This window comes from Ambystoma mexicanum, chromosome 1q (genome assembly GCF_040938575.1).
Source record: "Ambystoma mexicanum isolate Mex_15411 chromosome 1q, UKY_AmexF1_1, whole genome shotgun sequence".
Classification (NCBI taxonomy): Eukaryota; Metazoa; Chordata; class Amphibia; order Caudata; family Ambystomatidae; genus Ambystoma; species Ambystoma mexicanum.
Window position 1 is genome coordinate 22599694 of NC_090922.1, and position 980031 is coordinate 23579724.

General features: G+C 45.0%; 1 protein-coding gene across 2 annotated transcripts; it reads right to left on the reverse strand.

Annotated features, from left to right (window-relative positions):
- Positions 1–181453: 181453 nt before the first annotated feature.
- Positions 181454–685577, reverse strand: LOC138523462 (sodium/potassium-transporting ATPase subunit alpha-2). 2 transcript variants are annotated; one of them, XM_069635440.1, is made up of 23 exons: positions 685554–685577; positions 595073–595177; positions 543608–543667; positions 533789–533992; positions 531894–532007; positions 506933–507067; positions 506055–506172; positions 456291–456559; positions 448196–448394; positions 440671–440780; positions 433430–433564; positions 424324–424510; positions 411236–411411; positions 361635–361771; positions 358314–358464; positions 354152–354320; positions 331632–331786; positions 313692–313815; positions 241327–241472; positions 237369–237499; positions 221323–221424; positions 212937–213028; positions 181454–184492 (listed from the first exon to the last, which is right to left on the reverse strand). In XM_069635440.1, exons 1-23 carry the CDS (start codon positions 685560–685562, stop codon positions 184464–184466), a joined length of 3057 nt encoding a protein of 1018 aa, XP_069491541.1. In that variant the 5' UTR covers positions 685563–685577; the 3' UTR covers positions 181454–184463. The 2 variants fall into 2 exon arrangements, with proteins under 2 accessions (XP_069491541.1, XP_069491539.1); XM_069635438.1 differs by lacking the exon at positions 685554–685577 and adding an exon at positions 685173–685378.
- Positions 685578–980031: the final 294454 nt, after the last annotated feature.

Genomic DNA, 980031 nt, shown 5'->3' on the forward strand with positions numbered 1-980031 from the left:
TACGCCTGCTCTGAAAGTGAACTTTTAAACGCACATTCATTTTTTTCTCTGCTGCCCTGTCCACATAACTACAGGAAGCAAAGAGCTCGAAGGAACAGAAAATCAGTTTGTTACAATTTTTACTGTAGAAATGAGCCATTGTGTAGTGAGGGAGGAGATGACATGATTGATTCTGATTGGAGCAGCGTCATAGCAAGTATCATGCTAGAGGCTGTGATTAAAGTTTTGCTGGGGAAGCTTGAGGAGAGGGGGAGAACAATCGAGATCTTGCAGAGCTGGGAGAAGGACCTGTTTCCTGGCTGAAGCATTCCTGCTGCAAAAGCTGAGAATTCCAGGCAATAACCCCAGTTTGAGAACGGCAGACGCTTGTTTTCACTGGGGTTAATCTCCAAGGGAGCCAAATTCAGAAAGAGAATAGCCAGAGAAAACTCATGCTGAACAGATAAGGTAATTACAGAAGTGTGGGAGCTGTGCGAAAGTGTGCGAAACTGTTCAGTCAGTGTATTCGAGGGAGTCCCAGTCCCTTATCAGCATATTTAATGTTACCAATTGAATATATTCTCGCAGTTCTCTGTTCATTTTATCACAAATAATGTTGTACCATTTCATTTATTTCTGTAAAAAAGGGTTAAACTGTGTTTAAAGGAAATTTCTATAATACAAAAATATCTGAAAACAGATAGCTAGTGTGTATTATTTCTCTCTTTCATTTTGCATGGGAAAAGGTTTAAACGTGGGTAGATTTTTAAACAGTGCAATTGTCATTTTAAAACAGATGTGTGCATGATTATATTCAGTATGGACAGTTGTGAGTGACTGTTTGTAGCATAGCTTGTTGGAGGTACATGAGCTAACGGGAAGAGAGACTCTCTGGACATAGTTCCATACCGTATATAAGGTAGTGGAAATTACCACAAAAATACCACAATAGCCCATGGTGGCACACAACACTAACACTGAAAATGTGGTATCCCTAAAATGTAGGCCTGAGGTCTCTCTAGTGATCAAGAACAATCTAGATAAAAAACAAGGGATGTTGGATATTGGGGCCACAAATAAACCAACCACTATACCAACCAACCACGCAAATTATTGTGCACATTATCTAAATAGGTCTGAATTCTGAAATAATGCAATGTATTATTGTTATGTGTGATCCAATATGAATACAGAGAGTGATTATTGCTAAAGGTATTTTGGCGGTAAGAAAATACCGCAAAGCCCCAAATATCCACAAAATACCCAACATATTTATGGTGCGTTGCAGGCCGGGAAAGTGATCATAGAGTACCTATTGGGCGTGGCAAGCGTGTCTCACACTGCCATTTGCACATTAAAGGGAACCCATTTTATAATAGCAGTGTGCCACTAAAAACGAATTTCAGAATGTCACAAAGGGAAACCACATTTTCAGACCTAGTGCAATATTTAGAGGCAAAGTTGTTTGCACATGGGACGTGGTCGTCGAACAGCACCTTAGAATGGCGTGACCGCATTCAGGGTGAGGTGCAGAAATTAAAACTAGACAATATTTTTGCAGAAGGCAGCATAATTCAGGTCTGCCTTACAAGATTATTGAATGCAGCCGATAAAAGTGCAGAGAAAGACTGTTTAATACGGCTATGCGGCAAAATATGGTTTATTTTGAATAAGTCCCTGCGAATGCAGGAGAATGATACCCAGCTAATTAACAGGTTAAAGACTGAATTAGATGGGGGCAAGTAAAAATCAGGAAATGTAAAGAGCAGAATTCGATGTATGCCAAAAAGACATGCAATTAAAATGCAGAGACTTTGATGCTCACTTATCCAAAAGCAAGAAACAATTTGAGGATAGTGAGCAAGAATTGGTACACTTAAAAGCCTTAGTGGACCACATTAGACAGGATAAAGATGAGGTTGTTTCAGAAATGCAGATTTTACAAAAAGAACATTGTGAAAAAGAATGTGATCTCCAGAGTGCAGAACAAGAAATGATTAAAATGATTCAAGAAAGAGACAAGAGAAATAAAGAGTTCAATGAATGCCAAATGCAAATGTGCGACATGCAGGAGGTGATTAATAAGATGAGTGATGAAAACAACTATTTGCAAAATGAAGCAAACAGACTCCTTAAAAAGTGTAAGGACTTAGAACAGCAAATGTGCATTCCCAGGTCCCAGGAGAGGCGGCAGGGTACCACATTCAATGGAGTGGAGGTGAATTCTAGCTCTGCCCAAAGAGCTAGTGCTCCAGTGACTGGACTGGTGACTGAACTTGGTTGCAGCGCCATTGGGGGATTTGATACTCCCATTGGGGGCAGCCACCAATCTCATACACCTGAAAACAGGATTGAATCACAAAATAGTGCAATTCCATGCATTGCAACAAGTAGCCCCATAAAAATAATGAAATCCATTAAAGCCCTGATCAAACCATTTAAAAAGGGAGGTGAATGCTGCATTGAGGATCACTTAGAAGCGGTGCATGACATTTTTAAAGCACTCCAGATACCTAAGGAACAGTACAGACAATATTTTCATTTAACTTTAGATGCCCCGACGGCCAGGATCATAAGGGGATTAAATGAACAGCAGAATATGACCTGGTTGGAGTTTGAAAAAGAAATTAGGCGTCATTTTTCTCCTTTTCAGTCATTGCAGGAGGCAAAGAAAGTCGCTTACAAAATTACTGCTGGACCTAATACATCACCTCGCCAACTTTTACAAGACTTAAAAAGAGCATTTTCTCGCTTTGATGTATCTTTTGACCCAAATTCCAATGAGTTTAAAACTGCATACTTCTATGGGCTACAGAAAGACGTCATATCCCAATTGGTCCATGAATTTGACCGTGACAAGTCCCTTGAATGGATTGTACATCAAAGCACAAAACTATATGAGGTACTCTATTGTCAGGGTAGAGAAAGTGATAAAATGAAAGATACTAGACCTAAATCTAAGGAACCCAAAGCCACAGTAATGGAAATCAGGTCAGCCAAAATGTCCCTTGAGTCTGCTCAAAGCCAAGGTAAAAATAATGTGACACCTGAACAAAGGGGTAATCAACAAAGATCGCCATTTCCTGTACCAATGTTCCAATCACATGATCCTAGTAATAGAGAGAGCTACATCAGCCCTAGGTATTTAGGGGACAGACCCCGGGTAGGATATCGGCCTGATATGGCAGGTATGAACAATAACCAGAGAAAAAATCAAGATCAAATAAATGATGGGCCCTACCAGTCATTGGGGACATAGAGCAGATTTGATCCCAACACCATGATATATGGTAATCAGGATAGACCCCGATATGTGGATCGATTTACTGATAATGGAAATCAACATAGGGGCCAGTACCCACAATCTGAGAGACCGGACATGAGACAAAACGTGAACTACAATCCACGTCAGTACAATGATTCCCCACCAGGGGACTATAATCAAAGGATGGGTGCAACCCGCTCCCCTCCACAAATGAATCAAGAGTTCAGAAACCATCCCAACCAACATCAATCACCTGAGAGGTATCAGAATAGATGTCATGATCTCTGCTTCCAAAAGATCAGGACTTGCCCGACTCCCTTGGAAGCAGACCCATAACCCCGGTTCCGAGTGCCAGCCAGTCCCAATTGGGACCTTTTGGACCCTGTCCTGGCGCCAGTGGCACCAGGCTCATAAAGATGCCCAGTCCCAGCGCTGGAAGCACCGGGCTCATAATGCTTGGGTGGACTTACCTGCAGCAGACCATGCTGCTTACTTACCTGCCAGTTGAACCCCGGATCCTCTTCTGTTTGGGACTACTTTTCCTGTTGGGTGGGGCAGGAGCCACTACCTAGGTTCAGAACACTGGAACTCTTCTGGAAAGCAGGAACTCTTTTCTTACCTAGGCGTGGCTGTGGAAGGAGACACCTAAGCACTACAGGAGGCTATTTAAACCACACCCGATGGATGAATCTTGCTTTGTGTTATTCTGCATTCTCTGCAGCAGAACGCTCATCGTGTCTTCTGATCCTGGGCCTAAGGAAACAAAGGCTTACCAGCCTGGAATCCAGTCTTCAGCAGCACCTGTAAAGACAAAGAAAGAACAGGTTAGCACTACGGTCTTCAGTGGCAGCGCATCTCTTACCTGGTCCATCGGCTGTCACCAACGCCTCGCGCTGCATTCCGGCATCTGAAAGACAAAGGCTTACCTACTCTTCGCATGTTCCGGAGGTCTTCGCACTGCATTCCGGCATCTGAAAGACAAAAGCTTACCAGCTCTTCGCACGCTCCGGAGGCCTTCGGCGCTGCATCCCGCATCTGAAAGACAAAAGAAGGTGCGTTTAAAGACATTGGGCAACTTTATTACTCACGTGCCATTACTCCTTCCCACGCCGAATCCAGTGGGTATTCCAGCACCCTTCAGCTTCTCTAAAGTTCCGAACTTGTACCTGCACGATAAAAGGGACAGTTAGTGCGCATCGTGAAGCAGGCTACAAGCGCTTACCTACGTGCTTCCAGGCGCTTCTATTCCTCACGCGGGTTCGATCCTCAACTCTCATCAGCCCGCCATCCGCCATCGCCGGAACTCTGCAAAACAAGAGATATCATTACAAAAGACTTTTAAGACATTTGAAGCGCCCAGAACTTACCGTTCGTGCAGTTAACGACGGACAGCAGTCCTCTGAGGTCAAGAGGCCTGCACCCTTATCCAGTGAAGGAACTGGTTACGGCACCCTGCCCCGAGGCAGATGGAGAGCTCGGCGTTCACTTACCTAAGACATCTTACTCATCGAGTCAGACATACAGTGCACAGAGGTCCAGCACAAACAGCCAACCGTGTGTTACACATCACCTTTGAAGATACGGCATTCACCCAGTCAAGACCGGCGCCTCTGCGGGAATCAGGTGAGCGTTACAGAACAAAAAGCCTACCGCAAAACTCCCACCCAGGCGCTATGGAAACCTCGGATACCGACCAAGTAGCCCAGTTACTTGGGGAACTAAGAGCAGAAGTGCATGCAGCCTGTCAGGAAACAAATGCTCTAAGAAGGGAACTGATTATTTCCAAGGAGCGAACAGACGATCTCGCTAGACAATTGCTACAGTCACAAGACGGAAAAACTCTGTTACCCGCATCAGGGGCAAATCTTCCTTCAACATCCTCTACGAACCCAGTGCAGATCAACCTACCTGGGAATGTACCTCTGGCTCCGCCCGAATGATTTTCTGGTGACCCAAAGAGGTTTGCAGTATTCATTAATCAGTGCCGGTTGCACTTCTTATGCCGGCCAGCAGCCTTTCCAACTGATCAAGCTAAGGTAGCTTTCGTGCTTTCGTACCTTAGTGGCAATGCGGCAGACTGGTCGATCCCTCTAGTTAATCAAGATGATCCGGTTCTCCATGATTTTCAAGCTTTTCAGCTCAGTATGGAAAAACTGTTTGCAAGACATTCACAGGGGCAGGCCTTGGATAATGAGCTCCTTTCATTGCGACAGGGTTATCAAGACCTTTTGGCTTATATTGCGTCTTTCAACAGACTGATAGTGGAAACTCGATGGCCTGAGGACAAAAGGATTATGCTGTTTTATAGAGGTCTACGTGGAGAGCTCAAAGATGTGTTAGCCCAAGTAGTGAATCCCCCGCAAGACTGTTCGGACTATATTGACTTAGTCGTTCAAATTGACCACAGACTGCAGAACAGGAAGGCCGATCGTTCCAAGTTTGATGCTCGAGTATTTTCCAAACCACCAACTCCTACCAAAGGAGTAGACTCCGGGGAACCCATGCAAATAGGGGGCCTGAAAGGACCACTAACACAAAAGGAGCGGGAAAGGAGAAAACAGCTGCAATTATGCCTCTATTGCGGAAACTCGGGGAACTTTCTTCGAGACTGTCCGGTGAAACCAGCCAAGAAGGCAGTAGGAGATGCAGTTACCAGGGTCACAAACTCTGAGCAGGGAAACGACCTCGCCCGACAAGAATAGAGGTCCTCTTGCCGAGCGTTAAAACCAGTTCCGTGACCTCGCATTTCGTGATACCTATGGTCCTCATTAGCCCTGAACATCCGGATCGATTACATGCGATTGAAGCTTACGTCGACAGCGGTGCCATTGGCAATTATGTGGATCATGAAATGGTTTTGAGGATGAATCTGACTCTTTGTCCAAAGGCTGTCAAGGACGTCATTACTACGGTAGATGGTACGGAGATAGCCTCCGGACCAGTAACGCATACCACCCAAGAAGTGACGCTAGTAAGTCAAGATGGACACCATGAGAAGATCGTGTTCGATGTGATCAAGGCCCCTCAGTTCCAGATTATTCTAGGAATTCGTTGGTTAGAGAAGCACAATCCTCAGATCGATTGGCGAGCAAGAACGGTTCAGTTTCCAGAATGTGTCTCTACTTGTCACCCTCGACCTGGTGTTGCACTGGCAGCAATTTCCTCGGAGGCTCCCCAGTTACCTCCTGAATACCTAGAATTCCAAGATGTTTTCCGGAAGGATCAGGCTAACTCTCCACCTCCTCATAGGTCTTATGACTGCCAGATAGACCTGATACCTGGATCTACTCCTCCTTGTAGTAGAATTTATGCCCTCACCGAGCCTGAGAATCTTCACCTCTGACAATACCTGGATCAATACCTAGCGAATGGGTTTATTCGTCCTTCCAAGTCCCCTGCTTCCTCAGTTTTGTTCTTCGTTCCAAAAAAAGAAGGGGACCTTAGAACTTGTATAGATTATCGCGCCCTGAACCAGATCACCGTTAAGAATAGATATCCGTTACCTTTGATGCCTGAACTCCTGGACCAAGTCAGAAAAGCATGCATATATACAAAGCTGGATCTTAGAGGAGCCTACCACTTGGTACGAGTAAAAGAGGGCGATGAATGGAAGACGGCCTTCCGCACCAAGTATGGGCTATTTGAATATCAGGTCATGCCCTTCGGACTTTGCAATGCCCCAGCCGCCTTTCAATATTTTATGAACAATGTCCTCAGAGAGCTCATAGATGTGTGTGTTGTTGTTTACATTGACGACATCCCCGTTTATTCTTCATCGGAAACTGAACATTGGAAACACGTGAAAATGGTCCTCGAGAGATTGCGTCAACACAAACTTTTCGCTAAGTTGGAAAAATGTGTTTTCAACGTGACTGAAGTTGAATTCTTGGGATTCATATTATCACCTAGCGGAGTGCGTATGGATTCAAAGAAGGTCGATGCAATTCTCAAATGGCCATCGCCATCCTCCGTAAAAGGTGTTCAAAGCATGTTAGGCTTCGCTAACTTTTACCGCAGGTTTATCCCCGAATTCTCTCGAATAGTCCAGCCCATCACCGCCTTGTTAAAGAAAAACAAACGTTTTGAATGGTCTACCGAGGCGGAACAAGCTTTCCAGAATTTGAAGACTATATTTATCTCTGCACCGATCTTAAAACATCCTCGCCCAGAACTCCCCTACATCGTTGAAACTGATGCTTCGAGCCTTGCCATGGGGGCAGTTCTATCACAAAAGGACCCAGTAACCAATCAGTTGCATCCCGTGGCATTTTGGTCCCGCAAATTCTCGCCTCCTGAAATCAATTACACTATTACTGATAAGGAACTTCTAGCTATCAAGTCCGCCTTTAAGGCTTGGCGGCATTATCTTCTGGGGGCCCGACACACCGTTACTGTGATTACAGATCACCGAAACCTGCAATATTTGAAAACCGCAAAAGCTCAATCCTCTAGGCAACTCCGTTGGGCACTATTCTTTGCCGAGTTTGACTTCATAATTACCTATCGACCTGGTACAAAAAACGGTAAAGCTGATGCCCTTTCTCGGATGGGAGTGGAAGAACATTTGATCAATCCTAAACCTGTACCTATCATTCCCGAACAAAGAATTCTAGGTGTAATCGCCACACAATCCATAGAGGAAGTTAAGGATAAAGCCAGGCTACTGGTAACTCCAGCAGACATACAGAATTGGCATCTGCAGGGAAAGGACTTTACGGTGACGGACAACCTATTATATTTCCAAGAACGGTTATACCTGCCCAGCACAGATTTACAGAAAAAGGTAATCTCTTGTTATCACGATTCTTTAATGGAAGGACATCCCGGTATGACCAAGACCTCGGAAAAGATCAAGCGCTACTTCTGGTGGCCGTCTTGGAAAAAAGATATCAGAGACTTTATAATGTCCTGTGGAGTATGCGCCCAAAACAAGAGTCAAAAGGAAAAACCAGCCGGCCTCTTACGCCCTATTGACATCCCACCTCGCCCTTGGCATACGCTTTCTATGGACTTCATCACCGATCTACCTCCATGCTCCGGATACAATACGATCCTAGTAATCGTGGACCTATTCTCCAAGATGGCGCATTTCATTCCACTCAAAGGCTTACCAACAGCAGCAACTCTGGCCCGAGAATTTCTCGAAAACATCGTCCGACTGCACGGTTTTCCTTCAGTTCTAATTTCGGATCAAGGTAGTCAATTTATTTCTCATTTTTGGCGAAGTTGCTGTCGGTCGGCTCAAATTGATGTGAGACTTTCGACCAGCCACCACCCTCAAACCGACGAACAAACCGAGAGGACCAATCAAACTCTGGAACAGTATTTGCGCTGCATGCTACAACAAACTGAAAAAACTTGGAAAGATATCCTTTGGATAGCCGAATATGCCTACAATAACTCTGTCCACTCAGGAACTGGGAAGACCCTGTTTTTTCTTTTATACGGTAGTCACCCTCGAACCTCGGAGTTGGATCCACTCCAAGATCTTGGAACACCAGCAGTAGACCACCTGCATTCTACAATCACCCAAGCCTTTAAGGAAGCCGTTTCTCACCTTCAAAGGGCTAAAGAACAATACAAGAAAGGAGCAGACCAACATCGGAAGGAAGCCCCCCAATATCAAGTAGGAGATCAAGTCTGGTTATCCACCAAATATCTACCTCTAAAAGGACCACGCACATTCAACCCAAGATACCTTGGTCCCTATTCCATCACTACCATAGTAAATCCAGTAGCTGTCAAGTTGGACTTGCCCCCTCACATGAAGATACATCCGGTCTTCCACGTCTCTCTATTAAAACCCGTGCAACCTCAAACCCGACTAACTACATCTCTGTCACGCCCCCATCGACATCCACAAGCCCCCCTATTGCATCCCGGCAGAATCTTTGTACACCACAAGGCATCACACGCACCATTGCACACTCTCGCCTTCAGGTTTGCCGACAGGGGGCTGGCCGAACTCTGCGACGCTGGGGTATGCATCGCTCTCCATTCCTGCATTGGCGGTTGCCGTGGAGACGCGCCATAAACATTCCGCGTCTCTGCTGCCGACGCTTGGACGTTCTTCCTCCACGCGTCCAATCGCGTGTACGCCTATCACGTGTGTGAGTCACATGATCACTGGAGCGAGCATTTCAAAAGTGACGCGCGAACTTCCATCCACGCTTCACAGCTGATCTTGGTTGGACTACGGACGCTGCTCTTGTATCTCGCATGGATCTGCTTCTTCCTGGTTTTTGACCTCGGCTATTCCCACGGACTGCCTCTTGGATTTCCCTTGTTTGGTACCTTGTCTTGAACTGCTCCCTCTGGACCCGACCTTGGCTTTGCTCCTGGACTGCAATTGGATTATCCTTTGGTTTGAACTCTTTGCATCACATACTTTGTTTGCCTCACAGTATCTGGTTCCGCATCAGGTGTTGATTCCGTCCATCAAACGTTTGCCAGGCTTCAACCTTGTCGTCAACCCTGTCGGCCCTCAAGACAGACACCTACATCACATTCCAGACAACCACTCAGGGTAAGCTCCTTATAGTTAAACATTTAGGATTGTGCACAGGGTGTAATTGTTATCTAACCCACGTGTTTGCCTTACAGTGGTCAGGGGAAACATCTTCCGGCATTTCCTGGTTCTGGTTGACGACATTCAACACCTGTGGTCTCAAGGGCTGCTCGGACAGTATAATTACTGTTTGTTCAAGTGGAACTTGGGGACAGAGGTATCATCGCCTACACGACCATCAAGTCTTGACAGACTGTGAAGCCCTTCTGGTCGTTCAGGCGATGGAATCCGCTGCCGGGGATCCCGTGGCCGCTCTAATGCAAGCGGTCGCAACTCTTAGAACGGAAGTGGCGGCTGCCACGACCGCTATTCATCATCGCTTCGACAACATCCAGAGCAACCGCAACCCATTACCGCCAGATGCCGAATTTGGGGATCCAGCACCACTTACCCCGGGGCCCTCTGCACCACCCACACCTCCTACTCCTGTGGTATTGCCCTCTCAGTTTCCTTTGGCACCCCCTGAGAAGTTCCAGGGGGACCCCAGAAAATACCGTACCTTTATCAATCAATGTAAGCTTCATTTCCTTTGTCGGCCTTTAGTCTTCCATGATTCCACCACGAAAGCCGCTTTTCTGCTTTCCAATCTGTCCGGGGTTGCCGCTACTTGGGCTAATCCTTTCCTTGAAAGCAATCACCCAGCCCTTTATGATTTCGACCTCCTGGTGAGTGAGTTGGCAAAAATATTTGACACCAGGTATTAAACCCAGTCCCGGGACCTGGAGCTGCTAGAGCTATCCCAAGGCAGACAGTCTTTGATAGAATACATCACACATTTCAACCAGTTGTCAGCTGAAACCTCATGGCCAGAAAACAAGAAAGCCGTGGTGTTCTACAAAGGCTTATGTAACACTATGAAGGACGCTCTTTCTGTTGTACCTTCCCTCCCTGACATCTATTCCGATCTGGTAGACCTAGCCCTACAAGTAGACGCTCGGAAGTCTGAACGCCGGATAGAGTCGGGCCTTTCTGTGAAATCCTTGCGCTCTACCCCAGAAGGTGCTGGGGAGCCCATGCAAATAGGGGGTCTCCGAAGTCCTATTACCCAAACTGAAAGAGAGCGTCGAAGAACCGACAATGCATGCTTCTATTGTGGTCTCAGTGGACATTTCGTCAAGGAGTGCCCTCGTCGTCCAAAGAACAAGGCTTCGGGTTTTCAGAAAGCTCGCCCTTGAGTACGGGGGACAAGGCAAGCTCGGTTGTTAACCCCGGGGTTCCTTCATTCGGTCCGATAAGGCCAGTAATCGTTCAAGCGGTTCTTCAACCGGCTAAAGAGCGTTCACATGAAGTCCACATTGTCATAGATTCAGGAGCTACTGGTTGCTTCATTGACATATCATTGGCCAAAACCCTGAACCTTCCTTTAGTAACCAAAATACATCCCGAACCGGTCCAGACAGTGGATGGGTCCTCCCTCGTATCCGGTCCGATCAAGCAACAAACCACCCTAATGGACATGACCATCCAGGGCAACCATAAGGAACAACTGTCCTTTGATCTGATATCCACACCTCAGTTCGGGATAATCTTGGGTCTTCCCTGGTTGAAAAAACATAACCCTCTCATCGATTGGGGCTCTGGTCAGGTTTTTTTTTAATTTGAGGTATGCCAACATTTTGGTCTACTTGACGATGGTGTTTTCATCAGTCCCGCCAGGGCACTCGGGGGGCTACGCATAGAGATTGAGAATCCTCCTGAAGGGGCACACACAGTGGGAGCCACCATGTCAGGGGTACCCCCGGAATACCACGATTTTCATTCGGTTTTCGACAAAGTCTCTGCCGAAGTACTACCGCCCCACAGACCTTATGATTGTCTCGATGGGGCAACGCTTCCCAAGGGGCGCATATATTCGCTGTCACCATCAGAAGAAAAGGCCCTGAAAGAATACATAGGTCATGCTCTGCAATTAGGTCATATCAGGCCTTCTTCATCCCCTGTGGCCAGTCCCATATTCTTCGTTCCGAAGAAGGAGGGGGACCTCCGTCCATGTATAGATTACAGACGTCTGAATGCGGTCACCATAAAAAACCGCTACCCTCTCCCACTCATATCGACCTTGTTAGACAAGTTGACCAATGCTACTGTATATACCAAGTTGGATCTACGGGGAGCATACAATCTGGTCCGTATGCGTTCTGGTGACGAGTGGAAAACAGCATTCTGCTCCCGTCAGGGGTTGTATGAGTATATGGTGATGCCTTTTGGCCTTTGTAATGCCCCTGCCACTTTTCAACGATTCGTAAACGACATATTCAATGACATTCTGGACATATATGTCGTAGTATATCTAGATGACATACTAATCTTTTCCCAGACTATGGCCGAGCATGTCCTTCATGTTAGGGAAGTACTCACACGACTTAGGCAACATTCCTTATATGCCAAACCTGAGAAATGCCTATTTCACACAGCCGAAGTCGAATTCCTGGGGTTTCATATATCCCCTGGAGGGCTGACTATGAACCAATCCAAGGTCCGAGCTATCATAGACTGGCCGATCCCTGTCACTGTGAAACAATTGCAGTCTTTTTTGGGGTTTGCTAACTTTTATCGGAGATTCATTGCGAATTTCTCTTCCTTGTGGCACCCCTAACCGCATTGACCAGTCCCGCGGTGTTGTTTGACTGGACCTCTAAACATCAGGTAGCCTTTGATACCCTCAAAACCTCGTTCACCACGGCTCCTGTCCTGCAACACCCGGATCCAGAACTCTCGTATGTGGTGGAAGCAGATGCCTCCTCGTTTGCTTTGGGAGCCATTCTGTCCCAATCATGTCCTTCCACCGGAGCGCTACACCCGGTGGCCTACCATTCCAGGAAATTCACACCGACCGAGACACACTATACGGTCACCGAAAAGAGCTCCTAGCTATCAGGGATGCTTTGCTGGTCTGGAGACATCATCTCCTGGGAGCAAAGCACCAAACTACTGTCTACACTGACCACAAAAATCTACAGGACCTAGCGTCATTGAAATGTGTTAACAGTAGACAAGTTCGTTGGCACCTTTTCTTTTCTGCCTATGACTTCATTGTCAAGCATAGACCTGGGAAAATCCATGGAAAAGCCGACGCCTTGTCTCGTTCACCAGGGGGGGTACCCCTTCCTTCTTATCCTGAAATGCTTCTAGGCGAAGGCCATGTAGTTTGTGCTTGCACACCTCCCCCACCTATGTTGACTGCTATTCGACAATGGGTTGCACAACGTCCCCAGATACTAGCTGACTGGGATCCTGACATACAAGACGGCTTGCCTTTTGTTCAAGGGAAGCTATTCCTACCCACCACTGATATACATAACCAGGCTTTGGAGTGGTCCCATAATGCTCTCATCAATGGTCACCCAGGTCAACGACGAACCCTGGAATTGTTGAAACGCTGGTGCTGGTGGCCATCGATGCGACGAGATGTGGAGTCTTATGTCAACACTTGCTCTATATGCGCACAGTGCAAAACACAGAGAGGCCATCCATTGGGATTACTACAGCCCCTGCCTATACCCCCAAAACCTTGGCATACGTTGTCCATGGATTTGATAACTGAATTACCACATATTCGAGGTTTTGACACAGTTTGGGTAGTAGTGGACTCATATACCAAAATGGCCCTCTTTATACCATGTAAAGGTATCCCCATCGCTCCTTCTTTGGCTCAAATGTTCTTCAGGTCTGTTTTCTGTATGTTCGGCCTGCCATGTGTCATTGTGTCAGACCGTGGAACACAGTTCACGTCACGTTTCTGGGTGGCCCTTACCAAATTGCTGGGTATTGACGCACGTTTCTCATCGGCCTACCATCCCGAAAGCGATGGTCAGACCGAAAGAGTTAACCAGGCCCTGGAACAATACTTACGTTGTTTAGCCTTACAGTTTCAACACACCTGGCTTGATTCCCTACATTACGCAGAATTTGCCTACAACAACACCATGCATTCATCCACTGGGTTCTCTCCTTTTTACTCACTCTATGGCCAACATCCACGTACTCTCCCTTTTTCTGATTCTGACTTTTCCCTACAGACCGGGAATCCGGCGGCAAATGACTGTGCCCGGGATCTCGCTTCTGTACATGCTCAAACCCTTGTCCATCTCCGAGAAGCACAAGAGTCGATGCGGACAGCCGCTAACAAAAGGAGAAAGGAGGCCCCTTCATACTCACCGGGCGATCGGGTGTGGTTGTCTACGCGTCACCTGCGCATACCGGGTTCGCGTAAGCTACTACCCCGTTTCGTTGGCCCATATAGGGTCTCCAAAGTCCTGAATCCGGTTGCTTACCGTCTTGCTGTCCCCGCTTCGTGGAGGCTGCACCCTGTTTTTCACACGTCCCTTCTCAAACCCTGCCCTGATGCCACTCGCATATCGTCCACTCCCGGTCCTGTTCCGCTGGCCTCCCAGGAGGAATATGAGGTTAGCGCTGTTTTGGGATCCCGGGTTGTCAGGGGACAGTTGCAGTACCTGGTTGATTGGTTGGGCTATGGTCCGGAGGAACGGTCCTGGGTTCCGTCTCCTGACGTCCATGCTCCATTGTTGGTGGCTCGGTTCCACAGGGAGAACCCTTCGTGCCCACGGGGTCATGGGCCTTTGAGGGGGGGCTCTGTCACGCCCCCATCCACATCCACAAGCCCCCCTATTGCATCCCGGCAGAATCTTTGTACACCACAAGGCATCACACGCACCATTGCACACTCTCGCCTTCAGGTTTGCCGACAGGGGGCTGGCCGAACTCTGCGACGCTGGGGTATGCATCGCTCTCCATTCCTGCATTGGCGGTTGCCGTGGAGACGCGCCATAAGCATTCCGCGTCTCCGCTGCCGACGCTTGGACGTTCTTCCTCCACGCGTCCAATCGCGTGTACGCCTATCACGTGTGTGAGTCACGTGATCACTGGAGCGAGCATTTCAAAAGTGACGCGCGAACTTCCATCCACGCTTCACAGCTGATCTTGGTTGGACTACGGACGCTGCTCTTGTATCTCGCATGGATCTGCTTCTTCCTGGTTTTTGACCTCGGCTATTCCCACGGACTGCCTCTTGGATTTCCCTTGTTTGGTACCTTGTCTTGAACTGCTCCCTCTGGATCCGACCTTGGCTTTGCTCCTGGACTGCAATTGGATTATCCTTTGGTTTGAACTCTTTGCATCACGTACTTTGTTTGCCTCACAGTATCTGGTTCCGCATCAGGTGTTGATTCCGTCCATCAAACGTTTGCCAGGCTTCAACCTTGTCGTCAACCCTGTCGGCCCTCAAGACAGACACCTACATCACATTCCAGACAACCACTCAGGGTAAGCTCCTTATAGTTAAACATTTAGGATTGTGCACAGGGTGTAATTGTTATCTAACCCACGTGTTTGCCTTACAGTGGTCAGGGGAAACATCTTCCGGCATTTCCTGGTTCTGGTTGACGACATTCAACACCTGTGGTCTCAAGGGCTGCTCGGACAGTATAATTACTGTTTGTTCGAGTGGAACTTGGGGACAGAGGTATCATCGCCTACACGACCATCAAGTCTTGACAATCTCCAAAACCCATTCTAGTTGATGGAGAACTCGAGTTTGAAGTCAAAAGCATCCTGGATTCCAAGATCTCCAAATCTAAACTATTTAACCTGATTGACTGGAAAGGCTACGGTCCCCAAGAAAGATCCTGGGAACCTGCAGAATATGTCCACGCGCCTCGTCTAATCAAAAGATTTCATCGAACATTTCCTAACAAGCCCAAACCCCCGCAGAAGCCCGGTTTGGGAGGGGCCTTGAGGGGGGGTGCTGTCATGATCTCTGCTTCCAAAAGATCAGGACTTGCCCGACTCCCTTGGAAGCAGACCCATAACCACGGTTCCGAGTGCCAGCCAGTCCCAATTGGGACCTTTTGGACCCTGTCCTGGCGCCAGTGGCACCAGGCTCATAAAGATGCCCAGTCCCAGCGCTGGAAGCGCCGGGCTCATAATGCTTGGGTGGACTTACCTGCAGCAGACCATGCTGCTTACTTACCTGCCAGTTGAACCCCGGATCCTCTTCTGTTTGGGACTACTTTTCCTGTTGGGTGGGGCAGGAGCCACTCCCTAGGTTCAGAACACTGGAACTCTTCTGGAAAGCAGGAACTCTTTTCTTACCTAGGCGTGGCTGTGGAAGGAGACACCTAAGCACTACAGGAGGCTATTTAAACCACACCCGATGGATGAATCTTGCTTTGTGTTATTCTGCATTCTCTGCAGCAGAACGCTCAGCGTGTCTTCTGATCCTGGGCCTAAGGAAACAAAGGCTTACCAGCCTGGAATCCAGTCTTCAGCAGCACCTGTAAAGACAAAGAAAGAACAGGTTAGCACTACGGTCTTCAGTGGCAGCGCATCTCTTACCTGGTCCATCGGCTGTCACCAACGCCTCGCGCTGCATTCCGGCATCTGAAAGACAAAGGCTTACCTACTCTTTGCATGTTCCGGTGGTCTTCGCACTGCATTCCGGCATCTGAAAGACAAAAGAAGGTGCGTTTAAAGACATTGGGCAACTTTATTACTCACGTGCCATTACTCCTTCCCACGCCGAATCCAGTGGGTATTCCAGCACCCTTCAGCTTCTCTAAAGCTCCGAACTTGTACCTGCACGATAAAAGGGACAGTTAGTGCGCATCGTGAAGCAGGCTACAAGCGCTTACCTACGTGCTTCCAGGCGCTTCTATTCCTCACGCGGGTTCGATCCTCAACTCTCATCAGCCCGCCATCCGCCATCGCCGGAACTCTGCAAAACAAGAGATATCATTACAAAAGACTTTTAAGACATTTGAAGCGCCCAGAACTTACCGTTCGTGCAGTTAACGATGGACAGCAGTCCTCTGAGGTCAAGAGGCCTGCACCCTTATCCAGTGAAGGAACTGGTTACGGCACCCTGCCCCGAGGCAGATGGAGAGCTCGGCGTTCACTTACCTAAGACATCTTACTCATCGAGTCAGACATACAGTGCACAGAGGTCCAGCACAAAGAGCCAACCGTGTGTTACACATCACCTTTGAAGATACGGCATTCACCCAGTCAAGACCGGCGCCTCTGCGGGAATCAGGTGAGCGTTACAATAGATCCAATCAGGGGGAAAACAACCAATATCGACCTAGCCACAGAAAGAGGATTCTAGAGAGATGGAAAGGTTCCAGTGCCTTGAGGCCCAAGTGAAAATGTTAGCTGAGCAAATAGGAAAGCTCTATACAGCGCAAAAACAACCTTCCAAAGAGGGGGCTGATGGCCATAGCAATGACCGGGGGGCTTCCAAAAAGTACTCATGATAACTGCAGTGCCAAAATGACAGATTGCTCTGATATAATTTTGCATAACGACTCTGAGATGCCTAATGAATTAAAAATGAAAGTGCCAGTAAATGAACTTGTGACAGAAAGTGCAAACACTTCTAAAAAAGAGGTAGGGTTTAACCTAGAGCTAAATAAAACAGTAAAGATAATGTGGTCTCTGATGTTACCCAGATGGATGGGCGAACAGTGGCCACACTCCAAAAAACCTCTGATCATGGAGAAATGAAAAAAAAAAGTCTCTCGCGCAGAAATGGGTAAAAAGGAGGGAAAAATGTCTTTCCATTTACCAATGTGCTTAGCCAAAAGTGAAAAAGACCTGAGAAAGGTGAGCCCTGAAATCAGTAAGAATTCACACTTCTTATGTGTATTAGAGGAAGTTGAGGACAGATATTATGCACCCATCACTGTAGAAGAAAATGCCACACCTTTGCTATGATTGACACTGGCGCACAGGCCACAATTATGTCCAAGGAGCTGGTAAAGAGTATCAATGAAGGGAGACCCCCACAGAGTCAGATCACAGTGAAGGAAAATCAAGGTCCAGTGCATAACTTTAATGGGGAGGAGGTGCCCATCATAGGTGTAACTGAGGTTGACATAAAAATAGGAAAGCACAGAATGGAACAAGAGGTATTGATCACATCTATTTGTGAAATTCCATTTCTGATGGGGACAGATTGCCTGAAAAGATTGTCTCCTCTCATTGATGGGGTGAATTTTAGTGCTGTGGTCCTTAACCAAAAAAACCATCGAGGCCTAAGAAACTAAAATCACAAAACAGCAATATAAATGAATGTCACACCGTTGCCAAAACAAATGATGCTGTGGAGGTATATCTCCAGAATAGCTGCATACCTAGTGTCACTGTTATATTAATGTGTCAAGACAAAATGCAGAGCGACAATGAAAAACTACCTGTACAAATATACTTGGACCCAAGGAAAAATTGGCAGACTGCCATAGATGAGCACACATTACGTTTTTATTTAAAAGAGAAAACATGCAAACAGAATGTTGCTCCTAAAACAGATTCAGAAAAACACATTACCACTCTGGCAGAAATACACATGGAAGATGAGCAACCGTGGGTTCATGTTGGTATAAATGACTATTTTAAAACAATAAAAGCCACTTTAGCGCTTGGACATGAAAGAAGTTTCATCAATGAGAAATTGTTGCAAAAAATAATGGAGAGGGAAGAAATCCCGAAATTTAGGATTAAAAACCAATATGTTTCTGGGTTGGACAGTCCAGACTTTGAAAACCGAATTGCAGGCAGATGCATGCTTAAAATTAGCATTGGGCAGAAAACAATTTACCATAATGTATGGATAGTGAGTGGAGCACAAAATGAATTTTACATGGGCAATGACATCATGCACAGAATGTGTATGGTGTTAGATTTCCTTAATCAAAAAATATGGTCATGCCTAGGTGGTCCGGCACCTGAATCTGAAGACAAAAGAAGGGCTTATCATTGTGCACAACTGGTTCCTTATGCAATCGAATTACAAATGAGGAAAGATACTATTATTCCTGCATTTACAAAACAGGTTGCAATAACACTGAAATGCAAAAATGGACAGCAGATGAAAGGCTCTGATGCATTTGTATGCCTGAATGAATCCATAAAACAGCAAGGCCTGTATTATGAACACATTCCATTAGTAGCCATTGGTGAAGGATCCGTAAAAATTATGGTAAATAATAAAGGTTGTCAGGATATTCATTTAGAGGAAAACTCCCCTTTAGGAATGGCCATACAAAAATCCCATTATACGGCAGATTTAAATAACATGGTGATTGGAAATATCCCTGAAAAGTATGTAGATGACAAGGGTGAGTTGCCAGAACACCTGGATTCTCAGCCCAAATGAATATTTAAAATTCATTCTGTGTATCCTTATGATTCAAATGAGACAGTGTGCTGCCATCAAGAGGATTGCATAATATTTAATTTAAATGAAAATGAAACAGAAAATCAGCCCATTGAAGTGGAAGCTGATATGCCAAAATATTTAAAAGTGGCAGTTTTACAAAAAGACACAGCCACACAGTTAGAGGAAGGTGCCGAGATTCCCTTACCAGAAGATTTTCCAGAATTTTCCAAAATGGTAGAAGAGCAGATCTCCTTAGCGGATGCGTGTGAAAGCAATGAGGATAGGGACAATCTGAAGGAGATATTTATGGAGTTTAAGGATGTATTTGCAAAAGATGCTTATGATTGTGGTTTAACTGATTTACATGTGGCCACACTACCAGAAGGGTGTAGCAGAAATCCAGTGTTTGTACGCCAGTATAGACTACAGCTGGCATGTTTATAATCATTGGCAGAGATTATTAAAAATTTGGAATCGCGGGGAATCATCAGGCCCATTCATAGCACATCCAATACACCTATTTTAGGTGTGTTAAAGCCAAATGGTCAATGGCGGCTATGTGCAGACTTGAGAGAGTTAAATAAAAGAGTACCAGTATCTAGATGGCCACTGCCATTCATTGATCAGGGCCTAGCTCAGGTACATGGTTCAAATTAATTTACCACATTAGATCTCACCTCTGGATATTGGTACGTGCCATTGGCAGAGGAGATACAACATTTATTTTCCTTTACATTTGACAGGACTCAATACGCCTGGCTTAGAGCTCCGTTCGGGTACATCAATAGTGGGAGTGAATTTAGCATATTTTTGAGAAAGGCCATGCCGGATGCAGCGGAAAGAGGAACAATAGTTTACGTGGACGATGTCCTGATAAAAAATGAAAGCCTGAAAAGCCATTTTGATGAAATAAGACATGTGCTTGGCCAATTGCAGAAAGCAGGCGCCAAAGTATCTTTGCAAAAAGCACAATGGTGCAAGAAAAAAGTGAACTTTCTAGGGCATGAAGTGACTGAACATGGGCTAAATCCACAAAAGAAGAAAATAGAGGCCATACAAAGATTACAAGATCCTAAAAATGTGAAAGGAGTAAAAAGTTTATTAGGGATGACAGGCTATAACAGAAAGTTCATTGAAAATTATGCAGAAATCACCCAACCATTGACTAAACTGCTTAAACTGAATACTCCCTGGAAATGGGAAAAAGAGCAGTCTGATGCAGTGGCTAAATTAAAGGAATGTCTTGTAAAGGCACCATGTTTAGCATACCCCATAAAGGACAGGGATTTCTTTATAGAAATAGGTTTTTCTGAACATTGTATGTCAGCAGTGTTATCACAAAAACACGATTTGAATCACAAAACCATTGCCTATGCAAGAAAGGCATTTTCCCAAGTTGAAATGAAATTTAATGAATGTGAAAAGGTCCTATTAACCACTGTGTGGGCGCTATAACATTTCCGCCCCATTGTTCAGGGAGAAAAGGTGATTATTGAAACAAATCATCAACCTTTGCAATTTTTAGAGAGTAAAAGAATTAGATCAGGTAATCTAGCGCAGTCCAGAATCACTTCATGGACACTGGCATTACAAGGTTTTCCCGTAGAAGTGAGATATGGACAAAATAAAAAGAACCCAATTGCTCAAGGATTAGCTGACTTACATGACTGCGCAGCTGAACAAATACCAAATGAAATGGAAGTGGAAACTAGTTTGCAGGAATTTGAACAATCACCACACAAAGCTTTTGATGAAAAAACATGCAAGGATTTGCCAACTGTATATGTGGATGGTTGTGCTTTTCACATTGAAAATGACAGTAATAAACAATTAGTGGCAGGAATAGGAAATGTCTGGTTGAAATGTGAAGGCATCCCCAGTATAGGGATGAGGATTCGAGATAGGAGCAGTCAGGTGGCGGAATTGGCAGCCATTTATAAAGCAATTGCTACTGCAGTTGATAAAAAGTTCAGTGAAACTGTCCTGGTGACTGATTCTGACTATGCACGGAATAGCTTTGTGGAGTATTTGCCTGGTTGGAAAGCAAGAAGCATGGTTACATACAACAAAAAGCCACTTAAACATGGAAAAATTATACAAGCCATAGACAAATTGGTGTCAGAGAATAATTTAACAATATACTGGAGAAAAATTCGTGGGCATTTAAAAACACGCGGAGAGCATAAGGAGGGAAATGATAAGGCAGACCATCTGGCTAAGATTGGGGCTGTGATGGGATAATTGCTACCTATTGATTATTTAATGGGTGAAATACAAATTGATGCAGTGACACGTTCTGAAGCACCAAAGGAGGTAGATCAACCGGTAGTGCAGTGGAGTCATGACACGCCAGACCAAGATTTGATTGAGGCACAAAAGAATGATCAAATTTTGGGAATCTATTATAATCATTTGATAGATCCTGAACAAAATCCATTAACAGAAAATGATTGTATGGGAAAAGAAGAGTTGAGGGTGCTATTAAAGAACAAAACACGAATTAGATTACAGGATGGACTCATGAGTAGAGAGTCCATAACAGGACAAATACAGTGGGTGGTACCCCTTTCATTCAGAGGGCTAATGCTACACCATGCACATGATGCCATAACTGCAGGCCATAGAGGTTCACAAAAAACATTAGAAATACTAAAATATTATGCTTACTGGCCACATATGTCCCAAGATGTGGAATTATATACTAGAGGATGTCTAGTATGCGCCCAATTTAAACCTGCTTCACCAATGCATTGAGCACCATTGATGAAAAGAGGCCTAACTCTCCCATGGTCAGATTTGCAAAAAGACTATGTAGGTCCTTTAAAAAGGTCGAACAGGGGAAACCGTTATATTTTAAGTGTGGTATGTTTGATGTCGAAGTGGATTGAATGCATTCCTGCACCAGATTGTAGTGCGCAAACAGCAGCCACATTGCTGGTGAACCATGTGTTCTCAAGGTTTGGGTTGCCACAAAGAATTGAGTCAGACAGAGGAAGTCATTTCACAAGTACTCTAATGAGTAAGGTATGGCAAATATTAGGCGTGAAAAGGAAACTACATATCGCATATCGGGCAGCGTCTTCAGGTACAGTTGAAAGGAGCAATAGGTCTGTTGTGGATATTTTAAAGAAATTCGTGGCAGAAGTAGGTTCCAGCTGGGATTTACGTTTACCGTTGGTTTTGAGGGCAATCAGATCAACTCCTGCCAAAGCAACAGGTGTTAGCCCCCATGAGGTCTTGACAGGTAGGAAAATGGTGTTACCACAACACCTACTATACAGAACACATGAGCAAACGCGTGTGAGTGCATCCACAGTTCATGAATATATTGATGAACTGAGGAGGCATTTGCAACATGCATTTGCTTTTGTGCAGAGAAATCTGGAAAGAGCTGCTGACAGTGCAAAGTCTTATTATGACAAAAATACATCAGTAAAGGAATACAGTGTAGGGGATCAGGTGTACAAGTTTCATTTTGGAAAACGTAAACAGAAAAATTCTAAATTTCTAGCAGCCTGGCAGGGGCAATTTCGAATTATAGATAAGGTCTCTCCTGTAGTTTATAAAATTTAGAAAAATGAAGGTGAAACGGCAATAGAGCAGTACGTCCATGTAAATCAAATCAAACCATGCCATCCCAGACATGAGATCAGGCAGCTTGAGCATGTAGAAACAGATAAAGTCCCTTGAACACAAAAAGAGAAAATAAATGGGTACAATCAGGAGGCAGTGACAGAGAAGTTAAAAAGTTGATTGTTATAATGGCACATAAACACTGTAATATATGTAACAATATATAATATAAAATAAGTAAATAAATAAATAAATATATATAATGGAAGCTCATGGTTGGTGTGCAGAGAGAAAATGTATTAAATATTGAATGCTGTTTTATATGTGTTTGTTTTCTTTTTAACTTGTGTTTAATTTCAGAAAAAAAAAAAAAAACGAAATGTTTTTACCAAGCATGTTTTATTTTTGGCAAAAGGGTGAAGTTAGTTTTGTGCTATGTACTTAATTTGTTTCTTTTCTATTTGATTTAGAAAATTAACATTATTTGGTCGGAGGTTGCGGGATCAGAGGCCACGGGAGACGATGGAGTCCTGGAGTCCCCTGGATGAAGACCAAAAGATGCCTGCCTCCAGGTGGAGGTGAAGACAAGATAATCAGAATGCCAGAAAAGATGACTCCTATGGATCCAAGATTGCCAAGATGAAAGTGTACTCGAATGAACCAAATGACATCGCTGGCCGGGACATATCAGAGGCAGACAAGAGTCCTGACATATGGAGTTCCACGTATTTATTATTTTAATTATTTATTTTAATTTGTTATATTATTTGTTTTAGTTAGTTGTTTTATTTTATTGCTTTTAATTGACTTGTAAAATCGAAACTTAGAGTAATGCCACTTCCACTGAGAAGGCACATGTAGAACATTTTGTAAACTAATGAACTCAGATGAATACTGTGTTGATTGCAACTTTTTCATTGATGCACATGAATATTCATTTTGTTGGATTGCTATATTGCGAAAAGAAGAAAAAGAACAAGTTGTTTTTAGAAATTGGCTTGGATCGTAGCCAAGTTCTAAAAACAAAAGGAGGGTATGTAAGGATATTTGGCGTGTTACAGCACAGAGTACAGCACTACTGCACAGGTAGCAATTTTTTTTGATCCAGCACCACCACATGGGTGTGGTGCATTGCTATATGTGTTGCCAGAGTAACATGGACATATAAGTAAAGACAGGCTATTCAGTCAAAAACGATTTTTACATATAAGATGCAAATCTATTTTTACAGTTAAAAGCACACATGTGCACATTCAAAATGCACACTATTTTTCACCTTAAATGCCTATGTTGCAAGAGACACATTTGAAAATTAATAACTAACCTTATTAATAACTAACCTGACTAATAAAACTTCATTTAACATAACCCACTAATAAAAAATGTGTCTCTACTGCAGAATTAGGCCTACTCTGAAAGTGAACTTTTAAACGCACATTAATTTTTTTCTCTGCTGCCCTGTCCACATAACTACAGGAAGCAAAGAGCTTGAAGAAACAGGAAATCAGTTTGTTACAATTTTTACTGTAGAAATGAGCAATTGTGTAGTGAGGGAGGAGATGACATGATTGATTCTGATTGGAGCAGTGTCATAGCAAGTATCATGCTAGAGGCTGTGATTAGAGTTTTGCTGGGGAAGCTTGAGGAGAGGGGGAGAACAATCGAGATCTTGCACAGCTGGGAGAAGGACCTGTTTCCTGGCTGAAGCATTCCTGCTGCAAAAGCTGAGAATTCCAGGCAATAACCCCGGTTTGAGAAGGGCAGACGCTTGTTTTCACTGGGGTTAATCTCCAAGGGAGCCAAATTCAGAAAGAGAATAGCCGGAGAAAATTCATGCTGAACAGATAAGGTAATTACAGAAGTGTGGGAGCTGTGCGAAAGTGTGCAAAACTGTTCAGTCAGTGTATTCAAGGGAGTCCCAGTCCCTTATCAGCATATTTAATGTTACCAATTGAATATATTCTCGCAGTTCTCTGTTCATTTTATCACAAGCAATGTTGTACCATTTCATTTATTTCTGTAAAAAAGGGATAAACGGTGTTTAAAGGAAATTTCTATATTACAAACATATCTGAAAACAGATAGCTAGTGTGTATTATTTCTCTCTTTCATTTTGCATGGGAAAAGGTTTAAACGTGGGTAGATTTTTAAACAGTGCAATTGTCATTTTAAAACAGATGTGTGCATGATTATATTCAGTATGGACAGTTGTGAGTGACTGTTTGTAGCATAGCTTGTTGGAGGTACATGAGCCAACGGGAAGAGAGACTCTCTGGACATAGTTCCATACCGTATATAAGGTAGTGGAAATTACCACAAAAATACCACAATAGCCCATGGTGGCACACAACACTAACACTGAAAATGTGGTATCCCTAAAATGTAGGCCTGAGGTCTCTCTAGTGATCAAGAACAATCTAGATAAAAAAACAAGGGATGTTGGATATTGGGGCCACAAATAAACCAACCACTATACCAACCAACCATGCAAATTATCGCGCACATTATCTAAATAGGTCTGAATTCTGAAATAATGCAATGTATTATTGTTATGTGTGATCCAATATGAATACAGAGAGTGATTATTGCTAAAGGTATTTTGGCGGTAAGAAAATACCGCAAAGCCCCAAATATCCACAAAATACCCAACACAACAAAATCAAATCAAATCTCCCAAAACTGCCCCCCACCAGTTGCCATCTGCCTGAGGATCCCTTTGTTTTTATTCTGTGCCTAGCCCTCTTTCTGCTAAAAAAAAATGTCCATGATCTCACTTTCCCCCAGTGGCTCACTGTCTCCAGAGCCTTGGTTCTCTCTAGGCTGGATTATTGCAACAGCATCTTCCTCAACCTCCTTTCTTCCACCCTGTGCCCTCTGCAACTCATCCAGAACAGAACCGCAAGAGTTATCTTTGCCCTCAAGCCCAGGGACCGCATGTCTCCGGTGCTGAAATCCCTTCACTGGCTCCCTGTGGCTGCAAGTATCAAGTTCAAGATCCTCTGCATTGTCCACAAGGCTTTCTGGATCTTGGGACCTACCTACCTGAAACGCTGGATACCTAAATACTGTCCCTCATGAGCCTTCCTCTCATGTACCTACAACCTTCTGTGAGTGAGCTAGTCCTTCAAGCAGAGATTTGGAGGGAGATCCTTATCCTCACTAGGTGTCTACCTCTGCAATTGCCTCCCTGCCGCCCTCCATCTTGAGCCTGACCTTCTTAAGTTTCCGGAAACTCCTGAAGACCTTCCTCTTCTCTACTTCCTTCGCTCTCCCTCTACCCTGCTAACCTAGCTTTCTGCTCTCTCCTTCTCTCCCTCCTCTTCCTTACAGCTTACTGACTGGCCGCCTGGTATACCTCAGAGTCTCACTGGTCCTGTGCACGCCAGGCAGTCCTCTCGCACTTGCCTCAAGGCTCTACACCACCCACCTTCACGGCACTTAGAAATAACCCAAGAGATTGGCTCTCTCTGCACTTACCCCAATCTCCACCGACTGTGTGCACTTGGACTTCCCCCTCCCTGTTACTATCTATGCACTGCACGATCCAAATGCAACGTGCCCAAAGATTGTCTGTCTGTTCTCCCTTGTCTTAATTGCACTGGTAAAACAGCAGAATCGCTGTCAGGCCTATTTGCTATGTCTCAACTGTTAAATATATTTTACGCATTTACTTTGCCTATGCAGACTATTCTCGTCTCAGAATTTCAAGGGCTATAAGCGACTGTTGTTTTTTCCCCATGTTCCCACCCTCTTTGAGCACTTTGAAACACTTTCCTGTGTATAGTCGCTATATAAATAAACAATACAATACAATGCAATACTGTGCGGGCACCATTGTTTCATAAAGTCTTTCTGGAGATAAGCCAACACACGATACCAGTCCTGCTTGAAGGTGGCTTGTTCTCCATGAATTACATACAAGGCCCGTTCCATCGATAAAAAGTCTCATATTTTCCAAAGCCAATCTTGCTCTGTTGGTCTTTGTGCTTTTTTCCCACCTTCGTGCCACCTCTAACCATGCTGCTATGAGCAGAACCATGAAAGAGCATTTCAGCTTTTTAGTATAGGACTTAATTTTAGGATCCCAAAGACCACATAGCCACACCTCAGTTTCTGAGGGACTAAAATCCCAAAACATACCCTATATATGCATGCTAATCCCGACCCAAAATGGTTCTAAAACTTCACAATCCCACCATATATGTCTCCAATCCCCCTTAGTCTTAGAACCCCTTCAACAGAAAATCAATGAGTTTGGATACATACTGTTCAGCCTGTTTCGTTCTAAACACTTCCAAGTGGCCCGGCGCATGTTTCAATGCCCTTCTATCCCAAAGACCACATAGCCACACCTCCGTTTCTAAGGGACTAAAATCTCCAATCTCTCTGTATCTTCCTGCTTGAATCTTGGCAATAGGACCATTTTCAAATATGTTTCTTGTCTCTCCCCCTCTGGGTTATCAGATGTGTATAAGGACCCATATAGGTCCTGGAAAATTCCCAGGATGGACTTGTTAGTTGTCGCTATTCCCCCATCTTTCCTTTTCAACTTCAAGATTGTACGGGTGCGTATGTCCCCCTTACGCTGTCCAGCTAACAGCTTATCTGCTTTATTCGCTTTTATATAATAATATTGATTCGTGAACAGGAAAGCTTGTTCAGCCTGTTTCGTTCTAAACACTTCCAAGTGGCCCGGCGCATGTTTCAATGCCCTCTGCAATGTCCTATATCGCTTTCACTTTGTTCATTAGCTCTGCTTCTTGTAACCTTCTTTGTTTATGCCTTGCAGCTTTCATCGCTATAAAATTCCCTCTCATTATTGCCTTAAAGGCATCCCACACCTTTTCTTTAGCCATACCTCATTGAAATATGTCTCCATTTTATCCTTTAATATTCCAGCTAAAACCGGATCTTGTATAATGTCTGATGGACATTTCCATCTCCATAGGGCTCCAGCTCCATAGGGCTCCCCATCTCTATCTTCATTAACAATGGAGTGTGATATGACAAAGAGATAACACCCCATTCCATCTGTTTGTCCTTCCCCAACAAACGTGTGGATACCCATATATAATCTATTCTGGACTGGTATAAGTGTACATGGGAGTAGAACGTATAACCCTTATCTTGTCCTTTAAGCTCTTGCCATTTATCATGTAGGGCTTATTTAATGATATAATGCTTCAGCGCTTTAGATGGTGCTTTTATATAATGAGCGACTCCTGAGCTCCTATCTATCCAAGGGACCCATGCCATATTAAAGTCTTCTGCTAGTATTATATCCCCTTTCAAAAACCCCTCCAGTTATGTAAGTGTCCCTCTTAAGAATCCATCTTGTCCCTTATTGGGAGCGTACAAATTTGCCAATGTGTAAGTCAAGGACCCAAGTGTTATATTGAGAAATACCAATCTCCCTTTCTGATCCTTCCTAATGTCCTGGACTTGTACCCTTAATCTATCACTAATAGCTTATAAGACCCCTGCCGTTTTATCTGCTGCATTAGCCTGATATATATTAGAGTAACCTTTAAGCTGGAGATTCCCTTTATCCATTTTCCCGATATGTGTCTATTGATACATTTGGATATCAGGATTCTCCCCTTTCACATACCTCTCTAATTTCTTCCTCTTGATTAATGTGTTCATGCCTCTCTCATTATAAGACACAACCTTAATTATTGCCATTGTAGTTAAGTATTATACATATCCCATTTAGTTGCACGTAAACTCTTCTCCACCTCCTTCTCCCGGTCGATCCGTCCCCTCTCTCCCCTTTCCCTACTCTTATCGCGGCATGTCCCATTTATTCCTCCGTTGATATTTTATTAAACTTAATAGCCTTTACAGGTTTTTATTTTGATCAAAGGCGTTTATGCAGATTCTAAGGGCATCATTTGTGCGCCCCCAACATCGGAATATTGGGGACATGCCGCAATTGATTCCTGTGATGTTAGAACCTAGTCCTTATTAATATGGGAATTCAAAATTGATAATTTAATTCTCGAGTGAATATTAGCAGCAATAAATGAGAAGATGATTTATAATGATAGAATGCTTAAAATGCATGCCAACAAATATAAAATTACAGGTGGGATTCTAACAGGGAACGGAGTGATCCAAGAATGCAAATTATCAACAAATGAACAGCGTTTAGACACATGGTAAGACATAATGCATTGTGTTAGCACAAGATTTTCGTGGACATTTACCAACGTATTTTCAAAGTACAAACAGCATAATAGGACGATAAGTTCTCCAAAATATCACATATTTTCTAATTCAATGTATGCTCTATGGGCAGGCTATGGCTTTATAAGATGTAATGTACTTTATTCACTATTGGTGATCTGTAAGTCAGAGTGTTTATGTGTAATGGAGGGTTTAAAAATTACCAAGATATAACAGAAATGTAGAAATCTAATTTTGACTATGCAAAACTTTGGAGTCATATAGCTCATGAGATTTTTCAGTTTTTCTTTCTTTTTCTTTTTTCTTTATGTTCCCTACTTTATCCATCCTCTCACCCCTCCAGACTCTTTGTCTTTTGCACCAACACGCAAAATGTGCTTAATGTGTTTTTTGTATATTTGTAGTGAAACCAATCATACGCCCTGATTGGAGAAAGGCTTGTGAGGAGCCAAAACACATGTCATAAAAAAGGGCAACCATAAAATTAACAATTTTTGAGAATCAAAACTGTGTGGCGCATTTTCTTTGTGTGGAGAACAACGAGCATATACAGGACCACGGAGGTGGGGAAGTGGTTCCTCCAAAACTTTCCACATATCTGACACAAACAGACTAAACCATTCGCCCCGAGAGGCAGTATGGAACATGGATTTTCTAATACAACTCCTAAACAAGAGGACCTGAGATTCAAATTTATCAAATTGGAATTGGCCTCAAGAAAGGAAATAGATAAGTACTGGGAAATAATTTCACTAAAGAACGATTTATGCACAAAGCAACTACCAAGAGGATTGGGAATACTTATCTTTCCTGATTTCTCTAAAGATGAAGATAGGGTTCTAGCTGAACAATGGGAGCACAATCTTAGCAACAGCTCTAAGAATATGCTAGAATTATCGGTGGAACATGCAATGAGGGAACACAAGCGTACAACAGTACAGATAGAGGCTATCAAAAAGGACATAACAGAAACCAAAGTGTTGGAGGTGACGAAAGAAAATAACTATTTGAAAATGCATGAGATATTAAAAGAATATCAGGACGAGATAAAACTGCGGAAACTACAAAAATTCTTTAGGGATGAACGTGATTATCAAAAGGACAGAGTGTACACTTTTCAAGAAAAGTTCAACAAATTCACTAAGCCACTGTCAAAGGGAAGCACACCTAATACCTCATCCGGCAGTTCGGAGGTGGACTCGGACACTGACAAGGAACCAACAGGAGAAGAAGACAGGGACACCGCCAAGGAAGGTGCAGGATTTCTTAACCAAATACGAAGATATACAAAAGGAACCAGAAATACTAATGCTAAACAGGTCCGTTTTCAGATACCGACGCATCAAGACAAAGGTCAACCTACACATGGAGGAGAGTAAGGAAGGGGAGTGGTAGATATTGGAAACCCAAATGCACTAGAGGATTACAGACGATTAACGAGGGCGAGCGCCCGGGAGGCAGCAAGGATGCAGAAATGAAAGGTTTGGTGATGAACCTATCCAACAGATGTATCATGTCAGATGAAATTAGGTTATTGAACAAAGGCCTAACATTTGCACCGATGTACAATTTTGACATCATTGATACACAAATAGACTTGCACAAATTTGTTCTCAAGCTTAAACTAAAAAAGTTTTTTTTAACGCAAGTAACAAGGCAACAAGAGACTGAAGAACCCTGAGTGAAAAGCTTATTAACCATCAAAGATATAGAAAACATCCATATCTTGAGAACATTGGAAGAACCGGATACGGTTGAGATACACAAAACAATGCATGAATTTTAGAATAACACTGGTGTGCCTGTTGGAAGAAGAGTTAAAACGGAAGTTGATATTCACACCCCAGTTTTCACTTGAAAGTATGATCGAAGTTTTCTATGAAGCAACAACTAGAGATATTCACAATCTCTGGGAGAAAGGCAGATACAAAAGGACAATTACCACCAAGTACAATTTAAGAAAAAAAGAACAAATAGCACTGCAGGACATGAAGGATGACAGAGAAATAGTGATCAAGGAGGCCGACAAGGGCAGGAACATCGTCATTATGAATACAAATGACTACATTCAAATGGCCAGAAATCACTTGGAGATACCATTTTGCTATGAGGAATTACCTAGGAATCCTAAATTTGAAGTACAACTGGAGGAGCTAATCACAAGTTGGCACAGGAAAGGATTTATTACGGATGACGAGAAACTTTTTTTGCAAACTAAACATCCCATTGTGCGTACATTATGCTTCCTAACTATGGTGCACAAAGCCTTTGAAACCATACCCAAAGGACGTCTATACTCAGTGGCATAGGATGGGGAACAGAGTACATTGACAATGTACTGCGCCCTAGGATGCTGAAACTAAAAGCTTTCATTAAAGATACAACGGACACAATAAGGATTATTGAGAAGATTAATTGGAAACCTACGTATTTGCTAACCACTTGTGATGTTCGCTCGCTTTATACTATAATCAAACATGACTCGGAAATACAAACTGTTGATTATGTATTTAGAGAAGATTCTGCTTCCTACTACCGTTATGTGAAAATGTTAAAAGAGATGCTTACAGCAACATTGGAACACATCTTCATTTTCGACAACAAGTGTTGACATAAAAAAGAGGAATAGCCATGGGCACTAAATATGCCCCTGCACTTGCAAACCTGTTTATGGGTATGTATGAGGAGCAACATGTCTACAAAGACAATGGATTCATGATGCAAGGAGTGCTATGGGTACAATACATAGATGATGTGCTCCTTATTTGGAATGGCCCCACAGAGGAATTGGAACATTTTAAATCAAGAATGAACCAAAATGATTTGGGCATTGAAGTTTTGGGTCAAAAAAGCAAGTCTAGGATACATTTCTTATACTTAACAATCTATGTTTCAGAAGGAAGGCTGGCCACACAAACCTATTGCAAGGACACAGAAGTGAATTCAACATAACATGCGACGAGCTGTCACCAGAGAACTGTCAAATGGAACGTACCAGCAGGGGAATTTATTAGAGCAAGAAGAAATTGCAAGGATCCAACAGTATTCTCCAAAAAATGCGACCTATTACAAAACAGATTCAAACAAAGGGGATACTCGATAGGATGCATTCGTGCAGCACGCCAAAAGGCCTATAAAATGACGAGGCAACAAACTCTCATGCTCAAAACAAGTAAGGAAGATGAAGGTATGGAAAAAGTGAGATTCATAACTACATAGTGTTCTACTAACTCTGAGCTGGTAAAAATCCTGAAGAAGAACAGGCATCTTCTCAAACTAGATCCTCACTTATCAAGGGTCATAGATGAGCAACCCAAGATGATTTACAGAAAAGCAAGGACTCTCAAGATGAATATTAGCCAATCGTTACTCCCAGAAATACCAGGCAAAACAACGGAAACCTGCTGGCTAAAAACCGAGTCTTAGGATTCAGGAGATGTGGAACGTGCAAATTATGTAAGTATGCACATGCGGGCACAATGACATTTCAGGACGTAAGAGGAACTAAAATGAAAATCAATGAGAACATAAACTGTAGATCCAAATATACAGTATATGCTATAATAGGCAAATGCAAATGCATATATATTGGAAGTACCATCAGAGAAGTAAGAATAAGAATTCGTGAACGTTTTTCAACAATTGGCAGCCAGGATATGCCACTTCCACTGGCACAACACTGGCAGCAAACTCACCAAATGGAGAACAAGCAAGACCTGAAGTTTATAGGACTGCAGAAAATTAAATTAGGGAGCAGAGGAGGAAATTAAGAGACAACACTAAGACAAGCTGAAGCTCATCTAATTTGCAAATTTAGAATGATAGAATATGGACTCAATAACGACAATGAAATGGTACATTTTTTGTAATAAACATCAATAAGACCATATCAAGTACCAATCAGTGAACCAGGCACTGCGGACAGAATCCGCATAAAATTATAAGTTTCAAAACTCTTAGGCTAATACTAAATAAGAGATTAACAAAACACATATGGTGAACTTGAACCCGCATGCATATAGATCCTATATCATATCTGGACTTGTTCATAATGGGGTAAAGACTTACTAGAATTAATATGTGCAAGGATGTAATAGTTATAGACGAAATGTACCCATAATCCAGTTGACTGGCAATATCTGTAATTGAATTTTTTAGGCAAACCCTTAGGAGAAACTGGATTTTGGCACAGGAGATCTGGATAATTCTAAAGGTTAGGGCATCCATTCATTTTATGTTTGGAACTACAGATAATAACCCTATTGCTTATAGCCTTGAGTAGAGTATTTCACAATACACAAACAGGGTTTATCTACTACACTTATCTAAGGTGGGGAGTGGAATGATTCAATTTTTATATTATATGAATAGCCACTTGTCCATATGGACGTTTTGTCAAATTGAACCATGATTAGAATAATGTACTAATTCGTCTTCCGCGAAATTTAATTTAAGAGAGAATTACACAGGATAAGTGGGTTACGGCCCAAGTACATTAAGGAAATACCATAGGCATTTCCCGCAATCCCGTAATCCAAAATGGAGTCTGGGATTCTTTGAATCAGATGACCCATAGGTACGTTAATACCTTGCCCAAAAGATGGCGCCCAGCATTAGGAAATGGAAACCGAGGGAGGACTGCCTCGGAAACCATGACAACCAGAATCAATACAACACAAGAGATTTGCTGCGGCGTTCATGACTCTGAAGCCGATGCGTGTGATTGCAGAAACAAGGACTTTTGAGGTAAGCCCTTACCTTGGTGGTGGTTGATCAACTGCTATTTATTTAATGATATACACTAATTAGAAGGTCATATATCGGACGCAATTATTAACGGGATCTGGTGTTAATGTGCCACACTTAAACTCCCTTTTTTTGAAGTCACATCTTCTTTAACAGATAACTGTTTTAGTCGAAATTCTACAGGCCAATTTGAGATACCTAACAATATATACATTAGGTCAGTGCACTATTAGGACTAATAAGAGTTAGAGGTGTAGGAATGATGCCCTTAGGGTATGCATAGACGTATTTGATCAAAACAAAAACCCGTAAAGGCTATTAAGTTTAATAAAATAACAACAGAGTAATAAAGGGGAAATGCCGCGTTTGATTCCTATGATGTTAGAACCTAGTCCTTATTAATATTGGAATCCAAAAATGATAATTTAATTCTCGAGTGAATATTAGCAGCAGAAAATGAGAAGATGATTTATAATGATTGAATGCTTAATATACATGCCAACGAATATTGCATTACAGGTGGGATTCTAACGCGGGAACGGAGTGATCCAAGAATGCACATTATCTACAAATGAACAGCGTTTGGACACATGGTAAGACATAACACATTGGCCCTCATTACGAGTTTGGAGGTAAGGTACGGCCTTTACCGGCATGGAGCAAATACCGTGTCTGTGTTGCCACAAGGCCACTATTAGAGGGCGTAGGAGTATGCGGGCACGTGCTTTGCACCATGCCGGTAACGACCTTTCCGCCATGCCGTAAAAGGGCGAAAAATCGCCCTTGCCGCAATTGTGCGAAACGCAAATAGCTCCACCGCCATCCAAGCCATCGGCATTAGCGGTGACCGCTATTAGCGGTGACCGCTATTAGCAGTCACCACTAATAAGCAGAACCGGAAGTAGTGTCATCGCACAGGAACGGGAAAGAGCACGGCGGCCATCTTTAAAAACACAATCCATTGCCATCCTCCGTAACCAGGAGCCATCTGACCACCACACCTCTACCACACCTCTACCACTACCTGCAGCATTTTACCATGCCAAAAGCACTCAAAAAAAGTGCAGAGCGCTTGCGCAAGGAGCGCTTCTCACCAGAGGAGCTGAATATGCTGGCCAAGACACTGCAAGAACATGCAGAGGTCGTATTCTCCACCAACATGTCTCGACCTGCAATACAGCATAAGAAGGAGATATGGCCGGAGGTGGCGCAGAAGGTGAGTGCCGTTGGCACCATCCCCGCACCCCTAAAGATGTCTGGAAGCGCTGGGACGACCTGCGTTTACACGAGCGAACATCCTCTCGGCCAACCGCAAGCAGGCAATGGCAACAGGTGGAGGTGCGGACTCCCCCATTAAGATGCAACCCTCGGAGGAGATCTGCGTAAGCACCATTGGAATGGAGGCTATTGATGGAGTGGGGGACATGGAGCGAGGAGCCCCATCATCGGCCGATGCAGGTAGGTGTCCCAAATGAAACACTGCAATGACCAACACGATGATGTCCCCCTGAACTGACAGTGCAACGATGGAAAGCAGGGTCCACCAGACACATATTGGCAAGAATGCCTACAGGCAGTGCGCAGCACCATCTTGTCCACATGCATGATGCACCCCATATATGTCCCATCCAGACGCATCCCTGCATCACCCTTCCAAAAGCCAAGCAATCCATATGTTAGTACCTCAATGCCAATCAACTGCCATTCCATATCAATGCAGCTACCCCAATGCATGCCTGATGCATGTAGACCCATCACTAATCCTCTCCCTCTCTTGGTCCCCCACAGGCACGCCATCAGACAGCGATGAACAGGCCCCCAGAGAGGATGCTGCAACACCACACAAGAAAGCCAGAGGCATGGAGGGAGAAAGTCACCCCTCTACATCAAGGGGAAGAGGGCAACCTGGACCACAGCGGAAGGGCAAGACAACCCGAGAAGCCACAGCACCAATGTGCACTACAGCCCCTACCACAGCACCCACAACAGCCACCAACACACTGGAGCCAGTGGCAGAAGGCACTATATCGGCTGCCAGTAGTACTGTGGGGGAGACAGCTGCCACAGCAGCCGTGTCGTGTCCGATGATGAGGCAGATGTACTGCCACAAGGCACAACCACCACTACAGGCCCCCCGCATTCACCACACCTTTCCCCATCCAGCATACACGACAGCAACAGCCATGAGCTGTCTCCCGCTGACTCATGGCCCGGTAGTTTCAGCCCCACTCCACCCGTGCATAATGAACCTACCATGTCGGTGGCACCTCATACATCCCCCAGTGTCGTGAACAGCCAAGAGGGGATGCTATCCAGAAGTAGCAGGAGGAGTTAACAGGGCTGTTGACACAGCACATTATGGAATGTGGCCGGGCAAGGGATGAGATGAGGGAATGTGCCTCATCCCCCAAATCTGCAATTGAGACCTCCTCAAAAGACATCTGCAGTGAATTGGCAGCAGTGTGGCAGGTCCTCTCCCAAATGATGGCAGCAATTGAGGCCATGCGTCCGGCACAGGTGGCAGACCAACCTGGGACATCCTCCAACGCCAGCTCCACTAAGTCCAGCCCCCTGTGTAGGTCTGGCCAGAACCTGCGCAGGTCGGAGGTCGGACAGGGGTCCACCTGCTGCCAGAAGAGGAGAAGGGCTGTAGGTTCAGCCAGGCATTCTGGTCACATGTGGACTTATGGTGCATGCCAGTGCATAACATGTGTGGGGAAGTTGAGGGGGGAGGGGGGAGAGGGTGTGTGGGGAAGTTGAGGGAGGAGACGGAGGGGGGAGAGGGTGTGTGGGGAAGTTGAGAGGGGAGGAGGAGGGGGAGTGGGTGTGTTGGGTGGAGGGCTTGTGCACCTGTTAGTTACATATTCTGAATACACCTGTTATGAAATCTGAATTCACATGTGAGGACATTGCTTATTGTGTACGTGTGCTTTATTGGTGAACAGTCTACAGTGTCCATGTCCCTGACACACCCATTGCCCTGAGTTCCACCTCCATGTCACACTACCCATCCATGTATGCTGAAGTGCAGCCCCATCGACACCCTCCTCATCCTCATCGTCAGGTGGTTGCAGTTCAGCGTCAGGGGGCAGGGGCACATTCCGTCTGATGCACATATTGTGTTGCATGACACATGCCATGACGATCTTGCCCACCTTCTCATGGCCGTACAGGAGTGCCCCACCAGACCTGCCGAGGCAGCGAAACCGCGCCTTCAAGAGGCCAAAGGTCTGCTCAATCACCACACGGTGTAGTCCTCCTCGTGCCTGTTCTGCGGGTTCCGGACTGTGGTAAGGAGCCACCTCTTCAAGGGATAGCCTGCATCACCTGCATGTGGACAACAATGATTATGTATAAGTCCTCACATCACATGGGACCTGTATCAATGACACCATAGCATGCATTACTTTCATGTATGCACCTACAGATCCATGCATGAATAGAGACACATGATGTGACTGCTATGTGTGTACTAGGCAGGTGTGCGTGCCATCGTCTATTGGGCGCAGGGGTGCCAATTACTTGTGCTTGATCATGCACTGTGGTAGTCCACGATGGTTGTTCCCATGATCTGGTGACATGCTGTTTTGGTGGACCTCTGTGTTGGTGTAGGGGTGTGTTCTTGTATCTTGCCCTCATGTGGCTCCTTTGTACGCAGTAATGGAGACCTGTACTTTTTGATGATGGTATTTGGCGCTGTGCATTGGCCATCCTCATTGCTTGTTGCTGCATTGTGTTGTGGGGTCTACGGTCTGATTATGTGCAGTGTACATGTTGATGGCAATGTAATGGTTGTTGCACTGCATCATTTTCGTGGTAGTGCAGTTTACGTCTTGTATTTTGTGGTCAGGTGTCGGGTCAAGTCTGGCCTGCTTTGGTGTATGAGCATGGTACATCCTCTCAGGTACTCTTAGCCAGGTGAGGTATGCATCTCTCCCCCCCATCTCAGCCAGGTGAAGTATGCATCTCTCCCCCCAATCACCTACCCACATCGCATTTCCATGAGCCTGACATGCAACTCACTGAGAAGCCAGAATCTCTGCTCTGCATGTCTCTCCATGTAGCGTGGTATCATGGAGTTCCGCAAGACCATTGAATCATGGGAATCAGGCACAACAATGTGTGATGATCTTGTTTGAGTCACATACCATTTGCACGTTGATGGAGTGGTATAACTTACAGTTGCGGTACACTACCTCCATGGCCTTTGGGACCACCAATTCGACATGGGTGCAGTCGATGGCGCCAATGCAACCAGGGATGTCGGCCAGCGAATGGAAACCAACTTTGGTGTTGGAGATCTTCTGGGCTGTCCGTGGTAGGAAAATGTGGTCGCCTGTGTGCTTCAGGAGGGCATCAAGCACTTGATTCAGCGTACGTGAGAATAATGGTTGAGATATGCCATGCATGTGCCCACTGTGTGCTGGTAGGTGCCTGTGGCCAGGAAGTTGAGCACTGACACTACCTTCAGTAGAGGTGGGATTGCGGTGCGTATTTCAATCAGGCTGACGTCGTTATGTATTGTGTCCACAATGGTGGTGATGGTGTCCCGGTACAGACGGTACAGGGTGTGGATCTGCTCAGGGGTTAGGTTGAATGGACTGGCTCAGATGCGAGGGATTGGGTGATTCCTGCGTGGTACCACTGGCTGCACTGGTGGGGAATGCTGGGCCTGCCTCACCCTAATTCTCCTCCTGCGTCTCCTCTGTGCTGCCTGTTGTTGTTGTTGTTGTTGTTGTTGTTGCAGCAGTTCCACTGCAATCATGTCCTCCAGCTCCAGCATCGCTAGTAGCATTGGAATCATTTTGGTGTGTGCCTGGGTGTGGGAAGGGGTGTGGTGTGCTTCTTTTGTGCTGGCCCAGTCTATATTGCCTCCACCTGTGCTGATTGTGTGCACCTGTGGCAGTTGGGAACACTGCACATGGCCGTTTACGGTTGGTCCGTGATGCCGGTATTTACTCCATGCCGGTAAGGTACTTTTTCGGCTTCAGTAGGGCGTTATTTGCATGTCCACCTGACTTGTGATGGCCTCCTGTTTACGCCATGGTGGTATTTCCGGCATGAAGGGTCGCGTGCCTGCGCCCATGCCGCTATTTGAGGCAGTGTTAGTTACAGTGCCGCTAATAGCGGGTTGGTGGGTCGTAATGGTCCGGAGCGGTAAACGATGCCAGTAGTCCTTTACCGGCATCGTTTATCCCTTACCGCCCAACTCGTAAGGACCCCATTGTCTTAGCACAAGATATTCATGGACATTTACCAATGTATTTTCAAAGTACAAACAGCATAATAGGAAGATACGTTCTCCAAAATATCACGGATTTTCCAATTCAATATATGCTCTATGCAAAGGCTATTGCTTTAGAAGATGTAATGTAGATGTAATGTACTTTATTCACTAATGGTGATCTACAAGTCAAAGTGTTTATGTCTGATGGAGTGTTTAAAAAATACCAAGATATTACAGAAATGTGGAAATCTAATTTGACTATGCAATACTCTGGCTGCTTGCCTCTGGGGATTCTCCTCCTTGTTACTTCTTACAGTGCTGCTAAGGGTATTGTCACCTTTGCTCCCGGCACATTTAAGTCCTTGATCAGCTCCTTAGGTCAGGGGCTCTCTCCGCCTACTTCTTCCGTCGATCGGGTGCTGGTGTTTCACCGGGCACCTGCCCCACACCCCTTATTCCCTTTGTCTCTAGATTGCCATGCCAGGTGGGGCTTTGTTGTAGGCAGTGCCCTGTCGCGGATGCTCGCCTATTCCTTTTTAACCGGTTCCTGCATCGCCCTGTTTTAGCCGGGTGCCACACTTACTTGTACCGTGCATACCTGAGGGATTTTCAAAGGAAATTCCTTCATCAATAATCATGGAGGCGGCCCTTGTCCTCTACGCTGCGCCCGGTTCCTTATATAGTCAGGTTTTTCCCTGGCCTTTCTGAGGAGAGCAAGATGAATCACCAAATGTCCCGGTGTCTTGTATTCTGCTTTGCAGACGGAGGCGCACTGTAATCAGCATTGTGTTTTTCTGAGTAGCAGTTGGCTCTTACGTTTGTTAAGAGCACAGGTCGTGTGCCTTGTGGTGTCGAGCCTGTTATGCAGTTAGCTCTCCTGGCTCTCATGGCTCAATCCTCTCGATGATGGACACACCGGTTTTGTTCATCCGCTTTATCTTGTGGCCCAGAAGGGACGGAGCAGCTCACTCACGTCCTGCTCCAACGGCTGCCATTTTGGAATATGACTTTGTCTTTTTGATACAAGAAACTGAGAAGGATCTGGATTTTCTTTGTAAAAACTATTGCAGTAACACAGACAAGGAACTGTGTCCTGGGAATGGAACATTTAGTTTGAAGGCTGTCTGGAACAAAAGGGGCCAGTTGACGGGTGTTAAAAAAACCTGCAGCGTGAAAGCCTGCCTTTGTTTTGTTTGTTTTCATCTAGTGGTAGGGCCAGGTTGTTGGACAGGTTAGGGTGGAGGACAGGTTTTGGTTAACTGGGGATTCTGACAAGCACCTTAGTTTTAGTTTTTAGTAAGAAAATCCTCTTTTAGCAATAGGGTCAATGAGGCATTTTATTTTTAATAAACTAAAGTTGAACCATGTCCTCTGGTCCAAGTCTTACTTCTGGTTCACCACAAGATTTACAAATGACTGAAAGAAAACATGTAATAGCATTCTTCTTTTGGACATGATAATGAGCAATTGCGCAGTCTTAGTTTCCCTCTTAATTGTGACCACAATCAACAACCGGAATTCTCCAGTACACACCAGAGTTGATGCATGTCATTTCCCTTGCCAGGAAGGCCTTTCTCATTTTATTCATGTTAAGCCTAATTTTTCAATATCTTTCTATAACAAAAGTTCTTCTTTAAACACTTAATTCCCAAAAGGTCATCATATAAATGAGGCAGTGATAGAATCATTGTTCTAATACTGTGAGGTACTAAATTCCAGAACATTATAATTTCCAGGATATTCTTCAGCTTCTGATGAGCCAGTCTATAGTTATGTTTGTGGATGTTGAAAACAACAATTTGACCACGCACCGCTAGATTAGTTTTGCACTTAATGTAAAAACAATCACATTGCTCAGATACCACACACATAATTCATACAGCATATTATGAGTGTTCACTTAGAGAATTAGTAGCTAGTGTTCAGATACACTGCCTGTCACATATCTACCCAGTGTCCAAAAGTGGAATGGCAATTGAAAGATAACCAAATGATAACAAGCTCTTTGTAAGAATGAAGCCACACACTGGATGAGTGGGGAAACAGCTGTAATAGTAACCAGACTGAGCCCATCAGGACTCACTCCACCATCAAGTCTCCAACTGTTAACTCTGGAATGAAGAACCCCCACACGTAAGTAAACAACTGTATACAGCAGGGATGGAACCCTACCACGGCAGGATTACACGCAGCCCAATGGCATATTACAACACTCTTTACTACCAAAATGCTTTATTTGAAAATAGGATTGGGTTCTCACCCCTGGCATGTTTACTACAAGCTGGAGAAAAGGCTATACTGGCAGCGATCTGTACTGTACCAGCGCCAGGAAACACCTAATCCATTTTTTAGCTACCTGCCCATTACATGTCAGATTAAAGACAATTTGGTTAAACTGGTGCGGATATGAATGAGAACATTCCATGGTCCATAGAACATGATACAGACAACTTGGGGGGAGCTTAATACTTAAGTAAAGGAAATACTGAGTAAACTTGATGTTAAAATAGCTGAGTAAACACAAACTAAGTTGTGGTTCCTTAAACCTCCTTTCAACTAACGTGATAATGTCAAGTATTAATCTTACTCCAGTGATGATTCCCCATGCCTTTGTTCCAACTTGCCAACCTGGTTTTACCAGCCTGTTTCTTTTTTCAATGAGCACCTGGGAAAGTGTCATCGAGCCTCTCAGCCAGTCAGAAAAAGCGAAGAAGCTGGGCTATACCTCATGGTATTGCCCAAGTTCCAAATGCAAACACCCCCCAGTAGCGGAAGACACCCTCTTTCCCCAGGCAGGCAAGCTCCCATTGCCCCACTCCCCCTACACCTTACCATTTGGACCTTCTCCACCTACTCCACTCCAAACCCCAACCCTAGACCCATTTACCTGTGGCCGCTGTGACCAGGACCTCTCGTTGTTCCAGTCCTTACCCTCTGAAGCAATCGCCATCATGGAAAGAGAGAAGGGACCACATGTAGTTGGTTCCTTTCTCCCTATGCCCATGGCCATTTAGTTTTGTAGTTTGCTTTAAGCTGAGAATGGCAACTGTGCATTAATGTTCAGAACCCCAAAAAGCATACTGAGGTGCTATTGGCAATACACCACTCCATTGGCTGGCATTGCCAGTCAGGTAATGGTGCTGTGGCCCATGTTAAGGCCCTCACTTCCCTTGGGCCTGTAACTTGGGCCATCTTCTGCCTGGTAATGCCTGCCCACATTGGGATTTATTACATAAGTATCCTTCCTAACATGACTGCATGTTTGAGGATCTGGAAGTCTAGACACATCAGCATAGTATATTCAGTGGCTTTAGATGATGTGTACAAGTACGAGTACAGGATTATTATGTATAGAATTTATAAATAAGTATATTCAATTAACATACTTTTGTATTAATGCTCATTCGTTTGATGTTTTCTATGGACTTCATTGAACAAATATTGTATGTTTTTAAAGAATAAATGTGTGATTTTCTATTATTAAAACTGATTGGTACTTTATGGGTTCTGTCCAGACATTATTATTTGACTGACTGACAGTTATATATATATATATGTATATATATATATATTAGACCGCCTGCGGTAGCGGCCGTGTATTTATGGTTAAGTTGCTCAACTCATAGGAAGAGCACTTTTTGGGCAGCTTATAATTTTGCGTCCCGTGGGCGAATCCTCACCAAACTTTGCAGAAAAAGTATATGGGACGCTCTGAACTTTTTTCGGAAGTTTGGTGAATTTCGTCCAGGGGCCCAAAGTTATAGGGGGGGTCCCCATTATTAACTTTTTTCCGTAGACTTAATGGACAAAAACTTTGCACACGCATACAGGTTAAACCGTTGGACGGATTCTCATGACATTTGAAGGCAGGAGTGGAGGCTTGGATTTTGTGATAATCAGTACTTTTTAATAAATTAGGTGAAATGTACCTCTCAAAAAATCAGAGATATCTGGCTCCGCTCCAAGGTCTCATTGCCCTGTTCACTCCCCGGTCAGAAGTCTGATTGGGCTGGAGTGTGGTGTGATGTCGGCAGACTTTGAAGCGCCCGGTGGTTGGCTGGAGGGAAGATTGATGTGCGTCATAATTTTTGGTAACGCTGCCATGTTGTATCTGAGGACAGTGCGGTGCTGAAAGGGGCTGCAATACATGCTTTGCAGCATCTGGTGGTGGGAAGAGGGGATGGAAAGGGTGGGGGAGTGAGAAGTGAATCATCTGATATATTTCATTAGGTGGAAGAAGACGGTGGTGTGGCAGAGGTATCAGTGCATACTGCAGCAGTTTGCGGGTATGTCCTTAGGCGAGTACCTTGTGTAGTGAATGCGGGTAGACTTCGTTACGGCTACATAGGTGCTGAGGTGACCTCTTTCTGTTGTTATTACTGGCAGGCTCCAATGCAGATGGCTAGTGCATAACACATGACATGAGCATTTTTACATAGGCTGTAGTATGCTTTGTTGTGTGTGGTAATCTCCTAGTGCCTTGGATGCATGGCAGCTCCCTTTGGATGCATGGCTGCAGGCCTTGCATCAAAAAGTATTTCCATTGGTAGCAATTATATTTCACATTGTTGCCTTGGGTGTGTGGTTTGTCAGCATTGTACACATTGTTGGTTGGTACTGGCAGGCACGAAAGGAAACACATTACTTTACAACTCATTTACCTATTGTACTTGATTTCCAATGTCTGCTTTACGGTGAACTGAACTGATTGTGTTGCCTGTGTGGTAGATTATGTCCATTGGTGAGAAGGTTTTCTTGGCAAGTGGTACCTGTCATTGTGTGAAGGTTGTAAGCGTGCAGTTATTTTTGTTTCCATCTGCATTACATGTTGAAAGCATTCTTATTACGTATTGCCTATGTGATTGTATATGTAAGGTGGATCGAATACCGGAATTGCAAGGCCTACACAATATGGTATGGTTTGCATTTTGTGCCACTTGCTAGAGAAAGCGTTCATTCAGGAGTTGTTCTCGAATGACATGATTGCAGAGAGTGCATGTATGTTGCCACATGTAGGAAGACTCAAAGATTTCATGTATGGGTATGTTTTTGTTTCCCTATATTTGTACTAACTACATGATAACTTTTTGTGCATCCCCTTCTCTGTTTAACGTGGCCTTAGCATTCTAGCACAGTGGTCCAATTTCTGTTTTAATCCTTAGATTCTACAACTCTTTGTAGGATTCTTTGCAGTACTTCTGTGCAGGAGTGCCATTTGTAAACACAAGGGGTGAGAGCTGTTTACAGAACTGTTTTCAAAAATTGCTGGCATGTGCAATACATCATTGATTGCTACATTTGCATACTAATGTACACCACTTGTATTGAACAATTTGAATGGACCAGGTACTTTTGTGTTTCAGTACTGTTTCCTTAGTAGACTTTACAAAGGTGTGTTGCCAACAATTTCATATGGTGGAAGTTACTTTTGCAGTGTGGTTCATAAATGCAGCTTTCCAAGTGTACTGGTACTCCTGTGTATTTCTGCACTGGACAGGAGTTAAGAGTTTGTAGTATATGAATTTGTCATTTCTCATTGCCTTTCATATGGTTGCGAGGAACTGCTGCAATGACTTGATAGAGGTGTGCCACCCGTTACACATTGATGTGTACTCTGGGTTGCATTTTCAAGGTGAAACGCCACTGCCTTTCAGAACAGAGGTGGTTACGGCAACTGTGAAAGACTGAGTGTATTTGCAGACTACCGTACTTAAAAGGGTCGGGGATGTGTTGGCAGGAAGACTTAGTGTGTATGTGTAATGTCATGGCTTTGTATATGGATGGGAACTTGGCAGCATTAGTGCTGTTGGTGAGGGGGCAAAAGCTTCACTTGTGAGTGTGTTGTACGATGTGCAGTTTAGCAGGTGTGTGCATTGCTGTACGAGTATTTACTTTGCAAATGGGTTACTTGTACTTGTAGAAGGGTTGGAAAAAGTTTCGGAAAGGTGTTCAGCTTGGAAAGGAAAATGTTTTTGTGTGTGAAATGGCATTACCTTTTCTGCATATATATGCATTCTACATGAGTGGAGCAAATATTTCACTTGTTGGTTTCATTTATCCACATTTACGATTGCTAGTGTTGTGGATGCACAGATAATATTTTCTGCTTTTATACGTAATGTCGTACTCTGTGCAGTGCACAAGGTAAGTGGTAGGCACCCTGTTCATATGCATGCAATGTATGTAGTTGGTTTGGATCAGTAGGGTGCATTAGGTGCTCCTTTGCTGCAAACATTTTACGACTGTTATACGAGATATGTCAGTGCTGACAACAGTTGCGCAATTGCCAGACAAAAAGAAGAGATTAGCTATTTGGATATTGCAATGGTTGATGTGGGTAAATGAAACATTTGAAAGCCCATACCATTGCAAGTGGTATTTGATGGTAGGTGATGGGAGAAATGAGCGTCTTTTTCCTGAGTAGCTTAGAGGCACTTATACCAGATGTGCAAAAGTACTGTATACAATATATTGATACCTATAATTTCTGCTGGTGGGTGGGGATGTGCTTTAATCTGGATGCATACATTTTGCATACTTTTACAGAAGTTTCTACTGCAGGTGCTTTACGATCACACTGGACTTGTACTGTGAGTGATTTACGGTACGTGTGGCGTGTTGCGTAGAAATGATATTGTTATATGCCAAGGTATTGGATGTGATTGGTGAATGCAAGTGTAACTATTTAACAGTACCGTATGACCAAGTGCTAGTAAAAGAGTAGTGGAAAGGGAAGAAGCACTGACCCTGGTTCAATAGTGCAAGGTCCTCGCAGTAGTTGAGGAAGCTCACATGCCACAGCCTGCATTCATCAGCATGCTGGGCGTGTAAATGGGACTGTGGGGAGTATCCAATCAGGTTGTGCCTCACTGGAAGGGGCGGTAACACTTTTTTTCATTGCTCTGTGTAGTGTGGAGGGCAGAGATGGTGAGAAACACTGTGTTGCTAGTCGGCGATGCCTTTGTGCAAGATCTGTACAGGTATGCCCTTGAAAGAGGCATTGCTGAAAATTTCGATATGGAATGAGTGGAGGCTTTGTGGTGGGGTGTGCGTGTGTGCAGCTTCGGCACTGTGGTTGCACTTTGCAGACATGTGGCCACTGTCGCTATTGTTCACATTGTCGTCATGCACTATGGGGCTTTGCATTTGGGTTACATGCCTTGTGCACGTTTGCTGCGTCAACTCAAGAAGTTGCTCAAAGCAGAGAAGCAGATTTTCCCCACTGCCACAGTACGTTTTTCATGTATAGCACCAAGAAGAGTATGGGATTATCCAAATGTAATTTGTCCGCAGCCAGAGGTCGTAAGGTGTCTAATGAACAGAAGCATGTTTGAAATTGTGTGTGCAGCTGGGATGTTCTACTGTGACAATGACATCCTTAATCCTAGAAATTTGTATGTTTTCTATGCTAATGACATTTCTTTAACCACCATTGGAAATGGAATTTTGTTTTACAATCTAAAGGAAACTTTGAAGAGGTTCCTTTAAGAATGTGAATGTAAGGAGGTGTTTGCTTGCAAGTACCTATATAAAAAAAGGTCTCTTTTCAGAGCCACCACTACAGACAAAATCTGCTACCCTGGTTGAAATGTGTTCCCCCATGCTCGTATACAGCACGCTATGTCTGCAGATAGCGTTGTATTTGCAGGAACACACATGCCTCATACGGGTTTTCAGGCTGGTAGGCATGACAATGGGACTGTGGAGGCTAACAGATTGGTCAGTCAGGTATCTTGGTTTGGAGGGAAGTGTTCCAAACTTGGCAACGTTCTCCCTGCATTTAGAGGAAATCACTGTCCCCTAGCAACTTTGCACTGTAAAAGCAGCTACCTACAAATGGAGATGGTTTCTGCCATTGGTTTAGAAACGTACCGTTTTTTTGATTCCTTGTAGTTTGTAGTGATTGATTGCAATCACTACAAAAAAATAGGTAGATTTTTCGGTAACTGTGTAGCTAGCAGTTGCCCATTGTTTCTGAGTAAATACTGTGAAAACTGCACAAGTTGCATCACATTTTATCAAAAACTGGCACTTGCGTGATATTGAAAAAGTCTGGCACAAAAAAGATGGATGAGCCATTGCAATTGTGGGCCACTTTTTCATTGGTGCCTGAGACAATTTTATGGCCAGTTCAAATGTGACGCTCACTTAGCAGGGGGTTCTGCAGATCATAAGCAGCTAGGTGAGGTGCTTTGGCAGAGCGGTGCATTGTGTCAGTACTGGAACTGTCAAATTCCTGGTGCTTTCAAGTTCCATTAGTGTTCACACCCGTACAGCTATTTAGGGCTGAACTACTTTCTGGGTTGAAAGCGGACAAGGGCCCGACAGAGGAATTTTATACGTTTTTATTGATTTCCTCCACATTACACAGCCCACGGTAGCGGGCATGTAGTTATGGTTAACTTGCTAATCTCATAGGAAGAACACTTTTTGGGCCGCTTATAACTTCGCTCTCCCTGGACGAATTTGTATAAAAGTTTGAAAAAAACTATGTGGTGCACTCTGAATTTGGGTGAGTCTCATGTAGGGGGGCAAAAGTTATAAGGGGGTCCCAATTTTTTCTTTTTTTACAAACACTGAATGGAGAAAATCTTTGCGCAGGCCTACAGTCCAAGCAGCTGGACAGAGTTTCACCAAATTTGCGGCAGGAGCAGCGCTTTGGTACAGAAAGCGTGGTTTTGTGAATTTGGTGATAATTAGTCCTGAACTTCTTTTAAAAGCAGGTAAAATGTACGTGTCAGAAAATGTGTGATATCTGGCTCCGCTCCGCGGTTCCATTTCCCTGTTTGCTCTGTGGCCAAAAGTCTGATTGGGCTGGAGTGTGGCATGACGTTGGCGGACATTGAACATGCCCGGTGGTTGGCAGGAGGGAAGCTTGATGTGCATAATAAGTTTGGGTAACGCCGTCATTCTGTAGCCGAGGATAATGTGGCGCCGAAAGGGGCTAGAAAACATGCGTTCCGGCATATGGTGGTGGGAAGATGGGATGGAAAGGGAGAGGGGGTGTATCCGTGCGTACAGCACGGATTTGCAGGGACCTCCTCAGGTGACTAGCCTGTATGGTGACTGCAGGCAGCCTTCGTTACGATACGTCCTGAGGTGACCTGTTTGTGTGGTGAGTGCTGGCTGCCTCAATTGAAGATAAGGAATGCATTGCATGTGACATGAGCATTTTGGCATAGGGTGTACTAGGCTTGTGTGTGGTAAGCACCTAGCATCTGCAATGTATGGCTGGACATGTGATTGTGCATTTCCTATATTGTGGCCATTGCGCATATTACTGATTACTGCAATTTTATTATGATGTATTGGTTTGGTTGGCAGTAGAAAAATATGCCGGTTATGTACACCTCCTTGTGCGCTAGTTGCAAGTAGGTTTCACATTGTTGTCTCGTATGTGTGGTGTGTCACCATTGTACATATTTTTGGTTGAATGGGTGTGGTTATTTTTGTTCCATCCTACATTTTTGCGTCCATGAATGGAAATGATAAGAGTCCACAGTCCTGCAGTGTGTCCACTGGGTGATGTGCTGGATTATTGTGTTTATAAAAGTACATAGGGTTCCAGTGCATGTTTTATGTGGTTGGGTTGTGGGTATTGCGCATATTACAGAGCACTGCACAGTACTATGCTGTATAGGGTGTGTGTACTTATATAGACTGCTGCATGCAGGGCAAATGGTCTGAGGATTGTGTGGTTTGGTTAGCAGTACAAAAATACTATGTCAGTGGATAGGGGTGCCAGAGGCTGCGTTATGTTTATGGATTTTCCTACCTACCTACATATTTGTATGCATTGCTACATTATGGTTCGTGGTTTGGGTAGGAGTGCCAGTGGCTGCATTATATTTATGGGTTCTGGTACCTGGCTGCATGTTCACATGCATGGCTGCATAACATTGTGGTGGATGTTTCCGAGGACTATGCTCTTGGGTGCATGGGCAAAAGCCGTACGCCATGCCCCAAAGAAGGTAGGCCTTGGCCACACCCACCGCAATGTTATGCAGCTATGCATTGCCAACAATGTCATAGTGGTATATGGATGTTGTTTTTGAATTGTATATAGCCTGTACATTTGGCACAATTCACGCTTAGCACTGAGGCCTATTTTACACTGAGCATTTCCCCTGTTGATTGAGAGGTATGACAGGTTTCAATTTCTGGCTACCATGTAGTTGTAAAGACAATATTAAGGCGGCAACGTGTTACTATTTGATCGTGCATTTCCAATGCTAAGTACTCCATTTACTTACAACTTCTCTTTACGTACATGGAGACATGTTGATACATTGTACATAGTGGACTGCATGTACAGCTGACACATGTACATGTACATTTATGGCCTCTATCTACTATTTATATGTGCAGTGAGTTACGAATCAACGGTGTATGTTGGCAGACTCTGTGTGCAATGGGTGCGCCTACGTGGGTGTCAGGGCCATCTTATGGACTTTAGTGCCTTTGGGGAAGGAGATTTTTGGGCCTGTGCTTCATGAAAGGAAACAAATTCCTTTAGAACTGTTTGAAAGATTGTACGTGCTTTCTAATGTACGAAGTGTAGTGAAATGACCTGGTTGTGTGGCTTGTGTTGTACATTACGGCTATTGGTGTGAACATTTTGTTGCCACACAACATGTGTACGTGTGTGAAGGTAGTAAGGTTGCACTTACTTTTTTTTCCATCCGCATTGTACGTGGAAAGCATTCATGGCATGTGTTGCCTATAGTATTGTATATGTAAGGTGGAATGATTATTGGAATTGGAAGGCCTATACAATATGCTATGCTATGGTTTGCATTATGTATCACGCCGTCGTTAACCCTTAACGCCTGATTCCGATTTTAACGGCTGCTTTTAGCAGCCGTTAAAATCCATGGCGCTAAACCGCCTTGGTGCTAATTACGCCACCGTAATTTACGGTGGCGTAATTAGCGCCTTCCCCACTCCCATTATGCCCTATGGGGCAAAAATGGGAATGGGGAAGGGTAAAATGGGAAATGGGGATTTACCGCCCCACTCACCTTGGAATGGGGCGGTAAATCCGCCATCCACCATGGTGTAAACGTAGTTTACACCATAGTGGTAAAGTTGGCGCACTTACCGCAATGACCCCCACAGTCTCTGCTGTGCTTAAGCTTATATAGACTTGTACAGGCTACTTAACCATAGCATTGGCAGGGCAGAGGTTTTAAAGGCTTTGCAGAAAGGTAGCAGCACTCATCTGGTTTCACACCTCATCATTAGTGCTCTTTTTCTTTCTAAAAGTGAACTAGTCTGGCTTACAAATAGCCTAGAATTATGACACATTACAAATATTATCAGTTGTTGTACAAATCATCAATTCACCCGTTAACCAACGGAATGAGAAAAGTCGGAATGAAATAAAACAAATAGATCGGCAGTTACCAACAGGCAGGGACATAATTTCACCAAAAGGCCTGGGGTAGCGGAAATGAAATCACATGACCTTTGACATCTAATGCATCACAGGAAGTGATGTCATTTGACTCCTCCCCAAAGTGACCTCACGGGAAGCGATGGAACACAACCATTTACCCCTTGACAAAACAGGAGGTGACATCTCATAACATTGTTCCTAAGTACACCATATGTATCGGTAGAAAAAAACATACTATAACTGCAACTTGCGAAAAGCAAAATACATAGTCCGAAATGGATGCTTATTCTACTGTAAATACTTTTTTGAGTATTTTGTCTGCATTGTGAATTTGAGGTGTTTAAGAACAGACTAAATCAGCGACTCACCCCCTGAAGTGTACCTGAAATAAACCTTTAATGAGTCTAGCAATTATTGAATTCCAGAAAGACAAATTATTTGTTATTCCTATTCTTTCTTATTTAGGGTCACTGCTCAAAGTGTTACACTTGTGGAACCCCCTGTTTTTTTAAGAAACCTGAAAAAGAAAGCCAGCCACTCTAGAAACAAAGAGCCACATGGCATTGGCCACAGCCCAGGAACTTCAATTATAAAAAAAACAGAAAAAACATTTTATTTGTTAAAACATTTTTTTAGAGGTAGCAAGGGAGACCACAGGGGTAGCAAGGGGCCCCCAAATGACGTCCTTGCAAACAGGAGTTCGTAAAAATGACAGCAGGATTGGTTGTATAGGAGGGACCAAACTAGTGTCATATTTGAAATATTGAAATATTAAAATTCGGACTAATAATTACCTATTTGACACTCAATCCGTTCCTATGGTCAATCATGCTCTGATAAAGACGATTTCCATAATTGAAGTACCCACTGTTTACAATGTTGTTGTAATATGCCTTTCACTGTTCCTTCTAGATGCTAACAAATAATTGGTGCTCTGGTGTGAGTGTTCTGTGTCATGTGATGGAACTCTAAGTGCCTGCCTGAATGTTATGGTGGATCTTGGAAGATGATGCTGATGATTGACGCATACATGTTGTCTAGGTCTTAACTAATACTAGAGTAACTGGGTATTTAAGCATGTACATAAAGAGACTAGTTTTGTAACGGAAGGCTCCAGCATGGTCCAAGAGCAAAGGAGATTTGTTATTAAATTCGATATAAGACAAAAGAACTTGGTGAGTGCTGTGACAAGGGGGCACAACAGCAGAATTTAAGAGACAAACTGGTGAGAGCTGAGAAACCCCCGAAAGAGAAACAATTGCTGCTGAGCACAAGAAAGAAGGCTTACCCCTTCCTGGATTGCTCCCACTGTAACAATGTGATAAAAGCTGAAACTGTTACACATCCCCACATGGGTAAAAAGTACAAACTAAGAGAGTTTGCCACTTGCATTTCAGTAGGAGCTATCTATGCAATAAAATGCCCCTGTGGCAAATTGTATGTGGGCCAGACTACCAGACGGGTAAAAGACAGAATCACAGAACATAAATCTAATATCAGATTTAAAAACACTAAATCTCCTCTGGCAAGGCATTTCACAGAGCATCATCACACAGTAGCTCAGGTTAAATTTCAAATATTGGAAGTGGTAAAAAAAAACATTCAGAGGGGGGATTATCAGTCAACCCTCGCCGCAGAGAAAAGTTTTGGATACACATTCTCGACACTTTGAATCCAAAGGGACTTAATGAAGAGTTTTCTCTGAGATGATTCTTCTGATGTTTATCTAAGTATAGACATAGACATTGTTTTAGAAGTTTTCTGAGTAACAATGATAATTACATCACACGGTACCTCTTGGTGATACATCTTTTTAAAAATTGACTTTGCAGGGATTGCTTACTGATCCACCTGGGAGCATCTGATTGAGGAGCATGAGTAATGGGATAATCCATACAATTCATGAATTGACGGTGGAACACCTGTTAAAGTAATGCCAGTCTAGGATGTGTCTACCGGCCCACTTGTCACCGTTTTATGTTAAAATGGACCGACTGAGGAAAACCAGGTACATGTAGGGGTAACACTGTTGAAAGATAAATAAAAGCGTTACCTTTTCTGTTGTGACCATAATGTAGTTTTTGAAGACGATTATCATTGATGGATTGAGCCGCTCATGACTCTGGTTAGAACCCTATTCTAATTAAACCCTTGTATTACTTTAATTACATGACATAAACCTGAGCAATACGTAGTCTAGAACTTACTACTACAAGAAGCAACCAGCAACTAGTGAATACTTTGGCATTTTCTGACATTTAAAGATGGCGCCCACACAATGCCCAATCTGAAAGGGGACTTTGTCATGAACTATCAGTGCAGGGACTTGGGTTAGTCCTTTCTCTATTTTTATCAACCTCATGCAACATATGGGGTCTTTCAGCACGCACTGGTTTTCCGGCGTCCTGCATGGTTGCCCTGGTTACAGAGTAACCCACTGGGGAACGCGCGCGAGGTGCATCGTTCCTATTGTAGAGCGCGCAGCTCTCACAACCCAAACTGACAGCAGCAGAAATGAAGACGACCTAGACCACACCTGTGTAGATTCACAGTTGAATTCGCAGGTGAGAACAACGCTGTATGAACACACTTCATTTTAAAATAGGATTTTTTGGCCGAGGTTATAGAACCCAGCATGTTCAAACTCCCCCTTATTTTACACTTTTCCTCAAAATTTCACAGGAGTTTTTCACCGCATAGACATCGGTGAAGAAGAGACGACTGTATTTACAGTTGAGAACCCGATTTTTGGAAAATTGCGACTCTAGCCTCTCAACTTGAGAGGTAAGCCTGCTGATTTAAAGCATTTATTATTTGCCTCATCACTCCGTGTTTATCTCGCGCCTTGAAACACTTGTGTATAGGCGCGTTACAAATACCATATCATATCATATCTATTGTTCAGGGCACCCCGAGTGCGGAATTAGTTTGGTTACTGTCTACAATTATGTTCTTATCACGCAGTCATTAAATAGCAGGAAGTAGGTACCAGCAGTAATGAATGTCCAATAGAAGGTCTAGTAACAGCTTTAGTAATGGTAACGATATGATTGAATTGGCTCATAGTAGTGAGAACATTCATTATAAATAATGCAGCGCGCCAATGGACATTAAGAGCTCTTCGCTAACAGACGTATGCTCTGTTCACATTAGGGTTTTCTGCCTCAGGACAGGTGAATCTTCCAGTCTAGACGTTTGAGGATTATAACTTGGTACATCACCACTACCAGAAGAAGAAGTATCTTCAGGAGTATCTTCAGTCATTATAATTAAGGTACGCTGACTCCATCGTGTAATCCTGTTTAATGTTGCACATATGTAGAAGTACTACAAATATATCTAGATAACAGTGATCAGATACGTGTTACCAGGATGCAGGGCAAATTATATGTGGAATTACACAATGGTCACAACAGTCTCTTGGTCCTTCTAATTTGTTTTATATAACAGTCAGAATTCCCTTTAATTTTGTTCAATCCTACTTCTACATCTCTAACAAGTGGATTCCTTTAGGTTTTCTGAAACTAAATTGTGATATCATTATTTTTGTGTATATTTCTTATGCTTGATCATATAATACGTCATTGATATACTCTTTGTCTACTTTCTTGTTTTACAGTTCAACATTTTGGCTCAAGAAGAAGGGATGTTTATCCCGAAACGCGTCAGCCTTTCTATCTGAACTGTAGGTATGGATTGCTGATACTTACCCACACAATTTGTTGATATTTGATTTGGTATCTGCATCTAACAAACAAATGAAAAATAATTTGTTATGCTTATTAAATTACTGTGTTTTTTTACTAAATGAATGTCGAGTATGTTGTACATTTAAAATGTTATGAACCATCTGATGATGGAATAGTAACAGTGTGCAGGGGAGGGTTCCTACTTTTGGATCCTCTTTTCTTCCTTACATAATATAGTTCTGGTCATAAAGTGGTGTGAGTAGATGGATAATAACCACCATTCAGCCCCATGAAATTGTTAAGGGCACACCTTGATTTCACCAAGATGAGGAACACATTGGCCCTCATTATAAATTTGGCGGTCTGGAAATAAAGATGCGGGTAGCAACGTACCATCACCCTTCCCCGACCACCAAACTACGAGTCTGCCGGTAGGGGCATGGAACGCCCGGCAGGCCAAACCTGCTGGCAGTTCAAGTCCCTACCAGCATGTTTTTCACTGAAGTACCTGCACCGTTACTAATGGTGCCGGTGCTTCAGGTTTCCCATTTCCATGGAATGGGAATGAGAAATAACAGTACCGCTGCCGCCTGCGATATCTCGGCAGCACCGGGATGTCAGGAGGTGGTAACAGTGTTATAGGGTTGCCAATAACCTTCCACCTACCGGTGCCTGCTGGCCTCATAATGAGGCCCATTGTTAGTGTTCTCCTGAGGCATGTGATTTGGACGTGTACATGGCTTGAAGCTGTGCAGGAGCACTGAAATTATTATGCATCCGAACTTTGATGTTTTCCAAGTTCCGACTTGGCTCGATATCTGTCCCTTATAATATGGCCCGCCAACCAGTGTGCAACAGGAAATTTAATTATTATTTATTTATTAATCATATATTCACAGCCATGACTGGCTTTACATCTACAAACATACTTTTACAAAAACTTCATTTGACACTCATTCTTCATCAATTTAAAATGTATCCTCTGATAACTTCTTTAAAATTAATAAAATTGTCTCATAAAATGTCATCATATGGTATATCAAATTCAAGTCATTCCCTTCCATCAGTTTTTCATATTCTTTCTATGTCCTCAGATAGACATGAGTTCATATATCTTAGGAGATATTTCGCACGTAGTTTCCAAAGGCTTTCACAATAACATATCAGAGGTTTAGCAGTCTCAATTTGTTCCATGCTACATAGTCTGCATAACCGTAAGTTTTTCTCATAGCCCATTTTTGCACCTATAATCCCCATATTATCACATCTATTAAACTTGAGCATTAGGTACTGTCTTACTGTGGCTGGATTAGGAAAAGCATACTGATATTTGGGTTTCACAGTTTCCAGGGTCCAATGTTAAAAAATAAGCCACTTGTAGATTTTGTGGCCAGAGAAATCATATTGCATTCCTTAGCACAACTGTATATCAACCCTTGTAATAGTTTTTTAATCTTTGCATGCGTTAGAAGTAACCAACTCTTGGCATTACCCTTGGCCCATTTCACATATACCATGTACAACCCGTCCAAAGTTTTAAAAATGCTTATTGTGTCCTTCCTTATTAAAGTTTTTCATCAATTCTACCACAAATGTATTGGTAGTCACCGTGCTCAACTTCGCATATAACATTGCCGATTTATACTCTAATATATCTTTAGCATATCTAAAATCACCTTCCAATAAAATATATTCACAAGAAACTACAGCCGGTAATCTAAACAACCATTTTAAAATCTTTCCTTCCAACTTACATATTTCGTTTACGAACTTACTCGCCCATATCTCTGCTCCATAAAGTAGACTAGATATTATTTTAATGGCATATAGCAACAAAATTGTATTCACTGAGAATCCACCTTGTTTACCAATTAAGGCGTCGATTCATGGAATTAATGTGCGCTTAAAATTCCCGCGCAGAGGTGCCAAAACGTGCGATTCGCAGTAAAAGTGCAAAAATCGCAGCGCAAGTGCGAAAATCGCAGGGAAACCAGCGCACATCGATTCATGGAAGTCCGTGCGCGAGAAAAACATTGGATGTGCGCTGAAAAAGTGCACCTCGCACGCCGGCGCACAGGTCATCCAACAGCGTGCGCCACGGCCACTGCGAAATCGCACATAGCGCGGCGCACATCACAAAAGTAGGCGGAACACGGGGCGTAACACTCGGAATGGGGAACAACGCGTGAAAATATGGGCGTCACGGGGAAGTACAGGAGGCAAGTGCGCCGAACGCCCACACGCTCGCCTACAACCCGTATTCATGGAATCGAATAGGGCAAACCAGCGCACGGTCAAAGACGCGTACAGGGCCAAACAAGTACGCCACAAGAAAGCAGGCGGTAGCGTCCCTGCGCCTGAAATAAATGTGCGCCAAAATGTGCGCTAACAAAAAGCACCCATATACAGCCATGATGAATGGTCCATAAAGTGGCCCTCTGGGACAAATGAGGTGCAAAGGGGTACTGACAAACACGGACACCCGCTGTGTGAAAAATAGCGTGTGCATGTGTTTCGGGATGCGTGGTAAGTTCCACACGCAATTGGCCTGGGTACGTGTACTTCGGGGTGCGCGGGAAGTTCCACACACGATTGGCCTGGGTACGTGTGTTTCGGGATGCGCGGGAAGTTCCACACGCAATTGGCCTGGGTACGTGTACTTCGGGGTGCGCGGGAAGTTCCACACACGATTGGCCTGGGTACGTGTGTTTCGGGATGCGCGGGAAGTTCCACAGGCGATTGGCCTGGGTACGTGTACTTCGGGTTGCGCGGGAAGTTCCACATGCGATTGTCCTGGGTACGTGTGTTTCGGGATGTGCGGGAAGGTCCACACTCGATTGGCCTGGGTACGTGTACTTCGGGGTGCGCGTGAAGTTCCACACGCGATTGGCCTGGGTACGTGTGTTTCGGGATGCGCGGGAAGTTCCACACGCGATTGGCCTGGGTACGTGTACTTCGGGTTGCGCGGGAAGTTCCACACGCGATTGGCCTGGGTACGTGTGTTTCGGGATGTGCGGGAGGTTCTACACGCGATTGGCCTGGGTACGTGTACTTCAGGGTGTGCAGGAAGTTCCACACGTGATTGGTCTGGGTACGTGTGTTTCGGGATGCACGGGAGGTTCCACACGCGATTGGCCTGGGTACGTGTACTTCGGGGTACGCGGGAAGTTCCACACGCGATTGGCCTGGGTACGTGTGTTTCGGGATGCGCGGGAGGTTCCACACGCGATTGGCCTGGGTACGTGTGTTTTGGGATGCGGCGGGAAGTTCCACACGCGATTGGCCTGGGTACGTGTGTTTCGGGATGCACGGGAGGTTCCACACGCGATTGGTCTGGGTGCGTGTACTTCGGGGTGCGCGGGAAGTTCCACATGCGATTGGCCTGGGTACGTGTACTTCGGGGTGCTCGGGAAGTCCCACACACGATTTCAGCAGGGTACGTGTATTTTCGGTGGTGCCGGGGAGTGCGACACATGATTTGGCGATGTGGGTCCTCCTAGGTGTTCCCTCTACACCCTCCACGGCCCCTGCAGGCAGCCCACACCACAGGGGACTACCCTGCACCCCTGCTCATACCCCCCAGCCAACCCACATGTCACCTTGCACTACTGATCACCAACAAATGTCTCCCAGCACCCCCACCCCCCAGCACTGTGGGGCACCCCCCACCAGGCCCCCACTCATGTCCAACTCATGTCTCCCAGCACCCCCACCCCCCAGCACTGTGGGGCACCCTCCACCAGGCCCCCACTCATGTCCCCCTGCACCCCCACCCCCCAGCATCCAGGTGCACCCGCCTTCAGGCCCCCACTCATGTCCAATTCATATCTCCCATCACCCCCACCCCCCAGCAGTGCAGGGCACCCTCCACCAGGCCCCCACTCATGTCCAACTCATGTCTCCCATCACCCCCACCCCCAGCAGTGCAGGGCACCCTCCACCAGGCCCCCACTCATGTCCAACTCATGTCACCCATCACCCCCACCCCCCAGCAGTGCAGGGCACCCTCCACCAGGCCCCCACTCATGTCTCCCAGCACCCCCACCCCCCAGCAGTGCAGGGGCACCCTCCACCAGGCCCCCACTCATGTCTCCCTGCACCCCCACCCCCCAGCATCCAGGGGCACCCTCCACCAGGCCCCCACTCATTTCTCCCACCACCCCCACCCCCCAGCATCCAGGGACACCCTCCACCAGGCCCCCACTCATGTCTCCCATCACCCCCACCCCCCAGCATCCAGGGGCACCCTCCACCAGGCACCCACTCATGTCTCCCTGCACCGCCACCCCCCAGCAGTGCAGGGCACCCTCCACCAGGCCCCCACTCATGTCTCCCAGCACCCCACCCCCCAGCAGTGCAGGGGCACCCTCCACCAGGCCCCCACTCATGTCCCCATCACCTCCACCCCCCAGCAGTGCAGGGGCACCCTCCACCAGGCCCCCACTCATGTCCCCCATCACCCCCACCCGCCAGCATCCAGGGGCACCCTCCACCAGTCCCCCACTCATGTCTCCCATCACCCCCACCCCCCAGCAGTGCAGGGACACCCTCCACCAGGCCCCCACTCATGTCTCCCAGCACCCCCACCCCCCAGCATCCAGGGGCACCCTCCACCAGGCCCCCACTCATGTCTGCCATTACTCCCACCCCCCAGCATCCAGGGGCACCCTCCACCAGGCCCCCACTCATGTCTCCCTGCACCCCACCCCCAGCAGTGCAGGGCACCCTCCACCAGGCCCCCGCTCATGTCTCCTACCACCCCCACCCCCCAGCAGTGCAGGGGCAGCCTCCACCAGGCCCCCACTCATGTCTCCCAGCACCCCCACCCCCCCAGCAGTGCAGGGGCACCCTCCACCAGGCCCCCACTCATGTCTCTCATCACCCCCACCCCCCAGCAGTGCAGGGGCACCCTCCACCAGGCCCCCACTCATGTCTTCCAGCACCCCCACCCCCCAGAAGTGCAGGGGCACCCTCCACCAGGCCCCCACTCATGTCTCCCAGCACCCCCACCCCCCAGCATCCAGGGGCACCCTCCACCAGGCCCCACTCATGTCTCCCTGCACCCCCACCCCCCAGCATCCAGGGGCACCCTCCACCAGGCCCCCACTCATGTCTCCCTGCACCCCCACCGCCCAGCAGTGCATGGCACCCTCCACCAGGCCCCCACTCATGTCTCCTAGCACCCCCACCCCCAGCATCCAGGGGCACCCTCCACCAGGCCCCCACTCATGTCTCCCAGCACCCCCACCCCCGAGCATCCAGGGGCACCCTCCACCAGGCCCCCACTCATGTCCCCCTGCACCCCCACCCCCCAGCATCCACGGGCACCCTCCACCAGGCCCCCACTCATGTCCCCCTGCACCCCCACCCACAGCATCCAGGGGCACTCTCCACCAGGCCCCCACTCATGTCCCCCAGCCAACATGTCATCACAATCTAGATCCCTGGCCCTTATGGTCAGCCTCCAAATGCCAAACACACACCCGAGTATTGCATCCACCCACTTAGAAATGGCAATAACATGATAGAACCCCAATTGCAAGTTTGGAAATGAACACATGTCCCTCACATACACCCAATGGGTGTCAGTGAATGTCAAAACCCATATCATGATATGCATGAAACCAATGAGATGATACTACACATTGAAGTTTGAAGAAAAAATATGTATTAAAAGCAACATAAATTGAAGCAAAAATAAACAAACAACAATGGAAATTAAAAAAAAATAAACCAGCATGTCTGTGAAATAATGCAAAACCACAAATCATAATCCAAAGGAAAGGTGTCCAAAGTCACAGTCCACAAAAGTAAATCCAATGGAAAATAAAAATCGAAAACCATTGCTCCATGGGTAAATCATAAAAAAAAGAAAATCCAAAAGTCAACTATATACAGATAAACAATCCAGGGTCCATGATCCCAACAGAAGAAATGACACCTATCTAATAACACTACCTAAAAAAAAGAAACTGTATACAAAAATGTGGCCCATTGTCCAAAAGGTCCAAAAAAAATGCTAAACCAAAGGAAACCTAACACTAACTACAGAACTATTTAGAATGGCAGCGGGCTAGTCCGATGGCTCACTTCGGGATGTTCTGGGCCAGGGCATCATCGAACTCCTGCTCAATGTCCCGGAGGCGGTCCTCCTCCATGGCCCCGAGGGTCCGCAGGGCCGTCGACATGTTCACCCCCAACTCCCTGCGGATTGCCTCGAGGCACTCGGCCCGCCTCAGGGCCCTCCGCATGGAGTTCTCCGCCCTGACCATCGTGAGCCGTGCCTCTTCCGCCCACTGCCGCTCCGCATCTATGGCGTGGCCCAACCGCTGCCACACGGAAGACATTTCCCGTCCTCCTGCCCTCCGGCCGATGCCTGCCCCTCCGACGTCGAAGGCCCCAAGCCATCATGGCTCCCACCACGTTGCTGCTGCTGCCGTGCCTCTGCCCGTGCATTGCCTCCTGCTGCCTGCACATCCTCCGCTGGCTGAGGTGCAGTCGTTGATGTGGCCACCCCTGCTGGACGTCCGACTCCCGACTGTGGCAGGGATGCCTCCTACACCAGCCTGGCCGCACCGTCCGAGGCAGCTCCACAGGGCACCCAGGTGACTAATGGGTGGGAAGATGGCACGGAGGACGACTGGCGCATAGGGGGTTCAGTTGAGGAGGGGGTCTGAGCAAGCCCCATCAAACGGCGGAATCCGGCCTCGGTGACCTGTCCCAGTAGGCCGACACGGTCAACGAGCCATTCGAGATGACGTGCAGTCTCCTCATGAAAAGACTGCAGGTCACCTCACATGGCCCGTTGACACAACGCCACACCAGTCAGGACAGGCTCAACCCGGACCTGGATAGCCACGTCTGCAGGCAGAGGAAGGCCAGTTGTCATGAGCTCATCCCCTGCCTGAAAACGGGTCTGGACGTACGCATCCCTTCTGGTGCAAGATGATGCAGTGACAGGATCAGGGACAGATTGCACACAGGCACCTCCGCGGCGACCTGTGCTGCCTCTTGTCCCTGGTCCTGCACTGCACCACTAGCACCAGTGGAATCCCCACCTCCAGACCCCGTCTCTGTTGCTTGCACGGCCTCCTCCTCCACCAGACCCCCCACAACCTGGATGACTCCGTGCCATCTTCCCCCGTTGGGCCCTGCTGCCCCTTCTGCTGCCGAGGAGTCCAACTCCGACCTCCGCCTCTTGGACCTCCCCCTGGCAGCTGCGGCCTGGGACGCGGCACCGGACTCCTCACTCCCCGACGAGATCACAACCTGGGAGGGGAGCCGGGCCTTGCGTCTCCGGCTGGCGGTGCGATCCCTGCCGCTGTGCTCCACAGCACCTTCTCCGCCCTCTTCATCAGTTGACGCTGCAGACAGGGAGAAATAAAACACAGGCATCAGGGCACTATACAATGGACACATACACACATGACAGTTGCACATGAGTGGCATTGGCAAACCTCAGACACAATCACAATCGCCAACACACATGTCATTTCAACATGCACACATGAGCCATACCACAGCAGTATCGCAACTGCCAGCACCATCCATACACATACAACAGCATGAGCAGGCAAAGGTGAGCCAGACATCACATGCAACACAGGGAGTGCACTACACATGCACGCACACCACCACACTTGCATGCATGTGTACACCTCAGCCAACTGTCGCAGTGTTCAGATGGGCATCCATGTCACATCTGCCAATCAGGCTTCCACATCCCGCTGTCACATGCATCCATGTTGCATCACTGTTGCACCCTTGTCAAATACACACACATGCACATGTACACAGTGCTGATACATGCAGCAGAAAACAACATACATGCGTGACATCACGAATATGCCTACTTTCATACACATTCATCCAAACATGCGTGCCCACACAACTGCATTTGGCATGCAAGCCTACACACACAAGCACCATCCATGTCTCACACGTGTCAGCCCTCGCATGTGTTAGCCTCACGGCCCTGTACACCCCCACCCATACACGGCCCCATACAAACATATGTGCAACCTGCACACTACTGGCACATCACCACAAGAACAGCTTACAATCATGATGCATGTACACTTACCGCTCGACTCCAGATGGGTCTGCCTCTCAAGGACCTGGACGTGGAGCCCTGGGGATATGCGTTCCAGGACCGTCATCTGATCTTCCGACAAGTGGCCTGAAGTCCTCCCAGCACTTCTTGACATGTTGGAAGTCGCGGACTGCCACCCCCTCCGCATTGATGGCAGTCACGATGTCCGTCCAGATCCGAGTCCGTCCTTCCTTGTCGGCGCGCACACTTTCGAAGAGGGCATCATACTGCCCCAGGACTTGCTCCACCAGGACACCAACTTCCCTGGCACTGAAGCTGGTGCCCCTCTGCCTCTCTGGCCGGGGGTTGTCAGTGGTGCCAGATGTTGCAGTGCTCGACATGACAACCCCAGAGACAACCCCTGATGACAGAGCACACGTGGATTTCCACCAATCGCGTGTGAAACTTCCTGCGCACCCCAGAAATGCACGTACCCAGGCCAATCGCGTGTGGAACTTCCCGCGCACCCCGAAGTACACGTACCCAGGCCAATCGTGTGTACGCTCACTTCCCTCCGATTACACGCGATGACACTCGGACGTGCAGTTTTACCACGTGTGCTCTGTCATCACGTGTTATGAGGGAAACACCCGCGCGCCTCACGTCACAGACGCACTTACGCACTAAGGGCCTTTGGTCCAATGAAATCGCATATGCGTGCTGACGTGCATACGCGCTAAGGGCCTTTCCTCGATTTACACGCAGACGTGCAGGATTTTCACGTGCAAAATCACTCCGTATGAAGCTGGCCACGCGTAAGCACATGGAAGACCACGCTCCTGCCCAGAAGGCCGAATTACTGCCCCCCAGAGCCCCGCGCACGCTCCTACCTGAGATCTGCTGCTGCCTGACTGCCTGCTGCCCACGTGCCCTGCCATTTGCTGCCTGCATATCAGCCAGGGTTGCTGTTGCTGTGACCACCCCTGCTGGAACCGAAGACTCCCGACTGGGATTCCATCGCTCCACAGCCCAGCCCCAGGACCCAGTTGCCCACCCACTCCTGTCTCTGGGGTTGTCATGTCGGGCACTGCAACATCTGGCACCACTGACAACCCCCGGCCAGAGAGGCAGAGGGGCACCAGCTTCAGTGCCAGGGAAGTTGGTGTCCTGGTGGAGCAGGTCCTGGGGCAGTATGATGCCCTCTTCGGAAGTGTGCGCGCCGACAAGGAAGGACGGACTCGGATCTGGATGGGCATCGTGACTGCCATCAACCCGTAGGGGGTGGCAGTCCGCGACTTCCAACATGTCAAGAAGCGCTGGGAGGACTTCAGGTCCAGGACCCTCAACAAGGCCCGGCGCCTCTTGAAAGCAGCGGATGCTAAGGGGCGCCGGGATCACTTGTCGGAAGATCAGGTGAGGGTCCTGGAATGCATATCCCCAGCGCTCCACATCCAGGTCCTTGAGAGGCAGACCCGTCTGGAGTCGAGCGGTAAGTGTACATGCATCGTGATTGTAAGCTGTGCGTGTGGTGATGTGCCAGTAGTGTGCAGGTTGCACATATGTTTGTATGGGGCCGAGTATGGGTGGGTGTGTACAGGGCCGTGAGGCTAACACATGCGAGGGATGTCATGTGTGAGACATGGATGGTGCTTGTGTGTGTAGGCTTGCATGCCAAATGCAGTTGTGTGGGCACACATGTTTGGATGAATGTGTATGTAAGTAGGCATGTTCGTGATGTCACGCATGTATGTTGTTTTCTGCTGCATGTATCAGCACTGTGTACATGTGCATGTGTGTGTATTTGACAAGAGTGCAACAGTGATGCAACATGGATGCATGTGATAGCGGGATGTGGAAGCCTGATTGGCAGATGTGACATGGATGCCCATCTGAACACTGCGACAGTTGGCTGAGGTGTACACATGCATGCAAGTGTGGTGGTGTGCGTGCATGTGTAGTGCACTCCCTGTGTTGCATGTTATGTCTGGCTCACCTTTGCCTGCTCATGCTGTTGTATGTGTATGGATGGTGCTGGCAGTTGCGATATGGCTGTGGTATGGCTCATGTGTGCAAGTTGAAATGACATGTGTGTTGGCGATTGTGATGCCATGTCTGAGGTTTGCCAATGCCACTCATGTGCAACTGTCATGTGTGTATGTGTCCATTGTACAGTGCCCTGATGCCTGTTTTTTATTTCTCCCTGTCTGCAGCGTAAACTGATGAAGAGGGCGGAGAAGGTGCTGTGGAGCACAGCGGCGGGGATCGCACCTCCAGCCGGAGACGCAAGGCCCGGCTCCCCTCCCAGGTTGTGATCTCGTCGGGGAGTGAGGAGTCCGGTGCCGCGTCCCAGGCCGCAGCTGCCAGGGGGAGGTCCAAGAGGCGGAGGTCGGAGTTGGACTCCTCGGCAGCAGAAGGGGCAGCTGGGACCCCACAGGGCCCAACGGGGGAAGATGGCACAGAGTCATCCAGGTTGGTGGGGATTTTGGTGGAGGAGGAGACCGTGCAAGCAACAGAGACTGGGTCTGGAGGTGGGGATTCCACTGGTGCTAGTGGTGCAGTGCAGGACCAGGGACAGGAGGCAGCATAGGTCGCCGCGGAGGTGCCTGTGTGCAATCCTGTCCCTGATCCTGTCACTGCATCATCTTGCACCAGCAGGGATGCCTACATCCAGACCCGTTTTCATGCAGGGGATGAGCTCACGACAACTGGCCTTCCTCTGACTGCGGACGTGGCTATCCGGGTCCGGGTTGAGCCTGTCCTGACTGGTGTGGCGTTGCGTCAACGGGCCATGCGAGGTGACCTGCAGTCTTTTCATGAGGAGACTGCACGTCATCTCGAATGGCTCGTTGACCGCGTCGGCCTACTGGGACAGGTCACCCAGGCCGGATTCCTCCGTTTGATGGGGCTTGCTCAGACCCCCTCCTCAACTGAACCCCCTATGCGCCAGTCGTCCTCCGTGCCATCTTCCCACCCATTAGTCACCTGGGTGCCCTGTGGAGCTGCCTCGGACGGTGCGGCCAGGCTGGTGGAGGAGGCATCCCTGCCACAGTCGGGAGTCGGACGTCCAGCAGGGGTGGCCACATCAACGACTGCACCCCAGCCAGCGGAGGATGTGCAGGTAGCAGGAGGCAGTGCACGGGCAGAGGCACAGCAGCAGCGGCAACGTGCTGGGAGCCATGATGGCTCGGGGCCTTCGACATCGGAGGGGCAGGCATCGGCCGGAGGGCAGGAGGACCCAGGACGGGAAGTGTCTTCCGTGTGGCAGTGGTTGGGCCCCCATAGATGCGGAGCGGCAGCGGGCAGAAGAGGCACGGCTCACGATGGTCAGGGCGGAGAACTCCATGCGGAGGGCCCAGAGGCGGGCCGAGTGCCTCGAGGCAATCCGCAGGGAGTTGGGGGTGGACATGTCGACGGCCCTGCGGACCCTCGGGGCCATGGAGGAGGACCGCCTCCAGGACATTGAACAGGAGTCGATGATGCCCTGGCCCGGAACATCCCGAAGTGAGCCGTCGGACTAGCCCGCTGCCCTTGTAAATAGTTCTGTAGTTAGTGTTAGGTTTCCTTTGGTTTAGCATTTTTTTTGGACCTTTTGTACAATGGGCCACATTTTTGTATATAGTTTCTTTTTTTTAGGTAGTGTTATTAGATAGGTTTCATTTCTTCTGTTGGGATCATGGACCCTGGATTGTTTATCTGTATATAGTTGACTTTTGGATTTTCATTTTTTTAATGATTTACCCATGGAGCAATGGTTTTCGATTTTAATTTTCCATTGGACTTCCTTTTGTGGACTGTGACTTTGGACACCTTTCCATTGGATTATGATTCGTGGTTTTGCATTATTTCACGGACATGCTGGTTTATTTTTTTTACATTTCCATTATTGTTTGTTTATTTTTGCTTCAATTTATGTTGCTTTTAATACATATTTTTTCTTCAAACTTCAATGTGTAGTATCATCTCATTGGTTTCATGCATATCATGATATGGGTTTTGACATTCACTGACACCCATTGGGTGTATGTGAGGGACATGTGTTAATTTCCAAACTTGCAATTGGGGTTCTATCATGTTATTGCCATTTCTAATTGGGCGATGCAATACTCGGGTGTGTGTTTGGCATTTGGAGGCTGACCATAAGGGCCAGGGATCTAGATTGTGATGACATGTTGGCTGGGGGACATGAGTGGGGGCCTGGTGGAGGGTGCCCCTGGATGCTGGGGGGGTGGGGGTGCTGGGAGACATGAGTGGGGGCCAGGTGGAGGGTGCCCCTGGATGCTGTGGGGTGGGGGTGCAGGGGGACATGAGTGGGGCCTGGTGGAGGGTGCCCCTGGATGCTGGGGGGGTGGGGGTGCTGGGAGACATGAGTGGGGGCCAGGTGGAGGGTGCCCCTGGATGCTGGGGGGTGGGGGTGCTGGGAGACATGAGTGGGGGCCTGGTGGAGGGTGCCCTGCACTGCTTGGGGGTGGGGGTGCAGGGAGACATGAGTGGGGGCCTGGTGGAGGGTGCCCCTGGATACTGGGGGTTGGGATGGTGGGAGACATGAGTGGGGGCCTGGTGGAGGGTGCCCCTGGATGCTGGGGGGTGGGGGTGCAGGGAGACATGAGTGGGGGCCTGGTGGAGGGTGCCCCTGGATGCTGAGGGGTGGGGTGATGGGAGACATGAGTGGGGGCCTGGTGGAGGCTGCCCCTGCACTGCTGGGGGTGGGGGCGATGGGAGACATGAGTGGGGGCCTGGTGGAGGGTGCCCCTGCACTGCTGGGGGGTGGGGTGCAGGGAGACATGAGTGGGGGCCTGGTGGAGGCTGCCCCTGCACTGCTGGGGGGTGGGGGTGGTGGGAGGCATGAGTGGGGGCCTGGTGGAGGGTGCCCTGCACTGCTGGGGGGTGGGGGTGCTGGGAGACATGAGTTGGACATGAGTGGGGGCCTTGTGCAGGGTGCCCTGCACTGCTGGGGGGTGGGGGTGCTGGGAGACATGAGTGGGGGCCTGGTGGAGGCTGCCCCTGCACTGCTGGGGGGTGAGGGTGCTGGGAGACATGAGTGGGGGCCTGGTGGAGGGTGCCCCTGGATGCTGGGGGTGGGGGTGATGGGGGACATGAGTGGGGGCCTGGTGGAGGGTGCCCCTGCACTGCTGGGGGTGGGGGTGCTGGGAGACAAGAGTGGGGGCCTGGTGGAGGCTGCCCCTGCACTGCTGGGGGGTGGGGGTGATGGGAGACATGAGTGGGGGCCTGGTGGAGGGTGCCCCTGGATGCTGGGGGGTGGGGGTGATGGGAGACATGAGTTGGACATGAGTGGGGGCCTGGTGGAGGGTGCCCTGCACTGCTGGGGGTGGGGGTGATGGGAGACATGAGTGGGGGCCTGGTGGAGGGTGCCCCTGCACTGCTGGGGGTGGGGGTGCAGGGAGACATGAGTGGGGGCCTGGTAGAGGGTGCCCTTGGGGGCTGGGGGTGCAGGGGGACATGTGTTGGTGGGCAGTAGTGCAAGGTGACATGTGGGTTGGCTGGGGGCATGGGCATGGTGGATGGGGTGCCTGCGGGACATGTGCAGGGTAGGCCCCTGTGGTGTGGGGGGTGGGGGTGCAGGGAGACATAAGTGGGGGCCTGGTGGAGGCTGCCCCTGCACTGCTGGAGGGTGGGGGTGGTGGGAGACATGAGTTGGACATGAGTGGGGGCCTGGTGGAGGGTGCCCTGCATTGTTGGGGGGTGGGGGTGCAGGGAGACATGAGTGGGGGCATGGTGGAGGGTGCCCCTGCACTGCTGGGTGGTGGGGGTGCAGGGAGACATGAGTAGGGGCCTGGTGGAGGGTGCCCCTGCACTGCTGGGGGGTGGGGGTGGTAGGAGACATGAGTGGGGGCCTGGTGGAGGCTGCCCTGCACTGCTGGGGGTGGGGATGCAGGTAGACATGAGTGGGGGCCTGGTGGAGGGTGCCCCTGGATGCTGGGGGGTGGGGGTGATGGGAGACATGAGTGGGGGCCTGGTGGAGGCTGCCCCTGCACTGCTGGGGGGTGGGGGTGATGGGAGACATGAGTGGGGGCCTGGTGGAGGGTGCCCCTGCACTGCTGGGGGGTGGGGGTGATGGGAGACATGAGCTGGACATGAGTGGGGGCCTGGTGGAGGGTGCCCTGCACTGCTGGGGGGTGGGGATGCTGGGAGACATGAGTGGGGGCCTGGTGGAGGCTGCCCCTGCACTGCTGGGGGGTGGGGGTGCTGGGAGACATGAGTGGGGGCCTGGTGGAGGGTGCCCCTGCACTGTTGGGGGGTGGGGGTGATGGGAGACATGAGCTGGACATGAGTGGGGGCCTGGTGGAGGGTGCCCTGCACTGCTGGGGGGTGGGGATGCTGGGAGACATGAGTGGGGGCCTGGTGGAGGCTGCCCCTGCACTGCTGGGGGGTGGGGGTGGTGGGAGACATGAGTGGGGGCTGGTGGAGGTTGCCCTCCACTGCTGGGGGGTGGGGGTGCAGGGAGACATGAGTGGGGGCCTGGTGGAGGATGCCCCTGCACTGCTGGGAGGTGGGGGTGCTGGGAGACATGAGTGGGGGCCTGGTGGAGGGTGCCCCTGCACTGCTGGAGGGTGGGGGTGATGGGAGACATGAGTTGGACATGAGTGGGGGCCTGGTGGAGGGTGCCCCTGCACTGCTGGGGGGTGGGGGTGCTGGGAGACATGAGTGGGGGCCTGGTGGAGGGTGCCCCTGCACTGCTGGGGGGTGGGGGTGATGGGAGACATGAGTTGGACATGAGTGGGGGCCTGGTGGAGGGTGCCCCTGGATGCTGGGGGGTGGGGGTGATGGGAGACATGAGTGGGAGACATGAGTGGGGGCCTGGTGGAGGGTGCCCCTGCACTGCTGGGGGGTGGGGGTGGTGGGAGACATGAGTGGGGGCCTGGCGGAGGCTGCCCCTGCACTGCTGGGGGGTGGGGGTGATGGGAGACATGAGTGGGGGCTTGGTGGAGGGTGCCCCTGGATGCTGGGGGGTGGGGGTGATGGGAGACATGAGTTGGACATCAGTGAGGGCCTGGTGGAGGGTGCCCTGCACTGCTGGGGGGTGGGGGTGATGGGAGACATGAGTGGGGGCCTGGTGGAGGGTGCCCCTGCACTGCTGGGGGGTGGGGGTGCAGGGAGACATGAGTGGTGGACTGGTGGAGGGTGCCCCTGGGGGCTGGGGGTGCAGGGGGACATGCATTGGTGGGCAGTAGTGCAAGGTGACATTTCGGTTGGCTGGGGGGCATGGGCATGGTGGGTGGGGTGCCTGCGGGACATGTGCAGGGTAGCCCCCTGTGGTGTGGGCCGCCTGCAGGGGCCATGGAGGGTGTAGAGGGAACACCTGGGAGGACCCACACGTGCAATTCACGTGTGGTGCTCCCCGCGCACCCCTGGAATACACGTGCCCTGATGGAATCGCATGTGATACTTCCCGCGCACTCCTGGAATACACGTACCCTGATGGAATCGCGTGTGATACTTCCCGGGCACCCCTAAAATACACGTACCCTGCTGCATTTGTGTGTGATACTTCCTGCGCACCCCTGGAATACACGTACCCTGCTGCTTTTGCGTGTGATACTTCCTGTGCACCCCTGGAATACACGTACCCTGATGGAATCGCGTGTGATACTTCCTGCGCACCCCTGAAATACACGTACCCTGCTGCTTTTGCGTGTGATACTTCCCGCGCACCCCTGGAATACACGTACCATGCTGCTTTTGCGTGTGATACTTCCCGTGCACCCCTGGAATACACGTACCCTGATGGAATCGCGTGTGATACTTCCCGCGCACCCCTGAAATACACGTACCCTGCTGCTTTTGTGTGTGATACTTCCCGCGCACCCCTGGAATACACGTTCCCTGCTGCTTTTGCGTGTGCTACTTCCCACGCACCCCTGGAATACACGTACCCTGATGGAATCGCGTGTGATACTTCCTGCGCACCCCTGAAATACACGTACCCTGCTGCTTTTGCGTGTGATACTTCCCACGCACCCCTGGAATACGCGTACCCTGCTGCTTTTGCGTGTGATACTTCCCGCGCACCCCTGGAATACACGTACCCTGATGGAATCCTGGGTGATACTTCCCGCGCACCCCTGAAATGCACGTCCCCTGCTGTTTTTGCGTGTGATACTTCCCGCGCACCCCTGGAATACACGTGCCCTGATGGAATCGCGTGTGTTACTTCCCAGGCACCCCTGATGTACACGTACCCAGGACAATCGGGTGTGAAACTTCCCGCAAACCACTGAAATACACGTTCCCCGCTTGGCGTTTGCTGTTTGGCAGCCCTGTGAACTGGTCCAGGTTTAGCGCAGCCCTTTGCGATGATTTGGGAATTTTGAAGGCTTTTCCTTGCGCGAGGGCGTTCTTGGGGGCGTAACTGGCGCTGCTGCAGGGTCGCTGCGCCACTCTGCGCCACGGCTGGTTTCGGAGGCTAAAATCCATGAATACGCTGTGCGATGAAAAGGATTTTTTCGCACGCGGCTGTCGCAGACTATCGCTCAGGGACACTGTGCGCCAGCCGCATGCGCCACTTTTGTGCGAATTTCTATGAATTACCCTGTAAGTGACTAATTGCACCTGCATTTTTTAAACAAAATAAGTTTGATTGAGCTCCAGTGCTGTTTCCACCACAGCTTTGGATCTATTATGACTCCCAGATATCTATAACATTCGACTTTTTCAATCATCTCTGAGTTCACCATCCATTTAAAATTGTTAGACTGGGATTGTTTTGTAGTTCCTAGAAAGGCCATCACCTTTGTTTTTGCTATATTTACTATTAGCCCGTTCTTTTCAGAGAATTGGGTCAGACAATTTAGCCTGTTTTGTAGCCTTACCGGCGTGTAGTCCAGCAGGACCAGATCATCTGCAGATCCTAACCATGGGAGATATATCTTACCCATCTTCACTGCATCCACTATACTCTCATCCATCTCATTCATGCAGTCGGCCAAGTACAGATTAAATAATGTGGCTGCTAGACTACAGCCTTGTTTCACCCCACATACTGTGGGAATTGCCTGTGATAATTGTCCTTCTCCATCCAAATGAACTCTGACAGAAGTATCTGTATACAACAATTGAATAATGTGTAGTAGCCCTGGTGGTATCCCCCACTTCTTCAGTTTATTCCATAGTTTCTCACTTACCACTGTGTGAAACGCCGCTGAGTAATCAATAAACACAACATACACTGGTAGATTGCGCACTTCCCAGGTATACTCGATTGCGCACTTCCCAGGTATACTCAACCGCTGATACTAGATTAATTATGTTATGAGTGGTTGAAGATTTCGCACGAAACCCAGCTTGATAGATTGGCAGGATCTTATTCCCCTCTATCCATACATATACGTCCTCCAGTAAGACTTTCGCAAATATTTTTGCCAGAATGTTCAGCATTGCCAGCATTCTATAATTTTTAGGATCTTTCCATTCGCCCTTTTTGTGTATCGACAAAATGATGCTGTTGTGCCACATTTTTGGGATCATCCCTTTATTACCTATCCATACGAATAGTATATTGAGTGCTTTTGCCCATGCTTCATGAGCCAGGCGTAGTAGAGCATTGCATGTCCCGTCAGGGCCAGTGGCCCTGGAGGTATGTAGTTTCTCAATCATGCTTTCTAAGGATGTCTTGCAAAAGTTACCTAGCCATTGTGCCTGACAGACCTTCCATCCTTCTTTTTAACCGCTTCAGATCCCAGGGTGTTTTTTACATGTGTGATCCAATCCTTTTCTGCCACGCTATTAATCGGTAGGGTTCTTTTCTTTGCCTCATTTATTGCCATCCAAATGGCCTGCTAGTTATTGCTCCTGGCATGGGCAGCAATATTTAACAATATGTCACTTGCTTTGGTTTTTTTTGTGAGTTTGTAGCCACTTCCTATGTTGTTTTTGATCTGTTTTGTGGCATAATTCCTCTTGGAATCTGCTATTTGTTTAATTACTTTCCTAAGAGCACTTTTAGCTCTATTAATTTCTGCATCATTGGAATTGTGCTTGCCGTGAGAAAGATTCCATCTTTCACTGTTGCTGCAAATACTTCTGTTTCTGAGTGGAAGCTTCTTTGATCTTATTCACTACCTTTTCATATTTTCCAATGATGTCACTATTTGTGGCCTCTTGTCTATTATCAATCAGAGACCCGAACATTTTTAGTTCTTTGACTGCGATAGCATTTACTTTTTCCAATTTCGCGGGATTCCAGATAACCCGATTTGCGGCATTATTTACTTCTATATTACCGCCCATATGGTATGCGGCCTCCACTTGTGGGTATTCCAGCATCACATATAGTGGTAGATGGTCACTTTCCTCATGGCTTCCTGTCGCCATATCAATAATCAAACTATCGTTTACAGTGATGTAGTCAATTGTTGTTAAGCTACCCCCTCATACTTGTGTTGCACCACGCTTGGCATCCCCTTTGGTATAGCCATTACGCGTAATCAGTTGGTGGCTCACAATCAGCTTACTCCAGGGTTTACCATATTTGTTAGAGAATCCCTTTCCTGTTGGTCCAGAGCCTCTCTCCTCACTCATATAATCGTCTGGCAAAACTGTCTTCGCATTAAAGTCGCCAGCTATTATAATAGGGAGTTCAGCATTACGTTCTGCAAGTATTTTAGTCTCTCTACATTTACTTTGTTCTGAACCCCATTTGGGGGGTTATATATATTTGTTAGCAATAGACTTGGGAATCGGGGTGTGTTGGTTTTTACGGTCACCCCTAGCATCATCTCATTGGACCATCCAGTTTTGACACCGGTTCATGGATGTTTAATAGCTGTTATTATTCCACCTTTAGGGCGTCCTCTGGGTTCTTTGGACACCAAGCTTTCTATACAGCACCATCTGTCTATATCACATAATTCATATAACCAGATCTCCTGCAGTGTGACCATGCAAAAACCATCAATATGCGCCAGCAGCCCACCTTCTTTTTCATAATGCAGACTACCTCTGGCATTCCATGAGATCATCATATTTACATCATCAGGAACTTTGTTCTAGTCTTGGTTTAAATTCAATTGGTAGCCATTGCCAGTAGCCTACCTTTTCAGGTTTGCTGTTTATCTCATCTTGACCCCTTGTGTTGGATTACTTCGGAGTTTGCCTTCTATTAATAGCAGCAGCTTGTCCCGTCATCTCTCTTTCACCACTTTCCTTTAATGGTGATTGTATTTCTGTTGGCCTTCCACCAGTACTTACTATTCTTGGATTATCATTCCTTTTGATCCCTATTGCTGGCCTCTGATTCTTCACCTTACGCATGGAGGTTTCTGTGCATGTATATCCTAATTTGGTAAAGTGATCATGATGGCTTAGTATAAACTCAAGAATTGTGTCATCCATGCACCACACATTAGTGGTCACTAATTTGGGGGTTACTAATTGGTCAACAATCTTGAAATCACTCGATTTCACCATCCGCAACGGGACCACCATCGCACATAATTCAACTATATGATATCTTTTTAGGACCTCAATTACATCAGATTTATTTATTACTTGAAACTGAAGTGCTCTAACAAAGTTTAGCGGATCTTTCTTATAAGTGGGCTCATAGACCTCAGCTGCGGGGCTTTCTCTAAATTGCACTGCTTTTATATCATGTGACCCCTGCTTCTCACCATCCAGGGGCACTCCTGGCTTAGAACAGGGGACTTGCTCATGTTCATTCACAGTGCTCTCTTCAACAAATAGGGTCTTTATGGCTTTTAGCACCTAAGTCGTAATCTCTTGGCCTTTATTCATCTTCTTTTCATTCTTCCCCTTTTTCTTAATGGGAACTACATATTCATCAAGGCTCGGAATTACTGATTTATACGGTAGGTTAATTGTCTTCGACTCCTTTGGCACTTTAGTCAGCTTCTTTGGCAGGATTTTAATTCCCAGCTTTTCTACTGGGGTGTGGATTGCCACTGTATGTTTGCCTGAGTAATTAAGTTCAATTTAACATCAATACAAAAAAAGGGCCTCCTGGACCCATCACCCCCTTTCCTGCAGCACTCACAAGGAGCTCTCGCCAACTGACTGCCGAAAACCTAGCACCGTTCATACAGGTGCCTGACCTTCAGGCCCCCTTCTCCAAAAATCCAGAAACCCTAGCTAACACCTTTAAAGAAATCGTCACCCAAGCAGTTGACGCCATAGCTCCACTTACCCTCAAAAAAGCTAAGAAAGTTAAACATTCTAATACATGGTTCTTAAAAGAACTGCTTGACCAACGTTTACGGAAGAGGGCTGCACTTTCCGCCTGGAAAGCCAACCCCTCTGAAGTCACCAGAAGTGCCTTCAAAGCCATCTCCTACAAAGCCAACATCACCCTAGCCAAATCCTCATCGTTCAACTCTAGGATTAACAACGCCAAATCAGGGCCCAAAGAAATATTCATTACCTTTAGAGAACTATAAAAGCCCTCCGCGCCCCCTCCATCTCTCCTCAAAGATGAGAAATGGTGCAACAGCATTCAGACGGCTATGCTAGATAAACTTAACTCTCTCCACACCAAAATCAGAGGACACCAAAAAGCTCTCAACAGCCTCATAGCTAACTTACTTAGGGATACGCCTAAATCCCCAATGACCAAATCCTCCCCACCTTTCCATTTTAAAGATATGACCAAGTTGGAAGTGATCACTCTGCTCAAATCTATCAAACCCTCAAACTGCAAAGGAGATGCCTGTCCTGCCCAACTCGTCAAAGACTCGGCACAGATCCAAGCGCCCTTCCTTACTGCATTCATTCACTCATCCTTCCAGTCTGGACACGTTCCAACTGGTCTCAAGGAAGCGTGGGTTCGCCTACTCCTCAATAAACCATTCCTCGACCCAATGGTTCCAAGGAACTATAGGCTCATTACTACTGTCCCATTTTTACTTAAAATTCTCGACAAAGCAGTCTACCTGCAAGTCCAAGAATTTCTGGAAGAGAATCACCTCCTTGGCCAACGGCGATCTGGTTTCCCCCCGCATCATGGCACTGAGACGGCCCTCTTAGACTTAAAGAACCAAATGGAGCCTCCAGAATGCAGCTGAGATTCAAAGGAAGGAGACCAAATTTTTCAAAAACTTGCTGGGGCTCCCATCCAGTGCCTCTGGAACAGCAATGCATAGAGAACTGGGCGTGGAGTTCTGGGAGGATCAGTGGGCAATGGCTCCACTTTTATTCTGGGTCCGGTTATGGGCCAATGAACATGCCTCTCTTTGCCACTTCATCATTCATGCTGTGTTGGAACGAGTTGGATGGAAAAAAATCCCCTGGCTTGCATATGTTTCGAAAACTTTGGGGGACGTTAACCTAAGCTCCCTCTTTCCGCCCACTACATTAATTACCAAGAGGGAGGGGGCGCAATATAAAATAGCATAAAATAGCATTGGGTGGGATTACAGTGAGGAAAAGAATCCTCGAGGAGTATGGCCACAGATCTGGACAATTTCACACTGGTATCAGTAGACTCACAGGAATACAACCCTACCTGACCTGGAGTCCGCACAAAAAAGACAGGTGGCTGATTACGAGGGCACGGTTTGATTCCTTCGGCTACAAGGGAATACTTACAAATGGAAAGGCTTTCCCGACTCGGCGGGTTGCCCGATCTGTGGCCACCACCTCGAGGCTCTATCCCACCTATTGTTTTTTTGTGCAGGTTATGCCGGCATTCGTAGAGCAACCCTGATTCCCGCCCTTAAGAAGACAGCGATACGTTCGCACAGGGCAGCTCTCGTGTTTCTTTTCAGTGCCGACACGCCCTACACAGGGTGGGCACTGCTCATGTTTTTGAAGAGAGCGATGTTCTTCAGAAAGGGCATATTAAAACTGCAAGGTGATGCTAGCTAGTACTATGAATTTATAACACATTGGCCCTCATTACGACCCTTGCGGAAATCGACCGACCGGACCGCCATAGCGTAAATAGCGTTTCCGCCATTGCACGACGGAGCAAAGTGCGGCTCATTCCGACCCATCGGGCACGAGCACCACGCCATGGCGGAAGTGCAAAGTCCGCGATGGCGGAAATGACCCCAAAACGGCCCACACCGCCGCCGTACGGCGCCCTAGGTGCAATTCCGCCACCCATCTTAGCGGTCACCGCAATGAGCGGCAACCGGAAAGTACGGTGACCGGAAATATACGGAAACGGAAGTAAAAACATGGTCCCGGAACAGGAAACATCACGCCGTACACCTATAAAAACACTATTTCCACACAACCATTAAAAACACTACCCTGAGACACATCCCAACCCATTAGCCACCCTAGTGAAACCAAGAACAATGGGAAAATGAGCGAAGAAAGCGTGCGACCGCAAGCGACAGGTCCACTTCTCCCGTGAGGAACTCACCGTGCTCACAGAGACCCTCCAGGAGAATGCTGCCGCCGTCTTCTCCACGCAAATGACCAGGACGGCACTTGCGAACAAGAAGGCCATATAGGCCCTGGTGGCACAGCGGGTAAGTGCGGTGGGGACCGCACCCCGCAACCCACAGCAATGCAGAAAGCGATGGGACGACCTGCGGATCCGCGTCCGTAGCATACTTTCTGCCAACCGCAACATTGCCACAGCTACCGGTGGGGGATCGGAATCACCCATCAAGTTGACCCCCTGGGAAGAAATCTGTGCCTCCACCATTGGAATGGAGAGTATAGAGGGAGTCGGAGGGATGGAGAATGGAGTGCAGACAACCGAAGAATCAGGTAGGTGCCCCAAATAAAACAATGCCAAAACCACAATGTCCAATCATGTGAAGTACCACGTGTCCACATAGTGCAACAGTAACACATGTCCAGGAGAACGGCCACATGCATAGGCCTGATAGCACACTTTAAAAGTCACATTAAACACATAAATAATTAAAAATCCTAAAAACACCCTCTACACGTGCAGCAGGCACACCCTAACTGCAGGCTGCAAAACAACTGCACCCTCACTCCACACACAAATGAAACCACCTCCAAGGCCCCAACCCAAATCACCCTCAGGTACCACCCCAATGCATGTGATACATTGCCATTCCAATTTCCACAGACCCATTAATAACGCTCGCCCTCCTTTACTCCACCACAGGGTCCGAATCAAACGACGAGCTCCAGGACACCCCTACCAGCACACCTGCAAAGAGGGCCAAGACCAACGGCCAAAGACCCTTCACCTCAGCTGCACGCATCAAGACACGGCAGCAGCACAAATCGAGTGGCAGCACACAGGAGGGAACTCCAACAGGCACCCCAGCAGCCAGCATGCCCACAACAGCACCACCACAGGTCCCCCCAATGGATGCCACAGTAGGCACTGCTTCTGGTGGCAGCAGCACCATAGGTGACACTGCATTAATGGCAGCATGCTCCGACACAGAAAACGGGGATGTCGAAGTTAGATCCATCCATGACCTGTCTCAATCCCCCTGTCTGTTTCATCCCGTACACCATGAGGATACCACGCAGGGGCACCCACAAGATGACGACTGGCCATCCCCCACAAGCCCTGTGGCAAGGCAACATGAGGTGACCAGCCCCTCTGTGACACCACCGCAAATGGCCATGGCACAGCAGAGGCAACAGTCCCTCGACCAGGTGATCGTGCAACAGCAGCAACTGGCCACGCTCCTCAAGGACCATGCTGATGAATGTGGGGGTACTAAGGCTGCCATAGAAACATCAACTGAGACACTTAGGGCAGAAATGGAGAGAAGTACAGAGACACTAAGGGCACAAATGGAGAGAAGCACCGAGAGCGTGAGAGTACAAATGGAGAGAAGCACCGAGAGCCTGAGAGTACAAATGGAGAGAAGCACCGAGAGCCTGAGGGGGGAACTGCATGCGACGTCCAAAGACGTATGTGCTGAACTTGCCGCTGTGCGCCGTGTGCTCACTGAGCTCTCACAAACCCTCAGGGACATGCATGGACGTGAGCAGGCAGAGACATCATCCGTTGCAAGTTCCGTCCAGGGCAGCCCCCAACGTAGATCTGGGAGGAACCTGCGCTCCACAGGCAGGGGTGCCCCTGATACCCGGAGAGGGGGCTTGCAATAGCGTCTGCCCACTGACAATGAGCATCTTTGGACACTGGTGTTCGGGGGGGAGGTAGGAGGGTGGAGGGGGTGTGTTGGGCTTACTTGGGTGGCGGGTCGATAGGGTGTTTAACATGATATCACATATGCCATGAACAATGCACGATCATACAATGAGATGCGTGGACATTGATCTTTGTGTACGAGGCCATTATAGGCGTACAGTCCATATTGTGCATGTTCCAGACACACACAGTGCCACAAGTCCCGTGTCCATGTATCAGCCACCAGGCGTGAGTGCTAGAAGCATGCATCTATGATATGCTGACGAATGTCACGGCCCTCCTGTGCCTCGCAGACTCCTTGAGGTGCTGCCACATCCCCACCCTCATCATGACCATCTTCAGGTGCTTGCAGTTCTGCGTCAGGGGGCATGGGCACATTTCTACGTACGCACATGTTGTGTAGCATGACACATGCCATGACCATCTTTGCAACCTTCTCATGTCGGTACAGGAGTGCCCCGCCAGACCTGCTGAGGCAGCGGAAACGAGTCTTCAGTAGGCCGAATGCCTGTTCAATGACTACACGGGTACGTGAGTGGGCATGGTTGTAGTCCTCCTCATGCTGGTCCCGTGGGTTGCGGACTGGTGTAAGGAGCCATCTCTTCAGTGGATACCCGGCATCACCTGTATGTGGACAATGAAGGTATTTTGAGGAATGCCATTGCTACGTACGCACCCCCCCTTCCTGCCAGGTCATTGCCGCATCACATACCCCACACTATCATGCTTGAAATGAGACTCACCGAGTAGCCAGGATCTGTTCCCTGCGTGTCGCTCCATGTAGCGTGGTATAGTAGAGTTCCTCAAGACCATAGAATCATGGGTTGATCCTGGGAATCGGGCACATCAATGTGTAATGATCCTGTTGGAGTCACACACCATTTGTACATTCAGGGAATGAAATTGTTTCCGGTTGCGGTACTGGGCCTCCATGGCATGTGGGACAACCAATTCCACATGGGTGCAGTCGATGGCACCAATGCAACCCGGTATGCCGCCAAGTGCATGGAATCCCACTTTTGCGTTCGTAATTTCCTGCTCCGAGCGTGGTAGAGAGATGTAGTCGTCTGCGTGCAGCAGGAGGGCATCGAGCACTTGCAATAGTGTCCGTGAGAACAGTGGCTGTGAAATGCCATGCAACTGTCTGACTGTGTGCTGGTAGGTGCCTGTGGCCAGGAAGTGGAGTACAGACACCACCTTCAGTAGGGGTGGGATGGCGGTTGGGCTATCTATCATGCTGACAAGGTCAGCCTGTGTCATGTCCACAATGGCGGTTATGGTGTCCCGGTCCAAACGGTAGAGGGTGTGGATCTGCTCATCAGTGAGGTTGAACGGATGTGCTCGGAGGCGTGGGATAGCGGGCTGCCTGCGTGGTGGTAGTGGCTGTGCTGGCGGCCCTTGCTGGCCCTGCCTTGCCCTCCTCCTCCTCCTCCTGCGTCTCCTCCGTGCGGCCGGTTGTAGTCGGTGTTCGTCTTCTTCTTGAAGTTGGAGTACTTGCAGTGCTATCAGGTCCCCCAGGGCCAACATGGCTAGTCCTGCCGGTAGCATTTCGGAGTGGGTGTGGTTGTGGGAGGGGGTTGGGTGTGCAATTAATGTGTTTCCAGGCTGTATGGCCTCCACCTGTGGTGATTCATTCCACCTGTGCAAGCTGCTCTCCCCTTTGGGCGAGCACGTCCCGCACACAACGCTGCAATTCGACGAATGGCATCTTGCCATTACAATCATGTATTTGTACCCGATGGCAGTGTAACATTGGTTGATATGTTCATTCTGCTTTGGTCCCATTGTTTCACATACTATCTTTGCAGTCGCGAACAGACTTGTGAAGGGTCAGTGGAACATAGTACTCGAGTAACGGTGGACCCTCATGCAACACTGCACCGAGGTTCACCGACGGGCGGGGCGTCCCATTTGTGAGTGAAGGCAGTTGCCATTTTCACACACAGCCGCTCTAGATGGAATAATTTGTGATTTCAAGCGGCCACAGATGCCTTTTCGACGTGATGTTGCAAATGAGGAATTCGAAGGACGGCGCTTTCGGTTTTCAGCTAGCGGCAAGGAGATGCCCACAGGTCTGACTGCGTATGTAACGTTCTATTGTTCAATGTCCTTGGGACAGGGGCCATGGCGAGGATGCAATGATTGATATGAATAGTATGGGATGCGCAATAGCGAAGTGGGCGATAAGGCCGGACGTTCCCAATTACATGTTGCTTCACAACACTGGAATTACGGGCTGGGGTAACAGTGGATTTTGCAGGCTGCATTACGCACAGACTCAATGGAAGTTTCACATGTCATGTGAGTATGGAAGCAGGCGTTTGTGATAGTGTTTTCACCTCGATATAGATAGTTATGATTCGCTAGTGGTTTTTGGTTGGTGATGATCCTTTGGAGTGGGCTAGCATGCATATGGCTGTGGATTTGGTGTGATCATTGAAGTGAGTAATTCAAATGTAGTTCTGATGGCCATTCTATTCTTTTTCATTTCGTTTGGGTGACAGGTATCGCCTCCCCTTTTGCCACTGACATCTGTATGCCACTCCTGCAGATGGATTTTACTCCCGACACCTGCTGCTTCGTGTTAATCAGTGGAGCAGCATTACGATCTTATGGGACGATCGCCAATGGGCCACATGCCCTTACGCAGTACTAGTGGCTAGGAGCAACATTTCGGCCTTTCAGCTGGACTAGTGCCTCCCTATTGGGACGGCCCTGCGGGTCGAGGCGCTTCCATGTTGCCTTTTCGTACGAGTATGTAGCCCCTGTGTGCCATGAGGGTACAGGGCGTCACACGAGAAGTAGCTGGTCATTTATTGCGGATGCAGCCCACAATGGTGAAATGTATTTTGGAGTTCATGGCCTGATGGCTGTATGGGCTTGGTGAATTTGTTGTGCATTAAATTCCTATTCTTATATGAACCGTGTAGCGTTCTTCTTTGCAGGTGATGTGTCATATTCCTATTTGGGGAGCGATGTATTGTGAGGAGATCTGCATTGGGTTCCAGCTTCGGAGTATAGTTGCGTGGTACTGTGCTGGGCGCGTTTGCCTACGAAGCCCAGTGAGGTCAGGGATGAGGGCTGCCAATGTGACTGTTTTGATGATGTGATGCTCAGGGGCGGGGGAATGGCTTTTGTGTAACAGATGCCGGTCAGCCAGTTGGATTGGTGGTATGATGTGATTATCAGAATATGGCTGGTCACAGGTGCCTGTGTTTGCGTGCGTTTCTTGGAGGGAGACTGAGGTCATGTCCATTTGTGTGGCTTCTGTATTCGTGCCATCTGTGCCCTGCAGCTTCCATTGGCCCCTCTTGAGATTCATTTGTTCGTTGGCAGGCATGGATGACTTGTACATTTCACTGGTTGCATTGTGTGGCTTCATTGCACCTACGGGGAGTTGTACAATGTGGCCAGGGAGCGGTGTACAGGCACTCAGTAGGGCCGTTTACGGTTGGTTCGCGATGCCGTACTTCTCACCATGGCGGAATGGTACTTTCCGCCGTGCTTGATGGCGTTAGGTGCATGTCCGCTGGGGTCAGAATTCGCGTACCGTTGCGCCATGGTGGTAATTGCGGTTTGGCATGGCGCGCGCGCGCGTACTTGGTGCAGTTAGCGTTGGCGTTCACTGCGGTGTCGCTAATGGCATCGTACTTTGCGGTGACGGGTCATAATCGCACCGAGCGCTATTCGATGGCGGTATTGCATTTCCGCCATCGTTTTTCGATTTCCGCCAGGGTCGTAATGAGGGCCATTGTATCAATTGGTATTTAATGTTTATTCTGTGCTTTTAACTGATGTTTTTAGTGCTGTTATGGGGCCATTACCTATGAAACTACACGACCAATGATCTTATTGCAGGTTACCCATTTTGAATGTTCATGGTTTTTAATTATCTAGAAGTTTTGATGAAACTGTAATTTTATATGTGCATAACAGTGTTTTTGTCGTTTAATGGATTTTTTATTAATCCGAATAAACTTGTTTGACTTGACTTGATATCAGAGACACAGGCAAACCTGTGCTCCTTCTGCTCTTAGACCTGTCCGCAGCAATTGATTTGGTCGACCACAACACTCTGTGTCGCCATCTAGCTACTGAGGCCAACTTCTCCCCCAAAGCATGTGACTGAATCACCTCCTTTCTTCAGCAGAGAGTCATTAAAGTCTTCTCTGACTCTGCCTGTGCCACCCCCAGCCACATTAAATGTGGGGTTCCACAGGGATCATACATCGCACCTACCCTCTACAACCGTTTTACAAGGCCTTTGTTCAGCATCCTTGACACCATGCACATTTCGGATACTAATTATACGGACAACATGCACGTACTCATCCCACTCACAGGGGACTATGATGCAGATATGAACACACTCACCACAATTTACTCCACTATCCAATCTTGGATGGCAGACAATTGGCTTTGCCTCAATAGTGAAAAAACTGAGCTCCTGCTCATAGGGTCATCCATCACCCTGGGCAATCTTGATAAGCAGTACTCATCCTTTACCATTTATAACATTCCTATCAAGGTTTCTAACAATGACAAGACACTAGGAGTCTACTTGGACGCCGATTTGACAATGGACAGACAGGTCAATGCCATCACCTCATCATCAGTTTACTACTCTAAACTGCTTAACGCAGTCAGACCCTTCCTATCTCGTCAGAACTGCCTTACAATTGCCAGGGCTATAATCAGCTCAAGGCTTGATTATTGCAATGCTCTCTTCATAGGAACGTCTCAGAAAAATCTCACCAAACTTCCGCTGGTTCAAAACAACACACTCAGGGAAGCCACAGGAACATCTAGAAAAGAACACATCTCAGAAGTGAGAAGACAGGTTCACTGGCTCCCCTGAGTGCGTTGTTTTGAACCAGCGGAAGTTTGGTGAGATTTTTCTGAGACGTTCCTATGAAGAGAGCATTGCAAAAATCAAGCCTTGAGCCGATTATAGCCCTTGCAATTGTAAGGCAGTTACAATTGCCAGGGCTATAATCCACAGGAACATCTAGAAAAGAACACATCTCAGAAGTGAGAAGACAAGTTCACTGGCTCCCGGTCAAAGAAAGAATTGTCTTCAAAACCCTTGCCCTCACCCACAAATGCCTCCATGAGCTTGCACCCCGGTACCTACCCCAGAGAATCACGAGGCACACTGCCACAAAGCCTCTTAGGAAAGGCTACTCAAACATGATTCTCCCGCCAAAAATTTGAAAAGCCCGAGCAGGCGGCTCCAGCTTTCCTACACTGGCCACCACTCACTGGAACGCACTCCCTTCTCACCTAAGACTGATCAAATCCCACCAATTATTCTGTGAAGCCATCAAAACTAAGCTCTTTAGCTGAAAGTTAAATATCTAGTAAAACCCTTCACAACTATAAATGCCATACTGTTACTCTCTCTATGTCTGCAACTTTGTTCACATATGTATGTCATGTAATCTGTAACTGCAACTGTAACGAAGAGACCCTTGGTCACTCATGAACCTGTAATTCAAAACTTCTTACATATTCTTGTAACAGCGCCTTGATGCCTCCGGGCTGCAAGTGCGCAATACAAATGCAAATAAACAAAATAAAATAAATAAATTAGGTTCTTTAGACCTGTGGATTGATTTAGGTCTCACTGTTTCAGCCATTGCTTCTATTACTCATATGGGTATTGATTCTACGACTATGTTAGACATAGCTTCATCTCTTATTATACACCCATTTTTACTCTCTCCCCCCTTTATTTCGTGAGACAATACTCTTTAGGAAACTGAGAAACAAAAAAGTGTTTCAGTCTTTTTCCCTTTTCTCTGCTTTTCTCTGCTTTTTTTCTAAGTCTACATACTTCAGCTTCACTTTCAATGGTGTATCCTACTGCCTTATCATTCTGGGTATTGTCAATACTAGCCGTTAGAGCCTATGATTCGACGTCCATTGGAACAGCCGCATATTGCGACACTTCCGTATTAGTTCCTAGGTCCTTGCTAATCTTGCGCCCTTTATTTATGCTCTTATGTAGCAAGACTGAGTGAACATCCAGCTTAAGTTCTATGGTTTCACATCTGTCCACTACCTCAGTTAGCGCACGCTCCAGTGCTTCCCATAGACTGTGTGCTGTTAATTGAGATTTTACTAGTGTTTTATCTTGGATTTGGCACAGACTCTTGCATATTCTTCTCTCTGCTAGACTCATCTGTTTAGATTATTAACCCAGAAACCGGGTCAACTATGACCCTTTCATTAGTAGCATCATCTTTTTTGCTCTGCTGATCATATACATCCATATCTTCATGATACGTAATTTCACTTGCTATTTGGGGCACTGTAGATTCTGGGCCTCATCACGAGTTTAGCGGTAACCCTTAAATCCAGCGGTAGTGCTATTACCGCAAGATTTAAAGGTCTGCCAAATCAGGGCTTCGGCAGATTTCTCCCCAGCTCTGAGCTGGGGGGAAATCCACCGAAAATTCATGCTCATACCGCCGGCAGGAAATCTGCCGGCGGAATGAGCGTGAAATTTCCCTATTGAGCCCAATGGGGAATGGGGCATTCCCGAATAGGCTCAATGGGGAATTCCAAATCCGCCAAATCCGTGATCCACCAATAATAGCGCTGGTGGGTTTGGCGGTAGGGCAGATAGCGCCAGCGCTATTAGCGCTGGCGTTACCGCCCATCTCGTGATGAGGCCCTCTGACTCAAGCGAGTTTAACATTTTGCCTTCCTCATCTGTGAGTTTGCACCTTTTTTTGTCCTATTACTGATAGCTACCATCTGGGGATGGATTGCCTCATTACCTTCCCAGATGACCATATCAGTGCACTCATTGTATGGTTCTATAGTGCTAGTCATCTTTGACTCATTCCTTGTATGCACGCTGTTTGGGGCAGCAAACAGTGTGGTGAGCAGTTTAGCACTGATACACAGCAGCCTTTGTGAAAGATCTTCTACCAAATCTGATCTAATTTCCTTTGTTACACTCTCTGACAGTGTTGCCTTACTCGACTTTAAAGTCTCAATTTTGTCAAACAAGGTCGTCATTTTGGCTAACTTGGCTTCAGGTAATAGACCTTGTTTACATATGTTCTTGTGTTTACAGGATCGATTGGGTCTCTGCATTTCTTCAAACATCCTCTTTTCTACGTTGCCTTAACAGTTACTAGACCTTAATTCCATGACCTTTCACACCTTATTACAATCTAGATGTCCAAAACGTTAAAGTGAGGCCGCTCACCGTATCATTCACCCCAATATCGCTCGGACAGACAATATTCCAGCACGTAGCCAGCGACCCTTCAAAATTTACCTTCCTCACTTCCGGTAAGGATCTCTGCTCCCTTTTAGACTATAGACAGGTCTCTGCGCACACCGCCCCGTGCACCACGAACAGTAAACAGTACTTCCGAGTACTTCGAGGTGCTGGCGCAGGGTGCGCTGGGACCTGACCAATTGAAGCTTTCCTCTGGGGCTCCATGGGAGGGTCCGCGCCCACGTGACCAAGCTGCCGGACAAATTTAAAGGGACATCCACCTCCTGGTGTCCCAGTGAGACTGCTCCTCCAGCTGGATTTTTCAGTCTGTTCAAAAACCTTATAATCGCAGCGCTGATCACCAGTCTGGCTGTGTGTCAGCAAACAGTACTTCCGAGTACTGCAACAGGAAATTAGAACCAACGCACCAAGTTCTGGTATTAGACCATTGGGGTTCTGGTGGTCAGACACTCCACCTGTGTGCCTCAGGAAGTAGATCTCTGTACAATGGTAGGAGAGAGCGGCAAAGGTGAATTATGGTGCTGCAAGCGTATACAGTGGGACAGGTGCTGAGGATGGTCCCGGTCTGGGGATTTTGCCAGGTGCTGTAAGGCCGAGTTGGCGGATGTCAGGTGCCAGGGCCGATTTGCATTAGATCTGACTTGCAACACAATTCCCGTGTTGGTGTTTGTTGCAGCTGGATCCTGCTGTGACTGGCAATCAGGGCCTTAGAGATTCTCTAAATGTGGCTCATTTATGTTTTCAATGTTTTTGCTTACTAAAGCTCATTCATTCATAATTCAGTTAGGTCAAGCTGAGGCCTGTGCAAACTTCAATGTGTGCAGATGTATTAGGCATGGGGGTCTGCTACACATCGTGACCTCACATGTAATTGGGTCTAGCGTAAGACTATGATGAGCATCATTCACCAAAGTCTGCTCCCCCAGGATGTTGTGACGTGGTATGTCTGGTTAAATGTTATACACGTCCTTGTAGTTGCGGCTCGGCGTAGTTAGTGCAGGGTGCTATTCCTGTGCATGTTTTCATTTGCATACTGTACTGTAATGCTCCAAAATTGTTTTTCAGTGCTACGTGCTAGATTATTGTTTTCCCTGTGTTCCCGATTAAGATAATTTCCCATATTTTCATGTACATTTAGATGGTGGATTTTAAATTGTATTAATTCTAAAATATTTATCATTACGCTATATTTGCTACCAGTGTGGAAAGTAGTTTCACAATATTGTCTGTTCCTCTTGTGCAGGTCAATGCACACACGAATGTTGCTTCTGTTGTGTAGTACATATCGTAGTCTATGCCCACAAATTTGAATTTCTCATGTGTGCCATTTAGGTGTTGAGTTTACTACCTTCTTCATACTCATGTGCTCGCTGTATGAGTTGTTGAATGACAGTTCCCCTTGTGTTTCACTGCTGCTCTTGGGTTTGTTGAGTTGTCGTAGACCCATGCACATATTCCTTGTTGGGGCCTGGTTGGTACATGTGCTGACTACTTTCTTTCCCTCTCAATTATTATTTTGCTCCTTTGTTTGCGTTAGTAGTATGGGTGGTGGCTGCACAATTGGTGGATGCTCTCCTATGGGTGATGACGTTGACGCCATGATTGCCAGACTTGCTGGGTACTGGGGTGTGCCTGTGGAGTTTTCTGTAATTTATGTCGTACTGAGTAGCTTCTTTCTTTCTCACTGTGCGAGTGGGCGCAGGGGATGGCTGTGAAACAGCAAGTTGGAGCCTTGTTATGGCGCCTGTTCAGTGCATGTGCAGCCGTCTATACAATATGCCTGGTAGAGCTGTTTCCCTTGTTTAGCTTTACTCTTTGCTTTGCTTGCAGTTTGGTACAAGGCATAGCCGTGAGACAGTTGTAATGATATTTGCATTTTTTATGCATTAAAATTATAGGTTCCTGTTGGTACAACATGCTGGTATAACATCCCCAGATTTTACAATCCTAAACCATAATTCTGGGCAATAATGTTTTGCAAAACTCGAAATTTATTTAAATAAATGGCTCGAAATCAAACAAAAGTGGTTTCCAGCTATACCCTGGAAATCACTACAATGTTATAGCTACCAAAACCATTGATCAATAACACAAATAAGCATTCACTTCCAATAACATATACGTATGTATATAATACTCCTTCGGTAATTGCTCAACAACACAATTTACTTCAATGCTATCATGTCCACTTCCCAGTCAGTGTATGTAAATTTAAATGGAAACATTTCAAACCACTTTTCAGAATACTTGTTCTTCTCCAGTTTCAAAACAAGTATGGGGACTGAGAAATTGCTTGAAACACATCTATCTCTAAAGATATATATAAAAGTAAAAATGGGTCTGTGGGTTTGTGGCAGTATTTGTGTGTTTGTGGTTTTTGCGAAGCAATGTTCCATATACAATTCCACACTGTTTCAGCAATCTGCACCAAATTTTGCATAGTTACCTGTTAGGACCCTGCAGACAATACTGGTGACATGATATTTGGACACCCCACGTCATTCCCTGGATTTCAGCACAAGTCAAAATGTGTTGGTGGGTTTGATTGTTACCTGTTAGGACCCTTCAGACATTACTGGCTACATGATATTTGGACACCCCACCCCTTTCCCAGATTTCAGCAAAAGTTAACATTTGTTTGTTTATTTGTGCCCTGCCGACGAAGCCTTAAACCAGGGTCAGCGGGAAGGGATACAAAAAATGTATGAGAGGCGAATGGACCTGAGAGGCAAAGGCAGGTAGCATTCTAGAAGTTTCCACATTTTTTCTGCATCAGGTGACATTACTTTTTGCGAGATTGTGCCTGCCGACAAAGACGTAAATCATGTTCAGCAGGAAGACAAACAAAACAATTTGTTTCTGAAGAAGTTTTACAATGCTATAAACCATGTTTAATGGGAAGGGAAACATTATGTTATGCTGCATCAGTTGACATTACTTTTCCAGAGGATTTTTGCCAGATGGTGTCTGCCAACGAAGCTGTAAACCATGTTTACCGTGAAGGGAAAAAGAAATGTTGTTTCTCATCCGGTCCCAACACGAGGGAAAACCATGTTTCAAGGCCCTAAAATGCACAATTTCTGAGATATTTGCACTGCAATCCATCACAGTAAACTGCACCACACCAGGGTGAGGCAGAACAGCGCCATACAGGATCATCCATTTTCAACAGTTAATGATAGTGTTATCATGTCTACCTACTGAACCCGTTCGGATAATGTGTACATTTGCTAGTTATATATAAAAACAAACATGCATTCTATTCAGTTCCCCTGTGTTAGTGTGTTGTTTTTTAATGTATATAAATGTGTGTGTGTAGCTTTAAATACACATGTGTGTGCAGCTTTAAATACACATGTGTGTAAGTGTATTATGCCCTGTCAAATAGGTTTGCCTGTGCATTTCAAAACAAGGTAATGCAGTGGTTTAGCACCTTTCATGATTCTTTATAAATAGCTTGAATACCCAATGTTAATTTCGGTGTCGCAAATATCTAAATATGACTATACTGACCACAACCATTTATAGATCGATCACATTAGGCAATAGTGTTTTCCAACAACATTATGGCCTGTGCGACTCTTGTCAGGGTGAGCCCATCTAATGGTACTTCAATTTTCAGCAACAATTCTGAATTCAAATTGCACCAAAATGTATTCCGCTCTTATCACACCTCTCAATACAAAATGCATTGCTCTTAATAAAATGACATCTCACTCTATATTCAGTTCATGGGAGACACAGGGCATCGTACATAAGATTGCACTTGTGTCACATTAACATTTCCCTTCATTCCATACCTCTGCTCCCTGGGTTTTACCATGGACCACAAAAAGCTATCTGGGTTCTATTGTGGATTTTCTTACTTACATCTCATATGTGGCTGTTTCATTTCTTGGGAATCAGCAGCGACCTTCATCTGTAACTGAAACCTCAGCCAGGTAGTTTCAGCTGCCTGGAAATTCAGTCTCCCTAAGTTTCAGCTTTGCTACTTCCATCCAGTTGTTTTAGAAATCTTCCATATGTATCTCCCCATATTCCATCATAATAATTCTATGAGATCTTGTGACAGAGGTGTGGTTTCTATCGGTATTATGACATAGAAAGGAGGGGTCAAATCAGTACACTGAAAAAATGGCAATTATGTATTGAGGGCCTTATTTTGGATGTGAACATGCAAGAATAATAAAACTAATTTGATAAAATTCTGTACATCGGTGTGAGGATCAAATGTGTGAACGATTATGCTGTGGTCAAATTTGAAGGAGTTATGTGTTTTTCCCATTTAGCTTTGAATCATTTCTTGACCCACTATATAAATGTCTACAAGGTTTTGTAGATATCATTTCTAGCTGAAAAATCCAATTTGTTTTGGACCAATTCGATGTTGCATCACAGAGCAATGATTTTTTTTTTAATTTAAAGTTTGTAGTTTTACATGCATCCATTAGCTTTCTATTCAATTGTGAACGTGAAGACATGTTGGGCCTAATTCACAGAAGTGTTTTATAATGGCAAAACCCCATTGGAAAATGCTCTGTGAAGAATGGCCGTTGACTTCATCCTGTGTCGGACACCGTTCACACATCTCCAGCATTCTAATTTTTTCATGATGTCAGTATGTTTTCACTCAGAATATATTTAGCTTCTCATGGAGATTAGACAACTGGCATGAACATTCAGCTAATTGATTTTTTTTATGAGCCTATACTTGATAGATATGACAAGTCTCCTTCGAAGCTCAGCAATAACAATATGTGCAGGCTTGTTAACTTTAACTTTTAAATACAGTGTAATTTAAAGGGAATTACAGGCATGACAGATTAAAATAGAACTTTAAATGCGGGTCCCTCTATGACTTTACATCTCACATTACTTTGGGTAAAATGAAACATCTACATACACTTCTCTGTGCTCGGAACTTAGAAAAGAACACTCAGACGATTTCAATATACATTCTGTGGCCTGCTGCATTCATTTGAATACTGCAAAGTCCTCTTTTTTTTCCAACATTGTTTTTACTGTTTTGGCATAACAAGCGGTACGTAGTGTAAGCATTGCTTGAGGTTACATTTGTTATAATATTTTAAGAGAAAGAAGACAACAAAAGAAAAGAACAAGAAACATAGCTGAGATATCATCAATCATGAGAGTTCGTCAGCGTTAAAGTTAAAAATGACAACTCGGGGAGGGGGAGACGGGGTCTTCCAGGAGTAACAGGGGCAGGGGGGAGACCCCTTTATTCCTCAATGGGGAAGGGACCAGCTTTCGAAAGTTTCTATGTAGCTGGGTGTAGGTTTGAGTTCGTTCTGTGGCGGCTCAGCTGGGCTCGTGTCACCAGTCTATGTAGTCTATAGTGACTTGGGGGTGTTCAGGGGACTGTACCACATCTCGGCCTGCGATACGATTCCCCACTTTTCAGTCCTGGGATTCCATCCAGCGCAGCGTCGGGGGCTGCCTCGCCAGGCCGGGGAACTGCTGCGCAAAGTCTAGGAAGGGGGCCCAGGTACGTTCATAATTTAGGCTTATTGCCGAGTCAAACATCTGTGACTTTCTCGGCTGCCACAATGTCCCAGCATTTGGACAGCCACATTTGCGTAGACGGGCCTTTCGGGTGTTTCCAGAGTCTGGCGATAGAAATTTTTGCGGCCGTGAGGAGGTGGGAGCAGAGATCCGCCAGGGCGCCTGTCAGGGGGAACTGCCCGTCTCCAGTCCCCCCCAGCAGCACGATTCCTGGGTCCCAGGGTATGGAAAGTCCGGTAATTCCCTTGATCTGATCCAGGATCTTTTCCCAGAACTGGGTGGCTTTCGGGCAAGTCCAAAGGAGATGGAACAAGGTTCCCCGGTCCGGGCATCCCCTCCAGCACTGGGCAGGGATGGCTGCGTTGCATTTGTTTAGAATTTCGGGGGTGCGGTACCATCTATAGCAAACTTTAAACGTGCTTTCTTTGTTGGTCACGCACTTCGAGCTCTTTTGTGCGCGGAACCAGATGTGCTGCCATTCTTCGGGTTCGATCGGGCTGCCAATGTCTTCTTCCCATTTAAGCATATAGGGCTCTTTTATCGAGGGGTCGGTCCTGTTCGGAATTTTGTACAGGGTGGAGATTTTCCCTTTCGGGAGGCTTTCTGACAGAGTAAGCTCTAGTGCCGAAAGTTTTCTGCTGCCGTGCTTCCTGACTTGCTCGTTCGACATCCAGTGCCTTAGTTGTGTGTATCTGAACCTTTCGGTTTCTGGGATTTTGAACTTTGCTTTGCACTCCTCGAAGTTTAATGGCGGCCATTCTCGTAGAAGTTTGCTAAGGTCTCCAGGCCCCCGGCTCTCCACTCCGCGAATTGGTTTGGTGTGATTCCTGGGGAAAAGTCAGGGTTGTCCCAGACTGGGGTAAGGGGGCCCATTGCGCTCCTGCATCTCCACCGGTGGGCTGCCCTCCTCCAGCTGGCTACAGTATTTCTGGTTGATGGTAGTGGAACCTCATTTGGGGGTCCCTTGGGTTCCTTGCTGTGGGGCAGCCATTCAATCAGGGTTTTACTCCAATATTCTTCAAGCTGCAGCCACCGGGGGCGGTTGGTCTGAAGCTTCCAGGTGAAGGCTGGGACCAGCTGGGCAGCCAAGCAATACCTCACCACGTCCGGGACCCCCAGCCCTCCCAAGGCAGCACTCCGGAGCATGATGCGTTTTGGGATTCTTGACTTCTTTCCTTCCCAGACAAGGCTCAGCACCTCCCCTTGCAGCTTACGCAGAGCCTTCTCCTGGATCGCCACTGGCAGTGCCTGAGCAAAATATAGCAGCCGTGGGGTTAGGTTCATTTTTATCGCCGTGATCTGCCCGAACCACGAGATCTCCTGGGCTCTCCAGTGTTCAATGTCTTTTTTTAATTCTCTGAAGAGTGCCGGGAAGTTTGCTTTATACAGCTTCTCGGTTTTGTTGGGGAGCTGGACTCCCAGGTAGTTGATGTTGCTTTTTGCACAGGGGATCTGGAGCTCGGCTTCCAGCAGTGTTTTGGTCTTTTTTGGGATATTGATGCCCATGTTTACTGTGAACCCTGATGCTGTGCGGAATTCCTCGAGGGACTGACAAAGTGCTCTTATGGATTCCGTGGTTCGGGTGAGCAGCACGTTGTCCGCATACAGTGCTATTTTGTATGACTCCTCCTTGACCGTAAGCCCATGTATTGATGGGTTTAGGCGGATGCTGCCCGCGAAAGGCTCCATTGAGAGGGCAAAGATGAGGGGTGAAAGTGGGCATCCCTGCCTTGTGCCTCTGGTTATTTTGATTTGGTCGGATTTGACTCTGTTCAGTCGCAGCCTCGTGTGGGGATTTTGGTAGATGGCAAGGACCCACTTTGTGAAGTTTGGGCTGAGGCTGAAATGTCCTAGGACTTCCTTCAGGTACCCCCAGTCCAACATGTCGAAAGCCTTGTGCACGTCCAGGGAGAGGACTGTCATCTTGGAGCCCATCCTATTTGCTGAGTCTATGATGTTAACAGTTCTACGGATGTTGTCTAGGGTTCCCCACCCTGGGATGAAGCCTGCTTGATCCGGATGGATGATTTCTGGGAGGAGCGGGGCCAGCCTGTTCGCCAGGATTTTGGCGAAGATCTTTGCGTTGTTGTTTAGGAGGGATATGGGCCTGTATGAAGCGCACTGCGTGCGGCCTTTCCCAGGTTTCGGGATTAGCACAGTTAAGGATTCGTTCATGGATGGAGTCGTGGGGCCAGTGGAGAGGAACGAGTTGTATAGACTTGCCAGGTGGGGTGCCAGCAAGTGGGCAAACTTCTTATAGAATTTCGTGGTCAGCCCATCGGGCCCAGGTGTGGTATTATTCAGCTGGCGGATTGTTTGGCTGACTTCTTTCGCCTATATTGGGCCCTCCAGGTCGGACACCAGGTGGAACGTTTGCGGCTTTGGGATTGGAGCTAGGAACTGAGCAATGGAGTGGCCCGGGGTCGGGGGTCCCGCCATGATTTCCTGGTGGTGTTGGGTCATTATCCCGAGCTTTTCTAGGTCTAGGTGGTGTAGGGAGCCGTTTTTATCCAGCAGGGCTTGGATGAAGTTCCTGGTTTGGAGCTTTTTCAATTTGTGAGCTAGGAGACTGTTCGCTTTGTTGCTATTGAGATAGTAAAATTGTTTCGTGTAGGTTAAAGTTCTTGCGGCCCGGTCTGCCAGGTTCATCTCCAGTTCTCTCTTTGCTTTTTTTAGTTTGCGGTTCATTGTTTTCGTGTAGCGATGTTTAAGCTTGTTTTCCAATTCGACTAGCCGCTCCTCCAGCTTTCGCTGCTTCAACAGGTTTTGCCGCCTGAGCCTGCCTGAGGCGTTCATTGCCACCCCTCGGATCACCGGTTTCATTGCGTCCCACACTGTTGCCGTTGAGGAGTCTGGGGTTGTGTTCTCAGCAAAATAGTTTTGGATCGCTTCGGTGAGGTCGGAGCTAGCCACTATGTTGGCCAAGATGTGGTCCTGTAATTTCCATTGCCGTTGGGTGGGTTCTGGGGCTCGGTGGAGGAGCAGAGTCGCCGTGACCGGTGCATGGTCTGAGATAGCAATGTGCCCAATTTGAGTTTCTTCCACGCAGGGGGCGATGGGGCTAGTGACTAGTAAGAGATCGATCCGCGAATACCCGTTGTGGACATGTGAGAAGAAGGTATAGTCTCTTTCTCCCTGGTTGCGCAGTCTCCAGATGTCAATCGTTTCAGTTTCCCGGAGGAATTCGGCCATGGCTAGGGATCTGCTGAAGTCTTCCCTGGAGGCTGGGAGTGTCTTATCCATGTTGGGATCTGGAGGGAGGTTAAAGTCTCCTCCAATTAGTAAGTGCCAGAGGAGAAGGCAGTGACAGTAGGAAGGAGGTTGCGGAGAAATTGGCCTTGGTCTTTGTTTGGACCGTAGAGTGCTACTAGGGTGATTGGCAGTTCGACTAGGAGGCCTTTTAGGAGCAGGTATCTCCCTTCAGGGTCTCTTCTGACGATAATCCGGGTTAGTGGCAGGTCTTGGCTTAACAGGATTGCAACCCCTCTTTTTTTCTGTTTGGCTGAGGCAAAGTAACATTTCGGGTAGTGTCGGAAGCGGATCTGTGCTTCATCTTCTCCGATAAGGTGAGTTTCCTGGAGGAAGACTACGTCGGCTGCCAGTTGGTCCAGTCTGTGTTCTACCGCCTTCTGTTTTCTTGGCGCGTTGAGACCCTGAACATTCCAAGTCGTGATGAGGAGAGACTTATTTAATGAACCCATCCCTTGGACCCAGGGTAGTTCAGCTCATGGTCTTCCCTAGAGGTTGGGTGATTCGGATTTTTCGGTGTCTTCATACAGCGGACCCCCCCCATCCCGAGGGACTCCCTCCCTCCCCTCCCCCTGACCCCCAAACAATAACAAGATTTCTGGACCAGCCTTCCACCAGCGGCGCACTTGGCCGGACCGGTGTAACAGCTTCGATGGAGGCATGGCGTGCCTCTTCCTTTAACCGGTAAAATCCAGGTTGAAGACATTCGGCTTTCCTCCGAAGGAGAGGGTGGGGCTCCATCTCCGGCTGCGTGAGAGTAGTTCCCCACCGTTTAGGACGGCAGAAGAGCAGCCTGGGGGATTGAGCTTGAGGGGCCTGAGCCGGTAGTTAGTTCGTTCGGAGGAGCAACACGGGTGAGTTTGGTTCTGTTGCCTGCTGGGCCAGTAATTAGTTCTGAGGGGGAGTGCCGAGCCTCCTCCTTGTATCGGGGTTGTGACTGGAGGGGAGTTTCACCTTATCGGTTGTTGTCCTTTTTTGTTTTGCTCGGTGGACCTCGGGAACTGCGGCGGCCCGATACTCTGGCCCATGACCCAGGGGGGTCTCTATGGGGTCTCTCCGAGGTCTCCCCAGCTCCCTCGGGAGTCTCCCCCTCGGCATCCGGGTTCATGAGGCGCTCGGTTTCCTTGAGGGAGGGGATTAGTCTCGGTTTCCCCTCCCAGTTGAAAATTAGGGCTGTGAGGAACACCCAGCGGTATGATGTTTTCCTGTCCCGTAGCCATTCGGTGAGTGGTCTGATGGCTTTTCTTTTGGCAAGTGTAGCTGCTGCCAGGTCCTGGTACAAGGAAATTTCGGCATCTCTGAAGCTGATGCGGGCTGAGCTCCTAGCTTCCCTCATGATTTCTTCCTTGACCTTGTAGAAATGGACTCTTGCTAGGACGTCTGGCGGGGAGGTTGTGTTCTGCCTGGCTCTGACCCTGTGAACCCTGTCCAATTCCAGAGGGGCTCCATCCGGGAGCGTGAGTATGAAGCGGAATAAGTCATTAACATAGTGGTCGAGATCTGCTTCGGGGACGGAGCTCGGGATTCCTCTCAGGCGGATGTTGTTGCGCCTGGACCTATTTTCCGCTTCCTCTTGCTTATTTTCCAAGGCTTCGCATCTGGCCTCCAATGCAGCAAGTCTGTCCGCCCCCTCTCCGATCTCAAAGTTTTGCTCAAACAGGGCCGTTTCTATTTCTTCTGTCCTGATTTCAACTGCCCCTACTCTCTTGTCTAGGGACGATATTTTGCCTTTTAGTTCTTCTGTCCCTTTTTGGTATTCCTTGGTTATGGCCGATAGAAGCTCCTGGAGGTCTGCTTTGGTGACGGTTTGAGCTGGCATCTCTGTGTTGAAGTCAGAGGGTGCTCCCGCCGAGTCTTGACGCTCTCCTTTCTTTGTCTTCTCCCCCACAGGCGTCGCTAGCAGGGTTGCTATATCAGCGTGTTTGGGCATTTTAGGGTTCCTTGACATTTGTGCTTTGTATGTGTGGCAGAGAGGGTTGTGGATATGAGCCGGCCCGTCTTGCGGCTCTGCTGTTAGGAGCCTAGGTTGATTGGGGGGCCGCTAGTCCTGTACGGCCCGCCCCCACCTCCTCCAGGGGCCAAACAGGAACACCGGGCCGCAGGACCAAGGTGTGCTGAGGTCCGCGGCGCTTGATGAGGGAGAAGGGGTGCCGCTTCAGAAGGGCGTTCGGGTGAGGGGCCCGCTTCTGTGGCGGGACGCTGCAGCCAGGGCCCCGCGTGCACACTCTTGGGAGCCGGGGATGAGCGGCAGGGGCCCCCGACCGGCTTTAGTGGTTGTGGCAAGTGCCGCCCTACCTTGCTCCAACTCGGGCCCCGGCCCATGTAAAATCCGGGATTAACTCCTTCCCGGTCCCGGATCATGTTGGGGGTAGCTGCTTCCCCGCAGGGGTCTGCCAGGAGGGGAAGAGGAGGACGGGGAGACCCGCACTTTCGCACTCTGTGGTGGATCTTCTTCTGTCGCTGTGGGGGAGTCGGCTCCGCGTTCGGCCCTTCAGTGCTGCTGCTGTGCCCCCAGTTGGAAGCAACTCCCGAGCCACTCTCGTTGCTGGCAGGGCCCGCCACCGCCCACCAGTATGTCGCTCCCCCGCGGGGGGTTGGCAAGTTACAGCTCTGTTACCTCGGCGGGAGACTATCCGCTCACTGGGGCGGGTGGCTCGGAGACTCTGCCCGGAGGTTGGGGGGGCAGGCGGAGGACCGCTGGGTGCAGCGCTGGTTCTCTCCGTGGAGGGAGATTCGTCTGCGGCTGGTAGCTGGGCCCACTGGGAGGGGGCTGGGGAAGCACCGTGCCTCGGGGGATTCACTCTTTGCAGGCTCGCTGGCGCGCTCCTCCGGCTCCCGCTCCGATCAGACCGTCCTCAGGAGGAGGGTCGGGCCACGTAGCATCGCGGGCCACGAAGCGTCGAGGGCTGCCATCTTGGGATCGCTTCGTTGCCGCAGTTGCTCGCCAGGCCACTTCGGCAGATCTCGGTCCTCTGCCGGGTTAGGGCATTGATTTTAGAGCTACAGCTGGAGCAGCCCCCAAACTCCACCAGACGCCGATTTTGCTTTATGGAAGTTGGATTTTACCGGGGCATTTCTGGTTTACACACGGTCACGGCCGGGAGCTCTCACTGGACCAAACCGCTCACCATGGCGCCAAGCCACGCCCCGCAAAATCCTCTTTTACAAGTGGTGGTGCTGCAGAGTTTTGTACTTGTCTTAAGTATTTATAAACCAGTCTCTAATTTCGAATCTTTTGAAATTGGTTGGAGTCTTTTATTATCTTGATGTTTAGACGGTTGGAAATGTTCTTGAGCTGCATTTGCTTTTATTTACATTTTACAAGGGCATCCAATTTAAAAATGGCAGCAAGCAAGAGGCAAATTCCTGGCTTTACAGGCATTGATCATGCACCATTCCAAGACTTGCATTCACTGTGTCAGAGAAAATGTGTCAGATAATGGCATAAAACAAGTGAACTGACGAAAGAAGTGTAATTCCTGAAAGAGCAAAGAGGCATGTTCAGGAAAAGAAAGCAAAGAGGCATGTTCAGGAAAAGGGTGCAGTGTGCTAAAATGTGGTTGTACACCCTGCTAAGTGGCCCCTTGCTCACTGTACCTTAGGGAGGCTCAGCTTCATCTCACTGAGGAGCCCTCAACAAGGCTGAAAAATGTGTCTGGGGTTGCTGATGGTACTGTTGTTCAGCGGAGAATTGCCTAGCAATTCAGTGTTGGACTACCCTTGTGAGTGGGACAAAGACGGATATGCAAATATATATTTCTCCTCTGTGAAGAGTTCAGTGAGTTAAAACAGGGTTATAGAGCCTCCTGAGTGGAAGAAATTTGATAGAAGAGTGTACTTGACCCATGTTCGTTCTCAGAACAGGGGCTCACACACTCCTTTTCAATCTTGTAAAACCTTGGCTTTCACCCTAAGTAACCAAGGGTAATCCAGACGTGGGCACCTTGCTCACTGTGCCTTAAGGAGACTCAGCTTCACCTCACTGAGGAGACCCCAACAAGACTGAGGCATGTGTCTGGGGTTGCTGATGTTACTCTTGTTCAGAGGAGAATTACCTAGCATTTCGGTGCTAGGCTGCCCTTGTGGGTGGGACAAAGACTGATATGCAAATGGATATTTTTCCTCTGTGAAGGGTGCAGTGAACTAAAATGTGGTTGTAGACCCACCTGAATGGAAGAAATTCCATAGAACATGGTATTTGATCTATGTTCGTTCTCAGTAGAGGGGCTCCCACACTCCTTTTCCATGTTGTAAAACTTTGGTTTTCACCCTAAGTAACCAATGGTAATCCAGACGTGGACCCCTTACTCACTGTGCCTTAGAGAGAGAGGCTCAGCTTCACCTCACTGAGAAGGCCCAACAAGGCTGAAACACCTGTCTGGGGTTGCTGATGGTAGTCTTGTTCAGAGGAGAATTGCCTAGCCTTTCAGTGCTGGACTGCCCTTCTGGGTGGAACAACAATTGATATGCAAATTGATATTTCTCCTCTGTGAAGGGTGCAGTTAGTGGAAGAAATTCCATAGAATTACAAGTTGCTTGTTGTAATTTGCCTCTTGCTCGCTGGACCTTCTTGTCATCTCGTAGGAGTTCAGCATTCATTTTGTAAATGGAAGAAACTCATCTGAGAGTTCTGCTCATCTCACGTTTCAGAAACACCAGGTTCTCAAGCAACATAAATTAGTTCTTTATGAAAGTGGAAAAAAGGTGCTTAATATGTGACATGCAATTCACTGAACAAAGGGAAAGCAACGATGACCTTTTCTTCCTGAAAGTGGAACAGGAAGACGAAGCGTGTTATTGTGAGATAGGTACAGCTTCAACACATCGGCAGTGATAAACATTAGAACAGATTTGAAATGTGAGCATTTGGATTACAAGGCTAAATATTCTCCAACACTTAGCAAGAGGCGCAACTGTCTCAACCTATCTCTTCCACGCGATCATAGGATATCAGCTTTGAAAGTCTTACGTTACAAAACGGAGTCTCATTTGACTACTAATGTATGAAGCCTCCATCAAAAAGGTGAGGAATACATGGGACTGTGAGTCTTTTTTCAATTTCTATTATCTGGTGATGCAATCCTTGGAATAATAGAGGGAACAAAAGTAAAGAGCTTGGGGAGGAGATTGGGGATGAGACATCAAGAGAGGTAGACTCTCGACCAATTTGAAGAGCTTCATCCTGCAAGAGATCCATGTTAGAGCCAGAGAAAAGAGTGCTGTGGAATGATGACCATGTTGCCTACCGGCCCGTGACAGACAAAAAAAGCAGTAATGAGACTCACACTCACCCTAAGCACTGCAGAGAGTTGGAGCTGCCTGACTATTACCCGTGGGAGATGTGGTATGGGAAGAAAAGCCACTGGATCCAGTTGGTGATGTGAAGCCTATTTAATGCAGAGAGGACACTACCTGAGACCGTACAAGAATGCTAATCTGAGGAGAGGGCCATTGCAGAAACTAGTGGCACGAAAAGCATGATACTATAGAGAAATGGAGTTTAGGAGAAGGCTGGGACAAAGTATCAGTGAGACCACCGGGAGAGAAGCCATCGGGATGGAGACGACAGCTAGAAGAGCAGCGATTCCATGGCCAAGTACCAATGGAATCCAGTGAAAGGCATGCTAGAAGGAATTAAAGTTTGAAACCCCTCTCCCCCCCTGATTACTTTGAGAAAGTGACTCCATGGAGAATCGTTGCACTCTGGGAATTGAACTCTACATTTATCGATTGCACTGAGTAAGAGACTACGATTCCTTGCATACTGGGAATTTAGATCAGAACTCCCAGAGAAAATGGCTGAGAGATAGAAATGTACAGTGTGCAATGATTTGTCAGAGTTCCCAGAGAAAGGGCTGAGTGGATTTCATTAGACACCAGAAAGTGAAGGGCAGGTTTGAAGATTACCGTGAGAAGGAGATTGATTGGAAAATCATTGTACTCTGTGAAGAAAGTGACTGAAGCCCTGGTTTTAAGGGATCGTTGGCATTCAATTTCTAATGTTTTTTTTAATTAAAAGTCAGTTTTGCCATAGTGATATCAGTTGCCAAAGTGCTCTTAAAACAGGTGCAATACTCAAGATTGTGCTTTGTATTGCGCCTCCGCTTTTCCACGCAAAACGTGACATCTCATGATGTTCATGGGCCCATTTCACAGCACAATGGGCCTCATTTTAACATTGCCGGTATCCTGGCGGTGGAGCTGCCAGGATACCGGAAAATGTTGTTACCATTTCCGGTACCGAGCCCCTCCGGATTAGGGTTCCCGCAGTGTCAGTGTAAATCCCCATTCATGGAGTGCCACAGGACTCCATGAGGGGATTTGCCGCCATTACCAGCACCAACAATACCGGTGCTGATAATGACTGCGTTTTTTGCCTGTAGGCCGCCCGCCTAATCTCCAGCTGGAGGTAAGGCAGGCGCCCCACTGGCAAACCCGTAGTCGGCCGGTCGGGTAAAGTGCCGGTATTTGTAAATACAGGCACTCTTTTACGGGACCAGGCGACTTAGAATGAGGCCCAATGTTTGCACATTCCCTGTGTTTTGTACAGGTGCTTTGCAAAAACAAACGTCGTAGGAATGGAGCTCTATGGGCGAGGGTGAATACTAGCGATTCAAAGGGCGTGGGGGCGCACTGGCAATTCAAACCTATTTTTCCTATACGTTGTGCCAGATCTCGGCTACTTGTGCAATTTAAAACATGGACTCGGTAAGGAGAAGAAAACTCACTATTTAACATAATCAGAACACAGTTCACTAGTGACCTCTAGTGGATTGCAGTCTTTTAGTCTTTTATGTTAGTAACAATCTTTCCTCCACTTTCCACAGGCTCAGTGACTTATGCTTTGGCCTCCTGCATTTGAAATGAGACTGCCAGCTGTTTCAACACAGGGTGGACTGCAATATCAGTTACCTCTGAGACCATCGTGATGTGTTTTCTATATGGCAGGGCTATGCTGGAAGAAGAAATGCCAATGCGCACCATTATTTCACATCTACTCTGCTGTGCTCCACCGTCTGTACCAGCAGGATCAACCCCTGCCATTTCAGAAGCCCCGAAAAGCAGACAGTACACAGCTGTTTCTCCCAACCCCACAACCATAGCACAAGAACCCAATCTTGGTCCCCTGCGAACTGAAGTGCGCAAGTTCCCAATCTCTTTATTTTTAACGTTTATTCGGGTAAAAATACATCTATTAAAAATCACCTAAAGTTACAAAAACAGTTAAAACACCAATTCCTGATTAAAAAAAATAAACGCGAGCATAGTATATATGAACAGAAATAGATTATCAACCATAACATAAAAACTCAGAAATGAGACACACTTGTGGTAGAAAAATCCAAATAGTATCTCCTTACCATCACCGCCCTCTTTAAATAAAATAATAGTGCCCAAGCCACACAAGGTGAATCTGCCAAATGGAGATAATATAGGGCTGGGCGGTATTATATGAAATTCTGATGATAAAGTATTGGGAGGATCGTGTGTTCCCTTGTTTCTAAATAATAAGGGCAAACAAATATAAGATGCTCTACAGCCATATGGCAACAGGGGCAACTGGAGTCATCGGGAAAGCCGGCCAACTAACTGTAACTGCTCTTAGCAACTGTTTTAGCTTTTAGCATTAGACTGTTGGAATGAATTGAACGTTCTTTCGATTCTTGCCGCTCCTTGACGAATGGGCTTCAATTTTCCTTCTTTTTTTTAAAATGTATTTTATTAGCATTTAAATATAGGTAACATTTAACAAGAAATAAGGAATTAAACAAACAAACAAAACAGTCTTCATTAGATGTTGTGATATCTTCAGTGTCTATACAGGGGCAGAGGTAGGTGAATTTGTGAGTTCGGGTGCCGAGGTTGGGCCAAGTCGGGCGTCTTTGGAAGTTAAGGTAAACCTCTTCCTGGCATTATGTTGTTTCTGGGGTTCCCTTCAGGGGGGTTTGTGGTCCGCAGTAAAGGGCACATCCCTTAGGAGGGCCTTCCATGATTCAAGGGTGTTGTTTGCTTCGTCTGTTCCATAGTTGGCCCCTTCCTGCCATGCTCTGGTCTCTGCCTCGGTCCATCTTTCTAGTTCCTTAATCCAGCGATCATACCTCGGGCCCCCTGGGGACTTCCAGGCCATAGCTATGGTTTTTTTCGCAAGGATGCAAGCTAGGTCCATCAGTTTGACTACATGTCTGTATTTGCTTATTCTGGGGTGAGCTCCTAATAAGCAGACTTTCGGGTCCCACTCATATCTGGTTATGTCAGCAGTCGTGCAAGTCTGCCTAACTCTGGACCAGAGTTTCATTGCCTTATTGCAGGTCCAAAACATGTGGATCATGTCGGCTGTGTCATTGCCGCACCAGGGGCAATTCGGTGAGACTTTCTTGTTGAAGTTAGCCACCCGCTGTGGGGTCATGTATGTCCTGTACAGGGTATTCAATTGTATCTGCCTGAATCTGGCGTTGCGGGACACCTCTTTTGGGTACAATAAAATTCTTTCCCATTCTTTGTCGGTTAGTGTGATGCCCAGGTCCACTTCCCATCTCTCCTTGAGTGCTATGCCTTTGGGGTTGGGTTTGTCCATCAGTCAGCTGTAGAGCCGGGTCACCGGTTTCCATCCATCAGCTAGCTCGTACATCTCCTGTAGTAACGGATCCGGGGTGGGTTCCTCGGGCCAGCTGTCCCATTTGCTTCTGGCGATTTGTTTGAGTCGATGATACCATAGAAATTGGCCGCTGGAGAGTCCCTCAACCTCCTGCATCGATTCAAAGTCTCTGAATTATTCCTCTTCAAACATGTCCCACCCCATACATAGATCCTGGCACTCTCCCAACTTCTTGCTACCTTCAGGTCCGTCATGGTTTTGCATGCATCCGCTAGGATGGGAGAATTGGGTGAATATGGATGGCTCGATTGTAGGATGGAGGGAGTTCTGGTCCAGATCTGTCTGCCCAATTTCGCAATCATGGGGACATTCTGTGTCTGCTTGAGTGGTTTCCAGAGTACTTCCTTGGGGAAAAGATTGGAGGGTATTTGCCTTAGTAGCGCAGATTCGTTGTTCTGTTCGTCTTGAAGCCGCCTTGTCACGTGGCTGAGCTGCGCAGCTAAGTAATACATCTGAAAGTCGGGTAGTTGTATTCTGCCTTCTTTGTGTCGCAGCATGAGAATTGAGAGGGGTAGTTTGTGTCTGGACGGGCCCCATAGGAAGTCCTGGATTAATATTTCAAGTGTCTTGAAGAAGGTGGGGCGAATATAGTAACAAATGTTCGTGAAGAAGTATAAGAAGCGGGGGAGAATTATCATTTTTGTAATGGCCGCCCTACCCATCATTGCAAATGGCAATTTCGACCAGAATTTCATAGAGTTGCGGAGTCCTTTCAGCGCCATTTCGGTGTTGTGGTCGTGTGTGAGCTCCGGGGTTTGATGGATGTTTATTCCAAGGTATCGGAATGCTTCAGGTTGCCATTTTATCCCTACTGCTGGTAAATCAGTTTTTGGCAGGCCTCTGAGTCGTGCCAGCGGGAATGCACAGGATTTCAATCTGCTAAACTTGATTCCTGAGTAAAGTGCGTAGTTGTCGAGGACGTCTAGTATGACTTGTGCATTTATTTGTGGGTCTTTCATATACAAGAGTACATCGTCGGCATATAGGGATATTATGAGTGTTGGTTGCCCAGTTTGATACCTGCGTCGAAGAACTGTTGTCTAAAGTAGATGGCAATTGGTTCCAAGCCTAAGATGTATAGCATCAGTGATAGCGGGCATCCCTGCCTAGTGCCTCTCTGAATCTCCCAGGGCTTCAAGATCATCCCTCCAGTTTTCACTCTTGCCATCGGTGAGTTGTAGAGCACCTTGATCCATCTCACAAAACCCTCTCCAAATCCAAACTCCCTCAGTACCTCGACCAGCCATTCCCAGAATATGGAGCCGAAGGCCTTGACGGCGTCGAGGGAGAGTACCGCAAGATCCTCGTCTCTCGTGGTTGTTTCCGCCATAGTGTGTTGGAGTCTTCTTAGGTTGGCCGTGGTGTTGCGTCCCGGGACAAAGCCATTTTGGTCGTCGTGAATCAGGGTTCCCATCACCTTTGCAAGTCTGTTGGCTAGGATAGTGGTTAGGATCTTACTGTCGTAGTTTAGCATTTCAATTTTCCTTATAAGTATTTTTCTGTGTCTAACTCAATAAACTAAGAGGTAAAAATAACGATGTGGCGTTCATCTCAGACAGAATTTGATGTATTGCAGCCAAGGGATCTTGAACCAATCATCTCTACGGGATAAGGGCATGGATGATATGTAGAGTTACAGCAACCACAGGATACAACCAAATACGCAGCAAGTGGAAGAGTGGGGCCAGGCGCAATTCATCTCCAAGAAACTTGGCTTCCAGATCCACGTGCACTGCATACGTAGGGCCTGAAGTTGGCAGACCCAATAACTGTAAAAACATTATTTTCCTGTATCTGAAGTGCAGAAACATTCTCATGAGTCCATAACGCGGCCACATAATTGGTAATTGTCCAGGTCTCTGAATCATACACTTTCATTATCATGGGGAAAGATTGCCCCTGGCATAGAGCCATAAAATGGGATATCCCCCACACCCATTGATTGACTGATTTAGTTTTTTTGTTTCTTAATGTGGGCATGGCCTGACAACACAGAGGAGAAATTAATTCCTAAGTAGTCAAACTCATTGACCTTTAGGAAGGCTACCCCATTGCACATCATCTTGTTCATTTTGCCTTTCTTACGCCCCATTATACATGCCATGACTGCAGATTTAGAAGTGTTTATTTAAAGTGCACGTCATTCATGAATTGAGAATATACATATGCCATTAAAGGAAATTCTTCCCCAATCTGGCATAATTTGTGTGCGAATCAACAAGTACCGTATACATGCCATTGATCTAAAGGGTAAAGAAGACAGGAGCCAATACACAAACTTCTCCAACTCCTAGAAAGTTTGTGCATTGGCCCTGTTCCCCAAAATACACACAAGCCTGAGTGCCAACGTGTATTGACTGAAGCAACATCAGGATCTCCACTGGAAACCCATAGACCTAAGCACCATCCAGACCTAGCTCCGTTAACCTTATCAATAGCCAGGCACAGGTCCATGAATGCCAGGCACATGGGTTCACCCCGGCTAAACATTGAGTGTGCTACAGGCAAATAGAGACTCAGGGCCTGGTCCACAGTGCCCAACCCCAGTGTAAAACCGTACTGTATGTCGGAGAGTATAGAACTGGTGGAAATCCACTCCTCTACACAACCCAGCAGTACCCTCCCAAAAATCTTAAGCAATGTATTCAGTAAGGATATTGGTCTGTATGCAAGTAGGCATTCTCGTCTCCCTTTTTAACAATGGGAATAATAATGGCCAATTTCCACAACAATGGGAGTTTGGCAGCTTCAAAGATAGCTAGCTGTTAACAATGTGGCCCACAGGTCCAATGATTCTTGAAAAGGTCTGCAGGGACAGCGTCTTTGAGAAATAGACTGAGTGGTGAATCATTGTACACAGGAAAGTGAGCACACATTCCTAGAATCCTCTGTGAAAGAGACTGAGCAAAGAAATGTTGGAAAAGGGAAAACGTAGTCTACGTAGTGTTAAGCGGCTTCACTTCAACACTACAGCTAAGTCAATGCCTAGTCTGGGATTCTGAGGGAAACCCTTATTGATATATTTTTAGGTCCAGTTCATGTACTCTGGATGACAACCCTTATATAACAGCCCTCTCTTAGAATCCCCCTGACCCCACTGAGCCAAGAAGTAGGTCTGTTTTGCAAATTTAAAAGGTTTATTTGAGAAATATAACAATATATATCTATCACACTTTTATAATAAATTAATATTGGATATCACACTTAAAATATGACAGTGATCAACAATGGATACTGTTCTACTGGTAAACTGATTTGGTTACTTAGAAGTAGTATAGAGGATGAGGTAGCTGAAATGCTTTATGGTTTCAAGGAAATGCAAGGGGGAATAAATGCAGTACAGAAAATAAACTGATTTGGTTTCACAAGAGATAATATGTTCACTTTTCCCCTGGTGGCAATTCACCCCCCCATATGCAATGCAAGGAGATGGAAGTAACACACACAGTCTTCAGAAATACAATCAAAGACAATACGGAATTCAGTTCCCCCCCCCAGCAAGCTTAGACAACCGGTATGCTTTTTAAAACACAGGCAAGAGGGCTTTGTAATGTGGTAAGGAAGTGAAAAATGCTAACATTGCTTTTAATTCCCTATAGGAGGTTCAGGGTGAGTGGTAGACACTTTAAATCAGTTCAGGTCAGCCCTAACAATGGTTCAGGGATGGTTATTAGGTTGCAAACGAATTTTAGCAGTTCAGGCAAAAACGGCTATCTTTTTACAGATGACGAAATCAGGCCAAATCGCGGTAAATTTTGCGAGTGCGTAAATCGCGATTGCGGTAAAAGTATAAGGAGTAGGAGGTCTGGTCTAGGCTTGTTGGAATGCTTAGATTCTGAGCTTTCAGAGGAAAGTTAAATCTCGTTCCCAGGACAAACGGTTCCAGAGATACAGACAATTTGTGAAGGTAGTTTTTCGGATTTAAAGTAAAACTCAAAATGACAGGTGACAGCTTGCAGCTTTAGAATGACAGATGACAGCTCGCAGCTGTAGCATGACAGATGACACGATTTCTAGGAGGCAGTTCTACTTAGGTTAAAAAAGTTTGGATTAGATTATTTTAACTAAGAGATTGGGTTCTGCACAGTTCTGGCGGATACTCACTCCTAATTTTGAAATGAATGGGCCTCGTCACGGATCTGGTCAACACGTCCAGCGGCGGTTCTCTCTGCTCGGCGGGTCAATCAGGCACCGGTTCTGCTCACAGCAATCCGGATCTCTGGTTCTGCTCACAGCGGTCTGGGTCTGGTCTGCGGTTCCGGCAAAAGTTCTTGGCAAAGTTCTGGGGGCTTGCATTAAAAAATGACAACATTTTGCGCTTTTTGGTCGGTTTACCAATATCGGACATTTACCAAAAATTACACAAATGTGCGCAAGAAGTATGGACATTAATTGATGAAGTGTCAGATTTTTAACATGCAGACATTTGGAGTAAGACCCTATTTTCCGCTAGCAACCCCCCAGAATACACCACAGGGTCCTAACACCTCTTAAAATGTGCACAGAAAAATCCCAAGAATAATGATATTATTTATATAATTTTGACCAGTCCGCACTATGAGTTATCTATCTTTTTAAAATTATGCCCTGGTCAAAAAGGGGTGTGGCTTCCCACATCACATGGTGGAATAACTGGTTTATCCACTTCCCCCAAGCTCAGCTTGCTAGCAGAGGCACTGCCCTCCCAGTTTCCCCCAAGAGGAAGCTATTTTATGACACCCCAATATAACATTTGCCTGAGCCCAGGACAGTGCTTTGTTCAACCTCCTGCAGGTGCCCCTCCCCTAATCTAATCAGAAAGGTGTCATCTCCTTTTGGTGGGGGCAGCAGGATGCAGCTAGGCCTGGGAAGAGTGGCTGAGCAGGTTTCTCCTGTCGGGGGTAGTTGTCAGGCAGAATTCAGCTAAATGTCACTTTAGTTCCCAGTTCAAATCAAACTTACAATTTTTACATATACATTAAATAATTACTTCCTTCAAGTCATTTCAGAATATAGTTTTACATTGTATCCACCTCTTAGCAAGTCTTTCCTTGGCCTGGTTTGGGTTCCTCTGTTCAGTTTTACACAAAAGTCTGGTGGTTTTAAAACGCCGGCTTTCTGATAGTGGTGAGTACCGGTATTGCATCCATTTTTGGGATTTGTCTTGAATTACTGCATTTCAATAGAGTGGTCTTTTGCTTGATAGTATAGGACCATTGCTTAACATTGTTTTGATGGCATCCTTACAGCAGAGTGGTGATGTGGAACCCCCCACAAGAAGGTTGTATCTTTGGAGTGGTCTTGTGCCAACTGCGCAGTTCTCCTGGATTCTGGCGTGAATGTGGGCGGCGATAGCTCATCCCCACATCCACCCAGTCTATTGATTTAGTTTGTTCTGGGATAGAATAATGGGCGGCGACAGCTCATCCCCATATCTACCCAGTCTATTGATTCAACATGGGTCAAAACCCTTGACAAACCCCCCGGCCCGACTGCGCTTTGATTCGAGTCGAGGGGAAGTCGGGTGCAAAGGATGTTTTGAGCCCTGCGCTGGTATGTCCGCATTATCTTCTTCCAATTCTGTAGATGGCACAGTTCAGCATCTTTTCCTCCACCCAGTTGGATCGATCAGTTCACCTCGCCGGTCCTGATGGGAATATTGGGCGGTACCCCGGGCCCCTCGGGTCTCTGCTCCCGGTCCCCCAGTCGTCCTCCATGGTCAGTCTCCATGGTTTCATCTCTCCTAGGATGATAAAGCAAAGCGGCAATACACATTCCTAGACATTTTTCCACCACTATTAATGGTGTGGCAAACATATACATTTTATAAATCAGAAGATATGAACATATACATTTTCATTTTTAAATTAGGAGACAAGAACATATATATATACAAGAATCACAGAATTTTATATGCTATATATGGAATATTTTAGGGTTGGAACGGAATTACTCTGGAGCGGCCCCCTCTGGGATTCCAGTGGATTCCTCCAGTTGTTGCAGAGTGTGCCTGGGATGGCAACACTTCAGCTGATTAATATGGACCCACTTATCTTCCCCTTCCGCCAAATTACCTTTGGGGATGCAGATTTTGTAGGCAACAGTGGAGATCTTGTCTATAATTTCAAAGGATCCCTTCCATGTAGGCAAAATTTTGGCCTGGTTCCTTTGGAAATTGTATAGATAGACCCGGTCTCCCACATCATATTCCTTCCTGGTGGTGGTTTTCAAATCATAGTGCGTTTTCATACTCTCAGCTGATCTTTCTAGATTCCGCTGAGCATAGGCAAAAGCATGTTGGAGGTGTTTCCTTAAATTCTCCACATACTCATGAGTTGTGGAGGCATTTATCAGTGTCTGCTCTTGGGTCCTGTAGAGCAAATGCTGAGGAAGCACCATCTTGCGTCCAGTCATCAACTCAAATGGTGACATTTTAGTTGCAGATGAAGGGGTAGATCTGATGGCCATTAGGACCAGGGGTAGTCGGATATCCCAACTTGGCCCAGAATCTGCCACAAACTTTTGTAAGATGCTCACAATGGTTTGGTTATATCTCTCCACTGCTCTAGAAGAAGCTGGCCTGTAAGCAATATGTAGCTTCCTTTTGACCCCCAGTATCTCCCACATCTTTGTCATTACTTCACTGGTGAAGTGGCTACCTCTGCCTGACTCAATCCTTTGAGGTAGACCAAAACGGGAAAAGATGTGGTTAATCATCAGGGCAGCTGCTGTTTCTGCCTTGCAGTTTGGGGCTGGGAGACATTCCACCCACTTGGTAAACAAGCATGTAACGGTCAACATGTACTTGTTTCCTCTAGACGAGCGAATTACAGGGCCTACAAAGTCGATTTGTAAATCTGACCATGGCAGTGCCATCCCCCTCTTTTGGAGAGGCGCACGGTGTGTGAGGGATGATGGCTGAAATTGTGCACACACAAGACACCCCTTCTAGTATTGGTCGAGGCCCTGCCCCATGTGTGGCCAGTATGCAACCTCTCTTAAGATTTCCAGTGTTGTGTGAAACCCCCTATGAACGGCGGTGGCCGCATCATGGGCGTGACTTAACATCAGGCTTCAGAATGAGGTAGGGACCACCCACTGATCATGGCCAGCTTGGGATTTCCTTACCAACAAACCGTCTTGGATTCAGAACCTTTTTGGACATTTCATCAACACTCTTAGGTCCTCTTTCCCAATGTAATCGGTATCCGTCAGGGGAAAGTTCTCAGGGTCCTCAATGTGTTGGTAAAACTTACCAATTATTGGATACCCCTTCTGACCTGTAATCAAATCAGCATCAGGGGTCTCCTTACTCCATTGTGCAGTTGAAAGATCATTGTGAGCATTTGTCTGGGACCTAGTGATAGCAGTGACCTGGATTTCCCCCAACAGGGACTCTATTTCTATTAGATTCCCTTGGATGGTCCCGGTTTTGGCCAGCTGATCAGCTAAGTCATTTCCAGTTTTGTCTGGTCCCTCGACTTTGGAATGACACTTGATCTTTTTCCAGTAGATGGTCATCCCATTCGATGTGACCAGATCATCAATATTTTGAATTAGCTTCCCATGTTTCAGGGGTTTGTTATTAGCACATAACGTGCCTCTGGTTTTCCAATTAACCAGGTGCTCCACAAACCCGTTCTGTACATAATCCGAATCTGTGATTATGACCAGTTTGTGGAGTTGATGTTGGACAGCAGTGAGGATGGCTTGATGCACAGCCATCAATTCTGCCACCTAACTACTTCGGGGACCAATTTTGTATCCAGCGGAGGGTTCTGGGGACTCATTCACCCATGCATTCCCTACGCCAGCCACCAGTTCTTTGTCCCCGTTGTTGTCAACATGGTATGAGCATCCATCCACATAGACAGTGGGCATTCCCTCAGACTTGTCTTCTTCAAAGACTTTGTGCAGGGAATTAAGGTATGCCTCCATGTTGTCCTTGATTTTTAGACTTTCGTCCTCGAGACAGTTTTCTCTGGCACATTCATGCAAGTCAGCCAGACCTTGCGCGAGGGGACTCTTCTTGTTTTGGCCATATCTGACCTCTACAGGAAAGCCTTGCATTGACAGAATCCAGGAAGTAATTCGGGAATTACTCACATTTCCGGCCCGGATTCTGTCACTTTGGAGATATTGCAGAGGCTGGTGTGGAGTCTCCACTATGATGTGTTCCCCCTGGATAAACGGGCGGTAATTCTTCAATGACCACACCGTTGCCAGGAGTGCCTTCTCACAATCGTTGAATTTTTCCTCCACAGAGGATAAAGTTTTGCTCGCATAGGAGATTACTTTATTGACCTTGTCATGCTTTTGGTATAATACTGCCGTCAAGCATGTATTAGAGAACCCTGTCTCCAGGAAGAACTCCTTGTTTCTGACAGGGTAAGCTAGGCAAGGCACTTGTGAGAGGCTGCTTTTGAGTTGTTTTACTGCCTCGGATTGTTCTGGACCCCATTCCCACTTGACCCCCCCCTTCAAGAGATGAATCAGGGGTCTAGTGATCTCTGCTTAGCCTTCAATGAACTTTCTGCTGTAATTAGTCAGTCCAAGGAGGCACCTTAGTTCCCGCAGAGTTGTGGGGTCTTTCAGCTTCTGAAGTGCTTCCACTTTCTTTTCCTGGGGACAGAGACCCTGAGGAGTAATCTCATGCCCCAAGAAATTAACACGGGTTCTACACCACTGTGCTTTCTGAAAGGAAAGTTTTGCTCTGGCGGCCCTCAACTGCATCAGAACATAACGGATCTCCGCTATGTGTTCCTCCACAGATGAACTTTTGATGAGGACATCATCTACATAAGCCAGGTTACCCCTCGCACCCAGGTCGGGCATGGCCTTATGTAAGAAAATGTTGAAGTCATTGCCGGAGTTGAGGTATCCGAAGGGAGTCCGGGTCCAGGTGTACTGCTGGCACCAAAGGTAAAAGCCAGTTTGTATTGGTCCTCCCTACTGACAGGCACGGTCCAGTATCCATTGGTCAGGTCTATTGCAGTGAATACTTGTGACCCTTGAATCTGGGCCAGCCCTTGGTCAATGTAGGGCAGAGGCCATCGGGAAGTATGGACCCGTTTGTTGAGCTCCCTAAGGTCGGCGCAGAGTCTCCACTGGCCGTTTGGCTTCAATATTCCCAGCAACGGATTATTGAATGTGCTGTGTACTGTACGGATTATTCCCCGGGACTCAAGGTTCTTAATTATTTCAGTAAGGGACTCCATGGATGCGAGAGGCAAACGATATTGCTTCACAGACACTGGAGTCATGCCAGGGTCAGTGGGAATTGTTGTCGTGTGGATGTCGGTGCGACCACAGTCATATGAGTCTACCGCAAAGAGATCTTGGAAATCCAAGAAAACTTGTTTCAACTTTTGCTTCTGTTCCAGAGTCACACAGGCATCAGCTAGGTTGACTCTCTCTTCCACCATCTGCCTGAAGCCTGGAAAGACTTCTGGTATCTCAGCGGCCTCCTCCAGCTGGGTGGAGAAGTCCCTGGTCAGAGTGCTGATTTGGACTGGAGGCTTCAGGTGGGAAAGACAGCCCTCATGGACCTGGAAAATCACCTCATCCCTCCTGAAGTCACAAGTCACATCTTCCTTACCATAAGGGCAAGAAGTGTACACCAGGAAGTTCCCCCCATGCCGGGTTAAAATCCTGTCTGGTGTTGTATTGTCCTCACTGTCACTGTCAAAACAGTCCTTGGGGATCGGTCCTAACAGTTCATTTCCTAAATCAATGGAGAAATGTCGGTCATCAACCGCCATTCCAATAATGGTGCCTGCGGCTAGAGTAATACTCTTTAAGTCGCTGTTATCCACCTCTGTTGGAATGGTGTCATGTTCTATGTTGACGAATGGTGTTGGGTTTACCCCTAACCCTTGCTGTTGGAGAGAAGCATTTAGATGAATATCAGCATCAGGGTTTTTCAATTTTTGTCCTCTTTTAACTTTCACTTCCAGGGAGAATTTTCTGGTCCTTTCTGGGATGGTGACTTCCTCTTTAATCTGAATTTCAACTGCATAAGGTAGCAATTGAGCTGACCTAAAAGCTTTTTCTGAATCATCAAAGCCCATGGGATTATCCGCTAATCGGGACCAAGCTTTGAAGTTTATTAGGTCCAAACTAATGGCAAAGCGATTGAGAATGTCACTGCCTAAGTAAAAGGCAGCAGTGACGTCTCGCACGACCCAACAATTATGGACTATGCTCTTGTTGCCAATGGAGATTTTCAGCATACACCTGCTTGGCAGGAGATGTTTGGAATTAGGTGCTTCCAGGTCCATTTCCCATTTGTCTATCAGTTTGAATGTGGGAATGGCTGGATCTTTTGGGAGTTGCCGGAACATGGCTTCGCTGATGAAGCTCTTACCGTTGTTCACACACACTCGGGTGAGAACAGAGTCCTTCCCATCATTTAACTGAACAGGGATGAACAACTGATCTCCAATTTGCTGAATATCAGCCAGGCTCTGAGCTGATTTCACATCTTTCTGGACTTAGGAGTGGGAGTTTCTGATTGTGGATTAGTAAATAATTTCAGAGTGTTTCATTCCAGTGGGGAATACCACCTTAAACAGGAAGGAAGGTTGATTTTCAGAAATAGAGAGGACCCCCCATCACCAGTCTGTTGTCCTACTGCTATTACTGTCACGTCTGGAATTTGGTTGTTCTGGAAGTGAAATTCTACTTGGTCAGATTTTTGTTCAACCATGAGGCAGGTGCCATTTAAACTACTATGGTTGACACTCTGTTTTAATTTTATTGGTCGGCTAGTCTGGGTCCAGAGGACCTTGTTTACGCAATCTATTAGGGGTGACAACCTTCTCAGGAGGTCATTCCCTAGTAAACAAGGGGTGCCCTCTGGAGTCACTACTATGACCGGGTGTTTCACCTTGTGTCGCCCAATTTTGATGTCCAAATCTGCAGTCCCCTTGACAGGAATTTCCTTCCCGTCAAAGTTCTGCAGTTGTCCAGGAAGAGAGGTGAGAGGAATACGGTAATTCTCCCCCCTTCCTGCATTTAGTTCATCAAAGGCCCTTTTGGACAGAAGGGTAGCTTGGGATCCAGTGTCCACCAGTGCCAAAATTGTACCCTGCCCCTGTACTTGTACCGGGGCATAATATCTTCCCTCCTTCTCCTCAAGGGGGCACAGATAATGCACATTTTTGGACAACTGATGGGCTAACTTTCTGGTTTTGGACATTGCTAGCAAAGAGATTTGGGCAGAATTCTGTGAAGAGCCTGGGGAATCTGAAAGAAAACTGGAGATCAGAGCCATTGTGGGTTCCCCTGGTTCCGGTTCTGGGCCGCCCACCCTTTTTGGAGGCAGTCACCAGGATGGGTTTGAACCAGGGTATTCCGGTATTGTGGGTTCTGGGATGAGATGATGGGCGGCGGTAGCTCAGTCTCCATATCTCCCCAGTCTGGATTGGAATCCCTTGGGGCCCATTTTTCTTTGGGAGGAGTTCCCCCATCTCTAAAGGAGAAGATCCTTTTCCCAGGATCCTCTGAGGATCCATCTCCCTCAAATTGGAAGATCTGTACCTCCTCCACAAACTGGGCCTGTTTGGGTACTTTGTTTCTCCTACCCCCCCTCTGCTCCTTTGGAGGCAGACTTTCAGGGGCAGGAGATTTCGTTTCCGGTTCCTGGTTTTCCAGGGGCTGTTTACAAGTTGGGAAGGAAGCTTCCTCCAAGGCCTTACACCCCCCTTCCCCTTGTGCCTCCTCCCTGGGAACCGGTGGGTTATCGGGGTGCTGCCCCCGTCATTGTTCTGGAGCACCAGGCCCAGAGTTTGGGGCATTCTGCGGTGGCATGCTCATCTGAGGGTTCTGTTGAGCCCTCAGTATGTGACCAAGATGCCGTGCCATACTTTGGACCTGGCGCTCAAGTTGTGAAACCCACTCAGGCTGATACGGGGCTCTATTTTCTCCCCTGGGCTGATCCCAGGAAGGGTAGCTCTCCCTTCTCTGGTAATACCCTGGATTGGGAAGATTTGGGTACCCCTCCACCCTTGGCCTCCCCTCTCCCGGATTAGGTTGTCTGGGCTCAGGGAATTGGGGAAAGAAGGATGGATGATTTTGGGGCTGGAAATTGGGTGGATACCTGGGGAAAAAGTTCTGCCCAGGATTTGGTGAATTTCTGCCCTCCTGGGGGAAGTTAGGAGGGAAGTTCCCCGGGTCAGGTGCTTGGCTGGATCCCCCCCCTTGGGCTCCAGGAGTCCACACATAACCCAGGATTGGTCGGTTTCCCTTGTAGCGGGGACTTACATAGTCAGGGGAGCGGGGGACCCCATTTGTGGGACTACATCCTCGACTCCCTGTCTGTGACTGGCCCGAGGGCCATCTGGGCTGTGAATTATTTGGTGCAGGCAGGTTTTTAGGCCCCCCCATCTCCAAATCTAAAACGGGGGCAACCTTTACCTCCGCCACCTTGGGAGCAGCAGGGGTGCTGTTGGTTTTGGGGTTTTTCTGCGCATTACTTATTTTCTATGGGCTTCTGCACCTCATAGATCCGGGTAGCCTGTTCAATGACCCAGTCTAAAGATCTTTTCTCATGAAAATCTCTCACGAGCTGGGTCATTATGTATTTGGGTAAGGCATGGAAAAACATATTGATAAATTCTCTGCTATCTGTGCGCACCCTTCTGGTGGTCTGCGCAAAAGCACGCTTTAATTCTTGCACAAACTCTTGTGGGGCCTGATCCTCCCCACATTGCAAATTGTAGGCTGCCTTGCGAGCCTCTTGAGGATTTCTGTGCACAGAAAAATGTCTCAAGATGGCCGCCCTGTATGTGGACCACCTTGAATGGTTTTGATCCTCCAGCCCTGCAAAGATATCTGACGTACTGGATGCAGCTACTGCTGTCCTTCAAATGGAAAGTCTCCATCATTTGCTCATAGAGATCCAAGTGTTCCCAAACAGAATACTTGGCGTTCTTATGATAAGGCATGATGACACTCCTTATTGCCTTTATTTGTTTCAATGGGTCCTTAAGCAAGGCCCTTTTTGCCTTATTGGCCTTTTTGGTTCGGGTAACCCTGGTCCATTCATCCTCTAACTCAGAAGCACTGCTCCCAGAGGTGCCCGTCTGATCTTCCAGGTTTTCCTGGATTCTGCGAGCCTGGGAATGGCTGGCAGAATGTGGGGACCTGGTCTCCTGTGTCCTGTAATGCTCAGAGGAGTCTTCAGATCTCTCCTTGCTGCCAGGATTTGATGGGTACCCCCCCCACTGACCTAACTGGGCAGAGGTTTTCAGGATGCCCTTAGTGGGCCTACTCTCCTGGGGTTCCCAACTAAATTGCACTGTGCTTGGGTGCCCATACCCGGATGCCCGCCCATCCATTCCTGGGAGGTACTGGCCTATGAGCCCCATACTTCTAGCTGGATAGTAATCTGCCATCCCCGTGGCCCTGGGCTCATGTGTGCGAGGGGACATGGGGGTGGCAGAGTCCAAGGACTGGGAGAGATGAAGGCCTCTGGTACTAGGGCTCCTGAGGTTATGCTCAGGAGTTTCTCTTTCCCAGCGAACCTCATCTCTATCCGCCCCTGCTCCCTGTTGCAATGCAAGAGCCTGCGCTTTAAGTTCCTCAGTTAAGGCCTTACTAGACTCTATCAGTCTCTCCTGCATCGCTACCTGTTGCTGGAGCCTATCATTGTGCTGGCAGAGAGCCTCATTCTCTCTCTGTGCCTCCTGATTGGTCCTGGAGTACTGGGCCAGTCTTTGCTGGCGGAGGGTTACCTCCTGAGCTGTGTCCCTATTGGCCTGCTCCTTTTTTGCCAGAGCATCCTCCACCCTCCTGGTGTGCTCTAACAAGTTCTGGTGTTCTTTTTGGAGGTCAGCCAGTCCCTGGAGGGTCAGGTGGTTTTCTTCCATTTTCCTTTTTAAGTGGCAGACTTCCTGGCCTAAGGTATCCCTTTCCTGACTAAGAGCCTGCATCTGTGCTGCCAGGTCGTCCCTTTGCCTTTGGAAGGCACCAGCTTTCTGGCGCTCCTGGTCAAACTCTGCCTGGGTAACCAGGTCTTTCAAAATCAGTTTATTGCTCTCTGCCTTCTCCCTATCTAGGTGGCTTTGCAGGGTGACTACCTTCTCAGCACATGCCCTATTGAAGTCTAACTGTTGCTCCAGCTTTTTCTGGCTCTGCAGTAGGGAGTCTAAACCTTCTTGGTACTCCTTCTGCAAGGCCAGAAATCTGGTATCCTGGTCCGCCTTTTCCTGTTGCAGCACATCCATATCCTCCTTTATTTTAGTGATGTACTGTCTGGTGTCCTTTTCTGACTCCTGGCTCCTGAGCAGCCTCTGCTCAGAAGAGTCCAGATCAGATTGGGCCTTCTCTAACGCCATCTGTTGCCTATTTGCCAGATCTTGGCCTTCAGCACATTTGTCCTGCATGGCTCCCATATATAGGTACAAATATGCCGCTATCCTGGCAATCTTATTATGTTCATCTTTGGCCTTAGGGGCCATATATAGTTCACTCAGGGCCACATGTAGGGGACCCTGATCTCTCCATTTATCTGACCCTGTTTCAGTGACCTGTTGCGCGATTGCCTGCAACCAGACCGTTTGGTCCTGATGAGTCCACTCACCTCTCACAAATAGCTTATGTAAGAAGTGCTCTCTGGCTATTTTGATGTCTACCAGTGTCGTCATTCTGGAATTTGATTTCCTTCCTGACTTACAGAAGTTTGTATTTTATTTTTGCAAAACAGACCGTTTCCTTAGAGCGTTCCTTTGAGGAGTGGTTTAAAGCGTAACACAGCGTGGTGATCCGACTGGATGTATGTCTCCTGTCAGTTAGCACACTGTATTAATCTGCACAAGTGATAGATCTAACCCAGAATCTCCGGCTACGAGCCCCCACTTTGTTAAGCGGCTTCACTTCAACACTACAGCTAAGTCAATGCTTAGTCTGGGATGCTGAGGGAAACCCTTATTGATATATTTTTAGGTCCAGTTCATGTACTCTGGATGACAACCCTTATATAACACCCCTCTCTTAGAATCCCCCTGACCCCACTGAGCCAAGAAGTAGGTCTGTTTTGCAAATTTAAAAGGTTTATTTGAGAAATATAACAATATATATCTATCACACTTTTATAATAAATTAATATTGGATATCACACTTAAAATATGACAGTGATCAACAATGGATAATGTTCTACTGGTAAACTGATTTGGTTACTTAGAAGTAGTATAGAGCATGAGGTAGCTGAAATGCTTTGTGGTTTCAAGGAAATGCAAGGTGGAATAAATGCAGTACAGAAAATAAACTGATATGGTTTCACAAGAGATAATATGTTCACTTTTCCCCTGGTGGCAATTCACCCCCCCCCTATATGCAATGCAAGGAGATGGAAGTAACACACACAGTCTTCAGAAATACAATCAAAGACAATACGGAATTCAGTTCCCCCCCCAGCAAGTTTAGACAACCGGTATGCTTTTTAAAACACAGGCAAGAGTGCTTTGTAATGTGGTGGCGAGGAAGTAAAAAATGCTAAAATTGCTTTTAATTCCCTATAGGAGGTTCAGGGTGAGTGGTAGACACTTTAAATCAGTTCAGGTAAGCCCTAACAATGGTTCAGGGATGGTTATTAGGTTGCAAACGAATTTTAGCAGTTCAGGCAAAAACGGCTATCTTTTTACAGATGACGAAATCAGGCCAAATCGCAAATCGCGGTAAATTTTGCGAGTGCGTAAATCGCGATTGCGGTAAAAGTATAAGGAGTAGGAAGTCGGTTCTAGGCTTTAGAATGACAGATGACAGCTCGCAGCTGTAGCATGACAGATGACACGATTTCTAGGAGGCAGTTCTACTTAGGTTAAAATAGTTTGGATTAGATTATTTTAACTAAGAGATTGGGTTCTGCACTGTTCTGGCGGATACTCACTCCTAATTTTGAAATGAATGGGCCTCGTCACGGATCTGGTCAACACGTCCAGCGGCGGTTCTCTCTGCTCGGCGGGTCAATCAGGCACCGGTTCTGCTCACAGCGATCCGGATCTCTGGTTCTGCTCACAGCGGTCTGGGTCTGGTCTGCGGTTCCGGCAAAAGTTCTTGGCAAAGATTCAAACAGCTCGCCCGGCTGTTGAATAGTTTGGTTAGGTTTGCTGGATTCTGAAGGCCTGCTGAGAATACTTTTGCTTGCAGTGGGCCTTTTAGGTTCAGAGTTCTGTAGTCTATGGGTCCCTGGTTTTGGTCTCTGTCTGGATGGGATGTCGGCCGTCAAAATGCTCCGCAGAAATGGAAAATGTATGTCTCTACCTGTCCCAGCAGTCTCTTTTTATGTGTTTTGGAAGTGGATGTGTGCGTGGCATAACTGAGCCTGCCCCTCTCTACTTGCCATTGGCCCAATTCTCCCCTCTCCCATGATTGGGGGAATTGGGTTGTGAGTCAGAGTGATGAGGTCTGTTTATGGGTCAGAAGATCCTCCCCTGGTCAATTTCCCCACAAATCTATATTTGATTCAAATACATATTTCCCAGATAAACAAGTGGTTGACATTACATGTACACATTATATATTCCTTATGGTCCATGCTTGTCCGCCTCTGATCTTCCTGGGGGCTTGCATTCAAAAATGACAACATTTTGTGCTTTTTGGTCAGTTTACCAATTTTGGACATTTACCAAAAATTACACAAATGTGCGCAAGGAGTATGGACATTAATTGATGAAGTGTCAGATTTTTAACATGCAGACATTTGGAGTAAGACCCTATTTTCCGCTAGCAACCCCTCAGAATACACCACAGGGTCCTAACGCCTCTTAAAACGTGCACAGAAAAATCCCAAGAATAATGATATTATTTATATAATTTTGACCAGTCCGCACTATGAGTTATCTATCTTTTTAAAATTATGCCCTGGTCAAAAAGGGGTGTGACTTCCCACATCACATGGTGGAATAACTGGTTTATCCACTTCCCCAAGCTCAGCTTGCTAGCAGAGGCACTGCCCCTCCCAGTTTCCCCCAAGAGGAAGCTAATTTACGACCCCCCAATATAACATTTGCCTGAGCCCAGGACAGTGCTTTGTTCAACCTCCTGCAGGTGCCCCTCCCCTAATATAATCAGAAAGGTGTCATCTCCTTTTGGTGGGGGCAGCAGGATGCAGCTAGGCCTGGGAAGAGTGGCTGAGCAGGTTTCTCCTGTCGGGGGTAGTTGTCAGGCAGAATTCAGCTAAATGTCACTTTAGTTCCCAGTTTAAATCAAACTTACAATTTTTAAATATACATTAAATAATGACTTCCTTCAAGTCATTTCAGAATATAGTTTTACAGTGTATCCACCTCTTAGCAAGTCTTTCCTTGGCCTGGTTTGGGTTCCTCTGTTCAGTTTTACACAAAAGTCTGGTGGTTTTAAAATGCCGGCTTTCTGATAGTGGTGAGTACCGGTATTGCATCCATTTTTGGGATCTGTCTTGAATTACTGCATTTCAATAGAGTGGTATTTTGCTTGATAGTATAGGACCCTTGCTTAACATTGTTTTGATGGCATCCTTACAGTAGAGTGGTGATGTGGAACCCCCCACAAGAAGGTTGTATCTTTGGAGTGGTCTTGTGCCAACTGCGCAGTTCTCCTGGATTCTGGCGTGAATGTGGGCGGCGATAGCTCATCCCCACATCCACCCAGTCTATTGATTTTGTTTGTTCTGGGATAGAATAATGGGCGGCGACAGCGCATCCCCACATCTACCCAGTCTATTGATTCAACATGGGTCAAAACCCTTGACAGTAGTCTACGCTATCAGGTTCCTCTGAGAAAGAGACAGGGAAGAGAACCATTGTTTGTTCGGAGCTGAAGTGCATGTTATTAGCCATCTATAACCCCGAGGTTACACGATCTGGGGCCATTTAATAGATGTAGACCACCTTACAACCATTGTTCTAAATAAAGAATTTGCACTTTATGTCTTGTGTAAAGTCGGCTTCTACAGCATCATAACAGAGGGTTGACATGTTTTTGTCATGTTAGAGGGTTTTTGGTAATTTCCTTAAAACCACAAAACAATATTTTTGTGGAAACCACAGGACAATAGTGCCTATGCTATAGCCAGGAAGGAATGAAAATGTGCCCTTCAGCATGTAATAACGAACATGCTATTGCAGGCACCATGGGTGTCAAATCTAAAATATTTCTGGAATTCAATTGCTGCTGGTCTAATAACACACGCTAACTCTGTAAAACGTATGGCTAACATACCTCTTACCTAATGGGAGTCACTTTTCAGGGCCCAATGTGGTTTCAAACAGTGCTCTAATTTAAGTGCTTTCAAGTGATTTTATAATTCAAACAAAACATTTTTGGGGAAATATGTTTTTTACCCACTATTCAGCTCTTCCCCCACATTGTAGGACTGGAGTTTGTTCATATAATCGTACCAGCGCTAAAATATGCTGGAAAGAGCATTTTGTGTGTGAAAATAATATCATTGACCCACCAATGTTTTTTCAGCGTTAAAATCACATACAACCCAGTCAAATATTCTGGAATGGATTTGATCACCCTAATCCAATTCCACCTGGAGGAAACTATTACTGATTGCCCTACAGAGCTTTGAGAATGGAAGTACCAAAGGCCCTAGACTGAACAAAGAGACACAAAGCTGGTGTATGCACTGGGTGAGCAGTGTTGCAGACAGCCCCCTTTTTTCTGTTAGGGTTATGTTTGAGGAAAAGAACTGCAAACCCTCTGCTAATCCAATGCTCAGAGGTATAAAGTGTGTCAGGATGTCCATCAGTAACAACAGAACACACTTGACTCTAGATGATTTTCAAAGGTTTTAGTAAGCCAGTCCCAATACAATAGAAGGTTCTCTTGTTCTTAGGACCAACGAAATAACACAAAGAACAGTAGGGTTCAAGTGATGGAAGCAGGGACACTCCAGAGACTTTTCCACACTATCAAAAGACTCTTGGTACCAGCTTCCTGTAGAGGCACCCTCTTTCCGGACCACCAGACTACTAGTTTGCCTGCAGGGAGTTTGACCTTCCGTGAGTACTGGCCCCTGCAGTCATAGTTTTCACAGAAGCACCGTCAGCAACGGTGCCGGTGCTTTCGTGTCCCCATTGGGACAAACAGTTTTGGCCGCCTCACGTCGCCACCGGTGACATTGGGATATCAGGTGGTGGAAACAGTGTTATGAGGTCAGCGCCAACGTGCCCTTAGCACTGGAAGGTTACCACCAACCTCATAATGAGGCAATGGGCCTCATGAGTGTGCCAGTCTGGAAATAACGGTGCTGGTAGGCCTACCGGCACTGTTGTTTCCGGACCAGGCATACTACGAATCTGCAGGCGGGTGCCGTCCCACTCGCCAGGGTCAAATCTGGCGGGTGGAATGGCACCCGCCCGCGAGTTTCACTGAAGCACCAGCACCGTTAGAAACGGTGCCAGTGCTTCCATAATCCCCATTCCCATGGAGCCCTAAGGGACTCCATGGGAATGGGGACTACAGATTTACTGGTGCCTGATTTTCCGGCGTGGTTACCGCCGCACTTATGATGAGGACCAATGTTTTGTTAATTTGCAAATAATTCGAAATTATACAGTTGAAGGTCAGGAAATATTGTATGCAATAACTGGGGAGTAATCAAGGTACAAAGCTTATTCTAACTTAGTCTGCCTGGGCAGAAAACTGGAATCTCTGTAGATATTGAAAAAAAAACTGAATTGCAGTTAGAAGCCACGGAGTAAAGTGGGAGATCTGTATCTATAATAAGTGTGATGCCTTCAGCAGGGGCTGGGGCCAGGCTGACCCTCAGACCTCACGCTCTCACTCGAGTCACGCAGGCTGCACACCAAGAAGACACGGACACGAGGAGCGTTTCATACATCTGCCTTTATTCCCATGTAACCTGGAACTGCCTCATTCCCCAACGCCCACCTCCCTAACCCCAACGTCAATTCCCTTCATGGATGACCACAACGGCGGTCCTCCCACACAACGATGTGGTGGGGCTGTCGGGTGTTTCCTCCACACCATGACATCGCCCCCCTTTTTAAAGCAATGAATCGCTCATTGTTCCTTACCCTATCTCCTCAATCAGTTTGTGGGGTTTCATACAGCTTCTCTGTGGCCTCACGGAGATGCAAGGCATAGGCGGAGGCGGTGGTTCACCTCTGCGACTTACTTGTTCGTCTGACGACTCCCTGTCACCTAGATAGGGATCATCTACCCATCTTTCGTCAGGACTGTCCTCGATGCTGTCCCTCTCGAGCTCTGCCGGGATCGCCACCTTCTTGAAGTGTGACATCACCGATGAGTGTCCTTCCGCTTGAGCCATGATCATGGTGCCCTTCCTTTGCGTCACTGTCCGATGTTCTGGTGTGAATGTGGTGGCTTCCTTTCGGCTCCTCTGTTGACATATCAACAATTGATCCTCTGGTTCCATGCCTTAGTAAGAAAAGATGTCCAAACTGGTTTTGTCATAGCATTTGTTACTGTATTGGGCATCAGGGGCAAAACAAACATGATGTGATACAATGTGGCTAGACTGGCCAACAGTGTTGTAATCAGTCTGAAAGTCTGGGCATGCTCTATTGCTAAGCATGCCATTTTCACGGGCAAAGCCAAGAGAAGTATGTTCTTACGTGGGGAGACTGGCATATATTGGCAGAGCCAGTGTGGATGTATTTTCTTATGGTTTCATTATAGGCATTATAGGCATTTTGTGCAAAGGAAACAGGAGTATGCACTTATATGTGAATACTGGGATATATTAGTGAAGACAGCATGGACATGTTTGGGCATAGCCATAATGTAAAATGCTCCTGTACATTGTTGGTAACTTGCATATATTTATTTTTAAGAATTACCCTGCAAAATTGATAACAAATTGTATGTTATTTTACCCAATTTTCCTTAGAAAGTGTGCTGTAAAATGCACAATGTTAACCCATTATTGTAACAAAACAAAAAACAGGGGGAGAAACCCACAAATCCCCCTTGTTTGGTTTACGCTCCATAGCTATGCTCAGCCGCTCATGCATGTTGGTGCAGAACAGTGCACCAACATATTGGTGAACATCCCACCAGGTAAATAATTCACCAGCCGCCACTGCTGCTTTCTCTAATATCTTTCTGGTAAAGGTGAATCCATTGCATGGTTAGACGGTTTAGCTAAGCTGCCAACTGAATGACATTGTTTAGCCTAGTCATTATCTTCATGTTAGTACTATTTAAACCATCTGCATAGTCTAGAGTAGTTTTTCTTTCTGATATCAACTGAATTACATTGCAATAGTAATCCACATATATTTCTGATATTAGTTGATTTAACTCAATAGTTAGACTAATTTTCATTATTATATCTGCAAAATTACATTTGACATGTTACTGTCATGTCATTCTGGTACAAATGAGCGAATTGCATAGTTAGGCTAATTGCACCTTTATTTTAGCTGAATTACATTGCACACTCTACTTTAATAGCATTTTGGTACAGGTGAATCCACTGCATAGTTAGCCTGAGCAGCCACCTGAATTACATTATAGAGCCTAGTTTATTTTCATGGTAGTGCAAGCTAAACCATCTGCACAGTCCAGACCAACTTCATTGTAAATCAGTGGAATGACACTACATAGTGTACTCTTATGAAATTCTGGTGCAAGTGAACCAATTGCATAGATATGTTTACTCGCTGTGCTTCCAGTTGAACTGCATTTCATTGCCTAGTTTCAATCTCAGGCTGATACTACAAGAATACTTTGCATATTCTGAACTAACTTTATTGTGATTTCAGTTGAATTACACTTCACTGATCACTTTTATACATCTCTGGTACAAGTTCTTTCTTTGCATAATTAGACTGAACTTATTGTCATGCTTAATTGGATCACAAAGCACAATTCAGTTCACTGTTTTCCCTCCATTCAGACACAAATAAACCCATAACTTAATCAAACTAACACTCACCATCATATGTTATGAATGCACTAAATGCACTTTGAGGCCCATGGGTGTGAAGCGCGTGATAAGAATTAAAAATAAAAACATGCCCCATCCAGCTCTCTCCTCCTTCAGTCTCTGTGACACAAGTAAATCAATTGCTCAGGGAGACTGACATCACTACTCACCAGTATAGACACTCCATTGTTTAGAACAATCTATTGCTCCTCTAATATAATAAGGGAAACCTCTGTGAACTAGCTTAACCTCATTCATCATGTTACCAGAAAATGCACTGAATAGTTAACATGCTCTCAGTGTTTCCCTTTTCTATTACAAAAGTCGCATAGTTGAGTTAATGTCATCGCAAATTCCAGTTCAAAACATTACATAGAGTAAAAGTGAAACCCCGTAGGGTTTGATTAACTTTATTGAATTACCAAGAAATTAGATGCATAGTCTGAATAACAAACTACACCACTCTTTGTGATAGAAGTGAAATACATTGTATACCTAGAACCCGGGGCATTTTCATCATTCTGAACCTCTGGAATATTCAAAATGCTCAATATCAAGCTTAATGCATCTATCCACCCTATTTACAGCTCAGGTCTACCTAACAAATTAACCTGAAAGTAAGTATGACATTATACACCCCCCTCACCTTCATTCACCTCCCCGCTCCCTGCCACCTTCACCAACACCCACAATCCGCACTACACTCATAACATGCCAAGAAACCACAAAAACAGAGGAATCTGAAAAGACTACAGGAGAAGGAAGCCTTCTCACTAATGTGTGTAGACAAGTCCACCAGAGACACTTGAGGATTCCTGCTCCAACACCTCAGAAGACACTTAATGACCTTTGTATTCCTATGTTTCCCATAGCACCCGCCTAAACCCAGCCACTGTGAGCATCCCACCACTCTGAAGCTACAAATGGTAAACTGAGAAAAGTGAATCCCAACAACCTTGCCCTCAGCCACTGCACAAAGCACCCGATTTACTTTAAAACCTTAATTGTAAGAATAGCCCTGCACCACACCCTTTGCCACAAGACAATCAATAACAGCTACAACTTCCCAAAAAGACGCCTGGATGACTACCCTAATCTTTGGAAGAATCTACTTAGCCTTTTCCAATTTGAAAGCGGTAACTCCACAGCCTGGAAAGCCAATGCAAATTACAACCAATCAGCAAGAGACAACCCTCCCATTGCCAGAACCGAGAGCGTGTTGGTGGGTACCAGGTGCCTCTTGATCGGTGCATGCTCAGTTGTTAAACATCACCCTCTGCCCTGAACAGCAAGCAGATCTACTTTTCGTCAAATAAAGCTATCTTTCTGATGACAAGTCACCAACTCCTAAAGTCGGATTTCCACCAATAAACTTGAAGATGCAGCTGGTAACCTTTCTGTGGACTGCCAATTTCAGACAATACTCAGCGATGTTCGCCTCTGGCTTGAGAAAGAAGACAATCCCATCATGGGTTCCCGCGCAGCTAATCTCGCAAAACTATACCTCAAACAAATGGTTTCCTGGCACTTCTCAGATAGATTGCCACATGCTAGATGGTGTTTCCTGAAATTAAAATATAACCTTGGTCTGTTCTCCAGTCCGCTTATCATGATGATACAACCGATTTATTATAATTATTATATTTACAAGTACTAATACCAACAAGTGATTTTTAAGAACAGGATAGGGATTCAAACCTGTGTTATCCTTCCTCTCACATGACTCCATTCACCATCTTTAAACAGCACTTGGGAAACCAACATTGTTGTTCACCCTGGAAAGATGTACAAATCAACTGCCTATTAGAAACACAAACTCACTGAAAAAGCGATGTAGCAATCTTCCCAACTGGATTATGTGAGCCATAGACATCAACACACCAAGAAAATCTCACAGAAAAATAATCTTTCCAAATGATGCATTGCAAAACTAAACCCCATTAAGACAGAAAACCATTTAACAACTTGAGATCAGACAAATATGTTTATCAACAACAATTACACTTCTACAGAGTAGAAATCATCAAAGCAGAGAAAGTGCCGTACTCCTCACACATGGAACAGGTATTTGAGTTTGTTAAAGAATTTAAAAACCCAGCCACCTGCAAAACAACCACTTTTACCCAATAACTCTATGACTAGGTTGCGAAAAACTGCAGCAGAAATATTCTACAATTCCAAGGTCAACCACTTAGCCGCAAAAACCTGGAACAACATCCCAAAGGAAATAAGAAACACTGAAGATCACCTAAAATTCTGGAAATCACTAAAAACCTGGCTCTACAACACCACAGACTAAACCTGGAAACCAAAACTGGAAAAAGGATAACTAAAACCGAAAAGACACGGACAACCCTGACCCGGGAGAGTAAAAGCCCACGGCAACTGGACGGGTGACACTGGATAGACAGGAACACAGGTGGCACGCACAGAGACTGAGTCAACTAACCCAGACAATCCCACCAACACTTTCGCCCGCCCCTTAACTTAATTACTGCCAGGTACCACATTGGAGTGGAATTATCGAGATATTGGCGATCACCCCACTACCTGAGAGGTTATCACTGGCAGGTGCACTGGCCACAGGAGTATGAATGGAGGATAAGGGGAGCTATGAGAGAGCATGTTAGAAGTGGGGGCTAGAGGAGTAAGGAACCTGTATGCCCGTCAGACCCAGATCAGGACAGAGCAGCAACAGGGGAGACTACGCAAGTAGAGCGCTTCAATTCTGGATAGAGACGCAAACTAACCAACCATACTAACAATTTTCCTTTCTGCTTACACCCCTCAAACTCCAAACCAAACACAACCAAAACCTACAGCACAACAAACCGCACAAACTTCACTACACTGCAACAACAAAACAAAAACACACATAGCCTTGCACAACAGTACACGACGACTACCGGCCACAAACACCATAGGCCCAGCCGACGGACCCACCGGGCTGAGGCCGCCAACAGCACATCACTGCTCTCTTGCACTTTTCCTGCTTCCTCCCACTAACTCAACCTCCCCTCCTCTTTCAGAACCGCCAGAGCGCCAAGGGACCACTCCGGTGGTGATAGTGCGCGGTACAAATGTCCTTTAACATTAACATTAACAACCACTCCTGGTCTAACCTCTTTCTGTCTCTTCCCCCTTCAGGACATCCTGGATACCATTGGCTCATCCAACCATCCAGCATCCCTGGAAGATCGATGCCCACCCAATTAATATCCATAACTAATGTCTATGTTCTTAACTTTACTCAAAAACTAATTATCTATCTAGGAGCACCCCCCTAAAATATTCCTGGGTTGTTTGTATACCGTTGTGGGAGTCTTGTGAAACAAACCTGCTTCCCATTGCATGGCATAGCAGTGTACTAGTAGCTCTCTGTGTCTAGGGCCTGGTCAAAAAATCCATTACCCAGATCCAGCACAGTGTAATACTTACATCTGTGTATGTTACTCTAATGGCCTGAGCTGTGCATGTTCTGCCTTTGCACGTGTGTTAGCATTGATCCTTCTGAAATCAATTACCAGATGGTATGAACCATCTGGCTTGGACACTGGACTGTGTGCTGTGTTGTGTAGGCTTGCTTTTTGTACTGGAGCCCCTTGCTCTAATAACTGATCCACAATTATCTTTCAATGGGGAATCACTAATTCTTGGATTGGACACTGTGCTGAGGCTATGGTGTTGCAAACATGGGCAGTGTATGTGGAAGGCAATCAAGGTCGTGTCCCACATGATTTCAGAATAATTGTGCTGCCCCTAGAGCAGCTCATGACGCTGCATAGGTGTTTACCAAATGTTCCTCAACCTCTTTTGAAAAGGCTGGTTTAATTACCTCTTCCCCCTAGCGCTTTAGCTAACATAAAGTCTAGGTCAGTCATTTTCTTCTAAAAGACCAGCTTGTGTTATGTGCAATTTGGTTTTTTATTTGTTATTGTGACACAATAGTTAAAACCTGCTATTTGGTAATATATGCCAGCACAATTTTGCTTTGGAGAGTCCGTCTGTTTGTGATGAACATTTGCTTCACAGCATTGTGTAGTAGTGTGCCACACTAAGATACTGTGATACCATCGAAGTAGCTCTTTTGGATGAGAGAAATTGAGCTTAAGGTGTTGGCTTACGCTGATGATGTTACGATTATCCTTGGTAGTTCTGAAATGGGTGGTAATATACTTCAAGATATGGTTGAGGAGGTGGGTAAACTCTCAGGGTATAGGAATTAATTGGGAAAAAACTCTAGTTTTCCCGGTCTGTGACACTCTTGTACGTGATCAATTGTTAAATTGGGATTGTAAATGGGAAAATAGTTCTGTGAAATATCTGGGGGTATATCTCGCTAGAGATATGAAGAGGATGGTTGAGTTCAATGTTGATAAAGTCATTGAAACCGTTTGGAAGGACATTCGTAAATGGGAAAGGCTACCATTGCCGGTTTGGGCTAAAGTTAATGCCATCAAGATGGTACTCTTACCTAAGGTTTTATACATTATTCAGTCTCTTCCATTAAGATTTTCTAAAAAAACTCTTGGTCGGATAGATAAAGTATTTCAGGAATTTTTATGGGGTGCTAAGAAAAGGCCCAAGATACCGATATATCTAATGATTCGGGGGACTTCTGAAGGTGGTTTTGGATATCCCATCCTTGAGAATTACTTCAATGGCTTTCTTTTAAAGAAATCGTCTGTGTATTTCTCTATGAATAGTCCTGTGGTTCCGCTTTGGGCTCAAATTGAAGAAAATATATTGAGTCCTTTCCATATTGGAAGTTTATACTCTTTTGGTAGGTTGCCTAGGCAAGTGGCTAAATTGCAATCTGTGATGGTCACTAAAGATGCTATTATCTCTCTGATTACCGGTGGTCGACAAGGATTATATTTATATGAGGAAGCTTCCATCTGGCAGAATCCGGGTTTGCAGATTAATAATCGGATGTTGTGTTGGAGAAGCTGAATTAATAAGGGCATTTTACTGTTATGAGATATCTGGTATGATGGGGGTATGAGGTCTTTTGAGGATTTGGAGGTTATGTTTGATTTGCATCAAAAGGAACTACAGAGATATAATGTGTTGGCTGCTTTAATGATGGAGAGGAGTCAGATGATTGATTTGCCTCTATTGCAGAGACCTGAGAGGTGTGATTTTCTCTCTATTGTTCCTCATGGGGTGTCTAATTTTTTTAAACTCTTTCCGACTGAAAATCGTTCCCTAGTATTCTGGGATAAATTGAGATGTACATGGTCTGAGGAACTTGGAGAGGTTATACCTTTGAATGATTGGGCAAGTATGTGGAAGGTTCCTATTAAGGCAAAGGCTGATTTGAATTTGCGCTTTATTCACCAGAAGACTTCAGGATGTCTTTTTTGGACTCCTGATAGGCTGTTTAAATTGGGACTTGGTGATACTGATAGGTGCTGGGGTTGTTTGAGAGAGAAGGGTACTATGCTACACATGTTATGGGATTGTGAAAAGGTAGCGGGGTTTTGGAAAGAAGTTTTGGATAGGGTTGATTTGGTGTGTGAGATTGCTTTTCCTAGAAACCCATTAGAGGTGATATTGAAATCTTGGAGTTGTGTGAGACATCTTGAATATCTGATGTTGTGTTGGATTAATAAAGTCTTTCTAGTTGCTGTCAGACTGATATTACGAGTCTGGAAGACTAGGAAAAAGCCATGTGTAGATGATTGGTTAGTTCAGTTGCAAATTCTTTCTCGTTTTGAGAAATTGAAATTGGGTAGATTACACAAAGAGGAAATTTACAATGGAGTAAATTCAATGAGTTTTATGACTGATGCTTTGTCAGAATGTGTTATTTATTTATTTGTATTTTTTTGGGCAGTGGGTGGTGGGAGGGGAGGGTTGATGTTTGTGGTGTCTTTGATGTTGTATTTTTGTTAGTTAAGTGTAAAAGTGCTGTTTAGGATAATTGGTTAGTGGTGAATTGGCAATTAAGGTTTGTAGATTATGTTTCCTCACTGTATTTGCCTTGATTTAGTTATCACATTTGATATTTTGTTATGCTCTATTTGTTCCATTTTTGATTGCCTGTTCTGGAGTGTACTTATTTTTGAATAACTTAAATAAAGAGTGAAAAAAAAAAATTAAGATCCACAGCAGTTTTTTTCTCTGTAACCGTCTCATATGTGAAGGTGTTGAAATCTGGAGAAAGGGGTTGGGTGTCCAAATGTCATGTTGCCAATAATGTCCGGAGCACCCTAACAGTTAACTATGCAGAATTTGGGGCAGATTGGTGAAACCGTGTGGAATTGTAGAAGGAACAACGCTTCATCAAACCACAAACCTAGAAACAAATTTGGACATTTGCTGAAATCCATGGGTAGGGTGTCCAAATGTCATTTAGCCAATAATGCATGGACGGTCGTAACAGGTAACTATGAACAATTTGGTGCAGATTGGTGAAACAGTGTGCATTGTATAAGGAACACCGCTTCGCCAAGCCACAATCCCACAAACAAATGTTGACTTTTGCTGAAATCCGGGGAACGGGGTGGGGTGTCCAAATGTCATGTAGCCAGTATTGTCCGGAGGGTCCCAACAGTTAACTATGCAAAATCTGGTGCAGATTGGTGAAACAGTGTGGAATTGTATAAGGAACAACACTTCGCCATGCAACAAACTAACCCACACATTTTCACTTTGATAAATATGGATAGATATAATCATGAAAATTGGTGTGCAATTTTATGGCGGTAAAAAGACTGGAAAGTGACCATGACCCCATTGTGGCCATTGTGATGGGATTCCTATTAGGTATGGTTATGGATATCTGTGCCCCCGACATGATCCTGATTGTGATCAGGGGTGAAGCAAGGCATACGGTCAAATGGAATGCATTGGAGTTGGGGACTAAGTTACATGATACTTATGTGAGTATCTTACCGTTATTAAAGGTATTCTTTTTGACCAACCAGGAGGATGGCAAAGAATTGCTGGCCCTGCATGAAAACGGTACCAAGGTTTTGGGAGCCTGTTTCAGTAAGCCTTGGTCTGTCGTTAAAACAAAAGCGATCCGTAACACCACCTGGTATGAGGACAATGTCGCCAAGCAAAAATTGTGCTAATTGAACAAGCTAAGGGAATCTGGGGTGGGTGTCCAGTGGCCTTATCAGAGACTTGAAGTAGATATAGTAAATTATTGAAATCCAAGAAATTGGAATGCTCAGAGCACTTATCGGATACTCTTCTTACAGCATCTAAAGCAAATGACTCAAAAAGCTTTTGGAAGACTATTGGGGCAGGAAAACATAGAGAGCACAACTTTATTTCGGATAGTATACCTGAAGCAATGTGGATCAGCCACGTAGAGAGGGCCTCATTATGACAATGGAGGTAGCCATGCCACTATTTGCAGCATGGCTACCCCCATACCAGGTAGCAGGTTCCCTGAATGGGGAAATACTGGGCCATTCCGACCTTGGAGGGCCCGGTATTTCCCCATTCAGGGTACCCGGCGGACCCGGTACATGCCCATTCCCATTGAGCCCCTGTAGGGCTCAATGGGAATGGGCAGGATGCAAACAACGGGCCCGTTAATGACGGGCCCGTTATTTGCATCCTGGTCTGCTCACGGGACCCGCTAAGGTCACCTGGTTTTACCAGGTGTCCTTAGCGGGTCCCGCGATGAGACCTCGTAATGAGGTGGTAGGGGGTTAACGGGGCCGGCAGCTCTACCGGCCCCGCTAACCCACTACCGCCTACTGTGTAATGAGGCCCAGAATCTTTACAAGGAAGCAAGATCAACTTTTATTAGGAATGGGAATGACCAACTGAGGATTGTATCCCATGGGGATGATGCCAACTTACTTTTTATCTTGAATGAGGTTAGGGGTCCTGTCTCAGAAATCTAGTAAAGCCCCAGGGCCTCATATGGTTCCTAATGATCTCTTTGTTCATGAGGTGCATATATGGGGTCCATATTTTGTGAAACATTTCAATCTGGTGTTGTCAGAAAATAAGATGCCAGCGTCCTGGACCCAGGCCATCCTTGTGCTCATATTCAAGAGGGGGATAAGGCGAATCCTGTTAGTTATAGACCCATCTCCCTCCATGATGCGGTGTCAAAGGGTTTGCAAAGGCGGTCTTGGTGCACTTAGAGGCTTAGATTTTCAAAGCAGGGGTCCTAAACCATTTGCTCTCTGGGTTCCAGCTAAATATCAGCACCATGGACCTATGCCTAAGGACATAGTTGATAACAGAAAAATATGTAACGCTAAGGAATATTAATTTATACGCTACCTTTGTTGATTTAAGGAAAGCTTCGATAGTGTTCTAAGAGCAAAATTATGGAAGGTATTAAATGATCTGGGTATGACGGCATCTATCTTGAGAGCTGTCCAGGCATTGTATACAGACAATGGCACCGTAATTAGGCATACCATTGATTGGCAAACAACACGCAGGCGAAACGTTGTAATTGCCATTAGGCAAGGTTGTGTCCTAGGCACAAGCTTATTCTGTCTATTAATGGGGTAATCTATCATTTGTTATCTGGGCCAACTGATGTTCCTACTCTGGCGGAAGAGAGAATCATGAATCTCTTGTTTGCTAATGATGCTGTTTTGCTCTCGTTAACATCTATGGGCCTTTGCAGTCAGTTGAATATCTTTGAATAATTCTGTGTGGATAATGGCTTAGCAATAAATGCCTAGAAAATGAAGTCATTGGTCAGTAGGCATAGATTAAAGAAGATCCCCAGGCTCATAATTAATTTGAAAGATGAGCCCATTGAACAGGTATTCTGGTATGCGTTCCTGGGGTTAGGGTGAAAGCCACCTGTACTTGGCGCAACCAAACTGATCGTGGTGCACTTAAATGGACTAGATATTGTAGTGCTATAACCGGATTTTCGAAGGAACATGATGAGGGCATGGTCAGCGTCACTATGAAAGTTTACACGGGTTAAGCAAGGCAGCTGCATTATACGGTGCTGAGCTGTATGAGCAACATTGCTTAACTATAGGTCCCAGAGCAGATATTCCTGAACTCTTTCTTGGGGCTGCCCAAATATTACAATCTTTATAGATATGAATATGCAAAGTATTGTCTACATGTGCTGCCAAAACCTGTGTATTTTTGGGCTTGTCTGTGGGCAACTATAATCTTGGAAAATTTAGAGGTAATTAGGAACTGTGAAGTCACCATGACTTAAGACACAAACAGACAGCATTAAAGTTCAACGTAAAATAGTTTATTAAATCAAATGTCCGGATGGTAGAAGGCCTAACTTACCCTATGCTAAGGTGGGATTTCCCTCCCTGAATAAAACTAAGGAAAGTCTGAGTCAAAGAGTTCAACTTAAAAGTCTGTCTGCGTCCAAACCCTATACTTGCCCTGACAACTAAAGCTAAACAATGTGTAGGGATGTTAATAATTTAAGAAAAAGTGTTCTACTTAAAGTTCTGAGCTTCTTTCAGCTGCCAGCTCTCCCTTAGCTCCCCTTCCCCAGGTGCTAGAAAGTTCCACAAAAAATCTCAAGATTACCTTTCTTCAGCTCAAGGCAATACAGTTCCAAACAATCCTTTGGGTTCCCTTCCCCAAGGTCCGAGTGTTAGACCAGAAACGACCCTATAGTATGTATAGTATGTTGGCCAGAAACCAATTGCATCATGTGACAAACATCGCAATCCTAGAATCGTCATTGTAACTAGAGGGCGTCCATTTTGTGAAATGTCAGCCATATGCTTTTTTCTTTTCTGTCAAAAAGCTTTGCAATTGTATTCTATGCTTCAAACTCACACACAGTGCAAGGCCACGGCCTGAATGCTGAAATACTAACACAGACAGGAATGTCAAACTATGCAGAAATACATTGTTTTTCTCTCTCACTAAGTCCTTGAAGCTGAGCAGAAGCCGCATCTAATCAGTAGTCCAGGTGCCGGCCTGTCTTGCAAACGCTGTAGTAAAAGGCAGTTAAACCATGAATTATATTCTCCTAGTGGTGCTCCTTCGCGGAGAGTGGTATTTTCTGATTCAGAACTGTCTGACCCTTAGCTCATGTACCGAGACACACAGATAACGCACTAAGGAATGTTTCTCTGCTAAGAACATGATATCTTTGCCAAGCTAAGAGCTCTATGTTCCCCATAACAGAAAGCTGTCTTTGCTGCCATTGCTAGAATAACTATGTTTTGACTGAATGAAGACTTGTCATAACATGTCATAATTTTCATGATTGTCAATCACTGAACCCTAGCCTGAATGACATGTTTGTGGGCGGATCGAATTGCCTTCGTAAAGATTATATGTAATGTATATATATTGCTGCTTGAGCGTTGCTCACTCTCTCGCATCTCAAGAGGTCTGAGAACACACGTCGTGAGCCGTTGAGACCCAGTCGGCCGACTGAGAATACTTTGAAATAAACCAGACTTGTTTGGAAATTGAACCTCATGTCTGACGTGTCACTATAGTGTATGGTTATTGTGCCTTAGTTTCCATATGCAGTCTTTATGGCCTAGCACAAGCAACACAGTTCAAAAACAACAGATCGCGAGGCTCTGTCCTCATGATAACACATGCAGTTTCCAACTCTCAGGGTTACCTTCCCCAAGACCTTATCTTCACCAATTATACTTGCTTCAGTCTCAACAAAAGGTTTCACACAACTCAGGGTCCACTTGACCTTCCTTCTGGTTTGCCCCACCAGTTCACTTACAGTGCTCTCCTTGGCTTGTTTCACAATGTCTTTAGTTTTCCGCATTAAGGGCTCACTGGTCTAAGCACAGTTGTTAGACCACACGGTCCTCCGATCACAGGTCACTCACTCAACCAGGATCCCTGGGCTCTTCAGCCCACATAGGTTCTTTGGCACTGGCTCCTGTGCAACAAGCCCCCTTTACTTAGTTCTTCTTTATTGGCCTCTTGGCTCTATATGTTGATATACACTCCTCTGGCTTCTTTTTTTCAGCCTCATGGCTCTGCCATCACGTGTCACACACCTCTTGCCAGCCTTTGGCCTCGCCACACTGCATTCACTCTTAAAAGTTCTCCTTGAGGGGTTTTTGTTCATTCCCCAGCTTTATGTGGAGCTCTGTCACACTTGCTCCCCCTTTCTGCATTCACTTTCACATGGGCACCTGAACGGTTCTCAGTAATCTGCTTTGTCCATAAGGTTTTATTCCATTTAATATTCACTATGTTTAGCACCAAGGCTTCAATCAATTCATTATTCAATACAATATATTCAGTATTCAAGATGAGTTTGCTTTCTTAATTTAAGGTTCCCATTCCGTTTGGTATTCAGTGTGCATTTATTTTGCAAAATTTAAAGTTTCCACTCAGTTTGTCATTCAATGTGGATTGGTTTTGCTTAGTTTCACAGATCATTACCTTTCTCTGTCAAAATAGGAGCACCCCGGTGTTCGAGCACCCTACCCGACACTCACTGGCTTCAGGTGTCTCCTCCCGGTGGTTCCCGCACCTTCTTCTGCACTTCTGGAGTCGGGAAATCCACTGGTATGAGCCCAGCTCATCTGCCGGGTCTTGCCTTCAGCTCGCCGGCCACCTGATTGCTTCTTCCCAGAAGCGGGCAGAGTCCTTTCTTCTCCTTGCGTTCTCGCAGAGGCTTCCAGACTTGCGGCAATGACACGGCCCGCTCCTCTGGGATATGTGCCGGTCTCCTGGCTCCTTCTCCACTCCCTCCTTGGATGCCACCTTGAATCACGGGTCCCCTGCTGGTCTTTGCCCCACAGGCCTCCCTGTTTCTCACTTTGGTGTGCTCTGTCTCTCATTTAACACACTTACAACCAATTGTTGCAAATGGGTTGGTATTATGGCTGCCAACTTGGAAAAACAATGGATGGAAAATTCATGCAAAAGAGGTGTGGGGAAAAGAAGTGTGGCAAGACATTGCTCAGATGCTGTTGCATACTACTGTAGCTGTGTATCACGTGGATGTACATTGCGCAACAGACTCATTAGAACGTTGGTTCAATTCTGTTGCAAACAAACATGCAAAGATTGAAATCATGGATGTGAGGGATGAGGAGGATGATTTGGGGGGAATTGCCAAATGGGCCCACCAGAAGAGTGGACATCTCGGAGAGAAGGCTACTATCAGGTGGGCACAGGACAGGAGAATAAGTATTCTGTTAGAAGTTGTGAAAACGATAATCTTACAATGACCTACGTGTCAACATCAGAAACATTGATCGATTCCACACATAATTCATTGTACATTGAGACATGGTAAATTGCCTGTACAGATCTGGCAACTTGATTATATTGGTCCTATGCCCACTAGTAAGGGATGTCAATATGCGTGCACTATTGTAGACACTTGTTCTGGCTACCTAATGGTTTTTACAACTAAGAGAGACTGGAGGTACTTATTTACCGACCACTTATAAACATCCCTCCATTGCAATTTGGTTTGAACAATACATCATGTTTAAAGGGTCACTTGCTTCCCCACTATCCCTTCTTGGTTATTCCTTTCGTGTATGCCTTTTAATCATTATATTGTCATACATCACACCATATTGTATCAAAAATAGTCATTTATTTTTCTTTCTTAAAACACATCATATAAAAAACATTTTTAAACACTCTTCTTTTTTCTTTTTGTACCATTATACGATAAATCAATACAGTTGATTAACACACGAACATATATGTCAATAATTTACAATTTCACTATGCACATCAAATAGTTTGTAGCAATGCATTCTTTCACAATTTTTTTCAAGATAAAAATATCATCAGGATCTGTTGTTTGCCCCCCTCTCTCATAGAGAAGCGCCTCCCAGTCCAACAAACTATTTTACTCAGTATTACTCACACCCATGCTTACTTTCATACTGCATTCAAACCATACCCGACATGTTTCATTCCTTACACACTTTCATACCACTAACAAGGAAATTCTTCAGGGGTAAAAACTACTTTATGCCACAATTCATTAAGATGTGCAGTTCTGTTTATCTTCTTTTAAAGTTCTTTATACGGATCCACTATTAATGAGGTTCCATTTATCATTCGCTGAGGTCCAACCATCAAACTGATAACTAAAGGAAGCAAGAAAAACGATATTCAAATTTTAATGTTCGAAATACCTCTAGGTTTACGTTTCTATTACATATCACCTACTGTCTTCACTAACCGTATTAAGGAGTACAATATTTAACTAGCTCCTTATGTACATCCATTGTGACACTACGTCTCTCCATATCAATACACACAGGATAGTCACATGTTTTCCTGGCCCACTGCATTTTAGTCTTTGGTTATATTTAGTCTCAAATTCATTTCACCCATTAGATGACTTATTAGCAGTTTTACATTATCTAAAGTTCTTTCTCATATAATTACCTTAATCCCATTAGCTGTTTCTTTATCTATCTTCTTAATTTGTCACCTTTTACGCAACACCAGGTTACTTTGCTATGTCAACCTGAATAGCTGGCTACCGGATACCATCTGGCACAATCCTCTGTTGTTTAAAGCAATATATGCATAATTATTATCAACCTTTTCCTATTATTTGTCCATTTATCTGTGTTATATCCATTTATTTCCTGCACCAGGTCCGCTTAGGTCTGATCGTACTGACCTGATTTTTTAGTGTCTTTATCCGATTCCCAACGCTGTAGTGGATTCTAGATTTTTGAGCTCTTGCTGCCTGATACTCGACCGGCACTTTATCAGCCAATACTTCTTTTATAACGTCTGCTTCAGTCTATATTTGCCTGCAGTTGGAGGGACACAACAAGGCACTAAGTATTACTATTTATAACTTGTGCACCTCCTGGCAGTCTCTGTAATCACTAACTGGCTAAACAGCTTTAGGTTCACTTGTCTTACCTGTGCCTGTTGTTCTATGTCCCACTCTGTTCAGGGGCCTCGATTTCAGTATCACACTCGTATATCTGGAGCTCTCCCTCGTTATCTGGCACTGCTCACGTCTCTCACTACATCCAGCCGTTTGTAGTCGCTTACGTTTCTTAGTGATACCCGTATTTTTATACTATTTAACTGCCCAGGTGATCGATTTGTCATGTGGTTTGAGGACGCCGCGTTCATCACTCTCCCTCTTTCAAATTAATTGGTTGTCCTGCATTAGCCTTCGGCCCCCTACTCTTCCGTCTCTTTCGCCGCGTGAGCCGGGAGACCGCGGAGCGCTCCAATTCAGAGCACACGGCGCCCACGGACTCAACCGCCTCCACGCGGGATTGCGTGCCATATCGCTGCAAACCACAGCGCCCCACGTTCGCGTCTGCTTAGCAACGGTACAGCTTGGCACTTACCATAAGCTCTGTATGTGGCTCTGTATTTATGAAAAATTGTTTTACTTCTGTGGGGTGTCCAATCTTTGTATTTACCTCACTGCGGGCTGCTTATTCGTACTGGGCCGATAGTTAATTTCCACTAGTTCAGTGTGTCTCAGAGTCTCTAGTGTCAACATTTCTTCATTTTTGCACTACCCGCTATTCAGAGAGACAATTTTATTGGTCCATCTTGTACTTTAATGGTGATCTTATCCTTTATTAAGTTGTGTTATTATGTGTCTGCATCACCTCTTGCCCTATCTCCATCTATTCTATTTAAACACCGGGTCAATTAATTGTCTGGTCCTTGTCATTACCGGGTTGGTAAAATCTCACTCTGTTTTCTCATTTAAACCTACCTCTGTACTTTTTGGAAGATCAATTCTTTCTCTTTTCTGGCTAATTTTCTTCTATCAAGATTTGAGTCGTTTGTTTGTCTCACCACATACACTACTGACCATCTTAGGTCTTCCACTTTGTGTATCATCTCTATAAAGTGATCCACTAAGGGGGCAGAATGCACTCTGTTTCTTATGCAGCTTTTGTGTTCTGTGATGCGTGTCTTGATTTTTCTTTCTGTCTTCCCTATATAGATCTTTTCGCAGGGGCACCAAATCGCGTATACTACAAAACAAGAGTTGCAATTCGTCAGCACTCGTTGTTTCCAAGGATTTTTGAGACCTAGGTCAATCTCGGTCGTTTTCTTGGTTTGTGCACAGCACACGCAGGAACCACATGGATAGTGTCCTTCTGGGGGGCTCGCAGTCCCCATGTGGCTGTGTTCTAATCTGCTTGGTGATGTCGTTTCTCATGATCTGGTCTTTTATCAACCTGCTTCTTCGGAAAGCCATCAAGGGTCTGTGGAGTGGTACTTTGCCTTTTTCCGAAATTCTCCAATTCCGGTGTATGATCTTCTGTATTCTATTAGAGAGGGTGCTGTAAGTATTGACAAAGACTATATTTTCTTTATTGTCTCTTCTCGGATTCTGTTCCAATATAGCCTCTCTGGTGTTATTGTCGGCTCTCTTCATGGCTCTTTTTGTCAGCCTAGTGGGGTAGCCTCTCTTATGTAAATCATTTCTCAGTTTGAGTGCTCCTTCTTTGTAATATGCATTGTTTGTACTATTCTTTTTAAGCCGTAAAAACTGGCCAAAGGGTAGATTGTCCCGGGTATGTATCGGATAAAAGCTAGTATAATGTAAGAGAGCATTCCGATCCGTGGGCTTTTTAAATGGTTTCACATACAGTTCTCCCTTCTCTGTATCTGCTTTGATGGTCACGTCCAGATAATTAATTTCCACTTTGCTAAGGTTCTCCGTGAATTTCAAATTCCGGTTTTGTCGGTTAATCCACTCAAAAAATCTGTTGGCTATGTTTTCATTACCTCTCCAGATGATGAACACATCATCTATATACCTCCTCCATAGTAGTATATTTGCTCTAAATGGGTTGGTATCATTCTGGATGCAATATTTCTCAAACGCCTCCATATAGAGGTTGGCAATACTTGGGGCCAATGTGGCTCGCATGGCTGTACCCTTTATTTGTTTACAAAAGGTGCCATTAAAGTGGAAGTAGCTTTCCGTCAGTGCCATTTCAGCACACCACATTATGAAGGACACTGGAGTGTTGGTAGTCATTGTCTCAGTGAGTAGTATTTCCTCCAACACTTCCAGAGATTCTTTCTGGGGTATATTTGTATACAGGGCTATAACATCCAGACTGATCAATATCTCTGTGGTGTTATCAAATGGTCTACCCTCAATCTCTCTTATAATCTGTGTGGTGTCTTTTACATAGGATGCCATTTCCCGGACCATTGGTTGCATAAAATGGTCCGCAAATTTGGATAATGGCTCTAAGATGGAATCACACCCTGACACTATCGGTCTTCCTGGTGGTCTAGTCAAGGATTTGTGTATTTTAGGGAGTATATAGAATTGTGGAATCCTTGGTTTGTCAACTATTAAAAAGGCCGCTTCTTTCTTCATAATCCATCTTCTTTCCTCTGCTTTAGTCACTTTCAGATGGATTAATCTTTCCAATTTTCCTGTTGGAGTCTCTTCCAAGGGTAGATAGTTATTCTTATCTCCTAGTTGGTTCATACATTCCTCTATGTAATCTGTTCTATTTAATACCACCGTAGCCCCGCCTTTGTCTGCTTTTCGAATGATTATGGACTCGTTATCTAGCAGTATCTTGAGAGTGGCTTTTACTGTCTGGTTAAGGTTGTGGTAAGTTTTAAGGTTGTGGTCTGTTTTAGTTCTCTCTTCCAATGTTGCAACTTCTTGTAGTACCCTACTTTCAAACACCCTAGCCTCTGCCGTTTGGGTTTGTGTTGGGGGGCAGAAGTCAGATTTTTTACGCAGCCCACTGTTTGGTTCTCTGTTGTCGATTTTATCATCGAAAAATTGCTTAAGATGGATTTTCATGAATTCAGAAAATTCTTCTCGAAACTTAAAGCGGTTATGTGTGTTAGTGGTTACAAACCCAAGGCCTTTATTAAGGGTCTGTGTCTCCTCCACAGTCAAAACATAATTCGATAAATTTACCACAGTGTTTTCATGCTGCGGGTCATTACTCGTTGGTCCGGGTCCCAGTCCTGTTGGTCCTGTTCTAAGAAATGTTGTTGTCCACTTATATTGCCTCTATTGCTGTTTCTTCTTGTGCCACCTCCTCTTCTAAAGCCTCTTCTCCCTGTGTTGTAATTAGGGGCTCGTCCTCTTCTGCCTGTATTATTGCCTTCTCCCGTACTGTCTTTGCTTGAGCTATACGAGGTTCCTCTGAACCTAACTCGTCTTTTGGGGTTGCCCTGTTTTTTGTACCTGTTCTTCTTGTTCTTTAGTGAAGTAGTTATCTTGAGTGAACGGGAAGGCTTTTTCATGGGTAAATTGTTGTATATCTTTTTTCAGACGCCTAATCCGTTCTTTTGTCAGGTCGTCTTTAAATGTCTTCATTTCACTCATCAATTCATCCAATCTTTTTTTATATTGTTCAAGAGGGACGATCTTTTTAATTTCTTCCTCCAATTTCTTGAGGTCTATGGCTATTCTTTCAGTTGTCTGTTTTGCCGTATCTATAATTAGAATGACCCAGTCCCTGCCACATTTATTACCAATGTAGCTCCACTGCAGCAAGAACTCCTTGTTTTCTAAGAAGATTCTCGTCTCATTTCGTACTACAAGTCCCATTGGTAGTATGCTATTTCTCAGATATTCTAACATAATACTACCATGCAGTTCCGATCTAATTAGTCTCTTTTTGGTCTGAGTTAGTTCATCCCAACTGGTCAAATTCGACGTATCACCTAGTTCCCCTCCGAAGAGAGTTGAATTGCTGAGTAGTTCCGTGATATACTCATCATCATAGCTCTTACACTTTTCGGCAGCCATGATAGTGCCTATTACCTATGTGACCTTCTAATACAAAATGGAAGACGGCGTCCCACAATGGATATACTCACAATTAATGTTTTTTGTCTCACGGGCATAAACCCGTACAACAGTACATTACAACTAAGAGAGACTGGAGGTACTTATTTACCGACCACTTATAAACATCCCTCCATTGCACTTTGGTTTGAACAATACATCATGTTTAAAGGGTCACTTGCTTCCCCACTATCCCTTATTGGTTATTCTCGGTTATTCCTTTCGTGTATGCTTTTTATGGTTTTGCCATACAAAAGAGCTACCCAATTGAATACAATTAAATTGTTGAACCAAGTGACTGTTTACTATGGCATCCCTTTGCAAATTCAAAGTGATAACGGGTCCCACTTCAAAGGGAAAATGGTCCTGGATCATTGTCAAGAAAAGGGAATAGAATGGATTTTTCATGTCCCTTATCATCCGGAAGCATCTGATTTGATTGAAAGAATGAACGGTTTATTGAAAGAACAATTGCGCAAAATTGGTGATGGTACTTTCAAAGGTTGGTGAGACCATATATATGAAGTTGTTCAAATTATAAATAACTGTCCCATTGCGAACACTGAGACCCCATTAATGTGCATGTTAACACCAGCCTTACAAATCAACCCTAATTGAGCCATTGAATCTCTGATGTATTGGGAAGTATCCCCTGGTGTTTTGGCCCCTTATCATGCCACTCCTGAGTCTGCTGCGGTGGATTTGCATGCAAGGGTGGAAATTCGACTTGAACCAAGAGGTATTACTGTGATTGATGCAGGAATTGGAGAACATATTCCATCTGAACATACGGGATTAATTGCCCCAAGATCAGGTTTGGCCCTAAAGGCTATTCAAGTGTTGGGAGGGATTGTGGATGCTGACTATCAGGGTGTGTTTAAAGTCATTCTCATGAATAGTGTTGAAAATCTGCTACCCATACGTGAGGGGGATTGTGTGGCCCAATTGATACTAGTTCCTGTGAAACTATCCATGGTTAAGAAAGGGGAGCCACCTACAGTATTGACAGTTCGTGGGGACAAGGGTTTTGGCTCATCAGATGCAATGGTTCTGAGTGCCAAGGTATGGGTCGAGAAACCTACTGGTCTTCCCATACCGGCGGATGTGATTGCAGCTGGGGAAGGTCAAGTGGCTCTTTTGATGGAGCCAGGAACAAACAAATTGTCTTATATCCCTGCTGACAAATGTTATTTACGTGAGTGATGTACTGCACTGATATCTTGTTTTTGAATTCTGACCTTTTTAGATCCTGAGTATGCTGAATGCCTGTACGTTGCATGTTGGAGTCCATTCGGGAGGGTCCGGGTTCATTTCGGGGGATGTGGCAGATGTCTCTATTCACCAAGTGGAACAGGGAATATGGATGAGAACTGATGCTCTTCCTATCAGTTTTACGCCTGAGGATGTGTCTGTTGCAGCCAATCGTGGCACTTTGAGGAAACAGCAGGGGCAGCAAAATAAAGTTTTACTTTCGCCCCCTTCTGCAATTTCAACATCCTTTTCGCATCATAGTAATTGAGCGCTGGTCAGGCAACTAGACAATGTGTGGGTCTATTTACCCCAGCGAGTTTTGAACATTTCGCATTTCTGCTTGACTGATGTGCAATGCTCCACAGATCTGATATACATGTGTCTTGTGGTGATTCCAACGCCTACTCCGGTTTTGAAAGAGTTATTAGGAGTCTTGCATAAATTCAGCTTTCAGATGTCCAGAATTATTTTTCTGTGTACGAATACTGTAGGTTCTGTGACACTATTCACAAATGGAGAAACATGACCCATATCATGACACATGATAATCGCTCCTGCTGACGTTTGCTACCAAATGACTTGTGATCCTTCCTACATTGGCAAGTGTCAGCAACTAAAAATGAACGCGAATGAGAAAGGAACTGATTTTGAGCAACGGTTGTGTACAAGATCTATCAATGTCTATATTGATGTTTCAAATGATATGATTTGTAATTTTACTATTTCTACCGCTAGCCACCTGAGTCATGTAAAACTTCCCCCTGGTTGGTTATTTTCCTGTGTGAACTTCACTTACTCCCACATCCCTGCTAATACTTCAGTTGGCCCATGTGCTTTAACATGTCTTGGTTTAATGATGTATCCTTTAAAACCTATTATTGGACGTTCTATACGTGCTGCTTCAAATACTGCTTTAGCGCAAGATTGCAATTCTGAAGTGCATTTAATTTTTGAAACAGAATTGTTAGCATTAGCCATTTCCATTATTGGGATTTGGGGCTTAGCGGCTGGGGGTTATAAAACCATGATTCAATTAGCCTGTTTGATGGTTAAAGGGCTTAATGAAACCTCACAAGCTTTGACTAGCTTTAACTGAACTGCTGCTAGATAATAGAAACTTTAGAAAAGCTATTTTGCAGAACCGATGCGATAGACTGTTTTTAAAGCATAATTTAGATTGTGAAACTGTGAAAGGTATGTGTTGCTTTGACCTGGGTGACCATTCCCGTTCTATTGAAAAGCATATTAAGGGTATAAAGGAGCTAGTTGCCCGAGTTACACAAGATCAGGACTGGGTTTGGTGGGAAAACTTATTTTTGTGGATTCCTGAAGCACTGCGTTCTGCATTGGTTTGGCTATTTGGTATTGCTATTGTAGTAATTTGCTTTGGTTTTTGTACTTCATGTATTCCTAATTTATGGAGAATGATTAGACGTTTTTGGGTGTCCCCGCCACACCCATTGGGTTATGGTAGTTGATTGTCCAAGGGGTGGAATGTAATGCTTGTGCGAAATGCGATCTAAAACAACATGGCGTCGGTCCTCAGAAAATTAACTAGGATTTCAGTAGTGAAAGCAGAGAAAGGTCACATAGCCACATAAATATTATTGCTGAGCGGACTTACTGTGCAGGATAGTTATTGTACTGTCCACTGAAGGACGAATATGGGGAGGGAGTCAGAACGTCCTGCAGGTGCATGATAAGGGGTTCTGGGAATGAATGCGAGGAGAGGGGCACTGGGTTTTTCCACTTCTGATTGGTTTTTCCCACCCTCTGTCCCTTCGACTTGTGATCTGCTATTCGGCCGAGGGCAGACACAACTGAGAAGGGTGGGTATATACCCCCATAAAGGAGAGAGCACTGCGTGGCAGACTTATTTCGAATTTGGACCCCTGGGTGATAAAGTCTCGCTGAGAACGAGGACGCTCCGTCTCAGACCCCGTTAGCACAAGTGATCTCTTCGCCTACCTGCTAAGGGACTAAGCAGTGTCGTAGTGGCCAAGATGAAGGTGTCTTCTGCTGCCTTCTTAACGGTGATGCCATTTTTATCTATCTTTTCATATATCTAAGTGTATGTTTGTTTATATATGCCAAGTTCATATATACCTATATTGTGTAAATAAAGGGCCTGTAACAAGCCCTTTTTATTATTTTATTATAACAATTAGCCTATGTGTGAGTTCTTGCCTGTCTTAGTCCAATAACTTGTTTTGCCAGGGGCCGGGGAAACATAAGTGTAAGCGTTCTCCTCACGTGGCCAAGCAAAAGCAAAACAGACTGTCATGTTTAAAAAAATGCAATTAATAGGAGGTGTGTACTTTTTCACTTCTCTTCAATCACAGAACTCCCCTGGTCTATCCGCAGGGAGAGGTTGGCTCTTGGAAGGAGGAAGAGAGAATGGTCCGCCAATGGGAAAGTTGGCACCAATACACTGGTACTTCCTAATTGTAATAATTTAGGTGTGGTCTATACATTAAAAAGCACTTGCTCTGCTCTATGCAGGAGAGTATCAGACAAGGAGAAAAGCTGCCTAAAAACATCTTTGAGGGATAGCTGCCAAAGATCTTCTAGGACTTGCCCTTAATCCACCTGGGGTTATCCAGAGACAGCTTCCTGACATCTTGGGTGGAGAGGCCTTAACATTAAGAGGCCTTAAACTTTGCCTGGGAGAGAGAAACTGGGAGAAGCCAACAGCTGACTAGACCCTGATCCTTAAGGAGAGCCTGATCAAGGAGGAAAGCTGGTGACGATCTCTGACTGAAGTGACCAGACCCGAGCTGTCCAAAGAGGAGCCTGGCTGCCTTCCCCGAGTGCCCCAAAACAGAGGTCTCATGTGAATAGAACTGATCCATTTGAAACCAAGTGTGTGGGGAATCTGCCTGCCTTAATATCGTCCCTTCATAGTGGGTGGGGGGGACACATTGTGTAGACCCTTAGCCTATTTGACTGCACATTCATTTAATTAAATGCCAAATAGATTGATGCAGAGGGGAGCTGGAAAGAGTTCAAAACTTTCACCCACTCTCCTAGCAGGAATAATGGCATAGTCACATGAAGTAATTGGGTTGTACTGGCAACAACAAAAAAAAACGAAATTTGTAATTATCATCATTCCCAAACCTTGCCTTTAAACAAAAAGCTCCTTGCTCTCTTAAATGAAATTCCCAACTGATACCCCTTCCCAAAACTTACTTCTAAATTAAAGCTACACTTATCCTAAAACAAATATTCCCATTGTCACCACTCCTTAAATATTGTATTTAAACAAAAGGGGTGCCTTTGGCACTGAATGAAACTCCTAAACTGTGCCTATTCCCTAGACCTGGCTTTTAAAGAGAGGGATGCTACATATCACTGGGTTTTTGGTGCTGGGGGAGAGGCACTTGCAAAATGAAACCAGTGAAATTTCCATTGAACAACATACACTCTCTCCTGAGAGTGATAGGCGACCCTGCTAACTGAATGACTTTAGATTGTTTTTGGGTGAAAAGGAAAAAAGGTGCTATTTGCCACATGCATTTGTCCAAATCAGTGTTTCTGAAACTGCAAGCATTTTCCAGCAGGCAGGGAAATTAAGCTAACAAATGCTGTTGTAAGGAGTGCTAATGTTTATGCTCTAGTCATGCTACAAAGTATGATTTAATTTGACAAAAGGGGTTTGTGGGAAAAGAGGGTTGAACTGGTTATTCAGCCTGTGTTCCATGTTTGTGAGACAAACATAAAAGGCAGAAAAAGTGTGTTTAAAAGTAACATCCTAGAAAGTTGTGTTGTGTAATTGAAGCTTTGTTTTCTGCCACAGAGAAGGTGGTGTGATACTCATGGTACTCAGTTAAAGTCAATATTCAATGAGCCTATAGTTTAAATAAATATGTATTCTTTCTATTACCGTGGCCCGGCTCTTGACTCACTGTTGGCACGGAAGGCGGGGGGAATTTAATCAATCGGCAATAGGGCTAGCGCTAAAAATATTAAACAAATTATTTTAGGACACCTTGATTGGGGGGGTTAGGGAACTCCCTAGGTTAAGGATGGTCTCTCGATATATTGTTATGACTTATGACAAGTGCACTAGTGACAGGATAATCATTTTGGTGTAACTGCATTGAACTACATAGAAGGTCACTGTGCCTTGTTAAAGGACCCCTGGGAGACAGGGAGGTGTATGGAAAGACAGAGTGTGCAAAGTAAATTGATTAGAATTGATTTTGATTTGGCTTTGTGTGTGGAACTCAAGCAAGAGCAGGGGGATTTTGCCCCTGCTCAAAGAAAGTGTTGCAAAGTTGCAAAAATTCCCATTAAAGATGACTACTGTATAAGTGGGTAAGGCAAGGAAACATCTCCTGGATAAGCTTTTCATTTGAGGAGAATGGAGTGAGGTTAAAGCTGGGAGCCGGCAAACTAGAATGGTCCAGGAGGTTACATCAGTGAGCACTGACATTTGGCGGGAAGGTGGAATATTACACAAAGCATTCGAGGCATTTTACATGATCCAGAATGCTCATGAAGAACTGAGTTAAATGGCTCAGCTCACAGCTTATTTACATCTTCACTTCAAGTTAGTGGAAGAGCAAAGGTAAAATAGGGAGGCTTGTCTGCTGAGTCAGACTGAGAAATATAAACATGCCCAGAAAGAAAACAGACAGAAGACACATCACAACAGTCAGATTTTTGAAGTAAAACAACAAAACCTCATTGAGGTATTACAAAATGAGGCGATAACCCACCTACAGGCAAGTGCAGAATGAGAGATAAAGTTGGCTGCACTGAAAGATACATGTGAAAAGAGTGCAGAAACTTTGAGCCATCTCCAATGCCAACTGAGGGAGCAAACTGGACACAATAGAGGGCTGTTAGATGGCATTATGTCCCTCAAACAACAAATTAGGGAATTAGAAAGGGAAAACAGTCAATTCATCATCAGAGATAGACTCACAAAAGGAGTTTGACTAAATGCTTAAGGATGTAAATATTCTGAAGCAACAGAATGAACAATTAAGGAAAGACCAAGATGCATCAACATTGAAAAGGGATGGAGAGAAGGGTCAGTCAGAATCTCAGGAAATGCCCAGAATGAGGCAGGAGAACATGGAACTTGTTGTGAGTGTGAAGCAAGCAGAAGCTGAGGCAGTGAATTATAGGGGCACGCAGGAAAAAGAGATTTGTTTCTTGAAAGACAAACAACAAGAATATGAACGAATAATATAGGACTCCCAGAAACAAAATTAAGCATTTCAGGAGGAATTAAAGCAAATGAAGGGTCAATCAGCGGTTCAGAGAAGGGTGCTTGAGACTAGTCAGGCCTTTGTGTCAGAATTAAAAAGCCAACTCTCTAAATACCAATAGGAGAACCTAGGACAGAGAGAAGTAGGTGTGAATGTTTTATAAAGGAAATTGAACAATATAAGCAGGCCTTGAGGCACCCTGACCAATCAGGGCATGGAGTAGGGCCTTCGGATCAAGGAGAGACATCCCTCCCAGTAGGTACCTCAGGCCAGATATCCTCCATTTCCCATACACACGGGAACTGACCTCATGCATGCCACTGATAAAGAACTGGGGAGCTTGAGGCAGTTGGATTTACCCAGGCTTAGGCAAACTGATCTAGAAGGCCAATCCGTGTCTATAATTGATGAGTATTCATCTCTACCTCATAGAAGGGAATGGGGGCTGGACCAGTGTGTCCTGGGAGCTTCAATGGAATATTGTGAGTGCTTCAGACCATGAAAGCTCCTATGATGGGAAAATCAGGGAGTTAGATTGGCTGAAGATGAGGCGAGAACCCCGAACTCCAGCCTGGGAAGGACATAACCTCCATACATTCAGAGGATGGGGGGGATTTCCCCAGACTCCCTGGTAGGAGGGATGAAGAAACTGTGTTTTATCCTGGGCCAAAAAGTGACCACAGGGAAAGTAACCCTGAGAGTTCACTGCGGTCCAGGAGAGAGGAGTCCAGATCCTATGAGTCTGCGAGATATTCCCGATCTCACAGAGATAGGGAGCACCTATAGGACAGGGAATGGAGTCCGAATAGCAGCTCTGAGTCAGAAAATGAATGACTCAGGTGCAGAGAAAGAAAAAGACAGCAAAACAGAGAAAGGGCTTTGTTAAGGACCCAATCAAACAGATCAAGGCCACTAAGAGCTTTGTGACCCATCCCATAAGAATGGCAGGTATCAGGTGTGGGAGTACTTGGAACTTAATGAGCAAATAATACCATCATTCCAGAACAGAAACTATGAGAATTGCATCATATTTGTGAAATGGACATTCTCGCCTGAGTAGTCCAGTTTCTTTGCTGGATTGTATGGCAGCCATTTTAAAACATTTCTCTATGCATGGAAACCCACAAGAGGCCCATAAGGCTGAATATAATTGAATATAGTTTGCAATGGCACAGGAGTCAAAGCATGCATTTGTGCAGACTTCCCAGCAGGTGAAAACCCATAGTAGGGAGTTTGTGACCACTTATATTCACGCGCTCCTCAAATACTTGATAAATCAGTTGGTGCAGGATTTTCATGAGCACAGGCCCCTGGATTGGCTAATTGAACAAGCCACCAGGATCTATGAGGTCCAGAAGCCCACTGAGAGTAAAAACAACCCCAAAACCCAAAAGCCATCAAACACCCCTGCTGCTGCAAAGGTGGCGGAGGTGAGAACTACCCCTCCTTTGGACATGGAGACGGGGAGGGGCCTGAAAATACTCCTCCTCCCCACAAGCAAAATGGAAGGCAATTGAATGGTATTCAGATAGGAGTCCAGAACAATGATCCCTCTGACCCTGCCACCTATTTAAGCCATAGTCATAAGGGTAGCAGGCCTATCCTGTGGTACACATACCCTCCCCTGGCAAAGGGAAAGGGGGATCCCACCAGGTAAGTGCTGCCCCAGGAAACCTCCCTCCAAACTTCTCTCAGGAGTTAAGTATCACTCGATCTCCCAACATGAACCTCTTCCCTAGATACCCACCGAACCAGAATTTCTTAAATAATCCTCCTCTCTCTCCCCGGGTCCAGGACAATAGATACCTGAACCAGGGAGAATGGAGATTCAGGATGGAAAATTATGGGTGATATTCCCAGTACCCGAGCTACCCTGGGAGAAGGGACAGTTACCATTTTTGAGAGCAGCAGAGATATGACTCGAGACCTCCCTACAGCCAGAAAAAGTCTTGCAGCTGGAACGACAGGTCCAGCAACTGATGGATGATCTGGGGTGCATGCTGTGAGTTCAGTCCAACCCTCATCCTAACCCTACTTCCCATAATTCCCCAACATCCAGGGATGATGCCCCAGGGGGAAATGACAGAAGGAAATGTACGACAAGCAGCAGGCTCCTGTGGAGGGGGCCTGGGTGGAGGGGAGATGCCAATCCCTAGAGGAAAATTCATTCCTCGCACAGACAGGACCCCTAGAAATCTCTCAGCCTGGAAGTGACTCGGCTACCCCCGGGAAGTAAGAACCCAAAGAGCAAAGGGTAAGTAGGAGAGGCCAACCAAGAACCCACTTTGTGGAGGAACTTAAGATCATTCCTTTTGAAAGAGAAGAATCCCTGGAGGATTCAAGTAAGCAAACATTTTCTTTCAGGAACGGGGGAATCCCTCTCAAAGAAAAATGGGTCCCAAAAGACCCTGAGTTTGGCAGGGTAAGTATGTAAACCGACCCAGATCAGGAAATTCTACAACCCCAAAAATGCAAGCTGGAAAATGTAGAAACAGAGCTGTCCTTTCCCCAGACAAATTCTGAGAACTACATCCAGGTAAAGGGGCACAGCAAAGAATTGGGGCAGAAAGATGATTCCCCAAATCCACCCATTTTCAGTTGTAAATGTTTTTTTCCCAATCTCTGACATGAAAAATTGCCCAAGATCACATGGTGTCAAAGTTCATTATTAATAAAATGACTGCCGGGCCAGCAAGAAACTCACACTTTCTTTTCACATTGGAAGAGAAGGAAGGCGGATTGTATGTGCCAGTCAAGGTGCATGGTCAGTGTGAATGATCAACTCTGGTGGATACAGGATCCCAAGCCACCCTCCTGTCCACAATTCCCCTCATACCCTGCCCTAACAACTCCAAAATGTTGACAGGAATGCCATTTCTGTTGAAGGTACTGCAGATCTGGTAATAAAAATTGGGCAACACTGGTTGAAACATTCAGTGATAGTCGTGACTCCAGAGGGCACACCTGGTTTATTGGGGAACGATCTCTCGGGAACGTTCTCCTGAGGAGGTTATTACCTCTAATCGACTGTGTAAAGAAGGTCTTCTGGATCCAGACTAACCGGCCGATAAAATTACAAATGAGTACCAGTTATGCCAGCATGAATGGTAACTGCCATTTAATAGGCCAATGCTCTGAACAAGTAGAATTCCATTTCAAGAATTACCAGGTCCCAGAAATCACCGTCATCTCTGTAGGAGAACAAACTGGTGATGGGAACCCTTCTCCATTCTTGGTAATCAACTTTCCTCCCAGTTTTAAGTGGCATTGCAAACTGGAAGGCAACACTCTGAAATGTTACACCAGTCCAAAGTCAGAAGAAACATTGAGTCCTGTGAAAAAAGACAATGAAGAACCGGTCTGACAGATATTCAGAAAAAGAGCGAACAGTTCTGCTTATCCATTTAGATGAATGAGGGGGAGGAGCTTGTGCTCACCAGAGTATGCCTGAATAATGGAAGAATCTTTATCAGTGAGAGATTATGCAGGAAACTCCCAAGAGATCAGACAATTCCCACATTTAAATTGATTGATAAATGTAGGTCTGTAAACCCCAAATTCCAAACGTTTTCTGCCTAGCTGGTGTATAATAAAGATTTACATTGGTAGCAAATGCATAGACCATGATTGTTCGGTCGTGAGAGATGTCTCTTACGCCTTTTAATTAGGCAGTAACATTCTAAATCGATTCACAATTAATTCAGACCTAATTATTAATAAAGGCTGGTCACGACTGGAGGGTAAACCCATGGGCTTTGACAACACTGAAAAAGCATTCTGGTCTGCTCATATGCTGCCATATGCTGTTGAACTTCAAGTGGTAGAAGAGGTTACCATCCCAGGACAGGTGCAACAATTCACTATTCCTCTCCAAATTAAGCGAGGACAGAACCTCAATCATCAGGACGACTATATACATTTGAATTCCTATCACCAAAAACAAGGTTTGTGCTTATAGTCGACACCTCTAGTAGACCTAGAACACGCCACCATTCAAATATTGGTGGATAACAGTGACTCTAAAGTATCACTTTGGGTGCAGAAACCTTTATTGGAATGGCGGCTGATGCCCACCATTATTCTATTGATTTAGATAATGAAATCAATGGACCTATCCCAAATGACTGCTTCGACATCAGCGACAGTATTCCTCCAGAAAATATCTTTACCAGGCATGGGGTGAACGTCTTGGTGCACTTGTCCTGCCCTTATGGGATGGTAAGGGTGACCTGTGACATCAGGAGGGAGGAGGTTGTATTCAGGGTCAAGGACCACTGTGCAGAATCCCTGGAACCTCCTGTCCAGGTTAACACCTCAAAAAGAGATCTCTCCACCCAATTGGAGGATACTGCTGAAATTGCAAAGCGTGAGGTCTTTCCAGGGTTCATGCCGATGGTCGAAGAACGGATCAATCTTGCAGATGCCTGTGAGACCAAGACGCAGAGACAAAAGCTGAGACAGGTTTTCCTGGAATTCCCAGATATCTTTTCAGTAGATTCATATGATTGTGGATGCACATCTATTCATTCAACCACCATACCGACAGACCCCGAGATGGGTCCAGTATTGGTTAGACAATACTGGTTACCTCTCGTGTCCATGGAGTCACTCACAGAGATTATTAAAAACTTAGAATCCTGTGGGATAGTTTGTCCAATCCACAGTACCTTTAACAGCCCAGTACTGGGGATACTAAAACCAAATCTATGTGCAGACCTGAGGGAGTAGAACAAACAGGTCCACATGTCAAGATGGCCACTTCCCTACATCGATCAAGGGCTGGCACAGATCTAAGGGTCAAAGGGGTTCACCGTCATTGAATTGACCATTGGCAACTAGACAGTACCTGTGAGTAGGAAAGACCAATACAAGCTGCCCTTTACCTTTGGGGGGCAGCAGTATACATGGACCCGAACCCCCTTGGATACATAAACTCCAGCAATGAGTTCAACATCTTTCTACATCAGACCATGCCCGTTTTTGGTGAAAGGGGAAACCTGGCATATGTAGATAATGTACTGATCAAGAGCTCAACTGTGTAGCGGATATCCGCTATGTCCTGACCCAGTTGAGGAAAGCCGGAGCAAAACTGTCCTTTCAAAAGGCACAGTGGTGTAAGACCTGAGTGAACGTCTTAGGGCAAATGGTCACCCCTGAGGGCCTCAATCCCCAGGTGAAGACAGCTGAAGCCTTAATGAAAGTCAGATACCCTACTACTCTGCAGGAAGCCTTCTTGGACTCACTAATTATAGTAGAAAGTTCATTGAAGACTACACAGAGGTCACTCACTTGACCCTTGGCCCATTTATTAAAGGACAGGGTCAAGTGTGAGTGGGGTCCGGAAACAATCAGAGGCAGTTAACCAACTGAAAAGGCTCCTTGTTTGGCTTACCCCAAAAAGAACAAGGAGTTCTTCTTGGAGACAGGGTTCTCAGATACATGCCTAATAGAGGTATTGTACCAAAAGCATGATAAGGTCAAGAAAGTGTTACACTCACCTGGCTCCCACAGAGGCGTCGATCTGGACTGGACTGCTGCGATCTCCACCAATGTGACGCGTAGGGCCGAGATGACCGACTGGACTGGCCCACATACCTTCATTTGCTTGGCCCGGAGGAATATTCTTCTGCAAGTAGAGAAAGGGAATTAACCACCCGTGGAGTTGAGCGTAAATCCATCCACCCCGTTGTTTTCCCCACTGATCACCTTGGATGTCCCCTCTTATAGTCTCACCTGATGATTTGAAAAGATGAGCTCTCCATCCTGCATTGAGCGCAGGGGCGCGTAGATAACCATTTGCTTCACTGGCTCGGAGGAATTGGTGAGTTCCAGGACAATATTGACTCCGTAAGTATGTAGTTCATAAGAGTTCAAATGCCTGACTTTCACTCTTGTCTGATTCCTTGCAGGTTGCAGCTTGACCTTACTGAATAGTTCCTCATGGCAACCGGTAATGTTCTGGTAAGGATTTGTATTATCCAACATAGTTCGATAAAATAATGTCCATATGTAACGTGTTGCTTTCTCCCTTATTCAGGCGCTGAGAGAAAGTATGAAGCCTCGGGAAATAATGCCTCCGGCGGTAAAATCAGGTAAGTCTTTTGTGGTGAGGAGGGTTCCCCTTGTTAGTCCCTTGTTCACCTTGCTGTCCTTTTGTTTCCCCTTAGGGGCCGGGGTTTGGCTCAGATGCAGTGGAAGCTGCGCCGACCCGTGAAGAAGAATAGTACCCCCGGTGGTAAAATCAGGTAAGTCTATGGGGGGTATTCCTCTGTGTATTCCCTTGGCTCACCTTGCTGTTCTTGTCTTCTCCTTAGGTGCCGGAGTGCGGCGGGAACATGCAGGAGGATGCAGTGAAATGTGAAGATGCTGTGAAGGCCAGTGAGTTCAGCGCGGCGCTGCAGCAGGCGAGGCGACGCGCATAAAATAACTTCTTTCTTCCAGCTCGAAGGCGCGATGGATCGGGAATTCAGGTAAGGATCAGAGGTATTGCTCTTGTTCCAACCTTTTCTCCTTCGTTCTCCCTTTTTCTAGGGGCTCCAAACTCGAGGTGGGCGTGGCAGAAGACTGGATGCAGACTTGCAGGCAGGGTGAGCGTTAGGCTGCTGGATGCAGAATAACGCGAAGCGTGTGCTGTTCTTCGGGCGTGGTTTAAATAGCCTCCAAAGTAGTCCCAGGTAAGTATTCCTCCCCAGCCCCACCCGAGTAAAAAAATTGTCCCTAGGTAAAATAGTCCCTTCCAAGCCTTTTTTGGCTTGGAGCTCTTGCAGTATGGTCTGCATCAGGTAAGTTTGCAGCATGGTCTGCATCTGGTAAGTTTTAATCTATGAGCCTGGCGCCTATGGCGCCAGGACTGACTCTCCATATGAGCCTGGCACCATAGGCGCCAGGACTGCACCCAAATAGCCCCTAGCAGGGGTTGTTGGGCTTGCTTGGGGTAACTTGATGCCTGCTTCCGGGGTTGCTGGACTTGGTCTGGGTCCCCGGGGGTAGGCATCATGACAGAAAGTCATCTCGTATGCGAGAAAAACTTTGTCCTCTATGGAGAAAAAATTCAATGACTGTGAAAAGGCACTCCTGGCAATGGTGTGGGTGTTGATAAATTAATTACTGCCCATTCATCCAGGGAAGCATATCATTGTCGAGACTCCTCACCAACCAATATTTACAAATTTACAGACTCAAAGAAGAGCACTAGCGCAAGGATTGGCAGACTTGCATGATTGTGCTCAAGAAAACTGTCTCAAAGATGAAAGTCTAATGACCAACAATAACATGGAGGCGTACCTAACTTCCCCACACAAAGTGAATGAAGAAGACACGTGCCAAGGAATTCCCACAGTTTATGTGGTTGGGTGCTCCTTCCATGTTTATGACAATGGGGAAAATGAATTAGTGGCTGGCATTGGGAATGCCTGGGTGAATCATGACTCAGAGCCCTCTGCTGGTTACAAAATAGGACCCCAAAGTAGTCAGGAGGCAGAGTTGATGGCCGTTTATCACGCCATCTTTACTTCAGTGCACCACCAACTCAAATAACTGGTCATAATCACAGACTCTTATGTCAGGAATGGGTTTGTGGAGCACCTAATTAACTGGAATAATCGAGGCATGCTTTGTGCCAGCCACAAACCCTTAAAGCATGGTGAATTGATCCAGTCAATTGATAATCTGGTGACCTCTAATGAGATGACATCTATTGGAAGAAAATAGGAGGTCATTCCAAAATAGAGGGGGCGGATAACACTGGGAATGACCTGGCTGAGCAGCTGGCTAAAATCAGAGCTCTGCATTTCATAGAAACGGAATCCCTGCTCGGTGAAATCCAAGTCGCTGCTGTCACCAGGTCACAAACACGTGCCAACTGTGAACTCTCAACTGCCCAGTAGAGCAAAGATACCCCAGATGCAGATTATCACTACAAAGAAAGAGGACCCGATTATCGGAAAAATTCTATGAACACATTGAAGACTCTGTGAGTTTTCCTCTAACAGATTCACATTATGCCAGTAAAGAGGGTCTACGGGTGTTGATGAAGTTTTTCAAGATATTCCGGATTCAAGACACTTTGTTGGTACAGAGTTCCCTATCTGGATGCCACCAGTGCGTGGTGCATATATCATCCAAAGCCTGCTGTTGAACCATGCCCATGACGCAGCCTGCCGGTCATAGGGGGTTTCATATGACATAGGAAAACTTGTGCAAGGTTGCTTACTGGCTACACATGGGCAAGGACCTCGACATTTGCCTAAATGGGTGTCTTGTGTGTGCCCAATTTCAACCCAGTTCACTCACACACAGAACTCTCCTACACAAAAGTGGAATGATACTGCCTTGGTCAGATTTGCAAGTTAATTTCATCGGGCCGGTAATTCGCTCCTCTAGAGGAAACAACTACATGTTAACTGTAACATGCTTGTTCACAAAGTGATTCTAATGTTTTCCGGCACCGAATTGTAAGGTATAAAGAAGGGAGATAGGCCTATAATTAGCTGGATCACCTCTATCTCCCTTATTGAAGATAGGCACTATAATCGTCTGAGTCTACGACTCGGGAAGCTTGTTTCTGGCTGAGGACATTGTTAAAGATTGGAGTCAAATAAGGGACCCAAATCAAGGGCTCATTACCAAAGAAATCCACTGAGATCGTCTCCGGGCCTGGCACCTTGCCCATCTTCTGTGACTCTAGGGCCAACCTTACTTCTCCCTTTGTGAGACTCAATGTGGATGTAATGTGGCCAATGCTGGTGTCACCAGCATACTCACTATCAAAGACCCGCTGGTCTTTGTATACATTTGTAAAGTGGTGACCCACATAAGTTCTGTAATAACACCCGGAAGATGATTATGCTCGATATGACGAGCTCCACTCAGGAGTTCCCAGTACATTTTCGAGTTTCCACCTTTTATTGACTGTAGCAAGGTGTCCCAGTTCATTCTGAGGTTCTTTTTTTTCCTTTGTATAATTAGCATATAGTCCCTCCTTGCAGCACCAAGGCTCTCAATCCCTTTCAATCTCACCACTTTGGCCTGTCTAGTCAGGGTACTCTTGGCACCTCGGCACTCACCATCGTACCAAGTGTTGGTACGTAAGGCCAATTTACCCACGTTTTTCATAGGTTTTGGAAAAAACACCCCAGTTTATCATGTGCCTTTGCAATATCATTTTTTGCATCAAAACTTAAGGATAAATGGCTCTCGAGAACTGGGAGGATATGACTATAGATCTCGGGAAGTAGCAAATTGGTGTCAATCTTTGTCCATCTCAAGGTTCACCTTGAATGGCCAGAGATAAAAATCAGGATTGCAATACCGGCATCCCGTTGCTCAGGAAATACAAGCAACTTTGGTGTAACTTAAAATCAATGGGTAGTGGTCACTCTCAGCACTCTGGTGAACTTCTAAGCCAGTAAGAAGTGTCCACACCTCGAGGTTGAGCAACACATAATCTAAAGCAAACTTGAGCGATTGACACAGTCAAATGTGGGTCCTCCTGGCGAATCGCCCAGAAACCTACCATTGCATGACCTGCGGCTAGAAGGCATCAATATGTAAGCCACCACCTCCAAATTCTTGCACTTCCTTTTGGGTGCTGTAGCCACCAACTCCCCTGTGCCCCAAACTCTATCCTCTTCCTCAGTAATATCAACCATGATCTTAACTGGTTCGTACTGGAGGTTTGGGTTGTCCATTACTAGAATCTTTGAAAGGGCTCCAGGCGTCCACTCAATCTTGGAGATGGGCAAAAAGTGAGGTACAACCAAGTGCGTCCTCACAATTGTTCATGTTAATCAATAGGAGGCTTGTGTCATCAAGACAAGTTAAGTGCAATTCCATAAAATCCCTGTGATTAGTCTCTACCACTTGGATTGATTTAAATATTAATGGATCGATCCAAAAAAGTAACCCTCCACTTGGACTGCCCCCTTTTCCCTGGACGGTCGAGATGGAATAAGTAAAACGTCCCTGGATACTTGGTGCTACAAGGGCCCATGTCTTCGGTAGGTCAATAATTTGATGTTCACACATTGAAGACAAAAAGGACTCATCTAGAAGATGCCTACAAAGTGCGGCTACATTGCAGGATTGTGCCTGCACCCAAAGTCCTGGAGTAACCACAATGCTGCCATTCCTTAGGTCATCTGTGACAGAGACAGGATAGCTGTGGTCTCCTGTTGGTGTGTAATCTGGGAGGAGCACAACCCGTCAATCCATTTCCCCCAAAATTGAATCATTAATGTCTGTAATGGTTGGCACCACACCCCTTGGTGGAGGCTCCAGCATGTAGTCCCCTTTAACAGCCCTTGATGGTTTTGCAGGGACAAGTGGGAGACATCAAGAAAGTAAAAGCTCATGCTTGATGGTCGAACTATGAGCCAGGGCAGGGACAAAAGGGCCCGCAGTGTCAGTCGTATTCTGGTCCTGCTGCCCTGGTTCAACTGGCCCCAGACTCATGCTGCTTCCAGGTACTGTACTCCTCCCCCTCCCTTGACCTCCTCTCCCCTTATTTAGATATGTGATTGGGCCATTGACTGGATGTACCAAAGTAATTACAATTTCCAGATCCGAGGGAGGGAGTTCCCTCTGCTCCATGCCCAAGATACCCTCAAGCAGATGGGCTGAGGCTAAATAAACTGCAATGAAATCCCTATTTGAGGAATGTGGGACCCGCTGGCAGCTAACAATGTTTTCTCTAATGATAGAGCTTATTTATTTTTGTTTTTATTGTATTAGCTATAATTAAATAGCTTTTCACGATGAGAACGCATAGTAAAGACCAAAACGTCTTTGTAAAAATCTAAACAGATTAAAAACAACAACAAAAAATAGCTTTTCAATATAATACAATTTCAGTAAAAATACAATTACAAATACAATTAATTCATGTAAAAAAAAGAAAAATACATATCTTGTTATAACATGATAGTCACAGATCAAATTCCAGATTCATAGTGTAAACATAAACAATACAATGACAAACCAATGAAAAAAAAGAATTCATATATGCATACAATTAAAAGGACATGTCTAAATGCTGAGCAAAGGTTGTCAGTCTATGTTTACCAGTGGTACTCATATGTTTTTAGTTTTGTTTTGGTCAACAGTGGCACTGGAAATGTCTAAATTCAAAGCTTGCAGAAAATTTACTGTCGCCCATTCTATCCTATTTTTACCTGAACATAAAAGATATGACCAACGAAGATCCTGGTCAACATGTTCCAACAATGCCATGACATTTTCAAAATGAATTTTCCTTACATTATATAGGCATGGACACTGGCATAAGAGATGTTCAAATGATTCTATTACATGCTGATTTCCACAAAATCTACAGAAGCTCAAAGAATTAGGTATTAGCTTCCTTCGAGCTTGTACTTGTCTGGTTGCCCATAAGTCAAATCGAGTTCTTAGGAAGGCTGCTCTAAAGGCCACAGATGGTGATTTTAGCAGATGGGATTCAGTCACTTTAAGATGTTTCGGCCAAAACTTTATCTGCACTGTTAATGGTATTTTAAACATTGAATTCTCGTAGTAATCCAATCACATCTATAAATGAATGTTTTGGCCTTATCTGGATTTCTGATTAGCATGTCAATCGATTTACCAGCATCAGCCATAATTACATAGATTTTGTTTGTCCATTGTTTAGCAAATTTGGTACATGAAGAAAACATGTATTTTGCAATCACATACAGCATATTATTTGATTCAAATCCTACGAGACATTTTCGAAAATGTGCACAAGGGCACCACAGATAGAGGGCATGAAGCGAACTTATCCCAAGCTCGTATTGTATCCACAAACCCAGTACACATTGCGGCAAATGCAAAACAGCTCACCAGAACCTGGCTTCTAATATTCCCAAGTTTGGTATTTGCCAGATTGGTAACATTTCAATACCATATAGAATTGTTGGGATCACTTTGAGCTTCCAATATAGGATTGCAGGTTTGATTGTAAACTTACCATAGCGAAATAGTATAATTTTTGCCTGAGATATTGCCGTCTTTAGTTTCTCTTCCATGCTCTCTATCTGCATCTTTGGGCTAGGCCCACCTTCAATGATCATTCCAAGGTAGGTATATTCGCTGTCTCAAGCTTGGTTTGATTGATGACCATAGGTACCTATCGTGATTGTTTTTATATGCTGAGTATTTCACTATTTGGGTTTTTTTTTGTATTAAGTGTTAGCTGATTCAGCTCTAGATATGACTGGATTTTCGTAAGCAAATTTTGCAGACATATGGGGGTTTTAGAGATAAGTACAATATCATCTACATATTTTAAGTTTGTAATCAACTTGCCGTTTAACATTGGCGAGTCAGATAATGGGGGTAATTCATGGATTATTTGTGCTGAAAAAAATGGGATTTGTGCGCCATTCTGCCCGCAAATCCCTGTTTAACAAATGGGGATTTGCGGGCAGAATGGCGCACAAATCCCATTTATTCAGCGCAAATAATCCATGAATTACCCCGATTATGTGTGAGAAGATGTGTTGTAGATCATATATAAAGTAAAGTAAGCTTAAGGCCCCGTGCGGTCTTAATTGGAGCCGATAGGAGTCCTTCCAAGGTAAGACGGATGCGGATGGAAGTATTCGAATGGAATGCGTGAATGATGTCTTGTAACATAGGGGGACAACCATCTGTCTGTAATTTAGCAATGAGTAGCACACGGGAGATTGAATCGAACGCCGCGTTTAAGTCCACAAAGGCAAGAAAAAGTGATTGTTTGATTGTGTGACAATGTGATTTTATTGCATTGAGTGAGAGGAGATTGACATTTGTACGTAATCCTGCAACAAACCCAATCTGTTAGGGATCTCTCAATCTGACCAACTTTGTCCACACATTAAACTCACGTGAGACCAATTTGGCAAACAACTTGCCTAGGGCGTCCAATAACGCGATTGGCCGGTAATTCTTCGGTATAGTTTGGTCTCCTTTTTTATATATGGGAACTATGATGGAAGTTTTCCATATATCCGGTAATCTCTGTTTTACCATAATTTGCTTAAATATTTTTGTAATGGTTTGTGCCCAATATTGGGGATCTTCTTTGAACATGGCATTATGGAGACCATCAGGACCCTCTGCCCTAGACAAGCTCATATTCTTGATCAACGTTTCAATGGTCTCTGGAGAGCACTCTATTAGCCATTTCAATGTGGTTTCATTTATATATTCACCAGGGTTAAACGCCCGGTCTTCATGTAAGGCTGTATAATGATCTACCAATTGCTGTTCCTGTACTGCACTTGCCTGCTTGGTTCCAATCAGCTTGATGGTTTAAAAGCCCCCAAATGTCTGCTGAATTTTTTGAGGCCATTGCTGCCAGCATGTGCTCACTAACTTTTTGATAACTCAAAGACCGTCGGCCTCGTATCCAGTTAAAGTATTTACATTTGGCCGATCTTAAGGCCTGAGACAAGTTACTAATATTAGAAGCTGTTATCAATTTTCTCTCCCTGCGGTATGCCGCTTTTAGCTGTTTAACTTCCACGTCAATAGCATGAGACTGATGTTTGCCACCCTGTACAGGTATAATGGTGTTTTTAAAAGGAGCGAGAAATTCTGTGTACTGAATCAGAGCGGGGGAGTTGCTGTGTTGGTTGACTTGTCTGAAAAATTCAACCAATTTAGCTTGAGTCCACTTCAATCTTGTTTTAGCCTTGTTAACTGCGACCTGTTGATGCATCTACTTACATGAAGGTTTAATCCCTGCCCTTTGCATGTGTAAGGCCAGCAACTGATGATCACTTTGCGTTTGCGGTAATACTTCAAAAGTGCAAATCTTGTGAAACAGCTTTTGGTCAACATATATGTAATCAATTGTGCTTTTACAGCTTTCTCGATGCCAAGTGTGGTGTGATGGAATATCTCCCTCCACTACTCCATTCAGCATACAAACATTTCTATTTCTCATGAGGTTCACTCAGATTGACACCTCCCTTGCCTTCCTCTTTCGGGTTATATTTATGCAATCTAGATTTAGATCTCCGACTATAAGTGTATCAGTAACTTCAGCCGTAATTGCAATTAGGTCCAAGAGTCTTATCAATCCTTTATAAAAGGTTGAGTCTGTCAAGCCCACAGGGTTACGATATATGTTGATAAGTGCAATTATCTGTTGTGCGCATTTAATTTTTACCAGTTGAATATATGCATCAACCTGGTCCCATGCTTCAATAGAAAGGCCCTGGCTTAGCTTGACAGCCACCAACAAACCCGATGACGGACGACCCCTCAAACCGGCTCTTGCAGGTATTAAAACCACATCATAGTTATCCCATATTGGAACTTCAGTATACCAAGTCTCCTGGAACGCAATTACATCAAATTGCTGTGGGAAACCTTTAATAGATTCTTTCAGGTGGAAATGCCCTCCAGTGTTCCAGCTCGCCACTCTAAAAGACAGTGAATCGTGGAGTGTTGATGGTTACCTAGCAGTGGACTATGCCACCTCTGAACACCTCTCATTCTGTGTACTCATATAGATGTTATGTTGCATTGGAATTACTGCTTTTGCTCTCAGTGCCAAATGCTCGGGGTCCTGAGCAACTAAAAAACCCATCTCAAATAATTTCATTTTCACTTTCCAAATAGCATTGAGTACTACACCAGAAGGAATCCACAATCTTACAACAGAGTTGATAGTTTTAGAAAGATATTCAACTTGAGCAATGTCTCGAGATCCAATATCTTCTAGTTCAACCAAATCACTAAACACATTGAGGACACTTTGTCGATTAAGGTTATATGAATCATATGGCCCCTCTCAACATTTCAAAATTAGTGAGTGGCAATCAGATTGTAAATGTATTGAGTGACGAGACAACCCATGTCTCATTTCCATTTGACTGACCTGTGGATGCTGTCTTGTGGGTACATTGGCCACAAATGTTGGTACAGCAGGGGCACTCAACACCTCCCTTTGCTGTGGCCTCAGAGATGTTATCTTGAATGTTTGTACTTTTAGGAAGATAATCATTCACCGATCTGGCCCAGGTCACAGATTTGCCTTGCACACTTGGTCCTTGCTGCACACGTTCGTCATTCACACCGTGCAAACATTCAGCCAGATAGAAATCAACCGCTTTCCTTAATTCGGCTAGCACCGCCGGTCTTTCAGGATCTCTTTCCACTGATATCGAGGCCTCCTCAACTGCCAAGGTCATTACTGAGGCACTTTGAGCGTTAGGGGCGGGGTGCACTGCTGGAACATGTGTTACTGACTTACTTTGTTCCAGTTCCCGCACAAGGTCATTAAGGGGAGAGTGTATAGGCGGTGGATTGTTGACACTATTGCCTACATTTGACTCTTGTTCTCCTAAATTGCTAACCTGGTCAAATAAAAACACACCGGCATTTGTAGTACCCCCAGTTTTTGATTTAGATATTGTCAAAGTCCTAAAAAAGGAATTTAGTGATGATTTAGGATATCTTGGCTGGGGTATATTTTTTGATTTTTTTTATTGCACTTTTCAAGCCTTTCTTAGTCTTATCTCCCTTCTTTGGGGCCCAACGACTAGTGGGTCCGGAGCGGTCAATGCTTACTTGTTTCGCCGGATGAGTACCCTCATCCGTACCATTAGACGGTGAGTCTAAAACATGAGTTCTAAAAGATGAGTTCATTGGCTGGGCATTCAAAGCATTGGGCAACATCATTGCAGATCCAATTACATTTGCAATCGCAGGCACTGCTGGTAAATACCCAACCACATTGTCGAGTATCACTGGGATATTGTCCGTGTCTGGAGGGACCATTACAGCGCTACTGTGAATAGTAGTCAACCCCTTCCCATCATTTTTAAATGAACTCTGTTTAGCGTGAGATGGCCAGTTGTCTTTATTTTGCAACCAGGCAGCTATGTGGTCTACTTGGGCTGCTTGTTTAGTAATTTTTAGATCAAGAGTTTCAAACAACTTGATAAGGTGATATTAATGGCAGTTAGTGCCATTTGAGTCATTGAGAACTGTGTGTCTGAATTTTCGCCTCTTGGTAATTGCGTTGGACGCCGAGGGGTGGGTTGCACAAAAGACACAGAATGCGCTTGAAAGGAGGAATCATTTAGACTTCCACTTCCTTGATTCTTATGTGAACTCTGAATAGAGATGGGCGATTCACATTGGCTTTCATAGATCGATACCTCTGGGTTCTCCCTCTCATGTATCAGGGAGACAGAGGACTGCAAGTTTGAAGGCTGATGCCCCCATCTATTCCTTAGAGTAGGACAGGGAGAGGCCAATATAGTATCATCAGATAGGACTTGCGTCACTCCTCCCACACTGCCCGGTATGCCTGATTCATTCCGCACACCCATATTTCTCTGCCAATCCGGCAAACAAGGCACATTTACATTACCACCATTAGAAGATTTTGGCATCGATAGGCCATGTGGTTGGAATGTTAAGGATCCACTAGTTCCACCAGCACATCGTGGAACGGGGGCTAAAAATTAAGAGTAATCGCTTTATGGGACACATGGACTGGCCTATCACTGCTGCTAAACTTATTGACAATGTTTGGCATGTCTGATTTTAAAGAATAGAGTCTGCCACGAGGATTCATGTTCTTCACCACTTCTGTGACTGATCTACTTTACTCTATTTAAAACAGACTTTGATGTTTATACAAGCGAAGTAACGTGAATTAGCGTAAATTAACCTTAGTAAGATTAATTTGATTTGAAAGCAAACAATTGTTCACTCACATAAAGTATATGGCGGCCCCGCTCACACTCACCCACACAGCCAAACAGCTCACTTAGGAACTCACTTGGATGCGTGCGCAGGATGCGCAGCACCTGGTGTAAAACTACTTTTCCTGGAGGGTTGGGGCCCGAGACTCGCACACACACGCAAAGGGTCTAAAAAAGGAAAGGCAAAAGGAACAAGGTAAGAGGGCGTAGCACGCAAAAACTGTGACTCATAGCCACTTGCACCAGCCCAGCCTACAGTAGTAGCCCAGCCCACTAGTCCCAGCCCACTGCTATCAGCACAGCCCACTGCAGCAGGCCGACCTTCCTTTTGCACGTAGGTCCTTGTAGGAAGAATAGAAACGCCAAAAAAGCACAACCAAGTCTCTCGTAGCTGCAGCTCCTCAACAGCTCACTTAGGAACTCACTTGGATGCGGAGATCCTGGTGTAAAAGTACTTTTCCTGGAGGGTTGGGGGCGGAGTCTCTCACACACACGCAAAGTGTTCTGGTACACGTAGGCTGCAAGCAAAGTCCATGCGCAGCGTTTCGCTTCCTAAGTGAAGTCCGACCTTCCTCTTGCACATAGGTCCTTGTAGGAAGAATAGAAACGCCAAAAAAGCACAACCAAGTCCCTCGTAGCTGCAGCTCCTCAACAGCTCACTTAGGAACTCACTTGGATGCGGCAAGGGATAGAGCAACAACCCCTCATTGTCCTTAACCAATGGATTACCTTGTTTGTGATATTGTCGCTTGGCTCAGGGAATTTGGATATCAACTTTGAGACGTTACACAGATAAAAAAATCAGTACCCAGTCAATATATCTAAAACACTACAGAGTGGTACATTTCAGAGTGGACCATAATACGGAAAAACACTGCAAACCTTAATTACATAAATAAAGGGTAGTGTGGTAAAGGGGTTGAAATGGATCGGGTTTGGGTGGCATTATAAGGTTAAAAAAACAGGGGTTGTGGGGGGGGTCCCAAAATAAAAATAATATTCTGTGTTTTGTCCATAATGAAATTTACCACTCTGTAATTGTGGTCGGTAAAAACACATATAACCATAAAAACAGAATCTATCTGTTTGGATAGACAAAGACAGATGATTACTGAAATTACCTATAGCAGTTGAAGATAAGAACGGTCTTTTTGGTGGATGGTTTGCCTCGTGATGCTTTATAGCCCTCACAATACCATCCATTGATTGGCCCACGGAATTTGCAGTTGCTAGGGCAGATAATTGTGGTTTTATTGGAACAGACTGAACCGGTCCCAGACTGATCATGATCCGCTGGTTTTCTCGAAGGGTTCCCATCTCGAGCTTCAGCTTCTGGAGCTCCCGATGCAAGTCTTCATTAGCATCTTGTAAATCCTTAATTAAAGGGCCCACATGAATACAGCACCCGCAGTCTTCAGGCTGAACACCCCCGAGGGGGGAATGGCCACTAGGGCAAGAGGCTCTGTGGCTCTTATTAAGTATGTCAAGGGGCTCTACTTCACTTGTTTCTGGGTCACTGGTACAAGGTATAACTACATTTTCAAGAATACTAAACTGATTGGTTGTAGGGATATGAAAAATAACACCTGGGGAGAGAGAGCCACCAGGTCATGTGCCTCTCGTGCTTCATCCTGATTGTTAATTTCAGCACACCCAGTAATAATTTTTCCACTCCCCGGAAGTGAGCCATTTAGTTTGACAGGACACATTGTATGCCTTAACCTCACTCTGTACTGGATGATTGGAGACCTCATAACACAGCAAGATCTTCCCCACATCTGCCAATACTGGTAGCAGTGCCTTGACTATTGCCATACTCTCCTGCGCCAGATTCTTCATATCTGTTAGTGAATCCTTTTTATTAAACTGAGGGCCTTTCATAATATTGGGAGATCTAGTTGGTAACATATCAGATTCAATAGGTAATTGAATAAGGTTCTCATCCTCTGCCATAACGCAGTTATTAGACTGCGCTCACAAGACCTCTATCTCGGATTTAGTCCAACCCTTAAACAGCGGATTCACCGGGTGTTGAAGGACACACTTGATCTCGTACATCAAGGAGGCTATTTCATCTATCATGGCATTTGCCTCCTTGATGTGCGACCGCCCGACCTGGGTGCACCTAGACACTGAATCGGCCGGCTTCTGGTGTCTCCGCCTAATAGATTGTGCATTTTGGAGCCTCATCTCCCCTTGGGCCATGCGTTAGGAGCAGCCTGTCCACCCGTCCTCCTCCACTTTAATGATCCTTGACTGCCACGCCGAGAAGCTGCAGGACTTATCTTGCATTGCTCCTGGTGCAGCCTGTGAGCTGTGAGCACCGCCACCAGTTCGGGTAACAAGAATCACCATCTGCCCGACACTGTGGTATTGCTTGACCCGCTGCCCTACCTACCTCTGCCTGGCCGGCGCTGCCGACATGACCCAGAGCACTGCCACTGTGGCACAGGAGCCCCCAGGGGAGGCGGTGAGTTCCATCATATGCTGCACGATGGCCGCAGCCGTTTCCCACCTTGCATACCTTGGCAATGCCGGCATCCGACCGGCCCATTGACTGTGCCCTGATCTCACCCGACCCCGCAGGGTATTACCTTCTGGCTGTGCTGGTGGTCATACAATTGGAGCCCTGATCCTTGTACTCTGCAGTCCGGCCCGTCGGGCTACGGGTAGTACAGTGTAGAGTGCTTCATTCTATGATCAAAGTGCGCAGCTGATATCTATATTACACTGCATAGGGCCCTCCTCCCCGGGTGCCCCCTACGCTACACCCCCACCACTTCTCCTGCATTTTATTGTGGTGTACAAAAGTGGGGGAGTTAAGATCCTCGCACCCTGTGGCTCCCCTTGACAGATGTAAGGACCTGGACACAGCAGTATACTACACTTTGAACAACACACCTCCCTCCAATTCGACTCATACTGCCCACGGAACTTGCCCCTACCAGAGCCTGCACGGACACTGCTGCCACCTCCCCCAGTCCACTAGTGTGAACAGCGTAAAGGAAATTTCACATGCGTCTGGATCCGTACAACGACATATTGGGGTCGGCCAGCGAAACCGGAACTGAGGTGCACCAATCCTCCACACTGCTGTATGCAACACAAACCCATCTGGTGAGCCCCATAGCCAGCGGGTGGATCTATGCTGGTGCCCGCCACCGTGCACAGCACAGTATCCACACATCTTAAGAGGTACCATTCTGCAGATCGCACTCAACATAGCCACCACGCTACCCTATTGGTATGGGCTAACGGCACAATGACAAAAGGCGCTGGCAAGAAGCAGAGTTCCATTAATATGTTCACCAAGCAAGCACCTAAGGCTGGTGGGGTGACCGAGCAGCACAAGCCCAGCAAATGACATTGCCTGATGGAGTATATGCGCAACGGGTTGACAGCCCTGCATGCCAAACTAGATGACATGAGCGGAATGATTAGCTTGATAAAATCCCGAATGGAAAAGTCTGATGCCTGCATGGAGGTGGAATCCTAAGAAGGCACAACTGAAGACGTGATCAGTACACTAAGAGCGGACGTCGTCTCACTCAGGAGGCAGGAACAATCCATCAGCAAGACGAATGACAACCTCGAATCAAGGTCCTGCCGCAATAACATGCAAATCATTGGGAGTCCCGAGGACAACATCGCAGAGCCTTTGGAATGGTATGTGGAACGCACCCTCATGGCATTACTCGACAACCCCAAGCTATCTCTGCAGTCTGCAATTGAGCGGGCCCACCGCACATTGGCCCCTTAACCCAAGCCTGGAGCTCTTCCCCACCCAATAATAGCCCACGTGCTAAACTATCGAGACAGGGACACAATGCTGCGTGTTGCCATGGCAAAGGGGGAGCTACGGCTGGGCTCCAACAGCGTACATTTGTATTCAGACTTCTCATCATTGCTACAATTGGAATGCACATCTTTCATGGCCGTCAAGAGGAGACTTGGCGACCACAACGTGAAGTATGCCATGCTCTTTCCCGGCTAAGCTGCAAGTAGAACACTGCAACAAAATGCATTTCTTTACCATGCCGGAAGAGGCATTGAGATTCATTGATGAACATTTTCCAGGATGACCTTAGCTAGTGCTCTTATGTCTCACCGAATCCCTATCCACGGATCCTAAACAGCACACTACTGCGGGCAAGGACTACCCGCAGGCACCATGTAATTGATACTGTGTTACCGACGCAGCTGGTTTATTTGGTGACTGCACACTGGGAAATACGCACCCATTATTAGAGTTCATCTATATATTTTTGCGCTGTTCAATGACGGTCTGCATTCGGCCTGCAGCCCCCCATGCAAGGTTGCAACTGCTGTTGGGAAGTTTTGAGGGGACGGTTCATCCAGCTGATTGGGAGAGGGATGGGGGTGGGGGAAGGGAGTTTTGGGATTGTTAAAGAAAATGTGCTTGGCATGTGGGTGATGGTTAAAACACTGCGACAGTATTGGAAGGTGAAATCACTGCAATGTTCGAGAGACGTAGGGAGACCTTCCTACGCCGCCAAACAGCGGGCTTACTTGCCAGGCTTTCGCTGCAAGGGCGACCGGCTGTGCCTTATGAAGAGCAGCTGGGAAGGCTGCAGATTTTACAGCCGCTGCTCCACGTTGCTTTCTCCCTCGCAGGATTCAGCCCCAACAAGCGGGCTTTCCATTGTAGTTGTGTTAGTAAAAGTCCTTTATTAGACTGGACCCTTTGTATCGTCTGTGGCTATCTGCCCAGCACTTGTATTGCTTTCAGGTCTTCTTGACTTCCTGCTGCCTTTTAAAGGCTGGATTTGTCCTTTTATTTTTGTTGTCCTTCTTGCTGTTCCCAGATTGTGTGCAGCCTGGGAAGGTGGTCATGCTTTCTCTGTCTCCACTCTTTCTATTTGGAACTCTGTTCCTATTTCCCTTTGATCTACTCTGGCTCTTGCTGCCTTCTCCTGCAAATTAAAACGTTTTTTTTTTCTAAAGATTTGAATGGTTAGCTCTTCCTGCCAGTAGCCATTCATGAATATGATTGATGAGCATTAACTTAAGTGAACACAGGATCACCCTGGTGTCAGCTGGTGGTGGGCAGGCTATGAACCGGGGACAGAGAACAGATCATCAAGGGGAGAAAGAAGAGGCAGGGAGGTGTCATCCAGCATACAGACAGTGGCAGTCATGGACAGTGCAAGAATGTGCTTCTTTCTGACACCGCTGTTCTCTATTTCATGGCCGGGAATGACCTGCATCCCCAGTCATGCTGGCAGATACTTTTTCCACGCCACTGCAGGAGGATTTCTGCCTGTACCCTCCCCTCAGGCTCGGAGCAGTAGCAGCCTTTTCTTTGTACCCTCCTCTAGTTTACCTTGCCCCTTTCACAGGACAGGCGTCCTCAGCATCAGCCCTTGCAGCCTCCTCACTCCACTGTCTGCCGTGCTCCTCCTCATGTTCCATCACCTCGTGTACCACTAACAGCCCCTCATTTGCCTCTGCATGTTCCCTCCTCCTCATGCCCCTCGATTTCTGCCTAGTCCGCTCCTACTGCCCCTCAATTTCCGCCTCCTTGTGTTTCGACTCCTGCTGCTCTAACATATCTGCCTCCTCCCTCACCAGAAAATGAGATACTCCTAAAGAAATCCGTGTAGTCTACAAAATAGCGTGGTGGGGCTTTAGGGTAAAGGGTTTCACAAAGGGTTTCTCCTAGAGCAGTTTTTCTCAACGAGTTTCTCTTTTTCCAATTGTGGGGGGGTGCAAGAGAAAGCGATCAGAAAAAGAAAAAAATAACGATCGCAAATGAGTTTTCAAAGGGTTTCATTTTTTTTTTTTTTTTTTTTTGGGGTGGGAGGAGGAAAGTTAAGGGAAAGGGGACTAGATGAACAACCAATTAGGAATGACTTCAAAAAAGGTTTTCACAAATCGCCTTTTCTCTGTATCCTTTCATTGTGGGGGGAAATGAAGACATGGGAGAGGTAGGGGTCAAAAGGCAACCAGAAAGGAATTCACACAACGTTTCTCAAAGGGGGAGTTTATCTTTAACAAACTTCACAAAACAATTGCAATACAAAAAATGACACTATAGAGAAATGAAACGAAAACAATACTCTCAGTGGCTACACCAAAAGCTCCCCTGTCCCCCCTCGTCCCCCATCACCTCTGTTCCTCCCTTTAAGAGAGAAGCACACCTAACAGAACCAGCAAGCAAGCTGGGCCATTTAGCAGCCCACTGAACCTTTTATGAGAAGCAGGATTGCAATTGTTTCTGCAGTGGATCTGATTGGCTCACCAAAGATTGTCCGCTGTGGGGAAAAGCAAAGCAATGACACAAATGATGCTAAACGAGTATGCTTCTCAACGATCACTTTATTAAATATTTATCCAGGGAAGGTGTTGAACTAAACACAATGGGATCTAGGGAACTACCTACAAGCAATAAGGATGTTTCTAAAGATAACAGTGTCAGGGATGGTTCTACTGAATGCAGAGCTTTCTCCAGATCTTCAACACTACCCAAGGCAGATGTCCAAATCTTAAAGTCCTTAACCTACTCTTACAGGTCCTTTTCCCTTCCTCTACAAAACAATGTGCAAATGGTGGAGTGGACATCAGAAAGTCCAAAACACTAATCTTAGCAAGTCCTTTATGTTCCCGGCTACCCTCCAACAACAAAGCAAATAGATGGTTCTCCTGGGAAGCCTCTTGCAGCTTACCCGCAGTCCAGACCCTTCTTTTTCCAGCTTAATTATTTTCTTTAAAGTCCTCCCACAGGTGTCAGGTTCTGTTCCTTTCCTCACATTCCTTCTTTTAGGCTTTCCCTCACTTTCCGGTTTCTTCAGAATATCCTCTTTTTTTACAACACACCTTGAAGAATTTAGTTCGCTCCCAGACTTTGTTTCACATCATTCACTTGAAATCACTCAACAGAGGTTGGCTTTCTCAGGATTCACTACAGTTGGGCCCCCCCACCCCCTCATTGCAGGTCCGATTTAGTCAGGCAAAATTATTCCACCCGCCTGCAAGACATCACTTCTTTAAGCAGCACTTGTCCGTCAGGCCTCCTGTCCAAGAGCCGTTCCCGATGTCTGCCTCTCGCAGCAGTCTGCTTTCCTGTGGGTTGATACTCACGGGTAGCCCTCTCTAGAGCAATGACTGTAGGCTGGCCATGGCGCAGACTACCTCTTTCCAGATAGCAGGATCCCTGTCTACCAGGGTCATTTTGGAAGCATTTCTTCCTAGCTTTTTCCACATCGTCCACTGTCTAGTTACATCTTGTATGTCCCATGTGGGGATGTGGTACCTGTTTCTGACCTTAGCATTGGCTGGGTCCGTTATAGGTTTGTTTAATGGATTTGGATTGGTTTCTACTCCTCATTTTCTCTAACACAGGGGTTTGTAACCTTCGTCTCTCTAAATGTTTTGGACTACCACTCCTTTGATCCCTCACCATTGCTGGCTAAAGTGCTGGGGAGTTGTAGTCCACAACATGTTGAGAGCCAAAGGTAGCAGACCCCTGCAGATATTACAATCTTGCTATGTGGCTTTCCTGGCACTGGTTTTTGCAGTGATTTTCCTCATCTGTTTTTTCTGTACCTTTAAATATGGTGCATAGTCTCACTGCCATCCTGGGGTTTTTTCGGGTCTGTGTGTGGGTAGTTGTCCACGATTTCTCGAGGTTTCTCTCCCCAACCAAGAGAAATGCAGTTATTCAAACCATTAGTTCAGCAACTCCCCCATTTGCATCACATGTGCTCTGTGCTGGGAATTCCAACTGATGTGCTGGTCAACTGGACTGCATGCTCTAATTGTATATGGGGAATAAAGAGCGCTGTACGTTCCAGCTGTATTTCAGATTTTTCAGATTTTGGGGGAAGTATCATGCAAGTTTGGATTATGGTGAGGCTTGATTAGAAAGCCCAGAAGATATTTCCCAGAATGTTTTAGGAACAGGGATCTGCAACACATAAGAGGGTGTAATACCATGCCTTGATTGGGGTGGCAAGCTTGAGGGATCCCGATTCTTCTACCCTCTGGGATGAACATCCGGTATGTGCCAGAGCAACCCGTCCCTAGCGGCTCACACCCTCACATGGATAGGAAGTTTCCTCAACTGACTACAGCTGCCAGCAGGCCCCGCCAGATCTTGTCGGAATTCCAGTAATGCAGGGGACATTGAGCTTCGCCTGTGAGATTGCTTTGGTGGTGGGGTTTCCACCCTATCTTAGAACTCAGGGAGGCCTTGAAATCGCATCTGCTCAAGGCGTGCAGTTCATCATCATCATTGCCTTCACACATTGCAATCAATTGCTAATCATCTTGCACTGTCAGCTGACCTGAAGCCACAATACACAAGGCGCGTCCTCTGATGATGCCCATGCCAGACCCTTTGAGTGTGTGAGGAGGTAACAATGGGATCCAGGTGCCCTACCCATTCCATGGTGGAGGATCTGAGGGTGGCATGGGGAGAGTCCCTCTTCACCACGCGAATGTCTGGGGCAGCAGAGAATGGTTTGTCACATGAACCACTTCACTTCAAAGCATCTGTCCCTGTGAGTAAAGAAGTGACTGAAAAGAGTTACAATGCTCGCAACGTCAGCAGGAATGTTCTTATGGACATAATCACATAGATCCGACTAACCATGTATAACTTTGGGCCAGGGACCCAGAAATCCTGTGTTTCCACAGCCAGAACAGAGTTTAAGTCTGGCCAACCATGCACCTATAACGAGAATCGTATGCACCTGCAGCTCCTCCCAGGGTGCCCAGCCCATAGGGTGGGGAGAGAGCCCTTTATTAGAACTCGGGGAGATTAGTGGTGTGGGAGTTTGGAGAAGGCTAGAGAGCCAGTAGACAGAAGCGGAGGAGAGGAGAATTCTGACGAAAGGAAGAGCAGAGGAGCTGGAAGTGTGGGTAGGAAGACTGGTGGAAGGAGGAGCAGAGTTGGTGGCGTGACTAAGATTAGAGGAGAAGAGGGTGGTGACATGAGGAGCAGTAGAGTAATGGGGCTGGTGAAAGGAGGAGTGGAGCAGGTGGGGAGAATGTAAGGCGACTGATGAAGTATGAGCAGAGGAGCTGGAGGGAAGCATAAGGCGGCTGGCAAAAGGAATAGAGGAGGATATGGTCAAAGCAGGGGCAGAGGAGGAGGAGAGTAGAGTAGGGGAGGAGGCAGTGCGCAGAGATGGATACCTGCATGTCATAAGTGGTGGGAGGAGTTGCGAGCACGTGTCAAGGCATCGTGGAGGCTCCTGAGGCGCCAGCAGCGAGACTGATTCCTGAAGTGATGGCAAAATCTCCTTGAGGAGCAAAGTTCTCTCGGGGAGTGGGCTGGCGACAGGTAGTACGATCACACTGTGTTAGGGAGCCTGTAATCCACCCATGCACCCTCTGGGAAGAGGTGTGTGCCAGGTGGCAGGAGTCGGCTTACACCTAGGATTCTCCTCGGCCGGCAGTCACACGCATTCAATCCCTGACCAGCGAAAGGACCAGATATTTATGAAAGAACACGTCTAGACTATGAATGAGGTTGGGGCAGGTCCAAAAGAGGCTACTTTGAGGGACCTTTGTATGCAGTCAGTGTGACAACACAATGGATGGAGGTGCTGTTGTTCTGAGCTAAACCACTTTCTGTTAGAGCCTATTTTCCCTTTCATAGAACCTCTTTTTTGAATCAGTGCCTTCTGCCTAAGAGGGGAGAGATCTAGATCTATGTGGGACAGAGACTGACCACAGACTATTGTGTTTGTCCGGGATGGGGCCATCATGACCAATTGGAGTTACATGTGTAACCGATTGGTTTTGCAGAGAAAAGAGGAGGAGCACTGGGTGAGAATGGAAGAGCCCCAGGAAAGCGACACAATCACCACCAAACTAAAAGTCCTCATTACAGTGTTAGGATTGTGTGTGCCGACCATTTTCCTTTTCTCAGACCATCCCTACTATTATTGTAATAGTGTAAATAAAGGTTGACCTGCAGAGCCTAAGCAGTCCCCTGTAGCAGCAGGACATTGTGGCATTTACACTGCAGTGGCCATGCATTGGTGTTACAGAAGTGGCTGCACAGAACATTGTCGTAATACCCATTAAGCTGTGGTCAAGCACTACTTGTATGCCCTGGGGGTACCCCTGTTAGAGCTGAAAGGGAATGTAGCCAAGCCCTGGTGTAACTGGAGGGAGGGCAGCAGACTGCACTTCTACTTAATAGTAAGGCGGGCGGGAGCACCTGCGCGAACACTAACTGGCGCCTCATTGTCAGGGTTTGTGTGGGTTCACAGCATGCGCATTTTCATAAAGCCATAGGTGAATGCACTGCTATGCCAGAGACTGCTGCGCTGCTCCTGCGTGCAACACATGAGCTTGGTAATGTTTTTTTAAGCGAAGGGTGTGCTTGGCCTTGGTGTGTGCCTGGCTGAGAATCAGGGACGTCCTTTCACCAAAATGCCATGGGGAGCGGAAGTGACATCACACGACCCTTGACCCGTGAATGACATCACATGAAGGGATGTCATTTGACCCCACACCGAAGTGATATCATGGGAAGTGATGGAACACGACTGATGACCCCATGACAAAACAGGAAGTGGCATCACATAGCATTGTTCCTAAGTACACTACAAAAAATATGGTTACAATATCACTATAATGTGATATACATTTCATACAAGAATGGATCGCCATATGTATCGTTAAGATCAGTGTGTATAGGCCCATGTTACCAAATGACTCTGAATACAAGCAGACGTCCATCGCAAAATCATAATGATATGATAGTATATAGCACTTATGCTTAAGCGCTTTATATAGAACAAATATACACAGAAAATTACCGAACCTGTGTTGGTATTCATTTATCGACCTCAGAAGGATGAAGGGCTGAGTTCAGGTGTTTAAGAACAATCTAAATCAGTGACTCACCCCCTGAAGTGAGCCAAAATCATAATCAGGGCCTGAAATAAACCTTTAATGAGTCTAGCAATTAGTGTATAGAATTCCAGAAAGACACATTATTTGGTATTCCTATTCTTTCTTATTTAGGGTCACTGCTGAAAGTGTTAGACTTGTGGAACCCCTGTTTTATTTTTTTAAGAGGACTGAACAAGAAAGCCAACCACTCCAGAAGCAAAGAGCCACATGGCGATTGCCACAGCCCAGGAGCTTGCATTCCACACAAAAAAATAAATGTTTGTTTTTATTTTAGGGGTGGCAAGGGAGACCACAGGGGTAGCAAGGGAGACCTCAGGGGTTGCAAGTGCGACCCCTAAATGACGTCCCTGCTCAGAATGGTTGTGCTGTCACAGGAGCACACCAACACATTGCTGCTCCTACCTCTGGAAATCAGTACACACATCCCAAAATGCTGTGACATAGCCAGACTTGATTTATCGTCAGATGTCGACATGGTGGAGCGGGCAGGTTTATGGAAAAAACTATCAGACTGGGAAATTGATCATGGTGTATATTATTCCACAGTAGTAGCAATATCAGAGTTCGTCTTAATGTTTACGGGGATCTATCTGGGGTTGTAAGCCAGCGAAAGGACCTGCAACAAGGTTGCGCGTATGTATGTATGTATTTTATTTTTGTATAGTGCCGGTAGCCCGAGGGCATCAGGGCGCTTGGACTTACAACAAAATCTGTGCAACAAACAATACATACCTATTGCTACGGCAGTGAGTGCCCCTGATCACTAATTCCCTGATTCATCATCTAAAAAGATGTGTCTTCAACCCCTTCCTGAATGCAAGGTGGTTTACTTCGGACCTAAGAGTTTCAGGAACGCTGTTCCACAGTCTAGGGGCCTGCACCAGGAAGGAACTGCCCAGCCCGGATTTCAGCTTGAACTTAGGTACGTTCAAGAGGCACTTCCCCCCTGAACGCAGACTTCTGCTGGGAGTGTGGAGCACTAAGCTCTTTTTCAAGTAATCCGGAGCTGAGCCATAAAGGCACTTATGAACCAAGCAGAGAGCTTTGAACTTTATGCATTCCTCTACTCTAAGCCAGTGCAGAGCTAGTCTGTCTGCGGTGACGTGATCTCTTTTCTTCAGATTTTTAACTAGCCTGACCGCGTTGTTCTGAATCACCTGGCAGCTAGATAGATCCTTGGATGAAGCCCCTAACAAGAGAGCGTTACCATAATCAAGCCTTGATAGTATAATGGCTCTGGCTATTGTGGCCATGTTGCCCTCATTAAGAAACGGCTTAATGGCTTTCATGAGCCTGAGATAATATGCCGTGTTTTTTTGAAGATAGCTAATCTGGGCATGAGAATCGACCGCTGAATTGACCATCATGCCCAAGGTATTTACTTTCGGGACCACCTGGATAATGGCATTCTTGATTTTAAAAGAATTGTACTCTGCCCCCAGATTGGCAAGCTGGCGACTGGAGCCAAACAGCATCAGCTCAGTTTTGGAGTCGTTCAGGCACATCCAATTTACCTGCATCCAGTCATCTATTATCTTATAAACCCTGGCTATCACTTCACTGTCTGCATCGTGATGAGTACCCCCCAGTTCCAATATGAGTTGGGTGTTGTCTGCATAGTTCGTAAACGACACTCCTACTTTCACCAGTAAGCTGCTCAGAGTGCGCATATATATACTGAACAACATTGGTGATAGGCTGGCCCCTTGGGGGACTCCGAATAAAATGGCACAGGGATCGGAAAAGCTGCTACCCCAGTGAACTCTGGCTTGGCGGTCAGAAAGGAATGACAGAAGCCAATCAATGGCTCCTTCAGAGCAGCCCACGTTCTCTCTAAGTGCCTTGATGAGAAGCTGATGATCCACCAAATCGAAAGCGGCACTTAGGTCTAGAAGCATCAACATACCTAACTTGCTCTTGTCTAGTAAACTCAACATCTGGTTCTGCAAATCCAGCATGGCTGTTTCCGTGCTATGGGATGCTCTAAAGCCTGATTGTTGCTGATGCAGGATCTCCTGGTTCTCTACAAAGTGATGACTTTGCTGAGTTGCTACCTTGTCTAATAGTTTGAGAACAAAATTTGAGTTAGTTATTGGGCGGAGGTTAGCCGGATCTTTAGGATCCAGGCCTGCTTTCTTAACAAGAGGGGTGATAGTGACTTTCTTCAGGTCTCTAGGCACTGAGCCCTCAAGAAAAGATGCGTTCACTATTCTTCGGAGGATAGGAGCAAAAATGTCTTTATGTTGAAGGATGATGCTAGGTGGTAGAATATTTTCTGCACATGTTTCATGGGGGTTTCATGTTATTCAGCACCTCTAGCATCTCTACCTCTGAAATGGGGTCAAATTTAAAAAACTGCTCTCTAACAGGTACCTCTACTTCTGTGGCGACCGGTGTCTTGTTTAACGGAGACTCTTGCTTTGATGATATTTTGTCTTGCTTTTTCCGTTTTAGCTTGAAAGGCGTTTAGAACCATGCGTTGGCTCCCACCCTGATCTGTGGACCTTGGAGATGTCATCTAGTGTCTTCTCTGCCAGAGTGGAATATATTGCCTACACCGATGACATCACCCTATCAGATCAGACATCTTTTGATCTACAGGAGAGATTGGACAGGATGCCGACATACATCACTGATAACAGCGTTTTAGTGAACGCGGAGAAATCAAGGATACTTTCTTTAAGTAAGAAGAGGAAGCAAGGGAGGCTGTCATGGACAATTAATGGCCAGAGGATAGAGAAGGTGACACCGTTTATTTATTTAGGATTTTTAATCACGTGTCTATGTCAGAAAAAACGCAATAAGGAGAAAACAGAGACTAAGATTCCGGCACTTATCTTCCTTATGAAAGTGATTAAAATTAAAATAAAGAAATGTCCATATTTGCTGCGGCCACTGATTGAATTCTACAGAGCCAAGGTTACTCCGGCACCCCTAAATGGAAATTAATTGTTGTAGTACGAAAGTAGGAAGTGGCTTGATGTTCAGGAAGGGAAGATCTGGAGAGCAGTGTTGGGGCTCCGGGTGCCTGTGCCTATTAGTCTCATTAGATTGGAATTATGTTAACAATCGTGGTGGGTGCATATAAATGTCGAAGACTTGGTCTCTACTTGACAATAAGAGATGGTACAGGGGCTCTATGTGCAATGACTTGAGAGAGCTGATGCTGAGCAACTCAATGAGGTTAGATTTAGATCTGAAGATTGAGAACTGTAAGTATGGGAAATAAATGTACCAGACGAAGCTGTACTGCCTAGGATAAAATCTGGAATGACGGGCTGGGATAGGATAACTGATAAGATTGATCTTTCCAGACACTCTCTACATTTGTCTCGGGAGGATAGCTCAGGGCAATGTGCTCACCTTAGAAGCAAGACGACACGGAGCAACACGGGTTCGATCTCCGGGTCCGCGCTTAAAAACCTCTGGGTATTAAGCACGTTATAAATAACCTATCATATACATAACCTATCATATCATAAAGAGGCGCTATCTGAATACGCTGATCAGAGAACCCTTAGATAGTATCTGGTGCAATCCCCCACAGAGAAAATACGTTCATGGCACCTGAGATTTCGATTGAACTGCCTACATCCACTTGAAATGATGGGACCTGGATTAGCATGCCCAGGAATGAGTGCACACGTAGGATGTGTAAACCTTGGATATAGAGACGCTTTACCATCTTATAATGAAATGACCAGCTGTCTTGCAAAGGAGGATTTTATATTTCGGGAACTTTGTACATCCCACAACGGCTGTTATCCCTTGTAATTTATGGTCTAGAATAATAGAAGGTGGCTGTAGTTACATTTCTTAAAGACATTTTTAGGGAAATTGGTATGAACTAAAAGTACAATTTGTAACAGTGTATTTTATGGATGAATCGATGGCTATCTGGACATTTTAATGTGTGAATTCTATTGATAGAATATACTTAATATTAAATGTACATTTTATATGAAACTGTGTGATATTTTAATCCTATGTATGTATTTGTGAAATTGTGATCTTTAATTATGTAAGGTTTGATATACACCATAAACACAATACATGAATAAATACATGCTGTTACTTAATTCCACGTTGTTTAGAAGCTTTGTTAGCATCTAATTCTAGGGAATAGGCCAATCAGCTCCCTCCGACCTCGGGCTGTAATCAACAGTATAAGACCATGTTCGAGGGTGCTGGCTGCTGCTCCACTGCACGCCCAATTCTCTCATGCTATCCCTGCTGTGCCATGCCTTTCCCCAGTCTGTGTCCCTTCTGCCTTTCTTCTACTTCTGCTGGTGGCCCTGCCCACCCCACTTCCCAGACCATACTTTCCTGTTACGTCACACTCACTGACACAGTGCCTTCCTCCAACACGCCACCTCCTGTTGCCAACAGGAACATTCCATGCTTCTTGGGAGCAAAACTGTGGCAGCCATTTTGACAGCCATGTTGCCATGTTGGCCCTGCAGTTCTTTAATACAAATCTGTGCCCAACATTCATATCTTTCTTTTTTGTCTTTCCTTGATTTACACAGAACATTCGACCCTGATTGGGTAGAATGAAACGCACCAATTAATAGGACCCTGAGACAGAGAGAGAGATTGTTTTTTTGTGGATGAACCTTACCTTTTTTTATCATTTGCAGAAGTGGAAAAAAGTATGTTTAGTGGACTGGAGATAGGGGGTTTCGGTATAACGAGGAAGTACCGAACCAGGTTCATGTTTCAGTTGTTCAAAAACGAATTGCAGTGGAATGAAAGCACACCAGGCTTCGTGTTGCTGCAGTTGTGACATCAGACTGATATAACAGGCAGACAAAAAGCTATTGCTCATTTTTCCTGAGTACAACATTGCCGATTTTTTTTGGGAAGATTGTTAACCGCTAAACTACAGATGGTAAAGTGGGCTTTGTATATAGAATGGGGGCGGGGTCACGGGGTTTCCCACAACTTTTGACGGTAATAAAAGTGGTAGAATCAGTCCCACAAACTCCTGCAAAGTTCTGGTCGGTGAAAAGAAATTTCGGAATCCTCATAGATCCTAATAATCCTCAAAGTCATCTGGCGTTGGCTATCTGCTGTCAGTGTCTGTGCACCAATCAACATGAAATGAAGCGCGGAAGGTCGCACCGATTCTGCCATACAGTGGACGCGGCAGCCTCAATCACATTTACAAATTGCATCAGCCATTTTGAATGAGAAGCTCAGTACTTTATTTCAGCTTGATTACAAATATACGCCATTAATGATAATATGTTCTAGCTTTTAAAATAATTCTCTATATTTTCGAAGTTACAAAGGAAGCCTCGATGGGCCCACATTCTATGTCTAAGTTGTGCAAGAAATTTATGGAAATGTCTACTTTTTAAAGACGGTACAGCGCCCCAAGTGATTTCCCAAGATAAACAATTCCTCTCAGGCACTGGCAAATGTTTCCAGCAAGGCATGCATTGGGGTTTTCCAGGTTGGAACATAGAATCCTACAGCAAATAATAGTCTGCATCATGCACATCAAACGTGTGGAATGACTACCAGTGCCCCCCTGCAAGGTTGCCCCAAGGACGAAGTAATTTGCATGCACATCGATGCTGAAGGGCAAAAGGCCACAAGCTGTGCTGAGGGTGCATCTCCAGTCATTTCAATCGTTCTTTTACAGCTGCGAAGCATCACACATCATTGCTTTGCATTTCTCCCATAGCCTATTAGTGCGGCCTATCAGGAAACAGATTCCCATCCATGTCTTTGCTGATGGATGCAACTAACCCTCCCCCAGAAGCCCCATACGAGCGAAAGTCAGTATCAATGGGTTGCATGACATCCTTTGTAGGTTACATCACCTGGCATTTGCGGGTCTCTACATCATTTTGGCGGAGACACTGTGACGGTCCAATGCTATTGTCTTGTCCAGGCTCAGATGTGGTCCACAGGGAACATCCCTGGCATCTTAGATACACCTTGTTTTTGATGTTTTGCTTCCCTAAGGTTCCATACTTCCAGGTTGGAAATGAAGAATTTTTGTCCACAGAACATGTTCCCCATGGTTTCTTAGTGGGTCCATTCCCCCAAAAGTGGCCCTCAACAAGCATTGCCCATCCATGCCAGGGAGTTTATTTCCAAATGCCCTGCATTTCCGGCACTGGGACTTGCCTGCTTACAATGGGAAGCTACTTGTTGGTCTTCTAGTTTGAGGGCATTGGCAGCCTTCACATCGGTAGAACGCTTTGCCCAAAGCTGCACCATGATGATGGAACCCAACTCACCTCCCACTGTGCCAATGGGTTATTTGATCTGGTTTCAGATACCAAGGATCGGTGTCCCTCAACTTGTTTCGAGGCTTCTCTGGTGTTGGGTCCCAGGAATCAAGGAACACCTCACACAGAGAGAGGGGGTAATCAACCCACCCACACCTATCTATTCACCTACCAACCATGCATTTCTCATGCCGCTGCAAGTGGCGGTGCTTGTGTCAATGTGGACTGCTCTAATGAACCTGCCAGTGCAGCTCTTGTGTGCCGGATGAGTCAGGAGGCCCAAGGTCATTTTACCCATTAGTCAGAAAATCACTGATCTCGGGGTCTGAAACTGCAAAGCTAGAGTTGATAGGTCCACAAGACTGTACCTGGCCCGTTAGTGTTATGCCACATTGGTTCTCATCCTTGACGCTGTCTAAGATCCTAAACCAATTTAGTAAAATCTTCTACCTGCCATCCTCTACCAAAGACCCTTCATCACATGTTAATGTCCCTGACCAAATGCGCAATTACAAGTGAAGTAAAGTAAGTGTTCACATTGATCTGGTCGGCTGGTTGACACTGCAGCACAGGGGAAAGGCCTGCACACGCTATCTTAGACTAATGAAATAGTTTGGTGTGAGTAATCACAAAATGTCTCCTGTTACGATCACCAATTATGCAGCTAGAGCGTTCTGATGCGACTATATGCAGCTTTGCAACCACTCTTTTGAAGGTATCCGTCTGAACCAATCAAAAGTGCAATTTAAACACACCTGAAGCCCAGGGGACATCCATTTTGGAAGATGAATTTGGCCCAGAGGTATTGGGCCAAAAATGTATCATTGTATGTACCAGTGATATGCCCATGCTTTCGGTACATTCATATATTAGAAAATGTGCCTCATACATTAAATCCAATGCACTGATTAAACAGGTGTTGCACCGTTAAGAATTAGTGACAGGCCACGCACTCTGTTTCCAGTCAAGTTTTCCTGCACTGACTTCTCCACCAAACGCACGTTTTCATGACTCCATCAATCTTCAAGGAGGCTGTGTTTCTTTTCCTTTTCATGCGTGTCTTCATTTCCTTTTCAGGTGTAGCAAGTTAATTGACTTTAGTGTCTCTAAGGATTCTGGTACTTGTATTTTTCGCAGGTGTTGCACCGTGGCTCTATTAAAAACTGCAATACATGTCTAATTAACACATCAAAAAGGTTGCATTGAAAAACGATATTGGAATCCAAAATGTGTGCAAGTGATAGATAATGGGACTACAATTGCTACACATCCAAACTATTCTAATTATTTTATAAATTCACAAAATTCAACAACTAATGCAACGATGAAGGTGAAGTGTTTCCTATTAACAAGTCAGAAGCAATTCTTTTACAGGTTGTAACCAATAAAATGTGGATACCGCCGTCTATTGGAAGACGTCAGTCCTAGCCAGCATGTGGAAAGGTGTGATGGAAAAATCTGAATGACCCAAACACTGTTGCCTTCACCAAGGTACTTGCTATGGTTGGGACCCCCCCACCCCCGCGGAAAATGCCCCTAAATATGCTTTAATCCAGTGTCTGCTGAATCGCCATAGGTACCTGCTGACTGGGCAATCATGTAGCCATGTGCATCGAATGGCAAATGATATTAATGTTAGTATGCCATTTGGCCCCGATGCACAATAAGGTAGTTTAGGATATGAAAGGGCCTCAAGCACATCTTCTAGTTTACCACAGCCGCCTGATGTGTGTTCTCGTATGCTGGCTCTACAAACACACACTGGCTCTTTTATTTCCCTACATCTATTTAGCCCCACCTACGCACCTCCCACCCAAACAAAATTCTACAGTGTGAAGTTAGTGCCTATGAGGCGCTGAATTGTGCACGTGGCTCCATTTCCGACCAATGGGCCACGCTGAAGGCCCGAGCGCGTGTTGACTCCATAGGCTGCTATGCCGACGCTGAATTAGTAGTAGGACTCCTTCTCGACCCATCCTACAAAAGGGAAGAAGGAGAGACCGAAATTAAAAACACAAGCCAGTGGTCCTTTTCATGATAGTAACAATAGTTCATTTATGACATCAAAAAGCACCGCATTCATGCCCCACCATGCACACATGGCAGCGGTGGAAAACAGAGATGTCGAACTTCCTCTATAGGGATGTACTTGGATAGAGTAAAGCCTGGCCTGCAGCCACGCGTTCCTCAACTTACATCTTCTCAATTGTAAACAGAATTGGGCATTGTTCCAGGCAGAAAACGAATGAAGTTCGGCAAGTCCGTTAGTGGGGCCTGCAGGCACTTCGTTTTCTTTTAAGACTCTATGGTACCCAGTCATTTCACCGAATACAAGCAGAGTGGTACATAACACAGAAAATATCAATTAAATAGATATAGGGTAGGGTAGTGGGGTAAGGGGTTAAAATGAGTCGGGATGGGGTTGGGGTGGCCCCAAATTAAAAAAAAATGTAAAACTCTGTTTTTGGTATTATGGCTGCGATTAAATGTACCACTCTGAAATGTAGGTCAGTAAAATAACATAGAACCGACTCTATTCCCTTTTCCTGTGTCCTACTATAAGAGCATGAACACTACTGCACAACTATCATGTTGTTCGGGGCACAGTATCTTTGTTCTTATGCCAGCTTCTACCATTTATCTGCTTTAAAGGATACACAATGGGAACGGGACCAAAACTACCTCCCTCGATATCCTCCCGCCCCTTTGTTGTCAGCTTTTCATTGGTTACTGATATTACCACCATGATGCTTTCCTGAGAAGGCAGCTCACCCTATTGGACGGACTCTTTTTATTGAACACCAAAGACCTCTGCCAAGAGGTTGCTGTTGTTGGCTAAGGCTGTGGCGGGAATACAGAAGCTCTGGTGCAAGTCTATCGTTCCCTCACAGCAGGTATAATGGCATCTGCCAGGTTGGGGTATTGGGTAGGCTGTGGAACTAATGCAAACCCAATCTTTAATGCGAGGAGAGAGCAAACACCATGGAAGTGCCATAGAATTATGATGGGGGATGGTGCTTTGCCTGGATTAGTCAGAACAGCCAATGTGACCCTGTGACATACAAGTGACAGATGTGTGTGTTCTTGAGAAGACTAGATGCCCATTGGCGAATGTCCTTATCCCCCTTAGCGATCGGCTTCCCCAGCGAAGATCTAGTCCCCAGGAGGGGAGAGGGCTCTGGGAAACTCGAAACAGGCCGCCAGTAGAATGAAGAGCTCTCCTCCTCCCAGACTGGTGAAACCCAAGCCTAAACCACATCATCCTCTGGGTGTTGGGAGGGAAAGGTTGTTTTACACCATTGGCAGTGGTTGACGTGCCACCTTCCTTAAGAAGCTAGGGACCCATGACTGAAAAGGTTGTCTTACACCATTGGCAGCGGCTGACGTTCCACCTTCATTCAGAAGCTAGGGACCCATGACTGAAAAGGTTGTCTTACACCATTGGCAGCGGCTGACGTGCCACCTTCCTTAAGAAGCTAGGGACCCATGACTGAAAAGGTTGTTTTACACCATTGGCAGCGGCTGACGTGCCACCTTCCTTAAGAAGCTAGGGACCCATGACTGAAAAGGTTGTGTTACACCATTGGGAGCGGCTGACGTGCCACTTTCCTTCAGAAGCTAGGGACCCATGACTGAAAAGGTTGTCTTACACCATTGGCAGCTGACGTGCCACCTTCCTTAAGAAGCTAGGGACCCATGCCTGAAAAGGTTTTCTTACACCATTGGCAGCGGCTGACGTGCCACCTTCCTAAAGAAGCTAGGGGCCCATGACTGAAAAGGTTGTCTTACACCATTGGCAGCGGCTGACGTGCCACCTTCCTTAAGAAGCTAGGGACCCATGCCTGAAAAGGTTGTCTTACACCATTGGCAGCGGCTGACGTGCCACCTTCCTTAAGAAGCTAGGGGCCCATGACTGAAAAGGTTGTCTTACACCATTGGCAGCGGCTGACGTGCCACCTTCCTTAAGAAGCTAGGGGCCCATGACTGAAAAGGTTGTATTACACCATTGGCAGCGGCTGACGTGCCACCTTCCTTAAGAAGCTAGGGACCCATGACTGAAAAGGTTGTCTTACACCATTGGCAGCGGCTGACGTGCCACCTTCCTTAAGAAGCTAGGCCGATGACTGAAAAGGTTGTCTTACACCATTGGCAGCGGCTGACGTGCCACCTTCCCTAAGAAGCTAGGGACCCATGACTGAAAAGGTTGTCTTACACCATTGGCAGTGGCTGACGTGCCACCTCCCTTAACAAGCTAGGTACCCATGACTGAAAAGGTTGTATTACACCATTGGCAGCGGCTGACGTGCCACCTTCCTTAAGGAGGTAGGGACCCATGGCTGAAAAGGTTTTCTTACACCATTGGCAGCGGCTGACGTGCCACCTTCCTTAAGAAGCTAGGGACCCATCACTGAAAAGGTTTTCTTACACCATTGGCAGCGGCTGACGTGCCACCTTCCTTAAGAAGCTAGGGACCCATCACTGAAAAGGTTGTCTTACAACATAGGCAGCGGCTGACGTGCCACCTTCATTAAGAAGCTAGGGACCCATGACTGAAAAGGTTGTCTTACACCATTGGCAGCGGCTGACGTGCCACCTTCCTTAAGAAGCTAGGGACCTACGACTGAAAAGGTTGTCTTACACCATTGGCAGCGGCTGACGTGCCACCTTCCTTAAGAAGCTAGGGACCCATGACTGAAATGGTTGTCTTACACCATTGGCAGCGGCTGACGTGCCACCTTCCTTAAGAAGCTAGGGGCCCATGACTGAAATGGTTGTTTTACACCATTGGCAGCGGCTGACGTGCCACCTTCCTTAAGAAGCTAGGGGCTCATGACTGAAAAGGTTGTCTTATACCATTGGCAGCGGCTGACGTGCCACCTTCCGTAAGAAGCTAGGCACCCATGACTGAAAAGGTTGTCTTACACCATTGGCAGCGGCTGACGTGCCACCTTCCTTAAGAAGGTAGGGGCCCATGACTGAAAAGGTTTTCTTACACCATTGGCAGCTGACGTGCCACCTTCCTTCAGAAGCTAGGGACCAATGACTGAAAAGGTTGTTTTACACCATTGGCAGCGGCTGACGTGCCACCTTCCTTAAGAAGCTAGGGACCCATGACGGAAAAGGTTGTCTTACACCATTGGCAGCTGACGTGCCACCTTCCTTAAGAAGCTAGGGACCCATGACTGAAAAGGTTGTATTACACCATTGGCAGCGGCTGACGTGCCACCTTCCCTAAGAAGCTAGGGACCCATGACTGAAAAGGTTGTATTACACCATTGGCAGTGGCTGACGTGCCACCTCCCTTAACAAGCTAGGTACCCATGACTGAAAAGGTTGTCTTACACCATTGGCAGCGGCTGACGTGCCACCTTCCTTAAGGAGGTAGGGACCCATGGCTGAAAAGGTTTTCTTACACCATTGGCAGCGGCTGACGTGCCACCTTCCTTAAGGAGGTAGGGACCCATGGCTGAAAAGGTTTTCTTACACCATTGGCAGCGGCTGACGTGCCACCTTCCTTAAGAAGCTAGGGACCCATCACTGAAAAGGTTTTCTTACACCATTGGCAGCGGCTGACGTGCCACCTTCCTTAAGAAGCTAGGGACCCATCACTGAAAAGGTTGTCTTACACCATAGGCAGCGGCTGACGTGCCACCTTCATTAAGAAGCTAGGGACCCATGACTGAAAAGGTTGTCTTACACCATTGGCAGCGGCTGACGTGCCACCTTCCTTAAGAAGCTAGGGACCCATGACTGAAAAGGTTGTCTTACACCATTGGCAGCGGTTGACGTGCCACCTTCCTTAAGAAGCTAGGGACCCATGACTGAAATGGTTGTCTTACACCATTGGCAGCGGCTGACGTGCCACCTTCCTTAAGAAGCTAGGGGCTCATGACTGAAAAGGTTGTCTTACACCATTGGCAGCGGCTGACGTGCCACCTTCCTTAAGAAGGTAGGGGCCCATGGCAGCGGCTGACGTGCCACCTTCCTTAAGAAGCTAGGGGCTCATGACTGAAAAGGTTGTCTTATACCATTGGCAGCGGCTGACGTGCCACCTTCCGTAAGAAGCTAGGCACCCATGACTGAAAAGGTTGTCTTACACCATTGGCAGCGGCTGACGTGCCACCTTCCTTAAGAAGGTAGGGGCCCATGACTGAAAAGGTTGTCTTACACCATTGGCAGCTGACGTGCCACCTTCCTTCAGAAGCTAGGGACCAATGACTGAAAAGGTTGTTTTACACCATTGGCAGCGGCTGACGTGCCACCTTCCTTAAGAAGCTAGGGACCCATGACGGAAAAGGTTGTCTTACACCATTGGCAGCTGACGTGCCACCTTCCTTAAGAAGCTAGGGACCCATGACTGAAAAGGTTGTATTACACCATTGGCAGCGGCTGACGTGCCACCTTCCTTAAGAAGGTAGGGGCCCATGCCTGAAAAGGTATTCTTACACCATTGGCAGCGGCTGACGTGCCACCTTCCTTAAGAAGCAAGGGGCCCATGACTGAAAAGGTTGTCTTCCACCATTGGCAGCGGCTGACGTGCCACATTCCTTAAGAAGCTAGTGACCCATGACTGAAAAGGTTGTCTTACACCATTGGCAGCGGCTGACGTGCCACCTTCCTTAAGAAGCTAAGGAACCATGACTGAAAAGGTTGTCTTACACCATTGGCAGCTGACGTGCCACCTTCCTTAAGAAGCTAGGGACCCATGCCTGAAAAGGTTTTCTTACACCATTGGCAGCGGCTGACGTGCCACCTTCCTAAAGAAGCTAGGGGCCCATGACTGAAAAGGTTGTCTTACACCATTGGCAGCGGCTGACGTGCCACCTTCCTTAAGAAGCTAGGGACCCATGCCTGAAAAGGTTGTCTTACACCATTGGCAGCGGCTGACGTGCCACCTTCCTTAAGAAGCTAGGGGCCCATGACTGAAAAGGTTGTCTTACACCATTGGCAGCGGCTGACGTGCCACCTTCCTTAAGAAGCTAGGGGCCCATGACTGAAAAGGTTGTATTACACCATTGGCAGCGGCTGACGTGCCACCTTCCTTAAGAAGCTAGGGACCCATGACTGAAAAGGTTGTCTTACACCATTGGCAGCGGCTGACGTGCCACCTTCCTTAAGAAGCTAGGCCGATGACTGAAAAGGTTGTCTTACACCATTGGCAGCGGCTGACGTGCCACCTTCCCTAAGAAGCTAGGGACCCATGACGGAAAAGGTTGTCTTACACAATTGGCAGCGGCTGACGTGCCACCTCCCTTAACAAGCTAGGTACCCATGACTGAAAAGGTTGTATTACACCATTGGCAGCGGCTGACGTGCCACCTTCCTTAAGAAGGTAGGGGCCCATGACTGAAAAGGTTGTCTTACACCATTGGCAGCTGACGTGCCACCTTCCTTAAGGAGGTAGGGACCCATGGCTGAAAAGGTTTTCTTACACCATTGGCAGCGGCTGACGTGCCACCTTCCTTAAGAAGCTAGGGACCCATCACTGAAAAGGTTTTCTTACACCATTGGCAGCGGCTGACGTGCCACCTTCCTTAAGAAGCTAGGGACCCATCACTGAAAAGGTTGTCTTACACCATTGGCAGCGGCTGACGTGCCACCTTCATTAAGAAGCTAGGGACCCATGACTGAAAAGGTTGTCTTACACCATTGGCAGCGGCTGACGTGCCACCTTCCTTAAGAAGCTAGGGACCCATGACTGAAATGGTTGTCTTACACCATTGGCAGCGGCTGACGTGCCACCTTCCTTAAGAAGCTAGGGGCCCATGACTGAAATGGTTGTTTTACACCATTGGCAGCGGCTGACGTGCCACCTTCCTTAAGAAGCTAGGGGCTCATGACTGAAAAGGTTGTCTTACACCATTGGCAGCTGACGTGCCACCTTCCTTCAGAAGCTAGGGACCAATGACTGAAAAGGTTGTTGTACACCATTGGCAGCGGCTGACGTGCCACCTTCCTTAAGAAGCTAGGGACCCATGACGGAAAAGGTTGTCTTACACCATTGGCAGCTGACGTGCCACCTTCCTTAAGAAGCTAGGGACCCATGACTGAAAAGGTTGTATTACACCATTGGCAGCGGCTGACGTGCCACCTTCCTTAAGAAGGTAGGGGCCCATGCCTGAAAAGGTATTCTTACACCATTGGCAGCGGCTGACGTGCCACCTTCCTTAAGAAGCTAGGGGCCCATGACTGAAAAGGTTGTCTTCCACCATTGGCAGCGGCTGACGTGCCACATTCCTTAAGAAGCTAGGGACCCATGACTGAAAAGGTTGTCTTACACCATTGGCAGCGGCTGACGTGCCACCTTCCTTCAGAAGCTAGGGACCAATGACTGAAAAGGTTGTTTTACACCATTGGCAGCGGCTGACGTGCCACCTTCCTTAAGAAGCTAGGGACCCATGACTGAAAAGGTTGTCTTACACCATTATCAGCTGACGTGCCACCTTCCTTAAGAAGCTAGGGACCCATGACTGAAAAGGTTGTATTACACCATTGGCAGCGGCTGACGTGCCACCTTCCTTAAGAAGCAAGGGGCCCATGACTGAAAAGGTTGTCTTCCACCATTGGCAGCGGCTGACGTGCCACCTTCCTTAAGAAGCAAGGGGCCCATGACTGAAAAGGTTGTCTTCCACCATTGGCAGCGGCTGACGTGCCACCTTCCTTAAGAAGGTAGGGGCCCATGCCTGAAAAGGTATTCTTACACCATTGGCAGCGGCTGACGTGCCACCTTCCTTAAGAAGCAAGGGGCCCATGACTGAAAAGGTTGTCTTCCACCATTGGCAGCGGCTGACGTGCCACATTCCTTAAGAAGCTAGGGACCCATGACTGAAAAGGTTGTCTTACACCATTGGCAGCGGCTGACGTGCCACCTTCCTTAAGAAGCTAAGGAACCATGACTGAAAAGGTTGTCTTACACCATTGGCAGCGTCTTTCCTTAAGAAGCTAGTGGCCCATGACTGAAAAGGTTGTATTACACCATTGGCAGCGGCTGACGTGCCATCTTCCTTAAGAAGCTAGGGGCCCATGACTGAAAAGGTTGTATTACACCATTGGCAGCGGCTGACGTGCCACCTTCCTTAAGAAGTTGGGGCCCATGACTGAAAAGGTTGTCTTGCACCATTGGCAGCGGCTGACGTGCCACCTTCCTTATGAAGCTAGGGGCCCATGACTGAAAAGGTTGTATTGCACCATTGGCAGCGGCTGACGTGCCACCTTCCTTAAGAAGCTATGGACCCATGACTGAAAAGGTTGTATTACACCATTGGCAGCGGCTGACGTGCCACCTTCCTTAAGAAGCTAGGGACCCATGACTGAAAAGGTTGTATTACACCATTGGCAGCGGTTGACGTGCCACCTTCCTTAAGAAGCTAGGGACCCATGACTGAAAAGGTTGTATTACACCATTGGCAGCGGCTGACGTGCCAGCTTCCTTGAGAAGCTAGGGGCCCATAACTGAAAAGGTTGTATTACACCATTGGCAGCGGCTGACGTGCCACCTTCCTTGAGAAGTTAGGGGCCCATGACTGAAAAGGTTGTCTTACACCATTGGCAGCGGCTGACGTGCCACCTTCCTTAAGAAGCTTGGGACCCATGACTGAAAAGGTTGTCTTACACCATTGGCAGCGGGTGACGTGCCACCTAAGGACCCATGACTGAAAAGGTTGTCTTACACCATTGGCAGCGGCTGACGTGCCACCTTCCTTAAGAAGCTTGGGACCCATGACTGAAAAGGTTGTCTTACACCATTGGCAGCAGTTGACGTGCCACCTTCCTTAAGAAGCTAGGGGCCCATGACTGAAAAGGTTGTATTACACTATTGGCAGCGGCTGACGTGCCACCTTCCTTAAGAAGCTAGGGGCCCATGACTGAAAAGGTTGTCTTACACCATTGGCAGCAGTTGACGTGCCACCTTCCTTAAGAAGCTAGGGACCCATGACTGAAAAGGTTGTCTTACACCATTGGCAGCTGACGTGCCACCTTCCTTCAGAAGCTAGGGGCCCATGACTGAAAAGGTTGTCTTACACCATTGGCAGCAGTTGACGTGCCACCTTCCTTAAGAAGCTAGGGGCCCATGACTGAAAAGGTTGTCTTACACCATTGGCAGCAGTTGACGTGCCACCTTCCTTAAGAAGCTAGGGGCCCATGACTGAAGAGGTTGTATTACACTTTTGGCAGCGGCTGACGTGCCACCTTCCTTAAGAAGCTAGGGGCTGACTGCTTTCCGGCTCCTGCAAGTGTTGTTGGGACTGCCGCTGAATGGGAGCTGGTGAAGCTTGCTCACTGTGGCTGTTGAACTCTGAGATTATTCTCTGGTTGTTTTGCAGGTATACTCCTCTTTTCAGAATGGCAACTGTACCCACTGCATTTTCGCTGAATTCTTTTGTACTTTTTTAACCACAGATTTTCGGAATTGTATATAGAAGGGTGTGTTGGGGGTGGATTGGGTGTTGCGGGGGGGTCTCCCTTCCCCTTAGCTTTCTGTGGTAAAAAAAAGTGGTAACAATCGGCAAAAAGAAATCAGTGAAGTTGCCGAAAGAAATCAGCACAGGTTTCTAGAAGCGTTTTGCCCTAGATGCATATGCTTTGCTGGTGGCTGGAGGTGGCACCCGGTTCTGAGGACTGTGCACTGATGTATTGGCTTCCCTGTACGTTATAGGTGGGTATCATTGAGGGAAATGGGCAGCAGTATACTTAGATACGTCAGAGACTCCATCCAGGCTGCGGCCTGTTCTAAAGCAGAGTGGCCCGGCATGCCAGCGAGGAATCTCTAGGGAAACAGACCTCAATCTGTGGTCACCACGGACAATGTGGCCTGTCAGGTGCCCTGACTTCAACATCAGTGGCTGGAAATTGTGTTGGTTTGTTCTCCCACAGAAAAGATTTCTGGAGACTGACTCGTCACCCCAAGACAACATTGATGCTTTATGGGTTAATTGTTCTTAAAACTGGTCCCTCCTCCCACCTCTGAGAGACAGACGTAATTGGAGAGCCCCCCCCTCCATGTTCTATTCCTAGCCTAGGTCAGGGGAGTGCTCCAGGCAATCCTGCTTGCACACATTCACGAGCCCTTTCGACGCAGGCCGCATTTAGTGTTATTGCCCCGTGTGACGGCCTTCATTGCGTGCGAGAAGCCAACACTTAACCAAGAAAGCCCGCTCATCACATAACAGCAACAGAGAGTGGCAAAGGGCCGGAACCTAAGGAATGGGAGTCCCTCGTGTCTTCGCAGTCAGTTTATTTAACATACACGGATTCGTGAGTGTCTCCACAAAATCCCTGGGTCAACTCATAAAGAGATATGAAGAGCTGTGCTTCGCCTGTGCTCTGTGCTCTTGGTTTATGTTTAAAAACAAGCTTTCTTTCAAATTGCAATTGCTCGCAGGCAGGGGAGTTGCTAGGTTTGGAAAAGACCCGCGTCTACGCTGATGTTGGAACTGTTGGGACTGGGGGCTAGCTAGTCTTTTGGCTGTAGCTCCTGAGATTCTATCCGGGGCTACAACCAAAGGATCAGGGGCTATAGCCCCCTTAGCCCCTCCCTAGCAACGCCCCTGCTCGCAGGTTGTCATGTTTTCCCTTGGATTATTGTTTAATGGAAATTGTAGTAGGGATACAGGGGTCCAGGTGTGTTGCCTTGTATCATTCTGGGGACCTATACATACACACATCCATCTTTGTTATTTATTTATTTTTGTATTGTCTGCTTGGTTAGTTACACATTTTAGACACAAAAACAATATACAATAGTATATTCAATACATTCAAAGGATACATACAGACAATATATTCAAATAACTATAAAATACCCATCCAAAGATACCTATATAACATATTATTCACTATGTAATGAGAATAATTAATACATCCAATCCATATAAAATAACTTCTATTAAAATATGAAATAGTCCAGATTTTAGGTTAATCTAGCAGATGGATTCTGGAAGAAGGGCTAGCGGAGGCCTTGTAATTGATGGCAGCAGGCTGCTGAGACCTGGAGAGACCTTGCTTACAATCCGCTGCTGAAGGCTGCTGAGACCTGGAGAGACCTTGCTTACAATCCACTGCTGAAGGCTGCGGAAGCGCAGCGTGCGCTTGATTGTGCGCAGCTGCCTCAGTCTGAAATCTGCTCCCCCGTTGTAGACTGCAAGAGCTCTCATTAGCTCCATTTTGCCAGTAGCAGTTGCCTGTCAAATGCCTTCACTGGGAGTTCTTGCTGTGTGCTTTTGTGGCTAGTTTGTGGCCCCTAAACCATGTTTTTCCCTTTTGAATCTTGCTCATGACTGCTTTGTGCAGGGGTCTATCCTCTCCCCTTGGCTTTTTAATATCTACCTGGCTCTGCTGACACACCTCATCTCCTCCTTTTCTTCCAACTTTCAGTATTACGTAGACGATACACAACTCTTTTTCAAACTTCCTGCTGACCCTCTTGGACCTTCCATCAACCCTGACTGCCTTTTGCCATCCAGTCTTGGTACACTTCCAACGATCGCTGCCTCAATACCTGTAAAGCAGAGATCCTACCGATTGGGACCCCTGCGCCGACTTCTTCCCTTCACTCTGAGCTTCCTCCTTGGGCTCGCCCCCTGCTACTTCTTCCGAAGCCAGAAACCTTCGAGTAGTCTTGGACTCCTCTCTCTCCTTCCTCCCTCACACTCACGAGATTGCCAAGAAGTCCCACTTTCAGCTCTTCCTTCTCAAAGCAATCCTCCCTTTTCTCACCTTCCCCCAGAGGCTCAATGTTACCCGAGCCCTGGTTCTCTCTAGACTTGACTATTGCAATAGCTTCATCCTAAATCTACCATCTTCCACTCTGCGATCCCTCCAGCTAATCCAGAATGGGGCAGGGAGACGCATCCTTGGCCTTAAGCCCAGGGACTGCCTCTCTACTGCCCTAAAAAGTATTCACTGGGTCCCGGTTGCTGCACAGATTAAATTCAAATCCCTCTGCATCATCCACAAGGCTGTCTGGGCCTGGAGACCACACTATCTTCAACTTTACCTTACTAAATACTCTCCCTCTAGACCACTATGTTCCTCTGGTACCAACTCTTTGTGCGTAAAGCATTTTGCTAAACAGAGGGTAGGTGGTTGATCGCTTTCCTCAGCTGCCTCCGTCCTGTGGAACAGCCTCCCCCTCCCTCTACAGCTTGAGCAGGACTTTCTTAAATTTCCCGGAAGCTTCTCAAGACTTTCCTCTTTACCTCCTCCTTCCCTTCTTCTCTCCTCTGCTAATCTCACAGTTGCTGTGATTGGCGTCCTGGGCCCTTATGCACGTTTGGGGCCCCTGACCTCCCACACCCAATCGCCTAGCTCCTGTCTATATTCAGCACTTGCCTTGACACACCCTCTGTCCTGGAGGTTCGTTCTTACCCTTACGCAGCTCCGGCCGTGTAGCACTCGCCATACCACGCACTTCATCTGTGGCTCACCCATGAGCCTAGACAACCCAGCACTTAACCCCTCTACCCTCTTCCTTGTTGCACTTGCACGTTCTGAATACTCACATGGCATAGTAGGTTTGTCCTTTTTCCCCTTTTCCCTCACTGATTTTAATTATAGTGTTTTAATGTGTTTAATTCCCTTGTTCCCTCCCTTTGCCCTGTCGGTGCTTTGAAACAGTATTTTACTTGCTGTATAAGTGCCTAACAAGCGAACAATAAAAACATAAAAATAAAATCTTGAATCCTGTTTTTGAACATGTATTTGCAATCCTGCTGTGTGCTTTGAATCACACTCATGTCTGCTTTGTGCAATTTCTTGAATTCTGTTTTAAACATAATTATCAGATCCTTCCTATTGCTTCTGAACACTGCTTGTTATGGCCGCCTTGTGCAGGTCGTGTACACCTGCATCGCTTGCTTTGTGCCCCTTCCTCTACGCCTGCATGAGCTGCTTTGTGCACCACCCTGCCCTCTTGCATTAACTAAAATATATGTAATTGTACCATCTTCTTGTCTTCCTACAAACACACTGTTTGTCTGCATGCCCCCCCCCAGTCCCCTTTATGTATTACTGCCAGCACCCTGTTTGCAAATTAATTTCCCCGTTACAGATCCCTTCCCTCATAGGGAAGGGATCTGTAACCACAAACTGGCTGTTTGTCAGCGAGTTTTTCCCTCAGACTTTCTCTGTTTACTTCATCTCTGTGTCACCCAATGGCTCCATTTTCTAGCTCTGCTATTTGCCTTTTAGAACACTGCCTCCTTATTGCTCCAAACATTTACTGAGTTGGCAGCAATCTCCTGTCTAGTTTGTGACTTGGGGTTTGAGATTCTTTATATTCCTAGGAAACACAGATTCTAAGCTTCTTTACCCGCTTCTTTGCTAGTCCCAGATGTCTAATTATAGAAAAAAGGAAAATTTATATAAGGGGTTGTAATAAAATGGATTTGGGGTTGTTTAACCGCAGCTGAAATATCTGCGACGGAAATGACTACATGAGAAATGTACATTATACATAAATGCTTGTACATTTCTCATGCAGACATCCATGTTAAAACAACCCCAAATCCATACTAACACTAGCCCCTGCCCACACCCCCAACCCCGCCCACACCCCCAGCACACCCCCACCCCTTTTTTTTTCTTCTTTTGAGCGGGTCAGCTTCCGGGGTGTCCCCGCAACCCCCACTCTCTATACTGTGTAGAATAGTGAGCGGAGTGTTGCAGGGGACACCCCTGCTGCCTTTTCTTTTTTTTTTGAGCGGGTCAGCTGCGGGGGTGTACACCCCCGCAGCCTTTGCTTTTCTTTTTTTTCCTACCCCACCAAAAGACCTTATATACATATCACTATACTCTATGGTATAGTGAGCTTAGTGTTGTGGGGTACACCCCCGCAGCCTTTGCTTTTCTTTTTTTTTCCTACCTCACCAAAAGACCTTATATACATATCACAAAAAGTTCGAACTTTTGATAGTTCTAACTTTTTGTGGTATGTATATAAGGTATTTTGGTATTTTGGTGGGGTAGATAAATTGGATTCGGTCATTTTGGCCGAATGCATACATTGAAGCAGGAAATAGCTTAAGAGGCCTGGGGGGAACTGGTGGCAGTGAAAAATAAGGATGTCATAAGGATGGCCAAGGCGACAAATTCTACTGATAATTTCTCTATAGAGACAAATGTATCACCACCATCAAAATATGTTTATTTCAGACATAAACAAATCCACATTTCATCAAGAATACAAACTTCTCACAATAATGTCAACCTTGTAGAGAAGTCGCAGATACGTAAGTTAGCCAGTGGTGGCGGGGCAATTCCAATATTACGGTTAGATGGACTATCAGAATCATCGATAGATGCCATCCTCAAAATGTGGTCCTAGTCAATTAATGAGTGTATCTGTAGACAAATCATATCATAGAACACCTTTTCCATTAGGGGCCTTCTATGTACAAAGTACATGCATTGCCAATATGATCCCTTCTTATCTTAAATGCCTGTCAGATATATAACAAAAAAGCCCAGGTGGCACAGGTTGAATTAGTTGAAAGCAGGTAACATAAGGCGGGGCGGCACTGGAAACAATCAAATTCTCGTAAAACCAATAACATTGTTTGCTTTTTAGTATATAGATACGCAGGACAGAACATAACCAAATGTAGAAGATGTTCAAATGCTTCATTGCATAACGAGCAACTGGTGTCATTCAGCTGCCCATGTCATTTTACTGTGATTGATTTGAGTGGTAGCTAATTAGCCATCTATCCTCTGTCTTATTTTCCAGGTGAGATATTCCTGTAAAGTGTCTCGGGTACTAATATTAGCATGCTTATGGTTAGAAATAGTTAAAACCTCTCTGGACTCACGTATATATTTCATATTGAAAATAACATGTACTTTAACATTTTTCTGACATGACTTTTACATGATACGGGTGAGGACAAAAATGCCTGTGGATTAATTTGTGCGAAGCTTTTTCTTATGTAAATTAGCCAAGGAATTTTAAAAGAACCATCTCCTATTAGTATCTCTTTGATAATATTCTTTGATAATATAGTTTGACCAAATGCGCAACCAGTGTTTCGAGGTGGAGTCAAGTACCCCCACCCAAAGCGCCTCCCACATGATGCCTTTATGTTGGGATCCAGAATGTGAACCACGTGCATTACCAGTAAGAATACCTACACCAAAGGGAATCCTGGAAGTAAGGTTTCCATTGAGAAAGCCGTACATGCATGCACAACAATATGATGGCCGTTTGAATGAAATCCCGGAGGAAGTGGGAAAAGAAAGCGAGAAAGCAGATTGGTGATGTCATGAAGAGCAGATTCGACGCACCCAGAAGAGATGCAGAAGACAAGAGAATATAAAGATTCTATGAGCTCTAAGTTCAAGGTGTTAAAGATGAGCAACATGTCGAGCTTGAAATGAAGATGTTCATGCTACAAAAATAATGAAGAAGTTATCAAGTCATTTTTATAAATGTGCAATCGAGCAACGCAAGTAGACAAAGTATTCTTTGAGGCTGACTATGTAGTGAAAAGATTGCAGTGATGCGCCAATGTATACATATAAGAAGTGTAAGGACTATGGATGATTCCACAATGCACTTTAGCAGAGCTGGATTCCGAAAGCAGAAAGAAGTTTCAGTGTGTTGCAGTTAGAAATCAAAAACTCAACTCAACCATGTAGGTGGATCAAAGAAAGCCTTGGTTGGATCAACACCTAGAAGTCAAGGCCGCCTTGGGCGTGGATGTACGTACAAACAATTACAGAACATGTGAAAGAACAAATCTCCTGTCTCTAGTGAGAGGGGTGAACAGTGAACATGTCAGAGGTTCATCAAATAGTAGTATTTTCTTTAATGCAGTAAAACTTGAAATCGTGGTCTACAGTCACATGGTCAGATGAAAATAGACACTATGATGTCCTGTATCGAAACCGAGTAGACAGAGTATGCTATACTCCTTCATATTCTCCAGCACAGAGAACATTTCCAAGGCCGAGTTCAAAGCTTTAATTGACTTGTAGGCTGCAAGTGTGATGATGGATGCCAGGGCCAATTGGTGGGATGCTATGGTTATGACCAGCCCACTGGCACCTGGATGCCATCCTGCATGCTGCATGTGGAATATTACAGAGGGGTACAAGAGTGCCAACCAATTATAGAGGGACACGTAATAGAGCGCCAAATAGTTTGTGTAACCAATGGGACATTGTGTATTTGATGACGTTCATTGTGACCTGCACTAGAGGAGGGCTTAGTTGCCCCACCTGATGTTAGAGACCCAATCACTTTCCATGGCCAATATGGAACGTATACCTAGAAGTTCCTTGTAAGCCTATCACTATTCCAGTTTGCAAGGTAGATTGACATCAATAGTGACGGGTTTGTAGTACATAACCTGCTTTTTTATATGTTGAATTGAGTGTGAAGATCGAGCGAACGCGTTGATGTTTGTTGTAACTCCCTGTTTTAGATAATTTATCTTAAAACAGTCTCACTCTGCCAACATACTGAGGCAGGTTTGATTATTGATGTTTGAGTAATATTCTGCACCTCCATCTGTCCCTAGGTATTGCTACCCATCGATCTAGTAAGCTTTGCAGTCCTCAGTAATATCGGACATCCTCTGCAATTTAACTGGATGAACGTGAGGCTCCCTGTAGATAGCGTTGGTTAGTTTAAAAATCTTGCAAGTACAGGTGGGACAGGTCCCTCATTTTCAGGCAGAATCCCTTCCCGACATCTACAGAATGCTGAGCGGACCGAAGGCTGAAGCGGCTAGTTTGAGGAGGAGACGATCCCAAGGGTCAGAAGTCGAAAACGCGAATGGTGAGTAGGCTGAGTGAGGTGGCAAACTGAATGAGTATCGAGTGATAAAGGGGATAGAGTAATAGAGGGTTGGTTGGGGTATTTATTATTTATTTATTTAAGACGATGAGCGTCATAAGTGTGAGACAATGAGTGTCACAGTTTAAGGTATATAGATGAAGAGTGATCGATATACGAAACCCGTTAACCTACGTCAAGGACGTTTAGAAGGAGCTTGTCCTAAAATCCAAGTGGATATATAGGCTATGAACGAGCAACGAGTCGTTAAGGATTACAGCTCATACTCCATTGGAGTCATTTTTAGGGGCAGAAGCAGTCACAAGGAAAGTGGACTAAAGTACATGTGGGCCGGCCAGTTTGTCAGTTTTGTCTGTCTGTTTATATGTTGCATGAGATATATGTGGTAAGAAAATGAAATATTGAGAAATAAGGAAAAAATAGACTGTGGTGGAAACAATGAGAGTTGAAGAAATTTGAATATTTATTAGTTAAACTGATAATGTTCAAAGAATAGGTAGACTGAAATAAAATGTGATACAGAGGCTTGGACTGCGATTATTGGTGCACGCTCATAATGCATTATTTTTCTAGAAAGCATTTATTTGTGTGAAATAACAGAAAGTGGTGATAGTCAATTGTGACTAAATCATGATGGAGGATATTACCCAGCTCATACATTTGTGCAGACAGCTGGAAAAACATGCGCCCAAGCTTAAGCAATATAGTGCAGAATGGGTTAAGGGTACGGCAGATAAAATGTTCATGCAATGGCCACAAGAGTGATAGTTGTCTAAAGCGGTCCTGCAACATATGACAACATATTTGCATGCAGCATATATGGGAAAGAAGTTAGAAAAAAGGTTAGCGAGCTTAGAGATCTGGAAGATGTACCAGGAGGAATGGAAAGACCCACCTCCTGAGGACTGGATACTTAACCAGTGTAAAGAGGGGGGTGAAGAGGCTTCTGCTCCCCCTTCTGCGCCTAAAGTAAATTGCGAGAGTACGAAAGATGAAGGATTATATCCTTTAAGAGAGCTTAAGGCAGCAACAATAAATAGCAATCTGACGTATAGGTCACCTGCATGTAGAGTCCCAAAAAGACTCTAGAAAGAGGTGTGATTCCTAAAGTCCAACAGGACAAGGAAAGTAGTGACTGACCAGGCATGTCTGTAGATATAGAGAGAGAAATAAAAGATGGAAAGGAGAGAAAGACAAAGCTGACGAGGTAGCGCTCATACAGAACAAATGGATTGGTGGTCAGATATTGCTCAAATTTGATGGAAAGAGCATTGGGGAAGTAAGGCAAGAAGAAGATCCGGATGACCAGGACAAAAAAGACAGGGAACGAGAGGAACGATTGAAAGAGGACGAGGCTAAAAGAAAGGATAGACAAAGAAGGGAACAGCTGTATCAAGATGAACAGTTGAAAAAACAAGAAAGAGCAGAAGAACAAAGAAAGTATGATAATAGACAAAGAGCAATCGAAGATCGAGATAAGCTAGAAAAGAAAAGAGAGGAAGAGGAAGAATAGAAATTAAGAGATAGAAGGATACAAAGATGAAGAGATAAAGAAATGCATAGAGCAAACGAGAGAAGAGAGTTAAACCAAGAGTTAAACAAATAGGAGTGATTACATTGGTTCATCGCTGATCTGTGCATTATTCAAATTACAATGAGCGCCAGTGTGCATTGATTTGCATGGGGTAATAACTGCACACTGTGCTTTATTGAATGTGATTGCCATGATTAGAGAACAAAGGGCCCGACGCACAAAAAATTCCGTGAGTGCAAAGTGCACTACGTGCAATTATGCCTGAAACCTCCTGCAAATTCTGAATGCCTTGATAGTCACAAAAAACCACGCAATTTGTGCTCACTGTTTTTTTCACCAATAGAACTAATTCAAGTAACAATGAGGCCCAATTCCCTGTATGTGAATTTTAGCAAAAAAATGTGCCGACAAAAAGTTAACTTTAAATCAAATGTTTAGTTAAAATGTTTACCTCCAAGTCGTTCAAACTTTTGGCAAAGTGAAAAACATTAAAAGTCTTTTGATCATTTGGATTTGGACACATTCCACATCTATCTTACACATTCGAGTATCCAGCATTTTCCCCCCAAATGCAGTGCACGAGATTCCGTACGGTCTCATTTGCGCCTCTCCACCCCAATCAACAATTTGGTAACATTAGCGGCAGTTGGCATTTTAACCCATACACATAAGAAAAAAATAAAACTGCAGAACCATTACAGATGCAGGAAACTCATTCTGTCCAGGCTCTGCAGGACAAAATACATGCAAACCTCCAAATTTGCATATGGATTTTTGCATATAGATCGCACCAAGAGAAGGGACTTCACAGGGAGCATCATCAATCTTTGAGACTTGGAGGCACCATGGAAGTGACTTAAAAATACGTTGCATAAGGAAGCCAATTGGCAAATAACTTTGTGGTGAAAAATAACTAAACTGCACTATTATTATATATGGAGCAACTCTGTAGACATTGGGCTTTTTTATTATAATTGCATGATATATTAACATAAGGTATGAAGTGACTGCCTTACAGAGCTGCAGATAAGACACAATGGGCCTCATTACACGGTAGGCGGTAAACCATGGCGCTATTAGCGCCATGGTTCATGCTGGTAATTTACCGGTACCGCCTTGGAGGAAAGGGGAATTACCGCCCTATTCCAAGGTTGGGAAGGCGGTAATTCCTCCTTCCTCCATTGCCCTTCCCCATTCCCATTTTTGCCCCATAGGGCACAATGGGAATGGGGAAGGCGCTAATTACGGTACTGCAAATTGCGGTACCGTAATTAGCTCCCTGGTCCCTTTGCGGGTTGGATTTTTAACGCCTGCAAAAAGCAGGCGTTAAATTCCCCAACCCGCAAAGGGACCTCGTAGTAAGGCGGTAAGGATTTACCGGTAGCAGTAAAATACCAGTACCGGTAAACCCTTACCGCCTACCGTGTAATGAGGCCCAGTGTGATGAACTGATTTTCCCAGGATAAAACACTTTGGTTAAATGGTGAAACCCGATGTGAATATTTTAACAAATCTTCCCAGGTTTAGTTGATATAGGTATTTATTAAGGTTTTGCTTTGCATTTCATGTGTTTAGATAATACTTTATAGCAATGCCTTGGAAGCAACCCACATTACATAATAAACTAGCCTTCATAATAAACTAACTATACACTATATAAATCGTAATAGAAATATATTGAGAAATTAGAGTATGGCTTTAGTTTTATTCTCCACATCCTGCATGCAAAGTCACAATTGCATCATGCAGATTAATGTGAGCCTAACAAATCCCCCTTGTGTTTTAAAGCCACAGTCATTATTTCATAAAGCATGCAGCAGTATGCACTCTTCTCATTTTTGATCACCCCAATTAGCATGTCTTAAGGGACAAAAGTCCCTGCTAATAATAGTCCCCCCTACCTCCCAAGAATGCCTAATGGCTCCCATTGTAATGCTTTGTACCAAGACAACGAGGGTACTGAGCAGGAACACTGTGCTCAGCACCCTCATTGTCCTGCCATTGGGGCATCTTCCCCATTCGGCACACTTTAATGGTGCCCAACGGGAGAGGTGTCACACTGCCAAATGTCCCAGTCGTGCTCTAAAAGAACTACCGGGGGGCAAGCTGCCCCCGCCCTCCGTTCAGTATGCCACTGATCTTACACAAGGTTGCAACAGGGGAACCAACTACAGCAGCAAATTGCTTTTTGTGTAAACGTGATGTAAGGAAGATTTACTAAAGTCCACCCGTGGTAGGAGTTCAGAAGACTCTCTCTTAGATGTACAGGGCTCCAAATCTTAGGTTTGGCCTGAACTACCCAAAAGGTTTGGTAGCAATGGACGAACAGCCAGGCTTATCCTAAGAGGGAGAAGGGCTTTGGTTGAGTACAAAGACCTTTGGGGACACACATAATCAAGGAAACACACACTGTAGTTATATAACAATAGGATTATTTATTGTATACACTAGGGAAATGTTAACCTCAAAATGAAATTCAGGTAAGTAAGGAAGGTTTCACACATATATACAGCAGAACATTTGCTGTAGCAATATTCAGTTCAATAGTAAACATTTAGATGAGAAACAGGTAAGCATCAACAGTAACTTTAGATTAGGAAATCATTCATCAACCAGCATTTACTAAATGGCAATATTGGAAAGTTGGATTCGTTTGTGTAGGCCTAAACTTTAGAAGTCGAACCCTATCTGGGGAATGAGAGTCTCAAAAGTCAGATGGGGGCACTGTAGAACCAGTGGCCCATGGGTGGAAGAACAAAGGAAGGCAGACACGGCCATAGTTGTCATATTCACAGATGATGCTTTTCATAGCAAGTAGGTAATGAAATTGTAATCAAAGAGCTTAGGGGTACTATATAGGCCACCTGAAAGATTTCAGCCTAAAGGACGGATGTCCTAAGGCCTGGGAGAACACAGGTGGGTCGCCTAGGTGGGACTCTACAAGCTCAGGTGGAGTGAACAGCAACACAAAAAATGCCCAGGTAAGTACCCAGGAGTGAGACAGTACCTTCTATTATGTCACCAGCAGACAATCTTCATGGAACTTGGTTATGGAGGCTTGACACAGGCTTTGTAGCAGTGATAGTTGTCCCTGGCAGACTTACTGCATTCTCTCTGTCCACGACTCAGCTGAGGGAACTTCTATGATCAGGAGGAAGTCTCTGAAGGCTTAGACAGATGCATACAAGTTAGCAGCCAGAGCCACGCTTGATAAAACGATGCACTGCAGGAGTGCCAGAGGTCCCAGGGTATTCAGATATTACAGGCCTGGAAGGTTGTCGCTCATCATGGATTGGCTCAAAATGTAGCTGGTCTGGAGACTGGTTAGGCCCAACAGTCCAAGGGAGAAAGCCGTCCAGCCTGGATCTTCCCTGTCACACTGAAGAAAGGGCTGGGGCAGCAGTGGTCACTCAGTCATCTTTGACGGTCTCTGGAGGTGGCTGTAGGTGTCCTCCTTCTTTCTTCTTCTTTGGAATACATCCTACAGTGGTTGAATCTGATTTCGGCATCAAGACCATCGCCTTTTATGCAAGCACCCAGCCAATCAGCATGCATGCAACATTCAAACTTTGGGTGGCGGCTGTCCCAAGGGGACATCCAGCCACTGAGTCAGAACTGGATCCAAGCCAACACATTGGAAGACAAAGACCTTAGGCGTTTCAGTGATCTCCCAGTTTCCGGTCCTCCCAGACACGCTGGCGCCTTCGGGCGAAGACAAAGGAATGAGCAGCATGTCCCCCATTCAGGTCAGCAGAAGAAGGCTCAAGAAAGGACAAGTCATAGTGAGTTGGCGAAATAAAAAGAGAGGAACCATTTTGTAACAAGGGTGCACCATGTGTTCCTTACAGCAGCTGTGAATACAGCCTGTGTTGTAAGTTTCACAAAATCGGTAGAAAATCATCCGCTGCCTCCAGCCACGCAGTTAGACTTGTCACTCTAACTAGAACGTTACAGAAGAAGTGGGAAAAGGGATACACTGTGTCCCCTCATCACTTCACATAAGGTTGGGTGTGCTGATTCCACAATACAAAAGTCAGGTAGGATAAAAAGGTATCCCCCTGAAAGGCTGTTCAAGGAGATCCCAGCAACACTGCACAGAAAGGGCTGTGTGCTGAAATAATACATTGCAGATGCCTTAAAGGTTAGAGGAAAGAATGACTCTAAAAAGATACCACCAAAAGGGTTGAAAATGTTCCCAAAGGTAGAGTAAAAGACTGAATGAGTGTGGAAAAAAGCATTGTATTCCACCAAACCTGTACTATCATTATTGCCTGCCCGCTTTCACACCTTCAGACAAACCCACATTGCATACGCTAAGTGTGTGTGCCTGGACATACACCTCCTTAAGTCACGTGCAGCTATTGGATTTGTTCCAAACATATATTTTTTTTGTGGCACAATTTGCAAATTCTTCTGGGCGTATTTGCAGTCAGAAAAAAATCTTGTAAATCAGGGCAAAATACTAATTTAACAGATTGATATTTTAGGCTTCACAGTGGTTGAAACTGTCCTGCACAGACACTGCTCGCTTTGGCGGCATTGGAGGTTCCCTTCTGGGTGTTCCACTACGCTCTACTCACGTACGCTAATATTGCTTTAGTTCTATTTTACTAATGGCGGCATGCTGACTTAAATCTCCTTCCTGTGCGTTGATCGGAGCGTTACAACCCTTTCTGTTGGTTTGGGCGTTACGCTCCCTTGCTTCTCTTCTTTTGTCCTCCAATGCTCCCTCTTCAGTTCTCCCATTCTTTTGCTCTGCTTTATGTCTGCAGCCCTCTTCCTTTTTCCAGCCGCATTGGCTCTCCTGTTTTCGGTATTCTTTCTTGTTACTGCTACTTGCTTTCACGTGGCCGACACCGGATTCCTGCAGCCTCCAGCAATTCCTCTGCCTTAGCTCCTGGATTTTCAACCTCCAGCGATCCTTCTCCTCTTTCCTCCTGATTTCCGATCCGTTTTTTCCTTGGATCTCCTCTTCCCCACCAAACGCATCATCCTTTCTCCATTTCCATCAACTACCAGCTTTCAGTCTGGCTCTGCACAAAGTCCTCTTCCCCCTTGTTGACTGGAACACTTCTGAAACACCGGAATGACAAAGAGGACCCTGTTCCAAGGAGGCTTTTCTGCCTTCTTGGCTTTTCCTTCTTCATTTGATCTGTCTCCTCGACAGCCCCCTGGTCCTGACTGTGTTTTTACTGGTCGGGCAAGGTGACTGCTAAAAGGAGCAGATGCTTCCTCTTCAAGGAATGCAAGACAACTGGTAAGAAGAAGAAAGGGAAGAAGTCAGTGAAGGAAGAAGCTTTGCTTAGTCCTGCTGAACTATCAAGTGAGAGCCAGAAAGAATTAGAGGAAGTGCCTGTATTGAGAGTTTGCAACATCACAGTACCATCACCATGGAACAACTTCAGGAAGTCATGCAAGGTGGTCATGGACTCTTCAAGGTACAGCAGTTACATTCTGAGAATACTTCTCTGCGCCAGTTGATAGCGACCCGGGAAACTCAGGCCACTGACCTAACACCACTGCCTTTGGCATCCAGCAAATGTGATGGTTCCCCAGAATGGTGCGGAAGTTCCTGGATTCCTATAACATTTACTTTACTGTTCGAACCCACGTGTATGTCAGTGACAGGTCGAAGGTGGGCTTTATGGTGTCAAACATGCCCGGGTATGATCTCTCATGGGCTTCCCCTCTCGTTACAGGAGCAAGCCCCTTTTGTCTGATTATTCTGCATTTGTACAGGTCATCAAGGACATGTTTGAATGCCCAGAAGTAACCCATCCCGCATATGACTGTCTCCTTGAAATCCATCAGGGATGGCTGTCAAATGGCTTGACAAATGTATCTAATTTCAAGAGGATGGCTACTGAGACCACATGGCCTGAAACTGCTCAGTATACCATTAGGAGTGACCAATGTGACGACATTAAGCATGAGATGGCCCGGGTTCCATGCCCCACAACCTGCAGGTGGAATTTCGGCTTTCCAAATGGAAGGAGGAAAAGAGAAAGAATCAAACCCCAAGTACCGCCTTTCAGCCTATCCCTTCAAGTCTCCCAGCAGAAAGATCTGCTGCAGAAGAACCGATGCAGGTCGGTGCCACCCGTGGACCCTCCTTTTGCAAGAATGTCCTGAGGTTCCACCTCGTCGTCAGGGAAACGACAGACCCCGAACCTAGAAGGGATGAAGATTTGGGGTTTCGCTATCTGTCCCTAACATATAGTCAACCTGAAATGTTTGATAACCGTATTATGGTTCTCCAAGTACAGATTATTCTACCTGCCAGAGCAGCTCTGGAGGTTTTGGCTCTCCTAGATTGTAGAGCCGCAGGATTGTTCATGGACACTGTATGGGTGGACAAGGCGAAGATTCCCTCTTTGCTTAAAGAGGATTCCCAGGTGGCTGAAGGAGCTGATGGAAAACCCTTGCGCTCTGGACCCATAGCACGGAGCACCAATTCGGATGACCTTGGCCATAAATAACCACCATGAGTCCTTTGCCTTAGACCTTATCCGAGCAGCCAGTTTTCCAATCATTCTGGGTATACCTTGACGGCGAAAACACAACCCTCAGATCGATTGGACAGAGAACACACTACGTTTCACCTCTCCCATGTGTCTCAAGGACTGTATAGATGCCATCATTGTGGACAAGACCGATGTTAGGTTATTTCCCAGTGACTGTCTTTCTATTGCACTCCATTGCATTCCAGCTGATTTCCGAGAATTTTTCTGATGTATTCGAGGATAAGCTACCCAAGGAACTACCACTGCACCGATTGGGAGATTGTGCCATTGACATCATACCCGATGGTCTAGTTCCTGTTGGTAGAATGTTCATTCTGTCCCTTGTCGAGAAGACTGACCTCAGGGAATATCTGGACAGTAACCTACAGAATGGACGTATCCATATTCTAAATCACCAGCAGGAGCATTGTTATTTTTTGTTCCTAAAGAAGACATGAAGGATCTTTGCCCCTGTATTGACTAAAGGGCTGTCAAAAAGATCACTGTCAAAGATCGCTACCCCATTCCTCTCATCAATGACATCTTAGAGGCAGTTGAAGGGGCTACTGTTTTCTCTAAGCTTGATCTCTGTTGGAGCCTACCATCTTGTCCGCATACGGAAAGGCGATGAATGGAAGACCGCCTTCAGAACAACGTTTGGTCACTTTGAATATCAGGTGATGCCCTTTCGGTGTTGTCAATGCCCCTGCCATATTCCAACGGTTTATGGACAGGATATTATCTGACATTTTGTTCCAATATGTTATCGTCTATCCTGATGTTATACTTATCTATTCTCGGAACCTCGATCAACATCTTTTGCATGCTATGGAAGTTTTTTGTTGCTTGAGGTCCAATCATCTATCAGCCAAACCTGAAAAGTGTCTTTTTGAAAAGGAATACCTTACCTTGATTTCATCATTTCTAAGGAAGGTCTGGCCGCGGAACCAAGAAAGATCCCGACTATTCTTCATTGGCCTTCTCCATCATCGGTCAAGGAAATTCAATGATTCATTGGTCTAGCTAACTTTTATAGGCATTTTATCTACAACTTCTCTTTTGTTGTCGTCCCATAATCAAGCTATTGAAGAAGGACACTCTTTTCAGATGGGACAAAACCACAGAAGATACTTTTGTATGTCTCAAGGCAGCCTTTTGCTCTGCCCCAATCTTACTCCAACCTGATCAAACCTTACCATTTATCGTGGAAACAGATGCCTCCATACATGCCATAGGCGATGTTCTTTAACAGATAGCTTCTGATGGCGAAGAGCATCCCATAGCCTACTATTCAAAAACCCTTACACCAAGTGAATTGAACTATTATGTAATTGAGAAGGAATTGTTGGCCATCCGGCAGGCATGCATCGAATGGAGAAGTCTTCTACTCAGAGCACAACACACTTTTGAAGTAAGGACAGATCACTGGAATCTCCAAGCCCTCCAAAATACTTAATGCCAAAACCGCAGACAGGCCCGGTGGGCTAATTCCTTCCTGCAGTATGATTTCACCCTTACCTACCTCCCAGGAAGATGTAACATTGCAGCTGATTATTTATCAAGGACTCCTGATTGTAGCTTCTGTTTTCTACTGAGAAAGAGAAGATTTTGAAGGTTAAGACCTTCATTAACGAAGTTTCTTCCTTTCTCCAATGTGTTTGTCAAGCCAGTGATGTTAACTTGTTTCCTGAGCTGCAGGGAAAGCTACATGACAAGGAAGGACTTGTATTCTTCAATGAATGTTTGTTCATTCCCATTTCCACATTACAGAGGAAATTGCTGTGCTGGCATCATAATTCACCTACCGCTGGTTATCGCGGTACATTTTCCACTTACGAGAATGTTCAACGCATCTACTGGTGGCCATCTCTCAAGAGAGATGTTTTTGAGTTTGTTAAAACATGTGATATTTGCTCCCAAAGTAAATACTCTGCATCCAAATCATTGGGTCTACTTCAACCAGATGGCATCCGTCTCACTACATGGTTGCATATTTCTACTGATTTCATTGTGGATTTGCACCCTTGTCAAGGATGTACTGCTATAATGGTCACAGTTGACTCTTTCAGTTAGATGGCTCATTTCACTTCCTTCAGAGGTGTTCCTTCTGCTCCTATCATGGCCGACATTTTCCTCAAGGAGATTTTTTGTTTACATGGGCTTCCTGAGAAGATAGTTTCTGATTGAGGATCCCAGCATATGTCCAATTTTTGGAAGGCTCTGTGTGACCATTTTGGCATTTCAAGAGCTCTCTCCTCTGGTTATCATCCCCAAACCAACAGCCAGATGGAGAGGCTCAACCAAGCATTGGAACAGTACCTTAGATTCTTTTCGTCTGTATTTCAAGACAATTGGGTTTCTCTCTTACCCACCGCTGAGTTTGCATACAATAACTCCATCCACTCTGCTATCAAGATGAGTCCTTTCTTCTTTTATACTGGCATTCACCCCAATCTTTACCCATTTCTGTGCCTCGCTCCACTTATCTTCCCACAGCGGATTCCCTACTCAAGAACTTACCCGAGAACCATTAAAAAGCCTATTCTAATCTCCAGAACAGTCGAAGTTCCTACAAGAGACTCTCTGATCGCCACTGCAGAAGCAATCCTACGTGTGAGGTTGGCAAGAAGGTTTGGTTATCTACCAATTTTCTACCCAGATGGATATGCAAATCCAAGTTGCCTCCTTGCTACATAGGTCCCTTCAAAATCACCTCCAAGATCAACCCTGTTGCCTTTAAACTTCAATCTCGACAGTGGAGCCGGATTCACCCTGTATTCAACTCCTCATTATTAAAGGAGTTCAGACCTGACCAGTTTCTTAGAAAGAAGAGGAGTCTACCCTTACCTGACCCCGAGGATCCTGAAGAATTTGAGGTGGCATTGATCTGTGACTCCCGCTACTACAGAGGCTCTCTCCAGTATCTCATCCACTGGAAAGGTTATTCTAGAGGGGAACGGTCTTGGGAACCCTCTTCCAATGTTCATGCACCTCGGTTGGTGCGTCGTTTTTCAGCTGCTGCCTCCCTGGAAGCCTCGATCCTTCCGGATAATGAGGGGGTATACTGTCATACACAGACACTGCTCGCTTTGGTGGCATTGGAGGTTGCCTTCCGGGTGTTGCAGTACTCTCTACTCACATACGCGAGTATTGCTCTAGTTCTATTTTTGTAACGGTGGTGCGCTGGCTTAAATCTACTTCCTGTGCATCGCTCGGAGTGTTGCAACCCTCTCCATTGGTTTGGGTATTACACTCCCATGCTTCTTTTGCCCTCCTGTGCTTCCTCTCCTGTTCTCCCATTCTTTTGCTCCGCTTTATGTCTGCAGCCCTCTGCCTTTTTACAACCGCATTGGCTCTGCGTTTCTCAGCATTCTTTCTTGCTACTGCTACTTGTTTTCACGCCGACAGCGCCACGGTCCTACAGCCACCAGCTATTCCTCTGTCTCTGTTCTTGTTTTTTCAACCTTCAGCGATCCTTCTCCTCTTTCCTCCTGATTTTCGACACGATTTGTCCTTGGATCTCCTCTTCCCCACTGGATGCATCATCCTTTCACCATTTCCTTCACTTGCCAGCTTTCAGTCCGGCTCTGCACAACGTCCTCCCACCGGAACGACAAAGAGGACTCTGTTCCAAGGAGGTTTTTCTGCCTTTGTTGCTTTTCCTCCTTCATTTGATCTGTCTCCTCGACAGCCCCTGGTCCTGACTGTGTTTTTACCAGTCAGGCAAGGTGGCTGCTGAGAGGAACAGACCCTTCCTCTTCAAGGAACGCAAGACAACTGGTAAGAAGAAGAAAGGGAAGAAGTCAGGGAAGGAAGAAGCTTTTCTGAGTCCTGCTGAACTATTAGGTGAGAGCCAGAAAGAATTTGTGGAATTGCCTGTTATTGAGAGAAACAGTCTTTCTTGTATATTGTTATTATTTTATTTTTTTATTTACTTGTGTATAATCACAGTGAGTGATTTTTACAAGGATGCGTCCTTTGAAGTGAGGACAGCTTAAAATGTGTAGAGCCTGAGTCAAGGCGTGTCGAGTGCAATAGCTAGGGAGAAGCTTTTCTGAGTCCTACTGAACTATTAGGTGAGAGCCAGAAAGAATTTGTGGAATTGCCTGTTATTGAGAGAAACAGTCTTTCTTGTATATTGTTATTATTAGGTTTTTTATACTGCACCAGCTCACCACCATAGTAGTCTCAAAGCGCATAAACCTTGTCCGAGTTAAGGTGTGTTAAGTCCCAAGCAAGGACAGCACAACCTTACTCTGCTTAGGATGCTCTGATCGGAAAATGGTGTCATAGAAGAAGAGATTAGGAAAAGTAGTTGCTACAAACAGAAAAGTGTGATGTGTGGTATAATATTAGCAGTTACTTCCGGGTATGTCGGCATTGCTTCTACTTTTTTAAAGAATAATGAGGAATATCGCAGAAATGTACTCTAAAAGAATTCAAGTACTCTGCATGTTTCGACATACAGATTCCACAAGCATAAGGCATAAGGCCTTTGTCTGGTTCTACTAAGAACATAGCATGAAATTGTTTTTTTTTCTGCCCCCACGACATGAGGCAACAAATCAGTCAGTCCTGCAGACTCACCTCCAGGATCACGACGAAGGATCAGCTTGCGGACCTCATCATAAACAAAAATCAAAAGACTGTATGGAAAGGCACAAAACCACCAGGTTATCCTGCAGGAGGAGAGAAAAGGAGTCGAGATGTCAAATGTTAGTGCTAAGAGACACAGAAATAAACCTTCACATTCTACAAAATCTATTTAGTGACCTCTAGTGAATGGAGCATGGAGCTTGGATTGTGTTACTTTCTTTTCAAGTTGGTAGGAAACACTGCGTGACTTGCCGGCACCCCATATCCAAAACTGCAGGGCTTAATGCCTTATTATGAGTTTGACAATATTTCCAGAGTAAAACCACCAAATTCGTTTCCCATTAACATAACTTGTTGTGGTAAATGTGCCTCCAGATCAAGAGTCGGGATTTGGGTGTGGACCCCCATTCTTGGAGCACATGGGACTCTACGAGGGGTTTGGAGGATGTATAGCAGGCAGTAAAATGCCTGTAATAGTTCCTTCAATCATTTGTAGGTCAAGTGAAGGAATGACCTCCAACTATGTGCTGCCAGAGTTTCTGCCATTCTACCACTAAAATCAGAATTTGGCGGTCCAACAAAGTGGCAGTAATTCTGTTACCAGCACTGTACCAGCATATTTTGCACCACCACCAAACTCGGATTAAGGCCCTCAGTATGGTGATATGTGTTACTTGCTTGACGTTTCCAACGTTTTCATCTGGGGTCAGTATGATTTGCTTAGTTTGTATTGCCTTCCAGTGCACGTCTTGGGCTGAGATGGCGTTTCCACAGGCATCTCAGCGTGTTCTTCTCTACACCCTTATTCCACACCAACACCTATTTCTCTCACCAAGATTTTGGAAGATGCCATGTGCCCAGATTTAATGACACGTTGATGGGGCCCCATTTCGAGTTTGGCGGCAGTGGTACAACAGTTGGCTTTTGGAAGAATGACCTAATAATCTTCAGGAAAATTCAGTAATTGGTGTGGTATTGCGCACGCAATATTACTGACTGTGGTAATACCACATTTGCCCAATCCAGTACAATGGGACTTCAAAATGTGGAATAACTACTGGGTCGAGATCACTCTAAATCACGGAGACCCTTATCATAACTGCATCGTTACCACATGCAGTACAGGAAATGGAGTTCGGTGGGATTGCCATAAATACTGCAAAGCTCTTAACAAGCAAGCCCCTAGTCTTCTCTAAGTTTGCAAATTCCGCCACACGGTGCAATATCTCACTATTTCTCTGTCACAGAATGGCCTGCATCAGACTCATTGCAACAGAAAGGGATACGTGAAGTGATCTTGTATTGTGCATCTCTGCCAATGTGGCAGCCTCATTACGTGTGACCCTGTAAGAAAGGAAGGATGATTTCTTTCGTTGGATGGAGGGGAAAGCACTCTTTTCTGGGACACCGGCTACACATTGAGAAAGGGGCACACGTTGAAGGGCATTTTTTGGAGCAAATCCAGTGGTCCGGTTTGGTGAATAAGAATTGTAGTGCACCTTTTCTCAATTTCTGTGATCACTAGCCCTTTGCATTTAAATCCTGCATGTGTATGCTTTCCACCCAGGTTGCATCTTCTGCTCACTTTTTGTGCTCCTTTTCTAAAGATGCGCACTTCCCCTCTGAGATGCGCACTTCCCCTCTGAGATGCGCACTTCTTCTGTGAATGAGGGGCATCTGTGCATTTGTGGCACATCGCAAATTTGGCCACCGTTCTATTTTTGGGAATCGGGCCCTAAATATCTGTAGGGCCAGTAAAGCACATTTTAGTTGCAGCCCTGCCCTGCCTCAATCAGAAAACGCCTAATACTAAGTTGAGAAGAATGGCTCGTGAGATGGGGTGGATTTTCACAGAATTATGCGATATGTTGGTGGCTAGTACCTACACATGGAATTCTGATTGCCAAATATCACTATGCACATTAGCAATGGGACGTGTGCAATTGCCAAACCCCTATTAAATAGGCAGGGACTTCAATTATATGCTAGTTAATAATTTAAGAAGTTCAGGCAACGTATTTGAAATTACAAGAGCCCATGAATTATGTGGGATGTTTTCAAAGCATGTATCATAGAAGAGACAACCTCAAATATAATACATCATGTTATAGCAAAGAATAATGCAAATTCAAGAAGCAGGAAATGAATGTAAGCCTTTAGGGAAATACATGTGTGTCATAATGTAAAGCACAGAAATTGCACTCTGGGTAAGCCGGTAAAAAGCGCCAGGAAAGCATGGCTCAGTATCTAGATGCTCATTGAATAATACAATAAATATGACGTTTTGGGGTCAAGGCAAAAACAAATAGAATTTGGGAATTCAGGTGGAAAATGATTACTTTTGCATAAATAATGGGAAATCTCGCCAAAATGTACTCAAGAAGGAGAAATACAGCGCTAAAAAGTAAGCAGCGAGGTATTCAGAATGCAGGTACTAGGAGCCTGGAGATTGCAAGAAACGAATAGTAAATTGGAGGCGTAGGTTCTTTTTTGGATGGGTAAATATTTCTGTTATTATATCTTCCAGTGCTTTTAAAAGGCATGGGTATTCTAGGTTAACCATTTTAAGAAATCACTGGCAAACTAAACGAATTGAAGAGTGGAGCCCCATTGTCATTTTCATAATCTGGTGTTCCGCTTTTGGCACTTAAATTATAGTAGTCAGATTTGGGGAATGAGTTATATGTGTTAATTTTAATATGGTAATAAAATGTTTGTGGACACTGAATATTGATATTAACAGCTTATTTTTAGTCAATGTTTTTAATGGTTGTATATATATATATGTTTGTCATAAGTATTGCTGTTTTTGCTTTTTATGGATACTCGTATCCAAAATGAAAATTTTTTGACTGACTGTAGGTACTATATTATCTCAAAAATGGTATCTACGGGAAGCAGTAATAACCCCTGGATCAGCTGATGGTTATTTAGGTTCCTTGCAGCTTCCATGCCATGCCTGGTGATGCCCACTTTCATGTTTTCAGTTGCAAGTATCTGCAAAGGAGATGTTCCTGTTATTAAATCAAATGGAAAATATAAAAAGGAGCCTCACTGGGTGCTCTACTCGGTGCTGCACTGGGTGATCTACTGGGTGCTCTAGTCGGTGTTGCACTGGGTGCTCTACTCGGTGCTGCACTGGGTGATCTACTGGGTGCTGCACTGGGTGCTCTAGTCGGTGTTGCACTGGGTGCTGCACTGGGTGCTCTACTCAGTGCTGCACTGGGTGATCTACTGGGTGCTGCACTGGGTGATCTACTGGGTGCTGCACTGGGTGCTGCACTGGGTGCTGCACTGGGTGCTCTACTGGGTGCTCTACTGCCAGAATGTGTAATGTCTTTAAAGATGGGACACACGAGAGCGCTACAGGACTATCTCCACCCCCTCAGAATCCGGGAAAGAACGAATCATTAAAGTGCTTCCAAAAGAAGGAAATGATACACAGCAATGCTCATCATAGCAACCTATTTCTCTCTTAAACATAGATTGCAAAATAGTTTCCAAGGTCCTTATGGCACACCTATTTAAGGGGACCCTAGATCTAGAGCCCACGATCAAGCGTGGAAGGCATTCCGCAGGAAGAGCCACACAGTATTTGCTACGATAGATATAGTAAGTTAGGAGAATACTTTGCTTACACCTCTGAGTGTGGTTCCTGAAAAGGCATTCAACTGGGTGTTGGGAATTTCCCTGGAAAGTATTACCAAGCTGTGCATGTCCAATAGAATTCATTAAGATGTGACAGGCACTACATTCAGAGCCAAGGAATAGAAACCTGGGCACATGATATTTACATTTAAAGTAGCACTAGGGCTCTTCAAAGCCCCCCCACGTCTCTTCAAGGCCCCCCACCGTCTCTTTAATGCCCCCCGTCTCTTTCATCTCTATAGAAACATTTGCAGAAGGATTGCACAGAAATAATGAAATAAAACAGTTTACGTCAAAAACCTGGGACTATGATAACAACAGGTGTTTTATTATGTTATCAAGATCCAAATAAAGAGGGCAAGATTTATACTAAAGAAAAGAAGACTTCTAGCAGGTTACAGTGCATTAAAAAGAACAAGGAAAACCTATGATCACTTATGTGGAACAGTCCATAAAGATGGGATGAAAACAAGTAGCTTTGGTGCCTTGGAGTCAAGGGTTGAAGGAATTACTAGAATCTGATGCCATTTACTCCCTAGTTGTAATTAAATCCAGCCAGATTCTGAGAAATAAAACAGCAAGAACTTCTCCTTACTAGGTAGGATGCATGTATTAGAATGAATACTAGGCAGCTTACCTCGGTGGAATTCCAATCATATGATATCCATTAGTAGAGAACGAATCGACCTTTTGTTCATAAAATATAATTATATTTATTCCCTGAACTGTTTCAGTAAATATACAATCCCAAAATATGTTTCAAAAAATGTTATTACATGCTTGGAACATGTACATTAAAATGTACATAGCATATGTAAAAAGGAAAATACGCCACTGCTGATTGGGGCTACAGACATCACTGTGGGGAAACCTGCAGTTCTCTTAATGACGCGATATGTGTACCTGCCTTTACTAAGTGAAAACCTTCAAATGAAAGTGTAAACGCTCCATGACCTAGAGCCATTAGTGAGAGTTCTAGAGCTGAAGGAGTTGCAGGACATGATTCAACCCAATACAATGAGTTTGACAACATATTTATGAATTTAAAGCACAATCATTTTGTTTACTGGCATATAGTACATGTTTAAACTCTTTAAAATTCCCTTGCTGTCCAAAAAAGGAGATAATGAAAATATTAAAGAATCCTGGCCTTTTGCAAAGAAAAAACATTCTTTGCGAGGAGCCACTAAACTATTTACACATATTTGTGTTTGTGTTGCTCATGTGATACTCGAAGCAAATTAGATAGTATTAGCCAAGATTGTTAGGGTAGCTGCTTCTGCTGCCAAGAAAGACAGGTAATTGGGCCATATTACAGCACTGTCTAACACACATCTAAAGTATTTCAGAGACATAACTGGGCAGACACCTCTAATGTGGGAGGCATCTATCGAACCCACTCGGGGATCCATATTCTTTGGAATATGTAAAAGTAAAATTAGAGATGGAGGAGAATGTATAATGGACGCCACATAAGTGTAAGACGCCTGAGTAAGAAACAATGGAAAGTGGACGTCCTTACTAAACTGGAAGAATGGACTACATACAGGATGACGACTATAGAGAGGAATATTTATAATCCAACGGATAGTGATTTATTTTAAGAGGCAATTAACACTCTTTTTTGCAAAGTGATGAGAGCCATCTTTTTAGTTCCAATATCTCAACAGCAATTGTAGAATTGTGGTGTCCTTTTATTTCTGCAGGAAATATCTGATCTGTCAAAGTACTCCTTCTCGCTCTAGCAAGGTGATCAGTACAAATAAATACAATGCCCAAAATGACCCAAATGAAAAATGTATGTAAATAAATAAACATTACTTTTGTAATATTTTTGGATTGGGGAATCTCTGCATGTTATCAAAAATAATATGAGTCGGAAAGACCCTAGCATGTTATTGCTTGTGTTTAACTAATATGCACCTGATATTAATCTTAAACTCCTTCATTTGCTAAAATTAATCGAATACTATCATTATTTCTTTTGTACATGTTGAAACCTTCAAGCATTTGCACAATTGAAAGTTCATTGTAACTTCCCAGTTCAAGAATTGGGTAACAACATAACCCTGAGTAATATGTTCCCTTCCATTCATCTCAGAGATACTGTTCCTTGGGAAAGTTTTTCTTTACTGAATGTGGAAGACGTCTGTCAAATCTTAGGATCTCTCAACACTACTTCCAGAACAGAAGATGGACATCCTACCTCCTGGGGAAAACGGGTTGCTTTGCTCACTTTCCACAAGTAGGTAAGCCCTCCTATTGCAGCAAAAAGACTGCTACCCTGTAAGGGCTGGGTGATATCATGAGAGTTCTGCATGAACGCGGTGCCATTCCTTCCTTTGATGTCTGTGATGAGGTGGACCATGAAGTACTATAATCCATATTTAGAATTTGCTTTGGGCTGTCTCATGCCCTGCAGAGATTTGTATGTTTTCTATCTTGATGCATTAAGGTCATACAGAGACCATTTTTCAGAAGCTTTGCACTGGCGCAAGTGCAATTTGGCACATGCGCATTTTTTCACAGTATTAACACAAGGCCAAGAATTGCTCTACTGCAAAAACATATTCTTTCAATGCATTCAGGTGCCAGAGAACGTTTTGCTGTGCTAATACTGTTATGTATAATGAATGGGGCAAACATTGCCATAGTGCAAACATGTATTCAAAAAATATGACGTAATGCAATGCAAAATAGAACTTGCACCAATGCAAAGTTTCTGAAATGTGGCCCTGGGTGTTCTGGTCTTCTGTTAACGCTTTGCAGTGCTGCAGATGTTGATCTTGCCTGTCTATCATCTACATACAGCTGTTAGAGGACGGCTTTGCAGGCCGCGACATGCCTACCCACCAGCGCGCTGAGCCCACTAAGCACTGACACTGATATTCTTCAGCTGGAGGACTCTGTGGGTGTTATTAGGGCCTGGGTCTCCATTCACTTATTCAAGATGCATCTGGTGAAAAATGAGTGTGCGCCTATCACTCCATCTCCACCTTTTGGTCAGAATATGCTTTCCTCGGGTGTCATACTTGGTACAATGCTTTTTTGTCTGCCTGGCCTTGTGACTGATGCTCACATTTTCAACCTTATCCACTGGACAGCGATTGGAGCTGATCGTGCAAAGCCGAATTGTGGGGCGTGCAGGTTGTGCCACTGACTTGCCTGACACGCTGTATTGTGGACGAGCTGCAAGGCATGGAGTTTGGTGCATCATAACCCCGTGAACAGCTGGTAGATATAGCAGCCAAGCACAGTGCTGGAGCTAGGAGAAATGGCGTTAATGGCCCCCAGCAGAAGGCCTTTACCCCCAGGGGCATGCCCGGGCCACTGGCCAAGCACGGGTGTCCGGAGTCATATGTGGTGCTGTCGGTTACTAGCTTTAACGAAGACTTGAATGCATACTGGGCAGAGAGTGTTACAGTCCGACGCGTTTTAAAAAGAATGCCCCCGGGGCAAGGTATAATTGTGCATTTTTGATGGGTGAGGGAGGCAAGAAACTTTTGCTTGAGAATGGGCTGGTAGGGGATATGATAAGCATGCTTCACAGTGCTGACGTGAGGAAGCAGGTGGACGATACCGCTGCGCACTTGTAGACAGAGTAGGGCCTAAGCGGGCAAGGCCCGCCCAAACTCTGTAAATGCCCACTTCCAGTGCTGTGTGTGCATTAACAGGTGTTATTGTCACTGCTTGGGGCCCAACTACATTAGCTTCAGGCCCCACTTGTTAGACAATCCTGGCTGCGCCTCTACCGCCGCTGTGCCGCATGTTCTGTGGCGAGGGGATTGGTTTAAATGTTGGTAGTTTTGGCAAATAAGAAAGGAGACATGTTGTCGCACCTCTGCATGAAGAAGGTGACTGTGAGCGTATTGAATGATGTTTGCTAAGTCAGTGGAGGTGTTGGGGAAAAACAGAGCATTTATTACAAGAAATCTGGATTTTTCAGCACGTTAGGTCTCTTTTTCATGGAGCTGAGTCATGAAATGTCCAGTTCAAGCCTCTTCATAAATCCAGTACTAAGTGAAAAAAAAACAGGCGGAAACAATATTAACGCCCGTTTATTCGATCGGCCTGATTATGGTTTGTAAACTAATAAGTGGGAAAATGCCCAAATGTGCAAAGCAGTATTACTTCAACAATAATGGCAGGCATGCTGCTGGTGGCATAACCAGCAGCAGTGTCACCGCCATTCCCCAATAGAGTCCCAGTGCGACTCCGGAGTGTGGAATTAAGTGGCAAAGCCACTGTTACCACCGGTGTTAATGGTCATTTCGTTTTGAGATGTTATAAGCCACCAAAACCCAAAAGTATACCGCACGACTTGCAGGTCTGGCGGCCTAAAGAGGGGGAAGGATACTAATACGGACAATCTAATCACAGATGTGTGATGTGTGATGTGTGCACAGTCATTCGTGCTCGATTCCTTCAGCTTCCACGAGCTGCAACTGAATAACAGCTGTTGGTGTTACACAACTCAATAGCACTCTATAGAGTCTAGAAGGATGGAGGTCTGGGATTTGAACCTGCCGTGTTCAGGCAGTCGCATGTCAGTGGCGACCCCCTACCCTGTGATCTCTCCACTCGGCATCGGTATCAGTATTTCATTTGATTGTAATTCAGGTTGTGCTATGTAGCCTCGCACACTTCAAGTCCAACGTACACACCAGAGCAGCTGGGTGGGAAGTTCAAGAAACAGGAACCTCTCTGGGGTTGCCATATGCTCACTTACTTTAGAGGGTACATTCTGAGAGCCACGTCCATGCCAGGGCAGTAGGACAGGAAAGCAGCTAAGGCAGTTTCCTCAAGGAGGCCAAAAATCAAGATCTTGTTCCTGAAAGAGAAATACATTTTATTTGAAAAAAGCACCCGTTAGATTTAGGTACAAACACATGCTACTCATATGGTCATTAATGTGACAACATGTGAGATAAAGAACGTGATTTATGCCTCACACCGACAAACATGCAACAAAGGAAAAAACAAGTTCACAAAGGTTCTTCTATAAGGCTGGACCATATCCTAAAGACTCTTGCTGTGGCGCGAGGAGGCGACCCGCGTCATGTGATGTCCTGCATGCTCTCTTGATCAGCATATAGAAGCTGCAGTTTTCGGTGCATTTTCATAAAGCTTAATGAAGATGAGCAAATCCAACAGGTGTGGGCAAATCTTTAAATGTTGTGCCAGTGAGTATGGCGTCACACTATATGACAAAATCAACTTAGTGAGCGCGGACACAACTACAGCCATTCCCATGAATCCATGGTGTACCCCTATGTCCTGGCGTTTTGCTATTCCCACATGATGACAATGTGCAACTTACTGACTGGGACTGAAAACTGTGTAGTAAGACTGGGCGAATAAATTCGGCCAAACCCCAAAGCACCGATTTTCACTGTATTCGAGGGATTGGGGTTCACCAGGACTTTTAAGAGGTTCTGGTGACAGATTCATGTTAAGCTCATAACAGTTTCATGCGGATGAAATGCTGTGTTAAACATTAGGTTCAAGAGGTCAGACCTTTTCCTGCCAGCATGTGTGAAAAGCACACACAGTGTAAAGTGTATTGAATAGTCCAAAACCTTCCCTGCCAGAGATGCTCGAAGATATCAAAGTGTCAACATTACCAATGCCTTGAACCTGGATAAATGAACTCTTTGTTTGCAGCTGACAATATATCTTTTTAAAGCACTTGGTGCTAAATTCACAAAAAGTAATACCTTTGCACATCTGTAATTTGCATTGCATTGAGAAATGCGCAGGTCATCTTATTCACAAAGGTGGTCAGCACATTTGCATGAGGGCTGTACTGCAATCGAAATATTGCCATTGGCAGCCCCATTGCATGCATTAGTGTGTGACACCCTCGTGGATTCTGGGAGTGAATTTTATCATGACATTGTGAAATGTGCAACAAACAAAAAACTGTCTATCCCTAATTGTCAGGGATTCATGCCGCCACTGGTCCAGACTTAAAACAAAATACACAGATGGGTCAGACATGAGCCTGCCATGCATTGCACTCACTCTGCGCCTGTTGCAGAAAGGCACGGGGAACGTATTTGTTTTCTGCACATTTGGATGAGTATACCATTTTTGAAGTTGGGATGCACCTCAAAATGTGCAGAAACACCCCTTATTTGTGCAACTGTGCAAAGGGGATGAAAAAGGCAATCTGAATGTGCACATCTATGATGGAAATATTCAAAGGAACTTTGTGAATAGGGCACATTTAGGAACTAGCTCGGCTCAAATCTTCTGAGAACAGGCCTCTTACTGTAGAAATGTTATGTGTCTTGTCCCAGGTGCAGAGTTCAAACATTGCAATTCAACAGGACTACATAGTATTCCTTTGAGGAATGCCAGAGTCTAAATCATGAACACTTGCCATGTGACTGACTCGGACCTGCCCATATTGACCTTACTAGGGCCATTGCTCTGCAGTCATGGACTCTCCATATCATGAAATGAATATCCTCAGTGATCCTCACAGAACCTCCATGCACTCCCAGGGCTTCCCCGGCCATGCAGGCTTTGCAGAAGTCCACAGGCCGGACCTACAACAATGCTTTAACATGGGAAAGGCCCATTGAAAACATATTTGTAAAGCAAGCCCTATGCCTGTTATAAATAGCCTCTGGAACATTATAAGCCTTAATAGTACCCAAATAGGACAACCTCTGAATGACGAAAAGCAGACTTGGGCATGCCTGAAATGTGACTGACGCTGCTGGTGCGAAATGCCATCTTAAAACGACCCACTTCAACTTTCCTAATTTGATCAACTTCAGAAGGAGGAAGGTTTGAATTCTCCCTTCCCAGATTCAGACCTGGGTCCTGCAGGTTGCGCATGCAGATCTGTGCAGTAGGTGCATTGGGAAAGTGCACCTATAAAGCGCAGTCTTAGCGCTCTTGATCGCCAGGAGTCTCCTGGGGTGTTTGGGTGGTGCCCATGGCAATGAGAGACTTAAACTTTACAGAATGAAATTGTTGGTGCTGCTTTATCATTGGCTATCCAAGGAGCTCGAGTTCCAAGGATCAAGAAATAAAAAACAGAGTGCACCCACCCCAAGAATACCAACATTTTAAGGTTAAGCATCTGTGAGAACTAAATTGGTACTTGGAGGCAAAAACCTAGCATCGCTGCTGTTCAGAAATTCCCTTTGCCATCGCCCAGATGAGGGCCCGAAATAAAATAGCAGTGATGGGAGCTGGAAGACACAAAGGGGTGGTGCAGTGAGCGAGGATTGGAGAACTCTAAAGTAGATTAATAGAGTGCAGGCGTGGAGAATGTGTGGAACATTGGTTAAGTTGATATGCAAACGAGCTAAATAATTCTGGTAAGCACGGCAAGATGCTTAATTGCAGTAGCAGCCAGAAAGAACACCACCACCAATTGCACAGCAGGGAATGCAGGCTGTGACTGCCAGGTCAGACCCACGCTCTCTGCTTTCCGTCGTCTCGGCCGTTACACTCCTTGGGCTGCCTGTGCCACCTTGGAGCATTTTGGTCTTGTAGTCTCAGGAGGACAGCTCAGGGGCAACGTGCTCGCCTTGGAAGCAAGACAACACGGAACAACACAGGTTCGATCCCCGGGTCCGCGCTTAGAAACCTCTCGGTATGAAGCGTGTTATAAATAACCTATCATATCGTATGCTCTTCACAGGCCCAGTTTATTAAAGTACGTTGTATCCACCTGCAACAGTTGGGCTATAATTGGGTGCGATTGCATGGCCCTTGGCGCCACTTCCTACTCGCCACAGCACCCAACACCATAGATGTGTGTGTGCACCAGAGCTCCGCTCCGCTCCAGTGCGTGCACTTCATTATGCTTTCTTTAAATGTAACATTCGTACCCATTATGCCGATAATGGAGGGGGGATTGGGGTGGAGAGTCGCTTGTACAGTGTAGTAACAGAATGCTGTCCAACAGTCCGTAAGCATGACCGCGAGATGGTGGGCTATTACCGCATGGTACGCCCCCCGGCTCTCCCCCATACCTTTATCCCTTCATTGGAGGGTAGAGGTGCAACATTGTCTGCCTACAGGAAATACCTCTTAGTCATGGGAAGAAGTTGAGAAACATAAGGGCGATGGAAGTTTTAAAACTTCGCAATCTAGTTTCATTAGAGGTATCGCCAGCCTGATCTACTCTGATCAAATTGTTGTGCTAGGCCTCATTGAAGTCAAGGGTAGATGAGTTAATGTTCATGGCACTGTCGTAGGCAATGGATCAATGGCAGTCTCTTTATAGGCTTGACATGTGGCTGAGAACCCCCATATGTCATATGATCTAGACGGTTGAGCGACTGCCCCACCGTATCAATGATTTAGGGTCTACTGAATAATTGGTCGTTCCTAAGGAGAAGCAAACACGTAATGGCGCTGTGTAGCAAACTACTGCTGACTTGGCAGATTCAGATGGCGAGACACTTGATTGTGAGTAAAGTGTTGCATTGGTGGATGACGCATTGAAAACCGAGCGGGAAATAGGGAGTGATAAACGTCTGGCTTCCAAGAGAACTGGTGCTGTGTGCTGGGGTGAACTGCAACACTACCGGGTGGCTCGAAGACAGGAAGCGGAGTGGGCAACACTGACCGGTTGCCGGAGGAAAGGTGATCAGTGCTAAATACAGGCAATCAAAGGTGTTTTTGCCTGGAGATTAGTTGAGCTGTTTGGCTAAGTGGCTGTGTACCCCCTTCCATCCCATCCATTCTGCCCACCCTAGGGGACCAACTTTAAAAAATGGTTTCACTGGGCACTTTAGACATGGTAGCACATTAGAAGCGGCCTACACTGCGTGCGGTTCCATATGGTGTCATTTGTGCCTCCATCCACTTTTTTGGTTTACATTCGTGGCAGAAGGCATTTTAACACACCCTGTGGTGCAAAATATATGCAAACTTCCAAATTTGCATATGCGTTAATGGTTCTATGTCATTTTACAGACATTTGTTTTTTCAATGGATTTTTTGCCGACATAAATCTATCGAAAATCTCTTTGAAATGTTTTTATTTTTTCATTTGGAGGCTCCCCTCAGACCCTTAATTTCCCCATGTTAGTACCCAATGCCAACCCCCTGCCCAACCCTTTCGTACCCTTACCCACCCCCATATGCATTTCAATTCGTTTTTCAATTGTTTTTTTTGGCGGAAAAATCCATAGAAAAACGACTGTTGGCAAAAGGATGGTATATGACATTGACACCAACATAAGTGACTTCATAGAAAGGGCACTCGATGAAGCATCATCAGTCTTCGATACTTAGAGTCACCAAGAGAAGTGACATTACAATAAATTGAGTGCCAAATAACTCTGTTGTGTGAAATACATGAATGACATTATTATTATTATTATTATTAATTATTATTATTACATTAAGCAATTCTATAGCCATTAAATCAGGAGTGATTTTTTTAAAATTAGCATATAATAATGTAATACCATAAGCTATGAACTGAATCTCTTGCGGGCACTCCAGATAAGACACAGTGAGATTAAATGATTTGCCCAGGATCACACACTAAGTTAGGGGGTAAAAACAAGATGCAGGTATTTTAAGTAATTCCCCACATATCTTCCCAGGTTCAGTTGATATAAATATTTATTATGGTTTTGTTTGTAGCAATGCCTTGAAAAGAAAGCACATGGAAACATGTTGAGCAAAAGGAGAATGTATTTCGTTTTATTTTCCCCATCCTGCATGGAAGGTCACAGTAGCACCAAGCAAAGTAACTTGAGCCAAAACAATCTCAATTGGGTTTTAAAAGTATATCCTTAGATGACACAGCATGCTGCATTATGCACGCCATCACCCCATTCACATTTCTTAAGGGACAAAAGTCCCTGCTAATTTCCCACTCCCACCCATCATTGTCTAATTGCTCCCATTGTGAGGTTCTGTTGACACAGAGCAATGTGTTAAGATGCTGCACAAACCTCTGGAGAGCACCTCTGCTGCCCTGAGCCCCAACTATCACAAGAGGGGTGAGCTCTGAGAGAAAGGCTTTGATCATGCTGGCGCCGAAGCAAAGTCGTGAATTTTCCCGTCACGCAGGGACAAAACCCATCAATACGGGAAAGTCCAGCAAAATACGGTATGGCTGTCCTCCCTAGCCAGGGCTGTCACGAGGTGGGTTCAGGGGGGGGGCAAACTGCCCCCGGCCTCGCACTTGCGGCGGCCCCCACTCCTAAGTGGAAGGCAGCACAGTCTCCCGTGTCCTTTATTCACACGGGGGACTGTGCTGTCTGCTCTCAATGATTTTGCTGTTTGTTGCGAAGCCGTTTGGCTCCGCAACAAACAGCAAAATAATGGGAGACAGCAGGGCTCAGGAGTGAGCTCTGCTGCCTCCCGTCATTCAGCTGAAAACGTGGACATGCTGAATGACAAGAGAGGACTCCTCTCCTGTCAGTCAGTGTGTTCACGTTTCTCAGCATGACCAGGCTGACTGATGGGAGAGGAGTTCTCTCTTGTCAGTCAGTGTGTTCACGTTGCTTAGCGTGTTCACGCTGACTGATGGGAGAGGAGTTCTCTCTTGTCAGTCAGTGTGTTCATGTTGTCAGTGTGACCACGCTGACTGACAGAAGAGGAGTTCTCTCTTGTCAGTCAGTGTGTTCACGTTGCTTAGCGTGTTCACGCTGACTGATGGGAGAGGAGTTCTCTCTTGTCAGTCAGTGTGTTCATGTTGTCAGTGTGACCACGCTGACTGACAGAAGAGGAGTTCTCTCTTGTCAGTCAGTGTGTTCACGTTGCTTAGCGTGTTCACGCTGACTGATGGGAGAGGAGTTCTCTCTTGTCAGTCAGTGTGTTCACGTTGCTTAGCGTGTTCACGCTGACTGATGGGAGAGGAGTTCTCTCTTGTCAGTCAGTGTGTTCACGTTGCTTAGCGTGTTCACGCTGACTGACGGGAGAGGAGTTCTCTCTTGTCAGTCAGTGTGTTCACATTGCTCAGCATGACCACGCTGACTGATGGGATAGGAGTTCTCTCTTGTCAGTCAGTGTGTTCACGTTGTTCAGCGTGACCAGGCTGACTGACAGGAGAGGAGTTCTCTCTTGTCAGTCAGTGTGTTCACGTTGCTTAGCGTGTTCACGCTGACTGATGGGAGAGCAGTTCTCTCTTGTCAGTCAGTGTGTTCACGTTACTCAGCATGACCACGCTGACTGATGGGATAGGAGTTCTCTCTTGTCAGTCAGTGTGTTCACGTTGCTTAGCGTGTTCACGTTGCTCAGCATGACCACGCTGACTGGCAGGAGAGCACTCCTCTCCTGTCAGTCAGTGTGTTCATGTTGTCAGCGTTATCACGCTGACTGATGGGAGAGGAGTTCTCTCTTGTCATTCAGTGTGTTCACGTTGCTCAGCGTGACCACGCTGACTGACAGGAGAGGAGTTCTCTCTTGTCAGTCAGTGTGTTCATGTTGTCAGTGTGACCACACTGACTGATGGGAGAGGAGTTCTCTCGTGTCAGTCAGTGTGTTCATGTTGTCAGTGTGACCACGCTGACTGATGGGAGAGGAGTTCTCTCTTGTCAGTCAGGGTGTTCAAGTTGCTCAGCGTGACCACGCTGACTGATGGGAAATGAGTTCTCTCTTGTCAGTCAGTGTGTTCATGTTGCACAGCGTGACCACGCTGACTGATTGGAGAGGAGTTCTCTGTTGTCAGTCAGTGTGTTCACGTTGCTCAGCATGACCACGCTGACTGATGGGAGAGGAGTTCTCTCGTGTCAGTCAGTGTGTTCATGTTGTCAGCGTGATCACGGTGACTGATGGGAGAGGAGTTCTCGCTTGTCAGTCAGTGTATTCACGTTGCTCAGCATGACCATGCTGACTGATGGGAGAGGAGTTCTCTCTTGTCAGTCAGTGTGTTCACATTGCTCAGCATGACCACACTGACTGATGGGAGAGAAGTTCTCTCTTGTCAGTCAGTGTGTTCACGTTGCTCAGCATGACCACGTTGACTGACAGGAGAACACTCCTCTCCCGTCAGTCAGTGTGTTCATGTTGTCAGCGTGATCACGCTGACAGATTGGAGAGCAGTTCTCTCTTGTCAGTCAGTGTGTTCACGTTGCTCAGCATGACCACGGTGACTGATAGGAGAGGACTCCTCTCCTGTCAGCCAGTGTGTTCATGTTGTCAGTGTAATCACGCTGACTGATGGGAGAGGAGCATGTCTACATGTCGGCTGCGTGGATGCTTTTTAAGGGTGCATGGAGGTATGGTAAGTGTTTTTTATTTTAAATTAAAAGTGTATATGTGTATTTAAATGAGTATGTATATGTGTATGTATGAATGCATGTGTGCATGTTGGTGTTTGTGTCAAGGCTGTGTTTGGTTTTATGTATACATATATGGAGTTGTGTAACTGGTGGATGAATGCATGGGTGAAAGTGTTTTTTTGTGAGTGTGTGTTCAGCACCACCCCTAAATGTAGCTGCCCTGGCGGCCACTTCATTAAGGGGTGGGTTCATGGCATCAGAGGTGCATCTAGGTTAAAATGTCAGGGGGGAAAGGGGACTAATACTTCAAATGTTGGGAGAGGCGCTAACGACAGAGGCTGTGAGGAAGGGGCAAACTTCCTTGTGTGGGGGCACCTAACATCTTTCCACATTTCGAATGAGTCTATTCTGGTGAAGCTTCAATGTTACAAACAGCTACCTCTTGCCTTCATTTCTGAAACGTCACACTTAAGGACTGCTGTGAGAATGAGATGTCTCATGTCACCACTTCCCTTCTAATCACTCCCCTAGCATGCAAGTGCTAACCCCACATCACGATTTCAATTACCCAAAAATGTATGGATATGAATGCAGGTGCTAACAGTGAAATGACTTCTCATGGCCATGCTAATCCCTATGGCAATTCTCACCCAGTTCCTGCCCTCCCCACCCAAAACACCTCCTCACTGGAACTCTTTGAGCTAGCTTTAAACATGCCTTGCCATCAAACGCTGCCCTCAATGGGCCTGCAAGTGTTTCCTCAAAGGAGCCTTCTGAGAATTCATGACTTCATTGGAGTTGTAAACACGTAACTGGTGTAATAAAAATGTCTTAATCAGGTCTGCCTTTGGCCACTCAATTTAAAAACACCCTGCATGTCTTTCACTGAAGTTCTTTTACAAATAAGCATTGGCAAAGCCAACAGTTTTGGCTTGTGTATAAGTATTAGGCATTTACCAGGCACTGCTATTAGCTGCTCAGGTACTCAAACTATTTTGCACTGGCACTATCAATGGCCAGCTAATACCAAAACAGAAGTGCCTTTCCCATGTCTACACGAATGCCCAAACTGTTAGCATTGCCAGTGCTCTTTTTGCTTTACCCTTGATGCACAGGACTATGCATCATGGTTAAAGCAAACATACTACTTGGCTAAATTGGTCCACATTGAATGTAGGCCCATCTAGCCAGTAATAACACTTATGGTACACAGTCAGCCTGGATATACTTTCTGTGGCATGGCATTTTTACTGGCTGGGAGTCCGTACATGGTAATCATGGCATATATTGATGCAGCCTGCATCAACATAATTAGAACAACCAGGATGAATATATTTTTATACTAGCATATCTCGTGTGGAAAGGCGGCATGAAATGTATTGGAAAATGTTCCTATGCACAATTTGTGACTTGCAACTATTGGGAATTTCCATGTGCTTCCATAAAAAAACAATTGTAAACTGTATGGATTTCTACCCAATTTTGCAAAGAAAGTGCTATAAAATGCATACTTTTAACCCAATGTTTCAAAAATGTTCTTGGGAGTGAGAACCCCCATCAAGCAACCCTTGTTTGGTTTGGGCTCCCTCACTGTGCTCTGTTGGTCCTGCCTAATTGGCACAAACATTTAAGCCTCTTAAGTTTTTAATGTACCAGCCTCGACTGTACATCATTTGTCACTGTGTATGATGTGTGTTTTAATGAGAACACAGGGGCAGGGTACTCCTTAATGATATGATATGGCATTTATAACGTGCCTATACACAAGTGTTTCTAGGCGCGACAAGACAAGGAGGGAGAAACAAAAGAGTAGGACAAAACACAGATCTTACTAGGCCTTGTGTCATTCAGATCGCGCAAGAGCAGGGAAGGGGGGAGGGGAGAAGTGCCGAGGGTGGGGTAGGATGCAGAAGTGCAGTAACAAAGGAGAAGCAAGAGTGCAGCCAACGGGTGGCAAGTGTGGGTACTCATAATTGCAGCCAACGGGTGGAGAATAAGAGCAAGAGCGGGGAATGTAGGGTTACAGATAGAGACCACAAGTGCAGGGGAGCCAAGAGGCAGTGCGGGATTGCAACAGGACAGGCAGGGACCTGGGCCCGAATTCAGAGCTTGACCAGGTGACCAGTGCATAGATCAGGCAGGTGATCAATAAGGGAGAGGAAGAGAGAAGGCAGAAGCAAAGAGGCAGGTCTTGAGGTGCTTCTGGAACCGGAGATGGTTCTCCTCAAGTTTCAGCGAGGCAGGGAGGCTGTTTCGATAGGGAGGCCCCATCCGAAGAAAGAGATCTGCCCTCAACTCTTTGCTTGGAAAAGTGACTGACCCTCAGAGAATTGGAGGTGGTGCAGTGGACAGCTCATGCCATCTTAAATATATTTATTCATATGATGAAAAAAACCTTTCATCAGTAGAGAAATCTAACTTTGCTGTAGTTGATTTGGAGTTGTAGTAATAAACCGTATTTGTGATCCTTCACACAAACTCAAAGGTAGATTTCTCGAGTCTCCTGTTTGCAGATGTGCTGCCGCTGGCCGAGTGCAAAAAATTGTAAGGGGGCCTCACCAAATGTTTTGCCCCGGGCCTCACCACATCTTCTGACACCCCTGTCCTTAGCCCGCCACCAGAGGCGTTGCTAGGGCGGGGTTTATGAGGCTCTACACCCAGGTATTTTGGTTGTAGCTCCAGATCGAAGCTCAGGGGCTATAGCCAAAAGGCTAGCTAGCCACGAGTCCTGACATTAGTGTAGCCCCAGGTCATTTCCAGACCTAGAAACACCCCTGCCCGCTTTTAACAAGTGAGGTCAATTAACATATGCGCATTTATGATTGAGCGCAACTGGGCTAGATCCACACTGGTTCTGCTGGAGCTGCACTACATGTGCTCACTGGGGTGGATCATTATGGACCTGTAGGCCCGCCTAAACATAGCAGCCGTGGCAGTCCTGGTCACCTTCCCAGATTCTGGAGGTGTTGATAGAGTAGGGGGGAGAGGTAAGGGGTTGCCTGTCAAATAATGAAACACGAGCATGCTGCAACCAGCGTTGTTCCCACCTGCATTTTAAATGCTGCGAATTCTGGCTCTTTCACCTTTTTATTAAAAAAAGGTTTGAAATAAAGCAACTTGCCCTTTCCAAACATTATAATGAAGTTACTTACATGTAACGTAATGTGTGTATGTTTAAAATCTGATATAGGTTTGCCTTTTGTGCATTATCATGCCCTCTGGTGGTTAGATCTAGAATTGTAGGTTATGTCTTTTTCAGAATGGAGGATGTGGCCATTCACTGTTGGCAGGTCTAAAAGGAGTCTCTTTTTTTGTTCAGCAGAAACAATGGCACACCCTTAAGGCTCTCTCCGGATAGCGATGACTGTTATGCCTATGCGCAATCCCAGGGGTGTTTCTATGCGCAATCCCAGGGGAGTTTCTATGCGCAATCCCCGGGGTGTTTCTATGCACAATGCCAGGGGTGTTTCTATGCGCAATCCCAGGGGAGTTTCTATGCACAATCCCAGGGGTGTTTCTATGCGCAATCCCAGGGGTGTTTCTATGCACAATCCCAGGGGTGTTTCTATGCGCAATCCCTGGGGTGTTTCTATGCGCAATCCCAGGGGAGTTTCTATGCGCAATCCCAGGGGTGTTTCTATGCACAATCCCAGGGGTGTTTCTATGCGCAATCCCAGGGGTGTTTCTATGCACAATCCCAGAGGTGTTTCTATTCGCAATCCCAGGGGTGTTTCCATGCACAATCCCAGGGGAGTTTCTATGCACAATCCCTGGGGTGTTTCTATGCACAATCCCAGGGGTGTTTCTATGCGCAATCCCAGGGGTGTTTCTATGCACAATCCCAGAGGTGTTTCTATTCGCAATCCCAGGGGTGTTTCCATGCACAATCCCAGGGGAGTTTCTATGCACAATCCCTGGGGTGTTTCTATGCACAATCCCAGGGGTGTTTCTATGCGCAATCCCAGGGGTGTTTCTATGCACAATCCCAGAGGTGTTTCTATTCGCAATCCCAGGGGTGTTTCCATGCACAATCCCAGGGGAGTTTCTATGCACAATCCCTGGGGTGTTTCTATGCACAATCCCAGGGGTGTTTCTATGCACAATCCCAGGGGTGTTTCCATGCACAATCCCAGGGGAGTTTCTATGCACAATCCCTGGGGTGTTTCTATGCACAATCCCAGGGGTGTTTCTATGCGCAATCCCAGGGGTGTTTCTCTGCGCAATCCCAGGGGTGTTTCTATGCGCAATCCCAGGGGTGTTTCTATGCACAATCCCAGGGGTGTTTCCATGCACAATCCCAGGGGAGTTTCTATGCACAATCCCTGGGGTGTTTCCATGCACAATCCCAGGGGTGTTTCTATGCGCAATCCCAGGGGTGTTTCTCTGCGCAATCCCAGGGGTGTTTCTATGCGCAATCCCAGGGGTGTTTCTATGCACAATCCCAGGGGTGTTTCCATGCACAATCCCAGGGGAGTTTCTATGCACAATCCCTGGGGTGTTTCTATACACAATCCCAGGGGTGTTTCTATGCGCAATCCCAGGGGAGTTTCTATGCACAATCCCAGGGGTGTTTCTATGCACAATCCCAGGGGTGTTTCTATGCGCAATCCCAGGGGTGTTTCTATGCGCAATCCCAGGGGTGTTTCTATGCGCAATCCCAGGGGTGTTTCTATGCACAATCCCGGGGGTGTTTCGCTTGGTCTGGAAAAGATCCGGGGCTAAGCTAATGTCGGGACTGTCGGGACTCGGGGCTAGCTAGCCTTTTGGTTATAGCCCCTGAGCTTCTGTACGGGGCTACAACCAAAAGACCAGGAGCTATAGCCCCTCCCTCTGCCCCCCCCCCCCAGCAAAGCCTCTGCACAATCCCCCCCATCCCCCAGAATCCGCCTTTAAGTCCTCCTAACATTTCCCTTGCTTTAAGTGAATCGAGGAACGCTTTACCAGTTACAAAACGAACACTGAGTGCGGGACACGAGAAGCGTCTGCTGCGGTCGCATAACTGGAGGTGTTGCCTGTATCATTAACGTAGTAAGCACCCTAACAGATGGGCTCGGGGTTTCGATCTTTCACCAAACTTATCCGACACAAAGAGGAGGAAAAGTCTATAAAAAGGTGTGTTGAAATGACATTTATATTGAATGAGTAGATAGGAGACGTCATTAAAATAAGAATTTCGAAATAAAATAAATTAAATCCGATCAAAATACGCAGTGCGCATTAAAGAGGAACCGGATGACTCAGAATGATACATTAACAGCCCCTTCCCCTTACAAGACCAGTCGGATGACAAATTGCTACCAATTGTGATGTTTCCCTTGTTGCAACTTATTTGGTCTCCGGCAAATCCCCATTCTTGTTACGCATGCCTGCCTCTGACATCCATTAGTCCCGTGCTCCTCTCACCCTCCAAAATATTCTGCTCCTCAGACCGAACTATACAGTGTGCCGACCAGGGGTGTTGCTAGGTCTGGAAAGGATCAGGGGCTAAGCTGATGTCGGGTACTGGCGGGATTCGGGGCTAGCTATATCCTTTTGGTTGTAGCCCCTGAGCTTCTATCCGGGGCTACAACCAAAAGACCAGGGGCTATAGCCCCCTCAGCCCTCCCCCCACCAGCAACGCCTCTGGTGCCGACTGCGCCCCAGAACCACGTTTCTTTAAACAGAAAAGCTCTTGCCTTATAGAAATCGGGTCAAGCGGAACCTCCAGAACAAAGTATTTCCTCAAAATGCTGTCACCCGTTGAGTGTGTTAGCGCCGAACGCCAGTTATACTCTTCATCGAGTGAAGGTGATTGTAACATATGGCTCCTCCGTTAGTCAGGTGCCGTGTAGAATGGAATGTGGCCATTCACATCCTGCTCTGTAGCCCGCTGTGATCTGCAAGCATGCCGCCTGCAAGGCAACTGTTTGGCTAAGGCGCGTGCTTACACTTGTATCAGTAACAAGCGTCATGTCTCTAAGCAAGATGGAGGCGTGCGTGCGTGCGTGCTGCACCTGCCATGTGTCAGGGAGCCTTGCATTGGTCACTCTGTACCTATGCTGTGTGTAGTGGAAATATACACTGAACCTGTGTGCGAAGAGGGATACTTCGCCTTCACACACTTAGGACAGTTTACTGCAAAACCTCCCAAACTTCACCAAGCTGCAAAGTGTTTCTGCAGACACCACTACATGCTTGTACATTGAGTGTTGTGGGCATTTACGTTTAATGTGATGAATGGTGCTTTTTACTTCCTGCAATAATCTCTAAATGAAAATGAAATCGCATCCTTATAGCCATCGAATCAAGGAAGAGGGTGCATACACATATTCCCTACAAAATATTATTTTCTGAAATTATTTCTCGCTAACAAACTACTTCCTGGTCAATAAAGGATGATCGAGACGATCATGCCGTGTGCCCAGGGCTGGACTGGGAACCAAAAGTGGCCCTGGAAATCTTTTTCAAAGTGGCTCCATATCACACCGTGCAATCAATCCCAGCATCGCTAAGTAGGGTTTGGAGAGTTCTCCCACTAGAACATTACAGAAGAAGTAGGCCTAAATCGTGATTTTAAAAGCAGATTAACCGCAAAATATGATAGTTTGTGTTCGGTGTAACCACTCTTTAATCCGTATAACATGTGTTAAGCGGGATGAAGACGGCACTGGAAGCTTTCAGTATAGAGCAGGAGCCTGTGCACACTGCTATCCTGCACTCCGTGTCATGGGAGTACACTGCTTCAGAGCAGGAGCCTGTGCACACTGCTGTCATGCACTCCGTGTCATGGGAGTACACGGCTTCAGAGCAGGAGCCTGTGCACACTGCTATCCTGCACTCCGTGTCATGGGAGTACACGACTTCAGAGCAGGAGCCTGTGCACACTGCTATCCTGCACTCAGTGTCATGGGAGTACACGGCTTCAGAGCAGGAGCCTGTGCACACTGCTATCCTGCACTCCGTGTCATGGGAGTACACGGCTTCAGAGCAGGAGCCTGTGCACACTGCTGTGCTGCACTCCGTGTCATGGGAGTACACGGCTTCAGAGCAGGAGCCTGTGCACACTGCTATCCTGCACTCCGTGTCATTGGAGTACACTGCTTCAGAGCAGGAGCCTGTGCACACTGCTGTGCTGCACTCCATGTCATGGGAGTACCCTGCCTCACAGAGGAGGAGCCTGTGCACTGCTCTCCGTGTCTGCGTGTGTGTTTAGCAGACCTGGTCACAGTAACTCTGTCTACACGAGGGAAGTGTGCACTGCAGCCCCCACAGCCCCCTGTTCTGTGCATGAATGAAGCATGCTCACCAATTCTCCTGCAATGCACATATTCACGTTGTGCAATCTACTTGTTTCCGGCCTCGGCAGAACACAAAAATGCACCTGCACTGAAAACTGTTGGGTTTCCCCATACCTGGTTTCTTTCTTAACCATACACACATTGGCACCCCACTTTTAATCCCTCACAGAAAGCAACGTAGCACACATTAGCGTCACCGGACGAGTCTGTGCTTGGCACCATTATCCAAACATTTAAAGGTGTCTGCCCTCCTTGTACCCCCTCCGCCCTTTCTACAAAGACAAGTGGGCAATTCCCTATTACCGGAATCGCAGTTACCTATGGGGGCTATTGCTCTGTACTGTTTGCCCTGACCCCTTCCCACTTGTTTTACTCCTGGCTGCTGCACATCACCTCTCAATCTGATGGAGAAAGTGCACAGGCCGACTGACCAATTAAAATGCTACGGACGTTGGAACTCCAGCATTTCTTGTATTTATTTTAAGCCCCTATATTGAACAGCCGATAGCCTTCATGAACGTTTACTGGCACCAGCTCTTACCTAGAGACTGCTTAGGAAGAAGCAGAGGGAGGGGAGCAGAGGTCTCGCGTTCCTTCCTGGTTCACAAGCGCTGTACGTTAATTGCTTCCAGCCTTTGGACTGGGGCCGAAACGATCACTCAAGGGGCTCATGGCTCAGTAGACTAAAGATGGAGCGGTGGAAGCGCCCAATAGTACCCCAACGTGAATCAGCAGGCCAGGAACCCGGTGGGCTGCAGACTGCAGCAACAGTGACACACATCCCCATAACAGCTCCATCACAACGTGAGTTCAAGGCGTTGCCGGCCATTTCCTCCTCGATACTGAGCACAGTGACCCAAGTAAAGGCGCGCAGGCAAGGAAGACTCCGGGCCCAGCCCACCACCGTCCTGTTCACACGTCATAAAAGGTCCGGTAACGTTGTGCAATTTTGGATTCCTTAATGTGAGCCTTAATCTGCCTGTCCTGAACCGTCATCTGAAAGGAGGCAGGACACTAACGGTCTTGAATTGGGCGTTATACTGCATTGTAACTTGCACTGCCTACTGAAAGGCGAGGTCCTGCCAAGGATGGGCCCTGCGGAACAAAGGGAAGCCCTCGTGCACATTTCAGAACATGTCTATGCCACTGGTAACCTGTAACATGTAACAGATATGTAGTGCAAAACAACCGACTATGAGCAGCGTGGCCACGAGCAAAGGTGACATGAGCCAACCCCCACCCCGCCCCCGCCCCCCTCATAAAGCAAGCGAAGGCTCCCTACTTACTTCATGCCCTGCTGGAAGACGGAGTTCCTCCTTGTCTTACAGATAATCAGGTCAGCCCACTGCACCACGACAATGCTGGCAAAGAAAGCGGTGTGGCACGTGAACTCAACCACCTTCCGCTGTTCATAGGTCTGTGAAAAGATACAAAGGTTCACTTGAGTGTGTAGTATCTGCAAACCTCTGCTTTATTGTCGACATGCAGGTTCGTATGTGGTAGCATAAAAGGACTCCAACCAACTAGGCACACACGTATGCGCGCGCGCACACACACACACACGCGCGCGCGCGCAGACACATATCTCGCTCTTTCGCTCTTTTGCTTTTAGAGGAGTTCAGGTGGGCGTGAAGTGTCCTGCGCTGCACTCTGCTCATAAGCATGCAAGCTCTCATTCCTTGGCATGCCATATCATGTGTGACGGTTGCCTGCCCATTGCAAGGCACTGTGCTCGTCCGTGCCAATGATCCTTCCGTATGGCCTGTGCTTTCGCCGACAGGAGGTACGCTAGCTCCCCTCTACTAACACAATGTCCCTCTGGAGAGCTGGCTCTTTGCTTTTGCTACTTCCTTCAAGGTTTCCCATTGGTACTAGCCTAGGGAGCAGTGAAAAGTAAGGACGTTATCTTAAAGCAGCCCAGGGGAGCAGGGCATCAGAAGACTGGAGGGGCTTATCTCTACTCCTGCCCTCTATATAGTTGGGGCAGAGGCGCAGAGTACCCCAGGCTGAAGTGTGGGGTCTGCAGGCGTGCCAGACATGCCCTGGCAGTGGCTGGCACATGCCTTTCTTTAGTAGCGACATGATCATAAGTGAGAAGGGAACTACCCATGAGGCAGAGCAGATGCAAGGCCCCATGCCGCTTATGCTAAGAAGAAGCCTGAATGCATGCTCCCTTTGTTTTAGGGGCAAGAGGAGCCTTTGACAGGCAAGTTAATTTGCTAATCCTTTTGCAGGGTTAGAAATTGCTGGGAGCTATTTAACTCCTGCTTTTAGCCTGGGAGAGCTTGGCTAGCTTGAAACCAACAGCTACCATGAGCTACTTTTGGCTCCCCAGGCAAACTGGTAACTTTGCAACATGCATATGTGACATTAACTTTGAGCATTTGAGGATTTCAATAAAGAAGTATTAGTACATAGGTAGTACACGTTTAAATTAATAGATTATGCATAATGTGCAAAAGTGTGCCTCTCACGTGGAGGTCTCATTCACGGCAGGCTGGCTACTCGCTCCTGGTTCCCAGGTGTTAGTTCCTGCCTATTAGGCAGTAGGCTGGATGCTTTCGGAACCAGTAGTATAAGGGTTGGGTGATGGTTTTCTCTGAAGTTTCCATCAGCTGTAGACTTGCAGCCCTTTGAATTTGTTGATATCTAGGCGGGGCTGGATGACGATGTGCGGGGGCTGGTGGGGTGCCCATTTCAAAATGATGTTTGAAGGCATCCTTGCCTACAACTGGGAACACCTGCCTGAGCAGCTGTGTGTTGCTTAGATCATAATGGAGAAGTTTTATAATGAAAACTCCAATGGGTCTTTTCCCTGCTTGTATCATTGAGGCTGCATAACATGAGCCCTACGTTGAACTTCATCAATCTTGAAGCATATTCTCCTTCCCGTAACAAAGAGCTGAACGCGGTGGAGAAACCTATCTGTGATATGTTCACTTTTAAAGAGGTATATCATTGGCCGGCAAATACTAATTCAAAGTGACACAGCTTTTAGTGTGTGGTCTCAGAATTCCAAGGGCTCTGAGCGACTGTTGTTTTTTTCCCATGTTCCCACCCTCCTTGAGCACTTTGAAACACTTAATAAACAATACAATACAATTATGGCAGTACATATCTGAACTGTGCATATAAATGGAGATTTTTCAAAAGTATGGTCACTTGCATACATAAGAGTACGACATGTGTGCTTCATATCCGTGAGGATACCTACCTAACTATATCTTTTCCTAACGGTAGATTGCCAACTGGCAGCTCAACGCACCAACAAAAGAGCGCAGGAAAAACACTGAGGAACAATTGTGCAACACATTTTCCGCTGTTAGATTTGGGCGACGCTGGCCTGCGTCAGGAGCGGCGCGGGAAAAGTGTATGGGGCAGGGGGTTTAGGGTGGAGAGATAATGGGGAGAAGTATGGGTGGTGTGGGTGGGCGAGGACAGTAGAGGAGGAAAGAGAGTGCAGCCCATCCCGCATAGCAGAGAGGGGGCGAGGCGAGACTGCTTGCAAGGGGTGGCCTTCAGCAGGCGGCCCTCTAATACATTTCTCTTTTTTGCAGGTGAGATACAGTCCTGGATTCAACAGCATTTGTATAACTGAAGAGTACTTTGCTGGTCTATCCATGCCAATAGGAAACTAGAGCGACACATGGCGGGTGAGGGAGAGGTTTGAGGGGATACTGAGGGTGGGCTGAGATGTGGAGGGGCACAAGAGCAAAAGAGATGAGATATGAGGAGAGAGAGCGGTATCTGGGGAAGGTGTGAGGGGAGACGGAATGAGAGATCTGACGAGTGAGAGGCCTGAGGGGAAAAAGACCCCACATGGACAATCCTTGGAAATCCTATACACATGTATTTTTGACGCATTGAAAAGAAAGAGATGTAACGTTCAAATATGTGATCCAACAAAGTAACAACAACACATGTATGGTCAAAATACAGAACACGTCAGTGCACTCCTTCATTCCTTCTGTATCCTGTAATTGTCCATTCGTTTGTCAATCTTTCAGACACCCGTGGCCACAGCCTGTCCACTTGATTGTGCACATCACCTGCCTCAAATGCTGCTCTGTGTTGCAAGTTCCTAAGAGTGGCTGCTGGGCTACTGGCCACGCATTTGCTGGCCTTTTCCCCTGAATGCTTGGTGTACAGGGATTTGAGGATGTGTTGCTCTCCTGGTAACCAGTGGGCAACTCTCAAGGCTGTCGAGGTTACATCATGACAGGCTGCTCGATCGTGGATAATAACAGCAGACTGTTATCCGATTCTTTCCACGTCCAAGCGAGGTTGGACTTTTTGGAAGTTAATCCTGAGAAGTCAAGCTCACTCAATGGCAGAGTTGTGAATTTAACCCATGATCACAATGCAAAGCTTTTTAATTGTCTTTTTTTGGGACAGTAGAGCCATGAAAGCATTATTGCTCTTGTAGTTTGAGCCTGTCTTTTTTTGGGACAGTAGAGCCATGAAAGCATTATTGCTCTTGTAGTTTGAGCCTGTTGGTTAATTTGAAGAAGTGTTGGGGCTCCTAAGCATCAAGTGACATACATTTTTCTTTTGATTATACTGTAGTTGGGAGTCTGCCTTAAACCAGACGGCAGAGTTATTTACTCTCCAAGAAGTTGCAAATGCTGCTCCCACATCCTGCAACCAGTTGAGCAGTATCCTAGCTGTAGCGGCGCATGCCACCAGGTTCCCAGATTATGAGCCATTCAGGCACATTGGTTCTATTCTATTCTGTGTCCTTATCAGGCATGCTGTAGCTGTTTGCCATCAGCACACATCTGGAACTGTTGCAGATGTTACGTGGCCAATTGGACAAGATTTCATACATGAAAGGTACAGGAAGGCATATGCTGTGTATGTGTTTTCTTGTGTCTTGAAGAGGCTTGATTCTTTTTCTGGTTTTACTTCTTCTACAAGCTAGTACAATAAGCATCATTTTGTCAGAAGGCGCAGACTTAAAGTGTATATATTTCACAATGTATCACTCAGGTTACATTCTAAGCTGATGTTTGTAGAGTTTCAAGCCAGCAAATTGTAGGCTGCACAGATGCTATTGCAGCTGATACGGCCCAGCGTACCCTAACAGCTAGTTCAGCTACCCACCAAGCTAACAATTATCGACTGAGGTCTGGCTTCTCTCTTTTACCATGCACTCTGCTTGCCCATGCAGTGTGGATTTTAAGCATTTCTTGTTTATCTCTGCCACTTGTCCCACTCCTTCCCAAAGATCATGTCTGTGCATACCCATTCCTGCCCATAACTGTCCTCCAGGTCATTGCAAGATCTGTCGTCCCAATCCAGGCGGATGCCAAGAAGTCGAGAGGGTAGAAACCCGTTCTCTGCCAGGATTACAAAGTAGGTGAAAAAGCCTCCAAGAGCTTGGATCATACCTGAGGAGAACAATAAAGTGGGGGTTACTGTGAGACGGAGGACACTGTTGGACTGCCATGCAAAAAGAGAAGAGAGAGAAAGTGAGGTGTAACGAGTGACTCAGAGTGATCTGAAGACAGCAATGGATGAATGCAGAGGTAGCTGCAGAGTTAAAGTCAACACATAAACAACATTTGCAACAATGCGCCTAGTTCTAGTCTTTTAAACACTGTCAACAGCAAACAGGGAAGCAGCGTTACTATAAAGGATGCAGAGGAAATAGTATTATCACAAAAATCACAGCCCTTCTGCTGACTGTTCCTAAGACATCTGCCTATACATGGAAGTTGAGAATACCAGACGAAATTACAGAAACCTATGTCAAGGGATGACCACTTAACACCTTCAAACTAGCTTTATATTCTGCCTTTAGTTAAAGAATGTTCTTTATTTGCCGTGTCAATGCGCTACTAATTTAAATTGTACACACAAGGCAAAGCTTCGTAGAAGTAACAGAGATCAGAGCAGCCAAGCTTCGTGATTTTGTTTTGGATGTAAACAATGCTTATCAAAAGACCAACTTCAAAATGGATTATGCAGGAGTTAAGTGCACGATTTCCTATTACGGGTTTTCTTTAAAGATAAAGTAGGGTAAGGCCAGTTGTCTGGCTGGCTTCTGGCCCCCTTTTCATGTACAGTCCATCCATTAAAGTAAAGTAAGTTTGTTAGAAAAATATATATGTAACCATCATTTCAAGAAATGTTCTAATGTTTCTATATTATTTTTTTACATAATTGGCTTAAAGCTAATATAGAAATACTTTTAAATACAAATCCCACACTTTAATACAGCACATACAATGTAATGAAAAGTGGTCTTGAAAAGCACAAGATGGAGAGGCAAAATGCGAATCCTGAAGTGTTGATAGGTCCAGAACGGAATGTTTGGTTGCTGTTAAATAAAAAATGTACATGTTTTGGCATTGAACAAGTGAGTATATGGAAAATAGGGTCATTATTCATGAAATAGTGGTGTTAAGAATTGATTTGATCTAAAAAGTGCATTCTTGAGTTGATGGATAAAGGGCTGCTGTAAAAGCAATGGCCTTTATACAGCATATGATCCTAGTTTCCACTGTATCCTTTGGCATAGATAACATTAGTCAAAGTTAATGGAGATTTTATGTAAGCTCAAAAACACTCCGGGCCTGCTATATTGGAAAGAAAAAACACATTCAGCGAGTTGTTATTATAAATCGAAGTGCATATATGAATTATTCAGAACATAATTAATGGCATTCCTACATCATCTGATCATGACCTACGAACCTAAGAATTAATCTCCCAAATTAAGACTTTCAAAATTCACTCTCAGAAATAAGCAATTTTTCAGTTTAAAGGTGACTGTGAATTACAGAAATATTCATAATTCTGATAGCACCAGCGCCAGGGAATTACGAGGCACAATTTATCTAAATAAAATTATATATATATATTTTTTTTCATTTGATTTAATTGCACAAGACAATTTTTACAAATGAAGAAATAGAGTCAGCAGAAAGAAAAAAAGGACATCAATGAGCTCCGTTGGTTTTGTTGATTCCTAACCATGACCAATAATTGGTTCCGACCAACTCTCTCTAATGTTTCCAAAAGAATAATATTTCTCATTGGTCTCCTTATAATTTACAAGAGTTTAATCATTTCCATAAAGCTCATGCCTCCTCAATGTCGCTTTGCAGATTAATTTCAAATAAAATAAATATACGTGAGTGATACAATGCTTCCAAGCAATGCCATGTTTCTTAGCACTATCTCATACAAATGAACATGAAATTCATTTATTTAAGAAATATATATTTTAACAGAAATAACCATTCACTCACAAAGGTACAGTGATATAGAAAGTAGAAACTCCTGTCGGTGAGATTCAAACCTTTACACCAATGGGAGTTTGGAGGGTGGGCTTTCTGGGTGTACAGTAGTGACATCAAGCCAATCAGATGGCCTGTGCAGTAGAACAACCTTGCACCAGATTACATTGGAAGGTGTAGGGAGAATACAAAGTAAAAGCCCTATGGGAAAATTGGTTAATTGTGTAGAGGAGCAGATGTATACATCCGCAGGAGACCCCACTCCCCTACCTCCTTTGTAATGAAGACATGAGACCGTGCCTTGCTTGATACCAGCTATCGTACCAATACCACAGCAATTATTTGGAAGGAGATAGCCATTGACACAACCCTATCGAATGTACCTTCGAGTTAATGACAACCTACAGGGGGAACTCCCTGAAGGAATATGAGAAAGAGCTAAGAAAAAGAACTGATGATGTCATAAGAAAGTGTGCATGATGTCCCGAAATACTGAATGAAGATAATGTATGGATCCTAGAAGACAAATGATGAAATAAAGAATCGAGTGGACTATCAAAGTGGAAAGAAGAAGATTACACGTTAACAAATTGCGGCAGAAAACAGAATTTCAATAAATGTACAGACGCTGAAACACAAGGTAGATTAAGTTATCGACTAGCTATGAGTAGTGAATAGAATGCAGGCAACATCACCATTGTATAAAAACTGGACATTGGTTTCATGAAATAAAAAGCCAGAAACCATGAAAGGGGAATGAAAAGCTGTGTCACAGTGGAATAACATGTTGCTGAAGCTTTGTGGTGAGGGTGTCTGGCCTGAAGTCAAGATCCTAGAAATCGAGGCCATCTATCTACTCTGAAGAAGAACGAGAGTGTGCAGGATGAATCTTCTCACGTTAAGGTGCAAGAAAGAACACACAGGATGCCACATTTAATTCATTTAAAGCATTTAAAAGTTGCAGAATGGAACAAATTGTGGTCTCTTGTCACGTGAGCCAAGGATGGAAATAGAGTTAGAATGTGGAGTTCCAGACACGATAGCGAGTGCCCTCACTCCCAAACATTCTCAGGATGAGAATACTATGCAAGGCAAAGTACAAACACAATTTTATGGCTGAAGGCATGGGTGATGAGAGATGTTGGGCTAATTGGGTGGCGAGGTAGAGTCATGTCCCACCTCCCTGCACCTGGGGGGGCTTACATGCTGCTTAATGAACCAAATGTTCCAGACATGGCACAAGCGTGCCAACCAATGGTATTAGTCTGTATAACGAAGGACGTTATAGCTTAGAAGATCAATGAAACACAGTGTAACTATTTTCTCTTAAATTACATGTTTGAAGAGGTAGGCAGAAGTTGTCCACCTGATAAAAGTCAGTCAATAACAATCATAGCTTCTATATGATTGTATATCTAGATGTTTCTCTTAACCAATCATGACTCTTCATAGGTTTTTCACTATTGCCACGTAGTATGATGTCACTATGATGCATAATGGAGTATATGAAGTGTATTTTTTGTGAAATCATTGAGAGACTGAGGGTCTGTTCGTTGATGTTCGTTGTAACCTCCCTGATTTAGATAATTGTTAATAAAACAGTAACTTGCCATCTTCTTGAGTTTGTACGATTATTTGGACTCAGAATTATTCTGGTGTTATCCCACCCATTACAAATGTACGTTCAAAGGGCCATAAACTCATGTGGTAGCAGTGTGGAAGGTTTCAGATCTAAACTAGGTTGACGTCAGAGTTTCAGACAATCGGGCATCCTCCATCATTAACTGGAAGATCATGGAGTTTCCTGTGGAGAGCGACCGATAGAAATAAACTTGCAAGAAGAATCAAGATGGTTGGTATGTCCCTCTATGAAGAAATACCTTATCGGTTTCCAGCAGCGCTCCGTGGACAGAAGGGTAAGTGATCGTATTGGAGGAGGAGTCGACACTGAAGGCCTCAAGTTGATTTACGGATGTAAGTAGACTAAGGGAAATGGCAATGTAAAGGCCAGGATTGTGATATTTTTTGGATAGCACGAAATTTTGTATAGATAAAGGAACGCTTAAGTAATCCTATTTCAAGGGAGATAGAAGAAGACGTCTCAAATTCCAGTCGGAATATTAAGAGAGAGAATATGCACAGTCAGGACTGTGTAAGGTGATACCTTAAACCCTGTAGAGGGTAATTGAATTGGAGGCGAGGAGAGAATAGCTCTTACTATAAATCATTATTGGGAAAGGGGAAGGTGATCACAAAATTTATTAAATGTGTATTGTGTATTATTTGATGTTTGAAGTCTCCAAAAGTAATAAGCTGTGAAGGTTGGAAGTTGTTTTAAGTAAAAGTATAGTAAACGATTGGGGCCAATCAGAAGGCAGATAGGTTGTTGAAGCAAAAGAGGATTGAGTGGCGATTGATGGTGATTGCTCATATTTGTTGTTTTAAGATTAAACGTGTTGACCGATAAACTTGCGATAGATAGAGATTTATAAATGATCCTGCAAGTATCGACAGTCAATTGCGACTTGTCATTATGGAGGACACTCCTCTCATGTACCTTTGTAAAACATTACCAAGCCATGCGCCCAAGCTCAAAAGTACAATGCGGAATGGCTAAAGGGCACAGCTGATAAAATGTTCATGCCATGGCCACAAGGGGGATCATTGTCAAAATCAGTATTATAACACATAACCACATATGTGCACGCTGCATACACGGGAAAGAAAATAGAGAAAAGACTGGCAGTTTTAGAACTTTGGAAAATGTACCAAGAGAAAACAAAAGACCCAGTACAGGAGGAGTGGATCCTTAATCAGCATAAAGGAGAGGGCAATAAACCCTCAGCTCCTGTTACTTTGCCAGGATTAAGAGCATAGGTACAGAGGAGATAGGAGTTTATCCTTTAAAGGAATTAAAATCTGCAGCTGGGTATAGTAACCCAACGTATGAATCCCCCGCTTACAGTAGTGATGACAGTCCAGAAGAGAGCAAAAGGAAGGAAGATGCCTGTATGTTTGTATGAGATAAAGAAGAAAGAGGTGAGAGATTCAATATATGGACAGATATAGGCAGAGAAATTAAGAGCTGGAAAGGAAAAAAGGATGAGGTAATGCTCATAAAAATGAATGGATGGGAGGACAGATATTACTCAAATTAGATGGAAAAGGCATTGAAGAGGTTAGGCAAAGGAAAGACAAGGGCGAGCAAGAAAAGAAGGATAGAGAATGAGAAAAGCAGTTGAGGGAGGATGATCAAGGAAGAAAAAGCAGGGAACGATGGGGAACAGATACATAGAGAGGAACAAGAAAAGGATAAAAAGCCAGGCAGAGGAGCAAAGGAAGGAAGTGACAAGGGAAGAACGAAGGCTAGAAGAAGATAGGGCAAGAAGGGATGCGAGAAAGCAAAGGGAAGTGGACAAAGAGATAAAACACAATAGAAGGCAGCAAGGTCATGATGTGAGTCTCATTTTGAAAGAACAAATAAGACCAAGCGATGAAATACAGGGACAATGGGACACGATAAGTGAAGTTCTCCCAATGAGAGAAAAGAGTCAAGAAACACCTAAAGTAGCACAGGAAGAAGAAAGATATGAAGCAGAAATCATTGGAGAAAGGATTGATAAAATATATCAGCAAATAAGGCAGGACAGCAAGTATGGAACTCGAGGGAGCGGCAACCCATCCCGATACCTAAACCATTGCTATGGGTTAGGAGAAAGACATGTATAGTGATGAAAGCAGAGCATTATATTTGAGTAGATTACATTTAGATAGAGAAAAAGATGATGATAGTCACACTAGTTGGGGTCTAGCAATGTCAGACGAGGAAAGAGTCAGGTCCTGAGACAGAAGGTGAGGGTGCATGCGCCCCCCTGGGAAGTCAACAGATGGATAAAGAGGTGAGATGGTCAGATCTGAAACACCCTAAGGAAAGAACACAAGATCCCATACCATATCCTGAACTTCTCCGAAGACGATTGTGTAGTGAGAGAGGAGACTCTCCACCTTATGTGAGTAGGTTAAGGTCATTACCAGCAAGAAGAGGGATAGGGACGATTACCTCTGCATTAGGCAAACAAATAGTGGAATCCGACTATGGGATGGGGTTCTCACAGTTCCCCTTGCTTGAGAAGGGGGAGCAAGACCTCAATATATTCCATGGCTTCAGATGGATAAGGATAACTTAAATTGCAAGCTCACTAGTTTGACTTCGGGGTTTGGGAAATGGATATACGAATTAGAAAAAATGACTGGAGGAAACACGAAGGCCATAGGAGACATAAAATGTCTACTCTGAGCTATTCTGAGCAATTCTTGGAGAGAGAGCAGATGCAGATGCCATTTGGAGACAAGCGGGATATGTCGGTGTGACAGCACAAAACACAGCGCATGATGGAGCACCATGCAATAATTACAGAGCACATGTTTGGAGGGCTCTCAGGGTACAGTATCCTTAAACATATGGGTGCAATTATGACATGTAAAATGAAAGGAGATGAAGACTCTATTGCTTATATTCAGGATACTGAAGAGAGACGGCAGCTTGAAATGAGTGCACCGTAGGAAAAAAACAGTGGCGCTATTCTATCATATTTTATGTCAGGGATTGCCAGAACCGGTACAGAGTCAAATGAAAAAACAAGTAGGAATGGAAGCGAAGTCATGGGCTGAGATACAATTAACTATTGTGCATCTTTGTCGGTTATTACAAGAGAAGAACAAAAAGAAAGTTGAGAACAGGAAGATTGAAGAAGCTAAGTTAGTTCAGAAGAAATTGTCAATGTTTGGTATAGAAGGGGCAGTATTGACAAGTGGCGAAGCAGTAGGAATACAAGAAAAAATTGGGTGCACCACAGGCGAATAATGTACACCCAGTAGTTCAAACTGGGTATGGATTTTGGCCACGAGGTAGAGGTGTAGGCTTCAGAGGAAGAGGAGGCGGATTTCAGAACGCCCAAGGTGGAATTCAAAATGCCCAGGGAGTCAGAATACTCAGGGAGGATATAATGGAGGGGTTGCCAGAGGGTCACCCCCAGTATGTTGGAATTGTGGGATGACAGTGCATATTGCGTGTGTGTGCAGAAGCTGAGGAAATGCACAACAAAATGGACAACCTTTGAGAGGGGGCACAGCGTATCCGCCACCATACAGTACCCAGACATGACAGGGATGCTCCCAGGATCACACATCCTAACAGACACAGGTACCACCAACACAACAGGCACAGCATGAATCAGATTGTAGAAGCTGAGTTTCCATTAGTTCCAAATCCTGCTACAAATCCTGCTACAATATTGTGTAGTATCCCAGTTGAAGCTAGGTATTTCACAGTGATCAATTTGAAAAATGCATATTTCTCGATCCCGTTACACAAAGACGCACATGACCTTACTTCCTTTATGTTGAGTCAAAAGATACTAAAATATTCTTGTTTACCTCAAGGGTATTGTGAGTCCCAGTCAATGTTTACCAGGGTCCTACAGATGGATCTACACAACATTGAACTCAAGAGTGCGGTAGTTCAGTAAGTAGATGACATATTATTCTGCAGTCAAACAGAGGATGAATATAGACAAGACTCTGGGCCTCATTACAAGTTGGGCGGTAACCGTGCCGGTAAAACCAGAAGGTTGCTGTCAGACTTGCAATATTTACTGGCACCTGGTTTACCAGAACCACCGGGGGAATACGACCCCAGCGTTTCAGGAAGTCAGGCACCGGTAAATGTTAATCCCCATTCCCATTGAGTCCTATAGGACTCAATGGGAATGGGGACCACAGAAGCACCAGCACTGTTAATAACAGTGCTGAGTGTAATAACTTGGAAGCTGAGAAACACCCGAGCCAGCAGGTAAGTTATTAAGTAGGTTTATTGTGGTTCAATTGCCAGGAACAAAACATTGGCATGTCTTATCCAAGTCAGCATATCTCCAACTGCCCCGAATAGAATCCTCTTCAGATCACAACACACCAACACTCCACTCACGTTGACCTCACTACATTCCATGTACAGTGATGTCATCCCCTCAGCTAGCAAGACACATTACAACACTTCTCCCTCCTTTCCTTTATTGAAATCAGAGAAATTGCACACCAAAACCACCACCAGACAAAACCCCCACATATACGTGTGGCCAGCATGTAATGCACCAACTAGTAACACCACTGGTGACAAGAACTGCCCCCAGAGAACACCAAAACCCCGGACACTACAAGGTAAATCTAGGAAACAGGACAGTGCTCCACCAAAAGAATAAGAACCCAACAATACCTACACGGCACCCCCAGAATACTAACAACTGTGCCAATTGGGAAACACGATACCCCCATGTCAACCAAAACCCAACACCAACTCCAACACCCAACTTCAACACCAATTCCACTCCACCCTCCATAAACTAAAACAGTGAGGAACACAATGCAATCTACTAAGGGCTAACTCCTCCCATGAACAGAACTGGCAACCATCGAGAAACAAAAATTAAAAACTAAGCACCTCCACCTGTTCCAAGCTGCCCCTTGGAACCTAGGTGCTGCCACGACCCAGCGTCCACATGAAAAACTACCTAACAATCCACATCCCTTAGTGCACAAACCTCCTTCCGTCCTAGTCTGCCCCCTAGGACACCAGGGCTACCAACCCCGGGCACAAACCACACAGCTCATCCAGAGCAACAACAAGCACAACAACGTAGAACAGTTCACCACAGCACCCCTAAGGGTACCACAACACCACAAAACCCTGAACCATAGAGAACACAACCCGCAAGAATGCGGAAACACAACCAGGACCAACCACCTAAACCAGACACACACCAACCACCACGGACCCCTGGTCCAGCCTACTGCACAGCGCAGTACATCTACCACTCACCTAGGACCCCAGGTCCAGCCTACTGCCACCCGCAGCACACCACTCCATACCTTGGACCCCAGGCCCAGCCTACTGCCACCCACAGCACACCTACTACATACCTTGGACCCCAGGTCTAGCCTACTGCCACCCGCAGCACACCTACCACATACCTAGGACCCCAGGTCCAGCCTCCTGCACGAACGCAGGACACCACACTACTCACCTTGGACCCCTGGTCCAACCACCTGAAAAACAGCAGGACTCTTCACCAACATGGGACCTACCCAATGGCCCCAGCTTGCATGTTGCTATTGGAAACCCTAAACAGAGGCACACTGTAACAATAGCACAGCTCACATACACACACACTAAGGACAGAGTCACCTCCACTCCCCTTATACACCTCCACACACCATATGCATATCTGCTAAAAGATACATTGACTTTCACATGCATATTCAGTGCTACCAAAGATTAGACATAACATAACTGAACAATTAGGATGAGAAATGTCTTAAAGCACTTTTGGATTGAAATGACTGCCCGATAAACCATAATCACCCGCGGGCACCCCCACCCACGAGTCCATCCAAAGCCAAATGGCACCCAACCTGTAAAAAAAAAATGTTAGGCCTTTGGCAGATTAATGCAGACATTACTCTGATAATAACATGTGGGTGCCCCCACCCACAAGTCCAAACCCTAAAAGTTCAGTCCACCTGGAAGAAATCGATAATCACATACAGAAGAAACACATTGCACAAAACACTAACTCTGACTCACCTGTTGAATACAACAATCACAACCCTAACAGACAGCCACTTACACACACCAAACATCCAGCGCGCGCATCACTCTCACTCACATGGGCCCATGAAACACGCACACACTGTAACCCAAAACTAGGGGTGTACCGAAATTCGGCTTCGAGTAGGTATTCGGCCGAATTCCGGCTGAAAATTAAGTATTCGGCTTTGGCAGAATAACTAATTGAACTCCCACTCGAAGCCGAAGTTACAGTACACCCCTAGTATTCAAACATTTTAATTGCAGGTTCATTGCCGGTTTACTGTTCCTCGCCGTGGGAATGCTTGCAACAGCGCCCTTTGACCAGTAGGTGGCAGTCACGGCTCACTCCTAACGTAGTTGCTGTTTTTAGTCCCGGCAATCATGCCCTCTTGTTATGGGATAACCACTGCCCAGCTGCCTCTGAGGTCCACGTTAGCCCCCTGAAGTTGCGACAGGAAGCAGGTGAGCGCTTTACAGAGAGCCCTTTTAGCACTACGACCGTCTGAGCCATGAGTCCTTGGAACACAGGGATACACAAAGCCATGGCGGCGCTCGCACAGTGCTCCTAAGAGCTGCAGCCCGTGTCCAGGAGATCAGAGGAAGACAGACAGCATTGTCTCGGCTCGCTACTCCCTCAAGGTGACGCTCACTCACATACCCCTGCACCAGCCACATTGCCCACGGGCAAACAGACAGGTATGTGAACGTTTTGTATAAAGCATGTGAGGCATTACAGTCATGAGGATGGGCTGTCACTGCTAGAAGGTCAGCGGGAGAAAGAACATGCTGCAAAAACTACAAACAAGTCGTTACCAGGCCTGCCCCATCCCCATCCCCCTCCCAGAAGAAAGGCAAAATATGTGGAGAGAAGCGACTGTTATGCAGTCTGGGCGTGAATCCCCAAAGCTTCTGCTGTTTGTGGCGCCCTGGAATGCGAGCAATGGGGGCTCGTAGTGGGTGGTCAGTCAGATGCAAATCATGGCATTTTCCTGAGAGCCCGTGCTGAGCCCAGTCACTTCGTAATTATTTAATGATGGGTTCCAGTGTCAGACTGAGGCTGTTTGTATTGAAGCAGAGCGGGAGAAAGAACATGCTGCAAAAAATGCAATCAAGTCGTTACCAGGCCTGCCCCATCCCCTTCCCGGAAGAAAGACAAAATATGTGGAGAGCAGCCACTGTTATGCAGTATGGGCGTGAATCCCCAAAGCTTCTGCCGTCTGTGACACCCTGGAATGCGAGCAATGGGGGCTCGTAGTGGGTGGTCAGTAAAATGCAAATCTTGGCGTTTTCCTCAGAGCCCGTGCTGAGCCCAGTCACTTCGTAATTATTTAATGATGAGTTCCAGTGACAGACTGAGGCTGTGTTTGTATTGAAGCAGTGGTAAAACATATCAGCATTAACATGTGGAGGGAGGGCTGTTTATTGTGCAAAGAGGAGGTGTAAGATGGATGAAAGGAGGGAGTCCCACAGAGAGAGAATGTCTGTCAGTAGATCAAATGGAAGGAAGGCTGCAAGCACTGCTGGGCTTCAAGGCTGCAAGCAGTGCTGGGCTTCTCTGGGAGGGTGCAGACTAGTTGGGTGTTAAATGTCCCTTCCTGGCTGCCTATTGAGAAAAGTCATGGGTGTGGTAAGGGACGGATCCCTGTAGCCTTGGAACATTCAGTTCAGCTAAGTACAAGGAGCAGTGAAGGGGGGGGGTAAATGCAAGGGGCAAGTGTGCAGCTAAACAAGGGAGGCTGGCCGAGCACTGAAAGCAGCACTCTCTCCCTCCCCCCCTTTCTACCACCAGCAATGCCCATAATGTCTCCTTCAAGGCCCTCCACTTCTAAAGCTTAGTTACATCTATGCTCTATTTATAAGCATGTCCTTCACTGAAGTCATGTTAAAACAAGCATTGGCAAAGCAACAGTTTTGGCTTGTATGCATATCTTGACACATTTCCAGTAGTAAACCACTATTCGGCTGATTATTCGGTACCGGCCGAATAGTTCGGGCAACTATTCGGTATTCGGCCAGATAGTAAATTTGCTATTCGGTACACCCCTACCCAAAACACAACCGGCACTCGAACAAATAAACATCACTAGTGAAAAATATTCTCCCTGAACAGGAGCGTCCTCCTCCTCACAACGGACCGCAGTGATTCAGCAAACTTCATGGCCACAAGCTTCCAGGCCCGTGCAGTACCAGAACTCCAGTCGCAGGGCGAAGGCAACCACTCCATAGTACCTGGCCTGATAAACTTGCAGAACAACAAACACACATCACTACGTATCTCCGAGACTTGTCCAAAACACTCGCAGCATAACAAATTCTCTTCGCCGCGTGTCTCTGACACGGAATTAAAACACCCAACGTTGCTTCCCTCATCAGAGCAACGAGAATTCCCAACAGCAACCAAGGGACAAACGGAAATTCCTACTGAAACTCCTCTCTCCTGCGTTCCAGCAAAGCACGCTGGAACGCACGTTGATGACTTCCAAACGTCATCATTCCGCACACGGGAAGCAGAGTGTCAACATCACCGCCTTGGCTACAGGCACGGGATGCCAACTGCACAAGGCACTGAGCCACGCCGGGGGGGACACTCTTCATGGTCCTAAGCCCCCCCTACACACAGCACCGCAGGGCACCAGCGCACTGAAGGGACAGACTATCACTTGTTGTTCTTGGAAAGCCGCCTGCAGACCGCAGCCCCTGTCAAGACCCTGGGCACCCGTTAACAGAAAGCGTCTCACTGATAGGGTGCTCGGGGAAAAGAAAGGGAGGCAACAACCAGCACCACCCGGCCTGCTGGCTCAGCTCTAACCCCTGTTCCCGCACACCACATGCAGAAGAGTGCTGCACCACTTCAAAACAGGGGCAACAGTGCGCTTAGAGAAAACTAAACGCCATCTCCTTCCTCCCTCCTCTCCGCCCGATGGAAAACGGAATGAGCACCATCCAGGGCACGGACAGTCAGCCTGTTGGTCTCCTGAGGTCCTCTCAGCATAACTGTCGACCAAATGCCATTACAACGCTGCACACCGAATTGTGTGGCGAGGAGGCTGAAAGATACTCTGCACAACGACCTATGTGCCGACCAGGCTCTCTTGTTCAGCACCACCCGGCCTGCTGAAGGAACCCACGCAGTCCAGCTAAACAATTCTGGACTTCTCCTTGCTGTAAGCTTGGTACTTGGACATGAATCCACTGGAGGGCAATGTTTCCTGGTTCTGGGCTGTCCCCTCCTCAACAGGATCCCATGCTCGTCGCCAGTGTAATAACTTGGAAGCTGATCAACACCCGAGCCAGCAGGTACGTTATTAAGTAGGTTTATTGTGGTTCAATTGCCAGGAACAAAACATTGGCATGTCCTATCCAAGTCAGCATATCTCCAACTGCCCCGAATAGAATCCTCTTCAGATCACAACACACCACACTCCACTCACACTGACCTCACTACATTCCATGTACAGTGATGTCATCCCCTCAGCTAGCAAGACACATTACAACATGGTGCATCCGTGAAAGTCTGCCTACCGTGGCCGCTGTGCCTGGCAGGGTCAGACCTGCCAGGCACAGCAACTCTGGCAGACAGACTTGTTGTGTGCCTGTCAGGTAACAACGGTGCAGGTAGGCTTACCAGCACCGTTGTTACCGGACCAGCAGACTTGTAATTGACCCTCTGTCCAGTTAATGACTACATTGGCAGAGAAGGTATACAAGGTAGACAAGGAGAAATTGCAGTTTTGCCAGGAAGAGGTGTTGTACATAGGCCAGCTAATTTCACATGAAGGAAAGAAAGTGACACCTGAAGGAGCTGAGGCTATCACGAAGACGCCAAAGCCAAATACTGTGAGGCAAATGCAGCATTTTCTGGATTTATGCAATTACTAAACGGCCTGGGAGTTCGATTACAGCACATGCATCAAACCGTTTTTGCACAAGTTGGTAAGGAAAAGATAGAATGGACTGAAGAAATGGAGGAAGGATTTGAGGAATTAAAAAGAGCAACATGTACAGCACCAGTTTTTGGAATTCCCAATCATAGTGAAGAATTTTATTTTTTTTCACACACCAATGGGTCAGTAATGACAACAGTACTCACACAAAGAACCACATTAGGGTATAAACCTTTGGCGTACTACAGTGGGATTCTAGATCCAGTTATGAGAGGATATTTTCAACACGAACAATCTTTGGCTGCTTCCGCATTTGCAATTGAGAAGTCCACAAGTATTACCATGGGCTGTTCCATAACTCTCTACGTGGAGCACGCCTTATTTGCCATTTTAGAGAAACCCAAGGGTACACTCACATCACAAAGACCATCTGCATGTGAGATGAGGATCTCTAATGCAGCGATGAAGGTAGTGAGGTGTAAAATAGTGAACCCAGCCACATTCGTAACTGAACCTGTAGAAGAAGGTGATCATGTGCATGACTGGTCAAATTATGTCAAATTTTTTGATGTTATACCCTGTGTGAAAGAAAATCCTCTAGCGGGAGGGGAAATCTTCTTTATTGATGGTTCTTTGAAAATGTAACATACTAGTGGGGAGAGGCATTCAGTCTCCATAGTTGTGAGACACAGATTACATGGTGAATTTGAGGTAGTGGTATTTGCAAGACTACCGTCCCATTTTTCAGCACAGGTGGCAGAATCGGTAACGCATATTGTTGCACTCGAAAAACACGAAGGGCAGGAAGTGATGTGTACAGTAACTCTGCCTATTTTACGTCAACCGTACATGCAGGACTGTCACGCTGGAAAAGGAGGGGTTTTCTCTGCGCTGGCGGCACTCCAGTGCAACATGCATCTTAATTGGACAGGCTCATTAAGGCATTACATCTCCCAGTAGCCATAGCAGATGTAAAATCTGCAGGATATACTAAACAAACAGATTTTATCTTTCACGGAATCCACGCCACAGATTTATAAGCCAAAAGGGTTGCATATTCTTTAGAAATATCGAGTTTTTTACTGATAATATTAAACAACTATTGAATAGAAGCGTGCTAGTATGAGAGGTGTTTAATATGCTGTCAATTACGCATCTAATAGAGATGCTGGGTAGAGTCACAAAAGAAGAGCAAGAGCTATGGAAAAATAGGGGGTGTTCTTTATCCCCCATGGAAGCATCAAGGAGACAGGACAGCACTGGAAAACCAGTGATGCCAGCGACATTGCTGAAAGTCGTACTCAAGCAGTTCCATTACCCAGCGCATACAACAAGAGAAAGTCTTTCTGCCACCATTGCAGAAGACTGGTTTGTTCCCAATCTACAGGAACATGTTGCATAGTTCATTGTGAATTGCATGGTGTGTCAGAGGTTTATAGCTGGGCATACACTGAGAACAATCAGAGAAGAAATACCTCGACCAAATGGTCTGTTTCAACATTTGTATATTGATTATGTTGATATTCTGAAGACATGTAATGGATACAGGTATCTATTATTGGTGGTATGTCCCTTTTCTAGGTGGATCGAAGCTGGCCCCTGTACACATCCTGATGCCACTTGCACAGCAAAGTTTCTAGTGCACAAAATATTTCCAAGATGGGGTTGTGCAAAGTACTGAGGTACATTTTGTCAATGAGCTATTTGAACAAACAGGACTTCTGAGGGTATAAAACATATGTTTTCTTCTGCTTATCATCCACAAGCAAACGGATTATGTGAGAGAGTCAATGGCCTCCTAAAAGAGAGGATAGCTAAGATCAGATTAACTTTGAAAAAGGGATGGCTATACTGCCTACCCCTAGCCTTATATGCCCTTCAAAATCAGCCCGGTTCATACCACCATCCTGTGCCCAACGAGTTAGTGACAGGGCATCACGAGGACACCTCTTATGCCCCCATATAGAGGTGGGAGTGATGCCCAGAGTGTAGCAAGCACTAGGTGATGAAATGCATGATTATTTGACATGTCTGACTGCCAGTGTTTCTTTCATTGCAGATCAAGCCAAGCATCAGAGGGAGGGGTCGAGGAACATGGTAGAGGATGGCCAAGTAACCAACCCGAGTGACTTATTGCCACCACCAAAGTTGTATGTTGGGGACCAAATCCTTATAAGGAACTTCACCCGTAGATGGCACGAACTGAGACTTAATGGTCCTTTCTGTGTAGAAGAAGGTTCCCTACTGCAGTTAGAGTAATTGGAGAAAGAGCTTGGTTACATTTAGGAGATGTAAAAATCTACAAAGGCAAGACCCTCCCTCCAGCACCTGTTGAACAAAGCAAGACAAGAAGAAGAATATCCGCATGTGCAGACTCGCTCGATAACCAAGAAGAAGGATAATAAAACAGCGTGTGGTTAGCACATATTTCTTTTGAACTGGAATTCACTGGACACTCCTTAAAATGTTTTGCAGGAAGCTCATGGACTTGCAGAGGTTAAAAACATACTTTCTATACACTCTTTGAAAGAAGAAATATTGCATCAGTACTATGCCTAAACGTCAGACATTGGAAAAGTGATCAATACACAGATTCGTTTTTAGTAACATATCTGTTTCAAGGATAATATATGATACCCGTCGAGAGTGACACACATCGGCTTACAGTTGCTATTTTTGTATTTATACTTCAGTCATGCCCTGAGAGATGTCAATATTCACACCTTTCTTCATGGCCCTAAAAATGTTCCTGTTATAAGAAGACTCCTGATTGTGCAACTACGAATGTAAATTGAACACCTGTATTAAAATGATTTGGGAAGGAGATAATGTAGTTATAGATAGAGAGTGAGTTCAACGAGTATTGGTATGGCACACCAAATGTTTTTCTAGACTTCTATTCCCGATATATATATATGCATACATATTCTGATCTTACATTTTCCTTGCAGATTCAACCAAGGTACCCATTGTTAGTTAATGTGACTGAGCCTTTACAGAACACTGTCTGGTACAATACAATACCTTGTCCGTTATAATGATTTTTTCCATAGCCCAACTGTTTAACTCACTGAGTAATGATCTGTTGGGGTGGTCAGGAAGGGTCCCCATGAGCATGAGGGTTCAATTTGAGCACACCATATTGATGACTGCGGGTATGGTGAACTGGGTTCGATGTTGCAATTTTTATGTAACAAGTGTAGTTAATTATGGATGGAATATGTTACTTTTAGTGTTAGTTTTATTTGTTAGGACTGATGCATATTAGCTTTCCACAGGTGCAGAAAGATAAACTGTTTAAACCGCCAAATGGAATATAAATGCGATTCAGACATAATGTACTATGGAATGCCCTGAAGCAGGCAATGAGGAGTTTTTATGATGTGCATGTGAGAAAGGGGGCCTCTCCCGCATGAATCTACTTTAAACAGGGGTAGAAGTGTATAAAAAAAAGTAGTGGACTGTGACCTTGGCAAGGGAGACCGCAAGCGGAAGCATAGTGCAGCATGTAACAAGGTGTTGCAGCTGGGGCATTGCAGTAGTCTAAGTGACTAGCAACTAAGACTCCTATTACAAGTTTACACTTGCACAGGTACATTAATGGATAAATCCTCTATATAGACCAGTGAATATGGTTGTAAAACGTAGAGGAATGGTAAACCAAAAAATTAAAGTAGTGAAACACCGCTCCCGACCGTTCCCGCTCACTTCGATCACTGACTGTAAAGGAAAGATGGTCTTTACCAAACATGCATGCACACAGAGAAAACATATAAAGGGGATTTATGAATCTACATGCAGTGGGCTTTTTCTAAAAAGATCAAAACATGGCAGTCAGGGTTTGACTTTCAGAATCTGGTTCTATGGAGTTTCAAAGGCCAGAGGATGGGTGAATAAGTAACTACACCCTTAGCGATGGACAACTCAACTGAAAGAAGTAGCCATCTTTTTTTGTTCTGATAAGTTTCACAGATAGCAGATGTAATCTCTTGAATGTGTGGGAGCTTGACAGAGGGTTTTCAGTATTTGTTTTTGAACAGCAGTAAAACATGGGGTAAGTCAATGCTCAGGGCTAAATTAATTGAAACCTAGGAGTTCAATTGTATTTTCAGACTTGCTGTGTGCGATGAAATGGCAGTTATTTAGATTATAATGTTGCAATGGAGACAGGGAGGCAGTTGATGAGATAGTTATCGCTAGTTCAAAGAAGAACTGGTTTACTCAGCCTTCTCCATATCGCTTGAAGTATTTATATGAACTATGTGCAATTAAGAGTTACGGTTAAAAGGGCTTAGGCCAGCTATTACTAGTAATGAATTATGCTTGCATACAAAATGTTTAACTGTTGATGATGTCATGACCTACCAGAGACAAATCCTAGAAGGAGGTGTGTTCTACACATGAGCTGAAGATGGTAATTAAGATAATGGCTACCAATGAGAGTGTAGGAATTGGAGAAAGATGGGATTTCTTTGAAGAGGATTTGTCCAATCACATTTGGGGGGTGGATTGTAATAAAGTATCTGGGAGTGTTTTAACTGTTGCAACAATGTATAAAATGTATCAACTGATGTGGTTCGTTGAGACTTGGGTTAGTTTGGTCACACAGTGCCATCTAACTGCTCCCTGGACAACTGTATAATAAACTTGCTTGACGTACAACATGTTCACTTATTCTTCAGGCGGTGGGCCTGCTTGGGTCGAAGTAATTAGGGGTCTGTCCCAACAAATGGTGAGCCAGCCAGGAGCCCAGGCTTTGTGAGATTTTGGGGGTCTTCTGTCCGCACCACTCGACTGCGGCACATCACTTCGGGGACCAGTCTTCCGTGCAGAGTGAAAGAGAGGTTTGCGGATGCCATATTAGTTAAAGGTCTGTCTGTTGCCCGGAGTTGTGGTACCAGGGCACAGCTGTGCAGGACGACTTGACAGAGCACCACATCAGTGTTGGGTTCACGTGAGTGTACTTTTGGGCAGTAATGCAAGGATGTAAAGGGGGCTGTTTTATTTTGATTTAATGGGTTTGGTATGGATAGAGTTGGAATACAGGGGTACGGAATTGGTCAAGGTTTCAGGAATTGGAAAAGTGAATGCTCTGATGGAGTGATTGAACTGTTCAAAGGGTCACTTCTGTCTCCTTCTTAACTATTGGAATTACCACTGATCACTTCCAGGAAGGGTGCGTAGGTCCCTGTGACTTATTCATGGTCAGTGAAAAGTCTAAAATATAGGAAACTGTCTTCTTTTGAATTTGAAAGGCATATTTGTATCAGGCGGAATGAAAGGTATGCGCGGTATAAGAACAGTATCTAAGTTCAATCCATTGATTACACAGGCCTCTATGATGTCTCTTTGTAGATGCATAATTGTCAACCTTGTTCCAGTGCAGAGTGCCCGTGATGACATAATATTGAGTGGGAGCATAATTACAGCACCTACTTTCAGTTTTAGCTCATCCTACAGTGTTTTGCTCTTTAGAGACTGAAACGTTGAGCCGGTTGTGAACTGTTAATTGATACTGGAACCGCCGTGCCCTGTGTGAAGACAAGTGAAGGTGGAAAGAAGTGACTTGAAATTATTCTGAATGTTTGCGATAGCAGAAGGTGGAGGTGACCATGTAGAACTGTGTTCATTCTGTTTGTTAAAATTATAGCTGTTGTTGAAGTGGAAGGGCACAGATTTGCACTTTGCCATTTGAACAGCAGAGGGCAGCCTAACACTGATATATTGCATCAACTGAGTACGGAAACATCCCTAAGCATTTTATATAAAAATATTTGTTTACCTAGTTTGTTATTTTAGAGGTGTGAGGTGGTATCCCACCCGGCACGCCCACTGTGGGGGTTGTCTTGATACCCTTTAGTTTGCTTGTCTGGTTGGCTCGAGCCCTCACCTGAAGGCAGGGTGGCATCTTATGGTAAGTCCAACCATAGATACCTTTCTGAAGTATACCTTTGGCAGTCTTCATGGTGTATCAGCTGTGCAGGCGAAGCCCTCACCTCGATTTTCTTGGTTAGTCGAAGTAGTGACAGGGACTCTTCCTGTAGTCACGGAAAGATGGTTTTGTAGTAGAGGTCATACTAGTAAAAGAAGGAAGCAAGAGTAAAGGCTCTGCAGTGGCAAGCATTGCGCTCCTCCTATGCTGGAGTGGGGGAGATATTTCAGAGGTATTGGCCAGCAAGTGTTTTTGATAAGATGCTGTCTTCTGTGTATGAGTGAGAAGCAGAATTATAGTGAGTAGCTGACCAAGGTAATATCAGTATAAAGGACAGTGGGTGAGTGTGGGGAACAACTAAGCTACTGGACAGGTATGAAAAGGGGGGATTCTTTGGGTGGAAGCTTTATGTGCCACGGGTTCGGCTCAGTATTTGTTTTGTGAAATTATTTTGGATAAATTGGGGTGGAGTATGGAGACTCAGTTGTATCACGTGTGTCAGACACCTCCTGGCTATATGGTGAACATTCTTAAACTACCAAAGTGAATGGCTAGGGAAAACTAAGGGGAAAATGCTCAAGTATTGGCCTACCAAGAGAACTTATGATACAGGGATATTGGAGAACTTGCATACTTTTCTGACTACTAAGCACAAGGGCTCGAAGTGGTTGAATATCTTGGAATTATGGAGAATCTATGAGAAATGCAGGAAGGGCCATAGTGATAAAATAGTGGAAAAGGGGACAAAAAAGGAGGGTATAGAAATTCCTTTTGTACTTCCCCATATGGGTGCTATACTTTAGCACCCACAGAGGGGCATACAGACCCTGAGTATGAACCTCCAGTTCTTCAGTGCCTACTCCAGTGGTTGTGTGCTGGACACGAGCAGTGCCTTCATAAGCTGTGATTTCTAAGAATTGGGATCTTGAAGAGAGTGGAAGGGTAACTCCGTCAATGGTTAGGGCTGCAGAGAGATTGTGAATGGATAACGGGAAGGGAATATCTCCCCTGACTGCTAGATTAGCCGATAGATGAAGGGTGGAAGAACAAGAGAGAGTGAGGCCAGTGGCTAGAAGAGCAGATGAAGTATTGAGAATGAGGGAGAAGAAGGAAGTTGGGCCTTTTCCTGCTAGGACAGAGGATAGGCTGCGAAGAGTGGTAGAGACACATGAGCAGAAAAACATGAAAGAAGCACTGAGGCTAGCGGAGGAAGAGGTAGTGCTGATACAGAGGCAAAGAGATGACGAGTAGTAAGAAGGGGGAAGAAAGTTAAGGGATGTAGAAGAAGGAAGGTGGAGGCATGTGCAGGTTCTTGTAAGATTGGATACATCGGTTATCAAAACAGTTCATGTGGATATGGAGGACAGGGATGCTGCCACATGGTTGAGAAGGGAGGGCGAGAGGCGGCACACTATGATAGTGCTGAGTATGCTTCAATGCCTATAGAAGAGTCAGGGGATGTGGTAGCCAGAACAGGAGATGAAGAGGAAGAGGACTGGGATGGCAAAAAGGGAGAGCAGGGCATAGTCACCCTACCTCCCACTCGAGTAGCAGTGATAGAAAGCACCCAATGGAGTCATAGGATGCGCCAGGCTACTCCCATGGCCCTAGCAAGAAGTAGGGGAGAAATGTATTTATTTATTTATTGTTCACATGTTAGGCACTTATACGGCAAGCAAATACTGTTTCAAAGTGCCAACAGGGCAAAAGAGAGGGGACAGGGGGTGAAAGACAAAGTAATTACAACAATGTTAAATAATTAAATACAACAAAGGAGAAGAGACAAATGGGAGGGGAAGATGAACCTACTATACCTTGTGAGTGTTCAGAAGAAGCAAGTGTGGGGGAGAGATGGGGAAGCCCCAGTAAAACCGGGTGTAACTCAGTTTTGGTTACTTCAGAAGGGCCAAGGAAGGGTGTATTAAGCCCCGTGGTCACACATGGACCTGAATAACCTGATGACTGCTCACTGCAAAGGCAGGAGGAGGTGTGTGGATTTATGCATTGGAGAAACAGACTGCCGGTGTCAAGTGGGCCACAAGGGACATGAAAAGCCTATTCAGGGTTTGGATCGGGAGAGCGGTCAGATGAATTCTGGAAAAGAGCAGGGTATCAAGGAGTTCAGTTAGATACAAATACCCATGACAAAGCAGCTTGTAAAAATGATATAGCACATGTTTTGGGGGCCCTGCAAATTATGTATCCAGTAACGCTGGATACGAATTCTATTTTAACAAAAGCCATGAAATTGAAAGATGATCATGTCACACACATCCAGTTGATTCAGAAGATCTGGAGGGCAGAGACAGGAGAAGTGTGGGACCAAAGTGTGGTTATATTTTACCACATGCTAAGGAAGGAACTCCCTAAGGAGATGCAGCATGATTTAGATAAGGTGGTAGGACTAGAGGCCAAGAGTTGGCCAGAGATTCAAGCACAAATTGTGCATTTTTGTAAAAGGAGGCAAGAAAAAGAAAGGGAAAGTATAGAGCAAGCACAAACAGCAGAGGCTAAGCTCATGCAGAAGAAATTGGCAAAGATTTGTTTGGCAGAGGTAGTAACAACAAACTCTATGGAGGGACAGCAGGGGCAATTGGGACAAAAGGGACAGGATGAATCTGGTATGATAGGGGTTGACGGATGGGTATGTTATCGGTCCAAGGCAAATGAAAGGGTTGCCGAAGGGCAGGAGAGGATTTCCATGAGGAGGTGGGTCTTTTGGTGGGTTTGGAGAAATGGGTCCTCGGTTTAATGGACCAATGGGAAATCATTATGGAGGTTTCTATGGGATTCAGTGTTGGCCGTGTGCAAGGTTGGGACACGTGTCACGAGATTGTCATGAACGACCACAGTATTTCAACATGGGAGCTCTGCAGATGCAATCCTCGGTTCTGTCATATCCCCTGGGCTCTGTACAATCGCAGCAGGCACGGGTTTAACAGAACTCAGAAACTTGGGCTGCACAGACCTATGGGATCCCACCGACCATGCAAGTACAAGCATAGGTGCAGATATGGGACAAGAATCCTTTACCCCAAGCAACGTTTACTATACTGGAGTAAGTTTTTTTGGACAGAGTCCTTTTTCCTTCCCCGATGTCCATAAGTACCAGGAGTAGGACAGGCCACATGTGTCTCTGATGTGTCCAATTCTGTACGTTACCACTGATCCAGAGGAGGAACCCCGGATAGGTGTGCAGGTAGGTGAAAGAACATTCTCATTCATGATCGACACAGAGGCAACTACATCTTACATTAACGAAGGTGAGTTCCCCTTGTCAGGCAAAATGATGGACACACAGGGATTCTCTGGGGCTATCCTGTCAGTTCCTTATGCTGAAGATCTTCATATTAAGTTAGGTACTCAAAAGGTATCTGCCCCTTTGTTGTATTGTATGGAGACCTTGGCAAAATCGTTGGGAAAGAGACCTCCTGAGCAAGCTACAGATGTCGATTGCACTCATGGAGGAATGTATACTATGCTCGACCCCAGGTTTCTATCAACTGAAAGAAGTAGCTCATTTGCATGTCTATTGTAGTGACAGCGCAACCAAGGTGTCCTTGTACATTCTGTATTGTTTCTTAATGGGGTGATGGTTTAGTTAAGTTGGGTCCTGGGTATCAGAAATGAGACATGGTGGGTACCAATGGAGTTTTTATTCTGGCCTGATGTGCCACAGGTAGTAACACCATTGTTATGATTCTCTTGGAGGGAGTAGTAATCAAGAAGAGCAGGGTTGTCGCTGAGGCACAGATGAAGAAGGCGGAGAGTGGCACACAGTTCTGTGCATCGATTTGACCTTATCACTAAGGAAGGTGTCTGACGAGCAATTGTTCGAAGACACCGAAGACAGAGGAGAGTTGCTCCTTTAAATTAGGGTGCCTTGCCAGATAGCAATACAGCAAAGGGAAGTACCACAGACCATGCTCATTGTTAAAAATGCCTTGGGGGTCATTACAAGGGTGCCGGTCCGGAAACAACGATGCCGGTAAGCTTGCATGTACCATTGTTTCCGGACCGGTAAACTACAAGTTCTGCGAGCGGGTGCCTTTCAGCCCACCAGGTGTGACCTGGCGGGCAGAAAGGCACCCGCTCGCAGACCTTGACGGATGCACCAGCACCATTCATGAATGAAGCCGGTGCAGCCGTCCTCCCGATTCCCATTGAGTGCAATGGGACTCGAATGGGAATAGGGAGTAATATTTTCCGGCGCCTGGCAATGGGCAATTACTGGGACCGCCGGGGCTGTAATGCCCCGGTAAGTTCCATTGGGTGCGGGAAAAAAAAGTCCCCATTGGGCGCAGGAAAAAAAGACTCTGGAGGCAGCCATGCTTTTTTTACCGGCACGGCTACCGCCGGACTCATAATGAGGCCCATTGCCTTATTGGAAGGAGGATTTGGGAAAAATGTCAGACCATTTGTGGACCAACAAACCTCATGATGTGGGGCTGCTAAAAAGTGTTGGAGCAGTGAGGATAACATTGAAACCCAGTGCGATCTTACCACAGGTTAAGCAGCACCCCATGTCTAGAGGCAGACAATGAAATGTAAGAGACCATTATGGCATTGTTAAAGCAAGGCATAATGCACACTTATGTGTCCCCATGCAATACGACCCTCTACCCTGAAAATAAAGCGAAGGGGACCAGGTGGAGGATGGTTCAGGATTTGCACCCCCTCAATAATATTGTTGAGGTGGCATTTCCGGTTGTACCGAGTCTTGCCACCATTCTCTGTAACATCATTACTGGGCCAACCCACTTCAAAGTGATGGATTTAACAGTGTTTTTCTCTGTTCCCTTACACCCTGATTCTCATTACCTCATGGTGTGTACGTATCATTTTCAGAGATTCCAGCACACAAGGTTGCCTCAGGGGTACTGTGAATCTCTGAGTGTCTTTAACAGGGCGGTTGGAATGGATTTGGGGGATTTGCATGTGTCCAGTACCGTAATTCATTACATGGATGATCTGTTGGTTTGTAGCATTTCAGAGGTACAGTGTCGAGGAGGTTCCATTATGCTCATCCTCCTGCTCATGGAGAAGGAGTGCAAAGTGGACAAAGAAAAATGTCAGCATGACCAGACAGAGGTAGTATATTTGGGGCAAGCAATATCGCCAGCAGGAAGGAAGGTAATGCCGGAGAGAGAGCCATCGCAGCCAGTCACAGTGAAGAAGATGCAGCAGTTTTGGGGATTCTGTAACTACTCTAGTTGCACTAGGCCCTTACTGCAGGGGCTTAAAAAAGTAGAGAAGGTGAAAAGTCTGATAGAGTGGTCTGAGGAAATTGGGACTTGGTATTGGTTACTCAAGGCATTGATCAGAAGTGTTCTGGTCTTGGCAACCCCGAATTACAAGAAGACATTTTATTTGTTTTCTCATTGGAAGAGGTGATGATATCGGTCCTGACCAAGCAGACATCATTAGACCACAAACCTTTAGTGTATTACAGTGGACTCCTAGGGCAAGTGATGCTGGGACAGTTACCTTGTGAGCAAGCTTTAGCGGCAGCAACTTTTGCAATTCAAAAGTCTTCGACCACTACTATGGGTTACCCAGTGACATTGTGCATGGAGCATGCAGTCTTTGCAATTTTAGAGAAGTCTAAGTCAACGTTAACGACTTGGAGAGTGTCAGAGTGTAAGGTAATTTCATCAAATGCATCGATACATCCTGTGCAGTGTCACCTAGTCAATCCTTCGACATTTGGATCGAACCAGTGGCCCTGAGGATATGGTCCATGATTGTGCCACTTACAAGGGAGACGAAGAAGAGAAGGTGAATGTGAAAGAGGATGCCCTGGAGGTGGGTGAGGTACTTTATGTTAATGGCACTTCGATCATCAACCAGGACATGGGTCAGAGGCATACAGGTGCAGCTGTTATGGGCTTTGTGGACAGGGAATACTGGGTCGGACTGAAAAAGGTGATTGCCATCTCATTACTCAGACAGAGTAACTTGTGTCACTTACAGAGGTGCTAGAAATGAGTATAGGAAAGCAGTCACTATTTACTCTGACTCCACGTATGTCACCTCCACTGTACATTCTGTATTATCAATATGGCAGAGAAGAGAGTTTAGGAGGTGTGACGGGTCCCCTGGCCAGCATGATGCCCTGCTATCCCAACTAATTAAAGTGTTAACCTTGCCCGCATAGCTAGGTTTGGTTAAATGCGCTGCACATACTAACAGAACTAATTCAATAGCTCTTGGGAATGATGCTGCAGACAAGGTGGCAAAGGAAGCTGCATATTTACCCTTTACAGATGCCCAGACCACAGAAACTGTCTCCCAACAGGTACAGTTTTTTGTGTATACATAAGGGAAAACTCCACCACTGTTGGGAATTGGAGAAAACTAAGGCATATGCACAAGATATACTCCCAACGGGCTTGAATCAAGAAAAGCCTTATGAGAAATTTGAATATTGTGTAAGCTATTGCTTTACTCATACTAATATGTAGCTCTACTATCTATTTGAAAACTCAATCAATAAATCTTTATACATCATACACTGAATGAATCAAAGAATGTATTTATTGGATTCCATTGCACATTAAAAAAAATATAACTACTCAATATAAAAAGGTATTAAAACTGTCCCGAAGGACAACACTCTAATACATACAAGCAAAAACATAGTCATTTAGTACTCAAACCGAATTAATAGCTAATATACACATCTCAGGTCCAGCTGCCATCCCCGTACACTGCAGTGCTGGTGCTTCATATATTAGAGAAACAAGAGAGAGCTTCTAGAGAGGAACAGGAGCTCTGGAAGAAGAGAGGATGTGTCCTCTCACCCACGGATTTGCTGTGGAGACAGGGTGTGATGGGGAAGGTAATAATGCACATAGGGCTGCATCTTTTTGGCTCTAGAGCAACATTACCCGTTGCATACGTCCCAGTGACAAATTGGATGAGTGGTTTATCATGAATCTACAGGTACAGGTAGGTAGATTTCTAGGGAACTGTGTAGTGTGCAAAGAATTTAATCCTGGAAACACCACGAAATTGGTAAGGGGAGTCTTGCCTAGGCCCTCTGGGCCATTCAGGGAGCTCCATATTGACTTTGTGGACATGCTTACGAGGTGTAGTAACCATAGTCATTTGATTGTTGTCGCTTGTCCATTCTCCCGGTGGCTTGAGGTTGGTCCCTGCATACATCCTGATGCTAAATCAGCAGCAACATTTCTGGTGAAAGAGGTATTTCTATGGTGGGGAATTTTTGGGGTCCTAAAACACGACAATGGAACACACATTTTTTTTTAAATACGTTTTTATTGGCATTTCTTTAAACATGAACATCGGGACTCAACATTGTCCCATTTCCCTCCCAACCCGCCCCCTACCCCCTCACTGGTTGTATTGTTTTTCGCCGTCCCACTGCTTCCCATTCCTTTGTTTCAGTCTTATCCTGTGAACATGTCCAGTATGCAGATTTTATGTGGCCACCATTGAAGCATATAATTGCTTTGTAAATATTCTATCGCTTCCCCCCAGTCAGTTGTGAATCTCTGTCTGTCACCTTGTATGTTGTATGTGATTCTCTCCATTGCCACATATGTCCATATTCTGTGTAGCCCTTCTTGATTGGTTGGGGGGGGTCTTTTGTTTCCATTTTTGTGCTATTGCTAGCCATGCTGCTATGAGAAATCCCATAAAGTTTCTCTTTTGTGTCTTTGTGAGAGACCTGTCTCGGGGGTCCCAAATGTCACACATCCATACTTCCTCTCCTAGGTTAGCTGCTCCCTTGAAGATGGTTTGCATTTGTGATCTCACCTCTGACCAGTATGGTTGCAGAATCTTGCAGTCCCCCATATGTGTCTCCAGTTCCCTGTCGTGTTGCATCCCCTCCAGCATTTTGCTTGCGATGTGGTGAACATTCTGTGAAGTCTTTCCGGGGTGTAGTGCCATTGGATCATCATTTTTGTCCATGCTTCCCTTGTTTGGATCGCCCGTGTCCATTTGGGGATTATTTGCCAGATGTATATCCATTGTTCCCTCGTAACTTGTTTCGCTAGGGTCGTTTCCCATTTCTTCATGTATTGCCATGTTATATTTTCTGTCTGGGCATTTATGAATTTATAGAGGGTGGAAACAAATTTCCTTTCTCCCGTTTGGGTCATCGTATATGTCTCTAATGGGGTCAGGGTTCTTGTCCTTGCCTGAGTTATTCTTGGGGTGGTGAGCCAGCAATGGAGCTGTTCATATTGGAATCTGTCCTTTTCCGTAAGGCCCAGTAGGTCTTGACATTCAGTGAATGATCTGATCTGTAGTCCGTCGTACATCTCTCCCACTTTTATGAAATCTGCCTCTCCCCATTTCTGGAATGCTACTTTTTTCATCCCTGGGGGAAAATCTGGGTTGTCGAGGATTGGAATGAAGGGGGCGGGGTCTATTGTGAGTATTTCTTCCTTAGTTGACTTATCCCATATCTCCATGATGGAGCTCATAATCTCGCTTATTTTGACATTTTGATGTCTGTGCTCGAGTTTGCTCCATAGTAAATGGCATAAATTGGCTCTTGCTACTGCTGTTAAGCGGCTTCACTTCAACACTACAGCTAAGTCAATGCCTAGTCTGGGATGCTGAGGGAAACCCTTATTGATATATTTTTAGGCCCAGTTTATGTACTCTGGATGACAACCCTTATATAACACCCCTCTCTTAGAATCCCCCTGACCCCACTGAGCCAAGAAGTAGGTCTGTTTTGCAAATTTAAAAGGTTTATTTGAGAAATATAACAATATATATCTATCACACTTTTATAATAAATTAATATTGGATATCACACTTAAAATATGACAGTGATCAACAATGGATAATGTTCTACTGGTAAACTGATTTGGTTACTTAGAAGTAGGATAGAGGATGAGGTAGCTGAAATGCTTTATGGTTTCCAGGAAATGCAAGGTGGAATAAATGCAGTACAGAAAATAAACTGATATGTTTTCACAAGAGATAATATGTTCACTTTTACCCTGGTGGTAATTCACCCCCCCCACTATATGCACTGCAAGGAGATGGAAGTAACACACACAGTCTTCAGGAATACAATCAAATACAATACGGAATTCGGTTCCCCGCCCCCAGCAAGCTTAGACAACAGGTATGCTTTTTAAAACACGGGCAAGAGTGCTTTGTAATGTGGTGGCAAGGAAGTGAAAAATGCTAAAATTGCTTTTAATTCCCTATAGGAGGTTCAGGGTGAGTGGTAGACACTTTAAATCAGTTCAGGTCAGCCCTAACAATGGATCAGGGATGGTTATTAGGTTGCAAACGAATTTTAGCAGTTCAGGCAAAAGCGGCTATCTTTTTAGAGATGACGAAATCAGGCCAAATCGCAAATCGTGGTAAATTTTGCAAGTGCGTAAATCGCAATTGTGGTAAAAGTGTAAAGAGTAGGAAGTCGATGTTGGAAAGCTTAGATTCTAAGCTTTCAGAGGAAAGTTAAATCTCGTTCCTAGGACAAACGGTTCCAGAGATACGGACGATTTTGTGAAGGTAGTTTTTCGGATTTAAAGTAAACTCAAAATGACAGGTGACAGCTTGCAGCTGCAGAATTGACAGGTGACAGTTGTGCAGCTTGAAAAATGACAGATGACACGATTTCTAGGAGGCTGTTCTAATTAGGTTAAAATAGTTTGGATTAGATTATTTTAACTAAGAGATTGGGTTCTGCACAGTTCTGGCGGATACTCACTCCTAATTTTGAAATGAATGGGCCTCGTCACGGATCTGGTCAACACGTCCAGCGGCGGTTCTCTCTGCTCGGCGGGTCAATCAGGCACCGGTTCTGCTCACAGCGATCCGGATCTCTGGTTCTGCTCATAGCGGTCTGGGTCTGGTCTGCGGTTCCGGCAAAAGTTCTTGGCAAAGAATTCAAACAGCTCGCCCGGCTGTTGAATAGTTTGGTTAGGTTTGCTGGATTCTGAAGGCCTGCTGAGAATACATTTGCTTGCAGTGGGTCTTCTAGGTTCAAAGTTCTGTAGTCTATGGGTCCCTGGTTCTGGTCTCTGTCTAGATGGGATGTCGGCCGTCAACATGCTCCGCAGAAATGGAAATGAATGTCTCTACCTGTCCCAGCAGTCTCTTTTTATGTGTTTTGGAAGTGGGTGTGTGATTTGATAGGTCAATAGATTCTTTGGTCCCTGATTTGGGAAGGGATAGTGTGTCAGAGTGATGTCATTTTTATGACCTACAGAAATGACACTCCCCTGGTCAATGTGTACACAAATCTATTTCTGATCCAAATACATATTTCCCAGGTACACAAGTGGCTGACATTACATGTACATATTACACCTTGCTTAAGGTAGTCTCTGTCCCGACTCTGGTGTTCCTAGGAGCTTGCATTCAAAAATGGCAACTTATTTTCGATTTTAGTGGGTTTTGCAATATGGGATTTTCATCAAAAATTATACAAAGGTACATTTCCCTTCCACATATATCCCAGTAACTTTCCATATCTCTAGCTTAAATACAGTGTCTACAATATTCATAATTAACGGGGTTTTGCCCCAGAACATGGTACAAATTGGAGTTTGGACTCAAATCGTGAGGGCATTTTTCATACTAAGACTCTCAAAGTTGTACATTCCTGTCATTTGGTTACAATAAGTTATCACTGTTTCTATAAAATATATATTTGTTGCAATTCAACTCATCAAAGTGTTTGGGTCCGCCTCCAGAAGTCTGGGTGGGTCAGTGATCACATGTCTCTCCTTGCTGGCAGAGGGCTGTTGACAGGAAACACTCAAAATTAACATACCCCATTCAACTGAAAGGGGCTATTGTCTCTCTCCTCCAGGCTGAAGGGGAGACCCCCTCCCTCTCACTCAGAAGGGCCATGTGATATCCTGCCTCCTGTTGTGAGTCTCTGGGGTGTTAAGAGTTCTCAGCCTCTTGGCCTCTGGGAACTGCAGGTGGCTAAGATTTTTTAATTAACCCACAGGCTTTGAAGTCCAGTTGACTCAGGTCCCTTTGTCAGCCAGTTCTCCTGTCAGAGTTTAGACCGCTAGCGCCGCCTTGTGGTATTTGTCGGTACTGCATCCATTTTTGAGTTGTCTTGAATTTGACAGGAGATTTTTGCTATTATTTTGATAGGCATCCTTACATTAGAGTGGTTATGTGGAACCCCCCCACAAGAAGGTTGAATCTTTAGAGTGGTCTTGTGCCCATGATTTCAGCAACTTTTTGACATCAGTAAAACGGATTTTTGAACAAAGGTCTCCGGTATTAGCTATCTTGCAATGTTTGAACTAGACATTTGGAGCTTGCCCTCAAAGAAACAGAGGTATTTAAAAGCGCTTTTGCTCTGACAGGTGCTGCTATTTTTCAATTGGCACCACCTTTCACCCCTGGCGATTTTGGTATGCGCACAACTGCGCGGTTCTCCTGGACTCTGGGATGGAATGATGGGCGGCGACAGCTCATCCCCACATCTACCCAGTCTATTGATTCAGCATGGGTCAAAACCCTTCACAAACCCCCCGCCCGACTACGCTTTGATTCAAGTCGAGGGGAAGTCAGGTGCAAAGGAGGTTTTGAGCCCTTGCGCTGGTATGTCCACATTATCTTCTTCCAATTCTGTAGATGGCACAGTTCAGCATCTTTTCCTCCACCCAGTTGGATCGATCGGTCCTCCTCGCCGGTCCTGATGAGAATATTGGGCGGTACCCCTGGCCCCTCGGATCTTTGCTCCCGGTCCCTGGGCGTCCTCCTTGGCCAGTCTCCAGGTTTTCTTTCTCCTAGGACGACAAAGGAAAGCGGCAATACCTATTCATAGACATTTCTCCCCCACTATTGATATAGTGGGGCGACATATACATTTTATACTTTAATAGACATAGCATTCCAATTTTTAAAAACAAGATATAATTCAGAGACAGTGGCTTACAAGCGTCATAATATTTTAGAGACTATATGTGGGATATTTTAGGGTTGGAACTGAATTAATCTGGAGCGGTCTGCTCTGGTATTGCAGAGGACTCCTCCAGTTGCTGCAGCGTGTGCCTGGGATGGCAACACTTTAGCTGATTTATATGTACCCACTTGTCTTCCCCTTCCGCCAGACTACCTTTGGGGATGCGGATCTTGTACGCTACAGGGGAGATCTTGTCTATAATTTCAAACAGTCCCTTCCATGTAGGCAAACATTTTCGCTGTTTGGCCTGGTTCCTCTGGAAATTGTATAGATAGACCCGGTCTCCCACATCATATTCCTTCCTGGTGGTTTTCAAATCATAGTGTGTTTTCATACTCTCAGCTGATCTTTCTAGATTCCGCTGAGCATAGGCAAAAGCATGTTGGAGGTGTTTCCTTAAATTCTCCACATACTCATGAGTTGTGGAGGCATTTATTAGGGTCTGCTCTTGGGTCCTGCAGAGCAAATGCTGAGGAAGCACCATCTTGCGACCGGTCATCAACTCAAATGGTGACATTTTAGTTGCAGATGAAGGGGTAGATCTGATGGCTATTAGGACCAGAGGTAATCGGATATCCCAACTTGGCCCAGAATCTGCCACAAACTTTTTTAAGATGCTCACAATGGTTCGGTTGTATCTCTCCACTGCTCCAGAAGAAGCTGGCCTGTAAGCAATATGTAGCTTCCTTTTGACCCCCAGTATCTCCCACATCTTTGTCATTACTTCACTGGTGAAGTGGCTACCTCTGTCTGACTCAATCCTTTGAGGTAGACCAAAACGGGAAAAGATGTGGTTAATCATCAGGGCAGCTGCTGTTTCTGCTTTGCAGTTTGGGGCGGGAGACATTCCACCCACTTGGTAAACAAGTATGTAACAGTCAACATGTACTTGTTTCCTCTAGACGAGCGAATTACAGGGTCTACAAAGTCGATTTGCAAATCTGACCATGGCAGGGTCATCCCCCTCTTTTGGAGAGGTGCACGGTGTGTGAGGGTTGATGGCTGAAAATGTGCACACACAGGACACCCCTTCAAGTATTGGTCGAGGTCCTGCCCCATGTGTGGCCAGTATGCAACCTCTCTTAAGATTTCCAGTGTTGTGTGAAACCCCCTATGACCGGCAGTGGCCGCATCATGGGCATGACTTAACATCAGGCTTCGGAATGAGGTAGGAACCACCCACTGATCGTGGCCAGCTTTGGATTTCCTTACCAGCAAACCGTCTTGGATTCAGAACATTTTTGGACATTTCATCAACACTCTTAGGTCCTCTTTCCCAATGTAATCGGTATCCATCAGGGGAAAGTTCTCAGGGTCCTCATGGTGTTGGTAAAACTTACCAATAATTGGATCCCCCTTCTGAGCTGTAATTAAATCAGCATCAGGGGTCTCCTTACTCCATTATGCAATTGAAAGATCATTGTGAGCATTTGTCTGGGACCTAGTGATAGCAGTGACCTGGATTTCCCCCAACAGGGACTCTATTTCGATTAGATCCCCTTGGATGGTCCCGGTTTTGGCCAGCTGATCAGCTAAGTCATTTCCAGTTTTGTCTGGTCCCTCTACTTTGGAATGACCCTTGATCTTTTTCCAGTAGATGGTCATCCCATTCGATGTGACCAGATCATCAATATTTTGGATTAACTTCCCATGTTTCAGGGGTTTGTTATTAGCACATAACATGCCTCTGGTTTTCCAATTAACCAGGTGCTCCACGAACCCGTTCCGTACATAATCCGAATCTGTGATTATGACCAGTTCGTGGAGTTGATGTTGGACAGCAGTGAGGATGGCCTGATGCACACCCATCTCTGGGGACTCATTCACTCATGCATTCCCTACGCCGGCCACCAGTTCTTTCTCCCTGTTGTTGTCAACATGATACGAGCATCCATCCACATAGACAGTGGGCATTCCCTCACACTTGTCTTCTTCAAAGACTTTGTGTGGGGAATTAAGGTATGCCTCCATGTTGTCCTTGATTTTTAGACTTCCGTCCTCGAGACAGTTTTCTCTGGCACAATCATGCAAGTCAGACAGACCTTGCGCGAGGGGACTCTTCTTGTTTTGGCCATATCTGACCTCTACAGGAGAGCCTTGCATTGACAGAATCCAGGAAGTAATTCGGGAATTACTCAAATTTCCGGCCTGGATTCTGTCACTTTGGAGATATTGCAGAGGCTGGTGTGGAGTCTCCACTATGATGTGTTCCCCCTGGATAAACGGGCGGTAATTCTTCAATGCCCACACCGTTGCCAGGAGTACCTTCTCACAATCGTTGAATTTTTCGTCCACAGAGGATAAAGTTTTGCTCCCATAGGAGATTACTTTATTGACCTTGTCATGCTTTTGGTATAATAGTGCCGTCAAGCACGTATTAGAGAACCCTGTCCCCAGGAACGACTCCTTGTTTCTGACAGGGTAAGCTAGGCAAGGCGCTTGTGAGAGGCTTCTTTTGAGTTGTCTTACTGCCTCGGATTGTTCTGGACCCCATTCCCACTTGACCCCCCACTTCAAGAGATGAATCAGGGGTCTAGTGATCTCTGCGTAGCCTTCAATGCACTTTCTGCTGTAATTAGTCAGTCCAAGGAGGCTCCTTAGTTCCCACAGAGTCGTGGGGTCTTTCAGTTTCTGAAGTGCTTCCACTTTCTTTTCCTGGGGACAGAGACCCTGAGGAGTAATCTCATGCCCCAAGAAATTAACACGGGTTCTACACCACTGTGCTTTCTGAAAAGAAAGTTTTGCTCCGGTGGCCCTCAACTGCGTCAGAACATAACAGATCTCCGCTATTTGTTCTTCCACAGATTAACTTTTGATGAGGACATCATCTACATAAACCAGGTTACCCCTCGCACCCATGTCGGGCATGGCCTTATGTAGGAAAATGTTGAATTCATTGCCGGAGTTGAGGTATCCGAAGGGAGTCCGGGTCCATGTGTACTGCTGGCCCCCAAAGGTAAAAGCCAGTTTGTATTGGTCCTCCCTACTGACAGGCACGGTCCAGTACCCATTGGTCAGGTCTATTGCAGTGAATACCTGTGACCCCTGGATCTGGGCCAGCCCTTGGTCAATGTAGGGAAGAGGCCATCGGGAAGTATGGACCCGTTTGTTGAGCTCCCTAAGGTCGGCGCAGAGTCTCCACTGGCAGTTTGGCTTCAATATTCCCAGCACCGGATTATTGAAAGTGCTGTGGACTGGACGGATTATTCCCCAGGACTCAAGGTTCCTAATTATTTCAGTAAGGGACTCCATGGATGCGAGAGGCAAACGATATTGCTTCACAAACACTGGAGTCATTCCAGGGTCCGTGGGAATTGTTGTGATGTGGATGTCGGCGCGACCACAGTCATATGAGTCTACCGAAAAGAGATCTTGAAAATCCAAGAAAACTTGTTTCAACTTTTGCTTCTGTTCTGGAGTCACACAGGCATCAGCTAGGTTGACTCTCTCTTCCACCATCTGCCTGAAGCCTGGAAAGACTTCTGGTCTGGCTATCTCAGTGGCCTCCTCCAGCTGGGTGGAGAAGTCCCTGGTCAGAGTGCTGATTTGGACTGGCGGCTTCAGGTGGGGAAGGCAGCCTTCATGGACCTGAAAAATCACCTCATCCCTCCTGAAGTCACAAGTCACATCTTCCTTACCATAAGGGCAGGAAGTGTACACCAGGAAGTTCCCCCCATGCCGGGTGAAGATCCTTTCTGGTGTTGTATTGTCATCGCTGTCACTGTCAAAACAGTTTTTGGGGATCGGTCCTAACAGTTCATTCCCTAAATCAATGGAAAAATGTTGGTCATCAACCGCCATTCCGATACTGGTGCCTGCGGCTAGAGTAATACTCTTTAAGTCGCTGTTATCCACCTCTATTGGAATGGTGTCATGTTCTATGTTGACTAATGGTGTTGGGTTTACCCCCATCCCTTGCTGTTGGAGAGAAGCATTTAGATGTATATAAGCATCAGGGTTTTTCAATTTTTGTCCTCTTTTAACTTTCACTTCCAGGGAGAATTGTCGGGTCCTTTCTGGGATGGTGACTTCCTCTTTGATCTGAATTTCAACTGCATAAGGTCGCAACTGAGCTGACCTAAATGCTTTTTCTGGATCATCAAAACCCATGGGATTATCCGCTAATCGGGACCAAGCTTTGAAGTTTATTAGGTCCAAACTAATGGCAAAGCGATTGAGAATGTCACTGCCTAAGTAAAAGGCGGCAGTGATGTCTCGCACGACCCAACAATTATGGACTATGCTCTTGTTGCCAATGGAGATTTTGAGCATACACCTGCTTGGCAGGAGATGTTTTGAATTGGGTGCTTCCAGGTCCATTTCCCATTTGTCTATCAGTTTGAATGTGGGAATGGCTGGATCTTTTGGGAGTTGACGAAACATGGCTTCGCTGATGAAGCTCTTACCGTTGGTCACACACACTCGGGCGAGAACAGAGTCCTTCCTCTCATTTAACTGAACAGGGATGAACAACTGATCTCCAATTTGCCGAATATCAGCCAGGCTCTGAGCTGATTTCACATCTTTCTGAACTATTGGGGTGGGAATGTCTGGTTGTGCATTGGTAAAGAATTTCAGAGTATTTCCTTCCAGTGTGGAATACCACCTTAAACTGGAAGGAAGGTTGATTTTCAGAAATAGAGAGGACCCCCCATCACCAGTCTGTTGTCCTACTGCTATTACTGTCACGTCTGGAATCTGGTTGTTCTGGAAGTGAAATTGTACTTGGTCAGATTTTTGTTCAACCATGTGGCAGGTGCCATTTAAACTAACATGGTTGACACTCTGTTTTAATTTTATTGGTCGGCTAGTCTGGGTCCAGAGGACCTTGTTTACACAATCTATTAGGGGTGACAACCTTCTCAGGAGGTCGTTCCCTAGTAAACAAGGGGTGCCTTCTGGAGTCACTACTATGACCGGGTGTTTCACCTTGTGTCGCCCAATTTTAATGTCCAAGTCTGCAGTCCCTTCGATGGGAATTTCCTTCCCGTCAAAGTTCTGCAGTTGTCCAGGAAGAGAGGGGAGAGGAATACGGTAATTCTCCCCCCTTCCTGCATTTAGTTCATCAAAGGCCCTTTTGGACAGAAGGGTAGCTTGGGATCCAGTGTCCACCAGTGCCAAAATTGTACCCTGCCCCTGTACTTGTACCGGGGCATAATATCTTCCCTCCTTCTCCTCAAGGGGGCACAGATAATGCACATTTTTGGACAACTGGTGGGCTAACTTTCTGGTTTTGGACATTGCTAGCGAAGAGATTTGGGCAGAATTCTGTGAAGAGCCTGTGGAATCTGAAAGAAAAAGTTGTCAACTGGAGATCAGAGCCATTGTGGGTTCCCCTGGTTCCGGTTCTGGCCGCCCCCCCCTTTTTGGAGGCAGTCACCCGGATGGGTTTTAACCAGGGGATTTCGGTATTGTGGGTTCTGGGATGAGATGATGGGCGGCGGTAGCTCAGTCTCCATATCTCCCCAGTCTGGATTGGAATCCCTTGGGACCCATTTTTCTTTGGGAGGAGTTCCCCCATCTCTAAAGGAGAAGATCCTTTTCCCAGGATCTTCTGAGGATCCCTCTCCCTCAAATTGGAAGACCTGTACCTCCTCCACAAAGTGGGTCTGTTTGGGTCCTTTGTTTCTCCTACCCCCCCTCTGCTCCTTGGGAGGCAGGCTTTCAGGAGCAGGAGATTTTGTTTCCGGTTCCTGGATTTCCAGGGGCTGTTTACAAGTTGGGAAGGAAGCTTCCTCCAAGGCTTTACACCCCCCTTCCCCTTGTGCCTCCTCCCCGGGAACCGGTGGGTTATCGGGGTGCTGCTCCCGTCATTGTTCTGGAGCACCAGGTCCAGAGTTTGGGGCATTCTGCGGTGACATGCTCATCTGAGGGTTCTGTTGAGCCCTCAGTATGTGACCCAGATCTCGTGCCATATTTTGGACCTGGCGCTCAAGTTGTGAAACCCGCTCAGGCTGATCCGGGGCTCTATTTTCTCCCCTGGGCTGATCCCGGGAAGGGTAGCTATCCCTTCTCTGGTAATACCCCGGATTGGGAAGATTTGGGTACCCCTCCACCCTTGGCCTCCCCTCTCCCGGATTAGGTTGTCTGGGCTCAGGGAATTGGGGAAAGAAGGATGGATGATTTTGGGGCTGGAAATTGGGTGGATACCTGGGGAAAAAGTTCTGGCCAGGATTTGGTGAATTTCTGCCCTCCTGGGGGACGTTAGGAGGGAAGTTCCCTGGGTCAGGTGCTTGGCTGGATCCCCCCCCTTGGGCTGGAGGAGTCCACATATAACCCAGGATGGGTCGGTTTCCCTTGTAGCGGGGACTTACATAATCAGGGGAGCGAGGGACCCCATTTGTGGGACTACCTCCTCGACTCCCTGTCTGTGACTAGCCCGAGGGCCTTCTGGGCTGTGATTTATTTGGTGCAGGCAGGTTTTTAGGCCCCCCCATCTCCAAATCTAAAACGGGGCAACCTTTACCTCCGCCACCTTGGCAGCAGTGGGGGTGCTGTTGGTTTTGGGTTTTTTCTGCGCATTACTTTGATTTTCTATGGGCTTCTGCACCTCATAGATCCGGGTAGCCTGTTCAATGACCCAGTCTAGTGACCTCTTCTCGTGAAAATCTCTCACTAGCTGGGTCATGATGTATTTGGGCAAGGCATGGAAAAAAGTATTGACAAATTCTCTGCTGTCCGTGCACACCCTTCTGGTGGTCTGCGCAAAGGCATGCTTCAATTCTTGTACGAATTCTTGTGGGGCCTGATCCTCCCCACATTGCAAATTGTAGGCTGCCTTGCGAGCCTCTTGAGGATTTCTATGAACAGAAAAATGTTTCAAGATGGCCGCCCTATATGCGGACCACCTTGAATGGTTTTGGTCCTCCAGCCCTGCAAAGAAACTGGAGTATTCTGGGGAGAATGTCCATTTGACGTACTGGATGCAGCCACTGCTGTCCTTCAAATGGAAAGTCTCCATCATTTGCTCATAGAGCTCCAAGTGTTCCCAAACAGAATACTTGGCGTTCTTATGATAAGGCGTGATGACACTCCTTATTGCCTTTATTTGTTTCAATGGGTCCTTAAGCAGGGCCCTTTTTGCCTTATTGGCCTTTTTGGTTCGGGTAACCCTAGTCCATTCATCCTCTGACTCAGAAGCACTGCTCCCAGAGGTGCCCGTCTGATCTTCCAGGTTTTCCCTGATTCTGCGAGCCTGGGAATGGCTGGCAGAATGTGGGGACCTGGTCTCCTGTGTCCTGTAATGCTCAGAGGAGTCTTCAGATCCCTCCTTGCTGCCAGGATTTGATGGGTACCCCCCCCCACTGACCTAACTAGGCAGAGGTTTTCAGGATGCCCTTAATGGGCCTACTCTCCCCACTAAATTGCACTGTGCTTGGGTGCCCATACCCGGATGCCGGCCCATCCATTCCTGGGAGGTACTGGCCTATGAGCCCCATACTTCTAGCTGGATAGTAATCTGCCATCCCCGTGGCCCTGGGCTCATGTGCACGAGGGGACATGGGGGTGGCAGAGTCCAGGGACTGGGAGAGATGAAGGCCTCTGGTACTAGGGCTCTTAAGGTTATGCTCAGTAGTTTCTCTTTCCCAGCGAACCTCATCTCTATCCGCCCCTGCTCCCTGTTGCAATGCAAGAGCCTGCGCTTTCAGTTCCTCAGTTAAGGCCTTACTAGACTCTATCAGTCGCTCCTGCATCGCTACCTGTTGCTGGAGCCTATCATTGTGCTGGCAGTGAGCCTCATTCTCTCTCTGTGCCTCCTGATTGGTCCTGGAGTACTGGGCCAGTCTTTGCTGCAGGAGGGTTACCTCCTGAGCTGTGTCCCTATTGGCCTGCTTCTTTCTTGCCAGAGCAGCCTCCACCCTCCTGGTGTGCTCTAACAAGTTCTGGTGTTCTTTTTGGAGGTCACCCAGTTACTGGAGGGCCAGGTGATTTTCTTCCATTTTCCTTTTTAATTGGCAGACTTCCTGGCCTAAGGTATCCCTTTCCTGACTAAGAGCCTGCATCTGTGCCGCCAGGTCGTCCCTTTGCCTCAAACTCTGCCTGGGTATCCAGGTCTTTCAAAATCAGTTTATTGCTCTCTGCCTTCTCCCTATCTAGGTGGCTTTGCAGGATGACTACCTGCTCAGCACATGCCCTATTGAAGTCTAACTGTTGCTCCAGCTTTTTCTGGCTCTGCAGTAGGGAGTCCAAACCTTCTTGGTACTCCTTCTGCAAGGCCAGAAATCTGGTATCCTGGTCAGCCTTTTCCTGTTGCAGCACATCCATATCCTCCTTTATTTTAGTGATGTAATGTCTGCTGTCCTTTTCTGACTCCTGGCTCCTGAGCAGCCTCTGCTCAGAAGAGTCCAGATCAGATTGGGCCTTCTCTAACGCCATCTGTTGCCTATTTGCCAGATCTTGGCCTTCAGCACATTTGTCCTGCATGGCTCCCATATATAGGTACAACTATGCCGCTATCCTGGCAATCTTATTATGTTCATCTTTGGCTTTAGGGGCCATATATAGTTCACTCAGGGCCACATGTAGGGGACCCTGATCTCTCCATTTATCTGACCCTGTTTCAGTGACCTGTTGCGCGATTGCCTGCAACCAGACCGTTTGGTCCTGATGAGTCCACTCACCTCTCACAAATAGCTTATGTAAGAAGTGCTCTCTGGCTATTTTGATGTCTACCAGTGTCGTCATTCTGGAATTTGAGTTCCTTCCTGACTTACAGAAGTTTGTATTTTATTTTTGCAAAACAGACCGTTTCCTTAGAGCGTTCCTTTGAGGAGTGCTTTACAGCGTAACACCGCCTGGTGATCCGACCGGATGTATGTCTCCTGTCAGTTAGCACACTGTATTAATCTGCACAAGTGATAGATCTAACCCAGAATCTCCGGCTACAAGCCCCCACTTTGTTAAGCGGCTTCACTTCAACACTACAGCTAAGTCAATGCCTAGTCTGGGATGCTGAGGGAAACCCTTATTGATATATTTTTAGGTCCAGTTCATGTACTCTGGATGACAACCCTTATATAACACCTCTCTCTTAGAATCCCCCTGACCCCACTGAGCCAAGAAGTAGGTCTGTTTTGCAAATTTAAAGGTTTATTTGAGAAATATAACAATATATATATCTATCACACTTTTATAATAAATTAATATTGGATATCACACTTAAAATATGACAGTGATCAACAATGGATAATGTTCTTCTCGTAAACTGATTTGGTTACTTAGAAGTAGGATAGAGGATGAGGTAGCTGAAATGCTTTATGGTTTCCAGGAAATGCAAGGTGGAATAAATGCAGTACAGAAAATAAACTGATATGGTTTCACAAGAGATAATATGTTCACTTTTCCCCTGGTGGCAATTCACCCCCCCCCCTATATGCACTGCAAGGAGATGGAAATAATACACACAGTCTTCAGGAATACAATCAAATACAATACAGAATTCGGTCCCCCCCCCCAGCAAGCTTAGACAACAGGTATGCTTTTTAAAACACCGGCAAGAGTGCTTTCTAATGTGGTGGCAAGGAAGTGAAAAATGCTAAAATTGCTTTAAATTCCCTATGGGAGGTTCAGGGTGAGTGGTAGACACTTTAAATCAGTTCAGGTCAGCCCTAACAATGGTTCGGGGATGGTTATTAGGTTGCAAACGAATTTTAGCAGTTCAGGCAAAAGCGGCTATCTTTTTACAGATGACGAAATCAGGCCAAATCGCAAATCGCGCAAAATTTTGCGAGTGCGTAAATCGTGATTGCGGTAAAAGTATAAGGAGTAGGAAGTCGGCTCTAGGCTTGTTGGAAAGCTTTCAGAGGAAAGTTAAATCTTGTTCCTAGGACAAACGGTTCCAGAGATACGGATGATTTTGTGAAGGTAGTTTTTCGGATTTAAAGTAAACTCAAAATGACAGGTGACAGCTTGCAGCTGCAGAATTGACAGGTGACAGTTGTGCAGCTTTAAAAATGACAGATGACACGATTTCTAGGAGGCTGTTCTAATTAGGTTAAAATAGTTTGGATTAGATTATTTTAACTAAGAGATTGGGTTCTGCACAGTTCTGGCGGATACTCACTCCTAATTTTGAAATGAATAGGCCTCGTCACAGATCTGGTCAACACATCCAGTGGCGGTTCTCTCTGCTCGGCGGGTCAATCAGGCACCGGTTCTGCTCACAGCGATCTGGATGTCTGGTCATGCTCACAGCGGTCTTGGTCTGGTCTGCGGTTCCGGCAAAAGTTCTTGGCAAAGAATTCAAACAGCTCGTCCGGCTGTTGAATAGTTTGGTTAGGTTTGCTGGATTCTGAAGGCCTGCTGAGAATACTTTTGCTTGCAGTGGGCCTTCTAGGTTCAAAATTCTGTAGTCTATGGGTCCCTGGTTCTGGTCTCTGTCTGGATGGGATGTCGGCCGTCAAAATGCTCCGCAGAAATGGAAAATGAATGTCTCTACCTGTCCCAGCAGTCTCTTTTTATGTGTTTTGGAAGTGGGTGTGTGCGTGGCATAACGGAGCCTGCCCCTCTCTTGATTTGATAGGTCAATAGATTCTTTGGTCCCTGATTTGGGAAGGGATAGTGTGTCAGAGTGATGTCATTTTTATGACCTACAGAAATGACACTCCCCTGGTCAATGTGTACACAAATCTATATCTGATCCAAATACATATTTCCCAGGTACACAAGTGGTTGTCATTACATGTACATATTACACCTTGCTTAAGGTAGTCTCTGTCCCGACTCTGGCGTTCCTAGGAGCTTGCATTCAAAAATGGCAACTTATTTTCGATTTTAGTGGGTTTTGCAATATGGGATTTTCATCAAAAATTATACAAAGGTACGTTTCCCTTCCACATATAACCCAGTAACTTTCCATATCTCTAGCTTAAATACAGTGTCTATAATATTCATAATTAGCAGGGTTTTGCCCCAGAACATGGTACAAATTGGAGTTTGGACTCAAATCGTGAGGGCATTTTTCATACTAAGACTCTCAAAGTTGTACATTCCTGTCATTTGGTTACAATAAGTTATCACTGTTTCTATAAAATATATATTTGTTGCAATTCAACTCCCCAAAGTGTTTGGGTCCGCCTCCAGAAGTCTGGGTGGGTCAGTGATCACATTTCTCTCCTTGCTGGCAGAGGGCTGTTGACAGGAAACACTCAAAATTAACATACCCCATTCATCTGAAAGGGGCTATTGTCTCTCTCCTCCAGGCTGAAGGGGAGACCCCCTCCCTCTCACTCAGAAGGGCCATGTGATATCCTGCCTCCTGTTGTGAGTCTCTGGGGTGTTAAGAGTTCTCAGCCTCTTGGCCTCTGGGAACAGCAGGTGGCTAAGATGTTTTAATTAACCCACAGGCTTTGAAGTCCAGTTGACTCAGGTCCCTTTGTCAGCCAATTCTCCTGTCAGAGTTTAGACCGCTAGCGCCGCCTTGTGGAATTTGTCGGTACTTCATCCATTTTTGAGTTGTCTTGAATTTGACAGGAGATTTTTGCTATTATTTTGATAGGCATCCTTACATTAGAGTGGTTATGTGGAACCCCCCCACAAGAAGGTTGAATCTTTAGAGTGGTCTTGTGCCCATGATTTCAGCAACTTTTTGACATCAGTAAAACAGATTTTTGAACAAAGGTCTCCGGTATTAGCTATCTGGCAATGTTTGAACTTGACATTTGGAGCTTGCCCTCAAAGAAACAGAGGTGATTTAAAAGCGCTTTTGCTCTGACAAGTGCTGCTATTTTTCCTTTGGCACCACCTTTCACCCCTGGCGATTTTGGTATGCGCACAACTGCGCGGTTCTCCTGGACTCTGGGATGGAATGATGGGCGGCGACAGCTCATCCCCACATCTACCCAGTCTACTGATTCAGCATGCGTCAAAACCCTTCACACTGCTCTGTCCTGCGCTTCCCACCATTTTTCTGGAACATACTTTTTTAATGCCTTAGTCACAGAAATCACTTCACTTTTGGGAATCAAGCACAGGTTGTGCTCAGTTTACCCCCCACTGGCCAACAAGTTCATTGAGAAGCTCAATGGGGTCCTTAAGGTCTGTTTTTTTAGCAAGGCTGAATTGAAAAAATCCTGACACCATTGCCTTCCTCTTGCCTTCTTTTATTTGAGAACCCAGCCTGGAAAGAAACATCATTTAAGCCCCCATAAAATTGAGAGGGGCGTAGGTTACACACACCTCCCTCACCTGCACGCACGGCATCAGACACACACAAGACTGTGTTAAGATTATATCTTCACAGGTTGTGTCTTCTCACCAACAGACTACAGGAGAAAATGGTGAGGAAGCCAACGATCAATGCAAGAAACAGCTGCTCTCGGAAGACCGCACTTTAGTCCGCATCTTTGTGTGTCACTATAACAAACACCGTTTTCATGGGCCTCACTGCGTGATCTATGGAACTCTGACTGCTGTGAAGGTGGAGGGCAACAAGAACTGGATACATCTCAGTGATACTCAAAGGGATACTGGCACCGCTGCACAGGCACAGGAGCAGTATAAAGTTGGGTATGCCATAAGGATCTGCCGTTCACTCCAGTGGTGTGAATAAAGATCCAGAACTTGAATATTTTTGTTAAGGAAAAGAAATGTTTAGATTTGTAAATCATGTTAAGAGGAGTGTTTCTATGGTTTTTATGGACCTCATGTCATCGTGACTTAAGATGACAACTAGTGTAAATACAGAAGGTCTCAATATATCCAGTTTTGTGGAATTTGAATGTTTATATTGATTTTTTAAATTATGATGATGATGATGAATTTGATCTTACAACAAATACACATGGTTTCACAGTGGATAACTTAGCAGACCCTCCAGCTTATAGCGAATTGCGATCCCGCAAAATGCCACAAAAATGGCAGTTTTGCGCAAAATGCAGCAAAAACGGCAGTTTTGTGCAAAAACAGCATCTTTAAAAAAACATTTTTTTTAAAGTAATCTGCAAAAATTACCATTAAAAAAAAAATAATACTCAGGGTGCCAGGTTCTCAACTTTCTTTTACCCAAGAAATGCGCCAACACATCTCATCTCTTGCACCCCAAAAAAGTGCAGCGCAATCCACAAGGGACACATGAATGGGCACATTTTATATGCGCGCCCATTCAGATGGCCTTTTTCACCTCCTTGATCAAATAAAGTGGCGTTTCTGTCAATTTAAAAGCACATCCCTCATTTCCAAGCAAGATGCACTTTTAAATGTGCAGAAATTGTAGGCAAACCTACGCGCATGGCATGTGGGGCTGCCACTGCATGACAGGGTCTTTCCTGACCCTGTCATGCATTTCTTTTAAGGTATGAACCGCTGCTGTGTTGCTTGCATTTCTGTTCCTCAAACAGAATAAAAATGCCTTTTTTGCGTCTCATTTTACAGCGGCAGGCACCTGGAGGGCCTGTCCCTGTGAAAGGCACTGGGAGCTTGCAGAACACTGTCGGGAGAGCGATTCTATTCAAAGTACTGCCCATTTTCATGACAAAAATCTATCGAATGTTGCAATTTGACCTATTTCGTCCAGTATTATTCGATCGATTATTATAAATACTGAACATGTGTTGCGGGGGTGTCACCCGCTCCCCATGTTCAGTATTTTTGGTCTAGGGTGGTTGCAGAAGTGTTTTCCCCTTTTTCCTCAAAATTGGAGGCGGGGACAGAAAAAAAAGAAAATAACGAAAAAGGGACACTGCAGAGTCGGATCCGACCCGCGTTAGAAGGATGGATCTGGCACCGCAGGGTTGCAGGGCAAGCGTCAGCGACCAAGCAGTTAAGTAGGGGAGCGGGTGGGGTGGTGGTGAAAGGTACATTTTGGGTTGTTTGGCTGAAGTGCAAATCAATTCGCAGCAACTCCGCCGCATATAATTACACTTCGGTCAAACAACCCAGAACACCATTCAAGGCAGCTGGCCAGCGCACAATTTGCGCTACAGCTTAAGCCTTTGGAAATGTGCCGGTCACCTTTGAGAATAAGGTGACCTGCTCATTTCCAAAAATGGGTTGTCTAAAAATAGCATATCCTCCGTTCCTTTTTTAAATGCCCCATTATTTGAGGAACTGGGTCAAATCTACATTTAAAAAAAAAAAATGCTTACACTATGAGAGAGAGGGAGAGTGATGGGTGAGATGTGAAGTGATAGGCAAGAAAGCAGAGGGAGAGCAGTGGGTCAGAGGAGGAAGCGCTGCTCAAGAGAGCAGAGGAAGCAGTGATGCAGTGGCCCAGAAATCTGAGAGCGAGCAGAGGTACAGAAAGTAGAGGGAGCGTGTGGTCAGTGAGCCAGAAAGCAGAGAGGAAGCAGTTGGCCAGAAAGAGGCAGTGAGCTGCAGATTGGGAAAAAGGATGAGAGAAGAGTGCGATAGAATGAGAGAAAGGATGCAAGATGCAGAAGCAGCACAAAAGAATGAAGGACTGTATATTGCGGGAGGAATTGTAGAGTGTAAAGGTGTGAGTTGGGAGTATGATTTGGAGTGTGGCAGGGGCTGGGCAGTGCAAATTGTGACTTGACAGTATGACATAGGACGTGAGTATTTGTATGACAGAGTGAGAGGTTAAGGAATGTAAGTTGTGATGGAGAGTTGGTGAGAGAGGTGTGTGGGTGTTTAGGGGATTGGAGAACATAGAAGGGGAATATTTTCAGCATTTCAATTGATAATGATCAATTTAGTTAATGCTATTAAATAGGCATGAACATTAAACCAGAAATGTAGCCAAATCAAACACTGTTCTGCCAAACCAGAGACATCTGTGACTCTTCCTATTAAATGAATACAAAAGATACATAATAATGATATCCTGACTCTCTTGTAGCCTTGCACTCTGCCTATTTCCTGCAATGTGGCAATCTTACACCCTCCAGTTAATCCAAAATATCCCTAAAAAATGCCGCAATAAATAAAGGTTTGTGCCGCAAAATTTGCCATTTCATGACGCAAAATTTGCCATTTCATGCTGCAAAATCCTGGAAGGTCTGACTTAGGGTAAAACCCCAAATTTCACAAGACCCTCGTGAGTGTAAGTAATTCCATAGAACAGGGTATTTCTCCCATGTTCGTTCTTAGTAGACGGGCCCCCACACCCTTTTTTAATTATATTCAAAGATCATATGTTCCATGGTACCTTTTCAATGTTTATGTTCCTGGCAGGCATCAGATTCACACATTCCCTTCTATACATTCTCTCTGGGGTCCAGTAAACTCTGCTAAGCAGTTTTATCTACCTTACCCTTTATCCCCAACTCAAGGACACCAGTTTTATGTTCGGGCACAGGGCTTCCAATCTCTCCACAATCATGTCTCTTTCTAGACCGAGAAACCATTCCCCTATTAGTTCTGCATTTCTAATTCTTGTCCCCTGAAAAAGGTTGTTGATTGGGGAGGACAAATGCCTGCCTAATTTGAGCCGATCAATCTCTGCCAGATCCCTTACAGATGTCTCGCCAACACCTGTGCCAAGTGTGCAAAAAATAAAAAGCCCTCCATGCCTTTGTTATTGGCCTGCAGTCCTACAGTATAAACATCTTCATAGTATGCACAGAATTGCTAAGTGAATGTGTCTGCATTAGGGGTGTACCGAACTTCGGCTTCGAGTAAGTATTCGGCCGAATTCCAGCTGAAAAAAGGCTACTCAGCTCCGGCCGAATAGTATCTTGCTATTCGGCTCTTGCCAAATACTTTGACATTTGCATTTGAATGCAATGGAACATAAACTCAGAAAGACAAATATAGACTTCAGTTTGCAAAACTGAATAGAATTAGACCAGACAAATTGCTATCACACAGCTGAAAACTATCTTATATTGTAATCTTCTCTTTAGGGCATGTTTTGTTACAGATTCTTAGACAAAAAATGTGCTAATCTTTTCTACTTAGCCTGCAACAAGACAGGAACATCTTTTCTTTTGGTGAATGTTTATATGCAATGTGCACTTTTTTCAGTTTGAAAAAACAAACTGAAAGAAATGTGCATATACACTGTAAGTTCCTTCATGTCACTTCCCATTGTGTAAGTCATAGAGCCCCCTTTTCTTTTTTTAAGGACTTAAGTCCTGAGTTTAATATTATCTGATATTTTATCAGGAATAATAATTTGCATATGTTTGTGTATTGACGAGAAAGAGTGGCTAGGATAAGTTAAAAGTGAGCAGCATTTGTTTGGGTGGGGTGAATAGTTGTGATATGGAGTTCATGCATTTCAGATTTCCTCTTGACTTGTGTCCTGCATGAGCCGACATGAACCATTTTAAATATTTCTATGTGAGCTGCAAAGGAGTTTCGAAATTCGACTGCATCAGTGCATCCGATTCACAAAGGCAGTCCTTTTGCATTTGTGAAGCCTCCTACTTTAACTGGCACTAAATATGCAACAATCTTCTGTACATTTGGTCCCTTCATTTTGGTAAATCTGCTTTATTTCTGTCTTTTATACTTTAAATAAAGATGCTACATTATTTACAATGAAGAGAAATAAAAGTATAGAATGCATTTAAAATGGTGCGTTATTTTAATAAGTGTGTTTTTTGTAGTTTGGAACATGATTTATTAAATAAAGCAACTATTTGGCTTCATATTCGGTTTCGGCCGAATAGTTGACAAACTATTCGGTATTCAGCTGAATACTAAATATGCTATTCGGTACAGCCCTAGTCCGGATCACAAGACATTGGCCATGAACTTTTCTAGATTACGCTTATCGCCTGACATAAATTATAACTGATGCACCAACAATCGACTTCACTTCACCTTCTTTATAGTATGCACAGTCTGCCCTAAATTATGCATATCCTGCCCGCTCAGACATTAATTTTTTCAAAACATACATCCTAGTCTTAAAGCAGCTGCACTGAGATTAGGCGAATTTTAAATTCTAATGTATATCAAATTAGAGTGTATTTAATACATTAAAAATGTGTGTGATGAACAAAATTAAACACTGATTTAGAGAGACAAATCAATATTTTTCACTCACTACGGAAATAGTTTCCCTCAAGTTTACAAAACTTATATCAACATTCACAACATCTGATCCAAAAATTGTTTACAAACTTTTTAAAAAAACAGTTGCAAGACTTATTTATAAATTCTAACAATCGTATTAGTCAATAAAACACTGCCTATGTTTCGTGTTTCTTAACTCTAATATCACGACTATAGGTGCAAGCTTCCTCAGGTCTCGTCAATTATGAAATGTTAATGAAAAAGGAAGGAACAAAAAAACTAAATTGAACATATTAATTGTGTTAGAAATATGAAACAATAAAAGAAATGCTAAATGATACGTACAAGACCAATATGTGCACCAAGTAATTACGTACTGTCTCTCAAGTTTGTATTTGTTTCTTTCATTAAATTAATTTGTTATGAAATGTATTTGCAGTTGTTATCATAAAATGATTAAGGTTTGTTTCCTTGCAGTGTTGCCTGATTGAAATGATTTGGTAGTTTTCACCCCACACTGTTATCTTGTTATCCCTAATGGATATAGTTGTTTGAGGTATCTAAAAGTATGCAGCATCAACATTACTCTCTTTGGATTTACTATTACTTCTGAGTTAACAATTTTTAGTGCCAAAGCATTGAAATTCCTGTATGTCATGGATACCTACTATACCAGATAACTTGTGGAGTTCGTGAGCCTGGAAGCTCCTTCTCATACAGTGCTGCGAGCTAACAGCGTTCTTACTAATTAGGGCACCGTTTTAATTGTATATTTATGCACATGTTACAGGACACTGCAAATGGAAAGAGGACTAACATGTGCATGTAAATCCGCTTCGCTACATCAGGCGTCATGTTTAAACATGTATTTTATATTAAATTTTATGTTGGACTAACGAAAATTGCCCCCAAATCTCACGGCAACTATTAATAAATGACTCATGTACAATGCCATCTATGTAAATGTTTATAGATGTATGTGTTATATTTATATATTGGAGGAGGTTATTTCAATACATATTATATATTAATCATTTTTATGACTAGTCAATTAATGTAATTAATTTCAAATTGTTTGCTTAAATTGTGGTCTCACTGGTATGGTAATCTTGATTTAATTTATTGATCTTTTTCTAAATACATTTTCGCACCCTTTCACTTCTCGGGACTTGCTAGATCCATTCAGTAAAGACTATTAAGAATGAACGATTAAAGAATAGCTCTACACATATATCCAATGGTGATATTACCTTGATTTGACTAAAGAAATGTCATGTATAATATGCCATGCATAAGTTTGTAGTGTGCGCAGGGCTGGCTTTAGGGCAGGGTCGCCCGGGCCGCCATTAGCCCCCTGCCACGCGAGCTCTGGGAGTCTTTCCAGGGCTCCCCCAAGTTAGTGCAATGGGAGAAGGTGCAGCAGGTGCCCTATTGAAATGTGCTGTGGCCAGGCTTTCCCGCTCTTGTGCTGTGGCCAGGCTTTCCCGCACGGGAGCGGGGTGCATTTAACAACAATAGGGTTCTGATGCTTTTACATCGGCACCCCACTGAGGTGATTACCTCGTTGCTCCAGCCCGGAAGTCGGGCAGTTTTCATTTGAATAGGGTGCTGATGCTTTTACATCAGCACCCTACTGAGGTGATTACCTCGTTACTCCAGGCCGGAAGCCGGGCAGTTTTCATTTGAATAGGGTGCTGATGCTTTTACATCAGCACCCTACTGAGGTGATTACCTCGTTGCTCCAGCCCGGAAGCCGGGCAGTTTTCATTTGAATAGGGTGCTGATGCTTTTACATTAGCACCCTACTGAGGTGATTACATCGTTGCTCCAGCCCGGAAGCCGGGCAGTTTTCATTTGAATAGGGTGCTGATGCTTTTACATCAGCACCCTACTGAGGTGATTATCTCTTTGCTCCAGCCCGGAAGCCAAGCAGTTTTCATTTGAATAGGGTGCTGATGCTTTTACATCAGCACCCTACTGAGGTGATTACCTCGTTGCTCCAGCCCGGAAGCCGGGCAGTTTATATTTGAATAGGGAGCCGATGCTTTTGCATCAGCATCCTATTCCAGTGATTAACTCCCTGCACGGGAGCGAGGAGGGAAAAATAAACGGGCACCGCGAGCATTGACCAGGGGCGCGCGGGGTGGGGTGGTCTCCACATTTTTCTTTAACTGTCCAGGGTGCTGCCCGTGCTAAGGCCGTCATTGAGTGTTCGAGAAAACTTGTGAGCATTTTATGGCGAACCAAGCACTGCTTGCAGTAACATGGATTGGAGTTTAGTTTTGCTTCCAGGAACGCAGGAGACTCCTAGCTCGGAGCTCTAGGCCCCAGTTGTCACGCTTCTTTAAACTAATTTTTTCCCAGCTACCCATTGACAAATTCTAGCTCCTGAAGTGTGCCCCGCTGTACTTTTATTCTGTCTTTCCTAGATAATGTCATGAAGACACTACAATTATTTAGCATTGTTAAACCCTATCTGCCAAGTCTTGATATTAGGGTCAGCCCCTGTGACTGCATAGTGCTACGCCCAATATCACCCAAAAGGTAGTGAAGAACCTGTGACAGCGCCCTTAACATCCATATGCACAGCACTCTAGAGGCATTCCAGGAAGCCTAATTGAGAAAGGCTTGACAATTAAATGCATACTAACGTAAAGCTGAATCACTAATCAGGGATAATTTTCCAGTAATTTCAAAGTTATGTTAATTCGATAATCACCCAGGCTTCTTACCATACCTAAACATACATTTAAATAGGGTGAATAATCCAAACAGCATTAAAATGTTAAGCATCACAGGGAGCAGCGATTTGCATTAGCTAATGGCAGCAATTTGAATAACAAGCAAGAACAAAAAAGCGACATTTGCAAAAAGGCAAAGGGCGGGAACGAAGCAAATGCCAGACACTGGGGGCAACGGTTAAGCATGCAGAACAGCGTCAGTCGAACTTTCTACGAGTGCAGACTTTAGTGGCAGGCCCGGCTGAAGATATGTGAGGGCCCATTTCAACATGATGGTTGGGCCCCCCCCCTTCTTTAGAGCGGAAAAAGTCTGAGGCACACATGGGGTGCATGCATTATAATGGAGATAAATACAGCCAGCGTTTTAATAGCCACCGATTATCACGAGGCGGCCAACCAGCAGGGAGCTGAAATGCTAAATGCCCACTGAAATGCTATGAATCCTTCTTTGTCAGCAAGTGGCTGATGTGGAGTAACCAGTATTAAAAGACAACAGGATGATAACACTTTAGTATTCCCCAATGGAAGTGATGGTCGGAAGGGCTCCAGCAAACACAGTTTGTAAGGCAAGTGCTGCAAAGTGCCCATTATAAGCCGCAGAACGAAAGTAATATAGAAAGGGATATATTACTGTGTTATAAGACTGCTGACTGGTAACATGGGGGCAGTTACACCGCCCCGCGTCCCTCCCACCCCCCCAGGCTGGAGGCCCCATTTCAACTGACAAAGTTAAAAGGACCTGACGCCCTTGTTGAATTTAGTGGGGACTGAGAAAAACATCTAATCGTGACACATGGTTTTATGTTGTTCTGCAGCCATGCTAAGTGATTCCTTATTGGAATTCTAAAGTGCAACTGAAAGAAAAACCAACAGATACATGTCGTTTTTAGCATCTTTTTCCTTTCTCCAGAGTAGAAAAAGCGTTAAAAGTTCAGGGTCCTCTTGCCGCTGGTGAAAACTTGAATGCAGATCTATCATGTATATGAACAAATAGTTCGGTTAACCCAGATGGAAATTAAGGGTATAGTGTCCATATTATGGCATGCCACCTGGCATCATGATTATATTTCTGGCCAATCCTTTTACAACACACACCCACTGTATTCTGGTACTTGAAGGCTGATTTAATTGTGAACAAACAGTAAATCTCGCAGATTGGAAGGCGCTGCACTCTAGGGGAAGGGACTCAGAAGCATGAGGCAGGAAGGCTTGCCAAAATGTGCCTTCATTCCACAGGTGACGGGGGGGGGGATGGGGAGGGAGGGTGGTGGTGGTGGTGTGTGTGTGTGTGTTGCATTATGAGTAGAAGCGTGGTGCGATCTTAAGGGTTCGTTTTCCCATTAAACTCGTAGTATGGTGGGGCGTAGAAAATCACGTTCCGGGCAGCGTAGGTAGGACTATCCGCTGGCTCACTGCCATGGGACATGTAGTGATGATGTAGTAGGGGAAACTTTTTGACTAATTTTATGAACGATTCCCCCTTGGACCCTCCTCTACCATATCACTTCCTTTCACCATAGCTAGTAGTGTATTCTATTTGCGGTCGACATGCATATACAAGTTCCTGAACACCCAATGCCGGTTAAGACGAAATTACGCATCATTTGAGTGGTTTGGTGATGGAGATAGAAATGGGATTGTAAAGAGATACCCTTTTGGTGCTGAGGCTTGCACTAAATCTACTTCCCAGTTGTGCTTGTTGGAACCTGTGGTGTGTGCTCCTTTAAAGTGTCTGTGACATGCTGTGTCACGAGGGGAAGGTAATTAAGGGGTGCTGTCCTGTGCTCACAAAGTTATCACAAGCATGGGATCCCAGCAACTACAACTGGTCTCTGTGTGGTTTGTAATGGGGGAAGGCCTCACCAGGCGAGGCTTCTCCCACACAATATTGGCGACGAGGCGGTTGCGACCATAGATAGTTTCCTCGTGGCAGAATCCTGCTGCTCTGCTGCCTGCACGCACCGGAAAGCAGTGAGAGCGCTCGTCCATCAGCCAACGCAGCCCAGGAAGATCCAAGCTATGAAGTGGGTGGCACGGGGCTCACACGCAGGCGTCACCGCTCTGGTGAGTGTTGCGGCACCGAGCCTTCTGTTCTTTTTCTGTTGCTCTGGCATCCACTGTGGGCCTCTCAAACAGTCCCTAGTTTGTTGACAGGGTCAATATTGTCATTATATTTATAAGGACTAGTAGTATCACACAAAAGAGTAGTCCTGATGGGAACAGACCTTGTTGGTTGCAAGTGGCACATAGTCCCAATGCCTAGACCCGACAGTATAATTAATGAAAATGACTGATGAGGAGTTATTTGAGGACAGTGAACAAAATGGGGAGATGATTTTGGGAATCTGCATTCCCGGTGATATCATGGCGCAGTATAGGAAGGTACATTGCCCCCTGATGGCAGTGGTGACCCAGTTGTTTTTATTTTTTGAGGAGGACATGCAATATGTGCCAGCACAAGTAGGGACTGTTAAACCACATAAGGATGGGTTACTGAGAGATGTGACCCCTGTACATATTACATTGAAGTCAGGTGCCTAGCGCAATCATCCAGTATGTGGATGATCGGTTGGTATGTAGTGAAAATGAACATCAGTGCAGGAGGGATTCTGGTGCATTATTGTAATTGCTGGCTCACGAAGGGTACCAGACAGATAAGAAGAAGCTATAAGGCTGCCATGAGGAGGGACTATACTTGGGACAATTCATTTTTGCAATGGGGAAAACATATTACCAGATAGGGTTGCGGCAGTATGCGCCGCCCCTAGGCCCAGTACTCTGAAGGAAATGTAGCAGTTTTTTGGGCTTATGTAAATATTGTAGGGCATGGATCCTAGACTACACAGTCTACACAAGGCCACTGTTACAAAGTCTCAGGGAAGGACAGAGGACTTAAAAGTACATTTAAATGTACTGACAAAATGACTAGACAATTTGAGGACTTAAGCTATTTGCACGGCCCCTGTTATAGCAACCCCGGATTATATGCAGGAGTTTTATTTATTTTCCCACTCTGATGAATGGCTCATGCATTGACGGAAAGAGACATATCATATCATATGTTGATGGGTCATAAATAATTGAAATGGGGACAGGAAGGAAGCACAGAGGGGCGGTAGTGTCGTGCGGTAAAGGAGGGGGAGAAATGGTGACCACTCCTGTAGAAAGCAAGACCACAGTTTCATACGCAGAATTGCCCATATTACAAGTGGACCATTATTACCTGAGGAAATGATCAGCCCCAGGTTTAAAGGGCCATATGAGGTGATGTTCTATACTCCTCTCGCTGTCGGTATGAAGGAGTTTGATATTGGGTGCACCTCTCGGATGCCTGAAGAGCACCTGAGGCAAGGCAAAGTTCAGTAAGGACATATCCAAAGAAGAGACATTTTTGAGGATCCATGCCAGGGTGGTGTGCAGTGATTGTTTTTGTTTTTTAAATGTTTATATTTATTCAATTTTTGTTTCAATTTTTTGAAGGTCCAGAACCCGGGCGCCCCCAGTGGAAAAAGGGTATCTTTCCCTCTCCATTCTCTCTCTTCTCTACTCCCTCTCTCCCTCTCTTTCTTTCTCTCTCTCTCTCTCTCTCTCTCTCTCTCTCTCTTTATTTCTCTCTCTTCTTCCTTCTCTCTCTGTTTCTGTCTATTTCTTGATAATCTTTTTTCTCCTCTCCAGGAATAAGTAAAGATGGCTGACCGTTATGTAGGGCTAATGATAATAAAGATGTTATGTATTGTAGAAATGTAGTAGTATAATTGTTTTGTATGACACTGGTTGTGGTTGTTGGAGTGGATGAAGTTATGTCTGTTATATGAGGTGGCAATATAAAAAGGGGATGGACAGTTGGAAAAATGCTAATGTCTATAAAGGGAAATAGAAAATGGCTCACTTTTTGCCAGCCACCCCTACAAGTTTTCTTAGACGAATAAAACAGGCAGTATGAATAACGTATGATTTATATAAGGGGTTGGGTTTTGACACTATTTCTGACATCCAGCATTTAGAAACATTGAATAGCTGGTACTCTGATATGCGCATTGCAGGAAGGAATATAATCAATGAAAGCTGTTACGTGTGTGCACTTGTCCCGCACACATTAGGGGCTCGTAAGGTTTTAGTTCCACATCCAGTCCCAATTACAGAGGCACAATGCCTGGTACCTCTTGCATTATGGGGGATAAAGGGCACATTCCAGGCACACAGCGTGCAGTTGAGGGGCATTGATCTACACCCAGTGTTATGCAATGGCAACACAAAATACCACCGGTGTCTACAAGGACCATATTTTTCCTTGGGAGGTTACTCAAATGACAATGACAAATGGCAGGTCACCACAGTGACGTGCCAGGCAGATGGACTGATCGAGTACAGTGGAGAAGAAATAACCCAAATAGAGACTATGGGCCTCATTATAACCCTGGTGCTCCCGTAATGAAGGGGGCCGGTACGGGATCGGCCCCCTTCATTACGGGAGCGCTGATTACGAGGTTCCCTTTGTGGGACCCGGATCAGACGCCTGGTAAAACCATACGTCTTTTCCGGATCCTGCGAGGGGAAGAGGGAGGTAATAACGGGCCACTTGAAATGTGCCCATTATTACCTCCCTGCCCATTCCCATTGACCCCTATGGGGGCTCAAATGGGAATGGGGCATGGTTCCTGCAAGGAGGAATTACCGGGTCCTCCTATGTCGGAATGACCCGGTAAGTCCCCATTGCAGGAACCCAGTAAAGGAACCTGGTTTGGAGGCAGCCATGGTGCTAACAGCACCTATGAGGCCCTATGTGTGCGCAAATATGGTCCCAACACATCACAAGGCTGACACGGATTGCAACAATGAAGAAGCCAGTGCGAATACATAGAGCCATTGACTCAATGAAGGACCAGTTCCTGGTGGCGCAAACACACAGTGCAACCACACTCTAGTGATCCTTGATATGACGAAAGGTATGGCAGCAGTGATGGATTACTACGGGTTTGTGGCCAACAAGCCTACTTGCACCTCCCACTCTCATGGAGGGGGAAGCGTTCACTGGCCACCCTGCACTCAGTGCTACTAGTAATCCTGGAAGAACACCTGAAGGGAGAAGAAAGGCCTGTCTAGGTGCAAACAGCCACTCTAGCACCTAAAGAAGCAGAGAGAAGCTTGCAGATCACACAAGAATTTGGTATGCTGCCAGAAAAGGGAAAATTTCAATAGCGGGGAAGAAAGAAGAGCTAAACTGTCTCAGAAGACTGTTCCGCACTGCTCAGAGGAATACCTAATGAGTATCTGCCTTTTAGCTCAGCAGAGACTTTCTTTGTAATCTTTTTTGGCTCCTGGGGTACAAGCAGCTGCAGCACTTTTATACCCCTGTAGGATTCTGAGAATGGGTCACTATCCCACGTCATCAAGGTGGTGCACAATCTAGGTGTTCAAATGAAGAAAGAAGGTGGATTTCAGAACACAGATTGGCTATCACTTGCCTTTGATTGGGTCTCATCATGGTTGGGTGCAGCAGTAAAACTACTGGTTCCTGTGATTGTGTTCTTCTTGGTTCTCTTCTGCACGTGCCAATTGGGTCTCCGATGTTGTGTTCATATAATCCCTAATAGTACAAAGATGATGGTATCAATTGGGGGATCTAAAACACCTTGCCATACAATAACCAGCGAAACTCAAACTAATGTCTATGGGGTAGTAGATGTGTCGGGTGGGGATGAGTTTGTTACTGCAGAAGTAACGTAAGGGGGGAATGTTGGGGAGGAGCTAGCACTTTGGCTAGCACCTTCCTGCACCCTTCAAGCACTTTACAATTAAGCAAGTGTTCGCTAAGCACTACAGGACTGAGAACGCTTTTTTCATGAAAAATATAAGAATATTGAATGAAGTGTTGAGAGTATGGCCGGAAGTTGTGTTTATATATATATGTTCATAATATAGCAAAATGATTAAAAATGAAACGACAATGTATTCCTGCTTAGGGAGCAGTATTCTAAATAGTTTGTTCTAAATGGGAACCTGGCCATGCAAGAAGGAAGATTGCAGAGTCCCTTTGTAAGGCAAGAAGAACAGTTTTGGATGAGCTATGCCAGTATCCAGTAACCAAGTTGAACAGTATATAAAGACGCCTGCTTTCCATCGGTTTGGAGGAGTCGGCCATGGAAGAAGGACAGGATGCTGGCCAGGTGGGCAGAGTCATTTGCCCCCCCATCCTCATTTATGTACAGATTACATTATTATCCTTGCCAGATGAAGCCTTGTGGCTTAAATTCCCTAGAGGGGTGCATTTACTCTTGTGTGAGTGTTATTAGGGGTACCTGCATTAAAGGGGTACTCCTGTAAATTGGGATACCTTTCAATTGATATGGGAAGAAATAGTACAAACAAATGTCAGGCAGAGGTATGGATCACAGAAAGATTTAAGATCAAGTCACTTGAAAAGGGAACGCAGATAATCCAGCACATTGTTTTGAGGAAGATGTCGATGCAGAGCCTCAGAAGGAGCATGGGATTCTGGCAAAAGTAGGAAGGCTTGGAAAAGAACACAGTGACACATCAGGGTAAAATTAAAAGAATCTCATGAGTTTCGGTAAATATTCAAGAGGATTATGGTTTCAGGGTAGTCAGATGAAGAGTATTACACAGAAAACATTGTGGAGGAAACTGAATTTGATTTTCTCTATAATTTATTTCTTAAATAGCGCTACACACCCATAGGTCGCAGAGCGCTGGAATAACAGAAGACATTATTATTCTCCAATGTACCGACCCCAGAAAGATGAAAGGCTCAGTTGAACCTGCTGGGATTTGAACCAGCCACAGCAGGTGTCAGAATCCGAGTCCTCGGATTTGTGACTCACCTGTTTGATTCTTGTGGATAACTTCTTGGAGTTCACAGGTTTCTGCTACCTGGACGAGCGTGCCTTATAGAGGTAAGGTCTAGAGTCCTCTGAAACCAGTCTGCTGGGCTTTGGAGAGCGCGCAGGTCAGTAACTCCCAGTCGCGGCGGCGCCGGAATAGACGGAACGGGACGGAACCAGAATAGGAAGGACAGGATAACGAGGTTCCTGATTGAGGTCGTGAAAGAGATAGGAAGGGAGACCAGGAAGGAAGGAAGGCTGAGTACCAGGATTCACGAAGAAAAGGGGCCAGAAACTAGAACACAACTTGCCGCACGAGGCGCAGGCAAGCAAGCGTTGAGACGCGCGGAAGCGCGGGGGCGTGTCTGTTTTCAAGGAAGCATGCGATCAACACGGAAGACTAGACCAAACCGAAACATGGCGTCGGCCATGTTGAAGGTGAACGGAGTAGTGGTTATTGACTGAGGCACCAGGCAGACCAGAAGGGTCGATATTGCTGATTCATGACAGCAGGCTGCACACAGACATAGGGCGCAAGTGCTTAGCTCACTGTGCTATCTGACCGTCTATACATTACAGCACTTTTAAATGCTATTGAGGCATTTAAACAGGTAGGGTGAAACAGGTGAACCACTGAGGCTGGTAGGTGAACTACTGAGGAAGATATGTCAGGTTGGTTGAAACGTATATATTTAAACATAAACCTTAAAAATTGCAACAAATCCTTGCAGATTCATTTAAAAAGAAAGACATGACCATGATAAACAAAGAGGTAAATAACAAAAGCAACAGTTTCTCTATAGTTCTTGAAATTAAGCCACACTTCTAAGTAGCAAAAAGAAACCAACAAGCTTCCTAATTGTATATGGGGCATTGCACATTAAAGGCATTTCTCCAACAGCACTGTAATCTTAATTCATGAACGCCACTAATCAAATGAAGCTCTATACACACAGAACATCATTTCATTTATGTTTGTCCATATTAAAACTGAAACCTCAACCATGGTAGGCTAAATTAAATGCATTAAATTGAACTGTTCCCAAAACTGTATGCACACAATAACAAATCAATATGAAAAAAAGACGAAAACGAAATATGCACTTAATTGCAATCTTGAGACTCCAAGCTAATTTGCCAATTTAATTCATGCACTAATTTGAACATTTAGATAATCCTGACTTAAAAATAGTTAATTTGTGGTGATTTTGTTTTAAGGGTACTATGGCACTATCTATAAAAATATTGAAGTGTGTACATGGTGAGAATGCCACTGTTAAGGTTTCATCTATTAGTAAACACCAAACAAATCAAATAAACTAAAATTAAATTCAATATTGTTGAAACCTTAACTCACCCTCACAAAAAATAAGAAAAGCTAAGCACATAAAGACACACACATATATTTTTCAATGCACACCAACAACATACACTAGCAAACATTTAATCTATAATAAATACACAGCAATACCACCATATCACTAAATAGAAATAATATACACCTTATAGTAAATAATCTTAAACCATACACCCATAGTCACAATTTACATTAAATTACCTCAAAATATACAACTTCAATAATACCTTGTATTAAGTTAGTAGTAATAGAGGTCATTTATATAGCACCTTCAGCCATTGTCATGTGCTCAACACGTGTGTCTTGGTAACACCCTCACGGACCGAAGTCCATATATGGGAACATTCTCAAAAAAACTTAGAATTGGGGTGTGACTTTGGCCAAGATAAGGAAGTAGGTGGGCTGGCTAGGCTCCAGTATGCAGCCCAAGAGGTCAGGCATGTGAATGGGTGCTCAAGGAAGGTCAAGAGAGTGCCCAGGTGCAAGAGACTCGTTATGTGTCCAGCTGGACCACATTTTTGTCACAGGTTGTCGCTATAATCTAATGGCAGAGGTGTTGATGCAAGTCTGGTGTAAGCAGGTGAAAAAACGTTTAGTGTCCAGCTAGACCGAAGTTTGTCATAGATCGTTGCTGCATTCTAATGTGTGTGGATGGATAGCCGTGCCTGCGGCAGATGTCCCCTTAAGTTGTGCGTTTATATGTGCCTGGAGCTCAGATGGAGCTTTATCTTTGAAGTCGCTGTGTGATCAGATCGTCTGTCTGAACAAAAATGTTGTTAAAGGGACGATACGGTTAAGTTGCACCACTAAGAACCTATGAAATTCAGTGAAAAAATGTTGTTAAAGGGACGTTATGATTACAAACAAAATTAAAAAAACCGAAGCAATACACCAGTTATGGTTTGCTATGCAACCATAACTAGCCCCACCACACTGCACTGCTAAAACTAACATCTAGGACATGAAATATGACAACACAAATAGCATCATTGATGACATCACATATCTGGGCAGTTGTTTTTGTTTTATGCACAAAAATAGATGTGGTTAAAATGCATTGCAGACATCAAACACACATAAAAAGAGGTGATGGCTGGAAGGTTTGGAATTAATCCTAACCTCTGGCATAGCTCTGGGCAGATATCATACACATACTGTAAACATGTTGTATATTTCAAATCTTAACCTTGGAGTATATTCTTAAAGTCGTTTGCTTACGGTTTCGCTTGAGGTCATGGCATACATACATTAAACATTAAGCAGGCTCCAGACAGACAGTACATATTCTGGAAATGATGATAAAACATGATCTTCATGTCATTTTCTAGTGATCGTACTATTTTTCTAATTATTACAGTTTTCCTGTATGTACCTCAGATTATTTTGCTTTGATATATTCTTAGCAGTTAATTAAAAGTTCACATTAGTGATGATTCTGATAGACTTGGAATTATCATTATACTAGAGAAACATACCAGATTAAACATACTCTACTTCTATTGTCCATGTTAGAGCTATATGCTATATGTATATATTATTAGTTCATTGTGCCTACTCCTAGTACCTGACTGTGTAACCCAGACGGGACCCTGCTTTTCAGCTGTGGATCCTTACTTGTAACTGCTTATGTATTACATGCTGTATTGCTATACTCACCTGTACCTATGTGACCATGTAACCCTTGTAACTATGTAAGCCTAAAGTATTCTTGTTTCCGCGCCCTGATACCTACGGGCCTGGAGCGTGCTATACATAAATAAACAAACAGACAAATAACATTTTAGTACATGTGTGTTTTAATAATTAGATTTTGTCATACATGGAAAACTTGCTAAGAGGGTTTTCAATTACCCTTGGTATGTTACTAGTAACACTCTGCATGTAATCCTTTGCAGGGACTTTCCATAAAAATTGATGTGATAGGTGATGTCATCAGTGATGTCATCGATAATGCTATTTGTAATGTCATCTTTAATGTCCTGGGTATTCGTGTTAACAGTGCATGGGGGGGTGCCAGTTATGGTTGCATAGCAAACCATAACTGGTGTATTTCTTGCATTTTTCGATTTTACTTTGTACCATAACATCCCTTTAACAAGGTTTTTCACTGAATTTGAAAGGTTTTCAGTAGTGCAACTTAAACAACATCACTTTGACACCGTTTTTTCACTGATTTTCATAAGTTTTTACCAGTACACCCTACAGTACATATGCCTGCAGACGGGCCTGAGACCAGGCATTAACATAACCCAAAAGCACAGGGGACAACACAGTATTTTGGTTGCATTCTAATAATAAAAACATATACATAAAGCAACATTACAATAGCTAGTACACCCCAAATATACATCTATATACAATGAAACCTTCACAAATGTAAACATGTTTTTGTGATTTAACACAAAATATTATCGAGTATACCAAAGAAAAACACCTCATATCATTAACTGCAACTCTTCACACACTGAGACACAGCAACCACATAGTGCAAAACAATCTCTCACAAAATAGTATGTAAACTTGATCTATTTTTGTATTGTAACCTTTGATTATATAAACATTATTCATAAGGAAATATGACCATTCTATATTTTGACAAAAATGGCAAGCACACTTCATGGCAGGAGGAGTACTTCCGAAAGATCAAATAAGTGATGAGTAAGTCACTAATATATGTTATAAAGCAAGCAAATAATGTAACTTATGCATAACTTGTTTAAATATGAATTTCTCATGTGTTATACTACAACATGTAGAAGAAGAAACCACACTCAAAACTAATCATGAAGAAGTTGAAATACTACAAAGAGAATCCCAATTACCAAATCTACAAAATGAAATCACTGGGCCTCATTATAAGTTTGCCGGTCCGGGAACTACGGTACCGGTAAGCATGCCGGTACCGTAGCTCCAGGACCGGCAAACTACGAGTTGTGCTTGCGGGTGCCTTTCTGCCCGCCAGGTCAGACCTGGCGGGCAGAAAGGCACCCGCGAGCACAGCATGTCGGATGCACCGGCACCATTGTTTACAACTGACCTCCCTATTCCCATTCGGCCCTATGCGGCCGAATGGGAATGGGGAGCATCTTTTCTCCGGCGTCCGTAAATGGGCAGTTACCGAGTCGGACAGGGCCGTAATGACCCGGTAATTGCTCATTTGTGGGCACCAGAAAAAATTGCAAGTTTGGCGGCAGCCTGCAGGTTTTACCGGCAAGGCTACCGCCAAACTTGTAATGAGGCACACTGACTTGTCTTTCCAAATAGGAGAACTTTATAATTTAAAGAACTTGTGAGATATGTTAAAAATCATCCAATTACAAATGTGCATTTTCACTGCCCTACTTGTACCTGTTCCGCTTCCCCCAGCAATCATCTGAATCAATTAAAGAAATTATAAATTACAAATGTTTTGATAAAACTACTCTCCCTGCTTCACCTGATCATGACTATCTACAACCCCCAAATAACCCTATTTATGTTTCCCACTCTGATTTACCATCCCCTTCTTAAATTAACCTATTGTTCATATTATGTATGTTATGTATATAAATGTTAAAAAAAAGTTTTTTAAAAGGTCAATTACTAGTCTGCGAACTTCTCACATGTTGGTGTCCGCATACGTGCCTCTGTGACTTAAGCATTCATGGACGTCACACCTAGTCTGGACATGTCTGTTCCCACCTAACACACTTTAATTAGTCTGCGAACGCCCCTCCCCATCGCAGATGCCGCCACGCATGTGCATGTCAGGTAGGTGCATCGGGGACTGCGGACCTCTTATCGACACCGCGAACGGTTGTGAAAGTCATTATGTGGCCACGCCCTGTGTGGCATAATGATGTGCCAGCGACCTGTGAATGCTTTACGGACATTTAGAAACCACACTAGGCCAATATAGAATGTTTGAGGTTGAAATATTACCACTCCCCACCTGCTAATAACATTCTTAATACTTCGATAAACTTTTTAAAAATTTGTTAGCAGTTTTTTCATCTCTGAGGTTCGCGGACGTGTGACGAGGCTGTGGGTGGTTACAAACGCCACCACATCAATGCGCCCATGTGATAACACGTATGCAGCTATTCACCGTCTCTGTGGACATTTTTAAATGCCATTTTCAGCCAATCTACAAAGTTCGAAGTTGAAAGTTTACCCTTCCACACCTCCTAGTGCCATTCTTAGTTGTTCTTTTAACTGTTCACAGCTTTCCAAGCCCTTTTTTAGACTCCTGAGTCTGCAGACAAGAGAAAGGTCTGTGGACGGTTCCTCCAAAGTTACCCACCCATTTCATTTACTCATTCTCAATCTGGCAGAGCAGCAGAGAGCATCTTTTTAGGGAGACTACCTGCAAAATATGTACCTACTTGATGCAATGGCATCTATTATGGTCCTTCTTTATCCCCAGGAGCCACAACCATCACCACCTGTAGGACCTGGACAGGGGAACAGGCTCACTGAAGCAGAGGAGGAGGAAAAGGAAGAGGAGGAACATGCAGTAGAGGAGGTACCTACTACCATGGGCACTTGTAAGGAATCATGGGTGTGGCCCTTTATTACCACAATGGTAGGGGTGCCAAAGGCCCAGGCTGCTCATGTCAAATGCACTGTGTGTGGAGCCACACTCAGTCACAGACAACATTGGCAGAACTCCTTTGGTACTTCCTCCATGTGCCGCCACACCCAGACATTCCACCAAGGTGTCCTGGGAAAGACTGTTCCTTTCTCAGGTAGTAGGCTAATCTCCTCTACCCCATCCTGCTCAACTACTCCTGCCACCACACTGTCTACCCCTGCGGGGCAGAGGATTCCTCCTGCTGCCTCGCAGGCCATGCAAGAGGCTGTTGATCCTTTCCTTTAACAGACAACAGTTCTTTGTATGTACTGTGACACAGTCCTCTGCAGTAGGGAGCAGTTTTGCAGCGCCTTCGAGGCTGCTGTGAAGGAGCATAAGCAATGTCCACCTGCCCCTCCCTATCGCTGGTTGGTGCCTCTTCCCTCCCTTTCCTCCACCACCTTCCCACCTTGCCTAGCCCTACCTTCAGAAAAAAAAGGTTTAATTGGGAACCGCCTTCCACAGTTAAAAACAGAACAAAAAAAATAATCTTATCAAATTCATCTACTTTACCTTTGTGCGTAAAGTAATTAAAGTCTATAAGATTCTGAAACATTTTCTTTAGTTTTCTTTAGCATTATGTTCTATGCGAATGAAAATAAATAGAGCTTTTGTATAGCAGAGATAAACAAAAAGGGACAGAAATTGTTTTCTCTAGCATACAAAAAAACAAACAAAGTATAACAGGTATGGTAAGTGTTTTAGCTATACTGAAGTCTTTTACACTTCCCATACACATTACCCCACCCATCACCATAACTTCCCTTCCTTTTCTGTCCCTATTTAGTCTGCGGACAGTAAAATAGTCCACAGACTACACTGTGTAAAGAAAAAAAGACGTGCTCTAACTTCACCTTACTACTTTTGTCTTTACTATAGTGGTGGCTCTTTAAAAAAGAGACTTATTTTTGTATACACTTCAATAATACCCTTCCACTGTGTTACAATTACTGTATACCCCCCTATAATAACCATAATCACTGTGCACATATTATTGTGGCCATGGCCAATGTCCAGATTTGCCACCAAGAATCTGGATACTGGGCATGGCCACAACAACACAGTTCAACCATATCACAAATACTCACATTATACCATTATAAAACATGACTCAGCCCATTGGCTGTTACTATTGTCTGCAAATGTTAAAAATATTTCAGCGTACAGGGCTTGGTTATAGGACCCGGATGGCACGTCCAGGTCTGTGAACTTCCGCTGCATGCATGGACGTCATTGCACAGGGCAGTCTTTCTACTCTTTTTACCTTCATCTCTGTAACACTCCCTTATTGGCTACTTTCCAATAGTATCACATCTATCCACCAATCACAACAAACAACTCTACATGTACGCCTCCTACTTACTTTACCACATCAGATGCACCTTTCAACAATCATAATGCAGTACTCCTGTGATTCACAGTCTCCTCTATAACAAAACATTTCAATTTGCAGATTGAAGATCTACATCTAATAAGATATGCTTTCATTTGTATATGTACCTTGTTTAACCACCTTATTATATATTAACATCTCCATAACAATATTCTCTTTTTTAACCACTTTCAGAAGTCATATATTGCCACCATGTTCCACCTGCTCGCATCAAGTGCAAGTTAATCGTATCATAAAAGTGTTTAGAAAGTTAATTTGTCTTAACTTTATGGAATTAGAAAATGGTAGCCATCCCAGCTCAAACACCATACATTGTCAGTGTTTCAATCAGATACTATTAAAAATAGCCATCACTGCACAAACAGCTATGCATTGTCAGTGTCTCACTCAGATGCTAGTAAAAATAGCCATCCCTAAAATTCAGCAAATTTCCCTACATTTAAACCTCCATTATTTTACAAGCTCTTAATTCACCTATGCATTTTTTTAACTTTCAATAAAAAGCTGCTAAAAATACATTTTTAAAACAACAGCATTCATGTTCAACTATTTTCCTTTTTGTATGCAGGTTCCTTTCCAATAAAAAAAGAGCATTTAATGGAACAGACTTACAAAAGAGAAGCAATAGCACCTTAACAGGACCATCAAGCAGTCTAAAGTATCAGACTTGCAAAAGAGAAGGATCACTACTTACAACAGGACCATCAATACAAAGTAGTTAGATGTAACTTTGAAGAACACTATACGTGTATAGACAAAGTAAGAAATAAATAGTTTTAGCTTATGAGGCTTTGTATAAGTTTAGGTGCAAACTGTAAATGTACTCAATGAGTTTTTTCAATCTATCTTGGATTTATTTCCCAACGACCCAATGATTACTACATGTGCATACAACAACAGTGTACCATGCACACATGTTGTACCAAACTTAGTACATACAATGTACTACTTATGAGGGTCAAATAAAATAAACATGTACAACTGTAGGTAATTATATTTTGCAACATATGTTTTATAACTAATTATATTTTCTTTTCTTTACAGACACAGCAGTGCAAATTATACCCTTCTCACCATATCCAACTATGTGTCCATACCTAATATGAAGTTTATTGCAATTTGTAATCCAAATAACCACATTATAAAATGTACAATATTTATATTAATTAAATAATCACTATGCACATATTATTGTGGCCATGGCCAGTGCCCACATGCTAACCACTTTACACACTTCAGTAACAACTGACATATGTTTATCTATTTTTATTCCAAATGCATATTATCCAACTAAGTGTCCATACCTAAAATAAGATTTATTACAATGTATAATCCCAATATCCACATAACTCAATGTGCAATATTCATATTAATTACATAATCACTATGCACATATTACTGTAGCCATGGCCAGTGTCCAGAAGATTGGGGGCATGGCCTACAGACATGCCCCCAGGAATCTAGACACTGGTCATGGCCTACAATCATGTCCCCAAGAATCTACACACTGGTCATGGTCGCAACTGTACTGTTCCACCATGTTATAACCTCTCCATGGCCCAAACTATACCCTGCAGCCATGGTATAACCACTTTAGACACTTCAGTAGCAACTAACATATGTATTTTTATTTTATTTTTATTCCAAACATCTATATATATACATGTGGAATGCATTCTAAACAGATAGTCGGCATCGAGGGGCCCCATTGAGACGCGCTCATCTTTCTTGGCAGCCTGTGGCGGACAAATATTGGGTTTAATGAAATCAGGCCAAATCGGGACCGGATCCCTGTGGGGGAATTAAAAAGGGCAGTTGACAGGGACCTCACAGTCCAATCAGTGGGCATTAGTGTGCATCAGCATCCCACTAGTGTGGCATTAACATTATAAAGATGTCCGCCGTGGGTCAGCTCCGAATGGGCTACGATTTCAAATGGAGTCCCGCTTCAATGTCAGCACAATTGGTTGACGCTCGCTGTGCACAATGTTTTAAAACTCTGTGGTTTACTAGGAACCTATTGTTGTGATCAAGTGGCGAGGCAAGCCGCGAAACGCGATAACGTTCCTAATGCGCACGAATATTTTTGCACTTTGGGAGAGCCTCACTGTAATGGATTTTTAACCTTTTTGCCACTTTGCAAGGCATAAATAAAGACTATATTTTATTCTCAACTTTGATGTCCGGACATTGCAAATTTTGGAAGAGTGAAGAGTGCTACTCACCCTGCCTGACGTGTTCAGTGCTTTGAAGATATATATATTACATATATATATATTACTCACACTCACTACTTTGATAAACTATGTATGAATATACCAACACACAGAACACCTCGAGTCCCAATGATGTCCGCAGACACATGTTCTTGTTCGCATCTCAGAATACGGCCACAGACAGTACAAATGACAAAGGACTCGCATGGCTGTTTTTCATCTATATAACAGCTCCATCTTAACTTTTTTCCACTCACCAACCCTTTCCAGACACACTTTCAGCCACAGAATAACCCCAAATATATTTTACAGAACCTGCTGCGCTGTCCGCGGATCGAATATGGTGATCATTTCAAAGAGTTTGACACAGCTCATTTTTCAGTACCCAAGCAGCATGCGTGTTTGGTGTCTGCGAAGACCATGCTGCCCACTCACGCAAATTTGTTACAAATCCGTCCAGCAGTTTGGGCTGTAAGGATGAGCAAAATAGTTTTCAATGTATGTCTATCCGGATTTCAAACTTTACGAAAAACATTCAGAGGTGGCCATATACTTTTTTGTGCAAAGTTTGGTGAGGATTCATCGAACAGCGCCAAAGTTATACGTCACCCAACAAATGTACTTCCCATGGGTTGAGCAGCTCAACTATAACTACAGTAACACAGGCTCTGTAATTCACTGAAAAAACTGTAGTTAAAGTACATTTAAGTTTTAAGTTGTGTAAACACACCAGAACCCTTGAATTCAGCAGATGTGGAAAGTCATGACTAGCTTCACTCGCTGCACTCCTGTTGATGTCCCCCATAATGCCATTTTGTATGTCATTGGAAATCCCTTCTCTTATATTATGTTTGGGCTCATGGGCTTTGCAACAGGAACGTGCCGAGTTAAGCTAGTCATAACTTCCCACATCTGCTGAATTTCAAGGGTTTTTGTTGTGTTAAATCTGTTAAACTTAACTGGACTTTAACTAAAGTTTTTTCAGTGAAAGGGTTTTGTCATAGCACTGGTTTTTTTACAGGCCACTAGCCATGACATTCACCTTTGATCATGTTCTCTGTACATTTTCCCCCAATATGTTTCTTTTGGACCCACTAGGTGGCCACTGCCTTCGGACATGGCCACTATAAACGTCTTTCGGGGCCACTAGCCAGGGCCTTCAGCCCTAGCCAGATTGAATGGCCTTCGGCTGTGTACACTATATTTTAAAACACTAAAGGGCACAAGCCATAGCCTTTGGTCATGCTCACTGTACATTTTCCCCTCATGTTTCTTTTGGACCCACTAGGTGGCCACTATACATGTCTTTTGGGCCCACTAGCCATGGTTCTCGGCCCAGGCCACTGAGCACAGCCTTTGGACTTGCCAATTTTATTTTATTTTTTAAACTAAAGGGCCACTAGCTATGGCCTTTTGGCCATTTCCTCAATACGTTTCTTTTGACCCCACTAGGTGGCCACGGCCGTTGGCCTTTGGCTGTGGCCACTATGCATGTCTTTTGGACCCACTAGCCACGGATCTGGGCCTTGGTCAGTGAGGCCTTCGTCCATGCCCACTATTTATTGTAAAACACTAAAGGGCCACTAGCCATGGCCTTCGTCTGTGTCCACTGTACATGTACCCCAATATTTTTCTATGGACCCTCAGCTAGTGGCTCAGTAGTGTTTTATATAATAATATACAGTGGGCATGGGTGAAGGCCGTGGCTAGTGGACTTGAAAGACATGTATAGTGGCCATGGTCAAAGGCCGTGACCACCAAGGGGGTCCAAAAGAAACATATTGGGGGAACATGTACAGGGCCATGGTCATGGCCAAAGGCCATCGCTAATGGCGCGGTAGTGATTTAAAATATAGAGTGGGCTCGAAAAGACATAAGAAACATATTGGGGGAACATGTACAGTGGACTTGCCAACGGCTGTGGCCACTAGGCATAGCCTATGGCTAGTGACCTGGTAGTATTTTAGAATATACAGTTGGCAGAAGGCCCTGGCTAGTGGGTCCTAAATAAACATATTGGGTAAAAATGTACTTGCCAAAGGCTGTGGCCGAAGGCCATGGTTATTGGCCCATAAAGAAAGTAAGGTATACCAAAACCCATGAAATTTTACAGAAAACATGTTAGTTATGGTACAGTTAAGTTGGGCAGATTTAATGCAATAAAACCCTTGAAATTCAGCAGATGTAGGAAGTCATGACCAGCTTAACTCAGTGCATTTCCGTTGCAAAACACATGAGCACATACATATTATAAGAGGATGGATTCACAATCACATACAAAATTGCATTATGGGGGACATGGCATTTTGGGGGACAGCAACAGTAGTGTGTCGAGTTAAACTGGTCATATTTCCCACATTCACTGCATTTCAAGGTTTTTGTTGCATTAAAACTTCACCTTAACCAAAAAAAGCCAGTAAATATATATGTTGAGAGAGAGTGTGTGTACGTATGTGTGGTTGGCCCAAGCCATACGGATGTATACGACTCATCAAACTCTTCTGGTTCAGGATTTTGAAGATTATGTTAGTGATAAATGCTTTCAATTTAATGCTTTATATGCCAGTATACTCCACTGTAAATAAGGGCTCATGTTGGAAGCAAGGTGTTTTGGGCAACTGTTAAGGTACTGAATGAAAGCCTCAAATACTGAAGAGATTCTGAGAATGATATATACTTCTTTGCCTGAAATACCGAAGAGATGCGCAGAATGATCTCTGTGTCGTAGCCATAAGCCAATCTGTGCCTGGTACATACGGGTGCAGTTCACGAAGGACATTAGAATACTGTACCATGAGAGCTATCTATCACGCTGATGCCAGAGACAAAGAAGCTACCGGAAAACAGCCAATGATGAGCACCGGAAAAATGACCCTCCTCAATTTGTATTTTACCAGAATATATATATTGATTTTGTCACTATTCTCAGCTATGTTCAAAATACAATAAAATAATAAACTGCAAGGTTTGGTGAACAGCTGTTTCTGGTATAACAAAACTCTGACGTTTAGTTGGAGAAGTGATAGACACGCACCTATGAATGGAGCCTGGGCATTTCCAGATTCCCCATGTTCTATTGGCAGCTCACCGAAGTGGCCTGAGTGTGTTTTGGGTACTACACAGACCAATGAATTATTCATCTTATACATAAAGAAGAATGTATTTTTACATGTATGCACAACATCATGACAGATTGCTTTAAAACTCTGGAAGAACTATGCAGAAATTGGAGTGCCATGACCTCCCTGAAAACTACATTTGTATGAAATGTACCCATTTGCAGTTGTCCCACAGTTAAAGGATTGTCATCAGATGGATGACAATGCCCTTGATTGGGGCAAATCATAGGATGAAAGGGTGACCTGTTGCAAAAGTCAATAAATGGGGCCAGTAGTGAATAATATGAACATACTTACATCCGATTCGTCCCCAACTTAATCCTCTACACGAGATGCGTGAAACAGGTAAAACATTGATGAAAAGGCTGCCATGTTATGATATCTCCTCGCAGACTTATGAGGGAGGTTGTTTTCCAGGTCACCTTTAAGAAGCAACATTTCTGTAATCCATGGCTTCTGTACAAAGCCATTTGCAGCAGTACTTTTTAAACGACCATGTGTTCCCTTGCAGTCATGGAACTCAAGAGGAATGTGACTTTCGTTTCGCACTGGTGTTATGTCAGAATGGCATCACACCTGTGGAAAATGAAAGTGGGACATGAATGAAAAATCAGTACGTCTAGGAGTAAAGAAGATTACTAGTAAGTAATCAGATCATTTCTTCTGCTGGCATGGTTGCCTCAGCTCCAAGCCAAGCAGAGACCATTGACTTTGTACTAGGCACTTCACTTTGCTCAGAAACAAGACTGTACTACTAGCAGAGAAACTGCTGACCCCAGCGCTGCTCCAAAGCCACTCTCTGTGTCACTGTAAAACTCCTGAGGGAGAACCTCTGTCAGAGAGAAGGGACGTTCTCGTCAGTCGGCCTGGTACTGTGAAAGGCCTTCTGCAGGTCTGCAGCCAGGTATTTTTTATAATTTCTAGGGTGAGACAGGAAGCCAGATATCTGTGTTGAAGGATGAGAGGGAGGGAGAGGGGAGGTGGAAGAGTGGCAGGCGTTTATTCTACATCCATATCCCCTTTCTCACCACGTGACAGGACAGAGGCTTGGAAAGGATCACAAGAAATGAACACAGCATCAAATTATAAACGGGTACCTAAATCCAAAGGGGTGTGTCCCTCTTAGCGTTCCTAGTGGCATCATAGATATTCACACAGAACCCATGAGTAAATACATCCTTGCTGATGATACGCAACTACTGTTATATGAATACAAAGAAAAAGCTGTACATGAATGAAATATGTTCGGGTGGTAACAAGGCATTCTCTCGTTGTGGCGCAATCCACAGACGTTTGGGGAATTATACTTCCGAGAACTTTGTAGCGGCCGTTCAAGCGATCCCATTAGCGGTTGTTTCATGGGTTGGAAAAGGGAATGAACAATGACCATGGGATGAGTTAAAATTAACGTTTGTCTTAAGGGCAATTTAAAGGGTGCCGACCCTCAGTGCAAAACCTTCTCCCAAAGGTTTTCATTATCAGGAAACCGTACGAGCAAAGTCTTTGACACACACAAGTGGAAGAGGTCAACTGGAAGAGAAAGAATATTGAACTTTTTTAGGCATTTATTTGAGTCCTAAATGCACCTTGGAATTATATAATACCAAATACTAAAGACCCTTCAGCCTTAGAAAAATAAGCAAATATGTTTAAAGAAAGAATGGTCAATGATAACACTATCTGGCCACGGGTAAAGCTGGCCATGCGTGTAAATCCCCCTGCAACCATACATCCAGATTAGCAGGAGGGCATAAAAGGTTACGGTTACGTACCAATCTGTCCGTAGGCCATACCGATGAGGCGCTCATTTACCAGTTTGTCGGATTTGGGGTTTCTGGGCTGCCTCTTCATGATGTCACTTTCTGCAGCTTCGTATGCCAGTGAGATGGCAGGGACCTGCAAGGAAAAGGCCATAGGTTTAGAGGACGAACTTCTTATTTTTGCAGTCCCCTTAGTTATGCAATGTATGGAGCAAAATCCAATGCTACACTAGTGCATGCAGGAGCCAGTCCAGGTCCTTTGGTAAGAGAGCCGTTGAATCTGAAACCATTGAATTGAATTGACAAACACAGACCATGCAAATCCAATCAGTGAAGGCCTTTACATTGTCATCCTTTGGAGTATTTTACCCTTAGACCCAAATCACAGATTCTAAAGTCATTTCTGCACTGTGAGGTATGTTTTTGCCTCCAACATCTGGAGTGGTCAGAATGTATCAAACTGGCTGATACTGGGCCATTGTTAGGGTCAGGAAATAAAGCAGGAGCAATAGGGCTTGACTTTAATAAAATGTAAGAAAAGTGCGACCACCTCTATGTTTTTTTCCTTGGAAATCGCAGAACTGTAGAAACATATCTTAGCTCGTTCAACTTGAGGGGAAAAGTTTGGAATTTAACATTTTATGTACTACCCTTCCACATCAATGCAATATAATATTGAGGAGATACTGCAAACTGCCATGTCTTAGCAACTGTTTCTTGCTTGTGAGAGATGAGGGTTTAGGCTTTACTGTGTATGCCTTTGTAATGAAAGCTCTTAGCTTAGTGTGTTGCTATGCTGGCTTTCACATCTCTTGCTTCTGACATGTATCCCTTTTGGCTTATGTAAGCATGTTTAGGCTCCCGCTTTCTTAGGTAAAGCAGCATTAGCAGAAAGAAGTCCTCTTAGTTTAAGCGTTCGCACCTTCCTCAGAGCGTGAATCTTTGAGGAGTATATTCAACTTCACAAAATGTATCACATTATGCTGTCCTCAATTATAACACTGTCTAACATGTAAGAACACAGCTGGTAATAAAGACCTATATGGTGGGGCTTTGTTCCCTGCTTGCAATATTGTTTCAGAATAATTCCTTGTCCTGTCTTGACCACCCTTTCCATTCACATGCATGTGTTGCTTGGGGTATAAGAGAATGGTGCACAGAGAGAGGGGGGTTCTCACTTGTACCAAAGTCTCATACTTCCACTGGTTTCTTTGTCCTGTTGTTCATGTTTTACTAATAAATTGTTGACAAATCCACCAAGTTAGTCAGTGGTCATTTTTCCACAACAGGTTTGGTGCCTTAGACATCTGACTCCTGTTGCCCTGCGGCCAAGTTCAAGAGTTGGCGGGCGCACTCCTTGGTGATCCCTTTGGGCCCGGGAAAGATGCTTTCAGTAGATGGGAGAGCTGGCCAAAGAGCCCAGAGTTTTGGGGTGGACAGAGCAGGTGCGGAAGTAAGAGCCAACCAGGGACATCATTTAGGGGGCGCCAGAGGTCACAACTGGCTCTTTACTTATGGAATGGCTAGCTTTCTTGTGCAGGCCCCTTAAAAAAAGAAGAAAAACAAGAACAGGAGTGCCACAAGTCTAATACTTTCAGCATTGACCCAAAATAATAAAGAATAGGAATACCAAATAATGTGTCTTTCTGGAATTCTATACAATAACTGCTAGAATCATTAAAGGTTTATTTCAGGAACACTTCAGTAGTTGAGTCACTGATTTAGTCTGTTCTTAAACGCCTCAACTCAGCCTTTCATCCTTCTGAGGTCGATAAATGAGTACCAACACAGGTTGGGTGATATTGGGTGTATATTTTTTCTATATAAAGCCCTTAAGCATAAGTGCTATATAATAACACATCATTACCATTTGGTCATGGACGTCCGCTTGCATTCACAGTTATTTGGAAATATGGGCTATACAGACTGATCTTAATGCTACATATGGCGATCCATTCTTGTATGAAATGTACATCACATTATAGTGATATCGTAACCATATTTTTCGTAGTGTACAATGCTAAGTGATGGCACTTCCTGTTTTGTCAACGTGTGTAAGGTCTTGTTCCATCGCTTCCCGCGATATCACTTCGGGGTGGGGTCAACTGACATCACTTCCTATGATGTCATCAGGGGGTCAAGGGTCGTGTGATGTCACTTCCGCTACCCCTGGCATTTTGGTGAAATGACGTGCCTGGAGCCAACTGAAAATCATGGGTTGGTGTACACGGGTAATTCTGTCAGTGTATTGTTATGTCTTGTAAAGCATTGTTTGAAATGGTTTGGGGCGAAATGTGTGTCTCTGAAAACTGAATTCTGAAATCTGTTGTGAATATCCAAGCATACAGAAGGGAAAGTGCCTATAAATTGTTTGTCTGAATAAGAAAAGGTAAAAGGGGTTGGCCACCGCAGATTAGAATAAAAAATGTAAACACAGCGCATCCATGTTCCCAACTAATTTAAGAGAACATGAGACCACTGCCCAAGTCATGTTAGTGTAGTATGGATTAGGAACTCTGGTGAATGTGTAAGGGAACAGATAAACACACAAGTACCAGCCTCTGCCCCCAGTACTCACCAGTACCAAGCAGGTGATAACAATAAGCAGAGACAGTCTTACTCCATTCCAGAAATACATGAGTGAAGAGAACGCATGTGCTAAAGCAGAATCCATGACTTACACTAGGTAGGTAGCACATGTAAACTGCTATAAAGAAATAGTTTGCTTAAAATACATTAGTGTAGAAATTAAAATAGATTAAAATAGAGCATAGTATTGACACCAGGAAAGGGAGCAGCCATGTTCCAGCATACAAAAGAGAGGGACTCACTACACAGCTAGGAGCAGATTAAAATGCATGCCAGGATAGATGCAGCATACATTTACAGGAAAATCAATGTATGGCAGAAAATGCATTAGATCCCAGCGAAATACAGCAGTAAAAAGCCAGCATGAAGAGTACATGTGATACAGCCATTGCCATCTTCAAAACATTGCAAATGGATAGCAAGACATGCATTACAAATTGAGCTATGCCTCAAATGGACCATGGAACAAATACATCTTAGCAGCCTGCAAGAGCTGCACAGCCGCTCACTAGAAAGGAATGTCAAGGTTGAAGGGAGGTTTTCACAGAAATGGCAAAAACAGAAAATGGACCGCAGACTGGCGAGTGTTGAACCATTATAATTAATTAGCTGCAGTGCAATGCAGACAGCCTTTTTATGTACAAGTACGTACAACAGCAAGTAAAATTAACATCCTGCTGACAATAAATGTAGGTATTTATTGTTGATTTGTACAGCACCAACTGCAAGACAAAGTTACTTTGGGGTTCTCCAAAGGGGCAGAGGGCAGGATCATGGAGTCATCTTCGACTCCTATCTCTCCTTCACACCTGACATCTTGGACCTTGCCAAGAAGGCCCACTTTCAGGTTCATCTCCTTAGAGGCATTCTTCCTTTCTTCAACTTTCCCCAGAAGCTCAATTTCTCCAGAGTTCTGGTTCTCTCCCGGCTGGACTACAGCAACAGCCTCTTCCTCAATCTGCCTCTTTGCTCCCTCCACCCCCTTCAACTAATCCAGAATAGGGCTGCTAGTCTTATCTTTGGCCTTAAACCCAGGGACCGCATCTCTCCTGCCCTAACATCTCTCTACTGGCTCCCGGTGGCCACGAGGATCAAATCCAAGCCCCTCTGCATAATCCACAAGTCTTTCTGGGGCATGAGGCCAGCTATCTCCAACTCTCTCTCACCAAATAGCTCCATGGTCAAGTCCTCCGCTCTTCTAGCTCAAACACGCTGCTGATCAAACGTTTCTCCAAGCAGAGAGTGGGGGGCAGATCCCTCTCCTCGGCTGTCACCTCTCTCTAGAACAGCCTCCCTGCCCCTCTCAGACTTGAGCAGGACCAGCTTAAGTTCTGCAAACACCTCGCAAACTTGTCTTTTCTCTAATTCCTTCCCTCTCACCCTCATCTGCTAATTACCTCACTGCCGCTGGGACTGGCGGCCTGGTCATCATGAGCCTCAAAGGTTAGCAGGCCCTCTGCCCAGTGGACACCAGCACCCTCAGCACTTCCCTCTGGTCCTCTCCCGGGCAGAGATGTACCCTCTTGGGAGACCCCGCCCCTGCACTTAGCCAGTGCTCTCTGCCCAGCACCTCATGGCACGTCCCCTCCTGGGCCCATTCTAGCACTTGCCCTACCTTTCCCTCCCCTATCCATCTGGGTCATCTTTAAACATATCCTCGTAAGTGATTTCAGTCAATCTGTACCCTTCCCCAATAGCTATCACTGTTCTCCATGGCCTGCCCGCATCATCAAATCCTTCGAGCATGTCCAGTTCCCCTCGCACTATGGCTGCCTGTAGTTCTAGGGGAAAAACTGCCCCCCTCTTCGTCCATAGGTATATGTGGCCTGAACAAAAATTCATCAGGTATTCTCATAATCTTGCCCACTAAACCGGGTAGCCATGTTAACAAAATGCATACCACATAGTGAAAAACTTCTGGCTCTAACAGTATTCCTCGCAGAGCTATTTGTCCTGTAAATGCCATAGTAAATGTGCCCACATTTAAATAATGTATTCCTGGCATGGAACACACTATACCTTTGTAGTGAAGGAAATCGTCATATCAAGCTTCGTCATTAAATCTCGGCCCAAAATATTAACTGATGTCTGCCTTGATACAACAATGGGACAGACATATCACACTCTCCTATAGAGACTGGTAATTTCTCAGTGAAATGATCTCTACTTGTAGGTCCAGAGAACCATTGAGCCTTCATGGCATTTCCCGATAACAAAAAATTTCCCTCTCGTATACATGAGCGAGTTGCCCCAGTGTCTACTAAAAGAGAAAAAGATTTGCCTCCTGTGGTAACATCAACCCTTGGTTCCTCTTGAGGATTTGGCATCACCAATAGTACTGAACACATCAAGTCAGTCTGTGAGCTATCCTATTGTGGGTACATACTTATTTCCATGCCTGTAAAAGGATTCCCTCCCATGATAGTAACACCCCCACTCTAGGAGTAAATAACTTTCCTGTGTTTGCACTCTGCTGTATCTGCATGGGTGCATGCTGTAACTGCCCTTGCAGCGGATTCAATGGTGCTTGCTGTGGTTGCAAAGCCTGCTGTGGTTGTGGTACTTGTGCTTGATACACTGATCTTGGGCAAACCCAACCCTACTTTGTGGGCTATATGCTGGAGAATAAGCTGTGCCCCCTCCTGAAAATTGCCCATTTTGCACATACCCTTGGCTCCCACATGTTCACGCAATGTGCCCTTTGTTTCCACATGTCCAACACAGGAGGGAGTCTTCTAATCTGTCCTCCCTGCATGCCTTGTGTATCATTCTGCACATTCTGAAAACCACCTTGGTTATCCTGGAAGCCTCCTTGATTATTCTGAAAGCCTCCCTTTCCTCTGAAACCTGTTCCTCTGCCTCTGGGCATGAACCCGTTCCCTTCTTGATCCGATTGCCGCTGATTATTTCGCTTGTGACATACCCGCTGCTTGCGGTGTTCCCAGCTCCTCTCCGCTTGTCAGTACCGCTCCTTCTATAGCGTACTTCGCCAAATTCTTCTGAACTAACCTGGCTTCCTCGAGCTTCCTAGCATCTTCCCTCTTCTTATTTCTGTTTTGCAACAATCGGCAATGTTGCGCAATGGTCAACTGTATTTATGCCCATTACTCTGCTTCCATTCCCACTAGTTTCTTGAGTTGTCTTTGTACCTGTTCTGGCAATCCCTGACACAAAATATGATAGAATACAGGTATTGATTTCCCCCAAGGCTCTCGAGTTCCCAAAGACCACTTTTCCTGAAGGTTTTGAAGGTAAGCAAGCAGATCTTCGTCCTCTTTCATCTCACGTGCCATAATTGCACCCATATCTCACGTATCAGGATATTGCACTCTAAGAGCTTTCAAGACTGCCGCTCTGCAATTATTAAATGGCGCTCCATCATGTGCTCTGTTCTGTGCTGTGACACTTGAGTATCCTGCTCTCGTCCAAATGATGTCAGCCCTTTCCTCAAGGATAGCTGCTAGAAGACTTTTAATGTCCCCTATGGCTAAAGTATTTCCTCCTGTTATTTTTTCTAGTTCATAAATCCATTTCCCCACTCCTGCCATTAAGCTGGGAAGTTTACATCTTAAATTGTCCTTATCCATCTGGGGCCAGGGGATATACTGCAGTCTGACCCCTCCTTCCTTTAATAAAGGGAATTGCGAAATCCCAAAATCACATATGGCTCCCATCGTCTGCCTATCCATAGCAGGGACAATGGTTCCTGATCACCTTCTTCCTAGTAGTGACCTCAGTCTGCTGAAATATGGTGGCGATTCCCCCCTCTCACGATGAGATCGCCTTTTAGGTTGCTCTGGGTACGCCATAAACTCTGGTGTCCTTTCTTTAAGTTGGTCTCAGTCTGACCATCTAACTTCTTTATCTGCCTGGAAGCAACCCTCATGACCGCATACACTGACACCCTTTTCCTCACAGAAGATTTCCCTGTCTTCATCTGACATATCTTGTCCCCAACTAGTATGGCTATCATCTTTCTCATCTCTGTTTAGAGTGAGTCTGTCCAAAGACAAGGCTCTATGCTCGAGACTAAACAGGCTTCCCTCCTTGCTTTCCCTCTGTTCCCCGATTCACTTTTTGTCCTCATCTCCTGATAAGCTTTATCGATTCTGTCTCTGATACTTCCTATCTCAAAATTCTCTTCTAGGTTTACCCTAGAGTGTCCTGGCATGGGAGAAACTCCCCTATGTATCCCCATAAGACCACTGGACTCAGTTCCATTAGCTCTTTCTCAATGTCGCTTGCCCTATGTCTTCTCTGTCATTCCATTTCCTCATCAAATGCCCTTCGTTTCTTTGCTTCCTCTCTTACCCATTCTTCTGCCTGTCTTTTTTCTTCCCTTCCTTCATTTGCCCGACACACCTCTTCATCTCTGTGTCTTTGCATTCTTCTATCTCTTAATTTCTGTTCTTCCTCTTCTTCTCTCTTCTTTTCTAACCTATCTCGTTCTTCGATTGCTCTTTGTCTATTGTCATGTCTTCTTTGCTCTTCTACTCTGTCTTCCTTTCTTCACTGTTCTTCCTGATACATTTGTTCTCAGCTTTGTCTACTCTTTCTTTTATACTCGTCTTCTTTCAATTATTTCTCTCATTCCCTGTCTTTTTTATTCTGCTCATCTTGATCTTCTCCTTGCCTTACTTCCTCGATGCTCTTCCCATCAAGTTTGAGCAATATCTGACCACCCACCCATTTATTCTGTATGAGCGCTATCTTGTCAGCTTTGTCTTTTTTTCCTTTCCATCTCTTAATTTCCTGTTCTATTTCTAGGGTCACACTTGGCCGTTCACTTTTCTGTTTGTCCTGTAAGACTTTAGAGATCACCTCCTTTTCTGAAGTTCTTTCTCGGCTCTCGTCACTGCTATACGCAGGCAGTTCATATAACTGATTACTATATCCTATTGCTGCTTTTAGTTCCCTTAATGGATACAATTCTTCATCCTTTGCATTATCGCCATTTACTTCAGGTGTGGTAAGGGGAGCAGAAGGCCCAGCACCCCCTCTTTACACTGGTTAAGCATCCAGTCTTCAGGAGGTGGGTCTTCCCGTTCCTCCTCGTACATCTTCCAAAGCTCTAAATTGGCTAACCTTTTCTCCAATTTCTTTCCCTTGCAGGCAGCATGCAAGTATGCTGTAATGTGTTGCAAAACTGCTTTTGATAATGATCCCCTTCTGGGCATGGCATGAACATTTTAACCGCTGTGCCCTTAACCCAGTCTGCACTATATTGCTTAAGCTTGCGTGCGTGTTTTAGCAGTTGCTTACATAGGTGCATAAGTGGAGTAACATCCCCCATTGCGACAAGTCTCAATCGACTGTCGATACTTACTGTTATTTTACACAAAAATATGTTTCAGAAAAACAATAGGGAGGCGTGGCCAGGAGCGCCAGCGATGCAGCTGCTTCCTTGATGGCCTCCGCCCGGAGCCCGCGGCTAACAGCTACAACTTGGTAGTTTTGGATCGGATCGCTATGACCGGTGGATCAACAGCGTCCGGAAGACCCAGGGCACCTGGTGCTGTCTAACATGGTCCAGTTTACCCCTTCATTGGCCCTGAATTTGCTTGGCTCCTCACCCGCGCCGAGACACGGCCGGCGCCTTCAAGATGGCGGACGGGACAGGCTTCTCGCTGTGACGAGAAGCAGGTGGGAGAACATCCCCGCCCAGCCCCAGACGCTGAAGCGAAGCCTCAGATCGGCCAGTAGCAGCGGCTCCGGCTGCACCGCAAAGGAAATCAACCCACTGGTCCTCTGGGGCGCACTGGAACGAGCTCATCGGGCGATGCATGGCCTTCTTCCCTCCCTTGTTCCCCTACCCCTCCCGACCCTCGGAGGAGGAGCGGGCCTCGAGCTGGTGGTGCCGGTCGAGCGGGAGCTCCCGAGCCCGGGCTGCACACTACCCTAGAGGTGAACGGAGAAGCTCCGGTGACCTGCAGCAGCCTGATTCCCCTGGGATCTTCGAGAGCGGTGGCTGGGGTCCCCCGGACTCATGGAGGGTGAGGGCACTGCAGTGGGGCCCTGGGGGTGCTAGCTATCCACAACCGCTTGAAGGGGTTGCAGCTATTTTTCTCCTCGGGCTGTGCACTTCTAGCCCCCCCCTTTCTTCAACTTCCGGGGGTGACCCGGCCCATTCACCCCTGAGTTAAGCACGGCCTGAGGCCCTTCATCAGCAACGGCACCCCCGGGGACCCCGTTCCCCTCTGGACCCCGACAAGAACCTCCTAGCTTCCTGCATCTACCTCGCTATCCCGAGACATGGAGCTGACGGCATAGCGGCCCCAGCGTAACTCAGACTTTGACACTGCAAGAGCTTGAGAACACAATCCTCACAGCGCCCCACCATCCACTGGCTTCCTGGGGCGCCCCTGCCCACTCAACCCAACTGCCCCTCGAGTGTCCCGGGTCTCCATCGTCGTGGCGGTGGGATTCACCCCTCCACTCTCCCCATATCACCAGTCCCGTGTGGCTCCACTGGGGGTTAGCCGACTCCTCTCCGTTGTGCTTGAAGCCCAGTGATCGGCACTCCGGGTTTGCCCTCGGAACCCCAGCTTACCGCCAACTGTCTGCTTAGGAGCTTCTACTAAACTGCAGGTGCAGATCTTGGTGGTAGTAAAAAATATTCTACTAAACTGGGAGACCCCAACAGCCCAGCTGACTCGGGCAACCCCGACACCACCCCCCCAGGAACTTATGACTCATAATCCACGCAGAATGATGAAGCTGCCTGAAGCTACCAAATCCTCGGACATCTCCACCATGCTGCTAGCACAAGACGAAGAAGTTGGACCCTTCCCCGAAACTAACCCCACAGAAGGCCCCTGGAGAACAGGGAACACTGGCCACTAGAGAAGACATACAGGCCTTCATGCAGGGCATCAAAGCAGAGTTTCGATCCTGCATGACAGAGTTGTCCACGCGGATGGATCAAACAGACCAACGACTCATAGAGGCGGAACAGAGACTGGGAGGGGTGGAGGCCCCTTACTGATCCTGTGGTTGCTGAAGCTGTGGGACATCTTCATTGCGGAAAAAATCATGGCGGCAAATAGATGCCACCTTCACCGCTTCACAAACATTTGGTCGCCGGTGATAGACTATGACCAGCGCTACCCAGCCCTAACACACAAACCACGCTTGGTGAGGAATGCCCAACGGGCTGAGGACAGGGACCTCGCTCAATCAGCGGAGGAGCAAGATCCAGAAAGCAGCCGGAGTGGGGAAGAAGGGATGGACATTTAGGAGATGATGAACATGACTTGAAATGTAGTAACTGTTGAAAGATTGTAATGTAATGTTTCCCTGTGTGCTGCTCAAAAAATAAACAAGTCAAAAAAAAAAGAAAAACAATAAATATGAGCACGCACCAATCGTTGCCACTTTTCACACTTTACTTCAATCTACCTGGTCAATCAATACTAATAAACTAAATAAAGTAACTTTTTTTCTCTCAACCTTTTAACACAACCTATCATTTGTCGCTCTTTGACATCTCATTCTTTACTCTATGCATAAAATACATAACATATACAAACAGACAGTCTGGCCAGCCTTAACATTTATCTCTCAGCGCTCCTCGCTGCTATTCTTGCCCCTACATTTTACTCCAATGGGAGTGTAAATTATTTCCTTCAGCAGACCTGTCTGCTTGTCGCCTATTTATCCATTTGGATTTTGAAATCATTTCTTCTAGACATTCCTTGAACGTAGGACTCTGGGCTTAACTGTGACGCTCCTCGTCATATACCTCTATGTGATGCTCTTCATCATGAACTAACTACCTCTATGTGATGCTCTTTGTCATTAACTAAATACCCCACCAACCCTCTGTTACTTTCTTCCCATTATCACTTTCCCCAATTAATATTCATTCATTTTTTGCCACCTTTCTCAATCTACTCACCATTCACTTTTCAACTCCTGATCCTCGGGATTGTCTCCTCCTCAACCAGTCACCCTTGCTTCCGGCCCGCTCAGCTCCTTGCAGAGACCAGGAGGGAGTTTCGTGAAAGTGGGACCCGTCCCACCTATCTCTAGTGTCTCGCAAGAACTTTTCGCCCGCCATCCACAGGAAGACTTGCGGTCTTCCAGCTAAATGGCGTAGGACGTACGATATTACGAGGCCCGTAAAAGCCTACTGGGTCGATGGGTCTTTAACCATCCTACTCTGCTACCACGTGAACCCCCGGAACTGGGGCCCTTTAAGATGAGGCAGCAATACTTAGAGATGGATGGGGATGCAGAATTTACTCATACATCAATAATCGGTATTACCCAAATTGTTCGTTTACAATTGTTCGAATGAACAATTGACCGAATTTAAAGGGTCACAATCGACCTTTTCACAATTGACCGTATATATATAAATATATATATATATCCGTTTGGTAATATATATTTATATATATATATAGGGGTTTTGGGGGGTTTGGCATTAGGTGGGGGGTTGTGGGGGGTTTCCCCCCACATATATGTCACAATTGACCTTCACAATTCGGTCAATTGTGAAAAGGTCAATTGTAATTCGAACAGTTGTAAAACGAACAATTCGTATACAACCCAATAATCAGACTGACTTCAGGAAGTTGGCAAAACCTTTGTTAACAATTATCTAAAACAGGGAGTTACAACGGACATCAATGGACGTTCACTCAATTTCTCGCACTCAAAGCATTACATGTAAAAACAACATTCTTATACTAAAAATGTGTCACTACTGACATCATCCTATGTGGCAAAAAAGAAAACCTCCTAGGGGATGTGATAGGCTTAAAGGGAACATCTAGATATACGTTCCATACTGGCAGGGGTTATGATTGGGTTTCTAAGATCAAGTGGACAAGTAAGCCCATCCCAAGTACAAGTCATCTTCCATGTCATATTAATACTCAACACCCTATTGGTTACACAAACTATAGGGCTCTTTGATAGGTGGCCCTCTATAATTGGTTGGAATTCTTGTACCCTTCTGGAATACTCCAATTGCTAGCAGCACGCAAGCTGGTCACCACAGGTGCTGAGAGGGTTGGCCAGGTCATGCCTCCCCACCCAATCAGCCCATTATCTATCATCACTCCTGCGCTCTGTCATTCAATTAGGTTTTGAACTTGGCCTTGCAGAGCCTCACTATGCCTCAGAATAAAAGGGAGTGTGGCATGGTCTTATCTTCTGGTTCCGGTGTAGCTCGACCCAAAGTCTATTTTCATCTGACCATGTGACTTGAGACCACGTTTTCAAGCTTTTAGTTGCATAAAATACTATTAAATAATGAACTCTTGACATCTTCAGTGTTGTTCCATTTCACCTCAAACAGAAGTTTGTTTCTTTCTCACGTTCATGTAGCTTCTTGACAGACAACCAAGCTCATGGTGGCCTCGACTCTTGGTGCTGGGTCAGCCTGCCTTTCTTGAATTCTCCTTCGCCATCAGCTATTTTCAACTGCACCACACTTCAAGCCCTTTGCATTAATGGGGTCCAAATATGCTAAAGTGCATTGTGGAACATCCAGATTCTATATATTCCTATGAATATACATTGGCGAATCACTGCAATCTATTCACTGCATAGCCAGGCTCAGGATTACTTTGTCTACTTGCGTTACAGCATCTGTACAATTGTGAAATGGCTTTGCATTTTCTTCAGTGTTTCTTTGCATGGACAATCTTCATTTTGATCCCAAAATTTTGCGTTCCTTCGATACCTCATCCTCGGATCCTATAGAATGTCTATATTCTTTCTTCATTTGTGCCTTTTCTGGGTGTGTCAGTACTGCTTCGTATGACGTCACCAGTCTTCTTTCCCATTCATTTTCATACTTCTTCCGGGGCTTTTTCCAGAAGACCATTATTTCTTTGTGAATGCATACAGGGTTTTCTCAATGGATACCTTGTCTCAAGGATTCTTTGCAGTATAGGCATCCTCACTGGTACTGCGCGTGTCGCAATTTCTGGTTTCCAACATATAGGCAACATGGGGGAGGAGCTTCTGGTAGGGGTATTTGGCTCTTCCTCTACACCTCAATATGACTGGATGCATGCCCGAGGATGGACTCTGAAAACCTCACTACAGATTTCCCACAAACAAAAACAGAAGTGAAAAAATATGGATATATTCACAGTGTATAGAAGCCCAAAACTACCACACACCCATGAACACACTCTCCACTCTGTAACATTGAATATAGTGGTCCCCAAAAAACGCCATCTTATAAAATGCACGATGTCTCAGCAAAGAATCCATCCAAGGGCTAGAGGTCAGAGAAAGCACTTTGTCTCACTCACTACAAAGGAACAGGAATATAATGCTGCATTTCGAGAAGACACTCTGCCAGATTGCATACACAATAATGTATCCAGCCTCAGTAAACAGCCCAACTCCTCCCTCACACTCTGATCGCCACAGGACTACAAGTCCAATGGTGCACTCTACCTGACTCAATATGGAAGGCTTTGCCCAGTACTTGTCCAGAACGTAGAAGCCTAACTCAGTAAAACGCACATTCAATATGGATATCGGCACAAGACATCATGTCAGAAAATGCTCTCAGTCTCATTCAGATGTCCCCAGAGGGCTTTGGTATTACCAAATACCCTTCACCTCACTCAGCTCAAAGGCATTAACAGGAATGCATGTGCCAGAAAGTATTATACCTTCATAAGCACGCTTTTGGCCTCCACACAAGTTTCTACATCCCACTATACACTTTCACCTGCAAAACAAATACATCCAATAGACTAATAATTAGGGACTGATATCTGAGTTATACAATACAATTGCACTCATCAAATTGTTCTCCATAAAATGTACTAATCTTACTTAGTGCAAACCTCCAACCTCCCCCCCCGAACACAACTTCAATGGAATTCACACTCTCTCTCTAAAGGCAGAGGCCCTATGGGACTATATTCTTCTGAAAAGCGCCCAACCTCACTCATTGCAGAGGAGTTCATGTCCAAAAATTCACTATGCCGCACTCATCACTAAACCTGGGCAAGCTAGTTCGAAGGATAACTGAAACAAACTTAATTTCATGAAGGTTCAAGGTCCCACCAACATTCAAGATTTGATGGCAATTCACTCAAACATTTGAGAGATTTGCCAAAGGGCAACAGTTAGGGTCCTAGGGTGTGTGTGTGAGGGAGGCACAGGGATAGACTGCTGCCACTCCATACAGTTCTAGGCATGGTCAGGTCAACTTGCACTGGGACTATAAAAACATTGTAATCCGTTGTTGGGGTTCTGTGATTTTAGAGAGAAGCAATGAGGTGTAGTGGAGGCTGGGGGGAATAGAGGTGGTTTGGGAAATGGGGATAGCTCTACTTTATAAAATGGGAGATCTGCTAATCAGCTCTGAGTTTCATAATGCCCCATGCTAAAAAGTATAGTTCAAACATGTAACTGCTGATCCTGTCTACTGACATCCCCCAGCAGCTGCCTCGCAGTAATGCAACATGGCAGCTTAAGGGTAACATGTGCATTCCTGAAAACAGCCTGATGGAACCTACAGGTTTGAACAGATAGGGTCTATCTTTAGGTTTGGGCTGTCCTAATCCAAATTATATCATTGTGGACTACCAGGGCCCGGTGGCAGATTAATATCTAAATATAAGTCATGACTAGTTTTTTTAAGTAGTTGTCTCTAGGAATCTACAATCATACTTGCCTAAACCTTTCGGTTTCATTGTATTGTCAGAATGGTTGCTTTTGTCTCATTTCACTGACAGATCCTGATGTGTATCAGCCACCTGGGACTGGGTTTCACCCAAAGCAAAACATTTGTGCCCAGCCCGGGATCCACACTCCTTTTGAAATCTCTGTGGTGGTTTCTCACCTTCACCAGAGGACAGGAAATCTCAGGGGGTTAGCTGGAAAGCAGTACTTCAAAAATGAGCGCTGCTAGGACAATGTAGAGCTCCCACAAAGGGTTAATTAGTGGAAACCTTCTGATGCAGGACAGTCAAGGAGAAGGTGGAGTTAGAGTGGCCTACGAGGTAAGTGACTAGCAAGGGACGGTTTACAACTTCTTGATATTTCTTCAGCCACTGACATTTCCTGCACCCCCACCCCATGTCCTGCTGACAAAGCACTCTGGGATTGACATTAGGCAAAGGACTTTGAACAGAGCAGTCCTGATTGAGCCCTTACAGAAGGCTAAAAGGGGACCAATCTGCTGTGGAAGGTTGCCTATTTAAGGAGGTGAGCCCACCCCTCATTTGAATTATCTTTGGACGTAAGAAGAAGGATTTCATCTGGAACTTCAATGGAAGTACAGTCTGCCCCAAAGTCCTTTTCCATAGAGGTGAAGATAAAAACCTCCAAGAAAGGAGAAACCGTTTCCCTCACCCATCCTAGAGGAATATTTGGGATGGCCTGCTGTCTGGATAAGGCATGCAAACAGCTGAGACCCTGGTAGCTGGATCCTGTTCACTGGAGGAGACAGCCTGTGAAAATGCCCACTGGCAAACATACTGGCTAGGAAGAGTAGAACAATGCTCCACCTTTCTAGGCGCCCCCACACCTGCAACCAGAAGTCAAGGAACAGCTCTGAATAATATTTTCCAGCCGTGATCTGCTTTCAAGAATGCTTAACCACTTTAGAGATATTTTTCAAACCACTGCAAGCATCTGGGCTACCTTTAGACGCGCACCACTTTTTTAACCAATTCGGTCTTATGAGCTACTAACTCAACCAACACCTGCCTGTGCTCTAGTTGTTTTTGAGCCTATCGCCACTAAAAAACACATCACGTTGTTGGACTTCATCAAATAGACTCAAAAGCTTTGAGACATAGCCTCGACCGCTGCCTGCCTCTTCTGCATCCACCTGAAGACAATCATTGATGCAGGACTGCATCACATGACTGGATTATCTCAAGCTGACTCCACTGTCTCGACACCTGATCCATTGGAAACCATTTACTTGACCACCTTACTGCTGACTCAACCTATTGTAAGGCACCTAGAAACCTGTCCCAAAGGTATTTGTAATGTTTCTATCTCCTTTACCTGCCTTAAAGGCCCCTTGTGACATAAGGACCCCACTCCTTACCTTTTGAAAGGAATTTTCCTTAAACTTGAACATGTGTGCTGAAATTATTGTCTGTATCCCCAAGTATCAGACCCAGAGTGCCTCTTTTATTTGAACGTCTCCATATCCCCTGTTTTCTCTTACAGAGGTGTGTTATAGTGTTTTTGAGAATATTTTTTTGTATTACTGCTCCTGATGAAGTTCCACATTCATGCAGATGTGAGGGAATGAAACATGTTGGGCTGTACGTTATTACAAAATTTGATCAGGGCATGAATAACCTTGGACAAGATGTCGTGTGTAATCTTGATTCAAAATGTGCAAACAAATAGGATTTATGTTCTTGTTTGTTGTTTAGTTTATTGATTTTTTGTTTTCAAGGGATCTGGTTCATGTTTAGTCATTTCAATATCATGGGCCTCATTACACGGATGGTGGAGAACCATGGCGCTATTAGCGCCATGGTTCATGCCGGTAAAATACCGGCACCGCCTTGGCGGAAAGGGGAATTACCGCCCCATTCCAAGGTTGGCGGGGCGGTAATTCCCCCTTCCACCATTGCCCTTGCCCATTCCAATTTTTGCCCCATAGGGCATAATGGGAATGGGGAAGGCGCTAATTACGGTACCGCAAATTGCGGTACCGTAATTAGCTCCCTGGGTCCCTTTGCGGGTTGGTTTTTAACGCCTGCAGGCGTTAAATCCCCCAACCCGCAAAGGGACCTTGTAGTAAGGCGGTAAGGATTTACCGGTACTGGTATTTTACCGGTACCGGTAAATCCTTACCGCCATCCGTGTAATGAGGCCCTATGTGTTTTAAAATCCATAAAGTAGTAGAAATGCATTGATGATGCTGTTTATATGGTGCGTTATTGTGCATGTATTTTGACTATAGAATGAATTGACAAGGCTATTTATGCGGTAATTTAATGTATGTATAATGATTATGGATTATGTCTGTAACTATGAATATTGTAAGTGGTTGGTTATCTTGTTTGTGTTTATGTGACACGTTGCTCTAAAACCTGTAACCAATACAATTGAGTATGTGTTTTATAAATGCATTTCTATGACAATAAATGAGCTATTTTTAAGCCATCTACCTTTAAGAGTATTATTAGAAGTGGGTATTGTTGCTGTTTCGTTGTATATTACCTAGGTTCTGCCACCTAATGCTTTGCCCTAGGGTCCCGTCTCTTGCTAATACAGAAGCACCAACATTCTATTAGACTTTCTCATACTTTTCTCAAATCTATAACCCGCCACAAGGCAGAGGGCTGGTACCTAAGAGAACAGGCTGCATGCCACCCCAGAGAACCTGATATGAGTGCACAGGCTAGGGAAAGGGACACAATGGTACCGCGACTCACTTAATCCCGCCACAGCCTTCCAGTCATGTAAATAAGGCTGTCCATTGCAAATGCTACTCATTCAGGATTGGGTGGAGTGGGGGCTAGGAGCAGAGCTAAATGGGAAGCAGAGGGGCCAACTAATTTGTTAAAGGAATAATGAGGTAGCCACCATCGGGGATGCCAAAGACTGGCAGCCTTCTGGTTATATCCCGAACCTGCAAATGCCACACTGCATTGAACCACCATTGAAAACAGGTGCACCTAGCGCTAGCATCAGGTCATTGCCTTTGGAACTACTAGTACCTTTGTTGACGTCTTTAGTTTTTCCCGATACGTTAGTTCTTCACTTTATTAAGTCCTAAAAATAGCACCAGCCCAGTTATCAGAGTACGCTTACATCCAGAGATAGGTGTCATTTTGTGTGAGATCATTAAAACTAGGGGTCACTTTCCCTGAGATTCACAGGTGAGTAAATATATAGTACCTCCTGTTAGCTAAATAACGTTGGTGTGATTGCACACAATACCCACGCATTTGCTTTTTTAACTGTACAGGGAACTCTCTCCCCTGTAGCCGAACGCCTTGACTAGGCTGCAGAGAGACTTCTTCAGGGATGCCAGAAAAAGAGAAGAATGGTCATGGGACCGCTACAGCGTCAGGTTGCAATTCCAACTAGGAAGGTTTTCCTTAAAAAAAAAATAATAATAAAAAAAAAACGGTCAGACCAGCATTAGACTGTTGTTTTTAAGCGAAGTCTGGGGCAAGGATAATATGCCTTAATTTGTGGCTATTGGATACCACAGGCCTCAGCATTGAAAAGATACCTGTTTATTTACCACCTCTTCTTCTGAATTGGAATAAAAAGTGGGCCATGCTACAGGAATGGGAAGGGGAGTTGCACTAGCTTTCAGGTCGTTTTTCACTACATACTAAGATCTTTGGGTGCTCTCCTGAGGCATTGCACCCCATTCTGTGGAGCAAATGTACTCACCATGTCCGTGCCCAGGTCAATGCATAAGATAGTAACAGTGCCCAGGGGCAGAGGGATGTTGGCGATGATGAACAGCAGGAAAGGGGTGATCTCTGGTATGTTACTGGTTAGTGTATAGGCAATGGACTTCTTCAAGTTATCAAAAATCAGCCGACCTGCAAAGAAATCCAAACAGAGCAAGGTTAGTAGTAAGTACAAAGTAACTTTTGAAAAACTCTTAACCGGTATATCTTCACATGAACATCAATTCTTGCCTTTGAAACTAATTACAAGCAGATCAGAATAATTTACCATGATCATCTGCACACAGTGCATTGCAGGCAGCCCATTAGCAGATGTATTGACCTTGGAGTCAAGAAGCGAGGAAAAGAGGCAAGTATGTAAATGTCCCACAGTAATGGTAAATTTAAGGGGCTTCAAAAGATTTTGCATTTATACTGACAACATTTTTCAGTGAATTTGTTTAGTCTGAGATTTGAAAGCTACTCTACTTTAAATTCTATCAACCACTCATAATGCTGCAAAAGTGGATGTGGTTTCACCATTATGAGAAAATATACAGAAATCTGGCACGAAGGCAACCGACAGATGGTATAGTGTAGAGTTGGAAAACATGTAAAGTTTGGAAAGGAAATTAGAGTAAATATGGAAAAGGTAGACATGGACATAATATGTCTCAAAGTCCATTAGAGAAGCCAGCATGTGGCTGTCAAGAGAACTGGATTCTGGGGGCAACTAATCAATCCAGTGAGACATTCAGGATTGGAAGGGAAAAAAATGTCCATAAACGCTTAAAGAACAGCTTCTTGGCATCTGAGCAATGCTTCAAAGATCCCAAATAGTTTTTGATCTCAAAGGCAACTAGATCCACTTGAGGATAACCTGAATATCTCACCACTCCAGCTGATATGCCCTGATATACCAAATACCTCCTTTGCAGCTTGCAATCAGGATAATCCATCGTCAATTGAGGGTTTTGCTGCCACTTTGTCCCTCCTCCCTCCACCTTTGGCTGTCTCACATCCTGACACAGCCCTGTCTCTGCTCTACTCTTCAATTTCTGATACGCTTGATGCTCTTGCCCCTGTCATGAGGATCCGTTTGAAGTCCAAAGTCAAGTACAATTCCTGGTATGACTCTGACCTAGCTACACTTAAACATAAGTGTAGGGTGGCTGAGAGGAAATGGAGGACTTCCTGTTCATCCTCTGACAAACTGGCCTGTCACCTGCTACAAAGGCAATAACGACTCTCTGTCCTCACCAAGAAGAGAGTCCACATTCAAGCTCGTGTCTCTGTGGCATCTAACAACTTGGCCGAACTCTTTAAAATATGCAAGTAGCTGGCCAACCCTGCTGCAGTCTCTACCCCTCCTGTTGTCTCCCAGGCTCTTTGCAATGCCCTTGCCTCTCACTTCATTTAAAAAAACCAGGACATCCTGTCCATCCTCTCCACCCACAACCCTCCTCTCCCCTCTCCATCTGTGCTTGCTGACCCTCCTTTAGCCACCTCCCCACCATCCTTCTCATCCTTTCCTCTTTTCTATCCTGACGAGGTCGCTAGACAAGTCCAATCTATGAAAGCCTCGTCAAAACAGGTTGATCCCTGTTCCTCTAAAACCATCAAGGACCACATTGACACCCTCGCTCCAGCCCTTGCTGATTTTGCAACCACTCCTTTGCCTCGTGATCCTTCCCCTCCCCTCTGAAGCACTCCTTTGTGCATCCTCTTCTCAAGAAACCCACAGCTGATCCTTCTTGTTCAGCTAACTATAGCCCAATTTCCATTACTCCCTTTCTGGGCAAACTCCTGAAAAAGTTGGCCATCTCTCAGCTTAACCTCCAATTCTGTTGGCTGTCTCCATGACCACCAGTCTGGCTTCAGAGCTGCCAGAAGCACAGAAACTGCTCTCCTGAACATCCGTGAAGATCTGCTCTCCAACCTTGACTCTAACATTCCCTCTGTCCTCATCCTCCTCAATCTCTCTTCTGCCTTCGACATGGTCAACCATACCATCCTGCTCAACCGTCTCTGTGAAAACCTGGGTATCACTGATCAGGCTCTGGCCTGGCTGACCTTTTTCCTCTCAGATCGATCCTCCCAGGTCCAACTTGTGTCCTTCCTTTCATCTATCTTCCTCTCTACCTGTGGTGTTCCCGAGGGGTCTAACCTCCCTCCCTGGCTTTTCAACCAATACCTTGCAACTCTCGCCCACTGCATTGCCACTTTCTGCTCAAATTTCCAGTGCTACGCTGATGACACTCAACTCATTTTCAGGCTGCCCTCTGTCACCCCCTCTCCCGCTGTCATCTCTGATTGCCCAGCTGCCATTCAGGATTGGTGTGCCGCCAATGATATTTGTCTGAATGCCAGCAAGACAGAGATCCTCCTCATCGGCACACCTCCACCATCCTTTCCCCTCACTCTCTGGCCGGCCTCCCTTGGCCCTCCTCCTACCCCCACATGGGAGGCTAAGAACCTCGGGTCATCTTTGACTCCACCTTTTCCTTCTCTGCCCACATCTCTGAGGTCTCTTAAAAGTCAAATTTCCTACTGCACCTCCTCAGAGGTACTCTGCCTTTCCTCTCCTTCCCCCAGAAGCTCATGGTATCCCAAGCTCTGGTTCTCTCTAGCTTGGACTATTGTAACATCCCCATTCTAAATCTACCTGCCTATACTCTCCGCCCTCTGCAACTAATCCAGAACAGGACTACGAGACTTGTCCTTGGCTTCAAGCCCTGGGATCGTATATATCAACTCTGAAATCTCTCCATTGGCTCCCAGTGGATGCAAGGATTAAATTCAAAACCCTCTGCATTGTCCACAAGGCTTTCTGGGGCCAAAATACCTTCAGCTATCCCTCTGCAAATACCTCCCCTCTCGAGCTCTTCGCTTCTCTACCTCCAACTCCCTCAGGGTCAGTCGTTTTTCAAAGAAATGAGCTGGGGGTAGATCTCTGTCTTCGGCTGGGGCCTCCCTCTGGAACAGCCTCCCTGCCACTCTCAAACTTGAGGAGAACCATCTCTGGTTCCGGAAGCACCTCAAGACCTTACTCTTTTCTTCTCCCTTTTCTCCCCCTCTCCCCTGCTGATCTGTTCTCTCTTGGCACCGTGCACCTGGCCACCCTCTGTCCTCCGGGCCCAGGTACCTGCTCACCCTGCCACCCTCCAGTACTGCCTCCGGGCCACCCCTTGCACTGGGGTATGTATCTGTATCCGTAGAGCCCCCCTTTTTTCTTCCCGCACTTATCAGACCTACCCTGTCTGCTGCCTTAGACCTAGCACTTGCAAAATGCTGGCTGCACTAACATTGTTTGTTGGCTTTATTATTTATTTATTGTTTTTTATCGTTTCTCCTCTGCTTCGCACTTTCCACTTCTCCCCCTTCCATGCACCTTTCCCCTCCCCCTCTCCCATGCACTGTGCATTCTCAATGTACTGGGCCTAGTAAGATCTCTGTTTTGTTCTCCCCTGTTCCCCTCCCTTGCCTTGTCGTGCTCTGAAACACTTGTGTACGAGTGCAATAGAAATAAAATATCCATATCAATATCCCATATTGAGTAAATAGTGTTGAAGATCAAACTTGCAACCATTAGTCAGAATCTTGTGCAAACCTATGGTTCAACGATTTCACTACCTCAATGACCAAATATGTATCACCCAAAGTAATGTATCACTATGAAAGGGCATATTTTCAGGTCCTCTGAGACATCTGTTTATCACTTTTCTCCTTAATACATTGCATATCAGAATGATCCAACCAACTATTTTAGAATACAACAGAGATGGGGTGATATGAGTAATCATCTTTTAAAATGAATAAGTATGATGAAGAATTTGATCAGAAAGATATACCAGTGGCACATCAACCAGCAAGTGAAGACATTGTATAAACAACAGTTAGAGGGCAAGGAACATAGATAATTGTTGTGAGAGCAGGGAGGAGCCAGAGAGGTAGGAAAGAGGTGAAAGGTGGGGGCTGCCATCGAGTGTCTAGAGAGTAGGGGAGGATGAGAGTGAGGCAACATGGGCGTTTGGTATGTGGGTGGGAAGCTGCATTGTTGTAGGGTGAAGCGGAACAAGGGCTTTGAGAGGGAGCGAGGAGGAGAGGTCCCATTTTAAAAGTATGAAGAATAGATGGAATGAACAGGGTAAATGAATAGAAGGATATTACATGCATAGAAAGGTCCACAGTCATCTTAGAATCTGACAGAGCTCTTTCTCTTTTAAGCTGTGTGAGGAACCTGAGGGCATCCTCCCATCTACTCCCCTTGGATCCTCTTCTCAGGTGGCCAGGGAAAGGCCATTGCTTTTGGATCCTGACCCTGGGGGTGGAAATGCAAGGGAGGATCACCTGCATGGAGGGACCTTGGGGTGTGGTCAGAGGATGTGTTCATATTGTCAGAATAGACCCTGCCATCCCCTATTTTAGTAGGTTATTATCAGTCTGTCCCTCTTTTACACACTCACTGTCCCCCATTCATATGCCTTTAAGATTGGGACGAAGAAGAGGCAACTAGGAGTAATACACACTTCTAGTTCTGTGCACCACTCTGGTACTGAACAGTGGCGACTGGTGAATGTTCTAACTGGAGGGATGTAAATATATGTGCTAGATATGCCACACTGACCACACTTAGCGGGGGAGCCTGCACCAATAAACAGGGGTGCAGGGGTGTTCTCCCCCCCAGAATTTTATAAAAATGTTGGATTAAAATGGAGCATTTTAGAGGACACATTTTAGAAAAATTGGCTAAAAAGCTAAACAGTTTGAAACTGGTTGTGTAGGGTAACTCATGAAAAAATCCAATAGATGCAAGTCACTAGCAGTGCACAGGAGCATTTCTCCAACAAATTTTATGATGCCTTTTCACACATTATGTGCCAGCATAAAACATTTTCGCACTGGCTGTACCCATACATACACGCATGCATACATATATTTAAATAAAGAAATGAACATACACACGCACACATTTAGACAACATACACACTGCAAACACTCTGTCTCATTCACAAGAGCACCCATCATGCTCTCACTCATAACACAAGCATACATGCATCCATACACATATATAAATTATAAATCATAAATGAATAAACATACAAACACACATTTACACAACAGCAATCACACTCTCATACGCACCAGCATCCATCATAATACATTCATTCACCTAACAACACAAGCGTGCGTGCATCCATACACATAATTTAAATACAAAAATACATGAACATTAACAAACTAGCCTTCTGCCACGGGTCTTTCCGCTCCAGCACTCCAGCCCCTAATAGCAAAAACAGGAATCAGGAAGCTTCCTGGTTTCTGCACATGCATGAAGGGGCCTGAGCACGGGTAATGAGATGCCCCACTCCAGCCTGCTCTGTCAGTATGTGCGAGGAGGTGCAGGAGCGCTTCCTTGCATATACAGACCTGTAGTTCCCCAGCCAGCATTTCCAATGAGCCATGCAAGGCTGGGGAAGCAAAACACCCCTAGCCTTGCATGGCTCATTACCTCTAAATACAAATAGTGAGGGAAATAATGTTGTGAAAAAGAAAGAAGTATTCAAAATGATATGTCAGGTTTTCAGGCCGTTGACCACCCTTCCCCGCATTTTTAGCATGGTATAAGGTGGTTCACTCGAGCATACCACAGTCTCTGACTTCTTTAGCGTGAGGTTACAGTTCACTCATCAGCATCAGGGCATCTGGAGCATAAGTCACCTTGCTTCTCAAAGTCTCTTCATTCAAAGGGCCTAATGCAACCAATTATACAACAAGTTTTTTGCTCTTCTGGATTTTCACAAATATTCACATCGGGTGATTCAATATCCACCCCAGATCCCCCTCAACCGGGCTCAGATCTTTTTAGCATAAAGTTCCATATAGGCTTCCCTCTGCCGTGCTTGAGTCTGTCTTTCACCTTTCACTTTATCGCACAATGTTCATAGGTTTTTCCTTTTCGGGTGACTCACGGTACACCCTGGATTCCCCGCTGCCAGGCTCAGATCGCTTCTACACAATTAGTCTCCCTCAGCCGGGCTCGGACCAATGTCAATTTTACATCAAGTATTGAAGACTTTTAAATGTACACAGGGTTTGGCTTGACCCATTGCAGGACCACTTCGATTTTACAATTCTCTTTCTTTTAACGTTCACACCCTTTTGTTGGATACCTAACAGAGGCCTTTGAATGAGCACCCACGTGATGCCGGAACACTCTGTCTATGGCATCCTATTCTGGCTTCATAGTTCATTCACACATCTGCTGTCTTAATAATCTTCTTCATGCAATGTTGCAGCTTGCAACCTTGATTTACACACCGACAGGTCTGGTTTCAGTCTCCCCAACTCACCGGCTGTGCTGGCTGACTTCACTGGTGATGCTTTGTTGAAGAAGCCAAGGACAGTACCATGGCGGCAAACGCTTCTCCCCGCCTTGACTATCGACTATCGATGCGGGAGGGCCCCGGGTTCCTCCGACACACAATGCAGGTTTCTTTAGCTTTCATTCCAGGTCTTACGTTTCCGAAGGCTCATGAAAGATGTGGTCTGTCGTTGTAAAGGTCAAGTGTATTTCCCTCCTTGCAATCCTCTTCTGCTTTGTGTTAAACTGATATCTTGGAACTGCTGCTTCCTTGTGTGCTTTGCCTTGCTCAGAGTGTGCTTTCGTGATCCGTCTTTTATCCGTGTGGGGAAGTGTGGTGGAAGTCAGGTGTGTGAAATGATCAGTAATTGCCTGACCCTGCCTGACTACAGTAGTAAGACAGGTCAAGTATACGGCTCAGGTATTAGTCTGTTTTCCCTCATAGTGAGTTGTCCGTGTGAAAGTATTTGTGTCAAAAAAGGGGGGTGAGGGGTTGAGACCAGGTAGGGTGGAGTAAAGGTATTACAGGGAAGGGGATACCGCACTCGCCATCCAGTGTCCCACTTCCACTCCCCGAAGGCCTCTCATCCAGGTGATCCTCCTACACTGGTCTACGCCCAGGAACTGGATCCAAAAGCGATGGCCCTGTCCTGGCCACCTCGATGACAGATCCCCAGGGACTAGTGGGTGAGACACCTTCAGGTTTCTCACATACCCTTCCCCCATGCAATGTAGCCATATCTGTTTCACAAGGGAACTGAGAAAGGAAATCTAAGTTCCCTTGATCTTTACCTTTTTGGTGCGCCAAAGTGAAATAGTAGGGTTGCAGGTCTAAGAACCATTGCATGACTTGATGGTTAGAATCTTTTCGTTGGCTGATCCAAACTAGTGGACAGTGATCCATGACGAGTGTGAACTTTCATCCTAGGAGGTAATATCTAAGGTGAGTAATGGCCCACTTGATGGCAAGGGCCCCTAATTCTAGCACAGAGTAATTGTTTTCACCTGGAAAAAGTTTGCGACTAGTAAATAAGATAGGATGTTCCAATCCATCGCAAATTTGTGACAATACTGCTCCTAGCCATGTGAGGGAGGCGTCAATCTGTAATACAAAACTCTTTTGAGAAATCTACTACCTTTAAGATTGGGTTCTGGCACAGCGTTTGTTGTAGGTTGTTATAATACACATCGCCATCGTCCGTCCAATGAATTTTTAGGGGTTCAGCGATCTTTTACTTGTCTTTACGTTTAGCTGTCCTGTTGAGAAGTTAGGGATAAACCTACGATAGTAACCCATTAAGTCTAAGAATGCTCTAAGGTAACTCTTGGCTTTAGGCATAGGGGTATCTAGGACAGTCTTCACTTTCTCGCATTTAGGTTGGACACTACCATTCCCTACAAAGAAGTCGAGGTATTTCACGGCTGATTGGACTAGCCTACATTTGGATGGATTGGCAGTTAAACTGGCTTCCCGAGGGCTCTCATAATAGTAAAAACGTGGAAAAGGTGGTCTCCCCAGGTTTTACTATAAATGACTATGGGCGTCATCATGAGTTTGGTGGTGACCCTTAAATGCGGCGGTAGCGCTATTACCGCTGGATTTATGGGTCCGCCAGATCATGGCCTTGGCAGATTTCCTCCCAGCTCTGAGCTGGGGGGAAATCTGCAGCAAAATATCTGATTTTTGGTGCTATTACCGCCGGCGGGAAATCCGCCGGTGGTAATAGTGTGAATTTTCCCCATTGGGCCCAATGGGTCATGTGGAATGCCCGAATAGGCCCAATGGGGAATGGGCACTAACCGTTCTACCAAACCCGTGATCCGGCGCTAATAGCGCCGTTGGTTTAGCGGTAGGGCTAATAGCGCTGGCAGTAATACCTCTGGCGTTACCGCCCAACTCGTGATGAGGCCCTATATCCTCAATATAAGTGCCACAGAAATCCCAGTAGGGCTTTAATATTCTGTCAATAAGTCACTGGAAAGGGGCGGGGACCCCATGCAAGCCAAAAGGGAGGACTTTAAACTGAAACAGCCACAGGGGTGTCAAGAAGGCTGTCTTCTCCTTATCAGGGTCATGTACTGGGACCTACCAGTACCCCTTGGTTAGGTCTAGGGTCGATTGAAAGGTGGTGTTTCCGAGTTTATCAATCAAGTTAACTATGCATGGCAGGGGATAGGCATCGAAATCAGAGATGGCATTAACTTGGCGGAAATCTATGCAAACCTCCAGGAATGGTCCGGTTTGGTGACCAATACTATAGGGGAGGACCAAGGGCTTGAGGAGGGTTTGATAATATTTGCCCTTAACATTTTATTTACTTACTCAACAGCTTTCTGTTTCTGGGCTTTCGGGAGTCTATATGGTTTCAGATGGACCACTTTTACTTAAGGTGTTCTAATATAATGATATGGGCCCTTCACTCTTCCTGGTTTTCTCCAACAATACATCGGAAAATAATATAATTAAATCTTTTAAATCTTCTTGTTATTGATTAGATAACTCTTGGGGAATGAATTCGAAGTTGTCTATTTCTTCCTGCACCAAACAGGATAGCATTGTGTCATTAGCGGCTAGAGGATTTTCCTTCCACTCTTTTAAGAGATTTACGTGATATAGATGGGTCTTTTGTTTCCTGTCAGGTTGGGAAACCTTATAAGTTCAGTTTCCTGTTTGTTTCAACATTTCATATGGCCCATGCCACTTAGAGACGTTTGTTTTCTGAAGTGGATCAGAGGACCAACACTTTTTCTACTACTCAGATTTACTTTTTTGTCATAAGTGGACTTTTGTTGTAGTTGGGCTTTTTTCCATACGAGTATGTGCTAGATTTTTAACAAGTTTCATATGCTCTCGCAATCGGGTAGCAGTTTGTGAAAGGGGAATGGGTGCCTCTTCTCTCTTTTCCCAGGTCTCCCGGAGCATGTCCAGGGCATCTCTGGGTTCTCTGCCATAGATTAATTTAAAAGGAGAAAATGCAGTGGATGCCCGAGGAGTTTTCCTAACTGCAATTAGTGTCCAGAGGATCCTACCGTCCCAGTCCTTCCAATCCTTATCTACCAACTTTCTCAGGATCATTTTCAGTGTTTTATTGAATCTTTCTACCAATCCTTCAGTTTGAAGATGGTAACCTGAAGTTATTAAGGTGGTGTATTGGAGTAGCTCCTTAACTACACCCATGAGCTTGTTCATGAAATTGGATCCTTGATCCGTCAGGATTTCTTTAGGAAAACCAACTCTGGAGAAATACGGTAATAGGTTTTTCAAAATCTGCTCGGTGGTGTTGTTCCACATAGGAAATGGCTCGGGATATCTAGGCACGTAATTGACAATCACAAGTAAATAGTTGTTACCTAATATAGAGGCTTCCAAAGGACCAATGATATCCATCTCATTCCTTGAGAGAGGAATTTCTATTATTGGTAATGGGTTCAGAAGGGCAGGCAAGGGAGTGTGAGCATGGGTTTTCTGACATATTTCACATGTCTGGATAAAGATGTTTATATCAGCATGGATAGCTGACCAGTAAAACTTCCCACTGATATGTGCCAGGGTCTTGGATTGTCCTAAATGTCCCCATGTCAGATGAGAATGCGCAATTTCTAGTACGATATTCCAGTGGGTTTTGGGGATTACTAACTGGGTTTTACTTAGGCATTCTGTGGTTGTTCCCTTTCTATATAGTAATCCTTGTTTTAGGAAGAAAAAAAGCACTTCTCTTTTCAACTCCCTCTCCTTCAGGAATTGCTTTTAAGAAAGCCTCAGCGAGAGCTGGGTCATTTCGCTGAGCGAAGGCTAGGTCGGGAAAGATGGTAAGCTCTTCTTCCCTTTTCTTCCCCAAAGCTTAAGCTACCTCTCTTAGTATCTTCCAGTTCACGCTCTTCAAAATGGGGAAATAGAGCCTTCTCAGTGATTCCCTGCGCAATTTTGTCCCCATGATGTACCTCATCATGGTTCATGTTTCCCCGGAAGTCGGGATCTTTGACGCCCGCTAGAACGCCTAGACCGAATTTCCAGGCTAGGCTAGATTTTGGGGCCTAGCTGATAAAACACCCAGGAGGGGGTATCAAAAATAGATCTGTGGGAATCATTCATCTTTTCCCTGGAGGGATAGCAGCTTCTCTGCTGCTACATATATCAAAGCCTATTAATTATTTTGTGGTAAAGGATGGGTCTGAGGTTCTACGACTAAGCTTCTGGAATGTTAGGGTTCCCAAATTTGTTTCAATTGAGTCACATCCCACTCCTGACACCACATGTAAGGAAGGCATGCCATCAACAGTAATACAGACACAACTGACGACAGTTCAAAGGTGTTTATTGAACTTCAAAAAGTGTATGATAAAGGCCTATCTAAATCTAAATCTACAGATAGGTGCAAGCTACAACCATTAAATTGGCTTGTCAAAATAAAAGGGCCTACACTAAAAGAAACTATTGCCAATCCTTACCTCTAAACAAAAATAGAGTGGGAAATAATGTTATGAAAAGGAAAGCAGTGTTCAAAATGATATGTCAGGTTTTCAGGCTGTAGCCTGCCTTCCCCACGTTTTTAGCATGGGATAAGGCAGTTCACTTGAGCATAGCAGTCTCTGGGTTCTTTAGCGTGAGGATACAGTTCAGTCATCAGCATAAGGGCCTCTGCAGCATAAGTCTCCTTGCTTCTCAAAGTCTCTTCACTCAAAGGGCCTGATGTAACCAATCATACAACAAGTTCTTTTCTCTTCTGGATTTAAGCAAATATTTACATCCGCGATTTAATATCCACCCCGGGATTCCTCTCAAATGGGATCAGATCCTTTTAGCATAAAGTTCCACACAGTCTTCACTCTGCTGGGCTCGAGCCTGTCTTTCACCTTCACTTTATCGCACAATGTTTGTAGGTTCTTCCTTTTCGGGTGACTCACGGTTCACCGCAGATCCTCTTCTGCCGGGCTCAGATCCCTCCTACACAATTTGTCTCCCTCACCCGGGCTCAGACCAATGTTAATTGTAAATCTAGTATCAAAGTCTTTCGAATGTGCAGAGGGTTTGGCTTGACCCGTTGCAGTACCACTTCGATTTCACAATTCTCTTTATTTCAACGTTCACACCCTTTTGGTTGGATACCTAACAGAGACCTTTCAATGAGCACCCACGTGTTGCCGGACCACTCTGTCTACGGTATCGCATTTTAGCTTCAATTTTCATTCACTCTCCTGCTGTCTTAATAATCATCTTCATCCAATGTTGCGGCTTGCAACCTTGATTTACACAAAGGCCAGTCTGGTTTCAGTCTCCCCAACTCACTGGTTGTGCTGACTTCACTGGTGCTACTTTGTTGTAGGAGCTAAGGACAGTTCCACAGCGGCAAACACTTCTCCCTGAATTGACAATCAATGTGGGAGAGCCCTGGGTACCTCCGACACACAATGTAGGATTCTTTAGCTTTAATTCCAGGTCTAACGTTTGCTACTTTGGAAGCCTCATGAAAGATGCGGTCCGTCGGTGAAAAGGCCAAGGGTATTTCCCTCCTTGTAATCCTCTAAGGTCTTGCCATATTTTGCTTTGTACTAAACTGCCATCTTGGAACTGCTGCTTCCTTGTGTTCTTTGCCTTGCTCAGAGTGTGCTTTAGTGCTCCGCCTTTTATCCATGTGGGGAAATGTGATGGAAGTCAGGTGTGTGTAATGATCAGTAATTGCCTGACCCAGCTTGACCATTGTAGTGGGACATGTCAGGTATACAGCTCGGGTTTTAGTCCGTTTTCCCTCACAGTGAGTTGCCAATGAGAAAGTGTCCGTTTCGAAAAAAGGGGCCGGGGGTAAGACCCTACGTATCCTACCGGGTAGGATGGGGTAAAGGTGTTACAGGGAAGGGCATACCATGTCTCGCCATCCGGTGTCCCACTTACACTCCCCAAAGATCCCCCATCCAGGTGATCCTCCCGCACTGGTCCACCACCAGGAACTGGATCCAAAAGCAATGGCCATGTCCTGGTCACCTGGATGACAGATCCCTGGGGACTAGCAGGTGAGACACCTTCAGGATTCTCACAGCTTGTACTTACTTCATATAGAGCCTTATTACAAGTTTGGCGATATTACCACAATGACCATTACAGAATGCAAGTAATGGTAGTTTAACAGGTCACAATGAGTCCTGTGGACTCACTCAGTATTCCCAATTTTGGTGTCTCATTGTACTCCACTGGGAACATGCAGAGTTAAAACATGCATTAATACTGCTTAGGGGAATAATGCCATTGTAAGTGGATTTAGTATGTCCACGTACAAGTAGGGGGTTTCTAACACCCACCAAAGTGCATACAAGTAGAACAGATAGTATTCAAAAATACTGATCTTTGCCATTACAGTTCTTAGGGTCTAATATGTTACTGGAACCACAGACTTGATCGAACACATTTTCAGAAAGGGATTGATTTAATGATTTACACTTCTTCTGGCACAGGAGAGGCACAGAGCTTTATTTTCTCCGTTTGAGATGTTGAAAGCTCCAGCCCTGGGTGCTTCACTGGTGAATAAGAATGTGTGCAGATGCAGATTCCTCTGCAATTGTGTTTAGTGCAGACATAGTTGTTAAGTACTGTTTTCTAATTGTTGTTGTTTCAAAGATCACAAAATGCCAGATCTTGATTATGTTTTTAGTTGTTTTACCAGCCTTCACACAGAAATACCCATCCCAGAAAAGGGATCTCAGGCTTGGAATAGCTTTGTAACATCTATGCTCAGAAGAATAGGATAAACGCTTCTGTTTTTAAATGTTTAGGTTCTTAAGCCATATAAAGATTGAGTGGATGCGGGGTATTGTACATTTTTGTATAATGGAGGTATTGCCAATGTTAAGAATTCTCTTAGACTAGAGGCCGCATTGCAGGTTTGATGGCATTCCGATAGTAAATTTGCCAGAATACTGCCAAACGGATTTACTGTTCCCGCCACTTGGTCCACCAGAATTTCCATTGGATCACAAGTGGTGGTACGGCAGTGTTAGTCCCCATTTATAGAGTCCTTTGGGCTCCATGGGGATTCCGGCAGGAATACCATTAAACCTATAGTACAACGGTGCAGTAATGTGGTGGTAACAGAGTTATCTCTGTTTTACCACCATTTTGTACCGTACCGTTGCACTTGTAATGAGGCCAAAATACTGAATCCTATAGCTACGAGGAAGCATATGTGCATATTGGCCACCAAGTGGATCAACCAGAACTGTTAAGGGCTGTGAATTAAAATTAAATTAGCTCATTCAACCAGCATATTATTATTATTTTGCATTACCAATATCTAAACATCCTATCATTTCATATATGACACATTCATACGTTTTGCCATCATTCAAAAAAACATTTTTTTTTCCAATTTAGTTTAAGAGAAATAGGGTGCCAATGTATTATGGGACCTTTATTCAAACTGCAAAAAACTGTCCCTTTATGGGTGACCGTCTTTGATGGGCAAACAAACAGACCCAAATGGTATCCCTTGTGTTACCCTTTAGTAAATTGGCTAGGCTCAAGTCTTACTAATAAAATGCACAATTGGTGCAATCCATGTCAACACCTCAACCAACATCCACAGCAAAATACTAAATAGTCTAAGGTCCAGGTTAAGCATAAATTACACAAAAGTAATTGGGACAAGTCAAAAAATCAAATTTTTAACTACATCTATAGAAGGGTATGCTTCTCATGGTACTTGGCGGGGATAAGTTGGACATTGTTGATCAGTTTATGTACTTAGGTTTTACTGCTAAGCCCTATGTGCTTGCTAGACTTTGGGCCTCATCATGAGTTGGGCGGAAACCCCGGCGGTATTACCACCAGGGCTATTAGCCCTACCGCCAAACCCCCGGCGCTATTAGCGCCGGATCACGGGTTTGGTGGAACGGTTGGTTTCCATTCCCCATTGGGCCCATTCGGGAATTTCCCATTCCCCATTGGGCCCAATGGGGAATTTTTGCGCTATTACCGCCGGTGGTATTAGCGCTGGCAGTAATAGCACCGAAAATCGGCAAAATCGTGGTGGATTTGCCCCCAGCTGAGAGCTGGGGGCAAATACGCCAAGTCCATGATCTGGCGGACCCTTAAATGCAGTGGTAATAGTGCTACCACCGCATTTAAGGGTTACCGCAAGACTCGTGATGAGGCCCTTTGTCTAAAATGTATACTCTTTGCGACTCAACGGAGGAAAATGAATTAACTTTTTGGATGGTTTTCCTTCTCTCCAGTCTTAATATATTCACAATTAAGGTAATTCTTCGTATATTATATGGATTAGACGTTCTATTTACTTGTGATGAACAGCTTTGATCCAAATTGGAGGGGTTAATTAGAAGGTGGACACTAACCTTGCCCAATTGTCTACATCTATTTGTTTTAAGATGGGTGTTGTGCCTACTGTCACCAGCCTTGACTGTGGCATGGAAAACTTTGATGTTGTATAGGAAAGTCATTGACCACCCCCGGCCAAATCTTGGTGTTTTTATCTAAAGGTATTATCTGAATGAGGAAAATCTCAAGTGTTAAACAACTTGTTTTAAAATGCATTGGCATTACCAGTTAAGTTCAGATTGATAATTCTCCGGCTGTTAAAAGAGCACTATATGATTGTGACTGGTGTAACTCTAGAGAAAGTATTTGTAAATATTGTCTCTTTTCTATAGTTGCTTTGGAAAAGAAGCCCTGCAATAGTATCAATGACTATCTGAATAAATGTTCATCTCACAAATGGAAAACTCTTTTTGTGATTCAGACTGAATCCCCTACCCACTTATGAAGTAATTGGAATGAGATCGAAAGATCCTGGAAGTCAGTTACATTTTCATTTATGTAGGAATGTGGAGGCAAGGGAACATTAAAAACACATTATCATTGGTTTCCCTGAGCTCCAGGCTAAGGGTTTGAGGTTTTTGTTTTACGGAATATAATGACATAACAAGACCTAACTTGGCCTGAATATGTGTCAGAAAACAAATATCTATGGCAACTCTAACATATTTGATAGAAATCTTAGACATAAACATTTTGTTGATGAATGAAGTCTACAGTTGTATGTAAAAAATGACTTGTTTTAGGATAAGTGGAATGTATTATGTAGTTTTAATTACCATAGACAATGAGCTTTTAATCTTGCACTTGATTGTATTATATGAATTGTAATGAATTGGGTATAATGGTTTTGAAATATAATTTTGTGTAAGGTTTAATATAAACCAAAAACAAAAAGAAAAACAATTATATATATATCTGGTGTCATGCATGTAATATTCTTTATTTCATTGACAAATGAATGCAACTATTTCTGGCTTGATAGGTCATCCCGTTCCTGTGATAATCAACCTTTTGGTTTTTCGACTTTGTTGTTCAGCATTACGTTTTATGTTGTTACACCGCCATCTAAAGGTCATTTGTAGAAAGTGTTCATCATCATGCATCAAAGCTTAAACATGATGAATATTCTGAAGAAAGGAGATCTCGAGACCATGAAGCTGATAGAATTCAACATGCTTTGAGAGCAGAACAATGAAAGTGCTGAAGAACCTGAAGCAAGATTTACTAATGAGAGAATTTGTGCTGCTAAAAAACAAAGCAACTAAACTGCTGAAGGTACTGAAACATGACTTGCTGTTAAGAGAATTAGTGCTGCTGAACAACGAAGGAATGAAACTGCTGAAGTAACTGAAGTAAGACTTACTGATCAGAGATTTAAAAATCTGAGAATTGAAATCCCGGGCGAAGCCGGATAGTTCAAGCTAGTAAATAAATAAAAGTGCACATTTGTATTAGCCAAACACCCTGAAAAATAAGCAAATGTCATTCTTAATTTTACTCAACTATGCAGAGCAAATCCTTTAAAACAGACCCAAGAAAATGATGTCAACTCAAATCCAGTGGGTGATCGGTAGGTGTTATCCAATGGGAAATTAAAAATATCAGAAACAACAACTAAGTATTGTCCTGGTTCTGAAAACCGAGGTATAGGCCAAACAATGTTCAACCAAAATTAGGCACCTGGACTCAGTCTGACCTACTCGGAAAAGTTACCTTCTGACTTAATGGTTTTCCTGGAGAAAATATTTTACAAATGAGGAGAGTCCTTGTGTTGTACCTAATAAGTGTTCCCCTTGATTAAATACTCTAAAAGGGTCCGCACGGTAGGAAAAAGTAAACAAATTACAAAATCTCAAAGCAATCAAAGGCGCAGTGGAAGGCAAAGTCAGTAGCTGAGTCAGAGCTCCACAGCATTGGATCCGGTCCTCAGGTTTAACCACTTTATGCAGAAAGCAATTACAAAAATGACATAGTCGCAACATGGAGAAGGGACCTGGACCTCTTGATGGCCATATCTGGGTTTGGGCTCCATGGCTTTGGATACACTTTCAGGTAACTTGAGGTGAACAGCTCCTCTAACTTTCCAGAAAGCTTTAACTTCACCTGGAGTCATCTGAGTCCCTAACAAGGTTACCTATTTCACAGGAAGACAGTCATTTTTAGTGTCAGCTAGTTCCAAGCAAAACGTTTTCAAAGGCAAGCTAGCAGTCCTTCTGGGTCTGCTGATCAGGACAAAGTCCTCTTGCACCTCTTACTCTGATTTTCTTCTAGGTGAACACCCCTAGGGCACCCAGAATCGTGAGGTATGCTTACTTCACTCACTTATACCATCGATGGGGGTCCAAGAGCCGCAGGTACTGTGGCTAAAATAAATTTGGGATTGGGTTCAGCTATGCGGTTCCAATATTCGGTTCTGGGACGACTCTGACAGATTAGCTCCTGGATTAGCCAGACACCTCAGGAGAGCAGCCACAGTGACTCCCGCAATGTGCTGGGACCACCAGGACAGAGCAAATGAAGAACAACGGCCCCGGTCTGAGACCAGTAGGACTGGCTTGTGGCAGTGGCAAGAAACAGACTCCAAAAAGGCCCCTTTTCACAGTGGAGAGAAGTAACAATGTTCCTGGGCCACTTGCCAAGGAATTTCTAAGTCCCAAGCTCCAGATGCTAATCGTAGCAGCAGAGTGGCCTTTTCAGCAGATGGGCAGTGCAGAGGATGATCCAGGGACACCGCTGGCAGCCACAAACAGCAAGATTCTGGAGCCAGTTGTGGGATTCATTGTTCCCAACAGGCCACGGGAAGAAGGAACAGGGGAGGGTCTTCTCTGGGTGCAGTAGAAGCAGCACCAGGCAGTGATGGTTGGCTTGGGCAATGCTGCTTCACTTCGAAAGGAATCCACCAGGTGTTTGTCAGCAAGCTTCTCGTCTTTGAACTCCCAGTTCCAGTGGGCAATCTCAAGAATGGCTGCAGAGCTTCCATTCTCATCCAAAATTCAATGAAAAGAATCTGCACCATGCAAACAGGTTGAACAGCCACAAACCCCCATCTGCCTTGCAAGAGGCACTTCCTGGCAGTAATATGTTTTGGGACTAAACTAGGGTGCTCCCAACACTATTGTATGACAGGCTCCCAGCACCCATGTGGGTGCTAGGAGAGCATGTCTCAATAACAAGCCCTGAAAGGGTCCAGCATTTTGTAATGGTAAAAAAGGGCAGGGAGAGCATTTCTATCCCTGTTTCAGGGATAAAGATACAAGTGGGTGGGACAGAAGCCGTTCATGCTGCTGCTGTTCTATATAAAAGAAAATGCATGACAGGGCTGCCAATTATCTGGTCATGCATTGCATATTCCCTTGCGTCTATTCCAAGTAGGTGCAGGGCAACAGGACTATTTTCTGTGCATTTGAAATAGAATGTCATGTGTAGATTCAGAGTAGACTTTGAAATGTGCAGAAACACCCCTTAATTGGCGAGAAATCCACAAAGGGGGTGAATAAGGGTATCTGAATATGCTCATCAGAATGTGATGTACACGTCCAAACACCCTTTGAGAATCGGGTGCATGTCTTTTTTGGGACATGTGATGAGATGCACAAGAGCATCAAAAAGGTTTTTAAAATCTGCCCCATCCGTTATTAAAAGCCACATGATTTTCAAAGTTTTTTTAACCAAATTTGAGCCAAATCAGACATTAACAACTTGGCTCGATTCGACTCAAACGTTTTCTTTGAAGCTTTCAACAAGCATTAGAGTTGAGCACTAAAAGGTTTGCCTATCCCTAAACTAGACAGTCCTAAACCCAGTCCTGAAGAGTTGAGACACACAAAGGCACACAAATGCACTATCTGGGAACCTTGAGCAGAGCCTTGGTAGTTCATGCACTTATATGGGCTTCCCTGACCTGGCAGGAAGACGGTCAAATGGCATGAAGTAAAAAACAAAGGTCGCATGTAAGTGCACCAAAAAAAGATGTAAAACACAGTTTACACTACCACCAGCCTCTCCTAGGCACATCAAAATGCATAAAGCTGCCTTTCAGACAAAAGGGAAAAAGGGATATGGGTTTATGGCCCATTGGAACGTGTATATGTAATGGATGGGATTACACCAGAATTATATTGAGTCCAAATAACCGGAAAAACTCAAAAAGATGGCAAGTTACTGTTTTATTAACAATTATCTAAAACAGGGAGGTTACAACGAACATCAATGGGCGTACGCTCAGTCGCTCAATGATCTTATTATTATTATTATTATTATTATTATTATTATTATTATTATTATTATTATTATCTCCACAGAAAATACAAGGCGTATATTCAATTATGCATCAGAGTGACATCATACTACGTGGCAACCTATCAAGGGTCAGGATTGGTTAAGGGAAACATCTAGATATAGAATTATATAGGAGCTAGGATTGTTATTGGCTGTTTTATATCAGGTGGACAACTTATGCCTACTTCTTCAAACATGTCATTTCAGAAACAGTCATTACACTGTGTCTCATTGGTTTCTTAAGATATAAGGTCCTTCATTATACAGACTAATACAATTGGTTGGCACAATTGTGCCATGTCTGGAACATTCAGTTCATTTAGCAGCAGGTGACACCCAGACCCATGTGCAGGGAGATAGGACATGAAGCTACCTCACCACCCAATTAGCCCAGCATCGCCCATCACCCATGCCTTCTGCCATGAAATTGTCTTTGTACTTGGCCTTGTAGAGTATTCGTGTCTTTAGGAATACATGGTAATGAGGGTACTCGCTATCGTGTCCTGAACTTCAGGTTCAAGCTCTATTTCCCGCCTTGGCTCACGTGACAGGAGACCACGAACTGGACCGTTTTGCAATTTTTAAATACTCTAAATGAATTCAAACTTGGCATCCTTTGTGTTTTTTCTTGTGCCTTAACATGAAAAGATGCATCCTCTGCACACTCGTTCTTCTTCAGAGTAGATAGCTGACCTCGATTTCTAAGATCTTGAGTTCAGGCCAGGCAGCCTCGCCATGCAGCCCCTTGAGCCTGCTATTCTGCTGAAATACAGCTTTCCATTCTCCCTTCATGATTTCTGTCTTATTTATTTCATGATACCAATGTCCAGTTTCTGTACAATGGCGGCTTCCTGTGCATTCTATTTACTACTCATAGCTAGCCTCTATAATGACTTGATCTACCTTCTGAAACACCTACCTATCTGAAACAGGTGTATGAGCGCAACACAAATAAAATATCAATATCAATACTTTGCGATTCAGCGTCTGTACATTTATTGAACCTCTGTTTTCTGCAACATGTTAACATGTAATCTTCTTCTCCATGTTACTTCATCATTTGTCCTCTAGGATTTGTCTTAATGGGTATCTCTCACTTTCTTATGAAGTCATCAGTTCATTTTCTTAGCTCTTTCTCATATTCCTTCAGGGAGTTCTTCATGCAGGTTGTCATCACTTTGGGGGTACTTTCGATAGGGTTGTCTCAATGGGTATCTCCTTCCAAATACTTGCTGCGGTATTGGCACGATAGCTGGTGACAGGCAAAGCACTGTCTCATGTCTCCAATATATGGGAGTTGGGGGGTGGGATCTCCTGCGGATGTATACTGCTGCTCCTCTACAGATACAAAGTACCCATGTAGCACTCTACTGTAAGTTAGTGAGTGCTGCATTAAAACAAAATACAAAACATGACTGAGGGAAACAGTCCCACTGCACTGGAAGCCTTAAGTGTTAACCAGGGCCTGCAAAATGAATGAGCTGAGCGGGTAAGTAAAGTTAAAAAGCCTTAGTCAAACGTTAGGCAGGGATTCAAGACAAAGACACAATTGCTGGGGGTTTGATTGACATCATTGGTGATAAAATGCAAAAGGAAAATTCTTCCCTAAAAGTCTTCATCATAATCCGGCATCAAGGAATGTTAAAGGCATGTGGCCCACCAGCAGGGGGTTTTGTACCCCTATGATTGGCAGGCTAAGCATAAGGAAAGTGGCAAGTCTTGGCTATCCCATAACTAATGTCCACTTACATTTTACTTCATTGTGGCCCCATTTCCTTTTCTTCAAGGTCACAGGTTTGTTTACATCGCTAAACCAAAATGCTGGAGGCTGTTAATCAGTGGAAAGGTGGTCTTTTAGTGACATTTGCTTCCACCAAAATTCAAAGAAGAGGTCTGTTGGCTGGGCTGCATGGAGGGAGACAACCCCATGCTGGACACGGTGTATGTGGTCGGGCTTGGCCACTACAGATGAGAGTCGTCTCCAGTCCCTGAAGGGGATATATGGGTGGTCTAGCCTGTCCCACCCAGGGCCATTTCCTGAAGGAAAATGTCACCGGCATGACTCAACAAGAGTGTGAAACAGCTGTTAACTCAGTTTTGCACAATTAATTCGCAATTTAAGTAAGCGTGGGTGAATTTGAGGCAATATGTTTCCCCCCTTATTAAGCTATATTTTAGGATCAATATATAATTCATTTGGACGCTAAAATCAGTTTGGCCATCCCATATTCAATAAACCTTCCAAACCCTAAATGTGCAACTTGCTTTCATCACATGTTTTTAATTTAACGATTTAAAGCAAATCTTTATGGTTTGACCTATGGCCCAGTAAGGTCCCACAATCCTTTCATGAGGGGTATGAACTGAGGTGGTGAGCCAACCCTGCCTGTAATGGCCTGATGCCCAAGTTAGGGGCCAGAGCGAAGCAAGGGTCTCATAAAGTGGGCGGCAGCGCCATTGCTGACCTGATCGGCCCATCACTGAGGGTCATATCGCCAAAAGCACTCACGGAACTGCACTGTTGGTGCTAAATAATGCAATGTATTAAAAGAAAAAAGAAAATCTTTCACCTTTTAATGTATCATACACTTTAGCGCGCATATGTTTGTTTTGCGGCTACTAAAGGTGCCATTGGGGGTTACGGATGGGGTAACTCAGGCATCAGCCAGGGATGCACTGAGGAGCTGGGAAAGATGACTTATGCCAATGAATACAGCCCATGTACGAAGCTCCCTGATTGGCTAGTGCCCCCGTCCAGGGTGCTAATGTATAAACTAGCAACTCAAGGGATGAAACCGTTTCCTCTCTCATGGCACTTGGCCTGTAGGCCCCAGAGTGTGTTTAAGGTCGAGAAATGCACTGTGTCCTGGGATAAGGTGCGATCTCAAGCAAGGATTGTCATGGTACAGAAAAACAGGGACGAGGCAAGACGTTTCTAGACCTCAGACTTCCGGTCGAGTCTAAAATGGGTGCAGAGTCCAGCTAAAACCTTAAAAAGAGGAAACATACTTAGGCAGTTGAACTACCTCACGCAAAGTGACACAAAATTACTCAGGTACTCAGCAGATGATATTTGGAGGATCATGTAAGTGTCATCCATTCATTGTCTTGTCTAGTGAGACTGCCAACCACCCAGCCAATCATTAACTGTGTTCAGAGCAATGCTTTGCATAGTGCAGAATAGCACCAGTTCATTTCAGATGGACAACAGTATACACACACTGGAACAAATAACTGCAGTTGAAGGTAACGTTGGTGACCATCACGTGACACATCCTTAGAATCACGTGATAAAACATACCCAACCTGATCCTGTCCTTATGACATACTTAAATACATTTTCAACATACATAGTGGTATTTGATGTGTTTCATGCAGTATAATGGAGACCACAATGGAGTAAACCATAGACTTGTGTATGGGCGGGTTATAAATGCCATATCATACCATATATCATATCATATATCATAACCGCTAATGGGCTGCTTCCAACTATGGAATGAGCACTGGAATTAATCACCTTCAAACCCTACAAGCTAACAGGACTTACCTTCCTCCACCCCTGTCACAATAGAGGCGAAATTATCATCAAGAAGGATCATGTCAGCGGCCTGCTTGGAGACATCAGAGCCTGAAATGCCCATGGCCACACCGATGTCTGCCTTCTTCAAAGCCGGGGAGTCATTGACACCGTCACCTGTCACTGCAACAATGGCGCCCTGGATGGAAGAGGAAAACTGGTATCAAATGCCTGCCCACACGGTATGTCGCAGGCATCATGGGTTGCAGTGAATGGAACCTGCTAGCAAGGGGTGGCCCAGTGAACCTGCTCATATGGGCTGTCATCAGAGCACCCCCCCTGTCTGGCTTCATGGCTCTATATTCATGGATTCCCTGTGCCTCTGTGGCTGTAGGTAAGTGTGGAGGAAAGCACTGGTCATGGCAAGTCAGTTGGCGGTGGTCTACGGGGTGGGAACGGATACTTTACGAGCATAACTAGGTGTTCTCTATCTGGGAGTCAGGTGGGTCCCCGCAGCACACTGCAAGCTGGCTACCACCTACGTCAGCGCTGAAGGCAGCTAATGGTTCTATTGGGGCTGTTGGCCATATAATGCAATCATCAATTACTTTCAGATCTGAACATTGCGTTCTGCTATAATCCCAAAATGCATAGCAGTGTCATATCTTTGCCATGGGAAAACTATGGGATGCGTGTAGCAGGACCGCAGCTGGATAGAACCGGAAAGCTTACAGAAAGAATGGGGGAATAAAGAGAGAAAGGAAGTCCAGGGAGCAGCCAAAGGAGGGCAGAGGACTTCTGCCACGGATATATTGCAGATAGATTGCTTTGCCCGCTGCCAGTGCGATTTGAGATCACGCATTTGCATGCTGATCATCTGAAACCCAAGAGTCTACAGATCGCACCGGCAGTCATAGGGGCAAGGGCTAGTGCAAACTGCACGTGGTTCCCAATTGTGACCACTCCAAACCCCTAAATGGTGTACCTAGATAAGCACCATCTTCTATTGTTATTGTAATTGCTAATTGTAATTTATACAGCGCTTATACACAGGTGGAGTGCTTCAAAGCGGTTCAAGGCAGGAAGGGAACAGGGGAGTACAGTAATCATTCTTAGGCCTTGAAGTATCCGAATGATTTAACAGAAACACTAGCATACTAGGCCTGAGCATAGTAGGCCTGACAGCAGTTCTACTAGTGCAAGTGCATGAAGTGTTACATATTGTGACCAGCTAGGGAGGAGGGACAAAAAAACGTGAGGGATTGTGGATGGCAACAGGACAGACAAACTTACTAGTCCTAGTACATTTAGGTCATGCATGCATGCATCCGGAGGTGTGAGGAAGGAGGGATTGGGGGGAACAAACGTGTCCAGTCCAGCAGGGCCCTGGAATAAGTGCAGAGAGGTTGCACTGCTCATTGAGCGTAAGCTGAAAGTGCAGTAATGCTGAACATAATGCAGCAGCCTGGAGGCAAGTGCAAAAGACTGGCGGGGGAGCCTGGGACCTTTATGGCTCTGGAGGTGAACCAGGCACCAGTCAGCAAAACTGAACAGAGTTAGGAAGGAGAAGGAGGAAGGAGGGTGTAGAGAAAGAGAACGGAGGTTAGAAAGGCAGAGGGAGAGAGGAAGAGGAGGAGAAAAGGAAGGTCTTGAGGAGTTTCCGGAACTTAAGGCGGTCCGGCTCAAGATGCAGAGAGGAAGGGAGGCTGTTCCAGAGGGAGGCATCTGCAGAGGATAAAGATATACCCCCAAATCTCTGTTTGTGAAAGCGGCTCATCCGCAGAGAGTTGGAGGAGGACACGCGTAGGACTCCGGAGGGAGAGTATTTAGGAAGAGAGCGCTGTAGATAGTGCGGGCCCCGGCCCAAGAAAGCCTTGTGGATTATGCAGAGGGTCTTGAACTTAATGCTTGCATCCACGGGGAGCCAGTGGAGGGATTTCAGCTCCATAGAGATGCGGTTCCTGGGCTTGAGGCCAAAGATAAGTCTTGCAGTTCTGTTCTGGATGAGTTGTAGAGGACGGAGAGAAGAAATAGGAAGATTGAGAAAGAGGCTTTGTTTAGCAGATGGATGGGGTAATCCCTTATACTGTTTGCACAGCCAGTTCTCTACAAGGAAGGATTTGATCTAGCAGAGAACTGAACTTTCAAACATCAAGCGAGTAGCAAGGACCATAGGGGGGGTGTTGTGATCGATGGTGTCAAAGGTGGTGGCGTGGTCGAGCAAGACCAATAGGCATGGGTCAGTATTGTAGAACGAGGGCATCGGTAACAACTTGGATGGTGATGGTATCTGTACTGCATCTATGTTGGAAGCTGATCTGGTAATCCTATAGGAGGTTGTGTTGGTCAAGTTTTTCGTGAAGTTGGATAATGAGGTCTTTCACTATAACCTTCCAACTCACGGTCTGGTAAGTGATTTGGTGCTAATTAGCTGGACTGTTTGGCTGAGTGTGGGCTTCATGAGTAAGTGGAGGATCAGTTGTGCCTACTGTGCTTCAGGGGTGATGTATTGTGTTAGGAAAGACTTCTCTTTTGGCAATTTACCTTCATAGTTCTATGGACCCCCAAACATTTTGCTTTTGTTCTTAAACCTGTCTTGACATTTTACAGGGAAGTGAAGCCTTCAGCTTTACTCCCCTGGCCCCTTGCTCATTTTGTTAAGGGAAAACTATCAGTACTGGGAAACTAGGTTTGCCTTTTGACTTTTTACACTTTGTAACTTTTTAACATTGCACACAGCATCTTATAATTCAGTGCACTTCGGATACTTTTGTATCTCCATAGTCTTTTACACTTTGGATTTTTGTTTACTTTTATATGTGCCTAAAGACAAGCTGGTGGACGCAATTATATTTGTACCATTTTTGTGTTATTTCTAGTGTACACCCTAGAGTTTACTGCGTCTGGCTTCTAAACGTGGCTAGTGCCCTAAAATGGGCATGTAATTTTCGTTTGTTTGTTGAAATGATAGCTGCTGTTGAAGTGGGTGCACTTTGCTATTTGGACAGCAGAGGGCAACCTGAGACTGAAACATTGCATCAGCTGAGTATGGAAAAATACCCACATTGGTCAGGTGGTTATTGATTCTATTTGGGTTCTATAATAGGATCCAAAGCTTTATCTCGGCAAGGGCCGTCAACACCATTTTAGAGCTGCCAGGTTTCAGGTTTGCTGCTTCATGGAGTCCTCTAAACCATATGCTATTTAAACTCTGGTCTTGCCAGTAAGTTGTTTGTTCAGAGGGCCCATGAGCTTCTGTTCTTCCACGTTCAATCTTTCCCGAATGCTGGCAGGTGCAATAAGCTTTGCTGTTTGGCCTCTCCTGATCACAGGGCTTCCTCTTACGCTGTTCCATACCCCTCTGGGAGACGCATTGGGTAGCAGCTAGATTAGCTTGCCCCATCACATGGTAAATGAGGAGTTCACTCAACTCACCACAAGAAACACTTCAACCACAATTATATGCACACCTCCTTACTGTGCTGACCCACACTTGCCTGGTGTTAGTCAAGTTGCATTTCTTTCTCACCCCATACTTTACTGATGTGCGGAAATACATTTCATTTTTTTTGTCCTTAATTTCTTTGAAGTCCAGGTTAATGTTTTTTCCATTGACAAATAAGGTTTTATTTACGGTGCCAAACTGAATACTAGCAAGTTAAAACATACACAGTGTTGTATTTGATCAACAAACAAGTAATGTTATTGTCTATCATTAAATGGCAGCCTTTATATCTTTGTGTTGTATATGTATGATGTGCCTATGCAAGGCACAGGTTACAAAGTATGGGAGAGAGTTAGAACTGAAGGTGAGCAACTTAGATAGTAGGGGTAAAACGCCGAGATGAGAGCAGCTAGGAAACGGGGTGTTGGTAAAATATACACTTACATTATCGGTCCGGGAAGGGTGTGGTACTCAGGGGGCTCTATCCTGAAGTGTAGGAGGAAGGGGAAGAGATGGATGGAGAGTTTTTCAGGCCTTTCTTTCGCGCAGCATGGAAATTCCAGTTTGACTGGATGTGCCTAAGCAACCAGAGACAGTGGTTTATTGGCAAGGCAGGACGGCGTCCAAATCATATTGTGTCAGGGTGCACACAGGTTGGGGATTTGAGTGAATAAAGAGCTGTCTAGTGCCTCCAACTGATGGCAGTAGTGCTATTCCCAAATCCTTGGGGCTGATGGTGCATAATACCTGTCTCTGACAGCCTTCCACGATAATGAGCTTCTGCTGAGGGGAGGTGCGAGCAAACACAATCTCAGTGTGATTCTTCAGGATGTCGTCCAAGTGCTCTGTAGTTATGTCTTTCAGTTCAAAGCCATGGACGACGCAGGCCTTGGCCTCCCTACGGGAGATCACAAAGACAATGGCATCACTCAAGAAGGCAAAGGCTCAATCATGTGCTCTTTTCTCAATATTACTTTAGCAATCAAAACACTATGGTTAGAAGTTCTTGTTTTATTTAATAACACCACTTAAAGAGCTTCTTGAGCCTATACAAATTAGCAACAAACTACTTTAGAGTCTTAAAGTAGTCAGTAAAGTAGGGATACTGACACTCTTAAGCCTCCTGTGTTTCATCACACAAAAGGGAGGGGGATGAGGGGAGTGAAGAGTAGGGAGGGGAGCTTTTCTTTACTACACACCACATATGTATATCCATTAGCTAGTGAAAGTTACATTTTCATCAAAATATATATTTAAACTGTTGTATATTGCAGCTTTTCAGTATACATGGTTAACTCTGCATTCTTGATTTGAACAGTTCCACAATGTATTCAGAAGCCACAGCAACAAGGATACTAATGGCGGGTTACTAACACCACAAGATAATTTCCATTGGCAAGCAGAACTCATAGGATTAGCTCACCAGGTCCTGTCCTAACAAATCTGAAATCAATGTCTCCAAGAGACACAACAACAGCTTCCAGAGAAACTTCTAGAAAAGAACAACTACATGTGAACCAGAGTACATTTTATTAGTAGTCGCTGCTGCATTGTTGAGCAAATTGATGGATTTTCTGAAATGTTTTTTTTTTCTTTCATTTTCTATTATTATGCGTCTATATAGACTGTAATTTTCCATTATGGAAACAGTTAGATGAGAACATCATCAACCTTATCTAACACTTTGATATTATCATTTTGAAGATGTCTCTAGACATATTGTTATGCATGAACTTCTATTTTGAGAAATATTTTCTCATTAAGTAGGATGCAACTTGTTTCAAGCCATCATTAATCAAAAACAAACTTGCACTGTGAAGAGGACATCTGCTAAATAATGTTTCAAGCGTGGAAAGCTTTTCGATTAATTCCTGCAATACTTGGGAATGGAGACCGTGCCGAAAGAAAGTAGTGTGCTGCGCTATAGTGTCCAGTACTATTGGAATGAGTAATGTTGAGGCGGCACCCGGATTTCTGAAGCCATGTGGGAGACCTTTATTTTTCAAGCTTTATCTGCCCGCTTACAGCAGATGGTAAAGCTGTCTATCCACTGGGTTTGGATGTGAGTCAGTCATTAGTATTGCATGTGCAGCTGGCATTTGAGGTGAACTGCCGGTTAAAGTCTTCCCAAGCCTCATGGCATGTCAGCAGCTACACTGAAAAAGCTCCCCGCTATTGTGGGCCTCCCTGTCACATCACGTGTTTTTACCTGTCCACCAGTCTCTTAGAATGACAGGGTGAAGGTGGGGTAGGAACTTCAGTCCATCCTACTCCACCAGCACCAAATGAAGGGTGCTCACTCTGACCACACAAATTAATATTCTTACTGGATCCTAGGGTGAAGTTATTCTCGGCAATCCTTCTTCAGGATTTAGCCAGCTGGGCAAATATTAATAATTGAATGTGTTGTTCCCAGACTGCTTTATGGAAGAATAGCTGTGCCCCAGACAATTGTATGCTGCTTTCTTACTTGGTAAGCAGGCACGCCATTCAAGATAAAAATACCCCTTCACACAGAATGTGTGGATTTTCTTAACGCATTCAATTAAATTAATAGAGGGAGGTTTTGGAGTAAACTGACTATGTAGGGTGATCTTAGAAGGTCAACACATGGAGACCTGAGTGCAACTCTGATAACTCTAACTGGTGTTAATTGTGGATTCCACCATCAGAAACCCTACCAGAAAAGAACTTAAACAGGGTTGTCTCGTAGCATCACTACTTTTTGCCAGATTTACCATAACTCCTAATCAAGATCACTTGCTACCCTCCAATGCTGGGCTCGGGCATGTCCATGTAGGCATTACTGCCAACGCTGATGACCTTGTCTTCTTACATTGAACGGCAGTTGGTCTGCAACAAGTCTTGGACATGTTAATGTGATACCTGTAATTCAGAGTCAAATGCGTCAGGCAGAAGGGGGCGCAGCTGGAATTACTTTTGTTACGTTTGAATTGCGTCCCTCTGCAAGATTTAGAGTTATGATTGGTTATTTATAACGCACTTAATACCCAGAGGTTTCCAAGGGCGGACCCGGGGATCAAACCTGTGTTGCTCCACGTCGTCTTGCTTCCAAGGTGAGCCTGTTGCCCCTGAGCTATCCTCCCAAGACTTGGGTTTAACTTCACACATGCCATCACTGAAGTTGTCCTTCTCTGGATGGATTTGCTTAATGACTAATTATAGCATCATCTGCTTCTTTACTTCCTGTTCTTGTCGGCCTTAAGGTCATCCACTGTGATATTCCTGAAGGCCTAGGATAAGAGATAGAATAGGCTGCCGGCTTTGGGGGCCACCGCCTGTTTGGTGATAAGGCATTGCATGAATATAGAGGCTAGTGCTCATTGTTAAAGTATGCAGAAATAACATGGAGTCCGGACACATTATTTGTAGTCTTGTTTCAGGAGTACATTTCCTCCAACTCGTTTCCTTTCCCTGAGCGCTATTTCAAGAGCTAGTAGCTATGGAAACTGAGAGGATGTGCTCGATTCCGCGTTGGTCTTAAATCTATTCGATTTCTATGGTGGAGCAAATTCTCTCATCACAAACTAAACATATTTGTTGGTTTTGTAGAGCCCACGTGGAATTAAATGATGTGCTTTGTTTGTCTACCTCGTTTTAAAGGAGGTTAGACTTTATTTGATGCAGCCTCTCTTTAAGAAACAATCAGTTTGGACAACCAGGGATGTCCTCTGAGCCCTTTGAATGGCACATTAAATAAGATCTGTTTTAATATTGCCAACTTTGGGAAAGAAAGTAAAGCTTGGTGAATAGATACGAGTACATGTACATTAAGGCAACAAGGTGTGTTTTCAGCATTAGTTTGATTTAATGTATCACGGAGTCTTACTTTTTTATTGCGGTTTCCATCTTTTATCAAGGATATTGTATTGAATATTGTGGGTCTACAACATGTGTCAATAGAATAAGATTGAAATAAAAACGGGACCAATCGTACTGACACTTTTTCTTACACTACTATTGTAAAGAGAGCATTGTATAACCAGTGTTTATTGATGATGCCAAGTGGGACCCAAGGCAGAAGGCAGATCCTGTAAATGAACGTACCTGGGATTGACCTGGCTGAGAGGAATGTTCAGACGCGCCGCAATGTCTTCCACAGTTTCATTCCCTTCGGAAATAATGCCCACACCCTTGGCAATGGCTTTGGCTGTGATTGGGTGGTCGCCGGTCACCATTATCACCTTCACAGAAAGAAAAGAGAACAAGAAAATAAAAATACAGCTTGGTAGACCTACCAGAGTGAAATGGAGACACAGACACGTCATGGAAAGATGACGTGTAAATGAGGGACGGAAATAGTTTGCGTTAGTTATTTCATAGGAGACATTGTGAATCTAATTGCATCTATGGATTGGTATGAACTGTAGCTGGAGAGTTAATGCGCGGAGTGCGCACCGGTATGATATTATTGGAAAGATGGTTATGTGCGGCCACTGTTATGTGAGCTCCATCTAAACCTGTACAATTTACCAAATAAATCACCATGGAGAGGGGAATTCTGATCATTGCAGATCTGGGAACTAATGACAGAGAGATCAGAAGCTATGAAAACCCGTGCCAAAATATTTTGCCATCAAGTTGTGAATTGTGTGCAGTGGATATGCCAACAGAATTCACGGAACATTTTTATGAAAAACATCACTTCGTGTCTCATGTGACCCTTTGGGTTGGTTAATCCTTCGACTGCCTTCTCCCTATGCATCCCCCAACATACCTGGTGTAGGAGAAAGGAAGACAACGGTATCTTAGTCTTAAAGTATGATAGATAATAAAAGTTATTTCCTTTTTTTTGCAGAGCACTTTTATATTATGACTCGTTACTTTTAGCATTTAAATAATGTCTTTTGTAATTCTGGCCAAGGGCTAGTGCAAGGCCAGTAAAGCAAGGCCCACTGGGAAAGTTAACAAACATTTAGGCGGGGGGAACAGTCCTCCATTTTCCCCAAGTCTCTTGTCTATTTCTAGCTGGGCATCTTTGGACTCGGCATTCAGAGAATATTGCTATTAGTACCCAGCCCGCAATATCTGCGTGACCGGGGCACTAAAAGTATTTTTTCTGTCCCGAAACACTGCAGAGTTTCGGGACAGAAAAAGAAAAGAAATGACCAAGAAAATGACCGCCATGGAAAGGGAAAACGGAGTCCGTTCCGTTTTCCCTTTCCATGGCGCCCATCGGAAGCGGACGCGCTGGGAACAGAAGTGTTTCCAGCGCGTCCGCTCCCGTAAAAAAGGTAAGGTGAGTGGGGTTGAGGGGGTGGGGGGGAAGAAAAAAAGTAAAAACATTTTTTTTTTTAAAAACATACCTGCGTCCCTGGCGGGGGACGATGGCAGCCTCCAGCGGTGTGGAGGCGCGGAGCGGGGACCGCTCCGAGTCTCCACACGGCTGGAGGCTGCCATCGTCCCCAACTGGGGACGAAGGAGCAAGAAGGTAAGTGGGGTGGGGAGGGCAGGGAGGAGGGAGGAAATGGAAAAAAGTTTTTTAAAAAAAGTTTAAGATAAAGGCCTTACCCGAGTCCCCGCTGGGGGGCGAAGGCAACCTCTTAGCCGTGGGGAGGCTCGGAGCGGGGATGGCCCCGCTTCGAGCCTCCTCATTGGCTGAGAGGCTGCCACGCCCCCGGCGAGGACCAGGTGGCTGGAATCCCAGCCGAGAATCAAAAGATACTCGGCCGGGTAACGACCCGGCGAGAGCCAATCAGAATGCGTGTTGCATTCTACTTGACTCTCACCGGGTACTAATATGGAATATTGTTCTCTCCAATGAGCGATGAAATCTGGCAGCTTAGGCCGCATAACCCCTGCTGCTGACTGCATTTCAGTGCCACTTCCAATACCTTGAGACACAGATACAACTCTACAGATTTACAATAACTTAAATCCTATCGAAGACAACAATGCACCTTGTAAACTAATAAAACTAAGTTATGGGGACAACAATCTCAGAGACTGTACATTAATGTTTCAAAAACAAAACATCTGGAGCAGGAAAGGAAATGTCAGCACACAAGTGATGTGCTAGAAAACGTAGGCAATTGGTGGCTCATAGAAGCTTATGAAGATAGTATTAGGAATGCCAAATACCATTATCTTTCTTGATAAATTGCTGAAGCCACCGATGCATTGACACAAGCCATTATACAGGAACCAGGGCTCGACTGACAATCCGGGACACCCGGAGGTGTGTCTGTAGAAATCTCGTTGATGGACTGCATATTTAGTTTGGGCTACTAGGCTTAAGCGCCACCTATAAGCCAGAACTATTGCTTTGGAGTATGTGTAAGAGGGAGATGATGTGTGAGGAAGGACATACAGATTGAGGGTGCTTTTTGGTTATTTACCCACCCACTGATGGTCCATGGGCATGAAATTCCCTCTGTCCATTCGCACCCACTAACTGACCCCAGCCCCACCCCGGAACACATTTTGAGCTTCCTCTATCAAGTCGTAATATCAGACATCCAGTGTTTTTCTAAGCAGTCTTGGGAGAGGTAATGGCTTAATTGCAGCCAGCTGTAAATGCATACTGGTGTAATAAATATGTCTTAACTAAGTGCACCTTCAAGCACTAGATTTGTATCTCTTCCATGCACTGAAATCCTGCTAAAATCAAGCAATGAGAAAGCCAACAGTTTGGGGTTAAGCTTTTAGATAAGCATTTGCTAGGTACTGACATCATATGGCCAGACACTCCATACTCCAGCTGTTGTGATCCTATAGCCAGGTAGTGCCATTCCAAGAGTGCCTACCTGTTGGCTTTCCTTGTTTGTGGAGGGCACAAAGCTATGTGGAGAAAACACATAAGCATGATTCATGAGCTACATTAGCCTTAGACTGTACAGCAGAGTCGATAGATTTAGCCTGCAGTATGTGCATTCACGTGTCCTAACCATGCATAGGTGTTGACTGGTCTCTGTCCATTGCTTCAGTGGGCCAGCAAGAAAGAGCATCGTCAACACAGCAGAGGAGTAGTAAAAGACACAATGGAGCTCATTCACAATTGTGTCCTAATGTGAATGAAAGCTGTAAAAGACTTCAGTAACTCTTTTACGCCTTTCATTCATGGCACGCTACATTTTCAATCATTTGTATGGCGGAGAGGAGGGGCACAACTTGCCTTTCCCCTGCCACCCGTCCTCACCACCATACAAATGCTCCAGAACTTGCGCCGGCACTAATCTTCATGACAGCGCAAATGCTGGAGATCCCTATGGAGTTATGCAAAGTAAATGCTGCCTGGCATGCGGGCGTGTACGCCACCTGTTGCCCTGCACATTTGCACTCTGAAGTGCAAAATTTCGTGGCAAGCACCCGGTCATACCTGAGTGCAAACGTACCAGTTCACCCCTGCCAAATTACATTCTGAAGCAATGTGGGCTCAGGCTGAAGGCAATGGCTGAACTAGTTAGTCATTGTTTAGGTGTGATTGGGTGCGGCCGGGTGGCACATGTCCTGTGTTCCTGCATTGATGACGATGGGCCTCATTACGAGTATGGAGGCAGCCATGCCCTTAACCGGGTTCCAGTACTGGGTTCTGTGAATGAGGAATTAGCGGGTCATTCCGACCTTGGAGGACCCGGGAATTGCTCATGCACAAAACCATTCCTCATTCCCATTTGAGCCCTCATAGGGCTCAAATGGGAATGGGGATGGAACTAATAACGGTCCCCTCGCGGGACCCGGAAAGGACGTCTGGTTTTAGCAGATGTGTGTTCCGGGTCCCGCTAGGGGACCTCGTAATCCGGCATCCAGTAATGAACAGTGCCGGTCCAGTACCGACACCCTTCATTACGGGAGAGTAAGCCTCGTAATCAGGCCCGATGTCTCTGCAAGCCATGTTTGTGGGCCACAACGTCTGAGCTATCCTCAATTCGCTCAATAGTCACACAGCATGGCACACTTCAAAGCGACAGCCTGTGGCATCTATGCTGCTTGCTTTCATGTTCTCCTGAAAGGTGTCCTGTCAGAAAGAACGTCCTTTCATTCTGGTGCACGTCCTGCATGTCTCCGGTGCTGCTGCAATGGAATTTTAGCAATTCTCTCAGCGCCAGACTCCCAACTTGCTGAACAGAGAAACTTGTTAAATGTATTCGGAGGGTGAAGATGATTCCTGTGATAGCCTGCTGGGAAGCGTGAAAAACAAAATGTGTGTTCTGTTAGCCTGCACAACTAAGCCAGAAGTCCTAAAATAAAACGCTGCACGTTCCACTTCATGGAATTAGGCAGAAGAGAGGTGGAAAGGAGAGGGGGTCAATATGTTGACCAGCAAGCACGCAGCTACCCTGAAAGACTGCATTGCATTAAACCATGACCTGGGTTCCTAATCTTTCCGATTTTGGTCATCGTTAGGAGCGTTTTTTAAGAGATTGCTTGTTTTGGTGTGTGTGCGTTTGTGTTGCCGGAAGGTCCAGAGGTGGTTTCCACTCTTGTCCTTTTTATTATGCATTAATGCTGTTTGTGTGGATCTGGCAAGTGAAGCCGAAACCTTTGCATAGCTACACTAGCAGGGCTGCTTCATGTGGCGCAAACGTCTTGTAGGTAGAGGCGTAGCCAAGATTGTCTAACAAGTGGGGCCTGAAGCTAATGTAGTTTGGATGAGTGGGTATGTGCACATTTGGAGTGGGCCTTGCTCACTGAGGCCCTACCCTGTCTATGCCTCTGCCTGTAGGGTCCTCATTTTCATATGTATCGTCATTGCGGAAATGACACTATGGAAAAGGGCAAGGGGGTAGGGTGGGCACCGCTTATCTTTAAAAGTTTTACGGTTTCAATTCTTTTCACAGTTTTTTATGGGAGCTCACCCTTTAGCCTAGGCACAAGGATATAGCAATATCTGAGATGTAGGACCGGACTGCTTCCGTTCCTGGATGAGCTCCCTCAACAAACCCTATCTGGAGTTTCAACTGATGCTTAAATCAATTAGTTCACTTTGTTCCAGATTTTGTCATTTTTAATCATGGATTCACAATTCTTTGGGTGATTCTTTAAATATCATCCTTTATTCCTGACTCCTCAGTGTCACATCATTATTCGCCAATGCATTTTGGACTTCTGTCCATCGTCAGGGCTATTTACACTGCTAATTATTTGTCAATACTGATTCCATAATTCCACATCATTACACAATTATCCAATTCATTCCCCATTGACCATCATATTGTGAAATCCAACAGAAAGTACATCATAATTACCCATACCCAATGGTTGTTGTGGTCCAAGGTGAAATTTTGAGAGAAAAAACAAAAAAAAAGGAGATTCATTCTAATGCATTGTTTTGTAAATTATTAACCGTTATAGAATCATATATTGGTAACTTAAATGTGCTACCTGTTCAACTTCAATCACCCAGAGTACCACTCTGCAAACAAGTGTTCCTGAGCAGCTTGCACATTCTGTGAAGTTAAAACTTGCAATTAGGTCCCCATACAGTTCTGTTTCCCTCATTCATGTTCTGCTCACAGAGTCATCATCTTACATCCCTTGTCTATTCGTTTCTTACCTTCCACACTCTGTGCTGTGTGTTTGTGCCGGCTGCACGAAAAGAGCTGCCGCCGTTGTTGAGTGCATTTATGTAACGCTATTCTTTCTGCGCATGCGCATAGCGTTCTTTGGCCCACTTACTTAATTGCAACATCCATACGAGGTACAAATATGTTCAATGGTTCTATACTTTTCTCCTAGATGGTAATTATGTCCTTCCTGCCTCTAAATATCAATGTATCCATGTCTCTAGATGTAAGATCATGACATGTTGAGCATTTACACAAAATACGCGGGACGTTCTCTTCAGCGCATGCGCGCCCATTGTACACTATATTACTGTCTACCGCGCGCAAACCCAAATGGCAGTGTTTCATGTTTCCTCATAATTACTAATGTGTAGGCTTGTGGATTGTAAATTACGAGATACCGAGATCCCTCCTCACATGAACAGATAATGCATTTATTTAATATAGCGTGTTCTTCATATTAAACTACGCTAACCTACGGATAGGGTTTGTTGAGTGAGCTCATCCAGGAACGGAAGCAGTCCGGTCCTACATCTCAGATATTGCTATAACCTTGTGCCTAGGCTAAAGGGTGAGCTCCCATAAAAAAACTGTGAAAAGAATTGAAACGGTAAAACTTTTAAAGATAAGCGGTGCCCACCCTACCCCCTTGCTCTTGCACTTATTCCTTGTGGCACACACATTGGTCGGAGGCATGCATAAATATGTCATTTGAAGATATAGAACAATTGACGAATGTTAGAGCTGAAACCTTAGGTTTCACATCGGCAGAAGCCGAGGCAATCCTGACACAAATCAGCGGTTCCCCATGGAAAACAAAGAACAATGACCCCAACCCATCAAGGAGGATAAAACAATTGGAATACCTAATACAGAAAGAAAGAAATAGGAAATTACACGCAATAACTTTAGGTCAATATTACAAAAATCAAAGGATCCCTAGAGGACTGAGAATAAACGTGAGAAAAATAAAATAAAGTAAGGAAAATAAAGAATTTGTTCACAAATGAGAGGCGATTTTGAACAAATGCTCCCTAGATTTGATACTTTTAACAATACAAGAACTTACAAAGAATGTTAAAGTCTTAAATGAAGGAATTGGAGAGCTAGAAAAATAATTACATACACTGGTCCGCAAAGAAGAATTGGAGACAATTCTGGTAGGTATTAACCATAAACTAGAATCCTACAAAAGTGAAATCGAAACAAGGAAGGTGAGGAAATTTTGCAGAGACACCTACGACTATTTAAGCGGTGAAGTGTACACCTGGATGGACAAATACTCTACTCCATTCCAGAAGAAACAACATCAAGGAAGCACAGACAATAATTCAAGTACAGACTCTGAAGACCCTAGAGATAAACAAAGCACGTCAAGAGAGAAAACCCCCACCGAGCTACAGACAGAACCAACAACATCAATAGCGAGGGAACCAGCCACTGCCCAACTTTTTTTAGGACAAACAAGCAGAGGAAAAGAACGAGAAGGGGGAAAAGAAAACCAAAGAGTAGAAACAAGGGGAGCAAGACAGAAGAAAACTTAGTTGTGAATATATCATCAAGAACACTAACCAGCAACGAGGAGAGTGTACTCCAGAAAGGTCTTAGTTTTGTTCCGACCCACAGTACAACAATGTTTGAAACTAAGGTCGACTTATTTAAAGTAGTTCGAAAATTGAAATTGAAAGTGTTCTTTGATGAACTTGAAACAGTACAAACTAAAGAGAAAGATCCAGAAGAACTATAGGAATTCAGGAAGAAAAGCAATTTCATGCCACCCATAAATGTTCCATCTATAAAAAAATTCCACAGACATGTTCTTAAAGATCTGAAAAAAGTTTCATTTAAATGGCCAAAATATGGAAATCTGAAACCAAATGAATTCAATTTACTAAAGGGTCTGTTTGGAGATGAAAACATAACTATACGGCCAGCCGACAAAGGGGGAGCAACCGTCATCATGGACAGCCAAGATTACCATAATGAATGCATGAACCAATTAAGGAACACAGATGTATACTCAGAGCTTGACGGTGACCCCACGGTAGAAATACTGAAAAATCTCAAAGAACTACTGGATAAGGCTGAAGAATTAGGCTGGATAAGTGAAAAAACAAGATATTTTCGTACTAATAAAGATGCAAGGATTCCAAACTTTTATACTTTACCTAAAATACACAAACATCTAAGAAGTCCACCTGGAAGACCCATAGTTTCCGGTGTGGATAGTCTACTACAATCACTAGGTCAATACATAGACCAATTTTTGCAACCACTGATACAGAAAACCGATACATCAAAGATACCACCCATTTTTTAGAGAAATTGAGAAGCAATAAATACACAGAGAACTCCATTATGTTTACAATCGGCGTAAAAAGTTTGTACACGTCTATTCTGCACAACCTAGATATGGAAGCAATCGAATGGCTACTTTTAAAGGAAGGAGATGTAAAGGCAATCAAGGAATTTATTCTAGTACTACTACAATTTATCTCTGAAAACTCTTATTTTCAATACAGAAATCAATTCTTCATACAAACATCTGATACAGCGATGGGTGCTTTCATGGCCCCAACATATGCAAACACCTTCATGCATAAGTTTGAAAAGGATTACGTTTTGGAACATGCAATATGGAGAAACTATATCTCAATGTGCGTCAGGTTTATCAATGACATTTTTGGGGTATGGATCGGTACAGGAGAAACACTAAATGACTTTTTCATCTACTTGAACAGTATTGACCAGCAAATGCAGTTTACACATGAGACTTCAAAAACTCAAACACATTTTCTGGACATGCCAATTGAAATGCAAAATAATAGTTACCAAACAAATATTTACAGGAAAGAAACAGACTGCAATAACTTGCTGCAACGCTTGAGTTTTCACCAGCCAAGCCTGATCAGGAATCTGCCCTACAGTCAGATGATAAGGGTAAAACGTATTGTAAATGACCAAGCAACATGTGAGAGAGAAATTGAGAATATGGGTGAAAGATTTTAAGCAAGAGGGTACAAACCTCTAGAGATAAAAGCAGCAAAAGAATGCCTAATGAAATCCACGAACAGTGAGACAGTGAAGGATAAGAGCGAACCATCTATAGACTATGTTTCATGCTACGCTGTACAGAGTAACAGGATCAAAACTGCAATAAAAAAAACGGGTGTATGTTGACAAACGACATGCGAGTGGAACACCTGTTCAGAGAATTGCCAACCTTTGCCTATAAAAGAAGTGCAAACTTGAATGATAAACTGGTGAAAACAAGACCTGGAAGGAAGTCACCAGAGACAACAAGAAAAGGAACATACCCATGTTTACATTGCAGCAATTGCAACTTTGTAACTGAAGGAGATACCATTGATCACCCACGCACGGGCGAAAAGATAAAATTAAAATGTTATGCTACTTGTGATACGTCGAACATAATCTATGGAATAAAATGCCCATGTGGCATCTACTACGTGAGCCAATGGAAAATACCAGGAAAGCTACAATGGAACGAACATAGATCATGTTTTCGGAACAATAATGTGAATTCAGCGGTGGCAAGACATTGGAATTTAATGAAACATTATATCAGCCAGATGAGGATACAAGTCCTAGAAGTCATCAGACAATGTAACGCACACGAAGATTTGGGAAAAAAGATTAAACCAACAAGAATCTTTTAGGATAGATTGCCTTGACTCCCTGAGACCAGGGGGTATAAATGAAGAGATAAACTTCATGTGTTTCCTGTAACCTAAATATGGAAATATGAATAATGTTCTTGATCAAATATTATCTTAACATGGACATACCCACTGAGCCACCAGCAGAGATCCGCAGATATGTCCCGCAGGGAATCAGCCCCCTGTGGGACGTAAGGCAGTGTTACCACTGCCGAGCTGTGGATCTCGGATGATGGACAACTGTGGTGTATATGTATATACATATGTGTGTGTATATATGTGTATACAATATGTGGGAGGTCAATTTGATAAAAGTGATAAGAAGTATGTACAGTACAATACTTGGAGAACGGGGAAGTTGTAATCCTCATAGAACTAGGTTGATGATTGACAACAGCTCAGATTCAGAGATAACATGGTAAACAGTAAAATTGACAAACTACTATCCAGGGCAAACTGGATGCAGCAATAGATGGAATATCCCACATATGATATTATTTGAGGTACACGCGCATCAGCGTAGTTTAATATGAAGAACGCGGTATATTAAATAAATTAATTATCTGTTCATGTGAGGAGGGATCTCGGTATCTCGTAATTTACATTCCGAGAGCATACACATTAGTAATTATGAGGAAACATGGAACACTACCATTTGGGGTTGCGCGCACACGTGGTAGACAATAATGTAGTGTACAATGGGCGCGCATGCGCTGAAGAGAACGTCCTGCGTATTTTGTGTAAACGCTCAACGTGTCATAATCTTACATCTAGAGACATGGATAAATTGATATTTAGAGACAGCAAGGACATAATGACCATCTAGGAGAAAAGTATAGAACCTTTGAACATATTTGTACCTCGTATGGATGTTGTAATTAAGTAAGTGGGCCAAAGAGCGCTATGCGCATGCGCAGAAAGAATAGCGTTACATAAATGCACTCAACAACGGCGGCAGCTCTTTTCGAGCAGCCGGCACGAACACACAGCACGGAGTGTGGAAGGTAAGAAACGAATAGACAAGGGATGTAAGACGATGACTCTGTGAGCAAACATGAGTAAGGGAAACAGAACTGTATGGGGACCTAATTGCAAGTTTTAACTTCACAGAATGTGCAAGCTGCTCAGGAACACTTGTTTGCAGGGTGATACGCTGGGTGATTGAAGTTGAACAGGAAGCAAATTTAAGTTACCAAAATATGATTCTATAACAGTTAATAATTTACAAAACAATGCATTAGAATGAATCTCCTTTTTTGTTTGTTTTTCTCTCAAAATTTCACCTTAGACCACAACAACCATTGGGTTTGTGTAATTATGATTTACTTTCTGTTGGATTTCACAATATGATGGTCAATGGGGAATGAATTGGATAATTGTGTAATGATGTGGAATTATGGAATCAGTATTGACAAATAATTAGCAGTGTCAATAGCCCTGACGATGGACGGAAGTCTGAAATGCATTGGCGAATAATGATGTGAGACTGAGGAGTCAGGAATAAAGGATGATACAAATTACAAAATCTGGAACAAAGTGAACTAATTGATTTAAGCATCAGTTGAAACCCCGGATAGGGTTTTTTGAGTGAGCTCACTATGAAAAAGGGCGCCATAGGGAGTGAAATCAGCCTTCCAAGTTCAAGTGCACCATGGTAAGTTTCCATGGGGAAGGCCAGGCCCAAAGAAACATTTGCTATGCATATAAATGGTAACCATTATTATCATAAATGGGGCAATGCTGTAATTGGTTGAAATATGATTGAGGCTTTTTTTAAAGTTTGCACTGTAAGCTGAACTATTCTACGGATGTGGAATGTTGGCAGATAATGCATAGTAAGGGAAAATGATGCTGTCCAGGTCCCAGAAATTTAGATAGTTGAACACATGACTCAGCTGTGGATCAGAAAATCAATATGTACCAACCTGACAAAAAAAACTTTAAAAAACTTTACAAATATGTTAAGGTTGTGCTCAATTCAAAGAAAATGTGAAGTTTCTAAAGGCCACAGAGACATCAAGGAAATACACTTCACAGTTTAAAAAGTGGTGACCATTGTAACCATCATTTTAACTGTCTAAAGAAGATATAGATTTCAGTGGCCACCGGGAGGTGCGTGGGGGCTTTGAGATGAACCCCCCCCCCCACATTAGCTCTTATTACACAAACATAAAGGCTCTCTGGGGGAGCCTTGCTGCCATTCCCCAGTTTGAAAGATGCATCCATTCAATTATACAAGGACGTGTTAATAAGCACTTGGAAGGCCCTACCCCTAATGAGAGGTGCTGGGGAGTGGTGACAAGAACGCAGCACCCCCTAATCAGTAAGGGGGGGGGCTACAACTCCCCCAGCAGTGTGATTTGGAGAGGGTGTGAGACAAACTTGGGTCCAGGTCCGGGTTCCCTGAAAGGGGACTTACCGGGTCATTCCAACATTGGAGGACCCGGTAGGTCCCCATTCAGGGAAGCCATCCCCATTCGAGCCCCCATAGGGCTCAATGGGAATAGGGAGGGAGCTAATCACTAGCTAATTACTGGCTCATTATTAGCTCCCTGGTCCTTAAGCGGCCTGCTAAAGGACCTCGGAATGCAGCGATAAGGGGTTAACGGCAACGGCATCCTTACCGGCACCGTTAACCCCTTACCGCCGCACTCGGAATGAGGCCCAAGGAATATGCTACCCCAAAAAAGTGTTATAATGCAGGTTTCCCTTGAATCAGAGGCACCTTGTCTACCATGCTGTGCCTGTACTTCCTGTGTGTGATGAGTGTAATCAAGAAGCACGTGCCTTGCTCTGTATCTTGAGGAAGAGTTAGACACAATTCTAGTAGGATATGGTGTGTGCTGGTTTTTGCTGCCACTGCAGTGATGCAATCATTCAGCAGTCACATCATAGCACTGTGTTGTGATTGTTTTGAAACAGCGCTCCTGTTAGTACTGCTATTTTCAGCGCCATTATGCCAGTCAGGCACACCTCAGCCCTACATTTGTCATTACACATCCCTCATTAATGTCCTCTTAAATCCCTGCCCCTCTCTCTCACTTGTCCTGTGTCCACATCCTGATCAAGGCTAGCACTCCCAACCCATTCTCTTCACCTCAACATCGACGTTTCCTTCTGGCTCCAAGTGTCCACACTTCTGCTCCTTCTTTCCTCCATCTTATCCTCACCCGCCTCCTGATCGCTGAGTCCTGCGTCCATGCTCCCCTTTCATACGGGGTTTCCTAGATGTTCAGCAGGGTGCATATCCCTTCTGGGGCGTGTGCTACTGTGCTCGATATAGATATGAAACAGCTCATTTTATGGTGCATGTCTATTATTATTTGTCTGTTATATATATCTTTTCAGAGTTTTGTCATTTTAATATATTATGCCCATTCCTATGTTTCATGGATCACTTTTATCCAAAATGAGCTCCTTCCTTCAGCACAGCTCCACGCCAACCTGCTCGCCACTTCTCTTTCTGAATCCTCAAACGGTTCAACGAACTGGATCCTCCAACGGAAACGACAGAAAACCCCATAGCATCCTCCCTGTGTCTCCCTCCAGAAACCCAGCCGTACCCCTGGGGTTCTGGGGCTGCCTCTGCAAGGCTCTCCGAACCTCCCTAGGTAAGCACTTCACACAGTTGCTGAGTGTACAATTAATGAGGGCTCAATGGTCACAATCAAGTCATTTTATTTTTATCCAAGAACATCCTTCATTCTCTTTAAATGCATTAAAGTACTGAGGTTGGTAGCATTGGTGCAACGAGAAGGAGAATTGCGTGGTCATAGTTTCTGGCAAGTACTTGTAGAACTAAATGCACCTTTTTGACACATTTTTGAAAATGACGCCTTAGAGGGTTCGGTTTGTTCGCTATCCTCTAATATGGGGCCCCTTTGAAAATATTTTCCAAATCCACTTTGGGTTCCAAGACCACCTCTGAGAGGAATTCTATTCTTCAGTGTCTTGCACACCAGTATAGCTCCCATGCAGGGCCCACGCAAGAGTCGTGCAAAGTATGTTAATGAACTTTCTATGAACATTTACATGACGAATGGTCAGTGACACCAAAAACTGATTTAGAAGTCTCTGTCCCTGATATTGGTGCAGGTTGATTCTAATGGGGGGAGCTGTGTAGATGTTTTTGGGGGACGCCTCTGAACATCGTTCTTAATGGGGAATTTCCATGTTTTCCAATGCATTTCTTTATTTTTTCTTGGATTTTCCCGGATTCATTGTCTTTTCTCCTTGGATTACGTATCTTTTCGTGGATTTTTTTCATTTTTGCACATTTTTTGGGGTGTTTTGGTTCTGCGTGACTTTTCTTTTTTTCGGATTGGTTATTCAATGGATTTCAACTTTTTCCAGTTCTGAGGACTGATGGATACCACTGGATTTTGGTGAGTTTCATACTTATTTCAGCATTTTAAGCTGAACGCTACACTGTTAAAATATGTGATTTTACCCACTTTGTCAACATTTTCAATGCATGTTTTCAATCTTTCTTCGTAGTCTTTATTTTTTTTCTTTTGTTGCTGTGTTTTTTTTCACTTGAAATGTTTGAGCAATCTTCATTTCTTGGCTGGATTGTTCAAGTTTTAGTTATTTCAGAAAGGCCCATAGGGACGGATTTGTTGTTTTAAAAGTTGTATTCAGTCTGTTGTGCCAACCCTCCATTCGGTTATTGGTTCTGGCATGACTTTCTTGTACTGCATTGTAACAGTTCCACACCATTTTACTGAATCTGGGTCTCCTTCTCGTGCCATTCCGAGTTAGTTGGCCAATCCATGTACTTTCGAAATAATCCAGTAGTGGCTCTAGGTAATGTTCATTTTAAAAAAAAAATCGGTGTCAATTAAATGTTCGTAGTATTGTTCCACATGATCAATTTTCACAGATGCAAGTGTGAATAATAGTTTAATGTTGTGTTGGCATTCAGAATCAGTTATGTATTTTGTTTGCATTCCCAGCTTTTGAATTTTATGCCATATAGCTTGCGAAAAATGAAAAAAGCAACCTTGAATCTTACATGATTGGAACATGTCAATGCTTTCTTTTGTGCAATTTCGAAATCTAGTACAATGATTTAGGGAGTGTTCGCTGTAAAATTGGGCAAATGGCTTTGGGCACACCTTGAAGGTCAGGTCTCCATGCCACATTTTTGACTGTTTAAGGTAATCCATGTTTTTGGTTGTTCCTAATTAGTATTTTTTGGTCTTTTATTTCTTGTGATAACAAAATGAAATTTTAATTTTTTTCTGTGACTTGTGGTATTTCAATTTCTTGGAATGTTGTCAGTAATATTCGGAAAGTTCTCTTTTTTTTTTATCTCATTCTATTTATTTGCCTTTGAATTGGCTTGACTTTTGGCATCTGTGCTGCCACATGAAATGGTATTTTTGTACAAATCTGGTTAATGCCGGAACCACTTGCTTCTGATGTGTTTTCATTTGCTTTATTTTTAATTTCTAGCAGTGTTTTTTTTATCATCATGTTGGTATTGTCCAGCAAATGATTGTGTTCAGTATGATGTATTATCTTTTCTTCATGACTAATAGCCCGTCCTTACAGTGACCTTTAAAGTACTCGGTGCACTTCCAATAGAATCGTTCATTATTCTCTCTTTCTTTTTTATATGTATAGCCCAAGTACACAAGTTGTTTTTTACCCATTTTCGAGTTTATACGTTCTATTGTGTCTGTCATTTTCACTGTAAAAAGAAACAAACTGATATGTATTTTAACGGCCAACCTATTAATATTATATTGTTATACACTATATTTAGGTTGATTTTATGAAGAATCTTTCTTACCAATATCTTGTAGTAACATTGTTCTCTCGTGTGTCTCTTCACTCTGCTCACAGTTGATACTATGACGTTAAGAGCAACCAACATTTCACTTTGCATCACAACATAGGGTGATTTACTCTTGTTTATTCTTACATGGGTTAACTATTTTCAGTGGGGTTTCGATGACAGAGTTATTACAGCAGTGAGGTATTTTCGGTTTGAGGTGGGTGGGGGTGGAGATTTGGGGGTTGTGGAAGAGGTTTGCAGGGGACCCCCCCAATGACAGGTATAAAGTCTACATTTACATATTGTATTGCTGTGATATTTTCAGGGTAATTCATAGAAATTCGCACAAAAGTGGCGTACGCGACTGGCGCACAGCATGCCCGTGCGAATGTCTGCGCCAGCCGCGTGTGCTAAAATCGATTTCCGCGCACAGCATATTCATGGATTTTCGCATCCAAAACCAGCCGTGGCGCAGCGTGGCGCAGCGACCCTGCAGCAGCGCCAGTTAAGCACCCAAGAATGCCCTCGCGCAAGGAAAAGCCTTCAAAATCCCCAAATAATCGCAAAGGGCTGCGCTAACCCTGGACCAGTTCACAGGGCTGGCAAACAGCAAACGCCAAGCGGGGAACGTGTATTTCAGTGGTTCGCGGGAAGTTCCACACGCGATTGTCCTGTGTACGTGTGCATCAGGGGTGCGCGGGAAGTTCCACACGCAAAATCAGCAGGGTACGTGTATTTCAGGGGTGCGCGGGAAGTTCCACACGCGATTGGCCCCGTGCGAGCAGGGTACGTGTAATTCAGGGGTGCGCGGAAAGTTCCACACGCGATTTCAGCAGGGTACGTGTATTTCAGGGGTGCGCGTGAAGTTCTACACGCGATTCCATCAGGGTACGTGTATTTCAGGGGTGCGCGGGAAGTTCCACACGCGATTGGCACCGTGCGAGCAGGGTACGTGTATTGCAGGGGTGCGCGGGAAGTTCCACACGCGATTTCAGCAGGGTACGTGTATTTCAGGGGTGCGCGGGAAGTTCCACACGCGATTCCATCAGGGTACGTGTATTTCAGGGGTGCGCGGGAAGTTCCACACGCGATTGGCCCCGTGCGAGCAGGATACGTGTATTCCAGGGGTGCACGGGAAGTTCCACACGCGATTTCAGCAGGGTACGTGTATTGCAGTGGTGCGCGGGAAGTTCCACACGCGATTTCAGCAGGGTACGTGTATTTCAGGGGTTCTGGGGAGTACTACACGTGAATTGGCCGTGTGGGTCCTCCCAGGTGTTCGCTCTACAACCTCCACGGCCCCTGCAGGCAGCCCACACCACGGGGGACTACCCTGCACCCCTGCTCATGTCTCGCAGGCAGCCCATCCACCATGGGCATGCCCCCCAGCCAACCCACATGTCACCTTGCACTACTGATCAACAATGCATGTCTCCCACCACTCCCACCCCCCAGCAGTGCAGGGGCAGCCTCCACCAGGCCCCCACCCATGTCTACCACCACCCCCACCCCCCATCCACCAGGGGCAGCCTCCACCAGGCCCCCACTCATGTCTCCCACCACCCCCATCCCCCAGCAGTGCAGGGGCAGCCTCCACCAGGCCCCCACCCATGTCTACCACCACCCCCACCCCCCAGCCACCAGGGGCAGCCTCCACCAGGCCCCCACTCATGTCCCCCTGCACCCCCACACCCCAGCAGTGCAGGGGCAGCCTCCACCAGGCCCCCACTCATGTCTACCACCACCCCCACCCCCCAGCACTGTGGGGCACCTGCCAGCAGGCCCCCACTCATGTCCACCTCATGTCCCCCTGCACCCCCACCCCCCAGCAGTGCAGGGGCAGCCTCCACCAGGCCCCCACTCATGTCTACCACCACCCCCACCCCCCATCCACCAGGGGCAGCCTCCACCAGGCCCCCACTCATGTCTCCCACCACCCCCATCCCCCAGCAGTGCAGGGGCAGCCTCCACCAGGCCCCCACCCATGTCTACCACCACCCCCACCCCCCAGCCACCAGGGGCAGCCTCCACCAGGCCCCCACTCATGTCCCCCTGCACCCCCACCCCCCAGCAGTGCAGGGGAAGCCTCCACCAGGCCCCCACTCATGTCTACCACCACCCCCACCCCCCAGCACTGTGGGGCACCTGCCAGCAGGCCCCCACTCATGTCCAACTCATGTCCCCCTGCACCCCCACCCCCCAGCAATGAAGGGGCAGCCTCCACCAGGCCCCCACTCATGTCTACCACCACCCCCACCCCCCAGCCACCTGGGGCAGCCTCCACCAGGCCCCCACTCATGTCCCCCTGCACCCCCACCCCCCAGCAGTGCAGGGGCAGCCTCCACCACGCCCCCACTCATGTCCCTCTGCACCCCCACCCCCCAGCAGTGCAGGGGCAGCCTCCACCAGGCCCCCACTCATGTCCCCCTGCACCCCCACCCCCAGCAGTGCAGGGGCAACCTCCACCAGGCCCCCACTCATGTCTACCACCACCCCCACCCCCCAGCCACCAGGGGCAGCCTCCACCAGGCCCCCACTCATGTCCCCCTGCACCCCCACCCCCCAGCAGTGCAGGGGCAGCCTCCACCAGGCCCCCACCCATGTCTCCCACCACCCCCTACCCCCCAGCAGTCAGGGGCACCCTCCACCAGGCCCCCACCCATGTCTACCACCACCCCCACCCCCCAGCCACCAGGGGCAGCCTCCACCAGGCCCCCACACATGTCTCCCACCACCCCCACCCCCCAGCAGTGCAGGGGCAACCTCCACCAGGCCCCCACCCATGTCTACCACCACCCCCATCCCCCAGCCACCAGGGGCAGATTCCACCAGGCCCCCACTCATGTCTCCCACCACCCCCACCCCCCAGCAGTGCAGGGGCAGCCTCCACCAGGCCCCCACTCATGTCCCCCTGCACCCAGTGCAGGGGCAGCCTCCACCAGGCCCCCACCCATGTCTAGCACCACCCCCACACCCAGCCACCAGGGGCAGCCTCCACCAGGCCCCCACCCATGTCTACCACAACCCCCACCCCCCAGCAGTGCAGGGGCAGCCTCCACCAGGCCCCCACTCATGTCCCCCTGCACCCCCACCCCCCAGCAGTGCAGGGGCAGCCTCCACCAGGCCCCCACCCATGTCTCCCACCACCCCCTACCCCCCAGAAGTCAGAGGCACCCTCCACCAGGCCCCCACCCATGTCTACCACCACCCCCACCCCCCAGCCACCAGGGGCAGCCTCCACCAGGCCCCCACTCATGTCCCCCTGCACCCCCACCCCCCAGAAGTGCAGGGGCAGCCTCCACCAGGCCCCCACTCATGTCTACCACCACCCCCACCTCCCAGCCACCAGGGGCAGCCTCCACCAGGCCCCCACTCATGTCCCCGTGCACCCCCACCCCCCAGCAGTGCAGGGGCAGCCTCCACCAGGCCCCCACCCATGTCTCCCACCACCCCCTACCCCCAGCAGTCAGGGGCACCCTCCACCAGGCCCCCACCCATGTCTACCACCACCCCCACCCCCCAGCCACCAGGGGCAGCCTCCACCAGGCCCCCACTCATGTCCCCCACCACCCCCCAGCAGTGCAGGGGCAGCCTCCACCAGGCCCCCACTCATGTCCCCCTGCACCCCCACCCCCCAACAGTGCAGGGGAAGCCTCCACCAGGCCCCACTCATGTCCCCCTGCACCCCCACCCCCCAGCAGTGCAGGGACAGCCTCCACCAGGGCCCCACCCATGTCTACCACCACCCCCACCCCCCAGCCACCAGGGGCAGCCTCCACCAGGCCCCCACTCATCTCTCCCACCACCCCCACCCCCCAGCAGTGCAGGGGCAGCCTCCACCAGGCCCCCACTCATGTCTCCCACCACCCCCACCCCCCAGCAGTGCAGGGGTAGCCTCCACCAGGCCCCCACTCATGTCCCCCTGCACCCCCACCCCCCAGCAGTGCAGGGGCAGCCTCCACCAGGCCCCCACCCATGTCTTCCACCACCCCCACCCCCCAGCCACCAGGGGCAGCCTCCACCAGGCCCTCACCCATGTCTACCACCACCCCCACCCCCCAGCAGTGCAGGGGCAGCCTCCACCAGGCCCCCACTCATGTCTCCCACCACCCCCACCCCCCAGCAGTGCAGGGGTAGCCTCCACCAGGCCCCCACTCATGTCCCCCTGCACCCCCACCCCACAGCAGTGCAGGGGCAGCCTCCACCAGGCCCCCACTCATGTCCCCCTGCACCCCCACCCCCCAGCAGTGCAGGGGCAGCCTCCACCAGGCCCCCACCCATGTCTTCCACCACCCCCACACCCACACCCAGCCACCAGGGGCAGCCTCCACCAGGCCCCCGCCCATGTCTACCACCACCCCCACCCCCCAGCAGTGCAGGGGCAGCCTCCACCAGGCCCCCACTCATGTCCCCCTGCACCCCCACCCCCCAGCAGTGCAGGGGCAGCCTCCACCAGGCACCCACCCATGTCTCCCACCACCCCCTACGCCCCAGCAGTGCAGGGGCAGCCTCCACCAGGCCCCCACCCATGTCTCCCACCACCCCCTACCCCCCAGCAGTCAGGGGCACCCTCCACCAGGCCCCCACTCATGTCCCCCTGCACCCCCACCCCCCAGCAGTGCAGGGGCAGCCTCCACCAGGCCCCCACCCATGTCTACCACCACCCCCACACCCAGCCACCAGGGGCAGCCTCCACCAGGCCCCCACCCATGTCTACCACCACCCCCACCCCCCAGCAGTGCAGGGGCAGCCTCCACCAGGCCCCCACTCATGTCCCCCTGCACCCCCACCCCCCAGCAGTGCAGGGGCAGCCCCCACCAGGCCCCCACCCATGTCTCCCACCACCCCCTACCCCCCAGAAGTCAGAGGCACCCTCCACCAGGCCCCCACCCATGTCTACCACCACCCCCACCCCCCAGCCACCAGGGGCAGCCTCCACCAGGCCCCCACTCATGTCCCCCTGCAACCCCACCCCCCAGAAGTGCAGGGGCAGCCTCCACCAGGCCCCCACTCATGTCTACCACCACCCCCACCCCCCAGCCACCAGGGGCAGCCTCCACCAGGCCCCCACTCATGTCCCCGTGCACCCCCACCCCCCAGCAGTGCAGGGGCAGCCTCCACCAGGCCCCCACCCATGTCTCCCACCACCCCTACCCCCCAGCAGTCAGGGGCACCCTCCACCAGGCCCCCACCCATGTCTACCACCACCCCCACCCCCCAGCCACCAGGGGCAGCCTCCACCAGGCCCCCACTCATGTCCACCACCACCCCCAGCAGTGCAGGGGCAGCCTCCACCAGGCCCCCACTCATGTCCCCCTGCACCCCCACCCCCCAACAGTGCAGGGGCAGCCTCCACCAGGCCCCCACTCATGTCCCCCTGCACCCCCACCCCCCAGCAGTGCAGGGGCAGCCTCCACCAGGCCCCCACCCATGTCTACCACCACCCCCACCCCCCAGCCACCAGGGGCAGCCTCCACCAGGCCCCCACTCATGTCCCCCACCACCCCCCAGCAGTGCAGGGGCAGCCTCCACCAGGCCCCCACTCATGTCCCCCTGCACCCCCACCCCCCAACAGTGCAGGGGCAGCCTCCACCAGGCCCCCACTCATGTCCCTCTGCACCCCCACCCCCCAGCAGTGCAGGGGCAGCCTCTACCAGGCCCCCACCCATGTCTACCACCACCCCCACCCCCCAGCCACCAGGGGCAGCCTCCACCAGGCCCCCACTCATGTCTCCCACCACCCCCACCCCCCAGCAGTGCAGGGGCAGCCTCCACCAGGCCCCCACTCATGTCTCCCACCACCCCCACCCCCCAGCAGTGCAGGGGTAGCCTCCACCAGGCCCCCACTCATGTCCCCCTGCACCCCCACCCCACAGCAGTGCAGGGGCAGCCTCCACCAGGCCCCCACTCATGTCCCCCTGCACCCCCACCCCCCAGCAGTGCAGGGGCAGCCTCCACCAGGCCCCCACCCATGTCTTCCACCACCCCCACCCCCCAGCCACCAGGGGCAGCCTCCACCAGGCCCCCACCCATGTCTACCACCACCCCCACACCCAGCCACCAGGGGCAGCCTCCACCAGGCCCCCACCCATGTCTATCACCACCCCCACCCCCCAGCAGTGCAGGGGCAGCCTCCACCAGGCCCCCACTCATGTCCCTCTGCACCCCCACCCCCCAGCAGTGCAGGGGCAGCCTCCACCAGGCCCCCACCCATGTCTCCCACCACCCCCTACCCCCCAGAAGTCAGAGGCACCCTCCACCAGGCCCCCACCCATGTCTACCACCACCCCCACCCCCCAGCCACCAGGGGCAGCCTCCACCAGGCCCCCAGTCATGTCCCCCTGCACCCCCACCCCCCAGCAGTGCAGGGGCAGCCTCCACCAGGCCCCCACTCATGTCTACCACCACCCCCACCCCCCAGCAGTCAGGGGCACCCTCCACCAGGCCCCCACCCATGTCTACCACCACCCCCACCCCCCAGCCACCAGGGGCAGCCTCCACCAGGCCCCCACTCATGTCACCCTGCACCCCCACCCCCAACAGTGCAGGGGCAGCCTCCACCAGGCCCCCACTCATGTCCCCCACGACCCCCACCCCCCAGCAGTGCACGGGCAGCCTCCACCAGGCCCCCACCCATGTCTACCACCACCCCCACCCCCAGCAGTGCAGGGGCAGCCTCCACCAGGCCCCCACTCATATCTCCCACCACCCCCACCCCCCAGCAGTGCAGGGGCAGCCTCCACCAGGCCCCCACTCATGTCCCCCTGCACCCCAGCCCCACAGCAGTGCAGGGGCAGCCTCCACCAGGCCCCCACTCATGTCCTCCTGCACCCCCACCCCCCAGCAGTGCAGGGGCAGCCTCCACCAGGCCCTCACCCATGTCTTCCACCACCCCCACCCCCCAGCCACCAGCGGCAGCCTCCACCAGGCCACCACCCATGTCTACCACCACCCCCACACCCCAGCACTGTGGGGCACCTGCCAGCAGGCCCCCGCTCATGTCCAACTCATGTACCCCTGCACCCCCACCCCCCAACACTGTGGGGCACCTGCCAGCAGGCACCCACTCATGTCCAACTCATGTCCCCCTGCACCCCCCAGCAGTGCAGGGGCAGCCTCCACCAGGCCCCCACTCATGTCTACCACCACCCCCACGCCACCAGGGGCAGCCTCCACCAGGCCCCCACTCATGTCCCCCTGCACCCCCACCCCCCAGCAGTGCAGGGGCAGCCTCCACCAGGCCCCCACTCATGTCCCCCTGCACCTCCACCCCCCAGCAGTGCAGGGGCAGCCTCCACCAGGCCCCCACTCATGTCCCCCTGCACCTCCACCCCCCAGCAGTGCAGGGGCAGCCTCCACCAGGCCCCCACCCATGTCTCCCACCACCCCTACCCCCCAGAAGTCAGAGGCACCCTCCACCAGGCCCCCACCCATGTCTACCACCACCCCCACCCCCCAGCCACCAGGGGCAGCCTCCACCAGGCCCCCACTCATGTCCCCCTGCACCCCCACCCCCCAGCATTGCAGGGGCAGCCTCCACCAGGCCCCCACTCATGTCTACCACCACCCCCACCCCCCAGCCACCAGGGGCAGCCTCCACCAGGCCCCCACTCATGTCCCCGTGCACCCCCACCCCCCAGCAGTGCAGGGGCAGCCTCCACCAGGCCCCCACCCATGTCTCCCACCACCCCCTACCCCCCAGCAGTCAGGGGCACCCTCCACCAGGCCCCCACCCATGTCTACCACCACCCTCACCCCCCAGCCACCAGGGGCAGCCTCCACCAGGCCCCCACTCATGTCCCCCACGACCCCCACCCCCCAGCAGTGCAGGGGCAGCCTCCACCAGGCCCCCACTCATGTCCCCCTGCACCCCCACCCCCCAACAGTGCAGGGGCAGCCTCCACCAGGCCCCCACTCATGTCCCCCTGCACCCCCACCCCCAAGCAGTGCAGGGGCAGCCTCCACCAGGCCCCCACCCATGTCTTCCTGCACCCCCACCCCCCAGCAGTGCAGGGGCAGCCTCCACCAGGCCCCCACCCATGTCTTCCACCACCCCCACCCCCCAGCCACCAGGGGCAGCCTCCACCAGGCCCCCACCCATGTCTACCACCACCCCCACCCCCCAGCACTGTGGGGCACCTGCCAGCAGGCCCCCACTCATGTCCAACTCATGTACCCCTGCACCCCCACCCCCCAGCACTGTGGGGCACCTGCCAGCAGGCACCCACTCATGTCCAACTCATGTCCCCCTGCACCCCCACCCCCCAGCAGTGCAGGGGCAGCCTCCACCAGGTCCCCACTCATGTCTACCACCACCCCATGCCATCAGGGGCAGCCTCCACCAGGCACCCACTCATGTCCCCCTGCACCCCCACCACCCAGCAGTGCAGGGGCAGCCTCCACCAGGCCCCCACTCATGTCCCCCTGCACCTCCACCCCCCAGCAGTGCAGGGGCAGCCTCCACCAGGCCCCCACTCATGTCCCCCTGCACCCCCACCCCCCAGCAGTGCAGGGGCAGCCTCCACCAGGCCCCCACTCATGTCTACCACCCCCCCCACCCCCCAGCCACCAAGGACTAGCCTCCACCAGGCCCCCACTCATGTCCCCCTGCACCCCCACCCCCCAGCAGTGCAGGGGCAGCCTCCACCAGGCCCCCACCCATGTCTCCCACCACCCCCTAACCCCCAGCAGTCAGGGGCACCCTCCACCAGGCCCCCACCCATGTCTACCACCACTCCCACCCCCCAGCCACCAGGGGCAGCCTCCACCAGGCCCCCACTCATGTCTCCCACCACCCCCACCCCCCCAGCAGTGCAGGGGCAGCCTCCACCAGGCCCCCACCCATGTCTACCACCACCCCCATCCCCCAGCCACCAGGGGCAGATTCCACCAGGCCCCCACTCATGTCTCCCACCACCCCCACCCCCCAGCAATGCAGGGGCAGACTCCACCAGGCCCCCACTCATGTCCCCCTGCACCCCCACCCCCCAGCAGTGCAGGGGCAGCCTCCACCAGGCCCCCACCCATGTCTCCCACCACCCCCTACCCCCCAGCAGTCAGGGGCACCCTCCACCAGGCCCCCACCCATGTCTACCACCACCCTCACCCCCCAGCCACCAGGGGCAGCCTCCACCAGGCCCCCACTCATGTCCCCCACGACCCCCACCCCCCAGCAGTGCAGGGGCAGCCTCCACCAGGCCCCCACTCATGTCCCCCTGCACCCCCACCCCCCAACAGTGCAGGGGCAGCCTCCACCAGGCCCCCACTCATGTCCCCCTGCACCCCCACCCCCCAGCAGTGCAGGGGCAGCCTCCACCAGGCCCCCACCCATGTCTTCCTGCACCCCCACCCCCCAGCAGTGCAGGGGCAGCCTCCACCAGGCCCCCACCCATGTCTTCCACCACCCCCACCCCCCAGCCACCAGGGGCAGCCTCCACCAGGCCCCCACCCATGTCTACCACCACCCCCACCCCCCAGCACTGTGGGGCACCTGCCAGCAGGCCCCCACTCATGTCCAACTCATGTACCCCTGCACCCCCACCCCCCAGCACTGTGGGGCACCTGCCAGCAGGCACCCACTCATGTCCAACTCATGTCCCCCTGCACCCCCACCCCCCAGCAGTGCAGGGGCAGCCTCCACCAGGTCCCCACTCATGTCTACCACCACCCCATGCCACCAGGGGCAGCCTCCACCAGGCCCCCACTCATGTCCCCCTGCACCCCCACCACCCAGCAGTGCAGGGGCAGCCTCCACCAGGCCCCCACTCATGTCCCCCTGCACCTCCACCCCCCAGCAGTGCAGGGGCAGCCTCCACCAGGCCCCCACTCATGTCCCCCTGCACCCCCACCCCCCAGCAGTGCAGGGGCAGCCTCCACCAGGCCCCCACTCATGTCTACCACCCCCCCCACCCCCCAGCCACCAAGGACTAGCTTCCACCAGGCCCCCACTCATGTCCCCCTGCACCCCCACCCCCCAGCAGTGCAGGGGCAGCCTCCACCAGGCCCCCACCCATGTCTCCCACCACCCCCTAACCCCCAGCAGTCAGGGGCACCCTCCACCAGGCCCCCACCCATGTCTACCACCACTCCCACCCCCCAGCCACCAGGGGCAGCCTCCACCAGGCCCCCACTCATGTCTCCCACCACCCCCACCCCCCCAGCAGTGCAGGGGCAGCCTCCACCAGGCCCCCACCCATGTCTACCACCACCCCCATCCCCCAGCCACCAGGGGCAGATTCCACCAGGCCCCCACTCATGTCTCCCACCACCCCCACCCCCCAGCAATGCAGGGGCAGACTCCACCAGGCCCCCACTCATGTCCCCCTGCACCCCCACCCCCCAGCAGTGCAGGGGCAGCCTCCACCAGGCCCCCACCCATGTCTACCACCACCCCCACCCCCAGCCACCAGGGGCAGCCTCCACCAGGCCCCCACCCATGTCTACCCCCACCCCACCCCCCAGCACTGTGGGGCACCTGCCAGCAGGCCCCCACTCATGTCCAACTCATGTACCCCTGCACCCCCACCCCCCAGCACTGTGGGGCACCTGCCAGCAGGCCCCCACTCATGTCCAACTCATGTCCCCCTGCACCCGCACCCCCCAGCACTGTGGGGCACCTGACAGCAGGCCCCCACCCATGTCCAACTCATGTTCCCCAGCCAACATGTCATCACAATCTAGATCCCTGGTCCCTATGGTCCGCCTCCAAATGCAAAACACCCACCCGAGTATTGCATCCACCCACTCATAATTGGCAATTACATGACAGAACACCAATTGCAAGTTCCGAAACAAACACATTTCCCTCACATACACCCAATGGGTGTCAGTGAATCTCAAAAGCCATATCATGATATGCATTAAACCAATGAGATGATACTACACATTGAAGTTTGATAAAAAAATATGTATTGAAGGAAACATAAATAGAATCAAAAATAAAGAAACACAAATGGGAATGTACAAAAATAAAAAGAAGCATGTCCGTGAAAAAAAGCAAAACCAAAAATCAAAATCCAAAGTAATGGTGTCCAAAGTCACTGTCCAGAAAACAAAATCCAATGGGAAATAAAATAGAAAGCCATTGCTCCATGGTTAAAATGTGAAAGAAAAATACAATCCAACAGTGAACTATGTACATACGAACAAGCCAGGGTGCATTATCCCAACAAAAGAAAGGAAACCTATCTAACTACACTAACTAATAAAATAAACTATATACAAAAATGTGGCCAATGTCCGAAAGGTCCAAAATAAATCCTAAAAAAAATGAAACCTAACACTACCTACATAACTATGTACAAGGGCAGCAGGCTAGTTTGACGGCTCACTTGTGGATGTCCCGGGCCAGGGCGTCATCGAACTCCTGCTCAATGTCCCGGAGGCGGTCCTCCTCCATGGCCCCGAGGGTCCGCAGGGCTGTCGACGTGTCCACCTCTAAACCCCTGCAGATTGCCTCGAGGCACTCGGCCCGCCTCAGGGCCCTCCGCATGTAGTTCTCCGCCCTGACCATTGTGAGCCGTGCCTCTTCCGCCCGCTGCCGCTCCGCATCTATGGCGTGGCCCAACCGCTGCCACACGGAAGACACTCTCTGTCCTGGATCCTCCTGCCCTCCGGCCGATGCCTGCACCTCTGATGTTGAAGGCCCCGAGCCTTCATGGCTCCCACCACGTTGCTGCTGCTGCTGTGCCTCTGCCCATGCACTGCCTCCTGCTGCCTGCACATCCTCCGCCGGCTGGGGTGCAGTCGTTGATGTGGCCACCCCTGCTGGACGTTCGACTCCCGACTGTGGCAGGGATGCCTCCTCCACCAGCCTGGCCGCACCGTCAGAGGCAGCTCCACAGGGCACCCAGGTGACTGATGGGTGGGAAGATGGCACGGAGGACGACTGGCGTGTAGGGGGTTCCGTTGAGGAGGGGGTCGTAGCAAGCCCCATCATACGGAGGAATCCGGCCTGGGTGTCCTGTCCCAGCAGGCTGACGTGGTCAACGAGCCATTTGAGATGACGTGCAGTCTCCTCATGAAAAGACTGCAGGTCACCTCGCATGGCCCGTTGACGCAACGCCACACCACTCAGAACAGGCTCAACCCGGACCTGGATAGCCACGTCCACAGGCAGAGGAAGGCCAGTTGTCGTGAGCTCATCCCCTGCCTGAAAACGGGTCTGGACCTAGGCATCCCTGCTGGTGCAAGATGATGCAGGGACAGGATCAGGGACAGGATTGCACACAGGCACCTCCGCGGCGGCCTGTGCTGCCTCCTGTCCCTGGTCCTGCACTGCACCACTAGCACCAGTGGGATCCCCACCTCCAGACCCCGTCTCTGTTGCTTGCACGGCCTCCTCCTCCACCAAACCCCCCACCAACCTGGATGACTCCGTGCCATCTTCCCCCGTTGGGCCCTGTGGGGTCCCAGCTGCCCCTTCTGCTGCCGAGGAGTCCAACTCCAACCTCCGCCTCTTGGACCTCCCCCCGGCAGCTGCGGCCTGGGACGCGGCACCGGACTCCTCACTCCCCGACGAGATGACAACATGGGAGGGGAGCCGGGCCTTGCGTCTCCGGCTGGCGGTGGGATCCCTGCCGCTGTGCTCCACAGCACCTTCTCCGCCCTCTTCATCAGTTGACGCTGCAGACAGGGAGAAATAAAACACAGGCATTAGGGCACTGTACAATGGACACATACACACATGACAGTTGTACATGAGTGGCATTGGCAAACCTCAGACATGTCATCACAATCCCCAACACACATGTCATTTCAACTCGCACACATGAGCCATACCACAACCATATCGCACCTGCCAGCACCATCCATACACATACAACAGCATGAGCAGGCAAAGGTGAGCCAGACATCACATGCAACACAGGAAGTGCACCACACATGTACACACACCACCACACTTGCATGCATGTGTACACCTCTGCCAAGTGTCGCAGTGTTCAGATGGGCATCCATGTCACATCTGCCCATCAGGCTTCCACATACCGCTGTCACATGCATCCATGTTGCATCACTGTTGCACCCTTGTCAAATACACACACATGCACATGTACACAGTGCTGATACATGCAGCTGAAAACAACATACATGCGTGACATCACGGACATGTCTACTTACATACACATTCATCCAAACATGTGTGCCCACACAACTGCATTTGGCATGCAAGCCTACACACACAAGCACCATCCATGTCTCACACATTCCAGCCCTTGCATGTGTTAGCCCCACGGCCCTGTACACCCCCACCCATACTCGACCCCATACAAACAGATGTGCAACCTGCACACTACTGAAAAATCACCACACGCACAGCTCACAATCAGGATGCATGTACACTTACCGCTCGACTCCAGACGGGTCTGCCTCTCAAGGACCTGGACGTGGAGCGCTGGGGATATGCGTTCCAGGACCCTCATCTGTTCTTCCGACAAGTGTCCCCGGCGCCCCTTGGCATCCACTGCCTTCAAGAGGCGCCGGGCCTTGTTCAGGGTCCTGGACCTGAAGTCCTCCCAGCGCTTCTTGACATGTTGGAAGTCGCGGACTGCCACCCCATCCGCGTTGATGGCAGTCACGATGTCAGTCCAGATCCGAGTCCGTCCTTCCTTGTCGGCGCGGGAACTTCCGAAGAGGGCATCATACTGCCCCAGGACTTGCTCCACCAGGACACCAACTTCGGTGGCACTGAAGCTGGTGCCCCTCTGCCTCTCTGGCCGGGGGTTGTCAGTGGTCTCAGATGGTGTTTGCCCCGACATGACAACCCCAGAGGCAGGAGTGGGTGGGCAACTGGGTCCTGGGGCTGGGTTGTGGAGCGATGGAATCCCAGTCGGGAGTCTTCGGTTCCAGCAGGGGTGGTCACAGCAACAGCACCCCTGGCTGATGTGCAGGCAGCAAATGGCAGGGCACGTGGGCAGCAGGCAGTCAGGCAGCAGCAGATGGCAGGTGGGAGCATGCTCGGGGCTCTGGGGGGCAGTAGTTCGGCCTTCTGGGCAGGAGCGTGGTCTTCCGTGTGCTTACGCGTGGCCAGCTTGATACGGAGTGATTTGGCACGTGAAAATCCTGCACGTCTGCATGTAAATCGAGGAAAGGCCCTTAGTGCGTATGCACGTCAGCACGCATATGCGATTTCATTGGACCAAAGGCCCTTAGCGCGTGAGCACGTCTGCGACGTGAGGCGCGCGGGTGTTTCCCTCATTACACGTGATGACAGAGCACACGTGGATTTCCACCAATCGCGTGTGGAACTTCCTGCGCACCCCAGAAATACACGTACCCAGGCCAATCGCGTGTATGCTCACTTCCCTCCGATTACACGCAATGACACTCGGACGTGCAGTTTTACCACGTGTGCTCGCATATGCGATTTCATTGGCCCAAAGGCCACCATGCGCACTGTGATGTCACGAGCATGGCCGTAGAGAATGGCGCATGTAAAAATGAAGAGATACACGTCCGAGTGTCAAAGCGCGTAATTGGTGGAAATGGCCTCATTGCGTATGCGCGTCTGTGACGTGTGTATAAAAGGTAAGTGTAGAACGCCATTTCCTTGTACGTGCTTTTCGTGGAGAGCGCGTGGGTAAAATCTGTACTTCTTGTCGGTTCACATGCGATTTACTTCACGGCGTTTCCAGTTCGTACTCCCTGTTACCTCTGACAGCTTTTTCTCTTTTCCTCTTTTTCCTGGGCCTGTTTCCTCAAACAGCTTCCCTACTACTGTTGTTCTGTCTCCTCAGACAGCGTACAATTCTTCTTTTGGCGGGGGTGTTGCCAACGCGCACACGCGCATATTTTTCACGCTTTTGTTCCTGGCGGACGGTGAGTCGCGCACGTATCTAACATCTGCGCTTGCCCCGTGTGTCGCGTACCCCTTCAGAGGTCATTCTAGGCTGCGTGTGTCACGCATACGTTCATTCTTGTGTTCCTGGGTGCCACAGCGTAGTGCAGGTTTATTTTTCCACGCACGTGGTCTAGGAGGGGTTGCGTGAACCTTACTTCGCTTTTTTGGGGTGCCTGTGCGTTGCGTGACCCGTCATCTTTCCCCAGGGGTGACATACAGCCTTGCTAGAGCACTAGGGTACGATTACCATCTGGTACCCAACCCCTTTGACCACCAATTGCCCAGGACAATAGTTCACATCGACTCCCATACGCACAATAACATCAGTGCCATGACTGGGAGGCGAACAAGCCGTAAGGGTGGCAAAGGTGGCCGAGCCCCAAGTGGTGGCCGTGGTGGATCCGGTAGGGGACGTGGCCGTGACTTGCAGGGTGCCCCTAGCCCCCCATGTGTGGAGGAGCAGTCAGGGACACCCATGCCCCCCCCCCCTGGTTGAGGTTACGGTGGCTGACACCATCCATGCTCAGCCCTTGTTGGACCAGCCCACTGTGGAACCAGACCTGGCACAGGGTGACTCCATGGCTGACTTCCAGGTCAGCAGGTCTAGGCCACGTGTGCCGGTGAACGTTGGTGTCATCAGGCCACGTGGATCATTGGCAGCTAGGTCATCTGCTGCCCCGCGTAGGCAGGCTGGGGAGGCTGCAGGGGCAGCTGCGGCTCCATCCACCCCACCTCTCACACACCCATCCAGGACAGTGTCGGTCCAAGTCCAATATGCTGACATTCCCCCTGACACCATCACACTTGAGATAATGCCTGCACCAACTCCCATGCTGAGTGTGCAATCCCACGCTCCCGCCCCTAGTGTCCAGAGTGGCACAGGACACTCCGGATCCCCACCACCTTCCAAGCGGAAGAGGAAGAGTGCTCGTCCAGTAGAGGCTGATGCCCCAGACACGGCTACACAGTCCGGCCTGTCAAGGAAGCCCAGCTTCAATGAGGCCGAACTGAATGCACTTGTAGAGTATGTGTCCGCACATGACCGCGAAATGGTGATTGTTGCAGGATCCAAGACCATACCTGCACAACGTCAGGCACACTGGCAGACCATTGCGGACATCATAAGTGCCCTTGGAATCGTGAGGCGCACAGCTAATGAATGCTACAAGCGCTGGAATGACCTGAAGCGCAGGGCAAAGAATAAGCTGGCCTCAAGTCATGCCGCAACTCTAGTGACTGGAGGTGGGTCTCCAGCAGACGACATAGAACTCACTCCACATGAGCAGGTTGCTGGGACCTACGTCACGGAGGAACAGATCCAAGGCGTGGGAGAAGTGGCAGATTACGAGGCATTGTCCGGTGAGTGCACATGCATGTGTGTGTCATCCATGTGCATGGTGTGTGTGGGAGGGCTTCCGTTTGGGTGCCAGAGGAGGGTGTGTGTGCCTGAGTGGTTCGGCTCACCCATGTGCCTCTTCCTAAACATTCTTGGCAACAGCATTTGGGTATAGCAGCATCCCTTCGGCCAACATTAGACATCCAGCCCAACACCACGCCAGTTGCCCTTGGAGTGTCATCTTGCCACTACACTGTTGCTTATTTACCTCTGTTTATTCAGGCAGATTGTTTGCATACCACCACTTTTACTCGGGATTTCTCAGTCCTATTGTCACATGTCTGACATGGCTATGGTACAGTGGACTGGCTCAGTTTCGTGGACATGATTAGTTTGGACATGTCCCTGTGCTATAGGACCATTTTTGACTGGCAGCTGCATGTTAAACATTTGAACCATTACAATGAAAATAATCAATCATATGAACAAACTGGACTGAATGAACAATTGGTGACCTCCTCTCCCTCTTCATTTCATGGCTAGGGTACATGCCATCTGTGTGATGGCATGTGTATTTGACCTGCCAATCACTGGCCAATGTGTGATGCCACTGCTAGGCAGCATGCAGCAAATGTGTTCATCTTCCATCTTGGTGTCATCAATGTGTGCCATCTGCCTCCCCATCACACGCAGTGACGGTGCATGCATGGGAGTGTTTTAGTCATGTGGGACATGTCAATCAAGTACTGTTTCTGTAGCCTCTCAGCCCTCATTGTGTGCCATAGTGCTAATGCCTGTTTCCATTTGTTTTCTTTTATGTCTTTGCAGGGGAAGACGCACCGGATACTGCTGGGGTTGTGGAGATGGTGCAGACCCAGGAGGGGTCTGAGGGCCGACCGACCACCAGTGAGGGACGTGGTGTGGTGGTGGGTGAGAACCCACAACTGCTGCAGGTCGTGCTCTCAAGGGGTGTCTCTGGCTGCACCTCACCCGAGCTGTACTCAGGTGTTGATTCGGATGATGAGACCTACGTGCCGTCGCAGGTGAGTGTTCCTGGGAGGGATTCTGTTCTGTCCGACCCACCTGCACCAGGGTTAGAACCCTCAATGGGGATGTCAGTGTTGGCAGGTACGCCTTTGGTGGTTACGGATGCAGGGTCACACTCCGCGACATCTGATCCTGTTCCTGGGCCAGCAGATCAGAGGGGGAATGCAGTCCTGCAGCCTCAGGCAGTGCCGGCACAGCAAGGCGCAGTTCGCCTTGCCCCAGACAGGTGTGGGGCCCGCCGACGTGGTGGCCGTACGCCACCTGGCAATACCGCATGGGAGCAATCCATTTACGGTATGGCAACCCAACAGGCAGCATCATCAGAGATGATGACTCAGGCCATGGATAGGGTGGCCACTTCCATTGTCCCCCCCGAAAGGCTGATGGAGCGACTACAGCAGGCAACCGACTCCATCTGCCAGTCATACAGGGAGGACGTCCGACAGGGACAGGCGGGTGGCACTGGCGACTCTGCAGGAAGCCATCTCCATAGAGTCCCAGGGCCACAGGGAAGCCCTGAGGCTGGAACTCCTTCACCTCAGGACGACTCTTGTTGAGCTTGAGGCTTCAACAAACCGAAGGACAGAACAGCAGCTGGAGCGTCTCACCTGTACGCTCTCAGCTGAGATGCAGGCAACTAGGGCAGAGGTCCGGGCATCCCGTGAGTTGTTGCATGGGGACCTCCGCACACTCATCCTCCAGAACGAGACCTACCACACCTGCATGCTTGCAGCCATGGAGGAACAGACTAGGGCTTTGCGTGGGCTGCCTCCCATAGTGCCACCACCTCCGGATGCAGCTGCAGAGGGTGAGGATAGCGACAGCAGTGATACTCCCACAATAGGGTAGCCGTGTAGGCCATGAGCCCATGGAGGTGTTTTTTTTTCGCAAGATCCACACAGGTGGGTTTTGGTGTGCACCCTGTCCTCGGACCTCCTGGGTGGCCTCCCCAACCCCCCCCCATCCCCCCGGGCCCATTAATGGCCATTTTTGATTTATTTTTTTATTTTTTTTTTTTTTTGGGACAGTGTGTTGCCTTGTGTGGCTCCCGTGGGCATACGCTGCATTGTGGCTGGGCACATGCAGGCTTGTCATGGATTTGGTTCAGATGCTTGGGTTTTTGTCACACACACCCCTCCTGCTTCCCGTTTCCATGGGCTTGCAAAGGGTGTGCCCAAGTGACATTGACGTACATGGTGACATTGGACTCCCATGAGCTGTGTGGGCAGTCTGTAGTCAATACTGTGTATACATTCATAGTGCATTTTGTTGTTGTATTGTACACTGCGTGGTGTATTGATATGTGCCTCTGCATCCATCTCATCCTCCATATTTGCAGGTCCATTCCTCATGTCTTCACAATGCGGTCCACCTTGGAACTGGAGTCCATGTTGTAAGCAGTGCACCTACACTCTTGCGTGGCGCTAACACTGTATACTTGCAAGTGTTCGGAGGGCTGTCATCATCAGGTGGTGAGGCTAGCTAATTTTTAAGTCTGTAATGTCATGTTTAAGGTAGGTTGGAGGTTGTGTAGGTGATTGGTATTCTTGGTAAGTATTTGGTAATGTGGGTTGTAGGTCCTGCATTACTGTGAGCATTTCATGTGTGGACATGTTTCCATTAGGGACACTGTAGCTGCTGACACTTGGGGCATGTTGTGGGGATTCATTTCTTTCCTCTCACATTGCATGACATGCCATGGTGTGTTGTGTGGCCGTACCGGGGAGGGGGTGGGTGACATGGCACTGTTTTCATGTAGTATTTTGCAAGTGGGTATTCATTTCTGCAGCATGGAAGTGTCTTTTCATGACACTGCATTGGTGGTGTTTGTGTAGGTAGGGATGCACACAATGTGACACTTCCACATGAACAATCTCAGGCTGCTATGGTTCTGACAGTTGACAGTCCCTTTGTTCGTCTTAATTGTCAGGTCGAGTCATCATTGCTTATCAGATGGTATGTGCCAGGCCTGTGTGCACTCCACTGGGGTGTAATTTCTATGTGAAGTAATTAGCCACCAGCTGCCTCACCCCGTGCCCTCTCCCCTCCCATGCGCAGTGGGCGTGCATGTGGTTGGGGATGTGGGGGCACCACCATGTCCACGGCCAGACCCCGGCGTGTTGCAACATTGTGCAGGACACATGCTGCCACTATGATCCTGCACACTACTGGGGGCGCATATAACAGCTGCCCGCCAGAACGGTCAAGGGAGCGAAAGCGTGACTTGAGCACTCCGAATGTGCGCTCCACTATGCCCCGGGTTGCAATATGGGCTGTGTTGTATCTTACCTCTGGAGGCGTGATGGGGTTCCGAATTGGCGTCATCATGTGGGTGCTCAGAGGGTAGGCACTGTCCCCTGGTGAGGAGGTGATGGGTATCATTAGTGGGGTAGTGACATAACTCTGCATCTGACATGCATGCATGTGCAGTGGCATTCATACTCACCAAGCAGCCATGTATCGCCATGCCGCCCAGCTTCTAGGTCCCGGTTTAGGGTAGACATTCGGTAAATGAAGCTGTCGTGGGTGGACCCTGGATAGTTGGCATATACTGAGTTGATGATTCCCTTAGCATTACATACTACCTGCACGTTGATGGAATGCCAGTGCTTGCGGTTCCTATAGATGTGCTCAGATGGCGTGGGGGGACGTAGTGCCACATGGGTGCAGTCAATGGCACCTAGCACTTTTGGAAATTGTGCCACACCGTAGAAATCGAGGGTGGCAGCCTGCCTTTCTGCAGGTGTCCTGGGCAGGTATATGTGCCTACGGACTGATGGGCGTGCAGTGATGATGTTCAAGACCTGGTGTAGGCAGCGTGACTGCGTGGCCTGTGACACCCCACCCACTATGGCACTTGTCTGCTGAAATGATCCTGTGGCCAAGAAGTGCAGTACATTGAGGACCTTCTCCAGGGGGCTGAGTGCTTGGGAGCACAGGGTGGGTGATGTGAGGTCATCCTCCCACTCACTGACCAGGTCCAGTATTATGTGTGGGGGAAACCTGTACCTCCCATACACCTGGTCATCAGGCATCCGAAAAAGGCTGGTTCTGGGAGTGAAAATTCAGGCCCTCACTATCCTCCTCCTCCTTTGGTAACCCACGGCCACTGCTGCTAGGAATGGTATATTCATCCTGGCGTATGAGCTTGTTTGTTGTTTGCGCGCACTTTTATGCTGCGCGGGTCGAATTACGCCTGCTTCATGCTGGCGTATGTGTCTCAGGATTGGACCTTTTTTCTGCACGTCGTAGGCGAACGTGTGAATCTTCCCGCCAACCCCAGGAATACACGTAGCACGCTCTCACAGGCACAGTCGCGGGTAAATATTCCCGCCCACCCCTGGAATACATGTAACCCACTCTCACAGGCCCAATCGCGTGTGGAAGTTCACGCGCACCCCAAAGTACACGTACCCAGGCCAATCGCGTGTGGGACTTCCCGCGCACCCCGAAGTACACGTACAATCGTGTGTGGAACTTCCCGCGCACCCCGTAGTACACGTACCCAGGCAAATCGCGTGTGGAAGTTCACGCGCACCCCGAAGTACACGTACCCAGGCTAATCGCGTGTGGAACTTCCCGCGCACCCCGAGGTACACATACCCAGGCCAATCGCGTGTGGAACTTCCCGCGCACCCCAAAGTACACATACCCAGGAAAATCGCACGGCTGGGGGGTGGGGGTGGTGGGAGACATGAGTGGGGGCCTGGTGGAGGCTGCCCCTGGTGGCTGGGGGGTGGGGGTGGTGGGAGACATGAGTGGGGGCCTGGTGGAGGCTGCCCCTGCACTGCTGGGGGGTGGGGGTGGTGGGAGACATGAGTGGGGGCTTGGTTGAGGCTGCCCCTGGTGGCTGGGGGGTGAGGGTGGTGGTAGACATGAGTTGGACATGAGTGGGGGCCTGGTGGAGGCTGCCCCTGCACTGCTGGGGGGTGGGGGTGGTGGTAGACATGAGTGGGGGCCTGGTGGAGGCTGCCCCTGCACTGCGGGGGGGTGGGGGTGGTGGGAGACATGAGTGGGGGCCTGGTGGAGGCTGCCCCTGCACTGCTGGGGGGAGGGGGTGGTGGGAGACATGAGTGGGGGCCTGGTGGAGGCTGCCCCTGCACTGCTGGGGGGTGGGGGTGGTGGGAGACATGAGTGGGGGCCTGGTGGAGGCTGCCCCTGCACTGCTGGGGGGTGGGGGTGGTGGGAGACATGAGCGGGGGCCTGGTGGAGGCTGCCCCTGGTGGCTGTGGGATGGGGTGGTGGGAGACATGAGTGAGGGCCTGGTGGAGGCTGCCCCTGCACTGCTGGGGGGTGGGGGTGGTGGGAGACATGAGTGGGGGCCTGGTGGAGGCTGCCCTCGGTGGCTGGGGGGTGGGGGTGGTGGGAGACATGAGTGGGGGCCTGGTGGAGGCTGCCCCTGCACTGCTGGGGGGTGGGGGTGGTGGGAGACATGAATGGGGGCTTGGTGGAGGCTGCCCCTGGTGGCTGTGGGATGGGGGTGGTGGGAGACATGAGTGGGGGCCTGGTGGAGGCTGCCCCTGCACTGCTGGGGGGTGGGGGTGGTGGGAGACATGAGTGGGGGCCTGGTGGAGGCTGCCCCTGCACTGCTGGGAGGTGGGGGTGGTGGGAGACATGAGTGGGGGCCTGGTGGAGGCTGCCCCTGGTGGCTGTGGGATCGGGGTGGTGGGAGACATGAGTGGGGGCCTGGTGGAGGCTACCCCTGCACTGCTGGGGGGTGGGGGTGGTGGGAGACATGAGTGGGGGCCTGGTGGAGGCTGCCCCTGGTGGCTGGGGGGTGGGGGTGGTGGGAGACATGAGTGGGGGCCTGGTGGAGGCTGACCCTGCACTGCTGGGGGGTGGGGGTGGTGGGAGACATGAGTGGGGGCTTGGTGGAGGCTGCCCCTGGTGGCTGGGGGGTGAGGGTGGTGGGAGACATGTGTTGGACATGAGTGGGGGCCTGGTGGAGGCTGCCCCTGGTGGCTGGGGGGTGGGGGTGGTGGTAGACATGAGTGGGGGCCTGGTGGAGGCTGCCCCTGCACTGCGGGGGGGGTGGGGGTGGTGGGAGACATGAGTGGGGGCCTGGTGGGGGTAATAGGGGACATGAGTGGGGGCCTGGTGGAGGCTGTTCCTGCACTGCTGGGGGGTGGGGGTGGTGGGAGACATGAGTGGGGGCCTGGTGGAGGCTGCCCCTGGTGGCTGTGGGATGAGGGTGGTGGGAGACATGAGTGGGGGCCTGGTGGAGGCTGCCCCTGCACTGCTGGGGGGTGGGGGTGGTGGGAGACATGAGTGGGGGCCTGGTGGAGGCTGCCCCTGCACTGCTGGGGGGTGGGGGTGGTGGGAGACATGAGTGGGGGCCTGGTGGAGGCTGCCCCTGGTGGCTGTGGGATGGGGGTGGTGGGAGACATGAGTGGGGGCCTGGTGGAGGCTGCCCCTGCACTGCTGGGGGGTGGGGGTGGTGGGAGACATGAGTGGGGGCCTGGTGGAGGCTACCCCTGGTGGCTGGGGGTTGGGGGTGGTGGGAGACATGAGTAGGGGCCTGGTGGAGGCTGCCCCTGCACTGCTGGGGGGTGGGGGTGGTGGGAGACATGAGTGGGGGCCTGGTGGAGGCTGCCCCTGGTGGCTGGGGGGTGGGGGTGGTGGGAGACATGAGTGGGGGCCTGGTGGAGGCTGCCCCTGCACTGCTGGGGGGTGGGGGTGGTGGGAGACATGAGTGGGGGCCTGGTGGAGGCTGCCCCTGCACTGCTGGGGGGTGGGGTGGTGGGAGACATGAGTGGGGGCCTGGTGGAGGCTGCCCCTGGTGGCTGGGGGGTGGGGGTGGTGGGAGACATGAGTGGGGGCCTGGTGGAGGCTGCCCCTGGTGGCTGGGGGGTGAGGGTGGTGGGAGACATGAGTTGGACATGAGTGGGGGCCTGGTGGAGGCTGCCCCTGGTGGCTGGGGGGTGGGGGTGGTGGGAGACATGAGTGGGGGCCTGGTGGAGGGTGCCCCTGGTGGCTGGGGGGTGGGGGTGGTGGGAGACATGAGTGGGGGCCTGGTGGAGGGTGCCCCTGGTGCTGGGGGGTGGGGGTGGTGGGAGACATGAGGGGGGGCCTGGTGGGGGCTGCCCCTGCACTGCTGGGGGGTGGGGGTGGTGGCAGACATGAGTGGGGGCCTGGTGGAGGTTGCCCCTGGTGGCTGGGGGGTGAGGGTGGTGGGGACATGAGTTGGACATGAGTGGGGGCCTGGTGGAGGCTGCCCCTGGTGGCTGGGGGTGGGGGTGGTGGTAGACATGAGTGGGGGCCTGGTGGAGGCTGCCCCTGCACTGCGGAGGGGTGGGGGTAATAGGGGACATGAGTGGGGGCCTGGTGGAGGCTGCCCCTTCACTGCTGGGGGGTGGGGGTGGTGGGAGACATGAGTGGGGGCCTGGTGGAGGCTGCCCCTGGTGGCTGTGGGATGGGGGTGGTGGGAGACATGAGTGGGGGCCTGGTGGAGGCTGCCCCTGCACTGCTGGGGGGTGGGGGTGGTGGGAGACATGAGTGGGGGCCTGGTGGAGGCTGCCCCTGCACTGCTGGGGGCTGGGGGTGGTGGGAGACATGAGTGGGGCCCTGGTGGAGGGTGCCCCTGGTGGCTGGGGGGTGAGGGTGGTGGGAGACATGAGTTGGACATGAGTGGGGGCCTGGTGGAGGCTGCCCCTGCACTGCTGGGAGGTGGGGGTGGTGGGAGACATGAGTGGGGGCCTGGTGGAGGCTGCCCCTGGTGGCTGGGGGGTGGGGGTGGTGGGAGGCATGAGTGGGAGCCTGGTGGAGGCTGCCCCTGGTGGCTGGGGGGTGAGGATGGTGTTGGACATGAGTGGGGGCCTGGTGGAGGCTGCCCGTGGTGGCTGGGGGGTGGGGGTGGTGGTAGACATGAGTGGGGGGCTGGTGGAGGCTGCCCCTGGTGGCTGGGGGGTGGGGTGGTGGGAGACATGAGTGGGGGCCTGGTGGAGGGTGCCCCTGGTGGCTGGGGGGTGAGGGTGGTGGGAGACATGAGTTGGACATGAGTGGGGGCCTGGTGGAGGCTGCCCCTGGTGGCTGGGGGGTGGGGGTGGTGGTAGACATGAGTGGGGGCCTGGTGGAGGCTGCCCCTGCACTGCGGGGGGTGGGGGTAATAGGGGACATGAGTGGGGGCCTGGTGGAGGCTGCCCCTGCACTGCTGGGGGGTGGGGGGGGTGGGAGACATGAGTGGGGGCCCGGTGGAGGCTGCCCCTGGTGGCTGGGGGGTGGGAGACATGAGTGGGGGCCTGGTGGAGGCTGCCCCTGCACTGCTGGGGGGTGGGGGTGGTGGGATACATGAGTGGGGGCCTAGTGGAGGCTGCCCCTGGTGGCTGGGGGGTGGGGGTGGTGGGAGACATGAGTGGGGGCCTGGTGGAGGCTGCCCCTGCACTGCTGGGGGGTGGGGGTGGTGGGAGACATGAGTGGGGGCTTGGTGGAGGCTGCCCCTGGTGGCTGTGGGATGGGGGTGGTGGGAGACATGTGTTGGTGATCACTAGTGCAAGGTGACATGTGGGTTGGCTGGTGGGCATGGCTATGGTAATGGGTTGCCTGTGGGACATGAGCAGGGGTGCAGGGTAGTACCCTGTGGTGTTGGCTGCCTGCAGGGGCCGTGGAGGGTGTAGGGGGAAAACCTGGGGGGGCCCACATGGCCAAATCACGTGTAGCATTCCCCGGCACCACCGAAATACACGTACCCTGCAGAAATCGCGTGTGAATCTTCCGCGCACATCGGAATACACGTACCCAGGCCAGTCGCGTGTGGAACTTCCCGCGCACCCCCACCTAGCCAGGCCAATCGCGTGTGGAATTTCCCGCGCACCCCGTAGTACACGTACCCAGGCCAATCGCGTGTGGAACTTCCCACGCACCCCCACCTACCCAGGCCAATCGCGTGTGGAACTTCCCGCGCACCCCGAAGTACACATACCAAGGCTAATCGCATGTGGAACTTCCCACGCACCCAGGAACACGCGCACACGCTATTTTTCACACAGCGGGTGTCCGTGTTTGTCGGGGCCCCTTTGCACCTCATTTGTCCTAGAGGGCCACTGTATGGGCCATTCATCATGGCTGTATATGGGAGCTTTTTGTTAGCGCACATTTTGGCGCACATTTTTTTCAGTCGCAGGGGCGCTACCGCCTGCTTTCTTGTGGCGTACTTGTTTGGCCCTGTGCGCGTCTTTGACCGTGCGCTGGTTTGCCCTATTCGATTCCATGAATACGTGTTGTAGGTGAGCGTGTGGGCGTTCCGCGCACTTGCCTCCTGTTCTTCCCCCGTGACGCCCATATTTTCACGCGTTGTTCCCCATTCCGAGTGTTACGACCCCGTGTTCCGCCTACTTTTGTGATGTGCGCCGCGCTATGTGCGATTTCGCAGTGGCCGTGGCGCACGCTGTTGGATGACCTGTGCGCCGGCATGCGGTGCACATTTTTAGCGCACATCCAATGTTTTTCTCGCGCACGGACTTCCATGAATCGCTGTGCGCTGGTTTTCCTGCGATTTTCGCACTTGCACTGCGATTTTCGCACTTTTCCTGCGATTCGCACGTTTTGGCACCTCTGCGCGGGAATTTTCGGCGCACATTAATTCCATGAATCGACCCCTTTGTTTCTTCGTATTTCAATGTTCGATGGATTGGTTTCGATGGATGGGTAGTTGCTATTGAAAATGGGTTTTTGATGGATTTTTTCAATGCATTTGTATTTTGATGCAAAGTTTTCGATGTAAAGACCATAAACCATTTTTGACAGTTTTAACACTGTCACAGGATTATAATGGCAGGTTTGCTTCTAGAGATATAGTGGCTAGCTTACTTCCTGGGGATATATTGCCCAGCTTACTTCCTTGACAGTCTCAGGGATATCGTGCCAGTTCACTTGCAGGCAAATAGTGCCCAGCACACTTCTTTACAGTCTCTGGGGTATAGTTCCCAGCTCACTGTGCCTTTAGGGATGTAAAGCCCTGACTGAACTTTCATCCATCCTTGTAAACTCTCACTCTCTGGTTTGGAGAGCCCCTTTGGCAAGACCCTGGAGACTGCTTTTTCTCAGGAGACCCAGGCTCCTCTTGCTCCTCTGAGTTTGTAGACTTCCCAGGACTTGGGATAACTCTGGGTTTCTCTGGTAGGTTTATTCCATGAGCCTCCTATTGTGCTTCATCATGTTTTGGTGTCTCAGCTCGTGCAGGTCAATCAGAAGGTGTGACCTACAATGATCTTCTTTATCAAGTGATTTCGCCTTTTGTGATCCTCTTCTCCTTCCATACTCCTGCCATCTTGCTCTCTCTGCCAGTTCCTGAGATGGATGCCAAATCTCTAAAATACCAGAAGCACCTGATAAATCACACACCCGATGATACTGCAGGAAGTAATGTCATTTGACCTTTGACTCTGATTATCTCACAGGATGCAACATCATTTGACTTTTGATTATAATGAAATCACAGGAAAATCGCTTGCAGTGATGTATAAAAGCTTCTGACTGATAACAAAAACGAATGTCAATGTAAGTAGTCAAAAGACTATATTAGTTTCCAACCACATTTTAACTCAGGTGCTGACTTGATATGTTATGGGTGACGTCATATATTAGGGGAACATCCACCTGAAGCAACATAAGTCAGTGGCCCTGAATACAAGTACAAGTATAGCCACATATGTCCATTTACTGACACACAAGCCAGGCATAGTCAGTATACAGCAGAGCATGGTACAAATCCCAGTAACATAACAAATGTGTCGCCACATTTCCAGGTGCTGCCACAATGTACCAAGCGCAGTATCCTACATGCAGATGCTGATATCTCATGCCTATTGTAGTATCAAAAGCCAGGCACAACCATAAAATGCAAGGCCCCTTCTTCAATGACCAGTTGCTTCCATTGTTTGCCAAGTGCAGCATCAAATGTCCCAGTAATCCCATTTATTGCAAGTTAATACCACTTATGCTTAATATAAGTAACCAGATGTAATACGAAGCCTTGGATATTCAGTTTGCCAGTTATTGCCATTTTATGCATGTTACAACTTCATAAGCCAGGTGCAGTCATAATTTGTAAGGTGCAGTCTTCGATGTACAGTTGCTTATATATTATGCTATGTGGCAGCTCATACACCCATGTAATGCTTTTCAACTCTAACAAGTGCCTAATATGCAAAGCTACAGCGACCACATGTGATGTGAAGGCTTGCACGTGAAAGTGCTGCCATAATATGCCAAAAGTAGGCTGAAACACTCCAGTAAAGCCATTCAGTCACTTTGAACACCTCAGCCACAGCCCAAATACAGCTATTATCTTGGGCCATGTCCACAGCTCTTGAAAAATTGATGAGGACCCAACAGGCCCTCATACTTCCAGTGCTCCACAAAACAGCCACCAGGTGGACCAACCACGCCCACCAGGATATGATAGGAGGAACTATGTTCCAGCAAATATGTACAAGTGGAGGAGAAAAATGGGGATATTGAGGAAAGGTTATGCCAAGCCCTTGTGGAAGTTCCTAGTATTCCCCATAAACTAAACCATGAAAGAAATAAAAAAACATAAGAAACCAAGAGTCAGTGCTCCTTACAGTGCTGGATTAAACCCTGTGGAGGCACCTGGGCAGTCAAAATGTTGTGCCCCCCTCACAAATTATCTGCTAATAGGTTTTTAATTGTCTGCACTGCTTTATTTTGATCTCTTGTCACAGGGCACCTAAAAGGTGTGGGGCCCAAAGGCCGGTGCCTGCTTGGCCTAATGGATAATCTGGCACTGGCTCCTTACTCCTTGAAGTAACAATCACAACAAAAAGGTGATTTTCAACAAGTAGAAAAATGTGATTGTCACCACTTCCCAAAGAAATGTTGGTAAAAGTCATCAAAACAGTTACACACAACACTGAAAAAAGAGATTCAACAGGGAATGTCTAGACACAAGAGCTGACATGACAAAACTAAAATTAAAGTGAGAACTCAGAAAGAATGGATGTTCCTTCTCTTCCAGAATATTCTAATGAAAGCTCTCTGAAAGAAGGCAGTAGAAAAGAATCTGGGTAGATGGGACATCCGGTATTGGCATAGTTGACCTAATGCCAACTTGACCTACTCCCATTTGACTGCATCTTTTTTACCTAATTCGGAAAGGTGAAATGGTACACTTTAATGAAAAAATAGTTGTGGGGTGCGGCAAGGGAATAGGTTGATATGGTGGGACGTTGGGGGACTGACGCGGGGTCTCCCCCACATTAGGTTGGTTGCAGGGGGTCTCTCTCTACAGTAGGTCCAAAATAATTCAGTCAACAAAACGTAGGTCAAATGGTCAGTAGGTCAAGTTTTTTAGGTCAAACAACCAATATACACCTACCCCATATGTGATTACCAAGTGTGTTTTTTAAACAAACAGATTCCCATGCCAACACACATGAACTTGATCTTAGGGAAGGGAATACCTACATGGTGGCAGGCCAATACCATGACTTCTCTGACATCAAAAGAGTCCATCTAAGCTTGTCTTGCAACTCAGATTTTCTGTGTAAGCTAAAAGATCGATTGTATGCTCAAATTCTGGTTCAGGGACTTTGTGACTTAAAGGCCTGCATAGGTACAGAGTCAAAAGAACCCTAACTTAAAAAAGATATCTTTGACAAATTAATCCGGGGGTGGGGGGAGAGAATCAGAAAGCCTATTCCAACCTTGTGCTTGAGAATTCATTAACTTTGATGGAAAGGAAATAACTGTAGAAGGGGTTGTTTAATTGTAGATACAAATCGGACCTCAGAGGTTTACCCATCTGGAGAATGTCATGGCTTCAGACAGCATGCCATGTCTACTGGGGAATGATTTCTTCTGCTGGCTATCTCCACTGATTGATTCTGTGAACCAGGTCTTGTGGACCAAAACTAACTGCCCATGCAATTTAAAGAATAGTGCAAATTATGTTAATTTAAATGACACTTGTCTCTTGATTGAATTACATCTCTACCATACTGAATTTCCCATTTGAAACCATGAGGCCCCAGGCATCACCATCATCTCAGTAGATGAACAAAACAGTGAACGTACCACAGCTCATCCATTAAAAAACAACTTTTCACCCAAAAACACATTTCTTTATGTTGGAATGAAATACTCTGGATTTCCATGGATTTCTCCTGACTATAAAACCTCAAAGTACTTTAAGGAGTAATTATAAAAGCCAAATTAGTTCTCTAACTGACATCCAAAAGAAAGCAGAACAAGGATTCATGCCTATTCGGATCAATGGAAGGAAGAATCCTATATTCCTGAGTCTGTCCAAACAAGGAAAAAAGCTTTATAAATCAATGTTTGTTTCAACGACTGAAAAAAGAATAGGCCATTACATCATTTATTGTAATTAATAAATGGGAAGTTGGTCTAGAAACTCAATATCTGAAATATGTCCCCCCTAACAGGCATATGTCCATCCAAACCTCAACTATCAGAGATAATTGTTTGGTCGTTAGAGAGGTCATTTCTGATTTTTTCCTTGGAAATTACATTCTTCATTGATTTACTCTAAATCTGGACTTTATTAAAAAAAACATTGGTCAAGACTGGGAGGGGGGTAACCCGATGAGCTTTCAGAATGTTGGAAATGCCCTTCTCTCTGCAGAACTACAGAAATAAAGAAAGAGCAAATCTTACCAAATAAGAAGTGTGACGATTCACTTGGTATCGTCACTTCTCCCCAAAGGGGTGCCCTTTCCCATGAGGCTAAGGAGGTGCAGCCGCTATTCAATAATCCCTCAGGAGTGGTTTAATGCAAGAGAACATCATGGGGAGGGACTCCCACTATGGGAATAAGAATGATTGCCAAGGGTACCAACAGTTGTATAACATAACTGCCCCACCCACATGCCTTGGTCCAATCCCTCCATTTCAAACCACTAAATTGAAAGTAAACCAATCTATTTCTCTAGTGCTAGGAGTACAACCAAGATATAAAGTACTAGGATGAAGAAGGGCACAGAAAACATGAGGTATACTGACTGCCCTGGGACTGATGTGAGGTGTCTCAAAGGAGGCATGAGGAATACCAAGGAGCCATTGACAACAAATATTGATGTTACACTGGGGTGGAGTAAGCCTCATAACATGGAAAGTGAGGAAGGACTATTTGTCTTTGCCCTCCCTCTGCATCAGAGAACCCGCCACTTTCAAAGTCTGCACTGGATCCAACAAGAGGGTTCTTTAGAGGACGCCGGCGAGTGGCTGAGGGAGTCCTTCACGGATCTGATGTCGGCAGGACCAAGCCCAGCGGGAAGCAGGTGAGGGAGTGGCACGACCACCAGGAGGAGGTGGACTGCGCAGTCCTTGGACGGTGCAGAGACTGCAAAAAGCCACAACACATAGAGCAAACGCAGAAGGAGTAACGAAGCAGGTGGCTGCAGGAAGCCGGAAGGAGATTGATCCTAGTCCATGGATAGACCCGCGCAATGCAAGCAAGTCCCAGAACATAACGGGAAGTATGAGCGGGCCAGTAGGGACGTGGGCGAGTGAAGAGGTGTCCGCTCCATGCCAAGGCATGCGTGAGGCCTATCAGAGAGCCATCAAGGGTCTGGGACCCCAACCGAAGGGAAGAGTGCATCCAAGTAAATCTTTCTCATAGCAGTGGCAGGGATAAGACCACTAACAACCAGAGAAGGGTCTGAGACTCCAATAGAGGAGAAGAGTTCATCCACGTAAATCCTCCTCATATCAGTGGTGGAGATAAGTCCACTGACCACGAGAGAAGGGTCTGGGACCCGGATATAAGTAGGACTTTGCTGATCCAGTGAAAGAGTGGCAACGTAAAATCCAAGATGGAAAATAACTCTCAAACACCAGGAGAAGGGAGTCATTCTCCTGGTGAGAAAAACAAATCCTTTCAAGCATGCTGAAGAGATGCCAGGGAAAGAGATGCCAGGGAAAGGAAATCATTCTCACTGGTCTTGTTTTGAACCATTTTCCTGGTCTAGAAAGTTGACTGTACAAAGTGCTGGAACTCACAGGCAGGAGAAGGGAGTCATTCCCCCCAGCCATTTGTTTTCAAGGGGACATTTTGGGACCACCACCCGTATATCAAGCGAAAGGAATAATTCTCCTGGCGAGAGAACCTTCTATTAGATCGCTGCAAGACAGGGGAAGGGCGTCATTCCCCCTCATACCTTTCTTGCAAAATAACATTTTGTAAGAATGCCACCCATATACCAGGAGAAGGGAGTCATTCTCTTGTTGAATCATTTTAGTTTTGAAGTAGTAGTGTAAGGAATAGAAGTAGGTTGTGACACAGGATGGTGGACTTTCAATTGGACGGACATTCTGACAGTTACTTTAGTTTTAGTTTGAGAAAGGGCAACATGTCACCATTGTGTCAGCTTCCTTCTTCAATACCCTTAAAGAAGCATTTACAATTTGAAATATTATTTGCAATGACAGGGATTGTTTTTCCACATCCACGACCATCAGTAGACTTTGCACATGTAGCACAAATGTCACACAAATTATATATGAATAATAAGACTGTTTTACACCCAAAATATGATCTCCTTGGTCTAAAAACGCTGTACTTTGATATTTAGGGAAGGCATGGTATCACAAGTATGACACTGACACAATGGGTACAATTTGTAAAACCTTTATTGAAATTGTTGGGGCAGGAGAAATTCCTACTTTGTGCTATAACTAAGATGGGAGTAGTCTCGACCATCAAATAATAAATAATGCAATCCAAGTGGAGTCTGTCAAATCAAAATGGCCTATGCTAACAAAAACCTAGTGCCTGCCCTCTCTCTTGTACAAAAAAGTGTAAGAAAGAGAAATGTATGCAAAGGGAAAAATCAGTGTTCAAATGATAATATGGTTGAACCAGCTCTCCGCCCCACATTAGACTTCACAGAGTAACTCTGGCTCGGTTTCCAACACAATAAACAGTTCCAAAAGGTGGATTGAGGCCCGTCTGACCTGCCACATTAAACTCTCTTTCCTGACTTCCAAAATAATGTTTCAACCAAAAAGGTCACAAAGGTCTTTCTCGGGTCAGGCTCAGCCCTTTCACCGCGCAGTTTAAGTAGGTGCCCCTTTGTCAGGCTCAGACCTCTCATGATAAAGATCAACACAAACATGCAAGGGGACTCCCCTCCCCAAGCTTATCATACTTCGGGTCTCCCTCAGCCGGGCTCAGACCACTTTCGGATGGCAAAGACTTTCGAATGTGCATGGTTTTCTCCACAGACCACTGCAGGACCACTTTGACTCAAAGTTCATGGTTTAACTTTCACTCTTTCCTTCTCTTGTAATTAATCTTCCTTATTTCACATTCGCTGTTCATTCACTTTATCGCTTTAAACAATGTACCTTTCACTGAGACTTTCGAATGGGCTACTTCCTTTCACCGGACAACTCTGTTACCTACTATCGCTGATTTCACAACTGTCCTTTATATCAAAGTTCACTGAAAGGTGTGCCTTTCTTCGCGTCACATCCATACGTTTGCAGCCTTCACTTGCGATATTATATTGCTATTTCAAACTTTAACACAGAGCAGTCTCTCAGGACGCTTGCCAACTCACCGGCTGTGTGTGTCTCTTTCTTGGTTTTGCGATTTCTAATTCACGAGCCAAGGTTAGTACCACAGGCTTGGCCTCACCTCCCAACTCTGCCATTGAACCGACAGGGTCGCTGGTGTCCTTGAAACACAATGTAGTCTTCGCTTGCGAGATATGGCCTTCTCCATGTATCTTTTGCGGCCTGTCGGAGGCAATGAGGGAACTCTTGGGGTTGTCGACCCGCAGCTCAAGTCCCTTGGTCCTTCTTTCTGCTTCAGTAGGTTTGCCTTCAGCCCGGAAGTCCTGCTCGTACTTGTGTTCTGCCTTGCTCAGAGTGTGTCTTTGGGTTCTGCCTTTTATTCATGTGAGGAGAGCTAATTGGTATCAAGTGTATGCACTTAGAATCAAGTGCCTGACTTTGCCTAACCCGATTAGCGCAACATGTCCATTATGATGTGTGAAAGTCAATGTTGTACCTCCAAGAACGTTTTCTGCCCTGAGTTTAGACCTCACAGTGAGGTGATTTAATATGTACCAGTGTTCAAATACCTCGTAGTTGAGATCTCCACCCTCTTGTATTGATGGTCCGGGGATCTCAAGTAACTCTGAGATTGGTGGTGGAATGGCAGGGCCTGTCTTATTTATCGATTTAATTAATAGGGTAGTCTGGATGCCAGTAAACGTGCCTTTATCTAGTTTATTGCGATTACTACAGGAGGAAGAGTATTTAGAGGTGGGCTTCTGTTTACAGCCTTTTTCTCATTGGTTTTTGGTCAAAGGATATTTGTCTATTTCATCATTTTCCAGATCGACTGAAATACACCTCTATTTCATTAAAGAACAGTTTTGCATCCTCTATTGGGGCCATGAACTTGGCTGTTTTTCTACTCTTCCCATCTGGGGAAGTTGAGGTAGCTACCTTCCTTTTAGACATATTAAGTTCTAACAAAGAATACAATACCATAACACCTAACTATTAAAGTGCAAGTGCAGTTAGGGCTTAGAAACACAGTAGCAGTATAAATATAACAATACATAATACAATAATTTGATAAAACCAAAATTTGATCCATGAAGTGTGCAGGAGAAAGAGCATACAATATACCAAAGCTCCGTGCCACCTTAATCAGAACTAATGCTGCTGAATGAACGCTGATTGGCTTGGAGGGCTGCCTTAGTCCTTCTCCCTCCAGGGCTGATGGACCTTTAGCCAAACTCTGTTGTCTATGGTCTATTTAGCCCCTAAGTAACATCAAGTGCTGTAAAAGGGATGGTCTGCTGGCTTAAAGGGCTGCGTTAGTTTGTCTCCCTCCCCTTTTACCAACTCTAAGAGGTTGGGCCGGGGGTTGCCACGACATGCAGTAATCAGAAAGTAAAAATAATTTAACCAGGGGCTAGATTGTTCAAGATCCCCACAGAGTTACAGCCCTAGAGGCACCAGACGCCAGAAATTTAGAACCACAATGAAGGGGTATCAATATACACTACACTTTTTCTTAGTTGTGGCACCTTTTCAGTTTGAATTAACAACGTGACGAAAAGTGTCACACCTGAAAATCCCCCTTCTGCCTTTAGCTCTGTCAGCCCAAAACAGCCTTGGAGTGACAGGCTTTGCCTCAAGGGTCACCTGAGCAGCTTTTGTGCCTCAAACAGCGGCGCCCCTGGAGTCGGTCATAGACAAATCCTCTGTGTAAAATGTCCCCGTAGTTAATAGCTGCCCATCTGTAATTCCATATTTAGTCAATTTCAGACATAGTACTAAAAGGAGGACTTCATGGGATCTTTCACCTCTGGTGTGAGTAAGTGACTGAGTGCAGCTGAAAGAGTAGAATGTGAATAGAAACAGAGTAAGAGAAGTGAGAAAACAGAAAGAAACGAGCTAGCCAAACGGAATATAGAAGTCTTATCGGTAAACGTCATGGCTGATGTGAGTGTCTTACCTTGATCCCCGCACTCCTACACTTTCCCACAGCATCTGGCACAGCAGCCCGAGGGGGATCAATCATAGAAATCAAGCCAATGAAGCAGAGATCAACTATGGGGAAGTTTATCTCATCTGTGTCAAACTTAAACCCAAGAGGAAACTGATCTTGTGGGAGACTGTAGTGGCAGAATCCTAGAAAACAAGAAAAAAATGTCAATAGATCAGAAGAAATCAACATCAAGAGCAAAACGTTGCCCATGGCCTTACTTAAATGAACTCAACATAGTGCTGCTAGTGGTACAGAATTCCATGAGCCAAATCAATAATTGCCCATGCTGAGCAAACGACAGTGTCGCAAACAGGTGTGGATGTCACACGAACTGGAATAAACTAGGACCTTGTTATTGCTAATGCGGCAACATGAATTACTGCTAGTACCAGTGCTAATGGTAATGTACCACCGGTTTCTGGATTTTAGTTACTCCCCATTCTCATGCTTCATTGGGGAGTGGCGGTATTACTGCATGCAGCAATACTGTCATTGAGAGTGGAAGTAAGACCTCCACTCACATGCAGGATTTTATTTTTACCTAGGGGTAAAACCCATAATCAGGTAGAGTGCTTAAGCAGGCAGTAACGGTATTAAAGCCTGTTTTACCCACTACTTCCAAACTCGTAATGAGGTCCATAAGGGACGCATGTGCGATATATAATGAAATGTGAGCCACATGCAGAGCTGTTCTTCGTGCCTAACTGTGCTTGGTGCCTGAGAAATCTGCATGTGGAAAGGCACTGACATGTAAAAAATGCATATCACAAAAATAAACCTGTATATTTTCATCATGTGTGTAAAAAAAACAAAGTACGCAGAAATACAAAGCTATGCATGCTTGAGAGAGTATTTGCAATGAATTAGGAATTACTATGCTGGGTACACAAAAACCAGATTTGTACGTGTATTTTTTATTTTAAAATCCCTGAAGATTGTCATAATGGTAAATCTATCTATTCGTATTGTAAAGATGGAATGGGTTCTGATCTCCCTTGCTTGGCACTAAAAGCATGGGTGAAGAAATACAGGCCTTCCTAGCTGAAATTGTCTGCCTTCCTTGTGCAGAAGAGAACTTCACTGTGAAATGCAAAAGGGTAAAGGAAAAGCCACTGTTTGGGATGGAATCAAAGATGCGCCAAACCTGCAGAAAAATCTTCCCTTTCTAGTTCTATCTTGCAATGGTTTCCCATTGCTATGCCGCGCCTATAAATTAAAAATAAAGTGGCAATGTAAGACACTTTTTACTAGATTAGGTGAACTCCCTACTTTGTCACAAATTGTCGCATGGCATTTAATCGCTATGGGTGAACGTTTATGCAGGATTTGTAAAATAGAACTTGAGACGCATCGTCATCTTCTGACAGACTGTGCTCTTTAAACTGATATTTGTGAAAAGGGGGATATAACTTGCATTTTTTACATTACGAGCAATTTTGGTCTTTGATTTATGCTGGTGAAAATGTAGTGATGACTTTTACTGTTTATTATGTATGGCAAGAAATTGGAAAGAAATTAGTATAACATTGTCTATTTTACTGTTATATTTATCTGAAATGAGTACTGTTTAAATGACATATATGAATATATGTTTTTTCTTTTCATTATTTTATATTGATATGATATGATATGATATGATATGGCATTTGTAACGCGCCTATACACAGGTGTTTCAAGGCGCGAAATACATATTGTGTATAGGTTTATATTTAACCAATAAAACACGTTAATAAAAGAAAAAGAAAAAGTAAGAGCATATTGCCTGTTGAGCATTATCGTCAGCATAACAGAACATTTATGCTATAGCTGACCATTCATATTAAGTTGTTTCAAATCCTAATGATCATTTCTAACTGCAAATATTAAGAACAGACATTCAGAGTAGACGATGTAAACTCATTACAAAGACTCATTTAAAAATGTCTTTGCCTACATTTTCTCCAATCAATTATGATAGCGCTGGCCCTTATAAAAATGTAATGAATTTAATATATTTTGGCCTGATTATGAGCTTGGTCATATTACCTACAGTAATACCGGCAAACGCTGTTGCTTATACCGCATGCAATAGATTTCCAGTAGCGAGCGGGAAGGATCCCCTTGACCATAAACATGCAGCAAAACATCCCATGCAGTCCTATGAGACTTAAAGAAGAAGAGGGTCCGCACGACATGTGTTAATTAGCTCAACAAACGTTCGGAGTTTGACAGTTGTAAAACATCTGGTATTCAAAAATATCCAAATTTGCACCACTAGCGCCAAAATCCTAATCAGGCATTTGCATTCACTAGATGAATTGTAATTAACTTCCTGCAAGACACGACCAAAACCATTCAATGGTTTAATCCCGAAAACAGCACACAGACGTTTAATTTGGAACAAGTCTATCAACGCTCCTATGTCATTGACTTAAAAAGAACACATTTAGAAGATAGAAGCGACAATATCAAATAGCAGTGTATAAGCAAAGCAACACATACATGGATTGTGCCTAAGGATGCAGAATCTCTTTGCCATTTTATATAGTTTGGCATATGGACGGTTTATAGTGAAAGGGTTGAATGCATTGTTTCGAAATGCAATAGTTTTGAAACAAAATGACCAAGAAAAAAAATATAAATGCCCGTTTTTTGGGGTTTTTTTGGTGCCCCCCTCCACCCAAACCCCTGTTTTTTCGGGAAAAAACAGTATTTTTTCCTATACGAAAGCCAAAAAAAAAACAAAATTAAAAAAAGGCATTCGATTTTTTTTCCGGTTCTTTTGTTTCGAAACTATTGCATTTCGAAACAATGTATTTGAATCTTTGACTGGACACCATATGGACATTAGAAATATGACTTCAATTTAGAAAAAAACGGGTATATTTATTTCTCTCTGAGTTGTATTGTCAGGACTGCCAGTGTTATATGTGCCTGCCCGCTGGAAGGTCCCCACCCCCAGTGCTCTATTTGACGTGGCCTGCTTCAGATTTCACAGCAGATTCCAGGATTGATTGATTGATAGGTTGTTTAAAATGTGCCTATACACAAGTGTTTCAAGGCGCGACCAGGCAAGGGAGGGGAAAACATGGGAGAACAAGACAAACAATCTTGCTAGGCCTAGAATCATTTAGATTGTGCAAGTGCGTAGACAGGAAGTGCAGGGGAGAGGAAGAAGGGAAAAGTGCACTGGGTTAAGGGAAAGGAAGGCCAGATGGCAGTGCAGGAGGGCCCAAAAGCAAATGCTACAGATTGGGCAGGGAGGTGTGGGGGGCAGGTGACCTGTATGACTCAGAGGAGCACCAGGCAGCCAGTCAATGTAACTGAGCAGGAGGAGGGAAGGATAGCAGAGGGAAGGCAGAGAGAAAGGATGTGGGAAAGGTTAGCAGGGGAGAGGCAGAGAGAAGGAAGAGGTGAAAAGGAAGGTCTTGAGGAGCATGGGATTTCACTCTCTCCATCACAATGTTCAGGTTTGGGTGTTGCTCACTTGGGAAAAGTTCCCAGTAGGCTCTTGAATGCACCCAAGGGTTCTTTCTCTCAGAATTACAAGTTTTAGCCATTGCACTCTTGTGAACAAAAAGGCCATGCTCTGTGCAATGTGGCAACAGGACACTGATGTCATCAGGGTGCTCTAGTTTTTAACAATGATGTAATAAATGACAGCATAAGTGACGTTATATGCAATGCCGTCAGTGATTTCATCAGTGAAGTAATCTCGGTGCTCTTGGACTGTGCAACAGGATGGCTGAGAGTTAAGGTGCAGTGCATTAAATCATCACATTAACGATTCTGCAACAAAAGGTAATTTTTTTTCTGAATATATGTAAACGTGTAAATATATATCAATTGAAAAAAATCTTGGTTAATAGAGAGTTAAGGTGATCAGATTAAATACAACAAACCCCTGAAATTCAGCAATCACATTTTCGAGCAACTCCACCTTAACTATGCACCCCTGCCTGCTGCGCAGCGTATGACCACAATGATGACATCACATTTGCCATCACTGGTGGCATCACTAATTACATCATACATGACATCAGCAATGAGATCAATAATTACATCAAATGCGTCATTACTGATGAAATATGTTCACATTTTTGTTGACCTCTTTAGGTACATATTTAATTTCATAACACTTAATAATAACATGACATGGAGCAATACACTGATTCAAAAGTAGGATATGATTACGTCTGGCGTATTCATTTCTAATACTTATTGACCTATACACTTTAGAAAGTGCAGTGAGTTTTAAGTGTTTGGCTAAGACACTAGCACTTAATAACATTTTGCTTCAGAGTTGCAGTTGGAATCGCCTGGTTTTGCCCAGAAGTCTTTCTACACTGTTTACATGCATCACGCAGCATGCCGGAATAAGAACTGTCCATTCAAGCCAAATGAGCAGCGAGTGCAGTGAGTGTTAGATGGACGGAGGACCGAGGACACTATCCATCTGTAAGCAGCATCATGGCTCATCGACATTCCAGGAAAAAGCAACTACTTTTGGGAAAAAAGTGATCGACTATTCCATTTTTGCTAGTAAGGAGGGATATAGTTGTGCTCATTAGACAGCGATTAGAAGCGTATGTTGCTGGAGGTACAGTGGTGGAGTTGGCCTGGGTTCCCAGTCATTGTGGGGTCTTGGGTAATGAGTTGGTGGATCGGGCTGCGTATGAGGCCACATTGCGGGGGGAGGTGGATGTGAAAGTCCCATTGAGTGTGGCTGAGGTACAGGTGATGGTGCATGGAAAAATTAAGGATATGTGGCAGGATCAATGGGATATGAGTTCAAAGGGACAGCAGTTGTATACAGTGTGCAGGGAAGTTCGGGCATTTGAGGGGGGTAGAGTTGACACGAAGAGAGGAAACTATTTTGAATCGCCTTAGGGTGGGTCATGCAGGTTTGGCGGGATGGAAGTGTTTGATGGGTAGAGTTACATCCGCGGTGTGTGAGGCTTGCAGGTGCCCAGAGACTGTGCCTCATTATATGCTGGGCTGTGTGAGGTTTGATGTGCAGCAGGAATTACTCAGAGTCCGGATGAGTGGCATTGGGTTAGTTGTACAGGGGTTATCCGATCTGTTCAGGTGGAAAAGAGGAGCGGTGAATGAACAGTGTAGGTTCCTGCTTCAATTTGTGCATGAGACTGGGAAGTGGGATGAGATCTAGTGGAGGTTGATGGCTGATTGGTGCTCTTTTTGGCGAACATCATCTTAATAGATGGAAATCGCCGGCTTCAGATTTCTGGAGTCATCCTAACAAGAAGAAGAAGAAGCAATAGCACCTTTTTTGCTCTGCTTTTGCCTTTGTTTGTGCATTGCTCTGCAAGTCAGCTATTGGTCGGATCAGGATAATAACTAGCTGTATGACTTCCAAATGGTGTGCCCACCATATGCTCCACTTTGAATATTATTTTGATCATTTTGTGCAAAACGTGTGTCCCAATTGTTTGAGGGACTGCGGGCAAGTTGCCTTTGACCTCGAATGAGTGCAGAACCATTTTTGCAATACTTTGGAGTGGGCAAGAAGCCTGGAAGAACTCTGTAGCAATCCCTGGTGAATTGCCTTTGAACTCGTTTGGTGATTAGTCCATATATCTGTCATAAGTTTGCAATAAGACTGATAAGACATTTGGGTATACATATCTAACCCATTGGAGTAAATGTACACTTGATAATATTGGAACTCAAGTTGGGTTCACCAAGCGAGTGGCTGCAGGCTGAGAGCCTTTGAACTCGCATTGTCGGGGCTGCTACAAGATTATCTGATGGAAAATGTGTGAAGCTGGGTGCGTGAGAGGGGTCTGGAGATTGCTATTTAGCCAGTCACCCTTGGGCGACTTTGAGTATCCTATTTTACACTATGGAGTGTAAAGGGGCACACTTCGACACACAGCTGAATGTAAGTTGTAAAAGTGTGAAACCATGCCCCCAATAACAATGAAACAACTCCACCCAGCTACTTCGGAGGACTCACAAAGAACTCCGGTGGCCTCCAAGAATGAAAGAGGTTGCACGTTGAGTAAAGAAGCAGAGGATCAAATGCGTACCTTTGAACATGATGCCAAAATGCCATCAAGCCTCCGTACTAAAATCACGGAGGAGGAGTTGGTAGACTCAATTTGTTGTAACCTAAGAATGACTGAACAAACAATGAATGGACATATGGCTGTACAGGGTGTATGTACAAAAACCATTGTTAATATGTGTGCTGATACCTTACTGGATCAAGGGAGGGGAGTTTAAACCGAATTGAAACCTAAGTCCCAAAGGCAGTTAAATACAACAGTGGGAGTGCATCCAAAAATCACTGATTATTATAAACAAATTGGTACTAGCATTGATCTGAGAGGCTCGAAACAACTAAATACTGACACGCCGGCCTTTCCAGGTGACATCAGCTGACATCAGCTTACTGCTGGGTGCTAGCATGTGTGTTGGTGATTTGGTGACTAATAAAGGAGAGGTTGGCCAAGACCCACTGTTGATTGAATATGGTGATACTCAGGGATTGAGACACAGTCAACCGGCGGCAGTATCCATCCAGGAAGAATATGATCCGTTAGCAGGCTCCCCATCTCAATCATTGAGTGCAATGTCCCATAGTGAGATAGAGTATGAAACAGACAAGCAGGTTTTAGGATTTTGCACCAAACCCTAATGGAGGCAGACAACCATATTAACCTAACTTCACCATCGATCTCAGCACTTTGTTGAACTGTATGAAAACATAAATGATGAGCTCAAAGCGCACACACTGATCATGTGTGAAATGAATGTAAAAATGTACATATTGTCCAACTTAATGTTAAAACAGATGAAAAAGCAATCTAAAATCATCCGTGATAAACAAACAGCCACAGAAGAAGCAGCCCTCAAACAGATAATTAAGGCCCCAAAGGATAAGGCGCAGCAAAAAGATTGCATTGAAAACACACTAATAAATGGAAAAAAAGATGAACAGCATGTGGTGAAACAAATAGGAGACTGTTTGGGGGAATAATATCTAAAAAGGCCCGCAAAAAAATCAAAGAATGGAAGGAAGAACCAGTTGCCATTGGACTCAGGAACATTTCTAAGAAATGTGATGGTAGATGATACAGCACTTAGTGCCTCATCATTGATCATTGTCAGAATTGGTGGAACAAGACTCTAGTGGAGCCAGAGGATAGTGATATACAAAGGTGCTTAGCGAGGCATGTATGTATAGACTTGACAGAAACATTTGAGAATAAGAGCAAGCCACGACCTGGTAAAAAAAAAAAAACAGTATTTGTCATATGTCATGCCAGACGACACCCAGGAAAGAAGTGGGTGAGCTGGATAAACATGTAGCCTTAAATGACAGTGACAGGGCTGTAGAAGGGATATCCCAATCCCCAGGTCAGTTAGATAAAATGAAGCACCCAGAATTAACGACTAAGGTTAAATCAACTCAAGAGGTGGCTGAGATTTTGAAAAAAAGAAAGAGGAGATTGGGCGATGGGAGGCAATATTTAAAAAAACGGTGAAAGTGAATCCACCTATTACCCAACCGGCAAAGGTAAACCTAGAATTGAGTAGAAATGGACACAGGGATGAGCCTATAGATGAATTGGGAAGGATGTCGGTAAGGGAGGGGGAAATAGTCAATGGTTCTGCCATGCAAACATGAAACAATGGGACAGTGGGTAGAGATCGAGAGAGATTAATGGAGCTCTTCAGTATAAAAGAATCTATACCCAAGGTGCCTGCCAAAAGGAATACAAGCAATGATAGGATAAATAATAATCAGGTCGGCAAATCAGGCGATGGGATGAAGACAAAAGATCTTGAATTTTTTAAGCTGTACATGGAACTTAGACCCAACATTAATGTGGATATAATATTGAATCGTAGCAACATATTGAAAATGCTACACGTCCACCCCGAACTAGAAACAATTTCCTCAGAGGACATTAAGATTGTGAGCTTCCTGTACAAAAAAAGACGGATGTATTAGAGATCCATTTAAAATCAATGTTTGTGGGAAACACAATATTGGAAGAAAGAGAAGCCCTATTAGATCTGGGGTGCATGGTCTACCAGGAAAGAAAGGAATTTAAAGATCACTTAAATGAGTAAGAAAATAAGGTGGACATGAAGGGGCAGGGGGTCCAGTGGACCATGAGAAAAGAAGTAGGGAGGCATTGCATACTGAAACACTAAAAGAGAAATTGCAAAAGCTATACGTACAAGAGATGCATGGGAGTTGGACCTTGGTTTTAGAATCTTTGTATAGTGAGTTGTGAAGGAGCCTCTAAGAATAGTAGTTTGGAACATGAGAGGATATAACAGTTTCATGAAATACGAAAAACAGTATAAGATATTCTCAAGAGGGGGGACATCATTATTCTACAAGAGACATGGCTGATAAACAGAATCTGGATAGATGGCTTCCAATAACACAGTGATTGGCAGTAAAACCAGGTGTGTGTAGACCAGCAGGAGGCCTGTTATGTGGATTTAGAAGTTCTAAAGGAGATTACAACAAATTATACAATGTGTGAAAATGATTTGAAGATTCTGATTATAAATGTATATTGGATTGAGATGCAGGTTGGAATAAACTAGTTTATAAACCATATTGAAGAGTGATTGATGGACTGGAGGTCTAGTGGGGAGCGGCATGTAATGATGGGTGGTGACTTTAACATGAATCATATAGGACAAAATGGGGTGGAAACTAGTAGCATCCATGCGTATAGCATGAAATGGACTCTTGGAGGATTGGGATTTGTTGGTAGCTAATGGGAATATGAGGGGGGATTTATCAAAAAGGGCAAACTGGAAAAGAGCTAGTCAAACATTTAACATTGACTACCTGATACTATCCAGACTGATGTAATAAGCAGTGCAATAGATTTGAGATCAATACCATGCATTTGTGCAACCATAATATACCGGTAGCCACATTTGATCTATACTGCAAACCCCAACCTAGGGAGCAACTTCAGAGATTGATTGCCAGCAGTGGGGTAACAGACTCAAACATTTTTGCCGTAATGGGGTGCATATAACGAGGAAATTAGAGGCCTTTGTTAATAACGGACATGATTAATTCATGCTTGAAAAGTGTACCAGTGAAGCTTCTAATGAGTTCATTTGGGAAAGGGAAAAGCTAAGAAATCCTGTCAAACGGCACACTACTCATGCCCATGTATATAAACCAGTAGTATGGGATCGAAAGAAAAAGGCACAGGGCAGATCTAGCACTGTTACGGCAGCAGTCACTTGATAGTGAAACCTATTGCAAAAGGAAAAAGGAATTAATAAGAAGCCACAAAAATTGGATGCAAAACCAGAAATTCCTAATGATCCAGTGTGACAGTGAAAACAATGCTGTCAGCACTTATACAAAATAACACCCGTAATTTTGGGTCCATAATGAATACAGACACAACTGTTCAACTGAAACTACAAAGTAACACAGTAGGGGAATGTGTATGGCGGCTGCGTTGGGCCAATATGTGTGATATGGGACTAAGATCGCTTAGCATGGGTGTAACTATTGTTCCTGGTTTGTAATGATCAGGAAGATTTTAGGCAGTTAATTATAAAATCGTCAAACTCTAATGCAACAGGGCCTAATGGACTTACGAATATCATACTTAGTGGAACATTGGTCTCTGGTCCTGACGCATTTGTTTAAGGATATTCTTAGCTCATGTTCTAGACCCATTTCCTGGAAGGAATCCAATTTATTTCTGTCAGTCGGTCTGATCCTAATAGATATTGTCTGATTGCCTTTTGGATTGCGATAGTAAAATCTTTTCAGCACTAGTTCTTGAAAAGTTGGAGCTATGGATCAAGGAAGAGAATATCCTACCCAGGAACCTATGTGGTTTCAGAAAGGGCAATCAACGACCCTCAATGGGTTTATTCTGTGCGTTATTAAAGATGGAACTGGGAGTGAGGTGAAGGGACTATCACATTAAATGTATGTAGCACTAATAGATGTCTCCAAGCCTTCTGATCTCATGAATCGTGATCTGCTCTAGGGAAAGTTAAGAAAATGGGGCATCCCTGCATCCTTGTTAGCTATCTTGGAACATATACATGAGGGAACCTCCTTGAGTCTGAGAATTGATGCCGGAAGATCCCTCACAGGTAGCTTTCCCACATCGAAAGGACTCCACCAGAGCTGTGGATTGGCTCCATGCCTATATAATTTATACTTGGTGATTCTGAACTATGTTTTGGGAAAGGCTGCCTTGATTAGTCCCTATATGGGTAGGTTTCCCATTAGCTGGCTGACAAATGTGGATGACGTTTCACTTATGGATGTCTTACCCATAGGGCTACAAAGGCTGTTGGTAGCCTTAAATGAATATGCAAAGGCTAATGATTTGATTATCGACCAGAAAAAAGTAACATCATTATGTTTGAGTAACATCAAAAAGAAATGTTGAATGTTTAACTGGTCCATTAATGAAACAAGGATTGAGAACAGGAGGTAGTCACTTATCTCGGGTTCAATTTACAGAAACTCTCAAATAAATCCCTTTTCATTAATAATATTGAAAAGAAAGTTGACCAACTGGCCTTTCAGATGAGGAGGTTACAATGGAAACTGTGTACATTCACAATTAAACCTCTCATTTATTTTATGTAGGCAAGGTTATACCAAAGATAATGTATGGTATGGAGATAGATTTAGTTGCATAAAACATCCAATGGGAGAGATTGGAGGGCAGACTATGGAAGAGGGTGTTGGGACTGCCATCCCCCTTTTCTATGGCGCCATTATGATTTGAATTGGGACTGTTATCATTAGAAAATTGGTTTAACTGGTGGATACTGTCTTGATATTTGAATCTCTCAAACTGTTGGAAGGAAAATGCATCATCATTTTTTAACAAGATGTTATCCTTGGCCTATAATTTTTTAGAGGCTACAGATAAAGATCACTCAGATTTGGTGGGCAACACAATGAGTGTAAAGAAGGCTCTGAAGGAAAAGGACTGGATTGGTACCATCAGGCATACAAGAGGATATAAACTGCATTGAACCTTTCCAATAATTGATAAACCCCTTGGACATTTACCAAATTACCTATATCAATATCAGTGTTCTGTTACAAGGACCCAGTTCTTAAGATTTTGACTGAAAGTTTTACCGACTGGGGAAGTATCACATGCTCGTAGAGAAAAAGGACAATGGATACAACATTTGCCCACAGTGTAATTCCATAGGAAAACCAGAAACACTCCGACCTATATTGGTGGAATGTCCAACACTGGCACCAGTGAGAACAAAATATCTGGGTCTATTTTTTTGCACTGTGAATCATTTTGTAAATTTTGATGATTTGTGGAACGGCATGTCTGCAGGATCGAAACTTTTTTGAACATATGCAATTTTACAAATGCTAAATGAATTAGGCTTAGTTAGAAAGTGGGTATGGTATGTACTTTGGCATATTTTCGGGATGTTAACATTTTAAGATGTATATGTGTTGTGATTTTGTATGAACTTTGTATTTCAACGTTAAACCGTTATTTCTAACATTTTCCCCATCAAATCAGCATGACCCAAATGTATTCAAACCTTTTAGAAAGTTTGAGCTGCTCTAATGCCCTGAATCCTGGGAGGTTTAAAGTGTACCCATGCGTATCGACAGTCAAATCTATAAACCAAACTCCTACGCATCTCAGCAGACATTCTATCTATCCTTTAAACAGAACGGTATGTTATGCTAATAGTATCTCACTAGTGACCCCACAATAGAAGAACATCAATACCAGTGGGAAGAGATTTGCTACCAAAACATCTGGGTTCTGAAACAAGCATTACCTTTCTCTCTGATAAAAATCTGACCAATGTACGTTAGTGTGTGTGTTTGAGGGAAATAGGAAAGTAATGGAAAGGAATTACATAGCCTTTTATGCTGTTCCCATTACCTTTGTTTGGGTCTTCGGGCATTAAGGCTTGCTCAAACTGTGTCTACTTGGTCTGTGGAGGGAATATGAGGTTGTAGATTGAGTTGCAAAAGGATTAACCAGAAAGGAGGTAGATAAGGAAAGACCGTGCAGTGGAGGTTTTTTGTTTAAAACCCCGTACGTGCCAAGGGCGAGGTAGCTCATCCTTGGGATTACCCCCCTGTTGCCAAGGATGAGATACCTCGTCCTTGGCACTTAAGGGAAACAGAAAACGTTAGAAGGCATTGAATGGCGAAATACCCAAATCACCAAAAAAGGCCTTGGCACGGGGAGCCATGGCAGTTAAAAGGTTTTAAGGTTGGATACACGTGGACTCGACTTCTCTAATTTCAATCAACAAGAAGTGCAGAAGATTAGTGCTGCTGGGTAAAGACGCTGAACACTTTAGAGTTGTTTTCAAGCTGGCTGATCCGCTACTAACAGTTTGGGGTTCTCACAGGGAGTGTGAATGATTGCTTGATTGGATCCGCATGCTCAAGCATTCCACTGTAATTTGGAGACCAGTTGACTTGGATGTGCTTATGCTTTCCCAAACCCCTCACAAGGCACAGATCCTTAGATAGACAAGGCATATGCGGTGTATGAAACTAAGACGGAAATGTCTGCATAAGAAAAGGGAATGTGGGGGGCAGGTTTAGGGGAAGAGTCCAATCTGAGTGCCAAACCTTCATCACAATAATCCAAGCTTGGGACATAAAAGTCTGCAATACATCAGCGTGACACATTCCTGTCTCATACAAACACCTGACTCAGCCCATAACCTTTATTTCGGCATGTGCTAACCCACCACTACAGTATTTGAGCAAAGTGTTTGGAGCACAAACCTTTAGATATAGAAGTTTGGTACTGACAGCAACCTCTTTTAAAGCTGCGTACATAGGTATTCGCATATAAAACCGAATTCACAACCAATTTAATGGGGTTTGTAGGAGATCATCAGCATCAGAGAGCCCTCCCAGCTGCACAAGAATCTCTTCACGTTCTCACCAAACTGAGCTCTCTGAAAATGCTACAATTATCTCCATTGTGCCACCCATTTAGGATACACACACAGGCAACATGCAAAGCAGGTCCGCGACACTGCAGTGCCAGTGTTTGCTAGAAAGACAGACTCACCCAGGACTCTCTCTCCCAGGCCTCCCAGTTCAAAGTATGCATTCTGGAAGGCGTCCTTCATCTCGTCGTCCAGCGGCACTTCCTGTCCATGCAGCAGGATGGTGGAGCAGCGGTCCAGGATTCGCTCTGGAGCCCCCTTCATCACCAGGAGGTTGCCCTCCTTGTCCTCGCGCTCGTGAATGGACAGCTGACAGGAATAGAGTGATTATGGGATGTAAGTGCATCACTTTTTAGCGCATTCAAACTTTGCAAAGCAATCTGCACCAACGACAACCAAAAGAGAGTAGTAGTCCTGTATTTCACCAAAATAATCCTTGAAAACTATGAGACAGACTCCATGAATGTGATGCAGTGATTCTGATTCGGCCTTCCATGGCATTTCCATTAGAGACACTTGGACATGCAACATGTCCAAGTGAGGTACTCATCCAAGAAGATGCAGTGACAGGCACACATATGACAGAGGTCATTCTTTATTTCTGTCGTATTTATCCTTCCTACTGACTTGCTCATTTCCGGCATGAACTTTCTGTACTCTTTTCTGTTCAGGCCCTTTGCAGGTCTTTCATGAAATGGGTGCCTTAATGGCTAACATCTGAAGTGTGCTCCCTACGGCCAGACGGACCACAATGAGCCCAGTTGCTACACTGCATTGCGAAGGTACACTTTAGGGTTGTAGGCAGTGGTCTTGGGAGAGCCCTCAATGCACCCAAAGCTCCCTGCAGTGCCGTGCACTGTCCAGGGGATCCTCCACCGGATTCCCAAACCTTGAGCATGGTCACTCACCACCTGCCTGAGCTGCCGGTGAACACTCACTGCTTTCGGAATGTAAAGGGAAGGCGCGTGCACCTGGTTACCACCCAGTACCTGTTGCGCACCATGGACTCCACTCATTATTATGGCTGGAAAGTAGCATAATGCTGAGCCCCCGGGGTCGGAAGGGGCATTTCCAGGAGGGTGGAAGATGCACCTTTCAAGAACAAGATCATGTCAAAACCTGGCCCAGGGTCTGTGGATTCCAGACTGATTCCACGGATCTTAGGGTGAGGTCACACGCATATTAGCATGCCCAGCCAAACGGAGTGTTGTTGGACTGTATGAAAATGCAAGTTTGGCCCACTTAATGGCGAGTGCGTGAAACTTTCAAAATAACATGGTCAGCGTTGAATAATATCAAAAAGTAGCGTGGTACTCTATAGAGAGTTGCCCATACAAGCTTCTAATTCCACTGCAGCCCCCAGAGACAGACCTCCATGAACCTTTACAAAGAGGATAAAATAAACAACCCATTCTAATTATGTCTAAACACTGTTGTGAGATTGTGTCCATGTTGTCAACGTTATATAGGGGAGGGTGTGCAAATAAAACATTTCCCATTCAAATTCCCATTGAGAATATATGCCGAAAAAGCACCCTGGACGGCTTGCCATCAAGCTGAGACAATGATGCAGGATTACTGTTCAAGGGGCATCACTAAAGCCCAAGCACCAGGGAGATTGACTGTTGTGCATTCTGTTCTCATACGCTCGTTAGTGCCCATGTCTCAGATGGGAAAGGAGCTTTTCATTTTTCATTTTTTCGAAAGATCGCCCACTCTGAGCTTTCTGGATAGACATTGTTCTTAGCCTCAGTCCCTATTGTTACTATATACACCATCGTCATAGCAACTATGGACAACACCGGGCGGTTAGAACACCAGTGATAGTCACTGGAAGTCTACAGTTCGCAAGGGATATATTACCAAATTACCAACCCGTAGCTTTTTTTGGGTAACCCTATTTTGGCCAGCAACCTTTGCCATGGTAGATTATTCTAGCTCAGGGGAATTTCTCATGTGCTTTTTAATGTATTGAGACCTCCGCCATTTCTACAGTGCAATGTTTGTTTCATTGTGCCATGAATTTGTATGTATTTCAACAAAAGGAAGGAATATACAACAAACTATATCAAACAATAAACATATACCCTCAGAAAGCAGTTTCAAATAACAGCCGCTAAACCAATATAGGCTGCATTATGTGTTCTCAATGATCAAAAAATAGTATTGTCAAAAATATCATTTTTAATATATTAATCTCTAATTCAGCACAAGTAATACAAAAATAGTTTAAAAGACATATACACATCACATAGTCATATACATGTTAAAAACATTCCACCTCACAGTATCGAAACATTTATGCCGACAATTCGATCAGCATAACACAACAATGGCAACTCAATTAATCTAATTTCCCATTGTGTGTACCAGCCCAACTTATATAAGTTTCTGTCCTCTGTGTTCCCAGTAACCGGACATTCATCAGGGGCAGAAGTAGTCCTGTGCTTCAGGTAGATTCTTCCTATTCAACCATCCAATTGCTATTTCATGGGATGTGGAAGCTGTTCTTTTCCTAGATACAACCAAGTATAAGTCGCGGAAGCAACCAGTGTCCTCCTTTCCATTTCCTATAGGCCTTCAGGTGCCTATCTCCGGCTCTTCTAAGCCAACCAATATATGCTCTAAGTAGAGTCCATCTGAATCAGGCCTCTTCCTCTTCACAGATGTAAACCTCTCGCTCTACTCTGGAATGGATATACTCCTAGCAACCAGCCGTGTATGGAAATTCAGGCTAGGGAGTCGGTGGATACATCCATCCATGAATTTGTAGCCATAGCTTTTGTAACTGGGAATCAGGACTACAATAAGTGTTAACAAAAATGCTCTTGTCTTTAGAGTGGCATTGCTAGAATACGTATATTCAAAGAAGGTTTTCCATAGTGCAGTGGCCAATCTATTCACCTTCTCCACCAATGCCAAGAGCTTAGAGTGAAGTATGTGGCATTGACTGGAATCCCATCCAATCCCGGGTGGTGAGAGAGAGTAAACTGCACATGCCTGGGTTGTGGGTCATTTGTAATGAGTCCCTATTGCACCTCCTAGGAGCCTTGAGAAAGTGTTGGCCAAAAAGCAACTGTGGCACAGTTTACCCCCCCCTGACTGACCTCACATACAACTCCTTAACCTAAAGAAAGGAGGTCTAGTTAAGAGCTCTAACCTTGACGTCCAGAAGGTCTGTGGGGTGCTTTAACAGAGTGGTGTGGTTCAGAGTATCAAATCCTGCCAACTGGTCAAGAAGGATTAGAATTCATAGCGTGGCATTGTCCAAGAAGTGAAGCAGCTGAACCCTCACAACTAGTAACGCAGACCCCAACCTTCTAGTCAGTACTAGAGTGACGTATTTCTCCACACCAGATTTGGGTTTTCAAAGGGATTTATTTAAGTATAATCAAAAGCCCACCGGATCAGTACATAACATAACAGCAACTGACCAATACATTCTAAACATTGCATCTTTCTCCCCATGTTCTATGTTCTACATTCTAGGATCCATGTTCCATCCATTTCTGTACATTGTACAAATTAATGGAACATTAATTGGGAAGATATTACACACCTCCCTACTTTACACAAACACACAAACTATTTACAAAACTACATACTTAACCTTTGCTGTGCATAGAAATCTCTTATTTTAAAATGGAACAAACAATAGAAACATTTGTTACTAACTTACATAAAATCTGATCTCTGTTGAACAATTAATGGCGCTTAGTATACATAGTCCTTCAAATATGATGGCCTCTTACAAACACGTTTGGTGCATCTTCCCAGTTAATTTCCATCATCTGCTTTGTCACTTAATCTAATTTTTTGCTCTGTGGCTTTCACCTTATTCCTTTTTTCCACATTGGCATTCATGAATCTGCCCTCGGAACATCTACACACTCTATTGACATTCCATACTCTTCCATCAGAAACTCTTACGGCACCATGAAACCTCTGTACCACTTTGCAGAGCCACCTGTAGTGGTAAAAGGTAACTTTATTCTTACCCAATCACCTGGTTTTATATCACATTCTCTCACAGCCTTCCTTATGTCGAAAACCTCTTGTTGATTAACTGTCTATGCATAATCTTCTTTGCAAGGATTCAACTCTTTCAATGACGCCTTGTTGTTACATTTTCTCTAGTTCTTTCTTTACATCTCCTTTGATTGCCCACGGAAAAGGTCGGACCTTATGCACAACAGGAACAGAATCACCTTTCATGCGAATTTCATGCCAAAAGTTCTTCAAACTACCCAGTTCATCCCGCAACACAGGATGATGTTCAAATTGTTCAGATTGCTTTTCCTGATCTATGCATACACCATCTCCTCTGCACTTGGATCTAGCTTTATTTTTAATCTTTTCTGGTGAGACTAGCTTAGTAAAGGATGCATTCCTTTATTGGAGATATATACTTTTCCCTTTGCTGTTCTGTCTTTGAACTTCATGGTCGACCAAAACCAACCTTCTAACTCAATCTGTTTGCCCCCATATGCAACAGGCTTCACATCAATCGCCTTCAGAACAATACTCCCTTTAAAGTGTCTTTCAAAAATTATTCTTGGAAACAGAGTGTACTTAGCACCAGAGTCAATAACCATTTTAATTGTTGGGCTGCCAACTTGTATATCCGCCATGGATTTCTCAAGATCAGCATCTTGATCTTCTATAGTATCAATTTCTGAATCTTCAATCATGAAGGTACATTCCTCGACTTCCTCACATAGTTCCTCAATGGAGTCTCTATTTTCTGCTTTCGTTTTGCAATAATTTGTCAGATGACCTTTTCTATGCCATCTTCTGCAAATTTCTTTTAACGCAGGACATTTTCCACTACTGGCAATATGACTTGGGCTGCCACATCTATAGCATTTTCTTCTGTTATCATCCTTGTCCTTGTTTTCCTTGAACCTGGCCCTTCTTTTCCTCTCATAACCTTGATCTTTTTTTACTAAATTGCCTCTTTTTCATTGTGTTTTAATTTTGTACAGCAAACACTTCTGGCGAATCAGATACTTCTAATTTGTTATCTGTACCTGCCCTCTTCTCAAGTTCTTTCACACATTTGTTTGTATTTTCTACTTCCTTTGCTATTCTCAGTACCAGATTTAATGAAGGATTTCCTTTTGACCAAGCGCTTCTCTTACTTTGCTATCTTTGCACTCTAACATGAATTGATCCCGGAGACCTTCCTCCAGGTTACTACCAAAGTCACATGTGACAGCTAAGCCATGTAAAGCTGTGATAAATTGTTCAATTGGTTCTCCATTTTCCTGTTTACGTTTTCCAAAATGATATCTTTCAAGAATTATGCTCACAGCCTTCTCGTAATGTAGGTCTAACATTTTCACACACTTCTCATATTCCGTTAGCCCATCTGCTTCCTGGTCAGATAAAGGTGGAAGATTCTTGAATTGTTCCTGACCATAGTCTCTTAGACAGTGTATTAACAGACATTTATTCCTTTCATTAGAGAAATTAAGACCATGTGCAGAAAAAACATAATGGTCAAAACATTTCTTCCAGTGCTTCCAGGGCACTGCAGGTTCACCTTTTGTAGCCATGAAGTAATTGGGAGGTGGTATGCTTTGCATATTTGAATGTTATTGATGCTGTTGTTCTAATTGTTTTCCTATTTTTTCTCCAAATTTTTAAGTGTACTGATTGCAGTAGTGTTTCTAAATGAACTTCAACTTCACCTACCTGATACTATTGTATTGTAATACAGTTAGTGACTGTGCATACGCCCAATAACCGTGTTTATTATAGCCGCATCCGCTGTACTGGGTATGTTGGTATGATTTATATGGGAAATTAGTATATGTCTTACAATACACTACATTTGGATTACTGTAACAGTGTTGCAATTGTGCGCTCTTTATTACAGCACTTTAACTGATTAACTGCTCAATACATTCATTAGACATAAAACAACGGGGAATGCTGAGCCTGTTTATTATTACTTTTTCATGAAATGCCACTATTTGCCTTTTGTCAACACAACATGGCATTACATCACAGGCCTTCACTTCGCTATATCCAGCATGTCATGTCCATTTGTTTTCTTTATCGTGTGCCTTAATAGTCCACAATTGGTGAGTTCTGGGGTTCAAACAATGCTCTGGTTGCTATGGCAATGGACGCTTTGAATATGAAGAAACCAAAATGGCGGCAGGTAGAATTACGTTTTTAGGTCCTTTCCTCTGATACGCCTGCTGCGTCTCTATCAGGCACCATTTAAAAGACGCACTAAGATTTGAAAGACGCATTCGGACCAGCTGACTGTTCGTTTACATTGCAGTGAGTGTAATACATGAACGGTTGATAGATAACTGTTACCCAAGTACAGTGCAATAATGAAACATCAATAATTGAAATTGCAGAAATATGTTATGACAGATATGAAGTTGATTCTAAAGTAGTACAACGTTACAACACTATCCTTTGAAGTGCCTACAGCCTAGGTTTTGTTAAATACAGAGTGGAGAGCGTTATATAAGCACAGGTTGTTGCTAGCTTTTGAAAAGTATGAGAAGCTTAATTAATGATACTTGGCGGCTCCGTCATCCCATGAATGAGTATCTGGCAAATCACTTATGATGCAAATGCGCGCCACACTTACTTCTGTGGGTTGCTTTATCTGTGTCCCAGTTGGAAGTTAGTTTTCTTGACGTTGCAGTGGTCCTTTATACTCACTTCATCATACATGTGTCGCAGGGAGTGCTGCGTCCTTGGTGACACTCTAAGTGACTTTTTTTTTCTCTCTGCACGGTTGTGGCGTGCAGAGGAAAGGACCTAAAAACGTAATTCTACTTGCCGCCATTTCTGGTTTCGAACAACGGCTACTCAGTGGGCTGCCATTTTCTCTAATCCCATCCTCGTCGCCACCAAAGTATTTCTCCACACCAGATTTAGGTATTCAAAGGAATTTATTTAAGTATAATCAAGGGCCCACTGGATCAGGACATAACATAACAGCAACTGACCATTACATTCTAAACATTGCATCTTTTTCCTCATGTTCTATGTTTTACATTCTAGGATCCATGTTAAAAGATCCAACATTAAATGGGAAGATATCACATAGAGACAGTTGGTTTGTCTCTGCCTTGAAAAAGCAGCGTAGGCATTAAAGTCCTCATTATAGGTCTGGTGGTAATGGAAAAAAGATTTAACATATGATATGATATGATATGATATGATATGATATGATATGGCATTTGTAACGCGCCTATACACAAGGGTTTCAAGGCGCGACGAGACAGGGAGGGGGGAACAAGGGGAAGACAGACAACGATCCTACTAGGCCAGGTGTCATTCAGATTGTGCAAGTGCATGGGTGGAGGGAAAGGGAAAAGTGCAAGGGGAAAGGGAGGGGGGAAATTGCAGTACAGGGTAAGTAGAATAACAAATAAATACTAGGGCCAGCTGGTGGCAAGTGCATGGTAAGTGCAGACAAGTGCTCGGAAGGGGGGCTGTAGGGTTACCGAGACAGTCCCGCAGTGCAGGGGTTGCCAGGGAGGCAGTGCGAGTGGAGAGTGGCTGGGCCAAGGACCGAGATCAGTGAGAGTGGCCCAGTTGCTGTTTCAGTGCAGTTTCAGTCAAGAATTTAGTAGGGGAGAGGAGGAGAGAAAGCAGAAGCAAAGAGGAAGGTATTGAGGTACTTCCGGAACCGGAGATGGTTCTTCTCAAGTTTCAGGGAGGCAGGAAGGCTGTTCCAGAGGGAGGCCCCTGCCGCGGAGAGAGATCTACCCCCAACTCCTTGCTTGGAGAAGCGGCTGACCCTGAGGGAGTTGGAGACGGATGAGCGAAGAGCTTGAGAAGGAAGATATTTAGGAAGAGAGAGTTGATGGTATTTAGGGCCTAGGCCCCAGAAGGCCTTGTGGACAATGCAGAGGGTTTTGAACTTAATCCTCGCAGCCACTGGGAGCCAGTGTAGAGATTTCAGTCCTGGAGAAATACGGTCCCTGGGCTTGAGGCCAAGGACAAGTCTCGCAGTCCTGTTCTGGATAAGTTGCAGAGGGCGGAGAGTAGAGGCAGGCAGATTAAGATAGAGGCTGTTACAGTAGTCCAGCTTCGAAAGAACCAGGGCTCGTGAGACAGTGAGCTTCTGGGGAAGGAGAGGAAAGGAAGAATACCTCTGAGGAGTTGCAGCTGGTAGTGTGACTTCTTAGAGACGTCAGATATGTGAGGAGAGAAGGAGAGTGTGGAGTCTAAGATGACCCCAAGGTTTTTTGCCTTGCAGGTAGGAGCAGGAAGAGGGCCAAGAGAGGCCGGCCAGAGAGCTGCAGGGAAGGAGGGAGTGGGTGTGCCGATGAGTATAATCTCAGTCTTATTGGCATTAAGGCAGAGGGAAGGAGAGGAGTAGGCAGAGGGTAGCCTGAAAATACCACATACCACCTAATTAAAGGTTGGAATGGTATGGAATATTAACAACCTGTGGTAGATAGTTAGCATTGCATGGGGTAAATGACTCACATTTCCCTAATGTGTTACTTTCATTGCGGCCCAGGCTGTAAATATCCTATGTGATTTCCATCTGTAATTAGGTGGTATTTTAAAAATAGGAACTTTTGAAATATAGCTTGTTTCTATTGTTACCATCAAACATATAATGAGGCCCCACGTCGTTTTTCTTTCTTCCTTTAGGCAGTCAGTAAGGTGCTAGTACCAAATATATTTACCATATCATTCCATTTGTAATACCAATCGTGCTTATGTATTGATGGGCTATGGCGTAAAGCAGCATTTCCATGAAATCACTGAATACAACTTCATGACCATCCACCAATCATTTTATGTGCCATTGTGTGTGGTGGGGGCTAAAATTTCCCCCTTTGCACTTATTTGTAAGCCCTACAATGAAGCATTTTCCCAGTGGTACACCATTTATGTTCGGCTCTGCTGTCATGCAAAGGCCAGCTTAATAGCACTCAGTAAAAGAAACAATGCAACAAAACAGGGACGGACAGGAGTTCCAATCACACAGAGCCACTGAACCGACAGTGCTTGTGAGTTTCCTAATAATCAGCTTTTTCAGAGACTGAGGGGATCACTGGTTCCTCTAAACTTTGCTAGACAAACCATCAAAATCCCTGCTATCCCCTAAACCCCCCCCCCTTCTGTCAAAATATCTCAATAATTTGAGCTCTTGGGTGGTAGGACCTCTTAAATACTCCTGGCAACAACACTTGATTGGCACCATTTCTGGACTTGGCCTCACTGGTGGCCTACCTGATACTTGTTGGTGGAGTTGAATGGGATCTCAGCCACTTTTGGGTTGCGGTCCCTCATCTTCTTGACTGATCCGCAGGACAGTTCAATGCACTTGAGCAGGGCAGATTCTGAGGCATCCCCTGCGGTGTCCCTCTACCAGGAAAGAGATAGAAAGACAAAATAAGCATTAAGGTGTTGGGACAATTTTCCATGGTGGGAATATAACAATGACATGAATTGCACTGAATTGAAGCCCCCCTTAGGGATTTCTAATTGCTGGGCCCACTGCTACTACTATCACATACAAAAGTAAACAACTATCTCCCTTTGAACAATCTTCACTTCATTCCTTAATTAAGTTACAGTACATCTTTTTGTCAGAAACCCCATGAATCCCTGTCTGGGCTATCCCTTTGCAAATTATCACACTCTGGTACTTGGGTGCTACCATCTTTCGGCAATTTTTCCCACATGTGACACTTCTAGGGGGTCAACACAATTGTGAGACAATGGTCTCCATCTGCACATATTAAAGAATTAAGTTTCTGTCCTATGCTTTTAGTGCCTTGCTCTGACTCTACGAGATGTCTGCAGGGTCTCTGTTGGGCACTGCAGGGCCTGTCTGTAGCTCTTTATGCACCTGAACTCTATGGAATTCCAACACTTGTGTACGAACCTTTTAAAAAAACACAGATTCATGTTATCCATTGGAACTCTCCCAATGGAAAGTCTAACTTTGAAGAAGATGTCTCTCCAGTGTGTACTCTTATATCACTAATTGCACCCATGCGTCTCTTGAAAGCTTTGCACACTTTGTGTGTCTGCACTGATTGTCCTGGTAACACTGTTCGGTATCCTCGCTCTCTTAGCCATATGCCTAGCCATTTTCCACACTTGATGTCTACAGTATGGCACTTGCACTAATGTTACAGTGTTTCTCCACGTTGGGATCCTGCAGGTAGAGCTGCTCCAACTTCCAAAAACATGCTCTATTAGAAAGTCAAGATTTCCTGGGTGAGTTTGACCCACCTCACGGGATGCCTGTGCCATTTACCAAGGTCCATACCTCAGTGTGGGTTTGAAGGGGGGTTTGTAGGCCTGCTGCTCAATTGCAAGGCTGAGACTCGAGAAGGGAGTTCCACCAACCAATAAAAGATCCTAAGCCATTGTAAAACAGGCTTGAGGGTCTTTAAATGCCCAGCTCATTCCTGATTCCTCTGCTTGGTTTGTTTTGAAATTGAGTCAGGGGTAGACAGGACAGGCACACAAATTGGTCGTTTTCAAGGCGTTTTGGAGTGCTTTTGATGAGTGTGCGGGTGTTTTGGAGTAGTTTCTTATTTTTTTTGCAGTATTTTGGTGTTTCTTGATCCCTGATTTATCCTTTGGCAGTTCTGGGTGTTCTTTAGCCTCCCTCTATAACCCTCCATGTTTTCCCTTACTCTCTTTAAAAAATAAATAAAAAAGGCTTCTCGTGTACTTTCCTCTGTTCCCTTCATCCACAAATTTTAAAAACGTTTCATAAAACATTTCCTTTCCTGTGTCTTATGTAGAATTGCCTTTTTGGGAGTAATTCTTCCCACTTTTGAGTCCCTTAGTCAGTACCTTTTACTGGACTCTTGTTTTTTTTTTACCAGTTCTCCTGAGTGAATGGGAACCTTTTTCCACACTCACTCAGTCTTTCACTTTACCTTTACGAACCTTTTTCAACCCTTTTGGCATCTTTTTGGAGTCATGCTTTCCTCCAACTTTTATGTTATCTGCAATTTATTATCGCAGCCCACAGCACTTTTGTGCTGTGTTGCTGGGAGATCCTTGAGCTGCCTTTTTTATTTTCCTTGTGATAACAAAAGTTACCAAGGACAGAGGAATACTTTTTCTCCTACATGACTTTTGTATTGTGGAATCAGCACACCCCACCTTATGTGAAGTGATGAGGGGACACAGTGTACCCCTTTTCCCACTTCTCCTGTAACGTTCTAGTTACAGGGACAAGTCTAACTGCGTGGCTGGAGGCAGCGGATGATTTTCTACCGATTTTGTGAAACTCACATTTCAAGCTGTATTTGCAGCTGCGGTAAGGGGCCTTGTTCAAAATGGTGCCTGTCTTCTTTTTACGCTTAGTCACAACGACTTAGCCTTTCTTGAACATTCTTCTACCAACCTGTATGGGGGAAGTCCTGCTCATTCCTTTGTCTTCACCAGGCTCCCATTGGGAAGCCCACCCAACGGTGCAATTACCATTGAAAATCTTGTTGCCGACCCCCCTGTGCTAAGTGGTGTTAAGAGTGAGGTGCTCTTGTGTGCGGATGATAACGTTATGATCTCCATGACCCAAAGTGGTCTCCAAGTCAGATCTTTGTGGATTTGTGTAAACCAAGGGCTTGAAGATCAACTATAATAATGCAGTGTTGTGGAAACAGAAGACCTAAGAAGTAAGTATATCTAGCAGTTAGCTACCATGTACTAAAGAACACTGAATCCTATGACTATTTAGGTCGATGTTTTACTGCAAAAGTTGGGTGGGAGGCGCATGTACAAAAAAGCAACAGGGCCATGATTCAATATAGCACTTCTGTCAGGTTTGTGTGTGCGGAGGGAAATCAGCCCATGGCATCAGCTCCATCCATATTTAAGATGAAGGCGAGGCAAGCCTGACCATGGAGCAGAACTCTGGGGACGATGTAACATCACTAGCATTACAGTTTCCGAAAATAAACGTAGACCTCCCCAGCTTAACCCCTACAGGAGCTTTCCATTGTGAGCTAGGATGTACTGAATTTGATGTGCTGGCTAGATTAAAACTAGTCTCCATGGGATTAAATTATTCAGCCCCAGTCGAATCTGTACAAATGTAAATATCCAATGTGTGATGTTCTGGAGAATGAAGGGAGCACTACATTGTGATGGTTTAAATTTGTAAAAAGCACACTTGCAGTCAATGTGAGGTACGGTATAAGAACATGTATCAACATGTGAAATTGTTTATTTGGTATTAGGTGGAGTAACAATCTGTAATTAAGGGACCTGGAAGCAAACTCATTAGGGATTATTTTAAAATAACATTATGTTATGGTTATGAGCGATACTGACACAAAATATGGCCCTGACATGTTATTTATTAAATGTATTGGTGCAGCAAGGGGCCCCCGCACACTGTGGTGCATGTGGCCCCGACACCACATGTCCTAGGCAGGGGCCCCCTCTGACTTCAAAAATTAATAGTTTCTTTTTTAAGTTAATCTGTCTCCAGAAAGAAATTATTTCCGTTACCATTCTTTCCCAACACGGAAATCATTTTTTCTGAAATCAACGTGTCTTCAAAAAGAAAATGTTTGTCTTTGAAGACAGAGGGCTGCCCTCAACCCTCCCATGACTTGGAAGCCTCCGGCTCCTCTGCACAGAACAAGAACAAGTGTTCCTGCTGCATGAAGCAGGGAGCTGGAGGCTTAGCTCCTCGGAGCAATAGATTTGCAAAAGGCAAGACAATGTTTTTTGTGTAACTGTGTGTGCATGTATGGGTGGCTGGGCGTGCAAGTATGAGTGTATGGTGCATGGGTGCACATGTGAATGGTGTATTAATGTGTGTGCGCTTGTGTCTAATGCCTGGATTACTTATGAGGAATCTTCATTTTCCTAGACCCTAGACTTACTCGTCCCAGTACTTGTGTATGGGGCACCCTGCCTCACACACAAGTACTGGGACGAGGTAGAGGGTTGTGGAGGTAATGACTGGCTTATTTAACTGTAATATGCATTACTCCTAGTCCCCTAAGGAGGTGGAGGCAATTCTGTGCCAAGGAGATGTTTTTGGGGTTGAGGTGGGGGGTGGAAGGGAGAGGGGCATGCAGGGAGGGTGGGGCAGGAGTTGGTGACCAAAATCATAATGGACATTCATGATAAAGTATGCATGATATGTGTTATTAGTGGCTAGACTGGCATTTTGGTGCAGCCAGTCTAATACTTTCTTAATGTGGCATTACTTTTTTTGTACTAGCTTCTACTATAAAAAAATAAACATGATAAGTGTTATTACCTGTCTAGACTGGCATTTGCCAGTCTAGCCATTTATTACTGTGGAATGGCATACTGTGGAAAACTTAGAGCTAATATTGTCCATTCAGTTAAGATGTTATTGTGCATTTGTATAGCGCCTTATGTTCCATTGGTATGATCTCAAAGCGCTGTGTGTTGAACGCCATTAGTCCAGGTCAGTGGACAGAGTAGGGTTGTAAATAGTGCAGTTTATGTGATGTGTAGCTGCATTCCAATGCTAGATGTGATGTGGTGGTTGCATGAGGTCAGTAGAATGTGCCCAGCAAGGCGGTTGACCTTGGAGTTTGCATTCTGGCAGTGGTGAAGTAGGGGTATGAGATTATGTGTGCAGTTAGGCTGATTATTTTGTGGGGTATAGCTGTGTTCTAGAGACTGTCGAGATGTTCATCGAGGAGTGTAGGTATGTGTGCCAGTAGGCCAAAATTGATTTAGGGGTATAGGTGCATATGTGTGAGTGTCTAGAGGTTCGGAGGATTGGTTCTCCGAGAGAGATTCTCAGTCTAGCGCAGTTTGTTCCGGTTACTGGGTTTGAGGTTGTCTTTCCCTATTTGGTAGTGTCATCAGTGTTGAGATGCCCTATTCCCTATCTTTATTGGGTTAAGCGAATTGCAGGTCTATGGTTGTCCCTGTGGCTCGTTGACTCTGCCATTGATTATTGGAAGATACCTTCTCGTTGTGCAGTTGCATCCAGTTCTGTTCTATCGGTCTTACGAGTACTAGCTAGCAACAGCCACTGTGGTGAAGTGGGAGAATGGGACAAAAGACTCCCCCCAATCCCCTCACGTCCCTGGCCTAGAGGATCGCGGCCCAGACACCCACCACGAGAAGAATTTGCCTATCTACCAGACGACCAAATACCCTGGTACAGAAACATACGGATGTGCCCACCAGCCTGCCCTGCCCAAGCCGACACCTGCGGCATGGATGAACTCGACTGAACCATTCAACAGTAAATAAATACAACGTTAGAGATACCATGACGACCTAGCTAACGGTCAGAACACCCGTGCAACCATGCACACTGGACACTCCCACACCAATCCACATGAAGAACATACTCAGTGCTATGACGTAGGTGACGGACATACCCACTGACGCACATCTTTATTATTTTTCACATAGGGTTTTCAAAATGCAGAAACGCAAGACGCACAAAACACTCATCTAAAATGCTTGCTGACGCTTCTCCTAACCCATGCATTGTGATGAAAAATGCAACTAAGACATGATACTGGATATGAAGCAATATGATACCGTAACTTAAAGTGCCGTGCATCAAACATCCCCACCTATGCACCAGGCCCAAGTAGGCCGCAAACAAGAGCCTCCACGAACATTGAACGAACAAGAGTACAATTGCTGACCCTGCAGAATGAGCCCAGCGAGGACTGACAGCCAAGGGGGCAATGTTGCAACTCGCATGCCACAAGCCGAAGCCAAGGCCACACCTGCAAACTAAGCCAGTCACGCAGAGGCAAATACAATTTTAAATGTGCAGAATTCTGCCTCAACCACGGTCTCTCCTCACGTGACCAAGCCGAACCTGACAGGGTGCCAGACCCAGGAGGGAGAAGTCACCTGGGTCCCACGTTTTGAGACACAGGCTGCAACAATGAAATGACCCAATGGACACCTACGGCGGTGGGAATAGTCTGCTCTCAAGCATATGAGCAAATTCACGCATTGTCTGCACAAACACATAGTTACATATTGTTGCAAATGACAGGTACACCGCGAGCTGGGAACAACGATGGTCCCAGGCTGGGGGGCTCGCGAGTGGACCAATCAGAACATGGGGCACTCATCACTGACGCCATTAACATTAGCCAATCATCAGGGGTCTTCGTGTAACAATTTTCATGTATCTAATAAAAGGGACAACCCAAGTATATCACCTGACTGACCCTTAACCACTAACAATCTCCTCTATACGTGTGCTATACTAACCCTACCACTCGAGGAACCAATCCAGAGTGGCGATAGGTTTTTTACTAACTTTCCCAGGTGACGCAAGTAGCGCGACATACTGAGGCAAAAAGGGCCTGCGCGCCCCACGAATTTCGAGAGTCAGGACGGACGCGTACGATCCTAGACCCATCCCTGCCGTTGTTTAATAAACAGCAGAACCACCTTGCTTCTTGTGTGTGTCTCATACTCATTTTTGGGATATGCGGGAGGAGTTGGGGCCTCCCTGCCCGGGGGTCCGCGGACGGCCCAGCTGACCCCGGGAGAATTTCCCCCCGACAGTGGTCATCCCTGTGTCTTGTTGGGTCAGCAGATTGCTTATAGGGTGACACCTTCCAAGTGTGCATTTACTTAGGTTCTGTTAGATTGGACATAAAAGTACATCCTAGGTATGAAGACCGGTACTCGGTGAGCCCGAAGCTCAAGCAACAGATTAGGCTGTGATGTAAGGAGCGTGTTTGAGCTGGCAGTGGTATATGCAGCGAGGGTTAGAGTGTTCCTGATCTGGTGTGCGTTTAGAGTATTGATGACAGGCAGCAGCACCTCGATGTCACTTGCAGGAGCTTGCCTTGCCAGATGTACAAATGAGCCAAACCTACACCAAACTATATGACATGCATTACTCACCGTAATCGTATTTCCAGTTAGAATGATATGTATTATAACAAATGATAGTCTGGTGCATGTAAATGTACATTTTAATTGAAAAGTCATTGCTTTTGTAAAGTATACTAATGAATGTATATTGTGTTTGTATGTATTTTCAGAACCTTAGTTGAAATGAACTTAAACTTGTCTTTATTTATTGAGGTAGTTGTTGTATCACTGTCCCATTTTTAAATTGTATGATTTTTCTGTGCTCTATTTATTTGAATTGTTTCTGTAGGGGAAAATATCAGTATATAAAGAATGTTTGATGATGCTGCTGATGATGATTTTGCTTTTTCACAAAGGTTACTGCTATGTTCAATGATGCCAGAAAGCGAGGTTACATGAACCACTTGCATTTGGCCATGTTGCCTTCAGGTTGTACGTGTATCCTTGAAGAAAGTGCATTTCACTACTGAGGTATCAGCTAAAAAGGTTTCGCTACCTGCTCCTGTTTAGCAATCATCTGCTTAAAAAAGGGTTAGAAGGCTTTGGGTACCATCCCTTCTAGTGATATATCAACCCTTTGAAAATACTCTAATAAAAAGCAAGGTAAAGGTCAACGAGGCTGTAAGTTGCCAGATCTGGCTTACCTTTGAAATGGCCACTTTATCTTGTCCAACTTTGAAAACTGCTCGGTTGCACAGACCTGCGATGCGGGAGAGGGCCGTCCATGTCAAGGAGCGCTTATCAAATGTCGCACCTGGATATTAAGACATACAAAAATTAAGTATTACTTAGGACATTCAAGAATGGTGTCGTCTTGATGTTGAAAAAAAAGCAAGTTAAAGATTTATGTATTTCATTCTCCCTTTTGGAAACAAAACATGAATAATAACGTTGTTATTAGTTACATAAGGATATCCGCATTGAGTGCTGAACTCATGCTTGTATGCCACAACGTATGCGACTGTTGGTGAATCTGTCAATTGCACCATAGTGGAGATATTCCTTTTGAATGAATAGCCACACTTTAACAGTTTATGCATGCAATTGTGTAGTTGGTTAGTGTTTTTTGGTAGCTTGAAGTTAGGTATGCTTGCCCTTTGAGTCCGCAGCAGGATAGCTGCTGCCACATGCCCACAGTTCATTGCTTTCACTCTGGAGGATTTTGGTGCCTGGATGGCAGTAAGACTGAGTTTTTAGTGGTTGGCACAACCTGCCCTCTTTCTTTCTGGACTCCTGATTTCTGGCCTCTTTCTCTTGGACCTTTCCCTCAGTGAGAAATCTGGGGGTAAGATTTTCATCCTCTCTTTCTATGGCAGAGCAGGTTGGCGCTGACTGTAAATCAGGACACTTTAAATTACGCACCCTGCGGAAGGTCCTCCCCTTCATACCATGCCATTTTCATTCCCCTGTGGTTGTGGCTTTGGTCCTTAGTACAGTTGATTACTGTGATTCAAATGCTCCAGAATGCGGCGGCTAGAGCGATTTTGCGTCCCCCAGCACAAACACATATTGCTCCACTCTTGAAACTGCTGCACTGGCTTCCCATTGAAAAAAAAATCAGTTTAAATCCATGTGCTTGGTTCATCAAGCATTCTATAAGGGTGGAGTGGAATATCTTCAGGAGAAGTTTGTTCTTTATACTCCCGCCTTCTCCGATCTCAGTATGCCCTTCTCCTCTCTGTACCCCGTATCAGACGGTCACGGATGGGAGGTAGGGCCTTTTCAGTGGTGGCCGCCAATGCATGGAATCAGTTACCCCTGGCAGTGCGTGCAACTTCCAATAATTTTGCTTTCCGGCGGTCCCTTAAGACCTTTCTTTTTTTAATGTGTTGTTCGCTCTTGCACCCCTTATGTTACTGCTCAGCGCCAAGATGCCTTTGAACATATGTGCACTCTTAGAAATTCATGTAACATAACAGAACACTCAACTAGACTAGCACAGTTCTGTCTGTGGGGTGAGTGTAGAGACCTTTGCATGTATTAACATAGACCTGCACCCCAGTAAAGACTCCCTCCATCACAGAGAACATTCTCTCACCCAAAAAAACACCTTCTAAGGCTACTAATCACTTAGACCATTTGGGTCCCACTGAGTGTTTGTAAAGTAAAAAATACTGTTACGGTCATTATTGGCAGGTTAACTTTCTGATGAATGTGGCATAAATACTGTCCCTGAATAGTATTGAGCTGAACAGCCAAAGGGGCATTTCAAGGGCTTCTCTATCTAGACATATTTATAATAATTGGTTGAAATTGACAATTTAATTGTGCAATGTTAACAGGAAATTGGATAACAAGCCATGAGATGTACACTCAGTTTTAACATGGAGAATAGGAGATAATAATTCTTGACGTGCTGGGTCTGGCATGGTACACTAGAGTTTTTCCACAGCTAATCCTTTTTTTTGTGGCTAGCAGAAAGTTGTGCACCAAATAGTAACACTGGATACAGTGTATGTAAATATATATTTTTGCAACTTCAATGAAAAAAAGTGAGCATCCGAGTGACAGGGAAAAATTGCAAAAATAAATATTACAACAGTAGAAATTACTGCAGCTTTAAATATTCCCCTAAGAGATACAATTACACCAGTTGAACCAGTATGCCAGGATATATCAGACACCTCATTAGTCATGTTTTGAGTAGCAAAATACTAGAACGATAACATAGAGAGTACAATCAGGACGGGTTACCCTACTAAAGAAGACCATGGGAGCATTTAAGAGCACTACCTATTCCTTTTGTATACTCTGTTAACACTCGTGTTCTTATCTGAGTAAGTAAGGCAAAGTGACGTACTGAAGTGAGGTTTCCGTCCACCTGATCTCCCCATTCAACCATTTCAGTTGAATTATAGGTGTGTAATTGCCATGTATCATGGGAGGAAATGGAGAATGTATGAGGCTCCTCTACCTTTACAGACTGCTTTTCGAACCCTTGTTGTTTATCAAGTATGGCCTCAAGTTTCAGGATGGAAAAAAAATACAAAAAAGTAATTTTTTGTAAACTTGCAACAATAAATGTTGACAAAGGCAATGCCTGATCATCTGTTCTGGAAAGCCTCCTGCAACAAACGAGTTTTGAGAGCTATCCTAAATGCAATGTGACGGGGATTGTGTCTGTGGTCTTGAGGAAGTGGGTTCCATAGTTATGTATGATGGCGGCCTTTCTGCCCCCAATCGTTTTCCTTGAATAAGACGTTATGGATCAAACTGTTTGTGGAGAAGAGCAGACTCCTTGACGGAATGTCATTGATTAACTTAATCACAAGATATGAAGGCTCATTTTGATAATAGGCTCTGTCGGTGTTACACAGCATTTTGAAGTACAGCCTTTGTTAGGCTGTGAGCCAATGTAACACTTGTAAGGTCTTTGAAATATGAATGTCTTTGCCAAACCCCCAAGAATAAGTGGATTCTTCTGTTTTTGGTTTTCTTGCAATTTTTGAATGTATCATTTGGGAAGACACCATTGCACAATGTTTCAGAAATCAGGAGTTGAAAAGATTACGCTTTTCCCGATGTCCATTCTCTGGCTACATGATAGGAAAGGACATGTCTTCGTCAGGATGTGTGGTTGCTATTTGCATGTACTCAGCACGACTCGGCAGTACCTGCATTTGCAGGATGGATGTCAGATCGGTATCCAGAAGTAAACCATTTGTTTGCGTTCCCTTTGCAGGAGAAGGCAGGGCTAGTTAATTGGGCAAGACGGCTGAACAAGCTTCCTGAAAGAAGAACCTCTGCCTTTGAGCTGTCGGGGTAGATACGGCTCTCAGCCATGCATGCCTGGACCAATTCCCAGCAGTGAGACCGTGTGGCTGCTTTTAGGCCTTATGCACCAAGGGGAATCATCAGCTAAGAATCATCAGCATGGAAGTGGAACTAGATGTTGAAGTTTTCGATCATTAGTGTAGGGGGTTTCAGGCAAACATTAAAAGCCAAGAAATAAAAGGAACACTTGGGTGGGAGTGGGGCTGCAAAGTTCCTTCACTGGTGCTGAGTAGAATTCACCAATCTTTACCTGGGTTAACCAGTCATTTGAAAATCCATTGCAAGACTGAGCCTCTGATGTCCATACATTGGTGAAATCTGGAAATGAGACACACTGGCTACAGTGGCATAGGTTTCCCATAGATCGAGCAGTGTCCGTTGAGGGTTTTCTTTTCTCAATCGAACAGTGTTTATTCTGTGCTTCTGGATGGCCCAAATCTGACTGTAAATCATGAGGAAGAATTTGGCCTTAATTGTCCTAGTAGTTTGGCAATTGGTCAGATATCTTGGCCTGAAATAGCCAATTTATATGCTTCTACGTTATATGTTTTCCCAAACCTTATTTTGGTTCAAGTATTATAGTGATCATTATCATATTTAGATATATATAAATTCACCTTACATGGTCATTAGCGCTGGTTAGATAAAACTGTATCAAGGTTGTAAAACTGATCTCAATAAACTTGTTATGATGCTATTACTATATATGGGCATACACATTTTGACACCTTATAGATAAACATGTATTGGTTTTTGTATAAATTGTATTTGTAAACATGTCTAATGCTCAGTTTGAATATGCATCTTGCTGTTGTTGCCATACTTGTGACAGATCACAACAAACATGTTTTATAGTCTCCCCCCGGAGACATGGAACCTTCATGGGGTTCCACAGCTATGTAGATATGTATGGGCATCTCCCCTAGTGCCAGATACCCATCTATATAACATGGAAACAAATGCCTTTTGAGAAAACGTACTTTGACTCCTTGAAGCTCCTCACTTTATTCTCACCTTCTTCTACTTTCCACAAGTGGGTGAAATTATGGCTGCAACTATGGCCGAATTCCTCAGATAAAAGAGTACTAACAACTGTAATTCCTGAAACCTTATCCAGCCATTAGTGTTCATTGAACATTGTAGATTCGTGAGCTTCATTTTAAAGTGAGCATTATATATCCGTCTGTCATTCTCTTTCACTTTGCTGTAGCCATCATGTGCTGCAAGCCTTTTTGAGGGCTATGCGATGCCAGCAGGGGCAGAATTAAACATGTCATGATTTTAGTGAGGCCTAAAGTACTTCCCAAACACATGGGGACAGTCTTTTGAGGGATTATAAAAGCCCTGCATATGTAACATTGTAAAAATGTCAAGGAATGTCAGGCTCAATGCAGTGTTGGTGTGCCAACTGGGCAATCCGGCACTGGATAAGGCTCAAAGGAAAGTTCTCTAGTTTCCTACCACCATGTCCTGGTGAGGAACATTTTCCTATTTTTAATGAAGACATACAGGGATCACATGTTAAAACCTTAAATTATCTAGTTACACTGCATTAATGCAGCTTACACTATTTTCTATCTTGGGGGAGGCAAGTAATGAAACAACTACAATGTGAAATGTTGTGATTACTTCGTTTTTTCTATGCTTATTGTTTAAGAATGGAACATTGTCTATCATTGTTATAATGGCATGCATGCATTATTTGTGTCATTTGTTTTCTTTGTTGTAATGTTAATGGAACCCAATATTGCAACAACATGATAATGTGTGTGTACCTGTTCTTCAAACAATCTCATAAACTTGACTTGATCAAAGAGTAAATGAGGCTACATAATGAGTTTCTTTCCAGGAACCCTTTACTGCTTTTCAATTGCGAATTCATATCATTGTAAATTGTTCCATATTGGAGGCTTTTATTTCTGTACATCTTTGTGAATACCAGAAGTGACATGTTTTGGTGATCATGTCAACCAATAAACCTGTGTACCAATACAGTAGACTGTACAATTATTTAATTCAAACATAATATGCTGCATTGCAAATAATACGTTTGTAAGAAGTCTAATGTTAATAATGTCTAAAAATGCATACTTAAAAATATCTTTAAAGAAAGATAAGTGTAACAAGAGATTTACGCATTTGTTTCAGTATGTTGTGGATTTAGATAAGTGTAACAAGTGATTTACGCATTTTTTCGGTATGTTTTGGATTTGCCATGTGTGGAAATACATGGAAAAACTGTTGGAAGAATCTTCTTTTTTTCATATTCACTTGCTAAACGCAGCCGATCATTATGCTATATTTTTCCAGACATTGACATTTTGTTAACATGGCATTGGTCAGTTTAGCTGTAAATATTTCATTACAAACCATAAAATGAATTTACACACAATTCCCCACCTATTTCAAAGACTGATGGGAGGGTATTCCCCCAAATCCCATCTGTGACATGGATACAGCATAGGATTAATGGTAATCTCTATGTCCCCTTTGATTTAACCGTCCTATACTGTTTCAAGTAACACAGGCGTTTTATGGTCTGTGATACTTGGGTATATCCATTCCTTATGTCAATAAGACATCTATCACATATTAAAAAAACATGACAAGAACAATGTCGACACTTTGTGTTTCAACCTAACATAGGATGGAACTAGATTATACTTTCATTTCACCACAACCTTCATCAGGACAAAAGATCACAAAGTTTCATGTGTTCGCCCTCTATCCAGTAAGATGGTAAATTCGATGTTGACCTTCTCCATATAAATATAAGGGAACAAGAAAGGGGGCCGATTTAGTACATGTCTGTGTCTCTATTCTCGAAAACCCACAAACTGTCTATTTGTATCACATACCTTTTCAGTATGTTTTTACAGCATCATAAACTTGATATCGATTCTTCATGTGTTGCTGGACCTCTGAACTAAAAGACATGCCATTTTCCTCATGATTAGTGTTAATTCATGAAAACCCTCAATCAATGGGTGACTATGTTTCCTCAATGTCCTACCTTGTACTTTCCTTTTACAATTTGCTTTTGAGAATCAATCTTGTCTCTCAACGCGTATTTGTTAAAGCAATTGTGGAATATTATTTACAGAGGCGTCTAGGTAATGGCACATGCTCATATTACTATTCCATCCATATTCCCCATATGATCACTTCCACTTCATTTATTTGTTAGGCGACGGCTCACCATCGTATGGCTCTCAAATCTATAAGGTGATATATGGTGAGATGAATCACTTGCTCTGAGTTGCTGTCTTTTCTACAGCGGGACATAAGCGCACTGCAAGGTTTGCCATGTAACCATTTCCGTACGGATGCACTCCACGTTATTGTGAACACTATACCATTGCTGGTATTACGTGGCATTGGGTAAGGATGACATTTTTCTTTTCCAAATTAACAAAAACAAACCCAGGAAGTGGCTCAGAGATACTGTGTTCATGCTATACAGTCAGTCTTCTTTTTAATAGGTGTGGAATTGTGCGTAAATAAATGTTATGGCATGTACTGGAACATAAACTGAAACATAAACTGTGTACTAACCTCAGGGAGTGTTGATACACCTAGACCAATGAGGTCTGGTCATATTATTATTGTCTATAGCTTCCTAAAATAAAATGTATTGGGCCATATACACTTTGTCAATTAAAGTATAAAATATGTATTTGGAGATAACATCATATCTAGTTGGTGTCAGATAATTAATTACCCATTGTCTAACATGCATAACTGTCTTTGGTAGCCTTTGGTCAAAACACCTTAAATAATTGTCAGTGGTGTGGATTTGGCCCTGTCCTTTATATATGTTGTTCATGTTATAGAGGGTCTGAAAGGACATGGTCAGATTAACAGAAAGGTTTGCCCTTCTTTGTAGATAATAATAGATAATAATATTAAAATTCTGATTTTTTAAAACAGTGTTTTCCTTTATTTGTTCTGGCATTATTTTATTTGTAGGAGCTTTTAAACTTTTTTTCTGATGATTATTTAAAGTTCTTGTTCTATGTAAGGGTTTTGTTATTGACATCAATAGAGATGATTTTGTGCCTTCTGGTGCAGGAGTTTGTATGTATTTCCTGATCTTTTTTGTTATGGCTGTTTATTTTCATTTAAAGTTTTTAGGTATTATTTGTTTGGGAATTATCTATTGTTCCATTCTGGTTGCTTTTTAGGTGTTACTGTGTAATTTTAATTTGATATGACATATATACGTCATTTTGGGGTGTATTATTACTTACACCACTTGCATACATAGCATTCCTGTATATCTGAACCTTGGTTAAAATAGATCGTTTTTACTCATTGACAACAGTTTCTGATGTTCAAACAATCGCGAAGAATGATAGCAGAAAAAGGAAGATAGACTCTCAGACCATTTCTTACCTGACTGGTCTTCTGTAGTATCAGCTTCATGAATCTGGTTGTCGAACCACATGTGAGCCACCGTCATACGGTTCTGAGTCAACGTCCCTGTCTTGTCGGAGCAGATGGTGGAGGTGGATCCCAGGGTCTCTACTGCTTCCAGGTTTTTGACCAGGCAATTCTTGCGAGCCATTCGCTTTGCTGTTAGTGTCAAACATACCTGTGATAATGTGATGAGAGCAGAGCTGGAGTTAATGTCCCTTTCAACTATACCAAGCCAGTATGAGCATTTAGGATGGTTTGCTAGTTAATCACCAAGGTTCCTGTATCGCTATCATAGGAGTCGGTCTCACTTGCAAGGAAGCCTGAATATTATAGGAACACAAACTAGCTGCATATGCTACATCAACTCAGAGATGGCCTGCATTCACCCAGCTGTTCAGAGGTGCCCTGAGTACATTCAGCTACACTTTGTATAGATTTCCAGCTACATTTTGCACGCTTTGCACACACGCGCATTGCTGTTCTTTCTGGACCCCTTCAAGAATGTTATGGTCGTCCTCATTTTGAACACGAAAAAATATGCACATTTCTCAATATTTGCTCATAAATGTGGAGACTGTCTGATTTAGAGAATTGGTTGTAATGCAACATTACATTTATCTACATTTCCCTTGTGCTGTGTGTGTTTTGGGCTGTTAAAAGTTGGTCCCGCAGGATGAGAGGGAGAAAAACATCTTCTGCCCATGTGGGACGTTAGTATGGTGGTGTCGGAAGGATAAAGTGATGCAGGGTCTGGCACTGTAGTTTGGCAAGTGGGAGGCTGATGCCCTTCTGGCATAAGACCAGTGCACAAGTGGATCATCCTCTTTCTTTCGATACAGGAGAAGGGATGGGACACCAACCCTCTTGGAAGGAATGGGCCGACCATCATAGAGGAGGTGGTCATAAAGGTAACTAGTAGGTGTGGACGTTTTGAGTCAAGGTGGTTTTGTACTGTAATCATGCTATGATGTTGTTTTTTATGCCATCGTACCTGAGACAAGTTCTGGAGGAAAAGTTAAAAGTTAAGAACAGTTTGGGATTGTGCTATTTGTGGCAAAAGGACGAAGAAGGGTATCTAGTCACAAAGTGGGCAGTGCTAGGTAGGATATTCATCTTATGTGTAATTCTCCCCACTTGGTGAGTTCCCCAGCACTTTTTGTCTGACTTTCCTGAGTAACTAGGACCTCTTTTTCCTCACTCACTCATTCTTCTCTTTTCATGAAATCTGTATTTCACTATTGCAGTATGCAGCACCTCCTGTGCAGTGTTACTGGAAGCTCCTTGAGATTCCCTCTTTGGCTTTCTGTGCTAACTTAAGGTTACCAGGATGGGGCATATGTTTTATCCTAACTATGCTTTTCTTTTGTGAACTCAGCATCTGCCACTTTATGTGGAGTGCTGAGGAGACACATTGTATCCCTTTTCTCACTTCTCCTGTAACTCTCTAGTTACATTGACAAGTCTAGCTGAGTGCCTGGTGGCAGTGGATGACTTTCTACTGATTTTGTGAAACATATATCGCAGACTGTATTTGCAGCTGTGGAAAGGGACACATGGGGCACCCTTGTTCCAAAATGGTGCATGTCTTCTTTTTTTGCCAACTCACAGTGACTTGTCCTTACTTGAGCCTTCTTCTGTGGACTTGGTGGGAGAAGTCCCACACGTTCCTTTGTTTTTGACAGGCTCCCTTTGGGAAGCCCACCCAGAGGCGCCAGTGTGTCTGAGAGGACAGGAAGCTGGCAGGACACTGAAACTCCTCAGGTCATTTTTCTCCAGTGTGTCTGCTTGTATCCAGTTCTAACTAGGTGCCTGACTGCCCCATTTGGACAACCATAACCAAACATTTGAATATTGCATGCATGCTGATTGGCTGGGTTCCTGGATAAAAGATGAGTGTCTTGATGCTGAAACCAGAGTCGATGATTGGAAAATCCATTTCAAAGAAGAAGAAAGAAGGTGGTTACCTGCAGCCACCTTCAGCGACCTCCAAAGCTGACTGAGTGACAACTGTAGCTCCAGCCCTTTAATCTATGGGATAGTGAAGATCCAGACTAGATGATTTTCTCCCTTGGACTGGTGGGCCTCATCAGTCTCAAGACCAGCTACAGTTTGAGTCATTCGGCAACAAGCTGCGACCTTCCAGGTCTGTAATATGCGAATACCCTAGGACCTCTGGCACTGCTGTGGTACATCATTTCGCAGTTCTCCCTGAAAACTTATGACCATCTGTCTTCTCTACAGAGGCTCCCTCCTGATCATACAAGTCCCCTCCGCTGAGTCGTGGACCGAGAGAAGGAAGAAAGTCTGCCAGGTAGCAACCGCTGCTGCTACAAAGCCTGTACCGAGCCTCTACAACCAAGTGCCATGAATATCATCTGCTGGGCATCCCTGTGACTGAGTCTGACCACCTTCCCTCACCAAAATATGTTCCTCAAGCCACCAAGGCCGGAGACCTACACCACAGCTGTTATTGTGTGGGGACCTGCCAGTGACATTGCTGAAGGTACTGTTTCACTCCTGGGTACTTACCTAGGCAGTTTTTGTGTTGCTGTTCACTCCTCCTGAGCTTTTTGAGTCACATTGGGTTCGACCACCGAACCGTGTTCTCCTGGGCCTATGGAAATCCATCGTAGAGGCAGAAATCCTTCAGGTGGCCTACATGGCCCCCTTAAACCTTTGAACCCAATGTTGTTACTTACTTGGTATGAAAAGTAGATTTCGGTTGTTTTGCCAAAGTAGAAAGATTTGTGGCGGAATTGACAGTAGTCAATTTGCCGTAGACCAAACCCCCCACTTACCTTTTAGCTCCTGTACCCCTGCAGTGTCAGTTACGTCCCTCTAACTCAGGTTGGATCTCACGCCGCAGGGTACCTTTTTCTTTTCTTTTCTTTTTTTGGGTCCCCCGCTTCCATTGTCAAGGAAGCAGGGGACACTCCTGCACCCCCTCGAAGCCCAGAAATATCGAACAAGGAGAGCGGCGGACACCCCCACAACCTCTGCTCCTCATGTTCTGTATTTATGTGCTTCAGATTTTTGGGAGAGACCAAATTCGGCCAGATGGTCAATCCGACATTTATTTTCGAGCAAATTGGGTATTTCCCAAAAAGCATCATCTGTGAATTTGTCAACTTTGACCGCATCTGCCTTCCTTTGCTCCGCTGCCCAATGGTCACTGGTCCCCCACTGCCTCCATCTGACTTTTGAGACTCTCATTCCCCAGATAGGGTTGGACTTCTGAAGTTTAGACCTACACAAAGTTATTTAATTTATGAGTATTGCTATTTAGTAAATGTTGGTTGATGAATGATTTGCTAACCTAAACCTACTGTTGATACTCACCTGTTTTTCATTTAAGGGTCTACTATTGAATTAGACACTGTTACAGCAGATGTCTACTGCATATATGTGTGAAACTGTCCTTACTTATCTGAATTTCATTTTGAAGTTAACATTTCCCTAGTGTATACAATAAATAATCCTATTGTTATATAACTACAGTGTGTGTTTCCTTGACTATTCGTGTCCCCAAAGGTCTTTGTATTCAACTAAAGCCTTTCTCCCTCTTAGGATAAGCCTGGCTGTTCATTCATTGCTACCAAACCTTTTGGGTAGTTCAGGCCAAACCTAAGAGTTGGAGCCCTGTACAACCAAGAGTGAGTCTTCTACAGTCCTACCACAGGTCAACTTTAGTAAAACTCCCTAGCAGGCAGGTACATCTGAACATGAAAAGAGAAAAGAAGTCCAGGTAAGAAAGTACTGGTCTGGGAAAAAAACAGCTCAGAAAGAATAATATCCAATGTACTTGGGAAGCAGTGATGGAAGGAGACAGGGGTTAAGGAGTGATGTATTTGGAAATTGGGGTCACAAGAGGAAAACAATGTTTTGAGAATGTTTATACATGTTTTGAGAATGTTTATATTGTAATCTGACCTGCCTTGAGAAAAAGGGAGGCGTTTAATCAACCAAAAATCATGTGTTATGGAGTTATTTGTGCAATACCCCCCAAATGTACAACGACTTGTAGGGTGAAATGTTAGCTGATGATGTTTGTAGTATGTAACAATGTGCAACAAGCTGTAAACTATAGCATGGATGATGGGCTCCAGTAAATCATCTGTATGCCTGTGACATGAGGCTCAGAAGTGTATATCCCTATGCTGGAATGTGCTTGCATGGGAGCCTGCACAACAGCCTACATCCCAAGACAAATACATTAACTCTATGATATTGTTGGCAATTTTAGGGTTCATTACATTGTACCTCCAAATAGAGTGCCTGGTGACATCATACTAAAGCTAGAGGTGTGTATGTGTGTGAAGGTTAAAATATGTGTCTTTGGTGCTTAGACTACTATTGTACCGACATTCATAACAGGTGAATTTCATGTACATTTCTTGTTTAGAAATACTTGGGGGTGTAAAGATGCATGGTTGTAGAACGGTAGCCCAAAGGATACATTTATTTTAAAAAATCATTAAAATCCTCAAGAGGTCTTGGATCCAGTGGGGAGGTGGTTGATCCAGTGGGGAGGTATTTGATCCAGTGAAGAGGTCTTTGATCCAGTGGGGAGGTGGTTGATCCAGTGGGGAGGTATTTGATCCAGTGAAGAGGTCTTTGATCCAGTGGGGAAGTCTTTGATCCAGTGGGGAGGTCGTTGAACCAGTGGGGATTTTGTTAAAATCTCTACTGGTCGCAGTTGTTAACAGCCATACAGAACTTGTATAATGTGGTGCCTTGGCTGGCCCACCCAAAGGCTACCCTTCCCTTGCCTCCTTGCCGTTAGTCTGCACATTTCCGACAATCAAAACACTAATGATCCCTAAGGAAGAAGTGCAGCACCACAGAAGTCCAACTGCAAGGTTTCCAGCTGCTGAACCTGCTCTATGAGGAGATGAAACTCTGCTTCCTTTTGACTAGCTTTCCTGCTAGTTCCAGGAGACATTGGTGTAGTCACTTCAGGAGCCATGCACGGCTCTCTGTGCATCTAGGCTCTATCCCTTGCCCGTCCAGTAGCGTTCAGTACGCACTACGCTATTCCACGATTCCACAACCTCTCCGTTCAGGATATTCCAATGTCAGCTTTTGGCTTTTTCCTTTTTTGACAGGCAAGAAAAATGTTTTAAACGAAGCCTGGACTGGTGTAGCCTCTTTTGTCGCCTAGACACTTCTTGCAACAAGGCCAGTGGGACTATGGTGCATAGCCTGGTGTCTAGTGACGATCCCTAACTGTGGCAGCCCTCATATTTGCTGATGCTGAGGGCACGGTTCACCATCATTACTCATATATTTCTCTCCAATGCGTGATGGTAACAACTGACTAATACCGTTCAGGCCACCTGAGTTCATATTTCTTATCTGATTGAGCGCAACACATTGAAATCTACAACACGAGAACATTGGAGATTGTGAAACGTTTTGTTGGAAGGTAACAATCCAGACTGTTTTTTGAGAGGCTGCATGGCTTGTAGTGACATGACAATGCCAGAGGTTCCCATGGAGGACTTCTTGTGTCATCTGGAGTCACTGTGGTATCTGTCTTTGTAATGGGACACTTGAGGTGTTAAAGTTCTCTGATTATGGCATGATGAGCCTGAGGTGAGGCCACTGGTCTCTGTAGGCCCTGCACAGGAGGAGGCAATAAGATTAGGGGCCTCATCACGAGTTTGGCAGTAACCCTTAAATCCGGCGGTAGCGCTGTTACCACCGGATTTAAGGGTCTGCCAAATCAGGGCTTCGGCTGATTTCCGCCCAGCTTTTAGCTGGGGGCAAATCTACCGAAATTAAGCGTTTATACCGCCAGCGGGAAATCCGCCGGCGGTAAGAGCGCGAAATTTCCCCATTGAGCCCAATGGGGAATGGGGCATTCCCGAATGGGCTCAATGGGAAATAGGGAATTCCAATACCGCCAAACCCGTGATCCGGCGCTAATAGCGCTGGTGGGTTTGGCGGTAGGGCAGATAACGCCAGCGCTATTAGCGCCGGCATTACCACCCAACTCGTGATGAGGCCCTTGGGGTTGTAATGACATGGCAATGCCAGATATTCCCATGGAGGACTTTCTGTGAAATTTAGAGTCACTGTGGTATCTGTCTTTGCAATGGGAGACTTGAGGTGTTAAAGTTCTGTGATTATGGCATGATGAGCCTAAGGTGAGGTCAATGGTCTATGAAGGCCCTGCACAGGAGGAGGCAATAAGATTAGGGTTTGCAGGCTTGTGCATCAGGTAAATAGTAGAATGACCTGCAGCATCAATTATATAGTTACTCTCATGTGATGATCACATTCAAGAAATCAAGCAGCCGTAAACAGCACGTGGCACTACATAAATCATTTCCTAACTCACTCACGTCAATAGTGAATATACTGGGCTAGACTCTGAAATATGGGGGAAGAAACCAATATGGATTTTGCAGAATAAAACCCAGTGCCTGACTCTTTGGGCCCTCATGCTGAGCATTTTCAAGATATTGATTGCAGGTAAGAAAGCACCACCAAGCCCAACTTGAATGCTTTTCCCTGGTCTCCTTTGACATAACATAATATTTGTAATCTGTAATTCTGATTTCACAGTATGAACATACTCCTGTAATCTTTACGGCCCTTTTCAAATTCTGCTATTAAATCAATGACTAAACACTGCGACCGAAATCCAATTTCATGTAATTGCTACCTTTTTGTGTAGGATATTTTGCTTACATAAATACGAAATCTTGATTTAGTACATTAACATGTACTGTTTGAATTGATCATATTGTGAAAATGCACCTGTATCTTTATTGTGGGGCCCTGTGATATTGAGGTTGGTTGCTGCTGCTGCTGCTGAAAAATCTGATAATTTCAACAAATAAAAGAAATCATAAGCCTTGCCTTATTGTTACGGATATTTGTGTTCAACCCTCTGGTGAAGGGGGTGTGCCCATGACACCTAAAGACCAAACTCTCTAAAGTATTAGCTGTAGCTGAGCAGTCACCCTTAACTCAAGGGAGTGAGGTGGGCTGGTAGGGACGTGCAGCTATTCCACAGCTGTAATTAAGGAAAGCACCTATACTCTTATAATGAACAGTTTACTATATAATTACACATAGAATCTGGTCAAATAAGTACTGGGAGTTTAACGTCACAATTAGTAAAAACATAGTGCATGTATAAAAAGAGTAATGGTCAGTTAAGAGCTAACCCACTCCTCATACTAAAACGTGAGTCCCCGATCCGGGGATAGACCTGGCACAAATAGGCCAAGGGGTGGGAAGAAAAAGATACTCACTACACACAGTAATACAAGTAATAATAGAACCCAAAATACCAAGAGAGAAAATAGTCATAGTTTTCCTAAACATCCAGGACATCTAACAATAAATGTAGGACCATGAGGTAGAAAAGAGGGAGCACACTTTAGAACTCAAAGCCAGAGGCCACCAGTAGTCAGAACACAATGACAGCACCAACTCATTACACTCCTACAAAATTAGTAACACGTTACAGAAATACGTAGATTCCAGGCGTTATACATAGGCATGAGTGTAATGTAAGAGTTTTTAAAATAGCTATAAAAACACTGGTACTTGATAAAAATTCCAGTATTTAGCCTAAAATCCCATGGACCAAAGGGGGCTCGAGGGAACTGTCCAGAGGAGGGTTCAAAGGTTCCCCATAGAAAATAACAGGGCAAAGTCAGCAGGCAGAGCCAAGGTTATGGGGAAAAAGAAGCTCAGCACATATTCTCCGCCCCCCTGACCGCCCACTCCCCCAGTTGATAAAGAAGACAGCGACCAACCTCAGGGGGACTCCAGAGGAGACCATGACATACAAAAGGGTTGCAGTGGCAGGGGACTTTAGTAGATGTCCCTCTGACCCCTGGAAAGGGTCAACGATCCTAAACAACAAATGTATAAATGCATTTGGCCTTTTTTTAATAAGATGTATTATATAAAACATAGTACTGAGGGTTTACAGTTATATTATTGAGTGTAGTACTTTAAAAAAACATATGTTCCTTCCATTATATTAGGTATTCCAGCCAACTGCATCCCAAAATTCAAATTCCTCTGGGAGGCTGAGCCTGTTTCTTACCGTGACGGTTGCCAGGAGGCCCTCTGGGACATTGGCCACAATGATTCCAATGAGGAAGATGACCGCCTCCAGCCACGTGTATCCCAGGATAAGGGACAGGACGAAGAAGGAGAGGCCAAGGAAGACAGCCACTCCAGTTATGATGTGGATGAAGTGCTCAATCTCCATTGCAATGGGGGTGCGGCCCACTTCCAGACCAGAGGCCAGCGTGGCAATGCGCCCCATCACGGTGCGGTCCCCGGTTGCTATCACAATGCCTCGGGCAGTTCCTTAGTGAGCAGGAGGAAGAAAGAAATAAAGGGAGAGACCATCACTTCTTTGCAAAAAAGAAATCTCTATTCCGAGTGACTGGTCTCTGTCTACTCAGCGAAGAGAGCGCCACAGACACAGACCAAAGAAATCAGAGATGGATTTTGAAATATTTACAGAATTTCTATAAGACTCTCTGGGGCTCATTTTGCAAGCCTCTGGGGCGGAAATGTGGTGCTAAAACAGGGGCAATGGGATGATGTCCGCTTTAAGAGCCTTTTTTGCACTAGGGTTCATTTGTGTCAGTAGGTTTTATGCCAGTAGGTCATTTTCATGCTGGTGGAAACACATTGTATTGCTGTGGAAGCGATCTGTTTGAACACCTACTGAAAGCAGCTTGATTGCTTAGGAATCCATTGCATATGCCCCCTACAAGAGATCATTGCCATTTACTCTTTCTTGCACAGCACTGTGCAAAAAAAGGCGCCTTAACCTGTGCTCGCCAAGTTTGACACTTTTTTTTGCACTTCATAGTGAAATTACAAAACTGCAAGAAGGGGCCCAAAGTGCATGAAAGTGCCATCTCCTCCATGCATTTGTTATAAAATTAGCCTGTCTATGTTATGCTATGTTATGTAATGTTATAGCAAGTTAATGGGTCTTTTATAGCACAACGTCTGCCATTTTCCTTGACAGTAGGTGCTTAGATGTCACTTGGGTTGGGGTTGGTTCAGGTGAGAAGTTAGTAGGCATAGAAGGAGGCGAGCAAGTTTGTTAATACTGCAGCTTTGATGAGGGCAGATTATGCTTTGTGCGCAGGGACGTTTCTAAGCGGGTCATTTTATAGCATATGCTAATTGCATGCAGGAGATCGCCACCGCTTACATTTACGCACTGCTGGTCCTCTACATGCTATTTTGAACACTCTCAAAGCGGAGGGTAAGTGTGAAACCGCTTATGATCGTCACCTTCATCCTTGCAACTTTAATTTGGTGCGAGGACCATTAAAATGCACCTTTACTTCACTTTTACTTTCTGCTTTGAGAGAAATAAAACACTGCCTGCAAATATGCTGCACACGTGGCATTTTTTAATGAATTCCAATGGGATCTCCCTGCTCATGCCGGTGCTAATGCGAGGTGTATTCCATTGGAATCCATTCGTTTTACACCTAGATTAAAATGTCATGCAGGCGTACAATGAAATGCTCTTCTGAGAGGGAGGAGGAAAGCAAAGTGGAGAAGGAAGAGGAGGGAAGCAAAGTGGAGAAGGAAGCTCCACTTTGCTTCCCTTCTGCACGTCGGGGCGGCTTGAAAATGAGCTTGAGTGGAGAACTAAAGCATAAGAGCAATTTTGCACTTTCATTTTCCGCTCCTCCCACTACAGAATGAACTCCTAGGGGCTTTTGGAAGCATCGTGAGACCTGGGATGGGCAAACTTTGGGTTGGGTCTATTTGGAAGAAAGTGTGAGCTTGTGTCAGGCCCATGTTGAGTTCATGGATGCATGACATGTCCTTTGATGTTGTGGTCAAGTGGGTTGGGCATGGAGGAATGTGATGTCGGTTAGGGTGGGTGGCTGGAAGATTAGTTGCTAGTCAGTATTCGTTATGAGCAAGGTGATTCCACAGAGTGCTGGGATGTATACCTCACATATATGTGTGTGGCTCACCAGTGCATGATTAATGCTACTGACACAAGTAGTTTCCTAGTGGGAAAGTAATAATTGCCATGTTCACGTGGTACTATAGCAAAGGGATGAGGTCGATTTTTGAGGTACTGAATAGCATAAGCTGGAAGTGTTAAGCACAATGTGTTGATGTCTGAAGGTGATCTGGTGGTAGTGGTTTGTTTATGTTTACAATTAAGCCATTCGTGTAGTGCCTCAACATTGGTGTATATAGTTGTTAGACAAAGGGCCGCACTATACGTTGGGTGGTGCAGTAAAAATGTGGGGTAACAGTGTTACTGATGCATTACTCCACCAAGCAATTATGGTTTGGCCAGAAAGTTTTCTGAGCTGGAGGAAAATCCGCGGACATTCTGCTTATTTTTGGTGCAATTACCACCACTGTAGTTGCACCGAAAATGAACCATTGAGTCCTACAGACTAAAATAATCAGCACTTACACTGCCCCTGCCACTTGTGGCGAAAACGGTAATTGCGCTGGGTGCTATTCCGGTGGATGTACTGCCGGGATACCGCCCAATTTATGGTGAGGCCCAAAGGCAGATGATAACTGGGAACTGGACACATAAATCAGGCAGCAGGATTATGTAGTACAATTTAACGGTGCACATAATTGATGTTTTATTGAATAGAAACATACACTAATATGTTTGTGAGTGTATGATATATATATATATGTATAGCCCTTGAAGTCATTTAATTCAACTTGAATGCTATTTAAAAAAGCCTTACCCATTGTTGATTTCAATAGACTATTGCTCCATATATAATTATGACAGTGATGATACATATATTGGACACCACTGTCCTTTGTATTTTGGCTTCTTCATCGAAATACTGCTTGATGTACATTTGTCAGCATGCAGAACGAGGGTAGTTAATACTACTGCGCGGTGAAGAATATGGTCTGTGATTGACCGCTTAAAGTGCACATCAAAAAATCTCACATTTTATCAATCTCACTTTGAGTATACTTGTTTCATTTGCTGGTGTTATGAATGTTTTCCACAGTCCTCTGGTGAGGGCGTGAAGAGACCTATACTGTGTGTAAGAACAGGGTATCCACCACATTCCATCAAAACTCGCAATGGGTAATCTAGCAGAGCAGTCGGGTCTGACTCTTAGGAGATGGGCAGCGCCCAAATACAATGAATACCATACCCATACACAATAAAACAACACACACATAACATACTGTAAAGCATTTATTTTTGTATTGCATAAAGTTTTAAAACACTGTAAAATAAGTACTTAAAATATACCAATAAAGTGTATAGAAAAACCAACAGTAAAAGGAATAGGTCATTGATTCCACTTCACTCCAGGACATTCAATATAGGAGCCTAACTTTACATTGAAGTACTAGGCTTATAAAGGTAAATAAAAGTAGGGAAGACATTAGGACATTATAGGAAAAAGGCCTGAAGGGGCAACAGTCAGAATGCATCCTTAAAAGTACAATACTAGCCCTTATAGGCCCCTACTCACCCTCAGAATTAGATAGGAACAATGTGACCACTGGTGGTCAATGTGCCACCATATTGTCCTAGACACAGAGTAAGCTGAAGTGATGCATTATTTTTATTTTATTTTTTTAATTGTGCTTTGGTTTAATTAAAAATCTTTCGCAAATGATAACATCTTCTTGTAAACATGCCACAACAATTAGTACTTAATAAAAAGCATTACATTTATCAATCATTAAACAGTTCATAGATCATTTTGCTAGAATTGGTTTATAAATCTCACTGCTGCTAGGGTTAAGGAGAGATGATTTCCCATCAGCATCTGATTCCAAAATACTTCAGGGTTGAAATGTGTCTTGTTATGTAGAAAAGATGTAAGGTGCATTAAAGGAAAATATGTGTTTCCAGGCCTCTGTTACCAATAAATTGCAGTATCTACAGGGCATATCCATTTGCTTGCGTCCATTCCTAAAATTCATGCTTTCGTCTACTGGCATAGTATTCATAGAGTATCTCAGAAACATATTTCTGAATCATGCATTCGGGATCTTCAAAAGGTATCTAGGCAAGATCTTACATCTTTTCTAGATGGATGCAAAGTCCCTGTAAAAGCCATATTTGCACATTACAGTCCTGATTTCTACCCAATCGAATTCCCAAAGTCTATGCTTGATTCTTGACAGATTTATCATAAAATCCCCTAAACACACTGCAAGATTGGAGAAAATATTGTCACATTCATATATGAGTCCGCTCATTTCAATTGTGATCTTCAAACAGAGGATTTCTATGCAGAGTTAATATTTCATGACATACTAATAGTGTGTTCTATTTGATACCTGCTTTCAAGAAGGTTAGGCCCAGTTTGTACCTGATAGCCAATATTGAGAGACAATTGGACAAGTAGAGCACTTTTCTCCAAAGCAAACCTTCCAGCACGAACAGGTTTTGCCAGTTATCACAAATCAAAATTTCAAGACCTTAAATTTGGCCTGGTAAAACTTTTCCGTTTGTAATATTTGAAGATATGAAATGGAGAACTGGCAAGATTTGGGTTAGATGCATTTCATGTGGTCTGTGTACAAGGACTTTTTAGGCTTTGGGAGGGTGAACAAAGGTCTTAAAGTTGCTCTATGAGAACATTGGAAACCCAAATAGGTCAACTGGTATACTACCTCTAAAGTGGTCTCCTCTATGCACTAATTGTATCTTGGCATAGGCAGAGACCTACAAAATTGAATTAAAATTGGACACGTCTTCATTTCCAATTCGTTTTCCAATGTATAATTTTCAAACCCTTATAGAAGATGCTTCAATCCCACCAATTTTAAAACGATTAGTAAAATGTAATTTGCGTAAATGAGCCAATGCAGTTCCAGTTTGCCTAGCCACAGGGGAAAGCTATGCATAGTTGCCAACTAGTTGCCCAAGTCAGAAACCTATAGATTAAACAGGCAGGGTGCCAACATGCAACCCTGCCTCACAAGCCTCTGCTCTTAATTCTATTCAACAAGGCACCATCTGAGTTCAGTCTCAGTCTAATGTAGGTCTCTTTATGAAGGTATATTAGTATACTTAATAGTCTTGATGGCCAACGCCATATATCAGGCTTCCGCCATAATCAAAAGCAGCTGTTAAGTCAATGCTAGCCTTGTGCACTATGTTTACCCTTCATTGTTTAATTGTGCAAGGATGCTAGTACATAGCCATTTAATTGAATACTCACATGTCGTCTAAAGCGTCTCTGATATTTGTGCATTCTGTTGTTCTGACAAGCCCACGCCTCTAATTCACTTAATATAACTGAAGCAAAAATCTTGCTGCTAACATTGAGGAGTGAAAGCAGTCTATAATTCTCTGGAATTGTCCTATCTCTTTTTTTTAAATATAGGTACCACATGGACGGTCTTTTAAAAAACAGGCAACAACCTCCTCCTGATAACGTGAATAAGGCTGTCAAAATCACAACCCACATTTTGGGGGTCTTTTTTATCATAATGCAATTGGTCAATCCCTCTGGGCAGGGTGTCCTGAGTTCCTAAATTTCTTAATTAGGTTTTTCTAAAACCTCCAAGGCACAATGGGGGACCAGGGAAAGAATTTCTCCATTTGGGTAAGTACCTTAACCAGTCACTTTGATGGAGTTCAAGAAATATCCAAATGTTTCCCAAACAAAACAATGGCGCAAAATCCCATAGGTCTGCTATAGTTATAGGAAAAAGAAAGTTAAGTTGCCCTTTTACCCAACAGGTGCAGAATAAGGGATGACCTGGTGAAGGGGACATGAGAGCACAGGCCCATGATGGGTTCCAGCCCAGTGATTGAGTACCCCCAGACCAGGAAGAGCTGGTGGAAGAGGGAGTGCAAAGTCCACTACAGGCAATAGGGCTCAAAGGTAATGGGGTGAACGCAAAATCTCACTAATCCCAGATGCAGTAGACTATTTTGGTTGTAAAGAATTCGGCCAAGGAATACCAGAGGCACAGGTGAGTTTGGTTGTCAGGCAGGTTTATCTCTGGCTAGCTGCAGTAGGGGGCCATAGCCCAGCAAGGATCCAGACAGCGATAGTAACAACAAACAGGACAGATGAAATGGTAACCCATGATGCAGGAGACTCAAGAGCCATGATGATTGTGACAGGAGCAGAGAAGAACCTGGTCAACATTCCAGGGCTGTTCAGAGGCGCGAAATGGGGCAACCAGTCAGCAAAGAATGCTCCCACAATTGGGGCAATACAGGAAGTGACCCGGAAGTCTCGAAAACGGAGCTGAGATGGAGCAGCAGCAAGACACTCGATTTCCAGGCGAGGAAGAATCTCTTTCTCAGGGCACCTGGGCCAAAAGCGGCAGCATTACAGAAAAGAACGATGCAAGACGGAACAGCCATTCCAGTCACTTAGAAGGATGGCAAGAAGCAAAGGAGGAGCCTGGGACCAAACAACACGGGCTGCTTAAAAAGCTGTATGGGCTACTAAGGACGCTAAACCAAAATAAGGTAGCAGTGGTAGAAGTCCCTCTTGCCACAAAAAGGAGAAAAACGGTGGAAGCCAGCAAAGTGTTTAAGGGCCCTAAAATGTCAGGGAGCCAGAACCCTAAAAATGAAGTTCTGTCTTATAACCTGAGGCTCCACATTTGACAAATAAGGGAACTCTGGTGCATGAAGTAAAGTTATTTATCCAAGATTACACAGTATAATCAAGTGGAGGAGTTTGGATTAGACGACAGGTCACATGATTCATAGTCACCAACTTAGTTGGTAACTGGATCCCAAAAGATAGAGGCATACCAGACCAAATGTGAATTTCCCAAAAAGTGAGAACCTCTGAAACGGCAAAAGGGCCTTTGTAGTTCAGCTCATTTGCCAGAGACTCTGAAAGGCTTGTACGCCTGCCGCTGCCCGCCCCAGGGTACGGCTCAGATATCACACCCCACACCACTATCTCACAGTTCCTGTTGCCTTTGTGGAGAGTCATAGAGAGTACAGTACAGTGTACAGTACTGCATTACCCTCGAATAGAAAATAACCAATATGTGATGTAAACCCCTGGTATTCAAGACATTGGGCTCATTACAAGTATTGCGGTATGGGAAAAAATTGGCGGTTACAGAATTATCGGCACTTATCCCACACAGCCATACTACGAGTATGGCCCTACAGTGGGGGACTTTCTTCCATCATCAGGCTGGATGTCAATCCTCCAACTTTCCAGTAAAAATTGGCAAAATCGGCAGAATTACTGTGATGTAATTCTTCCAAAAATGACCCTTAGAGTCCAATAGACTCTTAAAAAATTGGATTAACTCTGTCACCGCCACTTGTAATCTGCAGTCATTCCGCCGTCCAAGTGATGGTAAGCTAATTCCGTTGGGTAGTATTCCAGCAGAATTATCACCGGAATACTGCCCAAGTTGCATTGTGCCTCATTACAAGTTTGGCTGTGTGAGAAAAAAGTTGAGGTAATTCCGTTACCTCTATTTTTCCTGCCCCATCATTATAACCACCCACGGAAGTACTGGGTGGTAATACTGCTGTTATCTGGTGGTTAAGTGGAAGAGCAACCTCCAGCTCCATCGCATTTGGGGATTTAAACTGTCTCCCACCACCTGTAATCCCATGGTAAACCCACAGGACCAAGTGGTGGTAACGGTAATACTGTTTGGCAGTATTCTGGCAGATTTACTGCAGGAATACCGTCAAACTCATAATGAAGCCCATTATCTGGCATTTGTTGCAGTACCTAGCATATGATTTCAGAACCCAGAATTTGATAACAATAATTTTCATATGTGTGCACTCAGTATTTGAGGATGTACCTGACATCTGATGCGAGTGATTTGTCATTTGATGGCAGTAGCTGAAATTTTTTTTTGTTCAACGTTTGTGTATTGGTTTTTACAATCTTAACAAAGGAAAGAATAACATGTTTCCTCATTAGTAACTTCCCACCCCAACCTATCCTCCCTGTGCCCTCCCCCTCATTCCAACTCAGGTTTATAAATAAGCCAATTATGATTCAGCCCAATGAGGATAATTCAATAAAAATCGCAAACCTCTTGGAGATTCTCCTATGAAATTCTGTTAAGCCTACAGTTTGTTCCAATGTCCATATGTTCCGTAGCTGACATGTTATGTATTTACGATCAAGGCCTGTGCAAGAACTAGGCAAACTAGGTGGCTGCCTATGGTGCTGGCCCAAAGTAGGAGTCAAAGAGCAGGTTTTCCCATCTGCTTTCATGAATTACAAAAAAGATGTAAGCCAATTTGAATTAAAGTAGCTACATAATGTCCTCCTGCAATTAGCAGGTGCCCTGGTGCAAATCACATTGCTCACATTTCTAAGAGTCTCTACCATGAACGTGGAAACAGGGACGTTGCCTATTGACACATGCTTTGGAGCAACACAGTACGTGGTCTGTCTCAAATAAAAGCACAGAGGCTTAGCAGGAAGAAATGTTGATAAAACAATGTGGTTAGGTCCAGGACACTCACACGAGGAAAGGCATGGTAGAGCTATCATGGAACGTCTGGTGGCAGGGCATGGGCCAAGCGAAGTATAACTCACAGGTCGGAGCAGAAGGGAGACAGGATGGGTGTATGGTCCTCTTGCAAGTTCAGCAAAACAATATTGAAGTGCCTAATCCACGTAACCTCAGAATAGGTTAAAGTGTGCTGTGCTTGCAGAACATTTACTTTGAAACATTTTCATTATCATGAAAAAAGTGATAAGATATTTTTAAGCAATGTTGGAAGGGCTGACTCTGAGTACTGAGCCATCAATTGACTTGTTGCAGCTTTTGCTCTTAGGTGAAGTAATGCATATTTGTACATGTAACTTTAAAATGACTTCATGAATAATAAACTTCTTTTGGGCAGACACGCTCTATGAAAGTTACATTTCTTTATATCTGGGTGAATTCACAGCTGCAAGCATTATCTAGCATTTCCCGGAAAGTTAAAAAAGATGCCCAATTATTATGAAATGTTCTGTGCTATCACAGTTCACCCAGGATAATCTGGCACATATGATCCCCAACTGAGAACTTGTTAAGAAAAACAAAATACCTTAGGTGACAAGAAGGCCAGATTCTGCAAACTTAAGGTTGGAGATAAGGATCTGGGTCTACTTTTTTAATTCTGAAAATAAACGTTTTGCTAAATGAAACGGATCATATCAAATTACTTGGTAGTGGTGCAATTTAACTATCAGGTCAAACAAACCAGACAGATGATTAAAAGGATAAATATATCAGATACATTTGCTGAAAGAGTAGGAAGAGACAGAAATGATCACCACCTTCATAGCTTCATAGCAGTACCTTGTCTTTCTATTTGTTCATTGATGTTGGGCATTAGATATATGTCAATGGTAGAAATGGCATTTGCCTTTCTAAAATCAATACAGACTGCCGATTCCCATCGAGCTTTGAAACAAAGACAATGGGTCATGACCGCAGCCTTGTAGAAGGCTGAATGGCTTTAGGTTGTAATATTTTTCATCCCTCCACCCCATTGATCTGTTATTGGAACCTAAGTACTCGGTAGGGTCTGAGGCAGAATTGTTGAGCCAGAGGGGTTCGACTGTGGTAAAGAAAACTCAATTGACTGTCAAATCCTGTAGGTCTTGCTTTCCATGTGGGCCTAGGTTTAATGATATGTGCTTTGCATATTTTCAGAAGCCATTAATGCAGATCTGATGCTCCATGTCAATAAACCAATACAAAGGTAAGGGAATGCCAAGTGGATTTCCTATCTAGATTTAACTGAAGGATATTTGCAAGTTCTGCTGTCTCCTGAGGATACAGGGCAAAAGCCTTTTCAACATCAGATGGCTGGTTTCAGTTTACAGTCCTCCAATTTATGTTGCACGGAGCACCTTCTGCACTCCAACCATTAACAGACTAAATTTTGAGACCATATCATTCTTTCTGTGGGTTAGATACATAATATTTTCATCTACATTAATAACTGGGCCAAACACATGCATCATTTGCATGTAATCTCACAATTCCTTAGTGCAGCCAATCTAACTGTAAATCTGGCAAAATGCCATCTCACTCAAAAATGCAATGAAGTGCCTTGGGTTCTTTGTGGGAAATTAACTATTTCAACTCCAGGACTATTACAAGAGAAAAGGGCAGAGTTCATACAAAATATTCCTCAACCTACTACCAAGAGCGCTCTCACTTCCTTCCTAGGGCTACTCGGGTGCTATTAGAGGTTTATTCTTGCACTTCAAATGAGGGCAGAAACTTGAACTAAAAGATTAAAAACAACCTATGAGGCTAACCTGGGTAAAATAGGATCAAGAAGTCTTAAAGAAATTAAAGGAGTGCCTCTGTAGCCCACCAGCGCTACTCGTGTTTGACTTTGCAAAGCCTTTTTTTTACTACAGACTGATACATCTGAGGTCAGTTTAGGGGCAGTATTGTCCAAAATGTATGGTGATAAAGAGCATCCAATTCTTACATCAGTCACAAGCTCTTTTCAAGAGAGTGAATGTATGCATCCATTGAATTAGAAGCCTTTGCCATCATATAGGCATCACATAGGCTAATGAAACCTATGTGCTATTGTGTGGAAGTGAGAAAGTTTGCTCATGCTCCATTGGTACGGCTGCCTTACCATAAAGATACCAACGCCAGGATAATGCACATGTTTCTTGCTTTACAACCTAATACCTTTGATTTAGAACACTGACAAGGGGAAAGTCATGCAAATGTGGACTATCTAAGTCGATTCCCACTAGAAAATAGAATGGGAGGCCAGAATGTAAGGGCAGGGTTGTGTGGCGAGTTTGATATACTCCCATATTTTTTTATGGGCCATGGGGTAGAATTCAATGGGCTCATCCTCCCTCAGCTCAGAGATGTGGTTTTCCCCTAATCCATCTGAATCTATCATTGCCTAAATAGATGCCCAAGGGCTACAAGTCCCAGCATGCCTCAGAATCCTGTGCTGGATAAGAAAGATGGGCATCAGCCCATCACTATAAAGGATGTTGGAAAAAGCCGAAAGAAGTTGAAGATGGGGAGGAAATAAACACCTCCTCACCTCTCTCTGGACACACAGGGACACCGAAACTTGGGGAGAGGCAGCACAGCTGCTATCAGTTGTGCAGCAGTTACTCTGGCAAAGGTATGCCACAGGTTCTACCGCAAGAGCTAGTAGTTCATGGAGAAAAAAAAACTAAGGACCTGTTTTCCAGGCAAAACCTGATACCAGATGTAAGACCTGAGCACTAGGTGCTTAAAGAGCAAAAGAAGAGCTGCCATTGACAGGATTGAGAGAATATTGTCTGCTTGAAAAGAACCCTGAATGAAAGGAGGAGCAATGCTTGTTATCAGCAAGACAATTGTGAGAGAACCAGAGGTTATGGTGTTAACTAGGAGAAATGTGACAGATCCCGAGGCCATGGAGAGCCCTAAGAATAATGTGAGAGAACCAGAGGTTGTGTGGAGACCTAAGAAAAATGTGACCCAGTGATAGGTTGTGATGAGACCTGAGAAGATTGATGTGTTATGAGGAATAAGAGGCTGTGGAGATGTCTAGTGGAGATGTGTTGAGCAGAGGCACTAAGCAGAAGGCAGTACCATGTGTAGCTCCAGGATGAAACCACATAGAAAAGTATTTTGGTATATGTTTGTTTTCTAGAAAAGGGGTGGGCTTTGAAAGTATAGGTTTATGAATATTTATGTTGGCCAAACTTGAAGAATGTTTTTTTTTTTGTGGCTGAAGGGTAGCCAGACAGTGAAAGAGATCATAAAGAATAGGTTTGGACTTTAAGGTTGGCATCATCATTTAAACATGATTATTTGAATAGGGTGTTCCTGGAGGGACAGATATATTTAAGAGTAGTTGCAAGACATTGGTGTTTAAAGAAATCATCCCTATCATCTACCTCAGGAGAACCCCACTTCAAGTTATCCCATACTTGACACTAGTTTATGAAGTGTTTCCTTATTCTTTATAGATTACTGCCCTATTACCAATAGGCAGACCTACCTGACAAGACATTGTATTATAAAACTCAATAAATAATCATGAAACTAAATGCGTGTAGTACATTGTGTCATTGAATGACCTCCCTATCGAGGGCATACTGGGTTGGACCAAATGTTCTTAACTTCTAGGGTGAAGGTCTATACTGAATTGTCTGCACCACAGGACTCAGAAGGTCCAGATCCCACAGGCTCCTTTGACACACATTGTGTGTGTGAGTGTGGCCCTTGATTCCCTTTGTCCATAGGTAGAGAACATTGAATGGCAGGTTGAACCTACAGTTGGACCACAAGGGCCAGTGGCCCTATGTTTTCTACTCTTGAGGGTGTGGATTCAGTGGCTTCAGAGCACCATACACTTACAGAAGAGTTTAAGCTAGGTATAGCACCCCAAACATGTCTCTTTTGACTGATTTACCGTCCACAGGAGACCCAGATCAGACTGATCCTCGCCAGGTCCTATAAGAGCAGGCTCTCCTAAAAGGTGTGTGCACACAGGGCTCCGAGTTGGAACTTGGCACAGGTTAAGGTGCAAGGAGAGGAGAGGAATCTATACATGTTGGCTCGGGACCCCTACATTCTCAACAGCGAGAGGATTTTGCCTCATATGATTGCTATGGTCATTGAAATAAGGATAGCATAGGACTCTAGATGGGTATGTTCCGCCAGATGGGGGGGAACTGCTGCTTGCCGTACTGAGGAGAGAGAAGTTAAGTATTTGACATAGGGACAGGAGAGGTCCTCTGGGTGAGAGACCAGCCCTAGATTCCTGCATTGGGCTCAGAGAAGACTCTTGTGCATCCAGTAAAGCTAGCCAGCCCCCAGTAAATTGAGCTCTTCTTTCACCTCTCTGCCATGTGTGCGGTCATTGAAACAGGAGGAATCTCTGAAGATGAGCCACCTCATGTGAGAGGTGTAGCACTAAGGGCCACACCTGTTCTGACTGATTTGCATCCACTAGGGGCTAGGAGACCCAGATCATATTTTTTTATGTCAGGCACTGTGAGAGCATCTTACCCTGGCAGAGCTTTTCCCCAAAAGAAGCATTTGGACACAGGGGTAAACCTCTAAACTGGAGGAGGTGAGACAGGAGGGAGGACACATACGTCTGCTGACTAGGGACTTCAAATACCTGGAGGTTGTTGCCTGCACGAGTCTCCATGGCCCCACACCTAAAGACATCCAAGGCATTTCTGACCATGAGGGGTCAGGAGATGCCTGGAACAATCTCACAGCTATACCTGGTTCATCCAGTTGGGCTATGCTACCCCTGTATAGGGAAACTGGGCCTTGCCTCTCTGATGTTGCCATTAAAAAGAAATGTTTAGAAACATCTGTCCCAGCTACTGTCAGAGAGAGACTTTTTTGCATCCGGGTGGGCGCCCAAACTCCTGGATGGTAGCACCATATTTTGGCTTCTCAGCTAACTGGCAGGCCGTAATCTGGTAGGATCTGGTATACCAGTCCCAAGGGAGGCCTCAGGTCTGGATATAGTAATTTCTAGAGTGGGGTGTCTAAGCCTTATATTACAAACCAGTTCCCTCAGAGTTCTAAGAATTGTAGAGTCAGTGCTCTCATGGGTAAAACCATAGGAATTGGAGAGGGTTCACTAAGTGATAGGGGCCATGCATTGCATTCTCCTTCTTTGAAGAGTCTTTCATATGTTCATTGGGGCCGAGGCGAGGATGGTCAGTGACCCAAGAGAGATCTCTGTGGGGCAACCCCCCTACTGCACCCACGCAAAGCGCAGCTGCTCTTTACCCTCAGGTGGAACCGAACATGTGGAGGCCTGAGAAGCTCTGACAAGACTTGCAGCAGGATGATGCTAGATCTGGTAGCTCAATTCTGTTCCTTTGACATATACCCAGGATGATGAAGAGAGGGATTTTATTCCTTCACTTCCCGTTATGAATGGCAGTATCGCTCCCAGTTGCAGTGACCAAGGCCATTCAGACTTAGGATTGGGAGGAGAGGTTCCTGCAGCATGGCTGAATCTGATAGGCAGGTCCAGGGATTGGACTGGTCCCAGGGACCATGAGAGGAAACTTTCACCCTCACTTCAGGAGATACATCACCAGTCTGAGGTGTTCCACGGAGATTAAGGAAACATGCAGTATGGCACTGGCGTTGAACACTTTACTGAGGGAGAGTGGGCAGTGCCACTTCTGAGCCTCCTGTGTCAAGTCAAGTCAATAACTTTATTTGACCATAAGACCATGAAAGTACAGCATAATACAAAACACCTAAAGAATAACAATGGCTAAGAATAAAGTAAATCCTAAATTCAACTCTGTGGCATTTGCTGATGTCAGCAACCCGTTACTCAATTTGTTCTGGGCAACTTGATGTAACGGGCCGGCTTTCCCCACCCGTTAGTAATACCCCTGAGTCTTTTCCCCAATGGTATTGTATTAGGGCCAGAGAGCTGTTAATACAATGGCCTAGTTCTCATGGGGTGGGCATAGTTATGTTGGGGAAAAGCACTACGTGAAATCATGCTAGGAGGTGGTGTACTGTGTCTTTTTCCAATAGGATGCCGTTGGCCAATATTTTTTCCCTCAGTACGATACTTATGGAATCAAAGGTAGTACCCCCGTCATAGGGTGATCTTACACAGTTTCTAATATCATCGAGAGTTAGGGATGAACAACCATATACAGCTCGAAGCCAGTGGGTATATTTATTAATTAGCGATCCCCAGGACTCTCGGTGGGCAGGGTTAACTTAGGGTGCTCTATGCAAAAATAAAAGTCCCCCTTTGTGTAACCCTCCCTTGATTCCCTATTCCACACGTTGGCCATGCTACAGTCTGGACCCCCAGTAGTTGGATTCATCAGAGAGTAGCCGAGGTTCTACGTGGGCTGTCCCTCCACCTGCTTATCACCTAAGTGTGTGGAACCAGGCCCCCCATCAGCGTGCCAACGTGTGGCCTGCTATAGAGTCTGAACAGTTTTGGGCTTGTGACTTGGAGTTTGCGCTTGGGTACCCTGTTCGACTGGTAACCTACGCTCCATCTCAAGTGGTGCTTTTATATTTGTGATGATTTCGCCTGGGGTGTTGGGCAGTATGGGTTTGGGCACCTGACTAGCACTGGCAGCTTAGATGCCTTTAGGTTGCCCTCTGTTCTGGATGCACAATCTTCCAAGAGTCCCCCACCCCCATCCAATCTTCTAGAATAAGCAGAAGCGTCTTCTTTAAACCTGCTAGTTCTGCTGCTCCGTCGGTGTTAGTAGTAATAAACATTCCCGTAGGGGCATCAGTACAGACAAGATTAACACACGGCTGCAACTTGTTTTCAGGGTGCATAACCCCCCCCCCAGCCCCCATCTCCGATGTCTCTCAATGGTCTTAAAGTGCTTCTCCTAGGTGACAGCGGTGTTCCCTGCTGTTCCCTGCTGTTCCCTGCTGTTCCCTGCTGTTCCCTGCTCCATTTCTAACGGGGGCTACATGCTGCATTTTGGACTGCATTGTCTTCACCCAGATCAGAAATACGCAGGGCAGGGACAGGGACTATTTTAGAGCCATCGATGCATTTCGTCACAGTCTCATTTCCAGCCTAACTCTTCGTCGTTGTTGCAGTAAGAAAGGGTACCATTGATTCGCTTCCTCCTGGACCATGCGGCCTCTGATGTGACAAATCCTCAAGCAGAGCACGACTAATATTAATACTGGATCTGTAGTTCTTTGACCCTCCACTTACTGGACTACTGCTCGATAGGCTGCGGGCAGACTCTCTGCGGCCATCTATGACTTATCCATTGTCATTGCTCCAAGATTATGATATAATATGATATGATATGGCATTCATTACGCGCCTATAAAGAAGTGTTTCAAGGCGCGACGAGGCAAGGCAGGGGGAACAGGGAAGACAGGGACAACGATCCTACTAGGCCAGGTGACATTGAGATCACGCAAGTGCAGGGGAAGGGCGAAGGAAAAAGTGCGGGTGGAAAGGAGGGGGGCACAACAGTACATAGCCTCTGCTTTATCGATGTTGGGTTTGCCCCCCCCAGGGCAGTCAGTTCACTCCCAAGAAACTGATTTAATGCATTGATGAGTTTATACGCCTCACCATTGAACTTGATGGGAGTACGAGGTTGCGCGATGTGTTGCAGAGATCATTGGGGGTGCCTGCTGCCAGAGGCGGCATCGCTATTTTGTGTTTGACTTTCAATATTTTGCAACCTGCTTTTCCAAACACGGGGAAACTACCTGGCGGGGCATGAAGTGAACCCACCTCCATGTGAAAGCCGGCACTGCTGCCATACCAGCTTGAAGTTAGAGAAGCGGTCGCAATATGAAATAAGCAATTGAAAGCAATTGGAAATTAGCAATTTGGGTCAGATCAGAGTCCAGCATGGCCCTCTTCCCATCACGGCTTCTCAGCTGCCAAATGGCGAATAGTCCAAGGAGTCTTCACGTCTCCGCTGGTTATAGGCTAGCATAGCAGGAGTGGTGGTTAACAGGCTGCTCCTTCACCCACAGAGAGCCAAACACCACGCAGGAGCACAATACCTGCACCCTTGACCAGCGGGCTTCACCCTGTGGTTGGCTTTAGGTCATTTTCAGCAAAGGGGACGTGGCCAGATGACGAGGAGGCACAGGAAAGGAAACCGCCGCAAATGGCCCTGCGGGAGCACAACACCGGCACCCTTGAAACGTGGACTTCACCCTGCGGGTGGCTCCAGGTCCTTTTCAACAGAGGGGGCGTGGCCAGATGACGAGGAGGCACAGGAGAGGGAACAGCTGAAAACGGCCTTGCAGGAGCACAACACCCTCACCCTTGAACCGTGGGCTTCACCCTGCGGGTGGCTCCATGTCCTTTTCAGCAGACGGGGCGTGGCCAGATGACGAGGCGGCACAGGAGAGGAAACAGCTTTAAATGGTCCTGCGGGAGCACAACACCCACACCCTTGACCTGTGGGCTTCTTTCAGAACAGGCCTGTTGGACACCATCCACCCAGCTTGGGAGAAGAGCATCTAGACAGGCAGAATATTCTGATAGTCTGTCTGAGTACAGGGAGGCAGCAGACATGTTCAGGAATGCATCTGAACCATAAGATTGCATGTAACACCAGCAGCTAGAACCCCATGATTGGGTTACCTATGGAAATGAAGATCTTGTCACTGGCAGGGTGTAGTAGGATAGCAGCATAAGTGGGACTGTGAGATCCAGAGACTCATATGGGCACCCTGGCTGGGCCAAATGGATCTTCATGTCACATGGAATGGTCCAGATCCTTACTTGTATTCAGTATGGGCATCATGTAGGCACCTAGTGAAAGATATTTCAATGCAAACGGCTCCCCAAATTCATGTGGCTGGTGTGAGGTGACTGAGTAAGTCGAGGGTGCGCTCCCTGTTTTTTTTCATCTATGGGCTATGATACAGAGTTATATCTCCTAGGAAAAATTCCTGTCTTTTTTTGGGCAGTTCAAGTGAATGAATTCTACATGCAAGTCAGGTCTGCTGAAATGTTTCTCTTTCAAAAAGTGATGTGTGCCTTAAAAAGATGTGTTAATGGTTTCTACCCAGAAGGACCTGCCAAGCTATAGGATGTGTACATGTATAACTACAGTGCCTGGAAACTATGGTTGTACTTATTGCTTTTTTATTGGCCAAATCAACCTCATCATCAACAGATTTCAATGATGGCTTGGTCCTAGTGTAGCTTTGTGCAGCCCCTGCTCTCTTGCCCTGGTCTGGGGCACGGGTGTACACCTCCCTTATTCCAGGCCAGGGACAGGCCCCAAAGGAACCCACTATTCCCACCGCACACCCCAGATGAGCTGGATAGAAAGGGGTGCTGAGCAACCTGCAAATATAATTTATGTTAATACAGAAGATGGGCTATGCCATGTATCCTTACCTTCTTCATTCAAATGTGACACAGACACCAATGGGGATTTTTTAGGGATCCAACGGGTTTCCTCTTTTTATTTGTAAAAACATAAAATAGCTCCCTAAATATTTCCTGTATAAACAGAACCCTTTTCTGCATTCTCCTGGCTTGAGTTCTCCCTGAGGAATCTATCGGTCAGCCAACTCTCCCTTAGAGGAGTCAAAGGTAGATCCATAGGGTGAAACTGGAGGAATAGACCCCCTAACCTCTACCTGGCATCACCCACTGTGAGGAGAGCAAGGAGAGGTTCCCAGTGAGTGGATCCAACCCCAAGGAGGCCTTTGGCAGGCTGCCATTACTTACTTTCCTCTCCTGCCATGGCACACAACACCACTCCCCATTCAACTATCCATCCCCTTCTTAAATAACACCATGCACTATAACAATGATAACTATGACTATACCTACACCTATAACTGTAACCTTGCACACACACATAAATATACCTTTAAGTGAAATGCAAATAAACATATGCTTACATTACACACTATAACACATAAAGCTATGTTCTAGTACGTAGGGGTGGCTGCTGTAGTCAGCCAATCCTTCTCAATACCTATGGTGGTGCTGTCTTTGGTGGTTCAGAATTCTTTCATTGGTGTTGCCATCCACCACAGGGGAAACACACCATGCGGGACGCTCATGCGTGTTGTTCTTCTGAGTAGCCCTGCCTATCACATGGGACCACCCGATCACCAGTGCACTGCCTGCACATTATAATTGTGCCCAGGCAGCACCCTCAGCCACATGAGGGCACCTATACACCACTGTGGAATTGGGGGTGAGGGATGGTGATGCGCTCAGCAGCATTAAAGTAATTAGAGTCACTAAAGTATGAAAAGTAAATGATGACTTTAATTCAGTTGTGAACAGCCGACACATGTTTCGACACGCTGGTCGTTTTCAAGGCGGAGACTACTATTGAGCCTTCCACTTTGTGGTCCTGAAATTCAGTGTAAATTAAGTTCACCGCATGTTGAGGCTATATGTAGCAAAGCTTTCTGTTTCATGAATGCGCCCCATTGGCAAGTCAACATATATTGCTTGTTTAATCGAGCGACGGATAGAATCTCAGGGTCAATCCCATAAGAAATCCAAAGTGCTGCGGTGGAAGTGCGGTGAACTTAATTTACACAGAATTTCAGGACCACAAAGTGGAAAGCTCAATAGTAGTCATTTACTTTTCATACTTTAGTGACTCTAATTACTAAAATGGTGCTGAGCACATCACCATCCCTCACCACCAATGCTGCATTCATTTGTGCCAACCTGGGTGGATAGGTTGGTGGGACTTGAGCGATTGCTGCCAGCACACAGTCAATCAACTCAATCAACCTGGTATAAAATTCAAGGGTGATCATCAGCGCACAGATATTTAGTTTCAAATCCACCAGCTAAACTAAAACTATACACCACTGTGCACTGCAACGTCCTTGATCTTCTTGCAGGGTGCTCTCAGTTCTTCCTGGGTGACCCTATGTCCTGAGAGGCGGCACGTATTCACCACTGAACCCTTCAGCACTCTTGACATTCTTAAGCAGCCCCCATGCCGAAGGGAGCCACCCCCATCACCACTGTATATCTTCCGTCAGCGTCCCCATTGTCATTCAGTGCCATGCCCCAGTTCCTCTTTGTTGCCGCCCACCACCTCCCTTCACTGCACATGTGCTGTGCAAGGGGCGGGCAGGCATGCTTATCTTCTGGGAGCTCTGGCCAGTACCAAAGCTCACCTTCTTCATCCAGGCCGCTTGGAATCAGTGGCCTGAGACTTGTCTTCACCGGCCAACCCGAGGTCATGGCTTGGACTTCAAACTGCCCTCTTCACCCGGTCCGCAGATTTGGTGGCCCAGGACTTTACTTTACCAACCCCACCAGATGTGGTGGGGTAGATTTCCATCCCCTCCCTCTTCACCTCCCCGGCTGCCACGGCAGAAGTGCCCCGGCGGGACTTACCTTATGGGCCATCCCTGTGCAGCCCCAGGGTGGCCGTCACAGGAGCACAGCCAGGTTACCCAGTTCAAGATGCCCAACATACGCAGCCCAGGCTGGGGGGCTCGTCTTGTTCACCACAGACCTCCCCGCACATGGGTTGTCTGGCCTTTTGTGATTGGTCTGTCTGGTCTAGCCTCTGGACAGGCTGACAGTCCTCATGTCCTGGTAGGTGCCCGTGAAGCTCCAGGCACACAGCCCAGGCATGCAGTGGACATCAGGAAGCACACAGTACAGTTTTAGATTGCTCGTCAACCCTGGGGGACCACTCGAGACCACGCCCCGCAGAGAGCAGCTCCTAAATGCTTCCTTTTCTCTCCTTCTTTTCAGCCACAGTTGACACTAGACAGTAACAGGATCCCAGGTGAAAAAGTGCAGGGGACAGACACCTTGCAAGTGGCCAGAGGTTGTAATCATATCTCTCTCTATGATTGGTGCGCTCTCACCACTCTGCAACAAAAAAAACAAACTCAAAGGTACTGTTAGACAAATAAGAAATGAAAAAAGGAGGCCAACATGAAGGGCACAATTCAGTGAAGATGTCACAATAAAGTGACACCATTGTGATTATTATTATTATTGCACCCAACAACCAAATATGAAGTGCTATTTGATCCAAATATGAAGTGCTATTTGATCCTGGGCTCCTCTGAGCATTTCGATTTATACGGGGAGATGATCTTCAGCTATCAAGTCAGTGCTCCGAACGCCTCCACCAACCAAACCGCAACGGTAATTGCTGCTCTAAGTGTACACACGTGTAGGAGACCCATCCCCATAGATTTCAGTGCACTCCGTTATAAGGTGACAGAGATATTTCACCTTACTGTAAAGGGTCACCCCTCCTGGGAGCATGGTATCTCACACCAGCATGGAGGGACGTCTCCCATTCCATAGGCCTCTGAAAATATTATACAAGCGTCTTTACATTCGTTTAAAACATATATGTATTATACTAGAACCGGTGGAACACAAGCCACTGATTTACAGAGAGTGTTGCAGTTGAATGGGCGATGTGCAGGCAGCGGGTAGACGGGTGTTATTTAATTTGTGAATAACATCGAGACGCCTATCTTCCGAACTCCTTTCAATGTGTAGCGGAGTGGGCGGCGTTAGACCAGTATGTGTAACGTTTTCTACAGTGGTCATTAAAGACATGAGCAAGACTTTTTAGATAAACGTGTGGCTGGGAGGAAAAATGAGGCTGAAAAAAACACTGTAGTACCAGTGAAGTCAGCGAGTGCTGTCAGGGTAAAGATAATTCCGATGGCAACCCCCCCCCCCATTACACGTAAAGAAAAAAAGACACGTGATCTGTTGTCACTTCGGAATGCTTTTCTGTCTTCCTATCATTCGTACCTTTAAAAAGAGTTTTCTCCCATAAAGTATTACATCCCCTGAATTTCGCCAGCCCATCAGAAGCGTGTGAACGATGTCTAGTCCAGTACGTAGAACTCTAAAGGCTACGGAGCCAGCAAAGACTAATTGAGACAAAAGTAACCCACCCTTTTATCGGAGTAAAAGAAAAAACGTTAATGTGAGCAAAATGAAATCTGATGTTCTGTGCGGACAAGATTGTTCAGGTAGTGACTATAAACGATTGCTATAGCTTCCTTTTCTTGTTAATTGTATAACAAAACATTGGAGGTAAACAGACACAATCAGTTGTGCTTGTGCCCATAAAGTAGAAATGTAGAGGTGACTGCCTCAAACGACCTCTGTGCTTCCCTTGAAGTGAGTCAGGCGTGCTCGCAAATTCGCCCTGCCGCCACTGGCTAGCAGTACCCTTGCAGCCTCAACATCTCATTGTACATGTACAATAATCAAAGGAATCTTGCCTCCGAAGAATTTGTCTACAGCGTGCTGCACAAAACAATTTCACATTGACCTTTTCTGGAAATGTGTAAACTAAAAACGACAGCTATTCTTTCAGGCTTTTTTACATTGGCTTCAATGGACATGTTATAACTGGTGGCAGAAGCAGAGCCACAAACGAATTGGCATCCTGATAGAATTAAAGATGAGATGTGTCCCTCCAAAGAAGGATATAGTGGTGTAAAAGGAATTGAAGGTACTGCCAGTCCTGTATTTCCTGTTGCAGATGTTCTCTACCTGTTGCAGCTCTCCACTCATTAACTAGGCAGATGAAAGGAGCATTCACTGGGTTCTTCCCTCTGGTAGAAACTGAGAACAGATGTGTGCAACCTTTTCAGGAAGTACTTTGTACTGCCTAGTGGGCATGGGACACCTCACCTTTGTGGCGAGAGGCTGATATCCTAAGCAGGGCTTCATCACATAAATTGCAAAAGAAATTCTTGAGAAGAGGATGGGCTGGCGTAGGAGAGGCAATTGCGGAGGAGCCTCTTTGATTCACAGGAGATACGACTGATGTCATTTAAGGCAGACAGTCTTCTTTTGATCACATATGTGAGTTCCTAGCAATGTTTTATGGTGTTCCGACAATTTCTCTACAATGAAACCCATCCAAGTCTCACTGGTGATGTGATTCTCATATGTGTGTGGCCCCTCCGGAGCCCCTGTAAGCCCAAAAGAGGAAGACTACTGTCAAGGGGCCTCTTAGTCTCCCTGGGTCAGTATCCTATCACAGGCAGTCGTAATTGTTCTGGTTGGTGAAGTATAATTTAGCCGAGTGGCTGCAGGAATTGTAGCCATTTTGGCTCACAGGAAGACTTTTCTTCCCGCAGCATTCCAAAATGAGCATTTAGTGTTGTTAAATGCAATAAGCAGGCAACATGTAATTGAGTGAAGACTGGGAATAATCATGGAGGGTCATTTTTCTGATGGGAGCTCTGGCCAGTTCACAAAGAAATGTGTTGTGCTATTTGGGAGAGATTGCAGGATTTGGATTTGTGGGAAAGAAAAGTGTCAGGTGCTCTTTTCTCTGATATAGTTGAGACAATGGGATCCCTTCTTCCAGTGGCATTTGTGGCTCTTCAACTCTTAGGACAAGCCAGTGCTTTATGACCACTGGAATCGAACACTGCAGACCCAAAGACAGCAGTGAGGATGCTGCTGGTCATGTGACCAGGCCCTGCCACTCAGATGTTCCACCCCACACCTATTTCACCAGTCCTACTTAGTTGTCCTCCATCACCAGCTTCCTCAGCAAAGGATGGATGAAAATAAGGACCTCCCCTGTTTCTGTCTGATCAAGACTCGTTATCCATCATTTCTCGTACAAATTAGTCGCTACTACTACTACTCACAATTCACTATGTGTCTCTTCCCTCCCCAGCCTACCCCCAACCTCACTATGGTTCAAATGAGCAAGTTCCCTTGGCAGCCCTGGCAAGCTACTTTAGCAAACCCCAACGAAATTGTCCTTGCCCTATCCATCACAGAAAGACCACAAGCACACGCCCCCTTATGAGGATCAATGCCCGCTCAACAGGTCTCACACAGCAGAGATTGCCAAACTCATCTCTTACAACAACCTTGACACCCTCTTCACCATCAAAACATGGTTTATCCCATCCTGCCCCATGTTTTTGACATTGTAAAACCCCCAGGTTACTGCATACAACATGGCAACTGTCCAGGAAGGGCAGGAGGTGAAGTGGCAATCATCCACAGAAGCGATTGGCCATGCTCCATCATCTCATCTCCCAGAACAAGCTTCTTCAAATCATTCACCTGCCGGTTCCCTTTATCTCGGAAGGAATCCATCACCTTACATATCATCTACAGACCATCTCACAGGAGTGACACTTTCATTGTCTGCATCTCCAACGTACTCTCCTCTGCCAAATTAGCGCATACTAATTATATCTGAGATTTAGTGTCCCTGAGTGTCACACCGAAAACCACTCGCAAAGCACGCTTTCCGGATCCATGGCCTTATGCAATTTGTTCTTTCCTCATGCATAACAGTCAACACCCTAAACTTAGTCTTCACATCATCACCCCCTCATTATCTGCACAGACCTGATCCTGATCGACTAGTCTGACCAAACCGCCATCACACTGTTGATCTCCCACTCAACCATGGCCCACAAAGGTTAGGCTAAACTCTCCCTAGCTCAGCACCACTCATTCAAGCCCTTCCCGTTCAATGAGCTAGAAGCAAACTTTGCAGACTTACCTAGCACAGGGAATACCTTGATCCCCCTGGAAGTATTCAACAACTCTACTATGAAACTGATGGACACTCATGCCCCCCCTAAGAAAAAGACATGCTTAGAACAAACCATCCTGTTACGCTCACCTGGTATCCACGGGGACGCCACCCAGCTGTCGGAACCTTGGTGCCCTTCTCGGTCGCTCCCGGGCATTAACAGCGGGGAGTTCTTTCTTGTTTTGGGCTTTGGCGAGCTCTCCGTCCTGTCTTCTTGGCAGGGGCGCGTTGTCCTCTGTGGGTGATTGCAATCGAGTTACTTCACTGATGGTGCCCCTTTGAGTCTCTCAGGTAGGTCTTATTACTGTTATTCTGTAAGCCTTTCTTTGAACTAATGATGTATTTTCTCTCCCAGTAGGTGCGCGAGAGTCCGCTGTGGGCCGTTGGCTGGATTTGGGCTCACCGGCAAGTGATGGTGTTTCGGGAGCGCCTCGATGCGTCAAGTGGGCGCTATACATAGTGCTATGGTGCCGTGCTTCTGCTAACCTGTTGTCTTTTATTCCCGTTGGCTGCTGCATCCACCGAAGCAAGAGGCTCCTAAACGGTGCTGGTCGATGGGCGACTTGAGAGGTAAGTTGCCGGCTCTGATGTAAATGTCTAATGTCTCTTTTCTCTCTTTTTGCAGGTTCGAAGATCCAAGAAGCTTGCTGTTCCCTGGGTGCTGATTGCAGTCTGCGGTGGAATCTCAGTTAAGCTGCTGAAAATAACGATGTCCCTTTGTTTTGCAGGTGCAGACTTTTCGAGGTTCGAAGATGCTGCAGAACACGATGAGCGTCACGTTGCTGGAATGCAAAGTAACGCAAAGCGTGTACTGGAGTTCAGGTGTGGTTTATATAGCCTGCAGGCATCCCAGGTATCACTGGGCCTGCCACACCCAAAATGCTAGACCGCATGGTTCAGTTTAGGAACTGAGCCATGTGGAGGCATCCATGTTGTTGCGCAATGCCCTTATGGGCCCTGATTACTGCTCTAGCACATGAGCCTGGCCCCAAAAGCGCTAGGACTGACTCCAAGAGAGTCTTGGGGCAAATGTCAAGGCCCTTGAGGGCCTGATGGGGGTAGAAGTAGCCCACCTGGCCTGGCTATCCAGGTTTAGGGCAGGGATCGTGACACATCCACCTCTTGGTACACCGACAAGCTTGCACCCAACAAACACTCAATCAAAGCACTATATTAAGGGTGGTGAAAAAACTGCAACCCTTTAGATGTCACCAACCTCAAATCACTCTGCGCCAACTGTAGGATTCTGATGACCGAGGCCAAAGCTGCTTACTACTCCACCACGATCGCAGCATCCTCTAACAGGAGCAAAGCCCTCTTTGAAGTAGTAAAACATTGTACCAATCCCTCTCCCGACTCCCAAGGTGACAGCAACGCAGGAACAATGTGACAGAATCAACAACATTCTTTATTGAATCAAATAGACAAAATTTGACGGATCATCGATCCAACCTCCGAGAGCATTAGCCCTTCCATCACTCAGCACGTACACTGCCTCCTGTACCAAAATTCTTTCCTCTCTCTTCTTCCCCCCCAGACCTCCTAAAATCAATCATCTATCTCAAACCTTTTGCCATCTCTGGCGATATCATTCAAGTTCCAAACATTAAATATTTATAGACCAGGCCCTCAACGCACTCCTCGGCATAACACTCTCAAAACGGCTCTCATGTGACCTCTTTTGAGAAATCGACCCAAGACCCAGATGATCTGACCAATTACTGACCCATTATGAGCCTCCAGTTTATTAGCAAAATCTTGTAAATAATATTTGCTATTCAACTACACCTCCTAGACAACTATCAGTTGGAGTTCCACCACAAGTGTAGCATTGAGGCAGCCACTATCAAGGTGATGGATGATGCCCTCCAAATCCTGGATAAGGGTGACACATGCCTCCTTAACCTCCTTAACCTGTTGGCTGCATTCAACACAGTTAATCGCTGCATCCTCCTCTCCCTTCTCACTGACAGGAGGGGATTCTCTGGCATTGTCTTGAATTGGTTTACCGCAGACACTAGCCCATCCAGATGAACACATTGCATTCCAACCAGTTGTCTGCTGAGTCCCCCAAGGCTTCCTCCTCTCACCTATCCCTTAGAAGCTTTTCATGGAGCCTCTGCGCACCTTCACAAAGATCTTGATATAGCCATCCATAAATACAAGGAAGATACTCAGTTCCACATGAGAGTAAAAAGCCCACACTACATCAGTCACCTCTACAATTACCTAGCCATCATCCACTCCTGGATGTTGACTACCTCAAATGTAACCCATCCAAGACTGAATTTGTCCGCATAGGTCCCCCGCTAAACAACTTGTCCAACAATGGCTAAATACTATGCATCTAGAATAATATGATCCACAACTTTCGGATTCAGCAAATTTGTTAGGCTTAACCTGATGAAGGACTAATCCCAATAGATGCAATGACTGATGCACAGACTGCAAATCATATCCCTGCTCTACCGTCAAAAGATGCCAGGGCAAACACTGGCTACCTGCACCCTGTACAACTCTCTGCTGCTGTCGAGTTAGGCCCTCGCTTTAAAGAATATAATATAATAAAATAAAGTAACTTCTGTTCTACCGGGGTGACTGCTGCCTCTTCTATGCCCTTAACTTGATGAGTCATCTATGTATCAGGACCATGATAGTCTTCTCAGTGCAGAGACCCCAAGTGGGATGTTCTACTGCACTTTTTTTGAGCCACAATCCTTGACCCCAGGCAAAGATGACCATTGCTGGAACTCTTTTTCAAGGTCTCATGTGTGTACTTACTCTGTAGGATAACATTGGTCCATTGTATCCTGTTGGAACCCAGAATTAAAGTTGTGTTTGTAAGACCTCTGTGCCTTCCAAAAAGTCAATTTGTACTTCTTTGAATTGTGTGGTCCTGGCAGATCACTTTCTCTGTTTTTATGCATATTCTGAAGTTATGTTAATGTGTACTTACTTTCAATTGGCGTTGATCCTTAATCCAACTGTATTATATATAATACATTTTACAAATATATTGTATGGACCTTCCCTTTTTGGTAAGTACTCAAAAGTATCTACTGTACATTTAAAACAGTTTTCTCCTTCTAGAGGTTTGCATTGACTGCTCTGGCCATTCTACCACTTGGAGAATCAGGAACTTGAAGAGAAAGCACCTTGCTTTGAGCCAAGTAGAGTGATATATTTTGGCCTAAGCGCATTCATGCAAGTGTGAGCAGTCTTGCTGAATGCTGTCTGAGAATTCATCTATCTGGCCTCCATTACTTTGGGCTGCTGTATCTGCTATATCCGCTCCACCTGGGGAGTTTAAAAACTGGAAGCGCAGTGCAGCGCATCCGCACGAGCACATTAGTGCAAGTGCATTCACAAGTTTGAGCAGTCTTGCACTCTAGCAGCTCGGCGACGAGGCAGGAGGTGGAAAGGGTTATCAAAGGGCAGCGTGGTAATAAGACATGGTATGTGCATACAAACATTGTCTTCCGAACAAATTGACTTTGCAAGGTGAAGACAGCTTATAACATATTGTGCGTTTGATCTTTTGTTTCAAACATTTAAGAACTGTGATTGGCCTTATAGCGCTTTGTATCATTTAAGAAAGCAAGTCTGAAGAGATGACCCATGCGCTATTGAAATTAAATACATTGAGGAGGCTGTGCCTTACAATCACAATCTAGCACCTCTAGATGAAATGCCTACAGTGGCCCCATCTGTAAGTTTTGTTGGCCGACAACATTTGGAAGGATCTTTGCGCTTATCTGCTCAGGATTATACTTTATCAGCTATATTGATTAAAAAGTAAATAACAGATTTCTTCCAAAAAAGATGAAGTGCCAGTTTGGGGGATTTGCAGATGGCACCTTCACCTTGACCCCCCATGAATTGGCAAAGATTTTCCGGGGCAAATGGAGCAAGTATTATAGCACCGCTAGAGGGGACTCAGGGGAGGCTCCAATAGAACATCATGTCGCCCGAAATGCAGGTGTTGCTCTAAAGAGGGTGAATCACTAGGGCATGTCCTGATTGGCTGCTCACTGTTGCAGACGCTTCGGCTACACTGCGTTTAGGGCTTTCCTTGTGCTTTAAAACTATCCCCATGGGATTTTTATGGAAAAGATTATCTTTGGAACAGTGCCCGATTGTAGTTTTGTTTGCATTGTATAGTTTTTTTAATGGAAATAGACTTATTGATCGTACATTATTAATGTACTAGCGGAAACTATGTAACCTGGGTTGAGGAGAATTTTGTATGCTAGTACTTTTTATCATATTTTTGTTTACATTATATTGTTTTCATAATTGTGTAAATGTTTTGCATATTGTGTTAAGGTTTATAAATTAAACCGTGTGACACATTGAATAAATAAAAAAGTAATGTGGCCCTAGAAATAAAGTCAAAGAAAAATCTCCATGACAAGGGAAGTGAATTGGTGTTAGAAGATGAGTAGCCCAAAGAAATAAGTTCTTGCCATCTGGGATTACTCTGTGTCCCACTTCCTTCTTCCCAACATGACTTCTTGCTTTGCAGAAACCGATAGAAAACTCTTACTATGCTTGATTGCTGGCAGAAGGAAGGGCAAGGGAATCCACCAACACGCGGACAATGTTCGACTATGTAAGGAGTGAGCAGCCTGCTTTCTTTTGAAGCTTAGCAGAACTGATCCAGACCCATCCATTGGGCTGGTGGACAAAAGCTGACCTCCCAGAAGAACCAAAAGCCTGATTGCTGCCAAAGTGCTGATGACCAAGAACATCAGCAACTGCTATAGTAACCCTGCTGCAAGTGAGCTGTAACCCCGTGCTTGAGTAGAGCAGATGCGGACCCCAATTATTCATTGAACATTGTTTAGGAAATCAAGATATGATCATATTTTTAAAGTCTTGGGGCATTACCCTGCACATGGTCTTGCTCAACATATTAACTTTTCAGCCAAGAAAAATGTTGAGTCTATTTTGAGACTGTAAGGTGCAATAAGAAGCCTGATTCCACTGCCAGAAACTTCACACATCTGGCTGCCTTCTGAGCCTAAGCAGCAGAGGCGTTGCTAGGAGGGGGCTAAGGGGGCTATAGCCCCTGGTCTTTTGGTTGTAGCCCCAGATAGAATCTCAGGAGCTACAACCAAAAGGCTAGCTAGCCCACAGTCCCGACAGTTAGGACATTGGTGTAGCCCCGGGTCTTTTCCAGACCTAGCAACACCCCTGCTAAGCAGCAGTCCATATCACGGTGCTGGACCAAATCCCCTCCTTCTGCTGCAAGGAGAAACACCAGGAAGCATGCTTCAAGCCCTTAAACCTGCTTAAGACACTAAGGTAGTGAACTCTGGGACTAGGTGCCCCATTACAAGGCATTCCTAGGTACTTTGACCAACTCTTCTTTATCTTGGGCCTTTCTACTTTGGCCCCTGGCCTTTACATTAGGCCCCAGAGACTGGTTAGGTGCCTTTTTCCTACCTTACCTAAAGACACTTTAAAACAAAACAATTTTGTTTTGTGTTGTCGCTGTGTTAATCATTCTTGACTGCATTCTGTCCCTTCTTCATAATACCCGGAATGTATATATCTCTCGCACCCATCATCTGTGTGCTTAGCTTACATAGGTGGGTTTGTAGGGTTTTTCTAAGTTTACTATTGTGATATAAAGTACATTGTTTTCATTGAAACTGATGTGAACATTTCTTTTATCCAGCACTTGCTACTATTGCTGTTTGGGGGCGTCCACTGCTGACTCACTTCTTTGAAGGATATAGCCTGCCCCTTATTGCCTGCCCTCTGCTCACATTACCGATGTATAAGCAAACAAAGTAAACAATTAACTTTTTGCCTGTTTAACCTTTATGACTGAAGAACCAGTGAGCAGAGTTGGTGTACAAGCTTTGTCACAGAACTTGAGACCTTTTAATCTCCCTTCTATTCCTTCTGGCCAGTGGCAGGTTTATAAATAGCTCTCGCGGAGAAGGCACCATCGAACCAGGATTGCTGTAAACCTTCCTTCTATCATGAGGTCGGCACCTTCCTCATGAGTCTGCCATGTCCCAGTGCAAGTGCCTCATTAAGAGTCCAGCGGTAACCCTGCCGGTGCTTCCAGTGGGTTGCCGCTGGACTCGTAAAATTTTACTGGCACCTGACTTCCCGCTGCCACTGGGAGATTACAAGTCCGGTGGCCAGGGAAGTCAGGTGCTGGTAAAATGTAAGTCCCCATTCCCATAGAGTGCTCTATGGGAGTGGAGACTCTGAAGCACCGGCACTGTTGCTAATGGTGCCAGCGCTTCCGTGAATAGTCTGCATACTGTGGACGCTGCTCCCGGCAGTGTCAGACCTATCTGGCGCAGCAGCCACAGCAGGCAAAAACATAGTTTGCCGGTCCAGAAACAAGGGTGCCGGTCTGCTTATCGGAGCCCTTGTTTCCGGACCGGCAAACATGTAATAAGGTACTTGCAAGTCTTGCTTCCAGTTTATCAAGAAATAGGCTCAGTTTCAAAGTAACATGTCATTCTCAAACGGAAAAGCTCCAGTTAATTCCTTTAACTTAGTATATGTTTAGGTTTTGTAGGAATTTAATATGTGAAATAAGATACATGACTATCAGACAATGGCAGTGGATGATGTAAACACTGTTTCTATTCCAGATTAAAGGCATCTTGAGTTGGCTTATCTCAGTGATATTGTCAGCAGGTCTTAGGTTTTAGAATCCCATCAAATTGCATGTTGGTAATTGTAGTCCTTTGTTTCTGGTAGGACAATTAAACTACATTAACCATGCAAGAAAACCAAATTATATATGCTATTGTAGGGAAAGATAATGGAAAGATAATGCGCTTTCATGGGGAAAACACACTGAATGCTGTAGTGGCACTGTGTATGCAAAAGACAGCAAATGGAAACGTGTAAAATGTTCCATGTTGTAGTGAATAGGCCATCTGTACAGTTTGCACTGAATAAGCTAACCCAGCGTAATCAACTAACAACTTACCATTAAATAACATTCACCCAATAATTAATTAATGTACCCTTTAACAGAGCAGTGCAAATGATTCAGATGACAAATTCTGTGTTTCTCCTGGTCAGGGGAAGTTTGAAATGTGTGTGCAAAATGCATTGGCTGTCTTGTACATTCAGAGAGTGCTATTGTGTTTTGCAGGAAGCATGTTGATACAAATGGGATTGAGTGCTGGGGTGTTCAGAGAGAGAAATGCCATTATTCCAGAAGGATCAGCTGGGGTGACAAGAGATGTAAGGAGAGGAGGCAGGGTCAGTAAGATTGACAGGCCTATGGTATAAATCTAGCTGCAAGGGGGCTGGAGGGTCAGTCATCATTCTGCAGAGAGGAGAGACCAGGAGGGCAGCTGGGCTGTGCATGGAAGGCACAGCCAGGTTGTGCAGAGAGTGCAAGATTCTCTCCAAGCAGCTGTCTGAGAAGGACAAGTCGGAGTGCGGTCGCTGGCTTCTCACTGGGCTGCCAAAGCTGGGAAATGTGCAACATTCCGCTTGATGATAACCCAGTTCATAGAGGGGGCCTTTCCTGTTAATAGCGCAGAGGCTTCACAATTGAATGTGAGTATATTTGTGAATTGTGGCACGTTTGCAAATGTGTTCTGAGACAGATAGGGAAAAGTTATGTTTTATGTAATAGAATTCAGCATCTTTTAAATGTCATTTGGGGAAATTGTATTTTATGCTAAATGTAGCTGTTGCCAAATGTGCATGAACCAAGGTCGAAGTAGGTGAAGTTTACACTGTGTTCTCATGTTAATTTTCTCTCTTGCTGTTTTATTCTGGCTGAATTGTATTCCCATGAATATTTTATGTCACTATTCAGTGTTGCTGTTTTTCAATTGGTAAGTTCAATGATAAATGCACATTTTAAAAGTTACCGCGCGTGTTGATACATTATTCCCAGGATTTGAGTTGTGTCATTTGTTTACTCTGACCTCATAGACAGACAGATTGTATGGTGCGATTTGTCAGCTGTGCATGCTGACAGCTGAGCAGATCCGTCAAAGATGGTAGTCCGGTTTCGTAGATCATAGATAAGTGACCAGAAAAACAGCTAGTCTGCACTTACAGTCAACTCTAAACAGAATACAAATAGAAGGGAGGGGGAGGCGTGTCTTATTATGTAGGGCATTACCATAAATACGCTGTGCTACCACTATTTTACTGCGATTTTACTGCCTATTTACCACAAGTCTAAATACCACCTAAATTATGTAATAGCCCTCAGACAAAACCCCTAACACTATGCTATCGGTATGTGCAAAATATCCCAACTCTTCCACAACTATTTGCTTTGTTTCTTAATATTTATGATGAAATGAGTGTTGTTTGCTTAAATATACTTTATTTCTACATAAAAATCATAAATGTCCCAGATAAAATAAACACACATTGCTGCAAAATACAGTACTGAAAAATTGCACCGAATTAAAATCATAAAACACTGATAGTTCTCAGCAAATAACAATATCAACTCCTAAATACTATTGAACAGAATAAACGAGGAGCCACCCCCTCCACATATTTTCTGTTTCTTCTAATGTTCATAGCGTTCTTTAAAATAGGATGCATGCTCCAAGCAACAGCCCCGCCCTGGATCATTTTGAAATAGAATAGTACCTGGCGACATTGACATTACACACACTTAAAAGATTTTAACAGTGTAATCAACGTGTTGGACCTCAGACACCTACATTTTTCACAAAACGATAAGTGCATCTCTGTCGCTTCCTGCCCCATGCAGAAAGGGCAGATGTTTGGTTCTGCCCTCCGGTTTTCCCAGGTGATTAGATTTGCCACATGGGGAGAAATCGTTCCCTGAATTGAGTTAACCGCTGCCTTTCCTTTATCAAAGTCAGCCATACCAGATATTGCTTTCATGAACTAAAAGCATTAATGATATATTGCGCAGAACTCTGTTTTCCTTTTAGCTTGCTATCTTCTCTTGGCGCTGTCGGTCTCTCATCAGTGAGAGCATCTTGTCAGGGTCGCCTTCCTCTATCACACTCAGTGATTTAAACAGATGAGTGATCCTCACCACCTTACGCTCTCTAACTGCAAATCCGATTCACGTCATCTTTATTGCAAACATGCAATTCAATAGATCACGAAAAATAGCATGAGCGTAAGTAAAGCAGACTGCTGTACCATACAGATAGCCAAAATAAATGTGCCATCCTTTTGGCGTCAGCAGAAATAAATAGGTGCACAACTTCACTATGGATTGCGAAATTGTCCATCCCCTTTGGAACTCCTTTCAAGAACATTACTTCTTGATGTAGAATTTGGGTGTCAGAAGAGAACCTAGGGAGCTCAGATCAATTAACAACCTTTGCTCTTCACTTTGGCATTGTGAATTCGGTGGATCACCTGATGGTAGCTTCCCAAGCTGCTTCACGACCTTTAAAATGTCTTACTTTACATGGGCCGCATTTGCTGCCTGTTTGTGTGCGCGACCTACCAATGTGAAACGAGTACGGTTTTTCGGGCGGTCACTCATCATTGGACTTGCTGGTCTTTTTTCACTTGCGGGTGACCACCATACACTTGGATTTGCTAAAGTTTCTCTTCATATGTTTTCCTGCTTCTCATGAATGCCCCATGTGTATTTATTAGATGTTGCAATGCTGAGGGGTCCTGGTCAGCAATGCTGCATTGCCTGCAGAGCTTAGCACTGGGAGTTTCCTCCCTCCAACTGAAGGGACATTAGGATTTCGTGCCATCAAAACTTCGTTCAGGGCATCAGGTGCCAGGACACAACCTGCGTGTGACCCTGACATCGCTGGCACAGCTCTGCCTGGGCCGCATCTATCAGGGGGAGATGCCCTTTTATTTAGCAGGCAGCTGCTTTCTCCGGTGCAGTCAACTTGGCCGTAATGAAAGATAGTTTTGGACCAACTGCTAACCGTCCTTTACAGAACGTAGAACCAAAGCATAACACCATGACATCATAGCATGGTGGAATTCTACCACGTAGAATTCCACCCAAGAGACATTATAACACACTTCACATGCATCAGCACACGTTTCCTGTGCGGCCTTTATTGATGTATTGCTGTTGGGCAATATTTATAAAGCATCCAATAGTAGTCTGTTGGCTCAGCCTCGCTCCACCTCCAGGTGGCTTACTTCTTCTCCATGTGGCACTATGCACAGCGAGTGAAGATTTCATTTTAAGGATTGAGTTGTTAACTGACCACAGGGAAATCTCGGCATCATCATTTAGAGCCATGGCCGGATCTGCCTTCGCAATTTGATCGATTGCTTCAGCTATGGGAGTCCACTGCAGCCCCCCTTTATGTCTGTCGCACTATTTCTGGTGATGTCATCTCAGGAGATGCACTGCTCTGGATTATGAGAGGCCTGGCCAGGTCACCTCGATTTAATGCTAATCGCAAGGGGTTATGATCACTTTCCAGATGCTCGATCACCTCTAGATTGTCAATATAATTCAGGAAATTGTCTATTGTTGAGAGTGCATGGGGCAGGGCATTCAGAAGAGGTGTGAGCATTAACTGTGCCCAGTGCCCACTCCATGTTGGGTCATAAACCCTCTGGGTCGTGCTGAGTATCTAGGGCCCTAATCTCTGGTAGAGGCCAAGGATCCTCACTTCTTACATCTAGGACGGTGTCCAGGAGTCCCAATCCCAATTAGTGATTAAAATCGCCACCTACTAACAATAAATCATAGGAACAAAACTCACAGTTAGAGGCGGATATTGATTCGATTAAAATAATTCTCAATACATAAAGTGGTCTGGTCGAGTTTCCCCTGACTGGTTTATAAAAAATGAACCATTATCAACCGATAATATCAGATTGAAGGGCTGAGTATGCTTGCAAAGCACATCAATACCTGGCAAAACAGATCCCCCAAAACAAAGCCCTATGGAGCTCCGGCCTCTGCCGTTTCGAACCGCAGACTTACAGAAGGATACATAGTCATTAAAAAATGGTTGAATAAGAGCCCGCGTTTCTTGCAGCAGAATTGCCTCCTGGGTGGCCACGAGATCATGAAGATCCTTCGGCAGTGCTTTTTGTCCCAAACTCACCATTTCTCGTATTAGAATCTTCAGAAGAGAAGCCTCCGTTATAGGGTTGGGGAAGTAAGCAACTATAGGTTGGACAGTGATGGCTGATGATAGAGCACAATGGGGCAGCTGTGTCAATCTCCTATTAGCCTGATAGAGCCTTAGCCTCCATGATTCATCTTGTGCACAGTTAGTTCCATTGTACAATGCAAGGGTTGCTGTGGTATTGGAGTTTTCTGAATCAGTCTCAACCAAGTCGCATTCTCATTTCCATTTCTTAATGTAAGCACAATAAACAGATGGTAATCTTCGATTGGCCCCAGTGCATGTGTTGGCAGACGGAAAGGTGCCCTCTCCATGATTGCCCCCATGCACTGGCTCAATTGTCCTTTGCTGTGAAAGGGTCATTGTGCAAGGCACTAAATTACAGGGAGGCTTGTAGAAGAAGGCAAGAGGAACTGCTCTTCTACTCCCTGATGCACGGTGAGAATCAGTCATTAATCTCAAACTGTCTCACAATGTAGGGCGAGTTGCATGTAACTGCTAGTGTCTTCGTGCCACTCCCAACCTAACTTGCTCTTCTAGCACTAAGTGGATATGGTGGCCTAGTGCTAGGGATAATCCAGTCCTGGTATTCATACAATCGACAATTTTCTTGATTAACCAGGGGACGGGATGGGCTCCACTTGGTTGGGTTTTAGGGCTTTAGGTGGAGGATGAAGTATTTGAGATTGACTAAGGGAGTGGCTTTCCATGTGCATACTCATTATGTGCACTATGCCTTGGGAGGCTGTAGTACAGTGGATATCATTTGAGATGTACGCACCTCGATGGGGTCACCAGAACTCCTGGGCGAGACAGCCCTCTTGAGCTGATTAATCCCAGGTATAGGATAAGTTATTCTTCAAGACCTGTTCCCATTTCATTGGGACCTGGGCAGGAAGTACCACTGGCCCCAGGGAATGAGCCAGTATTACACCCGCATGCTTACGGTCACCAAATGGTTCACACTTCATGGCGGTATGTAAGCCTTGAGTCACGATCGACCCACTCTTTGCTCACCACCTCTACTTGGGCATGCACTGCACTATTTTAGGGTGGGCCCCATCCAAGGAGATCAGCAACATATTTCATAATGGAGAGCTGGTTTAACAACCAGATGTTCAGAAAGTAGTGTGAATACCCCACCCGTTCATTCTTCATTTATCTTCCTAGAAAGTATTTGGACATTTGAAAATGGCAGCTTGAAAACCATAGAATATGTTGATATCAAGTCTGAAAAAGGCCCTCATTTGACACCCAGTAACACATCACCCAGCCCCCTTTCCATTGGCCCTTACATGCTTGAGGCAGCTAGAACTTTCTTATGATGTCTCTTTATGTTCACTCAAAGTCGGGGCTGCAGCATTCAGGCCCCTCCATCCCAAATGGAAAATCTATGTTGTTGCAAAGCAAAAAATCCAATGGGGAAAAATGTAATCTGATGTCTACAAAATTGCAAACTCTGCCCAATCAGCGTGATCCTGGGCTAATCACTCTTCCTAAATCGGAATTTTCAATGGCTGCCAAAATTCGGATCACCGAGACGTGACTCTGTTAAATTGTGCACAATACAAAATGCCTCACTCATACATTCACAGTTTAATAGACTACACCAAACGTACAAATAATATTGATCATGTACATAACACGCAACACAGGCTAAAATGCCACTTGGCTTGCCCATTGCACTTCAGAGCCATGGTTCTCGCTTAACAAGGAAGTGAAGTCAGTTGTGTCATTGGGTCTTGTACCACAATCCACTGACATTTGCCGGGTTCGTTATGAGCCCTACAAAACAAGGGACTGGGTTTGATTAGTAGGTACAGAAGGAAAACACAGATAGCTCTGCTGTTGTGTTGCTGTGTGCAGGTGTGTTTCTAGGTACTTTGAACTGAGAAAACAGTAAATATCGTTATCCATGAGAGAGCTATGTATGTCCACAGAGGAAACATTCCTTGGTCCGAATTGTTTTATACAAGTTTGTGGGAGAACTGTAATGATGATTTATTTTTTGAGGGTGTCTGTGGTTAGGTTGGTCATGTGCATATTATGGGGCGTATGTGGAATGTGAGCATGATAGTGAGGTGAGCAAGACGTGGAGGCCCCAAAACTAGAAGAGGTGAGCCTGGACCAGGGTCTATTGGTGTGACTGTGTGTAGCGCTCACTTTAATATCTTATTTGGGGCATGCAACCTTTGCAGTGCTATTTGTTATGCTTGGTTACATCTTTGTCTGCAAGTATTACATATAATATAATTGTTCATTTATAACACGCTTAATACCAGGAGTGGTTTCTAAGCACAGGATCGGAATTCGAACCTGTGTTGTGCTGTGTTGTCTTGCTTCCAAGACAAACGTGTTGCCCCTGAGTCTTTTTGCTATGTGATTAGACTATTCTACCGTATGCTAGCTTTGGTCGTATATGATATTATAGGTTATTTATAACGTGCCTAATACCCAGAGGTTTCTAAGTGCAGACCCGGGGATCGAACCTGTGTTACTCCGTGTCTGCTTGCTTCCAAGGCGAGCACGTTGCCACTGAGATATCCTCCTGAGACTATCCTCTTGCTTAGCTTTGGTTTGCTACTCTAGGACATGTGATGTCATGCTACTCCATGTCATGTTTAAGCTTTTGGGGCATGTTGCACATGAGATACGTTCTCCTCAGGACTCTGTCACTAGAACTGCAAAGATGATGGAGAAAAAGCAAGACAGTGAGAGTGTGAGTGAGCCAAAGAGGGAGATTGAGGTGAAAAAGTGACATTGTGTGTGGGAGGGGAAAGAAGGCGGAAGACATGGATGTCCAAGAGAGTTCAAGTAGAAAGATGTGGAGAAGACGTTTAGTATGTGAGTAAATGCAAGGTAGACACGAACACAGAGGCCTCATTCCAAGATTGGTGGTAGTCATGGCTCTATTTTCGCCATGACTGCCACCAATAATGGGTCCGGCACCAGTGTAGTTCAATGGGGACTTACCGGTGTAGTCCGACCCTGGCCGGACTGGAAAGTCCTCATTGAACATGCCATTCCCCATTCCCATTGAGCCCTTATAGGGCTCAATGGGAATGGGGAGGGCGCTAATAACAGGCTCATGACTTGCAAGCCCGTTATTAGCGCTCTGGTCCCTTAGCGGGACCCGTAAGGGACGTGTGGTCAGACCACACGTTCCTTACGGTCCCCGCCAAGGGACCTAGGAATAGGGCGGTAAGGGATTACCGGCACCGGTCTCCTTACCGGTGCCCGGTATCCCTTACCGTCCACCTTTTAATGACCCCCAGGGAGAGAAGATTCTTCATCATATGCAAACGGAGAGAAGGGCGGAGGAAAGATGAAGTGGAGGATCAGTACTAAGGTGCAGAATCCTAATTCGGAACCTGCAACATTTCAGTCTTGCGCCTGCATGAGCGTAGTGAGGAGCCAACATTGAATACTTTCATTACAAATAACAAAAAAAGAAACAGCTGTGTGCCATGTATTGGAAAGGCCGAGCAAGTGATTATTCATGTTTTCACTCGATTTAACAACTGATCATTGTAAAATGTTTGTGTAATAAAGTATACGTTTGAAAGTGAAGTAGTGTACACGATACACTTTGCAATGCAATGTAACATTGAATTCTCCAGTAGTAACTCGTCAGTGACTACTCAGCCACGTCTGATCACCTGTGTTTTTATAATATTCAAAGAATTTATGCTACTGACCACCCCCATTTTAGGTCACATCAATAATTTTTGGGTGTTACGTGTGTGGAGGAAAAATTGGGAAATAAAAATTGTATGTACTCCTCTTGCATGTTACTGTAGTAGTATGTTGAATAGGCCCTGTAAAGTGCCATGTTGAAATGCTGTTTCTTGCTTATGCGAGGCACAAACTGTAGGATGTAGTGTGCATGTCTTTACAATGAAGGCCTCTTGTCTAGCTTGTTGGAATGCTCACCTTCACATCTCTCGCTTCTAATGTGTTTCCCTATTGACATATACAAGCATATAGTACACTATCCCTTTCTTAGGAAAAGCAGCACTAATACTCAGAAGTCGTCATATTGCCAACACTCTCGCCTGCTTCAAAGCGTGTGTGAATCTTTGAGTATATTCACTTTGACTGATGAATTACAATAGGCTGGTGTCTCTGATAACACTGTCTTACATGAAAGAATGCCACTGGTGTTAAAGCCTGATTTTATGAGGCTTTCTTCTCGGCTGGCATGGTAAATTCAGTATGCGACCGTGACCTGTTGGGACCACCCCTTCCACTGAACCTTCAACTGAAAAGCATGTGTCCTGTTGGTTATAAGAATGTAGAGCACAGATGGAAGGGGGCACTTGTGAATTTGGGTCTCGTGTTGATGTTGGGTTTGTGTTGTCACTGCTTTCTACTAATAAAGTATTCACCAATCCACTGGAATCGCGAGTGGTCATTTTTTCTCGACAAGTGGCACAAAGAGCTGTTTTAAGAGTGGAAACTATTGCATTTGATTGCAGCTTTGAGGAAGATAACATGTGAGGGGGACACAGCATTTGGGTGCTGCTTGTTATTTATCCACCCATTGCCTGCCTTTAGCAATGTGAATCCATATTGCCTTTCCCAGACCCTGCTTCCATACTGAGAACACATCCTCTGTGATCTCTTTGAGTTGGCTCCATCAAGCAGTAACATCAGTTTTGGCGTCCAAATGTTATTTATCACCAGTCTGCAGATAGTCAATGGGTTAATTACAGCTGTAAACGGTGTGACAAAAATGGCTTCACCAAGTGTTCCTTCAGCCACTTTATGTATCTCTGTTCCTTGTGCTGAAGTCCTATTTAAAACATGCAACAAAGCCAACAGTTTTTGCTTGTGTAAAGGTATCAAATAGCTATTAGACAAGCATCGCTAGCCAGTTACATCATTTTACTGCTGTTGCCATCTGTGGACCACGTAGTGCCGTTAACGCACTGCGTGACAAACACCTATTACACGTCTAGCCAGAACTGTTGTCTTTTCCAATGCTTGCTAGACACTGCCTGGTTTATTATGTAAGCCTTTGTATGAATCCAAAATTGTTTTGTATGGGCGGTCTGAGTTGTCAGTGATAATTTTCTATTTATTTGTATTTATTTTATTTTATTTTTTTTGAGCATTTGTAAGGCACTTTTTACAACATAATTGTGTTTCAAAGCACCACATGGCTAAATGGGAAGGGAACAGGGGAAATAAAAACAATGACAGGCAGTAATATACTTTTTTGGTCCTATTAGGCCTTATGGCATTCAACCGTGCAAGGGCATTGAAGAGAAGTAAAGGGGAAGGGGATGGAACAGGGAACAGTGGAGTGGACAAGTGCTGGAAGAGGGTCTGGGAGGGAAGTGTTCAGGAGAACCAAGGAGGAGAAGCTCAGGCTAAGTGCTTATACAGGTGACTCTCCAAGTGGGATGCAGCACCATCAAGAGTGGCCCACAGGGCAGCAGGGCAGTGCAGTGGGGAGAGGGGTGCTGGTATTGACTGGGAGGAAGGGCCTGGGATCATATAAGATTATGAGGATCAGGCCACCAGTCGCAGTGACAGTGGGATGATTAGGAGAGAAGGGATAGATGGAAAGAAGTAGATAAGAGCAGAGTTTGAGCAGTTTCTGGAACTTAAGGAGGTCCGGTTCAAACCAGAGAGGGGCAGGGAAACTGTTCCAAAGGGAGGCACCGACCGAGGAGGGAGACCTTCCCCCACTCTCTGCTTGGAGAAGCGTTTGACAGTCAGAGAGTTGGAATTAGAGGAGCGTAGGGTTCTAGCAGAAGTCTTTAGGGTGGGAAAGCTGGAGATAGCGTTGTCCCAGACCCCAGAAGGCCTTGTGGATGATGCAGAGGGTCTTGAATGTGATCCTTGCAGCCATTAGGAGCCAGCTGAGAGATATGGTCCCTGCGCTTGAGGCCAAGGATAAATGTTGCAGCCTTGTTCTGGATAAACTGGAGGGGGCAAAAGGAGGAAAGAGGGAGATTGAGAAAGAGGCTGTTGCAGTAGTCCAGCCTGGAGAGTACCAGAGCTCTGGAGACACTGATCTTCTGGGAGAAGGTGAGGAAAGGAAGGATGCCTCTGAGGAGGTGGAACTGGAAGTGGGACTTCACGGTAAGTTCCATAATGTGAGAGGTGAAGGAGGGAGTGGAGTCAAAGATGACCCCAAGGTTTTTGGCCTCACAATATGGTGGGAGTTAAAGGGCCCAAAGAGGGTGCCCAGAGGGTAGGAGGATAAGGATATTTGTTTTTCTGAAATTGAGACAGAGATCATTTGCTGCACACCAAGCCTTAATTGCGGACAGACAGACGAGGATGAGAGAGGAGGAAGAGGGGAAAGTAGAGGGAAGTTTGAAGGAAATCTGTGTATCATCGGCATAGCACTGGAAATGAGGAGAGAAAGGGGAGATCAAGTGAGCAAGAGGGGCGAGATAGATATTGAAGAGCCATAGCAATAGTATAGAGCCCTGCGTGGCGCCACAGGTAGAGAGGGTGGCGGCAGAGGAGAAAGGGCCCAATTGCAGCTGGGAACAGCAGTTATTTAGGAAGGAGGTCAGCCAATCCAATGCTTGGTCAGTGATGCCGAGGGTGTCACAGAGTCATGTAATGAGGATGGAAAGATTGACTGTATCAAAGAAAAAGGAGAGAATGAGAACAGCAGGAGAGTTGGAGTCAAGATTATAGAGCACGGTTTCATAGGTGCTCAGGAGAGCAGTTTTCATGCCTCTGGATGCCCAGAAACCAGATTTATGGTCATGAAAGCAACCAACAAAATCAGTGCAGTGGGTCAGTTGGGGGAGGGCCAACTTTTCCAAGAGTTTACCCAGGAAGGGGGTAGTAGAGATAGGGTGATAGTTAGCCAGATAGGAGTGGTCAGCAGATGGCTTTTTAGGAGAGGGTGCACAAGGGAGTGCTTGAGGAATGGAGGGAAGGAGCCAGTTGCAAAGGAGTGGTTACAGAGGTGAGAAAAAACCGGGCGAGAGAGGAAATGTTGTCCTTGATGGTTCTATAGGAGCAGGGGAACACCTTTTTGTAGGAGGCCTTCATAGAGCGGACCACTTTAGAGACCACATCCCGTGCTATGCGCACAAGGGAGGAGAGTGAGGGGAGTGGGAGGAGGGGGGGTGCCAATGGAGGCAGGGGAGCAGGCTGGGAGAGGAGGAGATTTAGGACAGGATGTCCTGAGTTTTGGATTTGAAGTTGGAGGCCAAGGCAGTGCAGAGAGCCTAAGAAGCAAGAAGAGAGGTGGAGACTGCAAGTGGATTGGCAAGCTCCTTGCAGATTTGGAAAAGTTTGTCCGTGTTGTTAGTGGCTCCAGAGATGCAGGCTTGGATGTGGTACAGCTTCTTGGAGCGGATAGAGAAGCAATATTGCATTTGGAGCAGGCAGTAATCCAGTTTGTCAGAGGATAGGCCCAAGGTCTGCTTATGTTTGTAAGTTGCTGTTGCTATGACAGTTTTTCAGTGTTGTAATTTCCAGATATTTCTGTTTTCCAAAACAAAGGCGCTCGTTTTTATCACCTTTGAACTGATGAAAATCCACACCAGGATATGAACCTATGACAGCCAGGCAAATCACTCCCGTTTTTCAGCAACTGGGTAGTTGTATTCCTATTTATTAGGCTATGCTGCTCTCTGGTGGTTATTATTGCTAGTTGGAATACCCATGGTGCTTATATTCATTAATTCATTCTATTTTCTGGTCTCCAGGGGGAGAATCAAAGTTCATGACGGGCAACTCCACCTATAAAAATAAAATTGTGGGTTAAACAACACAGCTGCATCTGTGTGTGTGAGATCTCAGCAGTCAACATGCCATAGAACTCGCACAAGGCCCCTCAAGTACACACACCGCTGTGGGCGAAAACCTTCTTTTGCACTTTGAGTGGTCCAGGAGGGGAGTTTTACTTTGAGGACTGCTGTGAAGGCGGCGTGGGACTGTCAAGATGCCAGCGTCCCACAAGAACGCCTTGTCCTTGGCTTGTGTTCATTCAAATTCTGAAGTTTGTTGCTATAATTACTCGGACAGGTGTCCTTGAAGAAGGGCAGCTAAGATCAAGCCATGGGTCAGCCAAGCTTCCAGGGGACGTCATTTAAGGGTCGGCAGAAAAAAACACCTTTTATTATTTATTTTTTGTAATGCAAGCTCCTGGGCTGTGGCCAGCACCATGTGGCTTTTTAATTCTGTGGTGGCTGGCTTTCTTGTTCAGGCCCCTTAAAAAAAGAAGAAATAAAAACAGGAGTTCCACAAGTCTAACACTTTCAGCACTGACCCTAAATATTAAAGAATAGGAATACCAAATAATGTGTCTTTCTGGAATTCTATACAATAATTGCTAGACTCATTAAAGGATGATTTCAGGCACACTTCAGGGGGTGAGTCACTAATTTAGTCTGTTCTTAAACACCTCAACTCAGCCTTTCATCCTTCTGAGGTCGACAAATGAGTACCAACACAGGTTCGGTGATATTGGGTGTATATTTTTTCTCTATAAAGCGCTTAAGCAAACGTGCTATATAGTAACACAGGATTATCATTTGGTCATGGACGTCTGCTTGCATTCACAGTAATTTGGTAATATGGGCCTATACACACTGATCTTAAGGATACATATGGCGATCCATTCTTGTATGAAATGTACATCAAATTACAGTGATATCGTAACCATATTTTTCGTAGTGTACGAAACTACTATGTGATGCCACTTCCTGTTTTTTCAACGGGTGAAAGGTCGTATTCCATCGCTTCCCGCGATATCACTTCGGGGTGGGGTCAAATTACATCACTTCCTGTGATGTCATCAGGGGTCAAAGGTTGTGTGATGTCACTTCCGCTACCCCAGGCATTTTGGTGAAATTACGTCCCTGAAAGCTTCAGGAAGAATGGGCATGCATTTCTCTTTTCATATATACCTTCCTCTTCTGCGTGGCTGGTGCTCCTGTTTTAAAGGACCACCTTAATTCTAAACACAACGCTCAACTAGACCTGCAGGATTAGCCTTTCCTTGTACGTTTCTGTCGAGGCATTTTAATATGCAGGCAGATCTCAAATGTCGTGAATGAGTGCACTTGGGGTCAAGAACATTTCCCAAATACATGGCATTTAAACAATCATGGAAATAAATGATGACACCGAAGGTCGGATGATTGATGCCAATTTATGGGATCATTTTGTCTAGTGGCCGCATAGTGGCTATGGAATTTAGAAACCTAAGTTTGAAACCCATCTTTCCTACTTGGCCACACTTTGCGATCCTGGTCGGAGCACTTCAAAATCTCTCTTATCTGCCCAACCTGGGCTAGTGTATGGGAAAGGTTTTTATTCAGTAATGTATTGTTTTGATAGCTTTATGATTATGGTGGGTTGGGGTATATAACTAAGAGTAGTAGGTTAGTATCAAAGGGTTAGGAGGTAGGTGCCCTGGCATGTGAGGGTAAGATTAGATGGTGGTCTGCCAGAGGAGGGGCTAGCCACCGGGGCCATCTTCTGGCCTCTCCTCTAGGAGGGTGGCATTGGACAGGGAGGAGAGGTCTGTTCCATTAGTTCACCCAGGGGATCCCTCCATAACCCCTCTAAGAGTGACTGGGCCAACGGAGGGGTCCCTGAAAGGAATTTTATGCTCGAGCACAACAGAAGGAGGAGTTTAAGGGAAAGCAAAAGGATAAGAATGATTAGAGTTATGATTGTTTTAACTGTTTATGAAAAAGAGGTCCCTGTTGGGGCCTATAAAAAGCCACCCTAGTGTCTGGTGTCATTAGTGGAGGGTAACAATGTGGTATGGTTAGGAACTCAGGGGGTATCCCATCATCTGGTGTGTAGAGTAAGGAAGTAATCTCTTTTAGTATGCAGGTTGCAGAGTGTCCCCCCTCTTTGCAGCTGGTCTGTGGGGTGGAGAATGATGAGTGGTCCCGCACTCGCCTAGTGGTGATGGCCAAGCAACTGGGCCGGAGCTCAAACAAAACCAGGGCTACTTGGCTCTCCGCTGCCTCATGCGGCACTCTTTCAAAAATTGAGGTAGCCTTTCTCCCAGCTTCCAATGCCAATCCATACTTTCCTCTCACCTATCACCTTCTTGCACCCTCGCCTAAGGCTCGCATCCTTGGGGTCCCCATTGGCAGCGACCTCCAACTGCAACAATTCATCACTAACACTGCCTCTGCTGCTCTCATTAACCTTCTGAACATTCAGAAAAAAAGTCATCAATGTCTTACTAAACACTCTACAAAAGCTCTATTCTTCGCCCATGTGCTGAGCAAGCTTGACTAACGCTCATGCCTACTCCTTGGCCTTCTCTCTACTCCCTGATTGTAGAGAAAGTCCTTAATTTTGCTTCTTGCACTCACTACACACTTCCCAGATCCTCTGCCACCTCTACCTACTACCTAATTGCCTCTCCATGCACAACTGCTTCCTTTTCAATTCCTTTCTCCTAGTCTTCAAAGCTATTGATGGTCTTGCTCCTCAGTACCTGTCTGATTGTATCTCTGTTTACTCACCATCTGCTCCTCCTCTGCACTCAACCTCACTGTCCAATGCCCTCCCACTTGCCTCTTCTCGCTACCACTCGGTCTCCCTACTCATCCTCTCCACTGGAACCAGCTGCCCATCACAATCAAAGCAACCCAACTGTGGATCTCCTTAAAGTACAGCTTAAACTTCACTTACTTGCTAAAGTAGGAGCTTCCCATGCTCTCTCCCCATCCTCCCTACCTGACCCACCACTCCCTCCAGTGACACATAATATGTACCTTTGTATATGCATATAGTACTCCTGTTTAGTTTTAATTACTAGCCCCCGATAGGTCAACAGATTTATAAGTCACCTGTTTCTTATCCATATATTTCTTCTGTTTTGCCTCTCGTCTATGTGCTACTTGTTTACACCCTTATATACTGGCTCACCAGTTTTGCTCATATTTGTGCTATTGTAAAGGCACCCTTTGGGGGAATTCCTCCACCCACTATATATACATGTTTTATTGTAAGTCATTTCCAACCGAAATTGACATCCATGTTCGTCAAATAAATACAAACACAAGTGATAATTTCTACACCATAATTACTGTTTCTGTTCTTTCTTTATTGGTATCTCCTTTACCAGGTCTCGCTTTCTATAGTCACTCTCTCTTCTGGCCACTCTCTCACCTCATCTCATTTTCTCTCTGTCTCTACCTGCCATTTCCTTTAACTCACATATCTTCTCTTTCACCCAATCTCCCTCTTTAGTACCTTTCTGTCTCACACTGCCTCCTCACACTGTCACACACTCACGCTTGCTCTATTTCAATGTTCTGTCCCTTCCCCCTAACATTCTTATCTTCACACCCTCTTTCTGCCCCTATTTATCGCAAACTGTGTGTGTTACGCTCTGTTTGTTTTGCTCTCTGTTGGTATTCCTCTCTATATATGTACCCCATATTTCTCTACATTTGTCTCTGTTAAGACGGATTTCTGAACTCTGTCCTGGAGGGGCAGAGGCTCAGAAGGCCAGCCTAGTTTCTTGGAACAGGGTAACCTCTGGACAAGCCAGACCAATCAGGGTAGCGATCGCGGCGGTCAAGACTAGGCCTCAAGAGGGGTGAGGGTGACTGAAAGCCCGCAATGAGCACACAAAGCAAGGACACTTACAAATTACTCCAAGCAGGTGTTATATTAAAAATATAGACACATTTATTACAAGGCCTTTGTAACATTGACCGTAGCGAGAAATCACAATAAAACTCAAGTAAACCAACACATACCAAACCAATTCAATATATATACAAATACAAACGAGTCTAACGAGTTAGACGCACAAAATGTGTAGACCACCTAGATGGGGAGGAAAACAGGCAGTGCGAATAATAATTAGACCCAGTCCGCCTTCAGAGGCACCTAACTAAAAGGAAGTCCAAGCCCTACGAAGAGTGGAGCCTTGTGCTCAAAAGTACCTGCACACGCTAGTGCCAATGGGCAAGAAGGGGAGTCTCTTCGAGGGAATCAGGCAGTTTAGTTTGGTGAACAAATAAAGATGACCAGAGCTCCGCGACTCAAGCGCAGCCTCCACTGTGGGCAGAAGCAGAGCGCGAGTACGGAAAGGCGTGCTGTTAGACACAGCGGGGAAAAGCTATGGGCTACTGCAGGAGGGCGACCAGTTCCTAGCGATGCTACTCACCGGTCACCGATGCAGGCAGACCCAGGCTTCTTCGCGTCAGTTTCGGTGCTGGCAGGTTCAGATACGAGCAGGGGACGTCTCGGCGTCATGTAGATTCCGCAGCAGCAGAAGTTGAGTTGAGGACGTCCCAAACGCAGTGAACCCGCACAGTTTGTTACCAAAGCAGGGCAACGGAGCGGCCGTGTGTATTTCAGCCAAATGTACACTACTCACTTCACACCTGGGAATGCCAAGTGTACGAATCGTGTGAGAGTGACAAGGACTCGTAATACAACACAACCTGACGGCGGTTACAGAGCAAGACTCCTGGGTAGGCTGGTCAGTCTGCTGGATGGCCCAGAGACACTTCCGAAGGCTTATGTGCAGGAGATGGTGAAGATGCCGAGAATAGTTGTTTCCACTATTCCAAGGGTCGAAGTACCAGTACAGGCCTTCTCGCTCGATCAGAGGTAGAATGGGTTTCACCAAGCGACAGCAGTGCAGAGGAGCAGTCTTTCAGCGGGTCACCAGTGATTCCTCGGTTCAGCCTCGTGGTTGCAGGATACTTGGCTCCTGTATTCCTTCGTTCGTGAGAACTCAGGAGATCGACATGGTAGTGGTGTTTCCAGCCCCCTCTTATCCACGGTTCCCTTCGCGCCAAATCGGAGCGGACCCAATGGGAGATCTGCTCACAAAACACTCACACCATACGTGGACCTATCACGGTCCCAGGCATTCACACCACCCTAGACTCTCTGGCACCCAGGATGTGTATAGGGACCAGACATCCCAGCCCACATCCTGGAGGCACACACAAGGCCTGTAGAAGCCCGCGAAAGCATCTGTGTTTCGCGGGAAAGTACATGCCCAAATAAGGAAGGCCCTGGGTCGGCTCGACCTGGGGAAGGTGAAGGGGGCAAGACGGTCAGCGGACAGGACAAAGAGCCTCGTGGTCTGGCCATTTTTGGAGCCAGGCCACCATTTTGGGCTAAGCGCGAAAAACATGCTTAAAACGCCAAAAGGAGCTCAAAAACACAAGAAACGATCGCTGCCACCAGTCCCGTCCGTGATTCACTTGCACCGTTCATTATCAATCCAAAGAGAGTATCTAGGGCCCGTAGAAGACTAGAGACCCAAGAGAGCAGTAACTTAGCTTACAGTGCCCTCTGGTGTCATGTTGTGTGAGAGCTGCAACATGATAAAGAAACTACGGAAAACAACGTTTCCCGGTACTGACTGTCTTAAGGGCATGTCATTCTCCCCGTAAGAATGGAGCGAAAGCCCAGAGGAGTGCGGCAGAAGGCTGCACTTCTCTGGCAAAGTCTAGATCCTGGTGAAAACAACAGCAAAAAGTTTAGGGGTTGCCACATGGAAGGAAAATTACCCACAATTAAGAAATGTTTCCTAACAGTCTCACTCTTTATTTCTCTCTCCCTAAAGTTGTACCACTCTGTATTTGTCTCACTCTCCATGCATCTCACTCTATATTAGTCTCACACTCTATTGGTCTTGTCTCCAAATGTCTCCCTCTGGGTCTACCTCTTTGCCTTACATTCTGTTTATGTCCCTCCCCATTTGTGACACTCTCTGTCTCAAGCTCTATGTTTCTCCCTGGCTCACTCTATTTGACTTTGTTTCAAAGGTTTTCCCTATCTATTTGTCACATCCTTTCTCTAACTGTCTAGTGGCCACACTCCATTTATTTCCCTCTCTATTCTCTCTCTATTTGCTTCTTCTGTTTCACCTTTTTCTTCTCTGTTCCCAGTTTTTCCTAAAATCTCTCTCTCTCTAGTGATGGCTCAGACCAACAGATTTTTGATATATTTATGAGCGTTCAACACTCACTCGAGGAACTACATCATAGTAGTCACAGGGGGACACATAGCTAATTGAATGGTTTTTCTGTAAAAGCCCCTCATTTTAATCAACACTTAAAAATAGCATCATTGCCAGTTACAAGAGACTTTGAGCAGAGACTTGTTTAAAATGGCTGCCAGCCGGCTCATGCTGCTCTGCATATATCATTTACAGCCGATTGGTATATTGCAAGTCCTCTCACTTAAAGAAGGCTGGGTGAAGGCCCTATTGCACGGGGCTGTGTGGGCACCCCGGCTGTGCTGTGAGAGGCAGTTTTCCCTCTGCTTTTGCAGCTTGAGGGGAAGAGGGCGTACATCAGCCAGGAAATAGGGGAGAAGGGAGTGCAAACAGCTTAGTAGAGGGAACGCTGTCCCAGATTGTCGCTTATCACTACACCCTTGTGTAAAGATACTCCCCTTTAGCTTGGAGAAGCCCCAGTACTCATATATGGCAACAAGCAACAGTGCCGGTACTATGAGTTGGACAGTACTGGCTCTGATAAATTATGTAACGGCTAATCTGGTCAGATGGCGCAATCCGAAGAAAGCCAATGACTTGTAGGCACAGCTCGAGAGTCATCCCTGGGTCACAGCGTGAAGATTAGAAACTATGAAAAGCAAGAATACACAGTAGGTAGAGAGAGGCCACACACACACACACACACACACGTATGTGTAGCCTCCCTGGAGAAGAATAGAGTACACATGGGAAAAGAGTAAACTCAGTAGGCCATATTTGCTTTCTCAGTAATTCTTGCAATGCAATCGTTCTTCATCCTTAGGTACTCACAAGCAGTTACTCACCTTCTACACAATTGGTGGAAAAGAAGCAGATGTTTCGAGTCTCCAAGGGGTTCTCGTTTGTGAATTCAGGGGAACGGGTCTGTGGCTCAGATTCTCCAGTCAGCGAGGAGTTATCCACCTGTAAGAGAACAAAAAGAGTGTGATTCGGTCTTAAAGGAAGTCATTCCGTTCATGCCCTTAGATAAAACCTATATGTGGCGGTGTGATATGATATGATTTATAGAGTGCCTCTACACAAGTGTTCCAAAGTTCCAACTTGACTAAACTAATACCCTCTATTGTGCCCTGTAGGCTTACCAACCCAAGAGACTTCACACAATCCACAATCCTACTTAAAGGCACATTTTGGACTCATAAGACGAAACAGTATCTAACCACCACAGACCCTTACGCTAAGTCTCAGTGAGAGAGGTGGGCCACCTTTTAAATCCTGCGCCTGGCAAGTACATGCTCTGATGGCTCTGCTCTTCCTCCACACCACCCACAGCACAAGATTGTGTTGTACATTCCTAAAAAGGCCTTGCAAACTATATCGTGAATTGGCCCCAGGATTAGGCGAGGGCACAGGCACCTATTTTTATAACCACAACAGATGTGCACCAGCCTCTCAAATGGACATGCTCTCCCTGTTCCAGATGTAAAAACACTGGCCCTCGTTACTTCAGCAATTTAACAGAGGTCCTCCTTGCACTCGTGTAGCTCCTACAAGCACTTCGGTTTGGAGCATAGGCTATACAAACAAATATACAAATATAGATGATGTAAACATGACCTAAGTGTGCATGGCGCAGATAGGAATGTTGAAGTGCTAGAATACGGCCTTTATGGAAATCTGTCAATAAAATGCACTTCCCGGACCGCCAGCTTACAGATCATACCTTGCAGCCATGTGAAGAGATGATCCTGAGGTCTGCCGGGATCCGGTCACCACCTTTGATCTCCACCAGCTCTCCAACCACCACGTCTTCCGCGTTGATCTGAATCTTCTCTCCTTCCCGGATGACTAGAGCTTGCTGCAGGGAACGAGGAACCCTGTGAGTGTCAGTGACCCATACTACTAGCGCAAGAAACCCTGAAGAAGGGTTGTGGGAGCAAGCAGTGCATTTATCCTCAATAAGAAGGAGCTAATACACAACATGGAGACAACAACTGATGAAGATCAGCTGCAATAATAGAGTTACAAAAGTAAAAGTCACACAATGCTTGACTGAGATGTCCAGCCATGGCCAGTAAGAGGACTCATGACGACCCATGAGATGATATGATATTTTATTTATATCCCGCTCATACACGTGTTTCAGAGCGCGACCAAGCAAAGGGAGGGAAACAAGGGAGAACAAAAACAACAATCTTACTAGGCCCATTGACATTTAGAACGTGCAAGTGCATGGAAAACGGAAAAAGGGGGAAAGTGGATGGGGGAGAAGTGGAAAGTGCGGAACAGAGGAGTGAACAGAATAAATAATAAGTGCAATAAATAAATGAAGGCAGCAAAAAGTGGTATTGCAGCCAGCAAGTGCAAGATTCGTCAGATAGGGTATATCTGATAAGTGCAGAAGAAGAATGGGGAGCTGTATGGGTACAGATACAGATCCCAGTGCAAGGGGTGGCTCAGAGGCAGTGCAGGGGGGAGGCAGGGGAAGTGCTGTTCTGAAGCTCCCTATGACAATGTGGCCAGAGGTCATATTTTCAGGACCAATATGCTGCCAACATCTCCCCTCTGCTGGTGGGACCCTATGCCGAAACCTAGAATTACATTAGTGTAGTAATGGCCCTGCTCGTTTAGTGTGGTTATCGTTTTGTGGCAAAACCTATTTGAAGAAAAATGAGGTAAGTAGCAGTGCCACTTGAACACCACGTTTTCCAGGGCTTGGTCTAGAATAATGTAGCAGCAGTGATCAGCAACTACTGATCGTGAGCTTGTGAATGGCCCGAGCTGCATCATCTGAAGCAGAGATCCTAGAGAAGGCCGCTCCAGCAGAGGCGTAAGAGACACATACAATCTGGGAGGTATGGGGGACATCTTGGAGACTTTGCATGGTAAGATGACACAGGCCAGGCCAGCAGCCGGGCAGTCCATGTTGTGCGCCCTGCTGTGTGCTGCCCTACTGCTATACAGGTTGTTACGTGTGTCTCCATCCCATTACATAGCAATCGGGTTCCGGAAGCCGTCTCGGGTCTCCCCCTGCCTGTAGAAGCCGCGATTCCCTAGGGAAAGATTTGGCGGGCGGTGCCCGCTCTCTGACAGCAGATGGAGCGGGTAAAATATGGCCCGGTGTGTTGCGTGCGTGTAAATGGGCCAGTAACTAACACCACATAATGGTTGCTATTGCTTCTTCCCAAGGGTGTCAAAGTACTGTCCAAGTGGTTGTGTTGGCCCAAAAAGAAACAAAAGTGGTTTTAATGAGCCGTACGTTCCACCTGTGCAGTGTTACCATGGCAACTGGGAGAGCTGGGATTCTGAAACAAGAGGAGCCTGCGTATGACAGCATGACCAGAGCAATCCAACAGCATTAGACCAGAGAGCGTGGCACAGTAAAGAGTAGGTTGAGCTGTCCACCCCCCTTGAATGGTGCATGTAAAGTGAGAAGCAGTGGCAGGGGGTCAAGGAAGAAGACTAGAGTAATTTGGGTTAAATGCAGGCAGTATGAAATGGCTTGAGGGGGAATGGTGTCAGTAACAGCCCAGAGATCATATAGCACAAGAGCTTGGTGATGAGAAAGAGAACAGTTCAGTGTGAGGGAAGGGGGCAGGGGAGAGAATGAGTGCTGAATGCAAGGATTGAAGAGGAGTTGGGAGCCAGGATTATGCAATTGGAGGGGACAAACAGAATAAACAGTCACAGAGGGAATAGAACTAACATTGGAGAAAGCCGTCCATGGGAGGATAATGCTGGGCAACAAGCAGCTAATAATGCCCAGAATTCCACAACTCTGATTGGGTGGGCCACCATAAACATTCTGGAAAAGGTCTTAATATATATTTGAACCTATGCTGATCCAACTTTATGTTCTAGCTCGTATTTCTGTTTGTATTGTTCAACTGAGAATCCTCAGATGGCAAGTGGTGCAGGTATGACGTGCACCAGCTGCCTGGGCATTAAGGAGCTCCCTCTTTTCCTGCCATTGCTGATGAATCTTTCGACCCTAATCCTACCTACAGAAGCTGAGCAGTTTTTCAAGTGTGAGAGTCACCGCGCTCTAGGTGTTCAACAGGCCAGGTCAGGTCAACCCCTAGGCCTCAGATGGCCAATACTTGTGCAAATTCACTGATCTACAGGCAGCTCGCAAAGGCAAGACTAACGCTGATGGCTTATACTACTATGGGAGGGACGAATATGGGATGCACTGCTGTGGGCAGGAGTATTGTTATGATGTGCTGCCAACAGAACTGATTTGCATTATTGGTGGCATTTTTGAGTTCAAAATTATTCTTGTTATTTTTTCCTCAGTACTTGTTGTCATTGACTGACCACAGACAATTGGCAGGGTTTTCGGTTGAAGGGGAGTTGATGACACATTTGATGTTAAAGAACAGAATGTTTAATTTTTCTTCAAAGTGTTTTGGAAAGCTCTTCCCATATCTCTCAGATAGCTCAGGGGCAATGCGCTCGTCTTGGACGAACGACTCGATGCCCAGGTCTGCCCTTACACACCTCAGGGTATTAAGCGCATTATAAATAACCCATTACAATTACAATGTATGAATCAATGGTAGTCAGGCATGTTGCTAGAGATTCATAATGATTTCGCAGATTGTGACGTATAGGGAGTGTTGGGCAACATCAGTGCAGGTGTGATAGAGCCGTTTTCAGAGATCTAGGACCCCCGGGGTGCCAGAGGGAAATATTGAAGAGTACTGGTGAAAAAGGAGATCTGTTTGTGTCTGCCCATGACAGATAGTAATCCGAGGAAGGTGGAGTCAATGGCATCTACTCTACATGTCATAAAACAGTACCTGACTCTACAAGTACTGACAGAAACATGTGGCACAGTAAGGCTGGGAGACCTAAAAGCAGCACTGAAGATTGATTAATGGATGCTTGTTTAATCAGGCATAATTACTAGGGGAATGATATGATATGATATGATATGATATGGCATTTGTAACGCGCCTATACACAAGTGTTTCAAGGCGCAACGAGGCGGGGGGAACAAGGGGAGACAGACAACGATCCTACTAGGCCAGGTGTCATTCAGATCACGCAAGTGCAAGGGTAGGCGGACTGGGAAAAGTGCCAGGGGAAGGGGAGAGGGGAAAGTGCAGTACATGGTTAGTAGAATACAAGATAAATAATAGGGCCAGCTGGTGGCAAGTGCAAGGAAAGTGTAGTACATGGTTAGTTGAATACCAGATAAATAATAGGGCCAGCTGGTGGCAAGTGCAAGATAAGTGCCGGGAGAAGGGGCTGTAGGATACAGAGACAGTCCAGTAGTGCAGGTAGGCAGTGCAGGGAAGAGTGGCTGGGCCAAGGACCGAGATCGGTGAGTGGCCCAGTTGCAGATTCAGTGCAGGTTCAGTGATTTTAGCAGGGGAGAGAGGGAGAGAAAGCGGAGGCAAAGAGGAAGGTTTTGAGGTGCTTCCCGAACCGGAGATGGTTCTCCTCAAGTTTCAGGGAGGCAGGAAGGCTGTTCCAGAGGGAGGCCCCTGCTGCGGAGAGAGATCTACCCTCAACACGTTGCTTGGAGAAGTGGCTGACCCTGAGGTAGTTGGAGGTGGATGAGCGAAGAGCTCGAGAAGGGAGATATTTAGGAAGAGAGAGTTGAAGGTATTTTGGCCCAAGGCCCCAGAAGGCCTTGTCGACAATGCAGAGAGTTTTGAACTTAATCCTCGCAGCCACTGGGAGCCAGTGTAGTGATTTCAGTCCTGGAGAGATACGTTCCCTGGGCTCGAGGCCAAGGACAGGTCTCACAGTCCTGTTCTGGATGAGTTGCAAAGGGCGGAGAGTAGAGGCAGGAAGATTTAGATAGAGGCTGTTACAGTAGTCCAGCTTCGAGAGAACCAGGGCTCTGGAGACAGTGAGCTTCTGGGGGAAGGAGAGAAGGAGAGGAAAGGAAGGATACCTCTGAGGAGGTGTAGCTGGTAGTGTGACTTCTTAGAGACATCAGATATGTGAGGAGAGAAAGAGAGTGTGGAGTCGAAGATGACCCCAAAGTTTTTTGCCTTGCAGGTAGGAGCAGGAAGAGGGCCAAGGGAGGCAGGACAGAGAGCTGCAGGGAAGGAGGGAGTGGGTGTGCCGATAAGTAGAATCTCAGTCTTACTGGCATTAAGGCAGAGGTCGTTGGCGGCACACCATTCCTGGATAGCAGAAAGACAGTCAGAGATGAGGGAAGGGAAAGAAGAGGCCGAGGGTAGTCTGAAAATGAGCTGGGTATCATCCGTGTAGCACTGAAAAGTTGGGACAGAGAGCGGCGATGCAGTGAGCAAGAAGTGCCAGAAACTGGTTGAACAGCCAGGGGGAGAGGTTAGATCCCTGGGGGACACCACATGTAGAGAAAAAGATGTCAGAGAGGAAGGAACCCAGTTGGACCTGGGAGGGTCGATTGGAGAGGAAGGAGGTCAGCCATGCCAGAGCTTGACCAGTGATACCCAGGTTATCACGGAGACGGTTGAGCAGGATGGTGTGGTTGACAGTGTCAAAGGCGGAAGAGAGGTCGAGCAAAATGAGAACACAAGGGGTGTTAGAATCAAGGTTTGAGAGCAGGTCCTCACGGATGTTCAGGAACCCTTCAACTATTGGTTTTCAGCCTGCTACACCATTACAGGATATGGAGTGGAATATGCAAATCAGGCTTGGTCCCACCCCAGAATGTTCAGCTTTCACTGCAATGTCACATCCTTTCTGCACAAGATCACACGAAACATCCTTAGGCATCATGAGTGCAGAATAGCTTGACAGTATTAGCACAGTAAGGTTAGTGCCCATGTCTGGGCATACCCGTTGAACCTAAGATGATGTATGCTACCCCAAAGAGTGATGGCTCGAAGGTTTTTAATCAATCTTAACCACTGACGTTGGCTTGGGCAACTCTCCAATCCACATCTGATCAGCTTGTTGTGGCATTACAGAAAAAGAAAACGAATATGCAAATCAGGCTTCAGCCAAAAGGGGCAATCAGCATGAACTAGAAGGTCACACCCCTTCTACAAGCTGGGAAAAAATGCCAGCTCTCCCTGCAGCCTCTCCAACACGGCAGCCTCATTTCAGTGAGAAAAGGGGCGCCCTGTGTCTGCTGCAGAGGATGAGTTGGTATTGCCCCAGAGCTTTGAATCCTCAAAGACTGGTTATTACACACTAGGGAACAGAGATAGTAAAACAAGAAACCTCTATGAAACTATTCATTGCAGTTCTCATTTTTATTTCATATGTCTGGCGGATGCCTGAAATTGGAGGTGCCACTTGACATTTGGACTTAAATGTCAATGCTGCAAAGCATGAAGCCCCGCTTGCTGATATATCAACATCATATCACGGCTCGGTCAAGTCAGATCAGATAATAAAGCTTCCTGCGGATGATCGCATGACATCACATTTATTTCCGGTACAAACTATGTGTGATTGTCTTTTCAAGAACCTAGCACGTGACTGCGAGCCTGTATCGCAATAAGCCAGCGACTTCAGAAGGGATAAGAACTAAGGGCAGTGCCTGAGCTCACGATACCTCAACCGCGTGTCAGCTCTCATGTGCCTGACCAGGGATTATCATCTGCATAGCAGTCCAGGCCTAACAGAGAAGAGAAAAACATGCTCTACGCTAGCTTTTGGTACTATTGCTCCGAGGAAATGTGCATAATATATCAAGCTGGACTGCCCCTGCGTGAAGAGTCAGGCACATACAAAAAAAGATATCCTTATTGCAGTATACAACAGATGGTTAAAACATGTCTCCAGAGGGTAGTTCAGCGGCAAAGTGCTCACCTTGGAAACAAAACGACACGGAGCAACACAGGTTCGATCCCCGGCCCGCGCTTACAAACCTCTGGCAATTTGGCGCATTATAAATAGCCTATCATATCACATCATAACATGATGGCAGTCCTTCTGGGTGGGTTATGGCGGATAGAACATGCTATTTAGTTTTTGTTATTTCTCAGTAGGGGATCACTCAGATTGCTGGAGAATATTTAATTGTTTGGGATTTCACCCACAGTGAGTGCTGGAAACGTTGGTTGCTTTTGGTACCCTTGCACAGCAATGAATTGCTTGGTGTCTTAGACTGGAAGGTCCTTGTGAGCGGGATTAGACAGACATGCCAACATGGATAATCTTCTACAGTATAGAAGAGCGAAAGTTGACTGAGGTCCTCCTGAGTTGGTCACACCCTCTAGAGCCTGCTATTTTAACTTTATGTTCTCAGTAGAGAATATTTCACATTGGCTGCTAATTGTGTAACATGCCTGCTATGCCCCAGGCAATGTAACCACAAGCAACCCAGGCCAATACCCTTTAGATGTGCATCAACCGTAATTACAATACATGTAACATATGTTGCTGTTTCCTGCAGCTTGAACTGGCCCTGTCCTTGTGTGTGCAAGAGAACACGGGTTAATGCCGATACCTACAGGGCAGTGCAGCTAATCATGGGCCCAGGACCCCGCCTGACATGACTTGATGTGTGAAAGTAAGATGCTATTGTTGCAAAGAACAAGAGTCGCCCACCATGGTTCCCACACAACAGCCTGGCGGTGTATAGCCGTGCTGAGCAGTGCTAGTCTTATCAAACATGGGGACCCGTTTCATCATCCATCAAGTTACACCACTGTGGTGCTTACACGTGGAATCGCCTCCCTGTTGCCCAGTCTAAGTGGTTGTGATGGAGGAGGCGTGGTCTAATTGACACAGTGCCGATCCTTGAAGGCAGAGACTTATTCCAAGTACGGCTTCGGAACAATACAAGTATTGGCAAGGCCAACATGGGCCAGCCAAGTAATTGCAGGGCTTTCCCTTCATACCACACCTGCAGAGCTTATGGGAAAAAAGTCCCTTTGCCGCAAGCTTCCTCAGAAACACAAACTGGTAGAGTTTACTGCGTGGTAGATATGTGTGCCCTTACATCTCTGCATTGCATTTGTGCCACCATTTTTGAAAATCGAATGTAGGTATGTGTGCCTTTACATAAATCAAATTTAGGTGTTTGTACCTTTACATCTCTGCTTTGCATTTGTGTCACTATTTTCGAAAATCGAATTTAGGTGTGTGTGCCCTTACATCCCTGCATTGCATTTGTGCCACTATTTTTGAAAATCGAGTTTAGGTGTGTGTGCCTTTACATCTCTGCATTGCATTTGTGCCACTATTCTTGAAAATCAAATGTAGGTGTGTGTGCCTTTACATCTCTGCTTTGCATTTTGCCACTATTTCTCTTGGAATTCGATCTCATTTAGGACTGCATGTGTTCCTTTGCCACTACAAGGCCACCTGGTGAGTTTAGCTAGAACTGTCCTGTGCAGCCATTCCTTTTTCATTCCTCTGCTTACCTCTGTCGCCTCCATTGATCTCACCATCTCACCCATCTTCTCTAACTGCTACACTATCACCTATCCCCCCTCTCTCACAAAGTCCGGAAGGAAAAAGCACAAAAAAGGCATCCTAAGTGCAAACCCTGGCTTTCCCATCGCAGACACCTATGTCAGCGCTTCTTCCAGAGAGGTTTTCACTGACATCCTTTTCTCTGTCCCCTCTCCAGATCTATGGACCCACCATCTCATCTCTACTCTCTTTCCTTCTACATCCTCTCCCATTAATGGTGGCACCAAATGGAAAGTCCTCTTAGCCGGTTTCTAATCTTCACGTTGCTTCATTAATGTCTACCACACAGGCAGTATCCTGGTCCAGGGTCTTCAACCCAACCTCCTTCTCTTTGACCAGATCCTGACGTCCCTCATTAACTTCCTTCCTTCTCCTATCTCTCCCCCTGACTACTCTCTATATCCCTCACCCTCTGACTGGTGTACCACACCCTGTACTCCACGTCAGAAAACCTTCAAAGGCACAGACCTCCCCTATCTGGTGACTCTTAACACCCGCTCAGCCAACATACACTCCACCAACAATCTGCCTCCTTCTTGAAGACATTGACCTCAACATTCTCACTCTTACCGAAACATGGTTCAATGACAGCTCAGTCACTGCTTTTAACTCCCTCCTCCCTGATGGCTTCAAGATTATTTTCAAGCCTCAACCTCACTGTGCTGGCAGTGGGGTTGCCTTAATCTTCCCTGAGTGGGTTCCCTCTTCCATCTTACCTACCCAGCTCTACGCTTCCTTTGAGAGCCTGGTTTGCAAGTTGGTCATCTCTCCCTCCTCCACCCTGACCATTGCTACCATCTACCGACCTCCAGGTGCTACCACCCTATTCCTCTCTGAATGGGCTGACTTATGCTCTTCCTTACTTTCATCCACCTCCAATCTCCTCCTCTTAGGTGATTTCAACATCCAATTGGGCTCCCCTGTCACAACATCCACTCATTTCATTGACCTCTGCACCTCTCATTCCTCTCCATTCTCCCTTCTGGTCCAACTCACTCATCTGGACAAACTCTGGACTCCTTCATCTACTCTGAACTCTCTCTTTCCTCCCTACTGGTCACCCCTCCCTCTTGGTCAGATTATTCTCTCCTCTCCTCCCAGCTGGGTCACTTGGACCCTCTAACCACCCCTCAAAAAGCCCTGCCAACCTCGTTCACTAACATCCACAGGATGAAACGAGTGTCAGCTGCTGCCTTCGCTTCCTCCTTCATTCCCACTTTCCCCCCCTACCTCAGATTCTACCACCGGCTCTGCTCTCAGCCACTTCTGCTGGGCCATCACCAATACTCTTGACACTCTTACCCCAGTCATGAGGATCCGCCTGAAACCTGCCTCTAAGCGTAACACCTGTTACGACTCCGATCTTGCGGCCCTGAAACAAAAGTGCAAAGTAGCAGAACGGAAGTGGGAAACCTCAGGCTCATCCTCTGAAAAACTGGTCTGCCGCCTGCTCCAAAGGCAATACAGACTCTCTATCCATGCCAATAAAAGAGCCCACATTCAGGCATGGGTTTCTGGTTCATCCAACCACACAGGTGAACCTTTCAAGTTCTGCAGGGAACTAGCCAAACATTCCTTAGTCTCCTCCTCCCTATCCACTTCCCAGGCCCTCTGCAATGCACTTGCCACTCACTTCTCCACCAAAACTCAGGACATTCTGAACATCCTTGTTACTCACCCTTCCAACCCATCTCACACCCCCTTGCCTCCCGTGGCCCTTCACCCTGCTCTTTCCTCCCTCTCCTGCTCTTCCTTCTCCCCATCACACCTGAAGAAGTTACCGGAGTCGTCTGCTCCACGAAGGTCTCTTCTAAACACGTTTCCCTTTGCTCAAACAGAACCATCAAGGACAACATTGGCTCCCTTGCCCCTGCACTCGCTGATTTCTGCAATCACTCTTTTGCCACTGGATCCTTCCCTTCCTCCCTCAAGAACTCCATTGTGTGCCCCCTCTTGAAAAAAGCTTCAGCAGACCCTACCTGTCCTGCTAACTACCACCCTATTTCCATCACCCCCTTCCTGCGGAAACCGCTGGAGAAACTGGCCTTGCCCCAACTCAACTCACACAACAAACTTGTTGGTGGTCTCCACGACCATGAATCTGGATTCCGAGCATCCACATGCACAGAAACTGCTCTTCTAAACAACTGTGAAGAACTGCTTGCATCTTTGGACTCCAACTCCTGAGCTGTCCTCATCCTACTCGATCTCTCCTCTGCCTTTGACACGGTCAACCATTCCATCCTCATACAAAGGATCCACAATACCCTTGGTATCTCGAAACAGGAACTGAACTGGTTGACATCCTTCCTAACTGAATGCTTGACCTAAGTCATCCTGGGCACCTTCTCCTCTCCTACTTCCTTTTCCACATGTGGTGTCCCCCAGGGTTCTATCCTCTCCCTGTGGCTCTTTAACATCTACCTTGCTCTGCTAGCATGCCCCATGCCCTCCTTTCCCCCCAACTTCCAGTGTTATGCAAATGACGCACAACTCTTTTTTTCAAACTTCCTGCTGACCTCTTTGCACCTTCCATCATCCCTGAATGCCTTTCTGCCGTCCAGTCCGGGTGCACCTCCAACAATCTCTGCCTCAATGCCTGTAAAACTGAGATCCTTCCCATCAGGACCCCTGCTCCCTCTTTCTTCCCTTCACTCTGACCTTCCTCCATGGGCTCTGCGCCGGCTCCTTCTTCTGAAACCAGAAACCTTGGAGTCATTTTAGACTCCTTCCTCTCCTTCCTCCCTCACACTCAGGACATTGCCAAGAAGTCCCACTTTCAGCTCTTCCTTCCCAAAGGAATTCTCCCTTTTCTCACTTTCCCCCAGAGGCTCAATGTTATGTTCTCTCTAGGCTTGACTACTGCAATAGCTGCCTCCTGAATCTACCTTCTTCCACTTTGTGACCCCTCCAGCTGGTCCAGAATAGGGCAGCAAGACTTATCCTAGGCCTTAAGCCCAGTGACCGCATCTCTCCTGCCCTAAAAAGTCTTCAATGGCTCCTGGTTGCTGCACTGATTAAATTCAAAGCCCTCTGCATCATCCACAAGGCTTTTGGGCTCGGGGACAACACTATCTTCAACTTTATCTTACTAAATACTCGGACTCCAGACCTCAACGTTTCTCAGGCACCAACTCTTTGGGCCTCATTACGAGTCTGGCGGTAACCGAGCCGGAGAAACCAGCAGTTTACTGCCAGACTCGTATTACCATTCCACCTCCGTGATTCCTGGAATCACCGGGGAATTATGAACCAGCAATTCCGGAGGCAGAATTCGGTAAATCCCCATTGCCATGAAGTCCCATAGGACTTAATGGGAATGGGGAAGTGGAAACACCGGCACCATCTTGTGATGGTGCCGGTGTTTCCACGTCTGCCTGCAGGCGGGTGCTGTTAAACCCGCCAGGTCAGACCTGGCGGGAATGACACCTGCTGCCTGCAGAAATCGAGATCAGCCAGTCCGGAAACAACGGTGGCGGTGGGTTTACCGCCACCGTTATTACCGGACCGACTGACTCGTAACGAGGCCCTTTGTGTGTAAAGCATTTTGCTAAAAAGAGAGCAGGAGGTTGATCGCTTTCCTCAGCTGGCTCCCTCTTATGGGACAGCCTCCTCCTCCTTCTGCGCCTTGAGCAGGACGTTCTTAAAGTCCGGAAGCTCCTCAAGACTTTCCTCTTTACCTCCTCCTTCCCATCTGCTAATCTCACAAATGCTGTTATTGGTGTCCTGGGCCTTGTGCATCCTCTGTGCCCCTGACTTCCCACACCCAATTGCCCCAGCTTCTGTCTACCCACAGCACTTGCCTCGGCACACCCTCCGCCCTGGAGGCTCGTACTTACACCCAACATGGCTCCAGGCTGTGCAGCACTCACCATACCATGCACTTCATCTGTTGCTCACCCACGAGCGTGGCCACTCAAGCGCATACCCCCTCTGCCCTCTCCCTTGCTGCACTTGCACGTTCTGAATACTCACAAGGCATGGTAGGTTCATCTTTTTTCCTTTATCCCTCCACTGTTTTTTTTATATTTTGTGTTTTAACTGTGTTTCACTCCATTGTTGTCTCCCTTTGCCCTGTGGGCGCTTTGAAACGATATACATTTGCTGTATAAACACCTAACAAGCAAACAATAAATAAAAAAATAAAATCCATTCATAATGCGCTTAATACCCACAGGTTTCTAAGCACCAGACACAGGGATCGAACCTGTGTTGCTCTTCATCATCTTGCTTTCAAGACAAGTGTTTTGCCACTGAGCTATCCTCCCAAGACTATACAACATTCATATTCTGTTGACATTGTTGATATACTATGTAAGGTGTTAACCTTGGTAAGACCAAGCAGGAATAGGTTCTTGGGAGTTTGCCAGGGGTGTGTTCTGGCACCCATACTCTTTACCTTAAATATATATATGGGCTGCTGCTGCAGGCCTTGCTGAACACAGGTGTGGATTACCTGAGAGTGGGGGGTAGGCCATTTCCAGTTTTTGCATACGCATACGCCGATAACACGGTGCTCATGACCACAACCCTGAGGGCTTTACAGGCCTTGGTTGACACTTATGCTTCCTTTCTGACCAGTTTAGGGCTCAAAATTAATTCTACTAAATCAGCGGCGATGAGCTGTAGTGGAGGCAGAAAGTTTATCAAAATGCATCCCATAGTCTGTAGGGGGGAAGTCATCCCAAGGGTGGCCGAGTACGGTTATTTGGGGGTCAGATTTTCGGAGCCTTCAACAGGAATGGCATACGTAGAAAAAAAAGTCTCTGAAAATGTGTCAATATCTGGGGGGCCTGTCCCGTTTTTCTGCTAATTGCAAGGGCCAACATATGGAATCTACCCTTAAGGTATAAACCATGCAGGTAAAGGCAGCCACACAATATGGAGCTGCTCTGTGGGGATATTGCAAGCCTGGGGACATGCAGGCCAAGGAAAACCTGAAAGAAAAAGAGCTTGGGATGGCCTTTTTGGTGGAAGATTGGACTGTTGCCCCAAACATTCTATGTCTAAGAATATGGGGGAACAAAAACGCCACGTTATGTCACTTTATTATGAAAGCAACACTGTAAGAATTTGTGACATAAGATACCCTGGTTGAGGTCCGTAAAGGAGCTGATGTGCAAGACAAACGTACCAGCTGTGCCTCCATTTGTTATGATGCGACCACAGCCGGAGGTAAGATTATTCAAGGAAGCAGTAATAAGGGAAATAAGGGCAAAACGTTTGAATGTTGCATCTGTGACCAATGCAGACAGTTTCTACCAGCTTATTGTGGGACACCATCTCTACACACAACATCAAAGCTGGCTCATCACAAGGGAACGATTTGATTGCTTACGGTTCAGAGGTCATACAGTGAACTGGGTGGGTTATCCGGAGGATCCAAGTTGTTCTATTGAGGGCAGAACAAAAATTGACAGCCTGGGCCCTATTGTTGTATCTGAAGACAGCTATGTTTCATAGAAGGAGGTTTTTAAGAGAATAGGCTGCTGCTTTTTAAAATCATGTAACATGTGTGCTCTATTTTTTCTCTTTTAACTATCTGATATATAATGATGACTAATTGATTTAATATGCACCAATGGATTATGTTTTACTTTTGGTATGTTACATGTTTGTGTTTGATGAATATTTTATACGATTAGACATTTACAACAACAAGGTTCTTTGTTTCTATCTTTCTTTCTCTCTCTCTCTTTCTTTCTCTGGCAAGCCATGTGTTGGGACATTCTCCATAGATTGAGCATCTCATACTAACCACATAATGATCTCTGAAAACAGTGGTTTGCAGGAAATGTCCTGTCAATGTATAGCACAGGAATATTTAATACTACATGCAGCAGGAGAAACACTTAACCCTGCACGAAGTAAGAAAGTGGACTGCAACCATTCTTACAATCTGTGACAAGGGCTTTCAACATCGTACATTCCTACATCAGGATCCTCGCCAAGTACATGAATGGACTGACCCAAAAGCATGGACAAAATTGATGAATGTATCACCACTTTGGACTCCAAGCTCATGACCGTTGACATTTATTTTCCATGCTTTGATCAACCTGAAGTGTTTTTTATGCAGCAATTGCACTACATTCCCTCGGATGTGTATTACTCCCAAAATGGCGTTGCGTATTTTCTGGATTTATTTAAAAGTACAATATTTTGTTGTCACATTTACACAGGAGCTGTGCGTGCCTTCATTGTATGCATTCTGCTAGTATCCAGTGTTCTCTCCAAAGAGTCATTGGGGCTGCTTATATGTGATTTTAATGAACAGAATGCTACCGAATGAAATTTTACCAAAAAAGGAAATATCAAACCCCCTGTTTACCTACACTTACAACCCCCCTCGAACCACCCCCACACCTTTTAATCCCTTACCACCACCACCCCTATAGATGTATTGTTCAGTATTTTTTGGAGTTAAATTTCATTCGTTATTTTTTTCCGGTAACATCACTGGATACCATTGGGCCTTATTACCAATGAGCCAGTCTGGTAAAAACGCTGGAAATAATGCTGGTACGACCGCCTCCAGCATTGATACTGGACCGGCCCAGCCCAAGTCTGCTGGTAGGGACAGTGAACTACCAGCATGCCTGACCTGCCAGGCGTACAGCCCCCTACTGGCAGAGAATTCACTGAATCACTGGTACCACTAAGAACTGTGCCGGTTCTTCAATGGTTCCCATCCCATGGAGACCTATGTGACTCCATGAGAATGGGAACTTACCACTACTCAGCTGTCTGTAATATTGCGGTAATACCTGGATAGCGGGCCCCGGAAGGGGTAAGCCGGGATTGCCAGTAAACCGCTGGTACTACCAGCGGTTTACCGTCAATCTCGGAATGACCTCCATTTTCTGTGTTAGAAATTGTTTGCTTCTCCAAGCGCGAGCGTAGATTTTAGGTTGGCCAAGGCCTATCTCCTGGTTTCTTAGTTATGTCTGTGACCATTCAAAATTCCTCTTGTCTTAAACTCTTGTAGTCACCCTTTACACCAGTCAGTCATTTCTCGCACCTTTTGGTGCAATAGGTGAGTCAGCCATGATACATCTAAATTGTGTGGTTCTGTAGCAAAATCTGTTTTGTACAATCCCAAGGCAGGTACAATGAACCTTAAATATGCCGGAGATGAATGTAGTAGGTTGATGTTTTTGGAGTGTACGACAAAAGGGAACCTTCCACCACATATGATGCACAGTTTGGAGGGTATTTTAAAAGCCTTAGTAATTATTCCTAAATCCCCTATTTAAAAAAAACATTCTCTAAGTAACTGTGAGTAAAAACACTCAGGCCCTGATATATAAAAATATTTTAACATTGTAAAGTACCATTGAAAACATTTGTGTAAATCAGGCCCTTATTGATATAGCCAAGTTTTGGATGCAAAGTCAGCTGCATGGGTTTTGACTAGGCTACTAACAATTAGAGAGCGTGCAGTTAATTCCTTCCACAGATGGACCTTAAGGGACTGTGGAAAAGGCAGATGATTTGAGTTGGACCTCGGCGACACTGAATCCCACGGTAACTCCCAGAAACGAAAGGCATCTGATGTCCCTGAGGACAAGATTGAAGTGTGGGATAGTAAACCATGTATGGCTCCTAGGTCAACGGCTCCACAGCTGTGTTATAGCACGTGCTGCAATTTCAGCATCATCTGATATCCGAAAGAGATAGATTTTTTTTGTAAAACACATCATTTTATGAAGTTCATGGGTCGAACCAGAATCACTGCTGCCCTTTAAGATATAACACATACTCCTAAGGCGTATCCCTGTACACCAAGCTAAGAGCACGGATCTGTAGAATTTTTTGATACATTCCCGCTAAGAAACATGGCAGTCCTTGCCCAAGTGCATGTCAGACAGCTTTACATCAGCAGGTTACTTAGGCCTTACGGAATATTTGCTAGACTGTCTATGCAAAGAGTGCAAAAGGCAGATGCTAGACTCCTCCTAAGAGTAGAAAGATGGAATGGGAACACATTACCTGAGGTTTCCACTGGCTCCCAGCCAAATGCAGAATTCAATTCAAAACCCACTGTATCACCCACTGTGTCTTCCAATACAGGGGTCCATAATGCAGCAAGAAGAAATGTATCCCCTACGCATCTGTCAGAACCCTCCAGTCAAGTAGCACGGCCCTACTATCAGTCCTGTGCTTCAAGACGATCCTACACCTTGCCTGCAACGAGCGAATGGAACTCCATCCCAAGGGGACTCCGCACAGTGGAAGACTACTTGGCCTTCAGAAAATCCTTCTCCCTTTTTGTCTTACCACCTTACTCTACAAACACGAATGACCATGCACCCTGCATCCGTATACCTGTTCATGCCTACACAAGAACACCAATCACTTCAGAGGGGTGGGGGGCTTTCTCTGCAAGGTTAGTGGCCCTCCCGGTCTCACTGTACACGGGCCACAGCCAGAAACCTTCGAGAAGCATATCTTTAAGAACACAGGGTATTAAAAAAAAATGGTGTACATTCCTGAGCATACTTCCATTTTACAAACCAATACTGCTTGCCTAAAATGTATTTTGACTTCTAGCTCTCCCTCTAATAACCTCCCGGTACCAGGGGCAATCATTAATGTCCAATCTGCAGTGAAGAAACACTTCAAAATGTGTGAATTCATGGCCTCTCAATCATTAGACATTTTATTTATCAGTGAGTAGTATCAGACAGTTGATTTGAACCTTCAAATCCTTGATCTCATCCCAACCGGAATCCTCTTATATAACCGCAAAAAAAAAATGTAAAGGCTGGTTGTCTCATAGTAAGTGTTTTAAAGAGGATCCCATTTTCGGCACCAAGAACAGCAGTGTGCTTTTTCCTTCACCTTTTTCCATTGGCTGGTCTTATCTTTACAGTTGGATTCTTTCTCTGCATTTTCCATGAGGCCAATGTTCACTCTATGCAGGATTGGTTTCTGTTTCTAGCAGGCCCAGGTGAGGGCCTAAGTTACCAGAAGTGAGGATGCAATCCAGTAAAAGGTTCAGTCCTAACATTATTCCATCTAAACCTCAAAGGAAATCAGCTTCGCCTGACCATTCCAAGTATGTATTCCAAGAATATTACACCCCGATAATCTTGGGTACTGCCTCAAAAATATGTTTTCGTCCATATCATTAATTTTGCTGCCATCTCAAGCTAGTTATAAACCTCCCCCACCATTTTTTTCAGGATAAAATTGGAAAGATGTATGAATAAATTAAACTCCAATATATCCTTCTCAGCATAATGATTTGACAATTTCTCTCCCAATATAACTTTGCCCTACACACAGGGCCTCATTACACGGTAGGCGCTAAGGGATTACCGGTACCGGTAAGGTCACCGGTGCCGGTATTCCCTTAGCGCCCTACTACGAGGTCCCTCAGCGGGTCCCGTCCTTAACGCCTGGTCTGACCAGGTGTTAAGGACGGGACCCGCTAAGGGAATTCAGAGCTAATAACGGTACCGCAAATTGCGATACCGTTATTAGCTCCTTCCCCATTCCCATTGAGCCCTATGGGGGCTCGAATGGGAATGGGGAATGGTATTTGGCATGGGGACTTACCGGGTCCCCCAGGGTCGGAATGACCCGGTAAGTCCCCATACCGCCTACCCGGACCCGGTATGCGGTAAGGGAGTAGCCATGCCGCTAATAGCGGCATAGTTACCTCCTACCGTGTAATGAGGCCCACAGTCTTGTATCTGCTTCAGTAAAAATGCCAGTCCAAGTAAATTAACGTAAATCATGAATCCATCTGCTTCTCAGGAAGATGAATTATTCTCTTGCAGAAGAGCACTTGTTATGCTTCTAATTTAAAATAAAATAAACCGATCCCAATGATTGTGTAAATTATAGTCCAATTTCTGAAAAGCTGCACGAGGCACAACTCATTGAGTGATTTGTGGGTAGAGACTCCAAGCATGTATTGAAACAAGTGCCTGGCAGGAAGCAGGCAAGCAGCCTCCAGCATTGAAAGATGCAATACATCTGTTGTGCTTTCTATTTATGATGACATGACGAGGGTGCTGAGTGGTGGCGGGGCGCATACTCTGCTATTACTAAGTCTGCCAGAAGCATTCTACACGACCTGTTCGACCCTCAGACCATAAGTGAACTGATTGGCATTTGCAGCACCACTTGGGCTATGATTGACCTCTGTCTCTCCTCTCACTTGCAGGTTCACAGTGTGGCAGGCATCACTGCTACACCCTTTGCACACATTATACGGAGTCATTCTTTCAACATCACATTTTACAACAATGCTGATCAACGATCATTAGCACCCTACCTGGCGCCGTCAACCAATGAAAATGCTCAGAATGCAGGCTGTATTCACTAAAGAAAGCCTGCGTTCTGAGCATTTTCATTGGTGTCGTATTGGGCGTTCCCTCCACCCCTCCTCCTTCACCTTAGCACCCGTGTGGCTCACTACAGTGGTGCTAATGGTGTCTTTTCTTTCATGAAAAAATGAAACTTGTCTTTATCCTGCGGCTGGACGCCATGCAGCACTGTCGTCCAGGCAGTCCCTCTTCAATGTTGATGACAAGTCATCAACAATGAAGACAGACTTCCTTGCTGTCAGAACTGCACTGTGTAAGGCCACGGGATAAAGGTAAATTTCTTTTTTCTTTAAAACACCATTAGAAACCACGTAGGTAACTATATAGGTGCTAATGACGATATTACACAAGGCGGCGCTCCCGTGAAGAGACCTGAAAAGATACCAGGACACTGTAGGTAAGATCAAGCTTTAATCTACAGAGCTCCCCGGAACCCCAACACAGCGCTAACTCTTTCAAACTCCTCCAACCGTCTCTCGTTGGTCACGCGGCTCTCCGAGCATGCAATCCAGAGAGTGCGCGAGACACGCTCGAGAGCAACATTCCAACCATAAGCTCTACACATCTTTCCCCTTATGCAGAAAATAACTAAGAAGAACTAAGAATAAGAAAACCTAAATTATTTCTATTACATTTCTCACTTAACCAAAACAATCCTAAAATAGAGATATGCTATGCAGACAAAATTAAATCTTAAATTTTGAACATTTAAATTTTGACTTGCTTTTCATTTGAATGTTAAGTTTCAGTTTCATAATCTCTCATCCACACAGGCTTTGACCTATGCCTATGTGAACCTTCTTCATTCACTCTTACACCTGTATCCTTCTTTTCCACATCCACCATTCCTCCTTTCACTTCCTCATCAACAACTCTTTCCTTCATCTCATCTTCCTCTTTCTTATTCTTGTCCACTCTCACTGTTCTTCCCTTCAATTTCTCCTCCAATGTATCCTCTTTCTCATTTCCCGCTCTTGCCAACCTTCCTTTTGACCAAACTTCCCCTCCCTCCAAGACAACAACATTGCTCTTAACCGCACTTATCTTTTTTGGTCCTAGGAACTTACTTTCCACACATTTGTTCACCAACCTGGGATTTTTAACATACACCATCTCCCCGACCTTCCACTCCTGTTCTTTCACCCTCATCCTGTCATCAAACAGTTCCTTGTTTCTTTCCTGATTCAATTTAATTAGTCTCATTATGTGATCACGATCCACACTGACCACCTTGGCCATACCTAGCCATCCTGGACAAAGCCTTGTACCAGGTTCCCTGCCTTTCATCGACACAAATGGAGATACACCAGTTACAGAGTGTGGTGTAGTGACATAACTCCAGGTTAACATCCTCAACACCTCCCTCCATGGTTGTCCCGACTTCATAGCCAATTGTAGGCCCCCTTTTATATACCTGTTGATTCTTTCAACCAGACCAATCGCCTTGGGATTATACAGTGCAGTCCTCGTGTGTTTTATGCTGTAGCCCGCAAGAAATCTCCTCATTGCCATGGACACAAATTGTACTCCATTATCAGACACAATTTCCTCAGCAACACCCTCCTTAAGGAAGACCTTTTCCAAGAAACCAATCAACTCCTTAGTCGTTACTTCTTTCACCGCTTCCCATTCGAATCACCATTTAGAATGAAAGTCTACTACCACCAATAGAAATTTAAGTCCTTCTCCCAGGCCGGTCACAGGGCCCATAATGTCCACTGCCAACATGTTCCAAGGTTGATCTGGTATCACATTAGGTATTAATGGGGCCTCTCTTACCAATCTGCATTTGTCACTTGTTTGACAATTCCAGCAATCTTTAACATACCTTTCAGCACTTTTGTCAATTCCCGGCCACCAATAGTTCTGCCTCAACTTCCTTTACATGGCAGCTTCCCCTGGATGTCCCTGATGTGCCAATCTCACCAAAACCGACCTAATTGGCTGAGGGGGAACCAAACACCTACCCCTCCTCAATCTGCCTTCACACAAATTCAATTAATCTCTTATCTCCCACCATGTATTGAATTTATTATCCAAATCTTTTTTAGCTGGCCACCCTTTCACTGCCCAACCCTTTACAAGTTTGAGGTCTTCATCAGAATCTTCTTCTAGTGTCCACTCTTCTCTACTAACAGCACACTGTATTTCCGCCACCCCTGACTCCTCTTCTACTTCTCTTTCTTCTACCCCGTTACCTTCCATTGGCAGCCTGGACAGGCAGTCCGCCACCACATTTCTCTTTACCGGCAAGTAGCTCACATCAAAGTTAAAATTTTGAAGTCCTAAACCCCACCTGCTTATTCTTGGAGAACCCAAAGCCCACCTTCCACTTTCAAAGAGCTGCACCATGGGTTTGTGGTCTGACCTGACCACGAATCTTCTTCCCCACAAGAAATACTTAAAATGATTTACAGCCCAGAACATGTCTAATGTTTCCCTTTCGATGACAGAATATTTACATTCTGCACCTCTTAGCGTCCTAGACGCAAATGCAATAACTCTCTCTGTATTGTCCTAGCATATATCAGAACATCATCTTTGAACACAATAATGTTTTTTACTCCATCCAGTACTGTCTCCATCACCCTTTGGAATACAGCCGCCGCCGAGGTGAGTCCAAATGGCATCCTGCAATACTTAAATGTTCCAAATATTGTAATAAATGCTGTCAAATGTTGACACTCTTCCTTCAATGGAATCTGATGGTACGCCTGAGAAAGGTCAATGACTGAAAATACTTTGGCGTTGTTTAGTACAGATAATTTATCACCAATTATCGGCAGGGGATGTCTATCAACCAGGATGCTTCTGTTCAGATCCCTCAGGTCTACAGAAAGTCTAATGTCTCCACTCGCCTTTGCAGCCACCACCACCGGCGACAACCATTCTGAGCTTTCACTCTTTTCTATTATTCCCTTTTGAAGCAATGACTCTACCTCCACCTTCAGTTTCTCGCTCAATTCATGAGGTACTGGCCTCACCTTATGCACTTTTGGGCTCGCGCCTGCCTTCAGCTGAATTTGGTGCTCAAATCCTTTCAACATTCCCAATTCATCTTTAAATACCATGGGATACTCCTTCTCCCACTTGTCCTTCAATTCGGCCACATCAATAGGTCTCTCTGCATTCGCTTGGATTCTGATCCCTAATTTCCATTGTTCACCCGACCCCAGGAGTGATGACCCTTCTTGTGTCACATATATATCCGATTCACAGCTTCTTCCCTTATATTTTATGGAGGCCTGGAACATCCCTACCACATCAATTTTCACGTTCCCATATGCATAAGGCTCAATGTTGTGTTCTTTCAAAATTTTCACGTCTCCCTGCATGCAACTCAGAAATGTTGCCTTTGACATTAAAGTCCACGGTGAACAACTGTCCACCTTCATGGTCACTACTCTCCCGTTGATCATGAATACGTCTGTGGGTGCACCTCCTTTACTTGACACCTCAGAAATCTCTAGCACATGCTTTGTCCGGCTGCACAGTTCCATTTCTTGATCCTCTACTTGTTCTGGTACTCTTCCTCCTGTTTCAATGTTCTGCACCACACCTGATTCCCGACACACCCTCGCAAAATGGCCCTTCTTCTTGCATTTCAAACACGAGATATTCCTGGCGGGACAAAACATACTTGTGGAAATGTGGCGGTTGCTCCCACACTTGTAACATCTTATTTCTTTGTTCGGGACGCTCTTACGGAAACCCTTCACTGCAGCCACTTCTCCTTCTCGCTTGTCTCCTTTCATAGTAGACATACATTTATGGGTTTGTTCCATACTCCTTGCTGTATCAATGGCTGATTCAAGTGATGCATCCTTTGATAATAGTCTTTCCTGTATTTTCACATTATTCGTGCATCTGACCAATTGGTCTCTTATAAGGGAGTCTGTGAGCAGCCCAAATTCACATGTATGGCTCAATGACCTTAGTGCCGCAGTAAAGTTCTCCACTGGTTCCTGTGGATCTTGTACCCTTTGGAAGAACTTATGCCTCTCAAACGTTAGGTTTTTCTTAGCCTCGAAATGGATCTCCAATTTTCTTTCCGCCATTGAATATTGGTCGATTTCCCCTTGGCCTTGCTGCACGAGATCAGGCAATCCATCATAAACACTTCTGCCCTCAGTTCCTAAGTTATGGAGTAAGATTGCTTCTTTTCTCGCCGATGCAAACTTATCACCCCCTATTGCAATCAGGTAAGTATCAAACAACTTTTTCCACCTGTCCCATCTTATTGGCGGAGTACCGGGTTCTGACAGGAATGGGGGTGGTGGTGACATACTCGCTGCAGCCATATTTGTGTAGTATAAGCCAATTTATTCAACACTATGCTCTTTATGCACAGTTGCACACTAGGTGTATTCACTTATTACACCTAATTTATTCTTATCAGTCTTCTTATAATCTCTGCCAGTATTCCTCTTATTCTGGCTCTATGGCTCCTCCCTTTACACTGTCCAAATCTTCAAAAGTGTTCCCCGTAGGTTTAACAGTCATTTACTTAACAATAACCTTTATACAGGTTCTCTCCTTAGGGTGGCACTTCACCCTTTCTAAATAATTTATTAGGGATCCTGTAGATGGCACTGTTTTCCTCTTGAATGTGCCTTCCCTTATGGTTGTTCTCACTTTTTCAATAAATTCCTCTAGGATCCTCTAGATGGCACTGTTTTTGTATGTGCCTCCTCCCCCTCTTGTTGTGCTCAATCCTTATCCCCAGTCCCCTCTCCCCCTTCGTTCTTTCTCCTCACCTCTATGTCTTCAGGGGTCTGGGGTGTGCAGCACCAAACTGGCTTCTCTTGGTGAGGTGGGGAGAGTGAAGAGCTCCTGCTCCACACTCCTCCTCCGCCGCGGAGACCGTCTCCCTGCAGGTCCGAAACTCTGCTGCTGAGACAGTCCCCCTGCGGCCGCCGCGGAGACCGTCTCCCTGCAGCTCTGAAACTCTGCTGCTGAGACAGTCCCCCTGCGGCCCCCACACCTCTCTTCCTGCTACTCGACCTTCTGCAGCCGTTGGGGTCGGCACCCTGGATGTCCCAACACTATGCTCTGTGTCACAGGGACACCCCGCTGGCTCCGTGGCGAGCTCCGTTCCTCGTCGCCATATGAAAAGATACCAGGACACTGTGGGTAAGATCAAGCTTTAATCTACGGAGCTCCCCGGAGCCCCAACACAGCGCTAACTCTTTCAAATTCCTCCAACCGTCTCTCGTTGGTCACGCGGCTCTCCCAGCATACAATCCAGAGAGTGCGCGAGACCCGCTCGAGAGCAACATTCCAACCATAAGCTCTACAAGACCCTCAATTCTCTCGGGCCTTTAACTTGGGTCTACCAGCCATTACCGACAGGGTCAGCCCAACACCTCATGCAATATCTCCTCATTAATAAGACATCTACAGTTGGAAGACTTCAAACAACCTGAAGATGAATGTAGCCAAAACAGACATTTCGATTGTTGGTGCGTCTTCCGATTGTTGGCCCTGTGAAATATGGCCCTTCTTTTCTGAACATGTGCCATTCATATAAGGATATAGAGATGCCCATTTTTAGGGCTCCATGCTATGAATGGCAGTGAAGTGTTTAAAGCTCACAGTGAACGATTAGTTGGCTCTAATGCAACTTCAGAACCATTTGTTCTGAATCTATTGTGATGCATGATTAATTGGAACGAATGTCTAGCCCTTTCTGTTCCTGATATGCTGCTTAGACACACTTAGGTAAGTAGGGGATGAAAGAAGATGTGGCATTGTTGTTAAGTTATCAGCTGTGGAACCCAGAGACAGGAGTACTAGCCCCAGCTTCTCCAGTTTACTAGAATATGATGTACTTGGTAAATTATGTTATCTGCTAATGAATAATGTACCTTTTCACACAAATCAGAAGCACCAAGAAGCAGGCTAAGCTGTCATTTCTAAGGGCAACATAAAATGGAAATCAATTGGACCGACCAGTCCATAAAAACACTGGCCTTGGAGATCTTATTGGTACTTGGAGGCTTGCACTAAAACAACTGCCTGGCCACTCTCTATCGTCTTCAAGTTCTCCAGAATTCTGCAGTAAGGCTTGCCACGGGTGATGCCTGCTACTCTACATCGTCTATTCTGAATGCTTTGCACTGGTTGCCCGTGGCCAAACAGGTCAAGCTCAAGGCGCTCTGTATCATCCACCAGGCTTTTTATAAAACTCGGCCCGAGTATCTCCAAGTTAAGTTCTGCCAGTATTTTTCCTCCCACCGTCTGTGTTCCTCTACTGCTTAGTGTAGTGTTGGTCTTCGCTTCAAGTATTCTCAGGTGGGAGGTCGCTCGTTTACAGTGACCTCCGCCCAGTTATGGAATTCCACGCCGCTATCTCTCCGTGAGATCTCAGACCATTTGTCCTTTCAACGCTCTCTGAGCTTTCACTTTCAGATTGCCGTTGTCTTGTCTGCCTGCATTTCTCCTTTACAGCTTCACCCCCTTAGCGCCATGATGACCACGCTGGGGTAGGCCGCACTTTAGAAATGATTTTAACATTACATAACTCCCAATTGTGTCAGATAATGAATTTAGTTATCATTATATACATTAATTGATGGGGGGCCCTTGACGCCAAGGCTGAGGTTATTTCGTTTATAGGCTTGTCCAAACTTGAGCTTTAACAAGAAGTGCTCAATTTTACAGGAATGATTCTGTTTACATGGCCAACACCAGAGCATCCATGGATCTGAACCCGTTACCTCCGGCAGATTTAAAAACTTTATTAAATTAATAAATAAATGTACAAATATTTGAATGATAGAGATTGGCGGTTGAGTGCCGAGTAACAAAGCGTTTTGTTGAAACCAGTTTCTAAAATGTTCATCGACCCCATTACCATCCAGAGGTTTGGGGTCCAGGGCTGTGGTAGTTAACAAAACGAACAGTGTATTTGTTCATACCATTCTACTGGAGGTCTGTGCACATTAAACAATCATGAGTAAATCTTACCTGGGGCACCATTTTCTTGAAAGAGTCCATAATTTTGGAGCTTTTGGCTTCTTGGTAGTAAGAAAAGCAGCCAGTGACAATAACAACAGCAGCCAACACCACTCCGAGGTACAGCTGTGAGAAGAGAGGAGGAAACGTGAGTATGGTCAGATGAGCAATGGGACTGCGTGAATGGTTAGACAGTGGAGTGTTGCGTGTGCGCGTGAATGGTCTTACATGGATTTTAGGGTGCTCTAAGGATGGATCAAACCCAATCGACTGGGCATTTCTAGTATCTTTGAGAATATCTGTAGAGGCATTGAAGAGTGCCACAAGATCCCATACAAATAAAAAATCAGACACAAAGCAAAAGGTTAACCATTTGAGGCAAACTCCAAGCTATCTGGAATGTGCGTGTGGCCCTTACCACATTAGATCTACGACTGTGACATGGTGTTAAACCTATTTGGTTACACAGTCACAAGCAGAGAAACCTATGGCCATGGGCAGAGCTGAACTGGTAGTTGTAAGTGCTTCATTTTCCCTTGGAACAATACAGGTGTGGCACGTCAGTGGATGAGCAAAGCTGGCATACTTTTTTACGCCTACCTTTCAGAAGGAGCACATGTCTAAGAGGTCCTTGGTGATTGTAGAAGCCAGTCCAATGACACACCCTTGGCATTGTACCAAAAACAGAGTGAAGATATTTGGGTAAGTTCTTATGAGGTTTCTATGTGGTGAGTAACCACTAGGTGTGTATACCAAATGCTTGGTAACCCCTTAAATGCTGAGCTTTGTTGTTTGGTTGACCTTTTGCCGAATACGGGGAGGAACCAATTTGCTTCAATACTGGAGCTTGTACTGACAGTTGGGCATGATTATGTAAAGCAGAAACAATGTGACATTTTCAAAGCACGTTCGTGCCCTGCTCAAAGTATGGGTAATCGGGGGGGCGGGGGGGGCGGGGGGGAGAGGGTGGAGGTGAGAGGCAGGAAGGATGGAGGCAGGAGCTCTGTCCTGTCACTCTTTTGTCTAAAGAACTGTCTTGCCAGTAATGAAAGTAAAGAAAAATTATGAGCAGAGCAGAAAGTCGCAACTAGTCATAGTGGAGTTTTCTTCATTGTTTATTGTATTGATTGGTTCATTTTATTAAAAGGGCACCCACTGTTTACTCCCACTATATGCTCCCTCTGTTGCATTGCTGTTATGTGTTAAAACCATCATTAGTCATCTAAGGGTGGGGATTTTTCCAGCCAAGCACATCTTTTCACAAGGAACCTGCCCCTGCCCTTCATTGTTTCCAATGTTTTCTATTTACCGGCATGTCTGGAGTCAAGCTAAATAATGACATGTATTACAAACCAAATATATTTTGAAATGATAGCTTCCTTTTCAAATCATCCCAAAAAGCTAGTTAAAGATCTCAGGGAGTTAAGGGTTTTCTACTAAGGGCTGTCTTCATCCTGAGTGACCAAGTTCCACCTCCGAATCCCTAGCTTGGCTGTTCAACCTTACATCCTTTCAAGGTCAATACATTGAGTTAGATTAAATTGAGTGATGACATCACCTGTACAGATAAAGAGGATGTCAGAACCATAGCTGAATCCAGTAGATGAAACCAGTCGTTTTTATTATGACCATTTTTCATATTATTACTATTATCATTGTTGTTGTGGTTACCTCAATACAATATAAAATTCGAGCATTACAGTAAAGGAAAGTTGTATAGGTTGGTGGGAGGAATGGATAATAACAGAGAGAGGACGTGTGACCTATTTGATAGGACTTCACAACTGAAGATCGTTGGAAGAGAGAAAGACTAAAGTAAATGTCACATTCATGTTCATTTGCAGGATTTGTTTTTGCTAGATTATTTGACTGTTACAAAGTAGTGCTCTTCTCAATAGTTCCCATACATGGTCATGGACGGGCTCATCTTCCATCACTGTCTGGATGCTGTAAGCCAGGAAGCAAAGAAAGGCCCCAATCCAGAGCAGAATGGAGAATCCACCAAACAGCTGCCGGCAAAATTTCACCCATTCAGGTGTGGTCGGTGGAGGGGTGAGGGCATTTTTGCCATCCTGAGCGAGGATCTCTGCTGCACGAGTGTTTGTCAGCCCCTGTCAATGGGAAAATAAATAAAAAATGACAAATTGAATACATTGAGTAAAACAAGGACAGATGCAGATGAATTCAAGCAGATAGGGAAATGGTGCAGAAGAAATTCAATAAATGCCAGTGAGGAGAAAAAAGAGAGAGAAATTGCAGAACACCCGGAAGGAGGGAAAGTAATGACAACAGATGGGGGAACATCATAAAAAGGATTAAGTAATAAATAAAGTATTGAAGAGAAAACAGAAATCCAAACAGAAATAGATATTGCCTCACAAAAATAATAAAGAGACATTTTAGAAGAAAGAGATGAAGACATGATTGAAAACAGAGCACGAGGGCAGGACTAAGTAGAAAAGGAAAAATGGAAAGAAAAATAGGAGTGAGCAAGAGACACATGGCGAAAGTGATCTGGAGTTAAGAGAACATATTAGAAAGAAAAATAAAGCTACATAGAAAATTGTAGAAATAAAAAAGGTGATAATGACAAAACGTTGAGAAAGAAAGGGTGGTAAAGTGGTAAAGTAGAAAGAAGATTAGGGAAAAGGGAAAAAACACCACAAAATTAGGAGATAGAGAAAGAGGGACAGACATATATGCAAGATTTCAAACCAGTTCTAATAGAGAACGGAAGAAGACAAGTTAAAAAAGCAATGTGTTGTAAACTAGTGAAATATTGAAAATGTATGGAGGCGCGCAGTCTCCAGTTTGTGTAATCATGGAAGCCTCCCAAACTGATCCTGCTGAAGGATACTGAGTAGGTTTGAAATGCAGTGACTAGAACACTTCCTCTGACTTTAAATTATAATGGATATATTCTAGTCTAGGACCCAGCACGGCTTATGGCCCAATCATCTGGGACCCCAGTACAAACTGTGACTTCCCCATAGGGGCAGATAACGAAAAACTAAAATGGCAATTTAGGACGCATGTATTAAAACAGCAGATAGAGCTTGAGAAGTGTACATCGTAGGGAATTGAGGAGGGAGGACGCGCAGGGGACTGGTGAAGGCTAAAAGGGGTAAGCAGATGGAAGATGCTGCTTAGTAGAAATGTCTTCATACTTTGGGCACAGGACATGGAAAAGATTGGTTGATAATTAGTTCACCTATTTAAAGTTGGAAAAGAGACAAGACAAGAGTCAAGATGTACTGTTACAACATATGAGACACAAATCAGGATGAACTGTCAGCATATGATGATTAACATGAAGACATGATGAATCATACCAACAATATGATGATTGCTAAATCAAGACACAAGGTGAATAATAGCTGCACGAGATGGCCGTTAAGTTGGTTGGCAAGCCAAGATGAAGGATTACCATGATGGACTTCTTCATTCTTTTTTCCTTTCTTTAAGTTGCCTTTTTATACAGATAATTCCATTTAAAATAAATTGAGATTAAATATTTCCACTTAAAGAGTGTTTTAAGTTCTCCACGACTAAGCCATAGATTACAACTTTCTGTTGTTTATACTTAAGTTAGCAACGCCTTTTGGTTGCATGGTAGTTTTCCCAAATTAATTGATTATCTGTATAAGAAGGTTACCAAAATGTTGCTAGTAGGAACATATTGTTTTGTTTGCAGGTCTTTCCCAAGTTGTTATTGAACTACAGGTCTCCTCTTTTGTGTATATTGAATATTATCAAGTCCCAGCCAGGCCCCAAGGCCCGGGACATAACATTCAATGCGCTTTATACAAGATTTCCTAGATTTGGGGGGTGCTTGTTTCCCCAAAAAATGATAAATGCTTTTGCATACTCATGTGCCCCACCTGATTCCCGGCTTGCGGATGAAATTGTTACCATCTTTAAGAAGTGAATCTCTAATTTCATCAAATTCTTATTTGTATAGCTTCTTTCTCTACTGGATACTGAGGCAAAGATATATGGCACAATTGTTTTGCAGCATTTACAAACGTGGGCTGATGAGTCTGAGATGCTTTACCATGCCCAGTTAGGTTTCAGGGCAGGGGATGGAATCATCGAACAATGTCACAATTTCAGTATTAACTTGGCCAAGTATGTGCAAAGCAAAATGCAGTCCTTTTATGTAGCATGTATGAGCCTCAAGACTTCCTTTGTCGAGGTGAATAGAGCCTCTTTGTGATCTACACTTGCATCCCATGAGGTACACAAGGAATTTCTTAATGCTATTATTAGGCTTCTTCATGGACATTTAGCCCATGTGAAGGGGAAGGAAACCACTGATTGTTTCAAAGTGTCAATAGGAGACAGGTGCACCAGGACTGTGACGTGGTGAAGCTTCGTTTACATTTATAAACAGACTCAGTCACACATTGGGTAATGTCTCCTTAAACAGCCCATGTGAGCGTGGGATAGCAACACCACTACTCTTATATGCAGATGATGGTGGCGGAGTTATATTAGCGCAAAAGAAGATTACCTTCCATCAATTTACCTGCTGATCTTTTAAACTTCTGTAATTCTTGGCACCCGCAGTACGTGATTAAACCCGAGGGTCCAGTTGACCCCAGAGCAAGCCATTTGCACCGGAAGAGAGAACATTGTAAAAGTGGTCATGTCATAAACTAACCATGGCTGAGCGATCAGACACAAGCGAAAGGCGAGTAGAGAGGTTCGATCTCTCCTCAGTGAGGGAGAATGGTACCTCACCAAGGGGAGGCTGGGTCCAACGGCAGCTGTGAAGTTATACAGGTGATTTACGTGCCATGCAGTGTGCAGGAACAGCAAACAGACACTATGAGTACCTACAGTTGTAAACAAAGTGGAACAGAGCTAGGTTCTCACTGCTGTCCTGCAGAAGGCTGCAGCAGGAAAGGGCCATAGTGAATGGCTCATATATCCTGGCCAAAACACATGGATGACTTTTGTTTGGAAAGCAATAGACACATATGGACAATACTGTTTGGTGTGTTGTTAAATAGGAATAATTCTGAGCATAGGTAACCCTGGTATGTTAACAAGCATTTGGAGATATTGGTTGGTTGTGCTGGTGAGCATGAATGTGATACATGTATTCGTAAAACCAGAATGCAGTAATCCTGCCGCTTTTGAAAAAAAGCCAATTTGGACTCTACACTGCCTGCTAACTATAAACCTATTTCTTTGCTCCAAACAATGATGAAGCTGTTGGAAGCAGTGACTGCCGCTCAGATTTTAAAATTTCCAGAGGATAACAACTGCCGTCACCACTTTCAATCAGGCTTTCATCCCAATATGGGGACAGTGTCCGTAATGATCTCATTGCTGGATGATCCTGCACTGCTCCAGGACCGTGGAGAGACCAGAGTACTTATTCTCCTGGATCTCTCCACGGCCTTTGACACAATAGATCATGAAATCTTATTGACTTGGCTGGAGCAGGCGGTTGTCACTGGCACACTCTTGGCATGGTTTAGGCCTTTCTTGGAAGGCCGCTTTCAAACAGTGTCCTTTCAAGCGTGTCTCTCTTCCCCAAGGGAGTTGTCTAGGGGATTCCTGCAGGGGTCGGCCTTATCCCCTCTTTTGTTTAATTTGTATGTGCATATGTTGGCCAACCTCATTACAGAATACAGAATTCTCTTCTATTCTTATGCTGATGACACGCAGCTAATATTTCAGCTGGACTCAGCTCAAGCTGCATCCCCTATGAAGTTGTGTGACTGCTTGGAGAAAGTGGGAAACTGGATGGCGGCCAACTGGCTACAGTTAAATGGAAACAAAACTGAGGTACTGATGGTTGGCCCCCCTGGAAAGGACCTCCTTTGGAATTCTCAATACTGGCCTGAACCACTCGGTCCTTGTCCAGCCCTCTGTGCCTCTGTAAGAGTTTGGGAGTAAAGCTCCTTCCAAATACATCAAGGGAAGCCCAAATGTCTGCCATTTTCAGTGCAGGTTTCGGAAGAGTGAAAGCATTGAGGAAAATGCCTGCCCTGCTTCCTTCAGAAAACCGCATTACACTGGTAACGTCTACTACAATGGGCTCCTTAAATTATTGTAACAGTATTTATTTGGGACAACCGAAATACCAGATCCAGCATTTGCAAGTCCTTCAGAATTCTGCATTGGCCGCCAGTGGTTGCGTGGATCGACTTTAAGATGTTGTGCACTGTCCATCGAGCTTTGCACAATGTCGGGCCTTACTACATTAAGAAGAAACTGGAAAGATATTGTCCAGCAAGAAGTCTTCGGTCTGAATCTCTCCTACTTCTTAAGATCCCAAAATAAAAACGAAAGCATTTGGGTGGCCAGTCCTGTTTAGTACTGGCCCCTAGTTTGCTGAATGCTCTCCCTTTACATCTGAGACTACTCAATGAGTATTTCCCCTTCAAGAAAGCCTTGAAGATTCATCTGTTCAGCTCCTGTTTTTCTTCTTAGGTTAATCGCGGGCATTGGTTTGCTGCTAGCTGCGTTTTTTTCTCCCTCCCAGTGCCTAGATGCTTTCGGGCCATAGTTTGCGCTCTATATATTTTACTATAATAATAATAATAGAATGTGTTTTTATGGTACTAACATGTTTTGTATAAAGCAAATAAAAGTTTTTTATTACAGGTAACCCAAGATGACATATTTGATAATTTTGGTAGTGAATTCTGTCTCTGACTTTAGGTCTTGATCCATTTTTTCACTGAAATATTGTCATTACGTGCGTGATCAAGACTCTACCCGGTCCCTTATTTTTGTCAGAAATTTTACAATACATCAAAGTTAATGATCTTTGGTTTAAGGAAACCTCTAGTGACAACTCCATGAATTCATGGGGAAAAAGAATGAAGTAGTTAAAACCTTGGATTATCGTGATGTTAGTTTTACATCTGCAACTTCGTGGCAATCCCACATTGATTATGCAAACACTAGGATGGCCCAATAGAACAGCAAGATCCTGAGCGATATGAGGTCTTAAACACTAAAGCTGCAATGTTGTCATACAGAATGACAGTACCAATGGCGATATGATCCTGGCGATATGAGGTCTTAAACACTAAAGCTGCAATGTTGTCATACAGAATGACAGTACCAATGGCGATATGATCCTGGCGATATGAGGTCTTAAACACTAAAGCTGCAATGTTGTCATACAGAATGACAGTACCAATGTCGATATGATCCTGAGCGATATGAGGTCTTAAACACTAAAGCTGCAATGTTGTCATACAGAATGACAGTACCAATGGCGATATGATCCTGGCGATATGAGGTCTTAAACACTAAAGCTGCAATGTTGTCATACAGAATGACAGTACCAATGGCGATATGATCCTGGCGATATGAGGTCTTAAACACTAAAGCTGCAATGTTGTCATACAGAATGACAGTACCAATGGCGATATGATCCTGGCGATATGAGGTCTTAAACACTAAAGCTGCAATGTTGTCATACAGAATGACAGTACCAATGGCGATATGATCCTGGCGATATGAGGTCTTAAACACTAAAGCTGCAATGTTGTCATACAGAATGACAGTACCAATGTCGATATGATCCTGAGCGATATGAGGTCTTAAACACTAAAGCTGCAATGTTGTCATACAGAATGACAGTACCAATGGCGATATGATCCTGGCGATATGAGGTCTTAAACACTAAAGCTGCAATGTTGTCATACAGAATGACAGTACCAATGGCGATATGATCCTGGCGATATGAGGTCTTAAACACTAAAGCTGCAATGTTGTCATACAGAATGACAGTACCAATGGCGATATGATCCTGGCGATATGAGGTCTTAAACACTAAAGCTGCAATGTTGTCATACAGAATGACAGTACCAATGGCGATATGATCCTGGCGATATGAGGTCTTAAACACTAAAGCTGCAATGTTGTCATACAGAATGACAGTACCAATGGCGATATGATCCTGGCGATATGAGGTCTTAAACACTAAAGCTGCAATGTTGTCATACAGAATGACAGTACCAATGGCGATATGATCCTGGCGATATGAGGTCTTAAACACTGAAGCTGCAATGTTGTCATACAGAATGACAGTACCAATGGCGATATGATCCTGGCGATATGAGGTCTTAAACACTAAAGCTGCAATGTTGTCATACAGAATGACAGTACCAATGGCGATATGATCCTGGCGATATGAGGCCTTAAACACTGAAGCTGCAATGTTGTCATACAGAATGACAGTACCAATGGCGATATGATCCTGGCGATATGAGGTCTTAAACACTAAAGCTGCAATGTTGTCATACAGAATGACAGTACCAATGGCGATATGATCCTGAGCGATATGAGGTCTTAAACACTAAAGCTGCAATCTTGTCATACAGAATGACAGTACCAATGGCGATATGATCCTGGCGATATGAGGTCTTAAACACTAAAGCTGCAATGTTGTCATACAGAATGACAGTACCAATGGTGGTGTATGCAACTGAACCTCGGCAGGGAGCAAACTTTATACCTATATTAAATAAGAGAATAATCTTGGTGCAACTCTGTCTACAGAAAATGAACTAGAGAGTCAGCAATGTGGGGCTGCTTTTAATGAGGATCAGATAAAGGCAGCGACTCAAGTCCCTTTGGGTTTTGGGCAAACATCTATACACAATTAGCTCCGGGATTCTGCAAATTGTTGAGGTTGGACATAATTCCATGTGATAGATATCAAACAGCACCATGGTTTGTATATGTGCAAGCAATGCTAGCAGGGACGTAATTTCACCAAAATGCCCAGGGGTAGCTGCTATGACATCACACAACCCTTCACTTCCGGGATAACATTGCAGGATGTGATGTCATTTGTCCCCGCTCTCAAAATAACATCACATGAAGTGACGGCACACAACCTTTCACCACTTGCCATCACAGGAAGCGGCATCATCTGCTTTCATACACAACTCAAATGACACTTTGCATAACACTTCTGCCATAAAAATGCAGCTACCTTTCACGACAAAAATTCGAATTGTAGCTACACACATAATGTCTATCCTCTTGCATACCCCCTCTAGACTACCTTGCTCCACCCACCTACATGCCCACTAGACATGGGTGGCGAGCAGGGACTTGGCCACCCCTTCATATCCTCGTATTAATCCGGAAAAATGTGTGGTTCACTTAAGGGTCAGCAGTTAGAGCTGTGTAAGGGAGAGGGTGCAGACTGCTGCAATTATCTACAGGGTGTATAGCATTCCCCACCCAGGCCCTCATGTAAGTGGGGCATGGTACACTTTTTTCCTATTTCCAGCCCTTAGGTGCTGGAAAAAGAAAAACACGCTTTTGACAATTCTCTCAGTTTGGGAAGAGGTGAGGCCATGTGGGGGGGGGGGGGCTTTGGGGTTGTTAGTGACTGGTTTGTGCCTGCAACATTAGCCGACAATTATTCATGTGTGACCAAAACTTTGAATCAGTGACCTGTGATTATGTGTTTTTATGAAACATATCCTGCCCACATTTATGTTTATGGGGGGGCGGGGGGGCTGCTCCACTTAAATGGGAAGAATGTACATCAAAGCAGCACTTGCTTCACACGTGCTGTTTTGCTGTGATTGTGTGTGGCACGTTTGGAGGTGGTGGGGTTTGCCTAGATCTACCATTTACTCCACCACTAGGCCACAACGTGTTATGGGAGGAAACCGGGTGGAAATATAGGCACTACTAAATGAGGGTCTTTGAATGTGGCTGCCTGGAATGGGTCATCTGGAGGACCGTGAGGCCAGCTGGAAGCTTTATAGGGATGGCCACAGAGGTGTGGGAGGCTTGATCCTTAACCACCTTCTTCTGGACAGGACATCATTGTAAACCCTGCAATTAGATATATATGAGTTCTAGACTAACTCCAGTACTCAAAAATGCTTACTATCCTAATCTTCATAAACTGCCAAAAATGGTCAATTCAAGAACTGATCTTATCAAAAAGATTACAGGCTGCCCAACCTCCAGGGCCCCATCAACATGCTTGCACACGCGTGGATGCTCAACCTTGAATTAATTCTGAAAGCCAACAATTATATTGTTAAAAGAATAGGTGGACCACGTGCATCCAAACCGCCACCACACCACTCTACTTCTCTCAACAGAAAAGACAGGCATGGCCTCCTACTCATGGGCTTGCTATTACCAGAAATCATCTATTGCTTGAGAAAGAGAAAGAGAAAAGCCATTCTCCAGTGTGCCCCTTGAGGAGCTACGACAGTGCACACACACCACTACGCTGTGAACACCTGCCATTCCCTGCATCGCCAACCCGTGATGTGTGTAATACTGAACTGCAATGCTTACGAGTTGTACAGAGAAGGCATTGCAGCAGGCTTGGGCCTTTGTTTTTATTCACAGGCCTTCATGCTGACGATCTGACGCCCGGCTAGAGAGAGGGTAAAGCAATATTATTGCAGTCAGTGCTAAAGCTTCTCACGACATAACATTACACTGATGCCGCTGGTGGTCTCACTTCTTGCTTGTCAATAGCACTGCACCAGCTATGATGCTGGCACCATGTCTAGGCTGCAACTTGTGGCCCCTCCGCGTGACAGCATATTCAAAAGCCGCACAAACAAGTGAGGCATCACGTGCATCCAGCAACTAGACCGTAACACTGCGGTCCGCAGCACACTCCTATCTTCCCGGGAAGGCCAGTTCAGACACTACTTCTCAGAGCTCTCTTTACCATTGGTTTCTTACTGTCTTGGCGATCCTTCACGGCGGTTGCAGAGACAGTGGCAGGGGTCGCAAGGGAATTGGCGGGGTCACAGCTGCGACCACCAAATGGCATCCTTGCACACAAACCCATGGGTGTAATATAGGGGGGGACAGGGGTGTTTGTCCCCCCCCAACTTTCATGGAACACCATTTTGTCCCCATTCATTTGGCTGAGGCACCTTTTCTTAAGATATCATGCCCCCCCCAACATTTTCAGCAAAGTAACTCCACTGCACAAACCAGCCCAATATAGTCAGGCATCACACCTTCCTCAGCCTGGCAAACAAGACATGTGTTCCCTAATGGCTGCTCTGTGTAAGGCCCCGTAGCTGTTTCCCTGAACACTCTGCAAAGTGAAACTAACATGAAAGAGCAAGCAGATCCTCCAGTGCAATGCTTCTTCTTGCAGTCGTGTTCATATACGAATCAGTGCTCAAATGAACGCAGTAACATAGTCTTAATATCATAGATACAGATTTGCAACATATAATGGTTCTGATTCAGTATTTTATGTAATACATGGTTTAGTGTATAGCATGCACATTGTAATGAACAATACAAGTGTTGTACCAGTGTGAATTAGAATGTTCAGTTTATTGCAGGGGACTGCCATCCCTTTTCCCCTGTGTAGTAGATGCATTCTAACATGCCCACATGTATCTCTCAGTGCACATATCTTACGCATGTTCTCATTGTGATACGTGTGCATTTCAGCATGCTGTGCATAGGATTTATTAAAATGTACCATTCACATATCACTATAAAATATAGATAGATGTATATCTAATGTATCTATTTCAACCTGTACTGTGCGCATCATTTCAATATACATAGCATTTGCATCTCAGTATATATCAATGCCTTTCACCATATGCGGTTGTCGGTATTTTTGTTTTATATAAGCACAAGATCCGTTCAACCTGTCTTTTTGCAAAAGAGACAGGAAATACCATTTTGCTTTATAATCACAAAACCATGTGTTAGCATAACAGTGTACGCACCTTCGAAAGATCGGTTTCATATTTTCTACCCACTTCATCGAGTGACAGCTTGTGGTCCTCCTGTCATAAGATACAGCGTCAAAGAAGGAGGATTAGTAGAAACCGAGACCATCGATCAAGTTACACACACGCGTGTCCATGCAACGCATTCGCAATGTCGGCATGAGTATTCCATTTCATGACACAGATCACATTTCATGAAAACCAATGCAATCCTATTCATTGTCTTGCTAAGAGAAGTTGAGCCTGATCTTACACATATTGCCACTGGTGGTAAATATTCTGCTTCACTTCGATTCTGCCCAGCCGCAGGTACGATGTAGTAAATGGGATGTTCTGGTACAAGCGTCACTGTCTCTAACTTCAATTCGACTATACAGTTTATACATTACAATAGCCCTGCAGTCCACAGAGAACATTGACTCAACTGACCCATTAACATTTGACGTCCATTGTAACGTACGTAGATGTGGGAGTGGCACAGAATTCAGTCCAGGCAAAACTACACTACATGCTGTGTGTGTGTACGTGTTTGTGTGCACGCACGTGAGCGTGCAGTGCTAAAGATGTGAGTGGGCTTGCCAAAGCTGAATTCTGGCACATATCTCTGAGCCCCAGACTTATTATAACAGACTCTGCCTAATTACGGTGCAGTGTTTTGGCCACTATTATTCTGTGGGTCAGTCAAAGTGACCCAATGAGCAAGAACACTATGCACAGGCCATGAACGTCACGAGCCATGCTGACACTGCTGTGCTGGTTATCCATTCTCATGTAGAACAATGAGCTGAAAGTTGACAGGGCTGGGTGCTCTTGTTGGTCATTCCCGGTCACGGATCCAGTCAGTTTGCATGGCACTGGTGCCACTAATCTGCTGTAATTACCAGCCAGAAGGGTGGGTGGCTCAGGCATGGGGTGTGGTTAGCCACCAGGCAGCCGCAGTACCAGAGTAACTAAATAGTTTTGCACATAGGGGGACATGCAGGGGTGAACTGGTCTATAGGGAACCCTGGAGATTTCCTGGTAGGGCTCTGCACCATGGACCTCTTTTTGTGTGGCAACCTGTTTTACTTCCACATTTTCTCATAAGAAACGGGTAGGCCTGCCTGAAAACCTGTAATACGGGGACACTTTTAAAATGATTTCCGGGGCCTCTTTTGGTTTGGTTCCCAGTCCACCCCTGGAGTCATGCACATGTGTCCGTGATATGGGTAGCCCATCGTCCACATGGCCCTGGCTCTGCTGTTTTACAGCAGGTGTGGGCACTCAGCACTCAAGTTCAGGTTCTTGTTAGGCAGACACTGTCCCTTTCTTTTCTGGTGTGCAGCCAGCATGGAGTGTGCTGATCATCACATCTTGTCCACAGAACACATTTTTCTCTGATGACATAACCCCCTCCCCGATACCTCACCCAGGGCAACCCCAGCTAAAATCCTTAATAAAACAATAGGAACAGCATACATCCAGATGCAAGGAGGGCAGGAACGCTTAGATACAATTAGTTATTTTTACAAAATGTGTTCAGTTTATGACAGCACACTCACCTAATACAAAGAATGCAGACATTGTCATATCACATACAATGCAAATTGAGGCAGGACCGGGTATGGTACAAGTTGTGTTTTCCATGGAAACTGAAAATAATATTCAATCCAAGATCGCTGCTGTTTGAGAATTTGTAGAAAACAAATGTGTATTTTGAATGACTTGAAGCACATGGAATGGGAAGGAGATGTGGAGCAGGATGGTGTAAAAGGAGAAGCCATGTGCTGATGTCTTTGCAAAATCCCAAGGATCTCCCCACCACACTTACCAATCTTTGGCTCATGATCATCAGTCTCATTGGCAGACCAAGACCAACAAGGAGACTGCATTGTATGTTTCGCAACAGAACATAGCCATTTGGGGCGGCACTCTGTGTATGTATGATGGTCGTAATGGCATGCAAAGCTGTCTAGGACGTCTGGTGGCTGCACCTGAAATATGAGGCTGCACATGTCATAATGGGGGTCTACCTGGGCATAGAAGGTTGCACATATCTTGCTATAATTGCAATGTGTGCATGGTAACAGTACATGTAAGACTGACTGTCCATTTGAGGCTTCACCTGGAAGAGCATATGAAGGCTCTGCTGGGTGTTCACCTGACAGATCATAGCTTCACATAAACTATATTAATTCAGTACCTACTTACCATATTGTTGGTAAGTAGGAAGCATTTCACATTCTGTGTTCTTTGCATAATAGCAGTGTTACTTGGAGTGTGGCCACTGTTGGCTCGTAAGATAAAATGTGCTACATTGGGCTTGCATGGTTGTTTCGAATTTATCAAAAGCCAGAAAACATTTATATATCGGGATATATTCAGGATTACATTCTGATTAATCATATTCATGTGCTAAACATGCAGCTCATGCCACCATTCAAATACATTCATTGTATTGTTGTGATGAAAAAGCTATCCCTCACTATCCCTAAACAACAATGTGTGAGCAATTCATCCATAATTAATCCCACAATGCAATTCATTAATGAAACAAATTATAATCAACACAAAAACAATAAATAAACAGTAAATGTTCAGATGAAACCCGTTTGTACAAATATACAAAACTACATGACAGCATTCCATCAACAATGATATGAGAAACCCCACACAATTATACCAACACACACATTTTCTGCTACCCCCTTTTCTTCCTGTCCTCCAACAGATTTTGACACCTAGCCCCTCAATTTTATCGCCACGTCTTCATCAGGGAGATCTATTACATTTCATAATTTTGAGAGATTCGTGGAATTAGAGAGAACCACTACTCAGAAAGCAGCTCTATTTCAATCTTCAATAGTTCTCCATATTTCGATTTATAAATCAAAACACAAAGTACTGGCATAAGAACTCATACCTTTTTCAGTATTTTGCATCATGTTTGACCTTCTATGGTAAAGTACCGGCATAAGAACTCATACCTTTTTCAGTATTTTGCATCATGTTTGACCTTCTATGGTAAAGTGCCGGCATAAGAACTCATACCTTTTTCAGTATTTTGCATCATGTTTGACCTTCTATGGTAAAGTACCGGCATAAGAACTCATTCCTTTTTCAGTATTTTGCATCATGTTTGACCTTCTATGGTAAAGTACCGGCATAAGAACTCATTCCTTTTTCAGTATTTTACATCATGTTTTACCTTCTGTGGTATATTTATTACCTCATCTTCTGGTGGAGAGTAGCCATTATTTCAAAGAACTACATTTCCACTAGTTCAGTTTAAATTTATCAACCACCTTTACCTTCAATTACAAATATCATATCTCATTTTATTTAGACAGTAGCAACATTTTAATTAAGATAATTAAAGTTCAAGATGTGTACACTATCCTTAATTTCTCTTTCAGTGCCTAACAATATAAATAATTGTATATATGCAACAGGGACATAGTAATGCGTTGCTATTCTAAACCTGGTGTTAAGGAACTCATGTGACTGTCTCTACCTAGCATCCCATAGCCAACTTGGCATACAGTGGGGCCCATCTTGCCCCCAACCCTGTTCTTCAAGGCTGCAAATAATATTCACCTTTATAGATGAAATAGGTATAAAGTAATATGAAATCTGTCATTGGTGTGGTGCCAAAGACTTGAGGTGCTCACAGATTTCAGATGCCCTTTTTGACCCCCGTTTGGAATTGAACAAACTAGGGGGCATGTCTACACATTTGAATTAAAAAAAACAATACGTTTGCAAATGTACAGAAACGAAACACATTCCCTACTGGCATTTGAAACAAGCCCAGGGAGCTGTGCTGTGCCTGACAGTATAAACTGTTGCTGATCCTGCTGTATTTCTAGCCTCTCAAACAGGCTCGAAATGCGGTTTCCTTTTCCATACGAATTCACAAGTTTGGGCAGGTGTCACTGTAAAATAAACGCCCAGCACCCACTTGGGTGTACAGCGCCTGTTTTCATATCATTGTCAGGACAACTCAACTCATGTGGGATGGCCACAGCATTCTTTGTGCTTGCACACAGCACCCCGGACATTCAGAAGTCACCAGTGCAAATAAGTTGACCTGGACATTTCTTAAAGTGACGAAAGGAGAAAAAGAAGTGCATCCTCGGTGCCTTTTTACATGCACCACTTTTTGGGAATTAGTACCCAAGAATTTCTTTGACATTGGGTAATTAAAAACAGATGTATATTGACAATAATGTACAAAGCCAGTTATTATAGGAATGTGGAGGAAAAATGCAGATATATGCACATGAACGTCTAAAAGAATGGAGATGGGACATGCTTTTCTTGGTGATTTTAAATGTGAGTGCAAAGAGCCTGCTGATGCAAGAATCACTAGGCCTATATATTCAGCACTAGGTTTCATTTATTTTAGGAAAAGACTACATTTTGAATTGTATGCTTAAAGTCAAAATGGAGAAATTAAACCTGCCAAGTAATGCAATATTTGCTCAAATGTTGTATCCTGCTGGTTTAGAAAAGTTATTTAGAAATGTGCTTACACTGACAAAAGTATATTCATGTTTCACAAACAAAATGATTAAAGAGAAAAGAATGTGGGTATTAATTGGATTAATGGTACGCATCTGAGTTGGTTAGCTCTTGAAGACTGTGAAAGTGACCTTAAGTACCTAGATCCACCGTGATCCACATACAAGACTATTAATTGGGGAGACTGAAATACATCCTGCTCAATGAGATCATCAAAACTTCACCTAGCTCTATTGAAATCAATGTACTGAAAAGCAATTAAAACAGTTGAAAAAGGTGAGGTGTAATACAGTTTGGGATTATTGGGGATTACGTACTGATAATTTGCCCTTATAATTGTAATTGTAACTATTGTTTTGTAAAGCGCTTATACACAAGTGAAGTGCTTCAAAGAGCTTCAAGGCGGGAAGGGAACAAGGGAATACAGTAGTCGTTCTTAGGCCTTGACGTTTCTGAATGATCTAACAAAATTAACTAGCATACTATGCCTGAGGCATTTCTACTAGTGCAAGTGCATTAGGGAAGGAGAGAAAGGGGGCCGGGGGGGGGGGGAGAAGGAAAGAACATACAATCAATAAGCTGCCGTACTAGGCCTAATGACTTGTCAGATAGTACAAGTGCATGACAAGGAGTGTGGAGAGAAGGAGGTAGGACATACAGAATTAAAAAACAACCGTACTAGGCCTGCTGACATTCAGATTGATTGATGATAGATCATCATCAATAATGGGCCTATGCACAGGTGTTTCAGGCGCAAGCAAAGCTAGGGAGGGGAGAAAAAGTTAGGACAGGAGAAACAATCTTACTACGCCTAGTGCATTCAGGGTCGAGCAAGTGCGCAGACGGGAAGTGCGAGGGAGGGTTAGGGCGAACAAGTGTGCCCAGTCCATCAGAGGCCTAGGTTAAGTGCAGAGAGGTTGCCCCTCACACGAAACGTATTCCGAGTGTAGGAGTGTGAGGCAGAGTGCAGAGACCAGGAGGCAAGTATAGGACTGGCGGGGGAGCCTGGGACCTGTGAGGCTCTGGAGGTGCACCAGGCGACCAGTCAGCAAAACTTGGGGAGGATAAAGAAGGAGGGAGGCAGGAGAGAGGAGAAAGGAGGGAGGCAGGAGAGAGGAGAAAGGAGGTTAGCAGGGGAGAGGGAGAGAGATAGAGGAGGAGAAAGAGGAAGGTCTTGAGGAGTTTCCGTAACTTGAGGAGGTCCGGCTATTAAAGGTTCATCAAACCAACCTGACCCAAAATACCAGTCCTGTGTCTATTTTCTATGACAATTGTGGTGTCTTCGTTCTCGGATTCATTAACGGAAGGGTGTCCAAGAAAAGTCACAAACGAGTTCCTCAGTGACATCCCTGGCCCACCAGAGGAGGTAAGACCCTTTCTCTTAATGGGGATCACACTGAAGGGAGAGTTCATGCGTCAGGGAGGCTTTGACCAACTGATTAAAAAGCCTGTTTTATTCAGAGGTCTTTTCCGGAAACATATATATATATATATATATATATATATATATATATATATATATATATATATATATCACACCGCCTCACTGTTTGGCTTGGGGATTATGGATTTCATGAGATTGAAATAATAAACATTTTCTTTGAATTTTTCGAGGGATTCTAGCGATTATTACAAATGTCGGAACCTGTGCACCAACCTGGAGTGCGACTCGGTGCTGCCTGATTCATTACACAGGCTGATGTTTGATATATATATTGTTTGCATTGTTTATTGTGTTTGTCTCTGGTAAAACATCATCTGGTCTGGGGACAGACTGCTTGCTGCTGCCAGTGGTAAAAAGCACTTGCATTCATACACTATGGTCAGAATGGCTTATCATTAGTTTTGGAAGCCAGTATTCATGCACATACATCTCTTGAATAAATGCAAAAAAGGTCATTGCAAAATTCTAAATCACCTGTCAACCGCAATACCTTTCCTGCGATTGCCACTTGATTTTACAATCGGAACCGGCTGTTGCCAGATGATGTGAAAGAGAATAGTGTACAGGTGCGGAAAAGTTGCTGTGTGAAAGAGTTTCTTGTCTGTCCGTTCACCATTTCCAGACCTGAGTAGTTTGTGCAGCCATGGACCCATTACTTCAGCATAAATTGTTTTGGTGAAGACTTTACATTTTTCCTTCGAGTTTCCTCAGTCCTGTTGTTCTGTGGTGGAAGCGCCTGTGACAGGTGCACTTATTTGGTTGCTCCAGCTCCAAAGACTTCCATACTGGAGACAATATTAACAGAGAAACTTAAATTTCCCTTCTTCTGTTTCTATAACTGTGCACATGCCAAGGAGCTCCACTGATGTATTTAATATTGTTCACAGATTTCATGAAATATGTGAAGATCCTGTTAAATTTCAAGAAGAGTGGCAAGCTATTATAAACTGAGATAATCCTACCTGTGCTGATCTGAATCAGTTCTTAAGAGCCCCCATTCCTGCTAACACATTCACATTATTGAAGCAAAAACGTAACTGGCCATTGGAAGCACCCCCATTTAAATGATCATTTAAAACAGTTTACGGGCTGATTACTATGTATCATTATAGAGATTTGCCCCAAGAAAACAGATATGCCTAAAATAAATGCATACAAGCATAATGAGGGGGAAGCCCCGGCAGAGTAGTTACCATAGTTCCCCAAAGCGGCAATGACTGAACAACAATGGGGGTTTCCATATTTGTAATGGGGCTGTCCTTGATTGCATAGGCAATTGGCTGGGATACAAAGAATTTGACTGAGGTGTTGTCAGTTGTGCAGCATTTTCAGGAAATGGCAGGGAGACAGAAAGAGAACACAAGTCTAGACTGGTGGTGTTCCAAATGCAGCAACTCCAACCTCAGCCAGCAAGAACAGGACACGGAGCAGGACCCTACTCCCAGGGGAAAGGTAGAGGAAAAGAAAGAAGAGCATCTACCAATTTAGGAAAAGTAGGATCGAGGATATCAAGACAGACAGAGATTTGTACAACAAGCAGTGTAATTATTGCAGAGAATTCGAATGCCCAAATAGACCTACTCAGCGTCTTCCTTTCCAAATCAATTCAACCACCTCCACTGCTTGCCACATTTCATGCACAGTAACACAGCCAGGGGGACAGTAATATGTTAGGACCCCTAATTCTGCATGATCATTCTGCTCCTTCTGTAAATTCTGATTTTAGTGGAAAAGGTTTTTCTTGTTTGTTTGATATTGGATGGCCACACTCAACTATGAGAGGCTCTGGATTTCCCCAAGTTACCTGCTCACATGAAGCAGTAAATGCAGTTGGTACTGGCCAACCAATACCTCATTCAGTAACATGACCAATGCCTGTCACTTTGGGTCCCATCTCTGAACATCATGCTTTTCATTTGAATGCTCCTATGGCAGTGCATTTATTAGGATAGGATCTTTTGTGTACAATCGATTGCACTATTGTTCCCCTGAATGTATGTATTTAGATGTGCCAATACACTAGGGATCCAGACATTTTCACTGTGCTGCGAGTGTCTCCAGAATTCCAAAGAGGTGCCAAGGGGTGGCAGTCCCTTGTTCTCACCGGTTTTATTTGACTAGGCCATTCCATAATGATGGTCCATACATACAAATGAAGCTGCACAGATGTTGAATGGAGAATCTGTATGCATTATTCTGTACCCGGCTAAACCTCTTCAGTGTATCCCATTTCAAAATAAGATGGAGAGGGTATATAGCCTATCATGAAGTCATTTCTTAAACAAGGTATTATTGTGCCTACCCAGCGTCATTGCAATACTCACACCTTACCTGTAAGAAACCTGGGAAAGGAACATACTGATATGTACGACATCAATCTGCTCTCAATGCAGTGGTTCTGTTCAGTATTCCTGCTCGCTCCCCTAATCCTGCAACCGTTTTGTCTTACATTCCTGTGACTGTAACACATTTTACACTTGTAAATCAACATTCTGCCTTCTCTATAACAGTACAGCCTGTGAATCCATTTTTATTTGCTTTTACTTATACAGCATAGCAGTATCAATTTACTTGTTTACCACAAGGTTATGTGTAAAGTCTGGATATCCTTTCTTTGGTTTCTAAGCAAGTTCTTGATTCAGAACATTCTAAGCAAGTTCTTGATTCACTAGTGTTCTGAGGGAGGGGGTCAGTTTTGATTCAGTATACTGATGACCTTTTTATTGGCACCCCCAACACAGGTAGCATGCAAGTGAGAGTCTCTTCTGTCACTGACAGCTCTTGCCTTGAAAGGACATGCAGACTCTAAAAAGCTTTGGTTTTGTCAGATTCAAGTCCATTATCTTGGTTATAGGTCTATGTTAGAAAGACACACTTCTCTAAAGTTAAAATTAATAAGATTGGGCAAGTACCAGAACTCCAAAAGTGAAAGTAAACAAGAAGATTTCTTGGATTAGCTGGTTACTGCCATATATGGGTAATGGATTATGCTTTGATTATAATCCCCAACAGCACCTTACTCTTGATTTGACTCCTGGACCCCTTCAATGGTCTATAAGGGCTGGCAGGGCATTTATTAAAATCAAGAAAGAACGGTCAAAGGCTCCAGACTTCTACTAAATTATCAGAAATCTTTCATTCTATAGTGCAACGATCATAAAGGTGTTTGTCTAAGAGTGTTGACTGAAATGCATGGTGATAAGCACCACCCTAATACCTATCACACTGCCCCATTAAAATCTGTGGCAGCAGGTTTATCATCTTCTCTACATTTAGTGGCACAAACTGTACTGTTAGTAAAAAAAACACACAAACTTTGGTTCAGGGGCACCCAGTTAGCATAGTTGTGCCTCATGCTGTCCTATTATTAGGTTTGAAAGGAAAGATGCAGCACACTTCGAACTTTATTTTAACTACATATGAGAAAGTGTTGCTCTCCACTGCTAATGTAACTATAACACATGGTTCTTTTCTAAAATCTGCTTCTTTTCTTGTGACAGCGAGCTGCATGATGTGTTCATAACAGAAAACCTTTTATCTCACAGAATTGATGTGAAAGATGTACCACTTCAGAACCCAGAAATTACCCTAATCAATGTGTTTTTGAGAAATTCTCAGGGAAAGATAAATTTGGTTTACACAGTTTGCATACCAGTTTAGGTTCTATAACTTTATCAGTTATCAAATGTGTATTCTGCTCAGGTTGCTGAACTGATTGCTCCACAGCAAATCTTTTGACCTGTCACTCTGCATGCCTCGTTATCTGGTCCACTTCTCATGCAAGTAGCTTTGTGTACTATGATACTGCTAAAATAAAATGGCTTTGCATACTATTCATTGATCAAACAGGGGAGTCTGTGCCCTAATTGGGTCAGAATGCTGTACATTTGTGCCAAACTATGAGGAATACTTGCTATATTTGAATGCCTTTACCAATATTATATGGAGAAGTTACATATAAAGGATGGTCCAGTTGGTTCTTTCTAACCATTTCTTTAAGGCCATAAGCTTCTATAATGCATGGGAACCTGTTGATCATTAGTACCCTTTTGGAAATGTATTCAGATGTTTTTCAATTGTTTGGAAAAGATAGGTGTTAATGTGCTGAATGTTTAAGAGCAGATCATAAAGATGAAGGCAACTGAAGAAATAGCTGGAAACAAATCTGGTTCTCTGGAGTTGATTATTCAGAGCATTTAAAGGTGTGAGGGTAGTTGTGTGAAGTCTCAAAGTCTCAAATCTGTGGGTAGGCTTGCACTGTCAAAAGTATATTCACAAACAAGCATTACTACAAGTGAATGATGACCCTTAATGGTGAGCCTTCATTTTTTTTGTTTATTTGCTTTCAAATTGAAAACAATTTTTTGGAGCCTTCTTTATATCAAGGGTACATCTGTGTTGGTTATAACTTCAAGAATGGGAAAGTGACTTTGAGCGTCTAGATTTGCCTGGATCCAACTAGAAGAGATTGTGGTATTTATGGAGACAGACATCATTGGAAAGGTCATAAACTTTTACACTGGTTGCATTTAAATCAATGTACTGAAAAGCTTTAAAAAGCCTGCTTATAAGGGAGCAAGGTAACAAAGTTTTGGATTTCTTTCATTGTGTGCTGTGTTTTTCTGTGTTTACCCGGCATTGCTGCTATTAAAGATTTAATGAGACAACCTACTAAGATTTGAAGAGAAAATAAATCTATCTGGCAAGGCGGTAATATAAGTATGTATCACAGGTAATGGGTATATGATTTGTAAAATAGGGTACCTATTGAAGTAAACATTACATTCTTTCTCATCTGTCAGGCCATGTGATTTCAAATCATTCAAACGAATACACGTTTGGATTTAGATTAACAGTTGAATCTTCCTGACATTTTTTATAACATGTTATGTCTCCCAGTTGCCTAAATGGGTCTGGGGAACTGGCAGCTGGTGTTTTTTGTGCTGTAAATACATCTGAAATAATAGTTTCATACGGGAACTTATGTTGCTGAAGTGGTCCAGTTGCATACTACTTTATACTGGTACTCTAGAAAGGTGACATCTAGTGCATCAAGTTCTCACTATTTACCAAACTGGGTCAGTTGGTTTACACACTAATGTGGGGTGGGGAAAGTATGACATCAGTGGTAGACATCCTCAGAGTTTGCGAACAATGTTACCAGATGGTCCAGTTTCAATATGGAGTGTTGTGCACTAGACAAGAACCAAACCCAGAGTCAACTGATAGCTATCATGTAGAATTGATTGTTATACACATATTGATATTTACTGATATGATATGAGATTTTATTTATATCGCGCTCATACACAGGTGTTTTAGAGCACGACAAAGGCAAGGGAGGGTAGCAGGGGAGAACAAAACAACGATCTTAATAGGCCCAGTGACATTGAGAAACGCACAAGTGCATGGAAGGGGGAGAAGTGGAAAGTGCAGAGCAGAGGAGAAACAGATAAATAAATAAGTAAATAAATAAATAAATAAATAAATAAATAAATAAATAATGAAATCAACAGAAGTGGTACTGCAGCCAGCAAATGGCAAGTGCTGAGATTAAAAAAGCAGACGGGTAGGTCTGAACAAGTGCGTGCGCAAAAGAAGGGGGTGCTGTATGGATACAGATACAGACCCCAGTGCAGGGAGAGGCCCAGGAGGCAGTGCGGTAGGGTGGCAGGATGAGCAGGAACCAAAGGCCTGGAGGAACAGAGGGTGTCCAGGGGCATGGTGTCTAGCGCGAACAGTTCAGCAGGGGAGAGGTGGGGCAAAAGCAGACGCAAAGGGGAAGGTCTTGAAGAGCTTCCTGAACTGGAGATGGTTTTCTTCAGGTTTAAGAGTAGCAGGGAGACTGTTCCAGAGGGAGGCCCCAGCCAAAGACAGAGATCTACCCCCAGCTCGTTTCTTAGAAAAACGAGTGACCCTGAGGGAGTTAGAGGTAGAGGAGTGAAGAGCTCAAGAGGGGAGATATTTGCGGAGGGATAGCTGAAGTTATTTTGGACCCAGGCCCCAGAAGGCCTTGTGGACAATGCAGAGGGTTTTAAATGTAATCCTTGCAACCACTGGGAGCCAATGGAGAGATACAATCCCAGGGCTTGAGGCCAAGGACAAGTCTCGCAGTCCTGTTCTGTATTAGTCTCGGAGGCCGGAGATAAGAGGCAGGTAGATTTAGAAAGAGGCTGTTACAATAGTCTATCCTAGAGAGAACCAGAGTTTGGGCATCAGTGAGCTTCTGTGGGAAGGAGAAGAAAGGCAGAATACCTCTGAGGAGGTGCTGAAAGAAGTTTGATTTGGGCATCACTGCTGGCACTGGTGACAAGATTACATCAGGTCTAGAAATGGTTGATAACAGGCGTGAATCTTCTTTGGCCCTGGTACCAATTTTGGCAGGCAGTTTGCAGCTATAGCTGTAGATGTGAACAAACAGCAATGGAAAGTATGGAGGCTGGTGATTTATTTGAACAATAATACATTGATAGTATTTGAGGAGATATCAGTGAAGCATGTATTACCAATTGGTAATTTTGTGGTATTTAAAAAAAAACGCTAGAAGGGCCAAAATACTGGGTATTCATTGTATGTATGTATTGATGTATGGGATTTATAAAACCCAGATCTAGCAGAAAAGTAGTGCATTCATCTATACAGGGGTACATAAAGGGGTTTACAAGTAGGATGCATGTATTGCAAAGGTAGCTAGAATGGTAGCGATTCAGGGGGAATCTCCAGAGGAAGAGAACTAGTATTGAGCGGAGTGATTATGGCAGGATCTCTAGACCCCATCCTAATTGTTGAATGGTGTGATCCTGTCTTATCCCTGATGGCTACTTGTTCCAGAGACAAGAAGCATATCAGGAAATAGTTATATGTTGATATTAATTCCACTTGTTTATGCTATCCAGCATTCCGTCTAAGTGTGCAATTTTGTGCATCTTTTCCTTACAATGTCCTAGTGTTTGTTTGTAACTGCTGCCCATTAATGCTTTTTTGGACTTTTCCTCCTCACCCACTGTCCTGATAGTGAGAGGGCCACTATGCATCCATCAGTTTCCCACCGCCTGTCAGTGCTTCCATCTTTCCTTAGAACTGTCTTTACTGAGCCAGTTTCACCCTGATTTCTGCCCTCTTAATGGGGTTACACTCCTATGGTTACCTACACCCCATCTTCCCATTGGTTAGCAGCCCTTCATGGATTAAAACCTCCCCCACAACATAACCTCTGCACACATGTGCACCATTTCCCTTTCTGCACGTTCACTTGCTTCCTTCCCTCTGCATGCCTGGGCATCACAAACACTCTGCAGCAGCAGTCCAGTCTGGTTACAGTGTCTCATGCACTTTACAAATCGAGACACATGCTACACAATATCCATAGTCGACCAAACTGAGATTGACCTTTCCACCATAAATGCAGGAAAAGGCGTGTTGTCTTGAAGCTCTTTGCCTGAAGTCTGCCAATGTTGTGGCTTCTAGTGGTGTGCTGGCCTGTGGAGATCGTGGGTTTCACAGACAAATAGAGCAGTGTTTTGGTTTTGGCGGGTTTGTAGGTAAAGCTGGCTGTCTGAAAATGGTGCATGCTTGATGGGGTGGCTTGTGCAAGTCCTTGAGGAAGGGAATGATTCATTCCCTTTTTTTTATTTCTGCAATGAATCATGCTTCAGCAAGCTGGGTGGCTTTTAGATGGGTCAATGTGTCATCTGGGACTCCTGCAAATAGGGAAATGCCAGCACCCAGGTTGGAAATGGCCAGAGCTTTGACAACTGTTTGTTACTCAGAGCAGGGCTTAAAAGCATTACTTTGTGGCATAGTACCAGCTGATACAATGCTATTTGGATCTTCTTGGCCACATGTGTTTTGAATGAGAGGTCACAGCTGTGTCTTTGTCGACTTTCATGCCTGTCAGCCAGGATGTGTCTGGAGATGGCCTCTATGATAGAAAACAGTGTCTAGGCTGTGTGTGGTGATGACATCAGCAATATCTACTCCATTTAGTACTGGGAGTGGGCATTGATTAGTTTGAGGTTCTGAGAGTGTTTTGGAGGTGGAGTGTTTGGAGCAGTGATGAGTGGGATGTGGATGAGGTTCTGTGGGCTGTAGGAGCATGGGAGCGGGGTGCAGACTCAGTGTTTGAGTGTGTGGATGAGGGTGGAGATGGAAATGGGTGAGTAAAGTTTGGCGCACATGCTGCTGGCCTACATGGGATGTTTGTAGTAGGGTAATGTAATTAGAGACATATATCTGGTGCTTAAGGTTCTCATGTGGATATGGAAAAGGGAGGCACGTTATCTCCCTTCTACAAAGCTATGACCTCTGCTGAGTCCATTTCTAGAGTGAAGATCAGGGCTTCAGTGGAGGATCTGAATAAAGAAATGTACGATATGCAATGAAGGGTGGCATGCATGATCTTGTATTCCTAGCATATGATTCTGCAAATAAGAAATGCAGTTGGTTATTTTTATTTATTTATTGTGATATAGTTTAGTTTATAAACTTTACACAAAATACAAATATAAATATCTTATGAGCATAAAAGTACAAATCAAAATCACATTAATCGTAATTTTTTAAAAGACAGTAAACGGCAAATATATGACACATAATTACCTATGCAGCCAATCCTATCTACAGATTAGATTATTCAATTGAAAACTGTTACTTAAAATGTCCAGTCTGCCTTCAATTCTCAGCCAGATGGTATACAGAGCGATCAGCAGGCGCTTACTGTTAGTATTAACACAGTGGTTCCAGAACAGATCGTCCTTAATGTAGTTCCTAGAATGGACAAAGCCATCCAGCAGAGGGATAAAAGTGCTCGCCATCTCAGGGCATTCAGTCAAAAGATGCTTTGCTGTCTCCAGCTGATCTAGAGCTTTACATAATCGGCATGTTCGCAAATTGGCAGCCAACTTAATTTGTCTTCCTGTGACCATCCTTGTGGGAAGTTGTTCCAGTCTAAGTAGCAAAATAAACCGTCTTAGTCTGGGTGATGGACAAATGTTCAGATATTTCTGAGGTTTCTTAAAGTCATAAAGTCTATATTGTACAAACCTATAACTATGCAATCTCCTCAGGTGTTCGAAATTCTCAATCCAATCCCATAGGTCTATGCGTTTACAAAGAGCCCTTTGTACTTTATCCGAGTACTCCCCCTCCCTTTCTTGCCACCCGATATCTGAATATAATTTAGTCATCTGCTCAATGGTTGACATGCCCAGATTCTCCCTAGCCAGTCCTTGATAGACAGCCGATAGTAGGCCATTCCTAGTGTCACGAGTCATTTTTAGATATAATACAGCGCGCTTCTTCAATACTAGCGCCTTGAGAGAGATCAGGCCCAATTCTAATCTTATTATGGCCATTGGTATACAAGGCGGTAACCCAAGAATACTACGCCAGAATTTTCCCTCAATTACCTGTAGCCAGCCTAAATCTATATCTAGTAGAGCTTCTAGTCCATATGTAATGGCCAGGGAAAATGCCTGTATGTATAGCTGCCGAATGCCCCACAGCGTATAACCACACTGCTTCACCATAAACCTGTGGAACAAGGCAGTCATTTGTGCTGCTCTAGTTGTACGCAGTTGTTTACAGGCCCCATAGTCACCCGTCGCTTCAAAATCTATACCAAGATATCGATATTGGGAGACATAACTGATGTTCAATAAGCCTACCTGAAGTGAAACACGGGATACTCTCTTTTTTGTATATCTCATGATTTTGGTTTAACCCAAGTTAATACTAAGGCCATTAACCTCTGCATATTCCCATAGCCCTGTTGCAGATCGGCGTATTCCACTAATAGTATAGTCGAAGATCGCCAAATCATCGGCATATGCTAAGACAGAGCAGCGAGCATCACCGACTTTGGGGGTACAGTTGTTTACAGCAGCTATTACCTCGGGAATATCATACACATATAAGTTGTAGATTAAAGGGGCTGTGACACAACCTTGCTTCACACCCCTGTTTTGTAGGATATTAGCCGTGGTATTACCCACTTGGTCTAATCTCAGTTTCACTGAGTTATTATGATGCAATAGTCTTAAGTAATATATAAGACCTTTCGGACAACCCATTAGTTCTAATTTCCACCACAACCGACTACGGGGAATTGAATCAAAAGCCGCCGAAAAGTCTATATATAGGGCATATAACGGAGGAGCCCCTGCTCTTAGCGCTCTGGCTCGCAATAGGTCCATGACCATAATATTGTGGGAAGTAGAGTACCCCTGTCTAAAACCACTCTGGAATTTAGACAAAACGCCAGATCCCTCAGCCCATGCTTGCAGTTCTTTTAATAGTAAAGATGCAAAGATTTTTCCAGTCGAATCAAGCATTGATAGTAGCCTATAGTTACTCGGGTCAGATCTAATCCCTTTTTTAAAAACTGGGATCAATATTGCCGTTTGCCAGGAACGAGGTATGTTTCCAGATTTTATGATTTTCTCAAATAATATTCTCAGTAAACTGGCCCAAAACACGGGATGTGATTTAATAACAATGTTGGATAATCCATTAGGTCCCGGTGCACGAGACGATTTTATCTCTTTAATTTTATTTAAGATAGCTTCGTATGAAATATCGAACAGAGCCACCACCGGAGGACAATCCAAAACTGTTAATAAGTTATCCGTTGTATTCCGATTTTCCAGAAAATTTTCCCAGGCTCTGGCTTCAATGGGATTAATCAATGTCTCTTTTTGCGAGCAATGTGCCTCAGCCAGCAGGGACCAAATATTCTGCGTATTTCCTTCACATACCCTCTTCACCATTTTTTGCCATCTCAGTATGCTCTCTGCTCTTTTCTTAGCTTTCTTAGCAGTTGGTTATTAGGACAGAGGGAGAGGCAGATGTGCAACCTGCAGTATAATAATGAGTGCAAGCTAGAAGTACTTGAGGCATGAGCACAGGTAAGATTTGATATAATGTGTGGCTATTACATTTTGGTATATGTTTTATCTAGAAGGAAATGCCAGAGGTATTTTTGCTGCCAGACCTGGGGCACCATGAAAGAGGCTTGTCTGCAGGTTTTAGGAAGGGTTATGTAATATGACTAAAGATGTTGCAGGAAGTGCAATGGGTTCTGAGCAGATCCATCCTCCTTAATGAGGTAGAGGCGGTGCTAGCAAGAATAATCCATCCATGTCTGTTGGGGTCCCTGTATATAGTAGAGGTTTCTCTTGCATTCAAAGGAATGTCTGGTGATCTGGTAGTATTTCGGGAGGCTCTTGGAGAGTTCTGTTATTGGAATATAAGGCTAGATTGAACAGGTGCATTTCCAGTCCAAGTGAAGGTCCTGTCACATTGGTATCCATCACCATGAGATGTTCTTGCTGTGTAGGGTTCCACTTTATGATAACCATAGAGGTGAGGTGAATTCAATGTCCTATGTCTGATAGGGAGTGAAGTGGGGACAGACCCAACCAGGTGTGATCATGATTTTAGCATTGTGCACCAGCGTATTTGCATGTGTTGGTGAAGCTGACCCAAATGAGGCCTGTCACTATTTCATCCTTGCTTGCATGTTTGGTGCTTTGGTCAGTCTGTGGGTTCAGGTTCTTGATGATTATTTATAGTAAAAGTCCCAAGGATTGAGTTTTAGGAATTGCTAGTTAGTCTTTGAGGTTCCACTGGGTCTTTGGGTCACAGCCCATGTTGCCTGGCAGGTTGAAAGAATCCAATTGATCTAGTATTTGGAGGGTCCTGTGCTAGTTTGTCTGTTGTGAGCTGGTGAAAAGGCAGAGAAGACAAGCTGATCTTTCAGCAAGATTTAATAGGATGCATGTCATGATAAGTGACTCTGCTGCAGTTGAGGTGCCCCCAGGGCACAAATCACCTTTTCTGAAAGTGCTAGGCGATCAAGGACATTTGTGGGATAATTACTGAAGCCAAGGCCAAATTTGGAAATAAGTTGGTGGAATGCACAAAAGAAATAAATTGCGAAGAGTAAGAGTAGAAGAAGAGATAGAAGAAGAGGAAAACATTCATTTTCATGTAATTGGCAAAAGCTGTATGCCCATTGTGTGGAATCCTCTGAGAACCAATTGATAACAACATGAACATTATTAGAGGAACTATGGTGAAGCTGGAGGTAAGTGGGGGTGGAGGAAAGGCAGTATCAACATGGGGGAATTTTCATTGACAAGTTAGTGATCCCACTGTACAGTAAGTAGTCTTCCAAGAGGCTATGAGACGCAATCATCCTTAATGTTTGATCGCACATAGAACAATTATTGTGTTCTCTAGAATGGAAGCCTTATAGCATTCCACTATACATTATTGGAAAGATACAACACATCCCTCCCATTTACATTAAACAGACAATTCAGCAGACTTTGCAGCCCTACCATCATGCATCATGCACTGTGGTCCTGGTCACTCTTTCTGCTCTTATGGGTGACCCATACCTAGGATCACCTTTATGCATGAGATGTGGTAGTCTTACACAGACCATATCACCCACGCCCACCAACCTAACCCTCTCACTTCCTCCTATCATGCTGCTCCTTCACCGCCTCCTTTTTTTAACACAGTTTTGTTCACTACTTTCATATCAACTGGCTTCTCAACTATCCTGAGCTTTTCCTCCAACCGTCCCCGGCACTGAGCACCCCTCGAGCTCCTGCCCCTCATCAATTCCAAAGGTGATCTGTTAGTGGTTGCATGTTTCTTCACCCTATATGCCAAATTATTATATTTTTATTGTTGCTTGTCGCCGATAAGTACTAGGAGCCATGTATAGATTACAAGTTCATGTTTATTGTTCCATGTTAATTGTATGCATCTGCATCCTCCTCCTTCTTCTGCCAACTCTTCTCTGCCATGAGCAGTCCATTCTAGAATGGACGCCTTGTAGCATTCCACTACACATAATTGGCAAGATACAACAGCATTTTGAGCAGCCAGTCAGATGCGTAGTTGTTAATATAGACTATAGGTGTATTGTGTGATGCTGCTGTTTTAGGGTGCACAAGGCACGGTGGTGGGAATTTTATTGGTGTTGATGGGGCCTGTGCCCAGGGAAAGGGGCTCTCAAAAGTGAAGAGATTGTTTACAATGTTTCTTGTCTTGGTGTGTGTTTCTTATAGTTGTAGCCAGGTTGATGAGCATAGATTTTTCGTAGCAGACTGACAGATATTTGGCGAAATTATTTCAATGGGCCTTGTGCATCACACAGAGTATCTTGAGGTTGCTTCTGTCTCTAATAGGACGCCATTGTGGTGTGTTAAATGCTGATGTGATGTGGTCATGTGGTTTCAGGCCAAGGATCACCATGTATCTTTCTTATGCACATGTATCTCACAGATTTGTTTTTTGGTAAGCCAAGGTTAAGACCATTAGAGTCAGGGCCAGCCCCTGCATCTCATGTAGTGCAGAGGCTCCTACACCTCTGTGATTTGGCGGGTATTCCCAGTAGCAGAGCTAGGAGAGGCAAGTTGTGGGTTGATCACCCCACACATCTCTCCCCTGGGGTAATTCATCTATGCTTAATGAGTGTGGTAGGAAGTATAAACTGAGTGAGCCTGAGTCTACTGGTTGCTGGTCAACCACTCCTGAGAGCCTGCCTGCTTGCAGGCCACACTATTTCTTCTGGAGTGCTGCTTGTATACCAGCTAGATCCAGAAAAGGCTCACGTTGTAGGCTGCTAGAGGTACGTTTAAAGAAATATAAAGTGTTTGTGGGCATGTGTGTGAGAGTTCTGGTCTGTAAATGTCTTTGTCAGTGAGTGTGTGTCTGGCTGCATGCAAATGTTTGTTTGGCAGAGATGCAGGACCTGTATAACGAATGTTATTTCCAGTGGCAATGCAAGCATACATTTTGTGTGTGACATCATAAAACAATTTTAAGAGGGCATTCTGGCATATATTGTGGGCAACGCTTCAGGAAAGTGACTTACAGGACACTGCAAAACTTGCATGTACTCAGACATGATGTCCAAGTCATTTACAGCCTGAATGATGGCACATCTTGAGAGTGTGGCATCATGAAAGTGATATATAGTTGGGATGCTGGCATATATTGGTGCAGCTACACAAAAGTAATTTACAATGGCACTTTGGGTAAATATTGTGCAGGCAACGTCATGAAAGTGATTTACAGTAGGACACTGACAATGTTAGCATCCCTTAAGGGCCTGTTACAGTATGAATGCTGGCATGTATTGTGTGCTAAGCATCATGAACGTGATATAAAATAGCAATGTCTACACATAGTTCTGACAAAACTTCACGAACGAGAGTTACAGTGGCATTATGTTTTGTATTGTTTAATGTATGTTCGTGAAATGAACGTTACAAATGCAGGCTTACAATTAAATGTCAATGGTATTTAAAATGTGCAAAGTATCACTAAGACACCATGCTGTGTCGTCTAGATATATTTTGTAAAACACACATTTTGGGGCTCACTGTGGCATCTTGCAGGGGGCCTCAACATTTTGGATTATGACACTGACACAGTAGTCAAGCTTGGCTATGATGAGTGCAGTGCTTGCACCAGTTTTATTTTACGGGTCATGGTCAACAAGGAGCAGATAGATTTCAGGAAGTGAAGATGGAAGTGAGCATTAGGAGTTAAGATGATAATTGGAGGTATACATGATGTTTGGGTGTCAAATATGAAACCTTGTGGCTAAGTAAACACCAGGACGGTGGCTAAGGATTTTTGAACATGAATGTTTCATTCTTGTCGCTGGTAAATTAATTCATCGTTTTTACACACTTAATACCATAGACCAGTCTCTAAGTGCAAGACCGGGATTTGAACCTTTGTTGCTCTTCTTTGTCTTGCTCCCAAGAAAAATGTGTTGTATCTGAGCTATCCTCCCAGCCCTACAGATTATTGTTTGCCACCCACACTTTATGTTGCAATTGCAGTGTTTCTTCAGAAGTTTAAATAGAATGTATATGTTATGGCTTAAATCTTGACTGTGTTTGAGACATTTGCATGTAAGCTGGTTTATGTAGGGGTAAAAGAGCCAGGGTGATAATATGGATCCTTGTGGACAGCACAGTGAATGGCAGATGACTGTGACCAATATGACTTCATTAGTATGTCTGTGTAGACATTATCCTTTCCAGTTAAGGAAGCATCTCTGGTCCCATTTGATAGCTTTACATGCCCTAAGACGGTGATGTGATCCGGAGTTTGCATGCCGTTGACTGCTCTGAGTATGAGGATAGCCTGTTGGTTTGATTCATTGGAGGTGAGACATTCCTCTATTATATTCCTTAGAGCGTCCATGCTGTGTTTAAATTTGAGGAGAATCCAGACTCTCTATCGTGGAACAGCTGTGTGATTCTTTTAGTAGTGGGGCAGTATAGTTGATTATTAGCTTTACTTTTACCACTAAAGAATGCCCCTATTGTGTCAGCTAACTTTTGGTATCATTTGATTCTAGTACACAATTAGGTGTAATGAAACTGTTTTCTAGCTGTATTGGAGACTGATGCGCAAATGGTGAAATTTGTGTTATCTTTTCGTTTATTTTCCTTTGGTACCATCTCAGGTTGACTTTGCATGCTTATGCAACTAAGGAGGAATTCAATGCTCTCAATTTTCCTTTGAGTTTCCTGCCATCCCTTTCCATGATGGCCAATACTTTGATGAACCATTTATGGTTACATTTTGCTCAAGAGATGTTTCAATCTCTTTTGTAGGGAAAGCGGGTACAGTCAAGGAATTGGCCTGTGTGTGTCAGAACTATCCTTCAAGGCAACAGATGTCGAGTAGTTGAATTTATAGTTTACGAGAACAGTTATTCCTACTAATGTACCCCTCTGGATGTCAGAATATAATTCAGAGGTGTCAATTAATGGAAAGGTCGATACAACATGAGACGCTGATGGCTGCAAAGAAATACAAGAAAAAGTGTCACTTGAACGACTGGTAATCAACAGAGTAATACTATCAACCAATAGGGTGAAAGCTAACATGTGCCAGTACACAGCAGATGATGACTGCAAGGACAGCGTATCAGTAGGCACGGTGTACAGTACCAACAGGTTAGGGAGTTCTGTAATGAAATACCAAGACGGTATAAGTGTAGGATAGAGGCGGGACTATGGAAAAATGCTCAAGATTACAGAATGGCTTACTGTGTTGTACTCCTTAACAGTTCAAGAGCGAGGGACCATCTCCTCTGTTTCAGAAATAGCTCTGTAGGTTGTTTGTCCTGAAGGCATGAAGGAGCCTACTTGAAACGTGATGGGAAGCAGAATCCAATTGGAAATCCTTTCCCGACGGCACGAGGACACCTAGCAATGTCTGAGTACACTTGTGGACATTTCTAGTCCATGAACTGTATGCACACAGGTTGGCAAGAGAGAAAGTCAATGTACTTGCGGGCAGGATCAAGGACGTAGCAAAAGAAAAAACAAAGCACTCTGTGTAGCAGTCCAGTCGGTGTTGAATCATGCGGCAAAGTACAAAGCAAAAACAAAGAAGTCTGTGAGGCAATCCGAGTCATTAGGAAATCCGGCAAAAAGGTACAAAGTCGGGGAGGAAAGGCAATCCAGGAAGCAAAGCAGGATCGGTACAGAAACACCTGAGCAGACCAGGGAACAAGAAGAGACAAGGGGCCTCATTACGACCCTGGCCGTACGGGGTAAACGGCGCCGTAAAAGGTGCCAGCGCCATTTACCCCATACCGCCTCATTACGAGGTCCCCTCGCGGGACCAGGAAGCAACGCCTGGTCAAACCAGGTGTGCTTACCGGGTCCCGCGAGGGGAAGAGGGAGCAAACAACGGGCCAACTCGTAATGGCCCGTTGCTTGCTCCCTCTCCCATTCCCATTCAGCCCTATGGGGGCTGAAATGGGAATGGGGAAGGACCGGGTCCGGGTCCTTGTAGGGAGGAATTACCGGGCTTTCCGAACTCAGAATGGACCGGTTATTCCTCATTCTGAGGACCCGGACGCGATTTCGGCGGCAGCCATGCCGCCAATAGTGTCATGGCTACCGCCGAACTCGTAATGAGGGTCAAGGTCCAAAAAGCAGAAACAAGGTCAGCAACAGTATCCAAAAGTATTCACAGGAACGCTGAATCGGGCTAACTGTACGTGATTCAGAAGCACCGATGAATGAGCGGGCGGGGCTTAAGTCTGTAATGTCACCTGACCACTTAGTCCGATGCTTTTTCGCACGGGGCACGGAAAACCACACCTGTGTAAGGGACGCCAACGTTTCCATGGCAATTTCCAGCCACCATGTAACAGAGCTCTATGTTCACACACTGCTTTCTTGTATAAGCGAACACGTATACCACGGGACACTGAACGTAACGAGGAGCGTGGTGTAAACTGAACGTGAGGAGCAGGTTCCGTTGTGGTTGGTTTTGATGTGATTGTGGCTGCCTTAAGCTTTGTCCTCTTACATGTAAACGAACTGTTCCTCGATGGAATCCTGACAGTGTCCCTACAAGGCTAAGGTTTCGAAATGAATCCTCAATTATTCTTTGTTGACATTGTTAGAAGGGTAGCAGCCTTCACTTCATGCTTTAGAGTCAGAGGTATTGTGCCAGAGAATATTAAGTGATCAGAGCAGAATTGTGAGATGTACACTGAGGAGTTGTCATAATAGTCGTAACAGTCCAAGAAAACCTGTGTGGCCAACTATGTCCGATGAGGATTCGTAATAAACTTAAAACGTTGAAAGGGTTTTCTTTGGGAGGGTTTGAAATTAATTGTATTTTTTTCAATACTATTTTTTGTGCATGAATAGTATTGCTGTACTCGTGAGGGCTGAACACCAGTGAGCTAGTAATATTTGAGTTAGCGTCTAGTTCACAGGTTGCTGCCATGATGGCTTTTAAAGAGCTTTAGTTACTGCCTCCTTCATTGCTTTATCTATTTTACTAAGGATTTTGAATTGGGAGTAGTATATCTATCAGAATGGTGTATTTGTTGGTAATCCATGTATGCCAATACGATGGGCTGCCAAGATGGTTTGGGAACCCCTCTTAGTCGGAAGTGGGAGGCCTAACAGGGAGAAATCCAGAGCCTGTCTTTCCACCAGAGAAGGATGGTGGCAGTTTGGAGGGTCCTAGTTCCTGCGCCCCCTCCCCGCCGGCTGCCAGTATGGAATACAAACATCTCACACTCCATCTTTCATAATCAACATGATTGCCAGGATTTGTTTATTTCTTGCAGAAACTTAATGGAAAACCAGACCACCAATGAACAAAGAGAGGCTCCAGCAACACACCAGAGCCTCATACAAGCGGAGCCTACTGCACTGGATAGCACCTGACAAGAGAGAGACCTGCTTGGAAGCACCACAACCATGGAGAGACCAGGGATCTGAACCAAAGCACCAGCGGCAGCTCATCCAGTACTCCAGATATAACCTTAAACCACCAAGGTAAGGGCAAAGGGGCACAGACACAAAACAGAGGCGTACCAATATGGGGGATGTTTTTCAGAGGTCCCCCAACACGAAGTGGGAATTAGGAAACTATGGCCCACCATTGTCGAGTTACGCCGGACCCGTGTGGACAAAAGTGGGGTGCTTAACCACTATTTATCAAAATTTCTGTTTGTAACATCAAGCTGGAGGAGAAAGCAGCATCAGATTAGACAGGCCAAGAGACCCAAAGGGAACAGAAAGGAGAGTATAAGGAGTGCAACAGGAAGAAAGAACTTGTGGGTTGGTTGCTCGGGCGGGGTCAGTGGAGGTGGTAGACCAAGAGACCTTCAGGAGGAAGGTCGCTGGATGTGATTTAGAAATCAGGTGAGGTGTTGGCCAGTGAGGGCACGTGGTGCTGCGGTGTGAGGAGACGTTCTATTGTAATGAGTGTGGTAGGGTAAGGAAGTGGAGGGTGTGACTGTAGAACGTGTGTGTGAGTGAGGGCGTGAGTGGAAGATAGGGAAGGGGTAGTTATAGAGTAGAGAAGGGTGTAGTAGTGTGAGGAGAGAGTATTAGGGTGGAGGAGAGAGTAGGATGGAGTAGTAGAGTGATGGAGGGGGTAGTAGTGGAGGAGGTCATTGTAGTGTGGAGACTGGAGTAGTGGTCTGGAGCAGGGAGTAGTAGTGTGGATGAGGGTGTAGTGAGTGGGAGGGAGTGGTAGTGCGTAGGAGGGAGTAGTAGTGTGGGGGTAGTAGTATCAAAGAAGAATAGTAACATCTAAGGGTGGAGGCGATGCATAGGAGGTGCGGGAGAGCATCAGGCGGACAGGGTAGGAGAAGGAAGAGAATAAACATGGGCAGAATTGGAGGAGGATAGTAGTGGGAGAGAGAGAGAGAGAGAGAGAGAGAGAGTGCTTAACAGTAAGAAAAGCAAAAGGCGTTCTGCCTTTAGGCCCTCACCACCAGGTTAAGGCAGAATTTAGAGAGTAGGGGTTACTAATCGGTCTTTACTAACCCAGCGGCATTGGATGCCTGAGTTAGGATGGTGGTGATTTATAAGACAAGAGAGGGGGTATGTATAGGGCCCATTGAAAAACAAATAAAAACCCTTGAACTATCAGTGAGACTTGGAGTATGTTTGTGCCATCTGTGACACATGTTTCTGTAATAGCATGTAGGCCCAGTTCCTTGCCACGACACATGTTTGTTTATGGAGCTCACATTTATAATTCCTAAGCCCCAGAAATGTCAGGCATGTTTTTAATATTTTTAGTTGGTTTTGCAGATTGAAAGTCTGAAAAATGGTCTGAGGTTTTGGATCATTACTGATATTTGGCTTGAATAGGCTAAGATTGTTTCTTTTGGACACTAGTGGGCATTGGCGCCCTATAAATATGCATATTGCAAGGGCAGAAATTAAATGGAGTCATTATAAGTGATCTTACTTTGCGTGCAGACAGGGGGGAAACTATTTTTTTTCCCTACATTTTGGTGGTTCGGTACAGTCACTGGTATATTCTTTTCCTGCTGTAGGTTTGTGGGTGATGTAAATGGGGAGGAGAATGTAGACAGGATATTTGTGATTTCATTCTGCTGGGTTATGTACTGGTAGTGTGCTAGTGAGCTCCTTACAAACGTAGTAAGAAGACAGATTGCGCCCAGTGATGTGTGTTGTCTTTGAGTGAGAGAGGGCCAAGGTGCAAAATACTGTCCAATTGATATGTGGGTGGTCCAACCGCAGTAATGCACGAAAGGGCTTCATGAGAGAGTGCTACACCAGCATGTATAACCTTGAACACACAGTCTATCAGCTGCTGAAAGAGCAGTTAGGCAACAATTAACCCTAACGCTCCCTTAATACAATAACATTATCCAGGTCTTATATGCAATTCAAGACTGTTAGCTCAATGCTTAATGCACAGAAGACAATACAATCACTGAGGCTGATTGTGCGCACTGAGGCCGATTGGCGAGTTCCGCGGTATAAGTAATAAATAAATAAATCCTTGTTACATGAAAACTGAAACTCGTATGACCCAGTTCATCATAACCAACCAAGCCATAAGTAAGATGTGAGTGCTATGTATTGCCATGACCTGGGAAAGTGCCAACACACAAAACATGTGCCTCGTGTAACCGCCTTTATAGGTACACTAACAATAAAACTAATCTTAAATACACTATTGCGTTGGTGTTTCGATATTTGCATACCTCTCAATACCACCAGGGCATACTGCTGAGACCAGGGCACAGGATGCAGTGCTTGTCATTCAATGGCATAACCCCACAAGGAACCTCAGAGGCTTAGCAGAGGGAATGCAATCCCTTGTACCTGTTTTTCGCAAACATCATTGTTGGGGAAATGATACTACCTGATTGACCGCCACTCAGATGAAGGTGGTGGTGTCCTTGAATACATTAAGGGTCAAGGGCATTGCAGGAAACTTGCAAATTTGTCCCACTCTGGAAAGGGGGGTGATGCTTGACTTGAAGAAGGATTTGAAGAAAGGCAGCCACAGTGAAGACGTTGGGGAGAGGAATGCGAATTTCTTGACTGCCCCCCATGCCCAAGGAAGCCATAAGTGTCTTATATGGTTATTTGTTTATATACATCTATTCTATAATATTGGCATTAGTAGATGTGATCTGACTTGGATAGACAATATCAGGGCTAGGTCTGAATTCGGGAGTTGCCATGAAATCCACGAGTTAGGGTACTCAAGCAGATGCTTGGACAGGAAGATCAAAACTGGTATTTCAGGATTTGCACTGGATGTTTAGACCAGGAGATCAGCTCAAGAGTGCAGAGTAGATTTTAAGTTGATGTGTATATGAAGACTTAGAGGCTGATCTGCTAGGAAATATGGAGCGTTCTGAAGGCCCAGCACTTCTGGCCAAGATGCTACTTAGATTGTAGGTGTATGAGGAATGGAGAAAAGTATACAATCTGGCGTTGGCGTGAGGCTCCTACATGCGTGATGTTTCTAAGCGAGCACTTATTAGCGTGCTGAAAGCAAGGCTGAAAAGTGCAATCAGATGAGCTAGTCAATGAAGGTGGAAGTGGACTGCTGGGGAATATGGATAGAATACGTTTTAAGTAGTGGGAGAGCCCTACTCAATAAGTGTCAAATGTGTTTGGCTGTCAGATGTGGCTAGAAGGTTTGTCAAAGTGGTGTTACTGTGGTTTAAGTAACTTAATAAAGCCAACGCTGGGCAACATCTCTCCAGCATGTATATAGCAAAGTGCAGATACCAAAGATGTGTCTCAGATCAGAATTTGGTCCCGACAACTAAACTGTTTTGATTCCAATATCTAATTAAAATGGGGATAAGATACATCCTGCAGAGTATTTTGTAATGTTGGAATGGAAGGCTGAAAAACCATGTGAACAATATCAGACTTTGCAGTATTGTATTAGTACTACAGAGGATACATATTTTTAAAAGAGTACTATATCTCAGTGGCATTGGATAATAGTACTCAAATGTCATCTATTGCTGAACATTCCTGGCCATAGACTTACATACCTGGATGGCAGTGAAGTTAGTGCTATCTGGCAAGGCAAGCATGATAGAAAATCTGATTTTACAAGTTGTTTACCTTTGTATGATGACTGCTACTTTTTATTACTTTTGTTTTTCCATTGGTTGGACAATGGCTGTTTTGTACTTTCTTCCTGCAATTGGTAAACATGCATCATAGACAGATGTTGGTCAGAAAGGAAGTTGAGTCACAACTCACCCTGTTTCCCTTCCTCCATGGTTGTTGTGCTGCATTATCTCACTTGGACTACACTGGATAAGCCAGGTGAGTACAGAACAAAGACTCCTGTGGACAGAGGTCCTTTCTGCCTAGTGTTTTCTATCATGCAGTTAAGAGTCTTACCAATGGTTCACCCCACATGCCTCTGCTGCAGCTTAGTGACATTTGAGGAAGGTTACTAATTTTTACGCTGAAAGAAGGAATGAGGAGCCCCTTAATCACGAGAGGTTGAATGGCAAAAATGTCAAAAGTGGTTTTCAGGGCAGGTAGCAGATTCTGATGTCTGTTGTTCATGATCGATCTAATGAGGAGTGTTCTCTAAAGAGTCATATTGCTTATATCAAGCATGACATTGTCAGGACCAGGAATTAGCACAAATAAGACTGGAGTTCATGTTTGAAAAGTGAAATGGTATTTTTATATTGACAAAATAAAGAAATTGCTCAATGTGGGTGGTTTAACATGCCTTCCAGCCTCAGACCATGGTACTGACAGCATGAAGGAGGGATACTTAATAGGTCATCTTCCATTGTCTCACCTTGGCTTGGGCTATGCCTTTGTTGATTTGATGACTGGATAATCTAATTGTGTGGCTGCTATTTTTTCATATGTTTTGTAGGATAGATCAGGAGTTATCCAAGGAAGAAGCACTTTGTAATCCCCAACAGGGTACCAACAGGGTACCATGGTTGTCCTCACTTACATCACAAAGTTTAAGTAGTAAATTGCTGGGACTACTGTATGTGGGGTGAAATAGCCCTGAATGCCATAATTAAAGGCCAGAGTCAGTATGAAGGCTCCCCAAAATGAAAGGCCTACCTTGAATTAACATGGAAATTGGGCCCTGCACTTCCAAAGTGAAAAGGAGTGAAATAAAGCGTCTCAGCATGGAGATGCATATAAATGTTAATTGCCTTACACAAGGGAAAGACATGAGACAAAAGTTGCAAAAAGTCTTGGAGAGCCGAAGTCATATTGTCAGAAACAGCAGTATCCAGAATGTTAAATGAAAATGCTAAGATTGTGTGCAAGCCTGTGCAGCAGAATGGAGCCTTTTCACTGTGACAGAAACAAATGCATGTAAAATCTGTTTTTCCCTTTCAGTTAAAGATATACTCCTCAAAATGTATGCAAGAGTTGTAATAGATGAACTGGAGTTCTGTCCATCAGGAGCATATCACAGAGTAAACCATAATTCACAGATTCCACAAGGGGATGTGAATTGCAGCAGAATGAAGGCTTCACATCTGAAACTTCACAAAGTGACATTGAAATTGTGCCTATAAAATTAACACTTTAAGCATTTAGATGTACAGCTAAGGTCTCTAAATATATAATTGTGTTGCCCTTCTGTAACCACTGTGTGCAGGGAACTACTTTTGTAAGGGTTTACATGTTAAAATTGTGTGCTTTTCCAAGGGTTAGTTAAAAGTAAAATGCTTTCAGCAGAGGCAGGCCCAAATCTTGGTTTCTGGTTTCCTTTCTCTGCTGTGGGTATTCAAAAGTGAAACTAGATTTCAAAGCCTGTTGTCATGGGAATGGAGGTCTGGTTCCCCCTTCAAACATGAGGCCATTCTGTTAAAAATACAAACAAAAGGCTGGTAAAGATCATTTTTGTGGTGGGGGACGAGATAAAGAATTGCCCTGCTCCCAGCTTTTATGACCCAAACCACTTAGGCCGCAATAAAACTGGCCATAGCTGGCAATTAGTCCTTGAAGCCATGGGCTAATCTAAACACAGGAACCCATCTTGATGTCACAGCCAGTAATAGATCCATCCCAAGGGTGAGGGCCAGTGTTAAGGAGTGGTTTCACTCCCATTGTACAAAATCGAAGATATGCTGTTTATGGTACAACTTTGGCAATATTGATCGCACACTATTCATGTCCAGATTTCTGAAAAGCTGTTAGCGAGCCACTTCTAGTGAACCAAAAACGGTTTTGGTGACACCAACTTAACAAAAGTTATGAAGAAAAACCATGAGAACCATACAAATTTGAGAAAACATGTAAAATGTGAGCCATAATCTGCCTACCGAGCGCAACATTTTTCATTATTTTAGTTCGGGAGTAAATGAGAAAAAATGGTATCTTCGCACCAGTAGGTCGCACGGACACCTGACAAAGTTGATGTGATTCACCTGAAAAATATAGTGGTCAAAAATGTTGTCATATGTGTTGAAATATGAAGAGAAATGGGATTTGTCATACAGTGAGATATCCATGTGCAAAAACCAGACCCAGCCCCCTGTCCAAGTTAGATGATGGATGGGTCTCTTCCTCTGGTTTCCCAAAACACTCCCACATTCTCTGGACCTATCCGCCCACAAATGGGAGGGAACCTTTGAACACTGCCCAATCCATTCTGCCAGAATGGTGACACATCCGTGATGTCACTTGCCTTATAAATAAGTCACTTGGCCTCAAATCAGGGCTCTTCATACTAAATCCTGAGGTTTGCAGCGGACTAAATCTAGAACCATCCTAGAAGAGTGAGGCCTAAATCTTGGAGTGGAGCCAGGACCCTTTTTGGAGGACAGAGATAATCCTTGACTAACCCCTTGATTGTCCTAGCAGTGATGCTCTGATGCCCCCTTGATGTCCATCAAGCCCTCTCCTGTAAATAAAGACATCCCAAACCATAGTTTAAATAAGCCCTATCCTCTTGGCATAGAGATTCCTCCATGGTAAACTCCCCTATCTTATTTGTTTGTGCAATTCAGTCATTTTCCTATTGAAAAATCCTTTGCTTGTCTGTGCATTGTAGTAATTTACCCATTGAAAATTCCATTGTTTACCTGTGCATTTCAGTCATTGGAAGAATCTCCAGTTATTTGGGTAGATCCTTAGTATATTTTTCTCAAGTAAATCAATTAATTCCCACATTTATTTCACAGGATTGGGATAGTAGGAATTCAAAACTAACTATCTCTTCCCAGTGCATTGTGAGTCATTATAGTTATAAAGTGTTTCCCAAAGAATTAAATTCATTATGAGCTGAAAAAAATGTGTCCTTGCCTAAAATTGTGTCCTACCAAAAAAATTTCTATCTGCATCTGTATTTTCTCCTGCATCTGCCATCCTTACCTAAAAATCAATTTTCCCATTGTAAGCTATTCCTTTTCCCAGAGCCTACCTATTATTTGCATCTGTCATTTAACCCCAAACCGATTTTTCTATTGTGAGCTATCCCTTTGTCCAGAGCCTACCTGTTATTTGCATCTTTCATTTTAATTCAAACCCAATTGTCCTATTGTGAGTTCCCCATTGCCTAGAGCTTGCCTGTCATTTGCAGCCGCAATAAAAACGAATTCCATTCACATTTTCTTTTCCATTGAAGTTGAACTTACCTTTCAAGAACAATTTTTCCTGGTCTGTTTCTCTTCCCCTACTGTGTAGTGAAAACGAATTTCCAATTGCATTCCCTTTCCATTTGTCCATGTGTTGCATATTCTAAAATCGATTTTTCTCCTGTGTGCTGGCTAATATATTCAGAAGCCCTACTTGTCTTCTAAGTATAATCAGCATGAATGACCTTCAGTGCTGTCCCATCACAGTTGTCCTAACTAGTTAAAAAACGATTTTTCCTGGTGCAGAAAAAAACGAATTGTCCCATTCATTGCTAGCATCCCATATTGTTTCTGTAAGCCCTACTCAAAATCCAATTTTAACCTTGTGTTCCCATTCCCTGGCACTGCCTTCCATTCAAAGCTGATAAGCCTAGTGGAGGTCTAGGGGGGGTTAGGGTTGCTGGGACTCAAGAGTCATTTTGTGTGCGCATGCACTTTCCTGTAAATTGCATTCATATTCATGGTGTTTTGAACTGTTTTGATGGTAGTGGTGAAAGAGGTAAAAAATCATCCTTTCACATTCATTGTAGGGGAAAGAGATTACTGACTTGCTTGTGCTGTAAATATAATATATTGTGACATGTATAGGATTCAAAAGTGACATCAAGGATGATCTAGCTAATGCAACTCACCCAGGCTCCTTTCAGGATTTTATGGAGTCGACTGTAAACTAACTTTTACCTTAAGAAAAGAAGAAAGGGGAAAGTAAGGAAATGATTGCCTGGAGACTGGTGCTCATCTATGAGAATTGCAAGGAAGAAGTGTGGATTTGGTTTGAGTGTTAAGCCTCCAGCAGTGCAGGTTTCAGAGGAACCCATGTAAATTGGCTATGTCTGTGGCACTAAAACCAAGAAAGAGAATGGTCGGCATTAATGGTTTGGACTTTGGCCATATAGGGGAAAGAAGAGCCATCTTGTATAAGACAGTGGCCCTCATTCCAACCTAGGTGGTAAGGTCCCTACTTTACCACCATGGTGTAAACTCTGTTTACACCATGGTGGATGGAGGATTTACCGCCCCATTCCAAGGTGAGTGGGGCGGTAAATCCCCAATCCCCATTTACCCTTCCCCATTCCCATTTTTGCCCCATAGGGCATAATGGGAGTGGGGAAGGCGCTAATTACGGCACCGTAAATTACGGTGCCGTAATTAGCGCCAAGGACGCTTAGCGCCTTGGTACTTAACGCCTGCTAAAAGTAGGCGTTAAGGTGGAAATCAGGCGTTAAGGGTTAACGGCGTCGACGGCACCGTTAAACCCTTAACGCCTGGGTTGGAATGAGGGCCAGTGTTTCACAGTTTTGGAAGGTCTTGGGAAACCATATCCAGAATTCATGTAAGGAAGTAGAAATTGGTAGGTTGTTCACTCTTTCAGGATTCCGGTGATGTTGGATCTAACAGATAGATTGGCTATGAGTCCTTATTAATGGTGAAGGTGATGTAATGATAATGATGTGCTATTTATGTAGTGCCTTAATCCAAAGCACTTTACAGAGCACATATTTACATACAATATCACCCAACCGAAATTGGTACTCATTTATCAACCTCGGAAGGATGAAAGGCTGAGTTGGCCTTGCCGTGATTCAAACCTTCGACCTCCAGATCACGCTCAGATTGCAGCAGCGAGCGCTCAACACGCGGAGCTATTTTACCAGTTTGATGTACTCCTTTTGTCGCTGGACTTGTGCAGGACCTGCAGTGTTAGACCCAGATATTTCTGAAATATATAGAGGGACTTAAATTTGGCCAAAGTTAGTCATATTCCTACAGTAAACAGAATGATAAAGCAAATAGCTTCTGCAATTTATGGTACCGCCTGGCTTTGGAGCCTTTGCATACATAAATTGAGGACCTGGAATTACATGTGTGTGAACATCAGGGAACCTTTTCATGTGATCTGATGGTGTTGCCAAGTTTTCCCTTTTTCTTTGCAATCACTTCATTACAAAACATTAATCCTTAAGCATTAAGACTACTCATCTGTCACTATGACTTCCGCTTTTAATGTTAATCGTCTGCATGACACAGGATTGGAAACTATGTATGAAGGGATTACTGGTTTAGAAGCAGTGTGATGGTAGGGTAGTGGCTAATGTGTCTAATATTTGATGTCAGTATTAGGAATGTAATAATGTTACAAAGCATGTCAACAAGGCGTTGCCCTTGAAAATATGAATCCATCACAGCTGAATGGGAACAGAATCCCAGCTTGCTGACTCCTCTGCATGAGGAGCAGAGGTCCATTGAAAGCATGCACTGCTTTCTATTACCAGTATTTGCCGCACAGAGGCATGAAATGGATACTGCTGCATCAAGGAGAGGCGGTAAGGCGAGCAAGAGAGTGTTTTGGGGGGAGTGAAGTTAGTAGATATGGGGTTTGCAGAAAAAGGGAGTGAGGCATGGAGGCAGAGCCCCTTCATTTGGGGTGAAAGATGCAAGTCGAGCTGTGGGAGGGCCCCATTGGGGCAGGAAGTTGGAGTGAATGGAGAAAAATGGGTATGGGGAGAAACCCCCATTATGGAACAAAAGAGATGTGTGAGCGACAATTGGCAGAAACAATGTGGGTATTCGTCAGGACAAGCCATGGTGTAGTGATTTGGTGGGTGGGATTAAATAGGGCATTGATTCAGGGAGAGGGAATTAGGAAAAGCAACATTGTTCCCCAATTTAGTGTTACCCTTTGGCAATATGTATTAGAAAAGATTTTCTATTTGCAACTTCCCCTCCAATGGAACCCCATTTGTTTAACTTTTTTGCTCATTTGTTATGGGGAAATGGACTAGTCCTTCAGGCTATCAGTACTGGGAAAATTTGTTTCCCTTCTGAATTCTTATAATTTTACATTGCACACAGGACCTTGCAGTGCAGTGCAATGAGGTCTTTTTGCATTACTCCAACTTTTTACACTCTGATTTTTTGGTTACTTTAAAGTGTGCCTAAAGACAAGCTGGTGGCAGTGGTTGCATTCTTACCATTCTAGGTTTATTTTTCTTCTGCATGGCTACTAAACATGCTGTGTGCCCTAAAACGGCCACGCCACACGATTTTCACTTGTTTTATTGGCCATATTGTAGTTTGGCCTTCTTCTTGCAATCCCTTGTGCATGTGTGGCCCAAGAAGGGCACATCCCTGGTGCCAAAAAGTTTTCTACTGGGGAGGGGTGTGAAAGCAGTAACTGTCCCTGATTGGACAACTACTGGCAGTTTGAATTCTGTTGATTCTTTGCATTGGTGGGCTTGGAATTGCTTTCAGCTATAGTTTTGGATAAGAGGAGGACTCATGCAGCCATTCTTCGGATCTATGTTGGAGCCAAGAATCCTTTAAAGAGCAGCCCTTTGAGGACCGATGACCGACTTCTGCAGTGGACTAGCATCCCCTCCAGAGATTAGCCCAGTAAAGCCCTGCTCCTTTGTTTGATCTCCGAAGACACTCGTCAGTACTTCAGCCCTTGGACTATTGGGATCAGCTAGTTCCAATGTCTTCTCAAGGTTGCATGCCCTTGGAGCCTTCGGCAGTGTCCCTGGACTGCCCAGTGGACTACCCAGCACTCTTGTGGTCCACCTCACTAGAGTTGGTGCCAGTCCATGTTCAAGCTTGGAACCTTGGTGGTCCCCAACTTGTGTCATAAGGTGCCTCCGCCTGAATTTTCAACTTTGTAGCTACAAGGGAACCTGTCACAGCTGTTTTTTGGACCACGACTGGAAGGGTGGCTATCGTCACCTGTAAAGGCTGATCATTGCTGGAACTCACCTTGCTCCATCCCGTGAAATGTCCTGAAGAGGTCTGCATCATCAAAGTCTGCATTCCTTCACCAACTGTTCTTACTTCTTGCAGTTGCAATCGACCGGAAATAGCCACAAACCTGCAACCCCATGACACTTGTCACCCGAACAAAGGATGGAAGACCGGGCTCACAGTGACCCCCAGATGACCCATCATAAACCCTGGGAAAATCTGAGTCCGGGGGTAAGTAAGCATACCTGTGCCCGTTCCCCTCTCCTCTGTTGGATAACCTATGGATTTTACTAACCTGCGCACAGAGGAGGATGCAAGCTTTTGACTCTCCTCTTCTGTTCCTCTATAGTATCTGTTCTAATGGACTAATTTAATCTTTCAACATATAGTCTATTTTTTGACACATGCTCAACAATTGTGGGTTAGCATTTAACTTGATTGCTACTAGAGCCCTTAGTAGTCTACAGTTTGTTTAATCTTTGTAGTCTACAGTTTGTTTAATCTTTGTAAAGCACTTGCACTTTAAAGCAAATACTCGTATCTGATTTTATATGTGTCTTTTTAACTTGCTGTTTTTTAATCATAAACATATTGGTTTTTAATAGATGCACTTTTATGGTTGATTAACATAAGATTTATGATGATGATGTAGGATAACATTGGGTGCAAAGCTCTTGGCCTCCTATCTCCCTTTTACTTACTTTTGGTCGTCATACCTGGGGCAAGTATGCTGCCCCTGGGCTAGCCTTGGGTATGGAGAACTTACCTGTCTGCTGGTAAATTATTGCTCAACTTTTAAATAGTCTGAAACTATTCTGAACTACCACCACAAGTCCATTGCAGCTGTTTAGAGAACCCCTACCTGTGAGCAGTGCTCCAGAAAAGAATTGGAAGTGAGAGTATTTTACTGTCTTTTTTTATAAAGTTGGAAGTAAAATTATTTTGTTGGGAGTAAATAAGTACGCCCCATTCCAAAAAGCAGTATTTTATAAGCAAGTAAAAATATGTTTTAACTGTAAAATAGAAATGTTACGCAGTAACTCTTTCTTAGCACTAAGTTACTCAGACACATTTAAAAGTTCCTTTGTTCCCACTCAGATCAGGCGGTACTCATAGTAGAATTTCTTCCTGTAACACTTCATATAATACAGTTCTAAACGTGCCTAAACAGTTGTGCAGATGAAAGCAAGGGGCAGGCTCTTAAGTGTCTGTTTCCTATTTTTGTTGGGAATATGTTTACGCTCTGTTGTTGGAGTATTTGCCTATTTTAAGGAGTAAAAATGGCCTGTACACCCTTATCTGTACAGCTGCCTGCGAGACACCTTGTGCTGGAACCTGTGACCTTTGGGCACTAGGCACCATACATCTTAGGGTTGGACTTCGGAAGTATAGGGGTTTGAACTTGTGGCTGGTTCTCTTCAATCTATCTGCATCTGCATTACTTACCTGTTTCACGTAGTTAGATATTTAATAATTTATTGTAAGTGTACCTACTGGTAAATGTATATATTTGTTTTCTATGGTATTGTGGGATGAACACTTGTGTATAGGCGCGTTATAAATGCCATATCATATCATATCATATTACTACATGCTAGTTTCATTTTCAGAGTGTTCTAAAAGCCTAAATAAATAATTGTATTTTTATAACTGACTGTCGAACTTGAATTATTGTGTTTTATTCTGTGTGAACTCATTGAGGGCCCCTGATCACCTTCACACTGTCCTGAGACTAAGGGCCTGATTCACAGAGCGTTTCCCTATGGGTTGCGTCATCATAACATTCTTCTGTGAATCAGGCCTTGACCGCTCTCCACTCTACTTTGATTGGGTATTAGCTAAACTCTGGGAGTCTCCCTGTTCACCATAACTAGGGTGGACTTCTAAAATGTGTACACCTGGGCTCCATCTTAACAAGTCTGCTCGGAAAGGGAAAGGAGAATATGATGACATATCAGCATGAGAATGTTCAGAATAGGCTAATTGTGCCTTTAACTCTCTATCTGGTACCTCTTTATGTTTGGTTCCCATGTGTTTCCTATATGGTAAGCCTAGGGGCCTAGTGGGGCTGCAGTAAGGGTCCTGCTGCTCAATTAGTTCGATAAGCCATGTTCGCCCGGCGCAGGGGCACTCTCTCCACACCCCAATCCTGCTATTTCTGCATGTCCCAGCAGAATGGTCCACCCAGCGCCCCACCCCTCAACACCTTCTCTGGGTATGGGGACTGTCTGCTCCACATGCCTACTTCCTGAAAATGGCAAAATCTAGTTCACAGTCCTACCTTCCTGGGGCAATGAGACAGGATGTCACTATTATCATTCATGAATCACGGGTCCTCCCTAGCACAGCCCTGTGGTTGGACCGCCATGGTATCAATAAAGGCACAATCCGACTTGAACTGAAACCCACTAGGTGGGTCTTGAAGTGCTGCACTGCTATGGTCGCCGAATCTGAGACGCTACCGCTCCACAGTAGAAACAGTGCCCCTGGGCTCCCACCGTCCAACTGGCAGACCAAGTGAGTCTCACCACTGCTTCGTTGCCTCGTTTCCCTCCCCCCCTCCTGGTGCGGCGCATACAAACAGCACTAGGCACAATGTCAGGAAAAATCAAAGTACGCTGCTGTGGCTCCTCTCCGCCTAGGACAGTATCCCCAGTAGTGCTGAGGCGCACCTTGGCAAGGGTCTGCTCCCACACGGGCTGCTGACATGGCATCGGGGGTCTCCCACTCATCCCCATGGGTAACCCGAAGGCCGCCCAGCTGCGGCGCACTCGCAGCAGCCTCATATGCGATGCGCCCAGGTCACTTTGACAAAGGTTGTCACCACGCCACCAGCTTCGCCACATTTTTCTCTGCCGATGTCTCACATAGACACGCCAAACCTTTCCAAGAGTCACTTCATACATGTTGCTTTGTCCATTTTTCCAATCACCCTCCGTGCCTGCATGGTGTTGCACCTCATGGGCAAAATCTATGCTTCTCTGCACTAATCTGAAAGTGTCTACCCCCTTTAGCCACTATTTTCCTTCTTTTCAGAGATTTATGGGATACGCAGTATATTATGTTTTACCTGATGAGTTGTGCCTATTTTCTGGAGGAAATATGAAACCGAAACCATCAGTAATTGCTGTATGTATTCGTCTTGGATGCATTACTTTGTGTAATTTTAACTGGCACTCGTGTTTTGTTAATTTCCATGCACTGCAGAATAAGTCCTGTAGCCTAATGGGATATGAATTTGTAAGTTATAAACCAAAGGGCACTAGAGGTGCAGTAAGCAGGGTGAAGCCCTAACAGACTAGTATTGTAACAGAAAAAAGGAAAGCAACACACAACTGTATGTCATTAAGGTTAGGCAGTGGGAGAAACCCATTAGGTATAGCGCAACAGCACTCAAAAGTGTGGCCAAGGAGATACAGGGTCAGTTGGAAGACAGTAGGATAGAAAAGAAACACTGTCTAACCCTGTCCTAAACCTAAGGTTTAGGAAATCCTTACCCTAGGAAACGCTGGTGTGCCGCTTACAAAAAGGGGGGGGGGGGGCAGTAAAAGAAGTCAAAGAGAATTAATTTTTGAAAAACGCCAACAACATGAAGGTTGTTCGACTCCTGTATGTCCTTGGACATACACCTTGGACTAGAACCACATATAAATGATAACAAATCTGAGCTGTCTATTGTGATAACAAATCTGAACTGTCTATTGTGGGTACATTACACTTTTACTATCCCATAGACAGCTCAAGACTTCCCAAGGTGACTCTACAGGTAGAATTAGAGAGAATTTCTAGAGAAAAAGGCTCAGAGCAATATAATTATTATTATTGTACTGCTGTAATACAAGCTTATTAGTACAGCAGATACCCCCTTGTGGGGATGAGCCAATTTCCAAGTGAAAACAAAATGAAGACAACATATAGGCCACGTTAACCACAACGTGGACAGTGGTTGCTACATGGTGGAGAATCAAAACATGCTCTACCTTTACCATGAACAACCTTTCATATGTCTCTTTATGTAGTCTCACATCCCTTTCTACCATTTAAACACTCTGTAGTAATGGTTAAAGTGGCCTATATGTTGTCTTCATTTTGTTTTCACTTGGAAATTGGCTCATATGGTATGCGTCTGCTTGCGGGTTCTTACATTTGGGACATTTTGTAGTTATGGACTCATGGAATTTTGCCATTTTAACTGGGGTGTAGTGAAGCTTATTCAGTATTTTAAACTGTATGAGTCTGAGCCCAGCATTCAAAGAAACCTTCTTTGTGGGGAGACAATATCTGGCCCATTTCCCCTCCTCTATTTTTGTGCCCATGTCCTCTTCCCAAGAGGCCTTTATGTTGTTGGATGATTTCATGGGGGTTTGAACTATGTTATATAACGTGGAGACGCCCATGCCCGTTTGCGCATGTAGTGCTTGATAACAGGGGTGTTCGGGCGGTTCTGTTGGGAATGTTGGCCATCGTTTCTTGAATGCTGCCTTCATGCAGTGATATTGTAAAGTGACAAGTTGGCCCTGCTCCACTGTGTCTGCAAAGTCTTCCGGGGTGACAAATCTACCGTTTGGGAACATGGCCTTCATTTTGATGTCATAGTTCGGGATCCAGGCTTTCTGTATACCGGTGTCGTAGGTAGGTGCTGTGCCCGGGAAATTCCATAGTGGAGCTTGTGAGTCATAGGGAGTTTCGATGTGGAGTCGCTTACTGATTGCAGCCCATGCTGCAATTGTACAGGATGCTGGATCATATTTGCAGTCATCTTTATATAAGATTTCGTAAAGATTATGGATCTTAATTACGCAGACGGAGTGTCGTTCTATGGGGACATGTGGTGCTTCTTCAGTGAGGTTCTGCCAGTATTTGGCGTATTGTGCCTGTGACACTTGGTAATATAGCTCGAAGTCAGGTGCTGCGAAGCCCCCCATTTCATAGGATTCCACCGGTTTTTCCCATTTAAGCCTGGTGGCCCCCCGTTCCATATGAAGTGGTTGCCATGGAGCGTACATTTTCAAAGAAAGGCTTGCCTGGCAAGATGGGGACGTTATTGAAAATGTATAGGAGCTTGGGAAGGACTACCATTTTGAGTACCGCTATACGACTGGCAAGTGATATGGGAAGTCTAGTCCAGATTTGGAGTTTAGTATGGATTGTCTGCAGTGTGGATTCATAGTTGTCTATGTATAGTGACAGTTTGTCCCTAGATACTAGGGTCCCCAAGTATCTGATGTGGTCTGGGGACCATTTCAGATCTTGAGTGTGTGAAGCGCAGGTGGTGGCCTGTGTCAACGGGAACATTTCAGATTTGGCGGTGTTGATTTTATAGCCTGAATGTAGAGTGAAGTCTTTTATCAATGCCAGTATAGGCTCTAGGTTCTTCTCTGGCTGTCTAACGTACAATAGTGCATCGTCTGCATACAGTGAGATGGATTTATAAATTCCGGGCATCTTTATGCCCCTCATTTGTTGTTCCTTTCTGCTTGCGGCAGCTATTAGTTCAATAGTGAGGGCGAAAAGGATGGGGGAGAAGGGACAGCCCTGTCTGGTGCCTCTATGTAAAGTGAGATGAGTAGAGAAGGTACGATTTGGCAGGATCCTAGCTGTGGGAGAGGTGTAGAGTAATCAGACGCACTGTGTAAAGTATGGGCCAAAGCCGAATTTATTGAGGACCTCAAACATGTATCTCCATGAGACGGAATCAAATGCTTTCTCAGCGTCCAATGAGATGGCCACTGCCTGTGCGTCCGGCTTGATCTGCGCCATGATACTAAACAGTCTACGCATGTTTAAGGCCGTGGACCTCGTTGGGATGAAGCCACATTGGTCAGGGTGTATTAGAGTGGTCATTTTAGGGAGTGATCTATTAGCAAGTACTTTTGCATATATCTTTGTGTCTGTGTTTATTAGAGACAGAGGGCAATACGACGAGCGCTCATGGGCGGGGCGTCTAGGCTTCAGTAAGACTGTTATGACTGCATCTGTGATTGAATCTGGAAGGGAGCCAGAGCTCAAGGCTTCCTCCCATACGTGAGTTAGTACCGGGGATCGAATTGCAGCATACGTCTTGTACAAGTCAGAATTTAGGCCATCTGGGCCTGGGGTTTTACCAGCTGCCAGTGACTTAATCGCTTCAGCGATCTCTTCCTTGGTTATTTCCTGTTCAAGGACACAATTGTCTTCTTGTGAAAGTCTAGGGAGCTCAAATATGTCTTGATGTTGTCCTGTGTACGTGTATCATGATTTGCGTATAGGTTAGTGTAGTATTTAGCAAATTTGGCGTTAATTTCTTCCTCTGTGTGTATGGGGTTCTCCCTTGTCTGTCAGGATGCTAGTGATGGGAGCATGGTTGCCTTCATTTCGTAATATACGTGCCAGGTGGTTCCCTGCTCTATTTCCTTCACCGTATCTACGCGCCCTGATTGGAGTGGCATATATTGTAGTTCTTGGGTTGCTAGATCATTGAATATTTGAAGGTGTGCATTAATGTCAGCAAATGTGTTTTTGTCGTGTGTCATACAATAATCATTCTCAAGTATTTTCAGGTGTGTTTCGGTTTTGTCCAAGTTCGGTCTGACTTTCTTAGGGAGACCAGTGGTTTTGGACATTAGATTGCTCCTCACCCATACTTTGAATGTTTCCCACACTGTGGCCCCTTGCCCACTGACCATGTATTTAACTGAAAGAATTCCTCCATTTCAATATTCAGTGATTCGACAACGTTAGGATCCTTAGGATGTTTGGGGGCATTCTCCAGCGCTGAGTTGGTCGTTTTATGTTCTGGAAGGATATTTCGAGTGTGACCGGAGAATGGTCAGAGAGTGTGCGGGCAAGTATTTCACAGCGCACTACAGAACTCAGCAGGGCAGAGGATATGAACCAGTAGTCTATTCTGGATTCTGTATTGTCGGTCTGTGTGGTGTGTCCCTCTCCAGGTGCCGGTGACGGCCAATTCCCGCGGGGCTTGATGTATAGTGGTGGCCGATTTAGTAAGGGTCCTTTGTCTACAGGAGGACCTGTCTAATAGCACATCTAGGATAGTGTTAAAGTCTCCACCCCATAGAACCCATGTATCAGATGTTGGGCCTATTTCGTGAAGGAGGTGAGGTGAAGGAGGTGAGCGTAAAATTCGGGCTCATCTGTATTCGGACCATAGGAGTTGATCAGCACCAATTTTTCACCTGCCGCCATGCCCCATACCACTACGTATCTACCGAACGGATCAGTTTTGCTTTTTTCACGGGCAAACCCTAAAGAGGGATGAATCAACATTAGGAAACCCCTGTTCTGTGTTGAATATTCAGTGTAGTACCTGGTGTTGCCCCATTGTTTCAAGGCACTTTCATTAGTCAAAGCATGGGTTTCCTGAAGCATTGCTATGTGCGGGCGATGCCGCTGGATGTGTGTGCCCTCTGTGCCATTTCAGCAATCTACGGTCATTCTTGGGAGCGGAGAGTGTCACCATGGGGGGATCAGCGCGTGATACTGTGGCTGCATTTTTTAAAATAAACATAACTGCTATCATCTTCTTAAGGTGCCCAACTGGGGCTCTCAACATGAATGACCATATAACTGGCCAACAAAACAATTCCAAGTTCCCTGTACCCACCCCCGCCCACACCATCGAGCCCAACTTGATGATGAATCCCATTTACAACTCTGTGGTTTCAATCGTGGAGGGGGACGAGTGCGGCAACTCCGTTTCCGTAGCCGAGCGCATCTCATCCGGCTTTCTTTAATAATTGAGAAACTGTGTTATCCCCTTCTGCTATTGCCAAAGTGTGAGTCCAGCGAGAGCAGAGAGGAGATTAGGTGCTGTGGTCGGTCAATGTGCTGGGGCGAAATCTATACTGGCTGCTGTAGGAGGTTTTGATTGAGTTTGTTTCTTCCAGGTGGAAGGCGGATAGCGGATTCCACATAAGCTGCCGGAAAATCAAAGAAGTGCGCACGTCCGCCATGTTGTATGTGTAGCTTTGCTGGAAACAAAAGGGCGTACAGCACTTGTCTCACTCGCAGCTGGCGCTTGATGGATTCATAGGAACGTCTCTGGGTTTGGACTCTCGCTGAGAAGTCAGGATAAATGTGTATATTGTCGTTGCCATGTCTCAGAGGGCCCTTTTCTCTCGCCAGTTTCAGAATATCGTCTCTATCTCTGTAATTCAATAGCTTTACAATGATCGTGGGGGGAGGAACCCCTGGTTTGGGTGGTGGGGCAAGTGAGCGATGTGCCCGTTCAACCAAGAATTGAGGGGAGAATGATTCAGCACCCAGGAGTGTCTTCAAGAGGGTTTCAATTTGGGTTTCCATCGGACCTTTGCAAAAGCACTCTGATAGGCCGACAATGTGTACATTATTCCTTCTAGACCTTGACTCCAAATCATCAAACTTTTCACAGGGTTTGTTCATTTCACCTTTCAAGAGGGTGATGTCATGAGTGTTTTGATGGGTTGAGTCTTCATTTGAACTTATTCTGTTCTCGGCATCAGTGATTCTGGTGCTTTCTTTGTCCACCCGGGCTTTGGGGGAGCCTATTGTAGAGACAATGTCGTCTAATTTCACATTAATTGCCAAGAACCCGTTTTGGACCGTTGTTAGGAGTTGGTCAAACTTGGAGTCCTCTGCAGTCTGGGGCTCAGCAGCCAACGCTGGGTCTGAGTTCTCAGAGGTTGTTTGTGAGTTTGTGAAGGAATCCATCGGTCCTGTTTTCCTGCTTTTAACCACGTTCTTTCCAGGCATCGTACAGGTGTCCACTTGTTTATATCGATTATGGTGAGGAACGTGGGTGTCCGCCGGAATTAGGGTTCACTGTGGCCCGTAAACAGGATTGCGCTCGCGCTGTCGGCTAGGCAGACTGATCTCGGCGGCAGCCACTGCAGGATACTGGTTCTAGCATATCACCCGTCTCACTACTGTGGCAAAAAAGACGATTAGAAAGATTTGAGCAGCAGAGTTGGGTGCACCGGGGGTACTTGCCTACATGTGCTTGCCAGCATTGGACATGCGATTCGTCGGTTTCACCAATGTTCTCTGAAGTGGACTGTGTCCTCCCACGTGCCCGCGTATTATCAGGGTTGCGGTGACTGGAGTGCAGGAGTAATATTTTCGCTACCCGCGTCTAAGAGCAAGCTGCCCTATGCTTGTGAGGACTGTCGTGGTTGGGACGGGTGGACAGGATCAGGATAACCAACCCCCAGTGGGTTCAGCCAATGAAAGGGAGCTTCACCCCCGCGCAGGTATTAGCTAAGTGGCGTGGGTGGACATAGGATGGATTCACAAGGTGCTTCTTTGATATTGCCACTTCAGGTAGTAATGACTCTGGTCAGGCCCAGGGGAAAGCCGTGTGGTCTTCTGTCCGCACCCACACAGGGGGATCAATGGAGTGGATTGACCATGGACGGTGTTGCTATGTTAGGTGTATTTACGGCCAGTTTAACCAATGTTCTCCAGGTTGGACTGTGTCCTCCGACGTGGCTGTTTATTATAAGGGTTTCGTTGGTGGGAGAAAAGGAGGTCTACTTCTGCTGCTCAGGCTTGAGGGTGTGTTGCCCTCTGCACATGTTGAGTATGAAGATAGGGTGGATCAATTGCACCCTAGGATGGCTGATTCCGGGGGCCTCAGCAATGGTAGTTATTTTTTGCCCCTATGCAGGTGTTGATCAGGTGGAGTAGCTTGTCCCGGAGCAAATGCACAGGGCAGCTTCTTGGAGCTTCTGCTGCAGGTTATGCTGAGTCTAATTGTTCCAAGGGGGAGATCGTGCAGACCTCTCTCCACCTCTCCCAAGGAGGGATGAAGGAGTAGTTTGTCCCTGAGCAGTGTTGTGCCCCCAAAGGTTCTGCCGGCCCGGGGCCTGAGGCAGGTTCCACACGTGAGGAGAGTGTTTAGTTACAGTTTAATGTGGGCACTCTTCAGAACAACAGAGATTTTTCTCTGTAACCTCCTGTGCACATGTCTGGGAAAAAACGCGCACTGCGTTCAAACAACAGTGTCTGTTTCACTCGTTCGCCCCTGGGCGCCCATCACGGTGGGCTGCGTGTACTACGCGCGCCAGTGTTGATGCCTCATACGACCCTAACCGCAGCCGGCCCGCAGGAGAAGAGTCAGGCCACAGCGTTTTGTTTACATAATTTGCGGCTGCCTGATGGTGCTCGCAGTCAGCGTCAGGACCCCGCATGGCCAGCGCGCAAGCAGCACAAGGGGCGCAGGAAGCCTCCAATGCCGGATAGGGGGATCAAAGTTGGGCGCGTGCGGTGTCGTATTTATGAGGGGGGGCAGGTGGTGCAATCCTACCAGAGAGGACCCAGTCCTCGTTGTGTGTATGGCGCCCACAGTCCAATGGCTCTCGAAGGGGCTCAGGCTGCCGGTGTCCCCGTGTGCCGCCTGCATTGCCCGCGAGGCTGGTCCCGCCCACAACAGGGCCTGTGCACCACTAGGAGCCGTGGCTCCCGCGTTTGTCACTCCGTAGCTGTAGAGCGGCCCGGGCCTTCTGTCCACGACCCCGTCCGTATAAGGGCATGCAGGGTCCCATTTCACCCATTGTTTCTCCCAGAGGGTGCAGGATAACTGCTACGATCAGTGCCGCTGGTCTTGTAGCTCAGGGGAAGGCAGTTTTAGGATTTATTTTCAAAAGGATTATACGCCGGAGAGGAGCTCCACTTTTAGGCGGCCATCTTGTTGCGCAACAGTGCCCCATCTCCCACAGACATTCTCTTTGTCGTTCCCTCTCCTGACCTATGGACCCTACATATGGTCTCTGTGCTCTCACCTTTCTCTTCTCTCCCATTAATAGTGGCACCCGGTGGGATGCCCTCCTATCCTCCTTCCACTCAGGTCATCATTAATGTCTATGTAAATGGCACCATCCTGGTCCAAGGCCCTCAGGCCAACCTTCATCTCTGCGATAGACGCTTCCCACGCCTTATCAATTTGCTTTTTTCTTCTGCTGTCCCCTCTCCTTCCTACACAGCATTGTCATCTCCCCCTTCTGCCTCCTGGTCGGCTAACTTGCCCTCTCCTTCCCTCTCTGCCCTCCCTCTGGCTCATCCTACACCTCCACAGGGTGTACCTTTGATTTGTACCCCTCCCCGGAAGTCCTTCAAAGATGGCAACCTTCTCCATATTGCCACTCTTTGCTCTCGCTCTGCTGTCAAACACTCCTCCGACATCTGCCGCCTTCTGGAGGAACTGGACCTCGATGTCATTCGTCTCACCGAGACATGGTTCACGGCCAGCTCTGTCACTAGCTTTGACACGCTCCTCCCTGACGGCTACAAGATCCTCTCCGCGCCCAGGCCCAACGGCTCCGGTGGGGGTGTAGCCCTGATTTTCCCCAAATGGATTCCTGCCTCTGTCATTCCTACGCAGGCCTACTCCTCTTTTGAATGCCTCGTCTGCAGGCTCTCTCTCTGGCTCTCTCTCTCCCCTAGCCATTCCCTTACTGTGGCTACTATCTATCGGCCACCTTGTCAGATCTCCTCCTTCCTCTCTGAGTGGGCGGACCTCTCCTCCTCACTACTGGCCTCGACCTCTCAACTCCTCCTTCATGGAGACTTTAACATCCACCTGGATGCTCCCTGTCCTCCCTCTAGACTCTTTCGTGACCTCTGCAACTCTCTCTCACTCTCTATTCACCCCTCTGGCCCAAATCACTCTGCAGGGCAGATTCTGGATGTTCTGATCTCCTCAGACCTTCCCCTTTCTGCCCCTCTCACCACTCCTCTCTCATGGAGTGATCACTTTCTCCTTTCCTCCCATCTCACCCTCTCTACCCCTCAGGCCAAGCCACTACCATCATTATCACCGACCTTCTTGGTCATCCGAGCCATGAAGTGCGTGTCAGTTGAGGCTTTTGCCGCCACTTTCTCACCCCCTCGTCGGCCTTTGGCTGACTCTCACCTTGACACATCCTTTCCTTGCTCCGCTCTGCTATATCTGATACCCTGGATAGTCTTGCCCCTGTCATGAGAATCCACCTGAAGCCCAAAGCCAAGTGCAACTCCTGGTACGACTCTGATCTCATCACCCTTAAACGCAAGTGCAGGGTGGCCGAGAGGAAATGGCTTACTTCATGTACATCCTCTGACAAACTGGCCTGCCGCCTGCTCCAAAGGCAATACCGCCTCTCTGTCCTCAGCAAGAAGAGAGCTCTCATCCAAGCCCGCGTCTCTGCGGCATCTAACAACTCAGCTGAACTCTTTAAAATCTGCAAGGAACTGGCCAATCCCGCCGCATTCTCTACCTCTCCTGTCCTTTCCCAGGCCCTCTCCACGGCACTGGCTTCTCACTTCAGCTCTAAAACTCAGGACATCCTGTCCTCACTCTCCACCTCTCTCCTCCCTCCCTCTACTCCCTGTTCTTCCTCTAGCCCTTCTGAAGCCACCTCTCCTCCCTCCTTCTCTGCCTTTCCACTTTTCTCAGCTGACGAAGTTGCGAGACAAGCCCGATCTATGAAAGTCTTGTCAAAACAGGTTCACCCCTGTTCCTCCAAAGCCATCAAGGACCACATCGATTCCCTGGCTCCTGCCCTGGCTGACTTCTGCAACCACTCCTTCGCCACTGGAGTCTTCCCATCCCCCCTGAAGCACTCCCTTGACACCCTCTTCTTAAGAACCCCTCTGCCGACCCCTCCTGCCCAGCCAACTATCGCTCAATCTCCATCACTCCCTTTCTGGGCAAATTCCTTGAAAAAGTGGCCATCTCCCAGTTTAATCTCAACACTGAATCTGTTGGCTGTCTACATGACCATCAGACTGGCTTCAGAGCTGCCAGAAGCACAGAAACTGCTCTCCTGAACATCCGTGAAGACCTGCTCTCCAACCTTGATTCTAACACCCCCTGTGTCCTCATCTTGCTTGATTTCTCTTCTGCCTTTGACACTGTCAACCATGCCATCCTGCTCAAATGTCTCTGTGATAACCTTGGTATAACCGGTCAGGCCCCGGCATGGCTGACTTCTTTCCTCTCTGACGACCCTCCCAGGTCTAACTCGGGCCCTTCCACTCTGCTATCTTTTTCTCTACTTGTATGTCCCCCAGGGGTCTAACCTCTCTCCCTGGCTTTTCAACCTATACCTGCCCACCGCATTGCCGCTCTCTGCCCTAACTTTCAGTGCTATGCGGATGACACTCAGCTCATTTTCAGGCTACCCTCAGCCGCCTCCTCTCCGTATCTCATCACTGACTGTCTGTCTGTCTGCTATCCAGGAGTGTTGTGCCGCCAATGACCTCTGCGTTAATGCCAGTAAGACTGAGATTCTCCTCATCGGCACACCCGCTCCCTCCATTCCTGTCACTCTCTGGCCGGCCTAGCTTGGCCACCCTCTTGCTCCAACCTGTGAGGCTAAAAACCTCAGGGTCATCTTTGACTCCACACTCTCCTTCTCTCCTCACATCTCTGACATCTCTAAGAAGTCACACTACCAGCTGCACCTCCTCAGAGGTATTCTACCTTTCCTCCCCTTGCCCCAGAAGCTCACTGTCTCCAGAGCTCTGGTTCCCTCTAAGCTGGACTACTGCAACAGCCTTTTTCTAAATCTGCCTTCCTCTACTCTCTGCCCTCTGCAACACATCCAGAACAGGACTGCAAGACTTGTTCTTGGCCTCAAGCCCAGGGATCGTATCTCTCCAGGACTGAAATCTTTGCACTGGCTCCCAGTGGCTGAGAGGATCACGTTCAAAACCCTCTGCATTGTACACAAGGCCTTCTGGGGTCTGGGGCCTCAATACCTTCAACTTTCTCTTCCTAAATATCTTCCTTCTCGAGCTCTTCACTCATCCGCCTCCAACTCCCTCAGAGTCAGTCGCTTCTCCAAGCAAGGAGTTGCTGGTATATCTCTTTCTTCGACCGGGGCCTCCCTCTGGAACAGCTCCCTGCCTCCCTAAAACTTGAGGAGAAACTTCTCCGGTTCCTGAAGCACCTCAAAACATTTCTCTTTGCTTCTTCCTTTTCTCCTCCTCTCCCCTGCTGACCCCCTGGCTGATTCGGAATCTGCACTGGTTACCTGACCAACCTCTGATGCTGGGCTCAGGTCCCTCCCCTGACAGTCCCCCGCCAGTCACACACACCTGCACTGCCTGATTGGCATCCCCCGCACTTGGGGACTGTTTCTGTATCCCTTCAGTCCCACTACCAGCACTTGACACCTGCACTCACCTTTGCACTTGCCACCTGCTGGCCGTTACTTTACTTATTGGTATTATTCTATTCCCCTGCAATGCATTGTCCCTTCCCACCCGCACTTTTCCCCCTTCCCCCTTCCCATGGTGTTGCGCAATCTGAATGACACCTGACCTAGTATGATCGCTGTCTGTCCTCCCTTTGTACCCCCTCCCTTGCCTCGTCACACCTTGACACACTTGTGTATAGGCGCGTTATAAATGCCATATCATATCATATCAAAGGCAGTGATAGAAGTGTACCATAATAGTAGTGGAACTGTGACTCCGGCTGGGGACAGACTAAGAAGGAAAGGAGAAACGTGCAACACATTTGGTATACACATATAGCCAGTCCTATGTTGCTAGCATAATATATGAGTATGTAAATGGAGACAGGCTGCAGGTTTAAAAGTGCACCAGAATTTTTCTTTTTCTTTTCTCTTCTTTGAAATGCCTCATACATAGGAGACTACATTATTCATCTAACTAACTGACTTAATTAACAGTTACTAATCACTAGTGCTAACTCATTAACATTATAATGTAATGTCTATGTGAAAAATTAGGTGAAAGTACATGTTCTGAAATTCGTTTTCAAATGTGCACTAGAATATTTTTTTTTCTTTTCACTGTGTTTGCAGCAAGCAGTATCTGCATACCAGGAAATGATATTAGTTACAGTTTCTCACTATACAACTGCTCTATTGTGTGGAAGGAAGGGTGATGCAGCCTTTTTAATTTGATTGGTGCAAAGCATCTGCAGTGGTTTTACGTAGGAAAAGGGGAAGGTGCAGAGTTTTGCTGGGGAAAGACGGACAGAGGGAGAGGCAGTTTGTGAATGACTGGGCTCCCAGACGAACATGCCTGGTTTCACTTAGCGCTGGCTTGAGAACTCTATGTTTTCGCCACACACACTCCAAACATTCGAGATAACAGAGAACACCCCTGCTGACTGGGCTTGCTCTGCTGAATGGAGGTCGCCTGGGGGAGAAAACTACAGATCTTTGCTAAGCAGCCAAAGTTAAGTGAGGGGGTCGCTGTGTACTTTCGTGTGAATGAGAAATAGCAATCTAAAATGTTATGTAGGCAGAGTAGCCAAAAGAAATCCACTGCATTTAATTTGTCATATGATAAAGTTGCAAAGTGAATGTTGCTCTATCTCTGTATTGTTTCCTTTCTTGTTTTTTATTACAGAGAACAACGCGATGTACATGGTAAGATGTTATTTTGAATTGGAATTGTTTAATACACACAATATAAAAGCAGAACGTGTAGAGAGTTTTCGTTTTTTTCTTTTCTTGGTGCATTTGGAATAGCATTTGTGACACGGGGGAGATTTCTTTTTAGGTAGTACATTTGTCATTTTTCCCATGTAGATGAAATAATAGACAGAATAAGCTGCCCTAAAATAAGACTTAGCAGTGATAAATAGCTGTATGTGTGTGTTCCCCAGTGCATGCTGTCTGGGTGAAATCTAATACAATATATAGATTACTGGGGGTCTATGAACCAGTAATGGGGTCATGGACGCATAGTTCACTGGTGTAGATAAATCAGTGATAACAGCCACAGGTTGTATGTGGCACTCTATGTGAAAGTGTGGTGTTCCTGAATGTAGGTTCAAGGCTCTCTATAGATCACAAGAGTATTATAAGAATAAGGAAGGTTTGTGTATGATGGGGCTATAAATAGGGGAGGAAAATTATGTTCACTACTAAGTAATTTACCACCAGAAAATACTGCCAATAGTGTATATTACTAAATTATCCAATATAGTGTAACAAAATATGGTCACTGGAAGGAGGTAAGGCCAAACCCAATCTAGATGCAAGGGTACGTTATCACCAAATTACCACTCTTCTTTTGGTGGTAAGAAAATACCACCAAACCCCAAATCGACACAAAATATCCTACAGTTGCAGCCATGCTGTTTGACAGCCAATTGAGTTGAAATAGATTTCTGTTTAGCTGTAACTGAAATCCACTATTAGAGTGGATAAGTGTGCTTTAAGTTCGTAAAGAACAGCTCTGGAATGGTGAATATGGTTGCAAAAAGTAGCAGAGCTGTTAACAGTAAAAATTAAAAGTAGTGGAACACTGTTCCCGGCGTTTCCCGCTCACTTCGACCACTGGGCAAAAGTAACATATGGTATCTGATTAAAGCAAAGAAGGACGTCCTTACCATTGTCACCTCCTTTTTGAGTTCAGCCATCTCTTTCTCCTTCTGTTTTTTCTTACCGCCTCCATTTTCAGGTGCTGTGGCTGTTGGCGAGTACTCCCGCCCTTCCTGTAATTAGAAAGAACAGAGTCAATTCAGGGAAATGGCCCCAAAACAGCATTTTCTGACATAAGGCACAGAGAGCACAACTCATAAAGCAAAATGATTTGCCAGGAGAAAGTATTTTTCTCCAGATTTTGTGAAATATACACTGAACTGTGCACTTAATCACATCCATTGTTCATTGATATTTTCAAAACTGTATTTACTATGGATTGTAGTAATATACAAAGGATGATAAACCGGCCATACAACATTTATTACTAAGAAGTGTGTGGATTTTGTATCTGTACATGGGTTCCTGAATACTCATTGTCAGGTTAATCATGGGATAAGCAGCAATGAGAGTATACCCAAAACATCAGGCCTCCCACTGCTCGAACGCAGTGGCCATATCAAGGCAGAGGACTGAAACATCCTGAAACAGCTTTCAAACACTAGAACCTTCAACAGTGTGCATGGGACATATGGGGGGGGGCATACGCATGCACAAAGACGGGTTGATAAGGCTATCCACTATATGCATGTGCATATCGTTTATGCCCATTCATGAAAGCGCATACTTACAGACAGTGGGTCTCATTACAAGCATGCTGGTCCGGAAACAACGATGCCGGTAAGCTTACTGGCACTGTTGTTTCCGGACCGGCACACTACAACTCTTCTGGGCGGGTGCCCTGTCGCCCGGTAGTTCTGACCTGTCGGGCAGACCGGCACCCACCCGCATAGTTTCATGGAAGCACCGGCACCGTTATTACAAGTGCCAGTGTTTCTATGGTCCCCACTCCCATAGAGTCCTAACCGACTCTATGGGAATGGGGAACAACATTTTACCAGTGCCTGATTTCCCAGCCCCCGGGGTCATAATCCCCCAGTGTAACAGGCAAGTCAGGCGCCGGTAAATATTTATGGGTCCAGCGGCAACTGGCCGGTATCACCGGCACAGTTACCGCCAGACCTGTAATAAGGCCCAATGACAATAAATATCATTGTGTGTGGCCGATCCCCAGGTACACGCCCCATTGGAAATGGCACATAGATTGTGTAAATGACAATTGTGTATTTCCACAGTCTGCCTATACACGCATTTTGCATGATATGATATGATATCATGTGATTGGTTATTTACAACACAATAAATACCCAGAGGTTTCTAAGCGTGGACCCAGGGATCGAACCTCTGTTGCTCGGTGTTGTCTTGCTTCCAAGGTGAGCACGTTGCCCCTGAGCTATCCTCCCGAATATATACATTGCCAAATTATTTTGTGCTTGCACAAACCAAAAATAATTATGACTTTCTGTGCACGTTTATGATGAGGAGCACTACACTAAAACAATGGGCAGGCCTTGTGCAGATGGATCTCGAGAATCCGCCCTGGTGGACAGATTATAAGAAGCCACCCTATTTATAGTGAAAAGGGACCTCTGAGTGTATAGCCAAAACCCAATCAAAGTATGTGAACGAGCAGTTAAGGCTTATTCTCAGGAGTGTGTGAGCGGGGTAAAAGGCCCTCAATGATTCCACACAGTATAGCACATAATAGTTCAATTTAGACAGTAGGTAGACAACATACAGTCATGTATTATAGACCTTCTGGGCTCACTGAAAAATGAATCTAACAGGTAGCATGATCGCACCATACTCTATGATAAAAATATAAACATTCACAATAGGTTCATAAATGCATTAAGAGTAACTCATTCAGCAAAAAGGTAAGTAGATTACATGCAATACATAATGGAACAGGTCACAAGTTAATTTCCTAACTTAAGCAGTCCAAACCCTAAGAAGAATGGGGCCTTGCGCCCAAATGTCACAGGAGCCACAATGTTTCTCCGCTACAGGGAAGCGCTGCATGTAAGTTACAGTTCATTTGTATTGGTTCAAAAAGTTCTTCAAAAATTTTACTAAGTAAATCTTTTCTTATATTTCAGGTTACTCTATGCAGGTTCGACGACCAGAAGGTGAGTGGAATGGAATGCAGGAGACAAAGGGACTTGTCCCCTGTGTAATCCAATGAGGATGGAGGGGGCAGATACATTGTGTTTACTTACCCCCCTGACTACTGTTTTCACAGATGTCACTGTGAATAATCTGGGGGTTGGTGGGTACTTGATCTTCTGATTTTGGTTCTGGTGAGTAATGCCCAGGAGTTGTGGGTTTGAGGATTTTTTCGGTCGGGTGCAGCTGCGAGATGCAACCTCTGGTTATGAGGAAATGCAAGAAACACTGATGCAGACCTCCCCAGGACACATCACAGGTTGGAGAAAGGCAAGTTCCAGTGACTTTCTCCACACACAGGCGATAACAGGCATCCTTTCAGTTGCGGTCACTGAAGCTGCTCCAGGACAGTATTGCTTGATGTTGGAAAACAAAGGGGGGATCTGGGAATCACTCTACCAGCACGAACACAGCCCAATGACCTGTTCTTTGGTGAATAACCCCTGGGAGGGACTCTACCAAGTCTTTAGCGCACTGTCCCTTTCACAGATAAGAAATTTCCCTGCATATGGGTCTTGGTCTTGCCCAGGGGCAGTCCAGCACCAAAATACTAGGCAATTCTCCTCTGAACAAGAGTACCAACAGAAAACCCATACACGTGTTTCAGCCTTGTTGGGCATCATTAGTGAGGTGGTGCTGTGCCCCTCTAAGAACAGTGAGCAAGGGATCACCATCTAGATTCCCCATTTAACTTAGGGTGAGAACCAAAGTTACTTAATATGCAAAACAGAGGGGGTTCTGGGAGTCTCTCTACCGGCACAAACACAGGCCATTGAACTGTTCTTGAGTGGATGACCCCTGGGAGAGTCTCAACCAAGTCTTTAGCTCACTGTCCCTTTCACAGAGGAGAAATATCCCTGCATATCAGTCTTTGTCCTGCCCAGGGGCAGGTCAGTCCAGCACTCAAATGGCAGAAATATGTTAACAGAAAAGTAGTCATTATTTGACATAAAAATTAGTTTGAAACTGAAAGAGTAGCACTGAAGAACATGGGTCTTGCAGTTCACACAAATGTGAACATATGTTGTGAAGAAATCCCCTTCCGACGTTGGTGATCCACAGTGGATGCAGGACACTGAGGGGGTATAGATGGGATTCCAGGGCCACCCCCACTGGGCCCTTGCACTAGGACATGGGACAGTCACAGAAAGTCAACCCCTCCCATACCTGCTGCCGTGCATGGTTATGAGGACAGACCTTCACACTCAGGTCATCCCCCCTGTCCATGCCAGTGAACAGAATAGGCAGCCCAGGACCCCTGAAAGAAATCCTACCAATAGGAGTGGCACTGGCAGAGAGCCATTCCAATTCTCTATTGCTAATTCTCCAATGCTACCTGAACAAAGATATGGGGGTCATTACGAAGGTCGGACTGGACCGGTAAGTCCCCATTGAACGGGACCGGACACGGTCCCGTTATTGGTGGTACTCTACCACCAACCTTGGAATGAGGGCCAATGTGTTTTGGAAAGGTGGCTACTTGAAGAGAACAAATTTCTTTGATTCCTTGATCAAGGCTGTATTGAATACATTTGTTTTTTTGGGGAAACATGACTTACTTGTAACAGTATTGTATCAGCGTGTCTCTCTTTTAGATTAATATGCTGTGCATAATTCCCCATCTTGTTTCATGATATTTCGGCTTGTTAGTTTCAAACTGCAAAACTAGTTGGTTGTGTCTTTTAAATGAAGAAGGTGCAAAGAAAGATTTTAAGCCATGTTAGTCCAGTTGTAAAATCCCACACAATTAAATGTGTGATGCCTTTTATTGAACTAACTGCAAATACTACGTATTGATGGGGCAAAGCATTGACTTCATCAGATGATGAGATGAATGTAAAGGTTTAAGCACTAGCAAGCTCAGGGGTGAACCAATTATTTTTCAAAATGTAAGGCTACATTTGCATTGTGACTGGACCCACCAGTGTGGTGTTTTTCTCAACTCAATATGATTGTAAAGCACTCTGTTGCTTCCAAAGCTAACTTTGCGCTACACAAATACCCTAATAATATTATGGATAAAATTATTATAATAATAAAAACCACTGTGGCACCGCTCTGTAGTATTCAAGCAGATTCAAATATTTAAGTGCATACAGACAGAGGACAGGCAGAGGATATGATTGGTTCAATGACCTCCAAACAGCATTTAGTCTGGGCTTTGAATGAGTAAATAATCACTAGATTTTATAAATAAACTAAGGGCAAATACATTAAAAGGGCCTGCTTAACGCCTGGTGGGGTAAATAGCTGCCTCTACCTCGATGGCTTTATGTTTGAAATCCGATTGATCTGCAATGCACTAATTAAATAATGTCTTGTTTGATAGTGAACATCTATGCATTCATGGTTTGTAATGCGCTACATGCAATGCAGAAAGATTAGCTTCATAGTGACAATACATGCATTACATTTTCCGAACTGACGCACTGCATACTAATTGAATGCATTTAGCTTCAGAGGATGAAGATCAAGAGGGTAAATTGGCCAAGGATGCTAAGCACGAACCCTCACACTAGAGCTCCAGTGTTTGCCAACTTCCCTGGAACAATCCATCACAAATACAAAGAAGGACTGTGTAAGCTGCAAAGGACAGGATGGGGAGAAGGCATTGAGCTTCTGTTTTAAATCGCCAGTAACTGGGCCTATGTTCGCCCGACTGGGAACCAATGTCTTCCTCCCAACACATTCATTCAGATGTTTTGCTATTCTGTACTCACAATGGGAAAAATGAATGGCTTGAGGAAGGACCCGAGGCATTTATTTAGACTGAAAATACTGAGAGCTTGCCTATCAGGCCTGCACTGCGACGGAGGTTCAGACTGAATGCAAATTCAGTCCTTGTCCTTTCGCCAGGAAGGTGTTACAGAGCCATTGGAATTGCCAGACTCAAAACAAACTGCATGGAGTCTATCAAATTAGTTCACACAAACAACATATCACCACCAGCCACTTCTCTTTTTACTACCTAATAACGTGTTATTTATATAGACTGTTATCCAATGTGTATATACAATTACAAATACTACAGGGGTATGAATAGAGCAGAATGTGTATGCATAGGGTGCCAGACAAGTCTTGACACTAGCATACCCTAATTAAGATATTCCATGTGTTTACCAGCTGCGGAGGGGCTCAGTGTGCCATTGCGGTTCGCACAAAGAAAGTGGCAGAGAAAGAGACAAATAATATGTTTATGAAAACTGAAATCTCTTTTCTTTCTGCTGGGTTGGTCACCTTCTCTCAAGGTGATGACTTTCTTGATTCCACAGTACTTCTCTTTGCTCTGTCATCTGTTGTGCCAATTTCACATTCCTCTGTTGTGGTTTCCGTAATCAGTGCATGTGTTTCGTTGTGGTTTTCATTTTAATTCGTTGCCATGACATTTCCGGTCTATCTTCGACTTGCTATTTCATTGTTATTTAATTGGCCTGTTATTATGAGGTGCTTAGTATCTTTGTTTGTAGTGCGACACAGGCTGTGTTTCTTTTTTCAGCCATGCCCCTTTACAAGGGCATTGTTTGATACAACCTTGCCTGGGTTCCTGAATCTGGAGATGATGCCCTTGTGTATGGTATATCTTTACCCAGTAATGTGCTATCTTGTGTTGTAACTTGATCTTCGTATTTCTTTCACTTCTCCCAAATGTTGACCAAAATTAAATTTGGTTTAGTCATTGCTGGATGGCCTCTTGTGAATTGGATCAGACTGGCCACCATTGCATTTTTAGAATGACTATGGCCCTCATTACGACCCTGGCGGATTTTTTCCGCCAGCGACGGACTTTCCGGCCATGGCGCAAAGTCCCTTTACGCCATGGCGGATGGCGGACTTACCGCCCCATTCCGAGGTCGGCGGGGCGGTAAGTCCCCATTGACCCATTTACCCTTCCCCATTCCCATTTCGGCCCCATAGGGCTCAATGGGAGTGGGGAAGGAGTTAATTACGCCACCGTAAAATACGGTGGCGTAATTAACACCAAGGTCCCAGAGCGCCATGGATTTTTCCGCCCGCAAAAAGCGGGCGGAAAAATGACCATGGCGCTCCAGGAACTCGTAGTTGGCGGTAAGGGGTCCGCGCAGCTAACGCTGGCGCAGACCCCTTAGCGCCAGGGTCGTAATGAGGCCCTATGTGTTTAACGAGTGTTGCTTGTGCTGCTGTGCTCGTTCTTTGTTGGTAGAATAGGCCAAATGAAGACTTTCTTGGATGAACCTATTTGCTCTTAGACTTAGCTCTTTCCCCAGTTTATGTAATGGGAGGGCCTTTGGTGTGGGATGGCACTTTGGCAGAGGTACATTTCCATTTATTTGGAGGTGACCTGCACAACATTGTTGGTCATGAGAAATTTGGGATGCCCTTCTCTCAGAAACGTATCTCAAAATGAGAAGATAGTTGATTGATCATGATTTCAATTAAAAAGTGCATTTTCATTTGATTTTGGTTTTTAGTTGACCATAAGCACTGAGGACATATGATATTGAGAAATGAATTCCAGTGGTCCTATAAAATTATAAAATAGATGCTGACCTTCCAGACGTCTCCAGTACATGCCGTGTTTGCAATGGGAATGCAGTTCTGGTTTGTGTTCAAGACATGTTGTGCAGCTTCCTATCACATGCTTGAACTGTTTATGTTTAGTTGGACGGTGATATCTGTTTAGTGTTGAACGTCATGTAAGACGTATCTCGAAGAGGCCTTCCATGAAGTCGATGAGTTTACTGCAAACAGAGTTTTTCAAATGAAAAATCAGCCTTTTAGAAGTATATCTGGCTCCTCTATAAGTTTTTGCGTGATCTTGAAGCATGATTTTGCATGATAGTACATGGCATTCTAAGTTACGATTGTCCAGACATCTATTCTTTATGTATTTCATGACCGTTCTTAGGTTTGCATCTTTTTGTAGGTTATGGATCCTTTGATGCTACTTGATGGAATCTCTAGCTGCTTTCGTTGCATCATGAATGCTAGTTACTAATACTCCTTCTTCTTATGCACCTAAAGTGGTGTTGTCCATAAGGCTGTTGGGGAGCCGACATAAGCAATAATCTTGACTTCTCTGCCACCATAGGACGCATTTACATTTGTACATAAATTAACTCCTGAGGTTTGGCTGCCAGTATCGTTAGTCTTGTTGTTACCATTCTGCTTCGTCCTGCAACTCCTAAGTCGTTGACGCGTGTATAGCCTCGAGGCTGTATGTCAAGGATAGAGGTCACATTAATTCAGTTATCTGTTCATTGATGTGATTAAAAGCATCATCACAATCTAAATGCATTTGAAGAATGTCACTTGCTTTAACAATACACACATGTGCATTGCACTAGACAATTTTCCCAAACTTACCCTGATATTTAGTCCATCCCAGGAGCTGAGCTTATTTACCCACTATTGTGCAACTTGTGAAACAATTTGTCTAGTGTCCTGCATTGTTCTTCCTGAGTGGATCTGTGTATAAGTGTGTACGCTTTGAAGTATGTGACTTGGGAATATCCCTGAGTCTCCATGTGGCCTTGATTGACAGATGTTGCAGATAGTCCAAATGGGATTTATTTAATTCATTGATTTTTATTCAGATTCAAACCATTAAATACATGTCATTAATATCAACGCACCTCTACATATATTAATACTTATGGATATAAAATATTATTTAAAGAAAAATAGTATTCTCAAAACTGCTTGCCATTGAAGCATAATTCAGAATTTAGTGTAAAAACAAATTATACATACACAGTTAATAAACATTTTATACTATTAATCCAATCAAGCATATAGATATACTATAACTGACATGTTGCAAATATCTAATTATTAAATTATTTAGGGTTCCTTGTAAGAAGCTGATCAAATCTAAATCTAAGTAGTACTCAGACCTAAAGGAGAACATAACAGCAACAAAGAGAAGAAGAATGGTAGGTTCAGCCAGGAGGTCTATTGCAGAGGAGAAAATGATGAGCCTCGCTGGGTGATGGGTGGTAGGTACAGGCCAAAATTTGGGCTGAACCATCCCGATCAAGAAGCTGAAAGTTACTGACTTCAAATGAGGACTTCATCACTATGGCCACTCCACTGCCTCTTTAAGTGGTTCTGTCATTCCACTTTATGTGGTAGTCGTCTGGTACTAACATATGAAAGTAGGCTGTGCAATTATCTGAAAACCAGGTTTCAATTATAAAGCATATATTAAGGTCTAATGAGCAGATGGTCTAATTGAGGGTTTCAGCATTCTTCACTGCTAATCAAGTGTTAATAAGTGCTGAGTCGGCTTAATAGTGGAGCAATACTGCTTATTCTCTAGGCCAAGATTTGTTTAAGGTACGGAGCGGCAGTGCGCCAAAACTTGTTAACCTTAATGACATTAGGTCCTCAGCTGAGTAAAAACCGGCCATGACGCTGTATGCCAAAAGGTTTATACACCGACTTAGGGTCACACACAAAGTAGCACATGCAAAACAATTCATACTTCAGGGGACTGGTCCACACCGCACCACAGCCGCCACAGACCGACAAAGACCGGCTGGTCTCTGTCGCGCCGGCGGTGTCGCGCCTGTAAACAATATAAAAAGCTTAATGAACTACATGTTGATAGATGCATTCATGCTTGGTCCCTTCATGGGTATGCGTGTTACAAATTCACAAATGAAAAAAAAATCAAATCTAGATGCAGAGGGCAGGGGTGAAAACAGGCACATATTAATAACACAACATGTATGATATAAATATGTGCATTCCAGTTCATTTAATAAAATAACTGCAATCAATCAATAAGATATTGATTGCTTAAAACCAATTCAGAGCATACTTTAAGTTCATTATGAATTGATGCCATGTAAATAATCAATACAGAAATGCCATTTCTTCTCATATTTGATTGAAAGGACAGGTTTATTAGCAATACTAAAGGCTCTGTGAACAAAATAATAAAGAGTTTGCATTACATTTTCTGAAGATGAAACCACCTTGGTCTTGGACCAAATAGAAGACCATTTCAATTAATTGAACTGTATTTCACAATCTGCCTCTCATTTTAATTCTGATGACCGTTTAAAGTTTGGAGGTCTTCTTTTATTAAACATTTTACAAAAATGAGATGCTTTAAAAAAGTAAAGGGACTTTATGTAGCGAAGTCTGGTTAGGTCCATAGCTATTCTGTCCAAACCATTAATATTTAAACAATCCAAACACGCATTCATCAGGCTACAATAGTGATTAGATGTAAAGCCAGGAATAGCTAAATGTACTTTAAATTCTTCATAGGTAAAACTATTAGTTCCAGTTACAATCTGATTAATATGTCTTACTCCCTTATTATTTCACCAGGATTTCCATAGTCTGGTCTACCATTTATGGTTATGTTTGTATTACACCATAAGAATGGAGACAGGGCTTTTGATGGTTTATCTATTTGATAGAAACAAATTCCCTAAATAGGAAATTGTCAAATAAATCTATTTAGAATAAGCTGATTTAGATCAATAAAAAACATATGTTATATCTTTAATATCAAAGGGGCAAACCAACTCTTTTTCAACTGTCAACCATTTGGGTTCATGGTCAGGTTAATTTGAGAGAAACCAGTTTTGAGCTTGCTTGGGTACAAAGGCCTTGTGATAACACTTGAAATCAGGAAGCCTAACCCCACCATTTTCATATGAGTTTTTAACTTTGTTAAAGAGATTCTCTTCTTTTTCTTGTGACCCCATAAAAAGTCTAGAAGAATCATATTGAAAGATTTAAAAGCAGAAGCTGGCAAAGGAATATGATATGATATGATATGATATGATATGCATTTATAACACGCCTATACACAAGCGTTTCAAGGCGCAGCGAGGCAAGGGAGGGGGCACAAAGGGAAGACAGAGACAACGATCGTAAAAGGCCAGGTGTCATTCAGATCGTGAAAGTGCATGGGAAGAGGGATGGGATATGTTCGAGGGGCTAGGGGAGAGGACAGTGCAGTAAATGGGATAAATAGAATAAATAACAATAAGTAAAAGTACGGTCAGCTGGTGGCAAGTGCAAGAGTAAGTGCAGACATCAGGTGTCAAGTGCTGGTAGTGGGACTGTAGGGATACAGAAAAACAGTCACCAAGTACGGGGGTTGGCAGAAAGGCAGTGCAGGTGTGTGACTGGCAGGTGAGGGGACCTGGGCACCGAGATACAGTTGGTGGCCAGGTAACCAGTGCAGTTTCAGCCAGGAGATTCAACAGGGGAGAGAAGGAGAGAAAGCAGAAGCAAAGAGAAAGGTTTTGAGGTGCTTCCGGAACCAAAGCTGATTCTCCTCAAGTTTTAGGGAGGCAGGGAGGCTGTTCCAGAGGGAGGCCCCAGCCAAAGACAGAGATCTACCACCAACTCGTTGCTTGGAGAAGCGACTGACCCTGATGGAGTTGGAGGCGGATGAGCGAAGAACATGAGAAGGAAGATATTTAGGAAGAGAGAGTTGAAGGTATTGAGGCCCCAGGCCCCAGGACGCCTTGTGGACAGTGCAGAGCGTTTTGAACTTAATCCTCACAGCCACTGGGAGCCAGTGCAGAGATTTCAGTCCTGGAGGGATACGATCCCTAGGCTTGAGGCCAAGGCCAAGTATTGCAGTCCTGTTCTGGATGTGTTGCAGAGGGGGGAGTGTAGAAGCAGGCAGACTTAGAAAGAGGCTGTTGCAATAGTCCAGCCTAGATAGAACCAGAACTCTGGAGACAGTGAGATTCTGGGGGAAGGAGAGGAAAGGGAGAATACCTCTGAGGAGGTGCAGCTGGTAGTGTGACTTCTTAGAGACGTAATGGATTCCAATCTACCCCACCGCGTCAAATATAACGGGGACCATAAAACTACTGATTCACACAATCTCGATAAAGGGTTTATACATTCTATTTAACTATTTCAGCTTTCGAGGATGCAATGGAGATTCTGAAAAATTGAATGGAACCAGGACACTACTTCAAACCAGAATTGGCAAAATCATGTTTGAGACATAGCGAATTAAGTGGCAGCATTTCTGATTTGTCCTTATTTAATTTACACCCATAAATAAATAAGAATGTTTTGATAGTATCCTTTAGGTTGACGTGTACACGTTTGGATTCTTCAAAAAATGAATATGTCATCAGCATAAACTGCAATTTTAATTTCAGATTTGCCACACTTAATAGTTGGAATATAATTGTTCATACAAATAAGTTCCAACAAAGGTTCAAGGAATGAAACAAAAAGAATTGGGGATAAAGGACAACCCTGGAGGGTACCTCTTTGCAATGAAAAGAAACAGGAAAAATGACCATTCATAAAAATAGAGGTTTTGGGGTCAGAGTATTAAAGTTTAACCAGGGACTGAAAACTATTCCCGATGCCATGCAAACTAAGAGCTCCAAACAGATAATCCCACTCTAAACAATCAAAGTTTTTTTCAGCAACTAAAGTGATTGACATATAACTTGCCATATACTACCAGCTAATTGTTTCTTTTTGTTAATAATATGAAGCTCATTGATAAACAGTCTAGCATTGGAAGTTATATTCGATCCCCTGAAAAACCCTACTTGATCGGATTTTATTAATTTGTGTGTGAAAAGCTCAATTCTATTAGCTAATATTTAATCAAAAATGGAACAATCCAGGCTAATTAGTGTTATTGGCCTATAATTTTTTAGGTAGTTCCCTATCCTTATCCTGTTTAGAGGAAAGAATCCGAAGGTCTCCAGCAAACGTGCTAGAGGTTCTACCAATTTCAGAAAAGGATTTCTATAAGGAATGTAATTTGGGGGTAATGGTGGAAGTAAAATGTACAACGAAATCTATAGAGAAGCAATTTGGGCCAGGTGCTTTACCCTTATTCAAATTGTTTATGGCTTTAGAAATTACATGAACCGGTATAACATTTTAGGGGATTTCAATCAATATCCAAGTGAGGATTTCTTTTTAACTGACCGAAGAGATTATCAAAATCAATATGTGAATTTGTATGTTTTGAAGAATATAAAGTCTTGTAAAACTTGGTAAAGACATCTAAAATAGCTTTATCAGATGATACAACCACTCCTGAATAATTTTTGATACATGAGATTTTAGAACTTGATGCGAGTGCCTGTCATGCACTCACCTATGAGGTGTGGGAATCCCTACGCCTTTAGAACGGCGGCCAAGCCGTTCTATACCACATGGAGACTGTTCTCCAAACTTCCTGGTAAACTTTACTGAAGCTGAATGGAATCACATGGTTTAGTCATGTTCCTAGGGCACGTATTTAGGTCCTTTTTCAGAATGCTAGTTGCTTCTGATTAAGCTTTACTGCGTTCCGTGCGGTCGTCCCAAATGGAATTCCTTGGTGTTTGTGGAGTATCCAGTTGCCAAGATGGGCTACTCCTTTGCACTCGCAAGCTTTAGTGAGTCGAGTGCTTTCCTATGCGCTTTCTATTTAGACGCTGTGGCTTCCTGCCGTCGGCTTGCCTCGAGTGCTTTCTTAAGCACATTTTTTCATTTACGCGGCGACTTCCCTGCCGACTGCATTCCCTGCTGGCTACACTCCTCGTGGTCGTCTGCTTCCACAGAAAGAATCCGCATCGGCTACCCTGCTGTCCGCGTTCCCTGCTGGCATCGGCGCTACCTGCAACTCCTCGTGGGCGCCTGCTCAACATAGAAGAATACGGTGGCTACCTCTTCCCGTCGATACCTCAAGCTGCAAATTATCCTCCACAGGAGCTGTTCTTACTGCGGATGTGGGCTATTATCATTTGAGGTATGAGACTGTAATTCAGCGATATTTTATCGCATTCTACGTTATTGTTGGAGGACTGGAAGTTTATAATAGTAGTGCTTCAGGAGGTGGAGCTGCTTTACAAACCAGTGGGTTTAAGTTTCGTTTCTTATGCTATATTATTTGAACTCATTAAGTCATGGATGAATAACTGAATGCACCTGAGGGAGAACCTATCCAACTATCAGTTACTTAAAGTGTGTTGTGCATTGAACAATGAACGCTATCCAGACTGCACCATCCCGACTCTAGTGCGGCCCTCGTTCCACCCGGGTTTAGATTCCCACTAACCTTCCCTTCCTTGTCGTTGTTTTCCTTTGGATCCATCTGGATATTCCTGGTTCTTCACATTACTTCAAGTCATCTAATCAATTAAGGTTAGTGCAGATAATAGTGGTTATTAGGATAAATCTGGCCAAGGTTCTATTACTTATCAAGTGTTTTTGTTATAACAGATTGGAGGCTGGGCTTAGTTATCCATCTTTTCGAGTGATTCCTCACGCTGGCTGTAAATACTTCAGACAGTGAGTGGAATCATTAGAAAGGATTCTTGCTTGAGGATTCATCACTGAAGGTTGAGAAGACCAACCCGGAGCCTTCGTGTATCCTTTCTGCTCATATACATATCCTTTTAAGGTTGTGGTTACTAGTGTATATTGGATGTCATGTCAGTGCCTCGCTCACCTTATTGGAAGTTTGATAACATTTTTATTTATGCGTAAGTAAAACTATACCTGCTTGTTCTAAGAGTTTTCTGTCAATAGTAAAGCGTACAGATAAAAGTTCCCTAAACAAGCTATCATCCGTAATGGAATTGTATCTTTTTTAACGCATGTGCAATTGAAAAGATTATCTAACTCTTTCTACACCTCTTTTCTTTTGCCACGCATGAGGTGATAAGACCTCGTAGGGCTGCCTTGTAAGTGTTCCAATGTGTTCCAATTGTCTACTGGTGAGCTATCAACATCTTTATTAATTTCAATGAAAATCTGATGAAATTTGAGATATGACTCTTCACATTTATGATTATCCAATAGAACCTTTTTCAAAATTATTCAGTTCCAGATTTGTGATTACTGGGGCATGGTCCAATATTACTGGACTTTTAATTGAAGAATCTATAACTGCACCAGCTAAAGATTTTGAAAATCAAATGTAGTCAATAAGGGACATTATATTATGAGGGATAGAATGAAACATGAAATAAGAATCTGTAGAATGTGCAAGTCTCCGGGAATCTTCTAAACCAACCTCTGATAAACAGCATTTAAAAACTCCTTATGTGTTTTGTTGCTTTTAATTTGACAAGTTGATCTTCTGTTTAAATACGTATCAATAATGTTGGTAAAATCTCCACATGCAACAAGAGTAGGTAAATTAGAAGACAGCAACTTTTTTTTTTTAAATCAGCCCAAAATATGGGATCCGGATTTATGGGACCATAAATATTAATAATGGAAAAAATCTGAGAATTAATTTGTAATTTAACTATGGCCCATCTTCCTTATGTATCCGACTCTTTATGTAGAAATTTGCAATTCATCCATGTTCTAATCAATATTGTAACACCATTGCACTTTGCTTCTGCTGGGCTAGCAATTACATCACCAACCCAAAACTTATCATTAGGCATAAATCTGATCATGTTTATCCAAATAATATATCTCATATGAATAAACCCTTCCAGATATACCAATAACCAATGTTTAACAGTTTGCATATCATTAGAGCACTTTAATATATAGCTTTACTGTTTTCCGAGTCACCATGCATATCCAAAGCTCCAGACTAAGCAGGAAACATGTGGCCACCAATATTCATTCACTGCTCCTTGGTATCCTATCACCAGAACAGATGTTACTCCTCCAGAGCACTTAAATATATAACTATATAGTTTTTCCATTCACGATGTACATCCTAAGCTCCATGCCAGGTGGAAATAATGTTAGCCATCAATAATCATTCAAAATATCTAACCTTTATGACAAATAAAAGCACCTCTTTCTCTCCCCTAGCGGATAAAACAGAGTTTGGTCCGTGTTATGAAGGAAACCGTCCTCCAAGGCAAAGACCTCTGCATCGTTGTACGCGTTCCCATGCAGCTGACAGGAGACGCGGCAGCGCCTGTCACGGGACTCCGCTCAACTACGGCCGATGTCCCTGCAGTCTCCCGGAAGTAAGTATTGGAGTATTAGCCCACCAGTCGAAAGCGGAACACTACTCCATAGTCCACCAGGTACAGCAAATCAGGCGAACTACCAACTATAACATCTTTGGCAATAAACTTAATAGAATTGGAGGTGGAGCAAAACGGTTTTCCTGCCATTCCGTTAGGTGCCAAGCCACATGCCCCTCCCACATGGCAGTTTGATGTACTATTATTTTGAGTACCAAAAGCTGCCCCATATTTGGAGCTTGATTCTAGAGTTAACTGGTGATTCTGCACATCTATTTTAGTGCAGTATTTAGCCTCTTCCATGTCAGTTGCTGGCTGTTGCCTACTTATCAGGCTTCATGTCGACACGTACCTTATTGTTTGCATTTAATGGCTACAAAGCGAAGACATTCTGTGTCTTCATCTGGTTCTATAATGTTGGCCATAATAGTCAGGAGTCAGCATAGTTTTGTCTGACTGTTACTGTGATGTTTGTTTTTCTTTTTTGCTCACGTGGCTTCGTATTTCAATTTTTTTTTGTGCATGCAGCTTTTCAATATTCCGGCATCGCTCTGAGGAAGGACTTATATTTTGAAAGTAAGTCAGCACGTGTGCTAATTTGTAGTTATGAAATGTTACTTGATGCACAGGTGCAGAATGATTTCCAATTTTGGAAGTCTCAGGCTAGGTTTGTCGGGGCCTACTTTGTTACTTATAACTGTTATACACGTTTTCATTTCCATTCCACAAATGTTATACCTTATAGCGGAGTCCTATGTCCATATTAAGCTTCCTGGTCAATGCAGGGGTGTATCTGCGTTGCAGGATTTAGTCTCTGTTGCCTGTCATATTGAGCATCGGAGAAGATGGTGCATTTCAAATCCAAATCATCTGCTAGTAAAATGCCATTCCTATCTGGTTAGAATGTGAAGTACTGTTTCCTAGTGAAGTAGATTAGATTTATTTCTTTTACTGTTTTATGTACTCTTTTTCTTTTACGTTTTCCTTTATTCCGTTAACTGAGAGATTTTTGCTAAAAAATTGTTTAACAATTTAAATGAAATAAATGCATTAAATTAAAAAAAAGTACAGTTTCTTGTGGTTCTTGGTGTTTTTTCAGAAATACAAATTCAAATATTAGAAACGCGAAGCCTCACACGACTTTGTATTTTCATCTATGTCAGATCTTCTGTACACTAATAGAAGAAATTGATGGTGAGGCCAATAGGTCTGATGGGTGGGGTTACGTGAATGGATAATTGAGTGTGATTGTATGAATTAGTAGGAGAGATTGTGAATGGGCGGGTGCAGTTTTGTACATGGATGTGATTATGTAGCTAGTTGGACAGATGCTTGGATGCTAATTTAGGAAATAACTTTTAGATTCAGGGCACAAGGTTCTTCTTCTCCCCAGCCCCTAACCCACACCTATCTCTACCAGCATGCTCTTTATCATCCTTTGTGTGCTGCATCTAGTTGTACATATGAAAATTGTCCAGTACTCAGACTTCATAGTGAAGACACTTACAACCTAGCCGAGCACTTCAGCACACAGCTGTGTAAAGGCAATGTAAACTCACAGTTCTTTGTGTGCAGGATTAGTTGGAAATGTATGGATAGCTTATTCATGTTTAAGAGACATGTGTGTAGGTGGGTCAGGGGACAATGTTTAGCACTTCACCTACCAAGCATCCATCATTCCTGACATATTTGAGGCATCCATTCAACAACGCCTGTCTTTGATTTTTCAAAGCAGTCAACTGAGAGTTAATGTAGACCTTTTCTGTTGCCCAATGAAAGAGGTCAAAAAATCTGTCCAGTTGGCTCTTAAAAGTTGAGGTCAGCGAAAGTTCCTGCAAAACAGACAGCCTTTGGAAAACAACAAGAACATGTCTAGGTTGGTTGCCAAGCACCACGTGGTTAAGCTGTACTTTAGGCAAAGGAAAGAAGCTGCAAGAAATCAGTTGCACTGTGCAAAGTAGGGGGCTTAAAACAATAGCAAGCTTTGACAAAGCCGACCGTTATCATGTTATTTTATGTTATGAAGCTTATAAACTGTGCAATTCAGCACGTAGTGGTCTCAGAGCGCTGAGGCTTGTTTGAGAGTTGGTGTATTGTGCCCCCTGCCTGGGGTATCTAGACCTCAGCTTGCAGAGGAAATAGATCATGGTAGATGATGAGAGGTGGGGGGGAAACAGGAGGGTAAATAAGGGGAGGGGCATGTCTGTGGTGACTTAGGTGCAAATGGATCCAGTAACAATGAACTTCTACTGGACTACAGAAAATAGGAGGCTATATTGAAACGCATTCGTATTTGAAGGTAAAGGGGCTGTCTACGTGAGGCAGTTTCCAGAGTGGAATCGCTAATTAATACCAGTCACATGTAGCTCTGTCACTGAATCGATATGTGCTCAGGCAGGCCCTTGAAATGTGTGGACTTTTTGCATGGGCTGACCTTTAGATTTCTATGGCCTTAACTCCAAACTTATAATTATGGGACTGGTAAGAGTAGAGACCAAGAGTGGCCTGGTCAAGTATAGACTTTGAGGTGAATATTGGTAGTGAACGAAGGAGTAGGAAGATTGGGTCAGGGCCAAATGTCTAACTCTGTACCATGGGTTCCAAAGTAATTGAAATTGAACACTACCATTGGGAATTCCGCACATAATAACCTCACCAGGAACACGTTCCATTTAATCACAAGAACATCTCAAATACAGGGTTCCAGGCTCTCACCAGATACTGACATGTCTTTCTAACTTCTCTGATGCCTATGAAGGCAAAGGACATCATCAGGTTGATCATCCCAGTTAGTAGGCGCAGGGAGTTGCGTATAAACCACTACACCTTGTGAGCTCATAGCAGCTGCAAGCCCTTCCTCTTTTCCAGACCGGTTTCAGAACTGCTTTTTTGTATTTTTTGTTTTTAATTAGCCATAGTGCGCCCTTCTTGGCTGAAAGCCTCTTATGTGTTATATCGTCTGGGTAGTGGCCAATATAAGACAGATCAATCTTTATGTGTGGTGCCAAGCGTAAACCCCATCCACCTTTTGGGGGGCAGAGGCCCTACTAGGGCTAGGTTATCAGTTTTCCGATGGGAAGGTGTCTTTTTCTTTTTGGTTGGAGGAACATTGAGACAATCCCATAAATAGCCTTGAAAGTGATACACAGCATCCGAATGAGAGTTAACGTTATGACACCGGTGCCGGAGATATATTGTCCTTGCATCCCAATAGTAAGCATGCCGCCGCATTGGGAACTCTATGTAGTTTGTGAAAAGATATTCTAGGACGTCCAGGGGAAGGCTGTTTGCATAGCCCAACCTGGTGAGAATAATCACCATAATTCACATGTCTTATTATAGAAATTCAGTAAAAGGGGATATTCTACTGAGAGTTTTAGGCTGCCCAAACGCTGGTCTCGCCTCTGCTGCAATAAGTGGCCCAAGAGATAATTAAGAGCCCATAACACTTTGTAAGACCTTGACTTGGGGAGAAGGTACAAGGGAAACGAATGAACGATGGAGGTGAGAAACAACAGAGATGTGTAAATATGGGTTGCCTGCAATAGGGATATTTTTAAATGAATTTGGCACAATAGGTTGTTATCCACCATCGAATGGAATAAATAAAGGATGCACTTAGTAATCTTCCTATTGGGAAGTCTCAGAATGAGTTGGATCACCTCGAGATAGCTATGGCAGGAGCGTGTGAGCTTCTGAGTCATCAGGAAGAAATTGAGGAGCAAAGATAGAGGTTAAACAAAAGTAGGGAAAGTGAGGTTCCCTGAGACACCACAAACATTTTCTGAGACGAAAGGTTGAATAGCAATCTGTTATGACTTTTTTTTGAGGAACGACATGATTGATTCTAAAGCTCGTTTCTTACTGCATAAATTGAAAAGACTGAAGTAACTTGTGGCCCACCCAGTGAAAGGTAGCAGAAGAGTCAAGCGACATTAGAGCAGCCGTCCTATTCTGAGGGCTAGTGCTTTTCAAATTATCCCAGATAAATAGAATAATTGATTCAGTATTATGTCCAGGCTAGTAATCTACTTGTGCATTCCCTTTAAGCTGATTTGATTTGACAAAGTACAAACCTAGCTTCTAAGCAAAAGAGCACTGTACATAGCGGAATAACTAAGGGGTACGAGTAGGGATCAGGGGGAGCAGAGGAGTGGGGGACCTCTGGGCAGGGTAAAGGGTTGAGATGACGGATCAGTGATTGGTGAGATGTTCTTGGAAGAGAAGGGTCTTCAGGTCCTTTTGGAAATGTAGCACAGACAGGGTCAGTATTACTAGCATTGGCATCTTGGTCCAGAGACAGGGTGTATAGGAGGAAAAGGTCTGTTTCTTGTTTTTCCCTCTTGTGGTTCTTTGTTTCCACCCTGGTTGTGACTTCTGATGGTGTGCTGGCCCCCAAAGATGGTAGGACTTTCAACCAAACAGAGTGATGTTTTGCGTGTGACTGCTTTGTAGAGGATGCAGGCAATCTTGAACATGGTAAATGCTTGAAGGGGTTGCTAATGGAGCTCCTCGAGGATGGGTGTGGCCACATTTTCTTAGTACTGCGATGAGGAGTACTGCAGCATGCTGGGTGAATTTCAGCAGGGCCAAGGTTGTATCTGGGACTCCTCTGAGTAGGGAATTGTCCCTGCCCAGGTGGGAGACGACGAGGTCTTGAATAACTATTCTGGGCAGGGATATAAGGCTTGACTGCGGAGCAGCAGAAGCTGGTACGATGCAGCTTGGGTCTTCCTGGCAAACTACGTTTTGAATGAAAGGTCAGAGTCGATAGTAAAGTTGAGAGATGTCGCACTTTGTGAAGGTGAGGTGTGCATACATTGAGCCTCATGTCAGTGATCCAATTCTGGACTTGGTCATGGTTGATGAAGACATATCTATGAAATTGTTGAGTTTTCTTTTGTTTACCCTCCTTTCATTATTAGTGGATTACAAAAAGCTTCATTAAATTCTTGACGGCCGATCCCAGTAGAGAAGAAAGCATTGGTAAGGACCCTGCTTTGGTGACTAATGGGCAATGAAGATCTTTGAAGAGGAAGGGTGGGCAAGGATCATGAGACCATCCCCTCACTACTCTTGCAACATCTAGCTTGTTACATTTGTCAGGGAAGAGGGGGAGCAATTATTCAAGTGTATCCGTCCAAGGGAGGGGCTCAAGCATGAGAGTAGAATCCTTTGGATGGTAGAAGGCGGATAGTTTGTTTTTTAGCCAAGTGTCAAGAGTCAGTAGTTTCAAGTAGACGTTCAGAGCTAAGGAATTACAGAGAGATTACGATAGTTAAATGTTAGCTATGAGGCGAGAAGCAATGTAAAATTCTGAAAACATTTTAAAAGCCTTTGTGGGTTATCTGCCTTTGCTAGACTATCTGAATTGAATCTAGATTTGCCTTTTTTATGTATGGTGTGTCTGGTAAGTCACCATCTGTAGCATACAGTCTCGCAGGCGCTGTCATCATTTTTCAAATACTACCTCTGGCGCCCGAATGGGGACATCATATGTTTAGCATGGTTATCAATTACTGAGGCATATCTAACATTAGTGGATGCTGCTAACATATGCTAAGTGTGCTCTAAAAGCCCCAATAGTGCCATCTTAAGTATGGTATAGTTGCCATGTGTAAATTGAACTTATAAATACGTTTTTTTTATTGAGTGTTTCTGTTCACTAATAAAAGGTTTCACAATCCAGTCCACCCAGCAACAAAAAGAATTACACTTCAGCCAGAGTTAACTGATCAAATCAGAGCAGGCCCCACTTTACCTTCACTGCTTCATCAGCATCCTCAGAGACCATTTAGCAGGGTGTAACCTTGCCATGGTGCTCACGCCATTTCCAGCTACTGCCAACATAAACCTGGGCAGTACCCTCATGCATCAGATATTGCAATGATAATCGCTGGTAGATATGACGGTTCAGGGATTGTCATCAAACGAACAGCTACTGACACCATCTTTAAGGACCTTCTTTAAGGAAATGGGCAATGTTCGCACCAATAACAGGTTAGATTATGCCCACATTGCCATTATGCCATATTAGGACAGATGTGCCAGTTTCTAGTATGCCCCTGCTGCTCTCTGAATAGTATACTGCTTATACTACAAGTTAAGAATGCATACTTTTTATAATGGGAAGTGTCCAAGAAATGTGGCGCTTTACTTGAATTTCCAAGTTGGCCTTCTCTAAAGTGAGTACATGGTATTTATTGTCAAGTTGGCTGCCTACTTTTTGGTCATGAAGTGTTGAGTGCATGCACGCGTGTAGTAGTAACCCGTGTAGTCCGATCACGGCTGCTTCCTTCTAAGCCTGGTTAGCAAGGCAGCCATGTGGGGGAAAGCATAGCATGGCTGAGAGTGCTCAGGGGCACTGGCAGATTTGTATAATTCTGCTCATGAGACCTTTTCTTTTGAATTATATTCCAAAAGTATGCAGAAGCAAAGTCACTTCAGAGAGAACAGTTATAGAACAGTAGGCATTGTGTGGATATTTTGCATAGTTTATGACGGGATTTCACTTCCCCTTCCAGGATATAGTGGCATGAAATATTTTGCGGCATAAAAAAATGTACGTTTTGCAGCACACAATTGCATTTGTTGAGGCATTTTTGCCTGATTAAGAGGCCCTGCAAAAATGCTGCAATAAATGCAACTTTGTGCTGCAAAACGTGGTATTTCTTATGCCACAAAATATATCATGCCGCAATATCCTGGAGGGTGCAGTATCCTGGAGGGTCTAGCTGCATGCTTTATTCAAGGTCGCTGTTTCTCGCAAGCAAGCTTAACACTTAATACCGATAAATTCAAATACAAAACACAAATAATTCATCTTTGTTTCAGCAAATCGAAAACTGTATGAATGAATGTTATAGAAAGAAATGCGTGAATGGAATGCTGTACTATCCCTTTGAACTGAAAAAGAAAACAGCGCCTTTGAGAGTCTTTATGGTTGTCATGATCCATGACCCCTGATATTGAGTGTGCTGAAATTGCCGCCCGCTATCACTTTAAGCTTTGTTTTGTGGAGTGGACTGAGGATGGAGGCATATTTTACTTTAACACCTTGACAAAGTTCTGTGCTGCTGTGTTGGTGCGCAGAGGCAGGAGGTTGCTGCAGGTCCCCGGACAGGAGTGCAGCCCTTGCAACATGTCACAGGTCCTCATCACTCCTCTTGCTAGTCTCCCACAGGGGGAGGAATATGAAATGCTGATGGGGTCTTTCAGGGGCATTGGTCACAGAATAGCTGCCATCAACAAAGCAAAACAAATGGACACTAGCCATGGAGGTGCCTCCTGTCTAGGCCACTAGTTGAATTGGACCTGAACCTTGTCTAGTTGTGTACCAGGCGTCCCTCCTTATCATAGGCACTGTCACTCCCTTCAGTTCATAAAGAGCATCAGTGGCTATAGCAGGTTGGCCACGCTCAACCTACTCACCCAGTTTGAATGATCTGCAGGAAGGACGCCAAAGTAATGTATGCTTAGATAAGTACAGAAAACCATCTACTTGCTTTAGCTGTATACCGCTAAGCCAAAACTAATTCATGATAGTCAACTGAATTCATTTGTTTTAAACGAGGATAGGTTTTTGAAATGATACAAGTACCAAAGCATGTTATCATTGCTGCAATCTGGATGCCCATATTCTATAAAAAATTATATTGAAGTTTTTCCAACAAGTTTCTCCCATACAAATTAAACACCCATATACATTGATGCACACTGTGTTGCTTTCTCTGTTATGAAATATGATAATTTTCTTTTTCAAACTTAAATCTGCTCCAGAATCTCCCTCAACCTTTCTCTCATGTGTCATTAAGTACCCTCTATGATGAAAAAAAAACCCAGAAGAACTAGATTGATTCTGCGTTCTGCATGATCTATCAGATCTGGCAAGGGACGGGATCCACGCCACACACATTCTCTTTCCCTTAAGCATAGAAATGTGAAGGCAACGTCTGATGTTGGTTTTCCATTCCTCACAAATGTTTCTCTGAAGAGAAAGACTAAGGCTCGAGGTATTATGTGATTTCTTTTATATTCTTTTAGACCCAGCACCATGTCTATCCTAGGCAGAAGGTAGGGCAACTTCTTTTTGAACTAATAAATCATTCATCCTAAGAATTCACATCTCTCTGCCTCTTGGCGGCTATTGGTCCTTTATAAGATCATTTTAAATGATTCTCTTTAAAGTGCTCTTAATGGTGCAACTCATAGTTTCTCATAAATATAGTATTGATCTTTCCATATTCAGTGCAATCCTAATGATGGCCAATTCCAAACTTATTCCAGCCATACTCAAGTATTTACTTAAGCAAAACATGCTCTTATAAAATTAAGCTTTACTTTTGATTAATAAAATTAAGCTTTACTTTTGATTAATCAATCTCATATTTTTCTAACAAAACTCGCCCTGCATGTTAAGAATGGAACTATTTTTATTTTGTATAACTTAAAATAACGGTTGCCAAGATTTAGTGCTCAGAGATTCCTTAAATGTAAAGATAAATGAATTGATGTTAAACCCTCTTTTGGCCATTCCAATTTAGACGTTTCCAAATCAATAACTTCTGTCTTTTTCCTTAATAATGTGTCTCTATAACAATCATTGATCGGTCGCCACAAAAACTATTTTCTTTCATTCTCAAATTAACTTTATATATTTAACACTTAGCTTTGCACATAACAAAATTAAACCCTGTTGTACCTATAACCCAAACATTTGACATTATCCCATAATATCCCCGCCTATTTACATCCTACAACTCCATATCTGTGGCAAAAGTCCCACGGTTAAATCATAAACACATACAAGTGTTGACTCTGTTTATCATTGGCTATAAAACATTGGCATTTTCATACACATCATTGTGGGTCCATACTCTTGTGTTTTAATCTTCCAAATGTCTAACGTGTGTCATTCCCTACTCAGAATCTTGGAACCTCTACATGAGGCTAAAACGGCATGGTGAAGATAATCATTCAATCACCATAGTATCAAATACTTTGTCTGCACTGACCAAAAGCACTCCAATCCTTGACATAGACGCTGCTGATTTTGCAAGAACCTGCTATTCTTATTCCCCACCCATGATTATGTTGATTATGTAGATTGATTGATTATATTGATAATGGTGAGTGGACATTCATGTTTAACACCCTAAAGACATTTGTGCTGGGGGGATGTTTTCTGTAAAAGAAACGTATGTTTACTATATAGCAAACTGAAGGCACAAGTGGTTGTCAATAGGGTGATAGATGAAGGGTTGCATATTTGAAAAGGTACACCCCAGTGGTGCCCCATGTCACTGTTGGTCTTTAATCCAGTAATTGAAAGTCTTTTAATGAAAATACATAGTGAGGAATCCATAATGTAAGTGTGCTGGAATGAGATCTAATGTAAGGATGTAGTGTTGTCTGATGATGCTCTGCTGATGGTGCGGGAGACTGGCAAGTCAAGTACTGTGATTTTATGGCTCATGGAGGAGTACAGGACTTTGTCATGATATAAGATCAACTGCAAGAAATCAGAAGTCCTATCACCTACAAAAAAAGTTTAAGCGGTTTCCTTTCAGTGTGTGGCGAATTAAGTGGAACCAGACCTAATTTAAGTATATGGGTGTTATCTTTCTGAGGAGGTTGGGAGAGGATTGCTCAGGGAAATATTATTGGTCCCGTAAAGCTGGATCTGGATGGGTGGCCACTGCTGAATATGTCACTATTCTTAGAGAGGCACAGCTCCACCCTACTGATGAGGTCCAACCAGACTGAAACACGTACCTGGGGATGCTGTTGGTACTCTTGTTCACAGGAGAATTGCTTAGCATTTTGGTGCTGGACTGCACCAGGGCAGGACAAAGACTGATATGTTTTGGATATTTCTCCTCTGTGAAAGATAGTGAGCTAAAGAATCTGGGTAAGGTGCTCATAACCAGGACTAAGGTCTGGCAGAGGGACTCCCAGTACCCCCCTTTTTAATTTGCACTATGGCGAAAGGTCAATAGACTTAAAATGACCAATGACACAAAAGTCGTCTATATGGTCAGAACCAATGTCTTTCCCGGTGGTTAGGTAAACGCAATACGTTTATTGCTGCTTGTTGTAGGGCAAAGGGAAGCACCCTGTCCTCTGTAAAAGAATACTGGATCTACGAGGGCTCCATCTGAATGATTTGCGACCAATCCAAAAAAGCTCTCTATTGTTGAAGGCTTGGAATTAGGAGAGGAGAAATTAAAGTTGGAGAGGTGTACAGTGGCACAAATGGACCCTTAATTAAGGTTGTACATGAAAAAGGCCTACAGTGCTGCTCCTTGCCCACTTAAGTTGACTCAAAGAAGGAATAGGTGAAATTAGTCCAGAAACTGAGGTTAAATCCTTACATAGACGTCAACAAAACATTGCTGTACAACTTTGAGGTTCGACTACCTCTGAAGGTTGCAAGTCTTGGGAAGATGAGTGTCAACTGTGGTGACTTGCGCAAGGAGGGTGAGGTCAAAGCACTCTCTGAGTCACGCTCAGACCACCATGTATTGGAGATGCCCACATCTATTTTTGAATGTCTGCAAAAAAGGGGTGGTTGCACTTGATAGTGCAAGCCCTGCTAGGAAGATAAGTGGAGTTGAGGGAAGTGTTTGAGAGAGAGGAATGGGTGAAAGTGTTGAAAGAGCTTGAGGGATGTGTGACTGTTGTGGGTACAGAAAAGGTACATTTTAGGCTAGCCTGGACACTAGAGCGCATGTGCAGGAGGGGACTGTTCACATATTACTCTGTTGAATCTGTAGGGGTGAGAATGGAATGTTTGTGCACATTTTTTGGAAATGTGGATGAGTGTAAGGATTTTGGAGAGAAGTAAAAGAGAGGGTGGAGCTTGACGTATGATGGCTAAGGAACTTTTGGTGCTGGGAAAATAAGGATATTTAATAGTTTGGAAGTTTATTCAGTAACACCTTCGACTGTGAAGTAACTTTGCTGAAAATGTTTGTGTAGGACATGACATCTAAATGAAAGGGGCCTCTGCCAAATGTGTGGGACAAGAAGTGTGCCACAAAAGTTGGAGTGGGGATGAACACCTTTGCCCCCCTTAAAATTACGCCCACGGCACCAAATTAAACCAAAAATATAAAACATGCAGCATATCCATACATAACCTATTAAAACATATATGCTATGTACATGACCAGTTCATCAATCCAGGAAAAAACAACTAGCAAAGGTTGTGTAAATCCCAGCAAGCCAGTAGTCTCATTCCAACTTGAACATATACATGTGTTAATTATCCCTCACACGTGGGTCAGGGGAGAGGTTCACCCTTATCTACTCACCTTCGCAGACCCTGTAATACATAGATCAAAAACTGGCAAAAGTTGAATTGCCTAAGTGCACTCCAAGATCAGGTTCTCACATTTCCGCCATGCAACAGCCAGTAAGGCTGCAGTCATCCTGGTGACCTTTTGATCAAAAGCATCCAGAAGAAACATCATCAGGGCATCTATGTTATTAAGCAACCCTTTGTGCAATACTGGCAATACACGTCTTTGCAGACGTTAGGACCAGGACAAAGCAAACCAAGAGCACACGAGTTATTTATGTATTTATTGTGAATGTGTAAGGTGCTTATACATCAAGTAACTAGTGTTTCAAAGCGCCCACGTTTCATGCTCTGCTCTTACAGGCTGATTAAGCAGATCGGGATATTTAGAAAGGACTTCTAGTCATGTGAGGCTGTGGATCCTGAGAGCAGTTATGGTCACTAAAATGGAACAAAGGCTTTTGATGGACACTTGGCTGGAAGATATGACTTCTTAGCAGTAGTTGAAAAGGCTTCATATAGTGTGTGTGGTCATCTGGCCACTTACACCTAGATGTGGGTGAATGTTATGGAAGTGTATGTCTGACATAGGGTGTCGGATGGCCAAAAGCATTTAAGAGAGTCTTCCAACTTCTTTGACTTACCTTTTGCCTCTCCTTGATGTTCATGAAAACAAAAGGGTAAAAGGTGCTTTACAATAGTTGCGTCTGTGAGTGCTTGCAAAAAATACTACATGATGATGTCGCTACGGCTAACCACATGGTTAGTGGATGTATGCGTAAGTACTATTGAATTCCTAATTAAAACAGTTAACAAAAAATACAAATGCCATTGTTGATACCACTACATTTAAGGGTCCGCTCAATCTTGAGTCAGAGCTCAGAGCTGGGGGCAAGCACAATTACCGCCAGCTGTATTACTGTGCGATAATTGCATCAGAAATTCCCCATTGGGTCGACCCAATGGGAAATGGGGATTAACAGTTATCGCCCATCTCGTGATCTAGTGGTAATACCACCACAGGGGTGGACGCTAATGCAAATAAAGTTGGCCGGTATCCCAGCCGGGATACTGCCCAACTCGTGATGAGGACTGTCAATTTCAGCACTAAGGGCCTCATCACAAGTTGGGTGGTAGCACTTAAATAAAGCGGTAATGGGGTTACCACTGCATTTACTGCTCCGCCCAATCTTGAGCCTGACTGGGAAAATGCCAATTTTCTGCATAATTACCTCCAGGGGTATTACTGTGCAGTAATTGCACCGATAATGGACTCAATGGGGAATGGGGAGTAATGTTTAGTGCCCAACCCATGATCCGGCGTTAATACTGCCAGACGAGTGGATACTAACGCAAATAAAGTTGGGCAGTATCCCATTGGGGGTGGCCCAACTGGTGATGAGGCCCTAAGTCTTGTTCTAGCATTACTAGCCAGCTGCTTCTCTTCAGGAGATGGAGGTACGCAGTGAAATACTTTGAGGCAAGAGTTCCCTGATGTATCTGAGTGCAGCATATATTTGTGTTTAGAAGGGGGTCTTAAAAGTATCGTAGCATATTTTGTGTGTTGGAACAGAGAGACCCCAGGTTGCAATGCTGTTACCTCTTGATTCCTGATTGCATGGTCAGCAGTGATTAAGTTCATTCATCCAAGCTTCACATCTGATAAATAATCCAGAAAAATGCATACTTGTTTTGATGAGAGCTTTCAAAGGTCAAACTGTGGGCTTTCCTCATAACGCCTCATTCTGCTTCTGCCTTAGATCTGGGGTGAAGCCCCTGGACAAACGCCTAGTGAGGATTACACATAGATTGATATAGGTCATTTGTATTTTCTTGTGTGAATTGAAACTGATATTGGCCTCAGTTATTTTGTATGTGGCATGACAATGAAGTTGTTTAAAGAAGGGAATACACACTCCCTGCTTGAAATACTCAAGCACTGTGAATTGGGCACAGCCAAATAAAATAACCAATAAGACTCTGCCTTTGGATTCCTGGTGTGTGCATTCATTATTTTTAAAGTGGTTTTATCACTGGTTAATTGATGTCTGTGTGAAATAAGGTTTAAAACACAATTGAATTAGCTTGATCTGATTTGGTAGCATGAACGCATGTTTGGCGACAATGCTATTAAGACTTTAGAGAGGAACACTTAATCAGTGGCCCGCAGTGACATTTTCTGCGGTTGTTAAGTTAGTAGACCGGTCATGCTGCCCAATTATTGGCATCAATTGGACGTTTTTCCAATCGCACTGTCCTCTAAATGAGCACAGAATCTCGTCTAGGCGACTGCAGAGAGACAGGGAATTCAGCCATAGGAGCATTCCACCCCACATCACTGGGGTATGATGTCATTGCTAAACTCACTGAGCCATCTCAGGCGCCAGAGAAAAGCTCCACTGGCTACACCAATAAAGGTCTGTAGGAAGTATGGAGAGTCCCTGATGCCTTTGTGAAATTTAACAAATACAACAGATATTTTTGTCTTGGCTATCGTGGAAAAGGGTTCTGGGAGCCAAGAACAATATTTTTTGTTGGCAGGAGCAACGTGCTAAGAAACTGACAGATAAAGATGAATATGTGACAGGGGGCGGGGAATCTGAATGAATGGCACAATTAATGCTTAGAGGGTACTGCCAAATAAAAGGGGGCAAGTAAGGGGAGAGGGAAAAAAAAAGTCTAAAGAGGACTGCAGGCTTGCCAAGGCTCCCAGTCACTCTGGAATCGGGCCAGCAAGCTCAGGTTTGCATGACTGCAGTGTTCCCAAGCTAAATGCGGACACCGTGAGCTCTGGCACTGAACCCTGGTCCAGCAGTAAAGTTGTTCTCAGTGATTCCATCTCAAGGGAGATTTATATGTGCAAATGGGGCAGGACAGAAAACAAGATGCCACCGATGATTCGATGGAAAAGCAAACTATAGACTCTGTGTTTCATGACATGTCTGATGCAAGATCAAAGCCATCCTCACTTTATCAGACCTTCGTATGCATGGCATATACCGCGCCTCGATGCCCCCGGGTTGTTTGTGCGCTTTATAAGTGAAATAAATAAATATAGTGAACCACATTAGGCACTGATGATATATGTGCTCTACTGAACTACATTGCATTCTTTTAAGTATAGGCTTGTCAATGCAATGTCAAATTAAAAATCAATGTACAAAATGACTAGGGAAACAATGACATGTTATGCCGAAAACATAACAAAAACTTCCTGCTCATGGCAAATAGATCTATCACAATTACCCTTTGCCTGACAAGGACCTCCTATTTACTACCCAGTGAACAAGATGTTCTAGTGGCTAAAACTACTGAAAGAGTCATTCTCATTTCTGGAATCAGGTGACCCAAAATCACATATAAAGTACATTATCTTGCGGTTCAGTAAAAATGTAATTGAGATACATTGTGAGTAGTACGCAGCTCATTCAAGAAGGCTACCACTGGATTGAGAACCTTTGTACCAAAGTAAAAGGCTGACATGAACATGAAGGAAGAAGGAACTTATTCATAAAATATTCTCCAGAAGCATGTTAGAGCAAAAAGGACATACATACACATTCCTTATTGCCTCGCTGCTAGGTACTGTATGTCTACTGTGTATACAATGTACCTACAAATAGGCTTCATCAACGCTCAGGAACCCTGGTTTGACCCTATAGGTTGGTGTCTGTGACTAATATCCTTCTGAGTCCCAGCCTTTCGCACAATCTCCTCCAGCCTTCCACCCATCCCGACACTTGCCTTTGGGCACCAACTGGCTTGTGTTTATTTATTCATTTTTGCATTTGTAAAGTGCCTAAGCCCAGAGGCATCAAGGCACTGTTTCAAGACAAGAAACTCGTGTTCTCAGAGGCTTGCACTTATTCTCAGCAGTTGATCACCTTGTACCAAGCGATCTCTCCCAAGCACTTACTGTTGCACACAACGGACTTCCGTCTGTGGGACTCCTAGCACTTACCCCCTTCCCTGTCCCTGCTCTCTCTCTCCCTACAATTGCACATTCTGATTGCTCGCAAGGCCTAGTAGGACAGCCCCTTTCCTCTTCATCAGTTTATTATATTTGCTTGTTCCCATCTTACCTCCCCCTTTGCCCTGTGGGCGCGTTGAAACACAATTTCTTGATGTATAAGCGTCTTAAAAATGCACAATAAATAAATGAAATAAAAAATCCTACGTGAGTGCTGCTCGTTGAAACATGTGTTCCCTTCACTTGCACTTGCGTATGATTGGATTGAGCGCTGCTGTATAAATAAATTTGAGACATGCAAGTTTCATGCTGAGTTGATTAAAACTAGGTTGAACCCTGGATACATGCCATAATATTGAAAATACTGTCATCAATAAAGTAGTTTTAGTGAGAACTTGTGAATTAACTCTTGAAATCTTGTTAGGTGGGGATACCATTTTGTTTTCGCCCCTCTGATTAGGTCGACCCTGTAGATTTGATATTATGAATTAATCGAACATGGACTTATTGATATACAAAGTTCATTTTGTTAGCAGTCCCACCCCAAATCAGCTGGTTGCCTCGGAAACGTGAGAGGGAGAGATGCTGAATACAAGCAGTCAGACAAGGACTTTCAGCTGTTTTATTTTAAATGCATTTAAGCCACTTTGAGTGGTTTGTGGAATAGTAATACAGTTATGATTATGCTTCTTATTCATGTCTAATTGGAGTACTCAAAATTTGGTGTGATTCTGGCTTATGAAGGCTGAAATTGTTAGGCTAGGCAGTGTCAATAAAAGTTATAGTTGCCTGCTGCTTGGATTGAAATATTTTAGTTCAGCTAAAGTCGAGAGAGGTTTAATGTCCACCTGAAGTTAGCTTAAGGAGAGCCGTTTGATGCCTCAAAAAAGTGGCCTACCCCTCGTCTCACGACCCTTGACCTCTGATGACATCACCGGATGTGATGCCATTTGACCCCACCCGAAAGTGACATCCCGGGAAGCGATGAAACACAACCTTTCACCCCTTAACAGAACAGGAAGTGGCATCAAATATCATCGTTCCTAAGTACACTACGAAAAATATGGTTATGATTTCACTAATGTGATACATTTCATACAAGAATGGATCACCATATGTATCATTAATATCTGTGCGTACAGATGTTATTGTATATCTCTTTTTTATAGAACAAATATGCACACAATATCACCCAACCTGTGTTGTTAGTCATTTATCAACCTCAGAAGGATGAAAGGCAGAGATGGCCTTGCTGGGATTCAAACCTGCAACCTGCAGATCACACACACATCGCAGCAGCGAGCGCTCAACCCACTGAGCTATCATATAGCTATAGTAAAATGAGCAATTACTCTGTAGTGGATACCTTTAAACTGGTAACTGAGATTTAACAGCAGACCAGTTAAGTTCATCTGCAGGTCTGGTGCAAAGGTGGCCGCATGCTGCTGCAGCATGTGAATGATGCATGCATCATAATTTATGATGCACACATCATGCATGCAAATCAATCATCAAACATGTGTTACCTTGCTTAGATGAATGATGCTGTTGCAGGTGCATTTGATTGTTTAAAAAAACCTGCTTCTTTTTTTTTTTCCAACCGGCGCATGCATGTACAGAAATCGGCCACGGCCCAAGTGGCAGATGGGCCGAACCGACCCTGGATTGCAGGCACTGTTAAAAGGGCAATCACCGAGCGTTACAATTAGATGCTATAAAGTGAGAAGTGTGGTCGGGGGGCAAGTGGGAATATAGGTACACTGAATTTTAAAGATTTGGTCCCACATAAGTTTGTGCATTGGTGGAGAGTGGGATCGAGAGATCAGAGTAAAGTAGAGACTGCACATTCTTAAAAAGGGAAGCTCATACCAGATTGCAGACACCAGAGAGTGGAGGTATTACTTTTTCCAGTGGAGTATTGCTATCTGGCACTCTGTTTTAAACCCTGCATTGCATAACACTGATCCATTTGGCACGTCAGCCCTGGTAACATGCTGTCAAACCCTTGTTTTTCCACCTGCGGGAGTAAGATGTTTCTGTGGTGCTGTGGGCGGCTACCTATTATTTGCTTTCCTGTCTTAGTAGTGAGGCTTCCTCTGGATTTGCCAGCCTTGTCCACTGAATCACCTCATTCACCATCTGTATGTATGTGCTGGCAGCCATCTTGTCATGTGACACAATGCCTCGTTTCCAAAATCAGCCTGGGACAAGGATCACTCAACCAGGCAGCTTGGTGAAGGGGGCTTGGCAATGGGAAACACCTCTTTGCTTCTTCATCAAGCTTGGCCTTGCCCTTCTCTTATAGTATCAATCACATGGTGGCACCATCACGTCTCAGACGTCTCAGTCCTGTCCTATTATTATTATTATTATTATTATTATTATTATTATTATTATTATTATTATTATTATCATCATCATTGTGGAATTTATTGAGCACAGAGCTGGCTTCGAGAAGCAAAGGAGTGCTTTACAGAGGTATATAAGAGTAGAGATGCATGATGGAGCACTTTTCAGAGGTAATAAAAGAAAAGATATTACAGTGGGAGGTGGTATACAGAGGGGCAAAGAGAAAGGGTACTGCTGTACCGGGTGGTTGAGAGGAGAGGGGCAGGCAGCATCTAGCGTGTCAGGTGGTTTGAGGGGCAATGTGATGGCCTAGGTGTTGAGGCAGAGAGACGGGTAGCATTGGCGATCCAGAGCAGTCCATCTGAACAAACCACTGGCGGTTGGCGAGGTAGAACTTGAACCAGTGTAAGACAAGGTTGCTGATCCCCATGTGCCAATGTAGGGTGTCTGCAAGCACCTGGTGGTCTACTGTGTCGAAAGCGTCTGAGAGGTCGAGTAGAACCAGGAGGCAGGGGTGGCCATCATCAAGGATGTTGATAGTGTCGTCAACCACCTGTATGGTTGCTGTCTCCATGTTGCATCTGGTTCTGAACCTGGATTGGTAGGTTTGAAAGAGATTGTTGGTTTCAATGTGTTGCTGCAGTTGTGCGGCTACCTCTTTCTAGATAATCCTACAGAGAAAGGGAAGATTGGGGATGGGGTGATAACTTGGTTGTCAGGATCCACAGTGGATTTGTCCCATTTTTATGGTCTATGACAAGGTGCCTTGAGTAAGGGAGCTGTTGATAATCTCCAGGTAGGGAAGGAGGGCTTCTGTTGGGAGGGTCTTGAGAATGGATGCTGGGAGGAGGTTGTCTGTATATGGTGTGGCTTAAAGGGCCGGCAGGGTTTCTACCAGGTCCTCTGTCGAGAGTGTCTTGAATTTTATTCAGGGTGTGGAGATTTCACGAGGAAGGGCATGAGGTGGTTCTGCAGATGCAGAGCTGGTGTCTATCTGCTTGTGAATTTTGCTGCTTTTGTCAATGAAGAAGGTGAAGATGGCGGTGGATTTTTCAATGCATTGTGGTATGTGATGGGCGGGTAGCCAGTTGATGCAGTACTTGACCACTTTGAAGAGGGCTCTTCTTTTGTTTTCAGCTTTTGCTATGGTGTTCTGATAGTAGGAGGCCTTGTCTGTGTGATGAGTTGTCGGAGGGTTGCTTGGAGTTCCTTGAGGAGCGGCAGGTTGGATGCGTTCCTAGAGTGGTGCCAGGTTTTCCCTTGTTACCTAATGACTCTTTTACCGAGGTTCAGTTCTTGCTGAAAGTTTTGGTTTGCCGGTGCGTTGTTTCAGAGGTGCGTGCCAGTCGATTGAAGCTGAAAGAGTGGTGTTGAGTGCTTCCAGTAGAGAGTCGCAATTCCATTGGGGGTGTTCGGTCCATGGTGAGGTCTTCCATTAGTGATTCTACCGTGAAGTTATTGGAGGACCTGAAGGTTTATCTGATGGGTTTCTGCTGGGAGTGCCTGACTGTGGTAGTGTGCAGGAGGTTGTCAGACCAGTCAAGCTGGAGAGGAGTGCTGTAGCAGAGGAAAGGCAATGCAGTGATGATTAGGTCGAGGATGTTACTTTTCTCGTGTGTCTGGTCGTTTGTGTGCTGTGTGAGGCTGGGGGTGTCGAGAAGACCAAGGAGAGCTTCCTTCATACGTTTGGTGGCCATGTTGCCTGGGAGGTTGAAGTCGCCTAGGAAGATATTGTGGGCGTCTGTGAGGGACATGGTGGTGACCAGGTAAGTGAAGTCTCCGCTGAAGGCAGTGTTGGGCTTGGGTGGTCTGTAGATGAGATGGAAGGTGACTGTGTCTATCAGGGAGAGTGAAGTGGCAGGAGGGGACTTCAAATGATTCAATGTTGTCGGTCTCTGTGGTGAATGCTGTAGCCCTTGGGGACGTCTAGGATGTTGGTGGAGGTGGGTGTCAGCCAGGTCTCTGTGATAAAAATGGCATCAAGGTCATGTGTGGGGATGAGGTCAGCGATGTATGTTGCATGGGTGCTAGCTGAGCAGACATACATTGGTGAGTATCAACTTCTCTGTTGTGGGCGGTGAGTTTGTGTTGATGGGCTTGAGGCTGATGTGGGTGAGGTTGCTGCATTGCAGAGTCCATGTCTTAGATGAGGGGTGATGTCCTTGACTTTGGTGTTGCCTGATGATGGTGGGACTGTGGGGATGCAGGGAGAAAACACATGTCGGTGTATGCTTACCGGTTATCTGAGCGGGGATTCGAGTCCTGGGTCCTCCTGGTCCAAACAAGCCCAAACAGTAAATTGCCCTTTTCTTCATCTGCCCGTCACTTTGGATGCCCGGGTGAGAGACACCCTTGATCTAAGATTTAGGAGCAGAAAGGAAGAGGCATGGATAAGAAGGTGGATGGGGCATAGGCCAGGTGACCTAGATCCACTTGCATCTGCTCACCAACTGCAAAGGAAAAGAGGCTAGAGAGCCGCTTAAGTAGGGAAAAAGAGCAACAACCCAGGAAGGCACCAACAATTTAAAGTGATTGATAAGTGGGCAGTGCATAGGTCAGGAAAAGAGGCTGAATACCCAATCTGTTATAGGTGTCTTTGAGTTGATGGTGTCATTATAGATTAGGTCATAACCATAAGGGCAGATATCATATCACCCTGTTTTCTCTGGCCCCCACTCTTGTCCCAGCCTTCTTCCTCTGGCCTTTTGTTCCTCTGTTTCTTCCTCAGCCACTGCACTCGCCTTCCAACTGCACTGTGCACTATGCCCCTGTTTCCTCTCTCCCTCCTTCCGAGCTGCCTTGTCTTCTTCTCCTCTTCATCTCCTTCCCAGGCTGTCTGCCACTTGGACAGCAGCCTCTTTTTATCTAGCCCTGTGTGCGTATGCCAGCCCCTCCTTTAGCCCGCTCTGTGTGCTGTGTCTCTATGCCCACCAGCCTGGACCCCTTACCACCCTGCTACTGCATGCTGCCCCAGAACCTTTATCGCCATTTGCCTCAGGTGGAGGTTTCCATTTGTACATCCTATCTCGTGTTGTCCCATCTCCTACATGAGCACTAATGTGCAGAGCTGGTGTGCTTCTGTGCCCGGTGTTACTTCTGTTGCAATGTGCAACACCTATCCCAGGGCTATTTTCTGCTGTGTTATGCCTACCCTTATAGTGTATAACATCTAGTCTAGTGCTTGTGATTCTGTGTTTTGATTCCTATTGCTGTGTGAAACATCTAGCCCAGTGGGCATGCTGCTATGTTGCAACTACTATTATTGCCTACAACAAGTACCCCACCAGCCCACAGGAACAACAAGTACCCCACCAGCCCACAGGAACAACAAGTCCCCCATCAGCCCACAGGAACAACAAGTCCCCCATCAGCCCACAGGAACATCTAGCCCAGTGAGTGTGATGCTGTATAGTAACTTATATTATGTTTAACTATCTCAGTGCTTGCCCTGGTGTGCTGCTCTACCCGTTTTAACTATTATGGCTGTGTGCAACATATAGCCTGTTCTGGATTCGCAGTGCTCTAGAGGTTACTAGCTCATTTCTTTCAGCTTCCCAGAGTCTAACATTGTATGTTCACGACGAATCACCACATGTAACTCACCAAGTGGTCTCGGCATGTTTTCTCCCTCGGATTGATTCCTTTCTTAGGTACTGTTCCGCCACCTTATCTTGAGCTGCATAACATCATCTAGCCCTTTTCACAGTCACCCTGTCCCAGGTGTGGGTGGTATCCCTGGCCGTCCTGTCTGTCGTAGTGCCATTTGAATGCCTCGAAGATGACTATTTGACATTACCTAAGTGGTGTCCCATGTTCTGCTCACTTTGGTCTCATTCGAGTTAGAGTGTCGCTCTGTACCAGAGTTATCTAGCACTGTGTTCTCTCTTGGGGATGTGTCCTGTTATTTTCCCCATGCCGGTCACTCTCACACTTTCTATCTTTCTATCTCGCTGCCATGTTTTCCAATGCTGACCCTCCTGGATGTATTATGAGTCCATAAATGAACAACTTGAAAACGCTACCATCAAGTATAAATCTGGGTTGCCAGTTGCCAACAACTATATCAACTTTGCCACCAAGGAGAAGCCGACTGGCATCCTGATGTTCTTCTGTGACCCATATGACTGGCAGACTGTCATGTCATGCCCTTCAAACTCTCCTTCAGTGGATCTACCATGATAGCTGGCATCGCTAGATGGGAAATACAACTGGTTGCCTCACTTAGAGTTAAGGTGGTCATCAATGTTTTCCAAAAGGGGCCAATTATGGGCCAAGGAAAGCACATGAACCAGCTCATTTGTGGACACCTACACCCTGTCCTCCTCTCCTAAAATAGCATGCACACTTCTGAGGAGTGTCCCTCTGATGGGTAACCCCCCATACCAAACATGTAGACATCTCCCAGGTAGCCTTTGGGTTGCTGGCTGCTACTAAACACCACATTATACCCCTAACAGCCCTTGCTCCAGATTTAACCAGCAGGGATGTCAAGCAATCCCTCGGACTATGAAAGATGGGAAAACGAATGAGAGCTGCAGTATTATTCCCCTTCACCCCATCAAACAGTGGCATGCCAGATGATCCTTTGCAATTCCAGGCCACACAGAGTTAGCCAGAGAGTAGTTTTGCAAACAGTTAATCCATACATGGATCTGGTTTAAAATCAAGTTATAGCTCAAAGCACCAGGCCACTTTGTACTGAAGATATTGCATTACTAAAGGGGTCTGGGCGACATGAGACAGCAATCAGTCTTCCCCGCCCCCCTCCTTGGATTCCTTTGTGATGTTTTCCTGTACTTCGCCTGTATATTCTTCAGAGTAGTCCACCGTTTACCCAACAGTAGTTCAGCCAACCACTTCTTCATGTACTTTAACCAGTTCAGACCCACTACCATGTGAACTTTAAAGATTTCAAGGAAGGCTTCTAGAAAAAGGTTTTCACGTGGATGTTACTGTATCTGAAGCCAGAAGATCAGTGACTTCATCTCAACTTGCTCCTTACATGGTACTAAAGAACCTTCCATTTATTACAATGATGTTGCGGTTCCCAGTGCTACATCCAATTGCCACCCTAAGAAGCCATTCTCTGCGTTTCCCGACTGGAACAGAGAAACATTGTTTCTAGAGAGCACTGAGAGCAAACGGGAGAAAGGATGTTGACCGCTAGAACAGGGGAAAACCCTATCGTAGAGCACATTGAGGGACTTGAAGCATAAATCCCTGTGGTCTTTTAAGAAACTCATTACTAAGAGAAAGAGTGCATCGTGGGAACACCTTTAGGGTGCTTATAATTAAGAGTAAAGATGTAGTTTGGGGCTAGAAGTCAAAATCCCTTCGACATTCAACAAGCTAAAAAGATAGGAGTGTGTGTTTGGACTTGATAACAAAGTCCCTTGGGGACATTCAACTCAACTGATAACTAATAGCAAGGGAGCATGTTGGGACTTGATGTCACATTTCCTGAGAACCTACAAGTGATGGGAAAATAAGAGAAAGTGTGCATGCTGGGACTTTAAGTCAAAGTCCCATCGGCATTCAAGAAACAATTCTAAGAGATAATATTCTAATTACTGAGAGAAAGTCTGCACGCTGGGAACTTGACCCCAAATGTTCCAAAAAGCATCCAAATAACTGATTTACAGAGACAAAGTGTGGCCAACCCAGAGATATGACTTAGAGTTCCAGAACACCTGGCAACGTGTACTTTAAATGAAACTTGTGTGACTTCCCTCGTCTTTATTAGACGGATTGTCAGAAATTGTATTATCTTACAAACGGTGTCAGGTATTCACATCACTTTTCAGGTACTGACATCAATTCCAGGGGTATTGTCTAAATATTGGCAACGCCTGGCAAATAGCAAGAGTATCTGCTTATGACGTTAGTGCCTGAAGATTGAGATGGTTTTGTCAAATGAAAGGGCATACGAGCATAGGTATTTAATGCTAATATCAGGCATACTATGGTAGTACCCATACATGTGATTGCAAATGGGGTCCCATGGGATGAGTGACCTACACAGGATACAAATATCTGGCAATGCTGTGAATATCTGTCATATTAGAGCACTTGCAGGCAATTGGTGTGGGTAGTTGGGTATATAATACCAGTACCTGGCCATATGTTGACAATAGCTGTTGAAAATTGTGAGTACCTGGGTATAAGCTGCCAATACCGTCCAAAGCTGCAAGCACTTGGGCATGTGATCTCAACATCAGGCAGGCTTTGATGGGAATATAAGGGTAACAGTGGGATAATTCTGTGAGTTCCTGGACCCATGAGAGGAACACCTGGTAGCAAATGGTGTACCTGTGCATAACACGTCAAAACCCAATAGTGCAAATACTACAGGTAATGCATTGCATACTATATGAATGTCTTTGCATATCACTGCAAACAATTAGACTACTTGTGCATATGCTGGATTAAGTGCCATATGATAGCAATGCCTGCTGGCAAATATTGGGGCGCCTGGGTAGTTGTTGGTGTGTGATGCGAGAACATGGCCAAATGAAGTGGCATATGGCAGCAGCTGCTGGGCATATCATAGATGTAATGCTTCATCAAACACGTTTCTAAAGTAGACCATTCAGCATAGCTCAACCTGTCTTGGCTATTGGCAACTGCATGCATTAAGCAAACTGTGCTGCAGGAGTTACCAATAGTTGGCTCCTTCATAAAATACACTTTGGGCCTGCTCTCTTTTTCACTCAGGTCTGCAATTTGTTTTTCTATGTAGCTTTCATGCTGTACTGTAAGAGGAAAAAGTAGGCGCAACACACAGACTGGCAGAAGTAGTACCAGTGCATATAATGGAAATACCTGATGCATAATTAAAATACCTGCGATGTGATGTTTGTAACCGAGCACATTATGGCAATAGCTGACAAATGAAAGTAGTGCCTGGACATATGTCCCTGTCTCCAATGAAGATTTGGGGCCTCTGTGCTTGGATGTTTCTCGCAAGAGTTCAGCAGCAGGTTACCTCCCGTAATAATTTGAAAAGGCCCAGTTCTGATGTAAACTGGTTTACTTATAGTGCAAATGACATTGAAAACTTGTCATTATTCCTGCAAAAGGGATTGGTTGGTTGTCTCTACCCACCTCCCACCTGTGTGCTAATAGGACAAGGAGATGAGGGGTGTGAGTTAGGAAAGCTGTGGGGGGAAAAAGATTTGTCATCCCAAACTGACATGTGGGCTTGGCCTGTTTTAGACTCTGAAAATCTACCAACATGGCAAGTACCCTAATTTTTCAAATCTTTCCATGTATGGATATATTTTTAAGAACTAAATTTTAAGGCAAATCAGATGATGGGAATTTTAAGTCAACACACCCTTCCTATGCAGAGATACGATGTTTCTTCATTTATCGTATCAGTGAAAAATATGCCACTTCATAGTTCCCATGTTAATTTTATCCTTCACCCTCACACCAACTTTCAAATCTCTCGGAATCAAGGAAGGGCCCAAATCAAATTTTAATTAATAACGTTAGTTATGTTTATCACATAAACATTGTTTTAGCATTGTTCAAAGGGGGGTTACTGTCACATTTAATAAAGGTCTGGAATGACTGCTGTGGCATATACACTGCCCCTTTTATGCAATAATATGTATTTTTATATTCACTAAACTCCCATGTTTTCTTTATTCGCTTTCAGTTTTATTTTCCCTTGAGCGTGTCATTAGCCAGAGGCTGGCTCATGTTTACATTTGTCTCTCCTTTCAAGCACTGTAATGGCACTGGCTGCCACTCTAATGTACATTTTATGGGAATTTTGATCTCAAGGTCACTTCTTCTGAAAGAACAGGCATGGCCTTATCTGTTTCCACCATGGTTTAAATCTAGGATGTGTATTTCTTTCTATATGTTTAAGCAATGGCCCTAATTGATGGTTGACAACCAGACCTCCCTTTCCAGCATCAGCAGAGGAAAGGGGCCTCATTCCGAGATTGGAGGCAGCCATGGCGCTAATAGCGCCATGGCTGCCTCCAATAACGGTACGGAGTCTGCCCTCATTCATTGAGGACTTACCGGTCTATTCGGACCTTTGCGGGACCGGTAAGTCCCCATTGAAAATACCATTCCCCATTCCCATTTGTGCCCCGTAGGCGGCCTTAGCGGGACCCACAAAGGGACCTCGGAATAGGGCGCAAAGGGATTGCCGGCACTGGTGTCCTTACCGGTGCCCGTAATCCCTTTGTGCCAGCCTCGGAATGAGGCCCAAGGTCTTGGAAGTTAAGCTTCATCTTTAGGAAAAATGACCGGCTGCATGTAAAATTCAGCAAGAAATTGCTTTTAAACTCACACACAATACATTTTACATTACATTTTATAAGGCACCTGGGCCATGTGTAACGTACTTCTTTAATCTCCCAGTTGCAAAATACATGAATATCACTTCTGGATTGTCCATATGTATAGGGCAGTTGTATGAGAAATCCATGTTCAAACTCTGAAAGTCGAGTGGGCACTTTTCTTAGCATACTGTCATTTGGATGAGGAAAAAGGAAATTCTTTTATTTCTTATAATTGCAATGAGCTCGGTTCACCTTGAGATGACTGGAGCACAATCTGGTGTCAAGAGTCTCGGGAGGATAGCACAGGGGCAACATGCTCACCTTGGAAGCAAGACAACATATTACATCCAAGATAATGTACACACTTCTACCTGTCTATTTAAGTAAAAGTGCAGCAGTCCATGGATTTAGTAAAACAGCATTGTCAGCTACATTTCTTTCTTTTATTGGCTGAAATGCCTTACACGTATCTTCGCACTTTTGAGATTCAAGCCCACTTTCTTTCCATTGAGATTTAGGCCTGTTTTTGGCTCAACAGGCCTCATGTCTGACAACACTGTTTCTGCGCTGGCCTTATACTTCATTGGGCCTTCCCAAATCACTCTGGCCTCTTTATTTCTAGCATTCAGTGGCTATAATTCACTGCACAATGCATCCATGTGTGCGACTCTGCACTAGGGTAAGGCACTGTGCACTCGGTGGCCTAGACCTGTAACTGCATCGGCTCCGAGTGAGGCAGACTGCATTCTGGCACACATTTCACAGTGGAATCTGCACTATATAAAGCCACCCAAACAATTGTATGCTATTTCGTTGAAGTGTGTTCCTGTTTTATGTTGCGTACTGTAATGATTCTTATCACTTGCTCTGGTGAATTCAGGAGTGTGTCTGTTTTGTGCTAAGTAATATAATGATTGTTATCACCTGGAATGGTTTGAACCTTAGTGTTATCCCTTACTCATGGTGTGAAATTTGTATTTGTGTTTGCCTGAATAGTGTGTGGGAATCTTTGGTTGCCGCTTTAAAGCTTGGAAAGTGGACAGTTAAGAGTCTGGAATTCATCCTTAAGACTCACTGAGGGCTCTGAGTTCTTGGGCATGCGAAACTCGTTGGAACGAGGCCCTTTGAAGTCCGCCGGAAATGTCAACAGCACATTGTTAAGAAAACCGCGCATTCTCCTTTCTCATAACATGTTTGCTTTTACATTCATCAACAATATCAGCGATGCTATTTATACATGCCATCGAAAACATAAAACACAAAAGTATTTATTTCATCGGGCTAGAGAAAAGTATGTGTATTTATTTTGTGGACAAATGTTTTATGTATGAGATGTATGTTTTAGAATAGTAATATTTATTTTTGAAGTCTGTGTGGAAGTGCATTAATGTTTAAAACCAAATGTGATGGTTATTTGAAAATGTATCAGGCATATGACATGACAAAAGCAAATGTGTTCATATTCATATTTAAAAATGTTCTTACGTTATATGTGTAACGGGTTTCACTATTATTATTTTCCTTGCCATTGTGATTATATGAAAGCCTGCATTTAAATAGTTGTTTGGAATGCATGCAAGTAAAGAATTAAGTGTTGTGTCTTTTTGCTTTGGCTGGTAGTTGGTATTCTAGTGCCACCTATAACCCAAAGCTATTGGCATAGGAGTACAGATAGGAGGAAGATGCAATGTGAGGAAAGACACATAGCCTATGGGGGGTGTTTTATTTGTTTAGCCATCCATTCACTGCCCATGGCCATGCTCATCCTATGAACATTCCCATCCATCACCTGCCCTCTCCCCGCCCTAAACATAACTACCTAGGATTTCTCTGAGCTAGCTCTATCACACAGTAACATTAACATATGTGCAGCTGAGCTAACACTGCAAATATTAAGGTATCATATGAATGTTCATTGCTTAATAGCAGCTCTAAAGCTGCTCATGGTGTACTTTAAAAATGTCTTAACCAATTGTGCCTTCAGCTGCTTGATTTATATGCAATGCCTTCCTGCAACGAGTTCAAACTTCAAACACCCACAATGTTCATTTAATGGCACACAGCCCTTGCTATGTCTTCACGAATGCATGGATAGGTGTGGAACCATGTTCATGGTATATTCCAACACATAATAGTTATATGTTCTATATGCCTGTGTCATTTGCTCTGCTCTCTGGCTGGCTTACCTCTTCCTTCATCTGTGGCTCACAATTCAGTGGCGAAGTTTATAAAACAATATATAACCAGCCACAGCTTATTAACACCAGTGTTCACTGGGCATTGTTCATCATTGACATGTCTTATTAGCACTTGTAGGCTTTGGCGACATTTGGTCATTGCTGTTTACACATCATCATTTTGCTTAAGGTTTCTTGTTTAATTGAGCTGTCATGTTTATAGATGTCACTGTTTCTTTTCCTCATTTTTAGGAGTTCAAAACTTGTAGGTTTGTTTTATTTTGCCACTAGGCATCAGTTACCTAATTGTGTACAGAGAAATGAACGGTCATGTGGCAATCAAAGCTGCAAAGTTACTATTAGCAATCACTGTTTGCATCCTGTGATTCGTAGTTTAGCAGTCCTCGTGATAGCCATGGGCCTACTCCCAGCATGTAAAGCACTGATGGCAAAAAAACCAGCATTGGTTCAAGATGTCACATTGCATGGATTCACTTTCCAGCCATTAATAATATGAAAAGATGGTGTTTCAACCTGAATTCCTCTCTCTGACTAATTCCATGAGGTAGTTCTGTTTATTCTGGCTTTTAACACAGAGATGATATTTTCTTGTGTGCTCTAAAGAACACTGTTGTGTTGTTGCACTGTTATAACCTGGCCTGTTTTCATTGATACCGGAAGACCCAGGGAAATAGTTTTTTTAAGAGAAATATGATTCTGCTCTGATAGAATGTTCCTAGTGCGCTTTTGACCTGCCCACAGACTTATTTTCCAAATTTGTTTGCATCATTTACTCTGTGTTGTGAAAATGTGTCCTCCTTGTCCAATCCCTGCCTCTGTTTCTCTGTCGTTTATTTGCCACAATGATAAAGCAGCTCATTTTGTACAGGAAATACTTGTCAAGTGACCATCAAAGCTGAAAACCTGACAACCTTGAGCCAATTATAGCTCTTCAGCCAACGACTGTTTGCATTCTGGTATTTGCAGTTTGGTTGTACTCATTATAACTATTATAGACCTACAGCGAGTTCATGCATCTAGTGTAAATATATGTTTATACAGAAGGTGGTTACAGTGAATGTGATTGCCTTGAATTTTAGTGAGTGACAAATGTACAATGGGGCTCCATAAAATCCCAATCTGTGGGGAAAAACTGTGGGGTGGTAGCCTGATTTTCAGTACTATAATGTTTATCGTCCCACCTGCCCCGTGCACTGAAGTCCTGCAAAAAAGAAGCATTGGTAAAGTCAACAATGTGAGCTCTTGTAAAGGCACTAGATTTCTGAGATGAACCGATTGTTCTTTCCTTTATTTTCTACCATTTCAAAACAACTACAAGCCGAAAACAATTGTGTAATTGAAACTTTTAAAACAAGCATGGCATAGCCAATGTTTTCACTTTAGTGTAGGCATTGTTAATGTTAATGTTAAAGGCATTTGTACCGTGCACCATCACCAACGGAATTGGTCCCCAGGCGGATCTGAAAACAAGAGGGTGGGCTGGTGAAGAGGGAGTAGGAGAGTGAGAAACTGGTGTTTCACCGTGCGCGTAGCTTTGGTGTGAATATCGGACCGATGCAAGACCTTGGGTGCTGTTGATGCAGATTATGTGTTGTTAGTTTGTTGCGGTGTGGTGAAGTGCGTGCGGTTTCCTGAGCAAAAGGGTGGTTGTGTAGGTTTTCGTGTGTTAGGTATGCAGAGATTAGAGAATAGGGTTAGTGGGTTATATAGCTTAGTCCTTATAAATCTTGTTCTATGTATCCGGTTGTACTATAGGTAACCATATTTTCCCCTTTTCTAGTTTTCTTTTTTTTGTGATGGCATGGCACCTTCCCAGTTGTGTTGTTTTGAATTTAGCGTAATAGGAAGGGACGTGTCTTTCCCCCCAATTCGGTACCCAGTCCCTTGCTGTCTATTTTCTCTCGGTGGTCCATTGTTGTCTGTGTGTAGGTTGCAAGCCGGGTTGTTATTGATGTATCATCCTTGCCCTTACATCCTGATCTATCTGTTTGTAACGTATGTCAGCAAAGAGTGAGGGGAAGAGCGTAGAAGAGGAGAGAGAGAAAGTGAGGAGTGAAGTAAAGGAGTGCACAGCAAAGGAAAGAGGCTCGGGGAAGAGAGTTGGAGAGAAACGAGGTAAGGGGAGCTGGCGAGTAGTGAAGGGGAAAGAGGCTAGGAGAGAGGGAGTGAATAGAGCTCACAGGGAGCTGTAGGCAGATGCACAGGCAGAGAGGTGTAGGGTGGAGGGTGGTTGGTGCACACGGAGGGATGAGCACTGCTAAAACGTTCCTCATAGCGGTTTCAGCGCAGATTTACATCCGTGGGAACATCAGTGCTTCCGGATTAATTTTAGCATGCCCAGAGCACCTTTTTGCAGTCTGATTTTAAATCACTTGACGGATTTAACCACATGTTCTGCTCATTAAATACCATTAGTACCTGGCGAGAGACAATCAGATTGTTACACGCAATCTGATTGGCCCTCGTCGGGGCTTTACCAGACGCAGAATCCCTCGAATGTTTAACCTCCTTCATATCACCGGTGGGGGCGGGGCAGCCCTTCAGCCAATGAGGATGCTCGGAATGGGGTAATCCCCGCTCTGAGCCACCACACGGCTGGAGGCTGCCATGCTCCTCCGCCGGGGATTCAGGTAAGTGTTTTCTCCCTCCGCCCTCCAAACAATCTCCTGCCCGCCCTGCCAACCCCACTTACCTTCTTTTTGGTCCTTTTTTGAGACCGAACACGCTGGGAACACTTTTGTTCCCAGCGTGTCCGCTCCCGATGGCCGTCATCGAAAGGGAAAACAGACTCTTTTTTCCCATGCGCAGCGGGCATTTTATTGGCATTTGTTTTTTTCTGTTCCGAAGCACCGCAGCGTTTCAGAACATGCTACTAGTACCCCGATCTTGTGGGCCGGGGTACTAATAGCAATAAGCCCCGCGGCTCGGGGGTTATTGCTTAAGTAGGTTGCGCAGCACGTAGCCTCAATGTGCAGTGAGATTATTTCCTTAATTTAGGACTACGCCTGACTCGGATAAGGGCAAACTCTTAAGCATGCTCAGATGGAAAGCCCCAGTACAGACCACAGTGGCGTCTTCTGTTGGAACGTTTAAGTGATATTTGAAGAACTCGCAGAGATCCTGCATCTGGGAAGTAGGAAGTTGATGGGCATTCCTTATAAATGGCAGCTTCTCTGTCGCCATACCTATTTTGCCTGTGGCTCAGAGGGCCAAAGGTCGTCACTTCCGTCTTATGGTTAAGCTCCAGCCATTCTAACCCTATCGAGAGGGCCTCTTCAGACTCACTGGAGGGGCTGCCTCGCAAGAAGCCATAGACTCGTGTGTCATCGGCATGCTGTTGACACTGTCGTTCATGTGTTCATATTATGTAGCGCCACCGTCTATGAGCACTTTTATTCGAAAAAGTTGTAAACAATGGCATCCAATCTGAGGTAAAAAGGAAGGAAGTGATTTGATTGGCTGAATTAGCAGAGATTAGCCAATCTGCCTGCTTGCGCCAAGAGTCTGAAATGGCTTGTTGCAGAGCTATGTCTACGGGGTGTTCCGGTGTTTATATCGGTAGGAATTCTCTGGGCCGGGTGACAGCTTAAGTGTCGTATTTCGTGGTCTGTGGCAAGCCCTGTCTGCGTGTGCACGCATTGCCCCAGAAGCAGGCCTGGGGAGTGCGAGTGCTGTCAGCCAGTCACTGGGCGGCAGCTGCGTGATAGAGGCGAACAGCTGCTGCTGACGCCGCACCGAGCCGCGCGCGTAACCATGGCCTCCAGCATAGATCACTGGATGTTGAAAGGACTCGAGCACATTTGACCTTCGGCCTCTCGTTCCTTTCCAATTCTGTTTCCCATTGGATACAGTATTTGTTTGCGGCTCCCAACTAGTCCATGTTTACACAGCCGCCTTTCTTCTTCAATCAAAAACAGCGCATGATGCTGCGCCTTCATCCATCGGCACGGCCGTTATCTGGGGGGCTTATGAAAGCCACATGAGGGCAGTGCAGTTCCCTCACAAATGGCTCCTTTGGGGGCTTTTCGTTTTTCACATACGAGCATTTTCCTCTGTGTTGTTACATGTGCTGTGTTTTTTCTTCGTTCTTAACGCTGTTTCGTTATCGCTGACCTCCATCATTGGGTTTCCAACATGATAGGTCAGGTCCACGATGACCCCAGCAAAGTTGCACATCTGCATCCACCACAGAGACATGGCCAGGACTTCCTGTAAGTGCAACAGTCTAACACAAGGATCCATGTGGGTGTCCTCCTCACTCGGGTTTAAAAAAAAGAACACATTCAACATTGAGAGTTTTTAAAACACACAGAGCATTTCTTTGTATGCAACACTGGGGGAAATGGTGATAGGCTCTTTGTCGTATTTGGCCAGTGCATGGGAGAATGTTGTATAGGTGGCAATGATACCGTTGCAGACCACTTTGGGTGTTCTCCCCAGAGGAATGCGTAACATTGAGAGCAAATGGTAACCTGTAGAGCACACTTGATCAATATCCTTAGTCAAAGTTAAATGTAGTTTCAATTCAACCTTGCAGCGTGTTTGCGGTATTCTGGAATTGTTGACACAAGGTTTACTAGGAAGCCTGTTGGCCTTACTGCCCGCGTGATGCTGGAGAGGGTTTCAAGACAATTTGCTATGTGGGTTGACATTGGCCCATGAGTGCCCAATGGTGCAACATGAATGAAAGCTGTATGGGTTTGACAACAGTCCTAAAGACGACTTGAACTGGACAGCCACATCCAGTGCAGACGCCACATATGCAGTGCTATTACCCACCATATAGACCACCAAAACCCCATCTTGACAAATAAGCGTACATTCTCCACAGACCCCTTCAAATCTGTGCCAATCGTTGCATATTTGCCCCAAAGTGAGCCCACTATACAGGATCCAGCCAAATGTGAGCACACAATTCTTCGCCAATACCACTGGTGCTAAATGCCAGCATATCCACGCATCTGGCACTCACCAACTCGCGCATTCGCTACTTTCGTCTGAACTCGAGACCAATGCAACTCAAGTTCTTTTTGCGTCCTCCTGGGCTCGGCAGACCTGGAACCACAGCTTTTTGTGCCAAGAGAAGATATCCTGGCAATTCCGATCTGATTGCTTGTACAGCAAGGGGGCATTTGGGATTTGAAGACTGTGCGCTTACCTTCAGTTTTACCCCAAAAGGAAACTGACAAAAGGGGGGCTGATGAAAGAGAAAGCATATGACTTGGTATTCTGGTGGGAACATGCAAACTGAGGCACAGCCGAGAGTGCGTTCAGGGCCACCAGCTACCCTATCTCCAGAACAGGGAGCTTACGGGTGATTGAGCCGTTAGGCCTGAGAGCCACACGTCCATATCAAAACCCTTCACTCCATGGACAAGCACTTTCAAGTGGACGCAATGTGCAACGTTGAGCTCGATCACATATATAATTGCTCCACCCAGCATACAATCACAGAACCGTGTTGGCCTAATGTGAAAGCATGTTACCCACCATCAGCACATCCCTGGTCCGTCCACACTAAGCTTTGAAGGCAGCATGCTTGGCAGGTCTCTACAGCGGGCCACTTCTCGCCATAGTTACCATCCCAGTTTCCACAAGTTTGCTGAGTACAAATATTTGCCGAATTCCTGCAGTGGCACAGAAAAGAACAAATCTACCCACTTTCACCAATGTAGCAGTATAGTTTGACATGTGTAAAACAAAATGGACTACATGGTTAATGCTTAGTAGCACTTAGAATGATCTCTCCCACGCCCAGTAACATGGGTGAGCTATTCCATCATAATGGCGATTTCCAGGTATTCATGGTGGCCAACATGTCCAGTTACAGATGTTATACAGAAGAACAGTGACTACCCAGTCAGACAGGCTGAGCAGTATTTAACAGTGGCACAACCAGGCCTGGGAATAGCATCAACAAAATACTGCAAACTCGAAGGCACACCCGTAGGGGAAAACGTGTGGATACCTTTTTCATGTGTAGCATAATAGCATGACATGGATCACAGTGCAATATCGATGTCCTATTACATCAGGTTTACCATACACACCCACGTGTGTTATTGATACAGGCTTAGGGATCAGTCCGAGGCATCCGGGATGGACAATGTAGAGGCTGATGGAGCAGATGAAGACGTTGGTAAAGGTAAATAAATAAATAAAAAACCACAGGCACTTATTGTGTCTCTTGCCTTTATGCTCCATTGACGACGCCAATACTGCTCCACAGGGGTGCAGAGACGAGTAGTGGCTAAACCCCTACTCAGCTTCACACTTCTATAAAATAAGTAGTGATCCGAATCATATAAGCCGTGGGCCGACGGCAGGCTATATAAATGACAGTAGAAACCCAAACAGCAATAGTACAAAGAGGCCAAACTAAAAGCATGTCCAATCAGAGGTCTATACAAATATATATACTTTCATTAAACAAGCCAATATCCAATTAACTACCTAGAAAAGCACCAACAAAAACCCTCCCCTTTGCCATATACTATGGCGGCACCCATCTTGTATTTTTTTTTTTACAGATATTGGGCACGCACACGATGCACGCAGCCAGTCTCCCCATTTAAACGATTCACACCCTGGATGAAAAGCGGAGGGGCGAATAGCTATCACCCCTGGTCAGAGGGCGTACGAGGGCAGGTCACTCCCCTGAGACCTCGCTGAGGGCTTAAGTTTGCTCAGGCCTTTCTAGGCTTGGGTTGGCGTGCTGTTATTGGCCTTGGTACACCCCATGTCCTGGGGTGAGTGCTGTATTAACTATGTGTTTGGCATTTTACATACAGTAACATTAGGGCTCATTTTTAAGATATGTAAAGCATAATACAGTGTATACATAATTAACAAAAACTTATAGTTTGCTTTTCATGTGGGAGTTACATTTGAAGCACACTGTGGACTCCACTTTGCTTACCATTGATGTCTGATACCCCGGAGCTGGTTTCATCTCCTGCTCTTTAAATCTTGGTTACCTGTATGTGCCAATATTATTTTCTGCTGCTTTGTGGCTTGAAGATTTAGCATGGCTTTATTAAGTATGTTTTATGTGTGTGCCCCAATGTCTGTTTTTCGTAGCCCGGGCTCTTCACCTGATAGCAGCCAATGTGGCCTATGTATGAGAAAGGATGATATTGAAGTCGAGTTTTTGAGTTGCTGTTGGATGTACCCTGCTTGGAAGGACTCATCTCAGTTATTCCATCAAACTTTTACGCATTTCCTTTACTGAGTACTTTATGTTCCTGCAGTTGTTCCTTTATGGCAATTAAGATTCCTGCGTTTGATTTGGCACCCCATTTCTGTGGTAGTGGCATCATCAAGTGGTAGTGGTGTCTTGACAGCATCTGGGTTTTGTTGTCGAAGTTACCCGCGGCCCTCAAACTGTTCTTGTGTGGCCCTTGATCGATAAGTGTTCGATCAGTCACTTGCCTAGTTAGTATGTGTTTTGGAATCAGTGTTTTCTAGTGAATCGTTGTTGTGACGTGACTCATGCTCAGCTATCAAATGCTGCCAGGCATTCCCACTGCTTGGCATGACAAGAAATAGGAGCAAAGTAGGGCCTATCTGATTACTTATTGGTTTTCATTATAATAAGACATACTCTTCCGCTGAACTGTCATGGAAGTCCTCCGTGCCATCCATATACACGTCTTTCCCTTGTTTCTTGCGGTACCACTTTGCGATACTCACAGGGTTATGGATGACTGGTAAGGTGGTTTTGACCCTTATTGCTTTGTGTAGTGTCACAGTATGTATCAAATATAGACACGGTGGGAAATATGGGGATATATGTATTTATTATATTAGATAGTTATAAGTATCTATATCAGGCTCCACCGACTGGCAAATACAGGCGTTGGTGTTTGAATCGCCTCATCTCCTCCGTCACAGGCACCGTCACATTCTATATGACACGCTCTTATCTCGTGCGTGCCTGGCTCACCGCAATGTTGATAAGGCAAGTGAATGTACGATACTTCACATCTCCCCTTCTTAACTTATCTGATACTACAAGTCTAATGTCCAACGTATAGAAAGTCTTTCATTGGCTCAATGTTCCCACACAAAGTCTGTCAATCCACGAGGATCGCAAATGACTCTTCCTCTGCTTGATTTGCGTTAGATATCCGTTTTAGGCTTTGGCAAGGAAACACTTTGCAAGTTCTTCTTATTCACTACATCCCTACCACATTCTTCCACATCACTAGAACCATCATTACCATTGACTCTTTCATGATCACCATGTTTTGGCACATTCACTTTAGGCATATCCCATACACATACTCTCTCCATATTCCAAACTCTACCATCCTCAACCCTCACTGCATGCTTAAACACTTCGACCACACCGACAGGTTTTGACCACTTGCACGGACCATTTCTCAAAACAGGTGGAAGCTTGATTCTCACCAAACCTCCGACCATCAATGGTGACCTTTTCACATTTCTGCCTATGGATCTATCATGGGTTTTCTTGTTCTTCAATTGCATAGTTCTGATGCTCTCACACACATCTCCAAAATCCTTCTTTATTACAGTCATCCGTTTCATCCAGGATGGTGTCAACTTAGTGTTGGCCTTCCGGCCCCTACTCATTTCAAATGGTGACAAACCTGTAGTACAGTGTGTTGTGAAACGATGAGGATTAATCTTTTGTCTGACAGCTTCCTCCCATCTCACACCATTTGCCCAGGCCCATCTCACCGCATCTTTGAGCACTCTGTTAAAACGCTCGACCACTCCATTGGTCTGCGGGTGGTATATTGCACTTCTTTTGTGCACAATGGAATTTTCTGCACAAAACTTTTGCATTTCTTTCGAACGGAACTGGACACCATTGTCCGTTAATATACTTTTTGGTAAACCTTCCCTTCCATAGACCTCTGCTAGAAATTCAACTACCATTTTGGCAGTCATGCATGGCTTGATCATGACTTCAACCCACCTAGTCAACAGATCAATGATTACTAGGCAATATTGTTGTTTGCCCTCACTGCAAATTGGACCCAATATATCCATACCCAGGTCATCCCATACATTACTCGGGAGATCCGTAACTACCATGGGGTATTTCTCATTCACACATCCTCTATCACTCTCTTTGCAAAGGATACAATCACGTATAATTCTCTCGATTTGCAGATCATATCCTGGCCACCAGAGTTCATCACGTATTCTTCTCTTTGTTTTCACAACACCCTGGTGACCCTCGTGGCCCAACGCAATGATCCTTTGGCGCAGACTTGCGGGTGGAATGATTCTGTCACTTCTCATAATTCTATTATTCTCCACCTTGAGTTCATTTGCAACTTTCCAAAATTCTAACAGCCCATTTTCTTCATACTTGGCTTTGACCAACGGACTACCACTTAATATGATTTGTCTCAATTTTCCGAATGATATGTCTGATTCCTCTGCCTCTTCCATTCCTTCTCCGATATGGATAGATCTTCAATATTAAGTACAACTTCAGATTTCATATCTTCGTCATCATCTATCTCAGAGACGTTAGTGAGTCTCGAAAGACAGTCGGCAGCATGATTTTCCGTGCCTGGTACATACTTCACTACACAGTTGTATTCTTGCAGGAGTATAACCCACCTTTTTATGCGATTCGAAACATTTTCCAAACCTTTATTCATTATGACGTGGACCAATGGCTTGTGGTCCGTGCGGAACTCCACTTCTGCACCCCAAATAAAATTTCGAAACTTTTCTGCAGCCCATTTGATAGCCAATGTTTCTTTCTCAATGGCCGCATATGTTTTTTCTGCGCCTTTCAACAGTCTAGATGCAAAAGCTATCAATCTCTCCTTGCCATTAATCTCCTGTGTGACAACTGCACCAAGACCTACATTGCTGGCATCTGTCGTGATAATGGTTTTCTCTCTGCTCTTGAAATTTTTCAGCAACGGTGCTTTATTCAACTCATGTTTTATCCATCCAAATTCCTCTTCACATTCTGTATCCCATGCAAATGACTTCCTCTTCAAAAGTTCTCGGAGTGGAATGGTGTGTATGGCAAAATCACGCATGAATTTTGAATAGTACTCGGCCATGCCAATGAAAGTACGCACTTCCTCCTTAGATTTGGGTCTTGGCATATTTTCTATAGCATCTAATAGTTGTTTCTTCGGCCGTACCCCTTCAGCTGATATAGTATGTCCTAAATATTCAATTTCGCAACAATCAATTTTGCATTTCTCTTTACTGAAGGTCATTCCAGCTTCATAAAGTTTCTTGCACACATATTGCAGTCTCTCATCATGTGTTCTTTGGTCAATAGCATGTACTAGTATGTCATCCTGGAAACATATAACACCCTAGTCTTCTGCAAACAGTTTATGCATGATCTTCTGAAAGACAGATGCAGCCGATATGAGCCCAAACGGTAACCTCTTATATTGATATAATCCATCTGGCGTGATGAATGCTGTCATGCACCTAGATTCTTTATGTAATTTTACTTGATGGTATGCTGAGGTCAAATCAAGAGTGGAGAAATGCTTCGATGGACCAATGGTGGAAACTATTTCTTGGATGTTAGGGAGTGGGTGTCTGTCAGGAATTACACATTTATTCAGCTCCCGCATGTCAACACATATCCTCAATTTCCCAGATTTCTTCCTCAGGACAACTAATGGAGATACCCATTCACTGGCATCAATACTTTCTATGATACCTTGTTCTTCTAGGCTCTTTATTTCTTTTTTCACTTCCTCTCTCATAGATAAGGGAATGTTGCGAAGCCTCTGTGCTACTGGAACACAATCAGGTTTCATCCTGATTTTATGTGAGTAACCCCTCAAACATCCAATCTCATTCTTGAAAACACTTCTCATCATCTCTTCATTATTCTTTGTCTCATTTATTCTCATGTGCTTTCCTGACTTTTCATTGTCAATGTTCATCACCGATTCATCAGCACCTGCATCCAACTTCACTTTGAGTTTACTTTGATGAGTCCAGCTTAATAAGGGAATTCTACCCGTTCTTGTAATGTAGATTTTCCCATTAGCCTTCCTATCTTTAAACTTAAGTGCACCCCAAAACCATCCGATAACATCAATTTTAATTCCACCATAGGCTCTCGGCCTTATGTCTGCTTCATGTAAATACTCGTGTCTCCTTTTATCCCACATATCTTGCGGTATCAAAGTGTATTTGGCACCAGAGTCAATCATCATGTGCATATTCACTCCATCTATACACACCATAGCCTTAGGACTTTCCATTTCCTCCTCATGCTCTTCATCAATTATAACAAATACGCACTCATCATCTTCATCATTACTGCCATTATCATCGCCGATCCAATTCATGGAGGTATTTTGTGCTCTGCAACATCTAGCATAATGGCCCTTGCCTTTGCATTTTCCGCATATGATCTTCAGCGCTGGGCATTCAGGATTGTCCGCCCAATGATCCGTACCATCACATCTAAAGCATTTTCCAGTATTCCTCCTTCTTGGACTGCTCCTTTGTCTTCGTGGAGGAGGACTCCTCCTTCTCGCATGTATCTTGGGTACTCCTTTGCTTCTTCTATCCTCATTCCACGAAGGTTTTCGAGTTTTGTCCCACTTGTTCTTTCCACTGGTTACATCCATCACTTGGGCTATTGATTCATTATTCTTGTTAATGTTCATAGTGCAATTGCTCTTTGGGGCATCATGTTTGATTTCAACAGACTGTATTCTGTTCTCTAGTTCTTGAACACATTTCTCAGTATGTTCAACTTCTTTGGCTATTCTTAAAACTGTATCGAGGGGTGGATCATCTTCAGCCCACAGCTTTTCTCTTACCTTGCTGCTTCTGCATTCCAGCATAAACTGATCGCGCAATCTCTCATCTAATTGAGCATTGAATTTGCAGGTCCTGGCCAATTTCCTCAAGATGGTTATGTACTGTTCAACACTTTCACCTTCTTCTTGAATTCTTTTCCCAAACTTGTAACGTTCAAGGATAGTGCTCAATTTTTTTTCATAATGTTTGCTCATCTTTTTCACTGAGCACTCATATTCATTCAAATCTGCACTATCTTCCGGCAATAGTTCAGGCAAGTCTTCAAAATTTTCTTGCCCAGCTGGCCCTAGGCAGTGCAACAAAAGTGACTTCCTTTTTTCCACGCTGCAGTTTTGGCCACACACCACCCCTGAGTAGTGTTCGAAGGCTTTAATCCACCTCTTCCATGGAATTGACGGTTCTCCCACCTCTGACAGGAAAAACATGGGGGGTGGAACACCACTGAATGCCATGGCAGACTATATGCATAAGATTTAATGTTTATTAGACAATGCAGTTCAGCTGTGTTGTGATTTTTCACTGCAGCAGCACAAATCCATGTGACAATAATTCTCACTTTTATTATATTGTGTGCCTTGAAACATTGAATAGACACTTTATGAGAGGTGCCCTCCTTCTGATTTGTTGTAAAATGTATGTGCTCAAACTATTATTGCTGACTTCAAGCATGTATTTCCCTTCAGTGCTCCTCTATACCAAGCTCTCCATAATGTATTTTCAGACTTCCCCTAGTGCTCTTCTATACCGTGTATTACGGTTATTTTTTAGCAGTTGGGATAGGCTGGCCTTTATGAGGCGGAGCTACAATCCGGAAAACATAATGCGGCGGAGACTTACTTGCTTTGGCCGCTGCAACGCTAAAGGAAGCGGAGCGGCCTCTGTAGAAACGAGTCGCTCCTCCGATACCGAGGATTAAACAATGTGGCCGCTGCAACGCTCGGAGAGGGGAAGCGGAGCGGCCTCTGGGGAAATTGATTGCAGCACAGCTATCACGGACACGCGGGTCCTCAGGAGGCGGTGGAGCCCGAATCCTCGTCGCCACTTGTAGTGTCACAGTATGTATCAAATATAGACACAGTGGGAAATATGGGGATATATGTATTTATTATATTAGATAGTTATAAGTATCTATATCAGGCTCCACCGACTGGCAAATACAGGCGTTGGTGTTTGAATCGCCTCATCTCCTCCGTCACAGGCACCGTCACATTCTATATGACACGCTCTTATCTCGTGCGTGCCTGGCTCACCGCAATGTTGATAAGGCAAGTGAATGTACGATACTACACTTTGCAAAGGGGTTGTCTGCTTGCCAGTTTTGCACATAAGTTGCCTTTGTTCTATTCGCACTGAGACAAGAGAAAGAACAGAACTGGACTTCCAAGGCAGGAACACTATTTACGTCTGCTCGGTGTAGGCGTCTCACAAGTAGGGTTGTAGCTGTCAATGGACAATGATGGTGGTCCACACCTCTGAGCATTGTCTACGTCATAACACAAAGAATCTCCTTTAGCAGAATCATCCCTATTCCACCAATGCAAATGAGGTTTCATTGCAGTGGCAATAAATAACTGTGCCATCGATAATGATGTCTTGGTGGCTCTAGGATCCAGTAGACATCTGTGCACGTTACGAAGCGAGGAGGAGACCTGTGCTCAATTAGGGTGCTGATCAGAACCTCCCAGTGGTTGGATCGCTATACATTTTAGTGTGGTATGTTTCTGGCTAACCAGGGCACCTGTATCATAAAAAAGAAAAGAAGACTGTGCCTCAAGTGGTTCTATGTTTTTAGAGCACCAGGTTTTGTTTTGCTGAGTTTTTTGCTCAATATTATTTATGAATAAAATAATTGAATGTTTTTTATATATTTTTGGGCGGTTCCCCCAAACCTCCCTCCCCTATTATCCAGTCCATATTCCCCACACCCCATTACCTATATATTGCCCCCCCCCCCCCCATATTTTTAAATTCGTTTTTTCAGCTGAAATGTTTGCAAAAAACTGTGGGGAAAAAAGCCTGGCGATAAAACAACGTCATACCGGCTCAAACATCAATGGCAACAAAGCCTTCAAGCCCCAAGCTACTCCTGTAGCTTCCTTTACCCATTTCTCCCAAGTTAATAATTGTACCCCTGAGGAAAGGTCCTCTTCACCACCTCTGAGCATGTGCTGGAAAGCTGCTTGGTTTTACAGATATACCGTGGATGGTGCGAGGAAGCACAGCAGACCGGGCACACCTAGATCAGCAGATCGAAGGATTGGTGCAGCCACCTTGCTGCTTTAGCTGCTCTGCCTGTGAGAGGGGCCCCAGTGGAAGGAACAATGCCTGTGTGTGTTTCTTAATGCGTGGCTTTAGCCTGCACACCGTGGTGGACCTGGAGTCTGCATCTGCCAGGAAAGGCACTCCAGCTACCAATGCAGTATCACAGCAGAGACCGCACTGGTTTATCCCATATGATTTTTCAAATGGTTCTGCATCACGGGGGGGAGGAGGGGGTTGGGGGGCAGAGGGAATCTTCTGGGGGTGGGGGACAGAGTTGGTTTAATTGCTATCTTGTGAAAAAGAGCAGTGACTACTTTGAACACATTACTATAGCTTGCTTCGTAAATCCGTAGTCTTGTGATGTACCGTGAAGCAAACCAAGATATCTACGTTGACAAGTGTTAGCCTTTTTCACAGCCGATAACACTTGCATTTGACACACTCTACCTCCAGTCATAACTAGAGCAATTTGGGTTGTGCCATTTGCTACAGCATGGAGCAAGCAACACCCACTGTAAAGGAAGATATCATGGCTGCTCTTGTGACCACTTTTACAGGGGAATGAAGAGACTCCCCTGTAGAAATCTCACCAGAGTTACGAATAGAAAAACTGCTAATGGAGGTCCCTGTCTTGCGACTTTTCCATTAGCAGACTCATTCTGGGCTAAAGGTGACTGAATTAAACTAAGCCTCTACGATAAAAGGTTTGATGAACTAACATTAAGAGTGAGCAACATAGAAGATGTTAGCTTTAGGTTAATTAACTGGAAAAAGACGTTGAGAAGTTTGAGCCACATTTTGAGGTTCTCAAAGACAGAGGACAATGTAACAACTTCAAGTTCTACAGCCTACCAGAGAGGGTGGAAGTGGACAACTCCACCAAGATTCCATTTTTTTCCTTCAACCCCGTCCCTGCCCCCTGAAGCTCCTGCTGGATCACCACCTATCATGTATCCTGGTCACAGTTCAACTCTTGTCATGATTCCTGCCCCTCATGTCCCCAGCCCTCCAAGATGTCAGGCTGGAGCCAGGCCACGATCACCTACATGGCCCTCAAGGGCCTCTCCATCCCTCCAAAGATCCACTTGGAGTCAGACTTGGCGCTTGTGGCACCAGACTCACTCACTCCCATAGGACAACATTGGGATTGGACTTGTAGTGCATTGATGGGGACAAGATGGATGCCCCCACATATTTCGGTTCCCAGAACTGCATGTGCAGTCTAGTCTTTTGGGTTTGGTTCAGCCCAGAGACACCTGGGATACCCAGAGACTATTTAAGGCACACACAGGCTGAGAAGAATGCTTTGTGTTTTCTGCACCTGCAGCGTGACACTCACCGTGTTCGGATCGGTCTCCAGAAGGCCTGCACCTTTCTTCTGCGCTCAGCTCCTGCAAGAACAAGAACACCGTTAGGAACAGCCTTACCTTGCGGCGCTTCTGCCCATCATTCATCGCTTCTTCTGTTCTGTGGGCATCTTCGGCGGTGTCATTCCCATCCCAGCACGCCGCTTCCTAAGGAAAAGGGAAAAGAACAGAAAAAAGGAATTAGTAAGTATTCAGCGAATCTTCGCTTAGTTTTAAAGACTGTTCGAGCTTCAAACGCTTACCTGAATCCCAGCCACTCTGGTGGAACTCTGTCCCTGGAACTTCTCATCCATCTGCAAGAGGGAAAAGACACTCCAGGTCAGCGTGGAAACATCTAGAGGCGCCGCATACCGCGCTTACTCACCGCATTTCTTCTTCATAACCGGCATCCACGCTAAAAACGTCACGGCACCTAAAAGACACAGAAAAAAGAACTCAGTTCAATACAAATACGAAAGGGTGGCATCGCGCTCTCACTCACCTTCAGCGCTACTCATCTCAGCAGCACATCGCCATCACCGGGCACCGGCCATCATCTAAGGAAGGAAAGGAACGAAGTTAGAGAACTGTTCAAAAGACTCATTATACTTACCTGTCGGACTCTTGCCAGTGAAGTAACTAGGCAGCAACGAGCCCGCATCAATCAACGCGCCCCTGCGCTGAAAGCAGGACGGAGAGCACACTTTCCAAGAAAACAAGGTGAGCTGTGGATCAAAAGGAAGGGTTGGACCAAAGAAGGGGTTCAAGCACACACAGACAATAGGGAGTTAAACTCTATCAATCCTGTGTTTCAGGCCCAGTCTCCAGTCGAGTAGACTCCAGGGAAGGGTCCAAGGTCGTAAGAGGTCACAACAGGCTGAGTGACGTCCCCGTGGATACCAGGTGAACGTTACACTCTGCACTGGTCTGTTTAGCCTCACTGGCACCATTCTCTCACACTACATTGCAGCACCCACTCCAAGATTGTGCCAGCACAACATTAACTCGTTGATACTCTGCATGTTGCTTGTTGCAGAAGTTTGGAAGCACTGATTGATGTATTTGTATTGACTCTGTGTGCAGTCTAGTGTGTGTTGGTTTTGTCGTGTCTGTTCATCAGTAATATGATATGGTCCAAGCAAGACTGTTGTACAGCATGTAGCAATGCTCATTCATGTTCAAGATATGTTTCTCTAAACACAATTGTAGCTGTTCTAGCTGAGGCTAGAACGGATCCAGTAGATTGATAAAGAAACTCTAAATTAAAATTCACCTTGTGCATGGAAATATAGTCTGGCTATCCTCCTCAGCTTTCATATCGAGTTTGCAGCAATTACGCCAGTCTCTGCTAATCACCCATCGCACAAGAGAAGAAAATGGCTGAGTTTTCCTTTAATGCCTTATTGCTTACTACAGTATCCATGCGCTTGGAGCTGTGTAACCCTACTCCAGGGAGGCTTTCCCTGTTTGGATGCGCCTTCGTGCACACCTCATTGCTTTTTCTAGTCATCGGTTCCAGGAATTGAGATGAAGCACAGAACGCTGAGGCTGACCGTCAAATTTCCTTTGAGCAAATCCCCACGAAGAGCCAACTTCCATGCGCTGATGATACCCAAATTATGTTTGGTTTTAAATAACGCTACCGTAACACTGATATTTTGTTTGTGGTTTTGTCGTGCATCCCCACAGCTCTAGAGTGGGTGTTCTGCACTGAAAATGAGCCCCCCAGAATCTTTTTACACCACTGTGATTCTGGAGTAGAATCCCTCATTAAGGGAAGACAGTAGACGCTGTGGTAAATGGAGCTAATGACAGGTAGTAGAAGCTAGTACTCGGTGAACATATTCGGTGATTCACTAACTCATCATTTATTTATTTAGTTGTTCCTGTGAACTGTTAGAACATTTCTGGAGAATAATTGAGGGAAGGCTCAGGTCACTGATGGGTAACAATTAGGCCCTGCAAGAGTAGGCTGCTGCTGTGCCCCAAAGGACTAGATAACCAGTCCCACTACTCTACTGAGCCCAGGCAGGCCCCTACAGGGAAGTGGCACATGCTTAACTTATTTTCTACATTCAGCACTCTTGAATTTTAAATAGATTTAAAAAAACACGGGGTGCCCTGTTGGTGGAAGGAGGCCAAGAGGCGGGGGTTGCTTGGTTTGTAAAAGATCCGGGGCTATGCTAATGTTAGGCCTGTCGGGACTCGGGGCTAGCTAGCCTTTTTGGTTGTAGCCCCTGAGCTTATATCTGGGGCTACAACCAAAAGACCCAGGGTTGAAAAAAAGGAAGAAGAAAGAAAAAGAAAAGGAGCGGTTGAAAGAAGGACACGCAGAGATAATGTAGGGAAAAGGAATGGGAAAAGTAGCAGAAGGGAGTAATAAGAAAGGGGAAGACAAAAGGCAAGTCAGAGAAAAAAGGGGAATAAGGGAAGAATGAGTGGAAGATAAGGCAAAAGGGGAAGACAAAATGAGAGTGAGAGATAAAAGAAGGTAGGAAAGAAGGAAGGACGACAGATTAAGAAAAGAAGAAGCGCATAGAAGAAGCACTCCCTCCTCCTGCAGTTCCTGTTCTTGGTATGTGAAGGAAGAGCGGGCGGGATATGTGTCTGTGCCTGTACTGTTACCCTCTCTCCCTGCTGTGCTTGTATGCGGGGCAATTCAATAGAGCTGTCTGCGAGTCCTGATACTGGAATAGCAAGGGGTGCTGCGGGTAGGATTGAGGTGCACAGGGGGTGCTGCAGGTCATGCATTAGGTAGGTGCACTTGCAGACACGTGTGGATCCCAATATTGCAGAAACACGGGTGCTGTGGGTCGAGGTCAAAGTGCATTGGCAAGCTATCTGGGTCCATTAGTGGAAAAATGGGGTGCGAAATGACAAGCCAGGTGTAGAATTTTTCATAAGATCCTGCATTTCTGATTAAAACTTTTCTCCCCTTTCATCGCCCCACAGTACATATAGGATGTGAGAAGGTCATATTTTGCTCCGTGCGCGCTGATCACTCCTATGTCATTGTGTTGTCTATATATACTAAGGACATGAGCACGTTCCTTGCATCTGCTTTGACCTTGACATTTTACAAAGCTATCCCTGGCTCTCTCCCTAAACTCGGGCCCCATCTAGACAAAGGAGGTAGAAGTGGAAACTGAAAATGGAGAGAAAGCCCTAAGTCTATTAAAGGAGAAGTGACAAAGGGGAGAGAACATTGGTGGTGGTGAGCCAGGGATGCTTAGGCAGACTGGGTCTGACATCAGGCTATGACTGACTCTGCCTCAGGCCTAAGGGCCTGTTAGAGGCAGCAGCATGTTGTGGGATCTCGCAATGTTTTCAGTAGGGCCTGTTTGGGGCAGCACAGCTATTTCTCGTGAGGAGCCTTTGCAATGCAATCTACAGAAACCCTAAGAGGGGAACACATGTATTCTCAAAAGGAACAACAAGGGCTTTTTAAAGGATGCTAGATATATGTCTCTGTTGAGATTCTCAAAGGACAGTGTAGCTTCTTTTATTCTACACATTCATCTCGAAGCCCTTATTAGCCCATCTACAATTGCCACTGAACAATTGTCAACCAAAAAATATTGTGTTTCCCCGTAGAGAAAGATAATCTTCAAATAATCTGGGGTTTTAGGACCCTCTCCTTCCCTGTTCCTACAGCTGGCATTAGTCCCAGCAAATAGATTGCACTAGTTAATTATTTGATTGTTTATTTAAAAGATGCAAGTGGTTTCTAAGCACGGGACCAGGATTGGAACCTGGGTTGTGCCTTGTTGCCTTGCTTCCAAAACAAACGCTTTGCCCCTGAACTTCCTCCTTAGATTTGTTTGTTACTGTCCATACAGCAGTTAGCAGGCACACCTCGCTATCCCCTAAATCTTTGGGCCAGGTGCATGTAGCATACCATCTACCGCCCACTGGACCAAATGCAGCGGCTGAGGGTCAGCAGAGTATTCTTGAAGTAATGGAGCAGAGGAAGGAAGGTGCTGGTGCTCCAATAACTTTCCCCTTATAAAGGAGCTTCAGCATTTCTTAAACACACTTTATTACACCATGTTAAGGTTCACAGAGAGATTATAGTGTTATATGTATTTATGGCATGCCTGGTAATATGGGGACTACTTTCCCCACAATCAACAGCACCCCACAAATAGACCTTGATATTCTATCTAGCCCTACCTGTGACTCATCTAGAACTCGTGAATCCCTCGCCCCTTAGTAATGTTAAGCCACGAAGTAGGTCGGTGCGTAGAAAGAATATATTTGTATTAATTATTATGGAAAATGTAATATATACACTACTCCACATGACACGCCACTTCTCTGTGGCACCAACACAAAGATTCAATACCAATCATTCACCTTTTGGGGATAAACAGTAACAAAAGATCTGAGATTACACCACATGTGTTTTTTTGTTTTTAAGTCTCCAGTAAATAGAATACAGGTCAAATAAACATTTCAATACTTTTATCATCTACAAAATCCTAGATTGCCAAAATGATGCAGCACCGTAAAACATGTCAAGATCACATGTATTTCCTTTGTTTTAGATCATAATCAATATGTTAATTTATAATTAAAATATCCATAAAACTGTGTGCAATAAAACATTGCAGATATACAGAGGAAAAAGAGCAATGATTTCATATAATTGATGTGGTTACAGTAAAATGTTTCAGAGCTGCCCTGAGATCGATCAACAATGTCGATGCTGTCACCAGTTCTTGTGGCTAACAAGAAGAAACCATTGCGCTTTGCCTTCAAAAGAATTAAAAAGTGGTTAAAATACAGCGAGAACAAATTAATGCATTCAAATGTTGAGGATGAGATTAAAAAATTGGCTAAAATTGCATAAAGGCTCAACTGCCTATGTGCTCTAGCAAATTATGTACTGAGCATCTAGAAGCAACAATATGCGTAGGTTCTGGTATATCTATAATAAACACAATAATGTTAATTTAGGCAAACGCAAACTTAATGCTATCTCAAACGATACATGGAAGATTTAAACACTTAATCTGTATTATAGAGAGAATGCACCCGTACACACTCTTAACTATTGTGATGTGCTAGATAAACAATTCTTTGTTTTTACAGAGGATGACATTGAAACTGTGATTTTGGGATTGAAATGCTCTAAGGCACTGGGCCCAGGCAGACTGCCTAATGCTCTGTATAAGAAAAATCCCAAAGTCGGTGCTCGTGTCCTCTTCAGTCTCGGGTGGATAGCTCAGGGGAACATGCTCGTCTTGGAAGCAAGATGACACAGAGCCACACAAGTTCGATCCCCGGGTCCGTGCTTAGAAACCTCTAGGTATTAAACACGTTATAAATAACCTATCATATCATATCATATCTTTGAGGAGATTGTTAAATCTGGACGAATACCAGAAAGCTGGAAATATTGAATACTCCTCCGATTTATAAGAAGGGTCAAGGTGTACTTCCATTAAATTATTGCTTGTTGGCTATGATTGATTCCAGCTCAAAAAAAAATTTCACAATTGCTATTAAGTCAGATAAATGAATGGCTGACTAAGGAAACATGTTTAAAGTGCCAATAACAAGGTTTTAGAAAAGGTGTTAGTACACTCTCATATCTTTGGATTCTAAAGTATTTTTTACAATGCACATTAATTTCTAAAGCTATGACTTTGTATGTATGTTTTATTGACTTCACTAAGGTATTTGATACAGTAAATTGTCAAGCTTTGTGGAATAAGATGGAACAAGGAGGTTTACATCCACAGATAGTATATTTTGTGAAAGCACTATACACAGATACTAGAATGCAAATTAGAATTAACTTTGATTTCATAATGAGTGAAATAGTCCAGATTAACCATGTATTGAAACAAGGTTGTATGTTAGATCCAATTTTATTTAATATTTATATTGCAGATTTAGATAATACTTTTAGTATTTGTAAGAACAGCCCTTCACGAGTTGGTCAACATTCAATCATCTGGTTGTCTGATGCGGACACTATTGTAATATTGGACCAAACTGCTATTGGCCTGCAACATAGCCTAACAGCGCTCAACCAGTTTTCAACTAATCAAGGTCTTTTGATTAATTTAAATAAAACTAAATGTATTACCTTTAAGGCGATTAGGAAAAGAATTAAGCAATTTAATTAGCCAATTGGTAATGTGCCTTTACAGCAAGTGCCTTCTTATGGGTATCTGGGAATTTTAATAACGAATACACTAAATAAAGAAGCACTAACTAATTTTATAATTAAAAAGCCCATGGCTAGGTTTTCTGCATTCCGGGCATATATTGAAAAAGGAGGTCGACAATCGATTGAGGGATTACTGACATTATACAAATCTTGTATAATACCTAGCATTTTATATGGCCGTGACATTTTTACAATAAAAGAAGTAAACTGGCTAAGTATTTTAGAGGGTAAACTTTCGAGAAAAGCACTAGGACCCTCCAATTTATTCCCTGTAAAGGCCATTTACAATGAATTAGGTCTCATCTCTTTGGTTACACAAACAAAGATGTCTATGTGTATTTTCTAATTTAAGATTTTAGAAGATTTTAATAAGAGCAATTCTATTTATTCATATTTAGTAAATCAAATAGGTTTTAACTCTGAGCTTTTAGCATTCAATCCATGGTTAAATGAATGCCTGACATTTCTGGATGGAATAGGTTGTGCCTTTACTGATGACGTAAATGTTGCTGTTAAATGTGGAGCGATAAAGAAAGATGCTGCGTTATGGGATCGAAGTCTAAGATGTGCCAAACTTTCAGAAAATTCATCTTATACTACTTATATTTTACAATGTTTCCCTGTAGACACACCTTGTATGCATATAAAAATATACAAATAAAAATGTGAGACACTTTACAATGTGCCTTAGATTGTGACAGATTCCAGCTTTAGCACAGATTGGTGTATGGCAATATATCCCAATGTTGGAACATTTAAGTAGACTGTGGCTTTGAGATTGAAACATCTCGCTATTTTTTAACGGACTGTAAACGTTTAACTAACATTAATTAAAAGGGTTATGGAAAACTGTTACATAATTTGCGCTATTTGCAGAGTGATCAAGTTTGGGCTTGATTATATGCGTGAGATGATTTAGTGACGATTTTCACAATTTTTTATATTTTTCAAGAAATTAATTACAAGGTGTCTTTATTTTTATATTGTCAAAGGTTGTTTTTTATTGTGATTATTATATGCGTGTACGTATGCGGATTTGAACTGGTTTTCAATTTTTCATGTTCTAAGTTTATATTTAACCAATAAAACACTATAAAAAATCAAATTAAAAAATAACATTGTTAAGCCCCTTCCTGAAGTCTGGTTGCAAGCCAGCTGATAAACACATTTCACAATCAAGAATGGCATTCAGCCTATGTCAGTAAGGGTCCTCAACCTCGCCAATTTTTAAATATTGGCATGATGATATACAATGGTTCCAAGAGTTAGGGAATACTCTTGTTAGTATAATTGCATTGATGACCTAGATTGTTGCTCCAGTACTCCAATCCTAGCGTAATACTATCATTCCAGATTTTATTTTATCAGGCCCATTGGGCATCCTTTTTTAAGTGTTCTTAACCTGCACATAATCTCTTGGTGTGTTGCCAGATCCACTATAATATAATAGACCCATCATCCATACACCAGTCATTTGTGACATCGATCTCATACAAGAGACACTCAAAATGATCAACCGATTTTCCCATTGAAATCGGAGTATCCATAACCCTGGAGAGTTTTCTAATGCCTCTAGCTACCAACCTCCAGAATAGCCAAGTACTTTTTCTTTTAACTGCATCCAAGACCCAGTCCCATTGTTTCATGACATACGTTTTTGTTTGTTTTTTACTAATCTTTTGTATTACCTTCTCAGTTCAGTTCTTCTACTTAATGTGGCTTTACTGTGACTTGTTATAAGGTCCTTACTTTGCTTTGCGGCATTCTCTGTCATATTAGACTTCAAGTTCTCTTTCCACAGTAGCCCTCTCATTCATCTCTGCATTTTAGGGGCAGAGGCCATTCATTTAGAAAGTTCCCCTAAATTTCTTCCCGCAGCTCAGCGCCCACAACATTCATCTTGCATGGTTCAATCTATCATTTCAGAACTTCACACCGTTGGACACAACACTAATGCCAAGAAACTCCACTCGAGGGCTGCTGTGGTGGATTAACATAGGCTCTTCATACCCCAAGATGCAATACCATACTATTTTCGTCCTGAAATCTCTTTTCATATGTAAAATAATATAAAGAGGATTATGATCCTTTTCATGTGATCAATATCTTCAAATCTGATACAGTGCAGTATATTAAGAATATCAATTAAAATATAATCAGTTATTCAGAACGATCTGAAATATAAATGAGTAGGGCGGGAAGAATAACTTCACTCAATGATCCATTTAAGCGGCACAAAGAGAACCTTGCTATATATTTCCCCCTTTGAGGAAAGTAGAGTGAGCTAAAACGTGGTTGTAGACCCTCCCGAGTGGGAACCGAACCAGGGAAAAAAGGTTATTTGGCCGTGTTCATTCTTGGTACAGAGGCTCCCAGACCGTTTGTATATATGTTTAGGGACTTGGGGTTTCATCCTAAGTTACACAGGGTAAACCAGATGTGGACCCCTTGCTCACTGTGCTTACAGAGGCAAAGCTTCACATAACTGATGAGGCCCGACTAGGCCGAAACACGTGTCTGGGGTTGCTGTTGGTACTCTTGTTCAGAGGAGATTTGCCTAATGTTTCGGTGTTGGACTGCACAAGTGGGTGGGACCAGACTGATATGCAAATGGATATTTCTCCTCTGTGGAAGGAACGGTGAGCTAGAACCTGGTTGTAGACCCTCCCGATTGGTAACCTACCCAGAGAACAGGTTATTTGGCCGTGTTTGTTCACAGTAGAAGGGCTCCCAGACTGTTTGCATATATTGCTATACAACTACCCAGGAGATGATCCCTCCTAACTCTTTTTGTGTTTAGAGGGCAGAACCCAGCAATGTTTCAGTTGCCTCGTTAATTGAAACGCATATAATATTGCCTGGAGGGCTTGCATATGGATGCACTTGCCTTTAGCCGTAACACTTGTCAAGATCCGGTTTGGGTCTCTGTAGCAGTGCTGCTTGACGTCCTGCATTTTATGTTTTACATGCTTTCCTCTGAGGTTCCCTTGAGGCAGGCGGCAAGCTGCTGCTGGAGAGTAATTAGTGAAGAGAGATAGAGCTAATGGCCACCGGCTGAAGTGGATGCCCATGGCCAACCAACTGTCCTGTGGTGTCTCCAGCAGCAGCAGCAGCTGTATCACCCTCTCCTGTGGAGCCCCTGCCGTGGCAGCGTGCTTTCTTTCCTCCTTGCCCTGATTCCGGTCTGCTTTTGCGGTCTTCCAGAAGCACAGCATTGCCCTTCTTGAGTCCAAGAAAGGTTTCCAGCACTTAGGTGTGCCCTGAGACCGGTCCGGGTCCAGAGAAAGGTGAAGGGATGCTAGGTCCTTGGATTTGTGTTTCCTTTTTTTTATTTTTATTTTTTTACATTTATATTGCTATGTGCCATGCCATGTGCATGTCCTGGTTGCTGAGCACCCAATTTAAGCACCCAAGCACCCCAATGAACCTAGTGCACTAAGCACTTAATTAATTAAGCAGCTAATTTGAAGCCCCTCTGCAGTATAAGGGTTTCAGGACACACTGGGTACATTCGGTCTGACCTGTAAAACTGTAGAACTGCAGAAGTGTTAAAGTGTCAAACTGGAAGGCAACTAATAGTTTGTGCATTTGTGTAGGTGCTTTTTTCTAGCCATAAGGCACTGATATTCAATTGATCATGGTACTGTTGGAGGGTATTGTTGGCAGTGGTGACTGTGGGTCGGTGAGCCTTTGAGCCACCCATGTACTCTCTTAAATGCACCCATAAGCGCAGACAGTAGTAGAAAAGCACTTTTTTGGCCCTTCTTGTCTCAGGAGTTGTTCATAAAACACGGGGGCATAGGTCACCGGCGATAGGTGCCCAGGTGCTAAGGTGTTAGGGAGAGCAGGAATGTTTGCTTTTTCCCCACCTGAAGTATTCAAATTACTTCATATTCTGTTTGCTACTTAGTCAATTGCTACTTGTTATCTGCCATTATCAGCTATTAGCTATCGGCCCCCGACACTTTGTGCTTCCCTTTTCAGCACAGGTGGTTGTCTAGCAGCTGGTGGTGTGCTAGTGCTGTGGAGTGTCTGGTGCTTTGGATTGCTGGAGGCCAAAATCTATTGAAATGGTGGCAAAACTCCAGATATGGAACGCATCGGAAAGGGGAGGTGCCACAGCAATTTAAATGGGCACACATGTTGCTGGGGCTTGCAATCTATCCAGGCAGGTCACGATTAATTGGTTCGCCCAAAGTCAGATGGCTTTGAGGGGGACACCTGTGAGTGGGGGGATGAATGAAGAGGAAAACAGAGAGGTCCTAGTAACTGAGTGGCCAAAGCAGAGGTGGCGATGAATAACTCTGATGCTCTGATGCTCAGGTGGCTACTGTGATCGATGTGGCCAGCCCCTCGAGAAGTCAGGTGGTTGCGACTGGTGGCAATGCTGACGTTGATGACTCTTCAGCTGAATCGAGCTGCTGCTGCGTGCAGGGAGCAGGTGTCTTGGAGATGGCATCAAGCTGAGCATCAGTGTCTTTGGACTCTCTTGCCTGTGATACATGTATTTGGACGTCTAACCAAGGGAACACTTCTGGGGCTATCCAGGGCCCAGATTGGTTTGTGAACGGCAAACTGTTACATTGACTGTTTCACCAGCGCCCAATGTGTTAAAGGACAAAGGGCCTCATTACGACCCAGGCGGACTTCGCGGTGCTAAATGCACCGCGAAGCATGGCGGAAAGCCGCCGATAGCGCCATGGGGGTTGGCGGATTTACCGCCCCATTCCGACCTCGGCGGAGCGGTAAATCCCCAATCCCCATTCTGCCCTTCCCCATTCCCATTTTTGCCCCATAGGGTATAATGGGAGTGGGGAAGGAGTTAATTACGCCACCGTAAAATACGGTGGCGTAATTAACAACGAGGTCCCGTAGCGCCATGGTTTTCTCCGGCTGGTAAAACCAGGCGGAGAAAACCTCCATGGCGCTACGGGAACTCGTAGTATGGCGGAGAGGTACGCCATGCACTACGCTGGCGTAATACCCTCTCCGCCAGGGTCCTAATGAGGCCCAAAGTCTCTAATGTTGCTCATGAATTTGTAGCCATAGCTGAACCATCGTCTAGATCAATCTTGGAGGTGTTAGAGCGTTCAATTGATTGATACTACGCTGAAAATTGTTTAACTGGAAACAGGGCTTTGTCAGGGAGGGTGGAGTGCGCTGCCGTGGAAGAAGTATTGGAAGATGCAGAATCTACCCACATAGGTGAACAGGGTGGCAACTTGGAGGATGATTTCATTCAGGGGATAAGGCTGTCTGCTACCCAGGGTGGTCCGGTGGGCCTCTCTGTTCAAGATGTTAGTGGGGGGAGCATTCACAATAGAGGTCTCCCGTGTATTCCTACATAATAAAATAAATTAATATTCCCCAACCTGTTTGCCCACAGTGTGGCACATGGATTTCTGCTTCTGGATATGCCGATCTTTTGGTTTTAAGCCTGTTGTCTGATGGTGAACCAGCTGTTGGGCCAAGTGCAAGCACAAATACTGATTATATTCTATACTTTGCCACACATCTTAACAGGCTTTCCACAGCACTCATGGAATTAAAAGATGCTTTTGGACTATTGACAGAAAGGTGTGATAAGGATGGAGGGAAAATGAATACCTGTCTGAGGGTGATCAGTCAGTTGGCAAAGTCCCTGTCCAGTCTTGTGACGAGAGATGTTGGTAGGAACAAAGATATGCATGTTCAGTCTAGGCCTGACGTCACCGGCATCCCGGTGCCGATAGTCATTAACGATAGTTTGCCGCCTCCCCAGTAAGGCTAGAGGTGAGCCATAGGGGAGGGGTGATGGCTCCTAAACCCATGCAGGCAAAGATTATGAATAGTCCCAAAGTCTACAGCTACATGGCCCAAATGCACAGCTAAGTCCAACATCAGGATGGCCTGCCCTCAAACTACTTCCAAGGCTGACAATGGAAAGTTTCATAGCGTGCACAGATCTAATCTGGGTGGCTGTGAAAATGACATTGGGAGCTTTGATGCGACTCAGGGTACTCCCTTTGGTGGCAAGAAGAAGGGGACCCCCAAGCTCGATCCTCTGAGTGGCTGGTGAAATACAACTTAGTCTGTTGTTTTAAAGGCATAGTCCACAGCAATAAAAACGTGTACAAAAGAGCCTTGGCGAAGGGCTTATCGGAGGTGCTTGGGGTGAATGACATCTCGTTTCAACTGTTTCCCACTGTACGCATTCTCTCTGACTGCATGGTTTGTAAGGGGTGCAATGTTCGTTTTTCTTTTGTCAATACAAATTTCCACTTGTATATCATCAACTTTCGAGATACTTTTGCTAGGAGAGGAATCAAGGTATTTGAGGATACTAAGGCTGACATATACCATCTGCATTACTCATGGTACTATTGGCATGAGGAATGAAAAGGGGAGGATGGATCTTCGGAACCCCTGCATGCCATCTCAGTGAAATCTGGCTGATGTAGTAATATTGATCTTACCATTGATCCCAATCGTCCAATTATTGATTTGACAGACCTGAAGCAGAGGTGGAGGCAGGCCACTCAAAAGATTGTTCAGGTCTGTAAGCAGGCATACTGGCCCCACCTTTGAAACAGCTTTAAGGAACGTGGGTTGAGAGTGGAGATTGTGAACGTGCCTGGTCCATCGGAGGGGCAGGGGGCTATTGCGTAGTGGCTCATTAAATGCTGTGTCTGATCGGCTCAATGTTCGCTAGTCAGCTGAATCCCTGGTGATTGTCTCATGGAAAGTGGCTGGTATTAAATCTAAAGTGGGTAGCCCAGACACTAAATCACTTTATGAGAAGGCGGATATTGTCCTGGGCAGTAGACGAAGTCCCTGTGGATGGGTTTGTGGCATTTTGTATAGTGGCACGGAAGAATCTTAGGGGCGCTGCTATGGAGGTCTGTTTAAAACCCACTTAGTTAGCAAATTGTTTCCCTTGGATTCATCCCATACATTCCTGCAGGTAGTAAGACTCTGCTGGATGGGTGGAAGTGACTCAACTGTGTGGTCAATTTTTATAAGAGTCCTCATGCGCAGTTTGCTAGGGGCTTTGGTGTTGTCCTCTGGTATGGAGGGCCTGGTCAATGAGTCCTCATGCGCAGTTTGCTAGGGGCTTTAGTGTTGTCCTCTGGTATGGAGGGCCTGGTCAATCTGGTAGCTGCAAAAGGGTTACTTCTCATTCTGCAAAGGGATTTTAGAGCCAAGATGGGTGGTGGCCCAGGAACGAGCCCTATTTGACTCCTCGGAAGATGATCTTGCTGTGATACCGATTCCTATTATGAGGGATGTAAGAGTATGCATAGAGGAGCTTGGGCTCTGGAAGTTCCTCCATGAATGGGGGCTGTGTTTGGCTAATGGCTGTTTTCCTGATGACAGCCCAGGCAACTTCACCTTCTCGTCAGCCTCTGGCCCCTCAACGATTGATTACATATGTGTCCCAGTAAAATTCTGGGACCGTGTCATCGATTTTAAGGTGTTGGGTGACATTTGTAGTGATAATCTTCCCATCTGGCTTGTGATCAAATTATAGGGTAAGCAAGCATTGCCGGGATGGTTGTACCAGCCGGATGTGTCCCTTGGCAACTAGTAGATCGATATTGTCATAGAGAACTGGCGGGAGTTGGATAATTTCATCTCAGATAGGTTAAAACAGAGTGTTATTCTAATGAATTTTGTAACACTTCTGTCCAATTTAACGGCCTCATTTACCTTGGAGGTTAGCAAAAAATCAGTAAAGAAGCAACCGGGTTGGTTTAACTCAGACTGCAAGAAATCTAAGAGTATTTTACTTGAAACTCTGAAGAGTCCCCTGTCTTCAAAAAGGGATTACAGTTGGTGCCAGGGCTGTCTTTAAGAGGGCCGCCTCCATCAGGAAGACTGAAATTGAAGCTGAGTCGTGGGAGGAACCCATTCTGCCACCAATGATGCTAAGCTTTTTTGGGATGTACTGAATAATGGGCCATTCTACAAATTTAAGCCAAGATGTGCTGTTCTTATGGTCTCTGATCAGGCCTGGGTGGCCCATTTTTCTGCTCTTTATAGTGCTTGTCATGTGGCTGCAATCATTGAACGTTCGCTGGTAGTGGACCCCCAGCAATTACCATAGCGAGTGGCAGGAAAAATAGTTCTGGCGGTAGAGAGAATTGCATTAGCCATAAAATGTTGTGACAGAAATGGGCTCCAGGCCCTGATAATGTTCCAGCAAACTTGTTTCTCTCGGAACTGGACCTCTGAGCTCCGATTTTGACTCTGGGCTTTAATCCCATTTGTGAAGGGGTGACCATTCTGTCTCTTGGTCACAGGTAGTACAATTCAGCTGATTTATAAAAAAAAAGGGGCCTTGTGCGCTACCAGAGTCATATAGACCCAAGACTCTGCATTTAAGATCATGGGTAGAGCTCTCCTGGGGAGACTGGGGTCTTTGGTGGAATGTACTAATATTCTTTCCCTCATTCAGTTGGGCTTTGAACCAGGTCTTGGAAAAATTGAGCAGTCCTTTAACCTTTATCTGGTGGTGGCTCTCTCTATTTAAATTAAGGATGAGTCTATTTTCCTGGCCTTCATTGATCTGAACACCTCCTTTGACAAGGTCAATCGTAATAATCTTTGGTGTGTGCTCAGATCCATGAATTGTCCAGGTCCACTGATCGATCTCCTGGAGAGATTCCATTCTTCCACATGGCCTGTGTGAGGAGCGGGGTACAAGGACTGCGGGAACGATGCACTGCTTTTTTCCAGGTGGAGCGAGGGGCGCACCAGGGCTGTGTGCTGGCCCCCCTACTCTTTTGTTTGTTCATCAATGGTCTTTATGCCCATTTACTTAATTCCACCTCAGATGTCGCCAGGTTGGCTAGTCAGCTTGTGCCTTTACTGGCTTATGCAGACGACACAGTTTTGCTGGCCCGCACTCCCAGAGACTTGCAGCACCTAATTGTTGATTATTCTTCATTAAGGGATTCATTGGACCTAAAGGTTAATGCCCAAAAATCGGCAGTAATGGACTGCAGTAGGGGGAAGCGTGCCCAAAATTTCAGCCCATGTTTAGCAAGTAAGTTCTGATCCCCAGTTTCTGGAGGTTAGATTTCCTTCAAACTTTACTGCTGAATCCCATGTTCTCCAGCGGACTGCAATGTTCAAACAGGCAATGGGGGAGGCACAAGCTATGGGCATGTTCATATCTAAACAGGTAGAGTTGGTGCTCAAGTTTTATGATGGGAAAGCCATTTCTGTTGCTAGCTATGGCATGGAGCGTTGGGGATATAGTAATGTTAAGTCTATCCAGGTGGTGAAGAATACCTTTCTGAAACGAGTATTAGAGCTTCAACGATCAACCCCGAATTTTGCAGTGCATCAGGAATTGGGCTGCAGGTTTATTAGTGATGTTATCGCAGCTCAGCCTGTAAATCATTGGCTTAGAGTTTGGGGGAACAGTAAAGCTGGTTTAACTCATGAGCTAATTAAACACTTGGTTTTTAGGGACCCTCACTTGAAGATTCCCTGGTTTATGCATGTAAAAGCAAGGCTGTCAGAAGTAGATAGGCTCAATATTTTTATATCACAGATGTTATGACTCGCAGTCTTTTGAGATCTATCAATGTAAGAGCATTGCAGCGGATTCTGGATAAGAGGGAGTTATTTACGATCCTGAGGCCCGCTAACAGAAAACATGTGATTAATGAGTCCAGGTCTCCAGAAATATTTGCAATGGGCACAGAACCCTTCTCACTGCATTTTTATTATGAGGGCACGTTTCAATTGTATCAATTTATGAGCAGTGGCCTGGGCCAAGGAAAATGGAAACCAATCATGTATTTTTGTAATGCGCCAAAGGAAGGCTTTTTATTGTTTTGCCCAGCTTTCGTGTTTATCAGAGAGTACATGCTAAAACCACTCCTGTGGGACAGGGATTCTCTCAGTTTGAACCTGCTCTGAGGTACCTGTTAGTGGAGGACTTAGTCTGTGTAGGGTGGGGTTTACTAATATTTCTAAAGAATGGGTTAACTCTGAGGACATTATTTATGAAAATTGTCTGAATCGGAGGTTCTTGTTTTTTAAATTTGTTGTAATGTTTTTATGATGGTTGAATGATGTTAATTATTTTAATGTGCGATGTGTAATTCTGTTGTTAATTGCCATTTTTATGGGAACATTTTGTATTCCCAAAATAAACGTTCTTCTACTACTACTACTACTTGTCAGGTCAAAAGTACTGAGGAATTTCGCTGACCCTAGCTAATCCACCAGCTCATCTGACCTTGTTCAGCGATGGTCCCCAGTCTTGATAACTGCATCTAATGCCCTATAGTCCATAAAGAATCTAGGTTCCTTAGTTTCTGCATTTAGTACTAACACAACTGGGCTAGCCCATGGACTTGTGGAATGTTAAATCACTCCAGGGTCAAGCATCTTGTTGACTTCTTCCTTTATGGGATTCCTCACATTATCTGACATCCTGTAGCCCCTGCTCTTAACAGGTACACTATCGCCAGTGTCAATGTCATGTAGGCCCCAAGGGGTCAAGCAGGGTGTAAGTGAGAACAGAGTGGCAAAGTGAGTTACCAAATATTTACACTACTGCTGTTGCTGCATTGTCAGATTAGTACACAGTTTTGCGCCTTCTACTAATCCATCTGAAGTGTGTCCCCTTAGAAGATCTGTGAGAGGTTCACTCTGCTCTTCTCCATGATAAGAGGCTAAGAGCAAAGCTCCTATCTCTGGTCTGGAAACATAAGCCTTGAGACGGTTGGTATGAAAATACCCTAGGGGCCTCCTTGGGGTTGCCCAAGTCCACCAAATAATTGACCTATCCAAGTTTTCCCACAACTTTGAAGGGCCCTGTCCATTTGTCCTGTAAGACCCTCCGTTTTACTGGAACCATGATGCGAACGTGTTGGTCTGTAGTAAACTCTGCCATGTTAACCTTCTGGTCATGTCAATGCTTGGCCAGAGCTTGACCAGCTTTCAAATTCTCAGAAGCCTCTGTCATCATCAGTGCAATCCTCTGTCTGAGGCCTAGCACATAGTCAGTAATCCTTACTGGCTTCTGGGAAGGGGGACCCTCCATACCCTCCTTAATCAGGGCCAAAGGGCTTCTGACAGGATGACCATGAAGCAATTCAAAGGGGCAAAAGCCCACTCCAGCTTGAGGAACTTCTCTATAGGCAAAAAGAAGGCATGGAAGATGAAGGTCCCACTTTCTTCTAAGTGGTTCTTCCAAAGCTCCAATCATACTCTTTATTGTTCTATTGAACCTCTCTGCCAACCCAGTTGTTTGGGGGTCGTAGGCAGTTGAGAACGGGTAGGTGACCCGACAGGTTTTCCACATGGCTTGCATGTAGTGGGACATCACATTTGACCCCCTGTGAAATACAACATCCTTAGGAAATCCTACTCTGGTAAAAATACCAAGTAGGGCCTTAGCCACTGCCTGAGCAGTAACAGTTCTCACTGCAATAGATTCAGGGTACCTAGTAACATGGTCCACTACAACCAATATATATTGTTTACCTGAAGAGGTTGGAGGGTCTAGGAGACCAACAATGTCAATCCCCACCCTTTCAAAAGGAACTCCCACAATGAGAGAGCCACTAAACGTGCCACATTCTTCGCTCCACTTTTACCAAATAACTGATAAGTGTGGCATCTTCAACAGTGTTTCTCAATTTCTGCACCCATCTTAGGGCCAGTAAAGGTACACTGATATCCTTCTCCTTGATCTTCTTAAAACTCAAGGGACCAGTCAGGGGGACTTCATGTGACAACTGTAGGAATGTGGATCTCAACTCTTGCAGTACCTCCAGTCTCCTGGGGCCCCCTAGAATAGACTCCATAGGCTCACTGTAAAGAAGTCCATCCTCCCAGTATAGTCTATGCTTTGCAGGGTCTTGCCCTTCCCTATGGGAAGCTGTCTGCTGACACAGACCTTCTAGAGAGGGATCCTCTCTCTCTGTCCCCTACTAAAGTCTGTCCTTGAGGGTCCACCTTCTGCAAGTAACGTCTGCAGCTCACAATGGTCTCTAGGATCCAGATCTTCCAGACAGGGTTGAATCCCCTCTACCTCTGACTCATCAGAAGATGGTTCTTCTGCAGATTCTTCTGGCATCAACTCATCCTCAGCTGATGCTGGGGTCACAGGTGTGACCTCTAGGTATTCTACAGGAACCTTTTTCATTGAGGAGGTTTTGGGCTTGGGGTACTTCTTTCCTTTGGAGACTCAGGGTTTCCCCTTGGTCTCCGTTGGAAGCTCTCATAAGGTTGCTCCCTTGCTTTCCCGGTTAGCTCTCTTCTCCTCTTAGAAGGGGGCTTTGGCGTGCTGGAAACTACTCCCAGGGCCTTCAAGTCATTGCCCAAGAGTACCCTACCTGGCACTTCAGACAGAACACTTAAAGTGAGCTTAGCAGTCATGTCATTACATTTAATAATAGCTGGCAGTAAGGGACACATTTGAACTGGACCTCCTGCTAGCGTGATAGGACTTTTAGAAGCCTTAGAAACTTCCTCAGGTTGAAAGAAACTTTCATCTAACACAGTTATACTGGCACCAGTGTCTCTAATGGCAGGGGTGCCCTGACCATTTCCAAGTGTACTGTCTTTATAATACTCTTTAGTATTATAAGAAATGGAATTATAGACTTCAATGTTCTGTTGTTCCCACAGTGCCAGAGATACTAAAGAAACTCTAGCCTGAATACCAACGGGTTCTTCAGCTGGAGGGTGAAAGCTAGCCCCTACCATTAGTATATCCACATCATGTGTGAGTGCTAAGCTGACAGAGGGGATCCCTTAAGGTTTACCCTGGGATCTTCTTTCACATGGTCACAAGACCAACAAACTACACATTTCCCAAATGTCTTTTGGAATGGGTGTTTCTGATAACCCCCCTCTGGTTTGGGCCCAGAGGTTTCACTAGCCCTTTAAGGCTGTTTCGGGGGATATTTACCTTTGTTATGTTTGTAACTCTCTTTTGGTAGGGGATTTTTGGAATGATCCTTCTCATCATGTTTATCCTTTTTTCCATCCTCTTTCTTGTGAGGAGCCCCGGAATCCTTGTGAGTAGCCCTATTGGCCACCCACAAGTTAGCAGCCACTGATAGCTTCTTGGGGTCCGGTTCCTTAGGGTCAGCAAGGTGCTGTCTCAGCTCTGGGGAATGGGCATTGAAAATACTTTATAGCATGAAGAGACACCCCATGCCTTTATAAGAGCTCACCTTGTAGCCCGTAATCCACCCATTTACGTTTTTCAGGCTTCCACACACCCAAGTGGCCCACAAGTTACCATCTCTCTTCTTGTGGTCCCTAAACCTTTTTAGGTATTGAGAAGGGGTCTTCCCAAACCTCTCTACAAGAGCATTTTTTGCCAACTGGTAATCTTGTCTACCAGCATCATTCAACTCCATCACGGCATCACAGACATTCTGGGGGAGATTACCCATTAAATAAACTGACTTTCACAAATACCTTGCACCTTACTTGTACATTCAAATGTATCCTGGCCAATCAAGAATATCAGTTTAAGCATCATTCAAACTCACCAAATCTTTGGGGCTTCCTGCTCCTGGAGTGGTCTGGCAGAGAGGATTCTGAAACGGAAGTGGAATCAAGGGACAACGTGTTCATGTCTATAGCATGCTGCATCTCTTTTTCACTGAGTTGCAGTTCCTTCATCATTTCGTTGTCTCTCATCTCAGATTGAATCTCCAGTTTCCTGAATTCAAGCTGTATTTTCATTTTTTCTATCTCTAGAACTAGCTTGGCTGACATGTTAGATATAGGTAGGGGGGAACCGTACCAAAATGTCGCCCTGACAATTACGACGGCTGAAAATTACGACTTTTATTTTTGGGACCCGCCTTACACCACATATATATGTGGGGGGTTTAGAATATAATATTAATATGGGAGGGTTTTGGGGGTCTCCCCCCACATATATATGTGATGTAAAGGTGTTTAAATAAAAGTCTGCATTTTCGTCCGTCGCAATAATCGCATAGATCCGGTATGGGTGAGGTCAGAGGATTAGGAGGTGGATTAACAATCACAGTTTCTGCCATATCATTATCTGCCTCATTTTCTGGACATTGAGGGCTAGGGGTTAAACTATTACCATCCTTATTTTCTAAATCAATTCTGGGAGTAGGGCTTATAGGCATACTCAAAGTTTGGTAATCCAACAAGTTTTGGATTAACTCCCTTTAGTACTAAGACGTGTATTCTTACACATTCCTTTCATTGTTTCAACAGTAAGAGTTATAAGAGCTTCTACCTTATAGGTTTCCATAGTGAACATGGTTTAGTACTTTACAGTATAGTAGCCTTGAGGATGGATTCTTTGAAATACAATACAACCAGGAGTCAATGTAATCCAATCAACACAAATCCCACCAGCTATAACACCAGTGTAAGGGGAGTTTTCCTAATGTCCTACTAGGAGGTAAGACTTTAGTAAGCTATCCCAGTGGATTGTAGATCCCCAACTCGTAGTAATCAGTCTGTACTACACAGAGACCTTGGTAGAGTGGCAGAGCAGTCAGGCATATCTTAAAAGGAAGATGTGAGCTGTGGGTAGGTACACTGAACCTAGCTAGTAATGCACATCAAAGAAACACTTACACATACATTTATATAAAAATATAGATTTATTATATTTATACAAGAGTCACTGTTAAATACTTAGTACAATAAACCAACAAACGTGGGTATACTTTTCAATAATTTAAAAAGGCCACTTCTTAGTTGGTAGTTGCTGAACTCATACAATTGTTACAGGAGTTTGGCAGGTCTGACCTACTGTCAGTAATAACGTGCACCCACAAAGTAATACAGTAATTCCATTTAGTCTGCATACACATATAAGATAGTGATTTTTGGGGAGGAAAACAGTTGGCTAGTGCTATCCTAGCAGGGCTTCAGGTTCTAGAGGCAGTCTCTCTGCACAGTAAGTATTTTAATGTGCTTGAAAACAGAAGAAATCGAAAGTACCTTTCAGTGCTTTCTAGTCTCTAGGAAAGAAGATACAAGAAGACTTAACCAACGTTGGAGACCCTATTAAAGGACTCGCTAAAGGGACACAAGCAGAGGGGGTTGCCGTGGGCACCTCTACATACACTCCAACTCTCTGGAGCGACTTTCTGGAATAAGATAAGCAATACCCTTTTCCCCAAAGTAGCTTATGTATGAAGAAAGGTTTTGTGGCAGATGCTCCGCAATGTTGCAGCTCTGGACCTGATCTCCGGATTCCTTGTTCTGATGAGGGAAAGCAGTACGATGGACGGGATCTCTCAGCAGCAGTCTCGTGGGAGGATCTCTAGCACATCTTTCATCAACTTCTTTGGCTACTCTGCTGTTTTGGTGCCTTTTCTGCAGCACCAACAAAGGATACAATTTGCCTGGTCAATCTTCCTTGGTTCCTGGAGTACCACACTCTGATGAGCGGGTCTGGATGAGGTGGATTGTGTTTCTGGAGTGTCCTTGAGGGCTCAACAAAGACTTGGACAGATTTAGCCTTTACAGAATGATGCACTCTAAATGGGCAGCAGGTCTCCTGGTATTGGGGTTCCGCAGCACTGGAAATTCACAGAACCTCAGGAGATGGCTCAAATTAGAGTTCGTCTTGGGACTGGTTGTTCCCACAAGTCAAAGCGAAGGAGTCATCCTCTTCGGAGTTCCTCTATTGCAAAAACATAGGGTCAGACCAGCAGTGGTTGCTTTACATTGTTGCAAAGGGTCTGCAGGCGTCTCTGGTCATCTTCTTCAGTGACTTCAGCTTCCAGTGGTTGACTTGCTTTTCACTCCAGAAACCTCACCTTTTATACGGTTCCAGCACTCACTCCTCTGCAATATTCCTCTGCAGTTTATAGAAAGGGGTGTTTTGCTGTCCAATCGGGACAACCAGACCCCCAATGGGAGCTGGTCCCATTCAGGCACTCTGGCAAAGGACAGGGGGTGGAAAACTCCTTCCCCACTTGCTGCCTTCCAGAGACACTCTGGAGCCTAGACGGGTACACCCAAGGGTTCCCATCAAAGGCAAACCCCACACACAGGCCTGCCCCTCCCAGAATGGTAGAAGAAGGGCTGACAAAGAAGAGGCATGCTAGTAATGGCAAAAAAAGAAGAGAGGGCCCAAGTTGGTACTTGGTGCCTCTAATGTGCACTACCGAGACTATGGAAGTAGCCTGTGGTAGACACATCAGACAATAGGTGGTGGAACAGGTCCACTGCCACCAACCATAACTAGGAGATTGTCTATATGACTAAAAAGTCAGAGGAACAGAGAGAAGAGGGATACTACGTATCCCTTTGGCATCCCACATAAGGTGGTTTGTGCCAATCACTCAGACTATAAAGATTTAGGAGAAATATCCTTAAGAACTATCGTTACTCTAGGGTATAGAAATGAATCTAAAAGGAGGACCCTAAGGGTCCCCGGCATCACTGCCATAAGGATCTGCGTGTTGCAATAGTAAAATGCAGATGCCTTTCAGAGGTTTGGAAGAAAATAGACACCATAGGATAGGTATATTGCAAAGAATAGAGCTCCAAAAGACAGAGTACATAAGAATGAATCAGTGGACAAAGGCTCCACTCATTCAGGATTTCAGAAAAGGGTCCAGAAGTCCAGCAAAAATTGCTGGGGGTCTCATTAGGAGAACGGGTGAAGCATACAAATGATAAATCCCCCTAACAGTATTAAATGGAAACAATATTTTTTGATCAATGTTTCTACCAATAATGTTTTTGGAGGCAATAAAATCACTGGTCGCTCCTGAACTCCTGTCATCCCTCTGTTCATCACTTCCCCAACACCTTCCCAGAAGCCCCTGCTTCCAAGCTCCACTTTACTCAACTTTTTCCCCAGTACTGTTTGCTTGAGTTGAATGGTTACCCCTAACACTTTGAACGCTCCCCTACCCTTTCCCTCAACCTCCCCTCTATATTTATTGGTTGCCCCGCCCCATCCCAGCTCCTTCTTCTCCTACAGGTACGGAGACATCAGGTATGGTGGCATTGCAGGAAGTAATCATTCAATACATGCGTTGTGGTAAACGTTGCCCACATGCAGGAATTTGTAATTGTGCCACCTTTTGTGATATAGAGCATTTCCAGGATTGCGATTGTCGAGGAAGAGGCAGAGTAATGTTTGGATGCTCTTTGCTCTCAGCCATTCTTCTCCTGACAGTCTATGAATTCCCAAAACAGGCTTCAGATTGTTCGGCCCGCCCTTTTCCAAGGCTTTTTGGACCACGATCTACATACCTCTCCTTCCAGACCTCCTCGTGGCGTGTACTGAACTGCGAGAGGCCTGGGTTGGTCTGTGGAGCCCCAGCTTTCTTCAGGGCCCAGTAACCCAGGATTACTGAAGCTGGCAGTTGGCCTTGGCTGGTGAAGTGTCTGCAGGGCAGGCCACTGGATTTGAACTTATACGCTGTGCTGAGACGGAGGGTGGTTGAGATCTCAGGTGCTGTGCAGCACCCCCCTCCCATGAGACCAGTTTCTCTCAGTGCCATGTCATGCCTTTGGGTTAGGTGTTCTTGGGTCCAGATTGGGGCCATGGCGGGTCTGCACTACTTGATGCAAGTGAATGGCAGGCACACTGTGTGTGTGTCACCTGGGCATAGTTTCAGCATCCACTTATGTGCCCTGATGATTCCGGGGTTCGTGGAAACATGATGCACCTTTTAGGGCAGGGAGGAGTAAGGCCCAAAGCACTATTTCTGCAATTTCCATATTTCCCTATTCTCGGCTGTGATCCCGCAGTTTGCAATCTTCAATACAAGGGCGCAACTCGTGATCTATGGCCTCTGGTGCTGTGGAAACTGCTGCACTATGACACATATAATTTAATTGGTCAATGTATGCTGGTCGCTCTCTTGGTTTACTGCAATGTTAAGCTGCACTGTTACGCACAGTATTGTGATATGCACCGCTGTGATGCGTGGATGCAACCTTTGGCACCCCCAGGACTGCTTCCTGGTGTGATGTTAGCAACCCTGTTGTGGTATGCCTTGTAGGCAACTCTACTCGAACTTGAGTCTGGATAACAGCTAACTCTGAACCTCATACCTTAATCAACAACTAAGGCACCTCTACACCAGCACACACCACCCGCTTTCTTGTCTTCATGCAACATGCAACACAACATTCATTAATATGCTCACTACATCGGCTGACATGTACCTTGCATTCCTACCAACACACCTTCTGCATACACTATTTCACAGGTAGGTAGGTAGACAACAGGTTCCAGAGGCCAAATAGCTCTAGTCCAAGTGACCGTTATTTGCCTGCAAGAGATACACCCTATATTCACCTACAAACAGGTAATGGATTCCAGCATGCGTAACGCAGTGCAAACATTGACACACACGCACACACCACACACACAGGCATGCACACTCTCATGCACGCATACAGGTTCAAGCAGTGGTAACTCTCATCCTGCTGTACACCGCTCATCTAATACCCTCCTCTGCTCTGCAGCTTCTACGCTCCGCCTAACCGCCATAAACACACCCTTTTTCTTGTAGCACTTGAAGTGCCACAAAACCATGCCAACAACAATGTTCAACTATAACGTAACTATCATTGTAGCAGTTATGGCTTCATTTAGGGCGGATACATACAGAAAAATAAATCAATGGATAGATTGTACATTTTAGTACACCAATTTAGGGGTAGACATAACAACACAGGTCATGGAGCCTATTTTACTTACTACAAGAATATTTCTAAATATGACTAATATTGTTGGCTACGCTCTCATTTAGCCTACATACTGCAGTGGATATATCGGGCAATAATTGAAAAATGTCCATTAATTTACAACACTAAATCAGACACGTGCGCCTGCATATCATAAAATTACACTAAAGAAAACATAAAACGGGACTTGAAAATGGGCTTCCATCTTTGCTGAGTTCCGTGCATCTACTTACGACAGAATGCATTTCTACTTGCTTGCCCAACCCGAAGTGCATTCCAGGCTTAATTAAGCACAATCACTCTTAAAGACTGACTGAGTTAATCCATTAATGGCCTAGGTATACATGGAAGCCCTGTTTTCTGAATCTTTCAGTGAGTCATACACAATAACGATATGTCTCTTTCTTCTGTGTGTACTCTGGTTTGTTAGACATTGAAATGGAGCTACTTTTGTGGGTGAACAGCATATATTTGGTATTATTACCCGACGAGGGTCAATCAGATTGCAACAATCAATCTGATTAGCGCTCACTGGGGCTTTACCCGACCGGGAATCCCTCTCCCCAATAGGTTCCTTCATGTCTCTGGCGAGGGGGGGTGTAGCAGCCACTCATCCAATGAGGAGGCTTGGAATGGGGTAATCCCCCTCCGAGCCACCACATTGCTGGAGGCAGCCGATCTTCCACTGCCGGGATCGAGGTAAGGGTTTTTCATCCCCCCGCACCCTCACTCCAAACAATCTCCTCCCCACCCTCCCAACCCCAAATACCTTCTTTTTGGTCCATTTCTGGAGCGGACGCGCTGGGAACACTTCTGTACCCAGCGTGTCCACTCTCGATACGCGACAGGCTGTCATGGAAAGGAAGAAGGGACTAGACGTAGTCCCTTCTCTCCTTCCCATGGCAACCGTTTTTCAGAACAGAAAAAAAATACATTTAATACACTGGTTTTATGGGCTGGGGTACTAATAGCAATAAGCCCCTCGTCGCAGGGGCATAAACGAGTCAGATAATGCCCCTGGGCCTTTGTTAAGGTCCTTGCTTCTCTTGGGCCTGTAACTATGGGTACCGGGGCATTATCTGACTCAGAAATGCCCCAGTGGCTCGGGGCTTATTGCTTAATAAACACATGGAGATTGCAATTGACCTCCTCTCAGCCAATCAGAATGTTAAGGGTGCAGTCAATAACTACTGGTACTGACTAGATTCTGAATATTCTGTATTCCGAAGTAAACATGGAAACATAATGCAATTACTAGGTTTTTTTTTTCTTCAACAAGACACTTCCTCTGTGTGAGGACTTTTTTTGCTGCAAAGTATGTTTTGACACACAAAAGAGAACGCTAAAACATTGGAACATGCTTTCACTTTCTGATAGAGAAACCATTTATTTTTACATGACACCTAATGCATGCTCATGTTAAACCTGTTCCAGTTCAACCAAGTCACAATTAAAATGTATAATTTGTGAAGACAACCATGTTATTTAAATATGCAAAATAAAACCACATTTAATTTGCTAACTCAGTTGTCTGTTTCCTCATTCTTAAAGTCACATTTGTACTTCCCCACCAAAACTCCAAAACATGTAGTGCTACTACCACCATTTGCTAGTAGCTGTATGGACCGTTGGAGAGGTTATTATCGCTTGGGATAGTGACCCTTCCCCAACTTGGTGGCAGGTCATTATGCCGCGATAATGACCCCTCCTTCCGTCTATAAGGCTATATCAGGCAATCATGCTGGCTTTTGAATCCCAGTGCTGGCAGTCCCTTTCTTCCACAATACTGAGCTTTAGGAGGATTGGCTAAGGTGGTTGAGGGACGGAAGACTAAAAAAGCAGGGAATGTCGCATTGGCAGTAATTGCCAGCAGCATTTAATAGTCGGAATTATGACATAACATTTTTTGACGTATATAAAAGTGTGTGCCAACAATCTCTTTACAAAAGTGCAATTCAAGCTGCAAAGAGTCACAGCAGCACAGACATGCCTTATGGCGCCCATGTACGTGATGAATATTGTGATGTATGTATTCTCATGCTGCAGTGGTATTTCCATAATCCACAAACACTACTTGTCAGAGATTAAAATGCATAACACTGAGAAAGCAGAGGGTAGCTCTCAACCAATGGGACTCTAATGAGGCAAAGGCATCAAGGGATGGATACCTTCACTGGCAAGCTAATCCTTAAGGTTCATATAACCTGGAGGGAGTAAATGTTTCTAAAGGGTGTGGGTTTGTATAAAGGACAGAATGTTGTAAAATGAACCCTAAGGGTCGTCTCTATATCGGGTGTTTTCCCCAAACACTACCTGCCTCATCATGTATTGTGACTGAGTGGGTCATTTGAATAAACATGACAGGGTTCCCTGGGCATCCATTGGCTAGTCTATTAGTGGTGGCGAACAAAAGCAATGAATAGTAAGCCCTTGGGAACGGAGTGAGACAGACATAGGTACATGATAACAGAAAGATTACTTTGAGTAAACAAATGTGCACGCAGAAGTACAGTTAAAATACTTCGCCTCTGTAAACGAAAGTAAAATATTTATTTTAAATAAAGGGCAAGGTAAAATGGAGACGGACCGGTTTTAGGTTGGAAGCATTCTTTATCGCCCTACCGTCCGTGTGATTCAGAGAGTCTCATGGAAGCTGTGTGTCTCAGTGTTCATCGATGGGCTTATCACTGATCAACCACAACACTTGTCTCATGTGAAATGGGCGATGGATGCGTTTCTGATTGGTCGAGCACTAGATGGTCCTGTGCTGCACTGTTTTATTCAGTGAATTGGGGCTCACAGCCACCTCCCGAATAACTGTCAAGCGCACAGGTACCCAGAAATGGAAAGGACTTTTAGGCTTCTCCGGAAAGACTGTCCAATGCTCAGGACCTCACTGTCTAAAATCTTTGGCTGTTTCCATCTGAAGCGTTTAGATGTGTGACACCAGTTATCGTGCTAGGATGCAGGGGTCATGTTGGTCCTGGGGTTCCATTGTTATTGGGGCGCATCTCTAGCTGGATACTGAGTTTGAAGGGTATCCAGTCAATATATCTAAAACAATACAGAGTGGTAAATTTCAGAGTGGACCATAATACCGAAAAGCACAGCAAACATTAATAAAATAAATAAAGGGTAGTGGGCTAAAGGAGTTATGGGGTTGGTGTGGCGTTGGAAGGGTAAAAACACAGGGAGCGTTGGGGGTAAGGGGCCCTGAAATTAAAATAAGAAATATTCAGTGATTTTTGGTATTTTGTCTGCGATTACATTTAGCACTCTGTAATTGTGGTCGGTAAAATCACATAGAACCGTTTGAAGGAGAAGTAAGAAGCCGAAGAAGGTGAAGTTTGGAAACTAGAATATGGCTCATGCCGGTCATTTGGAGGCACAGCTGCAGTTCTGGAAAGGTGCAGACGGTCTCCAGCAAATGCACTTCAGATGAGGAGGTATTCCTCTGAGTGTGGCTCCACGGGTGTGTGGTTCGGTCTATGGGTGAAATCACGTTATGCAGTTGCAGGTCTTTAGACTCTGTCAGCTACCAGAGTGTGTTGGTGCTCATATTCTCACCTGTGCAGTGACCGAGTACCTGCTATGCTTCTGATGCCACATGGACAAGTCTTACAGCTAACTGATTCCACACAGCTCAGGACAACGTTCTCATACTCAGCGGGACTCAGTGGGATGTTGGAAAGAAGTGTGCTTCGAGTTCTGGATTCCTGAACTGCAACTCCACACCAGCTTTTATGGCTATGTGGTGGCGGCTTCTCATCGAGTGCCGGCATTTAACACCATGGCCTGGTTTATAAAAGCCTTTTACAGTGGCACAATCCCATTGGAAAAGCTTTGTAAATCAGGCCCCATATGTCAGGATGTGGGCTTCTATGAGCTAGAGCTGCATTCACAGCTCCAGAGAAAAATGCCTCACTGCCTCTAAACCCAGAAGAAGCAAAGGACTCCTTAAGTGGTTTATTTCAATGTTTATATATCTCGAGATATCTGCTGGATGTTTTGTGCAAACTCTCAAATCTACCCAACAACTTCACAGAAGACGCCAATTCATTTATTGAATCTTTTAATCTGCCCTTGATGTTAGCCAGAAGGCAAAGCTTAGCAACCGCCTTTCCCGCCTCTAGCGTCAAGTAGTGCAAGGTGTCGTATTCGCTGATTTCTTTCTCTAGAGATGTAAGATTGGAGGGTGCCTTACTCAGAGGAAATAGAAAACTCTGCCACCCGCCACAGCAATCTCTCTCCAGTGAGGCAAAAGCCAGTGTATCTACTGTCTGTGCCCAATTGGCGGATTGCTTTTCTTATAGCGGTTGTTTAGTAGTGGCCAAACAGACATGGCACACTCTCCAAGGCCAAGGCGAATGATGGTCTCCGGGCAGGATGGAGCCAGTCTACCGCTAGATTAAAGGCCTATAACGAGTGCCATTTGTGTTGAGTCGCTCCCGTTTAGTCCATTGTTTTTTAATAACAATTTCTATCAATCAAAAGTATTCTACTGATACTCAGTCTGTTAAGTGAAAAAAGGTACCCTGAGGAAAGCGAGAGCAAGAGATGCTGTTACCAGGGCAGATGGCATGGCTGGCGTTGGTTGGGCAGCCTACAATTTCGTGGACTTTGTTGTATAGGAAGCACTGCGCGAGTTGTTTGGGTGCGTTAAGAAGTGGATTAGGAAAATGGCTGGATTAAGAGCACTGGAGCCTGAAGTCAGTGTAAACTTCTCTCACTGCCAGGCATGTGCACAACACTTGCTCAGGGGGAGACGTTCACTCAGACTGCATGCCCGTTCACTCCTTGACCCCTCTGAAGCCATCTGGGGAGAAGCTCCTTGTGTTGGGAATTGTGGCCGAGAAAAAGCAAAGATGGAGGATGGATGTTTCACAAGGCAGCGCTGTTCCATGTATTTGCACCACTCTAGACAAGTGACGTTTAACCCCCTCGCCCCCCCCCCCCCTCGGTATTGCACCCTATCCTCCTCTACCACACTCCAGGACATCAACCCTGCTTGAAGCACAATTTGGCAGTCTCTACTAGTGGCCCCCGCCCCCTTTGGAAACCGGAACCGCATAGTCTTGTTTTGCCTCCCAGCGACCACACCCCCCGCCCCCTCCCCCCACTCCCGCCACCACCCTCCAGAAGGAGCCATGGAAACAGGATACAGAGACTATTTAAGTACCAAAGGTAACACCATGGTTTATTTTTAAACAAACGTATGAATAGATATGCACAGGGTTTCACTAAAACCAGCAGCCTCTGAAAATGGGTTTTGAATCCCCTCAGAATCCTCAGCCACGTTGTGCTAGCTCATAAGAGTAATGTAGCCAGGACATGCAAGCGAGCTCCATGCTTATAACACCTGCTGCAGAGAAGTTCCAGGCGAAGGCCAGCTCAGCCTTTCACCCTTCCCAGGTCACTGAGTGTTAGCAGCACCTGTTATTTATAGCACTCCCGGCTTAGGTGATGTGTGGACCAATAGACAAGATCAGATGGTATTATCTCAACATAGCCCGACTCATGGCCAACTTCTGCCGCCTGTGGGCAGCCCTCCTGAAAGACAGGAGCAGGAAGAACTCGCGTGGGGGCGGGGAGGGGGCAGTTGGGTGCTGCAGCGGCTGACCCCCTCTTTGGAAAACATTTGGGTTGTGTCTATTAGTACCTCTTTCGCCTTCATTACTCTCAAAGCCTGCCAACTTCATTGGCCCGAAAGGGCCGGTGCTTTCCCAGCATCTTTGAGTGGTGCGGGACTTGGGCCTGATATGCAAAAGCGTTTTTGGATGGGAAATCCCCATTGGAATTTGTAATTCAGGCCCTTAGAATGACAACACTCACCTTCATTTGAGCACAACAGGAGTTGTTCCTATTAGCAGCCCGCCAACTGTGGTACCCTCAAAGTAAGGCAACCACAGTCAATTGCACTAACGAGACACAGACAGGGCAGAAAATGTCTGTGGTTAGAGAGAAGTCACTGGAGATTTGAGTTTTTAGTTGAGAAAATCGTGTTTAAAGAGGCATTTAGATGTGTACGCCACTCTTACTTTTTGCGTGTAATCTCCGTTCTCCGGACAGCAATGATGTAGGTTGCAAGCCCGCAGCTCAGTTTTAGAGAAATTCTGCTATTACACGAGAAAAGTGTATTTCTCTGAAGGGAAAGAGAGGCAAGCTTTGGAAAAACACACCTGCAAGCATGGTTTCACACAAGCCGAGAAAAGAACGGGGCAACCTATATTCCAATTAGCTGAAACCCTACACTGGCGACCACCAGCCTCTCTCCCCGCACCCTCCTCCCGGCAGGAGTTTACCTCCACAAATCAGGCACTTAACCACATTTTGCAATTTAAAAATAAATTCGGCTATCGCTTTATTTTATCACAGACAACGACATGCATGTGCAGCTCAATGCGTGCCTGCCTGGGATGCCAGTATGTGTAACGAAGTCGCATGGAAGATAACTGTATAGTCCGTCAATAACAGTCGCCGCTATATACTCACCCCTCCTCTCCCATGGGAGGATTAAGAGCGGAGTGCATCCGCCGGGATTCAAACCCGCGGCCGGCTGGCGGCATTACTCGCTCGCGACATCCAACCAGATTGCGGCTCTTCGCTTTTCGCGGGAGCGACAACATTACAGAAATGGCCATGCACATTGCTGGAAAATGTAATTTAAATAGAGGACAGTACTCACCCCTTTCCCCATCCTTGCTTACAGAAGAGATGGACGCGGAAGAGTGGGGGCCGGTGGGGGTAGAGGGTCAGAGAACCCCTTTAGAATTAAAGGAAATATGGGGGACTCTTTCTTTAAATAGATCCTCTTCTCAGTCGCCTTCTCGGGAAAGAATCGCTTGTTGAAACTGGAGCCCGTTTGGAAAGTGCCTCCTCCCTCCCGTGCCCTCTCCCTCCACCCCACGCTGACACCATGTGCCTTTTGTGTCAGCTAGAAAAAGTTTGGCGGCAGAAGCAGTCTGTCGTGTTGTGCAGCGAGACGCCCACTAAACTGTCTCCCCCCTTCTCCACCCCTCGTCTCCCGCGAGCCTTCTCCCCCTCTCACTCGCTTTGCCTCTTTTACCTCATCCATTCTTTCTCCCCTAATGGACGATGCTTCTTTCTCCACCCCTCGCGCCTCTTGTCCGTCATTCTATTTATTCCCCCTACTTCTGTCTGGCTATAGGGTTCTTTCTTTCCCACCCTTCTAGTTCTCTGCATGCCTCCGTAACCCGTTCCTATTTCGTTCTTTTGACTTTTTCTATTTTACTGTTTGCCATCACTCCGTTTTATCTATTTCCCTCTCATTGTCTGTCACTCACTCTACCCTTCCCTACATTCCTCTTTCATCGTTTTTTCTTTTCCATCTCTTCTTTTATTTCTCTGTATATTTACCTCACTGTGCCCAGTTCTCCACCCTCTTTCTCTCTGCCATTAATCCATTCTGCCTCTCACCCCAACCCCACTTTTTATCACCACAACGTCCAACTTCATCATCATCTTCCAACAATGGAGGTGCTTCACATGTCAGGTGGAACACACCTGTGCTCTAGCACCTTGAAGCGGCTCTTGTGCTAGATGTGATTACAAATAAAGATCACAGACCAAATGACCGGACAGACTCAAAGAATGGAGCAAAACACTACTTTATTCTCAGTTCATAAAGTAGGGAGACCTGACAGACACCGGACTGATGCATGAACACTCACAAAGCAGATTGATAACACAGTGGTCTTTGTACCCCAATATGGGTCATCTATGACCTCATTATATGTGTCAAAATACAAAACCTATTGAGGGGAAGGATTGGTTAAAGGATCTTATAGAATATATAAGGATTAGTGCATCATTGGCTACCCCTTATCTGTAGGGCACACCTTGAATTACCTCTACCTCTAAATACATACAGTACTGATTATAATGGACAGACTGTCAATGGATTGGCCTAGCAACATTGTATGCTAGGATGTCCCTCAAACCCTCTGATTGGTTGGCATACTATCCCAACCATGCACTTTCGACTCTTTTAGCAGCACGTAAGCGAAACAAAACATAGGTACTTGATTCCCGTTAGACTACTCCCCGTTTTCCCAATTAGTCCATCACCTTTCATCGGTAGGCCGCAAGTCAAAGTCTTCCTTTTGTAGTTAACCTTGTTGACTGCTCACTGGCATTGAACATTCAAGTGAGTGTAAGCACACCACTATCTTTGTCTGAGGCTTAATGAATAGCCCTTGTTCTCTTCTCCGAAATCACGTGTTAGCAGACCATGAGTTTGTCCATTTCGACCTTGTATTTTCTGATATTTGATTTAATTATGCTGGATGCACTTGCTCCTCATGGCCTATAGAGATGTGCTCACTCTATCTCATATGAACTTTGTACACTTTTAATTGACCAACAGTTGGCTCTTGCAGATGTTTTCTTATTCTTGAATCTATGAGGAATGTCCCATATTCAGAGCTTATCCATGCAACACCCTTTGTGCTCTGTGCTTATTCTTTAAAATAGCATCCTTTATTCCAGGCCAACCTTGACTCATCGTCAGTGATTCTTCTGCGTCTCTGGACATACAACCTTGGGCTGTTTCTGAGGTATCTTGGTTATATAAGACATGAATCAGCGTCCATTTTGCTATCATGGCCATCCTACCCAAGTGATATACACATTTGTAACAAGCTTCTATATGTTTCCTCTCTACCTTGCATTACTGTGTATTTACAGTTATTGACCAATAAGTAACTTCATCTTCTTTGTAGTCATGACTACTTTAGCTTTTAGGTACACGTTTCTCTTCGTGCTTCATTTATATCTTTCTTTTGATATCACCCTGGCCTAGTCAGATTTCCCTTAACTCTCCATGATGTTCATAGGTGCGTGTTGGCATCCTTCCATGCAGCATCCTTCTACTGGCTCATTGGATCGTGAGAGTATATTCTGTATGGTTGTCTGAATTCACAACGTCTCTCATACGCTCAATGTGGTATGGGAACGACACAGGGGGTCCTGTGTACTGCTCTTCTCCGACCATTCCAATATGATGGTGGTGAGGGGGCAGAACTAGTGGGAAGGTGGCTACTTGCTCCTCTGCACACCCTTGCTGCTCAAATAGATATTCCGATTCTGGGGAACTGGGTCCAGTAAATGGGGCGAGATCCCAGAACCTCACTGAATTGCTGCTCCCACATACATGCTTCCCCATTGCTGAGAGATTACTGCCCTGTTAAGGTCTGTTCTTTATTAGCATCCACTTGTGACCGTGCCTTCCAAGGTGAGGGGTGTGAGGGAGTTGAATAAAGGGTGCCTAACCTTCAGGACCTGAAGGTCCCGGGGACCCTGCTAGGCGAAAGGCCCATGTTCAGGGTAGAAAGTACAACTACGTTCGGGAGAAAGGCGCCCTGCCTGTCTGTGTCCCCATTTTACTAACAGTGAACGAGGGAAAAATGGAAGCAGCCCTTATAAAGAGATTCTACACTTGAGGTTCTATGCTTGTTCCAAGGGACTGGTTGCACTGACTGGTAGTCAGCAAATGGTGCTTCACTTGCAAGGGCTAGATTCACTTCAATGGTTGCTGGGCAGAAGCTCATTTGGAGCCGTGCCTGGAGCAGCTTCTAGGGTGGCTGCTTTGGCAATGCCAAGGGATTAGGCAAGGTTGTTGTGACAAAATTCTTTTCAGGCCAGAAGAAGTACAGATGGGCAAAGGTTTTTATGCACTATGTCCAAACACGTATCACCACCTGGCAACTTGGCTCAGAGGTGTTTCAATCAAAAAGATAAATAGGCGAACGTAGATAGTGTACCCTATAGAGAAATATGAGTGGGAAAGAAACCACAATTAATGCACGTGTGGATATGTTGTTTGAAAATGGTGTTGCCGTGAAAGCAAAGAAAGTGAGGCGCCTTCCCAATATCTCACCACCAAATCGTCAAATACAAAACAGGTTTAGTATCTAACTGCACCTTCCAGTAACAATTGAATATATACAAAATCAGGTATGATTGTGAGATGACAATCAAATTGAAGTGAAACAGAAATAAATTCAAAAATACAACTGATTGAAATCCCTTTGATTTGCACCTCGAAATAGCTGCACATACATGTGTTTCGAGCTTTGCTCTGCCTCAGGGATCTATTTAATTCTGTGTAGTACTTTCTTTGGATCTGCTGTCACTAGGAGCTAATACCTTATTCTTGTGTAACTCACTAAATGTATACTTCTGTAACTCACTACATAAAGTGATGTTCATGAAGTATGGGCTAACGCTTGACAGCCATAATGAAGCTAGCCTTATGTAAAAATGCATGCCTCTTCCTGTCCGTGCATGACAACACGGATCATCAGTGTTCCTGTAAATGGGGGCCACTCTACTTTCTCCCAAAATGCTGTTCGTTACGGATCCGCTATTTCAAGATGCAAATCAAAGATAAGTAAATCAAACAGCTGTATATTAGAATAGTGTTTTCTGTTTCACTTCAATTGAAAGTGAGCTCAGAATCATACATGATCTTTTGTAGATAGTACACCTCCTTAACCCTTGGTAACATCGAATGAGAGCAGGCTTTATAATCTCCATGAGGGCTATCAAAAAAGCAATTGTTTGCAAAGAGGAAAAACAGTAAAATATTCTTAAAGAATTCTTCTTCTGGTCAAAGTATGGGACTTAACCAGTCACTAGAACTCAAAGTAAGATCTGGTGGTCAGGGTACATAGTGTTTCTGTGGAATCGGTAGAAATTACCGAAAAAAGGTTCGACCTATACAAAAAGGTCATAAATGCGTCCCACCAAAGGTTCGAATTCCAAAAGTTTGAACCTTTGGTGGCATGCATTTAAAAAATAAATAGACACTGCAGGGGTGTCCCCCGCAATGCCCTGTTCACCATACTATACAGTATGGTGAGTGGAGGTTGCGGGGGACATCCCCGCAGCACACCTGAAAAAAAAACAGTCGCTGCAGGGGTGTCCCCCGCAACACCCCACTCCCTACACAGTACAGTATAGTGAGCGGGGTGTTGCTGGGGGAAAACCCGGCAGCTGCCCCCCCCCCAAAAAAAAGGAACCTGCAGCGCTGGTTCCCGATCAAGGAAGTGAAAGGGAACTGGTGCCACTGGGACACAGAGTGTTTTAAAAGGTAAGTGGGGTGTGTTGGGGTGTGGGTGAGGGGTGTTGTGGGTGGGGTGTGGGTTTTGTAGGGTTTTTAAAATTATGTTTGCATAGGAAATGTACAAACCTTTTGTGGTGTGTACATTTCTGTGAACTTTTCTGTCGTGGACTTTTCCGCGACGGAAAAATCACATAGATCCGTTTCTGTGTCTGGCCTCTAGTCCACCAGGTCACTACTTTAGTCATTTGGGGACCCAACAGCATTGAACCAGTCTTCTTAGTGCTTGCTCAGGTCTGAGCTGGAGTTCAATATCGTTGAGTCAGCTCGATGTTGGTCAGTAACTGTGATGATGCAGATAAAATCAAAACAAGGTGTGTCCCCACTCCCAGATGTTCACAGAGGTGCACAAAGGTACAAGCTGACAAGTGACCTCTAAACAGCCAGTTTAAACATTAGTGATAATGCAAATGGCATAAAGAATAAAATAGGTCAAACCACAAAAGTAGGGCGAGAAGTGGAATGCACTCATAATCGTAGGGAAAGGTTACATCATACACAAGGCGGGTCACACGCGTAACAAAGAGGTGGGTGTAGGCAGGGGTAGCTTGCAGCATACATGGGCAGGGAATAAAGTATGGCGGCATGCAATGCACGAGACACATAGAACATTAACATGGCAGAGATTGAACCAGAAGACGGCTCTTTTTAGATAGAAACTTGAAAGGCCTTTTTTCTGAAATACTGAATCCTGACATTAGAACTGATTTGCATGCAATTATAAGCCCACCAACGTTCAGACAGACTCTGAGGCATCAATGCCAGTAAGCAAGGGGGCCCCAACAGGGAATCAGAACCACAGTAGATTACTTTCTCCAGAAGCATGCAGTATGCAACTATAAAGTTAATTTGTTTCTGTTGCTAGCAGTGAGAAAGAACCGACAGCCTTGATCTCCAGGTTCAAACAGCTACTGTACCAAGTAGCGTCCTAATAAATAAACACACAGCTCTGCACACATGGGTAAAACTCAATAAATATACGAAAATATGTTCTAAACAGTGGTCCTCTACCAAAGGATTGGAACAGCAATCATTTTTTCCAGGCTCAACTGGGCAGCACACCTGCCACTCCATTGGTACATTCATACAGGAGCAGCATGCCAAGGACAAATTGGCAGATAAGGTCTCAGGCCTGGGAATGTAATGGAAGTAACTTCCTGAAAGTTGATCATAGCGGTTCGTTCATCTCTCCTTCCCCACCATGCACCCTGGCATCATATTAAAGCAGCCAAGGTCGTATGAGCAAACACTGAACCAATCAGTCTTTTCCACCAGGTTGGCTACCGTAGTATAGAGCCAACCAATGAAAAGCTAGCATGAAATGCAACATTGTTTAGTAGAATATACTTAGGAGGAGGAGTTATTGGTTAAAGAATATCCAATAATAGTAGCCTTCACCTATATAATGTATTAACCAATAGGGTGAGTCAATTAGAGTGTTTTCTTACCACTAACCATGATGCCATTTATGATGTGCTTTTTATTTAAAAGCTGATTTTTGAATTACAACGATTGAGAATGCTTTTGAATGTTTTTCCAGCCGTTCATGTTTGAATAAAGCTGGGTGTACTCGTGCACTTCTAGTTACTCAATTTTCTTGAGTTTGTCTTCTTATTGACTATCGATTAACCATATGATACTACCTTATCACTTGGAGGCACTGCTGAGATACCCAGTGTCTGGCGGAGGGCCAAGAACTCCTTGCAGCGTCACCCTTGGACAGCAGAGTCCACATGCAGGGAGCCGTTCGAGAGCACGCTAAAGAAGAGGTCGGCAGGAGCCCGTCTTCCTGCAAAGTACTGCCCGGTCACTCAGATAGCATGCTGTACGCAGAGGGCGGAGCAGGCAGATAGAGGAGACTCGACGCAGACAGACCTTGGGTATACTAGGTTTGTGAGTATACCTGTGCATGAAAATAACTGCAGGGAGGGGAGAGATAATGTTATTTTAAGTTGAAAAAAGAGTATTGGAGATAGAAAAAGAAGATACGTCGGACAGTAGTTGGGTAAGGTCACACAGTAGGGTGTAAAGCCAGCCTCCTTCGGGGGGGAGTGAACAAAGAGATAAAGAGGAGATACTTCATATAAAGGAAAGTCAGCTGTGTTAATAAGGTTTTGTTTTATGTTGATTATTTGACGGCATTGTTTTAGCATATAAAAGGGACAGTACACATGGTTTTTTGCGTGTTTGTAGCATATTAGTTAGGGTTGTTTGAAGGTAAGTATGGAATAAATTGTTCATTGTTGGTGTGGCGTAGGAGGATCTTGTGGTGTGATGTGGTTCAGAAGGGACAGGTAATTCTGTTAACATTCTAAGGAACTAAAGGGGAGGAGTGCAAACAAGGGAAGGAGGCGAGAGTGTATTGGAGGGCGATTGCTGCTTTTTTATGGTAAGCTGAATTGTCTATATTGCCCTAATGCCAGATACCCCACCGCTCATTTGTGTAAATTGCTTCCCCAATCTAAGGAGAAGATGGTTAAATATCATGTTGAATGGGTCAAAGAGATGGCCGGCAAAATGTTTCAGCCTTGGCCTCAATAAGGGACACATTCAAAGATATTGCTGCAACACAAGCATACATACATACATACATACATACATACATACATACATACATGTTACACACAGGGGGAAATAATTGTGAAACAGATGAATCATACTTAAGCTATGAAAAATGTTTGAGGAAGAGGAGCAAGTTAAAAAAGATTATACAGATGATCAACACAATGAAGGGTGTGTGACACCGACCATACAAAAGGTAGGGATGATGCAGAAAGGGAGGGGGCTGGCTCAGTATATACCATGGCCACTCACACAGAAATACAACTTAATGGCTACATCAAATCCAATTGGGTTGGAAGTGTTGACTCTCGCACTGCCTGTGAGTAGGTTGCATTCTTTGGGGTGTTCATTTTGCTGTATGATTTTACAATTGGTGTTGTGTTAGTCATGTGTCAGTGTTCTATTTGGTAATTGTGTGGTGTATTTGCAGGAATATGGAGAGTTTTAGTAGGGTTAATGATAAGAATGGGGAGATCCTTCTGCCGATGTTGCATAGATATTTGGTATCTATGCAACAGATATTTTGACTGAAGTTACTTTTGCACTGGTTAGAGATATTACGGTTTCTTTTATTGGTCCTGCCCAGTTTGGTTAAGTTGACCCGAGTGTCCAAAGGTGACCCCATAGTTTGTTTTGTATCTCTTTGTCTTGAGGTTGGGTGTTTCTCTTAAACTGGGTTTATGTCTTAGGTTTGCAAATTATAGGTTTTTTTGTATGATTTCCTGAGGGTCTGGCATTCTTCTATTGCGTGTGTTTCCTTGGAGAATGAGTTCCATAGCTTTGTTGAGAGTTAGGACAAGACTGATCTACTATATTTCATTTTCAATTATAGTTTGGATTCAAGACATATGTCATCCCAGGGTTCGTTTTCAGTCTATAGAAAGAGGTTTTTCTTGCAGGAATTCTGCTCCCTAGTAATGTACTGTTCTGTGGGTTATGTAGAGTGATTTGTAGGATCTTTTAATTGAGTGATATCTAATTTAGATTATTTTCCACCCATTCAAATCAGGTGAACACAATTTTTATGTATTTAATAAAGTTCATTTTATGAACCTGGAAGCCCCAATTTCACATAATCGATTCCCTAGAGCACCCTTCCTCTTTTGGGCCAAGAAACATGCAGGGTTACACAGAAAGTCGATTGATTAATAAAAATAGAAATAATTGAACCAATGTTCATATAAAAAAATATACATTTATGAAATTCCAAGGACAATGGTGACTCCCATGATGAACTATCAATATACTATTAACCACAATTGTCAATGTCATATTTACAGGTATACAGACTTTTCTAACACACACATCACCATTTACACTTTTTTAATAAAAAGTAAATTAAATCAGAACATCCCTGCCTATCTAAATATCTATACTTATTTGGAACAAACATAAAAACCTCCTCTCTACCCAAGAGACATGTGAGCATCTCAAACAGCATTCCAGAAAACTCAATTTAAAAGACAGGCTACTTAACTTAAGAGATGTTTCTGTTGCATTAATGTGCAAAAGTGTGCATTTGCCATTTTGAATAGACAACTGAAAGGTGGGGAAATGGATGGCAGTAAATAAGCTTTTTTCCTGTTTTCTTGAGTTGATCAGCACAATTAACAGGACAATATTTTGTGATATAACCAGGAAATTACTTAAATTACCCTATCTTTCTAGGTATGTACACAGTGAGAGATTATTGTGGCTCCCAGGACACTTCTTCTGTGCTTGTACATTACACAGTGTTGTCAGGGGATCTCCCCATATAAACACCACCAGACCTGTTCTACCAGATCTATAATTCCAGAAGTACAAACACTTATGAAATATTTCTAATTTCCAAAAATGTACAGTACATTTATATACCCCCGCCCACTCAGTACTTTTATGAATAAAAAGGGCTGGGTTTTAATCTATTCCCTTTTAGAGTATTGCTCCTCCAGAATTATTTCCCCCTTAATATTATACTTATATAGGACATTTATTTTGGCTGTCTCATAGACAGGTGGTTACCCTCTTAAGAACTGGTTTCATTCTCCACCTCTAGGAACAGGTGAGCATAGTTCAGCAGGATAGGGTCAGCTTCGCTCCACAGCCTGGTTTCCCTCTTTCTGTATTGGGCCTGTCTGCTGTTTCTTCAACTGACGAAAGCCTCGGGTATACATTCCAGGAAGGCCTCACTTACAGTGCTCTGTTAATAATCTAAAATGTGTCCAAAGGAAAGCAATCTATTCCATTCACCTTTCTGTTTTTGCCATTTCTCCTTTTTCTCCTGCTTCCCATCCATCAGTCAGCCACTCAAGTCATTAAGTGAGAGAGTGAGTGTCCCCAGAATCCATAGGTTTGGACATTTATAGATCAGAAACCACTCCCTTTAGAGTTGTGTATCATTTATCTAATCTAATTGGTCAGTGTATGTGATTGGACAGTGTTCCAAAAGTTACATCACACTAAGCCATCCCCGTTGTACTCATTGGGCATATTAATGAGGAGGGCAGTCCAACAGGAGTGACTTTTAGACGCAGTTTTCCTCCCATTTGATATAATGTCATCTTGGAAAATTCGACATTAAACAATTGTAATTTCCTGAAACATCATGTTCCTCATATGTGATCATGTTACTAATCAGTTCAACATATTACTCCCACTTAGGTGTATCAAATGATGCGATTCTCATCTTAGCACGACCTGTGATATGTGTTTTTATAGATTTTTCAATTTTATTTTACACACAAATTAACATTTTTCAATGTAAGAATAACAGCCTATCCAGCACGGATGCTACGATATATGAATCACTAATGCGCTCTGTGTCTGCACAAAGATATTCACATTTGCCTAATTTCCATAATGAAATAACAAAAACATTTTGCATTCAGCTGATAGAGTTTTTCACCCTGAAATACCTTTCTATGACCTTCTGATCACATGCTATTTACAAAAATGTGCATTTCATAGGATAAATCACAATATGAAATTGCATCTCCAGTTTCTGGCTGGTAACAGACATTTGGTGTCAGTGCCTTTAGAGCACAGAGCTTGTCCTTTATGACTGCTGAGAAGTCATGGTTTTCATGATGCAAGTTGTTTAGGTTTCATTTTTCATAGTCGTGTCATGTTGAAGAGTAGTGTCGATAGGGATGAGCCTTGTGTAACCCCACAGGTTGGTGTGCACGGTTCTGTGCAGAAGACAGGTAAACAGGTGGTTTCTGTTCTTTCTGTTAGGAAGAACTTTATTCATAGTACTGCATTGCTTCTAATCCCTATTCCTGTTTGTTTGTTTCTTTCTTTCTTTCTTTCTTTCTTTATTTATTTGTAATGCGCATCAGACCCAGGGGTATCAGGGCGCAGGATACATGGATATTTTCAGCTTAGGGTCACATGGTTACAGCAATACACTCATATAATACAGTTAAGGATTGATTACAACAATAAGGTATATACATGTAGTAAACAAGTTGGGCGTCTTTACATAGGCAGACTTAATAAAGTCTAATACAGTATAAGGTCTATTATCTATTTACAGTGCAAATGAGTAGGGATAGTAGGCCAGTAGCTGGTGTATATGTAGTGATCATTTTCTTTGAACCAATTGATCTTTTATGTCTGGATTCCTTTGATGAGAGTTGAGAAGTCAACTGTATCGAAGGCCACCAAAGGTCTAGTAGTATTAGTGCTGAATTGATGGCGGAGTCCTAGTTAGTTTTTAGGTTATCCCAAAGGGAGAGTAGTGCCGATTCAATTCCTTTCATGGGTCTGAAGCCGACTCTTGCATTATTCAGAAATTCAGGATTTGTCCATATACGTAGGTTCCTAGGAGTGATGCATGACATCCAATTGATGTGGCTTGAATAATTATGAGAGATACTAGACACATAGCATAAAGACAGGTATGGCTTACATTTAAAGTTTACAACGGCCACCAGGATAATAACTCTCATAGCTATGTGGTTTTGGGAGCAGCAGTGCATGTCGCCTAAGCTGCTAATACTTAGTTATCACTGCAGCTGTCAAAAGAGCACATTGTATACCTAAACCTGCTCTGTGCCATTAGAGAGCAGACCCCAGAAATCGATGTACTGATCCAGCAGGGCACAGGAGTACACTTTGCCTTTGGCATGCAGCTTAGGAAAGGGGGACTTGGTTGTTAGGTCACCCTTCTTGAGAAATAATTGCCTGCATCATTTTATTAATTAATACAAATGTAAAATGCCAGTGCTTCCACACCATTGCCAGATGGTAATTCCTCACATACAGTACCTTACATGTGTGGAGTAAACAGCTGACAAAACATTAATCTTCAATCAGAGAGGGTAGTAACTGCACCCACCGTTGAAGGATACCCAATATATATTTTTTGGGTGGTATGGGCAAGAATGATGTGCTGGGTCAAGCTCAAAACCAATGGGCACAAATGCAGCCAACTGATAGGCAGGATGGATGCCAATGAAGATGATTGGATGGGGAAAGCATCAACTGATTGTAAGGGTGCAGCAGTAAGGCTCGGACACAATGGTGGCATGTTTGATCTCTTCCCAAAGTACAGTGTTCATGGTAGTTCAAACAAACATAAAACTCCCCAGTCAACTTGGGCAAAAAGGTGATGAAACAAAAACAATGTTCATAAATGTAAGACTTCAAAACTAGGGTTGACTACCTTTCACCAGGATTTCTGCTCGTCTCACTTTCCTTCATTTTGGGCTTGTGAGCACTTTTATCCTCTTAAGCAAACGTCACAAGACAATTCACAGGGATATGCTGCTTGGATTGACAGCTCTTTTTTTCCACCAACTTCATACAGTCGGTTATCAAATGTAGGATTCCTTTCATTCTTCCTCTCAATGTCTCACATAGATGCGGGTCCTTGACTCGCAATATAGCTCGGTTCACTCTCCTGTCTCTCTTTCACATGGGTGCAGGTCCCAGACTCACAGTTTGTTGTCATATCTGTTCGGTTCACTCTCATACCAAACATATGAGTCCTCTATTTTGGTTATGCTCAGCTTCACATATGGGTGCTGGTCCTAGATTCGCATTTAGTTATCATATCTTTGTAGTTCACTTTCCTGCCAAACATATGATTCCACTCTCTTGTTGGTTCCTGGGGTACCAGACCTGCTAATACTTTTCTTTGCATGTAAGTGTGGGTTCCAGGCTCGCAATGTCCCTTCAGGGACCCCAAACCTCCATTTCCAATATTTGTAGTTACCCCATTGCTTCCTCGGACCTCCAAGGCCTCCTGGGTAACCTGCATACTTGTTTCCTTTCCCCAGCAGCTGCGTTATTCCTCGAGGCTCTGGTAGCATTCGGGGCAGTGGCAGAGTCTACAGCAGTTCTGCAGGTGTTTGTTTCTACCCAGCGGCACATCCTTTCTGCAGGCGGTTCGCCGAAGTCTGGGAGTCTGGGATGCCCAGAGGTACGTCTCGGCAGCAGCTCGAGCAGTTCTTCCTGCTTGGACTACGTTTAATCTCCCCTTCCCCACATTGCAGCGCCCGGTATAGCTTTTCTCTGCCCACCCGGTGCACGGCTGCTGCAGTCCCTCCTCAGAGGCTCGTTCTCCCTCTGTCTTCCAGCTGAGCTCCTTTTAAACTGTGCTGATTTAGTGTATTCCTTCGGGAAAATTAAATCTCATGAGAAGCTACACAGCTCATTCTGCTTCTCCCGAGTGATCCCCGGACACTCGATCATCCTCTTTTTCAGAGTACTCACTCTAGATTCAGATGCAAGATACTTAGTATTTTAGGTTGTTAAAGTATATTAAAGTAACTGATCTGTCAACAGAGCACATTTCCTCTACTTAGGGAGGGGGAGGAGGATTATTTATTTGAGAAAGGAAAGGATGTAATAAGGTGGGGGCATACCGTGTTCCCTGAGAAGAGTTGCCCCCAATCCGATACAGGGTTTCCTTCGCATGAGATCCTCCCTCAGTACACCACCCCTAGGGGGACTACTGTACTGTGGACGCATCACCCTGTCCCATGGGAAAGGTCTCCCCCTAGGGAAAAAGGGGCAACATTCTCATATTCATCACATGATCCTTGAACTAACAGTTTGAGGGCACATGCAAGGGTTGTGCATTATACTGCAAAGAAGACAGACAATTATGTCAAAGAGAGACAGTGACGGATTATGGCGCATGAGGGCATGTCCAAAGATGGAATGTGAGGAAGCAAGAGGCCAGGGTTCAGTTATCAAGAAATACATTGCACCTACTTTTTGACACAACCCTGGCCCCAAAAAAGCACACACACAGGGTTCACAAAGCGCCATCATTACATGTTTACTGCTGTGTTTGTAATTTTATTCTAGAGAACATGCTCTTACACAGAGTAGCTAAGTAAATGAAAACAACCTTTGTGCGGAAAGGAATGGACCTGCTGGAGGCCAGTGAATCGTCCTGCTCTGGCTCTTTGAGAATATGAACCTCTCTGCTATCCAGGCAAAGAGATTGACCATCGAGCCCAAAGACATTCATGTTTTTTAAACTGTGAATTTGTTCCCTGAGTTCATGTATTTAGTTCATATTTTACACTGAGATACTGTTTTCAACTAATATTTACTATCAGGAGATGTCGTCCATTTGCTGTGTTTGACTTTTACTATTTTTAGTGCATTTTTAAAACCGGATCCCGTCAAATGGTGGTATTTGTGCATGGTATGTGGCCTGCTTTATCTTGCAATGTTTTATTATGTTGCTTGGCCTTCAGTCTTACTGTTTCTATGTTGTTAGAAAGCATGCTTCTGGAGGCAGCAGGTAAAGTTGACACAGGTTCCTTTTATTAAGATGGCATCCATAGGACAGGAACATGAAGGAGCTGGAGCTGAGCCCACTGACTCCCACCACCCAGGCTACATGGCTCTAACTGCCTGGGATGGAACTCTGTAAATACCAAAATAATGTAATTACCATGTTTTCTTTGCCTCAGCAAGACTTAAAACATTGTCCATGTTAAACCAACTGCTTTTGTGTCCGTACACGAGGCCCAGGGTTTTCGCCTCAAGCACATATTACTCATAGATTCAGGAATGTCCCCGGCTCTCCTTTCCCGTGAAGCTACATAAACAGCATCTGTTAGCACTTTTTACACTTCCCTCCCACAGTGTGCAGCTTTGCAGCTCAGCATGTGTTCGCCGACCCTATGGTCTCTTTTATAAATAATGATTGTCCGACATCCGCGCTCTTTCCTGGGAACACAAGCACGAATCCATCTGTACTGACTTTGTTATTCTCTGGAATGTGTGTGAAAGGGATTGTTCCAGGCGCTCGTGCGTCACTCTATAAAAGATATGTCCTGCTTTTGTTCAACAGCCCATAAATGGACATCATTATCACTACAGCAACAGGATATGTATAGCTTGCAAAACTCCCCCTGTGTCAAGTGTGATGAATTAGCTTGTTGTACGACCATACATGTCAAAGGTTATATCTGCATCCTGAAGCGTATTATGACTTGCTTAGATAAGTTATATGAGTGATGACCATTTGCGATGCCCGGCCTTTGTAAAATCTCACCGCAATGTCTGGGAATACAGCCAAAAGTGTTCCGACAGGAATTTGTATGTTTGGAAATGTCTGGTTCTGAGCCAGGCATAAGACTCAATGTAATTGTTTCCCTATAAAAAGCATGCTCACCGTAACACTAGCAGCACACACTAGAAGCATCCCTCTGATGATGCTACGTGTCGGCCCTTCCGCGGAAGCTTTGTTTTATTGCAATAAATGATTGTTAAACTCACTTACGAGTGCGTTTATTTTTGACGGAGACCTCCGCCTGGTGAATTTAAGCATTGACTAATTGGCGTTCCTGGCTGGTGGCCTTGCAGATGCAGCCCATCCCTTTGATGCGTGCCTTCCAGTGAGTTCCCGTCTCCGGCGGACGACTTATTGGGCCCAAATTCTATTCCACCTTTTCTGCAAAAGCGCAAGTCCTCATCTGGAGACGGAGATCAGGAAGAAGGAGAGATGACTGCTCTGCCAAGGACCAGACGAACCAGACAGAGGGGAGGTCTCCTTGGTGCGGTGAGTGAATTGTATCTGCAGAAATTGTATTGGTGGACGGTAAGCCACAATTGGTATCAGTTTTATGGGACGTATTATTTGGGTTTGGTAAGGTATTTTATTAATAATGGGAAACTTGTGTGACCGAAACAAAAATGAGGAACCTATGCATGCGCCTGCTGAAGGCACTCCGTGTTATGCTATGCTAACTAACTATGGGCTGGGGATGGTACAGTTTTGCAAAAATTGGGAGGACTACACAAAGAAGTCCGTTCAATTTAGATGGCCTCCTAAAGTTGGGACTTTTGATGTTAAGACAATCGAGTATTTGGAATTAGTATTATTAAGAAAGAAGGTCCGTCCAGCATGATGCTATTCGCCAGTGGCGAACAGAAGCGATAAAACAGAAAATGTCCCAAGATAAAAAGGATAGAAAGAAACAAAAACGAACCTTGCAGGAGAAGGCCTGTGAGTTGGATAATAAAGAGTTTGAGCACCAGCTAGATGTAGAGGATCGGGCTGCCCTAATAAAATATAGTAAAGGTATGTACCCACTTCTCCCTAAAACAGAAAAGGAAATCGGCAGTTTTAACATCGAAGCTGATCAGGATGCAGTCAGATTAACAGAAAATCTTTTGCGACTAACAGTACCTGTCATATCCCCATCTAATATTGCGCCTCAAGTACCTTCTGCACCTCCTCCTCCACCCCCACCCCCATATGGTACCCAGATCGGCACCATGGATCCAAATAGTACTGAGGAAGAGGAAGCAGGGCATTTGCCTAGAAAGTCACCCTTCTTCACTCCGGTTGAATTTGCCAGGTTAGAATACAAAGCAAACGATTTGTTTGATAACCCGGCTGGAGGGGTAAAACAGAAATTGAAAACCTGCCAGAAGAAGTGTTAAGACGGATTTCTGAACTCTGTCCTGGTGGCGCAGAAGTTCAGAAGGCCAACCTAATTACTTGGAACAGGGTAACCTCTGGACAAGCCAGACCAATCAAGGTAGCGATCGCGGCGGTCAAGACTAGGTCTCAAGAGGGGTGAGGGTGACTGAAAGCCCGCAATGAGCACACAAAGCAAGAGCGCTTACAAACTACTCCAAACAGTTGTTATATCAAAAATAGATACACATTTATTTTAAGGCCTTTAAAATAATGACCGTAGCGAGAAAATCACAATATCACAATATTAAACCAACACATACCATATCAACACAATATATATACAAATACACAGTCACAAGCGTTTAAAGCACGAAATATGTAGTCCACCTGAAAGGAAAGGAAAACAGGCAGTGCGATAACGCTTTAGACTCAGTTCGCCTTCAGAGGCACCTAACTAGATGGAAGTCCGAGCCCTGCGAAGAGTGGAGCCTTGTGCTCAAAGTACCTGCCACGCCGGTGCCAACGGGCAAAAGGGGAAGCTCTTCGGAGGAAGTCAGGCAGATCGGGTTAGTGCACAGCAGAAGAAGAACAGGTTCCGCAACTCAAGCGCAGCCTCCACAGCGAGCAGAAGCAGAGCGCGAGTACGGACAAAAGGGTGCTGTTTTTACACAGCGGGGAAAGGCAATGGGCGACTGCAGGAGGGCGACCAGATCCTAGCTAAACTACTCACCGGTCCCCGAAGCAAGCAGACCCAGGCTTCTCCACGTTAGTTTCAGCAGCTGGCAGGTTCAGAAGAGCAGGGAAAGCCTCGTAGTCGTGTAGAGCAAAAAGACGTCCCAATCGACGAAACCAGCACAGTTTGTTGCCGCAGCAGGACAACGGAGCGGCCGTGTGTATTCGAGCCAAATGTACACTCCTCCCTTCAGACCTGGGGACGCCAAGCGTACGAAGCGTGGGAGAGTGACCAGGACTCGAAATACAACACAACCTGGCGGCAGTTACAGAGCAGGACTCCCTTGTAAGCTGGTCAGTCAACTGGATGGCCCAGAGACACTTCCGAAGGCTTACTTGGCAGGAGTTGATGAAGTCGCCGGGAATAGCTGTTCCTGCTATTCCAAAGGTCGAAGCACCAGTACAGGCCTTCTGGTTCGATCCAAGGAGGAAAGGGTTTCACAGGACGACAGCAGTGCAAAGGAGGATTCCTTCAGCGGGTCACCAGCGATTCCTCGGTCCAGCCTCTTGGTTGCAGGATACTTGGCTCCTGTATTCCTTCGTTCGTGAGAACTCAGGAGATCGACATGGTAGTGGTGTTTCCAGCTCCCTCTTATCCACGGTTCCCTTCGCGCCAAAACGGAGGGGAGCCAATGGGAGATCCGCACATCAACACACATACCATACGTGGACCAATCACGGACCACGGTGGTCCCAGGCATTCACACCACCCTAGACTCTCTGGCACCCAGGATGTGTATTGGGACCAGACATCCCAGCCCACACCCTGGAGGCACACAAACGACATGTAGAAGCCCGCGAAAGCAACCACGCTTCGCGGGAAAGTACATGCCCAAATAAGGAAGGCCCCGGGTCGCTCGACCTGGGGAAGGTGACGGGAGCAAGACGGTCAGTGGACAAGACAAAGGAGCCTCGTGGTCTGGCCATTTTGGGAGCCAGGCCACCATTTTGGGTTCAGTGCGAAAAACGTGCTCAGAACGCCAAAAGGAGCTCAAAATAAACAAAACGATCGCTGCCACCATTCGAGTCCCTGAATGACTTGCACCGATCAAATACCATCCTAAAAGAGTATCTAGGGCCTGTAGAAGGCTAGAGACCCAAGAGAGCTGTAACTTAGCTTACAGTGCCCTCTTGTGTCATGTTGCACTAAAGCCGCAACATGATAGAAGAAACTACGGGAAACAGCGTTCCCCGGTACTGACTGTCTTAAGGGCATGTCAGTTTCCCCGTAAGAAAGGAGCGAAAGCCCAGAGGAGTGCGGCAGAAGGCTGCACTTCTCTGGCAAAGTCAAGAACAAGGTGAAAACAACAGCAAAAAGTTTAGGGGTTGCCACATGGAAGGAAAATTACCTACAATTACGAAATCTTTCCTAACACTCGCCCCTCCCAGACTATGGACAGGGGGAACTAATCCACCCCTGGATGAGTCTCTTGTTCAGGTCGGTTAAACATTCTGGACAACCCATCAGCATTGCTATGTTGGACACCTGGCCTATGCTCAATAGTGAAGTCGAAGCCTTGTAGACTTATGGACCACCTAAGCAACTTTGGATTCTCCCCCTTCATGTTCATTAGCCACTTTAACGGCTTATGGTCAGTCTGCACAGTGAAGTGGGTCCCATAGAGGTAGGGCCTCAGCTTCCTTAGGGCCCACACAACAGAGAAACATTCTTTCTCTACCGTGGACCATCTGAGCTCTCTGTCCTTAAGCTGGCGACTAATAAAACCGATAGGGTGTTCCTTACCCTTCTCATCTACTTGTGATAGTACAGCTCCTATCCCAGTGTCAGAGGCATCCGTCTGCACGATAAAAGGTCTTTGATAATCAGGGGCCCTGAGCACAGGGGCCTGGCACAAGGAGTCTTTTAAGCCATTGAAGGCCTTCTCACACTCGTCGGTCCAAGTTACCTTCTTGGGTTTCTTCGGAGTTGTGAGGGCAGTCAGAGGAGCAGCTATGGTGCCATAGTCTGCCACAAAATAGCGATAATACCCCGTGAGTCCTAAGAAGGCTCTCACTTGGGTTTGCGTAGTGGGGGTAGGCCAGTCTTGTACTGCTTGTACTTTACTGGGTAGAGGCTGTATCCTCCCTCCACCTACTTCATGTCCAAGGTAAACCACTGAGCCTTGTCCAATCTGGCATTTACTAGCCTTTATGGTCAAGTGGGCTTTCTGAAGAGCCTGGAGCACAATCCTGAGGTGTTTCACATGGTCTTCCCAGGTGGCACTGAAAACTGCTATATCGTCCAGATATGCAAGACAGAATTCGTCCAACCCATTCAACACATGATTCACAAGCTTCTGGAAAGTGGCAGGTGCATTCTTCAACCCGAACGGCATTACCCGGAATTGGTAAAGGCCGTCTGGAGTAGAAAATGCTGTCTTCTCCTTGGCATGTTCTGCTAAAGCTATTTGCCAATAGCCAGCAGTGAGGTCAAACGTGCTGAGGTACTTGGAGGCACCCAAAGTATCCACCAGCTCATCTGTTCGAGGCAAGGGGTGTGCATCTGTCTTGGTGACAGCATTCAGAGCCCTGTAATCCACGCAGAACCTCAATTCAGAAGTGCCTGCTTTTGGAACCAACACCACAGGACTGGACCAAGGACTACTAGAGGGTTCAATCACCCCAAGGTCTAACATTTTGTTGACCTCGGTCTTAATATAAGACCGTACTTTATCTGACATCCTGTATCCCCTACTTTTGGTAGGTACACTGTCTCCTGTGTCAATGTTATGTTTGCACCAAGGTGTCAAACCAGGGGACTGTGAAAACAGGGGGGAAAACTGCCTAAGCAAACTTTTCACCTCAGCCTGCTGATCAGAAGTCAGGTGAGGGGCCACTCGGACACCCTCAACGGAGCTATCTGAAGGACCGCTCTGGAACAGGTCGGGGAGAGGTTCAGACTCCTCTTCCTCAACGTCTGACGCCAGTAGCAGTGCTGCGATTTCGACTCTTGGGACGAAAGCCTTCAGCCTATTCACGTGAAACACTTTTGGAGCCTGTCCAGGCCTTCCAAGGTCCACTAAATAGTTCACCTCACCCAGGGGCTCCACCACTGTGTAAGGGCCTGACCATTTGTCCTGTAAAGCGCGAGGCCTTATTGGATTCATGATCAGGACTTGCTGACCAGGTGTAAAGTTGATGAGGGAAGCTTTCTGGTCGTACCAATATTTCACCAGCGCTTGCCCTGCCTTCAATTTATCACTAGCAAAGCCCATCAGAAGTACCATCCGTTTTCTGAGCCCTAGCACATAATCAACTACATTGGTAGTAACAGGGGGAGTGGGCATCTCCCATCCCTCTTTGACGATGGCTAAGGGTCCCCGTACGGGATGACCGAACAGAAGTTCGAAGGGGCTGAAGCCAACACCCTCCTGTGGTACCTCTCGGTAGGCAAACAGTAGGCATGGTAAAAGAAGATCCCATTTTCTTCTCTGGGGCTCCTCCAGAGCCCCAATCATGCTCTTTAACGTTCTGTTGAAACGTTCCACCAGACCATTGGTCTGGGGGTGGTATGCGGAAGAGAACTTGTAGGTGACCCCACATTCTTTCCACATAGCCTGCATATACTTCGACATAAAGTTGCTGCCACGATCTGACACAACTTCTTTAGGGAAGCCAACCCTAGTAAATATGCCGAGTAAAGCTTTTGCAACTGACTTGGCAGTTACAGTTTTCAATGGGATGGCCTCAGGATACCTGGTTGCATGGTCGACCAGCACCAGGATAAACCTATTGCCCGAGGATGTTTGCGGGTCAAGGGGACCAACGATGTCGATCCCTACCCTTTCAAATGGTACCCCCACAACTGGGAGCGGTACCAACGGAGCTTGGATTGTCGCGCCAACCTTACCAGACAACTGGCAGGAGGCACAACTCCTGCAGTGACTTTCTACTTGCACCCCCATCTTGGGCCAGTAGAAGTGCATGGATAACCTTTGCTTGGTCCTCTTCATACCAAGGTGACCAGCAAGGGGAACTTCATGCGCCAACTGCAGGAGGAAGGGCCTAACAGCAAGGGGAACCACCAACCTCCTATGGTCTCCTTCTGTAGACTCTGTGGGCTCACTATACAGGAGTCCACCTTCCCAATAAATCCTATGCTTCCCAGGAGGTTCACCCTCAAGCTGGGAGCAGGCCTGTCTCCTTAGGCCTTCCAGAGATGGGCACTCACGTTGGCCTTTACTGAATTCGTCCCTATCAGGACCTCCTTCAACTAACAAGTCTTTTAGTTCAGGATGATCGTTGGGGTCAAATACTTCAGGCATCGCCACCTCCTCGTCAGGCCCGGGCGATTGACCAACTTCCTCCACCGCAGTGGTAGGCGAGCTCGGGGGAATATTCTCTTTCCCTCGTTTTGACTTGTAGACTCCTTTCGCCTTGGGTTTCCCCTTCGGCTGGGGAGGCATATTGGACTTGGCCAATGCTGCCCGTGCTTGAGACCGTGTGTAGGGTCTTTCGGCAGTGTCTCCTACGAGCCCTAAAGCTCTGAGATCATTACCCAACAAGACCTTTCCCGGGACGTTTCTCTGAATGCTCACTGGAATCCTGACTGCTGTACCATTTAAAGTAAGATTTACAGGTATTACTGGAAACATACGGAGGGGGCCGTCAGCCAACTTAGTGGGCATCAGAGTAGCTCTGGCAACTTCCTCTGAGTCTACCAAGGTAGAATCCACTACAGTGCGACTGCACCCACTATCCCTAAGAGCTGGAGTATCCACTCCATTGATCAGCACACTGTCTTTAAAGTAGTGCTTGGTATTATCCGGAATCCTAGCATAAGCCTCTGCGACTTTAGGCTCCCAGGAACCCAGGGACACTAAAACTACCTCAGCCTCTATTCCGCTGGGAAATGAGTCTTAGGAGAAGGATGCTCCTGTAATCTCTTCTTCCTCGTAGGAGGAGAAGGCCAGATTAGCGGAGTGGACCCCCAAAGGTCTAACCTTACAACGGGGATCCCCCTTCACATGGTCAGTTGCTCCACAAGAAAAACAAGCCCCAGTGGGTCTGTTTACGTAGGGAGGCTTATTGTAACCAGAGTTCTGTTTCGGAGGCGAACCTCCACTACCCTGTGAGTTCTCTTGTGTCTTACCCTTGTTTTTCTTTTTGTGGCCCTTATGGGAAGAAGATTTAGCAGATTCCCCACCCTCCATATCTTTGGACTTTTTCCCTTCCTCCTGCTTACCAGGATGAGTTTTGTCCTTATGGGACACTCGATGTGACACCCATAAGTCTGCTGCAATGGCCAGCTTCTTAGGATCTATCTCCTTCGAATCGGCCAAATGCTGCTTAAGCTCCGGGGAAGAAGAGGCAAAAATATGTTCCAGCATGACAAGATTTATCATGCCTTCGAAGGTAGAAACCTTATAACCTTCGACCCAGCCAGTTAAGTTTTTCAAAGATTCAGCGACATAAGATACCCAAGTACCACCTTCCTTTTTCTTATACTCTCGAAAACGCTTTAAATATTGGGCCGGAGTCTTCCCAAACTTTAAAATGAGAGTTTGCTTTACCATTGCGAAATCAGCCCGCTCAGCCTTCGACATTTCCATAATGGCACTACAGCCAGAATGGGGCAGTCTACTGAGCAACCACGCAATCTTATCAGCACTGTCAACTTTTTGAACCTCGCATGCATACTCAAACGCATTCAGCCAGTCCATAATGTCATTCCTTTCTTCATACACACTGAGCAGATCTTTCGGAAACCGTGGATGAGAGGAAGCCCCAGACCCATGTCCAGGACCCTTAGACCCATTTGCAACCTGAAGCTTGGCCAGTTCCAACTGGTGATCCCTGTCTTTCTGTTTTTCTGCCTGTTCGATTTTTAGTTTGGCTATGCTGAATTCAAGCTCCTGCTGCCTAAACCGCAGCTCTTGCTTCTTGAGTTCAAGCATAGCCTCCCCATCAACACTGGCAGAGGAAACATTAGACATCACATCCTCCCTGTCCTCGTGGTCGCGATGGATCAGTGCAGCGGCAGAACCGTCGGTTCTACCAGTGAGAGCAGCCCCACCACCTTCCGCACTGTCCTCAGAAGTTATAGCGTCAAGATGCGCTTCTTGCCACGCCACGATTCTTTGGATCATTTCCAATTTCGTGCCTTGAGAGGAAACACCTCTCTCCGCACACATCTTTTTCAGCGTTTCTGATTTGGAAGCATTTAAAGTTAACAAGGTATTTGTTTCCATACTGTTTGATAGGACTATGGCCTTTTTAAAGTTATACTACAACAATTCACTACGTGTACTGGTTGGAATAACCTGAAATGCCTTAGTTCGAGCGCAACACTGGATACCTTCAGTCGTATCCCACCGCTGTACACCAATTTGTTAAGACGGATTTCTGAACTCTGTCCTGGTGGCGCAGAAGTTCAGAAGGCCAACCTAATTACTTGGAACAGGGTAACCTCTGGACAAGCCAGACCAATCAAGGTAGCGATCGCGGCGGTCAAGACTAGGTCTCAAGAGGGGTGAGGGTTACTGAAAGCCCGCAATGAGCACACAAAGCAAGAGCGCTTACAAACTACTCCAAACAGTTGTTATATCAAAAATAGATACACATTTATTTTAAGGCCTTTAAAATAATGACCGTAGCGAGAAAATCACAATATCACAATATTAAACCAACACATACCATATCAACACAATATATATACAAATACACAGTCGCAAGCGTTTAAAGCACGAAATATGTAGTCCACCTGAAAGGAAAGGAAAACAGGCAGTGCGATAACGCTTTAGACTCAGTTCGCCTTCAGAGGCACCTAACTAGATGGAAGTCCGAGCCCTGCGAAGAGTGGAGCCTTGTGCTCAAAGTACCTGCCACGCCGGTGCCAACGGGCAAAAGGGGAAGCTCTTCAGAGGAAGTCAGGCAGTTCGGGTTAGTGCACAGCAGAAGAAGAACAGGTTCCGCAACTCAAGCGCAGCCTCCACAGCGAGCAGAAGCAGAGCGCGAGTACGGACAAAAGGGTGCTGTTTTTACACAGCGGGGAAAGGCAATGGGCGACTGCAGGAGGGCGACCAGATCCTAGCTAAACTACTCACCGGTCCCCGAAGCAAGCAGACCCAGGCTTCTCCACGTTAGTTTCAGCAGCTGGCAGGTTCAGAAGAGCAGGGAAAGCCTCGTAGTCGTGTAGAGCAAAAAGACGTCCCAATCGACGAAACCAGCACAGTTTGTTGCCGCAGCAGGACAACGGAGCGGCCGTGTGTATTCGAGCCAAATGTACACTCCTCCCTTCAGACCTGGGGACGCCAAGCGTACGAAGCGTGGGAGAGTGACCAGGACTCGAAATACAACACAACCTGGCGGCAGTTACAGAGCAGGACTCCCTTGTAAGCTGGTCAGTCAACTGGATGGCCCAGAGACACTTCCGAAGGCTTACTTGGCAGGAGTTGATGAAGTCGCCGGGAATAGCTGTTCCTGCTATTCCAAAGGTCGAAGCACCAGTACAGGCCTTCTGGTTCGATCCAAGGAGGAAAGGGTTTCACAGGACGACAGCAGTGCAAAGGAGGATTCCTTCAGCGGGTCACCAGCGATTCCTCGGTCCAGCCTCTTGGTTGCAGGATACTTGGCTCCTGTATTGCTTCGTTCGTGAGAACTCAGGAGATCGACATGGTAGTGGTGTTTCCAGCTCCCTCTTATCCACGGTTCCCTTCGCGCCAAAACGGAGGGGAACCAATGGGAGATCCGCACATCAACACACATACCATACCTGGACCAATCACGGACCACGGTGGTCCCAGGCATTCACACCACCCTAGACTCTCTGGCACCCAGGATGTGTATTGGGACCAGACATCCCAGCCCACACCCTGGAGGCACACAAACGACATGTAGAAGCCCGCGAAAGCAACCACGCTTCGCGGGAAAGTACATGCCCAAATAAGGAAGGCCCCGGGTCGCTCGACCTGGGGAAGGTGACGGGAGCAAGACGGTCAGTGGACAAGACAAAGGAGCCTCGTGGTCTGGCCATTTTGGGAGCCAGGCCACCATTTTGGGTTCAGTGCGAAAAACGTGCTCAGAACGCCAAAAGGAGCTCAAAATAAACAAAACGATCGCTGCCACCATTCGAGTCCCTGAATGACTTGCACCGATCAAATACCATCCTAAAAGAGTATCTAGGGCCTGTAGAAGGCTAGAGACCCAAGAGAGCTGTAACTTAGCTTACAGTGCCCTCTTGTGTCATGTTGCACTAAAGCCGCAACATGATAGAAGAAACTACGGGAAACAGCGTTCCCCGGTACTGACTGTCTTAAGGGCATGTCAGTTTCCCCGTAAGAAAGGAGCGAAAGCCCAGAGGAGTGCGGCAGAAGGCTGCACTTCTCTGGCAAAGTCAAGAACAAGGTGAAAACAACAGCAAAAAGTTTAGGGGTTGCCACATGGAAGGAAAATTACCTACAATTACGAAATCTTTCCTAACACTCGCCCCTCCCAGACTATGGACAGGGGGAACTAATCCACCCCTGGATGAGTCTCTTGTTCAGGTCGGTTAAACATTCTGGACAACCCATCAGCATTGCTATGTTGGACACCTGGCCTATGCTCAATAGTGAAGTCGAAGCCTTGTAGACTTATGGACCACCTAAGCAACTTTGGATTCTCCCCCTTCATGTTCATTAGCCACTTTAACGGCTTATGGTCAGTCTGCACAGTGAAGTGGGTCCCATAGAGGTAGGGCCTCAGCTTCCTTAGGGCCCACACAACAGAGAAACATTCTTTCTCTACCGTGGACCATCTGAGCTCTCTGTCCTTAAACTGGCGACTAATAAAACCGATAGGGTGTTCCTTACCCTTCTCATCTACTTGTGATAGTACAGCTCCTATCCCAGTGTCAGAGGCATCCGTCTGCACGATAAAAGGTCTTTGATAATCAGGGGCCCTGAGCACAGGGGCCTGACACAAGGAGTCTTTTAAGCCATTGAAGGCCTTCTCACACTCGTCGGTCCAAGTTACCTTCTTGGGTTTCTTCGGAGTTGTGAGGGCAGTCAGAGGAGCAGCTAGGGTGCCATAGTCTGCCACAAAATAGCGATAATACCCCGTGAGTCCTAAGAAGGCTCTCACTTGGGTTTGCGTAGTGGGGGTAGGCCAGTCTTGTACTGCTTGTACTTTACTGGGTAGAGGCTGTATCCTCCCTCCACCTACTTCATGTCCAAGGTAAACCACTGAGTCTTGCCCAATCTGGCATTTACTAGCCTTTATGGTCAAGTGGGCTTTCTGAAGAGCCTGGAGCACAATCCTGAGGTGTTTCACATGGTCTTCCCAGGTGGCACTGAAAACTGCTATATCGTCCAGATATGCAAGACAGAATTCGTCCAACCCATTCAACACATGATTCACAAGCCTCTGGAAAGTGGCAGGTGCATTCTTCAACCCGAACGGCATTACCCGGAATTGGTAAAGGCCGTCTGGAGTAGAAAATGCTGTCTTCTCCTTGGCATGTTCTGCTAAAGCTATTTGCCAATAGCCAGCAGTGAGGTCAAACGTGCTGAGGTACTTGGAGGCACCCAAAGTATCCACCAGCTCATCTGTTCGAGGCAAGGGGTGTGCATCTGTCTTGGTGACAGCATTCAGAGCCCTGTAATCCACGCAGAACCTCAATTCAGAAGTGCCTGCTTTTGGAACCAACACCACAGGACTGGACCAAGGACTACTAGAGGGTTCAATCACCCCAAGGTCTAACATTTTGTTGACCTCGGTCTTAATATAAGACCGTACTTTATCTGACATCCTGTATCCCCTACTTTTGGTAGGTACACTGTCTCCTGTGTCAATGTTATGTTTGCACCAAGGTGTCAAACCAGGGGACTGTGAAAACAGGGGGGAAAACTGCCTAAGCAAACTTTTCACCTCAGCCTGCTGATCAGAAGTCAGGTGAGGGGCCACTCGGACACCCTCAACGGAGCTATCTGAAGGACCGCTCTGGAACAGGTCGGGGAGAGGTTCAGACTCCTCTTCCTCAACGTCTGACGTCAGTAGCAGTGCTGCGATTTCGACTCTTGGGACGAAAGCCTTCAGCCTATTCACGTGAAACACTTTTGGAGCCTGTCCAGGCCTTCCAAGGTCCACTAAATAGTTCACCTCACCCAGGGGCTCCACCACTGTGTAAGGGCCTGACCATTTGTCCTGTAAAGCGCAGGGCCTTATTGGATTCATGATCAGGACTTGCTGACCAGGTGTAAAGTTGATGAGGGAAGCTTTCTGGTCGTACCAATGTTTCACCAGCGCTTGCCCTGCCTTCAATTTATCACTAGCCAAGCCCATCAGAAGTACCATCCGTTTTCTGATCCCTAGCACATAATCAACTACATTGGTAGTAACAGGGGGAGTGGGCATCTCCCATCCCTCTTTGACGATGGCTAAGGGTCCCCGTACGGGATGACCGAACAGAAGTTCGAAGGGGCTGAAGCCAACACCCTCCTGTGGTACCTCTCGGTAGGCAAACAGTAGGCATGGTAAGAGAAGAAAAAGGTAAAAGAAGATCCCATTTTCTTCTCTGGGGCTCCTCCAGAGCCCCAATCATGCTCTTTAACATTCTGTTGAAACGTTCCACCAGACCATTGGTCTGGGGGTGGTATGCGGAAGAGAACTTGTAGGTGACCCCACATTCTTTCCACATAGCCTGCATATACTTCGACATAAAGTTGCTGCCACGATCTGACACAACTTCTTTAGGGAAGCCAACCCTAGTAAATATGCCGAGTAAAGCTTTTGCAACTGACTTGGCAGTTACAGTTTTCAATGGGATGGCCTCAGGATACCTGGTTGCATGGTCGACCAGCACCAGGATAAACCTATTGCCCGAGGATGTTTGCGGGTCAAGGGGACCAACGATGTCGATCCCTACCCTTTCAAATGGTACCCCCACAACTGGGAGCGGTACCAACGGAGCTTGGATTGTCGCGCCAACCTTACCAGACAACTGGCAGGAGGCACAACTCCTGCAGTGACTTTCTACTTGCACCCCCATCTTGGGCCAGTAGAAGTGCATGGATAACCTTTGCTTGGTCCTCTTCATACCAAGGTGACCAGCAAGGGGAACTTCATGCGCCAACTGCAGGAGGAAGGGCCTAACAGCAAGGGGAACCACCAACCTCCTATGGTCTCCTTCTGTAGACTCTGTGGGCTCACTATACAGGAGTCCACCTTCCCAATAAATCCTATGCTTCCCAGGAGGTTCACCCTCAAGCTGGGAGCAGGCCTGTCTCCTTAGGCCTTCCAGAGATGGGCACTCACGTTGGCCTTTACTGAATTCGTCCCTATCAGGACCTCCTTCAACTAACAAGTCTTTTAGTTCAGGATGATCGTTGGGGTCGAATACTTCAGGCATCGCCACCTCCTCGTCAGGCCCGGGCGATTGACCAACTTCCTCCACCGCAGTGGTAGGCGAGCTCGGGGGAATATTCTCTTTCCCTCGTTTTGACTTGTAGACTCCTTTCGCCTTGGGTTTCCCCTTCGGCTGGGGAGGCGTATTGGACTTGGCCAATGCTGCCCGTGCTTGAGACCGTGTGTAGGGTCTTTCGGCAGTGTCTCCTACGAGCCCTAAAGCTCTGAGATCATTACCCAACAAGACCTTTCCCGGGACGTTTCTCTGAATGCTCACTGGAATCCTGACTGCTGTACCATTTAAAGTAAGATTTACAGGTATTACTGGAAACATACGGAGGGGGCCGTCAGCCAACTTAGTGGGCATCAGAGTAGCTCTGGCAACTTCCTCTGAGTCTACCAAGGTAGAATCCACTACAGTGCGACTGCACCCACTATCCCTAAGAGCTGGAGTATCCACTCCATTGATCAGCACACTGTCTTTAAAGTAGTGCTTGGTATTATCCGGAATCCTAGCATAAGCCTCTGCGACTTTAGGCTCCCAGGAACCCAGGGACACTAAAACTACCTCAGCCTCTATTCCGCTGGGAAATGAGTCTTAGGAGAAGGATGCTCCTGTAATCTCTTCTTCCTCGTAGGAGGAGAAGGCCAGATTAGCGGAGTGGACCCCCAAAGGTCTAACCTTACAACGGGGATCCCCCTTCACATGGTCAGTTGCTCCACAAGAAAAACAAGCCCCAGTGGGTCTGTTTACGTAGGGAGGCTTATTGTAACCAGAGTTCTGTTTCGGAGGCGAACCTCCACTACCCTGTGAGTTCTCTTGTGTCTTACCCTTGTTTTTCTTTTTGTGGCCCTTATGGGAAGAAGATTTAGCAGATTCCCCACCCTCCATATCTTTGGACTTTTTCCCTTCCTCCTGCTTACCAGGATGAGTTTTGTCCTTATGGGACACTCGATGTGACACCCATAAGTCTGCTGCAATGGCCAGCTTCTTAGGATCTATCTCCTTCGAATCGGCCAAATGCTGCTTAAGCTCCGGGGAAGAAGAGGCAAAAATATGTTCCAGCATGACAAGATTTATCATGCCTTCGAAGGTAGAAACCTTATAACCTTCGACCCAGCCAGTTAAGTTTTTCAAAGATTCAGCGACATAAGATACCCAAGTACCACCTTCCTTTTTCTTATACTCTCGAAAACGCTTTAAATATTGGGCCGGAGTCTTCCCAAACTTTAAAATGAGAGTTTGCTTTACCATTGCGAAATCAGCCCGCTCAGCCTTCGACATTTCCATAATGGCACTACAGCCAGAATGGGGCAGTCTACTGAGCAACCACGCAATCTTATCAGCACTGTCAACTTTTTGAACCTCGCATGCATACTCAAACGCATTCAGCCAGTCCATAATGTCATTCCTTTCTTCATACACACTGAGCAGATCTTTCGGAAACCGTGGATGAGAGGAAGCCCCAGACCCATGTCCAGGACCCTTAGACCCATTTGCAACCTGAAGCTTGGCCAGTTCCAACTGGTGATCCCTGTCTTTCTGTTTTTCTGCCTGTTCGATTTTTAGTTTGGCTATGCTGAATTCAAGCTCCTGCTGCCTAAACCGCAGCTCTTGCTTCTTGAATTCAAGCATAGCCTCCCCATCAACACTGGCAGAGGAAACATTAGACATCACATCCTCCCTGTCCTCGTGGTCGCGATGGATCAGTGCAGCAGCAGAACCGTCGGTTCTACCAGTGAGAGCAGCCCCACCACCTTCCGCACTGTCCTCAGAAGTTATAGCGTCAAGCTGCGCTTCTTGCCACGCCACGATTCTTTAGATCATTTCCAATTTCGTGCCTTGAGAGGAAACACCTCTCTCCGCACACATCTTTTTCAGCGTTTCTGATTTGGAAGCATTTAAAGTTAACAAGGTATTTGTTTCCATACTGTTTGATAGGACTATGGCCTTTTTAAAGTTATACTACAACAATTCACTACGTGTACTGGTTGGAATAACCTGAAATGCCTTAGTTCGAGCGCAACACTGGATACCTTCAGTCGTATCCCACCGCTGTACACCAATTTGTTAAGACGGATTTCTGAACTCTGTCCTGGTGGCGCAGAAGTTCAGAAGGCCAACCTAATTACTTGGAACAGGGTAACCTCTGGACAAGCCAGACCAATCAAGGTAGAGATCGCGGCGGTCAAGACTAGGTCTCAAGAGGGGTGAGGGTGACTGAAAGCCCGCAATGAGCACACAAAGCAAGAGCGCTTACAAACTACTCCAAACAGTTGTTATATCAAAAATAGATACACATTTATTTTAAGGCCTTTAAAATAATGACCGTAGCGAGAAAATCACAATATCACAATATTAAACCAACACATACCATATCAACACAATATATATACAAATACACAGTCGCAAGCGTTTAAAGCACGAAATATGTAGTCCACCTGAAAGGAAAGGAAAACAGGCAGTGCGATAACGCTTTAGACTCAGTTCGCCTTCAGAGGCACCTAACTAGATGGAAGTCCGAGCCCTGCGAAGAGTGGAGCCTTGTGCTCAAAGTACCTGCCACGCCGGTGCCAACGGGCAAAAGGGGAAGCTCTTCGGAGGAAGTCAGGCAGTTCGGGTTAGTGCACAGCAGAAGAAGAACAGGTTCCGCAACTCAAGCGCAGCCTCCACAGCGAGCAGAAGCAGAGCGCGAGTACGGACAAAAGGGTGCTGTTTTTACACAGCGGGGAAAGGCAATGGGCGACTGCAGGAGGGCGACCAGATCCTAGCTAAACTACTCACCGGTCCCCGAAGCAAGCAGACCCAGGCTTCTCCACGTTAGTTTCAGCAGCTGGCAGGTTCAGAAGAGCAGGGAAAGCCTTGTAGTCGTGTAGAGCAAAAAGACGTCCCAATCGACGAAACCAGCACAGTTTGTTGCCGCAGCAGGACAACGGAGCGGCCGTGTGTATTCGAGCCAAATGTACACTCCTCCCTTCAGACCTGGGGACGCCAAGCGTACGAAGCGTGGGAGAGTGACCAGGACTCGAAATACAACACAACCTGGCGGCAGTTACAGAGCAGGACTCCCTTGTAAGCTGGTCAGTCAACTGGATGGCCCAGAGACACTTCCGAAGGCTTACTTGGCAGGAGTTGATGAAGTCGCCGGGAATAGCTGTTCCTGCTATTCCAAAGGTCGAAGCACCAGTACAGGCCTTCTGGTTCGATCCAAGGAGGAAAGGGTTTCACAGGACGACAGCAGTGCAAAGGAGGATTCCTTCAGCGGGTCACCAGCGATTCCTCGGTCCAGCCTCTTGGTTACAGGATACTTGGCTCCTGTATTCCTTCGTTCGTGAGAACTCAGGAGATCGACATGGTAGTGGTGTTTCTAGCTCCCTCTTATCCACGGTTCCCTTCGCGCCAAAACGGAGGGGAGCCAATGGGAGATCCGCACATCAACACACATACCATACGTGGACCAATCACGGACCACGGTGGTCCCAGGCATTCACACCACCCTAGACTCTCTGGCACCCAGGATGTGTATTGGGACCAGACATCCCAGCCCACACCCTGGAGGCACACAAACGACATGTAGAAGCCCGCGAAAGCAACCACGCTTCGCGGGAAAGTACATGCCCAAATAAGGAAGGCCCCGGGTCGCTCGACCTGGGGAAGGTGACGGGAGCAAGACGGTCAGTGGACAAGACAAAGGAGCCTCGTGGTCTGGCCATTTTGGGAGCCAGGCCACCATTTTGGGTTCAGTGCGAAAAACGTGCTCAGAACGCCAAAAGGAGCTCAAAATAAACAAAACGATCGCTGCCACCATTCGAGTCCCTGAATGACTTGCACCGATCAAATACCATCCTAAAAGAGTATCTAGGGCCTGTAGAAGGCTAGAGACCCAAGAGAGCTGTAACTTAGCTTATAGTGCCCTCTTGTGTCATGTTGCACTAAAGCCGCAACATGATAGAAGAAACTACGGGAAACAGCGTTCCCCGGTACTGACTGTCTTAAGGGCATGTCAGTTTCCCCGTAAGAAAGGAGCGAAAGCCCAGAGGAGTGCGGCAGAAGGCTGCACTTCTCTGGCAAAGTCAAGAACAAGGTGAAAACAACAGCAAAAAGTTTAGGGGTTGCCACATGGAAGGAAAATTACCTACAATTACGAAATCTTTCCTAACAAGAAGGAATTTTGCCAGGTAATGAGAATACATTGCGACCTTGTTAATAAGTGGTTGAGAGATGATGCCGAGCGCCCGTGGCCCACGGGTTTGCATAACATTTATAAGGACCTTGACACTGAAAAAGATCGGGCAGCTCTATGGGATAAATACAACCAGATAATTGATCGGGTAACTAAGGAAATGAAAGATTACCACGACCAACTGATGTGGGAAATAGAGGAAAATTGTAGAAGAACGCGTGATGCCAAACCAACGGCTAACGCTTTGATTAAAAGGATACTTAAAGTAGAGGAGCCAGGAAAGTTAGAATATTGGAAGGACATATTTGCCACCCACAGCGAGGCAACTCGACTGGTATGTCTGGAAGGACTTTTGAACAAAATAGGATCGGAATGTGGAACAGGTGGGCGGGAGGAAGTTTGTAAAAAGGTGAGAGAGTGCGAGGCCGAGTTAAAAACGTATAAGCCTAATTGGGAAGTAGAGGATCTCAGGACACGCAGATTGTTCAAAGAATTATTAGAAGTATTTCTCCCAAAAACCCCAATGATGGCACCTCCTGAGGGAATGCGCACCCATTGTTACAGAAAATGTAGAGCCAGCCAAAGACCCCACTGTAACCAAGACATATGTCTATGTACCCCTCACTAGAGCAGAATTGTTTAGTATAATAAAAAGCACCCCGGACCCTAGGACTAACGCAGCGGGATTCTATAGGGAGCTAAGAGCGCTATTCAAAATGTGCACCTTGACTTTGGAGGACATTGATCATGTGATGTCTGCCGTGACACCGGCTGATGTATGGGAACCCTTTAGATCTCAGGACCCTCCTGGCCATGTCATCAATTGGACAGCATTAGAAAAAGAGGATACAGACCGGAAACCAATTGACCCCATTCCAGAGGGCCTGAAAACACTATGGACGAGAATATTAAAAGCATTAAGTGATGTGTTGCCAGAGGTAGATGTGAATGTTGAGAAAATGGACGCTGTTATACAGGACCCTGTAGAAACAGTTGGGGACTATTTCCTGAAATTTGAAAGTGCATTTAAGGCACACAGTGGTCAGTCTGTTAGCAACCCTACGGGTCAGAGGTATTTATGAAGGGTTTGCGTAAAGGAATTAAGAAACCACTCAAATTGGGCGAGAGCACTTGGCAGGCAAGCACTCCGTCCCAGATTCTAGAGATGGCTAAATATTACAAACGGCAGGAGGAGGAAGAAATGGAAGGCAAGAAACAGGCAGACAGGAACTTAAAAAATATGGTGCTAATGCAACAACTGGTACAACCATCTTATAGTAAACAAAAGGGGCAGAAACCCCAGGTAAGAAACCCAGCAGGTAATGCCCCACAATGGACACCCCCACAAATTGATCAGTGTTCATTTTGCAAACAGATGGGGCATTGGAAAAATGACTGTCCTATAGACCAGAAAGGACCATATGTTAAATTGCAAATAGGACAGCACCCCACCGTTAAATGCTTGGTTGACACCGGGGCAGGTAACAGCTTGGTTGATGCCAAGGCCATCCCCTCAGTTCCACTATCGGGTGAAAATAAGGTTTCTGTAGGGTTCGGTGGGGAACCCATATGTACTCCAGTGACTCAGAAAGTTGAAACATCTATATGTGGAGTGAAATTGACTAACAAATGGTTACTTACTAACAGGTGTTCTGAGAATCTCCTTGGAATAGATCTTTTGAAAGCTCTAAATGCAACCATTTATTGTTCTCCGACAGGTGTGCGAATGACCATATGTAAATCCAAAGTTGGTGGTTGTTATCTGACTGAACCTTTGCCGCCAGAATTACAGGCATTGCCCGCAGAGCTTTGGGCTACGACTAGTAATGATCTGGGGGTTTTGAACATTCCCCCTGTTGTGATCAAGGTAAAACATGGTGTCCCTCTACCCCGAACCCCACACTATAGAATATCTCCAGAAGGGGAAGCAGCATTGGTTAGGATTATACAGGACCTGATGCAGCTTGGGGTTGTTGAAGAATGTGATGACAGTCTCTGTAACTCCCCGGTTCTTCCAGTCCATAAGAAAGGAGATGAAGTGACCCCATACAGATTTATTATTGATCTCAGGAGAATTAATAAGGTTGTGGATCCCAGGTATCCAGTTGTCCCCAGTGTGACCAGTATTCTTACTATGGCCCCCCCACGGCTACTTATTTTAGCGTCGTGGATTTGAAAAATGCCTTTTTCTCCATACCCATAGCTGAAGAATCCAGATACCTTTTCTCCTTTGTGTTAGCACAATGGGAATATAGGTTTTGTTGAGCGCCCCAAGGCTACACAGAGAGCCCAGCTATTTTTAGCCAAGCACTAAAACAACAATTGGATGAAATTTTGTTACCCCCTGGTGTGATGCTCATCCAGTATGTGGATGATATTCTTATTTGTGGAGACACTGAATTGAGTTGTAAAGAAGGTACCTTGATCGTGTTACAACATTTGGCATATCATAATCACAAAGTGTCGCTTAAGAAAATGCAATATGTAATGCCTAAGGTTGATTATTTGGGATATGTCCTCACTGCAGAGGGTCGATCACTGTCACCTGAAAGGGTACGATTAATCCAAGAAATGGCCTATCTCAGTACCTTTAAAGAATTGAGGCGACTGTTGGGTATCACCTCATATTGCCGCCATTGGGTCCCCGAGTTCTCCCTGCTAGCAAAACCCCTGTTACAATATCTGAAGACAGAGAAGGATCAGATACCATTCACCTGTACGCAAGAAATGAGAGAGGCCTGCGACGCTTTGAAAAGCGCCTTGTGTAGTGCCCCCGGCCTTGGGACACCCAATTATGACAAGCCATTTACTCTTTTTGTACATGAACAAAAAGGTTGTGCCCTAGCTGTATTGACTCAGGAACAAAATGGAAAGCAAAGGCCTTGTGCTTATTTCTCTGGCGCATTGGACAGTGTGGCTGCAGCACTTCCCCCTTGCATGCGATCAGTTGCCGCAGCAGCGGTAGCTCTCAAACAGAGTGCTGGTTTAGTGCTGGGAACTGCTATAATTGTGAGAGTTTCCCATGCCGTAGATGTGTTGCTCAATAGAACTCAAACTCAGCATTTTACAGCAGCCCGCTTGACACAATATGAATTGACATTGTTTGCACCAAATGTAACTATCATGAGATGTAATACTTTAAACCCAGCTTCCCTTTTGCCCTTGCTGAGTGGTGAGGGAGATCAAGACATGCATGATTGCCTTATACGCACTGATGAGCAGACCCGAGGTAGGGTCGATCTGAGTGACCTTCCCCTAGAGGGAGGTGATGGGGTTCTATTTTGTGATGGCTCGTGTTACAAGCTGGAAAGTGAGGAGACAGTGGCTGGGTACGCGATTACAACTGAAAGTGAAATTGTCCATATGGAACGCATACCTGAGTTATCAGCGCAAGCTGCAGAATTAAGGGCGTTGACAAAGGCTCTAGAATTAAGCAAAGGTCTAGCTGTAACCATCTATACGGATTTAGCCTATGCACATGGTGTGGCCTTTAATTTTGGCCTGCTATGGAAAGAAAGAGGGTTTCTCACCTCACATGGTACCAAAATAAAACATGGTAATTTGATAAACAAATTATTGACGGCATTGTCTGAACCCGCTCAGGTGGCTATAGTGAAATGCTCCGCCCATAAAAAGGTGGTAGATTTTGTGGGGCAGGGAAACGATTTTGCAGACCAGGTGGCTAAATATGCCGTGGAACACTGTAAACTGCCCCTTCCAGAGTGTAACATGCTGCAAAGGAATGTGGATGGGAAGAGGGCTGTGGGTGAATTGGGAAAGGACCCTGAGGAGATAGTAAAGGACATTCAAAGGGAAGCGGCAGATTGCGAAATTAAAGCATGGACTAAGAACAGTAACAATGGACAAACTTCTAAAGGGGTGTGGCTGGACAAAATCAAAATGAGGTGGTTGCTCCCTGACAGTTATTTACCCATGGTAGTCGATATGGCACACGGGAATGCCCATGTTAATGCAAATGCAATGGAGGATATTCTAAGCAAGGTGTGGAAGAACCGGAAAATTGGATCGTATTGCAGGAGGTGGGCAGCACTGTGTGCCATCTGCCTCCAGCACAATGTGGACAGATCTGTGAAGGTACCAGCAGGTCATAACAGACTCCCTACGCAGCCATTTGAAGTAGTATACGTGGACTTTATACAAATGGAACCAGTTGCTAAACTAAAATATTGTCCTGTAATGAGGTGTGGGTTCTCTGGCTGGACGGATGCTTACCCCCTAAGAGACAACACTACTATTTCCAAAGCTAAATGTATCCTGAAATACTGGGTGCCCCAGTACACGGTGCCCAGCCTTCTGTATTCCGACAATGGAGTACACTTTACTGGTCAAGTTGTGAAGTATGTATGTACTGCCTTAGGTATCGATCAGCGATTCCATTCCATTTATCATCCCAAGAGTGCCGGGATCATTGAACGATCGAATGCCGTAGTTAAAAACAAATTGGCAAAAATCTGTGCCTCCACAAACCTGAAGTGGCCCAATGCCCTTCCTTTGGCATTGTTGAGTATGCGGACCATTCCAAAGGGGACGCACAAATTGTCCCCCTTTGTGATCGTGATGGGCCGCCCCACAAGTGCCTGGTCTGTCCCTAAACCAAGGGTCATTGGTAACAGCCATTGTTGAGGGATTACTGTGCTGAACTCACACATAAACTATCTATTATCCATCAACAGATGAAAAAAGCAGCTCCGCCGGCCCTAGAAGGAGAGGGCCACGCCATCAAACCAGGGGACTATGTCCTGGTAAAGAGCTTTGATCGCACAAATTGCCTGCAAGCCCGCTGGAAGGGGCCATTCTTGGTCCTCTTAGCAACACAAACCGCTGTCAAGGTAGCGGGTTACAAGACGTGGATACACACCAATCATCTCAAGAAGGCATCACCTTAGATATTCCACCCCCCGACCAAGGACACAGATCATTTTGCCGCCGAACTAACGGAGGGCACTCCAAGGTATAACTTGCGCCCCAGGAAGCAACATTGATTGCCTATGTTTGAACTCTGACATCTGGCTGAGAAAGGACTTGGTAAAGGGTCAGAACAAGTAAGGACAATTGTAAATACAGTACAGATGAAGTGGCCTCAGCAACCCCTCCTGGGTATGAAGTAGCCCCACCGAGACACAGATGAAATGGCCTCAGCACACCCCCCAAGGGTAGGAAGTAGCCTCAACGAGAGGAGTCAAGGTAGGAGCCAGAAGTGGTGACAGCAGGACGGGTTATACTGTGCAACCCTTGCGATCTAGCGCATAAACGGACGGCACCGTTAGGGTAATTGTTAGGGACTTTGAACCTTTTGTGTAAAATATATACTGTATATATATATATATATATATATATATATATATATATATATATATATATATATATATATATATATATAGTGTGACATTTGACAGCCAAGTTCCGGAACTTATCCACCTGGGATCAGCCTGTGCGAGGGAACAAAGTAGGTTGTTAAAATGGATAATGAGGATGCGGGACAGAGGCGTCCCCGAGTAAATAGATATGCATGCACCCCAAAGGAAAAGCTCATCTTATCCCTGTTGAGGTGAATAGTAGGTCTGATTTTCTTTTAAAGTGGCGATTCGGGAAATGAGCATGACCCATTCTGTCATCTTAGTGATGATGCTTCGAATATTACTGATGAGTGTGGTCAATTCAGATTGCATCTAACTATCCCACTGCAGCTGATTGCAGCTATGGACTCTGCAAAAGAGACACATGTATTTTACATAATTGAAAATACGTCCACATAGTTTCTTCATTTGAAGGATTTCCAAAGAGAACCCGAGGGGAGCATTCACCAGTTTATTTGAAGTAAGGAGAAAACAGTTTGAGTTTTAAATATAACCCCTCCTAACACATACACACTGCAAATGCAACATTTGCCTCCAACCAACCATGAGAAGATAACCCCTTTTTAATTTCAAGATGATCCTGTCTTCAATAGTGAGGAAATGGGGAGAAGTAGTGGAAGCACTGACGGAGGTAGTGGAAGGACCTGGGGGTGGCACCCTTGCCCCCAGCTCACCTTACAGATCCTAATGTCCCCTATGTAATTGTAAATGTTTATTTGTAAAGCACGTATACACAAGTGATGTGCTTCAAAGCGCTTCAGGGCGGGAAGGGAACAAGGGAATACAGTAGTCATTCTTAGGCCTTGAAGTTTCCGAATGATCTAACAAAAATAACTAGCATACGAGGCCTGACACATTTCTACTAGTGCAAGTGCTTGACAGGAAGGAATAAGGGAAGAGGGGGGGTGGAGAGCATACAATCAATAAACTACCGTACTAAGCCTAACGACTTGTCAGATAGTGCAAGTGCATGACAAAGAGTGGGGAGAGAGGGTGGATTATGATGGTAAAGGACATACAGGACAATAAACTATGGTACTAGGTCTGGAAATATTCAGATCAATTGGTGGTTGGCCATCACTAATGTGCCTGTGCACAAGTATTTCAGTCACAACCAAGCTAGGGAGGGGAGACAGAGGGAGGACAGGACAGACAATCTTGCTAGGCCCATTACATTAAAGGGCATGCGAGTGCGCAGACCGTCAGTGCGACGGATGGGGAGGGGGACACGTGCGTCCAGTCCAGCAGCATCGTGGCTTAAGTGCAGAGTGGTTGCCCCTCTCATGGAACATATTCTGAGTGCAGTAGTGTCAAGCAGAGTGCAGAGGCCCGGAAGCAAGTGCAGGACTGGCGGGGGAGCCTGGGACCTGTGAGGCTCTGGAGGTGCACCAGGTGAACAGTCAGTGAACTGAGCAAGTTGGGGAAAAGAAAGGAGGAGGTAAGCAGGGGAGAGGGAGAGAGAACGAGGAAAAGAAGAGGAAGATCCTGAGGAGTTTACAGAATTTACGGAGGTCCGGCTCAAGATGGAGAGAGGCAGGGAGGCTGTTCCAGAGGGAGGCACCTGCAGAGGATAAGGATCTACCCCCAAATCTCTGCTTGGAAAAATGGCTCATCCATAGAGAGTTGGAGGAGGCCGAGCATAGGGCTCTAGAAGGAGAGTATTTGGGAAGACACAAAACCCACATAATATTGACATGGTACTAACTAACGATCTATAAGAAGATACCCAGACTAACGATCTATAAGAAGATACCCAGATCTGCCTCTGCTCATTGAGTTAAGTGGTATTGTCTGGGACAGTCATGAACCAAGGTAATGGACCTATCTGCTTGGACCAAGGACCTTGTGACATGCAACAGTTACTGTATAAAGTACAAATTGGAGCAAACTGGTGCAAGAGAGTTGTGACACATATGTCACATGTGGCTCAGCAAAACACAAAGCAGTTGAGATCACCATGGACATGTCTCAGCATTGACATGACATCCCAATTGAGGACACAAGACCTGAGTAGCTACCACCAGCCATCATAGACATGGCATTTCAGGTTTCATTAAAAAGGTTTAAGCCCTTAGATCTGGGGAAATCTCGGGTGTCTCTCGGTCTGATTAGCACATGTCCCCTTTGGTGAAAACCCAAATGTCAATAAAGGAGTTTTGTGAACTCTTCGGCTGTTTCTTGGAACTGTATCACCATCAGATCGGGGCAGTGTGGTGGACTAGCTCATTTTCTGCCGGACCAAAGAAACCAGAAATCAGAAGAATTAAAATAACAAAAGTGATGGTATGCAATATCCACTAGTCACAACACTAATGTGCACATACATCTCTCCGATCCCCGTGATAACATGGGTGATGATTAGTTGCGCTATAGCATGAAGTACTTGGAGCCACGCTGGCTAAGGAGAGCGTATCGTGAGCTTCCATTTAGTAAATAATCATGCACATCGCTTGTGCTGTGCATTGACGTACTCTGAAGGGTACCTCTAGAATTATTATACCGCCAGTTCCACAAAAAAAAAAAAAAGATATGTTCGGAAAAACGAAGTGGTGAAAAAGAAGAAAGGCGACGAGATCAGGCGAGGTGAAAGAAAAAGCAAGCTGTGAGAACCGTCTCAAATTCCAATAGTTACAAATATTAGAATGGAAAGCAGTTTTCAAGTAGCAATTAAAGCAGTGGGGCCTCATGTTGAAAATGGGTATTCGTAGCCCCAACAGAAGATTAGCCCCAGGAGGTTGGAAGCTGCTTCTATTCCGTGGAAATCTGGTTTTAATGAATTATTTCTTTGAATACCTAAACGTCTTAGACTGGAGCCATACCAGGTGGGGCCCTTAGTGGGTAGGCTTCTGAAAGTTGAGTAGGGCATGCTTCCAGAGAACAGAGCAGCCTTCTGAGACACCCCATGGGGGACCCTGACCCTTGACCGGTGAACAAACATAATTCAGTGATTTTGATGTGGCTTCTACAATGGCATCTGACAGATGCGTGTATGGCTGATGCCTAAGGCGGGTCACGCTGGATTCCTGACCTACTCCCCTGAGTGCCTGTTCAACCCGTTCACTCAGGCTTCATGAAGCAGGGGTTGGGACAGCTGGGAAGGTTCAGAGGCTCAAGCAAAACTCAGAGGAGTGAGTGGATGAGAAGCCTCACGTTGCCGGGATGGTTGCTGTGTACCACGAGCCGAGAGTCAGGGACGTCATTTCACCATAATGCCAGGGGTAGCTGAAGTGATATCACACGACCCTTGACCTCTGATGACATCCCACGTAGTGATGTCATTCGACCCACCCCAAAGTGACATCACAGAAAGCAATGGAACATGACCTTTCACCCCTTGACAAAACAGGAAGTGGCCTCACATAGCATTGTTCCTAAGTACACTACGAAAAATATGATTACGATATCACTTATATACATTTCATACAAGAATGGATCACCATATGTATTGTTAATATCAGTGTGCATAGGCCCATATTACCCAATTACTGTGAATGCAAACAGACGTCCATGGCCAAATGATAATGATGTTTTACCATATAGCACTTAAACTTAAGCGATTTATATAGAACAAATATACATTCAATATCACCCAACCTGTGCTTGTAGTCATTTATTGACCTGAGAAAGATGAAAGGCTGAGTTGGCCATACTGGGATTCGAACCCGCAAATCACATACCCATCGCAGCAGCGAGCGCTCAACCCACTGAGCTATTTTACCGGCTATAGTAAAACGAGCAATTACGTGTCTGAATATAGTCAAAGTCAGAAAGCAAACTACACTCTGTAGTGGATAACATTAAACTGGTAACTGAGATTTAACAGCAGGCCAGTTCATCTGCAGGTCTGGTGCAAAGTTGGCTGCATGTCAAGCCTGCATGAATCTACTTTTCTGGCTTCAGACATAGGCAAACAACATACCATTGGGAGGGTTCGTAACAGTGTATTAAAGGATTTAGAGTAGTGCATGGAAAACAGCGCACTCACACAGCATCCTGTACTCTAACAAACATCCTGAACAGCATGCAAGGGAGATAGGAAAAATAGACACATTACAGCAAAGCATCAATTGCGGCACAATGAAATCAAGGGCCACTTTATGTGCAATGGGCAAACATTTCTACACTGTACACAAGCTTTTAGGCACAAGGATTATGTTAAGTGACCGAGGAAACCGAGTTGGAATGTCTTGATACGAACGTAACAAAGGCAATGGCAGAAAAAAACATGCTATAACTCCAACTTGCAAAAAACAAAATACATAGGGCCTCATCACGAGTTGGACAGTATACCAGCGGTATTACTGCCGGGATACCACCAGGGCTAATAGCGTTACCGCCAAACCCCCCCCCCCCGGCGCTATTAGAGCCGGATCACGAGTTTGGCAGAACGGTAATTCCCCATTCCCCATTGGGCCTATTGGGGAATTCTCCATACCCCATTGGACCCAATGGGGATTTCTTTTGCGTGATTACCATCTGCAGTATTACCGCATGGTAATTGCTCTGAAAATTGGCAAATTCCCGGCGCTTTTACCCCCAGCTCAGAGAGCTGGGGGGAAAAGCTGCCAAACTTGTGATTTGGCGGACCCATAAAAGCGGCAGTAATAGCGTTACCGCCGCATTTAAGGGTTACCACCAAAATCGTGATGAGGCTGATAGTCCAAAATGCATGCTTATTCTACTCTAAATGCTTTTTGGACGTTTTTGTCTGCATTGTGAATTAGAGGTGTTTAAGAGCAGGCTAAATCAGTGACTCATACCTTGAAGTGTGCCTGAAATAAACCTTTAATGAGTCTAGCAATTAGTGTATAGAATTCCAGAAGGACACATTATTTGGTATTCCTATTCTTTCTTACTTAGGGTCAGTGCTGAAAGTGTTACGCTTGTGGAAGCCCCAGTTTTTTTTAAGAGGCCTGAACAAGAAATCCAGCCACTCCAGAAACAGAGAGCCACATGGCACTGACCACAGCCAATGACAAAAAAGGGATAGCTCAGAAGACCACAGAGGTAGCAAGGCTGCGACCCCTGACGACCCCCAAATGACGTCCCTGCCTAGAGTGTTAGCTTAGTGGTAAAGTTAGATTCCCTTTCTGTTGACATCTTACTCGTGAGTGTGCTTGAATATCAGGAAGGAATGGCATAGACTTTGGGAGAGCTGGGGAGCCGCTGGGGTTGGAGTGGGGAAAGAGGGGGAAGGTTAATCCGATCTGCATGGATCTGGGCAGCTTGTCAGTGTCTGCCTCTTCACCGACCCTTTTCCCAGTGCGGCTGCACTGCACAGTTGGGACCTTGATCTTATGGGAGGGGGGCCACAGGCCTCCCCGCAGCTCCCCAATATGGCGGCTTCATGTTTCCGTCCCTGCAGGGCCTTGGGAATGCATCCAGTGAGCATAGCACACAGCTTCTCCTGCACATGGGTCTAAGGGCATGTCCTCCTCCTGCCCGTGCTCACAAAGGCATTCGCCTGTCCTGACTGCAGCTAGGGGGGGCAGGGCAGACGTTATTAAAATCACAGTTTCATTTGCCCGAGCGTGTTTATTCAGAACAGCACGGCCTCTTGTTCTGCACGCATATGTGTGTGCAGCTGAGGACCCGTTGGCTGTTCCCGCCGTGGAGTGTCTCGTGGTTCGCATTGTGCATGTTCTTTTCATCTTGTTGACTGGCAGTTACAGCTTCACCCGCTCTGCGGCTGTAGGGGTGATTCCTTGATTGATACTCATTGGTGGGTGTCTATGTCATCACTTCTAGACAGTTACCAACCACCCTGTAACCACATTTTAATTAATTGCACAGCACTCCTCCTCGCGCAGTATCAATCAGATGCTCTAAGTCCAACCTTCGCCGTAGGGAAGGGGGCAGATTTTCTCCACAGCACCCATTATGCCCCAGTATGCCCCAGCTCGCCCCAAGCACTGCGTGGCCCAATGTGCCATGTCCGAGCTACCAGCTGCATACAGTCTGCAGCATACCACCTTTCTCTACACATACACGGAACCACGCAGAATGACCCCTTCCCAGGGCACTTGCACAGACTCTCGTAGCATGAGGCCCCTCGCCTCTTCAAACACACAAAGCCCGTCAGCTGCGCCCTCCCGATGCACCTCCCCAGCAATGCAACAGAATCAACTTCCTCGTTACCCACTAGACTAAAAGAACACACAGAATAATGGACACCCCTCCACGACAAGCAGACAGTAGACCTCCTAGCCTCACAGCGTACTTGCATGCCCACACCTATATATGCGCAATTACACCTCAGAAGCATAACACCTCTACAAGCTATCACACATCAGCATGCTCCCATACACGTGTATGCGTGCACACACACGTCTGCATGTTCTTAAACACTTGCTCGAGCCCTCTTACGGCTGCACACGTAGATGATACACTAACATTTGCATGCACACCCTCAGTTGTCCTCACATATCTCTGCACACTCCCACAGATGCTTTGTCACAAGCCAGTATACTGAGGGAGGTGAGCTCGGGGAACGGTTTATTTGTACAGACTGTTTATCTCATAGAACTTGAAACAATGTATCTTTCCAGAGGCGTTGCTAGGGCGGGGCTGGAGTTGTTTTAGCCCTGGATGTTTTGGTTGTAGCCCCGGATAGAAGCTACAAAGAAAAGCTAGCTAGCCCCGAGTCCCGACAGTCCCGACATTAGTGTAGTCCCGGATCTGTTCCAGATCTATCAACACCCCTCTATCTCTCAGAGCGCTTGAAGGAGCAGGAGTGCAGTGCCAGTTTTATTTTACTCTCACACAAAAGATGCACATTTGTTTCCTCCATTTTAATCCATTCATGATGTGCAACAAGATGTTATGTTAACTTGTATTATACCGCACACCATTACCATTGGGGTGGTCTCCAGGCGCTCACGTGGCTCTGCAAGAAAGAGGGCAGGATGGGTTAGTTAGGAAAGAGTGATGGGATAGATCCAGAACCAGGAGAGACTGGTGTCTGTGTGTGTTGGCTTGCTAGAGCACTGCCTTGTTGTAGCCATAAGGGAAAGGTTCAGTGTCTGGGTTGTTGGTTGTATGCAAGTGTTTTTTATGTTGGGTATGATATGATATGAAATGCCATTTATAACGCGCCTATACACAAGTGTTTCAAGGCGCGACAAGGCAAGGGAGGGGGAACAGAGGGAAGACAGAGACAGCGATCTTACTAGGCCAGGTGACATTGAGATCGCACAAGTGCAGGTGAAGGGGGAAGGGGAGAAGTGCGGGAGGGGAGGGGGTAGTTTAGTACATAAAATAACCTTAAAAAATAAATAAAGATGAATAAATAAAATAAATAAACACAAAGATAATAAATAAAAAGTGCGGGCAGCTGGTGGCAAGTGCTGGTAGGGGGCTGTAGGGATATAGAAACAGTCCCTGAGTGCAAGGGATGCCAGGGGGCAGTGCAGGTGTGCATCTGGTGGGAAGGGGACCTGGGCCCAAGATCAGAGGGTAGCCAGGTGAACCAGAGCAGAGGTAAACCAGAGCAGTTTAGTTTCAACCAGGTGATCAGCAAGGGAGCAGGGGAGAGAAAGCAGAAGCAAAGAGGAAGGTCTTGAGATGCTTCCGGAACCAGAGATGGTTCTCCTCAAGTTTCAGAGAGGCAAGGAGGCTGTTCCAGAGGGGGCCTCAGCAGAAGAAAGAGATCTACCACCAACTCGTTGCTTGTAGTAGCAACTGACCCTGAGGGAGATGGAGGTGGATGTGCGAAGCGCTCGAGAAGGAAGATATTTAGGAAGAGAGTTGAAGGTATTGAGGCCCCAGAAGGCCTTATGGACAATGCAGAGTGTTTTGAACTTAATCCTCACCACCACAGGGAGCCAGTGCAGTGATTTCAGTCCTGGAGAGATATGATCCCTGGTCTTGCGGCCAAGGACAATTCTCGCAGTCCTGTTTTGGATGAGTTGCAGAGGGCAGGAGAGTAGAGGCAGGCAGATTTAGAAAGAGGCTGTTGCAGGAGTCCAGCCTAGAGAGAACCAGAGCTCTGGAGACAGTGAGCTTCTGGGGGAAGGAGAGGAAATGTGCAGCTGGTAGTGTGACTTCTTAGAGACGTCAGAGATGTGAGGAGAGAAGGGGAGTGTGGAATCGAAGAAGACCCCTGGGTTTTTAGCCTCACAGGTAGGAGTACGAAGAGGGCCAAGAGAGGCTGGCCTGAGAGTAACAGGTAAGGAAAGAGCAGGTGTGCCGATGAGGAGAATCTTGTTCTTACTGTCATTAAGGCAGCGATCATTGGTGGCACACCACTCCTGTATAGCAGACAGACAGTCAGAGATGAGAGAAGGAGAAGAGGTGGCGGAAGTGAGCCTGAAAATGAGTTGAGTGTCATCCGCATAGCACTAAAAGTTGGGGCAGAGAGCGGCAATGCGTTGGGTAAGAAGTGCCAGGTATTGGTTGAACAGCCAGGCAGAGAGGTTAAACCCCTGGGGAACACTACAGGTAGAGATAGAGGAGAAGAAGAACCCAAGTTGGACCTAGGAGGGTCAACCGGAGAGGAAAGAAGTCAGCCAAGCCAGGGCCTGATCAGTGATACCCAGGTTATCACAAAGATGGTTGAGCAGGATGGCATGGTTGACCATGTCAAAGGCAGAAGAGAGATCAAGTAAGATGAGGACACAGGGGGTGTTGGAATCAAGTTTGGAGAGCAGGTCCTCATAGATGTTCAGGAGTGCCGTTTCCATGCTTGTGGGAGCTCTAAAGCAGACTGATGGTCACAGAGACAACCAACAGATTCAGTGTGAAGATTAAGCTGGGAGATGGGCAGATTTTCCAGGAGTTTGCCCAGGAAAGGAGTGATGGAGATTGGGCGATAGTTAGCCGGGCAGGAAGAAGAGGGTGCACAAGGGAGTGCTTAAAGGGGGAAGGGAAGACTCCAGTGGTGAAGGAGTGATTGCAGAAGTCAGCCAGAGCAGGAGCCAGGGTGTCAATATGGTCCTTGGTGGTTTTGGAGTAACAGGGGTGAATGTGTTAGGACAAGACTTTCATAGATCAGACTTGTCTGTAAACCTTGTCTGAGGAGAACACGGGAGAGGGAGGAGAGGTGGCCGAAGAAGGGCCAGAGATAGAGGAAGTAGAGGAAGGAGGGGGAGAGGAAGAGAGAGAGAGAGGACAGGATGTCCTGAGTTTTAGAGATGAAATGAGAAGCCAGGGCCATGCAGAGGGCCTCGGAGGAGACAGGAGAGGTAGAGATTGCAGGAGGATTGCCCAGCTCCTTGCAGATTTTAAAGAGTTCTGCAGAGTTGTGTGTTTGTATATTTCGTGTGTAGTTCGGCTGGCAGTTACGATTGTGCACACTGGCTTGTATCCGTAAGGGTAAGGCCCAGTGTCTGGGAGTGTTTATTGTATCTGAATGTTAGTTATGCTGGGTTTGTGTGTAGTTTGGCTAGCCCATAGGGTGTGTATAGTACTTGGGTGGGTATGTTGGAAAGGAGCAGGAGCAGGGTGGTTACTACATTGGCTACTCTCAAAGTTCTTTGAAGTATGTCCTCAGAGCTCATCCAGCTGAATCTCAACGGTATCCTCCAATTCTTCTAAGTGCAATGCACTGGCCTCTCCCGATCAACTCCAAGCTCAACACACTAGCTACTCCCACAAGCCCCTCTGTTTGCAGCAAGAATGACCAGACACAAAGTGTGCTTCTGAGTGCAGCAAGATTAAATAGCTAATGTGACGCATGGCTAAGATTCACAATTCACTCCAAATGTGACGCCTACCTAATTTTCATAGTTCTTTCTAAATGTGACGAGTGGCTGATCTTCACAATTCTATCCAAATGTGACATATTTACCCCCAGAACTCATCCAAGTGCAACACACTGCCCACTCCCAAAATATACACAGGTGCAATACATTACTCACGCCAGGAATCATCTAAGTGCATTAATGGGTACCTTTAACACAGTGGCTAGAGCACCCACAGAGCAATGGACACAAAGTTATCAGCAGCTGGTAGTAGAGTATGACTAGGAATAATAGTGGCAGGGTTTTACCGGAGCACAGCAATGCCTGTGCTCCCCGCCCATACCACCTTACCTGAGTTGTCGATGTAGAAAGTTCTGCCAGACCTCCACAGACAAAAAGGGAATGGGAGTTATCCCGAAGGGAGCTGCTCTTTGCCTTTGGCACTTAGCCGGTTGCTACCCGGGCAACTTGGAGTGCCCTAGAAGTGACAGATTTCAGTCATATGGGTAGGCCCACAGACCTATTGGCTGAGGGAGGGCATGTCGTCGGAGTGGGGATTGGTGGGGAGGATGGGTTGGAGGGGATAGGGAAAACAGAGGGAAGTGAGCCCAAAGAAACAAGCGGATGCTGCAAATCAATACAAAATCAGCTGGGTGCCCATCCCAGGGTCACCCTTGCTGATCCAAGCGCTGGAAGGCATTCAATGTCCCCATGAGGACAGCAAGCTGGGGTTAGGTCCCCAGTGCAGACAGAAAGTAGATTCTGGACACATGGTTAGGCCCATAGACCTATCGGCTGAGGGAGGGTGGGTGGGGAGAGTGGGGATGGGCAGGGAGGACAGGATGGAAGGGACAGAGAAGAGGGAAGCGAGCCCAAGGAAACAAGCAGAGGCCGCAATCAATACAAGATCAGCTGGGTGTTGAGCCCAGAATCATCTTTTAATGATCGAAGCACTGGAAGCCACTCAAATGACACCATGAGGCCAGCAAGCTGGAGGTCAGGTCCCTGGTGTGGTCAGAAAGCAGACTATGGTCACGTGGGTAGGCCCATGTCCCTATCAGCTGAGGGAGGGAGGGCGGGTGGTGGGAGTAGGGATGGGCGGGGAGGATCTGATGGATGAGAAAGGGAAAACAGAGGGAAGCAGGCCCAAGGAAACAAGCAGAGACTGCACAGCAATACGATATCTGCTGGGTGCCAAGGCCAGACTCACCCTTTGTGTATCCAAGTGCTGGAAGGTGTGCACATATTTTCACAGGGATACCAAGAAATGTGTGGGTTCTGCGAATGTGTATCAATATTCCCCACAGCTGTGTAGGCACCCCATTTGCCATGTCTTCAGAATGTTACAATTATCTAATAAATGTATTTTCCTCCTCACTGGTTTGGTTCTAGATGGATGGCGCTTCAGGCTCCCTACAGACTACGAAGATTTCTCTTATATAGCCCCTCTGAACTTGTGCGTTTTGGGGTTCCCTGTGGAAACCAGTAGGCGGTGTGTCGAGCTGCCATGTGTCCCTTGCCCAAGTGTAGGAGACTGCATCACAATATTCAAACACAGCCGTGCATGTATGTTCATGCAGGAATGCTCTTACACTGGCACACAATCTTGTATGCTTGTGCACTCACATGTCCACCTTTACGCTCACACACATGAACACATTAATCTGCATGTGTCCATACATCTAAGCATGCTCATAAACCTCTGCGCCTGCACTCTCACCTTTTTGACGTCAGTCATGGTTCGGGAAAACAGTGAATGGATTTACCTTTCTAATGGGTGAGGTGCAGTGGACAGAATCTGGCCATGGGACATGCGCTCTGCAATGCACTTGCACTCCTTTGGAGAGCTACCAGCTAATGAACACAGGAGTGAGGCATATTGGAGAGAAAATGCAAATGGTGAGATGAATTGATGAGTGCTCAGACACAGGCCAGATGCCCTAAAAAATGAATGGAGGACAATGCAGACCACTGAAGAGCAAGCAAACTGAACCCTTAAAGGACATTTATTTATTAAAGAATACCTGCCTTCAGTCCATGCACTCTCCAAAGCATGTTATATCTGAGGAGAGCATCTGACAAGCAGAACCTGTTAAAACAAACATTTGACGTGACCTATGACGCCGGTGCAGATTATGGACACCTATCCTACTCCTAGCCCTAATCCCAGCACTGGATGCTGTCAAATCCTCTTACTTTACAAACCTAATCTCCTCCCTTCTCAATCATCCCTGCAAACTTTCATTTACAAATCTTTGCTCACACCTCTCAAGCCAATATACATCGCCTCCTCCCTCTGCTATGATTTGCTCACTACTTTCCCTCTAAAATCTCTAAAATTCGTGACACTTTGACAGCCCTCTTTTCTAACCATACCCAAACCCCCTACTGTCAACCACCTCTACCCCTTACTTCCTCTACTTTCAACGACTTCTCGACCTATCTTTCCTATTGAATTAGTACCCATCCTATGCAGTGCCAACCCATCTTGCACTCATATCAACCCTTTTGCTCCCCAAATAGTCAAAGTGCTATTCTCAATCACTTGCCCTTATCTCTCTGAGCTCTTTATCCTCTCTCTCTCTCTCTCTACTGGTTTCTCCCCTCCCTCCTTCAAATCTGAAACTGTCTGACACTTATTTATGAAACTTATTGCTGACCCAAACATCCCAGCAAACTATCTCCCAGTTTCTCTCCTTACCTATTATTCAAATGTCTTTAAGCAGGTGGTCTTCGACCAGATACATTGAGAATCAATCCTTGGACCTCTGCTCTTCATACTATATACATCTCCCCCCAGGAAGACTTATCTCACCCTTTGGCTTTCACTATAACCTTTTTGCTGAGGACACACACATAGTTTTTTCTCATTCCCCTCCTTCACCCAGGCCATCTTGGAATGTATTGTGAACTGTCTCACTGCAATTCGTCACTGGATGGCTCTCCGCTGCCTCATGGTGAACTCTTCAAAAACGGGTTCCATTGTCATCCCTCCCCTCTGCCCCTCCTATCTCCCTCCTGCCTGACCTTCTTGCTCCCTCACCCAAGGCTCACAATCTTCAGATACTCTATGATAGCGACCTACAACTGCATCAATCTATCACTACCACTGCTTCCAATGGTCAAATTAACCTCCTCAGTATTCCAAAAATGTGTCCTTTTCTCACTCACCAATCTACAAAAAGTCCAACCTCGTACTCAAGAAACTTGGCTCTGCTCAAGCCTATTCCTCTATCATCCAATCTACTCTTTCCTCCCTCTAGACAAGGTTTTCAACTTTAGCACCCAGACTCTTTTTCAACCTACCCAGAACCTCCCACATTTCTACCTATTGACAACATGCGGGTTAGCGCTCCATGCACAGCAGCTCTCTTTTCTCCTACTCTACAAAGCTGTCAATGATATTGCTCCTTAGTACCTGTCTGACTCTATCTCGGTTTACCCTCCAAGAACCCTAAATGGAGGTCCATTTAGTCTGCCAGCCAGCTAACTTTAGGAAATCTCTCAGGCTGCCCAGCCGTCCCGTGGCTGAGGCATTAGACAAAAAAATCAGTTTGATACCAGTGGTCTGGCTGGTTCACCAAATAATGCGGTAGTGAGAGAAGACTTCACTTGGCGGGGAGTCGACAGAGTAGATGTCAGACTGTGGGTGAAACCCAGCAACTACGGATTAAGTGTCCGCTTGAGGCGGTCGGAGGCACATAAATCATTCCAGGGAACCTGAGTAGGAGAAAACAGCTGGGTGGAGAAGCCCAGGTCCAAACCTAATGTGCTACACCCACTTCTTCATACTGACGGGCAAGCTGTAACCACCATAGGTTGTAGCTGCAAGCTTTCCACTTTTGGGCCTATATTTTCTTTTTCAAATTTTGCCATTATCTCTCTATTTGTTTTCAGCACTGAGAAGTGGAGTAGTACATTTTCCCTGAAATAAGGCTACTAGCCATTGACCCCCCGCCCCCCACTGGTTTAATTATGAGAGTGGTCTTTGAGCCATTCAGAGGCAATGGCAGCTTTAAGGGAAACTGTAAATAGTTGCTCTTTACCCAATTCACTTTGTTTACGCCTCATGGGTGTGATACAAAAAGAGTAACTCGGTCACTGTGTCTTCTTTAAGGGTTATTTGGGGGTCCCTTAATATTGCAAGTGGAGGCACGTTATACATACACTATGGGGTTTCTGAAACATCAAAGTATTCAGGTGGTACACCCTCTTTGGAAAAAGAAAAGCCTCTCCTGTGAAGGGGCAGTGCCATAGCACGTCCCCCGAAACATCTAGGGGCTCACAAACACCCTCACACAGGTTACGCAGACCAGAGAGAGTAAAAGGGAAGCACTTTTCAAGGCAACTACTGAGATCAGCACATAGGGTGTACTTAAATGTTTAAAAATGCACTGTGTTGGTCATTATTAAGGTGATTTGAAAAAACGTGTTTTTGTTGAAGTTAGCTTTTGTATCAAAGGCAAAAATAATTAATGGAAAATGGGAGTATCGTGAAATGGGCCAAAGCTGAAGATATTGACACTGCACAATATTTTCTGGAGCAACGGGTCCCTGGGGAAATTCCCACAGCACAATTGTTATGTAAGCCGAACATTAAAGAGAAGATCGCTGGGAGGATAAATACTTTTATCTGCTTTGAAGACACTACTACAAAAACCTATCAAGTACTGTGCTGTCCAGGTGACACCTTTGATGAGGTCGAACTACCCAGTGAAATAAAGGGGGGCATGGTAGAACAGGCCTTCCCCATTACATCCTTAGATGCTTTTCCAGATGCAGGGACTTCACTTCTGCCCCAGCTGATAGCGACTTGTCCCTCACAACTGTGGCTATGATTACGCCCCCTGTATGAGGCTGAGGCGAATGAGTGCAAGTAAAAAAAAGTATCAAAGTGATTTGCATCTTTAACCATATACAGGCAGACTCTGCTAGGAAACACCAGTACAGGTGCTCCAGCCTCTCAAACACAGTAAGCGCCATACCCAAGCTGAGCCTGGAACTTCTGAAGTTGGCCTCAAAACCCCCAGACACCAGTAAAGTTGCCAAGCTGGGAAACACTGAGTTTGAACTCCAAAATCTATGTCAAGTCCACCTAAATTTCATAGGGCCTTGTCGGACCTAAAATGGAAAAACCTCAGACAATGAAAGGCAGTAGGAGAAAAGCCCAGGTAAACAGTGGCTCACAGGTGCCCATCATTTCTGAGCATTAGAACTGCACCCACCTCAATCATCTGATTCTAGAGCCAGGGGTGTTGCTAGGTGTGGAAAAGATCTGGGGCTACGCTACTGTCATGACTCGGGGTTAGCTAGCCTTTTGGTTGTAGCCCCTGAGCTTCTATCCGGAGCTCCAACCAAAAGACCCGGGGCTATAGCCTCCTCACCCTCCCCCAAACCTTCCAGCAACACCTATGTCTGGAGCCCCGAGGAGGGCTGAACCTCCTTGGAGTGGTAGATCTCACCAGCAAATACCTGGATTACATCAAAGTGAAGATACAACTGCCAGAAGAAACGACAGGATGAAAATCAACATTACCACGCTTGCACTTGTCTGCCTTATCAATGCTCAGGCCCTTTCCCTGCTGTGTTGATGGGTGCTAATTCATTCATGTTTAATGTTTTAACAAATTATGCAAGAAGATGCCTATGCCAAATTATGCTACCAGTTTGACCATTTACAGCGTGTTTCAACATGCCTGCACCAGAACAAATGTGCACTCTCAACAGATGGTTGTTGGGATGGGTCTGTATACGTACCCAAACTATAAAATCATTCAATCAACGACTATGCATCAGCCGACCCATCTTCTAATGGAAGCACTTGATCAGAATTCTCTGCTAGGAGAAATGCTCATTCGAAGGACCCTTGTAGAAGAGACAAGAGAGGTCAACATATTTGAGTTTTCATCCTCAATGTCACGGAACGAGACATCAATCTGGGGCTGACTCACCCAAAACTCCGGCCTTCCCTCCTCCTCCTCCTCCTCAGCTGACAGACAAGAGTCTGAAGTTGCAGCCAACTAAGGTCTTCTGGCAAGGTAATCCTTTCTCTTTCTTCTTATTATTTTATACGGCTCTATTTCAGATGCATATCATGCACCTTGGATCCCTCCCCCTGAGCTACCAATGAGCCAAGGACCAGGCCGGTGTACAGAAAATATATTTATATTTATTTGAATTATATGTTACGAAACTCGCACTGAAATGTCAAACCACTTCATCTGTGGCACAACACAATAGACTTCTCTCAACATAAAAAAAGTCACACAAGTGAGCTAAAAAGAACACAAATCACAATTCTTTACTTACTACAAATGTCACTTCAAGAATCCTTAGCGCTGGTCAGTGAACAACATTTACAACTGTAGTGCTGTGCAATTTCCTGCAGGCTCAAAAGGCTAGCAGTTTGGTTTCCAGATGTGGACAAATGCATATGGCAATTATGATTCCACCCACAACTTCGGTTTAAAATAAACACCAGGTGGTTTAGTGGTTTGTTTTTCAGACCTCCAGCTACTTTGGTCTGGGTTGGGGAAGTCGGACAGAAAACAATTTGGAATGATTTGGGAATTTGGGATTTCAGACCCCCCTCCATTTAAAGGCCTGTGTTGGGGAAGCTGGATGGTTCAGGGATTTTTTTTAGTTAAGGAACAAAGACACCCCTCTTCCTAAAGAAGTCGGGGTCAACAGACCAAAATGGATCACCCAAATAAATTACAGTTTTTAGTTTTCATTGGACACCTAGAATGAGCTTTGGTAATTTCAAATTTTAACAAAAATCACCTTGTAGTGTTCTGCCAAAGGGAATTAATTACATTAATACTTTTAGTTATTTAGGTTAAAAATCTACAGAGTTTTACCTCCTCAGCCCACTATAAAGGGAAGGATGTTAGACCAGCAGATTCCCCCAAGTTTTGGTTACAAAGGACTCAATGTCATGATTACGGGGTTCCCTCGCAAAAGAATTTCCAAGAGTTCCTGGTTGGCCGCTTACAGTTGCTGGTCTAAGAATAGGCAGGTTGACTCTTCCTCATCACCCAACATGGCTGCCTGTAGTTACAACCTCTAGGTGGGCCAGCAGTCTAGTTTTCTGTCACTCGGGAGTATTTAAGCCCCGCCCCTTTGCTCAACGGCGCTTCGCGTCTTCAGCTGTCTCAGCGAACGCTTACCGCGGTTCAGCCCTCTGACAGGAATTCCTCAGCTTCCCTAGTATTCCATGGAAACCCTTTTCTGTAGTGCCCTGGAATAGCTTTTCCCGTCCAGTCCGCTGTCCCAAGTTGTGAATTCTGTGTAAAGTTGGCTTTCTTCAGTGCGGTGTTGGCGGTTACGCTTTTCCAGTTGGCGTTTATTGTGAGGAGAGTTTTCGAGGCGCACCTCCCAGTTCTGTCGCCCCTGTTGTTTTCACAGCAAGTATCTTTCCCTTTTAGTTCTCGCTATAGATTAATGGTTCCTATAGTAGCAACTGCTTTTCACACATTAGTTCTTTCGCGCAAGTGAATGTTCAAACCATATTCACCTCACAGAAGTTAAGAGGGTTGTGTGGAGAATTGTTTCTAGGAACATTAGTGTTCGTTTTTTCTGTCGTCATCAGGTACACTAAGTTTACGCATTTTGGAACCAAAAATGTTGCGGGTTGTGCACTTCAGTTTTTAGACACATTAGGGTGTTTCTGCATTTAGAGGGTTAGTGACACCATTCCTGTCTGACACTGTTAGGAAGTGTACCCCTTTAGACATTTCTGGAAGTTTAAGGATAATTCCATTCTCCTCACGTCCCTTCTTCAGAACACGCACCCCTGCGCAGAAGCAGGATGGAGAGCTAACCAAATCACCAACTAAGGTAACCGAAGAATACAGTTTATTTTGAAGGTGATTCTTTTTTCCCTATTTTAGGAATCACTTAGTTATTGAGTGTGGTAATTGTTTTCATGTATAGATAGAGAGTCCAATTGGGATAAGATAACAGCGCACCCTGAGAAGTTTCCGAATATCAAGTGGTGTCCCCGAGGAGTCTAAGGTAAGCGTTACAGAACGCGAAGCCGGTCATAAAAAATACTCCGCCTGGGCATCATGGGAACTTCTGAGGTAGATCAGTTAGCTCAACTACTGGGAGAACTTAGAGCTGAAGTCCATGCAGCCCGGTCCGAAACCGGCGCTCTTAGAAGGGAACTGGGAATCAATAGGGAACGAACTGAAGAGTTGGCTCGCCAGTTATTACAGAATCAGGCGGGACAGGTTCCCCTTCCCCAAGGTAATGCCCAAGCTTCCTCTTCTACATCGCCCTCAGTTCCGTTCCAAGTGGTAATTCCAGGAAATATTCCCTTAGCCCCTCCTGAGAGATTCACGGGGGACCCGAAAAGGTTCGCCGTGTTTTTAAATCAGTGTAGACTACATTTTTTGTGCAGACCTGGGGTTTTCTCCACTGACCAATCAAAGGTTGCTTTCGTGTTGTCTTATTTGGGTGGTCATGCAGCAGATTGGTCCATTCCTTTGGTTAATCGGGATGATCCCGTGTTGCAGAACTTTTCAGAATTCCAGAGAGAGTTAGAGAAATTGTTTGCTCGCCATTCACAAGGTCAGGCATTGGACAATGAGTTACTGTCACTCAAGCAGGGCAATCAGGAGCTGCTTGCTTACGTGGCTACTTTCAATCGATTAGTGGCAGAAACTAATTGGCCTACAGAAAAGAGAGTGACACTGTTTTATCGTGGTCTGCGCAGTGAGCTGAAGGATGTTCTCGCTCAAGTTGTCAATCCGCCCGAATGTCTCACAGAATTCATAGACCTGACAATCCAGTTGGATCATCGTCTTCAGGATAGGAGAACGGATCGAGCTCGTCAGGACAGTCGACCCTTTGTAGTCCGCTCCCGAGAACCAACGTCGAAGTCAGGATTAGATGTTCCCAATGAACCCATGCAGTTGGGCGGAATTCGAGGCCCAATTTCCCAAGCAGAGAGAGAGAAGAGACGACAGTTGCAGTTGTGTTTGTATTGTGGCAAGGCCGGTCATTTTTTAAAGGATTGTCCAGTAAAACCTTCACGGAGGCCTTTAGGAGGAATCAATCCGGATAAAAAAGAACAGACGGCGGAAAACTCCAGTGCCCGACAAGTTTAGAGGTCCGCTTGTCGAGCATGGAAAAGGTTGCAGCGACCTCACACTTCGTGTGTCCTATTGTCCTTTCTTGCCACAATAACCCCACACAGAGGCATGCATTGGTTGCGTACATAGACTGTGGGGCCATTGGCAACTACATGGATCAACATCTGGCTAGTAAATTGGGATTCCCCTTGAGGAATAAGTTGGAAGCTGAAAACGTCTCCGGAGTGGATGGTACACCTTTGGTGTCAGGTCCCGTGACCCAGTGCACTGACCCCCTCTTAATGCTTTGCCAGGAAGGACACAGGGAGAGGATCTCTTTTGACCTGATTCAAGCTCCTCAATTCCAGATCATCTTGGGAATACCTTGGTTGGAGAAGCATAACCCTGTGATCGATTGGTGTTCCCGGACATTGAAGTTTGACTCCAAGTGCCAAAGTATGTGTTTTTCTGCAGAAGGTCCAAAGGACGCCAGGCAGTCTGAGATGACTATCTACACCACCTTGGGTCTCATAGGTTCATTACCAGTAGAATACAAAAAATTCCAGGATATTTTCCAAAAAGAAAAACAGGCAGAAATTTTGCCCCCTCACAGACCCTATGACTGTCAAATTGATCTCATTCCAGGGGCTCAGCTTCCTTGTAGCAGAATTTATGCCCTCACTGAAAAAGAAAATGCTCATCTAAAGGCTTATCTGGATCAATACCTGGCCAATGGGTTTATTAGACCGTCCAAGTCACCGGTGGCATCTCCTCTCTTTTTTGTGCCCAAAAAGGAAGGGGATTTGCGAACCTGCATAGATTACAGAGCACTGAATCAAATCACGGTGAAGAACCGCTATCCTCTTCCCCTTATTTCGACCTTGCTGGATCAGGTGAAGCAGGCACAAATATTCACCAAGCTTGATCTAAGAGGTGCCTATCATCTCATTCGAATTAAGAAAGGTGAGGAGTGGAAAACCGCCTTTCGGACACGATTCGGGCTCTTCGAATATCAAGTCATGCCCTTCGGGCTTTGCAATGCTCCTGCTGCCTTCCAGGCCTTTATGAATGATATCTTCAGAGATCTACTGGACATCTGTGTGGTGGTCTATGTGGACGACATTTTAATTTTCTCTGCAAACCTGGCGGATCATGTAAGGCACGTGACATCGGTGCTTCAAAGGCTCCAAGACAATTCTCTGTATGTGAAATTGGAAAAGTGTCATTTTCACGTCCCTGAGATTGAATTCTTGGGGTTCATTCTATCTTCTAGTGGAGTCAAAAATGGATAACAGAAAGGTTGATGCCATCCTGTCTTGGCCTGCTCCAACTTCTGTCAAAGGAGTTCAGAGTTTTCTGGGATTCGCGAATTTCTATCGGCGTTTTGTTTCTGATTTCTCTGGCCTAGTTCATCCTATCACCTCACTACTTCGAAAAAACAGGAAATTTGAATGGACTAATGAAGCTGATGAGGCATTTAAGAAATTAAAAGAGCAATTTACTGCTGCACCTGTTCTACAACATCCAAGACCTGATCTTCCGTTTGTAGTCGAGACTGATGCCTCTAACGTGGCTATGGGAGCTGTATTGTCTCAGCGTGATCCTGACACCCAAGAATTGCACCCCGTAGCTTTCTGGTCAAGGAAGTTCGCTGCTGCAGAATTAAATTACACCATTACCGATAAGGAGTTTTTGGCTATAATTTGTGCCTTGAAGGAATGGAGGCATCACTTGCTGGGCGCACGACACACGGTGACCATCTTCACCGATCATCGGAACTTGCAATACTTACGCTCTGCAAAGGCACAATCTTCAAGACAGCTACGATGGGCCCTCTTTCTAGCGGAATATGACTTTGTTATTACTTTCAGACCAGGAGTGCGAAATGGTAAGGCTGATGCCTTGTCTCGAATGGGTAATGGAGAAGAAGCCTATGTGCCAGTGAATCCAGTGGAGATCATTTCTGGAGAAAAGATCCTGGGAGTAATGAACACAACGGACTCTGCCTTTGAAGAGTTAAAAAGGGAAATTCAAAACCATCTTACGCAGGATGAATTGTTGAACTGGGAGTCCAGAGGAGTAGGCTTTACAGTGCAGGAGGGTCTTCCCTTTTATCAAGAACGGTTATACTTGCCCACGCCTCAACTACAAGAAAGAGTGGTTACCAACTATCATGACGCTCTTTTGGAAGGTCACCCCGGAATCAAAAAGACCATGGAGAAAGTTAAAAGATCTTATTGGTGGCCTACCTGGAGAAAAGATGTCATTCAGCATTTGAAAACTTGTGGTAACTGCGCTCAAAATAAGAATCAAAAGAGAAAACCTGCAGGCTTGCTTCTTCCATTGAGTGTGCCACCAACCCCCTGGCACACCATCTCCATGGACTTCATCACCGATTTACCTCCTTGTGAAGGGTTTGACACGATCATGGTGGTGGTGGACTTGTTCTCCAAAATGGCACATTTTATCGCATTGAAAGGATTGCCGTCAGCCTCAGTTCTGGCAAAAACCTTTTTGGAGAATATTGTGAAGCTGCATGGCTTTCCTGCGGTGATAATCTCTGATCGAGGTAGCCAATTCGTCGCCAAGTTTTGGAGAAGATGTTGTGAATTGGCCAAAGTTGATGTACGTTTGTCCACCAGTCATCATCCCCAAACTGACGGTCAAACTGAGCGAACCAATCAAACTCTAGAGCAGTACCTCAGATGTATGTTGCATCAATTGGAGAACACCTGGCTAAATGTTTTGTGGATAACCGAATATGCATATAACAATTCTGTTCATTCCTCCACTGGTTTGAGTCCTTTTTACACCTTACATGGCCGACATCCACGCACCTCAGCTTACGATCCACCTGAACCGTTAGAAATGCCAGCAGTAAAATCCCTGCATGAGAAAATCACCTCAGCCATCGCTCAAGCTCGAGAACAATTATCCATGGCCAAAAAATCCCAGAAAAAATTTGCAGATGACAAAAGAAGTGTTGCACCAGAGTATGAGGTGGGGAATTTGGTTTGGTTGGCCACCCGAAACCTGACCTTGAAGGGAGCTAGAAAGTTCCTTCCCCGCTTCCTGGGACCTTTTGCAATTGAAAAAATCATCAATCCCGTGGCCATCAAGTTAACCCTTCCAAAGAACATGAAAATCCATCCAGTATTTCACGTCTCTCTTTTAAAGCCTGTTAATCCAAACACACGAATCTCCGAAGCACCAGCCCCTGTGGTCGTTGATGATGACCAACTAGAATACGAGGTCAAGGCCATTTTAGATTCCAAAATTGTGCGTAATAGGCTATTCTACTTAGTGGATTGGAAAGGTTATGGCCCTCAAGACAGAACTTGGGAACCCTGCGAGAATGTTCATGCCCCTAGGCTACTCAGAATGTTTCACCGCAACCACCCATCCAAACCAGGGAGAGGGAATTTCAGTTTTGGAGGGGCCTTGGGGGGGAATACTGTCATGATTACGGGGTTCCCTCGCAAAAGAATTTCCAAGAGTTCCTGGTTGGCCGCTTACAGTTGCTGGTCTAAGAATAGGCAGGTTGACTCTTCCTCATCACCCAACATGGCTGCCTGTAGTTACAACCTCTAGGTGGGCCAGCAGTCTAGTTTTCTGTCACTCGGGAGTATTTAAGCCCCGCCCCTTTGCTCAACGGCGCTTCGCGTCTTCAGCTGTCTCAGCGAACGCTTACCGCGGTTCAGCCCTCTGACAGGAATTCCTCAGCTTCCCTAGTATTCCATGGAAACCCTTTTCTGTAGTGCCCTGGAATAGCTTTTCCCGTCCAGTCCGCTGTCCCAAGTTGTGAATTCTGTGTAAAGTTGGCTTTCTTCAGTGCGGTGTTGGCGGTTACGCTTTTCCAGTTGGCGTTTATTGTGAGGAGAGTTTTCGAGGCGCACCTCCCAGTTCTGTCGCCCCTGTTGTTTTCACAGCAAGTATCTTTCCCTTTTAGTTCTCGCTATAGATTAATGGTTCCTATAGTAGCAACTGCTTTTCACACATTAGTTCTTTCGCGCAAGTGAATGTTCAAACCATATTCACCTCACAGAAGTTAAGAGGGTTGTGTGGAGAATTGTTTCTAGGAACATTAGTGTTCGTTTTTTCTGTCGTCATCAGGTACACTAAGTTTACGCATTTTGGAACCAAAAATGTTGCGGGTTGTGCACTTCAGTTTTTAGACACATTAGGGTGTTTCTGCATTTAGAGGGTTAGTGACACCATTCCTGTCTGACACTGTTAGGAAGTGTACCCCTTTAGACATTTCTGGAAGTTTAAGGATAATTCCATTCTCCTCACGTCCCTTCTTCAGAACACGCACCCCTGCGCAGAAGCAGGATGGAGAGCTAACCAAATCACCAACTAAGGTAACCGAAGAATACAGTTTATTTTGAAGGTGATTCTTTTTTCCCTATTTTAGGAATCACTTAGTTATTGAGTGTGGTAATTGTTTTCATGTATAGATAGAGAGTCCAATTGGGATAAGATAACAGCGCACCCTGAGAAGTTTCCGAATATCAAGTGGTGTCCCCGAGGAGTCTAAGGTAAGCGTTACACTCAAGTCTACTTACATTGAAAACCCCTGTTTAAAGTTCAAGACTGCCAGCTGCATGTCAGGACCCTATGGAAAGATAGGGCAGCGGTCTGGTCACTACACTCTCTAGGACGGTCCCCATCTCTCCACCACAGGACCTAGTCAGGTTTTAGGCCTTCCCAGAAATAGACAGCTCCATAGAGATGCACTCTCAGCAATCTCCACTGGCGTTTCCTTGCAGCTGTCAGATGGTAAGTTTCAGCAACTCTCCCTGATGGTAAATTTCCACAGCTCTGTCGCTTCCTTATTATGAATCCCACCTTAAATAGCAGTGACAACACCATCAAGTTTACAATCTTGGGGAAGTAGCCTGCAAGAGGTCTCAGAACTAGGATTGGACAGTTACCCTTCTCTCTCCTCCCAACTACCTCCTCTCTCTACACATTCATTTAAGAGTCTGAAGCAGACAATTGGCAGCTTAATTTGTAATCGCCATTTGTTCTCATGTTATAATTCTGGCAATAACTAGTTATGCAGCAAAAGTTCATCATTTTACTTGCAACTGACATAACATATATGTTTTCTGATTCAGCTTATTAAGGGGAATTAAATAAAATGACAGCTAGGTCTGCACCATTTTGCACAGCCGGGTTTCAACTTTCTGCTGGTGTCACACAAAGTATAACTGTTAGGAACATGTAATTTATTTGCCATATTCCTAATTTCACCCTCTACCCATTAACCAACTCTTAAATTCAGGACATTTTCAGATCAGCCAGAAACCCATTTTAGATGGCCATTACAGTTCCCTAAGTCGTAGGTGGATTAATTTTATATCAACAAAATTGTCTGGGAATTACCTAAATAATTACACATACATGTAATTAATACAACTTATGGATGCTGAGAAAAAGACCTAAGTTATAATAGTCCTTTCAAACAAAGGTAATCTTCACCTCAGCACATATGAGCCTTCCTTCCTCCAGCACCATTTGACATTTCTTGGACAGTGTTTTTATTAGTCTCTTTGATGCTGGTTGCCTGTTTGAAGTTAGAGTTTCAGCCTCCCTTAATTGTATCCCCTGTTTTCACTCTTCCTGTTTACATTCTGGTCATGCTCCAGCCAAGCTGGCGCATGACCATTGCCGCTGTACAATAGCTGAGGGATGTAAACCAGGTTTTCTGTGGGGTAGTTTTTTGTGACATTTGTCCCATAGCAAGCAAAGGGTTTGCCTCAGGCCTACAGAAACGTTTTCATGGAAACAAAGAGGGATTTTCTTTTCAAATGTCTGCTGGTATTTTGCATGCAAAGCATAATATACATTACTTTTTGTCAACATGTGCCATGTCTTTTTCCCTGACATTTTTCACATTTATACTGCAAACACACATGCAAAGCTGTTTTTGTGTCAGTGTTTAAATATCCTGTTTTCCGTTTGAAAGGGACCTGTGATTTGGGGCCTTTGATTACACCCCACACCTGGCAAATGGAAATTCCAGGACTACACAAATGCCAAAACTGTTGGCCTTGACAATATATGTTTATTTTCCAGTCTCAGAATGTTGCGGCTTTTTGAGTTGTGCTAGCTCCTGGAAATGGCTAGATTATTCAATTAGAAAAGGCTAACTTATTAATATATTCAGTCATTATTGTTGCTGATAATTTACTACAAATTAAAGAACCACTGAATTAGACATTTAAAAGACTGTGTTGGTTGTTATGATAAAAGTAATTAATACAATGATCCAACAAGTATTTAAGACTTGTCACGTTCACTTTGCCAAAGCAAGTCTTAGCTAAAAGAAGAGTGGCCAGATTTTAGTGCTATAGGGTTATGTAAATGGCATATGCTCACCATATATTTACCATTAGAAAACCATACAATAAACAACACATTAAATGCTATACAATTAGCATACCTTATAATAAACTGGGTAAGTCAAATAAGGATTTGTGTTTATACTTTCATATTTGATTTATTTTACTCCAGAGTTGCAAAACTGCACTGGGGAATACTGCACATGGTGGTGATAATTCACATAATAACAAGTTTTATATAGTGCTTCAGGCTGCTCTGATGTTTGATCTTTAGCTGACTAGTTAGCCATGCTGATCACAGTATTACTTTGTCCTCTGACATTCAATCACAGTCTGTGGAGCTGTGTGTGTGTGTGTGATTGAGCACCAGTCTGCCCTCTTGAGAAAAGCAGCTATAGTGATGAAATGTATGTTAAGTAAACTTTCATGGCATTCAACAGGCTTTGTAATTATTATTTACTTAAACTTTATACAGTGATGGTCTTATTCGAGGATCTCAGAGCACTTTACACATTTCAAAGACTGTTGGTGAAAAAGAAGTACATTTTCAGAACAGGAACTGAAGATCGGCATAGATACAGGGATACCCAGATCACTCAAGTTTTCCAGCGCCATGTAAGAGAAGGCTACCCAGTCCTGATTTTTCCCTTTGGATTCAGGGACTACTAGATTTTCCCCCCATTTGAAATATAGGAAAACTACAAATATCAGAATTCTAAGCAAAACCAGAACGGCATGGTCTTCTCACACTTGCCCATGGGAAACATGAAAGCTGTGGATAGAAGGGGAAGCGGTCTGGCTGGTAATGGAGGGAATGGTACTTTTTGAGGATTTTGCATATGGTGATGATGGAAGGGGCAGCGTTATTTGGGGAGGGAGGTCATTCAAAGCTCTGGGTGCCAATTGGGTGAAAGGCTGTTTTTTCATGCAGGTTATCTTGCAGTGTGGAATGCGTAGAATATTTTGGTTTGCTTATCAGCGGTTTCTGTGGGCGATGGGTTACAGTTTGTTGTGGAGGTAGGATGGGGTGTTGAGGTGGTTTCCTTGTACACAAAGCGGAGACCTTTAAAAGTAATTCTCTGGAGGGTACGGTGAGCCAGTGAACCTGGAATAGAGCCAGAGTGATTCAGGCGTGTTTGGGTAAGTGTAGACTGAGTCTTGCTGCTGTGTTCTGTATGGCTTGCATATTGCATTTCTATAGTCCAGCTTGGAGAGAAATAGTGTCTGGACTGTGGTAAGGTAGCTGTCAGGGGAAGGATGTGTTGTACCTTTGGGTTGCACTCTTTGGTGACAGATGTGGCCTGTCAGGGATAGGGCGGGGGCGATGGTGAAGGCATTGGGTTCATCGTATTCAGTCATGCATGTTTATGGGAAGGACATCAGATAAAATAGTTTTCTTGACCTAGTTACCCAGGAATGATAAACATTAATTTCTGCCCTGTACATTCAATAACATCTAATATGAAGAGAACATTAGATAATGATGACAGGGCGCTTTCTGCTGCAATTTATTTATTTATTGAAAATCCTTAATTGTTATTCTTACCAAATTACAAACCCTTAGGGTTTCGTTTTTGCTCAAGGCGAGTTGGAAAGTTTCTCAAACTTTGTCATATGACCTCGTTACCTGGTACATCGAGTGCTCAGCGCTTCTGAGCAATCACCCGTCCCCAAAAATGCAAATCGTAGGTTTTTCGATAGCTTCGGATTAAATGTTAAACAAATGAAAAATGCAAATGCGTTGCAACTCGTACAATCGCGGTGCTTATAACTGCTGAGCTTTCCCTTTCTCACTTGGAGGTGGCAATGTCTCCATGGAAACTGGACTGGCAGGACCCAGCTAGACCAAAGCAACACGCCCCCATTGCAAGGGCCTCCGAAAGTCGTGCATCTGGGAGACAAAGAAAGAATAGAGCTCTCAGAGGGTCCCCGTGAGATGGAAGGGGGAAGTAACTGAGAGAAGAAGTATTCCGTGGGGGTCGGAGGGTCCCGTGCAGCATAACTTGGCTGCATTGAATGAAAACTCACGCGGGCTCTGTGCAGTGCACGCAGTCAAGTGCAAGGGAAATGCATTGTTGAGATCTGGCGCAGCCTCGTTTTTTTTGTACTCAGCTTTTTAATACAGTAAATGCACTTGAGCTAGTGCCTCTGTTGGGTTGTATCCTCTCGGATCTCGATATTGGGTCATAAACAACAGAAATGTGTCATTTTTCAGAATCGAATGGACACAATAAACATAAAGCCGGATTTAGGCCAAATAATCCCATGTCCTGTTCATGGCTAAATGATTGACATGAAGCACACACAGGGCGCCCCGAGTGGGAATGAAATATGCCACATGCTGGGAAATAAAGGCGACTCACACTTAGAGAATACACTCACATGAAATATTGCAGCCAGCTCTGAATCGGATTCACCGTCTGCAACACTTTTGGGAAGGCTAAACTCTAGTGATATGAGACAGCAGCAGACGCTTCGCAGCAACCATAGTGCTGTAGTACCAGTATACAAGACATGTCTAAGCAAGGGCCCATAAAAATACCCTCCTTACTCAAGTCACAGACAAAGACCGCACAGAAAATGCAGGCGAGAGCTACAGAATATTCTAGGAATGGTTCTGTTAGCGGGAAAGTAGGCAAAATGGGTTGCAATGGAAACGTACACAAATGATTAAATGACTTGGGAATGCGTAGTGAAATTGAAAGTATCCGTCCCTACGGCGCAAGGTAAGGCTAGTCGGTCAAAGTACTTCTAAGGCCTTGCAAGGAGTCCCAAATCCACAAGTTCACTAATTGAGCCTTTGTGATGAGCAGATCTTCGTGGCGCTTCTTATCGGATTGAGCTGCGGTTCTACAATGGCGAGCTGGATTAAAAGGATGGGAGCGATGCAACACGTATTGACAAGCAGGCAGCTTGAAGGCCCAGCAGTATTTGGGTACTGCAGCCTGCAGGGCACAACACACTCGACAGGAATTGTGCACAATCCCACACTCTGAGAAACTGTTGACTGCTCACCTTTGCTTTGCCTTCTCCCTCCTTTCTTTCCCCCTCACCTTTGCACACTCCCTTAATGCCTGTAATTTAAAATTTAAAACCTTTTTACCTCCCATCTCCTCTGTAGTGTGTCCCTATCTTCCACTCTAGAAACGCAATAGAAACAGAAAAGGGACAGTAACTATAATTCACTTTGCTACATCCATGGTGTGCATCTTTGATGTTTTCGTTTGCATTTGAGATAAAAGAGCGTTGCGCTTCCTGCAGTAACCCATGGCCAAAAAAAAGCAATTACTACGCAGGACATTTTCCTGCAGTTATAGTGGCAAGAATGTCTGCAGTGTGGGATGAAAAACGTCCTGCAAAGGAAGGGCAAGCCCATTCTTACCTAGGCTTATTTGCAGTGTCTCCTTACTCTATATCAATGTCTTTTGTGCACTACAGGGTCTCCATAAATAGAGGATTCCAGCCAACTGGTCTAGTATAAGGTCTGTCTGATAAAGATAGGCCACAGTATGAAGCCCTGCCTCTACCAGGACTGGCCCCAACCAGTTGCTTTATGGTAGTGATAATGAGGTCAAAATTAGAATCGTGCCACTATTGTTTGTGCGAGTGGATCACACGTGCAGCATAGCTCTTCCTTCTCCTTATGCCCCCAAATGCCCAGCGAGTGCAGCCAACTGCAAACAAACCATCTGTAACTGTAAAATGTGTATTCATTTATTTATTGGATATTTGTATGTAGCATATACACAAGTGTGTGAAGGTGCCACAAGACAATGGGGGCGGGGGGACAGAGGAGCAAACAATAACAATGAGGGACGGTCCTACTAGTTCTTGTCACATTCGGCTCGTGCAAGTGCAGTGGCAATAAGTGCAGTTGTGAGGGGTCATGTCAGGGAGGAAGGCAAGGTGTGAGAGGGGGATGCAGGAAAGCAGGGGCCCAGTGCTGGGCAAGTGCTGATGGGGGACTGGGAGGGAAAGTGCCAAGGGGAGCAGGGTTAAGAGAGGGTAGACCAAATACAGGCTTGTTAGGGAATGAGTCCGAGGGCAAGTGCTGGTAAGGGGTACGGTGGTAAACTGGATGAGGAGGGCCTAGCCACAGTAAGGCACATAAGGATCCAGGCGCCAGTCACAGTGGCAGGGGGACGGATTAGCAGGGGAGGGGGAGAGGGAAGGAGGAGGTGAAAAAGAAAGTCTTGAGAAGTTTCCAGAACTTGAGGAGATCCAGCTCAAGTCTGAGAGGGGCAGAGACACTCCTGCAGAAGAAAGAGATCTATCCCCCACTCTCTGCTTGGAGAAGAGTCTGATCAGCAGATAGTTGGAGCTAGAGGACCGAAGGGAGGTATTTAGGGAGAGACATTTGATGTAACGGGGTCGCAGCCCCCAGTAAGCCTTGTGGATGATGCAGAGGGTCTTGAATTTGACCCTAGCAGCAACCGGGAGCGGATTAGTTGAAGAGGGCGAAGGGAGGAAAGAGGAAGATTGCAGTAGTCCAGCCTAGAGAGAACCAGAGCTCTGGAGCCACTGAGCTTCTGGGGAAAGGTGAGGAAAGGGAGAATGCCTCTGAGGAGTTGGAGCAGAAAGTTGAACTTCTTGGCATGGTCCGTGATGTGAGGAGAGGAGATAGAGGAGTCGAAGAGGACCCCAGGGTTTTTTGCCTCACAATTGGGTGAGGGGAGGGGGCCCAAGGAGGATGGCTTGAGAGTGGGAGGAAGACAGGGAGCAGGAATCCCAATGAGAAGGATCTCAGTCTTACTGGCATTAAGGCAGAGATCATTAGCAGAAGACCATGCCTGAATAGCTGTCAGGCAGTCAGGTATGAGAGGAAGAAGAGGAGGTAGAGAAGGGAAGCTTAACGGACAGTTGTGTGTCATCAGAATAGCACTGAAAGTAAGGAGAGAAGGTGGAGATCAGGTGGGCCAAAAGGGCAAGGTAAATGTTGAAGAGCCATGGCGATAGGATCGATCCCTAAGGAACGCTGCAGTTAGAGAATGAGGTGGAGGAGAGGAAAGAGCCCAGTTGCACTTGGGATGGTCGGTTAGAAAGGAAAGAAGTCAGCCAGGTCAGTGCTCGGTCCGTAATACCAATGGTCTCACAGAGTCAATCTATGAAGATGGCATGATTGACCGTGTCAAAGGCAGAAGAACGATCAAGACGATCAGGACAGTGGGAGAGTTGGAATCAAGGTTTGAGAGCAGGTCTTCAAAGGTGTGCAGGAGAGCAGTTTCTGTGGCTGCTCTGTAGCCAGACTGGTGGTCATGGAGCCAACAGATACGATGCAGAGGCTCAGTTGGGGGATGACCAACTTCTCCAAGAAAAGAAATGTCAAGCCTGCAGAGCAACCCCTGGCCCTAAATATTGTTCTATCCCATAATGTTTTCTTGCCACATGTGCCTCACTCATTGGGGACTAGATGATTTGTCCAGCCAAACGCACAATGTAAATAACCCTTAGATCTTCTTTAGGTGTGCAATGGATGAATTATCACTATTATCATATTATTATGTATTAAGCAATAGTACAGTTATTAAAGTACAAGTGAGTTGTGCCCTGTAGACGTTATCACTTCTTGAGGCAGATGAAGCACGATGGAGCTCATTTTAGGCTCCCGATGACGTAAATGAAATGTGTAAAAGCCTTGCATAAGGCTTTTGCGCATTTCATTTATGTTGCACCCCATTTTCATGTATTTGTATGGTGGAGCGGAGGGGCAGAAAGAAACCTACGTTTCAGCCACTCCCTTCTTGTCTGCCATATAAATACTGCAGCATTTGTACTGGCATACATTTTCATGCCGTTGCAAATGCTGGGGATTACTATGAAGTCTACCGGCTTTTTGCAGAAGCAAAAAGATGACTGACTCTATAGTAATCGATTGTAAATGATGCCTTTAATGTGTTCATGGCAGGCAGAGTGGAAATGGGCGGTGTACAAGCGTGTACGCTGCCTTATTGCCCTCCCCTTTTGCATTCTGCTGCGCAAATAAGGAATATTTGGTAGTGAGGACTTGTGTATGTGAAAGTGTAAGTTAAATTATGGGGAATTTGACACAGGCCACCAGGGGGCGCAGGCAAGATGGCTGCCTGACCCTGTAGCTCCGACACCAGCCACGGGAAAACTTGCGGAGACCGTTTGGAGACTGGGTGCCATTTTGCACCAAGAGCTGATGTATAATTTGAATAATCGATCATCTGTCTAAGGATGAGACCCCGGGGTCCCGGGGTGCCCCCTGTCCAGAGTTACGAGGCCGAGACTGCGGGCCTGCCCCTCCAGCGTCCCACGTAACATTGAGTACAGGGCCTAGCCGCGGCTGACTGCCGGGGTCCCTGCTGGGAAGGAGAGATGCCTGGAGGTGTGGCAGACGCTGATCCACCATGTGAGCAGCCAGAGCGCCAACCTACAGTGAGCAGATCAACTGTGGATACAGTTTGCCCCTGCCGTCCAGGCCAGTGACCTGTGGGGATAAAGGAGCCTGGTCATGCACCCCTGCCCTCCGGAACGAGAAGCACCCCAACCAGTGGTGACGGTGCCTCGACGGTGGAGAGGAGACCCGGGATTATGCACCGTCTGGTCCCCAAGCCCAGGCTGAAACTGACTGATACGCCAAGGGCCGGGGAGTGGAAGACCACGGCGCGGCAGGACCTGGAGCAGCCTAGCGCAGAGCTACGAACCTAAGGTGAGGCCAGCCACGCCATGTGCGCTCCCCCTCTCTTGCTGTGGCGGTTGCTGGCCCCCAGGCCCCGCACTGCCAGTGGACAGCGTAATAACACGGTCAGGTCACTGGGTGCCTCGGAATCCTCCAGGCCGCTCCCCCACTAACAAAGACAACAATCAACACCCCCTGGGGTCCTCACCCGAGTCGCAGGGGAAACACTACGAACTTTGAATAAAGAACCCCTGGGGCTCCCACACATATCACCCAAGAGGTTACCTAGTGGCCCCAAACTGAGAAGGCTCACTGGTGGGCATATTCACATGCAGGACACACGTGCAGGCCTGAATTGACCTGGATGGGCTCCACTTGACCACCCCACGCTGGGGCGCAACTATGGGAAGCGTGCAGCAGAGCTTCATGCACTGGGCCCACCGAAGACGCTGAGACAGAGGCACGCTGCAGGGCCATTCAGGTGATAGAGAGGCACCCACCTAGGTGGGCGTAGATAGCAGGCCCAGTGCTCTGGGACCCCAGGGAGGTTGAGGTACTTGAGAACCTGGCTTTTTTGGGAACACATGGAGCACGCAAGGTGAATTTAAAACACTCACGACACAGCAACTCATGAGCTGGAAGCACACACTGGCCAAATTCCAATATACAACCAGAGACATGGAGACGGACCCTGGGTCCCACACATACACCACCACCAGATATGAACGCCATGCAGAGCAACATTCAGATGATCCTCGACGAAATAAGGGGGATGAGAACCGATATGGGGGCAAAACTGGCCCACCTTACAGCTAAGGTAGCCACCTTGGAGGACCGGGTCGAGGGGGTGGAGAACAACCAGGTGTCCACCGGTCTCCTGGAGACACAGATGGAGACAAGGTTTGCAGAAATGCAACGCCACGAGGAAGAGCTCCACTTCAAGGTGGATAATATGGAAAACAGGGAGAGGAGGAACAACCTTCGGATTTTTGGCCTGGCAGAGACGGAGGGGGAAACCCAGGTGGGTCTGGAGGACAAGATCCAGGACATCATCAGGATCGTCCTGGGTACAGACTTAGGAGAATCGATGGTGATCGACAGAGTTCACCGGGCGGGTGGGGATGGAGGGGTCCCTGCTCGGTCCTAGCGAGACTGCACTATTTCTGAGACAAGGTCAGGATACTGGAAAGGGTAAGACACCTCAGGGAGATACAGTACAGCAACTCTAGGGTGGCCATCTTTCAAGACCACTCGGCCCTCACCCTACAGATGAGAAAGAAATGTGGCACTCTCACCAGATGGTTGCAAGACAAAGGGGTCCGATACCGCTGGGGGCACCCATTCAAAACTGGCCTTCGAGTAGCAAGGGGAGAGGCACCACCTTGTCACAGAGGAGGATATTCAGAGGACCACGGATGACCTCCTCGGCCTGCGGCCTGGGAGCTCTGGGGACCGCACCGAGGGGGTGAAGGCCCCCGATCGAACCCCCGATCAAGCCCCTAGGGGCCCAGACTTGCCGGATGTTAAACACAAGGTGAAAGGGACCCGGAAATTCAGGAAAACCACGCATCCCCCCGACAGATTAGGGAAGACCCCTATAGCAGTAACTGGTCCTCCAGGATAATGTTTTCTGAGTTGGAAACCTTTCCACAGTCCTTATGGAACCCACCTGGGAGCTTGGACATACACGGGCCTGTTGCCCTTCTGAGAACGCTTGGTTCTATTTTCTTTCTTCTTCAATACAGAATTGTGCGGCCTAACTTTCTTGATATGAGACCGGTGGGGTAGGTCTCTCCGGGACTGTGAGACCAGCCTGACAGCTGGGGAGTCCATGGAACAACGAACCTCATAGAGATCACAGAGTAATGCCCTCACGTGGGAGGTGGGTGTACCCGCCAAAAGAAAGTTGATAGCCCAAGGATAGATGTCCTTATCGAGTTATGTTAACAAGTTGGTTTTATTGTAGCACAAATGGGTCTTCCCGCTAGATGGTTGGCCCAGGGCGGTGTAGCGAGCCCCTGATGGTTCACTGGCCAAGCCCAGCATTGCTGGGGGACGAAGGTGAATGCCACAATGATGGGGATGGGGGGAGGGGAAGGAGGGAAGGGTGGGGAGGGAAGGGGAGCGGTGAGTGAGTGGGTACCACAGGGAGAGCTTGAGGGAGGGAAAAAGGGGGGGAGGGAAACGGGAACATCAAGCCATGGATCTACAGGCTATCCAAAGGTGTGGAGCAAGGGGAACACACTGGAATCTTAAAGGGCAGGGGTAGCGACAACCATGGTTGAAGGTCGGATTGGCATGCTCAACGTTAAGGGCCTAAACTCAGGTAGGAACTTTTGAGCCTCACACAAATCCTCCAAGAAGAGTGGGTATCCTCCTGGGAAAGTCAATGCATTTTACCGAGGTTGAGACAAAGATGGGTTTTGGAGGTAGATTTCTCGGGGTTAAGGGGCTATCTCAGGGCATGCAAGTTACACTGGCCACTCTGTATGCACCCAATGTGGGTCAGATGAAATTTATCCCCAAGGTGTTCAAGACCATTGATGAATGGGCAGAAGGAGCTATGGTCTTGGGCGGAGATTTCAACCTCATCACAGACCCCCGACTAGACTGGTGGTCTGCAAAAGGGGCAGGTTCAAGGAAACCTACAAAGGACAACCTCACTATGAAGGATCTCCTACAAGAATACTTCTGGGTGGATGTATGGCGAAAGTTTTGGCAAAGTCCGGGGGGGTACATGTTCTTTTCTCCCCCACATCAAACCTACACTAGAATTGATTTAATACTGGTATCAGAGGAGGGAGGAGGGGAGATTGGGACCCCGACAGTGGAGATAGTCACTTGGTCGGACCATGAGCTCCTTATGGTTGACTGGCGATTGCAGGGTACCCCGAAGTCATACAGGTGGCGTTGTAAGGACACCTTCCCGAGAGACCAGGTGTTTAAAGAGTTCTTGTGGAAAGAAATAGAAGCCTACTTTGAAATAAACAACACAGGAGAAACAGCAATGGTCACAGTATGGGAGGCGGCAAAGGCCAACTTCCGAGGTCTCCTTATCACGGAGAGTTCGAGGAGGAGAGAGAGGCATTAATAGAAACCAAGCTCCGCCATGACCTACGGTCATGAGGGCATGGCTCACCAAGGGAGACGTGGACCGCGAGGTCCTCTTGGGCGAAATGAGGGAAAAAACACAAGCCTTACACACAGTCCTAATTGGAGAAGTGTTAAAAAAATGTGGTACACGGAGCAGAGATATTACGAGAAGGGAGACAAAGTTGGGACCTTATTAGCGCATAGGATAAGAGGGAATAGAGCAGAGAGACGGGTTGAGAGTATCCAAGATAAGACGGGCAACATACAAACGAAGATTGAAAACATAACAGAGTCTTTTGCAGGGTTTTACAGGGAACTGTATGCTAAACAGGAGGGTGAATCTCCAGATGAGATCTGAAAATTACTTGAGGACTACCCCATTCCCACACTTGCGGAATCAGAAAGGGAGGCCTTGGAAAGGGAAATATCAGAAAAAGAGGTAGAGGGGGTCATCAAACGGTTAAAGGTGGGTAAGACCCCAGGGGGGGATGGTTACACAGCCGACTTTTTTAAACAATATCAATCGGTCTTGATACAACCACTAACCAAGCTATTTAATCAAATTAGGAGCCCGGAGACTATCCCACCGACATTCCTACAAGCCATGATCACGGTGATACCTAACCCTGGGAAGGACCTGGCAGAATGTGGTTCATATAGGCCCATCTCACTTTTGAACGTTGATGCAAAGATCTTTACCAGGATTTTGGCGACCCGCTTGGAAAGTGTCTCCCCCAATTGGTCCACCTGGACCAGGTAGGTTTTGTGTTGAACAGACAGGGGGCTGACAGCATGCGTAAAACCATACATATATTAAGTTCAAGGGAAGTCAGAGTGGAGGGCGCTCTTCTCCTATCCATGGATGCGGAGAAAGCGTTCGACAGGGTGGGTTGGCCCTTCATGAGTGAGGTGTTATCATCCCTGGAGATGGTGCCAAAGTGGTTGGGGTGGATCTCGGCCCTCTACTCTGACCCCTCAGCAAGGGTGGTGATTAACAGTGGTGAATCGGTAACATTCCCACTGGAGAGGGGCACGAGACAGGGGTGTCCTCTCTCCCCCCTTATATACGCATTAGTGATGGAACCCTGGGCGATAGCGATTAAGGGGAACGAGGAGATCAAGGGTATACGGGTAGGGGAAATGAACTGTAAGATCAGTCTGTTTGCCGATGATGCGTTGCTTTACCTCACCAATCCATCCCAATCTGTGCCGGAGGTACTGAATAGCTTGGAACGATACATGGCCCTCTTGGGTTACAAGGTAAACCTAGGAAAGTCAGTTGCATTTATGGCAGGCACCTCACAGAGGCAGAGAGGCAATACATTGAGGGTCTCCCGTTCTGTAAACAGGCAGATGGATTCTCTTACCTGGGGGTTCAAGTACCACTAAACCTAGCCAATCTTTTTGCCGCTAACTTTCCACATCTCTGGTCGGCAATCAAACGAGACATAGAATGATGGGCGAAATCCGGCCTGTCGTGGATGGCATGCCTCAACTCAATTAAAATGGTGATCCTCCCCAAATTCCTGTATCTATTTCAGATGTTGCTGACTCAAATACCTAAACCATTCCTTCTTGAGGTCAGGCGGGCCCTCCTGCGCTACCTCTGGGCCGAAAGGAGCCACAGAATCGCCTATGATTTATTGACGAGGCCCAAAGACGAGGGTGGAGTGAATTTCCCAGATTTAGATACATATTATAGGGCATCTCAATTACGAATCCTGGTGTACCACTTTGCGACGGGCCCAAGGAAACAGTGGGTAGCAATGGACAATGAGCTTTTCTCCCCAGTCACGCTTGATGAATGGTTGTGGGTTCCCAAAGCACGCATCCCGAGGAGAGTGCTGAATCATCCAGTCATGGGTGTACTGCGGTCTATATGGAAAGAGGGGGGTTACTTTAGATGGCTCACGACATGGCCCTCACTTTTAAGCTGTATCTGGGCTCCTCCACTGAGGGATAGAATTGACAAACCACTAGCCTTCCAACAACGGTACGAAGCGGGTCTTAGTAGGGCAGGGCAGCTTTGGGTGGGCAGAACATTTATATCCCTAGGGGAATTGAAAGAGGCCCTGGGCATTGACAACCTCTCCCCTTTTCGATACTAGCAACTAAAAGGGGTCCTTACTGAAAACAAATGGGGAGACACTCTTAGGAGGAACCTAACAGATTTTGAAAAGTTCCTGATCACGTACAAGCGAACCAAGGGTATGATAACCAGGCTCTACAGTCTTTTGTTACTAGCAACCCTGCGAGATCCCCCTCCTGCCCAGGTGCAATGGGGAAAAGACCTAGGCGTGCCCATCACTGACAGGAGATGGACCGCAATGTGCAGACAAGCCAATCACTCAACTGCCTCACCCCAATACCGCCACAAGGCCTTGAAATTGATCCATATATGGCACTACCCCCGCAGAGGATAGCTAGGATGATGAAGGGATACGATCCACATTGCTGGAAATGCCGCACTGAAAGGGGGGATTATGTACACATGTGGTGGAAACATCAGGTGGTGCAAACCTATTGGAGCAAGGTCCTGTCCTGGATAAAGGGGGTGGATGGTATTGAGAGGACCCTATCCCCATGGTTACTGTTGTTTGGAATTGAGGTGAAGGGAGGCCCGAAAGTATCACATGGCCACATGCTATAGGTCATGCTGGTCGCTGCTAGGTGTAGTTGGGCCCAAAATTGGAAGGACGCCCGAAGGCCGAGGGAAAAAGAATGGGTCACTAAACTCCAAGCAATATACAACATGGAGTTCCTGACCCAATTAATTGATGAATCTAAGACCAATATCTAGGGGTCATGGCTTCCCTTCTTTGAAAAATATGGGAGAGCTTCTTGAGGATTTTGGAACACTTGCGACAGAACACCGAACTCGACCATTGAAGCTTGGAAATGTTCAACAGGATGGAGGACTGATTGCCAGAGAGAAGGGCCCTACGTTTTGAGGACGTATGCAAGAGCTACCCTTTGTTTGGAATGTACTGAACCGCACTGTGTCCGACCCTTGTTCTAACTATTGTTGCTGGATTCATGGTGGGGAAGAAGGAGGAGGGAGGGGAGACGGAAGGGGGGGGGAAGGTTGTGGTCTCAGTTCAGTATACTCTTGTGGTTGTAATGTTGTTCTGTTACTGTTATAACCTTTGAAAATGAGCCCCACTGAGATTATACGCAACAGATAATGAGTTAAAATGGGATTTGAGTATAGTGAATACTGTAGCTTAATCAGTAATAGTAATGTGTGGGTGGTGAGCAATGCGGTGTACCCGGCTAAAAAAGACTTTCTGTGGATAGCGAGGGCTGGCCCACCTACGTTTAGACAGCATGCAACAGTTTTTATTTCCAGATGCAAACATCCCACTCACGCTAGAAATAGAAAAAACATAGCTTTTCTATTTCTAGCTCAAGCAAAGTGCTGGTGTTGCAAAGAGAAAACGTTTTTCCCATTTCCAGCCTCCATCCAAAAAACAAACAGAAAATATGTTTTTTTGTTATAGCACACACGTTTTCTGTTTTGCACTGCTGGAGCATGCTGGCACTAAAATAGAAACCATAGAAAGCATAGAAATATCAGAGATGCCCTGAGCAGCAGCAGCAGCAGCAGCATAGGCCACCTTACTTGGCACAAAAGTAAGGACAAGGATGGGAAGAAGAAAGTACAAGGAAGTTCGAGGATTTCCACCACCACTAGTCTCAGGAGGATAGCTCAGGGGCAACGCACTTGCCTTGGAAGCAAGATGACGTGGAGCAACACAGGTTCGATCTCAGCATCCATGGTTAGAAACCTCTGGGTATTAAGTGCGTTATAAAAAAAACAATCAATCATCCATTCTCGTGTGATCGGCAAATATATGTGGTTCACTTGGGGGGACCCTTGTCAGAATAACATGCCTTCTACATACAATTCTGCTTGGTACTCTCCAAGAAAACTCTGTAGTAGCATTCATTTCACTTACCTGTGAACAGGCAGTGTCATGGCTCTCAACTGGCGCTCTGTAAGTAAACTACAAAGCAATTCAGCCTCTGATACTTGCAATAGAAATAGTTATAATTTCCTGAGGGAGTGACGTGGCACCCCCACATTGGCCAATTACCGGACTATATAAAGGCTGTTTGCCTCAGAAGATCCATATAGCCTGGAAATTGGCCAATGAGGGAAGCCTCGCCATCCCTTTGGGGTTGTTGCCCTGGTGGCAGGGCTTGGCACTCCCTCTCATTGCAAGAGTGCCACGCCGGCAGCCATCCTGCCAGCAACACATGGTCCACGCCGGCAGCCATCCTGCCAGCAACACATGGTTCTCAGCGCAGTGCTCCCTTTCTTCACAGGTGCTAGCCAGTTCCCAGCAACCACTCCAGGCTGATTGTCTTTTCCCCCTTTTTAAAAAAAGGAACATCATTGATTCATAGACCACACCCTCGGGCCATACCGGTAATTATGGATCCTGAAGTACTTATTAAAGACCCTTACTGTGCACAGGTATTTATCCTGGTCTTCAGGGCCTATAGCCCCTGTTACAGCCCTAAGGATTGTTTTATAATGTTTACTTATTGTATATGGACCAACACTTTACTCTATTAAACCATACATAGGTTTGTTTCGTGGTCACCTAAAAAAATCACTTCTAGGTGATTGCAGTTTTGGTAGCCAAGCAATGTAATGTTATTTGCCCAAGATCAGCCATTGGGTAAGTCACATTTCAGGCCATGTTTCTAGGTTCCACATTTGGCAATTGAAGCAGAAGATTACTTGGCCCTCAATCCCATCTTTGCTTTCCCACTCTTGTACACTGCTTCTTTCAGAGATGTCTTTCAAAAGCGATGGTACTTTTCAGTGTTCAATCAAGCTAACTTAAAAAGGACTAAGCTACATGGTAAATTCAGACACCATATAGGACTTCTGTATAGAAATCAGTGAGGCTAAATATGTACAGTTCATTCTGCAAAGGCAAAAGCGTACCAGAGAGAGCGCATTATCTGTACATTGAATACAAGGCAATCCAGTAAAGCATATGCATTAAACATGAATTTCTGTCGCTCTCCACAGTCCCAATTGTGCATCTTCTATGGCCAACATGGTGTTTCTTCCTCCAAGTTTAACTGCCGGAGTGGGCGGAGCCTACAGTCATTCCTCATGGGAATTCAGGACGAACATGCACTTAGGGGGGGATAATAAAACAATTACCATTAAGTCGGGTCGTACTAACTCCTATATGACATTCCCTGCACCACACCTGTCAACGACTTGCTTTGAATATGCCGTCATCTATGAAACTACCTCTTGTGAAAATCGGAAAACTGGAAGGCAAATGATGGCCTCTGGATTATGGTCAATATCCAGGAGTAGATCCCATGCAGATGTGCGATTGTGATGATATTCCACTGCCAGCAAGGTGGGCTAGCAGACTATTCAGCCAGGCAATAGCAATCTGCTTGCAACGTATCTGCTCAGTAGGAACAATTGTAAAGGTAAAAAAGCTGATAATGTTTTGACAAACTACCACCATGGGCGTAATTTTAGGGGGGGACAGGGGTGTTTGTCCCCCCCAACTTTCATGGCACACCATTTTCTCCCCATTCATTTGGCTGGGGCACCTTTTCTTCAGATGTCATGTCCCCCCATCATTTTCAGCAAAGTTACACCACTGACTACCACCCACCTTTGTCATGTAACATAATTCCTTCAGTAAAACGAATTGCTCAAACATACGCAGAAGCAGAGCTTCTGTGTTGTCCAATGTAGGATTGTAGGTGTTCGGTCGGTGTTGATGTTTTGCCTTATGTAATTTTGCTTTCTTAAACAATATTGAAGTTTCATTTCCCATTATATATATATATATTTATTTATTTATTTATTTCGCATTTGTATAGTGCTCCCAGCCCGGGGCATCTGTGCGCTGAGTGGAGCAGTGTCAAGGTATAGATACAGAACGGTCGGTGTTAGGTACAATTCCATAAACTGCAAGGGTCTGGTAGCTGGTTACACAGGAGCCTGTCCAGACCCCAAAGTGCTAGCGGTTGCATGAGAGCATAGGTACACGGTATAGTAAGCATCACAGTGAGTTATAAGTCTTGTGCGAAGAGCCATGCTTTGAGGTGTTTTCAGAAGGACCATATGGAGGTCTCTGTTCTTAGCGCTAATGGGAGTGCCTTCCATAGTTTGGTTGCTACCACTGGGAAGTTGCGGCCCCCCGTTTTTTTAGTTTAAATCTGGGAACAGAGAGGAGTTGGGTGTGGGCCGACCTGGTGGGTGTGTTGGTTTTGGTTTGTGATTTGGAAATTGGGTTCAAGGGGTAAGGTGGGGCTGTTTTTGCAAGGCGTTTGTGTGTTAGTGAGAGAGTTTTAAACACAATGCGGTCATGAACCGGCAGCCAATGAGCTCCTCGTCTGGTTGAAGAGGTGTGTTCTTTTTTGGGTATGTTCAAGGCTGATTTTAGGGCATTGTTCTGTATTATTTGGAGTTTTTTGATGTTGTGATTGGTAGAAGGGTCTGCAAGCGTTGATACGTTTTGTCATGTATGCTGCCACAGAGGCGATTGCATTCACATGTTGTGTTAGAGACAGCGACAAGTCTATGTGCACCACCAGGTTTTTTACCTCTTTGGAGACCGCGATAGTGTTGCCGTCTATGATGAAGGATTTGTAATCCTTGTGTAGTTTATTTAATCGTGGTTGAGTGCCTGCAAGGAGTAGCTTTGTTTTTTTGTCATTTAAGCATATGGATGATTAGGTATGTTTTATTGAAAGTATCGGTGTCTGCAGTGTAGTTGCCGGTGATGGGCAAGAGGATTTGGGTGTCGTCCGTGAAGATGTTATACAGTGTCAGGGAGATCCAGGAGCCGTGAGGGACTGCGCATGTGACGGGTGCTGGTGGGGACGCAGCAGTTTTGGAGAAGACTCTCATTATTCGTTTGGATAGGAAAGATTCTATCCAGGGGGCGACTTTGGGGGAGAAGTAGACTGTGGAGGCGAGGTGTTGGCATAGTATTTTATGGTCCACTGAATCGAAGGGCGAAGAGAGGTCGAGAAAGAGGAGAATGGCTAAATTACCTCTGTCAATGATTTCATCCATTTGGATTTTAAGGTCCAGGAGTGCAGATTCTGTTCGGTGCCCTGGTCGGAAACCGGATTGGCTTAGGCCAAGAAGGTTGTTAGCTCCAAGATATTTTTGTATTTGCGGATAGGCTACTCTGTCAAGTATTTTGCGGAGGAAGGCACTGTCGTGATTGGCGGTAGTTGGTGGGAATATTGGGGTCGAGAGTAGGCTTCTTCAGGAGTGGCAGGACCCATGCATCTTTTAGGTTGGTGGGGATGGAGCAAGTAGGGAAGAAGTTGTTGATGAGAGATGCGATAAAAGGTGCAAGTTCTGCTCTGCTAATAGGAGAACTAGAATAAAGAAATAAAGAACTAGAAGTAGTGGCTTTGCAGAGTGATAGGGCACAGATGCCTGAACATGCAGGTTATCCCACATCTCATATGAAATGGACTAAAATAACTAAGGCAAAGAGACAGAATTCCTACACAACATTAAGTATCCTTTAGTGGTCCCACAAAATCTCCCTCCAGCCCAGGGTTTGTAATCAACAATTTTGGCGCATGACCACATATCCTCCCAGTTCTACGTGAAACAAATATGTGTTATTGTTTGGTTTTTAAAGGTTAAAGTAATACTTCTTTTTTAGAGATAACTTGAAAAGCACCCAATTCACATAATTAACCCAACAATATATATACAACATTTTTGTAGAAGAATGTAAGAAACAAGCATTGGCAATGCCAACAGTTTGGGCATATGTGAAGGCTTGGGAAAGGCACTTGGCAGGCACAGGCAAGGTGGTATTAACTGACCATTGATGGTAGCAAGTGCAAAATGGTACGAGTACCTTGGCGTCTAATAGCAGTAATGGCAAATGCCTAATAATTATTCACAAGCCAAAACGGTTGGCTTTGTGGATGCTTTTTTTTAATGGGATTTCAGTGAAGGATAGGTGTAGGGCTTTTAAATCAAGTGGCTGAAGGCAGACCTGGCTGACATTTGTATTACACGAGTAGTGGGTGTAAAACTCCAATTAAGCCATTAACTCTCAGCAGATGGCTTTGAAAAAACACTGGCAGGTATTTCGAGTGCCATGTTTGATGGTAAGGTTTGATTAAAGTAGCTCAAATAGTTCACATGAGGATGTGTTTTGGGCTGGCAGGGCAGGAACTGGGTGGAATGGCTATAGGGATTACCATGGCCATGTGTAGTCGATAGGTGGGCAAATAACCAAACAACACCTACAAGCTGTGTGACCCTCCTCATATGCCATTTCCACCTATCTGTACTCCAATGCAATTGTTTTGGCTTATAAGTGTCGCCAGCAACACCTAATTGCCCAAACTAAAAACAGTATGCTTGCAAATACCAAAGTCCAAAATAACGTGATCTCAAATAGTTAACTTTGGGACTTCCAATTAATACTTAAAGGTACACAACACAAGAAAAATTGTGCCAGCACTTTCTTGGAGTAATCGCTCGACAGAGCTATGGATTTTGCTATTATGCAAGATAGAAAAAAACGTGAAGGTTCCTAAAAAAAACATCTTTCATGTCAAACAAGCAGACATTCTGGAAATAACAATACCGTTGAAAAAGAGAGGAGCAGGAATGTTATGATCAATAATTATCTTCCTGGAAAGAATGGGTTGTGTAACTAAAAGGGGCTGTGCGGGGCTATCAGATGCAGATGACCTCAAATCACCAAAACATCCACACTTGTTGAGGGACATGTAGGGAATTGTGACACCTAAGCGTCTCTTAATTACTCACTGCTGTGTCTGATGTGACCCAACGCTAATAGACTTTTCCATATAAAATGCATTGCTGATAAACAGGAGATGTAGTCATGAAAATAAATGCCAGTGCGGGGTCTCGCTGAATGTGCTGGGTTGAGGGAGAGGGATAGAGAGAGAGAAAGCGAGGGAGAGAGAAAGGTAGAGGTGGGCTAGTGTCATATTGCTGAAGCCTGGTATGCAGAGTGTGTTATGGACAGAGGATGCACCTCGTCTGCGACCTAGTGCATCCTGCTGCAGAAGGAAAGAACGAATAGCAGGTCTGCATAAGTAAACAGTGGACCCATATGCAGGCAGACTGATAACATAACCTGGAAGTGATAAACCAAAACCCTTTCCCACCAGGTAGTACACGAGAGTATTGGGTGAGTGTTGGTAATAAAAGGCTGTGAGATTTTATTACACAATTATGGTCATAACAAAAACATAATCATTATTACAGTAACCATAATATGCTTTACTTTTGGGCATCGGGTCCCAAGGTTACCCCCTCTGGCCCGTGCTGCCTTTCTTGTCCCACGACAGTGTGGTCACCGTACAGTGACCTGTCTTCTTCCTCTTTCTTCTCGCCCTTTTTCTAGGGTGGGAGGGTTCTGGGAAAAAGAAGAGACTCTGCATACACAAAGTACTATTTTGTTTGGATCACTGTGCCGGGACCCAAACTGGATCGATTGGGTCCCCGTGCAGGGACCACAAACTGATTCTGTTTTTCTGCTGCAAAAGCAGCTCCTTATATTGGACCCAGGGGCTGGCCCTGTGTCCTTGTTGTGTCATGTGTGGGGGCTGTGGTGCCAGCCCCCAGGCCGGCAAGCGTCTGTCTCAGCACCTGGGGGTGCTTCTCTTTGTTGTGGTCCTGCCTCCCTGCTTCCCGCGCATCCTGTGCGCTTGGCACCTATATTGGAAGGAAGAGCGAGTTGTTGTTTCACACCTCACCCTTCCTTCTTGTCATCCTGGCCGGCGACTGCGTGTCGCCTTGTGGCAGTGGTGGGGGAGAAGGGGAGCGCGGCCCCATTTGTTGGGCTGCTGCTCGCCCCTATCCCCAGCCTGGCTGCCATGGGGCACAGGTTACCCGGCCTCGCTTGGTGCCTGGCAGCGTTGCCTGGATGTGCAGGGCCTGTTTCCATGTGATATCTGAGGGAGGGCCCACTTGCCTTCCACGTCAACAACAAAAATGCATTGATTTTGTGTAGTTTAGGAGTTTTAAATTCAAAAGGGCAGCAGTAAAAGGGTATTCACGCTTTCCTTGGAGCCTAATAAGTTTCAATTGTTGCAAATTTGTAACCCTGGTGTACTTTTGTGACCCCACAATTAGTATATAATAATAATGGTACATCATAGGGAATAGACAAAATGCTAAGTCTAATATTTGCAGTATTATGATTATGAGCCTTAGGTTGCTGAATACAGAAATGATACAGGAAAGCAACGAATGGTAGCATGTATAGTTTATTAAAATATTAGCTTTGTTGAGTTTTGGTTGTAACATTGCGCAAGGGTATCATCGTTTTGAGACACGGCCCCATTTGAAGCTGCACAATTGCTATTTTGGAATTTCTGTTCAAATCTAGTTCTTTTAATGAATGCTTTTTGCCTTAGTTCTTCTTGAAACTAGATATGAAACAATTATTTGTGGCCCAGATGATAACTGGATGGATACACAAAGCCCTGATTCGCTTTATTATGTATATGCGCCTAGATTTACTACCCGTTTATGCCAACAGGGGAGCTTGGCAGGGTATTCCGCTAGAGGAACGTCTGTGCCGACTTTGTGGCAAACAAATTGAAACTGCCCGGCATATATTGACATATTGCCCCATCCTACGTATTCATTATGATAAGGCATATGTGCAGTTTAAGGTGCATGAAAGTGATAAATTCTGGAGCACACTTTTTGCGACAGAGTCCTATGTGCTGACCTCTGCAGCTCACCATGTATGGCTTAGAGTGATACATGTTCTCCCAGAAGCCAAAGATACTTGATCTCTAATGTCATCATTGGGTGTAGAAATTTCCCATGAACCCTTGTGATGGTCTCTGTTATTGCACATTTGATGTGCTCTTGTAGAGGAGGTGCCAAGCTCGATTCACACTCCAACCGCCCATTTTGAGGTACCAGGAACGTTCACGCCGAAATATGTGACGTATGATGATCAAATAAACCAGCAGAGAGCCACAGTTGGCCTCTGTCCACTACCTATAAGAAGAACAGCACCTGTTGAAGTACCAACATCTAAGAAAACCTGGACAGTAAAGTACCCATTGAGGAAACCATATCGACACATGAGACAGAATGATGATTGTCAGAATGCAATCCCTGAAGAAGCTAAAATGATACTGAAGGAAGACGAATGGTGACATCACAAGGACCCCGACTGACTCACACATAGAAGACATGATGACCTGTGAATGATGAAAAGAGACGAAACACCATGGATAAATGACATCCTGAGCCTAAAGTGAAATAATTAATGTCAAGATGGCAGGAAGTATGACACATGCGCAATGAAGACATTCAGTTAGTTTAAACGTGTACATATGCAAGGAACCGCAAGAAGCAAGAATTCGTGAGGATTGCTTATGCTTAGTATTAAAATAGATTGCGGCAAGCGCCACCTATACATATCTACCTCAAAAGGAGCACTGTAAATAAGTATACTTCCATTGTGCACAAGAGCAGAATCCACCAAAGGTTACTAAAGGTCTCAAGAGGAGAGCTTTGCAGCAAACAGATCAAGAATTAAAAATGGAGAGAAACTCAGACGAAGGTAAATCATGCCAAGAAGCCAAGGTCGTGTCGGCTGAAATAGACCCAAAGTGGATACAATTAATGAAAAGAAGAACAGAGTATCCTGTGCAGAAAGGTCAAGATAAGCCACAGATGGCTGGCAGAATTAAATCAAATAAAAGAAATTGCATGAAGAAAAAGACGATTTCAAGGTGTCGAAATCACGTGACCAGACGAGCAAGAAGGGATGAAACTTTCACACCTACGCATAGACCTGTGCCATGCACAGACACCTTAACTTTTCCAGACCAAGAAGCAGTCTCCAGGCCAACCACAAAGAAATAATTGACACATGACCACTGAGGTGATGCTTGATTGTAGCAATAATTGGAGGGCAGCTGGGGGTAGCAGACAAACTCCCTGCACCTGGCCGGCTATTCTGCATGCTGCTAAGCAAGTGGAAAAGTATGAGTGGGGTTGATGCCAACCCAATCATAGTGGACCAAGTAATCTAGGGTCCTATAGTTAGTAGAACCAATGGGACGTCATACTTTTTGTGTCGTCTACAGTCGCCATTTTGAAAGAAGGGCTTAGATGTCCCACCTGACATTGTTCATCCAATCCCCTCACTGCGTTACCATATACAGATGTAGTACCTATATTAAAGTTACCTTCCTAGAACCAATCAAGTTGCATGCTAAGTTTTAAGCGTTACACGTCAGTGATGATGAGTTTTTGGTATAAATGGTGTGCTTTTTCTATAATTAATTGGAGTTGAAGCGAGAAGGAAGATTGAGCGATTGCTGATATTCTTAAAGTCCCCGTTTTTTTGTACTTGTTATTAAACGGATTCCCTTTGCCAAACTATTGATTTGTCATTATTGATTTGATGCGAGAGTATTAATCTGCATCCACATCCATCTCAAAGGTGCTGCTGCTCATCTTAAAGTGCTGTTGGAAACCCCCAGTCCTATGGGCCGGCTGGGGTCCTATTGCACACTTGGTAGCAGAGGATGTTTATCGATTATCAATTAGATAAGACACCCAGTGGCCGTCGACATAAGTAACTCTAGGTCCTCAGCAATATCACGAGTCCTTTGCCATCCGGCTAAGTAGACTGAGAGGCTCCCTGTGGACAGTGGATAGACTAACCCGGTCCTATAGCACAGCGAGTAGAGCGCTCGCTTTGACATCTGTGCAGAGCCTGCTGACGCATGTTCGAATCCCGGCAAGGCCAAACTCAGCCTTTCATCCTTCCTAGGTCGATAAATGAGCACCACACACCGTGGGTAATAATGAGCAGCGCTCAGATACCCGAGGGTTTGTAGCGCTATATAAATGCTAAATTATTATTATTAAGTGAAAACCCTGCAGGTTGAGGTCTGAAGGAACCTGTGCTTTACCGCACAAACCCCTTCCCACTTCTACAAGCAGCTGATCGGACGAACAGCAAGGAGAGTCGATAACGAAGGAGGTGATCTCGAGCATCCAGAGAGGAAAAAATGCGAACGGTGAATGAAAAAGACTAAATACTTTGGCAAAAAGTGCATGCATTAGAACAAGGGAAGGTAATGGAGGGAGGTGAGACACACATAACACCAGAGTAAGAGTATAATGTATATATAAGGGGAAAACATATTGATCAAGGGTGGCTGAGCAATAGAGAGAGATACCAGCAGGATACCCAAGCATAGAGAATACCGGGAAGATACCCGAGCATAGATAGAGAATACCGGGAAGATACCTGAGCATAGAGAGAGATACCAGGATGATACCCGAGCTAGAGGATACACCCAGATACCTACGCTTTAATATAGCGCTAGAAGAAGCCTGCATTTAAAGTCCTGAAACAATAGGACGCTATAGGAGACCGAAACGATTAAAAAAGGCATTTTTGAAAGAAATGGGTTACATTCCAAGTCGGAATAATGATAGGGGCATGAGATTTATGTAGCCGGTCGGAGTCTGTCTAGTCTGTCACGTCTGTCTTGTGTTTTTCTTTTTCTCTGACGTCACGAGGCAAGACCATTTTTGGGGGAAAATAGCATGAAAATTGTTCGATTGTATAGCCAGGATGTTGTATGACATGAATTGATGGTTGTTGTTTGAAAAGGTAAAAAGAAAATGTTTGTGAAAAAACGGGATTGGAGCTTGCGACGATTGGTGCACGCTCGTATTGTTGATTTTGGTTGAGAAACGTAAAACATAACAAAGTGTTATATGAGGAGAAGATAAACAAATTTAGGCATGGAAGACATTACACCGTTAGTACACTTGTGCAAACAGTTGCCAAAACATGCACCTAGGCTGAAAAAGTACAGTGCAGAATGGGTTAAAGGAACCGCCCAAAAAATGTTTATGCCATGGCCCCAGGGCGGATCACTATCTAAAACGGTCCTGCAACACATGATGACATATTTGCACGCCACATACACTGGCAAAAAGTTGACAAACGCCTAGCTAGTTTAGAGCTTTGGAAGATGTACCAAGAGGAAAAGGAGGAGGAGCCTCTGTTAGATTGGATACTTAACATATGCACAGAGGGGGGTGAAATGCCTTCTGTGCCACCCGCCCCGTCTGAGACAAAAAGTTCAGCCAGTAAAGACGAAGGATTATACCCGTTGAGGGAACTTAAAGCAGCCACGGGATATAGCAACCCCGCATATGAGTCACCTACGCATAGTAGTGATGAAAACCCAGTGAAGGATAGAGACAGAGATATCACCTCCAAAGTCCCGAGGGACAAGGAGAGGCGCGAGAAAGAAAAAGGAGACCAGGCACAAGCAAGTACCTCTCTAGATACAGATAGAGATGGAAATGAGATGAAGACAGAACTGATGAGATGGCATTCACACAGAACAAATGGATGGGAGGTCAGATTCTATTGAAACTCGATGGTAAAGGCATGGAGGATGTGAGACAAAAGGTAGAGTCAGACGATTCAAAAAGGACAGAGAAGGAAAAGGAAAAAGGATTGAGAGATGAAAGAATTAGGAAAAAAGATAGACAGAGGCAAGAGCAGTTGTATTGCGAACAGCAAGAAAGGCAACACGATCATAAGCAGAGAACAGCTAATGATCAGGACAGGCAAGAACAACAGGCGTATAGAAGAAGAACAAAAAATACGGGAAAAGAGAATAAAGAGACAAAGGGGTGAGGAAATACGAAGGTCAAATGAACGTATAGATGCAAAGAAACAGGAAGAAGATAGTGTCAGAGAGAAAGCGAGGAAGCGCAGAAAGTTTGATGATGACATAGAGCGCAAACGAAGACAAAGGGCACCAGATCTTGAATATCTGGAAAGGGAGGTTAAAAAACCTGATCCAGTAGTAGACTGGGAAGACATAGAAGAATTTTTTCCTGAGTACGACTCAGTACCAGGCACGTCTAGGGCAAATATGGAAGATGACTTTGACACCAGAAGCATCTGAGAAATGATTGATAGAATATATGATGAAATGGGGCTAGAACAGGTACCCCAAGGGAGAGGAGAGGACAAGCATCTGGAGAGCACTCAGTTGTACGACACTGAGGACGCCTCTGGAAGTAGAAGAAAAAGAGAGCTGTCCCTAGATAGGTTGATGCTAAATAGGAACGTGGAAGATGAGAGGAGTTGCACGAGTTGGGCACAGACAATATCAGACACAGAAAGAGAGGACTATGAGGAAAAGGAAGATGAGAGAAGACGTGAAAAACGCTTCTCTGTAGGAAAAGGACTAACATAGTCAGATTCTAGTGCATCTGCACCTAAGCCATCAGAGTCAGCCACACAATCAGACCGACACAAAGGAGTATCTTATGGTCAGAGGGGGGTGTCTCCACCAGCCTATGTGAGCAGACTAAGGACATTGCTAGGTAGACAGTGATGCGGGAATATTACCCCTGCAGTGGATAGGAAAATTACGAGAGAAGAAAAGGAGTGCCATGTGTTACAATTCCTGTTGCTCGAAGAAGGAGGAAAGAGGCTTCAGTATATACCTTGGCCACACATGGATAGAGAACATTTGACGTAGGCTTATTGAAAGGAGTCGGAGAAGTAAAGATTAAATTGAAGCCATGAGAAATTTTACCAAAAGCACAACAGTATCCCATGTCTAGGGAAGCAGATGAAGGGATTTTCAAGACAATTTCTACTATGATGGAGCAGGGCATTTTAGTGATGTCAGAGTCGTCATGCAATACCACAGTGTACCCTATCAAAAAATCAAAGGGAGGGTCTTGGCATTTAATCCAGGACCTAAGGCCAATAAATTATATTGTAGAGGCTGAGTTCCCTCTAGTCCCTAACCTGTCCACAATCCTATGTAATATACCCATTGAGGCAAAATATTTCACTGTGATTGACTTGAAAAATGCATTTTTCTCAATCCCATTGCAAAAAGACTCACAAGTTTTGACGTCATTCACATTCGGCAAATGCGTCTGAAAAGCACAAGGTTACCTCAGGGGTACAGTGAGTCTCCTTCAATTTTCAATAGAGTCCTACAGGTGGACTTAAGCAATATCGCATTAGAAAGTGTTGTCTTGCAAAATGTGGACGACATCTTAATTTGCAGCACGACAGAGGAAACGTGCAGACACAATTCTATTCAGCCATTGACTATATTGGCTGAGAAAGGATATAAAGTTGACAAAGAGAAGTTACGATATTGTCAGCAAGAAGTGCTGTACAGAGGCCAGCTAATCTCACATGAGGGGAAAAGGGTTACCCCTGAAAAGGCTGAGGCCATATTAAATACAGCCAAGCCCCACACGATAAAACAGATGCAGAGTTTTCTAGGATTATGCAATTATGTCAGGGCATGGGTCTTTGACTACAGCTCCTATACAAAGCCCCTGTTACAAGCCCTAAAGAAAGCACAGGTGATGAAAGAAAAAAATGAAAGGACCGGAAACATGGAAGAGTTTGTTGAACTCAAAAAGGCCATTTGATTGGCACCAGTTCTAGGAATTCCCAATCATGCAGAGGAATTCTACCTGTTTTCACACACAATTGGCAGTGTTATGACAGCAGTACTCACACAGAGGACCACGTTGGGGTACAAGCCCCTGGCATACTACAGTGGGAATTTGGACCCAGTGATGAGGGGTCACTTCCCTTGCAAACAAAGTTTAGCTGCTGCAGCGTTCACCATAGAGAAGGCCAAACCATTGTGATGGGATGTTCAATGACGCTGTTGGTCGAGCACGCATTATTTGCCATCCTAGAGAAACCGAAAGGCACATTGACATCACAGAGAGCTTCTGCTTATGAAGTGATCATATCAAATCCATTGATTAAGATAATTCGATGTAAGATAGTGAACCCAGCTGTGTTTATAGCAGAGCCAGTCACTGACGGAGAGCCAATCCATGAATGCGTGAACTATGAAGAATTCTATGATGACATTCCCAGAGTGAAAGAAAATGCATTGGCAGAAGGAGAAATTGTCTTCATTGACGGTTCTTTGAGAATCGATCAAAATGAGGGCAAAGATATACAGGCACCTCTTTGATGAAGCACACAGCAAATGGAGAATTTAGAGTACTCATTAGTGCATGATTACCATCTCATTATTCAGCGCAAGCGGCAGAATTATTGATGTTGATACTCGCTATCGAAAATCATGCAGACCAGGAAGTGACGGTGTACAGTGACTCCAACTATGTGACATCAACAGTGCACGCAGGCCTAGCACGCTGGAAAAGGAGGGGCTACCTCAGAGCTGACGGCACACTAGTGCAGCATGCAGCCTTATTGGATAGGCTCATTAAGGCACTACAACTCCCAGTGTGCATAGCGGTCGTGAAATGTGCCGCCCACACGAAAGGGACACATTTTATCTCACACGGAAATCAAGCAGCAGACACGGTAGCCAAGCATGTGGCAACCAAGTACGAAATAATAATGAATGTGGAAATAACTGATGTGCATGAGAGAATGATTGTTGCATGAAGCGAACCTGAGGGCTATAGTAACATGGGGCAAATCCAGTTAATGGAACTCCAAGGGGAGGCACCACAGGAAGAAAAAAATCTTTGGAAGTGGCAAGGGTGTTCTTTAAACCCCTCCGAGAGCTTGTGGCGACAAGACAGCACTGGTAAACCAGTGATGCCTATAGCTCTATTGAAAATAGCATTGGAACAGTTGCATTATCCAGCGCACATGACAAAAGAGAGTCTAGCAGCGACGATTGCTGAAGACTGATTTATACCGAACGTAGCAGAGCACGTTGCATTGTTTTATGGTGAACTGTATAATCTGCCAACAGTTCACGGGTGGGCATACACTACGAGTAATTAGAGGAGTCATCCCAAGGCCCAATGGACCTTTTCAGCACTTGCATGTCGATTATGTCTTTATGATTCAAGTATTTAACGGGTACAGGTATCTAATTGTTGTAATGTGTCCATTCTCATGGTGGATAGAAGCAGGTCCATGTACACACCCAGACTCTACCTGTGCGGCCACATTTCTGGTGAGGGAGGTTTCCCAGATGGGGAATGAGTGAGGTCATGAGGTCAGATAATGGTCCCCACTTTGTTAATGCAGTATTCGATCAGATTAGCTTGCTGCTTGGTATAAAGCACAAGTTCTCTTTGGCGCATCATCCCCAAGGTAATGGGATAGATATGCGAGTAGCTCAACAGCTTGTTAAAGGAAAGGATAGCCAAGTTGACGCTTACTCTAAAGAAGGGATGGCCACACTACTTCCACTGGCACTGTATGCGCTCGGAAACCAGCCTGGTTCTGATCACCATCTTACGCCGCATGAAATTGCGACAGGCAGAAGGATGCACACACAATTGACACCCCGATATAGAGCTAGATGTGATGATCAGCCGACAGGGGAAGTTTTAGGATCAGAAATGTAAAATTACTTGAATTGCATGACATCTTGTCTTACTGTAATTTCAGGACAGCTGCAGTGACGACAAAAAGGGTGCAGGGCAGCACAGAACACAGAAGGAGACACTTCAACAGACCCAATTGAAGGTTTATGCCTACCACAACTGTTCCCTGGGGACACGTGAGAAACCACACAAGAAAAAAGTGGCACGAGCCAAGGTTCAATGGACCATTTAGAGTGGAGGACATCACTCCCTCCGCAGTCAAGCTGCAATGAAGAAGATCTTGGATATTCCTGGGTGACATCAAGCCATACAATAGAGAAGGTCCTCTGCCCGCACCCCAACGCGTAGAGACTACAGACGATGGGGATGAACCACAGCACGTGCAGACGAGATCCATGACGAGGAAGAAGAATTCATGACCAAAAAAAGCAAAGGCAAAGAACTTTTGTGCAAAGTTGTGGCTTCAATTTGGACATTTCCTCCGAGCAAAATAATGGGATAAGGACATAAACACAGACACTCTGTGCATCCTAGTTGCAGGGTGAAGAAGAAAATTGCATGTATACACCACAACAGAGTCTGTTGACTTTGAACTTTGGAATGTGGCACACTGAAGCCTTGATGAGAAAAGGATATGCCAAATTTTGATCGAGGACACACTAATTGGAAGAAAATACAATATCCAGACTTTTTTCATACAGGAGCCTTATTTGGACTCACTTATGGTGTCCCACAGCAGTGACCTCACTAAGGACGTTTTAACATATTTCAAGTTAGTATTGAGATCATACCCGTCGTTAGTGGGAAGGCTCACTAACATCACTTAATTCCTTCAAGATCCTGAAAACGAAAAGACAATAAGGAGGCTGCTCATTGTGATTGCCGAGCAGTTCCTTTTGCTTCAGGAATACAGCGAGGACAAGACAAATGTCCCCAGCAGAAGAAGCAGCGAATAGACTTCTCAGCGTGCTATTCTTTCGCTTAATTGAAGATTGTCCAGATCTTGTTGGGAGACACACTGATGTCTTGACATTTCTTTCGAGATCCAGCAAACACAGAACGTTTGAGAATAATCCTGAATGGACTAATAATTCAGGTTGCTCTTCAAGCTTACCGAAATCATAGAAGCTGCTCATCATGATTGCCGAGAAGTTCCTTTTTACAGGGAAGACAAGACAAATGTCCCTTTCACCAGAAGATAGCAGACTAGCAAGCAATGTGTTTTTCCGAATGATTGAGGACTTTCCAGAGCTTGTGGGGAGGCCTGCCGGTGTTGACGTCCTCACTTTCATCAGAGACCCAGAAAACTCTACACAGATGAGCATGCTCCTGCATGGCATTGTGATGCAGGTCAAACTTTCTAATCATCATAAGAATTTCCGAAGAAGATTGTAAGCTTTCTGCCAAAGTACAGATCGGGAAGGTGTTGCCAAAGACTTCACTCTTGTTTATGCTGACAAAAACACGACTTCTGGAGTGAAACAGATAAGATGCATTCACTGGGAGCTTGTCTATTTTGAACAAGCAAACTAGAGACTTGCTGAACTCATTAACTTATTTTGACATTTTCGTATACAGTGTCCAGAGACAAGAGACAATCTATTATTCAGGCAAAGAAGGACAATCGTTCCTGTACCTGCAACCTACGAGCAGAGACAGCAGAATCTAGAACTAATATTACCTAGAATGTATTAAAGAGTTTGTTTTCTTTCCTTAAATGATCGAGATGGGCAACCAAAGTGGTAATGTTGTCATCCCTCAGGAGGAGAGACACGCGCATTGTCCCGGAACTAAGTATTGTAGGTTAACCTATAGAGGAATAATGCACCTATGCATTGTATTCATCATTGTTTTACTGTCACTGACAATTCAAACTGCATTTTTATTGGTGCACAAAGCGTTCCAATTCCAGTACATCCACCTAATGATGTACGCATGAAACCCACGAAGGCACCCAGACCTTACATAGTCATTCCAGTCCCTAGAAGGTCTGACAGAGGAGAGAGTGAACTTGAAATGGATGTGATTAGCAATGACACACACTCACATTTGATAACAAGTAAGTTGAAAATCTGGAGACAGGTTTGGCAGAGTAAACATGAGAAAAAATAAATGAAAGACACGCACACGCAAAAGATGAGTGCACATATACCAGGTCTAGTGTCAACCGCTGCAGAACCACAATCCAAAAAATGGGACAAGGTTGTACAATCAACAATGAGAAGTCCCACCACAAGAGAAGTGAAAAGACAAATGGAGAAAGCTGAACTTTTAAAGAGACCAAAGGAGTTGGGGAACAAACAAACAGAGACAGCATTGACAAGCATGCCTGATCCAATGAAGAGAACAAGTACAAGTCCTACAAAACTATCACATGCAGGGATGATAGCAGAATCAATATGGCCGTTCATGACCAGAGCCAGGAAAAGGGAAAAGGACAAGGAAAGAATTGCCAGACTTTCTCCTACTCAAATGGTACAGATGAAGATGCCTGGATCATGGATGGAGATGCCTGAGAATCCTCCAGCGAGAAGAAGCTATATGGATGCAATTAAAGATGTAATGATAGCAAACTACATGAAAACCTTGAGAATGAAGAGAAGCACACAAGAAGATAATAACGAACTAAATGACTACCTGGACAGCACCGCACACTTGAGAAATAATATCTGGTACCAACATATGAAAGAAGTTGGAAGACGAAATTCTGAGGAAGAATGCTTTGTTTGTGCACTCCTATCTTACAGCATGGGGAAGTGAAAGATCTTTGTAGCTGTTGAAATAGATGTGCAGACGGCATACTGTCTATCACACATAGCAATGTGCAAGACAAAAGGCCAGTTCATGGGAAGTGATGCTTCACTGAAGTGGGCGACTGAAGCAACGGATGCAAATCAAGACGATTATGTCCAAGACATAAGACAAGAAACAATGGAAAAACAAAGAACATTGTGATCAGATATGAGAAGCCTGGAGTTCAAGGAGCAGATATCAGAAGAGAGACAAACCAAAAACTGAACGTTCAAGGAAAAACTCCAGAAGAAGCTCAGAGTTGGAAGAACAGAGACCAAATGCAAATCTGGGGAACAGTGCTTTCACCAGATGGATGAGAGAAAGGAGTAGTGATCTGCAGAGCGTGGATGGTCATTGGTTGTTACCAGCCCACCATTGACGTAGTACGAATTGGATGCAAGCCATTATGGCCAAGACTTGCAAAACTATTAACATGTGTTGAGGACAGTGTCACAAGTCTCTCCCCTTCTCACCTGTCTTTGTTGTGTACTTGCGACCTTCTGGGTTTTCTTCTTCTTCACGGCCCGGGATTTGTATAGACCCGAACACTGGTCCTCGGCGTCCAGTGTGAGGATATCGTTCAGCTTCCAGGAGTCTTCATAAGTCCAGGGTAATACCAGGATGTGAATAAGTATGCTGGGAGACACGGAGGTCTTTGGCTCGAGCGCGGAAGGGTTTCCAGGAGTTTTGGAGAGGGAAATGGAACAGGACGGAATTCAGGGAACTGGGAATAGGGATAGAAGCAAGAGTTCTGATCGAACTCCGGCTAAACACGTCCGACTATAGGTAGCAGTAGCGTTGAGACGCGCTGAGCCGCGGGGGCGTGTCTCTCTTGTACGATGAGCAGCGTGGAATGTATAGACTGGCCAGGAGCGTTCTGTTCCGGGCGGCCATGTTGGAAGGATCACTGCATTCAATCCCCTGCGAGTCAGGGACCAGGAGGTCCAGAAGGGACGTAGACGACGGTTCATGACAGCATGCCTCCTCTGAAACCCAGCTCCTCTGGGTTTGCCCGGATGGATCAGATGAAATCGTCGAACCAGTCTGGGAGCATTCATGTTTGACACGGGTTCCCAGGTACGCTCACTGGATGGGTAACCTTTCCACTCAACCAGATATTGTAGTTGACCACGTCGATATCTTGAGTCACAAATCCTGGAAACCTTGTGCTCCAGTTGATCATTTTACAATAACAGGGGTGGATCTAGGAGCCGTTCGGGATGACTGAATGTATGTTTTTAACAGAGAAGTGTGAAATACTGGATGGATTCTTTTCCAGTACTCAGGCAATCGAAGTCGAAAGGCTACTGGGTTGATAATCTCCTGTATAGAAAAAGGACCATAATATCTGGGAGCCAGCTTATTAGGGCGCAGATGTCGAGGAAGAAGCTTCGAAGATAATCAAACCTTATCTCCTACTGAATATGAAGGTCCAGGTCTTCTTTTGGATTCAGCATAATGTTTGACATCTTTTCGGGCCCTTTCTAGGAATTCCTTAACCTCCTTGTGTACTGTGATGAGGTTCCCGATCCAGGAGTCTACTGCAGGCACTGGGGTAGGGTGAGGGAGTACGGAAGGTAGCACCGATGGATGAAATCCATGACTACAGAAGAAGGGACTGGTCTTGATAGCTGAATGTTCTGAATTGTTATAAGCGAATTCGGCCATAGGAATTAGGAGTGACCAATCGTCTTGAACTTTGGTGGCGAAGCAACAAAGGTATTGTTCGAGAGTCTGGTTCACACGCTCAGTGGCTCCATTGGTTTGTGGATGGTAGCCAGATGATAAGGCAGTTTGGATTCCGAAAATACAACACACTTGCTTCCAAAACTGTGATATGTGCTGGGGTCCTCGGTCTGAAATGATCTTGGAAGGCAGCCCATGAAGTCGGAATATGTGTTCCAGGAAGATTCCGGCAAGGTCAGATGAGGACGGCAGTTTGGATAAGGGTGTAAAATGAGCCATGTGAGTAAACAAATCAATGGTAACCATGATTGTCGTGTAGCCTCTAGAGGGTGGTAATTCCACGATAAAATCAGTGGCGATGATTTCCCAGGGTCTTGTTGGTATTGCTGGTTGGAGTAGGAGTCCCGCCGGCTTCCTATTATCGTGTTTGTTCTGATTGCAAACTGCGCATGTTTGGACATGGATCCTAATGTCATCCTTCATCTTCGGCCACCAAAACTGTCTTTGTACTAAATGGAGAGTGTTGGTAATTCCACGATGTCCCGAATGTAAGGTATTATGACAGAGACTTGTGATCCTTTTTCTCAGCCCAGGAGTTGGGATGACTAAGCGATTGTCCTTAAATAGATACCCATCCTTTGTTGTGAGATTCCATCTGTTATTTCTCTTGTGCTCCTTCCAGATGTCCGAATTTCGAGTTTGGCCTTGGATGTTTTCCAGGAGGGTGAGAGCTTGGGCCACAAAGATTGTGGGGGGAAACATCCTTGGAAAGGTCCCATCCTCAGTTTTTTCATAGTCAGGACGTCTGGATAGGGCATCAGCAATTATGTTATGTGTTCCAGGAACGTGATGGATTTGAAACTGATATTGAGCAAAAAAGAAGGCCCAACGGGCTTTACGACTGTTTCTGCATTCCAGGGATTGTAGGACTTGAAGATTTCGATGATTCGTTCGGACCTGCACTGGGTGTTTGGCTCCCAGGAGAAGATGGCGCCAATCAGTAAAGGCTTGACGAATGGCAAGCAATTCCTTTTCCAGAACGGAGTAATGGGTTTCACTGGGTGTTAGAGTGCGAGAAAGATAGGCAATATGGTGCTCTAAGTTGTCGTCCAATTCTTGTTTTAGGATGGCACCAATGGCGTAGTTGGAAGCATCAGTTTCAACAAGAAAAGGCCGCTCTATGTCAGGTTGGGCTAGGATGGGGGCTTGTGTAAACTCCAACTTCAGGCGGTGAAAGGCCGCGTCTTGGGCTGCGGTCCACAAGAAGGGGGTGTCTTTCTTCAATAAGGAGACGATAGGGTGCACAATCTCAGAAAAGGTTGGTATCAATTTACGATAAAAATTTGCAAGTCCTAGGAAGGATTGTATCTGTTTCACGGTGGTAGGAATAGGCCAGGACAAAATGGTGTCTACCTTTGAAGAATCCATACCAATCCCTTTAGGGCTAAGGACAAAACCGAGATAGTGAACAGTTGAAACATGAAAAAGACACTTCTCAGGCTTGGCCAAGAGCTTATGTTCTCGTAGACGTTTCAAGACTGCCTTCACGTGTTCCTCATGTTTTCGATGCTCCTTTGAATATATCAGTATATCGTCTAGATATACTATAACGAAGATGAACAACATATCAGAGAACACTCGATCCATGAAACGTTGGAAGACTGCTGGGGCATTAGCAAGACCGAAGGTCATGACCAGGTACTCAAAATGGCTGAAGGGGGTTCTAAAGGCTGTTTTCCATTCATCACCTTCCTTTATATGAATGAGATGGTAGGCACCCCTTAGGTCTAATTTTGTAAAGATCACTGCACCTCTGACTGCTTCTAGGATATCCGAGATGAGGGGTAAGGGGTAACGGTCCTTGAGAGTGCACTGGTTTAGCCCACTGTAGTCCAAACATGGTCTGAGTTTCTTGGTGTCTTTCTTGGGCACGAAGAACAATGAAGCACCCGCTGGAGATTTGGATGGGCGTATGGTGCCATTTTCCAGGTTCGTATTCAGGTATTCACGGAGAGCCTTCTTTTCAGGTTCTGATAATATAAACATTCTGCTGAAAGGAATCACTGCTGAGGGTTCTGTATCGATGACACAATCCTCTGGCCTGTGAGGAGGGAGAGCTTGAACTATAGCGGTCGAAAAGACATCAGAAAAGGCTTGGTAGACCTTGGGCATCTGGATGATGTTAGAAACGGTAACTGGACCTTGTTGGCTCTCTGGGAAGTCTTCAGAGGGCTTCGGTAAGGTATCCTGGGATAAGCAGTGAGCCATACAATATTCAGATCCTAGGAACAGGGAGCCTGCTGCCCAATTGATGTAAGGATTATGCCTTTGTAGCCAGGGCATTCCAAGAACCATCGGATAATGGGCTCATTTAAAGAGGTCAAATCTGATCCTTTCTTGATGGTGATTAATAGAGAGTAGAATCTCTTTAGTCTAAAGGGTAATGGGTTCTGAAGAAAGAGGTCTCCCATCAATTGCCTCCACTGGTTGCATTGTTGCTCGGTTTTCGTGTGGAATGTTGTGGGCAGTGGCCCAATCTTGATCTAGAAAAACGCCCATAGCTCCGCAATCAATTAAAGCCAGGAAGGGGTAGGATTCTGTCTTGGAAGGTGATAGAAGGGCCTGAAGAACCACAAGATTATTTCGTCCAGGAGAGTTCAAGGATGGAATTGATGGGGAGCAAACATCTCTCTCCTGACACCGTGCTCCATCTAGGATCGGGAGCTGGCATTTCCCGAACGCCGTGGAGGGGCAATAGGACATTCTCTCACTAGATGTTTATCGGAGGCGCAATACATGCACAGACCAGTATGGATAAGCCGCATCCTTTCTTGAGGGGTAATGGGACCACGGAAGGCTCCTAGTTGCATACGTTCTGGGTCAGGTGTAGGAGGAACAGTAGGCTCTGCTCTAGGAGCAGGTTCCATAGCGGTCTTTTGAAAAGACGCCTTAGATTTCCTTTTCTCTGCTCTTCTTTCTTGGATTCGGAAATCTATTTGCAATGAGAGGTCCATAAGAGCCTGGAAGGAGCTTGGGCGGCCAACCCTTGCTAGCTCATCTTTTATTTCTTCGTTTAATCCCCTTCGGAAGAGAGTAAAGCTGGATTCTGGAGACCAATCTGCTTCTTTAACGAGTTGTTTGAAACGAGTAACATAGGTGAGCATATCCTGGGACCCTTGTTGAAACTCGAGTAGTCTCTCTTGAGCACTATACACGTGTTCTGGGCGATCAAACATTTCTTTAAGGGCTCTCACAAAGCCATCATAGTCATCCAAGAGGGCATCGCTTGAATTGACTAGGGGGGTTGCCCAAGCCAATGCATTTCCAGTGAGGTGGGAGATCATAAAGCCCACCTTTGCTCTAGGAGTGGAGCAATAGTAGGGCATGAAGGTGAAGTGAACTAAACATGAATCAAGGAAGGCGCGGAGGGTCTTGGAAGAGCCATCATACTTATCCACTGTTCCTCCCAATATCACACTTTCTTTGGTTGCGGAATCACGTGATAGAACTAGTTGTTTTAGTGCAGCGGTCTCTGCCTTGAGGTTCTGTACCTCTGTAGTTAATTCCTGCATACCTCGCATGAGGTCTTGAATTGCGGCTTCCATCTCTGTGTCCGTTTCGTTTTTAAAGCATCTCAATCTGTCACAAGTCTCTCCCCTTCCCACCTGTCTTTGTCGTGTACTTGCGACCTTCTGGGTTTTCTTCTTCTTCACGGCCCGGGATTTGTATAGACCCGAATGCTGGTCCTCGGTGTCCACTGTAAGGATATCGGTTCAGCTTCCAGGAGTCTTTGTAAGTCCAGGGTAATACCAGGATGTAAATAAGTACGCTCGGAGACACGGAGGTCCGAGCCTCGAGCGCGGAAAGGTTTCCAGGAGTTTTGAAGAGGGAAAAGGAACAGGACGGAATTCAAGGAACTGGGAATAGGGATAGAAGCAAGAGCCCCGATCGAACTCCGGCTAAACTCGTCCGAATACAGGTAGCGGTAGCGTTGAGACGCGCTGAGCCACAGGGGCGTGTCTCTATTGTACAATGAGCAGCGTGGAATGTATAGACTGGCCTGGAGTGTTCTGTTCCGGGCGGCCATGTTGGAAGGATCACTGCATTCAATCCCCTGCAAGCCAGGGACCAGGAGGTCCAGAAGGGACGTAGATGACGGTTCATGACAGACAGAGTAGGACCCTTACAGATAGTGCCATTGAAGAGTCCAAAATTCTGCTTCAAGAGTAATGGCACAAGGAAAATGGGAGAGAATCAGAATTGTGGGGGAGTTTTTGACGCTCCAGGAATGGTACATGATACCACAGTGATCATGGATCATTATTGGGCATGTGGATCCAAAGCATATATCAGGCTGCCGAAGAACTGGGGAGGTATATGCACACTGGTGAATGTCCATGTTCCAGCACTGGTGATTCCAAAAAGTGATCTGAATATTGACAGTTTCCCGAAAGCAGACACTCGCCTGAGGAAAAAGAGATCTGTGGAACTGATGAGCCGAATGAAGAGAGAGAATTACTTTTCTGCCAAATCAGAGGAAGCCTTTCATGCAATCCAATATTAACACAGGCTGTTCAGCTTGACCTCATCAGTGTTCACGACAATTCTTATGCCAAGAGTTCCCGTTGGAGCAAATACTAAACGGTTGCAGATAACCAGATGGGAGTTACTGCAGACCATCAACACGACAATAAAATGATTCAATGCAATCAAGGAAGAGTTAAAGGCAATTTGACTAATGACTCTCCAGAACAGATATGTCCTTGACATGATCACAGCTATGGATGGAGGTGTTTGTGAAAAAATTGGAGAATCATGTTGCACATTTATACCATCTCACAATGATGAAAATTGAACTTTGACATAGGCCATAGGTATGCTGACAAAACTACAGAATCAGATGATTGATGAAACTGACGAAGTGGACGACAACAGTTGGTTTGGATCACTATTTTCATGGGTTCCACAATGGATGGCAGATGAACCTAAAGTTAAATAATTAATGTCAAGATGGCAGGAAGTATGCCACATGCGCAATGAAGACATTCAGTCAGTTTAAATGTGTACATATGCAAGGAACCGCAAGTAGCAAGAATTTGTGAGGCTTGCTTATGCTTAGTAGTAAAATAGATTGCGGCAAGCACCACCTATACATATCTACCTCAAAAGGAGCACTTTATATAAGTATATTTCCACTGTGCACAAGAGCAGACTCCACCAAAGGTTACTAAAGGTCTCAAGAGGAGAGCTTTGCAGCAAACAGATCAAGAATTAAAGGCGGAGAGAAACTCAGACGAAGGCAAATCATGCCAAGAAGCCAAGGTCGTATCAGCTGAAACAGACCCACAGTGGATACAATTAATGAAAAGAAGAACAGAGTATCCTGTGCAGAAAGGTCAAGATAAGCCACAGATAACAGATGGCTGGCAGAATTAAATCAAATACACGAAATTGCATGAAGAATAAGATGATTTCACAGTGTTGAAATCACGTAACCAGACGAGCAAGAAAGGATGAAACTTTCACACCGACGCATGGACCTGACAGATGCCTTAACTTTTCCAGATCAAGAAGCAGTCTCGAGGCCAACCACAATGAAATAATTGACTCATGACCACTGAGGTGATGATTGATTGTATAAATAATTGGGGGGAAGCTGGGGGTAGCAGACAAACTCCCTGCACCTGGCCGGCTATTCTGCACGCTGCTAAGCAAGTGGAAAAGTATGAGTGGGGTTGATGCCAACCCAATCATAGTGGACCAGGTAATCTTGGGTCCTATAGTTAGTAGAACCAATGGGACGTCGTACTTTTAGTGTCGTCTACAGTCGCCATTTTGAAGGAGGGGCTTGGATGCCCGACCTGACATTGTTCATCCAATCCCCTCACTTCGTTACCATATACAGATATAGTACCTAAATTAAAGTTACCTTCCTAGAACCAATCAAATTGCATGATAAGTTTTAAGCATTGCACTTTAGTGATGATGGGTTTTTGGTATAAATTATGTGTTTTTTCTAAAATTAACTGGTGGTGAAGCAAGAAGGAAGATCGAGCGATTGCTGATATTCATAAACTCCCCGTTTTTTGTACTTGTCATTAAATGGACTCCCTTTGTAAAACTATCAAGTTGTCATTATTGATTTGATGCGAGAGTATTCATCTGCATCCCCATCTATCTCAAGGGTGCTACTGCTCATCTTAAAGTGCAGTTGGGAAACCCCCAGTCCTAAGGGCCGGCTGGGGTCCTACTGCACACTCTCTTTTTTTTTTAGTTTCAGGTTTTGATATGAATTGTATTTATTGTCCTTCTGGTAATATGTTTATGAATTTGCTGATCACTCATTTTAAACATTGTCATTCATGTTTTTATCTTTATATATTATAACTGAATTGTATTGTGTTGGAAAAAGTGTAAAAAGTTGTTTATTCAACCGTATGCACTTAAATAAAGCAACAACAAAAAAAGCCCTGATTTCCAGGTGCTGAAGGATCCCTGTGGCAACATTTCCAAAGATGCACACACAGTGCGCCCTATGACAAGTTAGTGCCAGGGCACCAGTGGTAGAATGTTTTGGTGAAACCAATAAATACAAGAAATTATTTACTGCACACAGAGCCTCCACTGTGTTTTTTCTAAAACAGCTTTTCATCCAAACTCTTTACACCGACCCAGCACCTGGAAGGTGCGTGTCGCCTCCAGGAATACGAAGATTGTTGTGAGAAACCCCGTTGGACTTACTATATGCACACTGGAGCAGTTGCTCCCTTTCAAGATGTCTGCCATGGCTCCTGCCCAGTGCCGCCCAGCTCCTCCAGAACATTTTGCAGCATATGATTGGGCGCCGGGCCAACCTATATCGGGACTCAGAGCTCGCAGGCAGGCTGAGCCAGCCCCATTACAAGGCCTCCATCTAAGGTCTGCAATGCCTGTCTGGGCCTGTCCGAGCTTGGGTGTGGTGCTGGAATGCACTAATCACTCAAATGATGACCCGCTTTCTGAGTAATTGTGTTTTTACTTCTCCCTTGAACCCGTGTATCCAGGCAATCACAGTGCCTCCTCCGCTTCACTCTTAGCGCAACCTGATGATTCTGACCTGCGCTCCAATGGACAACCGGAGGTGCCCACAAATCATCACAGCACTTACAAAGGTAAGAATAGTACTGCCTCAGCATTCCACTCTTCCTGCGCCCTCTAGTAATGCTAATGCCTGCTCTCCTGCTCCACCCTGACACTCTTCCTGACTCCTCTAGTCCGCAACACCCCCATTGGGAGCACAGTGCTTTCCAATGTTGCATTTTACCATGCTGCTCTTTTAAGATGACCATCACTGCTGCATGACCTGCTGGCACACTTCTACATATGTGCCATAACCACACTTACTCCTCCCCCCAGCCCACCCTTCAGAGCCTACCGCCCACGGCTGCCACCGTCCAATCCTGCAAATGATACTGTTCTGATTTTAGCATTTGCTGGCGTGTGCCTCGCGACCTATTCATTGCTGTTCCCCATATCTGCTTTGCTGTGATCCTGCACGCCCATTGTGCTTTAATATGGACTCAGTGAGGGGGGCATGTCTCCAAGAATTTCCATTTGACTCATTTCTCAATGTCATGTACCTAAACTTAACCATTTTGTAACTGTAACTTGTAACTATCCAGTAACTGTAACTAGCGCTAGATGCCTCAGGGCTTTGTTCGCTGAAATAAATGCATAAATAAGTAAGTAAATGATTAGAGTATTAATTCAGCGTGTACCTTGCTTTGGACAGCAACCACTTTTCAAGTCATAGGGGGAAGGACACAGTGAGGCAGCAGATCACAATGGATAGACACAAGGGAGCTAGGAGTTAACAATGGGGGGCGGGGAGCCGGGCATCTGGCAGCAAAGGATCTACAAGCAACCAGGGTAGGAAACAGGTGGAGCAGATCACCCATTCTCAAGTTAGGTGGGTAGTTTGGATGTTTGGATGTAGCTACGTTGGTGCTTCTCTGTTGGAGTGTTTCCCTTATGTTTATTTCTATACAACTTGAACATATGAATGCAGATGTGAGCAATGGTCATGCCAGGGTCCCTTTGCTTTGATAGGAACCACGATGAGTATAGTGGTCATGATAAAACATGTGTCATTTAAAATACTTAATATTTTTTTTGCCTTCCTTGACATCAGGAAGGCTTTTGATTGTGTCAAAAGGATCCTGTTAAGGGCCAAAAATAAAATCTCAAGGCTGTCCAGCTTTTCTACTGTCTATGAAGGTAGCTTTGAACTCAGACAAGATTTAGGGTCCGGTTGAACACACAGGGGACAATGTCAGATAGGGTAAGGAGTGAGAGGAGTTTACGCCAAGGCTGCGTTTTTGCCCCTCTACTCTTTAATGCATATATAGCTGACTTTGGTAAAACTTTGGAGGAGCATAATTTCTCTCCTACTCATCTTGGGGATCTGCGTATCCCTTACTTGTTTTATGCGGATGACCTGGTTTTAATGGATTATATCCAGGTGGGTCTCCAGAGAGCTTTAAATGCTGCTAACGAGGTTTTTGAGTTAGTAGGGTTGGAAATAAATGTTGGGAAATCTAAAATATTGGTGCTGAACAACCGGTGGAACTCTACTAAGAATAGCTTTGTATGGTCTGTGAAGAATCGAAGATTGGAATAACTATCGAAGTTTAAATATTTGGGTATCAATGCCTGTAGTAATGTGAATATTGGCAAACAAATAATGCCTAGTAAGGCAGCGTTAGCTAATTCCATTACACAAATGAAGCAAGAGGATAAGAATATGCTCACGTCTCCTTGCAACCAGTCTGGAGATTCTACCATCAAAAATGTATCCCGACGATAATCCATAGTGATGAAGTGGCTTCCATTGAGGAGCCTTAGCCTCGCTTCGAGGGCATTTTGTGGTGTAGTATTCTACCACTTCTACAAGGGACTCTACAAGGGACTCCGATTACTGCGACCAGACATATCATGTGCTGTGTATCTATCCAGGCTAGAATTGACTGGAGGACCTTACAACTTTATAGATGCTGTCTGGTACCACCCATGGGGTCTATGTTTATGGAACTACAGTGTGTGATGAGATTGGGAATCTGTCTGCCTTTAATAGCTTGGGAGCAGAGGTGTCTGGCTATCATGGCTAGAGGTAATATTGTGGAGTAAATGTTAGTACAGAGGCCAGATGAGGATAAAAAATGTCTCTTTATGCAGGACTGGATTGACAATAGACAACTGTTGTCACTGTATAAGATATACAAACACTTTATGTATGATATTAAAGCATATGGGTCCCTGAACATAATCCCACGAAAATACCCAAGTAAGATGATACATCATACCTGGCTACTTGTGAAATTAAACTTAATGGAAACATTTGAAGCAAAAGGAGCGAGAGATTGTATTCCAAGGCAATGTATGGGTGAAATTGAAACTATTGAAACTATTTCACTATGTTGCCCTATTTTAAACACTATTTGTATGAATGTCCTAGGGGAAGCTTTGGACAAAGAAGGGGATGGTCTCGAAAGATTATGGTATAAACTGTTGGTGGTGACCCCAATCTCATTCATGATTGCAGTCTTGAGATTCCTGTCGATATTGTTCCCCGAACAATTATCTCAACAAAAGGCCTGACATGCTGAATTGGCAGTAAAGAATGATGTTGGTTACCACTAATAGGAAAAATCCGACGAAGTGATGGAAGGTAGTATTTATTAAATGAATTTGCACTGTTATGAGATTGTTTTTATCTATTGTCTGTTGTTTTATGAAGGGTTTTAATCTTTTGATGTGAAAATGAATTGATGAACTGCTTTTACCTATGGATGTACTGTTAGAGGGATGTATTGATGTATTGCTCAATGCTGAGGTAATGGTTTACTCTATTAGATGACCTGCAATGATTTGGATGTTTTTATATTATTTACTTGTGTTGTAATTTGAGAATGTGTTTTGTGTGAAAAGTTTCATTTTTCTTTTTTTAAACTATGCCACACAATAAATAAATAAAATAAGTAGAACTAAATGTGTGGGGGGGCCTTTTACCTTTGTTCTTACATTTGCATTAATGCATGCTTTTTATTATATGCCCTAATAACGATGACCCTAACACTTCCCACAAATCTTTGGTCTGGTCCTTTGCCAAAAGAAAAGCACACTAGTGAAATACCTAAAATGGTGTCAATGTTATTCATTATGCCAACAAACTTAAGCAAGAGTTAAAAAAAAGTTTGCTCGAGTAATTATGCCTAGTAGCACCTTTAGAATGTCACTGCTATCTATCTAATTCGAATTGAGATATTTGGCTAATGCATCTCTGCTGGGCAATTCAAGGGGCAAATTGTTGAATTTACCAAAAGAATGAACCTTGCAGGTCTCTGGAGGAATGTAATCGAACACCCAAGGGAGACATGCCTTGATCAGCCTAGAACTTTAAACGTGCATCTGGTGTTTAGCTCAACCGACACCAGCAATTGTATGTTTATCTTGTGTACAGTATGCCTCTGTGACCTTTTCAGTTTGGCTTTTCCTTTTGTGCTGCTTTGTCTCAGATTTATCTTATACGGTTCTAAAGGTTTCTAGTTTCATTTTCTAGATTGTTGTTAATTCATTTAGTTCTTCCCTTTGATGGAAGACTTTTACAACACCAATATTCAATGAGAAAAATGAGATTAATTATTATGACTATGATCTGGTTGACATCTTCGTCCTGGTGGCTAATGTCAAAAATCTTTCATTTAAGCATCATTTTGGATGTGGCAAAGAATCACCTGCATATACATGCTGCTAAACATTTTTGACTGCTGAAATTATATATCTTGAATTTAGAGGTTCTGGAGGGGCATCTACTGGTCCCTGGTATGAATTTGGAGATTCCTACAAAAGGAATTACAGTTACCACCACTGTCTCGGCGGTACATCCACTGGGATAGCACCAAATGGAATTACCGTTAGCACCACTTGGTCCAGCGGAATTACGGCCAGATTACAAGAGGTGTTAGGCGGACTCCATGGGGATTTTACCAGAATTAACACCGGTGGTAATTCCACTGCCAGTAATTCCGCTGATTTTGCTGTTTTCTTGCCAAAAGGTAGTGGATTTACATCCATCTCCTGGCTGGCGATGAATCCTCCTCTCTGCCAAAGTCATAGTTGGGTGGTGTGGTAATGAAATTACTGCTGCATGACAGCTGATTTTAGCACGCCGTTCAACTTGTAATACGGCCGACTGTACCTTCAGTCGATGAAGTTTAAAATGCAGTTTTACCCTTCATTTTGAGAACTGTGCTGTGGCTTTCTCTTTACGAATCATTTCACACAGCACCATCTGACAAAGAAGTCTGTGGGACTTTGAAAGCTAATGCTCGGTTTCATCTGCAGAGTATTTTCAGTTAGTCCAATAAAAGGTATCAAATCCTGCATTTCGTGTGATTTTTCACTATCTAAGATTTGAAGTGCATTTCGTTTGATGCTGACACATATTTGTGTTTAGTGAGCTGTAAATTAGATATTCAGCTATATCATATAGAATACCCTTTCAAATATTCTTATGTAAGAAGCTAAGTGTTTACAGCTTTAAAGCCCTCTTGTGGGGCAAAACTAGGGGATAAGGGCCCTGAGCGCTCTTTCTGCATGCTTGCATTTGGCTTGAGCCCATAAGGCCCAGTATTACCTCTAGCAGTGACATTGAATGCATAATTAGCATATGGGGTGGAATGTTGACATCCTCTCAGTCAGTTGGCAATCGGAAGGCCTTCCGGGCAACAATCACAGCCTTGGGGACACATCCTGATGGCTGTCTGGATGTCAGATGCCAGCCAAGATTACTCACTCTCTGCCGACTCCTCCGCCACCATGTTGTACCTGCTAACCTGGTTCCACTACCCGACTGCTGCCCTCAGCATTCACGCTGTCATGCAGCTGCTGCACACCACTGACCCTCTGCGTCCCTTCCAGGCCTGATGGCCCTACTCACAATAGAAGTGTCCAACTTAGCTTACTCTGTGGTCAACTTTAAGTGTTTCTTTTTCTTTGACCCTCATTTTAGTGATTGAAAGTCAAATCTCTTCACCTGGCCCTTTTGCTAAGTGCTGATAGTGGTAAAGTCTGCAGCTGTGGGCAATCCCAGAAACTATGTACACTTCGTCAACCTCGTGACCCTTGCTTCAACTTAGACAATTCAAGCTTCTTCACATAAATTCCATTACCTGTCGTATCGCTTAATGAAACGCTCATTTTCAGCACAGCTAGCAGATTTCTTATTTTCCAGCAGTCGTTCACCCTCAATGCAATCTTCTCAGGATAAGTCGCTTACGGAAGCAATATAATCTGAGGACGGGGCATTACTGGCAGGGTAATGCCACCCTCTGAGAGGTCTATTGCTATTAGTACCTCAGTACGCTGTACTGGAGTATGAATAGCAATTTTTCTCGAGATGGGAGACAGCGTTGTGACAGAGAAAGAAAAGTAGCAGCGAGGGACGTAGCGTGCCTTCCTCGCACCGATAAAGTCCTACCTGGCCGTCTAACAACCTGGCAAGGGACAATCAGATTGACTGTAACAATCTGATTGTCCCTCGCCGGGTACTAATGAACAATCACTGAACTTTGGAACTCTTGACATTCACTTATCAATGTTTCCAGAGCTGTCACTCTCTCAACAATCACTGATTCGCGCTCTGAAAACCTTGTGTATCAGCACGATAGAAATAAAATATTAATTCAATGCTGATAGCCTCTTACTCATCATATTGATCTCCAAAAAGTAAAACACATGGGGGGGGGGGTCCTTATTTGTCAACTGTCACTCATCCAGCAGTAACCCACATAAAATTGCTTTGTCAGCAGTCAGTGGCTTTAACGAAAATCCTTCACTAAGTTGCTTGACCCCTGAGAGGTCACTAATAGAATAATTATTTTTCCAGCAGTCCCTTTCTTGGCAAACTCTTCAAGGGCACTAATCTTCTACCAGTCGTTTTCACAGCCATTACTTTATCATCCACCACTCGTTCACTAGTTTCTTACTGAATCTACTGATCTCTCAGAAGCTACAAATTGTCTTTATCTGTCATCAATCCCTTTCATCAGTCAGTCTCCTTAGGGTATATTTCAAGCCAACCAATGATCAATCACTCTCCCTTCAGTGACAACGACAGTGCAAGACAGTGAAAAGATTTCACTTAGTTTATTAGGGTGGAGGACATCCCCTGTGTTACTAAACAAGCACAGTAAATGGGTGCAACATGTCCTATAGATGTTTAGGGCTTTTCCACCAAGAAATGAATAGAAAAATGGCATCAAATTCTTTCTTTTGAAGCATGTTTTCCAGCTTCATTGACAACAGTAGATGGGTTTTAAACAGGGCTGCAATAAATATAATTCACGCTGCTTTTTAGTATTTCCACAACATCCCGGGCTCATTAGCCTCTGTACAGCTGCAAAAACATGCATATGTCCATCCAAAACATTTGGGGCACAGTTGGAATTGTAGATGCACAACAGGGAAATGTTGATGTAACAGCAGAACATTTGCTTGACTTAAAAAGAGTAAAAGCAGAAGTTATACTCATCTGTGTCAATAGAAATTCCGACCATCATAAATCCCGCAGAAAAATCACGAGGAATGCTGTGGCTGGAAAAATACTACCAGCATAACATACTGGCTCTTAGAAAGGTCTAATAGTAATACTGGACCAGAGAATAATGTGAAGCCCAGACTCACTCGAGGGAACCCAGACAGCATGTCCACTAGCCACATACAACTGGAGTTTGATAAACTACTTGCATCAGGATAAAGTGCAGACTCACTCTCCTCTTGATATAAGATGTAATGACTGAGCCCTTGATGAAGCAGATACTCTCTACATTCTTTAAAAAGGCCCTGACTGTCAAAGTTCTTGGTAGAAACACTATTCAAGTAGTACCTCATAAATCTCAGACTAGCTTTGATTTTGGTAAACCCTCAGAGCTAGCTTCCTCTTAAAATGCCCAGCTTTACAGAGACTTGATAAGATACAGAGGGCCTCATCACGAGTTGGGGGGCATCCCTTAAATGCGGCAGTAATGGTGTTACCCTCACATTTACTGCTCCACCCAATCTCAAGTCTGTAGTGTTTACCCCTAGCTCAGAGTTGTCAATTTTCAGAGCAATTACCGCAGGTGGTATTACCGCACTGAAATTGTGCTGAAAATTCCCCCAATGGGGAATGTGGAGTAACGTTTAGTGCCCAACCCGTGATTCGGCAGTAAAACCGCCAGGCGGGTGGTTACTAATGCAAATAAAGTTGGGTGGTATCCCAGTCGGGATGCCGTCCAACTCTTGATGGGGCCCAAAGCAACCAAGCTCTAGATAAAGGCCATTCCAACTCAGCTACTATTAAAGTGCATATTTATTGTGTTCAATTAACTCTTGATAAAACCCATACCCACTCCCTATGTAGCCAATACTCACTTACGATTCAATAAAACCCATAATTTGTTAGCCATGAACTAAGACAAGATTGACTTAGCTCAAGGTTAAACACATACTGCCAAACATTATAGCCCGGGAGATATGCTAGCAGGTAATAGGTGGCCAGATGCCAGACTTATTAAACCGCCAAAGCGAAGCTCAGGGCAGTTAAAACCCATCAAGAAACGTTCACTGGGAACTACCGTGCTTTCCAGCACTGCACCCAACAGAGTAAGAAAGGGAAAAAGAGGAACTCCAAGAACCGGAGTTCTGCGTTCTTATGCTAATGCAACAATTAGACACAGTCCCACAGCAAAAGGAAGAAAAACGTGTAGCACCCAAAACACAAAGATGGGCCAGCAGGGCACAGAGGAGGCTGCAGGGAATCAAAGGAGCAAAAACAGCTAAGCATGAGTGGGAAGGGGTGCTGCCAGTCACTATGGCCGATCAGGACACCCCAGGGAAAGGAAATTACAGGCATCATTCTAACAGAAAATAGTACCTGGACATATTGCTTAAAATTGGTGGAGCCGCCCTAAATGTTCCAAAATTGGTGCTAAGCTTACAATAAATTCCAATATCACTTCTTGAATACAGCCTCGCCTGGCTTTTGGTAAAGTCCAGGCACACTCATCTCTCAATAGGATGAGCAAAATAAACTGGAGCAGTTTTTGGTCGAGCAATAGACCACGTAACAAAAGAAAAAGACTTGATTACCTTTGATGCATCCTAGACTCATTTTATATGTAACGCCCTGACTCGCTCAACTCTTGATAAAGCTCAGACTCACCTAACTCTTGATACGTCCTAGTTTTACTCATCAATCAATAATGCTGCGGCCCACTCAGTTTTTGTGTAAAGCACCGACTACCAAAGCTCCAGTAAAGCACAGACTCACTTTTCTTTGAAGTGACTGACTAAGCGTTTGATAAACCCCCGACTCACACAGCTCTGGACAGAGGCCATAAACCACTCACTTCTTGTTAGAATAGAGACTAGCTCAACTTTTGATGAAGCCCAGACTCACTTGACTATCGACAAAACCCCAAATCACTCACCTCTTGATAAAGCTCTGACCCACTTAGCTTGTGATCAAGTGTGTCGTGACGCAGGCACGACAGGGATAAGCCTGGGTAGCGCGTTGCACTGAAGACGTGTCATGCTCATGGCCGACTGTCAGCAGTGTGTGCTTCGCGCATGCACATTAGGTTTATTCGTGCACATGGACGGCAGTCCGGAGGAGAGCTGAAAAAAGAACGGGCACACACATGCTGGCCTCTCTGTACTCATTTCTCCAAGTAGTGCAGTGCCATGCTACTCACCCACATACTACAAATAGCGACAACGATGGAATCTTCTTAACAGAAACTGAACCATGATGTGAGAAGTTGTCTACAGATGACCCATACTGAGTAACATTACGTGGAGACACCGAGTCTGCGCTGACTACCACTTTCCCTGAGCCTGAACAGTTTGCGTACAACATCCTAGCAGGATTTCATGTGAGAAAGTTTCTTTGTGCTGTGCTGCACACTGAGATGCTGGGCACTAAAAACACAGTAGAAGATTCTTCTAATGCAGCTGCATTTCGTTGTCCCGTGCCCTTTGACATGAGCAACCAACAATCCCCTGGGTCCACGCAGAGAACATTGCCTTAGACGTTTTGAGAATGATCTTGTGGCTTATAATGCGTTGCCAGAAGGCTCCTGATCAACCTAGTGGGGGATGAAGTGGAAGACCTCATTCCCACTTTCGATCCGGGGTAAGTAGACTCTTATACTCGAGGGAATGAACCTTTTTCAAGGCAAAACGAAACACTGATCACAAACGCTACATTCAACATTACCTGTCAGATGACGGGTGAATCCATGGACGCATTTACAACCCATCTCTCGCAAGCTAGTAGCCCACTGTGGCTTTCACAAGTTCTCAAATGAGGAAGCAATCTGGTGTACAATCTTAGGAGGTTGTCTATTGTGTTTATTCAGGCAAAAACGACTCCAAGAACCTTGTCCTCCGGCTACAATACTACGCATGGCCAGAACGGAAGCCAGAGCCGAAGCGCAAGCAACTCAGATAGAAACTGGCAAAGAACCTGTAAGAAGCAAGTATACAAAGTGCCTTACAGGATGAAGAACATATACTCAAATAACACTTTCCAGAGAAGGTACTTGTCAAAGGGAAGATGTTATCGCTGTAGGCTATCATTCCCACATGATAAAGGAGTGAAATACCTGGCAATGGGCCAAAGGTGTAGCAACTGTGACAGGCAAAATCACCTAGCAGCTGCTTGCAACTTGGTACCCACGAGATCAGGAGCAAGCAGCATCATGCCTGTCAGACATGACACACGTACGTATGGGGCTACACCGGCGAGAAGAGACTTCAATGCAAGAAGAGATGTAGTGAGTCATGTTCGACAAGTTACAGGGTGTTCCCATCGCCTCCACCTCCCACATCTGAACACAAAGATGACTATGCTTACATGATGGCTGATCTTACCGACCCCAATGTGAGTGATGTCGACCTATTGGTGGGTGACCACGAGGCAAAATGTGTCATTGATACTGGAGCAACACTGAATATCATGTGTGTGCCAGAGATAAACAAGTTTACTCATCCCCCGCCATTGATGCCGTTGGAACTATGAGTGTTTCAATGGGCCGTGAAGGGTCCTGTGATGAATCATGGGAAGTTCTGCATGATTCTGCAATATAAAGAACAACGAGTGTTCTCTGAAATTCAGGTTCTTCAAGGTGAGGTACCAGGAAGCAATTTGCTAAAACGCGCAACTGCCATAGGGATGAACATTGCAGCCATGATGGATGCCATGCAATACGTTCATCCGATGGCAGAATGTTTCCCTTCTATGATCCGAGGTGTGGGAGAGGAGATCCTGGGGTACTCCACAATAGATGGATCAGCCACCTCAGAGAATAACAATCACCCGTCACCCGCAAGTTGAAAAGGAAATAAACTGTTTGCTGATGAATGACATCATTGAGCCGGCGTCTGGTCCCACCCCATGGGTGTCACACATTGTAGCTGTACAAAAAAGGGGCAATTGAGGACATACGCATATGTATCAACATGAGTCAGGCGAACAAAGAAATTGGAAAGGACAGACATCTCGGTACGCACCTGGGTGTCATGATTAGCATGCTGATTGGGGTACAAGTCTTATCGAAACTCGATTTACACAAAGGGATAACATCAGACTAAATTGGACTGAGTCGAGGTACATTGCCACATTTGACACTCCCATGGGTCTATTTCGTTAAAAAGGCTTACGTTTCAGCATATCCTTAGCTGACGAGATATTCCAAGAAAGCATCCGCTGAGTGGTTCGTCATGTTCAGATCTGCTTTAACTTCAGAAACAACATTTTGATTTTTGGTTCTATGATCAAACAACACGATTAGACATTGGTGCAAGTGTGTACTGCAATGATGGAGGCGAGTCTGACCCTCAATCTTGACTAATCACACCTCAAGGTCTTCGTGCGCATCTTCTCTCAAAAGGGAATGAGCTCTGATCCAGAAAATGTCAAAGCCATCTCATAGGTCTCACCTCCTGAAGATGTCAGCAAAGTTCGATCGTTTTTATGGATGGATAGCTACTTCAGCATATATATTAGGGATTTCATTACTAAAAGCATGCCACTGAGACAACTCACCAAGCAAGGCATTGCATTTCAGTGGTCTCAAGCGTGCCAGGACAATAAAGAGAGATATTGCAACTGCTGAACATATGGCCTACTTTGATCCCTCACACTGTACAAAGCTGACCGTGGATGGCAGCCCGGTTGGGCTGGGAGCAATACTAGCTCAACATCGTCCTGGGAGAGAATCCCCAAGAGCAACAATAGTATATGCCAGTAAAAGCCTGTCTGAAGCAGAAAGATGATACTCGCAACCCAAGAAAGAGGGACTGGCTTTAGTGTGGGCTTGTGAACATGTCCACGTGTTCTTGCTTGGCATACCGTTCACAGTATATACATATCATCAGGCTCTAGTTACCATCTATGGAAACCTCAGATGCAAGTTGCCACCGAGAATAGAAAGATGTGGCCTGGGATTGCAAGAGTTTGATTTTAATATTGTTCACAAACCAGGCTAAGACTACAATCCAGCAGAATTCATGTCATGGTATCCACTACCAGATCCGTTGGTTGATATCTCCATGGCGAAGAATATGTCAACTTTATCACTCAAACTTTCCTATCTGGCCCGATAACGTCAGGCTGCATTGGGGAGTATACTCAAGGCAGTGACACGCTGCAAAAGGTACAGGAGATGATAGTGTCCTGGTGATGGGGTTCTGTGAGAGCACCACCAGAGAGAGGTGTGTCAATGATGGATCTATATGCCTTCAAACAGGTGAAGGATGAACTTTCTGTATTGGCGGAAGGCCTTACCATGAGAGGCAACAGGCTGATTGTTCCCTCTGAGCTTTGACACCTGACTGTTGACTTAGCACATAAAGGACATCAATGGATTGTAGCTAAGAAAAGACAAATTAGAGACTCCATGTGGTGTCCTGGGATTGATGCGCTGACTGAACGCACCATCAGATCTGTGTCACAGCCCAACGAGGATGGGCAACCCAGAACCTCTTTGAATGTTGGAGCTAACAGGTGCTGTGTAGAGCCAAGTTACAGTTCACTTCTTTGGACCTTTCAAAAAAGGAAAATACTGGCTAGTAATCATGGATGCATACTCTCGGTTCCCCATTGTACAGATGGCTTCTTCCACTGCTGCTAGTACCATAATTCCAGAACTAGACATTACACTCTCAGCACAGGGAATCCAGAGGAACCCAAGTCTGACAATGGACCTCCATTCAGTGGACTGGAGTTTGCTCGATTTGTGCAGTACATGGGGATTCAGCACAGGAAGATAACTCCTCTGTGGCCTCAGGCCAACGGCATGGTCGAGTCATTGAAGGGCAGTATGAAGAAGGTATTACAGCAAAATGAAATTGCGGTCCATGTCGCTAAACGAACCCTGTGCAACAAGCTATGAGATTATAGGAATTCGCTACATGAGACGACAGGAAAGTGTCCCGCAGATTTGAGGTTCATGAGAAAATTGAGGACGTAGCTTCCACAGCTTCCTGGGCCAGCGTTCACCCTGGATCAAGAAGTGGCTGTGAGGGATCATACACCAAAACAGGGCATGAAGAATTATGCTGATCGACAGAGACATGTTGTCTTGAATACATGCTGGAGACTGGGTACACGTCTTTCACAGACAAGAGAGGAAGTCAAGAGTCTCAATTTGACCCAACACCCCTCACAGGGTCACATGTGAAGGGATCAATCGTGACACTGCGGTCACCTGATCGAGTGATAACCTGAGACGTATCTCATTCCAAGAGGTATATTGAGAGAGAAGAAAAGAAGGTGACAATGAGCATCTTGAGGAGGAAGCGGTCCAAACATTCGAGAGGAAGGGGAACAGATGGTCGCAGCATCCAGACCAGTAAGGTGCATTCAAAGGCCAATCAGCCTTAATGAAGAAATATGAGACTGATGGTTGGTGAAAGGATCTGGGCATCTGTCTGTTCTGCCCTCAGAGATGTCATGTCCAGGCATGACAGGGTTAAGCCTGGGTATAACGTTGTACAACCGCCTGAGAGCGCCGCTAGCTTTGTGCATGCGTGTTAGGGGTTTTTGCGTGCACAGATGGCAGTCTGCAAGAAAACTGAATGAAGAATGGTCACACATACGCTAGCCTCCCTGTACTGAGTTCTCCAGGTAGCATGGTACTGTGCTACACACCACACACTACAAAGAGCAGACTCATTCAGTGCTGGGTAAAGTACCTCTCCCCCATGTACTTCTCAAATTCAGGTAAATCCTATCTGCCAATTTGGAGATGGAAAAACAGGCTAAGTACATAACTGGTGGCAGGTAATCTGCTTTTGGATAGCCAATCTGGTTTTCATCTGCTCAATTCAAATCAGATTATACCGACAAGGGAACATCTACTTACTATTGTAGATTAGCACAGACCAGTATTCTTGATCTTACCCTCTCCTAATGCTGTGTTTGAAATCTTAGACCACGCAATTCTGCTCAATCGCCTACATGCTCTGATATTAAAGTGACAAATCCTACAATTGGGGCTAATAGGGCCGGTACTGGCATGCTAGCCCAGCACTGTCAGCCACCCATTATGGGGTTTATCGCTATTAGCACCCCCGGGATCTCTCTGCAGGAGCTAATGGTTTTTAAATGATTTTAATTATGCCCTGTCTTTCTTGGAAAAAAATTAAAACAAAGACCGCAGCCATGGCAGCTGAAAAGTGAGTAGTCCCTTTTCACTTTCCATAGAGATAGGACAAATCATCACAGGACCAAAACAGGAGGCAAGAAGCAGATAACTAGCGTTATTGAGGTACAAGGAAAAAGAGTGGGGGCATTGGTAGAGCACTGGCCACACTGGACAGACAAACCTCTAATATGTTGCCACCTGTGCAAACATCGTTTTTCCTTGGGGTAAGGCAAAGGATGCATTTATCTCTAATAAGCACTGCAGTTGTGACAGGAAAAGGCAAGAGTTAGGTTTTTCCCTTTGAAGATGCACACCATTTGACTAAGGGGTCTCCCTGGATGTGTTAGTGTTTCCTCATATCGTACATTTCTCTGAATCCCTGTAAGACCCTCCAGAATCTGCTCGGGTTTTCGATCTCGAAATCTGATGCTTCTTGAGAGATGGAGTCCCGAATACCCTGTGTGATAAGTCAGAATGAGGATATGGACAACTCCTCATGTTTAGTAAAACACGTTTTATTGAAATACATAAAGTCCAATCCTATCTCTTTTCTTCCAGTCCTTACACTTAATTAAAAGAAAGAGTTCAAAAGGCTCCACGTCAGGATGTCATGCAAAAGAAAGTCTGTGTGCCATCTATAAACATATACTAGCCTGATTCCTGCCCCTACTACTACAAAGGAAAATAACCTAATATGGGTCTTTTACACAAATGAGAAAAGGGGAAAGGGCTTGTTTCTGAACCCACAGTCATATCTCTCTGGATTAGAAGAGGGCTTCCTGCCAGCAATTTGGAGGTCGCCAGGGGGTTCCGGGCCCATTCCTCACCCATTAGGGTGAAGGCTGGGTCGGTGAAATGCTCGGTAGGTGTTGCCGCTGGAGCTGGCCGTGACATGTGGCACATTAAGCTCCAACCCATTCTTGCTTGGCTTCCTTTCAGATCACATTCAAGAATCAGGAAGCTCTTGCAGCTTTCTGGTTCCTGTTTGTGAACAGCACAGAGGAGCCAAGAGTGGCCTCGAAGGATGCACTGAAGGTGCAGGAAAAAGGTAAGAAGGCATTTTTTAAATATGATGTGAATTTTGCATGTGTGAAGTGCATGTCTGATGTATGTATGTGAATGGTGGGTGAAAGAAAAGTAATGTGATGTGTGTTTTTGAATAATCTAGGTGTGTGCCTGTGTAGAGAATGCAATGACTGGATGTAAGAGAAGGTGTGAGTGAGTACTGGTGGGTGAATGAGTATGAATGTTGTAGTGTGTATTTGAATGTTCTGGCTGGAGGTTAGGAGTGTGCCTTTGTGGTGAATGCCGTGTGAATGAATGTGAAAGAGGATGTGTTGGTGAGTGACCGATGGGTGAAAGGGGATACATATGTGCATGTGTGTGTAAGGCCCTAGGAGACTGGGGATCACTTGGGCATTTTTGTCACATCCTTTATTGACTTTGCATGTTTTACTGGTATTATCGGGCATAGCCAAGTTCATGTATGTCATTACCTGGCTAGACTGGCATTTTGGTGCAGTCAGTCTAGCCATTGCGTACTGTGGCATGACATTTATTATTCGGCATCTTTAAAACAGCAAGCATGAAAAGTAGTGTTACCTCGCTAGACTGATGTTTTGGTGTAGCAGCTAGTGTATTTATTACTGTAGCATGACTTTTTATTAACTGAGCATCTATGATGAATCAAGCATGATAAGTGTTCTCATGGGTCCAGACTGGCTTACATTGGAACCAGTTTGGGCATATTTTCATATTCGAGCCGCTTCTATAGGAATGTGAAACACGCCCAGCACAGACAAAGAAATTCTTACCAGTAAGTGGGATAATGGAACCTCACGGGTTTGTTATAGCTACATCTTCTAGATTTTAAAAACCTGGGGTAACTTTTAACGTGATCCTTTATTTATAGATCCTCGAATGACGCAGACTGATTAAGGAAGAAACACAAGCCCTTGATAGGCTTACCCAGGAGATCCTTAGACTATCTGTCCTTAAGATGAGTGGATTGGCATATTCTTTTTGCGCACAATTGAGCCACACTAGAATTCTTATACTAGTATCTTTATTACCACAGAGAGGCTACATGAGATTTATCTCGTCCTATGGAAGATGATTTACATATGTTCTGTCAGTTAAAGTTCTCTGCCAACTCACAGTGAGGTGAGCGGTTACTCATTTTAGTAATTCTATATTTATTCTGACTTTAACCAAAGGTACCAAATTGTTTATTAGAGTTTTCACAAACCTTGAGGTGCTCAACATTGGAAGCAGTTAATGACCAACCTTATATATGGATCCAGTAGATTCACCTTCGTGCAGAAATGAATCATCATCGTTTCTTTAAATCATAAGTAGCGTTCTAATGGAAATAGGTGACGGTGGAACTCATTGTAAAATCCAGCAACTAAATCTTGCTCTAGAAACTGTTAATCACAACATTATAGTTTTTAATATTGGATGACTTAACTCAATAACGTATCTATTGGTTATATTTCTTTCTGAATGAAATTAATGTTATTATTGTATACATTTATCAGCAATTGGTTTTCTAAAACAATGTTATTTATATTATTTTGTAGAACTGATTTGAAATTCACCCGCGATAAAGAGCAAGATTTTCTCAAAATGTGTTGGGCCTGACGAATAAGCACATACTGTATAGAACGTGTATTGCTTCAAGCCACATTTGTGATGCTAAGAAATTTTGCCGTTTATGAAATTACCATTCCTAACTTGCCTTCGAAACTCAATGAGTATTGAACATTTTCGATAATACCAAAACCTTATTTTTTGAAAATGTAGCTTTATTATTGGGCCTATGATAGGGTGCGGGGTACGGGAGTCTCCAATTTGGGAACTTTTTTCTTTTTTCTGCTTCAGTTTTCAACCCATGGGTCAGGGTTGACCATTTCTCCTCCGCACCTTAAGTTGTACTATACCTAATTGAAAATCCATATTAATACTTGTTCAAGACTGATTTATGCTATTCCATATCATAGGTGTGCAGTGTATAACAATTTGGATATCTAGATTTTCATATTGTGACATGTCACTTTTAATGGCCAACCCAACTGGAGTATGTTCTTACATAGGAGTACTGGCTGATATTGGCAGAGCCAGTTTTGTGGCCGGTGCCGGTAAAGATACTATAAAAAAGATTTTAAAGCAAACATGAGTATGGTCTTATATGGGTATACTAGCAAATATTGGTGGAGCCAGCATGGATATGTATGGACACAGTCAGCATGAAAATAATTTTTATACTGGCATATATAGCAGGGACCAGCATGATAATGCATTGGGAAATGCCCTGTGCACTGTTGGTGACTTGCATATATTGTATTTTTTCATGATTTACCCTGCACCCTACAAAACCGGTTGTTGGTCTTTCACCCAAATTTTCACCATTTATCCCATTATTCAAAACATGTTCTCAGGGGAGGGAGAAAAATCCCCCCTGGCTCCCCCAAATCCATTTTCGTTAGTTTGGGCTCCCTCGTTACGCTCAGTTGCAATCGCATACTTGTGGCAAATATTTACACACTCCAAAAAAACAACTCACCAGTCACCACTGGTATATTTGTGGACCAGGCACCACCGCTTCTTTCTGCCCTATGTGAAACGTTTAAGCTTTGAATAATACAAATATTTACTTCTTTCACTTCCGCTAGTGCATGCCCCTGCAGTGGCATAATCATCATGGACATTGTGCACAGAGATGTGGCATCCACTGGGCTTTGTTATGGAAATTTGGGGGTCCCCCACAGCATCAAAATGTGTGCTACGCCATTGGGCACAACTGTGTCTGACAAAGGATTAGTGTGCAGTGCGCGCCTTGAAGTCTGCCATTGAGCCCCCAGGTGAGAAGCAACTTGTCAGTGTTTTCCATTTAAAATAACTGTGTGGTGCCGCAATGACATTACATTAAATGGTGTTCTTTTTTTAAAATCCTATAGCACCCAGTATTAAGCTGTTATAATAGAAACTATAGGGGTCTTTGGTATATTGAAAGAACTTTTGCCATACTCCAACAATGATAACATAGATACATTTATAACCAGGGAATTTTGTTGATACTGAATCCTGGTCAATGATTAAATTTCAGGCTTTGCTCATGCAGCATTTTGCTCCTGGGTAAACAGCAGTGCACGCCTCCCCAGGACAGTGCTTTTTTTGCTAGTTTAACTTAGCAACGCCACAGATAACTAGTCCTTCTGTGTCATTTGAGCTATAGGCGTTTCATACACTAGCTGTAGCCTGTGTTAGAGATTTCAGTTACCCTGTTACAAGTACTGCATTATGTATGTTTCACATATAGACCCCACGTCGAATCTAGGAAATGACATTCCCTAAATCTGTGATCGTCGACAAATCACACCTCTCTCTGTGCCTCGGTTCTTATATCTGGCTGAAACGAGAGCACCTGGAAACATGGGTGATAGACGCATCTGAAAAATCTGAAAGTCGTTTGCCATCACTTCCTGTGATGTCAAATGGGAGCGGGGTCAAAGTCTATCACTTCCTGTGATGTCACCAGAGGGTCAAGGGTCATGTGATGTCACTTCCGCTACCCCAGCAATTTTGGTGAAAAGTAGGCCCTGCTTCCTGCCCAAAGCACAGTTCCAATAATGTTACCAGCAAATGTCTCTTGACGTCTTGGCTGGTTTACTGTTCCAATGTAGTGGTTAACAAATATGTTTGGGGATTCCGACCCATTGCACAGTTCAGGCAAAGTTATCAGTAAGTGTCTCTCGGATGCCTTGTCCATCACACTGCCCAAGTCAAGTGTTCTACAAAGTTCTTTCTCCCTTGCAAGCCGGGCCGCTTCTGCCCCTGTTTGTCATGACGCGCCCCTTTTGGTCGTCCTGGTCCTTATCGCAACGGACCTTGCATTCCCTGACACTCCCAACATGGCCGTCCAGCGTGACACACCTTCCGCGGTCTATACGTTGGACGTAATGTATTCTACTAATAGACCGCACCCCCGCGGCTTCGCGTGTCTCAATGCTATTGCCAAGTAGCGATCAGACATGTGCTCTGTAGTTCGCTGTATTGCTTTCCTGGTTCCTAGCTTTTCTACTTCCATTCCTTGCCCCTTCCCTTTCCTCTTGCTTCCTGGACTCGTGCGCCATCAGCAGGTCTTCTTCGTTTCCCAGATCCCCGGATTGCTGCATCCCGGAATCTTAAACGCACGCTGGAGTCGGAAGAGACTCGCTCAGCCTTATTCAAGTCCAGGTCTGTCCGCAAGAAGACACCGGCCACGGAGTCCAGCAAGGATCGGTCTCAGGTGAGAAGGGGGAACTCCGTGACACTGTTAGCAACCCATTTGGCTCCTACCCCACCCTGGGGTCTCGGGTTTCACACACCCTTTTGGGGTTGATCTCTTTACTGGTCCTTCTGGTTCTCATCCTGCCCTGGGGTCTCGGGTTTCAACCCTTTGTTGGGGATGGTATGCTTTTGAACCACTCTGGCCCCGTCTGGTCTCACCCCTCCCTGGGGCCTTTGTTTTCACACCCCTTCTTGGGGTCGGTCTGCTTTTGGCCCACTTTGAGCCCTTATGGTTCTCACCCCACGCAGGGGTCTTGGGTAGCTTTCCCGACCTCCTCCCAGTTTCCAGTATGCCCACGTACTTTGGCTCTTTGGGTGGGGCTACTCCGGGTAGGCATTTCGTCCGGTGGACTCGGCTTACCTGTTCTGGCATTGTCTAATAGCTCTGCATTGGTTGCAGCAGCTAAACCTGTCCTGTGGCCAAATCTGCAGGTATTCTGCGTCAGATTCTCTCAGTTCAACTCGGTTGCCGGTTAAGAGTCACATTGTTGAAGTAACTCTGGGAACCAGTGTCCCTGTCCCAGGTCTCGGCAGGTGAACTGGGTGATTCTATGCATTTCTGCCCACCATGCAGAGCATGCACACTCCTCCCAGGAGGGGTTCTCGCTCTCTGTGCTGCTCGTTCGGCACACTCCTGCTTGTTAGACCCACAGGCTTCTCTCCCTGTCGGTTCCACAGCTGTCAGGCCTCTTATCTTCCATGCAGCAAGGGGGTGGGACTCTATCCTATTCTCCGCCCTACATAGTCAACAGTGCCTGAAAGGTGTCCGAAACCATTCCAGCCAATGGTTTACAAAGGGTAAGTCATTATACAAATTAATTCCCATGGGACAACTATTGAATCCTGGGATGAGGAAGGATGATATATATCCCTATTTAGCGACTGCCTAGCCCCATAGGGGGCAGGGTCAACCCCAGTGGGATCCCACTTGCCTTGACCCATAGATGGTGTTAAACTCGGTAGGCTCACCTCCCTAGTCCCAAAGGTGTGCTTCCCCCTGGGAAGAGAGGAGAATTCCCTGGATTTGTCACACCTGTTTCTTTGGGATCTGGTAGCTTCTAACTAGTTGCTCTCTCAGGGTGTTTGGGAATATTTAAGGGCGTGTACTGTCAGTCCTATTCAGGGGCAGACTGTTGAATGGATGCAATGTTCACCCAACTCTCTCAACGACTTTTTACTTAGAAGGGGGAGCTGAGAAAAACGTGAATTATTGATTGGCGAATCAACAGGAAATAATCATGGCAATTCAAGGTTGAATTTCTGATGAGAAAAATGTTGGCAACATTAAGCATTACAAAGTGGCCCAGAAAGTACCAAACGCGTCCTGTTTGTTAATCACCTTCTCTGCAGTCATCGCATGCTTGCATCAGCAGGTTGGCTAGGCAAGCCATCAACACAACTTGCAGACCTTTCTAACAGGAGGGAGGAGAGGACTGTATTTGCCAGACAGCTATGCCAAGCACATATACATATATCACTCTAGCATTCTCTCTCTCCATGTCGCTGTCTCTTTCTATGTGCACCAGAGCCAGGTAGTCAGGTGATGCTCCGCCCATTCCAGCCTCTGTTGACTGCATGACCAGGGGAAAAAACACATATCGGTAGGGACACGTGGAGCTGTGTATTTGTTGTTTGCAAAAGCAGATATTAACACAAAAAAGGAAATATGTTTATTTTGCTAACATTGTAAACAAGCTCGTTTGAACATTTGACAATGTTTATTTCGAATTATCGCCTCCGGTACATATTGTGCTCATAACAAGAATGTTGCTCTGCTCTGACTGAGAAAAACACATTATAAAGCGTAGAAGAACCATAGCAATTATCTGTTGATAGGTTATCATTCCACAAATGGCAGCCCGGTACACTGCGATCGTACTCCTTTGGAATAGTGCTATGAGAAAGGGGATGCAGATAAGTAGCACTAGTGAGAGTACAGCTCGCTTTGCATAACATCAAAGAGCGTTTTGGGAACACAAGAATGACCACGGATCTTTGTGTTGGACAAATATGTGTGAAAAAGGGTTTTAGATTGAAATCAATATGTACACGACGCACACTGAGTTTCTCACCACCCTCACCCAAACGTTAAAGTATTTTTAACATGTACTCAAATATTTGGGCCGAAGAGCCTCTATTAATATAAGGTAGTGTTTATTTTTCCTGCATAGACTTTAAGCATGCTCGGGGTAAGGATGGTGATTCACATGCACAATTTCCAATGCACAGACATCCTAACAGAAGTACACATAGAGAATTGTATCCAAACATTCATATTCATTAAAAAGAAAACCAAAGGGTCATTCAATTAACAGAGTCCAAAACAGAGACATAACAGCTCAAGAAACATTATCCTGATGGTGATGTGACACATTTAGTGAATTAAGCAAAAAAATACAACATAATTGACAGCCAAAGGAACAGTGGCGACCCAACATGCTCCTAACACTTACATATGTTGTGACACCCTCTAGCAACTAAGCAAAAGAAATCCATCTTCCCCCTTGGAATACACGTCAGTAAATAAGTCAGAATATTTAAAGGACTTTAGTTTGTGAAGTTACTGTTCCCTATGTTTAAAAAATCCAATGACGTAATTGTGTTGTGTGTAACAAAAATGCTCTTCCTCACCCAACTAAAAGGTGGACTTAAATTCAACAAATGTCAGTGGTTTACCGTTGGAATACAGGCATTGTAAGCGGTTCCTGTCATTGTCACGCTACCCAGAACCCCGAGGTCATGCCTGTTGAGAAGCCTCTGGGTTGTTGGTTATAGGTGAAAGGGGGACCCACTCATATAAAGCTGTTTGTTCTTGTCAAACAAGAGGCGTGGGTGTGATTTGCCCCAAACCCTTGCCCAATCTGTTGTTCTAGACAGAAAAGGAAGGCCAGCAGTTTGTGCCTATGCACGCAATATTCGATATCTTTATCAAAGATATAAAGGGCCAATCTAAAGGGTGGCTAATTGAGAAGCTATCAATTACCTTCTGACACATAGAAGCTGTAGGCTCCACATAATGATCAAATGTAGATGTTCTGTGAATTCCTGGGGTGTGTTTTTGTACCAATTAATGATGCATATCTCCCCGGAAGACATTTAAACATTGTGGCTGGGTTCCAGAAAGGCAAGGCCTAGAACATGTAAAGTGCTCCATGGATGAGAGTAATTTTTACTGCCACTGCGTAGCCCAACAAGGAGGGTTCCTAAACAGCCAAACTTGAGCACCTACTCACACATCTTCTGCAATTTTGAAACATTAGCTTTCTTAAAAGAGTCATAGGAAACAGAAATGGTTATGCCTATGTAATCCAGGCAAGTGTTTGCCCATCGAAAGGGGAATGTTTCTTGAAGCGTTGCAATCATTTAGCAGACTCTGTAATATGTAGATTTAGCTTAATTGATGGTGAACCCCTAATTGCTCAAAATCTATGAAGTTCCCCTTTTGTGGCTGGAAGGGAGGTACACACGTTGATTAAGAAAGGACTAACACCATCAGCATATAATGCAGCTTTATGCAAGGTGTCTTGGCAGTCTACTCCCTGAATCACACCATTATTTTACAGGTTCTGGGCAAGTGGCTCCATGGACAGTTTGAATTAAGTAGAGGGAAAATAGGGTAACGCTGGTGAGTGCCCTTTGCTATTGGAGGTGGCTCTGCTAATGAGTATATGGAATTGAAAGGTTGGCTAGGATTAATTTAGGGAAGCGTAGAAAGAAACCTGAGGTGTGTATCAACAGTTTGACATATGACCAGTTTTGATGCCATTGGGGCATCTAGTGCTAAGGAAGAACATTTCTTGTGAGAGTGACTAGTAAAAGCATCAGGTGAAAGACAAGCGCCATGGTGAAAATCTGTACATCGAAGCCCCCTTCCCTCTCATCAACAGACGGGTTTTATGGCTAGCGCCATTGCCTGTAATATAGATCCTGAGACCAAAATAGAGTTGAATAGTTTGTGAATGGGATATATAAGGTGCCCATAAAAGGTCATGTAGCAAAAGCTAGCAAAGTCATCTGGGCCAGGTGCCTTGTTCCCTTGGGAAGATTTAATTTCTCTTTCCATCTCTTTCCTGGAAACAGAGCATTACAGATTTTGGGAAGGGTTACAGTAGCAATATATTTTTGTTGCGCTCAGTGGTCCAGAAATTCCTCACCCATAAGGATCCTATAATAGGACCCTATAGTTTGAGTTTTTCCCTTTCTCCCAAATGAGTGACCCACTCTATAACATTCAGTTTTGGGGGAGTGTTATGCAACCTTTGTTTCCATCGTCTGACCGCTATGTAGAATGAGTCACTGTGTCCCCCCTGTAGAAAGAACCAGGCGGAGCAATCTGCCAGATGAAATTCCAATTGATTTCTAGCTATTCTTAAACCCTGTAGGGTCTGTGACAGTCACAGTGACAACCATGTATCCTACTCATCATGTGGTCGAGAGTAAGTCTGACAGGGCCCTAAAGAAAACTACAAACCAGCCAATTAGTCATCCTGTGTCTTATCCTGTGCAAGGAGAAGTATTATCAAAAGAGATGGAGGCCCTTTCAGACTAAGAAAATCGTAGTTCGGGAGGATATCTCGCGCTCACACCATACACTTGATCTGAGTATCAAATTATTACAAGTCCAACATCACTATTCTTCTAAATAACTCAAAGTCAATCCAAAGAATCCATTTGCATGGTGCTTCTCAAATTTGAATGTTTTTAATTCATCAAGAAAAAACAGCCGACACGTGTTTCGACCAACGGTCGTTCTCAAGGCCACTTGTATGGATGAGTCTGTTGAAACAAGTATGGAATGGATGCTGTAAATTTCCGTAGTTTTATACTTGTAAAATGTAGGCTCCAAAAATCCAAAATTCACCAATCAATGGGCTAGATCCCAGTTGCTAATCTTCTATTTACTTGAGTAATAATTTGATACTCAGATCAAGTGTATGGTGTGAGCGCGAGATATCCTCCCCAACTACGATTTTCTCTGTTTACTTGTTACAAAGTTTGTGGGAAGTTTGAGGGAAGGATATCACTTGCTGCTGACCTTTCTTTAAGGTTATAATAGTGGTAAATAGCGCACGCAGTCAAATAGCGATCCCACATTTATTGGAAGTCCCTTTCAGACTAAGCCCACAGGATTCTCCCCAGACACCCTACGAGAGGGTCTTTCAAACCAGGCCCAAGTTCTTAGGCAGAACATCCCAGAACTATTCCTTAACACCGTGATAGAGCAACTGGTTCATTTCTCCCTTGATCTAGGAAACTGGGACATTCAGGACACCATCTCCCATAATGCACCACATTCAGAGTTCTTAATCCTGGAGTGGATTCAGGAATGCCAACAAGCTATCCAGTGAAAGATAATCTATGGGGAAATGGTAGCCACTCACAGAGAACCATCAGAAAAACAAGGGCTAGTCTTCGAAGATAGAAGACTAATACTTTCTTCCCTTCCCTCTGGCCTTCAACATCAAAGCTTCTACAGGAGAACTATCTTTTCTTCTCGTCTCGGCAGCTGAAAGCACATAATTTTTCTAATTTGAGACACTTACTGGGGGCTTCCTGTCTGTCATGGTGACCTTCCAAACACTAGATAACCAGCCCAAAACCAATCTTCCTTGCAGTCTGACACCCAGCAGGCAACACAACGGAGCGTACAAGCCGGGTGGAAAGCCTTTTAAAGACTTCTTCCCTCTGCCCTGGACTAGGAAACAATGATCCACAGACTGTCTCTAGGATGGGCGGTGAGGGGAGGAGTTTGCCCAAAGAAGCTGTAGAGCACCAAAGAAAGGAAGCCCCTTGATCCCCAGAGTGTGGAGTGAGCAGCAGGGCAGGAGACAGCCCTTTGATCCCCAGAGAGCAGGTAAGCATCAGTGAGCAGAGAAAGCCCATCCTGTTCCCAGGATAGCGAAGTAAGCAGCAGTGAGTGGGAAATCGCATTGTTCCCCAGAGAATGGCTAAGCATCAGTGAATAGAAAAAGTCCATTGAATCCCAGAACCTGGGATGAACACTAGTTAGGGGTAGAGCCCCTTGATCCCAAGAAGAGTGCGCAAACACTAGTGAGTGGGCATGCCTCCTGATCTTCAGACGAGGAGTATGCACCATTGAGGGGGGTATCTTGTATTTCCGGAAAACAGGGTGAATACCTGTGAGGGGGAAAGCCCCTGAACTCTAAACGTGGGAGTGAACATCAGGGTAGTGAAGATCCCCGTGAAAAACACAGGAGAGAGGAAGAGTCCTTTTGATTCCCCACAAGTGGGGGTGAACAGCAGAATTGAGGAGGTGCTATAGCCCCAAAAAGGGGACTAAGCGATGACAAGAGGGAGAGCTCTAAGAATGGGACGAGTGTTGGACACTAGAAAAGGGTAGGAAGCCTAAATCCCGAGAGTGTCAGAGAGTCCTTATTGTTCCCATAAGAGGGGTAAAGGACTGAGAAACAGAACAAACTAAGCATAAGAAATGACTGTCTGGAACTTTGTGTTATGCCTTTTGTTGCCCTTTTACATGCAACGCTTGATCCCAAGGACTAAATTCCCCATGGACAGAAAAGAGTAATAGGACAGGAGGAAGGAGAGCTGGAACAGGTAGAGAAAAATCAGAAGAGGAAGCTGAAAAGAAGAAAACATCAGTCTTAACATCAGGATTAAGGTGAAGGAAACGGGAATAGGAAAAGGGACGCATGAAGGAAATCAGTAAAGCTTGAGAAAAATAGAAAGATTTGAGAGTCAGCAGCATAAAACTCAAAAGGAAAGCCAAACTTAGAAATGATCTCGGAAAGGGAAGATGTATAGAGGGAAAAGTGGAGAGGTCCAAGAACAGAACTTTGAGGAACATCAAATCAGGATATTACAATCCTTCTCTATACAGATCAGCAGGGGTGTTGCTAGGGGGAGGGTTAAGGGGGCTATAGCCCCTGATCTTTTGGTCAGATAGAATCTCAGGAGCTACAGCCAAAAGACTAGCTAGCCCCCAGTCCCAACAGTTCTGACATCAGCTTAGCCCTGGGTCTTTTCCAGACCTAGCAACTCCCCTGCGGATCAGTCACCTTAAAGGTTAGAATGAATTATACCAGCTTGCAGTTTAAGAAACATAATATTATTTGACTGAAGTTCAGCATTTCACCTCTTCCCCTCCCTTTTGACCCACCTCTTGTTTTCCCACGCATCCATCTAAACACGTCCAACTCTTATCACTGACGCAGCTGTCAGCTGGCGTGGCAAACCCATTTCTCTCCCTTGTTACATGGGATGTTTCTTACACAACTAAGCTGATGAAAGCCTCCACACTAGTGGGGTCCACTTGAGTACATCTCAAGTTGATCACGCAACCACTAACCAATCATATCTAGCACCATTCATCGTCTGGTCTAAATATTGCTATTAAACGTGAAATCTGCTGTCTTCACATTCCAGTGTCCCTCTTGTTCACCCACTTCTCCTTGGTTTGCCAGCCTCATGCCTTCATCATTCTGCTACAACTGCTACAGCTCGCATTACAGTCACAGTTGAAACTCCTTTCTCTCCTTCCTACTGCCTGCACCAGATGGGGCCTTTTATGTCTCACAGGTGTGGACTTTTAGGCCTAATTGCCTGACTACTGCAACTGCATGCCTCTTCAGCCCTCTTCCTCGTCCCAGCACTTATGGGATTATAGGGTTTGTAGCCCCCTTCAGCAAAATTAGCTCTTTTAATAATCAAGTTACTTTTAAGGATAAATTTATTTCCCTTTAACTCATTGAAAGATGGACTGTTAGAATTGGTTGTTACAGAGGAAGAAATTGAATTTGAGGCATTTTCTCTAGATTCTTTTACATTATACCTTTGGGAGTAAGGAAGGTGTTTATTCTGAAATATCTTAAAATATATTTCTGTTAATAAGGTTTCCTCTTTAACAGAGATTGTACCCTGGGTTACAGATCTTATATGGGGGTCAGTGACATTATGATGGCAATATTACATTACCTATTTTGGCAACCCAGAAAGGTACATCCTTTCAGAGGACAAATACTGTGTCTCATCCCACGGGATCTCCTCAGCACCCTGAGCCCTGTCTCACCCCAAATACTGTGTCTCATCCCACGGGATCTCCTCAGCACCCTGAGCCCTGTCTCGCCCCAAATACTGTGTCTCATCCCACGGGATCTCCTCAGCACCCTGAGCCCTGTCTCGCCCCAGGTGATCCGACCGCAGTACACCACCCCCAAGGTCAGGATCAGGAAACATCTGTCTTTCCCTGGCCACTTTGGAGGAGACTTTAGGCAGGGGTTCAGTGAGGGATCTGTAGGATTCTTCACACTTACCACTGACTAATCACAGTTAAGAAACACACATCTCAGTTTCAACAACCATGATCTGTCCTCATCTTGTGTGTTTTCACCCATTTCACTGTTTCTCTACTGGCTAATCCCCCTGATGTAGCACCTTCCCTTCCCCCCAACCCGTCCCCTTTCATTTTCAGAGACCAAGGTCTCAGCACACCCTAGAGGATTTACAATATGCCTCCACAAGGACAATGGCAGGTCCTGTAAAACCACTACAGTAGTGATGGGCACAGCATAAATATTGAATAACATAACATAAAGCTTAGGTTACAGAAATTCAAAACCAATTCCCATGCACTTATCATATGTTTTACGTTTGCCTAATACAAACCCATTGAAACTTATTATGGTGTCAGTATCTTTGTATTCACTCAACATTGTGTCAGGTCTTCAAGAAACTTGAAACATTATGGTGAGTCTTGCAGGCTTTTACCACGCCTTCCAGAGCTATGTGCACTATCTCTATTGCTTTCAGGAATGCTCAAATAGTTTTTTGTTGTTGCAAACCTTTATTCGGCATAAGCCTTCTAGGTACATCAAACAAAATACGAATAGATACACTTATAACAATTAATGAGATCATAAAACCATGTTACAAATTATGAGTAAAAGCAATCAAACTTTGCCATCAATCGCATAAAACACCACTCACAGATAGGAAAATTGCTATGCGACAGTCCAAATAATCAAATAAATCTCTACACAAAAACACTCAGGCATCACTTTCAATCACATTAGATGAAAGAGCTCGCAGGAGCAAATATTATGGATCAATCTTATCCTTAGAAGCAGTTAGCGAGCTACCCGTACTGATGCAGTACGTTAGTTCTCTTCAGCCATGCTCCGTGGATATACTTAGAAACAAAGTAAACCACATTCAGGTCCGTAGTCATTTGCAAAACTGCAACGCGTCCCTGATTATAGAAATATGAGATAGTTGGAACAGAGGTTTCAGGTACCGGATTCTGAGCTCCTTCAGATTTCCACAGAGTAACAAAAAGTGGGCGATGGTTTCTACACCACTGCCACATAGTGGGCAAACAGAACTCCTATTCCCATCCCACCCACTTGAATATTCTTGCACTGGTAAGATGCCCAACTGCAACCTCATAAATAGGGCCCGCGCATATGCTGGCTCGATTACATTCAGATAGTTTTCAAACCCCTGTGTCAGCGTCAGTTCTAAATAGATTGGCCCCAAGGGTAGGGTTAGTGTAGTTACCACTACCCTAGTCATCTTATATCTCTGAAAAGCTACCTTCACTCTGTCCTTCATATCTCGCTCCATGGATTGTGGGTTATGCCAGGAAGCCACTTTTTTACATGAGCTAGCCAGCGAATTCTGTGCCAGCTCCCGAATGACATTGCATGCTCCAGGGCCTCACAATATTTCTCCAGCTCCTCAAATTGATTTTATACATTGTATCCTCTTTAGAAATGCATTATCAGAATCCTAGATTCGCCTCCAATCAATTTGAGATGTAGTATTCTCTTGAACATATAGAGTCAAGGCACTGAAAATATGCAGTTGGATGGCTGGGTCTCTCAGGACCATATCATTCAATTTCCATGGGCTCCTTTTTGAAGTGGGCAAAGTGAACGTGTGTTGCCAAAGAAAAACCGGAGCATGGTCTGACAGGCAGCTTTGAATTCTTTTGATGGTAGAAACTCTTGGGATTAGGATAGAGGACACCATTAGTTTATCAATCATAGAGAAACCCTTATGTACTGAAAAGTAGTGTGTGTAATCTCCTTCTTCCAACTTAAAGGACCACCAGGTTTCTATAAGTGAAAGATATCTATGGAGTTTGGCCAAAGCATAATGACTCCACATACCTGGCTGAGATGGGATCAACATTTGTCATCTATATATAAATACACAATTGAAATCGGCCCCTGTACTGGTTACCCTTCGCAAAAGGCTCCCATTATGGGTAAATATTGTTGGTTCTGCCACTCATTAGGCAAATACTGTGCAATAAGATTACATTAATTTTCAGTTAAAGTCTTCCTCAATGAGTACCAACAGATGGACTGATTAATACATTGGGCTCCCCAGCCAATCGGGGAGCCCCTACCCCTTTCTTCTTTGTACCACTGGAAGTAAAAGAAAAATTTTTAGGAAGAATATGTGCACTAACACGTCAAATCCTGATGTAAAATATTCATGTACAGAAGAACCTCAAATGAGGCCTTCACAGCACATAATCTAGGCTGGATGCATTTGCCTTTAGATGGAGAGTTCAGACCGTAAATATTCGGTGTTCCTAAGTGGAGGTCAGCCATTTAAAAATATTGAAGATAGCGCCATCTGATGGATTTGCATCAAGAGCATTTCACCAGCAGGCCAATGCACCCTCTTCCCATAAAGAAGCCCAACCAAAACGTGAACAAATACATATAAACTTAAAAATCATATGAGTCCCAATTAACTGCAATCCTGTTAAGCTAAAAAAAGTCATGGACTGTAACATACCCTCTAATCCGATATGACTATTTGTGCCGATCCAGTCGGACCCCCACATATCAAGCAACCCATTCAAGGAACGCTCTCTCTGCTCCCCTCCCAAGTGACAGCATGTAATCATAGTGATTCATCTGCTGTAGAGCACAATCCTCTTAATTTCCGCTGAAGCAAGATGTGGTCCTTAAGATTGCATATCCTGCTTCTATATTAACTTATTGGCTATTAGAGGATGCCAACAAGTAGAACCTCTCACCTTATACATGGCAGTGGAGAATAATCAACCCTTGGAACTGTTCCATCATGCAACCTCCAAACTTTTAGATTTGCTTTGGTTGCCCCATCGCCGCCCCCATCCCACATGGAAAACCTCCTCTTCTCATAATCCTTGGATTCTGGGGCTCCGTTGGTTGACTTAAATGTTCCTTGCGCGCATTCAGCGCTTATCTTATCCATAGGTTCTTCCGCGTTAGAGATGGAGTACTGGCAGCTGTTGAGTGTAAACAAAAGGTGAACCCCACCTACATTTAATTTCATTATCTCTGAGTCAGTACATGACCACTCTCAGACGTTTCTGTTTTTTTCGTACATAGCGACATCTCCCAGTTTACTGCACATTTCATGTAGCAGGCCCCTCCTACGCTCCGAGGATAGGACGAATTTTGCATTGCCTAGTAAGCAGAACACCATAGTTGCCCAGTGTCTCTGCATCCACTGGTTCTCTGGTGTCTATGGACCTTTCAGCCAGGTCCATGATCCTCACAATTAGTCCTGCCAGGTCCAAGACCTTCTCCTGGCAGTTCCTCCAGGACCAGTCCAGACCTTTATGCACATCCTTTGATGCTTTGGTTACAAATGAGAGCATTTGCGGATTGAGCTCTGGGGTCTCTGCCACTTTCCCAGCAAGCTAAGGCCGGGGACATTCAGACTTAATGCTTGGTCAGGTCTATCTTTCAAATGACGTACACAGCCTCTGTGCCATGTACCTGGCCACCCTAAGGCAAGGTTGCCACTCTGTGAATATCGGGTGCCTGATTGAATCAGGGTCAAACATATCAGACAATTTGACATCGGTGTCTTCTGTCTGCTTCTTTTTCTTCAATCTCTTCCTCCCCTTTTGGGGTTGGGTCGGAATGTTGTCCGTCGGTGTAGCTGGGGCAGACTTGCCGCTCTCTGACACCGTGTCTGGGTCACCCATATTTTCTTCCCCTCGGGATAGGGGTCAGAGGCTTGGCACCATTGACTTTTGCAAAAAAATACATCTTTCAGCTTCTCAAATGCACTAGTCGCCTCGGGGTGTTTACACTTTCCCCTTTCTCTTTGCTCATAGGGGTTGAAGGGTGTTTCCTCTTCCGAGCTTGCGTACCCCCCTGTTCTTACACTTCAGTATGAGAGTGCGTCTTAGGCATGCTCTTGTGCTTCACTCCAGTCATCTGCAGCTTGCTGCTCCCAATCAGGGACTCCAGTGAGTCAAGCCTATGATATGATATGGCATGTATAACACGCCTATGCACAAGTGTTTCGAGGCACTGCCTGTAGGGGCTTGACCTCTTGGGCCACTGCCTGCACTAAGGAGTCTCCCAGCACCCTTTTAAAACTGAGGGGGGCCAGGTCTTTGCCTTCGACCACCTGCTCCTCACCTTCCTCACTCCAACTATATTCCTCAAATGTGGACATTATGAAATGCTGCCCTGGGGGCTTATTCACCGGTGCCTTGTGCCTGAACTGGCAGGCTGACTCACACGCCTGTGGAAGACTGCTTTGGCTTGTTAATGTTGTGGTGTGGCCAACAATTATGCAGCAGCTGGTGGATTGTACAATGATCCCCGTTATATGCGGGTAACTAATGTTGCTGTTCGAGTCGTTAAGGGCTATGTCTGCCGAGGTCTCTGTATTCGAGCTCCGATTAACGATCTGTGCTGCGCGTCCATTATAGGGTCGCGCACTGAACACCCCTGATTCATGGAATTATTTGCGCGTAAAACGCAGATTTGCGCGCCATTCTGCCTGAAAATCCCCATACCTCAAACAGGGATTTTCGGGCACATTGGCACGCAAATCTGCATTTTACGCGCAGATAATCCCATGAATCAGCCTGAAAGCCTCCAACGTACGGAGGCACCACTGTAAGGACTGTCTTTGCGTTTGTGTGTTTTTTGCACGTAAGGTGTGAGCGGATCCCCTCGAGTGAGCAAAATAGCTCATGGACCCCGCTCGCTCCCTAGAACTCTGCCCTTTCCCACTCGACACCGGGGAATGCTGCCTCCCTGCACGCAGAGCGCACTGAGGTGATCAGAGAGCGAAGCTCTGTGGCTTGAATGTATCTAGGCTACTTTCGCTTGCACAAGTGCAATAGTAATTGTGCATAAGTTCTCACACGATACAAGCACAGTGTCTAACATTTCATGGCATTCAAACACATTAATATCGCAATATGTGATTAAAGTAATAACACAGCTCAAACAACAATGCCTTAACTTGCTGAAGGACAGGAAAAGAAAGAGTAAAGCACCTAGACAAGTGACATAGGGGTGCAGATTGAAGGAAGTGGTTAAGTGGACTACAGAACAGAGACAGGACACGGAGTTGTAGTCCATTGGAGAAAAAAAAGAAATGGTTTGTTAAGTTTGGTGAAGGTTAAGAAGTGTTGACGCTGCTGGAGAGTGAGAGTAAAGACGTTTTGAGCGTAATGTTCATCGCCAGTCTTGGCATAGGACAATCAGCCCATGGCACTGTTCTCTCATGCAACCTCCAAACCTTTAGATTTGCTTCGGCTGCATTCCCAGGCATGCTGCCCCCCCCACAGACCCCCATCCCACATGTAAAACCTCCTCTTGAGTGTAAGCAACAGATGACCACACCTACATTTAATGTTGTTATCTCTGAGTCAGCACATGACCACTCTCAGACATTTCTGTTTAGCTAAAGTAGCTTGGGCCAAGTGTTACACCAGCATATAGTTTACATTTCTGAAGAGACTATCTTTGGAGAGTCTGAATGTTGACAATAATTTCTCCTTCGCTTGATAAAAGTGTAGGTATGTTTTATCAACACACCTAGTAGAGGTTTCTAGGCTTGTTGATCTGTGGAAAAGATCCTGTGTATGATCTAACATAATTTCAGCATCACCAAATAGTTGGAGGATACTTCTAAATAGGCAGTGCTTAGTTGTAAATAAATAAGTGCCGGCGCTCAAATATTTTCTAACATGTCCATGAAACGTAAGAGTGGACAGCTCTCTGCCCACTATTGCCACCACCCACGGCTGCTCTACACTACATGCTGTCAACATAGATGGGGTTAAAGCTGCAACTCCCACCAGCTTTTTGTGGTTGACGGATGTACTCACTATGGAAGATGCGTGATTTACAAATTGCAATCAACATATACATACATTAACATACTCGTCGTGTCTTGACATGAGACTCGTGTTTAATTGTATCTTTAACACAATCATCATTTACATTTTGCTCTGATTCAACAGGTGTTTATTATGTGACTGGCAGTCAAAATAATAAAGTTGCCAAAACACCACACCATAATCAAACTGAGTCTGAGAAAATAAGTGCCAGGGCTCCAAAATAAATAAGTGTCAGTGCTGAGCCCTGGAAAACACCCCCACACTGTACACAGGCCTTGCACACATTATTTTGCTTTCCAGTATTGAATGTGCTTGCACATCGGAAATGGTTGCTCTCTCTGTAGAATCCTGACGGCTTGATGTGTGGCTACACGCTCTGGTGTCCATTGCTCTGATGAGCCCATGTGTGGCTTGCGGGATCTGAGTATAGTGGTCAGCGGGCAGCAGTGAAGCAGCAGCAAAGGCTGAAGAGTGGCAGCAGCAGTGAGCCTAAAGAGCAGTAAGCAGTGACCCTGGGGAGCAGTAAGCAGTGAGCCTAGGTGAGCAATAAGCAGTGAGCCTAGGGGAGCAGTAAGCAGTGAGCCTAGGGGAGCAGTAAGCAGTGAGCTTAGGGGAGCAGTAAGCAGTGAGCCTAGGGGAGCAGTAAGCAGTGAGCCTAGGGGAGCAGTGGTTGGTTACTTGGAGGACTGCTGGCCTGCTGTGCAGGTGCTGGTGTTTTGTATAACGCTACGGGCACCTAACTGAACTAACTCGAGTTACTTCAGCTCATTAACCTGCAATCCCTGGGTTTCAGGTGAACTGGGGAAGCTACATGCAGCCTAATGGCCCTATAAGGTGGGGGGTGAGTTACAACATAGCACCCTCCCACCTGTTTTCTTGAATATTGAACTACAGTTGAAGGCTGCAGGTGCCTCTTAAAAAAGTTCTAACTTTTTGTATTTTCACAATGGCAAATTACTATACCGTATTATATACCCTCTCTTGTTTTTTGGGATGGGGGGCTATAATTTGTGCATTTTCAAGGGTTTCAGTAAATACTGTCTTCTTTTTTGTACCTTAGTAGTATTGTGGACACAGTTAGTTTGTGGTGATTGCCATCAACATAACAGCATTAAAACTGCCTTTGTACGATTTTAGAAGTGGACACAAAATAATGCAGGGTGTCAATGACACTCAAATTACAGATGCTGAAATGCTGGCGGCAGTGAACCTCCCGCTCCTTGCATCACCAGGGGAGCGACCGTTAACCTCACTGCAGGAGGAGGAGCTGGTCCCCCACATGAGGTGGAGAATCTGTCACGCTCTTGCAAGATGTGTTCCTTCGTTGCAGTAGGTATCCAATATATTCAACAGTACTTGCAGGGTGTTTAGGTCTTGGCTAGTATGGTCAAATCAGCGGCCTGGTTTCGCTGCTGAGCTTCGGAAGTGGCCCTCAGATGGTGCTGCTTCATAGCTTAGTACGCTGGAAGGCCCCTTTCTCTGAACTGCTACCGATCGTCAGGAACAGCAGTGTGTTTACACGCGCACGTCCCGCTTTACGGATTACAGCTCCACATCAGGGGATAATTACTGAGTCTGCAGTGCGCGGAGAAGGCCTGTGGTGTGTGGCGACCAACCAGGCTGCATGGGGAGGACCAACCGGATCCATCAGGCTGCCGCTCTAAGGTGTGCTCCTTGGAAAGCTTGAAGCACTAAGGTGAGCGGTTGTTGGGTCTGTGATGCTTGGGACCTAGCCTTGACTCTAGCGTGGGGCATTTGTTGCGCTGCCCCATTCCAAAGCCATTCCATATTTGCCTCACCCTGACTCCCCACCCCCTGGTGGGTCATTGTGTTGTGGGGTGTTTGCCTCACTTACTTATTGGATCCTCTTTGCATCCACTTTAGGGCAGGAGGTTGTTTAGCGTCTATTATTGCAGCGACTGCTTAGTTGTGGCCTAGAGACAGGGCAAGCTCTATTGGAGATGTCTGGCGCTATGAAGGGCAATGTCATGAAAACCCCTATACCCAACAGGAATAGGTTAACAAAGGTTTTGGCCATGAGCACCCGCAGAAGAAGGTGAAAAACATGCCCTTTGAATGATGTTGACGCTGAAATAATACCACAGGGTCAGGCCAAACAAGGAGACCATAGTTATAGGGACACTGATTTGCAGTCTGGAAGCATTCAGGTTCTGAATGCAGCACTGACTATGCCTCTACAATCTAATGGGGATAAAGAAGACGAAATGCCCCCAAATTCCCCTTCACAGTCTTGTTTGGAACTGGGCGAGACTCATGGCGGGCAATTTGATAATATTGAACCTCTGTGGAATCTAGCGAAATATTTGTGAACTTTCATAAATGTACAAACTTCCATGATTTTGGCATCTGGCTTAATTTACTAGACAAATCCACACAACGGGCCTCATTACAAGTGTGGCGGTCTGGAAACAAGGGTGCCGGTATCCGGACCGCAACACTACGAGTCTGCCTGCCGGGGCTGCTGGGTCTGACAGGTCTGAACCTGGCAGAGTTGCCATGGAAGCACTGGCACCATCAGCGACGGTGCTGGTGCTTCTGAGTTCCCATTCCCATGGAGTCCTAATGGACTCCGTGAGAATGGGGGCTTACAATATCTGCCACCCGACTTCCCTTTCGGCTGGGAGTTGTAATGTCCCGGTGGCACCGGGAATCCAGGTGGTGGATTTCAGTGTCACAGGGTCAGCGGCAACGTGCCGGTCGCACCAGTGGGTTACCGCCGACCGTATAATGAGCCCCAATATGTGCTTCTAGTTAAAATAGTTATTGCATGGCAAACTGATTTTTTATTCTAATATGAAATTGGTTAATATCAGCTGTCAAACCAGTGAGCTGGATTATGGAGAACCTGCACATATTTCCAACATTCAATCCCAGTTAGTTGACCTGGTTAAGAATTGTCTAGAAGATGAGGGTAAAACCTGTCAGACCGAGCTGGATGCCTTGAATATGCAATACTTTTAAAGGATGAGGAAAAACAGCAGCACCACGACACCTTTTCCCCAGCCATGAGCTCTGTAGGTGAAGGGCAAATAAAAGCTTATACATCTTCCCCTACCATAGTAGTAGAGCATCAAAGATGGACATCGTTATTGGGTGGCTAATGTGATAAAAGTAAAACTAAATCGAGGCACTCCATGAAATCACGATTGGATAAAACTCAGATGCCTCCTATTTCTGATAAACCCTTAAGAGAAATGGTGTTAGATCAAAGATGTTTTATCACCAATGTAATGAATCCAGCAGGGTTTGAACCTAAGGAAGCCCTCAGGAGCAAATGTATGGCCTGGCTTGGACAAAGGATTGGACCAGGGGTTATAAGAACCACGTATTTTAAGGTCCTACGGAGAAACAAGATTGACCACTGGTGCTCACATGAGGATCAGGACTGCATACTGGTTTGCTGTGTGTGGGCGTAGCAATCTTCCACAGTTTTCAGCTAACTGTAAACACTTCATCAATATGCCATCTGAACTGAGGCTAATTGTAAATGTCATCATATGATGCCCCCTTTCAGAATATTTAATGATATAGAGTAGCAGCGTTGCTCCCCTTTGCGCTGTGGTCCAAAGCATACTGTTGCTCTTATGGACGACTGTACTATAGCCTAGTCACGCTGTGGTGATACTGTTGTTTTTACTGTAATTATATTGATATCTGACCTTGGTATGTACATGTATTTCATCTTTGTTTTTGAGCAATTACTATCATTGCTGTAACTGTTTGTTTTTGCTGGCGCCTTTATGTCTTCAAACAAAACCCTGTTGGTGCCGTCTGAAGTATGGGAGATGGTTCGACCACCACCATGGAAGCAAACTTTCTATCTGGGCCGCCAGAACCTCGTACCTAGTAACTGAGGGGGTAGAAGTAAATACAGTGGGAGAGGGGGCTTTCCCCTCCTTCGACTACCAAGGTGATTTCTTACACACCTGACCTGAGCTTTGCAGATACTCCTCCCGATTTGGCCCAGAGAAATTTCCCTGACCTGCAGAGGTGTTGTTAGGGTGTGTTGAGGGGGCTATAGCTCCAGGTCTTTTGGTTGTAGCCCCGGATTGAAGCTCAGGGGTTACAACCAAAAAGGCTAGCTAGCCCCCAGTCCCGATAGTCCCAAAATTAGCATAGCCCTGGAGCTTTTCCAGGCGTAGCAACACCCTTGCTGACCTGGATTCCTCTATTTCGTCTATTGATTCAACACTGCCTTTTGTTCCATCTAGAAGGTTATCTTCGGTAATGAGGAAATGGATGTGAGGGGGGGGTGTCATCTGACAGAATTCTATCAGGTGTTATGTATACTTGTTTCCCTCTATGAGGACCTCAAATTGGAAACAAAATCCAATTCTGTTTTCCTCGCATCCTTGATGTTTAAATTCAATAATGTAAAATTGCACGCTTCTGTGAATACATTTTTATTCAATCATAGATTGGGTGGTGCTGTGAACAAGGCAAGTGATGGGAATGAATCCTCACCTTTGGGAAAGGAAGTCTCCCGTGGTGTTTGACCTATGGAGAATGTAAGGAGCCAACCACTGGAGGGTGCCGCTCAAATTGGTGTAGCTGGTCAAAAGCAGATGGATGAATTTGCCATCCCATGTAATTCAAACAAAGCACTAACTTGTTGAAATTCAGTACACAAGGAAGTAACATGTTCCTTGAATAGTCAAGCACCTTCTAATGAGGTGGCCACCTCCCTTGATGAGGCAGCACAGTCCTATCCTGAAGTTATTTGTGTGGAGGATCTTAACCACCCACAAACAAAAATGAGAACAGTTTGCAAAGAGGTAGAAGTGACAATTGTAATTTAAACATTCTCCCGGGTAGGAAAAAATTGGGTATTCAACATGAGAAGACCAAGAATCGCCCACTACAACAGCTGAACAAACAAGCATTTTGTAACTGTTTACGGTTTTTGCACTTACAAGCTATTTCGAAGGCTGCCTTGGTTCAGTCTACAATGAATTCACCAGTTATCGAATCCAGCAATGTCATCATTGTAGAATCGCCTCCCGTTATAAATTCCCCAATCGTATTCCAAGATGCTCCAACACAAAAGTGAGGGTCGGAATAAAGGCAGGGGAAGTTCTGCTGGGAGGTGGGTCTGGGCTGGTAAACTTGTTTACCTGTCCTACAGAGGGGAGTGGGGCCTCATTTACCACAGCTCGGGTTGGGAATCCCGTGACGCTACACTAACAGATGGGGCAGCAAGTGGACAATTAACTTTTCCATGATGCCGTGGAACTTTCGGTCTGTCCCGGTAATCTGGCAAACAACAACATGGGGCATACGCCTAATCCAGTCTGTCTAGTACCCTCAAATGGTTTGTTTAATCCCTTCAGGTGTTTCAGGATATGGGGAACTGAGAAGGTGGTACCTATGATCCATTCCACTGAGCCCAAAAGCTTCTCACAAAGATTGCAATCAGGATACAGGTCTGAGATCTGAATACAATCGTCTGAAATATGCTTTCATGATTTTAATTTAAAGTGTCCTTCCAGATAACAGGTCACTAGCATTAAAATCGTACTAATATTCTTTGCCTTCTTAGCGAAATTCCCACATTGGGCGTATTTGCATGAGTGATCTTCAGCGAGTTGACTTTATAGATTTGTACAGGACAGATCGTTCTGTCACTTAAGTTGCATTTGGCATCATTTTGCATAAGAAAGGTAATTTAAGAAAGTTCGGCTTTGATCTCACACATTACTCTCTGCAAAGGAGTTCCATCTTACACCCAATTGGCAATCCGAGGAGTGTGAAGGCACCCAGTCCATCTGGAAGATGAATGGAGTGTGGAGAGGCCATTGGGGAGGAAATTCAGGCACTTAAAAGACGGATAAAACCAACTAACTGAAGAGAGCAGAGACTGGTCCTGGTTGTTGAGAGTAATGCATCGAGGATAATTTACAATCCATCTCTCCGCAAAAAAGCTTAGCCACTAAGTTCTCCGTCGCATCATGGAACACGCAAGGTGATACTTAGCTATTTGCAAATCCCACTGTGGGTACAAAACTAAAGTCCCATGTGATAGTTTCATTGCAGATACTTGGTTAAGGTCTCTGACTTCACTCGATAGCTATGTGGTATGCTTCCAGGCAGCTAAACGGGAGGATTAGGTCGCATTTATGGCAACCTAGTGACCCTTGTTAGATCCTGTAGTGAAATTGAAGTGGTTGGGTTTAGTGTTGTTTGTTTGGTATTATGGCCACACACATTAAGATTTTGGGAATAATTGCTTTCACCTTTTAATCAGAAATGTGTTTTGGCACGCATGCATTGGCAGCTTGGAGAATGTCCTATACTGTATTATGCTTTGTGTGATTGGAGTGATGTAAATGTGGGTGGCCATATTATAATATTGCGTGATCTCAATTCAGAATGCATTAATTGTGTTACTTTGCAAAACATTGATGCGATTAAGGATCAACGCCAGCCCAAATTACTTAACCAGACGATTTGGATTGAGGGTTTATGCAGTTTGGGTTTACTCCCATTGACTGGTGCTGTTCTGCATGATATCCCTCCTCATCCTACTTGGTCAAATGGCGTGGCCCAATCCACAAGATATTACATCTTTTTTGGAACATGGTTATTCAAAAAATGCATTTTAGTGAATATCGCTCCAACTAGCTTTAGTAACCACTCCACATTGGAGGTTTACTTTGATATATGCTTATTTAAGGGTGAGTGTGGTTCAAATGATTCATACTTGATAAGCAAGTAACAGGATTTCGTGGTTCTGCTTCCCGGGTGAATGATACCCTCGTTAATCTCCTTGCTTCAACCTCTATTGACTGGAAGTATCACACCTTTACAGTGGATAATTACGTGAGTATTATGTTGAAGTCGAGTCTACCTAAGAGGAACTTAGGCAGGGCTGTAAGATCAAAGAAACATCTACATGCTCACAATGAGGAGGTAGTCAATAAAAAAAGGATGCAAGAGGGTGATAAGACAGATAAAGAATAGGGCTGATTTATCTCATATTGTTATATGGGCCAGGACCGAACAGGCCAGACATTCCTATAGGAACTGGTTACATTGCAGTTGAGCTAAAAGGAGTCAGGCGGAAGCCGAAGTAATGTTGCTGACCGTACGCAATAAAAACGTACAGCCTTTTTGGAGGCTTATTAATGAACATGACATCTCTCAGCAGAGTAAACAGATAAATGCAGTGTCCGAGAATGACTGGGTGCTCCATTTTCAGTCCCTGTATGCCATGCCAGATGGGAAGACTTTCAGACCAAGTAAAGATTCCGAAGCCAAAGATGTGAGTATTGAATTAAATATCAGTTACAAGAGCATTTTTGAAATAATGAACAAGCTCAATACCTCTCATGCATCCGACCCAAAAAACCCTTCAAAAGTTTTATTCAAGTGTGAACCAGCAGCTTGAGCAACCACACTGAATATTTTATTTGAAAGTGTGGTTAACACTGAATCCTTCCCCGAGTCATGGTCATCAGCACACATTGTGTGCATCTATAAAAAGGGAACTAGATCTGATCCTGTGAACTATAGAGCATTCGCCATTTTGTATGCCGACAGTAAGGTGTTTGCCTCCGTCTTATTAAAACTGCATGAGCTGTGGCAACGAAATTTAGAGAATCCATATTGACAGATTGAGTTCAGGCGAAACATGGGCGCATCCTTGAATGTTCTCATGCTAAAATTCATTCAACATCTTTCTTGGGGAAGAAGGTAGGACTCCATCTACATAGCATCCATAGACCTGACAGCTGCATTTGATGCTGTGGACTGTAATCTTTTGTTTTCCAAACTTAGTAGGTAGGGAATCCCCAATGGTCTTTTAAGGATGAAAGTCAAACTCCATAAGAACTCTAACATCTGAGTCTGCTTGAATTGTAATGGGCTACCGTCTCATCAAATTCCAACATAAATGGGGGGCCAGGCAGGGTTGCAGGTTTGCGCCCTGCCTGTTCAACCTATATATGGCAGACATAGCTGATCACTGGGAGCCAGAAGCCTTCATAACCCCTAAATTTCACAAAATGGACTGCTCTGGATGACTTATGTCAATGACATTTTAATTTTTGACTGCACTCCTATAGGACTTCAGCCTCTATTTGATAACTTTTACAACTTTGCTGATTTGCATTCCCTAAAGATTACTAGACAGAATAAAGGTACTTCTTTCAGTTGGCGGATTGGGGCAGCGCCTGTGGAGAAGGTTGATAGTCTTCTTTATTTGGGTTTTCTGATTGACTCAAAACCTGGAAAACACAAACTACGGAAGTGGTTGAACACTCGTGCTTACGCCCTCGCAACCCAACTAAGTAGGGTGGATGAACGTTATGGTAACTCTTTGTTTTCATCTGTTCGGTCTTATGAGGCGAAAAGCATCCCTAAACTCTCATAAGGGGTGGATGTGTATGCTTCATCCACCCTGGAATATCTTCCCTTTCTGGAGGCCCTGATTTGGAAAAGGGCCTTACGCTCCTGGGCTCTGTACCACTATATGCCATTAGATATCAGCTTGGTCTGTTCTCAATGAAAGCAAGAGCTCATTGGAAATGTCTCTCCCTTCTAAGGAAGATTATGTGCCCGACCGACGGTTCTCTGCTTGTGGACCTGAAAGTAATGGGCCTGGAGAAGGGTTGTCAGCTGTTCCAAGAATTGTATGATTTTTGCTGTGAGCTACTTTTTAAATCTGGTAGCTCCCTGATGCAACTGATTGAAAATCTAACAAAAGCTAAACTCTTTTTATACCGTTTTGATTGGATTAACACCAGAGAGGGTGTGCAAACGTATACATCCATGATTCATCTTGGGGAGGATACAAAAAAATTGGGGATGCTGGCACCATATCTAGAAATCTATCCGGACAGGTCTACTCGACTTTTCCTTCGCATTTGTGTGAATCTTGTCTTGACTAAAGAGATTCTGGTTAGCTATGGCATGTTGAATGTTGAACAAGCTTTGTGTACATTTTGTAAGGAGAATGACCAACCCAAAACCTTAAAACATCCTTTGGTCTCCTGCCCTGCTGTACATGGTTTAAGGTGGAATGCCCTGAAATCGTTTTGGTGGTGGTAACAGGTTTCTTAAAATCTCTGAAGCTTGAACTTTACTTTAAATTATTTGTAATGTGCAGACATGGGCCCTTAGGCGTTAGGGCGCAAACCGAGACAACTGACATAAAACAAAAAATAGGGAGCTGATTGCTGAGCTAACGCAAGGCTTTAATTAGTTCAAAGGTACTATTCACGAAAAGAGCCACAGCTTCAGTTCTTTCTTGAAGACTTCTAGGAAGGTCTGACCTCGCAAGGCGGGTGGCAGCAAATTCCTTCACTTTGGAGCAGCAGTAAAGAAGGCTCCGTTTTCTACCTTCTTTGTTCTGCATCTGGGGAGAAACAAATAATTCTGATTGCTAGACCTAAGGTTCCTGCCATTAACACTTCTCTGTGATAAGGTCTTGCAAGTAAGAGGACATAAGCCCCAGTCTGCATTTAAATGTGATCACCAAGAGTCTAAACCTAAGGGAAGCCAGTGCAAAGAGCATCTGATTCCGAAACATGGTCACGGCGGAACAGGCAAACAACCACTATGACTGCTCACTTTTTGTACGACTTGGGAGTCTGTTGGTATCTACTTTACAGATTCCAACCAGAAGGCTACTACAGTAGTCAATCATTGCCCCGATAATTGCTCTCGCAATCGATTCTGCATTAGCCTGGGATATAAAAGGTCTAAGATGTGCCTGTGATTGTACATAACAGACGGATGCTGAGACCGTACTGCCAACATGAGCCTTCTTATTCATAAGCTAGTCCAGGACCATGCCCACGGTTTTCACTTTCGTTTCAGGGACAATTTTCACCTCCCCCAGTAGGAAACGCTTGTAAGCAGGGTCCAACTTGGCCAATGGCACAGATGTACCCACAATCATCAGCTCGGTTTTCCCGTCTGTTTAAGGCAAAGGTATTGCCCATCATCCAGTTCTCTTTCAGGGGGAAGACTCTATTAAGTTCACGTTCATCTTGAGAGTAGATGCCTGTTAGAAGGATGACACACTGAGTGTCGTTGGTGTAATTAGAGAACATGACTTCTTCCTGTTCCAGAAATGCAAAGAATGGGACCATGAAAAGGTTATAGATACAAGGGGAAGTGCTTGTCCCTTATGGCACACCAGAATGCGCAGAAATGGGAGAGGCCTCTGCCTCCTCAAGATATACCCTGCTTTGCCTATTTACCAGGAAGGAGCTAATCCATTGCACTGCAGAAAGAGAGAAATTGGCCACCTCAGCCATTCTAGCTACCAAAATAGAATGGTCAACCAGATCAAACGCGGCTGATTGATCCAAAGAAATTAAAAGGGAGGTACGCCCGCTGTCAACATGTCCCAGAGGTCTAGACTTCAGCTCCACTAGAGAGGTCTCAGTGCCAAGCCCTTGTCTAAATCCCGATTGGCAACGGCTAAAGATATGAGACTGGTTCATGTGCTGCGAGATCTGGCTATAGGCTACCCGGTCTAGAATTTTCAACAGAAAAGGCGTGTTTGTTATGGGCCTATAATTAAGTGGGCTGTCCATTGCTAGACTGGGTTTTTTCAAGATAGGGGTACCCAAGCTTGTTTTAGGTTGTCTGAAACAAGACCCTCGAGCAAGGAGGAGTTGACAAATGTACATATAGCCTCCAAGAGAGCAGGGGCATGGCTTGATAATCAGGGATGAACATGGGTTGCCCTTACATCTGGTTGCCTTTAGTTGCTCGACCACCTTCTTCAATGTTTCAACCGAAATCGGGATGAAGTTAAATACAAGAATCGATGGGCTTCTGACGAAGGGTTTAGACCCACTATTGCCAGGATTCAGTGAAAGGATATCTTTTTTTCGCGATATGTCCTCTCTGATGCCTATTAACTTATTTTGCAATACATTTTGAATTTGCTGACACCAGTTAGCATCCTTAGTTAGAGAGTGCACTTGTGGTTGATGAGTGATCTCTTGGTCTTTCAGGATTTTAAAAAAGTTCTTTCACGTCCGAATTAGCATTTTGAATTCTAGAGTTGTGGAAGTTTTTTTTTGCATCCACTATCGCCAGTTTATAAGTTATGGTGGCCGTTTTATAGGCTGCCAAGGAAATAGAACTAGAGCTAGTTTTCCAGCCATGGAACAGCTTGAGTGTAGAAGATTTTAATTTTTGAAGCTCAACGGTCCATGTTGGCTGTAAAATGGAGGGACATTGCAGCAGGTGAAGCCGATTCTGCGAAGTTAATTGCGTGATCAAGTAAAGGTTCAATTTTTTCTAAAGTAAGATGTTTCAGGTACCGAACCAAAGTGACGCAAGAGATCTTATTTTTACATTTAATGGGGAACGCAACTATAATAGAAAAATGCACGAAGGCATGATCAGACTTGGGGCATGGGGAATGTGGATATCTTGAATTGTGACATTAACAGCCAAATGATACTGTGCGTACCTAAATCTCTGTTACTTCCATCCCTTCCCTGTAGTGCTACACAACCATTGTGATCTTGATTTAAAGAAGAAAGATGTTTGCGTTGGTATTATGAATGATTAACTTTTTATTTATTTTTACATTGAAAAGGATTGGATATTTCGCCGTCTTTTCTTAAGAATTGTATTTGTATTTTTGTGATATAAATGTTAAAGGTTAAAGTTATTTTTTAACTATATAGCAATAAGAACATTTAAAAAATATTTTAAACAAGAACGTGCTTGTGAATTTACAGGATTATGATGTTATTCTATCAAAATCTATTCTCTGCATCTTCCTTATTCATGAGAATTGCGTCCATTTGACTTTGGAATTATTCAATCCGTTTTGGCAGCTCCTCTTATGTATATGTTTGAGCACACCACACCGCGGGTCTCCACCTCATCCACACTTTGTTCTGCCGCAATTCTGTGTTTGCACAGGCTGAGATGGATGTGTGTGAATTCCGCCACATATATTATGCGCAGGCAGCCTGCTTGATCAACAGTGCCCTACCTTCCTTGCCTAGAGGTGTAAATGATCCCCTCTCCTCCCCCAAATAACTGCTAAATGCATGATTTGAATAAACCACTGTCCATTTCATTTGTTGCACGTGCCTCCTGGAGTGCAACCCTTCTGAAGTTAATGGATATGTAGAGGTCCGGAGGGACGAACACCCCAGTCCTGCTCTGGAGAGGTATCCTTTTAATGGGGGTGGAGAGAAGAGGCCTTCTTTGGAGGAGCCTTGCCCACTTGGCTTGTCCCCTGGCTCCAGGCCAGACGACACTTAAAATCCCACAGCATTGACTAAGGCCAATATGTGTCATAGTTTAAAACATCTTTTCCTCAATGCCAGACTTTCATGCCATGTGACAGTATAGAAATGTAATATACATTCGAATTAGCAGAAATCCATCTTTTCAGGGATTGGGTGAGATGCATCTGCATAAGGAGCTAGCACACAGGGCCACTCACCGTCCTGAAAAATGGGTTTGCGTTCTGATCTCTGTGTCTGCTAAACTTCCAAAAAACCTACATTTTATTTTACCATTAGATATTTTGATCCCAACACCCTAATGTGCACAAATAGAATTGATGATTCGTATGAACAGCTATCAAACCTTTAACCAAACAAGCATTGGCAATGCCAACAGTTAGGAAAGGCACTTGCCAGTCACCGCCATAGTGTTATTAACTGACTATTGATGCTAGCAGGTGGAAAATGGTGTGAGTACCTATGCATTTAATAGCAGTGGCTAGCACATGCCTGACACGTATTCACAAGCCAAAACTGTTGGAAGTGAAGGACATGCATAGTGCTTATAAATCGAGTGGCTGAAGGCAGACCTGGTTAAGACATCTTTATTACACCAGCAGCATGTTTATAGCTCCAATTAAGGCATTAACTCTCAGAAGACCGCTTTGAAAAAATACTTGCAGGCACTTGAGTGCAAAGTTTGATGGTTAGGCTTGATTAAAGTGAGCTGAAAGAGTTCAGAGGGGGAGGTGTTTTGGGCAGGGAGGGGCAGCAACTGGGCGGGAATGGGTGGGCAAATAATCAAACAACACCTTCAAGCTTCGTGTCCTTCCTCATATGCCATGTCTCCCTATCTGTGCTCCAGTGCAATAGTTTCAGCTTATATGTAGCTCTGCTACCTAATAGCCCAACATAAAAACGGCAACTGTCCTCTCCACTGATTCAACATTACATTACCAACCCCCTTTGCCTCGCAGGAACTTCCTTCTTGCTCCCTGCAGGTTTGGTGTTTTTGAAAAATCTGAACAAAGTCTACTTGCTCAAACTAGATGCGTGTGCACAAGAGGCTCTGGTGGGATAGATGTCTGCATCTTAAATCGGAGCTAGCAGAAAGACATGCAGGCATGATCACTAGTTTCTTGAAGAATGGGTCAGCCTCCTTTTTTGAGTGGGTGAACTCAATGTATTCAGCTGACTTGGAATGTGAAGGCCAATGGTACGTCTGGGAGGAAATAAGCAGAGCATAAACGTATTTATTTCTTCAAAAGTTATTACTTTAAGTGTAGATTAAACTGATTACACACTAATAAATTAGAACAATATTTCCTGATCATGATGCACACACACACAATCAAGAAGGTTATATGACATGCCAATTCCCTGATTACTTACTAGTAATCTTCATTACTTATAGTCCTACTCTTCCTCATCACAGTACTTAACTCTGAGGCCCTGCCTCCCCAGGAACCTTATTTATTTCTCTCTCAGACCACAAAGAAGAGGAGACGTATCCAATCCCCAACACCACTGACGCAATTACAGTGCCTCCCACAGGCTTTCAAGGCAGATGGGTGCCTGGCAAGGAGGATAGCGCTGGCCAGCTCAGCAGAAAAACTGTGCATGGCATGGCAATCTTTCAATGTAAAAAAACACCCATAGAATATTTCGGGCCCCAAAGCCTGGATGCTGAATCCACCACAGGATCTTCCAAGGCACCTAACACCGAAGATCCGAAAGAGAAGGTCCAGCCTCTACGCAGACAAAATGCCCCTCCCCCCAAGAAGACAGCCGCCCGCCTCTCCCAAACTGCAGTACTACACTAGGGAGAGGGGAATCAGAGAAAAGGCATAGAGACGACACTGGGGCCAGACCAGATGCAGGGTATCAATCCCCAAGGCACTCGCCGCCCAGAACCTGGAACAACTGCTAGGACACAGCAGGTGAGGGGGGACAAAGCAATCCATACCAGGGACCTGGGCCAGCGAAAGCCGACTGACAACACGCCGCTGAGGAGAACCATCTCGATACTGCCCACTCCTCTGAAATAGACCGCCTCCAGAGAGAACATAAAATCCACCACCCAGGGCCCCACCTTCCTAGCCAATTAATTCAGGGACATTGTCCCTGACCTCCCCAAACCAGTCACAGAAACCAAGGCAGTGGTACGTCCGTACCAATCAAGACTCCCCCACATGTGATCAACCCAGAGAAAGGCAGAGCAGTAGACATGGTAGAAAGTCCTCCCAATCGTCAGAACTGAGAAGGGACCTCCCGGCACCACATATCCAGCATCAGCGATGACCCCATAGTGGTCTCTGCACCCAAGACACTGGCATCAGAAATAAGAATGCCCCTCAACGGGGTGAACAAATTCAATACCCCTTCCAATATACTCGTCGAACATTCCTCACTCCAGATACCTTAGTAAATCCATGGCCACAGAGATCCGGGCTGTGTAGGCATGAGAGATCAGGACCCAGTGAGCCAAGAGATAGACCAGGGGCCTCCAGGGGAGACAAGCCAGGGAGCCATGAGGACGAAAGAGACCTGTGTTTCCAAACTACCTGCAAACATCTCACAGTGATCCACTCATCCCGAGACAATGACCAGTACCCTCTCGCGAGGCAAGAAAACCATCTCCTGTCTGATACAGAACTGGTCCTGATTTTGTATGCAATTGCACACCGTCAAGGTGGCAATGAGGGGGCTGAACGTGAACCTGCATCACATCTGGACATTATCAGCAAGACTCCAATTTAGCTTCGTGCTTCAGAGAAAACCTGCTGCGTCTATCTGCAGTGTCTCTGCACATTTCTCTCTGGAGCATGTTGTACTGTAAAGCGGTTATCGTTTGCAATGGCACTCTCTTTTTGTGCCGCTTGGTAGAGTGGAAACAACGGAATGCCAAACACACATAAAACACAAATGCACCATAGCTCCTTACCTTGGGAGCAATTCTCCCAGTCAGACCAGCACAGGCAATGGATGTCCATCAACCAAAATTAGCAGTTTGTGCCAAAAAAGAGTTTACTTCCTGAACTTCCAGTGGTCAGAATGTCAGAAACAACAAGTGTACAACTTCAATGTGCATGGCTGCCAGGTTTCCCAGTTCCATGCCGAATCTTTGAGCCAGACCTGTTTTTTTGCACTGCATCCTGAGACTTCTAGGTCCATCCTTGCAATGAAAAAAACAAAACTACAAGTTCTAGCATGCAATTGGAAGCAAAAAGCAGGATTGCCTCGAGGTGTCACGCGTGTTGTAGGAGCACATGTCATAGGTGCACATGTTATAGGAGCATGTGTGTCTCTAGTAGGATCTTGTATAGTATCTGCACATGTCATAGGAGCGTGTGTTTTAGGAGTGTGTGAGTTTCATAAGAGTGTGTCCTAAGTATGTATCGTAAGAGTGTACATCATAGGAGTGTGTGTGGTTGAAACATGTGTCATAAGAGTCCACAACAATCTAATAAACAATCTGACAAGTCATGTTCCCCACTTGTCAATTATCAAACAAAGCTGATTTTGGAAGCAATCGTTGACAGTATATTCAAACTAAAATGAAAACTATTTTGCTATTTTGCTAGTCTTAAACAAAATTAAACTATAAAAACAATGTATTCAAAAACTTGAAACTTAATTAAAAAACATGTGCAATATCAATTTGATAATTTCTGGAGCTTTTGGGTGGGTGAATGGTAGTACCTACTGTGATCAAGAAATCTACAACCAAGAACAAAATAATCCAATTGCAGTAGACACACATGCTATAAACTATGAGATAGTCTAGGGAATTATTTATTCAGGGAATAAATAAATACAAATACAAATACAAATAAAAATTATTATGAATAAAGAAACTTTAATCCAAAAACCGTTTCAAAGAAACAATTAACCGAATGTTCCTCTTGTCCAGACACCTTGTCCAGTCTACACATGGTTACGCAACTCGATCTGTAATGTGTGCCCACAGTCATTCAAATCTTTACAATTGCTAAAACAATACATACAAGGAAAAGACAAAAGTAGAATCAGAACACTTCAGAACATGGACTCTTGCACAGTTCCCTTTCACACCAGATTACATTGACATTCTTTGGGCTAAATTTCAGAGGTATTCTGCAAAAACACAATTCATCAGATACAAATATTGGCAACTCACCACTCTACAATGCACACTCTTGTGCATTAACTGTACAGTGCTAAAAGTCCAGCTCTAGAATTACAGACACTTAACAGAATTCTGCTCATTAGCACAACACTCAACTCAAACGAATGACCAACAGTTTCTAGTCAGTATTTTGCTTTGCAACACATATAGGAAATAAATATCAAAGTTACATAACACCTCTAGTGAAATTCCAGACAAAGTATTTGTCTGCTACCGTAGAACTTTTTAGAAGCAAAGTCCAAAAAACAGTACACGTGGGCCACCAAATGTGAGACAGTGAGTAATCAGAATGGTTTAAATTGGTCTTAAACCTAATAGTAGAAAATAAAAACGATATAACATATAACGCCTCATTATGATGCACACATTGCACTAATAACCTTGATTACAACCAAATGCCATCTCAAGCTGTCAATAACAACTTATATTGCCTTTTCCAACAGCTCAACCTATGTGAGGGTATTATAATTCAGAAATTAAATTAATTCCAAGCTATAATAAGATTACAATTGAAGGCTGCCAAATTGCCTCCATCAAAATTACTTAGAGGCATTTGTGGCAAGGTTGTATATCTACCATTGGACCTGAAGGAAAACATTGAAACTCTTGGAGTTAGATATCCAGTAGATCAGTCTTTAATTGTATTAGTGAATGGTGTGACAGAAATATTTAGCAAGAACGTAAAAGAAGCTCTACTATAACTCAAAAAGCTCAATGAATACTACACATAATAAACATAAAAGAAACTACCAAAATATATGAAGACACATCACAAAGTGGTTAGTTTGAATGTGTTGATCCTGTCAGTATGGATAACATGCTTGCCCACTGCACAATCCATGTGCTACATTCAAGAGACACCATGCAAGATGTCTTAGAAACTTACTAATTGCGTCCTACAGGAAAAGGAGGAAGACATGATAATAGACCTTTGAAAAGAAAGCACATCAGAGTATCATTCTCTTAGAATGTACACTGAAAATCCAGTATACTATCAAAACATTCAATACATTTTCCATCTGCTTTTTGAAGTAGACTAGCAACACTATTCTAGGGAGTTCCTCATACACTAAAAACTCGAACCCACTTCATCAATTTGTAAGCTGGTAAAGTACTTAGAAAAATAAAAGACAAAGATGAAATGTCAGGGTCAAGTATTGCATGGTTCTTTGTCATTTCAACAAAAAAAATGTTTGTAATTTACTTTGTGTACATTACTTCAAATGTTACTTTGATTTGTGTTTGAGGGTCCCCTGACTTATGCTCCCCCTTCCTCTTTACTACCATCCCCAACTTGAGCCCCTCCCCACTCCTCTTTAACCTCTTAGCCCATGAATACGTACAAAAATTCTAAGTTGTGAATCTATCACTGTGCATGTCATTCATCCACACTTGGATTGCCTCCTTGTTTTAGATGGACGGTCTCATGGGATGAATTCTTTCGTCGTGAGATTGAGTTTCAGTAGATGCCTTTCATCCAGGTTCAGATGAGTTGTGAAATGTCTTGCGTGCATTTTGTCTTACGTAGTCTACCTAGTATCAGTAGCGTATTGGTGCAGTGAGATTTTAGGGTTTTTGAGAAGTGACCCAACTGGTTCCATATCAGTATTGAAGTTCAATGGGGAGGGTAGTGATCAATTTGGGTCTCCGTAAATGACTGGACGATGGTCAGATCTGAAGTTATCCATCTGGACTGCTTGGTATCTGTCCGAAAGATAGGATGTGAGCTATTTGAGGATTTTAAATGTGAACTCCATTTTATATGCGAGGATTGTGAGGGGTCAGAAATGTGAGGTTGTCACGCGCCTGCCTTCCTGGCGCTTGTGGTCTTCTTGGAGATTACGCCGCCATTGAACTTTCCGGCACCTTTCATTACGCTTTCATGTTAATGGTCTAGTGTTTTGCTTTCCTTTCCTTCACTTCCTACTTTAGCCCCGCCCTTACTCCGCTCTGTGCGTTGCTACCCTGTTTACTCGCTTTTTGCTTTGGGTTACCGCTGCCTAGTTTTCCGCTTGCAGTTGATACTGCCTTCTCTCCTTGTCTCTCCCTCCTTTCTGGCTTTCGTCCCCCTCCTTATTGTTTTCCCCTCCGCATGGCGGTCTTCCTCCGCGGTGCCTTTCTCTTAACGTTTTGCTTCCGCTTACGTTCTTATCTCCAGTCCTTTCCGTCCTCTGTGGCTCTGTTTACCTGTTTTCGTTTGGCTGCCCTGCTTCGCTTTACACCCTTATTGCTTTCTTCTACTACTACGTGCTACTACCTTGGATAGTTCCTTGGCTCTGTTTTACGGCGCCTATTGTCACTGGATACTCCCTGCTGCTCTGCGGTCCTCATCGATATCCATCGGATCCGCATCGGTCGCTCCAAGAGGTTTTATTTAGCCTTTGGCTTTTTTTCCTTTGACTTGGCGTTCTCGGGAGGTGGTCCTGTGTTCACTGGCTTTTGTCAGCGCCACAGTGGCTTCCTTCCAGGGACGACTGTACCTCTATCAAAAGAAAAAGACCAACAGACGAAAGAGAGGCAAAGGACCTGAGATCACATCAAGGGATTCAGGTGAGGAGGAGGGGGAGTTGACAGACACTGAAGATATTATTATCGACAAACCTCACACTGTTGACAGAGGTGGACAACTTTGTAGAGGTTTTTCATAAGGTACAATTTTAATAACTTAAAAGGGTTTGACATACGTCTTACTATCCCTATCCTAACAAGGATTTCCCTGCCAATCAAAATAACTAAAGAAAACACTCTCACAAAAGGAATCTGCCCATTACACTTATTCATAAAACGTAACAAGGTAATGGATGGCAATTCAAATAAATCAAAATTAATAGTTATGTTCAATATACACCTGCTGTTTCTCCTTGTAACATAGGTGAAATCCCCTTTCCCAAGTTTCAACAGGATGTTCACTACACAGTGCAAAATAGGATAGTTCAAAATTCCTCTTGCTCCAAGAAAGTCTCTTACTAAGACTTGAATCAACATTTCAAAATAGTCAACCAATGGTGCAGAGATAACAAGGATATTTCCAATATTGAAAAACAAAGTGTGAAGCGCCTGGGCCCACACAGTAGCAGACATCTTGACCAAGCCATTACATTACATTACATCCCGGTGTAGGAAGGAAAATCCTTTTCCAAGATGGCCACCATGGAAAGGGAAGGCGGGGTTCCATACAGGACCCCTCTTCGCTTTCCATGGAAGCCTGTTTCCAAGATGGCCACCATGGAAAGGGAAGGCGGGGTTCCATACAGGGCCCCTCTTTGCTTTCCATGGAAGCCTGTAGAAGGCAAAAAGAGAACCCTGTGACCTTATCACCACAAGCACATTTTTCTTCCCTCACAAATCGATCCCAATTTCGAAAAACTTCACCACAAAGCCAGTCCCAGGTGGACATGGCCACTTTAACCCCATGTGTTGTCCCTCGTGGTCATGGCCAGTAGCCAGATTGTCTGTATTATGACCTTATTCCGTGACCTGGACAATCTGGCCACTGCCCATGGCCACAGTCACCAAAGATATTTCACTATTTTTTGTACCTACATTATGACAACTGTCAAAAAATAAAACACGGGCACATTTGCAAAACCATGCTTTCAGGTCCTTGCCAATGCTCCTTACAAAAGTTTGCTGGAAATCCACCCATGTTTTATTTTTTCAAAAGTGTCAAATGTATGCACATACAATCGTCATATAACCTAGCCCCCACTTGACAAAATCCTTTCATACTTTACGAAAACATATCTAGATCTATAATCTTTTTGCAAACCTTTGTGTAGATTTGTGAAATGGCACCTCATTATAAGCCTTTACATTATTTTGGGACACCCCTCTAATTTTGCCCCCCCTTGACAAAATCCCATCAAACTTCACAAAAACATTTATATCTATATGTATTATCAGTTTACCAAATTAAGTGTAGATTTGTCAAAATCATTTATAGGCCTTTACATAATTTTGGGACCCCCCCTCTAGTTTTGTCCCCTCTTGGCAGAATCCCACCAAACTTTGCTAACCCATTTGGGATCAGGTCAAGAATATAATTGCGAAATTCATGCATTTTCATTAAGAAAGAGCGAACAGGGAAGTGTGTCTGCGGAGCGGACACAGATATCACTAATTTTTTTGACTTACATTTTGGTCGTTAGAAAAAAAACTACTGGACGGATTTACACCAAGTTAACAAAAGCACGCTTTCAGGACCAAGCCACCACTCCTGTTGCAAATTTGGTGAAAATCCGTCCAGCGGTTTGGGCGGTAGGCGTGAGCAAAGTTTTTGGAAAAAGACATTTTGGGACCCCCCCTATAACTTTGCCCCCCCTTGACCAAACCTCACCAAACTTTGCAAAAAAATTCTGAGTTGGCCATATACACATGTTTGGTGAGGATTCGTCCAGGGGGAGCGAAGTTATAAGCCGCCCAAAAAGTGCTCTTCCTATGGGTTTAGCAACTTAACCATAACTAAATGGCCGCTACCATATAACCATATATATATATATATATATATATATATATATATATATATATATATATATATATATATATGTTCACTACAAAAAAAAACGTTGTTGAGGGGACGTTATGGTTAAGTTGCCCCACGAAAAACCTGTGCACTTCACGAAAGAAAAATGTTCGCCCTCCCCATTGTGGTTCAAATTAAAAACGAAAAACCCATGAAATTCGCCAGTTATGGCAGACTGAGCCCCATTACTTGTCATCGCCACTGTGCACTGCTAACACTAACACCCAGAACATGAAAGCTGTCCTCTGAAATGTCACTGATGAAATCACTGACGACATCACATGTTTAGCCTATTTGTTTTCGTTGCCTGCCATATATATATATATATATATATATATATATATATATATATATATATATATATGTAGATTCAGTAAAAAAAACTTTGTTAAAGGGATGTTATACTTCACAGTGAAACCAAAAAACACTGCACATTACCCCATTATGGTAAGCTAAGCAACCATAACTGTCCGCACCACTGTGTACTGCTTTCCATTGTAGGCTGCAGAAAGCAAAAAAGAAACTGTGTTACCGTTATGGCAGCACCACATTTGTGTTCCTTGATAAATATGTGGTTATGAGCAAGACCTTTACCAGAAAGGCAGTCCCTGGTGGACATGGCGATCCCAATGCAATGTTTTCTGACTTGCAGTAAAGACCAGTAGCCATATCCCCGACATTGTGGGCACTACCCATACATAGAGGCTACCCCTCAGAGACAGAAGCTGTACTGTTAAATATGAAAAGACTATCACATGCACAACACAAAGCTTTTCAGTCGTTGTCAATGACCTTTACATACATGTGTTGTACATGTACTAATTTTTTCTGTAAAAATGTGCATAAAAACAGCAAAGGAGTAGTGTACTTATGTTGACATAAAATGCCAAACAAACTCTGTGATGTGAAGCGCAATGACGTCAGAAATACTGGATGCAACACCATTACCACTCACCTTTCGCCACAATATTTTGTAAGTGACACAGGTGGAAAGGTGTGAAGATATGTGTATTGGGAGGGTGTAACCATATATTATTGTACAAACATTTCTGTGCATAGGGCATCTGGGTGACAGAAATTGGGCTGACAGTGACAGAAATTGGCCTGACGGCACTAATGCATAGGAGATGGGCCAGACCCTCCCGCAGCCAATGCAAGTGGTATGGAGTACCTTTCTCCATAACGTTCCTTGGCAGCTTAAACAAATGCGTCCATATGGACGTACGTGCCGTGCTGTAGCACCTACAAAAGAACACATTACGACCTGCAAAGTAGCATGCCACATTGTGCAAACAGAGAGCAAATTTGTAAGGAAAAGACTAACATTTAAAAATTTGCCCAGTAGTTTTATTTCACAATAAAGTGAGCGAAATCATCGCCCTATGCAAGTAGTAAAGTAGTTTTGTTTCACAATGAACTGTGCGAAAAGATGGCACTATTCACTTTTCCATAGAAGTATTAAGTTTGTCTCTTTGGTCGACAATGACAATGTTAAAGGTCACATTGTTTTTTTCCACACACAGAAAGTAAGCATTGCCTCCACACATTGATGTGCAAGACGACGTCAACCGCTGTGATCTACAGCACCAGAAAGGATGGAATGTTACTTCTTATAGCGACAGCAGCGTAAAGACACAAAGGGCCCACACGATCATCCCAGTGAATTATGATGCTGAGGCAGCCGGTTATAAACAGTTGCATTTGACGGTTAAAGAACCCGTTACTTGCCATCTGTAATCCGTGACAATCACAATAGGGAAGAGGGTATCTGAGGAGGAAATGTGAATTAAAAGATGTATGAATACACAACCTTTGGATAAACCACAGTTGTACTACATAACATTTTCAGTTAAAAATGTATTCAATAGGAGGAAATGTAGTGGAACCCTAGGGACGGCAACAATATGCAATGTCCATAATTGGAAAAATAAATCGAACGGCACAGAAAGCTGGAACTTCGTTATTAATAATACAATTTTTCTTTGGAAGTAGCTGCGCGGTGGAAGGGGAAATAAAACGTGTATCACTGGACAACCTATGCACAAAAAAAATTGTAACATATACCTTTCTTATTAAATATTATTTTAATTTGGGGAAATGCAGTGCCACACTACAAACGGCGACAATGTCCAATGTCCATAATAGGGAATAATTGCAACGGCACATAAAACTTGCAAAACATTAGGGAAAATATTTTCTTTTTTTACAAACTAAAACATAACGTCAATTCGGAATATAGGCGGCAAAAATACACTTACATGATGTGGAGCGCCTCCATTGCGTTCGCTGTAGTCAAACACTAGTGTATCTGGAAGACTGCCTGTTCGGGAACTAATTTCTCATGGTCGGTGCAAATGTTTTTGAAGCATAACCTTATCAAACGATATGTTTTTCAAACTGTTACTCCCTACATTCTTTCTATTCTTTCCCTGTACCTCAAAGTTAAAAAACAAGGGTGTCGACAAATATGCGGCTGTAATGAGCTCCTGTTGAAAAGAGAAAATGCAGTGGCCTTCACTCCGAATGCAAATACATTCTCATTTTGCAACAACATATCAGCGTCTATTTATGAGAACCGCTACTGGCGTACACATGCAGAAGAGCTGTGTGTACGAAATAGAGCAGGTGGCTGCCTCAGATTCTCGCCACTCTGACCGCAGTAATGTTGTTTATGGATTGTAAAATGGACGAAGTAAGTTCATTTCGTACAATGAGTAGCAAGTCCCACTGTACCGTATGACAGTGCTAACAAGAATACTTCAATGTTTGACTTTCTACTACCACGTCTCATTAACGATCACCTTTTGAAACAGTGTTCCATAAGTGTTATAAGTGCATTGGTGCCTTCTTCGTTTACGTATGTTAGCGCCGATGTTCGCGTTAAACAGAAAATGAAGTAAACATGGCGGACGTATCAAAAGATTACGACGCACTTCAAGCTGTGCCACAACCAATCGGTGAAAGCGCAACATGGTCGCGGGCAGCCCGCCACGGAATAGCCAATTGCAATGTTCTCCACGGAGCGAACAGGGAAGTGTGACCGCGGAGTGGACATAGATATCACTAATTTTTAGAGACATACTTTTTGATTGTTTTTAAGGGAATTACTGGATGGATTGTCACAAAATTTGCAAAAGCACGCTTTCACGCCCAAGCCCCTGCCACTGCGTCAAATTTGGTGCAAATCCATCCAGTGGTTTCGCCTAAAGCCGTGTGCAAAGTTTTCCCCCATTCAGTCTATGTGAAAACAAAAATTCAGAGTGGGCCATATACTTTTTTTGCAAAGTTTGGTGAGGATTCGTCCAGGGGGAGCGAAGTTATAAGCCGCCCGAAAAGTACTCTTCCTATGGAAACAGCAACTTAACCATAACTACACGGCCACTAACGTGGCAGTGTAATACATATATATATATATATATATATAGTGCCCACCGCACCTATCCCACCAAGTTTCCCACAGCAGCCCTAAAAAAAAACACCCCAGTGGCCAGGTTCTCTGTCAGTGCCGGCAACAGCAGCCTGATACCCGCCAAAATGGCACACAACACTTCCACCTAGTGGCTGGCCTGCAGCACTGCACTCTCCCCTTCCCTTGCTTTAAACTTCTATACTCCTGCTCCTACCTCAACACAGAGGACCACCTGGACCCCAACCGGACCAGCATGCGCCCACAGCAAAGGCCCCCAAATACCAAAAGTTTTGGCACCAAATCGCTGCATGGGTCGCTGCCCCTGCCAGCAACCGCCGCTCCTGGAACACCTGCCTCTTAGTGGGATCGAGCAAGCCGGAACACAGGCTCCCGTTCTCCCCAAGCAGTGAACAATGCACTGGTGAACAGAACTCCCACCAACTTGGAACCTTAACGGCCCACACGGGGAGACAGAGCACAGCTAGGCCTACGCTACCTGTCTTTACTTATTTTTTTATTTTTATTTTTTAATACTCCTGTGCACGTCTGCTCACCCCCACCGCCCAACCGAACACACCGCCTGGCTTCCACACAAAGACAAAACCTGCAGGTAGGGGAGGAATGGGAGCAATTGACAAACACAACACCAAGCCCCCAACCCTTACTTGCTCCCCAATCTTCCCTGCTCCTATTTATACCCACGAGAGGGCACTCTGTCACAGCACCTGCTCGCTGCTGAGGGTGCAGCCCCCAAATAACCCCGGGGGAACGCGTATGTGTATCCCTTTCACCCCCACCCCATAACCCCTTTTAGAAGAATATCCAGGAAAGAAAACCCCTAAATCCTCAGCCACCGTTTTTACTGGGCGGCATGACCAACAAACATACACTTATGGCTAAGGGTCTGGGCAAGCGATTTTCAGGACACCCACATGTGTTGAACATCTCTGATGGCACTGTTCCTTTATATACGATGAACGGTTACCGGTATTTTAGTCGAACTGAGAGTTGCAGGCTCCAACACTGCAAACAAGTGACTTTTAATTCAGACCACTGCAGAATCTGAAAGAGACTGGTTTGTCCTTTGATGATTGAAACTGTAGCTTAAAATGTCGATTGTGACAGGATTGAAAATCAGTTTATTAATTTGCTCTACATGCCAGTTAGCGCTGACATTTATGGCTCCGAGTTTATTTATAAATGCTAGCAAGGCTGCATCCTTACTGAGGTTGTGCAAGCTGGAATGCAAGCCCCAGCGAGGGGCAGGCGAGAATGTGCTGTGTCCAGAACTTCTGCAAATTCCCATCCCAGCATGTGTGGGCAACATGGGAGGACCAGAGTGTCACATAATGCATATTTTGACGGTGGAATAACACTGACATCTACTGGACTGTCTGAGAGTCTCTGATTCTGTTTCTAGGAATACCTTTCTGAATTTTCCTCAAGAAACGAAAGAGAAAAACGTTTGCACTCCAGGGCTTGCTCAAAACAGAATTGGTTGTTAGGCTTAATCTCAGTTTTAGTGCTGTAGTCACGGCAGTTCCTGGCAGCAGATAGCAATTGCAGTAATTAAAAAACGATATTTTATTAAATGGTTTAAAACACGCACGTATCTAGCAAACATTACCCCTTCGTCCCTCTTCCTCGTCCAAGTCCATACATGTGCGGTGTTCCCACTTCTGACACCAGGCAGAACAAGAATCACTATCTCACTCAACACCACCTGCTTTGTTCCTGTCTCCGACAGGTTGTGGTAAGTATGGAGGCACCCATGGGCACAACCTATAGGGCAGACCTTCGCTTCACCAGGCACAAAGCAGAATAAGACACCCCTGTTCAGTGATAGAAGTGTACCAAAAAGGAGGTTGGTCTTGTGGTTTGCTTTGCCCCAGGACCCCGCATGCAGGCCTTGTCCCACCTGTCCCTGAAAGGAACACACGTACACAGATCCTGCAGTATCGGGCTCCCTGCGGGTACAGCCGTGGTGCAGGTCCCCCTTTATTATAAAATACATGCGACAGCAGGACGTTGCCGTTGCGCCACGTGACCACATCACATTCCACCTTTTTGATAACAATGAAATAAACATTTTCTGAATGTCGTCATTGTAAGCCTGACAGTCTTAAACATGGCAAACCTGGTAACGTACCAAACTGGATACGGCCCAACATGGGCAACATCGGGTGGTGTATTCTGCACTGTCTCATTTTGAGCCTAGTCACCCATTATATACTCTCAGAATTGTGCAGGGCAACTTCTGCCTTCTCGGCTGGGATATATTTTCCCGCCAGCCTCCTCAATGATGTGATCTTCTGCCCTGCCTGGTGTTGGCATCTCGTCTTCCGCTCTACCTTTTAGTGTTGACTTCACACCTGAGGTTCCAGTCAGGGAAAATCCTTCCTCTCGGTCTCCTAGTCCCTCCTTTTCACCAAATGGGGGAGGGCTCATAGATGAGGGATCATTTCTCTGGGTGGTGATTAAGCACCAATACGGTATCCCCAACAGCAATGCCTGGTGGCTTGAGATGCTGTCAGAGGTTTTCCTCGTCATTATGGATTCTCCGATCCTCGGACGTTCTCTCACCTTCGATGGTCCCCAGGGATCGGCCTTCTATCTCTAGGAGGAGTCCTTGGGGGATCTCCTAAAAGATGCCTCTGTTGGGGTCACACCTGTGGACCAGTGAGGCGTTAATCTGTATTCCCTCAGGAATTGGTAAAAAGGCCTCTTTAGTTCATTCCCTTGATCCTGCGCTATCCTGCGCTATGCGGAACACTTTATTCAAAGTCCTCATAAAACATTTGGCCTCACTGTTGGCCTTGGGCCATGCCGGTGTAACTCTCTGGCGTGTGATCCCACAGTCTACATGTGTTGCAAACATCTTCTCCATGACCTGCGCAACCTGGTCAAATGATGTGGACTCAACTAGTTCAACCTCGGGATACCGAAACCATTGGTCTATCAATACAAGGAAGTGCATCCCTCTGCCCATGGATACAAAGTCTGTGTGGACAATGTCCCACGGCCGGTCACTGCGAGGCATGGACTCTATCCATGGTTCTTTGTTAACTGGGGCGGTCACTTGACACAAGATCCAGTTAGCGATAAACTCATCCACTTTCGCCTCCAGGCATGGGAACCAGACTTTCAGCCTTAGCCTCAACATGGTCTTGGCCATCCTCTGATGGCCACAGTGTGCCAGCTCCATCGCTCTTCCTACTAGTGCCTGTGGGATCACCAACTGGTTTCCTCTGAAAATCAGTCCTTCTTCAGTTGCCGACAGTATGTGTCTCACCACCACAATTGTTCTAGGTCCTGTTGCATGTCCTGGCTCCTGTGGTTGGGGTTGGACTGGATGGTCTTCCAATCACCACTGGTCATGGCCACTCTGACCACCTCAAAACACCCATCACAGTTCGATGTGTCCACCACTTCCTGAATGGTGAGTGCAATGGGTCTGGCAGCCTCTACAGCCAAGCAAACATGTTCTTCGACCGCCACCTGCTCCGTACCTTCTTGTTCTCCCCCGCTCCTCGGATGACGTGAGAGGTAGTCCGCTGGATTTTGGGCTCCAGGTTTGTATGTCAGCACCACCCGTACTCCATCAGTGCCATCAGTGCCAGCATTCAGCGTTCCATTCTCAGGGGCGGCTTGGAAGAGGACCCCGCCATGATGGGAAGTAGCGGTTTGTGGTCAGTCACTACCGTAATAGGTTTGCCCAGTATATACATACGGAAATCGCGGCATCGCCATAGGACGGCCAGGGCTTTCCTTCCAATCTGTGAGTAGCATTGCTCTGTGTTAGTTAGCACCTTGCTGCCATATGCAATCGGTCTCATCTGACCATGGGCATCATGTTGCGACAGAACTGCTCCCAGGCCGACTGGGCTTGTGTCGACAATGATCTCTGACTCCTTCCTCGGATCGAAGAAAACCATAGTCAGCAGCCTGAAGGGCTCGGAGAAGGTCGCTAGGTTCGGTATAAAGTGACCACAATTCATCACCATCCCCAAGGAACTTCTTATTTCAGACACGTTCCTGGGCGGGCCCTTCTCCTGGATGTCACACATTTTCTGCGGGTCTGGGGAGATGCCGTTGTCATGAAATACAAATCCAAAGAACTATATGCTGTCTTTCAAGAACTCGCACTTCTCATGGTGAAAAGTGAGCCGAATGATCTGAATTCTCTCTAGTATTTTCTCAAGCCTTGCCATGTGTTCAGCTTCCGATGTGGCGTATACTAAAATGTAATCGCTGAGATTGATGACCCCATCAAGACCTGCCAAGGCTCCACACATAACGTTCTGGAATACTTCTGCTGTGGAATAGACACCAAAGCTCAAGTGTTTGTATTGATAGAGGCTTTGGTGGGTCAAGAAGGTGGTAATGTACGCGTGTCTGGGTGGAGCTCTCGCTGATGGTACTCGGATCGCAGATCCAGCTTTTTTTTTGGGGGGGGGGGGAGGGCCCTTGTGGCCCTGCTTGTGGTCTATTGCCTGTGGGCTCTCTCTTTGGGTTTCAAACATTTCCCACACGGCACACGAGCACTCCACGTGTGGAGCTTCTGCCACTGGGATCACAAAATGGCAGTGTTGGCCTTACCGTGATGATCGATGCATCTGAAAGGCATCAGATTAGGTTGCTGGAGATCAGTGTCGGAACACCTTCCCTCTACCCAGCTACATCCTCGTTGCCAATGTTGTGGTTTTCTTTGCCCCAGGACTCCCGCATGCAGGCATTGTCCCACCTGTCCCTATAAGGAACACAAAGACACAGCTCCTGCAGTATCGGGCTCCCGGCACGCACTGCCGGGTGTGGGATCACCCCCCTTTATTATTAACTACACGTGATGTCAGGACGTTGTTGTCGCATCACGTGACAACAACACAGGCCTGTGACTCCGGTGGGGTACAGAGAAGGAAGGAAGCAATGTGGAACACATGTTCAAGGGTTGCAGTCATGCTGGTTGACAAATTGTGTTGAAATAGATTTCAGTTTAGCTGCAACTGATATCCGGTGGTAACATGGAGAAGTGTGCTTTAACTTCACAAAGAACAGTACCAGAATGGTGGAAATGGTTGCAAAAAGTAGTGGAGCTTAACAATAAAAAATGTAAGTAGTGGAACACCACTCCTGACCGCTCCCGCTCACCTCTACCACTGCCCCTGTTGCATGCACAGCATTGTCAGACGCTGCCCCACAACACATACTTTCTTCAAGCGGCTGGAGGGAGAATGCAGGTAAGTCCTTGTTCTGATCTTTACCCAGCATTGACAGCCGCACAGAGGGCAACCGCAGAGATCATGCTCCAGCGCTGATAGGATTTGTTATGTGCTCCGTGGCTTTGCCTTGTAAGAGGCCTCTGTTGCTGGCAAAAAGCAGTTTTGTTTAAGAGGCTGAAAAGGACAGGGTGCGGAAAGGGCAATCCTACTACGTCTCCCCTTTCTTGGGAAAAAGTTGCTTCTCCAACGAATGGGGGAAACTCGTCAGGCCATAGAGTATTCAAGTCTGGTACTTCCCATTAAGCATTAGCTTATTCCATTGGAGACGACCTTACATGTGCGAATTCTCCCACCAGGCCTCTGTCACCCAGTGAGGTGGTGTTAGAGGTGGTGTTAGAGAAAGGGGAAGAGGCAGAAATAAGTTTCTCCTCGGCTATCAGGCCTCCCCAATCCACTCTTGTCGCTCCATCAATCCCCTCCGTCTGACTATCCAGGATGACAACTGTCCTGTCTCCGCCCAGAGGTTCCTGTAGGAGGGTGCCTGTGCTTGTTTTCTCTCATATGGGTATAACACATTTCCAATGCCAGTGTGTGAACAGTGGTCTGAGATGGGCTTCATCTCCTGTCCTCCAGATTCTGGAACACAGATCATGCCCCTAGACATGGTGAGGAAGACGGCCCTCTCTCAGGCCATTGCGACATTGTTGAGGAAAAACAACTAAAGGTTCCATGTGTTAATATCCCCGCAAAAATATTTCGATACAAATATATCGCCATATTTTTCCGGCAATATTGAGCCATGGACCCTGCGGGGGACACCCCCGCAACTCCCACATTATTTTTAAATGTGCGGGGGACACCCCCGCAACCCCCGCTCCCACAAATTATCCCCCCCAAAAATATCGCCTATGGCGAGACAAACGACCATATGTATGGCGATATTTTTGGTGGGGATAATATGTAGGGATACCATCCTAAAGGGCAATAGGTCAATGCCCCGACCAAAAATGCAAAATGCTAGTGTGGGCCAGTTTTTTGGTTAGAGTGGGCCACTTTTTGTGGGCCAGCTTGGTAGGTTATTACACCATGCGGCTAGTAGTTTTGACCAGTGTTAAGGAATAAATATTCTTTAAAAATGCACAATTTGAAGACCACCATGGGGCGCCAACCAAGATGGCCACGTAGGGAAGAAGCTCTGCCACACACTGTCAGATCTGAGATTGTGGCTTTCCCCCCGGCACCAAGTGTGATATTATAAGGTGCATTTGGGCCTGCAAGAGTCAGGAGGCTGCCCCCGGGGGGGAACTGCAGCTTGGAGCGGATTCTGGAACGCAAAACGAAGTAGCGGACCTCGCCAGACAGGCAAGAGTAGGGAACCCAGGCCTTGTGATGAGTGCAAGAGATGACACCGGAGCCTCCCCAGGGACCAGGTGAAGTGGGAGTTGTCCTCCGAGTGTAGGAGTTAACGAACAGAGAGGGCACTCCCTCCATCGAGCTGTTGTTAGCAGGTCAACGGAAGACCAGTAAAGCAGTGGATGTCATTGGAGGCGCAGAGCAGGCCTGGGCACTGGGAGACGGTACCTGTCATCCCTGCTGGATGGCGAGAAGCCGCCCCAAGGCGAGACCTGGGTTGGATTGCTGCCAGGTGAGAGGGTGACAAGAGGAGGCATTGGGGCTGTACCACCCACGAAAGGTACAGAGACACTTGTGCAGCCCCGAGCTACGCAGCCGAGAGTTAGGCACGCAGCTGGATATTCTCCCCACTGGGGAGTAGAGGTGGTGGAGGCCCAGAGGGGCCTGGAATACAGAGGCGGGGCAGCCCGGGACAGGAGTGGGGAAACATTGAATTAACTTATAAGAACAGCCCTGGGCCCCGAGTGGTGAAACGCCCATATAATGGTATCTTGGATGAGGCCCGGAAGTGCCGGTGCGAGGCCCCCCAGGCAGTGACATACAGGCCCTGCAGATCAGGTCTGAGAGGGACAAGACCAGGACTGGGGGGTTGACCCGGGGACCTCCTGGACATTCTGGACATTTTAGGGTCCCCCCAGGTGACAGGGACAGGGCCTGCAGCGGTTGAAACAGGGACTAGATCGAAATGCGGGGGTAACGGTGTGGCCCAGACCACCCACACCACTGAAGACAACGCAGTTCCCTCACTGGTACTCTGGCAGCACTGATCAACAACATGCTGGGGATATTGGGCTGTGACAGGGCATAGGAGGATATCCACAGCCAGTAAGCATCCGGTTCCAGCCACAGGGGCAAACTACAAATTTGAAAGGGGCGGCACACGCAAGCAGCGGGGAACAGGGACAGACACAGGTCAGACCAAACATGGTCCTGCTGCATCCAGCCACACAGGAGTGCCCCCAGGCCCAGACCCCACAGCGGATGAGTTCAGGGCAGTCAATTTGTTCCCTACAACGTTTCAGGAGGGAAGCAGGAAGAGACCCGGAAGGTTGCACGAGTCAGAAGGACGTCATGGCAGAGGGAGGCAGTGGCCCGGCCCTCACCAGAGAGGACTTGTAAGAGATCTTCCAAGAAATTAAGGCAATCCAGACAGACATCCAGGTATCGATATGCGACCTCAAGGGATAGGTGGAGAAGCTTGAAGATAAAATAGAAGGAATGGAAAACAACCATCTACAGGTAGATCTCCAGGACATGAAATCCGAGGCGCGGTTAACAGATCTGGAGTCTAGAGAAGAGGACACACTCCTAAAACTGGATGACCTCGAAAACAGAGAATGTCGAAATAACGTATGAATTCTGGGAATTACAGAGCATAGAAGAGAAACGGCCGCAGATGTAGGGAGAAAGATCCAGGGCCTGATTAACTCAATTTTCGCGAAGGATGGAGGGAAATACATCCAGTTGGAGAGAGCCCGCAGAGGGCGCGGTGGAAGAGGTAGGGGCCCGAGCTCTATAGTGGTTCGCTTCCTACGATACAAGGAAAAGATGGACATCCTTGAGAAGGCCAAACATCTGGGAGATCGAATATAAGATTACGAGTGGCCAGGAGGCACAACAGGTCCTCCACATCTTGAAAGACGAAGCCTCGAGGGAAAGCCCCACTCGAGAGGTGGGTGAAACGACAATGGAGCAGACCCAGGAGGCTTTCCGCAGTGCAAAGAGAAGAATGCCTGGGGGCAGGAAATACAAGAAGCTTAACATCCCCCCAGTGGGGAAATAAGGCTGGACTACCAGATGACAGTCATGGACTGAGGTGCAGGCAGGCCAGAGGGGGACCCGCTGGGACTGAGAACAGATGTGGGAAAGGGAGAGTATATGAGGGATGGTGGGTGAAGATCTGACTACCCCTGATGGCCCATCACAAGGTGGGCATCTCGAAAGGTGGATGGGAGTTCTTGGGGGAGGGGGACAAAGGGATGGAGGGGGCAGGAAGGGGGGAGGGACTGTGAAGGGAGGGGAGACAGGGGAAGGGGGGTCGGCCCACAGCTGATCTCACTATTAGTGGCGGCCGGGGAAAATCCAATGACCCATGCAAAATTCAGGGGGGCAGGAGGGGGGAGGTTGGGGGATGGTACGGTGGAAGCTTACATATAGGGATTCTCGAGATCTTCAGTGGTAAAACATGCTGAATAAGGCTCGGAATGATACACATTGATGCCGGAACCCAGGCCGGGGTTCTTGGGATGGGGACCCTGAACGTAAAGGCACTGAACTCACCCACAAACTGATCTTTGTTGGGAAGGGAATTCCGTAATAGGGCCTGGATGTTCTGATGGTGCAGGAGACAAGGTGGACTCAAGGAGACGTAAGACGCATTCCTGGGGCACAGGCTGGGCAGGCGTTTTGGTCATCAGGGCTAGTGAAGAAAGGAGGAGTGGGTTTCCTTTTTATTCACAAGAATCGGCTGGGGGACTCACAGATTAGGAGGAAGGCGGACGGGAGAGCCCTTGTGGTCTTAGGGACGATTGAGGGAGTGCAGGTGACGTTTGCCACAATATATGGTCCCAACGTGGGACAGTCTCAATTCTTGGTGGAGGCTATGAGAGAGATACTCTCCCGAGCAAAGGGTCTCCTCTTGTTAGGTGGGGACTTTAATATGTGGGCAGATAGATCCATGGACCACAGTGAAGGTGGGGGCCGTGAGGGAGGGGGGGATATAACAGGGGATGGAAGCCTCCTAGCATATATGACAGATCAGGGATTAGAGGATATATGGAGGGAACTGCACCCGTCCACAAGGGGTTACACCTTCTATTCCCTAGTACATGGATCTCGGATGCGGATCAACTACTGGTTTGTAGACTACCAATATTTACAGAGGATACAAGTGAGAGTACTCCCGTAAACCGCAGAAGCTGGCAAGACCATGACATGGTAAAGGTGGGCTTAGTGTTGACTGGCCTAAGGGCCAGAGACTCATTGTGGCGGTGCAATGACATGTTGTTAAAGGACGTGGGATTTAACAAAAAAAATGAGGGGAGCTATAGAGGAATACGTTGTTCTCAACGACACAGGGGAGGTTGAATTGGGAACGGTCTGGGAGGCGGCTAAAGCCACTTGGAGAGGTCTCATGATAAGGGAGGGCGCAGCTAAGAAGAGGGTTAGAACCCTCCAGATTGAAGAGTTGCGTGGGCAAATACGGGTTCTGGAGGCGGGAGAAACCGAGGGAGGTAAGAAGGATGGGACAAATTGAGAAGGGCAAGGGAAAAACAGGGGGAATTGAGGGAACTGGAGGTGGGAAAGGTGGTAACTGGTTTACAGTTTCTTAAACAAAGGTATTACAAAAAGGGAAACAAGGCTGATGCTTTTCTGTCGGCGAGACTGCAGGGGCAGACGGCTGACAGGTGGGTATACGAAATTGTGGATCTAGAAGGGCACTCACACTCTACTGCAGGCAGGATCTCCCAGGAATTTCCTATGATTTATAAGCAATTGTATGGAGGGGAGAGGGAGGAGTTGGATAGATATCTAAGCGAGGCGTCTCACCCAGTTCTACAGGAAAAGGAGACCACAACTCTGGAAAGGCTGATTATGCAGGGAAAAGGTCTTGAGAGCTGTTATTGGCCTGAAGCTGGGTAAGGCCACTGGGGATGACGGGTATATAGCAGGTTTTTATATGACATTCTCGAGGAGCCTGGCCCAACCACTCGCAAATTTGTTTAATAATATCCTGGACAAAGGGAGGGCCCCTCCCTCATTTGGCAGAGCAGTGATAACGGTTAGTCCAAAGGAGGGGAGGGATCCCAAGAAGTGTAAATCTTACCTCCCAATTTCCCTTTTGAATGTTGATGCATAGATTTTTACTAGGATTCTGGCCACCAGAATGAAGGGGCTCATGCCAAAATTGGTTCACTCGGATGAGATGGGTTTCATCCAGGGAAGGCAGGGGGCGGACACAATGCGCAAAACATTGCACTTGATGCAGGCGGCGGGGAAAAGAGAGGGTAACCCAGTGTTGATCGCCCTTGATGCCAAGAAGGCTTTTGACCGTGTTGATTGGAGCTTTCTCTATGGGGTATTGGAGAAATATGGGCAGGGAGATCAATTTCGGGGAGGGATACAGGCTTTGTACACTACCCCGGTAGATCGGGTAGCGTCAATGGGACCTCATTGAGGCCAATGAATTTGAAGAGGCAGGGCTGCCAGAATTCACCGCTCTTTTTTGCACTGACAATGGAGTTCCTCGCAGAGCGAGTTAGAAGGGCCCCACAGGTAGAGGGGATCAAAGTCGGAGATCAGGAATTCAAAGTAGGTTTAGAGGCGGATGACGTCCTGTTACACTTGGTGAACAGGTATTTTTCGGCTTCAGGGTAAATAAAGAAAAGTCAGTGATTTTCCCATTTGTAAGAGAGGACCGAAGAGACGTAGAGGCCCTCCGGCCCTTGGGGTTGGAAATCCAAGTTGATAGCATACGCTACCTGGGAATTACCATTGTTAGGCCTCTAGAAGTTCTGGGGGAGACCAACTATCCCCATCTATTTAACACATTGTTCAATCAAATGCTAGTATGGGGGAAGGGAGAGATTTCATGAATGGGGAGACTCAATGCATTAAAAACTAACCTCATCCCCAGGGTCCTCTACTTGTTTCAGATGCTGCCAGTTGGGGTCCCGGAGACACTCCTGAGGGAGGCCAAAGCTCGAATGTTGCAGTTTCTGTGGCAGAACCAGAAACCCTGGATAGGATACGAAACATTGATACTCCCGAAGACCGGGGTGGGGTTCCCAGATTGGAAATTGTATTATATGGTGGCCCAGCTTAAAGTGATGGTCCCCCATCGGAGGGAAGACCCGGAGAAACAGTGTGTTTTCCTAGAAAATCGCCATATGTACCCAGCAACAGTAGGGTGGTGGCTCTGGGTCTGGGTCCCCAGAAGACAACTTCCGAAGAGAATTAGAGAACACCCATTCTTAGGGGTTTACTGGGAGGTCTTGCAGAGGGGCTCTAGGGCACAGGGAATCACCTTGTGACCCTCCCTGATGAGTCACATCTGGGCCCCACCAGTGTGGGATGAGATACCAGAGCTAGGAAGGCTCCAGGCATGGTTTGAGGCCGGACTCTCCAGAGTAGGACAACTTTGGGTACAGCGGAAATTCCTAGGGCTGCAGGAGTTGGAAATGGGGCTGGCCATCAGAAAGGTTACCAGTGCAATTTTCCTGATGTTTTGGAGGGGGCTTAAGACTTCCTGTGTTTGACCCACCAAAAAGAGGGCTTTGCTCTACAGTTGTTTTGTATACCTTCAATGTTTTTCTTGAAAACAATAAGAGTCAAGTTACAAAAAGAAATGCACAATTGGCATCCCATTTTATCAAACACCTTCCCATTGGTACTATTCAAACAGTCTGCCACAAAAGAAATTAATTGCCGTTTGCATCTGTTGGCCACTTTTTCATTGGTGCTCAAAACTATTTTTTGCCCAGGTCTAACCTTGAAGAACGCTATGCACCAGTCCCCTTGGAAGAGTAAGGTGTGGTGTGTATCTTTTTCTGGTCCCTAAACCCTGGGGGGGGGGGGGTCAGTCCCCTTATCAATCTTCATGGAGTGAACCGTTTATCCCCAAGACAAATGTTAAATGGAAACCTTGCAGACCATAATTTCTCTGATCTGTGCAGGAAATTACCTCTGCTAAGTGGACCTATAATATGCTTATTTACACTTCGCAGTTAAGAGGAGGGACTTCACATTCCTGAGATTTGCCACAACAGAGGGCCACTACCAGTTGTGGATGCTCCTGCTTGCCATCACATCAGCACCTAAGATTTCCCCAAGATGCTGGCACCACTGATAGGAATAATTCATGCACAGACGGTCCATGTATACCCTTATCTCGCCGTCTGGATGATCCAAGCCCCATCCAGAAAGGAAACCTTTCGGAACATGACTACTGTGTGCCAACTTCTGATCAAGTTTGGATGGAACTTGAACTTGGACAAGAGCCATCTAGTCCATTGCTCCCATCTGGAATGAATTGGGGTGGACTTTGACACCCTTCAGTGTCAGGCATCTCTGCTTCTCCACAAAGCAAATAGACCACCAGGTCGGGTTGAGGTCTCTTGTAGCCAAGCCTACATCTTCTGCCTGGACATGGCTGCAGAGCCAGTGGGGCGTGGTGGCTGCAGTCCTTGTAGTTCCCTGAGCCAGGATGCACCCCAGCGTCTCATGGCTCACATCCTGAACTTCTCCAGTCTGGCATCTCTGGACTATTCCTTGCCGATTTCCATTACATTTGACATCAATGCCGCTCTACAGTGGTGGCTGTCCATGGCTAATCTCTTAAGGGGGTTTGCTCGGACACGTCCAGCCCATCTGACTGTAACAACAGGTGCCAGAGCACCGGGTTGGGGCACCTCAGAATTCTGTGACAGTCCAGGCGTGATGGTCCCAAGTGGAGAAATGGTCATCATTGAAGTGGAAGGAGTTCATGGCCATCCACAGAGCCTTGCTTCATTTCCAACAACATCTTGTGGACAAGGCTGTGCCATTTTAGACGGACAACATCTTGACCAAATGGTACATCAACCGTCAGGCGGAATGCCGTGTCCCTCTCTCTCTCAAATCTCACCCTGGATCCTGATAGGGGCAGAACAACATCTCCTGTCCTTTGAAGCTGTTTACTTGCTGGGGAAAAGACCCCAAGGTGGCAGATGTCCTCAGCAGTCTCTGTCTCAGGAGGCATTCAGGAGTCTAGGACAGAAATTTGGGAGGCCAATGATAGATCTGTTTGCCTCTGCCACTCCCACTTTCTCCCACATTATTGTTCATGGGAAAGGGACAATGAGGCTTGAGGTCAGGATGCCCTCTCACTTCAATTGCCCTGGGTCTTCTTTACGTCTCTCCCTTCCTCTTCTCTCTGAATTCCTTCTCAGAGTCAAGGGGGAGGCAGGTTTCCTGCTGACTCCATCTTGGCCCCTAAGGGCATGGTTTCCGCTAATCCAGAAGATGGCACCAGAACTCCTCTGACCTCTTGCCATGCTTCCATTACCTTATGAGATGCATTTTTTTAGAGGACATTGTTCCGGAATTAAACTCATCATTTGGTTCGGACACAAAGGGTAAAGACTTAAAACATTAATATAAGAGTTTTCCATAGATATTATAATTGGTACAATAGCATTGTTGTCAGAGACTTTAGTATGAGCCTCAAACAATACATTCATAGTAGTAATACCCATTTTTCATCACTGAGGTTGATCTCAAAACTTACTGAGGGAGTCTCATTTAGCTTACCACCAGTAGGTCAATCCACAGCCTCCAACTCATCTAAAACATAAAACCTATTTTGGCGTTAAAGAGTAAATATGACACTATGCGTATGACCATTATGTATTGATGATCTGCACTGAGATTGATTCATACTAAAATGAAAGGTTTGTTCCCCTCTTACCTCCGGTGGAGCTGTCTACGTTAAAAACAGGTGGGGAGGATACAAATAACCCAGAAGATTAAATGTGTCACCAACCTTCATTCAGATGGAAGATTTGTCTTACCAGATAAATTGATCTAAATGCAGGTATAATAAAATCACCATTGACTCTTATCGGATTAAGACATTTATTCATAAGTGAAAAAGTGGATTCTGGGGGAAATTTTTCCATCAGAATGGTTACATCCTTCGGAATCAAAACATGTTGGGCCTGATTTAGAAAGCGATTTTCAATGCGATTGAGCCATTGTAAAAAGGGTTTTGTAAATCAGGCCCACACAGTGCAAGAGGGCGGTAAATGTATCACCACTTTACCTGCAAGCTGCCCTTTGATAGGATTCCATTAGGATAGGGCTCATGAGCCTTTGTATAGGATCCCATTCATACCTATGGAAGTTAACATACAGGGTAGAGGGAAGCCCATATCGTTGAGAGTAGACCCAGACTGCACTGGTACTACCAAAGGTGGTAACATGTCCAATTTTGAAGAGTTGTTGTCAGGTATGCAATGGGAGATAATTTCCTGAGTTTCGATTGCTAGAGAAATAATTTCACTTAGTATATAGAGACATTTCTATTTATTAACTGAGTAATTATTCTGCATTTGTATCACCGTTTTGTTGAGCCATGCTATCAAGTTTTACAGATTCTCTTATTTATCTACAAGAAAGAAACATATGGGGCCTGATTTACAATTTGTTTTAACATTTTGTAAATCAGGCCTCATGGCCTCCAAAGCTATTCGATTTGGGTGCATAATATCTTACTACTGTTGAAAGGCCTAATTTCATACTAAGTGGAGCAGGATACATTGAAAACATGTTATTAATATGTGCCATTTCATGCCTGGACTGGTTCTTGGAATTAGTGCTCACACTAGATTTCTGAGAATGTGACTATGCTTTATGATCAGTTATCCTAGTAATAGCTTTCCCAGTAGATTTCACTTCAATATTATGGAAAATGGCAGGAACATTACATTGGGATGCCTTCGTCACAGTTACATTATGAGTGAGCAATGTGGCCACATAATTACCGCCATCTACATGCTCTGAAGGTGTATTATCCCAGGCCTCTCTCAAACTAACTGCTGGGACTTTTGAGACCTATGAAAGCTTGTGCAATTGTTAAATGTATTGCTCCTTGCATTTCCGTAATAAGTGCAGCAATGTTGGGCAAGGTCTTATTCTCACATTTCTTTTTTCCTTCATGGTCAACAGTTGGATAATGTTTGGCTCTACTTTAGCCCATTCCCAGAATTTCTTGGTATAACATATACCTTATAAATGTGATTTATAAATTTGCTGGAAATATTCCTAACCAACAAATCCATATAATATCGGAAACCTTTGTTTGATAACATCTTTTCTATATTCAATTATATCTTTTAAAATGTTTAATGTGTTCACACAAGCTTTATTCGGTAGCATAAAGGTAGTGATACAGTTAAAACAATTGACTAAAAAGGGATTTAAAATTCATATAAAGCCATACAAAACACATTTCTGCAATTTAAAACCATTCAGAATTGATAATACTTAGGAGTGAGAACAAGGTCCTTATTACATATATAGCTTCAAATAATCATTTATTTTAATGGACCGGAGGACACCCCCGCAACCCCTGGTCCCATTAACCCCATAAATTATCCCCAGTAATAATATTGCCTATGGCCTTACACCACGACCATATATATGGGGATATTATTGGTTGCGATAATATTACCTGATACCGTTTATGTAAAGGCTGAATAGGAGGGGGGCTAGCACACATCCCTGCCTCACCCCCATCTTTTCCGAAAGTGTGTCAGTTGTTTCCCCTCCCAATCCCCACCTCACAAAGGCACCATTATTAGAATAAATATATATGATACAAGACAGTAATGAATCTTGTACTCCCTTATTTTGCAAAAGAGACCACAATTTACATCTTGACACACTGTCAAAAACAGTCCGAAAACCTACAAAAACAACATAGATTCTGTGATGTTGCAAGGACACGTACTTTGCCAGGACTGCATATATCCAGAGGCACTGATCTATTGCTCCAATGCTAGGCTGAGAACTAGCCTGTCGGTGGTTGATGTGGTTTCCTGCGCTGGCCCAGCACTGTAGACGAGCCAACAGTGCCTGTGCCTATACCTTTCCGACTGCATCTAACAGTGAAATTGGTCTATAGTTCCCAGGCTTCTTGTTATCACCCTTCTCATATAATTATTTGTATTTGTTATTTTTAATATGCATTTCGCCAATTAAGGCTTTGTATATATACATAACAATGCACAATACAACGGTATAAAAACACAAATATTGATATCATCACTTTAATTAACCAACACTGTTAAAAATACATTGTCCCTGATCACACATCACTTAAAATAATCATGGCACATTGGTAACAGTTCATCATGTGGTAAATCAGGTTTGCATTATTTTCTTCAAATAGGTGTTCCCACATTAAAAATCTGCCACTTATCTTGTACTCATTGCAATATGAGTTAATGTATTTATACCTCACAGCCTCTAGCCCAGTACAATGACACATTATGTGTTCAGCCGATTCATAGATCATATCACCACAAAGACGACACATTCACTGGGTGCAAGGTATCCCTTTTGCGCACCCATAGGTTCCAATACCTGAGTACAATTAAACTTTAAAAGCAGGTAATTCCGCATTACAGTACTATTACGGAAAGCCTCCAGGTATTTTGGGATAGAGTGCTTCTCCAGCCAACACTGTAAAAAAGGGTCAATGTGACCCAGGGATGCTAAACGTACTAACTCAACTTCCGTCCAGAACTCGTGTGTTTGCTCCTTTATCCATGTTTTGAGGTTCTTCCCCAGTAAAGACTTACCCAGAGTGACCCACCTTGTTGACCAACACATGTACTCAGAGCATAGTTTTCACATTGTTCAAAATTTCTCAAAGTTCTCCAGAGCTTGATAAGTATGATAGACCTCAACCATAATTGTCCCATTAGCAAGTTGTGACAATTTGTGATATGCCATGGACATTTTGCTGGAAGTAACAGCCCTTATCTGTCTTATGTTAAACTCAAGCAAGATGTAAACAATGGGGAGAGACTTTGTGATCCGAAATAGCAGCCGCAAGATGTTACTTTCGAATTTAGATATTTAATCTATCAGAGTGTGTCCCCATATCTGAACTCCATACAGCATGCAAGGGGCGATGTTGGCTGTATATAATAACAAGATAGTCTTAAAAGGACACCCTCCTTGTCTGCTGATGAACATGCTCAGTGATCGCACGATTTGAATGCACTTAGCCTTGGTATTCTCTCAATGTGACAACCACTTAAATTTGTTGTCTATCAGGACACCCAGATACTGATAGCAATCCACCACTTCAACTGCTGTAGCACTAAGCTTCATAGAGGTTTCGGGTCTCCATATTTACTGCTTTTCCGCCGAAAAACCGTTATTTTAGTTTTTGAAATGTTGATTGTTAACCCATTGACAATGGCATAATCACCAAGGGCATCAAGCATCACTTGGAGGCCCCTCGAGTGTGATCCAAACTGAGCAGATCATCTGCCTTTCCTAGCCATCCAACCTTGAGTGTGCCAAACACGCAGTAGGCAGTTGCAGCACTTTAGGCAAATCCGCTGGATATAGATTGAACAGGGTGGAAGTTAGTATACAGCCCTGCTTCACACCCCAAAATGTGGCGAACAGACCAGATACTCTGCATTCCCCATCTAGCCTTAGCCTCACACTGGTGTCTGCATGAAGAAGCCTGATCATTTCTAACAAGCCATGAGGAATATTACATGAAACAAGTTTGTTCCATAGTCTATTCCTCATGACTGTGTCAAAAGCGGCACTTAAGTCTATGAAGGCTCCATAGACCGGCAGCTACTGCCTCTGCCATGCATATTCAATCGTCATCACCAGAGTCAACATATTGTGGATAGTGCTGGCTTCGCGTCTGAAGCCTGTTTGGTTGGATTTTATTAGCAAGGATCCATCCGTTCAACTCATTTAAGAGTACCCTAACAAATATCTTTGCCGGTATATCTAGCATAGCCAGCATGCAGTAGTTTCAGGGAATCTTCCATGAGCCCTTTTTGTGTATAGGCAGTACAGTACTCTCCATGTGTCAATATTGACAAACAAAGTGTGCAGCGCCTGGGGCCACAAAGTAGCAAACATCTTGACCAAGCCATTACAAGTTCCATCAGGCCCCAGGCATGCGATGTAGGCAATTTGGTGATCATATTACGTATTTCATGTAGAGTAGACATACATATACATTTTTTCATTAACTGCCAAGTGATCATCATCAATGGGTGTCACTGCTTGCAACATATTCTTAATATGGCTGGCCCATCCACCCTCAGATACACTATTAATAGGAAGTTGTTTTTAGCTATCCCTCTAAATACTGACCATATGGCTCTGTTATTATTGGTTCTGGCATGGTGTGCTAGCTTCCTCTACAGTTCATGTTTGACAACAGCAAAATGGTGTCCCAATCAGACTCTGTATTTCATTTTAAATTCTTTTATAATCTGTGCTATTTCTGAGTCTGCTTTGGTATTGATACCTGTTTTCAGAAGTAATGTAATGGTAAGTCCGTTTGGTGGTACCCCGCCAGTAATACTGGCGGAATACCACCAAACTTGTAATGACCCCCATAGACTAGGATTAGAAGAGGGCCATGACTTTCAAGGGGAGTTCATTAGTGAGCAAAGAAACTAATTACTTTGGACTGTGCAGTATATCAATGATAACTATTATCGTATTTGAAGCAGCAATAGAGGGTGATGCTTTTCTGAAAAGCATACCCTGACAGCCATATCATTGCTAGGAGCTGAAACTTTTCAAAGACTGGACTGGCAGGTTGTAAGGGTTGGGCACCATGAGACTGAAGGAGTTGCCCAGGATCCCACACTTTGGGTATGAGGTGAAGCTGGAATATGTGCTTAGTCTGCTATTTGCATGCATGACAATATTGTCCCCCAGTTCCTGTCTCAGCAAGGCGAAATTATCTGTGAATGTTTGACTTCATCAAGCAAAACAATAACCTATTTTGGTGCAATGGACATCGCCTAATCAGTTTATCCAGTTTACCAGGTTGATAACCCTGGCTGGAGATTTTGTGCTGCTAAATCTGTATTGGAATCACATGGTTATTACAGAGGAGTTGTTCCTTGGGCGTGTAAATCAGATGCTGGATCTAATTATGCTTAATATTATCATAATCTCGACTATTATAGGGGTGATTTAAACATTCAATGTATTCGTACAAATTCATCAGCACTCACGATTTCCGCAGACAGGTGGCTTACCCTGATGGAGGATCGGGATTTTGTTATGCTGAATGGAGCATTTAGGGACAATTTTCCACCAAGACCAACGTGGGGCAGAAATAATCAATCCTCTATTATTGATTACATTTATTTGCACAGAAATATGTTTGTTGCAATGAAAGAGTAGCAAGTGATTCTGCAGGCTCATAGTGATCACAATTTGTTGGGCCTGGTATGGGAGTCACCTTTTCAGGCGCAGCAAGCGTTCCATTATGGGTTTAATTTACAGCTTTCTGGTAGCAGGAACAGATTCGGTTGGACTCCCTCAAACTTGTCAAAGCTGGGGGAGTGCATTATGAATGAAAATTCTAAACCGAGTCATGATCTAATAAAATCAGAGGGCTGTTATGTGACTGCTATGTGCTTGTTTACACTACAAAATGATTCTGGTTGAACCAACATTTAAAGACAAGCATAGTTTTGACTCTGCAGTCAAAACTAAGAAAGCCCAACTTAGGCAAGACATTAGAGCGATCTCGCATTTACATGGTTTAGAAAGATTTGCGATTATGCAGAAGTTAAAGTTGAGGTACAAGAACTTGTTGAAATGTCATCATGCCGCCATGTACCAGTACGACAGTGAGTGTATGTTATGTACGATGGCTTCTAAAAGCAGTGGCCAGATATGGGGAACATTGAACAAAGCCATCTGTAATATTCAACTCCCTCTTCAAATTAATCATATTTAGGAAAGGGTATGGATTCGGTTGTTCGAAATGCGTATGCTCCACATAGTCTTTTACAAAATGAAGTTACTGATGGAAGTTGCTCCCAATCCACCTTGGTTTTTGGTAAAGAGGACATTCTTTATCAGATACAAAATTTGACAGCTTCGAGGACCCCAGGACCAGATGGTCTTACAAATTATATGTTACAGTCCCACCCGGAGTAATGGGCAAGTATTCTGTACTCCGTCTTTAATCGAGTAATATATGGGAATCAAATTCCGAACTCTCTGAAGAAGTCGCTCATTGTTCCTATATTTAAAAAGGGTGACTGTGACCCTCAGGGATTTTATTTGTTGGATCCAACGTCAAGTCATGGCAGTTTGTTTTCAATAAGGGTTTGTCCCGGGCCTGAGCACCTCCATAAATCTGCTGGCTCTTACCCTTATAAAGAAGCAGGCCATTCAATCAGGCCACATGATATACATGGCCTTTACAGATTTTAAAATGGCTTGTGATTCCGTTCAGTGTGAGCTGCTGTTTTTAAAGATGGAAGAGGCAGCATGTCCGGCTCATATTTTAGCATTTATTTCCCAGCTCTATGAGGGCACGTCGATACAAATTAGATTGAATTAGGAGGGTATTCTCTCAAAACCCATTCCTACCTCAAGAGGTCTTAAGCAGGGCTGTATTTTAGCCCCAGCACTTTTGAATTGTTTTTACAGCCGATATTGGCTTTCACCTGGAAAGCGTCTCTTCTTATAAGAGATAAATTGGGGTCTATTTGTTTACCCTGGCTTTTATATGCTGATTATCTTGTGATTTTAGATACAAATCTGAGAGGCCTCCAAAACTCCTTAGCAGCCCTCGGGATGTATGTCAGCAAGAATCAACTAGTTATTAACACCGAGAACACTAAGATTTTCATTTTTAAGCCTAAAATGTTTTAAAGAGTCACTTGTTTACATTTTATTTTTTTAAAAATAAAATTCCTCCTGAGATTGTAAATGAGTATCGATGCTTGGGATTTTGTTCCATGCCAGTCCCCTTCCGGAAACCGGTTTGTTGCGAATCAAACATCTTTGTTGACTGTATCCATATTTGTAAATGTTTAAAAAGAAAGGCAGAAAACAATTCACCCAAGGCATCAAGCAGGGCTATAGGACGATAGTTCGATCCATCCTATTGCCCTTTTTGAATATTGGAAAGAGTATAGCTTTTTTACCATGATGCCAGGAGTCATCTTGTTCTGAAGATTTGGTGGAAGAGGTCCAGGATGAACATAATCCAAAATTCAGGGGATTGTTTTATCATGTTATTCGTAATCCTGTCTGGTACCGGAGCATTACAATAGTTCACTTTTTTAATGAGTATCTCCAAGTCCAGATGGTCAAGATGGAAGGACCAGGGAGCATCATTTACTTTTCTCTCCTGGTTGAGCGTATTATCTTTCGCTTTAAACAATTTGCCATAAAATTCAGTCCACGCTTCTTCAGATATAGTACTCGCTAAAGAGATTGAACGCGAAAGATCTGTCTCATTGAGTAATTGCCACGTAGCTCTTCCATCTTCCTTGATTATAGTGGCCAGCATCCGCTCCAAGTCTACTTGCATTAAATACGCTTTTTCTCTCATAAGCCAGTTCTTATATTTCTGCTTTCTTTTTTTGGATAATAGTAGATGTTGCTCAGGAACCAGATGAGAGACTTTTTGGAGATCTTTCCGTGATAGTTTTTTCTGTTCCTTTACTGCTGGGATATAAGCATTTCTGTGGATAAGTGTAGTTGCCTTGTTTTTATTAGGTATGGTGATACATTCTTGAAGGAGGGGGACATAGTTCGAATCAAAGCCCCCACCCCCTCCAGATGCTCGACAAATCTGCGTTCAACCTTAGGCAATTGCCACCATGAGTGGCCTCGATGTCCATAGGTAATTTTTCTTTTATATAATGGCATTTTCCATTCCAAGTGAGTTGTAAGAGAGCATGGTCACTTGTATGTTGATAAATCACTTCAATATTGTTTATTGTAGTGACAGGGATAGCGCATTGCATTAAAAATGGGGCAGTTTGCACCTTTAACGACTTTTATGTACAATATTCCCTTCCTCTTAAGAGCCTGACCCACCAATCAAGTCAGTCCGAGCTCCAGCCTAATTGCTTCCATAGGGACACATTGGGGAGAGTCCAGGATCCGTCTCCAAAATGTACCTTCTAGTACTTTCAACCACTGATGGTTCTTTATAGCCACATCTTCTAATCCGCATAACAGTGTCGGACAAAAGCTTTGCTTATTTATTAGTGTTATAGCTTTCATGCTATAACCAGCTGAGCCATCCACAAATTTCATAATCAGTGTTGTAAGCAGTGCAGCCTTTCTATTTTTAGCGACAATCATCTCTAACTCATTTTTAACTGTGCAGAAGGGTAGCCCAGGATAATTATATGTATCTACTTGTTCAATGTGTCCATCTGCAAGGTTTACCGGGCGATTCTGACATCTTTTCACAAAATTCATATTTTTCATTTTTATCCGTATTTAATATCAGATTATTTTCCTTTGCAGACACAATTCCCTCAGTGTTCTTTGCATTCCCATGTAGGTATGGTCTACCAAAATAACTTAATCAGCATATGAAAGCCATGTTACATGAGCCTGTCCATTCTTGGGGGGACAAAGTTCTTATCTTTTGAAGCCTATAAGGCACATCCGACAGGTATACTTTAAAGAGCAGAAGGGTCAATACACAACCCTATTTTACTCCTTTATTCGTTGGAATGGGTGCAGTACAGACCCCTCTGCTACTGAGCCTCACCTGACCACAAGGATTCTCATATAGTTGCACCAACATATGCAGCAGCCCACAAGTGATATTTAGCTTTTCCATCTTTTGCCATCATTTAAATGTGTGAACCGAATTGAAGGTTGCCCTAAAGTCCACAACCAGCACATACAGGTCTTTACTTAATGCCTTCCCAACCATTCATCTAATGGCATAAGATTATGTGTGGTGGCAGATCCTGCTCTAAAGAGAGTCTGAAAAGTGCCCAACGATTGTGCTGATTCAGCGCAGGAGAATATAAAGGCTGCAAAACTCTTGCTAGGTAAGTCTAGCAGAGAAAGAAATCTATAGTTTGATGGCAGCAGACAAGAGCCTTTTTTATATACAGGTACGAGTATCGGTTGCTTCCATGATTCCGGTATATTTCCATCTACATATACTTTTGTAAATAAGATCTCTAAGATGGAGACCCTTTTCTCTGGATCTTTCCTCGGCACTATGTTGGTTAGTCTGTCAGGTCCAGGAGCTCTGGATCCTTCTAATCTTCGGATTGCCATTTCAATGCTCGCTTTATCAAAAGTTTGAAACTACGTTTATGTTTGTTGTTTACAGAGTATATCTGATAGCTTTCATTGACGTAGTTGTCCAGTATATATTTTGTCAATGTTTCCCCACTAATGGGGTTTGTCATCACTCTTGCTGTATTTCCCTTAACTGCCCCCAATATTTGCCACATTCGTTTCGTTTCGTATCTCTGTTTCTTAGCACCAGTACACTTTTTTGCCACTGTGCATTTTTTAAGAGTATTTCCACCACCTCACCCAGTTCGTATATCTGCTTTGGATGATTTTCTAATGGCACTGACCTTCTCTTTATTTTCCCCACCCCTCGTTTTTACCTTTGTGATCATGTATTGCCTTATCAAATATTTTACCATTAGTTTGTCCCTGTTTAACAAAATAAGTATCTCCATGTACTGCAAACCCTGCAGTAAGTTGATTTATCCATACCTCTATTTCGTTCACCAACATATTTTCCACTAGTGGCTGCCAGTTTTTGTCAAAGTGCGCTAAATACTTGGTACTTTATTCAGGTTATTGGCAGGCCAAGTAATTCCTTTTCGACCTTTGTTAATATCAACATCACCTACCACTAGTTCATTTCTGATGTTAACATCTATACTGCTTTGTAGTGCAATTGCAGTGTGATCAATACATGCATTTTGGATAACTATACATTTTTCTACACATTTCACAAATACCCTGCTCCCAAAGAAATAATTGAGAGTGGCCTTTTTGTTACCACTAAACCAGGTACAATTGCAAGGTCTATCACCATGGAAACAACCATTGAGCATTATAATCTACCATTCTTTTAAAAAAGGAATCTAGTGCCTTCCCTGTCTATTCATCACATTCTGAAGCATTTTACTTGTCGCATTTACATTTTCTGTTTCCATTGTAACTTCTTTGTCAACACAATATACATTTAAGCAACCCCCCAACAATACCTTATTTTTATCCTCATTTTTGAACCAATCCACCAGTACCTCCATAGAACTTTCAATATTCCAAAGAAAAAACACCTCCCGGAGAATCATAGTCATTCAGTACCGACAGCTTACTAGACATATTTGCTGCATTTAGCGTAATTTCCACTGCAAATACATTTACTACACTCTCACACATTTTTATTTTAGCAGATTTCATCATTTTATTTACTCCAATCAAAAGCCCCCCAAAAGGACGTCCCACTAGGCCTTTTCTCGCAGGTATTTGAAATATCTGGAGCCATCCACGTAAAGACTGGTGGTTCATGGTCGTACTGTAGGTTTAACTGGCAAAAACCCTGATAGCCAGTCCCACTCATGTGTGCATTTATCATTGGTAGGCACCCTTGTAACAAGTCTGCCTAACATATTGGTAGTCATTTTTAGATCAACTAGCTGCCCAATCAGCTCTCTTTTGCGGGCATACCACTGCTTCCACACGGTATGTCTAGATAATAGCCCAACTTTACAAAGCTAGGTAGATCTGCTAAATGGCAGTGAATCCTAGAGACATTAAAATAAGAATGTTCAATAAACTCGGCATAATCAATGTCTCTTGTGTCCAATACCCCAAGGAGGGAATCAATTGAAACAGATACAGAATAGCTGACCTATTCATTAATTCATCTTGGGCCTCATTACAAGCTTGCCGGTCCGGAAACAACTGTACTGGTAAGTTTGCTGGTACCGTTGTTTCCATATCGGCAAACTACGAGGTCTTCGAGCGGGTGCCTTACAACCTGGCGGGCGGACTGACACTTGCTCGCAGACCTACATGGTAGTACGAGCACTGTTATTAACGGTGCCGGTGCTACCGTCCTCCCCATTCCCATTGATTCCTATGGGACTCAAATGGGAATGGGGAGTCATTTTTACCGGCACCCGGCGAAGAGGAATTACCGGGTCTGACGTGGCCGGAATGCCCCGGTACATCCCCATTGCCTGGTGCCAGTAAATAAATTACTCCGGCGGCAGCCGTGCCGGTATTTACCGGCACGGCTACCACCAAACTTATAATGACCCCCCCCCCCCCCCCCTTGTCTTTCCGGAAAGATACATCGTATTGTGAATGACTTGGAAGCTACCTTGGGCATCCGTCCAACTGTCATACCATTAGCCTCAGCTATCTGTTGAGCGGCATTATACTCAGAGACTTTGCTAATTTCAAGTCTCTCATGGGTAGAACATCTATCCACACATATGATTCTACTGTCCACTAACTTTATATCTGTTTGTCCTATTCCAAATGTGTTGGGCATCCTCTCCTTATTTCCCTGTGTCTTTTCCCTTAACACCCAAATTGTCAGCATTCCAGCATTTTTACATGCTCTTTTCTTCCTTCGATTAGCTTTTTTCCCTGGCCTTTTTAGTGTTTGCAGTTACCAATGGTGCTGCATCCATACTGTTAATGGTAATGTTAAAGGATATTTGTACTGCGCACTATCACCACCGAAGTAGTCCCCTGGGGCTCTGGCGGATCTGAAAAGGAAAAAGAGGTGGAGGGGTGAAGTTAGTGGGAGCGAGCGGGATCAGTGCAAGAGAGCAGTGATGTGCTGTTGGCAGCTTCAGCTCGGTTAACACTGTTCGCTGAGTTTGGGGGTGCTTTACCGTTCGGTAGCCGTCGTGTACTGTTGTGCGAAGCTATGTGTGTGGTTTGTTTTGTTGTTGCAGTGTAGTGAAGTTTGTGCGGTTTGTTGTGCTTTATCGGTGTGGTTGTGTTTGGTTAGAGTTTGAGGGGTGTATGCAGAGGGGTGAGATTGTTAGTGGGTAGGTTATAGGCCTTGCTATCTAGAAGTGATATGTGCTAAATTTCCACATTATTTCTAGGTGTGGCTCATTAATATTTCTGCATTGCTATCTAAATCCGGCCCTGGCTAATATTCACGTTCCTGTCTATATATGACGCATGCCAATCTTCACTATTGTATCCAGATGTGGTACTGACCTAGCTTCAGTCAAGAAGAGCTAAGCTGGACCCAAATGTGGCTAGGCATCTTTTTCAATTTCTGTATATTAAGTTGCTTTATCCTTCGCCTTTCTTTTCGAGTTAAGTAAATCTCAGATGACTCAACATCTATACTCGTTACGCCATTAATTTCCACTTCAGTCAAGGGTGTGGGCACATAGTGTGTATTCGACTCTTAAGTTGGGATGGGTTATCACCCTAATGTTAGTTGCAGTATTTCTCTCTTGGACGTTGGTATTGGATAAATTGGCATTATGATTTCTCCATGGGCGCATGTGTCCTCATGCATCTTGCCGCAGAGCTTTAGTAGTATTTTTATTGCTAATTGTAATGTGGACATAGTGGTTGATGTGACTTCTCGGTTGTTATTGACCGAGTAAGAATTATCGGCACCTGACCGATAATTTGCTGGACTTCTGGAGTTTATTTTATTCCACCTGGTAAGAGTGAGAGCTTTTCCCTCACTCTTACCTGTGTTTTGCTATGTGTTTCCATCTGTTTTGTGATTGTGGACTCTGAAGTACACCACTTCAGTAGCCCCCTTCTTTGTGTCCGTCACACAGCACCTTCAGTGCCGTGGCACTGGGTTGTCTTTGAGACTTCCCTTGACTCCATTTCTGAGGCGACTACTGTCCCCCAGAAAAGGGTAAAGTTACCATTAACTTTACTTAGTCAACCTACCACAGATCCAGTACACCCCATCTTCCATGGAGTACTGGAAATGTTTATCTCATATCCCTTTTTATCTGTACCTCCTAGAGCATTGTTTTGCTCTTTTAACATTTAGACTTGGCTGGTGGCAGTGGTATCTACCCTAACTTTTCTACCGCGATTATATTAGATAAACGTGGTACTGTTTTTGGCTATTATATTAGCCTCGAACATAAACCCGCTTGACCAAATCGTCTTTCTTTTGGCTCCGGTTCGGTTTATTCACCATTTCTTTTTGTTAAAGTCCTTCTTGTGTTTTACTTTGCGCAGCAAACTAGGTTCCCCTTCTTTGTTCACTGTCTTTTGGCGGGCTTCTGCCCAGAAGCCCTCCTCAAGGCGCCTGGGTGTCTAGGTGGGCTGAATGTGAGCGAGGGGTGTAGTCACCCCCTGCACAGGGTATCCTAGGAAACCCAAGTTGCACTTTGTCATGATTGGCCAGGGTAGTTGTCCGGGCTGGACAACCCCCCTGCTGGGGGATTGACAGCCAGGCTGTGTGAATGGGGGTTTTTCGCATAAAAGGCAGGTCTCTTGGGCTAGAAGTCAGAGAGTCGCCACTGGAACTACAAGGAACCGAAGCGAAGCGGAGAGAACAACGGCTGCTGCAACTACCTCATCCCGGTGAAGCCCTGCTGCAGTCCTGAGCCATCTGCCCTTCAACGACTCAGAGAAGATCCAGTCCGGAGTCTTCTTCCCTTGAGCTTGGTGGGGATAACCAGCTCATCTTCTACAGCCAGAGGATCCTCTTCCGTGGTCGAAATCGCTGCACACTGCTGTAGTGGTCCGGATAGCCACCTGAAGAGCCTCTCCTTTTTTTAAGGAGCGCACCTTTTATTCCGTGTCGCTGCTGCTGGCCTTATCCCTGTGTGGTGCAGACCCCCTTCAGACATCCTCCTTCTCGACGAAGCTCCAGGAATCGTGGGTCTACGGGAAACCAACAGGAACAACTGCCAGGGCACCAGCTGCACCATTGGAACAAGGTACTGTGTTCTGTTGAGGAAACTGGGTGAATCCCTTTTTCTTCATTTCCAAGGCTTGACCTTGCCTTCTCTCCTTCTTATAACTTTTGCTTCCGAATATTGACAATATCGAAGTACTTTTGGCTCCGTTGAATCGTGAACTGTTAGACCGTGTGATCTTCGGCAACTGGCCCCGGTGTCTTCGACCCTGGCTCCGGCCCTTTGACTTTTGAACTCCTGTCGCTGAGCGTTTCTTGATTCTGCATGCCTACCCAAAATATTGCCTGTGATTTTTGCTTCCAACTCCCTCCTGACATATCAGGCCGATAGCCTGCCCGGGGCCTATCTCCTAAATACCTAGGACTGATGTGGCTCTCCCTATTATTAGGATCATGTAATTGAAACATTGGTACAGAGTGTGATGACCTTTGTTGATTAACCCTTTGTTCAGGTGCCGAATTATTTTTACCTGGACTTTGAGCAGACTCAAGGGACATCTTGGCTGACCTGATTTCCATCACTGTTGCTGAGGGTTCTTTAGATTTAGGTCTAGTATCTTTCATTTTATCACTTTCTCTACCCTGACAATAGAGTACCTCATTTAGTTTTGTGCTTTGATGCACAATCCAATCAAGGGACTTGTCACGATCAAATTCACGAACCAATTGGGATATGATGTATTTCTGTAGCCCATAGAAGTAGGCGGTTTTAAATTCATTAGAATTGGGGTAAAAAGATACATCAAAGCGAGAAAATGCTCTTTTTAAGTCTTGTAAAAACTGGCGAGGGGATGTATTAGGCCCAGCAGTAAGTGTGTAAGCAACTTTCTTTGCCTCCTGTAATGACTGGAAAGGAGAGAAATGACACCTAATTTCTTTTTCAAACTCCACCCATGTCATATTCTGCTGTTCATTTAATCCCCTTATGATGCTGGCCGTCGGAGCATCTAAAGTTAAATGAAAATATTGTCTGTACTGTTCCTTAGGTATCTGGAGTGCTTTAAAAATGTCATGAACCGCTTCTAAGTGATCCTCAATGCAGCATTCCCCTCCTTTTTTAAATGGTTTGATCAGAGCTTTAATAGATTTCATTATTTTTATGGGGCTACTTGTTGCAATGCATGGAATTGCACTACTTGGTGACTCAATCTTGGTTCCAGGTGTATGGGATTGGTGGCGGCCCCCAATGGGAGTATCAAATCCCCCAAGGGCGCTGCAACCAAGTTCAGTCACCGGCCCAGTCACTGGAATATGTTGGGTATTTTGTATAGATTTGGGGCCTAGCAGTATTTTCTTACCGCCAAAATGAAAATAATTTAGTGATAATCACTCTTTGCATTCAGATTAGATTTGGTATATAGTACTACACTATACATACATTATTTCAGCACACAGATACATTTAGTGGTATAAATTATGTTGGTATGCGTTATTGGTGGTATTTCTGGTGAGCATAATTCCTTTGTTTTATATGTGGCCCCAATATCCAGAACCCCTTATTTTTGCTTACTTTGTTCGTGTGATCACTAGAGAGGCCTCAGGCTTACATTTCAGGAACACCACATTTTCAATTGGAGTGCCACCATGGGCTGTCCTCACTGACTTATCTACGGCAGCGAGCTAACATGTGGTATTCATCACCAACTTATCTACATCGGTGCACTATGTCCAGGGCCTCTCTTTCTGCTTACTCATGTACCTCCAGCAGCAGTCTATTTCATTATGTTATTATTATGTTCCGTTCAGAAAACACACACTTATATACTGAATGGAATCATGCACACAGCTACCGCTAAGTCTTATTTCTAGCTACCTTAAAAATGACAATTGCACTGTCTAAACCTCTCCCCATATTATCAGTACTGTAATGGTAGATGCACAAATAAAAAAGAAAAAAGAAAACACACTATCCGTCTGCTTTCAGATATTTTTTGTGTATTATAAAAAATTGCATTTCAACACGATCTTACTCTTTTTACAGAAATAAATGTAAATTGCACAGTAACAACATTATCTGTAACAAAATGAGAAGAGAGTGGTGAGAACATATTCAATTTGCAACAGTAAACATGTTGAAAAAACACTGGAATTCCCTCTTCTACTCTGACTGAATGGTTTCGCACACATACACACTGCCCCCGCACTCTGCAATATAATTACCAAGCCTGTCCAGCATGTGAAATTCTTCGACTGGTCGCCTTCTGGAAGTCCCTCTTAAATCACCCCAGCAAGGAGGAGCATCTGCCGTCACTCAAACCGGAGCTTATTGACTGGAATTCCCAGTCTCTGCAGCAGTGCACTGGGTCTGCTTTTTCAATTAGGAACTCCCCAGCCACCAGCCAGGTCTTTCTCCCAGCTGTGTAAAATGTCTTCTCCCTTTCTTCTTCCCCGAGGTTCATTAGAAAAGCTCTGTTACAGCCTACCAAAAGAGTTCAACCAATGAAATTCAATCATGTCCTACCCTCCTTCTCTTGAACAATGGCTTGGCTTATACAGTTGCAACTGTAACCAAACTGATTTCCTGCTTATTCGAGTCTTTGCTTCCTGCAAATACTGTGGACAGAGCACAGATAGAAGCAAAGATAAAAAAATCTGGATGCGCGTTTAAAATGACTTTCAGAGCCTGTCATTTTCCATCTCATTTTGCACTGGAGAACACATTATATTATTAATGAGTTAGAATCGTTAGTATTGTTAATGAGGTTAGTTCATTAATCCTCAAATGTGTCTCCTTCAACAGAGGAATTTCAGGTGGAAACAAAAAATATGCTTTTAACTGTGAAAAAAAAATTATTTGCATTTTAGATGTAGAAATCGTTTTTGACTGCATAGCCTGTTTTCTTTTACATGTCCATGTCACACTGGCAACACATGCCTTGCTGTACCGCATTATAGAAATGCACCAACCCATGCAGTGGTGCTGCATGAAAAAAATGCTAAATACTCTTACATATTCCCTCCTTTTTTCTGAGAATTTGGCAGGCCAAGCCATAATTGGAGGAAAATCAACTTGCTCCCTTCCTTCTTTTAAAATGTAGCAATCCAACAAAATGAATATTCACATGCAAAAACGAAAAAGTTGAAAAACCACTGTCCAATCAACATAATATCAAAATTCATCTTTGGGTCCATATGTTCCTTCCCAATGGAAGTGTCCATAGTCCAGTACTTCAATCTTATACTTGAAGTCAATCAAAAATAACAAGATAAAACAAATAACTAAAACAAAGAATTAACATAACAGATTAAAATAATTAATTAAAATAATAAATACGTGGAACTCCATACGCCAGAACACTTGTCTGCCTCTGATATGTCCCGACCAGCAATGTCACATCATTTGGTTCATTCGGGTGTTCTTCCATCTTGGTACTCTTGGATCCTTTTCTATAGAAGTCATCTTTTCTTTGGCATTCCGGTTATTTTGTCTTCACCTCCACCCGAAGGCAGGCATCGTTCGATCTTCATCCAGGGGACTCCAGGACTCCATCGCCTCCCGTGACCTCCGGTGAAAATATGTTAATATTCTAAATCAAATAGAAAAGAAACAGATTAAGTATATAGCACAATATTAACTTCACCCTTTTGCCAAAAATAAAACATGCTTTGTAAAACATTTCACCCTTTTTCTTTCGCCTTCTGAAATTAAGCACAGGTTAAAAAGAACAAGCATACATAAAACAACATTCAATATTCAATGCATTTTCATTCTGCACACCAACTCCATAAACTTCAGCTTCTACTTTTTTTATATTATATATATATATATTTACATATATTACAGTGTTTATGTGCCATTATAATCAACCATCTTTATTTAACTTCTCTGTCACTGCCTCCTGTACCCATTTATTTTACCTTTTTGTGTTCAAGGGACTTTATCTGTTTCTACACGCTCCAGATTTCTTATCTCATGTCTTCGATGACATGGCTTGATTTGGCAGCATTTGCATACCTTGCTCATTAGAGCACTGGTGAAATGACTTCCTCTGTCTGACTCAATTCTTTGTGGCAACCCAAACCTTGAGAACACATGATTCACTAGCAATGTGGCTGCTGTTTGCGCACTACAATCTGGTGCAGGAATACATTCAATCCACTTCAACATCAAACATACCACATTCAAAATATAACGGTTTCCTCTGCCCGACCTTTTTAAAGGCCCTACATAGTCTATTTGCAAATCTGACCATGGAAGGGTTAGGCCTCTTTTCATTAGTGGAGCTCTGTGCATTGGTGAAGCAGGTTTAAATTGGGCACATACTAGACATCCTCTAGTATACAATTCCACATCGTGGGACATATGTGGCCAATAAGCATAATCTTTTAGTATTTCCAATGTTTTTTGTGAACCTCTGTGGCCTGCAGTTATGGCATCATGTGCATGGTGTAGCATTAGCCCTCTAAATGAAAGGGGTACCACCCATTGTATCTGTCCGGTTATGGACTCTCTAACCATGAGTCCATCCTGTAGTCTAATTCGTTTTTCATTCTTTAATAGCACCCTCAATTCCTCTTTTCCCACATAATCATCTTCTGTTAAAGGGTTTTGTCCAGGATCTATCAAATGGTTATAATAGATTCCCAAAATTCGATCATTCTTTTGTGCCTCAATCAAATCTTGGTCTGGGGTGTTGTAACTCCATTGTACCACTGATTGTTCTGTCTCCTTTGGTGCTTTAGAACGTGTTACTGCATCAATCTGTATTTCACCCAGTAAATGTTCAATAGGTAGCAATTCTCCCATCACAGCCCCAATTTTAACCAGGTGGTCTGCCTTATCATTCCCCTCCTTATCCTCTCCTGGAGTTCTTAAATGCCCACGAATTCTTCTCCAGTATATTGTCAAATTATTTTCTGACACCAATCTGTCTATGGCTTGTATCATTTTTCCATGCTTAAGTGGCTTTTTATTGTATGTAATCATGCCTCTCGCTTTCCAGCCAGGTAGATATTCCACAAAGCTATTTCGTGCATAGTCAGAATCAGTCACCAGGACAATTTCACTGAATTTATTATCAATTGCAGTAGCAACTGCTTTATAAATGGCTGCCAATTCCGCTACTTGACTGCTCCTAGCTCCAATTCTCATCCCTATGCTGGGGATACCTTCACATTTCAACCAGACATTTCCTATTCCTGACACTAATTGTTTATTACTGTCATTTTCAATGTGAAAAGCACAACCATCAACATATACAGTTGGCAAGTCCTTTCATGTTTTTTCATCAAAAGCTTTGTGTGGTGATTGTTCAAACTCCTGTAAATTAGGTTCTATTTCCATTTCGTTTGATGCTTGTTCAGCTGCACAGTCGTGTAAATCTGCTAAACCTTGAGCAATTGGGCTCTTTTTATTTTGGCCATATCTCACTTCTACAGGAAAACCTTGTAATGCTAGCGTCCATGAAGTGATTCTGGACTGCGCTAGATTACCTGACCTAATTCTTTTACTCTCTAAGAATTGCAAAGGTTGATGATTTGTTTCAATAATCACCTTTTCTCCCTGAACAATGGGGCGGAAATGTTTTAGCGCCCACACAGTGGTTAATAGGGCCTTTTCACATTCATTGAATTTCATTTCAACTTGGGAAAAGGCTTTACTTGCATAAGCAATGGTTTTGTGATTCACATCATGTTTTTGTGATAACACTGCTGACATACAATGTTCAGAGAAACCTATTTCTACAAAGAAATCCTTATCCTTTATGGGGTATGCTAAACATGGTGCCTTTACAAGACATTCCTTCAATTTGGCTACTGCCTCAGACTGCTCTTTCTCCCATTTCCAGGGCGTATTTAGTTTTAGCAGTTTAGTCAATGGTTGAGTGATTTCAGCATAATTTTCAATGAACTTTCTGTTATAGCCTGTCATTCCTAATAAACTTTTCACCCCTTTCACATTTTTAGGGTCTTTTAGTTTTTGTATGGCCTCTATTTTCTTCTTTTGTGGATTTAGTCCATGTTCAGTTACTTCATGGCCTAGAAAATTCACTTGTTTCTTGCACCATAGTGCTTTTTGTAAAGACACTTTGGCGCCTGCTTTCTGCAATTGGCCAAGCACATGCCTTATTTCATCAAAATGGTTTTTTAAGCTTTCATTTTTTATCAGGACATCATCCACATAAACTATGGTTCCTCTTTCTGCTGCAGCAGGCATGGCCTTCCTCAAAAATATTCCAAATTCACTCCCACTATTAACATACCCGAACGGAGTTCTAACCCATGCGTATTGAGTCCTGTCAAATGTAAAGGAAAATAAATTCTGTATCTCCTCTGCCAATGGGACGCACCAATATCCAGAGGTGAGATCTAATGTGGTAAACACTTTTGAACCATGTACCTGAGCTAGGCCCTGATCAATGAATGACAGTGGCCATCTGGACACTGGTACTCTTTTATTTAACTCCCTCAAATCTGCACATAGCCGCCATTGACCATTTGGCTTTAACACACCTAAAATGGGCGTGTTGGATGTGCTATGGATAGGCCTGATGATTCCCCGCGATTCTACATTTTTAATAATCTCTGCCAATGATTCTAAACATGCCAGCGGTAGTCTATACCTGCGTACAAATACTGGACTTCTGCTACACCCTTCCGGAGGTGGGGCCACATGTAAATTAGTTAACCCGCAATCATAGGCATCTTTTGCAAATACATCTTTAAATTCCATAAATATCTTCCTCAATTCCTTTCTATCCTCATCGTTGTCACACGCATCCGCTAAGGAGATCTGCTCTTCTACCATTTTGGAAAATTCTGGAAAATGTTCCGGTAGTGGAATCTCGGCACTTTCCTCTAGCTGTGTGGCTGTGTCTCTTTGCAAAGCTGCCACTTTTAAATGTTTTGTCATGTCAGCTTCCATTTCAATGGGCTGATTTTCTATTTCATTTTCACTTAAATCAAATGTTATACAACTCTCTTGATAACAGCACACTGTCTCACTTGAATCATAAGGGTACACAGAATGAATTTTAAATATTCCTTTGGGCTGAGAGTCCAGGTATTCTGGCAACTCACCCTTGGCATCTACATACTTTTCAGGGATATTTCCAATCACCATGTTATTTAGATCTGCAGTATAATGTGATTTTTGTATGGCCATTCCTAATGGGGAGTTTTCCTCTAAGTGAATATCTTGACAACCCTTATTATTTATCATAATTCTTACAGGCCCTTCACCAATATCTACCAATGGAATGTATTCATAATCCAGGCCTTGCTGTCTTGTGGATTCATTCAGGCACACAAATGCATCAGAGTCTTTCATCTGCTGTCCATTTTTGCATTTCAGTGTTATTGCAAACTGTTTTGTAAATGCAGGAATAATAGTATCTTTCCTCATTTGTAGTTCGATTGCATAAGGAACCAGTTGTGCACAATGATAAGCCCTTCTTTTGTCTTCAAATTCAGGTGCCGGCCCACCTAAGCGTGACCATATTTTTTGATTAAGAAAATCTAACACCATACACATTCTGTGCATGATGTCATTGCCCATGTAAAAACATTTTGTGCTCCACTCACTATCCATACATTATGGTAAATTGTTTTCTGCCCGATGCTAATTTTTAGCATGCATCTGCCTGCAATTCGGTTTTCAAAATCTGGACTGTCCAACCCAGAAACATATTGGTTTTTAATCCTAAATTTCGGGATTTCCTCCCTCTCCATTATTTTTTGCAACAATTTCTCATTAATGAAGCTCCTCTCCTGTTCAAGCGCTAAAGGGGCTTTTATTGTCTTAAAACAGTCATTTATACCAACATGAACCCATGGTTGCTCATCTTCCATGTGTATTTCAGCAAGAGTGGTAATGTGTTTTTCTGAATCTGCTTTAGGAGTAATATTTTGTTTGCATGTCTTTTCTTTTAAATAAAAACGTAATATGTGCTCATCTATGGCGGTCTGCCAATTTTTCCTTGGGTCCAAGTATATTTGTACAGATAGTTTTTCATTGTCACTCTGCATTTTGTCTTGACACATTAATATAACAGTGACACTAGGTATGCAACTATTCTGGAGATATACCTCCACAGCATCATTTGTTTTGGCAACGGTGTGACATTCAATTATGTTGCTGTTTTGTGATTTTAGTTTCTTAGGTCTCAATGGTTTTTTGGTTAAGGACCACATCACTCCATTCACCCCATCTATGAGAGGAGACAATCTTTTCAGGCAATCTGTCCCCATCAGAAATGGAATTTCACAAATAGATGTGATCAATAACTCTTGTTTCATTCTGTGTTTTCCTATTTTTATATCAACCTCAGTTATACCTATAATGGACACCTCCTCCCCATTAAAGTTATGTACTGGACCTTGATTTTCCTTCACTGTGATTTGATTCTGTGGGGATCTCCCTTCATTGATACTCTTTACCAGCTCCTTGGACATAATTGTGGCCTGTGCACCAGTGTCAATCATTGCAAATGTTTGGCATTTTTCTTGTACAGTGATGGGAGCATAATACCTGTCCTCAACTTCCTCTAATACACATAAGAAGTGTGAATTCTTACTGATTTCAGGACTCACCTTTCTCAGGCCTTTTTCACTTTTGGTTAAGCTAAGCACATTGGTAAATGGAAAGACATTTTTCCCTCCTTTTTACCCATTTCTGCACAAGAGACTTTATTCATTTCTCCATGTTCAGAGGTTTTTTGGAGTGTGGCCACTGTTCGCCTATCCATCCAGGTATCATCAGGGGCCACATTACAACCCTCCAACTGAACATGTGTAACAACATCATTCCGCAATCTGTCATTGTTTAATTCTGTGCATTTGTGATCAATTATTGTGGCACCAGCCCTTTCAGCCTCTTCAAAGATATGTGGCTCAAAGAATTCTTCAGGTGATTGACCTGTACCCTCCTTTTGAGTATTTCCTTTTTCTGCCTGTGTTTGGTCATTGTTCTGAGTGTCCAGGGAAGAAATCATAGCATCCCCACTTACTCCCTGTTTACTGGTATTCCCCATGCATGAGTAATTTTTCTTAAATCTGTCTCTTTGTTCTCTTGGAGTTTCAGGTTTTCTTATTTCATTTTTACAAATCTTCAATGTTTGATTTAGCTCTAGGTTAAACCGTACCTCTCTTTTAGAAGTATTTGCACTTTCTGTTACATGTTAATTTACTGGCATCTTCACTTTTAAATCATAAGACATCTCAGAGTCATTATGCGAAATTACATCAGAGCAATCTGTCTTTTTGGTACTGCAGGTATCATGAGTACTTAGTCACTTTTCAGAAGAAGCCCCCCGGTCATTGCTATGGCCATCAGCCCCCTCCTTTGATGACTGTTTTTGTGCTGTTCAAAGCTTCCCTATTTGTTCAGCTAACATTTTCACTTGGGCCTCAAGGCACTGGAACCTTTCCATCTCTCTAGAATCCTCTCTCTGTGGCCTAGATCGATATTGGTTGCTTTCTCCCTGATTGGATCTATTCTGATACCTCTCAGGTGAGTGATTTCTATTGGGATAGTTTCTGAACTCTTGATTCATTTGTGGAGGGGAGCGGGGTGCACCCATCCTTTGGTTGTAGTCCCCTGGTGGGGAATCATTGTACTGAAGTGGAGTATAATTCATGTTCTGTCTCATGTCCTGTCTCTCATGTTGTGGGTACTGGCCCCTATGTTGATTCTCATTATCAGCAAATCGATCCACGTATCAGGGTCTATCCTGATTACCATATATGATGGTGTTGGGATCAAATTTGCCCTGTGTCCCCAATGTCTGGTAGGGACCATCATTTCTTTGATCTTGATTTTGTCTCTGATTATGGTTCATACCTGACATATCAGGCCGATAGCCTGCCCGGGGCCTATCTCCTAAATACCTAGGACTGATGTAGCTCTCCCTATTACTAGGATCATTTGATTGAAACATTGGTACAGAGTGTGATGACCTTTGTTGATTAACCCTTTGTTCAGGTGCCAAATTATTTTTACCTGGACTTTGAGCAGACTCAAGGGACCTCTTGGCTGACCTGATTTCCATCACTGTTGCTGAGGGTTCTTTAGATTTAGGTCTAGTATCTTTCATTTTATCACTTTCTCTACCTCATATAGTTTTGTGCTTTGATGCACAATTCACTCAAGGGACTTGTCACGATCAAATTCACGAACCAATTGGGATATGATGTCTTTCTGTAGCCCATAGAAGTAGGCGGTTTTAAATTCATTAGAATTGGGGTCAAAAGATACATCAAAGCGAGAAAATGCTCTTTTTAAGTCTTGTAAAAACTGGCGAGGGGATGTATTAGGCCCAGCAGTAAGTGTGTAAGCAACTTTCTTTGCCTCCTGTAATGACTGGAAAGGAGAAAAATGACACCTAATTTCTTTTTCAAACTCCACCCATGTCATATTCTGCTGTTCATTTAATCCCCTTATGATGCTGGCCGTCGGAGCATCTAAAGTTAAATGAAAATATTGTCTGTATTGTTCCTTAGGTATCTGGAGTGCTTTAAAAATTTCATGAACCGCTTCTAAGTGATCCCCAATGCAGCATTCCCCTCCTTTTTTAAATGGCTTGATCAGAGCTTTAATAGATTTCATTATTTGTATGGGGCTACTTGTTGCAATGCATGGAATTGCACTACTTGGTGACTCAATCCTGGTTCCAGGTGTATGGGATTGGTGGCGGCCCCCAATGGGAGTATCAAATCCATCAAGGGCGCTGCAACCAAGTTCAGTCACCGGCCCAGTCACTGGAGCACTAGATCTTTGGGCATAACTAGAATTCACCTCCACTCCATTGAATGTAGTACCCTGCTGCCTCTCCTGGGACCTGGGAATGCACATTTGCTGTTCTAAGTCCTTGCACTTTTTAAGGAGCCTATCTCCTTCATTGTGCAGATAGTTGTTTTCATCACTCATTTTATTTATTACCTACTGCATGTCGCACATTTGCATTTGGCATTCATTGAATTCTTTGTTTCTCTTGTCTCTTTCTTGAATCATTTTAACCATTTCTTGCTCTGCACCTTGGAGATCACTTTCTTTTTCAAAATTTTCTTTTTGTAAAATCTGCATTTCTGAAACAATCTCAGCTTTATCCTGTCTAATGTGATCCACTAAGGCTTTTAAGTGTACCAATTCTTGCTCACTGTCTTTAAACTGTTTCTTGCTTTTGGACAACTGAATATCAAAATCTCTGCATTTTAATTGCATGTCTTTTTGGCTTCCTTCTTATTCTGTCCTTAACATCTCCTCTTTTTTACTTGCCCCATCTAAGTCAGTATTTAACCTGTTAATTAGCTGGGTATCATTTTCTTGCATTCGCAGGGACCTATTCAAAATAAACCATATTTTGGTGCATAGCCGTATTAAACAGTCTTTCTCTGCACTTTTATCGACTGCATTCAATAACCTTGTAAGGCAGAGCTGAATTATGCTGCCTTCTGCAAAAATATTGTCTAGTTTTTCTTTCTGCACCTCACCCTGAATGCGGTCATGCCATTCTGAGGTACTGTTTGATGACCACGTCCCATGTGCAAACAGCTTTGCCTCTAAATATTGCACTAGGTCTGAGAATGTGGTTTCCCTTTGTGACATTCTGAAATTCGTTTTTGGTGTCACACTGTTATTATGAAATGGGTTCCCTTTAATGTACAGATGGCAGTGTGAAACACACTTGCCACGCCCAGTAGGTGCTCTATGATCACTTTCCCGGCCTGTAACGCACCATAAATATGTTGGGTATTTGTATAGATTTGGGTCCTAGCGGTATTTTCTTACCGCCAAAATGAAAATAATTCAGTAATAATCACTCTTTGCATTCAGATTAGATTTGGTATATAGTACTACAGTATACATACATTATTTCAGCACACAGATACATTTAGTGGTATACATTATGTTGGTATGCGTTATTGGTGGTATTTCTGGTGAGCATAATTCCTTTGTTTTATATGTGGCCCCAATATCCAGAACCCCTTATTTTTGCTTAGTTTGTTCGTGTGATCAAATGTAAGCCTCAGGCTTACATTTCAGGAACACCACATTTTCAATTGGAGAGCCACCATGGGCTGTCCTCACTGACTTATCTACGGCAGCGAGCTAACATGTGGTATTCATCACCAACTTATCTACATCGGTGAACTATGTCCAGGGCCTCTCTTTCTGCTGACTCATGTACCTCCAGCAGCAGTCTGTTTCATTATGTTATTATTATGTTCCGTTCAGAAAACACACACTTATATACTGAATGGAATCATGCACACAGCTACCGCTAAGTCTTATTTTTAGCTACCTTAAAAATGACAATTGCACTGTCTAAACCTCTCCCCATATTATCAGTACTGTAATGGTAGATGCACAAATAAAAGAGAAAAAATAAAACACACTATCGGTCTGCTTTCAGATATTTTTTGTGTATTATAAAAAATTGCATTTCAACACGATCTTACTCTTTTTACAGAAATAAATGGAAATTGCACAGTAACAACATTATCTGTAACAAAATGAGAAGAGAGCGGTGAGGACATATTCAATTTGCAACATTAAACATGTTGATAAAACACTGGAATTCCCTCTTCTACTCTGACTGAATGGTTTCGCACACATACACACTGCCCCCGCACTCTGCAATATAATTACCAAGCCTGTCCAGCATGTGAAATTCTTCGGCTGGTCGCCTTCTGGAAGTCCCTCTTAAATCACCCCAGCAAGGACAAGCATCTGCCGTCACTCAAACCGGGGCTTATTGACTGGAATTCCCAGTCTCTGCAGCAGTGCACTGGGTCTGCTTTTTCAATCAGGAACTCCCCAGCGACCAGCCAGGTCTTTCTCCCAGCTGTGTGAAATGTCTTCTCCCTTTCTTCTTCCCCGAGGTTCATTAGAAAAGCTCTGTTACAGCCTACCAAATGAGTTCAACCACTGAAATTCAATCATGTCCTACCCTCCTCTTGAACAATGGCTTGGAATATACAGTTGCAACTGTAGCCAAACTGATTTCCTGCTTATTCGAGTCTTTGCTTCCTGCAAATACTGTGGACAGAGCACAGATAGAAGCAAAGAGAAAAAAATCTGGATGCGCGTTTAAAATGACTTTCAGAGCCTGTCATTTTCCATCTCATTTTGCACTGGAGAACACATTATATTATTAATGAGTTAGAATCGTTAGTATTGTTAATGAGGTTAGTTCATTAATCCTCAAATGTGTCTCCTGCAACAGAGGAATTTCAGGTGGAAAAAAAAATATGCTTTTAACTGTGAAAAAAAAATTATTTGCATTTTAGATGTAGAAATCGTTTTTGGCTAAATAGCCTGTTTTCATTTACATGTCCATGTCACACTGGCAACACATGCCTTGCTGTACCGCATTATAGCAATGCACCAACCCATGCAGTGGTGCTGCATGAAAAAAATGCTAAATACTCTTACAGTACTGTGTTCTGTTGAGGAAACTGGGTGAATCCCTTTTTCTTCATTTCCAAGGCTTGACTTTGTCTTCCCTACTTATAACTTTTGCTTCCGAACATTGAAAATACTCTAGGACTTTTGGCTCCGTTGAATCGTGAACTGTTAGACCGTGTGATCTTCGGCAACTGGCCCCGGTGTCTTCGACCCTGGCTCCGGCCCTTTGACTTTTGAACTCCTGTCGCTGAGCGTTTCTTGATTCTGCCTGCCTAACCAAAATATTGCCTGTGATTTTTGCCTCCAACTCCCTCTGGGTATCTCAGGTGCTAAGTGTGTTTTTGCCCCAGTAGCATTTCATGTCACGGATACGCATTTGTTTAGTAGACCGAACTGTCAAAAAGTGATCGCATTCGTATTTGCGGTAGCGTGTTTTGTGCCAAACACCAGTTCATTCAAACACAGGGTACTTACCCTGAGACTTACTGTACAAAGTGAATTGGTTAGTTGTAGTATATTTAACGTGTGGTTTTTATTGAAGTTTAATAGAAGTGTTGTGTTTATAACGAATGGTTTAAAAATAAATGTACTTATATTTTTCTACCTGAAACCTTGAGTCAGTGTTTGCTTGAGTCACAGTAATTGTGGTCCCTTTCTGTAATCTCTGCTACTGCTCATACACTCTTGAGATAAGCCTGGCTGCTCCGCCACTGCTACCACTATGACATAGTAGTACAGGCTTGTACCAAAGGTAAAACTTGTATCACCACCTGTAGTCTTAATTGTGTGTAGTGGTCCCGAAGGGCACTGCACAGGATTCTGCCTAACACACTGCAAGTTCACTTAATGTGAACTTGAAACGTGCAGCAGCTCGGTTTTCATCCCACAAAGTCCAGGCCAATAGAGGAAAACCAATCTTCCAGCAATCCTTCAGGCCAAAGTAGTTTTAGAGACGAGCATGGGATAGCACAGCAACTACTAATCCTTATTCTTGTACCAATGCATTATCTACTGAAGGGGAGCAGTATTACCCCTCATATTTTAAGTTTCAGTTCTCTGACATAACTCTAATCCAAAATATTCACAAAAACTCCAACTTTTTTTGAAGATCGTACCACTGAACAAAAGTACAAGTGAAGTAAGCAGATTAACATTGCCGAAAAAAGGCTGAGAAGGCTTAGAAAGTCTATAAAGTGTTCATCTTTACAGGACCTTTGCATTTTGAAGTTGAATCAATTGTTTGCCACAAGCTTTCCCGTCAGTTGCTGTAATGCAATGCAGCATCTTTAAAATATCCATCAGGCAGACCTTACAAACTATATATTTAGGTCCTGTAGCAGTGCCTACTTTGACAATTCACTTTCATCTGCTTCACTGGTAGTAGACTGGGAGTTATCTCGTCTACACTAGACATACTGTAGTCTGGGTCAAGGTTTTTATCATCCAAAATACTTTCAAGCTCTTCAGAAGCTTTTAAAAACAATATTTCTGGTGCATGGAAATGTAATCAGTGATATTGGAAATGTAGTCTCCTGAACATGCAAGCTGGGCTTTCATGGGGTCGATTGAAAAAGATATTTATCTGCATTAATTTCTATTACCTTGTTGAAATAATGTCTGGTGAGTAGGAACATTGCATAGTAGTAATGATCTTTGAGAGCCTTCCACGGCTGTGCCATGGTATTTAACTCGAATTCAGGCCATTGCACTTGTGCATCTTTCTTGAGTACAATTAGTGATGCTTTTGATCATTGCAAAACCAAATTTGCCCAAGTAAATTTCATGTTTAGCCTCTATGCCTCATTTCTGATGAGGTCTTTTTTTTTCGATCTTTATTTTTACTAGGCCTAAAAAAATACATTTGAAAATTAGAATGAGGGTGTAATGCATTGAACATTCCAATTGCATGTAGTAATAAAAATACTTTTGAAATATATATATATATATATTAATTATAATTTGAAAATAATGTCTTTCAAGTTATTCAACAGTATAACAAGTACAGCAAGGTAACCTGAACATATTTCACTAGGTACACACCCATGATTTTTTTTTCAGATTATGAGCTGTACAATGGACCGTCTCTTTATGCCATTCTCGGGCTACAACAATAAATGTACAAAAAGTTTAATTATTTAAAAATTGCTATTGTGTATGGCTTGTTATGTTATTTGTGTGCATCAACACTGAACAAAGAGAAAAGATCAATAGGGTTGGGATGCAGTTTCCTGACTTAGTCGGAGACAGTTTAATACACTTTAAGAAAAAAATAAGTACAGTTAAAATTTTTAAAAAGAGAACATGTCCACTGGTTTACTATACAAACATGACTGGCATAATTGCACGGACTGCAATGCGTCAGTGGGTTTCGAGAAAGTACTCTGCAAGCGTCTCTGCCTGTGCACAGAAAATTAAATGGGTTAAGCACAAAAAGCATAGTTATCTATCTCTTGAGGATATGGGATGGGGAATACATTGCAATAAAACCTGACAGATATGACTTCCATGCTTGCTCGAAATTTTAACCTAAGAGAACATTTCTGCTTTTCAACAATGCACTGCCACGGGCATGCATGCATGTACTACAATGTATCGGAGGGTACCGAGAGAGCACGGCTGCCCCCTCTCCTCCTGTGGACATGAAATGAAATGGGTCAAGAGGAAAAGCCACAGTTATCTCGTGAGGATAAGGGATGGGGCAATACATTCCAATAGTCCAAGGCACTAAACTAACAGATTTTAGTCACTTGCGTGCTCGGAATTTTGACCTGAGAACATTTACATTATTTGACAATATAATTCTGACATGCATACCTGCACAGACCGCAATGTTTTAGAGGGTAAAGAGAGAGCATCGGATTTTAGAATGTTAGATATTAGTCAAATGCTTGCTTAGAATTTTTTTCTAAGAGTGCAAACTTTAAAAAAGATATGAACAATTCAGTCTTGTTAGGGTTTAATCCTAGACAGTTGTCCACCATCCATCTTTCAACATGTTTGAATATATATATTGTATTGAATTGACATTAGATTGCTGATCTTTCCCAAGGCTCAAGACAATTTGCATGTCATCCATGTCATTCTAAAAGATTGGCTCCAGATCTAGTAATAAGTTGTGTGAAGGATTTAAATATGTGTTAAAGAGCAATGGTGGCATGCAGAAGCTCCGAGGTAGGTTGCAAGCTATCCTTTTAGGGTGAGAGAACTTCCTATCTTAATTCTAGAGAATCGATTGGAGATAAAGGAGGTGAACCAAAAACAGCTTAAACCAAATCCCCTACAACATCTTGTATTCATTGGATTTGAAGGGTGTGCTCCAGGGTAACAAACATGGAGTAGGGCCCTCATTACAAGTCAGGCGGTGGACCATGGTGCTATAAGCACCATGGTCCATGCCGGATTCCGCCATGGTGGATGGTGGAATTACCGCCCCATTCCAAGGTGAGTGGGGCGGTAATTCCCCATTCACCATTTGCCCTTCCCCATTCCCATTTTTGCCCCATAGGGCATAATGGGGATGGGGAAGGCGCTAATTACGGCACCGTAAATTACGGTGCCGTAATTAGCACCAAGGTCGCTTAGCGCCTTGGACTTTAACGCCTGCAAAAAGCAGGCGTTAAAGTGTGAATCAGGCGTTAAGGGTTAACGGCGCCGGCGGCGCCATTATCCCCTTAACGCCTGACTTGTAATGAGGGCCTAGAGGTCTAAAAGTATAAGAAGTCCGGCGTCTCGCCTGTCAATGATTTGAGATGTGCTATGCTTAATATCAATCAAAGCAAGTTCGGTGCCTCCCCCCGATTGGAAGCCAGACTGCAGATCGTCCAATAAGTCTAGATTTTCTACAAGGTTCGGTAGCTCTATGGTAGAATGCTTATCTACATTTCTGAGCAAAAAAGCCATTTTTATAATTGGGTGATAGACAGATCAATCCTTAGTATCTAGTGCAGAATGTTTTTAAAGTGGGGTGACCCGTGCTTGTTTGAGGGCATTTGGAAAATGAGCTCCCATAAGGGTATTTATGAGGGACAAAATGATTGGGCTTAAACTACCCATGCATTCCATAACAATTGTAGATGGGCATGGGTTGTTTAGACAGGTCGTAGGATTCAGACTGATTATAATGGTTCCATGTGTTAGTTAATATCCCCTCAAAAATATTGTGATACAAAAATATCTGCATATTTTTGCGACAATATTGACCCATGGACCCTGCGGGGGACACCCCTGCAACCCCTGCATTATTTTAAAATGTGCGGGGGTTACCCCTGCAACCCCCACTCCCACAAATTATCCCTCCAAAAAATATCGCCTATGGCGAGACAAACGGCCATATGTACGGCGATATATTTGGTGGGGATATTTTGTAGGGATACCATTATAATGTGACTTGTCTCTTATGGCCAAAAAATGAAATTGAGTGGGGGCAAGTGGCAGTGCCCTAATTTTATAGTTCTTTTCATAGAAGAATGTTTGAATGGAATTGCACCACTTGGATGAGGATTCCATTTAAGCAGATGAAAGACACGGTTTGTTTAAACGACTACAGAATGTTGTGATCACTTTTTCATAGAATCAGTGTCTGAGTCACCTTGGGATGCTAAGAAAGCTCACTTGACCTCCAGGATTGCCAATTTGTATTTACAACACTGTTGCTTGAGTTTTCCAATGTGTTACGAGTTTGGTTTCTTTCCCTATCTTCTCTTGACTCCCCTAAGTGTGGTTTTAAGTACTATGTGCTTTGGGGAGTACCATGTATTACCTAAAGTATTGCATTTTAATGTATTTGGTTTGTAATGGGGTGATAGCATCAATCACGTTGGTTAGGCATCCATTATAAGCAGAGACGATATGTTCTGGTGAAGAAATATCTTAGAAACTGTCTGCTAGCTTAATAAAACATTTATTCAGATGATCATCTGTCGGTTTCTGTTAGTTTTTAAAAAGAGACTAAAATGTTATCTTGTGTTTCCATGAGTTGGATAGCAGGCATGGGTATGTTTAAAGTTACTGCAGCATAATCTGACCAATCTAATTTAAGCTAGATCAGAAGAAGGTAGGGCATTCCAGGAAATGACACAATCCAGGGTGCATCCTTTATTGTGAGTGTCGTCTGTTCACATGAGAGAGAATCCAAGATTTGTAAGTAGTTCTTTCATAGCAATTTCTGGTAAGTCATTACATTCATTGGCATCTAGTGTAACATATCTCCTCGAATTATGAAGCTATTGAGTTTCATAAGGTGTAAAATAATTTCAAAGAAGTGATTAAAGAAATATGCATTTCATTGCGGAGGATGGGCAAGGATGACCAACTGTAAATTGTGACATCCTCTGGTGACAACAGGTCACAACTATGAATGGAAGATAATGAGTAGACATGATAATCTTTAAAGTAGGATTACCCACACTACCAACTCTGCCTACAAATCTATTACAAGTGAACAAGCAAATCCTTCTGGAAATGTCATTGAAATGGCAGGGCATGAGTAATCCTTCAATCAGGTCTCTGTAATGGCATAAATGGCAATGTACTGGTAGAGAATAATTTCCAGAGTATCATAGTGTCACAAGGTAACACAGACATTTATTCAGGCCCATGTAACCGGAGTAAAATCTTTAAGAAGTGGTTTACATTGGGTGTGTGATTCAAATGAAAAATACTTTTATGTCTAATTATTGAGTTAAGAGTTAAACACATATTATCCATGTGGGTGTGTTAATAATGCCTGGCTTCCCACTTCATCTAAAAAACCTAGGACATCTTGTCCACCCTCTTGTCCTCTCCTCCTTCTAACTCTACTCTTTACTGTACTTCCGGCCTCCATGCAGCCACCTCTCCTCCTCCCTTCTCTGCCTTTCCTCTGTTCACCCCTGACAAGGTTTCTAGACAAGTTTGATCTATGAAAGTATCGTCAAAACAGGATCTTCCAAAACCATCAAGGACCACATTGACACCCTCGCTCCAGCCATGGCCGACTTCTGCAATAACTCTTTCGCCACTGGAACCTTCCCTTCCCCCCTGAAGCACTCTCTTGTGCACCCTCTTCTCAAGAAACCCTCAGCTGACCCCTCTTGCCCGGCTATCGCCCGATCTCCATAACTCCTTTCCTGGACAAACTCTTGGAAAAGCTGGCCATCTCCCAGCTTAATCTTCACACTCAAACTGTTGGTTGTCTCCATGACCATCAGTCTGGCCTCAGAGCAGCCAGAAGCATGGAAAATGCTCTCCTGAACATCTGTGAAGACCTGCACTCTAACCTTAATGTTCATCACACCTCTGTCCTCATCTCACTTGATCTCTTTGCTGCCTTTGACATGGTCAACCATGCCATCCTGCTCAGGCTCTGGCCTGGCTGACCTCTTTCCTCTCGGACCGACCCTCCCAGGTCCAACTTGGGCCCTTCCTCTCCTCTATCTCACTCTCTACCTGTGGTGTTCCCCAGGGGTCTAGCCTTTCTCCCTGGCTGTCCAAGCAATACCTGGCACCTCTTGCCCACATCATTGCTGCTATCTGCTCCAACTTTCAGTGCTATGCGGATACAACTCAGCTCGCTTTAAGGCTCCCCTCTGCCGCCTCTTCTCCCTCTCTCATCTCGGATTGTCTGTCTGCAATCCAGCCGCCAATGATCACTGCCTTAATGCCAGTAAGACTGAGATCCTCCTCATCGGCACACCTGCAACTTCTTTTCCTGTCACTCTCTGGCTGGCATCCCTTCGCCCTCTTCCTGCTCCCATCTGTGAGGCTAAGAACCTCGGGTCATCTTTGACTCCACACTATCCTTCTCTCCTCACATCTCCGACGTATCTAAGAAGTCTAACTAACCACTGCAGCTGCTCACAGGTATTCTTACCTTCCTCACTTTCCCCAGAAGCTCACTGTCTGCAGAGCTCTGGTTTTCTCTAGGCTTGACTTCTGCAACAGCCTCTTTTTAAATCTGCCTGCCTCTACTCTCCGTCCTCTACAACTCATCCAGAACAGGACTGCAAGACTTGTCCTTGGCCTGAAGCCCAGGGATCGTATCTCTCCAGAATGGAAATCTCACCATTGGCAACCAGTGGCCGCAAGGATCAAGTTCAAGACCCTCTGCATTGTCCACAAGGCTTTCAGGAGCCTAGGACTGCAATACCTCCAATTATCTCTTCGGAAATATCTTCCTACTAAAGCTCTTCGCTCCTCCACCCCCAGCTCCTTGAGGGCGAGTGGCTTCTCCAAGCAACGAGTTGGTGGCAGCTCTCTTTCTTTGGCTAGAGCCTCCCTCTGGAACAGCTTCCCTGCCTCTCTGAAACTTGAGCAGAACCATCTCCGGTTGCGGAAGCACCTCAAGACCTTCCTCTTTGCTTCTGCCTTCTCTCTTCCTCTCTCCAGTCTGAAACTGCACTGGTCACCTGGCCACCCTCTGAATTCGGGCCCAGGTCCCTGTCTGTCCAGCTGCAAACCCGCACTGCCTCTTGGCACCCCCTGCACTTGGGGTCTGTATCTGTAACCCTACAGTCCCCTCTACTGCATTTACCAGCCACTAGAACACCCGCACTTGCCACCCGTTGGCTGCACTTCTTGTTGTTTCCTGTTCCTTTGTCTTGCACTTGTCCTACCTTCCACCAGCACCTCTCCCCTCCCCGTTCCCCTGCACTTGCACTTGCGCAATCTGAATGTCACCAGGCCCAGTAAGATCGTTGTTTTTTTGTTCTTCCGTCTGTTTCCCCCTTGCCTTGTCACAACTTGAAACACTTGTGTATAGGTGCGTTATAAAGGCCATATCATATATTATAAGCCGGTGGGCTCAGAATTTTCAATATAGAGTGGTAGCGACGGCTAATGTTATTGCTTATTTTCTAAACTATAAGGTATGCGTATGCTTGTCTGCAATGTGTCTGGAATTGTGTTTTGGTGAAAACAAGTACATACTTTTGGATATGTTGAATTTGGAGGGCAGTTCACAAATCTACGTTTTTTAAAGCTCACCGCATATCATTGTGTTGCACAACAGGTTGACCCATGCTGTTTTTTAACTCCAGCTGTTTTGGGTTTTTTTAATAAAAAAAACACCATACATACAATATATACGATTTACAGGGATGCTCTAAAGAGAAGTCAGCAACATTCCCAGGTAAATTTTACTTGAACAGGTGGCTGAATTACGTGAATTTTTAAACGGAAAAGTATGCACACAATATATTAGCAACTGTGGCACCTCTCGAAGAGATCTACTGCTCTAAAGACTACAATATAAATCTTTAAGAGAGAATACTCCTTGAACTATTATACAAACATTGTCTTGCTCAACTTTTTACCCCTGAAGAAATCCCTATACTGGGAGGGAGCAGGACAGAAACATATTTTGCATATGTTACATTTGAAGATTAGAAATGTGTTGGAAAAAGAGGAATAGTAACAATATGATCAGTAATATTTCACTGCTGTAAAATGCATGGATGAAAAATAATAGAAAATGATTTACTGCTAATCTAAGTAATTATAAAACAAAAAGTGAAAAAGGGGCTAGAAAGTGTTTTATTTTCTTTACTAGGCGTTGAATAAGAAAACTACGGGATGGAAGAAAGGAGATTCTATTTTAATTTACACATATATAATCCTTTTGCACTTTTGTATGAATAATTTAATAGTATATACTTTATAGTATATTCAGTGTGTTGTACGTAGTCTCTTCATCAGATACAAGAATCTATACTGGGATCACTTAAAAAAGAATGTAAACATTAAAAAAATTATATATATATTATAATTATATATTTTTTCAATGTTTGTCTATCAATAGGACATATGCTCACTTCTCAGCGAGTGTGCATACTTTATCAGAGAGCAAACAGGATGTGTAGCCGCCAACACTAACCCCTGCGTGCCAGAGGTGACGCCTGCAACATATGCCAAATCATTTATAGGCGTTAGAACTGTGGACAGCACAGCAATGCTCAAAATGGAAAATGGAGCAGAGTTTTCCTTCCTATTATTCAACTTTAAAATGGTGGTTCTATGCCTCCCCAGGTGCAGGCAAATGTGCAGCGTGCACTGCCTTGTGATGGTGTCAACACTATCTGACAGCTAAGGCTAAAATGTGTTGTGTGCTGCTCTATGTAGAAACACAGGAGACGCCTGCTCTGAGCCCACAGCCCCACATGGGGACAAATGTCTTTGCCATTTTCAAGCTTTCACCCCATTCTGCAGAAGAGTAAGCAGCTTTTGTTTTCGGGGGCACCTAAAGCCGTTCTCTAGCTCATTGACCAACAATAGAGGCTACAGCTCGTGCTTGTAGTGTCCATGCCTACTGGCAACAGTGAAATGGGATCCATTTACCTAAAGTATGGTGAAAAGCACATGAGAAAAGGAATCACTTAGTATTATGCAATTGTAAATCAGCAATACATTAAAAGAGCAAAGCAAAATCTTAGATATTGAGAGACAACAGCAAATAGTGCTTAACTGCTAAGGAGCAGCAAAGAAACAGGACAAAGATATTATGAGTATATGAGGCCTACTGGATCAGGGATCACAATTGGACTGAAGATATGAAAATCCTCTTCTTGTCCCATACCTTACCACTTTCTTTAACTCCTGCCTCTCCTCTTCTACCTTTCCCTCAGCCTTCAAACATGCAACGATTATTCCTATCCTAAAGAAACCCTCTGCTGATCCACTCCTCACCTCTAACTACAGACCTATCTCCCTTCTCCCTTTCCTTTCTAAACTCCTTGAGCGTCTCGCTTATTCTCAACTCTCTTCTTTTGTCTCTTCCTCCTCTCTCCTTCCTCCCTGGCTTCCGACCTAAACACTCCACTGAAACCGCTCTCACTTCTATCCTCAATTATCTCCTCTCTGCTCGGCATGCCAAGCAATCATCCATCCTTATTCTCCTTGATCTCTCTGCAGCTTTTGACACTATTGATCACCCACTCCTCCTACACACTCTCTCCTCCTTCGGATTCAAAGGCCCTGTTCTGAAATGGCTATTTTCCTATCTCTCTTCTCATTCCTTTACCGTCTCATGGGGGGGTCAGACCTCTTCTTCCTTACCCTCTAATATACGGTGTTCCACAAGGCTCTGTACTTGGTCCTTTCCTCTTCTCTCTTTACACCTCACTCATCGCCCCTGTTATCTCCTCCTTTGATATCTCCCATCACCTTTACGCTGATGATACTCAACTCTTTCTCTCTTTCTCCTCCTTCACACCTGACCTCCATCTCAAACTCTCCTCCTGTCTCACAGCTATCAAAAACTGGATGTCCTCCCGCTTCCTCTCTCTTAATACTGATAAAACTGAAGTCCTTTTCTTCCCTTCTAACTCACGTCCTCCTCCCTCTCCTCCCCCATTCACCCACTTTCCTCCCTCCAACCTCCATATCTCCTCCCATGCTCGTAATCTAGGCATTATATTTGACTCCTCTCTCTCCTTTTCACAACACATTTCACTTACTTCTCGCTCCTGCCGTTACCACCTATACAACATCCGCAAAATACGTCCCTCCCTCACATTCCATGCAACCAAACTCCTTATCTCCTCTCTCATCTTTTCCCGACTATTCTACTGCTCCCCCTTATTCTTTGGACTTCCTGCATCCCAGCTTACCCCCCTTAAATCCATTTACCACTCGGCTGTTCGTACTCTTTGTCTCCTTACCTCCCGTGATTCCATCTCCTCCTCGCTCATCTCCGATGGCTACCTTTCCAATTACAGTTAAAATTCTGCTTTCTCTGCCTTGTTTTCAAATCCTTACATGGTCTTGCTCCTCCTTATCTCTCCTCCCTTCTCACCTTTTACTCCCCCTCTCGCTCTCTTCGTTCTGCTGACCATTTCCTCCTCACTGTACCTCCTTCCCCTTGTGCTTCCTCCCGATTCCGCTCCTTCCAACTCCTTGCTCCTCTTCACTGGAACTCACTCCCTCTCTCAATCCGCTCTTCAACACCCTTCCCTCATTTTGCACTTCCCTTAAATCCCTTTTCCTCCACTCTCCTCCTTGAAGACCTCTCCTGTTCTCTCTTCCTCCCCCTCTCTCCCTCTTCTAACTCCTCTCTCCCCACTCCCTTTTCATTCTCCCACCCTTCTATTCTTCACTTGTTCTATCCTTCTCTGTTCCCCCTTACCAATCCTACTCCCTCTCCACTTCCCCTCCCCCTCAGTTAATTGCTTTTTGCACTGTTTTGTTGTCGAATGATTCATTATGTAATTTTGCTCCGAATGTTTATTGCTGTTCACTGCTGTATGAGTTGTTCCATTGTACAGTGCCTTGGTATAAGGCGCTCTATAAATAAACAAATCAATCAATCAATCAATCAATCAATCAATCAATCAATCAAAATGATTTGTAAAAGGAAAATGGGAAACACTCACAATTCTTAGGTTTCATAAGAAATGTAGTACTGTGAATTTCTTAAGGTCAGGAATTGTTTTCATTTTGTGAAGCTGCTGAAGAGTTTAAGTAAAGAATGTAAAGCGCAGTGCTTATCTCCAGACTTGAGACAGAATTAATTTCAACACGTTTTGTGTATGTCATTGTTCTGTAGGACTGATTAGTGGTCCTCCGCAGTTATATTACAAGACATGAGAGTAAACCAGGCCGGATAGGGATACCTGTTCCGGCAATAATGTTTTCATAGGATGAGAACACTATCAAATCATTATTCCTGATATCTAAACGAAAACCCACAATTCTGAGAAAGACATTAACCCCCATAAAGCATTCCGTCAAATTATAAATCTTCGAATTCCTGGGTATATTGAACAAACCAGTATTGTGGTTGAGATCTAGAAATTTCCCATCATTTTGTATGTGGGGACCGAGCCACAGGGGACTCTGTTGGTCCATCCATTAGCTGGTGTGACTCTCAATGGGTGGATGGAGAGGGATTGTCTGAACCCGACTCAGTGACAGGGTATTCCTTCAAGCATGATACTATCTAATAAGAGGTCAGGAGACTACAACTCCCAGCATGCCCTGAGAGAGTTGAACTGGAACCATGGGGCAGGAGTACATTATTAATGTTCAATAAATTACACCAGGCAAGGGGAATTAAAGCCCACACACTGAAGTAAGTTTAATTACAGAGCAAAAGCAAACAACAAACTGTGATGCTACATATGCCACAGAGAAGAGGTGAACCGCAAGCATTCTGCAAATGCAGTACATGGAAGAAATATAAATCGCGAACATAAAGAGGGATTCCAACCTTCGCAACTGAAGGACATGTTCAGTTTAGACTACTCATGGTGAGATAGAATACAGGCCTCACTTAACGGAGAGAAAGAAAACAACTGTGAACCATACCGAGCCACAAACCAAGGAACGTGCAGTTTCAAGATAGCACTAACAGCCCAGCCCATACCTAAAGCGTTGGAGGCCAAGTAGCAACCAATTAATACCTGGTCAATACTGAGACCCTAAACATACCACTCAGGAAAGGAACCACATACCAGGCCAGCTCACACAGATAGCCAGAAGTCCATGACTACAAAAGAAGTTGGAGACACAGGACAGTGAAGTCTGAGAGGAAGCAGGCATGCTACTCACTGCTACCTGGCATGGAGAGGCTGCTACCTGGGAGAAGCTAGTTTGCTTGCTGTCCACAGTAAAGCAGATGTTCTGGTAGAAAGACTGCACTACTCTTAGTGCAAGAAGACCTGGAAAGCTAATTTTATGTTGCACCTTTCTTGACAAGGTTTTACAAAAGAATCCCTTATTTTGTTGATCAATTCTCTCATTCCTATAGGCTTTTGTCCAACTTCACCATGAAGTGCAGCAAGTTAGTAAAGCCACAGAAAGTAAAAAAAACAGCTTCCCATGTTCCTCATTTCATGGCATCGACACAGTGTTCATCATTATCTGAGGTGGAAAGAATGAGTGTCTTTTTTGATAGAAATTCAAATACCACAGAAGCACAGCACTGTCTTAACTTTCTTTATTATTTTTAATTATTTGTGCTACCATCAGTTCTAATTTCATGTTCGTCAGAAGAAGAAGACAAGAGTGCTCTCGTGAGTAATTTAGAGTATCACCCATTCCTTTGCTGGAAGCAGGCTCAAAGAAGCAGACGAGAGACTGTGGGAGACGAGAAAGATAAAATCCCCATATCGACTTGAAAACCTCATACTGGGGCTAAGGAGTCCAGCATCCCCTGAGGAAAGAACTTGTCCTGCAAAGACAGATTCATGAGACCATTTTCCATGCCCCATTTAAGCTGAGTGTGCAGGCAGATGCTCTGCGAAGCAGGAGAAGACAGAGTGATTTTCAGCACTCTCTCTCCCCAAGTCCAGTAGCACCCCTTGCCTCATTTTATTTATTTATTTGTTTATTTTATTGCATATTTAATATGTGCCTATACAACAAAACAGTGTTTCAAGATGCAACAGGACAAGGGTGGGCGAAGTACAGGGAAGAAAAGAAAATAAGGTTCCTAATAGGTCTTGAGACAATCGGATTGTGCAAGTGCTGCAACAGGAGGGGAGTGGGAGGAGGAGGAGTGAAGGATAGGATGAACAGGGAAGACGACAAACTTTAACGTTCCTACTAGGATGAGGGACAATTCAGGGTGTGCAAGTGCAGTAATAGAAATTAGGGGACAGGGGAAGGAGGGGAAGTGAAGGTTCGGATGAACAGGGAAGAAGATAAACAGGAACATTTCTACTAGGTGTGAGATACCTGAAGGGAATTCTCACTCCTATTCCCCTTGGATCCTCTGCGCAGGTGTCCAGAAAAAGGCCATCACTCTTATATCCTGACCCCGGGGGTCAAGAAGCAAGAGAGGATCACCTAGGTGGATGGTACTTGAGGATTCGAAGGGAGATATACTCAGGCGAGGCACAGTATTCCTTTTGTCCCTTCCAATAAAAACCCTCTATTCCAAGGGCAGTAATGGGGTATTGTCGGACATGTCCCAATGACCAAAAAAAAGGTATGATAGGCCATCAACCCAAATGTACCTGAAAGAGAGGGAAAGGGGTTAGATGTTATTTGGGCAAGACATGGTATCCCATTGTCCTTACTGGCAACCACACTAACGCTCCTGGACCTTTGTAGGCTATTGTAAGCCAGTTCCCCTCAAATCTTCACATATAATATTTGACAGTACTGAGATGAAGAAGATGCAACTAAGAGTGATGAAGATTGCCCCTTTTCACCACTCTAGTACTGGGATGAAGAAGATGCCTGTAAGGAACTGTGAGGGTCAGGCATGTCCCTGTAATTGTGGTCAGACAGGACTAATCAGAGTCTCACACCTGCAGCCTGTCAAGGGGCTGCAGGTGTATAAAGGGAGACCAGCCCAACAGCGCAGGGCACGACAGATGAAGCAGAAGGAGACCCATGAAAGGAGGCAGCTATGGTGGCCCAGGAGGAAGAACCAGGACGCTGGCAGAAGAGAACTTGTGGGATGCGATGTAAGTGGGATCTGTATTCCCCACAAGCCTGGGAGCCTCAGACCAAAGCGCCTGCAACCAGGGCTGAGAAGGAGAGCGCAATGCCGAGGACTCTGTCCACGTCTGAAGACCAGCATCAAAGACGCTGGTGTGAAGCAGGGAGCACACGGCGAACAAGAGTTCACAACGGTGGGTTTTGCTGACCTCCGACTTCAGGGGGGGAAAGGAAGTCGGGGAAAACCACCGGGTGAGAGCAGAGAAGACAGCCCAGTGTCAGAGAGGCACCCTGCCCCAAACTGATCAAAAGTGAGTAACAGTCCAGAAGAATACATAATACCTGCCTATTCAATACCGAACTGAATGGAAATTCGATATTTGAAAAGCCAGTGCACATTGAATGCCTAACTAAATGGAAACTAAGCATTGTGATAAAACAAGCACAAGTTGAATATCGAATTAAATACCAATTTACCATTTAAAGCAAACAACTATACATTGAATATTGAACTTAATTAAGCCACATTTGAGAACCTTGAACTCTGAGCTGCAAAGTGAACTTTAAAACATATGTGGCACAGTGAATCAATCTAGATCTAACGGTAGCCAAACAGTGAACATTATGGCGTTCTTCCCCTGTTTCAGGGGCTGGAACGGGGATAATGGCCCAGCAGCCCAAGTTATTGGCCTGAGTGAAGCAAGGGTGGCTAACGAGGGCACTGAGCCGTTCTCCCCTGTTCTAGCCCCTGGAAAGGGGATGAGGGCTATTAGCACCCCGGGTTGCCAAAGAGGTAACCCTGTGTGCTAAAAAAAGGATTTTCCTTCCTACAACGGGACGCGTGCGGTGTCCCGCTATAGGACAGAAAATCCTTTTCCAAGATGGCCAACATGTAAAGGGAAGAGGGGATCCGTACAAAGACCCTCTTCCCTTTACATGGTGGCCTGCGGGAGGCGAGGGGAAGGAGGGGATGCATTGGTGGCACCTGCTGCTGCCAAAACAAGGTAAGTGGGCGGTGTGGGGGGAACATTAAGGCAGGGGGAGCCAGCCGTCAGTCAGCTTCGAACACGGGCTTGTACCAGCAGTTCACCCTAGCCATATGATTGGCTTGCTTCCTGCCGCCCGGGTCCTAATAATGAATAAATGCAGTGTGTCAAAGCTACATTTGGGCAAGGGGTGTATGATACATGGTGGCAGAGCTACAAGGCTACCAAGGAGAAGCCAGAGGAGTACAAGAATATACCCTAAGCCAAGAGCCCAATAAAAGTAGTCCAGTGTCAGTGACTTGGTGCTAAGCAGTTAAGTACTGAGTAACCTGTCAGTAAAATCTGAAGATCCCAGGGTTCTAATTGCGTGACCTGTGATGGGTGGGCAGTGTGGTCGGACAACTGTGCCTAGACCAGAGGACCCTGAATGGTGAAAGCTAAAGACACTTTAAAACAAGCCAAAGGAAACCACTGATGAAGAGCTGGCGAGGCACACCAGAAAGAGGGTCAGGCTGAACTTGTGTTTGTTTAAGACTTCTACAACACTAATTGAAGTATAATTAAAAACACTAAAGTCTTGGGAAATGGAAAGACTTAAGGAACGACCCTTGTTGTCTTGGGATTAGAGTCTCAAGACCCATTTTGTTTTGAACTGTGTTACTTGAAACTTGGGGAAGGGAACCCCAAAGATTGGTGCTGAATGACATCACTGTGAACTACTTTATAACTTGTCTTGAGATTGGAGTCTCAAGACCCTCTTGTTTTGAACTGCGTTACTTGAAGCTTGTGTAAGAGAAACCCCAAAGACTGGTGTTGAACTATATATCCTGGAATTGGAGAAGGTAAACCTTAAGCGTTGGGGGAGGGGAGCAGAACGGAAGCTGTGAGCTGCAAGAAGCTCAGAACTTTAAGCTAAACACTGTTTCTTTTGAATTTGACAGCCTTACACATTGGTTAATTTTAGTTGTGAGGGCTGTGAGACACCAGAAGGCACTCTCAGAACCACCACTCTCCTGTGATCTTCTGCTCAGGTGGCCAGGGAAGGGCCATCACTTTTGGATCCTGACCCTGGGGGCAGACAAGAGATGGAGGATTACCTGGGTGGAGGGTCCTTGGGGATTGGGGAGAGGGTGCTGAATGGCAAGACATGGTATCCCCCATTCTCTCACACTGACTTACCCTCACTTACCTCAGCCTTCACGGGCTACTTACACTCGTGCCCTTTGTTTTCCCTCTGAGTACCCACCAAGTACTGAGAAGAAGAAGAGGCAACTAGGAGTAATGTACACTTCCTATTACAAACACCCCTCTAGTAGTGGGACGAAGAGGGTATGAAGGTATCCAGTACTGAAGGTCAGGCATGCCCCATTGATTGGAATCACTATCAGGCAAGACAAACTAATGACTCCCACCTGAGACTCCTTAATAGGACTCAGATTTATAAAAGGAGGCAACAAAAACAAGAGGGGGAGAGCAGAAACTGCGATGTTGGGACGAGACAAGGAAGTCAAGACACCAGCCAGGATACCAGAGGACATGCAGGAGAAGCTTTGCAGGAGTGGGAGCCTCCGAATTGGAAGGCGGGCAGCAGAAGTTTCCATACAACAGAGGGACACAGAAGACGCTGTCAACGCCTGAACCAGGGTGCAGCTGGAGTTGCTGAGGTCACCGGGACCAAAGCGAACATGGACCGCGTTGACTGCAGAGCAGAGAAGCTGGCGTGTGCGGAGACATGCCCAGCGAACTGGCGAACTGGCGGTCTGCTTCCTGGCATCAAGACGGCAGAAGGAGCCACTGTGGGCAAATGCAAAGAGCCAGTGGAAGACCAATGCGCTCCATTGGGACTGCAGGCAAGAAACAGTCCATGAACACAAATGCATACAAACTTTACTGAATACCGAACTGAATGAAAATTGCTATTTGATTAAGAGTGAGTTATATTGAATACCAAATTAACATTTGGAAGTTAAAACAACATAGCAAATGTCAGATTATATAGAAACAAGCATTGTGAGCAGAATACAAACTTCTGGCAAAGTGAACGAACATCTGAGTGTATTACGAGTGTGAGAAAGAATTCTAAATCTATGATAAAGCAAAGATTGGTATTTGTACACTTTCGATTTGATATACTGCTTGAGTTTTATACAAAGCATCTTGCCTTATTTTTAGTGTTTTTATTATGTTTCATGAATAAAATGTGTTAAAATGGTATTTTGATGTCAAATCGAGGGGAGAGGATTCGACACCCCCTCCCGAACTACAGAAGCCGAATGAAAGTCGACCCTCCACCCGTGGTTGGCACAGGCGCCTGATAGTATAAACAGGACCCCACGTGGCAACCAGTGGGGGGAAGAGGAGTTAGGGAGAGGTTGTGGATGGGTAGGGGTGTATAGGAACTCCGGAAAAAGGTTGAGGAAACACCTAATGTGGATAGGATGAGGGGACACAACAGGGAAAACACCCTACCTGCCTCTACTTGTATCACTCTGTACTCTATTAGTCATATCAATCCATACATATCTTTTCCTACAGCTTGATAACTCTTAATACGTATCAAAACCACAGGGTACTAGCAACATAAGCATACATACACCTTTTCTGAATCTCTGATTCTATGATGCCAGACTGTCAGCATTAGTCTCATATCAACATATCAACATAACAATGATAGACAAGAACACATGGCCATCAGGTACGTATAAACAATGAACATAAAACATAACATGCAACGTGAACGTGATAACATGGATGAATGCACCCTATTCCCTTTTGGAATACAAATTTTCCTACACCCCCAGCCGATTCCTTCTGGGTTCTGAACGGGTTAACATCCGACCCGCACTTAGATCTGAACACAGGTAATGACGTGCAAGAAATCCAGCATTATATTGAAAAGCAGAAATGAGTTCCTAACGAACTCGTGCAACACTTATCTGAAGTCCGGGAGACCCGCAGGTCGCCCCGGATACCACAGTAATCCGCCCGTAACTGGCAGCAAGGAAACCTCCGCCCGCCGCCGTCCAATGTTGTCCCAGTACTTATCTCATGACCGGGAGGCCCTGCAAGCCGTCCCGGACGCAATGATCAATGCGTTCTCCGTCCACTCGCGAACGCTGGAAAATCAACTGAACTCCCTCATAGAACGTGCTGCAGCCGCCGGCTCTGGAAGTCCGTACACACCAGTCACCTCCTGCTACCGATACAAAATAAGCCACACCTGCCATATGCCGCTTGCTCCTTCATTGCTGAGGCTGATTGTTCACAGCTGTTCCAACGGCTACATGGCTAGGGCAACACCCTTCCCAGCACACGGCTAAGACTACACCATTCCCAAGTGCTGCTGGGAGTTGTAGTTTCTCCAGATTTCCCATCTTTCTACGTGTTTTTACACACGCCTTTCTTGCTCCAGCCCTTAATCCTAACATTACCTCCTCTCTCACGGCCCTTCCTCAGGCCGGCCTTGGACAAACGTTGCTTACGAAATTGTGTGATCAACCGAGGAGCATGCACCGCTCCTGCTGGCTCCCAAGAACAATCCTCCGGTCCATAGCCTTTGCATTTAATCAAGTACCAAACCTTCTGGCCCCGTTTCTTGATGTCCAAAATTCGTTCTACTTCATATTCCTTTTGTCCGTCTTTCAGTATTGCTGGGGGCCGTTTAGTCGTCATCCCGGGATCTGCGGGTTTAAGTAAAGATACATGGAACACTGGGTGTATGGCCAAATTTTTAGGCAAACGTAATTTCATAGCAGTTTCAGAAACACATTGAATAATGGTATATGGCCCAATGAATCAAGTCATGAATTTACGTGATCCTATAATAGATACATTTCGAGTCGATAGCCACACTCTGTTCCCTACTTGATATTTAGGACTGTCTTGCCTATGTTTGTCAGCTTGTGTCTTATATTGGCTTTTGGCATGCTCCAAGTTTGCCCGGGCTTTTTGTCTGACTTCCAGAAGCAACTGTTTTCGCTCTTGTAACACTGGCATGCTTTTTACATCTGGCAAATGCTTAGGTATCATATTCTGCTCATGACCATACAAACACTCGTTAGGAGCCATTCCCAGTGAACTATGGAAAGTGTTGTTATATGTGAACTCTGCCAACCATAAGGCTTGAACCCAGGATTCTCTACCATCTCCCAAGTACCCTCGCAAATATTTCTCAAGTGTTTGATTCACCCTTTCTGTCTGACCATCTGTTTCAGGGTGATAGCTGGTGGATAGAGCACAGTTGATTCCCAAAAGTCGACAAAAAGCTCGCCAAAACCTGGAAGTGAACTGCGAACCCCTGTCTGACACAATACTCTTTGGGAGACCATGTAATCTCACTATATGTTGCAGGAATAATTCCGCCAACTGGCCTGCCCCTGGTATACCAGCACAAGGCCAAAAGGAGCCTGTTTAGACAAAAAATCCACTACTACCAAAATGGTGTCAAATTGATTGTCAGGTGGCAAATCTGTGAAGAAATCCATGGAAATGTGAGTCCATGATTTCTCCGGAGTAGGTAATGGCTGTAACAATCCCTTTTTTTTAACATGATCTGCCTTATTTCGTAAACAATTTTCACATTGTACCACGTAACTCATTATGTCTTGCCTTAATGTGGGCCACCAAAAATATTTTGCCAACATCATTTTCATTTTTCTGGGACCTGTATGTCCCGCCAAGGGGGGCCTATGACACCAGAATAACGCCTTGTCTTGTAGCTTTTTGGTTGGTAAATACAATCTACCCTGATGGTATGGTAATCCTTCCCGTACTGTTCTTGTCGGATGGCTATTCCACCACTCCTGCAATTGTCTAGCTAGTAATGCCTTCTTCACTTGATCAATAAATTGCTTAGTAATAGACCCAATGATCTTTTCGGGCGCAATGATTGCTTTCTTTTCACTGACAATATTATCTAAATTCTGTTGCCGAGTTAAGGCATCCGCCTTCCCATGCTTCTTTCCTGGTCTGAATGTTACCACAAAATCAAATTCATTGAAATACTGAGACCACCTTAACTGCCTTGGACTGAGAGTTTGAGCTGTCTTAAAGTATTGCAAATTTTCGTGATCTGTTACTACCACCACCTGATGCCGTGCTCCCATTAAGTAATGTCTCCACTCAAGGAATGCTGATCGGATAGCCAATAGCTCTTTATCAGTGATGGAATAATTCTGTTCACATCCCGACAGTTTCCTGGAATAGAATACCACCGGATGCCATACTCCAATCTCATCTTTTTGAGACAGAATAGCTCCTATGGCCACATTACTGGCATCTGTTTCCACCTGAAAACCCTTTTCAGTGTTTGGATGTCTTAATACATGTGCTGTGGTAAATTCAACCTTTAACTCCTGAAAGGCTTTCTCTGCCTCAGTACTCCACGTAAAACTCACTGCTTTCTTAAGCAATCGTGTTATGGGTGTCACAATTTCCGAGAAATTGCCAATGAATCTTCTATAAAAGTTGGCAAACCCCAAAAATGACTGAATGTCTTTTATGCATTGTGGTGTTGGCCAATCCCTTACTGCCTGCACTTTCTTGGGATCCATCACAATTCCTGTTGCAGTCAAAATAAAACCCCAAAACTCTACTTGAGTCACATGAAAAGCACATTTCTCCAATTTAACACATATTTGATGCTCTTGCAACCGTTGCAATACCCTTTGTACATGTTGTACATGTTGCTCTGGAGAGTCTGAATGAATCAAAATATCATCAATATAAACAATAACAAAAACATCAATACAATCATGCAATACCTCTTGCATAAAGAACTGAAAAGCCGCTGGAGCATTACATAAACCAAAAGGCATAACCAAGTACTCAAACAATCCAAACTTTGTCCTAAAAGCGGTTTTCCACTCATCCCCCTCTTTAACTCGTATCAGATTATATGCACCTCTCAAATCCAACTTAGTATACATCTTGGCTGTCCTCACTTGATCCAGGAGAACCGCGATCAATGGTAATGGAAATCTGTCCTTAATTGTTACTTTGTTCAAGGCACGATAATCTATGCATGTTCGTAAAGTTCCTTCCTTCTTAGGAACGAAAAACAATGGTGAGGAGACTGGGGACGTGGAATGCCGTATAAACCCCTTAGCCAACCTCTCATCCAAATAATCACGTAAATACTGATTCTCTTTTTCTGTAAGAGCGTAAATCCTACTGCAAGGCAATTTTGCTCCTTCTTCCAATTCGATAACACAATCGTAAGATCTATGGGGGGGTAATTGTTCTGCCACCCTTTTGTCAAACACTTTAACAAACTCTTGATACTGTGCAGGAATCTCTCCATTCATAGCCCCCACCATCTGGTTATCCAATCCCTTCTCCGTCAACACTTGAACTGGTCCTGCTTCTGATAATGTATGTTCCTGACAATACTCCTCCTCAAACCACAATAGTTGTCTTCTCCAATCAATTCTAGGATTATGCAATACCAACCATGGCATGCCCAAAATCAATTTGAACTGTGGGGCTGCAATCAAATCAAATATGATTTCCTCTCTATGACCTGATTCACATATCATTTCCAAACTTTGAGTCTGTTTCCGTATGGGCCCAGATACTAACGGTGACCCATCCACCGATTGCACTCCTTCCATCTTTAGTTTCTCCACTACTGGCAATCATAACTGTTTAGCAAAAGAGATATCTACAAAATTACCTGTAGCCCCAGAATCAACCATGGCCATCACCTCTTGTTTAGTGCACGCAAAACATAATGTCACCAAAATGTAAAAGTGCAAAGTTTTACCTCCCACTGTATTTGCCACCCATCTGGGGAACCAAACATCTTTCGGGCCTGACACCTGTGTTCCCCCTAAGATCGGCCCATCTCTTTTCCCGCCTCCTTGGTACTCCTTTCACCTCCCACCTTCTTCTGAGGAGTGTTGGGACAGGTCCGTATAAAATGTCCCGCCTGCCTACTCCCAATCTGCATGGGCTCTACTTCACTCATCCTGCCTCCCCGCACCCGATCCAATCGTGCAAAGGGAACTACCTCTGGCCTTTTCTTGTCCCCCTTCCTCTCATTCATTCTATGGTCTAATCGTAAGGCCAAGTCAATCATTGCCGTACACGTACTGGGTTGCGGCTCAACTTGGGCAATAGCATCTTTAAACTCCTCACGTAAACCCTGGTAAAACAACACAGTCTGCTTGGCCACCGGCCACTCTGTTTCAATTACCAGTCGATTAAACTGAGTTACATAGGTGACCAAGTCCCTAGTTCCTTGTTTTAATCCTTACAGTTCCTTATCCTGAGCTAACGACACCTCCCGTCTGTCAAATAGTCTGCCAAATTCCGCTAAAAAACCATCGCAGTTATATAACAATGGGTCGTCCTTTTGTACCAATGGCATAGCCCAAGCAGCTGCCTCCCTGGTTAAATAAGAGATTACAAAAGCGGTTCTTGCCTGTATCGTCTCAAAAGCTGTAGGTTTACATAAAAAATGAAGTCTGCATTGAGTAAGGAACATCATACATTTTCGGGGATCTCCTGCGAAACGCTCTGGTGCGGCCAGCGGAACACTACTTGGAGGTTGAACAATTACTGTGGGATTTTGACTGGTTGAAGCTCCAGTTGCTTGATTACTCTCCAATGGTGTTCTCTGGGCTACCAAACTCTGAACTTGTGTTTTTATATTATCCGACTCTTGTCTAGCATGTGCCAACTCTACCTGAATATCCTGCAATGCCTTTAGCACATCGGCTAAAGGCGGAGGTGTCGCTTCCATTTGGCTTGGGTGGTTATAAGTATCCCAATATGGGGGTGGCTTATTATGTCAAATCGAGGGGAGAGGATTCGACACCCCCTCCCGAACCACAGAAGCCGAATGAAAGTCGACCCTCTACCCGTGGTTGGCACAGACGCCTGATAGTATAAACAGGACACCACGTGGCAGCCAGTGGGGGGAAGAGGAGTTAGGGAGAGGTTGTGGATGGGTACGGGAGTATAGGAACACCGGAAAAAGGTTGAGGAAACACCTAATGTGGATAGGATGAGGGGACACAACAGGGAAAACACCCTACCTGCCTCTACTTGTATCACTCTGTACTCTATTAGTCATATCAATCCATACATATCTTTTCCTACAGCTTGATAACTCTTAATACGTATCAAAACCACAGGGTACTAGCAACATAAGCATACATACACCTTTTCTGAATCTCTGATTCTATGATGCCAGACTGTCAGCATTAGTCTCATATCAACATATCAACATAACAATGATAGACAAGAACACATGGCCATCAGGCACGTATAAACAATGAACATAAAACATAACATGCAACGTGAACGTGATAACATGGATGAATGCACCCTATTCCCTTTTGGAATACAAGTTTTCCTACACCCCCAGCCGATTCCTTCTGGGTTCTGAACAGGTTAACATCCGACCCACACTTATATCTGAACACAGGTAATGACGTGCAAGAAATCCAGCATTATATTGAAAAGCAGAAATGAGTTCCTAACGAACACGTGTAACACTTATCTGAAGTCCGGGAGACCCGCAGGTCGCCCCGGACACCACAGTAATCCGCCCGTAACTGGCAGCAAGGAAACCTCCGCCCGCCGCCGTCCAATGTTGTCCCAGTACTTATCTCATGTCCGGAAGGCCCTGCGAGCCGTCCCGGACGCAATGATCAATGCGTTCACCGTTCACTCGCGAACGCTGGAAAATCAACTGAACTCCCTCATAGAACGTGCTGCAGCCGCCGGCTCTGGAAGTCCGTACACACCAGTCACCTCCTGCTACCGATACAAAATAAGCCACACCTGCCTTATGCCGCTTGCTCCTTTATTGCTGAGGCTGATTGTTCACAGCTGTTCCCACGGCTAGGGCAACACCCTTCCCAGCGCACGGCTAAGACTACACCATTCCCAAGTGCTGCTGGGAGTTGTAGTTTCTCCAGATTTCCCATCTTTCTACATGTTTTTACACACGCCTTTCTTGCTCCAGCCCTTAATCCTAACATTTGACCCGTTGGCTTTTCCTTGTAAGGTTTGGTAGACCCATCCCGAACACACCATAAAGGTTCCCGCCCTTGTGTGTAAGAGTGGGGTAGCTTCTGTGGATCTCTATATTAGCATGTACCTGTCCTCATCCGCAAGGCCCTCATAAACAAAAATGAGGACCCTTTTGCTCAAACAGCATTCATATAAAGCAAAGTTTGATACAGAAAACTGTTACACTAGCCAAAAAGGAATACAAGGGTGCTAAACAAAGGAACCAGGGGCAGAGGAACCTGTGTGGGGCTGAACAGCTCTGAAGGGGACTTATGGTTGGGCGACCTGTTATGGGTTGGCTGTGCGGTCTGACACCTTTGCCTAACCTAGACAAAAGAGTTCCCGACTGTGAACATCACAGACATCCTCAATCAAGCCAAGCAGAAGTATAGGGTTCCTGGTTGCGTAATGTGTGATGGGTGGACTGTGTGGTCTAATAACTGCACTTAGACCAGGGACTCCTGAATGATAACAAGCAAAGGACATTGTGATCAAGCCACTGAGAACTGCCAAGCAATAGATAAAGCAAGCCAGATGGCAGATCAAGTGAACCTGTTGTTTTCATATATTGAACATTGAGCAAGAGACATTAGACAAAAATACTACATTGAAATCTTGGGAAAGGGAACCCTGAAAATCAAAGGAACTGAGAAGCATTGTCTTGGGGAAGGGAACCTGAAGATCTTCTTCTTATGTGGACTGTGCTATATTGATCTTGGGGAAGGGAACCTCAGGATCTCCTTTTTTGTGTGAACAGTGCTGCATTGAACTTGGAGAAGGGAACCTTAGGACCCGGCTGAACATTTGTTAGACAAACAGCTATTGTAACTATATTGAGCCCAGAATAGAACATCCAAGAGGCAGGGAAATGAAGGTTGGGATTAACAGGGAAGAAGACAAAACAGTATCATTCCCACTAGGTCAGCAGACAATTCAGAGCGTGCAAGTGCAGACACAGGTATGAGGGGAGAGCGGAGGAGGGGGAGTGTAGTTTGGGATTGTTGGATATATTTGGGGGTCATATCTATCACTTTGTGGTATTTTTTATTATAGTGGTATTTGGTGGTATTTTATAATTCTTGGTAATATATTGTGGTAACTCATTGGGGTATTTTTATAGTGGTGAGATTAATTTCATAATATTGCCTAATAATTGTTTTTACCAGGGTCACTAACAACAAGCAAAATCCTGGACTTGATACACTCTGGCTGAATGGTTCATGCCCCTTTGTGGTACCTTATGTACAATACCACACTATGCCCTTTTGGATGAGTTTCAACAATTTTAAAGCATACACTGAAATACTTCACATTCATTTAATCTCTCTAGCTAAACAGCTCACGGCAGCTATGTTATTTTGATATAACCTCTACCACACTTCTGTCCTTTTATGCATGTCAAATAAAAGGGACTAACTGCAGAATAAATGTAATAAGACAAAAAGTTACTTTCAAATCAGTTTTTTAATCATAAAATAGAAATATGCATGTTACACAGAATAATAGTTATGCTCACATCATATTTCACAGTGGGAATGCATTTCAATAGCTTTCAGTGTTTTATCTGTGCCAAGTCTTGCCAACTATCCTTGGCAAGAGAAATACACTTTAAAAACAACACAGTGAGAGGTTTCAAAACATAAACACAGGATTACATGTATGTAAAAAATAGACAACACGTAATATGAATTGACCTACTTAATCTCGACTACCTGACCTCATTCAAAAATTCACATTGACCTAGATAGGTTGCCGATATTTCTGATTCAGTTTGGCATGGAGATCCCCAATCTTTCCAACTGCCTCGGCCAGGGTCACTCAGATAAGGACAGCTTCAGCATCAGACAGCCTGCCAGGTCTGAATTCCATCAATAGCAATCCCTCTGTTACTTCGTCACCCAGTGCCCAAAGATGAATCAATGCTACTCCCTCTCAAAACCCTTTTTATCAAATCCCCCTGTCACTCAAGGAAAACACCTCCCCTTGTGCAGATAATTTCACTGAAATGGCATGTGATTTCATTGCTGGAGAGCAAAAGATATCTCTCTCCTTGAGCTTCCTGCTCTAATACAATGCCCTGTTTTCAGTGGAACGGATCTTCACATTTGTTTATCACCCAGCGCAAATTCAGCCTGCATGTTTAATTACCCATTTAAAACGCAACATGCATTTTCCCAATCTGCATTCAGCCTATTTCATCATGGACTAATTTGCACTAAATATTGTTAAGGGATTCAGTAACATATTAACTGGGGTTGGGTTAGATTAGCATGCTAATATATATCAGTATTATGTTTAATGTAGCTCAGTCCATTGAAATATCATCCTGAAGCAATGTGAATTTTTCATGATGTGCTCTGTGCATTGGCATCTATTTAATTCTGCCTGAGACTCACACTCTTGAGTCCAGAAATGAGTTTCACCCCCTGGGTCCCTATTGCAGTTCAAACCCATGCCAACATGTGCATGTAAAAAAGATTAACCTAACCGTTTACATTCAGAGCCCCTACTCCTACACTCCCTCCTTGTTTTACTGCTGGGATATAACCTGAAATCACTGCAGGAAAAAGAAACATAGATGTTGTAAATCACACATGCTTCCCCCAACTGAATCTTCTCTTATCTATGAAAAATAACATGCAAATGGCAAAATTCCTAGATGAGAAATATTATGTATACATTTCTAGTCTTGGGCAAAAGAATTATGAGTCTATATCAAAAAATCTTTTTTAGTCTTTTTTTATCCCTTGACCACCTTTATGTTTTAATCTTCTTTTTTTTAATTGGTGATCTGTTTTTTTTCTTCTTAGAAAAATCACTATTATAATGTTTTTAATTTGTATCACCTTTATCTTTTTTCAATTCGTTATCCATTTTTGTATCTAATTTTTATTTGTAAAAGGAAATCATTATCATTTTCATAAAACATGCATCCAACAAAACTGTGTCATTGGCGTCAGCCAAATGCAAAAAACCAGTACAAGTTTAAAAAAATCAGTTTGTGATAAGAATCAATTTGTGATAAACATAGTTTGTGATACAAATAGTCTTTGTAAATACAGTCTGTGATAAAATAGTTTGTGATGAAAATAGTACAAAGAAATAGACTTTGTAAATAATAGTTTGTGATAAAAAGAAAATCACACAGGAAACCGGTCTTGGTGGAATTCCTACATTCCGGAACTTAATGGGACTTTCGGGGTCATCATCTTCACATCTGTTGGGGTCATCATCTTCTCCCCTTCTTCAGTCCAGTGGGCTTTCCAAGGGACTCCAATTCAGTGGTATCCTCCAGGGATCTAGCGCTAATGGAGAAAACAATGATTTTTCTACAGTAAAAAGAAAAGACAACTTAAGTATCAAGCACATCAAACCTTTTACTTTCCATTCTCACTGGAGCATCTGAAACCAAATTTAGTTATGCACACCAATGCAAATTATAGAAGTAACATGCCATGCAGTCAAGACATTTTCTCAATAAAAACTGAAAAATTAACAAAGTAATCACACTACTATCATATGGTATTTTTCAGATAGCCTCAAACACAACACTCTTTTCCCTTATTTTTCTACTTGTACGTGTGTATTGTCACACTATTGTCACAACCACTAGCTCCATGGGAAACTCCAACCCCAATCCCTGCACTCATGCACACATATCAGGAAACCCCACTGGGTCACAGAGACTCCATGGGCACTGTCTCGGGGCTCATACCAGTTTAGGTGTCAGGGTTGGGAAACATAGTTGGGTGCAGGCATGGCGCAATTGGCGCCACATCCATTTTCCAATAAGTAATGTTGGGGTTAGTCACTTCCTGTTTCCTCCAACATGGAGGAGGTCTACACACACAGCTTTAGATGCTGCAGACTAGCTATTGGATATGTCAGGGAGGCTTTGGGCGTGGTCAGGAGTGGCCAGGTATATAAACCACACCCAGATCGCTTCTCCTTGCTTCGCGTTACTCTGGTTTTCAGCGTAACGCTCACCGGTACCAGCTCCTGCAATAGAAGAAGAAGAAAACGTTATTCGAGAGTCAGATTATCGTTTCACTTGCCTGCGAATCCTCCTGAAGAATGCTCCTGCAAGTCTCTGAGTCCCGCTCCGGTGAAGGAAGCATCCTCGCACCGCACTTGTGGAAGAAACAAAGAACAGTAAGTGTTGCGCACCTATCGAGCAGCATACACCAAGCCAGAAACTTTGCGCACATGCTAGGCAGCGCACGATAAGCCAAAAACACAGCGCACATGCAAGGCTGCATGTAATAGAACTGCAGAAGCCATACCAATACGAAAAAAGGCATAGCAAATCACACGCAAAGAGAAAGAAAGAAAGCAAGGAAAGGCATGCGCAAAGAGAAGGAAAGGATAAAAGAACAATGCAAGAACCATCTCGTGCACGGGGGAACCCAAGCAGCTAAGGAACAGCAAATTCAATGCAGAAGTATGGATTGTACATGAGCACTAACTGAACTGAAAAAACAATGTGCACAGCGTAAAGGCACACATTGAGACTGTGGCAAAGACTAGGTGGGGGCACCGCCACATTGCCAGACAAAGACCACGCCGCAGCAGGTCTGGGCGGGAACCAAGGCTATGACCAGTGAGGTAACTAGTCTTCTACACGCGCCTCTGCCTGAGAAATAAGCAGGATGAAGAGCGCCCTTATCCTATAACACATGTGAGCGTATTCCCAAGGGTTTTGTGTCACAGGGAGGGTGTGGGAAATCTTGTTACACTCCTCTCTAATTCCAGTGTTCCTGTCACAGGGGAAGCTTCGGTGCAGAAGTTGCAGTTCTAGGAGGCCCTTGTCCAAACCCTCGAGAGGTTCCAGGTGCTCATGCAGAGCTAAGGTGAGCGTAACAACTATTTACACCTAACCACTTGCTATGACAATTCTAATTTTTTTATTGCTCTGTTAGTTTCACTCTAGTCTTTTCACTTCATGTTTCGGGTGAAAGGGTTTAATTTGTTCAACATGAACAAACTGTTCCACTGTTCATTCTCCCTCATTTCTAGCAATTCTGTAGACCACAGGTGAAACCTTATCTACACTTCTATATGGCCCTTGCCCTGCTGCAAGAAATGTAGAGTTTTGATGTTTCCCCTTGCTGAAATTAAACTTGTAAATCTGGTCTCCTATTTCATATTCTCTCACAGATGCCTTCCTATCATAATTCGTCTTTGCACTGTCAGCGCCTTTGACAAATTTCGCTGCACAAATGGAAATGCATATTGCAAGTGCTTTCTCAATTCTTCCACATATTCATGAATTGTGGACGCATTTACGAGCACCTGGTCATTTGTTCTGTAAAGTAAGTGTTGTGGCAAAACCATTTTACTTCCAGTCAATATTTTATGGGGGCTGAGATTTGTTGATTTAGAGGGTGTCGACTTGATAGCCATCAGTACCAATGGAAGCCACAAATCCCAACTGGATCCTGCTTCAGCTACACACATTTTCAAGATATCAACAATTAATCTGTTACACCGTTCCACTCCCCCTGAAGAAGAGGGCCGGAAAGAAATGTGTAGCTTTCTCTTCACACCCAAGATTTGCCTTATTGTTGTCATCAATGCACTAGTGAAATTACTTTCTCGTTGAGGTAAACCAAATCTTGAAAAAATATGATTTACAAGTAAAGTGGCCACCGTTTGTGCACTGCAGTCTGGAGCTGGAATGCATTCCACGCATTTGGACATTAGACAAGTTACTGTTAGCATGTACCTATTTCCCCTTGCTGATCTTCTTATGGGACCGATATAGTCGACTTGTAAATTAGACCAGGGGAGTGTCAAGCCCCTTTTCATCAATGGTGCTCTGCTCTATGAGCCGGTGATGCAGGTTGAAACTGTGCACACACCAAATACCCTCTGGTGTAGAGCTCATCGTCTTGGGACATGTGTAGCCAATAGGCATAATCTTTTAAGATTTCCAAAGTTTTTTGTGAACCTCTGTGTCCTGCAGTTATGGCATTGTGATTTAACATCAATTCCCGAAATGACAAAGGCACTACCCATTGGATTTGGCCTGTCACAGATTCTCTAATCATCAGTCCATATTGTAATCTAATTTTCTTTTTTAATAACACTCTCAATTCCTCTTTCCCTTTGCAGTCCTCTTCAGTCATAGGATTTTGTTCTGCATCTAACAAATGGTTATAAAACAGGCGTAGAACAAAGTCTTCCTTTTGCACTCTGATCAGCTCCTGATCTGGAGTATCAAAACTCCATTGTGCCACAGGCTGCTCGACTGCTTTTGGAGTCTTGGAGCGTGTTATCGCATCTACTGGTATTTCACCAAGCAGGTGTTCAATAGGAAATAACGCCCCCATTACAGCTCCAATTTTGGCTAACTGATCTGCCTTATCATTTCCCTCCTTATCCTCACCCACTGTTTTCAAATGACCACGTATTTTCCTCCAATGGATTACCAGATCATTTTCTGACAAACTTGTCTATAGCTTGAATGATTTTGCCATGTGTAAGTGGTTTCTTGTTATAGGTGAGCATGCCTTTCACTTTCCAGCCAGGTAAATACTCCACAAAACTATTTTGTGCATAATCACAATCAGTTACTAGAGCTATTTCTTTGAGTTTATTTTCGACCACTGTAGATATTGCCTTATAAATAGCGGCCAATTCTGCCACTTGACTACTTCTGGGACCTATCCTCATGCTTACTCTTTGAATGTTGTCACATTTAAACCATATGTTTCCTATCCCCGCTATGAGCTCTTTTCCTGTATCATTTTCTACATGGTATGCACATCCTTCTATATATACAGTCAGTAAATCCTTACATGTTTCTTTGTTGAATACTTTGTGCAGGGATTGCTAAAATTCATTCAGACTTGTTTCTAGCTCTGTGTCATCAGGTGCACAGACAGCGGCACAATCATGCAATTCTGCTAGTCCTTGAGCAACTGGACTCTTTTTATTTTGTCAATATGTCACTTCTACAGGAAATCCCTGAAGTGCTAATGTCCAGGAAGTAATTCTGGACTGTGCCAAATTCCCTGATCTGATTCTCTTACTTAGCAAAAATTGCAGAGGCTGGTGATTTGTTTCAATAATCACCCGCTCCCCTTGAATTATGGCGCGGAAATATTGTAACACCCAGACAGTGTTCAGAAGCACTTTTTCACATTCACTAAATTTGGTCACTACCTGTGATAATGCTTTGCTAGCATATGCAATAGATTTGTCATTCACATCATGTTTTTGATGTCACACTGCTGACATGCATTAATCTGTAAATCCTATTTCTACAAAGAAATCCTGTTTTTCCATTGGATATGCCAAGCATGGTGCTTTCATTAGACACTTTTTTAGCCTGGCTACTGCCTCATTTTGTTCTTTTTTTCCATTTCCAAGGTACGCTCTGCTTCAGTAATCTTGTTAAAGGTTGTGTAATCTCTGCATGATTCTCAATACATTTCCTGTTGTAACTTGTCATTACTGACAAACTCTTAACATTTTTCTAATTAGTGGGATCTTTTAGTTTATGAACCGCATCCCCCTTTTTCTTTTGTGTGTTTAATCTATATTTTGTCATTTCATGACCTAGGAATTTTACCCTTTTTCTACACCACTGTGCTTTCTGTAAAGATACTTTTGCCCAAGCCTTCTGTAGCTGACTAAGCACATGTCTAATCTGATTGAAGTGGCTTTTCAGATCTTCATTTTTGATTAGCACATAATTCACATGAACTATTGTCAAACTCACTCCCACTATTGACATACTAAAAAGGTGTCCGGGACCACGCATATTGTGATTTGTCAAAAGAAAATGCGAGCACATTTTAATGTACTATGAATAGGCCTAATGATTCCTCCAGATTCTACATTTTTGATTATTTCAGCTAGAGATTCCAAACATGCCAGGGTTAACCTACATTGTCGCACAAATACTGCCTCCCTACCATTACCTTCTGGTAGCTGCAAATTGGCTAACCCACGATCATATGCATCTTTGGCAAGAACCTGTTTGAATTCTTTCAACATTTTTCTTAATTGGTCTTTTTCTCCTTCACTTGTACAAGCATCTGCAGCTTGAATTTGTTCTTCTACCATTTTAGAAAACTCTGGGAAGTCTTCCAAAGGAGAAACCTCTGTACTTTCCTCTAATTGTGTGGCAGTATCTCTTTGGAGGGTTGCTACACTTATTTTGGAACATTGACCTCCATTTCAATATGCTCCTTTTCTCTTTTAGATTCACTTAATTTGAATAGAATACAATCATCTTGATGACAGCACACTATTTCACTTGGCTCATAAGGGTACATAGACTGAACTTTAAAGATTCCTGTAGGCTTAGAATCCATGAATTCTGTTAACTCACCCTGTGCAGTCACATAGCTTTCAGGAAGGTTCCCAATCACTGGGTTGCTGAAATTAGCAGCGTAATAAGACTTATGTATTGCCATTCCTATTGGTGAATTCTCTTCCAAATGAATGTCTTGACACTCTTTATTGTCCACCAGGATTTGAATGTGCCCATTCCCAATCTCTATCAGTGTTGTATATTCATATTCTAACCATTGCTGCCTCATGGATTCATTTAGGCATACAAATGCACCAGAAACTTTTATCTGTTGTCCCTTTCTGTATTTTTGATTTAATCAACAAACATTGCTTTTTACTTTACCCTTACTTTAATCAATTTATATCGTGCAGCCATTAACCCTAAGGCGTGAGGGTGCAGACAGAGACAAACCATACAAAGAACAGAAAGGACAAATGTCCCAGCGGGTTAGAGAGAGCCTTTGGGGGGTATCAAGTCAGTGGTCAATAGAAAAGCCAAGTCGTAAGGGCTTTCTTGAAAACCGTGAGGGAGGCATGTTGTCTGAGGGACTGCGGTAAGGAGTTCCAGAGTTTGGGTGCGACAATAAAGAAGGCCCTGTTCTCAACCTTCTTAAGTTTGCATCGCGGAAGCACCAACAGGCTCTGGTTGCATGATCTTAATGGCCTGCTGCTGACCTTCTCCAAGATATGGTCTTGCAAGTAGGTGAGCATTAGACCCAGTTTACATTTAAAGACAATCGTCAGTAGTCGAAATTTGGATCAAGCCTCGACAGGGAGCCAATGTAGGGCACGCCTGGCCTCAGATACATGATCACGTCGGGCCAGGCTAGCAACAACTCTTATGGCTCCATTGTAGACTAACTGGAGTCTGCTGGAATGAGCTTTGCAGATTGCAATGTTATTGCATTAATAACACAACGTTGAGCTGTTATAACAACCAAACGAGCTACTCATTAGCCGCCATAATTCCAAATACTCTCCCTCCCGGTTTTGCCTTACAGATTGAATTTTTTCAAAGCCTGAAAGTGTTTGCATATCCAATACCCAATTGTATGTCAAGACCGGAGGCTCACAAATATGCTTCTATTTCTTTACTCAAGTTCACAGAGAAAGCTCAAGCAGCAAGATTTATGCACCAAAGTTATATTAGTGATGACATGAAAGGGTGCAGAAATCCCTTAATAAATCATTTAAACATATTAAACAAACAGAGTCCATTGAGGTAAAGCCCTGGGAAGAAAAAACTCAGTCAATAACTGGTCATAGAACATGTGACTAAAACGGCCAATGAGGCATTGTTAGTCTCTCTATATAGCAGCTATCTGTGAACCACTTCCTCTTTCTTTGCTGCTCACAGCAAGAGATAAGTGGGAATGTGTTTACTCATTTGTTTACTTATTTTATGTTCATTATATTTATACGCAGAGTTAGCATTTTTAAAGTAATATTATTCTTGCTACAGTCTCTCGACTGCACTGTCGTGGCTCCATTGCCTTAGTAATGATATTACAGTCACGCCGCGATCATATTCATGGCCCCGTTCTCTCCAACATCAGCTGATTTCCACAACAGTGTCGGAAAGCTCACACCCCAACAGCGGAGGCTCGCGTTCACTCGCAAAGCCTCCAGTGGCTCGTTTTCGTGTATATGTGCGGTATTATCTCTTCTGACACCAGCCGACTTTCAGCGGGATCGGAAGCTTTTCATTGCACTGGTGGAGGCTCGCACTTCACACATGGAGTCTCCGGTGACCATTTCATGCTTCAGTGTGACTCTGACCTTTTTCCGGCATTCGCGCCCCTCCTCCCACCCCTTCTTACCTTCAATGGAGCATAGGAGGCCGCTCAAACGCTTCGTGTCAGGCAAGGCCCTCGCTGGCCCTGCACAACACGCCAGCAGAGGGAGCCTCACCCTCCTTTGTTCCTTTACTCTGCTCCGGCGCTCGCTGGCGCATTTCCTTTCAATTCAAAGGAATTCCAGGATTTAACGTACAGCGAGCGCCGGAGACACTGTCAGCAGAGGATTCTTTCGATTTCTTAAGTGTGAGAAGACAGGAGAAGGCTGAATATCTTATCCACTGATAGATATGTATTAAAAAAAAAAGAGAGGGAATTTTCACCTCAGCATTCATGGTGGCTCAATACTCTCCCCAGGCTGATCAGGAATTGTCACAAGAGGAGGAAAAAGTATATGAGGAAGAGGATATGGCTATGGCAGATAGTTTTAAAAGAGTGCTGGGCTCCTCTGTGGAGACTACCATCAAAAAGCAGTGTCACACATGCTGCTACCTAAACAACAGCGCTTGGATAACATGGAAGCCCACCTAATGGCAGCACCCCAGCAGGGGAAAAATCGAACTCAGAAGAGAGAGAACACTTCTGAAGGAGGAAGTACTCCAGCTCGCAAGACCACCCATCCCCCCCCCCCAAGCAACACAGAAACAGCCACAACCACAGGCACCACCGCCATCATGGATGCCTTCTCCAGGCTCAAAAAAGTATTTTTGACCAGGAAGGAGACCCATTCCAATCCCAGACCCTCTCACCAGGAGGAAGATAATGCGGGTGCCAGACCCTCTAGCCCGGAGGAGTAACATCAGGGCATGGATGACAAATATGAGAACAAGAGGAAGGATCCCGATGATGATCGATCTCCCCAAACCTCAGAAGAGGAGGATGCGCAGGACACTAGGTCTAAACCCAGCACATCTAGGAATGTGACAGCCCTCATTCCCAAACAACAACCCGGCTGTTTGTCTCCGAGGACCTAATACATCCCAGGTCAAAGCGGTTTCGCTATGGACATTTTTGTCCAACCTTTTCAAGTGCATCGTCCAGCACAGATAAATATGTCGCAAGCAGGTACCTCCGCGCTAGACAGCGAAGTGCTCAGTCTACACATAAAATGCGCAATACGCCCATGCTCAAACCAGGGAGGCTTCTTCAGCCAGATATTCCTGGTCCGCAGGAAGCAGAAAGGTTTGCCCAGTAATAAACCTCAGAGCCCTGAATGACTTCACTGTCTACCGCCATTTCAAAATGGAGGGAATTCACATGTTCAGAGACATGCTAAGACCAGGTGACTGGCTCATTCGCCTAGACCTAAAAGACGCATATCTGGCGGTGCCCATTCACCCAGCATATGTGAGTTACCTGAGGTTCACATGGAGGAATCAGAACCGGGAGTGCACAAGCTTGCTCTTCGGGTTCTCCTCAGCACCTTGGGCCTTCACCAAACTCTTATGGCCAATCGTAGCACAGCTCAGGGAGAAAGGTGTCAGGCTTATCATATACCTAGACAACATTATGAGGACCTGGCAAGGCATCAGGCCAAGCTCACCATACACCTATTTCACAACCTTGGTTTCCTCACCAACTAGGAGAAATCAATTCTCTCGCCTTCCGGAGCCTCACATTTCTGGGCTTCATCGCTGACACTCAGAATTTGCAGCTGCGTCTGCCGACTCTCAAGATTCATTCCACCCGCCGGGAGATCTGTAGGCTCTTACAGAGAAATGTCATCTCCCTCCGTGAGCTAGTGAGAATAATCGGTCTCCTCTCGTCTTCCATTCAGGCAATATTTCCCAGCCCACTTCATTACCACGAATTGCAGAGGCTGAAGGGGCAGCATCTAAGGCGGTATCTTTCTTTCTCAGAGCGTTTAGCGCCCCAAGCAAGGACGGAACTCAATTGGTGTCTCACGTGTCTGGAGGCCTGAAACCGCAGAGCGATCTTCGGCTCGACTCCAGACATAGTAATAGAGTCGGACGCAAGCCGTTCAGGTTGGGGAGCAAGATGCAGCCCCGTGGCCACGGGTGGAACATGGACCACCAAGAGCTAGAGATGCACATAAACTGCCTGGAGTTTCTAGCAGGCTCATTCGCAGTGTGATCTTTTACCAGAGGCAGAGTGAGTTGTTGTATCTTACTCAAGATGGACAACATCTCTGCCAGTCAGATACATCAATCATCTGGGTGGCACCAGATCGAGGCCTCTGGCAGAGCTGGCCAAGAATGTTTGGCACTTCTGCCTAGAACACCAGATCTCTGTGATGGCAGAGTACCTCCCATGACTTAGGAACGAGGTGGCATACTGGTACTCCCGCTACTCTGTCGACTACAGCGACTGGAGACTGGCCAAGGAGGTCTTCACACGTCCCAGTAAATATGGGGCCCGTTCTCCAGGGATCTATTTGCATCTCGCCACAACTCCCAGCTTCCGGAATTCTACAGCTGGAAGCCGGACCCAGCGGCCAGGGTGACAGGCACTTTTCTACAGAAGTGGACCGGGGGGATTGCTTACGCCTTTCCCCGTTCACCATGATAGCCATGGCCCTGGTGAAGGCCCGTCTGGAACAAGCAGAGCTCATCCTAATAGCCCCGGTCTGGACCTCTCAGACTTGGTATCCCGTTTTTCTGGAACTTTCATCAGATTCTCCAATCCTACTACCCCGATTTCTGGATCTGCTGTCCAGTCTGACAGGTCAACGCCACCTCCTTCTCTTGAACGGGTCGTTGACACTAGCAGCCTGGAGGATATCAGGGCAAGATGGAGAGTGCCAGGCATTTGAACAAGGCAGTCAGCCTTATCGAGGAGAGCTGTGCCCCCACAACCTCTAAGAGGTACTGCAACTCTTGGAGTTTCTGGACTCGCTGGTGCTTGGAACGATGGCTCCATCCAGTTTCAGCATTTTAAATGTTCTGGCTTTGTTAGCTGAGTGCGGTTTGGCTTACAGGACAGTCAATGCCTACGGTTCTGCAATCTCAGCTGGGCATGAGCTGGTCGAGGGCTGCCCAGCAGGGGAACATCACCTCGTTTTCAGGCTACTCAAAGGTATTCGCCTAACAGTACCGCCTCCTGTCCGCTACAACATGATTTGGGATGTGAACACGGTACTTAACCTTTTTCTTTCCTGGCCGAGGAACAAGGACTATCACGCACAGCTCATTCCAGCAAGCTCACTACTCTACTTTGCCTAGTCTCCTGCAGAGGAGTCTCGGACGTCAGAGCTCTCGAACTAGCAGACAGTACGTTCTGCCCAGGCGAAATAGTCTTCCAAATTTCCAGAAGGACTAAGTATCACTCAAGAGTGATATCATATCCAGCCTTCAGTGAGCAGCCCAAATTATGTCTAGTAAGGTGCCTAAAGGTCTACAAAGAGGTGACCACACCTCTCAGGGCCAACAGCACCGGGCAGCTTTTGATAGCACTCCGCAAGCCACATAAAGCAGTTTCCGCCCCTACCCTAGCCCGCTGGGTAAGCTGAACTCTCACGCAAGAAGAAATTGACACCAACTGCTTTGGCGCGCACTCAGTAAGAGGCGTCATGGCCTCCAAGTCCTTCCAGGTAGGAGTCTGATTAGAGGACATTATGAGAATGGCCGACTGGGCAGGGCAGTCGGTTTTCAAGCAATTCTACCCAAAACCGGTAGAACAACCTGCTACTGTAGTGGTAATTAAGCTTTAAAAATAGCATAATGTGAGCCTCCGGTCTTGACATAGAATAAAGGTTTTCCAGAATAACTTTTAAGAAAGTCTTAATTCTATTAAAGATATGTAGGCGAGCATTATCCCGCCCGATTGAAAGAAATTGAACAATACAATAACAGGAGGGTGTACAGTTATTCAATCTGTTATTTGAAGCTTATGAGTGTTGATCTATTGTATACAATGTACAGTTATATTTAACTTGATTCATTTCTTTCCCTCCCACACACATCTAACAGGGTTATTATATACACCAGGAAAACCCTCTGATGTTGCTTCCTTTCCAATAGGGACTTCGGAGAAGCCCTCTTAACATGAACTGTTTACCAGGTTGTGCACAGTCACAAAACTACATCGCGCACGCATCTGACATCTCGTTTCTATGGTTCGCAACGTCGAAAGAGGAAGTGGTTCACGGATAGCTGCTATTTAGAGAAACTAACCATACCTCATTGGCCATTGTAGTCACATGTTCTGTGACCAATTATTGACTTTACCTAAGCCTTCTGGGAAACTGAGTTTCTTCTTCCTAGGGCTTTACCTCAATGGACTCCGTTTGTTTAATATGTTTAAATGTTTTATTAAGGGATTTCTGCACCCTTTCACTCATCACTACTATAACTTTGGTGCATATATATTGCTGCTTGAGCTTTCTCTATGAACTTGAATAAAGAAAAAGAAGCATAATGCTCGCCTGCATGTTTTTATTAGAATTAAGACTTTAATAAAAGTTATTCTGGAAAATCGTTATTCTCTATCAGAGGCTTCTTTCTTGTCTCCCACACCTTCATAATTTGCTTAGTTGATATCAGTAAAGCTTTATCAATCCAGCTGAATGAGTTGTATGCATTTCCACATCTACCTTCAGTTTATAGAAGAATCACTGCCAAAGAAGTACGCAGAAAGGCGATATTTCCGGTTGCATCAATTCTGTTTAGTACATCCCTCCAGAAATCCGTCACTCTATTACATTGCAAAGCATGTGTAACAATGTTCCCCTCATCTGTTGACAGCCCCAACACAAACCATTATCCAACAAGCCCATCACACTCATCCGCACAGACAGCCTAAAACTCATTGGTGAATATAACGCAACTTCAGATCCATGTTAGCTTTCACTGACACCCTCCCATACTTTCATCAAGACATCCCTCCCTAGATCAGTAGCCCAGGCCAATCTTAGTTTATCCCATGACTTCAGCATGTGGTTCTTTGTTGGAATTAACTTAGTATAAATTGACAGTATATGGGGCAGAGTTGCAAACAATTCCCACATTTTGGGTTTTCCAATCATTGGCACATTAAGCATCTGCTGTCTTTCAACCATCAATTTCTCTAAAGCCGTATTCCTCCCATACTCCCTATTACCCAGTCTTTATTGCTCCAATAGCCCCGTGAAGGCTATCATTTTTACATTCCTGCAGACATCTTCAATCTTCAGAATACCTTTGTCGGTCCAACTTCTCCAATTTAGCATTTTGTTATCTAACTGCAACCCTGGTTATACCAAATTGATGCTTCTCCATACATGAATAAACCTTGAAAAAAAAAAATAATCCACTCTACCAAAGCGGTTTTTGTAACAGCCATAGTTTCCAGTTTGACCACTTATTTTGATTTTGGCAATTTCCCAAAGGAATAAAAACTTTCTAAACAATAGGGCTTGAATCTATCTTTTTCTATTAACACCCAAAACAGTTCTGATCTCCTCCCCTCTACAAAATAACAAGTGGCCTTCTTAAGCAGAAATCCTCTTTGGAAATGTTCTAATACTGGATACCCAAAACCCCCCTCCCGAACTTTGAACTTCATATTAAAACGGGGGATCCTTGGCCTTTTCCCTGCACCCCATAAAAAGTCAAAAAATACCCTATCAATACACTTAAACCTATTTTTAGTAAATTTCAGAGGAAGCGGCTGTATGTAGTATAAACCTTTGGGCAGAAGCATCATTTTAATGGCATTTACCTTGGCCCAGATATTCAAAATCAAATGATCCCATTTACGAATGTCCCTTTGCAGTGTCTCAATCAATTTACCAATGTGAAAATCCACCATTTTCTTCGTATTACGTAAAAGGTAAACCCCCAATTATATGCACGTGTGAATTTGCCCATTGACAATCCCAATCATTTAAGGCCTTATTGGAAGGATTTTCTTTAAGTGGAAAGACGACTGTCTTCCCCCAATTAATTTTATGTCCAGACAGTAGACCTACCTCTATCATGTGTTTCAAATGTTTACCTCCTCCTTCTGGGTTGGCCAGTACAATAGTCATATCGTCAGCACATGCTAAACTTTACCTTCCCTGTCTCCCAGATGCCAGCCACAAAGGCCCTGTTCCTTTCTTATATATGCAAGTAACGGTTCCAGGGCTAGATTAAAAAGAAAGGGCGAAAGCGGGCAACCTTGCCACGTACCTCTGAATAACTTATCCGCTGAAGAAAGCTCATCATTAACCCAAAGCTTTGCTGAGATTCCATATTGCAAAGCTCCAACAGCATTTAAGAATTGTGGCCCAAACCCCATTTCAAGCAGAGTGTAGTTCAATAATGACCAATTTACACGATCAAAGGCTTTCTCAGCATCTAAAAAAATAAGCAACATCTCCTCCACTTTCGAATCTGATAATCCTATAATATCTATTAAGGTCCTTATATTGTCATACCCGTGTCTGTCTCCCATGAATCCCACCTGTGCATAATCAATCAGCTCTTCAATGTATTTAAGTAGCCGGGCAGCCAAAATGTTAGTAAACATTTTAACGTCTATATTTAAAAATGAAATACGACGATATTTACTACATTTGGTGGTTCTTTTCCTGACTTCAGTATCAAAGTAATAACTGCCTCTCTCATGGATGGACAAAGAATCCGTTCAGATAGAAATTGATTATAAAAATCACTACGCTGTGGTGCTTGAATAGTACTAAAGGACCTATAATATTCCATCGGCCTCCCATCATGCCATGGGATTTTCCTAGATTGAGCTGGTTTATTGTTGTCTGTACTTCAGAAAAAGTGACTGGTGGTCTAATGCCACTCTCCCTTCCGCTGATAAGCATGCAATTTCCATTTTGTCAAAACATCTAGCTAAATACATTGCTAGAGTAGCTAATTCTTCTGAGTAAAAGAACACATAAAATGTTCTGAAACATTCACACATTTATTTTTTCTTCAATACTATTTCACCCCTTCCATTGTCAATCTTCTGAAAATATGATCTTTCCATCAAAGTCTTTAACCTATTTGCCAAAAGTCGACCATCCTTTTCCCCATCCTCCCAATATTTTTGTTTCATAAAATATAAAGCTTTTTTCAGCTTGTCTTTCCACTTTTTCCTTTCGTTTCTCTCTGACTCTATCCATGCTTATTTTTTCCTTCTTGTTTGTGGACAACACATACTTTCTTTGCATAACCATCAGCTCTGTCTCAAGATCTTTTACATTTTCCTCTACTGACTTACTTGCCGGATATCCAATTAATTAATTTACCCCATATAGTTGCCTTAAAAGCATCCCAATCAATACAAAAAATCAGTAGACCCTGTATTCTCCTTAAATTAATTTATAACAAAGTTATCTATAGCCTCACACACTCTCTCATCCTTTAATATAAATGTTTTCAGCCGCCATTTAGTACAATTGGGTTGACGTTTTTCAGACTTCAACTTCACTGTGACTAAGGAGTGATCCAAAAGGCAACGCTTCCCAATGTTAGCCTCCACTAAATCCTCTAATAACCTATCAGAAATTAAGATATAATCAATTCACGAGTAAGAATCATGGACTGGGGAATAGAATGAAAAATCCCTCTCCCTGGTGTGTAAAACCCTTAAAATGTCTATCAGGTCAAATATTTCAATACATTCCTGGAAAAGCCCTACTCAACTTTTGACCTGTAAATCTACAATCCGACGATCTGTCTGATCTGTGATCCATTACGCAATTGAAATCACCCCCAATGATAATACAATCACCTTTCATACCCCGTAAAATGTTGGCCAAGACTTTATAAAAAAACTACGCCCTTGGAACGTGGTCCATATACCGAACCCAAAGTTATTAATCTCCATTCATACCTTACATCTGCCAAAATAATCCGCCCTTCATCATCCATAGACACATTTTCTATCACTATCTCTAGTCTCCTGTGATTTAGGATTCCCACCCCTCGTAATTTAGAGGAATAGCAATTTTGTAAAACCTTCATATATTTCGAGCTATTAAACATATTCTCTGAATATTCTATCAAATGTGTTTCTTGCAAGAAAATTATATCTGCTTTGCCCTCCGTAGCCTGGCTAGAAATGTCTTCCTTTTCTTGGGTTAATTTAAGCCCTTCACATTCCAGGTAACAACCTTTAAGGATCCCATCATAAAGTCATAATAAAATGCAGTGCTAGATCAGGCAGCCATACATCCTCATCACAAATTCAAACCTTTTAACTTCCCTTTTTATTACTATATCTAATGGTAAATGAGTGTAGGTTACCCCTCCCTTCCCCCAAGAAGAGCACAACATATAAACCACAAAACACAAACATAAATACTCATTTTGATTGGAAATTGTCCAAAAAATAATGAACAATTTAAGAGAACAGTTATATACAAAGCTCACATAAATTTCAACTATACCCCCAGAACACCATGCCCAATCAAGTGCTTTAAATTCGAATACATCCCCGTTACTATCTAGATCCATATTATTGTCCATTTAACCCATCTTACTAGTTCCTACCAATATACCCCTATTCCCTATCCTGACATTACACATTTCTCTTTAACAAGACATATTTTTACATTAATATAAACAAATGTATTAGAATGTTTTTAAATCCAATAATTGGAATGAAATATACATTAGAGCCTTCTCAGTCTCAGCCTACCATGGACACTTACAGATATTTGTCTTAAACAAGGAAATAACCGCAGAGTCAATATACCAAACATATCTACATTTACAAAGTTCCACCTTGAAACGTCATACTCCTAGCTAATATGTTGTTCATTTTCGTATAACAGTGTAGAGATCTCATAACACACTAATTGGTAACACAATGGTACTAGTTACTAAGCCTCATTACTAGTCCGGCGGTAACCGTGCCAGAAATGGTGGCAGGTTACCGCCGGACTCGTATTACCATTCCGCCTCCGTGATTTCCGGAATCACCGGGGCATTACAACCCCGGTGACCCGGTAATTCCAGAGGCGGAATTCGGTAAATCCCCACCCTACAGGCGGGTGGTGTTAAACCCGCCAGGTCAGACCTAGCGGGAATGACACCTCCCGCCTGCAGAACTCGAGATCAGCCGGTCCGGAAACAATGGTGGCGGCGGGTTTACTGCCACCGTTATTTCCGGACCGGCTGACTCGTATTGAGGCCAACTGAATGTGTAGCCATACTACACCCTATAACCATACCCTCATATTCATTAAGGTATCTATAAGTGCAATGTTTTAATTCCCCAGTTATTCCATACCTGAAGCATACCAACTCTTGTTATTACCTAGGGAACTCTAAGCTTTCTCGATCTGTTTCACCTTGTTCACAAGCCTCAGCAACTATAGTGTATTCTCACTGTAGATCCTACTCGAATATTAGTTTCTAGCCTATAAATAATAACTTATCCTAAACATCCCCCTACCCACCTACTCAATAAATGGATTCCCCTAATTTGATTATGTCACAATTCTCCCATCACTTTGAACACCAATGCATGGATTATGCTGTATCTTAGTGCTTTAAATTCACTGAAAATGAGGCAACGTATAAGGTTTCTTCCTTTATCTCAAAGATAAGACTGTATGCAGCATTTGCCATTCTGATTCGATGGGATACACTCTCACGTCTCGGTATTATGACAATGCTGTAACATTAGCCTTCTATCCAGCACACTTACGCCATTACAGTTGCCTGCTAAAATTGAGTTATTCACATATCGTAATTATTTCCTCCTTGACAGCATGCTGTAACTTTTACTGTGACTGAATAGAATCCCAAATGCATACGTGGTATAGATGGTAGACCCACATCCACAGAACCTTGATTTGATAATGGAAACGTGCAACGCACCATATCCGTGCCAGGCAGTCCATCGTCATCTCGGGGAAGGTCCCAGGAAGGTTCACTCTCTCCCGGCTTTGATGTTCCTCCAATTCCAAACACTTGACGCATCGTGTCAGTGACACAGAGCTTCCGGCTTTCTTGATCGAACGCGTCCCTGCTGTCCAATCGTTACAGCACGAGATCACTCACCCCCAGTTTTGATCTCTATTTGCGGACTCTCCACTTACCGCATCTGAGGCAAAAAGCTTTCGCCATTTTCTACCCAACGTATCACTGCAACATAAGCGGTACATGCTGTTGTAATCATTGTTGTTGTAGGGTGCTTTACTCTACTTATATTCTTTTGTGCATCATCTAAACTCTCCCGCAGTGAAAATATAGTTGAATATAACGGCGAATTCCAAAGTATTATTAAAACTTATAAGCATTAAGAAACAAAATGATGAAAAGTTACCCATTGTGAGTGACATAATAAAACGTTGTTTAGACAGGTGTTAATCCATGAGCAGGACCATCTTAAGCAATTTTGGGGCCTGGGGCACGGACACCCTTGGGGCCCTCTGCACCAAACTAAAGGGATTGAGGGATACGAATATCCAGTCACACCCCTCTCGCGCTGACCACCCATAGCTTGGATATGCAGGCTCGCAGTTATCAAAATAAGCATGGTTAATCCCTTTATCCTCTACAGTCTTGCTGTAATAAGACCAATTTCTGGACCCTCACCATATTGATGCTGTGTTTGTTTTTATATCGGCCGCTATCTGGTGCAGGTACATTTCTGATAATAGCACCTGATGTGCTACCAAACAAAGTACATATAGATGCAGGTTGTCAACCTCAGACATAGGAATGTCTGAATTTGCCTTCATGGAACTTGGTTTTGTAATCTTGCATATGAACATAGATCTCTGCAATGAGCTTAACACACTGAGCTATGTTCTGAACCATCCTAGCAATCGAATGAATCAATATGCATTTCAACTTTGGCTATTGCACATGATCACTATGATCCCCACAGAAAGGTCAGAATGCTAAAGTAGTTGTGCAGTAGTGAATGCACAAACTATGTATACCACAGTGAACACAGAAAGTATTAGAGAATTAATTAATCCTAGCAGAATGTAACTGTCAACAACAGACAGGCAATAGATAATAAAATATCCCGATGTGTGCCATTTATGTTCGGTGATTTCTTTACATCAGGCAGCCTTGAGGGGCCCCCCTCCAAGGTGGGGGCCCGGGGCAAGTGCCCCTTTTGCCCTCCCTAAAAGACGTCTCTGATGAGTAAAGTTATCTTTTTCGGTGGTAAAATCTTTTGAGATAAAGAGACAGTCTCCATATGTGTGATATCCAGGTCTGTTAAAAAAAGCCTCAGCACTCCTGTTATCAGAAAAGGAATGTATGTGACTACCCAGAGTATATAGCAGGATACCCCATATAGTATTGCAGCTTCTTACTCTTTGCTTTTTCTTTTGCTGTTTTAAAAGCTCTCCTTTTTTCAGAAAATCCCTACTTAAGTCACCAAAAATCAGGACCTTGTTTCCTCCCCATGACAAATCCCCTTGCTCATGTGATTTTTTGAGTATCTTTTCTTTAGTTCAAAAACTTTGCAATAAAATGTCTTGGTGGCTCACCCAGCGCTGGCTTTTGTCCCAAATGTATTTTGTGTCCCGCTCATGGTCCACACATTGTGATACATACTCTTAGGGCCAATTGTAATCTTCAACATGCATCTTCCTACAATCTTTGTCCTGACTCAGGGTCATCTAGGGCAAAAATGTGTTGATTTTTTATTCTGAACTTTGGGATCTCCTCCCTGTCAATTATTTTCTGGAGTACCTTTACATGTTCAAGCGTTAAAGTGGCTTCAATCATTTCAGGGTGCCCATTCACATGGATTGGAATCCATGGCTGCCCATCTCCCATGTGTATTTCTGAGAGGGTTGAAATGAGTTTTACTTTATTTATCTCTGGAGTGACATTTAGTTTGTGTTTTTATTAATTTAGATAAAAATGCAACGTGTTTTATGTATTTCTGTTTGCCATTTTTTCTTGGGGTCCAAATAACTCTCCAAAGACTGCTTCTCTTTTTCTCCTCGCCTTTAATCCTTCATATAAGAATGACAGTGACACTGAGCACACAGCCATTCTGAAGATATACTTCCACTGCACTTTCTGATTTAGAAACGGTATAGCATTCTTTTACGCAGTTGCTTTGTGTCATTATTTTCATAGGTCTCAATGGTTTTTTTAGCTAAGGACCACAATACTCCATTTACCCCATCAATGAGGGGCAACAACCTCTTCAGGCAATTCGTCCCTATGAGAAAAGGTATTTCATTAATGGATGTAATCAATACTTCCTGTCTCGTCCAATGCTTCTCTATCTTTATGTCAACCTCAGTGACACCTTCGATAGCTATTTCTTCCCCATTGAAATTGTGCACAGGGCCTTCGTTTGCCGCACCTTTATGTGATTTTGCAGAGATCTCCCTTAACTGATACTTTTCACTAGTTCTTCTGGCATTATTTCTGCTTGGGCACCTGTATCAATCATTGTAAATGCATTACATATTTCTTCAACAGTAATAGGAGCATAGTACCTATCTTCAACCTCTTCTAGCACCCATAAACAGTGTGAATTGTTGCTGTTGTCAGGAGTTACTTTCCTTAGCTCTTCTTTACTCTTTGGTAGGCAAATGGGCATATGAAATGACATCTTTCACTCCATTTTGCCTACTTCATTTTGAATTTCTTTGTCTATTGGGTTCAGAACACATTTGGATTGTAGCCACTGACTTCCCCTCTGACTAGGGACCACTAGTGTTCACACCCCAATTTCTTATTGTACTTTTCTCATTGTCTGGATTCTCTACACTGCAACCTTTTGATTGGGTACTTTCACAAGTGTCACATGACAGCCTGTCAACTTCTGGTGCATGACACTTATCTGTTTTTCGCATGGAGCCTGTCATTTCTGTCCCTTAGAATATCCGTGGCTCAAAATACTCCTCAGGTGACTGGCCTGCACCCTCTTTTTGAGCTACTGTTTCCTCTGTATGGCTATCAACAGTATTCTGGCTATCAAGTGAGGATAATCTATCTGTTGATCCTAACTCTTCGCCTTGTGTTTTATTTTCACATTGGATGCTCTTTTTAAACCTGTTTCTCTGTTCTTTAGGTTTTTCTTGTTCATCTTCCCCCTTTTGTTCTTCATTTTCACACACCACAACAGTCTGGTTCAACTCTAAATTGAACCACACTCCCTTTTTGGGTGTGTTGAAATTCCCTGTCTCACTTTCATTTGTTTGTTTTATTTATAAATCAGTAAGCAATTCAGAACCGTTATTCAAAGGTGATTCACTGACATCTAAGTTTTCATCAGTGCAGAGAGTATTAACTAGTCACTTATTGTCAGCATTCACAAGATCACCCCTATGACATTTTGCACCTTCACTTGGCTGTTGCTTTTGAACTGCGCATAACTTTCCTATCTGTCTCTAAGCATTGAAACCTGTCCATGTCTCTGAATTCTTCTCTTTGTGGCCTGGGCCGGTAGTGATTAAACTCACTCTGATTAGGCCTATTCTGGTACCTCTGGAGAGATTGATTTATATTTATGTTACCTTTGAATTCATGTGACACAGGAGGTGGTGAATGCAGAGTGACCATCCTTTAACCATGGTCGAGTGGTGGTGGTGATTGGTTATATTGGCGAGGGACCCAATTCATATTTTGCCTTTCATTTGGTGGGAATTGTCCCCTATGCTGGTTTCCATTTTCAATTAATCTATCCACATATCTTGGTCTTTCTTGATGGCCATATACCATTGCATTAGGGTCAAATCTACTCTGAGTCCCTAGTGTCTGGTATGGGCCATTGTACATTTGATTTTGATTGTTATTTAGGCCTGACATATCGTGGTGAAATCCCACTCTGGGAGAATTACCCAAATATCCAGGGCTAAGGTAAGAATCCCTATTGCTGGGATTAATGGATTGGAAAATAGGAGTTTGGGGTGATGTCTTCTGTGGAGGTACACCCCTTTGGCTAGGTGTCAAGTATTTTCTTGCCTGAGTTTGGGCTGATTCTAGCGGCATCTTCACAGGTTTTACCTCCAAATTTGCTGGCATGGGTTCTTTAGACTTTGGTTTTGTTTCCTAATTCTTAAGGCCCTTCCTCTCTCTGACCAAATATAATTTCATATAGTTTAGTCCCCTGTTCTATTATTCATTCTAGTGGTTTTTCCCAGTCAAATTCACAAATTAACTAGGATACAATTTATTTTTGGAGACCTTAAAAGTATGCAGTCTTCATTCTATAGATTTAGGGTTAAAGGCCACATCAAAGCATGAAATAGCTCTTTTCAGATTTTGAAGGTATTGGCAAGGGGACATATCTGGCTTCATCGTCATAGTATAAGCTGCTTTTTTGCCATCCTGCATAGACTGATAAGGTCAGAATTGATATCTAACCTCTTTCTCAAAGTCTGCCCATGACAATGTTCCTGTTTGTTGAAACCACGAATGACACTAGCAGCTGCTGAATCTAGATTTAGGTGAAAGTACTGTCTATATTGTTCCCTAGGTATCTGTCGGGCTTTAAATATATCAAGAACGGTTTCTAAATGATCTTCCATGCAACAATTGCCTTTTGAATGGTTTAATCAAAGTCTTGATAGATTTAATAATTTTGATAGGACTACATGGTGCATTCTGGTGTGTGTCATTCTGTCGCTCATTTCTGTTCTCTTGTGGGCAGGAATTATTGTGAATATTTGCCAGTGATTCATACCCCACCATTGGGTTATAACGAATCTATGTGATCACTTCGCCGCTCATAACTGCTGCAAACAAAATGTTGACGCCAATTACAGCGCGACGCAGGGATCAGATAGATCACTGTGCCTGCATACCCGGCCTGCATTTCCCATCCCAAACACCCCAGCCCACTTACCTTCATGCCGGCACACTTATGTGTGTGCCGTCTACACCCTGCAATCCCTACGCTATCAGATCCTCATCTAACATGGGTTAGAGCTGATGCCGGAGGATGCTTTTCTTTTTTTCTTTTTTCTTGTCCCCGCTTACCAAAATGGTAAACTGGGGACACCCCTGCAATCCCTGACTGCTGTTACGGCACTCAAGTAGAGCGGGGGACACCCCTCCCCACCTCTGCTCTGCTTGGGTGCAGTAAATGTTGCCCTCATTTTGTGCGCCCCGAAGTTGCAGTGACTTTCGGGGTGCATAAAGTAGGGCGACATTTCGGTACGATTCCGGTGATAACTAGGTCTGGCCACAGGAAGAGCTGTTGGTACATTGTTTCCTTGGCCGGAGCTGTGATTGAATTCAGTTCCATTGAATGTAGTGTCTTGTTGCCTTTTCTGAGACTTCAGACTAAATATTTACTGTTCTAAGTTCTTGCACTGTCCATGAAGCTGTTCTGCCTCATGACAGAGATCAGAATTCTCATCCCTGACCTTCTCGATTATTGCTTGCAATTTATTGATTTGTGTCTGACACTGATTAAGTACTTTGTCCTTTTTGTAATTTTCTTCCAGTAATTTGAATATCTCCTGTTCCACAGCATGGAATTCTTTGTCTTTCCCCTGTTATCTTCTCAAAGGGGTTGTTTTTCCGAAATAGCAACATCTTTGTCTTGTCTTATTTGATCTAAAATTACTTTTAAGTGGGTTAATTCTTGCTCACTCTCATTAAATTGTTTCACTCTCTGAGCCAATTGAGCAGCCATATTGCTGCATTTAGCTTGCAATTACTTGTCCATCTCCCTCTGTTTTAATTCTGCTTTTAACCACTGCTCCTGATCACATTCGTTATCCAAACTGCATTGTAACTTGCTAATAACTTCACTGTCATTCCCTTGCATCCTTATGGACCTATGTAGTAGAAACCACAATTTTGCACATAATCTGATGATGCTGTTTTTCACCTCCTTGCGTTCTGTTGCTTGGAATAGCCTAAGGGGACACACCTGACCAATGCTTCCGTCACCAAAAATGTTTTCAAATGCCTCCCGTTCTACCTCAGGGGTAATTCTGTCTTTCCATATTGTCGCATTTTCTGAGGACCAAATTGTGTGGGCATAAAGCTTTGCGCGCATCTGAAGTGCTTCCGAAGTGTCGTGTTGTGTGGATTCCTCGCTCAACGCTCTACTTATGTTTTCCAGCCTTTGAACCCCCTTGTAAGGAGAAGAGGAAGGACCTACTTTGCTCCGTGTACGAAACATGCTCTGTGCCTGAACTGCAGTAACCAAAATACAATGCAACTCTTGCCCACCTCACTCCCAGAATCCAACAAAACACCAGTGCACGCACATCTGCGTGCGCATCTGAAGTGCTTCGAAAGTGTGGTGTTGTGTGGATTCCTCGCTCATCGCTCTACTTATGTTTTCCAGCCGTTGAACCCCCTTCTAAGGAGAAGAGGAAGGACCAACTGTGCTCCGTGTGCGAAACACGCTCTGTGTCTGAACTGCAGTAACCAAAGTAAATATTCATCAGAGAATCTTTTCTTTCCTCGAACTTTAGGAGCAGCTCAGCTCGTAAGCATTGGGTTGGCTTACTAGTAGTGGGTTGGTCTGTAAGCAGTGGGTTGGTCTGTTACCAACGTGACATTGTGTAATTTCAAGGCCACACGTATCAACTGGCTGGAAACTGAACGTGATTGTAACGCCACTGTTTTTCTGTTTTTTCTCGTAGATACACTGCGACACTTGCCCCGCCTACCTCACTCCCAGAATCCAACAAAACACCAGTGCACGCGCCTCTGCGCGTGCATCTGAAGTGCTTCCGAAGTGTGGTGTTGTGGTGTTTGGGTGTGGGGGGGCGAGGTGAGTGCCAAGATTGCTGATAAATATATAAGAATTTGCATTTACCTACTGTGAAAGTTTGTAATCTGAGCATAAACAGTGATTTTGCCGTTGGGCAATGGCGAGTGGATTAAGGAGTGGAACGTGTACAGGTATTGTCCTTGTACACCCACCTTCATTTGATTTTCTGACGTGTACCAAAGCGTTGACAACATCTGAGTCCGTTGACCCCGCTAGTAATTTTCCCACCGAAACGGAAATCACAGTGGGAAATGGTAAAACTTTAGACCCTGCACAGAATGTGATATGTATCTCAAATTATCAAATAAGCCCCAACAAGACACTGGTCAGTCCTTTAATGCCTGGAATCAAGATCAATCCACAAGTAGACTCTGCCCCTTTTTTTGCGGCAGGAGATATGCAACATCAAATTAAAACTAATATGGGTATTCCAACAAGTGACTGCATTAATTTATCTAGCACAGGTCTATCTCAAAATGCAAACGATGAGTTCTCTGACTTATCACGAGATTTTGGTTTGAATGATATGGCCGGCCTGGACAAGCAGGTGAGGTTATCCATTGGAATGCTAACGCCTCTTATTCCAGGAACGAATAAAGCCTTACATTTCAAAGATGAGCAAGGAGGGTCACATGACCCGAATCTTTCCTACCATGTACTGGAAGGTATAAACAATCCTTTCAGGGATAATTATGATTACAAGGGGAGCGGAACCAATAACCCAGGTCAGACTAAGAGGAGTACCAACTATATTCTTGCAAAAGGAACTGATATTGAAAATGTGTCAAAACTCACAGTAGACCCCAATGAACCAAATACGTTTCCTGTTATCATTCGTATTTTAGATTTGCTGGATAAAGGCCATGACTTAACCCACCTTGAATTACGTGATATAAAATATAATATGCAAGAAATTATGTCTAAATTGAATAGACTTGATGAGTATGTTATGGCTAGAACTACGTGTATGAGTGAATGATGCTTAAAAAACTGACAAATACTATTATCACTCACGAGCAAAGGACACAATGGAATCCAATATCAATGTTAAACCAAGGGCAGGGATTGATAGAACAACGATCAGAGTTAAATGATGTACTTGATACTGTATTAAACAGCTATTAGTACAACTAATTCCAACATAGCCGACCTTAAAATGGATATTAGCTATACCAGAGCTAACAATATGACCCCGGTATTAGAAATAAAAGAGGGATTAGATAGTCCAACCGCATACACTAATATTATTGAGCAACAAAATAAGGCAGAAACAATGGCAGAATCTCCACCGGCCAATCCATGTTTCCTATCAAGGCGCCATCCCAAACTTCAGCAATACGCAAAAAAAAGAGCTGGAAAAGGGAGAAGATCTGCCATTGAAAAAAAAAAAAATAACTAAATCTAAAAATAGGAATACTGCCAATGCAAATACCCCGCATCCTGGCCCGTTAACGAACGGGGAACAGGATGTTATCGATGTTGATCAACTTTCTAATGAAAGTCAGATCCATCTTGGTACCGAAGGGGGTGGAGGGAAAGGTGGTATTGAGGAAAATAAAAAGGTGCCCGTGGGAAAGGTTTTATTAACCCAGTTGGTACGACACGAAGAGGCGAAGAAACTTGGCACTATGGTGCTTAGTTCAAAAAAGGAATGCATTACTCTACATGATCTTGGGGAAGGGATATCAACATCTCAAAAATTAGTATCAAACTTCTTTCCGAGTAATGGGAAGAAGTGCACTTCTACTAACAACTCCGATGATAGGAATGTAAACAACATTACCACAAATGTGAACATTCCCACTGACACAAAGCAGCCAAATTACTTATATTCAGAAATATGTTGTAACTTGGCAATTAAATCTAATTATACGAATACACTTATCAAAGGTGAATCCATTGTTAAGATCGGGGCTGGGAAATGCAAGGAATTAACCAATGTAGTGTTAAGTCTTAAAACCGTACCAACATTAGAACAAGCATTCTATTCAGAAAAGAACATTAAAGTGCCGGCCGTAGAAAGACCTAGCGGCAATGAAAAATGTAGGTTGTTGCCGCAGGGAGACAGCATTGACTGTGGTAAATTGGTGAAACCATTAAGTAATGATACCCTGTCTCTAGAAACAGTAGTTCAGCTACTAAAATCCTCGCATCCCAATATTATTCCCCAGGAAATCATGACCAACTGTACATCGATTAACTCTGATAATGGGGGACATACATCCGTCCTTGACTCATTGAAACTATCGAACTGCAGTATAACTGCCAACAATCAAGGGAATTTTGGTAAGCCAACCCCTAAGGGATTAGCTGATTCACAAAACAGTAAATATCAGCAAGAGAGTGCAGTAAGAGGTATTCCCATTCAGGGGATTAATATAATGGGTTTGGAGGGCTGTAGAGACATTTTGGGGCAGGCTAGAATAAATAGGAGATATCTATTGGATCTAATTTATAGAATTCCTTCTCTCAGAATTCTTTCCTCCAATGACTTCGTCAACATTGCCCTAGCCTCTAATGACAACTATAGAATGACATGCCATTTACAATCTGAACACGTATTGAAATTAATTTGGTCATTTTGTCAGGCACTCGCCGACATGGGTTTTGCACTTCATACGTTTAATAACGTTAATACTGCTAAAGAGTTTCTCAATTATTGTGTAAAACAGCAACTTGAGAATGTAAATGAGGAAATTGGGAACTCTAAGGACGAAAAGCTATGTATTTCTCAGCTTCTCACCATTGCTTGCAAAACCCCCAATCTAGCATGGATTGAACCATTACTGAAAACTATATTCCCTATGAATTCAAATGATGATATAGCATAGAGCAAAGTGGAGCAGAATTTGAAGCTTCTTTCATGGAATTCATGTGGATTTATAAATATCCCAAAATGTGTTTTGTCTTTTCCACCTAATGAGGCACCCACTATTATTTTATTTCAGGAAACTATGAAATTAGAACCACTGGAGGTCTCTGATTATTGTTGTTACTGTTCCCTCGCCTCCAAAGGTGCGGAGGGACGTCCATCTGGTAGGTTGGCTATTAGCATAAAGAATTCCATCGATTGTAATCACAAGATGATATATTCATTGGAGCAAATATTGGCAGTGAGGAAAGCTTTGCCTCAAGATAGTTTGCCATCTCAGAAAACTCAGCCTGGATTTGGGACATGGTGACACTATTGTGTGAGTCAAATGAGCACAAAGTACTGCACTACCTCACAGCACTAATTCAATTAATGAGTACACAATATGTTAAAGTTTCCCAATGGTCAACACACCAAATATGTTGGATATATTTTGGGGTTAAACCTATTACTTCATGGTATTTTTTTATCATGCTGGTATTTGGTGGTATTTTATAATTACTGTTAATATATTGTAGTAACTAATTTCAGAATATTGCCTAATGATTGTTTTTACCAATGTCACTAACAAGCAAAATACTGGACTTGATACACTCTGGATGAATGGTTCATGCCCCCTTGTGGTACCTTATGTACAATACCACACTATGCCCGTTTGGTTGAGTTTTAACAATTGTAAAGCATGCAATTGAAATAACGCACATTCATTCAATCTCTCTAGCTAAATAGCTCATGGCAGCTACTTTATTTTGAGATATCTCTTACCACACTTCTGTCTTTTTATGCATGTCAAATAAAAGGGACTAAAAGCAGAATACATGTAATAAGACTAAAAGTTACTTTGAAATCTGTTTTTTTTTATCGTAAAATAGAAATATGCAAGTTTACATAGAATAACAGTTATACTCACATTGTATTTCACAGTGCAAATACATTTAAATGCTTTCTGTGTTTTATCTGTGCCAAGTCTTGCCAACTGTCCTTGGCAATGTGGAACCTGGCAAGAGAAATACAGTTTTAAAAAAACACAGCAAGACTTTTCAAAACATAAATGCAGGATTACATGCACATTAAAAATAGACAGCACCTAATATGAAGTGACCTACTTAATCTCGACTACCTGACCTCATTCAAATCAGCAGACCCTCACTTAACCTCGTATTCACCTAGATAGGTTGGTGATATTTCTGAGTTTGCCATGGAGATCTTCCCCAATCTTTCTGCCTGCCTCAGGCAGGGTCACTCAGATGAGGACCGCTTCAGCATCAGACAGCCTGCCAGCCGTCTCTAGACAGCCCTCTGTTACTTCATCTCCCAGTGCCCGAAGATGAATCAATGCTACTCCCTCTCAAAACCCTTTTTATCAAATCCCCCTGTCATTCAAGGGAAACACCTCTACTTGAGCAGGTCATTCCACTGAAATTGCACGTCATTTCATTGCTGCAGAGCAAAAGATCTTCTCTCCTTGAGCTTCCTGCTCTAATACAATGCCCTGTTTTCAGTGGAACAGATCTTTAAATGTATTTTATCATCCATTGCAAATTCAGCATGCACATTTAATAACCCATTTAAAGAGCATCATGCATTTTCCCAATCTGCATTCAGCCTATTTCATCATGGGCTAATTAGCACTACATGTTATTAATGTTAACTGGGGATGAGTTAGATTAGTATGTTAATATATATTATTGTGTTCAGTGCAGCTCAGTCCATTGAAATATCATCCTGAAGCAATGTGCAATTTCAATCATGTGCTCTGTGCATTGGCATCTATTTAATTCTGCCTGAGACTCACACTCTTGAGTCCAGAAATGTGTTTCACCCCCTGGGCCCCATTGCAGTTTAAACCCATGCTAACATATGAATGCTAAAATGATTAACCTAACTGTTGACATTCAGAGTCCCTACTCATACACACCCTCCTTTGTTTTACTGCTGGGATATAACCTGACATCTCTGCAGGAAAAACAAACACAGATGTTCTAAAACACACGTGCTTCTCCCAACTGAATCTTCTCTTATCAATCAAAAATAAATAACACTCAAACGGCAGAATTCTTACATGAGAAATATTGTATGTATACATTTCTAGTCTTGAGCAAAAGAATTATGAGTCTTGATGAAAAGAAATAACAAAATCTTTATGAATAAAAATAATCTTTTTGAGTCTTTTTTAATCTCTTGATCACTTTTATCTTTTTATGACAGTTGGGATGTAGAGAGAAGAAGACAAAACAGTAACTTTCCTACTAGGTTGGGAGACAATTCAGAGCGTACAAGTGCAGAATCACAAATGAGAGGGGGAGCAGGGGAATTGAGGGTTGGGATGAGCATGGAATAAGACAAAACAGTAACGTTCCCACTAGGTCGGCAGACAATTCAGAGTGTGCAAGTGCAGTAACAGAAAGATAGGACAGGATTGAGGAAGAGAAGTGCAGGAAGTGGAGGAAAGGGTAATGCACTGGCAGGAGGGAGGTGAAGGGTACATTTGAGGAGAAGGTGCACAAGGAAGTGCATGAGGAATAGCAGGAAGTAGCCAGTGGCAAAGGAAGATTGCAGAATCCGCCAAAGCTTGAGCAAGGGAGGTAATGTTGTCCTTGATAGTTCTGGAGCAGTAGGGAGAACCTGCTTGGATAAGACTTTCATAGAGCTGACTTGTCTAGAGGCCTCATCAGGTGGTATGTGAGAGAAGAGGAGAGTAGGGGGGAAGGGCAGAAGGGGGACAAGGGTGGCCGGTGAGTGGTTGAGGAAGAAGCACAATCCTACCCTCAACACAACGGCAATGCAACCATCTAGCTTCAAGTGTCCAGGATAAAGGGAAAAAGCCTAGGTTTCAACCTACAGCAGAAAAAGCTAAACACTTAGATGTGAGTTTCCTGGAAAGAGGGGAAAAGCCTAGGTTTCAACAGACATCAGAAAAAGCAAAACCTAGGATTCCACGTACAGCAGAAAAAGCAAAACTCCAAAACACCATAAAACATTAGTAATACACTGTCAACTTTACAACTACTGCCAGAAACCTCACCTTTTGTAGGAGTCCAGGTTGAAGTTGAGCCCTTATGCCCAAGTGTAGTAAAACCGACAACCTCCCTCATAAATAAGGTTTCTCAGTGGATCAACACAAAAATAATTGGCCCAGTATTGATCCACAGAAGATCAAAATGGCCAGAAGAATTCATTTGGTTGGAAATAAAATGGTAAATACCCAGGGAGACTGTGTTGTAGTTACTTTTGCTGACCTGACAACAACTACTATACTTCTAAACTCAAATCTGGTTTCAGAATCTTCAAATAGGTCCAGGTGTTTATCTCTGTCCTATTTGTACAAACTACCCAGTAGCAATAGGTCTGATGCCAAATGCAACGATTGGACTTGGGTTACAAAACAGCATTGAAATTGGAGTGAATATACTAAAAAAAGGCAGAACACCCCCAAACCAGAATGAAAAACAGTCATTCACTGTAGCAATCAAATTAGATCATCTGAAATCTGTGATAGAGCAGATCATCATTGAGAATCGCTTTGCAGCATTAACCAGTTTGAAAGAAATGGACTAACAATTAAGCCGTTGCATATTAGATCTACCAGATTTATCTGTCCAAATTGTTCCCCTGGTTTGGGTGGTAAACATGAGTCCATTGTTGGTATAAAATTATGGAATATTGCTGGAGGAAATAAGAGTGTAAACAAGTCAAAATAGCATTACTAAGACATTTGAAGGCTGATTTTATTGACAGAGTTACAACTACAAGTGCTAGGACCATATATAAAAAGGCAATCAGGAATCGTACATTTAAACTAGAAGATAAAGCATGGGATGAACTTTTAAAAGCTGCAGGTGACATGGTCCACATTGCCCTGCGGAGGGGTAGCACGATCCTCCTGCACCACTACGGTTTTGGGACCTGCGATGGCTAGTAACGCAGGCTTCTGCAGCCCCAGCGGGGAAGCAGGGTTAGGAACTCTTTGGTTCGATGGGTAGGGGGTTCTAAGGTTATCAGGTAGAGGATTAAGGAGAGGTAGAGGACAGGTAGGGGGTAGTTAGGATATGTACTGCTCCTCAGCTTCGATGGTTCCTTATGAGAGGCACTCTTGTCCTTTTCACTTGTCCCTCTGCTCACACTCATAAATGCATACTTTCGCCCCTTTGAATCTCACTCACACTCACAGCAAACCAAGATCACCACCACCTGTTGCATCACAGGTAGTTTATGCCCCCAAGAACAACAATAACATGGTATTGCACCAGTAGTCGCTTAAGCAGTAGTTGCACATAATATGGCAGTGCAACAAACTAAACAAGAAAGAACACTTAGCTCAGTGGAGTGTCTTTGGTTGTCTCCAACACCATGTCAGTGTCCTCAGTACAATGGAAGGCTGCAAAAGAGAGCCGAATGAGAGAACGAACAATCAACTGTATCAATACAGTAATGCACAAGTGAACGTGCGTTCGCTGAACCCAGCAAATGCATGGTAAGGGATCATTCATGCAGTATGATTTCTTTAGGTCTGAGGTGCTTGTCGGATCGCTAACAAGTACGTATTTCGGATCTAAGCGGTAATCTAGGCACAGCTTATTCAGGTTAGGGTTCAGCATGCAGGGACAGACATGCACCCAACTTATCTGCACTGCACTTTGAGCAGGCAGTGGTGTTATCTGGTTGGGGGTTTTGGTCCCTGCTATCAATCCCTGCTCTAATGTGCTCTGCTGTGGTCGCACTGCATGCAAAAAACGTATCTGCACATTTGGCAGGAATGGAGTTTTCTGGTGGGGCTGGGTCCCTGCTCATGATCCCGCTCTGGTGCTTGCTGTTCTGCGGCGTTAAGCTTGACTCTTCCCCACACTTATCTGTAAAGCCGCCGGTGGGGCAGCCCCCTCGCACGTGCTCTGTTCCATAGAGCTCAGCAGAGTAGGTCTCGTCAGGTGACGCTCTAGAGCACAAGCCCCGTGTTGGGGTAGCGCATGCCCAGTTAGCAATGTGCGCACAAGATGACCACCATTTGGTAGTTGTATTGTTGGGAATTGTAGTTCTTTGGGTTCCCTAAAAGGTAGCTCTGCAAAGAGAGCAAAGCAATAGTTTGTAGGGGTGCCTGATTGTCAAATCCTGATAAACCCTCCCGGTCCTCCTCCTCACCTGTGTCTTCGATTGTGCTGTCGTATGTCTCTGACTCCTTCTTTCGCCGAGACTTTCGTACTTCCTTGGTCTTTCTTTCCTTCTTTTGGTGAAGATAAGGGCGAGCTCCTTCGGAGGCCACCTTGACCTGTAAAGTGAACCAGGACCAGGGGGACCCCGAGGAGCAAGCCCCCAAGTATTAGGTAAAAAGCCTCTTTGGCGTAAAAAACCCTGAGATGGATGAGTCCTGAGAGTTTCCTTTCGTGTCTTGTAAAAATGGAACAACCAATATTCTAGTCTGGAACAAAAGTCTCTTGTACTTGATTGTATGTTCAACAACAAGGAAGAGCCGTGGTGCCAAAGGAAGTTCCTGAATCTTAATACAGCTGGTAGGAGGTATGCTGGGGAAGGCAACTTCGATGAAGATTGGCTTGACAAACTGAAGGAAGGACGTCCTGTGTCCAGGAGGCGAGAAAGCCAGACAGAGGGAAAAGAAGAGCTATAACTGGACCGTGAAAGAAGAACCAAAAATACAAGAAGGCAATAAAAAATAACAAAGAAGGCGGAAGGATCCACGAGGACAGAGCAGAAAAAGGAGAGGACTGTCTAAGAACCATAAGGGAACGGTAGACGGCAGAACAGGTAAGGATCGTCAGAATAGATAGACTGGTAAGAGGAAGGAAACCGGAAAAGTGCTGTAACGAAAAAGTATATAAGTTATAGTATCGAAAGGAGCAAGGTGGAATAAGAGATAGAAAGGCAGAGAAAGGGAAGAGGTGGAGACGAAGGGATAGAAAAAATGTAAACAGAAGTATACGCGAGTCACCAAAATAAACTATGAGTGGCGAAAAGAGGAAATAACTTGTGATAAACACTTACCCGACAACGGAGGAGAAAAGGACAGCAAAAGGAAAAAATCCTGGGGGGAAAGAAAAACAAGGACGAATAAGGAAACAAGGGCAAGGATCCAGTAGGGACCGGCAAAAGCGAGAGCACAAGCGAACGGAAGAAAAAACCAAACTGCTGAAGGAAGAGTCTCGGGGCATCCACCAGGAAACGGATACAACGCACTGAGCAAGAGACTCCACCCAGGAATATAGTGGCGGTGGCCATGTTGGAAAAACACTTGTTGTTGCTGCTCTGTGGTACCTGATTTCCAGCAAACTTTAAAGGTGATAAACACTTTGAAAAATCAAGTTCTAGAATGAGGCAGTCTCTATTTGGTATTGCCCATTTTGAAAAAAGATACATGGATAAACATGGATAAACTGATTGACATTTTATTGAAAATGTATAATGTAAAAACTAAAGTGATGCTTAAATACGGTGCTGGAATCTGGGGATTTGCTGACGTTGCTTCATTAGTTTCAGTGGAAAATGTTGTTTTGAAAAGGTTGTTAGGTCTTCCTCAATCAGCACTTAACTATGCCTCCTATATGGAGTTAAACATGACTTTTTAAGTCGATGCTTTGGCGCTAGAACCTATTTTCCTTTGTTTGAGGTTTTGGGACAGTGAAAAAGAAGTTTTAACATCTATTACAACACAAGGAATTAAAATCACCTTGTTACAGAGTATAGTAGAGCTTACAGTAAATTTGCCAATCATGTATCGGACCAATTCTGGGCACAATTTACAGTGCTGAGTCCTTGGTTATTACGGCGGCAGCCTTCCATGTATGGCAATTAGTGGCCAGCAAATTGTCTATCGAGTACTAAAGACTTAAAGAAGCGTGATACTGGGATATGGCTAGAAATGTTGATAGACTGCATGGCAAAACCAGATATATTGATTTCTCAAGATTAGGATTCCATCAAAGTATACCAGCGACATATTTCATAAAGCCTTGTGCTAATGAACATAAATCGTTTATTCTGCATTTACGTTTGAACTTGCTCCCCACAATGGATCTTTTTGGTGCATGGCCGATTATGTCATACAGAAATTGAGACAAGTTGCCACGTATTGACGAAATATAAAGTGTCACAGTCTCTTTATTTCCGTGGATATAAATAATTTCTTACACATATAGAAAGTTGTTCTGGCGACCAATTTTTGTCTACCATAATTGGCGCAACATCCATAGTTATCACGGCTGCAGCATTTAACATATGGAAAAAAGTTCTGCCGAAATGTTTAAATTGACATATATTTGCAGTAATTAGATATATAAAAGCACCAAGGAACATTTCATTGGCAAAACTATAATTACCTGAGAGGAAAAAGAATTAGGAAAATCTCCTAATAGAAGACATATCATTTTCACATTTGGCAAAATTCCAGGCTATTTATTATAGCCCAAATATACACGCGACAGATTTCTGATAACAAGAGGATTTTTATACTACTGAAAAAGATGACTTGCTGCATTTGTGTTTTTTGTCCACTAAGTAGGGAACCACGTAAATACCTGTTCTCGGATATATTATTTTTAAACAATATTTACCCACATTATACATTTTTTGCTAACATGTGATAGCTCATTAATTGCTTGGTCCCTGCTTTCTTTTTTACGAGCAGCGTTTAAACTTAGAAAATAATCTTTTTAATTTTGAGAATTGAATATTAGCTGCTATACGTCATACTTAATATGCTTTTTAATTTCTTATAATGAATTGTAATATGTGCTTATATTGCCCTGTTTAATTTTATTTGATATGTATTGATGTGCATGGTTTTATGCAATGTGATTTCAAAATAAACTTGAAAATTACTTTTCTAAAGCATTAGTATAACATGAGCAGATGTATCTAAAATAATACAAGACAAAGGTTGGGTCATTTGGGCCAGGGCATTGGGTGGGGAGGGGTATGATACTGTACAATTGACCAAAATATAAGTTTTCTGGTCTTTGGAGTGTTTTTCTCTGTGCGACATGATAGCAGTTAGGACTTTGTGCCCAGAATAAGTAGTGTGAAGTCTAGGAAGTCTAGGAGGGCTCCCATAGCTAAGTGATCTGTCCCAAGACTGGAGTTTGCAGTATCTATTAACTGCATTTATCGTTTTTAAGTTAGATGTATTTTAATATTTTAACAAACCTCATTACCTCCTTGTTCTCTGTCCGAGTCCCAGTAATATTCTTTTGAGTTGATCCATCACACTGAAGGCAGGCAATACAAACTTTGTTATTAATTAATTCATAACTTTGCTAATAAATCATTTCAAATTAGTTTTAATTTAAATACTCTTTTAGTGAGTCATACAAAATGGAAGGCATAGTGTCAGTCAGTCTTTTTATATGATGTGAACATTCAGAGAAGCATTATGTTATGCAATGTTATGTTATTGAGCATTTGTATGGTGCCTTTCATCATTGGAATGAATCCAAAGCGATGTGGGTTGAATGCCCTCGGGGATCGTAGTCCTGGCCAGTTAGAGAATAGTAGTGTAGTAAATAGTGCTTGGGTGCACTCGGTATGTGTGCAGCCTGGGCTGATTAAGTGGTGTGTAGCTGCATTTTAGTGCTAGGTGTGGTGCAATTGTTGTGTGTGATCAGTAGAATGTGTGCAGCAAGGCGAATTGGATTTGGGTAGCTGCATTCTGGCAGCGGTGGAGTTTGTGAATGGGATTATGTGTGCATCTAGGCAGAATTCCGTGGGGTATAGCTGCATTCTAAGGACTGTTGAGGTGATCATGGAGGTGAATACGTAGGTGTATAGCTAGGCCAAATGAATCGAGCGGTATAGCTGTATTCTTTATTGTTAGAGAGGAGTGAGTTAGCTTATCATGCTTGAGGTTCTGTATTTAAGGTTACATCGCATGCCCCATGTTAAATTGAACACCCCAAATATGGTAAGAATCTATGTACTAGATGACAAGTATTTCACTTTCCACTTCGTTACTGTTGGCACACATGTACACTATAGTATGAAATTATTTGTATAGCAAATATTTTGAAAATCACATCAGCCATATTCAGCTGTCAAAACTGCCGATGTATTTATATTTCTGACATGCACATAATGCTTGTAAAGTCTAATGTTCCAAATAAAACCAAGGAGATGCATATAAATAATAATGTGCATAACAATTTGGAATACTACTAATAAGAAGAGGCATAGGAAAAATTAGTACACTTGTATTTTGTAATGTTATGAAGAATCGGAAGCACACGATTAAGCAAGTAATAATCCGAGATAGATATAGGAGAATGTTCGTACATCGTGATTTTATGATCAAGCAAATGAATATCAATAAAAAGATACATTTATATTTGTAATATTGTGAACAAGCATAAGCATATGAAGGAGCAGAGCAGCTATGAGTAAGTAGAACACTTGAACAATATTTTGGATTTTTGAACTTTTCCATATGCAGACTAACCTTCCAACAAGTAATCCATTCTACAACAGGTACAACATGTGAATCATTCACACTTTAAAATAAATCTGAAATACAGTAAACTCATTCCAAACAAGAGGAATTACAAAATAAAATGCATAGTATGCGCCTCATGCAAGTAACCTACAATGTATTGAATTGAATACACTTTGAAAATACAAATGTTACCAAATACATAACATTGCATAAATCTGTTTATATGCCAATTTTACAGGCAAATTACATTATACAGATAAATGAAGATAAGCAAATATATGATTTAATTAATATGCATAATATATGATTCATACACAAATTAAAATGAATATTTCAAGCAAATTTCAAAGACATCTTAAACACACTATGAGGTGCTCACAGTCTACGGCTCTACGGCAGTCTCCAGTTTCTCCCAGTCTGCCTTCCATTGCTGTGGTTGGAGGTGAGACCAACACAGCCTTCTTAAACTCATTCGAACCGCGGAGCGGCCGCGGAGCTGCTCGCTGAGGTGCTCACAGTCTATGGCTCTACGGCAGTCTCCAGTTTCTCCCAGTCTGCCTTCCATTGCTGTGGTTGGAGGTGTGACCAACACAGCCTTCTTAAACTCATTCAAACCGCGGAGCGGCCGCGGAGCTGCTCGCTGAGGTGCTCGCAGTCTACGGAAGTCTGCGGCCGCTACGCGGTCCGCTCGGTCCTGAGATGTTGGCCGGTGAAATTGGCAGTGAGGGGCACTGGCTTCGGAGTCAGCGGACCCGGAGCGAGGACAACGGCCTGGAGCGATGGAGCCGCTTGAAGCCGGTGAGCCACGTAAGAAAAGCGTCCTCTAAGACCAATAAAGCACAATTAAACTTCAAATTACTTGAAGCCCCGGCGCCGTCGGACTCCAGTAAACACCAATCAGACTACACTGAAGTCTTTATCAGCTCGTAAGAAGTTCCCGCAGCCCTTACATCATCGGAACGGTACAGCCATAGTGAGGGGAGTGATCAACCCGCAATGGCAGTGGTGGCGGTCGAAGTTATTAAACACGTCTCTACGGTGGAAAAGATTACCTTATTTCATCTCCCCTTCCCCCCAGAAAACAGCACATCGGGCCCCACCAGCCCTCAAGTCTTGACCATGGAGGACCCAGCAACTTACCCTGCGAATCATGCTGCCGCAGAGGAGGAAGCTTCTGAGGGTGAGAACGAGGATGAGGCGCCCTGTTTCTTCCCTCTGGATGCGCGAGGCTCACCCGCTCTGACACCGAGTGCTCCTCCTCTCGATCTGAGTGCCGTCGCCGGCCGGGAGCCCGTCGCGGAGGTGACGAGTCTCGCGGCCGACGAGGCACGAGCAGTGGAGAGTGAGTTGGAATACACGGGGCACAGCCGCAGTCCAGTTGCGGGGACTCTGCCGACTATGCTGCCCTCGCTGAACACTGAGGAAACCTCAAACTCTGGGGCTCAGCCTGATTGAACGTTTGGCTTGGTCGATCGTCGGAATCCTACTTTGCCAGAATGCCAAAAATTGGGGCCCGGTTCTCCGGAAAACCAGGAGCTCCAGCGTATGAAGGACCCATCCGCATCGGGGGCTCACCTTGTACTAGCTACTCCCTTAAAAGTGCCTACTTTGCTCACGCCCTTGGTTATTACCAACTCGTCGGCTAAATTAACCGACCTCCAGAACAAAGAAGAAACCAAAATGGAAATCCACCAAGTAATCAAAAATGAGGACCTATCTAGTCCCCCAAATAACAGTGTCATCGGCCAAACTACTGAGGACTGCTCGTACTCTACAATAGAGCACTCTGAAGATGACTTGGATGCATTGGGGGATGCTCCTAAACCTCAGACCATCCCCCAAAGACTCAACTTCTCTGAGTCACATTCCACGCCAACAGAAACAGTATCTACAAGCCGACACAATCCTACGGTGGCCAGAAACACTAAGCATCAGTCACAATATAATATGACGTCTTCTTCAAAGGTTACTAACCAGCAATCTTGTAAAAAACCATCAATGAAAGATAAAACACCATCGCGTCTCTTCAAGGCCCAAAAAACACCAGCGACAGGATCCATAGTCGATTTCTTTGCGATGAAAAAAAAACTGCAGGGGGATGACAGAGCGGAGATATCGGACACAGAACTCCTGGAAGGAACCCATCAAGAACTAACTCAGGAAAGTGAAAAAGACTCTTTGCGCAAACTTGCGTTTCTGGAAAGATGGCACCTAAAAGTGGAGAGGCCACCAGGCTTTGGAACCACCCTGAACACACCGGAACCTAAACCGATACCAAATGTAACCAAAACCTTCACTGATCAAGTTCAAACCAACTGCGTCTCTGTGACAAACAAGATAGTCGAAGACCCTGTGCCAAGAGGTTTTGTAACTCCAAAGAAGAGTCAATTTCTGACTGAACCCTCGTGCCAAGAACCAGTAAACTTGACCAGCCAGGAAGTGATGAAAAGAGATGCAGTTCCTTGCGGTCCCACCCACGGGAACTCTGCAAGCGAGAGGCTCAATAATTCACGTCGATCCTCAATGGGAAGATGCGTTTCTGACTTTACGCCCGACCACAGAGCCGCACCAGGCTCACCTACCACACCATCAAAAAAAAGAAAATAGACCCTTTTGTCATCATGTCATCCTTGACCATCGCACTAGCTCCCTTCACTAAGCTGTACGAAGCGCTTAATGACACAGCTAGAGACCAAGTAACTTTAATGGCCCACATGCAAACGTGCCTTTGCTTCATTGAAGGTTACATCACAGCAAAAGAAATAAATAAGCCTCCTATGGGAGAAGCCGCTTCGCAATCTGGAAATTCTGCTGCCTCTACAAAGTGCTCGAAGTCCACTCAAACGGAAGAGTTGCCCATCAAAACCTTCCAATTTACAGGAAATTCGGTAAAAGAAGTCACGACAGCCCTTACCAACCAAGCAAAAAAGTGAGCCACCTGGCTGGAACTCGGTGAAAATAGGTGATGCTCCTCCTCCAAGCTCGATTTCATTGACATCAAAAGAAAAGACAACATCGTTGAATAGTAAGATTTTACTGCCGTCCTCAATCAACTCAAAGAAAATCAACCCGAAAACCGTGACTAAATCTCAATTGAAAAATGGATGGGCAACTTGGTCTTTAGATCAATCCATCCAAAAAGACAGTGTCAAACTGAGCTGGCCACCCAAGACGATGTCGAGTAGGCCTTTAGCCAGAACTAAAATCAATGAAGATAGTCTGGCATCCTCATTAAAATAATCCTGCCTACCTTTTGAGCCAAAACCCAACGACCCAACCCTCCTTCCACAACCAAAGATCTCACAAATTCTCAATAAGGGAAAGCAAGATACAGAGGACACTACCTTATCAATTACGGAAAGTGAGTTGATGGAGGCGGCCTTGAATGAGACAGAAACCTGGGAGGATTGGGGCGAGGTCGACCGGAACCCACCACAAAAAAGGAAAAGAAGGGCAAACAGTCAATCTCCCTCCCTAAGTGCCGTGGAACTGGACCACAAACAAAAACAAGATAAAAACGCACTCTATCCAGAGCAAACAAGTCCAATCTTTCTAACATTGGAGGAGAAGAAACAAAACCTCATGGCAAAAAAAACAAAGGCACAAGAATGTTCCAATATCCACCGGCCAAGAAAACAGACAAGTTTTCTCTGCGGTCTAAGTCCAAGCCCCGCTCATCTAATAGGAAGCCATCAACGAGAGGAGATCCCCAAAAACTAAAGTATGAACGACCGACTGAAAACTCAACTCATTGGTGCTCCAGAGTTCATAGAAGTCATCACAGGGAAGAGCGTTCTTGCACAAAAGATCGGACCACGAAAAGAAAAACAAAATCAGACCATACAGCTAGTCCCTCGGTTATACCAAGAAAACAACGGAATTCAAACTCCAGAGGGCCTAGAAACTTAAAGCATGTGACCTCACCCAGAGAAAAAAGTGAAGAACGCTGAGCCAAAACAGAACTTTAAAGATGTTCCATTAGGTCTACCAAGATCTGTACTTTTACTCTGAAAAGTATCTGGAAAGAAGACTCCTCTTTCATTCTCAACAGAAAAACCATTCTAAAAGTTCTGCACTTGGTTCCAGCACTAAAATCTCTACCATCAGAAGAGATTACAATTGTGGAGTTTCAAGATAAAAAGCAAGCGGACAGTGTCTATCTACACATACAGTCAGAAACAACAAAGTCACTTTTAACTAAGGCAAAAAATAAATTAAGATCTTTAGGATACGATCTTACAGACTATGAGCCTAATGAAGGTCATAAATACAAGGAGCGTTCAATAGATCACTTGGAAAGAAAATCACGAGCCAGAAAGACGAATGATCAACACACTGAGAGGACCCCACACTCGCATGAGCGAGTTCAATCATTTTCAAATGGGTGTAATCCAAGGCTTGCTCTGCTGAAACAAAATAAGGGCCATCGATTAAGCTCTTTGGAATCGGAAAGAGTTCCACCTGGCCCTCAGAAAAACTGGACCATTACTATCGAACAAGATATTACAACTAAAGGAAAAGAGAAGTTAACCTGTGATCAGAACCGAACCAGTATCAAAGAAGACCTAAACCGTTGGGCTTGGTTGCCTAAAGCCCTGTCCACAAAACAGAAATATTAGCAATCAAACACAAGACAGACAAACAAGGACTCCTTCAGCCGGTCATTAAATTTGGAAATCATCACCGGCCTAACCTTGGGTTCTTGTAACACTCGAGGTTTCACTCACCTGATAAACTCCTCAAATGTAAATCTTGGATCATCTGATATTTGGTGTTTCCAAGAAACATGGATTAAAAAAACCACCGATAGAGGGCTACGTAACCATCTTTTCTCAAGCTCTGAGAGGAGCCACAGGTCGACCAAGGGCCGGACTAATGACCGCTTTGCGCATCGGATACAATCTCAGTTTCTTAAAGTCATAACGGACGAGCCGCATATTTTGGCAGAACTGATCCAACGAGGCGTTAGCCTTGAAGGCCCAAGTCAACAAAAGAAAACAATGTATCTATTGATAAACTTGTACTGGAATCCCAAAGAATGCGCAACCGATCATTTCCTACAAAAAATTGAAAATATCCTGAAAGACGCTCTATCAAATGACTCAATTGACAGTGTAATTATTTGTGGAGATTTAAACGTCAAGATCATGCAAAAACGAACTGAAAACTTACAAACAAAAGCTAATATCACAACAATGTCTGAAAACTTCCTACAAAGAGGAAGGAAATGGGCGAACTTGATGGACACTTTTGACCTTCATAACGCCCGCTTCTTGGGAAAAGCATCCCACCCGGTTCTCCCAACCTGGGAGTTAGCCGGAAGACACTCCACTCTAGACCATGTCTATCTCTCCAGAGACCTTATGATACAGGTTACAGGTGGTTTTAAGGTTATTAGAACACTCAATAGTGACCACAATCTTTTGAAAATGACGTGGACAGCTTCCCGTTTACCTGCCCATGAGAGTTTGTGTGCTCTCAGAACGACCAACATTGAGACTCATGCTGATTCCACACGTTTGAGATTGAAAGGTCCAGCCATCACGACACTAACTACAAACTACTGGCAAGCCAAAGCACGGGAAAACTCAAAAGAGTTATCCAGCCTCACGGACTACTGCCCACTACTACAGCCATACCAGGTTCAAAAGATTGGCAGCCGAATCAAAGCGAAGACCCACCATTACAACAACCTGATACTAAGAGAAAAAAGGCTCATGATGAGACGAGCTAAAAGAAAGGCCAGACGTTTTCCTTCCACTATTAACAGCAAAGCAGCTCGGATTTCAATCAATTGTTACAAGAACTGGTTAAAAGGCTTTAAACTCCAGCTCTATCAAGACGACTCAGAGCAAATGCTGAGAGTACTTAGTGGTAAGCAAACAAAGGCTTTCTGGTCATTGATTGCTTCAAAAAGCTCACCAAGTGAAGACGCCCTAACATCTAGAGTCCCAGAAGAAGCTTGGATTACCCACTTTTCAGCTCTCTTCGACCTACCCTCTAAAGGGACAGAACCTCTGAAACATTGAAGTACCCACTGGGACATTGAACTCGACCCAGCTGTTATTGAATCTAAAATCCAACCCCGCCAGCTGGTCTATCTTGATAGCAGAAATCTTTGAATCTTGCACGGCATCCAGATCCATTACAACGTCCTGGAAGACAGCAAACGTAGTGCCAATTTATAAATCAGGAGACAGAGGCGATCCGAACAACTATCGCCCCATTGCACTCCTTGATTGCACCGGAAAACTCTTTGGATCCTTCCTTCTCGATAGCTTTAAGACCTGGGTGTCTTCTTCAGAAGGGTGGGACAACTTCCAAACTGGCTTCAGGAAAAATCTAAGCACCATGGCAAACATATTTACTCTTAACATCCTCAAGGACAGAGTACAGGAAGGTGCTCCCCCTCTGTGCCTGGCTTTTATCGATTTGTCCAAAGCGTTCGATAAAGTAAATAGAGAGAAGTTATGGAGAAAGCTCACCAACTGGAAATGTCCCCCCGCTTTGCTGGATCCAATACAAGAACTTTACTCCGAAACATCTATGAGAGTTCGACTCAATGGCACAGGTCTACTCTCCTCACTAATTCGCACAAGCTGCGGAGTAAAGTGTAAAGAATGGAATGTGCCTCGCGGCGGTCACGCGCGCTCTCGAGCTTGGTTGTAATGAGAGTCGCGTGACCGCAGCGAGGAACGGCAGTTGGGGAGAGATGAAAGGCGGCCTGAAGGAAGAGGGGCGACTGGCGAGCTCCGTGTGAAATAAACAATTACTTGTTTATTCAGTGTGGCCTCCCTTCTTCAAGTGGCGACGAGGGGGCACACGGAGCTTGCCGAGGAGCCTAGCGACGTTCCTTTGTATTGGAATGTGCTATTTATAGCTGTAACAGGAGGAAGCCGGTGGAGAGGAGGGGGCCTGAAGAGCAGCTGTCTCCGCAGTGCCTCGGAGCGTGGCGCTGCAGGGGGACATTCTCCCCACTCTCACGTGAACGGCCACACAAGGAAAGGCTGTCTGTCCTGGTGGGTGCTGCCCACTCCCCCTCTCATTGGACACTAAGGTGAGGAGCAGGGAGAGGGGGGGTTGGGGGCATAGCCAGAGAGGAGGCGCAAGGAAAGAAAATTCTGTGTAGAGGTGAAACCCCAGTGGCTGGTAGGGTGCACAGGAAGACTGCCTCCCAGAGGACAGTAAAGCAATGGCATAGTCTGAATTATATGGTGTGTCAAAGTAAGACTGTAATATTGTGAATAAATACTATTCATATATAAGAATCAACTAAAAGGACAGCACAGGAGACTGGCAGAAAGTATTGGAGACAAAAGTAAAGTTACACCAAGGGCGAAAATTGGAAAGTAAGCCACTAAGTACAAGAAAATGGCTGCAGCAAGTATGTCACCTCCGCCACCGTTCCTGTCAGAACCTGGTGCTCCACCTATAAGGTGGGATAGGTGGAAGAAGCTTTTTGACACGTACCTGATTGCCATTGGAGGGGATAAGTTTGCAGCAGCAAGAAAGGAGGCAATCCTGCTGCACAATTTGGGAACCGAAGGCAGAAGTGTTTATGATGGATTACCGGATCCTCCACAAGAAGGCCAGGGAGAGATGGACCAGTATTCTATAGCAGAAAAGAAGTTGGAGGTCCATTTTGAGGCCAAGAAAAATATAACATTTGAGAGACACAAGTTCTTCCAAAGAATACAAGATCCACAAGAGCCGGTGGAAAACTTCATTGCAGCATTGAGGTCTCTTAGTCATACGTGCGAATTTGGGCCGCTCACTGACTCTCTTATAAGGGACCAATTAGTCCGTTGCACAAATAACATAAAGATACAAGAGAGGTTACTATCAAAGGATGCATCACTGGAGTTGGCCATAGAAATGGCAAGGAGTATGGAACAGACCCATAAATATATGACCACTATGAAGGGAGACAAGTCAGAGGGAGAAGTGGCTGCTGTGAAGGGATTTCGCAAGACTGGCTTCAACAAAGAAATCAAATGCTACAAGTGCGGTAGTAACCGTCATATTTCCACAAGCATGTTTTGTCCAGCCAGGAACATCTCGTGTTTAAAGTGCAAAAAGAAAGGGCATTTCGCGAGAGTGTGTAGGGAATCAGGGACGGTGCAGAGCATTGAAGCAGGAGGAAGAATGGCGGAACAAGGTGAAGATTTAGAAGTGGGAAGGATCAACCAAACAAAGCATGTATTGGAAGTAACAGAAGTATCAAGCAAGGGAGGTGCACCCACCGATGTATTCATGGTTGATGGAAGAGTGGTGACAATGAAGGTGGACAGTTGCTCACCGTGGACATTAATGTCCAAGGCGACATTCTTGAGCTGCATGCAAGGAGACGTGACAAAATTAAAGGAGCATAATATTGAGCCGTATGCATATGGAAATGTTAAAATTGGAATTATAGGGATGTTCCGAGCTTCCATCAAGTACAAAGGGAGGAGCTGTGAAGCAGAGATATACGTTACTCAAGAAGGTTCTTCACTTCTGGGATGGGAAGAACAGTGGAAATTGGGAATCAGGATACAGGCAAATGCGGAGAGACCAGTTGATGTAGCTGAATTGAAGGATAAATGGGAAAAAGAGTATCCCATGGTGTTTCAGGAGGAACTGGGATTGTTGAAAGGTTTTGAACATGAAATTCAATTTAAGGCAGGGGCCAGTCCGAAGGTGCACAAGGTGAGACCAGTACCTCACGGATTGAATGAGAAACTCAAAGAAGAAGTGGAGTCGTTACTCCAAAGAGGAATAATAGAGAAGAGTGAAAGCTCGGAATGGCTATCACCGGTAGTAGTAGCAGCTAAGACCAATGGAGACATTAGGTTATGCGTGGATTTGAGAGATCTGAACAGAAATATACTAGTGGATAGACATCCCTTACCAATAATAGGTGATCAGCTATCAGTACTGAACAATGCCAAAGTGTTTTCAGTTATTGATCTTTCACAAGCTTATCATCAGATCCCGTTGAAGGAGGATTGTCAACACCTCACAGCATTTATCACGGTGTTTGGTTCATTTAGATACTGTAGGATGCCATTTGGGCTGGCGTCCGCAGCAGCCGTGTTCCAAAGAGTCATGGAGACGGTGTTGAGTGGAGTGAAAAACATTATTGTGTTCCAGGACGATGTGTTGATATATGCTAGTTCTACTGAAGAACATGATGAAGTGTTGAGACAAGTGTTAAGCAAATTGGGGGAGGCAGGGTTGACGGTGAAGAGGAGCAAGTGTAAGATTTCAGTACATAGGGTGGAGTATCTGGGACATGAGATAGATGAGCAAGGGGTGAGGCCAAAAAAGAACTTGGTGGAAGCAGTAAGGTGCGCACCTGTGCCCAAAGATAAAGAGCAGGTGAAATCATTTCTCGGTTTGGCCGAATATTATCATAGATTTGTGAAGGATTTTGCCAAGGTATCAGTGCCTCTCAGAATGTTGCTAAAAAAGGGAGTGAGGTTTGAATGGTCTAAGGAATGTGATGTAGCTTTTGAGTGTATTAAGCAAGCTGTGGGTGAGGCGCCATCCATAGGTAGATTTGAACCCAAGGACAAAACGGTATTGGTAGTGGATGCAAGCATGTTGGGACTGGGTGCGACGTTAGTGCAGTACAATAAGGACAATACTGAGAGAGTGATAGCATTTGCGTCTAGGACGCTAAGAGGGGCAGAGAGCAAATATTCTGTCATTGAAAGAGAAACTTTGGCATGTTTTGGGCAGTAAATCATTTTAAGTTCTTCTTGTGGGGAAGAGGTTTTGTGGTCAGGTCGGACCACAAACCACTGGTTCAGATGTTTGAGAGTGGTAGGTGGGCCACGGGTTCTCCAAGAATAAGCAGGTGGGGTCTGGGACTCCAAAACTTTAACTTTGAAGTGAGCTATTTACCAGGGAAGCGGAATGTGGTGGCAGACTGCCTTTCCAGACTGCCTCTTAAGGGTGAGCCTATAGAGGACAGAGTGACAGAGGAGGAGTTAGTGGTAGCAGAGGTAAAAAGTGCGGTCAGCAAGGAGGAATCGGCGAAGGAAGAGGACTCTGATAATGACCTCAAGTTAGTCAAAGGTTGGACAGTTACGGGGTGGCCAGAAAGGAAATATTTGGATGGTAAATTCAATACTTGGTGGGAAGTAAAAAATGAGTTAAATTTATGTGAGGATAGGTTAAGGAGGGGAAGGTGCATTGTTCCTCCTCATTCCCTGAGGTCAATACTAGTTGAACTGGCTCATCAGGGGCATCCTGGAGAAGCGGCTATGAAAAGGAAATTGAGGCAGAACTATTGGTGGCCGGGAATTGACAGGTGTGCAGAAAGGTGTGTCAAGGATTGTATAGTTTGCCAAACGAGTGACTAATGCAGAGTGGTGAGAGAGGCTCCAATAGTTCCAAATGTGGTACCGGATCAGCCGTGGAGTAAGTTAGCAGTGGACATAATGGGTCCTGTGGCAGGTCTGGGAGATGGCTTAAAGTTCGTATTTGTTGTAGTGGATTTTCATTCCAAATGGTTTGAGTGGGAGGCTGTAAGGGAGGTCACGGCAAGGGAGTTGATTGGATTCTTAGAAAAAGTATTTCTTAAGGAAGGGGTCCCGGTGGAAATTGTGTCAGATAATGGGGTACAATTTGTGTCTGGGGCAATGAAAAAGTTTCTTGCAGGATACAGTATAAAACACACAAGGACGGCTCTGTATAATCCTAAAGCAAATGGACTTGTTGAAAGAGTTAACAGGTACATAAAAGGGGGCCTGCAGATGGCCATGAATTCTAGGCAACCATGGAGGGAAGTATTAAGGATGCTGACATGGAATTATGTCACTACGCCTCATTCAGTGATGGGAGTATCCCCATTTGTTTCTATGAAGGGAAGGGAGCCTGGGACAAGGCTTTGTCCAGGATGGCTAGGAATGGCCAAAGTGGTCAATGTGGACCGAAATCAGATTATGAAACTTATTGCATTAAGTCAAGAAAGAAATAAGAACTGTTTGATGACAGGATGAGAGTGAAGGAACGTGATTGGAAGGTGGGAGAAAAAGTGTATGTCAAAAATCCTAGACTAGTAAACAAGTGTGTTGAAAGTAGATTTCTGGGTCCTAAGAAAATATGTGCAGTAAAAAGTAATGTGGTAGTTCTGGAAGGTGGGGAAGTTTGGTCGAAAGGAAGATTGGCGAAGGCGGGTGATGAGAAAAGGAGTGAAGATGAGGAGCAGTTGAGGAAGGTGGAGAGGAATAACATTAAATTTAATGAAAAGGTGAGAGGAGAGGTGCCGGATGAAAACAGGGAAAGGACAGGTGGGAAGGTCAGAGAAGATGATAGTCAAAGGTCAAGAGTCGAAGAGGATTCTTTACACAGAGCCAGGTCTAAGCCGGTGTGGATGAGGGATTATGAGACTTGACATTATAGTGTTCAGGTCGTGTTTAAAGTATCTTTTAATGTAAATGTACACGGAGGATACTAGGTCAAGTGCAAGTTGTACAAGTCTGTCGATTTTCTGTTATATTCTGGTTCAAACAAATTCTCTGATTAATTTTAACTATAGTTGTTAAGTTTTACATTACAGTTATAAGTATTACATGATGTATATTTGCTCTGTTTGAGGGGGAAGATATGTAAAGAATGGAATGTGCCTCGCGGCGGTCACGCGCGCTCTCGAGCTTGGTTGTAATGAGAGTCGCGTGACCGCAGCGAGGAACGGCAGTTGGGGAGAGAAGAAAGGCGGCCTGAAGGAAGAGGGGCGACTGGCGAGCTCCGTGTGAAATAAACAATTACTTGTTTATTCAGTGTGGCCTCCCTTCTTCATAAAGCAAGGATGTCCCTTGGCACCGGCACTTTACAACGCCTATACAGGCGATTACCAACATTCTGAAAGAAATGTAAAAGCTTTCCCTCCTTCTCTGGGCTCTGAAAAGATCAGTAGGCTGCTTTATGCAGACAATATCTAATATCATTCTAATTGACCAAACGAAGATAGGGCTCCAGAGAAAATTGGACAAGTTGAATGAATATCTGATAACTAACGATCTGGAAAGCAATGCCCTGAAAACCAAAGTGATGCGTCTAATAAAAGTGGCCAAACGGAAAACATCAGAGACATGGTTCCTTAATGATGCCCACCTCGAAGAAGTGGAAACTTTCAGATACCTGGGCACCATGTTTAGCAACAAGACGAAAGAGCAACCAATGCAAGAATTTTTGGTCCATAAAAACAAAATCTTAACTAACCAACTGATTATCATGGACAAATAATGTGGTCGCTTCTCAGTTAAGGCTGCAATTAACTTTTACAGTATGAAATTGGTCCCACCCATCTACAGAGTGGCAGTGATGCCAAACATTCCAGACTCAATTTGGCCTAAGTTGGAAGGTTTTATCTGGAAAAAACTACTCTGACTACCTACCGCTATGCCAATAATCCTCATAAGAAGAGAACTCGGCCTTATCTCACTTGAAGGCACGGTGTCCCTTAACAGCCTGATGTTCTACAGGGAAGTGAGATCATCTAACGAGAAAATCTATGCACTAATCCAAGAAGAAATCGAGAAAGGTTAAAAAAAAATGCTTAAAGCTTGAATACACAAAAATCAAAATTTCCTAAAAGCAATAGGAAGTACAGAGGATGAGCTTGTATCCGATCCAACAAAGACGGCAAAAAAACTGAAGGAAACTGACTTGTGCGACACTCAGCTGAAGGCATTGAACTACAAAACCGCGGCCCACCTTCCGCTTTTTGCCCAAAAAATAAACAAGCCCATCATCTACCTATTGAAGTTTCCAAACAAGACCTTCCATTCGACGTTGCTGAGAGCAAGACTGAACATTTTAAAAACAAACAAGGTTTTGAGAATCCGAGGCAAATCTGAGACCGATTCTTGTCATTTCTGTTTGAAACAGGACACAAAGGAAAGTCTAAAACATCTGATTCTCCATTGTCCTGGTACAATTGACAAAAGGGAAACTCACCTAGGTCATCTCTTGATGAATGGGCTAAGTCGAAGACCTGTCATTGCGCTGGTAAACTTTTTGCATAGTCTGAACCTGGAGGCCATTGCTCAATAAATGAAAGACTAAAGGACTTAGCCCTAGATAATTAATTTGACGAACAAAAAAAAATGGAAAAACATACACAAAGTACCTGAAGAAACAAGACTTTCCTTTTTGTAAAAACTGTTAATTCAGTTAACACAATAAATAAAAAAATGTAAAAATAATTATGCTGGAAAAGAGAACATGTACACATCTTGTGTGGAACACATTTGATGGGCAATGTATTAACTTTTGAAAATAGGGAAAGTATATGGTGGAGATCTTTGGTTAATAAGAAATGTAATCTATTTAACACAGAATTAACACGTCATATGAACTCTGCTATATTGTTCTTTTAATACGGGAAACAAACACATTAACATTTCGATGAAAAACTTTTTTTCTATGGATGGTTAAGAGCATCCCACCATCGCTTCATAGGGGTTGGTTACTTGCCTTAATATTTGGCTATTCAATCAATCACATATCATTGTGGTGATGCGCCTATTAATATTAAGACATACTTTTCTATGTTGCCAATCTTGTGATATTAAACATCCAACTTTGACGTGCTGCTATTGTGGAGAAAATATTATGACACTGTGGAATCTGCTCCATAAAATCTAAAAGGTCTTTGCACTTTAAAGGAATGATCACCCTACCCCCTACACTTGTACTCAGGGAATCAACAGTTTATCCAGTATTTCACCGCCTCTTTAACAAAATGGTATAAGTGTGCATTACATGACAAATCAATTACATTTACGATGCTTATCTCTGTAACCCACTCTTGTTTGCCACAGCCATCTTGTAGTAATGTAAATGAAGACATGGGTGAGCTAGGTTTTAATGCTCTGGCTGCACAAACCGGAACATATGTTCCACCTGGTGATGCCTGCTGCCGCCGGAGCAAAACGTAATCTAAACATATTTACACAATCACAGGTTGCCATGGAAACGCACAAGATGCTTTCTCCTGCAATACATATCAACACAACCTTTCTCCATTTTCATTTTTATTAACCATGTTTGTGTCTCGTTTGTTCAGTGTTCGAAACTAAAGGTTTGCTTTACCAAATCACTTTCTACATCTTGTTGAAACTACAACATACTCAGTAATCTTCTACATCAGTCAAAGTAAGTGTTTAATATTATATATGTGTCACGGCCCGCTCCCTTCGCTCCCGTTCTCGCTCCCTTCGTTCCCGTTCCCGCCACTTGGGGGCATGTTTTGGGGTTTATTCCCTACTGGACATTTCCTTCGAACCTTATGCTACAGTGTTCTGATGAATTGGGACCGTTACAAACTTATTTTCCAAGTTTCTTCCCTTCCGGATCCATTCCAGGTTTTTGGCAGCCAGCATGCTACTTAAATCAAATGACTATGCTTCCCAGAATGCCTTGGCTCACTGCTTCACCTCCTGCTTCCCAGAATGCCTGGCTCACTGCTTCATCTCCTCCCTTGCAGGACAAGGCTGGGTGGAGGATAGGCAACACCTGTGGCTGCAGGTGCAGCAGGCGGCACGCCTGAGGGGTGTGCTCGTTTAGCAGCTTTAAAAAGCCTCAGTTTGCTTCAGTCCGGCGCTGGTCATTGTAGCAGTGTTCCTGTTGTGACTAGTCTCCTGTTCCTTGTTCCTGGTTTCTGTGCCTTGTACCTAGTTCCAGTTCCTAGCTTTTGTGCCCAGTTCTTAGCTCCTGTATCTTGTTCCTCTGTCCTGGATTTCGGATTAATGTGCTTAATTGATTTATGCTTTCTGCATTTCCCTTTCTATCTTCCTCTGTCTGCAAACAGCCTTTCTCTGTGCTTTACTATTTGATGCAGCCCAGGTTGCCGGAGCGTTCTGTCTCTTTATGCTGTTCTGGTTACTGAAGACTTGATGCATTAACCTTACTTTTGTAGTATTAGTTTACTGCCTTTTTTCCTTGGTTGGGTGGGAAAGGTTTTCTTTGTAATAGCGTTTCCCCAGCTCCTGATCCTACTTTATTCAGATTCCATTCCATATTTTCCATTGCACTTCAGCATTTACTTTCCATCACATATTAGGTGTGGGTGTTGTTGTAACATGTTCCAGTGTGTATCCCCTTTTGTTTTCCTCACAAGTTAATATCACAATTCTTACTTGCCCCTGACTAGGGTTAACGTATTTTGTTATCTTTAACACTTTGCTTTTACAGCCTTCTGGGTTCCTGTTTGATCTACAGGGTTCGTGAAATTACTGACATTCTAGTGGTCTTTCCGGTCCTCGTGAGTACTGTTTGAATGTTACTTATTCAGTATTTTACAGAGTGTCAGTTCACAGAATCTGTACTTGCTTGCCCGCTACGTGGGTTTAGCGCCGTCAGTATCTGTAAGAGCATAGTGGGTAAAGAGTTTGCTGACTTTCCTTTCAGTTATAAGGAGGTCTTAAGTGCTTACCCTACATTCCTTTTTCGTATATTGGTAAATACTTTATTTGCACTCCTGGGTTTATACATACACAAGCCTTGGGTATTTTATGCACGTTGTTAGATCCAAAGTTGTTCCCTGTGCAATTCTGTGCACTTTACCCCTTGCCATAGTCAAGGCCTTCTTCCTTTCTTGACAATATGTTAATGATGCAGCTTTTATAGTTGGAGGAATACATGTACTGGGCGATTTGCCTGAACACCCAATCTTAACATGTGTGGGTAGTGAGCCACTAAGGATAGTGGTGGCAGCACAGGGATTGGTAGATGTCTCATAAGAGACTTGTAAAGAGAAGGTGCTGAGTTTGTTTCCGAGTCCATGTTGCTACATTCGACAACCACCACTTAAGCCGACCACATTGCCCAGCCAAAGAGGTGAGCTAATTTTAAGCATAGTGCAAAGGATTGTGTTTCCTCACCAACAGTCACAGAAAAACCAGTGGTCAAAGTGTATGAAAAGAAGTAGTGGAACTATATTCCCTGCTAGCCTGTCCCCGTTCCCCACAAACCCCATCGCTATGCCCCCTCCCACGCACCATGCAAACCCCTAAACAAATGTGCCTGCTGTTTAAGGGAATGTTTAGTGCAGCTTCTTAGTACACATTTATTTAAAAAACAAAACCATTCCGGAACAGTTTCCTTTTAAAATAAAAGTATAGGAACAGTAAAACATAATTTTTAAAACATAGAGGAACACAAACATCCAGCCCTTATTGAAACATTCCCTCCAAGAATTACATATGTTTGGCAAGGTAGCTGGCTTCACAATTAACGACGGGAAATCCTCAGCCGTGGGGGTGGGATTGATTTCAGGGGAGATGTAGGGCCTTAAACTGCTCTGCCCCATTCAATGGAATGGGAAATCCATAAACTACCTAGGAGTGCATGTCCCGGCCCGAGCGGGAGAGGTATATGCATCAACCCCCACGCTCTTTAAAAAACTAGAAAAAGATCTCGAACAATGGGCTTACCAAGAGATATCACTGCTGGGGCGAATTACAGCTTGTAGAATGAACCTGCTCCCGCCAATTCTTTACTTTTGCTCCACCTTACCCATCCCAATCTCGTTAGACCCCTTCTTCACTTACAGCAGAAAATGCTTTGATTTATATGGAGGGGAAGAAAAGCCAGGATCCGTAAAAAAGTGATGATGGGCAGTGCTCGCCTGGGAGGCCTAGGGGTCACGAAACTATGCAAATACCATGTGGCCTCACAACTGGTTTCCAATCTTGGCTCCCCTAAACTGACCCCCTGAGGTGGGTGGAGATTGAACAATCACCCCTCTGCTCTCTTCTTTACATCTCTCCCCCAGTACGGAAGTCTTGGCCAGGCATACTTTCATCCACGAAATGTACGCTGCAAATTTGGGACTGGGCAATTAAATCCAAAGGCATCCTGTGTGAGTTGGGCCTAAACACCCCGATATTTCATAACCTGTCCTTACCTCGAGCAATCCACCCCACAAACTTTAGGAACTGTGTGAGGGAGGCGCTGAAAACCCTAGCACAACTATTCGATAAAGGCCAACCACGTACATTTGAAAGCTGTAAAACGGCCTTCCGGCTAGCAGAAACTGACAGATTCCTCTATGCCCAGCTCCGTCACTGGTACACTCAACCATTGGTCCGACTGGGAGCCTAACTGGAGGAAAGACATCCAATCTATATAAACTACTGCAAGAGGACATGGTGACCCTCAGACCCACATACATGACACAATGGGAAACAGACTTGGGACACTCGATCGAGGAACACACCTGGGTGGACTTCTGGACAAGAAGTTATTCCTCCTTGATGTGCATCACAAACAGAGAATGTGCTCTTAAGTTGCGATAATGTGCCCTTAAATTGCTCCTCTGCTGGTACTACCCCCCCCAGTGCGGCTCAACCACATCCAGAATTCACTAGATCCAGTGTTGGTGTAAATGTGGGCTGCGAGGCACCTAGCTGCACATGTGGTGGGACCGCCCCATCGTCCAATCCTTCTGGGACCAAATTCTCCCTACAATCTAGGCCATTACCCGGATCAAGCTCCCGAAAAACTCCTGAGGTGGTCCTCCTTGGTTCCCCAGTCCAGGGGGTCTACCCAAGGAAGGGGCCGACAGCCAAACTTATCAACCAGCTGCTCCTCACAGGAAAAATTACGAACGCCCGCACCAGGAAGACCCCAGAAGGCCCGTTGCTGGCCCTTTGGTGGATCAAAATATGGGACATTCTGGTGGCAGAAAAGGTTACTCCACCCAAGGAAGGCCTCCTACACAGATTCACTGACATGTGTATTTTGTATTTATTGAGTTTTATATAGCACTTTTAACCAAAGCGCTTTACAGAGAACAACATGAAATACATAACATAAGCAATGTGAGTACATTTTTGTAGCAGACAACAATATACAAAACAATATAGACTATGACCGGGACTTCCCAGCACAAACGTACAAGCCCCACCTGTCATGGCTGGTCCTACGAGACAATATCTAAAAATGTACACTCCTTGGCCTAACGGTACTGTGGTGGAAGGTAGCAGGGACAGGGTGATGATAAGCGTCCGAGTAAGGGATAACGGAAGACGCTCTTCAATTTTTGTTCCATCTGATCTCTAACTGACACTGTACTTGTGATACTGTATTACTTTCCCATGTATACAACTGATCTGAAATAAAGTTATTTAAATAATTTTAAAGTAGAGGTGCACTGCTCCCAACTGCTCCTGCCCACTTCGACCACTGAGGGAGACAGTGTAGCTTAGCCACAATAGTAACTCAGTCTCACATTCGAAAACTCAATTTTTGAGAATTCACCAAAATGGTGACCGCCCCAGGACAGGGATGTAGAAAAATCAGTGGGGAGTTTGCCAATCATGCACTTCAGGGCCTATAATGCGGGAGACACTACACCCAGTAGCAAAGATACCACACACCGCAGAAAGCTAGTATGAGTGAAGTAACGCAGAATGCCACATAGGCGATGAGAAGCAGCAAGGGAATTCCAAAACAGTGTGGCATGCCGCATACGCCATAGAAATCTGACATGTAATTTGACCCAGTCTAACCCAAAAGAGGGGTAATGAGTGCATAAGGAGACATTCCTGTATTCCTTCCCATCTTCTTGCAACTAACCAGGCTTGAAAGTTACTCTAATGGATGCCAATGGTGTCTAAATTCTTGCCATTTATATATGATCTATACACACTGTTACAGGCTCGTCCTGCTCACCACGATACAAGTGCTCATCTAGCTCCCCCACGACACCGCAGGCATTCTAGGGACTTGGTACTTGGACACAAATAATACACAGGAGACCAGAAGTAGAGAGACATGGGCTGTAATGCAAACACACAACAGTGCATGGGAGGGCTGCTCATTGCTCTGCTGCTCCCAAGCCTGGCACATCCTTATATTCAAACCGAGTGGCTAAATCCATTCTCCACCCATGAAACAGTACATATATAACAAAAATGTCAGTTTCGGAAAACAACAGCCTGCAGTCGCAAAAGGCATGGTCATAACTGCGAAGCAGCCTCTGGATTTGCTGTCATTGCTGTGTACATTCTCAGCCGGGCCCTTAACTGGCTTTATCTGCCTGAGACATCACGCATTCCACAGCTCAGCTCTGCTCTGTGACCTCACTTGACATGGGTGTTCAGCTTTTAGGCCAGTCCCATTGCACCCGATGTACCTCAAAGAAACCAAAAGAAAGTGCAATATCAGAGATGGTAACACACACCAAGCGCCTAGGGATATAATTATCATAGTACCTTGCGTAGACAGGTAATCCCTGACACACTATACTCTGGAAAGGTGCGTAACACATTGTGAAATAGGAGTAGGCCTTGTGTGAAATATTCTTCATTCTGAATGCCCATTATGCACTGCAATATCATGGCCCCCTGGGCTGGCGTAAGCATTGCTGACATACAGTGAACATGAACAAAAAATGAAACACAGATCTGTGCGTCACACATGTAGGCTTGTGCAATTGTTCTTTCAAAAAACTGCTCCTCTCCCGTTCTCAACACGTGGAGCGGTTAAATGTTGCATCTCTTTTGCAACCATTGACCTTACATCTCCGTTTCCACAACCCTCAAAAGAACTCAGTTCTTGACCCCACCAATAGGGCAACCGTGCGTATAATACCACGTTCTGTTCATGATAACCATGCTCATAGGAAACGCATTGTTTTCATAAACACTCCCCAGCCCAGCCCGCACTTATCTTTGGTCCCGGAGGCTCTTGAGCCCTCCCTGACGTAGTAGCTGTTGCTCGTAGCAGCCTCTCAGCAAACACTCCTCCAGACTGCTGAGAACATCACGGCCGCAATATCTGAGTCCATGCAAACGTTCATAAGCAGGCGGCTGCTCCTTTCCTCCTCGTACACAGCAAACCTCCGTAAAACAAAATAAGCCACACCTGCCGTATATATGGACCGCCTCATAAACTGTTACTAATCACGATCAGCTGGCCCCATGCGCGCACGGCAATGGACTACATATTTTCCCAAGTCCTGCTGGGAATTGTAGTCTTTACTGTGTTTTCCTTAAATACAGTCTTTTCCTTGGTCCCTGGCCTCTGCACCTGCCCTTATTCCTGACAGTGTTCTACATTACTCCACTGCAAGAATCCACATCCATACAATATCAGCGAGAATCCTATGCTACCAAGCTAAATCTCCTTTGTAAAGATATTAATTCAAGACAGCTGTCAAAAAGGGGTGCAATACCAGTGCTTGTCACTGACCGGCGCTGGTGATCTAAATTCTGACAGGAGACCTGTATTTCAGGAGCTAAACAGTAACCTAAGTTAGCTGAGACTTCAAAGGCTGGCTGTCCCCGGGAAGCCTTCACACCTAGTCTTCTCAGCAACAGCACAGGAAATCACATTGTCCTGTTGATTAAGAGGGAGGGGATTTTCCCTGCAGCCTGGAGAAAGGAACAATAGACTCTTTCAATTGAATAGAATATGCTGATTTGGGTGTGCCTGAACAACACTGCTCTGGAGGAAGGCAAGACATGTGACCATTCTGACTCACCAAGTTTCTAGGGGCGGAGACAAACGACTGTGGATTCAGAGAGTCCAGCTGTTTTATGAGAATACTGATAACTAATTATACCAAGCGGACAAAAGGGTACAATTTGGAGATTCTTAATATGAAAAATTCACTCACAGTTTGAGACGAAGCTGGATGCTGTAGGATTCTCTGAGACCAAACCCCATAATCATTAATATTGTAGACAGTGGGTTTATACTAGAAAAATGAAAACATACAGTAATATGCGCAGAGAGGGTGTGTACCTCTGTGTAAGGTTTGGTGCGAAACCAATATTGCAAAACCTACAAAAATCATGAATAAGTGTTCATTTCTGAACCCAAGCTCTTAGAAAGAGCAGGGTTGAACAGAAACCTGTCTTAATTAATTTGTGATGTGTACATGTAATTTCAACAACTTGTGTATCTGGGAAGCATGTTTGGTTATGAAAAATTGTTTTCTAAGTAAATGCAAGGGGGAGTGTTCTTTCAGCCAAGCCATAAACATAGCATCACTCAGACTCATTCTGACTCACTACTCCGTTCTCCAGTCAGGTCAAAGTAAATCCTTTAACCTATCAAATGCTCAGAGGGTTGGGCATAGAAAGTCAGCCTTCCCACCCACTTTCAAAAGACATAAAAAGAGACTGCTGAGACCCAGATAGGGACTTCATTTTCCACTCTTCAATCGATTTCTTGTGCAGCACTTTGCCGGACGACTTCAAACTCAGGCAATATCCAGAGACCAGAACTTAGAATCCAGACTCCAGAACTTAGACTCCAGATTCCAGATAGATCCAGAGACCAGACTCTAGAACCCAGCTCTAGAATCTTAAGCAGGGGCCTAACCCAAAAGCTGAACTCCTCTCAGCAGGCCTCAGAATCCAGCAACCTAACTAAACTATTCAACAGCCGGGCGAGCTTTTTGATTCTGGCTAGAACCCTGTGCCAGAACCATATCCAGACCCAGAAAGCAGAGCTGTATCCAGAACCCATCAGACCCAGACCAGACCGCTGTGCAGTGCCGATAGCAGACCAGAGGCCACGCTGTGAGCAGAACCAGTGCCAGAGACCGTCCGGTGGCGAGAGAACCGCAGCCCAAACCTGACCAGATCTGTGACGAGGTCCATTCCAGTCCAAAACTAGGAGTGAGTATCCAGTCTAAGAATTGTACAGAACCAATCTCTTAGTCTAAAATAATCTTATTTAAACCATTTCAAACTGACCAGACTTGCATAGAAATCGTGTGTCCATTCTGTGATTTCAAATCTGTAAAAGCGTCATCTGTCATTCTGAAACTTTGACTTTATTTCTGAAAATCTACCTCCACAAAAACATCTGTATCTTTTGAACCGTATGTCCTAGAAGTGAGATTTAACTGTCATTTTAAAGCTAAGATCCTCAGCTTTCCAACAAATCCAAAACGAATCACTGCTAGCGTTGGCCTGAACTAATTCAAAGTAGCTGTCACCTACCCTGAATCTCCTATAGGGAATTACAATCATTTTTAGCATATGTTTCACTTCATTGCAGTCACATTTAAAAGTATTTGGCCGGTGTATTAAACTTATCCCTGTTTCTCCAAGCTTGCTGGGGGGAACTGGAACTGAACTGCTTTTGATTGTATTCCTGAAAACCTGTGTGCCCTCCTTTCCATCTCTCCATATTGCATAGGGGGGAGTGAGTAGTCACAGAGGAAAAAGTGATTATATTATCTTCTGATTGAATTCATATCAAGTTTATTTCTGTGTTGCATTTACCACTATTGCATTTCCTTGAACCATAAAAGTATTCTCTGCTACCTTATCCTTTCTATACCAACTCCTCACTGATTGAAGGGAGTGTGCTATTGTAATATTACCCATTGTTGATCACCATTATATTCATAAGTGTGTTGTCAAATAATAATTTATTCATAAAAGTGTGATATACATATATTGTTTAATTTTCCAATACATCTTTTAATTTGCAAAACAAACCTGCTTCTTGGCTCAGTGAGGTCAGAGGGATTCAAAGAGAGGGGTGTTATATAAGGGTTCATCATCCAGATTTAAGAACTTGACATAAAAATATATAAATAAGGGCTTCCATTGGGCATCCCAGACTAGGCATTGACTTAGTTGGATTGCTGGATTGAAGTCACTTACATGAGAGAACACATTACACAAACCTATAAACTGGGTAGGAGATTATTGGGATTGAGGGCATGGCTATTTTGACGAGGCAGGTGTAAACATATAGATATATCCCACCCTGCATCAAAAATAACCACTATGGAAACAAATTTCGAGGTGATCACTCAGTTGTTATTTTCCAGGTGACCTTTAAATAGCACCAATCATCTAACTGAATTACTTCTGAACATCTTAGAATAATTGAGCTGGTTGGAGAGAGAAAACATTTTCAAATAACATGTGCTTTTTAATTCATGTTGTTCAAAAAAATAAAGAACATTAATACAAAGATTACTCAGTGTTCAACCAAAATGTATTCCATGATAAACATATCATAATCAAACGAGAAGCTTTTATCTTCATGCTTCATCACAAAAGACATTCAACAATCTGACAAACAATAATTCAAATTTCAAAGTGTGACATTTAAAAATGAATTTTGAAAGGGAAAACTTATTATTAAATTCCCTAATATAACCCCCTATAATGGGTGTCTAGAGAAAGGCTCCCTTACGTGGGGCTTGATTCTCAACCTAGCTTTCCACGTTTCGGCGGTCCTTCAACTTTGTTGTTCGTCCACCTTCATCAGAGCGTCTTATTTGAAGACCCTGCCGATCATATCATCCCAAGTCTTGGGTTGTGTCTGGTCTGGAGTCTTGAGCCGTCCCTCAACCTAGTGCGCGGCTGCCGTTACACCTCAATATTCCCAAAGTTCTGAAATAGGTGGTCCAGAGTCCCTTTCCTAATTATGGTGACTCTTGTCTCTGATTCGAGGTCCAGGCTTCAGTTAATACGGAAGGGCCTCGGAAGGTGGCTGGAAACACATCCCAAGTGGTGCAAAAATTGTCTCCAGCTATGGAATAGTCCAGGGGTGAAAGCCTTTTTGAGATAAACGTTTACAAATGCCGTAGAATAATGCTGCCTCTGGTTAACCTATATCGTGCTCCTGTTAGCACTTCATCACTGGTTAATCCATCTCCGCAGTTTTCTGCTTTTCACGATCGCACCACCAAAACTTCCCATGTCTATACTGTTGTCATGGTGCCGAAGTGTCAGGAATCTGAGGAAAGCTTCAGGTCGCGCTTCTTGCTTTTCAAGAGGCGATAAACTACATTTCCCATGAGGCGTTGGGAAAGGTGTAGTTCTCCTATCGCGCGCTACAACAGCTGCTCATTAGCAGCAACTGTTAAAACTCGCCACCGCCCGTGCCTCGGTGCAGGTAATTAATGATTTTCAGCACGGGCGACGGCAGTTTAGGAGCAGGCATGCAGAAATTCTCAGACGCCGAAGGACTTTTGGAGCTTCCCCGGGCCGCGACGGTGATGAACAGCTGAATAACCACGGGTCTGGATGTCCTTGTGAGGCATCCGGACCATCAGTTAAGTGTTTTTAACCCCAGTGTTCATATTCTGGAGTTGCTATATGCTTACTTGTTTATTAATTGACTACTTCAACGCTGTAGTGGGTGTGTGAAGTAACACGCCCTAAGATACATGCCATGCATTAGACACGCCATGTGGAGAAACATGCTATAAAACTCTGAATGGATAAAACTAGGCACTGGGAAAGATATAGAGACTATGTAAAGAACACGCATGGGTCCACAAAGTACAAGGGCATGTTCGTGTGTGTCTTTTTTCCTAAATCATTGCTTGTGGCTTCATTGTGCCTAACGGGCCATGTGTCTCGTGTCTTCATAAAAAGGGACACCCTTTTGTTTGTGCAATTTAGCTTGTAAGCCAATCTATGTCTGTTCAAGAAATGACTGTCCAAGTCCTACGTTATGTTCAATCCCTATGTTATGTTCAAAGTCCATGTTCTAGGTTATCCGCTTATGCTCTGTGAGGTGCAAAGGGGAATTTAAAGAGCTCTTATGATTCGTATGTAACAAGGTCATTACAGGTATAGGAGGTCAGGTTAGGTGTTCAGGAAATAGAGGTACAGGTTCAGGAATATCACTGTATTGAATGTTATTTGCTTGTTTATGTTTCCCTCCTTTCCTTTGTCACTCTATACCCTTTTCCCTAACTCCATCTTCCCCCCATTGGCTGCCACGTGGCTTCCTGTGATATCAGTCTTCAGGCGCCCGTGCCAACCACGGTGGGAGGGGTCAATCTATTTGGTTTCTGTGGTTCGGAAGAGGGGATTTAGACCCCTATTCCCTTATAAGCTTGACACGAAGGGAAAGGCAGGGCCTCTGCCACATAAGATGTGTATTGGAATACCAGCAGCAGCTATCTGTCAAAACCCATCAGGAATTTAGGTTTGGGGGGTTGCCATAAAAAAGGTATAAGAGTAGCCAGCAACTATATTCAGGAATCTGGCAGGCAAGCAGACGAGAGGAGCAGTCCTAAAGGACTCTGTCATCTACGACAGACTCCTAGGGGGTGTAGCTTGCCACAAGGACAAGGGGCACTCATTAAGTATTATTGGGTATTAGGCTTGTGAAATGACCAATGGCTCATGCTTTAATGCATTTTGAGATTGAACTGAAGAGAATGGTTTTCATTCGTATTATTTTGCATTAGCAACATTTTGCAATATGAGTTTGCAATTTTCTACTTCTAAATAGCGCTTGTTTGAAATAGAGAGTGCTTCTAGTTTTCTGAAGGTTTGATTTAATACTTAATGCTTTTGCACTAACTTGCATGTTTATTGAACACATTAAAAATAGAGTGTTACACACACTCCTGGTTTCTGATATTGAAGCTGTGGTTTTAATGCATTTGCTTTACATATTGATTACTCTTGCAGTAACATGCATTGTTGCTGCACTGAAGAATCCTGATATAGAGTACAATGCAATAATGTCTCTATGGTTTTCCATTGGGTGCACTATTGAATGCAATTGTCTGTTGAGATATGCTATCTGAGAATTACTTTCTTTAGCATTGTGTTTAACATTGTGAAAGATATATTTGGTTCAGATCAATTAACCATATAGGATAGACTAGCATATGCAAAGTATCCTGGTGTTTGAATCAGGTATGATTAGTGGGAAAGTAGCTATTAGATTAGCACCTGCTTTAAGAAGATAGCAATCTATATGCTCAATGATTGTGTGATACATTGTGAACCAATCACTTAATTTAGAAATGTTCTTTTGGTTTTGACTAATGGCAATTATAAGACTCTAGAATTTTATAGACCAAAAAGTGGTTTTTGTTTTATAATAAAATACCTTAAAATGCAATGATATTAGCCAGCACATTTTCTTGGAGTCCAAAGTTTATTTGTTGATATGATGCTATGAAATCTGCGTTTATTCAAGTATGTTTTTCACAACACAGTAAAACTTTAACACTGATAGTTTTGGGAAAGGTTTCCCTCACATCTCTGCCTAACAAAATGCCAGTGCACACATCCAGGGGTGCACCTGAGCTAAAATGTAGGCAGGGCTAACCCTTTAAATGTTCGGAGAGGTGCTAAATTCAGAGACAGTGTGGGAGTGGCAAACTTCCTTGTGTAGTAGGGGCATCTAACTTCTTTTCGCATTGTAATGAGGCTAGTCTAGTGCAGCTTTAATATTACAAGCATTTAACTCTCTCATTTAAGTCTGAAAACATCTACTTAAGGACTGCTGTGAGAATGAGCTGCCTCCTGTCCCCCCTACCCTTCCAATAATTCTCCGGGCATGTAAGTACTAACCCCACATCACGATTTCAATTGCCTAAAAACGTACGCATATGAATGCAGGTGCTAACATGAAATGCTTTACGTAACTAAGGTTTCCACAAAGCACTTCAAGGGATCAGACCTTGGGTTGTCTGCATTTCATAACATATCCCCAAACCCATTGAAGAAAATCATCACTCAAAACGTGTGTGCTTCTGACCTGCACCCGCCTGTCAGCACCGTCACTGCTGATGCATGTCACAATGCCTTTAAATTCCAGACAAAGCTTACATTAGATTGCAAAACCACACCTTCTTCGAATAAAAACAGTTTGCAAGTGAGGTGGCAAGTTCAAGTAGAGTCAGCTCTGCAACCTGTGTCAAGAAAGTTGTTTATTTGTGTTAAAAGGGCTGTATTCAGAACAGTGGTGGAAGTGGAAAAAAGGAACTAGTGGTGCTCTGCCTCCGAAAAGGAGGGTGTGGGATGGTAGGAGATGGGTGGAGGGGTAGGACTGTGCCAGCTGGGGTTTGACCTTTGGTTTGCCATCTACAATGTCTCTTGTTGCTTTGTGGCTAGACTAGACATTGCCTGGAATAATAAACAAGCATTGGCAAAGCCAACGGTTTGGCCTTTTGTGCAAGTGTGGTATAGGCACTGATTTAATAGTATTACCATGAGATAAGATGGCAACGGCTGAAAAATTGAGTGATTGCCTAGGCGTATGATGGCATTAACTGGAAAATGTCTTTCTAATATCTCAACCCAAAACTGTTGGCTTTGTGATGGTTTGTTTTTAAAAGGAGTTCAGTGCATGGAACAGATCTAAATAAAGTGGCTGAAGGCACACTTGGTTGAGGCTTTTTTATTACACCAGAAGCCATTTACAACTGCAATTAAGCCATCAACTCTCAGCACACTGTTTAGAAATAACCCTAGTAGGCTCATGGTTGATGGTAATGCTTGATAACGCTAGCTCAACGAGTTCCAATGAGGCTGTGTCTTGGCAGGGGCAGGTAGTGGGTGGGATTGGACATAGGAATTAACATGGCCATGGGCAGTCAGTGGGCTGGTAAATAACAAAACACCCTCAAGATGTGCGTCCCTCCTCAAAAGTGTTACGCTCACCTGGTTCCCGCAGGGGCGTTGAACGGGACTGAACAGCAGTGGTCTCCACCAGCGTGACTCGTAGGGCGGAGATGGCTGACTGGACTGGCCCTCCTATTTTTGTTTGCTTGACCCGTAAAAGTAGTTTCCTGTAAACACTAGAAGGGAGTTAGCCATCCATGGATTGCGAGGATACCTGCACCCAATTCGTTCCCACTGAACACCTCCGATATTCCCTTTATGTCCTCACCTTAGTGCTTGAAATGATGAGCTCTCCATCCTGCGCTGATTGCAGGGGCGCGTAGAATGCCAGTTACTCCACTGGATCGAAGGAATAGGGTGAGTTCCAGACGAAATAGGGCTCTGGGGAATGTGGCGTAGAGACGTAATCATATAGTCTTTAGAGTTCCAATGTCTGCTATTCACTCATTTCCCTTTTCCTTTATTTATCTTGCAGCTTGGTCCTAAAGGAATTCTCCTGATTGGCAGCAGGTCGCGCTAAGGTAAGAGTCTGTATTACCCAGCACTGTCCAGTAGAAAATAATGATGCTAAATGTCTCTAACCAAGTGCTTTTGTCCTTTTACAGGTGCGGTGTACGAAGATGCTGGATGCCGAAGAATTATACCTCGGGCGGCAAATCAAGTAAGTGCCTGGCGGTAACCTAGATTGTCTATGTTTGCTCTCGGCTCACCTTGTTTTTTCTTGTCTTCCACTAGGTGCCGAGAATGCAGCTACGAAGAGATGTAAGCTGCGCCGGATCGTGTAGATGCTGTGAAGACTGGTAAGTATGGCTGTGCGGCTGCTAGCGGTGCGATGCGTTTATTTTTTCAAAGTCTTTTTCCTTGTGCAGGGATGCGGTAGATTCAGGAGCCGATGAAGATTAGAAGGTAGGTTCTTGCTCTAACCTTTTCTTCTTCTTTCCTTCTTCCCAGGATGCAGCCCGGATTCGGAGTGGGCGTGGCAGGTAACAGGATGCTGGCTGTAGGCACGGTGAGCGTTACGCTGCTGAATGCAGAATAACGCGAAGTGTGTTCTGCTCTTTGGGCGTGGTTTAAATAGCTTCCAAAGTAGTCCCAGGTAAATAGTTCCAAGCACCACGCCCAAGTAAAAAATAGTCCCTGAAGAAAAGTAGTTCTTCCCTGGCCTCACAAAGGCCAATGCTTGAGTTCCTGCGGCATTGTCTGCATGAGGTAAGTTTGACTGTATGAGCCTGGCGCCTATGGCGCCTGGACTGATCCCATATATGAGCATGGCGCCTACGGCGCCAGGACTGAATCCATAGAGCCCCTAACCGGGGCTTTGTGGGTTCCAATAAGGGGCTGGATGTCTGCCCTCTGGACTGATGGGCTTGATCCGGAAGTCCAGGGGTAGGCATCATGACACAAGTCATCTCAGACAAAATTCAAAATAGAATGAAGTAAAACTAAGGTAAAAGTTAACCTCTGTGGTCAGTTGCACCTTTGGTCCTTGGCTGCTCTGGTGAACTCTCCTCTGGTCCGTGGCTCCCTTGCGAGTTGTACCTTTGGTCCATCCCTCCTTTGGACTTTGGCTCTCTGGGGAGTCGGTGGCCAAAACAAGAAGAAAAATGCTTCCATTTTCTGTCAGTCACACAAACAAGTACATTAGCTACCTGAAACACATATAATCTCTGCTCCAGATAGCTGACAAAATATCTAAAACATTCACCGTACAGAGCCATATCTTTTAAGATAGGCACACATCAATGTTGTAACAAAGCAATCTTGCCTTATCCCTCTGCGAATGCATTAGTCCCCTACCCTATTTCTTGTATATCCTGAAGCTCCTAGAAAGTGTGAAAATGGCAGATGGTGTGCAATGAAAGACTCAATATCATAGCATAACAGGACATAGCAGAGTGCGGGGCATTACCCTGGACAGCCCAAGCAACTTCAGTAGCTGGGAGGAACAGGGGAGAAAATGTAATGTTGGTCCAACTGCTGTTAGTCCGCTATACTAGAATCTCTGGTACACTGGTTAGCTGGTCAGACTATGTCTACCTGTCAAATCAAGTGATACGAGACTGGGGAGGGCTAGCGCAGCAATAATGCAATTCTATGTGACAGTATTGGAGCCACTAGCAGAGAAGCCCCAGTGTACACCAATTTGTCCCTACACTTATTAAAACTGTCCTATTGTGAGGGTGTAAACATAATCACTTATAAGCACTCCAATTTTTGCAGTTGAAGTCAGGGTGACATTACATTATTTGCCCAGGATCACACACTTATACTAAACAGCGAAGCAGAGATTTTAACCCACTCTGCAATTTCGGTACCGCCCCCTTTTTCCATGCTCTACTTGGAACAAATATTTAAGTTTTGGGTGTCAAGGCCTACAATAATACTGTCCTAAAGAGTTTTCTTGCAAAATGCACAAATTGCATAATAAAACATCATGACAACCTATAAATCCTTATAGCATGCAGCATGTTGAGCCAAAATAATATAAGTGTACCTTTATTTTCCACATCCAGAACGGAAAACTTTAAGATGCAAAAGGCAAATTATTTACTCACTTTATTTTCAGCGCTTTAAGGCACACAATAAAAGAAGTTGTGTAATACACTCACTTAGGTTTAGAGATTTGTCACAAACCTCCAGGTGTTGCTATGCATTGTTTTAAGAATATCTAACTAAGGAAATCAAAGCAAACATTGCTTTTTTAGCAAATCAAGCTATTAGACATTATGTGATTGAACACATATTCCAAATGGCTCTTTATTGTGCTGCTTGCTTTAACTGTCACATATTTGCAAGGTGATTGGTGGTCTTTCTGTTGAAAATTCACAATCATGCATAAGAAAGGCTATGCTGCTGATGACAAAAGAAACTATATGCTTTCAAGATCGACATAATTTACGGCACTGGCTGCAGAGCCAGGGACCCGCAGCCTGTGTGTCTCAGGGGT

Bases quoted from the DNA above. Each gene is read 5' to 3' on its own strand.
- LOC138523462 (XM_069635438.1), bottom strand. The intron at 532,008-533,788 runs GTATGGGAACTA...CTCTTCTCACAG, and splicing joins ATGAGCCCGTCCATGACCAT to CTGTACCTCGGAGTGGTGTT. The intron at 354,321-358,313 runs GTATTATGCACC...TCTTCCATCCAG, and splicing joins TGGAAGGCTGTCAGAGACAG to GGCGCCATTGTTGCAGTGAC.